We start from the raw sequence: 1,036,398 nt of genomic DNA, 5'->3' as shown, positions 1-1,036,398 counted from the left end.
GCTTTTAGCTCGTTTCATAAAACGACATTCGGTGTTTTAATGCCTTACGTAGAGGATATAACCAAACGGAGTAGCCATTAACAGGCGTTCCCCTCTTTCGAAAATAGTCGGCCAATGGTCATACACAATACACAATGTATGGACTGTCGTTTATCTGACATGGCTATTTTTACGTTACGTATACATTTGACGTTCCCCTCCCCCGCAAAAATCGGCAGACTTTTTTGTACAGAAAATTACAGACAAGGCGTCTCCGTTTGGTTATATCCTCTAAGCCTAATTATGTACAGTTACATACACTGCTTTAATTGTCTATACATATGTAATAACTGAATGTCTTCGTCTATTATTACATTTTCGCAAACAAGAAATTTGTTCTAACAAAACAGTTTATCTTTATACTGACCGTAATTAGCGGTTTTTGAACGCATCATAGAGGGTTTATTATTATATGTGTGTTGATAGAGTGCGACATAAAATAGTAGAAATTAAATAAAATGAAACTAAAAAAATTCCATACTAAATTGTTGCCTTGTTTAAGCATTTTACGTCAAAAATGTGACAGTTACGTAGGAAGTGGCGCTGCTGGCGCCCTCAATCATTTTCTAGAATTTCTTGTCGGACTATAAATATACAGCTTGACATATACCGCATTTCCGGTGAATACTATGCATAGTTATACCGCTAATATCTGACATCTAGAAATTAAAATAAAAAATCCTGAAATATGTCAGACAGTAATCGGAAAAGTACAAAATAAACGAGAGTACCTAGGTGAACGTCAATAAATATTTTATTCAAGGAAACATCTAATCAAAATTTTTTAACTTACGGTTTGATTCGAACTTCAATATACGTTAAAAATTTGCTAAATGTATGACATATCCGTCAGTGTCAAAAGTATATATATGATAGATATGTCCAATATCGGTTTGCACTTGCAGTGACCACCAGTGCCAGTGCCCGCAAGCGTGGAAGCATAAGTGGTTGTTGTAAGAGCTGGCTTTGATCAAGAACCTGCCGGCAAGGTATTGTCTGCGGAAAGACAAAGGTGATTCAACACCTTCCACCTGCATGCCATTTTTGGGAGAAGAAAGCATAGCACCCAGTATGATCTTTAAACATTTTGCCTGTATGAGGTCTAATTTATCTAGGCCATCCTTATTGCAAGGTTCCATTAAAAATGACGCATAGTCTATATGGCTGCGTATGGCAATGTATTGTATAGTAGCTTCTGGCAATAAGGGTGAGAGCCCCACCAAACACCTGACAATGCTCGCAGAATATTAATATTTTTTTCACATGAAATAAAACTATGAAAACGGATTATATCGCGTATATTGAATTTATAATACATCCCGACGTTTCGAACTCTTTACAGCGTTCGTGGTCAACGGGTGACTGAGGAAAAATTACAAAGTGCAAAAATACCCACATACTAAAATAATGAACAATCATAGACTACAAACTTTAAGGCTGGTTGTACATGCAAAATCGGTTCATAAGGCTAGTTATACACTATAATTATTTTTCAAGTAAAGATATATATATATACGCGATAAAAACTACGCCGGCTCCAACCCTACACCACGGACCCGAGAAGATTTAATTCCCTCCTAAATTGTAGGAGGGTATCCCAATATGGGACCGGCAACAAACTCGGCGGGACACATCTTTTCAAAACATCAGAATGTCCAGCACATCCAACACTAAGGTCTCACAGTCTATGTCTCGCTTGCTCCTTTATCAGATGGACTACAGGATCCCAAGCTGGTGGTAGAGAAAAGCCATCTTCTCTATTAAAGTTTGGATATTTCTTAATCTCAATGGCCTCGCGCAGCATTCTGGGTATGTAACGCTTCTCCTTGGCAAGAACCAGAGGCTTATCAAACTTGATTGAGTGATTGGCTTTATCCATGACATGCTCACAGACAGCAGACCTTGGTCGACGGTGCTTGACATCAGCTATGTGTTCCTTCACCCGAGTGGAAATGCTCCGTTTCGTCTGCCCGACATATGATAGGTCACACTCACAGTCCAGCCTGTACACTCCTGCAGTCTGTAGAGGGGTATTGCATTTTACAGGCCTCAGGAATTGTGACATCTTCTTCATTGGCTTGAAATATGTTTTTATAGAAGCACGCTTCAAGATGTGGCTGATCCTGTCCGTGACCCCCCTGACAAAAGGCAGAATGGCAGGCCTGCGCTCGACTGTGGGGATCGTAATGTGGGACCTCTGGTTGACCCGCGGTATCCTGAGCTCGTTTGCCTGGAGCGCGCGCCTGGCATGCTGGAGCTCCGCGGCCAGATGCTGGTCATCACATATCCTCTGGGCTCTCTGAAACAAAGATTTGCCTACTGTAACTGTATCTTATGAACCGATTTTGCATGTACAACCAGCCTTAAAGTTTGTAGTCTATGATTGTTCATTATTTTAGTATGTGGGTATTTTTGCACTTTGTAATTTTTCCTCAGTCACCCGTTGACCACGAACGCTGTAAAGAGTTCGAAACGTCGGGATGTATTATAAATTCAATATGCGCGATATAATCCGTTTTCTTAGTTTTATTTCATGAGTAACTATCGCGGTAACCGAAGACAATATTATTTTTTTCACATTTACCTGGCACATAGACCCCAAATAACACCTAAAAAATGTCTGAAACATAACACCACCATAACGGACATCTGCGGCAGGCATGATCCTTCTGCGACTGAAAGTCACTACACAACTTTTTGTTGGCGATATGGTAAGACCATGTTCATTAAGCCAATCTTTGAGGTAACCCAGCGCTGTATTTAGACTAGCAGCGGCTTTATCCATTGACTTTGCTGAGGTGTATAAGACCAGATCATCAGCATACTGCAAGATATTACAGAAGTATAGGACAGATTGTTCCAAGTCTTAGGTGTAGATACTGTAAAGCAGGGGGCTGAGTACAGATCCTTGCGGGAGACCTCGCCACAAAGTCCGAGGCGGGTAATAGGAATTACCATTCCTAATTTTAATTGACTCACCCATGAACAAGTTTGTGACAATATGTACAATCTTCACGGGAATGCTCAGATGAAGCATTTTTGCCCTGAGCACCGGAAGAAGGACATTGTCGTAGGCCGCAGAGATATCTAGAAAACATCCTAGCAGATATTCGTTTTTTGAAAAGGTTAGTCGGATATCAGTTGCTCAAATGTTTACTGTCCATATGTAATGTAAACTGTCCATCGTACTACGACCCTTTCTGAAGCCAAACTGCGTGTCAGCTAGAATACCTTTGTTATCCACAAACCATTCCAGTCTGTTTTTAAATAGATGCTCTAGTATCTTTCCCATTGTCGCGGAAAGATCAATCGGGCGATATGAGCTAGCCTCGTTTAGGTTTTAGTGTTAGAATAATAACTTGGGTCTTCCAGTCAACTGGCATCCTTCCCGTGTCAAAGGCATGGTTTAGAATACCAAGCAAATACTTCTGTGAGGAGGTATTTAATTTAGACAGGAAACAGTATGGTATGCCATCCTCTCGTGTAGTATTTCTCAATCCACTAAGCACTAGACTAAGCTCTGAGAATGAGAAAGGCATGTCCAGAGAGTTCAAGGTGCCTGACAGCGGGGGAAGTAACAAGCAGAATACTTCAGGGACAGTTGGCGGGGCAAGTCTATCTGCAAAGTCTGACAGCTAAAGAGAATCTGTGCTGAGCATAGACTCTGGATTAAATGAACCCCTGACCTGAACCTCTTTATGTTCCGCCATATAACGTTTTTGTTTGAAGAAACGTCACTTTGAACACTGATATATCCGATCTATGTCGTATCTTTAGCAAATTTTTGACGTATCTTAAAGTTCGAATCAGGCCATTAGTCTGGTACGAGTAAGAAACGACTGTAACGACGGAAAGGTTAACAGTTGTGTATGAAATTACAATTACTTTTGTATCTTTGTGTGTCCATCTTTGTCACACTAGTTGTAAGGCCGATAGAGCTAGATATGTATAATATATTATGAACGATCTTGAACATTCGATGTTTACGGTAGACAGACAGTTGCAGTTGGCGGCAGCCATCTTAAAAGATCGATTTTTATCGTTTGAATTAAGACTTCTTGTTCGTATCAAATTGCACAAGTATCACTATGTACATAACAGCTGCTGAAACTACCTGAAAATGCAAACAGGCATCAGTACCTATAGACAACAGATAAATAGATTTTTTTTAATGTAGTAAACGAGCAGACAAGCCGTCTGATGGGGAGCGGTCACAAGATGGCCCATAGAAATAAACAACATCAGAGGAGCCACTTAGACGTTGCCGACCTTAAGCGCCCTGAATACCCGCTTCTTGAAGAACCCCATACGGTAGTAAAGGAAATACCTAAGGACTTATTCCACATTCTGCACGTTTTTGGAAGAAACGAGCGAGATGCCAGCTTATTCTTGGTGTGCCAAGTACATACTTATCTAAAAAGTGGAAATGAGCTTTGCTCCTTTGGCGACAAAATAAATAAAGTACAATCGGGGATATTCCCGGTGAACCACAAGGGCAAAAAACGTTTAAACGTCTTTCAGACGGTCAAGCGATATCATAAAAGTGACGAATAGCATGGCACTTAAAAATGTGGGTGTTGAGAAAAAAAGGTTAGCTCAGGAAGTTTATTGCCGTGCATTGTCTTTGTGACGGGCGGCATTTGCAAAATGCATCGTAATTGGTGATCTTTATGGGGAGGTGAAGCTTAGCCTAAACAACAACTAATAAACTGTCCTTACTACCTATTGTTTGTCTCATTACCTTTTCATTATTAACATCAAAGATAGATATAACTCCGTAATAGATGGATAGTCTAAGGAAAAAACGTGCCTCGAAAATCAAGAAAATTTGATTCTCGTTCAGAGGGCGCTACTAGCTTTGGCCTACTGTCGTATAAATGGCGTTGACGGTTTCGTTTGTTATTTAACAATTTTAACGCATATCAGTGAAAGAACATGGGTCAAAATCATAAAAATAATTAATGCAAATAAAAAAATCATTTATCCATATTTAAATACATTTTAACTTATTTTTATAAATCTTCATTTTTAGTTTTAAAGTATGTCGATAGATGGCAGTGAATTTAAAGTGGTTACAAAATTTACTATGACAGTACCGCTCTAGTATGTTACTCTATGTTACCATAAACAGTCTTAAATGCATCGAGTTTGGCTCGCTCGTAAGGATAGAAGTAAAAAAATTCCGAAGTGGTTCACCGGGAATGTCCCCTATTGTACAATTTCTTAAAGGCTGGCAATGCACTTGCAACTTTAGTTTTGCAGGTGTCCATGAGCGGCGGTAATTGCTTACCATCAGACAATTCGTCTGCTCGTGTGTCTACTCCTATATAATAAGAAAACTTACATTAAAAGTGAAGGTAGCATCCAGCGGGAAGAAATCGTAAAGAGTCATCTCCGCATTTTGGTAGAATATCATCGAAGAGAAATGTTGCACTTCCAGATATAATATAGCGTCATGTTTGCCTAGAAGTATATTATGCAAGCTACGTCCGATTCTTGCCGACTGTAAGAGTAAAATGTTACCTACAATAAGTTTTTTTAAACTTTTATTTACTATTATACATTCGAATATTTGTGTTGTTATTTGTGAAAGGAGAGTAGGGTCAATTTTTTTTAACAAATTATTATTATTTCGTTAGATTTGGATAAAATTTGGCTGGTTCAAAAAGATTTTCATTATGGCCGGAAATTATTTCAAATCAAAACTTGTCCCGTAAAAAAGGTATGTAATTTTTTGTTGAGTTGCGAAAACGTTGTCGTAACTCAGGAAGATTTTTTTATACATACTTATGGTGAAATTGCGCTTTTATTGTATAGAATACCCTACCTAACTACTTATATCAAAATATGATAAAAATAATCGACAACAATAAAAATCAGCCCAGTAATTTTTTTTTTGTAAAAGTCCTGATTTTGAGCTTAGAATAAGCTAAAGATTATGTTTAGAGAAATAATCTCATAATCTTGAACGTAACGAGACTTAAAACACACAAGGTGCATATAACTGGTCTCGTGTGGCACAGAGGTACACAAATTTTACTTTGCGAAAAAACAGAAATAATTTTAACAAAATATGTATTTTCCTAAGAAACTTCGTTCAACATGTCACTTACCTGCTCTTTCAAAACACTCCCTGAACACGATATAGTATAAATCTTTACTAACTGATACATAATCCAAATCGAGCAGTTACATACGTCGTGCGTCGTCAGACTATGTTCTACGACCAGCCCGTGGTAGAGAATGTGTGCTTCACTCACTATTGAGTGGAAACATTGGATCGCAGTGGCCAAAATAGATGCTTGAAATGCTCTATTTATCTCTCGTTTCATCTCCAACATGTTCACATAAACAACTTCTATCTGATTCAAAGTAATTATCTTTTCTACTTTTATGAATTCAGCATTAATCCTGTTACAGTTACATAAACTTTTCATTTGCTCATTAATGCTCTTCAGCACTCCAACAACCATCAAAACCAACACGTAATAGAAGCCGATCACAGTAAATTGTATCATTTGTGGTAAAATAAAGCTTGCAGTCACCAACATCATTTTCCTTACTGTGTCTTGTCTTGTGTAATTAATCGTTATTTGTATAAATAATAATAAAATTAGACACAAAATTACTATCTTCACCTGCACTTGTAATCGTCGGATAATTTTGTGATCAACGAATTTGTTGCTCGATGAAACTATAGCATTCAATATTTTCACGTAAGTGAATCTGTTTTTATAAGCGCAAAAATAACTGATCGTTGTAAATAATAAGAAAGTGAGCATTTCCAACATGTAGTTCGACTTGGTCGTTAGAACTTCAGTCATCGTGTTGCTTTCGGTTGAAGCGAACACTTGCTGCGTGTGGATAACGAAAAAGGAGTAAAGGATTAAAACCATTGAGACCGAACAGAGTGAGTTAAAGTAAATAGATTTATGGATTATTATAGCGCCTCCGCTACCCTTTGGAAACTTGAGCGAATACGGTAATAATCCAAATAAAGTTAATATAAAATACAAAGGTTTGAATGCACTCCAAATATTAGTTTTCTCACTTTTCGTGATTGTATATTTTTTGAAATAGGACATGGTTGACTCTGTTGTATTACATTCAATGAACTATGAACTAGTGTAGTGCCGTAGTGTTAATGGCTTCCGATATATTTGACGATAGCTGCACCGTGAATTACTAACAGCAACAGAATTACCTGACTTTAGATGTACTTTATTCCTTTACAATAAGGTTTAAAATTGTCGATTAACAATGAGGACGATGGTATATAGTAGAAAAAATGCTAATGGGAAAATGCAATCAAAAATCAACCTTGACTTGAAAGTATTAAAGCTTAGTGTTATTACCAGCCTTGACTGCGTCGTAAGCAAAAACCGATAGTATCGCTCACTGAAATATTTATTGAGTGCTCATGCCTGCGTGATCAATTTGTAATATAGATTGGTATCTACGTGTAATTTTTACGGTTAAAATATACGGTACGGTTTAATATATAATTAGTACAAACTTCCTGCCTCGTGCCTCGCACAGCTAAACTGTGTAATGAACTGTCGCCTGCGGTACTTCCGGACCGATACGACCTTCAAACCTTCAAGAAAAGGGCGTACTTCCATTTTAAAGGCCGGCAACGCACTTAAAACCCCTCTGGTGTTGCGGGTGTCCATGGGCGGCGGCAATCGCTTACCATCAGATGATCCGTCTGCTCGTTTGCCTCGTATATCATAAAAAAATTGTACAATTAACTGCTACAACTAATTGTAGCAGTTAATTGTACTAATTATATTTTATCAAATGCATTTTATTGACTTCAGAACGTTACCTATGAAATGAATAAGCCCCCAGCTTACCTTAGCCAGTCTGGTTGGTTAGTTGTAGGCATGTAAGATGTTAGTGCCTAAGTAATAAGTGCGTTTAAGCAGGTATGTAATAATAGGTACTGAAGCGAGGTTTACACTAGCAAGAACTTGCATACAATTTACGTTACATTGCTGACTTCTAAGGTAAACTGCTTTCAAAATGTTTATCAAAAACCGTAATGAAAATTGCATGCAAGTTCTTGCTAGTCTAAACCTCGCTTTAGAATAAGGAGAGACTAACAATTTTGTATCTACTTACCTTTCGCACTAATCGCACTTAAACTATCGTGAGACATATTTCAAAATATTTAACAAACAAATATTTAAACATGTCGCCAAAAGCGACTAAAAATAATAGTGAGTAAAAACCGTACTGATAAATATTCTACTTACCTTTGTTAATTTTTCTTACACGTCGCGTCGTAACTTTAAGCATTGCAGACGATGTGCAAAATAATATTCATACACGATCACAAAGCAGTATCTATAACTTGAAAAGTAGAGTATGATAGGTAAATATAAACTCGTTCACCATAAGCACAGAATAATATTATCAATTGTCATACAGAACGGCCACGCACCGCCCCGCCCCAATTCGAATTACCTCGCCCCGCGACAGCAGATTGACGACCTTTTGCCGACCGCTCGGTACACAATGACGCATGAGACGTGCCGTTCACACATAGAGACGCAAGTGATTTTTGATGTATAGCGTGTCCGCCCTGTGCCATAAGTACGACCTGCAGGGTGAGCTGCAGGCCGGGACGCGCGGACGGCCGAGGTCGTTCCTATTAATTACGTATTTTAAATCGAAATCTGCAAAAATATACAGATAGGAAAATAATACCTTGCTAAATACTTATTGACACGCACGAACTGACAGTATGACAGTTTGATGACAGTATGATTCAACCAAACTAGCTGAGTAAATAGGTAAGCAAAGAGTTTCGATATTTATCTCAAAATAAAGAAGAACTGTAGAAACTTCAAAAATGTCAAACTAATGTTAAATTTTCGGTAGTAAAATATAAATCATGCAAAAAAATATATAAAATTCCAAGTACGAATAATGGTTCTGTGTGTTTTAAGAGTGTTATGTCGAGGTATCAGGCAAGTCAGCAATGCGAAGGCAGACTGGGTTAAGGGCTTCAATCATTGCGGGTGTCCCCGGTACAGCACTTGCCCTGCTGGAATGAAAGTTACCATTTGCGGGGCGGCTGGATGTACTGGTATGTTATATCACTTATATCCCACCAAAAACATTTTCATGTAAAATGTTGCCAAGACGAAACCATAAGGCTCGCACTGTCAAAAAGTTATCAGATTCTTGTAAAGCCAAGCTTCTAACTCTACAAGCCCTAGCTTCACAAACTCTACAACTTAGTCAAAATTCAAAATGTGTGGCTTGGCCGTTTCGCTACCCTCACATGGCCGTAAAGTGAAAAATGAACTATTGAATATTTTTTATTATACAATTTTGTTTATGTATATAAAAGTTCGAATTGAATTTGTACTTTTACACGATCGCGAGGACTTATGAAGCTTGTGTCCATTTGTAAAAATATTATTATAAAATGTAGTCAATAAAACTTTGGTTCCTTCTAGGTCAGCCGCTCGCCCTACTTCTAAAACAATGCCCACTGCTGGACGAGGTGGCGCTGTACGACCAATGCGCCACCTGTGGCTTTGGTATGGAACTGAGTCACGTCGACACCAAGTGCAAAGTGTCGTCCTATTCAGGGCGTCATATGCTGTGTGATGCGCTGACGGTAGGTATTCTATAGGGTTCCCTATTGTGTTGTAGAAAGTTTTTTGACATATTTTTGTATTGCATAATGTTACTTGGTAGAAATATCGCTTGGCAGAAATACTTTTGGCATATTGCATTTCGCATAATGTTACTTTGCAGACTTTTTTTCGCATAATATTATTTGGCAGAAAACCCTAACCTAACCTAACCCACTTAGAAAATTCTGCCAAATGAATATTATGCGAAATGACTATTATCGCCCAATGCTAATGCCGACCGCCATATTTTTATTTTTATAACCAATGCAGCGTTCCGTGTGCTGAGCTGCGTGAGCTGTTCCGTGGCCGAGACTCAAGAGTCTCTTATAATTACTACATTAAATACAATATTTACTTAAATCTTCGTTCTATTCTACGTTTCTACGTTTAGTACACGATAAAACCCGGCCACGCATGAACTCGTATATTATTATTATGTTCGTCCTTTACATAATCTCGGGACCATGGGGTCCCGGACATTTGGAAGGCGTGCGTGGGGCCGAATTATTATTTATTATTATTTATTTCATTAACAATTTTTACATCGTGTTTGAAATGGTACTTATTTAATCGTCTATATTTCTTAAACATTATAGGATTACTTATAACATTTTACAGGACGCCAAGATCGTGGTGATTATGGTGCGGAACCAATGTGACTCGTTTGAAACCAACGCCCCTGCCGTCTCTGACATCGCTATTCAAATCTGCAACGCATGTCCAACAGTAAGCTAGTATATTAAATAACAACAGATACCAATGTTCTCAGTGGCTAGGCTCCTGATAATGATAATGATCGTGATGTTGGTAATGATGCTGTTTTTGTTGATGATAATAATGAATGTTGTTGTCGATAATAGTGAATAAGAAATTCTAATAATGACAATAATAAAGACGTGGGTTGTTTTAGTGATGGAACTAATGATGACGAGTATGAGCGATGAAGGTGATAACAATGATGTTTTCCAGGCATGCACAATAGTAGCAATTAAGTGTAGCAACGGAGCCAGTAGAGAGTATGGTGCCGATAGTGGCGGAGATTCAGCGCCTGCGCGGCGCTCCGATGCGCGCAAGCTTCTCGGTTGTGTTGAACAGATGGTGATGATAATGACAATGATATTGCTAAAGATGACTTTTGTGATGATGATAATGTTTATGATGTTGGTTGTGTTGGAGACAGAAATGATGAAGATGACGATGATTATACATATATACGATGATTGGAGCTAATGATGATGAGAATTACTTATAATGGTTATGATAATGAAGATGATGATGTAGATTATAATTCTATTTTTCCAGACGTTTACAATAGTAGCAACGGAGCCGGTAGAGAGTATGGTGCCGATCGTGGCGGAGATCCAGCGGCTGCGCAGTTGTTACGACCCGCGCAAACTTCTCGGCTGCGTTGAACTAAACTGTGTGCGCGCTAATACGGTGATGGCGGATTTTCTGCGCGTGCCACCGGAGACGGTGAGTATAATGAAAAATAAGTTTACACCAAAAATCTTATTAACAAAAACATATTTAGAGTTAGACCAAGACAAGTCTGCAACGATTTTGATAGCACACGCAGTACAGGTGTTTTTTTAAACGTCCATGTCGTTCTATGAAATTATGACGTATAAATAACACTTTGCACTTATATCTTAGTCTAACTCTATTAAATTTATTGCCAACTCTACTTAACATCCCCAAATAACGTTTTGAAAAATATACTGACTTAAGACGAAAGTGGAGGACCCGTGCGAAATCGCCTTTTCATACAAATTTTCCTCATTTCCTCATTTTCGTCTCTGGATATTAACATTATTGAAAATATTTTAACACGATTTGTTGTACATCAACCACAGCTAATGAAGTAAAGACATCCTCAAATCAACGACCTGCATTAACGATGCACCATGAGGTCGTAACTGAAATTATGTGTCGTTTTCAAGCAAAAGGTTCACATTGTCGCTTGCCATAAGGACGCTCTGACAGGTTTTTCGTAAAGATACAAGCAATTTTCGTCCTTATGGTAAGCGACAATGTGGTACCTTTTGATTGAAAACGTCACATATACTCGGGAAATAAAGACTTAACATATTTTAAGGTGCGCGTGCCCGTTATCGGAGGAGCCACGCCGCAGACGATGGTACCGATTCTCTCCTCTGCTGTGCATCCTTGCATGCTCACTGAAGAACAGGTAATCCTACCTATAAAGATTTTTTAAATAGATGACTCAAATTACATACACAAAGATCAGAGGACCAGCTGGCAAAATCCCAATTTTTGAGCCATGAGTTTGAGCCGTCTCGTCAAGGGTAGTCCTGCATAGTTAGTCTTTAGCTTCCTTTTTTTTTCAAAATTGATATTCTATTTACAATACTGTAATATGAGAAGATAATTGCTTTCTATCATATCAGGGTGGTTGTTCATCTGATGAAGCTAATAGACATTAGCAGGTGTGAGATGTGCGGTTGTTTTAAGTAGATCCTTCTCGAGTGAGCCACACTTAGATTAATTTTGACGAGACGTGTAAATACCTACACACCAAATTGTCTGACTAATTCTGTAGCAAAGCTGCTTAAAAGTTGCGTAAACCGTTTGAAGTACATGAAATATGTCATATTTTAAGACATCTCTCATTTGCCAAAATGATTGACTCAAGGGAGCGTCATGCGTTTTACAAGCACTTACGTTATTCGGTTATTATAACACTTTTTAGCATGAGCAGCATGAGCTAAGAAGCTATAGCGTTTCGCAGCACTGTGAGCATGACTGTTCACAATAGGCGTTCTGGGCGTCCGAAATTAAGCTCTGTGTAAATCTCTCGTCTTGAAACCTAACAACGAATGTTCCAGGTCGAATGTTTAACCAGCTGCATAATGGGCGGAGGCGATGCCGTCTGCGCTGCCAAAGCCTGCTGCAAGGAGACCGCCTGCCTCGCCGGGGCCTACGCCATCGCGCGCACGACCATCAACGTGGCGCGGGGGCTGCAGGGGCAGGGAGGGGTGGTGCAGTGCGCTTACGTCGACAGTCTGAATACTTGTGCACCGTGCTGTCAGTTTTTTGCTAGTCAAGTAAGTACCTTTATAGAGCACTAGCGACCCGCACGGAGAAACCTTAACAAATTATACACCGAAACCTTTCTCAAGGTTCACTCTTCTTCTTCTTCTTTTAAAATTATGGCTTCAGCCCAGTGGGACTATTTCGCCAGTATCAAGGTATTAAGAGGTTTAAAAACGACAAAAATTGTACGGTTGTACAAGACAGTGTACGGTGATTTGTTAGCTCTTGTAAATCGATAGCTAGACTTTACAAGAAGCACGTGGACTACCGGCCGTTGACTCCAAGATGGTGGTTAAACGCGCTTCAAAATTAATTCTCCATTTACTGCACACTACCACATTAGTTTAATGTATAATAAGCTATCGATATTACACTTTAAACAATATTAATGAGCAAAAAACAAAGCAATTAATCACGATGCCAACTATCAAGATGGCGCTCGAACCGGAAGTCCCAAGGTTCACTCTATTGATAGGTGAAAACCGCGTGAAAATCCGTTCATTAGTTTTTGAGTTTAAGGCGAACATACATAGACAGACGCGGAGGGGGACTTTGTTTTAAAAGGCGTAGTGATTACTGCACCTGTTGTTGGTAAAAGTGTCGCTAACTACTAGTATGGATACGATGTGGAGTGCAAAAAGTAGCAATAATAGGTACATTACAGTCACCACACGGGATTGTTTTGCCATTTAGGGTTCTTGCTAAATTGGAAATTCTATAGCGTAAGTATTGAACAACCAATTTAGCTAGGACGCAATGGCGCAACAACCGCGGAGCGTGATCGACTGGTACAGTCGAGTTCATAAATATGTATACATTTTTTCACCTTATTGCAATGGATTAAGGTGAAGAAATGTACACATATTTATGAACTCGACTGTACATCGCAAGCCGTATCACTCAATGTGTTGATTGACATGTGAAAAATGCTCCCAGTCCTTTGCACCTTCTTGAAACCTAAAAACGTAGTGTACTCTCTAAAATCGGATCCGTGGAGTCACAAACTCGCGATCACGGATATTAACTTCACTGTAGGGCGAACAAGTCTCGGACACGTCTATGCTATTTTACGAAAGATAACGCCAGATGTTATTATTTAGAAATCTTACTACCAGTGACTTTGATCAAAATGTATCACAAAACAACAAGATTAAAACTGTTACCATTGTCTGGCCTAATAAATTTTAACAAGAGAATTAAGAGATGTCAGTAGTTTTTCACCCGAATTCTACTATCATATACTACCACTATTACCTCTAACATTATTCTTTTAAGGTGCTGTTGGCCGCGTCAGGCGTGACAAAGAACTTTGGTGTTCCGGAGTTGTCCAAATTCGAACACTGTCTCCTACTCAACTGCCTCCCCTATGTCCGTAATGAAATAGCACGCGCCGTTTGGCTGGTAATATTTTTTTACCTTTTGAAACGAATTCCAATCTCTACTAATGTGAAAGTAACGTTATCTGCCTGTCTGTCTGTCAGTTTAGATATAGGCCACTTGCCGAAGTAGGTTCCGTTAAGGAATAACACTTAATCATTATTGACTTCAAGACCAGAACTGAGGATTTGCCAAAAAAATACGAGAAGGCCCTAAACTGATGACAAATTTATAGATGACTCAATGGGGTTGGCAACTGTCAAAGGTTTGCAGAGATGCCGCCATCATAGCTTGCCCCTTTTTCTATGAGATTTGGCTTAAAGGGCTGGCATCCAGGGCATTCAAAAAAACAAAAATTTGACACAATTCTAGGGATTGACAGGGCAAGCTATGCAGGCGCCATCTGCTAATTATTTCGACCGGCCAACCCCATTGGGCACGCTCGCTCGCCCGGTATCAAAGATAGATATAACTCCGTAATAGATGGATACAGTCTAAGGAAAAAACGTGCCTCGAAAATCAAGAAAATTTGATTCTCGATCAGAGGGCGCTACTAGCTTTGGCCTACTGTCGTATAGATGGCGTTGACGGTTTCGTTTGTTTTTAACTTAACAATTTAACAATTTTAACGCATATCAGTAAAAGAACATGGGTCAAAATCATAAAAATAATTAATGCAAATAAAAAAATCATTTATCCATATTTAAATACATTTTATCGTATTTTTATAAATCTTCATTTTTAGTTTTAGTGTGTCGACAGATGGCAGTGAATTTACTGGGGTTACAAAATTTACTATGACAGTACCGCTCTAGTCTAAGTTACTCTATGCCCGGTACATAATAATATAGGAACTATGTTCGTGAAAGGGTTTGTCGCCTTGTGGCCTTTCGAAAACATAAACTTGACATTGACTTGACATTTACACTTCAAGTCGATAAGCAAGCACATATGGATGGTAAAGAAAGGATGCCAATCTCTTATGGCAGAATTGTTGCAAAAGTGACCGCATTCAGCTTTAAATAATAGTTCCTAATCTCTCCGGTGGCGCTAGTTAGGCTCTGGGACATGAATATAACATGAACCATATAAGGCAAAAAATAACCCGACCAAATTACGTAGGTTGTTTTTGGTAGTATTTCGGTGTATGGTGGCGCCGCCTAATTACTGTTTTTTGATGGACACTTTTCATACATAGAGATTTGGCTCCTTTATATAGTCTCCATGCAAGCACAGATACTGCTCCCTACGTTTCACGCATGCTACATTCTTGGAGCGTCTGCCATCTCGTAACCTAAACCTAAACTTCAAAAAACCACTTCTGGCTCCTTCTTTTCTTCTGGTAAATATACTTAATACTTACTACTACTTACTTGGCTGGCGCGATGACCCAAAATCAGTCTTGGCTTCCAACACAACCGCGAAAATCGAAGTTCGTAAATTGCTGGCATTTTTCTCTGTCACTCTAATTACGCCTTCATTAGAGTAAAAGAGAAAGATCCCCGCATTTTGGGAATTTCGGTTTTCGCGGTAGCCCTTCTGAGCGCACACCAGCTGCTTTCGCCGACGCCGAACTCACGGAGATCTACCTCCAATCTATCCGCCCAACGATATTTAGGATGACCAACAGGACGGCGTCCAGTTGATCTACCCAATTACGAGTATGCTCTTTTGATTGCCCGATATTCACCCATCTTTTCGAGGTGGCCAAGGCAGCGGAGACGATGTGCTTTAGTCTTCCCTATTAGGTATATTCGCCCCGGCTGTTGTATGGCAGCATTCCATGAAATATTTCGTAAGGGACAGCACCTTTTTAATATTTGCGAGAAGTAAAATTAGCAAACTAATTATTAGCATTGTAATATTAACTCGGCTTTAAGATTGGTAGTTTCTTAGCAGCTAATACGTTTTATTAGGGTAGGTAGCTGCCACAGCGTTTCGTAAGAGACAAAAAGTTGATGTTTTCATGGAATGCTCCGTATGCTGCCCCTTATTGTTTAACATACGCCTCTGTCCAGGGTGTGTGCGAAACCTAAATTCCAAATAAACTGAAACATCGTACACTGGTTCCAGGCAGAGATGGGCAAAATGTAATCGACTAACGATTAACGATTAAGATTACAAGAATTAATTGCGACTGACGATTGAAAACGACGATTGATCAATCTTAGTTGTATAGAGTGCAACTAATTTAGTTGCAACTAAATTAGTTGCCGATTGATTTCGGACAACTAAATTTTGTAATCGACTAATTAGTTAGACTATTTTCTCGCGACTAATGTTAGAAGCAAATTGAATAGAATACCTCGGTATGGCTATGTTGACAGACTGATTAGGACATCTTAACGGATGTTTAAAAATAAAATAGTCATGTATTACTTACGATATTTTGACCGTTTCTAAGGAGTGAGATCTGTTCTCACTATTATTTTGCTACAAAAGTAAGTAAGTTTAATGACCACACGTTAAAAACAAAATAGACCGCGTATATAATAAACAACATGCAGATGTGTCATTCAATAGAACGTGTTATTTTTAGAAGATGCGTCGGCACTTGCACCAAAATGCAACAAACAACTTCCAGTTCCAGGTAAGTAGGATTATCCCATTGTTTTGTCACCGCGTGACACTAAAAATAGTTTTACTATTGTCAGAGACAGCAAAATATTGATAGTTTCTATGTCTAAGATTTACTCAGTATCGTATAATTCAAAGTATTAATAACTAGCTGTGCCCGCGGCTTCGCCTGCGTGGAATTCGGTCTGTGTCAGTAAGCGGCTAATTCACCCCTAATTTATCTCCCTGTCCCCGGGAGACGGAACTTAAAGTAAAGTTGACAAATGGATACGCTAGAGGACTGTAGTCCAGATAAAATATTTTACAATTAGGTACCTACCACCAAAGATAGATATAACTCCGTAATAGATGGATACAGTCTAAGGAAAAAACGTGCCTCGAAAATCACGAAAATTTGATTCTCGATCAGATGTCGCTACTACCTTTTGCCTACTCTCGTATAGAGGGCGTTAACGGTTTCGTTTGTTATTATTTAACAATTTTAACGCATATCAGTGAAAGAACATGGGTCAAAAAAATAAAAATAATTAATGCAAATAAAAAAGATCGTTTATCCATATTTAAATACATTTTATCGTATTTTAATAAATCTTCATTTTTAGTTTTAAAGTGTGTCGAAAGATGGCAGTGTGGTTACAAAATTTACTATGACAGTACCGCTCTATAATATTACATCCTCTTTGCTACCACTAAATAAAATTACACTCCAAAAGGTTTTTGTTGCCCTTATTCAAATTTTTGACGTGATTTAAACGGCATAGAGTAGTAGGTGTATATCAAACGATACAGTACCATTTTTGTATTTTTACGTCCTTGACTGTACCTATCCAAATCGGGTACACTACATATTTCCGAAAAAATATTATTCCGAATTTTAGAATGTCGAATTTTATCATTCCGATTTTTAAATGCTCGACCCATCAAAATTCCGACTGTCATAATTACGAATGATGAAAATCACGAAGATTTATATTTCCGAAAACCCAAAAAGCCGAATTTTGTAAATTCCGAACTACATAATTTCGACTATAACAATTCCGATGGTGGCAAACACCGAATTTAACATTTACGATTTTCAAAATCACGCAGTCTCAATTTTTTGGATAAAATCTACCCTATGTTCTTCCACGGGACTCAAACTATCTCTATACCAAATTTTATCTAAATCGGTTTAGCGGTTTAAGCGTAAAGAGAAATTAAAAAAAGTTTTTTTCATTTTTTTTGTGTTTTCACTCGGGAATGGTGTCATTTTGATATCATAAATGAATTCGGCATACCCGATTTATACAAAAACGATACCTAACTTGGCCTAGTAGCTAAAATGATATAGTTATCAAGATAAAGTTTTTAACCCCTTTTTCCATGGGGGATGAATTTTTAAAAACGCTGAAAAAAAATTCTTGCTTTTTAATATAATTAACGTTTTGCAAAGTTTTAAGTTCCTGACTTAAAATAAAATTTGCACCCCAAGACAAACTTTCATCCCCTTTTCAACCCCCTGAGGGGTTAAATTTCCAAAAACGTCAAAATTAGTTTTTTTGTAATCGTCTATCATACATTTCTAAGAAGTTTCAAAGCATTTGTAATGGATTCAAACTTTCAACCCCCTTTTAACCCTGTTAGGTGACGAATTCTTGAAAACGCTAAAATAACTTTTCCTGTATTATAATAATATGCCCATTATACAAAGTTTCAAGTAACGCACTCAAAAAAAAAATTGAACTCCATACAAACTTTCAACCTCTATTTCACCTCCTTATGGGATGAGTTTTCAAAAACGCTGAAATTAGTTTTCTTGTATTTCAATAATATATCTTCTTACGAAGTTTCAAATTGCTAGCTTAAAATAAATCTTGAACTCCATACAAACTTTCATCCCCCTTTTTAACCCCCTTAGGGGTAAAATTTCTCAAATTTTTATAGCCTATAACCTGGCCGTGGATTTTTTCGACAGATTAGTAAAGTTTGCATCAAAATCCGTTCAGCCGTTTTCATTTGTAGCGCGGTCAAATAAACAGACAAACAGATAAACAGACAAACAGATAAACAGACAAAAATTCTAAAAACTGTTGGAATGTGTTCTGTTATCGATTCTAAGTATCCCCAGCCAATTTTTTTTCGAATATCTTCCATGTACAGACTTTCGACCCTCTTCCGCTTTATTATAAGTATAGATAGATAGATGCACCAACCTACTTTATTGTTTGCGATTTGTAAACAATACAGTTTTTCGCTATTTGTCGTTATTACCAATATATCGTTATAATAATATTATGGCATTATTTGCATTGTCATTCAAGCATTTCAAATTAAACGTGTATACATAATTTTAGCTCAATCGGATGAAGATATCTGCTTCAAAATAAGTCGCAAAATTCTACCCAAACTAACATAGTTACAACATACGAGTACCTCCGTATGTTACATACATACGTACTTGTAGTTACATATTGCAAGATAAAAAATGCAAAAACGGGCGACTACGTAGTTTTAATATAGATTTAATCGTGAAATTTAGTCGATTGAAACTAAAACTAATTTAGTTGTTAGTCGAACATTCTCACAACTAATTTAATCGCAACTAAATTAATCGCGATTAAAAAATGACGATTGATATTTTTAATCGATTGATTAGTTAACTAAAATATTAATCGATTAATGCCCATCTCTGGTTCCAGGTGAGGGTATATGGGATGCGCACGGTCTGCCAGGCGTCGATGTAGCAGTTGGTGCGAAGGCCTGGAACCAGTGTAAGATTTTTTTTTGCTTTATTTTTATTAGAAAAACGTAGTACAAGTAATAAAGATACATTTTGAAAAACATTTTGGGGTTATGTTTGTTTCAAGCACTACCATATTTATTGCACGATGGAATCGATTGCTCATATCTTCAATAACGCTTATAAGTACGTGTTATGGCTAATAGTATAATTTACATAATTATGACAAAAGACAGTCAAGAGATTTACTAGTCAGTGTTTCGAACATTACGGATTGTAAATTACTCTCTTCTTAAAATTGTCCTTAACATAACGGTGAACCAACTATTTCTTGTTGTTATTCTCTACTGTCATAGTAGCAAAGTTTGTTAGAAGAAATGTTATAACTAGTTCTACATATATACGTTGGTAGATAACCCACTATGAAAAGGCTTATAACCTCCACGAAAATGCATGTTTAGTTAATTTAAATGGTCTACAACTAGGGCTTAAAGAGCGATCCAGGAGACCATATAACCATGACAACCAGTGACAAGAAAAAGTTGATTCATCCATAAACACTCCGGGCTAAGCACGGTTGCATTTTTATCGCCTGTCACCATGCCTCTCACGTTCTAACAAGTAAGTGCGAAAGTGACAGGCGTAGTGACAGCGATAAAAATACAACCATGCTGCCACCGCTGCATTACATCTGTTCCCTGTATATATTCTCCATATTTTTAGTGTCAGCTGTGCAGACTTTGCAAATGTCATGTCAAATTCTGTGCAAAGCGTACACGGTATAGAGTTATCATGGCGTACATCAGAGCCATGAAAACCTGATACAGAACTATGAACACCTAATACTTTGCTTATAAGCTAATTCAGTTGATGATGGCTTACAGGCGTATTCGCTTTGCAATTCCTGCTGCACGCCGGGGTGCTGCGTGCACCCGTGCACGTGCTACCAGCCGCCGTACATGCCCTGCGTGCCACCTGTCAATTGGACTTGTGACTGTCCGGACGCCTGCCGTGATGATTATCTAGCATCGGTAAATGACCTTCCAGATTTACTCCAGTTGTACTTCAAAAGTACTCTAGGTGTTAGTGCGTCATCTGTGAACTAGACTGCTGGTGACTGTTAGGACGCTTGTAGAGTCGATTATCTAGCTTCGGTAAGTGACCTTCCAGATGTACTTCAGAAGTTATCGCGCGTCAGGGGCTGAAGTCCTGCGTGCCACCAGTCAATTGGACTTTTGACCGCCCGGACGTCCTGTCGTGACGATTATCGGTTAGTGTTCCAGGAGTAATCTAGGGGTGACCCAGGTGTAAACCACCTGTTAGTGCACGTGCTGCGAGCCACCGCGACAGCCCTGCTTGCTACCTGTCAATTGGACCTGTGAATGTTCGGACCCATGCCGTGATGATTATGTAGCATGGATTATAGTAATTCAGGTGTAATCTAGGCATATTTCAAATGCCCGGGAGGTGCTTTGAGCCGCCGGACCACCCGTTCGTGCCGCCTGTGAACTAGACCTGTAACTGTCCTGACGCTTTTCCTGTGACGATCATCTAGTGTCGCTCAGTGACCATGCTCATTTAATAAAATAACAAACAACAGATAGAATACAAGCAGGTATTGCAAAAACTTAGTGTTTCTCAGATTTGGAGAAAAACAAGAATCTGGGAAGTGATCTTTCTGTAAATTGTGTAGTGTGAATTAATATCTACCTCCAAGGCAGGATAGGTACTTGTTGCCGATAAGGTACCCGTCCTTGGAGCTCGACAACAAACACAAAAATAAATTACAAAGCCTACGATCAAATGGAAAATACGGTTGTTTACATTAAAATAAATTTGTTTTCCTGGATGTTCCCAGATTTGCCGCAAAATGACATGCACCGACGGCTCCTACGACCTGTGCTGGCGCCCTCGTCCGAGAGACTACGACCAGGCACGTGCGCTTAGTTTCAAGCATCTTGCACCACTCAAGAGTTGCCCCTGCAATACTTGCAACATCCCTCGGAGCGTGCGCTATGTACAGGATTACTTAGAAAGGCATAGGGACCCGTGCTGTGGACGGAACGTGTAAATCTCAATAAAGCTCTTACTCAATACACCTTACACACCATACACCATAGGAAGCGAGGCACGCAACATTATCATTTAGGTATATGCCTCGTGAGCGTGACGTAAGCCTCAACTACCTCGTGGAATCGTGCTGTGGACGGAACGTGTAGATCTTAATAACTTTTGCTTACTCAATACACCTTACCTACACCATAGGAAGTGAGTCGCGCCACATGATCATGATATGCCTTGTGAGCGTGAGGTAAGCCTCAACTACCTCGTGGAATCGTGCTGTGGACGGAACGTGTAGATCTCAATAACTTGCTTACTCAATACACCTTACCTACACAATAGGAAGCGAGGCGCGCAACATGATCATGATATGCCTTGTGAGCGTGAGGTAAGCCTCAACTACCTCATGGAATCGTGCTGTGGACGGAACGTGTAGATCTTAATAACTTTTGCTTACTCAATACACCTTATCTACACAATAGGAAGCGAGGCGCGCAACATGATCATGATATGCCTTGTGAGCGTGAGGTAAGCCTCAACTACCTCGTGGAATCGTGCTGTGGACGGAACGTGTAGATCTCAATAACTTTTGCTTACTCAATACACCTTACATACACCATAGGAAGTGAGTCGCGCAACATGATCATGATATGCCTTGTGAGCGTGAGGTAAGCCTCAACTACCTCGTGGAATCGTGCTATGGACGGAACGTGTAGATCTCAATTACTCTTGCTTACTCAATACACCTTACCTACACAATAGGAAGCGAGGCGCGCAACATGATCATGATATGCCTCGTGAGCGTGAGGTAAGCCTCATGGAATCGTGCTGCGGACGGAACGTGTAGGCTTATATATATAAAGCTTCTGCTGTGTGTACACACTATGTACACCTACCTGCTTATACTTGTACGATATGTAGCAAGGCGCGCTCAAGATTTTGCTGGTTGTTTGGATCATTATTTTCTGAAATCTTGACTGATCGTTGTACAAACCAAACTAAGATAAAAATAAATAGAAATGAGGATCAACTAAATTGAATTACTATTGTAAGGTTGTTAAATGAAAGTCACTGTTCGGAATAATAAAAAGTTTATAATGTTTTTTTGTAAATGTTTATAAATATATGATCATTTCATTTGTTGAAATAATGTATTATTTTGTCGCATATAGTATCAAGCTTCTCAAGTAGCACGCTCAAGCAATGCGGTGTTGTTGAAAATTGCTGTAACGGAATCATAATATTGATAACTAATATTAATACAGATGTAGTGCATAATTGTTTTTCTATCGTATTTTCTCGGAAACGTTCGTATTTGCCAAGAGGATATAATAGTATAGAGCGGTACTGTCATAGTAAATTTTGTAACCACAGTAAATTCACTGCCATCTATCGACACATTTTAAAACTAAAAATGAAGATTTATAAAAATACGATAGAATGTATTTAAATATGGATAAATGATTTTTTATTTGCATTAATTATTTTTATTATTTTGACCCATGTTCTTTCACTGATATTTTAAAATTGTTAAATAACAAACGAAACCGTCAACGCCCTCTATACGATACTCTCGTAAGCCTCTCTCGGCCAAAGGTAGTAGCGACATCTAATCGAGAATCAAATTTTCGTGATTTTCGAGGCAAGTTTTTTCCTTAGACTGTATCCATCTATTACGGAATTATCTATCTTGGTATTTGTCATGCTACTTCAGTCAACCTCGGTACTTTTTGTACCGAGACTGACTGAAATAGCAAGTCACGTTCGTACGTTTCCGTGAAAAAACGATGGACTACATTTGTAACTGTGAACAAAATAAAATCTACAAAGTATAAGGTTATAAACATCTGACTGTACGTTACCTCAGCTGATTTTGTCACCGGAATCTGTTCATTTTCTATTTCCTGTATTTCGGAAATAGTAAATTGACTTCTAGATCCTACTAAAGATCCCTGCTAAAACAAAATTAAAATAAATAAGCTAAATAGGCCATCGGTAAAAAGAAGCGCGGCTACCGAGTATTTTATCGGGAATAAAAATATCAAAATAAGTTGGCAGTAAATTTTTGTGATACGCTACGATGTATAAAAGCTTCATATTTTATTCTGACGTATGCACAATTTTGTTATACGATACGCTGCAATGTGAAAATGTAGATTTAATCCTAAAGTTTATATATTTGTAAAAAATAAAACAAACAAATTTGTCGCTCATTAATCTCATTATTTATGTGTTCTGGTACAAATACTTGTTAAATCTACAATTTCAACTTGTAAACTGTAATTGTAAGCTTTTTGAGATAGGGTTCTGACGTCCGCAAACTTGAAAATGATGATACTCGTAATCGTAAATAACTTATTGAGTTTATAAGAGGTGATTACCTTAGAGATTTCAATATGGATTCCTGTTTTAGCTGTGCTGTTAATAGGTGACTCAGATCTCTGAAAGAGGAAAGCGTGACTTATTATTTGTTGAACAGTATTGTAACTTGATAGTCACTGAAAATATTTCAAAAGCTCAGATCATGTCCAATTTGAGCTACATGGGAACTGGGAACAATGCTGCGTTATTTCAAGAATTCGTTCGCGTGTTTTAGTTATTTGGTAAAACACAGATACACACACACACACACACAGACACTGCTACACACACACACACACACACACACACACACACACACACAGATACACAGATACTGCTAGTATACAGGATAATCGAGACCATAAAACATAAGCGCTCCCGTGGCGCTCCCATACAAAGTATGAGAGCGTGACCGCTTATTTCAATTACGCTTGTATACAATTAGGATCAGTACTCTTGTAAAATAAAAATATTTACAAAAAATAAAGCTTTAGGTCTGTTATAGTCTTATAGTATAAAATGATTTATACAGGGTGGCCAAAAACTATGTGCATTCCCGTTGCCAGGTTTTGGGATTATACTGAGCAACTTTGACTATTGGACCAACCACGAAACCGCGAAAAAATAATTTACCCTCCCATAGAAAATGAACCATCAGTCAAAATGTATGAAACAGCCAAATGTTTTTTTGCGATTTCGGGGTTGGTCCCATAATTAAAGTAAAAGTTGCTCAGTATAATCCCAAAATCTCCCTGGCAATGGGAATGCACATATTTTTTGGCCATCCTGTATAAGTTGTGCTGCTACAATGCTGCTAGAATTGTGGCATTTTACAAATAAAATTCGTGCGCTTTGTACTAAGGTGTCTCATGCCGGCTGTACACACTGGTCGATAGCCTCCCACAGAGTCTCGGCAAAAAACCGACCCAATCGGAGAAGGGCCAGACTAGACGAGTAAGAGCGAGACGAGAAGTGACTGCTCCCTTCAGTACACATCTTGTTCTCAGTCTGTCTCTGGGTCCCTGGTGAGTGTGTACAGCGCGGTATAAGTCTATGAGTGACTAACCCGGGGTAAGCATAGAGCAATGCCGCATGGCTTTGTATATGGCATGCTGGCTCTGGAGGTCGAGGGTGTGTCACTCAGTATCTGCAATGCAATGTTTTAACCTACTTTATGGACAGCAGCAGCTGATATAAGGTTACCTTTGGCGGGTAAACTTACTTATTTATTTCGTATTTACCAGTGCTTCTAGGTAGGTATACAAAAAAAGCTATCTTAATTACATCCTGCGTGTCAACCAAGAAATTACTTAGCGTTTGTTAAGAAAGAAAAAAATATTATCCACTAGCTGCGCTAAGCGAGGATAGGTAAATGAAGTCATTCTATTGATTTGGTTCATAACAAACACATCCGTCGTAATTGATTTAGTTCTGTGGTCGTAATGCATTCTCGCACATCTCTGATGGAAACCACAGCCTTAATCTACAGCGATACAGACATTATCTTAACTGAATCTTTTACTTTTTATAGGCTTGCCGACACGCGTAAAATATTTCTTATCAATCACTGTAGGTACAATAGAATACACAATAAAAAGCAGGCGTTTGACCACGATCCCACCTGATGGTAAGTGATGATGCCGTCTATGGTGGAGCACGCTTACCTATGAGATACCTATTAACTCTTGTCTTGAAGAGCCCCAGATTGTACTCATGCGGAAACACAGACTCGGGCAGGGCGTTCCACTCTTTGGCAGTTCGCATAAGAAATGTGGAAGCAAAACGCTTCGTGCGTATTTTTGGAGTTCCTACCATGAATACTCTTTATTGCACACCTCAATAAAAGAATACAGAAATAAAACAGCAACAGAAGTAGAGGTAAGCAACAGACACACAACAGGCAGGTAGTAAATTATATAATTAATAATCATAACTGTAATTGCACTTTATCAAGATATTCAAAATCATCCCAGGAAACTCTCTTTTGTGATATATCATCATTTGTGGTCTGAAATATTTTGAATACCAAATAAGTCGGTACTATATTATTATTCCACTGCCAGTTCAAAAACATATGACGATTACTTTACGTCAATTTCAGGGCCTTAGGGAACCTTCCCACTGAGGCTGTCCGCGCGCCAATTCCGTGCATTCGGAGGTCGAGGAAGTGGGAGGGTGTGCGCCGCGCCCGTACGTACAAAATGACACTACTCTGTCATGACGCCCAACATTCCTAACATTCCTCAGCCGTGCACGGAATTCGCGCGCGGACAGTAGTTACTTGTAACCCAGCGGAGCGCAGCAGAGATGTGGATTACAATCAATGATACCTATTGGTTGATTCCTCTCATCTCCGTGGAAGGGTTCGATTAGCCCAGACACGGAAGCAGATCGAAACCCCGCATCTGCGCCATTCAGGAACATTACTCATACAAACTTCCTGCCTCGCACAGCTAAACTGTGGAATGAACTGTCGCCTGCGGTATTTCCGGACCGATATGACCTTCAAACCTTCAAGAAAAGAGCGTACTCCCATCTTAAAGGCCGGCAACGCACTTACAACCCCTCTGGTGTTGCGGGTGTCCATGGGCGGCGGTAATCGCTTACCATCAGGTGATTCGTCTGCTCGTTTGCCTCCTATTTCATAAAAAAAAAAAAAAACAGCAATACTCTTAACTGTCCACCGGTGGATCTTATGCCTTTCGTAATTAAAAAAAAAAAAACAAAATTCTTTATTGCGTAAGACACACTTAGTTTATAATATAAGGTGATGGAGCCACCCGCTAAGCAAAAATGCCTGTGTTGGGTGGCGCCGCTCTTTCTTCAGGTTACATACTATATCATAAGAATATTGTACATTGTATTGTTGTGTATTGTATTGTTGTTATAATAAGGTTTACTAACTAGACTTAATTAAACAATACAAAAGGTAATCACGGTCTATATCCCGGTCAATATAAGTCTAGTGAAACTAACCGTGAATCATTCAAAACTCTTAAGGTTTACGAACTGTCAGTTAACAGTGTGGGCGATAATACAACATAAACAATCTCATATAATTGAGAGAGGGTCTAATATGACCTAATAATTCTTTATAAGTGAGAAAATATAAAGTGCGTAAAACAGCCTTGTGATTTTTGATGCAAGGAAAAGTGATGAATTTTACTTACTATTGAAAATCGGAATCACTATAATTATTACCAACGATAGTGCAAAAATAACTTATTCAGTGCAGCTAGTTTGAAGTTTACTCGCCTCACATCTTGCTGGTAAATCGATGGTAAAGCACTACCTATTAATTATCTAAATAACTGAAACCACTACATAAAAACCAAAACCAAATTTTTATTGCATTAAATATTATGTACATTACAATAACATGTACCTATTCTTATGAGTAGGTTATTACGCAGTCCTATTTATATTTTAAAATATACCCCTGTGTAATATATTATATATCTAGACCTCCAACTGTAGGGACCCTCACTATTGATAAATTTGTAAGTTATTTCACAATGTGGGCTTTATTTACACGGCTCAGTGCACTGAGCTTTATACTGCCTGTCAACTATATAATTACCTATACCGTCAACCGGGGTGAATAGGGATGGCTGGGGTCAATAGGGACAAAACTTAAAAAGTGATTTACCTGACAGTTTCTTAATTACTACTGACACAAATTGTATCATACAAATTCTACTATTATTTTTAATCGAATGATACTATTTGTGTAAGATTTTTTTAAGAAATCGTCAGGTAAATAACATTTTATGTTTTGTCCCTATTCACCCCAGCCATCCCTATTCACCCCGGTTGACGGTCCCTTGTATTAGTAAACATTAACATAACCAAGAAGCTTCTAGATAGATAGTAAAGGTTAACGTAATATATAAGGCATTGGTACTGAGCTGCACTACGCATGATCTAAGACATAAGACAATAGTGGACGCCAGCTACCTACTCCATACAAACGTAGTTCCCATTTTCCTCCCTGTATATTAGCTTTAGGTTTGGAAAATATTTTTACACAATTTATTGTTCATTAATTATTAACCATAATAGCTATGCCTCTTTGTTTGACCATCGCAGGAGCGAAAAACAAATTCCGTACGACAAACGAAGAGTCATAGCTGTAGTTAAAAAACATCAAGTTGTTAAAAAAGGCATAACGCTTATCAGAAAAAAAATAGGGACTGCATTTGTAGGTATGACGAGGTTCTTCAAATGCCCGATGGTAGTCGCGTAGTGGAGATATTGTCCTCGGACGGGGGGGAGTAGGCTATGCCGCAGCAGAACAGCTGACGAACGGCTCGGGACATTCTCGAGGACATGGACTCGGTGCGCGGCAGCCCGCCGGCCTCTTGGTCATCGGACTACAACAATATGCTGAGATTAAACCAATATTCAGCTAGTCCAAATAGGTAGTCAGAATCAATTCGATAGTGACGGACAAAGAAGCCAAATGTATCCGTGTACTTTCTTATTTCTGTGGCAACAAAAGTGTCTCAGGCTGCCTTTCCGCTGAGGCTGAGAAGAGCGGTGATGAGAGGAGACGTGCAGAAATAAACCATTGGGCATTAGTTGTAAACGACATCCCTTCTCCGCTCTGCTGTTTTAGATTCTATTGGTTGGTTCTCGCACGTCTCTTCTCATCGCATCTCCGTTTATTTCCGCCTCGGTGAAAATACGGCCTAATGATGTATTTGGCCCCTTTGGCGTTGACTCTGTTCATTGTCAACGACATCACCAAAATTCTAGAGTGAGACCAAGATAATTCTGCAGCGATTTTTATAGCACAGACGTGGAAGTGTTATTTTAAACGTCAAACTTTTATGAAATTATGACGTTTAAATAACACTAGCACGTCTGTGCTAAATATAAAAATCGCTGCAGTAATCTTGGTCTAGTTCTAGTAGTAGTTTTTCACGAAGTTACAATTTATATTTCGACATCACCAGTCAAATGTCTATATCTAAACGGGCTCCGGGTTTTTTAAACTTTATTTATAACTAAGATAATTTGTTTGATGCAGTTGTTAAAGTGAACTTTTGACTCTAAGTAATAAATTATGATAACAATCTCGTGCGGGCTACCGCGCCTGAGCAATAAAGAATAAAGATTTGTACTTATACATTATACCATTGGTTGGAATGAGAATGCGCTGTGGGAGCATTTTACAAAATCGTTTACTGTGTCGGAGACGTGACGCAATGGCACCTACCTTAATAGCCTGCAGAAATCTGTATTCTGTACACATTTAAAGCTAAGTGATCAAACGTTTAATGCCAAATATCGGCTTCTTAGCCTTATTAGAAGGGTAATATCACGCACGTCGCATCATCGCTGGTGTTAGTTGGGATCATCCTGCAAAGGACTTGTTCATAAAACACAACATACTAACCGTACCTAGTCTTTACATCTTGGAAATGGCTAAGTATGTTAGAAGTAATATTAACCACTTCCATACCAACGCTGATGCGCACGGCTCCATCACGCGACGGCGACATGACCTGAGTTTGCCACACACACGACTGGCTAAAACTAAAAAATGCCTTAACTTCATTGGTCCAAAGATTTATAATAAGATCCCTCCGGCAATAAAGCAGGCCCCGAGTTACGCTTCATTTGTACGTCAAATGAAAACAAAATTAGTCAAAGATGCATTGTACACCATTGACGAATTCTTTTTGTAAATAAGTATTTTGATTGTAATAGTAATAGTTGTTAAATGTATATTTAATATGTAATGTAATGTGTAATTGTAAACCGACGGACGTATAAAATGTAAAATTTTATGAATAAATAATTGAATTGAATTGAATATTAAATAATAAAATAGCGCCACATACCCGACACTTTTCTTGGAATGTCCCAAAGTATATAATTTATACGATTCCATGCCATAATTCCACTTACCCATACGGAGGTCCTGGTTTCTTCGCGAGTAGGTTGCACTACAATATCGTCTAGGATATTGTCTTCGTCTGCTCTCTCATCTGTCGTCTTCTTCAAGGCAAGGGAAGATTTCGTGGTTGGAGGCTTTACCTCCACAGGAATGGGTACGGACTGTTTTACTTTCTGAAATTCATAATTCTTTTTAAATAATACAGAGCGTCACTAAAAAGGCCAGAAAAAAGAAACTGGCACCTGAGTGTAACATGAACTAGCGATGCGATATTAACAACACACGGCGAGCAATTCCTTTGTCATTTATTTCAATTCCTCGTCATGTATTTCCGAAAATATATGACGAGGACGTAAGTAAATGTATAATGTGTTATCGAAAACTTGCTTTGGTAAATTCCGAATGTATAGTTTCAGATCCTTTATCTTCCGAACGATTAGTGGCACCTGATACAACAGGTTCCAATTTTTTTTTTGATACCGTGCCCTCCAAACGTCTAGTAACTTCTGACACGGTAGGCTCAGATCCCATTTCTGCTGGAAATGTGGTCTCTAAACGCTTTTCGAAGTTAGAATCAGTATTTTTTGTTGATAATATCACTGTGGGACATTGTTTAATTACTGGCATGGCAGATCCTGATCCTATTTTGGTTAGTTCTATGGTCTCCAAAGGTTTCGTAACTGGCATATGTGAAGTTGTGGATTGCATCTTGGCTGCCTGTTGAATGGTGATTTCCTTGGGCACTACAAATAAACGTTAAATGTTGTAATTATCCTGTTAGTACAACTCTAACCTTTCATATGTGCGTGATGGTCAAAAATTGTGGGTTAACTCTTTTCCAGGCCGCGCGGCGCCAGTATACAAGGTTTTCCCAAAAAGTCTAAATATTTTTCATTTAATCCAGCATTGATGATTCATTTGAAGACAAGTCACATTTCCCGAAAGTCCAATCTAATTTGAACCTTAAATTGGAATGATGAAATTTTAATACTATTGGCGCGTATATGGTCGACAAATCGTATTATGCATGGAAAAGGGGTTAAACCCTCTGTTGTGTAAAAATCTTTCCCGAAAAACAGGTAAGTTAAAAAACCGGACAAGTGCGAGTCGGACTCGCCCACCGAGGGTTCCGTACTTTTTAGTATTTGTTGTTATATATAGCGGCAACAGAAATACATCATCTGTGAACATTTCAACAGTCTATAGCTATCACGGTTCATGAGATACAGCCTGGTGACAGACAGACAGACATTAGTCTTAGTAATATGGTCCCGTTTTTACCCTTTGGGTACGGAACCCTAAAAAGATGAATAAATATTCGGTCAGGCTCCTTATCATACAAACACAAGAGGTTAATTTTATTAGAAAGCTTACCTTTATTTTGTTCAGATGGCTTTGAAATTATGTGTCTCTTCTCTACTAAATCTTCTTTTACCTTCTCTGCTACGACTGACAAAGAAATAAAAATTTTAAATAAGAGACAAGAAATTATAAAATCTTACCCTAAGGTACCACTCTAGACATCAAATATTCGCTCAGGCTCCTTATCATACAACAAGAGGTAATTTTTAATAGAAAGCTTACCTTTATTTTGTTCAGATGGCTTTGAAATTATGTTTCTCTTCTCTTCTAAATCTTCTTTTACCTTCTCTGCTACGGCTGACAAAGAAATAACAATTTTAATGAGAGACAAACTATTATAAAATCTTACCCTAACGTAAACCACTATTTGCCACAACAAGCGTAGCGACAGTTTTTACGATAATTGTAAGTACATCAGTTTGGTAGTCCGGCTGACATTGTATCTCCACACTTGAAGTAGAACTAGACGTGAAAACAGCGTGGTAGAATCATGAAGTTATAATCTAAATCCGTAGGTAGAATTGTGATAACGTGGAACGATTTATCTGTCACTCCGCTCGCCGCGGCAAGTGTAACGAGCCAACAGGGAGAAGATATTCTTTCATTCTTTTATAAAAGAGTTCGTACAAGGGATGCCAGGTACTATTGGCCTTTTGTGGAGTCCGTCACTTGGACCATCTTGCCCCGAGGGCTTGTTTCTACTCTCGGATGACGTCTGCCCATCCACCACAACTACAGTCTCCCCGGAATTCTTGAGCCTATCATCCTCCTGGTCCGCCATTTTACAGGACCCCAATTGTATAAAAACACTAGGTTAAGCCATATGAAAATTTGCTATGAAATTATATAAAAGAAACATAAACGTATGTAACGTCACTCTATTTTAAATTTGACAGAATAATTGCTCATTTTATTTTTGGAGTCATCTTTTATAGCAAACCTGCGTGGAATGATATTTGTACTTACGTCGAATTACTTACTAGAATTCTTTTAAAAATTAACAAACCGCTTACTACAGTTTAAATTGCATTATTATTAGTTTTTTAGTTGGCATAGAATGTAAACTTTAATTATGAATAATTATATGTTTAAAGTAAGAACTGGTTGAGGTAATTTTCTGTCACCGTTTAATCTTTTTGACAAGTCATTCTTCTTTACCTGTCACAATGTAGAAATTTCGTCTGCACACAACAACAAATTCTTGTTGTAAGTTTACTATTTTCTATAATTTTGGTGATAAATTTAAAAGTATGCCGGGGAAGAGAAAAATAAAATGTGATGGAAAATAGAAAATCACCATCAAAGAAAAAGTTATTACATAACCAAGAAGATAAAGTTCAAGTAAAGTGTGATATTCGGGCTGCCCCTGGCTCGCCAAAGAAACAACTCCCCGGTAACATAAAACATAAGTATATTTTCGACGCAAATATTTAAATGAATTGTTTGCTACCTAGCGCCCTATTATATTTACTATTCGTACATCTTATTGGAAAAACATAAAATTTCAAGTTTCTAAAAATATTGACAAGGTTTCCTTTTCATTGTTATATTCTAAAACCGGCCAAGTGCGAGTCGGACTCGCGTTCCAAGGGTTCCGTACATTACACAATTTAAACAATGTAATTTTTTGTGAAATGTCTTTAAAAAACCCGTAGGGGTCGGATCAAAGACTAAGTAATTAAGTCCGACTCACGCTTGACTGCACATTTCTAATAGGTTTTCTGGTGATCTATAGGTAAAGATCTATTTTGTGTATTTTTTTCAAAATTTTTGACCCAGTAGTTTCGGAGATAAGGGGGGGGGGGGGGGGACGGTCATTTTATGCCTATTTTCTTGAATAACTTCTAAACTGTTTATCTTAAAATTATATATTTGAGATTCTCACAATGAGCTCTTTAATTTGATATGTAACACGATATAGTTTGACGAACTTTATTTTTTAATTTTTAATTTACCCCCAAAAGTGGCCCCCGTGTTTAAAACTAATTTGTTTACGTTACATGTCCATTTTTGAGTTACAAACTTACATATGTGTGCCAAATTTCAACTTGATTGGTCCATTAGTTTCGGAGAAAATAGGCTGTGACAGACGGACGGACAGACGCACGAGTGATCCTATAAGGGTTCCGTTTTTTCCTTCGGAGGTACGGAACCCTAAAAATCAACAATTTCTCTCGCATCTTGAATATTATTAGTATATATTTTTTCCAGACTTAGTGACACTCCTGAATAAAACAAACAAACAGCCATTGCAACAGGTTCACGTAACAGTCCATACTCGAAGCCCTGCCATCAAGACCCTCTTCCTCGCCGAAAAGAGACGATTCAGTTCAAAAAAGGTTATAAAAGTTATTATACTCGTAGTCTTGTCTTGCAATGTTGACTGTTTCACATAAGTCTATTTATTTCAGGAATCAGAGAAATCTAGGTCGTTACTTGCAATCGGAGATCATCTGTCTTTCAGTACTCGTAAGTATTTCAAGGCAAAACTTGCAAATATTTAAATTGTTGGATGTATTCGAATGTTTAGTTTCGACACCATATCATTTCGACAGATTTTGCTGACACACATCGGAAATCTGCCAGACCTATTGTTGGTGACCAAAACCAGACAACTAAGCAAGAAATATCTGACAAGACCTTCGATGAAGCGTACCAGCAGGTAGAAAGTCCTGACGATAAGACGAAACTCGGGCCAGAGGAAAAATGTTTTGTTCATGTGCACCGTCACGAAACAAACCATCGCAATCTAAAGCAAAACTTTATTAAAAAATCTAATTTCGAGAGAAAAAGCCGTAAACTTATAGATGCCGACTGTTCGTACGATAAAAACTTATCTGCCTCAATAATCAAGTTGAATAACAGAATAGAGATTTTAAAAAGTTTAGTAAGAACACAAGAAATGGTCCTAGGTGATTGCGATTCTCATAATTCTCTGTCCTCGTCAGATGAAGAGTCCAGGGACAATATGCCTAGTCGTTACTCTGGGCCCGCTCGACCAGGGTGCAGTTACACAGAACATTACAGTCAAATTCCAGAATCATCAGCGTTTCAAAGATATGCTCAACAATCAAGCTCATTGTCACCTAACAAAGGCGCTACTATAGAAAAAGAACATAATTCAGAGCTATACGGACGAGACTTTACAACTTATGATGGGCTCACGGCGCGAGGAAGGCGGCAGTGCGCCTCTGCGACTTCTAAGAGGGAGGATGTGCCACATGCCGCCGAAAGGATGACCAGGATACGGCATAAACTCAACCCGGTACGCGATTACAGATTGATGGATACCGTACATTACTTAGCGCAAGGCGAGTTCGCTCCACGCAATGACGGTATAAAACTAACTCCATCTCGAGAAGCCGTGTTAAGTGATATCATCTGGGAGGACGTCTGCCGCACACATTGGCCAACGACCCGCTTGGGGCGCCGACACACACAGGAGAGGAGTAACACGAGAAGCGAACTGCAGCGGCTAATAGACAGTCTGCTGAGAGAGCGTGTGGCTCACGTAGAACGGAGACGGCGACGACACTACAGAATAGTGAAGCACACCCAGCACAGTGCGGGGCGAGTCGGCAAAACTGGCGATATAATCGTGGCCAGTGGCAAGCACAAACATCGGGATGAAGACGCACCGACTGGTCACACTCATCATGCCTCTGGCTCGATGCTGTCCAGTATTAAGTGGCCTAAGCATCGATGTCACAGAAGTGATGATCGGTTGACGTCACCTGAAAGACGACGCGTAGTGCAGGAGGAATGTACACCGGGACCGAGCTACGCAGTACCACGGAGCAAACGCGAACCGACCTGCTGCTACCACGCGGCCGGCCCGTCTAGACAATGTAAAAGATCAGGAAACAATTGCGAATATACAAAGGAAAGATATTCCAGCAGTAGCACTGCTTCGTCAGAGAAAAATAGAAGAAATCCTCGCTTGATTGTTAAAAAAGATTCATCGCGCAAAAAATACCACGAGAAAGAACTAAACCTTGAACATTTTATTTTACTCCCAACTTTGGTGGTTCGCACGCCCTCTAACGTGAGACGTCAGAAGAAATTTAATGAATTGTATCATCGTATTCTAAATCAATTAAGCACTGGTGAGTATTAATTTATTCATCAGTAGTAGTTGCACTTGTTTCTTGAAGTTTTTAAGTCTGAATAGGGAGACACGCAGGTTGTCCTTTAATGTTATCCACTAGCGTAAAACTTGAGGGGTGTTAATATTGATAAGATGTTGTTGATGCACTAAACCAACACTTATTTATTTTTGTGCGCTTTTCTACTACTACTATGCTTTCAACTTTCAAGTAATTCTAAAATGTGCCAATGAATTTAGCGTATGAGTGACCTTTTTAACTGTGGCAAATGTCAAAACTTCCGTGAGACACAGACACATTAAATATATTTAAAACGGGTCACTCACGAACCATTAGCGAATGACGGAGGGAGTGTTGTGTGCAACCCATCATTTGACAATAATGCCGTAAACGAGGGTAGTTTCTCGCGGGTGCACGGAGGGCTGCGGCCCGCAGTCTGCGCCGGTTCGCTAACGCGAGCTCCTGACGACACTCCTCGGTACGGAGTTATACATGTCGAGCATTTTTCGACTTAAAATACGTGAGTGACCCGTTTTTAATATATTTAATGTGGCAAATGTCGCTTAAAGGGTTGAGCGAAGCCTTGTTTTACTACCAAGAATCCTTAGTACTTTTCTGATTATCTACTAATGACTTATTCATTTATTTACAGAGCAAAGCAGCAGATCTAGAGACCAAATAGACGCTCATTCTCATTGCAATTATAAAAAGGACTCGGTGACATCATTGGATCATGGAAAAAACAAGTAACACAAATAAATTAACAGTAAGATCTGAACTGTTCATTCTAATACATACTTCATTCATTCGTTCATTCTAATTATGTGTTTGTAACGCAATTAGTAAAATAAATATTAAGATCACCAAAGTGTTCTGGTTTAACTTTACAGTACTATAGTCAGTATCCATTCTAGCGAAATGACAAAGCACCAAAATTATTTGCCAGATTGCCACCCCGAAATACTTTTCCAAATTGAGATTGAATTCTCTACAATAGGCTAGATGACAAATTTTCATTAATGGTATCCATCGATCAGGTTTATTTTTATGATCAAATGTCTATATGGGATCCATTGCATTAAAGCAATACAAAAGTCAGGAATGATAGTCAAAGCCAGACAGTCGTACTTCACTCGCGAAACGCTTCTAACAAAACGATAAGTGAACGTGACGTCAAGTTCACTGAGAGCCCATTTTGAATGTATGGACAAAATAAGAAAATTGCGTTTTTCTCGGTGAAATATTGCGTTTACGTATATAGTTGATGTACAATATTTTTTTGGATAAAATGTAAGGAATCGAATGGTACCCTTACTTTTTTCCTTTTTGGAAGTTGAAAAATTACTTAAATTTTGAAACTTTTAAGTCCTGTATTATGGTACATTATTGTGATAAATGGCTTATTTACTATCTATGTTACTAGATTTTGTTATAAAATTCAACATGTGTCATCATCCCTATTCACGTTCAAAACTATATGTCACAATCTAATTGGTCAACATGGTAGTAAAGACATGTATCAAACTCAAAACTCAAACTCAAACTCAAAATATTCTTTATTCAAATAGGCCTACTTCTAGCAACAAGCACTTTTAAATTGTCAAGTTTTAAATATTACCTTAATCTAAATATCAGAGCAATTTATTGATGCAGTTATTATTATTCTTAAAAACATTGAATTATTATAGATATGTCAAACTTAATAATAAGAATTCACAAAAGGATCGTCAAACACCAAAATTGTATAAAAAATACTAGTCTAGAAACTTTCTTGAATAAAAATCTAAATGTCAAAAAATACGGATTACCTAATATATAGGTAGGTGTTTATTGAATTATCAATTTCATCATTATTAACATAATAATAAATAATTAATTATTTTCAATCACAATACCACGGTGTTTCATAATTCATGTACTCTTTTGTGCTATAATAGGCTTTAGAGATAAGTTTACGTTTTACATATTTTTTAAATTTATTAACAGATAATTCAGTGATGATATTTGGAAGTTTATTATAAAATCTTACATAATTACCCATGAATGATTTTTTTATTTTATGGAGCCGAGTGAAAGGTACTGCAAGCTTATGCTTATTTCTAGTATTAATCTTATGTATGTCACAGTTTTTCTGAAAACTGGCAATGTTTTATGTACATACAGAATATTCTCATAAATATATTGACAGTGCACTGTCATTATGTCAATTTCCTTAAATTTATCTCTGTGAGTCTCTGTGGTTCATTTTATATATTGCTCGAATACCCGTCTTCTGCAGAACAAAAATGGTATTTATCTCTGAAGCATCACCCCACAGTAAAGTACCATATGACATAACGCTATGGAAGTAACTAAAATATACTAATCGAGCTGTTTTCACATCAGTTAACTGACGGATTTTGCTCACTGCAAAAGCTGCAGAACTCAGTCTATTCGAAAGAGTATCAATATGGGGACCCCATTGGAGTTTAGAATCTAAAGTTATACCAAGATAAACTGTACTATCAACCAATTCCAATTCCTCGTCCTTCACAATGACACTTGTTTGCACAAGCCTTACGTTACTACTAGTAGCGGGCTATGTATAGCTCATAGAAAATAGTAGATACTTTTGACGCATAGTCTGATCCGCTAATTTTGACGCTGACTATACTAGCGTCATAAGAAATACTTGCCACGGTTTTTTCAGCTTTTATCAACCCTTGTCATGCCGCATCGTTGGCGATTTGCTGATAAGTGGCTTTTTTGCAAAAAAAAATAGGAAATTTTGTAAATAAATATAATATGCTCAATTGCTCATTCGGTCGTTTTTGACCGACTGGAAAACATTGGTTGTTAAATCATTAAAATTAACAGGGGAGAGATCCTGTAACCGATGTCGGCATATTATATGGATGGGTTAAGAAGCGTCATTTCGAAACAAATCGATATCTATTTTCATAGTCATCCTTGTCTTTTCGAATTCAAAAGTGACTTATTATGGAAAAGCAGAGTGGGTCACACCTTTTGTTAATCAATAATAACTATCTACTGCTTGAGCATAGTATCAACATCAACCTATGTCTGATATGATAATGGTCTGGAATTCATGCAGAAGGCCTTCAGTGGCATTTCAGAAATGTATAGGGAACGTGACGCTATTATTTTAACGGGGTCCTTTTGTTTGACATAATTATTGAATTGAACAAAACTTCCGTGAGACATAGACATATTAAATATATTAATAACGGGTCACTCACGTGTTTTAAGTCGAAAACGCTCGACATGTTTCACTCCGTACCGAGAAGCGTCATCAGGAGCTTGCGTCGACGGGGACGCTCCTCGGTACGGAGTGAAACATGTCGAGCGTTTTCGACTTAAAACGCGTGAGTGACCCGTTATTAATATATTTAATATATTATTGAATTGAATTAAAATTCTTTATTTCGAACTTGACGTCCATAGGGTTAGGTCATTATTGAAAGTTATAATGTAATGATTGTCAGTTTATCATTACTCATAATTTTGAAACTGTTAACTTTATAGGATTTTCGTAAGGTTAGCCTATAGATAGGTTGGATTAGGTTTGTTTTAAATAAATAAATAAAACGTTTATTTATTTACATAACAAGATCCATTTTGTTAGTAATCTACAAACTAAGTGTTGCATTATTGAGCACTCATTCCTTACATCAATGGCAATCCTGAAAAGTTACGCGTTTCTGAGAAAAACCAAATTATGACTAACGAAAATGTGGACAAACAATACATTATGACTTAAAACTTTATAGGAAACAATAGGGACCCTTATTTAACACTTCTCATAAACATGTCGAGCGTTTTCGACTTAAAACACGTGAGTGACCCGTTATTAATATATTTAATACTTCTCATAAAGCTATGAAGCCAATATTTTGACACGATAATGTTTGATAACTTAGCCTTTCTGCGCTTTCATATATTTTTTTTTTTATTGAAAATTTAACAAAAATTATAACATTATAAGTACCTTAATCTAATGTTCGCCAAACTGTGAAACAGTTTGTTGGCGGTGCGCTCTAAAATAATCTTAAACTAAATAGGTACACTAAAATTAAGTAAGCAGTTAAGTAGTTAGGTATAGCATTAGGAACATACTTATACGTAGGTATCTTAAATCTATCATGCGAGACGGTATCAACTGTACATGCGTAGATCCTATCTCGTTGAGATAAGGTCTACGTTCAGTAACAATTATATAAAACTTTATTTACTTATTTAGCAACCGAAAATAGGTAAGAAAGATATTGATATGTGTCACGTGCCCGACAAACTCGACCTTTTTGTTAGTGCCCCTTTTGACTTCACCTATCTATAGCCCAATTTCATCACACTCAAGCCTAGTTTTGGGGCATTTAACTGAATTAAAAACGTTCAGAACCATCATTAATTATGCTGTCGGCAAGCCTTTGCGATGATGATTTTCTTTTTATTTATATTTTCGCTGAGTCAAGGTACAAGCGTGCTGAAAAGTAATGCTTGTTGAAACACATTCACTGAAAATGTCCCCTTTAAAAATATGGGAAGTATTTCATTTTGTCCGATTTGAACTGACCGCAATATTTATATTTGTTCTTGGCTAGTGAACTGTGTTTGAAAGAGCATAATCCTAACGCTCTGTCCTACGACTAATAAAAATAAATTTAAAAACCGACTTCACTTGCTAAAAAACTGTAAATACTCTTGCTAAATACTCTAATAAAACTGGCAAATCGACACTTTTGTACAATTAGATAGGTATGGAAATTATCTTGTCCATTATTTTCAATTTATTTTCTAAGGTGAATGTGGAGAAGACCGGCACATGAAATTTTTAGTTGGGAAGGCCGTCATAGGGCAAGAACTCTTGACGCACTTCGCTCAGACACATTTAGAAAGTAAGAGCTTCGTTCCTTCTGCTCTACCGACCTTCTGTAAGTAGAGTGTGAGAGTTTAGAACCGACAAAACAGCTTTTAGACGGTCTTCCTCACCAATGTGTGTGTCTCAATACCTTACATCATTTCCGGCCACGATGAAGAAGCGGCGTGGGTAGAGGATGTGCTTTAACCCCCGGAGCGCTCCAGTTTCACAGTAGTATGGAACTCCTATACTAACTAATGACACACGTGCATCGGTAGACGCGTTTCGCATATTTTCGCATATTTTCCGTAACTAATTCCTATGTTGACTGTACCTATTGTCGTTAAGACTTGTCTCGTGCGAACCTCGGAGTGCGCATAATGGTGCCAGCCATCTATTGACTGCAATTCTCACACCTGAGGTAATTCAGTATATTACCGTACTTTCCCTAGACTACGTGTGTTTTGTGTGTCGCGAATGTCCGAATCTAAACAGCTGTTTGCCGTCCAAGGTCATTATTAAATACTGTTATTAATATCCTAGCCTAATCGTCCAGTTTTGCTTTGGAGGGTAGGTACCTTCTTAAATATCACCACACGTTCTAACGTCTATTAAAAGTGATATAATGATATAACGTAATTTTTATTAGTTAAATATATTTATTTATTTATTTCTGCGGAAATTCCAGACAAAAATGGCCGGTATCTCGGTAATTGACTGGGACATAAATTATTTTCAGAACTAAGAATATCATTAAACACATTAGTGTAACATACGCTCACGTGCGCTCTATAGGTTAACCTTATCATTAAGTGGATTTACATCTATGACAATGACAATAATATTTAATAAATAGGTATAATGAAAACAGAGCGCATGTCAACTCGAGATCCAGCGAGAAAAACATAATAATTATAGAAGTTCGCTCTAACAATAGGTACCGTCAAATGACAATTTTGAACTTTGAGAGAGAATTTAAAGGAATTTTTTCCTCGATGGCCACAAATGTTAAGGTTTATTATAAACTCTTGTCTTATGTTTGAGAATCGATTTATAATAAAATATTTCTCAATAATTTTGTTTAAATGTCCTTTTTTGAAGAAAAATGCCATTTTGATTCATACTGGATCCGGGGTGAATTATGGACGACTAAGGTAGGAATACAGACAAATGATCAGGGTTGTCAAAAATGTAATAATTTGACAGGTATAAGTACCATCTAGATAGTTGATTGTACTTACTACTTTAAAATGTACTTTGTGTAGGTACTTTAGAATGATTAGGTGAATATTATAAGATAATCATCTGCGCGTGATGCGATCATTAGTGAGTGAACAGGCCCCGTAGACCACATGCCAATTGCTAACGCTACGTAGCGAACGAAACGCTACTGTCACTGTCGCACTAATATGGAAGAGTGATAGCGAGACACAAAGCGATTCGATGGCGAAGCGCAAGCGATCGTCACCTTGGCTAGGCCGGCAGTTGCGCTTCTGCAAACCCACTATTTCCTAACGCCCTGACAAGGCTGGCACCAGTGGACCGTGTGATCGATACGACTGATAGGAGTAAGGAATGCAGTGACTGATCAACGGCTTTTATTTAGATCTGTCAAAGGTCACAGTAGTCCCTTAGCCGGCTTTTACGACACCCAAGGCAACGTAGCCACGGGGGGCAGGTTCTGTGATAGACGTTCTGAAGCGCCATCTCAAAGCTTGCGACATCCCATCTGAGCGTTGGGAGGAGCTTGCGGTTATAAGACCGGAATGGCGTAATAAGGTAAGAGAAGGTGTAGCTACTTTCGAAGAAGCTCGTCTTGAACACCTGAACCAAAAGTGCCTTCAACGGAAGTCTCGACCTAAGCCATCCTACGTATACACTTATAACGCACAGCAGCTTTATTGTGCACAGTACGACCGAATATTTATAACGAAGTTCGGTTTTGCGAGCCATATACGTGCTCATCAGAGAAAATTGTAAAGGTCGCCGTTGTCGGACACGATATGGAGGACTATATATATATATATGTAGAGTCTAAACGAACCGATATTTCGGTAATAGGTCAACAAGTTGAACGATGTCAGTCTTTCGGCTGGCCGGTAAATATTTAATACGGCACATTATCGACCGGCGCGCCGGCTGGCAATCGATCGCACGGACATTGCCATGTGTCCAACTGTCTACGAGATGATATACTGGGAATTAATCCTTTAAATGTCTACGACACTTAAAGATGTTATGGTATCAAGGTATCATGCCCACAGAATTATCTTTCTTTTCAGCAGCGTTTGAGAATGGAACTGATAGAGCGACTATGTATACATAATATTAATAAGTTCAAGTAAAGTTAGGTAACAGAAGGTTGGGGGTGCGGGTTTCAACTTTTAAATTAAAGTAAAATTTCAATCCCTCGACTAAATTCCAGCGAGAATTTAGTACTCTTACTATACCTTCGTAAAGTGTAAATTATAAATATAAAGAAAGAAGTAAAGGAAAAATTCACTGGGGCGGGATACGGGAAAGCCGGAAAGCTTCTAATCCCAAAGCTTGTGGTTTCATGAAGCCTATTGAGACTGGTTTCCTTTAAATTTCGATCACCAAGTAGACTGGGTAAATATACAAACATTTTGAACGTCATTCGTAATATACTAAAATGTTATTACATACACACTTACGCTAAAGTGATTGGTGTAAGATAGCAACATACATTTGCTATTTTGACAGCGGCTCACTCTACATAACATAACATAACAAGTTACAACGCTTTTCAGGTTTTAGGCCCTCAAAAGGTTAAAGTAAAATATTGTCTTAATCCTATACAACATTTTAATGAAAACTTCAGATGTTTCAGTGAAGAATCAGCCAGCATCGTAGAGCTGGGGGTGATGGAGAGCATCAAGAAGTGGCTGCAAGATCGAGGCACCAGAAAGGACGGCATCTACGTGCATCACAGCCCGCCGAAACGTAAGTTATTTTAGTTCTTCTTCTCCTTTTTAGCCATTTTCAATCTTAAAGATTTAAGCCTACTTAAATTTTTGCCATTCCATTCTATTTTGCGCTTTTTGTAACTCTACCGGCCATTTTAGTTGTTACTGGTGAATTGTCAATTTAACTTGAGACTCCGCTGCCGTTATGATAGAACATTCGTCGCCATGCGCCTTCCTGAGGCGTGATAACAGTAGAAAGGAATGGGAACAATCACACGCTTCTGGTTCTTGAAGCCTGAACAAGAATCTAAATAACTGAACGTTGCATTAATTTCCCAACTTTCAACTACTTAGCCTTAAAGTCTACATTTGTCCTACTCCTATCCATAGTAAATTATGTAGGTACGTGGTAAATATTTCAACTTACAAACACGAGTAGAGTTATACCAAGAAAAGCTGCAGCGATTTTGATAGCACACGCAGTGGAAGTGTTATTTATACGTCATAATTTCATAGAAGTTTGACGTTTAAAATAACACTTGCACTGCGTATGCTATCAAAATCGCTGCAGACTTCTTGGTCTAACTATAGCTAAGTCGAAGTTTAAACTGAAATTCCCTAAAAGAAACTAAAACAAATGACGATCGTGTGCAGCGTACTGCCAGAATGAAAGTGTCGTGCAAACACCATGTCAGCCGAAAAGCCTATCGCGTGTTACTGTTATAATCCCCCATACTATTATGGTACACCTCATCGAAATGAATTCAAGATTGGAACCTTATTTTTTAGCTGTCAAAGTTCATTTTACGATCACCATACTTATCTACATATGACTTAAAGCATGTTTACGTTCAGTTCGCGAGCAAACATCTCTAATGCGCATAAAACATTCCCGCGTTGACTAGGCACCAACACCATGACAGGACATTAGGCCAGGATTACACTTGTAAGTTTTACTTACGTAAGTAGGGACAAAGCTATTTGCTAGAATGAGATAACGATATTCATATTTCATTCTGTAGTATAGCTGTGTCCCTACTTACGTAAGTAAAACTTACAAGTGTAATCCTGGCCTAAGGCCTAGAAAGATAAGTTTGGTTGCTGCTGTAAATACTTTAAACACGCTTCTGCGAAAAAACAACTTTAATTATTTAAAGGAATTCTGAAGTCATGGGCGATGTGATATAACGTGATACATAAGTAAGTGGATTTCCTAGGAATAGATTACTCAAGCTTTGAATCATTATCGTCATCACCATCCAACCCTTTGAACCTACTGTCACAGAATAAATAATAGTAGTAGGTACAAGGTTCACTCTCTAACAAAACGCGTCTATTACGGCAGATATGACCGCTAGGTGGCGCAAGCGCGAGCAGGAGCAGGCGTCCGTTCCGTAGCTGTGCGCGGCAACTACTATGGCTAGACACCAAAATTGGTGTGGGCCGCATGTACTTGTAGCGACGCGACAAAATCGCGGAGTGAGCCACGCCTGCTACTGTTGAGCTTAGTCTCATCTACTTGGGTTAGAGGGGGTGCAGCTACAGTTCCCAAGTTAGGTACCGAAATCGAAGCGAGGTCTTCACACAATGTCGAATTTGAATTCCACCGCATGAAGTAGGCGTGTCATTCTGTCATTATTAAATGATGTTTCGTATTTTAAAAAAATCGAGAAAGCTATTATAAAAGCTGAATAAAGTGTAAAATATATTTAATCTAAATATGTAGAAATAAAACTATGAAAACGGATTATATCGCGTATATTGAATTTATAATACATCCCGACGTTTGACTCAACGGGTGACTGAGGACTTTTTTTTTATTTTTTTTTTCTATCGCGTATATATATCTTTACTTAAAAATAATTGTAGTGTATAACTAGCCTTATGAACCGATTTTGCATGTACAACCAGCCTTAAAGTTTATAGTCTATGATTGTTCATTATTTTAGTATGTGGGTATTTTTGCACTTTGTAGTTTTTCCTCAGTCACCCGGTGACCACGAACGCTGTAAAGGGTTGGAAACGTCAGGATGTATTATAAATTCAATATACGCGATATAATCCGTTTTCATAGTTTTATTTCATGAGTAACTATCGCGGTAACCGAAGACAATACTAAATATGTAGCTTAAATGGTTTATTAATTTTTAATCACTTTAATATGTCTTTAATGCTATACTTTATATTTTATTGATAAGAAAAAAGAGCATAGGCCAATTCGAGCAATTAAGATATGTCAGTGTCAAAAATGACGTTTTTGTATGAAGAAATGTCATTTTTGACACTGACCGACATATCTAATCCATTTTGTTTCTAGAACTAGTAGATGACGTATCTTATTGTTCAAATTGGCGTGGTTTTAATTTAACTGGTATATATATATTTTAATAAGCGAAGGTCAACTCTTATCTTAATGACTGCATAATGTTTTAAGTTTAGACGAGCCCTGGTTACGCTGCTATATGCAGCAGGCATTTATAGAAACTAGGCAGAAACTAAATCGGATAAAATATGGTTGGAAACAACAATTTTTTTTAAAGGCGTTGATAATAATTTACCCCCTTAAGCTTAAGTTTAGCCTTAAGTTGTTATGGATTTTTTTTTGTATATTGACATTGATTGAATAAATTTATTTAAGAAAAAAAAAAATACCCCCAACCTAAATGGCTTATTTTTAATGTAATCTTTATTATCATGGATAGCTGTTACGAAAATACCATACGTTTTGTAACTCAGAGGAAGAGTTTTTAGAACATACGATGAAATTGCGCTTATATTATACAGAATAGGGAACTCTATCCACCACATTGTATGAGAAATTGACAACAAAAAAATCGGACAAACAAAAATAAATAAATAAAATAAATTACATTAATTATTATTTACAACGACGGGACTTAATCGCGTAAAATAAGTTTTAAATTTACCTCCCCCGAGACCACGGGGACAACGCCGTCCTCGAAACGTCGGAGGTAAATTTAAAACTTATTTTACGCGATTAAGTCCCGTCGTTGTAAATAATAATGAGTAAAAATCGTGAAAGTTTAAATTACATTAAATTAAATAAAACGAAATAAGTAGCAGGTGCTAGTGTTTAAGTTTTATCGAACGTTTATAGCCCAGTTAAATTTAGTAAATATAAATAATATAGGTAACGCCAACGATTATAAAATTTATAAAAGTTTTCTATGTCCCCGTTTTCTTGAGAATACAAGCAGATGTGCCGGAGGTTTCACAACAAGGCTTCTGCTATAATATGGATTATTGATTAATCCAAGGAAACCTCACGGCGTATGTGGCTGTTTAGGCTCTATTGTGTGCATATTGACAACATAAACTACATTATATACTCATTACGTTATCACAGAATAAGTTATAGTATTATCATACAGAACGGCCACGCACCGCCCCGCCCCGTTTCGAATTACCTCGCCCCGCGACAGCGCAGTTTGACGAGCTTTTGGCAAACGCTCAGTTCGGATTTTAAGCAACTTACTCACACAATGACCCATGACGCGTGTACAGTCGCCATCAAATATATCGAAGCGGCCAAGGTGCTCAAAAATATCTGTACCTGCACTCTAACGCCTTGACAATATTAGTGGCGTGTTCAGATATTTGTGAGCACCTCGGCAGCTCCGATATATCTGATGGCGACTGTACATCAGTAGGAATAGTAGTAGGGCGTCTAAACTGTGGAATCAACTGTCGTCTTCGAACCGCTGCTACCTTCAAATCTTTAAGAAAAGAGCGTACTCCCATCTTAAATGTTGACAACGCACTTGCAAACCCTCTGGTTTTGCGGGTGTGCATGTGCGGCGGTAGTTGCTTATCATCAGACGGTTCGTCTGCTCGTTTGCCTCCTATATCATAAAAAAAAATTGCAAACTTGAGCTAAGTTGGCTAACTTTTGCATTTATTATTTATTATCGCTACGAATCATAGCGATGGGCCTTATATATTACGTATTACGCATTTCATGTGTCTAATTCCTAGAAACTATTTAAAAAGTCTGACACCGCTCCCGTGCCGCGACTGGCTAGTCTACAACACATCAACAGCTCGACCTTAGCGTGATGGCGTGAATAAAGTGAACATTTCGCACGCTTTGACTTGCTATTCCCACGACTGGCCGCCTACACTTTTATATTTAATTTTGTCATTAGAAGTTGGAAGTATACAATTTGTAATTAATATTTGATTGCGTGAATTATTTCCTTATAAATATAACCACCTACAATATCTCCTGTATGCAGCTTTTCTAATTTTCCATTCTGCTAACCGAATATTTTGGTATCTACATTCGAGCGTTTTTGAATGTGTCGACTGCCTATTTCACTCTTTTTTGCACACTTCAACCATCTTTAAAGCGTTAGCGCGATTTAGTCCAGATCTAAATCGCGCTAACGCTTTATAACGCGTCATACTTAATACTCTGGTTACTACCATGTGACGTCGGAAAATTTCCAAAATTGCGCAATTTGTTTATGGACTTTTCAGTATCTTCATTTTTGTATGTGGATCAAAGTTTTCCAGTACCAAAATGAAAGTTTCTTTGCATATCTTGCACACGGATAATACTGGTTATTTTTAGGCGAATGTTTAGTCAAGCTATGTGGAATATTATTCTTGCCGTGCGCCCTGTCTCAGGGGTGAGTTATACGAAATATGCGCGCCATTTTGCAATACTTTTGCATATTTATATCCAAAGTGAATTTTTTAAGTGGAAAATTGTCGACACTTATGACTTTTTGTAGGTGGGTCGACTGAACGTATTAATTACGAAGCACACCCTACGAAGCACACGTTAAAATACCTTTGTGTATATTAGAACGTATTAATTTTATAAAAATAAGCAAAGAAGAATTTTGAGATCTGTTTTTCTGGATCTACATCTACAGTGGCGCCAACTGGTGAGCACAAAAACGGTAGCCCTCATTGGTAGAATCTACTAAAAAGCCAGGCCACTAATTGAGAAGTTTTGTAGGCCGCTTAGGTGAACAGCCTATTGGTTGTCGAACCCACACACCCCACACCCCATTATAAACCTTAATACGCTCCAATAAGGTTCAAATAACATTAAATTAACTATGTCGTCGGACCGACATCAATATTAATCGTGTATAGCCGCCATCAGATATATCGGAGCGGCAGAGGTGCTCAAAAATATCTGAACACGCACTTAACGCCTTGACAATAGAAGCGTGTTCAGATATTTGTGTGCACCGCGGCCGCTCCGATATATCTGATGGCGACTGTACACATTGCATTTTACACATGCTACGGGGAATTAGCCCCTATTTGTATTGCGATAGGGCTGGATAGGTGTGTAGGGGCTAAATTGTGCTAGTTCCATTAGTGTTGGGAAGCAGTATGATCTATTCACGATAACGGAGGCCATCATCATTAACTTAAGAGTTATTCTCTTGTCGGTGGAGTATCTTCCAGCTTTCCCTATCCCGCGCCAGCTCTTTGACTTTTTGATACGACACGACCCCTACTTTTTCTTTCACTTGATCTAAAAAGCTGCGTCTGGGTTTTCCTCTACCCCGCTTCCTTCCTATCCGCCCCTCCAGGATAGTTTTAAAGAAGTAGTCGTGTCGTATTAAGTGTCCAATCATTTTCCCGCGTCTATTTGCAATAGTGTTCAGAATAGCTCTTCTTTCACTCACTCTCACGGAGGCCAGAGACGATAAATAATAGACTGGCAATTTGTAACGTTACGTTTCAGTATAATCGTTGTGTATACCTGCGGGCTCAGCATGGTAGCGTGATAACGCGAAATCGTGACAATTATCTTAATAAAATGACAGTTATCCATATCTGACAGCGGTAGATGACAGAAGCTTGACAGAAGACAATTTGCATAACAAACTGGCCGTCGTCCGCTGTCTGTCGTGAACTGTTCGTCAACTGGTCTTGTGATTGTCATGTCTAATTTTGAATTTAGATGTCGGTCGTTCCAATATGCCAAATATGTATGTCAGTCAGCCAGTGAGTCAGTTAGTCCATGTCAGGTCGCCACGGAGGTTGGAAGCCACGACATTAGTTACCTACGTACCAATATACACGGTGTTTTTTTTAAGTCTGTTAATTTCAAGGGTACATTCCTGAGCTTATATAAATTCTCCTTTTCTAATTTCACTTAGAAAAGGAGTTCCGCTTAGTTGTAGTTTATTATGCAACACGGCCCAGCTCGTTCGGTCATCTCCCCCCTCCCCTCTTGTCACCTCTGTAGTAGTTCCTCTAAGCTTGGTACAAATTATGAAAATTGACTTCACACTTGACTTGGAGATTGACAGTCCTTACTATACGTATCTCTGGTAGGCATATTCTGAGGGACCGCGAACCACGTTCGACGTATTGCCTCTTTGTCGCACTTGAAAATTCGTACGTAAGTGTGACAGGGAGGTAACACGTTGAACGTTGTTTGTGGAACTTTGTCTCTGTCATGGCATATAGGATATTAGGACGTATGTTTACTCTTGTAACCTAGTATTAAAGTAGTGTAGGATATAATGTATCCTAGTACTAAAGTAGAGTAGTAGTAATCAACTCAGGTCATTGACTTACTTACAACTTAAATGCATGGTATTGTACAACATTTATGGCCAGCAACATTATTATTCATAATCTATAAATTGTATATACAGATGTCAATCACAATGAAAAAATCAACTATGATCAACTCTGGTCAACGTGGGACTCACACACACCCACGAGACCCACGTTGACCAGAGTTGATCATCGTTGATTTTTTCATTGTGATTGACATCTGTATATACAATTTATAGATTGTAATAATGTGGTACGTCCCACAATAAAAAAGGAAAACTATATTAACATTTATTATTCATAGTTTATTTTAAAAGATATTTAACATAAAATTTGATAAGAAATCGCTTTTTTTACCATAAATACCTGAAAATGAATCTAATAAATCGTACTATTTCAACAGTAAAAATGTATTTAGGTAAGTACTGCGACTTTTTACTTAATTAATTAATTATATTTTTCGCATCAAGTCAAATTGTCAGTTGAGCGTTTCTTAAAAAAATGCCACTCATTATTTTGTATTTTTTCATAAATTTTGTATTATTTCTACTTAGAATCACGAGCTCTTTCGATCCTAATGGGATAGAAAAATGTCCCAAGGTTTTTTCCTATTGTGTTACCATTTCCCCATATACTTTGTATAGCGGTAACAAAATGGAACTTTGAAAAAAGTATGGACATTTTGGGAGACTTTTTTTTTCCTATAAGGAAGAAAAGGGCTCGTGATCCTGACTAGAAATAAAACAAAAGTGGCAAAAAAGGTAACATAAAAAAATGGCAAAAAAAAGAAACGCTCAGTTACTGTATGAATACCCTACACCTCTGCATGCAATTCCGTCCGAATTACATTTGCATAATAATTCACGCCTTCCGTGAAGTAAATTTCATAATTAAACGATTCAATTAAGTAAATTGCTGTAAAGTAATGTTAATTGTCATTATTGTAGTTTGCCGCTAGTTGACGTTATTTTAAAACAACTAGAAATAATTTATAATATAAGTACATAGGTTGATTTAAACATTCACAATTCTTACTCATTAATTCACAACGACGGGACGGGAAATACGGTTTAGTCCACAGGGACAACGACGAAAAACAAATAAAAAATTGTTTTGTAATGTTAAATTCGAGCTATTTCAAATGATAACCCACTCGACCTAGTAACTAGACTTTGACTTTTTGTCCCCTCTTTATATTGGTCATTTTTCATAATTAATAAAAATACAATAAAAAAATTACACTTCCAATGTGTTAAGGTTAGCGCTGTTCATAACTATTCCAAATTTCAAATCGATAGCTTCAGTAGTTCTCGAGATATTTAGCAATATGACAGACAGAGTCGCACCATAAGGGTTCCATTTGTACCTTTTTGGTACTACGGAACCCTAAAAATGTAAGCAGGGGTGCTAAGCTAACAGTTTTGCTACTTTATATATCTAGAATTTTTCATTCGGATTGTGCTCAACCTGTACAGGTGAAAATACAATGTCAGGCCACGACCGCCGGATGTTAGGGCATAAATCCAGTAATCTCAGAATGGTCATAAACATGCGAACAACAGGCTGCTCCATTTGCATGTTACATGCCGGCCAAGGGCACATTTTTTTAACTAATTGTAATTAAGTACACTCAACTATAGTACAGCTACACTGAAATGTACCCCAGCAGCGCGCGGCGGTAGCACGGTCGCATTTTTATCGCTTGTCACCATTCCTGTCACGTTCTTACAAGTATGTAAGTGCGAGTGATGGGCATAGTGAGAAGCGATAAAAATAGAACCATGCTGCGCCCGCTAGTGTACATTTCATCGATAGCGCGACGTGACGTACGCGTTTGCGTTAAATGACATTTTGTATGGGATTTGGAGTTTCCAAAATGTCCCGCTTGGCGCGCTGTTTAAAATCCCATACAGAAATAGACATAACGCAAACGCGAACGCTCGTCACGCTATTGAATGAAATTTATATATACTAGAGGGGTTCTGGCTAGTGTTGGTTGGGACTCGAGTCCTTTGAGTCCTCTGCTTCAAGACTCGACTCAGTTTTTCAGACTCTTATAATTAAATCTAAACTAGAGTTCTTTTCAACTTGTTAGTGTCTCGAGTCTTTTGTAGAGACTTGAGTCCTTTTCAGAGAGCTCTTGATTTTTTTTACAAACAATTTCGAAATGCATTGTCTTTATGTAAAATTTGAAGATTATGTACACAAATCATACACAACGCCTAATTTCTTTACAGTTATTTAGGATAAACCTATAAAAATGTTGACGGAGTCTTTATTCGGAGGCTCGAGTCCTTTTGAGTTGCTCGTTGAGAAAAGACTCGACTCGGGACTTAAAAGACTCAGAAGTGTTTTAAGCGCCGAGTCTCGTAAAAACGAGCTGAGTTCTTCAAATTCAGACTCAAAAGACTCGAGTTCCTACCAACACTAGTTCTGGCCATGACGGAGGTTTATACCTTTTATCTCGATTACTGTAAAAATATACGAGCAGGGGCCCGTTTATCAAAAGCTTGTTAGCTTTCCTAACAAAAGCTGTCAAAAAGGGACTTCCACTTGTATTACAAGCTACAAGCTTTTGATGAACGGGCCCCAGGCGTCCGTTCCGTAGCGGTGCGCGGCAACTACTATGGCTAGACACCAAAATTGGTGTGGGGCCGCATGTACTTATAGCGACGCGACGAAATCGTAGATTGAGCCACGTCTGTCAATGGTAAATATGGTAATTGAATTTGTTTCGTTTTATAAGCGTGGGAAATGTGCACATTTTTGTTAAACTGGCACCTAATTTTTATGCTCTTTCCGTTTACCTGGCAGAAATGCAGGATTTCTATCTTAATAATTATGTATGTATATAAAACCCGTAATGCCAAAAACGTGTTCATGGGAATCAGGTGTTCAATATAACTATGTAAATAAAAGGAACGTACTTACTGGCGATTTCAATTAAAGGCATCTTAACAGTTTTTACAGTACAACTTAATTAATTATAGCACAATTTTCACTTTTTCTGGAACATCAGAACTTTCACGATTAATCACAATAGTCTTGAGGCAATTACATTTACATTTAAGAAACGACCAACTAGATTTAAAATATGTCATTTTGATAACCACATTATAAATAACTTGCGAGTATAGGTACTTGTCACCCGCACATGTCATATAAGTAAATTATAGTTACATGTAATATTTGTTGTAGTATTTAACCATTTATTCCACGAAAATTAAGTCCATGTATTTAGTTGAAAGCTTAAAATTAAGTTGAAATATTGCATACACAGCCTCACTCATTAAAATACGTATAGCATCTTATCTTATTTTTATATCGTTGAAGATTAAATATATTGCCTAGTTTCCGCCTCTTATAATTTGGCATGTCTTTCACATTTATGTTTCTGATGATGAGATAAAATACAATACATAATATTATCAAAGATAGATATAACTCCGTAATAGATGGATACAGTCTAAGGAAAAAACGTGCCTCGAAAATCACGAAAATTTGATTCTCGATCAGATGGCGCCACTAGTTTTGGCCTACACTCGTATAGAGGGCGTTGACTGTTTCGTTTGTTATTTAACAATTTTAACGCATATCAGTGAAAGAACATGGGTCAAAATCATAAAAAATAATTAATGCAAATAAAAAAAATCATTTATCTATATTTAAATACATTTTATCGTATTTTTATAAATATACATTTTTAGTTTTAAAGTGTGTCGACAGATGGCAGTGAATTTACTGGGGTTACAATATTTACTATGACAGTACCGATCTAGTATAAGTTACTCTATGGTCGTACGTAGCAAAGAATCAACATAGCATTTCACACGTTCAGCCAAAAGGGGCCCACTGACTATCAGTCCGCCGGACGATATCGGCCTGTCAGTTAGAAGCAAAATTTGTCAGTTCCGAACAACTGACAGGCAGATATCGTCCGGCGGACTGATAGTGTGGGCCCCTTTAACACGAGTAGGTACTTCTAAAAGTGGATACATAATTTTAGAGCATCCCGTATTTAATCAAGCAAGAATCTAGCGATAGCAAAAAAACCCTTACAGATCATTTGCGACGACTCGGGGATTGTCTCAGTGGCGCTCTGTTGCTGACTTTGCATAGTCTCCGTTGAAATGCTTGTAAGTAGTTTTTGTAAACCTGAAATTAAACTATCGTGAGACATATTTCAAAATATTTAGATTAAAACACATAGTAATACTACACTACACTACACTACACTTATACACTACTAAAAATAATAGTGAGTGAAACCGTATTGATCTAAATATTTCGTTAACCCGATTGCAAATTATAACAAGATATCGTGAAGGAAAACATAATACTTGTGGTGATAATGTCGGGTTTTTATAGTTCTAATCTTTAAATAATATTTATTTTTCAAATTATAAAAATAAAAAAAATACATTTATACATACGTATACAAGTTAAACAACTTAGCAACTCTTCACCGTTCATGATTTTATTTCATAAAAAAATCCTTTTAAATAATGTCATTGCAATTGCATTTTATTTTAATCAGGAAATGGTATGTGGTTTTCCATTATGTAATTTCACTCATTTAAAAATGTATTATTATAGACTAGTTGTTATATATTATGTATGATGTACATATTTAAAAAAATATTATAATGTACATCATACATAATTATGTAACTAGTGGCTTAATAATTATAAAAGGTGTTTAATAACAGCATATAATATCATCAATTTCGTCTTAAATGTGGCCTTAGGGCTCATATCAGGGCGCAATAATCATCTAATTATGCCTTTGTGAAATCGTGATAATGTTTTATTGCAAATAATTATTGTTTACCGGTTCACCAGGCTAGTGAAAACAGTTTTGTATAATCCTTTAGTTTGTCATGTTCAAACTTTAACTGTGACCAGACGTGTTACTTTTAAGCTTTTAGAAGTGTGTTTTTCTTCAGGGTTTGATTAAAAAAAAACTTCAACGTAGCAGGTATTAGCAGGTGTTCAACAGGTATTCAATCATACCTTCTAAGCCAAGTGTTAGTGATGTTATTTAGAAACATTGTGACATCGTTAAATATCATGTAATTTCCAATAAGAAATACAATCAATCTATCTATCTAGTATAATATAGGTACATAAAGAACCAATGTCCCCAAAACATTTGTTTTTGATGTACATTTAATGTACCATAGATAGCAAGGTAAAATGGTACTTCCTTAATGCGGTTCATGCAGTTATACTGTCGAGGATTTTTTGTGCGCCTTCGTACCTTATCATAGTGTCAATCATAATGAACCGTATATGCTTATACCATAGAGTAACTTATACTAGAGCGGTACTGTCATAGTAAATTCTGTAACCCCAGTAAATTCACTGCCATCTGTCGACACACTTTAAAACTAAAAATAAATATTTTTAAAAATACGATAAAATGTATTTAGATATGGATAAATGTTTTTTTTTTATTTGCATTAATTATTTTTATGATTTTGACCCATGTTCTTTCACTGATATGCGTTAAAATTGTTTAATAACAAACGAAACCATCAACGCCATCTATACGACAGTTGGCCAAAGCTAGTAGCGCCCTCTGAACGAGAATCAAATTTTCTTGATTTTCGAGGCACGTTTTTTCCTTAGACTGTATCCATCTATTACGGAGTTATATCTATCTTTGCTTATACTATTGTCACTGTGTTAAGGTACACGGTGATAAGGTACGAAGTGGTGAATTTCTTGACTGAACACGTGATATATGATAACATTGATAACCCAGAAATAATAAATCCGTGATGAATGAAGATTCCTTTACCCAGCGTATATCATAAACATGGTTTTATTCATGAAATAAAACTATGAAAACGGATTATATCGCGTATATTGAATTTATAATACATCCCGACGTTTCGAACTTGAAGATGGCTTTTCTCTACCACCAGCTTGGGATCCTGTAGTCCATCTGATAAAGGAGCAAGCGAGACATAGACTGTGAGACCTTAGTGTTGGATGACGCATATCAGTGAAAGAACATGGGTCAAAATCATAAAAAATAATTAATGCAAATAAAAAAAATCATTTATCTATATTTAAATACATTTTATCGTATTTTTATAAATATACATTTTTAGTTTTAAAGTGTGTCGACAGATGGCAGTGAATTTACTGGGGTTACAATATTTACTATGACAGTACCGCTCTAGTATAAGTTACTCTATGGTCGTACGTAGCAAAGAATCAACATAGCATTTCACACGTTCAGCCAAAAGGGGCCCACTGACTATCAGTCCGCCGGACGATATCGGCCTGTCAGTTAGAAGCAAAATTTGTCAGTTCCGAACAACTGACAGGCAGATATCGTCCGGCGGACTGATAGTGTGGGCCCCTTTAACACGAGTAGGTACTTCTAAAAGTGGATACATAATTTTAGAGCACCCCGTATTTAATCAAGCAAGAATCTAGCGATAGCAAAAAAACCCTTACAGATCATTTGCGACGACTCGGGGATTGTCTCAGTGGCGCTCTGTTGCTGACTTTGCATAGTCTCCGTTGAAATGCTTGTAAGTAGTTTTTGTAAACCTGAAATTAAACTATCGTGAGACATATTTCAAAATATTTAGATTAAAACACATAGTAATACTACACTACACTACACTACACTTATACACTACTAAAAATAATAGTGAGTGAAACCGTATTGATCTAAATATTTCGTTAACCCGATTGCAAATTATAACAAGATATCGTGAAGGAAAACATAATACTTGTGGTGATAATGTCGGGTTTTTATAGTTCTAATCTTTAAATAATATTTATTTTTCAAATTATAAAAATAAAAAAAATACATTTATACATACGTATACAAGTTAAACAACTTAGCAACTCTTCACCGTTCATGATTTTATTTCATAAAAAAATCCTTTTAAATAATGTCATTGCAATTGCATTTTATTTTAATCAGGAAATGGTATGTGGTTTTCCATTATGTAATTTCACTCATTTAAAAATGTATTATAATGTACATCATACATAATTATGTAACTAGTGGCTTAATAATTATAAAAGGTGTTTAATAACAGCATATAATATCATCAATTTCGTCTTAAATGTGGCCTTAGGGCTCATATCAGGGCGCAATAATCATCTAATTATGCCTTTGTGAAATCGTGATAATGTTTTATTGCAAATAATTATTGTTTACCGGTTCACCAGGCTAGTGAAAACAGTTTTGTATAATCCTTTAGTTTGTCATGTTCAAACTTTAACTGTGACCAGACGTGTTACTTTTAAGCTTTTAGAAGTGTGTTTTTCTTCAGGGTTTGATTAAAAAAAAACTTCAACGTAGCAGGTATTAGCAGGTGTTCAACAGGTATTCAATCATACCTTCTAAGCCAAGTGTTAGTGATGTTATTTAGAAACATTGTGACATCGTTAAATATCATGTAATTTCCAATAAGAAATACAATCAATCTATCTATCTAGTATAATATAGGTACATAAAGAACCAATGTCCCCAAAACATTTGTTTTTGATGTACATTTAATGTACCATAGATAGCAAGGTAAAATGGTACTTCCTTAATGCGGTTCATGCAGTTATACTGTCGAGGATTTTTTGTGCGCCTTCGTACCTTATCATAGTGTCAATCATAATGAACCGTATATGCTTATACCATAGAGTAACTTATACTAGAGCGGTACTGTCATAGTAAATTCTGTAACCCCAGTAAATTCACTGCCATCTGTCGACACACTTTAAAACTAAAAATAAATATTTTTAAAAATACGATAAAATGTATTTAGATATGGATAAATGTTTTTTTTTTATTTGCATTAATTATTTTTATGATTTTGACCCATGTTCTTTCACTGATATGCGTTAAAATTGTTTAATAACAAACGAAACCATCAACGCCATCTATACGACAGTTGGCCAAAGCTAGTAGCGCCCTCTGAACGAGAATCAAATTTTCTTGATTTTCGAGGCACGTTTTTTCCTTAGACTGTATCCATCTATTACGGAGTTATATCTATCTTTGCTTATACTATTGTCACTGTGTTAAGGTACACGGTGATAAGGTACGAAGTGGTGAATTTCTTGACTGAACACGTGATATATGATAACATTGATAACCCAGAAATAATAAATCCGTGATGAATGAAGATTCCTTTACCCAGCGTATATCATAAACATGGTTTTATTCATGAAATAAAACTATGAAAACGGATTATATCGCGTATATTGAATTTATAATACATCCCGACGTTTCGAACTTGAAGATGGCTTTTCTCTACCACCAGCTTGGGATCCTGTAGTCCATCTGATAAAGGAGCAAGCGAGACATAGACTGTGAGACCTTAGTGTTGGATGATGCTGGACATTCTGATGTTTTGAAAAGATGTGTCCCGCCGAGTTTGTTGCCGGTCCCATATTGGGATACCCTCCTACAATTTAGGAGGGAATTAAATCTTCTCGGGTCCGTGGTGTAGGGTTGGAGCCGGCGTAGTTTTTATCACGTATATATATATATATCTTTACTTGAAAATAATTGTAGTGTATAACTAGCCTTATGAACCGATTTTGCATGTACAACCAGCCTTAAAGTTTGTAGTCTATGATTGTTCATTATTTTAGTATGTGGGTATTTTTGCACTTTGTAATTTTTCCTCAGTCACCCGTTGACCACGAACGCTGTAAAGAGTTCGAAACGTCGGGATGTATTATAAATTCAATATACGCGATATAATCCGTTTTCATAGTTTTATTTCATGAGTAACTATCGCGGTAACCGAAGACAATATTATGGTTTTATTCATTTATAATAAATAAATAATGTATTTTTCGCAGTGTTAGGTTCGGTGACAGCCGCTCAACTCCGTCAGCTGGCCCGCGGCGGGGCCGACGGAGGGCTGGAGCGCGCCGTGCTCGCGGGGCAGGGCCGGCGTCTTCTCTTAGAGGCCGAGACGCTGCCCCTACCCACTCATATAGAGGCCTTAGTCAACAAGTGTGAGGCGCTGCAAGAGGCTGTGGAGAAGGGCTCTCTGCTGGAACTGCAGGTACAACTGGTAATTGATTTAACTCTTAGTAGTTGGTGCTGCGTGCTTTTCTATAATGTTGACCTGTTAGTATTATTAAAGTCATCGTCTTCAATAACTTAAGAGTTATTCTCTTGTCGGTGGAGTACCTTCCAGCTTTCCCTATCCTGCGCCAGCTCTTTGACTTTTTGATAAGACACGACCCCTACTTTTTCTTTCCCCGCTTGCTTCCTATCCGCCCCTCCAGGATAGTTTTAAAGAAGTAGTCGTCTCGTATTAAGTGTCCAATCATTTTCCCGCATCTATTTGCAATAGTGTTCAGAATAGCTCTTCTTTCACTCACTCTTCTTTTTTTCTTATAGATGCTGATTAAAAATATGGTCGAGGATGGTAAGCTTTATCATCACTTATCTAGCGAAAATGCATTTAAGGCCAAGACGAACGCCTGTCTCTATAATATTTATTTATTTATTTTATTTATTTGTCTCGTTAGCACTGTGTCGCATCGCAACGCTATGGCAAGTGTCCGGCCCTTTTAGAAATAGCCTAGTCTCATTTTCCAACCAAATTTAAACCAAAGACCAAACTCTCTCTTTTTTTCAAGTGTTACAATACGCGCAACGCGCATGTAATATCTCCGGTGTTGAAGGCGTCCATAGGCTACGGTAACTGCTTACCATCAGGCGGGCCGTATGCTTGATTGCCACCGACGTGGTATAAAAAAAACCCGTGAATGGATTTCAGCAGGCGTTCTTAATGTAATGACATCAAAATCTTCCAACCTTTAAGTGTTGGAGTTATATCCCGTGAATGGGTTTCAGCAGGCGTTCTTAATGTAATGACATCAAAATCTTCCAACCTTTGAGTGTTGGAGTTATATCCCGTGAATGGGTTTCAGCAGGCGTTCTTAATGTAATGACATCAAAATCTTCCAACCTTTGAGTGTTGGAGTTATATCCCGTGAATGGATTTCAGCAGGCGTTCTTAATGTAATGACATCAAAATCTTCCAACCTTTGAGTGTTGGAGTTATATCCCGTGAATGGATTTCAGCAGGCGTTCTTAATGTAATGACATCAAAATCTTCCAACCTTTGAGTGTTGGAGTTATATCCCGTGAATGGGTTTCAGCAGGCGTTCTCAATGTAATGACATCAAAATCTTCCAACCTTTGAGTGTTGGAGTTATATCCCGTGAATGGGTTTCAGCAGGCGTTCTCAATGTAATGACATCAAAATCTTCCAACCTTTGAGTGTTGGAGTTATATCCCGTGAATGGGTTTCAGCAGGCGTTCTCAATGTAATGACATCAAAATCTTCCAACCTTTGAGTGTTGGAGTTATATCCCGTGAATGGGTTTCAGCAGGCGTTCTCAATGTAATGACATCAAAATCTTCCAACCTTTGAGTGTTGGAGTTATATCCCGTGAATGGGTTTCAGCAGGCGTTCTCAATGTAATGACATCAAAATCTTCCAACCTTTGAGTGTTGGAGTTATATCCCGTGAATGGGTTTCAGCAGGCGTTCTCAATGTAATGACATCAAAGTTTTCCAACCTTTGGAGTTATATCCCCACACACCGAGCTCGAAAGTGTTTCAAACGGAGAACTATTAGGAAATTATAAAACGTAGTTCCACTACCAATACATGTACTGTCTGTATATTCACAGGAGCTTTTGGACGGCGAATATAACCGCAAGAAAACCGTCACTTGTCGCGACGAGGCTGGTGCCGGGCTACTCCATAAAGCTGTGTACTATGACTACACGGATATCGTCGAGTGGCTGGTCAACAACTACCCACAGCTCGTCCATCAGAGAGACTCTGTAAGTACCTACTATGTTACTTGATAAAAATACAACATTACCACCCTTACCACTTACATAGTTGGCAGTCCTCAACTGTGCGTTTCTCCAGAGAAACTTCCTGCCTCGCACAGCTAAACTGTGGAATGAACAGAACTGTCGCCTGCGGTATTTCCGGACCTTCAAGAAAAGAGCGTACTCCCATCTTAAAGGCCGGCAACGCACTTGCAACCCCTCTGGTGTTGCGGGTGTCCATGGGCGGCGGTGATCGCTTACCATCAGGTGATTCGTCTGCTCGTTTGCCTTCTATATCATTAAAAAAAAACACAATTAGGTGAATTGTTATGTTTATCGGGCAGTGCTCCGCCGCCAGATTCTGCAGGTTGATACTACATAAAAATACACACACAATTAGGTGAATAAATTTAAACACGGAAAGCGGACATAGCTTGGGTAAACTCTATGACGCTGGCACTGACTGGCTATGTTTATCGGGCAGTGCTCCGCCGCCAGATTCGACATGTTGAACACTGATCAGGAACCGCCGAAACACGACACTCGAATGTGAACTTTGTGAAGGATTGTTCTTTGTGAACTTTTGATGAAATAATCGAATTTAAACTGTTGTGAGACATACTAACATATACAAAAATAATTTCACGGTTTAGACTCACGTGTTTTCAACATGTCGCGCGAGTGACTGAAACAAGTGAGTCTAAACCGTGAAATTATTTAATGTTTTGATGAAATGTTTGTCAAAGTGGCATTTGTCTGAATGGCGAATTTTAGTCCATAACCATATTTTTCTTGAAAAGGATTGAAAAAACGATTAGATTAGTTTAGTATGATTTAGTTTAGATTTGTAACTGTTTATAAACTTTTACAGCTAGAAAAAAACCTTCGTAAGTAGGTACATCACTACATAGTATAAAACAAAGTCGCTTTCGCTGTCTGTCTGTCCATGTATGCTTAGATCTTTAAAACTACGCAACGGATTTTGATGCGGTTTTCACATATCAATAGAGTAATTCTTGAGGAAGGTTTTTGTGTATAATTTGTAAAGGTTTTGTGTAACTTGTGCGAAGCCGGGGCGGGTCGCTAGCAATATAATATTATGATGATACCTACAACAAGTTGAATCATGCACATCAAAACCATGTTAAATACCGCCATAGGTCATAGGTAAAATCCATTAAAAACAATATTAAAAACAGCTTTAACTGCACCTAATTCAGTCGGTTTCCAATTATCTCTCAGTAATGGCCGACAGAAATGTAGACCTATTAAATATACATGCGCAATTGTTCTGATAATTGTACGACCTGGAATAATACCTAGTTTTTGGTTCCAATTACAATTTAACTAATTTTTGACCCATTTGTGACCCTTATTTTAATAGTGATAAGGTTTATCGATGTTCAGTTAAATGTTCGTGCCCATTTCAAAATGCCTAGATTGCTAGCTTTAGGTACAGTATGTTATTATCCACCTAGTGTTCGACTGAAGTTTCGGTTTTGCTTTCGGTTTCGGCATAAAAATCCTGTTAGGGCCGAATGTTTGCTTCCAGCCAATAAACTACCGAACCTTTCGGCCGCGCCGAAATTGTATTTTCGGTAGTATCCGGACGAAGTTTCGGCATAAAAATCATATTTCGGCCAAAGCTAGAGGAAAATCGAATTTTCGGTTTCGGCAAAAAAATACGGTTTCGATCGGACACTAAATTTTATTAGGTTGTACTAATAGGAACTAACCATCGGTCTTATGTCTATGCTATAACCACCATCAGTGTGGACTGTGGACGACTTGGACAGAACAAAGTAGGGGTGTCATTATTGACGTCATATATTTTCATAGTATTTTGACGTTAACGATGACATTAAGAGCGCTGGTGGCCTAGCGGTAAGAGCGTGCGACTTGCAATCCGGAGGTCGCGGGTTCAAACCCCGGCTCGTACCAATAAGTTTTTCGGAACTTATGTACGAAATATCATTTGATATTTATTTTACCAGTCGCTTTTCGGTGAAGGAAAACATCGTGAGGAAACCGGACTAATCCCAACAAGGCCTAGTTTCCCCTCTGGGTTGGACGGTCAGATGGCAGTCGCTTTCGTAAAAACTAGTGCCTACGCCAATTCTTGGGATTAGTTGCCAAGCGGACCCCAGGCTCCCATGGAGCCGTGGCAAAAATGCCGGGACAACGCGAGGAAGATGATGATGACGTTAACGATGACATTACCACACTTAATTTGTCATTGCAAATATCATGTAGTTAGCTTGGTCCGGCTCTAGTATCTACAGGGTGGCTAAAAAATAAGTGCATTCCCGTTGCCAGGGAGGTTTTGGGATTATACTGAGCAACTTTTACTATGGGACCAGGAAATCGCGAAAAAAGAATTTACCCTCCCATAGAAAATGGACCAGCCAAAATGTATGAAGCAGCCAAATTTTTTTTCGCGATTTCGTGGTTGGTCCCATAGTAAAAGTCGCTCAGTGTAATCCCAAAACCTCCCTGGCAACGGGAATGCACTTATTTTTTAGCCACCGTGTATAGGTTTTGTTCAGATATTTGTGAACACCATGGCTGCTCCGATATCTGATAGCGACGGTAGCTACAAACAGTAACACTCTTAACTGTCCATCGGTGGGCCTTATGCCTTTAGTAATAAGGTTCACGAACTGTCAGTTAACAGTGTGGGTGATGGTATTGATGGTACATGCGTCTATCAGCCTATCGATTGGATGACAATCGAGTTCTAGTTTAAAGTCGGAATGTGCGTCACATTATGGCTTCCTTGTTGGTAGTTAGGGTTACGAGTTCAAAACATGTTTAGATATACATTAATTGGATAGGAACTTGGGCTAAACAATAATATTTGTAAAACTTGACTATTTTAAAAGTGCTTGTTGCTAGGCCTATTTGAATAATAGTAGATTGTTAACCAAGGGATGAAAAGGGCTCATTTCTGCTGAGGTGTTTTGGCGCTCGAACGCAGTGAGAGCGCCAATAGTCCGAGGCAGAAATGATGCCTTTCACCCGAGTTAAACACTCTACTTTTCCTTTCGAATACGAGGAAAGTAAAATGCATGTATTTTTTTAAAAACATGGTTAAGTATACATTTTTATAGTATTTCTTGAGGGTACTTTCAATTAACAATTCAGGCAAAAGTATCGTTATTTATGGAATGGAGAGTCAAATGTCAAAATGGAAATTTTATAACAAATCCGTTTAAAAACTCAAATTTCAATTGCGTATCGTAAAAAAATTAAAAAAATCGTACTTCGAACGTGAAATGCTCTAGTGCAGACACGTATCATTTTCTGCGCACCTTTTAGAACAACAATGACTCTCTTTCAGAGCATGAGAAATGAAAAGAATATTTTGACTCTTGACTCTAAACAAAAAGGTCGGCAAACGATAATATACTGTTTAAATAGTCAAATGATTTCTGTTGATGCTATGCTTTCCTTAAGCTTAAGACCGAAAAGCAGATGGACGCATTCTACCCTAAATGGTGGGAAAATGCCGATGATAGGGTCGAGTGGAAAAAACGAGGGGAGCCCAGCAGTTAGGGTTGCCATACGTCCCCTTACACCGGGACATGTCCTAGTTTGAAGCTTGGTGTCCCGGTGTCCCCGCCATTAAGCAAATTGTCCCGTCAATGTTCAGAATTGCTCAAGGGTTGCCATACGTCACCATGCAACTTGGTGTCCCGGTGATACTTACCGGAGCAATATTTGCAACCCCCTGTGTCGCTAAATCAAAAATGCAAAAAAAAAAAAACGAAGTCCCTGTCGACGTCCCTACACATAGCAACCCTACCAGCAGTAGGCTAATAAAAAAGGACACCAAAGTAGGCTAATAAAAAAAATGCCCTGCACTTTTGGTTTTGAGTATGGTGGACGGTGGTAAAGACATACCTACAGTTCAATTAATAATACAATCATGTAGGCTTAATATCCTTAATCTACTGCCAAGAGATTTTTTAAGTCCACAAAATCAAGTGTTCAAGTGCAGGAGTCATCGTCAGTGCTATTAACTATCAGTAGCTTATTTACATGTTTGCAACAATTCGCAGGTATGCTATATGCACAATGTGCTACGCCTTAGCCAAAACAATTCCAACTTACATTACAAAATTACTCAGTGGCGGATTTGCAGTCTTCACCGCCCTAGGCCCCAGGCCCTGTAGTAACTTACCAGCCGCCCCTTTCTCAGCATTCATCTTGCTTGTTGCCGCCCCTAACGTCTTGCCGCCCTAGGCCCGGGCATACTTGGCTTCAGGGCCGGATCTAGGGTAGAGCGAGTGGAGCGGCCGCTCTAGACGCCGGATGGCAAGGGGGGCGCCAAAATGGCAAATGAGAAAAAATAGGGCAAAATGCGAAAACGAAGGGCGCCAAAGCCCCATTTCGCTCTACCCTGATCAAGGACTCGGGCCGGCACTGCTTGGCCTTAGGGCAAATCCGCCACATAAAATGTTATCATTCGCGCGTGCATTTCTCTTTACTTGTTGCTGGCGCAAGCGAGACGCACGTAACTAACTAACTAACTAATATGGCACAGGGCACAGCGACCCAAAGACGATCTTGGCCTCCGAAACGAGAGCACTCCACTTTTCCCGATCCTGCGCCGTTTCCTGCCAATTCTCGGCTTGAAGCTGTCGCAGATCCGCTTCTACACTGAGACGCACGTGCCAATGATAAAAAGGATTCATAGAGGCGTAACGACAATGTGTCGCAAACGCTGAATAAGTAATCCAGTTGAGTTGCAAGCCCTGCCTCGTCTGGCATTTGCCTAATCTTGGTTGCTATTGTCGAGTATGTAGATATAAAGATGAACTAAACTCTCCTTGGCTATTTTGTATATAATTTTGGCAAACAACAATACCTGATAAAGTCATAAATATTAACAAAGTGCGGCCCGCGTCAATTTCGTTAACTACTATGTGGCCCTTGGCTGCTAAAAGGTTGCCGACCCCTGAACTAAAGCATTGTTGAGTTAGCGGTAATTCGTGCGACTTTACGGATACAACGAAGTCGAAACTACGTTTCTCTTAACTTAGATTTTTGATTTTAGAAGGCACTATTACTTAATTATGTTCGTCAGTTCGGCCGTACACCGCTCCACTACGCAGTGGGACGCCGCGCTAGCGCCGCCGCAGCGCTGCTGGAACGCGCGGGCGCAGCACGCGGCGCGCGAGATGCGGCGGGCCGCACACCAGCATTCTATCGCGCGCAACGCACATCGCTAGAGCTACCTGAGAAGACTGTCATACCCATGCCGGATAAACCAGGTTAGAATAGTGTACAAATGTAAGGTAAGATTCCTTTATTTTCAGAACTGTGTACTAGATGTTGTGGGTAAAATAGGATCTAACAGCTTGCCCATTTCGGACGTACAATAATAAACTTAAAACTAGTCAAAGTAAAACAATAACAACGAAAGATTAACTGGAAGAGATCCCTCAAAGGGATAAGTTCGCCTTTGTACATCTTGTTATTTGTACCATGTAATTTTGAATGTGTATTTTTGTACAATAAAGAGTTTACTACTACTACAACAATAGTATCAGTAGTGTGTAGAAAGAATCTGTCTGTCTAGTCTGTAGTAGTAGCATGTGTCATCGTGCGGGCAGCGCGAGATGCGCGGAACGCGTCGGGCCACACGCCAACATTTTATCGCAAGCAACGCACTTCTCTTGAACTACCGGAAAAGACTACTTAATGTGAGTAAATACCTTTTCTCAAAAATGGACGGCAAAGTCGACGTTGCCGGTTAAAAAGTAGGTCGCGAAGTGCGTAGTTTATGGTCAGTCAAAAAATTAAAAAGTTAAGAACATTGCAGTCACGATTTCGGGACTGCAATGTTGCATACATTGTATTCCATTATTTGTCGAGTTCGATACTTTTTAAAAGTTAAAGTGGCCATATCAAATGAAGGCATAGCCATTAAACAGCCAAACAGATGATCAGTACTTATTATTATAATGTTGGTACCGCGACTATTTAGGTGTCTCAAATAGGTTGGCGTATTTTCAGCAGAAAAATACACTTCCATTTTTAATAAAAATAATTAAACGGCGGCAAAGCAAATCTTTTTACTTATTTCTGTGAAAATATATACATAAGAACGTTGCTGCTGCGATATTTCTATTATATTTGCATTTATTGCGCCATTTTTGAGAAAAGCACTTTATATGACTCGACTGGAAGGCTACTTGCTGGCTTCGGATTCAATTAAACGGACTCCCAAGGTCGTCCGTTTAAAACGAATCCTCAGCCAGCAAGTAGCTAATTGCGAGCCTCGACAATAATGTACTATTATTACAAATATATAATCTCGGAATATACTCGTCATCACTACACTCGTCTCATAAAAAAAAATCTATAAGTAACTTTGTTTTGTTTTTAACGATAACTGTCTAACTAGACGCCAGCAGCGGAAGCGTAGCGGATTTGCTTGGAGCGTTTATTTCGTGGCTTAGCCCTTTGAAAGCCACGCCTATCGTGGCCGTCGTGAACCTTGTCGAAATGCTGAGGGCTGACAGTCTTTGACGGCCAAACGGCATGTGTAACGCCTTGGCCACAAAACGCACGCTCCAAACGTGCACGCTTGCTGCGTACCGTGGCCCTCGAGGTGCTAACGCGCGGGCGCGGGGGGTGCGAGCGGCCGCTGCCCGCCATTGCCGCACTTCGTTAGAGCCCGCGAGAGCCACGCCATGCCGCCCGACAAACCAGGTTAGAAACTTTTTAACATATAAGTGCCAAAGTAAATGACAATTTCTAAAGTGGTAATTTTAACATTTAAAGAATCTAAAAGAAAACGATTAGAATCTCGGTTTTAAATTCTCACGGTGGAACTGAAACAATTTCTTAGAAAATTTAATTAAAGTATGAACAGTCAGCAATGCTTAGAACCTTTCATACAAACGTCAATTATTGTTTAACTTCATTTACCGCCCCTGCAATTTTAAGTTTCAAAGTACATGGACATATTCTAAATTGTAAACTTTCTCTACCTAGGGAACAATTTCAGTATTTTTGAAACTATTTTCCTTGGGTAAATTATAAGTAGAGATACAGCTTTTAATTTAGTGTTTTTCATGTAAAATCTACATATGCATGCAACTTTTACAAGCAACAGCGACCCAATTAAAACACTAATGAAAATAATGTTATGTCAAGGTAGAAAATTAAATGCATTTAACCATTGGTATGTGGCAATTTCCAGTTTTAAATGTGTCGCAAATTACTGTTTCGCTGTATGAACAAAATAGATATCATTTTCATTATTATTTACCCAAAAAGCAAAGTCCTCTTTATAGACTTTTGTTAAACATGCGATTACAAATAAAATAAATTAAAAATTATTTATTTTCAGACAGAAAAAAACACAAATACTTTAAGTTGAATGCGGTCAATTGCTTCCTCATATACGCATCAAATACAATTTCGTAACACGTAGAAAATCCATCACCACTTTAAAAACACATCATACCGTTTTACAAGCATGTGTCTCATATTATCAAGACTAACTTTGTGATTGGATTCATGTATTTTAAATTCTAATTATACTTAATTATGATACCTACAATTGTAACGTTACGCTACGCATTATCTACATACATATGGAAACCCCTAAAAATCCGTACTAAGCATTAGTATAAATAACCGTCGGTACGTATACATCGTAGACCCGCTACGAAATTTCGTAGAACTTACAACTCAATAGAAAACGTATTTCTATAGCTAGCATGTATTGTGTTCATTAGGTATAAATGAATCGATATATATTGCCTTATACTGATGTGTAGGCGACAGTAGTTATGACTGTTATGAGTTTTACAGTACATATGGAGCTACTTTACTGCACTAGTGCGATAGCACATTACAATGTGTGTATGTGTAATGACCTATGAGTATTTTAGTACCGCTATTTTAGATAATTAGTACTTGTGTATGTAAATTGTTTTGTAGTCGGTCCACAACGTTCATTCCTAAGTGTGTTTATTTCCTAAAATAAAATAATTACTATGGTTTGCTCGATTTTCATATTTATTAAGTGCGATGGGTCGATATTTTGCGATAAACTAGTACATAACGATATAAATTTTGTAAATTCATTCAATCAAATATTTTGTATAGTCGAGTTCCTAAATATGTATACATTTTTTCGTCTTAATCCATTGCAATAAGGTGAAAAAATGTATACATGATTATGAACTCCACTCAACTGTTAATGTTGGTTATATAAGAGCCGATAGTTTAGTCCCCAGTTAAACAGACGGATAGGATTTATTTCATTGATAACACAATTATCATGTGTCATTCTCACAACTTAATTCGTTGGAATAGTTATCGGACGAGTTAAATAGTAACTAAAAAAATCAAATCGGCTGACACCTTACCTAAAAACGTTACCTTACAATATCGAAATTCTAAAGCTATGAAATTACTATTTATGTTAAGATTGTTTTTTCTTCTTTTTTTGTTTATAGTATCACATAATAAATAACCGAGTAAAGTATGATTAAAAGTCCGAGTTAGAGGTTACTTAGGGAATTAATTGTATCGAGCGAAGTGTCATAATTCGTGTATCGGAAGCTATTTTGTTAAAGATAATATAGTCAAGAACTACATATATTTTTTCCACGTCTACGAATATCAACGCCTCTTAGAAAAACATGATCATATAAGGAGATTATTCGCCTTGTGGCTCAGGGAACCGCCTTAATTTAAAAAGTCTCTTTCGCTTTGACGCTACGTATAGTTTTGACGCAACTGTGGAACGTAGAACACATAACACAAACATACATACACCATTACCTACTTCGTACATATACTGTTATAGAATAACCTTTCATCACTACATAGTATAAAACATAGTCGCATCCTGCTGTCTGTCTGTCCCTATGTATGCTTAGATCTTTAAAAATACAACGGATTTTGATGCGGTTTTTTTAATAGATAGAGTGATTCAAGGGGAAGGTTTGTATGTATACATCAGCAAGTTAGTCGGAAAGTCTGTTGGACGCTGCGTAATCTCTACAAATTTAAGAATTTTCTCCCAGTAGGTACCAAAAAACTCCTAGTGCAGGCTCTAGTTTTCCCAGTCATTGACTATGCGGACGTATGCATGACTAATATCTCGCAGGAGTACCTCAATAAACTTGACCGTCTCATTAATAATGGCATACGTTTTATTTTCGGCCTTCGCAAATACGACCATGTTTCTTTCTATCGACGTCAGCTCAACTGGCTTTCCATCCGTCGGCGTAGGTCCCTTAGAATCCTGAGTATATTATTTTCCATCTTGTTCGAGCCTTCTACACCAGGATATCTTAAATGTAAATTCACTTTTGTCGCCCCCCGTCCAGGCTGTGAACTGCGTTCCTCCCGCTCACTCAAACTCTCCATCCCTTCTCACCGTACTGGTTTATGTCCAACTCTTTCGCCGTTGAGGCAATCCGTCTCTGGAATTCCCTCCCTCTCTCGATTCGACAAGCCCCAAGCAAGCCTGTTTTTAAGCGTCTACTCCGCAAGCATCTTCTGTCAGAAGAATTTAAATAATGTTCTCCATCTTGTATGTACTAATATGTATTAGTTTATCTTTTGTATATCATATAAGTATTCGTATTTAATCATCATTTTGTTAGTTTTGTTTGTTATTTGAATTTTTTTTTTGGTTCTATTTCTCGTTATAATTTATGAATCTATCCTGCACCAACATTTATGTCTCTGTTTGACCTAATGGTTGACTGGTAGAGAATGCCTTTTGGCATTAAGTCCGCCATTTGTACATTTTTCTTTGCTTGTGCAATAAAGTTTAAATAAATAAATAAAATAAAAATAAAATCAGCATTGCACCCGTGCAAAGCCGGGGCGGGTCGCTAGTTTTGATTAAGCCTCGGTTAAAAGGGGCATGTGAACATGTCAAAATGTTTACTAGTGATTTCCCTCGATCGATCATAGAATAACGCTGTTACCAACACATTAGAAAAATAATATACCATTTGTTATGTAGCATAAACTGTCAAAAGTATTCTTATCTACGCTTTATCTAAATAACTCATTTACATATGAAATACTAGTATTAACTCATGCGACGGAGTGATTAGCTTGAGACCCGATCCTACGGCCGATTCCGATGTGATACGTTTATACGGTTTTGATTTTGTTTTGACACGACCTTGAAGTTCGCTTATTATTTGTGTATGCGAAACGCAATGGAAGTCTAGCGTGAGAGCACCAAGTCGATCGTCAAGTTATCAAAACCATAACAAATTGTTATTGTTGGATCGATACGACCGGATTCCCATCTTAAAGGCAGGCAACGCACTTACAACCCCCTCTGGTGTTGCGGGTGTCCATGGGCAACGGTCATCGGTTACTATCAGACGATTCGTTTGCTCGTTTGCCTCCTATATCATAAAAAAAAACCGGCCAAGTGCGAGTCGGACTCGCGCACCGAGGGTTCCATACATGACATAAATTTAACAATGTACTTTTTATGTGAAACGTGAGTGAAAGGTAAATTGCGGTTTACGATTTATGACGTATTAAAAAAAAACTACTTACTAGATCTCGTTCAAACCAATTTTCGGTGGAAGTTTGCATGGTTATGTATATCATATATTTTTTTCAGTTTTATCATTCTCTTATTTTAGAAGTTTCAGGGGGGGGGGGACACACATTTTACGCAAACTATTCAGTTTAGAAAAAAATGATATTAGAAACCTCAACATCATTTTTAAAGACCTATCCATAGATACCCCACACGTATGGGCTTAATGAAAAAAAAAATTGAGTCAGTTCCAAGTATGGGGAACCTCCAAAATTTATTGTTTTTTTTTTCTATTTTTGTGTGAAAATCTTAATGCGGTTCACAGAATACATCTACTTACCAAGTTTCAACAGTATAGTTCTTATAGTTTCAGAGAAAAGTGGCTGTGACATACGGACGAACAGACAGACAGACATGACGAATCTATAAGGGTTCCGTTTTTTGCCATTTGGCTACGGAACCCTAAAAATCGGCGTCCTTCATTAGGTACGTTTCTACGTCAAATAACTCTTTCCCCAATCTGCTCGTCAATAAATTATTCTATTCTTAGTTCAACGAGTATAAAAAGTCGGTTATAATACTTATAATACGAAACATAACTTTAACCATTAATCTAGAGGCAAGTGTTCGGGAAATTGCGTATATTTCGTGAAGGAATAGTTCTTTCGTGTTAGAGCGGAGTTTTCGAGCGTTCCGACACGCAAACTTGTTGCGTTTGATATTTCTTAGGAATTATTGTAAGAGCGAACGTATTTATTGATTAAAGTGCTTGTTTGAGTGGTACTGCCATTATTTAGTATTTAAGGCCTTGTACCGTGTCATTTAAGGCATTATACGTATATACTTGAACCTAGTCGTTTGTCTTTACGTCCACATGGCGACCCTGCCAGTGCGGCCTTGCGCTGCAAAAAGAGCGCGAAAGAATCTCAAGCTCGAAACTCGACAAAAAGTAAATTTAAAATGTGAAACTAGTGAAAAATTATAAAAATGCAGTTGCACATTTTTTAGAGAACTTATGTGATATGGAACGTTTCTTTAAAAACCGCCCAAGTGCGAGTCGCACTCGCGTTCCAAGGGTTCTGTACATTACACAATTTAAACTATGTATTTTTTATGTGAAACGTGAGTAAAATGTCTTTAAAAAACTCGTAGGGGTCGGATCAAAAACTATGTAATTAAGTCCGCTCACGCTTGACTGCACATTTCTAATAGGTTTTCCTGTGATCTATAGGTAAAGATCTATTTTGTGTATTTTTTTCAAAATTTCAGACCCAGTAGTTTCGGAGATAAAGGGGGGTGAATGGTAATTTTTTGCCTATTTTCTTGAATAACTTCTAAACTGTTAATCCAAAAATTATAAAAAAATATATTTGAGTTTCTCACAATGAGCTCTTTCATTTGATATGTAACACGATATACTTTGAAAAACTATTTTTTTTTTCTCATTTACCCCCCAAAAGTGGCCCCATGTTTAAAATTAATTAGTTTACGTTACATGTCCGTCTTTGGGTCACAAACTTACATATGTGTACGGGCCAGTAGTTTCGGAGAAAATAGGCTGTGACAGACGGACAGGCAGACGCACGAGTGATCCTATAAGGGTTCCGCCCTTATAGGATCACTCGTGCGTCTGCCTGTCTTTTCCTTTTGAGGTACGGAACCCTAAAAAAAGTGTTGGTTTCTACAAAACGGTAAATTTTACATAAGTATATTAATGGACATAAGATATATCTTACCGATATACCGATAAGATATACCGTGAAGTAAAATAACTAACTAAAACAAGTGAAAACCCTGAGTGATGCCCTGACCACTGTCATTAAGTCTGCTATGTCAAAGCTATATAAAATAATTAATTAAAACAAAAATAAAAATCTGAATAGTGAAATAAAATCCTTTTAGCCGGGGTAGGGTAGATGTTTAGATAATATCATCGCATGAGCTTTATACCTAGTGTCCGATGGTCACGTCATGGGCGCGGCTCTGAAACTGGCATTATTTACTGTATACTCGTTATTATAACATTACTAGCCTCCCGAGTCTTTTAAAATGTTTGACCCCATTTTCACCTTCTTAGTGGAGTTATACATTTCCCTGCCGCTTCTTTCCCCCATCGCTCGACGCGACAGTATTTCCATCTTCACCACTTAGATAGTTGGCAGTCCTCAAATGTGCGTTTCACCAGAATCTTCGCACTCGCCTGCCTCGCACAGCTAAACTGACCGCATTCGGTTAAGACAATGTTACTTATTTCTTTAAAAAAAATAGCACACGTACTAATTGAATGCTCTACATTACGCAGAGAGTAATTTAATTATAAATACTTAACCATAAAAACGTGACCGCCATCGTCTTATTTAGAACACCCAACAACCCTTTGTAGTTCTCGATGGTATCTTCTGATAACGGTAATTAACTCAATTTGGGTCAAACACAAAACTGTGTTCACGTCTTTTCTGTAGACATACCCAAAAGTTAAGGGCTATAAAGGTTAATTTTCTTATTTAACCCTTATCCACATGAAAAGGATATTTTATTTGGATAAGTAATATAAAGACGTGAACACAGTTTTGTGTTGACCCATTTACGGAACGTTCGATATGCAGACAATTATTGAACAAAACATACGTTCGAACTAGCAGGCCTCATATTCTAAACGGCTACCAAGCGTTCGACTCAAATAATAAGTTTTATTTTGATCTCCGATGATCAAGTTCCTAATAATCTTGAAGCCACTTATTTATTGTTTTCCAAAAAATCGACAATAAAAATCTGTATAATTATCGAACTAAAATGCTAACCGCAGAAGAGAACTGCCTAGCCCGAGAGACGTACGCACTTCTACTTGCCCAGCAGCAGTGGGACACCAAATTTGGCTAGAAAAAAAAAATGAAACAGACATTCGCTTCAGTCGGTGAATAAGGTGATAGATACTCCGCTGTTAAAAATTTACTGTGCAAAGCCACTACAGTTGAAATATATTGCGAATCGATACAGCGAAAGCGCAGGAATAAGTTACCTAGTACTCAAAAATTGCACTGAAATACTCGCAACGATAGTAGGTATCGTATTTTGAGTTCGCTTAAAATAACGGCTCGCACGAGTCATACGCTTGTTCAGCGGTAACAATGACAGTTCAGGTGTATGGCATCGATCGACATCAAACATTAAACCGTTGTCTGTCTGTGCCTCACTGAATAATACAGGCCGGCCTTGACACTTCACTCGGGTCTTATCGACTGATTGAAGAATTGAAATTGAGGACGCGTCATGGGGTTTCTAAAGGTGACATTCAGATATCAACTGCAGCTGCATTACTGTTGCGGAGATGATGCTGCCGCTGTATGTGTAAATTTCCTTGATAAAATGGGCGATGGATTGAACTTCACTCATTTTATCATGAAAATTGACAAATACAGCCCCTTATTTCGACTTCCACAACTTGTTATTCCACAAAAAATCGATTTCTAAATTTAGTAAATTGTATACCACCTCATCAATCCTCTTTCAAACATCATGGACAACAAGCGAGGCCCACTGTTAACGTTAACGATAGAAAAAGCCATTTACGTAACTCGAATTGAAAATTCACACGCAATTTCTCCAATAAAAACCTTTTTAAATTGCTTGCTTCATTTAGGGATCAACTCAAAGGGTAACGGGGCGCTGTTACACTCTGGCCACGCTAACTTTGCACAAACTTGGCAGTAAGAATGCAAACATATTCCTATAAGCTTCATACTTGATATACGGCGTAGCACTTTGCATGAAAATTTAGCGTCGTCCGACTCAGACTCTACTAACGGCCTGATTCAAACTCAAAAATTTGCTAAATACGAGATACGAAAAGTGACGTTTCTTCAAACAAAAACGTCACTTTTCACACTGATATGCCATCCATTTCGTATGTTTAACAAAGTTTTGACGTATCTTAAAGTTCGAATCAGGCCGTATGCCTCTGCTGTCAATATATCTGTTTATCACAGGGATGTATCTAAAAATAATAATTTAAAGAAATTAAAAACCACCGGTGGCGAGGTGGCCTAGGCGTTCATGGCGTTAGCCGCGATAGCTTAAGACGCCGGTTCGAATCCGGCCTTCACCCCTGGAGGGCTTCGTCACTTTTTCTATAATATATGACTGTAGTAGCATTGATTGCAATTTCCACTGAATCATACACTTTTGTTGCCTGGATGTTGTCTAGTTCCTTATATGCTGTGCCAATGTCGCAGCATTACGGCCCGACCACGACATCGCGCGGCGGCGGCAGCGGCGACCGGCGGCCATAGGTTGGAGCGAGACACAGAGATCGGACCTTTCGTTCCCACCTATGGCCGTCGCTCGCCGCTGCCGCGCGATGTCGTGGCGGGGCCGTTAGGTTGGTAGGTGGCGTGATTATTGTGGTCGCTGGAACTGTTACATGAAAGTTCGTGCAAGTCATGTAACTGATTATTTTACACACGTGATGGTACTATCACGCCACCTACACGAATACAATGTGTACGATGACCCTCGAAAGTAAATGTTTCCGTTGTCACAATGAATCATTTGAATTGAAACATTATGACTACCTATATTATTAGGTACATCTTTATTTTTATAGACAATCATTAGCTGCTCTATTTCTGTAATTATTTAGTCATCGAATTTTTTTTTCGCGCTAGATTGTTGAATAAAATTCTCTCCCATAATGGGATTAAAAATACCAATTACTCACTTCAGAAGACGCCTTCTTTTGGAACCCAACAAATTTAATTGTAAAGAGAAATAAATAGGTTTTATGTTTTATGTTATGTTAAATTATCATTTTCGCACCGCTCAAAAACGAAGTTGGTCATACTCGAACAAGACTTTTAGTTTACCGTGGGCGCGAAAACGAAATATCGTGGACGCCAAAATCCACGGTAATAATGACTTGTTACAATCTCAATTTAATTTTAGGCCCCATCCTGACGGCAAAACATGAAGGTGAAGTCTAAAAGCGCTCAAAAGGTTAGAGAGGCTCCCTCTGCAGCTCTGCTCTGCTGGTAGCTTTGCTCGTCTACCCTCATTCGGAAAGTGCAAAAACTGTTGTGCTGTCGGAAAGTTGCCAAAATTGCGAAAGTTCCACATGGAAAATTTTCAGAAAATTCTCTGAATTTTATGTGGATTTTTCATTTCCACAATGGTTTCCTTAATTTCCTGTAACAATTTCGTGAAATTTCCGAGAACTTCAACTTTTTGGAAACTTGATAAATTGATAAACTTGACAAAAAATGATAAATCACCCGTTTGTTTCAGGACTGGTGATAAAACGGCACAACATCCGAATATGGTGCCACGACTGCGACATGGCGCGCCTGCAGCGCGTCGTGTGGGAGGGACATGGGGCCAGGCTTCTCAGCGAGGTGTCCAACCAACCTGTGGTCAAGAAGTTTCTGGAGGCTGTGCCTTATTTGATGGTGAATATTACTTTTTCAATGGTGCATCTCTATGATGTCATTACGACATGGCCTGCTGTTTGCGATGTGAGTCACGGAACCAGACTTCTCAGCAAAGTCTCCAATCAACTAGTAGTCAAGAAGTTCTTGAAAGGTGTAACTTATTTGGTTGATATGTCATAACTTACTTGCTACCGTTTGTCGCATGCTGCGTGGCGAATCAGACTGCCCCGATCTTGTGAGTCGCGTGCTCAGACTGCACGTACCGGATATCCCTAGGATTAATCTGACACCGCGGGTGCGCCTACTGTTGGCGGTGCCAGCGGCGCGCACTGTGTCACGCCGAAATTCGCCGCTCCCTTGAGCACTGACATTACTCAATGCGCTCCTGACGTCAGCACCTGATTGTGATTTGTTTGCATGGAGATGGACGACTGTGTACCGTGAGTGTCTGAAGTATTGTGAGACGATCGATGATAGGCCTTCCGCAGTCGGTGTATAATACTATGTTGTGTGATGTGTTATTTCTGTTTCTTCCTATGTATTTTGTATCTTGTACCTACTTTTGTATTATATTTTTCTTGAAATTAAATATTCTGTTAGGTTAAGTTTCTCGGCGCATTGGTATTTGCTGTAATGCCGTTTAACCATAATTGTATTAAATTAAATAAATTAAATAACTGTAGACCTACTGCTACTGTGAAAGATTCACATCTGGAATGCCCTAACCTTTCGTCTCGCTTACTTGATGTAACCAACACGTATACATAACTCCTATACGCACATCTAAGCTATCTAACTTATTATTAATATCCATTTTACATGTTCCAGAATACGATACGAGACATCCACGAGGCAGTGATCCAGAACGACTTGGAAGGTCTGATGAAGCACTCAGGAGACCCGGTGACGCCGCAAGCGCTATCCAGTCGCGACGCCAATAATATGACTGCTATGCATAAGGTGAGGACTAGTGAGGAGTCAACCCCCTTATTCATAAAACTTTACGGGCCTGATCTCGGCCTGACCTAGTTAAATCATGTTTTATCCCTTTCTTAGAAATACATAAGTCAAAATGACAGATAAAGACAAACGATTCATAGCTTATTCAGTACATATGATGGTCGTTCTTGTCTACGTGACAGTTGGATAAAACGGTGTCCGTCACTTTCGATCCCGCGGTGACGGTTATTTTATCACGTGGATAAAGCCATCCATAATACGCCTGCAGGCCAGTAACGCGTTTATGAATAACGCCATAACACTTTAAACTCTCGCGTTTTGTACACATAAGTAATGTCTAAGTAACTATTTATAAGTATCGGGTAGTTTAGTGTTGTTTACCAATATCTCCGTTGACATTTTGCTGGGACGTCAGTCTTCCGTGACCACATAGTGCAATCTGGCTGAAACGTCGAAAAAAAGGTAAAATAATGAAATTTTATCGCGTTAGACCCGTTAATGACATTAATTAGTGAGGAGTCTTAATCATCATCATCCACAGAGATATCTCCATAAACATCATATCCAAACACGTCTACGGCTGGACATAGGCCTCTCAAAGGATCTTCACGAATACCCGTCGTATATAGAGACACTTTCCTTTATAGGGGGATTGTCTAAATCTGATTATACGCCGAGAACGATTACTCCATTTGCTCCAAAAATCTGAATGGTGTACTGGAAAATGCAGCGAGTGATAGGCATTGATTAGTAAAGCAAGCTTAAGTTAGATCGATGATGTTGACAATTGTGACGATTGTGTCAATAATTTTAGTCATTGTGGTTATTTAAAAAAATAGGATATGAAATGAGAAATTAAACTTGAGTACCTTTCCAAACCACTTTTTGAATAACCGTTTTTAAACTTTGTACCCTCAAAAACATGAAAATCTTCCAGGCGGCCGGCTTAGGACACGTCAGCATAATGAAATACATCGCCGACCGATACCCTCAAGGCATCAACGACGTCGACAACGACGGACGCACACCTCTACACTACGCAGCTATTGTGCGTGATGAGCAGCATACGTTTAATACGCTGGTGGGATTAGGGGCTGACGAGTCGGTTGTGGACAACGTGAGTTGCATGCACGCTAATACGGTAGACATGACATACCTACACTTTTATATTCAGCGTACAACAGGACAGTACAAAAGACTTAATGTCCAATAAAACCGATAAGTTTAAGCCGATAATACTCTTTTTCCTTAACGTATATGTGGTCATAATTTAAACTGAAATGGGAAATATTCGTATGCACTTTTATTTTCCGATTCAGTTTAAATTATGAGTGAAAAACGTGTGTTTAAATGAGCATATCACGTTCTCAATTGGCTCTATTGGGTCAAATTGTGCAGTGTGCACTTGATATACATTGATGGACTTCAATTTCAAGAAGGAAGGGGTTCATTGAGGAGAAGGTTTGGATATATAGGACAATCTTACATAAAACAACCTAGTCCCAGATTAAGTTCAAGTGTTGTTGACGACGAAACAATAGATGGACACATTTAAATAACACATATAGAACTTCTATTAAGCCACGAGCTAATATTGGGTTGGGTAAAAGAAATGTCTGTTTTTTTTAATATTATTTCCAGACCTTTCTTATACCGAGTTCCGTTAGACTGCAAAGAGTGCAAAGTGTAATCGAAAAACGACTGTGGCAATCTCATTACTACTTTAAGTAATCTAAGAACCGAGTTGAGTGATATAGCTCTACGCACGTGTATTTTAGTATCGCTAACATAATATACAGAGAAAAGTAGACATAGGTTTTGTGTACCTATAAATCGTGTAGGTACCTAAATATGTGAGTGCAGTGAGTGTTCAGTTTTTATGGCATAATATATTTTTAAGCTGGATTTTTTACAATAGGTGAACTTCAGTATATACTCGTAAGAGCCCCGATGCATATGTTTTCGTCTAGTCAGACCATTTTTTGAGGTTCTCGCGTTTGTACAAAAAAAATGTTTAAGTTTAAAAATCACTAACATTTAATGCTAATGCTAATGTAGTTTAATTTTATATGGTAATTCTCCAATAACTAAATCCAAATACAAGAAATACCGTTTGTACTAAAAGAAAAAAATAACGATTTTTTATTTTTTTTTGAAGGGTAGGAATATAAAAGATGTGATAAGGGCTATTACTAGGGAAAGCAACACGGCTCTACCAATGTACTGACAATTTTGTTTCGAGTCCATGCATGCAGCAGTGCTATAGGAGAGGACAATATGATTTGGAGTACGTTTTTGAAAAGTAAATTTTTTTAACAATAAGAGTCTTATGCAATTTTATTATACGATCAAAACAAACTAGATTAAACATTACTATTCCGGTTCCCATTACTGGGTCATTTTATCTTCATGTGTAAAATTTATTAGATAAACAAAATTGTTGTGTGGAACTAGACGAACTAATTTGCATCGGGGCTCGTATATTGTGTAGTAATATATTATCCAACTAGTTATATGAACAGTTTCAGTAAATAACGATTAATGGAAATTTTGTGGCCGTTTTAAAACTATCAAAGTGACCCCAAATTTTCCTAAAGCCATCCCATTTTACCGTACCTAATATAGTATTCATATTCATATGACTCACTAGACCTCAAACGATTCATACTGATATCAATTATACATATAACGTTACCCGTAATTATAACGTAACTATCGAATTATTATGAGAAAATTCACTTAAATGTTGTATTTTTATAGAAAAACAAGACACCCCGTTATTATATAAATAGACCTCAGGAAATCGACAAAAATATTCTGAAAACACTTCCTGATGCACCTCGAACCCCGTCTAGCTCCTATCCATCGTCTTGGGATTGGAAGTTACTGGACACAGAAGTCATAGCTGAACTGAACAAAAAGTCGAGGAGGAAAATGAAAGCATCCAGTGAAAATATTTCTTCGAAAAATAATACAACCACCATCTCTGAAACAATAGAAAACAAGGCAGGGGCCATGAAAAATAGTAGCACACATGAATTCATAAAAGACTTACCTGATCTAGATGATAATGTCAAGCCTAATCACGGTAATGGCGATACGAATGTTACTAAATTAGAGGTGAGGACTGCATGCCAAGCTTACACTGTTGTTATCATGGTTTATTTGCATAGCTTGTTGATAAGCATCTGCATGAAATTTTATTTTTGCATTTTAGGATTCACAAATAGCTGAAGAAACAGACGTTGTAACTGAGCATCATACTGAAGATGAAGAAAAAGATAAACCAGAGGAAGAGCAACCTGAAGAAGCACCAGTTGAAGAAAACCCTAACGACGTCGAAGAAGAGCACAAAACTGAAAACGGGGAACATCATAACAATGATGAACATGAAACTGAAAATGGTGAAAATGAAGTTAACCACAAACAAGAAGAAAACGATGAAAAACACGAGGAAGATGATCAAAGAGATGAAAAGAACGAACCTGAAACACAGAATGCAGAGAATTACGGTGACAAAACGGAAGCTCAAGAGCAACTACCTGATGTAGTTGAAAGCCACGAAGAAGTTAAAGATAAAGAAAAAGCTGAGATTGAAGAGATTACGCACGATGCCTCTGAAGACCATGAACCACATGACCATGAATCACATGACCATGAACATTCAGAGCAGACTGAAGTTGACGAAACAAACCATGCAAATGTAGAAGAAAAGGCAGAGAATAAAGACGAGGAGCAAGATTCTGCTGTTGAAAATCAAGAAGAACATAATGGTGAGTCACAAGTTGATGAGAACAGTGAGCTAATACACAAAAACAATGACATTCATGAAAACACGAAGGATACTGGTAATGAATCAGGAGAGGCAGTTGTTGAATCTCCAAAAGAAGGTAATAACAACTACGACCACAACGAGGACGACGATGATGTACAAGTACAAGGAGACGCTGTTTCCGAATACAGCGAAACAAATCTCAGAAGTACTGCGGAACTATCCGACACGAATAGTGCTAAGAGAGGTAAAAGTGCCATCTCTTCTGGTACCATACACGAAACAATAAAAACATAATCATCACACCTATTTAATCATTTGTAAAAGGGTCCCTGACAAGCTCAATATTTGTAATTATTTTGCTGATTAAGGAAACCTGACTGACGGAAGAAGTACGCAAGACAGTCTTATTGAAGGAATAGTAAACGGAGATGCCGAGTTGGACTCCCAAGATGCAAGTATTACACAAAGAGATGGATCAGTGCACGGGGAAGGGCTCGCTGTTGTAAGTATAAGTCATACCGTACCACCCCGTAAGACATTCGAAACACATAAAGGTAAAAGGAGTCCGTAAATTAATTAGTTGATTGTGGTGTTGTTTAGAATAGAAGCATCATTGTAGCACTGTGTATTTCCACAGGCACACGTAACACCACTGTCATAAATTGATTTGCCAGCTTTTTAGTTAGAGACTATATGTTTGATAGTACTTCTTAGTACGCGAATGCCTTTCACTTTATTATTTACAGTCTCACATTGTTAAAACTGTCGTTAATTGTGTAATATTTAACAGGACAGTGAAATTGACCCGGAAGTGACGGAACTTATAAATAATGCAAACATGGAAATGTTGGCAGCATTGGTTTTAAATGGAGAAGGATCAAGACTAGTTGGTAGACGTTCAGGAAATTCTGAATTGCAAGCGTTTCTAGATAATGTCTCAACTTACATGGTAAAATTGTTCAATTCAACCTGATAGTTAACTTATCTATATTTAATTTTGCAACAGCGGTCTTAGCATTTACTTTCTGATTTTAGCAAAAAATAAATAAGGTTCACCTGGCAGCTAGGGAAGGTAATATTAGAGAACTTCAAGCAGCTTTAGATCGACGGAAATTTGCCATAGCACGAGATTCTATCTCACCTAATGGTGCCACGCCTTTGCATGTAGCTACAGTTTTCGGAAAAACAAATATTATGAAATATTTAGGTGGGAGGTAAGTATAAAACCAATGTCATCGAACAATAATACAAAAAAAAAGAATATTGAAAGGCAAAAGTTCCAATCGTGAAGAATATCAAATTATTTCATGCCTATATTACAGATTTCCTGAAACGCTCTCAGCGGTTGATTTTGAAGGCAGAACGGCATTACATTATGCAGCTGTATTGCCCGACAACGGTCACTATTATAATTTACTGCAACAGCTAGGGGCCAATGCAAAGGACTTAGATGATGTAAGATTAGTTTAATAAACAGTAAAATAATAAGTTGTTGGAAGAAACGGAAAATTAACTCATATTTTCCTACACAGAATGGTCGTTCGGCAGAAGATTATTACAAAAATCCGAGTATATTGCCGTTTAGTCAGTTAATTACAGACTTTGCCATAGACGAGGAAACAGCCAAAGAAATGCTATCGGACAAAGGTAAGGAAGAGTATTTTGTTTCGTAGAAATTTTACTTTATACGCTTGCTTACTTTTAATAAATATATGCACAAAATCTGTTTAAAAATCAGTGCCAGAGGACCAAGTTTCTTCAAGGAGAGTATTGGATGTACCAGAAGCATTGGAAACGCTTGAGCGGTGCTATCGTTTGCTGGCGTCTGCCCATCCCGCGCGTACTCCCCTCTCGGCTTCATCTAACAGAGCTACACCACCATTGGTTTTAGGCAGATTCCTCAAGAGACCCGTGTTTGATGCACTCAAGTATAGAGTAACAAAATTAGATCACGATTTATTCGATGTGATTTGGCCTGCCGTAAAAAAACTGCCAGACAATCGAAACGTCGTCCAAACAGTGGAAGAGGATTTTCCGGGAGGTGTGACTGCCCCCGACTATTATGTGTACGAAGTATTTCATGAATTTTTAACCCCCTTAGTTAAAGATTTGCACAACATCAATGTGCACTCTGATTTGCCGCTGCATCCCCCTTCGGATTTTGTGACGCATCAAAGACCACAGACAAAATCATCTTCCTCATCGGAGCTCCTCGTTGAATTGAATATAGATCCTAATGATGAGTTTGTTCTATCGGGTACAATAGAATGTACAAGAAACCTACAAGGATTCGAGTTACCTATTACTATGAAAATCGGCCAATTGGAAACAATAGAACGTATTATAACCACAATTTTAATGAGAGAAGATTTTACTAAAATTACCGTACAATCTAATCCAGAGTCTGACCAAAAGGGAGGAACATACTACACATTGAATGAAGTGTTGGAGAAGCCATCCGAAATATCTGCCACCTTAGCTTCCTCTGGACTTCTTATCGCCCTTTGTGACAGGGAAGAAATCGATGATTATACCCGTTTGCACGGTAAACACTGGCCTTATGGTCGGGGAGTTTATGTCAGTGATGATAAAACTATAGCCATTTGGATAAACGTACATGACCATATCCGCGTAGTAACGTCTTCACCCGCAGAATCACCAGGAGAGGTGGGCCTCCCGTTCAGCAAAATGTTCACTATTATGGCATACCTTCATGAGAAAATGGATTTCGTATTTGATTATAAACTCGGGCATTTATCCAGCAGACCAACATTTTTGGGATCAGGCATTCGTTTCAGTCTAATTGTAAATTTCCCTGGACTAACAAAAGATCCCGATAACATGAAGCACCTTTGTGCAATGAGGGGTTTACAGTATAGAGAGACTTTGAGCCCAGATATAGCTAGAATTAGCAACTATCAGTGCCTCAGTGTTACCGAATCGAATTGTTTCAACGATTTCACGACGGCAGCATCGAATTTACTGCACTTAGAGAAAGATTTGTCGATGCAAAACTCGGCGCACATCGCTACAATGCTGTCCAATATTTTCCGTCGCAAAAGAAGCAGTTTAACTGGCGCGGATACGTCGGATTACGAGAAACCATAAAGAATTCAATGAATAAGTTTGTAGATTAGAAGCCACTTTAGACTTTTATTTTATGATGATTATAATCGAATGTTGGAAAGATGTAGGTGCAGATTGTCGTCGGAGTGGGAGCATCGTTAGTAGCCATAACTGCTGTTAATGTTTTAGGTCAGTACAGTAATTCTAAGTCACCCTCACATGTGAGTTGTGTTCGTGTGACTACATCCGAGTGTTGTTCATTGACGCTTTGACACCGAGCAGTTCATGTGTTGCACTCACCAATAGCAATGCCAGTCTTTCCAACATTAGATCAACTGGGTCATAAAAGGCTAACCCCCTTATTCATAAACCTGACAGGCCTGATTTAATTCAATTATATTTTATCCCTTTCTTACAAATAAATAAGTCAAAATGACAGATAAAGACAAACGATTCATAGCTAATTCAGACCAGTAACGGGTTTATGAATAACGCCATTAGGCTTTATTTTTGGACACACAAGAACAAGTGTAGATATTCATTTGCATAAATGCGAGAAATCACGCGAGATGCGGTGTCCATTAATGAAGTCTTAGACATTTATTTTTTATTTCCTGTTTCCGATAGTTAAGGGTTCTCTGGGAGTTCTAAATAATCAACTTATCAAAAATTTCTTCTAAATGCTGTTTGTGGATATACTACCATATCACAAGTTAGGCTTCGACCTCCTTAACTTTTGGTAACAGGGAGGGAGGTTTTATTTTGTATCTACGAGTATTTATGATCCAACTGAATTTTGTGTTTGTGTCCGCACTGATTGGTGTTTATATTAAAAATAGATAAAGGTACTTTAATAAGAACCTTACCTTAATAAGAACTATGTCAAATATTTTAATAATATTTGTAGAAAATTAATAAAGAACATCACGACTTCTTTTACGAGGAAATGGAAACGTATAATGAACGATGTCACCTTAATTAATAAAACTGGAATGAGTCATTTGTTGCGCCATGCCAGGACAAAACAGTAAAACAGTATTGATTCACTGTCTAAAAAATATTTAATTGACTACCACGGATACATAACTAAAAGGTCACAGTAGTCGGTCAATTGTGTGGGATATCATCAACGATCGATAACTTCGTCATATCAATTATTAGCTTCAAGCGCTAATAGAGGGGTTTCTATTTACCGACACTTTTCTACCGGCACAAATTGCCCCCTCTACGCCTACAGATGTACCGTTTGTGTGTATTCACACGCTGTATCGCACACAGACGCACCGAAGGCCGACTACTGAATTATAAATCACTTTCAGGTACGGACTACGTCGCAAACGGCCATATGGACATTCCCATCTTTCGGACCGACGAGGGCAGATACCTCGCCAAGTGTAAGCTCTCAGATTATAGTAGTTTAAATATAATTAAAATGGAAGAAGTTGAAACGAAGGACGTTTACACGGACACTGTTTTTACAGCTCTCGGCGATCCTTTGATCAAAGGGTTGACCGAAGTGGCTAATGTCAAGCCAAAGGACCCAGTGGCGTTCCTCGCAAGTTTTTTGCACAATTTTCCGGAGAATGAGAAACCACGATTAGGTACGCAGGTGAGCGCTTATAATTTAAACTTAGCTTCTTCTGGATTCGGTTCTGCAGGATTAAGTTGTATTTTGCCTAGTAAGCAAAACGCGTTTTGATTTGGTATTTATAATGTATATGATTTTAACGACGTGGAGTTGTTTAGAAGTGTATTTAGAATTTACGGTTAATGTTTATTTCAACCAAGGTCATCATGATGATATGACTTCTGTGAGGCAATTTTGACAACTTATCTTAGTCACATCACCTCATATCATGACTCCTGTTTTTAATCTATCTACCTTACATATGAAACGGTTTTCTTACTAAGATAAAAATACAACATAGTCCTCTAGTCCTTGAACCTAAGACTTAAACATTAGCATATATTGCTGTAGCTATATGACTCCTAAAATTAAGTAAATTATTGCATGGGCTCTTATTTTATCCACGTATCTAGGTGGAACTAATAAATAGATCTCCATATTTAAATCGGATCACCCCTATAGCTTGCATTGCAGCATCTCTCGCACCTAACTTGCATGCTTAGACACAACTCTGTAAACAGGAATCCAATGTGTTAGTGACGCATGGGCCGCCCGAGGTGGAGAACGAACAACCCCCACCAGAAACGCACGCGGCATTGTCGCGGAGCGCGACCCGTACGGCAACAAGACCCAGGCCTATTGACGTTATCACGGTCGATCCAAGGACAGAAAGCAGTCCTGATGCGCCAGAGGCAGCGTTCAGCAGCGCTGATAGAGTGAGTTTGCTTTCTGTAGTTTGTTATGTCAGTAGATAGAAGTTACGAAAACGGCGACAAGGCCAAGGCCTATTGACGTCATCACAGTGGACCCACGGACAGAAAGCAGTCCTGATGCTCCGGAGGCAGCGTTCAGCAGTGCTGATAGGGTAATTTGGCTGTGTTTGCGCTTTGTGTTGTCCGTAGGAGGTGGAATGGTCCAGTGCGGTACGCTAAAAGGCCGAGGTCTATTGACGTGATCACGGTGGATCCACGGACACACGACGGACGGACGCGTTTAACATGTTCAGTGAGTAGGTATACGTAGAAGTGTCAGAGCGCGACCCATACGGCAACAAGGCCGAGGCCTATTGACGTGATGACTGATCACGGTGAATCCACGGACGGAAAGCAGTCCTGATGATGATATATATATCTTAGAAGTACTATAGAATGGTGCTGACAGGGTAAGTTGATTACGAGTAAATTCATTTTTCATTGGCTAAAACTTCATGGAATCTCATTAACATTTAGCGATGTCACTAACTATATAGCTAAATATTAGTTATACCATTACGTAAAATTCGCTTGATGTGAAATCGAACCGAAATTTACAAATCAGCCTATGCGAGAAAGCTGACGAAGGATATTTCTCATTTTACGAGCAGGATAAAAATAGGCACAAAGAATAAGCAGTTTGGTTAACACCACTGATATGAATAATATGTTGTTCTTCCATCAACTCCATTAAGTACTACTGGTAAATTTCCGACGGCACGGAAATTTTCCAAAAATGAGAAATTTCCATTTGAGTAATTTTGGAAACTTCTCATATTTTTGTATAGGAATCGAAATTTTGCAAAATTAAAGTTTCCTTTGTTTCCTGTAAAGTTTTCCTGAAATTTCGGACTTTACGGAAACTTTCAGCAACTTGCACGTTTTTAGTTCCAATTTAAAGCCTCCGCTCCTCCTTTTCGTGATATGTTTCCCTACCGTACCTAATATTTATCTGTACTAAAGTACAGTTATTATAAACATGTTACCGACACCCGACACCCACGAGGTTATCGTTTAGTTGTCATTACTTATGAATGAGTGAGCGTGTGTGTTGCACGCTAATGTTCAAGTGATCGGAATAGGCACTATAGGCAGAGTATAAATACCTAAACTTGGTAGAACAAAGTCATAAAGTGGAGACTGCCTTGCCTTGCGGAGACATTTTTTTCGGGACTAAAGTCCCGGAAACTTACTAAGTAAATAATAATGTCATAAATACGGTAAAAACAATGCATTCCTCGTTTTTGTCCGATACAATCAATAGGCGTAAAATAAAACAACCAATTTGTTTTTGTAACTATATATAAAAGAAAATAGGGGCCACTAAGCGTTTTGAACGTTACATGAAAGGGCTCATCCATTAATTAGGTCACACGTTTAGGGGGAGGCAGGGGATCCAGAGAATGTGACATGTTGTGACACTGGGGAGGGGGTCACAAACTTTGTGACGTCACATTTTCACCTGTAGCCGAATATTGTTTCGATTTTTTTGTATTTACGGTACAACTAAATAGGCTAGTTTTTGAAACGATATAACGTTTTTATTCGTAAAATTTTATTCCTAATCGGTTTCATGTCGTATTTTTTTTATAGTTCTATTATGAAAATTCTTCTATTATTAATATTGTGGCATCACCGAATGGGCCCTACGGAAGACCAGCGCTGGCTTTATAGCTAGCATTATGCTGAGTTGGGTTCATTTCGTGATGCACACTTGATGATCTCTTCTTTTCTTGCTGTTGTTGTCTGTACATGTTCGTACTTGTGTTGTGATCGTCACAAATAAATGTCTTTTATCTTTCTTTTATCTAAAAATTTTTATTTTTTTAAATAATAATATATACTTCATTCGATTTGTTGATTTTGTTGAAAACGAGCGAGGTAATTCGAGTCTGGGCGGGGCGGTGCGTGGCCGTTCCTGTATCATAATACTATTACTTATTCTGTGGTTTTAGGCTGATATGAATGATATGATCATGTTAATTTCTAGGACGAACACGGCCAGTCGATGCTCCATTTCGCAGCCGCGAGGACGCACACACGCAACGCGCTGTTCCAGTTGCTTCAAGAGTCTGATGTCAATCTTGCTTATAGAGATGAGTTGTACCGAACTGCGAGGGACGTGTCTCTGCAGGCGAATGTGCCAGAAAACACCGCTGAGATCGACCGATGGGTGTTGCATCTAGCTGCGAGAGGTAAGATACAACTTTGCCATTTAATCCAACTGTTCAGCTGCTCCAAGAGTGAAACTGCAGGCAGTTTTAGTTTTGCCAGTAGCCGCTGGAAGCTAGCAGCTGCAAGCTGGTTTTTGACAGATGGTATGGTCGCATTCATAATTATTAATTGTCTATGGATTTGTTTGTTTGTTTCTTTAATGTTTTTCTTTTTTTTTTTCTTGTATACTTGTTTTTTATTTTTGTTTGTGCTCTTCATGTATTTCTTTTTGGTTTGGTTAATATGTTTGTATATAATTAGGTATTCTTCGTGTGTAGCTTTGTAATGTTTTAATATGTATCTTTGTGTGTTATCTGTCGTGGCATCACCAAATGGGCCCTACGGAAGACCAGCGCTGGCTTTATAGCTAGCATTATGCTGAGTTGGGTCCATTTCGTGATGCACACTTGATGATCTCTTCTTTTCTTGCTGTTGTTGTCTGTACATGTTTGTACTTGTGTTGTGATCGTCACGAATAAATGTCTTTTATCTTTTTTTTTTCTTTAAACTTTAACCTGGTTAGCCTTTAGGGATGAGCTGTAGTACCGCACTGTGCTAGTGTCTGCAGGCGAATGTCCCAGAAAATACTGCTGAGATCGACCGTGGGTGTTGCACCTAGCTGCTAGAGACATATCTTTCTTAATGGGTACCTTTTGCAAAAGGGCACAGATAGACTAAGTGCATCAAGTTACAAATGTACATCTAGAATGCTGCGTACTCATCAAACCGTGTCGTCAAGTACAATACTCATAATCGTGAAGACTAAAACGACTAAGGATAACCACAAATATCCCGACCCTCGTCTGGCATTTAAATTAATTCGAAGTGAAGTGGAGTTATACCAGGAAAAGTTTGCAACGATTTTGATAGCACACGTAGTGCGTGTGTTATCTTAAAGTTCTTAAACATCAAACTACTATGAAATTACTTATGACGTATAAATAACACTTGCACTGCGTGTGCTATCAAAATCGTTGCAGACATCTTGGTCTAACTGTTCACTTGCCTATGACATATTATCGATAGAAATAAAATTTCAGTTATCTTGTTATCTATGGTTTTTATAATCTCTTTCAACCTGTCCATTGTAATACCTATTCACGTGTTTTCAGGTAACAAGGAAAAGATAATGGAGTTGTTCCTAGAAGGCTACGATCACATACTGGACGCCGTCGATGACGAGGGAGTGCCAATAACCGATGTAGTGGCCAGCCGCGACAGCGAGATGAGTAACGTGCTCGCTTCAATACCTGCTTTCGAGGTTTGTACCAAAGATAATGGGTTTCTAGAAGGCTAATATTACATACTGGACGTGGTTGATGACAAGGGAGGGCCAATAACCGATGTAGTGGCCAGCCGCGACAGCGAGATGAGCAATGTGCTTGCTTCGATACCTGCTTTCGAGGTTTGTACCAAAGATAATGGGTTTCTAAAATGCTACGATCACATGCTGGACGTGGTTGATGATAAGGGAGTGCTAATAACCGATGTAGTGGCCAACCGCGACAGCGAGATGAACAACGTGCTCGCTTCGATACCTGCTTTCGAGGTTTGTAATTTTACACGACTGCCAAAAAAAATCACTGCGCAAGCCGAGCAGTTCTCAATGTTTATGAGTAGACTGTTCATGCAAACCTCGTTGACTTTGGGCTCATTAAAAATGCCTCGATAAGAATTTGATGATTGTTAAGTACGGTCGACGATAAAAGCTTGTATCAATCGCCTAAGTAACGTCAGTAGTTATAACCAGGCCGCGTAGCCAACATGCCAATCGCTAACGCACCGTAGCGATCGAAACGCAACTGTCACTGTCGCACCAATATGGAAGAGTGATAAAGAGACACAAAGCGTTTCGTTGTCGAAACGATAGCGATTGTCACCTTGGGTATGCCGGCTGTTTATCCACAATAAATAGTACAATATTTAAGAGAAAAGCTAGTGATAAATATCCTTAAGCTAATTCTTTCATATTTTTAGGACTCACGAGACGCCCTCCACAGTGCGATACGAAGAGGAGACCTAGCTGCAGTTGAGAATACCCTGGCAGCAGAAGGTGGAAGAACTCTAGCTAGAGGCAAAAGCTCGTTCGGCAGAACAGCTCTCCATGTAGCGGTGCTGGCGCAACATGAGGAGATCGTGGCATTGCTGGCTTCGAAGTGCCCGGAGCTGCTACGGTTTGGAGACAACGTAAGCCTTTGTCGCCTTCTTCTATAGTTTGTCAACGGACTGTCTCACAGTTCAAACATAGACAGAGAGACATCATCATTGGCCACATCATCTGTTGTAGATGCTTGTTGTGGCGCTTGTGGGTTTATGGGGTCCCGCATCGCCGTTGATGGCTATAAAGTCCTATCGCAGCGCGGCATTTCTTGCCACATCGATCGCACACAAAACGCGAGTCCGCAGGAGGTGGTAGAGCACGACGAAGACTTTTCTGCTTAAGGTTCTCCAGCCAGTCATCGTCGTGCTTTGATGTTCCGACTTTAATGTCGTGACGCCATTCCGGTCTCATTTCAGCACGTTTCTCCCAACTGTCGGTCCGAATGCCAAAACTGTCCATGTCCCGCTTACAGGAGTCCTTAAACCGTAGAGTTGGACGCCCAACAGGTATTTTTACGTCCGCTATCTGACCCAGCATAACTTACACAGACAGAGAGAATCATGCTATTTTTGTCTTAAACTAGGTAGTACCAGCACCCAATAGAAAAGGATGTGTAGTTTTTTTTTGTTCTTATTTACTGACAATCTGGTTTGACCAACTATATACGAGATTTATGTTCTGATTAGCGTTTTCTATCTACGACTGTAATCTGGGGAGTCTGGGGGTTTTTCAGAATCCGTCCGTTTGCCCAAGGTTCTAAAGAAGTCTCATCATATTTCTAGTCTCCGCATACCCTCACGATAGGCATTATGCTCAAACCTTCTTGCATAGTGTGTTCCGCCGAAGTTTTTCGCTAGTACAGTCGCCATCAGATATATCGAAGTGGTCAAGCCGCTCACAAATATCTGAACACGCCTCTATTGTCAAGGCATTAGTGCGTGTTCAGATATTGTGAACACCTTGGCCGCTCCGATATATCTGATGGGTGAAAAAGAAGCCTCACCAAATAACAAGTGATAATCCTTTTCTTTACAGTTGGAGCGAACGCCCCTTCACTACGCGATGGGAGTAGAGAAGATGGAGTCATTAAGCCGTGTCCTCATCCGAGCGGGTGCCAAACGCGTGCTCAAAGACCTGAAGGGGCGCCAACCTTCATACTACTTCATGAATAAGTCTGACATCCTGCGGCTCAAAGAGGAGGAGGAGATTTACTGACAGACCAGGAGGGTTTAGTTGATTCCTCGAATTGTAGTTGAGGATTTTGGATGATTTTATTCTTTATTCTTTTATCGTCTTCTACCCTAACTGCACAGTTTCATGTATCTATCCTGACTTTTTTTAACATTAATTACCCTTTCTATCCATTTAATTCAATCACTATTTGTAAGAATTGTGAGGTAGTTTACGTTTGGTATTTTGATATGAAGATGATCTTTATTCATGGCTCTAGACTGGAGTTTAACTACAAATGGAATGCGTTAACGATAGGTATAGCAATTCGGTAATATTAACTAGCCAGAAGACGATAAAGGCAACGAAATCCACAAATATGGACAACAAAATCCAACAAGATATTTTAAGATGAAGGAACGATCATGATTTAGATAGCTCATCTGTGCCATGGACTCTCGTGTATAATCGGCTGATAGTTAGCGCCACTTGCGCCAACCAGGGTTAAGCCACTAACCCGGGGTTAACAGGTTAAACCAGGAGTTACCATGGTTAAGTACAATTTACCACTGGGTTAACGGTTAATCCCCGGGTTAGTGGCTAACCCTGGCTGGCGCAAGTGGCCCTTAGGTGATTAGCATAGCATGGTGAGCCATGAGCTGAAATTTTCAGTCTTTCTTAGTGGTCAAATCATTGGTTAGACATTGGAATGTGATTGTGAGGCAAAATAATTTTATAAGCGGCCGGTATGTATCTAAAACGAAACATTTGTATAATTTGCTTTTCATGTGCACTTTAGATAACTCTAAATGTTTCGATGAAACTAGTCGTGTGCCGAATTTCTTAGAAAGCGTAATTGAACGCACGAAACGGATTTTATATAAAAAATTAAATTAAAAAAATTAATAGGTATTTTTCTAATTCACGTCATTCGTAACTTGAGGGGACCCTGTAGATATTCTAAAATTGTTAGAGCTATGAAATAATAAACGTTTTAAAATAAAGGCTTTATTATTTAAATCCTGACGATAAATAAACTCAAGAGCAGCAGGGACCTGTTATACAGTCTGAAGCAGAAGTGCCCTAAACGGGCGACGTTTTCAAAATTAATACTTTATTTTAAGAGAATAAGAATGTGCGTAGATTATTACCAACTCCTAATACGCTTAGTTACTTCTGCTACAAGATGACTTACCAACATACGTTTTACAGATTTAAACATTCGTGCACTGGTAAGTATCTCATAAGCTCATAACTTATACTCAGCGAAGATATTTTAATAGCTACATAAGAAATCAACCTGTATAAATGTAACTAAAGGGGCACTGACTATCAGTCCGCCGGACGATATCGGCCTGTCAGTTAGAACAAAAATTTGCCAGTTCCGAACAACTGACAGGCCGATATCGTCCGGCGGACTGAGTCAGTGGGCCCCTTAATGGTAATGTTCATTGCTCCTGAATATAACACAACAATATTAATCGAAAAATCGAAAAATTAATCTAAAATAAAGTATATTTGGTATCAATAATGCTAGAATCGATAGTCTGTGGTCAGATATAAGTCTGACGCAAATAACTGGATCCGTCATGTATTAGGGGACTGCCATGGGATGGGGTTGATGTACATCTTGGAAACTGATCCCCGCATACCTATAGGTAGAAAAATTATATTCATCACTTGTAAGCTAACCACTAAGCCACCCTATTATTCTCACTGGTGCCTGCGGAAGACAACGGTTTTCTATAAGTCCCAAAATTAGTAAGAATGGGTTACTGCTCTTCATCTCAGCGCTATCCCTTTTATATTAGGTAGGTGCTAATTCATGGCCCCGACGGAAGATCAGCGCTAGCCCAGCCAGGCTAGCACCATGCTGAGTCGGGACCATTTCGTGGCTTATATTATTTATGGTGTGTTTCCTATGTACGTGTTTTCCTCTTTTTTGCCACGAATAAACGCTATCTATCTATCTAATTTAAAGGAACCCAAGGTTTGCTATTTAAAACTTAATGTCAAGAATCGACACAAGAAGACTGATCATGTAAGTTACTACCATCTCACCATATTGACCCAATGGCAGAGGAAACCACTACCCCAATCATAAACAAGCCCCAATAATAAAGGGGCTAGTCTGGTTTCCTCGCGAAGATTTCTTTCACCGAAATGTGACTGGTACTGGTACCTACTTATTGATTAGATATAGAATGTATAGATATAGAGATATAAGCTCAGATAAAGACCTAAACAGATAACCTAACGGACAATACTGCTTTTAAACAAAAATAACGTACTTAATAACTATCGATAATTCTTTATGACTGTATAGATCTGAAGGTCTAACGCAAACCGCAAACATCGAACCTTTGCATCTCTATTGCTCGAGAGGCAAATAGACGAACAAAAAGGCACATTCTACCTGCAGCCTACCTCCTGCCTCCTTCTGCTGCCTGCGGTCTGGTAGACCGCCTGTTTTCTACCTCTATCTTTGATCAATTGTTTCTGTAAGCTGTATCTTTTACTGAGGTGTGCCAATAAAGAGTATTATATCTATCTATTCTCGGTAATCTGTAATAGTACTTACTGAGCTCTCCCTGGTTGAGCGGCACGGGTAACGGCTTGTTCCTACTGGTTCGTAGCCAGTCGCGGTACGCGCGCTCGCCTTCAGATCGCTTGCGTTGCTCCTCGATAGCGATACGTGCTGCTCGGCGCTCTTCGCGAGTCTTCATTACTGAGAAAGATTGTAGAATATTTAAAATATTAGCTTTTCCCACCGAAAACGTCTGCGTTAAATGATGCTGATGATGATTGCAGGTGATTGCTGGTGATTTTGAGAAAAATTGTACTATATGTCCTTCCTCGGGCCTCAAACTATCTCCATACCTTCTTCTTCTTCTTTCCGTGCCTCTTCCCATTATTTGGGGTCGGCCCTCCTCGTTCTCAAGCGCCAGGTCGGTCGATCCTGGGTTGTATCTTTGTTTAACTGGGTCTGTTTCAAATCCAGTGATATGGTGGACCACCACGTTGCAGGCAGATAAACTATCTCCATACCAAACTTCATCTAAATCGGTTCAAAGGTTTAAGCGTGAAGAGGTAACAGACAGACAGACAATTAAGTACATATCGAAAGTGAAATATGAAAAGACAATTGACCGTGAGACTTGAGGGGTAGTCAAACGATCATTGTTTCTACCGCAAATATAATATAAATTCGAAGATCACAGATAACCTGCTTTTTTGCCACACGAATAGAGCCGGAGCGATTGAGATGGACATCTTATGAGATCGACAGGCTTCCTCTAAATTTCTTTTTTTACTTACGTTTCATACACAGCAACACGACACAACGACGTAGACAACGGCACGTGGAGGATACTGAAGAATGCCGAAATCGAGGAGTTGGTGGGTGGACTCAATATCATCGGCGAAACGAAATCCCACAGACTTCGCTGGTTCGGTCACCTATTAAGAATGGAAGAGGATCGGGCTGCCAAAAGGGCGTACTTGGGAAGACCGACTGGTGGCCGCCCGGTAGGTCGGCCCATATACCGCTGGGGAGACAGTGTAGAAGCGGATCTGCGACAGCTTCAAGCCTATAATTGGCAGGAAACGGCGCAGGATCGGGAAAAGTGGAGTGCTCTCGTGTCGGAGGCCAAGACAGAGGGTCTTCTGTCGCTGTTCTTGGGTCGCTGAGCCATATTAGTTAGTTAGTTTTACTTACGTTTCATATCCTCTTCCTTCCTCCTAATCCAATCAGCGAGCTTCTCCTCCTTCGCTCGTTCACGCGTATTCCTCTCCTCCGTCTGTCGCTCGGCATTTTTGAACTTATCCACGATATTCTCAGCTTTCCGACGCTCGTTCTGTGTGCGCTTGCGTTCGAGCCAACGGCGGTAGGATTCCTCGCGTTGCTCTGGCGTTGTGGTTGGTTGTGGCTGATGCTTGAGTTTCTCTAGGCGGGCCTTTTCGCGTTTCTGTACGGTAAAGAAGAACCTATTTACGAAGCGGTTACGAAGTTTCTACGGGCGCTGCAAAAACTTGCAAAATATAATTTTAAAGAGATCAGCCTGGCGATAGCCTTACCTCTTTTTCTTTCCGCGCCAACCACTGCTCAAACACCTGTCTCTTCTTCGCTTCATTCCTTTCTCTCTCCTCCTTAGCAGTAGTGGTGGTAGAAACCGATGCGACAGACAATCTGAACGTGTCCTGTCCCTCTCTGTACGTGCGGTCATCGCGAGGAGTCTCGTCATCTCGAGTGGGATCGAGCTGTAGGCGGCAGGATTTGCGTTTGATGCTGGAGGATGATGATGCTCGTCCGGAGAGGAAGGGAGTTGAGTTGCTTCTGTAAGAGCTGGAAGGTAACGCGACAAATCACTAAGTGTAAGGCCTGAGTGGACGCTCGAAGCGGAGCGTTCGGCGGGGCGTGCAGCGTGGCGTCGGGCTCACAAGTGATTTGAGCAGCGTGCACTAAGGCCGCTCCTATACGTTTGTACTTGTTTAACATGCACGCCGGGTTAAATATATAAAACTTAAAACAAGGAAGAAATTAAAAGGCGTATTAAGTTCTGGATATGACATATCCTGGTAGCGTGGGGTCTAGAACTCAAACCCACCAAGTATTTTATACCCAGCAGTGGGACGTATTTAAAATCTGAAATAAACGTTACCTGTGCGGGTGTGGAGTGACGTCCGCACAAGACGGCCCCGAAAGCAGCGACGTCACCGACTGCGAAGCCTCCACCGGCTCAATATATATCGCCGAGTTTATATATCTCGTCTTACTCTTCCTCGAAGCAACGGAATCAGAATCGCTATAGTAATGTATGTTCTCGCCAGCCCCATCGAAAACGTGGTTAGATGCTTTCCTAGCGGTTACGCAATTGCTATTCCGGGCGCTGTCCCCAAAATTACGTTTGTCTATGTCGCTTGCCATCTTTAACCGTTGTTTTAAAAGATTTCGATTAAAAATAAATTATACAAATGAAACGTAAAATAGTCGACAAATAGGTAAATTGTAATTGTCAAAAAAAATTGTCCAATGTCGATGTAATGTCAGTGGGGATTCAAAAATCGAATGTGGAATAGTGGTAGTTGCGAAGAAGTGGTAAGTTTTCATGCCGGTTTCATTTGATATGAAACCTATAAGTCGACGAATTAAACATGAGCGTGAGGGCGTCCGTTAGATGGCACGGGTGAACGAATCTGCTTTAGTTATTATTCTGAGATCGGCTGAGCGAGCTGACGCGGACGTGTGACGGATTTTATTAGTCCTTGTGAGGTTGTGAGGATTTCACCTAGGTATAGTGCGACATAAAACAGTAGAAATTAAATAAAATGGAACTAAAAAATTTCCATACTAAATTGTTGCCATGTTTTTTTACCGTCAGACACAATTAGAGGGACAGAGAAAAATGCCCGTAATTGACGAACTTCGATATTCGCGGTTATAGCACCGCGCGCGTGCGCCCGCGCCAGCTATTAGCGAAGGCCCTGAAATCTAAATACTGCCATCTAGATAGTTTTCGAATAATATATGGAAATTCAAGACATAATGTTGCCAAAAATTAGATAAGTTATCGGATTTTGGAAATTTTTACAGGAAATAAGGAAGTTTTCATTTTGAAAGTGAGAAATGGAGTTGCGCAAAATTGAACTCCACGATTTTTAAATAAAATCTGTAAATTATGGTATTTTTTGCAAATAAATACTTACTTACTAAATACGATGCCCCTTGCCTTATTACAAATATTAGTAAACAAAATAAAACTTAAATTTTAAATTAAAAAATCAAGGTGGCTTTTTGATTAAATGGCCACAACAATAATCAAATCAAAACATATAGTTTGTCAAAGGACGGCTCATTTCAAACATAAATAGAAAGAATCATACCATCTTTGTCTTACAAATAGTACTAGCACCCAAAAGAGAAGGACGAGTATAGTTTTTTTTGTTCTTATTTTCTGAATTTGGTGTGACCAACTATAGTTACAAAGATAAATTATCAACACCCTGGTTAATACTAGAGTTGCCATTTTAGGTGTAACTTGCATAATAAAAGAAGACTTTGTATTTCATAGAAAACTAATCAATTCTAATATGGTCCAGAAATAACAAACACATGTACATATTTAGAAATGTATATTTATTGGTATCGGGTACATATTTAAATTAATGAGACTATCGGCTTGACATATCACGTAAGTGCTCGGATCTCTACAATCCGTTTATAACAGGCACTTCAAATGAAAATGGCAAATTATCTCAAAAATATGTACACAATTTGGAACTTTATATCGTTGGCATAAGGCGGAAAATGTATACATATCTTTGATGTCAATGGTACGTTTCAACTTATAGAATAGGTGATGGGGTCGAATGTATGGTATGGAGGCTTGTGAAGATGCATTTTTGTGTTGTATGTAGCAAAATTTGGAAAATTAAGATAACTACGTACGAAATAAGTAGCCAGTTTAAAACTAACGTTTATTAATGAAAATCCTATAGATGTCCTACAGCGTTGTTTATATGCTATCGAAAAAAAAGATCCTCCGTGAAAAATGCCTAATGGAAAACTTGGAACACAGTCGCTGTGGCCGAAATCGGTCAGGAGAGCATCATCATCATCATCATCATTTCAGACGATATTACTTACATACTAAATATTCTAATTCAAATCCCATGCAGTTTTCAACATTAGACATTTTTAACAGCAGGTGAAAACAAAGGACTATTTTTTTGAATTTTCAAATACTTTCCAAAGCTCAGGCCTTGAAAAAGACGTGAGTAGTTATTTTAATTTTTAATATTGCTACATACTCATTACTCATTTTACAGATTTTATACGTCACTGGTACAAGTATTTTAATAGGCCTATAGCGATCATATAGTATGAATTATCTTAAATGATTTTTCGGCCTCAGAGCCTAATCTGTTAAACAAAAGCCTTTGTTTATTTTATGGAGAGGTGCCTTAGTCGCGTGCCAAAGCAACCATGTCTTTAAAAAGCAACTATCGTTATAGTATTAAGGTTCAAAATGTAACAGCTCATTCTGAGATAACGAGTTTGGGTAATGAAGGGCGATAGTTTGCCTGTGTGAGGCCTCAGAATACAGAGCTGCTGCTGCTACATAAATTTGAACCATATAAATAGGACGGTAAAATTGCTTTTTAAACGAGTTTGTTCCCGTTCAGTCAGTAGCGGTAGCATTGGTAACCGCTGAACAAAAGAAACAAAGGCTTTTGTTTAACAGATTGAAGTGTGAGGCGTCAAAACCATTTGAGATAATTTATACTATACCTATATAGGTACTAGGCATTAGAAATACTAAGATTAATACAGACGATTTGTCCCATTTTACTACTGTACCACAAGCATCTATTTTTTACTCACTGGTTGAATTTAAATATTAATACATAGTAAAATTACATTAATTGAAATACTAGAGTCCGTCTAAGCTAACTCTGCACCGATTTTATAGCGGCAAAGTGAGGCAGTGTCAAAAAATGGTCATATTTTCATGGCAATTTGACTGTTCTACTGGAGCCTCCACACTGTGGCTTGATAAGTGCAGAGTTAGCTTAGTCTGACTAATGGAGTACTCAAGGAATTATATAGATGTCAAGTGATTTTATCAATCTATTGCTAAAGAAAGGACGCTTACCACAAGGAATATCGTTAATTCACCCGCCTGTTCCTATCTCTATCGCACGCGCGTAATTATATTGCTGTCCCACCCATGATGCCGACGTGACTGTGCGAGAGAGCAATATAATTATGCGCGTGCGATAGAGATAGGAACAGGCGGGTCAATGTACGAAATATCTCGTGATAACCGTCCTTTCTTTATTAAATAAATGGGTAACATTGAACACAATTTAAAATTGTTTCGTTGCAAAATATAAAAAGCGTAAGCGCTAGGAATTTTACGGCGCTTACGACGTTTAGATCGAGTAGGAGGTTGCGATTGCGACAATTTCATTGTTTAGTATGGCTTCTCTATAGTAATAATAACTCATTGGTATAATTATAGTAAAGAAAGTATAATAATTATTGTTATGAGCAGTAAAAATTATGTCAATGGGGTTGGCTGGTCGATATATGGTCGATATTTAGCAGATGGCGCCAGCATAGCTTGCCCTGTCAATCCCTAGAATTGTGTCAAATTTTTGTTTTTTTTTAATGCCCTGGATGCCAGCCCTATAAGCCAAATCTCATAGAAAAAGGGGCAAGCTATGATGGCGCCATCTCTGCAAACCTTTGACAGTTGCCAACCCCATTTGTAATGAAATGCAAAACAGTGAATAAAAAATAAGACGGCTTGATATTAGATTGACAATCTGCATCATTACATTATGTGACTAAGTGGGTTTTAGATAACTTTTTTTTTTCATAATCATGTAATGTTTCCTACAGTATGACTAATACAAAATTTATTATAGATAATTATTATGCTAAATATTCGTGCTGCGTCTCTTCTCAGTATAGATAAACAAAAGCGATGCAGCAGCTTACTTGCGCAAATAAATTAAAATTTGACTTGTCAATTAGCTAACTTTCTAACTCTTACATTTCCAATACATAATGTTATAATAGTTTTGCATAGACAAATAAAATTGTTTTAAAGCATTCAAGTACTTAATCAATTAAACTAATTTTATGGATTAATTAACTCACTTACGTGTAGTAACCGTAAAATTAATTTAGAAATGGATTCATAAAAAATATAAAGATTATTATTAGGACTACTCAATGCTTCAAGCAACACGGAAGGGACGACATTCGTACTATTTCCCCTATGCCGAAGTATAGGTACAATTGTAACTATGGCTATGCGTGTTGTGATTCGTCCGTACACAAAAAGAGATCGAGGTGTGCAAGATTTGTCTTTGACGTGTCATTTTCCATGTATTTGTGTCGTCATTACAGATTGGATTTTGTATGTAGTGAGTGAGAAGTGAGACTGTGTGCACGTTGCGCAAAAAATGGCAGAATGATTTGTGCGGTAAGATATCGCTTGGGCTCCTCCCTTCTTACATGTCGGAAGCCGGCGTTGCTTGAAGACTAAATGTGTCTAAAGTATTACACTTTTTTTTGGATTTCCAAATATCTTACTACAGAAAACATTACACGTTTAATAACCGGTCAAAAAACGTCATAAAAAACGTGTGCTATTGTGCCTATTATTTACGTCTAATACAGGCTCTCGGCATTCGAGGAGCGGGGCTTCTTGATTTTCTCGAGGTTTTTGATGACGATGTCGTGCAGTGAGCTGTAGCGATTGCGGATCTCGCACATCACCAGCCACAGCGACAGGTATTCCTTCTCATCCAGTTCCTGAAAAAAATAATGGAATTACTTAATTATTTTATGTCAAATGTCTTAACGTTCAATGTCCTCAACGCAACAAGTCATCCAACCGCTTGAAGTCGCGCTTGACGCATTGACATATTTTTGTAATCATAATTTATATCGTTTGAACACGGGAAAAAATAAATATACTTTTGTAAACCTTCACATTATTTAATAAAAAATGTTTAAAATGTTAAAAAATTTTGAGCGGTTAAACGCTCATAATTTTTGGCGCGAATTCGACAGAGCGTGATGACGTCACACGTTGGACGTACGGTTTCACTCAATATTATTTTTAGTCGCTTTTGGCGACATGTTTCGGATTCTTGAATAAAATATGGGGTTGGAAATATGTCTCACGATGGTTTAAGTTCGAGTAAAGGTGTCCTTGACTGACTAACACAAATATCTACAATATAGCCAGTCAATGTGATGGCTAAGACAGTGAATGAACGTTAAAAAAAAGTAAGCAAGCATTTCCAATGTCATATTCGATTCAAGACAAACACGCCCAATATGAATTAATTATTAATTATCCAAAAAAGTTCAAACATTGCTTTTTTTGTGCCCAAATAAAAAACACAAAAACAATCTACTCACTCGTAGCTCATCTATAATCATCAATATGTGGATACTTAGTCACTTTCGACACAATCTTCACCCTGGAGATGAAATACTGCGAGATCTGATCAAAGAATGCGGCCGCCTCCGACTCGACCAACTGGATCTCCGCTACAGCGTTCTCTTGTATTAAATACAATAACATGTACAAAACAATCTACTCACTATAACAGCTCTTCTATAGTCATCAATATGTGGATACTTGGCCACTTTGGAGACAATCTTCGCCCTGGAGATGAAATACCGCGAGATCTGGTCGAAGAATGCCGCAGCCTCTGATTCGACCGACTGGATCTCCGCTAGCGTGTCCTCTTGTATTGACACGCCGAAGTTGTTACCGTCTTCGATCTTCGGGATCATGAAGGAGATCCACATTTTCAACTGGGAAAGAAAAACATGAATGAAGTTGAATAACTTTGACGACGGGGTAATATAACGCGCTAGTGACATAGGTAGCTGGTTGCACAGCTGCTAAACCAGGGGTTGTGAGTTCAAATTAAACCCCAGTTCCAATGAAGGTCTAGGAACTTGTGTACCATTTGATATTTCATCACTTTGCCGTTAGTCCAGCTAGGAAAATATACATTGATTATATGCATAGCTAGCAGATACATATAAACTTTAGCTGAACATAATTATGAAGGGTAAATGTTCAACATCGCCCATAATGTTACCAGTCTTTTTGACGCTGTAGGTAAGTCAACTCACAACCCCTAAGGGAAGGAAGAGGAGGGAATATTGCCGCCATCTTGGTAGCAGTACATCGTTTTTTTCTTGCTAATAATGTAGATTCCGCCATCTTGGTAGTCGCCATCATCGTTTTTTTTCTTGCTAATAATGTATAATTCACTTAGTTGATATTCTCTACCCCTAACTGACTCTGCCATTTCTGTAATAACCCCTTTTAGAGTTATTGTTGTTATTGTCAGTGACTTAACACATTTCAGAAACATTACCCACTCCTTTTAATATGGTTTAGTTGAAATCATTATGAATCACCAATGATTCACATAAAGTACCCACACATGTTAGCACCATGTGTTTTATATGTTCATGTCACGACAAGTTATATTTTTTCTTTATCTTATTAGGTCACTACACTAGAGTAATATACTGTGTATAAGCTGTTTCTGATATTATTATGCAAGACCTGACCATTCAATTATTTGTATGACGCCATTGCTAGATTTTTTTAGTATCATGCCCGCAAGCCCGCAACGTTGTCTGCATGTAAGTAATAATAATGATCATTGTTAAGAAACCTCATCAATTACAACTAGGTATCGCTCATGAACTCAACCTGAAAATATCTCCATACTAAATTATATCTCAATTGATTCAGCAGTGCCTCTCGTGCCGGGTTGTTTTTTCTATTAGTTTCCTCGTACACGGATCTGCGTCCCGGCACACAAGGGATTTTAAGCATGAAGAGGTAACAGACAGACGAAGAGTTACGTTTTCATTAGCATGGATTTGCTAGTTAGATACTTTAACAAGCTTACATATAAATCAATATGAATAAATGTGTAACATTTCCGTATAAAATATTGTCTTCGGTTACCGCGATAGTTACTCATGAAATAAAACTATGAAAACGGATTATATCGCGTATATTGAATTTATAATACAACGGGTGACCCGTTGACCACGAACGCTGTAAAGAGTTCGAAACGTCGGGATGTATTATAAATTCAATATACGCGATATAATCCGTTTTCATAGTTTTATTTCATTTCCGTATAAATCAATATGAACAAATGTGTAATATGATTGTAATATGGGAAAACAGGAAAGTAATTGTAATTTTCCTTATCCTGCAATGATGAATCATGAAATAACCTTATTATTATTATTATTATTATTATAGCCCTTTATTCCATAAGAAGTTTTATATGGTTTTTGTATTTGTAATTTAAATGTTATCTTCTATATGGATCCCTCTTTGGGTGTAGGCCTCCTCCAATTTTATCCAATCATCTCTCTGCTTCGCTTTCTCCATCCATTGTTTTCCAGCTGTATGGACTATGTCATCTGTCCACCGTTTTTTTGGTCTTCCTATGGACCGTTTGCCTGCTGGTGCTTTCCATTTAGTGGTTATGTTGGTCCACCTTTTGTCAGTCATTCGGGCTACATGTCCTGCCCAGCCCCATTTAAGTTTTAAAGCACTTGTGAGGGCATCAGCAACCTTTGTTTTTTCTCTTATTGTTGTGTGTTTTATTTTTTGTATCTTCCCGAGTCCCATCATACTCCTTTCCATGGCTCTCTGTGTTGATCTTATTTTTTCTTTTACTTTATTTGTGTACACCCATGTTTGTGAACCATAGATCAGGCATGGCAGAAGACATGTGTCACTCACTACTTTCTTTAGGTTCAGGCTGTAGTCACCCTTAAGAATTTCTTTTAGTGACCAGTACTTATTCCAGGTAATATTCGCCCTTCTCGCGAACCTCTTCTTCGTTGCTTGATTTTGAGAATGATACCTGATTTCCTAGGTATATGTAGCTATTTACATACTCAATTGTTTTATTTTCCACAGTTATAGGTTTTTCATAGCTATTGGTCATTACTTTAGTTTTACTAGTATTCATCTCGAGTCCAACTTTACAGCTTTGTTCGGTTAGTGACCTTACCATGTTTTCTAGGCTTGTGGCGGATTCTGAGAATAGCACTATGTCGTCCGCAAATCGTAAGTGGTTTAGGTAACGACCATTTATCCTTATTCCGGTGTTTCTCCAGTCCAGATTCCTGAATACTTCTTCTAACACAGCGATGAAAAGTTTGGGTGAGAGAGGGTCACCTTGCCTCACCCCACGTTCTATTTTTATTTCATCTCCTCTTCTATCAAGTTTCACTGTGCTAGTGCAGTTTTTGTATACATTTTTGTGTATGTTGATGTATTTAGTGTTGACCTGAGCTGATTCCAGTGCATTCCATATAGAGTTGTGGCTTATAGTGTCGAAGGCCTTGCTGTAATCTATGAAGCATATATAAATTGGTACATTAAACTCTTTGTATTTTTCCAATATTTGTTCCAACGTGTGTATGTGATCCATAGTGCTAAACCCAGAGCGGAAGCCTGCTTGTTCTACCGCTTGCATATTGACGATTGCTTTGGTTATTCTCCTTAGAATGATCGAAGTAAATAGCTTGTATGTGCTAGTTAGAAGGCTAATTGGCCTATAATTTCCTATATTCAAGGGGTCACCTTTTTTGTATAGGATTATGTCTGTTTCCCCACTGCTTAGGTATCTCGCCTGTGTCTAATATTAGATTAAACAGTCTTGTTAGGTAGTTAAGGAGTATCGGTCCTCCTATTTTTATTGCTTCATTAGTTATGGAGTCAGGGCCTGGACTTTTTTCATTCTTTAGGAGTTTTATGTGGTTATACACTTCTTTCTCCTGTATACAGAGATCTTCTCTGAAAGTTGTGTTGTCGTAGCTGGTTTGTTTTGATTGTCCATCACTCTCTCTTCTTTTGTAAAGGTTTTTGTAGAAATTTGTTGCGGTGTCTATTACATCTTCTCTCGATTTTGTTTCAGTTCGATCTTCTTTTAGTTTTTGTATCCATGTGTTATATGTTTTTAGTTCTTTCCAGGCACGTTTCGTACTTCTGAACCTCTTAAGGTTTCGGGTTATTATAACTTTTCTGTGGTTACTGTAATCTTTTATGATTGATTTGCTAACTTGCTTAAATATTGTGCTAAGCTCATGCCTTATTGCTCTAGTTTTTATTTTTGGTATGAATTAACTCTGTTCTTCTTTTTATTAATTTCTTAGTATGGCTGCTGAATATTTTGTTCTCCTTGGTTGCATTAGTTTTTCCTTCTGTCTTTAAGCTTGTTTTGATGGCAGTTTCTATCATATTGTAGTAGGCTTGCGCATTATTGGGTTCCATTTGGGGGTCCAAGTTGGTTTCTAATTCTCTTAAGTAGTTATTTATTTCGTCACTGGATTTTAGAGTTTTATGCAACGTATGAAAATTTCTTCTTTTTAGCGTCTGACTTGATAGTATGAGTGTCGCTCGTATAGGCCTGTGGTCACTCGGGAACTCTATCTTGCTTAATACCTCTATATTGTTTACTAGGTGCGGTTTGTTACACAGTATGTAGTCAATTTCGTTTTTTTGTTTTAGAGTAAGGAGATACCCATGTCCATCTGCGGCTATCCTTTTTTTTGAAGAGGGTGTTAGTTATGGAAAGTTGGTACTCTTGTGCATGTTCTATAAGTCGCTCTCCTCTTCTGTTCCTTTCCCCATAGCCATGATGACCCATAATAGCATTTTCTTCTTTTGTTGGTTTCCCGATCTTTGCATTAAAATCTCCCATTAATAGCGTAGTACCTGTAGCCATTGTGTGAGCCTTAGATCGTTATAGAAAATGTCTACTTCTTCTTCACTTGCGCTACTTGTGGGGGCATAAACTTGGATTATAAAGAAATAACCTTATACAGTTTCATTATGAAACACCCACAGAGGAAAATGTAAATATAAACTTTTGGTTGTTATTCTTTTTCTTAAGTCAAATGCAATCAATGAATTGTATAGAAAAATGCATATATTATAGACATACTATGAAATCAGTTAATAAAGAAATGAGTGTATAATTTGACACAATTTATATACACGGTGTTACTTGAGCCACTGAAAACCTGAGACACCCCAACAGATGTTTCTTATTTGGAACTCATTTTGAGTATTTATTCTTTAATCCGATACATATTTAAAAAAATATTCGTTGTTTACTTTTCTTTCGTATATATCTGTCTCTCCAAAAATGTTTGTGGTGTGCAAATATACATTTTGAATGTTGAATCTCTCTCATCACTCTTTTAAATTAATGTCTTTTGCAGAGTTTGTATGTGAGTGGAATTGTTTTCATTTTGTTTGGCTCTCAAAGCTACCGAGCAGTAAGATTTCACATGCTTCTTATTGTGGGGCCGCACTAACGGGAAACGGCGGGAACGCCGTATATTATCGCGATAATCCCCGTGTGGCCGTATGAAAAACATAGAATTAACGCATAATGCCCCAGCATAATATAATTTATTAATTTTCTTATTATATTATTAATTTTCTTATTTTACAATGACTTCAAGCCTAATGAGAAAGTTATACAACAGTAGTATTTTCACTTACCAAATTGGAATCTTCAACGAGCTCCCGAATGTGTGGTTTAACAAGATGTATGAGGTCGCTGAGAGGCTTGTTACATGGAACGGAACCATTCGGCAGCGCATACACTCTAGTCCCATCGAAGGTCGAGTGACTGGAGGTCTCTGAGGAGTCCACTCTGGGTCTCTTGGCTTGTGGTTCATTTTGCGAGGCGGCTGGCGGGGGTACTGGAATGTTTAGGTCCTGGAAAGAGTTTGTGTATTTGTCTGTCTATTAATTAGAAAAAAATCTAATAGTCACATAAATCTCATAATTTATTTTTTAATTTAAAGCTAAAATGGTAATATTGATCATGAGGAGCATCATCTTCATATTCAATAATAAGGATACACGTAACACAATTACACACATATTTTTAAAAGGATAATGCAGTTTAACATTAATGTTTAAAGATGAAAGTAAACCTAAAAACCAGTTTTCTGGCATAGGTATAGTATTGAAAATGCCTGTTTTATTTACAGTAATACAATTTTATGCACATACCTGATGAACATCAGCGAAATCTCGATTTTGGAAATTTGGCGTTTCGAGAAGTTCATTCAACTTCACTATCTTCTCAGGGAAGCCTTTTATTATTAAATGCTCAGCCTTCTGCTTGAGAGAATCTTTGTACTCCTGCACCTGAAACATTGCAAGTAGAAGTAAAGAGATTAAGTGCAGGCGGCCTACTCGACACGCGCATCGTCAAACAACTCCGATGGCCGACAAAAGAGGTTATGTTGACTTTCATACACACCATACTACTGTCCTAACATACAAGAAATAGCTTTAGGAATACTGTAAACTTATTAATTTAGCCACAGGTGGCACTAAATCACACTACGGTTATATTTAGACGTACTTTACTCGGAAAGTGTAAGGTCAAGCACACTTCATTGTCCCTAACTCGTGTCAAACAAATAACGCTGCTAAGTGGAACAGTTTACCTTTTTCGCAACGTCCGTCATTATTCTATCGATATTTATTACTAGAATACAACTTATTCAATTTACTTATTGTATGTAAAGGCGTAGAAATCCACTAAATATAGCTAATTCAACAATTCGTCACTACAAACCATGAATTGAATTTGCTTTGGTTTTAGCTGCGTTCAATGATAATAGTTCCTAATCAATTAATTGTAGATATATAACATTATATATGCATCCTACCGAATCTAAAAGCCTTTCCCGTTCCGCATCATTATGTAAAGACATTATACGGTAATTAATGGATGGTGAAATGGGCAGACGCTAATACAAATTATTCTTTATTTTTTTTTATTTTTTGTGCCATTTATGACTTTTGTGACATTTCCGTTAAAACTCTTCGTACAAACGCAAAAATAAATACTTTTCTATGAACGCAACCAATGCAACTGAATATAGAAAATAATTTGACCGTTTTTAAAATTATCTTGAACATAGAGGCAAGTGTTGCCATATTAAAAAGAACATGTCTCAAACGTCAAATCGATAAAAATGACAGATCTGTCAATTACACGTGGTGTGGAGTCGGCACGGCACGGTCACACGGTGTCGGTTTCTTATATCTTGTATCTTTGTCGCTCGTCCCCAATAATTCCCTAATTCTAATTAATTACAGTGAAATGTTTCTAGTTAACATTTAACAAAATACAGCCACAACAATGTCCACTTTTAAATTCAACTTTTTTAATGATGGAGATGTTACGACAGATAAAATACAAGAATCAAAAGAAAACATTGTTTGGTTAGAATGTGAAGAAATCATACCAAACAAACAAATAGAAGATATCGAGGAACTCGTAGCGCATGCCAGGATGTTCGCCTGCGGAGATGTGGAGATAGGTCATGTGGTGGCCTCGGAGGCACTCAACAAAATGTACACTGCGGATAGCGAGTTTAAAAATGCTGTTGAACTAGCAGAGAAAGAACATAAAGACCTAGTTGCCGGTAAATATGAAGGTGGGTTTAATACTTTCAAATTTAATGTTTATTAAATCGCTCTATTCAGTATTCATTACTAATACCTAGTCAGCTCATAAGTTCTGTCACTGGCCTTTAAAATTTAAATTTGGAACTCCTAAAACAAAAACCGTTCTGCATTTGAATTTCGAATCTTTATTAAATATTTGAGTAGTATAATTTTGCAATTTTCTGTTTTCTTCAACATGGAGTGGACGCTTAAAGATAGCCGTACCGCAATAATTGCACTATATCGTTGTGGTCACTGGCCGACTAAAATTTTTAAGCTACTTGAAAATTTAAAATTCTCTCTAAGATTTGTGTATCGTACCATAGAAAGATACAGTGAGGTCTCTAGTTTAAATGACAAGAAAAGAAGCGGTCGTCCGCGTACAGCTAGGACTCCAGCGGTTGTACAAGCAATTAGGGCACGCATTGCCAGAAATCCCGCTAGGAAACAAAAAGTTATGGCCCTCCAGATGGGTTTGAGCAAAAACACGGTGAAAAGAGTGCTTAATCAAGACCTGAGACTTCGTGCTTATAAACGAAAAACTGGCCATCTTCTCAATGGTCGGCTTAAAGCTTTAAGGCTTAAAAGATCTAAAGCTTTATTGAAGAAGTACGCTAAAAATAAGCACCGTTGTATACTGTTTTCGGACGAGAAAATTTTTGACATAGAAGAAAACTGTAATAAACAAAATGATAGAGTGTACGCTCGCAATAGTAAAGAAGCGTCTAATAGCATTCCCCGTATTCAAAGAGGTCATCACCCTTCATCTGTGATGGTTTGGCTGGGAGTTTCTTATGCGGGCGTCACTAGTATGCATTTTTGTGAGAAAGGAGTAAAAACTAGTGCCAAAGTGTACCAAGACACGGTGTTGACTAATATTGTGAAACCACTATCCCATACGATGTTTCTAAACCAGCATTGGGTTTTCCAGCAGGACTCTGCTCCAGCCCATAAGGCAAAGTCTACACAAGCCTGGCTCGCCTCCCATAAAATCGACTTTATACGGCATGAAGATTGGCCCTCCTCTAGCCCAGATCTTAATCCTTTAGACTATAAAATATGGCAGTATTTAGAGGAAAAGGTGTGCTCAAAACCTCATGCAAATCTAGACTCGCTGAAAAAATCTCTTGCTACGGCAGTGGCCAATATCGACATGAAAGTGGTGCGTGAATCCATTGACGACTGGCCACGAAGACTTCAAGCCTGTGTAGATAATTATGGCGGTCATTTTGAATAAATGTTATACATTTAGATTCTCTAGTTAGTTAGCTTTCAAACGCTGTACAAATTATACGGAATAAACTTAAACTTTTGATTTTATTTGATACTATGTATATGACAGAACTTATGAGCCGACTAGGTATAATAAGACAATTTCAAAGTAGAATCCAATTGGAATATACAAGAAAAATCAAAATCAGTAGGATTTGACCCCTTGGAATGGGTTTTCAAGATTTGAATACTTAGTTTGTTTACTTTTTTACAGGTGGTCTTAAAATATGGGAATGCACATATGATTTAATAGAATATCTTGGCAATCAGACTGGAATCCAATTTGAAAATAAAAAAGTACTGGATCTTGGCTGTGGTGCTGGTATTCTTGGCATTTACACTTTTTTAAAGGATGCTTTAGTGACATTTCAGGATTATGTGAGTATAAAAATCCTGTGTGAAGCTAATTTTACTTTTTTGTTTATTTAATCAAATTAAATAAAAAAAAAATATTGTTTTCTTTTTCAGAATAAGGAAATTCTAGAATGTGTTACAATACCCAATGTTTTACTTAACATTGAAGAAAATGAAAAAGCACTGGACATAAGTAAATGCAAATTCTACTCTGGCGACTGGGCCTCGTTTAATAGTAAACTGGCTGATACTGAAGTTTTTGACATCATATTGACATCGGAGACTATTTATAACACCTCACATTATGATAAGCTAAATGATCTATTTGTAAAAAGATTAAGTAAAGACGGAGAAGTCTATGTGGCTGCTAAAACTTGCTATTTTGGAGTGGGCGGTGGCACAAGGCAGTTTGAAACAAGTGTAGAGAAAAATGGGCTTTTGGAAAGCAAAGTCTGTTGGAAAAGTGCCGGAGGCATTCTTAGGGAAATAGTAAAATTGACCAAAAAGACATGACATTTATTCATTTAAATTAAGTGTAAAACATCAACATTGTAAATAAAATTTTATTACAATAATTACTATTGGAAAACTCTTACCATATTATTATTATCCATATCTACATTAAAATTGATCTTTGAAACAAATAAAAAAACATTATTAAAGTTAATATTGTCTTCGGTTACCGCGATAGTTACTCATGAAATAAAACTATGAAAACGGATTATATCGCGTATATTGAATTTATAAACGAAACGTATAATTCGAAACGTCGGGATGTATTATAAATTCAATATACGCGATATAATCCGTTTTCATAGTTTTATTTCATTATTAAAGTTGTTAAATCTGCTTGAAACTTTAAAATATTACAACTTTACTAGCCTATACTTTACATATACTAATAACAAAGTGCGGCCCGCTGCGTGCGCGCCATTGGCTTCTAAGATTGCCGACCGCTGCTGTACAGAATTAAGCTGATATAATTTGCTCACTGAATTACTATGTAGGTGTTATGCAAGAACTAAAACACAGTCGGACTCGCGTTCCAAGGGTTCCGTACATTACACAATTATTAACAATATATTTTTTATGTGAAACGTGAGCGAAATGTCTAAAAAACCCATAAGTGTCGGATCAAAAACTAAGTAATTAAACCTTTACCGCATAAGGAGCCATATATGGCGGATATGATATTCAACTCTATTGACAGCTATTAAGGTCCTATTTTAAACAAATATTTTTTATTACATGCAGTAAGGGGTTAAGTCCGACTCACGCTTGACTACACATTTCCTGTCATCTATAGGTAAAGAACTATTTTGTGTATTTTTTTTCAAAATTTTAGACCCAGTAGTTTCGGAGCTAAAGGGGGGTTAGTAATGGTAATGGTCATTGTTTGGCTATTTTCTTAAATAACTTCTAAACTATTCTTAATTGGCCCAGTAGTTTCAGAGGAAATAGGCTGTGACAGACGGACGCACGAGTGATCTATAAGGGTTCCGATTTTTCCTTTTGAAGTACGGAACGGAACCCTAAAAAAAATGCATTAGGTGATATAGTTCGTCATTCACGAGGACGCGTGCCTTGGTTCGTATTGTCATGGCATTAAAGGTTAAATTTGACAAATTAGCTTAGCACATAACCCATAGCCATGAGGACGGCGCCACAGCCCGTAAAGGCTGACCAGTAAAATATGATCACGCGCCATATTGCGGAATTTCACTGGAACAAATTTTTTCATACTAAACTGAACTGTCACCCTATACATGAGAATAACAGCGCCCTCTTGACAATGACCATATATTACTGGTCAGGCTTTACAAACTTATGGCGAGAGTCTCTCATAAACCCATCCATCTTCTCCTTCATGTAGCAGCTTCCCGTCTGGCTGTTCGCCTACATTTGGCTTCCGGAACTTGATTCTGTCATGAAGACGGTCCCGTTGGCCCTGCCAGAACTCTACAGCTCGCGGACGAATTATGTAGCCGCCCCTGTAACAATACAATATATTAAAGCTAAAATGAGAGTTTTCTTACTAATGTAATGAAATACTGTTATTTAATATCGTAACCGTGCAACTCTTTTTTTTTACATACACAATAAAAAAATTACATAATCTTGAAACTTCGCCAAACTGCAGAACACTTTGTTCGCGGATAAAAAAAACTCGTTTAACATATAGTGTGCGCTCTCGCAAGATCTAAAGTTTCTAAACTAAAGGAGATTTTGTACATAGATTTTTTATAGTATGATGGCGTTCTTTATACATAATTCCACCAGCAACTGTAACAGTGTAGCTGCTTCTAAATCTGGGGGAACAAAGTTTGAAATGCTGGCTCTATACAAACAGATTTTTAACTTACCAATAGCTTGGCTTAGGAACTTCCTTTTCAGGTATCAGGTACTGAGCCTCCAATACACTCTCTCGTTCGCACAGCACATCCCTTGACTCTATTGGAGTGCTCTGATGACTAGCGCAGGCTGCAATCTGGCTTGGGACCGGCCGGGAATGAAAGTATGTTGTTGATTCCTCCTCCGATAGCTTTTCTACTTGACCTTCGATCCTTATGGATCTGTTTAGGACTTCCCAATAAAAGGTTGCTGCTACATTTGGATTGAGATCCTGAAAAAATTAAATTATCAACTCTCACATCAAATGCTTTAATGTTGTTCTTTTTTATCTTATCTGTGTAAATTTACATAGCCTAACAAATCTGATGTAATAGTATTATCACTACACCTTATAAAACAAAGTCCCCCGCCGCGTCTGTCTGTTTGTGTGTATGGTCGCGATAAACTCGAAAACTACTAATATTATACTAAACGGATTTTCAGGCAGTTTTCACCTTTCAAAAAGGTGATTGTTGAGGAAGGTTGAAAAGTATAATTTGTTAAGGTTTTGTGTAAACCATGCGAAGTGGGTTGAGTGGGTTGTTAGTGAAATAAATTAATCTGAGAGTAAAACTGAAAGAACCTAGGATCCGATTCACATTAGAGGAAAAGGAACTCTTACCAATTCTCTAGCTTTCCTACTTGCATAGTTAGTGAAAAACTTGAAGCCGTCCTTTCCGTAGCCTTTCAGTAAAACAAATCTAGCTGAAGGAAAGCCTTGCCTGTAACAGTACAAAAAAATTAATGCACAAAATTATAAAAAACCGGCCAAGTGCGAGTCGGACTCGCGCACGAAGGGTTCCGTACCATTACGCAAAAAACAGCAAAAAACATCATGTTTGTTGTATGGGATAAAACCTTATATATTTATTTTATTCTGTTTTTAGTATTTGCTGTTATAGCGGCAACAGAAATACATCATCTGTGAAAATTAAAACTGTCTAGCTATCGCGGTTCATGAGATACAGCCTGGTGACAGACGGACAGACAGCGAAGTTAATAATAGGGTCCCGTGTTTACCCTTTGGGTACAGAACCCTAAAAACTGTCTTGACTGTTAGTTTTACCCAATAAAAAGACGAACACACTCTAAAACACTAAACCATACTTTTTTGTAAACCTATTTATATTGTTTAGATTTAGCATAGAACTTCGTAGTAATTCCTTTTAGTGGTAAGTCTTTTCAAGGTCTTTATGATTGATAGTCGTTGCTAATTCAGATTCAATTTCATGCCTGAATAACAAGAAAGTTAATTATGGATTAAGTGACTGAAGTCTAGATGATTAAATGTGAAACTAATAAGAGCAAATACAAAAATATTAAGAAAACATTACAACATGCTACTTACAGTTCAGCATGTAATAAATGTAGCTTAAAGGTAAATTAAATGGAAACATGGTGCCACATAATTCTAAAATGAGTTTTGTAGGACTATGTTCTAGGATTAAAGTGTATTCTTCTCAGGGCCGGATCTAGGGTAGAGCGAGTGGAGCGGCCGCTCTAGGCGCCGGATGGCAAGGGGGGCGCCAAAATGGCATATGAGAAAAGAAATAAGTTTTAAAAGACGCGTGTGACGTAGGCCCAAAATCGGTTCGTTTTGCTTTTTGGTAAAAAGCTTCAACGAAGGGTGCCAAAACCCGATTTCGCTCTACCCTGATCAAGGACTCGGGCCGGCACTGATTCTTCTACATATTACTAAAAGATAATAAACAAAAATTAAAACTTACGGTGACACAGTGGCTAAGCACATAGCATTTGGCTCAAGGATTTCCTTTTTAGTGCAGGCCTCTTCAAACCAAGCCTTAAATTGACCAAAGGGCTCCTTTGAGACCAGGTGTTTTTCCAGAAACGTCTCATCCTTGTCCTTGTATTTGATTCTCATTCCTGTAAAAAGTAACACAAATGTGTAAATAAATATTCTGGCTACAAGGCTATATAGTTATCAATTTTAAAGTAATAAAATTACAGACTTTACTCAATTGACAATTGGACTGGGTTTGTATTACTTAATTATTAAAATCATAGCTCTTACTAAATACGCCAGTTAAAGTCATATGTTATTGAAACCAGAAAGTTATAAAAGTACCAACAATATAATGTGTTTGATTGTTACCTCCAATGTCGATGCTCATCTTGCGAAAGCTTGGTGTACTCGGCACGAATAATACAAAAGGTCTAGCTAACAATCTTCCCATCCGTTTATCTAAAGATACAGAAAACGTATATTTTACTGTTATAACTTGAGTACCCTCGAAGAATAAATTCAATTAAAGTTCCTTTCTAACAAAGTATGTCAACAACATTCGTGGATAGAAGCATTGAAATGACGCTCCTTAAGTCATTAAAAAAAACAATAAGATAATTAAAACATTGATAATGCGATGAGATAATGAAAACAATTGACCATAAAATCTTTCCTACCTAACCTACCTTGACTTGACTACCTTCGCTCGCTATCTAGTTGTCAAAACTTATTGAGTTTATTTCAGTTAACCTTAAAAACGCCGAAGAATAAGTTAACACAAGTCAACTTCATGGCAACACTGAATTCCAAAAGACTAAAGAACAGTTGTCAGTTATTGAAGTGACATTTGACATTTCGAACTATGGAAAAGACCACCATCTACACTAGCGCCCCTAGCGGCGAATTCATACGCGTTAGCCCTCATTAATCGCTTCGTACATTTAGGTATAAACACGTAGGTAATACATTTATTTACTCTGGCTGGACAGATATATTATATTATTTAAATATTTTTGATAGTGAGACCAAGACACGTCTGCAACGATTTTGATAGCACCCGCAGTGCAACCGTTATTTTAAACGTCAAACTTCTGTGAAAGTATGACGTATAAATAAAAGTTGCACTGCGTGTGCTATTGATATCGTTGCAGACATTGAGACAGTAACTTCGATAGTATGCCGGTGGTTAGGTTCTTAGTGTTAGTTATATTAGGGAAACATATATCTGTAAATTCCGAAACAACTAGGTAGGCGTTAAAAAATAAATATTGAAAACCTGATTATTTCAAATCTGGACATTCTTGGGCTCATTCTACTCAGAATCGACAGCATTCTCCATCCTTCCATTAAAAAAAGATTCCCAAATGTCCATTTCATTACGTCACGTTTTACTGTGAAGTTTCTTTTCACTAAACTTGTACTTGGGCTTGACGTAACTAGTGGAATGTACAATTTTCATACAAATTTTTGGGATTTTTTTAAAATCAGGATTAGTGATTCTGAGTTGAAAGAACCCAAAAACACCACTGGATGTGTGAGAATCAGGTTTTCAATATATATTTAAAAAAACGCCCGGGTACGGAAGCATTTTAACGCTTCGCCTGCTTTAATTTATTAGCAATGCAATTTTCAATGAGATATCGCTGGCGAAAGGCATTTCGCGTCTGTTTTTTTAATTTGATTTCATGTACATACGTTTTTGTATAGCCAAAAAACACTACGTCGAGGCCTGTTTTAATAGGCTAATAGGGTAACAAATAGAAACAGTACGTTTGACGGTCAAAAAAATAACGTAGGTATGTGGAAGTCATGGAGTTGTTAAAAACACCCTTTATTGCACACAACACACCGGGGTACTATTAGTTATTCTGTGCCGGGGTATCATTACCTACACTACTGTCACACACCACTGTTGGAGGCGGTCGCTTTGAAGTGCCGGCGGACGACGCGAACAAATTTATGCGCAGTCAATACATTAGGCGGCGAAAGATGCCGCGGCTGTGTCAACCTATAGAGAGTATAGAAAGAGCGTGAGAGTTGAATTCTGTCGTTGGCCAGTGTTACGTGACCTCGTAATTCGTGATTCGTAATGTTTGGATTGTTGATACAAACCTTCAATTTAATACAAATTCAGGTGGTACAGACAGGTGGTGCATGGAGACAGAAGAGTCGGCCTCTCATGTGGTGCTGAAATGCAGCGGAGTGGCTTCATTCAGGACAAAACATCTCGGATCTGCAAGCGATCTCCCTCAAGGTCCTACTCAACATCAAAGGTCTGATATGATTCCTTGAGGAGTTGGGCTGGTTGGTAATGTGTGTTTCTTTTCTGTATTCTCTTTTCATTATGTGGCGCTTATTATAAGTGCAACTTTTAAATGAAGACTAGTTAACCTGTAGGCCTCGCGAACCCCGAAGGCTCCACCGTTTTTTAAATTTATTATAATAATTATTTAGAGTCAGAGGGAAGACCCTGACGTATGACAACCCTATACGTGTATCATCGTGTATACAAGTTCATCCGAGTATTCGACTCGACTATGCAAGTCTACCGATCGGAACGACGCGGGTGATCTCAGCATTTAAATAGTAAGCGCGTGCGCCGACGCTATTAAGATAAAGTCACGTTGCGAGTACAACCACACACCACACCTGTGGTTCTATGGGTTTGGTTTGGCTACAACATAGACTAAACAAATACCGCGGAGACCCAGTCACTGCGCGCGGTTGTTTTATGCGCTAAACGCAGTGTTTGCCGCACACCTATTTTATGGCTCCTCTACACGATGGCCAAGGGGAAGGGACGCAGTTATGCGGTGGAATGAGGTGCTCCCTCTAACGCATAAATGCGTCGCTTGGACTGGCCTACGCTGGGCCATCGTGTAGAGGAGCCATTAAATCAGATGACCGAGAAAAAAAAACCGCGTGCTTTATTATAAAGGGATGTGCTGCTGATGGATGGATTGTTTTAATTTTCGAACGAACGAAGTGAAACTTAGGTTTTTTACGGCCGCAATAGGTGCGCGGGCCCGTGGCATTTGCTACTTTTGCCACTTGGCTAATCCGCCACTGGCCAAGATTATGAATGACAGTATGGTTCGTTAGTTGAAGCGCCATTGCTATTAAAAATTAAACGGACATTTGTACAACTGGAGATGAGCCAAAATCTCATTGCGCTGAGTAGTATTTTCTCTCTAGTCTACATTCGGTGCCTATGTGCATCTAGGTGTTGACTAAAATAAACAAATTAATTTCATGAATTTGTGTAATAAATAATAATTTGTGTTTTTTAAGTAGAAAAACTACTAAGTATATAAATTACAAAACGAAAGAAATCTCATAATCGAAGAAAAAGTGACCAAGGCCCAGGGCTGGAATATGGCAGGGCTGGATGTTAAAATAATTATAACGTAGCAAAAAAATGCAATACATAACACCTAACTCGTCACACCTATGTGAATTAGCTATTAGACCCAAACCCCGTGCCGGTCGCGTGTCACCACGACGTACGTAACCCCACATCATTATTAAAACGTAAAAAAATTGCAATACTATCGCACCTGATATAGGTAAGTAATGTAAGTATGTTTATTAGTGTTTTCACATCACCAATTCGAAAAAGGCGTTTTTCTTCCCTGCTAGAAGGGATCAAAGTGGCACTTTTCTTCCCTGCTAGGAGGGATCAAAGTAACACTTTTCTGTTCTAGGACACTATTTTTAAATTTTTTTCACGTTCTTCTTTTAGCTTAAATAATATCTTTAAACATCATAATTACCTCATAGGTGATGTGAAAAGCAGTGTGTCACATGGTAGCAAAATAATTTCCATCTTGGACGTAACACACTTGAATCCCTCACTACGCTCAGGATTCTACTTTAGAATCCCTCGTTACTCTCGGGATTCTATTATAGCATTCTTCGCTTCGTTTAGGATTCAATGTACGCCCTCGCCGTAAATATGTCATTTTGCTCCCTTGTAACACAATCTACTATTAATCCATTAAGATAAATACCCAATAGATGACTCCATAGATCTATGGATGACTCTGACAGTGGCCAGCACTCGCACGGCTACCTTATTATAATATAACGTAGAAAAAAAATCTTGTCACACCTATGTAAATTAGCCATTAGACGAAACCCCGTGCCGGTCGCGTGTCGCCAGGTCGCCACGCGCGACGCGTGCCGCGCCGAACGCCGCCAGCCGCCAGTCGCCACGGCAGTCGCGCGCCGACCGCGCAGCTCATCGCATGACCGTGATGACACAGTGAGTGACAGTGAAAATGGTGACCGGTGTCGGGCAGCCGGCCGTGCCGGAGAAAAAGGCAGAGAATAGGAGGGTGAGTCGAGATTTTTTTGACGTGGTTTTTTTGTGAATTTTTTGTTAGTGGACAATCGGTTGTAGATTTTATGGTGTTTTTCCTGTTCAGTTTTTCATGTGATCGGGTTTCTGTCGTGATTATATTTTTTACAGCAGTGTTTTTCAATCAACCATGACGCCCCTTGGTTAAGAAAAAAAAACACTGATATACAGTAGGTATACATACTTATTCGTAACTATCAGTAGGTGTACTACTATTACATACCTACCTTAGCATGGTTTATTATTTTTGTATGTGGGTATTTTTGCACTTAGGTTTATCCTCAGTCACCCGTTAACCACGTACGCTGTAAAGGGTTCGAAACGTCAGGATGTATTATAAATTCAATATACGCGATATAATCCGTTTTTATAGTTTTATGTCATGAGTATCGCGGTAACCGAAGACAATACTACCTATAATATATTTTGATAACAAATATCGTTTCGTTGGCGAACATTATGAAAAGTTAATTAATACTTACCTACCCTCTTTTGCTCCGCGCTCTCAGGTGAAAACTAACAGGACCGATATTCCTTTAATTTTCAGTGTGGCTTGATTAGTACAAGCTGTTTTAATTGTTATATAATTAGTATTTATACTTCCTTAGACAATTTTATTATATAAAATAACGTTAAGCAAGGTACTGGTCGGGACTATAAAATGTATAAAAAATAAACTCAATGCTAAACAATCTATAAAAAGACATCAACGCGTAAGAAACTAATTAAACGCCAATTGATTATTATATTTCGTAATCATGTTATCTTTTTAACACACTTATGCTACCACCTAGGTAGGTACTACACAAATAGAAAAACAGCTACTGAAGGTGCAACGCCGTAAAAGAGTGTTTGACTGTAGATAAGATTAGGAAACTACCTGCTTATCAGCAGTGGTAGCTATTTTTGGGGTTCCGTACCGCAAAAGGAAAATTATCGGGAACGCGTGGAGATATCGAGTTGAAATTAAGACAGTTTGCTCAGGTGTATGGTGGTGTATGGCCCCTTGAAGCTGTAAATAAATCACTTCTAAGTTAACGTAAAAAAAAGTATATTTCGACACACTCAAGGAAATCAAAATTTATAGGGTACTTCCCGTTGACCTAGAACTATGAAATCATACACTACAAGTACTTACAGAGAAAAATTTCAAAACTAAAAATTTGTAAAAAAAAATTTGTTAAATTTGTACGGAACCCTCGGTGGGCGAGTCCGACTCGCACTTGTCCGATTTCTTATGAAAAAACCCACATACTTATAAAAGCTGGTTCCAATGTTCGCGAGAGGCCTCAGGGGCGCTTTCCGACTTTCCCTCTTCCTTCAACTATGCCCAATCTTCGGCAATTTATTTTTCACATCACCTATTCGAAAAAGGGTTTTTTCTTTCCTCTAGGAGTCCTCAAAGTAGCACTTTTCTTCCCTGCTAGGAGTCCTCAAAGTGGCACTTTTCTTCCCTGCTAGGAGGGATCAGTGGCACTTTTCTGTTCTAGGACATGATTTTTTTTTCTTGCATACAACTTTCTTAGGTTAAATAATATTTTGGAACATAACTATTTCCTCATAGGTGATGTGAAAAACTGTAGCAATATGGTAGCAAAATTATTTCCACCTTGAGCGTTAACACTTGAATCCCTCACTACGCTCAGGATTCAATTATAGAATCCTTCGCTTCGTTCAGGATTCAATGTACGCCCTCGCCGTAAATATGTCATTTTGCTCCCTTGTGACACAATCTACTATTGTAAGACTGTTTGCACTTCTTAAAAGTCTAACTAGCATCTTTTAACTTTTCCATCTACGAAGTTTAGGCATAATGTAGGCACCTAAGCGGACACAATGACTATTTCTCCGCCTCACTTAAATAGTTATTGTCCACGCTAATTTTCCGTGCACGCGCGCAAACCAGTGCGTCACGCTGATCGTGCAAGCGTGTAAAACACGCTGGTCGTGCGCGTGGAAAAAGGCTCGTTAGCATGGCGTTAGTGATGTGATTATTGACGATACGTTATCTTTTGGCACGACCTTGTAAACTGTTTTGTCAAGCTTTCGTGTATGACTAATATACGAGTATAGGGAGCGCGGTGTAATACGGTGGTAATTATGAGGCGTTCTGTTTCCTCTTTTGATCGTACATTATGGGCTTTTCGTCTAACTGCTGAAAGAAGAAGACGATGACGGCCTCAAGAACACGGGAAAACCCTTTTGACGCGACCTCCTTGTAAACCAAGAGCGACAGGAGTTTGAAACCGTTGGCGCGACAATTAAAATCAAATCGTCACATAATATTGAATCGGATACATGATGCACTGCCGCTTTTATCTGATACAGCCAGTGTCATAGATATGTTTACACTATTGCACCTTAGAGCGTTTACACATTGTCCGATCCGATATCCGATGTTGGAAGGTAGTTTATGTAAGATATATTGTGTTTATCTGTATTTATTTATGCATTTAATAAATCAATTACTAAAAAAAAAAAAAAAGCAAAAAAGGCGATGTTAATATGGCACTCGTCTGCAGCTGTTTTGGTCATAGGTGCCTTCCGACATCCGATATCGGAAAGTCGCTTCCGATAAATTCAGCCATGTCGGAGCCCCCCGTCAGCTGTCGGACCAATAATATTTGTTTGTGTGCGTATGTGTAGGCATAATGCTTGCTGTAGTGTGCGTGACCGCTAGAGGACGGCGGGCGCGCCCCCGCGGCCTGACTACGCAGATGTAGGATCCTACATCCGATATCGGATCGAACAATGTGAAAACGCTCTAGCTCCTTTCTAATTAGGCGAAGAATGTAAACATATCTTTAACATCGACTGTATAATTAAATACATAACCCAGTTGTTTTCCTAGAGCCTGTGCGGAAAGAGAAGTCATAGAATATATTGGTTTCCTTATATTCCACGTAGTAGCGTAACTAGGTGGGGCATAGGGGGCAATTGCCCCGGGCGCCATCTAAGGAGGGGGCGCCAAAATGGGCAAAAGGCAGCAGCAGGGAAACTTTTGTCAGTCGTCAGGGGGCGCAAATTTGGTGACTGCCCCGGGCGCCATATCCTCTAGCTACGCCCCTGAATTTCCACGTCTCTATCCGCACAGACTATAGCTTTAGTTCTATTTCTCATGGCAATTACTCGAGTAATTTAGCAACGCCTTCAGTAAGTGCCTCGTAGCGTCGGCGCCCACTGCGTCGCCCGCCCACACTCAGGGCTGGAGCGGCGTCCGATCTTTACAGAACTTCTTGATTTAACATATCAAAAATCAAAATAACTTGAGATAAACTGTAATAGGTTTTATATACGAAAGAAAAAGTGGCCAAGGTCTCCAGTACCCAGGGCTGGAATCGAACCAGCGTCCTCTGCATTCGCACCGCTCGGCCAGGGCCACTCATGCCACGCGGCATGGGTCGAATTTTGCCGCCGTGGGTGGCCGTGCGGCCTAGGCATGGGCCACAACCTAAGTTCTTAAAAGTTCCACATGATTCGTCTGACTTTTTAATTTAGCGGTGACAATAAGGGACCGTTCATAAATTACGTCAGTGTCCGACAACAAATTTAAAAATCAGTTAGAAATCGTTCATGCATCCTTTTTCTTTAATTAAATAGATAATTTGACCGTCAAAATTGCAACGTCCTAGTTTTCCATACTTCAAGAAGGCTTCAACTTGATCGTGACGTCACAAGGTCTACTAGAGGCCACGTAAGTTCTTCTTCGTTACCCTTTAATCCTTGTACCTTGTTCCAAAGTGCCCATTATAATTCGTCTGCCGTAGGCGTCTGGGAGTGTGCGGCGTTCTCACGACAATTAACCTGCGCCCACGCATGACTCACCATAGTCGGCTACTGCGCACCGTCCTCAGATGTTAGACAATAGGTACAGTCAGATTTTAATTTCGGGCCCATTTTGTACCTTGTCACAGTGACAAGACAGTCTCTAGCGACTTTCATATTGTCACTGTGACAAGGTAAGAAATGGGTCATAAATTAAAATCTTCGAGCGTACCAATGAGGCGGTGGGTAAGAAATGTTTTACTATAGACTGGATAGGCTTGATGACAAGGTTTTATGAATCACGCACAGCTCACGCCTACGCTCAGTGAGAGTGAGAAAAGAACTTGAATCCACAGTGCCTTAAGTGACTAAGTCCTTAATTACTAGGGCGTTCCCCGCGTGGGATCGGTGGGAAGCTATTAAAGGCATCCATCATCACGATAACATCACTAGAGCGTGCGTGCGCCTACGCGCCGCCTACGGCCACGAAACGGAGGCGCTAAAACCGTGTGTATTGATTTGATTAGGGTAATCTAGGTGGTGTAATCTTATCGTCTTGCATGAAGGATGTCGATAGCTTGGTAAGGTTTAGTAACTTGTTACAAAATTTCAAAGACACGACTTTGGGGCCGCAAGATGAATATTTTATCGTCAAATGCCCATCGATAAATAATGTATCGCGATATGAGAAAGGAAACTCACGTGATCAATCATTATTTTGTTTTTAGGGTTCCGTACACAAAGGGTAAAAACGGGACCCTATTACGAAGACTCTGCTGTCCGTCTGTCTGTCACCAGGTTGTATCCCATGAACAGTGATAGCTAGACAGTTGAAATTTTCACAGATGATGACTGTATTTCTGTTGCCGCTACAACAACAAATACTAAAAAGTACCACGGCGGGCGAGTCCGTCCGACTTGCACTTGTCCAATTTTTATTGGCGTTTTCTATAAATGATTGTCACTTATTAAGTCCCCGTAGGTAACACGGCGGGACTAAAGTTCTAACACCAGCCAGCAGTCTTACTAATTCGAAATGCTATAAGCATTCGTACTACAGACAAGGACGTCGATTCGATAGCCACGTGTCGTAATATATACGCGCGTGCCGGAAGCCCGTCCGCTCCCACGCACCACGCATCACTAGCACATACAAAAAGGACTTATCACTACGTAAACTATTCGGAGATAAGATCTTTTATATTATTAAGTCAGGAGTTGGCACGCAACTCGCCAGCTAGCGCCAATACCTGCGAAACAAAAGAACATCAAATCGCTTTCAAGCCTGCGGCAATTTTAACTTAATTCGATCGTGATAGGATTCAAATTCTATTGTATTTAGCTGTCAACTAAATGCGTTCTAATTTTGAGTGGCCTGTACGCCATAACGTGCTTGTGTAAATTCAGTTCTAATGCGTTTATTAAAGTGCTATTTTAGTTTAATTTACGCTAGCGCCAGGTCACGCAAAGGTTGAGATAAACCGAGCATAACATAACATTACACTAGTGATGTTTGGGTTTTCCTCACACTCTGGAACATAAATAGTCGCCCACTTCAGGTCCAAAGAGTGCCTCCCGCTAACACTGGCTATTGAAATCACCTGCCGATTGAGCTTCAGGTTTTCTCGACGGATTACAGACAGTAATGCTGTCCAAACATGGAGTGGAGGGTTTTCAACGATGCAATAAGACACCCTTATCTTATTGGACTTGAACTTGCAAGCGTTCATAAGTATATACTATCAATAGGCATCGTTATAGTATGAATTTTCTCAAATGATTTTTACGCTTCACACCCTAATCTGTTAAACAAAAGCCTTTGTTTTTTTTCCAGCGGTTACCAAATGCTACCGCTACTGACTGAACGGGAACAAACTCGTTTAAAAAGAAATTTTCCCGTCCTATTTATATGGTTCAAATTTATGTAGCGGCTCTGTATTCTGAGGACACACACAGGCAACCGATCGTCCTTCATTACCCATACTCGTTATCTCAGAATGAACTGTTATTTTGATTCTGGTATCGTGATAGTATTAGTATCACGATAGTTGCTTTTAACGACATGGTTGCTTTGGCACGCGCTCGGCACGCGACTAAGGCACCTCTCCATAAAAGAAACAAAGGCTTTTGTTTAACGGATTAGGGTCTGAGGCTTAAAAATCATTTGAGAAAATTCAAACTTTTAGCTGTATTTATCAAGCCGTACATTTGTTAACCGTTTAAAAAGTACTAGTGCATCATAAACCTTCTGATATACGGGGCTAGTTAAATGTGTGCCAACACTAGGTGCCAACGTCTCAGACTTTTACCTACCGCTTAGACTGAAACGTCACTAGATTTTATTTAGAGAATTCTGAGAAGCTTTGATATCAGATAGCTGTTGTTGTATTTATAAGGTGGCAAAGATAGGATGTTAATGATAAAACCAGTTGCTGTCTGCTTCTATTTTTAACCCCTAGCGCAAAAAAGTTATAAAATAACCGATTTGATTTTTTTGATTCTTTGTGAGTCGCGTTGGTGAGTCTTAGACAAACTTTTAAATCGCCAGAATTTGATGTTCCTAAACAATGTTCTGTAACGGTTGTATCCCTGTGACCGTACGTAAGTCATCATTTCCATACATTAACTAGGTATTTAAGTATTGATCGGCGCGATTGTCACTGGCTTCCAGCTGTCAGATATTGCACAAACTATTATTGTTTAGAGCATCAGAGCACTCTCATATTTAGCCGATTCACTCCCACACATTGATGCAGTAGGTGTACACCGTGATAAATAAAGAGCCGATCAACGTGACGTTTACGTAACGCGGGAATAGATTACCGGCGCAAGCGAGCCCACATGTGACACATTTTCTATACACTACCACAGAATAAATGTGACGTTTTCAAGCAAGAGGTACCACATTGTCGTTTGCCATAAGGACGGTCTGGCAGGTTTTTCGTATAAAGATACAAGCAATTTTCTTCCTTATGGTAAGCGACAATGTGGTACCTTTTGATTGAAAACGTCACAAATAATAGTACTAGGTACAGAATTAAGGTTCACTCTCGTACAAAACGCGTCTATCACGACAGATATGACCGCTAGGTGGCGTAAGCGCGAGCAGGCGTTCGTTAGGCTAGACACCAAAATTGGTGTGAGTCGCGTGTACTTGTAGCGACGCGACGAAATCGCGGAGTGAGCCACGCCTGGCACTACTTTTACTTTACACACTAACTGGATAGTATAGTCGGCATCAAAAATAAAGGCTCAGACTACGCGCCTATATCTAAGGTTAGACGAGGTAAGAAAAAAACGGGGAAGAGAAATACGTGTAGAGAAAATACACAGTTAAAGATAGGTACGTCAACCGGGGTGAATAGGGATAAAACGTAAAATGTAATTTACCTGACAATTTCTTAATAACTATACCCACACAAATTGTATCATACATAATCTACTATTATTTTCAATCGAATGATACAGTTTGTGTATTTTTTAAGAAATTATAGGGTAAATTAAATTTTAAGTTTTGTCCCTATTCACCCCAGCCATCCTTGTTCACCCCGGTTGACGGTAGGTACTTAAAGATATTAAAAACTAAATAAAATTATAAAACCAAAGAAAAATAAAACGAATGAATAATTTTGAAATGTAATAAATGCTTGCGTAGAAGGACTACTAATACGGTTTCTCTTGACTCTAGAAAAATTAACTGTGTTATGTTTCTCCTACTCCTACCCCGCCTGACCCCACCATTATCTAATAAAAATAAATAACAAGCTTAACAAAAAATATAAATCCTTACACACTTTGGGACACGAACTGTAGCTATATATACCTGTGTATATAAAATTCATATTGCGCGACGTTTAAAATTCATTTGAGACTTTCAGCGGCGACCACAAGTCGGGAAACTCATTCGCGCCCGTAGTTACGTAGCGCCAGACGCCGTCTATTTTACTCTGCCTTACATTCACACACCATTCCCAACTCGAATATCAGCCAGAGTCCAGTATAACTTGACTTCGAGTCATACGAACCTAGTCGCCGCCATACTAATCGAATAAGTTACGCTCTTATTTTATACACATTTTGAAATAACATTTTTCATGAACATCTGGCCCTCGCTTTCATTTTTACTTATTGTATCTGAAGCTACATGAACTATAATTACAGACATAGATATACCGATATACCATATCCTATTGTAGGTTAAATAGGGTAAACTCGCATTATTTGGTGACAAGCCTAATTCGGTGATACAAGTTTTGAAGCATGACACCCAGGAAAGCTAGTGAAGGCCTTTTAAATGGGACCTTACGGCTTCACGGCTTCGGCGGCTTTGCCGTGAGGCCCATTTAAAAGGCTCTAGTTCACTAGCTTTCCTGGGTGTCATGCTTCAAAACTTGTATCACCGAATTAGGCGTGTCACCAAATAATGCGAGTTTACCATAAGTACATTTCAGATCAATCTAGCTAGTCTACCCTAATAACACGTATACGTAGTCATAGGTTAGACTTGTGCGGTTTCAGCATGGTTGCATTTTTATCACCTGTCACTATGCCTGTCACTTTAGCACTTACATATTTGTTAGAACGTGACAGGCATGGTGACAGGCGATAAAAATGCTACCGTGCTAAGCCCGTCAATTTTAGTGAAGTCGTGAACTTGTGAAGCAATGTGAACATTTGCACTGGCACGCGCCCAGTCTCTTTGCATACATAATGTTACTCATTACTCTCATTAGCCAAGAACACGGGTAAAACGGGATATTGAATTTTCAATCTTATCGGAAGTGTTTTAGGTTATATTTTCAGTTTTTAATGCAAATGAGACAGGTGCAGGCGTTAAAATTACTTACGTTGCCTTGTCATTGTCATAGTCATATTGATTTTCAGTATCAATTAATTATGTACAGTCGTCATCAGATATATCGGAGCGGCCAAGGTGCTCACAAATATCTGAACACGCCTCTATTGTCAAGCCGTTAGAGTGCGTGTTCAGATATTGTGAACACAATGGCCGCTCCGATATATCTGATGGCGACTGTACATAATCACGCATACCTTACGCATAGGTCCTATCCTATATATCCTAAAAATCTATATGTATTGTTTATTTTATTTTTATTTTTATTCTAGATGTATTTTAGTTTTAGTTTTTAGTTTTAATTTAGTTTAATTTTATAGATAAGTTCGTTTTTAAGAAATGTATTGTTTAGTAGGAATAAAATAAAATTTATAATTTATATATAGTAGTATTGTTTATTAATATAGAAAAGTGTAGAACGAATAGAACGATAAATAATCATGAAGTAAGCAATTCTTAAATGGCATTTAATGTATGATCAAAATCTATGATCTGGCCACACGCATATCACATTTCACCTTTTACCCTACCTATTTTATCTTTTACCCTTTTTTTAAACCATGGTCTCAAAAGAACTCGCCTGAATGAGTCTCGTGGTGCATTGAAATGTTCATGTATTATTTAGCTACAGTTATATTCTCGGTGAATCACAACACGTGCGGCATATATCGATTATGGCTGCAGCTTAGGCTGCACAGTGCACACTACATATGCATGCCGATAAGCGTGTAAGGAAAATTTTACGATATATACGTGTGTGGACGCTCAGGATGTCAAGACGGTTTGTTTATAACAGGGACCGGACAACCCTTTCCGCGATAAAACCCTTTCAATGGGCGACACTTAAACACGGCTAACACATTGAAAGACTTTCCCTTTTGAACTGCAAGCCCATTCATACCCTTACCTTTGACTAACCCTTACCGAAAAGCTAACCAAAAATAAGGCTAGCCCTTAATAAGGGTTACCCTTATCTTTAAGCGCTTTTTATAAAGGTTTCCCTTTGCGTGAAAGAGACAGGATTAGTATATATCTACGGTAGTGTATGAAAAGGAAAGAAAATACGGGCTAGTCAAAGAACGCCGCCGTCGCCGCCGACGATCGCTCGGATTCGAAGTAATGTGTGCTTTATGAACAAGGTAGATGACTTAAATTAGCACGCTTATATGCTAAAAGTGAAGCCCTTTATAAAGCTAACCCTTATAAGCAATATGCAAGGTGTTGGTGAGCGGATGATAAGGGTTTTGTAAGGGTATTTGGGCTACCGATTACTCAAATGTGGTAGCTTTATATAAGGGTTTTTAAAACCAAAACAAAGGGTTTCGTCTGGCAAAGGGTATGGTGAGTTAAGCCTTATGCAATACCCTTATAAAACCCCGATAAGGGATAGCGGGCCGGTCCCCTCATTCTTCGCCAGGCGTATCTGTTCTGGGTCGTCGAGACATCTACTTGGGCTTTCTAGGTCTTTGTTTATGACGGACATCCAGGTCGTAAGGCTCCTCTGCACGATCTTTTGGAACCGATGTTGATGTTAAGGACTTGTCTAGTCATGTGATCTTCCGGCCTCCTCATGACATGGCCATACCACTTTAAGCGCGATTCGGGGAGTTTATAATACGTATATAGGTTTTTTTTTTTAGCCTACCTTAGTGCCGCGAATAGAGGCTAGTGTATTACATCCGACCATCCATTAACGGATAAACTCCCGCTGTGTTCCTTTCCATATAAAACACCCGTTTTTCTTGGCTGTCGTCTAGGAAAACTAGCGCAATATTTGAAAATCAAATGCTGTGCGTCAGAGGGAAATGGGCTTAGTGACACGCCGCGTGCCGCCTAGAGAAGTGTACACTGCACCATACTGCATACTACTTGGTTAACATCTATAGCCAACATATATAATTTCCTATAAATTAACCTACTACGTACCTACATAGGTACCTAATATATTTCGTCGTTCGACGTTTAATAAAAACAACCAATGAAATTATTTACAAAAACCTTACCTTTACCTGAACCGTGCCCATAATGGTATATAATTGTCGTGATGATTCAAATTAACTGTTGTTTGCCATATTTGTTATATATATATATATGTCTTTAGCCTATCTTTATTTATTTACAATGGTTTTCCTTATATTATTAGCTCTATTTTGCATTTTGTCGTTTTTCCTGTTTCTTGTTATGTGCTACAAGTATAACTTAGGTACCTTTTGCACATGACTATTCTCATCAAAATTAAAATTATTTAACATTTAATGAAAGTACATTCCTTGGGCATAGTAGGTATTTTCCTCGTAGCTATGCAAAACAACCTATAAAACTAAATAACACGCAAATTTTTCACGCAAGTGTGGCGCTCACTTACATTGTTATATTATGAATTTTCTCAGATGATTTTTAGGCCTTAGATCCTAATCCGTTAAACAAGAGCCTTTGTTTCTTTCATGGAGAGGCGCCTTAGTCGCGTGCCGAGCGCGTGCCAAAGCAACCATGTCGTTAAAAAGCAACTATCATCATAGTATTAAGGTTCAAAATAGTAACAGCTCATTCTTAGATAACGAGTTTGGGTATTGAACGACGATCGGTTGCCTGTGTGTGGACTCGGAATACAGAGCTGCTACGTAAATTTGAACCATATAAGTAGGACGGTAAAATCTCTTTAAACGAGTTTGTTGCAGTTCAGTGAGTAGCGGTAGCATTGGTAACCGCTAAATAAAAGAAACAAAGGCTTTAAAATCATTTTAGAAAATTCATACTATATACACTGCTAAATCGGTGCAAATGAATCTATCTCAATCAGTGATTAAAAATTTCATATCTATACCTAGGTCATATTGAGTAATTTTTACTATGCACCCAACCTCGAAATCCCTAAAATAATTTTGGCTCCCCTATATGCCAAATACAAATGAAATAAAATGAAAAGATGCTCAGTATGATCTATAAGAAAAGCCGTGACATGTTCACTGTACCTCTAACCGTGAAATGTTTAGCGTAGGTGTGCGCTGACCTTAAGTGGACGGGCTGGGCCGGGTATGACGCCAATCGCCATAATTAAACGCTTTCATGATGCCGCTAAGTGCTTTCCTAATGGTGCGATTCCATTTTTACCGCGACGATGGCTAATAAGCGCAAGTTTTCCCCAATACTAAGCGGCCAATGCAGATTGCAATTCTAGTGTTATGACGAATCTTTAAATGTGCTAATTTCAACCTAAGGGGTATTTATGGTCGGTTGTCAATAAGACGCTATTTCCATATAGCTTAAATTCGAAATCAACCTTATCGACAAGCGACAATGTGGTACCTTTTGGTTGAAAACGTCACAAATATTCAGACGTGTAAGAGCTGCTAAGCTAGTTCTGACATTGCAGTGTCAAAGTAAAGCTAGCCACCATAATAATAAAGTAAAGAGCCACCAAATATCAAATTCCTATTAAATCCACACTTTGTCACTTCAGAATCTGTGCAGATGCAGAGATCTACGAATTCTGATAACTTTTTAAAAGCTTGTTAGTCTTGGCAACATATGTAATGTTTTTGGTGGTATTTATTATTCGTCGAAATTCCACGCATCGCAGACAAATTAAAGTAACATTCCGGGTTGGCGCTGCGCAACTGATTGCTCTGCCAAATCGTAAAAGACCGTTTTATTTTGACTGTTCAGGAAACTACTGAAATATCGTGCAGTAGCTGCTATCTGACACGCGTTGAAGTTGAAGTTTTATGGCTGTGGGCAATATGTCTAAAAGATTTTAGGTGTTCGTGATGAATGCAAAAGAAAGAGAACGCAAGACCCTTGCCTGAATTGATAATAACTTATTATTAACTATCGAACGACCCCGTCTTAGCACGGGTAGTTCAGCTAATTTACACAAAATCTTTACAAATTATACATATAAACCTTCCTCTTGAATCACTCTATCTATTAAAAAAACTGCATCAAAATCCGTTGCGTACTTTTAAAGATCTAAGCATACATAGACAGACAGCGAAAAGCGACTTTGTTTTATACTATGTAGTGGGAATCGGTGCAACATTAGAAAATACTGCGCCTGTATCGGCAAGCCAGGAAAGGGCCTAGGAATAAGGTACTTACCTAATGATTTGGGAAAGGAACTTATATGCAAATAAATAGTCTAAGATCTCTTATAAGTGCATAGAGTTAGACCAAGAAAACTCTGCAGAGATTTTGACATCACACGCTGTCACGCAATTTCATAGAAGTTTCATGTTTAAAATAACACCTGTGGGCTGAGCACGGTACCATTTTTATCGCCTGTCACCATGCCTGTCACGTTCTAACAAGTATGTAAGTGCGAAAGTGACAGGCATAGTGACAGGTGATAAAAATGCAACCATGCTGAGTATGCTGACACCGCTGCACTACATGTGCTGTCAAAATCTCTGCAGACTTTTCTTGGTTTGACTACATTATAAAGCGATTCCTGTATAGACACGCAGTGAAGGTGAGCCGTGCTGTAATCTGTATCTGTTGTGCCTTTGCTGTTTCTAGGCGTATAAATGTCATGGCACGATCCTTAATTAGAATTAACACTGTGGCGCCAGGCTGCCGCTGTATTTAAATATATCCTACACTGTTACCTGACTTTACATACACCTTACTGCAATAGAAATAAGGTCGAAAAAGATCAGAGCAGTATGGGTGTTAGTATGATGCTCTCATTGTTCTCGACGTAGACTATTAAACGTCTGTCAGTCATGCAGTTACACTTTCCCGTCGCAACTATAATAATATAAGATGACATAAAATGTGCATAAACTTGAGGTAATCGTCCTAATGAGTTTATTTTATTTTTATACTACGTCGGAGCGGGCCGTATGGTTGTTTGCCTCCGGCATAACTCTACCCGCCTGATGGTAAGCAGTCACCGTAGCCTCTATGGACACCTCTGTAACTCCAGAGGTGTTACTCGCGCGTTGCCGTTCCTAAAACACTGCACCTTCCTCGTTGAGCTCTGGCAAACTTACTCACCGGCAGGAACACAACACTATGAGTAGGGTCTACTGGGTCTAATGTTATTAGACTGCTTTTTTTTTGTAAGGTGAAGGGGGCGAAGGGGGTGGAGATTGGAGATGCTTCCCTAGTTGGATTCATAATCCACAAATTATTATAAATAAAGGGGTCAACAAACTTGTAGTTTAAATAATTAAAAAAAATCTTACGTTATGTTACTCCGACAACAAATACCGTTACCTCAATTCAATTAGGTATTGATATGTACTAACTACTAGAGATACCGTGTTCTATGATTATATGTACCGTCATCCAATTTGATTCCTATTAGGCTACTATATAACCTTGTCGCTTTAACTACTAGATACATGACATATCCAATAAGCACCGCCATAGTAGATCAACACATTGATTAATTATGACATGGTTCTATAGTGGCATAGGAATCAAATTGGTTGACTGTACCTAGAGACTGTGCGTCCCAAGCTCCCAAGGTGAAGGCCACCGTGGAGACGGTGAGCAAATCGGTTTCTATAATGATCATATTATCGATCTAAGTATGTGTGTTGTCTGCCACGTGCACTTTTACTCGTTCGCCGTGCCATTTGTGGCCGAAAGGTGTGTTAATACTGTTAATAGGTACTACTCGGACGACTAGAGATACCGTGTTCTATAATAGATGATAGCAGAGCGCGCGTGCGTGTCAAGGTGAAGGCCGCCGTGATTGTGACGCGGCGAGCGTCACGCGCGCCGCACCACGTGACGCACGATTAGGTAGGAACCTCGGAACGCCACGCGCCGCGGCGTTTCCTAACATAGCAAATCCGTTTGTATAAACCAGGGACCGACCCGCTATCCCTTATCGGGGTTTTATAAGGGTATTGCATAAGGCTTAACTCACCATACCCTTTGCCAGACGAAACCCTTTGTTTTGGTTTTAAAAACCCTTATATAAAGCTACCACATTTGAGTAATCGGTAGCCCAAATACCCTTACAAAACCCTTATCATCCGCTCACCAACACCTTGCATATTGCTTATAAGAGTTAGCCTTATAAAGGGCTTCCCTTTTAGCATATAAGCGTGCTAATTTAAGTCGTCTACCTTGTTCATAAAGCACACATTACTTCGAATCCGAGCGATCGTCGGCGGCGACGGCGGCGTTCTTTGACTAGGCACGTATTTTCTTTCCTTTTCATACACTACCGTAGATATATACTAATCCTGTCCCTTTCACGCAAAGGGAAACCTTTATAAAAAGCGCTTAAAGATAAGGGTAACCCTTATTAAGAGCTAGCCTTATTTTTGGTTAGCTTTTCGGTAAGGGTTAGTCAAAGGTAAGGGTATGAATGGGCTTGCAGTTCAAAAGGGAAAGTCTTTCAATGTGTTAGCCGTGTTTAAGTGTCGCCCATTGAAAGGGTTTTATCGCGGAAAGGGTTGTCCGGTCCCTGGTATAAACTTATACAAAGTGGGTTCAGACTACACACCAGTGACTAGCATTACTGCAGCGCGACATTATTGCATTGCTGGCACTAATGTCAAAATCCCGGGCATACTTAACTATTTTTATTTTGGCATTTGCGGCAGCAATGTAACAGCCAACAGGCAGCAGTGTCGCGCCGCATTACTGCAACAGTAGCTCTGGTGCAGTCTGAAATGTCTGAATCCGAACGGTATGCTTGATGCATTTTGTTTCGCTTACACTGTTTATACTTACTTGGTATAGGTATACATATATAAGAAGTACATATATACGCGATTCCTTACCGCATTATACCTACTCCGTAACATGAGATTAATGTCTGTTTTTGTCGCACGCCGTACTTGGTCCGGCAATAATGTTCGCGTGGGACGTATAATGCGCCGGTTATTTAGAACTCAATCACACTGTCCATGACTGTCGTTATTGTGATTGAAACGTAAGCGTAACCGTTCAGGGTTTCAGGATTTATGTGATATTTAAGCATTTCAATTTCGTTTCTCGATAACGTATTAGTCTCCAAATGCCAATACCACTGCGTTACCATACACAAGATTTTAATTTAATTTCTTGATAAAATATTGCGTTACCATAGTTAGGCTCCAAGCTCACAGTAGGTAACTCTTTTATGGACATGTCCACCCACGTATGTGCTTATCGATTAGATACTTTGTAGTTTGTAATAATAGATTAAAACCATTAAACTGCCATTTTGAGTATATTTTAATAATAAGCTGCATTTTTAATTTTAAGCCTCATCAATCACAGCTATCAATCACAAATAAATAGCTACGTCAAAATATGAAAATTCATGATTAAGTGCCGAAAAGTGGAAAAAAAACACAAACAGTGCATGTACAATTGCACATGTTCAGGAAATTGTTTTTATTAAATATATTAATATGTCTGTGTCTTACGGAAGTTTTGTTATTAAAATTGTTTTTATTGTTTAAAAACGTTACCGAGCATAATTAAGGTAAATCATAACATCACTATACGCTGCGCCCCAAAACCCGCATTGCTGATGTTGGCAAAAAAACCGCCAGGCTCAAATGGGACTGGACCGGCCACGTCTATCGCATGCATCCGGATAGGTGGGCTTACATAGCCACTAAGTGGATGCCAGTAAAGAAACGTGGGCGGAGTAGACCCAGGAGAAGATGGCGAGACGACTTTGACATCAACTTCCTTTGCAATTGCAACTGGCCGTAGGAAGCACAAAATCGGGAGTTATAGAGAACCAGGGGAGAGGCCTTTTCCCAGCAGTAAGACACCCAAATAGGCTAAGAAAATCAAACCGGCCAAGTGCGAGTCGGACTCACGCAGGGTTCCATAATTTTTAGTATTTGTTGTTATAGCGGCAACTGAAATACATCATCTGAGAAAATTTCAACTGTCTAGCTATCACGGTTCATGAGATATAGCCTGGTGACAGACGGACAGATGGACAGACGGACAGCGGATTCTTAGTAATAGGGTCCCGTTTTTACCCTTTGGGTACGAAAGCCTAAAAAAAGGTCAAGCAAAAGTACAAATACTCGTAAAACTTCGTTGTAAATACATACATATACTGTGGAATCTATAGGACGAAGTCTTAACAATATATTTTTTGCAGTAATATTCATAATGAGTATTTCTTTGTTGCAGAGCAATAAGCCGATAATGGAGAAGAGGAGGCGGGCACGTATCAATAATTGTCTCAACGAACTGAAGGCGCTCATATTGGATGCCATGAAAAAAGACGTAAGTAACTCGCTGCTTAATGAGTTTCATTTGGTAACCGTTGCTTACTGCGAAAATTCCTATTTAGTGACCAGTTAGGGGACGTTCAAATATTACGTAACGCAATTTTCGAAGCTCTTTGACCCCCCCCCCCCCCTGGTTAAATGTCTTTCGCCAGTCCCTATGACAGTTCATGTTTGTATGCAATAATTCTGTCAAGTCAAATGGTTTTTGATTTATTTGACCTTTAAAATAATAATTTAAAGTAGGTAAGGAAATAAAAGAACTTTATTACTTATTTTCATTCAAACGATTATTATTGTCTCAACGAACTGGAACTACTGGAAGCCATCAATTGTGCGCCACGAAAAAATACTTAAACAAACTGGGCAGATAATGACATTTGTCATTTAAGTAACGATGTTGCTTATAACTCTTATAAGGCTTAAGTAGGCATCATATTGACAGATGAAAAACACTAAGTGACATATAGCCGAGTCCTTTGTTTTTTCAACGTGGACGTACGTCCCGTTAGCCATATAATTGGGACGCATAAATATAATGATATAAAAAATCATGATTGACATATTGATCGCTTAATTCGTTTCCCGTAGCGATACATTAATAGGTACCTATATTTTTTTAAGTGGCAATGATAATATAATAGCAGTTTATTTATATTAAATAACTTGAGTAAATCATTTTTTAAAATAGTATAAAGACAGACATGGTTTGTCGTGTCGTGTCGCTATCACCAGTTCAAAAAAGGATATGTAGCCGCGACGGCCGCATCCCACCGTCTGCGGGTCGCTCAATACGCGTCCTTGCTTCAAGACGATTAACCTCTATTCGATTTCAACTCACCTCGGTCTCCCCTACAGGGTCTAAATCTTGGTTGTGCTGTTTAGAGAAGAAAAAACAATCCTCGGCAAAAATGCCAAAAAAGGACTAAAATTCGGTTAGGCTCTTATCGTACACAGAAAGTAGGTTAACATGACTTGTCTCTGTTGCACTTGTAGTATTATTTCAAATAATACATTATAGTTAGGTATTCCTTCCACAGCAGGCATCACAACTCCCATTCTTGTTACAGCCAGCCAGACACTCGAAGCTCGAAAAGGCCGACATCCTCGAGATGACCGTGAAGCACCTGGAAGGTCTCCGCACCGAGGCGTCCCCGGACCGGTTCCGTGCCGGGTACCGGCATTGTGTGTCCGAAGTCTCCCGGTTCCCGGGCCTGGAGGCAGGGTTGAGGAAGCGGCTGGTGAAGCATTTGGAGGGAAACGTGGAGGGGGCAAGGCCACCGGGTGCGCCGACGCCGCCGTCTGATGCGGAGGACGCCGCTGTTCCGCATTCCACTATTTTAATATCAGGTTAGTTTTCATTTTTAGTGTTCCGTACAACACTTTGTTCACGGAACACTTATGGGATCACTTCTTGCAAATCGGGTTTTTTACGCAGTTCTGTAATTTTAGGGCGCTCCCCATTTTATTAAAATTGAGATTCTTGAAAGCAATATTCGTATTCTGACAAAAGCAAATAATAATTGGAAGTTATAATGTTTTTGCATGAATAACGCAATGATTCCATTTCCGAAGTATCATGTTCATTTACCTAGTTGACCTGTAAAATTTTGTTTAAACAATTTTATAGTAGAGACAATTCGACATTCTAAAGCAAAACAATGTGATATCTTATCGCTATCAAAACGAGGTCCCTAGGTCCCTACTCTGCTTTGGTAAAAGCAATAAATATCCCAACTTCGCTTGCGTTCAAGTTTAGATTCGGTGACACTACCATTGTAACGCAACTAAAATGGATATCGATCTTAGAATTTAATAGGTTTGCCATTCTAATAAGTTTTCTCTTTCAGCGGGCCCCGGCTCCGGAGTGCGCCTCGTCCCAACGCGCCTCTCCAACGGCGACATCGCCCTGGTCCTCCCAGCCGGCGTCAGCGCCAACGCTCTAGGAGCAGTTCCAACCCTCGTCCCCCTCTCCCCTCGAGCGTCCTCCGCCTCTTCAGAACCCAGGTGCTTCTCACCAGCCAGCTCTGGATGGAGCTCCCCTCCACCTGCAGATGATCCAGCGCCTTTAGCTTTAGTTACGAGGAAAACGCCGGAGGATAAACCGTGGAGACCGTGGTGACAGTTTTTTGTAACGCTTTTTATGAGAATTCTGATGGAAGATGGGTTGTCCAAACTGTAGTCCAAAATCTCCCAACTACGGTCCAAAACTTGGACTATACCTAAAAAAAATTGGAGACCTCGTGGAAACCTATTGCCTCCGCCTTTGCAAGAACACGCTAGGGGTAGGACAGACAACTCCATATAGATGGTGAAGTGATCTGAGGTTTCAATTTATTTCATGATTAATCTCTAGCCAGTGTAAAGTCAACCCAGTGTCTTTACCTTAAGGGACCCACTGACTATCAGTCCGCCGGACGATATCGGCCTGTCAGTTAGAACAAAAATTTGACAGTTCCGAACAACTGACAGGCCGATATCGTCCGGCGGACTGATAGTCAGTGGGCCCAATTACGTGGGCAGACAAGACTTTTTTCAAGTAAATTCACAATATTTAGGTGGCATTTCCATTCTGAATTCTCAAAAAGAACTTAAGCATAATACTTATATTGGTATCTGTGATATACTTTTAAGTCAGTGAGTGGCAAGAATGAAGTTCCTAGATTAATTAAAGCGTGTGTGTTTTATTTAGATGTATGTAAATATTTTCCTCAAGTTACTTGCATGGCCAGTACGAGTGTGTGCGATATTTTAAGGCGCGTATTTCAACTTCATTTGTAGTCCGATTCTAATTTAACAACTTCTTACGGTTTTGATATTATTTTGGTAAGACTGAAGATCTCTTATTTTGATAAGAAGTGAAAGTCGTGCGTGAGATGAGCAATCACCAGGGCAATCGTCAAGGTCGTATCAAAACAATAACAAAATTTTTAGGTTAGAAACGACCTCGGCCACAGAATAAATAAAAGTACTAGGTACAGAAGGTTCGCTCTAAGAAAACGCGTCTATTACGACAGATATGACCGCAAGGTGGCGCAAGCGTGAGCAGGCGTTCGTTCTGTAGCGATGCTCGGCAACTATGGCTAGACACCAAAATTGGTGAGGGCCGCATGTACTTGTAGCAACGCGACGAAATCGCGGAGTGAGCCACGCCTGCCTCGGCCTTTATTTTAACGCTGTATTGATTTAGTCTTCCTTAAGTTAAATATAGATACTTAGTTATGGTTTGTAAATTTGTGAAAGACATCTGAGGCAGTATTTCGTATGATTATGTGAGAGAACGGTATGTTCGATATATTTTATTTAACACAGTGAATAATACTAAATAAACATTTTATTGTGCTATTTTTGTAGGTCGCGCCATTATACAGAAATCGAATTTTTAGACGAGAATTTTGATATTTATAGGGCTTGACTAAATTATTTTTTTTATCGATATCGATGGTTTGTATTACCTATAAGATTTATGCATAAAAACCATAATGGATTTTATATTATGCATTTTACTGACTGGGGTACAGTACTACTCAGGATATAAATGTACTCTATCAATCAATCAAAAAGGAGAAACTAAGAACATTTTTTAAGCTCTTGTGCTATACTCCAAAAATTTATATTAATTATACATTAATAAAACCAAAAGATATATCTGTTCTTAGGAAGTTAAACTTGTTTTTATTCTCAATACGTGCAAATCATATCTTTAAATAGAAAACTTAATTAGCTTCGAGGCCTATAAACATCTCAATACACCTAAAATTTGTCGGTCTTCATTAAGAGTCGTGCGAACTTTTTAGTCGGTGCCATACAATCGAAGATACGCTCTTTTTAAAACGATGTTCTGATATAAAATAACATGAAATTTTACATGACCATTCAAGTGAGTGAGAGAGAAAGAACATACGAGTAGAAGTTTTACGTATAAAATTCTACTCGCTCTACATATTTTCATTTTGTAGTAATTTTAAGCAGCAAAAACTAGTACCCAATGCTCGGAACCGGTTTTTTCTTCATACAAAAATACCGGTATTATTGCGTGTTTTTTTCGTTCTTTGGCTTATTATTTCATTGTTAATGGGACAATTTAATAATACGAAGTTGTTACTTAAATACATGATTCAGTCCTACGTAAAGAGCATAAAATAATTCAAAATATTGGGCTATTTTGGGTTTTACAAAAGGACATGTTACGTAAATATTCGTAAATGTATGTTCATAAAATGCTTGGACACCTGATACGCCACGACGAATTTATCAAAAACATCATTGAAGGCGAAGTTGAGGCAAGGACGGAGGGGGAGACCAAGGAGAACGTACGATCAAGTAAAGGAAATACTCAACGTCGTGTCGTATCAGGCTGTCAAGGAGAAGGCAGAGGACCGACATACATGGAAATCTCTCCGCCGACAAGAGTCTAACTCTTAAATATATGATGATGAAATGTTCATGCCAAGTACAATTTAATTTAAGCCTGTCATTTTAAAATGGGAGCGTAACTTTGATTGTATGGGAGCGGTTTTTTGTCGGCGAGTTCGTGTGACCACTGGTTTATCGGCTTTGCTAACACGTAATAATCTTATCGCTAGCGACAAACACTTATATAAGATATTTAAACGACTTAATTAAATAGGTAACTGTCCAGTTAAAGAATTCTGTGTGCCTTACAGCAAAATCGAATAGTCTTCCATTACTTAGATCTAAGTGAGATTATAATAATAATTTATATTTATCTTAAGTGCTTGAGAAAAGACGAGTTGTTGGCGCCTGAGTTTAATGAAAATAGCAAAAAAAACGCATAAGTACATATATGGCTAGTTTTAATAAAATTTAAATAAATCCTAGCCATTTTAACTAAAATAAATACAAGTGTAGAAATATTTGTAAGTACATTTATATTTAACATTTTTTTGTCAATTCAATTAATCTCTACTTTAGTAAAAACTATGCCAAACAACTTTTGTTTTCTTTCGAGCACTGTTTATCACTTAATTCACTTAGTTCTTTTTAAATTAATTTTAACTATATACCTATTAATTTAATCAATGCTCAATTATTTAGCTTGTTACCGAAATACAGTCGAATAGTGTCTTCCTTTATAAGTTACCTTACTTTATTTTTAAATTTATAACAGTGGTAAGCAGGTGACAAAAGTAATCTCAGGTGTTACTAGTGGTAACAGGCTGGAAACCTCTCTTTTGCGCCGATAATCACCTTGCACTAATTTCAGCTTATTTATGTCAAGATTTTGTGTCATATACATAGATATATTATATAGTAAAGATGGCTCATCATTCATATTTTATTTTATTTACTTAGTTTATTTTTACATACATGCGTTTTTAAGCTGAGGACTATAGTAAATTAGTTGTAGATTAAGGTTAAGAAGATATTTTAATGATTTGAAGATATAACGGAAGGCATTGCTGAAGTAACTTTTATTTTAAAATATATTATTATATCTAGCAAGTACCTATGTGTGTATTGATATTGATGTGCCGTCGGAAAGTTTACAAAATTACGAAATTTCCACATGGAACAAATTCGGAAACCTTGTATTTTTGTATGGGGATTGAAAGTTTCCATTTCCAAAATTAAAGTTTCCGAGAACTCGACAACATTTTGGAAATGTTACGCAACAACCACATCTGTATATTCTGTACATTTGTGTAACTATTATGTGCAAAAATATTTTGGTATTTTTAATTTGTTGTCGTTTTTTTTTCATTTTTCTCGGAGGTTGATAAAATTTGGTGGAAGAGTTCCTTATTCTGTACAACATAAGTGCAATTTCACTGTATGTCCTACAAAATCTTCCATTGAGTTACGGAAAACGTATGGAATTTTCCGTAACTCAATGGAAATTTTCATACATTTTTTTGTCCCAAATTTAGATTTCGTTTTTAATCCGACCAGAATAAGGAGCTTTTCAACCCTACCAATTTTTATCAAAATTTGCCAAAACAAAAAAATAGACAAAAAAATAAAAAAATGGCCCATTTCAGATGTAACCTAATTTAAAATATTAAGAACTTTTATTGTGTCTAACAGCAACAGATTACCTTTTTTTGTCTTCGAATAAAATATATTAGAGTATATATCGTGATATTAAATACTAAGATGCCTCTAATGTTGTATAAGGTACCTAAAAGTGTACAGTTTGTAAAACTGAGAGCTAAATGTACCTAAAAGAATATGCCATTTAAGTAAAATAAAAATACATTTATGATAACAATACAGTATTTTATTTGATCCCAAGAAAATCCCTTTTTATAATCGATATAAATGTAAACAGAAATCCAACGTCACAACACTAAAAACAAAAAATATATATGTGGTAGTTTCTATAAAAAGGGACCTTATTGTCGATGGCGCTTAAGCCATTATTAACGATACTAAGATATAAATACAATGCCGCGCGGCGCTGTGCGGCGTAAGCGCCATCGACCATAAGGTCCCTTTTCATAGAAAATGCCCCGTATATTTAAATAAAAAGAAATACCACATAGCTTGCAAACAAGCACACGGTCCACCTGCATAGACGTAGCCTATGGACGCCTACAACTCCATCATACAGCCGGAATGTAAAAAATAAATGGAAAAACCTATGTCAAAAAAGTTTGTAACTCGAAAGAGTCCTTTCATATTTTGCTACCATTTGTAACGAGCTACAATTACAATACTGTTGTTGATTACTTTTCATAAATAAGAATAAGATCGCAATGAAATTCTAATTAATAATGAAAAATAATCAATACTTTATATCATTATTAAGTTTGAAATAAAAAAAATAACAACCTAACGAATAAGGAAAACTACCTGCCTGCGTTCGGATCAGCAATTTGTATTTAATTGTATATTTAAATACTACTAAATACTCAAACAAATACTTTATGAAGCATAAAGTTAAAGTAGGTACTTACGCAGGAGAAAACAAGTAAGTAGGTAGGTACATTAAAAAGTTTTTTTTATATCCCATAATTATTAATAAAGCTATCGGATTTTGTTTTTACCATGATGCTTTTTTAAAGATTTTTTTTAAATAACTCGCATAAAATTTACGCTTTAGTATTTCTTACTTTTATTATTCATAAAATAAAGATAAGGCCGTCCTGTCATAATAATGTAAGTACCTATCTATGTAATTAATTTAAAATGCAATGAAACTCGCAATAACCAAGAAAACAACTAGATTATTAAGTTAAACGACTTATTTTATTTATTTTAAAGAAATAAATTTAATAAAACACAAATGCTTTTTTTTGTGTGATGAGCACAGATATTTGTTCCTGAGTCATGGAATGTTTCTATGTATTTAAGTATTTGTATATTATATATATCGTTGTCTGAGTCCCCACAACACAAGCCTTATTGAGCTTACCGTGGGACTTAGCCAATTTGTGTAAGAATGTTCCTATAATATTTTTTTATTTATATAAACATAAGTACCAAAGAAAACATATTAAAAAATGTCAGTCTAGAACGTAATTTTTTCTGTCGTATATTAACTAAGTATTTAACTATTTTAGGCAACTTTTTAGTATATTTGTTTAATGAAAATATCCTTCACTTTTTATTTTTATCTCGGACGGTACTTAAAATTGTATACTTATACCTTTTGCAACCATAAAATCGAATATAATTATACAGTACATAATTATGGTGCTATATTACCGCACTAGTGCGATAATTAGCACATTACGTGACTATGTCGAAAATGTAAAGGGCCATAATGTTATGTAAAACGTTGTACGATACATGAATGTGCAAATAGGTAATTTCGGAATTTCCTATTTTTCTTACTTGTATCATAATGTACTAATAATAAACTGTCGAGTGTCGGCACCTTAGGCCAGGATTACACTTGTAAGGTTTACTTACGTAAGTAGGGACAAAGCTATTTGCTAGAATGAGATAACGATATTCATATCTCATTCTGTAGTATAGCTGTGTCCCTACTTACGTAAGTAAAACTTACAAGTGTAGTCCTGGCCTAAGGCTAGGTTTTTTATAATGTGTAATATATATTTTTAACCGACTTCAATTTCATAGAAGGAGGAGGTTCTGTATTCGGTTGTGGCTATTTTTTTTTTTTTTTTATGTATGTTCACCGATTATTCCGAGACCCGTAGTCCGATTTGAGTAATTCTTTTTCTTTTGTAATGTTTTGTCAGTGTTTTTATATTTTACTTTTATATTCATATTATTAAACCCTGGCCTAAAAAAGGTTCAGGATTCAGGAGGAACGAAGGCAAATATCAATTTAAAAGTGCGAGTCGGAGTCGCCCACCGAGGGTTCCGTACAAATTTAATGTTTAGTATTTGTTGTTGTAGCGGCAACAGAAATACATCATTTGTGAAAATTTTAACTGGTGACAGACATACAGACGGACAGTGGAGTCTTGGTAATAGGGTTCAGTTTTTACCCTTTGGGCACGGTACACTAAAAAGATGTAAATAAGCCCACAAAAGATAAAGATTTTTACTTTACTTTATTTTAAGTAGGCGTATTAAAATTCATAAGCGAACGTCATTATACCTACAACAACGCCTGCTCTAACCCTACACCACTGCTCGGGAAGATTTAAATCCCTCCTCAATTGGAGGAGGGTATCCTAATACGGGACCGGCAAGAAACCTTTCGGGACACATGCATCTTTTCAAAACATTACATCTTATATTTAACATGCATTAAATTAAATATTGTTCCCTTCCCAACCAAAAGGGTACTTATTGTCGGTTGTCAATAAGGTGCTATTTACATATAGCTTCAATTTGAAATCAACCTTATTGACAAGCGACAATGTGGTACCTTTTGGCTGAAAACATCACAATTCTGATTTAAACTTTCACGATTTTTACTCATTATTATTTACAACGACGGGACTTAATCGCGTAAAATAAGTATTAAACCCACCTCCGACGTTTCGAGGACGGCGTTGTCCCCGTGGTCTCGGAGTCCCGTCGTTGTAAATAATAACATCACAATTATACAAGTTACAGTACTATAAGCGAAAAACATATTTAGTATGAGACTTTAACTATCTGTAGGCATAAGTCCTTAAAAAAAAAAAAAAAACATTTATTTCGAGTATCTGATGTGACTTTAATCATGCCTGAAGCGATTTACAAGATATCATTAACGAGTTGACACTCATGTCAATTGCCTTCCTGGTAGGGTATTTACATAAATTATAGTAAACAAAACACTTAAGGCCTTTATAGAGCCTCTTGTGAATAAGTCCTTTATAACACCCGTTCTGTCTCGCTACGTAACAAATAGACTACCGCACCGCACCGCGATTTTGGTGCGCCACACCCATAAGTGAGAGCGAGAAAGAGAATATCTCGAAAAGCCGTATTGGTGCGGTCAAAATCTCTTACTCGCTCTAACTTATAGCTGCGTCCTTAACGTATGTACAGTGACAACCTTGCACACTATCGATACGTGCGCCGCACCGCACCAAGGCCGCGGTGAGGTGTGGTAGTCTCTAATAGTCTGTTAAATACGGCTATAATATTCCTTTCTCGCTCTAACTTAAAGCTGCGTCCTTAACGTACGTACGGTGACCACCTTGCGTACTATCGATACGTGCGCCGCATCGCACCAAGGTCGCGGTGAGGTGTGGTAGTCTCTAACGGCTTAAGTACTTATTTACCAACTATGGTTCAAGAAATAAAACTACAGATTATATCGCGTATATTGAATTTATAATACATCCCGACGTTTCGAACCCTTTACAGCGTTCGTGGTCAACGGGTGACACCACCGTTGACCACGAACGCCACGCTATCAACGATACAGCTGAAGTGAACTGTCGCCCGCAGTATTTCCGGACCGATACGACCTTCAAGAAAAGAGCGTATTACAACCTTAAATTCCGGCGAAGCACTTGCAACATCTGGTGCTGTAGGTGTCCATGGGCGATGGTCATTCCTTACCATTAGACATCGTCTGTTCGTTTACCTCCTATATCATAAAAACCGGCCAAGTGCGAGTCGGACTCGCGCACCGAGGGTTCCGTACTTTTTAGTATTTGTTGTTATAGCTGCAACAGAAATACATCATCTGTGACAACTGTCTAGCTATCACGGTTCATGAGATATAGCCTAGTGACAGACGGACAGCGGAGTCTTAGTAAAAAATTGTTATACCAATTTATGGCGGGATGACCGACGTATATCTAAACGGCTGGCCGGAGAATGCTCAAGATGATGATGAAGATAATATAATTCTTCTTCTTCTTCTTTCTATAGTTCTGTGCTTATATCTCGTTTACTTGGGGTCGGCTCTCCTTATGCGGCGTCGCCAGGAGCGTCTGTCCTGGGTCGTCTCTGGTGGTATTCTTTTTTCTTTAAGGTTCTTTTCTACAAGACCTATCCATGTTGTCTTGGGCCTCCCGCGTTTTAAGATGAAAATAATATAATTTATGGCCAAAATAAGTTCCGATATTCCTGATCTGCAAGCGTGAGCTTTTAGTAACTGCTCCATTTTTACAAACTTTCCTGCCTTGACGACTAATTGCATACTGCCGGTGGTCCAAATTCATCATTTGTTACATATGTTTGCACTGTTCGGACACTAATCACACACTATTGCACAAATTATGGCACCGACCGAACACGGCAATTTGCCAACTTCGATCCGGCGTGACTTAATTATTTAATTTCGTGTACACACGACACACGAAGCCTCCCCACGCTGGGTGGCGAAGCGATTACTTTATCTCAAGCTACTTCGTTTATTATTTTAATTAAGATAACGATAAACGCAGCAATAAAAAGCTCAAATGCATGGAACTACACGTTTCATTTATTGATATTAATAAAAACTGAATATGAATACTTGTCTTGTTTACCCTGCTTCGCATTAAAATTCACAAGGTTTAAGTGTGTAATACACGATATCGTGCTCTAAGGACCAGCCGTTATTGATATGGATGTGATTTTTTTATGAATTTAAAACATCTGGCGAGCCACCCAGGTCGCTACTCGCTTCTCGGCCGCATATTTTCTAACCACAGTTTACGTAAATCTTAATGACTGTACCCTTGTAATTTCGGCTAAATAATAGTCAATTTTGATGGGATTAACTAAGGCTTAGCGTCCTGAATTACTGTTTTAACGAGATTGAGAAATAAATTGGGTTATTCTGCTTTTCGTGCATAAAATCAAAGATTCATTGATTGTGTAAGGTGTGGAAAGTGTGTGTGATGTGTCGTTATCGGATTTGATAGCTAAACGAGATGGCGCTGAATGGCCCTATATATTATTAAGCTGTAACTTAGGTTGTTAAAGGTTAACGTTTGACAATTCAGCGGCCATAAAACACATGACACTGTGCAGCGCCATCTCTTTCGGCTGACAAACTATAGGTACTATCAGGCGGGCCGTTTGCCACTTGCCACAGACGTGTTATATAAAAACCGGCCAAGTGCGAGTCGGACTTACGCACGAAGGGTTCCGTACCATTACTCAAAAAACGGCATAAAAATTACGTTGGTTGTATGGGAGCCCCACTTAAATATTCATTTTAATTTGTTTTTAGTATTTGTTGTTATAACGGCAACAGAAATACATCATCTGTAAAAATTTCAACTGTCTAGCTATCACGGTTCAGACGGACAGTGGAGTCTTAGTAATAGGGTCCCGTTTTTACCCTTTGGGTACGGAACCCTAATAAAAATGTAAAAAAGAAACAAACAGAGAACAAGAAAAGGAGTCACGGTAACCCACTAGGTAGGTTAATTAGCAGCAATCCTCGGCAGTAATCTCACTCGGTACCAGGTACGTTCTAATCTCAAAGACCCACGTTAAGCCCACGGCTTCATCTCAGGGTCCGCCAGCTTGGACCACACCAGCCTGGCGGCGCTGGCTCACCCGAGGTTGCTTGACTCCGTGTAGCTACCATTATACTGGTTACTTGTATGAGATTAGTTTAAAAATTTCGTAAGCGCGATGCAGGACTTCATTTTGCAGTCCAAACTCGTGCTCTCCAGTGTAACTGGGTCTGTAGATTCCTTACTCATATTTAATGCTAGTTGCTTTGCTTACAATGGTTTGTCTCAGGTCGCTTGCGGCCCTTGCGGGCAGTCGGTATGCGATTTTACTTATTAATAGCAAAGACGGTCATTGAATTACACCAATACACTCTGTATGCAATCTTATACACCTTATTATATATCTTATACACTTATAATTGTGATTTTTGAGTAATCTACCTGCAAATGCATATATGTTTGCGTATATGGGTTCATCTATTAATTACGTCACACGAATTTCTAGGTTTTTTGACCCCCCCTTGTGACACTTGGTCACATTTGGCAAACCCCTCCCCCCCTGGTGTGACGTCACATTTTTTCAACGAAATCGGCAAGTCGAATTAAGTATTATTAATATTTTATCAAAATATTTATGACAAAAGGAATATTAATAATTTTATAACCCAAACTGATTAGGAAAGTAAATTATACGTATAAAACATTAAAAACCGGCCAAGTGCGAGTCGGACTCGCGTTCCAAGGGTTCCGTACATTACACAACTTTTAACAATGTATTTTTTTATGTGAAACGTGATTGAAATGTCTTTAAAAAACCCGTAGGGGTCGGATCAAAACTAAGTAGTTAAGTAGCGTGTAGTACAGAACAATTTTGGTTATTTTTTTAAAACTTTAGGCCCAGTAGCAGTGCCGGCCCGAGTCCTTCATCAGTCACGCCTCTCCAAGCGTATTTTGAGCCCGCGCCACACTCGCGTCTTTTAAAACTTTAATTTTTTTTTCTCATTTGCCATTTTGGCGCCCCCCTTGCCATCCGGCGCCTAGAGCGGCCGCTCCACTCGCTCTACCCTAGATCCGGCCCTGCCCAGTAGTTTCGGAGATACATAATAATTTTTTGGCTATTCTCTTAAATAACTTCTAAACTATTTATTATAAAATTACAAAAAATATATATTTAAGATTCTTCAAAATGAGCTCTTTCATTTGATATGTAATACGATATAGTTTGAAAAACTTTATTTTTTATTTTCTCATTTACCCCCCAAAAGTGGCCCCCATGTTTAAAATTCATTTGTTTACGTCACGTGTCCGTCTTTGGGTCACAAATTTATATATGTGTACCAAATTTCAACTTAATTGGTCCAGTAGTTTCGAAGAAAATAGGTTGTGACATACGGACAAACAGACAGAACAGACGCAGGAGTGATCCTTAAAGGGTTCCGTTTTTTCCTTCTGAGGTACGGAACCCTAAAAAATTATCAAGATAAATGTAGGTATGCCAAATGTGTGGAAAATCTTTAGGTCAACGAAAACTAGAATGGACCTAATTGTCAACTAGGTATATACATAACAATCAGACGGTAGGTACAGTCGCCATCAGATATATCTGAGCGGTCAAGGCTCTCACAAATATCTGAACACGCCTCTATTGTCAAGGCGTTAGAGTGCGTGTTCAGATATTGTGAACACCCCGGGCGCTCCGATATATCCGATGGTGACTGTACGTGTCGCGTCTAAAATGGTCGATAACTCTGTCAATAAACGTTTTGAGAGCAATCGATTCTATGACTTTATTACCTACCTATCATTCGGTCAGACGAATGCATCGAGCTGCATTTTAATGTACCGTAGCCTAAATGACCCTTATTGTAAAGACATAGGGTCCATCAATAGTCAATTAAGTGTGTTGTTGTTGGTACGTAAATTGAACATGTCAAGATCGAGGCTCAGTCGGGCCGCTGAGTGACGGCTCCTCGTTACGAAAAGGTCGATGCTTGCTTCTTGTCATTCCTTTTTTTAGGGTTCCGTACACTTGAAGTTGCAAGGGATGATATGCGTGTGGTCTTACTAAAGAGGACGCAGGAAGGTTCCGTATACAAAGGTTCTAATAAGAAGGCGACCAGCCTTGACTTAGCGGAAGCACGCGACGCTCGCAATTTGTCTATTGTATCGAATTAAAGACGAGGGGGTTTGGAAGAGAAGAGGCCAGAACGGTTCTTAAGAGGCGTCCCAGTGGGAAGGTTGATTTAGGAGGTGGGCAAGAAAACAGGGAACCGTTGGTCGTTGAAGATCTTTGAGGTAAACCTATGTCCAGCAGCTTTTCAACTCATATGTATACACGAAATGATTGTCGCGTAGAGCGATAGCGGAAAGTAGCAGCAGGGATTAAAGAATGATTGGCCCTACAACGGTCCGGGTCCGGTCCGGGGCGCCCGACACTTTAGTTTTCTATAAAACACGTCTTATCTTAGAAACTTCTACTTCTAACTCCACGGAACCCTCAGCACACCATATTTGTCCGTATTTTTATCTCCACTGGTATCAATGAGATGCACAATTAATCAGTGTTATGACGCGTGACAAGAGCTAATGAGAACCCAACATGGCGCTTGTATGCAGATTGACTACGTGTTTATGTAAACACTTATTGCCTATAGCTGTACCTTATGCCGTTGGAAATAAGATTTAAGAATGGTTAATTAATTGTGTTGTTGATTACCTGCTCGGTACATTTTGCTTGGCATTTTCACATCACGATCATGTTTGAGAGTTAATTGAAAAGACTTGCTTCGTTTGAAGCAAGGAACAACCTTTTATTCAAACTGGACGTTTCGTCTGGACCAATCAGTTGATGTGCTATAGGTACTAAGATTGTGAATGGTGTGACACCCGTTTAGCATCAATTTCTGTGTTCATCGGAAGGCCTTGTTTGTGGTATGTCTTTGAAAAACATTTGCCTTGGTGGCCTCTGTGCGGTGGTCTGGATTTCGTGCTCGTTTTTGTGCAAGACCGCCGTGACACAAACCACGAACTATTTAGGTGGTCGCTGCGGCCGGTAAACTTCATTCTGACCACTGTATAGGAATTGAAGGTTATTTCGAAATAATTCTAAATGTCATATCTATAGTTAGTTCCTATATAATATGTACTTGTATGCTGCTGTAATTTAAGCTTATTGTACCTACTACTGTTTTTTTTCCCAAACAGTTTGTGCATTGGTTCTTTGTCAATTTGTGTTATTTCTACTCAAAATTGCGAGTGATTTTGATTTTCGTGGGAGAAAAATAATAATAAGTTCAGAAACACCATTGTTCCGTCATGGGAAAGACATACAAATAAAAATAAATATTAATTAGGGGACATCTTACACAGATCAACCTAGCCCCAAACTAAGCAAAGCTTGTACAATGGGTGCTAGGCGACGATATACGTACATACTTTTATATATATAAATACATACAGTCAAGGGCATAAATATATATACATTCCCAAAGTTTCAAAAATATGTGTACGCTCTTACACCTTAGACAATAAAGTCGTGTTGACATATTTTTGAGCCATTTGTCTGGATCGATATTTTTGCCTTCGACTGTACATAATAATTATATACACAAGGAAACACCCCATGACTCAGGAACAAATATCTGTGTTCATCACACAATTAAATGACCTTACCCGGATTCGAACCCAGGACCATCGGCTTCACAGGCTGGGTCCTAAAGTTACCATATATTTTTTGCCATCCATTTCGTTACCACTTAAACATCGCATATGGAAATTAGTATTAAAAAAACCGGTCAAGTGCGAGTTCGTTTAACTCGCGCACCGAGGGTTCCGTACAAACTTTCAATTTTCTCATGTAAATAGAATCACGAAAGACTTGACCAGAAGTATACTAAGCGTAATTCTGTACAGCGCCATCTATCGGCAAATTGGCTAACTAATTTGCGCGACCTGTACCTGTATGTATGTTGGGTTTTCAAGGATACTTAATTCTATACTTCAGTAGTTCTCGAGATATTTAGCAATGTGACAGACAGACAGACGGACAGAGTCGCACCATAAGGGTTCCTTTTGTACCTTTTTGGTACGGAACCCTAAAAATAGTTATTTGTACAAGGGGCAAAATTGTTGTTTAACTGCTCGTGTTAATATTGATACCCTAGCAAGCGAAAGATTCCAAAATTGAACCACGAGCGTAGCGAGGGGTGCGAGAAGTGAAATCTTGAGCGTTGCAAGGGTTTCAAGGCACGAGGGTTAAACAGATTTTACCACCGAGTGAAAACCTTTTTCACCACACCAACGCTAGGATAATACCAACTATTACCGAGGCGATCGTGAAGGTCGTATCAAAACCAGTTGAAACCCATAACAAATTAAATTAGAATCGACCTCTAGATCTGTTATTTGCAAAGATAGATATAACTCCGTAATAGATGGATACAGTCTAAGGAAAAAACGTGCCTCGAAAATCAAGAAAATTTGATTCTCGTTCAGAGGGCGCTACTAGTTTTGGCCTACAGTCGTATAGATGGCGTTGACGGTTTCGTTTGTTATTTAACAATTTTAACGCATATCAGTGAAAGAACATGGGTCAAAATCATAAAAATAATTAATGCAAATAAAAAAAATCATTTATCTATATTTAAATACATTCTATCGTACTTTTATAAATCTTCATTTTTAGTTTTAAAGTGTGTCGACAGATGGCAGTGAATTTACTGGGGTTACAAAATTTACTATGACAGTACCGCTCTAGTATAAGTTACTCATTCATTCATGTTATTACCATCATTCGTGTTATTACCATGTTTCTTTCCTTGATAGTCTGAACATCTCACAGAGTCGTTTCTTACAGAAACTTACAATTATCTCAAACACAGCTTCAAGCCACTCATAAATAATATCTCTATAGCCATTTAATAAACATTTTAGTATTTAATAAAGGCCTCCGAAGCATTTTAGAGAATAATTGTAACATCGGGGTGGCCGTAACTTCGATGGCCGTAATAATAGCAATTTGAAGCGGCCAAATTGGTCACCTCCTGTTCACAAACATAATTTCTCAAAAACAGTGTTTTTGTTATGGGCTTTCTTTGATGCCTAATCAAGTAATATAAATATTTTATTAGTAAGTAATGGTAGTCCATCGGTATGCGTATGTTTTCTTACTTTAAAATACAACTGTAATTTTTTTTTTTCCGATAAAAATTTATTTACATACAAGATATATACAGTGGTACTACGTAAACGAAATTAATAACTAGCTTAAATCTAAAATAGGCCCTTGAGGCATTGTACCAAGGATGCTGGCGGCATTTCCCCGCTGTATCGCAATGCTGATACGTTGTGCGAGTAAGCCGCCAGCTCTTCAGTCACCAGTTACGTCAACCAGACCAGACGCTTCGCGATTTCTGCAAACAACTTATGCGCGCTGGGACCCCATGGACCTAGAGTTTCAACTCCAAGAAACTGTAATAGATGTCAGATGTCATATATTAAAGAAAAAAAATAGTAGTGTGAATACTTAAAAAACAAATCAAAATATTTAATAAATTAATTTGATTTGTTTCCAAACTTGTTCACAACCATTATTAATAACTAAATAAAAGGACCAAAACTTGAAGGCCTTCCTTTCTATTAGATGACCCACATTTTCCTTTTTTTACTGGGAAAAGTACAATGACGGTGCAAGGGAGGGAACTTGCAGAAAATCTTGGTAGCTTTTAAAAATTAAAAATGGGAAAATATTTCGAACTTTCGGAATCATTTACTTAATTGAGTTAAATATGTGACTAAATGACCATAGACAAAATTTATAAACCTGTAAAAGAAATTAATGAAATTATGATTCTTAATTTTCTAAATTTCATGTGCCATTAAGTGTGACTTGCACCTAATTAGTTAAAACAGATTAATTTATGAAATAAAACTATGTAAATGGATTATATCGCGTATATTGAATTTATAATAAAAAAAAATGATTTGTTAGATATAGGTACTTGTATTTTGTATGTTTATACATTTAATTTTTTGCTAAATTATCGCATTGGGTTCATACCGTAATGATAATTGTATGTGTAGAAAAAAAAAACCGACGTTTCGAACCCTTTACAGCGTTCGTGGTCAACGGGTACTGGGTTCATAGTTTTATTTCATGAGTAACTATCGCGGTAACCGAAGACAGATTAATTTTCTCAACTGTGTTACTCGTAGGTAAGGTTAAATACACCGTCAGACCTCAAACATGAAATAACATAGACACACCACCCACAGCGCCGCACGTGCGATGTCGCCGGGATGTTTAGCTCAAGCTAAAACCCGTTTCTTTGGCGGTCTGCCTCAATCAGTGTTTGCGAAAGTGTAAATGTGTGTAAACAGAAGTTTTTCTGAGCATCATGTTGAATAAATAGAGATTAGGTTTGTGAGATGTAAAAATGTCGGTGTCAATGTGAGATTAAGGTTTAAACAACCTTTTTAGGGTTCCGTCTCTCTCTCTCTGTGGTCGCTCCCTCATGACTGAGGATCGTGGTCATCAGTGGATGTGGATGCTCCACACCTGGTTCTTGTAATCTGCCTCCATCGGTGCCTGTCCATCGCGTCTCTGAGGGTTCCGTACCCAAAGGGTAAAAATGGGACCCTGTTACTAAGACTCTGCTGTCCGTCTGTCTGTCACTAGGCTGTATCTCATAACCCTGATAGCTAGACTTACAAATAGAGTTTCGTTCTCATTTTAAAACTACGTGTTGGATTGTAATAAAACGGTGCACATACAATGACATGAGGTATATCTAATTCTGGTCTGTAATTAAATTATATAGCTCTAGTATATAAAACAAACGAATTAGAGCAAAAACAAGTTTTGTATGTAAAACTTAAATTCGCTGTATTTTTTAAACTATGCTATCTGAAGCTACATAAAGTAATTACAGACATAGATAAACCTTATCCTATTGTAATTACAAAGTTTCAGAGCAATCTAGCTAGTCGTTTTAAAATGAGAGCGTAACTACGTTTGTATGGAGAACCGAGCTTGCCGGGGACTCTTAAAAGCATGTCGGTTTAAAGTGAGAGCGTAACATTGATTGTATATAGTAGCGGCTTTTTACCGGTGGCTTCGTGTGACTCTTAATTGCGAACATGCCTTCAATATGTCCAATCTGATCCAGAGAAAGAATCGTTTTTTTACTGCGAACATTAATCTTTCCAATTACGCTCAGAGCCACTAGGAGTAACTATTTACTTTCAAAACGGCTTAACTCTAATATTATCCAAGCATTTTAATACCTTTTTACAACTTCGTCGATTTAATTGAATTGATGAGAGGAAAAAATCGAATTGGCCAATTGAATTTAGCGCAATTATGTTTTTGTTCGAGTGTTTATCGCGTAAGGAATACCGACACCTAATGTAATAGTTTAATTAGTAGTCGAGGTTGATTAAAGCTTCTGCAATTTGTTAGACCTTTTAATGGCTTTAGAGATTAAATAATGAAGACTGGTTCTTCCTACATGGTTGTGTTGTTGATTATAATTTTCAATCATCTTTTTTGATATCAAAATATGTTAAAAAACTAAAACATGTGAACCAAAATTATATATTTTTATGAAAAGAAGATGAATGCGGATTTATATCTGTAAATCACACAAGAGTGAATAGGCTGTTACTGAACCGGTGAGCTCCATCTTAGGCCCTGTCTTCACTTTCCATCAGGTGTGACTAGGGCCAATCGCCGATCAGTTTATAATAAAATAAAAAAAATCTAAATGTCGACCTACGCTATGTACGGGGTCAAAATTCTTTTCGTGGTCTTTTTTCTAACCATCGTCATGCTTCTATTTTTGTCTTTTATCAAATAAATAAAAAAGTTGAGTGCTATTTGAGCTATTTTATGTCCAGCTGTAGATTATAATTTTCTTGAGAAAAATTAAAAACTAAAGTTAACCTCATACAAAAACCTACACTCCGTCACATTTGTTGAAAAAAAAACAAGACAACGAAAATAATTTTGACCCCGCACTCCTCCAACCGTTTTCCGCAGATTCCGAAAACTTACGCCTTGCGGAACTAAGGCCAGGATTACACTTGTAAGTTTTAATTACGTAAGTAAGGACACAGCTATACTATATGAATATCGTTATCTCATTCTAGCAAATAGCTTTGTCCCTACTTACGTAAGTTAAACTTACAAGTGTAATCCTGGCCTAAATGAAAAGCCTTTGGTACGATACACTTCAATGCACGCGAATTGTCACTGATAAATCCGCAATAAGTCACGAAACTAAAACATCGCGGAGGAAAAGCACTAATAATATATAATAATAATATGGCAGGTGTCCGGACCTCTCAGCAATAGCCCATTCTTTTGACCAGCCAAACTTCAACACCATAACCGGCACTCTTTTCCACTGTGTTTATAATAGCCACTACGCCTGTTGGAACCGATTTACGGGTATCTATTTGTACCCGTGAATGGGTTCTAGCAGGTGTATTACATAACAGCAAACTTCTCCAAAGGGCCTCTACGTGTTGGATCTGTATCCCCACGCACGCCTATCAAATGACCGGGATGTATATACCCGTGAGTTTATATGATATATAATAACAATAATATCATGGGTCTGACTTCTGTAAGCGCGTGGGCGACATCATCAACAATTAGGATTGATCGCATGTCTGTATTCTTTATTTGTCCATTGTTTTTCTTTTACCATACCTTGAGATGCTACTATAATAGTTTAATTAGACTGTGAAGGCTTGTTCGTAAATACACTACGACAATTTGTTTGACCTTTGTCTCACTATTTATTGTATGACGTTGTTGAGTTGTAACACCATACGATTCAAGATAAAATTATAGAACCAGTTGGAAATAAATGAACATTGCCAGACGGTATAAAAAATCAGGGAAAGGTGTAATTGAAGGTTAATAAAGTTTTATTTAGGTTACAATTTAATGATCATAAAGTAGTGCTCGTGAATTAGTATTGATAATGAATATAGTCAAGCAGGCATAACCGTAAATAAACTTACATACACTCTTTGCATACCAAAATTTTTTATTGAAAATTTTGTTCTGTAATAGGTAGCTAATAATATATAAAAAAAGCCTTTTATTCCTTGCTTGCACTTAAGATTACAGTTTTCATGTTAGTTATTTAAGTAATCTATTTTCTAATGTTAGTATATTTTTTCTTATATATAGGTAGCTAATAATAACAACATAAAAGTATTTTCCTTTATTACTAGTGGCTCTGTGAGCTGTAGACCTCGCGTTAGGCTTAGAAAATGGAAAAGTGAAAAATACATAATAGTTCGTTGAGTCGTTATTGTGATAATGATGAACTCACAATGGTCTTAAGCGCCATAGACGCTATTAACGCTTAAGTCCTTTATGCCAAAATCCGCATTTTGAAATACATCCAAAAACCAGATCGACAAAAAAATTACATTTAATTCTATTATTTGCGGCGGTAGCACGGTCGCATTTTTTTCGCTTGTCACGTTTTAACAAGTACGATAGTGACGGGCACAGTGACAGGCGATAAAAATGGAACCATGTTGCGCCCGCTGGTCACAAAATTTCACGAAAATCGGTTAAGAATGAATGGTCTGTAGAGGGGAAGATTCGGACATACGAAAGCAAAATGCCCGAGTTAAATAAAACGGAGACACAAATAAATGCCCTTATTGGGATTCGAACCCAGGACCTTCTGCTTCGCAGGTAGAATCACTACTGGCTAGTAGTGAATAGCCCGAAATTACTTTTCTAAACGATAGATCTAAATGACTGGACTCCACTGGCAACGGGGCTCAGCACGGTCGCATTTTAATCGTCTGTCAGCATGCTTTTCACGTTCTAACAAGTATGGAAGTGCAAAAGTGACAGGCATAGTGATAGGCGATAAAAATGCAACCATGCTGCCACCGCTGGAAGCTGGTAACTGCTCCGTAACCTTTGTTCAGTATTATGTAGATTATTAAATTCATAACACTTTGGTAATATTTTTTCTTTTTAATATTGTATAATGTGTCGTTTGTGTAAACTTTCCTAAAAAAACTGGCCAAATGCGAGTCGGACTCGCGCACGAAGGGTTCCGTATCATTACGGAAAAAAACAGCAAAAAAATCACGTTTGTTGTAAGGGAGCCCCATTTAAATATTTATATTATTATGTTTTTAGTATTTGTTGTTATAGCGGCAACAGAATCATCATCTGTGACAATTTCAACTGTCTAGCTATCACGGTTCATGACTTTCATGAGATACAGCCTGGTGACAGACAGACAGACGGACAGACGGACAGACGGACAGACGGACAAACGGACAGACGGACAGACGAACAGACGGACAGTGGAGTCTTAGTAATAGAGTCCCGTTTTTACCCTTTGGGTACGGAACCCTTAAAAGGTAGGTGGAAATCGATTCGGATCCGTAACAACCACGGTCGACGGTGATGTAGCACTCCCGATAAGGCAGTGCGTAGGTTCACAGTTTGAACGCCGCCAAGCCTCAACACTCAAGACAAAAGGCTGTATCTTTTTATAAAATTCACATCGCTAGCGAGAGCGGTATTCGAGGTATTTTTAATATAACCTCGATATATATATATATATATATTAATGTAATATGTATTTTTAAATTATTTCTGTCTTTGTCTTTTGTATGTTATATATTATTTTGTTGTTTTTCTTGTTACCTGTCGTGATTGTTTCACCGGATGGTCTCACCGGAAGATCAGCGCTGGACGTCGCCAGCAACATGCTGATCTGAGACCATTAATTTCGTGGCACTTTTTTTTGATGTTTCTCTGTTTTGTATAATTTTCTATTTGTGTGTGCTAACGAATAAATTATTTCTATCCTATTATCCTTTTCTATTCTATTATATATACCTAGTTATCTCGATGTGTCAAAATAACACTGATTCCATTATGTAACATTTTTATGATCCAACAAATAATTTTAATTACAAAGTGGTACCTAACAATACAAAATAATTATGCTGTCTCATTAGTCACGGCTGCAGTGAAACCACGACCAGTGAAACCTGCGGCCGTAGCACGGTAGCATTTTTATCACCTGTCACCAAGCCTGTCAACTGTTCTAACAAAGTGACAGGATAGTGACAGGCGATAAAAATAAAACTATGCTGCGGAGGCTGCCACCGCTGAAGACCGGTTACGGTTACGGGTACGGTTACGGTGGGTGTTCCAGCTTCGATCGCGCCACTACGTGCATTTCAACTGTTTTGTGGTGCGCGTGCCGCGACCACTGCAGGAGCCATTGAGTGCGCCGACTTCTGACAGAAGGGTGTCGTGTTTCGGAGGTTCCGGGGCAAACTGCCGAATCCGACACAAGACCACACGATTCAACGGAGCCATGCCGTTCTGTCGGCAAAATAGTTTTTAAGTTTATTAAATGTATATGTATGTTAGTAGAGCATTTGTTGTCACATAGCATATAAAAAATATACTTCATATTGACGCGGATTGCATAGCATTCGACTTGCATAGAATAACGCGTCATATAGCAACCTAATTGATATGTGCCATTTTCAACCAAAATGGTACTTATTGTCGCTTGTCAGTAAGGCGCTATTTCCATATAGCTTCAATTAGAAATCAACCTTATCAACAAGCGACAATGTGGTACCTTTTGATTGAAAACGTCACAATTATGTATGTTAGTCTAGTATAAGGTATATGTAATGTGGGACTGTCAATTGTTGCCTGAATTAAATTTTAAAATAAATAAATAAATATTTTGTGCTTGAAAACTTGAAACAATAAAAATGAAATCAATAACATTTTGTCGATGTCGATAAAATGCCATTTTAGAATTGTTCACTTCAAGAAATTGTTAGGTTGGGTTTGACTTTTTCACAATGTTGCCAACCGGTCATGCACGGCCACATCACGAAATGGTAAATTCTAAGACATCGATAATTCTATAAAATTTACGAGATGATACGCCATGTCGCGAATCTTTGAATAGGGCCTCTGAAAATGGGCATATAACTAAAATGTGCAACCGAGCCGCCGACGCCGTCCCGATAAAATTCCGTCTGGCCGTTTATTTTGCGGCACGCATTAACGCGCTGGTAATTAAGCATCGAAATGTCGCTGTAACCAGGCGTCGGGCTAAGTAATAGCCACGGTTGTGACTTTTTGTATGAACGGCGAAATGCCAGACGAGACGAACTGGCAAAATGTTGCATTAATTGAAAATGAAAAATGAATAAAAATGTTTATTTGGGTAACAAATAAATTTCAATATAATGGCTGGAACTTCCTAGTAGATGAATGTATACATCTGTGTCAGGAAACCCCGCTCTTCCGTTTGAGGTTTACAATAGCTGTTTCCGAAATAAACCACATATTTGCAAATTTTATTGCATAGTATGACAATTTCACATTACATGAATATTATTTTTTATAAAAAAAAGTCTCGAGTCTTGCGACTTTCATAATACTTAATTATTAGAAGAATATTTATTTTATAGTTCGCCAAATTATAAAATAGAACGTAATTTTTTAGTTAATGGCATCTTGCTTTCATTAATCCTGAAGCCTACCGCGAATCACGTTCGACGTGTTGACTCCCTGTCACACTTACGTACGAATTTACAAGTGCAACAGAGAGGCAAGCGCCATGGTAGAGTGTACTCAATCCCATGGCGCCTCCACAAACGGCAGAGAGGATACGAAAAAAAAAAGGCCCCCTGATTCGATTTTAGCGTGGTACTTTAATAGTGAAGATCCATGAAGCTTACGGCTTGAACGTGAGGGTAATACTTAAGCATAGATATTGCTTGTAACCAGCTATAATTGGTGCAAATCTAGTATGTGGTATTTTCTATAAAAAGGGACCTTATTGTCGATGGCGTTTACGCCATAATAAACGATGCTCCGATATAAAACAATGCCGCGCGACGCTGTGCGGCGTAAGCGCCATCGACAATAAGGTCCCTTTTCATAGAAAATGCCCCATATTACTAGTAGTGTCTGTTATGTTGGAATAAGATTGAGTGAGCCACTGTAAGCAGCTATTTTTATCTGAGCCACTGTTCCCTTCTTAACCCTACATACTTACATTTCCTTGATCTTTAATTACATTAAAGCTCTCACATCGTAATCTAAATTTTCGCATGCGAAATAATGACTGGCAATGGTCGTGTTAATACAGCAGTGTTAAACCTTAAACCCGTGTTTAAATCATTTAACATCCTGTATAACGTGTAATTTGTACGATTAATTATCCGCACGCTACCTCTAATAACTCAACAAAGTAAACTTTACATAAACGTGCCGAAACTAAAAGATACATCCAAATAAAAAATCTGTATGTAGTAGGCCCCTACCGCGAACACCGAAATTTGCAAATTGGGGGCATCTTTCTGACACTCTAGTCACGCCTTAATTGGAGTAAAAGAGAAAGATGCACGCAATTTGCTAACTTCGATATTACCGGTAGACCCTTTGCGCCCATAACTTCAGCCGTGTGGGATATGATAAAAAACCGGCCAAGTGCGAGTCGGACTCGCGCACGAAGGCTTCCGTACCATTACGCAAAAAATGGCAAAAAAATCACGTTTTTTGTATAGGACTTAAATATTTATTTTATTCTGTTTTTAGTATTTGTTGTTATAGCGACAAAAAAAATACATCAACTGTGAAAATTTCAACTGTCTAGCTATCACGGCTCATGAGATACAGCGGTGACAGACGGACAAATTGACAGACAGCGGAGTCTTAGTAATAGGGTCCCGTTTTTACCCTTTGGGTACGGAACCCTAAAAATGTTAACCCCATTTTCTTCTTGACGGTTGAATTCAAAACTGAACGGTTTAGTATGTATGTAGTATGGTATGGGTAGGTATTTTCAACAAATTCCCAAAAGCTTAACTCTATAAAAGTTAAAGTTATAAAGCTTTTTACTACCTATTTTTAAGGCCTTAAGTATTTTACGAAAGAATTCGCCAGACGAAAATAGTTTTATGCACTAACTAGGTTGTGCTAAATGTCAAACACATTATAGAGGTCATAATCTGGATTTATTTATGCTTATATCGGTTTATATACGATTTTATGACGCCGTAAAGGTTTTAATAGGCATTTTTTGGTTCCCATCCCGCCGCGCCATAAGCCATCCGACACCACTACCCTCTCTACACGCTGGCTCCATAACGAGGAGCATTATCAAAGAGCGCTCGTTATGGAGCGAAACATGTCGAGCAATACTTTATAAACGTGAGTGACCCGGTTGAATATATTTAACATGTCAGTGCCTCACGGAAGTTTTGTTATTGAAATATATTTATTAAAAAAGTATTTTTTAATGTATTAATTTTTAGTGTATTTTCCCCATTCCTTTTTGTGTAATATATTATAAGTTTATCCTATTAATTTTGTATGTATTTATATCCTTTATCTTTCTGGTACCTTGTTGTACATTTTGCTACATTTGTCACCCTCTTTTCACTTTCTCCTCTCATCTACTCAAAGGTTAACTGGAAGAGATCCCTCAAAGGGATAAGTTCGCCTTTGTACATCTTATTATTTGTACCATGTAATTTTTAATATGTATATTTGTACAATAAAGAGTTTACTACTACTACTACTACTTTTTAGGGTTCCGTACCCAAAGGGTAAAAACGGGACCCTATTACTAAGACTCCGCTGTCCGTCTGTCCGTCTGTCCGTCTGTCTGTCCGTCTGTCCGTCTGTCACCAGGCTGTATCTCAGGAACCGTGATAGCTAGACAGTTGAAATTTTCACAGATGAAGTATTTCTGTTGCCGCTATAACAACAGATACTAAAAAGTACGGAACCCTCGGTGGGCGAGTCCGACTCGCACTTGGCCGGTTTTTTTCCTTGTTATACTCAGTAGGGCAATGCATAATTAATTACCTACTTATAACTGCAGTTGTACTAAAGCTTGTTAATCTAGTTGTTGTTTCAAGAACAAAAATGCCAACTCTTAAATCCTTTTTAATGAGTATAAGAAACCGTTTTCGATCCGCCAAATATTTTCGCTCCCAAATTATGTGCTAAAAGTTTTCAGCTTGATGGCTATTCAAAACGCTGCAGTATAAAGCTTACACTCGAAAGGGAACGTTGCTCTTGCGGCGTCGTTTATGCAAGTGACGTTCGCTGCCGCATTACTGCCGCGATTATGACGTTCATTCCTCATTTTATCAAGGAAATTGACAGACACAGCGGCGTCAACAACGATACCGTAACAGCTTAGTAATGTAACTGCAGAAGAAATCGTTACCACATTACTGTCGCGATTGCTACGTTCAATCCGTTACGCTGCGTCTTACGTACGCGAATAACTCGCGAACGCGAAGCGCCGCGGCGGGCCCACGGCGATCGCGTTCGCAACGAGATCGCCCACGTAGGACACTTCTATAGGGTATCAAAGGATTGATTCACCCCGCGCCGCATCGCTTCGTTTCGCGTTCGCGTGTTGTTCGCCTACGTAGTACGCTGCGTAACTGATTTTATAACGGCAATTGACATTGACATCACCAGCGTCAACGCCGCAGCAGTAACGTTGTAGCAGTAATGCTGCTGGGTCGTCATAATATAATGTCGCCTTTACTGCTGGTAGCTTTAAAACGGGCGATGTCACTGTCAATTTCCTTGACTTTATTCAAATGATAGATATTTTTCGCTTGCTCGGGAGTCAAAATTAACACTTGAAGAAATATATTGGCACTTTGTTTTCTTGTTGCACAAATAACTATACTAGTGGCTCTGAGCCTAGCTGTAGACCTAGTGTGTGTAGGCTCCGCCTTTTTGGAAAATTTGCAAAATCTGAACCCAAAAAAAAACTGTATAATAATTTTCTAACTTCGACACTAACTACTAACTAAATTCGACATGTACAATGTTCGAAATTGCATGGAATCCATTCATAATTTCTCCATGTAATTTCGAACCTCACTGTACCTAGACGAAAACATGCGGACATACGTCAGAATTTTTGCCCAAGCTGAAACGGAGACCTTCGCTTTTGTTCGATCAATTAGCCTATTTAATTGCCAAATTCCGCCTTGCATTAAATAAGGGTAGGTGGTTATTGGTTACAAAATGCCCTTGTTCAATTCAAGTCCAACATTCAAACCTCTACAGTCCACCGGGTCAAATTTTCGGATCTTCTTATACGGCGTTACCTTTTACATTGTCCACAAGACGAATACTAAGTGTTTGTGAACACGCAAAAATCTCAGTTGCACCTGCTATATGAGGAGGCTCGTAACTTTGATGGCAATCTGAAGTGTTTGGAGTAATGCTTGTTTTATACGCTACCTAATTAGCGTAGGATTCAACCTCCTCGTCACTCAGAAAGCGGGTTGGGGACTTAATTGGGAGTTTGGGACATAAACTGGGTGAATGAACGTATTAAATTTGATGGTTTTATATAGGTAGGAATTTTATGTAGCAAGAGAGAATGAAATATATCATTACTATTAAAAACGAAATAGGTACCTATAATTGTATAACTAGCAGCTCATCAGTTACTCAAAAAACAAAAACAAAAGCAAAGCAAAGCAAGCCTTTCTCGGCAAGGAAAACTATGCCAAAAATCAATTACGTTACGAGTGTGAGACAAAATCATATAAACTAGAATGTTATTTCGAAGTACGAACTCTAATCTTCTTCTTCGACCTAGCGTTTTCCCGGCCTAGCGCCAGGGTCCGCTTTCCTACTTAATCTTCTCCACTTTGCCCGGTCTTCGGCATCCTCAAGTGTGAGATTGTTCTCTTGCTCGTCCGCTATCACGACGTCCAGCCAGCGCTTCTTAGGCCTACCGAGGCCGCGTGATCTAGGGCCTTGGACAATGAGGTTGAGGCATCTGTTTTCGACGAACTCTAATACCTACCAATCTGAAATACTTGGCTTGAATTCATTCATATAACTTTAGGTAGTTTTAGTTTCGATTTCGACCTTGACCGGACTTTGGGACTGGCATTGCATAGTGAGGCTCGTGGTGGCAATCAGTGTTTGGAGTAATGCTCGTTTTATATGCTACCTAATTAGCGTAGGATGTGGGTCGTCAGTCAGGAAGCGGGTGGACTTAATTGGAAGGTTGGCACATCAACCGATCTTTTTAGGAAGTTTACAATAAATAAAATAAATAAATATTATAGGACATTCTTACACAGATTGACCCAGTTCCACGGTAAGCCCAAGAAGGCTTGTGTTATGGGTACTCAGACAACGATATATATAATATATAAATACTTAAATACATAGAAAACACCCATGACTCGGGAACAAATATCTGTGCTCATCACACAAATAAATGCCCTTACCGGGATTCGAACCCAGGACCATCGGCTTTACAGGCAGGGTAACTACCCACTAGGCCAGACCGGTCGTCAAAATGTTATAGATATAACAGTAGGCATGTTATTATGAAGAATATTGTTACGTCAAATGAGATTGAAATATATCATTTTATAGAGGTAATTAATTTGACAAATTCAGATTCAGGGGCATGTTTCTAAGCGTTAGAAAGTCTAGAGTGAAGATTTCCCATGACAAAAAATTCATATCATTGTATCAGGTAGTGCTATCAATTGTGCAAAAAGCGCGTACATGCGTAGAATGCATGTTAATAGCCGTTTTCTAATTTACTTTTTGATATAATAGGTACTTACCTACCTAATTTAAATATGTGTCTCAAAAATGTGCTTTGAACATGTAATGTCACTTGTTGTTCTACTATTTGCTCAGCTTTTATGATTTTCACTTGATATATGATTGAGTAAAACGTAAGCACATATAATCATAATCACGCTTGATATATACATTTGTCATTTCGATACTGACCATTAAGTCCGTACGATTTAATGTTCGAAGAACCGGCGAGGTCGCGGCCATAGCTCCATTTACCAGCTTCGGGCTGTTCACAGATATTAACCTGTAGATGGTTTATATTATAAGACGGCATGCATAAATAAGTGCAAGAGTCAAGAGTCAAAATATTCTTTTTTCAAATAGGGCTAGCAACAAGCACTTTTAAATTGTCGAGTTCTACAAATATTACCTTAACTAACTTAGCGATTTCAGCACCGCAACAATTTGCGCCAAGCGTAAGCGCCAGCCGCCAAAAGGTACCTTTTGCCGTGAAATGTCACATCTTTACTATTTCATATCTAGTGAATCTTTAATTCAGTTTTCGAATCGCGCCGTCAGTCTTCTTAAATCTTTCACAATGCGACCTCTAAGAAAGGTACTCTTCAGCACCATGCCTTGCATTCCCGCTAATTTTATATGTAATTAAGTATTATGATGGGCAATTAACCGAACGTGAAATATGTTCCTGGCTGCCAAGCTAGTTTATAGAGACTTCACAGAAATTGTAAAAAGGTTATTACTGCAGGCACTTTAGTCTTGAAACAGTGTTGCGAATGTTATTTATTGCATTTCGTCGTTAAAAAAAATTGTGAAATAGGTCTAAAACTTAAAACAAACGGATTTTAAAGCCTAATGTTTGAATATTAAATATATTAATAACGGGTCACTCACGTGTTTTAAGTCTAAAACACGTGAGTGACCCGTTATTAATATATTTAATATGTCTGTGTCTCACGGAAGTTTTGTTATTAAAATTCCTAATGTTTGTAATTTATCCTTATAATAACAACGTTAAAACCTTATAGTTCTTAAATGTTGTACTTCGTAGAAAAATGCATGCAAATCTTTACCTGTCCACTGAAAGGACACAATTGGAAAATGTTTATTTCCTTAAATCTAAATAATATAATGTTTTTATAGTGGATGGGTCAAACTCAACATTATGTTTACGTCTTTCCTGTAGACATACCCAAAAGTTAAGGGCTATAAAGGCTAATTTTCTTATTTAACACTTACGCTGCGCCTTACGTAAGCAAATTACTCGCGAACGCAAAGCGAAGCGGCGCGGCGGGCCCACGCTTCGCTTAGCGTTCGCGTATTGTTCGCCTACGTTATCCACATGAAAGATTACTCCTGTTATTTGGATATAAGTATGATAAAATCATTACCTACCTACCCACAACCTGTTAAAACTATTGCATACAGGAGAGAAAACTTTACAGTTTCGATGAGCACACAATTAAGTTTTCTCTCCCGTGTGCAATAGTTTTAACAGCTTGTGGGCATGTAGGTAATGATTTTATCATACTTATCCAAATAACAGGAGTACCCTCTCATGTAGAGAAGGGTTAAATAAAAAAAATTGCCATTATAGCCCTTAACTTTCAAAGACGTCGATATAATTTTGAATGTGACCCGGATATTTTAAAAACAGGCATGCCAGTCAGCCTCTTTTCATTTCTTTCTTCGGTGATTACTCGTATTAGACTTGTTGGTAATTAAAATGAAAAAAAAAAAGCGCATCGAGAGGAGATTTATTTTGCTTCAATGCCATCATAAATCATACGGGACACCGTTTGATATTTTACTCACATAATTTTATTTTATTTTTATTTATTTTATAAATACGTTTACACGACTTTACAGTAAACCAATACGTCATGAAACTAACACATAACACACACGGATAACAAACATTACGTTACACTCGAGGGCCTAGCGTCCATCACCTCACAGAACCTCAAGCATTCGTTTCTCACAGCCACCCATCGCCATGCAATCAGATCGCATTCCGGTGCTGACGCCAAGAGCGCATTAAGTAGAGAGAGAGAGCGCGCGGCAGTGGCGAGTTTCTTCGCGACACAGTTCGCGCAGCCGGCACAGCTAAAAGAACGCGTCTCCGCGGCCTGAGATTTATTCTGGAGACATCTGGAACAAACAGTCGCACGAGGCGGCTCACAAGTTCCGGACAATCTGACTCTCCGCGCAGTGTTCGACACGCAGTAGATAGCAAACTAAAGGTCCGTCTGACTTCTAATGAATTTTATGTATAATATACTCGTATTAATATTATATTCTTAACACAGTCAAACTTAATAAGTTGCCCCCTATCATAAAACTTTGCAACCTCTTATCAACCTCTGTTAAAATCTTGTCCGAAACAAATTGTTCTAACCAAGGGCCTTACACTCTGATAGAGAAATATAGTCTTATTGCTATTCCTATAAGAGGAAAGAGAAAATATTACCATGCTTTGTCCTTATCACCGACCGGGTGGCATCATAGGTAGGAGGCGATGGCGAAATACCGAAATTTATAAGTTAAAGAGACAAAATCCTATGCTGCTCAAATTTTATATGAATATTCTTTCTCTTACCCCCGGTCGTTCGGTGGCGCATCTATAACTACTTGTATATACTATGTCTATGGTTCTAACAAACAGAATTGTCACAATGACAGAAATGGAAAAACAATGAGGCATGGAGACTATATAAAGGAGCCAAATCTCTATGTATGAAAAGTGTCCATCAAAAAACAGTAATTAGGCGGCGCCACCATACACCGAAATACTACCAAAAACAACCTACGTAATTTGGTCGGGTTATTTGTTACCTTATATGGTTCATGTTATACTCATGTCCCAGAGCCTAACTAGCGCCACCGGAGAGATTAGGAACTATTATTTAAAGCTGAAAGCGGTCACTTTTGCAACAATTCTGCCATAAGAGATTGGCATCCTTTCTATACCATCCATACAAAAGACTATAGAACAGCTGTCAGTCATTGAAGTGACAAGTGACATTTGACATTTCGAACTATGGAAAAGACCACCATCTACACTAGCGCCCCTAGCGGTGAATACATGCGCGTTAGCCCTCATTCACCAGCAGTTCAATTCAACAGTTCGCCTTTGTACTTCCATTACTGTAATTTATTTTTGTAAACCTGTGTTGTGTACAATAAAGTGATTACTACTACTACTACTAGAATTATCAACTGTTTGTTACATTAGACAGACGTTTATGAATAATGCCATAAGTGTTTTAGATCACGAGCTTTAAACTTTTAAACTTTACGGCAATTTGTCAACAAAAAAAAGCAACCGCTGACGCTATTTCGCGTGCGTTACGCCGCTTGCAAGCAGAGGACGGCCGCGTCACGATTTCTGTAATTGCATGACACATTCCAATAAGGTTTATGTACACGGATAATGTGAGAAGTTAAGCCGTTCTGGTTTGAGAGAGGAATGCACGCGCCGCGAACCGGCCTTACACCGTCGTGACCAGCTTTAACGCTACCAAATAAACATTTAGTTTAGTGTGAATCGGGGTTGAGAACTAAGGGTTCCGTGCCTTCAAGGATTTGCCACACTGGATGCGTTCTGCGGGCAGCGGTCACGTCAAACTTCAAAGTTGCTGTCAATGTTGTTCATACATAATGCGGGTTTGACCTGACCGCTAACCGCAGAACGCATCCAGTGTGGCAAATCCTTCATTCATTTGTCTGAAGTACGTTAAACACTAAGTACAAAAGATCTTGATCTATAATTGAGATATAATAAGATAATACATTTTTAAGGTTGTATTGACAGGCGTTAGGACTTTTGTAACCCAGCCTAGTCTTATGTTCATGTATTTTAATAGATTACCTTCGTTACGGGACCCTAAACAGAACCCTAATAGAACTATAACGTCCCACGACCTTCATTCTAGGCCTTTCAGTACAACTTTATTTTTCTACAAAAAAGGAAACTAAAAGTTATCGGTTGGATAGAACTTAATAGACAACTTCGTTCTAAAAACACCTTAGGAAGGTACCTTCCTAATATAGGATGAATTATAATTTGCACCAATCTCTCGAATAATTCGAATCGGTGCAAAATTTCGTCAAAATTTACGTATGTGTTACCAAACTAAAATAGCGTTGGGCGGCGAGACATGTTGCCAGGGACCAAAATTTTAACGAATAGGGGATATTACTGCAATGTTCTGCCACCAGAGTGCAGGACTAGCCTTTTTAGTAAACCATAGAGTAACTTATCCATAGGTATTAATAGGTACTGTACCTTTAACAGGTTTTTAACAAGTTTTCAGAGATAATAAAATATGACATTGACGCATCAAGGCGGTTTGCTTACAGAGGACCTACCGGGAAACGCGAATCTGAAATTTCGCTATCTGCCTCTTTATCGCTCGAATATGCAAGTGACAGAGATAACGAAATTTTCATTTTCTTGTTTCGCGATAGAACATCAGGTTGTGGTAGCGGCGCCCTGGCGCCCCCTACGCAGAGTTTCGCGTAATATTCCCTATTGATGACCGCTTTCGGATGACAGGAGCAGCGTCCGTTAGCTTGTTGGGTAGACGACATTCGGAAGATTGCAGAGGCACTTACGGGTCGGGCTAGCTCAGAACCGGGATAAGGTTGTATCTACATCAGGAGAGGCATATGCTCAGCAGTAATAACATGAACGTGCAACGTGTCCTCCTCCTGACACTCCTCGCTCCTGAGCTCCTAATGACACTCCTTGGTACGGAGTGTAACATGTCGAGCGTTTTTAGACTTAAAATACGTGAGTGACCCGTTATTAATATATATATGTAATATGTGCAAGATGTAGATTGAACTAAGAATATCCTGTTTCTTTAGCGTAATGACAGGGGGGTTTTCAAGAATATTCATGTGTATCAAAGGTATCTTTTGATGTTCTTTATGTGCATGGGCGACGATGACCGTTTCCCATCAGGCAACGCTCATTTTCGATATAAAAATACAATTTGTTATTTAACCTTCACTCATTTAAACCCTTCGCCTAATGGACTAATCATTTTCGCATCAGACTTAATAGCAATCAAGTCAAGTCGCCATTTAAGTGTTCTTTTATGATAATGTTGTAAAAGTTTATGGGCAGATTGGAAACCCAGACAAAGGTTGTGATCACCCTGAAGATATAACTCATGGTCGGATGCTGTTATAAAGAAATAAATATTATGAGACAATCTTATGCAAATCAACGCGTTTGTGAGCAGTGCCATCGCCAATAAACTGTTGTGGCGGCCACATACATGTGTGAAGCCACCTTTACATAATAATAACCACGGCAACACTAAGCTGTCAGGTGGACAGATAGAGAAAAAGGAGATTTACTACACGTGTATGATAGATGATTAAAACTAATAATTATTGTATACATCAAGACAATGTACAATGTAATTAATAAACCTTGTATTCAAGGCGTTCTTTAATGTTACTGACATCAACTCACCGCACTCCCACACTGTTAACAGTTTGGTCAACATTTTGATTCTGTATGGTGTTTCTTTCCATGTTGGTGTTTCTTTATAACAATAAAAAATATGTATGTAGGGTAGTGTAGGAAACAGTGGCTCGGAAAAAAAGCTGGGTGCAGTGGCTCACTCAACCTAATTCCAACATGACAGAGGCGATATTGGAGCGACTGAGCCACTGTTTCCTACCCTACCCTATGTACTTAAAAGTGTCCATCGGAAAACGAATTTTTTGCCAGTTTTGACTGAAAACCAAACTTCGGTCGAAACATGATTTTAAAAAATTTAACGCCGAAACCTGCGGAAACCGAAACCGAAAATTCGGTCGGGCACATAGGTACAAAAAATATAAGTTTCGACGCGGTTCGGCAGTTTTTTCGCCAAAGCCGAACCTTCGCTTCGGCCGAAACATGATTTTTATCCCGATACCTGTCGGAACCGAAACTTCGGTTAAACACTATTAACGCTGAAGGAAATAGGCTTTTTTGTGTGTAGATCGGTATCCCCCGATTGTTTTGTAAACCGCTGAAGATTTTTTGTTATAAAATAATCAATGCTCTGCTAATACCAAACACATCTTTAAACTAAAATAACCTAAATCCCTTACACTTCATGACTTATTCATCTATTTATCATTAAGACAGTACACAGTGCTGCCGTACTGTAACAAAAAGACATATCTCAATACAACTGTCTTGATCATACTACCTTTTGAAAGAGAACTACTGGACACGCTTAGATCCAAATAATCCTATCTCCATTCGTTTACCGCAGTGATTTATGCCCTTTTGAATATAGAGTAGACATCCACGGATGCTAATAGTCCTATGTTCACACATTTGACATGTGACTTATGTCGTTTCGTGTCTAAGAGCCGGCGCGAACGCAGACCGGTCGCTCGCACCTGCCGCCGGCACACGCCACGCATGCGTAACGCACACTGCCGATTTAAAATTCCTTTTTAATATGGGTGCGTAAAAAGGTTGCAATTAAATCACGACAGGCTGTCATCTATTTATCAAGCAATCGAATTCCGTTGACGGACTAATTGACTTGCAATGTGTGAGACGCAAGTGATTTTTTAAAATAAAAAGATAAAAAATTTCGGAAACTTAGATTAGGCCGTTTGTTTCGAACCCGCCGCCAAAAGCCGCTAACATGCAATCGAACTTACGCACTTATTTAAAACTTCATACTGTAACAACACTTACGCTAGGTTAGGTTAACTGTTGCCACAGTAGGTGCGCCATTTTCGAGTTTACCCCGCTTTCGAAGTTATCCCAATGCTCCAATGAAGACGATACATAACAACAACAACCAATGGTCCATTGTAGACTTCCCCCAGTTTATACAGGGTGGCCCAAAAATACGTTGACAAAGTTTTTTCTAATTATTTTATTAAGTAACTAGTACAAAACAAGTTAAGAATTAAAACTACAGTCTTTTTTATGCAACAAAAATTTAACATATTAAGAACGGGTCACTCACGTATTTTAAGTCGAAAACGTTCGACATGTTTCACTCCGTTCCGAGGACTCGAGGTACTCGGTACGGAGTGAAACATGTCGAGCGTTTTCGACTTAAAATACGTGAGTGACCCGTTCTTAATATGTTTAATACTTCTGTGTCTCATGGAAGTTTTGTTATTAAAACGAAAATTAATTTTCTTGTTTTTACTGGGTTTATAATTCTCAAGCCCACTGAACGATGGCCTTTCGCTGTCCTCGCAGCGCTCAACCGTAAGATAAGCCCCGACGTGTGCATTTTATTTATTTTAACATTTTTAAGGCGGCCGCAGTTTTTTCCTTATTGTTGCGCCGGTAAGTCACGAAGCCTGCCACCTTGAGGGCTAAATAGCACCTACGCTATGTCGTCTCTCTCTTTCACTCACGACTGGACCACCTTTAATAAAGGCTTTACCTTACTGTTACTATTAGGATGGTCAAATTAAATTATAGACACTTATTTATAGAGCTCTTAGAACTAAACAAACAGCAAGCGGAGCGGAGCGGGTTATAAGCCAAGTGAAACAGCGGAGTCATTGTAGCGGAATTATGCATAATGCATAACTAATACTAATTACGGGGATTTTTTGTTGAATTAGCGTTTTCCCTTTTTCATGTGGACTATTGGACATACAATAAAATTAAATGAACTCTACTGGGACTTCCAAAATTGCGAAATTACCACATTGAAAAATTTCAGAAACTTCATTAATTTTTGTATGAGGAATTGAGGATTGAAATTATCCGTTTTCAAAATGAGTAAGCTCCGCTCCGCTGAGTAACTGGGACACTGGTAGGCATGTTCTTCTACTATTATATACTTCTTTAGAAGTATGTGACTGGATGACCACATGAGATGTCAATGACTTTACCACAAATGCTACAGCTTATTGAGTACCAAACTATAGTCCAAATAGGTACCACAACCTATAGTCCACAAGTTTTAAATTTCTAGTACTTATTTTAAGTATTTAATGCTTGTAATGCACACTTTACTTTATGGTGAATAAATGAAAATAGAAAAAAAAATAGAATAGAAAATTTTTGTCCCCAAAAAATGTGACGGATTGAAAGTAATTTGACCTTGAATGGAGCGTGTTTAAGTAGCTTGACAGATAACAAAACGTAAAACGCACATAATAATGGTTTGTTCGATACTAATTATCATTAAATAAATGGTTAGAGAATCTAATAAAAAATACCAAATTTAGCTTTATTTAATAATTTTAAGTCATAAACCTTAAAATTCCATAAGGAACGTTAGATTTTTATAGTGATGTTAAATATAATTCTGAACGCACAAGTTGAGTCGATGCAATTTCAAAACGCATCGTTGTCATTTCATACGTCAGAACAGAAATGTCAACATTGTCAATAAAATTTTTACTTAAAAATATTTCTCACCGACTCACGTAAAAATCAGAATTTCTAGTGTTTTCTGTTATAATATCGTACAAAAATAAGTGATTCCACTGATGACGATGATCTAACGTCTGTGGATGTTGCACTTTCCTCGCTATAGTGAGGGGAAAAGTTTTGTGTTACACACGGGTGCAAATGTATTTTACTTCTCGTGTGTTTCACACTCGCGGGTAAAATACAACTTTGCACCCTTGTATAACAAATAACTATTGACCCAAGTATCAATACCAATCTTTTTGGTATTTTATGACTTTCAGGCCATAGTTGGGACCTTTTGGATTGTAGTTGACTAATAATTAATGTCATTACCGGGTCTAACGCGATTAAATTTCATTATTTTACCTTTTTTTCCACGTTATGTGTTTTTTATTAATTATGTGTACAAAACATGTGTGATGTGTGTTATGTGTTTTTTATTAATTATGTGTACAGAGCTCAACGAGGGAGAGGAGTGTTAGGGTCGGCAACGCGCGTGTAATATCTCCGGTGTTGCAGGCGTCCATAGGCTACGGTAACTGCTTACCATCAGGCGGGCCGTATGCTTGATTGCCACCGACGTGGTATAAAAAAAAACGCGAAAGTTAAAAGTGTAGTTGACTATAGTGGTTTTATTTGATTCGATAATTTAATCAAAACAATGTAACTGGTTAAAGTTGTATATTTCCACATTCGAGTAACATTCCCTTCCTCAGTCGGATAAAAACGTCTCAAGTAAAGTAGTCGGCTGAAGTGATGCGTGCGCAATATTTGTCCGCTACCCCATAATTATTGATTTTAACCGTCACGGTGACTTGACGATTTTAAAACTTGGGAGATTTTTTTCTTGGTGGAGTTTTACAAATACGTTTAGAGTGGTCTTTTCAAAAGCTCTAACTTATACATACTTATATTTAAAACTTGTTTTAATACCCAATATGTTTATTTTCTTTAAATTGCAAATTATTTTTCAATCCCTTTTCGGTATTCGACTAAGCTGAAATTAGGTAATTTAATAAAGCCAAGTCCCGATAAAAAATGACTACAAAAAGCCAGTAAGTAGGTAATAATAAATGGCAACGTAAATAGAGTTTGTAAGTGCTCGTCAGAAATTACTTATCTACAGAATCATCTCGATGCGTAGTCATTGACTAATTACGTTGTGGAAAACATTTCATACTCTTGAAATCGTATGTGCATAAAAATGTAAAAGTGTTTCAGTAGGCCGAGCACATGATTGACGCGACAGTATCTCGCCGCGAGATAGACTACCCGTCTTTTACTAAATGTATGAATTAAAGAGGGACGGGTAGTCTATGTCGCGGCGAAGTACTCTCGCGCCAATCATGTGCTAGCCCGGCTGAATAAATAAATTAAAAAAAATTATACCCATAATAACATACAAGGTAAATTTTAGAGATGCCAAGAATACGAACGAAAGTTTGTTATGTTTAACCACACTATCAAATCCAAATTCTTAAATAAAAAAAATCTGCTGTTCTAAGAAAGCAACGGTATTTAAAGTAATAATAATATACTCGCGAATCATAATTGATTCGCAGAAATCTATAATATGCCAAGCGTTTTCCCGGTTTTCGCGATTGTAGCCATACTAAAAGTTAACTACAAAACTCCCGTGAGACTCAAACATATTCGACTTAATAATACGTGAGTGACCCGTTTTAAAATAATCTAATATACTAAAAGTTGTTCAGTATGACCTTTGTTATTGTGTTATTTTTTGCGAATTGCCTGATGGTAAGCGATTACCGTTGCCCATGGACACCAGGAATACCAGAGGGGTTAGTATGCTCTTTTCTTAAAGGTTTGAAGGTCGTATGTCAACCTAGTTGCATAAATAATAACCTCTCAGTGTCAGACATTAACAAAAACATTCTGTACCTAAGTATTTAATACTCATGTATTTTTCACAGCATCATATGACAATGTTTCCAGTTGACTGTCGCCATGCGCGCATTAAGAGAACATAATAATGGTAATCGTCTCTGACCCTCATTGTAATGGCTAATGTAGACTCATTTACTTTTTATTGTGTGCCACTTAGCTTTAACGAAGACCTGCAATGTAAACGGATATAAATGTCATATACTAAGAAAAAGTGACCAATGCCTCCAGTGCCCCAGGCTGAAACAGCCTGCTGCAGGGCGGCAGCCTGGGGCACTGGAGGCCTTGGACACTTTTTCTTAGTATATGACATTTATATCAGTTTATAATTTATATAGTAGCGTTTCTACTTGAAATAAAAACAAATTAAAAGTATTTTCTGAAAATAATTTAATTTGTTCTAATACTTCTAACAGACCTCTAGTCCTCAGAGATCTGTTGGTAAGACCTGCAATGGTTTTAATGGGTAGCGATATAATATAATAATTAAAATTAGGTCATCAGAGAGCATTGTCAAAAATACTTAAAGTGTATCTAAATATAGTTAGACTATAAGTCTGTAACGATTTTGATTAGCACACGCAGTGCTTATTTTAAACGACAAACTTCTATGAAATTATGACGTATAAATAACACTTGCACTGCGTATGCTATCAAAATCGTTGCACTTTTCTTGGTCTAACTCTAGATGCTTTTGGGTGTTAAAAAATTATAAGTAAATTGACAACCAACTAATATATAATAATAAAAATACAGTCGAATTGATAACCTTCTCCTTATTTTGAAGACGGTTGTTGTTCTTTGTCCTAGGGCACCCTGGAGGTGTATAGGGCCTCCACTTGAAGTCGGTTAAGAAGTTTTAAATATAAAGTTAAATATAAGTAAAATTATAATATGATTTTTTTCATCGATTTCATTGAACTACTTTTTAAGCAAAAATAAACACAAAACTACCTAAACACAGTACCGTCTTTACCATAAGGGCACACGGGGCCCGAAGGACATAGAGTAACAGTGAGCAACAGTCTGGTCGGGGTGTTAGTTTAATTCGCTTTCTTTACTTTCCAAAGTTTAGTTATGTGCATTTTAAAAATATTGACATGTGAATTTATTATCATTTTGTAAGTAATTATTTTTTTTATGTAACTGACAGTGTATGATTAATACCAATAAAATTATATTCTATTCTATTCTATTCAAAAGGGCCCCAAATTCTTGAGTGCCCAAAGGCCCCAGCATAGTCTAAGACGGCCCTGCTTATAAAGTCATAGATTTAGCCAAGTGGGCTTATGCAGAAGGAACAGTAACGGCCCGGCCACGACATCGCGCGGCGGCGGCAACGGCGAGCGGCGGCCATAGGTGGGAACGAAAGGTCCGATCGCTGTGTCTCGCTCCAACCTATGGCCGCCGCTCGCCGGTGCCGCCGCCGCGCGATGTCGTGGCCGGGCCGTAAGCAATGGTTTATGCGATGTAGCAAAGCAATATAAAGGCCAGTACTACTCGTATATGGACTTCAAGCCTTGATAATACCAAAGATAGATATAACTCATAACTCCGTAATAGATGGATACAGTCTAAGGAAAAAACGTGCCTCGAAAATCAAGAAAATTTGATTCTCGTTCAGAGGGCGCTACTAGCTTTGGCCTACAGTCGTATAGATGGCGTTGACGGTTTCGTTTGTTATTTTCTCGTTTACGGCACTATTGCAACCCATCATTTGATAATAGTGCCGTAAACGAGGGTAGTTTCTCGCCCCCCCTGCCGCCACCGGCACCCGCGCCGAGTCATCGGGCGCGGAGGGCTGCGGCCCGCAGTCTGCGCCGGTCCGTCACCGTCGACGCAAGCTCCTGATGACGCTCCTCGGTACGGAGTGAAACATGTCGAGCGTTTTCGACTTAAAACACGTGAGTGACCCGTTATTAATATATTTAAATACATTCTATCGTATTTTTATAAATCTTCATTTTTAGTTTTAAAGTGTGTCGACAGATGGCAGTGAATTTACTGGGGTTACAAAATTTACTATGACAGTAGTACCGCTCTAGTATAAGTTACTCTATGATAATACACTAGATTGCAAATAGATATATATTTTTCTTAAATGCCAATTCACTTCTTTCGTCGCCATGCATTCAATAAGTGACGTTTCAATTGCGCAGTGACTTGCGTATTCATACTTTTTTAAATCGCAAAAGGGTTGCTCTCACTGACGGGCTGATGATGGGACATGGGACTGAATGAAAGGATGAATGATTAATCGATTTTTATGGTTACACAAGCATCGACATTGGGGTTCCGATACACGTTTACGATATAAATGCTAATGAAAATGGGGTATCATTAAACAAACCGACCATAGTCCATACTACAAGTATTATAGTCCACAAGTGCAACATCAATACCAATATTCTTTTTGATGTTGCCTATGTTTTTTTCCTTTTATGAAAATGTTTTGCGTTACAACTGTGACAGCATACAAACGTAGTTCCGCTCTCATTTTAAAACGACTAGCTAGATTGCTCTGAAACTTTGTACTTACAATAAGGTATATCTATAAATTTAAAAGTGGAAAAATTACTGCCTTGGGTGAGACTTGAACTCACGGCCTCTGGATCGATACTCCAGCGCTCTGCCAACTGAGCCACCAAGGCAGTAATTTTTCCACTTTTAAATTTATTCTAAGCTTAATAGCATCGATCGCAGACGTTTCTGCTTGTTAAAAAAAAATTAGGGTATATCTATGTCTGTAATTAGTTTATATAGTTAAAAAAATACAGCGAATTTAAGTTTTTCATACAAAATTTGTTATAGCTCTATTTCTTTCGTTTTATAAACTGTAGCTATATATACTAATTACAGACCAAAATTAGATATACCTCATGTCATTGTATGTGCAGTTTTATTACAATCCAACACGTAGTTTTAAAATGAGAACGAATCTCCATTTGTATGTCTAGCTATCACGGTTCATGAGATTAAACTGATTACAGACCTAGATATACCTCATGTCATTGTATGTGCAAAGTTTCATTACAATCCAACACGTAGTTTTAAAATGAGAACGGAACTACGTTTGTATGGGAAGGTGCAATTCGGCCGAGCTTGCCGGGGACTCTTAACACTGAATGAAGATATTCGAGTTAGTTTTCGACCATAGCTGCGAGCTTTTGAACTATAGTTGCGTGGTTTTACACTTTTACGGTAGTTAGTTCTTTGAAGATGGCATTATGTGAAATATCGGGAACTCGCCAAAACAAATACACACGGTAAATAAGTATCCTGTTTTCAATTACATTCATAATCTAAATGACCATGTTAGCTTAAACACGTTTACGAGTTAAGAAGCTTTTAATGTAATTCAACTCAAGTATTACTAAGAACAAGTTTATACTAAAATATGGCCTTTATTTTTTGCGTGTACATTCAAGACGATAAACCTCATTAAAAAATAAACAGTGACATAAAGTGTGGCTAAGACGCCGACTTTAAATCCTCGAATCCGGTTCGGTGGAAACAAGGGCCTTTTTCACGGCTCGCGTTGTTTTTTTCGCAAAACTGTCTTATTTACGCTAATTAAGTGAAGTATAAGTTCGTGACTACTACTGTGAGAGCATCGAGAAACGTGAGTGTGGTGTTATTTATGTCATAAGAAGATTTTTAATGCCGTTATCGAGGCGACTGGCTGGCGATGGCGTCTCGTTTTGAGTGAATCAATATTGGTAAACATAATTCTGTAGACCTGGTGGAAAAGGGTACAAGTCTCGCGCAGCTTAGATGTAAAAAACCGGCCAAGTGTGAGTCGGACTCGCGCACGAAGGGTTCCGTACCATTACGGTAAAAAACAGCAAAAAAATCACGTTTGTTGTATGGGAGCCCCATTTAAATATTTATATTATTCTGTTTTTAGTATTTGTTGTTATAGCGGCAACAGAAATACATCATCTGTGAAAATTTCAACTGTCTAGCTATCACGGTTCATGAGATACAGCCTGGTGACAGACAGACAGACGGACAGACGGACAGACGGACAGACGGACAGACGGACAGACGGACGGACAGACGGACAGCGGAGTCTTAGTAATAGGGTCCCGTTTTTACCCTTTGGGTACGGAACCCTAAAAAGTAATGTAGAGTAAATATATATATAATATATAAATACCTAAATACATAGAAAACACCCATGACTCCGGAATAAATATCTGTGCTCATCACACAAATAAATGCCCGGGATTCGAACCCAGGACCATCGACTTCACAGGCAGGGTCACTACCCACTAGGCCGGACCGGTCGTCTATACCAATCCTTGGAGTGACGCTGCCGGGCGGACTCCAGCCGTGGAATAATGACGATATAAACGGAAGATAATGATGATCCGATGTCTTATAATCCCGTTCCTTGGCGTATGTGACTTATGGGGCCCGCAGCACGTCTTATTACAGTTATTACAGGCTGCCCAATCGAAATTTACAGTATCGAACAAGTAACGTTCTTTTTTATGAGCTTCGGGCCTGTAGGGGCTTTTATGGTAAAAGTTGCACAATTATAGGGGAATTAAGATTTGCATGAACTCGCTGCCAAAGAGCCGCTCCCATCTCTATTGTTTGCCATAATTATTGAAAGTCATAATGTAATATTATCATTAGTCATAATTTGGTTTTTCTCAGAAACTTGTTTGGTCCAGAGCTAGGCCTCGCTCCGGGGTTGGAAGCGTCATCACTAGATACTTCCGACCCCTTTTCCTCGCTCAGCAGCCGCTTCCGTACTTTCTCGGGTTGGTTTGAGGCGGGGATAGGCAGCTAACAATCGGAATCAGCTGTCTCGGTATCGGCATCCGTCGCCGTCGTCAGAGGCGAATAGTAAGCCTCTTCACTGGGAAGGCCATAAAACAAACCTAACCTAACCTATCTATAGGATAACCCGAGGAAAATTCTGAAAAATGAACAGTTTCGGAATTATGACTAATGATAATATGACAATCATTACGTTATGACTTTCAATAATTATGTCAAACAAAGGGACCCCCTCCACAGTCGGAGATACGCTCTCATTTTAAAATGACAGGCTTAAACTTGGTTTAAACGTTTACGTATAGTCTGCATCTTCTGAAATGATTTTTACGTCTAGACCCTAATCTGTTAAACAAAAGCCATTGTTTCTTTTCTCCGAGTGGTCGGCCATTGTGTGCCATTGTTAGACACAATGGAACGCGCCGTGGCACGCGCCGTGGCACGCGCTCAGAGAAACTTTCATGCAAAACTTGTTTTTGCTCTATTTCGTTTGTTTTATATACTAGCTATATAAATGAATTACAGACCTAGATATGCCTCATGTCATTGTATGTGCAAAGTTTCATTACAATCCAACACGTAGTTTTAAAACGAGAACGAAACTCTGTTTGTATGGGAAGGTGAAATTCGGCCGAGCTTGCCGGGGACTCTTAAACAACAACTTTGCCCCGTAAACTGTTGTGACACAAAAATAAAAGCTTTTTCTAAGCATGTTGGATTGCTGGATTTAGTATCTCTATACGTAAGTATGGTACGCTAATGTTGCGTCTCCTTGAATCTCGGCTAAAGTGCTAGCAATCCTTTCACCAGTTCACACGCTTAATTCAAGTGTCGTATTTTAATGGCTACCTTATAGCGTACCTAATGCAGGCACTTACACATAGACTTAAGGGGCTACCTGAGGTTTTCATCGATTTTTGACAAGTTTTGAATCGTATCTCCTACTTTTGCACTACATATAGAATTATAAGACAAGCGGCTATCGGTTCTTCAATCTTTTATCTCCATTTTTATCTACCGGATTGTGAAAAAAATTAATACTTATTTATTTATGATTGTTTTAAACATTGTCTAAAAAAACACTTTTTTCGTATCTCGGTTGCTGTGAAAGATCTTACTTATACGAAATCTACATATTTGGGTTCGTCTTAGACTTCTCTAAAAAATTTTCTAAGGTTTTAATTTTAAACTAATTAACACAAAAGTTATGGCCAGGGAACCAGCTTTTTGGCCTAAAATTGTTCAACTTTGATGCCAAATATTTCGAAAACAATGAACTTCGAAGTAAATATGGGATACTATATTGCTAAAATCCGTTGCTGTTAATATGATAAGCTACAAAAAACATTAGAAAACTAAGGGATTCAAATCGAAGGTCATTGGGGCATGGGATGGGATCCCCTTAAGCATTACTCTCGATAGAACGGTACGAGCCTGGGCCGAGGCTTACGAAACTTCGATATATCACTATGACGGGATAGGTGATCACGAGTTTTTTACACACTTTTTTATTTACACTTTATTTACACACTTTTATTACACACTTTTATTACACACTTTTATTTAGCTTCACTGCGTATATGTAGTGCTTCAAATCTTGTAACTAAAATTTGAACCACTTCCCGGTATCTGATTCTGTTAAAATTTGGAGTACTGTCGTAATTCCGGTGACAATGCAATAATATGCTAACATGGAGGTGTTCTGATGATGCAGCCGGTAGGTAGCCAAAAAAACTCCACGATGGAAAAACACAAACACATCAAGTTTAGGCTCATTATAAAGGTCTCAAGAAGTACTCAATAGACATGCAAACGAGAAGAAGTACAGTCAGCAACAAAGTGGGTGTCACAAAATATTTTTTTTGACAATTACTTGTCTATAGAAAACTGAAGTGTCGGTCGCCTCGGCTTGGACCCGAACCGTTAAAACTGGGGAAAAAAAGAGTATGTCCACAAGAGATACGCAAACCTAATCTGTGAAAAGTAGCTTTGTCTGTATGTCTGTCTGTTACCTCTTTACGTTTAAACCGCTGAATCGATTAAGAAAAAAAATGGTATGGAGATAGTTTGAGACATAGGATAATTTTTGCCAATCATTATCATCACACCAAGATGAAGTCGGGGGCAGGAGCTAGTAGTAAGTCAGTAAATATTTGTAACGCTTTTCTCAATCTCCACCTTTGACTTTTACTAAAACTTACGGTTTTGACTGGACTATCAATATCACAAACTATTACCCAGATAATTGATACCCCGCAAGTTATCAGATCAATTAGAGTATCAGATCTCAGCGTAATTGAAAATAAGATGGCCGGCGTTTATGCAATGGAATATGGAATACAGAATCAATTTCAATTTTAAATAACATCTTGCAAAACTTGTATAGTGTGCGGTTGCATTTTGTAAACATCTCGTAGTTTTCGTAACAACTATGTTTTAACTAAAATATATATTGGCCATTCATTTAAAGTAATGTTATGTAAACTACACCTTTTTGAGATTTGGAAATGTTCATGTTGTTTCTACCAGGCGTGGCTCACTACGCGATTTCGTCGCATCGCTACAAGTACATGCGGCCCACACCAATTTTGGTGTCTAGCCATAGTAGTTAGTTTCCGCGCACCACTGCGGAACGGACGTTTGCTCGCGCTTGCGCCACCTAGCGGTCATATGTGTCGTAATAGACGCGTTTTGTTCGAGAGTGAATCTTCTGTACTCTGTACCTAGTCAACATCATATATTTAAGAGTAAGACTTGTTGGTGGAGCAATTTCCATGTTTGGCGGTCCTCTGCCTTCTCTTTGACAGCCTGATACAACACGACGTTGAGTTTTTCCTTTATTTGATGCACGTACGCTCTCCTTGTTCTTCCCTTCTTCCTCTTAGCTTCAACTTTCCCTTCTATGATGTTTTTTGATAAATTCGTCGCGTCGTATCAGGTGCCCAAGCATCTTTCCTCTTCTATTATCTATGGTACCTAGTATCTGTACCTAAAACTATTATTTATTCTGTGTTTCTACTCAGAATCACGAGCTCTTTCGTTCCTGAAGGGGCCCACTGACTATCAGTCCGCCGGACGATATCGGCCTGTCAGTTAGAACAAAAATTTGACAGTTCCGAACAACTGACAGGCCGATATCGTCCGGCGGACTGATAGTCAGTGGGCCTCTTTATAAGAGAAAAAATCTGTCCTAAACTGTCCATACATTTTTCGTTCCTTCCATTCCATTACCGTCATATAAAGTTTATGAAGAATGATAACGGTAACGAAATCAAAATCATGAGGCATTTTTTTCCTCCTATTAGGATCGTAATAAGAGTTACTAATTTTGTGCGGAATAATGTAAAAATTTACATACAAAAAGTGTAGTGTACAACTTTATATTACCTAACTAGCGACCCGCCTTGGCTTCGCACGGGTTAACCTTCCTCAAGAATTACTCTATTGATAGGTGAAAACGGCAACAAAATCCATTGCGTAGTTTTAAAGATCTAAGCATACATAGGGACAGACAGGCAGCGGAAAGCGACTTTGTCTTATACTATGTAGTGATTATACACAGGTACACAATGTAATATGTATAAATACAGATTATGCGTGACCTCATATTTTACTATAATGAATATTGGCATGTTAGTAATGACGACTGCAGCACCGTCAATTTATTCCTGTCATTGCGATTGGAACGTTCAATACTCACTTAATTCCTTTTTTAATAGTACATTTTAAGGTATAATCATCCACCGTATCTCCCGAATGCAGCGTATTTTCCACTCCGCTAACCTTACGTTTAGCACATTCAAGCGGACGCTATAAGTCTCAAAAGTAGTCACGTTTTTGTATTAGTTATCTGTCTCTTTCGCACTCATGATTGTGCATATACGCGATGGCCTCTCTTTTAAACACTTCAATTGGGTATCTTCAGTCTAGCTTAACTCCAACATCAGCGACTGTAATCGCCATCAGAATATCACCTTAAGAACGTAATTAAAAAAAAAAAACATTTATTCTGGCGAAAGAAACCCTATTTTACATTTAATTATTCTGTCAAACTGCAAGACAGTTTGTTGGCAGAGGGGACTCCCTTAAAACAGATGGGTAGTCTTAGCTAATTACATACTAAGTACATAACCTACTTAGGTACATCTTAGTGTTTACGGTAGTAACTTCAATTTAACTTTGTCTAACAGAAACATTTTTATTTTACGCTTAAACATCCTAAATGACTTACATTTTCTTATATCATAAGGTATGTCATTATACAATTTGGGGACCAGGTACTTCCTACTTCTTTTTCCATAATAATTATTACCACACGACGGAACCTCTAACATTTTTTTACTCATTGTTCTTGTTAATCTAGGGCGATTTATATAGGTTTTAAACTCATCTTTACTGAACTGCTCTAGTGCCAGCAACCTCCCCACCTCCCCATGCACCGACAACATACGGCATTCCACAAATAATTCTTCATAGTCACTTTTTTTACAGCGAGTACCTAACTACAGAAAATCTAAAAATCCCGAAGAACAACTCGTGAGCCATTTATTTGCTCTAACTGCAGAAACGTCGCTTGATTACGCAGTAGTAATTCCGGTAGCATCGCCGGTCTCACAAACTCAATAGACTCTCTACATCACCACAACGTCGTATCTGAAATCAAGATTCACTCAGATACGTCTTTATTCACGTGTCTGATGGAGTAGCTTGCACCCGCACATTACATACGAAATTATCATGCGGTGGAATGGAAATTCGCATTGCATATCCACAAAGAACAATCTTCATCGGATAATGAGAGAATCGGGCTTGTTATTTGCGATGACGTGGCTTCATACGTGTTTTTATTAAAGTAAAGTGGCATTTTTTGTCTGAGTCCGAGGATATTTCTGGAAAAAGAGTGTAAAGATGACTTTTTTGCTGTTTTTTAAGGCATTGCAGAATAGATTTGACTTGTATGCGGTTTTAATATACCTGCCACATCTTGTAAAATAAACTAGAAGCAATTTTTATTGTAGCAACAATAAGTAGACCTTAACAATAAATAATTTCACGGTTTAGACACTTGTTTTAGTCACTCGCGCGACATATACGCAATACACGGTCGTCGTGAACGCTGCTCGCACTATTAGTGCTTGAGAAAGGAGACCTAGGCTCTCCGAAACAGGTCGCGCGAGTGACTAAAACAAGTGAGTCTAAACCGTGAAATTATTTAATGTTAGTATGTCTTACAACAGTTTAAATTCGAATAAATAGACCCTTGCTAATGCTAACTTACCCCGCTTTCGAAATTACTCTAATGCACCTTACCGCTAAACTTGGCGATATGTTTTTAAATGCACGCAATTTTAGCAATCTTAATACTTTTTTTTATTGTCAATTTTATTTTCGCTATAAGACACAAACGAAGCAGACATAATCATAAATGCACGGTTAATTATCAAGAGATTAATTTAAAAGTGTGTCAATTTGAGGGTCAACTTTTGTGTCCATAACTTTAAGACCAACATAATGTATGTTGTCTTCAATAATAATATGGACCGTAACACTTAAATTAACGTTGAATATAACTTTATATAGCCAGTGGGCTCTGAAAGGCGTAGCTGATATTCCCTTGGACAGACAGACTGACATATCGTGCGCTCTGCCACTCGCTACTCAACACTCAACTGTACCTTTATATAAAAAGACGTATGTGTTATACAAAGTCTTACAGATACGACTTTATTTTTAAAATATAAGACGTCTTTTCACGGCATGTTAAATAAATGCTTGCCGATAAATTGATATCAAAATTGTTAAATTAGGGACGGTCGGCGTTAAAAATCTTGTACTTGTAGCTATTACAATAATTTATTCTGAAAATTTATTTAAGTACCCTTTTATGCGTTGAAACATGTACCTATAAGATCTTATAGAGTGGTTAAGTATAGATTACGATTGAGATGACATATTAAGGAAATAGGAAGTGATCCTGGAAACAATTTTTGCAACAACAATAGTTGTTGTAGTTTATACTTTATTTTGTTTAATTTTGGAAATAAATTATGTGCTTACGATATCAGCTCCAATGCCGGTCATTTAATTCCCTATTTGACAATTTGGCAGCAGCCAAATAGTAGGTATGCAGATGTCGTCCCAGTCCCACAAAAATTCATATTTTCACCACGCCGTGCGTTGGCGTCGCTTGTATTTCTCCTACCACCAACTTCGCACGCAGCCAATTGACAGCGATATTATCTAATAAGAGTTTCGTGAACGGAACGGAATATTAGCAAAGTGAAGGTGTTACTAACTATAGACAGATTTGGAACCAAAGCCAAACATATCAATCACCCAACATGTTGCACATCGCATTTAGGTACCTGAGAATACAACTATTTGTACGGCGTGACTGCATTCACGCATCCTTGCACGTGCTCTGCCCATTTTACAAACAACCCCCACTGTTAACATATTAGTACATCCAACAGACCAACATAACTTGGTGATGTCATGTATTGAGAACTAATGCTTAAGCGGCGGGCGGCACGTCACGAGTCATCATCAGATGCCATTTATTATTAAAACGTCATATCTGATCGTGTTGTAAATGCACATACGTCTTTTTAAAATACGCGGTGAGCCCGCGGCGGCACGACCGCGCATAAATTAGGAATGACGCCGTCGCACGAGGTCTCACAAAGGGGAGAACTCCTACCTTAAGATTGAGGTGGGTACAGTTTTCTTTTTTTGTAAGTGTAGCCGTGTGGTAAGCGGATACTGCGGCCAATCTTCGTGAGGTTGTGTCATTAATATATGTTTTATATAGAATTTGAAGTTTATAAATTATTAAAAAAATGCTTTAGTCATGACGTAATCAGGCCTTTAGAAAATCAAGAGTCTATCTATACGCAGCCGCATGCAATTCCAGGGATACAACGTGTGAAATATTGAATGTTTATATAGGATTAGTAAACCAGGGGGCCGATTTTTGAATTTCGACCGCTCTATTTCGTGTATTTCGTTCAATAATATCTCCACTAGGCATTTAAATTCTACTAATAGAATTGAAAACGAATGGTCAATACCACTAGATTCCCAATTTCTATCGCTCGTCATTCAAAAATTAGCATTTCGACGTTTTCCACCGATTTTCGAGTGACGAAATCGAGCGATCGAAATTCAAAAATCGCTCCCCAGGTGCCCGTTTCTCAAAAGCTTGTAACTTGTAATACAAGCGGATGTCACTTTTTGACAGCTTTTGTTAGAAAGGGACTTCCACTTACTCCAACTTATTACAAGTTACAAGCTTTTGAGAAACGGGCCCCAGGTCCCTCGCAGTGGTTTTAGGATGTTGGAAGTATTTATTTAGAATATTATCTAAACGCGCTTACGATGTGCAGGTATTAAAATCATATTTTTCAAGAATATTATCTAAACGCGCTTACGATGTGCAGGTATTAAAATCATATTTTTCAAATCTGATTAAATTCAAACTTAATCACAATCGTATCTTTTACCCCGAGAGCAAAAACAAAGGGTTATAAATTGACTATGTGTATCTGTGTTTGTCTGTCGTATCGAAAGTCCCAAATTGAATTCATTTGAGTAAATTTTTAATCGAGTCTTTGTCGAAAAAGGATTCTTAGCTATGTTCGGTGAAAATGTGTCTTTTTATTACGCTTTTTTCGCCTCGTTACCTTTTAATTTTTTATACACGTAGGCACAGGTTTTAGACACAATAAGGTCAATAAGTAATAATGTACTGGTAATGGTTGACTGGTATAGAATGCCTTACGGCATTAAGTCCGCCATTTGTACTTTCTTGTACTGTGGTACTTTCTTGTACTTGTCAATAAAGGTAAAATAAATAAATTAAAAATAAATAAACGTACCTATAAAAAATGGTACTGCCGGTAGTTACGAAAATGCAGCGTTAACGCTTATGACGTTGGCACTAAATCAACAGGCAGCCTACAGGTAATTACGGTTTATGCCTTTATGCTCATCATATTTTGAGCGTTTTACGTTTTGTTATCTGTCAAAAGCTACTTAAACACGCTCCATCCAAGGTCAAATTACTTTCCCCACTAGTGGATAAAATGCCCGCTTGTTTTAAAAGATAAAAGACGGCTTTCCGAGCTAGTGAGGGGAAAATTATGTTGATTCTAATACCTGCGGTGTCAGCATGGTTGCATTTTTATCACCTGTCACTAATGTCACTATGCCTGTCACTCGCACTTGTTAGAACGTGACAGGCATGGTGACAGGCGATAAAAATGCTACCGTGCTCAGCCCGCTGACTACCCTCACAAACCGCAAACTTCTCTGCAGTGGGAATCAGACACAACTGCTTTTCTCCTCACATTTGAGCATCAACATCCAGCCTACATGTGCAAAGGCATAAGTCTCCGCTTTCAATTACCGATGGCTATATTTATGGTTATTGCCACTGATTCGATAAAGACTCGAACCTAGCGAGAATCTATACTCTTTAATACTTTATTCTAATGAACTGGATTGAATTGAATGGACCCGGGTATGTCCTTAAACTACGTCCAAAAGAGAGGTATGGACACTGTGAATTACATCTCGCTTTGTGTGGTAGGGCACAGGACAGCGGATGTCATTCCAGATCTAGAGCAGAGCCCAACTGGGGAGGTACCTCCACCTTACAGAAAACCGCAGCCAAATAACACTAGACCCTACTAATAGTGTTGTGTTCCTGCCGGTGAGTAAGGTTGCCAGAGCTCGAGGGAGAGGAGTGCTAGGGTCGGCAACGCGCATGTAACTCCTCTGAAGTTGCAGGCGTACATAGGCTATGGAGACTGCTTAACATCAGGCGGGCCGTATGCTTGTTGGCCACCGACGTAGTATAAAAAAAACTACGACCTCCGTTGATAAATTAAGTAAGTATTAAAGAAAACTGGAGATATAATGTTTTAGTTATATTTTCGTACATCTCTGTAATAGCAGTCGAAAAAGGACGTATGTGTCATAGGAAGTGCTTGGATATATGATGTAAGATAGGTTAGTATGTGTGCATCTAACGCTCGCCAGATTCTCTACTCTTAATACTTTATTATCTTGAACTGATGTTTCATCACAGATGATAAACGTCGTATGTGCCATAGAAAGTGTAAGAATGTTATGCCGTTTTAGTGCGAGAAGGAAAGTGTGCATCTAACACTAGCCCACGAGGCGCGCGACCGCCGCGACCTCGCTTCGAATGAATGCTCGTCCCAGTACACCTAACGGAGGTGGCGGTGTTTGGAAGATAATTAGATTTTAAATATCTGGGAGACATAAAAACTCAAAAATAAATATCTGGAAGACCGAGCTTTGCTCGGAAAACATAAAAACTTAAAAATGCGCGTTTTCCCAGAGATAAGATCGATTTTTCGCCCTCGAAAACCCCCATATAGCAAATTTCATCGAAATCGTTAGAGCTGTTTCCGAGATCCCTGAAATATACAGGAATTGATCGTTTAAAGGTATAAGATTAAAAGTTTCGTTTCAAAGGATGCTTTGGAATATAGATTAGGAATAAATTTAGTTTTGTTTTAAAGGATGCAATTTGAATACTATTCCACCACGCTTAATCAGCTGTTAGCGGCTATTGCCGATTCCGCGTCTTTAGGTGTGGGGAGACTCTAACTGAAAACAACAGAGGTAACTTTAGGCGGGCCAAGACAGACTTGTAGTAAATCAGTTGAGGTGTATTAGGATTTAGGCCTTAATCTGAGTAAGGTGACTCTAAAGTTTGACAGGTACTGATAGCAACTGAACTAGTCAAAGAATATTGCGATTTTCAGTTTAAATAGTATTTATAAATTTAACATGCATGCATGAACAAGGCTATAAAGGTCCTCCAGCATAGATATTCAGCTTTCAAGTCCATTCATTGGATTATGTCCAGAGCTGCATGAAAATCTTACTTACCTACTAAAAAGTTACATTACCCGCGTCAACACCGCTGCAGTAACGTGGCAACCACTGCTGTAGTCGTCATCCGAATATCAAATTTAGATACGTTACTACAGGCAATGTAAGACGAGAATAGACGATCGTTCGTGGTAGCCGAAGAAGCAGATCGAATACCGCTACCGAATATTAGCCGCATTGACCACAAGTCCATAACCACCTTAGGCTGTGCCGTCGGCGCGCGCTGCGCGGGCGCGTGCCTGGGAACCGGCGGCGCGCGCGCGTTCTCACGGCCCCTCTGACCTGCCCCCCACCCCGCCCCTCGGGCGTGCGACCACAAGAATTATTCTAAACGCGCAAAGACGAAAGGTTAGCCAAAGTAACAAAATAAATCGACTTTACGACATAGTACTTCTTCAAGACTTTCGAAAGAAAATGCACGAACAACTTTTTTTTCTCCAGGATCCCATCAGATCCTGACAATGGAACTAACAGTGCAGACAAACATTGCGAAGAAAACATTCAAAACAGCTCAGCCGATGTCGAGAAATTGGGGAGCAAGCATTAAAAATCCGACAAATTGAGAACCTTCTCATTCGTAATACTTACACATTGAAGTCTTTTAGAAATGTAAGCATCGGTAACTTAGTTGATATTCCAGTGGGCTAGTATCCTCTGCTATCCTCATGAAACTTTCCCATGGCGGTGATTTTTTTCATTATTCTTAAAAAAAAACTCCATCGTGTATAACGGGGAGTGCTCCGAAGAATTGTTCGATAAATCCCTGCCGCTTCTTTCCGCCATCACTCTACGCGAAAACATTTCCATCTTCATCAATTATAAATGGTTGGACCTTAACCGTAGTCTCTCCAGAAACTTCCTGCCTCGCGCAGCTAAACTGTGGAAAGAATTCGGAAATACCGCATTTCCGAATCGATAAGACCTTTAAGATGTACCTGCTCCCATCTTAAAGGTCGGAAACGCACTTGCAACCCCTCCGGCGTTGCAGGTATCCATATCCATGGGTGATTTTTAGATGCTTATTACCGTCATGCATCCATCAGGGTTTTGTGTAAATAAATTTAAAAAATGCGGCTCGTTCTCCTCCTATATCATAAAAAAATGTACCTAATGTCGTGCTCAAAACAAGAGAGATGATTTTCAGATGTATTTAAGATCCATTTTAGTCAACAGTGAGTTAACATCGTATAAGTTTAAATCTGGAGCTCACGTTACACTAGTATACATCTAACAACACTCGCCAACTCTCGCGTTACTACTTTAGAATACACAATCTCGTCTTATGACCTTTTGAAAAGGCAGAGGCAGGTAGCGAGACGTGTGGGTTTTGTATTTGGCTTCCAGTAGGCGGCGTTCTATTGTAGTTTTTTGACTTCAATACCCTTGACTGTATTTTGACGGAATCCAGACGAACTAACCGGCTTCTTTACAGTGAATGGGGTTTTTGTATATACTTGTTATATTGGAATTTCTTGACATTCTAAGGGAGTATTTTTAGATGATACAATAACTAGGTAAAGGGTGATTCAGTAGTGAGCAGGATCAACCCTACGCATTTACCTTACTGATTTGTACCAGTATAATGATATTCAGGTTATTTTTCTTTTAGTCTTGAAAACTAAACGTATTGAATTAAACTATTAACACGACTTTATTTTTATTTTTATTTTATTTATTTAAGGTTTACCAACAATTGTTGACATCGATACATTAATAACGTACTAAGCAAATACATGTAAGGAGTGGTGTCACAATTACTTACAGGTAAACACCGCATGCATAACAAATATAAGTAAACATCTATAGAAATACCTAAATTAAAACTTATTTTCTAATTATTTATGTTTCTAATTATTTGTGTTTTAAGAAATATTTTCGGACAGATGTTATAAATTTATTTAGTGGGTCACAGTGCATATCCGCCTTGTCACAGCAACCATTAGCAATTTTACATAACCTGCATACTGGAGAGTTAGTGCCTGAAACTGTTCTTCTAAGCGGGGCGTAAAGAGGGGTGATAGCATTACGGGGGAAACGAGATGGAGCACGAAAGTTCAACAACGTCAGCAGTTGCGGACAATCTATTTTGTGGTTCACTAACTTGTACAAAAAAGTTGCATCTAAGAGCGTCCGTCGGTCTTCTAGGGAATCCATCTTGAAATATTGCAGTTTCCTTTGATAGGATATTGATCTTTTAGCCATAATTTCACTCATAATTTTAAAACTAGCACGGGACTTAATCGGGTACGTGAAGCAATTGAAATCAGAAAACATCGAAATTTCCATCAAAATGAGGGACAGGGGATTTCGTCTTCGTGGAATCCAGTAATTAGCAAATGTAAGGGGGAAAAAACATCCCGCCACATACCATTGGATGTCGTGAGTGTTGTGTGTCGGCAAAGTGACAACCCTAGCGTACAAGTTAATAGGAACCGTGAGATTGAAGACCTAACCTAACATCACGGGGGAGACTAAAGCTCACAAACTCTGTTGGTTGAGCCATCTTAAGAGAATGGATGAAGATCGGAATGTGAAAAGAGCGTATACCTGGGTCGCCCAGCAGGAGGACATCCTGACCTGTCGGACGCCCCAGGTATCTCTGGTGCGACATGGTGGAGGCGGATCTGCACGAACTTCGAGTCGACAATTGGCGAGGGGTCGCACAGGATCGAGAAAAGTGGCGCTGGCGGAGGCCGTCTCATTTTGGGTCGCTGAGCCAACGGAGTAGGTAAGTATCAAATCTATGACGATTGATGATATGGCCAATGTCAATCAGTGGGCCCCTTAAGCGCCAATCGAGGTGACAAATGTATGACATCAATATCAAATGGTGACAAATGTATGACATCAATATCAAATGTAGGTTCAATTGTTATAAACTACTTTTTAACAAGCAGATACGTCTGCGAGCGATACTACATTTTTTTATATTCAAGGAAAAATGGAAAAAATCACCGCTTCGACTTGAACTCGCGACCTTCCGGAACACCTTGCACCGGTCCGATCGCTCTTAACCAATCAAAACCTTTTCCTGTAATATAAAAATTTGATTGTTTTAGTTCGAATGCCGCTTCTACTCTCCAGTTTAACCTGAAATGGGTAGCTGAATAGTTTCATATTAATACACATAATTATAATCACTGTGTTCTTTATTTAGTTCATCTTTATCTCGGTAACAATTTCTTGCAAGTAAAAAGCTAATGTCCAGAAATTCTTTTCTTTTAATAATAATCGCGCACAACCATTACACCGAAGTTATTTTTAAACAACTTTAGACCCTTGGACTCCAAAATGTTATGAATTTTCCCACGAACCTCACCCATACTACATTAGAAACCACTTTATTGTAACCTTGCAGCCTATAACAACTATAAGTAAGCAGGGATCTAACTCATATTGGTTTTTCTGAGGCAATGGTACATAGGTAATGGGAATGAGTCAGTGTATTATCCAGATAATAGGTACAAGGCACATGGTACAGACTGGCGTTTGTATTGTAATTCTAAAGGTCCGTTTACATAGAGCGATTCCTCGCACGTTGTCGACTAGAATCTTTGGGGCATGAAATCGTATTTAGAAGGCGATAAATAAATAAATAAAATACATATCCTCCGTAAATTCATACTGGCTAAGCAAAAATGCAACACTTAGGCAACCGTGCACACTCAGTCACTTACACACAAATCGCATAGACACTTACATACATACATACACACGAACATTCATAAGACTTAGGTATAGGCTAATTTTAATTAAGTAATTTGATTGTTATTTGTATTTAAGCTTTCCCTTATTTATTTTTTACATTGTGTTTACTAGTCCATCTACTGGGCCTTACTGAAAATCAGCGTCGCGGAGTGTGCCATGTTGGCTCACACCGTGACACCAAGCTGAGTAAGGACCATTTAGCGCAACCTCATTCTGTTTAATTATTTCTAGTTTTAGTCTTGTTATGTTGTGCTAATAAATGCTTTTTCTTTCTTTCTTTCTTTCTTTATATTTGGGGACAATCTTACACAGATCGACCTAGCCCTACTACTACTACTACTACTACTACTACTACTACTACTACTACTACTACTACTACTACTACTACTACTACTACTACTACTACTACTACTACTACTACTACTACTACTACTACTACTACTACTACTACTACTACTACTACTACTACTACTACTACTACTACTACTACTACTACTACTACTACTACTACTACTACTACTACTACTACTACTACTACTACTACTACTACTACTACTACTACTACTACTACTACTACTACTACTACTACTACTACTACTACTACTACTACTACTACTACTACTACTACTACTACTACTACTACTACTACTACTACTACTACTACTACTACTACTACTACTACTACTACTACTACTACTACTACTACTACTACTACTACTACTACTACTACTACTACTACTACTACTACTACTACTACTACTACTACTACTACTACTACTACTACTACTACTACTACTACTACTACTACTACTACTACTACTACTACTACTACTACTACTACTACTACTACTACTACTACTACTACTACTACTACTACTACTACTACTACTACTACTACTACTACTACTACTACTACTACTACTACTACTACTACTACTACTACTACTACTACTACTACTACTACTACTACTACTACTACTACTACTACTACTACTACTACTACTACTACTACTACTACTACTACTACTACTACTACTACTACTACTACTACTACTACTACTACTACTACTACTACTACTACTACTACTACTACTACTACTACTACTACTACTACTACTACTACTACTACTACTACTACTACTACTACTACTACTACTACTACTACTACTACTACTACTACTACTACTACTACTACTACTACTACTACTACTACTACTACTACTACTACTACTACTACTACTACTACTACTACTACTACTACTACTACTACTACTACTACTACTACTACTACTACTACTACTACTACTACTACTACTACTACTACTACTACTACTACTACTACTACTACTACTACTACTACTACTACTACTACTACTACTACTACTACTACTACTACTACTACTACTACTACTACTACTACTACTACTACTACTACTACTACTACTACTACTACTACTACTACTACTACTACTACTACTACTACTACTACTACTACTACTACTACTACTACTACTACTACTACTACTACTACTACTACTACTACTACTACTACTACTACTACTACTACTACTACTACTACTACTACTACTACTACTACTACTACTACTACTACTACTACTACTACTACTACTACTACTACTACTACTACTACTACTACTACTACTACTACTACTACTACTACTACTACTACTACTACTACTACTACTACTACTACTACTACTACTACTACTACTACTACTACTACTACTACTACTACTACTACTACTACTACTACTACTACTACTACTACTACTACTACTACTACTACTACTACTACTACTACTACTACTACTACTACTACTACTACTACTACTACTACTACTACTACTACTACTACTACTACTACTACTACTACTACTACTACTACTACTACAAATAAATGCCCTTACCGGGATTCAAACCCGGGACGATCGGCTTCAATAGGCAGAGTCAGACTCAGACTGCTCGTCAAAAAAAATGTTTACCATGTAAGTAATTAGACAAATGAGTCTAGTATCAACTATGTATCTTCGACGTATACTAACAAAATCACCATCAAGTTAAAGGGTTTACAGTATTCAGCGAGCTGCAAAAGTGCATACCCACTTTATGAATTAATTTCAAGATATAATCGCTCTTCTTTTAAGAAGTGAAGAGAAAATATAAATTCTACTTTGTTACGACAATTCTATTTTCGAGAGGAGAATTCATGTAAAATCACCTTAACATTCTCATGACGCTTAAGAGGGAGGTAAAAAGGCTTTTGTAAAGGTAGCTCCCGTGTACATCATTATGATGCTCATATACATTCCCGGTATGCACCGGTAGCTGGTCTACGCATCGCTAACAAAACGCGTAATTAAGGGAGATGGGAAATAAAATACGGCAATTTTCCGCCGCGGCGTATGGCTTTTTATTCTTTATTCTTTCACAATTGCATACATGTAGTAGGTACAAAAGGTATTAAATATTACAAGAAGTTCTTACATGCTACCCGATTCGGGTGTTGCAACATCTACACTAATTACTTATTGTAACATTATATACATATTTACAAATTAAACTAAATTTAACCACACTGCCCGCTACAAATTCATCGACAGAATAAAAACATTTCTCTATTAAGTACTTTTTAAGTTTCTTAGTAAATATTATTATATTATCCTCCGACTTAATATGGTTAGGGATTCTATTATAGGTATATAAAGTAGCCGTAGCATAGTTTGGGCTGCTTCGAAACAATTGGGTACTAGATGCCTGTATTACTAGGTTAAGTTCTCTTCGGCGACTTTGAGTTCGTCTGAATATGTGTGAATTTTTGCGCACGAAAGTTGCCAGTTCTAGAATGTAGATGCCAGATAACGTTAAAATTTCATATTCTTTGAAATACGGCCTACAGCTGGCTGGGCACCAAAGGCACCTTTTACATGGTAAGTGTTTGTATCAGCCGGGCTAGCACATGATTGGCGCGAGAGTATCTCGCCGCGACATAGACTACCCGTCCCCCTTTAATTCATACAGTTAGTAAAAGACGGGTAGTCTATCTCGCGGCGAGATACTGTCGCGCCAATCATGTGCTTGGCCTACAGCGTGTATTCTAGCTAATATTTTAATCTTTAAGTCCCCGGCAAGCTCGGCCGAATTGCACCTTTTGATACAAACGAAGTTCCAGTTCCGCTCTCATTTTAAAACTACGTATTGGGTTGTAATGAAACTTTGCACATACAATGACATCTGTAATTAGTTTATTTATATAGTTTATAAAACAAACGAAATAGATAAAAAAAAATTATGTATGAAAAACTTAAATTCGCTGTATGTTTTAACTATGGTATCTGAAGCTACATAAACTAATTACAGACATAGATATACATACCTTATCCTATTGTAAGTATAAAGTTTCAGAGCAATCTAGCTAGTCGTTTTAAAATGAGAGCGGATACGTTTGTATGGAGAACCAACCTTGCCGAGGACCCTTAACAAAATATTGCTAGATTTTTTTTTTCCACTACGTTGGTGGCAAACAAGCATACGGCCCGCCTGATGTTAAGCAGTCTCCGTAGCCTATGTACGCCTGCAACTCCAGAAGAGGGATATGCGCGTTGCCGACCCTAACACCGCACTCTCGTTCATCTCGTTGAGCTCTGATTTTAGAACTTCAACTTTACTTTTTTTTTATTTTACTAGCCTAATTTAGTGTCCCACTGCTGGGCAAAGGCCTCCCCTCGTTTCCTCCACTCGACCCTGTCGTTTGTAGTGTCCCGCGAATCCGGATAAAATGCGTCCAAGTCGTCCCGCCATCTCCTTTTCGGCCTGCCTGCACCCCGGCCAGCACCATCTATGGTGTTCCGTGGGTCCCACTCGGTAACCATTTTGGCCCACCTTTCAGGGTGCATGCGGCAGACATGCCCAGCCCAGTCCCACTTAAGCTTAGCGGTCTGGACACCTACATTTACAACTCGAGTTCTAGAGCGCAGTTCCGTGTTTCTGATTCTATCAGTTCTGCGAACACCTATAGTATACTGCGCTCCATCGCTCGCTGGCAAACCTTGAGTTTGGACTTTAACGCCTCAGTTAATGACCATGTTTGAGCACCGTAGGTACTTTACTTAACAGTTTAAAAGGAAAAAAACTAAACTTACATACAACATAGTTAACGTTAGCTTTCCTTTTCCTTTAGTATTTAAATAAAAATAATATGTCATCTTAAAAATACCATATTTATGACAAATCGTCGGACGGCATTACTGTTGTGCTAATAGACAGTATTTTAATGTTTAAAGCTACTAATTTAGCTCCATAAAATGTAATAAAAATGTTCCCATTTTATTCACTGGAACGCAACGAAAACTAGTTACTTTATGCGGCGATTTGTATACAGAGTAATGCATTATACATCTGTACAGAATAGGCTATTACAAACAGCAATCACTTAATCAACATAAAAATATTTTATACGCTATTTCAATATGAAATACTAGATGTAGAAGCTGGCAAATGTGTATGCGATATTACAGTCGCTATCAGACATATCGGAGCGGCTAAAGTGCTCTATTGTCAACGCGATAGAGTGCGTGTTCAGATATTTTTGAGCACCTCGGCCGCTCCGATAAATCTGATGGCGACTGTACAACAATATAACGCAGCGGGACAAGTGCCTTTATTGTGGTCGTAACAATAATGCAGTCGTATCGTTACCGCGACAAGAGTTATCGTAAGCGACGTGGTGTGCGAGCTTATTCCGAAATAGCTAGCCATACACGCACGGATTTGCCCGTCGGATCTGCCTGAAAGATGTGTCTGGCGGACACATCCGTCAATGTGTGGCGAGAAATAGACACAGATGGGCAGCGGACGGGCATCCGGCGGACAAATCTTTTATTATTTATTTATTTACTAGAGATAAATCACAAATTTTACATGGTAATTAATAAAAAGTATCGTTAAACCAGAATGGTTTGTCTCGATACTCCATTCCGCAGTACTTACATAATCATCATCTGTGCTGTCTATTTCTCGCCACACATTGACGGATGTGTCTGCCAGACACATCTTTCAGGCAGATCCGACGGGCAAATCCGTGCATGTATGGCTAGCTAATTACAGAATTCTGGTTTCTACACTCATAAACACCGCCTCCATACATTTTGAAATTTGACATAAACTTCGTGTGAGGTGTGACTGTTAAATAAAGCGTGTATTCACGTCACATACCTACATCACGTCAGGATTTTATGACGGGTATCTAACCCAGGTAGCAAAATGACGTCGTTGACTTGATGATATAAATGCTGACGTTATAATGACGTCGCTGACGTCGTAACGACGTCACTGACGTCATAATGACATCGCTGACGTTATAATGACGTAATGCTAAGAAAGAAATCGAGGGAACTTTTCGAATAATCGTATAACATACTGGTGAAGATCATAAAAAAACCGGACAAGTCCGAGTCGGACTCGCCCACCGAGGGTTCGTTACAAATTAAACTATTTTTTTAACAAATTTATAGTTTTCAAATTTTTCCCGGTAAGTACTTGTAGTAAGTCGAAATTAGATGGCAAATTTCATAGTTCTAGGTCAACGGGAAGTACCCTATAAATTTTGATTCCTTTGAGAATGTCGAAATATACGTTTTTTGCGGCATCTTTTTTTTACGTTAACTTAGAAGTTAGATTTTTTCACAGCTTCAAGGGACTGTGTAGATCTGTGTATATGGTTTTTATTTCAACAAAGGGCCTTGACAGACAAACGGAGGGACGGACGGATGGACAGACAGACAGATGGACAAAAAAGTGATATGGGTTCCGGTTTTTCCTTCTGAGGTCCGAAACCCTAAAAATGATGGCAAACTGTTTCGGAGTCGGTTCTTTATTGCTATTTTTTGTCACGTTTGTGTAAAATCTAAAAATAACTGTATATATAGGGGCATTTTCACTTAAAAGTACACCATTTCCACCACTACCGCCATTTCGTGGCACTTTTTCTTTTTTATGTTTCTCTGTTTTGTATAATTTTCTATTTTTGTGTGCTAACGAATAAATTATTACTATTCTATTCTATTTACTTTTTTTCGAAAATCTATCAACTTTTGGGTTATTACTACTCAGAATCACGAGGACTATCGATTTAAAAAAAAATATGTCCCCAAAAATGTCAGTTTTTAACGCATTTTCACATAGGTACTTACATTTTGTATGGACCGTTAAATTGACACCCAAATTTTGTATGAAAAACTGGGGACACTTTTTTTCTTTGTCTCATTCAATAGCAGTCGTGTTTCTGAGTCTAATAACCCTAAAGTTGATGGTTTCTCGAAAAAAAGTAAATGAGACTTGAACTCACGGCTTCTGGATTGATACTCCAGCGCTCTGCCAACTGAGCCACCAAGACCTCATCCATAGTCAGCAAATCTTCCCACTATATGGGTCTAGGGGACCCTAGCGACATCTACCGTAAGAGTGTTACACTTCTTAAACGGCCACCGGAGTTCCAAGTCATATTGGAAATTCACCAGTTACGATGTGCTACCCATTCTAAATTAATCCAAATTAATTAGTTCAAGTCTCACCCAAGGCAGTAATTTTTCCACTTTTAAATTTATTCTAAGCTTAATAGCATCGATCTCAGACGTTTCTGCTTGTTAAAAATTAAAAAGTAAATGGTAGCATTTTTTCTGAAAACCCCCATAGAATAGGGTAGCCGCTCCACTCGAGCCGCGGCGCTGCCGATGCAATCTGCCTGCTTTACGGCCGCCGGCACGCTTTGCTCCGCCTGATTATATTACACACATAATATTATAGCTTTACTCGTACTATATAGGGATATGGCTGGTTATTATGGGGTTAATCATAGTAGTCCAGAGTATAATACTAATTTTAATATGGTCACTTCGGGGGGGGTGCCGTGGTCGACACTCGACATGCTCGCGACCCCATTGCACCCCCCTCAACGGCATAGACGGAAACGCCGCAGAGGATGTTAGTGGGTATTCTCCTCCCCTTCCTCTGGCTAGCAGAGGAAGTTACGGGAGGAGCGAGTCCCACATACCACCCCCCAATGGACTTCCCCAGCCCGGGGGTGAGATGCGTAAATGCATTTACCCCTGCGTCAAAAGAAAAAAAGGTTAATAGGGTCACCCCAAAAACATGCAACACGTCTATCTCAGAATTATATTAGATACCTAAATACTTCAATCCTTAAACAGGTTTTATTTATTTATTTGGTGGATGGATAATTAGACAGTTCCCTATTCGGTACAACATAACCCAAGTAGCATTTATACGTCATTATGACGTCCGTTACGTCATTATAACGTATAAATGACGTCATTATGACATCGCTGACGTCACTGCTATCTGGGAAGCGCAATTTTACCGTATGTCCTACAAAATTTTCCACGTTAGAAAACGTATGGAATGTTCGTAACTCAATTCAATGGGAATTTACATGTACCTACATTTTTTGTTCTAAATTTGGATTTCGTTTTTATTCTGACCAGAGCTCTTCAAACCAAGCTTATCAAAATCTGTCAAAAACTGAAATCGACAAAAAATAAATCTGTTCTACAAACAAAATTATACTTATTTCATAACTAAGAGGCAAATATCTATTCCATTAGAATATAATTTAGAATTTTTGATTACTACAAACGAACGTGTTTTTATCCTATTTAACGTTATCTATCCGAATGTATTCTTCTTTTTATATTTCTTGTAACAATTTTATACACACATATATGTAGTATAAGTATAATTTATTCAAAATGAGGGATTTACATAGTAACAATGACTCGTCGCAACGTCGCAATAATTTGAGGCTTAAAGGGCCGCTGTGATATTCCGATTGCTTACTAGCCCATTGTCTAAGATCACTCATACAATTCAATTAATGTATAATTGTATATTTGATTTAATTTAATGTAATTTAGTATAATGGTTTCAATTAAGTAAGAATTATCATCGCGTTATCACGCAGACAAATACTAGCATAAAATTTTAATCACTTCATAATATGGCTAGGTTAGGTTATTAATGATGTATTATACAGGCTCGGAAAAACGCCTGTCATTTTGAAAACATAAACCTGCTGCGTACAAGAAACTTCTTTATACCAATGTCAACTGTTAAACACCTATGCCCCAGTGACGTCCGTAGACTGTGAAAGAACATTTTCGATGGTTATGTTTTCAAAATGACGGGCGTTTTTCCGAGCCTTGGCATTGTATCCATCCATAATTTCATGAAATGATTGTCACATCATGAAATGAAGTAACGGGTGAGGAAAATCAAGGAAAAGGTGGATGGACTGTGTGAGAGATAATATAAAACGAACGCGAGTGAACGATGAGATGACGGGCGAGAGAGGTATGGAAGAAAAAGACATGCTGCGCCAACCCCAAATGAATGGGATAAGGGCAAGCGAATGATGATGATGATGATTGTCACATCATGCATGACATTATCAATTGTTAAGATCTGGCCATGAGATCCGTACTGGTAAGTCTTGAGATGATAGCTCGTTGCACTATGGAAATACATCCCAGTGAAGCACGTACAGTGTCTTCATCTGCATCACTGCACTGCACATAGTCATGTGTGTGTGTGTGTGTGTGTGTCGGTAGTCACCGAACTTACTAAAACGCCGTATGTAAGAGAACCGCTCGTAACTGACCAAATTTAGACTTTACGGATTTATAAGGTTTACGATCAGTTAACTGTACGGACAATGGTACAATCAGCATCAAAATTAGCGTATCAGAAAGCGTTAAAAGTACTTGCCATTCTCTAACAGCTTAAAATGAGGTACAGTCGAAGGCACAAAAATCGATCCAGACAAATGGCTCAAAAAATTCACGTTTTTTTGACGTGAATTTTTTTGGCCTTTGTATGGAGGGTTGGCCTGGCCTACTTGAACGACCTGCCCCATAGAAAAAAAAAACCTATCACGTCGTAAAAATATTATTCTACTTTTTCTAATCAGAACTCGCTAATATGCCCTTAAACGGATCCCCACTATTTTTGTTACATCTTGTATATAGAAAGATTAGACTGCAATATATACTTTTTCAAATTGTAAATATTTATCTCTGGTTGGAAAAGTATTTCAGGATGGTACAGACACTTTTGGAGCGTTGTTTCATCCGCTACTTTTGATACTGACTGTAGGTACGTGGTATGGAGATGTGACTTACTGACTGACTGACTGTACAGCAGATCGCATCTCCTGCGCGTGTAATTTTATTTAGTTGAATGTAAGTAACAGGTATGATGTTGCTACTCGCGTTTCTGTACACAAATGCACAAATATAAAAATATGTGGCAAAATATACGATCTGATAAGTGGTTGCCACAGTTTTTGGATGCTTGGAACTCAATTGGTGTCACGAGAGAGTTGCCAAGCTTTTAATTATTTATATTATTTAAAAAAAATCAGGCAACAAGGCCTAATTACAAATGGGTGCGGCGCCGCCGCCGCAGACATGTGGCCGGGCCCTATTACTGGTGTATTCTGAATCCGAACGGTACCTTAAATATTTGTTACCCTCCGTTGACTCAGTGACGTTTTTCACCGAAAATTGTCTCATTTACTTCTTGTCTAAGTGAAGGACAACAATAGACATTTCTAGATATGTAGGCTGACGTTCCTCTCATTATTCGTTCCATCGCTGTCACGTGGCTGGCTCGTGCAGTCGTAAATAAACGCTCAAATTAAGTGAGACAACGCAAAAACACTACCTGCGCCGCAGAGGATACGCAGACAGAGACAAAACATTAAATATGACTTAAGAGGAAAAGAAACGCATCTAAACCCTTTCTAAGCCGAGAGTATAATGTCAAAGGCAGTAGCAGAACAAGTTATTCAAATTCACGATTGTCTGTTATCGGCCTTCTTTGTCCCTCAAAAAAAGTCAACTGCATGTAACCAATAAAGTAATCATCGGGCCGGCCTGGCCAATTACGGTGCTGCAGACTCTTTCGAAAATTAAAATTTAATTGATGGCAATGCCGCCCGTAACTCTTGGCGCTCGCTTTATGCAAAATGGTAATTCAATTTTCGCTTCTGTAAAAGCAGTATATTATCCTGTCACCAGGGATAGCTAATTCAACGCGACCGTTCGACGCGAGAAACTTACGCTATGTAGAATCCGTGTCTAAAATCGTGGATATTCTGTAAATGGTTTCGCAAATGAGACGGGTGACAATGATTGACTTTTAAATGGACTCACGAAACATTTATCGGAATAAGCCGCGTGGAGCGGTGTGTCACGTCGCCCCCGTTCTCAATTACTCATAGTCGACTTAAAAAGCGTACTTTTTTACCGAAAGAGGATTCCGTTTTCACAAAGAGTCTGGTTAAGGCAATTTGTATTGGATTGTGCGCTGTAGATGAATGGAGCCGACGTTTCGCGCCACGCATACAGATGAGCGCTCTAAAGGTGACTGTCCATTTTCAACCGCAGCTGCGTTACTGCTCCGACACTACTGCAGCGGCCTGAACGCGTCGGTGTTATTGTCAATTTCCATAGTAAAATGAATGACGATATCGACTGCACGTAATATGGTGATTTTAACGTTTTCCCGACCGCAGCTGCACTACTGCTCCGACACTACTGCAGCGGCCTGAACGCGTCGGTGTTATTGTCAATTTCCATAGTAAAATGAATGACAAGACCGACTGCACGTAGCATGGCCATTTTTGCGTATTTGGTGTATTATTGCAACTGCGGCTGCAGACCGCACGTCAAATCTGTCACCTGCACTGAATTGTCTTTGATCACAGATATTAGTAGTTTTAAGCAAAGAGGATATAACCACTACGTTCTAAGGAGTTATTACACCCACGGATAAACAACCCCGATGGTACCGTCGCCATATATCGCAGATATATCGGGGCGGCCAAGGAGCTCACAAATATCTGAACACGCCTTTATTGTCAAGGCGCTAGAGTACATGTTCAGATATATTTAGCACCTCGGTCGCTCCGACATATCTGATGGCGACTGTAGTACTACTGTAAACTTTTTTGCTAATCTATATTGAGCCATACGAGTATCACAGAGCCAGTTAGGAAACTAGAATGATAGGTCCGAAAAAGAGAGTGTCAAATTCGGAAGTTAACTATAGTCTGGCAAACCCTTCGAGCAACACCGGCTTCCGACACGTCGGAAGGGAGGAGCCCAAGCGATATCTTACCGTACAAATCGTTCTGCCATTTTTTGCGGGGGAAAACGTGCACACAGTCGCACTTCTCACTCACTACTTGCAAAATCCAATCTCTAATTAGGATTGTTCATTTTTTTTTAATGTTCTATTTCGAAAACCATTTCGAGATATTAGGTTTTTAAACAGTTTCCGACATTTGCTGCGATATAATAATCGAGGATTGAAGATATTTCAACAAATATACTGATGACCTTAGTTTGACCTTCTCGCGAGGCTGAATATAATAATGTCATCGTGTAGTAAAAGTTATCGAACCATAATAACCATAACCATAAATAAATCCGTCACTCACGTAATTGTCAAAGATGTCATTGTCATCAATTGTCATAATATAAAAATTCAGTTAAACCGCTAGTTTCTTACGATTTGATTTATAATTTTTAATACCTAAACAGTAGATTTTGATTGCTTAATATATTAAAAACCTTGTTTCCACTTGTGGGAATGATTTACAAAAATTATAGTCCGCGAAGACCTACGTGAAAGACAGTGTTGTCGTGAAGTAAATGTGGAATGGAATACTTCAAGTGTTACACACAATATTGCTGTGAGGATCACGTCGATGTAAGTATAAAATTAATATTATTTTACTACGAATATTTAAAAGTCCATTTTGGTGGTCGGGTCACTATTACCTATTTATTTTCTGTGATGATGTGGCCAGAATATCTAAAGACAAACCGTTTAACACAGCTTGTCCGCTACTAGCTCCGTTTTACTGATTTGAAGTTAAATTCAACAAACAGACATACATATATGTAACTTATAACCATCTTGCAAGCAATAAATCATATACATACAAAAATACATAGTTATATTCAAAATACAACATGAAACTGAAAAGATAATTTCTAATTTCCAGGTACCTACAAGTTGCAGTTCAAGGCTCAAGCTGCTGATATCACGATCATGGCGGACAAAACTAAAGTTAATAAAGAGTTGTGAAAAATAAAACATGTCTTATTTTTTACTTTTTTATTAATTTACGAAAAACCTGTTTCCCAAAAAAGTGTATACATTATATGTTCAACATGTTCTGCACGTAAGGTTGACATTAAGGGGTCTGTTTAGTAGCATTCAGTTGAAGTTGATTTAGGTTCTACTCTTGTTGATCCAGAAAATAATTGTATAGTTTATTATTAAATCTATGCCCACGCCCAGGCACTATTCTTGCTATAACTTTACATTCTCCGCCTTCTCTAGAAATTTGTACATTACCTATATATACATCCAATAAAACTAAGGTATATAACTTAAGGCAGATTTGTGGAATCAGCTTTCACAAATTTAGCGTATTTTGAGATTATTGATTTAGGGATTCAAATAATACGACGATATTATTTATAGATTCATTAAATAAACTGTTCTTTTATTTTTTCGTAGTTTTGCGAGGATAGCTATAAGCTCGACAGGGCACGAGCGATAGAGAGGCAAATAGAATACCGAATATCCGGCAAAGTGGCCAAATACCGAATAGTTGCCGAATATTCCTGGCAACTGTAATTGTATTGTAATATATCATATTATATAATGTCGTTTATGGTGACAATTTCTCATTTTGTCATTGCAAAGCCATTCCTGAGCTAAATAAAAGAAGCAATCATTTATTTTTATTACAAGGGGCAAAGATGTTATTTAATACCTCATGGTAACATATTGATATCCAAACATACGAAACGATACAAAATTGAACCACGAGAGAAGCGAATGGTTTAAAATTTAGAATATTGACAGTCGCGGAGGTCTCAAGGCATGAGGGTTAAACAAACTGTGTTACAGTGCAACACGTAATTCTTCACACCAACACGAGGAAACCATTTATTATTCAAATTAATTTATTAAAAGTTCTTTCTATCGGCCAAGGCGAGGGAAATATCTTTCTTCATAAAGGATTTCTTGTCTCGCCCGTCAAGTTTTATATGGATGGTGCGGTCATATCATAGAGTGCCGTCGCCCATTCACACCTGCAACTGGACAATATGAAGTGTAAATTATAAATTATTTTATTCATCATACTTCACTGTTTGGTACCTAAGGAAAGTAAAATTGGCTTAATATGGTACTTAGAAAGATAAATCTGTAATATTTTGCTAACACCGAACGACTGCCTGCCCACCATTGGATAATTTTATTCTTACGTGTCGCATCGTCATCTCCAGAACCCACGAATCACTTTGCAGAAATCAATAAAAGGCCTGCTAAAAGAGCCTACCTGGCATGGTTTTGAGGGGACGTTTATTACAGACTTCTAAATCCAGCCGCACGTTTCTGACGGCCGAGTGAACGAACGTGATGCAGGTGGATCAAGTGCGCACTCCCCCCGTATATATCACGAACTCCATGAGTCCCGTTTCCGTCGGATTGCTGTGTGCGGTGGTCACGCATTTAGGCAAGAGGATGGGGAAGAAAATTTCACATTGTGAACTTACCTTAATGTTAAGAATAATTTTTCCTCTGCATTAATTTTATTTGAGTAATTTGATTGTATTTCGTCAATTATTAAGTCTCATTCAATGTTGAATTGCTTTTCATTTAATCGGCAATATTATCTGAATAAAGGATCACCATTAAATATCAGATTTTTTATTAATATTGCGTAGCTGCCTTCGTCGGACTCTGACTATTGTAGAAAGGCAAACTGGTCTTCTTTTTCATGTAGCATGTAGCATTATCGTCACTCGCTTCTTCACGTAAAAATACAAAAGTAAATTAGTATTTTATTTGTACGTCTGACATTATATGACTTGACATTGACAAGCCATCAACGAACGCTGTCGCGACTGCACGCCGCAACAGCCGCAGTCGTGCTGCTACAGTAATGCGGCACCGCGTAACGTCGCAACTGCAGTGCAGCGGCAGTTACAAACGGACAGTCACCTTAAGGGAAGCCAATTATTTCTGCCTATTGCCTTACGTTTTTTAGTTAATGAATTAAATATTAGATTAACGGTGTTGAGTGCTGCGAGGATAAATGCCGGTTAAATGCTATAAATGGAGGGTTTGACCCAGTTACTGTCAGGACCACTTGTGCTTCCTGAAATCATCCATAGATTTAATGCTCAGTAAAAGGGGTTTAGCACACAAACCACTGCTTGCTTTGACATTTCTTTTATTACATTGATATACAGGATTAATTATAAGATTACAAAAGATCAAATCGAACATAACCTCGCGCACAGGCCTGCCGCCAAATTTGACAGCTCTCTCTCTAAAAAAACTAAAATGACCATAGATACAACAATCAGAAGTATTAAGCCAGGTACATACTACATGTAATTATCAGTAGTATTAGGCCACATATAGGATATTAACTATTGTGATGCTTACATTCCTTAAAGCGTAGAGGTATTCAGATTTTCAAAATAAGATTGTCTTGATTATTCTCACCGCGTTGCTCTCTCGCACTAATTTTTCGCTTAATGGCATATCTATATCATATTTTTAAAACCATAATGCGTTTCCCGGTCGTTTACTTGTGACAAAATGTCGTGGAATCTGTTTACTGATCTGCATACCACGGCAAAGCTTAATGTTTGCATCTTACGTACAGAATGATAAATTATGGAGCTTACCCGGCATAAGCGACTGACATTTTGTAATGTAAATGATGATTTTACATCTGGTTTTACTTTGAATAAATTAGGTAGGTAGGTACCAAATTTCAGTTTTGGTAAGTAAGTACCGTAAACATGCTCATTATCGCGTAATTAGGTGATGCAAAACTTTGCCTAGCCACGCCTGTGTTGAATAATGTTTAATAAGTTTATTAATAATGTTGAATAAATTTACGGGACGTATTACTAATATGATAACTCATTAATTATACTACGTATAATAATTCAATTTACCCATAATAACCTAGGAAGACAAGTTGATCAAAGTTAAAGTCGATTTTGGCTCATTATAGGTAGAGATTCGATGGCAGACAAATCACGGTTAATGAACCCGGTCGGTCTTAATTAATATAACATTTTGTTTTCATTAAAATTAATAAATAAGTACTTAGGTATTAAAAATAACTAATTTCAAAACATTATTTTAAACGGTCTATAAAGAAATATATAAAATTATTTTATAACGGCCCATAAAGAAAGAAACTAAACGATACGTATTGAATTTTATGACAGACATGTACCTCTAACTCCAGTATGTACTTACACTTCATTTTTAATCAGCTTGAAACTACTTCCATAACAATAAAATATCAAGCACTCGTTTCAAAATATTAATTATTTTTAAACGGTATGTACATTGTACACATGATCTGTCAATTATTCCAATTAATCCAAAATTGGTTCTCATAATACTAAATATATATTAAAAACTCATTTCATAATATTTATACATCTTAAACTTAACGATCCATAAATAAATATAAACGATATTTATTGCATTTTAATAATAGACTAAGTTACTCCAATGGCTGTACAATATGCAATTTAAGCTCATTGCGCCCGTATTTAAAGGCATGAGGTGAAAAATAAGTCTAAAGTTCAGAAATCGATTAAGGAAGACATGATTAAGGGTCGGGTTTTGTGTTTCATTGTTGTTTTTTGTTGTACGACAAGGTTTATGTTAAAATGTTTGCATACTCTGCAATAAAGCAATCGTACGGTGAATAATTGCATTATCGCGGGTCCTCTCTTTGTGTCATTGACAATTGGAATATGGCCACGCAATTGGACATTAGAAATACCTACTGTAGTCCAACAACTCCCAACAATAGTCTAAAATTAACTCAAATATCTATCTTCGTTCAGTGTTAATATTAATTGAATGACCCCCGTCATTCAATTAATGTGGTACATTTTCATAAAAGGAAGATATAAAGGAGGATAATTTAGGCAACGCCACAAAGAAGATTGATATTGACGTACCTACCGTCAAAAAAGGTAACTTTAGTCCACAACTTACAACTATGGTCCAAGTTCAAGTTCCAGTATGTTTAAAAAAAATTAAATTATAATAAGTATCTAATATAGAAAAAGCATTAGTATGTATGTATGTATGTAAACACTTTATTGCACATAAGACAGGTTAAGATTTACAATTATTAATTATTAATTAGTATCTCTAAGCAACAAAATAAATGTAACGAGTACAATCTACAAATCAAAAAGGATTATCAACGTTAAAAACTTGACCAAAGTTGTATTATAGGACTATAGTTACCTGATTTCCCGGTATTGAACTACCTACTGAACCTACTGAACTATAGACAAACTTTTGAAACTTTTAGCTTTTTCATTTTCATTTTAGCTAGTTTCTAGTGGTTAATAGTTGAGGTTTCCAAAATTTTTGACACTCGCCATGTCCCCTAGAAACTGACAAAGGGCCAACAATCCTGATATGTCAGAGGAAATCCTGACTTATGGTAACCCAACTCCGGGCCTAGTCCTTTGGATGGAAAGCTTTAAGACTATGCTTTACCAACACCCAGTCCATACATTTCACGTCGTTGGTCGTAACGCATATATTCTCATTCAGGTGCACTGTCAACTCATATAATAGCGGGACATATTTCGCCTGGCCACGATATAATAGCACCCTGCCTCAGCACTGCAAGATTAATGCCAACTCGTGCTAATGACACTTGCGTTTAACAAAAATGGCCGACGGCGATTGAGACATCGTATTAAGCCGTTTCGAAATAAATCCATATATTTTGAGAAGGGCATAGATTGCCGGCAGCGATATGGTTTTAATTACGAGATTGTGTAGGAAGTTATTTTCAAAAGTTGGGGATACAAAAATGATCAGGGCTTCGCAATGTTGTGATAACCTTCAATCGATTAAAATATAGGTAGTTGCGGTCGGTACCTAGGTAATTGTTTTCAAATCAAAAGTTAGGTACATCAAATGAGACTACAATAAAGATTGCTAGTCAATTTGTAATAACAACTATAAGAAATCTGTAGTTTTTTTTTAAATACCAGGTTACCAGGTAACTAGCCAATATGACAATTGTACAGCAACAAACACCAAATGTAAAGAAGAAATATATGGATGACAAGATAAGTGTACATTATATTATTTAAGTACATTATTTAATAAAACTATGAAAACGGATTATATCGCGTATATTGAATTTATAATACATCCCGACGTTTCGAACTCTTTACAGCGTCCGTGGTCAACGGGTGGCGTTGACCACGGACGCTGTAAAGAGTTCGAAACGTCGGGATGTATTATAAATTCAATATACGCGATATAATCCGTTTTCATAGTTTTATTTCATGAGTAACTATCGCGGTAACCGAAGACAATATTACATTATTTAAGTTTCGATTGGTATTTTCTATCAAAGATTGTCATCTTAGCTAGGCCCCCAGGTCGAAAGCGACATATAAACTTAAATGTATCTCATTTTGATATTTTTTGACATCACTTGCAGCTCATTTCACACGTATAAAGGGCACTATCAGTCCGCCGGACGATATCGGCCTGTCAGAATAAAAATTTGACAGTTCCGAACAACTGACAGGCCGATATCGTCCGGCGGACTGATAGTCAGTGGGCCCCTTTAGCCAAATTATATTGATGTGATCAAAGATGCATTAGTGACGACAAAATATCATCAAACAGTTAAAATGCGCAATAAGTGTAGAAATTTTAATGATCATAATGATGACACGCATTTTATACACAGCCCTGGCAATGTTAATTCTCAAAATATATAATTAAAAGTATTACAACTTCAATAAAATGTCGTAATTGCACGATGCATCTAAGATACAGTTTATATTTGCCATGAGAATATGTTATTAACTCCAACGTAAATATAAAACACAGAACAATCAACAAAAGCGAGCATGATATAGTCATTTAAAATGTTACCCTTTACGACTTTACAGTACTAAAAGTAAAAATGTCCCGTTTAAAATAAACTCGCAGCTGCGCGTATTTACATAATGTTTAATTGAAAATATCAACAAACATTACTAAAAATCCGCCATGGATTCATGCGATCCGCCCACCGACGCGATTTAATTACAAAATCAATAATCGAACTGCGGCCATGTTAATTGATTGTCTTGATATGATGCCGCTATCGCGACGCGTGCATCGCGATGGGAATATAATTCGATATAAATGTGTCAAGGGTTGCCAAACGAGTCGTGTGTCCGTGTTTAATACCCGGCGCCGTAGCGAAGATGACAATCATTTGTCGACAAATGCCATTCGAAATGTATCGGGACGACAGGGCCCTATTTCACCACGGTGACAGGTGCGACAATTGTCGAAATCACTATTACTGACGTCACAGGCCTCCATAGGCTACGGTAACCGCTTACCATCGAACGGGCTGTGTGCTTGTTTGCCACCAACATTTTAATTTAAAAAAACTCCATTAAATCGCCGATAAATAAGTACTTATTTTGCGACGCTAATGACAATTGTCATAGGAAACACGACAATTGTCACGAAATTCCGACACAGAACTCATTTCCTGTCAAGAATGACCGAAAATTCTTATAAATCTTGTGACAATTGTCATCATCATCGTCATAAAAGTACCTGTTTTTTGCCGATATAATAAAGTTTTTTTAAATAATACAATGATGGTGGCAAACAGGAATACAGCCCGCCCGATGGTATGCGGCAATCGTAACCCATGGATGCCTGTGACGTCAGCAACATTGATGTTTTACAATTGTCGCCCCTGTCACCGTGGTGAAATAGGGGCCAATGCGGCGAAAAGCCGTGTCATGATTTCCATGAATTCGATGGGCGTTTTCTACAAATAGTGGGCACAGAGTACTCGAACAAATTGTCGTAAATGTGGACACGCTGGACAAAAGCACCAATTTTTTTTCAGGCACTTCTTAGGTCCATAGCAGGGTCCACGGACCCCTCAGGGGTCCATAGCATGTTTATCAGGGGTCCGCGGTAGGTCAGTTACCTACTGTAAACATACTTATAACTAAGTATGTTTACAGTAGGTAACTGTGACTTAGGAAAGTTTGTAGTAAACTTGATGACCGGGGTCAGTGGAATTGCTTAAATTGTGAAAATGGTCCGTGACTCCAAAAAGTTTAAGAAACCCTGGTCCATAGCTTTAAGTTTTTCGCTCTCGTTTCGGAGACCAATATTATTTTTGTATCACTGAGACAAAATAGTTAGTTATCCTTTTGTGTAGAAAATAACTAGATACCAATTTTATTTACCTCGTAAGGGAATTTTGAAGGACACATTTTTCCTGGCAGCCCTATCGAGAGCGAGCGCTAGAACCAATTCGAATGGCTGGCGTGCGCCGTCGCCATCAGTTATGGCACACGCTCCACATGTACTTTGAGCTACGTTCGAACGCTCAATATTGCAACATGATTTTGATGGGTACACGAAAATTCTCGAGAAACTTCCAACCTCACGCAGCTAAACTGTGGAATGAACTGTCGCCTGCGGTATTTCCAGGCAGATACGACCTACAAACCTTCACGGAAAGAGCATACTCGTAATACTCTGGTGCTGCAAGTGCGTTGCTTACGATCAGGCGATTGGTCTGCTCGTTTGCCTCCTTTACCATTCTAAATACTCTGGTGCTGCAAGTGCGTTGCTTACAATCATGCCATTGGTCTGCTCGTTTGCCTCCTTTATCGTAAAAAAAAACCACAGCTTGCAGATTGAAAGCCACACAGTTTACTGCTAGGCTATCAGCGCTTACAAAATTCCAGTCATGTCAACATCAAATCAAGTTGATATTTTAAATGTTCGAATGCAACCCTCAGGTTACGAATCTGAGACCACAAACTACAGACAATGACAGGGAGTTACACTTAGCAGTTAAAATTAAATTAACGCTTGTAGGAATGAAAAACATGTATGCGTGTTTGTTGCTGTTTATATTTAGAATAATATTAATGGCTTTGACTATGATAGATAGATAGATAGATAGATTTTTATTCGGTATTAATCATACATTGTCAATTACATAATAAAAATTGATTACAAAAATCATAATAAATTAAAATTATTTAAATTCACATAAAAATTAATGTCGACAATTTTGAGATTCATCAGAATAAGTAAGTATCAACTTACATTAGGAAATCAGTAAAATATTATTCAAATTAAATACTTACAATTACAATAGAAATAATCACAATTACATTAGAATTAGATGGACGAAAATAATGGTCACAATTACATTTATTACGGGGATTTGGACATACTTCATTCGTCCAGAAACTCATTTACCGAATAGTAGGCGTTAATTGTGCAATAATTCTTAAGTTTACGAACAAAAGTACAGTCGGTGTCAACGGTTCTGATTGGCTCGGGTATTTTATTATAAATATGTAATCCAGTAGGCATGTATTGGAGTTTATCGAGTTGTAAATGATAGATAATGTTTTCTACTATACTTCTAAATAGTTCTAAAAATAGTGCCACATGACATGCTTTAGTTCATAACATAGTGTAAATAAAAAGCACCATCCCCTACGATGAGAATCTTTTGAAAACCGAGAAGGACAAGTCCAGTAAGTAAGTCCGACTCACGCTTGACTGCACATTTCTAATAGGATTTCCTGTCATTTATCTATAGGTAAAGAACTATTTTAGATCCCGTAGTTTCGGAGACAAGGGGGGGGGGGGGGCACAATGGTAATTTTTTTGTCTATTTTCTTAAAAAGCTTCTAAACCATATATTTTAAAATTACAAAGAAATATATAGGTATTTGAGATTCTTACATTTAGCCCTTTCATTTGATATGTAACACGATATAGTATCAACATTTTTTTTTTTTTACCATTTACCCCCAAAAGTGGCCGTCTTTGGGTCACAACCCACATTTTTTTTCCATTTTTTTATTTGGGTTACATATGTGTACCAAATTTTAACTTAATTGATCCAGCACTTTTGGAGAAAATAGGCTGTGACAGAAGGACAGACAGACAGACAGACAGACGGACGAGTGATCCTATAAGGGTTCCGTTTTTTCCTTTTGAGGTACGGAACCCTAAAAAATTAGTCTAAGGTGTACCCTAAGTAGTTGCTAGTTGATACTATACCTACGTATTTCTTGTAGTCGATTCGTAACTTTTAGCGAGGCTTCGGCTAGCAAGAACTTACACGCAATTTACGTTACATTGCCGACTACTAAGGTAAAATGCATTCAAAAGTTTGACCGCAGTGTAATAAAAATTGTATGCAAGTTCTTGCTAGTCTAAAGTAGTCTAAACCTCGCTCTAGGCCTTAAAAAACTCGATACAACTGAAACGTATGGTAAACATGTTTTTATCCTTTTGACTTAAGTTCTCGGTACAAAAAGGCCAGATTTGGTCATTAAAATCACACCAGCGGCCAATAAATTATTTTATTAAATGTCGATTCACACCTATGACCGATCGTGTCTAATGAGAACTGCGCCGACATGTATGTACGGTAGGGTTAGTCAAAGGTAAGGGTATGAATGGGCTTGCAGTTCAAAAGGGAAAGTCTTTCAATGTGTTAGCCGTGTTTAAGTGTCGCCCATTGAAAGGGTTTTATCGCGGAAAGGGTTGTCCGGTCCCTGATCGGTATATATTGCAAAAAAATGCTAATTACTGGATGTACCGAGTATCAATTGCTGAATAATTATCACTATGACAAAAAAAATGTGTTTGACATGTAAGTCGTAATTTAAACTATTTATCTAAGGGTCATACCATACACATTTTGTGTGGTTACCTAATAGGGGATATTACTGCAATGTTCTGCCACCAGAGTGCAGGACTAGCCTTTTTAATAAGCCATAGAGTAACTTATACATACTGTACCTTTATCAGGTTTTTGACAAGTTTTCAGAGATAATAAAAAATGACATTGATGCATCAAGGCGGTTTGTTTACAGAGGACCTACGGGGAAACGCGAATCCGAAATTTCGCTATCTGCCTCTTTATCGCTCGAATATGCAATAGTGACAGATATGTTAGATATCGAAATTTCGATTTTCTTGTTTCGCGATAGACCCTCAGATTGTGGTAGCGGCGCCCCCTACGCAGAGTTTCGCGTAACATTCCTTATACGGTCGCGCCTTTTCTGTAGGCAACGCAAAGTTTAGGAAATCTAAAGCAAATTTTTACGCAGCACCTTTACAGGAGGACAATTTTTTTATTTTTACCATTTTAAAAGCCGGAAACGCACTTGCAACACCTATGGTGTTGGCGACGGTAATTGCTCCATCAGACGGTTCGTTTGCGTCCTATATCATAAAAACCGGCCAAGTGCGAGTCGGACTCACACACGAAGGGTTCCGTACCATTAACTATAAAACGGTCACCCATCCAAGTACTGACCCCGCCCGACGTTGCTTAACTTCGGTCAAAAATCACGTTTGTTGTATGGGACTTAAATCTCTATTTTATTCTGTTTTTAGTATTTGCTGTAAATACATCATCTGTGAATTTTTTTTAGCTGTCTAGCTATCACAGATCACGAGATATAGCCTGGTGACAAACAGACAGACGGACAGACGGACAGACGGACGGACAGACTGACAGACGGACGGACAGACGGATAGCGGAGTCTTAGTAATAGGGTCCCGTTTTTACCCTTTGGGTACGGAACCCCCAAAAAACCCTAAAAAAGTAATAAGCAATACAAGTCTATTGTAACCACAAATTGAACCATAAATCAAACCATAAATTGTTGTCAAAAACTAATCTAGTATCTGTACTTTGTACAGTCGCCATCAGATATATCGGAGCGCCCGAGGTGTTCACAATATCTGAACACGCACTCTAACGCCTTGACAATAGAGGCGTGTTCAGATATTTGTGAGAGCCTTGACCGCTCAGATATATCTGATGGCGACTGTACTTGTACCGCTGTATCAAGACGAATCTTCCTATTCACTAACCGACTGGTTGCTGCGAGTAAACGCCAGCGGCGCTTGTGTGACTAATGATGATTGTGCCCCCGAGTCTACAGTCGCGAGGCCATAGACCGGTAAATAATACAAACTGCGTACTCCACCTAGTCCTAGAGTGTCCCACTTATACCTCTAGCGTCAAATGATGGTCCCTCATCTTCCTCGCACCTCGTTCCTTCCTCATTTTGCCACGGCTCATAGGAGCCTAGGGTCCGCTTGGAAACTAATTCCAAGAATTTTTACGAAAGCGACTGCCATCTGTCCTTCTAACCCAGAGGGGAAACTAGGCCTTGTTGGAATTAGTCCGGTTTCCTCACGATGTTTTTCTTTACCGAAAAGCGACTGGTAAATATCAAATGATATTTCGTACATAAGTTCCGAAAAACTAATTGGTACGAGCCGTGGTTTGAAGTGTTTGAACCCTCGACCTCCGGGTTGCAAGTCGCACGCTCTTACCGCTAGGCCACCAGCGCTCTTCTTCTTCTCAAATGATGGTCCCTATGACAGTTTATTTGGATAGCTAGAGTAGCTGTTACGTAAAATGTTTGTACACAGGTAGCATTTATACGTCATTATGACGTCAGCGACGTCATTATGACGTCATAATTACATCATTATGACGTCGCTGTCGTAGACATTTTTTGAAAGTTTAGCGCACTAATTAAATCCGACGTTTCCGCTGGGTCACGGAAAGACTTATGACATGAGACAACCCAGCTGAACGCTGACGTCGGATTTAAGGTAAAAATAATGAAATTATATCGCCGTAGATCCGTTCATGTCATTAAATATGTGTACAAAACGCGAGAGTTTAGTGTTACTATTAAAGTTGACAGTAAAACGCTGGTAACCTATACTTATTTTATTGAAAGGATATTGGGGCATAATCCCGGCAATCGGCATAGTCTGCGCCGGTCCGTCACCGTCAACGCAAGCTCCTGATGACACTACTCGGTACGGAGTGAAACATGTCGAGCGTTTTACGACTTAAAATACGTAAGTGACTTTTTTTGTGAGTGACCCGTTATTAATATATTTAATATAATCCCGGAAATTTCCGAGACTGAATTTCCGGAAACGGGCACTTTCATTGGACTGCTAAACAAATTCCCGGGATATCTCGAAATTTCGCAAAAATTATTAAGCAAGGTTTAATCATTTTCCAATCAATTAAAAACGTGTCTTAATGTCCGTCAACATGTTCTTGCTGTGCGAGTATAGTTGGGCATTTTTATAATAATTATAATAATAATTTTATATGGAAACTTGCAACCTTTTCTGAAACCAATTGTACATCTTCTTCTTCTTCCTGCCTCTGTCCCAGTTCATCTGGGGTCGGGCCTCCTTGTGCATCGGCGCCAGGATATTCTATCCCGGGTTGTCACTGGTGCAAGCTTCTGGGCTTTCAAATCCTTTTCGACGGTTGACCACCAAGTGGCTGGTGGTCTGCCTCTTCCTCTAGGCCCTGTATTGATGTTAAGTACAGTCTTCACAGAGTAGGTATCGTCGCGGCGCATAACATGTCCATACCAGCGGAGCCTACTTTCTCGGAGTTTTTCTGTTATTGGAGCCACTTTGAATGAACCCCGGATATGTTCATTCCTTACCCTGTCTAGGCGCGTAACTCCTCCAGCCCATCTCAGCATCTTCATTTCTGCCGTGTGCAGTTGCTGTTCGTGCTTGCTAAGGGCTGTCCAGCATTCCGCGCCGTATAACATGGCAGGTCTCACGGCCGTTTTATATACTTTGCCCTTGGTTTTAATTGGCATTTTAGGGTCACGTAGAACTCCAGAGAGGGAGCGCCATTTCAGCCATGCTGTGTTTACGCGGTGATTTACATCCTCTTCTATGCGAGTATCAGATGTTAGCATGGATCCTAATTATTTAAAGCGGGTAACGGTTGGAAGCGTTGCATTGTCGATCTGTATCTTGCAGTTTAATTCTTCTGTGCCACCCAGATCGCATTCCATATATTCTGTTTTTGTGCGACTAATTCGGAGTCCGTGCCTTTCGAGTTCTGTGTACCACTTGTTAAAAGTTTGTTGTAGCTCCGATGCCGACTTTGCGATCAATACGATGTCGTCTGCATACAACATGCACCAAGGGATTTCTGATTGGAGATGTCTCGTTATGTAATCCATGATCAGGTTGAACAGTAGGGGGCTCAATGCCGAACCCTGATGGACACCTACTTTCACCTGGAATGGATCTGTGATGCCAGCGGGACTTCTAATTTGCGTCGTAACTCCTTCGTACATATCCCGGACTAAGGATATGTAGTTCTCGGGTACATTCTGGGCTCGCCAAACTAACCTTCTTGGGACCCTGTCGAATGCCTTTTCTAGGTCTATAAACGCGAAGTACAGGTTTTCCTTGTTCATTCGACATTTCTCCATTAAAACGCGGATGGTTTGGATGGCTTCTGTTGTTGACCTACCCGCTGTGAAACCGAACTGGTTTTGTGTCGTGCTAGTTAACGTCGTCAGACGGGCACTTACTACTCGTTCCCACAGTTTCAGCGTATGCGACGTTAATTTGATCCCTCTGTAGTTGTTACACTCTGCCACATCACCCTTATTCTTATATATGGGGCAGAGGAAGCTTGATCGCCACGAGGTTAGTATTGTACCCTCAGAGAGAATTTTATTGAAAAGTGCCGTAAGCCAGGGTAGGGCAGTCTTTTGCAGCAATTTCCAGATGTCCGCTGGCACTTCATCAGGACCAAGGGCTTTGTGCAATTCCATCTTAAGTAATGCCTTTGCTATTTCTTGTGGCTGAATGCAATCGAGTGGGCCCTCTGTAGGTGATAATATTGGCAACTCTTCGCTAGGGAACTCTTCATTTAACAAATGATCATAGTATGTTCGCCATCTCCCATTTATGTCTTCATTAGAAGTTAAGAGTTTACCTAAGCTGTCCTTGATGTACTTATTGCACTTTATGTCAAGCGAAGATTTGTGCCGCTGCCGAGCGATTTTAAAAATGGCGCTTTCCGTGGGTGCTTTTGCCAGTCTCTCGTAGAAGTTCTGTCGCGAGTGGGCCCGTGCCTGTGCCACTGCTGATTTTGCAATCAATTTCATGACTTTGTACTTTTCGCGGTCCTCCTCGAGATCAGATTTCTGCCATGTCTTAAATGCGTCGCGTTTTGCTTTGATTATATGCTGAACATCATTGCTCCACCAGGAAGTGTCTTTGTTAGTTGTTGAAACCAATTGTACATGCCCTAGTCTTATGTACGGGGTAGAATTTAGCAGTCTCTATTACTCGCTTGTCTTTGTCAAGACTTATGTCCAGCGCCCCCTGAAGACGGATGCCCGAAGTTTATTGTCTGACAATGAATGGCGCGCATTAAGGCAGGCGCGAGCGTTGTAATGACACTGTTAATTACCAACCGTATGCAAATAAGACGGTTGCTTTAGAGATAAGTATACATCAGTGTGAATGTGACATAGACATAGTATATATTATAGACGCGCGTAAGAGAAAGAATATTCATATAAAATTTTGGCAGCATAGGATTTTTTCTCTTTCACTCTTATAAATTTCGGTATTTCGCCATCGCCTCCTACCTATGATGCCACCCGGTCGGTGATAAGGTTAAAGCATGGCACTATTGTCTCTTTCCTCTTATAGGAATCGCAATAAGACTATCTTTCTCTATCAAAGAGTGTCAGGCCCTTGAAATATGATGCTTTTGTGTCATATAAATGAGCACGTAAGCAACTGTCAGTGTCGTCGTTAGAACCAATAGTGATCTAACTCATAATTACATAAATTATATTTTATTTGTATAGATAAGTCAAAAATATATTGTAAATATAAATTACTAGCTTTTACCCGCAACTTCGTCTGCATGGAATTAGTTACTGCAGTTAGAGTACCTAAGTATAGCGCCTGGACAAAATGTAATGGCAATAATTTTGAGCATAATATGCTTAATTGCTTACACCAATTAACAGTAAATTCTTCTTTTACCCTTTTTAGGAATGACTTCCGACATAAACTACCACAGCTACCACTGGCGCTAGTTATGCACGCTTAATTTCGCGCCTCGATATGGTCCGACCGGTACATGTTCGATCGGTTTATCCGTGTAAGTCTACTTAATGTTATGTTCTTATGTTATGTCGTCATGTTGTATCTCTTTTTGTATTAGTTTGAGTAAACTATGTGTAATTTATTTATCGCCATATTTTATGTCTCTTTCCTTAATGTTACTTTCTTTTTGTCTGTTACCTTCAGTGATTCTCACTTGATGGTCTCATCGGAAGATCAGCGCTGGAAGTCGCCAGCAGCATGCTGAGATGGGCCATTTCGTGACACTTTATTTTCACTATGTTCTTTTAATGTATGTCCATTGTCTGTGTGTTTACGAATAAAAACTATTCTATTCTACAAAATTATCCTATGTTCTTCCCCAGGACTCAAACTATCTCTATGCTAAATTTAAACTAATAAGGTTCAACGGCAACGTTCTTCAACAAGCACTAGACATGAGCCGCCATGTTGATGGTATGATGCCCGACGTTGTCTGACGATGAATGGCTTGCATTAACGTAGGCGCGAGCGCTGTTAATTACAGGCTTATGCAAATAAGATGGCGCTTGAGTTGAGCATAGATCATTGTAAATATTATCATTAAGCATTTTGTCTACACACATCATGAGCCCTCTTTTATGCGTTAAGAAAATCGCGATTACGGAGCTAAGACAAAAAAAAACGATAAAAGTGTTATTACTGCGTAATAATCATATATATCGATTTAAATGACATTCAAATTTCGAACATCTCTGAAAAATAAAGGAATTTGACGACCTCATTTTTAGGGTTCCGTACCCAAAGGGTAAAAACGGGACCCTATTACTAAGACTCCGCTGTCTGTCTGTCTGTCTATCACCAGGCTGTATCTGATGAACCGTGATAGCTAGACAGTTGAAATTTTCACAGATGATTTATTTCTGTTGCCGCTATAACAACAAATACTAAAAACAGAATATTAAGTGAGGCTCCCACACATCAAACGTGTTTTTTTGCCGCTTTTTTGCGTAAAGGTACGGAACCCTTAGTGCGCGAGTCCGACTCGCCCCGTGGCCGGTTTATATTGAGTGTAGTTATGTGAGTAACTGTTCCTGATGGACACATAACAGAGAGCCTATGTGTAATTAGTCACATAGTACTACTATTATTGCATACTAAACATATTAATAACGGGTCACTCACGTATTTTAAGTCGAAAAATGCTCGACATGTTTCACTCCGTACCGAGTAGCGTCATCAGGAGCTTGCGTTGACGGTGACGGACCGGCGCAGACTGCGGGCCGCAGCCCTCCGCGCCCGAGCCGCCCGATGACTCGGCGGATATGTCTGTGTCTCACGGAAGTTTTGTTATTAAAATTACTATTACTGCCTTTTAAATATTTTTTATGATATGGGAGGCAAACGAGCACACGAACCGCAACACCAAAGAGGAAGTAAATGCGTTGTTTGATCCTTTCAGCTCGTATCGGTCCGGAAATACCGCAGGCGACAATTCAGTCAACGGTTTAGCTGTGCGAGCCAGGAAGTTTCTGGAGACATGAAGAGTTGAGGAGTTATTTAATGTATGTAGACTATGTAGTCCTGGAACCCGGGACTAAGTTTATTTACTGACGATGAATGGCGCGCATTAAGGCAGGCGCAAGGCGCAAGTGCTATAATAACACTCATAATAATTACATGTGCTTGTGCAAATAAGATGGCGTCGTAGTCACTTGAGACTTTGAGTGTTGAGACAAATATAATACTCTAGATTAATCGAAATTAAACTATCGTGAGACATATTTCAAAATATCTCAAAATATATACGGTTTCACTCACTATTATTTTTTAGTCGCTTTTGGCGACATGTAGTAGTAGTAGTAGTAGTAAATCACTTTATTGTACAAAACAAAAATTGATAACATGAAATTCATATAAATTTAGGTACAAAGGCGAGCTTATCCCTATAAGGGATTTCTTCCAGCTAACCATGTACCATGTATCGGATTCTTCGACCGACGACGACGACGTAGAGCCGCCGCGGACACTCGTGCCTGAGGAAGGATTCCCGAAGAATCCGATACATGTCGCCAAAAGCAACTAAAAAAAAATTATGAGCGAAACCGTACTGATCTAAACATACTCTAGGTCTTTATACTAGCATATTAGTGTCCCCCTGCTAGGCAAAGGCCTCCCCCTTTCCCGTTATTTGGTTTGGTGGTTTGGTTTTTAGGGTTCCGTACCCAAAGGGTAAAAACGGGACCCTATTACTAAAACTCCGCTGTCCGTCTGTCCGTCTGTCACCAGGCTGTATCTCATGAACCGTGATAGCTAGACAGTTGAAATTTTCACAGATGATGTATTTCTGTTGCCGCTACAACACCAATACTAAAAAGTACGGAACCCTCGGTGCGCGAGTCCGACTCGCACTTGGCCGGTTTTTTAATCTAGTATTAAAATGCAAGACTCATCAGTTCATTTCATAGTCGGCAAACTGTCAAATAGGTCCGGAGCCGGACGGGGATCCCATGCTCCAATGACCTTCGATTTGAATCCCTTAGTTTTCTAGCGTTTTTTGTAGCTTATCATATTAACAGCAACGGATTTTAGCATTGTAATAGTATCCCATATTTACTTCAAACTTCATTGTTTTCGAAATATTGGGCATCAAAGTTGAACAATTTTAGGCCAAAAAACTGGTTTTCTGGCCATAACTTTTGTGTTAATTAGTTTAAAATTAAAACCTTAGACAAATTTTTAGAGACGTCTAAGACGAACCCAAATATGTAGATTTCGTATAAGTAAGATCTTTCACAGCAATCGAGATATTGTTTTCAGCGTTCATGTTTGTATGTATGTGAGTTTCTTTATTCCACCATAACTTCTGAATGCCTTAACCGATTTAGATGTATGATATATCATTAGAATCCTTACGTCATCCCGGGTGACATAGGCAATGTGACGTCATTATAAAAACAACATGGCGGACGTAATACACAATAACGCGCGACATTTGGAAAAAAAATCTTGCAAACTTATCGAGTGGGGTATCAAAATGAAGAGCTTTGAGAGACGATTCGAAATATATATGCAACATATGCGTTTGATTCTTACTTTAGTACAATAAGGATTTTTAAAATATGTTAAGAAATTAAATCCTTTTATCTTATTAAGTGACGTCTTAAATTTAAAAGAATTCTACCGCTGATCATAAAAATATACGTACATAAAAAGATAATATAGTATAATGTAAATTTTTAAACTAAACACTAAGATTTTAAAATCGCGCTATTGAAATATTTAAAATCTAAAATTTGTGTGAACTTCGATTTAAACAATGATATTCGTATTGCTTATAAATTTGTACTTGTCTACTGATTTAACCCGGTTGTAAAGGAAAAAAAAAACAGATCTTGTATCCATTTCATATTAGCTTTAGTACTAACCGAATTTTCATGATTGTGAAAAGTGTTTAAGTCACAATGTTTATACTATGTGTATGTTGATTTAACATGTATTGTAGAAAGCTCGCGACATGAAGTCGACTGTGTATTAATCTAAGGACTTAATAAAAGAAGGCCCGAAGCGTCCGAGAGAGGTGCGCCTTTAATAATTTGATGTTCAGACACAGAACGATATTAAGTACAAATGTTTAAATTCAAAGGCCGAAGTTTGAATTCCCCGTAGCAACTTGCCCCTAGGGGGCAGATACTAGTATCTGAATTGCAAAGGCCGAAGACCAAGTGTAGTGCTCAAACACAACAATAGTAAAATTGTCTAAATGCGAAAGCCGAGCTCCACGTAGAGCCGAAAGCCTGGAGCGTCCGACAGGTACCGTCAAGTAGGGTAACTGAGGACAGATGGGGTAACTATTGTAGTTTTTTTTATATATGATATAATCCGTTTTCATAATTTTATTTCATGAGTACCCATCGCGGTAACCGAAGACAATATGAATATGTTCTAATTGAATTAGATAAAAAAATCTACCCTGAGACTGTTAAAATATGACTCAAAGAATGTAAAAGTAAACTATAATTGGGACATATTTCCTTTCTCTAATGTTATAGCTCGGCGTCCGTGAAAGCTGGCGTGAATCCGCACAGGACAGGGCAAAAATAGCTTGCTCTTGTGTCGGAGGCCAAGACTCATTTTGGGTCATCGCGCCAACCAAGCAAGTAGTAAGTAAGTTAGTAATGTTATCCCACCTGTCCCCAGTTAACCCACTTGACTATGCGAGCTTCCTGTAATTTATCCTACGCACATAGCCGAACGCCCGAAGAGTCTGAGAAAGACGCGCCTTTCTTTTATTTAGTATTCAGACATAGAACATTATTATAGTACAAGTATCTAAATGCGAAGGCCGCAGGCCCGAAGCGTTCGTGTTCGAGAGTAGCGCACTTTTAGTATTCAAACACAGAACAATGTTACAAGTGTCTAAATGCGAGGGCCGTAGGCCGCGCTCCACCTAGGGCCGAAGGCCCGGAGTGTCCAAGAGGTACACGCTTCCTGCAATTTCCCCTAGTATCTTAATAACGAAGGCGCGCTTAAAGACCGAGCTGCGGGACTCGTGGAGCTCGGCCTTCGGCCTTTGCATAGTTATAAATCTTACGCATTTCGATACTTGTACAATGGTTTTGTGTTTCAGCACTTAACCTCCTGCAGCTTGGCCTTAGGCTTTTCATAGAAGCGCGTCTCTCTTGGACGTTTTGGGCCTTCGGCACTGCGCTGAGCTTATGGCTTGTGCAAGTGTTAATTATACGTCATAATTTCATAGAAATTTCCCATTTAAAATAATACTTGCACAGTCTGGACAATCAAAATCGCTGCAAACTTATCTTTGTCTAACTCTATCAACCTGCTATTTTGCCGAAGGCCATGCGTGGGCCGTACCAAATTCGCGTCAAAGCGGTCAAAGATAATTTAATAAAAATCTTTTTTAAGTAAAAATTAAATTTATCAGACTATGAGTCTTTCCTGATCCTGAGCCTCTAACATTCAAAACTACTACTACTTCTTAAAAGCTGTACTTATATAAAGATAAAGATGTGAAATGTCCCAAACCGTGAACATATTGCCCACAGAAAAGATGACCGTATATATTTCAATTCCGGAACGTTGAGCTAATTAAAAGGTCAAATTTAATATCCACATTTAAAAATTGCCTGGATTTTTTTATAAAACATAGTTTTAGTTCGTTTTGTCACTAAAATGAATAAAGTAAAATAAAATAAATTAATTAAAAAATTAAAAACACGACTGCGGAATTTTAAGCGAACTGAAAAGCTAAAAATAATTTTGATGTTACTTACATAACTTTATAAATTTAAATTGGAATATAAATGTACACTTACGGTCATTTATAGTTAATACAAAGGTTTATGCACATTTATGACGTGACTGTCCCTGTGTATTTTATTTCGATTGCAGTCGGGGGACCTTGATGTAGTGCATTTTCCCATTCAAAAGGTCCCCCGAGTGCAATCGAAATAAAATACACAGGGACAGTCACGTCATAAATGTGCATAAACCTTTGTATTAACTATAAATGACCGTAAGTGTACATTTATATTCCAATTTAAATTTATAAAGTTATGTAAGTAACATCAAAATTATTTTTAGCTTTTCAGTTCGCTTAAAATTACGCAGTCGTGTTTTTAATTTTTTAATTAATTTATTTTATTTTTTTAGAAAATGTTTAAAACAATCATAAATAAATAAGTATTCATTTTTTTCACAATCCGGTAGACAAAAATGGAAAAGATTGAAGAACCGATAGCCGCTTGTTTTATAATTCTATATGTAGTGCAAAAGTAGGAGATACGATTCAAAACTTGTCAAAAATCGATGAAAACCTCAGGTAGCCCCTTAAAATATCTACTTTCAATATTGGTTAGGTTAAAAAAAACTTTATTTACATTTTATGAATTTATGTACTACTTGACTTCATTTAGTGCATTTATTTAATAACTAAAGGCAGCATTTTAATTAATTTAGCCACAAAATTAAGTAGTTAGCTATAAAGTTAACGCTAAATGGGTTAACAAGTAAAGTCCTTGACTGTACGTCTTTAACGATGCCTCTTGAAAGTTGGTAATCATTAAGATAAATTATAAAATAATTCCTCATTATTAAACTTCTCCTTTATTATCTCCTAAGTCATTAAAGTTTAAAAATAAAATGAAAATCGAATCATTAATCAATCCATCATCTCGACCTTATCTGTCCAAATTAGTGATCCTTAACTATGCATTAATGTAAAGGTTACATTTGGGTTGTGGCAGCGGTCTCGGAGGTCTGCAGTCTCGGAGGTCTGCAAAGTTGTTCCCGTAACCCCGCCCAAAAGCGAGCGTCGGAACACCCCAGGGGTTTTAGTCCGTGCGAGTCGGACAATCCGTTAGGGATCCCACCCGGCCCGGGAGAGGCCGAGTGGGATCCCTAACGGATTTCCCCTGGGTTAAAAAAAAAAAAAAACAAAAGGTTGTGGCAGCAGTTTTACATGATGTTGAAGAGTATTGCAGCAGCGTTTCTACAGTAAAAACCGGCCAAGTGCGAGTCGGACTCGCGCATGAAGGGTTCCGTACCATTATGCAAAGAAAGGCAGGTTTGTTGTATGGGAGCCCCCCTTAAATCCCTTATTTCTTTCTGTTTTTAGTATTTGTTAGAGCGGCAACAGAAATACATCAATCTGTGAAAATTTCAACTGTCTAGCTATCACGGTTCATGAGATACAGCCTGGTGACAGACGGACAGACAGACAGACAGACAGACAGACAGACAGACAGACAGACAAACAGACAGATAGACAGACAGACAGACAGAGACAAACAGACAGACAGATAGACAGACAGACAGACAGCGAAGTCTTAGTAATAGGGTCCTGTTTTTACCCTAAAAACGGGCGATGTTACTGTCGATTTCCTTGGTAAATTGCGTTACTGCCGTTATCACAAAACCTTAATTTTATCACAAACATCGCATTAGGTATAGGTACAGTGTACAGTCAAACGTAACATTTTAAAAACTAGTACACATTTGAATAACAACATATAAGTAACAAGTAAAGTAGTTATATGTTGATATACACGACGACCGGTCTGGCCTAGTGGGTAGTGACCCTGCCTGCGAAGCATGGTCCTGGGTTCGAATCCCGGTAAGGGCATTTATTTGTGTGATGAGCACAGATTTGTTTCTGAGTCATGGGCGTTTTGCTATGTATTTAAGTATTTAATCGTTGTCAGAGTACCCATAACACAAGCCTCCTTGGGCTTACCGTGGGTCTTAGTCAATCTGTGTAAGAATGTCCTATAATATATATAAAAAAAGAATTAAATGAAAATGTATTAAATTAAATTAAATAAATACAAATAGCGTTAAAAGGGGACTCGATTTAGCATTATGTAGCAGTAAATTTACTACAATACTGGTTTTCAGTCGGACCTCACTAATAATATTATTGCTATCACTGTCTATTTCCTTGACACAATCGCGATAGCAATAAGGCAACGACAGCAATTCAATGAGGGCTATCGTTTTTTTGCTCACTACTTGGCGCCTCTGTTGATGGTGGTCCAAAAGACTATAGAAAAGCTGTCAGTCATTGAAGTGACATTTGATATTTCGAACTATGGAAAAGACCACCATCTACACTAGCGCCCCTAGCGGCGAATTCATATGCGTTAGCCCACTTAGCCCTCATTCACCGAGGAAATTGACCGTAACATCACCCGCGTCAACGCGCACTGTCGCGATCCGAATGTAACCTTTACATTTTATTGGGCACTTACATCCTAGTTGTAATTTGTAATTAGCCGATACGCATAAAGCCCATTGTCGCGAATATCGCGAATCGGCTAATAGCTGCCAACGTCATGGAGTAGATGGCGCTCGTAATCACGTTTAAGTGAAATAACCGCTTCTAGGTTGTTGTGATTTTTAAGGGTAAAACAAGAGGGTATACGCGCGAACGACAGTAAGAAAAGGAGGTTGTGTGCGAACAAAGCTACGGCAAGAGTGATATTTGCTTTAGGATCTATTCAAGGAGTTTCTAATGGTGTTATTAGAATAATGAGGTGTCTATTGTAGATTGTGACTAACATTCATTGTGATATCAGTATTCAGAGTGTCAACAGTGATCCGAGGGAATTGTTCATGGCTAATGTAAGTGAAGTTCAATCATAATTATACGAAGGGTTTCGTCCCAAGATATTAGTAATTTAGAATTATAGAACACATTGTAGTTACGAGAAAGTGTAACCACTCATCATATGAACTTAAGGTAAACTTAGTGTGCGGAAAGGGGTCGCTATAAGGGGAGGTTGGAGGCGACTATGAAGCCCAAGTAACCAGATGGATAATCAGGTTTAACTCATGTTATACGTAGGTAACAAAGTAGGACACCAGCAATGAATTATCGTCATCTCACTAACGTCCAGGCCTCGTATAGGTATGCAGTATGTTTACATATCGTTTTTCCAGTATCAGTAAAGGCATCAGCTCATTCAGTAAAGGCATCAGCTCATTCGATAGGTTAATAAGTATAGTGAGCTTGACGACATGGTGGAGCATGCTGGGAATTTTTATGCACTCACTGTTATCATCATCAAATGTAACGTATGTTTCTCTCTAACAGATGAAAAGTCAATTTTCTTACGCATGCACAGTCAACAATACTATTAGCTTAGCACCTTTGCATACAAATTTCTATGCAGGGGGTAGTTTTTCTCTGCAGCTGACTGTAGAATTAAAGTGCTAAATTTTTTGGCTTGTTCAGTTCAATTTAATGTTTTATTTCAGGCATGAAGCCCATAATATTTATGTAATCCTTTTCTTGCAAAAAGGCGTTAAGCAGGCGATAATGTTAGTAGTTAACCGGAACACATAGGCAATTAAGTACCTACATTTTATTAAACATTCTTGCTCTTTGATCTTTGGTATACAAGAGATTGCAAATGTCAGTAGGTATAAAAAAATATAGTTTTTAAAAAGTAAGTACCTAACAAAATACAAACACTTTCTTGGTATATTATTTAAATGCAAAATACAGTGAAACCTGGAAAACTGAGATTTCAAGGGATCTGCGAATTAGTCTCACTTTAACAGGTATTCCACTTACACAGTTTTCTCAGATATCCAGGTTGAAGAAAAAAATGTGTCTCATTTAAAGATGGTCTCAAAAATACAGGTTGGTTCAGTAATACCTGGAGGTGAGATAATTAAATGAAACAACCGTTTTTTGTAAATATTAAACAAACAGATGTAATCTTTAGATATAGGTAATCACAAAAAGGTAACAAATCAACAAAAATAATCAAGTTTCCGTTTGTTGTACACAGAAGCGAATCACTCAAAGAAATCTGTCATTTTAGTTTGTCTTTGGGAACCATCAGCACTAAGATGTTTTCAATGCAATAAATTATATCAAATATATACTTATTTCATCGCGTGGCTAGCCACTCAAAATCGGATATTGACTGTTGTATTTCACGTATTGATGAAGGCTTAAGGCTTCGTTTCGGCATATTACAAATATGTACTCATCTCATTATGCACAATAAGCCAAAGTCCGAAATTTGCGAGTAGACTGAGAACGAAACGGAAATTTATTTTCGTCCTACATAAGTCTCAGTAAAAGAGGTTAAAACCACTCACTGTCTCAGTTATAGAGGTAATTTTGACGAAAAAATCGACAGGACCGCCCAGGTCCCACTTATTCCGGTTTCACGTAGTTTCAAAAATTCTATTTGAAATACAAAATACTAAAATGCTATCTTTAATCTTTGAAAACAATACTAATCAATCAGTTCTATAGAGTGCAAATTTGAAGTTGATTCCTCGTGGTAAGCAGTAGGATAGAATTTCAAGTTATGGTTTTGAAGTTATAAACTTTTAAAAGCATTAATTTATATTTTTAACGTTTTACAGCCAGTATTTGTTACTGGTTGATTTGATAAAAATGTTTGTTTCACCAGGGCAGCAGTTTGTTCTTAACTCACGTGCCTTGAAACCCTAGCAGCGCTCAGGATTCCACTTATTCAACCACTTGTTACGCTCGTGGTCATGTGCGACATTATTATGCAGATTCAACATTTCTATGTTATAAGAATGAGAGCGGCAAAGATTGTCACATCAGAAAAGATCATCTACATACCTACTAAAAGGTATCAGGAAGCATTCGTAATTAGACATGGTGAACGACCCTGTTATGGGCGTGGCATCAGGTTTGGTATGTTTACCATGAATCCTGTAAGACAGGTGTACATCATCAGTTTTTAAGCAATAACTTGGTAATATTTCACCTTCAACACGAGCCATGGAACAGCTCAAATCTCACATTTCATTATGTTGAAACCAGTTACTATTAAAGCAGTAGAAACTTTACACTTAATCAGCAATAATTCAATATAAACGGAAATATCAAAGAAAAAGTGAAGAAGCCCTCCAATGGCAATATTTGATAAAAACAACTTGATTTTTCCCAAAGTTGTGAATAATCAAATTTTTCTCATATGATTGGCACCGCGCGTTACCATACCTGCTCATATTACCTAACAAATTTAAGTTGAAAAGGAAGAAATTTAGGTGTTTATTATGGTCATGTTCACACGAACATGGTTTAATTTTCATATTTATGATTGATTATGTAATTGACAAGTTTCTTTGCTTGTTTAGATTTCTTTGACAAAATCCTGCACTAAATGTTTATTATTTACGACTTTTGAATTAAAATTTGCTGGTCGATTTGTGAACCAGCATGAATCCTTTCAAACAGCGACTTTATCACCTGAGCTACAAGATTCAAATTATGCAGTTGATCAACAATTTAACCTTACTAATTACATCTGTTTAGAAATAGGGTTCCTAGTGACAATTATGACTTCTATGACCTTGCAACTTTATTTGTGACGTTGCAGGAATTAAGATCTTCATATTAAAATAATAAGAATCACTATCTCACATTCATTGTTCTGTGTAGCCAAATAGTTAATAGTATCCAATTTAAAGTTTATTTATCATGCGGGTAGTTGATATTATGACTTGGCAACTGTTGTTGCTTAGCTGGCAAACCAGTTTAGGTCTGACCTCAGATCTGGTATATTTTCTATTACTTCGGGATCTAGTTAAATTGGTGATATACAATATTTTGTGAATTAGATCGCCTAATCATGATGTTCTGTGCCAAGTTCATTCTTACCGGATTGCATGCTTTTCTATAACATGCATTGCTTGCATAATACCCGCTTCATCCAAATTATCAGCTCAGCCCTGATTTAACTAGTCGTGCGCGCAAGTGTGGTGAATTCAAAAACAAAATAAATATATTGCGCGTCTTTATATGAGACGAACGTATCATGTTTAATGTGTTAGGTATAGGAACTAGATTCAACAATATATCGTTCCTTATACTTATATGATCCGTACCTACATATTCTTTTAGAAAGAAACAAAATTTGTTTTATGTACAAATATTTATGTTTAAAACAATACAGTACAAATAAACTTCATTAAACTATGGTACACAACAGGCGGTCTTATCGTTAAAGAGCGATATCTTCCAGACAAACAAACCGGGCTATTATAATTGTATCTTTTGCGCATCCATATTTTCACTGAGCTAAACTCAGAACCATTTAGTTTAATTCGAAATTCGAATTTTACCCTTTCACCTCGTTTGAAGGACTAGAACAACTCATATCATAAGAGATGTTAATATGGAATTTCATGCCTCGATGTTGTTTGTTGTTACAGTTGTAATTGTACCTAACGAGTTGGTTTCTTAGAAGTTGGTATCATTTAGTTGTAGTAACCTGTAATGTGCCTGAGTAAAAATGCAGAAGCCAATTGAAATCAGATTACAATTTGATGTCATATGTACAATGCACATGGCTACCCAAACTCAAAGGACCAGAACCATCACTGGGACTCAATCAGAATCGCGCAGCCATTCCGACTAATGGCACCAGCAAACTGCCAAAAATGGATTTAACAGTAGTAACATAGGTACTCAATTGGCATGCATGATATTTCTGCTCTGAAAGAATAAATGGTTGAAGCATGACGCACTAATTATTTTTAAATAATATTCACTTTATGGATTGCGTTTAATCAGCGTTACATTAAGGTTCCAAAAGGTTTTCTCTTGATGTAGCACAGCACAGTATCTCGATTTATTCCCAATTAACATTCCAATCTAGAGATTGTTATAAGAGAATCAGTAATATCAACTTGGATAAAACAGTAAATGACAAAGGCAAATCTGTGGTATAAATAAGCGACCGCTAATATGTTTGCAGCGAAGCAATACACTTTACCCTAAGGTATAATGACTTCCCATTATTATTGAACCATTGATTCTTGATTCTTAGTATGGAAAGTCCATAGATTAGCGATTAGATAAAGATTAACTAAACTTCTGAATTGTGTAAAATGGAAATGAAAATATTTATTGATAACAATTGTTACATGTTGTTGTTGTTGTTGTATGTACCTATGTACATGCGATGACCCAAACGTAAAGGGTTAAAAATGCTAAACTAAATAATTATTGAGAAGGTTTCAAATGGAAGGCATACTGATTGAATGGGCTAGTGATTTCTATATTATCTGCTAAATGATTTAGATACTTCTAAGTACACAATACATACTTTAATCTAATTTAAGGTGGTAGATATTTGTTAAATGAATTGCGAGTAATACATAAATGAATTAATGTCGCCTACCCAATCGAGTATACTTGTCGTAGATGTACATAGGAGTATACGAACCTATATAGGTATTCATAATAATTAAAGAGACGGTAGCAAGACCATGGTGGAAAAGTTTCTGAATTAGAGAGGAAATTCTCAAGTATTCGGTTATTTTAATAAACGGGATAACAGAAGGAATTCAGATAGTATTTATTTAATCGTATGGCATGTTATACATTGAGGCCAATCACAGTGTAGCCTTGAGGGTGCCAAGCCAAGCAACCAAGTCAGGTGTCAGGGTGTTCAGGTCCTCAGCAGGCTCAAGGCTCAGGCTGATTCTCAGCCTGTTCAGGCGGCGTCAGATTTTCCGTGGAAGCTCAAACCCTTATGGTTTTTTAGTCGGGTCAGATATATGACTTTGCCGAAGCAGACCATTCCGCTTTCCACCTATCCGAAATGTTAAAGCTGCTCAGGCTCTCAGCTGCAGCACAGGTTCAGATAGTACCTATGTTGTATAATATTATGTTTGGAAACATTAAAAAGGACCTTTAGTGAAATTAATCTAACTAAGTAAATATTATACATTATTATTAAATATTATACATAATTATTTTACTATGCAAAAGTCTCAGACCATTAAACCTATAAAAGTATTATGATGGTACCTACCACATTGCAAACTAATTAATATGATAACGTATTTTTAACAATGATAGTAATTATTGTCTCAGTCCGTGCAAGTAGTTCTGAAATTAAATAATGGCCTAATGACAAAGATACAAGAGTAATGTTTCAGAGTATTTACCTATGTCTTACGAAAAGGAACACTAGGTATTCGATGCATGTAAAGCGAATGGTGGGGAAAGCCGAAACGATCGCAGCGCTTGATGTGGCCAAAAATGACAAGTTTGCAAGCAGTGTCAATTCCCATACTTTTCAGTTAATTTGTTCACGTTTTTTGCTTAAAAATCATATTTACGATAAAAATGGGTCACGATAGCTGTTGTGTAGTAAACTGCAATAATACTAGAGCTAGACGAAACAGTAACAGTATATTTTCAACACTGAGCTAGAAATTAGCATTTTATCTATCTCAACACAGAGTTCTGCTTAGATGTCAATACAATAGTATGGCTAATACAGTATGTACCAACATTAGGTGATTGTAATATTAGTTATAATGCCTGTTATTGAAAACCAGTCAAAAGCATACTTTTGGCACGTAGGGTTGTCTGTCGTCTTTCACAACAGACATTGTGATGCAAGTGAACATTATTTTTAACATATAATGTTTCGATTTAAACCTGTGAAGAAGGGCTATAGGTAACTTCAATTAAGTATTAAACTTTTTATGTTATAGTAAAAGAAAGATAATATTTTAATCATGGGCCAAATAAGTATTGGCGTATGAACGTGACATCAACTGTTCGCTTGTTTATCAGATTTAATCAGATTGATATATAAAATGCAGGCTGGAGCTACACATAAATCAGGATCACAATTAAAATCAGATGTCATATTACTCATATTATAAGGAAGTGCGATATCCTTCTTCATTAATTTTAATATTATAATATTGCCCTAAAATATCGTATTGTTCAGGACGTGGTAATTGTTTTATGTACGACTACTACAGCAGCAATGATCACAAGACTGATTTATCAGTATTATTCGTTGCCGTATGTGTCACTGTGAACAGTTGGACACCTGTACTGTGTGGTTCTTCACCAGTGCTCTTTAAGCCGCTCTTTCTTGGGCTCGGTGTAGGTATGCTAGCCTGTAATGTGACTTTGTCTTTAATATTATCTGTTCGCCCAACGTGTGGCCATACGTCCATCCCTACGCTTCCTTGCCATGTGGCCAGTGATTATGAGCTTCTGCAGACTACATGGTCCTGTTTTGCCTCGATAGCCGCAGAAACTAAGTACGCGATGGGTACAAACAGTGGATAACCTCGGTTTGACGTTGAGTTCATCGAAAGTTGGTGCAATTGCACTTAGTGCGTTCAAGCATTCATCGCCAGCACCACATCTCAAATGCATCTTTCCTATGATGGGTTTCAGTTTGTAATGGTCTAGGTTTCGGACATGTACTTACAGAAAGTACGAGAGAATAAGGCGTCCGCATTAGTCTTATCCTTGTTTTATGTTCTCTGTCGAGTCGTTTCACTGCAGAAATCAGAAATTATTTATATGCACTGATACAGTTTGGGGATGTTACAATACATTTGTTTTACAGTTCATGTATTTAGCTTGCATGCAAGCGTGCAAATTTAATATCAATAAAGTTACACACAATAAATCTAAATTAATATAAAATGTCAAATAGAAATACTTAATTGAAAAAGTTAACATAATGGGCATATCACAATACAATTGTATTACAATTATATAACTACTTATGACTAATTTGAATACTGCTGGTATTCGAGATACGACTGCCCATCCCAGCCATCTGCAGCTTTGGCCATCTGAGCTCTTCTGGCCATGCTTTGGTCGCAGGCGCCATCGTCGCTTATTTAAAATCCCAAGTAAACCAACCTCAATTATCCTCAAGCCTCAAGAATAAAATAAAATTCTGGATCGACATTCATCAACTTCGTCTTATTTCTATTGATCCTAGGGTATGGATCTGGTCTGAATCCTGAGTATGGACTAATTACTGACATGCTTAATTTTTGAAGCAGAACCGCAAGTTATTTTCCACAGACACTTAACCTAATATAGTCATGTCATCTGCAAAACGGAGGTTATTGGTTAGCTGACCACCAACTCAGACATAGACACCACCCTCACAGCCTTCCTACTCATTATGTACACACCGATGTTAGTGAACAGTTGATCAACTATAAAAAGATAACGTGAGGTGGTCTCCTCATTTCGCTCATAACCCTGAACATTTTACTCCAGTTAAGGAAATCAAAAGCCTTTGCGAAGTCAATAAAGCACATGTCCATAAAGAGTATACAGACGCTGCGCCAAAATTGCCACACGTTGAGTATTTGCTACCGAGTTGTGATGTGAAAATTCGTGAATAAAGGAAACAAAGTGGATCAGTTTGATAGACACAGCAGTTAAAATACCGTAGTACGGGAAGTTGGCGATTATTACACTTAATTTAAGATCTGATCGATTACATCAATTAAGGAATAGGCATGTAAAGTCGTAATTAATAGGCACCTCGGATGTACAGTATATGTATTACTATTGCTATGCTGTTTCTACGGTCCTTAGCATGACTGATTATGTACACGGGGATGTAACGCAGTAAAAAAGAGTTGTTTACAGGTTTTGTAATTAATTAAAAATAATGTAGGTACTTAGTTTAAATTATTTGAGTGTAGCTTAGGTTAAATGCATTGATGGCTTTTAGACCTAATAGAGGCTGACGATTTGACTGTACCAACTTATTTAAACCAGATTATCTCACACCAGGCGAAAAATAAAAGCACCAGAAAATGATTAGAGAAATGAAAACCGCAGTTATTTTGGCCACAATAAATCAGAATGAACTGACATCACATCACTTGTTTTGGATTTGACAGTCCGAAATAACAGCCTGATTTGGCAAGTCGGTTGATAATCCTTAGCTTAGCTTAATAAAAAAAAAAAAAAGAATGTGGCTCTTGTGAGTTGTAGATAGGTTCTATTTTACATTCTGATTTGTGATCATATGAGAATAGCGTGTTTCTTCCTTGGATTGGGAGGGCTACCGGATATGAAGTAGGTACACCCAGAGATGGATATGTCAATTACTTAGGTATAATAGATAAGCGAATAGATTAAAATACTTGACATAGTAGATTACTGCCAGTAGTATTCAGTAAAGAGAAGTGGGAACTTAGGTTACATACACTTCCCGGTCGGATAAGACGGTCGCATTTGTCTGTGTAATAACTATCAGTGCTTATAAAAACGTGGGTTCAGTTCGATCACGCGGTTGACGCGGTGTTTAATAAAGTTGCAGTTGTTTAATTATACACGCAAATTATGCTGGTCATTATGTTTACGTCTGCTGTAGTAAAAGTTGTGACACTTGAAGTAGTGAAATAAGATGTTAACGATATCATAAGAGCAAAGCAGCATATTACATCACAGATGGTAGTCATAGATAAAATATATCGCGAACGGAGTTCTCACAGTCTAACAACACCGATGATTGATATCAAATTGCGTGGCCACTCTCTGACATATTAGGTCGCATGACGCTGTATCTTTCTCGTGAACTAGATTGTAACTAAGGACTGCTCGAAGCAATCTGGAACAGAACGCGCTAGAGTGTGAGTAATACCATTGGTCATAGGTAGACCAGTAACGGATCAGAGATGACAAACCGCAGCCGTGATCCTACTCAGCTCAACTCAGACATCAATAAACGCTCACACCAATCTCAGAATTCTGCTTTCAATCAGTTTAACACTATTAATGAATGCTCAAACCAGTCCCAGGATCATATTATTAATCAGCTCAGCACAAAACATTGATGAATGCTCAGACCAGTCCCAGTATCCTGTTATTAATCAGCTCAGCACAAACATTGATGAATGCTCAGACCAGTCTCAGGGATTCTTTATCAGCTCAGCAAAAATACAGATGAACAATCAGATCAGTCTCAGAAACGGCGTGCCTCAGCGCATTTCTACAACGTCATCAGAAATTATACGAAATCTCAGGCCATACCAATTCACAGCGCAAAAGCCGAGAGAGGCAGTTCGAGATTGAACGGCTAAAATACATTATAATTCACATTAGTGTTCTTATCATCAACTCAATCTTATTGGTGTTTCAATTATCATCTAATTGTTGATTTATTTACATGTTTGCCTATTGGCATCTAACTTCAATTAAAAGAGTAGCTTTTTCCTGCGGGGCGCGAGTGTCGCGAATATCGCGAATCGGCTAATAGCTGCCAACGTCATGGAGTAGATGGCGCTCGTAATCACGTTTAAGTGAAATAACCGCTTCTAGGTTGTTGTGATTTTTAAGGGTAAAACAAGAGGGTATACGCGCGAACGACAGTAAGAAAAGGAGGTTGTGTGCGAACAAAGCTACGGCAAGAGTGATATTTGCTTTAGGATCTATTCAAGGAGTTTCTAATGGTGTTATTAGAATAATGAGGTGTCTATTGTAGATTGTGACTAACATTCATTGTGATATCAGTATTCAGAGTGTCAACAGTGATCCGAGGGAATTGTTCATGGCTAATGTAAGTGAAGTTCAATCATAATTATACGAAGGGTTTCGTCCCAAGATATTAGTAATTTAGAATTATAGAACACATTGTAGTTACGAGAAAGTGTAACCACTCATCATATGAACTTAAGGTAAACTTAGTGTGCGGAAAGGGGTCGCTATAAGGGGAGGTTGGAGGCGACTATGAAGCCCAAGTAACCAGATGGATAATCAGGTTTAACTCATGTTATACGTAGGTAACAAAGTAGGACACCAGCAATGAATTATCGTCATCTCACTAACGTCCAGGCCTCGTATAGGTATGCAGTATGTTTACATATCGTTTTTCCAGTATCAGTAAAGGCATCAGCTCATTCAGTAAAGGCATCAGCTCATTCGATAGGTTAATAAGTATAGTGAGCTTGACGACACCCATGTAAGTCGGTAATTGATGCTTATAACAATAAAAATAACTCAAAACCTAAAGGTCAGAACTCCCCTATAACTTAGTAATAAATTTAACTTTTATAGTCTGAGGAAGATTTTGTGTCGATACTAATCTTAAAAGATTTATCGCTTTGTAATTTTTACCGTGTAAATTTAATCAGGAGTCTAGAATGTTCCGGTTAGTTAGTATTAGACGTGAGCACGAACTTGCATTTTGTAGCTTCTTTTTTACCCAGGTAGCAGTGACGTCAGCGACGTCATAATGACGTAATTATGGCGTCATTATGACGTCGCTAACGTCATAATGACGTATAAATGCTGTTAGGGTGGGGTTTCGTACCCAAGAAGTAAAAACGGGACCCTATTACTAAGACTCCGCTGTCCATCTGTCCGGCCGTCTGTCTGTCTGTCACCAGGCTGTATCTCATGCACCGTGACAGCTAGACAGTTGAAATTTTCACAGATGTATTTCTGTTGCCGCTATAACAACAAATACTAAAAAGTACGGAACCCTCGGTGCGCAAGTCCGACTCGCACTTGGCCGGTTTTTTTAGGGTTCCGTACCCAAAGGGTAACAATGGGACCCTATTATTAAGACTGTCCGTCTGTCACCATGCTGTATCTCATGAACCGTGATAGCTAGACAGTTGAAATTTTCACAAATGATGTATTTCTGTTGCCGCTATAACAACAAATACTAAAAAGTACGGAACCCTCGGTGCGCAAGTCCGACTCGCACTTGGCCGGTTTTTTTAGGGTTCCGTACCCAAAGGGTAACAACGGGATCGTATTATTAAGACTGTCCGTCTGTCACCATGCTGTATCTCATGAACCGTGATAGCTAGACAGTTGAAATTTTCACAAATGATGTATTTCTGTTGCCGCTATAACAACAAATACTAAAAAGTACGGAACCTTCGGTGCGCAAGTCCGACTCGCACTTGGCCGGTTTTTTTAGGGTTCCGTACCCAAAGGGTAACAACGGGACCCTATTATTAAGACTGTCCGTCTGTCACCATGCTGTATCTCATGAACCGTGACAGCTAGACAGTTGAAATTTTCACAGATGATGTATTTCTGTTGCCGCTATAACAACAAATACTGAAAACAGAATAAAATAAATATTTAAGTGGGGCTCCGATACAATAACGTAATTTTTTTGCTGTTTTTTTGCGTAATGGTACGGAAACCTCCGTGCGCGAGTCCGACTCGAACTTGGCCGGTTTTTAATGACGACATCGACACAACCGATTAGTTCAATCTGTAGCCTGACCACAAGCTTGACACTGACCTGACACTGACACAAGGGGCCTAGCCAAAATGACAATCGTATCGTGTATGATAAATATATCCATAAAGCCAAACAAATATAAAAATTATCGAGATAAAAGATACTACGAAAAGTCACGTTACTATTTTTTTAATACAGTTGCTCAAAAAGTGCTACTTTAAGTAGCTGTTTAGCGTGCAGAAAGTTGGTATTCGCGAACTAGTGCTTTTTTAAAACTTTTCAAATTTTTTAAAATTTATACTTGTTCCAATTCATGACTACTTATTGATGAGTGTTAATATTAGTTTCCTTTAAACGTCGTAATCAACATAAAAACCAACTGTTAATGTAAGAATACGAAAAATATACATATTTCATATTTTATTACTTACCTCTTCGTCATTCATCATCATCATCATGTCAGCCGATAGACGTCCACTGCTGGACATAGGCCTCCCCCAAGGCTCGCCACTCCGACCGATCCTGTGCCGCTCGCAACCACCGAAATCCCGCGACCTTCATCAGGTCGTCGCTCCATCTCGTTGGAGGCCTACCCCGGCCCCACCGGCCATCAGTTCTGCGAGCAATGTGCCCCGCCCACTGCCACTTAAGGTTTGCAATTCTGCGAGCTATGTCGGTAACCCTAGTTCTACTGCGGATATCATCATTTCTGACTCTATCACGCAGAGAAACCCCGAGCATAGCTCTCTCCATTGCCCTTTGCGTGACCTTGAGCCTTCTTATGAGGCCCATCGTTAGCGCCCACGCCTCAGATCCGTATGTCATCACTGGCAACACACACTGGTCAAAGACTTTTGATTTAAGACACTGCGGCAATTTGGACGAAAAGATACTGTGGAGCTTCCCGAACGCTGCCCAACCGAGTCGGATTCGACGAGTGACCTCTTTCTCGAAGTTGGACCTACCTAACTGGACTGTTTGTCCTAGGTATACATAATCGTCAACAACTTCGAGCGCAGAGCCTCCGATTAATACGGGAGTTGGCACAACATGGACGTTAGACATGATCTTCGTCTTGTCCATGTTCATTTTCAGACCAACTCGTTCAGATACTCTGCTGAGATCAGCGAGCATCGCACTGAGGTCCTCCATGGTCTCAGCCATGACTACGATATCATCGGCAAACCGAAGGTGAGTGATGTACTCGCCATTTACATTGATGCCTCGTCCTTTCCAGTCCAGAACCTTGTCTGACTCCCCGCTGCAATGGAATAGGCTTCGAGCTCTGGCCCTGTAGTCGGACGGACATGGTGGCGTTTTCGTACAAACACTTCAGCACTTCGATATACCGGTAGTCAATTTGGCACCTTTGGAGAGACTGTAGCACAGCCCAAGTCTCGATCGAATCGAAGGCTTTCTCGTAGTCCACAAATGCAAGGCAAAGGGGGAGGTTATATTCCTCAGTCTTCTGTATAACCTTCGTCATTATAACACGTTTATTTTTTAATATTGAATATTGAAAAACCGTACTTAATAAGTTGTGTGAATGGAACGGAATAGCTATGGAAGGTAGAGGTAGGAATAGCTGCCGAAACGCCTGTCAAGGAAGAGGCGTTTTTTCTAACTGCAAGCTAAGTTTCCAAAGGCAACATGTGATATTGTTTGTATATCTTACTTGTTGTTTTTCTTATTTTCGCCGCAACTGTATTAAAAACGTCGTTCGATACACGTGCGGAAATGTCATACTTTCCGCACTAGCATAGAAATGTACTATTTTCTATCAGCGATTGTTATCTTGGCTAGCCTCTTTGATCTTTCTTTTTGGAAATCGGTAACAAGTGTAATAACAAACTTGTCAGTCATCGAGCAGTTAGGCATGTAATCTCGGTGCGCGCGCGCCGTGACAGATTCGATTTGTCTGTTGTCTGGCAGCGCTAACGATTCGTTACGGGGGCTGGTGGCACCGAGTTTAACTGGTTTGGTTTACTTAAGATTAAACTTCGTTTATAGGTGGGTTAGTTTTGCAAACGTGACAGATTTGATTTGTCCGTTGTCTGGCAGCGCTAACGATTCGTTACGGGGGCTGGTGGCACAGGGTTTCACTGGTTTGGTTTACTAAAGTCTAAACTTCGTTTATAGGTGGGTTAGTTTTGCAAACGTGACAGATTTGATTTGTCCGTTGTCTGGCAGCGCTAACGATTCGTTACGGGGGCTGGTGGCACAGGGTTTCACTGGTTTGGTTTACTAAAGTCTAAACTTCGTTTATAAGTGGGTTAGTTTTGCAAACGTGACAGATTTGATTTGTCCGTTGTCTGGCAGCGCTAACGATTCGTTACGGGGGCTGGTGGCACAGGGTTTCATTGGTTTGGTTTACTAAAGTCTAAACTTCGTTTATAGGTGGGTTAGTTTTGCAAACGTGACAGATTTGATTTGTCCGTTGTCTGGCAGCGCTAACGATTCGTTACGGGGGCTGGTGGCACAGGGTTTCACTGGTTTGGTTTACTAAAGTCTAAACTTCGTTTATAAGTGGGTTAGTTTTGCAAACGTGACAGATTTGATTTGTCCGTTGTCTGGCAGCGCTAACGATTCGTTACGGGGGCTGGTGGCACAGGGTTTCACTGGTTTGGTTTACTAAAGTCTAAACTTCGTTTATAAGTGGGTTAGTTTTGCAAACGTGACAGATTTGATTTGTCCGTTGTCTGGCAGCGCTAACGATTCGTTACGGGGGCTGGTGGCACAGGGTTTCATTGGTTTGGTTTACTAAAGTCTAAACTTCGTTTATAGCTGGGTTAGGTTTGCAAACGTGACAGATTTGATTTGTCCGTTGTCTGGCAGCGCTAACGATTCGTTACGGGGGCTGGTGGCACAGGGTTTCACTGGTTTGGTTAACTAAAGTCTAAACTTCGTTTATAGGTGGGTTAGTTTTGCAAACGTGACAGATTTGATTTGTCCGTTGTCTGGCAGCGCTAACGATTCGTTACGGGGGCTGGTGGCACAGGGTTTCATTGGTTTGGTTAACTAAAGTCTAAACTTCGTTTATAGCTGGGTTAGGTTTGCAAACGTGACAGATTTGATTTGTCCGTTGTCTGGCAGCGCTAACGATTCGTTACGGGGGCTGGTGGCACAGGGTTTCACTGGTTTGGTTAACTAAAGTCTAAACTTCGTTTATAGGTGGGTTAGTTTTGCAAACGTGACAGATTTGATTTTCTTAGTGCAACGTAATCCAATAAGAGTTTTTGTGATTAAATAAAAATAAAAAAATATAGTGACATGTTGCAATACTTACAATAAATGTAGGAACAATAAAATAAAATGCATCAAACAGTTAACTTGAAATCTGGTACTTATCTAGTAGGGTAGGGTAGGAAACAGTGGCTCGGAAAAAAAAATTCCGGGTACAGTGGCTCACTCAACCTAATTCCAACATGATAGAGGCGATATTAACGCACGAAAGTGACCGACATTGCTCAAAGAATTGCGCACCTGAAGTGGGAATGGGCCGGCCATATCTGTCGCAGGGATCACGACCGATAGGGCCAGCGAGTACTATTTTGGAAACCTCGACTGGGCAGCCGAAGCGAGGAAAACCGCGAGCCAGATGGTCTTTTAACTACATCAAAAACACAGCAGGGCCGACCTGGCATAGAAGCGCGGCGTACAGAGCACTTTAGAAAGACATGAAAGAGGCATATGTCCAGCAGTAGACGTAAACATGCTGAGAAGAAGAAGAGAGGCGATATTGGGGCGACTGGGCCACTGTTCGAGCTGAGCCACTGTTTCCTACCCTACCCTATACGTTCTAGATCTTATTAGTTAGAGAACTTAACCATAGCTAAAAGTAAGTGTAGACGGCGCCACCGGGCTCGTTACAATCTATCAGTGGCATCGATTCAATTAGCAGTAGAACAATGGAATTACCGCCGCCGGCCGGAAAGTGCTGTATTACGGTTGGCTTGCTTTACTCGATACTTTGAATACTTTGCGGACTCGTAAAGTTTTACAAGTAATTTTAATACTTAACACGTTCACTGCGGTAGGGGGTCGAAAGACCCCATGCAAGGTATGATTAATTACGATTAAACTAATTGCCGCAGCGAGTGTACGGGACTTAATTTAATGGCGTGCACTTTTTTTTGTACTGGTGTCTGAAATAAATATTTTAATTTTTTTTATTGTTTGGCCTGACGTTTCGATGAAACATTATGAGGATTCCTTACCCCAGTGTTTCTTTTACCCCATTTAAGAGTTTCCGGCAAGTTCCCATACAAACGGAGTTTCGTTCTCATTTTGAACCTACGTGTTGGATTGTAATGAAACTTTGCACATACAATGAGATGAGGTATATTTAGGTCCGTAATTAGTTTATATAGCTCTAGTATATAAAACAAACGAATTGGAGCAAAAACAGGTTTTGTATGAAAAACTTAAATTCTCTGTATTTTATTAAGTTTTGTATCTGAAGCTACATAAATTAATTACAGACCTAGATATTATACCTTTTCCTATTTTAAGTACAAAGTTTCAGAGCAATCTAGCCAGTCGTTTTAAAATGAGAGCGTAACTACGTTTGTATGGAGAACCGAGCTTGCCGACGGTTATAGTAGGTTACAAAGGCTAATAACGCGATAAGGCTTTTTCAGGGTTACAATGTCCTTTTTATTGGTCAATAGGTTTTTTTTAAGTAAAGATATATATATATACGCGATAAAAAACTATGCCGGCTCCAACCCTACACCACGGACCCGAGAAGATTTAATTCCCTCCTAAATTGTAGGAGGGTATCCCAATATGGGACCGGCAACAAACTCGGCGGGACACATCTTTTCAAAACATCAGAATGTCCAGCATCATCCAACACTACGGTCTCACAGTCTATGTCTCGCTTGCTCCTTTATCAGGTGGACTACAGGATCCCAAGCTGGTGGTAGAGAAAAGCCATCTTCCCTATTAAAGTTTGGATATTTCTTAATCTCAATGGCCTCGCGCAGCATTCTGGGTATGTAACGCTTCTCCTTGGCAAGAACCAGAGGCTTATCAAACTTGATTGAGTGATTGGCTTTATCCATGACATGCTCACAGACAGCAGACCTAGGTCGACGGTGCTTGACATCAGCTATGTGTTCCTTCACCCGAGTGGAAATGCTCCGTTTCGTCTGCCCGACATATGATAGGCCACACTCACAGTCCAGCCTGTACACTCCTGCAGTCTGTAGAGGGGTATTGCATTTTACAGGCCTCAGGAATTGTGACATCTTCTTCATTGGCTTGAAATATGTTTTTATAGAAGCACGCTTCAAGATGTGGCTGATCCTGTCCGTGACCCCCCTGACAAAAGGCAGAATGGCAGGCCTGCGCTCAACTGTGGGGATCTTAATGTGGGACCTCTGGTTGACCCGCGGTATCCTGAGCTCGTTTGCCTGGAGCGCGCGCCTGGCATGCTGGAGCTCCGCGGCCAGATGCTGGTCATCACATATCCTCTGGGCTCTCTGAAACAAAGATTTGCCTACTGTAACAAGTTGACTGGGATGGTGATGCGATTTGCCATTTAAGTACCTATCAGTATGAGTAGGTTTCCTATACACAGTGCGACCTAGGGTGTTATCAGGATTTCTTTTTACCAATACATCTAAGAAGGGGAGAGAACAGTCTTTTTCCAACTCCATAGTAAATTTTATTTTGCTATGGATGGAATTTAGGTGATCCAAGAAAGTTGAAACACTACTTTTTGGAAGTATAGTAAAAGTGTCATCTACGTATCTTTTAAATATCTTCGGTCGCACAGGAGCCAATGAGAGTGCCCTCTCCTCGAAGTCCTCCATAAAGATGTCAGCGACTACTGGAGACACCGGAGACCCCATGGCCACGCCGTCGACTTGAAGGTAGAATTCACCATTCCATAGCAAGTAGCCAGATGTAAGGCAATGTTCCAACAGCTTAGCATATTCCTCTGACATGTTCTGCTCACATAACCTCTTCTTGACAATTTCAATGCAGTCTTGTACCGGTAGGCTTGTAAATAGCGACTGGACGTCAAAACTGACCATGATCTCATCATCAGTCAATGTTAGGTCTTTAATCTCACCGATGAAATGGTAAGAATCCTTTGTATGCGTGCTAGTGTTACCACGTAATGCTGAGAGGGCTCCCGCGAGGTACTGAGCCAATTTATATGTGGGAGCATCTATCTGGCTCACTATGGGACGTAGTGGGGCACTAGGTTTGTGTATTTTTGGCAACCCATACAACTTTGGAGGCACGGGGCAGTCAGGAACTAGACTTGCAACATTCAGATCAAGGCTGTCCGAGTAATCACTAATTAGTTCTTTAGTGGTTTTCAATACTTTCATAGTCGGGTCCGTCTTTACATGTTTGTAGGTTGTAGTATCCGCTAATAATTCCCTAATTTTCTGGTTATAATCTGAAGTATTAAGTACAACCGTCGCATTTCCCTTATCCGCTCGAAGAATAGTAAGGTCTGGATCATCGCGTAACGTTTTCAACGCGGCCAATTCATCTCTAGGCAAATTCCTTTTCGGAGGCTTGGCTTTCCGTAATAATGACGAAACATCCTGCCGTATAGCCTCCAAATCTTCCTTCTTTACCTGATTTTTCACCAGACAGTCTTCTACACTAACAATAATGTCCTCAAAAGGGATCTTTCGCGGAGCCACAACATAATTAAGACCTTTTTCTAATACTGAAAACTCAGACGTCGACAATTGTTTACTGGATAGATTGACAACCGACCGATTTGACACTGACAGCGACGTTCCGTTAGCGCTATTATTCTGAAGCCCTCCGTTATCGCTGCGTCTCGTTTTCGATTTTAACTTGTCAAACTTGGCACTTTGTCGTTTCTTGCATTGTTCAAATGTAAATGCGTAACGTTTATTACCTTGTTCAACAACATCATTAAAATCGGTGCTTGTCAACACTTCCTGCAATTGACCGGTGCCTACCTTAATCTGTTGCTCAAGTCTATAAGCCGTGTAACGGTTGTTATGGATGGTTTTGCACAGTAATCTCTCACTCGCCCGGCGAAGTATGCGTTCACTGCCGATAATGTCCTTCTTCGGAGCTATCTTCACGCATGTAGGAATAAGATTTTCATCTCGACACCTCTTCAAGAAATGCAGAGCGCAACGAGCGCGTGCGAGCTTATTCCCAAGGTCTTCATGTCGCCGGATTTTGGTTGCAACTTCCAGTCCGTACTGGTGTACATAATATTGTCTTCGGTTACCGCGATAGTTACTCATGAAATAAAACTATGAAAACGGATTATATCGCGTATATTGAATTTATAATACATCCCGACGTTTCGAACTCTTTACAGCGTTCGTGGTCAACGGGTGACTGAGGAAAAATTACAAAATGCAAAAATACCCACATACTAAAATAATGAACAATCATAGACTACAAACTTTAAGGCTGGTTGTACATGCAAAATCGGTTCATAAGGCTAGTTATACACTATAATTATTTTTTAAGTAAAGATATATATATATACGCGATAAAAAAAAAAAAAAAAAAAAAAAAAAAAAAAAAACTATGCCGGCTCCAACCCTACACCACGGACCCGAGAAGATTTAATTCCCTCCTAAATTGTAGGAGGGTATCCCAATATGGGACCGGCAACAAACTCGGCGGGACACATCTTTTCAAAACATCAGAATGTCCAGCATCATCCAACACTACGGTCTCACAGTCTATGTCTCGCTTGCTCCTTTATCAGGTGGACTACAGGATCCCAAGCTGGTGGTAGAGAAAAGCCATCTTCCCTATTAAAGTTTGGATATTTCTTAATCTCAATGGCCTCGCGCAGCATTCTGGGTATGTAACGCTTCTCCTTGGCAAGAACCAGAGGCTTATCAAACTTGATTGAGTGATTGGCTTTATCCATGACATGCTCACAGACAGCAGACCTAGGTCGACGGTGCTTGACATCAGCTATGTGTTCCTTCACCCGAGTGGAAATGCTCCGTTTCGTCTGCCCGACATATGATAGGCCACACTCACAGTCCAGCCTGTACACTCCTGCAGTCTGTAGAGGGGTATTGCATTTTACAGGCCTCAGGAATTGTGACATCTTCTTCATTTTTTTATCGCGTATATATATATATCTTTACTTAAAAAATAATTATAGTGTATAACTAGGTTTTTTTTAAAAAAATAAGTTAGCTTTTTAACTTAGTCAAATAAATTAAGTTTAAATAACTGTCGCTTGGAACAGTAATTAATTGTACCAGTATCGTAGATACCTCAATGCTTCTTCTTCTTTCCGTGCCTCTTCCCATTATTTGGGGTCGGCCCTCCTCGTTCTCAAGCGCCAGGTCGGTCGATCCTGGGTTGTCTCTTTGTTCAACTGGGTCTTTTCAAATCCATTGATATGGTGGACCACCACGTAGCAGGCGGGCGGCCTCTGTATTATCCGGTAGTGCAAGAGGGATTTCCTCACGACATGGTCTTCGTCACGTCTCATGATATGTCCGTACCATCTCAATCGGGATTCTTGAATCTTGTCGGTGATGGGGGCGACCACGTAGCTGTGTTCGTTACGTACTTTATCGAGTATCGTCACTCCGGCCGCCCCCCACGTCAACATCTTCATCTCATGGAGTGGAGTTTTTGTTTATGCGCTTGTTTGATCGTCCAGCATTCTGCACCATACGCCATAGCAGTTCTCACAGCTGTTTTATAGATCTTGCCTTTGGTCTTTATTGGCACACGGCGGTAACATAGCACCCCGAGAGCGCAAGTAGATACCTCAATGCAAAAAAGTAAAATACAAGTGGTCACTTACATGCGTCGGACAACTGGGACACTATAAATTTAATCCAAAAAACTTAATTTACGTCAAAATTACCCGAAATACCTCATTACTCAATCCCATCGTTGACATTACGGTATCATTACAACTGATTAGCTATTGATTTGCGATTTTTCCATTACGCGAGGTCCTTAATCCCACCCGACATAATCACCCTTAAGTATAGTAGGAACTACCACAAAACTGAAGCATTCATTGATAACCTTATTGCGTTAGTGTAGAGATAATTTTGGCTTGTTATGTTATCATTTAAAGTTGGTTTTTATGAGCCTGGTTGTTTACGCAGGCCGATAAATCTTCCAGACTGAATATTGTCAATGCTTGCAAGTGCAAACGAGTCAAGATATCAGGAACATCTATATAAGTTGACCCTCGCCTACACCTGACCGCACTTAGCGCTACTTTCACCATCCCACTAACCCGGGATTCAATCGTTAACCCAGTGTTAGTCCAGGTTTAACCGGTTAACCCCGGGTTAGTGGGATAGAGTAATAACAATAAACTAGGAATTGGCAATGATATTACGAGTACGCCAGTCCAGATAGGTTATATAGGCGTTGCAAAATCCTGGCTGAACCAGTGTGCTCGTTTCTGCGCCTGCATTTCCTCTCGAATGTAGAGGAAGGGATAGAAATGACTAAAGTGAATGTGTCTCTTATATTGAACCGCTCCATTTTGCGTAGTAAGTCTTCACTCTCTTCTTTTTCTTGAGGCCTTATTCCCATCTCTATTTGGGGTCGGCTCTCCCAATCCTTAGTCTCCAGAGTGGTCTTTTCGGGGTCGTTAAGTCTTCTGTCTCTCTCTTCTATTTTTAGACCTTTTCAATCAGAGATGTAGGCGTCCTTAATTTTTTTCCATTCTGTTCTATTGCGATCTTTGTACCCATTTTGATCCAGCTGTTTTTTTAATATATCGTCATACCCAGTTTTCGTGCACTCAGTATTGTACTTAGACATTTTAAAAATAGGTTGATTAACCGTAGGACATGCATCTAGGAATTTCGTACATTATACATTTTGATTTTCGATGTTCTGTCTTTAGGCCTCGTGTATTGATTACGCCCAGTATCAACACGCCTACGTCCAGCATGCGAATGGAATACCACAGTTGCGCGCATCCACACAGAAAAACGACGCGAACGGCTGCCGAGGGCATGAAAATATAACTTCCAAAACGTCTGAATACATTACACCTTCATAGTCACTTACGACCTTTTTAAAAGCCACAAAGACAATGGACTTTCATACGGCACTATGCTGCGTTGAGCAAAAACTGGATAAATGAGGTTTCTTACACGCATGCTTTGTTTTTAATCCACCTTAAAAGTGATTGATGGTTTGAAACAAGTTTGAAACTGTATTGGAATTGAAACGTACAGTGGTATAGGTAAAAACAGTGGGTTTTTGAAGGTCTGTTTCATACATTAATTTGATGATTGCTGTTTTTGGTGCAATCTCTTATTCTATTACTATATTTTTATCGACAATTGATTAAGATTTTTAACTGAATAGGCGCAGTTAAATAGTATCAGGGACGACAAAAATAAAATACAACGTTTACCTATTGAAACGGGCTGCATTCTAGGTGCAGCTAGTATGGAATTGTATAGTCGATTTTCAATTCCTATGCTAGTTGCAAAGTAATACATTGCTTCTTTTCCAAGTCTATAATTATATTTCATATTTGTATATTCATAATAATTCATATTACATGTCGTTTTCATAATTACATTAAAAATTAAATAAATAAAAAATAACAATTAAAATAAAATTAGCGTTATAAATACAATAATAACATTCAAAATTAAAAAATTCAAATTTACAATTAAGTTACAATTAGCGTTATCAATATACATGTCAAATAAAAGTATACCTACAATAACATTAGGTAATAACTATTTAATAAAATCTGCAAAACTATAGAAAGTGTGCTCGATAAGCCACCGTTTTAGCCTGGATTTAAAACTGTTTAGTGACGGCGCTTCCGTCACGTGTGGTGGCAGACGGTTGTAAACCGCCGGTCCCATTACCTATATATGTGACAGTTTTGCGGATTTCGCCAATTTATGCCTGACGCCCACGAGTTTTTGGGCGTTTCGTAGGTTTCGCCCATAGATTACTTAATCCAATAACAGTTTGTACTTTGCTGAGTATAATGTATGTATATTGTTGCTAATGCAGTTGTAAATAAGCATCACAGAATCTCATCATATTAATCGCGGCAGGTATTTCAATCCGCGGATTTACTTAATACTTGACATTTGTTTTTATAGGGATTAGTTGCAAATTAATGACAAAACGTAAATTTACGGATTATAACATTTCATTGCATTTCATGTCTACAACTTCATGGTTGCGTAGCAGTTGTATCAGTTCCATTCGAAATAAGTACGGGCTAGTTGAAAGCTTAGCCACAGAATAAATAATAGTATTTGGTACAGAAGGTTCACTCTCTAACAAAACGCGTCTATTACGACAGATGACCGCTAGGTGGCGCAAGCGCGAGCAGGCGTCCGTTCCGTAGCGGTGCGTGGCAGTTGTAATATGGCTGGACACCAAAATTGGTGTGGGCCGCATGTACTTGTAGCGACGCGACGAAATCGCGGAGTGAGCCACGCCTGGCTTAGCTTAGACTCAAGGGTTTCATTTGAAATAAGTAGTACCTACGGCGAGACACAAGACGAACAAGTAATGTTAGTCATATCAGAATTCTAATGTTTGAATGTCGCTCCAAGCACTGTGGAATTTCGAATACTAAAAGCATATCGAGGCGACATTACGCTAGAAGCAGTATTCTAAGTAAAAAATAAAATAAAAATAAAAATAGTTTATTTACCAAAAAATTATACATTGTTTTATTAACCTATGATCTCTACACTAGGCTAGGCCTGTCTTGTGGAGTCAGTTGAGACAATTCCAATTTTTAATTAACATCTTCCTACGCTGAAGTTTTGACATTGTGCTAATACTAGGTAATACATATAGCTTAAAGTATTATATAAAAATAAAAGCTTAATCTATACAAGATAAATCACAATTTAGGTTTAGTAAAGAAATTACATCAAGTTTAATGTAATATCAAGATTTTGATATTGATCTCTTGCGCAGAGAACATATCTGTGCTTGCGCGTACTTGGTGGTTTTCTACACCAACACTAACAAATTTTAAAAGCAGAACATCGTTCCAGTTAAAGGATGATTCACGTTAGACCGGGCCGTGTCCGGGCCGGAGCTTCCGGCGCTTCGTTTTCTATGGAAAGCGTCACGTGATCACCTGTCATGTCATAGAAAAGTAAGCGCCGGAAGCTCCAGCCCGGTCTAACGTGAGTCATCCTTAACCCATAGACTTGACTTATCTGTAGGCTTATTCGAACTCTATAAAAAATGTTTACTGTTAATCAAACTGAGATTAATTTGCTATGCTCGCATAGGCCTCCCAGCAGCGCAGGCAATGGGTGCATTACCTAATGCCAGCAAATTAGATGGACTAATAGCTAATCATAATTTGTGCGCATGATTTCGTAATGCACGATGCGTCGAACTCCGCTCTCTTGCTTTATGTCTGAAATGATTATGCTTCGGATTCTTAATAAGGGATTTTAATTGGTTCAATTGCATAAGTCAAACTGAACTAACTTTAACCTAAATTTTAGAGTTGCTATGTAATATTATTTTTAGAATGAGAGAAATTTAAAGAAACAAAGAAAAACCGGCCAAGTGCGAGTCGGACTCGCGCACGAAGGGTTCCGTACCATTACGGAAAAAAACAGCAAAAAAATCACGTTTGTTGTATGGGAGCCCCATTTAAATATTTATATTATTCTGTTTTTAGTATTTGTTGTTATAGTGGCAACAGAAATACATCATCTGTGAAAATTTCAACTGTCGAGCTATCACGGTTCATGAGATACAGCCTGGTGACAGACAGACAGACGGACAGTCGGACAGACGGACAGCGGAGTCTTAGTAATAGGGTCCCGTTTTTACCCTTTGGGTACGGAACCCTAAAAAAGAAGACCAGTGTTTTTAATGATCCAGGCGAGTGAAACTTTCAAACCGGAGGTTATGGATTCGAATCCTGGATAATACCTGCCATTATCATTGAGTAGCCTCGTTTGGATAAAGGTTCAGGTATCTGAGGCCCTACCGCGGAAAATTAAAATCGAAATTTCGTTATCGGCTTCTCTATCGCACAAATACGGCAGAGCGATAGAGAGGCAGATAACGAATTTCGATTTACGGTTTTCGCGGTAGATCCTCTGCAAAGGAATTCAACCGGCGTTGGGCCATCGTGGGAACAACGTCCCAATATCTCGAATAAAGACCTTTCCAAAGAATCCGCCGATGTAATAAAATTGTTATTTCACACTTAAAACTTAAACTTTAACTGCCCATCAAACTACCGAAGGTAGCATCATCCACCAGCTTTGTTAATAACATTATCTCTAAAAGTAATTACCTCCTTAATTACCTAGTTCGAAGTAAATTAACTAATAAATGTCGAAGTTTGACACCGACAGCGCCTCGGACGCCATAACGGCTTTGAATTTTGAATACAAAGCCATTAGTAGCTCGAGCTAATTACAATCATTCATTTGTTCCTTCCAAAGGCAATGATGCATTCACATCTTCTAGTATTGGAATGACGGAGACCCTATTACTCGAATGCTATTAGAGTATTAGAGTATTATTGTATTAGAGTATGTTCTTTATTAGGGTTCCGTATCCAAAGCGTAAAAATGGGACCCTATTACTAAGACTCCGCTGTCCGTCTGTTCGTCTGTCCGTCTGTCTGTCACCAGGCTGTATCTCATGAACCGTGATAGCTAGCCAGTTGAAATTTTCACAGATGATGTATTTCTGTTGCCGCTATAACAACAAATACTAAAAAGACGGAACCCTCGATGCGCGAGTCCGACTCGCACTTGGCCGGTTTTTTATTTTCTTTCTTAGGCTAGGTTATTTTATCATCATCTAGCCGTTTTCGGCTGCTTTCTACCGCTGAAAGTTTCGCTGGTGTGCTCTCAGGTGACTGACGTAGCCAATCTTCGCAGCAAATGTGCGGCCGCACTCGCTGCAGGTCAGCACCCCTCCGATGTAATTATATTATGTGATGGCCACAGATGGTCTGGCCTTTAGCTCGTCACGCTTAGCGTCGAGTTATGTGCGTCGTCCGGCTTCAAATTCACGCACCTGCGTTTGCACAATATGCCTCCACTGTGGACGGTCGGTCTAGGTTATTTATAATATGAGTATAAAGTAAAATATAAAAATACAGACGAAAACAATACAAAATAGATATAAACACATTATAATATGAAATATCGAAAAGCCTTGCAAAATCATGGAGGCTTGTAAATTATCATTAAGTAAGGTTTAAATGAACCTAGAAATCGTATCTAATCGACATAGACATAGATATAGACATAGACATAGACATAGACATAGACATAGACATAGACATAGACATAGACATAGACATAGACATAGACATAGACATAGACATAGACATAGACATAGACATAGACATAGACATAGACATAGACATAGACATAGACATAGACATAGACATAGACATAGACATAGACATAGACATAGACATAGACATAGACATAGACATAGACATAGACATAGACATAGACATAGACATAGACATAGACATAGACATAGACATAGACATAGACATAGACATAGACATAGACATAGACATAGACATAGACATAGACATAGACATAGACATAGACATAGACATAGACATAGACATAGACATAGACATAGACATAGACATAGACATAGATTTCTAAACTAGGCGCCAAGTAGTAGTCATTTGGATGAATTTTAAAGACGCACCATCTGTTCATGTTGTACTTATGTATTTATACATATACTCATATTACTCATTTGGTATTTGTGAATATTATTTGAGAAGCGTGTGTATTGGCTACATAATAAGTATAAGCTATCCCTATTTTCGTAGCTTATTTTAGCCATAAATATATCGTAAAGTTAATAGTTATTTGTTATACAAGGGTGCAAAGTTGTATTTTACCCGCGAGTGTGGAATTGAAACACGAGCAAGCGAAAGGATTCTATAGTTGAACCACGAGCGAAGCGAGTGGTTCTAAAATAGAATCCTAAGCTTAGCGGGTGTTTTAACACACGAGAAGTAAAATACATTTGCACCCGTGTGTAACACAAAACTTTTCCCCTCACTATAGCGAGAAAAGTGCAACATCCACAGGCGTTAGATCATCTTCATCAACTGGAATAACTAATTTTTTTACGATATTATAACAAAAAAACTGGAAATTCTGTACTTTTACGTGAGAAGTTTTTAAGTAAAATTTTTGTTGACAATGTTGACATTTCTGACGTATGAAATGTCAATGATGCGTTTTGAAATTGCATCGACTTAACTTGTGTGTTCAGAATTATATTTAACATAATTATTAAAAAACAAACGTTTATTATGGAGTTTTAAGGTTTATGACTTAAAATCATTAAATACAGCTAAATCTGGTATTTTTTATTAAATTCTCAAACCATTTATTTAATAATAATTAATATCGAACGAACCATTATTATGAGCGTTTTACGTTTTGTCAAGTCAAGCTACTTAAACACGCTCCATCCAAGGTCAAATTACTTTCCCCACTAGTGGATAAAATGCGATTTTCCCCGCTTGTTTTAAAGGATAAAAGACGGCTTTCCGAGCTAGTGAGGGGAAAAGTATTTCACTCTAATAGAAACCTGAAACTTAAAGATGTCTGCTTAGTATCTAGCTTGTATACTACATATATCTTAAAATATGAAACTTTGACGATGTATTACAGGTAGATATCAGACGTGTTGCAATTCCCATCACAAAGGCAAATGGTGCATTTACCTCAAAATTACGGACATTGTCAACGTTGCGTCAGCGAGAGCTTCGCGCGCAAATTGTAAAGCACGCTTCTGTAATGACATGTCATCGAACGAATGTCGACACCGATCTGTCGACACGGCGCCTAGCCATGATAACAATCGTTCGCAGAGAAACGAAACGCTCTCTCTATCGCACTAATATGGAAGAGTAATAGAGAGACAATAATGTTTGGTTTAGTATTCGGTGTCAGCATGGTTGCATTTTTATCACCTGTCACTAAGCCTGTGACAGGCATGGTGACAGGCGATAAAAATGCTACCGTGCTAAGGGTTCTGCAAACGAATGAGGTTGGCAGGTGATGCGAAGTAAACTTAAAATCTCTTAGAAAATGCTAGGATACCATGATCTTGTAAGTATCCATATTTTCTGTAAAAATATGAAGTAAAGACTTTTTATCACATTATCGCAAATTGTGAAGCACGCTTTTGTAATGACGTTATCGAATAAATGTTGTAACCGATCTGTCGACACGGCAGGGTGAGGCGAAGTAGGCTTGAAATCTCTAGATTGATCATGTATCTACACTTTCTGCCAAAATAAAAATAAAAAGATTTTTCCTCTTCTTCACTAGGTTCTGCAATTCGCTTTATTGTTTTTTAGGGTTCCGTACCCAAAGGGTAAAAACGGGACCCTATTTTTTACTAAGATTCCTCTGTCCGTCTGTCTGTCACCAGGCTGTATCTCATGAACCGTGATAGCTAGTTGAAATTTTTACAGGTGATGGATTTCTGTTGCCGCTATAACAACAAATACTAAAAACATAGTAAAATAAATATTTAAGTGGGGCTCCCATACAACAAACGTGATTTTTTTGCAGTTTTTTGTGTAATGGTACGGAACCCTTCGTGCCCGAGTCCGACTCGCACTTGGCCGGGTTTTTTATGATATAGAAGGCAAACAAGCAGACGAATCGCCCAACACCTGCAAAACTAGAGGGGTTGCAAGTGCGTTGTCGGCCTTTAAGATGAGAGAAAGCTTTTTTTTTTTGTTTCAAGGTGCCAGACGGACCTGCATCCAGATTTGGATAATCATAAACTAGTTGCTAATCCTAATGGCAAACCCCAGACAAACAAAGATGTGTGCGTAAAACATTCTTAGAAGAACGTTTTGTAAGTTTGGTTTCATAATTAAATTAACCTTTATTTCTACATCTGCGTCCGAATACGCCACCTCAAACCCGTATGCGCGAAAAAACATCGATTTCAACTGGGCCACAATACGGTGCAATGAGTACACATAAATTATTCAAACCGTATCTTTTATTTCTCATCGCGGCCATAATGGTCGGGTAATTATTTTCCGATTGGGCAGCTATTTTTGGCCGATGTATAATTGACTGTTCATTGTCGGTAACCATAAAATGTTTATCGCTAACTATAAGCGTCATATGAGTGTAATACGTCGTACGTGGCTTATAAATTGATGGTTAAATAGCCGATGTTTTGAAAAGATGTGTCCCGCCGAGTTTGTTGCCGGTCCCATATTGGGATACCCTCCTACAATTTAGGAGGGAATTAAATCTTCTCGGGTCCGTGGTGTAGGGTTGGAGCCGGCATAGTTTTTATCGCGTATATATATATATATATCTTTACTTGAAAAATAATTATAGTGTATAACTAGCCTTATGAACCGATTTTGCATGTACAACCAGCCTTAAAGTTTGTAGTCTATGATTGTTCATTATTTTAGTATGTGGGTATTTTTGCACTTTGTAATTTTTCCTCAGTCACCCGTTGACCACGAACGGTGTAAAGAGTTCGAAACGTCGGGATGTATTATAAATTGAATATACGCGATATAATCCGTTTTCATAGTTTTATTTCATGGTTAAATAGCATTTTTGTTAAAGATAATGTTGCGTTTTGGTTAAAATTAAGAGATAATGCAAGAGTGTGCTTGATGAGTGTTTAAAAATTTTCAGGTACGGAATTGCTGGACATAGGCCTTCCTTAAAAATATCTTCTAAAAATAAGAATTACGCAAATCGGACCACGGGTCTCTAAATAATCGGTGAACATACATAAAAAAATAAAAATAAAATAGCCACAACCGAATACAGGACCTCCTCCTTCTATGAAATTGAAGTCGGTTAATGAGATAGGGGACTTCACTATTTCATGCCAGTAACTTACAATTATACCCTGACAAGATTTTATTTGGTTTTTCCATTTTGGCATAACATGAAGACTCTTTACAAGACAGACGTTAAGTCGTTAAATGTTACCGACGAAACAACAAAAATACGATAAAAGATTCTCAAATATGCAAAATTATTTTTTTTAACACAATTAAATGTCTACATCAATAAAAAGACGAAGGATTGCGTAGGAATCCAATAAACAATGTTATGGAATTCGAACAATGATCTAGACAGCAACTAGATATCCACTAGATATGAAACAGAAACGATAACGGGATATTTAAGAAAGTCATGTCAAATTTGACATTTCCGCGATTCCGAATGTCCTCTTGAACACATTCAATGGATGGATGGATATCCCAAAACGTCACAATAATTGTAGCGTTAAAGGACAATTGGTCCCTCGAATTGAACTGCAAAAGATAAATTTGAGAACTAAACTATAACGTATCTATGAGATCTTGTATCTAATTATCACGTTGTTCGAATTCAGCGGTTAGTCTTTCACATGACCGGTGCTGACTTTTTATTTGACTACTCACATTATTGCCATATGTAAGCTGGTCGTAGCGACACCATCTCAGGCCCAAATAGAATCTTCTCAGGCTTTAAATCTGCTCGCAATAATATGCAGATTTTTTTCATCAGGCTTTTGGCACATTAACGCACCAGTCGTAACTGGCCGTGGCGTGTCGATAAGCGAGATGCCCGCGGGCACGTGCACAAACACCAATCATCGACTTTTTGCAGTTATACAAGAATACTCTACTCCGCCTTCTTAGCGCGTTGTCGGTTGCATTTTAAACGACATCGTTGTCAGCTTGCCTAACAAAGTTGAAGATTGAGTCAGTTTTCAATTTTGGAATTATTAGGTTCAAAGCTATGAATATTAGAAAAATAACGGACTAGAATAACTATAGAAGTCCATCCACGGCCCACGTGTACCTAAACCTCAGTGACTCAATCTAAACGGCGCGGCGTAGCGACGTCAAATATTGTAACGCCGCGCAAGATGTTTGACATATATAGAATTTATTGACATATATTGACGTTTTTAGGGTTCCGTACCCAAAGGGTAAAAACGGGACCCTATTACTAAGACTCCGCTGTCCATCTGTCTGTCACCAGGCTGTATCTCATGAACCGTGATTGCTAGACAGTTGAAATTTTCACAGATGATGTATTTCTATTGTCGTTATAACGCCAAATACTAAAAAGTACGGAACCTTCGTCCGGTCCGGTCCGGTTTTATTTTTAATAGCGGGAAATTGTGTATTGGGCAATATTCAAAGCTGGCAGGGTATATTTATGGACAAGAGATATACACAATGTAACAAAAATAGTGGGGATCCGTTTAAGGGCACATATTTGGTATCGTGTTCTGAATGGTTCTTTCTGATTAGGAAAAAAATATTTTTTTCTTCTACATTTTCCTAATCAGAACACGATACCGAATATGCCCTTCAACGGTTCCCCATTATTTTTGTTACACCTTGTATTTCCATCATATCAGCCAGATAAGTGCCAGTCATAGGGAAGTCAAAAATGCATTGAAACCTTCGTCTATATAATATATATGTATATTCCGTCGCTGATGTAAGTACTTTCACTTGCATCTTGTAGACGAATGTACTTGCCACAGGCCAGGTGCACTTATATGTCCTTCTCGTATCTGCCCGTTCAATAAACACCCACGCAGCGTAAATATAGCCCGTAACCAACGCCGGACCGCTCATTATGCTTAATTTCTTAATCGTATGCTTAATTGAAATATTAAGGCATTCGATAGCCGTCGCACTCATTAGGCTCTTTTTTCTGTAATCAAATTCTTCAACCGGGAGCTGTCAATGTCCTGTGCAACGCAGTCACAACGTTCAATAAGGTATTTGACTGTACTTAGAATAAATTCTGATTTAAACTTTCAGGATTTTTAGGGTTCCGTACCCAAAGGGTAAAAACGGGACCCTATTACTAAGACTCCGCTGTCCGTCTGTCCGTCCGTCTGTCCGTCTGTCTGTCTGTCACCAGGCTGTATCTCGTGATCTGTGATAGCTAGACAGCTGAAATTTTCACAGATGATGTATTTCGGTTGCCGCTATAACAACAAATACTAAAAACAGAATAAAATAGAGATTTAAGTGGGGCTCCCATACAACAAACGTGATTTTTGACCGAAGTTAAGCAACGTCGGGCGGGGTCAGTACTTGGATGGGTGACCGTTTTTATAGTTAATGGTACGGAACCCTTCGTGTGTGAGTCCGACTCCCACTTGACCGGTTTTTACTCATTATTTTATTCACAACGACGCCCAACCAGCCAACCAACGAACCAACGACCAACGAAGACCAAGTGCGGGTAGTTCGAAAAACTCGCGGGCCTAGAAGATGTTGATGTCAACTTTAGCCAGTCTTCTCCGAGACCACGGGGACAACGCCGTCCTCGAAACGTTGGAGGTAAATTTAAAACTTATGTTACGCGATTAAGTCCCGTCGTTGTGAATAATAATGTATTTAGAATAAATTATTTTACACCATGCATGAAATAAAGAACCAGAAGATTAATAGAGAAACGTGGACAGCAGTTATTTTTAGACGCAATTTCTATTTTAAAACCCGTATACAACTATAAATAGTAGGTAATTTGATTGTGACGATTGTGTGAAAAAAAACGCTGTCTGCGCTGCGAACCGTGATATCTAGACAGTTGAAATTTTCACAGATGATGTATTTCTGTTGCCGCTATAACAACAAATGCTAAAAAGTACGGAATTCTCGGTGGGCGGGGGGCAAGCCGATTTCAACAGCGACGATTGTATGAGAGATTATTTATCTTCTTCTTCGTCGTTGCACTCTTTACAAAGAGATAGATTATTAAATTTACTTACTCAAAAATTCAATAATACAAGAAAGAACACCTAACATTACACAAGTTATGTCCCGCGCTGAACGTGTTAAGATCTAAATGCGTTTGGAAATAAATGAGATAATTATGCTTCAGATGGCCGACGGGCATTTGAAGAGGTGACAGAACATTACGCTTTAACCCATCATTAATTAGACGCCTTTAAAATAAAAGTGAAATAGTCAAGTGAGAGTCGGACTCGCGCCCCGTGGTTCGAGCCTCACAGTTTTTAGGATTCCGTACCCAAAGGGTAAAAACGGGACGCTATTACTAAGACTCCGCTGTCTGTCACCAGGCTGTATCTCATGAACCATTGAAATTTTCACAGATGATGTATTTCTGTTGCCGCTATAACAACAAATACTAAAAACAGAATAAAATAAATATTTAACAAACGTGATTTTTTTGCTGTTTTTGCGTAATGGTACGGAACCCTTCGTGCGCGAGTCCGACTCACACTTGGCCGGTTTTTTTTAATGATATAGGAGTCAAACGAGCAGGCGAATCGCCTGGTGGTAAGCAATTACCGACGCCCACGGACACCTGCAACACCAGAGGGGCTGCAAATGCGTTGCCGGCATATGAGATGAGAGTACGATCCTTTCTTGCAAATTTTTTACAATGTTAGAATTTTTTTCCTTAATTCTGACGGTGTCACTTTGCTTAGAAGCCGTTTCGATCTCAGGAAAACAAGAAAATTGCGATTTTGTCGGTGCACCGTTATTTTTTTCCTATTTGAAAGTTTAAAAAATGGCCAAGTGCGAGTCGGACTCGCCCACCGAGGGTTCCGTACTTTTTAGTATTTGTTGTTATAGCGGCAACAGAATACATCATCTGTGAAAATTTCAACTGTCTAGCTATCACAGTTCATGAGATACAGCCTGGTGACAGACGGACAGACGGACAAACGGACAGACGGACAGCGGAGTCGTAGTAATAGGGTCCCGTTTTTACCCTTTGGGTACGGAACCCTAAAAAATGACGTCTTGTATTTTTTTATTATTCCCATATATGTTTTAAGTTTCCAATTTAATGTGATAAATTGCTCATTTTCTATCTATTTAACTAGATTTAGGTATAAAATTCAACATGTGTCAACCCCTATTGAACTTAGTTTAAGCCGACAAAAAATCAAAACTTGATTGGGGCACATGTAGGATGCTTGTCGTCAGGAGGATGTACATTTTTTTAAAATACGTGTCTTGTACAGAACTCCACTTTTATGAAATACCTATAGGATTCAGTTACACCTATATCTTTAAATGCACTTTCCGTGGAGTAGTCACACAAATCTCTGTTTTGACATTTTGCTGGGACGTCAGTTAGCCGCGACCACGACTAGTGAAACCTGTGTCGAAACGTCGGTAAATAAAGGTAACAAAATAAATTCGCGATAGACCCGTTTGTAAATGTGATTTAATATATACCTATATCTGTTACCTACGGTTCTTTACTCATACAAACAGATGAACAGTGGAGGCTTATTTATCACCTTTATAGTACGGAATCCTAAAAACTTTAGTTTTCTTCATATTAATGATCATTAAACGTTTCGAAATTTTGAAAACAAAATATTTCGTGCGTTCGTTACGTTTACAACTTATTATTCTTTTTGTTAATTTAAGTGTTAATTACGATTTATGATTAGCGATTGCAATTAATCTCGGCTGTCAGACTTAATCAATGCCCAGTCGGTATTAAATTAAGACGTCACTATTTATTTGGGTCTCGAGGAATGACATTGCTTTTCCTTTGCCCGATACAAAAACAACTTGTTACGTAAGTCCCACCATACACAGTTTCCCTATTTATAATTTGAACCTTGTTGTATAATAGATTAGGGTGACTTTCGTTTGTTTTACAAAACAATCGGCGTGAGCGATCTTTATTTTATTTATTTAAGGTCATATCAAAACCAGCTTTTGAATCGGGCTGGGAGATTTTTATATCTTAAATTACACCGCATTTCAATACAAAAGTAATTGAGGCTTGTATAGTTTTTTGGATAAAAAGGTTAGTAAGTAGGTACCTATCTGCACAATTCTGTCCCTACCTGATTATTTGTGCCATTCTCAATCAAAAGGGTACTTTTTTTATACCACGTCGGTGGCAATCAAGCATACGGCCCGCCTGATGGTAAGCAGTATGGTGGTGGTACATATTGTCGGTTGTTCATTTGAAATCAACCTTATGGACAAGCGACAATGTGGTACCTCTTGGTTGAAAACGTCACATTTGATCTCGGTATAAAAACTGGTAAAATCTGCATATCTTAACTTAATTATGCAAACAAATTCAATATATATTATGCAAGCAGATACTCATCGACACCACACCAATCTCCTGTCAATTACTCCATGACACCGCTTTTATCGCGGCGATAAAGCGGTAAGCTTTATCGTCGGCGTAAAGTGGGGGCTGTATGAAAAACGAGCGCGATTAGAGCTGTAGGCGACGGTTGACAAAAGTTAATGCAGTTTCGCCCACGCGGCGAGGTCGAACAGGGTTAAGGCCGTTAAGGGTTTTATTTGCATCGCTTACTACTTGGCTACAGTTCTCTCTTTCTGCTTCTTCTCAATCGATTCCTGACTGAGAATTGATGGGTCAAAAACCTTTTATGTATGAGTTGAGGTTATTATTATTTTTATTTCATTTTAGACAGGCAGCTGATGCTGGTACGTCTAAATCATAGTTCACTTAGCACAGTTAGCATAGCTTTCCCGCGCGCGACTTTTCTGTGGACATCAACAAATAATGACTTTGAAGCCTTATTTTTGCACTATATCATTATCGGCGTGTTAAAATCTTCTATTTCACAAAATTTGTATGATGAAAATCTTAGCAAAAATGTACCCTAATCGACATCGTAAACTCTCGTAACGTCCACAGAAAAGACGGAGGTTTTCCTGAATATTCGGACTCCGACCATACATACATATAACATTAAAAACTTTCGCGTTTTGAACACATATTAAATCACATTTACAATCGGATCTATCGCGAATTTATTTTGTTACCTTTATTTACCGACGTTTCGACACAGGTTTCACTGATCGTGGTCGCGGCTAACTGACGTCCCAGCCCAGCAAATAAATAAATAATAAATTCGCGATAGACCCGATTGTAAATGTGATTTAATATGCATAGGTACATACATATCCTATAAGCTCCATATTTGACTTAGGACTTGGCATGAAAATTAACCTGTTCCGAATCTATGACTTATGACCCAGTAACGGCTTTACACGTTCTTGATAATTTCAGATTCCTTGTTTTTATACAGTGCTACCTTAGCAGCCATTAACACGAGCCACATGTAGTTCCTGACAGCTCAGGACAGCACAAATAATTGAAGGTCAGCGTTGAATTTCAATGGCTTAACGAGCGCCCGATTTAATTTAAAAATTCTCTAAGGAAAGAATAACGGGGCGTCTCTAATTGAATTCAGCGGTAGCGAATTCGAATTATTTCTATAAGAAAGGGCAGCGGCGCCGGAGCAAATTGCGCCGACCCGCTCCCGGCTGCGTGTTGTCATTGCATGCGCGAGCGCTGGTTAGGCAAAACGGGCAAACCAGTGTAGCGTTACCATCATAGATATATATCTATGGTTGCCATCCATTTTCTTTTGTCCCAGGGGAAATCCGTTATGAATCCCACCCGGCCCGGGAGAAGCCGAGTGGGTAATGTCTAACTCACACGGACTAAAACCCCTGGGGTGTTCCGACTCCGGCGCTCGCTTTTGGGCGGGGTTACGGAAACAACTTTGCAGACCTCCGAGACATGGTTACCATCCATATCTCATCTTAACGAGAAAGGGACATTGGACTCCCTCAACCTAGAGCTCGGCACGTTTTTTGAAGGCGAGAGTGCAGCTGGCAAGCAACGAGCGGCGCGCGGCGTTAGTTTACACAGTATACAATGAATGACGCTTTCTTGTTCACCTATACGAAGAAGGTTCCGCAGAAATGTTTTAACGGCCCTATCTTTACTTTTGAAATTATTGACTTCCAATGACCCTTGACATCGTCACATAATAAATAGTAGTTACAGAAGGTTCACTCTCTAACAAAACGCGCCTATTAAGACAGATAGACAGATATGACCGCAAGGTGGCGCAAGTGCGAGCAGGCGTCCGTTCCGTAGCGGTGTGCGGCAACTATTACTGCTATACACCAAAATTGGTGTGGGCCGCATGTACTTTGTATTTGTGCGACCGACCTTGCGAGAAGGTGTTGTTGATCAAATTGTACGAGTATGAAAGTATCGCGCTGCTCGCGTATCTAAGCTGTATATTTTTGATTTGTTTACTTATATGATTCTATTAGTTGAAAGTATTATTTTTGTTGTCATGTAGAAAAAGTATTGTGTACAATAGTGCTATAATCAAGCTTTTCAATCTCGTACCCAATAAGGCCACTCAGCAAGCTTCGTGACCTTAATACGGTACTCGACTGTAAAAAGCTCTCCATTATATCACGATTGTATAAAATACTATTATGATCGTTAAAATTTACAAAAAAAAATATCTCGATATCCGCGATCCGCACGCACAGCCGTTTCGCTCACGCTTACGTTCAGTTCTTCGCGTATATGTATGGTGTGTGTATTTAAATTGGTACCAACTTCCAAGCATTCGACTTGTCCATACTCGGCAAGTGCACAGAATACCAGACCTCTTTTGTCCGCCGCCGCCATCTCCCATTGGTCCATTATAATGAGCTCCGATCAATGGGCGTAATTATTTCTCGTATCATTCTTTCATTCTTTGCAATCTTTGTTGGTCGCGAGCGAGCTGTCATCTTTTATGGCTAGGCCGCTGTTTTTGTGCGTTTTGGCGAATATCCATATGCGTCTCGGCCAATTATTGCGCGTATGTTGGAGTTGTTGGACAATGCATAAAAGCCTGATCTTGGGTTGGTTGTTGACAAGGCTTGTAAAAAGCTAAGGGTTAGTTAGACCAGTTGGTTTGGCCTCTGAATAACCTACTCGCAGATACATAGAAAATATAGAAATGAAATGAATATTCAAAAAAATCTGTCTCAAAGGAAACATCTTTAAGCAATTTCTTGCCAAAGTACAGTCGAAGGCAAAAATATCTATCCCTCCAGACAAATGGCTCAAAAATATGTGAACACGACTTTACTGTCTAAGGTGTAAGAGCGTACACATATATTTGAAACTTTGGGAATGTATAAATATATATATGCCCTAGACTGTACATTATTAATTCTAGGTTAAAGAACAGAACTTATGTTCATAAATTGCCTAAAATTCACAAATAAATTTGACTTGTAGGATATACAATCCGGCCGTTCATATCAGGTTTTGTAAATTATATTATATTGAATTATAGTTCAACTGATACAAATTAAAAAAAAAAGATCCTAACCAATACGATACATACACATACTAGGTACATTTTAAAATTCGAAATTTGTGTTTTAACAACAAATTTTTATCATCATAATCATAATCATTTATTCATTTCATTTTATTTTTTTATTGAATTAACAACGTAATATTATAATGAGCCATGTCTGTCCTTGATTGGCCTATTTTTATTTCAAATGTTAATTTTTTTCTTATATATTTAGAGACCACATTATACTAGGAACGAGCTCCCAGCCCCAACAATGTTTTGTGAAAACAAGCCCCTGTTACCGGTACACGAATAATGAGCCTCCAAAACGCAGTTTTATTATAAACCCTGAAGCAGATTCTGATTACTCAATATCTTAAGGATTTGGTATTGTTTTGATACGATATACAATTGCTTACACTGATTGGTTCCCGTGCTCGCGTTATAGAATCACGAGTCATTATGTATTCACTTCTACTTGCAATGCACTGCTAGCCATTTTAAAGTCGTATCATAATAAAATCAAAACTTATCGTATAATCATGATTATATCAGCCTTTTATCGCCCACTGCTGAGCATAGGCCTCTCTTCCGAGTACGCCACGCCACTTATGCCGCCTGAGCCAAAATCAAAACTAACAAATGGTTAAAAGGATTAAGTACGTACCTTACCTACAGCTGCTCTGCTGTAGCGGTCACGAATATAGTTTTCTCCCTTTCGGCGTTGAAACGTGGGGTCTCAGTGCCCAGACCTTCTTCAGGGCCTCACCAAAAAAGCTGCCGTAGGGCTGGCAGCTTCCTCGCACAGCGCATTAGTCTGCCAATTCAGTGCAGTAATGCTGCCAGCATCTACGGCACCTTGCCTCAGCTTTGTTCACGAAGCACTTACTTTAGATTAATTTAGGTTTTTGTTATTTTAATTGTTGTTTATGCCTAAATAAATGATTTAATTTTTGAATAAGGGATATTACTGCAATGTTCTGCCACCAGAGTGCAGCACTAGCTTTTTTAATAAACCATAGAGTAACTTATACATACTGTACCTTTAACAGGTTTTTGACAAGTTTTCAGAGATAATAAAATATGACATTGATGCATCAAGGCGGTTTGTTTATAGAGGACCTACCGGGAAATGCGAATCGGAAATTTCACTCTCTACCTCTTTATCGCTCGAATATGCAAGTGACAGGGATGTTTCGCGATAGACCCTCAGATTGTGATAGTGGCGCCCGCTACGCAGAGTTTCATTTATTATTTATTTATTGCTTACGCTGATTGGACCCCATGCGGGCGTTATAGAATCGTGTCATTAGTCATTATGCATTTCGCTTCTAATTGCAATGCCAGGTAGAATTTGTTATGCTTTTGAACTTATTTTGATAGGTACAACCTTGACAATCGTGTTGGTGATTGGCGCGCATCTCTCGCACGACTTTCACTTTATTTCGCATGCACCAATCAGCCGAAAGATCTTCTAGGCCATATCAAAATAAGATCAAAACCGTAACAAGCTATTCAATCTGAATTGGCCTACAGGTTTATCTTGTAGGTTGTAGGTGCTATTACGCAGTATGCACGTGCAGCTTTGATACATTTTAATGTGCCTTACCTTGTAAGTTTATCTTATTTTCCTTTTTTAAATAAAATATTTTTAACGAAGGCCTGCGTCGAAAACGGGTGTATTTTGAGCTGGCAATTTTGTTTACTGTAGCCACCGGTTACATGCCTAAATCACATTTAAAATCGGGTCTATCGCGAATTTATTTTGTTACCCTTCACTAGAACTATATTGACCGGGACATAGACCGTGATTACCTTTTGTATTATTTGTTACCTTTATTTACCGACGTTTCGACACAGGTTTCACTGGTCGTGGTCGCGGCTAACTGATGTCCTAGCAAAATGTCAAAACAGAGATTTGTGTGTTTGATTTGTGTGTGTTTTGACATTTTGCTGGGACATCAGTTAGTCGCGACCACGACCAGTGAAACCTGTGTCGAAACATCGGTAAATAAAGGTAACAAAATAAATTCGCGATAGACCCGATTGTAAATGTGATTTAATATGTGATCAAAACGCGAAAGTTTTAAATGTTATATCTTGAGTATATATTATTTCACTGTGTTGTCTCTCAGACACACTGTGTATAGAGTCGGTAGTGACTCTGCCTACGAAGCTAAAGCTCGGGTTCGTATCCCGATAAAACCATTTGTTTGTGTGTTTGACACAGATATTTGCTCTTTAAACTATAAAACTCCCGTGAGACTCAAACATATGAGATTTTTTTTAAACGGGTCACTCACGTATTATTAAGTCGAATAGCTCGACATGTTTCGGTCCAATTTACGAGGACCGTCTTCACGGAGCCACTACACGCCGCACCCTCGACCAGTGAAGACGTGTCGTGGCTCCGTGAAGACGGTCCTCGTAAATTGGACCGAAATATGTCGAGCTATTCGACTTAATAATACGTGAGTGACCCGTTTTAAAATATTTGCTCTTGAGTTATATGTGGATATTGTGGATTTCTTCTGTGTATAATATCCATCTATTGTGTATATCGTCATATAGTTAGTACTCACAATGGAATGGCATTGCCGTATAAGTAATATTGCAATGTATTTTTGTTACTCGCGCAATTTATTCAAACTGATTTGTCATTTACGGTTGTTATGCGTATTTAGTGAGACAAAACAGGCATCTCTTTTTTTATTAAGTACTTAAAAAAAACAATAATGAAGGTACATTAAGCTTCCGAAATAATATTCATTGCCTTTCTGCAATAATCTGAGGCGCCATTCGGAATTCAGAAATTGATCTCTATTTGATCTCATCTTGACATCGTTTGCAGTGCTTGCTCATAGGTACTTACACATAGGTGTCAGCGAGACTTACTGCGAGGGAAGTCAAAATATGATAAAATTGGGATCTATTTGTAAAATTCGAATGAAGCTTTTGGTAACGGCATGTTCGCAATTAGGGCTTAACGTCCATTATTACAAAAAACGTGGAGCATTGTTCCCAAAGGCATGGCAATAAAGCTCTTGTCAAAGATACGTAAATAATACAGACTGTTTATTTATTTAAACAGTTGCCATCAACATATGAAAATGAAAAATGAAAATGAAAAATGTCATCAACGCCGGATGATCAGGCAGGGCCGGTACAGCTAGGGCACAGAATAAGTAATAGTATTATCATACAGAACGGCCACGCACCGCTCCGCCCCGACTCGAATTACCTCGCCCCGCGACAGCAGATTGACGACCGTTTGCCGGCCGCTCAGTACTATTTTTAAGCAACTTACACTGACGCATGACGCGTGTACAGACGTGCCGTTCACACATAGAAACGCAAGTGATTTTTGATGTATAGCGTGTCCGCCCTGTGGCTAGGGGTAAAATACAACTACTCTGAAAATACAAGAAGCGAGTCTAAAGAGCCACTTAAACTATGGGTGAACTCTCATTTATTTGATTTATTACTGGCAAAAGTGTGCTATGGAACCGGCTATGTCCTTAAACTACGTCCTGGACCAGGGTATGTTCTTAAACTACGTCCAAAAGAGAGGTATGGGCACTGTGAATGTTATCTCGTTTGTGTGGTAGGGCACAGCACAGCGGATGTCATTCCAGATCTAGAGCAGAGCCCAACCGGGGAAGTACATCCACCTTACAGAAAACCGCAGCCAAATAACACTAGACCCTACTTATAGTGTTGTGTTCCTGCCGGCCGGTGAGTAAGGTTGCCAGAGCTCAACACGGGTGCGGAGTGTTAGGGTCGGCAACGCGCATGTAGCTCCGCTGGAGCAGGCGTACATAGGCTACGGAGATTGCTTAACATCAGGCGGGCCGTATACCGTAAAAAACAATAAAACAGTGACTGTAGTCAAAATAAGGCCCAAAAAGAGATAAACTTATAAAGTCTTATAAGACACCACGCCTTATTTCATGTAGGTAGATTGAGAGTCCTTATTGTTTTCCTATCTCAACTCAAAGCGCTGTAATAAAGGCCTTATCGAGTCATAAAAGGCTGATGATCCTCTAAACGATGGCCGAAATATAAAATTAATCACAATCGTTATATGAGTAAGAGGTATGCGAGGCAAAATTCGCAGGTGAAATTATACGCAAGCGTATTGAAGTATAAGAATGGAGAGGGAGATAGCAATTTAATTTGAATAAAAAATAACACGAGAATTTAGGCTCAGGCTGCAGGAACACATTGGATTATGTGCAATAAACTCTTCCTATAAGTCAATGATGCAAAAAATATTAATAGCTAAATACATGTAAGGCGAATTTTACTTTCTTAAATTCAAACCCTATCAGGCTATTCAGGAATAGGTATTTCGGTAGGTCATTCGCATAATTTAGGTCGACTTTTGCTCGATATGTCTTTAAGTATGTTTGAGTATAACGGGAGTTTTATATGTACAGTAAGTAATGTACTTAAAATTTCTAGCGATCTTATTGTATTAATTGATTTTATAAAAGTTTAAAAGTTACTCCGAATTTGTACTTTAGTGTTGTACATTGTGAAGCTACCTAACCTACATAGAAAAGAGGCAATGTAATGGGTAAACTTAGGCATATTTTTCATCTATTTATATATAAGTGTATCTTTTCAAATGACTTTTTCGTCTAAGACGGTAATCTGTTAAACAAAAGCCTTTGTTCCTTTTGTGCGTGCGGTCGCCCATTGTGTACCATTGTCTCTGAGAATGGTACACGCCGTAGCACGCGCTCAGACTCAATAGTACACAATGGGCGACCGCACGCACAAAAGGAACAAAGGCCTTTATTTAAAAGATTACCGTTTTAGACGAAAAAGTCATTTGAAAAGATGCAGACTATAAGTCCATATGAAGGGTACACGGAAAGAACATGTCTAGTCACTTTGACAACATTTTGAGTTATCGGGGTTTGAAAGGAACGATGTGGATAATTAACCATATAATTTTCGTGTATAGGTGTTTTTAAAGTGGGACAAAAACGAGTTATATTTATAATTGCAGTGCATCGATAGAATATATACTTATAGTTGGTCAAGCAAATCTTGTCAGTAAATAAGAACAAAAAACTATACTCATCCTTTTCTTTTGGGTGCTAGTACTAGTGTAAGAAAAAGATATAGTATGATTATCTCTGTCTATGTTTGAAATGAGATAGTTCCTTGACAGACTATATCTCAGCTTTAATAAAGACATCGACGAGCTAATACACAATACATAGTACATACTTACAAATAACAGACATTGTCATACATTTCCACAATAATATCCATAGTTTTTTTAGCATATCGATGAACTCGTCATACAAGTAAACTTTATAGAAAATATTTTAATCGTTTCAATTAAACCCGCAGTAAAAACAATACACTCGCCTGAATTAATTTAAACATACAATCTTGTTTTTCCGGTATTTGTACATGTAAAGCCTTACCAGTAATATATGATCATTGTCAAGAGATTGGCGCTGTTATTCTCATGTATAGGGTGACAGTTCAGTATAGTATGAAAAAATTAGTACTAGTGAAATTCCGCAACATGGCGCGTAATCATATTATATTCCTGGTCAGTTTTATTTCTATATTATTCTAAGTATTTACCTACATTTTTGTTAATTTATTCTTTTCATCACAGTCACAATGCATGAATAGTTTACATTGACAAAATATTGATGATCCAGTTAAGTTTACGTTTAACACGGAGCGGAGTGTAGGTATAGTCGCCATCAGATATATCGGAGCGGCCAAGGTGCTCACAAATATCTGAACACGCCTCTATATTGTCAAGGCGTTAGTGCGTGGTCAGATATTTTTGACCACCTCGGCCGCTCCGATATATCTGATGGCGACTGTACTGTACAGCAGAAAAAAAATATAAAACTACCCCAATTTTCATACAAGCAGGTATTAACATAAGTAACTGTGAAATAAATAGGTCAATTACAAAAATATTATAATTATTTTTCAAGTCAAAACTAACAAGACTGGGGGCCTAGCCGTGATGACAATCGTTTGCAGAAAACGAAACGAAACGCTTAAGATAAACGTAAATAGTGTATGGAAATGATAGCGTTTCGTTTTCTGAAAATGATTGTTATCATGGCTAGGCCCCCTGCCGGGCTAGCACATAATTGGCGCGACAGTATCTCGCGGCTACCCGTCCCTCTTTAATTAATATAGTAAAAGACGAGTAGTCTATCTCGCCGCGACACACTGTCGCGCCAATCATGTGCTAGGCCTACTCAGAAAACACCTCGTTATTGGTTATGTCTCGTCTCGCAAAACTGCTCTATAAAACAGATCTCCGCGGCCTTCTAGCCTAGTCGAGTGACCTTGCCCACGAAGCAGGAGGTCTCGAGTTTGAATCCTGGTAAGGGCATTTATTTGTGTCTTTATCACAAAAATTTGTTCTTGACTTATGGACGTTTTCAATGTATATAAGTATTTTATGCATATCCATACTATAATATTATAAATGCGAAAGTTTGTCTGTCTGTCTGTCTGTGTGTTACCTCTTCACGCTTAAACCGCTGAACAGATTTAGTTGAAATTTGGTATACAGATAGTTTGAGTCCCGGGGAAGGACATAGGATACTTTTTATCTCAGAACTCACCCCTCAAGGAGGTGAAAAGGGGGGTGGAAATTTGTATGGGGAATCAATAACCGTTGAACTGATTTAGATGAAACTTGGTATGGGGATAGTTTGAGCTGTGGGAAAGGATATAGAATAACTTTTATCCCCGAAATCATCCCTTAAGGGTGTAAAAAATGGGGTGGAAATGTATAGTGTGGACCAATTTGGGGGTGAAAAAAGGGTGGATTAAAAAGCAGATTTGTTTAAGAATTAAGGTACCCAAATTACTAATTCCACGCAGACGAAGTCGCGGGCAAAAGCTAGTATTATATACTAGCGAGTCTAGCGACCCGCCCCGGCTTCGCACGGGTGCAATGCTGATGTATTATACATTTAAACCTTTCTCTTGAATCACTCTATCTATTAAAAAAAACCGCATCACAATCCGTTGCGTACTTTTAAAGATCTAAGCATACATAGGGACAGACACCCATCCAGACAGCAGGAAGCGACTTTGTTTTATACTAAGTAGTGATATCGTCGTCAGAACCCATAACATAAGCCTTACTGAGCTTACTGTGGGACTAGATCGATCTGTGCAAAATGGTCCTATAATATTTAATTTATTAGGGTTCCGTACCCAAAGGGTAAAAACGGGACCCTATTGCTAAGACTCCGCTGTCCGTCTGTCTTTCTGGCCGTCTGTCCGTCTGTCCGTTTGTCCGTTTGTCCGTCTGTCCGTCTGTCCGTCTGTCTGTCACCAGGGTGTATCTCATGAACCGTGATAGCGATTGAAATTTTCACAGATCGCCGATTGAAATGTTCCGTACTTTTTAGTATTTGTTGTTATAGCAACAAATACTAAAAAGTACGGAACCCTTGGTGCGCGAGTCCGACTCGCACTTGGCCGGTTTTTTTTATTTATCTCTCGTTACAATTTTGATTACAACCAGCAAATCGCCGAGACGCGGCGCTATGCGACATGGCAGCAATTAAAAATGCGTCTCACCTCGCCAAAACAAAAACCGATCACGTCCTTGTCGATTGAACAAAAACGGCCAATGTTACTGAGTTGCTCTTACAAGAGGCCGGGGCAGTTTTTGCTTCGCCGTATCAATGGAAAGCTGAATGGCTGGCAAAAACTACGCCGCGTGATGCCATTAGTATGTGCAGTGGCGACCGAATGTAAGCATTAATTTATTGATAATGTCACAGTGTAGTTTTTATCAGAGGTTGAGGGGGCTAGTTTGTCGTTAATTAGGTTTCGATTGTCTGATAAAGAGCGTTTACGTTGCGAATGTATCGCCCGATTAATATTTATTTTGTTCATGTATCTAGTAGTGAACTTATAATATTATACTTCAACTAAAATTTGTATAGAATTCGCGCTCCATTTTTACAGAAGCTAATGTTCCATCAAATATTTGTATTAAGGTAACTTACATCATTATTCGTAAATAATTTTCAATACAATACAATACAATCATTTATTAATAAAATTACAATTTTACACGTCATGGTAATAACATTACAATACTATTCTAGATTACATTCTGTTTTTTTTTATATACGTATATACATTCAAAACCTGTGAAGGTAAAATGAAAAAAATTGGGTTTGTATTATTCAAATCACCGTACCAAAAAATAGATACGTTGCCTAGTCTCTCTGAAGATGTAAGTTAACCTAAGAACTTTTAAGCCAGTTATGATATTTAACCCTTTAACGGTCAAAATTAAAAAAAATACACGATTTAAGAATCGTCGCCCCCAAAGTCCCAAAAATTCTGCATAAGACAAAAATACACAATGATGATGTTATAGTGTGGTCATTATTGCCATATAAAATCTAAGTGTGTCCTAAAAAGGGTTCAGCGCCACTCTCTGTCCCGCAACTACCCTGCGCTCAAATATGCGAAGCACGTTGTTGTCCCAATGTGACCATTAATTTATTGATAATATTGTAGTGAATAATGCACCCGAGGTCCTGAGCACGCGCTCTCTTCCTGCCAAAATCACAAACATTAAAATGACTTAACTACAGCAACGTCTTTAGTAACATGTGGCGTTGTCGAGCACGGAGGCGGAATATTTGGCATTCACAATGCTGTCCACTTTCATTGACTTCATAATTTGGTTTTTACTAATCGTATCCGCATTGTCTTTCTTTGTCTTATTGGTGAACACCATCGGATGCACGTGCAGCGTGCAGCGAGCTTTTGGAACCTGCTGTGAAATGAGTGTGTGTATAAAACGACGTCAAGTTTTTATGTTGTACTTACATTGGGAAGATTGCGGGGCAATTCTGGATGAGCCCATGGCGTTTGCATGTTTGCAAGATGTCGATAAGTAGCGTACATGAAGAGAGCCTATGATCGAGGCTAAAATGGTGATTATGATGACTTATAGGTATCTATATAGAATAGAATAGAATCAATTTTATTAATACAGCCATCGATGCCCAATTAAGAATGATAGCATAACAGTTCAATAAGACCCAAATCCGTCGCCAAATTTACCAGTTCCAACATTTCTGCATTTTTTGCCAAGCACTGTAAACATGTCTCAAAGTGAAAAACTTTAGGTAGTGATATCGAAGCCGCTATTTCTTTAGGTGCTGATATACCATGAATCCGCTATTTTGAAAATTGTACAAAAAGTGAATCGACAAACAATTGTGTATAATTTTCAAACCTACTCACAAAATTTTACGAGAATTGGTTGATAATTGTTACCTGTAGACAAGAACATCCGGAAGTAATCCGGACAATACGAAAGCATTATTGTCCAAGCTAAAACGGAGACCTTCGCTTACGCTCGTTCAATTACATCACATCAAACAAAGCCCGCCCAATTTCCTCCAAAAACAAAAGCATCTTCCTTCCCTTTTACAAAAAAAGGGGAATGGTAATTTTTTGTCTATTTTCTTAAATAACTTCTAACTATTTATTTTTAAATTATAAAAAAAATGTATTTAAGATTCTCAAAATAAGTTCTTTCATTGAAAATCCATTTTTTTTATTTTCACATTTACCCCCCAAAAGTGGCCCCCATGTTTAAAATTCAATTATTTACGTTACATGTCCGTCTTTAGGTCACAAATTTACATATGTTTACCAAATTTCAACTTAATTGGTCCAGTAATTTGGAGAAAATGGTCTGTGACAGACGGACAGACAGAGGCACGAGTGATCCTATAAGGGTTCCGTTTTTATCCTTTTGAGGTACAGAACCCTAAAAACATACGAAGACATATTTACAAAAGATTCTGTTGATATTAATTAAAAACACCACGTCCGTTTAACACCGGGAGGTATTTTTCCAGCGAACTTGTGATCAACAGAGAAATTCGCCGATAGCTCGTAATCCAGCACTTTAATCAGTAAAATGGACGAAAAATATATGTGCCCGTGGTGTGGCATTAATTAAAATACTCACTGGACATTCCAGAGACTACGGTACAACCCACGCATTATATTCTGACGAGAATTTTTATCAAAAACACGCAAAATAGAACTCTATTCCCGAGTATCTTAGTGCGTAGTTAGAGTATCAGAAACGATCACTTTCTTCAATATATTTGTGGTAGATTGTACCGTAATCAGTCAGGGGTATTTGTTAAAGGAGCGCTTGATAAAAACGCAGATACGGTTAGGAGTTTAATGCAAACCGACATCGGATCGATACGAGTCGGTATGGAATCGCCAATTTATCAAATTAAGACGGTTGTACGCACATACCGATGGGGATTAGTGTCTTCATACTGCTAAACTGGTCAACTGTAAAGATTTTTTTGTCCTAAATTATCTTTGCAGTCCAATGACATGCATTTGTCTTTGACTAGTAGCGACATTAATTAGGTACAGGTTCTTAAGTTTTAACATTTTTAATCTGGGGGCACGGCATCGGCAGTGCCCCCGCAAAGTCGAGCATTTAAAATCTTTACACCCCTTAAAAAACACACACACACACCCGGGGTTAAAACCTGGAGTTACCATGGTTACCAGTACAATTTGACACTGGATTAACGGTTTAACCGCTTAACACCGGGTTAGTGGTATGGTGCAAGTGGGCCTTAGCAACATAACTTTTAGCCAGTTGTATCTCAATTATATGCGCCTTAAGGAGGCACATAGCGACATCTACCGTAAAAGTAGGACATTTCTTAAACGGCTACATATATTTTAGTAATCCAGAGTCGCAAGTTCTAAACTTCTGTCGTATATTCATAATTTTATGGTCATCCCTGATTCTAACTGTAAATATTATCAAATAACCTTCCTTAACCTGAAACACGAGAAAACTGTATACTGTGCGGTTGACCACTTAACTTATTTAGTTTATTGCTCAAAGCGGTGTTGAAATATGACTCGATTGTCCGTCGCCGCTTTCGCAAAAACTGCCAATTTAGACTTAAAAGTGGCGGTCGAAAAATAAAAGTAAATCAGTAAAGGATTTATGTGTTTTGCGCGAAACGTGTTGGGGAACTGACGAGCTGCAATTAGGCTGCCTGAAGATATTCGAAAGTTGGTATTCGTAATTATACGAGTAAATGATAACTTGAAAGTCAAAATATCATTTTTACTGATTCCGGCAAAGGCTATGATTTGAGCAGTAAAGGTATGTTTGTGTTGTGTAATCATCTTCCTCGCGTTGTCCCGGCTTTTTGGGAATTTTCATGGGAGCCTGGGGCCCACTGGGCAACTTATCCTAACAATTGGCATTTGCGCACTAGTTCCGAAAGCGACTGCCATCTGAACTTCCAACCCAGAGGGGAAACTAGTCCTTTTTGGGATTAGTCCGGTTTCCTTACCATAATTTTCCTGAAAGCGATTGGTGGTAAATATCAAATGATATATCGTACATAAGTTCCGAAAACTCATTGGTACGACCCAGGGTTTTACCCGCAACCTCCGGATTGAGAGTTGCATGCGTCTACCGCTCGGCTACCAGTGCTCTTATGTTCATATGCGAAGTGTCAGTGGGTTAAGGTTATCCATGTTTTGAATCAAATTCTAAACAAAAGGGTCAAGAAAACAAAATTAACGGTGTGGCTAGGCAGTGAAAATTCTGTAGGTACGTGTATTATTTATTATGTGGCTACGGTGGAAGTCAGCAGTAACATCCACCCCCAAGTAACGATGAATCACGTAACTCACGTTAGACCGGGCCGGAGCTTCCGACGCTTCGTTTTCTATGGAAAGCATCACGTGATCACAGCGCAAGAAGCTCCGGCCCGGACACGGCCCGGTCTAATGTGAGTTAAGATTCACACGAACACGCCACCAAAAACCCGCTCCCAACAATTTGTTTAGCCTTTAGCCCAAAGATTGACTGGGAGAGAATGCCTTAAACCTTTTAATCCCCCATCATACTTTAAGTAAACTAATAAGTCTTCCTTTTTCCATTGCCGCAGGCCGAAAGTACAACCATTCCATAAATAATTAGCGACTTAGCGATTTTACCAATACAAAAGCACAAATATAACCTAAATAGGATGAAATTGATTAATAATCTTCTTTTTGCCTTTACCTTTATAAAAGCAACCACACTATAATTAGCAACAAAAGACCAACAAATAAAAACAAAACCACCAGATCGTATAAAGCATGCCTTTTGCATACGCATTGACAGGCGATTGACAGGGAGCTCTCATTAAGTCCGCCGCGGTCGGGTCCGAGTCCGAACTTGGAGACGTTTGGACTTGACTTTGACGTGATGAACGCCGTACGCATTTCGACAAATTCCGAATTTAATAAAAGTTTTTAGTGCTTAACATTGGCAAAATAACTGAGAAATGTGATAATCGAATTTAAACTGTTGTGAGACATATTCTAGGTTTCCTTTTTAGTGCTTGAGAAAGGAGACCTAGGCTCTCCGAAACATGTCGCGCGAGTGACTAAAACAAGTGAGTCTAAACCGTAAAATGATTTAATGAGAAATGTGATGATGAATTCAGGATACGAGTGGGCGTATGAAGGGTTTTTGACGGGATGACGACTTGAACAGAACAAAGTGAATTATATTAAATCACATTTACAAACGGGTCTATCGCGAATTTATTTTGTTACCTTTATTTACCGACGTTTCGACACAGGTTTCACTGGTCGTGGTGGACCCGTTTGTAAATGTGATTTAATATGTGTTCAAACCGCGAAAGTGTAAAATGTTAAAGTGAATTATACTCGTAAATGTCACATATGTGATGCGGAGGGATGAAAGTCATGTGACGAGAAAGGTATTAAGAATGAATGTGGAGGAAAGTACGAGGAGAGAAAAACCGAGGAAAAGGTGGATGGACTGTGTGAAAGATGATATGAAACTAACGCAAGTGAATGACGAGATGACGGGTGACAGAGATGTATGGAAGAAAAAGACATGCTGCGCCGACCCCAAGTGAATGGGACAAGGGCAAGCGAATGATGATGATGTTTTATCCCTTTCGTACAAATACATAAGTCAAAATTATAGACAAACAATTCACAGCTAAATAATTCAGGCCAGTAACGCGTTTACGAATAACACCATTAGTCACTGCAAATGTCATGCATAGTTAGTACTACTAGTACTTAGTCCGACTCAAAGGGGCCCACTGACTATCAGTCCGCCGGACGATATCGGCCTGTCAGTTGTTCGGAACTGTCAAATTTTTGTTCTAACTGACAGGCCGATATCGTCCGGCGGACTGATAGTCAGTGGGCCCCTCGACATGATATAGCAACCGTCACTGCTGTCGATCACTATTACTATATCCTGTCATCATCACATGGAAAGTTCGAATTTTGTAAAAAGACTACATGGGACATTTTTTATGAAAAGGGACCTTATTGTCGATGGCGCTTACGCCGCACAGCGTCGCGCGGCATTGTATTTATATTGGAGCAACGTTAATAATGGCGTAAGCGCCATCGACAATAAGGTCCCTTTTTATAGCAAAATACCACATATTTAAGAATGCTGCTAAAAAGCCTGCCTCAGCGACCACCGGTTCTACAAAGGATGTTTTCATCTCATTTGCAACTTGTATTATCTGAACTATCATTATTATTTACCTCTCTTTGACAACAGCCATTTAAGACCACAGTTACACACGGCGCCCATGGACTCATATGACAATGATTTATCTTCATTCACGTATGAGAAAGAAGTGAACAGTGCACATTACGAGTACCCGGGTTACAGTTAACATCGATTAGTACATTTGTTTGTACCGATTTGACTAAGAAGGGGTTAAGAGCAGGGTCAAGGAGAGAACAGTGGCTCGGTAAATAAAAGACGGGTACAGTAGCTCACTCAACCTAATTTCGACGAGAGAGGGGATATTTGGGCGACTGAGCCACTGTTCAAGCTGAGCCACTGTTTCCACCTTGTCTCTACATTATCCTAGCCCAAATTATTTTATCTATTTAAGAGGAGGCTGACGCTAATTTAGTTCTTAATATACATATTGAGTTTTTTACATTTTTACACGGTATATGATGAAACAAATGATAATGCTGGCATTTTTCTGGAAAAACATCAGAAAAAAATAGGTTATAGTGCCCTGAAAAAGAAAAAAACCGGCCAAGTGCGAGTCGGACTCGCGCACGAAGAGTTCCGTACCGCTACGGAAAAAAACAGCAAAAAAATCACGTTTGTTGTATGGGAGCCCCATTTAAATATTTATATTATTCTGTTTTTAGTATTTAGTATTTGTTTGTGGTGTTTAGTATTTGTTGTTATAGCGGCAACAGAAATACATCATCTGTGAAAATTTCAACTGTCTAGCTATCACGGTTCATGAGATACAGCCTGGTGACAGACAGACAGACGGAGAGACGGACAGACGGACAGCGGAGTCTTAGTAATAGGGTCCCGTTTTTACCCTTTGGGTACGGAACCCTAAAAATGTTCTATGTCTATGTCTATATTGTTTAAAAATCAAAATGCACCATCAGTACTATGCTGGCACGCACCCTCATTGCTTTCTACATTGTAATACTTGACACGAGAGGAATAAGACTGTAATTTATATCTGTCGAACGTTAACCCATGCCGCTCCTAAGCAAAACAACTGATCAATCATAGTCTTTATGGAGTTCCAATAAGGGGTACGTCTCGTCAGTTTGCTCTGATGATGATGCGCCGGGGCATGCTGCTCCGTAGCATCGTTATTGGGCATGCGTCAATCTTATTGCGAGCTGTTAAGGTTTAATAATTCCCGCAGACGGATTTCCAGTCGTATTCCAATTTTAGGTATTCGATTTGTTTCCGATATGATACTGATCTGTCAAAAGTGACATTTCTTCAACCAAAATCGTCACTTTTGACACTGACAGATCATTATGATATCGGAAACAGATCGAATAATTAAAATTCGAATACGCCTGTTTGCCGCATTGACCTGGCTCAAATCCGTCGTGAAATTTTGTAGGCTGTTTCTGATATATGTACATAGGGTAAACTTACCAGTTTACGGCCATTTATCCGACTTGCTGACTTACGCCTTAAATTTCATCCTAATGTTGTGCACCTACAGTGTTCATTTTTTTATTATAGCATCCTATGATAGTCTAGTTTATTAAAATGACATGTATGTGGACAAATACCTTGTTGATAATTTATAAAAAAATATAATTTCCAAAACTAGCAAAAACACCGGTTATCGGCCATATGGTTCAGATTTCGGCCTTCTGAGCACCAACTATCGGCCGCCTAATTTAGGGCAGAAAAATGGCTCGTATCACTGAGGATTTAGGGTTGATTGTTGTTTGAAAGAAAAACAATTGATTAATTCACTAAAAGCGGTTTATTTGCTTAAAAAAAAGTAACAAAAAAAATATTTTCTCATAAAATCAACAATAAACATTAATTAAAAATGGTCATACCTACTTAAATAGTATTTCCGTTTGTTACTTATTATAAGTTCCTAAGACTTCTTTCCTGACACTGTCAGCAGTTTCGCATAGTAGGCACTGGTACGGTTGAATAGATGCTTGGCTATATGATAAATGATTAAGATTTGTACATTTTAGGTGATACCACCGAATGCAATGATCACAGCCTATATTTTTCTCTCCCTCTTCCTCAGTCTCACTTATGAGGTCACAATCACAAGATCCACACTTGATATGGGATTGCGTTTCTTCTTTCTTTTTTTTCGTAAGATTTCTCTTCTTTTTTTTTTGTGGTTGTTCTTTTCTTTTTTGCTCCCGTTCAAGTTTTCGTTTTTTAACTTGGTTCTCTTTATCTTGCTTTTCTTTTTCTTTTTTTTCATAGTGTTGTTGCCAGGCTTTCGACGATATGGCACTAGGGAGATGGTCCGATGTACGACAAGCTTTGGCTTTGGTAAGAACAACAGGGAATTTCAGGTGTTTTTCAAATGGATCCTCTACTTCATTGTTGGTTAATGTTTCTTTTGAATCCGTGGCTGGGACGATTAATATATTTTCTAATATTTGAATTGAGGATGTTTGGATTTGGATTCCATCCGTATCGTAATTTTCAATTGGTATTGGAGCCGGAGTGTCAACTTGATTGTCAATGTCCGAGGCGATTTCATTCGGAATATCAATCGGAATATGAATTGAGGGTATTTGGATTTGGATTCCATCCGTATCGTAATTTTCAATTGGTATTGGAGCCGGAGTGTCAACTTGATTGTCAATGTCCGAGGCGATTTCAATCGGAATATCAATAATATCTCTATGTATATCAGACAAATTCAGTTCGTTGAAAGGTGTTATCGATATGTCGTTTAGGGAAACATAAGAACCAATGTCTGGAATCTGCATCGGGGTTGATGCAGATTCCAGAGTCGGTCGGTTCAACGATGTATCGTCGGTGGGTTTCACAACTTCAACCATTTTTGGACTCTGACAGGGTTGGGCGGAGGTTGAATTTCGAGGAGTCTTCAGGGTGGAGTTAAAACTCTTGCTCAGTTCGAAAGACTTCGACTGTCGTGCTGTAGAACTGGACAGTGATGTTCTCGGTGTCTTAGATTTAGACCGCCTGGAAGAATTTGACAAGGATGTTCTTGGTGTCTTTGATCTCCGTTTCTGCAAATATGTCTCCTTTGTGCGCTCAAGTTCTCGTAAAATAAGGTTTGGGTTTATTCCCATCTTAGTAAGGTTCTGTTCCATAAGGTAAAAAACTTGTTTTGCTATGTCGAAATGCCTTTCAGTAAGACGTTTTTCTGCTTTGGTGTTATCAGCAGCAGCAATTCGCATCTGCGCGTCCCTTACACATTTCGAGAAGTCGACCTGTTCGACATCAAAAGGGTACAAACCGCATTTACGGAACCCATTCTTGATTGACTGAGCCATATCCATGTTCAGCGTCTCATTAAAAACGCTGCAGAAGTTGATTTTGGTGATACATTTGTTAACGTTCTCGGACCGACTCTGCCATTTCCTTACGGTACGCTTCCATTCTTGTTTCAGTGGCTTGAAAACACTTACATCCGCTGGCTGCAAGATGTGAGTTGTGTTCGGCGGCAAAGCGTACAAGATGATTCCATTGTCTTCGCAGAACTGGCTTAGGGGCATAGACATGTGTGACTTATGACCGTCCACGATGAACAATACCGGCTTTTTAATGTTTTTTTTAATGAGCCAGTCGTTGAATCCGTTTTAAATGTATTCATAAAATACATCTGCCTTCATCCACCCAGAATCCGATTTCCCTAAGATCCAATCAGGTGGCATGTTTCTGGATATCTTCGGTGGTGGTTTTACGTAAGGAAACACAACTAATGGTGGGCAGATTTCCCCAGAGGCAGAAATGACCATAAGCACAGTTAGATTTTCTTTCTCGTTTCCCTTCTTTACTACGTATACGTTTTTATGGCCTTTCGGGGCAAGAACTTTCCCCGATTTTGGAGCCAGAGCCACCCCAGTTTCATCGGCGTTCAGAATACGCTTCGGATCATTTAAAATGTCTAAAGCACTTTTTTCTGCCAAGAAATCATGTAAATCAGCGAACCATTTCCGAATAGAGCATTCTTTAATTGCTTCTCTCGCCTTATTTATTGCTTCAGGCTCTCGAATAGCTATGCTAGGATGGCGTTTCAAAAAATTTAGGTACCACCGAATGCCTGGTTTACCTCCGGGAAATCGATTGCTTATGCCGAGATCTTTGGCTAGGTCAGCCACTGTGTCCAGGAGGTCGCATTTATTAACTGGAATTCCACATTTAGCCATCTTGATTATCCAGTCAACTATTTTTTTCTCGCCTTCGAAGCCAAATATAGGGTCTGGACCGACTTTTACATTATGTTCGGCAACACGACCAGCAAGCCTATCTTGTACAGTGGCTCTTGGAACCCCATATTCTCGGCATGCTTCTCTGATACTCCTGATATCACCACGAATATCTGAAAGAGCCTTAGTAAGAGACTCCTCGGTATATTTAAACCTTCGAAATCGTTCTTTCTTTTTTTCTTTTTTTTTTCCTGTCGTAATCGGTGCCATCTGAAAAAAAATACAAGCTAACTTCCAACACCATGCATCCAAACCATAATTTTAATAATGTGCCAATGGTAATAAAGTAGTATAGGTAATTAGATTTCTTAATTAAGGTGTTAGCCTTTTTCTTATCATGAGAATGAAATACCCTTCTCCTTCAGTAAATATGAAGAAAAAACAGCAATAATAAAAACAGCATTAATTTAAACCAGATAGATCTCCATCAACACCTATTGCCGGAAATAGGTTATATTTTTACCAATTATCGGCAGACTTTTATTTGGTGGCTGTAAACAGGTTTGACTTTTACTAGTTATCGGCCGCATTTGATTACCTACGGCCGTAAACAGGATTATTTTTTACTTGTTATCGGCCGTCTAAAATATCCTACGGCCGGGTACAGGTTCTATAATTACCCGTGGTCGGCCGTAATTTTATACCTATGGCCGAAAAAAGGTTAAATTTTAACTAATTTTCGGCCGCTAAAAAGAAGATGTTTCAAATGCTCGTATTTTTAAAAATTTATGGTATTCTGACGGCCGAAATCTAGTTACAAATTCACAAAGATCATGTTATTTACAAATATAATGCTCTCTATGCTAATGATAATAAGGTTTTCGCAATATAACCAAAAGTAATGCACACATATAAAATTGGTTTTCGGCCACCCGGCCGTAAACTAGATTTTGATGTAAATCGTCAACGTGTTCACCGGCCACCAAAAATATCGTAAATTATGTGATTTTGAAGGGGTATAGCAATTAAATATTAAAATTTTAAATGTTATATACACACCAACCAAAAATAAACACCAAACAACCAACAAAAACATTATAAAACTTACCTTTGAGTCACTCCACTTGATTTATTTTTGGTAAATTTTGGCACGCGTCCGCACAGCAAATTTTGGAATGGCGACTGAGGCTTTGATTCGCAGTTGACAAGGTCAAACTTGCTACTTATGAATCGTGAAGTTCGATCGATTGAAATGGCGCGAAATTTGAAACGCATCGACGTTTTATAAAGCTATTATTCAAAAAAATGTGCAAAGCGGCCGAAAAGAGGTAGTGGCCGGGAAACCGGTATGTTTACCCTATAATGTATGGAGTTAAAAATTGTGACCTATTGTGGTCTATGGTGTTTTTATTTATTTGTTTTCTTACTTTTTTATAAATATGATTTATGTAGAGCTCACAGCGCCACTAGTTTAGGATTGTTTAGGAAAATGTTCTCTGCTACTTGTTTTTCGTATTATTTCGTATCTACTATTAAATCACTCATTAAGGGACCTTTACAAATTTGCATGCTGCATGTGCTACCCGTTTATAACATCAGATAAACTTTATACGCATTCTGGAAAGCCTTTCCTGAGATAACTAGCAGGGCTATTCATAAGGCTTTATTTTAGACCGACGGGTATACCACCTCCGACTAATTTACTTATATTTTTATATGGACTATGGGGCTTTAAAAGCAAGGATTAATATGGCTGTTCAGACTGTGCTGCCTTAATAATTAAACTATGCATATAGGTATACCTTCTCGCATAGCGGCTCATAAAATACACCTACCTATTTTCTTTTATATAAAAAGTACACATAATTTCTGAGTAAAATAAAATATCTGTGACAAACGTAAGAATTGACAGGCGTGCGGAAGAAATAAAGTAACTATTTATAAATTGTATTGTAATAAATATAAAACTAGACAAAAATATTTAGACAGATTATTTATACATTAAGGACGACGAAAAAATCATAATTGGATTTAGCGTTAAATGTTCCATTACCGTTTTTAAAATTCGATTTTCTTGTTACTTAATTAAAAAATATATACCTACTCCTTTTATTATCTAGAACGGACTTTATAATCGCGTATAATTAAGTCTTAAAATTTACCTCTGACGTTTCGAGGACGGCACTGACCCTGTAGCATCTCATACCTGGGTCCTTACTCCCAGTCTTTACTCCCACGGGCTGATCCTCCGGATTCTCCAATCGGCTATAATTCCTTAACGCTTTTCCCTTCTCTTCCTGTCTGATTCTCGTCTTCCAAATTACTCCCTGAAACTTTTGATTTAAAATGTTTACTTTCTGGCTACCATTTCTAAATTCTTCCTAAACTCCTTCTACCCTAATACGGCCCTGACCCGTCCGGTTACTTACCTTGCTGTTTTTCTAATCATTTCATGTTTTTATTATAATTTCGAAGCTAATCGACCTAAAATTCACTATAAATTTTCCTTGACATATTTGTTTCTTTGTTTTGACATTATCCGTCAAACTAATAATTTACTCAAAATTCTTTAGCATGAAGTTTAGGTCGTATAGTTTTCAAGTAGTTTGTTCTAAATTTTATCTAAAAATTGTTACTGGTGAACAAATATTTTCAAATATTTTCAAAAATAATAACAAAGTAAAGAATAATTCTAGAAAATGTTATCGCTAGCTATATAAGCGGCCCAGCGGACATCTGAATTCAGTTTGCTTCTAGTTCCCAACAAAGGAACGTCAGTTGTAAGGGTCCGTGCGGGGCCAAGCCAGGCCCCGCACCATCAAGAAACCCTCGCTCGCGCTCCTTAAAAAAGTTACCTGTGTTCCTGGCGAAGTCTGGCGCTCTCTGCACGCGCCCAAGTCCGGTGGTGCTTTGCGGTTGCTCTAGCGGAACGCCTCGTCTCCTAGGCGCGCGCTATCGGCGCGCCTCGCCTCAACAGGCGCGTGCTGTCACCGCGCCTCGCCCGCTATCGGCGCGCCTCGCCTCAACAGGCGCGTGCTGTCACCGCGCCTCGCCTCTTCGAAGAGCGTGCTTATCAGCGCGCCTTACCCAGCGCGCCTTACCGTGCGCGCGCTATCAGCGCGCCTTACCCAGCGAGCCTTACCGTGCGCGCGCTATCAGCGCGCCTTACCCAGCGAGCCTTACCGTGCGCGTGCTACCAGCGCGCCTTACTGTGCGCGTGCTGCCAGCACGCCTCACCTTTGCGCGTGCTATCTGCGCGCCTTACCTTTGCGCGTGCTATCTGCGTGCCTTACCTTTGCGCGTGCTATCTGCGCGCCTTACTGTGCGCGTGCTACCAGCGCGCCTCACCTTGCGCGTGCTATCTGCGCGCCTTACCTTTGCGCGTGCTATCTGCGCGCCTTACTGTGCGCGTGCTACCAGCGCGCCTCACTTTGCGCGTGCTATCAGCGCGCCTATCCGTGTGCGTGCTCCTGCCTTGCGCGTGCTACTAGCGCGACTATAAACGTATTTTTATTCTTTTTGTAATTTAAACCATCTGTTAGCGTGTCATATTTAGACAATAGCCGATAAATAAAGAACCTACCCCTGTTATATCTATCCTTTCCTTTCTACCTCCTCACTCCCAGCTCCGTTACTCACTCCTCCAATATACGTGGAGGAGGGAGTAACGTGACAACCCCGTGGTCGCGGAGAAGACTGGCTAAGGTTGATATTCTTGATATCAACATCTTCTAGCCGCGCAAGTTTTTCGATTTACTTGATTCGAAAATATTTCCGCGGTCTAATACAAAGAGAAAAGTAAGTATAATAGGTCTAATACTAAGTAGTTCTGTTGTTATACTAGTTTGATAAGTGCAGTCGAGTAGAACGTTTCGTGAAGAGACAGTAGGCAGTATACAGATAAGTATAAGCTACCGTAGAGGTCGAGGGTTATCGCGAAGCATCGGGAAGAGTGAAAGAAAGTTATAACAAGCTTGCCTCGTATTCATGCTAGAGAGAACGCAGATGTGCTTTATGGATAATTAGATGGCGTGTCGAAGAACTTTAAAATATATGCAAAAATATTATGGGTAACGTGTGGCTGCCGGATAAGAGTGTAAATTGATGTGTTTAGTGCGATTTCATACATTTGCCCCTAAACGTAAGTAGCAAGTAGCATACGTATGAACTCACAATAAGTACCTAAACACTAATAAATGTGTTAACAGGCCCTAATGTGAAGGTCATCCACAGTTTTACCTACATGTAGTCTGCATCGCCCAGTGTCACGTTTTCCCTTCGTATAGATACTTATAGAATATAATAACGATTTATTGCTACTCACATAGTCATACACAATACAAGAAGATAAAACATAAAAAATAATAAAAAGAAACAGGGTTTTCTAAAACTAAACAAGAAAATAACAAACATATGTATGTATGTATGTAGGTATGTGCTAAAATATTTAGACTGCCAAGACCTTAAGACTTGCCTGACTCGTTTGATAGGATTTGATTTATTCCCTGGTTGTATAGATGGCAGCTCCATCTCTCTCGCTATACCATACGTGCTTGTATCTGTACACAAGCACGTACTGCTCGCCTTTTAGAATTAGTCAGACGCCTAGCCTTTCAAAGATTGCATATACTCGAGAATTTGCGACGGGTACGGCCGTAATTGGGTCTAGTGGTCAGGTTAGCCGCATAAGCTGAAGACACGATTCGAATCCGGCCGCGCCAGCGGAGTGCTTGGTCACTTTTTCTTTAGAATATGACAACTATTTCAATAATCCCAACTTGTTTGACGGCGCCTTTTAGGTGTGGCGACTCGTTCGCCGCAAAAACCCGCTCGCTTATTTGTCAAAAACAAAATTATGTTCCGATTATTATTTCAAGACGGCATCCGCTCCCGATCGCGATAACGACAATAAAACATAAATAATTCATATTGGGAGCCTGTATTGATTCGAAAGAACGTGTCTTATATGTTTTATTGCTTGTATTAATAAATGGGGGCAGATGCGCTTCGGTTTGTGATTGTGAGACAATTAATAAAATTGAAAGGCTATTAATTTGTACAAAAAGTTTCATTGTTTCAGGAATTTTGTCGACATTGGTGTATCAGTTGGACAGGGATTTATTGTTTACTTGAATTGTATGCTTAAGTCATTTGCGTCTTTTCTGTAGACATCGCTAAGTTAAGAGAACTGAAGCTGTTTTTTACGCTGCACCCTGCCTGTCTGTAAGCGGGGTACATTTATTCAACATCAACCAAGGACGTTAATTTTTATTGTATTGTTTACAGAAGAAACCTTTTTTGGAAATGTGTTTGACCCCTTTATCCAATGAAGAAGGGAGGGTGAAGATTTTTTCTAAGCATGCCCATATACGATCAAAATTTTTTCTGTAGGTTCATAAAATTTTGGAAAACTTAAAAAAAATTAAACCAAAAATGTATTAATGATATGATATAATTACATTAAAACATAATATATGTATGCCGTAGGCGCTTCTTTCATCCGAAAGCGGCCACCAATAGTTCAACATTTTTAATAAAACCCCGAAATGAAACGAGGCGTAGGTTTCAGTGTCATTAAAACGATAAAAAAAAGAAAATTTTATTTAGGCTTAATCGCTTAAGGCCGTTCCATTGGTTTGCCGCTGTCTCTGTCACATTTCGCAAGAAAGAACGGGAAAGATCATGCGCGCCAAGTGTCAATTTTGATCGAATTTTGTCGATTTTTATTTATTTTAAAAACGTTACCCTACAATATCGAAATTCGAAAGCTATGAAATTATTATTTAAGTTAAGATTGTTTTTTCTTCTTTTTTTGTTTATAGTATCACATAATAAATAACCGAGTAAAGTTGGATTAAAAGTCCGAGTTAGAGGTTACATTGGGAATTAATTGTATCGAGCGAAGTGTCATAATTCGTGTATCGGAAGCTATGATATTAAAGATAATATAGTCAAGAACTACATATATTTTTTCCACGTCTACGAATATCAACGCCTCTTAGAAAAACAGGATCATATAAGGAGATTTTTCGCCTTCTGGCTTAGGGAACCGCCTTAACTAACAGACTGCTATTATGTACCGTATATTGGCGTACCTAGTCATCACTTGTGACATCGCGTCGTGCGACGTTTGGAATGTAATGAAATATTGTATGCTGAATTATTTTATAAGGAAAATAAACATTGTTAATTTTTTTATCAAAAATATTTATTTAATTTGGGCATATACTAACTACCCTTGGAAAATGTTTGTTGTTTTATATGTTCTTTAATTAAAAATAAATATACAATATACAAAGTAATATGCTGTACACTAAACCAAACACTTACAAATCACGAATATAAAAATTACTTTCTCAGGCTAAGTAGATTATGGCATACATATTTGGATAAAAAAAAATTAACATGAAAAATTCAATTTTATTACGATTGGAAAATGTGGTTGTATTAAAAAAAAAACACGCTGTATAGGCGAAACTACTAGGCATAAGTACCTACATAGGTAATCTTTGATGTGGGTGAAGGGTTTTAAAAAACCGGCCAAGTGCGAGTCGGACTCGCGCACGAAGGGTTCCGTGCCATTATTTTATATAATATTTATTTTATTCTATTTTTAGTATTTGTAATAACAACTTAAAAGATTATTTTATTCTGTTTTTAGTATTTATAACAATAGCGGCAACAGAAATACATTATCTGTGAAAATTTCAACTGTCTAGCTATCACGGTTCATAAGATACAGACGGCCTGGTGACAGACGGACAGACAAGCGGACGGACAGCAGAGTCTAAGTAATAGGGTCCCGTTTTTACCCTTTGGGTACCCTAAAAAGCATGTTTACTTTAACTTGTTCAACAAGGGATATATTTATTACGAAATAAAGTTAATTTACTGGAAATATAACAAATATTACCCTATCTAAAATATGAATTAGATATGGTTGTAATTATCTACATACATTATGTGTTCACGATTATTATTTTATCCCCCCGCAAAATGTCATCATTCGCTTGCCCTTGTCCCATTCACTTGGGGTCGGCGCAGCATGTCTTTTTCTTCCATACATCTCTGTCACCCGTCATCTCATCATTCACTTGCGTTAGTTTCATATCATCTTTCACACAGTCCATCCTTTTCCTCGGTTTTCCTCTCCTCGTACCTCCCTCCACATTCATTCTTAATACCTTTCTCGTCACATGACTTTCATCCGTCCGCATCACATGCCAGTACCATGCTAGGTGATTTGCCCTTACTTTTGCTGTTATGGGTGCAACTTTCAGGCTTCCTCTTATATACTCACCACCCGCGAAATGTATTAAGTTGAAAAATACGCGATTGTTAAACGTTTATATGCGCTTGTAATAAAATGTTACGATTATGATAATTATACAATGATGTGTTATAACATTTTTAAAGATATAAAAGACATGCTAACGATTGTTGCTAGCACTTGATGTTTGGTTAGTAATTGGGGTCGTAAAATTACGATAATTATGTAACTATATTGTAGGATTTTATTAACAATAATTATATGAGTATAGATGAGAAGACGTGCTAATAGAAACCAATACTTGTTATTTAGATTACGTAACAAAACGTGTATAATTTCGACGACTAAATCTATCAATTTTAAATTTTTGCTCCAAAATCGACACCGGCCTCTTAATAAAAAATAAAAAATCATAAAACTAGAGTCGGACCCAGCTAACTGCACAGACATCACAATGCAAAGTGTGTAAGTATCATAATAAACGATTTTTTTTCAAAATATGACGTTTATAAATTTATACACTGCCACTTTTTCCTCTCAAATTAAGTCGGTGCACAATTGGCTTAGACAGATAGTGCAACAATTATCTACCTACAATAATTTCTTCATTAACCAATCAGCCTTATTGATAGATAATTATCTACTAATTACGACCATAAAAATACTTTAATAATTAGCGAGACACGCCACACGTGCACAGAAAAACAATGGCGGTCTAGTGACGTCACGATCCGCTCAACCAATCACAAGCGAGAGTGAACCGGGATATATTGTAGGCGGTGCCGACTAGATTTCAAGGTATTCAGGTCTTTTAACAATGTTGATGTGAACATTCGATATATACAATTATCATGTGTTTAACAATTTTTTGCGCAATATTTAAAGGTTACTGAATTGAAAAAAGTGGCAATTTGTGATCATGCATTATGGAGGATTTTGTTGAAAGTCGATATGAGGTGTTCCTTAAGTACTGTATATATCTTGTATGTAAATAAAGAGTTTTTTAGTAAGTACTTGTATCTCGAGATTGATTGACAAGAGCAGGCGGGATTACATAGTCGTATCAAGTAGATACAGGTATGAGTTACTGCATTTGCAAGGAAACTAGAACGCAGCACTCGAATAAACGCTGGTACTATTAGCAAAGACAGATATAACTCCGTAATAAATGGATACAGTAGACATATATGGATACAGGAAAAAACGTGCCTCGAAAATCACGAAAATTTGATTCTCGATCTGATGGCGCCACTACCTTTGGCCTACTCTCGTATAGAGGGCGTTGACGGTTTCGTTTGTTATTTAACAATTTTAACGCATATCATACTGATATCAGTGAAAGAACATGAAACATGAGTCAAAATCATAAAAATAATTAATGCAAATAAAAAAAAACATTTATCCATATTTTAATACATTTTATCGTATTTTTAAAATCTTAATTTTTAGTTTTAAAGTGTGTCGATAGATGGCAGTACTGTGACGTGTGTGTGTGTGTGTGTGAGTGTGTGTGTGTGTGTGTGTGTGTGTGTGAGTGTGTGTGTGTGTGTGTATGTGTGTGTGTGTGTGTGTGTGTGTGTGTGTGTGTGAGTGTGTGTGTGTGTGTGTGTGAGTGTGTGTGTGTGTGTGTGTGTGTGTGTGTGTGTGTGTGTGTGTGTGTGTGTGTGGATGGTGGTACTGTGGTTACAAAATTTACTATGACAGTACCGCTCTATCCTATTATATCCTCTTTGTTATATGTAATTACACTTTAAAAATAACCGTACAAGCAAATAAAGATCTTAGGTTGTAGGTACCTACATACTTAATTACCTATTTATATTTAAAAACTGCAATGGAACAACTCTTTAATGTCCATTACTGTTTCATTACCCGCAACTGAATATGTATGTACAAAAGCATAATTTATCTCATTATAGACAGCCAGTAAAAACAATTCTAGCCTAATTATAAAACGTTTATAAAACTCATGAGGCTTCCATAAAATTTTAAAGCGATGTACTAACAGCAACTTAACCCTTCGACCGCCAAAGACGTCAAAAGACGCGCGCGGTGACAGCCCAATATCAACCTTCGTGCATTGAGAAAAGGTTCATTGTTACACGCCGCGCACGATAGGCTCGATGTTGGCCGTCGGTGAACCTTTTGTCTTGGTAATAAGGTTGCAAATTGTCTGATAAAGGTGAAGGCGATGGTACGATCAAAGGGACCGCAGCATGAAGATTTGCCCCACAAAATGTCAACAATGTACGGACACCGACAAAGGGACGCGAATATAGATAGCCTCTGCTAGAGCCCTCATCATAAAGCAAGACTATCAAGTGTTTTGCTAATGTGATTCAATTCCCGCGGCATGAAGATTTGCCCCACAAAATGTCAATAATGTACGGACACCGACAAAGTGACGCGGATATAGATACCCTCTGCTAGAGCCCACATCATGAAGCAAGACTATCAAAGTGTTTTGCTAACGTGATTCAATTCCTGCAAGATTATTCCAGCTGTCACATGTCGTAGTTGGTCGCGTTCACGTTTTTTAGATTTATCGCCACCATTCTTTTAATTAAAATGTACCTATATTTTTTAATTTCGTTGCGAACTGTTCATTTTTTATTTTGCATCTTGTTTGTGTCGTTATAATCATGACATGCCTTTTATTATTTGTTTTTTATATTATGTTGTGCTGCACAAGATCATGGCCCCGACGGAAGATTAGCGCTAGCCCATACGACTTGTTTTCTTCTTTTTTTTGCCACTAATAAACGCTATCTATCTATCTATCTAAGTCAAAACCGGCTTGTCTCCTAGTTTAGTCGCTAGTAATCTTGCTTACAAAGTAGGTCCTGGGTTCGAACCCTGGTAAGGGCATTTATTTGTGTGATTAAGCACAGATATATTTTATGTTCTTCCCGGGCATTAAACTATCTCCATAATAAGTCTCAATTAAGGTTCAGCTGTTTAAGCGTGAAGAGGGAACAGATAAACAGACAGACAGAGTTACTTTCGCATTTAAAATATATTATTTCGCATTTACAAAATATTATTGTACGTTCTGTAAGTTTGTCTATCTAATTCGAATTTTCCACTCATTAACTCTAAGGTTAGCTGGAAGAGATCCCTTATAGGGATAAGCTCGCCTTTGTACCTAAATTTATATGAATTTCATGTTAACATTTTTTTTGTACAATAAAGTGATTTACTACTACCACTATTATTGATTTATTATTTTTTTATTTTGCTCCCTCTATTAAAAAGCAATCAGTGGCCGAGGCCAATACAAGGCGCAGGTCGGGCCGCGGCCGCCACGCTTATTTCAGAGTAATCAGTTAATTGTGTGCCTTAACAAGCGCCGCCACCGGTTTTACACTCAGGAGCAGTGAAATCGGGTCACTTTACAGGTATTACCGAACAAAATGTCCCGTGCTTTTTTGATCTTGAGGCGTGAACGTGTCAGGACAGTTTTGATTTTTAGGGTTCCGTACCCAACGGGTAAAAACGCGACGCTATTACTAAGACTCCGCTGTCTGTCTGTCCGGCTGTATCTCATGGACCGTGATAGCTAGACAGTTGAAATTTTCACAGATGATGAATTTCTGTTGCCGCTATAACAACAAATACTAAAAAGTACGGAACCCTTTGTGGGCGAGTCCGACTCGCACTTGTCCGTTTTTTTACAATTTGGATGATATCCGTCAATCCATCAAAAGTAAAAAAAATGATGAAAAACAATCATAACTATAGCTCACTTGATGGTGAACTGTTACCGCTATGGACGCCAGAAACTGCAGTAGATACCATTCGGATACAGATTACACCACCAGTATTACTGCTGAAGTATTGTGGTGCGACATTACTGCCGACTGCATTGCTGTCGCATATGTCAAAATCAGTATTGCGGCCCGGTGCAGCAATGGTGGTGTAATCTGAATTCAAACTTGCTCAATTTTGCTTACAAAATTTCACGAGATTCGGTTGAGAATTGCGACATGTAGAGGAGAACCATCCTATGTTCATATTTCTGTGGGATACATATACGAAAGCATTGTTGCCCAAGCTAAAACGGAGTCCTTCGCTAACGCTCTGTCAATTACCAAAGATAACTCCGTATAAGATGAATAAACACTGATTTAAACTCACGATTTCTATACATTATTAAATTGTAAAATGGGACTTAATCGCGTATTTATGTTTTAAGATTTACCTCCGACGTCTCGAGGACGGCGTTGTCCCCGTGGTCTCGGACCTGGTGGTGGTGTGGTGGGGGTGGTGGAACGGGATTTAAATACGCGATTAAGTCCCGTTTTACAATTTCATAAGATGAATAAAGTCTAAGGAAAAACCGTGCCTCGGAAATCAAGAAAATTGGATTCTCGCACAGATGGCGCTATCACCAATACAAACATTTGAGCTATTCTCGTTTAGATGGCGTTGACGGTTTCGTTTGTTATTTAACAATTTTAACACATATCAGTGAAAGAACATGGGTCAAAATCATATAAAAATAAAAAATACAAATAAAAAAATAATGTAGGTATCCATATATATATATATATACATTTTTTGATATTTTTGTTTTTAGTTTTAATCGTTTGTCGATAGACTACAAATTTTACTATGACAGTACCCCTCTATCCTATATTTTCTCTGGTAATACCTAGGATCTGGCTTTTAGGACAACCACATCAATAAACTAATACAGATTACAACTAGATTAGCTCCTACCTGTGCATGTGTAATAAGTGCACGGATGTAATAATATCTCGGACTATATTCTAGAGGTTTTGATGATAGGTCGTGACATAGCAGATTTTTTATTTTTAAAGGTCACACCGCCACCATACAAACGAAGTTTTTTTTTATACTACGTCGGTGGCAAACAAGCATACGGCCCGCCTGATGTTAAGCAGTCTCCGTAGCCTATGTAGGCCTGCAACTCCAGAGGAGTTACATGCGCGTTGCCGACCCTAACACTCCTCTCCCTCGTTGAGCTCTGGCAACCTTACTCACCGGCAGGAACACAACACTATGAGTAGGGTCTAGTGTTATTTGGCTGCGGTTTTCTGTAAGGTGGAGGTACCTCCCCAGTTGGGCTCTGCTCTAGATCTGGAATGACATCCGCTGTCCTGTGCCCTACCACACAAAGCGTGATGTCATTCGCAGTGCCCATACCTCTCTTTTGGACATAGTTTAAGGACATACCCGGGTCCGTTAGTTTATGGACATACCGGGTGACATAGCAGATTTTTTATTTTTAAAGGTCACACCGCCACCATACAAACGAAGTTACGCTCTCGTTTTAAAACGACTTGCTAAAATGACATAAAACTTGGTATGTATACTTGAATACAAGTAAACATACAGGGTGGCAAAAAATAAGAGAATTCCCGTTGCCAGGGATGTTTTGGCATTATACTGAGTAAATTTTACTATATGACCGACCTCGAAATCGCAAAAAAATATTTACCCTCCCATAGAAAATGGACCAGCCAAAATGTATGAAACAGCTAAATTTTTTTTCGCGATTTCAGGGTTGGTCCCATAGTAAAAGTTGCTCAGTATAATGCCAAAACTTCCCTGGCAACGGGAATGCACTTATTTTTAGGGTTCCGTACCCAAAGTATAAAAACGGGACCCTATTACTAAGACTCCGCTGTCCGTCTGTCTGTCTGTCACCAGGCTGTATCTCATGAACCGTGATAGCTAGACAGTTGAAATTTTCACAGATTATGTATTTTGTTGCCGCTATAACAACAAATACTAAAAAGTACGGAACCCTTGGTGCGCGAGTCCGACTCGCACTTGGCCGGTTTTTTTAGCCACCGTGTATCTATCTCTGATGCTACTTAGTTTTCGTTAGGGATTGTAATGCAAAGAAAATATTAGAGCGAGTAATAAACGTTTTACATTCATAAATACAAAACTTCTACACGCTTTATTTTATAAATGGGATGTGATGAGGTCTTCCACCTCTCATTATTTATAAAATCAGCGATATTGCAAAACATATTAAAATACATGAACATAGCCTCTGACTCGGCAATTAGAAATTCGCATTAATTAACATAAGATCGCGCTGCGCATATTCAATTATGTTTGGATTATAGGACGGGCTATTAGGAGTAAAGATGACGCAAGCGCAAGACTTATTTGGCGAGTTCTGTTTATTTAGTTCGCTTACAGAGAATTCGCCTCAACGGACTAGGAGGCGTGTGTTCCAGTAATAGCAGGTTATGAATTTGACATGCATTTTTTACGGATATGATCTGTCAGTGTCAATAGTGACATTTTTTCTATCAAATACGTCACCTTTGACACTGACAGATGACAGATCATATCCTAACAAATCCAAATCAAATTCCTACTAAGTATTCGTAGCCTGTTATTAGGTATACAGCCAAACAATAAGTGAATTCCCGTTGCCAGGGAGGTTTTGGGATTATACTGAGCAACTTTTACTATGGGACAAACCACGAAATCGCAAAAAAAAATTTTACCCTCCCATACAAAATGGACCAGCCAAAATGTATGATACAGCCAAATTTTTTTTTGGGATTTCGGGGTTGGTCCCATAGTAAAAGTTGCTCAGTATAATCCCAGAACCTCCCTGGCAACGGGAATGCACTTATTTTTTAGCCACCGAGCCACCCTGTATATATTACAAAGAAAATAGAGCGTGTACAATTATAATTATAAACTTACTAGCGCCTAACACCCAATCAATAAAAAAAAACTGGCAAACTAAAGCATTAAAATAAAGCATTCTGATTCTGAAACTAGGAAAAGTACTACCCTGCGGGACAGGCATAGCTTAGTGCAGGTGTCAAGGGCAATTTCTATCAGTATCTTGCAACGACATCTAGCAGTGTTTAAATAGAATTAGAAACTAGTTTCCTTAATCTTGTTTCAATCATAAGATTCACTATATCAATAGACTATTAAGTTTTTTGTAAATCTAAAAATCATTTCAGCTACACAACAGGTTTGCTTCGTCACTTGTTCCGGTGCATTCGGCAGATTCTCACGCCATTTACCCTTCGGCACAGAATAAGTAATAGTATAATCATACAGAACGGCCACGCAACGCCCCGCCCCGACTCGAATTACCTCGCCCCGCGACACCAGATTGACGGCCGTTTGCCGGCCGCTCAATACTATTCTTATAAGATAAAGATAAAAGACATTTATTCGTGACGATCACAACACAAGTACGAACATGTACAGACAACAACAGCAAGAAAAGAAGAGATCATCAAGTGTGCATCACGAAATGGACCCAACTCAGCATAATGCTAGCTATAAAGCCAGCGCTGGCCTTCTTAAGCAACTTACTCACACAATGACGCATGAGGCGCATGACGCGTGTACAGACGAGCCGTTTACACATAGAAACGCAAGTGATTTTTGATGTATAGCGTGTCCGCCCTGTGCCTTCGGCCAGAAACCCGCGCTCGCGATGAAATGTATTTAATAAAGTATTACTTATTAGAAACTACAGCAATCGTCTTAGCTATCTGTTAAAGCTGATTAGCATTACATTCTTTTCTGAATTGCATCCAGTTGCTGACAGGGACCACACACAGCGCACGCGGCGTCATAAAATGCGATATTTAGCAGTTAATGCTCATAACGCGGCCGTTGTGACAAGTGGACTCATTATGGTAAGATTCTTGATTAAAAAAATGCTTGCTACTGGTTTTATAACGTACACTAGTGGGTTACATTACCTAGTTGTTATAATTGTGCTACTATGTACCTATTTTATGTCCTGTATCGAGCGAAAGGATCAAGTTGTCAGATATAGACTTCTACTTCTTCACTCTAATAATAGGTAATTGGCTAAGTTCTTTACACTTTACACTAACGAACTAAAAAAAAATTTTTTCACCTCAGCAGCTCGAACAAGCCTACTTTCGTCACTCATGAACTTCATACTTTTATTACTTTTTTTTATGTACGACTATGTTGTTTTTTTTTTTAGGTACGGTACGGTCCGGTCCGGTCCAGTCCGGTCCGGTCCGGTCCGGTCCGGTCTCGTCTCGTATCGTATCTTATCGTATCGTACATATTATAATACTTTTTTTTTCTGTTTATTCTGTGTAATTTGAAATACATTTTAACCTTTAATATGTTCTCACTACTGAGGTGAAAAATTATGTGTGCAACACGAGAGCAAAGTTATTTTACATCTCGTGTTTTTGAGTCCCTCGCTACGCTCAAGATTCTACCTTAGAATTACTGACTTCGCTCGTGATTCAATTATAGAATCTTTCGCTTTCTCGGGACTCAAAATAAACACTCGCGAGAAAAAACAACTTTCCTCTCTTGTTGCACAATAGTACATTTCGATGCTAGTGCGGAAAGTATGTCATTACTACACGAGTACCGAGATATCTTGCCACGAGCCGCAGGCGAGTGGCAAGACACGGGACGAGTGAAGAATGACATTTCCGCAAATGTATCGAACGACGTTTTTTAATACAGTTGCGAAAAAATAAGAAAAACAACAAGTAAGAAATTCGAAACTTTTATATTATTAATTCTGTGACACCATTGACATTGACATTATGAAGAGGTGTTTTTTTAGCTGGGTGTTATTATTATTGAACCCACTTCAATGAAAGTTTTTTTTAATACATGTTCTATAAGACAGAAACAATTGTAAATATAAAACATTGTACTATTATTACCCAAATATCGTTAATTACGATTATTTGTGTATCGTACATTAAAAAAACAATATCGAATGTTACCTTTGGAAACTTAAAGCAGAAAGAAAAAACGCCTCTTCTTTGACAGGCGTTGCGTTCCATTCAGACAATTTATTAAGAACGGTTTTTCAATATTCAATATAAAAAAAATAGACGTGTTATAATGATGAAGTAATAAAATATGTATATTTTTCGTATTCTTACATTAACAGTAGGTTATTATGTTGATTACGACGTTTAAAGGAAACTAATATCAACACTCATCAATAAGTAGTCATGATATGGAACAAGAATAAATTTAAAAAAATTGAAAAATTAGAAAGCACTAGTTCGCGAAAACCAACTTTCCGCACGCTAAACAGCTACGTAAAGTAGCACTTTTTGAGCAACTGTATTAAAAATAAGTATTTCATACTATATCACCCTGTGCTTTTGTATAATAACTTTTTTTTCATCCAAACTGAAACAGAGACGCTTCGTCGTGATTGCTCGGTAAATGGTTCGTAAGTTCTAGAACTTAGCCAATTATTATGTTAGTTAGGGCCTGTTTACACACTTGCGTTTAGTAGCAAATGTATCTCACACTAAATCCTATCAATTTGTAAACAGGTCCTTACATCGATCTTGCGATGGGCATAAAAAAATGAACGAATGAAACGAATTAATAGAACCAGCATAAAGTGAAAGCACATTGTGAGAACCAATTGTGTTGGATTCGGACGTCAGATGGTTGCCTTTTGTACAAGACGCTTTGACAATATGGTCGCGAATTGTCCGAGCTTTATGATCATAATTATTAGGATAGTGGGAGTAATCCTTTACTGTGGGAAACTTTTTTTTACCTAGGTCTCATCCCTACTCAATATTATAAATGCAAACTGTCTGTTTGTTACCTCTTCACGCTTAAACCGCTGAATCCATTTAAATGAAATTTGGTATGGACAAAGTTTGAGGCCCGGAAAAGGACATATTGGGTTAGTGTTATAGGTACTTTAAGAGTCCCCGGCAAGCTCGGCCGAATTGCACCTTCCCATACAAACGTAGTTCCGCTCTCATTTTAAAACTACGTGTTGGATTGTAATGAAACTTTGCACATACAATGACATGAGGTATTTATAGTGTTGATGTTGCAACTTGCAACAAGAAAAACATACTTAATAAAAAATATTTGCCGAATATTCGGTACTTTTAACCGAATACGAACATTGGAAAACTTGCCGAATACCGAATAATTAGGACCCCACGGCTAGAGGATATTTATGACTATTATATACTTATCTACTTCGTAATAAAAACATATGACAATTTGAATCAAAAATATAATATGTAGGTACCTATACCTGTGCGTGTGTGTGTACATATACTGAATATGACCAACAAAATAAAATAAAAAATAAAATAAATGTATACTTACCCTAAAAAAACCTTTTGTAGAGCTAATATTTAAATCGAACATCATCAGACTAATGACAAAGTCATGAATATGCATAACCCTTTGAAAGCTTTTACAATTAATAATTAACACCTATCGATACTCGTAACTAAATATACAGGGTACGAGCGATATCGAAAAAAGACCGGTATGTAAGTATGTATAGTAATATCTCATCTCGACCGCGAGAATAACAACCCTCCCCTTTCAAATTATATACAGTGAGAAAAAGACGAGTAGTCTAGCTATCTCGGGCAAGATACAGTTTATATTTCTATTTCAATTAAGATTCTTAGGCCAATTCGAACGTTCCCTGAAATCAAACCGATATTTGAATAATATTCGAATCATATTAGTTGAATGTCAGCCCGCGCGAATGACTGCTGATATGATTCAAACTCTAACTATAACTTACTATGTTAAGTACACAATCTCAATTTAAAACAACATGCTTACATTTTATAAAACTTGGCATGATCATTTACTTTCCGTTACTTATGTCTAGTTTTGGTGCCAAAAATTATTTTACAGAAAAAAGGGCGAATAAAATTTTGTACGCAAAACTTCTAAGTACTCTGTCACCAGGCTGTATCTCATGATCTCATGTATCTCATGATAACTAGACAGTTGAAATTTTCACAGATGATTTATTTCTGTTGCCGCTAAAAACAGAATAAAAAAAACTATGTGGGGCTCCCATACAACAAACGTAATTTTCTTGCCGTTTTTTGCGTAAAGGTACGGAACCTTTCGTGCGCGAGTCCGACTCGCACTTGTTTTTTACACCTAAGGCCAAATAAGTAAACATATCTTTGTCGTCGACCGTACGGCTTTAGAACGTGAGATATCAAAGTTTTTTTTATCATTACCAAAGATTAAACACCCTGTATAAATTTTATTACAGTGCATGCATTTTTTCCGTACAAAAGCATCTTCGCAATTTTTTTCATAACCCCTTTTAAATAACAAAAGAACGACGAAACACTTCAATCGCAATCAATGCATCTATTATAGTATATGAATATGCAAAAATAACAATTAAAGTCAATCGATATATTACGGTCTACATTATCGACTGTCATCTTGTTATCATTAACTTTTCTCTTGTTATTTTTGGCGCACCCTTCAGTATCGTAAGATCACACCTGGGTTTTTTAATGATTTTTTGTCACTCTCAAACTTACATATCGTTATTTGATCAACTAGGAATGAGGGCTAACGCGTATGAATTCGCCGCTAGGGGCGCTAGTGTAGATGGTGGTCTTTTCCATAGTTCGAAATGTCAAATGTCACTTCAATGACTGACAGCTGTTCTTTAGTATTTTGGACTACCATTAACAGAGGACCACGTGTGAAAGTCAAAAATCGACATTGGCAAATTCACCCCGTGCAAAATTGCGGGGAGTAAAAGCCAGATAGGATAAAAAAAAAACAGAGGCGCCAACTGGTGAGCAAAAAAACGATAGCCCTCATTAAACAAATAAACACCTAATTGCTAGCATGTAGAGCTAAAAAAGCTAAAGTCCCTTTTCATACTCAAAAATATGTCCCATATCTCTTGTCAGCGAATTAAGAACTATGGGAGATATTGTTGAGTAAGTTATGTTATGTATGCACCCTTATATTTTCACACTTGACTGTCTGTCTCTTCTCCTGACCGATTTCGGCCACAGCGACTGCATTATATATAGGATAGGAGCAGGAACTGAGCTATGGTCCGCCCTCATGTGACTGCAGTATCCAATTTCCTCTGCAGTGTTCGTCCACACCGAGGGCATGTCAGGACTCAGGGCTCCGTCTACGTAGTGATAGGTCACAGACCACGTATTCTAAAGACATATCATAGTCCCACTACCCCCTCTGCCACGCATACGGTATCTTTACTCGATACATTTTCGAATTGTAGTTATGTATATGCAAGACGAGCTATACTTAAGTATTTTACTTATACTAGACGGTCGGGGAGGCCGTGTACTACATGGAGGCGATCAGTCGAGAAAGAGGCTGGCTCAACTGGACTCGACTGGAAAGAGCTGGAAGTAGCCGTTCAAGATCGTGACAAATGGAGGATTCTTCTGCGAGCCCTATGTCCCTAATGAGGGATAACAGGAATACATCATCATCATCATCATCATCATCAATTATGTTAGCGTGTGCTTGTCTTTTGCATATAAATATCGGCGTTCTTAAAAGGTTAATAATAACTTTGGGGTAAAATCAAGCAGGATCCATTTAAACACAAACATATTAAAGCAAGCTTTATTTAAAATTTTGCTCGACAATATCTTCCGAATAAATGCATTAAAAGCTGACCATACATTCAACCATACATTCAACAATTTTTATAATAAAATCACCGAAATACAAAAATACTTTCAAAACGTTGTCTTAGCGCTCTTAACATTATAAAATTTAGAACACTTCGTGTTTTACACTCCCTAGCAAAGAAAAATCGATTTTACATAAACCATGTTGATTTTTTTACTTTTTTGTTTACAAGGCCATTATTAGATAAGGTGTGTTGGGTTAGATTGAAGGGGGTTTTTCATGAGGGGTAAGACCAAAAATCGTCCGTATGCCGAAGCATTACGGGCGACTTTTCATCTTGCCCCGCATGAGGGGCCCTTTCGACCTTACTCCAACGCACCTTATTTAATTAACACATTAAAATTAACAACTTGATCAGTTAAGTTACATTTTCTATGGTAACGCAGCAGAAAAATACAAAAATGGTGTGTCCCTGATTTTTGTATGGGAGAAAACTTTTATCGTTCAAGTTTTCGTGAGAACGTCCTAGTGACGTCATCCACCGCTTTCCTAGGAAACCATACCTTAAGCGTCCTTTCTTTAGCGACCGTATGTGTTGGTCTGCCATCTAGTGGCTTAAATTGGAAATTCAAAGTTGTTATTGACACGTACAATAAACAAGGCCCCTCTGTATTTCACGCACGCTCGCCTTGGGAGTAAAGAAGCCATTCATATCAGCTATGTGCACGACAGTAACGCCGCCTGGCGCTTATTTGGGTACATTTTATAGTTGACAAGTAATTTTATGAAAACTATACGGCTCCGAAGTTTTATAATAAAATATGTGTCAGTTATCAAATTACTCGTGTCGTATAGCCGCGAGGCGGGCGCCACTGTCGGACAGACAGCCAATAGGATATTTTCACTTAAAATAACATAAATTATCACTTAAAATATCGTATAAAATTTATCAGGCGTTTCAAGCGCCTAATTTCTTTGGACACATTTTGACGCTTGGAGAAACTTTACAACTCAAAATCTTATTAGTATTTTCTCTGATATTTTACATCTCCAAAAATGTATAATTAACTATATAGACTGTTATATTGTAGTAATTATGTAGTTTAAGATTATTAATATGTAATGTTTACTCAGGTAAGCTGTTGAAAATAAATGTTGTTATGTATTTGTCATGTAACTAACTATACAGGCTGGCTAAAAAATAAGTGCATTCCCGTTGCCAGGAGGTTTTGGCAATACTGAGCAACTTTTACTATGGGACCAACCACGAAATGGCGAAAAAAAATTACCCTCCCATAGAAAATGGACCAGCCAAAATGTATGAAACAGCCAAATTTTTTTTCGCGATTTCGGGGTTGCTCTCATAGTAAAAGATGCTCAGTATAATCCCAAAACCTCCCTGGCAACGGGGATGCACTTATTTTTTAGCCACCGTGTATGTTGTAACTGTTGTGTTGTATGGACTTGTGAAAGACCCCTTTGGCTTTAGGCTTACTTGCAGAGAAAAAGATTTAAATTTTAATTTGAATGTGAATTGAATTTGAACTGTCCACAAATTGATTGATATTTGTGGATAGGGACTTCTACCAGACAATCAAAAATGCCATAAAAATATCGAAAATGTGTCCAAAAAAAGTAAGAGGGCAAAATGCTCTGATATATTTACCCAATGTATAATGTTACAAATCGTGAACGCTTCGAGTTGCTCGGGATATGATCATTAATTACGTAGTCCGTATACAAATAGGTGATAACCTAAAGTTTCGAGATCCATTCTTGCAGCGCGCTCATCTGCGTCGGCGCATCGTCGTCGTCCGCGTTGGCTGAGCCCTCCACCACCTACGAAATAGTATAAATATCCATACTAATATTATAATCCATACTAATATTATAAATGCGAAAGTCTGTCTGTCTGTCTGTGTGTTACCTCTTCACGCTTAAACCGCTGAACCGATTTAGTTGAAATTTGGTATACAGATAGTTTGAGTCCCGGGGAAGGACATAGGATACTTTTTATCCCAGAACTCAAGGGGGGTGGAAATTTGTATGGGGAATCAATAACCGCTGAACCGATTTAGATGAAACTTGGTATGGGGATAGTTTGAGCTGTGGGAAAGGATATAGAATAATTTTATCCCCGAAATCATTCCTTGAGGGTGTAAAAAATGTAGTGGAAATGTATAGTGTGGACCAATTTGGGGGTGAAAAAAGGATGTATTAAAAAGCAGATTTGTTTAAGAATTAAGGTACCCAAATTACTAATTCCACGTAGACGAAGTCGCGGGCAAAAGCTAGTGATTAAATATTGTGTGAATTGAACACCGAAGCCGAAGGCGAGGGCTACATCAACACGAGCTCGTGATTCCTGTACCGCCCGTGGCACACACAATGTTTTTCATCTCATCAGAATACAGAATACAGAACTTTAATGGTAAAAGCAAATTTTACAGTTCACATTTTAGATTTACAAAAAAAAAATGTACATATGTTCGTTAATATAATGAATTACATATTTTATAACATTTTTAAACTTAAAAACATTTTTAGATTTAAATATAGTTAACATGTTTTTTTTTTAAACTACCATACAGAAGTCAACGACCTCATCGAGTATTTATAAATTCGTCTATGCTGTAGAATGCTTTTTTATAAGCAGCAGTTTGAGTTTAGATTTAAATACTTGGTCACTATTTAAGTTAATGCCCTATTTGACAATTTTGACTAGTAGTCAAATCGGTTTCTTTTTTCAAACTGTCTAAACGATTTGCTACTATGGAATCTATATGAAACACTAGCATGTGACGTCACAATCAAATTACCTACTCAATAGTTTTGTACGGGTTTTAAAATATTAATTGTGTCTAAAAATAACTGCTGTCTACGTTTCTCTATTAATCTTCTGGCCCCAATTTCACCACGGTGACAGGTGCGACAATTATAAAACATCAATGTTGCTGACGTCACAGGCATCCATGGGCTACGGTTACCGCTTACCATCGGGCGGGCTGTATTCCAATTTGCCACCATCATTGTAATATTTAAAAAAACTTTATTATATCGGCAAAAAACAGGTACGTTTATGACGATGATGATGACAATTGTCACAAGATTTATAAGAATTTTCGATAATTCTTGACAGGAAATAAGTTCTGTATCGGAATTTTGCGACAATTGTCGTGTTTCTTGTGACAATTGTCATTAGCATCGCAAAATAAGTACTTATTTATTGGCAATATAATGGAGTTTTTTTTTATTAAAATGTTGGTGGCAAACAAGCACACAGCCCGTTCGATGGTAAGCGGTTACCGTAGCCTATGGAGGCATGTGACGTCAGTAATAGTGATTTCGACAATTGTCGCACCTGTCACCGTGGTGAAGTTGGGGCCTGGTGCTTTATTGCTTGCATGTTGTAAAATAATTTATTTTAAATAAAATCAAATACCATATTATTAGTAAATGTGTACCTCAATTTTGCTGCTAAGTTGTGAGAACTCGAACGGTTTCCCCGGCTTGCCGAGGTAGGCGCTGTTGGACACGGACGGGTCCACGGACTGGAGCTGGTTGGACTTGGTCACCCGGACTAGGTTGCTGTTGACAATGAATATATATTATTGCACCAATAATTATACATTTTACATACATGTAAAACTACAAAAAAAAATTAAACGAAAAAAGAACCAGGTAACAACATGCGGACTTATCGCTAAAAAGCGATCTCTTCCAGACAAGCTTAAAGGGTTTTTATTTAGATAGAAGTGTACCATTTATTTTTTTCGAAAAACTAACAACTTTTCTGTTAAAAAATGTAATAGATATCATATATTAAAGAAAGAGTGACGAAATATTTAATAAAAAAATTTGATTTGTTCCCAAACTTGTTCAATTTTTCTGTAATTTCATGTCACAATCAGTGTCCCCAGTTTTTCATACAAGTTTTGGGGTGTCAGTTTTGTAACGGTTCATATAACATGTAATGTCAAAATGTGTCACAAAACTGTCAATTTTTTTCGGACACTTTTTCCCTTTTAAATCGATAGTCCTCGTGTTTACAGTAGAAATAACCCAAAAAAAAGTAAAAAGGTACACTTTTTCCTTGCCCTAAAACGACATGCTTAAATTACATGAATAATACCATAGAGTAACTTATACTAGAGCGGTACTGTCATAGTAAATTTTGTAACCACAGTAAATTCACTGCCATCTATCGACACACTTTAAAACTAAAAATGAAGATTTATAAAAATACGATAAAATGTATTTAAATATGGATAATTTTTTTATTTTTTATTTGCATTAAATATTTTTATGATTTTGACCCATGTTCTTTCACTGATATGCGTAAAAATTGTTAAATAACAAACGAAACCGTCAACGCTATCTATACGACAGTAGGCCAAAGCTACTAGCGGCCTCTGATCGAGAGTCAAATTTTCTTGATTTTCGAGGCACGTTTTTTCCTTAGACTGTATCCATCTATTACGGAGTTATATCTATCTTTGGTAATACTCACAGTTCCTTCTCCAACAATCCCTTTATGACCTGACTGCCTTTGGCCAGAGGTAAGTCCTGCTTGTTGCACAGAATGAGCACCGGAGGAGAGTTGCTCTGCACTGTGGGGTCGGAGAGGATGGTGTACAAATACCTGAAGAGAAAGAACAAAAAAATAAATAAAAAATATATAAAAATACGTTTATTACCAGACACAATTTAAAATAGTACAGCAATGGAAAACAACACAGAACATTATGATGTAGGTAACTTAAACTATAGATTTTTTAGCGTTTGGTAAAAGGATACCAGTCTCAGCATATGCTAGGTCAGCTGGTGACGCCCAGAGTTGATTTTCAGACTGTTCCCTCTGCCAAAGCATGTTTTAGAACCGAGTCTATAAATAATATGTGCCATTCTCAACCAAAAGGGTAAGTTGTTGGTTGTCAATAAGGCGATATTTTCATATAGCTTCAATTTCGAATAGTGACAATGTGGTACCTTTTGGTTGAAAACGTCACATATAGACAAAATATAAATAATAATGTAAACTTGCTCAACATTGCCTACGATGCCCCATAACATAATGGCTGGTTTAAAAAATCCGTCAAGTGCGAGTCGGACTCGCCCACCGAGGGTTCCGTACTTTTTAGTATTTCTTGTTATAGCGGCAACAGTGAAAATTTCAACTGTCTAGCTATCACGGTTCATGAGATACAGCCTGGTGACAGACAGACGGACAGACGGTTAGTGGAGTCTTAGTAATAGGGTCCCGTTTTTACCCTTTGGGAACGGAATCCTAAAAACAGTAATTCTCTATGACACAGCATATTTTATATTACTCCTAATATGTTGACAACATTTGAAAATCTTCTCGAGGCAGAGGTGAAGGGTTAGAGCCGGCGTAGCTTTACTTGTGACGTTTTCAAGTAAAAGGTACCACATCGTCGGTTACCATAAGGACGAAATTTGCTACTGTCTATACGAATAACCTGTTAGAGCGTCCTTATGGCAAGCCACAAAGTGGTACCTTTTGCTTGAAGAAGACACATTTGACGTTCATAAGTGCATTGTAATATGCCTACTTGAAAAATAATTTATCTTTATCGCGCCGCATGGTGCGGGACAGTCCCAACATCATTTTAAGGATGATAGCGGATAAGCTGGATTGTCGGCTCATGCTACACTGTGCAGGGCTACATTCCCCAATGGGCTCCATACAGTGGTGTAGGTTAAGTGTGTAGGTTTAGGTATAGGTATAATTGTTATAAAGAGAAAAATGGTCAAAAGACATCACAACATGGTACCCAAGAGACGGAAAAAGGGATGATGGAAGACAAAAAATGAGATGGGAAGACGAGTTCAGGCAGGTGGCTGGAGCCTTCTGGAGAAGACAGGCTCTGGACAGGGACTCGTGGAGGAATATGGGAGAGGCCTATGCCAAGGGCAACCAGACAAGACGTCTGCGGAGAAAGGCTAGCAGTAAGCAGTAAGTAAGTATAATTGCTATTAGGCTTAGGTACTAACCCTTTTGAAACTGATTTTTACTGACAAAATGTATGTGTCACAGTTACATGAAATAAATGATTTCACTTAATCACGTTGTCACTCAACATATTATTATTATGTGTATCTCCGTTTTAAAACTCTCGGGTCTTTCGATCCCGGTCATTTATAAGGCGTGCGTGGGGATATAGATCCAACACGTAGAGGCCGTTTGGAGAGATTTGATGTCATGTAGAACGCCTGCTGGAACCCATTCATGGGTACATCAATAGATACCCGTGAACCGGTTTCAGCAGGCATTGGAAGCTATTGTAGAGAATATGGACAGAGTACTGGTCTATGGTTTAAGTTTGGGTGGAAAAAAGTCTGGGCTATTGCAAAGAAGTCCGGACACCTGCCATAACATTGCTTGCACAAGTTATCGAGGCAGGCGGTGACTCGCCACTCGTTAGATGGGCACCTGATGCGCCATCGTAAAGACGGCCAGGCGCAACACCGGCGTGAGCGGCTCAGGGGTGTCGAGAGGTGTGCTGCGCTTTCTCCGAAGTTACTCGCGGCGTTATGCCCTTTAACACTTCCACCCCTGGAGCATATAGCTCTTACGACTCCCCTCTGGACATCCAATGAAGGCAAGCCAGAGCTGAGAGTCCTGCGGGTCCCCTTGGGGTCCACTCCGACCGACGAAGACACGCCGGAGACGGAGACCCTGACCGACTCTCTGGAGCACTCGGGTCCGTGGGGTCGTCACTCCCCAACAGCTCGCCACAAGCTGCCCTGCGGGCTTATTATTATTATTATTATTATTATTTCATTTTAGACAGGCAGCTGATGCTGGTACGTCTAAATCATAGTTCACTTAGCACAGTTAGCATAGTTTGTCTAGTCTATTTTTAAATTGATTAACACTTGCAGAGTTCACAACTTCTGAGGGTAATTTGTTCCAAGCATTGCGCTCAATATATAATATAATATTCCTTTTTACATGATTAGAATGTTATTATTATGAGTTACAATAATCATAAAATAATATGATTTGACTCACTCAGCGACATCTCTGATCTCCTTCTGCACTGTCTCAGAGTCAATGACATAGACGATGCCTTTGGCGCTGCTCTTGTACTGGTCGAAGAACTTGTTCCGCAGCCTCTCTTGCCCAGGCAAATCGACTAGCTTTAGGGTTTTCTGAAAAAAAAAAATTTGTAACAAATAAATAATCTAAATTCTTCTTCACAACCCGGGTTACATCTGACAAAGTTTAAATTGGGTGGCAATGGCTATTTTTTTTTAAGTGTGGATGGCTGCAGTATCTCAACCTTCCAACGGAGCGGCAGCTGGTGCACACTATGGTTCATTTCACATCGTCCTTAACCTCTTTACGAGTTTTTCGCACGGGATGCTATTGGTCATGGAAAACATCCTGACCTGCGGTCTATAAGGTACTTAATGTATACTTACGCTACCAACAGCATAGTCTTCCACATTCTCCTTCATAGATGTAAAAGTCTGACGGTACTGCGAGTAGGCCAGTCGGACAAAAAGCAGGGTCTTGCCCGAGTCCGAGAGCCCTGTGAGCAGCACCGAGCGCCTCTGGTGGCGGCGACGGGAGAATAACCACCAGAATACTGAAACATATTTAAAATAATGTATAATTTGCTACCCAATCTATGTGGTTTCAGATTAAACCTTGTTTTTATATTCCATATAGTAATATTCATTTCATGTATGTAATTGTTTAGCTTCATGTTATGGTAACATTGACTTCAAGATAATAATCCATATCTGTTTACAAATATGTTTGAAGAATAACAATAACTAGTTGTTAACAAGGTAGTTGCTAACCTTATCATTGTATAATAAAATATAATTCTCTATAGGACTAAGTTTTGCAAGCGTGGGCATCCATTTTATGCTATAAGCTAGTACTTAAACCACGTGGTTAAGTTACTTCCTTAGAATACCTGTTTTCTTGGTCAAAATAAACAATAATCATTGAGGAAAACCTTAAAACATCCATAGTGATCATCAATGAAGAAAAATTGCTAAATCCAACAAGTTGAAAATAGCAGAAATAGTGAAAAACTGCAATCCTGCAATTTTATAGAGGTCAATTAACTGTAAATAGTCTACTTACCAAGTGTAAAAATAAGCACAATCAAGCTAAGTAAGGTTATGTATTTTGGGTCGTTCAGCATTGGTTCTGTGTGTATTTTTTCCTTCACTACTTCTGACTCCATTATTGATTCGGTTATATTAGATTTCTTATTCCAAAATTAACACGACTTTCAGAGAAATTTTATTAATACGTCGCAACAACACCTATCGGCATTCGTGGTAATTTTGAACGATTTGACAATGACACTTGGTTTGACAGCTGCCTTTTTTTTTGGATTTCAGAGTGTTGCCATGCGTAACTTTCTCACAAGAATCAACGTTTCTAGCAGTGTCTTAAACAGGTTGAACTTTGATCAAAACATCAAAATGACAAATTGACAATGACAGTTTTGTTTTGTGTAGTGTAATTGTGTACATTTGTGTACAACTGGGACTTCCGGTTCGAGCGCCATCTTGATAGTTAGCATCGTGATTAATTACTTTGTTTTTTGCTTATTAATATTGTTTAAAGTGTAATATCGATAGCTTATTATACAGTAAACTAATGTGGTAGTGTGCAGTGAATGGAGAATTAATTTTGAAGCGCGTTTAACCAACATCTTGGAGTCAACGGCCGGTAGTCCACGTGCTTCTTGTAAAGTCTAGCTATCGATTTACAAGAGCTAACAAATCACTGTACACTGTCTTGTACAACCGTACAATTTTTGTCGTTTGTAAACCTCTCAATACCTTGATACTGGCGAAATAGTCCCACTGGGCTGAAGCCATAATTTTAAAAGAAGAAGAAGAAGTGTACAACTGTACACTTGATGTAAAGTTGTAAACTTATAAAGTGAACTTCTATTATTATGTAAGATTCCTAAAACAGAAACCATTTTAGTTAGCATAGGTAACACCTTGTTAACCTTTTGACGATAATCTTATAAAAGTTACCTTCAAATTCATGAAATGCGCACACTTCTAAAAGTTACATGAAATTTATAAGACAATTTCTATGTTTAGTGACTCAATACCGGTATCAGAGTAAGATGGAAGTTGACATATCAGGTAAACAACACACTTATACTTAAAACTATGTGCAGTATACATTACTTCAGGTAGGACCCAATTAGTATTACCAATACCCAAGAACTCACTCCAAGTTATAACATTCGTAAATTCCATCCATTTCCAACTTATCTCCAGTTCTTCTATTGGGATTTTCTTTACATATACCTTTACCAAGTTGTTGGTCTAGGAAAAGTAACAACTATAATTAACCTGCAGCCTTCTAATATAATGGTAAGCCTTCACTAAAGAGACTAAGCCAGGTGAAATTATTATTCACAACGACGGGACGGGGCTTAATCGCTCGCCTAGAAGATGTTGATGTCTACTTTAGCCAGTCTTCTCCGAGACCACGGGGCCATCCTCCAACGTTGGAGGTAAATTTAAAACTTAATATTACACGATTGAGTCTCGTCGTTGTGAATAATAAAGAGTAAAAATTGTGAGTTTAAATCATTAATGAAATATAAAATACTTTTAGGTCTGCGGAAACAATGTAGGAGTAAGGATGATGCTTTCCTCGAAAAGGACTTAGTATCCAAGGAGCCGATTGGGCAATTCAAGGCTTGGTATGATGAAGTTTGTGCTGCTAAAGATGTTCTTTTCCCCGGTGCCATGTGTCTTGCCATGGCGTCACAGTTAGTATAACATTTAAATAAATAATAAAATGATATTTTGGGGACAATCTTATGCAGAATGACTTAGCCCCAAATTATGCAAAACTTGTACAGTCAAGGGCATAAAGATACAGGACATTCCCAAAGTTTCAAAAATATGTGTACGCTCTTACACCTTAGACAATAAAGTCGTGTTCACATATTTTTGAGCCATTTGTATGGATCGATATTCTTGCCTTCGACTGTACTATGTAGGTACAAAGTTAATAATTTGGGGGCACGGCCGTGCCCCCGCCAAGACGAGACAAAGGGCAAAAGGCAGTGCCTATCTATCCTCGGCACGTTTCGTCGTATTTTCGAAACCTCGTAGTTTCGGCTTGGATAATCATATCATAATCATTTATTTAGCTTCAGACAACAATAGTCCACAATGGTACAAATTAAACAATACAATTGAAATTGGTTATAAATAAAATTAATATTACATAAATTAAAACTAATAATTACACATTAAATTATATATGTACAAGTAATCATTTACTTGCTGGAGCCCGTACATGAACACTTACACAGTGACTCATATACGGGCAATTCAGCCGGTCTACGATCATGGCCAGGACGCTGGTGCGGCTGGCGTGCACTCTGCTGAGCATCACCGCGCACCGCTTGCGCAGAGTCTGGAGCTGAAATTTTTGGTATGCCATGTATATACATATAGATGCAAGATGACATACTTAGGAACAAATATTTGTGATGCACATGTTATGGAGTGAAACACAAAATTTGCATCAAATTACTTTGCTAATTTTGTCATCAGTTTTTGAAGAATAAAGAGAGCCTTTTTACGAACTGGTGTGGTGAGAATTTAATCCTTGTTTCTTTTTTCACAGGGAAGGATTTCCATCTGCTAGATACGTCATATGCACTAGCTTCAGTAAAGATGGTTTCAAGTTTTTTACTGATTATAGCAGTAGAAAGTCGAAAGAAATGGTATGCTACTGTTATTACTTTTAGAAGTACAGTAACTCCAGTACCTAAATCCATTAATGGTCCTTTAACGTCGTTAACTGTTAGAACGGAATTATCCGGCAGACATACTTGGCCACATAAACTCTACAAACTTTTCTACTTTTTCTGTATTCGAGTATGTGTCTACCTTTTTTCATAGACATTGTGATGCCTGACATTGTTTTTAGACTAAAAATTATGAAACTTATTCATTTACTACATTTTGATTTGTTGTGTCATGTCCTGTACCTCCTACTTGTGGTTTCTGGAAGAGATTACTAAGTCCGCCAGTTTGTTGCTACCTTTATTTACATTGTACCTAATACATCCGTTTCAGTTTTGTTTATAGGGTTCCATACTCAAAGGGTAAAAACGGGAACCTATTACTAAGACTCCGCTGTCTGTGTGTCTGTCTCCAGGCTGTATCTCATGAACCGTGATAGCTAGACAGTTGAAATTTCACAGATGATGTATTTCTGTTGCCGCTATAACAACAAATACTAAAAACAGACTAAAATAAATATTTAAGTGGGGCTCCCATACAACAAATAAATAATAAATAAATAATATTCTTACACAAATTGACTAAGTCCCGCGGTAAGCTCAAGAAGGCTTGTGTTGTGGGTACTCAGACAACGATATATATAATATATAAATACATAGAAAACATCCATGACTCAGGAACAAATATCTGTGTTCATCACACAAATAAATGTCCTTACCGGGATTCGAACCCAGACCATCGGTTTCACAGGCAGGGTCACTACCCACTAGGCCACCAGGCACTAGGCCAGACCGGTCGTCAAACAAACAACAACACACTTGATTTTTTGCCGTTTTTTACGTTGCGTAGAGTAACTCTACTAGAGTTCGACTCGCAATTGGCCGGTTTTTATATTGTAATTAGTAATATAAAAGATACATTGATTGAGTAAGATTCGCAAAACCTAAGACAATTTCGCGCTTCGAATTTGACAGGTAAACGCGATGGCGCTGTACATCTTCTTCTTTTAAAATTATGGCTTCAGCCCAGTGGGACTATTTCGCCAGTATCAAGGTATTAAGAGGTTTAAAAACGACAAAAATTGTACGGTTGTACAAGACAGTGTACGGTGATTTGTTAGCTCTTGTAAATCGATAGCTAGACTTTACAAGAAGCACGTGGACTACCGGCCGTTGACTCCAAGATGGTGGTTAAACGCGCTTCAAAATTAATTCTCCATTCACTGCACACTACCACATTAGTTTACTGTATAATAAGCTATCGATATTACACTTTAAACAATATTAATGAGCAAAAAACAAAGTAATTAATCACGATGCTAACTATCAAGATGGCGCTCGAACCGGAAGTCCGGCGCTGTACAGCTCCATACAATTTGCGGTAACTTTGATTGTCAAAAGTTGACGTTTGACAATTCAGTGACCGCAAAACGGATGACACAGTACAGCACCATCTGTTTTGGATGTTTAACTAAGGGGCATTTTTTTTTCATAGACTACCTCTCCACAATTCTTTTTGGTAATATTTACTTAATTCTAACACTTACATTCCAGGATGACAACCCCAACGTAGCGGCCACATTCTACTGGGCTGCCTGCGACCGATCCATAAGAATCGAAGGTCAAGCAGAGAAGTTACCCGAAGAAGAATCCACGGAATCATTCAAGTCTCGTCCAGTTGACGCTCAAGCGGCTGTATGGGCTAGCTCGCAGAGTATTCCGATTGAATCGAAAACCTTATTAGACGAACGACAGAGCGAGTTGAGAAATAAGTTCCTGGCTGAGGAGGTGGCGAAACCAAGTTACTGGTATGTAAACTAGACATAGATGGACCTTAAGTAGAAAACACTAAACTTAGACAAGCAGAGAAGTTAAGAAGAATCCACGGAAGCATTTAAGTATCGTCCAGTTGACGCTCAAGCGGCTGCATGGGCTAGCTCGCAGAGTATTCTGATTGAAACGAAAACCTTATTAGGCGAACGACAGAGCGAGTTGAGAAATAAGTTCCTGGCTGAGAAGGAGGTGCCGAAACCAAGTTACTGGTAGGTAAACTAGACAAACACAGTTCTTATACAGAAAACACTAAACTTCCTACTTCACTCCTCTGGCAATGGAATTGATAAATGGTTCGCTAACTATACGGGTTATTATACATCTATCCGTTTTCCGGACACTTTGCTGAGAGGGACAGAAAACCGTATATTGTGAAGGTTCTGCTTCTATGGGTTACTCTAATTCTTACTTATACAACAATGGAGGTACTTGCAGGTACTCTGATCTGACTGATCCTTCACGATGTGTCCTCTTTGACTGCCTCGATCTAAGTGGACTTAGTGGACAAGTCTCACAAGCCTGTCCAACTGGCTCCCGTGGCCCACTACCTACCGTGTTGCCAGGTATTTTCCTAACTACCCCGTAGTAATCGGGGTAACGCAATGTTGCCACATTAGAATTATTATTCACCTGCTATCTTTCATGTAAACATAAATAAATCATGACAATATGGTATTTTTAGCCTTCTTAGCAGCAAGATGGCAGAAAGTGTCCGCCAAAAGGGAAGATGTAATACCTAAGCCCTTATGTCGACCATAGAAGGATTAGGGTAGATAATAGTCCTCAAAAATACTATTTGGGATTAGGATCACTCAATCGAATTTCCCACCAGAGACTTATTGTCATAAAATTATTACCAAGAAGATGTATTGTAAGATGTATTGTAACATTTTACTCACAAACGTCAGTTTACTTTAGCAAACTTAAAATAAAATTATAGAAAAAAATGTATATCTGGGTAACCATACACTATAAAGTATTTGTAACTTAATCTAAGATAAATTTAATTACAAAAAAAGTTACTCCAAAACCCTCATAAGAGGTATAAGCCTCTTCCAGTAGAATTTTTGTATTTCTGTGCTTTCCGTGTCATTTTCAACTCTTTATTACTTAATCTTTTATCTTCTTCGAATAAGTATATTATTGTTAGCAATAATATTTGGCAATTTTTGTTCTAGGGGAGGATACATAATACGGCCCAGCGCTGTAGAGTTTTGGCAAGCTCAATCCAACCGTCTTTCTGACAGGATACGGTTCAGAAGACCAGAAGATGGGGAAACTCCGGATGGGAAACTACTTCATGAAGGCGAAGATGATTGGGTTTATGAAAGACTCTCGCCATAATAAGATATTTGGACCTTGATGGGTGTCTAAAGGGTCTCCGGCAAGCTCGGTTCTCCATACAAACGTAGTTCCGCTCTCATTTTAAAACGACTAGCTACATTGCTCTGAAACTTTGTACTTACAATAGGATAAGGTATAGGTCTGTAATTAGTTTATGTAGCTTTAGATACCATAGTCAAAAAAAAATTCAGCGAATTTAAATTTTACATACAAAACTTGTTTTTGCTCTATTACGTTTGCTTTATAAACTGGAGCTATATAAACTAATTACAGACCTAGATAAACCTCATGTCATTGTATGTGTAAAGTTTTATTACAATCCAACAGGTAGTTTTAAAATGAGAGCGGAACTACGTTTGTATGACGTGCAATTCAGCCGAACTTGCCGGGGACTCTTAAGGTGCATCTACACCGCAGTTGTCTTTTGTGGAGCAACAATGTTAAATAATAAATAATAATAAATAAATAATAATAAATATTATAGGGACATTCTTACACAAATTGGCTAAGTCCCACGGTAAACTCAAGAAGGCTTGTGTTGTGGGTACTCAGACAACGATATATATAATACTTATACAAATACTTAAATACATAGAAAACACCCAAGACTCAGGAACAAATATCTGTGCCCATCACACAAATAAATGCCCTTACCGGGATTCGAACCCAGGACCATCGGCTTCACAGGCAGGGTCACTACCCACTAGGCCAGACCGGTCGTCGTTAAACACAATAACATTAGTTAACTTACCTACTGCTGCACAGTGTTGCTCCACAAGTCCACAATTGCTTTACCCTAGAAAATTGTCAACAATTTCAAGAGCAATGATGCAATGAAACCAGTCTTGTTAGTTTGCTGTGTTATGCTTATTTAAGTAATAAGCATAACACAGCAAACTAACTATTATTTAAGTAATAAGCATAACACAGCAAACTAACTAACTAGATCCTAGGTCTGGCAGCTGTTCATTATTGGTCACAATCGTTGACCATTTTCCGGGCTAGCCTCTATCTGATTTCAAGCCAAATTAATGGTGTACAGTGTGTGAAGCGGGAACAGATGAGGATGATTCTAAAGCCCCCTCCACACTTTGCAAATTGCGCACGAGTGTGGAGCGAGCTTTATAAATCTACCTACGTATTCCCATCTGTGTTCGGTAGAGAATATTAATATTAATAATATAGGTAACCATTTAACTGCCAAAAAAGACTGTTGTAATAAATAAAATAACTGTTTCCAGAATGTTGTATTTTTCTTTCTAAGCAAAATTTAACCCTCCCATAGAAATGGACCAGCCAAAATGTATGAAACAGCCAAATTTTTTTTGACTCCAAATCTCTTATAGATAATGACCTAAATTTTGACAACCCTAAATAGCCAAATGGGACACCATGGTTCGACCCTGAACCGCTGTCAAACTTCGGTCTTGTAGGAAGATTCCTTTCTGTACGGTAGTACCTATTATTTATTCTGTGGCCTTACTAAACTTAACCAACCCTACTGCCAAATACTAGATCATATTCAAGCCCATAAACCTCTATCGGTACCAGAGGGCGTACCGCGAACCACGTTTGACGTGTTGCCTCCCTGTCACACTTACGTACGAATTTACAAGTACGACAGAGAGGCAACACGTCGAACCGCGGTAGGCCCCCAGTTACCATAAGAAAACCATAGATTGGAAGCCTAATGGCCCCGAAGTTAGTTAGTTGCAAACTTTGGCAGTAAAATAAAAATTGCCGATTTTATTGAATCGACTTTCTTCAAAATGAATTGGATTTGATTTAGGGCGTAGAGGTTACATTTTTAAGCCACTTACCGGTTTTGATTATTTATGTATTTGTTAATACCTAGATATACAGGTGCCTACTGTAAAAAAACATCATGATATATAAATGTAATGTCAATACGTTTCACTGTCACCATATAATAAGTCACTTATTACATAGAGATTTGGCTCCTTTATATAGTCTCCATGACACTTATAGTATGTGTGAGACGAATGCAATTATAGTTATTTGTGCAACAAGAGAGGAAAGTTGGTTTTTCTTGCGAGTGTTTATTTTGCGTCCCGAGAAAGCGAAAGATTCTAAGGTAGAATCTTGAGCGTAGCGAGGGACTCAAAAACACGAGATGTAAAATAACTTTGCTCTCGTGTTGCACACATAATTTTTCACCTCAGTAGTGAGAACATATTAAAGGTTAAAATGTATTTCGAATTACACAGAATAAACAGAAAAAAAAAGTATTATAATATGTACGATACGATAAGATACGATACGATACGAGACGAGACCGGACCGGACCGGACCGGACCGGACCGGACCGTACCGTACCGTACCGTACCATACCATAAAAAAATTTAATAAAAGTATGAAGTTCATGGCCTTCACTAAATTAAAAAGCTACATTGTTTCACTCCCTGGAGTGAGGAAAGTCGCACTTTCCTCACTCCAGGGAGTGACGAAAGTAGGCTTGTTCGAGCTGCTGAGGTGAAAAATTAATATCAAATCAATGTCATATTTCTAAAATCTGAATATGTCTCTAGATAAGTTCAGATTCGCAGGACGATGTCACCCGATTCATATCCATTATTACTAATCGTACCTAATCGATTAATTATATTTCCTTATTAATTACCCGTAGAAGACCAATATTCTGAAATACCTATATTAAATATATACACATGCATACATACATACACATAATCACGCCTATTATTTCCCGGAGGGGTAGGCAGAGACCACGGGTTTCCACTTGCTACGATCCTGACATACCTCTTTCGCTTCCTTCACTTTCATAACATTCCTCATACACGCTCGCCGGTTTAGGGTGCTCTTGACCTGGCCTTTCTTCAGGATTTTCCCAATCTGATCAGAGAAAGTCCGCCGAGGTCTGCCCCTTCCAACTCCCGTTTCTACTTCTCCCTTATAGTAATTTTATTTTATACTATGTGTAGGTACAAGGTGGTACAAGAGTAATGTGCATAACTCACAAATAAAGTTGTACCTAATAAAATAAAACTATGAAAACGGATTATATCGCGTATATTGAATTTATAATACATGCATTCAATATACGCGATATAATCCGTTTTCATAGTTTTATTTCATGAGTAACTATCGCGGTAACCGAAGACAATATTTTGTACCTAATATTTAATTTGCAAAAAATGTGCACTACAGTTTGTCAGCCAATTTCGCAAAGCAGAGGGCCTAACGTGAACACTAAAGCGATCCCGGTAGGTCCTCTGTGAACAAATCGCCTTGATGCAACAATGTCGTATTTTATTATCTCTGAAAATTGACAAAAACCTGTTAAAGTATACAGTATGTATAAGGTAATCTATGGTTTACTAAACGGGCTAGTGGTGAACTCTGGTGGCAGAACATTGCAGTAATACCCCCTAATGTTGTGTACCTGTGTCCTAAGGGGCTTGGAACTTGGTTTCCAGGTTGCCAGTTAGATCTCACTTCTTTTATTAGCGAAACCGTTAACGAACTTGGCATTCTTTCATATTTATGTTTTTGGTGGGATACATAATACTTTTTCCCCTCACTAGCTCGGAAAACCGTCTTTTATCCTTTAAAACAAGCGGAGAAAAACGCATTTTATCCACTAGTGGGGAAAGTAATTTGACCTTGGATGGAGCGTGTTTAAGTAGCTTTTGACGGATAACAAAACGTAAAACGCTCATAATAATGGTTAGTTCGATATTAATTATCATTAAATAAATGGTTTGAGAATTTAATAAAAAATACCAAATTTAGCTTTATTTAATGATTTTAAGTCATAAACCTTAAATTCCATAAGAAACATTTGTTTTTTTAAATGATGTTGAATGTAATTCTGAACGCACAAGTTGAGTCGATGCAATTTCAAAACGCATAGTCAGAAATGTCAACATTGTCAACAAATTTTTTCTCGCCGACTCCGATACGTAAAAATACACAACTTCCAGAGCTTTCTGTTATAATATTGTATTTCCGTAAAAAAAATAGTGATTCCAGTGATGAAGATGATCTAACGCCTGTGGATGTTGCACTTTCCTGTGAGGGGAAAAGTTTTGTGTTACTCACGGGTGCAAATGTATTTTACTTCTCGTGTGTTGAAACCACTCGCTACGCTCAGGATTATATTTTAGAACCACTCGCTTCGCTCGTGGTTCAACTATAGAATCCTTTCGCTTGCTCGTGTTTCAATTCCACACTCGCGGGTAAAATACAACTTTGCACCCTTGTATAACAATAGTAGATTGTTAACCAAGGGATGAAAGGCACTCATTTCTGCCGAGGTATTTTGGTGCTCGAACGCAGTGAGAGCGCCAATAGTCCGAGGCAGAAATGATGCCTTTCACCCGAGTTAAACACTCTACTTTTCATTTCGAATACAAGGAAAGTAAAATGCATGTGTTTTTTTTAAAACATGACAAGTATACATTTTTATAGTATTTCTTGAGGGTACTTTCAATTAACAATTCAGGCAAAAGTATCGTTATTTATGGAATGGAGAGTCAAATATTAGAATGGAAATTGTATAACAAATCCATTTAAACTCAAATTTCAATTGCGTATCGTAAAAAAATTAAAAAAATCGTACTTCGAACGTAAAATGCTCTAGTGCAGACACGTATCATTTTCTGCACACCTTTTAGAACAACAATGACCCTCTTTCAGAGCATGAGAAATGAAAATAACTAATATCCTTTAATCTCTTATTTTAGCTCATTACTGTTTTTTTTAATCAATACAGTAAAATTGGATACCGTTTCATAAAGCCTCTGAGTGCATTCTGTGCAGGACAAGTGCAGTCCACTCGGTGTCTTGCATTAAACCACAGAATAACTAATAGTACTCCATTAAACTGCGTGTTGGCTTTGGCTCCACGCACGTCTCTCAAATGTTCGGGACACAATTGTCACGTGTACGGGAAAGACATGAAACTTATTTCAGGTTAATCCTATAATAATTGAATACTTACTTCTATCTTAACTGGTTGTGGAATAGAATGGATAAAGTTTTCAAAGTACCTAAGGAAAGTTGGTGAATATGCAGTTCACTAAGAATTACTTTGTACTTTCAGAAGATCTCGAAATTTCAGAAAACGTTTCCATTCTTCATGGTTACTTTGCATTTACATTTACCGTTTATAATAGGTACCTGCTAAGTTATACTTCTTAAATAATAATAATACTTCTTAAATGGATGGAAATGGAATGGACGAGTTCACAAACTACATGTATACCGTCAACCGGAGTGCGATGGCTGGGGTGAACAGGGAACAAAACTTAATAAAATGTTTTTTACATGACAATTTCTTTAAAAAATACTTACACAAATTGTGTCATACAAAATCGACCTTTTTTTAAGATAACAAATACTCTTTATTTACATACAAGATATATACAGTGGTACTACGTAAACGAAATTAATAACTAGCTTAAATCTAAAATAGGCCCTTGAGGCATTGTACCAAGGATGCTGGCGGCATTTCCTCGCTGTATCGCAATGCTGATACGTTGTGCGAGGAAGCCGCCAGCTCTTCGGTCACCAGACGCTTCGACTATTATTTTCAATCGTATGATACAATTTGTGTGACTATTTTTTACGCCTATACTTACGGCAAGTCCAGTGATTGAATGAATGATTGAATAAAACATACATGATTAAAACAAATATTCCTTTGACAATCCTGACAACTGTCAGTAGTTTTAGGTTTAAAAAGCGCCGTAAACCCCCCACAAACATTCAATTATATTCCACCGAATTCAGCTCAAATCCATTGCCTCCATTGGCATTCGTCCCAAAAATATTACTAGAAGTAAAATGGGAATCCAGCCATTTCATTCGACGCTTTAATAACTAAAAAAAGGTTCAATCAGTTTAGTTGCAATCCGACAAACAAATCTGGGTCTCGTGAGGTTTCTTAAGATGGGAAAATGACGGACAGAGTTCAGACAAACGAAAGGGTTCTGATTTATTATAATAGTTTAGTAGAGTTAGACCAAGTACTATTCACCGGCGTGAAGTTAGCAGCCTAAAGCTGGCAGCCCAAGATAATCCAACCAAATTAAGATGTCATTTTATATACCTCCTGTACACTCACATATTAAGCATTTTCAAGAGCATATACAACATGTTTTTAAAAGAAATTTGATTTTTTATCACAACTGAAAGTGTTAAGCCCAAAAAGGGCCAAATTATTCACAAAACACATAGGGCAGCTAACTTCACAAACAGGCAGCCTACAACGTTTCTTCAATGGTTTCGTTATTTTTAGGGACACTGTCCAGATTACACTTTACTTCTAGTATCGTAAGAAGCGGCATAAAAAACTCTTTCAAATGAGGTATAAGTCGTGAACATTGAAAGAGTATGGCTACCTCAAAATCCAGAATAACACCCAGTAGCCTAAAACTTTTTCAGAGTTTGTCCAGATTTCGATGAGAAGCTGTCTAGATTACACTTTGTGTCTAGTATCGTAAGAAGCGGCATCAAAAACTCTTTTGAATGAGATATAATTCGTGAACATTGAAAGAGTATGGCTACCTCAAAATCCAGAATAACACCCAGCAGCCTAAAACTTTTTCAGTTTGTCACGATTTCGATGAGAAGCTGTCTACATTACACTTTGTGTCTAGTATCGTAAGAAGCGGCATGAAAAACTCTTTCAAATGAGGTATAATTCGTGAACATTGAAAGAGTATGGCTACCTCAAAATCCAGAATAACACCCAGCAGCCTAAAACTTTTTCAGAGTTTGTCAAGATTTCGATGAGAAGCTGTCTAGATTACACTTTGTGTCTAATATCGTAAGAAGCGGCATCAAAAACTCTTTCAAATGAGATATAATTCGTGAACATTGAAAGAGTATGGCTACCTCAAAATCCAGAATAACACAAAGCAGCCTAAAACGTTTTCATAGTTTGTCAAGATTTCGATGAGAAGCTGTCTAGATTACACTTTGTGTCTAGTATCGTAAGAAGCGGCATCAAAAACTCTTTCAAATGAGATATAATTCGTGAACATTGAAAGAGTATGGCTACCTCAAAATCCAGAATAACACCCAGCAGCCTAAAACTTTTTCAGAGTTTGTCAAGATTTCGATGAGAAGCTGTCTAGATTACATTTTTGTGTCTAGTATCGTAAGAAGCGGCATCAAAAACTCTTTCAAATGAGATATAATTCGTGAACATTGAAAGAGTATGGCTACCTTAAAATCCAGAATAACACCCAGCAGCCTAAAACTTTTTCAGAGTTTGTCAAGATTTAGATGAGAAGCTGTCTAGATTACACTTTGTGTCTAGTATCGTAAGAAGCGGCATCAAAAACTCTTTCAAATGAGATATAATTCGTGAATATTGAAAGAGTATGGCTACCTCAAAATCCAGAATAACACCCAGCAGCCTAAAACTTTTTCAGAGTTTGTCAAGATTTCGATGAGAAGCTGTCTAGATTACACTTTGTGTCTAGTATCGTAAGAAGCGGCATAAAAAACTCTTTCAAATGAGGTATAATTCGTGAACATTGAAAGAGTATGGCTACCTCAAAATCCAGAATAACACAAAGCAGCCTAAAACTTTTTCAGAGTTTGTCAAGATTTCGATGAGAAGCTGTCTAGATTACACTTTGTGTCTAGTATCGTAAGAAGCGGCATCAAAAACTCTTTCGAATGAGATATAATTCGTGAACATTGAAAGAGTATGGCGACCTCAAAATCCAGAATAACACCCAGCAGCCTAAAACTTTTTCAGAGTTTGTCAAGATTTCGATGAGAAGCTGTCTAGATTACACTTTGTGTCTAGTATCGTAAGAAGCGGCATCAAAAACTCTTTCAAATGAGATATAATTCGTAAACATTGAAAGAGTATGGCTACCTCAAAATCCAGAATAACACTCAGCAGCCTAAAACTTTTTCAGAGTTTGTCAAGATTTCGATGAGAAGCTGTCTAGATTACACTTTGTGTCTAGTATCGTAAGAAGCGGCATGAAAAACTCTTTCAAATGAGATATAATTCGTGAACATTGAAAGAGTATGGCTACCTCAAAATCCAGAATAACACCCAGCAGCCTAAAACTTTTTCAGAGTTTGTCAAGATTTCGATGAGAAGCTGTCTAGATTACACTTTGTGTCTAGTATCGTAAGAAGCGGCATCAAAAACTCTTTCGAATGAGATATAATTCGTGAACATTGAAAGAGTATGGCTACCTCAAAATCCAGAATAACACCCAGCAGCCTAAAACTTTTTCAGTTTGTCAAGATTTCGATGAGAAGCTGTCTACATTACACTTTGTGCATTACATTACATTACATTACAGTACATTACAGTACATTACAATCAATTTTTTTTTACGATAAGCAATTGAAATTAGAGTTTAAATGGATTTGTTATACAATTTCCATTCTGATATTTGACTCTGCATTCCATAAATAAATTTCTTTTGCTTGAATTGTTAATTGAAAGTAACCTCAACATATACTATAAAAATGTATACATAGTCATGTTTTTAAAAAAACACATGCATTTTACTTTTCTCGTATTCGAAATGAAAAGTAGAGTGTTTAACTCGGGTGAAAGGCATCCTTTCTGCCTCGGACTATTGGCGCTCTCACTGCGTTCGAGCGCCAAAATACCTCGGTAGAAATTAATGCCTTCCATCCCTTGGTTAACAATCTACTATTCTGTAACTCTTTGAACATTTCATGATTTACATTTAAACGAGGAACGTACCCGCAGAGCTTAGACTTGTCTCGCGCAGTCATTGTACGTTGAAACTTCTTATCCAAGCTTGCTACGGTGAACTCGTAGGTATAAAACAGTTCCTTTTTAGTTTCGATCCCGACAAAAAGACAATTCGACACGATTTCTTTGCCAACAGGCTTCAAATTTAAACTTTCTATTATATCGCGACGTAAATAAGTCTTCTGTGCGCCCGAATCAATAAAGCATCGTACCGGTATACATTTCTTATCGTATTCCTGGGTTCGAATCCCGGCAGAGGCATTTATTTGCGTGATGGGCACGAATATTTGAAGGGTACACGGAAAGAACATGTCTAGTCACTTTTTTCGGAAAATGAGATTTTCATTTCAAAATGTAGAGCTCTTAATGAACTAGTAGTTATATGTTTTGCTACCACTGTATAGTATATGTAACACAACTTTTTTTTAGTTAAAAAGACCTGGTCACGGAATTACCATACATTTTGACATGGTTCCAAATTTTAAAAGCGCGATTACTCAAAATGTTACTAAATTGACTAGACATGTTCTTTCCATGTACCCTTAATTTGTTCTTGCGTCTTGGATGTTTTTTAACAAATTCATTTGAAGTAAGAAGCGGCATGAAAAACTCTTTCAAATGAGGTATAATTCGTGAACATTGAAAGACCGTGGCTACCTCAATATCCAGAATAACACCCAGCAGCCTAAAACTTTTTCAGTTTGTCAAGATTTCGATGAGAAGCTGTCTAGATTACACTTTGTGTCTAGTATCATAAGAAGCGGCATGAAAAATTCTTTCAAATGAGGTATAAATCGTGAACATTGAAAGAGTATGGCTACCTCAAAATCCAGAATAACACCCAGCAGCCTAAAACTTTTTCAGAGTTTGTCAAGATTTCGATGAGAAGCTGTCTACATTACACTTTGTGTCTAGTATCGTAAGAAGCGGCATCAAAAACTCTTTCAAATGAGATATAACTCGTGAAAATTGAAAGAGTATGGCTACCTCAAAATCCAGAATAACACCCAGCAGCCTAAAACTTTTTCAGAGTTTGTCAAGATTTCGATGAGAAGCTGTCTAGATTACACTTTGTGTCTAGTATCGTAAGAAGCGGCATCAAAAAGTCTTTCAAATGAGATATAACTCGTGAACATTGAAAGAGTATGGCTACCTCAAAATCCAGAATAACACCCAGCAGCCTAAAACTTTTTCAGAGTTTGTCAAGATTTCGATGAGAAGCTGTCTACATTACACTTTGTGTCTAGTATCGTAAGAAGCGGCATCAAAAACTCTTTCAAATGAGATATAATTCGTGAACATTGAAAGAGTATGGCTACCTCAAAATCCAGAATAACACCCAGCAGCCTAAAACTTTTTCAGTTTGTCAAGATTTCGATGAGAAGCTGTCTAGATTACACTTTGTGTCTAGTATCATAAGAAGCGGCATGAAAAACTCTTTCAAATGAGGTAAAATTCGTGAACATTGAAAGAGTATGGCTACCTCAAAATCCAGAATAACACCCAGCAGCCTAAAACTTTTTCAGAGTATGTCAAGATTTCGATGAGAAGCTGTCTAGATTACACTTTGTGTCTAGTATCGTAAGAAGCGGCATCAAAAACTCTTTCAAATGAGATATAATTCGTGAACATTGAAAAAGTATGGCTACCTCAAAATCCAGAATAACACCCAGCAGCCTAAAACTTTTTCAGTTTGTCAAGATTTCGATGAGAAGCTGTCTACATTACACTTTGTGTCTAGTATCGTAAGAAGCGGCATGAAAAACTCTTTCAAATGAGGTATAATTCGTGAACATTAAAAGAGTATGGCTACCTCAAAATCCAGAATAACACAAAGCAGCCTAAAACTTTTTCAGAGTTTGTCAAGATTTCGATGAGAAGCTGTCTAGATTACACTTTGTGTCTAGTATCGTAAGAAGCGGCATCAAAAACTCTTTCGAATGAGATATAATTCGTGAAAATTGAAAGAGTATGGCGACCTCAAAATCCAGAATAACACCCAGCAGCCTAAAACTTTTTCAGAGTTTGTCAAGATTTCGATGAGAAGCTGTCTAGATTACACTTTGTGTCTAGTATCGTAAGAAGCGGCATCAAAAACTCTTTCAAATGAGATATAATTCGTAAACATTGAAAGAGTATGGCTACCTCAAAATCCAGAATAACACTCAGCAGCCTAAAACTTTTTCAGAGTTTGTCAAGATTTCGATGAGAAGCTGTCTAGATTACACTTTGTGTCTAGTATCGTAAGAAGCGGCATGAAAAACTCTTTCAAATGAGATATAATTCGTGAACATTGAAAGAGTATGGCTACCTCAAAATCCAGAATAACACAAAGCAGCCTAAAACTTTTTCATAGTTTGTCAAGATTTCGATGAGAAGCTGTCTAGATTACACTTTGTGTCTAGTATCGTAAGAAGCGGCATCAAAAACTCTTTCAAATGAGATATAATTCGTGAACATTGAAAGAGTATGGCTACCTCAAAATCCAGAATAACACCCAGCAGCCTAAAACTTTTTCAGAGTTTGTCAAGATTTCGATGAGAAGCTGTCTAGATTACATTTTTGTGTCTAGTATCGTAAGAAGCGGCATCAAAAACTCTTTCAAATGAGATATAATTCGTGAACATTGAAAGAGTATGGCTACCTCAAAATCCAGAATAACACCCAGCAGCCTAAAACTTTTTCAGAGTTTGTCAAGATTTAGATGAGAAGCTGTCTAGATTCCACTTTGTGTCTAGTATCGTAAGAAGCGGCATCAAAAACTCTTTCAAATGAGATATAATTCGTGAACATTGAAAGAGTATGGCTACCTCAAAATCCAGAATAACACCCAGCAGCCTAAAACTTTTTCAGAGTTTGTCAAGATTTCGATGAGAAGCTGTCTAGATTACACTTTGTGTCTAGTATCATAAGAAGCGGCATGAAAAACTCTTTCAAATGAGGTAAAATTCGTGAACATTGAAAGAGTATGGCTACCTCAAAATCCAGAATAACACCCAGCAGCCTAAAACTTTTTCAGAGTATGTCAAGATTTCGATGAGAAGCTGTCTAGATTACACTTTGTGTCTAGTATCGTAAGAAGCGGCATCAAAAACTCTTTCAAATGAGATATAATTCGTGAACATTGAAAGAGTATGGCTACCTCAAAATCCAGAATAACACCCAGCAGCCTAAAACTTTTTCAGTTTGTCAAGATTTCGATGAGAAGCTGTCTACATTACACTTTGTGTCTAGTATCGTAAGAAGCGGCATGAAAAACTCTTTCAAATGAGGTATAATTCGTGAACATTGAAAGAGTATGGCTACCTCAAAATCCAGAATAACACAAAGCAGCCTAAAACTTTTTCAGAGTTTGTCAAGATTTCGATGAGAAGCTGTCTAGATTACACTTTGTGTCTAGTATCGTAAGAAGCGGCATCTAAAAATTCTTTCGAATGAGATATAATTCGTGAAAATTGAAAGAGTATGGCGACCTCAAAATCCAGAATAACACCCAGCAGCCTAAAACTTTTTCAGAGTTTGTCAAGATTTCGATGAGAAGCTGTCTAGATTACACTTTGTGTCTAGTATCGTAAGAAGCGGCATCAAAAACTCTTTCAAATGAGATATAATTCGTAAACATTGAAAGAGTATGGCTACCTCAAAATCCAGAATAACACTCAGCAGCCTAAAACTTTTTCAGAGTTTGTCAAGATTTCGATGAGAAGCTGTCTAGATTACACTTTGTGTCTAGTATCGTAAGAAGCGGCATCAAAAACTCTTTCAAATGAGATATAATTCGTGAACATTGAAAGAGTATGGCTACCTCAAAATCCAGAATAACACAAAGCAGCCTAAAACTTTTTCATAGTTTGTCAAGATTTCGATGAGAAGCTGTCTAGATTACACTTTGTGTCTAGTATCGTAAGAAGCGGCATCAAAAACTCTTTCAAATGAGATATAATTCGTGAACATTGAAAGAGTATGGCTACCTCAAAATCCAGAATAACACCCAGCAGCCTAAAACTTTTTCAGAGTTTGTCAAGATTTCGATGAGAAGCTGTCTAGATTACATTTTTGTGTCTAGTATCGTAAGAAGCGGCATCAAAAACTCTTTCAAATGAGATATAATTCGTGAACATTGAAAGAGTATGGCTACCTCAAAATCCAGAATAACACCCAGCAGCCTAAAACTTTTTCAGAGTTTGTCAAGATTTAGATGAGAAGCTGTCTAGATTCCACTTTGTGTCTAGTATCGTAAGAAGCGGCATCAAAAACTCTTTCAAATGAGATATAATTCGTGAACATTGAAAGAGTATGGCTACCTCAAAATGCAGAATAACACCCAGCAGCCTAAAACTTTTTCAGAGTTTGTCAAGATTTAGATGAGAAGCTGTCTAGATTCCACTTTGTGTCTAGTATCGTAAGAAGCGGCATCAAAAACTCTTTCAAATGAGATATAATTCGTGAACATTGAAAGAGTATGGCTACCTCAAAATCCAGAATAACACCCAGCAGCCTAAAACTTTTTCAGAGTTTGTCAAGATTTCGATGAGAAGCTGTCTAGATTACATTTTTGTGTCTAGTATCGTAAGAAGCGGCATCAAAAACTCTTTCAAATGAGATATAATTCGTGAACATTGAAAGAGAATGGCTACCTCAAAATCCAGAATAACACCCAGCAGCCTAAAACTTTTTCAGAGTTTGTCAAGATTTCGATGAGAAGCTGTCTAGATTACATTTTTGTGTCTAGTATCGTAAGAAGCGGCATCAAAAACTCTTTCAAATGAGATATAATTCGTGAACATTGAAAGAGTATGGCTACCTCAAAATCCAGAATAACACCCAGCAGCCTAAAACTTTTTCAGAGTTTGTCAAGATTTAGATGAGAAGCTGTCTAGATTCCACTTTGTGTCTAGTATCGTAAGAAGCGGCATCAAAAACTCTTTCAAATGAGATATAATTCGTGAACATTGAAAGAGTATGGCTACCTCAAAATCCAGAATAACACCCAGCAGCCTAAAACTTTTTCAGAGTTTGTCAAGATTTCGATGAGAAGCTGTCTAGATTACACTTTGTGTCTAGTATCATAAGAAGCGGCATGAAAAACTCTTTCAAATGAGGTAAAATTCGTGAACATTGAAAGAGTATGGCTACCTCAAAATCCAGAATAACACCCAGCAGCCTAAAACTTTTTCAGAGTATGTCAAGATTTCGATGAGAAGCTGTCTAGATTACACTTTGTGTCTAGTATCGTAAGAAGCGGCATCAAAAACTCTTTCAAATGAGATATAATTCGTGAACATTGAAAAAGTATGGCTACCTCAAAATCCAGAATAACACCCAGCAGCCTAAAACTTTTTCAGTTTGTCAAGATTTCGATGAGAAGCTGTCTACATTACACTTTGTGTCTAGTATCGTAAGAAGCGGCATGAAAAACTCTTTCAAATGAGGTATAATTCGTGAACATTGAAAGAGTATGGCTACCTCAAAATCCAGAATAACACAAAGCAGCCTAAAACTTTTTCAGAGTTTGTCAAGATTTCGATGAGAAGCTGTCTAGATTACACTTTGTGTCTAGTATCGTAAGAAGCGGCATCAAAAACTCTTTCGAATGAGATATAATTCGTGAAAATTGAAAGAGTATGGCGACCTCAAAATCCAGAATAACACCCAGCAGCCTAAAACTTTTTCAGAGTTTGTCAAGATTTCGATGAGAAGCTGTCTAGATTACACTTTGTGTCTAGTATCGTAAGAAGCGGCATCAAAAACTCTTTCAAATGAGATATAATTCGTAAACATTGAAAGAGTATGGCTACCTCAAAATCCAGAATAACACTCAGCAGCCTAAAACTTTTTCAGAGTTTGTCAAGATTTCGATGAGAAGCTGTCTAGATTACACTTTGTGTCTAGTATCGTAAGAAGCGGCATCAAAAACTCTTTCAAATGAGATATAATTCGTGAACATTGAAAGAGTATGGCTACCTCAAAATCCAGAATAACACAAAGCAGCCTAAAACTTTTTCATAGTTTGTCAAGATTTCGATGAGAAGCTGTCTAGATTACACTTTGTGTCTAGTATCGTAAGAAGCGGCATCAAAAACTCTTTCAAATGAGATATAATTCGTGAACATTGAAAGAGTATGGCTACCTCAAAATCCAGAATAACACCCAGCAGCCTAAAACTTTTTCAGAGTTTGTCAAGATTTCGATGAGAAGCTGTCTAGATTACATTTTTGTGTCTAGTATCGTAAGAAGCGGCATCAAAAACTCTTTCAAATGAGATATAATTCGTGAACATTGAAAGAGTATGGCTACCTCAAAATCCAGAATAACACCCAGCAGCCTAAAACTTTTTCAGAGTTTGTCAAGATTTAGATGAGAAGCTGTCTAGATTCCACTTTGTGTCTAGTATCGTAAGAAGCGGCATCAAAAACTCTTTCAAATGAGATATAATTCGTGAACATTGAAAGAGTATGGCTACCTCAAAATGCAGAATAACACCCAGCAGCCTAAAACTTTTTCAGAGTTTGTCAAGATTTAGATGAGAAGCTGTCTAGATTCCACTTTGTGTCTAGTATCGTAAGAAGCGGCATCAAAAACTCTTTCAAATGAGATATAATTCGTGAACATTGAAAGAGTATGGCTACCTCAAAATCCAGAATAACACCCAGCAGCCTAAAACTTTTTCAGAGTTTGTCAAGATTTCGATGAGAAGCTGTCTAGATTACATTTTTGTGTCTAGTATCGTAAGAAGCGGCATCAAAAACTCTTTCAAATGAGATATAATTCGTGAACATTGAAAGAGAATGGCTACCTCAAAATCCAGAATAACACCCAGCAGCCTAAAACTTTTTCAGAGTTTGTCAAGATTTCGATGAGAAGCTGTCTAGATTACATTTTTGTGTCTAGTATCGTAAGAAGCGGCATCAAAAACTCTTTCAAATGAGATATAATTCGTGAACATTGAAAGAGTATGGCTACCTCAAAATCCAGAATAACACCCAGCAGCCTAAAACTTTTTCAGAGTTTGTCAAGATTTAGATGAGAAGCTGTCTAGATTCCACTTTGTGTCTAGTATCGTAAGAAGCGGCATCAAAAACTCTTTCAAATGAGATATAATTCGTGAACATTGAAAGAGTATGGCTACCTCAAAATCCAGAATAACACCCAGCAGCCTAAAACTTTTTCAGAGTTTGTCAAGATTTCGATGAGAAGCTGTCTAGATTACACTTTGTGTCTAGTATCATAAGAAGCGGCATGAAAAACTCTTTCAAATGAGGTAAAATTCGTGAACATTGAAAGAGTATGGCTACCTCAAAATCCAGAATAACACCCAGCAGCCTAAAACTTTTTCAGAGTATGTCAAGATTTCGATGAGAAGCTGTCTAGATTACACTTTGTGTCTAGTATCGTAAGAAGCGGCATCAAAAACTCTTTCAAATGAGATATAATTCGTGAACATTGAAAAAGTATGGCTACCTCAAAATCCAGAATAACACCCAGCAGCCTAAAACTTTTTCAGTTTGTCAAGATTTCGATGAGAAGCTGTCTACATTACACTTTGTGTCTAGTATCGTAAGAAGCGGCATGAAAAACTCTTTCAAATGAGGTATAATTCGTGAACATTGAAAGAGTATGGCTACCTCAAAATCCAGAATAACACAAAGCAGCCTAAAACTTTTTCAGAGTTTGTCAAGATTTCGATGAGAAGCTGTCTAGATTACACTTTGTGTCTAGTATCGTAAGAAGCGGCATCAAAAACTCTTTCGAATGAGATATAATTCGTGAAAATTGAAAGAGTATGGCGACCTCAAAATCCAGAATAACACCCAGCAGCCTAAAACTTTTTCAGAGTTTGTCAAGATTTCGATGAGAAGCTGTCTAGATTACACTTTGTGTCTAGTATCGTAAGAAGCGGCATCAAAAACTCTTTCAAATGAGATATAATTCGTAAACATTGAAAGAGTATGGCTACCTCAAAATCCAGAATAACACTCAGCAGCCTAAAACTTTTTCAGAGTTTGTCAAGATTTCGATGAGAAGCTGTCTAGATTACACTTTGTGTCTAGTATCGTAAGAAGCGGCATGAAAAACTCTTTCAAATGAGATATAATTCGTGAACATTGAAAGAGTATGGCTACCTCAAAATCCAGAATAACACAAAGCAGCCTAAAACTTTTTCATAGTTTGTCAAGATTTCGATGAGAAGCTGTCTAGATTACACTTTGTGTCTAGTATCGTAAGAAGCGGCATCAAAAACTCTTTCAAATGAGATATAATTCGTGAACATTGAAAGAGTATGGCTACCTCAAAATCCAGAATAACACCCAGCAGCCTAAAACTTTTTCAGAGTTTGTCAAGATTTCGATGAGAAGCTGTCTAGATTACATTTTTGTGTCTAGTATCGTAAGAAGCGGCATCAAAAACTCTTTCAAATGAGATATAATTCGTGAACATTGAAAGAGTATGGCTACCTCAAAATCCAGAATAACACCCAGCAGCCTAAAACTTTTTCAGAGTTTGTCAAGATTTAGATGAGAAGCTGTCTAGATTCCACTTTGTGTCTAGTATCGTAAGAAGCGGCATCAAAAACTCTTTCAAATGAGATATAATTCGTGAACATTGAAAGAGTATGGCTACCTCAAAATCCAGAATAACACCCAGCAGCCTAAAACTTTTTCAGAGTTTGTCAAGATTTCGATGAGAAGCTGTCTAGATTACACTTTGTGTCTAGTATCATAAGAAGCGGCATGAAAAACTCTTTCAAATGAGGTAAAATTCGTGAACATTGAAAGAGTATGGCTACCTCAAAATCCAGAATAACACCCAGCAGCCTAAAACTTTTTCAGAGTATGTCAAGATTTCGATGAGAAGCTGTCTAGATTACACTTTGTGTCTAGTATCGTAAGAAGCGGCATCAAAAACTCTTTCAAATGAGATATAATTCGTGAACATTGAAAGAGTATGGCTACCTCAAAATCCAGAATAACACCCAGCAGCCTAAAACTTTTTCAGTTTGTCAAGATTTCGATGAGAAGCTGTCTACATTACACTTTGTGTCTAGTATCGTAAGAAGCGGCATGAAAAACTCTTTCAAATGAGGTATAATTCGTGAACATTGAAAGAGTATGGCTACCTCAAAATCCAGAATAACACAAAGCAGCCTAAAACTTTTTCAGAGTTTGTCAAGATTTCGATGAGAAGCTGTCTAGATTACACTTTGTGTCTAGTATCGTAAGAAGCGGCATCAAAAACTCTTTCGAATGAGATATAATTCGTGAAAATTGAAAGAGTATGGCGACCTCAAAATCCAGAATAACACCCAGCAGCCTAAAACTTTTTCAGAGTTTGTCAAGATTTCGATGAGAAGCTGTCTAGATTACACTTTGTGTCTAGTATCGTAAGAAGCGGCATCAAAAACTCTTTCAAATGAGATATAATTCGTAAACATTGAAAGAGTATGGCTACCTCAAAATCCAGAATAACACTCAGCAGCCTAAAACTTTTTCAGAGTTTGTCAAGATTTCGATGAGAAGCTGTCTAGATTACACTTTGTGTCTAGTATCGTAAGAAGCGGCATGAAAAACTCTTTCAAATGAGATATAATTCGTGAACATTGAAAGAGTATGGCTACCTCAAAATCCAGAATAACACAAAGCAGCCTAAAACTTTTTCATAGTTTGTCAAGATTTCGATGAGAAGCTGTCTAGATTACACTTTGTGTCTAGTATCGTAAGAAGCGGCATCAAAAACTCTTTCAAATTAGATATAATTCGTGAACATTGAAAGAGTATGGCTACCTCAAAATCCAGAATAACACCCAGCAGCCTAAAACTTTTTCAGAGTTTGTCAAGATTTCGATGAGAAGCTGTCTAGATTACATTTTTGTGTCTAGTATCGTAAGAAGCGGCATCAAAAACTCTTTCAAATGAGATATAATTCGTGAACATTGAAAGAGTATGGCTACCTCAAAATCCAGAATAACACCCAGCAGCCTAAAACTTTTTCAGAGTTTGTCAAGATTTAGATGAGAAGCTGTCTAGATTCCACTTTGTGTCTAGTATCGTAAGAAGCGGCATCAAAAACTCTTTCAAATGAGATATAATTCGTGAACATTGAAAGAGTATGGCTACCTCAAAATGCAGAATAACACCCAGCAGCCTAAAACTTTTTCAGAGTTTGTCAAGATTTCGATGAGAAGCTGTCTAGATTACACTTTGTGTCTAGTATCGTAAGAAGCGGCATGAAAAACTCTTTCAAATGAGGTATAATTCGTGAACATTGAAAGAGTATGGCTACCTCAAAATCCAGAATAACACCCAGCAGCCTAAAACTTTTTCAGTTTGTCAAGATTTCGATGAGAAGCTGTCTACATTACACTTTGTGCATTACATTACATTACATTACAGTACATTACAGTACATTACAATCAATTTTTTTTTTACGATAAGCAATTGAAATTAGAGTTTAAATGGATTTGTTATACAATTTCCATTCTGATATTTGACTCTGCATTCCATAAATAAATTTCTTTTGCTTGAATTGTTAATTGAAAGTAACCTCAACATATACTATAAAAATGTATACATAGTCATGTTTTTAAAAAAACACATGCATTTTACTTTTCTCGTATTCGAAATGAAAAGTAGAGTGTTTAACTCGGGTGAAAGGCATCCTTTCTGCCTCGGACTATTGGCGCTCTCACTGCGTTCGAGCGCCAAAATACCTCGGTAGAAATTAATGCCTTCCATCCCTTGGTTAACAATCTACTATTCTGTAACTCTTTGAACATTTCATGATTTACATTTAAACGAGGAACGTACCCGCAGAGCTTAGACTTGTCTCGCGCAGTCATTGTACGTTGAAACTTCTTATCCAAGCTTGCTACGGTGAACTCGTAGGTATAAAACAGTTCCTTTTTAGTTTCGATCCCGATAAAAAGACAATTCGACACGATTTCTTTGCCAACAGGCTTCAAATTTAAACTTTCTATTATATCGCGACGTAAATAAGTCTTCTGTGCGCCCGAATCAATAAAGCATCGTACCGGTATACATTTCTTATCGTATTCCTGGGTTCGAATCCCGGCAGAGGCATTTATTTGCGTGATGGGCACGAATATTTGAAGGGTACACGGAAAGAACATGTCTAGTCACTTTTTTCGGAAAATGAGATTTTCATTTCAAAATGTAGAGCTCTTAATGAACTAGTAGTTATATGTTTTGCTACCACTGTATAGTATATGTAACACAACTTTTTTTTAGTTAAAAAGACCTGGTCACGGAATTACCATACATTTTGACATGGTTCCAAATTTTAAAAGCGCGATTACTCAAAATGTTACTAAATTGACTAGACATGTTCTTTCCATGTACCCTTAATTTGTTCTTGCGTCTTGGATGTTTTTTAACAAATTCATTTGAAGTAAGAAGCGGCATGAAAAACTCTTTCAAATGAGGTATAATTCGTGAACATTGAAAGACCGTGGCTACCTCAATATCCAGAATAACACCCAGCAGCCTAAAACTTTTTCAGTTTGTCAAGATTTCGATGAGAAGCTGTCTAGATTACACTTTGTGTCTAGTATCATAAGAAGCGGCATGAAAAATTCTTTCAAATGAGGTATAAATCGTGAACATTGAAAGAGTATGGCTACCTCAAAATCCAGAATAACACCCAGCAGCCTAAAACTTTTTCAGAGTTTGTCAAGATTTCGATGAGAAGCTGTCTACATTACACTTTGTGTCTAGTATCGTAAGAAGCGGCATCAAAAACTCTTTCAAATGAGATATAACTCGTGAAAATTGAAAGAGTATGGCTACCTCAAAATCCAGAATAACACCCAGCAGCCTAAAACTTTTTCAGAGTTTGTCAAGATTTCGATGAGAAGCTGTCTAGATTACACTTTGTGTCTAGTATCGTAAGAAGCGGCATCAAAAAGTCTTTCAAATGAGATATAACTCGTGAACATTGAAAGAGTATGGCTACCTCAAAATCCAGAATAACACCCAGCAGCCTAAAACTTTTTCAGAGTTTGTCAAGATTTCGATGAGAAGCTGTCTACATTACACTTTGTGTCTAGTATCGTAAGAAGCGGCATCAAAAACTCTTTCAAATGAGATATAATTCGTGAACATTGAAAGAGTATGGCTACCTCAAAATCCAGAATAACACCCAGCAGCCTAAAACTTTTTCAGTTTGTCAAGATTTCGATGAGAAGCTGTCTAGATTACACTTTGTGTCTAGTATCGTAAGAAGCGGCATCAAAAACTCTTTCAAATGAGATATAATTCGTGAACATTGAAAGAGTATGGCTACCTCAAAATCCAGAATAACACCCAGCAGCCTAAAACTTTTTCAGAGTTTGTCAAGATTTCGATGAGAAGCTGTCTAGATTACACTTTGTGTCTAGTATCATAAGAAGCGGCATGAAAAACTCTTTCAAATGAGGTAAAATTCGTGAACATTGAAAGAGTATGGCTACCTCAAAATCCAGAATAACAACCAGCAGCCTAAAACTTTTTCAGAGTATGTCAAGATTTCGATGAGAAGCTGTCTAGATTACACTTTGTGTCTAGTATCGTAAGAAGCGGCATCAAAAACTCTTTCAAATGAGATATAATTCGTGAACATTGAAAGAGTATGGCTACCTCAAAATCCAGAATAACACCCAGCAGCCTAAAACTTTTTCAGTTTGTCAAGATTTCGATGAGAAGCTGTCTACATTACACTTTGTGTCTAGTATCGTAAGAAGCGGCATGAAAAACTCTTTCAAATGAGGTATAATTCGTGAACATTGAAAGAGTATGGCTACCTCAAAATCCAGAATAACACAAAGCAGCCTAAAACTTTTTCAGAGTTTGTCAAGATTTCGATGAGAAGCTGTCTAGATTACACTTTGTGTCTAGTATCGTAAGAAGCGGCATCAAAAACTCTTTCGAATGAGATATAATTCGTGAAAATTGAAAGAGTATGGCGACCTCAAAATCCAGAATAACACCCAGCAGCCTAAAACTTTTTCAGAGTTTGTCAAGATTTCGATGAGAAGCTGTCTAGATTACACTTTGTGTCTAGTATCGTAAGAAGCGGCATCAAAAACTCTTTCAAATGAGATATAATTCGTAAACATTGAAAGAGTATGGCTACCTCAAAATCCAGAATAACACTCAGCAGCCTAAAACTTTTTCAGAGTTTGTCAAGATTTCGATGAGAAGCTGTCTAGATTACACTTTGTGTCTAGTATCGTAAGAAGCGGCATGAAAAACTCTTTCAAATGAGATATAATTCGTGAACATTGAAAGAGTATGGCTACCTCAAAATCCAGAATAACACAAAGCAGCCTAAAACTTTTTCATAGTTTGTCAAGATTTCGATGAGAAGCTGTCTAGATTACACTTTGTGTCTAGTATCGTAAGAAGCGGCATGAAAAACTCTTTCAAATGAGATATAATTCGTGAACATTGAAAGAGTATGGCTACCTCAAAATCCAGAATAACACCCAGCAGCCTAAAACTTTTTCAGAGTTTGTCAAGATTTCGATGAGAAGCTGTCTAGATTACACTTTGTGTCTAGTATCGTAAGAAGCGGCATCAAAAACTCTTTCGAATGAGATATAATTCGTGAACATTGAAAGAGTATGGCTACCTCAAAATCCAGAATAACACCCAGCAGCCTAAAACTTTTTCAGTTTGTCAAGATTTCGATGAGAAGCTGTCTACATTACACTTTGTGCATTACATTACATTACATTACAGTACATTACAGTACATTACAATCAATTTTTTTTTACGATAAGCAATTGAAATTAGAGTTTAAATGGATTTGTTATACAATTTCCATTCTGATATTTGACTCTGCATTCCATAAATAAATTTCTTTTGCTTGAATTGTTAATTGAAAGTAACCTCAACATATACTATAAAAATGTATACATAGTCATGTTTTTAAAAAAACACATGCATTTTACTTTTCTCGTATTCGAAATGAAAAGTAGAGTGTTTAACTCGGGTGAAAGGCATCCTTTCTGCCTCGGACTATTGGCGCTCTCACTGCGTTCGAGCGCCAAAATACCTCGGTAGAAATTAATGCCTTCCATCCCTTGGTTAACAATCTACTATTCTGTAACTCTTTGAACATTTCATGATTTACATTTAAACGAGGAACGTACCCGCAGAGCTTAGACTTGTCTCGCGCAGTCATTGTACGTTGAAACTTCTTATCCAAGCTTGCTACGGTGAACTCGTAGGTATAAAACAGTTCCTTTTTAGTTTCGATCCCGACAAAAAGACAATTCGACACGATTTCTTTGCCAACAGGCTTCAAATTTAAACTTTCTATTATATCGCGACGTAAATAAGTCTTCTGTGCGCCCGAATCAATAAAGCATCGTACCGGTATACATTTCTTATCGTATTCCTGGGTTCGAATCCCGGCAGAGGCATTTATTTGCGTGATGGGCACGAATATTTGAAGGGTACACGGAAAGAACATGTCTAGTCACTTTTTTCGGAAAATGAGATTTTCATTTCAAAATGTAGAGCTCTTAATGAACTAGTAGTTATATGTTTTGCTACCACTGTATAGTATATGTAACACAACTTTTTTTTAGTTAAAAAGACCTGGTCACGGAATTACCATACATTTTGACATGGTTCCAAATTTTAAAAGCGCGATTACTCAAAATGTTACTAAATTGACTAGACATGTTCTTTCCATGTACCCTTAATTTGTTCTTGCGTCTTGGATGTTTTTTAACAAATTCATTTGAAGTAAGAAGCGGCATGAAAAACTCTTTCAAATGAGGTATAATTCGTGAACATTGAAAGACCGTGGCTACCTCAATATCCAGAATAACACCCAGCAGCCTAAAACTTTTTCAGTTTGTCAAGATTTCGATGAGAAGCTGTCTAGATTACACTTTGTGTCTAGTATCGTAAGAAGCGGCATGAAAAACTCTTTCAAATGAGGTAAAATTCGTGAACATTGAAAGAGTATGGCTACCTCAAAATCCAGAATAACACCCAGCAGCCTAAAACTTTTTCAGAGTATGTCAAGATTTCGATGAGAAGCTGTCTAGATTACACTTTGTGTCTAGTATCGTAAGAAGCTGCATCAAAAACTCTTTCAAATGAGATATAATTCGTGAACATTGAAAGAGTATGGCTACCTCAAAATCCAGAATAACACCCAGCAGCCTAAAACTTTTTCAGTTTGTCAAGATTTCGATGAGAAGCTGTCTAGATTACACTTTGTGTCTAGTATCGTAAGAAGCGGCATCAAAAACTCTTTCAAATGAGATATAATTCGTGAACATTGAAAGAGTATGGCTACCTCAAAATCCAGAATAACACCCAGCAGCCTAAAACTTTTTCAGAGTTTGTCAAGATTTCGATGAGAAGCTGTCTAGATTACACTTTGTGTCTAGTATCGTAAGAAGCGGCATGAAAAACTCTTTCAAATGAGGTAAAATTCGTGAACAGTGAAAGAGTATGGCTACCTCAAAATCCAGAATAACACCCAGCAGCCTAAAACTTTTTCACAGTATGTCAAGATTTCGATGAGAAGCTGTCTAGATTACACTTTGCGTCTAGTATCGTAAGAAACGGCATCAAAAACTCTTTCAAATGAGATATAATTCGTGAACATTGAAAGAGTATGGCTACCTCAAAATCCAGAATAACACCCAGCAGCCTAAAACTTTTTCAGTTTGTCAAGATTTCTATGAGAAGCTGTCTACTTTACACTTTGCGTCTAGTATCGTAAGAAGTGGCATCAAAAACTCTTTCAAATGAGATATAAATCGTGAACATTGAAAGAGTATGGCTACCTCAAAATCCAAAATAACACCCAGCAGCCTAAAACTTTTTCAGAGTTTGTCAAGATTTCGATGAGAAGCTGTCTAGATTACACTTTGTGTCTAGTATCATAAGAAGCGGCATGAAAAACTCTTTCAAATGAGGTAAAATTCGTGAACATTGAAAGAGTATGGCTACCTCAAAATCCAGAATAACACCCAGCAGCCTAAAACTTTTTCAGAGTATGTCAAGATTTCGATGAGAAGCTGTCTAGATTACACTTTGTGTCTAGTATCGTAAGAAGCGGCATCAAAAACTCTTTCAAATGAGATATAATTTGTGAACATTGAAAGAGTATGGCTACCTCAAAATCCAGAATAACACCCAGCAGCCTAAAACTTTTTCAGAGTTTGTCAAGATTTCGATGACAAGCTGTCTAGATTACACTTTGTGTCTAGTATCGTAAGAAGCGGCATCAAAAACTCTTTCAAATGTGATATAATTCGTGAACATTGAAAGAGTATGGCTACCTCAAAATCCAGAATAACACCCAGCAGCCTAAAACTTTTTCAGAGTTTGTCAAGATTTCGATGAGAAGCTGTCTAGATTACACTTTGTGTCTAGTATCATAAGAAGCGGCATGAAAAACTCTTTCAAATGAGGTATAATTCGTGAACATTGAAAGAGTATGGCTACCTCAAAATCCAGAATAATACCCAGCAGCCTAAAACTTTTTCAGAGTTTGTCAAGATTTCGATGAGAAGCTGTCTACATTACACTTTGTGTCTAGTATCATAAGAAGCGGCATGAAAAACTCTTTCAAATGAGGTATAATTCGTGAACATTGAAAGAGTATGGCTACCTCAAAATCCAGAATAACACCCAGCAGCCTAAAACTTTTTCAGAGTTTGTCAAAATTTCGATGAGAAGCTGTCTACATTACACTTTGTGTCTAGTATCGTAAGAAGCGGCATCAAAAACTCTTTCAAATGAGATATAATTCGTGAACATTGAAAGAGTATGGCTACCTCAAAATCCAGAATAACACCCAGCAGCCTAAAACTTTTTCAGAGTTTGTCAAAATTTCGATGAGAAGCTGTCTACATTACACTTTGTGTCTAGTATCGTAAGAAGCGGCATGAAAAACTGTTTCAAATGAGGTATAATTCGTGAACATTGAAAGAGTATGGCTACCTCAAAATCCAGAATAACACCCAGCAGCCTAAAGAGTTTGTCAAGATTTCGATGAGAAGCTGTCTACATTACACTTTGTGCATTACATTTCATTACAGTACATTACAATCAAATTTTTTTTTACGATAAGCAATTGAAATTAGAGTTTAAATGGATTTGTTATTATACAATTTCCATTCTGATATTTGACTCTCCATTCCATAAATAAAGATTATTTTGCTTGAATTGTTAATTGAAAGTACCCTCAAGATATACTATAAAAATGTATAATTAGTCATGTTTTTAAAAAAACACATGCATTTCACTTTTTCTAAAATGAAAAGTAGAGTGTCACCACGGGTGAAAGGCATCCTTTCTGCCTCGGACTATTGGCGCTCTCACTGCGTTCGAGCGCCATAATACCTCGGTAGAAATTAATGCCTTTCATCCCTTGGTTAACAATCTACTTATTCTGTAACTCTTTGAACATTTCATGATTTACATTTAAACGAGGAACGTACCCGCAGAGCTTAGACTTGTCTCGCGCAGTCATTGTACGTTTAAACTTCTTATCCAAGCTTGCTACGGTGAACTCATAGGTATAAAACAGTTCCTTTTTAGTTTCGATCCCGACAAAAAGACAATTCGACACGATTTCTTTGCCAACAGGCTTCAAATTTAAACTTTCTATTATATCGCGACGTAAATAAGTCTTCTGTGCGCCCGAATCAATAAAGCATCGTACCGGTATACATTTCTTATCGTATTCCTGGGTTCGAATCCCGGCAGAGGCATTTATTTGCGTGATGGGCACGAATATTTGAACGTGTACCCTTAATTTGTTCTTGCGTCTTGGATGTTTTTTATACAAATATTTATTATTATTTATTTATTACTTATTATAATTATACATTTTATTCTCACCGATCAATTCCTCAACATGATCCCTTTAGACTCCAAAAAAGACACCGTATTCCCTATATGTCAACATAGCCATTACACTATGGGAATTGTGTCACTCAGAAACGAGACGCTCACCATAATAGACCCCAAGGAAATGAGACTCTTTACGTACAATTATACACAGAAAAATTTCAGCACCTCTTGGAAAAAACAGTTAAACATGAGATTAAAACCGGTAACAGACGTCAAACATTATATACAACAGGACAATTATAACTGTGGACCTATCCTAATAAATATATTTGAGCACATGGCAAAGAACAAGAATCAACCAACCAAAAAGAATTTTGATAAGTACAGAGACACACTAAAAAAAAGTGTTGCTCACAAGCAGCGATGCTATGCATCAGCGGTGCATTTTCTGTTCCAGAAAAGTGCAGCCGCGCGATGCCATAAACTGCAACACTTGTTTTAGAATATTTCATACCAGCTGCTTCGTGTCGATGGACAAAATAAAAATTTAATTAATGCACAAGAAAAAAAAACAAAAGTATGGGAAACTGTGACTTGTGCCTCGCCAACGACAATTAATAATTATATAAGAAAAGGACCAAAACTGTCTTCTTTCTTTTGAATGTATTATTATAATAAGTAATAAATAAATAATAATAAATATTTGTATAAAAAACATCCAAGACCCAAGAACAAATTAAGGGTACACGGAAAGAACATGTCTAGTCAATTTAGTAACACTAGACTTATATTGACCGGGATATAGACCGTGATTACCTTTTGTCTTATTTGTGAGCTCCCGATATTTCGACGCAGTTACATGCATCATGTTCACGGGTGACTGAAGATAGCGGGTGGGTGTCAAAGTTGTGTAGACAGCGCTGTGTCTACCCTCATTCTTGCGCGTCGGCTGCGTTCACTTTCAACGTTACCAACGGTCGCATTCACACTTGTTGGTCCGGTCGCGCTCACACTTGTTGGTCTGTCCAAACACACTACACTCACGGTGTCACTACGCGTGTTTGAGTCGGATATCACTGGTTTTTTACACAAACAAATCACAGGATTCCACACATTTGACAGTTTAAACCCATCTTCACGATTGAAATTTTTGTATTTGTGAATTTCAACGGCTTCTCTTACAAATATTGGGATATAGTGGCGTTCTGTCGAAATGACCTTGGGACTATGCAACTCGATCCAGTGATTTGTACCCGACTCAAGGAGATGCTGAGCAATAGCTGACTTGCGAACGTCATTGTTCTTGACCGCAGCAATGTGTTCTTTAATTCTGCAGGCAATAGTGCGTTTGGTCTGCCCAATGTACGAACTACCACAGCTGCACTCAACTTTGTATACACCAGGTTTTTCCAGGGAAAAATTGTCTTTAGGCGACCGCAGAAATTGTGCAATTTTCCTGTGCGGGGTGAAGATAGTTTTTACAGAGTAGTTATTTAGTATTTTTGGTATCTTGTCTGTCACACCCTTGACGCACGGCATAAACGCTGGCTGTCTCTCAACGCGATGAGTGAGGCGCTTGGTTTTTTGTGTCCCGCTTGTCAATGTTAACTCTGTAGCCATTCATCCTCAGGACACTCTGAACATGGTTCAGCTCCTGGTTTAGATGTAGCGAGTCACACAGAGCGTGTGCTCGATTAGTCAGTGATGCCACAACCGAGTTTAACTGTCTGGGATGATGGTGCGAGCTCGCGTGTAAATAGCGGTCCGTGTGAGTCGGTTTCCTATAGAAAGAGTGTCCCAGCATGCCACAACCTGTAACATTCAGTCTCACATCCAGAAACGCAATACTCCTTTCTTGTTCCATTTCCAATGTAAACGACATGGATCGGTGCATGCTATTAAGGTGTCCTAGCATCAGTTCAGCTTCCTGTTTACCACCCTTAATTATGCAGAACACATCATCCACGTACCTCTTCCAAATTTTAACGGGAACTGGGGGCGCAGAAAGGGCTAGGTGCTCAAAGTGTTCCATCCAAATGTTAGCCACCACTGGATCCACCGGACTGCCCATCGCTACTCCCTCTGCCTGTATATAATATTGCCCGCGAAACAGAAAATAATTTGTAGTGAGGCAGTGTTCAAGGAGCCTTACGTATTCTATTGGCATGCCGTTCTCCTGGATCTTGTTTCTTACTACCTCAATGCTATCAATTACAGGTACGTTAGTGAACAATGACTACGTCAAAACTGACCATCACTTCATCAGGTTCAATCCTAACGTCCTGTACGATCTCAATAAAATATCGGGAGCTCACAAATAATACAAAAGGTAATCACGGTTTATATCCCGGTCACTATAAGTCTAGTGAAACTAACCGTGAATCATTCAAAACTCTAATTTAGTAACATTTTGAGTAATCGCGGTTTTAAAATTTGGAACCATGTCAAAATATATAGTAATTCCGTGACCAGTTCTTTTTTAACAAAAAAAAAGTTGTGTTACATATATTATACAGTGGTAGCAAAAGATATAACTAATAGTTCATTAAGAGCTCTACATTTTGAAATAAAAATCTTATTTTCCGAAAAAAGTGACTAGACATGTTCTTTCCGTGTACCCTTCAAATATTCGTGCCCATCACGCAAATAAATGCCTCTGCCGGGATTCGAACCCAGGAATACGATAAGAAATGTATACCGGTACGATGCTTTATTGATTCGGGCGCACAGAAGACTTATTTACGTCGCGATATAATAGAAAGTTTAAATTTGAAGCCTGTTGGCAAAGAAATCGTGTCGAATTGTCTTTTTGTCGGGATCGAAACTAAAAAGGAACTGTTTTATACCTACGAGTTCACCGTAGAAAGCTTGGATAAGAAGTTTCAACGTACAATGACTGCGCGAGGCAAGCCTAAGCTCTGCGGGTACGTTCCTCGTTTAAATGTAAATCATGAAATGTTCAAAGAGTTACAGAATAGTAGATTGTTAACCAAGGGATGAAATGCATTAATTTCTGCCGAGGTATTTTGGCGCTCGAACGCAGTGAGATTTATTTATTACTTATTATAATTATACATTCAAAAGAAAGAAGACAGTTTGGGTCCTTTTCTTATATAATTATTAATTGTCGTTGTTGGCGAGGCACAAGTCACAGTTTCCCATACTTTTGTTTTTTTTTCTTGTGCATTAATTAGATTTTTTATTTCGTCCATCGACACGAAGCAGCTAGTATGAAATATTCTAAAACAAGTGTTGCAGTTTATGGCATCGCGCGGCTGCACTTTTCTGGAACAGAAAATGCACCGCTGATGCATAGCATCGCTGCTTGTGAGCAACACTTTTTTTAGTGTGTCTCTGTACTTATCAAAATTCTTTTTGGTTGGTTGATTCTTGTTCTTTGCCATGTGCTCAAATATATTTATTAGGATAGGTCCACAGTTATAATTGTCCTGTTGTATATAATGTTTGACGTCTGTTACCGGTTTTAATCTCATGTTTAACTGTTTTTTTTCCAAGAGGTGCTGAAATTTTTCTGTGTATAATTGTACGTAAAGAGTCTCATTTCCTTGCGGGTCTATTATGGTGAGCGTCTCGTTTCTGAGTGACACAATTCCCATAGTGTAATGGCTATGTTGACATATAGGGAATACGGTGTCTTTTTTGGAGTCTAAAGGGATCATGTTGAGGAATTGATCGGTGAGAATAAAATTGTTGAAAATATAATGAGAACGTTCCACTGACACTAAATTGTATTTTTCGTTGTTAAAAATGTGTAATAAATGATCAATAACTTTGTCCACCACATATTGTTTGCCAGATAGTGTTATATAATCTTCGATTAATAGGCTTTTCATGGTAGTTTGCTTAATATGTTCCACGTAATTTACTACGTAGCCTCTCCCTATTTCTTTATAGTAATCGACGTCGTCAATTAGGCCATTTTGTAAAAAAGTATACACTTTACTTGGAGGTAATGTCTCTAGCCGCTGCCTTGATGAAATTTCGTTTGTAGAGCAATGCTTACAAAAGAAATCTTTATCGGCCAAGTCAGGTGAAGAGCAACCGTCGACTTCTTGAGCACATTGCTGATGAATCCACATGTCACACGTGTCACACTGGACCCAGTTCGTGAAAGTTGTTGACCATGCCCCGCGTCCACAGTACAAACAGTTGATGATTTTGTCACAGTCAGGCGCTGGAGCTGGACACATTTTTTTTAGATGTCGGCCCTCGAAATGGCTGAATGTACTTTTTCGTTTTCGGTTCCATGACTCCTCGGAAGATTTCATGTGTTTCGCTGTCGATTTCGACTGCACACATAAGCCTTTCTTTTTTTTAATGAGCAAGTGCTCTTTGTGAATGGAAAGGACTTCTGACCACAATGTCCTTAAGAGCTGAGTACATTTAAATTTTTTGCGTCCATTTAGGCTGTTCAGTTTCAGCTGCCCGAAATAATTCTCAACGGGCGCGTTACTGACTCTGTCGTTTTTTAATAAATTGGTCCACATAGGCAGGTACACAGATAAAAAAGATATCTTAACTCAAAACGCAAAACTCTCTTGCGCACGGTTGCTTAAAGAAAATAATAAATTGCTTGGTCCAATAAATATGTCTTGAGTTAAAAACATCATGATTTTTTAAAGCAGAATAAAAATTATTTAGTTTTATCTTTACACATTTTTGAAGCTAAAGGTAGTGATTTGAGTTAAGATATTAATTATTCGCCGCAATAAAAAAACGTCTTAGCAAGAAATCTTGACAAACTGAAAAAGTTTTAGGCTGCTGGGTGTTATTCTGGATTTTGAGGTAGCCATACTCTTTCAATGTTCACGAATTATACCTCATTTGAAAGAGTTTTTCATGCCGCTTCTTACGATACTAGACACAAAGTGTAATGTAGACAGCTTCTCATCGAAATCTTGACAAACTCTGAAAAAGTTTTAGGCTGCTGGGTGTTATTCTGGATTTTGAGGTAGCCATACTCTTTCAATGTTCACGAATTATATCTCATTTGAAAGAGTTTTTGATGCCGCTTCTTACGATACTAGACATAAAGTGTAATCTAGACAGCTTCTCATCGAAATCTTGACAAACTCTGAAAAAGTTTTAGGCTGCTTTGTGTTATTCTGGATTTTGGGGTAGCCATACTCTTTCAATGTTCACGAATTATATCTCATTTGAAAGAGTTTTTGATGCCGCTTCTTACGATACTAGACACAAAGTGTAATCTAGACAGCTTCTCATCGAAATCTTGACAAACTCTGAAAAAGTTTTAGGCTGCTGGGTGTTATTCTGGATTTTGAGGTAGCCATACTCTTTCAATGTTCACGAATTATATCTCATTTGAAAGAGTTTTTGATGCCGCTTCTTAAGATACTAGACACAAAGTGTAATCTAGACAGCTTCTCATCGAAATCTTGACAAACTCTGAAAAAGTTTTAGGCTGCTGGGTGTTATTCTGGATTTTGAGGTAGCCATACTCTTTCAATGTTCACGAATTATATCTCATTTGAAAGAGTTTTTGATGCCGCTTCTTAAGATACTAGACACAAAGTGTAATCTAGACAGCTTCTCATCGAAATCTTGACAAACTCTGAAAAAGTTTTAGGCTGCTGGGTGTTATTCTGGATTTTGAGGTAGCCATACTCTTTCAATGTTCACGAATTATATCTCATTTGAAAGAGTTTTTGATGCCGCTTCTTACGATACTAGACACAAAGTGTAATCTAGACAGCTTCTCATCGAAATCTTGACAAACTCTGAAAAAGTTTTAGGCTGCTTTGTGTTATTCTGGATTTTGAGGTAGCCATACTCTTTCAATGTTCACGAATTATATCTCATTTGAAAGAGTTTTTGATGCCGCTTCATACGATACTAGACACAAAGTGTAATCTAGACAGCTTCTCATCGAAATCTTGACATACTCTGAAAAAGTTTTAGGCTGCTGGGTGTTATTCTGGATTTTGAGGTAGCCATACTCTTTCAATGTTCACGAATTATATCTCATTTGAAAGAGTTTTTCATGCCGCTTCTTACGATACTAGACACAAAGTGTAATGTAGACAGCTTCTCATCGAAATCTTGACAAACTGAAAAAGTTTTAGGTTGCTTGGTGTTATTCTGGATTTTGAGGTAGCCACGGTCTTTCAATGTTCGCTAATTATATCTCATTTGAAAGAGTTTTTGATGCCGCTTCTTACGATACTAGAATCAAAGTGTAATCTAGACAGCTTCTCATCGAAATCTTGACAAACTCTGAAAAAGTTTTAGGCTGCTGGGTGTTACTCTGGATTTTGAGGCAGCCATACTCTTTCAATGTTTACGAATTATATCTCATTTGAAAGAGTTTTTGATGCCGCTTCTTATGATACTAGACACAAAGTGTAATCTAGACAGCTTCTCATCGAAATCTTGACAAACTGAAAAAGTTTTAGGCTGCTGGGTGTTATTCTGGATTTTGAGGTAGCCATACTCTTTCAATGTTCACGAATTATACCTCATTTGGAAGAGTTTTTCATGCCGCTTCTTACGATACTAGACACAAAGTGTAATGTAGACAGCTTCTCATCGAAATCTTGACAAACTGAAAAAGTTTTAGGTTGCTGGGTGTTATTCTGGATTTTGAGGTAGCCACGGTCTTTCAATGTTCACTAATTATATCTCATTTGAAAGAGTTTTTGATGCCGCTTCTTACGATACTAGACACAAAGTGTAATCTAGACAGCTTCTCATCGAAATCTTGACAAACTGTGAAAAAGTTTTAGGCTGCTGGGTGTTATTCTGGATTTTGAGGTAGCCACGGTCTTTCAATGTTCACGAATTATACCTCATTTGAAAGAGTTTTTCATGCCGCTTCTTACTTCAAATGAATTTGTATAAAAAACATCCAAGACGCAAGAACAAATTAAGGATACACGGAAAGAACATGTCTAGTCAATTTAGTAACATGTTGAGTAATCGCGGTTTTAAAATTTGGAACCATGTCAAAATGTATGGTAATTCCGTGACCAGGTCTTTTTTAACTAAAAAAAAAGTTGTGTTACATATATTATACAGTGGTAGCAAAAGATATAACTAATAGTTCATTAAGAGCTCTACATTTTGAAATGAAAATCTCATTTTCCGAAAAAAGTGACTAGACATGTTCTTTCCGTGTACCCTTCAAATATTCGTGCCCATCACGCAAATAAATGCCTCTGCCGGGATTCGAACCCAGGAATACGATAAGAAATGTATACCGGTACGATGCTTTATTGATTCGGGCGCACAGAAGACTTATTTACGTCGCGATATAATAGAAAGTTTAAATTTGAAGCCTGTTGGCAAAGAAATCGTGTCGAATTGTCTTTTTGTCGGGATCGAAACTAAAAAGGAACTGTTTTATACCTACGAGTTCACCGTAGCAAGCTTGGATAAGAAGTTTCAACGTACAATGACTGCGCGAGACAAGTCTAAGCTCTGCGGGTACGTTCCTCGTTTAAATGTAAATCATGAAATGTTCAAAGAGTTACAGAATAGTAGATTGTTAACCAAGGGATGGAAGGCATTAATTTCTACCGAGGTATTTTGGCGCTCGAACGCAGTGAGAGCGCCAATAGTCCGAGGCAGAAAGGATGCCTTTCACCCGAGTTAAACACTCTACTTTTCATTTTGAATACGAGGAAAGTAAAATGCATGTGTTTTTTTAAAAACATGACTATGTATACATTTTTATAGTATATGTTGAGGCTACTTTCAATTAACAATTCAAGCAAAAGAATCTTTATTTATGGAATGCAGAGTCAAATATCAGAATGGAAATTGTATAACAAATCCATTTAAACTCTAATTTCAATTGCTTATCGTAAAAAAAAATTGATTGTAATGTACTGTAATTTAATGTAATGTAATGCACAAAGTGTAATGTAGACAGCTTCTCATCGAAATCTTGACAAACTGAAAAAGTTTTAGGCTGCTGGGTGTTATTCTGGATTTTGAGGTAGCCATACTCTTTCAATGTTCACGAATTATATCTCATTCGAAAGAGTTTTTGATGCCGCTTCTTACGATACTAGACACAAAGTGTAATCTAGACAGCTTCTCATCGAAATCTTGACAAACTCTGAAAAAGTTTTAGGCTGCTGGGTGTTATTCTGGATTTTGAGGTAGCCATACTCTTTCAATGTTCACGAATTATATCTCATTTGAAAGAGTTTTAGATGCCGCTTCTTACGATACTAGACACAAAGTGTAATCTAGACAGCTTCTCATCGAAATCTTGACAAACTCTGAAAAAGTTTTAGGCTGCTGGGTGTTATTCTGGATTTTGAGGTCGCCATACTCTTTCAATGTTCACGAATTATATCTCATTCGAAAGAGTTTTTGATGCCGCTTCTTACGATACTAGACACAAAGTGTAATCTAGACAGCTTCTCATCGAAATCTTGACAAACTCTGAAAAAGTTTTAGGCTGCTTTGTGTTATTCTGGATTTTGAGGTAGCCATACTCTTTCAATGTTCACGAATTATACCTCATTTGAAAGAGTTTTTCATGCCGCTTCTTACGATACTAGACACAAAGTGTAATCTAGACAGCTTCTCATCGAAATCTTGACAAACTCTGAAAAAGTTTTAGGCTGCTGGGTGTTATTCTGGATTTTGAGGTAGCCATACTCTTTCAATGTTCACGAATTATATCTCATTTGAAAGAGTTTTTGATGCCGCTTCTTACGATACTAGACACAAAGTGTAATCTAGACAGCTTCTCATCGAAATCTTGACAAACTCTGAAAAAGTTTTAGGCTGCTGGGTGTTATTCTGGATTTTGAGGTAGCCATACTCTTTCAATGTTCACGAATTATATCTCATTTGAAAGAGTTTTTGATGCCGCTTCTTAAGATACTAGACACAAAGTGTAATCTAGACAGCTTCTCATCGAAATCTTGACAAACTCTGAAAAAGTTTTAGGCTGCTGGGTGTTATTCTGGATTTTGAGGTAGCCATACTCTTTCAATGTTCACGAATTATATCTCATTTGAAAGAGTTTTTGATGCCGCTTCTTACGATACTAGACACAAAGTGTAATCTAGACAGCTTCTCATCGAAATCTTGACAAACTCTGAAAAAGTTTTAGGCTGCTGGGTGTTATTCTGGATTTTGAGGTAGCCATACTCTTTCAATGTTCACGAATTATACCTCATTTGAAAGAGTTTTTGATGCCGCTTCTTACGATACTAGACAGAAAGTGTAATCTAGACAGCTTCTCATCGAAATCTTGACAAACTCTGAAAAAGTTTTAGGCTGCTGGGTGTTATTCTGGATTTTGAGGTCGCCATACTCTTTCAATGTTCACGAATTATATCTCATTTGAAAGAGTTTTTGATGCCGCTTCTTACGATACTAGACAGAAAGTGTAATCTAGACAGCTTCTCATCGAAATCTTGACAAACTCTGAAAAAGTTTTAGGCTGCTGGGTGTTATTCTGGATTTTGAGGTAGCCATACTCTTTCAATGTTCACAAATTATATCTCATTTGAAAGAGTTTTTGATGCCGCTTCTTACGATACTAGACACAAAGTGTAATCTAGACAGCTTCTCATCGAAATCCTGACAAACTATGAAAAAGTTTTAGGCTGCTTTGTGTTATTCTGGATTTTGAGGTAGCCATACTCTTTCAATGTTCACGAATTATACCTCATTTGAAAGAGTTTTTCATGCCGCTTCTTACGATACTAGACACAAAGTGTAATCTAGACAGCTTCTCATCGAAATCTTGACAAACTCTAAAAAAGTTTTAGGCTGCTGGGTGTTATTCTGGATTTTGAGGTAGCCATACTCTTTCAATGTTCACAAATTATATCTCATTTGAAAGAGTTTTTGATGCCGCTTCTTACGATACTAGACACAAAGTGTAATCTAGACAGCTTCTCATCGAAATCTTGACAAACTCTGAAAAAGTTTTAGGCTGCTGGGTGTTATTCTGGATTTTGAGGTAGCCATACTCTTTCAATGTTCACGAATTATATCTCATTTGAAAGAGTTTTTGATGCCGCTTCTTACGATACTAGACACAAAGTGTAATCTAGACAGCTTCTCATCGAAATCTTGACAAACTCTGAAAAAGTTTTAGGCTGCTGGGTGTTATTCTGGATTTTGAGGTAGCCATACTCTTTCAATGTTCACGAATTATATCTCATTTGAAAGAGTTTTTGATGCCGCTTCTTACGATACTAGACACAAAGTGTAATCTAGACAGGTTCTCATCGAAATCTTGACAAACTCTGAAAAAGTTTTAGGCTGCTGGGTGTTATTCTGGATTTTGAGGTAGCCATACTCTTTCAATGTTCACGAATTATATCTCATTTGAAAGAGTTTTTGATGCCGCTTCTTAAGATACTAGACACAAAGTGTAATCTAGACAGCTTCTCATCGAAATCTTGACAAACTCTGAAAAAGTTTTAGGCTGCTGGGTGTTATTCTGGATTTTGAGGTAGCCATACTCTTTCAATGTTCACGAATTATATCTCATTTGAAAGAGTTTTTGATGCCGCTTCTTACGATACTAGACACAAAGTGTAATCTAGACAGCTTCTCATCGAAATCTTGACAAACTCTGAAAAAGTTTTAGGCTGCTGGGTGTTATTCTGGATTTTGAGGTAGCCATACTCTTTCAATGTTCACGAATTATATCTCATTTGAAAGAGTTTTTGATGCCGCTTCTTACTATACTAGACACAAAGTGTAATCTAGACAGCTTCTCATCGAAATCTTGACAAACTCTGAAAAAGTTTTAGGCTGCTGGGTGTTATTCTGGATTTTGAGGTAGCCATACTCTTTCAATGTTCACGAATTATATCTCATTTGAAAGAGTTTTTGATGCCGCTTCTTAAGATACTAGACACAAAGTGTAATCTAGACAGCTTCTCATCGAAATCTTGACAAACTCTGAAAAAGTTTTAGGCTGCTGGGTGTTATTCTGGATTTTGAGGTAGCCATACTCTTTCAATGTTCACGAATTATATCTCATTTGAAAGAGTTTTTGATGCCGCTTCTTACGATACTAGACACAAAGTGTAATCTAGACAGCTTCTCATCGAAATCTTGACAAACTCTGAAAAAGTTTTAGGCTGCTGGGTGTTATTCTGGATTTTGAGGTAGCCATACTCTTTCAATGTTCACGAATTATACCTCATTTGAAAGAGTTTTTGATGCCGCTTCTTACGATACTAGACAGAAAGTGTAATCTAGACAGCTTCTCATCGAAATCTTGACAAACTCTGAAAAAGTTTTAGGCTGCTGGGTGTTATTCTGGATTTTGAGGTCGCCATACTCTTTCAATGTTCACGAATTATATCTCATTTGAAAGAGTTTTTGATGCCGCTTCTTACGATACTAGACAGAAAGTGTAATCTAGACAGCTTCTCATCGAAATCTTGACAAACTCTGAAAAAGTTTTAGGCTGCTGGGTGTTATTCTGGATTTTGAGGTAGCCATACTCTTTCAATGTTCACAAATTATATCTCATTTGAAAGAGTTTTTGATGCCGCTTCTTACGATACTAGACACAAAGTGTAATCTAGACAGCTTCTCATCGAAATCTTGACAAACTATGAAAAAGTTTTAGGCTGCTTTGTGTTATTCTGGATTTTGAGGTAGCCATACTCTTTCAATGTTCACGAATTATACCTCATTTGAAAGAGTTTTTCATGCCGCTTCTTACGATACTAGACACAAAGTGTAATCTAGACAGCTTCTCATCGAAATCTTGACAAACTCTAAAAAAGTTTTAGGCTGCTGGGTGTTATTCTGGATTTTGAGGTAGCCATACTCTTTCAATGTTCACGAATTATATCTCATTTGAAAGAGTTTTTGATGCCGCTTCTTACGATACTAGACACAAAGTGTAATCTAGACAGCTTCTCATCGAAATCTTGACAAACTCTGAAAAAGTTTTAGGCTGCTGGGTGTTATTCTGGATTTTGAGGTAGCCATACTCTTTCAATGTTCACGAATTATATCTCATTTGAAAGAGTTTTTGATGCCGCTTCTTACGATACTAGACACAAAGTGTAATCTAGACAGCTTCTCATCGAAATCTTGACAAACTCTGAAAAAGTTTTAGGCTGCTTTGTGTTATTCTGGATTTTGAGGTAGCCATACTCTTTCAATGTTCACGAATTATATCTCATTTGAAAGAGTTTTTGATGCCGCTTCTTACGATACTAGACACAAAGTGTAATCTAGACAGCTTCTCATCGAAATCTTGACAAACTCTGAAAAAGTTTTAGGCTGCTGGGTGTTATTCTGGATTTTGAGGTAGCCATACTCTTTCAATGTTCACGAATTATATCTCATTTGAAAGAGTTTTTGATGCCGCTTCTTACGATATTAGACACAAAGTGTAATCTAGACAGCTTCTCATCGAAATCTTGACAAATCCTGAAAAAGTTTTAGGCTGCTTTGTGTTATTCTGGATTTTGAGGTAGCCATACTCTTTCAATGTTCACGAATTATATCTCATTTGAAAGAGTTTTTGATGCCGCTTCTTACGATACTAGACACAAAGTGTAATCTAGACAGCTTCTCATCGAAATCTTGACAAACTCTGAAAAAGTTTTAGGCTGCTGGGTGTTATTCTAGATTTTGAGGTCGCCATACTCTTTCAATGTTCACGAATTATATCTCATTCGAAAGAGTTTTTGATGCCGCTTCTTACGATACTAGACACAAAGTGTAATCTAGACAGCTTCTCATCGAAATCTTGACAAACTCTGAAAAAGTTTTAGGCTGCTTTGTGTTATTCTGGATTTTGAGGTAGCCATACTCTTTCAATGTTCACGAATTGTACCTCATTTGAAAGAGTTTTTCATGCCGCTTCTTACGATACTAGACACAAAGTGTAATCTAGACAGCTTCTCATCGAAATCTTGACAAACTCTGAAAAAGTTTTAGGCTGCTGGGTGTTATTCTGGATTTTGAGGTAGCCATACTCTTTCAATGTTCACGAATTATACCTCATTTGAAAGAGTTTTTGATGCCGCTTCTTACGATACTAGACAGAAAGTGTAATCTAGACAGCTTCTCATCGAAATCTTGACAAACTCTGAAAAAGTTTTAGGCTGCTGGGTGTTATTCTGGATTTTGAGGTCGCCATACTCTTTCAATGTTCACGAATTATATCTCATTTGAAAGAGTTTTTGATGCCGCTTCTTACGATACTAGACAGAAAGTGTAATCTAGACAGCTTCTCATCGAAATCTTGACAAACTCTGAAAAAGTTTTAGGCTGCTGGGTGTTATTCTGGATTTTGAGGTAGCCATACTCTTTCAATGTTCACAAATTATATCTCATTTGAAAGAGTTTTTGATGCCGCTTCTTACGATACTAGACACAAAGTGTAATCTAGACAGCTTCTCATCGAAATCTTGACAAACTATGAAAAAGTTTTAGGCTGCTTTGTGTTATTCTGGATTTTGAGGTATCCATACTCTTTCAATGTTCACGAATTATACCTCATTTGAAAGAGTTTTTCATGCCGCTTCTTACGATACTAGACACAAAGTGTAATCTAGACAGCTTCTCATCGAAATCTTGACAAACTCTAAAAAAGTTTTAGGCTGCTGGGTGTTATTCTGGATTTTGAGGTAGCCATACTCTTTCAATGTTCACGAATTATATCTCATTTGAAAGAGTTTTTGATGCCGCTTCTTACGATACTAGACACAAAGTGTAATCTAGACAGCTTCTCATCGAAATCTTGACAAACTCTGAAAAAGTTTTAGGCTGCTGGGTGTTATTCTGGATTTTGAGGTAGCCATACTCTTTCAATGTTCACGAATTATATCTCATTTGAAAGAGTTTTTGATGCCGCTTCTTACGATACTAGACACAAAGTGTAATCTAGACAGCTTCTCATCGAAATCTTGACAAACTCTGAAAAAGTTTTAGGCTGCTTTGTGTTATTCTGGATTTTGAGGTAGCCATACTCTTTCAATGTTCACGAATTATATCTCATTTGAAAGAGTTTTTGATGCCGCTTCTTACGATACTAGACACAAAGTGTAATCTAGACAGCTTCTCATCGAAATCTTGACAAACTCTGAAAAAGTTTTAGGCTGCTGGGTGTTATTCTGGATTTTGAGGTAGCCATACTCTTTCAATGTTCACGAATTATATCTCATTTGAAAGAGTTTTTGATGCCGCTTCTTACGATACTAGACACAAAGTGTAATCTAGACAGCTTCTCATCGAAATCTTGACAAATCCTGAAAAAGTTTTAGGCTGCTGGGTGTTATTCTGGATTTTGAGGTAGCCATACTCTTTCAATGTTCACGAATTATACCTCATTTGAAAGAGTTTTTGATGCCGCTTCTTACGATACTAGACAGAAAGTGTAATCTAGACAGCTTCTCATCGAAATCTTGACAAACTCTGAAAAAGTTTTAGGCTGCTGGGTGTTATTCTGGATTTTGAGGTAGCCATACTCTTTCAATGTTCACGAATTATATCTCATTTGAAAGAGTTTTTGATGCCGCTTCTTACGATACTAGACACAAAGTGTAATCTAGACAGCTTCTCATCGAAATCTTGACAAACTCTGAAAAAGTTTTAGGCTGCTGGGTGTTATTCTGGATTTTGAGGTAGCCATACTCTTTCAATGTTCACGAATTATACCTCATTTGAAAGAGTTTTTGATGCCGCTTCTTACGATACTAGACAGAAAGTGTAATCTAGACAGCTTCTCATCGAAATCTTGACAAACTCTGAAAAAGTTTTAGGCTGCTGGGTGTTATTCTGGATTTTGAGGTCGCCATACTCTTTCAATGTTCACGAATTATATCTCATTTGAAAGAGTTTTTGATGCCGCTTCTTACGATACTAGACAGAAAGTGTAATCTAGACAGCTTCTCATCGAAATCTTGACAAACTCTGAAAAAGTTTTAGGCTGCTGGGTGTTATTCTGGATTTTGAGGTAGCCATACTCTTTCAATGTTCACAAATTATATCTCATTTGAAAGAGTTTTTGATGCCGCTTCTTACGATACTAGACACAAAGTGTAATCTAGACAGCTTCTCATCGAAATCTTGACAAACTATGAAAAAGTTTTAGGCTGCTTTGTGTTATTCTGGATTTTGAGGTAGCCATACTCTTTCAATGTTCACGAATTATATCTCATTTGAAAGAGTTTTTGATGCCGCTTCTTACGATACTAGACACAAAGTGTAATCTAGACAGCTTCTCATCGAAATCTTGACAAACTCTGAAAAAGTTTTAGGCTGCTGGGTGTTATTCTGGATTTTGAGGTAGCCATACTCTTTCAATGTTCACGAATTATATCTCATTTGAAAGAGTTTTTGATGCCGCTTCTTACGATACTAGACACAAAGTGTAATCTAGACAGCTTCTCATCGAAATCTTGACAAACTCTGAAAAAGTTTTAGGCTGCTTTGTGTTATTCTGGATTTTGAGGTAGCCATACTCTTTCAATGTTCACGAATTATATCTCATTTGAAAGAGTTTTTGATGCCGCTTCTTACGATACTAGACACAAAGTGTAATCTAGACAGCTTCTCATCGAAATCTTGACAAACTCTGAAAAAGTTTTAGGCTGCTGGGTGTTATTCTGGATTTTGAGGTAGCCATACTCTTTCAATGTTCACGAATTATATCTCATTTGAAAGAGTTTTTGATGCCGCTTCTTACGATACTAGACACAAAGTGTAATCTAGACAGCTTCTCATCGAAATCTTGACAAATCCTGAAAAAGTTTTAGGCTGCTTTGTGTTATTCTGGATTTTGAGGTAGCCATACTCTTTCAATGTTCACGAATTATATCTCATTTGAAAGAGTTTTTGATGCCGCTTCTTACGATACTAGACACAAAGTGTAATCTAGACAGCTTCTCATCGAAATCTTGACAAACTCTGAAAAAGTTTTAGGCTGCTGGGTGTTATTCTAGATTTTGAGGTCGCCATACTCTTTCAATGTTCACGAATTATATCTCATTCGAAAGAGTTTTTGATGCCGCTTCTTACGATACTAGACACAAAGTGTAATCTAGACAGCTTCTCATCGAAATCTTGACAAACTCTGAAAAAGTTTTAGGCTGCTTTGTGTTATTCTGGATTTTGAGGTAGCCATACTCTTTCAATGTTCACGAATTGTACCTCATTTGAAAGAGTTTTTCATGCCGCTTCTTACGATACTAGACACAAAGTGTAATCTAGACAGCTTCTCATCGAAATCTTGACAAACTCTGAAAAAGTTTTAGGCTGCTGGGTGTTATTCTGGATTTTGAGGTAGCCATACTCTTTCAATGTTCACGAATTATACCTCATTTGAAAGAGTTTTTGATGCCGCTTCTTACGATACTAGACAGAAAGTGTAATCTAGACAGCTTCTCATCGAAATCTTGACAAACTCTGAAAAAGTTTTAGGCTGCTGGGTGTTATTCTGGATTTTGAGGTCGCCATACTCTTTCAATGTTCACGAATTATATCTCATTTGAAAGAGTTTTTGATGCCGCTTCTTACGATACTAGACAGAAAGTGTAATCTAGACAGCTTCTCATCGAAATCTTGACAAACTCTGAAAAAGTTTTAGGCTGCTGGGTGTTATTCTGGATTTTGAGGTAGCCATACTCTTTCAATGTTCACAAATTATATCTCATTTGAAAGAGTTTTTGATGCCGCTTCTTACGATACTAGACACAAAGTGTAATCTAGACAGCTTCTCATCGAAATCTTGACAAACTATGAAAAAGTTTTAGGCTGCTTTGTGTTATTCTGGATTTTGAGGTATCCATACTCTTTCAATGTTCACGAATTATACCTCATTTGAAAGAGTTTTTCATGCCGCTTCTTACGATACTAGACACAAAGTGTAATCTAGACAGCTTCTTATCGAAATCTTGACAAACTCTAAAAAAGTTTTAGGCTGCTGGGTGTTATTCTGGATTTTGAGGTAGCCATACTCTTTCAATGTTCACGAATTATATCTCATTTGAAAGAGTTTTTGATGCCGCTTCTTACGATACTAGACACAAAGTGTAATCTAGACAGCTTCTCATCGAAATCTTGACAAACTCTGAAAAAGTTTTAGGCTGCTGGGTGTTATTCTGGATTTTGAGGTAGCCATACTCTTTCAATGTTCACGAATTATATCTCATTTGAAAGAGTTTTTGATGCCGCTTCTTACGATACTAGACACAAAGTGTAATCTAGACAGCTTCTCATCGAAATCTTGACAAACTCTGAAAAAGTTTTAGGCTGCTTTGTGTTATTCTGGATTTTGAGGTAGCCATACTCTTTCAATGTTCACGAATTATATCTCATTTGAAAGAGTTTTTGATGCCGCTTCTTACGATACTAGACACAAAGTGTAATCTAGACAGCTTCTCATCGAAATCTTGACAAACTCTGAAAAAGTTTTAGGCTGCTGGGTGTTATTCTGGATTTTGAGGTAGCCATACTCTTTCAATGTTCACGAATTATATCTCATTTGAAAGAGTTTTTGATGCCGCTTCTTACGATACTAGACACAAAGTGTAATCTAGACAGCTTCTCATCGAAATCTTGACAAACTATGAAAAAGTTTTAGGCTGCTTTGTGTTATTCTGGATTTTGAGGTAGCCATACTCTTTCAATGTTCACGAATTATACCTCATTTGAAAGAGTTTTTGATGCCGCTTCTTACGATACTAGACACAAAGTGTAATCTAGACAGCTTCTCATCGAAATCTTGACAAACTCTGAAAAAGTTTTAGGCTGCTGGGTGTTATTCTGGATTTTGAGGTAGCCATACTCTTTCAATGTTCACGAATTATATCTCATTTGAAAGAGTTTTTGATGCCGCTTCTTACGATACTAGACACAAAGTGTAATGTAGACAGCTTCTCATCGAAATCTTGACAAACTCTGAAAAAGTTTTAGGCTGCTGGGTGTTATTCTGGATTTTGAGGTAGCCATACTCTTTCAATGTTCACGAGTTATATCTCATTTGAAAGAGTTTTTTATGCCGCTTCTTACGATACTAGACACAAAGTGTAATGTAGACAGCTTCTCATCGAAATCGTGACAAACTGTAAAAGTTTTAGGCTGCTGGGTGTTATTCTGGATTTTGAGGTAGCCATACTCTTTCAATGTTCACGAATTATATCTCATTCGAAAGAGTTTTTGATGCCGCTTCTTACGATACTAGACACAAAGTGTAATCTAGACAGCTTCTCATCGAAATCTGGACAAACTCTGAAAAAGTTTTAGGCTACTGGGTGTTATTCTGGATTTTGAGGTAGCCATACTTTTTCAATGTTCACGACTTATACCTCATTTGAAAGAGTTTTTTATGCCGCTTCTTACGATACTAGAAGCAAAGTGTAATCTGGACAGTGTCCCTAAAAATAACGAAACCATTGAAGAAACGTTGTAGGCTGCCTGTTTGTGAAGTTAGCTGCCCTATGTGTTTTGTGAATAATTTGGCCCTTTTTGGGCTTAACACTTTCAGTTGTGATAAAAAATCAAATTTCTTTTAAAAACATGTTGTATATGCTCTTGAAAATGCTTAATATGTGAGTGTACAGGAGGTATATAAAATGACATCTTAATTTGGTTGGATTATCTTGGGCTGCCAGCTTTAGGCTGCTAACTTCACGCCGGTGTACTATTCGTACTAAGCGCTATGCATCCAGCTTTATCATGCGAACGGCTAAGGAGTGGAATTCACTTTCTGCAAATATATTCCCAGTCCACTATAACTTGGATCTTTTTAAATCGAGAGTGAATAGACATCTTTTAGGTAAGCATGATCCATCCTAGACTGCATCGGCACTTACCATCAGGTGAGATTGCGGTCAAATGCTTGCCTTTTTGTAATAAAAAAAAAAGAAAAGTCTGCAACGATTTTGATAGACGCAGTGCAAGTGTTATTTTAAACATCAAACTTCTATGAAATTATGACGTATAAATAACACTTGTGCTGCACTGGGTGTGCTATCAAAATCGTTTAACTCTTGTTAAATAAATATAAATACATAAATATAAATATAAATATATAAATGCATAAATATAAATATAAACTATTTTATTAGAACAGCCTTCTTGTCACAGAACGTAAGGTGTTAAGGAAGATTCTGGGACCCGGTAAAAGACGATGGCAGTTGGAGGATTCGGAACAATGTCGAAATCGAAGAACTCATCAACCGAACCGAATATAATGAAACATAGCACGTCGTCTCCGTTGGCTGGGCCATCTCGAAAGAATGGGTGAAGATCGTGTTTTAAAGAGGGCATACTTGGGTCGACCGACTGGACGCCGTCCTGTAAGTCCTAAGTATCGGTGGGAATAGAGTGGGGGCCGGGAGCTCGGCGTCATCATGAGGTATCACGAATTACTCAGTTAAGTTTTTGAACAAGCACTGTTAATAATCGATAACTTAATAGCAACGTATTTTCCATATTTAACAACGATCCTATCTCCTATCCTATCTTGTTGATCCCTAAACAATATGCAGCCGCCTTGTTGCAATCTCGACAATAATAAGATCGGTTTTAATCTTCGAATCGACTCGCGCTGACGCGGCAGTCGGCGATAGGGATGGCGGCTATCCATTGTTCTAAAGCATTTTATCGTAAGATCGGGTTAATTTGACTCAATGGAGGGTAACTTTGGCCCACACGAAAATGTAAGTACCTATGTAATGTGTCCTTACTTACCAAATTGTATTATTTCTACATGATTTTGCACCGCCTACATCTTACCTGCTTTGCCCAAAGGTTGACTAGTTGTCACCTGACCTGACGGCGGCCATAGTGATTACTGTTATTAAACATTCTCCTTCTTAAAACTGATGTAACTGAGAAGATTGATTAAGAACCTGTATATAATAAACATATTATGTGGGTTTGTTTTACATTCGAATTCTTGGTACAATTGATCCGCACTAAGGGTCAATTGTAACACAAGGAACAAATGACGATTAACTGGATTTTCATCCACACTCTTACCGTTAGTTAACATTTACCCCCAAAAATACGTAGATCAATAACCTACTATTTGACATGTACGAACAGTTTTGGTTCAGCACCTTTAAATTCTGAACTTGGAACCATTATTCAAAAAGTGGTTCAATTGCCCCCGGTCTACCCTATATATATATATATATATATATATCTTTACTTGGAAATAGTTGTGTAACCGATTTTACATGTACAACCAACCTTAAAGTCTATGATGATGGTTCATTATTTTTAGTATGTGGGTATTTCTGCACTTTGTAGTTTTTCACCCGTTGACCACGAACGCTGTAAAGGGTTCGAAACGTCGGGATGTATTATAAATTCAATATACGCGATATAATCCGTTTTCATAGTTTTATTTCATGAGTAACCTATCGCGGTAACCGAAGACAATATTAGACATTAATAACGGGTCACTCACGGGTCGAGTTGATATGTCTGTGTCTCACGGAAGACAATATTATTAAAAATAAATTATTTTAGCTTGACAAACAGCCCCGCACTAGCGACACCTGTTAAGGGCCCTCGGCATTGACTTATCCACGTCCGCCGCAGCTCTTTACGGCTCTCAGCTCGCTTGCGAATCAAGATTGCAGTTAAAGGGTTTAGCTTAGACTCTTCAGTCCAAGCATAAAATAATTCATTGCTGTTATGTCAAAAATACACGTTGTGTTCGTCTAGTCATGGTTTGCAAGATAAAATCCATTGTCTCTTTTTATCGTACTGTGGCGGCTTGAAAAGTAAATTGTGGACATTCGTCTGAATGTTGTGAACGAAACATTTTAAGAAATGCCGATAAAACTTCTAACGAAAGCAAATGTAGGCGCAACAAAGTTATAAGGGGCGTGATTCTCTTGTCTGCCAGATATTGTTTATTTAATTGCTATTTTGACTCTTTTACTCTTCAAACATGTTGAGTTCAACTGACAGGCCAATTCGAACGTGCACTGATATCAGAATGATATTTGAATCATGTTAACATAGTGCGTCTCGCCCGCGCCAATACATGTACGGACAAGTATGAGCGAAATGCACTAAATAACATAATTCAAATATCATTCTGATGTCAGCGCACGTTTGAATTGGTCTTTATGAACTGGCGCCCGTTTCTCAAAAGCTTGTAACTTGTAATACAAGCGGATGTCACTTTTTGACAGCTTTTGTTAGAAACGGACTTCCACTTGTATTACAAGCTACAAGCTTTTGAGAAACGGGCCACAGTGCCCTGTTTGTCAAAAGCTTGTAATACAAGTGGAAGTCTTTTTCTAATAAAAGCTGTCAACAAGTGAGGTCCGCTTGTATTACAAGCTACAAGCTTTTCAGAAACGGGCCCCTGGTATTACATTTGGTTTTGAATTTTAGTTCCTGAATACAGATTTAGGTTTCGATTTCGCTCGGCAACCGTTTAGCTTACACGGGTTACAACTTTATCACACAAGGTGAAAGCTGTCGAGCCAAGGTATCTACAGTCAGCAGTTTCGCTTCAGTCAGCAATTTTACAAATTTTACGTCATCAAGTTGTGTTACCACGAGCGAATATGTATTATGTGTAGTTAGATGCTTAATGAAATATAATTATCCAAATCATTAAAGTTGCCTCAATTTAAACCAGGGATGTTGCGGTTGCCGATTTTTTGACATTCGCGGATGCGGATGCGGATTTTTAAAGGCTCGCGTATGCGGATGCGTATGCGGATGTCGTGATTAGGCACTTAAAACAACGTCAAGTTACACTTTAGTAATTTTTATTTAAAAAAACCGGCCAAGTGCGAGTCGGACTCGCGTTCCAAGGGTTCCGTACATTACACAATTTAACCAATGTATTTTTTTATGTGAAATGTCTTTAAAAAACCCGTAGGGGTCGGATCAAAAACTAAGTAATTAAGTCCGACTCACGCTTGACTGCACATTTCTAGTAGGTTTTCCGGTGATCTATAGGTAAAGATCTATTTTGTGTATTTTTTTAAAATTTTTGACCTAGTAGTTTCGGAGATATAGGGGGGGAATGGTAATTTTTTGCCTATTTTCTTGAATAACTTCTAAACTATTTATCTTAAAATTATTTAAAAAATGCACTTGAGATTCTCACAATAAGCTCTTTCATTTGATATGTAACACGATATAGTTTGACAAACTTTATTTATTAAATTTCTCATTTACCCCCCAAAAGTGGCCCCCGTGTTTAAAATTTATTTGTTTACGTTACATGTGTGTACAAAAACTTACATATGTGTACCAAATTTCAACTTAATTGGTCCAGTAGTTTCGGAGAAAATAGGCTGTGACAGACGGACAGACAGACAGACAGACAGACGCACGAGTGATCATATAAGGGTTCCGTTTTTTCCTTTTGAGGTACGGAACCCTAAAAATGAAACTTTTAGTATTTGAACAAGAATATAGATACCCCACAATCAAATTACTGTACTAAAGTCCAAATAAAACAAATTATCCACTTCTTGTCGCTGTCCGTCATAGGCTAAAGTGCTCGATCGACGAATCACAAAAACGAAACGGGATTCCTATTGGCTAATGACGAAATTACTTAGCACTTACGCCGCCGTTAAGACGTTCCTGTACCTACCTGTTCCACATCCGCATCCGCATTAAGCTCCGCATCGATTTTATGCGGATGCGAATGTTGAAATTAATGCGGAATTTCCGCGGTTGCGGATGCGGATGCGAATATTCGCAACATCCCTGATTTAAACAGGAAGCTCACATTTTTTCGCTTAAGCTTCTTATGATTATTGATCGAGCGTTAGCGAAGTTCTCCGTTTCAGCTTGGGCAAAATGCAAGGTCGCATTTCTCAACCGATTCTCGTAAAATTTTGTGAGCAGGTTCGATAAATCAACCAACCAACCAAACCAACCAACCAACAAACCAACCACCAACCAACCAACCAAACCAACCAACCAACTAACCAACCACCAACCAACCAACCAACCAACCAACCAAACCAACCAACCAACTAACCAACCACCAACCAACCAACCAAACCAACCAACCAACTAACCAACCACCAACAACCAACCAACTTTTAATAATATCAGAAACTGCTTAATATTGGACATTAAAATGGGGGTTTCAGGTTGGTCCAGATGTTAAAGCCACGTATAATTTCACGTAATTTTAAAATTACCAAACAAGCAGCGGCAGGTTAAAAATACGTAGAAATCATTAACATTAACAATTCCGATGGCATTCCATCCTCGACGGTCCTCCGTAAAGCATACCTGCGCTCAAAGGATAGAGATTTCTAAACTTGAACGGGCTTATTCTGGTGAAACTGGTACAACGCGTTGTAGTGGTATTTACATTATAGTTGGTCAAACCAAAAATGTCAATTGTGTGTGTGTTGAAAATCCAGCTATCGGTTTAACGAGACAAGAATAATAACTACCGAACAACGTCGTGCTCTAAGAGCATTTCGTGTTTCTGCCTCTAGCCGTGTCTGACTAGAGCCCTAGAGGCCCATAATTTTATTTACCGTACACTGGCTGAAGAAAATCAAGAAATATTAATTCGATCCCACGTGGATCCCACTTTGACGTTGGCGAAATCATCGACAGTATCGATGGAGCCATACTACTTAAAGATTGATTAAACCAAATTGTCAGTAAATAAGTAAGCGAGGTAGTTGCCAACTACCTAGAACTAAAAGCGTAACTTTCGCTACCAACTACTAGTTGGTAGCGAAAGTTCCAGCCTACAGGTGGAATTTGAGCAGTTTAGTATACAATTTGTTTAGTATAAAATTGTTAGTATGCCATTTTCCATTTGAGCAACATTTGAATGTTATAAAATATGTTATCATATATTATTGATTTGTTTTAAACAAGTTATTATTGTTATAAATACATATAAGTAACAGTAACATATAAGTACGAGTGATAGACATGAGCGTAAAATGAGAGCAAATAAGTATACATTCATTTATTAAGTAAATATTAATAAATTTGGTACAGCGAGGAAATGCTGCCAGCATCTACGGCACCATGCCGCAGGGGGATATTTTTTAGTATTTTATTTTAAGGTTAGTATTATTTATTTTTAGATTTAGCTTTTAAGTTTTATAGTATTGTAATGCACGCTTAAAGAACCTACATATATAATTAAATAAATTAATGTATACTCATTTGTCTTCATTTTCTTCGTTGCATTTATATATATATATATATAATATATATTTTTTTTTATGTGATACTTCATTTTATGACACTCCCCTGCAGTGAAATAATGATGTTAAATAAATAATAGTTATTTACGATACGGAAAAGAGGAAATTCGAAACGATCGAGTGGCGATAAATTAAAACACGACCGCAGGGAGCAAATGCTTTACAGTACATATATGGTGCTACTTTTTCGCACTAGTGCGTAAAGACCACTTTTCGTGCATATGTCGAAAGTTTAAAGGGCCATAGATATGTACTGTAAAACGTACGATACACGTGCGAATAGGTAATTCGCAACTCGTGTCGATTTAAAACACTGCGGTCGTGTTTTAATTTATCGCCACTCGTTTCGAATTTCCTCTTTTCCGCACTTGTATCGTAAATAACTATTAATCACAAGGCATACCTTGTACAACATGCCCTTAATTTAATTTAATTATGTACCTAAGTATTTAATGTACATAATATATTTAAGCCATTTACTTTTAACCTAAAACGTATTACAAGCTTTGTAAAGAATAACCCCCGAAGAATTTCCCGATTGCTTCTGTCTCGTCGGTACGACGCTTTCCATTATAATGGGTACTTTTCAACTCTTTACATTTCTATTTTCCTTTAGATGCTCGTCGTTATTTTCTATGGCAGAATGTTTTTTGTTGAAGTAGGAATAAATTCAATACACATAAATATAGAAAATGTACAATAATCTTCATGTTAGAAGGAAGATTAATTTAATAATTGTGTATTATATTTTATGTTGTTAATTTTAATGGAAAAATGCTTTTGATTAAACTTCCTTAATGACATTTTATAGAGAAAATATTATTTTCATTTCAATACAAAATTAAATTATCTCGATTTAGATCATGTTGGTTGCCAAGATATTATTAAAAAAAATATATATATTTAGTTCTGAACTTTAATTGACAATGACAACTTTAAGCGAGGAAATGCCGCCAGCATCCTTGGTAAAATGCCTCAAGGGCCTAATTTAGATTTAAGCTAGTTATTAATTTCGTTTACGTAGTACCACTGCATATATCTTGTATGTAAATAAAGTATTCAATTGACAATTGCTCCGCATAAGGTAATAAAAAAAAAAACACTGACAAAAACATACAGTACACTTCCTTTCTTATACCTCAGTGGAAAGTATCTAGAAATAGTCTTAAAAGTCGTATGTATTAATATTTGCTCGTGTTTCAAGCTGCTTTATACTATTTTTATATTAGAACAAAGATAAAACTAAAAGATCCAGCACACCTGGACGTTATAACTGTAAAATATTTCGGCAGGTATTAAAAAGCTCATAAAACCAACACGGAAATGAATTTTCGCCAGCAGGTTAAAATCCGAAAAGCGCCTTGAAAATATCGATCGAAACAATAATCGACATGGATAATTAGCGCTCCACAGGTGCTAAACGCATAACTCCTTAACCAACGGCGCCGAGCTGTCTGCCAAAGACAAAGACTGTTTGTTTTTGGTCAAAAGAGACGGCCCACTGACCGACTGCGCATCGACCGAGACAGCAATTCGAACATCCAAACGTATTTAAATTCGTGCTTATTTTGACATCACTAGCTCTTGCATCTCGTTCGTGCTTACATATAGGTGCAAAAGAGAGTAAAACCAAGTGAAAAGCGGTTTTTAGAAGATCGAATGTCACTGAAAAGCCACGCAGGCGCGCCAAGGGCTGTCAGAGAAGCAGTCGCGTCTCGCGTCGCGCCTCGCTCGCGCGCCTCCACCTTCGCGACCCCAATCCTAAGCTCGGGTCTTTAAAAAAATACAGCTAACATCAACGTACCACATCCAACTGTAGGATCCGGTAAGTGTATTAATCCATCTAGATTTATATCTTGTTTAGTTTCTGGATGCTTCTTTGATAGGGTTGTAGTGAAAGCCTACAAAGTCCTTGCAAAATGGCTCGCCGTCCATATTAGATAAGAAACGTCAGGTTTCCACGTGTCGTTGAATTGTGGCTGGTCTGTTGTTCCAATCAGTTTTCCAACGATCCTTAACATTGCTGGCCGAATAAAAAATAGGAGTGATTCTAAATTTGAATTAAAAACATTGGCCGTTGACAACAAATGGGTATATTTGTCATCGGGTTTCAAATCTCATATGTTTATTTACGTGACAAGTGTTATCTCATATTCTGGAATACATTTATCATCTGTGAATGTAAATGTGCCTATTGTGTGTTCCCATTAACGGAAAATACTAGGGCAACAACAAAGGTTAGACAAATGATCTGATAGATATCGCAATAACGTATATTCTTATCTTTGTATCGTTATTACTTAGGTACTTAGGTATTTTGTGAAACAATAGTAGCCTCTGTGCAATTTTTCTTTGTGAATTTATAACTTATTTTCACGTGTTTATTTAAGGCCTAGTATGTATGACCAAATAATGATTTTGGTTCAAATGTGACTTTCCTTTACCGTGAAACCACCCAGTTATAGTCTAAAAGCTCTCAACTATGGTCCAAAATTAATTCGAACAACTTATAATTTTAAAACTAATACGGGACTTAATCGCGTACAAACTTACGTTTATTTCATTTCATTTTATGACCTGACGTTTCGAACGTAACGTCACGTCACGTTCGAAACGTCAGGCCATAAATAAACGTAAGTTTGTACGCGATTAAGTCTCGTATTAGTTTTAAAATTATGAGTGACAATCGTGTTAGTTTAAATCGAACAACTTAGTTTAAATGGGATAGTCCCATTTAAAGAATAAGAATAAAGATCATATTTTCATTTAAAGGTTACAGACATTCCAGGGGTCTCCGCACTAGGCAGTGCCTGTATCGCGGGGAACCAATTATAATTTAAATATCAGACTTTGTTACAATTAAAACTACAAACTAAGGCTTAATCTAGACACAATATTAAAACTAAATTTTGTTAAATATGGCTTCTGTCTCGGCATAATTTTGTGAGTGCAGCAGTTTGAAAAGCAGTTTTTTCGCTTCCATTTGTGTGCAATCCCTGAGGTTACATAGTTTATTTATAGCATTGTATGTAGACGCCCTGATGATTAAATTAAGTTGTTATTTATTTATCGTATGGCAATTTTATTTTACACTGTTCATTTATAAACTAGTTTATAATCTAAATCTACATTAGTCCAAGTAGGCGATGGCTGCACTCGTTACGGTTTTAAAATCTTCCACTGGGCCATCGTACTTTGTCAGTGGGCACTCCAAGTTGTTATGAATAAAGTAGTTAAATAAAAACCGGCCAAGTGCGAGTCGGACTCGCGCACCGAGGGTTCCGTACTTTTTAGTATTTGTTGTTATAGCGGCAACAGAAATACATCATCTGTGAAAATTTCAACTATCTAGCTATCACGGTTCATGAGATACAGCCTGGTGACAGACAGACGGATAGACGGACAGCGGGTTGATAGGGTCCCGTTTTTACCCTTTGGGTACGGAACCCTAAAAAATGTTGGGGGACCATCTTACACAGATCAACCTAGCCCCAAACTAAGCAAATAAGCTACTACTAGGCGACGATATACAATACTTATATAGATAAGTACATACTTATATATATAGAAAACACCCATGATTCAGGAACTAATATCTGTGCTCATCACACAAATAAATGCCCTTACCGGGATTCGAACCCAGGACCATCGGCTTCACAGGCAGGGTCACTACCCACTAGGCCAGACCGGTGGTCAAGTTCTATAGCTAAATATTTCTATTTGTAAATTGAATTGTTTTTGGGTATAGCCGAATACTACAGAATGTCGACTAATTAATGGGATGTTTGCGGAGGCGCATGTGGCGTGTTTTAAAGCTACTATGCGCCTGCGAGCCGCGTCCCTGGTGCGACGCGTCCGCGCCAGCTCCAACAGCGTCCTAGAAATGATTGCGGACAAGTTTTGTCCGTATATCACATTTTGCTGCGGACTTCATACGCCCGGCGGCACTGTGGTAAACACATTGAGAAATAGATGAAGGGTGTCAATGTGTTTACCACAGTTACCTACCTTAATGTAATTTTTGTAGTTTTTTGTTTAATGTTTGTGTTTTGGTTAATGTTTGTGTTTTGTTTAATGCTTGTGTTTTGTTTAATGTTTGTATTATGTACTTATGAGTCACATCAGATACTCGAAATAAATGAATTTTAATTTAATTTAATTTAATTTAAAAAAAAACCGGACAAGTGCGGTTCCGTACTTTTTAGTATTTGTTGTTATAATGGCAACAAAAATACATCATCTGTGAAAATTTCAACTGTCCTTCTGTCTGCCAGACAGACAGAAGGACAGCGGAGTCTTAGTAAAAGGGTCCCGTTTTGACCCTTTGGGTACGGAACCCTAAAAATCATCCTTTTCATCATATTACAGTCCATTTTCGGAATCACCCGACAATCCCAAGTACGATTTACCCGAATAGGTACCTTATGCACCATGTATATGCATTTAAGGGATAATTGTGTTAAATAAACATAAAAGTTAGCCCCACAATAAAAGTATCTGGAGTATGACTTCCACCTCGCATAGCATAAATAAGGCTAAAAATTAAGTGCATTCCCGTTGCCAGGAGGTTTTGGGATTATACTGAGTAACATATGAAATCACATTTACAAACGGGTCTATCGCGAATTTATTGTGTTACCTTTATTTACCGACGTTTCGACACAGGTTTCACTGGTCGTGGTCGCGGCTAACTGACGTCCCAGCAAAATGTCAAAACAGAGATTTGTGTGGCTAGTGGCTACCCGAATGTCGCTCTCATGCTACAGAGTTTTATGGCATTGTTTCATGAAAGCTTATGTTATGAATATCTTTTATCTTTTGTTTCGAGTGAGTAAATGAGAATAAACGCTGAATGCTGTAAAGAATAGGAATGAAATGTATTAAATCACATTTAAAATCGGGTCTATCGCTAATTTATTTTTTACCTTTAATACCTTTATTTGCTAACGTTTCGACACAGGTTTCACTGGTCGTGGTCGCGGCTAACTGACGTCCCAGCAAAATGTCAAAACAGAGATTTGTGTGACTACCCCACGGAAAGTGCATTTAAAGTTTGAGGTCTCACATTTTCAAACCGTGGGTACACATAAATGTTAATTATCGTCAATAGTCCGATACGCAACACTCACAACATCCGCGCACACATCCGAAGATCCCTTGGCTTTAACTTCTGGATCACTGGTCCCCAAGTTGCCGATAAGTTAAAACCATCTTCCCTATTAAAATTTCTGGGGTGCTTCTTGATTTCAATCGCTTCTCGCACAACTCGAGGATAATAATGGCGTTCAGTGGAGACAACTTTTGGTTTATGAAGCTCAATCCCAATCAGTGATTTGCGCCGCATGTAAGTAGATGTTCGGAGATCGCGGACTTGTTTACTTGGCGATTTTTTACTGCCGCTATGTGTTCTTTCACTCTCTCTTGCACACTTCGTTTGCTTTGACCAATGTACACACTTCCGCAACTACATTATATTTTGTAAACGCCCGGATTTTGGTACGGAATGACATCTTTTGGACTGCGTAAAAGATCTGCTACTTTGAATAACGGCTTGTATACAGCCTTGATGGAGAATTTCTTAAGTACTGCTCCTACTTTGTCCGTTATCCCTTTCACATATGGTAAGAACGCTGGTTGTCTGTTGACCTCTGGATGTCTTTCCGTTCTCCTCGGCTTGCGTTTCATCCCCCCACGGTATCCATTATTTTCCAGTACAGCTTGGACATGCGCTAGTTTACCGTCCAGGTGCTCAGGATCTCATAAGCACATTTAAAATGTTATATACTGAGTAACTTTTACTATGGGACCAATCGCGAAATCGCGAAAACAAATTTGGCTGGTCCATTTTCTATGGGAGGGTATTTTTTTCGCGATTTCGTGGCAACGGCACTTATTTTTTTGCCACCGTGTATATAATGTAGAACTAATTGACAAATCGCTCAAACTACTCAACAATTCGAAGTAATCATAAATCAAGCCCGCTATCCGGAAATCGCGAGGAATGTCTAATGTCTATTCCAGAAACTGAAATGGAATTACATTACACTAACAAATTCCTCCGCAAAATTTCGTAAGTCGTGTTGTTAAAATATCTTCTAGACGTAGTGCCTTTTATTAGACATATTTTGTAGACATAGTTTTCTATTTCTTGTGCAAATAAGTTTGGTAAATTAACTACAATAAAAACCGGCCAAGTGCGAGTCGGACTCGCGCACGAAGGGTTCCGTATCATAACGCAAAAAACGGCGAAAAAATCACGTTTGTTGTATGGGAGCCCCACATAAATATTTATTTTATTCTGTTTTTAGTATTTGTTGTTACAGTGGCAACCAGAAATACATCATTTGTGAAAATTTCAACTAGCTATCACGGTTCATGAGATACCGCGTGGTGACAGATGGACGGACAACGAAGTCTTAGTAATAGGGTTCCGTTTTTACCCTTTGGGTATGGTACCCTAACAATGGTTATAAATATTAATTCAAAAGGTTAAGGTTAGGTTAAAAAGGTTAACAAAGAGAGTGTAAGTAGCAAAGGGAGAAGTAGAAGGGAGCTGGAAGGAGTAGACCTCGGCGGACTTTCTCTGATCAAATCGGGGAATTCCTGAAGAAAGGCCAGGTCAAGAGCACCCTAAACCGGCGAGCGTGTATGAGGTATGTCAGGATCGTAGCAAGTGGAAAACCGTGGTCTCTGCCTACCCCTCCGGGAAATAGGCGTGACTATATGTTTGTATGTATGTATATAAAATAAATTTTAGTAACTGAATAGTTAGTTCTAATATTTTTAGGGTTACAACACCCCTCTTTTTACGTGGAGGGTTAAAAAAGTCGATCTAACCAGATATAGAATAAAATAAAACTATGAAAACGGATTATATCGCGTATATTGAATTTATAATACATCCCGACGTGTCACCCGTTGACCACGAACGCTGTAAAGAGTTCGAAACGTCGGGATGTATTATAAATTCAATATACGCGATATAATCCGTTTTCATAGTTTTATTTTATTCTATATCTGGTTAGATCGACTTTTTTAACCCTCCACGTAAAAAGAGGGGTGTTGTAACCCTAAAAATATTAGAACTAACTATTCAGTTACTAAAATTTATTTTATATACATACATACAAACATATAGTCACGCCTATTTCCCGGAGGGGTAGGCAGAGACCACGGTTTTCCACTTGCTACGATCCTGACATACCTCATACACGCTCGCCGGTTTAGGGTGCTCTTGACCTGGCCTTTCTTCAGGAATTCCCCGATTTGATCAGAGAAAGTCCGCCGAGGTCTACTCCTTCCAGCTCCCTTCTACTTCTCCCTTTGCTACTTACACTCTCTTTGTTAACCTTTTTAACCTAACCTTAACCTTTTGAATTAATATTTATAACCATTGTTAGGGTACCATACCCAAAGGGTAAAAACGGAACCCTATTACTAAGACTTCGTTGTCCGTCCATCTGTCACCACGCGGTATCTCATGAACCGTGATAGCTAGTTGAAATTTTCACAAATGATGTATTTCTGGTTGCCACTGTAACAACAAATACTAAAAACAGAATAAAATAAATATTTATGTGGGGCTCCCATACAACAAACGTGATTTTTTCGCCGTTTTTTGCGTTATGATACGGAACCCTTCGTGCGCGAGTCCGACTCGCACTTGGCCGGTTTTTATTGTAGTTAATTTACCAAACTTATTTGCACAAGAAATAGAAAACTATGTCTACAAAATATGTCTAATAAAAGGCACTACGTCTAGAAGATATTTTAACAACACGACTTACGAAATTTTGCGGAGGAATTTGTTAGTGTAATGTAATTCCATTTCAGTTTCTGGAATAGACATTAGACATTCCTCGCGATTTCCGGATAGCGGGCTTGATTTATGATTACTTCGAATTGTTGAGTAGTTTGAGCGATTTGTCAATTAGTTCTACATTATATACACGGTGGCAAAAAAATAAGTGCCGTTGCCACGAAATCGCGAAAAAAATACCCTCCCATAGAAAATGGACCAGCCAAATTTGTTTTCGCGATTTCGCGATTGGTCCCATAGTAAAAGTTACTCAGTATATAACATTTTAAATGTGCTTATGAGATCCTGAGCACCTGGACGGTAAACTAGCGCATGTCCAAGCTGTACTGGAAAATAATGGATACCGTGGGGGGATGAAACGCAAGCCGAGGAGAACGGAAAGACATCCAGAGGTCAACAGACAACCAGCGTTCTTACCATATGTGAAAGGGATAACGGACAAAGTAGGAGCAGTACTTAAGAAATTCTCCATCAAGGCTGTATACAAGCCGTTATTCAAAGTAGCAGATCTTTTACGCAGTCCAAAAGATGTCATTCCGTACCAAAATCCGGGCGTTTACAAAATATAATGTAGTTGCGGAAGTGTGTACATTGGTCAAAGCAAACGAAGTGTGCAAGAGAGAGTGAAAGAACACATAGCGGCAGTAAAAAATCGCCAAGTAAACAAGTCCGCGATCTCCGAACATCTACTTACATGCGGCGCAAATCACTGATTGGGATTGAGCTTCATAAACCAAAAGTTGTCTCCACTGAACGCCATTATTATCCTCGAGTTGTGCGAGAAGCGATTGAAATCAAGAAGCACCCCAGAAATTTTAATAGGGAAGATGGTTTTAACTTATCGGCAACTTGGGGACCAGTGATCCAGAAGTTAAAGCCAAGGGATCTTCGGATGTGTGCGCGGATGTTGTGAGTGTTGCGTATCGGACTATTGACGATAATTAACATTTATGTGTACCCACGGTTTGAAAATGTGAGACCTCAAACTTTAAATGCACTTTCCGTGGGGTAGTCACACAAATCTCTGTTTTGACATTTTGCTGGGACGTCAGTTAGCCGCGACCACGACCAGTGAAACCTGTGTCGAAACGTTAGCAAATAAAGGTATTAAAGGTAAAAAATAAATTAGCGATAGACCCGATTTTAAATGTGATTTAATACATTTCATTCCTATTCTTTACAGCATTCAGCGTTTATTCTCATTTACTCACTCGAAACAAAAGATAAAAGATATTCATAACATAAGCTTTCATGAAACAATGCCATAAAACTCTGTAGCATGAGAGCGACATTCGGGTAGCCACTAGCCACACAAATCTCTGTTTTGACATTTTGCTGGGACGTCAGTTAGCCGCGACCACGACCAGTGAAACCTGTGTCGAAACGTCGGTAAATAAAGGTAACACAATAAATTCGCGATAGACCCGTTTGTAAATGTGATTTCATATGTTACTCAGTATAATCCCAAAACCTCCTGGCAACGGGAATGCACTTAATTTTTAGCCTTATTTATGCTATGCGAGGTGGAAGTCATACTCCAGATACTTTTATTGTGGGGCTAACTTTTATGTTTATTTAACACAATTATCCCTTAAATGCATATACATGGTGCATAAGGTACCTATTCGGGTAAATCGTACTTGGGATTGTCGGGTGATTCCGAAAATGGACTGTAATATGATGAAAAGGATGATTTTTAGGGTTCCGTACCCAAAGGGTCAAAACGGGACCCTTTTACTAAGACTCCGCTGTCCTTCTGTCTGTCTGGCAGACAGAAGGACAGTTGAAATTTTCACAGATGATGTATTTTTGTTGCCATTATAACAACAAATACTAAAAAGTACGGAACCGCACTTGTCCGGTTTTTTTTTAAATTAAATTAAATTAAATTAAAATTCATTTATTTCGAGTATCTGATGTGACTCATAAGTACATAATACAAACATTAAACAAAACACAAGCATTAAACAAAACACAAACATTAACCAAAACACAAACATTAAACAAAAAACTACAAAAATTACATTAAGGTAGGTAACTGTGGTAAACACATTGACACCCTTCATCTATTTCTCAATGTGTTTACCACAGTGCCGCCGGGCGTATGAAGTCCGCAGCAAAATGTGATATACGGACAAAACTTGTCCGCAATCATTTCTAGGACGCTGTTGGAGCTGGCGCGGACGCGTCGCACCAGGGACGCGGCTCGCAGGCGCATAGTAGCTTTAAAACACGCCACATGCGCCTCCGCAAACATCCCATTAATTAGTCGACATTCTGTAGTATTCGGCTATACCCAAAAACAATTCAATTTACAAATAGAAATATTTAGCTATAGAACTTGACCACCGGTCTGGCCTAGTGGGTAGTGACCCTGCCTGTGAAGCCGATGGTCCTGGGTTCGAATCCCGGTAAGGGCATTTATTTGTGTGATGAGCACAGATATTAGTTCCTGAATCATGGGTGTTTTCTATATATATAAGTATGTACTTATCTATATAAGTATTGTATATCGTCGCCTAGTAGTAGCTTATTTGCTTAGTTTGGGGCTAGGTTGATCTGTGTAAGATGGTCCCCCAACATTTTTTAGGGTTCCGTACCCAAAGGGTAAAAACGGGACCCTATCAACCCGCTGTCCGTCTATCCGTCTGTCTGTCACCAGGCTGTATCTCATGAACCGTGATAGCTAGATAGTTGAAATTTTCACAGATGATGTATTTCTGTTGCCGCTATAACAACAAATACTAAAAAGTACGGAACCCTCGGTGCGCGAGTCCGACTCGCACTTGGCCGGTTTTTATTTAACTACTTTATTCATAACAACTTGGAGTGCCCACTGACAAAGTACGATGGCCCAGTGGAAGATTTTAAAACCGTAACGAGTGCAGCCATCGCCTACTTGGACTAATGTAGATTTAGATTATAAACTAGTTTATAAATGAACAGTGTAAAATAAAATTGCCATACGATAAATAAATAACAACTTAATTTAATCATCAGGGCGTCTACATACAATGCTATAAATAAACTATGTAACCTCAGGGATTGCACACAAATCGCGTATATTGAATTTATAATACATCCCGACGTGTCACCCGTTGACCACGAACGCTGTAAAGAGTTCGAAACGTCGGGATGTATTATAAATTCAATATACGCGATATAATCCGTTTTCATAGTTTTATTTCATGAGTAACTATCGCGGTAACCGAAGACAATATCAGATATAGAATAGTTAAATTGCGATGAAGTTTAATTCAATAGAACAAAAATATTCTCTTTAAAGACAACCTTTTTCTCTAAAAGTTCCAGCGATCAAGTTAGCAACCCGCATCGTCCATCTTTTTTTTCAACGTCGCTCGCGGCCTACAAGACAGTTTACTATTGTAAAAAGTTTCAAAACTCCGTTTGGGAAATAAGTCAATAACAAACATCTCTGGATTTTACGCAACTTTATTAAAATGCGGGTAACTAATGACTAATGACTGTTAGATCCGGGCCTAAAAGGAAACTATAAGAAAATCACACGAAGATATATTTGTCAAGAGAATTGTAACTTTTAAATTGTATGTAACTTTTAAATTGTATGTTGATATGGGTGTACAACTGTACGTGTTGCCTGAAATAAAACTTTATTTATTTTTATTTTTATTAATAAGCACTGATACAAGTTTACAGATTCAGCAGCAAAGTCGAAAAGAATGTGACGGCATCACGCACGCGAACAAAAGCTGTATATTATTCAAACTTGTTTCACGCGCGTTTATGCGTTTATTTAATTAGATTCTTTTAGTTTAAGAAGACACATTCTAACAATGATTTTCGATTTCGAATGGTGGGTAAAACAATGCACGGCCAGTCTATAGTAGTCAGTGTGTCATGTCTACATATTATTGTCCGTGGGTATATATAGGAAATCTAAAATGTCCATATCAAAAAGAAAGAGTATACTTTGATAACGTTATTAACTAAAAATAGCAAACATAAAAATCTAACTCAATGCAACTATAGTCTGACAAACCATTTTTGTCAGTATAAAAAGGCAATATTCTAAGTTTGTATAAAGAGGTCGATCCTTCCCATCTACATTTTTCATATTTGCTGCTAAATAAGATATTGGTTTGACAGATTATAATTGATAAAATAAAATTCTAAAAAAAACCTTTGGATCCACAAAAAAAGGGGGTTTTCAGAAAAAATGGTACCATTTACTTTTTTTCGAAAAACCATCAACTTTTGGATTATTCAGACTCAGAATGACGAGCACGTCGAGTACTATTAAATGAGACAAAGAAAAAAAGTGTCCCCAGTTTTTCATACAAATTTTGGGTGTCAGTTTTGTAACGATCCATACAAAATGTATGTTACAGAACTGAAATTTTTTTGGGGACATTTTTTTCTTTTTAAATCGATAGTCCTCGTGATTCTGAGTCTGAATACCCCAAAAGTTGATAGTTTTTGAAAAAAAAGTAAATGGTAATTTTTTTTCTGAAAACCCCCTTACATAAAAGGATCAAAAGGAGCAATTATCAATTATAATCTGTCAAGCCAATAGTCAATAAGCAAAAATCGTAGATGGACGTGATTTAAAGTCTCCTCTGAGCACAAATAATGCTAATGATTTTGTTTCATAAAAAATGGCAAAAAACGGAAGGTCCAGTGTCCCGTTGCCAATAAGGGATAAACTAAGAAGTTGGTGGAAAAAGGATGTAAAGGAAAAATATTGTAGCGATCCATTTGTAAGTAAATATTTACAAAAACAATGTCACCATATTTCTCTTTCACATCTTGTGTGAAATAGATACGCTGTAAGGCGTACCATCCCACACTGGTAACTGACAGTTATTAAACCTTATTACAAAGGCATAAGGTCCACCGATGGACAGTTAAGAGTGTTTCTGTTTGTATATCTTATTTGCGCTGCAGTTCGATCACATAGCTATAGGAATGTCAGATATATCGGATTTCTTATTGGTATTGAACGACGATGGAGGAATATTTGGGAAGTAACGGATGACACAACGAGCCAAAAGTATCTGCCACTTTCGAATACTTTTCTAAATAGAGATAAATATCAACAATTTTTGTCAAAAGTATTTTATACAGTCTCATTGATCTACATATTGAGCCGTTTTTTTTTGTTACGCTATTATAGTCTTAAGTTTTCAAGCCCTTACGGCTCTCATTGTCTGCTGTAAGTAACACCGCACGTGCTACTTACCTGCATAAAAAAGGATCGGTCACTTTAACCGGTATACGTCAATGACCGACCCTTTTTTAGGTAGTAGCACGTGCGGTTTTACTTACAATTGACAAAGGATTAGCCGTTCGGGGCCAGCTACAAAGCGAACGACTATACTTAGAGAATAATAGTAGACACTTATGACGCGTAGTCTGATCCGCTACTCTTGATGCTGGCTGGTACAGTCCGCATCTAGAACCTGTTTTGTATAATCACTATTATAGTTTCAATAATCTGAGTAAAGTCTACCTAAAGACCGCCTGTTGTTACCTGGTTCTATTTTTTCTTTAAATATTTCTTTGTAGTTTTACATGTATGTAAAATGTATAATTTTGGTGCAATAAAGAATATTTACTTACTTACTAAATTCTTATTTTAGCCGTGTAGGAATGATTGTATTTTTTTAAGAAACACAAAATTTTAATTTAAAGATTCTCCTAAGATAGTAAAATATTTGTAAAAAAAAACCACTTGATTTGGACAACCTTGCAGTTGCACCAGACAAAAAATATGTTTAGGGCGATTTTCTGTTTTTACAATAAACTAAATACTTATGTCGATTTATGTTTTTTTTACCAACCAGGTTTGGAATGTTTTGGGTATTCAGGTGATTTATGGTAAATCAAGCTACCTGGTTTATGTTCTACGAGTTAGCTAAAGTTAGTACATTAAATTTATGGTGACACTAATTTATGTTCCAAACTACTTAACGTCATTAATTATATATGGCTTAACAGACTTAGAACGGGAGTTGGTCGGTCAAAAGATAATCTTCTGAGATGGGGAATTGGGCGACAAGGTGATACATTCTGCGAGTGTGGAGTAACCCAAACAACAATACACATGAGACAGTGTTCTCTGTGCTCAACGATGTGCACTGAGGAAGATCTCCTGAGGGCCACACCCCGAGGGCTAGAAGTGGCAAAACATTGGCAGACAAAAATTTAGTTTAAGAAGTTTGATCCCTCTACACGAGCAAGAAGAAGATATATGGTAATAGATCTCTCCACTCAAGCAGCGGCCAAACACATGCCATTTTAAATGTATACCTAATACCAATGAGAATATATAGGATAGAGGGGTACTGTCATAGTAAATTTTGTAGTCACAGTGAATTTACTGCCATCTATCGACACATGATTAAAACTAATAATAAAAATATCAAGAAAAATTATATATATGGACAAATGATTTTTATTCATCATTTTACCATATAATTATTTTTACATGATTTTGACCCATGTTTTTTCACTGATATGTGTTAAAATTGTTAAATAATAAACGGAACCGTTAATGCCATCTAGCCGAGAATAGGCCGAAGTATTGGTGGTAGCGCCATCTGTGCGAGAATCAATTTTTCTTGATTTCCGAGGCACGTTTTTTCCTTAGACTTTATTCATCTTATACGGAGTTGCATAGGTTTATGCTAATACTTAATTAAATCTTCTCGGGGCAGAGGTGTAGGGTTAGAGCCGGCGTAGCTTTATTTGACGTTCATAAGCGCATTGTAATATGCCTACTTGAATAATAAACTATATTTATCCTTATCTTATATATTTCCATACTTTTTATTATTATACTTGTATGTGTATAATTACAGTAAAAGTGGAGTTAAAATGTAATCGGAAATTTTGAACCTTCCTTTGATCGATTGATTGATTGATAATTTATTTGTCAATATGGGTTACAAAGAGCTCACTACTCGCTTTGCTTTTGGTGGCTTCGGCTCGGAACTTAACATTCTACGCGAACACTAAACGTAACCAAAATAAATATCACAAAATTTGGTTTCTTACTGAATAAAAGTAGTGCAGAATTCCTAAATTTATAGGTACATTTTATCATTGCCTAAACACTAAAGAGTAAATCCAATTTCACAAACTAAATCCGTAGCACCGCTACGAAATCACGTAGCCGCTACGACTGCTACGAGCGTAGCAGTCAGCAAAAATTGAATTAACATTTAAATTCAAAGCCTATCCTATAATCGTAACATGCACAATATGCACGTTCTATTGCATAATTACCACATGCGGACATGAAATCCTTAATGCTAATAATTATAGAACTCAATTTCGCAAATTCGCACGGATTTATAGCTTGGTGGAAATGGCCAGTGTAAATTGAGCTATGAGTGAATGGGGCAGCGAGCGAATAGGGGTCATGTGTCAGTGGACTGGTTGACCCAGCCCTGACCCCCAAAATAGGTATTTTGCGTGTTTCGTTCAATTCGGTAGTTTTTCTGACGTTTAATGTTAGTGTATATGTTTACGTGTAATTATGAAGATTTGAGAATATAATTTGAGCGTAATTTTTTTTAAAGGAGTTAGGGTTCTTCACAATTTCAATTAGTCCAAGATTATGATGGAGAAAGACATAGAACTGTACTGGATTTTTATTTTTTGTTAAAAATACAAAATTAAAGTAGCTGTCGAATAAAATATTTTTGACATCTGTTATTTGACAGTAGGTAATTAAGTTGACTAAAGTATATAAATATTATTAACTAACTCAAAAAATTGAAATTTTCCTCTTTTTATTGAATTATACACTGATCACGATAAAAATACTGGGTAGTTTTCAACTACACATGATTTTTATAAATCGATGATGATCTTATTGCTTTTATGTATCAAATTAAAAATTAAATATAAATTTCTTGATATAATGACCTTTTTTTGGCATTTCCTGAAGCAATGCAGTTGGCTGTATTACTGCAGCAGTATTGCAGCGCGACAAGTGCGAGTCGGACTCACCTGCCGGGGGTTTAGTACTTTTTAGTATTAGATGTTATAGCGGCAACAGAAATACATCATCTGTGAAACTTTCAACTGTCTATCACGGTTCATGAGATACAGCCTGGTGACAGACAGACGGACATACAGATGGACAGCGGAGTCTTAGTAATAGGGTCCCGTTTTTGACAGTTCCGTTTTGACTGCCCGGATTTTTGACAGTCGCGCTGCAATACTGCAGCGCAGTAATGCAAATGTAGCCTGAATCCGAACGGTACCTTAAAAGTTCAGGCAAATACAAGTAGTTTGTTCTCTAGAACTCTAATACGAGCCTTCATATGGGCCGTTTAGGAGTGACGTCGCGTGTGCCAGTAAATTAGGAGAGAGCCATTTGATTATTATGCAACACCGGCCCTCAAAATTTATTTAATAATGTGCAAATTTAAACGTTTCTAAAAGGTATGGTATGGTACTTCGAGAAATGGAACAAAACACGCAATCAAATCGTAATTTTCCACGCGTTGTCCCGGCTTGTTGCCACGGGTAATGGGAGCCATGGGTCCGCTTGGCAATTAATCCTAAGAATTGGCGTGTAATACTTTTTATCTAACTTTTTAAGAGGGGAAACAAGGCTTTATTAGAAGTCCGGTTTCCTCACGATGTTTTCCTTCACCAAAAAGCGACGGGTAAAGATCAAATGATATGAGTATATCGTACGTAAGTTGAGTAGTTTTACGGTATATACTAGCGATCCGCCCCGGCTTTGCACCGGTAAACCTTAACACATTATACAGTTAAACCTTCCCCAAGAATCACTCTATTGATAGGTAAAAACCACATGAAAATCCGTTCAGTAGTTTTTTGAGTTTATCGCGAACATACAGACAGACAGACGCGGCGGGGGACTTTGTTTTATATGGCATATCATTTTGGAGTTCCGTTTTATTTGATAATAATTTGTATAATGGAAGTTTTAAACACTATTTACCATATTATCACATAAGTAGTGCATCTTTTAGCCGCTAGGACAGGCAATAATCATAAAAGGTAATATATATTACCGGCCGGTTCTATACGTTACAGATATTTCGAGCCGGTTATAACCCCTAAGCTGTTAATATCCGGTGAAAAACAATATGGCCCTCATTTCCGTGAAGGTGTAATATAACGCAAAAAACATCGCTTTACTACTTGACATGTTATTAGAGAAATTGTGTTTATAAATACTTGTAATGCAAAATAAGGGCAACATTATACAGATGAAATTTAATAAATATACAGGTTAACTTAAAAATACGTTGCTAAATATTTTGTAGGAATACTTTTCTTACTTATATTTAGTCTTAATTATATTATATTCAAAAATTAAAACTACAGTCGATTAGAAAGGAACAAAAGATGGCGCACCGCGTGAACTTGCGACGGAAGATTTGGCGATTGCGCGGGTTTAATCATTTTACCTCAATAAATCTGAATACTGACTATACTTTTGTAAATTTTTTCTTTTTTTAGATCCCTTGGCTAAAACTACACTAGCTTTTTTATACTAAAATTTTATATACCTACTACTATGGTAGTAAGTAGTACGATAATAGTAGTAGGTACGTATTTCCGTTTAGGTTAAACCTTTATGTTCAAACCTAGTGCATTTTTATTGACCAGAAACTTTCAAATGCATGCTAAGCAGCTAAATTCTCGCGTGGGTCACATATAAAATCCAGTGTGGATTTAAATATTCTTAAAGAGCTGCTCGAAATGTGCAGCCGAGTTACCAGTAGTGATGTACCGTTGTCGGGAATATTCCTGTTTTGAGTTTTGACATCCGAGAAGTTGAATTGAATTGAGTACGATTTGCGGCATGAGATATTACTTATATTATCTTACTTCAATATACAAACCATGAACGATAATTGGTGGGAAACTGCTGCGGTGCTGTTGAGATAAAAGATTCGATAGATGTAGCTTTCTTAAGGTGTGTTAACAAAAAGGAAACATAAAATTCACATGCCTAGGCATGTAGCTACCTATGTAGCTCAGTTGATTGAACAAAAGAGAAAATGGAACCGTGTTAGAAAAGGTCGCAATTCGTATCTTGCCCGAAGCGGTGAAAATTTCCCTATTTTCTTTAATTAAAAAATTGAGGAATGTACCTATATTGAATAAACAGTAGTTTTTTTATTCTACTTGCAAACTTAAAAAGCTTACTCACATTCTTCTTTACTTCATAATCTCGCTCTTTAAAAGCACAACCATGATCTTCTTGATTCTTGATCTGAGTCTATATGGTACTTAAATATTTTACTTATATAAAACTAACTTATTACTTACTTATTAAACGTTAACTATAATATTCCAGGGAAAATAACCTTCTTAAAAATGTTAGGTTATGTGTCAAACGCTAACAAAATCTGTCATATTTGTTTACATTATTTGCCAGTTCTATTGACGATTTTAGAAAATGATTTTTTTTTATGAGAATACAACAGTCCATTGGAGCGTCACTAGTCCCTCGCAGCAGCTGACACTGCAGGTGATGAATGGCGCCGTTTAGCTCCAATATTAGTCTTCGGACCGAACGAGGACGGTTTCACTTTTCACTTAGTACTTATATACGAACGTTTCACAACTTAACCTCGTAAGGCGTAGTACCGGTATATAATAATTACTTTAATGTAATTTAAACTATTTTCAATTGGTACAGAGTTACTTATATTGTTTTGTTCCATTTCGATACAAAATAAATTCTAATATTGTCTTCGGTTACCGCGATAGTTACTCATGAAATAAAACTATGGAAACGGATTATATCGCGTATATTGAATTTATAATACATCCCGAAGTTTCGAACCCTTGACAGCGTTCGTGGTCAACGGGTGACTGAGGAAAAGCTACAATGTGGTAACTCTAATGTGAAATGAACGGTTCGAAACGTCGGGATGAATTCTAAATCCGTTTTCATAGTTTCATTTGAAAATAAATTCGACCATATTTTTTTGTATGGCGGGCCTTTGGAAGGTGTGCCTTAGTGGTGAGGAAAGGGGCGTCACTAGTCCCTCGCAGCTGACACTGCAGGTGATGAATGGCGCCGTTTAGCTCCAATATTAGGCTTCGGACCGAACGAGGACGGTTTCACTTTTCAGTCATGACTTTTAAATTCGACTATATTTTTTTGTATGGCGGGCCTTAGTTTTGAGGATAGGGGCGTCACTAGTCCCTCACAGCTGATACTGCAGGTGATGAATAGCGCCGTTTAGCTCCAATATTAGGCTTCGGACCGAACGAGGACGGTTTCACTTTTCAGTCAGTACGACTTTTAAATATATAGGTGGATTAACTTTTTTCGTGTTATTCTGTCCCACCAGTCAGGCGACACATCATAGCATAGTTTGTTAGTAATGTAACACTACGTTTTTAGGGTTCCGTACCCAAAGGGTAAAAACGGGACCCTATTACTAAGACTCCGCTGTCCGTCCGTCCGTCTGTCATGTTGGCTGTATCTCATGAACCGTTATAGCTAGACAGTTGAAATTTTCACAGATAATGTATTTTTATTGCCGCTATAACAACAAATAGTTAAAACAGAATAAAATAAATATTTAAGTGAGGCTCCCATACAACAAACGTGATTTTTTTGCCGTTTTTTGCGTAATGGTACGGAACTCGGAAGTCCGCCTCGCACTTGGACGGTTTTTTAAAATGATAAGTAGGTGACCCATTATGGAAACGGCTCATAAGTGCCATAAAAATGTTGATAGGTTTTTTAAATACCTTAAACCACCGGCTTTTAAGGGTGACCCAAGTTACCGCAACCATGGCAACGAGTGACAAAAAAAAGTTAATTCACTTATGTACTCCCTAAGTAGTAATTCCAGCTATTCATTACTACCTCCAAGTCTGCCCCGAACAGCAACTATTACGAGGAAGTGTGGTAAAAAATACTAAACACCCATTCGACTTTACAAAACTTTAATCAAAAACTCAACTTTTATGACTAAAAATTCTGTTTTGCTCAAAGAAAGTGTTATTTTATGAGACGTTTTTTAAAGATTTAACAAAAAAGCTTCTCTACAGCGTACGTTATAAATTTCTTGATAAAGGTAGGAATTTGACCACAACCTCATCTGATGGTAACAATTTTCGACGATTACCGTAATGGCTGACATATGGCGTCCTTCGCGTTAAATTCATTTAAAGTCAAAATATCAGCACCACTGAGCTGTGTCTGCCTTAAGCATCTATATTTCTTGTAACTGCACAGTGATAGACTGATAAAGCGAGAAAGAAGACAGAAGATCAGAAGAAACTGCGGGCCCGTACATCGCGGGATATTCCAAGTAACCCCACACTCACTTACGAGGTACTACAGCCGGTCTTACCAAATGACAATCGCTATCGCTTCGTCATCGAATCGCTTTGTGTCTCTCTATCACTCTTACATTAGTGTGATAGTGACAGTTGCGTTTCGTTCGCAATAAAATAAAACAAGACAATATATTTTACGATAGATAATGCCAAATTTATAATGAAAGGAAATATATTGGACGTCATTAAATATTAAAATCAAATGCTAGCTTGTAACCCAGTTCCTTCAGTAACATAAGAAACTCCGTAATAAAACTTTAGAAACACTTAAACTTTCATATATTCATGAGTGCAAGTTTTTGCTCTAATTTAAATGCATCGCCTAAACGTTTGGCGTTATGGTGGTATCACACGCTTGGTTTTCAATTTGAATGGAACAGCCGAATTTAAATCAACCAGGAACATAGACTGAGGAACAATAGTAGATTGTTAACCAAGGGACGAAAGCCACTCATTTCTGCCGAGGTATTTATTTATTATAATAGTCCGAGGCAGAAATGATGCCTTTCACCCGAGTTAAACACTCTACTTTTCATTTCGAATACGAGGAAAGTAAAATGCATGTATTTTTTTTAAAACATGACTAAGTATACATTTTTATAGTATTTCTTGAGGGTACTTTCAATTAACAATTCAGACAAAAGTATCGTTATTTATGGAATGGAGAGTCAAATATCAAAATGAAAAATTTATTACAAATCCATTTAAACTCAAATTTCAATTGCGTATCGTAAAAAAATTAAAAAAGTCGTACTTCGAACGTAAAATGCTCTAGTGCAGACACGTATCATTTTCTGCGCACCTTTTAGAACAACAATGACCCTCTTTCAGAGCATGAGAAATGAAAAAATATATTTAGCGTAACATCGGTCTGGTAAGGAAATTTACACCCAGCTCGTAAAGGTTCTCTTTATACTTCAGACACTGATAAGAATGTTGCATTTTATCCACAAAAGTAGCAAAGCATCTGATGAAAATTTTAATGTATTTTTTTTTATCTATTTAATAAAGGGGTTTAATTTGATGATGGCACCCCCATTGTTACAAATCAAAATCACAAATTTACCTTCGCTTAATTCCTAAATTACATAAATTAGACTAATGAAATAAAACTATGAAAACGGATTATATCGCGTATATTGAATTTATAATACATCCCGACGTTTCGAACTCTTTACAGCGTTCGTGGTCAACGGGTGACTGAGGAAAAATTACAAAATGCAAAAATACCCACATACTAAAATAATGAACAATCATAGACTACAAACTTTAAGGCTGGTTGTACATGCAAAATCGGTTCATAAGGCTAGTTATACACTATAATTATTTTTCAAGTAAAGATATATATATATATACGCGATAAAAAACTATGCCGGCTCCAACCCTACACCACGGACCCGAGAAGATTTAATTCCCTCCTAAATTGTAGGAGGGTATCCCAATATGGGACCGGCAACAAACTCGGCGGGACACATCTTTTCAAAACATCAGAATGTCCAGCATCATCCAACACTACGGTCTCACAGTCTATGTCTCGCTTGCTCCTTTATCAGGTGGACTACAGGATCCCAAGCTGGTGGTAGAGAAAAGCCATCTTCCCTATTAAAGTTTGGATATTTCTTAATCTCAATGGCCTCGCGCAGCATTCTGGGTATGTAACGCTTCTCCTTGGCAAGAACCAGAGGCTTATCAAACTTGATTGAGTGATTGGCTTTATCCATGACATGCTCACAGACATGTGTGTGTCTGTGTGATGTTGGAGCCGGCATAGTTTTTTATCGCGTATATATATATATCTTTACTTGAAAAATAATTATAGTGTATAACTAGCCTTATGAACCGATTTTGCATGTACAACCAGCCTTAAAGTTTGTAGTCTATGATTGTTCATTATTTTAGTATGTGGGTATTTTTGCATTTTGTAATTTTTCCTCAGTCACCCGTTGACCACGAACGCTGTAAAGAGTTCGAAACGTCGGGATGTATTATAAATTCAATATACGCGATATAATCCGTTTTCATAGTTTTATTTCATGAGTAACTATCGCGGTAACCGAAGACAATATTATAAATTAGACTAATTTATATAAATCTTTAGCTGTTTTAGACAAAGGGTGTGCTAAGATATCATTACATGTACCCACATTCAATATATTAATTTTATGTTTAATTACAAAAGCTTGCCTTTCTGTTTCGTTCCGGATACATTCCATCATAATGTGAGTAGCATCTTCTCTCGTCCCACATTCCGTACAGTTTTGAGTATCACTCTTGCGCATCAAGAAAGCAAAGCTATTAAGTGGAATGTGTCCAGATCGAAGTCTGAGGGCTATTATGATATCTAACCTACTCATACCAGATCCTCTAAACCATGGAACTTGACACAGATTAGGTTGAATTGTTCTGTACCATATTCCTTTGTTCAGAGACCTCTCGTCGAAGTGCTCCTTCCATAAGTCCCGGCATTTAGAACGTTCCATGTTTAGACAGTCAGTATGGTATGGTAAACAATTAAATATTATTCCCTCTGTGATAGCTTCCTTAGCAAATCTATCAGCTGATTCGTTTCCCGTTAGACCTATATGAGATCGCACCCATTGCAACTGTATTTTGATACTTGACCCCGACAATTTATTTAAACTGTTAAGAATAGTGTAGGCTATCGGTGCTCCTCGAAAATTCGAGGTGCATAGAGCCAAATATTGTAAAGCGCTTCTAGAATCTGTACATAAACAAAATTTCCGGTCTTAAATGATTCGACATATGCAAAATGATGAAGTGATGATTTTTAATGATAAATATTAAATAACGTTCATGCGCCTGTTGAGTAGTCTTGAAACTTAGGGCCAATTTTTCAGTTACCATTTTAAATAAATAATAAATAAATATTATAGGACATTATTACACAGATTGACTAAGCCCCACAGTAAGCTCAAGAAGGCTTGTGTTGCGGGTACTCAGACACCGATGTATTATGTAATATACAAAAACATAAATACATAGAAAACACCCAAGACTCAGGAACAAATATCTGTGTTCATCACACAAATAAATGCCCATACCGGGATACGAACCCAGGACCATCGGCTTCACAGGCAGGGTCACTACCCACTAGGCCAGACCGGTCGTCAATTCAACTCGTCCGATAACTATTCAAACTAATTAAGCCTTATATAATTATGTTATGAGATCACATGAGAATCGTGTTATCCACGAAATAAATCCTATTGATGTCTGTTTAGTTTAGGACTGAAAAATCGCCTCTAAAGGGCCCACTGATTATGTCCGCCGGACGAGCCTGTCAGGACAAAAATTTGACAGTTCCGAACAACTGACAGGCCATATCGTCCGGCGTATGGATGGTATAGAAAGGATGCCAATCTCTTATGGCAGAATTGTTGCAAAAGTGACCGCTTTCAGCTTTAAGTAATAGTTCCTAATCTCTCCGGTGGCGCTAGTTAGGCTCTGGGACGTGAGTATAACATGAACCATATAAGGCAACAAATAACCCGACCAAATTACGTAGGTTGTTTTTGGTAGTATTTCGGTGTATGGTGGCGCCGCCTAATTACTGTTTTTTGATGGACACTTTTCATACATAGAGATTTGGCTCCTTTATATAGTCTCCATGGTCCGGCGGAGTGGGCCCGTTACGAAAAGTGTAACATTTCTTTTCGAAGCTTTCAAATTATTTAAAAACATATTTAGCAACTTCAAGAATAGACAAGTTTACAAAGCTCGTATGTTTTCCTCTCTAATGCGAAATTTAAAAAGGTTTTTAATAAAACTTTACTTCTTTCATGTGTAGAAAGCGTACTAAAAAGGCTGGCTGGCTTAAAATGGCCTAATGTGATTGAGTTTTTTTACACAAGCATTGCGGTTAGAAACGAAAGGTTTTTTTTTTAAATTCAGCTTCTAGCCTATTCTGCCTATAGTAAAAGTCGTATGTAACATTACTTTCATACTAAGAATGGGTTATTTTCGCTAAAATCTTAGTCCGTAAAATGTAGTTTATGATGCTATTTAGAGAGTTTTTGCGTCGAATTTGTGTAAGTTTATTTTAAACAGAAAGCTTTTCCTAAGGAGTGTTGTAGCAATGTTCTGCAAGTTTTTATCTGTAGTTTCTAACGCTGCGCTGCCACTGTGTTGGCAGTATACCAAGCATCTATATCTTTCTTGTTTTATAAAAAACTATTGGGAAATTCTTGTATAAGTACAATTTTTGGTTATGAAACGTTCCTTAGAATAGGGGATATTACTGCAATGTTCTGCCACCAGAGTGCAGGACTAGCCTTTTTAGTAAACCATAGAGTAACTTATACATACTGTACCTTTAACAGGTTTTTGAGAAGAGATAATAAAATATGATATTGATGCATCAAGGCGGTTTGCTTACAGAGGCCCTACCGGGAAACGCGAATCCGAAAATTCGCTATCTTTCTCTTGCTCGAATATGCAAGAGTGACAGAGATGTTAAATAAATAATTTTTTTTGTTTCACGATAGACCCTCAGATTGTGGTAGTGGCGCCCTGGCTACGTAAAGTTTCGCGTAAAATTCCCTATTTGCACTGATTAAATGAATATGCTATACAATTATGATGTATGAGTTCGAAATGTATATTTAGTTGGATTTTTAATGTATCCAAATGTTACGTAAAAGCTTCACCTTTACTTATAATTTGGACGTTTTAAAAAAACCATTACCATCGGTTGCCATAATTCATGTACTTGCCATTAACGATTTAAAAAGTAATCAGAAATCAGAAACAATTGAAATTATTTAATTGCATTGATAGAGTATGGGGATGTTACAATACATGTATCTAGCTTGCATGGAATAATAATTCATTTTTTTGATGCTTCTTCTTCCCGGATGGCGTTTGGACAAAATTTTAATGATAATATCATATATTTATCAGTAGCTTTTCGATATATGACAGATCAAATTTAATTGCCAATTGTTCCAATTTCTGATTATCAACATAAGCTTAAACCCTAAAAGGCGTTGCATAATACAGTGCGTATTTGCAAGCTGTGTGCATCGTAAACATAATTATCTGTTTATTCTCTCCCTCTTATGCAGTGTGGGTGAGACAACGGGACTGGCAGACGACAGCCCTTAAAAATAACGGCGCAGTTCCGTTCAGAAATGGTCCGGGCCTTATTTAATATTTATTTGTGCATTTGTGCGCCGAATTTCAGCAGAGTTCAAAAGTCTGATAAGGACTGGGGGCACCCGAAAAAAAGATTAATTTATGGGCGCCCGACACTTTAGTTTTCTATGAAAGCATCACGTGATCACATCACCTATCATAGAAAAATAAGTGTCGGAAGCCACGTCCCGGGCCCGGTGCGTTCTAGCATGTCATGCATAAAGTAGACGAGGCCTTTGCCCAGCAGTGGGATTCATAATTACTACTAAGGAATGTTTCAAAAAGTAGGTGATTAATCAAATAATCACTTAATCATTTAATTCTCAAATTTCTAAATGTATTTTGCAGTGGTAATTAAAATTTTCTATGGGTCGATATTCCTTTGCGCCTACATTTTTTAAAGCCGCCTTTTGTTACTGACAAGATTTGCTTGACCAAAAATATAAAGAACTGTATGCAAAACCCTCCTATTTATTTATACCAGAGTATCTGCTGAGTGGCGTCCTTTTGTAGCCACTATAGCGGCGCCAAAATTTGTTGTTATTCCTTAACCCTTACCTTACTCCTTTTTCTATAACTACCATAGCTTTAAGTGTTTAGTAAGTTCTTTTTTGTAACTGAAGTGGCGCTGTTTGTAGAAGGATTTTACAATAAATGTCTTTTCTTGCTTTCTTTCTTTCAAAAAAATCTATTCCTCCCACCAAAGAAAATATATACCTGTATTATATTTTCTTTGGTGGGAGGAATGGTCGTTCCGTCCTGTCATGTAGCTGATAACGGTCGTGGGGCTTTTAGCCTAATGCGTTCGATTTATGAAACTTTGGAGCAACGCATCGACCGACCGTTTTGTGTAAAACCGGGTAAAAGTGACGTTCCAATATCAACTGCAGCTGCATTACTGTAGCGTGTATGTTAACTAACTTAGCGGTTTCACTCACGTGTTTTTATTCACTCGCGCGACATGTTTCAGAGGCCTAGGTCTCCATTTTCCAGGGCATTTATTTGTGTTATGAACACAGAAATTTGTTCCATAGTCATGGCTGTTTTCTATGTATTTAAGTATGTATTTATCTAAATACTTATATATATCGTCGCCTAGTACAGTCGCCGTCAGATATATCGGAGCGGCCGAGGTGCTCAAAAATATCTGAACACGCACTCTAACAAAAGAGGCGATTTCAGATATTTGTGAGCACTTCGGCCGCTCCGATGTATCTGATGGCGACTGTACCCATAGTACAGGCTATGTTTAGTTTTGGAAGTCGATCTGTGTAAGATTGTCCCCAAATATTTATTTATTTATTTAAGATTTTGACTTTTGCGGCAATAATGCAGTCGGCAGTGATGTCGTGCTGAAATACTTCTGCAGTAATGCTGTTGACTGCATTACTGCTAGCTGCTGGAAATGTCAAACGTCTTGATAAAAATAAACTTATTTTCAATATGTCAAACTTTAGCAATTTTAAAAGAAAGGTGGCTTTCCTTGCCACTGCGCGACGGAGTTTTCAATCATCATTTCAAACTATGCCTGCACCCCGTCATATGCCTTGCAGGATTCAATGCAATATCAAATAACCATTTCAGAAGAAAAATGGCAAATATATCAAGAGGCCTATTCTGATTGTAATAACAGGTAATGAATTTGATCATATAATTATATTTATAAATAAATATAAATATTGTACATATTAATACTTATACGTATAGAAAACATCCATACCTCAGGAACAAATACTTATGAAACACACACAAATAAGCATAGGGTCCTTATATGTTTCATCTGCAATATGGATATGGACGTGTCTATAGGGCCCTCCACACTTATGCGCGAATCGCGGCGCTAATCAGCGAACTAGGCTCCACACTCGCGTTCGCGGCTTCGTCCTTATTGCCCTTGAAGCACAAGGACCTTTCTGTAATGGAAAGCCACAAATGTCCTTACCATGATTCGAACCCGGGACTTCCTGCTTCCTAGACATATACGTAACAAATCCATAACCTGTTATTACAATCGGAATACACCAGGTTAAGAATATATATTTGAAGATTTCGTCGAGTTCGAATTTCGTCAAATATACGAGACAGGTTGACTTCGAGCATCATTCAGATTTTAAAAATCTGTTATCGATTTGATATCGATATTCTGCATTCGGAATTTTGTTCGAATTTCTGTGTATTTATTAGAGTACAGTCGGCGACAAAACCTTGTTACTAAAATAATTTTCTTATCCAATAGGTACCGTAAAATAAGGTAACTTTAGTCCACAACTTACAACTATGGTCCAAATTCAAGTTCCAGTAAAATGTGTATAGGTATTTAATATTGTCTTCGGTTACCGCGATAGTTACTCATGAAATAAAACTATGAAAACGGATTATATCGCGTATATTGAATTTATAATACATCCCGACGTTTCGAACCCTTTACAGCGTTCGTGGTGGTGGTGGTGGTGGTGGCGATATAATCCGTTTTCATAGTTTTATTTCATGTATAGGTATTTTTCAAATTATGTTGAGTATATAACATAGAAAGAGCATTAGTGTATCTAAGCTCCAAAATTAATGGAATGAGTACAAATCATAGGCTCGTTAAGAATCAACGTTAAAATCTGGACCATAGTTGTACTTAAGGACTACACTACCGCTCAAAAGTATTTAGGCACCCGCAATTTTCATTATACAATTGTATACAAATATTTTTTTTTTCAAAATTATACTGTTCGATCGCAAGCAAATGACTCTCTTACATGTTGGATTAAATTTTTAATTAGGTAAATATATTGAGCCTCAAATGGTTGCCAAAGACATCCTTTAAAATTTCGAGTTTACTTTATGCAACGATTTAAAAAACCCTTATGTACCAGTTCATACAAATTTTTACTGGAAAACGATTTATTAATTTTTTTACGCTTGCCATTTGGTAAATAGGCAATGTACACGAATATTCTGCACATCATTTTGAAACTCGATATGTCTACTAAATTAAAAAAGTAAACTGCACAAAAAACTGTTACCCGACTGCGACTTAGCGGCAGGGCTCGGAACCGGTATTTTTAAAAAACCCCGAAATAGCCCAATATTTTGAATTATTTTATGCTCATTACGTAGGACTGAATCATGTATTTAGGAAACAATTTTGCATTATATTGTCTTCGGTTACCGCGATAGTTACTCATGAAATAAAACTATGAAAACGGATTATATCGCGTATATTGAATTTATAATACATCCCGACGTTTCGAACTCTTTACAGCGTTCGTGGTCAACGGGTGACGGGTGATTTTGCATTATTAAAACGTCCCATTAAAAATGAAATTATAAACAAAAGAACGAAAAATAACGTAATAATACCGGTATTTTTGTATGGAGCAAATACCGGTTTCCGACCCCTGCTTAGCGGTATAATGAACGATTTTGTATACAATCGTATGGAAAAAATTACGAGTACCTAAATAGTTATGAGCGGTAGTGTATAGATTTTACGGTACATATTTACTTACAAACAGCGTCTTATAATAGTTATAATGATATTTCATTTAAGCACTATAAAGCTGTCTCCCCCCTGTTCACTTGGAGACGCAAACCAATTTTTATGTGTATGAAATTTCGGTTAATAACCGGTTTTTTCATACAATTATAAACCGGTTTGCATTCCCTACTGTTCACAGATTACGAAACAAAGCACGTGTTATAAAATCGAATTAAATCAAAATTTATTTGTGAAGGTAAAAATATGCCTCCCTCCTTTTACGACCCTCGTAAAACGGGCGGTCGAATTCTATTTTTGAACTTTATATAACACATATTCCTATCGCCATTTAAGCGCAAGCGAACTTTTGCCTTCAGCAAACCAGTATAGAAGTTCCGTAATAATTATATATACTCAAGAGCTCATAATTAATAAGTTTTTGGCAATAATTTAATTTTTGGTACAAGCTTTTATCGCTGACTGTACTTTTCTTTCCGCAGGCCACTAATACTTATCGAGACAATTCTATCAACACCAGACACAATTTGCGTTGTTTTATCACAAAGTTCCCATGGCCAGTGGGCACGTCCTGTCTCCATCATCGGATCAGCTCCATTTCATCATAATATTGTATTGAAATCCGATTTACATATGTATGCAAAATTTCAGCTCAATCGGAAATCAGAAAGTGGGTCAAATATAGCTTCCAAGATTTGACACACATTAACTGACATAAATATGGGGGTTTTCAGAAAAAGTGGTACCAATTACTTTTTTTCGAAAAACCCAGAAGACTCAGAATCAATATTACTATTGAATGAGACATAGAAAAAAAGTGTCCCCAGTTTTTATACAAATTTTGGATGTCAGTTTCGTAACTGACATTTTATTGGGGACATATTTTTTTTATCGATAGTCCTCGTGATTATGAGTAGAATAACCCAAAAGTTGATGGATTTTTGAAAAAAGTAAATGGTACACTTTTAAGTGAAAATGCCCATATATTATACATTACTAACAGGGCAAGTCAAAAGGTTGTAAAAAGGTTTGAAGATTCGCGAAACGCTTTGAAAGTTATAAGAATAACAAACAACGTGGAACTCGATGTTATAACGCCGTATCTTCATGAAATGATTAATTGAAATGAACCGTGTTCCGTGAGCGATAAGGATCAATTTAGAATAACAAGGTCGTTGTGATATATGTTGGGAGATGAACGATATATTTGAATTTAGAATCTCTTTGTTTAACGGTTGATGGAATGGTATTTTGCTTCCACATACCAATGAATAAAGGCTTAGTAGCAAATTTTTGTAAAGATTGTTTTCATTAATATGTTTTAATAAAAAAAAAACAATACAAGTTATAGCCGACAAAGCTATTTGTTATTTTGTTCCCGCCGGAAGATCAGCGCTGACTTTCTGGTCAGCATTATGCTGAGGCGAGACCATTTCGTGGTAAACTTCAACTCCTACCTATTTTATAAATTCCTATAGTTTTAGTTATTCTTTTGTATGTAATTTTAGTTTTAAGTTTATCACGAATAAAACATTTGATTCTTGATTCTTGTTGTTTAGTGAAAAATAAAATTATTGCAAACATTTAAGTACTTCCAATTCCAGAAGAAATAGTTTTGAAATGTGTAAGGGCCAAATTTTATTTTGTTGTAAGTAGTTTTTCTTTTGTCAGAATGCAATAAAATTTGGTGGATATGTAGTTCTCTATTTTGCATAAAATAAGCACAAATTTACTGTATATCCTAAATAATCTCAAATTGGGATTTCGTTTTTATTCCGCCCAGAATGAGCTCTTTCACACTTCTAAATTTTATCAAAATCTATCAACATACAACTACAAATAAAATTGACCCCTAAATTTCTGTAACTACCTATACATTTTTTTTTGTTTGTTACAGGTAAGTGAAGTCACTACTATCCGGATATGTATCTAAATAAGTACACGATACAAAAAGGTTTTTTTTACATTTGAAGCTCCATGCATGATTTTTTTTTTTCTGTAATCATAATTGATATCGTTTGAACACCGGAGAAGATAAAAATATACAAAAGTATTCACATTATTTTATAAAAAATATTTAAAATGTTGAAACTTTTTGAGTGGTTGAAACGCTCATAATTTTTGGCGCGAATTCGACAGAGCGTGATGACGTCACACGTTGGACGGTCCACTGACGTTTGCTACTAATGTCACTTATGTGAACTAATCTGTCGAACGCGTGACGTCACGTAGATTTTCGCAGGCAAATTTTTGTACTTTTTATTTATTATTTTAAGGCCGTTCTATCTGATTGCCGCTGTCACTGTCACATTTCGCAAGAAAGAACGGGAAAGATCATGCGCGCCAAGTGTCAATTGTGATCGAATTTTGTCGATTTTTATTTATTTTAAAAACGTTACATTATCGAAATTCGAAAGCTATGAAATTACTATTTAAGTTAAGATTGTTTTTCTTCTTTTTTTTGTTTATAGTATCACATAATAAATAACCGAGTAAAGTTTGATTAAAAGTCCGAGTTAGAATTTACTTTGGGAATTAATTGTATCAAGCGAAGTATCATAATTCGTGTATCGGAAGGTATGTTATTAAAGATAATATAGTCAAGAACTACATATATTTTTTCCACGTCTACGAATATCAACGCCTCTTAGAAAAACATGATCATATAAGGAGATTTTTCGGCTGAACCGCCTTAAGCAATTAAATGATAATTTAATAACGGAAATGCATTTGTAACATGATATAACGTTAACACACATCCAAATAAAAAAAATTGTTCAAAACTTCATGCATGAGGCTAATTAGCCTCACCGATTTACTTTTGAACTACAAGCCACTTGCAAGTGTAAGCACGCACACACACACACACTAACAATCTTTCTACAAAGTACAAAGAATGTTATAAAAGCGTAGGAACTCTAAAATATTGCTCGCTTGATCATCTCAAGTTGGAACGGAGCCACGCCGTTGTTATTGATATGTGTACAGTTGTTTTGTGTTGCATATGCTTATTGAGCATGGAGCCAATTCGTACCTACATTTTCGTTATAAAATGAAAGAGATGTCATAATACTAAAAAAAGTGGCAAATAAATAAATAAATAAATATTATAGCACATTCTTACACAGATTGACTAAGTCCCACGGTAAGCCTAAGGAGGCTTGTGTTATGGGTACTCAGACAACGATATATATAATATATAAATACTTAAATACATAGAAAACACCCATGACTCAGGAACAAATATCTGTGCTCATCACACAAATAAATGCCCTTACCGGGATTCGAACCCAGGACCATCGGCTTCACAGGCAGGGTCACTACCCACTAGGCCAAACCGGTCGTCTAAAGCCTTCTAATAGCGGAGGCCGGATTCGAACCGGCGCGGCGTCTTCAGCTAACGCTTTATACCTCTAGGGCTACCTCGTCACGATGGTACCCGACCCAATTTGCTTGAGTATATGCAATTTTAGAAAGACTAGGCGTCTTTGACCAAATCTAAGCGAGTAGTACGTACTTGCACCTCCTATACGAATTCCTTACGGGATAACGACAAAGCGAGAGACATTGGTGCTGCCATCTAGTTTAACAGTCAGTCGTCGTGCACGACGTACAACCGCCGCGGACACTCGTGCCTGAGGATGGATTCCCAAAAAATCCGAAACATGTCGCCAAAAGCGACTAAAAATAATAGTGAGTAAAAACCGTACTGATAAATATTTTGAAGGCATCAAGTTTTATATTTTTGCGTCAAAATGATATCACTCTCAGGCGTATTCTGATTCTAATAACAGGTTATGAATTAGGTCTGGATGAGTTACGGATTTGATATCTGATCAAATCCATCTGCTTGATATCATTTGCCCGTGCGTCTCGCTCTCGCCTCGCCAACACAAGTACGAACAAGTACCCGCTAAAGTTTAGTAACAACATGACATTTTGATATCAAAATGTAAGTTCGAATACTTCGAATTGGCCTCCTTTAGGTAATCAGAAATCTCTCGAGGGTTTATTGTTCGAGCTGTTTGAAAATTGTGGTTGCATTTTAAAAATATGTGGTTCGGTTGTTTTCTGACAACCACATTTGTTAGTAAGAAAGACAAAGAGCGAAAAGAAAAATATATATAATAAATATAATATGATGTAAAAATAGCTCTATAAAAGGTACGAGTATAGATATGTGAAGTCCTCAACGCATAGGAACATTGGAGCATAATAATATTAATAATAATCCCATACCCTATTGTGAAAGGTCCGTGTCTACCAGTAGAACAATTAAAGACTGTAAATAAATACATATGTACTTAAGTAAGTAAGTAAATATTAATATTGTCTTCGGTTACCGCGATAGTTACTCATGAAATAAAACTATGAAAACGGATTATATCGCGTATATTGAATTTATAATACATCCCGACGTTTCGAACTCTTTACAGCGTTCGTGGTCAACGGGTGACTGAGGAAAAATTACAAAATGCAAAAATACCCACATACTAAAATAATGAACAATCATAGACTACAAACTTTAAGGCTGGTTGTACATGCAAAATCGGTTCATAAGGCTAGTTATACACTATAATTATTTTTCAAGTAAAGATATATATATATACGCGATAAAAAACGATGCCGGCTCCAACCCTACACCACGGACCCGAGAAGATTTAATTCCCTCCTAAATTGTAGGAGGGTATCCCAATATGGGACCGGCAACAAACTCGGCGGGACACATCTTTTCAAAACATCAGAATGTCCAGCATCATCCAACACTACGGTCTCACAGTCTATGTCTCGCTTGCTCCTTTATCAGGTGGACTACAGGATCCCAAGCTGGTGGTAGAGAAAAGCCATCTTCCCTATTAAAGTTTGGATATTTCTTAATCTCAATGGCCTCGCGCAGCATTCTGGGTATGTAACGCTTCTCCTTGGCAAGAACCAGAGGCTTATCAAACTTGATTGAGTGATTGGCTTTATCCATGACATGCTCAAAGACAGCAGACCTAGGTCGACGGTGCTTGACATCAGCTATGTGTTCCTTCACCCGAGTGGAAATGCTCCGTTTCGTCTGCCCGACATATGATAGGCCACACTCACAGTCCAGCCTGTACACTCCTGCAGTCCGTAGAGGGGTATTGCATTTTACAGGCCTCAGGAATTGTGACATCTTCTTCATTGGCTTGAAATATGTTTTTATAGAAGCACGCTTCAAGATGTGGCTGATCCTGTCCGTGACCCCCCTGACAAAAGGCAGAATGGCAGGCCTGCGCTCAACTGTGGGGATCTTAATGTGGGACCTCTGGTTGACCCGCGGTATCCTGAGCTCGTTTGCCTGGAGCGCGCGCCTGGCATGCTGGAGCTCCGCGGCCAGATGCTGGTCATCACATATCCTCTGGGCTCTCTGAAACAAAGATTTGCCTACTGTAACAAGTTGACTGGGATGGTGATGCGATTTGCCATTTAAGTACCTATCAGTATGAGTAGGTTTCCTATACACAGTGCGACCTAGGGTGTTATCAGGATTTCTTTTTACCAATACATCTAAGAAGGGGAGAGAACAGTCTTTTTCCAACTCCAAAAAGTAGTGTTTCAACTTTCTTGGATCACCTAAATTCCATCCATAGCAAAATAAAATTTACTATGGAGTTGGAAAAAGACTGTTCTCTCCCCTTCTTAGATGTATTGGTAAAAAGAAATCCTGATAACACCCTAGGTCGCACTGTGTATAGGAAACCTACTCATACTGATATGTACTTAAATGGCAAATCGCATCACCATCCCAGTCAACTTGTTACAGTAGGCAAATCTTTGTTTCAGAGAGCCCAGAGGATATGTGATGACCAGCATCTGGCCGCGGAGCTCCAGCATGCCAGGCGCGCGCTCCAGGCAAACGAGCTCAGGATACCGCGGGTCAACCAGAGGTCCCACATTAAGATCCCCACAGTTGAGCGCAGGCCTGCCATTCTGCCTTTTGTCAGGGGGGTCACGGACAGGATCAGCCACATCTTGAAGCGTGCTTCTATAAAAACATATTTCAAGCCAATGAAGAAGATGTCACAATTCCTGAGGCCTGTAAAATGCAATACCCCTCTACGGACTGCAGGAGTGTACAGGCTGGACTGTGAGTGTGGCCTATCATATGTCGGGCAGACGAAACGGAGCATTTCCACTCGGGTGAAGGAACACATAGCTGATGTCAAGCACCGTCGACCTAGGTCTGCTGTCTTTGAGCATGTCATGGATAAATCCAATCACTCAATCAAGTTTGATAAGCCTCTGGTTCTTGCCAAGGAGAAGCGTTACATACCCAGAATGCTGCGCGAGGCCATTGAGATTAAGAAATATCCAAACTTTAATAGGGAAGATGGCTTTTCTCTACCACCAGCTTGGGATCCTGTAGTCCACCTGATAAAGGAGCAAGCGAGACATAGACTGTGAGACCGTAGTGTTGGATGATGCTGGACATTCTGATGTTTTGAAAAGATGTGTCCCGCCGAGTTTGTTGCCGGTCCCATATTGGGATACCCTCCTACAATTTAGGAGGGAATTAAATCTTCTCGGGTCCGTGGTGTAGGGTTGGAGCCGGCATCGTTTTTTATCGCGTATATATATATATATCTTTACTTGAAAAATAATTATAGTGTATAACTAGCCTTATGAACCGATTTTGCATGTACAACCAGCCTTAAAGTTTGTAGTCTATGATTGTTCATTATTTTAGTATGTGGGTATTTTTGCATTTTGTAATTTTTCCTCAGTCACCCGTTGACCACGAACGCTGTAAAGAGTTCGAAACGTCGGGATGTATTATAAATTCAATATACGCGATATAATCCGTTTTCATAGTTTTATTTCATAAGTAAATATTCTTTATTGTGCACCATAAAGTAAAAAAAATACGCAGAAAGCGAGATAACAAGCTTAAGACTAGGCAACAACAGGCGGTCTTATCGCTAATAGCGATCTCTTCCAGACAACCTTTGGGTAGCAGGAAAGTTAAGTTGTAAGTACTTTGAACAGTAATGCCGATATACATATAAATTAACAATTTATAAACTTGAAAATCATATATAATCGTACTTATATAGGTATCAAGATAATAAATTGTCCTTGCCCATTGACTTGTATCTAAGGACGGGCCTTACGGACAATAAGAATATTAAGAATGGGGCCAGTATAGCGGTGTGCCAGTTCGATCCAATCGTGCAGTCTAATGCCACAACGCGATTGGTTGATGAGTTCACATCACGTGCGCGATTGGTCGCAACTAGTTGCGTTAAACTGCACGATTGGCTCGAATTCATGAGTGATACTGCTGAACTAGCACCATTCTTAGTGCCCGTAAGGCCCGTCCATAAGTCAATGTCCTTACCGGAATTCGAACCCGGGACCTCCTACTTCGTAGGCGGGCTTTCTCTAAAATAAATATCGGAAACCTGATTCTTTCAAATCTGGACATTCTTGGGCTTATTCTCAGAATCGAAAGCATTCTCCATCCTGCCACGTTTTAGTGTGATTTTTTTTCATTTTTATATGCGTGACGTAGTGGAATGTACAATTTTCATACATTTTTTTTTAAATCATCAGGATTGAATATGCCACATCAGCAAACACCAGGATCAGTGAGAATCAGGTTTTAGATAGATAGATAGATAAAAACTTTATTCATTTCCACAACATACATGGTACATAGACATGCAGCTTAGAATTAAACTTAAAAACTAGTTTACAATTCTTGAAATAAGTAACAGAAAATAATACAAATACAAAACCATGTGTTATGGCAAAGAATAGGCGCTGGCTCAGCATGATGATGCGGCAAGCCACATCGCTGAATATTCTGCCAGGACCTTCTTCTTCTTCTTCGTCTTCTAGGGGCTATGTAAGGCTCCAAAGCCTATGTATCACTGCGACCATCCCTGATCTATTGTGATCGCCACCTACTAGTCTCGATCCAAACCTGCAACTTAAAACAGCTGCAGGATCTTTTTGAATTCGAGAGACTTTGACTCCTCCGGGCGCAATATATGTCCACCAGGACCTTACCTTACATGCTTAACCGTCTGAGAACAGGAATCGGCCATTGTGCGTACCTCCGAAAAAAATGGGGATGGAGTGATCAGGAGTGCTGCGAATGCGGATGCCCAAAGCAAACTGTTCGGCATATCGTCTTGGAGTGCCCACTGACGAAGTACGATGGCCCAGTGGAAGATTTTAAAACCGTAACGAGTGCAGCCATCACCTACTTGGACAAATGTAGATTTAGATTATAAGCTAGCTAATAAATGAACAGGTAAAATATAAATGAAATGAAATAATGAAATGAAATGAAATATATTTATTAATAACAATTGTTACATGTCGAGGTAATTAAGTACAATATTGAGTGTACAATTGTGTATATCTATTAATGATTACAATTATTTCGTCGGCTAATAAATAGCTCACAAATAACATTAATCTAATTACTATTATTCGCATTGTTTATTCGAAATATCTTAATATGTCACAAAATATAATTTTTAATAATTAATCTATAATCGGTAGACTAAAAAACTCGTCATATGAATAGAACGTCTCTTGCGTCAACCACTTTTTAAGCCTAACCTTGAATGCAGAGGTGGAAGGTGCATCTCTTACTGAGCTAGGCAGGCGATTGTAAATCGAGGGGCCTAAATAGTACACAGATTGCTCTGACTTGGCGAGTCTGTGTGGTTCGGTGACCAGCCTATTGTGGAGTCTATTACTGCGCAGGTTATAGTTCGTGTTAACGCCCCTGCGCTTGAACATATCCTGGTTCTCGTGTGTGAAAACTGAAACCTGGTATATGAGTAAGCAAGGTAGGGGCAAAATCTTTAAGTCGCGGAATAAGTCACGCGCCGGGGCATCCTGCGCTTTACCAGCCATCGCGCGGATGGCGCGCTTCTGCTGCGAGAACACACGCCTCCACTCAGAGGCGCGGCCCCACAGCTCCACGCCGTAAGTCAGGAGTGAGTGCACTGTCGCGAAATAGCACTCACGCACTGCACCCCTACCGGCTGTGATCGTCAACCGCCGGAGCGCGAAGCACGCGCTTCCCACTCTCTTGCACAGTTCGTCAATGTGCGTCTCCCATGTTAGCGCGCCGTCGAGATGGAAACCGAGCAGGCGTACGCCGTTCACGTGCTGTATAGGGGCACCGCCGGCGCACACCCTCATGGTTGGGCTTGTATGGCCGTTTAGCTTGAATGCCATGTAGCTGGTTTTTTCCTTGTTTAGAGCTAAGCCGTTTCTCTGAAACCATTGGTGCAATTGCTCCATGACGAGGTTTAGTGCCGCTTCCAAATCCCGCCCAGCGGCAGTGCTGACGACTGCCGTGACGTCATCCGCGTACATGAATATATTGGCGCCTTTTATCGCCTTGGGCAGATCGTTCAGCAAAACGCTGAACAGGGTGTTGGAGAGGCACGATCCTTGCGGGACCCCCATCAAATTTTGTAACTCTGCAGATACAACCAGATATAATTGCCATACGATAAATGAGGACCTTACAAAAATAAAGAGACTGTACAACGCTTAATTCTTATAAATCTTAACTAATCTTTATTTTATTTATTTACATACAAGATATATACAGTGGTACTACGTAAACGAAATTAATAACTAGCTTAAATCTAAAATAGGCCCTTGAGGCATTGTACCAAGGATGCTGGCGGCATTTCCCCGCTGTATCGCAATGCTGATACGTTGTGCGAGAAAGCCGCCAGCTCTTCGGTCACCAGTTACGTCAACCAGACGCTTCGCGATTTCTGCAAACAACTTATGCGCGCTGGGACCCCATGGACCTAGAGTTTCAAATGGGGATGGAATTTACTAATAAATAATAATTTACTACAAATTTCAAAATCACTAATCTTAACTTAGGTGTAATGATGCTCATGTTGTGTGTGTAGTTGCGTACTCGCATGTGCTTCGATATTTATTTTAGAAAACACCCAGGCAGTGTCACTATAGACAAGAAGACCGTTATTTATTTTCTTTGTTTAGACTTCATCGACAAGCAGCAAAGGCTGGTATTCACAAGCAATTTTCTTTTTTCGAGTCGAGGTTAAGGCATTAATTGCTCCAGCCAATTCTCCAGCGCGTTGTGCGAATTCTAATTAGTCACTTATTTCCTCAATGGTTCTACATTCCCTTTGTTTAGTACTTTAAAAGCTGATAAAACGTAGCCGAGAATGTAAATAAAATTTAAATTTAAATGTGGATTTAAGTTATTGTAGAAGAAACAAAAATATAGAAATAATAAGTTTTACTTAAATTGATTACATAAGTTGACATTATCAGTAAGTGTATTTCTAATAAAAAAAATTTTTTTTTCATCATCTTCCTCGCGTTGTCCCGGCATTTTTGCCACGGCTCATGGGAGCCTGGGGTCCGCTTGGCAACTAATCCCAAGAATTGGCGTAGGCACTACTTTTTACGAAAGCGACTGCCATCTGACCTTCCAACCCAGAGGGGAAACTAGGCCTTGTTGGAATTAGTCCAGTTTCCTCACGATGTTTTCCTTCACCGAAAAGCGACGTAAATATCAAATGATATTTCGTACATAAGTTCCGAAAAACTCATTGGTACGAGCCGGGGTTTGAACCCGCGACCTCCGGATTGCATGTCGCACGCTCTTACCGCTAGGCCACCAGCATGTATGAATTTGACTAATAAAACTTGGACGTCTTTTCAAAACTTGGACGTCTTTTCATTACGCGGCGTATCTTTTATTTACGCCGAACCTGGCAACATTCAACATACTTGACATATGTTTTTTTCGAAACTATTATAAATAGATTTTTTTCATGATTTTTCTACAATAAACAACCACATAATAACACCAAAAACGATACAACTCAGTTTTTTTAGATTGTTTTCCCCTGTCGAAGGGTTAAGGGTTAACTCCGAATGGCGTGAAAATAGAGCAGACTTTTTTAACGTGGACGAAGTTGCAGGTGAAAGTTAGTCTGTATATAATATCTTGCAAAATGTTCACCTAAGAAACCTAGTAACCGTCAAGAATATTCATATTCCACCGTTTGAATATTTATAATCACCTTGTAGACCTTGGCACGCGCACATCCGGCCCGAAGGACCAGATTTGCATGAAAAAGAAATCCATTTTTTTAATAGGACTGCTCCTTCCTGTTCATTGGGGACTGCATTAGATAACTTTTACAGGTTTGTAATACGTGGCTTTCCATTATTGAAGGGTCCTTATGCTTCAAGTGCGATAAGGACCATTTTATCTGAAATTCAAACATAAATAGCGATTCTTGTAGCTTAATAAATCCACACCGCAGGGCTAACTAGGCTTGGCCTGGATCGAGCAGTTTCCAGCACCTCGGAATTAGTGCATCCAGCAGTTTCCAGCACCTAACTCGGAATTCGGAATTAGTTTTTCATAACTTCGTTCCGTGTTTTAGGAAGTTCGAACACATATAGGTAGATAATAGTTATATATATTGTCAAAGGTCTGTCCCATTTCAAACATAGACAGAGAGAATCATCATCTTTCTTACACTAGTACTAGCACCCAAAAGAAAGGGATAAGTATAATTTTCCTGGTTGTTACTGACTGAGAAATTGGTTTGACCAACTATAGTAGTATGTTTTCAAATGCTCCTAACTCTTGTAATAATTAGAAATTCGAAAAAAATTATATCGTATCGGTGTGGTTGATATATAACGAATTATGTCAAAATATATTCAATAATGTTAATATTCAGAGAGGAAAATTTTTTTTTTTTTTTTTTTTTATTGAAAATTTAACAAAAATTATAACATTATAAGTACCTTAATCTAATGTTCGCCAAACTGTGAAACAGTTTGTTGGCGGTGCGCTCTAAAATAATCTTAAACTAAATAGGTACACTAAAATTAAGTAAGCAGTTAAGTAGTTAGGTATAGCATTAGGAACATACTTATACGTACGTAATGGACTACGTTTGTATGAAAAGGCGATTTCGCGCGTATATTCCACTTACTTTCATCGTTTTGAACATATTTTTTTACAACACAAGCCGCATGGAACTGTGGTACTTGGTTTGTGGAAAGATAAATATATAACTCCGTAATAGATGGATACAGTCTAAGGAAAAAATGTGCCTCGAAAATCAAGAAAATTTGATTCTCGATCAGAGGGCGCTACTATCTTTGGCCTACTGTCGTATAGATGGCGTTGACGGTTTCGTTTGTTATTTAACCATTTTAACGCATATCAGTAAAAAAACATGCGTCAAAATCATAAAAATAATTAATGCAAATAAAAAAAATCATTTATCCATATTTAAATACATTTTATCGTATTTTTATAACTTCATTTTTAGTTTTAAAGTGTGTCGATAGATGGCAGTTAATTTACTGTGGTTACAAAATTTACTATGACAGTACCGCTCTATCTTATTATATCCTCTTTGGTTTGTGTAAGAATGTTCCATAATATGTGGTATTTTCAATAAAAAGGGACCTTATTGTCGATGGCGCTTACGCCATTATAAACGATGCTCCGGTACAAATACAATCCCGCGCGACGCTGTGCGGCGTAAGCGCCATCGACAATAAGGTCCCTTTTCATAGATAATGCCCCATATTTGTTTATTTTATACAACATTAATTATGAGCAAGATGCTTACGACGCAGAAATTTATATAGACTTAATTTTAAGACTAAATATATTGCTCCTTTTCCTTAGCTCGGCTTTATTCCATCACACATTTTAACGACTGTAATTTGAGTCTTATGATCGTGACCATAAAGTTTATATTCCTTCTAAAGGGGTTTATAGTTGTTGAATAGTCCAGGTAAAGACATGCTAGCAAAATGGTTCTCATTAATATACATTAAACTAGGGGCCTTAATAAGGTAAGGTAAAGAAAGGACCCTTACCGCGATGAATTTCGTATATTAACCCGCCTATTCCTATTTATATTGCTGTATAATTGGGCGTTTTCTAAAATAAATATTGAAACCCTGATTCTTTTAAATCTGGACATTCTTGGGCTTATTCTACTCAGAATCGACAGCATTCTCCATCCTGCCATTAAAAAAGATGTCCCAAAATGTACATTCCATTACGTCACGTTTTCGTAGTGGAATGTAAGATTTTTATACAAATTTTTGGGACATTTTTTTTAACATCAGGATTGAATACGCTAGTGATTCTGAGTTGAAATAACCCAAAAACACCAGGATCTGTGAGAATCAGGTTTTCAATATTTAATTTCGAAAACGCCCAATTTTATTACGCGAATGCGATAGGGTTAAGAACATTAAAACCCGTGAAAGAACGTGGACGTCCGTTTCTCCATAATTAATAATATAATTGCGAGCATATTTTAAGCGTCTAACTTTTATCGAAAAAGTAAAATGGGGCATGGTTGTGGTTAAAACACAAAGGATTGTGTAGGTAATAGTTATTATTATCAGACCAGCTGGTAAAGGCTCTCTCTCTAGGTAAGAAAACTATACTCTAGTTTGCAATACTTAACTTACGCCCCATGTTGCACAATGTATCTAACTGATGTATATAAAAGTTGTAAGAAGTGTAGAAATAAGTTTTAAAATTGTGACCTAATACCGTATTACCAATAAATTATGTCTATGTCTACGACTAATTTAATTTTAGCGGAACCCTATTACTAAGACTTCTCTGTCTGTCTGTCTGTCTTTCACCAGGCTGTATCTCATGAACCGTGATAGCTAGACAGTTGAAATTTTCACAGATGATTTCTGTCGCCGCTATAACAACAAATACTAAAAACAGAATAAAATAAATATTTAAGTGGTTTTTGTTTAAATGAACGTTATTTACTATTCAAAATTGTAATTTAAAATTCAATTCTAATTCTAATATATTCTAATAAGGAAACGACTCAAAATTTGTATTAAATTATTTTGCCACTCTTGTGAATAAAATGCAACTTTCTCATTACTTTTTGAACAATCAAGAGCCTTTACGAGCTGGTGTGGTAAAAAAATATTTTTAATAAATCCCTAGAGGAAAAGGAGGATCATGTTAATATAGAGAAGCAATCTTCCACGTTTCTATTAAAAACTAGGACTAGTCTCGTATTTATAAACACGAGAGAAACACAATGAATATCATAATTATATATATTGATAGTGTTCCTCACGTTTTCATCCGATGCTCGATAGACTATTATATCGTTGCTAAACCTATTACTTAAATAGATATTCAAGACCACCAAAAACCTGTGGACTCTAAACTGTTTCTTATTGCATACGAAACTAACATCAAATTGGTGTGCAGGGCCAAATCTAATTGTGCGGAAAGCTAATCTGATTTGCGGTCACCGACTCGCAGAAGGGGTTTCGCTTTAGGAAGGTTATATGAATATCGTCCGTAAGGTAGAGGGAGCTGTCAAATTGTAGTTTTTGTATAACTTATAAGAAATAGTTATAATTTATAAAACAACAGTTACTGAATGGCAAAGGTCAGTTGGACGGAGAAGAAAACAAATGAAGAGGTTTTACGCATGGTAGGAGAGAAGAGGAGTTTGTTGAGAACCATAGAAAATAGAAGAGGAAAGATGCTTGGACACCTGCTACGACACGACGAATTTATCAAGAACATAATTGAAGGGAGAGTTGAGGCAAGGAGACGGAGGGGCAGACCAAGGAGAACATACATAGATCAAGTAAAGGAAAAACTCAACGTCGTGTCGTATCAGGCTATCAAGGAGAAGGCAGAGGACCGACACTTATGGAAATCGCTCCACCGACAAGAGTATAACTCTTAAATATATGATGATGAGTTACTGAAATTAGCTGAAATGTGCAGCAAAATTCTGTAAAAAAAGGTTTTTTCTAAAACATTAACTGTGGATTTAGAAGGATATAACCAAACAGAAACGCCACGTCTGTAATTTTCTGTACAAAAAAGTCAGCCGATTTTTGCGGGGGAGGGGAACGTCAAATGTATACGTAACGTAAAAATAGCCATGTCAGATAAACGTCAGTCCATACATCGTGTATGACCATTGGCCGACTATTTTCGACAGAGGGGAACGCCTGTTAATGGCTACTCCGTTTGGTAATATCCTCCTAGGTGGATAGGTATGATCTGTGCTACAAAAATAAAAAGATTTATGAACATTATTCGATAGAAATCGTCTTTTTGGAGAATGATCAATATTCACCTTCAGACCGAACCAGAGAACAGACATAACTCAATTAAAAACCGGCCAAGTGCGAGTCGGACTCGCGCACGAAGGGTTCCGTACCATTACGTAAAAAAACAGCAAAAAAATCACGTTTGTTGTATGGGAGCCCCACTTAAATATTTATATTATTCTGTTTTTAGTATTTGTTGTTATAGCGGCAACAGAAATGCATCATCTGTGAAAATTTCAACTGTCTAGCTATCACGGTTCATGAGATATAGCTTGGTGACAGACAGACAGACGGACAGCGGAGTCTTAGTAATAGGGTCCCGTTTTTACCCTTTGGGTACGGAACCCTAAAAACTAGAACATTCCATCCGCAATTAAATCAATTTAGTAATAGTTTGTTCTCAATTCGGCGGATTGGATTATTCCTCTATCTGGGTCGTCTCAACTTTCTGACGTTTTCTGACCGGTATTAGAGGTACTAAACACGGGGTTACTGTCAAAATTAATGGTGCAGCCGGGCTAGCACATGATTGGCGCGAGAGTATCTACCCGTCCCTCTTTAATTCATACAGTTAGTAAAAGACGGGTAGTCTATCTCGCGGCAAGATACTGTGCTCGGCCTACTGAAGCGAATGAAAATATCCTGGGATATAGCTTAAAAGTCCCAGAGCTTTTAAAGAAAACACCTAAATATGATACTAAGATATTTTTCATATTAGCATAATATGGCAAAAGGTCACTTCCAAGCAGGGACCGGACAACCCTTTCCGCGATAAAACCCTTTCAACGGGCGACACTTAAACACGGCTAACACATTGAAAGACTTTCCCTTTTGAGCTGCCATTCATACCCTTACCTTTGACTAACCCTTACCGAAAAGCTAACCAAAAATAAGGCTAGCTCTTAATAAGGGTTACCCTTATCTTTAAGCGCTTTTTATAAAGGTTTCCCTTTGCGTGAAAGAGACAGGATTAGTATATATCTACGGTAGTGTATGAAAAGGAAAGAAAATACTTTCCTAGTCAAAGAACGCCGCCGTCGCCGCCGACGATCGCTCGGATTCGAAGTAATGTGTGCTTTATGAACAAGGTAGACGACTTAAATTAGCACGCTTATATGCTAAAAGGGAAGCCCTTTATAAGGCTAACCCTTATAAGCAATATGCAAGGTGTTGGTGAGCGGATGATAAGGGTTTTGTAAGGGTATTTGGGCTACCGATTACTCAAATGTGGTAGCTTTATATAAGGGTTTTTAAAACCAAAACAAAGGGTTTCGTCTGGCAAAGGGTATGGTGAGTTAAGCCTTATGCAATACCCTTATAAAACCCCGATAAGGGATAGCCGGTCTCTGCTTCCAAGAAGCGATTGATGCCATTCGGACTAAAGACGGCACCTCGATGGACGATATTCTTTGGTGGACGATCTTCACAAGTTGGCCTTAGTTACTAGCTTATAGGTAGGTATGTATAAAGTTCCGCTGTCGGACGTCAGCGACGTCATTATGACGTAATAATGCCGTCATTATTCGCTAACGTCACTGCTACTTGGAACTATTGACACATTAAAATGCTTTGAAATACGAAATACCTATCATTGGAATGGAATTCGTGATGTTATCGTGTTATTAAATTGGAACATTTATAGAATTATTATGATTTAAATCTTAGAAATGTAGAAAAAATTGTACCATTTACTTTTTTTTTTGGAAAACCATCAACTTTTGGGTTATTTAGATTCAGACTCAGAAAAAAAGTGTCCCCCAGTTTTTCATACAAATTTTGGGTGTCAGTTTTCTAACGCTCCAAACAAAACGTATGTGAAAATGCGTTACAAAACTGACATTTTATTGGGACATATTGTTTATCTTTTTAAATCGATAGTCCTCGTGATTCTGAGTAGAAATAACCCAAAAGTTGATGGAATTAAAAAAAAAAGTAAATGGTACACTTAAGTGAAAATGCCGATCAAAATAAAACTCCGTCCACTGCGCATCTTTTAATCATATTCTTTATTGGTAAACGAGAAGGTATACTTATTTACTATAGAACTTACTCGGAGCAACATCTACCGGATGTGTACTACACTTCCGTCATGTCACCCAAAGTCCCAAGTTATACTGATAAATCATTGCTACAATACGCAATCTGTCAATATATCCCCTTTATTTCCCCATGGCAGTCCCATCCCAATCTTTCTAAAAGGCCAATAAAGCTATACGGTTTTGTTCCTTCCGCAAACATATGCTCTCTGTACTCTGTATCGAGCACAAATATTATATCACATGGGACAGATAAGTAATAAATTACCTATATCATAAATTTATGACACACCCTAGGGCGAATATACGTATAGTTAGTGTAATGTATGTACCTACTTACGTACCTAACGGTACTTGTCATGTATCGCGGTGCATTCGGATGCGCCCTCTGCAGACCATTTAGTCTCGCAATAAATAGCTAAGTGAACGGACGTGCGTGTTTCTTTTATGCATATACCTCAGTGGCGAACGAGGATTGGATTTAATTTCAAGAACCGAGAATTGGCTGTTCGTATAAAAAATGTCCGTGGGAAAAATAAAAGCGTTCGAGGTCTCGGCGGGCAATTGGAGTACTTATGTGGAGCGTGTGAGTATGTATTTCAAAGCCAACGACATCAAGGCCGACTTGCAGCTGCCGACCTTGATTGCCGTTATGGGAGAAGAAGCATATGAGCTCCTCAGGAACCTGACAAGTCCAAAGAAGCCAGCAGACATGACTTATGCGCAAGTTGTGAAGATAATGTCTGAACACATCGAACCCAAACCATCTTTCATGGCGGAGCGATACCGGTTGCGTCAGAGGCGACAGGGAGATAAGGAAACGGTCGCTCAGTATCTAACGGACCTTAAAAAATTAGCCAAGCATTGTGAATTCTCCACAACATTAGAGGACAATCTGCGGGACCAATTTGTGTGCGGGTTGAAGAATGACACAATTAGACAACGCCTTTTTGCTGAGACTGAGTTAACCTATACTAGGGCCGTACAACTAGCCTTTTCGTTGGAAGCCGCCGAGAAGGACGCAGCGATGGTAGAACGCCCGAGTGTGAGCGAGAAGGGCGATGCGGGAGAGAGAGCCGAGACGGTACATGCACTCACATCGTGGCAGCCGCGTGGCGGTAATGGCGCTAGCAATGTAATTTGTGCAGTGTGCGGAAGGTTAGGTCACCGTGACGTCCAATGTCCTTACAAAGATTTTCAGTGTAACAAATGTGGTAACGTAGGTCACTTAAAACGCGTGTGTCCGGCAAGGATGGCAGGTGGTAGTGGCAGCGGCGCCCGTGGCTCGGGCGGCGGCGCTCGTGGGGCGAGCGGTAGCAGCGGTGGCGGCGCTCGGCGCCGGGGCACCGGCGGCCGCAGGGGCGCGCGGCGCCCCAGTCGCGCCCTACACCATGTCCTGGCAGAGGATGGCGAGACTCAGTATGAAGGAGAGGGTACGTCGGGGTCCGACGTCGAAGAAGACCTGTATCATCTCTGCCTAAACGATTATAAATCGGTAAGCCTATCGTTATGTGTAGATGATGAAGTTTTGTCTATGGAAATCGACACAGGGAGCGCGGTGTCGTGTATAAGTAGTGATACTTATAATAAGTACTTTAAATACAGACCGTTGGAACAGTTTCCTTTGGTGTTAAAAGTTTATGATGGCCGCCGTGTTAGACCCCTAGGGGTCATAAGGCCCGTGGTTAGATTTGAAAACCGATTGAAAAAGTTAGAACTGTTTGTTATTGAGGGTGGCAGTACCCCACTATTAGGCAGACACTGGCTAACAGAGTTACAGATTCGGGTTCCTAGGTTTTGTAAAGAGTATTTATTTAACTTTAACGAGTCCCTTAATAATGATGTATGTACTTTGCTCGACAGATATAAGGAGTTATTTAGCGGAGGACTCGGGCGGTTTAGTGGTGGAAAAGCGACACTCCGAGTGCGTGAAGGGGCTACGCCGGTGTTCTGCCGTGCGCGGCCGCTGCCGTACGCGCTCCGCGATCGCGTCGAGGCGGAGCTGGACGAGATGCTGCGCTGCGGCGTCATCGAGCCGGTCGACACGTCGGAGTGGGCCACGCCGCTGGTACCGGTACGTAAAGCTGATGGGAGTTTGCGAATCTGTGCAGATTACAAAGTGACCTTGAACCCCGCCTTGCTGATTGATAGGTATCCGCTTCCTAAGATAGATGACCTTTTAGTAAGACTCAATGGTGCCCGCGTATTTTCAAAAATTGACCTGACGCAGGCGTATAATCAGGTGGAGTTAGACGATTCTAAAAAGTATACCGTCGTCAACACGCATAAGGGATTATTCAGATATAATAGACTTGTTTACGGATTGTCTTCCAGCCCTGGTATATTCCAGCGAATTATGTCCAACTTGTTGAAAGATCTACCTCAAGTAGAAGTATTTCTCGATGATATAATTATTGGTTCCGCGGACATAAATTCTCATTTGGGGACATTAGAAAAAGTTTTGAAACGGCTTCACGGTCATGGATTGAAATTAAAGAAAAGTAAATGTTCTTTCTTATTAGAAGAGGTACAGTATCTGGGATATGTAATTTCAAAAGACGGAATTAAAGTAGATTCCACCAAGATAGAAGGTATCCTTAAGATACCTCGACCTCTCAATGTGAAAGATGTAAGGTCATTTTTAGGGGTAGTTAATTTTTATGCTCGATTTGTACCGCATTTGAGTACGATTCTATCCCCTTTGTATGACTTACTTAGGAAAGGTGCCGTATGGAATTGGAATGAACGATGCGAAAAATCATTTAAAAGTATTAAAAAACTGTTAGTGAGCGCGGAGGTGTTAAGTCATTACGATCCCAACAAACAGCTGACGCTGACCACTGACGCGAGCAGCCGCGGAATCTCCGGCGTGCTGACACAGCCCGGGGACAGCGCGGGCGCGGGCGCGGGCGGGGCGCGCGAACGACCAGTGGCTTACGTCTCGCGTTCTTTAAATGAGGCGGAACGTAATTACTCGCAAATAGATAAAGAGGCGTTAGCAATCGTATTCAGTTTACAGAAATTACATCAATTCCTTTATGGCAGACATTTCACATTACGAACGGATCACAAACCGCTCGTTAGTATTTTTGGTTCCAAGCAGGGTATTCCCGCGATGGTGGCTAGCCGATTGCAGCGGTGGGCGATTAAACTTTCCGCATATACTTATGATATAGAGTACGTACGCACCGATGCAAATGGCGCAGATGGCTTGTCGCGCTTGCCCGTGCCGATCAAAAATGCCGAGTCGCTAGACGGTCCGCCGCCCGAGCAAACGTATTTACATTTCGCCCACAACGAATTGTTATTAGATTATCACGATGTTAAAAAAGAAACACAACGCGACCCGACTTTGAGCAGAGTGTTAGGATATATACGGTCCAGTTGGCCGACGGAAGTTGAAATGCGAAATTTACAACCGTACTTTAACCGTAGGCTAGAACTGTACGAAGAGTTAGGATGCGTAATGTGGGGCCATCGCGTGGTTATACCGGAAGGTTGCCGAGATAGGGTTTTAAGCGTGTTACATGAGAGCCATATGGGAATCGTAAAGACAAAAGCGTTTGCCCGGAGCTATGTGTGGTGGCCGGGCATAGACGAGGCGGTGGAGCGCACGTGTCGCGAGTGCGGCGTGTGCGCCGCCGAGGCGGAGGCGCCCGCGCGCCACGCGCCGTGCCCGTGGAGCTGGCCCTCGCGCCAGTGGACGCGGGTTCATTTAGACTTTTTAGGACCTCTTTATGGAGTAACGTATTTGGTTATGATTGACGCTCGAACAAAGTGGCTCGAGGTATTCCCGGTAAATAGTACCTCGGCTAATAACACCATTGAAAAGTTGTGTGAAGTTAACGCTCGATGGGGTTTCCCTAGACAAATAGTTTCGGACAACGGCCCTCCGTTTACGAGTACACAGTTCGCGACCTTTTTAACAAAAAACCGTATTGAACATGTACACTCAGCTCCATATCACCCCGCGTCTAATGGAGCCGCCGAAAATGCGGTTCGAATAATTAAACGGGTTATAAAGAAAGCCGTGCGACAAAAACACAATGTTAATTTAGCTATCAGTAATTTCTTATTACATTACCGAAATACGCCACACTGCACAACAGGAGAAAGTCCAACTACGCTTATGATTGGCAGGCAGGTTCGTACCCAATTAGATGTACTGCGTCCAGATTGTGAAGATAGGGTTCGTAAGGCACAGAGGAAACAAGCGGACATACGATTAAGCCCTAATCGGGTTCTCCAATCAGGAGATAAAGTATGGATAAGGCAATATCAGGGAGATACGAAATGGCTTCCTGGTCGTATTACTCAGAGGACAGGTACTACGGACTATACAGTGCGCGATAACTTAAATAGGGAGGTACATAGGCACGTTGATCAGTTAAGGCGGCGATCAAGTATGTTAACCTGCCCAGGTGACTCATCAGCTTTGCAGGTACCTCGGCCCGAACCAGTGCAACATACTGGCGATGCCATCCCTGACCGTCCCGATACACCGATAGCCACAAGTACGCCGCAGCGCAGTCATCAAGGTCGACCGCCCACTTCGAGCGGAGCGAGTCCAGGTCCGAGCCGGCCGGCGGACGCGCGGTCCGTAACGCCGCAGCCCTCGCCAAGGTCAGACGGTAGTGAAGACCTCTTTTTGTCGCCTACAACAATTTCCACCCCACCATCTAAACCGCCCCAGTTACCTAGACCTGTCAGAGAATGTAGAAAAAAAAATCCACCAAAATATAAACTTTAAATTTTTTTTTGTTAGACTAGTCACTGTAAATTGTGCCATGTAACGTTTTGGTATAGGGTTGAGGATCACTAGTGCCATATTAAACTGTTCCAAACAAATGTACTTAAGCATAACTTGTGAAAGACTATAGGTATTGTACCATTATGATCGTAGTGTTAAAAAAAAAAAAAATAGAAGCTAATTTTCTCAGGTATTTCTGTAACTGTATGGATTATATCATTCATAATTAGATATCTAACTATATTCTTGATATTGTTATCATTAATAAAGAAAACACTAATTAGTGCCAGAAATGCCTATGTAATTCGAGTGCGTAAACATTTACATAGTTCGCGAATTATATTTAGGCTCTAAGACTGTAAATAATTATCGTAATATAATACTTGAACATCCGATAACTCCCTTATTCATATTCCCAGCAACATTTTAATGGTGTCAATTAACGCTCCTAATGACCCAATCTCAAATAAACAATATTTTTGGTAATTAGAGAAAAGAAACCAGTTATAATATCCTTCACTTGGAACAAGAAAAAAATATCTAGATATTGTAGATGAACATATTTTATGAATGACGGCGTTATCGAACCTTTTTTTTATAGTAGGTAGTTAAAGTTTTCCTCATATAAGGCATGCTATTTTTATACCTACTTACCGTAGACTTAAGATTCACCTAAGAATATTGTTTGGTTTACTGTTTCCCTTGAAACATAACAGTAGTGTTGTGCATTCCTTTTTGTTATATATAGTTACTTACCGAGTAGGTACTTGGAAAGGAGAAGGCATGGTGTTTAAAGTATGTAGTATTTAAATATTTAAATAATGTTTAAGAAGAGAGTGATGTAATGTATGTACCTACTTACGTACCTAACGGTACTTGTCATGTATCGCGGTGCATTCGGATGCGCCCTCTGCAGACCATTTAGTCTCGCAATAAATAGCTAAGTGAACGGACGTGCGTGTTTCTTTTATGCATATACCTCAGTTAGGTACCTTGAAAAATTATTAAATATCAAAATATTTATCAGTACGGTTTTTACTCACTATTATTTTTAGTCGCTTTTGGCGACATGTTTCGGATTCTTTGGGAATCCATCCTCAGGCACGACAACCGCCGCGGACACTCGTGCCTGAGGATGGATTCCCAAAGAATCCGAAACATGTCGCCAAAAGCGACTAAAAATAATAGTGAGTAAAAACCGTACTGATAAATATTTTGAAATATGTCTCACGATAGTTTAAGTGCGATTATTAAATATCCTTCATTCGATCGTACCCAATTGCATAAAAATGTAATGCAAGAGTGATATCTTGAAGTCAATTTGATAATTTAAGAAATATTTTCCTTAGACGAATTTTCTTGCGGTGTGTTTTGTGGTACCTTCACTTTTACGGGCAAAAAATTAGTTTTTTTAAGAAACTTAAAACTTCTACTAGAATCTATAAAGATAATATTGTTATGGTGTTTTTTACGATGTACAGGATTTATATTGACCGGGATATAGACCGTGATTACCTTTTGTACAACAAACAATACAAAAGGTAATCACGGTCTATATCCCGGTCAATATAAGTCTAGTGAAACTAACTGTGAATCATTCAAAACTCTTGATGTACATGATATTATAAGTACCCACTATTAAAAAAGGGAATTCCTTGAAGATAGCATGTGCAACTGTGCCAAAACCAATATACAAAAAAAGTACCTATAATAGAAATATAAATAGAAATATATTTATTTGCCATTAAATGTGGTATACAATGGTGTTACATTATTATTTATAGAGCCATACACATTTAGACTTTAAAAAGCCATGCAAATTGAAAACTTATACTAAATTTAAGTTTAATTGACATCATTATTTTAATCAAAACATGCATTATTAACCTAGTTATAAAGCCATTAGTTATTAACGTGGACTGTTACTAACAAATTATGAAGTGACAGTTAATTAACTAAAAATTCCTTCAGACTGTAGTAACATTTGTCGACAAGGAAAGAGTACAGTTTGTTTTTAAATTTATTGAGTGGTAGCTGTTTAAGCTCATCAGGCAGTCTATTAAATATTTTAACGCACATTGCATAACAACTTTTATTTTTCATGACTGTATGCATATTAGGGAGTACTAGTCTGTCAGGATATCTAGTGTTAAAATGTGTTATATCTCTTTTTTTGACGAATATATCGGGGTGCAATTTAACAAATACACAAACTTCGTATATATAAATCGAGTGTACAGTTAACAATTTCAATTTAATAAAAGAACTTACACAAGATGTTCTTTGACGCATGTTGCATATTGCTCTAATGCATTGTTTTTGTGCTATAAGCGCATGATTTACATATGACGAATTTCCCCACATCAATATACCGTACCTTAAATTGGATACAACATAAGCATGATATGCCATTATAGCGGTTTTCATATCAGTTATGCGTGTCAATCGGTGTACATATAATTAATAATAAAAAAACAAAATAACTAATTAGCTTACATTTTAGCTTATTTTTAGATGTAACAAATTGTACCCATGAAATAGAACTATGAAAACTGATTATATCGCGTATATTAAAAAAATCATAGGGTTCGAAACGTCGGGATGTATTATAAATTCAGTATACGCGACAAAATCCGTTTTCATAGTTTTATTTCACGAGTAACCGAAGACAATATTAAATTACCCCCTTTACATTTTCGTCCATCGACCCTAAATATAAACAAAACCTAAGACTGAAACTGATGCTCCCAGCAGACCCGTCCATCGCGGGATATTATCGCATGGGATACTTTATGGCCCCACTAAACTATAAATTTGTCTACACCTTTGTTTGTGAATAACTAATTTTGGTTTCGTCCCTGGGGGGGTCGTGTCGTGTGGAGTAAAACATTAAGTAGGCCTCGTGCGGGGTTTTCGCTTCTCCTTTCGGAGGTACAGTGAAAGAATTTATTTTACGTACCATTTAGTACCTTGTCACAGTGACAATCAATATGAAAGTCACTAGGGACCTCATACTATATTGTCACTGTGACAAGGTACGAAATGGTAATGAAATTAAATTCCATGACCGTATATTACCTTTGACCGTGTGGTATATTAGACGCAGGTTAAATGGGTCAAAAATGTTCGGGAAAACCTTCTTTTCTGTAGATATTATAAAAGTTAACGATTTTGATACATTAGTAATTCTGTGAGCCCGCTCCAGACTACGCGGCGTGAAGCCGCGAACGCGAGTGTGGAGTCGATTTCGCTGATTAGCGAACTAGACTCCACACTCGCATTCGCGGCTTCGCGCCGCGATACGCGCACGAGTGTGAAGGGTCCTTAAGACTTTTATCATTTAATTTTAATAAAGTAGAAGCTTTTAACATGCCTATAAAGTACGAAAATTGGGTAACAAAAACTTCATTACGACGACTTAATATCTACATTGATCAACGAAGTATGCTATTGTACATTTTGTACAGTCGCCATCAAATATATCGGAGCGGCCAAGGTGCTCACAAATATCTGAACACGCCTCTATTGTGAAGGCGCTACATGCGAGTTCAGATATTTTTGAGCACTTCGGCCGCTCCGATATATATGATGGCGACTGTACAACACCTGCCCACATATACTACTATTAGGTAGTAACAGCGACACTTAACTGACCTTAAGTGGATTTAACTGACCTTAGGTGGATCCTATTCCTTCGCAATAAGGTCTACGTCGAGTTATCAGTGATATTTAGTGGCCAGTACTTACCCCAAGGCAAACACGGCATGTCCTCAGGGATGCCTAATTGCGTACTTTTATAATAATTATTGGGCTCTGGCGGCCTCGTGCTGAATAAGCACATGTTATTTCGCTATTACGAGCACGTGTCATTTTTCTAGCTTGTTACAATAAACAGGCACGGAGGTGTATTCTGTTGGTAACAACAGGTTATGAATGTGATTGCGATAAGTTAAGGATGGCAAAAGTGACATTTTTTCAACCAGAAACGTCTCTTTTGACACTGACATATATTCATAACAAATCTAGATCGTTACCTGTTGTTACAATCAGAATACGCCTCGCGGTTTTTTAGGGTTCTGTACCCAAAGGGTAAAAAGTGTAAAAACGGAACCCTATTACTAAGACAGCGGAATCTTAGTAATAGGGTCCCGTTTTTCTGTCTGTCAGTCTGTCCGTCTGTCACCAGGCTGTATCTCATGAACCGTTATAGCTAGACAGTTGAAATTTTCACAGATGATGTATTTATATTGCCGCTATAACAACAAATACTAAAAACAAAATAAAATAAATATTTAAGTGGGGCTCCCATACAACAAACGTGATTTTTTTGCTGTTTTTTGCGTCATGGTACGGAACCCTTCGTGCGCGAGTCCGACTCGCACTTGGCCGGTTTTCTAACTAGTTACAATAAACAGGCAAGGAGTGTATTCTGTTTGTTATAACAGGTTATGAGCTGCGGATTAGTTAAGGATGGCAAAAGTGACATTTCTTCTACCTGAAACGTCTCTTTTGACACTGACATATATTCATGACAAATCCAGATCAAATTCTTTACCTTTTATTACAATCAGAATATGCCTCGCGGTTTTGTCTATGAAATATTAAACAGAAGTATACCTACTTTCAGAGTTATTGATATGATTATCTCCGTCGCAATTTTCGCGCGGCGCGCCATATATTTGTTTCCTTCATTTTTTAGGGTTCCGTACCCATAGGGTAAAAACGGGACCCTATTACTAAGACTCCGCTGTCCGTCTGTCCGTCTGTCACTAGGCTGTATCTCAACAACCGTGATAGCTAGACAGTTGAAAATTTCATAGATGATGTATTTCTGTTGCCGCTATAACAACAAATACTAAAAACTCTAAAAATACCAATTTTTTTTTACTTTTTTAACATGCAGACACGTCTGCGAGTGATACTCCAAATTTTATATTAAAGGAAAAAATGGAAAAAGTTACACTTCCGGCAGGATTTGAACCCGCAACCTCCGCAATCCGTGCGTTGCTCTTAACCAATTGAGCTACGGAAGCCTACCAGAACCTTGCAAATCTTTCCATTCCTTCCCTTATCTATACACGCCTTTGGGGTGGCGTAAAGCGACATCTACCGTAAGACGATTACATCTTTTTAACGGCACCGGAGTCTCAAGTTGCATTGAGAATTCACCAGTAACAATGTGCTAACCCATACTAAAATCAATTTTTTTTAACATGCAAACACGTCTGCGAGCGAGTACGGAACCCTCGGTGCGCGAGTCCGACTCGCACTTGGCCGGTTTTTTTTGACTTTACGCCCCTCGATTTAAAGCTCTTGCCCACTGACGTCCAGTTTTCTGCGTGATACGGTTTTCTGCAGGATTCCGTTTCAGTAGTATACGTGCTAATATAGGTAGTAACGTTCACACGACCATTGCGTTTGCGGGATACTGCATGCATACTACAGAAAACTGGATCCTGCAGAAAACCGTATCCGCAAAAAAACTGGACGTCAGTGGGAAAGCGGCCTTATGCAACAATTGCAACGCCGTAAAGTCTGAAACCAACCCCAGAAAACAAAGTTCTTAAACTTTTTCATTCCGTGTCATTAGGTTTTAATCCAACTTGCGGATGCTTCCCAATACCAGTTCTTTATCTCATTCTTTTTTATTTTAAAACTATTTTTTCAGAATTGCAATATTATTCTTCATCAAAAAAAAAATACTAATCCATATTCAAACTAATCTATACTTATATTATAAATGCGAAAGTCTGTCTGTCTGTCTGTCTGTGTGTTCCCTCTTCACGCTTAAACCGCTGAATCAATGTAGATGAAATTTGGCATAGAGATAGGTTGAGTCCCTGAGAAGGACATAGGATAGTTTTTATCCCGAAAATCATCCCTTAAGAAAGTAAAAAGCGGGGTGGAATTGAGATAATTAATGAAGTGCCTGCTAATTTGTGTGCATAATATGTTCAAATTGAATTATTGCTATGAGAATTTTTCCAGGCGCTATACTTACTTTATATGCTGTTACTGTCCACGCAGACGAAGTCGCGGGCAAAAGCTAGTAAGCTATAAAACAATAAGAACAAAATATTATACCTAGTCTAATTATTTTCTTATAGTTATTTACGATACAAGTGCGGAAAAGAGGAAATTCGAAACGAGTGGCGATAAATTAAAACACGACCGGAGGGAGTGTTTTAAATCGACACGAGTTGCGAATTACCTATTCGCACGCGTATCGTACAACGTTTTACAGTACATATGGCCTTTTAAACTTTCGACATATGCACGAAAAGTGCTCTTTTACGCACTAGTGCGAGAAAGTAGCACCATATGTACTGTATAATATCTTATGATTGGTGCTATTACTATACCTAAACTATTTACTCCACTCTGTCTTCACGTCAAACGGGTAATGACCCTGGATGAAAAATGTGGGTGCTTATCTTGTTCGGGCTGCGGGCCGGTCCCTGGAGTCTTGAGCAGAATAGGGATGTACCTTGTAACTTCTAGTTGGTAGTTGGTATAGTACTTGCAACATGTTACGCAACGAAGGCCGCAGAAATATCTGACACGATCTTATTTGTATTGTTTATTGTCATTTATTGCTTACATGTACATTGATGCATAGAAATACATGGTGTTATACTTATTGTTAGGAAGCGTACATGTTACCCTGTGAGGGTGTTACAATATGATTTCAGCTGCAGCTGTATTTGTAGAGCCATAAGAGCGTGTAACATATTTTTGCGGCCTTCGAAGAGTAACATATTATTGCAGATGACTGTTTACTAAACCATAAGTTTACTGCATGTTCACTATTGTTCACAGGTACAAGACACTTTTATAAGCTGTGGTTACCTATAATTAGATAAGCATCAGTCATGATTGTTATATAGATTTAATAATATGTGTAAACTAGCCATACTAACAGAAGAATATCACCATGTTACTAAACTAAAAGAACACAAAAGATGTACAAAACTAAGAAGTCTACAGAACCAAAACAAATATTGTATACCCAAATATAACAACATATATGGAACTAGGCTGTACACATATATATTACCTAAAATATTGAATGATCTGCCAGAAGTTGTTTGTGCTAAATATTTAAATGGTAAACATATAAAAAAGTCGTTAAAATGCACTTATTAAAAACTAACGACACAAGCTATGTATACTAAGAATCATATTTATGATGATATAGGATATATGATAAGATATAGGATATAATATTGTTTTTCTTTATGTTATTCTCGAACTCCCCATCGGCACACAAACCTCCATAAGGTTTTGCCTACGATGGGTCTTGTAATGATCTAAAAAACTGTAATTTGCTTCCTTATTCAATAAATTATAAAAAAAAAAGAGCATGTAAGATGTATTATCTGTTGGTAATCCTAAATAAAGAAAATAAAAATAAATAGACTGTACTGTGACTAGTGTTAATTTGTTTCCTAATCAACCCATAGGGTCTCCGGCAAGCTCGGTTCTCCATACAAACGTAGTTCCGCTCTCATTTTAAAACGACTAGCTAGATTGCTCTGAAACTTTGTACTTACAATAGGATGAGGTATATCTATGTCTTTAATTAGTTTATGTAGCTTCAGATACCATAGCAAAATAGCGGCAACAGAAATATACATCATCTGTGAAAATTTCAACTGTCTAGCTATCAAGGTTCATAAGATACAGCCTGGTGACAGAAAGACAGACGGACAGACGACAGACGGACAGACGGACAGCGGAGTATTAGTAATAGGGTCCCGTTTTTACCGTTTGGGTACGGAACCCTAAAAATTCAGCGAATTTACCTAAGTTTTTCATACAAAACTTGTTTTTGCTCTATTTCGTTTGTTTTATAAACTGGAGCTATATAAACTAATTACAGATCTAGATATACTTCAGAAATCAGAAATGAGAAATTTTATTTGCATGTCATTGTATGTGCAAAGTTTCATTACAATCCAAAACGTAGTTTTAAAATGAGAGCGGAACTACGTTTGTATGGGAAGGTGCAATTCGGCCGAGCTTGCCGGGGACTCTCAATTACCACAATGGAGATGAATAATCCAGAATTTCCTGGAAATTTTGTATAATCGAAAATAAAAAGTTTCAATCTTAGTTTGTGTAAAAGAAAATAAAAGTCGAACAATTTTCAAACACCTAATATTGTGGAACTGTTGCTGTTTGATATCCATTCTACTGACAATCGGGTAACAATTACTTATTCACGGTACTTCGAAATATATAGGAAAGCAAAAATAACACCAAATATCCCCGTAACCAAATATTCATGTAAAAGTATTCGCACATCCTCGTGTAACGAAAATACCGGGATTTTAGGTCCCGTAACCGCGGCCCGATTTCAGGTGCGATCAGATTAATGATCGTTTTGCTGTTAATACGCGGCAGTTACACGATTCTCGAGCTTATTCCATAGGTGTAAGCGATTTGGATAACTGCTTATATAAGTCTGCAGTTCTACAACTCCGATTATGTACATGTCATTCAAAGGAATCTGGACTTTAATGTCAAAGGGTAAAGAGTGTTTGTGAACGCATTAGATCGAAATAAGTGTAAATATTGTTGTTACTACTCTATTTACTTACGCCTTAATTGGAGTAAAAGGGAAAAAAGCCCGCAATTCGCGAACTTCGGTGTACTAGGCGCCTATCCCTCTGGTAGTGATGTTTTTCTAAATCGGGCTTTAATTTCAAGGCGATAAAGGTGTCGACAGATGCTTGTGTGTTTTTGTACGATTCTGTTGGTTTCTTTTGAAAAGTAACGAAAATGTTTAGGGAAAAGCGACTATTTGTTGGATTTAGCGTAAACATACACGCATTTCCAATATGATACTGATCTATCAGTATCATATTGGAAAGCCGATTAAGGCCGAGTTACGTATACAACTCAACGCAAATCGCAAATCGCGACAAAAATTACAATTGAATCCCATAAAAACTGACACAGAATTTTAATTTTCCATTACCAAATTCAAGTGAAGGATTAAATATCGAAATGGCAAATTTTAAATCCCAAGTGGACAAAAGCCGACAAAATTAAAACGAAATTTTCGTAATCTTCCAAGACTGGGTTTACATAGTGAGCCTAAACAAATGGTTTATTCATTCCCGTGGACAATTAGTACCGGTTTATTTCCGGTTCTCACCGGTTTTTTACCGGTTTTCTGAGTAGGGTAATTAATCGCGCCCATTTGCGTTTTTTGTTGCGTTTGTTTGGATTAGGGTTTGTTTTCTTTATTTTAGCTTATCGAGTTTTTATTTTGTTTAAAGTAAAAATATGTGGCAACTTTGGCTATAGGCCTGGACTTTAAGGTTTAATCGTGGTGAATCATATAAATTAGACAGCCCAAAAAATTTGGGGCGATAGAATAAAAGTTTCGCTTTAAAAACCGGTCAAGTGCGAGTCGGACTCGCCCACCGAAGGTTCCGTACTTTTTAGTATTTGTTGTTATAGCGGCAACAGAAATACATGATCTGTGAAAATTTCTATTGTCTAGCTATCACGGTTCATGAGATACAGCCGTGACAGACAGACATACAGACGGACAGTGGAGTGTAGTAATAGTGTCCCGTTTTTACCCTTTAGGTACGGAACCCTAACAACCTGTATATCTATTTATAATCTCGTGTATACGTATAGACCGCGAGCCAGGCGCAAATTTTTCCGTCATCGCCTCCCGGGCGAAAACTCGTATAGTGGTTAACGGCTCTGCATGATGAACCCTCGTGGGCGTCAGCTGCCGCTCCGTTGGTGGGTTGAGGAATGGCCACAGCCCTAAAATTTATGCTTGAAGTCGCGCTAGATGTATGGAGTCGCGCGCGAGAACGCAACTTATGCTAGACTGCCAGTATCAAGCGGGAGGCGATGACGCACTCTATCGCCTGAACAATAGAGGCGTGTTCAGATATTTGTGAGTACCTTGGCCGCTCCGATATATCTGATGGCGACTGTGCATGTAGTATCTATACCTACTCGTATCCGTTTACAGGGTAACTTGGTCACGGGTACCCGGATCTGGTGAAATCAATTGGACCCGGATGGGATTAATTGCGTTGGATTAGCCATTCACACGGACGGATAAAAAGGCCGGCTTATTGGTAGTCCGATCAACGACGTCTGTGACTGTTAATTCTTTTTACGAGAGTTTAATATAGGCAACACAATAAGTTTGAAAACGTAAATGGGAAAAAGTAGAGACTGGTACACATAAAAAGCAAATCGTGCATGTAAGTTTAGATTACCTATTAGACTTTAATGCACTTATATCACAGAGAGGTGGCATTTAAAGCGCAAAAAAGATGTATTAGATCATTATGTGAAATCCAGCAAATTGATTCATGTTTACCATACTTTAAAAACTTACGAATATTAACTTTACCCTGTTTATATATTTTTGAAATTGTAGTTTTTGTAAAATGCAATCCGCAGCTATTTCAGCAGTTTAAGAGTATACGTCTTAGAAACAAAATCAATTCGTTGCCTTCCAAAACGGCGTTATTTAGAAAAAGTAAATTTGGAATGGCTCCAAATTTTTTTAATAAAATTCCAAATGAGCTAAGAAATACAGATGACATGATTAGTTTTAAAAGTAAGTTATTTAAATTTACAATAATATAAATAATTGACAAAGCATATTATAGTGTAAGTGAATTTTTGTTAGATGATTTTGATAAGTAATGGTAACTGTGCTCAGCATGCAGCCACAGTACATAAATGGAAAATTGTACGCCTTACGGCACAACATAGTGATACAATGATTATGTGAGACCTGTACTTATGTACCTTACCTATGTTGAACAAATAAATGCTTTTGACTTTTGACTTTTATATCGACTTTTTTGTACACTTTTATTTTTTTATTACTATTATGTACATTTATTGATTGATACTGATTTTGGACTCGTAAATACAACGAGCTGCAAAAGTGCATACCGACCTTAATGTATGAACTCTTTTCTTGCAGCTGATTGTCCTCCACAACTGTAGTGTTTTTTTATAAGAAAGGCCTCGGTATTTTTATCATATGATTTAAAAATCATTACATCATCATCATTATAGATACCTACCTATTAATCTATATCAGCGGCTCTGAAACTTTTTTGGCGACTGAACCCTTTTGAAAACTAAATATTTGACGGAGCCCCAAATTAAATTCGTCACGTCTTTCGTCACTATTGAACTGTGAACATATTATAGTAGAGCTAGTTATTGTTTTTTTTTTTTCCTTTTTTTTCGCGGAGCCCCCACAGAGGCATTGCGGAGCCCTAGGGTTCCGCGGGGCACAATGAGAATGGCTGATCTACATAATTCATATACCTTCATATAAGTGTTCTTGTATATTAGATATTACGAGTAATAATTCTTCCGACTTTAATTGTTTACTTCTCTTCGACTGGCCTACGCATTCACTAAGCGTATCGTTTCAAACATACACATACCATAAACCTTCATACATATAAAAATACCGCTTCCCCCATTATGAAACATCACCAAACATTTGTAGCACCCAACAACCCTTAACATCTCCGCATTAAAACAGCGTAAGCGCCTTTTAAATAATAGGTAGTTAGGACATTTTGAGTTCTGGCTGTATTCCTGTAGCTTTTTGAGCGTTAGCGATCATTTGGATTAACCAAACCAGTATAAGTAGGGTAAACTCGCATAATTTGGTGACACGCCTAATAGACCGCGGGCCAGGAACAGATTTCATGACCAATCGCCTCCTGGGCGAAAACTCGTATAGTGGTTAACGGCTATGTATGATGAACCCGTAAGCTGCCGCTCCGTTGGTGGGTTGAGGAATGGCAGCAAATAGTCTATAAAAAAAAATTGTCGTCGCCTCCCGCTTGATACATTGTCAGATGATAGTTCAGATGCTATTGTATATAAACAAAATCGTCAGCCGATTGTATCGCTGTGGAAAGACCGTCAGCTGGTCACATGAACATGTAAAAAAGAAAACTCTTTTCAGTCATCGGCGTCATCGCCTCCCGTTTGATACTTTGTTAGATGATAGTTTATATGCTATTGTTAATAAAAGAAATCGTCAGCCGGTTGTATCGCGGTGGAAAGACCGTGTTACGCGCTTCGGTGGCTGCCATTCCTCAACCCACCAACGGAGCGGCAGCTGACGTTCACGAGGGTTCATCATACATAGCCGTTAACCGCTATACGAGTTTTTGCCCAGGAGGCGATGACTGACGAAATTTGCGCCTGGCTCGCGGTCCATAATTCGGTGATACAAGTTTTGAAGCATGACACCGAGGAAAGCTAGTGAATTAGGGCCTTTTAAATGGGCCTCACGGCAAAGCCGCCGAAGCCGTGAAACCGTGAGGTCCCATTTAAAAGGCCCTAATTCAGCGGTTGCTAACCTAGGGGTAATTACCCCCGTGGGGGTAAAACTGGCATTTTACGGGGGTAAGATAAGAAAAAATATTAATGATTATGGAGGAGGGGTAAAATCGAGTTCCCTAGTTCGTCAAAGGGGTCACAGTACTAAAAAGGTTAGGAACCACTGCCCTAATTCAATAGCTTTCCTGGGTGTCATGCTTCAAAACTTATATCACGCGAATTAGGCGTGTCACCAAATAATACGAGTTTACCCTACCTGCGACTAAACTCGATTTGGAAATATGCTTATAGCCAAGTTTTTTGAAGTATCTGACTTGGATTGTGTGCCTGTGATACGAGAAGGTTTGCCGCTATCACTGTCACATTTCGCAAGAAAGAACGGGAAAGACCACGCGCGCCAAGGGTAAATTTTGATCGAATTTTGACGATTTTTATTTATTTTAAAAACGTTGGCTTACAATATCGAAATTCGAAAGCAATGAAATTACTATTTAAGTTAAGATTGTTTTTTCTTCTTTTTTTGTTTATAGTGTCACATAATAAATAACCGAGTAAAGCTTGATTAAAAGTCCGAGTTAGAGGTTACTTTGGGAATTAATTGTATCGAGCGAAGTGTCATAATTCGTGAATCGGAAGCTGTGTTATTAAAGATAATATAATCAAGAATTACATATATTTTTTTCACGTCTACGAATATCAACGTCTTTTATATAAATATGATGAGATTTTTCGCCTTCTGGCTCAGGTAACGGCCTTAAAATGCACAGAGTGGGTGGTTAGTTGATTTCAGATGTCTCTGCCGGGCTAGCACATGATTGGCGCGAGAGTATCTCGCCGCGACATAGACTACCCGTCCCCCTTTAATTCATACAGTTAGTAAAAGACGGGTAGTCTATCTCGCGGCGAGATACTGTCGCGTCAATCATGTGCTCGGCCTGCTGATGTTTAGAAATCTCCTGTATGAATGTTCTTGCATATTGTCTTTTAAAAAAGGTTAAGTACTTCACTCTGGCTCGCCAGCGCTTAGTTAACTATAGGAATAACAACTCGACCTTTTGATATCGAACGTCTTATTTTAATGGAAAATGTAAGGCAGTTGTTACCTTTTGAAACTAAAGTGCCCTCAGTTGACCTAAAAATGTAATGAAAAATGGCCGACGCACTTCCTATCGGCCCCACTCGACCCCCGATTAGATAGATCCGAAGGGTTCAGTGTAACGAAAACATTTATATTTCTTGATTACCTTTGAAAGCTGTCAAAAGTTATTTAGTAAGGTCAAGTGGGGGTACGAGCCCCGATGCAAATTATAGGTAGTTCGTCTAGTTCCACACAACAAAATTTATTCTAATAAATTTTACACATGAAGATAAAATGACCCAGTAATACGAACCGTAATAGTAATGTTTAATCTAGTTTATTTTGATCGTATAATAAAATTGCATGACTCTTATTATTAAAAAAAATTACTTTTCAAAAACGTTCTCTAAATCATATTGTCCTCTCCTATAGCACTGCTGCATGCATGGACTCGAAACAAAATTGTCAGTACATTGGTAGAGCCGTGTTGCTTTCCCTAGTAATAGCCCTTTTCACATCTGTTATATTCCTACCCGTCAAATAAAAAATAAAAAACCGTTATTTTTTCTTTCAGTTCAAATGGTATTTCTTGTATTTGGATTTAGTTATTGGAGAATATTACCATATAAAATTAAACTACATTAGCATTAGCATTCAATGTTTGAGATTTTTAAACTTAAACATTATTTTTGTACAAACGCGAGAACCTCAAAAAATGGTCTTGACTAGACGAAAACATATGCATCGGGGCTAGTAAGAGTAACATTTTATGTTACTCGGGGCACAGATTATATATGCTCGGGGCAAGAGTAACAGTATGAGGATTTCCTACAAGTGTTACTCTTGCCCCAGTGTCTGTCAATGTATATTAGTAACAATCGAATTTAAACTGTTGTGAGACATATTAATATTAAATCATTTTACGGTTTAGACTCACTTGTTTTAGTCACTCGTGCGACATGTTTCGGAGAGCCTACAGCGCGAGTGACTAAAACAAGTGAGTCTAAACCGTAAAATTATTTAATATATTAGTAACTTTGACAATATAATATAAAGAGATCGCTTCTACATGCGAATGTGGTATTTACCCATTTTCCTATCTCGATATTAACATTAACACACATAAAGGAAAACCGGCGTGTTTTCTGTCAACATTGCGATCTGTTAACGTTAACGATCTGGATACATTTTTCTAAGATTTTTCATCCCCCATCTGACCTTACCCTATCTGACCTTATGAGTTAAGGGCTTTCAAGCCTAATTTTCTTACTTTTCCTTGGGCATGTTAAAACATCTTATTTATACTCGTATGATGAAAGTCTTAGAATAAAATAAATTAATTAAAAAATTAAAAACACGACTGCGGAATTTTAAGCGAACTGAAAAGCTAAAAATAATTTTGATGTTACTTACATAACTTTATAAATTTAAATTGGAATATAAATGTACACTTACGGTCATTTATAGTTAATACAAAGGTTTATGCACATTTATGACGTGACTGTCCCTGTGTATTTTATTTCGATTGCAGTCGGGGGACCTTTTGAATGGGAAAATGCACTACATCAAGGTCCCCCGACTGCAATCGAAATAAAATACACAGGGACAGTCACGTCATAAATGTGCATAAACCTTTGTATTAACTATAAATGACCGTAAGTGTACATTTATATTCCAATTGAAATTTATAAAGTTATGTAAGTAACATCAAAATTATTTTTAGCTTTTCAGTTCGCTTAAAATTCCGCAGTCGTGTTTTTATTTTTTTAATTAATTTATTTTATTTTATTCATTTTAGTGACAAAACGAACTAAAACTATGATTTATAAAAAAATCCAGGCAATTTTTAAATGTGGATATTAAATTTGACCTTTTAATTAGCTCAACGTTCCGGAATCGAAATATATACGGTCATCTTTTCTGTGGGCAATATGTTCACGGTTTGGGACATTTCACATCTTTATCTTTACATAAGTACAGCTTTTAAGAAGTAGTAGTAGTTTTGAATGTTAGAGGCTCAAGATCAGGAAAGACTCATAGTCTCATAAACTTAATTTTTACTAAAAAAGATTTTTATTAAATTATCTTTGACCGCTTTGACGCGACTTTGGTGCGGCCCACGCATGGCCTTCGGCAAAATAGCAGGTTGATAGAGTTAGACAAAGATAAGTATGCAGCGATTTTGATTGTCCAGACTGTGCAAGTATTATTTTAAATGGGAAATTTCTATGAAATTATGACGTATAATTAACACTTGCATACTTGCACAAGTCAGAAGCTCAGCGTAGTGCCGAAGGCCCAAAACTTCCAAGAGAGACGCGCTTCTATGAAAAGCCTAAGGCCAAGCTGCAGGAGGTTAGTGCTGAAACACAAAACCATTGTACAAGTATAGAAATGCGTAAGACTTATAACTATGAAAAGGCCGAAGGCCGAGCTCCACGAGTCCCGCAGCTCGGTCTTTAAGCGCGCCTTCGTTATTAAGATACTAGGGGAAATTGCAGGAAGCGTGTACCTCTTGGACACTCCGGGCCTTCGGCCCTAGGTGGAGCGCGGCCTACGGCCCTCGCAGTTAGACACTTGTAACATTGTTCTGTGTTTGAATACTAAAAGTGCGCTACTCTCGAACACGAACGCTTCGGGCCTGCGGCCTTCGCATTTAGATACTTGTACTATAATAATGTTCTATGTCTGAATACTAAATAAAAGAAAGGCGCGTCTTTCTCGCACTCTTCGGGCGTTCGGCTATGTGCGTAGGATAAATTACAGCAAGCTTGTATAGTCAAGTGGGTTAACTGGGGACAGGTGGGATAACATTACTAACTTACTTACTACTTGCTTGGTTGGCGCGATGACCCAAAATGAGTCTTGGCCTCCGACACAAGAGCAAGCTATTTTTGCCCTGTCCTGTGCGGATTCACGCCAGCTTTCACTGACGTCGAGCTATAACATTAGAGAAAGGAAATATGTCCCAATTATAGTTTACTTTTACATTCTTTGAGTCATGTTTTAACAGTCTCAGGGTAGATTTTTTTATCTAATTCAATTAGAACATATTAATATTGTCTTCGGTTACCGCGATGGTTACTCATGAAATAAAATTATGAAAACGGATTATATCATATATTAAAAAAAATCTACAATAGTTACCCGTTACCCCATCTGTCCTCAGTTACCCTACTTGACGGTACCTGTCGGACGCTCCAGGCTTTCGGCTCTACGTGGAGCTCGGCTTTCGCATTTAGACAATTTTACTATTGTTGTGTTTGAGCACTACACTTGGTTTTCGGCCTTTGCAATTCAGATACTAGGGGCAAGTTGCGGAAAACGCGCACTCCGGCCCTACGGGGATTTCAAACTTCGGCCTTTGAATTTAAACATCAAATTATTAAAGGCTACATCCAATCTCTCGGACGCTTCGGCACTTTTATTAAGTCCTTAGATTAATACACAGTCGACTTCATGTCGCGAGCTTTCTAAAATACATGTTAAATGAACATACACATAGTATAAACATTGTATCTTAAACACTTTTCACAATCATGAAAATTCGGTTAGTACTAAAGCTAATATGAAATGGAGTTAGTAGGTTTTCTGTGGTACCTATGTGGCACCTATGCACGAGTTCAAACAAAATCTGTTTTTTTTTCCTTTACAACCGGGTTAAATCAGTAGACAAGTAAAAATTTATAAGTAATACGAATATCATTGTTTAAATCGAAGTTCACACAAATTTTAGATTTCAAATATTTCAATAGCGCGATTTTAAAATCTTAGTGTTTAGTTTCAAAATTTACATTATACCATATTATCTTTTTATGTACGTATATTTTTATGATCAGCGGTAGAATTCTTTTAAATTTAAGACGTCACTAAATAAGATAGAAGGATTTAATTTCTTAACATATTTTAAAAATCCTTATTGTACTAAAGTAAGAATCAAACGCATATTTTGCATATATATTTCGAATCGTCTCTCAAAGCTCTTCATTTTGATACCCCACTCGATAAGTTTGCAAGATTTTTTTTTCCAAATGTCGCGCGTTATTGTGTATTACGTCCGCCATGTTGTTTTTATAATGACGTCACATAGCCTATGTCACCCGGGATGACGTAAGGATTCTAATGATATATCATACATCTAAATCGGTTAAGGCATTCAGAAGTTATGGTGGAATAAAGAAACTCACATACATATATATATACATATATACATACAAACATGAACGCTGAAAACATTACACTCTTTTTTTTTGGGCAGTCGTGTAAAAATGTATCCAGATCGTTAACTTTGCAATGTTGACAGAAAAGACGCCGGTTTTCCTTTATGTGTGTTAATATCGAGAGAGGAAAGTGGGTACTACATTTGCATGTAGAAGCGATCTCTTAATATTACTTTGTCTACGTTACTAATATCCATTCTCCGTTATCGATATCACACAAACCGCGCACGTCCGCGGTATCTCTCCATTTTTCAAACATTCTGTTGCCGACCGGTAAGTGCACTTGGGTGCGTGACTGTACTTATCCCGGCGTACAGTCGTGAAGAAATGGATTTGAATGGCGGACATGTTTGGGATGCGGGTTAATATATTGAATCGAGGAAGTATTAAATATATTAAATCGGGTCACTCACGTTAATAAAGTCGATGATTCACGATCATGGATCTGATGATTAAAGTTGATGGTGATGAGTAGTTGAAAGTTTATTTATTTATTTAATCTTTATTGCACAAAAGAAAATACAAATGTACAAAAGGCGGACTTAATGCTACAAGGCATTCTCTACCAGTCAACCTTGATTATTGCAGTTCGCAACCGTAATAATATAGGCTGCAACGACAGCTCACGGAGAAGGTACACCGTCTATGTCTGCGGCCTCAAGATACCTCCTGTACGCGCGTGGATATGGCTAGGTTCAGCTCGTAGCCTCTTGGAGCGGGTTCAGCAGCAATAATGTAGACGACGCCTTTCGTTTTAAATACTTTAATTACAAACTAGTACAATTTGTACAGAAATCAGAAAAGGTATAAGTATATATAAAAAGGCACGTATGCGTGCATCTGGTAATGCGGTGAATAGCGAATGCCTTGAGTAGGTGGGGATCGGCTCCTCCGTAGCAACGTCCTGGACCAATCACAGGGGCTTTAGATGTCATGATATCGGCGCTGATTGGCTGCCGATGATGCGATCTCGTACGGTAGGCTGCGTAAGTTGCATTGGGTACGGTCTCCCACATAAGTTGCATTAACATACTCCCGGCCTTGGAAACTGGTGGTTTACAAAATGTGAAGAATAGGTCGGAGATGTAGCTAACAGCCTGGCTGAAGAAGCGGACACAGTTTCGAGAAAGCGCGTCTCACAGTTCCTCCTGAAGGCATCTTTACGTCGGCCACTCTCGAGACGCCGTCCTTGCCTGGATACGTTTTGACGATGCGGCCTAAACTCCATTTTAGCGGGGGAGTATTGTCTTCCTTTATGACGACAAGCGTGTTTTCTTTAAGGTCGTCAGACTGGAACCTCCATTTTGATCGGGCTTGTAACTCCGTCACGTACTCTCGCGACCAACGACTCCAGAAATGCTGACGAAGCTGTTCGACTCTCTGGTAATGCGTTAACCGATGCTCAGGAACGTCGCTCAGGCTAGCGCACACAGGTGCAGTTAGCGGACGACCAATCAAGAAATGCCCTGGGCTAAGCGGTAAAAAATCGTTGGGGTCGGATGACATAGGAGTAAGTGGTCTAGAATTAAGCAAGGCCTCAATTTCGGTCAAGGTCGTGCCTAATTGCTCAAATGTCAAATGTGCGTTGCCTACAACGCGTCGCAAGTGGTATTTACAACTTTTAATACCTGCCTCGTACATCCCACCGAAATGACTTGCATATGGCGGGTTCATGCGAAATTTAATTTTCTGAGATACGGCGTATTCTTGTATATCGCCAGATATACTTGAAAGAAATTTTTCAAAATCGTTCATTAGTCCGACAAAGTTTTTTCCATTATCGCTTATTATTTCAACGGGTTTACCCCTACGCGATATAAAACGCTTTAATGCTAACAAGTAACCATCAGACGTGAGGTCACCGACCAGTTCTAAATGAATAGCGCGCGTTACTAAACATACGAATAAACAAATATATGACTTTATTAATTTCGCACCCCTTCCTTTGCGATTCAAAATAAGCACTGGACCGCCATAATCTACGCCGCAGTATATGAACGGATACCCTGGTTCCAAGCGTTCGCGAGGCAGATTGCCCATGATAGGTGTCAATGTTTGACCTTGCATCCGTTTGCACGTGACACAATCATGAACGATCTTCCGTGCTAAGTTTCTAGCTCCTACTGGCCACCAGGTTTCCTTTATAGTAAACAACAACAGCTGTGGCGCCGCGTGTAACAGTCGCTTATGTTCGAAACGAAATAATAGCACGGCTAAATAATGTTTACACGAAATTAAAATAGGGTGTTTTTTCTCGTAACTAAACTGGCTAGCATTATCTAAACGGCCGCCTACTCTTAATACGTTGGTATTGTCTAGAAACAAATTTAATTTAGTAAGGCTTGCACCGTGTTTATTTGTTAACAGCTGTTTACGTGATAAGCAATTATGCACATCTCGGTATGACTCATACTGCGCCAGCCTAGCTAGCAACAGGACGGATTCATTCAACTCGTCTACACTTAATGACCCAGTTTTTTTGCTAAGTTTATTGCGCGCATTAAAAATAAATCGCAAAACATAGGCCGCGGTACGCTGTAAACGATTGAATTGAGAAAATCTATGGAAAGGAAAACATCCCTCATTATCACGATTAGGTACACAAAAAAGTGTAACATTCGCCTTTAGCTCGGGTAAATCGTCATTGTTATTATTTTGTAAGTCAGAGTTAGGCTCGAAATTTATATCGTGAAGGAATTCTGGGCCTTGTTCCCAAAATGTAGAAGACCACAACGAATTTAACGGCCGAGATCGGGAAATCAAGTCAGCGGGGTTATTTTCGCTTCTGACGTGATACCAGGGATGATTTTGGGTTAAATCGTGTATTTCGGTGACCCTATTTTGTACAAACGTTTTAAGTAAGTTAGGTGGCGTGCGTAACCAACATAACACAATTGTGGAATCGGACCAAAATACAACTTTGTTTAACCGACTGCGAAGTGAGCTATCTATTTTTGCATACAGTCGTGCCCCTACTAGAGCCGCACATAATTCCAATTTTGGCAGGGTCACCGGTTTTATTGGGGTCACTTTCCCCTTTGCGCATAATAACCTGACTGTGACGCTGTTATCATTATCAATAGCGCGAACATATGCGCACGCTCCATACGCGGTTATAGAACTATCACAAAAAATATGCAACTCTAAATGTTTAGGATTGTCACTTGATACGTAACGCGGAATGCGAATTGATTTTAAATTCGAAAGATCAGCGACAAATCGTGTCCATGCCTTTGCGATGTCGTTTGGGACCGGGGTGTCCCAATCGGCCTTTAACATCCACAACCTCTGTAAAAGTACCTTTGCGATCATAATAGTCGGGCTAAGCAAGCCGAGAGGGTCGTATACTTGAGACGAAACCGATAAGATAATGCGCTTTGTTATCGGCTCAGAATTTATTTCAAATCTAGTGTTATAAAACAATTCATCAGAACGGTTATACCATCCTAACCCTAATGTTTTATTTTGTACGTTTTCACCTAATGATAACTCTTTGGACGAGTCCATCGATTCGGTAAATTCATCAAAATCGAAATTAAAAATCCATTTACGCAATGGAAAGCAACCCGATTGCAAGACCTTGTCGACCTTTGAACAAATTTGTTTTAATTTATCCTGGCTAGGGTTGCCACAAATAAGGTCATCAACGTAAAAATCATCATTAATTACGCTGGCTATTTCAGGGTCATCACACTCTAGCGCTAACTGCTTAAGGCACCTACAACTTAAAAACGGGGCGGAATTCGTGCCATAAGTCACAGTTTTTAATTTATATACTTGTAGGGGGTCAGACGGATTTTCCCGCCAAAGAATTAATTGCAAGTCGCGTTGCTTCTCGTCGACCAGTACTTGGCGGTACATTTTTTCGATATCCGCACACGCCACGTACTTGTTTTCCCTAAAGCGCAATAGTATGGATAGCAAATCACCCTGTATCGCGGGGCCTACAAATTGCAAATCATTAAGTGAATATCCCGACGTAGAAGCACAGCTGCAGTCGAACACGACCCTTAAGCGTGTAGTTTTGGCGTGTTCACGAAACACGCCATGATGTGGCGTAAAGTAGTGTGGCGTACCATACGAATCTACTGGCGCCATGTGACCTAAGTCGCAATATTCCTTAATAAAGTCGCTATACATTTTTTTATAATTCGGATAACGTTCTAACCGTCTCTCTTCTTTTAATTAACTTAATAATTAATAGGTATAAGAAACAAACTTAATATGTATTCTTGAAACATATACAGTGGTACTACGTAAACGATATACAGTGGTACTACGTAAACGAAGATACCGTCTCTCTAGTGCGAGGAATCTATGTTCGGCTTGTTTGCGCGTATCGCCTAAAATCTCAGGTGACTGTTTGAACAGAATGCATACACAGAACCTACCGTCGTCAAGCCGTTTTGTGGTTTGCATGAACAAATCCTCACAAATACGTTCATCCTCACTGCGCGATTCGTTAACCCGTTGACTTATCGGCGCGTCTTCGAGTTCCCAAAATTTACGTAACTGCTCGTCTATGGAACCTTGCTTGTCTATAGTTTGCATAAAATTACATACAACGTTAGTGCTCGTTGTATTTTTGCGCGTATTATATGAATTGCATGTACGCCCGGATACGAACCAGCCAAAATACGAATTTTGCATCACCGCTCCGTTACCTAGGCGAATAATACCTTCTTGAACCACGTCCCAATATCTATCTGCCCCTATTATTAGGTCTATCGGTTTTTTTTCATAAAATTTGGGATCCGCGAGTACGATTCCGTCCGGTATAACGAATTGTTCTTTGCGCATATTAAGGTATGGCCGCGGGGGGGTTACGCGTGGTAATACTAAACACTTAATGCGCGTAGAATAAGTGCTAGTTAAGGATTTAATGCCAATTTCACAAAAATGCGTGTCCTGTGAGACTGGCACCTCCCCGACGCCATATAAGCTTCGTGTGGACTGTATAACGCGCGTATTTAATTTATCGCATAATGATTCAGATATAATGCACCGTTCGCTTCCATTGTCGAGAAGCGCGCATGCCTTCGTAATTTTACCTAAATCATCGACTATTTCAATGATAGCGGTTGTCAACAAAACCGGTTCATCGAAATCATCGAATGATGCCTGTGCGCATTGGACATCTAACTTAGACACCTGACCGTTGTCAATGTGTGCGTGATTCGTTATAGAATAATTGCTAGATTTAGCAGTGGAAGTATGGGGCTCATTAGGTTTATTTTGGCTCGCATTCGACGTGCCGGAGCAACTATTTGTACTGATAGCATTAACTTCATCGCGATGAATAACTGAGTTATGTTTTTTGTCGCATTTCCTACAAGGCCCATACCTACACACATCAGCTGTATGACCAGTTCGCAGACAGTTTTCACAAAGGTTTTTATCGTGTACTAATTGCAATCGATCCTGCATTTTCAAATCCAGAAACGCCTGGCATGAATATAAAGGATGCTTCTCACTGCACATCGGACATAATTTAAATTGTTTTTTGAAAGGTGTTTTCACTTGCGGTTTTTCCGTCACGACATTGCAGTGCAACTTTGTTGTATAATTACTGTTAGTATACTTTTTAGTGTCTTGCGAATTGGCCTTACTGTGCGTTACGATTAAAGTTTCAAGCATGTCTGCCCTGCCTCTTAAAAATGTTAGTAAATCGTCAATAGTTAATTTTGACTCAGTTGAATCTGCCGACAAAGAACCTTTGTGCTGCTCCCACTCTCGTTCTGTGGTGGAATCTAATTTAGAAACGATCATATAAATAAGTAATGTGTCCCACGAGTCTACAGGCTCCTTTAGGGCTTTGAGAGCGCGTATATTTTTTAACACGTTATCTATTAGTTTCCTTAGCAACACCGGTGATTCCTTTTGCAGCGTTTGCATTGAAAATAAGGCCTTTACATGATTATGAACAAGTAAGCGGCTATTATTATATCTATTCAATAACAACTCCCATGCGATATTGTAATTGTCGGTTGAAAATTCAAGTGAGTCTATAACTAATTGCGCGCTTCCTGTAAGTGACGATTTGAGATAGTGAAATTTTTGAATGTCTGAAATTTCTCGCGAGCTGTGTACTAATGACGAAAATGTATCTCGAAAGGCAATCCAGTGCTCATGTGAACCGTCAAAGCTAGGCAACGAAATGGTAGGTAATTTAACCGATTTTAATGCAATCGCCGATTTTTGGGTATCGATTTTAACCTCGTCCTTTATCAAACTTTCAGCATGGGCCAATATACTATAATACTCGGCTTCAAACTCGTCTCGCGCGTCGAGTTGAGCGTCCAAATCTGTTTCGGGAAGTGCATCTTCGATTTGTGACTGAATAATATTAAATTCGGTATATAAACCCGTAGCGCCTTGTGTACGGAGCCTAACTTCGGCCATTTGATTAATGGATAAACCTTGGTCGAACGTTTCTATATATTTAATGAATTTTGTGAGTCTACCTTTAACAGAACCTCTCTTTTTAATAAGATCTTTTAACACCTTATCTTCCGCCATGTCGGTAGGATGTAAGAAGCGAGGTACTTACAGTTATCCGGATTAGGTACTTATCGCTCCCTGCAACTGCCAACGATGCAGCTGCCGGCCTGGCGACCTTTGCGTGTAGGCAGATCACAAAGACGGCACGTTACAACCACTGGAATTTAAATATGAACACGTTTATCACAACTGAAATGAGACAGGGCCGCTATTCTTGATTGGTTCGCCTTACCAAAGCACTGAGTAGCTGCCGATGGCTATCTTTGCCGATTGCGTTACTCTTGCCAAGTATCCTTTGTAGCCACGTCGCTGGTTGCATCCGAGGTCGAAGGTCCAAACTTTATGTACGCGCGTGGATATGGCTAGGTTCAGCTCGTAGCCTCTTGGAGCGGGTTCAGCAGCAATAATGTAGACGACGCCTTTCGTTTTGAATACTTTAATTACAAACTAGTACAATTTGTACAGAAATCAGAAAAGGTATAAGTATATATAAAAAGGCACGTATGCGTGCATCTGGTAATGCGGTGAATAGCGAATGCCTTGAGTAGGTGGGGATCGGCTCCTCCGTAGCAACGTCCTGGACCAATCACAGGGGCTTTAGATGTCATGATATCGGCGCTGATTGGCTGCCGATGATGCGATCTCGTACGGTAGGCTGCGTAAGTTGCATTGGGTACGGTCTCCCACATACGTTGCATTAACACCTCCCCCTCCCCCCACCAAGCCGCTTCACGAGAAGTGCCGATTCCAGATCGCGGAAGACGAAAATGAACTAAATGAAATTGCAAACTGACTTTTATTAATCGCGAGCAAATTATAAAAATACAGTAGAATCTGCATATAATGACATCGAAGGGAAGGGACCATCACGTCATACTAAACTGATGTCATATAAAGCATAGTTGATTAACTTCTTATTTTTCTTAATTTTTCCAAATTAATCTCAAATTCCTCTGTCACAGGTGAATTTTTTTAACTTTGTACCAATTATCATCTTGTCACTGAGAATCAAAACCAAAACACCGCAAGCACCAAACGTCCTCGCAGGGAAAGACGTGGGGATGGCCAAGAAAACCAGCGAATGTGTCAGTATAACCGGATATAATTTCATGAAAATAGGATTTATAGGTCACAGTAAGCGATTTGTCACTATAATCGAAGTCATCCCGACTTTGTCACAAATAATTGAAAACCAAACTTCGCACAGTAATAACGTCATAGTAAGCGGTTTATTCAATATAAGCGGAGTCATAATAAACAGATTCCACATGGATTATGCCCACGGATTTATATAATAGCGCGGTCAAAACGGATCCGGATTACTTCTTCAGGTTTCTTGAGGACTTCTTAATTTCTGGAACTATACTGGAGCGATACTGAACTGTAATCCGCAGTTTTTTTTTTAGGGTTGATTCGAACTTTTGAAGATAGGAGATACCTCCTTTAATTGCATGGATGGGGAAGTGCAAGCCGCAGCCATTTGGTTTTTTTTTTTTGAACCTGACTTGGGCTCTATTGCACCTAGAGCAATTAGAGCGGTAGGATTGTGTGAGGGGATGGTAGCCTGGGGAAAATCCAGGACCCTTCCGCATCACAGGACCCTTCCGCATTACGCAGCCATTTGGAGTTTGGACCTTTCTTATATCCTAATTATTAAATATACAACTAGTGAATCAAACAAGCACACATTATGCAACACTAGGCACCAATCAACGTAATTCGTGATAAGAAGTACCCGTGCGGTAGAGAGATTCGATATTCAGTAATATTTGATCGTTTAAATCGCTCTCATTGGTCGGTTGCATAATTCGTGCAAATTAGGTCCGAATCGAGTTATAGAATCTTTACAACTGTCGTTTTATCTGAACAGTTATCATAATAAAAGTTATATAACTAACATAACCGTTAAACTAGTTCATTATTAGGGTATACAAATAGACAATAAATATAAGTTAGGGCTAAATAATACAGCTTATCGCAGGTAAAGATTAGAGACAATGGCCCTTTTTTGGGTTCATCGCCCTTCTTTGAAATACTGTTATGTAACTATGTACTTTGAATGGAACAATATAATCTGTGTTATTAGGTCAAGCAATTTGTTATCTATAATAATTTTAATTTCTCATGCTCTGAAAGAAGAGGAGGGTCAATGTTGTTCTAAAAGGTGTGCAGAAAATGATACGTGTCTGCACTAGAGCATTTTACGTTCAAAGTACGATTTTTTTTTTTTTTTTTAGGATAAGCAATTGAAATTTGAGTTTAAATTAATTAGTTATACAATTTCCATTCTGATATTTTACTGTCCATTCCATAAATAACGATACTTTTGCATAAATTGTTAACTGAAAGTATCCTTAAAAATACCTACTATAAAAATTTATACTTAGTCATGTTTTAAAGAAAACACATGCATTTTACTTTCCTCGTATTCGAATTGAAAAGTAGTATTTAACTCGGGTGAAAGGCATGCCTGCAAATGAGTGCCATTCATCCCTTGGTTAACAATCTACTATTGATAACTCTCATTAGTGGGATAGTTATTACGGTTTGAGAGAAAATGACCTAAATATGTCTAAATAGCTCATGGACGTTTTCATACGATTCGGAAAATCGTCTCGGGATTTGGCGAGATTAATTATGGCCAATCACGATGAACTCGCTTACATAATTCGTCAGATGACAACCAAAACTCACTAATTACCATCACAAGTTCATAGCCATAGTGATCCGTATTGAAAACTAAATAAAGTTGATTTTTGTTTAATTACTTTTTAGTAGTTAGTGAGTTTTGGTTGTCACCTGACGATTATATTTCAATCTATCCTTGTCTTAATTTAACTTTGATTGGCTATAATTCGTGGACCAATGAACAACCCTACTTCATTTTCTTTGTTCTTTCGTCCATGTCGTTCTAGGATTAGGAAATAGGAAATATAGGGATGTTTTAGTATTAACGACCTAAAATAAAAACGAATTAAACCTTTGTAAAATCGAAAACCGAGATAACGTAATTAACGAATATTTACATTACACTTATAATTAATAACAATTTACGAGTGATTTTTACCCTATCTAATGAATAAAAATCCTTGTTTTCGAATACAGAATTTAATATTTCATTTAATAGATAACTGTAAACGGTTACAATACTTCCTCGATTTGAATAACAAAACTTCCGTGAGGCCCTGACATATTAAATATATTAAACCGGGTCACTCACGTTTATAAAGTCATCGACCATCAACGTTAGCGACACTCCAACAAGGTATAGATGATCCTAAGTACCTAATATTAAATCAAATATTAAAGGCCTGTATTACACTCATACAAACAATCAATCATCGAAAAATCAAGCAATCGTCGACTTTATAAACGTGAGTGACCCGGTTGAATATATTTAATACTATAAAGCCTCATTTAGAAGGTTCAAGAAATTGCATGCAATTTTAATTACACTGCGGTATCTATTTGGTCGATCGACTGAATTCTGTAGTTAGCGATGTATGATTCCATACCCTTAACCTTCTAAATGGGGTTTTAAGTACTCTACACGCCATACATTTTCTATCCAAGATACAAATGAGGGTTTCATACTATTTCCTATGGGCAGTATTTTGAAGTTCAATAAAACAGACTAATCGTCGTAGCCGAATAAAAAGCGAAAACCAGAGGCATTCCCAAATCTTCTAATCGGCCCCGATAAAGTGTAAGGTGAGAAGTTTGCCGTGCAAACATTCCAAAGCTACCGGACAAACAGTTTGGGAATAGTTGACTTAGTTGCTTGTAGTTTAAAATTGAACCCTGTTTGAACATAGTTAAGGTTGTGTTTGGGGTTCTTTGAGTAAAAGTTCCGAGTATTTGGTCGTAATCGTATTGGATTGCGCGCTTTAGCTAATGTGGGGGGTGTGAGTTAAGGGGGTTACGAGGTCTACGGGGGTGAAATTTTAGTTTTTGAGGGCCTACGGGTCAAATCTACGCGTACTAAAATACAGGTAAATAATTTTTATTTACAAAAATTTAAGAGGCGTGCTAAAATGGCTTTGGAAATCTTGGCCACCGACACCAAAGACCGCCATGCTTCTCTGTCCAAAGCCGTTTCTGTCCAGTCGACGGCGCCGAGTTCGCTAAAGTCTTTTTGCACTTCGTTTCTTCAGCAGTCTACCAGATGGTCTTCGGCCATTTGGTGTTCGATCGTCACCCATCCTTACTACGTTACAGAATAAGTAATAGTATTATCATACAGAACGGCCACGCACCGCCCCGCCCCGATTCGAATTACCTCGCCCCGCGACAGCAGATTGACGGCCGTTTGCCGGCCACTCAGTACTGTTTTAAAGCAACTTACTCACACAATGACGCATGACGCGTCGTGACGTGCCGTTCACACATAGAAACGCAAGTGATTTTTGATGTATAGCATGTCCGCCCTGTGACTACGTACCCGAGCCATCGGAGTCTGGCTTTCGTTTCTCCAATGATGTTCGGCTCAGAGCTCAGACACTAGATCTAGAGTACCTACGCATAGGTATTGAAATGTACATTCCAGCCCAATGATTGGATAGTGTGTTACCGCGACCACGTGGTTTGAGTAAACTGATTTTAATTAACATTTTAGGTTATTAATTCCGGCGGTGTGCTGCGTGTTTTAATTTGGTTCGTTATTAATATTTTGCATATGAATTCAATAACGTTTCGTTTCAGAATGGAAGAGTATTTGTACCCAGGTGCGGTCCGATTATAATGAGTAGAAATTAAATAATTACGTTACAATTAAAATATGTTACAAGGTTTTTATTACCAATCAGTTACCATTTTTATATTATTTATTATTATTTTAAACTTTACTGTACAATTAAAAAACAAGTACAAATGGCGGACTTAATGCCTTAAGGCATTCTTTACCAGTCAGCCAACAGGTCGTGATTCTTAGTAGAAATATCAGAGAAAAATTTGTGTACCGCTTTAAATAAAATGTCCTATTTATTGTACAAAATAGTCTTGAACGCGAGGGTTTGAAAGATAAAGTCGCATAACAAACATTAGGCTAATGTTCTTTTTATAAAGATTTTCTTAATTCCAACACGCTTATTATTTTATCGTACCATAATACCATGAAAACGTGAGCATTAACAAAGTATTTCCATTAAAAAATTCATCAAGCTCAACACAAACATAGGAAACCTGATTCATAGTACAATAAATTTCATAATTACTACTAAAACCATATCTTATCTCTACCAAATTACCTACTGTTTTACAAAGCATTAAGGTATATTTTCGTCTGACAAAACGGTTTAATTGTTTTAGTTATCAAAGAAATGATAACGATAGCAACCATAATAGAAGATGTTACAGTTTTGATATGTAATCTAAACGTGACGGTTTTATGTTTTTTAGATCAAGGAAATTCCTTGATTTTTATAAATCGTGGTGCTGACTTTAAGTGAATTGTAGGTAACAAGTATTGTTAAAATTGTGTTATCATTTAGTTTTATTTTAATGTGATTTGAGGTTAAATTATCAAGTTGCGAAGATAATATTGATAGGAATCAGTGATAAATAAACTACAAAAATGAGTTTTTTTGTACTAAATAAAAACAAGGTGTGAAAATGTCTGAAATGATTATTACAATGGTGAGTCGTTTAAACTAAGTAATAATGTAACTGTTTATTTTATTAAACACTAAGTATAAAAAATCAAAATTACAAACTAAATTAAAAACTAAAATTAAAAACTAAACTTAAAAATAAACTATAAATAAAAAATTTGCCCCAAATCAGTACCGTCTATTGGCAGCGTGCCCAGAAGGCTGGCAGCATTGCCACGTTGTATGGCAATGCTGATCCGCTGTGCTAGATATGAACCAGCCCTCTGGTCACGCGTCAACTCTACTAACCTGCGGCTACATTCCTTAAAAACTCTTTGGGCACTTTCCCCCCAAGGCCCCATAGTTTCAACCCCAAACTGCTCAAATATGCAACCACTATTTATGGTTGCATACTTGCGCCGCTTGAGGAGCTCGGCCGAATTGGCAGCCGAACCAGCCTTCACTGCGGTGCCATGGAGATGGGATAGCGCTAAGGTATCGGCACAGGTTGCGTCCCAAACCAACGGCCGTCCCATCTTCCATGGCACGAGGGTCATACATATGTCTGTTTATAATATTTGTAGAACGTACTTTTGTGTTCATTATAATATGTGTAGGATATATATGTTTTGACGACCGGTCTGGCCAAGTGGGTTAGGGTTGCCACCCATACTATAATATACATATAGTATCGTAGTATATTTTAGTCACTTGTACTATATATTATACAAAAATAATATAGTACGAAAAATACTATATTTTCATCACTCAAGAATGGGGTATACAAATGTCACCGATATCGCATCGTATGCGACTTGGATTTTTAATTCGCCTTAAATCGGCGTCCTATTTTTTTCATATTTCCCAGTATATACTATATTTTTTCAATATTTTGACAAAAATACTATATGTGTATAGAAAAAAGGTGGCAACCCTAAAGTGGGTAGTGACCGTGCCTGTGAAGCCGATGGTCCTGGGTTCGAATCCCGCTAAGGGCATTAATTTGTGTGTTGAGCACAGATATTTGTTCCTGAGTCATGGGTGTTTTCTATGTATTTATGTATTTGTATATTATATATATCGTTGTCTGAGTACCCGCAACACAAGCCTTCTTGAGCTTACCGTGGGACTTAGTCAATCTGTGTAAGAATGTCCTATAATATTTATTTATTTAGTATATTTCAAAATATTTATCAGTACGGTTTTTACTCACTATTATTTTTAGTCGCTTTTGGCGACATGTTTCGGATTCTTTGGGAATCCATCCTCAGGCACGAGTGTCCGCGGCGGTTGTACGTCGTGCAATATCCCCGCCCCCGCCCCATCAGCGCGTGCGCAACGAGCGACGAGGCGGGCGGCGCGGGCAGTGCACGACGTACAACCGCCGCGGACACTCGTGCTTGAGGATGGATTCCCAAAGAATCCGAAATATGTCGACAAAAGCGACAAAAAATAAATATTTTGAAATATGTCTCACGATAGTTTAAGTGCGATTATTTAGTATATGTTGATAATTGAGAAAAACTTTGGTACTACCACAGAATATATAATAGTACTAGATACAGAAGATTCACTTCCTAACAAAACGCGCAAGGCGGCGCAAGCGCTTGCAGGCGTGCGTTCCGTGGCGGTGCGCGGCAATTACTATGGAAAAACCTCACTTTAAGGGAACATAGTTGGGTGAGTCAAAGCGACCGTTGACGGGTAGACTTAGACTGATTTATTAAATCATAATCAAGTGTTTTATACATCTCTAATCTACGGCGGTACAGACATTATCTTAACCGAATCAGCACGTGCTCTAACCTATACTAAAAGTTATCGTCACGCGCCGATAATATTTTGCTGATCGCCATACTCACAATTGAGGCGGCCGCAAGTACTTGTAGCGACGCGACGTGAGTACTACTTGCAGAAAAAGTGTGTTTTAGAGAAATCAATCATTTAATCGTTATTCATTTAATCATAAAATATACTTAGGCGACTTCATTGCCCTCTCTGTCCAGAATGTCATCACTTATCCGTAAGCTAATTATCACCCATTGGGTATATAAACCCTAAAGACTAAATTAAACCAAATATTAAGGCTAAGGACATCCTGTATAACAGTATAAGATGGATACAGTCTAAGGAAAACACGGGCCTCGGAAATCAAGAAAATTTGATTCTCGAACAGATGGCGCCACCAAGTTTTACTACCTTTGGCCTATTCTCGACTAGATGGCGTTGACGGTTTCGTTTGTTATTTAACTTTAACGCATATTAACGCGTGTTTAATTTTAACGCATATCAGTGAAAGTCATATAAAAATAATAAATGCAAGTATTTATCCATATATAAATATATTTTATGGTATTTTTAACCATCTTCATTTTTAGTTTTGAATCTTGTGTCGATAGATGGCAGTGAATTTACTGTCGCTACAAAATTTACTATTACAGTACTCCTCTATCCTATATGTACAGTCAAGGGCATAAATATATATACATTCCCAAAGTTTCAAAAATATGTGTACGCTCTTACACCAATAAAGTCGTGTCCACATATTTTTGAGCCATTTGTCTGGATAGATATTTTTGCCTTCGACTGTATATGGGGCATTTTCTATGAAAAGGGACCTTATTGTCGATGGCGCTTACGCCGCACAGCGTCGCGCGGTATTGTATTTATATCGGAGCATCGTTTGTAATGGCGTAAGCGCCATCGACAATAAGGTCCCTTTTTGTAGAAAATACCACATATCCTCTTTGATTAAACCAATAGACCTGTACCAATAACTTCTGAGGTTATAAGAATATTAATGTTGCTTATTTTTTATATATAGTTTCCAGACCATATACTAAACCTAAAAATAATATTTTGTGTCATCCTAGGTATTTGCTTAGGTAGAAATTTAGGTATTTCTTTTTTCAATCAGCATTCTGTAAAAAAAATATTCGAGACGAAATTCTTTGTTTCCCTGTAAAGGCAAAGTGGCTTCCGACGTACACACGCATTTTGTGTCATTTTCATCCACGGCTATAATGGCATTTAATAAATACCTAATATTGATCCTAAAACGCCTAAAAAAATATTAGAGTCGATAAGTGAAGTGTTGTACTTTACAGAACATTGTTATATGTTATTCAAACAAATCTGTGTCAAATTCATCCACCGCTTTTATTTAAAAAAAATTTTTTTCTAATTAACACCCTGTATCTGCCACAAAAAAAAATTCATATTATTAAGTTTACGTCTACAATATTATAATACCACATTGAGACATCATTCATAATTTGGGTCATTTTGATCCACGGTTTTTTTACTATCTGGCAAAATAAAACTCAATTGAGCAAGAAGGGCGTGCGCGGGGAAGGGTACCTACGCGGGTGGGGTGCTCATTATACTTGCCGCAATATCAGCTGGCGACTGAGATCTTAATACTATCTCCTTTACCCTTGTTAAGACCAACCAAGAGTGAAAGAGATGGCATTATGAGCTGTCTCGCCACTTAGTTTTGCGATACAGTGTATTTATTTCATTCGGAGGCATAATTACATTGTCTTATCAATCTTACCGTAGTAGGTATATAAATATAATTAAAAATAAACTGTAGGCTGCACTCCTCATACTGACCAACATTTGTGACGTTCCTAATCAAAAGGTACCAATTTCTCTGACAGGTTATTTGTATAAAGATATAATCAAATTTCGTCTTTATGGTAAACGACAAAGTGGTACCTACCTTTTGATTGAGAATGTCAAATCAGCGACTTAAAAAATACTTTTGTTTCGATTTTTAGTAGACTTTTAAGTTTATTTTAAGACGCAATTTATTGCGATTTTTGTTATGTTTAAGCATGGCAAGCAACATTAATTACAATGATGATGATGTTCATTAAATACAATATTTTTTCATACTATACTGAACTGTCACCCTATACATGAGAATGAACAGCGCCCTCTTGACAATGATCATATATTACTGGTCAGGCTTTAATATGTGTCATAATTTAGTAGTCCCCTTTGTGGATTCTAAGTTTCCGAGTTACAGCAGTTTAGTGAAAGCGTGTTTTTTTTAATATAAATTAAGGGTTGAATAAAGAGGAAAGAAAATTTGATTATTTTTGCGCTACGACGTACGGTTTAGTAGATACAGCCCTATAAAGTTTTTTTTATTGTTTTTTTTTCTTTTTTTCTTTTTTACATTGTGTTTTTTGTATATTACTTTGGGGTTTTATAAAGGGGAACGAAAATTTAATTATTTTTGCTCTACGACGCATAGTTTAGAGATCAAGCCCTATAAAAAAAATCTCTTTTTTTTTTGCGTTTTTTTGTGTATAAATTAATGGTTATATAAAGGGGACCGAAAAGTTGATTATTTTTGCGCTACGACGCACGGTTTAGGAGATACAGCCCTATATAGATTTTTTTCTTTTTCTTTTTTAGATTTTTAAATCTTAATTAAGGGCTTCTTAAGGGGAACGAAAATTTGATTATTTTTGCGCTACGATGCACGGTTTAGGAGATACAGCCCTATAAAGTTTTTTTGTTATTATTTTTTTCTTTTTTTTTCTTGTGTTTTTGTATATTATTTTGGGGCTTCATAAAGGGGAACGAAAATTTTATTATTTTTGCGCTACGACGCATGGTTTAGGAGATACAGCCCTATAAAGACTTTTTTTTAAATTTTGCGTTTTTTTAAATATAAATTATGGGTTGCATAAAGGGGAACGAAAATTTTATTGTTTTTGCGGTACCACGCACGGTTTAGGAGATACAGCTCTATAAAGTTTTTTTTCCTGGTTTTTTTTTTGTTTTTTTTTTTAAGTATTAATTACGGGTTTCTTAAAGGTTTTTTTTTAATTATTTTTGCGCTACGACGCATGGTTTAAGAGATACAGCCCTATAATGTTTTTTTTTTTAAATTTTGCGTTTTTTTTAAATATAAATTATGGGTTGCATAAAGGGGAACGAAAATTTTATTTTTTTTGCGCTACAAGGCATGGTTTAGGAGATACAGCCCTATAGATTTTTTTTTAAATTTAGCGTTTTTTTAAATATAAATTATGGGTTGCATAAATGGGAACGAAAATTTTATTGTTTTTGCGGTACCACGCACGGTTTAGGAGATACAGCTCTATAAAGTTTTTTTTCCTGTTTTTTTTTGTTTTTTTTTTAAGTATTAATTACGGGTTTCTTAAAGGGTTTTTTTAATTATATTTGCGCTACGACGCATGGTTTAAGAGATACAGCCCTATAATGTTTTTTTTTTTTAAATTTTGCGTTTTTTTTAAATATAAATTATGGGTTGCATAAAGGGGAACAAAAATTTTATTATTTTTGCGCTACGACGCATGGTTTAGGAGATACAGCCCTATAAAGATTTTTTTTTTAAATTTTGCGTTTTTTTTTAAATATAAATTATGGGTTGCATAAAGGAGAACGAAAATTTTATTGTTTTTGCGGTACCACGCACGGTTTAGGAGATACAGCTCTATAAAGTTTTTTTCCTGGTTTTTTTTTGTTTTTTTTTAAGTATTAATTACGGGTTTCTTAAAGGGTTTTTTTTATTATTATTGCGCTACGATGCACGGTTTAGGAGATGCAACCCTATAAAGATTTTTTTTGTTGTTTTTTTTTTTCATTGTGTTTTTTGTATATTATTTTGGGGTTCCGTAAAGGGGAACGAAAATTTTGTTATTTTTGCGCTACCACGCACGGTTTAGGAGATATAGCTCTATAAAGATTTTTTCCTGTTTTTTTTTGTTTTTTTTTTTAAGTATTAATTAAGGGTTTCTTAAAGGGGAACGAAAAATTGATTATTTTTGCGCTACGATGCACGATTTAGGAGATGCAGCCCTATAAAGATTTTTTTTTTGTTTTTTTTTTTTTTTTTTCATTGTGTTTTTTGTATATTAGTTTGGGGTTCCACAAAGGGGAACGAAAATGTGATTATTTTTGCGCTACGACTTTTAGGAGATACAGCCCTATAAAGTTTTTTTTTGTTTTTTTTTTTTATTGTGTTTTTTGTATATTACTTTGGGGTTCCGTAAAGGGGAACGAAAATTTTATTATTTTTGCGCTACGACGCACGGTTTAGGAGATACAGCCCTAAAATGATTTTTTCCCTCTTATTCTTTTTTGCGTTTTTCAATCTTAATTAGGGGTTTCTTAAAGGGGTTTTTTTAATTATTTTTGAGCTACGACGCATGGTTTAAGAGATACAGCCCTATAATGTTTTTTTTTTTTAAATTTTGCGTTTTTTTTAAATATAAATTATGGGTTGCATAAAGGGGAACAAAAATTTTATTATTTTTGCGCTACGACGCATGGAGATACAGCCCTATAAAGATTTTTTTTTTAAATTTTGCGTTTTTTTTTAAATATAAATTATGGGTTGCATAAAGGAGAACGAAAATTTTATTGTTTTTGCGGTACCACGCACGGTTTAGGAGATACAGCTCTATAAAGTTTTTTTCCTGGTTTTTTTTTGTTTTTTTTTAAGTATTAATTACAGGTTTCTTAAAGGGTTTTTTTTTATTATTATTGCGCTACGATGCACGGTTTAGGAGATGCAACCCTATAAAGATTTTTTTTGTTGTTTTTTTTTTCATTGTGTTTTTTGTATATTATTTTGGGGTTCCGTAAAGGGGAACGAAAATTTTGTTATTTTTGCGCTACCACGCACGGTTTAGGAGATATAGCTCTATAAAGATTTTTTCCTGTTTTTTTTTTGTTTTTTTTTTTAAGTATTAATTAAGGGTTTCTTAAACGGGAACGAAAAATTGATTATTTTTGCGCTACGATGCACGATTTAGGAGATGCAGCCCTATAAAGATTTTTTTTTGTTTTTTTTTTTTTTTTCATTGTGTTTTTTGTATATTAGTTTGGGGTTCCACAAAGGGGAACGAAAATGTGATTATTTTTGCGCTACGACTTTTAGGAGATACAGCCCTATAAAGTTTTTTTTTGTTTTTTTTTTTTTTATTGTGTTTTTTGTATATTACTTTGGGGTTCCGTAAAGGGGAACGAAAATTTTATTATTTTTGCGCTACGACGCACGGTTTAGGAGATACAGCCCTAAAATGATTTTTTCCCTCTTATTCTTTTTTGCGTTTTTCAATCTTAATTAGGGGTTTCTTAAAGGGGTTTTTTTAATTATATTTGCGCTACGACGCATGGTTTAAGAGATACAGCCCTATAATGTTTTTTTTTTTTAAATTTTGCGTTTTTTTTAAATATAAATTATGGGTTGCATAAAGGGGAACAAAAATTTTATTATTTTTGCGCTACGACGCATGGTTTAGGAGATACAGCCCTATAAAGATTTTTTTTTTAAATTTTGCGTTTTTTTTAAATATAAATTATGGGTTGCATAAAGGAGAACGAAAATTTTATTATTTTTGCGGTACCACGCACGGTTTAGGAGATACAGCTCTATAAAGTTTTTTTCCTGGTTTTTTTTGTTTTTTTTTTAAGTATTAATTACGGGTTTCTTAAAGGGTTTTTTTTTATTATTTTTGCGCTACGATGCACGGTTTAGGAGATGCAACCCTATAAAGATTTTTTTTGTTGTTTTTTTTTTTCATTGTGTTTTTTGTATATTATTTTGGGGTTCCGTAAAGGGGAACGAAAATTTTGTTATTTTTGCGCTACCACGCACGGTTTAGGAGATATAGCTCTATAAAGATTTTTTCCTGTTTTTTTTCGTTTTTTTTTTAAAGTATTAATTAAGGGTTTCTTAAAGGGGAACGAAAAATTGATTATTTTTGCGCTACGATGCACGATTTAGGAGATGCAGCCCTACAAAGATTTTCTTTTTGTTTTTTTTTTTTTCATTGTGTTTTTTGTATATTAGTTTGGGGTTCCACAAAGGGGAACGAAAATGTGATTATTTTTGCGCTACGACTTTTAGGAGATACAGCCCTATAAAGTTTTTTTTTTTTTTTTTTTTTTTTTCATTGTGTTTTTTGTATATTACTTTGGGGTTCCGTAAAGGGGAACGAAAATTTTTTTTATTTTTGCGCTACGACGCACGGTTTAGGAAATACAGCCCTAAAATGATTTTTTCCCTCTTTTTCTTTTTTGCGTTTTTCAATCTTAATTAGGGGTTTCTTAAAGGGGTTTTTTTTAATTATTTTTGCGCTACGACGCATGGTTTAAGAGATACAGCCCTATAATGTTTTTTTTTTAATTTTGCGTTTTTTTTAAATATAAATTATGGGTTGCATAAAGGGGAACAAAAAATTTATTATTTTTGCGCTACGACGCATGGTTTAGGAGATACAGCCCTATAAAGATTTTGTTTTTAAATTTTGCGTTTTTTTTTAAATATAAATTATGGGTTGCATAAAGGAGAACGAAAATTTTATTGTTTTTGCGGTACCACGCACGGTTTAGGAGATACAGCTCTATAAAGTTTTTTTTCCTGGTTTTTTTTTGTTTTTTTTTTTAAGTATTAATTACGGGTTTCTTAAAGGGTTTTTTTTTATTATTTTTGCGCTACGATGCACGGTTTAGGAGATGCAACCCTATAAAGATTTTTTTTGTTGTTTTTTTTTTCATTGTGTTTTTTGTATATTATTTTGGGGCTTCATAAAGGGGAACGAAATTTTTATTATTTTTGCGCTACGACGCATGGTTTAAGAGATATTATATCTATAATGATTTTTTTTGCGTTTTTTTTTTAAATATAAATTATGGGTTGCATAAAGGGGAACGAAACTTGTATTATTTTTGCGCCACCACGCACGGTTTAGGAGATATTATATCTATATATATAGCTATAATAGCTCTATAAAGTTTTTTTCCTGGTTTTTTTTTTAAGTTTCAATTAAGGGTTTCTTAAGGGGAACGAAAATTTGATTATTTTTGTGCTACGATGCACGGTTTAGGAGATGCAGCCCTATAAAGAATTTTTCGTTTTTGTTTTTTTTTTTTCATTGTGTTTTTTGTATATTACTTTGGGGTTCCGTATAGGGGAACGAAAGTTTTGTTATTTTTGCGCTACCACGCACGGTTTAGGAGATATAGCTCTATAAAGATTTTTTCCTGTTTTTTTTTAGTATTAATTAAGGGTTTCTTAAAGGGGAACGAAAAATTGATTATTTTTGCGCTACGATGCACGATTTAGATGTAGCCCTATAAAGATTTTTTTTTGTTTTTTTTTTTTCATTGTGTTTTTTGTATATTAGTTTGGGGTTCCATAAAGGGGAACGAAAATTTGATTATTTTTGCGCTACGATGGTTTAGGAGATACAGCCCTATAAAGTTTTTTTTTTGTTTTTTTTGTTGCGTTGTTTTTAAATATAAATTAATGGTTACATAAACGGGACCGAAACGTTTATTTTTGCGCTACGACGCACGGTTTAGGAGATACAGCCCTATAAAGATTTTTTCCTCTTTTTTTCTTTTTTGCGTTTTTAAATCTTAATTAGGGGCTTCTTAAAGGGGAGCGAAAATTTTATTATTTTTGCGCTACGACGCATGGTTTAGGAGATACAGTCCTATATTTTTTTTTACAATGCATGTGCTCGAAAAGTGCGTTTCCTACGGAGCCATATCGTGCGGAAAGTACTGCTTTTCCGCACTAGTGCTTTTTGTTTTCAATTTTTTTTACAGTACATATGGTGCTACTTTCTCGCACTAGTGCGGAAAAGAGCACTTACCGTGCATATGTCGAAAGTTTAAAGGGCCATATGTACTGTAAAACGTACGATACACGTGCGAATAGGTAATTCGCAACTCGTGTCGATTTAAAACACTCCTTATAATAATTAAACTTATTTGCCATGATATGTTTTTTTATTTACTCGCACAATGCATAGTAAAACATTGTATGATACACGTGCGTAAAGATGATTTCCGCACTTGTTGCATAAATAGCAATTTTTTTTAATCAAAGAATGAAAGAAAGTCACGGTATTAATAACCAAATTTTACTTTAGTGGTACCTTTTCCCTATCACTGTCACAAATGTATGTGGCGTTCACGTAAACGCGATATTTTTAAGATTTCCCTGCGCAATGTTGCCAGCTCGCTCGCAAATCAAACATGTACTTACAGTTCTTTTGCATAATGGTGACATTGTACAATATCTATAAGTTTTAAATAGGTAAAAGATAATTCGACGCATTCTTTGCTTGCTTGTTGCTTGTTGTTGTGTTGTTTGCGTAACTTCTTTGAATAAGTTGCGTTAATTTGGCGCACAGGCGAAGTAAACATGCGTTGCGTACGGCAAGGTCACGCCGCGGCCCCACCCTGCACGGCCTCCGTTGCCCATTCAGACCGCCCGCTAGCTTCGTTCGAACGCAAATAATATTTTTGTAATATTTGTTTAAGCAGTGGATGCAAGTGACACAAATTCATACATCTTATTTATCCCGCATTTCAAATTAATAAGATGTAAACTCTAATATCTTTAATATTCTTTTGTAACGGTGACAGCCTGTTACATAAAAATCATCAAATATCTTATGAAGCTATGCCTTAATAAGACACAAAATCATTTAATGGACCTATTTAAACGATTAAATTCGACCTAAGTAATTTTTTTTAACTCTAATTTTTTTTTGTGTCATTTAGAATATTATGACATAGTATCAGATTGCAGTGGACGTAATTGACACAAACTATGTTTTCACACTAAAAACACTATCCTAAATGCAACACAGTTACATGTTTTCTCTCGAATATTTTTTTCTCCAAAATAATTCAAAATAAAAAATAATTACCACAAAATAACAAATTACTAGAAAAGCAAATTATATATATGACACAAAACAAAATGTAAGATTTACATCTTAACAAAGTATTCATAAGCGAAAACAGAATTGACTTTAATATTTTTATAACCTAGGGGTCAAAATATAGCCAGCGGTACAGGTCTACAAGCACAGACCTACTCGTAATATAAAAGGGTCGAAATGAAATAAAGTAAAAGAGAGTTCAAGGGCGATACATTGAGTTTCTGCCATTCTAAATCACGAGGCGGCACTGCTTCAACGTGAAATAATTAGTAAATGGAAATATTTCCACAGTACACAGATAACAGTACGTTAAAATAAGGTGGCTTGGAAATTTATATTTAAACTAGCTTTTGCCCGCGACTTCGTCTGCGTGGACTTAGTAACAGCAGCTAAAGTAAGTATAGCGCCTGGAAAAATTCTCATAGCAATCATTCAACTTGAGCATATTATGCACACAAATTAGCAGGCACTTCGTTAATTATCTCAATTCCACCCCGCTTTTTACTTTCTTAAGGGATGATTTTCGGGATAAAAACTATCCTATGTCCTTCTCAGGGACTCAACCTATCTCTATGCCAAATTTCATCTAAATCGGTTCAGCGGTTTAAGCGTGAAGAGGGAACACACAGACAGACAGACAGACTTTCGCATTTATAATATTAGGATGGATAGGCTAACTCTAGCCGGGTTCCTGAACGTGCCCTAGCTGACAACGCGGTTGTAATCGGCTTCATCTGTCAAGAAAGAACTTAACCCGCGCCAACGTTAGCGTCGGTCTGAGCATTGTCGTGTATTCAACTCAAAAATAAATCATTTACCCAAGACATACCGGTCAATTCGAACAACGTGATAATTACTAGATACGAGAACAATACGAGATCTAATAGATACGTTATAGTTTAGTTCACAACTAGTTATCTTTTGCAGTTCGATTCGAGAAATCAATTGTCATTTCACGATACAATTATTGTGACGTTTTGGGATATCCATTAGATATCCATTGGATGTCTAAGTAATATCTTAAGCAAATCTTAAAGAGATCGTTCAGCAGGACATTCGGAATCGCGGAAATGTCAAATTTGACGACTTTCTTACATATATTATCTCGTTATCGTTTCTGTTTCATAATCTAGTTGATACCTTGATCATTGTTCGAATTGGCCCGCTAGTGTTTATACTGGTAATTAATACTGTGTCATAACGATACATTAGTGCCTTTGTTTTTAAAATTACACAAAATTACATACATAAGTAATATACTTACAAAAGTCGCAATACATCGCAATTGCCTCGCAATTGAGCGCTTCAATCGCCAACAAACTGGTTACAGTTTCGCCAAGGGCGGACATGCTATACATCAAAATTTACTTGCGTTTCTATGTGTAAACGGCACGTCTGTACACGTGTCATGCGTCATTGTGTGAGTAAGTTGCTTTAAAACTGTACTGAGCGGCCGGCAAACGGCCGTCAATCTGCTGTCGCGGGGCGAGGTGATTCGAATCGGGGCGGGGCGTTGCGTGGCCGTTCTGTATGATTATACTATTACTTATTCTGTGGTTTCGCGATGCATACATTTTGTTTGTAAGCATGTAAATAAATTAAATTAAATTTACATACAATATTACCAAATCAAATGGTCACCGGTGACATCACAATCTTTCACTTCACATATGCCGTCATGTCACAACCAGGTTTCAACCGGGTCAAATAGCACCCCACTAGCCCCAAGTTAGCATGCTAAGTATTTATAAATTAGCTCGCTTTATCTTCGCGTTTGCTTTAGGACTGCTTTTAAAGTAACAGGCCGTTTTATCTAGCATCGTCCGTGCTGACTAGTCTTCAACCTTATTTGCTAAGAAATAAGGTGTACCGATGGTCAAATAGTTGATGTTAGTAACATGGTCGGTATTGTTAATGATTTTTCGTAAACTTTATTTCAATGAGATAAGGTTGATGTTAGGTTGTTTGTTGTAATTGAGGGATAATTGAGATCTTGTAGATGAGGTTTTTAGTTATCTTTTGAATTATTGCCTGAATTACGTAGTGAGGTGGTGTATACAAGCGGCCTTAGACCTGATGAAAAGATCTTTGAAAATTTCATATGGAATTTTTTTCTGGATTAAATAATTTCATTCATTCATTCATTCATTCAAATGGTGGGCTATTAGGTTCTCCGAAATATATCATGCGAGTGTCAACCACCACCACCATTTATAGGTAATTTGTGGCTTATTATTCACCAATTTTCATTTCTCATGGCTGGGCTGAAAGTGTTACGTTTCTGCCCTAGGGTGTTTTACTTTCCATTCTGATATTTAACTCGATTGCATAAATAACGATCCTTTTATAAAAAAATGTTAGTTATAAATATCCTCAAAAAAACTATAAAAGTAGATACATACTTAGTCATGTTTTGTAAAATACACAGGTATTTTGTCGTCCTCGTATTAGAAACTAGCTTTTGCCCGCGACTTCGTCTGCGTGGACTTAGTAACAGCAGCTAAAGTAAGTATAGCGCCTGGAAAAATTTTCATAGCAATTATTCAATTTGAGCATATTATGCACACAAATTAGCAGACACTTCATTAATTATCTCAATTCCACCCCGCTTTTTACTTTCTTAAGGAATGATTTTCGGGATAAAAACTATCCTATGTCCTTCTCAGGGACTCAACCTATCTCTATGGCAAATTTCATCCAAATCGGTTCAGCGGTTTAAGCGTGAAGAGGGAACACACAGACAGAAAGACAGACAGACAGACAGACTTTCGCATTCATAATATTAGTATGGATTAAAACACCTATATATTCTGCCTTGAATTATTGTCTAAGATACCTCATTAGAAATGGTTCCCTTGGTTAATCCATACTAATCCATACTATCCATACTAATATTATAAATGCGAAAGTCTGTCTGTGTGTTACCTCTTCACGCTTAAACCGCTAAACCGATTTAGTTAAAATTTGGTATACAGATAGTTTGAGTCCCGGGGAAGGACATAGGATACTTTTTATCCCAGAACTCACCCCTCAAGGGGGTGAAAAGGGGGGTGGAAATTTGTATGGGGAATCAATAACCGCTGAACCGATTTACATCAAACTTGGTATGGGGATAGTTTGAGCTGTGGGAAAGGATATAGAATAATTTTATTCATATTTCATATATCTTTATTGCGATCATGTTCATTACAGAGGATGGTACAAAACATTTTGAAGTAGGTACATGATACCCCGTTAGGGGACTGCAACAATCTTAATAATAGGTACTGAACTATTTACAAATAATACATTATTGAACTAGGAAATTGCTAAATAAATTATGATAATAAACAAAAACTTTGGTTAAATGTCATTCATATTGCATTATTACTCATTTTATCCCCGAAATCATCCCTTAAGGTTGTACAAAATGGGGTGAAAATGTATAGTGTGGACCAATTTGGGGGTAAAACAAGGATGTATTAAAAAGCAGATTTGTTTAAGAATTAAGGTACCCAAATTACTAAATCCACGCAGACGAAGTCGCGGGCAAAAGCTAGTAATATATTACACGACTTATATTGACCGGGATATGGACCGTGATTACCTTTTGTATTTTTTTCTAGCTCCCGATATTCTATGGTCAATATAAGTCTAGTCAAACTAACCGTTAATGATTAAAAACTGTTATAATATTACACGTCTTATCCCTTCATCTACAACTATTACCTCCCTCCTCCTCCTTGCTTCGTTCTCCTCAGTGCTGAGGGTCGTGACCTCCTACGTGGAGCACATGATTCCGGATAGCAGATTTCCAAGCATTCCGATCTCTTGCGACTTCTAAGGCATCATGGACCTTGATGGATAGCGATTTGCTAACCTGGTCGGACCACCGAGTTGGACTGCGGCCCCTTCTCTTTCCTTCCACCGAACCAGTTACCATTAGTTTCTCCAGGTTGTCTCCAGTCTTCCTGGCTATGTTACCGAAGAAATCAAGAACTCTCCGGAGACACGTGGTTGAAAGCTTGGTGGTGGTACTAAAAAGCCTGGTGGTGAAACTATTACCTACCAAAGTAGAAATCAATGTAACAAGTAAATCTGCGTACCAAGCGATCGATCGTCCATTTCATTATCAGCAATCGCCTAATAGCGCTGGCAATCGATTCTAATGGATTACTGTTACATCATTAGCTTTTGCAATCGGGTCAATCGGTGTTACAGTTTTGGATGTGTTCGTGTGAATTGATACGTACCTTCTATTTTTAAACTCCTAGCTTTTGCCCGCGACTTCGTCTGCGTGGACTTAGTAACCCCAGCTAGAGTACGAATAGCGCCTGGAGAAAGTCTTATAGCAATTATTCATTTTGAGCATATTATGCACACAAATTAGCAGACATTTCATTAATTATCTCAATTCCACCCCGCTTTTTACTTTCTTAAGGGATGATTTTCGGGATAAAAACTATCCTATGTCCTTCTCAGGGACTCAACCTATCTCTATGCCAAATTTCATCTAAATCGATTCAGCGGTTTAAGCGTGAAGACACACAGACAGACAGACAGACTCGCATTTATAATAATAAGTATGGATTAGGACTAGTGGATCTGTGAGCTGTAGACCTTTTTTTTTTGACGCAGGGGTAAATGCATTTACGCATCTCGCCCCCCGGGCAATGGGGAAGCCCATTGAGGGGGAGGGGTGGTATGTGGGACTCGCTCCTCCCAAGGCTCCCTCTGTTAGTCAAAGAGAAAGGAGGAGAATACCCACTAAAATCCCCTGCGCTTTATAAACTTAAAAACCGTCACAAGTTTAGTGCGAGTCGTACTCACCCACCGAGGGATCACTTTTTAGTGTTTGTTGTTATAGCGGCAACAGAAATACATTGTCATTTCAAAATGAGAGCGTAATTTCGATTGTATGGGAGCGGCTTATTTGCGGACGCATGTGACTTCAAAACGTTTAGATAATTTTGCGCACATTGCCTGTTTCTGCTTCTGCTACTGATTGTTCTGTCAGTGATATTGCGTAAAATGCAAAAAAGAGATCTTTATTCAATCATTACATGCCAAAGTGTCCTAACGCCAATCACAGCGCGGACACGCTACATCAAAAATCACTTGCGTTTCTTTGTGCGAACGGCACGTCTGTACATGCGTCATGCGTCATAGTGTGAGTAAGTTGCTTAAAAATAGTACTGAGCGGCCGGCAAACGGCCGTCAATCTGCTGTCGCGGGGCAAATTCGAGTCGGGGCGGGCCGGTGCGTGGCCGTTCTGAATTATTAATACTATTACTTATTTTGTGCCCCAATTGTAATGTAACACTACAAGTAACAATGATACAAACACGCGTAAATTCCACTAATACTCGTACAGTCAGCGTCGAAATCACGTGCGGGCCACAAAACACGTTATCTAATATGCATTTTATTGTCGACCGTACTCGCGGCGACGGAAAGTTACGCTAGCGTCGGCAAAACAAGCTAGAATATTTGTACCGATGAAGTGATTTTTAGGGTTCCGTACCCAAAGGGTAATAACGGGACCTAAGACTCCACTGTCCGTCTGTCTGTCTGTCACCAGGAGAACCGTGATAGCTAGGCAGTTGAAACTTTCACAGATGATGTATTTCTGTTGCCGCTATAACAACAAATACTAAAAAGTACGGAACCCTCGGTGGGCGAGTCAGACTCGCACTTATCCGGTTTTTTTAAAGTTGTATTGTAGAACTCGTAATTGTTTTCTTATTATTGTGCATGTTGACAAACTGCAGCGTGTAAACACTAAAGTATGTACAAAATTTACTATTTTCTCTCCTGTATAATTTTGACAAGATTTGCCTTGAGTATATTTCGATTGTACCAGTATAACGATATAAGAAAATGCATTAATCAATTTTAATATTCGAATATTGTTCCTGGCGTTCTTTAGAAACAATTACAACCTACCGTGCAAATATGATGACACACGTGCCGCCTGCTTATTTGTTCTGTTTTGTTCAATAAATAATAAAATGATGTGATAATACTAATTACTATTGTTAATGTGCTATATTATCCGTAGACCCCGGCGTATGACAGCTGTTCATTGATGGACGGGCTAGTTTGATCGCTCTTGTTAAATTTTACCATTTTCCGGGCCCATCTCTCCGTCCTTAAGATTCGATGACCCTTTACGATCAGGAAGGCCGAATGTTATACTTACTATCAGGATGGTCGAATGTATAAAATTATAGTTTGTCAAGGGACTGTCTCATTTCGGGCGTAGACGGAGAGAGTCTTACTGTCTTTGTCTTGCACTGGTGCTGGCGCCCGGAAGAAGGGGATGAGTGTAGTTTTTTTGTTCTTATTTACTGACAAGATTTGCTTGACCAACTATATTAAAGTATAGTGTTGTTTTGCTGACGGTACACGCGGCAGCTTGGTCCTAGCGAACAGCCTACCGTGCAACTTTGATGACGCACTACAAAACACATGCCGACTGCTTATTTGTTCTGTTTTGTTAAAGAAACACTAAACTAGCATAACTACGTGCCTGAGTAGAATAATAATAATATGCTAGTTATTTATTTAGTTATTATATTATGTATTAAAAACTAGTTAACAAGCGCTGGTGGCCTATCGGACAAGCGCTGGTGGCCTAGCGGTAAGAGCGTGCGACTTTCAATCCGGAGGTTGCGGGTTCAAACCCCGGCTCGTACCAATGAGTTTTTCTTAACTTATGTACGAAATATCATTTGATATTCACCAGTCGCTTTTCGGTGAAGGAAAACATCGTGAGGAAACCGGACTAATCCCAATAAGGCCTAGATTCCCCTCTGGGTTGGAAGGTCAGATGGCAGTCGCTTTCGTAAAAACTAGTGCCTACGCCAATTCTAGGGATTAGTTGCCAAGCGGACCCCAGGCTCCCAGGAGCCGTGACAAAAATGCCGGGATAACGCGAGGAAGATGATGTATTAAAAACTAGTTACACAGAATTACAGTATTACTAATAAAATACGGCAATGTGAAACCACAAAGAGAAATTTGAAATAAATTGAAATTAAAATAAAAACCGGCCAAGTGCGAGTCGGACTCGTGCACCGAGGATTCCGTACTTTATTAGTATATTTGACCGAATCATGAATTGTACGTTCGAGTTGCCCTGAAAGTCAGTCGTGACAATAATAACAAACTCAAATTTTAATTTTAATTTAGAAATGGGCACCTAGGGCCACGTGCACCATCCCACTAACCCGGGTTTAGAGCGGTTAAACCGTTAACCCAGTCTCAAATTGTACTGGTAACCATGCTAACCGGGTTAGTGGAATGATGCAAGTGGGCCCTGGTGTCGCAATATTCTAAATTAAGACTATTTTAAAGGGTCGGCAACGCGCGTGTAATATCTCCGGTGTTGCAGGCGTCCATAGGCTACGGTAACTGCTTACCATCAGGCGGGCCGTATGCTTGATTGCCACCGACGTGGTTTAAAAAAAAAACCATTTATCATCTATTATAAATGCTATTATAAATTATTCTTTGAACTTGTATTGTTTATTCAATTGTTTTTGCCTACCATACCCACTCGTAGCATCCGTAGCAATCGTAGACTACGTCGCGTAGCCCCCTACGCCTACCATACAAATTTAATGACACTTCTACGATCCACATGCTACGGTTTTCTACAACCGTATATGTTAAAGAATAAGAAAGAGTAAACTGACATAAATCATATTTTAAATTATTTTACGACTCATTCACTTATTTGCTTGGCTCCTACTTGCTCACTCCTTTTCTTACTTACATTACATTACATTTTTCTGTACTTCTTATTTAATATTTGTAATTATTTTTGTGATAAATATTTGAATGCTGAAATTCCGGCCAGACATGTAAAGAACTGAATTTGTACATATTTACATCCTATATGTAACTCGTGTTTTATCAAATAAACGATTATCTTATCTTATCTTATCTTATCGTACTTGGTAAAAGATACCATACGCACAATATTGTTAAATGGAAATTACAAATTATTAGGTCGATTAAATAAGCCTTTATGACAAAAGTACCTTTTACTTAGACAAACATTAAGGCAGAGGTTACTAGAGAAAATTGAGAAGTTTGCTTGTGGTTGGGGCCCCTTATTTTGAACCCTTGCTGACCTAATTTACAATGTACAATACAACATCAAAACTTTAATCATATCAGGTCAAAACGACCTGTACAAATTGAGGGTTGAAATATTCAGCACGGTTAAATTACTTTATTTAATTTATTACCTTAAAATTTATATGAATTTCATACGTTGTATGGATGGTATAGGAAGGATCGCAATCTCTTATGGCAGAATTGTTGTAAAAGTGACCGCGTTAAGCTTTAAATAATAGTTCCTAATCTCTCCGGTGGCGCTAGTTAGGCTCTGGGACATGAGTATAACATGAACCATATAAGGCAACAAATAACCCGACCAAATTACGTAGGTTGTTTTTGGTAGTATTTCGGTGTATGGTGGCGCCGCCTAATTACCGTTTTTTGATGGACACTTTTCATACATAGAGATTTGGCTCCTTTATACAGTCTCCATGATACGTTGTGTATTCAATTCAAATTATTATTTTTTCTTTACACGTACAGTAAGGTCTAGGTAAGGTTTTGCAGATAACGTGGGAAATAATATTCGTTAATATTTAGGCTACTTATATGATATGTTAATTAATATGATTCACGATTTTAAGTACCTTCTTTGCTTTAAATAGTTTAAAAACCCTCAAAGAAAATAAGTAACACATATTATACTTGGTTCGAAGGACCATTTTTCTGACAAATTAAAAGTTTAATCTTAAAGTATCTATATTTTAGTAGCCCTAAAATAAAACCAACAAAACTACGGTACTTTTTACACGTGTACGATTCAAACTAAATTCCTTTTCTGTTTGTTTCAGCTCCAAACCAACCAACCAATCCCCGTGAACCAATGTGCTAGCACGCTGGCAGGGTACGCGCGGCACGCGTACGCGGGCGCGTACCTCTCGCGCCCCGCGGTACCACTTAACGCAAGTAAGTTATAATACATACATACAAACCAACCAACCAATCTCTGTGAACCAATGTGCTAGTACGCTGGCAGGGTACGCGCAGCACGCGTACGCGGGCGCGTACCTCTCGCGCCCCGTGGTACCACTCAACGCAAGTAAGTACCACATCACGAGTACATCGTACAATATGTTGCTTGCATGTCAGGAGGGCGTTATGAGGTGCGCTCGAGCGCGTACCACTCAACGCATGTAATTACTGCTCGTGCGCTCAACGCAAGTGAGTACTATAGTTAAAATATCCCAAAGCGCGTTCGCCGTATCTTCACCTGCCACAAACATCTTAGTTAATAAAGCGCTCATAATAGTACATTAAGATACAAGTGCAAATTAAATTAAAAGACCACAGAAGGGAGTGTTTTAAATCGACACGAGTTGCGAATTACCTATTCGCACATGTATCGTACAACGTTTTACAGTACATATGGCCGTTTTATTTTCGACATAGTTACGTAATGTGCTAATTATCGCACTAGTGCGGTAAAGTAGCACCGTATGTACTGTAAATATAATTAGGACTTACCTACTCTTATTAAATCACATTTAAAATCGTGTCTATCGCGAATTTATTTTGTTACCTTTATTTACCGACGACGTTTCGACACAGGTTTCACTGGTGGTGTTGGTGGTGTACCTACTCTTCTAGCTAAAACCAGAACAATTTATATATAATTAAGTAAATAAAACAGCTAGATAACCGCTATATTTAAAAAGTAAAAGGATATTGCTGAAGCATTTTTAGTTACGTCTGAAACAGGTTTGTTAAATCGGTATCGCAGTCACGTCAGTGGTGACCTACATTTAAATGCGTCACGGCAAACGTGTACTTATCTAGATATCTAGGATTTCGCACTTAAACTATCGTGAGACATATTTCAAAATATTTATCAGTACGGTTTTTACTCACTATTATTTTTAGTCGCTTTTGGCGACATGTTTCGGATTCTTTGGGAATCCATCCTCAGGCAAGAGTGTCCGCGGCGGTTGTACGTCGTGCACTGAGGCGGGCGGCGCGGGCAGTGTACGACGTACAACCGCCGCGGACACTCGTGCCTGAGGATGGATTCCCAAAGAATCCGAAACATGTCGCCAAAAGCGACTAAAAATAATAGTGAGTAAAAACAGTACTGATAAATATCTAGGATTTGTACCGAAATAACTTGTTATGCGCGGTGGGACCCCATGGGCCTAGAATTTCAAACCAAATTATATAATTTAGATATCAGAATGTCAGTTTGAGTTTGAATTGGCCTCTAGATTGTATCAAAACATAACACATTGTTAAAATTGCATCGGTCTCTTTACTAGCTGCTATTCAAGTTGTTTGAACCTAAAACCTATTCAAATGTTATCAGTGTATAGAAAAGTTAATTCACATTTCAAAACACTAGTTTTAGCATCGGGATCCCTTTGTTTGACCATATAATTATTGAAAGTCATAATGTAATGATTGTCATATTTAATTGTAAAACGGCTAACTTTTCAGGAATTTCCTTAGGTTAGGTTAGGTTTGTTTTATGGCAATCCTGAAAAGTTACGCGTTTCTGAGAAAAACCAAATTATGACTAACGAAAATGTGGACAAACAATACATTATGACTTAAAACTATATGGGAAACAATAGACTCTTTAGCATCAAAAAGTCGTGTTTCGTGTAAAGGTTAGCATGTCCAAGGCCTCGCTATTGTCAGCTTCTTGAGATCTCGGCTATTATTCTTGCTTTTAGCGTGAGGGGCATGCTTGGGAGGTTTTAATCACAGTTCGTAATCTTCACACGTGTTTCTGCACAGATTGTAATCATTAAATTAGCAAAGTTTAAGAAAATGGGGGCTTTTTCATTAAATATTATTTTTAAATTGCGGAGATGAACAGACATGAGAGGAGACGTGCGGGAATCAACCAATAACATCGGAGAAGAGAGAGAACCAATTGGTCCCAAATTAAAAGTTGCACAGTACCGTAAAATGGGGTGAGTAGGAGCAAAATTGACATTCAAACCTCAATAACATTTTATTTTTACATATGCAAACTGAATAGTGTATAGTGTATATAATAAGTGTTCCGGACGTTTGTATTTTAATTTTAATTTTATTTTGGGTAGTTCCATTTGATAACTTTGACGATAAACAGGAAAAACCACCTCACCCGGGTGAGAGGGGTTTTCATACAAAGGTGATTTTAGAAGATTTTTGGATCGTTTTTTTTTATTATGAGTATTACTATAGCTCCATTTTAAATTGGAATACATTATTTTTGTGGCAGTAGCTCTAAAAACCTATCTCACCTCCCTTTCATACCTACCTTCTCTCCCCATTCATAACCCAACTCTCCCCGCGAACCCTACTCACCCCATTTTACGGTATGACCTATGTCTACGAGTAAATTTACCTTCCAATTTTGACTAAGGGATCCACTTTTACAATGAACTTTTATCAGCCCATTCGGCCATGCATCTAAACACGTACAATTTGGCGAATGCCGACCGCACACGGTATTGTCGCAGCAATTGTGTGTAGTTAGGAATGCCCGTTATTGCATTACTTGAGCGGTCTTAGATGCGCCCATGTTGCAAGCGACTAGCGGATTTTATAAGAATCTGTTGACCAATCGAAGGGAAGACATATCTTTACGTAATAGTTCATTTACTACTTGTAGACTAAATAATAGACATACACGAATGAAAGAAAGGAAGAATCTGTTAGAATAAGAAAGGAAAAGGTAGTCATATTGGAACATATCTTTATTTCTTGTCATCATGATTAAATTAAGTTTAAAAAGTTATTATTTTTATTTGCGCAATGTTGACAGCGACGACTCTAAATCATATAACTACATACATACATACATACATATACATACATATAATCACGCCTATTTCCCGGAGGGGTACGCAGAGACCACGGATTTCCACTTGCTACGATCCTGACATACCTCTTTCGCTTCCTTCACTTTCATAACATTCCTCATACACGCTCGCCGGTTTAGGGTGCTCTTGACCTGGCCTTTCTTCAGGATTTCCCCGATCTGATCAGAGAAAGTCCGCCGAGGTCTGCCCCTTCCAACTCCCGTTTCTACCTCTCCCTTATACACTCTCTTCATATAACTACATACTATTATATAGCGTTAAGTCCGCCATTTGTACTCTTTTTGTGTAAATTTGTGCAATAAAGTTTTAATAAATGTTTATATATTTTTTAAAACATAACTATTTATTTCCATATAGGTACAATTTAGATTAACAGTAAAAAACCGGCCAAGTGCGAGAGTGAGTTGGACTCGCGTACGAAGGGTTCCGTACCATTGCGCAAAAAAACGGCAAATAGATCACGTTTGTTGTATGGGAGCCCCACTTAAATATTTATTTTATTCTGTTTTTAGTATTTGTTGTTATAGCGGCAACAGAAATACATCATCTGTGAAAATTTCAACTGTCTAGCTATCACGGTTCATGAGATACAGCCTGGTGACAGACAGACGGACAGATGGACAGACGGACGGACAGACGGACAGCGGAGTCTTAGTAATAGGGTCCCGTTTTTACCCTTTGGGTACGGAACCCTAAAAACAAGTCCATTCTTAGTTCGTGATCAGCAACGCAGCAAAAACAAATCAGCTAACAGGCTTCGTGTATGTTTATATTTATATTATAGTTTAGAAAAAAGAGAGGTTTTTCGGAAAATGGCTTACATATCTTCGGTTTAAAGAAATTTATTGTCTAAGAAATTACAGAAATTTCGCTTATAAGACAACTTATAAATAGCTAACTTAAAGTAATTATTTACAAATAACGCAATAAGCAAGCACTTATGATAATGTTTAACAATAAACAATTGCATTTTCATGTGAACTAAAATTAAATACAAGAATAAAACTAAGAATCGACCCTAATGGTCTTAACGTAAGGTTTAGATTTAATTGGTTAGTAATAGCATAGAGTAACTTATACTAGAGCGGTACTGTCATAGTAAATTTTGTAACCTCAGTAAATTCACTGCCATCTGTCGACACACTTTAAAACTAAAAATGAAGATTTATAAAAATACGATAAAATGTATTTAAATATAGATAAATTGTTAAATAACAAACGAAACCGTCAACGCCATCTATTCGACTGTAGGCCAAAACTAGTAGCGCCCTCTGAACGAGAATCAAATTTTTTTGATTTTCGAGGCACGTTTTTTCCTTAGACTGTATCTATCTATTACGGAGTTATATCTATCTTTGGTAATAGGAATATATGAGGGTATATTTTTTTGTTCGACTCATGACTGCCAGACTTGTTTACGGGGCAAGTTAAACATTGACAAAAGACAATTATGTATCTTAAAACTTAAAATACAATTACAATTTATACGAGTAGAATTCTGACCGCATAAAGTGCGACAAGTTGTGTGGAGTTAGGAATGCACAGTATTGCGTTACTTGCGCATGTTGCGAGCGACCAGCGGATTTCATTGGAATCTATTCTCTTGACCAAAGATAGATATAACTCCGTAATAGATGGATACAGTCTAAGGAAAAAACGTGCCTCGAAAATCAAGAAAATTTGATTCACGATCAGAGGGCGCCACTAGTTTTGGCCTACTCTCGTATAGAGGGCGCTGACGGTTTCGTTTGTTATTTATAATTTTAACGCACATCAGTGAAAGAACATGGGTCAAAAATTCAAAATCATATAAAAAAAAAATACAAATAAAATAATCATTTATCCATATTTAAATACATTTTAACGTATTTTTATAAATCTTCATTTTTAGTTTTAAGGTGTGTCGATAGATGGCAGTGAATTTACTTGGGTTACTTTACTATGACAGTACCGCTCTAGTATAAGTTACTCAATGTCTTGACTAATCGAAGGAAGGCAACCAATCTAACTCAAACATGAAAGTTTGACTTTTTGCTCTGTTTATACTTAACTATTCGCCTTTCCGACCAGCAATCATATTTATATTTTTTTAGCTATTTGTTCATTGTATGTTATTTTATGTATCTTTTCTTCTTGTCTGTTACCTTCCGTGATTCTCCTCACCTGATGGTCTCATCGGAAGATCAGCACTAGAAGTCACCAGCAACATGCTGAGATGAGGCCATTTCGTGGCACTTTAATCTTATTTTATGTTATCTTTTATATTATGTAATGTTTGTTTGTTTGTGCTTACGAATAAATTCTTATTCTATTCTATTCAATAAATATCAAAATATTCATTACTTTCATTAGTATTAATGTAGCGATTAGCTGTATTTTGTTAATGAGCCATTATCAATATTTCCTCACGTGTTTATTGCGAGCCGGCTCGTAATGAGGCGTTTCGTGATTGTTTGCTAGTTTACGGGTAATTTACATGAGGGTAGTGATGGTCACATGTTACAGTTATGGTATTTAGCAGTGATTAGCAATACCCATTATCGATGTTGCAAAAGTTTGATTTTTTCACAGCTTCAAGGGGGTGTAATCGTGAAATTTGTCTACTCGTTTCCGAGATAAAGGGTCTTGACAGACAGACGGACGGACGGACGGACAAAAAAGTGATCATATAAGGGTTTCGTTATTTCCTTTTGAGGTACGGAACCCTAAAACAGACCGTACAACCTTGACCACGACTATGAGAAGAAGAGGGGCTAACTAGGTTAAAACGGTTTAAACGGGTTTCTATTGTTTCCCATAAAGTCTTAAGTCAATGTATTGTTTGTCCACATTTTCATCAGTCATAATTTGATTTTTCTCAGAAACGCGTAACCTTTCAGGATTACCATTAAACAATGATAATATGACAATCATTACATTATGACTTTCAATAATTATGTCAAACAAAGGAACCCCGGTTTAAACAGAAAAGGGTTATTTTACGCGCATTATTTCCTTTCTCCAACGCGCAACGAAGCGAAAAAGCTCTCCCAAACTGCCTTTAGGTAAACTTTTAGATAAAATCGCAACAGCGACATTTTGCTCAAGTGGTTATTATTCTTACCCCGTCAGGAAAGTCGGTCAAGTATTCCATTAAAACCGGGATAGTTGTTAAAACTTAGCTAAGCCATAATTCCTGATTATAGTTGAAAACTTGTATGTTTTCGGCGTTTAGTTTTGCTGTAAATGTCGGAGAACTATATCTATATCACTTACTTCTTCTTCGGATATTATTCATCTTTCGGATATTCTTCGGATATCAATATGTGAATACGTTTACTAGTTCATAAATATTCATAATACGTAGACACATAGTACTTAGATGTACCTTAAAAGTACTAGTTTTAGGACTTGTATAGTTTTGGTTGCATGCATCGCCACATTTTATCCTTTCAAGTGGCATACGTCACTTGAGTTAAAGGAATTTAGATTTTATTTTAATTAATCAAATTTGAAATTCCAAATTTAAATGACTTAAATTGTCCGCGAGCTGGTTCTTGCCACTTCAAGGGTTATAGAATCGTGGATGTATAATATATATAAATAATGTGACGCTGCACGGAGCGTTCGGCGTCAACAGAGATCAAAAACAAAACAAAAGACGTGAACAAACCAACAATAATTAGGAGTTAAGGCGTATGAATTCGCCGCTAGGGGCGCTAGTGTAGATGGTGGTCTTTTCCATAGTTCGAAATGTCAAATGTCACTTGTCACTTCAATGACTGACAGCTGTTCTTTAGTCTTTTGGACCACCATCAACAGAGGCGCCAACTGGTGAGCAAAAAAACGATAGCCCTCATTGCTCATCACGTCTTATGAGGACACGTAAATTAAAATACTTCCAGTTTTGTCAAAACTGTGATAGTGTGTCTTCAAAACTGGGTCACACAACAAACTTCCTGAACGCACCAACAACAACATCAATCAAACTCTGTAAACGCTCCCATAAACTTCCTAGTTCCAAATTTGAAAGAAGGTTCTTTTATGTCAACACGTTTGACGCAACTGAAAACATCCATAAATCAACCTAATCCGGGCTGCATTATTATTAAAACTGGATACTATAAAGGACCCAATTTTGAATCGTTATAAAAGGTTCCTAATGTCTTTGTGTCAAGGTTTGAAATGGATTGAAGTCCGATAAGTTAAGGCTTGTCGACGTGTCCAAATATTTTTCTTGCTTTCCGTCAAGGAAAAAAAAGGCAAGCGTTTTCCCATTATTCTTTTCTTTCTTTGTAGTAGGAAAGGCTACGACGAGGAAATAAATGGAGGGAAAAGTCTTGAATTTGGATTTTTGTGAACTTAGGTCCGCTTTGACCCGCGCTGACCCGGCGCTTAAAGGCCGTTCCATCGGTTTGTCGTTATCACTGTCACATTTCGCAAGAAAGAACGGGAAAGACTATGCGCGCCAAGTGTCAATTTTGATTGAATTTTGTCGATTTTTATTATTTTAAAAACGCTTACAATATCGAATTTCGTAAGCTGTCAAATTACTATTTAAGTTGATTGTTTTTTCTTCTTTTTTAGGGTTCCGTACCAAAAAGCTACAAAAGGAACCCTTATGGTGCGACTCTGTCCGACTACGGCGTTTGTTGCAGACCCGGGCCTGTCCGTGTTTCCGTCTGTCCGTCTGTCTGTCACCAGGCTGTATCTCGTGTAGCTAATAGACAGTTGAAATTTTCACAGCTGATGTATTTCTGTTGCCGCCATAACAAAAAATACAAAAAAGTACGGAACCCTCAGTGGGCATTTTTTGCGTTATTTATAGTTTTTTTGTAATAATGAATTATTAAATGCATAAATAATTACAGAGAATCACATATATCTTACATTTTACTTCCTTCCGACATCCTATATCGTATCGGACAATGTGACTTCGCTCTTACGGTATAGGTAAGTATATGTTTTCTTTAAAGTACGCAATGCAAAGGACTCCTTGTACCTACTTAAGTAACGTCTCATTTATTACAAGCCTATCAAAACATTGAGAACTATCTGACCAAACGAATTTCGTCATAGGATAATAAAATTTAATAACGCGCCGGCAATAAGGTCGTTAGTCGGGCGCGCTGAGCCAGAATAATTCAATTAGTCTCGAGGATGTAACCGTGCGAGCGAGCACGCGAAAATGAACCTTAGAGCGTTTTCACATTGCCCGATCCGATATCGGATGTAGGATCCTACAACCCGGTCACAATATCTGTGCACCTGACCTCGTGACGTCATATCGGCGGTCTGGGTACGGTGTGAAAAAAAGTTTTTTCAAGAAATGTGGAGGTGAAGCGGCAACGAAGATGCTAACCGTACTGTCGCACCGGGGAGTGCGCGGAGAGGTGACAGGGGAAGCGGGAGAGGCGCCACATTCCAGCGAGGTGCACAGATATTGTGACCGGGTTGTACATCCGTGTAGGCCGCGGGGGCGCTGTCAATGAGGGCTACCGTTTTTGTGCTCACCAGTTGGCGCCACTGTCTAAGTAGGTCCAGAAAAACAGATCTCAAAATTCTTCTGTGATTATTTTTATAAAATCATACATAAGGGTATTTTAACGTCTAAATGTGCCATTTTTCAACCTGTTTAATTTTACATAGTTGGTACTTTTTTTAAACCACTAACATTTATTGAGCTATATCTATTGTTTACCATGATTAATCAAAGACGGACAATGATTTACCACAATTATGAATAAGGAGTGAAAATTCCCGATAAAAAAGCTTGAAACCCCCTAAAACTTCTATGCATTTGACATTTTGAAAGACCTCCATCTACACTAGCGCCCCTAGCGGCGAAATTAAACGCGGTAGCCCTCATAGCGGTCAGCCGGTCACGCACACTACAACAAACATTGTCTACACATACGCACACAAACAAATATTATCGGTTCGAGAGCTGAGGGGCTCAGACATGGCTGATATTATCGGAAGCGTAGAAAAAACACACATTTATCTTACATTTTACTTCCATCCGACATCCGATATCGGGTAATGTGAGAACAACATTGGACGTTGTCAAGGCGAATGACGGAAGATTTTGAAATGAATAAACTTTGAGTTGTGATGTGAAGTGGAGTGTGAGATTGGGTAATGATCCGTAATAATGGATATTGCTACAAAAATGGCGATGAGATTTTTATTGGGCATATTGTTTATATTTTTTTCATCACACTTGCTCGAAAAAGATCTTATTTCATGCAGGTGTACTGAAGGACAAAGGCCTATATTGTTTCCGCGTTTGTTAGGGATTCTGAAAAAAAAAAAGCTATGCTAAGCTAAGCTAAAAAATGATGGTCAAAGTCCCGCACTTTACTGACGAAACGCTTCTAACAAATTGGCATTACATCGTGACGTCAGCATGTAACGTCGTTATTGCTTAGAAGCCGTGGAAAACAAGGAAATTGCGAGTTTGTCGGAGAAATATTGCGTTTATGTATATTGCCATACAGTATATTTTTTAATAAAATGTAAGGAATCGAATGGTACCATTATTTTGTCCTATTTGGAAGTAATTTTTTTTAAACTGAAGTAATGTATTTATTTATTATTGACATATATTCTTTAAGTTACCAATTCATTGTGATAACTCTTTTTGTATCTATTTGACTAGATTTAGTTATAAAATTCAGCATGTGGAAACAACCCTAGGGAATATTACGAGAAACTGCATAGGGGGCGCCAGGGCGCCACTACCACAATCTCTATCGTGAAACAAGAAAATTTCTTTATCTAACATCTCTGTCACTCTTGCATAATCGAGCGATAAAGAGGCAGATAGCGAATATTCGTATTCGCGTTTCCCGGCAGGTCCTCTGTAAGCAAACCGCCTTGATGCATCAATGTCATATTTTATTATCTCTGAAAACTTGTCAAAAACCTGTTAAAGGTACAGTATGTATAAGTTACTCTATGGTTTACTAAAAAGGCTAGTTCTGCACTCTGGTGGCAGAACATTGCAGTAATATCCCCTATTACAAAAGGTCCAGTTGGACAGTTGAGTGTTTGCTGTTTATATCTAATAATTGTATGTTTACAAAATAAACTTATTATATGGGATCTCATTTATGAAACGCATGTTTATTTTTTAAGCATTCTCAAGAATCTTAATATTGGGCAGATGCCCTGGCTTTGGCCACCTTAGCACCTTTTTCCGCCAGTTGAAATATTGATAAATAGATAATATAATTTTGATTTTGAAGTTTGATAGAAACATTAGAAACTATAATCTTAAAATAATATCTTTGTTTTGTTTTTAAAGCGTTGTATCTATGGTTAAACGAATTAAGTTTGTAATGATATATAACGAATACCGAATACACTTACTAAATTTAGACAATAAATGGCCAAAACCGGGCCAGTGGCCACAACCGGGGCTTCTGCCCTTGATATTTAAGCCAATTTATTTTTTATGACCCATTTGTATAATCTATTAATTATCTTCTCTTACCTCCCTGACTGAAACATAATCATATAGAATACCTATCAGCCGGTATGGCCGGTATTCTTACCAGCAGATTTTCTTAACTATTATTATATCTATCTTTGCTATTAATTAGATACCTAATAAATTAAGCATGTAATGGTGACAGGATTATACGATACGCCATAAGAAACAGGCATGTTAAGAAAATATTTGTTATTATAAATAGTAATTACTGGTAATTACTGTAAATAATAATGCCAGTGAGCGCCAAGGCCTTATAGCCCAATGTTTACTTCCTACAATTTTAATTACACCGCCATCTATACACCTATTTTGTAAACATACTTCGCATCTGCTTTACCGACGGAGCGCCACCGCGCATGCGTACAGCTTCGAGGCCACGGTCACAGATACACAGCGATTGTGTTATCACGCACACTAGCGCAAGCCCCCAAAGTAGTCTAACGTGTTGACTGTCATTATGACGTTTTTAATGTGAATTGAGTGTTTATTAAACCTAATTTGAACTGAAATTGGACGTAACATGTAAGTATTCTATTGGTTTTTATTATTATTAGGCGTTAAACAGAGTTACATGCGTATTTTAATACATATTTTAAGGATAACCTAACGATCTTGGTTAGCCAAGGAAAACAAAATGTGTGTTACTATCGACTGTATTTCAATGCACTGAAGGTTCAAAACGGAGATGCCCTTAGCTTCCGTGATTGTATATTGTCATTATTTGTGTGTGCGTCGGATCAATTTTAGTAATGAATGTCTTCGTAGTTTTTTTAAGTGTTACTAAAATGCTTTTACATGATGTTGATGTGTGATTATCGATTGACCTTTTATTTAGGTCGGAGACGTAACTGAAACAGAAACAAAATTTGGTCATTCTACCATCATCCGATATGGTCTAGTGGCTAGGATACCTGGCTCTCACCCAGGAGGCTCGGGTTCGATTCCCGGTATCGGAATAACTTTTTGTATTTTTTTCTTTTTTTTCAGATTCAAAATGAATATCAAGGCAGCTTTGGCCATATGTATGGTCTTCGTTGGATGTTGTTCCAACGTAGTTTTTCTTGAATTGGTTGTGAAAGAAGACCCAGGCGCTGGAAATTTGGTGACATTCCTTCAGTTCTTATTCATCGCATTTTGCGGTTTTTGTACCGTTGGAAAATTCGGTACTGCGAAAAGGAATATACCATTCAAGCAATACCTGATATTAGTTGGATTTTTCTGGACAAGCAGTGTGGCTAACAACTATGCGTTCGATTTCAACATATCTATGCCTTTGCATATGATTTTTAGAGCGGGATCCCTAATGGCGAACATGGCAATGGGCGTATGGATATTGAAGAAGCAATACCCAGCGTTGAAATACTTGGCTATCTTCATGATATCTGCTGGTATAGCGATATGCACCATACAATCGAGTGGAGAAGTTAAAGCCCCTAGAGAAACGCATTCAGATGCTGAAGAAGAAGCAAGATTGAAATTCATAGATTGGCTTTGGTGGTGTTTAGGAATAGCCATATTAACTTTCGCTCTATTCGTATCAGCGCGAATGGGTATTTTCCAAGAATCCTTATACACAAAACATGGAAAGCATCCTTGGGAAGCGCTGTACTACGCTCACTTATTACCATTGGTAATCTGGCTACCATCAGCTCCAAATTTAATAGGACATGTCAAATTAGCTACAGAAACTGCCCCAGTAAATTTCCTAGGCTTTACAATGCCTGTACAAGTATTATGGCTGCTTTTATATGTAGTTACTCAGGGTCTATGTATAAGTTCAGTGTATGTTTTGACCACTGAATGTGCGTCTTTGACGGTCACTTTGACAGTGACTTTAAGAAAGTTCGTGTCACTTTTGTTTTCAATAGTTTACTTTAAGAATCCGTTCACTCTTGGACATTGGATTGGGACACTTTTAGTGTTTATCGGTACTTTGATATTTACTGAATTATTGCAGAAGTTTGTTGCTCTGTTCTTGCCGGCTAAAGTTGATGATAAAAAGAAGAAGTAGTTTTGTCGTCAAGTTTTTATTTATGTTTTTTTTAGAAGAATAATTCATTTTCATTTGTTATTTATTTTAAAAGCATTTAATCGCTACAAAAATAGTTTTTTTTACATATGTTCATGTTACCAACAAATGTTTCATTTTGTGACCTTAGTTATATAGGTACTTAATAAAAACCAATTTTGGGTGCAGTTATAATTTTCTAAAAGCCTAATACAACCTTCTAATACCTATAGAATGTAAATAAACTTTTAACTATAGCTAATAAAATAAAATGTAGGTAAGTACCTATAGCTGGAAAATTATATAAATCTTTTAGATTGCCAAATTTTCTTTGTATAATCTAATTTATCTATATTAATCAATTTTAATTTATATTCTTATCTGACTTCTTAAAAAATAAATGCTTGTTTGTGATACTTTGGTTATATACAATATTATTATGATAGTAAAATTAATAATATGTGGACAAATATAGGTAGACATTTTTTAAAGGTGCTATGCTCAATTTTTACACTTAAAAGTGCCATAAGAACAACTTTAAATACCACAAAAATATGTTTTGTCCCTTTCAACTAATGCTAAAAACATCAGATATGGATAGTTAAATTTAAATTATAATGTTATAAAAGCATAAATAATTCCTAATTAATGTTTCGCTCTGATAAATTATTACGACTTATTAAATAATGAGAATCTGCTTATGTAATGAAATTTATGCATAATTATAATGATATTAGTTGCATAATAAAGTATCTATTGAAAGATGAGAGAATATTTTTGATTGTCGGTTGATAAGGTTGATATCTAATTGAAGCTATATGGAAATAGCGCCTTACTGACAAGCGACAATAAGTACCCTTTTGGTTGAAAATAGCTCATTTATAAAACAATTCTTCCTTAAAGCTTACTTAAGAACAGATTCATTAACCTTTTCGACGCCGTGTCAAACACAAAAGCCGTCATCCAGATGCCACGTCACCGAAGTGTCAAAACTGAAATTGAACTTTATGCATATGCACGTAGTAGGTATATGTTGCTCTGTGGTATATGATCGATTAATCGGTATTTGGCGTTGAACCTACGGTGCGTATATATCGGTCATTGGCGTCCAAAAGGTTAATTACACTAAATTGACGAGGGGCACATCATAACCCGTTTACAGCCATTTTGTACCTGAAAAAAGTTACGCTCACGCCAACATTATTGGTACAAACTAGCAAATTCTTACTTAAAAGCATGAAAGTAACTTCAACGTATGATATAAAATTTTAAAGGTTTTTTGTGTTCAAAATCAGATGAAAAAAAAAACAAAATCGCCATATTCAGATATATCGGAGCGGCCAAGGTGCTCCTTTCCCAGGTAGCAGTGACGTCAGCGACGTCATAATGACGTATAAATGCTGTTAGGGCTATTGTCAAGGCAGAGTGCGTGTTCAGATATTTTTGAGCACATCGGCCGCTCCGATACATCTGATGGCGGCTTAACATGTAAAAAAACCTGGAAAAATGTAGGTATATTGATTGTCCCGTATAGTTAATGTGATAATTTATAACACGAAGATAACTGGTAATAGGGTCAAAGCATAACGAACTCTTCCTTTCATTTCAATACGCCTCTGTAATGTATAATGTCCATTATACGTAGACCTTTTACTACCCATAGTTGTCAAAGATATCGATTTCAGAATTAAGTTTGTTGCTAACAATTCTGGACTCGAAAATTACTCGATCGATAACAATTAATTGTTCCATTTAAAATAATTGCCACTTCGTCAAAATCATTGCGAAGTAGACCTTAAGGTTAGTATGGTTAGGTTTATATTACGAAGTAAGAAGAGTTCGAGACATATTACGTTTTTCAACTGAGGCGATCAATTTGAGCATTGACACGTAATATAGTAGATTAGCAGTTCTAATTTTGAATTGAACAAAATTAAACTTTATTCTATAAATAGTACGGTTGCGTTTTACACGATACGAGTGAAAATACGAGATTTTAGATTTATAATAATTATCTGCTTGTTGAATCGAAAATGAGGGCTATCGTTTTTTTGCTCACCAGTTGGCGCCTCTGTTGATGGTGGTCCAAAAGACCATGGAGACTGTATAAAGGAGCCAAATCTCTATGTATGAAAAGTGTCCATCAAAAAACAGTAATTAGGCGGCGCCACCATACACCGAAATACTACCAAAAACAACCTACGTAATTTGGTCGGGTTATTTGTTGCTTTATATGGTTCATGTTATACTCATGTCCCAGAGCCTAACTAGCGCCACCGGAGAGATTAGGAACTATTATTTAAAGCTTAACGCGGTTACTTTTACAACAATTCTGCCATAAGAGATTGCGATCCTTTCTATACCATCCATACAAAAGACTAAAGAACAGCTGTCACTGTCAGTCATTGAAGTGACAAGTGACATTTAACATTTCGAAGTATGGAAAAGACCACCATCTACACTAGCGCCCCTAGCGGCGAATTCATACGCGTTAGCCCTCATTGTCGGTTTACTATTTTTGTGTAAGTGCCAGTTTTAACCTGTTTAATGTGATTAAAAGTTATTTCTTACGAAAATGTACCTCCTACAAAATCAACTTTTGATTTACAAAATTAACGTCTGTTTTGATACCGTTTTTTTAATCAGTTACAATTGTAGGCTATTTCTCATACTTTAAAAATGGTAGATTGTCCGAGAGAGTACTTACGTTTAGTAACAAATGTAATGTAAACACTAATCAATATGTAAACAGGCCCTAAGTGTACACGCTTGTATGGGCCTTATCAGATAAAAATAAATTATTGATTATCTCCCAAATGGAGTTAATTAGAATATCGGTGTCTTTGTGAAAGTTACTTAATTCAAGCTCAGGAATGCACCCTTGAAATTCACGCAAATGTGGTATTTTCTATAAAATGGGACCTTATTGTCGATGGCGCTTACGCCATTATAAACGATGCTCCGATATAAATACAATGCCGCGCGACGCTGTGCGGCGTAAGCGCCATCGACAATAAGGTCCCTTTTCATAGAAAATGCCCCAAATAAAATAAAAAAACGGTGTATAGTATGCATAGATGCTAAACTAATTACTTTGCTGAATGTATAACTGTCTGTGTATTACATGGTGTTGTATGTAGAGTTTAAGGCGTAATTAAATTTTAAGATACTTATGAGTTGTTATTTTGTGAATAAATAAATTGACTAATTTATTCTTTATATATGATATATTATTTTTCCTATCTCAGCTACGGGGTTACTGTATTACGGGGTTGAATACACGGTGGCTAAAAAATAAGTGCATTCCCGTTGCCAAGGAGGTTTTACGATTATACTGAGCAACTTTTAATACGGAAACAACCCTGAAATCGCAAAAAAAAATTTAGCAGTGTCATACATTTTGGCTGGTCCATTTTCTATGCGAGATTTCGTGGTTGGTCCCATAATAAAAATTGCTCAGTATAATTCCAAAACCGCCCTGGCAACGGAAATGCACTTATTTTTTAGCCATCCTGTATGTAGGTCATACTGAGCATCATATACTATGGGACCAACCCCGTAATTGCAAAAAAAATGGACTACCATACATTTTGGCTGGCTGATATTGATAGTTTGTATGGGAGAGTCCATTTTTTTCGCGATTTCAGGGTTGGTCCCATATTAAAAGTTGCTCAGTATGACCTATTAGACCTATATATTCACCCGAAAATATTGCAGGACGGAACCCTTCGTGCGCGAGTCCGACTAGCACTTGGCCGGTTTTTTGTGTTCTTCTAAATTTGTCCACGTGTATAGAACAATTTGCGGTTTACTGTACTTATAATAAATGCAAGTCATGACCTTAATATTAAGCGCAAGTCATCTAGAAAAACAGCATGATATCATCGATCTGTTGTAAAGAACAAGGACATAGCGGAATCTGTTTATTCATATGACGTATCAATTATTATATCAGAAATCAGAAATGTTTATTTGCTTATTTAATATCATCCATAGTAAGTATATGATAGTCCGTCTAAGCTAACTTTGCAACGACTTCAACAGAATAAGGAAGTGTCATTAGGTATATAAGTTATAATATTTTCATAGAGGTTGGTGATCATAATAATAATAATATTTCGGGCTGTGCTCGTCGACGTCACTCCTCCTCTGCGACCCTGACCACCGGCAGCTTGGGCCTTGCCCCGCTGCTGGCGGCACCCTACGTTAGGTTTTTTATAATGTGTTTATATGTATTTTGCAGTTTTTTTTTTTTTTTTTTTTTAAGATGAATAGGCAGGCGTTTGACCACGATCCCACCTGATGGTAAGTGATGATGTGGTCTACGGTGGAGCACGCTTACCTATGAGATACCTATTAACTCTTGCCTTGAAGAGCTCCAAATTGTACTACATATTATAAAAAACCTAATGTAAGAAAAATAATGAATAAAGAGAATAATATTTCAGCCTATATACGTCCCACTGCTGGGCACAGGCCTCCTCTCATGCACGAGGGATTGGGCTATAAACCCCACGCTAGCCCAATGCGGGTTGGGGACTTCACATACATCTTCGCGGATGTGTGCAGGTTTCCTCACGATGTTTTCCTTCACCGAAAAGCTAGTGGTAAATATCAAATGATATTTCGTACATACGTTCCGAAAAACTCATTGGTACGAGCCGGGATTTGAACCCGCGACCTCCGGATTGATGTCGGACGTCATATCCACTCGGCCACCACCGCGGAGGATTGTGATTAATGATTACCAATTTACCACACTTTGTCCAAAGACAATAGAGTGTGTAGAGGCTTAAGGGGCCCACTGACTATCAGTCCGCCGGACGATATCGGCCTGTTAGTGATAGTGGACCTGATAGTGGGCCCCTTTATTGTCAATGTAAATTTTGTAGTCACACTGTGGTCACACTCCTGTGAGTCTTTGGACAAAGTCCAACCTATCCTAGTTCTGTGGTCACACTAAATTTACTGCCATCTTTTGACACGGGATTAAAACCAAAAATGAAAATATATAAATTTTTACAATTTTTTAGACCACCACATGACTTTGACCCATGTTCTTTCACTGATATGTGTTAAAATTGTTAAATATCAAACGGTGTCGCCATCTACACGAGTATAGGCCAAAAGTATGGCGCCATTTTCACGCATGTCACGCATCCGTCAGTTTAGACTACTTTTATATGGGGAAGTGGTCGTTTACCATCCTCTTCTTAAAATACTACTGTACAATGCACCCAGGTAGCAAAATGACGTCAGCGACGTCATAATGACGTCATTTATACGTTATAATGACGTAACGGACGTCATAATGACGTATAAATGCTACTTGGGCAGTACCTTGTAATTTTTCTGTTTGACTCTATGGTTGACTGGTAGAGAATGCCATGTGGCGTTAAGCCCGCCTTTTGTACTTTTTTATGTGCAATAAAGTTTAAAATTGATAAACGATTCCTTTGTTATATACTTAGGCCCTGTTTCACAATGTCCAAGTAAAGTATTTGATAGCTAATTAATAAATAAATTAACTATGATGGCAAGAGGCCCGATGGGATGTCCTTGGTTCCTTGGAGCTTGGGACGGATGTTGGTGTGGGATGCTACCTGCGTAGACACACTGGCACCGTCCCACCTCCAACGGACTAATGTAAAAGCGGGCGGAGCGGCGGAAAGCGCCGAAATTTTAAAACGTAATAAATATAAGAGCCTCGGTAGAGAGTATCATTTCGTTCCATTTGGAGTTGAAACTCTAGGTCCATGGGGTCCCAGCGCGCATAAGTTGTTTGCAGAAATCGCGAAGCGTCTGGTTGACGTAACTGGTGACCGAAGAGCTGGCGGCTTTCTCGCACAACGTATCAGCATTGCGATACAGCGGGGAAATGCCGCCAGCATCCTTGGTACAATGCCTCAAGGGCCTATTTTAGATTTAAGCTAGTTATTAATTTCGTTTACGTAGTACCACTGTATATATATATCTTGTATGTAAATAAAAAATGTACAGTTAGACATTTATTGATAAAGACTGCCAGATAATACTACCTTCAGTTGTAAAGGTATTTATCTACCAGTTAAGCTTATTCGAAGATTGTGAAACGCCAAAGATGACTTTATTCATCAGATAAGCGGCATATAGCTTATTCAGGCCTTTACTTGGACATTGTGAAACAGGCGCTTAGAGTTTTACACCCGCAGTACTAATTACTTCAATGTGCTTTCAATTTTTTACTTGCTGCGCCGTTAATCTCCGTCGTCAGCCATTTTAATCCCGCCACAAACATGGCGTCGTAAATAACGCTCCTTCAGCAAAAAATACATTACTTGAAATACTTCAACTAGATTTAAACCCTACGAATGTCGCACGTTATCCGTTAGCACAGATCGCTTGGTAAAACTAGACAGAGCATTTGAGACTACTCGCAAGGGAGCATGCATGAATAGAGTAGTCAATTTTTTATTAATGGTGTCAGTCCATCAGGTTTGTTTTGAGGATCAAAATGTCTATATGATATGGGCAATGGCCTTAAAGCAATACAAAAGTCACAAATGATAGTCAAAATCTGACAATCGCACAGACTAAACGCTCCAAATAAAATGTACATCGTGACGTCTGCATGTAATAGAAGCCGTTTCGATGTATGGAAAACAAGAAAATTGCGATTGGACCTTTCGTTCCCACGTATGGTTGTCGCCGCCGCCGTCGCGAATCGCGTGAAGTCGTGGCCGGGCCGTTAGGGCAAATCCGCCACTGTTTCGCGATAGACCGTTAGGTTCTATTCCTCCCGCGTCTCATAATGCACGATCAAGTAGGGGGTAATCTACAACCGTTAGACCGCGATCGGGCACAAAATTAGTGAGCGCTCGAGCACAAGCTTGGCTTGCGAAATTTCCTTCTCGAATATTCCGTACAATCCCAATTTTGCAGTTGCCACAATGAAAAACAAGCGGAAATGACCCTTTACCCCTTTAACTTACGAGCCAAGTGCAGTTTGAGAGAGCACTCGTTAATGTTGCACAGTGGCGGGGGACGGCGACGGAATTTCAACAAGTTGGACCATTGGACTGTAGCTTTTCTAGGTAGCGTATAAAGCCTTATTCTATTGGGATATAGTTTAAAATCGCTTGTTCCAAAGGTAAATGGTTCAGGGTGTTTGTGGAAGGTTAGGTGCAGCGAGAGGCATTCCTGACGAATGTTGCCAAAAACTGGCCAGTTTTCACCTCGCCTTAATGTTTTGCTTGCTATAAATATTTTTTATTAGCTTCGCGGTAAGAGTTTAGGTAAACTTTAGGGGTTAGGGAAAATATATGTACATTTCCACGGCTACTGTTTTGGTAAATATTGCATTTAAGGCGGTTATTACACTGGTGGCCAATTCAGAAACGCATCAGAATAATAACCATCGTAATCTTAAACTTTATCTCCGGTCAGACGGTCCAGGTGGAAAGAAACCACAGGTATGAATCCGAACAATTCCTCGGAGCACCCCGTTATACGAGCGATAGAAAGTGCTGAGCGATGGTTGGTCAAAAACATCTTAGTCATGACATTTTAGTTTTAAAACTCTTTTCTTTCTTCCAGATGGCGAGCCCATCAAATTGCCGGAAAACTTGGAGAGCCTGCCGCGCGCTGAACACTTCGCTGCCCAGAGGCACCGCTGGAACACCAATGAGGTAAGGACATTTTTATTTTCCAGCATCGAAACAAACTTAAGATCATAACCATATTCCTCGCGTTATCCTGGCTTTTTGCCACGGCCAAGGGCCTGACACTTTTCGATAGAGAAAGATAGTCTTATTGCGATTCCTATAAGAGGAAAGAGAAAATAGTGCCATGCTTTGTCCTTATCACCGACCGGGTTATTTTTCATGGTCGGGTTATGGCAGTATAGGTAGGAGGCGATGGCGAAATACCGAAATTTATAAGAGTGAAAGAGAAAAAGGATTATGCTGCCATACATTAACCTGTCAATACATGTATATGTCTTTCCCCTGGTCGTTCGGTTTCATGTCTATAACTACTATACTATGTCTATGGCCACGGCTCATAGGAGCCTGGGGTCCGCTTGACAACTAATCCCGAGAACTGGCGTAGGCACTAGTTTTTACGAAAGCGACTGCCATCTGACCTTCCAACCCCGAGGGGAATCTAGGCCTTGTTGGGATTAATCCGGTTTCCTCACGACGTTTTCCTTCACCGAAAAGCGACTGGTAAATATCAAATGATATTTCGTACTGTTCCGAAAAACTCCCCGTTTGAACCCGCGACCTCCGGATTGAAAGTCGCATGCTTTTACCACTAGGCTACCTGACCAGCGCTCTGAATCGAAACAAACTTAAGATGCCAACCAGTAAGCCAAGATTTTATAAACGCGTATCGAGTTTTAACTTCCAGCACCTCTCTCGCAGCTTCTTTCATATGTCAAGTCAAGCTTGAAATCAATGTCGCACGAGTTGTGACAATGTGCATATATTATTGTCTACGTAGACCTGCAGGCTCCTTATAGGCTATAGATTCGAAAGACGATAGATGCTCTGTTATTTAGTTACTTTTACCAGGGAGTTCGAAAAGAATCAAACCGGTCAATTCGAAGAACGTGATAATTACTAGATCTAATAGATACGTTATAGTTTAGTTCTCAACTAGTTCTTAATCTTTTGCAGTTCGATTCGAGAAACCAATTGTCATTTCACGCTACAATTATTGTGACGTTTTGGGATATACACTAGATATCCATTGGATGTCTAAGTAATATCTTAAGCAAATCTTCAAGAGATCGTTCAAGAGGACATTCGTAATCGCGGAAATGTCAAATTTGACATGACTTTCTTAATATCTCGTTATCGTTTTAGTTACATATCTAGTAGATCTTTTTTTTTTTTTATTGAAAATTTAACAAAAATTATAACATTATAAGTACCTTAATCTAATGTTCGCCAAACTGTGAAACAGTTTGTTGGCGGTGCGCTCTAAAATAATCTTAAACTAAATAGGTACACTAAAATTAAGTAAGCAGTTAAGTAGTTAGGTATAGCATTAGGAACATACTTATACGTAGGTATCTTAAATCTATCATGCGAGACGGTATCAACTGTCCATGCGTAGATCCTATCTCGTTGAGATAAGGTCCACGTTTAGTAACTATTATATAAAACCTAAGACGAAAGCCAGTTGAGAGACAATGACATTTCAATGGTATAGTTTTTTAATTTTAAATTGTATTACCTTTTTTATTATAAATATAATGTCTTAAACACAAATGCTGCCCTCAAAATTATTTTACTAAACTCCTTCAAAGTGAAATACACTATTTAACATATATAAATTAAATTAAATTAAATTGTCATTTATTTCAGGCCTAATACACCCATATGTGTTAGTAACTTACATAGCTAATAAAAATAATGTTAGTGCTATTACAAAACAAATTAACATGCAAATTAACTAATGACTAGGAGCTAACTTAGGGCTAGGACACACCGGACTACACTATATAGATTAAACCAAGGTACTGATAACAGTGGTGATAATGTTGTCTAAGACAGATAAGCCTAATAGACTCATACCACGCTCTGATTGTAAAGTAAAAAATATAAATGAGTTGTTAGGGAGAAAATTGCCTTGAGGAATTAAGACCGCTTATAATAGTTATTTGTGCAATAAGAGAGGAAAGTTGGTTTTTCTTGCGAGTGTTTATTTTGAGTCCCGAGAAAGCGAAAGACTCAAAAACACGAGATGTAAAATAACGAGTTATAAAAGTATGAAGTGGCAGTTCATGGCCTTCCCTAAATTAAAAAGCTACTTTGTTTCACTCCCTGGAGTGAGGAAAGTCGCACTTTCTTCACTCCCTGGAGTGACGAAAGTAGGCTTGTGCTGCTGAGGTGAAAAATCATTTGTGTTATGAAGTCAAGTTTAAAATCGAGATTGTACAGTTGTTTAAAAGCCAATTATTTAGTTACTTGTCAGATAGGTACTTATACATAAATATTGGGACAATCTTACCTCAATAACCTAGGTAAGCTCAAAAAGGCTTGTGTTGTGGGTACTACACGACGCTATTATATAATAGATAGCTGTTAGATAAATCCGAAGGGTGCGCGACAGCCGCCACAGTCTCCTGGCCGTCGTGGCAGGGAGATGGGACAGTGCACTTATTAGGCACTGGACCTCCCAACATCTTAGTTTAGGTACCAACATAGTAATTTAAGTATATTTGTAACTAACAAAATATGGATTGTATTATCGTCCGTTTTTTTTTTTTTTTTAAATACTCAAATACATATAAAACATTGATAACTCAGGAACAAATAACTGTAAAGAACACAACTTACTTGGATTTGAACCCGGACCACTATAGACTAGGCTGCGAGGCCGTCATTTGCGTATATATTTAGACGTAAGACCAAAAATAAAAATAATCTAAACTATTATTTACAACGACGGGACTTAATCGCGTAAAATAAGTATTAAATTCACCTCCGACGTTTCGAGGACGGCGTTGTCCCCGTGGTCTCGGAGAAGACTGGCTAAAGTTGACATCAACAATATCGAAAGTTGAAAAATCGAATATTGTGAGTGTTGTGTGTCGACCCGGTAACATCCCTAGTGCGCAAAACGTTCAAGTTAATAAACAAGACCAAGTGCGGGTAGTTCGAAAAACTCGCGCGCCTAGAAGATGTTGATGTCAACTTTAGCCAGTCTTCTCCGAGACCACGGGGACAACGCCGTCCTCGAAACGTCGGAGGTGAATTTAATACTTATTTTACGCGATTAAGTCCCGTCGTTGTAAATAATAATGAGTAAAAATCGTGAAAGTTTAAATCAGTATTTAATCTAAACTAGGTGATACCCAAAACACCAGGGAGTAGAGTCGTATTATCATACTCCATTAGTGAAAATGTCATTGCCGATTCATTAGCATGACCTTAACTTTATTTCGGTACGTTTGGCTCATTCAGACAAAGGGCAGGTTTTTGTGGGTTTTTGTTTACCACTTGATTTTCGGAAATTAATGAACTAGTGAACTAGAACTCGCAAACCTCATGGTATCATGGTTATTTGTTTATCGTATGGCAATATAAACTGTGTTTTTTGTATAACAAATTATTACTTTACTTATATTTATTTGTCACAAACATAATAACATTTCAAAGTCAAAGTCAAAATATTCTTTATTCAAATAGGCCTAGCAACAACCACTTTTAAATTGTCAAGTTTTACAAATATTACCTTAATCTAAATATCAGAGCAGTTAAAAAAAAAAAACTGTTTATTTCAAAATAAAAAGAAATTACAAAATCTACTCTCAGACTTAGCCTAATCTACACTCTAGATCTTAGTTTATTGATGCAGTTATTATTATTCTTAAAAACATTGAATTATTATAGATATGTCAAACTTAATAATAAGAATTCACAAAAGGATCGTCAAACACCAAAATTCTATAAAAAAAACAAGTCTAGAAACTTTCTAGAATAAAAATCTAAATTTCAAAAAATACGGATTACATTGAATTATCAATTTCATCATTAGTAACATTAATTATTTTCAATCACAATCCCACGGTGTTTCATCAATCATCATTCATGTAGTCTTGTGTGCTATAATAAGCTTTAGAGATAAGTTACGTTTTACATATTTTTTAAATTTATTAACAGATAATTCAGTGATGATATTTGGAAGTTTAAAATACGTTTGGAAGTTTAAATTTAAAATACAATAACATTTTCAAAATTTAAAATATTGCTTTGCCGCTCGAGGGGATAAGATAATCATAAATATAAGTATGTATAATCAAAAGGTAAGCTATTTATAAATAATGATCCTTACAATAGGATCGATCCCGACATTTGAGTTTTTTTCGCAGATATTTCTAGACATCGCAGGTGACTTACATGTGACGTTTTTCTTGATTAATAAAGAACATAGATCTGCGATTTCAAAAGATGGAGCAAAATAATAAAATAGAATAGGCTATAATAGGTATGTAACTATTGTGAAAACAATAAAAACAATACCGTTTACAAGCAGCAGATAATACTTTCTTCTTGCCAAGGGAAAAGTTTTCATGAAAAAGTTTGAAAATAGACATAGACATAGACATAATTTATTGGTAATAAGGTATTACAGGTCACAATTTTTTGTTACTTATTTCTACACATCTTACATCTTTTAATTATATCACAAATAAATATTTTTTTATATTAAACAATTCAATATTACACGTTACTATTCTTTATAATCTATTATACATATTACACTATTAACTATTCTTTATAATCTATAAATTCTTTAAAACTATAAAAGCTTTGCTTGATTAGCCAGTTTTTTAGCCTTGCTTTAAAGGAACTAAGCGTTAACGCTTCTGTGATATAGACTGGCAGCTTGTTGTATACTACCGGACCACCAACATATATAGTCTGTCCGGTTTTATTTTATTTTATGTGAAATTGTTTTTAGCAAGTGCGCGTTTCGAGTGACCGACGCAGAATACGAGTTTAATTATGATTTACTTTCGAATACAAATACAAACTAAACATAACTCCAACAATAACTAACATTGGAATAAAATAATTCAAAACCTTTGTCCCAGTATCATGCATATGCCCGCTATGTCCGCCGTAGGACATAGCTCACGAATTAGCATATCTTCCTTAGACCTAAACAGTTTTAACTACAACCACACAACCAATAAACTTTCAACCTTATGGCTAGTAGATAAGGTTAGAATTATAGCGACATAGTATGGACGGTTGCAACTTCAGTCGCGGAATACATAGCCTGCTTACAGTTACTCCACGCATCTCATTAGCAGTGTTAATCTAAACACTACTAGATGTACTCGACTGTGACGTATAAACCTGAGATACCTACATACAGTATATACATAGGGAGGATGAATTAATAGGGCTTTCCATAAGAACTACCTAAAATCCATATAGCACGAGTTGCTGAAAGGAAACAATTTTTTTTTTTTTTGATAAAATAACTTGGATGCCAATCGATCATGTTACCATCTAGAATCAAAATACTTCTTAGAAACTAAACAAGAATAAACACAAATGAACAATATTAAATATGTATGAAGAAAAATATTTTTTCATAAACTATAATGCTGAATACTGAAATAAATAAAATAAAAATAAAATTAGTTCTGCCACAGAACTTCAGCAAATGCTCCAAGATCTGAGCAACGCAAGCCTTCAAGTTGGACTTCAAATGAATCGTGCAAAGACTCAGGTGATGACTAATAGCACGAAACGTACGGTCGAAGTTGACGGGCAGATTATACAATATGTCAACGAGTATATATATTTGGGCCAGTTAGTCTCTTTCAGCGACAGGCAAGACAAGGAAGTTGAGCGCCGTGTTCAAAACGCCTGGAAGAGCTACTGGTCCATGAAGGAGCTAATGAAGGGGGACCTTCCAATGTCACTAAAGCGTAAACTCGTTGACATGTGTATTCTGCCTGTCCTAACCTACGGTGCCCAAACATGGTCGCTCACCGAGAGTCAGAAGTCCAAATTGAAGGTTTGCCAGAGAGCAATGGAGCGCAGCATACTAGGTGTCACAAGGATGGATCGCATCCGAAACACTACACTGCGCTCCAGAACAGGCATAGCTGACGTAGGGGAGAAGACCGCTAGGCTGAAGTGGGACTGGGCAGGTCACGTCTGCCGCATGCATCCGGATAGGTGGGCTAGTATAGCCACCAAGTGGATGCCGCAAAAGAAGCGCGGACGTGGCAGGCCCAGGCGGAGATGGCGGGACGACTTAGACACCTTCACTAATAACTGGCCGGAAACAGCTCAACAACGGGAGTCATGGAAATCTAAGGGAGAGGCCTTTGCCCAGCAGTGGGATACTACAGGTTATTAAAAAAAAAAAAAAATTAGTTAATTTCAGACCATCCGATCCATATTTTGTTAGTTTATCAGAAAAACTTACATCCTATGTTAGTACTTACAAAAAACACAACAATTTTTTTTCTATTAATTACATAGAAAAAAACTATAACAGGTAAATATTCGTGAATAACACAAAAATATATCCTTACCAGTATTCGCACCCACGACCTCCAGGATCACTACTGACTACACTAAGATATTTGTTACCAAGTGTTACTGGGATACTCGTAAGAATAGGGTTTTTATATTGCCACAAGTCATCGCGTTCGCGCGCGCGGGGGCATTCATCCTCACACCCTAGCACCTAAATGGTCGCGTACTGTGCGGTTTAAGAGGAATTTCCTCCCGCGTACGCTTCGGCTGTGGAATGAGCTCCCTGCCGAGGTTTTCCCGAAGGGCTACAGTATGGGGTTCTTCAAAAAAGGAGTGTACAGGTTTTTAAAGGGTCGGCAACGCGCATGTTATATCTCTGGTGTTGCAGGCGTCCATAGGCTACGGTGACTGCTTACCATCAGGCGGGCCGTATGCTTGTTTGCCACCGTCGTGGTATAAAGAAGTCAAAAACTTTTGAACCTTTGGTAGGGGCCTAAAAGCCAATCTGCGTGGTAAGTAGGCTAAAACAGAGATATGAGACACTCATGACGGGTTGCATTACACATGAATCACCAGCGATTTACGCCTCGCTTAATAGTGTGTGTGTACTGTAATTAACTTAGTTGTGTGCACAGGTAGCTAAGGCAGCTGTCTGACTGACGATTATAAGTAGAAGCAAGTATTTTCTATGAGGCAATGTTTAGTTTTAGAAAAAATATTCCCTAGCTGTGCTTTTATTTACACAAGATTTTGACCTAGCTCCGAGAATCTTCGCCCAGATTTACCTCTTCGCTACTAAGAGGTATTTTCCTCCTTAGTCAATGTTCAAAGCTCACACACACAGTACACACATACAATAATATTGGGTTGCTCATTTTCGTGCTGCGCAAAAATAAAGATTCGTTAGTTGCTTTCTCGCTACGCCTCGGACAGCTGCCTTATGTTGTGGCATAACTAGAGCTAAGGGTTTGACTATTAACATAAGGTGCGTTGGGGTATTCGTGGTAGAATATTCGCGATCCCAGGGCGCCCCCCCGAACGGCATACTGTGGGAAACGCCGGTGTGGGTTTAGTGGGTAGGCTTCTACCCACTAAACCCACACCGGCTGCTTTCTTTTCTCAATGGAAAGAGCCGGGAGGTGAGAGTCCCACATACCCCCCAGAATAGGCCCACCTCAGGTCAGGGGGACGATGCGTACCACTAACAGCATTCCCACAAAAAAAAGGTGCGTTCGGGTAAGATTGAATGGGTTTTTCATGAGGGGTAGGATGAAAAATCGCCCGTAAAGCTTCGGCATACGGCATTACCCCAACGCACCTTTTTTATATAAAAACTAAGATTAACATTAAGAGACTTGGGGTGACTCTGCCCAATTAGAAATTACCTTTTCTCACTTTATGAAAACCGAATTTACAAATTACATAAAATAATAGAGTTTAATATGTTAAATTAACTTTTTTTTACTACTCGATGCGATGGTTAATGTCTGTGACCACTCCTGTGTCTAATGTGACCACTTTTTAAAACGATGGGTTTAGTAGGTTATAGTTTTTGTATTGTTGTGCAAATTTAATCAATTTTTTCATTGTCCATATTCATTAAACATGTTAGTAGAATGAATTATTTTTCTTTAAAAAACTTAGTGAAAATTCAGAAAGTTGTCTATTCGCTGAGATTATTTTTGCCAAAGCGGACTGGGTTCTTTTAGGATGCAAACGGAAAAGTGCTAGGACGCCTGATGTTCAGAATCTCCAGCATTTTAAAAACGTTAAAGCGATACTATAAAATGCGAACGAAAGTAATTCAAATTGAATTTATTTTCCGGCAGTTAACTGCGGCGAACGTGGCTTAAACCCCGTAAATGCTGTTCCACACGCTACTGGCTTATAATATTTGAGATGTACTTCTTAGGATATATTCAGTAGGAATATCGTTTAACAACCTACTGTATTTTTTACACACTTTTAATTAGCTTCACTGCGTATATTTATTTGTATGTTTGCTTCTAGTCTCCTCCTTCTTCCTCCTCGCCTTTTCCCGTTATACGGGGTCGGCTTTCCTTATTCCGAGTCTCCAGGCAGTTCCATTATGAGCGTCTTCCTTATTTATAGGTAAGTTGTTGTTTTGTGTTTGCTTCTACTCGTAGTCTCCTCCTTCTACTTCCTCCTTGCCTTTTCCCGTTATACTGGGTCGGCTTTCCGTATTCCGAGTCTCCAGGCAGTTCCATTCTGAGCGTGTTCCTTACTTAAGTTGTTGTTTTATGTTTGCTTCTAGTCTGGTAACTTAAATATAAACCAGTTTCTGGTATCTGATTCAGTTGAAATTTGGAATACTTTCGTAATTTCGATGACAATGATTGCAATGTCTTGATATGCTAACATGGAGCTGATCTGATGATGCAGTCGGAAGGCAGCAAATGGAAAAACAGAAACAAATCGAATTTAGGCTCAAGAAGCACTAGGACATGCAAATGAGCTGAAGTACAATCAATAATATGTGTGTCACAAAAAATATTTTTACCTTCCATTATTTTTCATACATTTCACGGAAACAAGTCTTTGCATAATTACACTTGTTTTATGGATGTTTCCACATGCGCGTTTCTGACTTATGAATCAATTGTTTCTACTATCATCATCATCATCATATCAGCCTTTTATCGCCCACTACTGAACATAGGCCTCTCTTCCAGTACGCCACTTGTCCCGATCCTGAGCTAATCTCATCCAGAAGTGACCTGCACTTCTCTACAAACCAAAACCTAACTCTACTACACAACCTACTAGTTGGTTAGTTTTGCTGGGCATTTTCCGCAAATCGACATCCATTTTATTTTGCGTGAAACGAGGTAGCGCTACTCTAACCACCCCAGCTCCTCCACGAAGCCTAGCAAAGTCTTCAGGTTGCTAGTTGCCTCCTTTAGTGTGCATGGATTCCCTAGGTATTTGCTCCTATATACTTCTACCTGTTTACAGTCTAGGAGAATATGTTTTGTTGTGTCTCCTTCTTCCATGCACGCTCTGCACATGGGGCTGTCAGTTTTATCCATATTGTGTACACAACCTACTACTCTACTATACAACCTAAAATAAGTAATTAATTTGAGCTATCGTTTTGTTTCATCCTCTTGACCGCGGCGAGCTGTGATTGTTTAATTTCATTATAGTCGACTAAACCGTTTCATAATGAATATTATGGTTGAGTTGGGAATCCATACATGAAAACTACCCAATTAAGGTTTGGTATACGGAATTTTAATTCAACAATTACAGTCGACGAGTAGAAAAAAGCCTTAAACATTTTAAGACCAAGAACGTTATTCTGATTTTGCAATTTTTGCAGTTTTAAGTAATTGTTAAAATTATGATTATATTGTGAAAACCATGACAAGACTCGAAGTGCATTTTGTGCACCACCCATCGCGAGCGATGGTTTTATATCAATATCAAAACCTTTACTTACCTTATTTATGATCAGAACAACCACTCACTCACACTCAAAAGTGTTAATCGGTAAAAGTTAGCCCCAAATCGATGATCCTAAAATAACTTGCCTGTTTCTGGCGTTTGAGTGACCTTATTGACCCTATTAAATTCGGAGCGGGTTAATAAATCCAACTTTTAATGACAGGTATAATCAATTTTAATCTAATTTTGGGTAAGCGGAGCAAATAAAAAGCGAAAAAAAGTTTTAATATTTGATAAATCGTTTAACTATTTTTCCTTGATTTTTAATAAAATTGCAGATTTACAGGTATTTACGAGTAATAATTTATGTAACCCGACTTTGTTTGAAAAATAAAGCGGATATATAAATATACAATATATACATGGAATACTCCTAAGCTGTCCATACCCAAAAAATGAAAAAACAAAGCGAACTTGAAAACTTTACTATCCAGGCAATGTAATTAAATCGATTTGATAGAATAGCAGTAAGTTATTTTATTTTACTTTTTTGTAAAACGTATCACTGTTTTCATAGCCTATTGTCTGTCAGACTTGTCAATCGTTGCTCTGATGAGGGCGGAGGGGTTTAGAGTAACCAAGGCGACCGCGCCTTGGTTACTTTAAACCCCTGGTTTTATGGTATTTAAAATAATCATAAATATATTTAAATGGCATTTATAAACCCTTTTTATAATGGGTCATTTACTTAACATATTAGTAGAACGTAGTATAACATTTTTTCTAATAAACTATGCTAATGTTGTCGCCTGGCTGACGAGACAAGATAACAAAAAAAATTGGTTCACCCTTTGTCTACCATGTTCTGTAAACAGTACCCTGACAAAATAAATGTCATGTAAAATTATTACAAGCTTTTTATTGCAATTTACCTATGTAAGTATCTATGTATGTAGGTACTTATGTATTAACTGGGTAAATCTTGCAAGTAAAATTTGACCCTTTTCCCGACTTCCAATGAAGTTGAAAATTTGAATACACACATGTAAGTCGGGTCACAATGCAATTATGGTACCATCGAGCTGATTTGATGAGGAGGTGGCCATAGGAACTCTCTAATAAAACAACAAAACCTAATTGTGTTTGGGGCTTTTAGAATTGTCTCGATGAATATGTTGCCTGTGGAAAGAAAAGTACAGTAAGCGATAAAAGCTTGTACCAAAAATTTTATAATTTTTGCCAAAAACTTATCTATATCTTAAAATTTTCAGCCCCCAATTCAGCTTCCTTGTACTCCTGTTAACCAATTTCGCTCTGTGTGCCTTGCTATTATTTCTATAATTACGTATGCTCGTACACAAAATAGTTCTAATTAGTGTATTCATTGGACTGTTCTCAACAGCGTACAGTCAGCGTGATAATGAGGCCTTAGAAAATTAACGCTAATGAAGTGACTGTACAATAGAAGCATGGCGGTAAGTGGGGCTTACTGTACCTATTTGGAACGTGTATTTACTTACTAAAGAAGGGAAGATAATTTTCTTTGAGTCTGTATGTGGATACAGCCACTTACCCAATACTTACCCAATACTTAATAATATCGTCAACAAATGTCCAAAAAATACACACACACACCCACACATTCACTCACAAAATAATGTACACGTCACACATAAATTAATTGCACAATAGTTTTTATATTTCTTGCACCAACTGTTTTTAAATTAAGCGTTGCATATTTTTATGTAAGGTACTGGCAGAATACCAGCGATGTGGCTTGCCGCATCACAATGCTGAGCCAGCGCCTTTTCTGTGCCACGACACATGGCTTCATAAAGTAATCCATACTTCCATACTAATATTATAAATGCGAAAGACTGTCTGTCTATCTGTGTGTTCCCTCTTCACGCTTAAACCGCTGAATAGATTTAGATGAAATTTGGCATAGAGATAGGTTGAGTCCCTGAGAAGGACATAAGATAGTTTTTATCCCGAAAATCATCCCTTAAGAAAGTAAAAAGCGGGGTGGAATTGAGATAATTAATGAAGTGTCTGCTAATTTGTGTGTATAATATGCTCAAATTGAATAATTGCTATAAGATTTTCTCCAGGCGCTATTCTTACTCTAGCTGGGGTTACTAAGTCCACGCAGACGAAGTCGCGGGCAAACGCTAGTAGCTAATAGTTTTTAGTAATTAAGTTGTTTTGCATGTTCTTATCTCGTTCTTTTCAATGTCATGTATGTTGTCAATGCCATGTATGTTGTGGGTATGAATAAATAAATTATCTATCTATCTATCTACAGCGTTGTTTTGGTATTCCAAACCTATTTGACATACTGTTGTCTTCTTCTACCTAATGGCGTTATCCCGGCCTTTGCCAGGGTCCGATTTGCCTTTCTCCAGTTTGCGCGATCCTGGGTGTCCTCTCGTGTGAGCCCGTTTACGCTCATATCAGCTTTCATGACATCGAGCCATCGCTTTTTTGGTCTGCTGCTTATTTTGTCTTTTTATATAAAGTAAGGACGCTTCTCGGGGCCTGCCTGCTACTTGGTGGTCCACCGTGTCAAGGGATTTAGAACGAGTCCGATTAAATCCACAGACAACCCAGACGGTCCTGGCGCATGAGAATGAGGAGAGCCGACCCCAAATAATGGGATAAAGGCAAAGACAAAGAAGAAGATATAAAGTGAGGACGCTAAGCACGCCCGTACTCGTTATGCTGTCCCGCCCAAGATTGCGGACACTGTCCTAACAATTGCCACCCTCAATCTTAATGCCAATAAATACAAGTGACAAACGGTCAACTATTGGAATATAGGTGTCAGACGCTCGGTTGTTTACCTAAAACCTGAAATAAGTTGGACAGCAATTCACGAATAGCAAACAGTTTAAATCAATCGTCAATGAATGAATGCATACTGCTAAAACTATGTTATTTAAACTTGAGATCAAGCGAACTTCTTGACACACACTACACTAACTTCGAGGTCAAGGTCATTCAAACATCAACAAAACCATCACCAAAACAAAAGTTCCCATTTACGCCACAAACGCATCTTCGCAAACAAAAAGCACTTGATATTGCGTGCCTAAAATCATTAATCGTGCTTCGGAACGCGCCGAAACGAAGCCACGCTTCCGACCATTAATAGTGGTGGTCACGTTAGGGGGTCCGTTGTATCTCTAAAACATGTGGATTAGATTGAAGTCATATTGGTTCGTTTTTTATAATAAATTGTCTTTGAAATTATTTGTCAACGATTCTGGGGATGGATGAATAACGGCGATCGCGTTAAAGGATCTGTTGTAATCTCTAAAACATGTGAATGATGTTGGAGTCTTATTTGTCGATCGTTAAGTGTTTATTATAATTATGTACCCAATAGCTTTTAATACTCTTTTTTACATGCAATATATATACAGTGGTACTACGTAAACGAAATTAATAACTAGCTTAAATCTAATATAGGCCCTTGAGGCATTGTACCAAGGAAGCTGGCGGCATTTCGTCGCTGTATCGCAATGCTGATACGTTGTGCGAGGAAGCCGACAGCTCTTCGGTCACCACACAATCAAACGTCAACCAGACGTTTCGCGATTTCCCAATAGCTTAATTTAGAACTATTCACAATACAATCAATTTATTTACTATATCTACTTGTAAAATATATTGCCTAAACATTTTTTTTTAATATTGATCTTAAATGTCGTGTCTGAATAATGTTCCAGGTTGTGTTTACACACATAATATTTGTTTTTACACGCACTTAGGTACTGGGAATAGTTTATGATGCGTGAAAGTTATCAAGTTTGAGGGTGAGCTGTTTTTTATGAGTTTTCTACTCAATTAAGCACATGTAGAAGGTGTACTCTCTTTCATAGTAGGATAAGTAAGGTCGGTAACGCTGTCGTCTTACGTAAGAGTAAGCGAACAACTCGCGAACGCGGTACGTAAGATGTAGTGTAGGGACGCCCGGCCGGAGGCAGGCGGGGTGTCGATCACGTGTCGCGTTCATTCAGCCCACGCGGTAGGTTAGGTTCGTTAGGTAGCTTCTGATGCCCGAAGCGCAAACCGCCCAGATATAGGAGCCCCGCGAAGCGGGGCTCCGTCTAGTTAAGTAGTGAAGGGACTGTTTTTGGAAAAGAAACAGTGCGATGATACCATGGTAAACATAAATTACCTATAGACCCACATATTTTTTTGGCAACTTTATAGTTCCTAGTAATGAACTGAGAATGTTAATTCCTGGTAAGTAATCATACTTGAAAAATTCTTAGTTGGCAACTATAGATGTGTAACAAGAATAGTCATTCGTCTTTGGCAACTGGTTGTGTAACAGGATTATTCATTACTTTCCAGTAACTGGTTACCAGTCATCGCGGCCGGAGGGGTTAATTTAACGTCAAAAAGTATAAAATTTGGCAGCAAAAAGTTACAAAATCTGTTTTTCATTTGAAATAGTGACAACCCTAAAGTAGACGTGCTCGATTTCAACCCTAACGACGCGGCGCGAAAATTCCATTACGCGAATTAAAATAAATTCCGTCGTAGGATCAGAGTGGCGTCTGCATCTCGGCAGTAACCAATGGTTACGATACGCGATATTTGCAGTCCTTATGCGTTTAAGGAGCGGTAAGGTACCGTTCGGATTGAGACTAGGGTAGACTCGTATTATTCGGTGACATGCCTAAGAGTGAATTAGGGCCTTTTAAATGATCCTCACGGCAAAGCCGCCGAAGCCGTGAGGTCCCATTAAAAGGGCCTAATTCACTAGCTTTCCTCGGTGTCATGCTTCAAAAAAAACTAGATGCTTTTGAAATGTGGCTTTATAAAAGAATGTTAAAAATATCTTGGGTAAATAAAGTATCCAATAAATAGATATTAAACAAATTAAAGAAAATGAAAGTAGTGCTAACAATAAAAATAAGAAAAACAGCTTAGTTCTGACATATCTATAGAAATAATAAATACCAAATATTGAGAAGAATATAATAGAAGAAAAAATAGCAAAAGAGGTACAGGAAGACCTAGAACAACATGGAGTAACAATATTAGGGATTGAACCGTTACTAAGGACGCCGCCACTCTTTCTAGAACGGCAAAGAGTAGAGAAAACTTTCGCATGATGATATTGATGATCGCCGACATCCGATAGGATATGGCACGATATATGTGTCAACCTATTTAATAAGCTACCGAACAATATAAGAGAACTGCCTAATAGTAAACTTAAAAGAGCACTTTTTCAATGGCTGCTGTCTTCGACATTTTATTCTATTAATGAATACCTAGTTAATCAACAATAGCTAAGTTATGTTAAGTGTGTAAGTGTGTGTGTGAGAATTTTCATAATGTTTATTTTATTGTTGTTGATATTTAATTTATTCAAAACTAGTTTAAGTAGGTTAAGTTAGGTATATATTACACTAAAAATTTGCATGCTGCATGGTCAGTTAAGAAAGATGGGACTTGAAAATGCATATTTTACAGAAACAACTTGTATATAATCTTTTTTAACGCAAATAAATGATTATGATAAGAAAAAAAAACAAATACATATACGAACTTTCCTTTTATTGATATATACATAGTAAAGTTGTCATAAATAGAAACGTTATATACAGCACTGAATACAAACCACAATTTTATCAATCACCCATTAATTCATACTATATTTCCCCTAACACAATTCCAACCTTTCAAAAAAGAAGACACTGGAAAAAGAAAACACCGTAGGTACTTTTTATTGTCCACGGCTCATTAGCCTCTGCGCTGTCGGTACGAAAAAGAACCTTTGGTCAAAGGACACTTAACCACAAGGCAATCCGAACTCTACACATATGTCTCAAGGTTCAATTTCCTTCGTATTGTTTGGTATTTGGTACCCTCCCGATGTAAATTGGGACATTTTTTCCCAGTTTTAAAGCGTAGCTGGGTCTTTTATAAGATAACTAGCGACCCGGTTACACCTTTTTGCAACTTAGTGCATTTGTTCACTACAGCCACTTAGTAATGAAAGTTATTTCGCACTTTGCGAATTGTGGAGTTTGAAAAATCTGCTTTTGTTTCGTTTGGGAAATAACATAGCTCAAAGCAGATTTATGTTACTATTTGTACTTTGCTACAGTGACAACAGTATGAGGTCTCTAGCGACTTTCATATTAATTGTCACTGTGACAAGGTACGAAATGAATCGGAAAATAAATTCTTTTGACTGTATAGTCGAAGGCAAAAATATAGATCCAGACAAATGGCTCAAAAATATGTGTACACGACTTTATTGTCTAAGGTGTAAGAGCGTACACATTTTGAAACTGGGAATGTATATATATTTATGCCCTTGACCGTACCTACCTAACGTTTCTTACAACTGTAATTACGAATTACGAAATATATTACTTTTAACTGTAATTAATTGTAATTTTATAAGATAAGGTAGGTAACTTTTCTTCTTAGATTGTGTAAGATTTTGTTTTCTTGCTCTGACTTCTATCGTTTATTTTTGGACAACTTCAACAGTTTTTTATGAAGATGATTTGGATTGTTTGTACAAAAGTTTGACTAAGGCACTGTGATGAAGGCCATAAAAGCCAAGTTATAGGATATTAAGTCGGATAAGTGCATATAAAATTGGACTATAGTCAATATTTATGAACCTATCTATCTAATACACTAATTGCATATTTTTTGACTTACGAATTCTGAAAGTAGTTGAAAGTCAAGGCAACTAGTGCTACTGCTAGTGCAGGTAACAAAGCTATTTCGGTTATTTCGTTAATAATGTGTTTAAACTAAGGCATAAAAGTAGATAAAAGTCATAACTAGAAGATAACCAGAAATAAATAGAAAACAGTGCAAAGTTTAAGTAAAGTTCCTTTCCGGTTTACTCAGTAAAACTAACAAGGTTTGAACTACGTGTCATGGCGATTACAAAGTATTAAGATTAGTAAGCGTTGACATGAGTTTAAATAATAATTAGGATGGAAATATTGACCATCATCATTATCGTCTTAGCCGAAAGACGTCCACTGCTGGACAAAGGCCTCCTCCAAGGATCTCCACTACGAACGGTCATTCGCTGCCCTCAACCAACGGTTTCCCGCGACTTTAACCAGATCGTCGGTCCATCTAGTCTGGGGCCTTCCCACGCTGCGTCTTCCTGTACGTGGTCGCCACTCGAGAACCTTTCTGCCCCATCGGCCATCGGTTCTGCGAGCAATGTGGCCCGCCCACTGCCACTTAAGTCTGGCAATTCTCTATGTCGACAACTTTACAAATACATACTAATTTGCCATCTAAGTGTTAAATAGAAATATTAATAAATAAATAAATAAATATAAAAATACTTTTTATTGGGAAATTATACAACGGATATTAGAAGGCATCTTGAAAATTACCAAAGTAAAACGCAAGCACTGCGACTATTATTACTATCCAATCTACTTTCCCTCTTCTTTGATTAGTATACTTAAACCTCAGATGAAAATATGCGACTATTATTATTAAGTACTATCCAATCTTTCTTCTTTATTTGATTAGTAGGTATACTTAAACTTCAGATGAAAATACAAAAAAAAAACCATAGTAATATCGTCACGTAATCGTCCCGCATATAAGTCCGCCCAATTAGACTTCAGTATGTAGGCCATCAGATTAGAGAGAGGAATGAGTTCGGTAATGTGCCGCCCGCAGGCGAGCCGGCTTTAGTCCTGTCGTGCATTGGATACTACGGCCTATCGCTTTTATTCTCTGTCTGTTGTTATGTGTATTAGGTTTTGGCCTCCGGTTGCTAAAGTGTCACTTGTTATAGAAATGTTTCTGTCTCCAATTAGACTTCACAGCATATAGGCCATCAGATTAGAGAGTAATGAGTTCGGTAATGTGCCGCCCGCAGGCGAGCCGGCTTTAGACCTGTCGTGCATTGGATACTTCGGCCTATCGCTTTTATTCTCTGTCTGTTGTTATGTGTATTAGGTTTTGGCCTCCGGTTGCTAGTGTCACTTGTTATAGAAAATGTTTCTGTCTCCAATTGGACTTCACAGTATGAAGGCTATCAGATTAGAGCGAGGAATGAATTCGGTAATGTGCCGCCCGCAGGCGAGCCGTCTTTAGGCCTGTCGTGCATTGGATACTACGGCCTATCGCTTTTATACTCTCTGTCATACATTGGATACTACAGACTATCGCTTTTATTCTCTCTGTATGTCGGTATGTGTATTAGGTTTTGGCCTCCGGTTGCTAAAGTGTCACTTGTTATAGAAATGTTTCTGTCTCCAATTAGACTTCACAGTATGAAGGCTATCAGATTAGAGAGAGGAATGAGTTCGGTAATGTGCCGCCCGCAGGCCAGCCGGCTTTAGGCCTGTCGTACAATTGGATACTAAGGCCGGAACATAAGGCCGAGTGTTTTAGCTGTATATAGCATTAGGCTTTAGTCTTGTTTAAACCGTTCGCTTCATCACAACTGGGGTATTTGAATACTAGTCAAATTAGTTTCTTTTTTCGAACTGTCGAAACGATTTTGCTACTAGGTATGGAATTTACATGAAACACTAGCATGTGACGTCACAGTCAAATAACTCTTTATAGTTTTATACGGGGTTTAAAATAGAAATTTTGTATAAAAATAACTGCTGTCTACGTTTCTCTATTAATCTTCTGGTGCTTTATTTTATGCATGGTGTAAAAAATATATATTTTAAATACAGTCAAATAAACAATGGGGATTGTACGGTCGCCATCAGATATATCGGAGCGGCCAAGGCGCTCACAAATATCTGAACACGCGTCTATTGTCAAGGCGTCAAAGTGCGTGTTCAGATATTGTGAACACCTCGGCCGCTCCGATATATCTGATATGAGAATGCCCTGACCTCTAGGTTACGGCGGTAACCGTTCCAATACAGTCGCAAAAGGAACTCCAAAATAGAAGTTTTTTATAGACAAAACACCCCTTCATTTTCCCTTAATATGGGTCTGTAAAGGCGTGCTCACTACTCACCCATAAAGCTTAAGGCGCAACTTTCGTCTGATAATAATCAACGGCGATTCCTTTATGATTCTATCCGATTCAGTTTGTTTTGGCCAGTTGTGCTGTATTTAGGGAAGTCAATTTAGATTTTGTGAATAGGTGTGCGCGAAACTTTTTTCGAACCTTTTCCAATCCACTATTTCTTGTTGTTATTGTGTCCCGTCAGCCAGGGGACAATATTAGCACAGTTTGATAGACGGAATGTTGTATAATCCACAAACGTGCTTATTAGTGGTAGCTCAGTGGAAAGGCGTTATTATCTACCGCAAAAATGCATGTTTGGTTATTTTAATTACCATAAAATCGAGGTTTTAAGAGTGACCCAGGAGAACGTAACCATGGCAACGAGTGACAAGAAAAAGTCGATTCACCCAGTTATCTACTTTTGGATTTTTAACATTTGCTAATATTATCTTATTTGCTTATATTTTCTTCTTAAGCTTACTAATAATTTTAAATTAGGAACGTTTAATTTTAATCTCTTACTTCCTTCCGACATGTCGGAAGCCGGTGTTGTTCTAAGCTTGTCGGATGTTTCAACTGTCAAATGTTCATTTTTCTAACTCTTTGATAGAAATCTAAGGTAACTTAATTTGATGGCTTTTACACGTTTGGTTTTTAGGATTTCGTACCCAAAGAGTAAAAACGGGACCCCTATTACTAAGATTCCGCTGTCCGTCTGTCCGTCTGTCTGTCACCAGGAAGTATCTAATGAACTGTGATAGCAAGACAGTTGAAATTTTCACACATGATGTATTTCTGTTGCCGCTACAAAAAAAACCCTTAAAAGTACGTTCGAGTCCGACTCGCACTTGTCCGGTTTAAAAAAATAATTATTACACGATATATTATGAAATCGAAATTTAACTATATCAAAATATCATAAATATAGTAGTAATAAACATCTCGAATTGTAGTAGTAACACCTACAGTTAAAACACAAACGATAACATAAATTCCCTCAACCCACAAAGAACGTTTGATCGGGACACTCAACACCATTTATTAACGGGCTTCCTGACACAACCTTTTTGCGTGCGTAACACCAATATACATATATGGGCGTCCTTCCGGGGTCAGGTGACGTCACGTCAATGTGACGTTGCCGACGGCCATAGACATAGTATATACAAGTAGTTATAGACGCGCCACCGAGCGACCGGGGGTAAGAGAAAGAATATTCATATAAAATTTGGGCAGCATAGGATTTTTTTTCTATTTCACTTACAAATTTCGGTATTTTGCCATCGCCTCCTACCTATGATGCCACCCGGTCATTGATAAGGACAAAGCATGGCACTATTTTCTCTTTCCTCTTATAGGAACCGCAATAAGACTATCTTTCTCTAAAAACAGTGATTCTCAACTAAACCATACTAAACATTTCCCTTTATCTATTTTCGTTAAAATGTAAGTCGATTAATTATGTGGCTTGTATAACTTAAATACGTATTTATGGATATTAATACCTACTAACAATTATTTTTTGTTCCAGGTAAACAATAAACATACTTGCATATCGGAAACATCCAACTGGCAAGTACGGTACCAAGATTAATCAATTACGTATATTGTATTTACTTAGTTACTTATCTTTTTTCAAAATGTCCTATTAAGTATATCTAATATTTCCGCTCACTTGCAGGAAGTTTTTGTTTTATTAATTATTGAATGCACCATGAAATTATTTACAAAGCGTTTTACCTGCATAACTAAAGTTTTGAGGGAGCTTAAATGAGATATTTTTTAGAATTTATACTTCGCTCGGAATTTAAGATGGTACATCAATAACGTACCTAAGAAGTCCAGAAGGATCTAGGTGACATCCAGGCGGCTGAATGGCGTCGGATCGCACAGGATAGGAACGAATGGCGAAACCTAGTATCGGAGGCCAAGATCCACTTCGGGTCGCTGAGCCAGCAAAGTAAGTAAGCAAGTAATAACGTACATCTGAAACGCTCTTATGGCGCTATAAATAAGATTATATCAGATATTGTTTGTCGCCCTTCGTTTGCAATATGTAGAATAGAATAGAATAGTTTATTCGTAAACACACAGACAATAATAAACATACAATATTACAAGAACATAGTGAAAAAAAAAGTGTCATGAAATGGCCCCATCTCAGCATGCTGCTGGCGACTTCCAGCGCTGATCTTCCGATATATAATTGGAGGTGACTGTACCTAATGCACAAGTACAACCACAGAACAAATAATAGTACTGTACAGAAGGTTCACTCTCTAACAAAACGAGTCTACTACGCGCAAGGTGGCGCATGCGCGAGCAGGCGTCCGTTCCGTAGCGGTGCGCGGCAACGACTATGGCTAGACACCAAAATTGGTGTGGGCCCCATGTACTTGTAGCGACGCGACGAAATCGCGGAGTGAGCCACGCCTGGTACAACTTACTATTTGACTGCAAAACCGATCGAATGGCGGACACGAAGCGACACCTGTGCCCTGAGCCCTTTTTCATTGTGCACCTGTTTGAAGAGAATTTGGCCCAAATCGAACTTTATACGTCAAATATTAGTTCTAGAAACGATATGGATTAAGTGCCAGTTGCACCATCCGCACTTGACAGACTGATCAACCTCAACCGGTGCGCCGCGGCGGTTTACTATGAAACTTTCCATACAATGAAATTTAACGAACTCTTTAACGATCATAAACAGTTGGTGCAACCGACCCTAAATGTATCAGTGTCAAACTAACTAACTATTATGGCTCAGTGATCCAAAGAAAATCTTGGCCTCCGAACGAGAACGTGCCACCTGTCCCGATCCGGCGCAACTTCTTGCCAATTACTGACGCGAAGCTGAAGCAGATCCGCCACCACACTGTCTTCCCAACGATACCTGGGCCGACCCACCGGACGGCTACCAGTCGGTCGTCCCAAGAACGCCCTCTTGACAGCCCGATCCTCTCCCATTCTGAGTAGGTGACCAAACCAGCGAAGTCAGTGGCTTTCGTTTCGCCGATGATATTGGGTTCGGCCACTAACTCCTCGATCACGGCATTTTTCCGGATCCAGAAGTGACGGTCAGTGAGAAAAGTGACGTTTTTGTTTGAAGAAACGTCACTTGACACCGACATCTTAAAGTTCGAATCGGGCCGTAAGTAATATCGTAACGTGGAAAGACTGTTTGGTACTATAAATGTTTTTTTTTTTACAAATTTTTATTTGTTGCAATGTTTGTATGTATGTATGGAGTGAGCACTCTATGTTTTCTTATTTCTCTATGTTCTAAGTATTTTACTGCAAAACCGATCGAAAAGCGGACACGGAGCGCGACACCTGTGCCCTGAACCCTTTTTCATAGCATACCTGTTTGGAAGAGAATAAGTAATGTGTGGAAACTGACTGTTTTGGTACTATGAATATTTTTAAGTTGCTATGTTTGTATGTATGTATGGAGTGAGCACTATGTTTACTTATTTCTCTATAAGAGTTTTAAATGATTCACGGTTAGTTTCACTAGACTTATATTGACCGGGATATAGACCGTGATTACCTTCACCCGTGAATAAGATGCATGTAACTGCGTCGAAATATCGGGAGCTCATAAACTAATGCTCTCTTTTTACTGCAAAATCAATTGAATAGCGGACACGGAGCGATCTGTCTGTCACCAGGCTGTATCTCATGAACCGTAGTTGAAATTTTCACAGATGATGTATTTCTGTTGCCGCTATAACAACAAATACTAAAAATTTAATTTTGTTTTTTTTTGTTTTGTTTTTTGTAAAATGTGATTTTTTTTAATTATACTGAATCCAAAACTTGTGCGTTTTAGCCATGGCTAGTCATACAAAAAGGTACTATAAATTTATAAATATATGTACATATTCATATTTACTGGGGTTGAATGGGGGATGACCTGTTTGTGGAATGCCCCTCTGGTGTTATCAAAATCTTCATTATGTATGTATGAATTTTGTCAAATTATTTTTACGCCTAAGACACTTTGTAGACAAAAGACATTGTTTCTTTTGGGCGAGCGGTCGGCCATTGTGTCTGAGCGCGTGCCATTGTGTCTGAGCGCATGGCATACATATGTTGACGGACCTCTCTGGTTTGGAACCACTGTTCGCTTTGTCGCTACCGCTCCAATCAGAGTTCTAAAAAAACTGCTTTCATGTCGTTTCCGTGACCCATTTTCGTGTGAAAGCGTTTTCTATCTACTTAACACTGCCATTATCCCTTTATTTTAAGTACTCTCTAGGTATATTATTTACACACCAACAGTTAATGCATCACGAAATTTCCATACGGCCATAATTGTAACACATTTACGTTCAATCCGACAGCAAAAATGGCATGTTCCAAATCCTAACAGACCCAAATAACGGTGTTTTATTTACCAGCTATTATTATAACAACCTTCGGTGCAATCTTCATCACCTTAGTACTTAGAAAGTAAGGTTGAATTTGGTGTGATCTGGCGGCAAAAGATGCCCCTGTACCAAGGAATGCTCGGTGTAATCGCATTTCGTTTGTTTGGTACGCCTCCTCGTTAATAACGTTCTGGATATTTGCATATAATGAGCGGGTTAAATGCCGAAATGTTTTGTGGTACCGGAGAACGATTGTGCTAATTTCTTATTTTATTATCCCTTAATATTTTATTGCCTATATGTGTAAATTTTTTGGGGGAGGCCTATGTCCAGCAGTGGACGTCTATCGGCTGACATGATGATGATGATGATGATATGTGTAAATATATATATTTCAAAACAAGGATTAAATAGGACATAGGTTTGTACCACACAATTGATGGATCGTCTAGATATTTGCATATAATGAGCGGGTTGAATGCCGAAATGTTTTGTGGTACCGGAGAACGATTGTGCTAATTTCTTATTTTATTATCCCTTAATATTTTATTGCCTATATGTGTAAATATATATATTTCAAAACAAGGATTAAATAGGACATAGGTTTGCACCACACAATTGTCTAGATATTTTGCATAACGAGCGGGTTGGTCGAAACGTTTAGTGGTACGGACGAACAGTGCTAATTGTGCTTTATTTCTTCTTTAATTGCACATTAGTTAAATGGATCCTCGTTTTTTAATGTTTACATAAGGCTGTCATGGAAAAACAGTAAGTTTTATATCGTTGGTAACTATTTAGTACCAAATTAAACTTACATTTTGATGTCGAAATGATATTTTGTAGTATCTTCCAACACACGTTAGATACATTGCCTAACGGCCTGACTCGAACAATGCTTATAAGAAGTCACAGCGATACGATACCGATCTGTCAGTCAAAAGTCACAAAAGTCAGATGGGTATCGAATCGCTGTGACTTCTTAGAAGCATTGTTCGAATCGGGCCGTAAGTCTAAACTTGCGCGTGTAAATCGCTACGTCTGTGGCTCTGTGGCTACCCGCTACCATAAAGCGGTTATTACATCTAGGTACTTACCTCTTCATCGGAGACTTTCTGCTAAGAAGGACACAGCAGTACTTGTCTCTGTCCGTTTCAGCAAAAAGTATGTGATAAACTGTGTAGGTAATATTGTTTTATTTTATGTATATTCTGCTAGATTTTTTCTATCTCTGCATCTAATAGAACACCTAACTGACATGGCATAAATTTATTAAATTCTGCTACCTAAGAGCTGTTTGGAGGAAATAGCTTTTTAGCGATAAGTCCACTTGAGTGAATTCGAAGTGAATTCCACTCCTTGGTAATTTTGTATGAGATTTTGAACAGCGCGTCAAGCGGGACATTTTGGAAACACATATTTATTTATTATTTATTTCCAAATATGCAAGTTTACAGTTCTAAATCAAAGCACTTACATACTACAATAAATCATATTATTAAATTACATTATATTACATTATATTAATTTACATATATTGGGACTTAACACAAATGCGTACATCACGTCACGCTGTCGAATGAAATTTACACTAGGGATACAGACGTAGAGGCAATAACGTGTAAAGCTACATCGAGCTACGGCGTAGCAAAGATCACTACGGTACGGTTGAAATTGTGGATAGAGCAGTCAAATTTTATATTAACACATATACCATTGAGCTACGGTCGTAGCGCTACGTCGTAGCCGATAACGTGAATTTCCCGGTATGTAGGAAAAATGCTTCCTAGAGGCAAAACGACAACATGTCGTGATGAATAAAATGCAAAGCGTGATGTAAAGCTATCTTTTTGAGATGTTTCTTGACTCCCCAGATGAGTGTGATACTATGTTTTTCAAGTAAAAGTATACGCTCCCTAGTACGTAAGGAACCGTACCATAGTATATATGTAAGAAATAGCAAAATTTCAGTTTTAAAAACATGGGTTTTTCTTACGGCCCGATTCGAACTCTCAAACAACGTCAAATATTAAGTCTAAATACATAGACATAGTATATACAAGTAGTTATAGACGCGCCACAGAGCGACCGGGGGTAAGAGAAAGAATATTCATATAAAATTTGGGCAGCATAGGATTTTTTCTCTTTCACTCTTATAAATTTCGGTATTTAGCCATCGCCTCCTACCTATGATGCCATCCGGTCGGTGATAAGGACAAAGCATGGCACTGTTTTAATAAGACTATCTTTCTCTATCAAAGAGTGTCAGGCCCTTGTGTACGATATAGATTCTATATCAGTGTCAAAAGTGACGTTTTTGTTTCAAGAAACGTCACTTTTGACACTGACATCTAATCCACAGACCAAATATTTAACGTAATCTTAAAGTTCGAATCGGGCCGGTTGTCGTTTTGCCTTTACGAAGCATTTCCGCTACAAATCCATGTTATCGGCTACGACGTAGCGCTACGACCGTAGCGCAGCGATGAATGTGTTAACAAATAGTAACTAAAGTATAGTTAACGCTATCTCTACTGAGCTCGTGCACTTACCTGTACTAACAATGGCATTCTGTTAAACAAACGCCATTATTTCTTTTGTGTGAGCGCGTGGCCTTTGTGCCTGCGCGCGTGGCCAATTTGTGTGTGAGCCTCAGGCACACAAGGCCACGCGCTCACAAAAAAGAAATAATGGCTTTTGTTTAACAGAATGCCATTGTTAGTACAGGTAAGTGAACGAGCTCAGTAGAGATAGCGTTAACTATACTTATGTATTAATACTTAAATGATACCCTCACTCTTTCTTGGATGTATATTTTTACTCATGTTTGTCAGCAAAATTCTCTTGGCCATAAATACATTTCCGCCAATCGGCCTCGGCTTATCGCCTTCGTTATGACACTTCGCTTTCCAACCGAGACAGCTAGAGACGTAATCGCTATTATTCTACCGTGTCAGCAATTTTACAGCAAATAAGGATGGGAAAAGATGGAGAGTATTACTTTTACTGACGCAGCGTCTTACGTAAGCGAACAACTCGCGAACGCGAAGCAAAGCAAAGCGGGCCCACGGAATTCGCGTTCTCGTGTTGTTCGCCTACGTAGTACGCTGCGTGACTCCATGTTTAAGATACTTTTCTACATTTATTTTTGTGAAAAAGAAAAGGAACGTTAGATCTGCAAAATTAAGTTTACATTTGATTGAAATTTAATTTTATCAGGAGCTCTATCATTTAATTCTATGCCGTATTCTTGTGCCAAAAGATCCAAATTCAATTTTTTTGGTTGTTACGGCTGTTATGCCTGATGGGGCGGCACCCTTAATACTTGGTTCGTTTAACACACATAAATATGTTGATTTGAAATATTTACATTTCTAAGTAAAATTATCGACGAATTTTAGAAAAATTGTACCGAGAAATTTTTAGACCGAATTTATTTATGATTTTTTCTATGACAAGACTGGTTTATCAGACTACTAGCTTTTGCCCGCGACTTCGTCTGCGTGGAGTTAGTAATTTGGGTAGCTTATTTTATATCCAATCTACTTTTTATCGATTTCCCATACAAACTTCCACCCCCGTTTTCACCCCCTTAAAGGATGATTTCTGAGATAAAAACTACCCTACGGCATTCCCCGGGACTCCAACTCTGTCTCTATACTAAATTTCAACTAAATCGGTTCAGCGATTTAAGCGTGAAGAGGTAACAGACAGACAGACAGACACACTTTCGCATTTATAATATTTATTTATTTATTTATTTAATCTTTATTGCACAAAAGAAAATACAATCGTACAAAAGGCGGACTTAATGCTATGAGGCATTCTCTACCAGTCAACCTAAAAATATAAATAAATAAAATATTAATATTGTCTTCGGTCACCGCGATAGTTACTCATGACGAATAATCGCGATATAATCCGTTTTCATAGTTTTATTTCATAAATAAAATATTGCTGAAATATTAGGATGGATTTACATTTTTCTCAACCTGCAGTGGCAGTGATATTGCCTGGACGTCTCTAGCACGGAGTTGGCAGAACTTGCAACTGGCACAAACTTTTGCCAACACAGATAAAGGTGCTCCGAGATGATGAACAGATTGCGTGTTTCAGACCTTGTTTACAATACTGACAGTTGAGTCTGTAATGTAATATTCACGCTATTTTAGTACGTAGCTTGTGGTAATAGGAATAGATGATAGTAGTAGTAGTAGTAGTAAAACTCTTTATTGTACAAAAAGAAACATAAAACAAGAGAAAAACGCATCATTTGTACAAAGGCGAACTTATCCCTTTCAGGGATCTCTTCCAGTTAACTTTTGAGCAATAGAGGGAGAGTTGAATTGAGGGGGAAGAGGGGGGGGGGTATAGTATTTAAACTATAATTTGACAAAGTATCAGAAAGGAGGCGATGACTGACGATATATATATATATATATATATATATATGCTCCTGGCCCGCAGTCTGTTTATTGTGCGACTTACCCGCTGTAAGGTGTAAAATATTCATCTAATTATATTTACAAGCGCACCATGATCGATTTACCATTTATAAACCTTACTGTATTATGTGTCTTCCTATACGGCTACCATTAGTTTGGCTTTGACATAAACGCCATCGAGAACGTAATTTACTTTTTAATACAGTTGCTCAAAAAGTGGTACTTTTTGTGGCTGCGTAGCGTGCGAGAAGCTCAATTTCTCGAACTAGTGCTTTTTACTTTTTAGTTCCAAACTATACTTTCGAAACGCAGTTAAAATATAATTTAGCGCGGAGCAGGTACCAGGGCCTCATGAGTTATGAGGAGGTGTCGTTGACCAACCCGCGCCGGGCCCGCGGCGGCCGCGGCCGGGGCGCGCACGAGTATGAAGGTATCGCGGGCTGCGGCAGCTCGCGTATCGCGGGCTGTATAGGTACTTTTGGTTTTGGTTTGGTTTGGTGGTATGATTCTACTAATGATATATTAATTTATTATTTTTTCGCAATTGAATTAAAAAACGTCGTTTACAACACGTGTGAAATGTCTTTTTACCACTCGTACCGAGTCTTGCCACTCGCTTTCAGCTCGTGGCAAGATACCTCGGTACTACTGTTAAAAAGACATTCTTTTCACACTAGTTGTAAAATGTACTATTCTATGCATCACGCTCGCACTAATATGCGAGTACGAGATGCATAGAAGCATAGAAAGTAAATTACGTTCTCCATGGCGTTTATGTCAGTGCCAAACTGATGGTAGCCGTACGTGTGTACTATCCAAACACAATTATGTTACTCACACAAGCACGATTTCAAGACGCCACAATGATAATCTACCATCGCTTTGAGCAAGCGTGTTCAAGAGCCCATCGTGTGTGATCAGGCCACTCAGGCAACTCGGGCCTACTCGGGCCATCTCAGGCAATCTCGGGCCCACTTTGCGCGTGCATCGATACAACCTTGGCGTATAACCTGTTAGCAAATTGAGGATGTCTGCGATCTGATTGGACTGTACGGAATTAATATACAAATACAATACAAAATATAAAATTATTTATTTCATAAAAATAAACATTTTTGTGATACAGGGGATGGAGCCGCCCGGTAAGCAAAACAAAATAAATGCTGGTGTTGAGAGGCACCGTTTTTCCCTAGGTTTATAAGTATTACTTTTTTTTAAATTATATTAAAGTAAGGAATATGAGAAGTATTGATGTATTTAGTTTGGCTTGGCAAGGAAAATGTAAAGGATGTTTCACCCAAATAGAGCAAGGAGGAAAAATCTCAAAGTATAGCATATACTGGGGTTGGTTGTTCTTGGATCAAACACTTTTCAGAAAAAATCACATCTGTGGACAAAACGATAAATGTTAACGACCCGGGTAATTATTACGTTTTTCTTATCTGACTCAATAACTGAAAAAATATATATCCCGCCTGTAAGGGTGTAGCGGGGAACTTAGCTTTTGATTCTCTTAACTTTGCGATGTCTGCAGGAAAGACGCGAACTGTCTTAGGAGTTACCAGGACAAATTTTAGAAAAAGTGAATAATGCCCTATTACCTGCAATGAAAATAATTAATTCATTCATTCATTTCATTTCATTTATTAAATAAAGATAACAATGATCTTAGTTTTTGTAAGTATATTCTTAAAAATAATGTTAGTACTTAAAATTAAATTAAATTTTACATTTAAAATTATTTCATTAATTACAGGACAACACACATGATCAGCAATCATCTTTAGGATGCTGTTTGGGCTGTCCCTCGTTCTGCTTAGCAGAGACGCTGCATTTTTGCGCAAGATTGTTGCAAACCCATCGGTGCGTGACTCCGCGAACATGGTGGATGCGCTGCAGAATTTGGGCAGGCCAATCAGCATCCTAAAAGCATTGTTGTACTGCTGCACCCTAATAGCATTGTATGACTTTTGGGTATATCGGACCCACAGGCTGCCAGTGTAAAAAGACGAGCAGTATGCCTTGAAAAGCGTAATTTTCACTGCTTTTGAACACCTAGCAAACCTGCGGGCCAGCATGTTCGCCCTCACACACAATGCTCTTTGCTCTCTCTCCATATCGTCATTGTCCTTCAGATCATCAAATATATAGAAAAATTGCTTTTGTTTTGTTTGATTTCAAAACGAGAACAATTCTATTTTCTAATGATTCAAGTTTGACTGTATATTTTTCTTGTATGTTATGGCGCTAGAGGTTATAGAAGTTAGGTAGTAATTAGGTAGCTTAAAAACTAGCCTAACTTTGCAAATTCCGTAAGAAGCTTTAAACCAGTATTTCAGTCTTACCACCGCAAATGAACTACAAAACAAACAGCCCTTGAAAAATTCATTCAATTGTATACCGTATTATCGTGCAACAAAGTCCAAATTCAAACCGGTTTCCCAATGGCTGTTATGGCTGTTATGCGAAGATAGAATAGCGACAGATGGGAAGCGCTCTCGATACACAAAAAGTTCAGAACAAGGGAGCAATCATAAATCAGAGCCTTTGTGAAGCATTTCTAGTTCTAGAGCGGCGTTCTGACTTGAAATAGGTAACTAATATGAATTTGTTTTGCTATTCATTTGCTGTTCATAGTTCATAACATGCACCCAAATAAACACGGTGGCTAAAAAATAAGCGCATTTCCGTTGCCAGGGAGGTTTTGGGATTATACTGAGCAACTTTTACCATGGGACCAACTCCGAAATCGCGAAAAAAAATTATCCTCTCATAGAAAATAGACCAGCCCAAAAAAATTACCCTGCCAAATTTTTCTTCGCGATTTCGGGGTTAGTTCCATATTAAAAGTTGCTCAGTATAGTCCCAAAACCTCCCTGCCAACGGGAATGCACTTATTTTTTAGCCAACCTGTATAAGTACGGTTGAGCTTACAAACATCCTTACAAACCAACGTTCCAAAAATGTATTAACACGACCTTAGGTAATATATTTTTGAAACATTATCTTGTAAAGATGTTTTGTGAACTCGTCTGTACGAGAGATGGCCTAATGATGTTAAAAGAAGGAAAAACGAAACGACATCAAGTTCGTCTCCAACACTTCAATTTGGGAGTTTGGATCTTACGCGTGGGATGTTCTGCAAGTAATATCAGATCAATATCAAATTAACTAAATATATAAATGTTCGAATGAGGCCCGAGTTCAAGTTTACGAACGCTGTCGTGTTTTTATTACGTTATACACTTTTGTTAGTTTTGTTTGGTTTATTACTTTACAATTTCGAATAAACAGTAAAGAAATTCCATACTAAATGAAAAAAAAATACTATGTCGGTGGCAAACAAGCATACGGCTCGCCTGATGTTAAGCAGTCTCCGTAGCCTGTGTACGCCTGCAACGTCAGAGGAGTTACATGCGTGTTGCCGACCCTAACACTTCTCTCCCTCGTTGAGCTCTGGCAACAAATAATAATAATACACCCCTATAGAAATTAGGGAAACTTCCATTCAGATTTTGAAAGCGGTAGCCTTTTCATTACTTTAACCACAAAATTGTGACTAATAATAACCCGTTTGATAGGAAATATTTCATAGAAACTAACTATTCCAATCATAGACATAGATATACAAGTATTTATAGACATGAAACCGAGCGACCAGTGGTAAGAGAAAGACATATTCATGTATTGACAGTTTCATGTATGGCAGCATAATCCTTTTTCTCTTTCACTTATAAATTTCGGTATTTCGCCATCGCCTCCTTGCTATAATACCCGACCATGAAAAAATGCCGGGTCGGTGATAAAGACAAAGCATGGCACTATTTTCTCTTTCCTCTTATAGGAATCGCAATAAGACTATCTTTCTCTATCAAAGAGTGTCAGGCCCTTGATTCCAATAGTAAGCAATGACATACTTATGACTTTGTAGTAGGTTAGTGACAACTTATCTATGTGGGTATGAATGCCACATTGATCCGAGTATTGGTAGAACTAATTTCCAAGTTATCTGCGACTTAGGGCCGGGATCAGATGTAATCTAATTGTTATCGGTTTATTTGTGGAACTATGTAGTAAATTGTTAGAATACTTATAAGATGTGTTTGTATTATGGAGAGTGAAAGATGTGGAACATAAATACAAGACGATGATTTATTGAGAGCTCCGTATTGACACGGCTCTCCGCAGTATGCCATGAGCGAGCCCTTAGAATCTGCGGACATATTTTGCGGTCACCAACGCATTTAGTAAATATATAATTTTGGGGCGACTGAAGGGCAAACGTGCTCGGGGCACGTATGATGACATGGTCACAGGGCGGACACGCTATACATCAAAAATCACTTGCGTTTCTATCTGTGAACGGCACGTCTGTACACGTATCATGCGTCATAGTGCGAGTTAGTTGCTTAAAAATAGTAGCGGCCGGCAAACGGCTGTCAATCTGCTGTCGCGGGGCGAGGTAATTCGAGTCGGGGCGGGGCGGTGCGTGGCCGTTCTGTATGATAATACTATTACTTACTCTGTGACATGGTTGAACGTTATGAAGAGATCCGCTGGCGGCAGTTTGCATTGCATGTACCAGATAAAATGAGTCCCGCTGAGTTTCTTGCGTCGGTATCTTCTAAGGGCTATGGTGAAGCTTACTGTGCTAGTTTTTGACACTCATAAGGCATATTACCCAAAAGTCAACCAAATTACTTTTTAAACAGTTAAAATCGTCATTAAACTAAAATTAAATCACTACGATTGAATGCTCATAACAAAATGGAAATCAATCGATTACTATCCCAGCATGTGCCTACAGATTTAGTCGCTAGACTTGGAGTCTCATGAATATTTAACTAATACTGAAAATCAATTTCTATTTGAGGTTTTTAGGGCGCCACCAATAATAATGTGCTACTATGATTTGTTAGATTTGCTCTTGTTAACATTGAGCGCTACGTTAAAGGCTGAGAATCAAAAACTAATTGGTTTAACTTCGGTGAACTGGACTGAGGAGTAGGGTATATATACAATCGCGGAAATTCCCGGTGAACCACCTTAAGGGCAGAAATCGTTTAAACGGTCAGGCGATATCATAAGTGATACCAATAGTAATGGCACTTAAAAATGAGGGTGTTGAAAAAAAAGGTTAGCTCAGGTAAAGTTTATTACCGTCCATTGTCTCTGTGACGGCCGGCATTTGAAAACTAAGGAATCGAAAATCAATCCTAATTGGGTATCTTAATAAGCAGATGCGACGCAGCAGCGTGTTTAAGTAGGCTAATTTGCATTGAATCGAGTCTCCTTAAACAAGAAATATTTTACTGAAATGTATGAAGTTCTATTTTCAAAATTTTTATAATTGACTAAACCGTATCGATAAAATTCTTATGCTTGAGTCAGAAGTGCCATAGACTATACAACGTTGAAAAGAGTAACGTTGTAGTGTTGCATATGAAGTCGTAATACACAGATTATACTCGACGAGTAGAAAAAATACTTTTTGGTATGTCTATATATCAATAAAACCCTTAAAATGTACTTAAAGTTTGTATTGACTTGTTAATGCGTCTTACCCTGAAAAATGTTTCTTTTTCAACACAAAGGCATCTTCTTCGGCTAAAGTTTCGATCCTTTTGTTAACTTTCAAACGGTGTAATTTTTAAATGGCTACGGAGTTTGAGCTTGTTTAATGGTCTCATTGAAAAGGTTTTATGGTGAGATAAACGATAATAAAAGACTGCTTATTCTGATAAATTTAGGTGCATGCAATTGCGTATTATTCTTTAATGCGAGAGCATATCAATTATATGTGGTATTTTCTATAAAAAGGGACCTTATTGTCGATGGCGCATCGCCATTATAAACGATGCTCCGATATAAATACAATGCCGCTCGACGCTGTGCGGCGTAAGCGCCATCGAGAATAAAATCCCTTTTCATAGAAAATGCCCCATATTAAAATCATGATTAAAATAATAGTATTTTGCATGGAGTTTATCCTCTTGGCTATATTTTCCGTCGCAAGTCTCGCACGGCGTGCCATATCTTTTGATTCCTTTTAATTTCTTGACTACGCCCCCTCTTAAGAGCATTTTATGGCCCGGGGGCCTAGCCAAGATCACAATCGTTCGCATAGAAACGAAACGAAACGCTATCTGTCTCTGTCGCACTAATATGGAAGAGTGATACAGAGACAATAGCGTTTCGTTTCGTTTTCTTTCTGACCATTAAATTTTCATTTAAGCCCTTATCCTAAATATCGATGTGATCTATTTCCCCGTAATTACCAAAAGTCCTTGACAAGGTTTTGAAACATCGAGCGAGATTCGGCAGTACTTTGGACAAACATGGCCGCTAAAATGACGCCTGTGATGATTCAGCAAGTTTCACATTTAAATATAATAATATTTTGTTGGGCATATCGCAATTCAGTGTGATGGACACCTTTGCACCGGGTACAACTCGGGGGGACTTTTTGACTAGGCTGAAGTTTAGTCAAGTTATTATTGATTTGTTTTTATTTTTATACTGACATTTATTGAATAAAAAAATTTGTTGAGTGGAACAAAATGTGGTACATTAAATACCTAATTGTTAAAAAGCCTCAGTAACTAGAACAGTTTTTTTTTTATAAAATTTTCGCAAATAAACTATGATGATATTATTTGCAACCGTTCTTAACTTTAAAGTTGTAAAATATATTTGTTACAATGAACTACCAAAACTTAAATCGGGATTTGCTAGCCATAAGCCTTTATATTAATATGAATTCTATTGCTCTGGAATGGGACGTACCCGTATGAAAAATAGAAAATTGGATTGGCAAATACGTACCTAAATGTGGGTGCATATTTAATGGCTCATTTCCCAAGTAATACAAAGATCTAGACAGACTAACATAAATGCGACTCAAATGAAAAACGCATGTCTTCATGCACTTTGTGTTGCACTGAAAATAACCTCCCTGCATGCATCTTTCTTCCTTAACGAACTGACATAACTCTGAAACTCGAAATCAAAACGCATCAAGCGAAATATATCACCATTACCCAACTTTAGGACATTTTAGAGCTCCAAGACTATTTTGTCCCGAAAATTCAAAGATTCAGCAAGCAAATATATTCCTTATTCTAACGCCTTAAGGAACATTTTGTATTGGATTCTTGGTGTATATAAAGATGATTAATGTTATTTTAATAGCGTATTGTTTAGAAGTATCCATCTTTTATTAATGGGTATCTAGATAGTGGGGTATTTAAGGAATTGGTTCGCTTCTTGGCGTTTATTGTAAGTGGTTTTAGATTGTTGAGATTAGGTTTATGTATGTACACTTTATGGAGCGACGACCTGGTGAAGGTCGCGGGAATTCGGTGGATGCGAGCGGCACAGGATTGGTCGGAGTGGCGAGCCTTGGGGGGGAGGCCTATGTCCAGCAGTGGACGTCTATCGGCTGACATGATGATGATGATGATGATGTACACTTTATTGTACATAAGACGGATTACAAACACAATAAAAACAAAATATATACAATGTACAAAGGTGAACTTATATATAAGGGATCTCTTCCAGTCAACCTTTGAGCAATTGAGAGTGAAACATTAAATAAATCAAGATAGACAATCGGACACTATGAACAGAAAGTAAATTATGGTTCAATTAGTACTAACGGAAATAATTAAAACTTGTAATCTAGAATATAAAATACACATAGGTATAAAATATTGTCTTCGCGGTTACCGCGATAGTTACTCATGAAACGTCGGGATGTATTATAAATTCAATATACGCGATATAATCCGTTTTCATAGTTTTATTTTACACATAGGTATATTTATTTGTAGTTTGTTGCTAGGCAATCTAATCTAATCTATTGTCACCCGTGAACAAGATGCATGTAAATGCGTCGAAATATCGGGAGCTCAAAAACAATACGAAAGGTAATCACGGTCTATATCCCGGTCAATATAAGTCTAGTGAAACTAACCGTGAATCATTCAAAAGAGTGTAACATTATCAATATAAAGCTGACATTATAATGATTAAATCCGTAGAAATGAAGCCATTGTGCACTCCACTTTACACCATCAAGTCATTCAACAAAAACACTTCTCGCCTCGGCGATAACAGCACGCTTTCCGTTGAAAAAGTTGGACGTCAGTTTTTCATGGCGGTTTGGATGTTGTGTTGTGAAATGTTGGTGTTTGATTCATTGTTATTTATTTATTTAACCTTTATCGTACAAAACAAAATGCCATATAGGCAAAAGAATGTTAGGGATGAATGTTGATGGACGGAGAGCGTATGGTAGACCCAAAAAGCGATGGATGGATTGTGTAAAAGAGGATATGAGAAAGAAAGGAGTGAGTGCTGAGGTGACGAAAGATAGAGGAGAATGAAAGAGAAAAACTTGTTGTGCTGACCCCACATGACGTGGGATAAGGGTAGGAAGAAGAAGAAGATCGTACAAAACAAGAAAGTATAAATTGCAGACTTAACGCCTTAAGGCATTCTCTAACAGTGAACGCTTGGGTCAAACAGAAACTTACAATTGCGGGAAAAAACTCAGTACAGAGATATAAAAATTATAAAACTATACTATTTTATTTGCACTGATCTTTCAATATATATAGAAAACCGGCCTGCCGTGTCAGACGTATCTCTGCTATCTCAAAAAACACAGTTTTGAGTAAATCGACTTTAAAGTTTTTGGTGAGCGTGAAAACTAATAAACTCATATATTTCGTGAGTTTATTGGGTTAAGTCATTTTTAATATGTGTTTTGTGTTTCAATAGACGTGAAGAATAATATGTCTTTACTTTTTTTTTGTAAAAGTACATAGTTTTTGAAATAAATGCATAAACATAGTTTGGCGTAACCACTGTTTCATACATTTGGTGGTTGCGCGTAACTATGTTAACTTAAAGTTAGACGAGTTCGTTGTATGAGCGCTCATACTATTTCGCGTGGCCACGGCTCGCGGGCTTATTGCGGTTTTCGTTTATCTAAAGTTAGAAGACTACATTGTATCAACTTCTAGTAAAACGTGTAACCAGGGCATGGGGAATATTGAGGTGGTCACGCGTAGTTCTTTTATCTTAAGTTGTAAGAGTTCGTTGTATTAGTGCTCCTAGTAAAACGCGTAACCAGACTACACAAGATAATCCATTTTATAATGTGCTAACTCACATTACATACAAGGAGCCCGATTTCCATCAGTCCTTACATCATTGGTTATAAAGTAGATCAATCGATTGGTGGAAAGAGCCTTATGTTTAAAATAGCGTATGCATGTTTTGCATGTATGGATGTATGTATGTATGTATGTGTGTATGTATATATGTATGTATGTATATATGTATGTATGTATGTATGTATGTATGTATGCGTGTGTTTGTTTGTATGTACTTTATTTAATATTGAATCCCAGTAAGTGTAAAAGGCGGAATTAAAGGCAGAAGGTCAGTTACTCCAAAAATTTTAACCGCCTTAAAAAAAGGTTCTCCGTTTGACCCGTATGTTTGTCCGCGATTATCTCGCGTTTGGCTGAACCGATTTTGATGCGGTTTTCAGAAAAGTGTTTGTTATATTCTGGAGAAGGTTTTAGTATACATAGAGTTGAGCTGATGCTGAACCCTGGCTGTACCTAAGGGAACTCAGGTTTGGTGCAACATAGGCACACGCTGTTTTGGTCATCCAACACGTCTTAATGAGCACTTGGGGGAGCAGTACCCAAGATAAAGCTGATGCTGAACCCTGGCTGTACCTAGTGAAACTCAGGTTTGGTACAACGTAGGCAAACGCTGTTTTGGTCATCCGACACGCCTTGATGAGCACTTGTTTTATGCAATTATTAGTTATCTTCTACAAAAGAAAGAAACTACTACAGAAGTATGAAACAAGATAGTACTCGTGCATTACTTATATTATATTGTCAGGTATAACTATCATTCAATTATTTTTGTGTTTGTCACTTTTTATTTTTTATTTACGTTAAGATTTTTGTAAGTAGGTACCTGTCGGGGCTTCTAACCTCCGTGGCGACCTGACATAGACCGACTGACTGACTAGCTGACTGACATACATATTTGGATTATTGGAACATTTGAAACGACCGACATTTAAATTCAAAATTAGACATGACAATCACAAGACCAGTTGACTACTAGTTCATGAGTTTCATGACAGACAGCGGACGACGATAAACAGTTCAGTACCTATGTAGGTTATCTTAAGATTTCAAAAAAAAACGTTTAGTTTTTCACAGGGTTTTCAGCAATGATTACAAAGTGAGATTAGCTAAGATCATTAGTCGCACAACCTTTGTTTTCTACGACATTTCTATCACTACACATTCGTAACAAGGCTTTACTTCGTAAAGAACTCATTTTAAAGACTAATTTATCATATTTTGAACAAACAACATAAAAAAACACCGGAACGCTAACTTAACCGGGTCAATATTACGTACGTAATGAAATGTAAATGTGACGTTTTCAATCAAAAGGTACCACATTGTCGCTTACCATAAGGACGAAAATTGCTTGTATCTTTATACGAAAAACCTGTCAGAATGTCCTTATGATAAGCGACAATGCGGTACCTTTTGCTTGAAAACGACACAAATAAACAAATACACGTGGCAAGGAGCGACGAGCCGCTCCCTCCGCGCCCCGCCTCACCGCGAGCCGCCTATCGCCGTACTACCTGAGTGTGGTTACGCGAAACTATGATAACTCGAGATAGTAGATATCCAGTTTGCCGTAAAAAAACTGCGAAGAGTTACGCATAATTATTCTAACTTGAGTTAGAAGAGATACGCATAACTCAATGTCCAAAAATTCGAAAACGTCTATCTTAAAACATGAAATATCTCAGTAACTAAAGACATTTTTTGAAATTTTGTTTAAGTATTATGTAAAGCATAGTGTCTAGTTTCATTTTGCACTGGTTAGGCGTATCTCTGCTATCTAAAGATAGCAGAGATACGTCTGACACGGCAGCGGCCAAGTGCGAGTAGGACTCGTGTTCCAAGAGTTTCGTGCATTACACAATTTCTAACAATGTATTTTTTATGTGAAACGTGAGTGAAATGTCTTTAAAAAACACGTAGGGGTCGGATCAAAAACTAAGTAAATAATTAAGTCCGACTCACGCTTGACTGCATTGGTAACTATTTTGTGTATTTTTTTTTTCAAAACTTTGGAGCCAGTAGTTTCGGAGATAAAGGGGGGGGGGAGGTTTTGCTCCAACCTGTGGTTGTCGCCGCCGCCACCGCTAGTCGCGCAATCTCGTGGCCGAGCCACAGAATAAGTAATAGTTTTATCGTACAGAACGGCCACGCACCGCCCCGTCCCGACTCGAGTTACCTCGTTCCGCGACAGCAGATTGACGGCCGTTTGCCGGCCACTCAGTACTGTTTTAAAAAAGCAACTTACTCACACAGTGACGCATGACGTGTACAAACGTGCCGTTCACACATAGAAACGCAAGTGATTTTTAATGTATAGCGTGTCCGCCCTGTGGCCGAGCCGTTAGGCAATCTGCCGCCACGGGGCGAGGTAATACTTTTCGGAGCGGATTGGAGCATGTCCATTCTGTATGTTATTATTTATTCTTTGAAACTTTAATTATTCTGTATGGTGTATAATCAAGGTTCATACCCATCTTCTATGGAACAACTAAACATTAATTGCAGTGAAAGTTTCTTCTCAAGCCTTTGTTTTCTAACGACCGGATGGCCTAATTAGGGTACGGTTTATATAAAGTTAGATTGGAAACGGGATTGGGTTTAAAGTGTGGAGTAGTTTGGGTTGTTTATCACACGCTGTAATTAACGCCTAAAACGTGCGTATACGTGTGTATATCCGTACATGTATTGGCACGGCAAACCGCACACCTAAATAACATGATTCAAATATCATTCTCATGTCGTTCGAATTGGCCTCTCAGTTGGCTCTTACGTCATTAATAATTTGGCTAGAATCGGCACCTACCGGAAATTAAGCCTTGTTGACTCCTCGCCCAATAAAACCAACGAAATAGTTATTCTCAGAACGATAGCGAATTAACTCGGTTAAAAATAGTCATATGTCCGAAACTTTCTGTTTAGAACTATATTTTAGGCTAGGTAATAAAAATTAAAAAGTTATAACCCTCTTAAAATATTCATAGAAGTCTCTAATAAAGATGGTTGTGAAAATTCGCCAATAACTTACGCTATTTTTCTGTTTTCCTGAGCGTGCTAGGAAACTGATTATATTTACTGTATACACTAATATATAAAAACTTATTAATCACAAACTAGTCCCGTCAAAAATTTCCTTTTAAGTCCCGAACTGTTCCCTACCTGGCTCAAATGTTCCAAATATGCCAGCTGCGTTGCCACGCTGAATGGCTAAGGATATTTGTTGGACCAGGTAAGATCCAGCACGGGGGTCACAGCCTCTGTCCCTCAACCCACGCCCGATCTCCCTGACCAGCTTTTTAGCTCGGCGCACCATGGCCCAGCCGTTTCGACAGCAACCGGAATGAAGTCATACACTGGTCCAAGGTGGCGTATTTACTGTGTTTGACCTTAGCAGCGGCCTCAGTCGCTGCACCTGCCTTTTTAAATGTGTGGCATATAAATATATATATTTACATTTATATATATATATATATATATATATATATATATATATATATATATATATATATATATATATATTTATATTTACATTTATAAAATAAATTGAAACACATAGAGAACCAGTGGAATGCTTCAAGTAGGTAAACTTTTGTAAGTCTGTAGTACTTATACTCTATATTGTCTGGCAGTAGTTTGTTTTCTAGCACTTTAGGCACTGTGCTTAGCACTTAGCCCAGTACTTACTCATTAGGACCGAAACTCCGCCGTAATGAGCCTAAAATTTAGCGCCTCATTATCTGAAACTAACTTAGTTTGGGCGTTTAAGCGGCGGTTTAACTAGGAGATTAACTTGCTTTTGGTTTACAGGTTAACTGGGCTATTTCAGGGCCACTTGCACCATCCCACTAACCCGGGGTTAACTTCTTCTTATGTTTTACTTTAAAAAAACACGAGTACTCGTCGTAATTGTGAGAGCAGCATCCCATACTAAACGTATAGGTATGGATTACATATGTGTGGTGACGATTGTCTTAATGTGCTCCGTTTATTAGTTCAAGTGGTCTATGTATAGTAGAAAGCACTGGGTACCTACATAATATTCTAATATTCAGCATTTAATGTCGTAACTTTAATGAAACAGAATTAAAAAGACATAGAGTGCTCACTCCATACGGTTTTGTTACCAACAATACTATTATTTTCGTAGTATCTAGCGTCAAGTAGCGGAACTATCAGTGATGCTACACTAGATGTCACATGTGTCGCGACTGACGAAAAGTGTATTGCTCAACAATTTATTACTAATATTATAAGCAGAAGGAGTTGAAAATATCCGGTTACTCTGGTTATAATATTAGCTGAAAATCATTGAGCATTAGACTTTCCGTTTGCCGCGACAACTATTTATGCGAGTAGCAGTACTGAGAGTTCCGCTACTTGACGCTACTACGAAAATAATAGTCTTTTTGGTAACAAAACCGATGTATGGAGTGAGCACTTAATTCTGAATTATTAATGCCATAGAGTAACTTATACTAGAGCGGTACTGTCATAGTAAATTTTGTAACCCCAGTAAATTCACTGCCATCTGTCGACACACTTTAAAACTAAAAATGAAGATTTATAAAAGTACGATAAAATGTATTTAAATATGGATAAATGTTTTTTTTTTATTTGCATTAATTATTTTTATGATTTTGACCCATGTTCTTTCACTGATATGCGTAAAAATTGTTAAATACCAACGAAACCGTCAACGCCATCTATACGACAGTAGGCCAAAGCTAGTAGCGCCCTTGATCGAGTCAAATTTTCTTGATTTTCGAGGCACGTTTTTTCCTTAGACTGTATCCATCTATTACGGAGTTATATCTATCTTTGTTATTGCTCTAACTAATAAAGCGGCATCTACACCGACTATAACTTATTTCAAATCGTAAACATAACGCATCTGTATACCGAGCGTAAAATAAAAACGGAGAATGACGTCATGAATATTTTATACGTCATCACTTTGGCGTAAAACAGAAAATTTGATGCGCCCATAAAAATCACCTTTTATGCCATCGTTTTAGTTAAAAGGGTTTTTACTTGTGTTTGAGTGTGTATTGACAGGAGTTTGTGATCTTGAAGATATACGTTATAATGAATCTCTGACATCTGTCTGACAGAGACATGTTGGTGGCTACAAAATTATACAGGGTGGCTAAAAAATAAGTGTATTTCCATTGCCAGAGAAAAAAAATTTGGCTGTTGCATGCATTTTAGCTGGTCCATTTTCTATGGGAGGGTAATTTTTTTTTCGTGATTTCGTGGTTGGTCCCCCTAGTGAAATTTGCTCAGTATAATCCCGAAACCTCCTTGGCAACGGGAATGCACTTATTTTTATGCCACCGTGTATATTGAAAAGCAATGAAAATGTCTTAAATTATGTGGAAAAGTCGATACAGATTATTAAATTTTCTTTAGGTACTTTTAAGTTTATTATTTGCTGTTTGTATTTAACTGTCTTTTACAATTATTTTTAATAGTGACGGATTGAACGTCATAATCGCGGCAATAATGCGGCGGCGAACGTCACTAATTTTATCAAGGAAATTGACAGTAACAGCGGCGATATCAACGCCAGTAATGTCGCAACAGAAATGCAGCTGTAATTGTCATACTAACGTCACCTTTTGGGTCACAGGGTGCCAAAGCAAGTGATTCATTTATTCGTTTCTTTATTGATAAAATAGTACATTTTACTTGTCAACTAACTTACATTAAGATATTTACATTTCAATATTATGGTATATTAAGGTAAGTTTCAATATTTTAAGATAATAGGGATAATTACGCGAAACTATGCGTAGGTGGCGCCAGTTGTGGCGGTATGGTAGCACAATCTGAGGGTCTATCGTAAAACAAGAAAATATAAAGCGATAAAGAGACAGATAGCGAAATTTCGGATTCGCGTTTCCCGGTAGGGGCGGTAGGTCCTCTGCAAACAAACCGCCTTGATGCATCAATGTCGTCATGGAGACTGTATAAAGGAGCCAAATCTCTATGTATGAAAAGTGTCCATCAAAAAACAGTAATTAGGCGGCGCCACCATACACCGAAATACTACCAAAAACAACCTACGTAATTTGGTCGGGTTATTTGTTGCCTTATATGGTTCATGTTATTACTCATGTCCCAGAGCCTAACTAGCGCCACCGGAGAGATTATGAAGTATTATTTAAAGCTTAACGCGGTCACTTTTACAACAATTCTGCCATAAGAGATTGCGATCCTTTCTATACCATCCATAAATGTCATATTTTATTATCTCTGAAAACTTGTCAAAAACCTGTTAAAGGTACAGTATGTATAAGTTACTCTATGGTTTACTCAAAAGGCTAGTGGTGCACTCTGGTGGCAGAACATTGCAGTAATATCCCCTATTATATTCTAATATTTAATTAGGTCCTTATTTGGTACATTTTGACACAGGGTCTGTTAATAATATTTTAAGTTTGTTTGCAAATCTCTGTACTTGCGATATTTCTAGTGGAAGTGAGTTGTATAATTTGGCCCCGAAGGACTTCCGAGATTTAGCAAGTCTACGTCTTGGAATGACGTGACTCGCTAAGGACCATGAGTGAGTGGCTATAATACTAAAATAAATGTGTCGTTTTCAGGTACCACATCACTTGGCATAAGTACGCTCTGACAGGTTTTTCGTATAAAGATACAAGCAATTTTCGTCCTTATGGTAAGCGACAATGTGGTACCTTTTGCTTGAAAACGTCACAAATTTCCTACTCGTGCCACTTAAAATATTCGAATCGTCTGATTTACGATTGCGCTTCAACCAGCTATATCGATAACCTAAAAACCATTGGAACATAAAACTTCAAAGGAACCTAATACTCGTAAATACGCCTAAAAAGCGAAGGATTTTTTAATAAACGAAATTAAGGAGAGCTCATTAGAATTTTCGCTAGCGGCGTTCTGTTTCGTAATAAACGATAAGGGGTTGGATACAATAATGGCGTTATGGCGTTTAGAGCACGGTGATTTCCATTTGCGTGCGGTGCGTTGAGAAGTGTGTGTGGTGTGAGATTACAAGATAAAATTAGGAACAGTGTGATAAGGGTTAGTGTGGACTGAACGAAGATGTACTCGTAGTGAAAACAATTGAGAAAGGTATGTTGAGATAGGTTTGGACACGTGAAAAGAATGAGTGAAAGAAGGCTAACAAAGAGTTAGCAACTCAACAACAACGAAAAGCAAAGAGCTGGCAACCCCGGCCAGATAAACATTTCAAAGAGATAGCTCGCTAAATTTTTATTATAAATAAGTGATAAAAGCTTACGAATATTGTGGTGAAGTGAACAACAGTGATGTAAGTCGCCCCGCGGCCGAAAACACATCGAATTCAACTACGGTGCACGACATTTCAACGTTTTAGACCACGGTAAAGTACACAGAAAACCGTTTATAGTTTAAAACACAAAATTTCGCTAAACATAACGGGATAACACAGTGACGTACACAGCTGTTTGAGAAAACTGACCACAGACTAATAAGACTAATGTCACTGATAGACTAGCGGTTGACACATGTCCACGGGTGCCAACATCATAAAGTGCGTATTGTCAACTGAAGGGTGCGTTCGGAAACCACAGTGAGTTATCTTATTATAACAACATAAACATACTTAACTGTCTCATCAAATATGGCTTTGTGTGCTGGTTGTAAATTGGAGGCCGATGATGGCAGATACATGAAATGCAGTAGATGCGATCAATCGTATGATTTACTGTGTGCCGGATTGGCTTTGGATAGGTACACAACTTTGTCGAATGAGGACCTCAATTGCTGGATTTGTATGGATTGCCGAAGTACAGCACCCAAAACTGACAACACAAATACACCTGTGCGTCTCTTTCCTAGCTTAAGAAACTTGGGTAATGACGGTTCAATTGCTCAAATAGTTGATACCTCGGTTTTGGACTTGAATGGTTTTGAAAATGTCACCGTAGGACGAGGACAGTACAAGTCACAGAACTCACAGAATATTCATCGAGTGGACGAGTTGCCTAAGTGTGCATGCGGAGGTGCGACGCTGAGAACTATTATTAGGGAAGAGCTTAAAGCTCTCTTTACTGACGGCGACCCTTCGTGGCTCTTGGATACCGTCATGCCCAAGACGAACAAGCTTACACAATTAATGAATGAGGTTCTAAACGCCCAGGCTGCATTATTAGCTAGAATAAATGAGGTCACCGCCCTACCGTCATCTGTAACACCGTCTAGCATATGTAAGAAAACGCAGCCGGCAAATATTTCTGCAAATTTACCACCCAAACCAGTAACATCTAAATTGAACTTGCCTATCCCTGGCAGCTCCGTTGGTAGAGTAAACTCCCCTAACAAACTGACTGCGCCTAGCCCTAAACAACAACAACTCATTCCAGACAGTGCTCCCTCAGTTAATTCAGAACCTGCAACCGAGACACAGGAGAGTAGGAAAGTAAACCTTGTAAACGGTGATGCAGGTGAAAATGATAGTTTTGGCAATACCTTCACTATAGCAGATGACTCAGTCTGGGAAAATGTGCGGTACAGGAGAGGGCGGATGTCTAACACACCCTCCGATGGAGTTCGTAGTGGTACTGAAGGAGTGTCCGCGGGTGACAACCATGCTGGCAGCGACAGGCGTGGTAGCAGTGCTAACGGACGCATAGTGGGCCGAGCAGGCGCCGAAGGTGGCGTATGCCGTGGCACGGCTCCGCCCGGCACAACTTCCTTATCTGCCGCGGAGCGTCTGCAACAACTGCATCTGTGCTACGTCGAGCAGGGAACTACGGTGGAACAAGTGCGGGAGCATCTGAACACTATCTGTGAAAGTGATGTGTGTACGGTTGAATCCCTTAAGTCCCGTGGGAACTATTCGTCATTTAAACTTGGAGTGCCCACAAAGTTCTCTGAGCTTGTGCTGTCAGCTAATAACTGGGCCGAAGGAATATGTGTTAAGTGTTGGCGACAGAACTTTCGTTCGGGCCGGGGGAAAACCCGCGTCAGCGGCCCGCCCCCGGCATAAAAAACTTTTGTTTTATTACCAAAATGTTCGGGGATTGCGATCCAAGACTGGCATGTTTATTCAAAATGTTACCATCAGTAAGTTTGACATCATTGGCCTTACTGAAACCTTCCTGACAAGCTCCGTGCGCGACGGTGAGCTCTTCCCCAGTGGGTGGCGCGTGGCGCGCCGAGACCGCGCGGGCGACGCTGGCTGGGGCGGGGTGCTGCTGGCCGCACGCGAGCGCTACTCAATGCGTGTCCTTGATGACATCGATGGCCTTACCGTAGATATGGAGTTGTTATTTGCAATAATTACTTATAAGGATTTGAAATTTTTGTGTTGTGTCGTATACCTACCTCCAAGCTATAATACTGAGCAGTATACGAATGTCTTGACATGTATTGAGAATGCTGTATGTGCTTATCCTGACTTATGTTTCATCTTGTTTGGCGATTTTAATCTCAATTCATGTTCATCTAATGTAAAAAGTGACTTTGATATTTTTTGTGACTTTTGTAAATTGACTCAGTATAATAATGTTTTTAACGACCACGGGGGCATGTTAGATCTCGTGCTGAGTGATTTAGATGGGAAACTGCTGTCGGTATATACTTGTTTTGATGAAATGCTAGTACCGATGGACGCGTACCACCCGCCCCTTGCGATTTTGGTGACATTTCCATGCGGCCTGCCTCCGCCGTCCGTGCCGCCGCGCCCGCGCGCCGCTTCCTGCCCGGACTGGAACTGGCGAAAGGCCGACTCAATAGCCGCCAGGGCCGAATAAAGCATTTCGTATGCTTTATTCGGCCCTGGCGGCTATTGAGTGGACCGATCTCCTAGCAGCTACTGATGTTGACTGTGCTACTGAAATCCTGTATGCCAAACTTTACTCGTGCATTAATCAATTTGTTCCTTTAAAAAACCGCTCTCATAACCAATCTAAATACGTATACCCAAAATGGTTCACAGGGGAGATTATACGTAATATTAAAACTAAATACTTTCACTTGAAACGCTTCAGGCAGGAGGGCAAAGACTTCAACAGACATATGTTCAAATATTATAGATCGCAAGTGAAATATTTAATTGACGACGCATATAAACTTTACATTCAAAATCTGCAATGTAGTATTGTTAATTGTCCGGAAAAGTTCTGGGATTATGTTAAAGACAAAAAAAGGGAACGACAGCACAGTGATCAATCGTTCTATATCGATGGAAATGTAGTAAGTGGTCAGGGCGCTGCAGATGCCTTCGCTAATTATTTCAGCTCAGTGTTTCAGCAGGATAGGCCGATCCTGGACGCGGCGGCCGCGGCGCGAGAGGCATACATTTCTGGTGACTCAAGGTCAGTTTCCATTCCCTTTGTCTCTGAGTCTGATTTTAGAGCGGCTATTCGCAAACTAAAACCTCGCTCATCTGGTGGGCCGGATGGTATCCCAGTGTTCCTGGCCAAAGATTGTGCTGATACCTTGATTGCTCCTCTGTTGCACATATATAACCTCTCACTCAAATACTCCGCCTATCCAAATCGCTGGAAAACTTCTAGGGTGACACCGGTTCCTAAGGATGGTAACAATACAGATATTACCTCCTTTAGGCCTATAGCTGTTCTTCCTGTGTTTGGGAAAGTATTTGAAATCATACTTAACCGCCATCTAAGTCTGCAGGTGGCTGATCGCTTGCAACCCAGTCAGCACGGCTTCCGTAAGTCGCGATCTACAGTCACGAATCTCGTTGCCCTCGCTGACTATGTCTGCAAAGAGATGGATGAGGGGTACCAGGTCGATGCTGCGTATTTCGACTTCAAAAAGGCATTCGACCTGGTCGACAACGACATATTGCTGAGGAAGCTAGCGCTAGCGGGCTTCACACCAAAGCTATTAGATTTCTTTGCTAATTACATGTGTGGCAGGCAGCAGTACGTCAGGGTGGGCGGCTTCGAGTCTAGTGACTACTGTACGCTGTCTGGTGTGAGTCAGGGCAGTACCTTGGGGCCCACTCTTTTTCTCCTCATGATAAACGACTTGCCCGACACAATCAGTGCTGCTAAGTGTCTTCTTTTCGCCGATGACCTGAAGCTGTTCCTAGGTATTCGTAGTATTAGCGACAGTGCATCGATGCAAGCTGATATTGATGCTGCTGCCAGGTGGAGTGATAGAAATCGACTTCCCTTTAACGTGAAAAAGTGTAAGGCGATAACTTTCTCGCGTAAGCGTTCTGATCTCCAAACTGGGTACAGCTTGGCGGGTTCCTCGTTGGAGAAAGTTAGTGAAATCCGAGACCTAGGTTTAATATTAGACAAAAAATTCGACTTCCATTCGCATATCACTCGTATTAGCAAGCAGGCCAGTAAAACCTTAGGATTTGTAATGAGAATATCCAAGCAGTTTCACGTTGGAGTGGCTAAGTTTCTCTTTAACGCGTACGTGCGCAGCAAGTTGGAGTATGGTGCGGTTGTCTGGGATCCGTATGAGGCGAAGTATTCCCTAATGCTTGAAAAAATACAACGAAAATTTGCACGCTGGTTGTATAAAAAAGCCTACGGATATTACCCGTACCTCTACCCTTCCATCTTTGTCTCGGGGATGGTTGGGCTAGACACGCTCGAATTAAGGCGGAAGTTGTTGCTCCTGGTGCACTATCTCTCAATCGTTCATCACCAAGTTGATAGCCCAGAGGTGTTAGGGAGGATAGGGTTGTTAGTGCCTAGGAGGGTACCGCGGGATGTAGACGGGGCGGTCGCACCGCGTCGCCGGCCGTGTGTGTTGCTGCGGCCGGCCGCTCGCACGTGTTACGCGAGGCACGCACCTACCACGCGTGCTTTATCATTGCTCCATTTAATGCTCACTCAGTATGTAGACGCTGACATGTTCGCCGATCGTTTAGCACATTTGTGCAGAACTGCTAGGCAATTTTTGAATTTTTATAATTTTAATTGACTGTCATGACATTTTATTTTATATGTTGTATATTTTATTGACATTGTTTAATATTATACCCGATTTTTTTTTGTTTCCTAGCGTGTAAGTAAATTTGAAATTAGAATTTGTTTTGACATTTTTATGCGCATGTTTTTATAAGTATTAATGTTGAGGTTAGTTTTAATTAGTTTCCATGTTCCTACTCATATCTGTACTCCTAGCATGTAAGTGAATTGGTTTTAAACTGTAAACTTACATTGTTTCCAATAAATAAATAATAAAGAGAGTGTATAAGGGAGAGGTAGAAACAGGAATTGGAAGGGGCAGACCTCGGCGGACTTTCTCTGATCAGATCGGGGAAATCCTGAAGAAAGGCCAGGTCAAGAGCACCCTAAACCGGCGAGCCTGTATGAGGAATGTTATGAAAGTGAAGGAAGCGAAAGAGGTAGGTATGTCAGGGTCGTAGCAAGTGGAAATCCGTGGTCTCTGCTTACCCCTGCGGGAAATAGGTGTGATTATATATATGTGTGATTTGTATTTGGCACATCAAGCATTAAATTATTTCAATTATTTGACTACAGTTACAGTTAGCCTGCAAAAAAAGACATATGTGGTATTTTCTATAAAAAGGGACCTTAAGGGGCCCACTGACTATCAGTCCGCCGGACGATATCGGCCTGTCAGTTAGAACAAAAATTTGACAGTTCCGAACAACTGACAGGCCGATATCGTCCGGCGGACTGATAGTCAGTGGGCCCCTTTACTGTCGATGGCGTTTACGCCATTATAAACGATGCTCCGAAATAAATACAATGCCGCGCGACGCTGTGCGACAATAAGGTCCCTTTTCATAGAAAATGCCTCATATTTGTTCAACTCGGGGGTGATCATACTGAAAAGTTGTCTGAAACCGTAGTCCCACCGCCAAAAGCCCACCGCCTCCGCTGGCTTGGCCACGTTTTTTTTTTCCCTCGCCTATTATGGTGTCCCACTGCTGGGCAAAGGCCTCTCCCCTTGTCTTCCACGACTCCCGATATAGTGCCTCCTCCGGCCAGTTGTTGAGACAGGTGTCTAGGTCGTCCCGCCATCTCCGTCTGGGCCTGCCGGGTCCGCGCCCCTCTTCTGGCATCCATAATACGTAATAATAATTAAATTAAATCGCGTTAGACCGGTAATGACATTAATTATCTTTAATTCTAAAAGTAAAACCCTGGCAAAGTGTCACATCGCCATCTTCGGGAGTTGAAATGTATTTAAAACCCATCGCCGGCGTACAAATCCTTTTCAGATATAAATAATTCCTTTAATGCTCTTTGGAGATTTAGTGGCAATAAGGTACGAGTACATTCATCCTTGAAAAATGAAAATGAAAATGAAAATATTTTATTTCATTAATAACGAAAATGAAAATGAAAATGAAAATATTTTATTTCATTAATAAAATATTTTCATTTTCATTTTCATTTTTCAAGGATGAATGTACTCGTACCTTATTGCCACTAAATCTCCAGAGCATTAAAGGAATTATTTATATCTGAAAAGGATTTGTACGCCGGCGATGGGTTTTAAATACATTTCAACTCCCTTGAGCCCAAATACCTACTTAACAGCCTCGACAAATAGCTTATATAACTGGTGTTAGTACCAAAATATACGCACCGATGTTATTATACGTCCTAATATCGTAAATTGAATGTATTGATATCGGATTGTGGCTTTGATACGAATTTCATTGACATAATAATAGACTTACCACAAACGGCGGTTTGTGGTTTTCACACAATCATGTGCACTAATTATAGATAATTGTTTCCCAGGTAGCAAAATGACGTAAAATGACGTCAGCGACGTCATAATGACGGCATTATTACGTCATTACGACGTCGCTGACGTCATTTGACGTCATTTTGCTACCTGGGTTAATACTTGTTTGATGTTTCAAAACATTGTTTCTTATTTACCAAGTCAAAAAGCTACAATACTCATTCGACTAAAAATATAATACTCACCTTCCTGAAAAATATTTTGGTGTTATGGTTTTGTATCGTAAGGGCTGGGTATTTTTATATTTAATTTAACTATAGATATATCACACAGGCCAAAAAATAAATTAATAAAATGTATATCGCGCTACATAAGTTTTTCTTCTAATAACTGACTGATCATAGTGACACAGCTGAATATCTTCGAGTTACATTATAATAATTGTAAATATTGAAGACAATAATAAGACTTATAAACTATTATTAAAATTAGGTATAATGTATAAGAATAAGATAAGATAATATTTATAAGAAAATTAAAACTAATAAAATGAATAAAACTTACCCACTTATCTTAAGTCCCCTAAATTGTCCCCTGCGGAAGGGTGCCCATAAAGCTGGCTACATTCCCAAAATAAAATGTACTCATTAATCAACTATAAATGTAAGAAATATGATGAATCTCTTATATCTCTCAAACAATTTAGATGTCTGTGTAATTATATAAATTATAAGAAACTTAAATGGTCCCGTCAATACCAAACTTGTGCTACCTAAAGCAAAATCGAAATTATGCAGCAGGAATTGTTACTGCATGGCAATAAAAGTTTTCAACATTCCAATAGAAATAAGAGAAAACCCACAACCACTATTCCTTAGAAAATTACATAATTGGCTTATGAACAAGCAATTTTACTCCCTTAAAGAATATTTAGCATTAAAGGTTTTGTTATTTATTAATTTGCTATTTTATAGTTATAGCTAAATTAATTTAGTTTGTAGTTTTAGAATTAAGATATATTGCGTGCTGGATCTCGGCAGATTGTGATGGACTTTTGTATATACTAACACCTTTTGTACTCACTTTCATGCAATAAAAAAAATTATGAATTATGAATAATTTTCTCTCAAAATCGCTGTCGCTTATCAACCAGTCCTCAGCCCAAGGAATGCCTCGGGGGGCAAAAGGACCAAAGAGTTTACTCCAACTTTTATTACCGGCTGTCATGTACTAATGACGTCATAAGTACAACATTCAGCAATTAGCGTTGCGACTGAAATAGACATGTTAATGTTAAATGGCATTTGGGACGTCAATTAAATTGATAAAATATAATTAAGTAAGTAAATATTCTTTATTGTGCACCATAAAGTTAAAAAAATACACAGAAAGCGAAATACAAGCTTAAGACTAGGTAACAACAGGCGGTCTTATCGCTAAAAAGCGATCTCTTCCAGCTTCCGGACAACCTTTGAGTAGCAGGAAAGTTAAGTACTTACAATTTTGAACGGTTAGTGCCGATATACATATAAATTAACAATTTATAAACTTGAAAATCATATATACATACAAATACAATAAATATATACACATATACATACATACATATATAATCATATAAAAAAGGCAAGTTCCTTGGCAGCGAAAGGAAAATATATCATTTGATCATGACTTGATCTCATTTATTTGTCCGATCACATTACCCGATCCGATATTGGATTTGGGATCCTACATCCGCGTAGGTAGTCAGGCCGCAGAGTCGCGGGCGCCGGCTTTAGCGGTCACGCATACTACAACAAACATTATGCATACATATACGCACACAAACAAATTTTATCGGTCTGGCAGCTGACGGGGCTGAAATTATCGGAAGCGCCCGCCCTTCCGATATCGAATGTCGGAAGGCGCTCATGAGAAAAACAGCTTCATAAAATCACACTTGTGTAGGCCTCTCATTATGTATCAGTTGCATAAACTGCTATAGTCCACCTGCCAACACTCTGCCTAGCTATATGTCCCGTAGTAATTTTGTTTAATTTTCGATTAACTTGCAAAATTTTGTTGACCCATTTTCGGAAAAAAGCCCGTACTCTTCGAACTCCACAGTCATATGGCAGCCATTAAACGAACTATATTTAAATACCGTCAAATACCTCCTATCGCTCGTAGTGTAGTCCATCTTTTAAGAGGCAAAAACCAATTGTCGAATTTTAAACGTTCCAGCAAAAAGTTATCGCCGAATGTCCCCAAATATGTCCAAGTCACTGACACATCGCTGGCCCATTCTTACAGGGTTCTATGTTTCACTTTTATCGAACTGAAAATTGAACTTTATCATAGTGACATTAGGTCGAATTTCAACTATCTTGAAAATGTAACATAGAACCTTGTAAAATTGGGGCAGCGACATCTTAGAATATATTTAGGTAAATTAAGATCAGTCGTTAGATTTCGGGGTGTATGAAATTTTAATCTTTTGTAGACTCGCTCCTTTCAAATGTGTTCAGTCCGCCGGACGGTATCGGCCTGTCAGTTGTTCGGAACTGTCAAGTTTTTGTTCTAACTGACAGGCCGATCATCCGGCGGACTGATAGTCAGTGGGCCCCTTATCATACCTATGTAGGTATAAATTCACTGTATCAAATTTCCTATTTTATTTTGATTTGCGAAATATAATCGTTGAATTATTATTATATTTTTTTGTCAAGTTTTTGTCAATTATTTTACAAGTTTTTATCGTTGACTGTACTGTATTTATTTATTTTCTAACGTAAACATCTCAACTTGACTTTATGTTGTTATGAATACGACTAATATCAAAGTCATGATAAATAATAAAATCTGAATCAGGCTCAAGGAACCCCAAGTTTTTTTTTACCAGAGTTATACATAAAGTTATTATTTTATCTACCTCTTATAATGTCTATAATACTAATAATATCTACCTACCCTTACATTTTACCCAACATGAATCTATAACCTATCTGTATCTTTATAGTAAGTATTTATATTATTTGTTTTTTTATATTTATCCCAAATAGTTCTAAGATACCCTCCGGCCCGGGGTGCCACAGAAAACCAGCGCTGTGGCATTTATTTATGCTGAGTGGCGTCCTTTTGTAGCCACTATAGCGGGGCCAAAATTTGTTGTAATTCCTTAACCCTTACCTTACTCCTTTTTCTATAACTACCATTGTACCTAGCTTTAAGTGTTTAGTGAGTAAGTTCTTTTTTGTAACTGAAGTGGCGCTGTTTGTAGAAGGTCTTTACAATAAATGTCTTTTCTTTCTTTCTTTCAAATGTTTTCATATTGGACCCGCAAACATACCTATTAAGTCCCTTAACAAATTCTGACTACTTAGTAATACCACGTAAGTCTGAGATTATTCCCGCCATATATCTTGCGGGCGTGAGGTCCCGATGTGTTTATAAATTTAAAGCAGGCTTTTTATGTGCGGAAAAAGGTACGTGTTTACAGGGGCAAGGATTGCGCACACTAGATGGAGTAATCATAGAACTAGAGTAAACATTGCCTGTCACATATCAAAAGTGCGACCAAAATCGAAATGATGTCAAGTGTAATTTGGAAGTATTGAATTCAGAAGCAATATGTGGCTGCGTAAATTATATCTGCTTTTGTGACTATATATTCCAAGATATATGAATATAGATATTCCATCTCTTTTTAGCTACGTATTGTGCTACTGTAATATGTAAGCTAATGTATTGTACCTATTTTTTGTGTCAATTTTCATACTGTCGAATTAGGATTTCCTGTAATTGATGGTTGTGTGTATGTAAATAAATAATAAAAAATAAAATATACGCGATAATTTATTTTTATTTTTATCGCGTATATATATATCTTTACTTGAAAATAATTGTAGTGTATAACTAGCCTTATGAACCGATTTTGCATGTACAACCAGCCTTAAAGTTTGTAGTCTATGATTGTTCATTATTTTAGTATGTGGGTATTTTTGCACTTTGTAATTTTTCCTCAGTCACCCGTTGACCACGAACGCTGTAAAGGGTTCGAAACGTCGGGATGTATTATAAATTCAATATACGCGATATAATCCGTTTTCATAGTTTTATTTCATGAGTAACTATCGCGGTAACCGAAGACAATATTATATACCTTAGAAAGTTAATCAAAAATAATTTTATCATCTTGAATTATTTGACCCATGCGCCTGAAACACATATCCTCAAAATAAAGTTGAAATGTTTAAATTTGCAATAAACGGAATCTACGGGGAGTAATCTGTGCCTGGGGTTTAAGACGTGGCAACTGTGATTCGTGAATAATTGGTGGAGTTGACTTATGCTCCAGACGGGAATGGAATGTAAATCTTTATGCTCTTATCAGAGTTATCAGTAAAACCAAATATGTTTATTCTGGACTAGAGTTTAGTAGTTTTACGGTACGGGGAGTAGGTTGTAAACTAAGCGGCTCTATGTACATCTGGAGCCGTAGCACGGTACGTTTATCACCATGCCTGTCACGTTCTAACAAGTATGTGAGTGCGAAAGTGACGGACTTAGTGATAGGGGAAACCATGCTGCGCGGGCTGTAGAAGCCGTAAATAAAGCGGGTTCTACAGGAGGTAGTCTATGCTTACTGGTACATACTATTATACTCTTAAAAAAAAGTCATTTATTGTCGCAGTAAATAAAAAAAACAGTAGTAGGTACAAGCTTAAATTACAGCGGTATATACTCTTACTAGCAACCCGCCCCGGCTTCGCACGGGTTAAACAAAACCTTTACAACTTATACACTAAAACCTTCCTCAAGAATTACTTTATGATAGGTGAAAACCTCATCAAAATCCGTTGCGTGGTTTTAAAGATCTAAGCATACATAGGGACAGACAGACAGCGGAAAGCGACTTTGTTTTATACTATGTAGATATAAGTAAAACCAAACTGTTTCTGTTTGCTAAAATGTTATTTATCATAAAAGGATTGTCGCTAAACCATTGAAACCTACAAACATTATTCGCGGCATGTCGTAACAGTTACTTTAAAAATATACTATTTCAATATAAATATCTCGCAACTTACGACATTTCATAAGATGTTTTCTCACGGCCTTCGTTACTTTCAAAATGGCGTATGTCTGTACTAACTACAAGAGATTTAAGACCTTTTGTGTTTAAATGTTTTGTAACGCTTGGGATTGATAAATCACTCTGCGATGTAGGAGTTGAATACTAACGATGTAGGCATACTTAAATACATTCAAGGTCAATGAAAATGGGTGTCTTTTTATGAATAGTTTACACTAAAGTTGCTCGTTTTGAATAATGTATTGTATTTATTTGCTATTACGATTACAATGTATTTGCTACTAAAAATAGTATGAAAGTTAAGTATAGTTAATCCAGTTGACCTGACCAGTCTTAATGACGATAGTTAACTTAAAATGGGGCTATCGCTTTTCGTAAACGAATTCTAAATTTTGAATGAAAGAATGAATGAATGAATGAACTAAAGAGTGAAAATAGGCCTGAACCGGTGAGCTCCATCTTAGGCCCTGTCTTCACTTTCCTTCAGGTGTGACTAGGGCCAATCGCCGATAAGTTTAAAAAAAAAAAAAAGAAATCGTGAATTCAGGTCTCAATTATGTCTGATACGGCAAAAAAAAATGCTTTTAGAAAAAAATTGGGTGTAAAATAATGAAGGTATATTGTAAGATACATTGCCAAGAATAGGATTAATGTTGGTAATGTTTTTCTAAAACGAGGTTTAGACTAGCAAGAAATTGCATGCAATTTACGTTACATTGCGGTATCTGATCAAAATTTTGAATGCAGTTTACCTTAATAGTCGGCAATGTAACGTAAATTGTATGCAAGTTCTTGCTAGTCTAAACCTCGCTTAAGACAATTTTTAACCGCATGTCAAAATGACATAAAATTTACATCACTTTCTAAGTTCAAATCAGTTTATTAGGGGTCCACAGATTATCAGTCCGCCGGACGATATCGGCCTGTCAGTTGTTCGGAACTGTCAAATTATTGTTCTTTTTTTTTATCCTATCTGGCTTTTACTCCCCGCAATTTTGCACGGGGTGAATTTGCCAATGTCGGTTTTTGACTTTCACACGTGATTATTGTTCTAACCACAGAACCATGGAGACTGTATAAAGGAGCCAAATCTCTATGTATGAAAAGTGTTTATCAAAAAACAGTAATTAGGCGGCGCCACCATACACCGAAATACTACCAAAAACTACCTACGTAATTTGGTCGGGTTATTTGTTGCCTTATATGGTTCATGTTATACTCATGTCCCAGAGCCTAACTAGCGCCACCGGAGAGATTAGGAACTACTATTTAAAGCTTAACGCGGTCACTTTTACAACAATTCTGCCATAAGAGATTGCGATCCTTTCTATACCATCCATACACAGAACTAGGATAAATATCGGCCTGTCAGTTGTTCGGAACTGTCAAATTATTGTTCTAACCACAGAACTAGGATAAGCATAAATTTTAGGTCTGTGGTTCTAACCGGCGGACTGATAATCAGTGGGCCCATTTAATCTTTCTAAAAAATCCACGCGTTCTACCAATGAGAAAACGCGGCCTGGGGCCCGTTGATCAAAAACTTGTAGCTTGTAATACAAGTGGAAGTCCCTTTTTGTCAGCTTTTGTTAGAAAGGGACTTCCACTTGTATTATTGATTGATTTTAGACTTTGTGCCTTTGTGCTTAAGGTTGATTGTTTGTTACAGGAAATTGCTGCGATCCTCATCAGTTTCGACAAGCATTCCGAATGGCAGTCGAAGGAAGTCAAAATACGGTGAGTAATTACGTGAATTATACGATACAATACAAACATCAAACATTTATTCAGCTAATAGGCCACAGGGGCACTTTTACATGTCAATTTTTACAAGCAATAAAATTAATCAAAAATTACAAAAAACTTACAAATATGAAATCAATAAAATATTACATACTTTGTTAGAGATGTATCAAGTCTAAATGTCAAATTACACAAAAAAAACTTATAAAAAATATACAAACAACAGACAAGTACTAAAATTGTTTAGAGATGTAAAAGTCTCTAGGTGTCAGAGATAAAATATGTATAATAAAAAAACGATCTTCAAATTATCCAAGAGGTGCAAAAGTCTCCAAGACTTGAATAGTTATATAAGTAATAAAAAGACAAGAAATTAATTTTTAACAAGCAGAAAAGTCTGCGATCGATGCTATTAAGCTTAGAATAAATTTAAAAGTGGAAAAATTACTGCCTTGGGTGAGACTTGAACTCACGGCCTCTGGATCGATACTCCAGCGCTCTGCCAACTGAGCCACCAAGACCTCATCCATAGTCAGCAAATCTCACCCAAGGCAGTAATTTTTCCACTTTTAAATTTATTCTAAGCTTGACAAGAAATTAAATCAGACAAACAGACAAGAACCGAATCAAGTGTCAAGTCTCACCCAAGGCAGTAATTTTTCCACTTTTAAATTTATTCTAAGCTTGACAAGAAATTAAATCAGACAAACAGACAAGAACCGAATGAAGTGTCTCACGTTAATGCCACTCAAAAGTAAAGTTACATAGGTAACATGAAGCCCGTGTAAACTTAAACAGACCGGTCTCCACAAACAGCACCCGTTCACGAGTATGACGCGTATCTCAGCCATCATCTCCCTCAACCTTCATTCGGGAAAGTGGCGACCCGATCAACGACGCCACCGTAAGCAAAGACTATTAAGCGAGCATGACATGACATATTTATATCAAATCATATTTATAATCGGGTCTATCGCGAATTTATTTTGTTACCTTAATTTACCGACGTTTCGATAAAGGTTTCACTGGCTCAAGAAGCAAAAATCTCTCAATAAACATTAATAAATGTCTATACAGCCGAAATGCGAAGGCCATCCACACTAACCGGTCAATTCGAACAACGTGATAATTAATATTGTCTTCGGTTACCGCGATAGTTACTCATGAAATAAAACTATGAAAATGGATTATATCGTGTATAATTACTAGATACAAGAACAAAGTCAAAGTCAAAGTCAATATAATCTTTATTCAAATAGGCCTAGCAACAAGCACTTTTAAATTGTCAAGTTTTAAATATTACCTTAATCTAAATATCAGAGCAATTTATTGATGCAGTTATTATTATTCTTAAAAACATTGAATTATTATAGATATGTCAAATTTAATAATAAGAATTCACAAAAGGATCGTCAAACACCAAAATTGTATAAAAATACTAGTCTAGAAACTTTCTAGAATAAAAATTTAAATGTCAAAAAATACGGAATACCTAATATAGGTATTCATTGAATTATCAATTTCATCATTATTAACACAATAATAAATAATTAATTAGTTTCAATCACAATCCCACGGTATTTCATCATTCATGTAGTCTTGTGTGCTATAATAGGCTTTAGAGATAAGATAACAATCTAATAAATACGTTATAGTTTAGTTCTCAACTAGTTATCTTTAGCAGTTCTATTCGAGAAACCAATTGTCATTTCAAGCTACAATTATTGTGACGTTTTGGGATATCCATTAGATATCCATTGGATGTCTAAGTAATATCTTAACCAGCCTAGACATAAAACGCCAGTTGCGGAAAGAAAAACCTAAGCCCCCCTACGTGTACACGTTCAAACGCAGCTGGCCAACTTTATTGTCACACGTGCAATAGAACATTTAAGAACAAGTTCGGCCTGGCCAGCCACATTAGGGCTCACGCTAGACAACGTCCATAATGTTTATTTGGGGTCGCCGTCATCGAAAACGATGAGGAGGACTATATAATATCTTAAGCAAATAAAGAGATCGTTCAAGAGGACATTCGGAATCGCGGAAATGTCAATTTTGACATGACTTTCTTAAATATCTCATTATCGTTTCTGTTTCATATCAACTTAGTGGATATCTAGTTGATATCTAGATCATTGTTTGAATTGGCCCTTACGCAACCCTGGCCCTGGCCCTTACCCGTATAGACCTTAGTGATTATATGTTTTACGATAATTATATGGTATCCATTTCACACTGACAGTAGGTACGCATTAGCTAAATCACGCCGACACATTAGCATGGCGGATGACTTAATTCACTAATCATCGATCCAAACAATTATAAAACGGCCGAACTACCCTTTACACTTTTTCACTTATGTCCTTTGAGCAATGCAGTAATCGCCATGATTTTAGTGACAGTTAAAAACGGCTTAAACGCCTTTATAAATGCGTGTAGATAAACTCTTTTAGTGTTTTAGGAATAGTCTTGATAGTAAAAGTCAAAGGTTTTAAGCGCTAGGGTTTCGGAAATCGTTTTATTTTCAAACCGTTTTCGGTCACTCGGGAACGAAAAGAATTTCTATTGAGACACCATTTTATGTATTAGCATTTTTGTACAACGAAATTAACCGGTTAAATTGAAAACCAAGATAGAACGAGTAAGTATTGCTATATGTTTCAAACGTCTGAATTTAACTGGTAATATCGTTCCCTGCGAACCAAGAAATTTCATTCTCTCTTCTTACCGGTAAGGAGCGAAAACTATTTTTAGGGTTACGGAACCCTAAAAATAGTTTTCGCTCCTTACCAAAGGGTAAAAACGGGACCCTATTACGATAAGACTCCGCTGTCTGTCTGTCCGTCTGTCCGTCTGTCTGTCACCAGGCTGTATCTCATGAACCGTGATAGCTAGACAGTTGAAATTTTCACAGATGATGTATTTCTGTTGCCGCTATAACAACAAATACTAAAAAGTACGGAACCCTCTGTGCGCGAGTCCGACTCGCACTCGGCCGCTTTTTTTTAGCTCGCGTGCCATCAATTAACCGTTATTTAAAAAAAGCAATAATAAAACGGTTGTGAAACGTTATTAACAGGTATTTCACTAGCTGTTCCAACTGGTTAACACGTTAGGTGTTAGGACGTTTTAGTTTTAATCGTGTATGGATTAATGTGTGCCATTTGACGCGTAGTAAGTGGATTGGTATTGATTTAGTGTTGATAGTGTCATTACGTTTAATTACTTAGAATGGTTAATGAGTTACATGTTGTAGGTAGACTCGCATTATTTGGTGATACGCCTAATTCGGTGATACAAGTTCTGAAGCATGACACCGAGGAAAGCTAGTGAATTAGGGCCTTTTAAATGGGCCTGACGGCAAAGCCGCCGAAGCCTTGAGGTCCCATTTAAAAGTTTTACACAAAAAAAGCATACTATTCGGTAAAAGAATTCCTAGACGAATGACTAAATATGTCATAAACCTTTTTTTTTTTTTTTGTTTTTTTTTTTTTTTTTTTTATAATTCAATTCAATGAAAACATGCTTAAAATTATGTTCAGTTAATAGAAACGTATTGACTTGCATATGCCTTTTAAATGTATTATTGGTTTTATAATTGTTATAATAATTGTATTGTTCTTCTAATTGTAAATAATTTTTGAATATGACGATGTACAATTACTACAAATAAAATATATTCTATTCTATTCTTTTTTTTTTTCATAATTTAAGAGCATGGCTCTTGTCGGTGGAGTATGCGCCAGTTTTCTCGGTCCTCGGCCAGGTTCTTTAGGTCCCTGTAAGACACGACATTTGCTTTCGCTTTCAGTTGTTGTGTGTAGCTTGCTCGTGGTTTTCCGCGGCCTCTTCTCGCTTCTATCTTGCCTTCTAATATAGTGTTAAAGAAAGTGTCGTGTCTTATCAAGTGACCTATCATTCTGCCTCGTCTATATTCTATTCTAAAAGGCCCTAATTCACTAGCTTTCCTAGGTGTTATGCTTCAAAACTTGTATCACCGAAGTAGGTGTGTCACCAAATAATTCGAGTTTACCCTAGGTGTAAAGCAGTCTGTCTTATTAAGGGTCACACGGACCCGCCATCAAAAAGCCGCTCCCATACAATTGAAGTTACACTCCCATTTTAAAACATCATTAAATAAATAAATAAATAAAATAAAAATAAAAAAGCCCATTTATTTCTTAACCAAAGATTCAACTTAACTAAAATTTTTTACATATTAAGTTCAACAAAGTATTTAATAAATTTTTAAAATCTATCTATCTATAACTAACTATATTTATAATTTGGTTAGGACCCCTCACGGGTAAAGGCCTCCTCCAGCTCTTGCCATCTTTTCCTGTCTTGCGCAGTATTGGGCCAATCATTTTCTATGTCACGGAGTTCATCTGGCGTTTGGTCTGCCGTGTCTTCTTTTGCCTTCAGGCCCTTTCCACAGCGTGGCCATTTTAAAACATCATTAAGTACATGAAACATGGCATGCACATTTGCCTAACATATATCTCTATGGAAGGGACCTCTAGGAAAAAGAGGGAAAGGAAGACCCACTATGAGATGGCAAGATGATATCATCAAAATTGCGAGGCCAAATTTGTACTGTTTTGTACTCTCCCATTTTAAAACATCATTAAGTACATGAAACATGGCATGCACATTTGCCTAACATATATCTCTATGGAAGGGACCTCTAGGAAAAAGAGGGAAAGGAAGACCCACTATGAGATGGCAAGGTGATATCATCAAAATTGCGAGGCCAAATTTGTACTGTTCTGAGACCTTTGTAAAACAAACCCTACACACGCTATTACTAAAACCCACCCACGTGCGCCCACGCACGTAATAGTTAAGACCCTTTTTATTTAATTTGTCAGGATGTCGCCGTCGACGGATACGTCTGGGAGGACATCATCATCATCATTACTAAAAAAAACCGGCCAAGTGTGAGTCGGACTCGCGCACCGAGGGTTCCGTACTTTTTTAGTATTTGTTGTTATAGCGGCAACAGAAATACATCATCAGTGAAAATTTCAACTGTGTAGCTATCACGGTTCATGAGATACAGCCTGGTGACAGACAGACAGAAGGACAGACGGACAGACGGACAGCGGAATCTTAGTAATAGGGTCCCGTTTTTACCCTTTGGGTACGGAACCCTAAAAACGTTGCAAGTGAAAAAGAAAACGTGGAAATACGTCTTTCTAGAAGTAAGTTGTCAAACTTGAGGCTGAACTAAAAGTGATTAATAAAATAAGAGTTATTATACCACGTTATGCGAGCCAGCCACGAAGTTAAAGTAAAGCCATTCATCGTGGTATTGCCGCCTTGCGAAATATTGGTGAAAAAGTTAGTGGGAATGTATCGCATATTGATTCGCATGTGGTGTTTACCACCTCAATGTAATAACTGTCGGTGAACCTTAAAAAAAAAAAAATATATATATATATATATATATTATTTATATAATATATATATATATATATATAATATATATATATATATATATATATAAATATATATATATATATACATATATATATATATATTGTTGTGTGTGTCGGTGTTATGGGTGTAAGGATTTGTAACACCCTTCCCAAAGAGGTCATTGACTCAGCTAGTGAGGCAATATTTGTAAGCAAACTTAAGAAAATGCTAATGTGTTTAGCTTGTTACACAATAAACGAATTTATATTCAGAACTGCTGATGTCCCAAACTGATGTAATTTCAAAAATAAATTAAAACAATGTTAAATAAAAAATTTAATTGTGATAATCTACTCTATTATGTATTATTGTGATAATGATGTGTATGCTGTGTGACGTGTATAATTATTTAATAATGTTATCAATAAATTTCTCATTCTCATTCTCATTCTGTGACTTAAATATTGTATCAACATAAATATAGTTCCATAAAACTAACTATGTCTAAGAGCTCCCAACTATGGTCCAAATCTAACTTAATCTAAATAAATTAAATTTAAGGAATTGGCTAAAAGAATAATAGACGTCACCGGTGATCGTAGAGCTGGCAGCTTCCTCGCACAAAAAGTAAGCATTGCGATACAGCGAGGCAATGCTGCCAGCATCTACGGCACCATGCCGCAGGGGAATAGTTTTTAGTTATTTATTTTAAGATTAAAAAAGAAGAAAAAACTTAATTAATAACTTATTAATACATGTCACAGTTCTAAGGCAAAATAATTTCATAAACTGAAGGAAAAACCAAGAAAACAAAAAATTATATAGTATTGATATTTAGTTACGTGGGCCGAATTAGCCACGGACTGGATCCCACACGATGGATCTCGGGGCAGAGGCAGACCCAAACGGAGATGGCGGGACGACCTCGATACATTCTGTGTGGAGTTGCGGGAATGTGCATTAGACAGAGCCAAGTGGCGGGAAAGAGGGGAGACCTTTGCCCAGCAGTGGGACACTAACAGGCTAAAAAAAATATTACGTATAGAACTCGTGGACCATATTTGTAGTACTGGATTCCAGTTGGGTGGTTTTACGGTTTTCAAGCGAAAGGTTAATAAGATGATACAATTAAAAAAAAACGCTGATGCCGATAAACGACAATGTGGTGATTTTTTCTGGAAAGAATAAACGAACGACCAAAATGTATATATACTGTACCTAACTTACAATGAAAAGGCGAAATCGGCTGAGGTTGCTGATCAACTTAAAAAAAAAATTGATAACTAGGAACCTTTTAGTTATTTCAGTACCTACTGCTGCATATTAAATATGAAAAGCCTATAACTTTCGTGAAACATTAAAACCTTTATACTGTTTATTCTTAAACACGAAAATCCCAAGCATTTCCACCATAACCCCCTAAAGAATTGCTCCAAGTCTAACTCTAAATACACCAAGACAGACCCGAATTAACTTTTCAAGAAAACGGGCACATCGCGCGACCAAAAGTACACTACGCGCCCACAATGACTTAATATTTCAAAGACGCACAGTAAGCAAGCGGTAGACAACGTAAGTTTTAATTTGCTTAAAGTTGTTAAAACTTGGAACGGGTCCCTAGTTGAGAGCCAAATTAGGTACTGTATAAAACTAGGAAGTTAGCTACTGATAGTTTAATTCGTTTCGGTAAGTTTTTTGTTCTTTACGTTTTGCATGTTGGGAGTATTGATTGTCTGAGTCTTAAGTTTTGCCGGTTAGTTTGTGTAATTTATTGCTGGAGTTGGTTGCGATGGGAAAATTTGCTGCTAAACAAGGTTAATACTTAGTAGGGATAGTAAAGTTATGGAGATATACTTAATCTCGTCGTTCTAGCTCTCATATACACGGTGTTACTTGAACCACTGAAAACCTGAGACACCCCAACAGATTTTTTTAATTTTAAACTCATCTTGAGTATTCATTCTTTATTCCGATAAATATAAAAAAAAATCGTTGTTTAGTTTTCTTAACAATTTTATTCGACTGGTAATTCTACACAAGATACTTCGTCGTTCTAGCACAGTATTACAATTAGTGGTTCTAGTGACATCAAACAATTGCTAGTTACTATCGTAAACACTATTAACTGACCATTTGCATACCTTACTGCAACGAGATAAGGTTTACCAATGGCCAGTAAGGGTGTTGCTAATTGACAAATAACGTGTCAAATGCTAGTTATTGATATTGTTGCATTACAAACTTGTAGACTGAGCATATAAAAAAATATTTAAAAAAATTACCCCCATTAAAATATAGCGCAATCGATTCTCCTATCGATTCTGAACATACTGTGTTTAGGTTTTCAGTGGGTCATGAAACACCGTGTATATGGAGATGGTAGGTATTGCAAACCAATTTTGTCATAAAACTACGACATTGAAATAATAGTCACACCTAAGACTATGGTGGGTATTTTACGGTTCCTTTAAAACCAACGCGTGACTTCAACGATCAGTCAAATTTTCATTCTAAAATATGTTACCGCACACGGAAACCATTAAATTAAACAAATGGCCCGTCACAATGCTAAAAACAGAGAATGAGGTTTAAAATCCGCTTTTTATACCAACAAACTCGTACCACACTTATTAAGGGGCCCACTGACTATTAGTCCGCCGGACGATATCGGCCTGTCAGTTAGAACAAAAATTTGACAGTTCCGAACAACTGACAGGCCGATATCGTCCGGCGGGCGTATAGTCAATGGGCCCCTTTATAGCAAACTTAGGTGTGCTAATGAGTAATAAGTTAACGCAAAATCTATTAATTGCTCATTCATAGTATGAACTCATCATATAATATATGTTGGTGAATTTTGTCCAGTAAATAACTGTTAATTTTTAATTTATAAATAACCTTCATTTTTACAAAGCCACCTATTGATTAAAAAAATAGTACTAAAAAGATGCTAGATTCAATTCAAATATAAAGAAGTATGTATCCCTTTTCTTTCTTTGGGGGGAGGCTTTCACCCGAAGGGGGTCCATATTGGACCCGGGTATGTTCTTAAACTACGTCCAAAAGAGAGGTATGGGCAGTGTGAATGACATCTCGCTTTGTGTGGTAGGGCACAGGACAGCGGATGTCATTCCAGATCTAGAGCAGAGCCCAACTGGGGAGGTACCTCCACCTTACAGAAAACCGCAGCCAAATAACACTAGACCCTACTAATAGTGTTGTGTTCCTGCCGGTGAGTAAGGTTGCCAGAGCTCGAGGGAGAGGAGTGTTAGGGTCGGCAACGCGCATGTAACTCCTCTGGAGTTGCAGGCGTACATAGGCTACGGAGACTGCTTAACATCAGGCGGACCGTATGCTTGTTTGCCACCGACGTAGTATAAAAAAAATGCATATTAGTAACTTAGCAATTTTTTGCATTAAATAATGTTAGTTAACTAATTCAATTATTGCATGAAAATATTGTTTAAATTCAAGTACTGCACGACATTAAAAAATACTACTATTTATCTTATATTAATGATTCCTTAAATTGTCTTAATTTGTAACTTAAGTCACAAATGTTTTTTTTTTAGCTAAACGTATCACCCGAGTTTAGATAGGTAGCAGTAATTTATTTGATTTATTAACGCCTTAGAGGTTTTAGAAGTAATAAAAAAGATGAAAAAATGGACATAACTTTTCTCAAGTTGAGGTTATCGGTTGAACTAATAAAGTAGGTATAACTCTTTCGGTACCCCTATTAGTGTAAATTTCATTTGAGAATATGACGTGATGTACGCGTTTGCGATAAGTGTCATTTTGTATGGGATTATGAGTTTCCAAAACGTCCCGTTTGGCGCGCAGTTCAGAATTATCTATCTTCTGGATGTCCTGAATGTTTACTGAATGATAACATATTTATTGCGAAACAAAAATGTGCAAAAATTTTAAGCCTAACTTACAACAAAATAATTTTCATTTAGAAATTAAAAATGTTGGGTTACTTGCCTAGTAGTATAGTATAGCGTCATAGTATGTATGTAGTTCGATTGCAGTTCATTCGGCAACCGATTTATGGAGCTACCGGACGATTTCATCGTGGAATCGACGAATCCGGGCCGTATTTTGATGCGACATCAGTTTTATACACCTATCTACACTCATATACATTTGTGCATGTTAAGGCACGTTGGGTAGACGACATTCGGAGGATTGCGGGTCACTTCTGGATGAGATTGGCTCAGGACCGGGATAAGTGACGTACTCGAGAGAGACCTATGCTCAGCAGAAGAGGGCGATAAAAGGCTGATATGATGGTGGAATTTCAACGGCCTAGTTATCACGGTTCATGAGATACAGCCTGGTGACAGACGGACAGACAGACAGACAGATAGACTGTCTGTCTGTCTGTACAGACAGCGGAGTCTAGTGAAATAAACAAGCCAACCGATTTTTCTGGACGCCTCTTTTGGCACAATCAAGCAAGTTATCTAACACTTAAAAAGAACACATAGAACGTGTCCATTTCACGCTCCGATACGTCACCGATAATCTGCACGCTTCGTCTCAATCGCGCTAATCGCGGCGATAAATACGGACATGAGCCTAGTATTAGAAGGATAGTGGAAACGTCGCCATTTGTTTGCGGGAATGGATTAAACGATCACGGAGTTGATTTTAACGCCATCTACATTTTAAAGACAAATTCGACGTCATACTTGAGTTTTTTTTTATTTAACATTGAAAATCCATTGTCTATAATTTTTGCATGTTTAATTATTACCTATCTATTCAATTCTGCAGTAGACTGAACCACAACTCAACTATAGAATAAACTGAATTTATACCCTGAGAGGTACCTACCCCTCAGGGTACGAATGCAGCCGATCTTTTAACTTACTTAAATGTTTTTTCTAGTACCTTACAAATAATATCTGATTTAATTAATGATACTTTAAAAAATCAATAAGAATAAAACAAAACTCAAGTGGGCACATTTTTCATAATTAAATTAAGACGATGACGACGATCTAACTAAAACAAAATCTCTAATTAAATCCAGGGACCCAATTCTGATTTAACAATTTGTTACGGTTGTGATTTTGTTTTGATTCGACCTTGATAGCTCTCGCTGATTGGTGGGAACGAAATGTAAGGGAAGTCGTGTCATTAAACAGCTCGCTGTCATTTATAGGGACCGTGCGCGTTGGAGGGTCTGCCATCTTGTGGCCTGAATCGGAACCATAAACATGTACATCACATGTACATTGACACTTCACGCCAAAGCAAGTGCTGCCATCTTGTGGGCTACTTTGGAAGCATCATCATTCGCTTGCCCTTGTCCCATTCACTTGGGGTCGGCGCAGCATGTCTTTTTCTTCCATACATCTCTGTCACCCGTCATCTCATCATTCACTTGCGTTAGTTTCATATCATCTTTCACACAGTCCATCCACCTTTTCCTCGGTTTTCCTCTCCTCGTACTTCCCTCCACATTCATTCTTAATACCTTTCTTGTCACATGACTTTCATCCCTCCGCATCACATGCCCGTACCATGCTAGGCGATTTGCCCTTACTTTTTCTGTTATGGGTGCAACTTTCAGGCTTCCTCTTATATACTCATTCCTTATCCCATCCATTCTCGTCACGCCACACATCCACCTTAACATTCTCATCTCCGCTACATGCAATCTCTTTTCATCCCTCACCTTTAGGGCCCAACACTCTGATCCATGGAAGCATAAGTGCACATTAGCGCCTCGCGCCAAAAATCTGACGTCTCCTGTGCTGCCCCCTACAGTTTATGCACGCTCCCTATTGGACGACCGGTCTGTCCTTGTTCGTAGTGACCCTGTCTTTGAAGTCGGTCCTGGGTTCGAATCCCATAAGAGTATTTATTTTTTTGATATTTGTTCCTGAATCATGGGTGCTGTCTATGTATGTATTTAAGTTTTTATATGTTATATTATTATATCGTTGTTGGGGCTTAGTCAATTTGTGTAAGGATGTCCTATAATATTTATTTGTTTATTAGTGCTCGGGAGATGCATTGTTAGTCGTGTCACGGTCGTATTATAACAAGATGAAAACTATATCAAATTTTCAAATCGGAATCTATCTCCAGTTCAGGTGTAATTATCTTCTAGCCACTTCTGATTCTAAATTAATTAAGAAAAATGTCCAGCGGCCGCTTCAATGTGAAATTCGAGGCATTTCCTCAAAATGTGCTTTTAAAGTGTAGGTACTTGATGTTTGAGTGTTGAAAAAGTGCAGTTGATTTTGCAGACGATTTGCTTCGTAGTCTGGCTGAAATGTGAATGTTTTACCGAAAAATTGCTATTGCAAATTGATTTTAAGTGATTGCGAAAGTGGGTTTTGCGATAAATGGTGTAAAGGGAAGTGGAAATGAAACATTTGGAATCATTAAAGATCTTACTTAAATACGTAAAAACTTTTTTTGTATACGAGGTAGTACTCGTACAGTCGCCATGCGTATATCTGATCGACCAAAGGAAAAAGCCTTAAAGGACATGTTTAGATATTTTTGAGCACCTTAGCCTCTCTGATGACCAACTGGAGAATACTAAAAAAAAATATACGAGTAGTACCTGATGAATACATATTTTACACACTAACGACATTCGTCTAATTTCGTCTAATTTTTTCTACGGTTCTACTAACATTTTCTAATACAAAGGATCATAATGTAACAGAGGAGAAAAATTATAACAAAATATAACGTGAAAAAAACTTCGGCATCAGTTTTATGTAAACCATAAATTCATTCCCAATTTTAAAACCTTTAAAGCGAATTCCGATAACGATATCAAATTGAACTAAATTAAAACTCGATGAAAAATTCACTTCAACTCTTGTGGCTTGAGAGCTATCAATTAGCGGCAGCGCCCAAACGTGAACTGAATACTGATTCAACCTATAACGTTGCAGAATAATGCTGCAGTCTTCTGCTGAATGCAGTAAGAGAGAAAAATATATGGAATTTGTAACGCTTCACTTCAACAAATATAACGATACACTATATATTTGTTGTATAGTTGTATACTGCTTTTTAGGGAACCCTATTACTACTACTCCGCTGTCTGTCTGTCTGTATGTCTGTATGTCTGTCACCAGACTGTATCTCATAAACCGTGATAGCTAGACAGTTGCAATTTTCACAGATGACGTATTTCTGTTGCCGCTATAACAACAAATACTAAAAACTACGGAACCCTCGGTGGGCGAGTCCGACTCGCACTTGTCCGGTTTTTTTACCATGTCCAGACAGAACTTATCCTCGCAAAAATAGTGATTGATAAAATTAAATATCGACATCTGTTATCGATATTATTATTACGTTAGATACGAATATTTTTAACATTGTTAAAGAAGATAGCGAAATGCAGAATACGTCTGCATAATTTTGAGACTGTACCTATACTTAAGTTTTTATAATATTTAGCTACTAAATAAATCTGATAAGGAAATTATGTACAGATTTGTGATTGATTTCCTTTTTGAAACGTCTTGTGAATTTACAGCAAGTAGAAGTTACGTCTACATTTTATTAATTTATAACTGATTAATCGATGTGTCAGTTTCTCAAACACTTGTTTTGCCACGAATAATTCAATGTCTAACCACATGCCAAATTCATCATCATCATCATCATCATCATCATGTCAGCCGATTGACGTCCACTGCTGGACATAGGCCTCCCCCAAGGCTCGCCACGCCGACCGATCCTGTGCCGCTCGCATCCACCGAATTCCCGCGACCTTCACCAGGTCGTCGCTCCACCTCGTTGGAGGCCTACCGGCAGTTCGTCTTCCGGTACGCGGACGCCACTCCAGAACCTTCCGGCCCCACCGGCCATCAGTTCTGCGAGCAATGTGCCCCGCCCACTGCCACTTAAGGTTTGCAATTCTGCGAGATATGTCGGTGACCCTAGTTCTACTGCGGATATCATCATTTCTGATTCTATCACGCAGAGAAACCCCGAGCATAGCTCTCTCCATTGTCCTTTGCGTGACCTTGAGCCTTCTTATGAGGCCCATCGTTAGCGCCCACGTCTCATGCCAAATTAGGTGAGATAAATCTTTAGATCATAATGAACAACTTTCACTATAGGACTAATCCTAAAATCGCGAACAAATGGGTTTATGAAACAGGCGAAGCCCTCCAGTGGTGAAGGCCGGATTAGAACCGAAGTTTAAACTAATAAAATAACCTATCTTAAGTCCCCTTGTCTGTCTGTTGATTTAATTTGTGTTTTGGTTTTATTTGTAGTTTAAGTATTTGGTTTCTCTGTATTTTGTTTATTTTATTTTATTTTATTTATTTGGGGCATCAACAGCAATACAAAAATTAATACAAATCATAGTGAACAGAAAACATAGCCAATAACAGATGTCCACAAAAGTACAATTAACATGCAATAACTAAGTGGAAACACAAAAAAAGAAGGGAGTAAAAAAGCATTCTATACAAACTAGATATGGCATTTTATGGGATTTCGCAGTGACTTGGAAGTAATGCTGTTATACTGATTAGAATAATAAAATATCCATGTTAATGGTATACAGAAATCCCGAAAAATCTCTTACCGTTCATCACTTTGACATGGTTCCATGCTCCAGTTAATTTTCCCTTCTGCTAAGTGTACAGATAAAGCCCTCTAAGAACTTCTTCGTATTTATTTCTCTCCCTTAATCCACGCCGAGCCCCAAAATATCGTCGTTATAATAGGAACTGACCGGCCTGATTCAGACACGAAAGTCAACGCTAATGTTATACCAATTTAGTTTCACTGACCCACCACGCATAAAATTGTCGCCATAAGCGACATTTTATTTATTTATTTATTTAATCTTTATTGCAAAAAGAAAAACTTATGGTACAAAAGGCGGACTTGATGCCAAACGCATTATCTACCAGTCTAACTTAAATTATTTTAAATTATTATTTATTATTTTATTCTCGACAAAAAAAATAAATAAATAAATAAATAAATAAATGCTCAAAAAAATTTTTTTTATAGCAATTCATTTACACTGTTTTTTTTATGTCTGGTTGTGATGCATAGGTGGTCTTTGCAATTAAAAGTTGAATTCATATAAATATGGGCCACAGGGTTAGGTTTAATAATTTTTTCTTTTGTATATGACATCTATTTTAAATTATAAAAATCGGCTCTTAATAATTTATTAGCAGGTGTAAAAACGTATTTTAAAACTAAGAACTTCACTAGTTTTGTTACGTTGGTTGTTCTAAAAAGAAAATATGTTCCGAATAAATTATAAATTTCAGTATTTATGCATTTTCTTTTGCTTAAAGCTGGACGAGAAAAGCGGCAGTTAGGTTTCTACTACTCAGGGTTACGTATACGCTATACGTAAAGGTATTTGTACTTAATGATAACTATTTAGTTAACTCATTAAATACAGTTAAAGACTTAATGATTTAAAAAATGTTGCAGATGAGATAAAAAGGCCGTTTTAATTTTTTTTCTGCATAATCTGAACAATCAAGACTTGAATTTTCACTCACACTTCAAACATGTACAGTGAGCTGCATAATTGCATGGAGAAATTATGAATTAATTCATTGATAAATTCGCCATGCACTTATACGGCTGATGGTACAGTCGAAGGCAAAAATATCGATCCAGACAAATGGCTCAAATGTGAACACGACTTTATTGTCTAAGGTGTAAGAGCGTACACATATTTTTGAAACTTTGGGAATGTATATATATTTATGCCCTTGACTGTACATTCGAGAATGAAGTCCCAATTCCGGCGTTAACAAAGACGCATGGCCTCCCATTTGTCGCCACACGTTCAGTCAGGATGGCCGAATGAATTGCTCCTATTGGTCGGTAAATCTGATTGGACGAGAGTCGATAGTTGTACGTCAAACCTATTTGCCTTAAGCCCTGTAAATGGTTCGGATGAATATTAAATCGTTTGGCGATGCTAGGATTTAGAGCTGTGTGCAATTTAGACCAAAGTGATGTAGCTAGAGATTAGTAAAAGATAGAAAACTAAGATTTAAAAAAAAGGGTGAGTGATGCACTACGTACGATCTCGCTCTGCGAGTCGTGTCAAGGCCATATTATAAAAATATTAATGGCGTTACTCATAACCGTATGTCAAATCTAAGAAACCGTTGATAATAGCTCTCGCTAAGAGAGATATGGGCACTGTGAATGACATCTCGCTTTGTGTGGTAGGGCACAGGACAGCGGATGTCATTCCAGATCTAGAGCAGAGCCCAACTGGGGAGGTACCTCCACCTTACAGAAAACCGCAGCCAAATAACACTAGACCCTACTAATAGTGTTGGTTCCTGCCGGTGAGTAAGGTTGCCAGAGCTCGAGGGAGAGGAGTGTTAGGGTCGGCAACGCGCATGTAACTCCTCTGGAGTTGTAGGCGTACATAGGCTACGGAGACTGCTTAACATCAGGCGGGCCGTATGCTTGTTTGCTACCGACGTAGTATAAAAAAAAATCCTTTGTCCCTATCCGTCATTTTGACATTTATTTTATTAAAAAGAGACGAATTTTAACAGAGGTTTGAAAAGGTTGCTAAGTTTTATGAATAAGGGGATTGTAGTAAAGGTAGAAAGGCGTAACAGAGAGTACTCTCTCCAGGCGGGTGTTGTGCGCGATGTGGAAGGTGCTAACGCATCTATGAGAATACGATACAACGGCGACGTCGATATGGTACGACGTCGTCAGTGACAGAGGAGACGCCACAAAACTAACAAATTTTAGACAATTTAAAAATCTAATACCGGTCATATTATTTTTGCGGAGGCGCGGACCGACGATTTTGATGCCATAATGCGCAAGCGGTGCGCCTCCCTGCTAGCCCAAATTCGCTGCAGCACCAACGGGACCCTGAGCGCGTCCGCGCACCGCTGGGATTCCGCGCTGATGCGTCGATGGACGCAGCTGCATGTCTCGCGCTCCACTTAGGTATTAGGTTATGCTTTTTTTTTTGGTTTTTATTTGTTGAAAACTGTGTTATAATCGTAAGTATGTTACTAACAGAATATGGGACTTGTCCTGAAATTAATATCATTCATTCATTATCATTATCACAGTTGTAAGTTTAATTTAAAGAGAAAACTCTGGATCTTTTTGGGCCCAAACTGCCCTGTTTATGACATCAAAACGTACCTTTTAGTGCCTATATTTGCTACAAATCTAACAACCAATATACGCGCAAAGTAAACTACAACACGTTTGCTTTTAGCCATTATGCAAAAGCGGACGCATTGCATTTCCATTTTACTGTCCTATACCGTCCACACTGTTAGGACATTTCGTGAACCGTATTGCTTAGGACTTAAGGTTTATCTACGGTTAGTTAAGTGCTGTTAGTACACCTTTGATGTTCGACGTGATAGCGTTTGCTTGCAGTCAATGCTGTTAAAATACTCTTAAGGTGAAGTAGGTTTACAAGGTTATTACATTTCGCGATAACTTTATAGAAATTGTATTGATTTAGATTTATTTATTTCATAATGTCACAGGGCGGACACGCTATACTTCAAAAATCAGTTGCGTTTCTATGTGTGAATGGCACGTCTGTACACGCGGCATGCGTCATTGTGTAAGTTGCTTAAAAACATTACTGAGTGAACTGACCGGTTGGCAAAAGTTCGTCAATCTACTGTCGCGGGGCGAGGTAATTCGAATCGGGGCGGGATAATACTATTACTTGTTCTGTGATAATGTTACAAAGCAAGTAGTGGAGGGAACCAGATCGCGCGGCAAATCACCTATGCGCTGAACTGACCAAATAAAATCCGCAGTGGGAAACCGCGTATCTGACTGACTGTGCTAGACAGTCTGCCAACAGGGAGAGATGGCGGAAGATCGTGCGAAGAGCTGTGTCCGCCTCTACTACAGATGCGGACGCCTCAACGTGGCCACAACCGCTCTGTCAAGAGATAAGACAGAGAAGAAGAGAATGTTACAATATAAATTATTATGGATTTTAAACTAATCTTTATCAATTTATATTGTGATCGCTAATCAACTATTAATTACATATTATGAATTATATACACCACAATAATCGCATTCTAAATGTATCTTAAAAAATCAACGATGACCAACTCTGGTCAACGCGGGACTTGAACCCACATCCTTGGATTGCCGGTCCACTGCGTTACCAATTGGGCCAGCTTACTATCCGTCAATCAACGCAAATTTAGTCATTGCAACTGTGACGACGTCACTAACGCATTGGTAACGCATTGGACCGGCAATCCAAGGATGTGGGTTCGAGTCCCACGTTGACCAGAGTTGATCATCGTTGATTTTTTCATTGTGATTGACATCTGTAGGTATATACAATTTATAGATTGTAATAATGTGGTACGTCCTACAATAAAAAAAGGAAAAAATATATTAACATTTTATATGATCATAAAAATACGCTCCGTGGACACTTAAAACTGGCCCAAGTCTCAAATTTTACGTCTGTTTTAAAAAATGAGTGTTAAAACTCAATACTTCACATTGTTATGTAAATTGACTTAATTAATCGCAACTTCGTATTCATGAACAAACAGTTAAGAAAGAACCAAACTACATAAAATAATAATAATTTGACGTAATTATAGACAAACTGTAAATAAATGAAAATATGTCTGTTAATTTTTGAAGAATTCTCCAGCTGTCGGCGCCCTATTCTTCAATAATTGATCTAATTTAATAGAGAACTACGACGAAAGTGGTTACTAAAAATAACTACCTAAACTACTTATTCGTGTCTAACTTTAGCTATCATTAAAATTACTGGCGTAAAAGCCAATTAGATATCGTTAAATAATATTACGGTTTAGATTCAGTTATTTTTAGTCACTCGTGGACATGTTTCGGAGAGCCTAGGCCTCCTTTCTCAAGCACCGTAAAATTATTTAATGTTAGTATGTCTCACAACACAACAGTTTAAATCCAATTAAATAGCGTTTTAAATTGGCCAGTAATAGTCGATTTAAATAACCAGACAGTCTGGACTCATTATACTAAAATGGCTTTAATAAGAATTATATTTATTAATTCACACAATTCAAGTAAACCAAATACATATAACAATTGAAAAGACGAGAGGCAGTGGAAAGCCTAGAATCACATACCTGAGCCAAGTAAAAGAGAATGCATCGTACGAGCAAATCAAAAGACTGGCTCAGGAAAGAAAGGACTGGCAATTACTCCACCGACAAGAGCAAAGCTCTTAAGTGATGATGATGATGATGATGATAACACTAATCCTGAATATTTACTTGGACTCTGTAAATATTAAACAGAATCTTTTTTAGTATGGACGATTACCCTGTTAATCGTACTACTTACTTACTTACTCCTCTGGCGCAGCGACCCAAATTGTGTCTTGGCCTCCAACACGACAGTTCGCCACTGATCCCGGTCCTGTGCAGTTTCTCGCCAGTCTTGGGCCTGGAGCTCGCGCAGATCAGCGTCCACCACATCATGAACCATCATGAGTTGCTGAACCAAACATCATTGGTGTGACAAAGGCGCAAAGGCTTCGGTGGCTCGGCCATCTGGAGCGAATGGGAGACGATCGGGCGGTGAAAAGAGCTTTTGAGGGAAAACCGACAGCACGCCGCCCGGTCGGGCGACCTAGGTACCGATGGACTGTTTTTCATTAGAGCAACGGCATGCTGGATTATTGGTTAATGTTGGTTTTATCATGTGTGAGATTAAATGAGCTTTAGTAATGTTAATAATGATAGAGATAGAGAATAAATTAATAATAATTTTATAGAATATTTTTTAAATACATGGTAGTGGTTGCAATAATGCTGTGATTGCAAAATCCACCACATCCACACACACTGTTAATAGTAAAAGAATAAAATATTATATTATCCTATCTTTCCAAGACACACAAATGGACAAATTATTATAGAAGTCCTGAAGCAATAATATCACGGTGAGCAGAAAAACATTCCTTATTTGTCCTGGTGGATGGGAAAACAGAAGGGGAATATACCCACTAACTTTGTGGATATCAATTCTAACGTCAAAACATGATTTAAGCTGCCTTCGACCCCGAGCGTAATGGATTTGTAGAAAGTTTGAATAGAATTTTAAATACCCAAGGGCCACTTGCATCATTTCCTAACCCGGGGTTAAACAGTTAAACCTGCGGATTTGTATCACCTGTCACCACGCCTGTCACGTTCTAATAAGTATGTAAGTGCGAGTGACAGGCGTAGTGAGAGGCGAAATGGAAACATGATGCCACCACCGCTGCAGTTACCATGGTTTCCAGTACAATTTGACACTGGGTTAACGGTTTAACCGGTTAACCCGGGTTAGTGGGATGGTGCAAGTGGCGCTAAGTGGATTTAAAATTTATGCTAAATCACATAATATGTGATTTACCATATATACATACATATTATCATATATTATGTACAATTTTGGAAATAATAACGTATTGACAAAATACTTTGATCTACATAATATACAATACAATACAATACAATACAAATATTCTTTATTGCTCACCAATATGAAAAAGAACATGACATACAAATTAAGCACTTAAACTATGGTAGACAGGATAGGAGGGTGATATATTAACTAAATAAAAAACAAAGATGTAAGATGGCCCTAAACACGATATTTTATTTTCCATATAGGTAATATAGCTTTTTAATTGCTATTATCGTGCTTCCCAAGCGTTGCCAACTGCAACTGCGTTGCTGTTGCAACGTACCTGCAGCGTGCTCTGTCGCCTTATTTCTATCGCAATTAGAACCTTTTTATCAAGGTGGTTGACAGTAACACCAACATCAACATTGCAGCAGTAACATTGCAACATAAATACTGCTACTGCTACTACACCACTCCTGCTACAACATTACTCATTTCTTTTGCAGTATAGAATTATAGATGTAATCAGAATCATAGAACATACACACACACACACACACACACACACACACACACACACACACACACACACACACACACACACACACACACACACACACACACACACACACACACACACACACACACACACACACACACACACACACACACACACACAAGTAATTTACATTAAGTTAATTTGCTTGAAATATTTTTTTTTTTAAACGAAAATGTTGTCTGGGAAGAGCGGGATCTCCTGTCACAGGTATATTATACTTACTAGGAGACTCCATTAACTGTATTGTCAAAAAGAAATATTTACCTAAATAACACTCTCTCACAGTCGGTTTGTAACCTCTTAGCCTTGGGAGGGACGTTGGCTCTCTGTGCGTGTTCTACCGTCTGTACAATGGGGAATGTTCTGAAGAACTTTTTGATCTGGTGCCACCGTCACGTTTTTACCACCGCACCTCCCGCCAAAGAAACAAAGCTCATCCTCACTTTCTTGACACGTGGCAAACCAAAAACAAGCGGGCGTCTCGCTCGTTTTTGCCCAGAACGTGCAAGTTGTGGAATGAGCTACCTTCTGAGGTGTTTCCCTTGCGCTATGACATGGGGTTCTTCAAGAAGCGGGTATTTAGGGTTTTCAAAGGTGGGCAACGCATAAGTGGCTCCTCTGGTGTTGCTTATGTCCATGGGCGGCGACGACTGCTTCCCATCAGGCGGCTCGTCTGCTCGTTTGCTTCCTATTACATAAAAAAAATAGTTATTTGTTATACAAGGGTGCAAAGTTGTATTTTACCCGCGAGTGTAGAATTGAAACAAGAGTAAGCGAAAGGATTCTATAGGATAGGAAATAGAATCCTGAGCGTAGCGAGTGTTTCAACACACGAGAAGTAAAATACATTTGCGCCCGTGTGTAACACAAAACTTTTCACCTCACTATAGCGAGGAAAGTGCAACATCCACAGGCGTTAGATCATCTTCATCACTGGAATCACTCATTTCTTTACGATATTATAACAGAAAACTCTGGAAGTTGTGTATTTTTACGCGAGTCGGTGAGAAAAGGTTGACAATGTTGACATTTCTGATGTATGAAATGTCAACGATGCGTTTTGAAATTGCATCGACTCAACTTGTGCGTTCAGTATTTAACATCATTATAAAAAAACAAAAGTTTCTTATGGAATTTTAAGGTTTATGACTTAAAATCATTAAATAAAGCTAAATTTGGTATTTTTTATTAGATTCTCAAACCATTTATTTAATGATAATTAATATCGAACGAACCATTATCATGAGCGTTTTACGTTTTGTTATCTGTCAAGCTACTTAAACACGCTCCATCCAAGGTGAAATTACTTTACCCACTAGTGGATAAAACGCGTTTTTCCCCGCTTGTATTGAAGGATAAACGACAACTTTCCTAACTAATGAGGAGAAAAAAATTTTTTTTTTCATTTAAATTTTTTATTACTGCTGCTGTAGTAATGCTGGTATAGTATGAATCCGAACGGTACCTTTAGGAATCAACCTACCCATAACTCGTAGGGCGAATTGCCCGGTGCTGTTTGTTCCTGTCGGCCTATAGATTTGGGTTATTTGGCCAGCTTGATTTATGTACACCGTCCGTCTGTACGTTAGATTGGTTTCTATTAGCAATTGTGTGGCTTCCGTTTGAGAACCCAAGATTTGTCCTATATGTAAGTGTATACAGTTCAAAGATAGATATAACTCCGTAATAGATGGATACAGTCTAAGGAAAAAACGTGCCTCGAAAATCACGAAAATTTGATTCTCGATCAGATGGCGCCACTACCTTTGGCCTACTCTCGTATAGAGGGCGTTGACGGTTTTGTTTGTTATTTAACAATTTTAACGCATATCAGTGAAAGAACATGGGTCATAATCATAAAAATAATTAATGCAAATAAAAAAAATCATATATCCATATTTTAATACATTTTATCGTAATTTTCTAAATCTTCATTTTTAGTTTTAAAGTGTGTCGACAGATGGCAGTGAATTTAGTAGTAGTAGTAGTAAACTCTTTATTATACAAATATACACATTCAAAATTACATGGTACAAATAATAAGATGTACAAAGGCGAACTTATCCCTTTGAGGGATCTCTTCCAGTTAACCTTTGAGTAGATGAGAGGAGAAAGTGAAAAGAGGGTGACAAATGTAGCAAAATGTACAACAAGGTACCAGAAAGATAAAGGATATAAATACATACAAAATTAATAGGATAAACATATAATATATTACACAAAAAGGAATTTACTGTGGTTACAAAATTTACTATGACAGTACCGCTCTATCCTATTATATCCTCTTTGGTACAGTTATAGCTTGTGCAACGTTGTTAAGTGCGGGTAGTTATACTTTATTACGATTATAATTATCAGGTCTTTGTAAAAAAAAAGGTTCGATAGAAATATGTCACGTAAACAGTCATGTTTTCAGTTAAATATCAGTTACCCTGCATAAAGGCAACGTTCGGATTCAGACTGCACCAGCATTACTGCCACAAATTACTAAATTGATGTTGCTGCCCGGATTTTTGACATTTGCGGCAGCAATGCAGTCAGCAGTAATGTCGCGCCGCAATACTGCATCAGTAATGCTGGTGCAGTCTGAATCCGAACGACGCCTTAACAGTATAATTTTATTATAACATAATTATAGTGATATAATTATACATATGTGGTATTTTCTATAAAAAGGGACCTTATTGTCGATGGCGCTTACGCCATTACTTATAAACGATGCTCCTATATAAATACAATGCCGCGCGACGCTGTGCGGCGTAAGCGCCATCGACAATAAGGTCCCTTTTCATAGAAAATGCCCTATATATTTTATTTTACCAGAAGTAAGTATTCTGATTATTGGATATAGAAGGTAAGCCCGTGCGATGACTATTTTCTCCGTTGCAAGTTTCGCGCAGCTCGGTGTATTTTTTGTCTCTGTCTAATATTCGGGCTTTACGCCCCCTAACATAAAAATAACTCGATATTACTCAAATCTTTGTATCTCTAAAATACCGGCCAAGTGCGAGTCGAACTTGCACACGAAGGGTTCCGTACCATTACGCAAAAAACGGCAAAAAAACACGTATGTTGTATGGGAGCCCCACTTAAATATTTATTTTATTTTGCTTTTAGTATTTGTTGTTATAGCGGCAACAGAAATACATCATCTGTGAAAATTTCAGCTATCACGGTTCATGAGATACAGCCTGGTGATAGACAGACAGACAGACAGACGAACAAACGGACAGACGGGCAGACAGACGGACGGACAGTGGAGTCTTACGGTCCCGTTTTTATCCTTTGGGTACGGAACCTTAAAACCTCAGTTCAACTATCAACCAGCACATACAACTGTTAATTGACAGCGGATCGATATCAACCGATTTGCCTTTTTAATTCCGATAGCGACACTCGAGATGAAGCTCTGCTCGTTATCTACGCTGTGTCAAATTGACGTTTCGAGATGTTTTGTATATTAGAATTGTGAAATATGGTTCAGTGTTTTGTTTTCGATGTTCGATATTCAGTTGTTTGGAAGATCGAATTTGTAGATTAAGGAGAAATGAATGAATTTACGAGTTTTTGAGTTTTTTTTAATCAATGAAGTTTTCGTATTTCATGATATTCGGTTTATCTTCGGTTACCGCGATAGTTACTCATGAAATAAAACTATGAAAACGGATTATATCGCGTATATAGAATTTATAATACATCCCGACGTTTCGAACCCTTTACAGCGTTCGTGGTCAACGGGTGACACATACGGGTGAGTCACCCGTTGACCACGAACGCTGTAAAGGGTTCGAAACGTCGGGATGTATTATAAATTCAATATACGCGATATAATTCGTTTTCATAGTTTTATTTTATCATCATCATCATAACTCTTAAGAGCCTGGCTCTTGTCGGTGGAGTAACCGCCACTCCGTTCTTCTTTCTGCCACTGTTTTGAGCTCCTGATACGTCACTACGTTGATTTTCTCTTTGGCTTGGTCCAAAAACGCACGTCTCGGTCTTCCTCTGCCTCTCCTTTTTTCTATTCTTCCTTCTATTATTATGAAGTTATATAACATATATAATCACAATATTTATATGCCAATAAAAATTTTGGGTTTGGACATTGGATTTGGATATGAATCAGAAACGATAATGAGAAATTTAAGAAAGTCATGTCAAATTCCGGATGTCCTCTTGAACGATTTCTTCAAGATTTGATTAAGATATTACTTAGACATCCAATGGATATCTAAAGGATTGTAGCGGGAAATGACAATTGGTTTCTCGAATCGAGCTGCAAGAGATAACTATAGGTAGTTGAGAACTAAACTATAACGTAACTATAAGATCTCGCGTCGTTCTCTCTAGTAAGTATCTAGTCATTATCTCGTTGTTCGAATTGACCGATCAGTTCTGTTGTGATTTAGTTAGAACATCCCTCTAATTACATCATTTTTCGATGACAATTTCTTGAGAAACATAAACGTAAATACCTCGATTAAACATAATTAATAAAGTATTTGATCTAATTATAACCGTGAACGTCTCAATCACTGCTGGGTTTTGAATTTCGAATTTTATTTAGATTTTACGTTACAAAATATTTAGATTAGTACGGTTTCATTAGCTATTATATTTAGTCGCTTTTAGCGACATACAGCCACGACGTACAACCGCCGCGGACACTCGTGCCTGAGGAAGGATTCCCGAAGAATCCGAAACATGTCGCCAAAAGCGACTTAAAATAATAGTGAGTGAAACCGTACTGATCTAAATATTTTGAAATATGTCTCACGATAGTTATATTTCGATGATGTTACGTTACGATTTGTACTTGAGTTACTAAAACACTCATCGGCTAGTAAGACCAAAAATTTTCAAGAAAGCAATTGCTAGTCGGACTCGCGCACTAAGGGTTCCGTACCATTACGCAAAAAACGGCAACAAAATCACGTTTGTTGTATGGGAGCCCTACTTAAATATTAATTTTATTCTGTTTTTAGTATTTATGAAAATTTCAACTGTCTAGCTATCACGGTTCATGAGATACAGCCTGGTGACAGACGGACAGACAAACAGACAGACATACAGATAGCGGAGTCTTAGTAACAGGGTCCCGTTTTTACCCTTTGGGTACGGAACCCTAAAAAAAGGAAAGTCAACGTTTCAACCCAGTGACCATATTTATCACAGCCCACTTAAATATTCCTCGCTGGCCGCGATTCGTTCCCGCGTAAAACTCTCCTCCCGAAGGAAATCCGGAAAATTAATAACATATGTACGTTTAGAATAAAATAGAAGTTTGGAAGCAATTTTATAGTAAAATGTCGCGGGATAAGGTCGTGAGGTGTTTAAGAAGAGATTTATGATCTGGTACTGGTGGTTTGGATAATGATGGCGCAGACGGAAAAGCAAGGAGTAACCTATGAATAAAAAAATATGTGAGAGGAAATTGATGAAGAAATTTGCTATGGATATGATAAAATAGAAGTTTGGAAGCAATTTTATAGTAAAATGTCGCGGGATAAGGTCGTGAGGTGTTTAAGGAGAGATTTATGATCTGGTGCTTATGGTTTGAATGGATAATGATGGCGCAGACGGAAAAGCAAGGAGTAACCTATGAATAAAAAAATATGTGAGAGGAAATTGATGAAGAAATTTGCTATGGACATGATTTGTCAGCTGTTAATAATGACATTTGTTCAACCAGTGTCACTTTCTGGTTAAATAATGACAAATCCAGATCAAATTCACAACCAGTTATTACAATCCGAATAAGCCTTCAGGAGGATGATTCTAATTCAACAACTTGTTATATTTTTGTTTAACAATTTGTTCAGAACTTATTTTGACATGACCTCAACGATGATTTTAGTTATAGGCGCGCATATCACACACCACTCTTAATTAATTTTGCATGTACAAATCAGCGTAAGCTATGGTCACAGAATAAGTAATAGTACTACCGAATAGTACTACCGAAGTACTACAGAATAAGTAATAGTACTTCCTACAAACCCGAAGTTTCACAGCGATTTAGGGACAAATCATGCTGTCCTTTTCTTATGTATGGTACTATCACTTTCGGCTATTTAGGGTTGTCAAAATTTAGGTCATTTTCTTATCTGCGGTCGTACACGCAAAGGGACGTCAAGTTGTGCCAACCCTAATAATTGCTCGGAGCAATGCTGAGCCGAACGGAGCCAAATTTGCTCAAAAGGAGGAGTGTCTCCCCACTGCTATGGTATGTAAAGTGTGCTAAAGAGAAAATGTTTAATGACGTGTAACGCTTTTTATCAAAAAACGATTGATTGATTGATTAATTTCTATCTTTAAGGTCGTATCAAAATAAGATCAAAATCACAACAAGTTGTTGCTGAATCAGGGTCCAGGACTGTCCACGCTACGCAATCACCATTTGACTGCTACGCCTCGTAGATTTATGTAATCGGTTATTCGTTTGCTACGTGTGCGTAGCAGTTATCGTAGACACGCTACTAAACGCTACGAAACTCCTAATACTAACATTGCAAAATACACACATACATAGGTACATTGCAAGTTAAATAAAAGCTTGTAAAAAAGGTACTTCTGTGGATAATACAATAGAAGTTACCGTTAAAATATATTCTTATTTCATTTTCAAGTACCGAAAAAATGTATCTCGTCTGTAACGTTGCATCGTACAAATTAGCTTTAGATTTTGTTATGCGATGTCTAGAGGAAAGACGCGAACGAGTTACGGCCTGGTTGATGGATCGGATATGTCAGTAAAAAAGTGACGTTTCGTCAAACAAAAACGTCACTTTTGACACTGACATTTTAGCAAATGTTTGACGTATCTTAAAGTTCAGGCCGTTACGGATACTATAAAATGTAGATGACCCAACCTATTAACCCTTTATTCGTTCTTTACCATATAGTTTTCACATCACCAATTCGAAAAAGGGCTTTTTCTTTCCTGCTAGGAGGAATCAAAGTGGTACTTTTCTTCCCTCCTAGGAGGGACCAAAGTAACACTTTTCTGTTCTAGTACACTATTTTTACATTTTTTTGCGCATTATATTTTTAGTTTAAATAATATTTTTGAACATTATAATTACATCATAGGTGATGTGAAAAGTAATATGTGTCACATGGTAGCAAAATTATTTCCATCTTGGGCGTAACACACTTGAATCCCTCACTACGCTCAGGATTCTACTTTAGAATCCTTCATTTCGTTTAGGATCAATTGTACGCCCTCGCCGTAAATATATCATTTTGCTCCCTTGTGACACAATCTACTATTTATCCGCCAGTGCCGCCAGCATCCTTGGTACCATGCCTCAAGGGCCTATTTTAGATTTAAGCTAGTTATTATTTTCGTTTACTTAGTACCACTGTATACATATATCTTGTATGTAAATAATGTTTTAACCTAAACTCCATATTTCATAGTTTCAATGAGACATTTCAAGGTAAAATAAGACGATCAATTTAGAAAGCTAAAAATTAAAATGTCCCGTCAAGAAACATGGAATAAATCACTAAAATTATTCATCATTGTGCAAAAAAAAACATATTACTTATACCAAGGTGTTAAGACATATTTTACAATGTCGGTGTCGCATTTCCTTAAATGTACAAGTAAAGCTAGAAAGCAAGAACATGCTAAGAATCCATTACTATATACTATACCTATATGTACCTCGTATCTAAGCTTATATTTCATTGAAATTTGAACTCTGTTCCTTGAATCTAAAGTTGGTTTTGGATAACTGAAATTAATAGGGTAAGAGGTTGTTCAATAACTTGATTATTCCTCTGTCGTGTTGGGTTAATTATGACTTAATTCTCTAATTATTGTGTCAACTATAAAGTGATTAACAATCTTGGCTTTAAGTGATAGATTCGAACAATATAACAAGGATTTTATAATTCTATTTTATACAATTATGGTTTTTTGCTTGATTTTTATGTCATGTTGTAAAAAAACCTTTCTTATAATCTTCTTTGTGAGTACGTTCTTACTACGTATGTTCTTCTTATTCGTTTTTTATTATTGAAATATTAAGTTTAATTTGTATACGACGTTACTTTCGTTTTACGTTTAACTCTTTCAAGTTGTTGATGCGTTCCTTTCTTTTAGATGATATTTCTACATATATAAATAATAAATAAATAATAAAGAAATAATAAATAAATAATAAATAAATAATTAATAAATAAATAATAAATAAATAATAAATAAATAAATAAATAATAAATAAATAAATAATAAATAAATAAATAATAAATAAATAATTAATAATTAATAAATAAATAATAAATAAATAAATAATAAATAAATAATAATCGAATTTAAATTGTTGTGAGTCATACTAACATTAAATCATTTTACGGTCGCGCGAGTGACTAAAACAAGTGAGTCTAAACCGTAAAATGATTTAAATAAATAATAAATAAATATTATAGGACATTCTTACACAGATTGACTAAGTCCCACGGTAAGCCCAATAACGGTAACATGAAGTTAAAAATACTTCTAACAAAATATTTACCCAAAATAACACTCCGGCAATGAACTCAAAAACTACGTAAGCTAACCAAAAAGTAAACCTACAAAATTGCACTTCACAAACTTAAACTTCTTTTCAGCCAAAGAAAAAACACTAATGGACTTTTCAATGATTTTCATTTTTGCCTGCATCGCATGTTGGGTTCGCAATTATGGCTGCATCTGTAGTCGCGGGTGTCAGGCGATTGCTGAGTCGAATGCATTTAACTGTTCGCTTCTTTGCCATAAGGTATGAGCTTGTTGATTTTAGAACCTTGTTCTCTTTCTTAAATATTTCATTGTAAATATACTTAAATGTCAATATGATACCTGAACACCACGCTGCGCGCAAAAACCCGCATTGCTGACGTCGGTGAGAAGACTGCTAGGCTCAAATGGGACTGGGCCGGTCACGTCTGCCGCATGCATCCAGACAGATGGGCTAGCATAGCCACCAAATGGATGCCAGAAGAGGGGCGCGGACCCGGCAGGCCCAGACGGAGATGGCGGGACGACCTAGACACCTTTCTCAACAACTGGCCGGAGGAGGCACTATATCGGGAGTCGTGGAAGACAAGGGGAGAGGCCTTTGCCCAGCAGTGGGACACCATAATGGGCTAGTAAAAAAAAAAAAAAAAATGATACCTGATGGTACCTGATGGTCTTATCGGAAGATCAGCGCTAGAAGTCACCAGCAACATGCTGAGATTAGGCCATTTCTTGTCACTTTAATCTTGTTTTATGTTTTCTTTTATATTATGTAATGTTTGTTTGTGCTTACGAATAAAATCTTATTCTATTCTATTCTAATATGACGGATAAAAACAAACGAATTTCAATTGAATTTTAATCCCATCACTGGAATTCTTCTTAAACACATCCATGTAATGATGATGATGATGATGATAAAGAAAATAATATAAAACTTTAACGGCTCTACACTTTCTGCTACTTGTGATCTTATATCTATTGTTCATTTCTTATTTTTTTCCTTATGTTGGCATGCTTCTTAACTGTCAAAACTGTCCCCTGTCCCGCTATTTTTCTAATAAACTGTAAATAATGTCCTGTGTTGTCTGTGATGTCCATAACAATAAATGTTTTTGTTCTAGGTTCCCAACACAATTCCTTTTATAAAATCAAAATTAATTATACACCGAACATTCTCTTCGTGCGTTTTACGTCATAAAACGTCGTCATTGGCAAAATCCCTCCTGCCAAAACCCACAAGAGGAGAAAGCCATGAAAAATTATAATTTTAAATTTGATGGCAGTTAGCGGATATAAAAACATGAGTTATTATTTTGGTCATTCGTCGCCAGCTTTTATTTTTTGTCATTTGTAAATCTTCACAAAATAGCTTAAACGTGTTGGTGATCATGAATAGACCGTTTTTCTTATCCTTTTCTTGGTTAAAAATATTATGCATGCTATCTTTTCAAACAATTATTCCTTCATTTTCTTTAGGCGTTCCTCAGAGTTCTATTCTTGGACCAGCTTTTCTATTAACCTGTAAGTAATAGCAAAAATTTACTACGCTCAATTTCAAGCCTTAAATTGAATCTCAAACAATACAGGATTACATGAACAAACGCAGGTAATTTCAGTGAGTTTGTAGAAACCATTATACCATTAACCTTTTGTAAACAATGTGTTGTTAGAACATTAGTCGGTTGTTCCAAGAAATATCAAAGATTTAATTCAATGCTTAGTTCTATACAATGGTAATCTTTGATGATTAAATTAGAGAATAAAGTAGATTTATTGAGCGCTCCAAGCTCAATATAAAACAAATCTAATTCATATATGTATCTTTAATAATGTAAAATTTGTTTAGTACTTAATAATGATCTTTATTCTAATACTAACTAAGTCAAGCACTTACACTCATAAATATCATGAATGAATACTCTTTTATTAAGAAAGCTGCACTATCGAAAGGGAACTACGTGAAAAGTTCAACAATCAGTTGATAAAACGTAAATCACATGACCTAAATTGGCAATCCTCGTGTCGCCAAACTTTTTTTTTGTCTACCGTAACAAATATTATTACGTAACAGGAATAATTAGCATTAAACATGCAAAGAATCCGCTGTCGTGCGGCAAAAACCATTACAGTAGTTTGGACCACAACGAAAATATTTGACTCTGTTCGTGTTATGTCTACATAACTCTTTTGCTTTCGATTGAGATATTTATTTGCTATTTTACAAGTTTGGTATGTTAGTGTTTATCGTTCCGCTTCGGTTGTAATTTCCACGATAAATATTGGGCGAAATGTAGGTAAAATTATCGTTAGGACTGATTTATCGCACTGTTGTCATGCAATAGGCAATCGGCAATGAAAAGTCGTGCAACCACTAGAAAGTTTTCGCTTTAGTTTTCGGCCTCATTAAGCGAAGTGGATCTCGATTTTAGTTTGCGCTTTACCAACTTTCCTTACACGTCGTATTTAATGGATTGCCTCTAAAACTACTTGATTTTCGCTCATGCAAATACGCCGTCATTTCAAAACTTTACAGAACATCTTGTATAAGGCACTAACTTACGCCATTACAAAGTTATTTAAATAACGACTTAATCCACAAATGACCTAGTCAGCAAAACTATTTAGCCCGGAACAATAAACAAGCTAGGGAATGTCGCAGCAAATGACGTGAAAACAAAAACGATGTTATTCAAATACGAATATATTTCAATAATAAACAAGGATGCCCGAATATTCGCGTACACATTTAAATTAAGCTTTGGGAGGACAATAAAATTAAATTACGCGAACGGCGGGGACATGGCAAAGCAGGAATTACGAGAGGCACTGCTTTTTAATCTCCGTGCAGCAGACAAATAGGCCCCTATAAAGAGGGCTCCGGCCGCAGGCGATTTGTCAAGTAAACGAGCCACGGCCTCTGATTTACCAAATAATTTTTCGCCAACTCTTTATGACTGAGCGGAGGTTTTTGCATTTTCAACACGGTTTTACTATGCGATTATTCAACCCAACGGTGTTAAAAATTCCAGCTTTTCAAGCTAACGTTGGTACCAGGGACCGGTATAGGCTGACTACCAGCTAGAAATATGGTCGGTTATGAAACGGGGTATGTGATGTAAGGTTTGTGATAAACAATCAAGAAGTAACATTGGAATTACCTATAATATTTTAATTTAAATATCTAAATCTAATTTAATCTAAACCTAATTAAATATCTAAAAGTACTTCTGTACTCAGTTCCGCTATATCTTCGTAAAGTACCTACAATCATTATAACTGAAATGGAAATTTGAAAATAACAAATCCAATATTGTGTCATTGTATTTTTTTACCGCTGATATTTAAAACCATTATATAGTACCTAGTTTAAACATTAAGGCAACATTTTAAGACTAAACTGAATATGAGTTTTTTGATGATATCATAAAATTGTATTACGTTTGCAATCGTAAAATTTCACAATCAAGAATTCTATACTCCAAAAAAGGGTCTGGTGGTTTCGGTAGATAACGCCTTCGTAATCATTGAAACAAAAATAAATTTGTAGTAAAAACTAAATGTGCAACGTACCGTATCCATCACTTGTATCTGGTGACGCGTCAAACGTAGCTCGACACACGTTGAAATACGAAAAAAGCTGTACATCGTTCAGATTTATACGTTCAATATGCGATTTATTAGCAGCAGGGACGTCATGAATCTGACGGGAGCCATGTTTGGCTGTGACGTCACGGGAAATATTGGCCTGTTAGCCTTTATATTGATGCGGGTTTATTGCAAGTGCCTGTGTTGTGGATCGGCCTTGTCTTGTCCTTGTCAAGTGTTTTCGTGTCAGTAGTATGCTCTTATTGCTAGTTTTATTTCTACTTTCCTATCGCTGGATCGATTAGCGTCTGCCGAAAATGCTTTTATAAGGTTTTTTTTGGTTGCTATTGGTCTGTTTACTTCGAATCTTACAATTCTTTCTTGTGAACTGGTTTTGTTTTGAATTTATAAAGTTATACATTTATTATTGGGTCACCATTCTAATATTTGTGTCCTACATTTTATTTTATTTTTTATTTCTTTAACCAACATCCTTTTTAATCTGTTTTGATTGTGATTATACTACGCCACTAATGCATCCTTCTAATATTTATAATTTCGCCACGTTCATTAAATATAAGTTCATAACTGTTCAAGTAAATATTAAATTTCATTTCTACATTATTCAGTACCATTAAAGAAGTATCTCGAGTTATAAAATCCTTCTTAGTTATAAGCGAATATGATAATCCAACCGCTCTCTTTGAGAACATCCTAAATTATTCTTTCCTTCCCTAAATTTGAACGGTAAATGGCAGTAGCAAGATTGAATTTGAAATAGTAAGATTTTAAGGTATGAGTTTTTGTAAGTTTGGATCGGTCATAAACCGCTCGAAGTTAATGCCCACTTTATATAACTCGCAATAAAGTCCCGCGGATACGATTTCTATAATAATTCAAATGATTCAAGCCGATTAGTTCTTTTATGACTACTGCTAGCTGCTAGAACTTAGCTATCTGGGTAAATTGGATAAGATAAGATAAGATGAGAGAAGCAGTTTATGTCAGTAGTATTTGATGTGAAAAATGAAAAAAAAATTGAATCATTAATATAACAGAATAATATGTCACTCTTTGCTACAGCTGCTCTAAAATTAATCTAGATTGTTTGTAGATCCTACAAAAAATAAGTACAGTTACATAATTCATATAGTAGCATACATAATTCGCTCAAAAACAATATCTTTGTAATATTGATTCATTTTTTTTAAATAGCCTGGTGTCCCACTGCTGGGCAAAGGCCTCTCCCCTTGATTTCCATGACTCCCGTTGTTGAGCTTTTTCCGGCCAGTTATTAGTGAAGGTGTCTAAGTCGTCCCGCCATCTCCGTCCGCGCTTATTTTGCGGCATCCACTTGGTGGCTATACTAGCCCACCTATCCGGATGCATAATTTAGTACAATTAAATATATAAAAAAAGATTTGTGGTTAAGGTTAAGGACCATAATAAACTTTTTTATAAGGTACAGTCGAAGGCAAAAAAAATTTGCCTTCGACGATATTTAATATCGATCCAGACAAATGGCTCAAAAATATGTGAACACGACTTTAATGTCTAAGGTGTAAGAGCGTACTCATATTATTGGAACTTTGGGAATGTATATATATTTATGCCGTTGACTGTACTTTCGGATTCCGACTACACTAGCGTCATTGAAACAGTATTGCAGCGTGACATTACTGCCGACTACATTAATGCCGCAAATGTCAAAATCGATGTCCCTGCCCGAGATTTTACAAGACTATATTGCTTCAGAAAACGTCAAAAATGTCATTTTACCCAGACTTTTTTCGATTAAACTTTAAGTTTCCTGTAGTAGTGCTAGTGTAGGTAGTTTGAATCACAATGGTAACTTTAAAATGATAACACTGAAGGTACGGATGATGGTGACAATTCTGATTAATTATGATACTAATGCTGAGGTTGTCAACGATGATTCTAAATGTGATATCTTTTGTCCGCAGGCCAAAAAGCGGATCAATGCTGCTATACAGCCGAAAGAAGGTCCGCTACCGACGGGACGGCTACTGCTGGAAGAAACGGAAAGACGGGAAAACTACCCGGGAAGATCACATGAAACTGAAGGTCCAGGGGACTGAGGTGAGTGAAGAAACAAAAGTGAGAATACAGTGCTAGAGACAGAAGATCGCAAAGGTACCTATTGGGCAATAAAATTGACGGACGTAGAACTTATAAGGTTTTTGATTAAGGAATATTTTATTGAAGATAATAATTTTAAATGATTTACATTCATTTTGGTACTAAATAGAGACAAAAATTACGATTATCTACATAATTGAAGAATGTTTTAATTCAGTGTCGGGTGAGATTCAAACATAGAATCATTTGGAACAACAACTGAAAGTAAAATACCTAACAATCATCTTATCTGTGTAATTAAGTGGTCTTCGAGCCCGGATCTGGAAATTACCTGACTGCCGCGCAAGATGGTGAACACCCGCAGAAACGTAAAAAAAGAACGCCAAAAGCAGGAACGCGATATGAAACAGGCGGACAAGGAGGAAAGTGACGTGGAACAACTCACTAAGGAGTCTACAAAGTTTTTTTATTTAAAAACACAATTCTTTTTTAATATAACTTCTATGAATTTAATAAAATAATAATTAGGTAGGTATGAAACTTTCGGAGAAAAAGATAACCAATTAAGATTACAATTTTAAGGCAATACAATTTTAACATATTGAATAAATTGCTATGCATTATCGTAACTACTTAGCAGTGGATTTTCCTTTAACCCACAGTACAAAATTATACAATTAGCGTTTCAACTCGACGTTCCACTTGCCAAAACACTTCACAGAAAAATGGTAACTTAAATTCACCATTAAATCTTTAAACACCCTGCCACGACATTACCTGTCATGTCGACAAATACGGGTAGACAGCTTTGAAAGGGAAATTATGAAAAGCGAAATTCTGCCACAGTAAACAGACAATCTACTTTTAAAAACTCATTCCATTATCTACCTTATTCTCAGTCAGAAAGATACATTCTTGAACGAGAATTTAAATGCAGTTAGGATGAATGTGGTTAGCGAAGTAGAATTACAAAAAGCGAAGCGAAAAGCGAATGCGGTGCAAAAGGGATATGAAACGGAGTTTGAACGTTTGATTTGAGGTTTTGAAGATTTGTTGGTTTAGGAAGGTCGATTTTAGCTTTAGTAAGGAAATTGATAGCTAATTGTAATATTTGTTTACTTGGCCTAGTTATGGATATCACAACTGTACTCGTACCATGAGTCACTGACAGTGTCAACACTGACATGTACGCCGACGTCTACGTAATTTACTTTCTATACATCTCTCTCGCACTAATATGTCAGTACAAGGCGTACGAGCGAGATGCATAGAAAGTAAGTTACGTTTACGATAGCGTTTGTCACTGCCAAAGTGTTGGTAGCCACAATTATGGAATAAGTAAAGATCTGATATGGACGATGTTGGTGTAATAATTAAAAAACCGGCCAAATGCGAGTCAGACTCGCGCACTAAGGGTTCCGTACCATTACGCAAAAAAAGGCAAAAAAATCACGTTTGTTGTATGGGAGCCGCACTTAAATATGTATTATATTCTGTTTTTAGTATTTGTTGTTATAGCGGCAACAGAAATAATACATTATCTGTGAAAATTTCAACTGTCTGGCTATCACGGTTCATGAGATACAGGAGCCTGGTGACAGACGGACAAACAGACAGACAACGGAGTCTTTATAGTAATAGGGTCCCGTTTTTTCCCTTTGGGTACGGAACGGAACCCTAAAAATGGGATGATGGTGATGATTGTATCTCCATACCAAATTTCATCTAAATCGGTTTAGCGGCTTACTTAAGCGTGAAAAGGTAAAAGACAGATAAACTTACAGAGTTCGTTTCGCGTTTTATAATATTAAGTAGGGATTGATGTCATTGAGCATCTCACGCGCACTAATATTTAAGTGCGAGCGAGATGCCTAATAACACAGCTCAGCTCATTTAGAACTTAATTTTTATGTTAAAATGATGTCGTTTTGATATAATTTATGCGTTTCTCTCGTACTTGTTTGTAGGCGAATTATAACAAAATGATATCACTTTGACATCAAAATGTAAGGCTGAATTGGCCTCTGTTGCATTTCACACACTTCCATTAGCATAAGCGATCGTCAAGCTCGTATCAAAGCCAAATCAAAACCTAATCAAATTGGTGAATCAAAATCGGCTTTCTTGTTTTCTTTTTTTACAAATCAGTTGGTTTTTGCTTAACAAATCAAAATCAATTGCCCGTATTAGGTTAACACCTAGTTAACCCTTCAATTGACGGGCTAAATAAATCCGTTCAATAGCCCGCACTAATTGATCTGTGGCCTGACAAGCTTCGCTCTAAAAAGACGTAAATCACGTGGATTTTCTTTTCAAATTCGCTATTTAGTAAAGCAGGTATTATATTGTTGTGCGGGGCAGGATAATGTATTAAAGTTTGGGTTTAATAGAATTGTGATAAGTTACAGTGTAGGATTGTGACGATCTAAACTACCATAGTAGTTCATTGGAGATAAGCTTATAGTAGCTTCGCTCTAAAAAGACGTAAATCACGTGGATTTTCTTTTCAAATTCGCTATTTAGTAAAGCAGGTATTATATTGTTGTGCGGGGCAGGATAATGTATTAAAGTTTGGGTTTAATATAATTGTGATAAGTTACAGTGTAGGATTGTGACGATCTAAACTACCATAGTAGTTCATTGGAGATAAGCTTATAGTAGCTTCGCTCTAAAAAGACGTAAATCACGTGGATTTTCTTTTCAAATTCGCTATTTAGTAAAGCAGGTATTATATTGTTGTGCGGGGCAGGATAATGTATTAAAGTTTGGGTTTAATAGAATTGTGATAAGTTACAGTGTGGGATTGTGACGATCTAAACTACCATAGTAGTTCATTGGAGATAAGCTTAAAGTAGCTTCGCTCTAAAAAGACGTAAATCAAGTGGATTTTCTTTTCAAATTTGCTATTTTGTAAAGCAGGTATTATATTATTATTCAACAACGACGGGACTTAATGGCGTAAAATAAGTTTTAAATTTACCTCCAACGTTTCGAGGACGGAGTAGGGAGTCCCGTCGTTGTTGAATAATAGTGAGTAAAAATCGTGAAAGTTTAAATCAATGTTCAGGTATTATATTGTTGTGCGGGGCAGGATAATGTATTAAAGTTTGGGTTTAATAGAATTGTGATAAGTTACTGTGTAGGATTGTGACGATGTAAACTTATCACTATCACTATCATTGGAGATAATAATATAGGTAATTTACACATAATTATATCCTTAGTTAAACGTTTTATTTTACTTACAAAAGTGGCAAAGTAATTAAACGGGATTAACTTTTAAGTGACGATTTTGTATGATATCATTTAATAATTCATTTGGATTAGATTTGTTATGTATAAAATGCGTACCGCCGTTTCTTGCGCCAGTATCCGGTCGTATTATAGTTTTTAAAATTCATAAGTGCATTGTAATATGCGTAAATGCGTTTGTCTCTTTCCTTTATGTTGCTTTCTTTTTGTCTGTTACCTTCCGTGATTCTCACTTGATGGTGTCATCGGAAGATCAGCACTAGAAGTCGCCAGGCATGCTGAGATGGGGCCATTCCGTGACACTTTATTTTCACTATATTCTTTTAATGTATGTCTATTGTCTGTGTATTTACGAATAAAAACTATTCTATTCTATTCTTACAAGTAGTATTTTTCTCGCGTTGGTGTGGTAGAAAACGTTGTGTTTCACCATGTAGCAGTTTGTCTGGCTCTTGTGCCACGAAACCCACGCAGTATCCACTTTTCGGATCACTAGCGAGCGGTTCAATTTTGGAATCTTTCGCTTGCTCGGGTCTCAGTAGCACGAGACGTTTAACAACAACTTTGCCCCTTCATAAAACAAATGATTATTTCATTGATACACAACTTAAATATTACCAAGCGTTGAATCATCAAATTGATAGATTGTTAGCTAAGCTCACAGATAATGTATTCCGATCGCATACAATCTGATACAGCAGCGGCCCTTGAGGCCGCAAACCAATTAGCACGAGATTGGATAGATTTATTTAGTTCGTCAATTTATCAATTTCCGCTCGGGTCATTTGGAAATAGAACGTTTTGAAATGCATAAAGGTAACGTTTAGGCGTGTTTAATAAAAACCCGGCCAAGTGCGAGTTCCGTACTTTATTAGTATTTGTTATTATAGCGGCAACAGAAATACATCATCTGTGAAAATTTCAACTGTCTAGCTATCACAGTTCATCAGATACAGCCTGGTGAGAGACAGACGGACAGCGGAGTCTTAGTAATAGGGTTCCGTTTTTTCCCTTTGTGAACGGAACCCTAAAAATTGAAAATTTAACCGAATAAAACATTGTAAAAACTGACATGCAATATTAAATGAAAGTCGGAAAGCGTTAGAATGAAGGCCGTTAATCAAAGTGGAACGTGAGACTTATTGTACTTTATCTCTGCATCTTCGTTGCTGGCCGAGTGCCAGATTGCAAGTTTTACTTATTGACGTATTGTTTAATGAAATTTTGTTGCACTGTTTGGCCTAGTGTGAATAAACAACTTTTATGCAATTGATATAAACGCAAAGCGTTGAAAATAAAACAGCCTGTACCTAATTTTACCTTTAATTTTTGGTTGATTACTGGTCCTATAGTTATTTTATGTGTCGTATGACATTTACAGTTACTGGATTTAAATTGAATTCTAATCTAAAGATTGAGGTTTGCACTTCAAATACTCGATGGCCCTTTCACTGAGGTTCGCGAGGTCTACAGTAATGAAGAAAAACATGTTTTTATGATATAGGACGTAAACGAGCGGGCGAATCACCTGAGAGCGTTGTACCTAACTTTACCTTTAATTTTTGGTTGATTAGGTACAGGTCCTACAGTAATGAAGAAAAACATGTTTTTATGATATAGGAGGTAAACAAGCAGACGTGTCACCTGATGGTGAGCAGTTACCGTTGCCCATAAACACCTGCGTCACCAGAGGGTCCTTAATTCATGGTCATTACTGTAAGTCCTACAGTAATGGTCAATAATGAAAAGTAAAAGGTATTCTCTCAACATTTTGTGATATTTTGCAAATTATTATAGGTCATAATAATGTATCCCATAGAAATCAGCCTCACATCTAGCGGCAAAAGTGCATACATAGTTTATGAATGGAATTTCTTCATAAAGACGAATTCCCATATTTCCATATTCCCATTGCTTTAGAATCGCCGGTAACTAAATACAAAAATGTACATATCTATTTTTAAATCTCAGACTGCTGACATAAGTAGTTTTTATGTCAGTCTAAATTAGGTAAAACCTCGGTGAAGTAAGAAAGCATAGATTTTTTCATACACAGGCTAATTGTACTGCTCATTTTTTAGGGTTCCGTACCCAAAGGGTAAAAACGGGACCCTATTACTAAGACTCCGCTGTCCGTCTGTCCGTCGGTCCGTCTGTCCGTCTGTCTGTCACCAGGCTGTATCTCATGAACCGTGATAGCTAGACAGTTAAAATTTTCACAGATGATGTATTCTGTTGCCTCTATAACAACAAATACTAAAAACAGAATAAAATAAATATTTAAGTGGGGCTCCCATACAACAACCATGATTTTTTGCCGTTTTTGCGTAATGGTACGGAACCCGTCGTGCGCGAGTCCGACTCGCACTTGGCCGGTTTTTTTTTCAAGGCATAACGAACTAACGTAACCTAATGACTCTTCATGAAAGTATTAAAACCACAGATAATCCAATCGCAGTAAATTTGTTTCACTAGGCCTCGGTTTATCAGAATGCACGCCACCTAGTGTTTTGTGTCGACATTAGCCTTTTGGAGACGTGCCAGTTGGTGCAAGTCACAAGTGTCAGCGGGTAAAGTAACTTGAAATTGTTAATTCTGTTCACATGTCCAATGGAAATAGTATGGAAACAGTAACAGAAGGTGGGACTTTGTAATAATGATTTTTAAATTTTACGTAATATTTCTTACAAAAATATTTTAATATATAATTTTATATATATAATTATTCATTTTCATGCTCTAAAGCTCGGTTTCTATTTGACAAACACGTTAGTTAGATGTATAACCAATCAAAATAGGTAGAAATGAGTAATTTAGGTAAAACGTTACACAAGTCACCATAGCGACAAATTAAAATGTTGATAACAAACCGGCCAAGTGCGAGTCGGACTCACCCACCGAGGGTTCCGTACTTTTTAGTATTTGTTGTTATAGCGGCAACAGAAATACATCATTTGTGTAAATTTTAACTGTCTAGCTATTACGGTTCATGAGATACAGCCTGGTGACAGACAGACGGACAGACAGATAGACAGCGGAGTCTTAGTAATAGGATCCCGTTTTTACCCTTTGGGTACATAACCCTAATAAAAAAAGGCATTCAACTGATTTGCAATACAGAAGTGGTCCAATTATTGCTCCGTGAACAATATTATGCTTTACATTAATACCGTTACAGTTTTACCTTTTAAAAATCGCTTCCGCTCATGCCCAAGCCCGGCCCACCACTTGTTTATTGCCGCAAAAGCCCCGGGGATGTAAAGTGCCCGAAAGCCACAATAAGATTACTCTTTGAAGATTATCCGCCGAGACGCCAGGAATTTATAACAATTAAGAACACCCCTTGTTTAAGACCGAGCGCTTGAGGTTGAATGTTTAGTTACATTAAACATATTAATAACGGGTCACTCACGTATTTTAAGTCGAAAACGCTCGACATGATTCACTCCGTACCGAGGAGCGTCATCAGGAGCTTGCGTCGACGGTGACGGACCGGCGCAGACACAGTCTGTGAGCTCAACAAACATTGCAAAGTATAAATTTAGATATGACATTTTTCAATTCAACCTTGAAAGGGGCGAAACAGGGGTCGACATATTTACCGACTTTTCGAAAGCTTCATTTTAAAACAAACTAAAACTTGTTCCGCTTTTATTTAAATAGACGCCTTAGAACAAAGCAAAGCAGATGCTACCCAGCGAAGCAGGCCTTAAATGTGGGCGTATATTGCTCGGAAACATAGCTTGTGGTGCAAGAGGACCTTGGATTGAGACCTTGGCATGCTACATGCCCTAGATATTTCTAGTTTCGAAGATGCAAGTGTAAGTGACACGAAGAGAAAGTAAATAAATTTGATTTACAATGTAAATAAAGCTAGGTAGCAACAGGAGGTATTATCGCTGAAATTTCATCCAGACAATCTTAGGACAGCAAGTTATATGAACAGAAAGATTTAAAAAAAATATAAATTTAAAATGAGAGCGTAATTTTGATTATATTGATAACCGATTATGTGGCTTGCTCGGGTGCAGCCCTACGATTGGTGTCGATGGTCACACTACGATTGGCGCGTCCCGAACTGTCAGACGAGGATCGCTCGCCATTGCGGCGTCGGAGTGTGATTTACCTAAGCTATGCCCGTTTTCCGCGGTTTTATGTATTAAATCCTTTATTTAATGATGTATGGTGATTTCTCCTCTAATAGTATGGTGGTGGCTAGGTTAACCTTTAACTAGTCTTAAACAAGTTAATCAAGATACCAAAATACCTAACTTGTTCATCTAGCTGTAAGTAATCCTAAAAAAAACACATAAATTAGACTCAAATAGAAAACCTTCCTTATTTCGACAATTCGTTTCAAACGTGAAAACAAAGCACTATCAGATTTTAAAACAAAACTCGACAAAGATGTAACCATTCAAGATAACAGCGGACAGCGGAAGCACTTCCATCGGGCCTGTCTTGCATTGAGCAGAATAACTGTTGGCGTGGTGCCAGTGCACTTTCTGTTGCGCAAGCTATTCTGTATCTGGAGGTGAATTCAGTTAAAATAAATGATTTGTGTAGTTTTTATGACATAGGAGGCAAACGAGCAGATGTATCGCCTTATGGTAAGTTATTACCGTTGCCCATTTACTATTTTAGTTTATTTATCTCATGTATTCAGCTTGTACTACTTATCATAATATATAATAATCGTTTTTTTTTGTGTAATAATAATAAGAATCACAATCGAACATCAGAATATAAAATAAAATTACAATTAAAATTAGTAGTTAAGAAACCAAAACAATGCAAATAGAAATAATTAAAAAGCGCCAAAATGTCACAATATTAAAAAATATGAAAATAAAACAATGACAATCCAAAAAAAACTGTTTCAGTACTAAAAAGTACAAATTATAGTAAATCATGTCAATATAAAATATATACTGTCTAAAATAAAATAAAATAACATAATAAAAAGGGATTATTAAATAGATCTAGTACTATAAGATGGGTTTGAAGGTCGTATCGGTCCGGATATAAAGTCCTCGTCAATAGAACTCGCAGATAACGTAAACAAATATGACAGATTTTGTTACCGTTTGACACATAACCTAACATTTTTACGAAGGTTATTTTCCCTGAAATATTTATAATTAACATTTAATTTACTAAAAATTTATATAAATAAAATATTTAAGTATATATTATATAGACTGTTGATAAGTTCAAGGGTATCCTTTTAAAGAGCGAGATTACGAAGTAATGAAGGTAAAATGGTTTGTTTAAACATTGTTTGCAAGTTCTATTGACGACGACTTTATAAATACGTACCATTTCACTCCACAGTTTGGTTGTGCGTTCATGTATAAATCGTTTATAGTTAGTTTTAGGATAGGCTACTATCGACAAAACAACAATTTAACGTTTTTTATACATTCAGTTTAATTATTACGTAATCTACTTTGACTTTGGTTCAATTCTATGTTTTTAACAAGGAAAGTTCAATTGGGCGTCGATAAGCAGCTAAGTTATGGGCCCATTTATCAACGCCGCGAGGTAAAAACAGATCCTGATCTTATTTGGATAGGGGACTTTAGGGTCGGTTACGCGATGCTCGTGTAAAAACTTATACTTATATGTATAATAAACTTTGATGTGTTCCTATATATGGTACCGTAAACCCACCCAACTATAAAAAGCGGGTCTCTATTATTTCTCATAAAGTTTTAAGTCATAACGTATTGTTTGTCCGCATTTTCGTTAGTCATAATTTGGATTTTCTCAGAGACGCGTAACTTTTCAGGATTGCCATAAAACAAACCTAACCTAACCTACAGTCGTCGTCAATAGAACTTGCAAATAATGTTGACGACAGGTCTGGCCTAGTGGGTAGTTACCTTGCCTGTGAAGCCGATGGTCCTGGGTTCGAATCCCGGTAAGGGCATTTATTTGTGTGATGAGCACAGATATTTGTTCCTGAGTCATGGGTGTTTTCTATGTATTTAAGTATTTATATATTATATATATCGTTGTCTGAGTACCCATAACACAAGCCCCCTCGGGCTTACCGTGGGACTTAGTCAATCTGTGTAAAAATGTCCTATAAAAAAAAATTGTAAATAATAGTAGATTGTTAACCAAGGGATGAAAGGCACTCATTCCTGCCGAAGTATTTTGGCGCTCGAATGCAGTGAGATTGACGAAAGTCATGTTATTTGAATAAAAATAAAGCAGGAAATTGGATTAAAACAGCAACTTAATAAACCCTTTATCACGTAATGCGGCCACTAAAAATAGGCAAATGTTTTTGTAGTTACACTAAAACTCACCCTTATCTCAAAGAGCGATCAAGTATCTCTCTTCTATCAGATGTTCTCAGACTCATATTCTTGCTCCTCCCTCATCTACTTCTAAATTTTATAATAGCTCTTTTACCTTCCGGGCTGTTCGGCTGTGGAATGCTTTACCAGTAGAATTAAGATTAGCTAAATCTCTCCCCATATTCAAAAATCAGCTAAAACTATACTTTCTATCTCTGCCTTAAGTTGCCATTTTATATATTGTATATATGCTTGTATAAATATATATTGTATTGTATATTTATTTGTGTGTTAGGTTTCGTTTTAATACTTATATGTATAAGTAGTAATTGTAGTATGTGTGTTTGTGTTTAATAGTCTCCATATTTAGCTCTTTGCACTACCTGTTGACTTTTGTATGAGTTCTACATTTCCTGCTACCCAAATGTTGTCTGGAAGAGATCGCTTTTTAGCGATAAGACCGCCTGTTGTTACCTGGTTCTATTGTTTCTTTAAATATTTCTTTGTAGTTTTACATGTATGTAAAATGTATAATTTTGGTGCAATAAAGAATATTTACTTACTTACTCACCAACATAAGCCCTAAAAAAGTTACGCGATTGGCGTCCAAAGTCCAAACATAAGACCAATAGATCCGAGTGATCAACTCTAATCGGTCGTAGGACGATAATACTCAATCAGCTAATACATAAGCAAACCACATTACAGAGCAGTCGGCGGGGATCGTAAAAGCGACGTCTTTCGGTTCGATATTAAACGGTACAAGTGACAGCAGAGAGCGGTTAATATTGATTGGAAATGCGAAAATGGACATTGTCACACACATCTTCTAGAAAAGAGCGTATTCCCATCTTTTTTTATTACGTCGGTGGCAAACAAGCATACGGCCCGCCTTATGTTAAGCAGTCTCCGCAGCCTATGTACGCCTGCAACTCCAGAGGAGTTACATGCGCGTTGCCGACCCTAACTCCGCACCCTCGATGAGCTTTCTGGCAACCTTACTCACACAACACTATGAGTAGGGTCTAGTGTTATTTGGCTGCAGTTTTCTGTAAGGTGGAGGTACTTCCCCAGTTGGGCTCTGCTCTAGATCTGGAATTACATCCGCTGTGCTGTGCCCTACCACAAAGCGAGATGAAATTCACAGTGCCCAAGTGTGTATTCACATCTTAAAGTCCGACAACACACTTGCAACCCCTCTGGTGGTGCAGGTGTCCATGGGCGACGGTAATTATATATACGATTCAATTGATTTGATTGACGATTGTTTTTTTCTTACTTAGTAAAATCAGACAGAAGATTAGTAGGTAGGTGTACAACTAACTTTGCGTGTAGGTTATCCTAAGTAGTATTCTGTTTATAATTCAGTATCAAGTAATTTAGCAGGTATGGATTACGTTAAGTTAAAAATATACCAGGTACTTAATCGAGGATTCAAACAGTAAATCAGTGATATTAAAAATAATAACTTATGTTTAAAACGGAATTCATATTTGGTTTCCACGAATTTAATAATGATTATTAAAGTTTTTTAAACGTGTAATTTTATTAATATTCACAGCGCTTAATATTATTTTTAATTTTATTATTTAACGTAAAATCGCAAAACGAATTCTTAAATTAATGGTGGGTTTTACTAATCGCATCATTCTTAAATTTCACTTAAACTAACCAAAGAACCAAATCGCTTCCGCTCAACGTTTATCCCACCCTACTTTCCGCAGACGGCCGGAAATTCCCCTCCCAAAACCCACTACAGAGCCGGTTATTGGCCGGGATGGCCGAAAAATACGGCAGCATGGCCACCCGATTTAGATTTGAGTGTCCATTTGGGTTAGGCCAACGGTTTTCCACGACTGTATTTGTACGGAATATGGGACAAATTGTGTCTAATTTTGAAATTAGTTTACATACTTTCGTCTCACTTATTTCAGCAGGGGTAGCCAACTTTCTCCTTTAAATTTTTGTTTACTGTTTACACTCTTTAGTCATCTGTTTATTGGAAAGGTATGCAGGGGTGGGCAACTGTCGCGTTCTAATTTTTTTTTACTGTTTCTTTATGCAATAGTTTTGGGGTCAATGGATACTTTTTCAAGACGAATACTTAGTCCTTAAGGGCTTATTACACTTTGCTAAATTTAGGATTCTAAATGATTTAGAATATATCCTAATTAGGAGCAAGGGTGGTTTCTGACAAGCTGAATGACTTAGCATCCTATATAGTTAGGATAGTTGTAATAATATTTAGTGCAGTCAGTCGCCTACGGCGGGCGGACGTGTCTAAATTTAGAACTGTCGTGACTAAATTTAGAACAGTGTAATCAGGAGCGTCCTTCCTATCTTAAGCAGTCTAATTAGGATGACTAAATTTAGCAAAGTGTAATGAGCCCTTTAGTTATGGTAAATACTTCTGAGTACGCAGTACATGTTATTATTTGGATTCAGATCTCAAAGTCTCATAATCATCACTGTATGCACTTAAAAAAAAAAAAAAAAAATTAACCATAACGTAATAACAAGACGTAAGAACGTAGGTTCTTGTCATAGATTCAATTTTAATTTTTGATGTTCTGCACTAAAATTTGATAGACAACAATGAACCCGACTAAATAATGCAGGTTGTTTTTAGTATGTTGCCAGAAAATTAAAACGTCTTTCGTTGCGTATGTTCTATCCCTCACCAACGCACGCATATGACAACTTTATACTTGCTTTTACCTATAACACTAATTTGCTAAACCACTCTTGGCTCCAACTAGCCAGTTTGGGGATGCTGCTCGTGTCGGAATCGAACCTACAAGTGATCGCGCCGGCCCGGGGGACCCCCTGAATAAAACATGCCGACTGGACAGTACAGAGGCGTAAGGCACAGGAGATCGCGGTTTTAAATTACAGGCGTAAATTAAATCGGAGATTGTCGTAATTTTTATCGTCTGGCATTGTAGTATCTCTTTTTGTAAGTAAGAACGTTACGCATGACAAATGGACGACAAAGGTGTAATTATTATATTTGTAATTATTACTTTACAGATGTGATAATTTCATTTGTATACGTGACAGTGTGATAATGACAGTGTATGTTTCTTTCAGTACTGATTTTAAAGAAACATATAGGTACTGGTCAGAGTTAGGTTTTAATTTCACAAAAATACAGAGTCGCAATCGAACCTACAAGTGATTGCGCCGGCCCGGAGGACCCGCCCTTGAATAAAACATGACGACACACGACAGTGCAGCGGCACGAGGCACATGAAAGATTAGGTGTTCGTTAAATATATGCAATAAATAATATGTATAATATTTGAATGACTTGTAAAATGTATTTTATTTTACCAATAAAGATCTGTATATCTGTATCTGTAATAAAACACATATGTTTAAGATCATCCAGGGCAATTGCGATTATGGGGCAAATGCAAAGACTTTAAAAATAGAAGTTAGTCTAGAGAGCCTCTTGTATTCATGGCACACTTTTGCCAGTTATAAAAGAGACTTCGCCCATGGTATAAGCATGGCTTTAACTTTAGACTCACTTCTTGTAAATTAATATAATATTGTATCAAGCAGAAAGTCTGCTAACGATGCTATTAAGTTTAAAAACAAATTAAAAGTGGAAAGTGTTGGTAGCTCAGAAGCACCGGCCTAGCCATCCGTTGGTCGTGAGCTCAAGTCCCGCCCAAGACAGTGAATTTTTCCACTTTTAATTAACTTCTTGTAATTTTACAGTCAGCTAGCATTTGCCCTGGCTGACCTTAATCGAAAACCGCCGTCGCTTATACCTCCAACCGCGTCCACTCAAAGGCTTCCTCGTAAGTGAGTTACCTCAGGTGCCAATTCCAGCTGGCTGTCTCTAGTTTTTGATAAAGTAAGCTATGCTGATTGCATTTCCGACCGAGTGGAATGCATTCTGACACTATAAACCTACATTAAAAAGTCGAATGGGATTTGGATGGTTCAAGTTTTTTTACGCTTCAGTGGATTTTTTAACACACTTTTAAAAATGGTGGAGATTATCAATTCGACCGTTTTTTTACCTCAGAACTCCGTTATTTCTAAATTGAATTGGAAAAATATGTTTTTGTTTGAAAGCTCGGCACCGGCAGCGGCAGATTTTAATTATCATTATCACAGCAATATTAGCGAATTTGAAACAATATCTTCTTCTTATTAAACATATTAATAACGGGTCACTCACGTATTTTAAGTCGAAAACGATCGAGCCGAGTGACCCGTTATTAATATGTTTAATATGTATGTGTCTCACGAAAGTTTTGTTATTAAAATATCTTCTTCTTTTTTTTAACCCTTTCAATTCCTTGAGATGTAGGCCTCCTTAAATTTTTGCCATTCTGTTCTATTTTGAAAGAAAGAAAGAGAAAGAAAAGACATTTATTGTAAAAACCTTCTACAAACAGCGCCACTTCAGTTACAAAAAAGAACTTACTCACTAAACACTTAAAGCTAGGTACAATGGTAGTTATAGAAAAAGGAGTAAGGTAAGGATTAAGGAATTACAACAAATTTTGGCGCCGCTATAGTGGCTACAAAAGGACGCCACTCAGCATATGCTCTGGTATAAATAAATACCACAGCGCTGGTTTTCTGTGGCACCCCGGGCCGGGGCTTCGGGGTTTCTGTGGCCGGGTAGCTTAGAACTATTTGGGATAAATATAAAAATACAAATAATATAAATACTTGATCATCATCATCATCATCATTTTATTGGTAAAGCTAATTTACATGTCAGTCTGGGTACAACTTAAAAAAATTACTGGAAATAAATAATCCTTACATAGTAAGCGCAATCACATTACATATCAGTTTAAACCAAAAAGATACAAGGTAATAATTTAATTATATAAATCTTACTTAATTATAAAAGTCAACACTTAATAGAAAGTAATCAAGTAATTTTTACAATTATAATTCCTTGGTCATTATGAATGACTTGCTATAAAGATACCGATAGGTTATAGATTCATGTTGGGTAAAATGTTATGATGGTAAGGGTATGTAGATATTATTACTTATTAGTATTATAGACATTATAAGAGGTAGATAAAATAATAACTTTATGTATAACTCTGGTAAAAAACGAGAATTGAGAAATCCATGGGACGCAACGAGCACGGCAATTGCAGGCTAAAAAGATATTTTTTAAATTGGAGTTTAAATGTGAATAGTGTCTTAGAGTTACGTATAGGCGGAGGTATTTTGTTCCAGCATTTCGTGGCAGAGTAGCGAAAACTGCCACGAAATGTTGCTGAACTGCCGTGTCTCGGGCAGATAAGTCGAATGGCTTCTCTAGTCGGGCGGGTGGAAAACTTTAATTTGTTGAAGAGGTACAGAGGTTGTTGAAAATGGACAACACCGAAAAGCAGTGACGCAAAATGCAACGAACGTCGAGCATCCATTTTCAACATCCTACCACTATTAATTTTGTGCTCTTTGTACCCATTTTGATCCAGCTGTTCTTACAAACAATCTGTATTATTATATTTAGGCCTATATACGTCCCACTTCAGTAGGTTTTTGAGGACTTCACGTATGTAAGGTATACTTTTGAATTTCTTCGCGGATATATGGAGGTTTCCTCAGGATGGTTTCGTTTACAGAAAAACTAGTGGTAAATATCAAATGATCAGTTCAGTTCAAATATATTTATTTCTCTAAGATTATAAATCACGTAAAGCGAGAAACAAAGTTTTAAAAAATGATTTCAAAGTTAGAAATGATTTGCCGTAAATTCCGAATAACTCAAATTAACCGAATGTATGTTTTTGTTTCAGTGCATCTACGGTTGCTACGTGCATTCGGCGATACTACCCACATTTCACAGGCGGTGCTACTGGCTCCTACAGGTAATTTAAAGTTCAAAATATTTAGATCACCTCGGTTACACTCACTAGTATTTTTAGTCGCTTTTGGCGACATGTTTCGGACTCGTCGGCATAAACATGTCGCCAAAAGTGACTAAAAATACTAGTGAGTGTAACCGTAGTGATCTAAATATTATGAGATAATGTCTCACGATAGTTTAATTTCGATTAATTTAAAGTTATATCATGTAAGTCCAACATACTCTTTTTTTACAAAAACCCTCCATAAACAGCGCTGCGTCACCTAATAAAATATCCTTAGTAATGTCCAAACAGTTTTACTCTTCTCAAAATTATATCTATCTATAATTATAAATATCTTGCTCAAAAATTTCATGTTATCAATTTAATGTTCGTCTCAATATGAATGATATGATGACAGGTTTCTCATATATGTGGTCCACTATTCATCCAACTGCTCCTACAGTAATAAATTGAGTTAAAAGATATGAAGCGAAACATGTTGAAGGCAAAATATAACCAAACATTTCGCCTTTCGCCGCTGTCTCAGAATTTCAACATTTTCAGTTACCACGTCATACCTCGAATCCCCAAGTTGAACAACGTATAAAATTTATTGAGCCACAAATTTGTGAGTTCGATATCTTTGCTTTAGAAGACTTAGGACTTATGTTGAGTTCTGTGAATGTACACATAAGTCTAGTTGGTGTGAAGTAAAATGTGTAAAAGTCAGGAGTAGAGTCGGGTGATTGCGAATACTTGACGGAAAACTGGAATAAATCAGTTATACTTGACGAAATATACTTTACACCGATTGGTCATAAAATTTTATCTTTACGAATACAAAAGAAAAAGTGCATTGCCACACATCCCAACCATTTAGTGGGAATAACTAGTTAATCTAGTTATTATACTTGTTTCTGTCCTAGTCTTCTTTTCTTAGCTGGTAAGGGCATATATTTGTGTGCTCATCACAGATATTTATTCCAGAGTTATGAATGTGTTCTATATATTTAAGTACTCGCTTTTGCCCGCGACTTCGTCTGCGTGGACTTAGTAACCCCAGTTAGAGTAAGAATAGCGCCTGGAGAAAGTCTTATAGCAATCATTCAATTTGAGCATAATATGCACACAATTTATTAGGCAACTCTAATTATCTCAATTCCACCATGATTCCACCCCGCTTTTCACCCTCTTAAGGGATGATTTTCGGGATAAAAACTATCCTATGTCCTTCTCAGGGACTCAAACTATCTCTACGCTAAATTTAAACTAAATTGGTTCAGCGGTTTAAGCGTGAAGAGGTAACACACAGACAGACAGACAGACAGACTTTCGCATTTATAATATCAGTATGGATTTATCTATATCTATCTATTATATACTTATATCGTCGTCTTGTCACACCACACGCCTCATAAATTATAATAAAATAAAATGAAAGTTATTTAATTCACTTTAAAAATCCATACTTTGTTAGTAATACTTATAGTGGGGCTAGGTCGATTTAAGTAAGATTGATCTATAATGTTTGTTTATTTTAGTTCGAAATGTCAGACGTACTTTTGTGCGCGCGTGACGTCTGTAATTACCCGACCCTCCTCTTTTAAGGTGGTTTACGCACTACATAGGCGAACAACTAGCGAACGCGAATCGAAGCGATGCGGTGTGGGGTGAATCAATCCTTTGATACATATAGAAAGTGTCCTACGAGGGCGATCTCGTTGCGAACGTGAACACCGTGGGTCCGCCGCGCCGCTTCGCTTCGCGTTTGCGTATTGTTTCGCTTACGTAAGAAGCTGCGTTAGCAATGCTTTAAGAGTCCCCGGTAAGCTCGGCCGAATTGCTCCTTCCCATACAAACGTAGTTCCGCTGTCATTTTAAAACTACGTGTTGGATTGTAATAAAACTGCACATTTTTTTTAATGATGAATAGGCAGGCGTTTGACCACGATCCCACCTGATGGTAAGTGATGATGTGGTCTACGGTGGAGCACGCTTACCTATGAGATACCTATTAACTCTTGCCTTGAAGAGCCCCAGATTGTACTCATGCGGAAACACAGACTCGGGCAGGGCGTTCCACTCCTTGGCAGTTAATAAGAAATGTGGAAGCAAAACGCTTCGTACGCATTTTTGCACATACAACGACATGAGTTATATCTAGGTCTGAAATTAGTTTATATAAGTCCAGTTTATAAAACAAACGAAATAGAGTAAAACCAAGTTTTGTATGAAAAACTTAAATTCACTGTGTTTTTTTTAACTATGGTGTCTAAAGCTGCATAAACTAATTACAGACATATATATACCTTATCCTATTGTTAGTACAAAGTTTCAGAGCAATCTAGCTAGTCGTTTTAAAATGAGAGCGGAACTACGTTTGTATGGAGAACCGAGCTTGCCGGAGACCCGTAGCTCGACACATTCGAGCAAATACTGAATGTGGATATTGGAGCTCCGTTGAAATATGCCCGAGTTGCAGAAGTCGTTAAATGGATCAACGGATTTATTTCAATTTTCAAGATGGATTCGTTCTGTTTGTGAAATGTGTTTTAGGAAATTACTGGTGTTTTGGCAAGCAATATCATGTTTAATACGTGGTCGTATAACAAGCATATATGAGTCAAAAACTATCGATAGAACTGGGGTATTTTTTTTATGGGGTTTTTTTGTATATTACAAAAGTTAATCATTTAGAATTTTTTTTTAAAAGACATATCATACAAATTAGAAGAAATAGAAGATTTTTACGTATCTATAAGGATAAAGTACGAAATTTAGAGTTAAAAGTCCAATTATTTTATGATGTCCACAGGAAAGTTATCTAGTCTTAATTTTTACTAAAAAAAAGCTTTGACCCCCATGTAGCTGAAACTATAGCCGGCGACTTAAAATTCTTAAAAATACCTTTTTAGTAAGTAAACATACACAACACACATAAGTAAACAGGTAGTGGCACGTGCGGTTTTACTAACAATAGACAAAGGATTAGCCGCTCGGAGCCAGCTACAAATCGAACGACTATAGTGAAATTAGAGAAGAAGTTCCGCTTGTAATATTAGTTGTAGTTTATTATGCAACAGGCCAATAGGGCCGTAGCTTGTCCGTTGCCATTTCAAATGTAGAAGCACATTCCATGAACCGCCGAAACAAGCGATAACCGGATCATGAAATATCCATCCAGTGCGATTAGCCGGTGCATTATAAAATCAACTCCAAATACCACTAAAACCAAATGTCAAAACATGAATGTACATATAATGTAGTTGTTCGTGCTTTGGGATAGAGTTTAAAATTGTCTCGTTGAAATGCATCTGGTTGGTTGTGTGTAATTGAATATCTGATTGCAACGTGTTTGCGTTGTAACAGGTGTCGATGGGTGGTTGCTAGTGATGTTCCGTAGGAATATTCCCGTTGTTAGTGATAACATGTGTAAGATATTAAACATTACTATTACAGAATTTGCAACGAAGGATATTTGTAATATTTTTAAAGTTTATCCATTTTTTATCCATATTTTAAATTAGATATCTTTCAATACATTTATATTTTTGAAGTAAAACTTCTTTAGGCGCGACTAGAGGTTAACTCAGATTTTTTTTCTGACGGAAGTAATGCTCAGTAGTGACACACGCACAATAGGACACACGTCAAAGTACCAACATAGCGATAAACGTCATCGTCAAAGAAGATTTACTTCAATCGCGCGTAAAGATTACACGCACACACTTTTTCTTTGCTTAAAGCTAACTCTGCGCAGATTTGCAGTGACTAACGTGGAGTGAACCACCATAAACCTAAAATTTCAATAAAAATATCAATAGTGGCCTTTCCACGCTTTGTTTTATCAAAGTCGATGCAGAGTGAGCTTAGACGCTCTTTGACCATAATTTTAATACTTATTAATATTATAAATGCGAAAGTAACCCTGTCTGTCTGTCTATCCCTCTTCACGATTAAACCGCTGAACCGCTTTAGATGAGATTTGGTATGGAAATAATTTAAGACGAAAGGTGACGACTGCCCCATAACCGCCTTTCCATACAAACGTAGTCCCCATTTTCCTCTCTGGATATTAACATCATTGAAAATATTTTTACAAAAGTTGATGTATTTTAATCATAGCTGTGCCCGACCGGTTGTCTTTTTTTCATTTTATCATTATTATAAAAGATAAGAACATTTAAAAAATTGTATGAAACCTGTTTTTCGCTCCTCACTTTTATAAAAATTTAAAAAACGAAAAATCAAACGGTCGGGCATAAAATACACAAAATTCTGTAAAAATATTTTCCAAAATGTCAATATCCAGGGAGGAAAATGGGGACTACGTTTGTAAAGAGAATCGATCATCCCCTTTCCTTTAATGCCAGGAAAGTACATGGGGTAGTTTTTATCAATCATTATTTCACGCAGACCAAGTCGCGGGCAGAAGCTAGTTTATGAATGTTCCCAAAAGCTGCGAATATATTTTCCCGCGATATTCCCATAAATGTCTCATCACTAGTGATAATTCAAGAGTTGTATGTTGCAGCGAAAATGTTTACTTTCATGGAGTTTTAACGTGTGTTTGGCGGGACATCACGAATGCCGAAGGGAATACAAAAAATTAGCGGCGTTTTTGTTTGTTTTTATGATATTTGTTTGCGTAGTAATTGCAGTTGGTTGTGTTCATAAACGTTACGATATTGAGTAGAGTTGAGTACACCTCTTATATTGTTAACCCTAATTTGGATTGTTACTTTTACTCATTGAAAATAAAATGTTTGAAGTACAGTATGTGGTTGCTAAATCGCATCTATAACTTGCCAGTCTTGCAATACAACCTCGAGTTCTATGTAGTTGAAAGTGAAAATAGTTATCTTTGTCGTGGATCAATCTTTACATACAATTTGATCCCTTAACTCCGTAACCTCCTGGCCTATTTTTTTTTTTGTTATCGGAGTGGGCCCAGCTATTATATTAGATTCGAAGTCATTTCAGTCAATTTTAGAGCTGGGCTCTTGTCGGTGCAGGTTGATGAAGTTTTCTCCACCTTGGTCGGTCCGAATATACCTACAATTTTTAATATTTCATTTCTAAATAATAATAAACTGAATGTGGCCATGCTCGGTGGATAAACAGAAAGCACGTTTAAATCATAGTCCAAAGTATTGAAAGATTTAGCAAGAACAATCTTGCTAACGACGAATGCAATTTTTGTTTATCTGGCTGTTCTAAGAGTAATTGAACTAATCAATATTTACAAATATTTACATCTAAAAACACTTTACCGATTTGATTTGCAACCAATAACTATAAAATCTACATAAAGATCGCAAACTTTCATAACATTGCCGTACGTAAACATCTCAACATATGTTTGTGGTAAATAAAGGAAAACAAAAGCTCACAGTTTGTCCCAGCAGATAATCTGCATTTTTGTCTTAACTCGTAGGGTTGCTTCGACAGCCGTAAAAAGTGCATCACAGTTAGGGTTGACACTGAAGAAGAAGAAAAAGTAATACTTATTTAAAAAATATTTAGTAAGCAGCCGTAAATTGTGATTACAAAATTCAAATTTGCACGACAAATAGCCATTTTCTATCGTCAGGTGACAACCTAACGTCACTAAATGCAAAAAAAAAACTTAAGAGGCCTTATTCCTACAAACGAGCGTATTTTGCAAAATGCTTCCTTTTTCATTCAACATTACGACGTAACTATTAGTATTTATTCAAAAACTGTTAACGTTCTTAAATAATCATTTCCTAAACTAGCGGCTGAAATAATTAAAGTTTGCATTTTCTCTTTTTAAACCTAAAATAAATGAGTTTTCCTGGGAGTATTTTTCAAAATTTGCAGTGAAAGGTGTAGTTTCGGTTGCCAACTTTGCAGTAAACAAGAATCATTTGGTACATGAATGATTACAATTCAATTCACCATATCTTGGACGAGGGGCTAAAATGATTGAAAACCAAAGATTCATTTAAAAAAATTGATAAAATACCTTCCGAGTTTTCTTCATTTTTTCGGTGAAAACAGGGTCGCATTATATTTTTTTATCGCAAATTGTACTTATATTTTGCCCTCAAAATAATATTATAGCAAACTCTAACTTTATGTGAACCCATAAAAAAATAATCATAACTATAGGACCTATTTTACCGTAAATTTAAATATTTTTAAAAGACGTATAAATCACGCTGCACCGACACTGCGTGCTCAGTCTCCGCCGGGCGCGCTTAGGGGACGGACCTGTGCTCGATCGTCAGGCGTTTGTTTCGTTCGTAATCAACGAGCTAGTTCCGAGAAGTGGTGTATACTGCGATTAGAAAACCTTGATCCTTAGGTGATCAATGTAATCATAGGTACATTTTATAGCACAAATATTACATTTTTTCGCCTAGGTGATCGGGTCTGATCAGGGTGCCTAGCCAAGATGCCAACCGTTTAATAAAACGTTTATTTATTTAGATAACAAGATCCATTTTTGTTAGTAATCTACAAAGTTTAGGTACCTATATAGGTAGTTTACATTAAAACCAAATCTGTAGCTGGCCTCTGAATGGGTAGTAGAAACGGGTTCCGTATGTGTTTCCCTTTCCAGATGACCAAGGTGCCTAGCCAAGATACCAACCGTTTAGGTACCTATAGTTTACATTAAAACCAAATCTGTAGCTGGCCTCTGAATGGGTAGTAGAAACGGGTTCCGTATGTGTTTCCCTTTCCAGATGACCAAGGTGCCTAGCCAAGATACCAACCGTTTAGGTACCTAGAATATAGTTAACATTAAAACCAAATCTGTAGCTGGCCTCTAAAATGGGTCATAGAAACGCGTTCCTTGTATCTTTCGCTTTCTAGATGACCAGGGTGCCTAGCCAAGATGCCAACCGTTTAGGTACCTATAGTTTACATTAAAACCAAATCTGTAGCTGGCCTCTGAATGGGTAGTAGAAACGGGTTCCGTATGTCTTTTCCTTTCCAGATGACCAAGGTGCCTAGCCAAGATGCCAACCGTTTAGGTACCTAGAATATAATTTACATTAAAACCAAATCTGTAGCTGGCCTCTAAAATGGGTCGTAGAAACGCGTTCCTTGTATCTTTCGCTTTCTAGATGACCAGGGTGCCTAGCCAAGATGCCAACCGTTTAGGTACCTATAGTTTACATTAAAACAAAATCTGTAGCTGGCCTCTGAATGGGTAGTAGAAACGGGTTCCGTATGTCTTTCCCTTTCCAGATGACCAAGGTGCCTAGCCAAGATGCCAACCGTTTAGGTTACATTAAAACCTAATCTGTAGCTGGCCTCTGGATGGGTAGTAGAAACGGGTTCCGTATGTCTTTCCCTTTCCAGATGACCAAGGTGCCTAGCCAAGATGCCAACCGTTTAGGTATCTATAATATAATTTACATTAAAACCAAATCTGTAGCTGGCCTCTAAAATGGGTAGTAGAAACGCGTTCCTTATGTCTTTCGCTTTCCAGGTGACCAGGGTGCCTAGCCAAAATGCCAACCGTTTAGGTACCTATAGTCTACATTAAAACCAAATCTGTAGCTGGCCTCTGAATGGGTAGTAGAAACGCGTTCCGTATATGTTTTGCTTTGCAGATGACCAGGGTGCCTAGCCAAGATGCCAACTGTTTACGCTCCGTAGCGAACGAAACGCAACCGTCTCTGTCGCACTAATATGCAAGAGTGATAGAGAGCGATTACCCTATCGCTCGCTGCGGAACGAACGACTGGCATCTTGGCTAGGCACCCAGGTATAGGTACCTATTATAGTTTACGTTAAAACCAAATCTATAGCTGGCCACTGTAATGGGTAATAGAAACGCGTTCCGTATGTGTTTCGTTTTGCAGATGACCAGGGTGCCTAGCCAAGATGCCAACCGTTTACGCTTCGTAGCGAACGAATCGCAACCGTCTCTGTCGCATTAATATGGAAGAGGGATAGAGAGAAATTACCCGCATCTTGGCTAGGTACTCTGATTATCTGGAAAGCAAAACACATGCGGAACGCGTTTCTATTACCCATTTCAGTGGCCAGCTACAGATTTGGTTTTAAGTGGTTTTAACGTAAACTGTAGGTACTAAACCCGAGTGCCTAGCCAAGATTCCAGTCGTTCGTTCCGAAGCGAACAATAGCGTAATCTCTCTCTATCACTCTTCAATATTAGTGCGGCAGAGACAGTTACGTTTCGTTTGCTACGGAGCATAAACGGTTGGCATCTTGGCTAGGCACCCTGGTCATTTGGAAAATGAAAGACATACGGATCGCGTTTCTATTACCCATTTCAGAGGCCAGCTGCAGATTTGGTTTTAATGTAAACTATAAGTACCTAAACGGTTGGCATCTTGGCTATGCACCCTGGTCATCTCTGGGTACAAGTATGTATATGTTCTTAACATAATAAACTGAAATTACTACTACCATGCATATAAAATAAAATAAAAGAGTGGCTATAACAATAAAAATAATGTTACTTGCTGTTGAAATCGACACAGATCAAGATTATTCTTCTCTGCGTTCAAAACGCGTTATAGTTGCCGGCGCTCGCGTACCGCGCGTCAACGCCATCTATTGAGTGTTATTTCGTGAAATCGATGAATGCTCCAGGGAATAAGGGCTCTTAACAAAAATCAACCTTGTATTGCTACTACTACGGTTCACTATGACTCTGAACTCGTAGTAGTAACTTGTAATTTTTAGTTGTCACCTGACGACGTATGTGCAATTTGGCAACAAATTAACGGTAATTAAAAAATGCCAATAATGGAAAAAGGTTGCTCCAAAATATGTATCTGATGGTAGCTGCACCTACCACTTTATTGATAAATATTGTAAAAATTAGAAATACGCCTCGTCGGAAAAAAGCGAATCACATAGGTCCGCCAGAGTAAACGTAATTGGCTCCATAAATTACGAACATTCTAAATGTCCAATCGTTTCAGATTTATGCATCACAATAAAAAAGGTGTCTGCACGATTTGTTATTCAGAGAAACACAATTAATTTAACCTCAGTACAACTAACAATTACTACATAAAATACAGCAACTGGTTAAAAAATCTGAACCTCATAAAAGCAGCCGTTGTTAACATTACACTTTAATCGTTGTTAATGAAAAACCACAAAAACAACAATAAAGCACACGTGTGAAGTGCCAACCCTAGGCTGCGGCCATTACATAAATAATGTCCGCCATGTTTATTGCCGCCATTTTGAAGACAAATGGATAGTTATTACGGCGTACTACGTTTTACAGTTCGCGTTGGAAATTAAAATATTGTGTATTACTTTATTTTAGTTTAACTGCGTGAGTCGATTTAGTGCTTGTTCAGTTACTGTTTTATGCCCTTCCATTTGAATCTAGATTTAAAAAGTCTTATGTTACTTTTCAATGTTTGTCGTTTAGGTTTTTTTGGGGTGGATTGGTACTACTGGTAGGGTTTTTTACGACCGTGATGTTCGCTCGTTATCCACATTCTCTTTAGTAACTAGCAGCGAATTCTTCCACTAAATTTTTACATGTCACTAAGCATAGAGCACGAGTGTTTAATTTTACGAGTTTTCTTGAGATATTAGGAACTGACTGCCTTTCTTCAGAAAGGCGTATCTGGCCTACTTTCAACAGCAAAATTACTTGGGGTGGTGATGCATTTATGGACGAGTTTAATAGGTACAGCCGGGCTTAATGACATGTTTTTGTCAATGGAGGATGGTAGAGTAAAAATGCAGTTTCACTTTAACAAAAATTCTATCACAAAACTTCTGGAACGTCAAACATACAAGTACTCAATGGCGGCTATAAAGATGGTGTATCGTGGTATAAAGTTTGAGAATTCCTTCTTATACCTATATTTAAATGTTTCATATTTAACAAGTCCATAATTATTATTGCCCACATTATCATAACTAAGAGCTTTTCATATTAAAAACTGTGATGTAAAGACACTAATAGTTAATGACAGTGATTCTGGCTGTATGTTTGAGCCGTTTGGGGTGGAAACCCTCGGGCCGTGAGGAAACTGAACTGAACTGGCGAAGCGCCTCGTGGAGGCGACAGGTGACATGAAGGCAGGCTGGCAGATCCAGCGCGGCAATTCCGGCCGCCAGCCTTCTAGGCACCTTGCCACAAGGCACCCAGTTGGAGCCAGTTTTTATTTAAAAGTTTAGTTGTAGTTTTAGTTTTAATCTTTCCCTTTTTTTAGTTTTATGTAGTTTTGTTAAGGTTCTATTTTTGAAATAAAACTATGAAAACGGATTATATCGCGTATATTGAATTTATAATACATACCGACGTTTCGAACCCTTTACAGCGTTCGTGGTCAACGGGTGACTGTACGAACGCTGTAAAGGGTTCGAAACGTCGGGATGTATTATAAATTCAATATACGCGATATAATCCGTTTTTATAGTTTTATTTCATGAGTAACTATCGCGATAACCGAAGACAATATTAAGGTTCTATTTTATTTGAGGTATACAAATTTTGAATTTAAATATTTAAACTTTTATTAATAACAGCTCAGTGATTAAAATAGCATGACAATAACTTCAGATTATGAACAAAGTTCCATGATGTCAAATACCAAGCCATTCAATAAAGTTCAATTAAACTTCGTGTTCCACATTTACACCATAGATAATAGTTTGCAGGGCATTCTGGCGTAATGACCTGTTCAGTGATTTTCAATGGCTTCCGTGTATTAAAGTAGCTCATTACGTTGGACTCGATTTTTGTATAGACTTGATTACGAAGCGGCCATAACGATTAATAGTTATTTACGATACAAGTGCGGAGAGTAGGAAATTCGCAACAAACTAGTGGTAATAAATTAAAACACGACCGACACGCGTTGCGAATTATCTATTAGTACAACGTTTTACAGTACATATATGGCTTCTTAAACTTTCGACATAAGCACGGAAAGTGCTCATTCCCGCACTAGTACTAGTACTGTTAAAGTAATGTTAAGTGAACCTGTACTTATTCCAGGTTTAACAACAAGTAATGAAATTTAGGCATGTAATTGCATCGAATTCTTCTTTTAATCCATACGTGAACAAGTATGTACCTATGAAATAAAACTATGAAATCCCGACGTTTCGAACCCTTTACAGCGTTCGTGGTCAACGGGTGACTGAGGAAAAATTACAAAGTGCAAAAATACCCACATACTAAAAATAATGAACAATCATAGACTATAAACTTTAAGGCTGGTTGTACATGCAAAATCGGTTCATAAGTCTAGTTATACACTACAATTATTATTATTATTTTTTCCCAAGTAAAGCTATATATATAGACGCGATAAAACCTACGCCGGCTCCAACCCTACACCTCGGACCCGAGAAGATTTAATTCCCTCCTAAATTGTAGGAGGGTATCCCAATATGGGACCGGCAACAAACTCAAAAAAAAGTGCACTTCAAAAAAGAAGTGTCTGTAAAACCCTTGGAGTTGCAAACGTTTATAGGCGACGGTAATTGCTTGCCATGACAAGAGCAATATTGTTATTTGTCACCAACGAGATTCAAGACATCATTAAACAAAAACACCTTTCTTTGTTTACAATCACTACTTACAAACTTAGACCTTGGCAGTAGCAACAAAAGTAAATGTAGAACTTCGCTTCACAGAACCCCGACATAGTGCTGGTGCACTACCTGAACGTGCCGTATCCTGATGATAATAAGCTGGCGACGGTGGCGCCATCTCTGGCGCTGTGGGCGGATAAGAAGGAGTGGACGAAGGATGAACTCGTCAGTCAGCTTAAGCCTATGTGTAAGTATACTCGTATTTATGATGATGATTTAAATGTCACATTCATAGAAGATGATGAAAATGTTAATGTGATGAAAGTACATAACATAACATAACGTGTTGACGGGTTGAAATAGGGGATATTAATGATGAACTTGTTCTTACTGCTTTGAACCTTGATAGATAAGTATAGGTAATGAATATACTGTTTTCTATAGAAAATAATCTGGCGCTGTGGGTTGTGAAGAAAATTAAATTAATCTGTAGGTTTAATAGTTATGATGATGAGTATGGTGCCGATCAGCAGAACATTATTATTATCAGCGCGTGTACTAACTCCTGTCTAGTCATCGTCATACGCTGGTAATATTCTACTAACTGGCACAACTATATTGAACTTTACTGCGAGAGAGTTGAAAATCTTTCTCTCGCCATCAGTTAGTTAGTTTGGATTCTTCACATTTTAGCATAATATAATAACATCATTAACCTCGAAATAGGTATGTAAATATTATGTAAATGCTATTCGTATAACGTCATGTAATGTATGCCCAAGTTGTTATAACAGTAGTCTTAGTTTTCTGAATAATTATACTTATAATTTACCACGACCGTCTGACCCTTTGTGTGATTTATTAGTCAAAGGAAAGTTTATCCCAACGAAAGTTCAGTAAATATTGGCAAAACAATATTTTCTCCCGTTCTTTACCTAAAATCAATAGCAATCCCCTCCCGAATACTGTAATATTTGTAACAGTCGTCTAAAAAAAACAATTCGACGAATTTAGAATAACTGTTTTAAATCATAATCAAGAAGCTTTCTCACTTCTAAATTCAAATAATTGTAAAACAGAAGAAGTTACAGAAAATTTCCCCTCGTTGAATATTTATGAAATCGGGAATTTCAATTTCATTGTACGGTATTAATCCGTGCTCTCATAAATACTGATGATTATTTCGTTTAATTTGTTTGGGTGATTATTAATTCAAGGAGTTTTCAATGGGATTGGTTTAATATTTAACACTGAATTTTGGTGAAATAAGTAAAGTAAAGTAAATCATTTATTTTGCCAATAATATGTACAGTAATGGTGGATTACAAAGTTATTCAGTATCAACAATGTTTGTACCTTAAATAAGGCATGCAATAATGTAATACTAAATACTAAATTGTGGACACAAAAACTACTTATTTTTAAATTATTTTTTAATTTAAGACAATTTTTTGAGTAAAAACATTCCGGTTGCCGTTTTTGGACAATTTTTACTAAACAATATGAAAAAGGATGACTCACACTACCCGGGCCAGGGACATGGCTTCCGAAACTTATTTTTCTATGACAGGTGATCGGTGATCACGTGATGCTTTCATAGAAAACTAAAGTATCGGGCGCCCCGGCCCGGGCCCATACCATTGACCAATGACTCGCGCTAAGTCATTCTTAAGATGTAGCTAGTTGTAGATATCCCGTGTTTAAATATTGTTTATATTTTTATTAATTGAATTTGTCGTTCCTAATAACAAACTTACCTACTTTTAATATCTATTTCTCTGAGTCTATCTATCTAATACCTCCCAGTAAAACACGATGTACACGAAAAACAATAACGAATATATTTTCATTTATTTCAGTCTTCAGCGAAGATGAGCCCGACATCAATAGTGAACTGGAAATCACAGTAAGCATCCTATCTTAAAACTTTGTACTGGCTATAGAATTTTCAATTTTAATCAAATGTCAGGGCAAAATGTTTCAGACGGCGGAAACGGTGGAGGCCATCGTCGGGCAGCTGATGGAAAAGCAGCGAGCTGCGAGGGCGGCAGCTTTAGCGAGACAACTGGAATGTGGCTGTCCGGACTCCACTTGCCAAGACTCAAGAACATGCGTTCATCCTTTACGCAGAATCCAATCTACCAAAGCACCAGCGTCAGACCACCACGTATCTTCCACAACCGGACCTTCCACAAGACCCATGTCTCACCCACCTCGACAATACACCAGAGAACACAGATCCACTCAACCGACACACAGCGCATCCCCACTCCTTCTGTCACTAGGACAAATACAAGGAGGCGGGGGCTTATTAATCTTAAACGGAGCAGGCAATAGCAGTCAACAACATTCCTCACTAGTCTCACCATTATCTGTGACCTCGTTCGTCTGTGAAGAACCCAGAGACAGGTACCGACATCAGTACAAACCAACGTTTGTATTGAAGAGGGAAATTCCCGATAGCCAGCCGTCTTCGTGTATCCAGAACACTGAATCTTCAACGTACGAAATAGAACCAGTTGAAGAGAAAGTGAATATAGAAACTTTTGATAGGAAAATTAAAATGGAGCCGCGGAGTAGGAATCAAATGATCGCGAGTGCTCCTGCGACCCCATCGAGATATCCAGATTTAGTGGAGCGATTAGAAAGTAAAATACTTACTGATAACTGTGATGATACGTTAATACTGCTCGGTACAGATGGACATTTAGGTCCTTCGAGCGCATTTTTTGATGAAACGCTAGAACTATCACATGAAGACATACAGAAAACCTTATCAGCCAATATGCCTACATGTGAACTAGATAGAAGTGCTGTGAGAGTGACCGAGACTGCTAATGTTATGGTATCAGGTATCGATACTATGGATTTTATAGAGAGTTGTGAGGCTGTAGCATCCCCGACTCATGTCGTGGATGATAATGTGTTCGTAAATTTGGATGCTTTTGATATGTTAGGAGACTTTCCGGAACTGGAAGTTTTGGACCCTAGTACGATATCGACTCATCATTTGGTAAGTATGATTTTCATATCCAATTGTTAATATTGTTAGTATTAATAAAACTTTATGCTTAAAATTTATTGATAAATTTCGAAGTAACACTTTAATCTTTGATTTGAATAATTGGCTCTCTTAGTTCTTTATATCGATTTAACTTGACAATCACAGCCAGATGCAATCAAAGCTAACCAATCACTTTACCTTTTATTTTTCGAATCAAACATTAAAGAATTTGGTCTTGTTGTGTTTGAAAAGCTAGTAAACTTAACTATTTGCATTTCAAATAACACTAACGTTTGACTTTCCAGCCGATACGCGGCAAATCCCCTCCAACCGAAGAAGCCAACGAGAAAATGCAGACTGAGAGCAGCGAAGGAGCGCTCAGCATTACCGATTATTGCCCGGAATGGGCGTATCCCGAAGGCGGAGTGAAGGTGCTCGTAGCGGGACCTTGGACTGACACTTCGGATCAGTATACTGTGTTGTTCGACAATTTTCCTGTCCCGTCGATATTGGTGCAGAATGGACTGCTGAGGTGTTATTGTCCAGGTGAGTTTCATTAATTTTCTGCCTCAGAATTACCTGGTGCTGTCTCGAGTATGCGTGATTGGAGGTCGAATAAAGTTGGTCGTGGCGGGACCTTGAACTGACACGTCGTATCTGTATGCTGTGCTGTTTGGCAACTTGCCCCCTGCTGCTGCTGTTTGTTTAGTGTCTCTTAAGCATTGGTGCAGAATAGACTGCCGGGGTGCATTGTCCAGGTAAGATTACTCTTCTGAAAAAGGTCAACCAAAGTTATGTTATTCACTTTTCGGATCATCTTATCGATCATCCGTTGCACTATCAGAAAGTTAATAAAAACTTTTAAAGATAAATATTTTCACAGATAAGGTTTAAGCAGTTCTTAATATCAATAACTAATTTTAATAATAATGACATTTATGTTCGTCGCTTGACATATTAATTCATTGAATTTAATAATAAATAATAAATAATAATAATAAAATTTCTTTTTTTCGGACAAATGCATCCATAGAGTGTTAGTGTTAGTACTACAAGCAAAATCTTAATCTAGTGTTAGTATTTAATACAATAGGTAATTTTTTTATTTTTTATTTATAAGTTGTTATTCTTAGTTACTTTTAGTTTTACTTTTAATTGAATAATAATAATTGTTAATCCGATAATAAACATTTATAGGTACCTACTTATATTATAAATTGAAATACACTTTTAATTTGCTCGGTCCAGTGCTTGAGGATCGGACAATCAAACCTATCGGCAATTTCTCTTAGAATGCTGTTGGGACTACATCTCACACGACTTAGTAATGAGACTATATTTTTACGTAATATAGTCTCAAAACCATCCGTGCGAGCTGTCACAAACATGCCCGATGCAGAGCACCTGCTGGGCAGTCCCATCAGCATTCTAAAAGAATTGTTGTACTGTACGCGCAAGGCGTTGTATGCTCGTTTCGTGTACGGACCCACAGGCTGCTCGTGTACAAGGATTGACAGTATGATTTAAATAGTGTGATTTTTACATCATGTGAGCAACGAGCAAACCTGCGGGTAATCATATTACTCCGAACCGCCAACGCCCTGCGCTCCCTTTCTAAGTCTAAATCATCCTTTAGGTCGCTTTAAACATCTCTTGCGCAAAACTGTAAAAACCTCGTGTCACTGATCCTAGTCGATCGATGCTCAATCAGAGCATGCCAGACTGTATATCCTTTTGGACCTTTTAAAACAATATTTGTACATCTCATTTCAGCACATGAAGCCGGCCTAGCAGCACTCCAAGTCGCTCGTGGTGGCCGAGTGGTCTCCGATACCGTAGTCTTCGAGTATAAGGCTGGTCCGGCCACGGCACCATCCCCTGCGTCCGCTCCTCTGCCATCGCTGGACTTCAGGCGGTTTTCGCTATTGCAGCGCTTACATCGGCTGCATGGAAGACTGCAGGTCAAGATTGAACCGATGGACGATGGTAATCAAGTAAGTAAACTTTTGTAACATTATTATACATCTGGCAAAGTAGACTCGAGTGAAGACGGTTTGACGCTGCTCCAGCATTGCGAGCGATATTTTGTAATCATACAGTACCAAAAAAAAGGCTTGTCTTTTTTATTGTGCATTCAGTGGATATCTATTATTGTGTGAAAATAATACTTTACTTGGGCGAAGTTGGATACCATAGGCGAAGTTAGGGTTCCCTATGTTATATACTTTTGCCAACCCCGATTTGCAATTGCAAAATTGATAACGGGGTTTTGTAATCATCTACAAATTCCGATAAAATTATGTCAATGACGGTGAAAACTAATAAACACACACCCATTTCCAGATAGAGGACGTGCAGCTTTATTCCAATCCTAAGTTCGAAGAGCGACTCGTCTCCTTCTGCCGGAACTTAAGCTCCCGTTCCTCCGGCAACTCGGAGGGCTTCACCACCGAACCTGGCGAAGAAGGTTCCACCATCCTCCACCTGTCTGCAGCGCTGGGCTTCACTAAACTAACCACGGTGCTGTTGCGGTGGAAGCAAGATGACTCGAGCTTGGCGCTGGAGAAGGAGGTCAATTTGGGAGCGAGGGACAGTGAAAACTGTACGCCTTTGGTGAGTTGGAAATTTTGCTTTTAGATTTGGGTTGGGGTATATAACAGAAAAAGTAAGGGCAAATCGCCTAGCATGGTACGGGCATGTGATGCGGAGGGATGAAAGTCATGTGACGAGAAAGGTATTAAGAATGAATGTGGAGGGAGGTACGAGGAGAGGAAAACCGAGGAAAAGGTGGATGGACTGTGTGAAAGATGATATGAAACTAACGCAAGTGAATGATGAGATGACGGGTGACAGAGAGGTATGGAAGAAAAAGACATGCTGCGCCGACCCCAAGTGAATGGGACAAGGGCAAGCGAATGATGAGATTTGGGTTGGCATCATGAACATACGCAAGCCGGAATCTGTTTACATGTTGCAAACAATCTTTAAGAGATCTTCAAGAAATAAAACTCTCTATCTATCAGCTAGATGTGTACACTGATGGCCTTCCTTGAGTATACTATTATCATTAAATACAATACAATACAAATACTCTTAAGTGCACAACTCAATAAATAAAAAACACGAGCACTGTAAACAACAGCAAATATTAAGCCACGAAACACTTATAAACGATAAAAAAATATTGAATTATGAAACTGAAAATTTAAAAGATTTAAAAGATTTAAGAAAATGTACTTTTTTTAACTATTGCAACCATATTTTCCAGATGGTAGCAAGTGCAGCAGGCCACGTCGAAACAGCCATCGTACTGGCGCGGTGGAGCGCCGGGACGCTGTGTGAAGCTGGCGCAAGGCAAGCGGCAGCCGCAGCGAGGCGCGCTGGACATACCCGGCTGGCGGCGTTGCTGGATCGGATACACCCACCAACAAGGGATGGCGTCTTCCTTAGACCTGATAGGTAAACTTAAACCTTACATACATAGGTGATCCTTTTCTTGAAACAATGGGTTACACAGATTACGCCGGGGTGCTATGTGGAGCTGGCGCAAGGCAGGCCTAAACGTCAACTTCTCTTGGAAGCAAGCGTTGCAACTGCCGTTGATACGTCGAAACTGGACATACCAAAGCCAAATGGGATACACCCACCGATCGGTGATGGCGTATTTATTAGACCTGATGACAATAGATTAAACGTAGAACAGTTCAGACTTATTTTTTTAGTCGCATTTTTCAATGTGAAGGCGTGGCTATGACAAAATTAAATGTTTGTATCTTTCAATAGCACGGTGATAAAATGTGCGCGAATAACGGCGTCCATCAGAGGCTTACAGTACTTATACAAAAAAGTGTTAAAAAAATTAATCTAATAAATTTAAGTATCTTTATTACGGTGTACTCTCATCACTTAACAGCTAATCAGAAGGTACTTCGATCTTGTCTCTAACCCTTGTTTTTTCTACGTTCCAGTTTATCGCAAAAGGGTCGCGCTGGCAGCTTGGAGAGTAATCTAGTGAAGCGACCCTCCATCGACAGCGGAATCAATATGGCCGATGCGTTCAGATCCAGCTCAGCTATTGACAAGCCTGATGGAAAATCTACTGCCAGGTGAGATATACCAAGACGGGATTAAACCCGCAGTTTATTTGGAAAAAATTCTCACCAAGATGCAATAACTTTAGGTACCTTCTAATGATGTCGAAATGAAAAGTTGTCCACGAAATGATTAGGCGTTTTGGTTGTGGGTAATAACTTTAGTTAATCATTTGTAAATCATGTTTCTTTTTTTGAGTTTCTGATATTTTCACAATGTTGCAAAAGCTATAACGAAAGCGAATAATATATGTGGAGGCAAGATAACGGACTTTTGCCTTGTCATTCACCTCGCCATTCGCACGCATATGTAAAGAAAATATAATTTAACTGTTTCAGATGGGAACGCAGCATGTCATTGCCCCTAGACTCCGATAACTCTGAAGATAGTCTCCTAGATTCCAAGATCGGTCGTCGTATGGACCTAGCTCTTTGTAAGTGGAAGCCCGTTTTCTAGGATTCACTCCATAGTCGGTTAAATTTTCATTTGCTGATGATTATTTATTTACAACGAAACTTTTCGTCGGGTTTTGTTTGCTGCAATCGCGTTCAGGATTTAGTTTGTAAGTGGGTTCTGTGTCGGTTGAGTGTGTAGGGTCCTTCTCATCGTACGAAAAATGTAAAAGTTTGTCGGTTAATACAATTGAAGAAAGCTGTAGAGATCATAGCTTTGGAAATTTTAAGAATTTTTTTACGAAATTAGAAAATGATTTGCCTCGAGAGAAGTGCTTCACGATTCAGTTATGTAAAAAAAATCTTTAAGCATGAGAAGATCTAGAGAGAAACTTAGCACAGGTATTTATCTGATCAAGTTTTGAATTTAAATAAAAAAAAATGGTGAGATAGGTATAACGGATACTAATTATTGAAAAGTTGATGACGATAAAAATTATTTAACGTAAAACGAAACCAATTTATAAGGATTTATAAAATATCCTTACCATAGAATTTGAATTATCCTTAACAGCAAGCAGCAGCAGTAAGCAGAAAAAGTAAAGAGTAATGAAGGTACCGTTATCGACATAAGTTCTTAAACAAAGAATAATAATACGTTATAGGGCTATAATAAAACGATGTAGGTAGAATATAATAGAATAGAATACATTTTATAACGTCACATGGTAGGTTACATACGAGTGTAAAAAAAGGTGAGAAACCTTCTACAGCGGGTTAGGCGAAATCGGGTCAGGAATGAGAAGGAGCCTTCTGTTCAGGCGAGACCTTGCCGCGGCGCGCGGCGAGCCCCCTCATAGACGTGGAGGCGCTCTCCGACCCCGAGCCCGAGCCGCCGCCAGCCCCAGGTCAGTCGTGAACGTGGAACGTGAAACGGTATAGACGGTGGATTGGCAACAGAACAGTGCAGTCGAGTATACATTTCAGCGTATTTAAAATGTACATAATGTTACTAGCAGTTCTGGGCCAGAAAAACGAAAAATGTTCAACGTAAACGCTCAGAGTACTTTGAAATGCGTAACATATTTGTATGCTGAGAAAAAAGAAAATAAATGAGATAGAGCTGGTGTAACACTAATTAAACAATAAAATAAGGATAAGGTATTACATTCATAGAAGCTTTTACCCTGCTCTCATCCTCGGCTATTGTTTTAAACTCAGACGCATATTGTTGGTGTTTGTTAAATTCAAGATTGCGAAATAAAAATTGAATTCTCACTATCTGAGCACATTTACTCCGTAAATACAAAATATAATATGATTATAGAAATAAGGAGTGCCTTTGGGAATGGTATCTATGAAGATATGACTTCCATAAAATTTTCAATATAAACACTACACTACAATAGAAACATTTCAAAATTAGACTTTTTACAAGACTGAACTGTTCTATACCATTTCAAGTAGCAGTATTCTCCGCTCGTCCTATCGATGTTGTGAATTGTTGTACGTAGAATGCATCGCCGCTCTGGCAGCTCGATCTTCTTCTAACCAGTGTTATCTCTATATCTCTGTCCCTTTCTACCGATAATCTGTAGCCTCCAAGGACACAATGTTAGTTTTTGTAGTTTCTTCTGTATTTTTGTATCCAATTATGAGCGGAGATCCCCTGTGTTGGTGTTTGTAGAATTCAAGCCAAACTGATTCTCTAGGTTCCAAGGAACAAGGTTCAGTTTGGCTTGCTCGATGTTGTGAATGGATGTCGCTTTCAATGGATCGTATTGGTCAGCCACTATCCACTGTACTTATTCGACACATTCAAATCGATTGGCCCCTACATCGCTACACTTGAAGTCATCGTTGGTAAACTACACTACATGTTTCAGAAGCTACAAGTAACAATATGACACTGCATGATGGCTCTATTGCTTGCATGAAATATATGATATATGTGCTTTTTATGTGTAGAATCACGAGTTTATATTATTTTTAGGTTCACAGGTGAGTTTTAAAGCACTGTAAATCCACAAATCACTATTTTCACTACTGGATTTATTTAGCACCTACTAATTGACACATTATTTTATCAATCTCGTCAAACATAAAAATTATAAGTTTTTTTATTTGAGATATTATTAATTATTTTAATAGACTTATATTGACCGGGATATGGACCGTGATTACCTTTTGTATTATTTGTGAGCTCCCGATATTTATTTTATATCCCGGTCAATATAAGTCTAGTGAAACTAACCGTGAATCATTCAAAACTCTAATTATTTTAATATTGAAAAAAACCTTGCTTTTCGGAACACATTTTTGAAGAAATGTGGTTGCTATCAAAAACAACTGCATCTTCTGCAAAAATGTGTTAACAAAACTACAAAAGCTATGCGAAAGAAATTTTCTATTAATGACCAATACAATTATTGTCACAAAATAAACACGAACATTTATGCTGATTATTCCAAACGGGCATATTTTCTTCATATTATATTCTGAGATTACATTTTTGAAGCTAATGACGAATTAAAAGTGCAGACCAATCACAAAAGAGATGAGAAGATAGAGAAAATATGCCTGTTAAGAAACAAAAATCGTCGATGTCGTTAATGTTTTAGCACAATATCTTGAGGCACGCACATAAGCAAATTTATGCATTACAATTAAACAATTACAAATATATAACGGAATAGCTATGCTATCGCCTCATGGTAATCAATGTCTATCAAATTGTAGCTTATAAAAAAGAAACAGAATAACTGCATGTCAACATTCAATTTTTTTATTTACAAACCTTTAAATAAATCGTTATTGGACTCACACATTAGATATTTTATAGACAAGATCTTTTGAAAACATAAATAATACAGAGATAAATCTCAAAACGCAAATGTAAATAATACTGAGATAAATCACAAAACGCAAACTTTTGTTAATGCTAGTAAATTATCAGGAAATTGAAACAAAAACTGCTGCAGTCTGAATTTTGACACGTGGTTATTGGTACAATCACAGTACTTAAGTCTTCGGTAGCTGATGATTCTAAAACAAAATATTATATTTCTTATTAATAAAATGATAATGTGGCTGTTAGTGAAAAGACCTATCAGTGAGCTACTAGAAAGTCAATTAATGAGAACCGGGGTATTGTAATTTGTACCTTAATATTATTGCAAGAGATACCACGTTACAACAATGTTTCAGGGGAGCAGGATGACCGGGTATTCACGTTGGCGGAGCAGATCATAGCGGCCATGCCGGAAAGAATAAAGGTATAAAAAATGTAATATAAAAAAAAAACATATTACTAGTAACACTCGGGTACTAACTTTTATTTTGTCTATGATATCCATCGATATTATTTATTTTGCCAGAAATATAGTTACGAGTACATGAAATGTTAAAAAGATTTATACAGGGTAAAAAAGTACGCATGTCTCGCCAACAATATTAATGGACTTAGTCGAGGTGTTAAAGGAAAGTCGAAATAGAGAATTTGATATTTGATTCTATTGGAACCTTAAATAGCAGCCATTTCTGCCACTAAGTTTATCTAAGTTGTCGCGCCTGATCGAAAAACATGTGATACGGATATTATTTTATATTGACAAACAAAAATGTTAGAAGAGGAAGCTGGCGACTTTGAATCGATATCCTCTTGTCATTAAACATTTAAGTAAACAAGTAGTAAGTCAAATTAAACTTAGCGATAAAGCGATTAAAATTAAAAATTGCGGAAATTATTTGTCCGGATGGAAATTGTAAGGTAATTTTTTTTCCGGGATATGACTTATGACGCGTTGTTTCAGAACGAAAGCTCATCATTGCTCGGCTGCGGGCTCGACGGTGGTAGTGGCGGGGGCGAGGACACGCTCATGGTGCCGTTACTTGATGACAGCACCAGCTTCACCAGCGATTTCAGCTTTGAGTTCTGCGATAACACTTACAGGTATATTTTCCGTTGGGCCTTAGAAAAACAAACGAAAAAGTAGCATAGGATGATCTAAACAACAGAATAAGGTCTCTTCTTTTTAGCGTTTAGGCTGTCTATCTACCGAAGCCGTTAGCGACGTAAAAATCCACCAATAGCGCAAAGAGGAGTGGAGATTTTATGCAATTGTATTGGTGGATTTTTATCTCGCTTACCGCTCCGCTTCCTCGTTCCGCTCCAGTGCACAGACAGCATTACTTTGGATACATCCTCAGCGTTTTAACCGTTTTGAAGCCTTATAGGTACCATTGTGTTTGAATGGTTGTACAACTGCTCTTCTCATAGCTTTTGTGATTAATGAAACTGCGGCTGCATTAAGTTACATAGCTTAACTGATCACCAGATCGCCATATTAATATTTTATCAATATACGAGTATAATGGTGGAGTTATCACGATAAAGATACCCTCATAATGCCGCTGCTCCATGAAACCACCAAAATTGATATTGAGTTTAAATATTTGTAAAAGTAAATTTTTCCATGGAAATTAATTCTGGCTACGAGTGTAGGTAGAAAACACAAAAATAACTTGAGACCTACAAATTATATGAATGTGGTCATCTAATTTAGTAATCATCGGCAGTAAAGTAGCACGGTCGCATTTTATCCCCTGTCACCATACCTGTCAGGCTGTCACGTTCTAACAAGTATGTTAGTGTGAAATTTGACAGGCGATAAAAATGGAACCATGCCGCCACCGCTGGTATTATTTTTTACATTTTGCTACAGGACATACTGTGGCGGCTCAACCCCATGCTCGTCCGGCTCCGTATCTCCAGGCTCAGCGCTTTCCCCACCGCCGCCTTCTCCGCGTGCATCTTCACTGCCAACCGCACCTTCGGCAACTCTACAGGAGTTCCTAAACGCTACTACACATTTCTCTAGTCTTACGTTAAACGGTGAGTGTTCATTGGTACGTGGCCTCCGCGGGTCTGTACAGTGTCTGTCTGGCAACGTTGCTGCCAGTCATCCCAGGTTTTGCTTTGTCACCGCCACCGCATAGCTCTGGGACTAATCTACAAATCCAACAACAGTCTAAATTATGTGAAAATGTCAGATGCACACTTGTCACTTGTCAGAGTTAAACACCAAACATTGCAGAGCCTTCCTTGGCCCACACCAAGGTAAAAAAAAAACGGATGTCGAATTTGAAATCAATAATGAAGGAAACATGGTTGAACTTCTTTTGTTTTTAAATCGAACGAAACAAAATAAATACGATTATGCTCCAATTGATAATGCTTTAAATGAAATTGAAGTAATTAGGCTAATTAGTACTACGGTTAAGACCGTGTGGGCCTTAGGAGATTAAGAGCAAGTCTAATAAAATCTTGTTTCCAGATCGCGAGCAACGAGAGCTGTACTCGGCAGCCATCACAATCCAGAAAGCATATCGCCAGTACCGCGGCCGGCAGCTGCAGCGACGGGCTGCTGCCGCCGCTATCACGATACAGAACTGCTATAGGCGGTACAAACAGGTACCTGCTTGTATCATCAATCATCATCTTTCTGGCGTTGTCTTGGCTTTTTGCCATGGCTCATGGGAGCCTGAGGTTCACTTGGTAAGAGTTGGTGTAGGAAATAGTATTTACAAAAGTGACTGCCATCTGACCTTCCAACTCAGAGGGGAAGCTAGGTCTTATTGGGATTAGTCCGGTTTTCTCGCTATATTTTCCTTCAGCGAAAAGCAACTGGTAAATACCAAATGATAAATCGTACATAAGTCCCAAAAAACTCATTGCTTAAATTCCAGATTAAAACGGACACTAGGGTACCCAGGCATTTCCAAGCAATAAGGATAGTTGTTTGCATATCGGTTATAAATAATAACTTATAATATCTATATATATAACAATTCACTATGGAAAACCAAAAAAAGCAACGGGCCTAACATTTATCCCTGTGGAACTCCACGCACAACAGGAAACGTGCTGGAGATTGATATTGTACCATTTCATCTGGAAGTTCAACAGATTAAGTGCGTCCAGTGAGATAGCTCGCAAACCATTACAAATATTAAATCTATAGAATGCCATTTTGCAAAGTAAAATTGACCTTGCCTAAGGGCGTCTGCCAGCTGGTGCGGTTGCACGGAGCGGGTGAGCCGGTTAATGAAAAATAGTATGAGCAACGCTAACTGGCGCGGACGCGTGCGACGGATATTACCTACAATGGCACCCGCGAGCGTGCTCTCGCTCCGTGCACCGCGTGCGTGCTCTCGCTCCGTGCACCCGCGTGCGTGCTCTCGCTCCGTGCACCCGCGTGCGTGCTCTCGCTCCGTGCATCCGCGTGCGTGCTCTCGCTCCGTGCACCCGCGTGCGTGCTCTCGCTCCGTGCACCCGCGCCAGCTAGCAGACGCCCTAAAACTATGGCCTAGGCAGCTTCATACTTGCTGCCATTACCCCCAGTATAATTATGGTCAATTTAGTGAAGACTAGGGCAATAACTCTCGTATTTGTTACTCTCGTGTTTGTGTACAAACGCAAGAGTTAACCTCAGACCTTTTGGACGCCAATGACGGATATATCGGCACCGCAGGTCCAACGCCAAAGACAGATTAATCGGTCACAGACCACAGAGCAACATAGACCTACGTGCATGTGCATAAAGTTCAATTTCAGTTTTGACACCGGTGATATGGCGTCCGAGTGACAGCTTTTGTATTTGACACGGCGTCGAAAAGGTTAAAAGCGACGAAAGAACTTGTAGACGGTCATTTTTATAGTCGGTCTTCAGTCTTCACCCCATTGAGCTTATGTCAGAAAGTCAATGCCTTTATTTCACAGTTTGCGTACCTGAAACAAATGCACTGCGCGGCGACCGTTATACAGCGTGGTTACCGCTCACACCGCGAGCGCCGTCTCGCTCACCAGTCTACAGCTACCATCAAGTAAGTAACTAGTATCTACCATCAGTCCATCACCTACGTAAATACCTTCCACAACAACTAGATGAAGGCTCTCACAAGAGGGTTTGGGTTTTATTACTCTAGCGTCTCTAGCCTTTATTACACATTAGCCTGTATGAACACACATCTTGAAATTTAAATGTCGTGAATGTCACTGGTACGAGCCGTGTTTTGCATCACGACCTTTGGTTTGGAAACTGGACGCTTTTCCACTGTATATCTAATAAAATGCTTTTATAATTTACTTTATTAAGTATTTAATACTGGACAGATTGAAAAGTACTTACTTAACCATTATTACCTATCTGCTAATGCTTATCGAATCGACATTTAATTTCATGGAATCAATGGGAAGATCTCTTACAAATTTTCTGCCAAATAATAATTTTGTAGTATCACCAAACCATAAAACGATCAGGTTTAGAGAAGTGCCATTAAATACTAACCTAACTTTTCTCTTTTAGAAGGACTTACTCACAAAGGAGGCAGAATCAAGCAGCTAGAAAGATACAACAGTTCATGAGGCAATCTAAAATCAAGTAAGTGGATAATTATTTGAACAACCTTACTACTCCGAGTACTCTAGGATTTTCTATAGCAATTTTTCGGATTAACCCCTGCCGCTTCTTTCCGCCATCGCTCGACGCGATAAATTTATCCATCTTCACCGTTTAGATGGCTGACAATTCTCAATTGTGCATCTCTCCAGCTGCCTCGTACAGCTAAACTGTGGATGAACTGCCTGCAACATTTCCGGACCGATACGACCTTCAAACTTTCAAGGAAAGAGCGCACTCCCATCTTTCTTTCCATTTTCTACCGACCTTTGCCGGCAACGCACTTGCAGCCCCTCTGGTGTTGCAAGTTTCCATGAGCGATGGTAATTGCTTACCATCAGGCGATTCGTCTGCTCGTTTGCCTTCTATAACATAAAAAAACAGTGAGCTACATTTTAGGCTCTGTAGTCGGGTTCCACCAATTGAGACTAGAGTCAAAAGCTGATCAATGATTAGTCAATAATTAACTTAAAAAAAATTGTATTACTTTCTTACCAGTTGCGGTGGAGACTGCAAGGTCTTGGCTTGTATTTCCTTTTTTTAAGGAATTCTAAAGCCAAGGAGTTAGTCTAGAACTTGGGTCGACGGCTTAGAAGATAACGAGGCAAATTTGAATTTTTTGACATGAAAATGATGTCTGTTTGTTATTGTGGGACTTCTATTTTAGGTATAAATAAATAAATCAACAAATAAGAATAGAATAGAATAGAATTCATTTATTCATGGTAAACTACATTTCATACAAACGTATTACAAAGAAAAAGTATATTTAAAACAAAAAAGTATATACCTAGTTTACCATGAAATGGTCCCGCCTTAGCATAATGCTAACCCTAAAGTCAGCGCTGGTCTTCCGGCGAGACCATTTGTGGGCAGAAATTAACTAATCGCACTTAAACTATCGTGAGACATATTTCAAAATATTTATCAGTACGGTTTTTACTCACTATAATTTTTAGTCGCTTTTGGCGACATGTTTCGTATTCTTTGGGAATCCATCCTCAGGCACGAGTGTCCGCGGCGGTTGTACGTCGTGCACTGCCCGCGCCGCCCGCCTCGCGACGACGTACAACCGCCGCGGACACTCGTGCCTGAGGATGGATTCCCAAAGAATCAGAAACATGTCGCCAAAAGCGACTAAAAATAATAGTGAGTAAAAACCGTACTGATAAATATTTAGAAATTAACTAATTATATTTTCTTGTGACAAATCAAAGAACAATATTTTACATCAGTCAGTTTTGATTAACGAGAAGTACATAATCGGCTTAGCGGCCTGCGTTCGCAGGCGGACGTAAGCCGACCGAAGAGGTTCGCCGCATTATCATTCACCCAGATGCCCAGATGCGTCTTGCTCGCGCCAATAAATGTAGTGCGAGTGAAATGCCCACGTGAATATGCCCTTGATTAATACGTGTAAAAATTCTACAGTACAAAACCTGGAATCTTGTAAAGATCCCATCGTAAAATAACAAAAGTTGCCACTCCTCTACGCAATATTCAATAACAATATGGCTTCCTCCAACTTTTTCATTTTCCGCTTCGTAAACATCTAATATCGGCATATTCCCCCACCGATACACTAATATTACAGGCGGAACGGAAGGGACTTCCGAAATATCTAATACAAGGTGGAAAATGAATTTGATACCAAGAGAATTAAGTGCTTGGGATAACTTGGTCGTATGTTAAGATTAGGAGAAATAGTACTCGTTTTAAAAATAATAAAAGCGGCCAAGTGCGAGTCGGACTCGCGCACGAAGGGTTCCGTACCATTACGGAAAAAACAGCAAAAAATCACGTCTGTTGTATGGGAGCCCCATTTAAATATTTATATTATTCTGTTTTTAGTATTTGTTGTTATAGCGGCAACAGAAATACATCATCTGTGAAAATTTCAACTGCTAGACAGTTGAAATATCACGGTTCATGAGATACAGCCCGGTGACAGACGGACAGACGGACAAACAGACAGACAGCGGAGTCTTAGTAATAGGGTCCCGTTTTTACCCTTTGGGTACGGAACCCTAAAAATTAAGTTAATAGGTACCGTAAAAACATCCAACTGTACCCAGCAAAATTAAGTTAATAGGTACCGTAAAAACATCCAACTGTACCCAGCATCACAGCTATGTCCTACAAACTCAACACGTAATTATGTTGTTGTATATTTTTCCTAACTAAGGAAAAAAAAGAATTGGATGGAATAAGTTTTGTGAATATACGTATCTTCTGCCAGCCTGCCACTCATCCTACTATCGTATGGAACAAAATCAAGGCATTTCGTGCGTGGTCCTCTGCCCCGCCTCCTTCGACTTTTTCTAATAACCCTCTAGCTAGATGACTTTCTTAATAAATTGCCTCTCCCTTATGCTTCAAATCTTTCTGAAATTCCATCTTCTGGCTCTTCATCTACTTCTACTTCGGATAATTTTCTTTCAAATCCCTTCTTTATTTCTAGCTCAGTATTGAGATACCAAATTTATTTTTGATGTTGCCTGGGTTTTGTTGAACCTTTTTTGAAAATAGAGGTATTTTGCCCCTGAACGACATTCAAATAATATTTACACGAACGTATTTTTTCTAGTTAGTTTTAGACCATAATTGGGAGCTTTTGGATTATTATTATTATTAATTCTTTATTTTAGATAATTTTTATCCATAGAATTGTTAGTTTGGCTTATGACTACGTAGTGATTACATACGTGATTATGGTTGGGTAGTTTTGCGGTAGGTATATAATATCGTCGCAGTTGAATGCTCACCGCGATCCTGCGCCGCCCCTTTAAAGGCGGAGGTGGCACTCGTTGGGTTTTTAGACGGTAGTAGGATCCTCGTCATTTAGTCCGTCATACCCGTCTCGCTCCCCTCGAGACGGGATGCGTGAAGGTATTTTCCCAACGTAAAAAAAAGGTATATAATATGAACTGTACTGGTAAAAGTATCTCACGAGAATAATCTAAATGAATAAAAACAGACGCAACTTAACGAGACAAACACAAGTCTATGCTGATGAGATTTAAATACGCTCCTTCACAATCATTTCCTCAACGAAAGTATTTATTTGAAATCTCTTGACTCTTCGCTTTTCCAATAACGGTCTTAATCCATCAGGAAAATCCGATGACATAAGTCGTTTTAAGTTGGAGTTTCTCTAGGATCCAATAATCAAGTTCATTATGGCGTCACAAAGGGGCCAAAGCCGTTATGAATGGCTGGAGGGTTATGTAACACTCACTGGTCCATTTCTCATAAGTCCCTTTTAGGGATCAGTGAGTAATTAGATTAAATGGTGATCCAAATAATGTCGTCTTTAGGAGGAAGCTGAGTATTAATGGTAATTCTGTGATGCTTCCTTCATTTTGAAAATAATAAGGTTTTCTGCCCGACATTTGAAAATATCGATAAGTACTATATAGGTACTTAATGCCAAAAATGTCAATTATAAATCAAAAGATTTTTGTTTTGGAACGCTATCAATAATAAAAGTTACACTATACTTACAATATCCGTTTCAATCAAACAAACATTTTTGAAGTAAAACTTCTTTAGGCGCGACTAGAGGGTAACTCAGATTTTTTCCTGACGGAAGTCACGCTCAGTAGTAACACACGCACAATAGAACACACGTCAAAGTGCCAATAACCGTCATCGTCAAAGAAGTTTTACTTCAATCGCACACACATTTTTTTAAACATTCCTTTATGGAACATGTTTTAGGTCCAGATAGATCATTCATTTTAATCATCATTGTCAATCATTTTAATAACGGTCCCGGGTTGAGCTTTCTTATTTTCCATTGATCATTATTTCTATACTATCCTTCAAGATTTCTCAACATTTTCGTGGTTACACGTTTATAAAAATAATATCATAAGACGTACAGAATACAGACCTTGTATATGTGGAGTAAAGAAATCTAGTTATTACATTCTTCTTAGAAAGCTTTGCGGTTCTAAGGACATATTTTAAGGTACTCTGGTCTGGTGTAAGACATTCTGTACGTACATATATGGTCGGATAAAATATTATTTATCGTATATTCCTGAGAAAAAGCAAACATGTATGATAAAGTTTCTTACATCAAAATAAACATGTTTTTTTAGGGTTCCGTACCCAAAGGGTAAAAACGGGACCCTATTACTAAGACTCCGCTGTCTGTCTGTCCGTCTGTCTGTCCGTTTGTCCGTCTGTCACTAGGCTGTATCTCATGAACCGTGATAGCTAGACAGTCGGAATTTTCACAGATGGTGTATTTCTGTTGCCGCTATAACAACAAATACTAAAAACAGAATAAAATGAATATTTAAGGGGGCTCCCATACAACAAACGTGATTTTTTTGCCGTTTTTTGCGTAATGGTACGGAACCCTTCGTGCGCGAGTCCGGAGGTCCTTAGATATACTTGTTTTCAAATAGATGTTTAATTGTCGGTGTTTTCACGATTCTTTCTTATATTTCAACACCAACTTAAGTTCCATCAAAAATCACCCTAATCCCAGATCGAAGCACTCCTAAGTTCCCTTCAAAAACCAAACAATATTCTCAACGACCTTGCTATAAAAGCCAGTTTGATTATCCGAGACGTTTTTGTCGCAGGCTTAAAGAATCCCCCGGAAATTATTGAGGCTGAACCGGGATTAAGTTTCTTCTTCGTAATTCCTATTGTACTGTGTTTGCAGAAAAGGGCAAGTCTTGGTTGGAAATTTTCCTCAGTTGTGTCGTTTTAGGAAGATTTTTTGGAGGAAAGGACGGTTTAACATTTTGTTTTTTTTTTTTAATCATAAGTGATTGTTGATTTTACGTATGTTACTCGATATTTTATATTTCAATATTTTTACTATGAATTATACAAATATAAAGCAATATTTTATGTTCGTTTCTCTCAAGTAATAACCGATAATGAGGCTTTCGCGAGTGCAGCTCAACAATCGGTATTGTAAATGATCACTATAGCGCGGCAAGGTCTTGACAGATAAGCCATCGCCGCAATGGCATCGTCGTAGTGGAGTTTCCCAAGTTATGTCTGTTTTTATTGTATTAAATCCTTTATTTAATGATGATTGGTGTATTACTTTAACACAAGTAAAATTTCTGCAGCATTAGAAATTGATTGAAAACTACTTTTTTTCTTTTCACGCTGCTAGTACTTGGGAAGAGTTCTCTACTAACGTAAGTTTCATTTAAAGACTTGAGTTTAAAATATATCTCAAGCAAAACGCAAGCTTTAGTAAACTGTACGGCTATTCCAACTTGGTATTAATTGCATTGTCTCTTGGCAGATTGCAGAACGCGCGAGCAGAAAACGGGAGGGTGGTCCTGCGATCGCCGGATGCCCACCAAAACTTTCTGCAGCACACCACCAGTATACGCATGCCCAATAGGTATTCAACCTTAATATTTAAGGGATGAGGACTATTTTTATTTTATTCTACTGATCCTCTCCAGTAACGGGACTACGCATCAAGATGTCCACTTTATTTTTGTCGAAAGTGTTGATTTTTTGTGCCTCCGACACAAGTGATATAATATGTTTTGTTTTTGTTTAAAGGAAAGTGGACTATTTGGCACCACGATCGCCAATGGATGCCGACGACGACCTGCTACTTGAGCTTCTGTTTAAAATGTGACCTGACATACGATACCGACACCTTGTGTTTCACTCTAATTTCAAACTCATGTACTTAGATATACAAGACATTTTACATTTAAACGGTATTCGGACGACATTTAGTTTAGTTATTAATCTATTCCTTACTGCTTTCGTCATTGAAATGATTTTAATCATCAACTGAATCAATTTGAAAACAGGTTTCTTCTCAGTGTTGTGAAAGACTTCAGGCCTTGTCTTTTGAAATTTTAAAATTATCTTTTACATCTGTAATTGTAAAGAAGCTTAAGCTCTTTCAGCACCGTTCTATCTCGTTTCCTTAAATATTTGTTGTTTAATTGAATAAGTTAGAGACAGTACTAGTAATAATGGAATCTTTATCTTTTCACATCATGTAAAAAGAAAAAGCATTACTACTAACTTGCATTACTACTGATAGTTTCTAACTGCCAAGAAACCCAATTTTCCTTAAAATAATGACTTGTTCAGAGTTTGGATTTAAAAGTTTCGTTTCATTTTAAACTCTTCAGGTCATAGACAGGGTTATATTTAGTATAAATTTTATCGTATTTGTATTATATTTTCATAACGTATTTTTGAGACATTTGTTTAGGAATCATATTTTTGAAAACTCTAAATTGATGTAATAGGTTACTTAGGTCATCAGTATATTGGCTAATTTTTCATAAAAATTGGAATCTACGTACTACGGTTATGTTTTTAGTTTTCTGAATGTTTTGTGCAAATTGCACAAGTTTATGATATGTTACATTATTGTTTAGTTTTTATTTTAAAACTTCACAATTTGCATTATCGACTCCATTTTGATATAATTCATAGTGGAGTCCCAATGTGTAGGCTAAGTACAAATTCAAATTATTAAAAAGCCACTGTTCTTATATAGTAGTTGCACCTAGCGAATAATACAATAAACCCGATGAGCTGTGAGTATTTTGAGATTTTATCGTATTTAAGAAAAATAAAAAATAATTATGCAGTTAGTTTGACTATTGGTCGAGTTACCCTATAGGTTTCATTCCAGCCTAAATAGGTTATATCTCTTTTAGTCTACGCAGTTGCGCCTTAGACATCATCGAACACGATCTATGCATTTTTAAAACATTCCGATAGATTAGATCTAACTTATGAAAGCTTAACTTCGTCGATAAATTCACTGAGACCTACCATAGCGTTATTTTAAATATTGTGTTATTCCTCTTGAATTGTTGTTACTGAAACAGAATATTTTAAATTCGTTATGTTTGTCCATTTCTCTATCCCCAGTTCCTAATAAATATTCTCTTCATAGTTCTGAAGAATCTTGATCTTTCTACAATAAGTTCATTAGATAGTCCTTGGTTTTAGATCCTACTTAAAGCTAAACGCCATATTTATCTAGCGTTCATGAAAAAATAAGGTTGTGCACCATTTAAATATAGAATAAACTACCTAAATATTCCCTTTTTTGAATTCTCTGATATTTTAATGTAGTACTATAGTTTAGATTAAGGTTTAGGAGTAACCATAGCTTAGTCATAAGTCGACGAGCGCCCGTCGAAATATTTTCGATTCGTATTTTTATAAAGCAAAAGTTACGAACGACTATGATTGCTTTGCTTGTGCAGGGCCATGGATAAGACGAATTCTGGGTTACGTTACATTTTTCTTTTAAATTCTAAATTCTCTTATTAGATTCTGTTCAAAATATTCAAATTAAAAAAGTTTACATGATTACTTTAAACTATCTTTACCATCTTTTTACTGTGACTTGTTAACTTCCTCGTCAGATTGGAATTAATTTGAGAATTAATTAGGAGGCCCAGTGTTAACAGAATTTCTATCTTACTCTTGACAGTATTGAAATATGTAGTCATCCTTCACATCTAACGTTTAATAGACTTTCAGATTATATTTTTCAAACTTGTTCGGAGTAAGTCAGTGATTTCATTTAAATAATAATAATGAATGTCGCAGAATGAGAATAACCGTCCAGTTGAGGCGGCTTTTGCACCCTCTGGTAGCGTAATGGCAAAAGTCGCATTACGGCAAGAAGCGAAAACGACATTGTTGGCAGTGATAATAGGGGCGCGATTCGCTTGCAAGGTTTGGGGTACCCGAGGGCGCACGAATAACGTGTATATTTTATATTTTTGGATCGCTAATTTTAAGATGTTATATTTATATATGTATATGTAGTAATGGCGGATACAAAACCAGTATTTCGAATAGTATTGCGCCAAAAGTTTTGATGTATTAATTTTCCATAAAAGTTATTCTCTCATTATGATTTTCAACGGATAAATAGTTCGTTTAGCTAGTGGTCATGCGTATATATTTTTGGATAGCGTGCACGATTGCTTCAGGAGCGCCGATAATATTAATAGAAAAAGAGGGAAAATAGACGAAAAAAAGTATTTTTAACTTTAACGCAAACCTCTGATAGCAATAATATTTTTGTGGTGGAATTAACTCGTGATGTAGACAGAGACAGTATTTTATTATCCACGCGATCGTCACAATACAGTTTATATAGAATGCTTCTTAGTGCCGGCGTAAGCTGTGCTTCATCAACGGTATGTTTATTAGTTTCATTGTCATTTAAAGCAATATTTCTAGCCTTATTATTAAACCCAAGTTTAAAGTGTTCATTAGTAAAGACATCAAGTATTCATTAACTTACATAAATATATATGTGCGTTTTCAATTATAATGTTTTTGTGTATCACGTATGTGTGCATTCATGCATAGACAATCGTGCAAAGAAAATAAATTAAAGTTATTACACATATTTAGGTTCCGAACCCCATTTTTACATGGCGATCCTGATAAGACAGTCATTTTACATACACATACACAAATACACAACAATAACTTGCTCATAGAAAAGTTGATGAAACACACTTACAACAAGCCTTAGTCATTGACCACAGCTAAAACATAGTGCACTAGAAGTAGACATAGATAATAAAAATTATAACGTATATATGAAAAAGAAAAATCTTGGAATCTATACATAGTATTTAAATTAAAAGTTTAAACTAATACTTTTTATTACTAAATTATAATAAGCTTGTTCACACATTTTAACTTCGTATATAGTTAGTATTCTAAGATTACGATTCATGATAGAAGTGTTACTAAAGGTTTGAAATGAGAGACTTAGTGAGACTACAGTTGGTTATGTATAACTTTTGTTCAGGGTGGGCCGTAGATTTAGCTATTAAATTTAAACAGGTTTACCAAAGGCGCTTTACTTACCGACATCAATTTTTTTATGAGAATCCACAAGATATCATAGTATTTACCTGCATACTAAAGAAGGACTTGTCATTCTTGGAAAGAATTAGAATTATTTAAAATAAACCACTTTTAACCTATTGAAAGAACTGTCGGAAAGAAGTGTTACCAAAGAATGTTGAAAAACAAAAAACATACTTGCAATCAAAACGTGATATTTGTTGTTAATAAAATATTCGTCAGTATTTGCTTCATATTAAAATATAACCAGGTGTTTGTCTGATACTATATCAGTTTTATATGTTTTAACGCCATTTTATGCATAGAGAAATTTCGCATAATTGCTGTCGCTATTTCATTTACTAAGATGTGACGCTCCGCCAAAAATAAATTGCATTTTTTTTTCAACACCAATTTACATCTGTTACTAAGATCTAATACTGCTGTGACTACTTAGTATTTTCTTACAATAGTGGGCCGACCTGGCATAGAAGCGCAGCGTACAGAACACTTTGGAAAGACATGAAAGAGGCATATGTCCAGCAGTGGACGTAAACATGCTGAGAAGAAGAAGAAGAAGAAGTGACCAAAGAATTATAAAAATCCAGATAAAAAAGCAATAAACCATATTTATGAATTATAAGGGTGTCACACTGTTTGTTTTAGTCACTATTGCCTAAAATCCTTTTGTTGGTGAAGCGTCCATCGTGCTTTCTGCTAAAAACGAGCCTGCCTAAAAATGGGGCATTTTCAATAAAAAGGGACCTTATTGTCGATGGCGCTTACGCCGCACAGCGTCGCGCGGCATTGTATTTATATCGGAGCATCCTTTGTAATGGCGTAAGCGCCATTAACAATAAGGTCCCTTTTTATAGAAAATACCACAAATATATTGCATATCACTTAGATAAATTATAACTTATTGAGAAATTATGACACTGCGTATTACAATTAGTTGTAATTTTGTTTATAAAATGCTAGACCACTAAGTTTGTTTAATATTACTTAGCTTCTGAAATACGGGTTGTAACGTAACTTTAAAAGCAATTTTAGGATATTAGAACAAAATTATGTTAGGAATTACCTATTATACTTTAAGTGAATAGTTCTTAGGGGTTTTTATATTGGTAAACTGAAGCACAGCTTCTGTTAGTGTATATTTTTCAGAATTAATATAAGTTAAATTATTCATTACGCAATTTTGACACATTAAAGTTGGTTACAACCCTTCTAGTGTAGTGTTATCGCTTGAAACATTTTTTTATATTTTATCATGTAATATATTTGATAGCAAATTTTATGATGATGTTTTTTTAAAGTAAAGTTTGGTTACGCATTATGAAGCGTTTTAACTGTGCTTTTATTTTTAAAATAGCAAATGTTGAAATGAAATATACTAACGCATAGATAGTGTTAATGTTGAATGTAAGAAAAGAAATAATGATGAAATATATGCAGAAATTGCGTTAGTTAATGATGGTTTTGAAGTAACGAATTTGTGCGTTGGTATAATTTGATTTAATGATAGCAAATGTAAGTAAAATGTAACTGCCAGTTTCAAGGTTTCTAAAACACCAAGTATGAATGAATCTCTTTATAGAGATTGTGAATTGTCCAAATTGAATGATTAAATTAAATTGTTTCTCTTGATATAAAAGTGTGGAAGGTTTAGGAATGTCTAAGAACGCTTTTTGGCAGACTTCTATTTCTATAAAATGTTTGGAGAGATTGTATTGAACTTAGACATTTTCTTTTGAAAATATTAATGATAGCAGTTTTACTCACACTCCTAATATCTCGTTAATGAAAGAAACGTAATTTCAGCTGAGCTATTTATTTTAGCTCTTTTAGTATGCTCGTATAATCTAGTGTCAATTATTTATATCAGATTTGGGCTTGCTGAATTGACTTCTTCTTCGATATATATATCGGGACTTTGATAAAATGTAGCATTAAATTCGGCATCGTAATAGCAACGTCAAAGATTATGCTGAGAATTACCTATATCAGTAAATAAAATTAGATTCAAATACACGTGTTTTGATTATTACAAGTATAGCTTGGAATTGATATATGTATATTATACATTTGCGTTATTATTCAAAGAGCTTTTTGGTGAGCATAAAGAAAGTATTAAAGTTTGGCAATATTTTCGTGCCAATTATGTCTTGCAGTATAAGATGGACGAATAATGGGATGATTATTGAGAAAAGGCAGATCATTTGGGCTCTTTAAATATGATGCTACATTACGTTTAAGCGAATTCGGCAAGCATTTATTTTAATTTTCCTATAGATATCATCACCAGTTTTCTTCATGTAGTTGCAAAACATATTTTATATACAGTATAGATACCTTAATTCTTGGCAAAAATATTATCATTTTTGCAAAGTGTTACTTGTGACGACAAAATTTCGCTGTTAAGACAATATCTTTAAAATTTTGCTAAGAAAGTCGTGCCATAGTAATTAAAATCTCTCTGATCCTGTCAATCATTTCTAGGCATCCTAAGTTCGATTGTGATCACAAACAAGCAATTAGAGTTACCAAATATGAACTTTAAGTCACTGTATATAGGGATGATATTTGTTTGTTTTAGTTACTGCTGTTGTTACACTGCTATATGAGAATTTATTATTATTGGAAGGTTGAGAGTTTGAGACGTTGATCTGGGATGAAGTGTACTTTGATCAAAAATAATCTTCCTTTGTAATTATTATAATCTATAAACACTACGAAATTGTGATTCAAAGCAATTTAAAATATTACTGCTGATTATATTCGTTGTTTTATTGACACCACTTTTATTTTTATTTTATCCTTTTTTGTTTTAGTTAACTACTCCATATTTTAATGACGGACTGGCAAAATGATGGTAAGTATTTTGAGTATTTTTAAAAAAGTCGATGGTCAATTGGTAAGTATGCGTGACAATATAAATTAAATAGTATTGCCCACAAAACAAAGAAGTAATAGAAATGTGACGTAAGTACGTGTGAAGTGTGTAGCAACATTAGGATTAGCTGCACTCACGTTTACCACAGGCTATTGTCAGTTCAGTACGGCGCTTAAGCAATGTCAGTGTTAAAACAAATCCGTTTAAAATTACAATGCCGTATTCACATCCAATAAGTCCGAATACACATCTTTTTACCTTGACTTTAAAGACATACGGATTACAGGCCATCGAATTCTTATTTTAAGTAAAAAAGTATATTGACGTTGAGGGTCTTGGATGCCATGTTTATAAAAAACCCAAAGTACGCATTTCCGAAGCGACCAAGAAAAAGAGAGAGCAAAGATCTAATCTAACATAATACTTTCTTGGCACGCAGGCGACGAGTTTGTTTTTTCTGACGAGAAGTGGACGAGAAACTGTTTGTGATAGAACAGCCTCATAATGATCGATTGTGGGCACCATGGATAGAAAGACCATGGAAATGGGGACGGTGTGAATCGGCGGCATGCGGATGTGGCGAACCGGAACAAACAATACGTCACATGTTGCTAGAATACCCCAACACCGAATTCGGTGGCAACATTGAAGAGCAGGTGGCAAGATTGACTGAGAAAGCCGTGGATTATGTTAAGAATTCTAGTTATAATTTTTTCTTTTATAATGCAGTGATATGTAAAGATATGCCATACGTTAAATAAATAAACAGTAATGCAGCTTTAGTTGACATTCGATCGTCATATTTAGCTTCCTAAATCCCAGCTTTTTCTAAACTTTTTTTTGCACATAATACATATTTGCTGTCAGTCCTGAACAGACTATTTACAACTCTATGGACTGTCAGAATACTCCGCGCGAACATTCAAATTTGAAAGCGGGGGGCATCTAAACATTTTGTACCGAAATATGTACTATCGGTGTTTATTACTATAGTATTTTACTTAATGCTGGGACTGAAGGGTGACTTTTATTATGTACAAAAATTTGTACCGCAGGACTTAGGAGGTTAGAGTAAGTACCTATTTTACTTCGTCATTTCTATTTTACCGAAACCATTCGAACGAGGAACGTGCCCGACTGCAATTCTTTTGACGGAATGCCATGCACATTTTGTGCAATTTTATTTATTCACGTTACGTCGGTCAATAACATGAAAACGAATTCGCATGCCGTGCCATGCTAGGCACGTATGTGCGCGTGCCTTTAGAATTTAATATAAGATCATTTATTGAGGAAAACTAAATAGTACGGTGAGAGTATAAAACAACCCGCGTGTGAGCCGATTTGTCAGCCGAGCTGCAAAGGGTCGATAAAAATCGAGGTAAAAACGGATAGGTTCGAGGTTTATAGGTACTCTGCATTTAATTCAAATATCAGGAAAAACACTAAAAAAAATATATGTTGGGAAGTGACTATATGGACATAAAAATACTTACATAAAATGACTTTCTAAATTTTGCCCCCTAGGCAAGGTGCCCATTACGCAGGCGGCATTCCCGCGCTGGATTGCTATGGACATTAGTCTGAAGTCTGAAATAAAATATATTGATTGATTGATTGATTGATAACATTTTTGATAATCACGCCTGTACAGTCAAGGGCATAAATATTATATACATTCCCAAAGTTTCAAAAATATGTGTACGCTCTTACACGTTAGACCATAAAGTCGTGTTCACATATTTTTGAGCCATTTGTCTGGATCGATATTTTTGCCTTCGACTGTAGGTTAGAAATTATATATTGAAGTTTTTGCCCCGAAAAATGGTGATGAAAAAAAAAACCCGAAAAATGGTGATATCGCTCAGTTGCAAAGCTATGTGTTATAATCAATTAATCATACCCCGAATTTTTGGGTGCGGGAATGATTTCGTGTGTACGCATAACAGTCGCAACAACCAACGGACAACCAGTTTGAAACAGAAACGTGTTGCGTTGGGATACGGTTCAAAATTGAATGAGTTATGTTGTAGTATTATTTTCTTTGTTATTGCCTTCTAATAAGATTGAACGGGAGTGCAGGAGTGCCGATAATAGGATTGGTGTAATGTTTACTTGTTTACCCTATTCCCGGCTTCGCTCAGATACATATACAGCAATATTGCAACAAAATATTTTTCACCTCAGCAGCTAGAACAAGCCTACTTTCCTGCGAAAAAACAGTGACGAAAGTGCGACTTTCGTCACTCCTTGGAGTGAATTGATATTTCTAGAAGCTTTCGTCATAATGATGATGCCTTTCATTCGTGAATGTTAATAAAGGGTGGTTAACTTTACTTGATGTTGAATTTTTTTAACCTTTAAATATGTTCTCACTACTGAGGTGGAATGCTGTATGTGTTGGAAATTAGGCCACAAACATAAGCGCCTGCTGTTTTACCACATGCAACACGCACGACACAGCGCATGAAGTAATTCTCGACTTCTAGGGGATCTCTTGCCATACATACGCGACTTGCTACGTTTCATGTTAAGGATGACTCACGTTAGACCGGGCCGTGGCCGGGCCGAAGCATCCGGCGCTTACTTTTATATGACATGACAGGTGATCACGTGATTCTTTCCATAGAAAATGACGCGCCGGAAGCTCCGGCCCGGACACGGCCCGGTGTCATCCTTTAATCTTCCACACGTGAGTCATCCTTTAATCTTCATTTAAGTTTTAAAAGTATATTATTTTTGTTTTTCCCTCAAAGCTCGTATTTTTTAGTAGTATTAGTATGTGTCACACGAGAGCAAAGTTATTTTATATCTCGTGTTTTTGAGTCCCTCACTACGCTCAAGAATCTTTCGCTACCTAGACTGAAAATCAACACTCGCAAGAAAAACCAACTTTCCTCTCTCGTTGCACAAACAACTATATTTTACAAGTTGGGTTACTAGATTTTTTATAATGTATGGAGACAATAATGATATTTTTAAGTGTAACTTGATATTTTATAATGGGCAATCGCTGATACAAAACGTCAATCGCAACGTAAGTAATCAATCAATCAATCAAATCATCTATTTTCAGGCAACTAAGGCGCATACATACATTCCTTACAAACTAACATAATATACACAGTAATAAAAATCTTACAGGGTGGCCCAAACATATGTGCATTTTCGTTGCCAGGGAGATTTTGGGATTATACTGAACAACTTTTACTATGGGACCAAACCCGAAATCGCGAAAAAAGTTTCATACATTTTGGCTGGTCCATTTTCTATGGGAGGGTAGATTTTTTTTAGATGGAGGATAAATGGACCTGCACCTGCTCTGGTGTAGGATTCGGCAGATTCCCAAGGAACCGCCGAATATCACACCTGTCACGTGACTTGTCGTAGCATCTGTCATCCCGATACATTTTTAGGGTTCCGTACCCAAAGGGTAAAAAACGGGACCCTATTACTAAGACTCCACTGTCCTTCGGTCTGTCCGTCTGTCCGTCTGTCCGTCTGACAGTTGAAATTTTCACAGATGATGTATTTCTGATGCAGTGGCGTGACTAGGGGGCGGGAAGGGGGGGGGGGCAGAGGGGGCCGGTGCCCCGGGCGCCATCCAAAGGGGGGCGCCAAGATGGGCAAAAGGCAGCAGCAGGGAAACTTTTGTCAGTCATCAGGGGGCGCAAATTTGGTGACTGCCCCTGGCGCCATATCCTCTAGCTACGCCCCTGTTCTGATGTTGCCGCTACAACAACAAAAAGTACGGAACCCTCGGTGGGCGAATCTGACTCGCACCGATCCGGTTTTTCTATTTAAAACGCTCTTAGCAGGCGATGGAGTAGACAGCGAAAGTATTTATAAAGTAGGGTAAAATATCGCCAATTCAAAGATCAATTTGAATTGAAATCCATACCGTAGCAAATTTAAATATTGTTTTTCTATCCCTAGAATAAATTTGAGATCGTTCAAATGGTCTTCTATTGACCCACAAAAATTCAAATTTATTGAATTATTCAATTCATATCGGCCATTTGATATTATGTGTAACAGAAAAGCTACTTCGTATTATTGGTGTATCGTTTAAGAGCGGGAGTAAAGCCAGGAAATTAAAAGGTGCATATGTATATACCGCGAGAAATTTTATATTATAGGAAAAAATGGAAAAAGTTACACTTCCGGCAGGATTTGAACCCGCAACCAATCAATCAATCAATCAATCAATTGGTTAAGAGCAACGCACGGATTGCGGAGGTTGCGGGTTCAAATCCTGCCGGAAGTGTAACTTTTTCCATTTTTTCCTATAATATAAAATTTGGAGTATCGCTCGCAGACGTATCTGCATGTTAAAAAAAAAAAAATTGATACCGCGAGAAATTGCGACGGAAGAAATAGCCATTGAGCGAGTTTTTATTAATTACTACCTTTTGCCCGCGACTTCGTCTGTGTGGAGTTAGTTAATTTGTTCAGTTGACAATTGTTCCAAGTTAAATTCTTTTACTTTTCTTCTTGCACCATTTTTGTTACGTCTCTGTTTAGCCCTATAATAGAGAATGCCTTTAGGCATTAAGTCCGCCATTTGTATTTTTTATTTTATTTTGTGCAATAAAGTTTAAATAAATAAATATTTTCATTCAGCTTGGCATTAAAAGAAAAACTATTTATAATAAGTAATAAATACCACGAGATTTAACCACTGAAACAATTAACTTATTAGCATACTCGTAATTAATTAAGTAATCGATTACCTTACGATCATTAAACAAATGAATATATCGTAAGGCTTACGATATATCCATTTGTTTAATGATAACCCCTTACCAAATTTACGAGATCCCATTAATTAATAAATTGTTACCACTATTTAAAAGCACGTAGTTTCATCAAAGACTTCATTCATAATTTGGATCTTGTTCTTAATACAACTGTTTAATAATGTCTATTCTGCAACACCCAGTGTTTGAAGACAGGCTTCCGCCTCCTTGTCGCTGTGAATTCGTGAGTATCTTGAACGACATTGCTATTTTAAATGTGTAGGCGCTTAGTTGTAAAGTGTTTTCATGTGCTGTTTCACAGGAGTCAAATTAGAATTTTAGAGATATGAATATCTAGATTTGACGTAGAGGATATAACCAAACGGAGTAGCCATTAACAGGCCCTCTGTCAAAAATAGTCAATGGTCATACACAATGTATGGACTGACGTTTATCTGACATGGCTATTTTTACGTTACGTATACATTTGACGTTCCCTTCCCCCGCAAAAATCGGCAGACTTTTTTGTACAGAAAATTACAGACAAGGCGTCTCCGTTGGTTATATCCTCCAAGAGATTTGATCTCAAATTGTACTATAGGTAAATTTTACTGTTAATGTCACAACGAGATCAAATAGGTAAATATTTAATTGTCAAAAATCGAATGCACCTCGATATCGCTGACCTGACGTGTAAAATAATTAAAAAAAAATCAATAAACTTTCCACTACTAAAAAATATTTTCAGTTTCAAGACGTGAAATCCCCTTAAATATATCATGATAAGTTATAAAATTAATACCTATATTATTAGGTTATCTATTAAGTAAATTAATTAAAAAATATAAAAACGGCCCCAAATTAAGTAAATTACAATCTTAAATCACTACATAGTATAAAACAAAGTCGTTTCCTGCTGTCTGTCTGTCCCTATGTATGCTTAGATCTTTAAAACTACGCAACGGATTTTGATGCGGTTTTTTTAAATAGATAGAGTGATTCAAGGGGAAGGTTTATATGTATAATACATCAGCATTGCACCCGTGCGAAGCCGGGGCGGGTCGCTAGTCCCTGATAACAGCAAATCTACTACTGAAAATTATACTGATTATTTTTAAACGGTCACTTTTTCACCAATTAACTTTTATTTCCTCAGGTCCATCGTTGGCTGGATGCCCATGAAAAGTACTTCTCCCTCCCACCACCCCAGCCCCAATGGGTTACTGAAGTCACGCATTACTCGTATGGACCACACGGAGTGTATTCCTACTACGACCAGCCTATATACCGACCCAGCGTACCTTATGTGGTACAAGCGCCGTATAGGATATCGCCAATGATACCGTTCGTTAATTTAAAGAAGAAAACGTAATAAATATGTACCGTAGTTTAAGATTTAATTTAACTTTAATAGAATAAAATAGTTTGCAGCAAATACAACCTTTTTATATTTCTAATAGTAACTTATCTTACCTTGTTGTTACTTACCTCCAATACATCACTGAAGTCACTTTACTCATACACACTCAGATTGTGGTAGTGGCGCTCTAACGCCCCCTACGCAGAGTTTCGCGTAATATTCCCTATTATTTAAGCTTTTCAAGAATTTTGTTAGTAATAAAATAACCTATCAAACCTCATTTTACGCCCAATCGTATTCTCAAATCGTTCGACAAAGCCCTCAAGGCGTCGATAATAGATTGGGGCTCGTTAGGGGCACGTAAAATTTTAATGGACCCCTATATTTTACTGAGGTTCGATTTGATTTAGGTTGGCTGTTATTCTAAATTAATAGGTTAATTTATTTATTAGACATTTAATTATTCCAAAAGTTATTCAGTTAAAAAGAAATTACGAGTTGAACTGCCTCCTTGAAAACTAAACTTAAAATAGTCTTGTTTTCTTATTCTCTTATTAAACCCTTACCCAATACCCAAAGCAAGTACCTAAGGACCAAATTTCACATTTTGTTTTGTTATCTTTATTTATTCATTTTGGTAATCTGTCATCTATAGGTAAATAATTATTTTGTATATTTTTTTAAACTTTAGGCCTAGTAGTTTCGGAGATAATAGGGAGGGGGATGGTAAGTTTTGGGTATGTTCTTAAATAACATCTGCTATTTATTTTAAAATTATAAAAAACAAATTGAGATTCTCACAATGAGCTCTTTCATTTGATATGTAACGCGATATAGCTAGAAAAACTTTGTTTTAATTTTCTCATTTACCCCCTGTGCTCTCTTGTTTAAAATTCATTTATTCACGTTACATGTCCGTTTTTGGGTCACAAACTTACATAATATATGTGTACCAAATTCCAACTTAATTGGTCCATTAGTTTCGGAGAAAATAGGCTGTGACAGACAGACGGACAGACAGACAGACAGACGAATATGCCTACCTTTACGTGCCTACCTTACCGTACCGTAGCGGGAATAAAGCGGTACGGTGTTGGTGACGAGTGATCCTATAAGGGTTCCGATTTTTCCTTTTGAGGTAGGTACGGAACCCTGAAAAACCTAACCTAGAGTGTCGCCAGCAGCAAGGCAGGGCAAAGCTACCTATGCCCCTACGTTGGACTTTTTTCGACTTTTTGATTATTATAAGACTTATGAGCGAAAAACTTGTCCCATACACATGTTTAAATGTGTATAAATAATTTAACCCTTATAATAATTAAAAATTAGAAAAAAAAACACACGAAAGGGCATAGGTATAGTTGATATAGGTACGTCAAATTTAAGTCAAAATATTTGCAATATTATTGATATCCAAATAAACAATAAACAAAATGGGGACTACACGTTTTTATGGAAAGACAGTTTCGGGGCGGTCGTCTACTTTCGTCTTTAATAATAGTTAATTGTGCAACATGGGGCGTAAGTTAAATATTGCAAACGAGTGTATAGTTAATTGCCGGAGCGATTTATAGTCTCGAGTTTGCAATATTATTACGCCCCGAGTTACACACAATGTTTTTCATCACACTTGCGATACAAAAATGAATAATAAAGACAGAAATCCGTTAATTATAAATATTATAATACTAGAAACTTCATAACTCCTGGAAAACGCTTTTTCTATAGTTCCAGCTAATTGTCGCTTAACATACATACATATATAATCACGCCTATTTCCCGGAGGGGTAGGCAGAGACCACGGGTTTCCACTTGCTACGATCCTGACATACCTCTTTCGCTTCCTTCACTTTCATAACATTCCTCATACACGCTCGCCGGTTTAGGGTGCTCTTGACCTGGCCTTTCTTTAGGATTTCCCCGATCTGATCAAGGAAAGTCCGCCGAGGTCTGCCCCTCCCAACTCCCGTTTCTCTCAACATAATAAACAATTAAGTAGTATCGACTTGTTCGACTGCACAAAATCAACTTTAAAAAAACGAGTTCAGTCACTGCTACTGAAATCTAAAAATAACGACAATTGACGAAATAACTAGGTATATAATTACACACCTTAATCTTTCCGTCTTCCATTACACACTCAGTCACAGTCACTTACACCCACACACGAACACGCACATACAATCACTCAAAACACACACTTACACATGTTATGCAAGCCATATCTAGTTTGTATAGAATGCTTTTTTACTCCCTTCTTTTTTTTGTGTTTCCACTTAGTTATTGCATGTTAATTGTACTTTTGTGGACATCTGTTATTGGCTATGTTTTCTGTTCACTATGATTTGTATTAATTTTTGTATTGCTGTTGATGCCCCAAATAAATAAAATAAAAAATAAATAAAGACGAAAATTGCTTGTATCTTTATACGAAAAACCTGTCAGAGGGTCCTTATTGCTAGCGACAATGTGGTACATTTTGCTTGAAAACGTTACATTTACTGAGCGAGTGTGATGAAAAATAACAAACGAACCTCGGAGTTTACCTGGCTTATCCGCGAATGGCGTCCCAGATAATCCTATTAGACCCGGCAAATGCAGCCCGGATCTATTATTTACAACTCCTCAGATTGGGGTTTATTCAATTTAACTCGGAATACAACAAGGTCGAAAGCTTTAGAAGGGTTTTATAATTTAGGAATTGATTTGGTTTTCGTAATGATGTTTTTAGATGTCGCTTAATTGATACCCTGTTAGAAAATTAAGGTACCTTTCGGATTAAGACTGTAGCGAAGTTATTTCTCTAATATTGCGACGCGACATTGCTGCCCGTTGTCAACAGTGCTTTTGACAATTTGTTAGAATTTTTTTGGCAGTTTCGTTAGCGACTTTTAGAAATGATCATTCAATAATACCAAAGATAGATATAACTCCGTAATAGATGGATACAGTCTAAGGAAAAAACGTGCCTCGAAAATCAAGAAAATTTGATTCTCGTTCAGAGGGCGCTACTAGTTTTGGCCTACAGTCGTATAGATGGCGTTGACGGTTTCGTTTGTTATTTAACAATTTTAACGCATATCAGTGAAAGAACATGGGTCAAAATCATAAAAATAATTAATGCAAATAAAAAAAATCATTTATCTATATTTAAATACATTCTATCGTATTTTTATAAATCTTCATTTTTAGTTTTAAAGTGTGTCGATAGATGGCAGTGAATTTACTGGGGTTACAAAATCTACTATGACAGTACCGCTCTAGTATAAGTTACTCTGTGATAATACAGTGTTTATGCGTTTTGTAATTATTTTATTACAAAAAACAAAACATTTTCCATCAGTCGCCCACTGCTGTACATAGGCTTCTCTTCGTGTACGCCACTTATCCCGGTCCTGGGCTAGTCTCATTCAAAAGTGCTCGCGATTTTTCGAATGTCATACCTACATACACGACTAAAAGCTTGGAAATATGAATTCATAACATTATTTACCTATATTTTGACGACCTGTCTGGCCTAGTGGCCTAGTCACTAGACCCTGCCTGTGAAGCCGATGGTCCTGGGTTCAAATCCCGGTAAGGGCATTTATTCAGTGATGAACACGGATATTTGTTCGTGAGTCATGGATGTTTTCTATGTATTTAAGTATTTATATATTATATATATCGTTGTCTAAGTACCCACAACACAAGCTTTATTGAGCTTACCGTGGGACTTGGTCAATTTGTGTAATAATGTCCTACAATATTTATTTATTTATTTATTTTATATCGAATTTGTTTTGTAATCATGATAAACAAACCACTATGCTTTAAACAAACGAACTCGAGAATTTGAAATACTAAAGTATTCCGTATGAGCATAGAGTAACTTATACTAGAGCGGTACTGTCATAGTAAATTTTGTAACCCCAGTAAATTCACTGCCATCTGTCGACACACTTTAAAACTAAAAATAAATATTTATAAAAATACGATAAAATGTATTTAAATATGGATAAATGATTTTTTTATTTGCATTAATTATTTTTATATGATTTTGACCCATGTTCTTTCCCTGGTATGCGTTAAAATTATAAATAACAAACGAAACAGTCAACGCCCTCTATACGAGTGTAGGCCAAAACTAGTGGCGCCATCTGATCGAGAATCAAATTTTCGTGATTTTCGAGGTACGTTTTTTCCTTAGACTGTATCCATCTATTACGGAGTTATATCTATCTTTGATATCGTGAAACAAGAAAATGAAAATTTCGTTATCTCTGTCACTCTTGCATATTAGAGCGATAAAGAGGCAGATAGCGAATAATCGGATTCGCGTTTCCCGGTCATCTGTAAGCAAACCGCCTTGATGCATCAATGTCAAATTTTATTATCTCTGAAAACTTGTCAAAAACCTGTTAAAGGTACAGTATGTATAAGTTACTCTATGGTTTACTAAAAAGGCTAGTCCTGCACTCTGGCGGCAGAACATTGCAGTAATATCGCCTATTGAATTAATTTTCGCACGTGTGTGTACAGTCGCCATCAGATATATCGGAGCGGCCGAGGTGCTCAAAAATATCTGAACACGCACTATAGCGCCTTGACAATATTATAGAGGCGTGTTCAGATATTTGTGACCAACTGGCCCGCTCCGATATATCTGATGGCGACTGTGCACATACATTTGTGAGGCATATTCTGATTAGAATGAGACATTATTAATTTGATCTTGATATGTTATGAATATGATCTATGATATGCAGAAAGACCTCAGCGAACTCGGCGCCGTCGACTGGACAGAAACGGCTTTGGACAGAGTAGCATGGCGGTCTTTGGTGTCGGAGGCCAAGATCCACTTCGGGTCGTCGCGCCACAGCAGTAAGTAAGTAAGGATGATCTATCAGTATCAAAAGTGACGTTTATCAATAAAGGTATGTCATTTAGGACAATTAGAGCAGTCCCCGCGGCCTGACTACCCGGATGTAGGATCCTACATCCGATATCGGATCTGAGAATGTGAAACCGCTCTTAGGCGATTCGTTTCCGTGTTTGCCTCCTACATCATAAAAAAACCGGCCAAAGGCGAGTCGGACTCGCGTTCCAAGTGTTCCGTACATTACACAATTTAAACAATGTATTTTTTATGTGAAATGTCTTTAAAAAACCCGTAGGGATCGGATCAAAAACTAAGTAATTAAGTCCGACTGACGCTTGACTGCACATTTCTAATAGGTTTTCCGGTGATTCCGGTAGGTAAAGATCTATTTTGTGTATTTTTTTCAAATTTTATGATCCAGTATTTTCGGAGATAAAGGGAGGGGGGGGAATGGTCATTTTTTGCCTATTTTCTTAAATAACTTCTAAACTATTTTTCTTAAAATTATAAAAAATATATATTTGAGATTCTCACAATGAGCTCTTTCATTTGATATGTAACACGATATAGTTTGACAAACTTTATTTTTTAATTTTTTCATTTACCCCCCAAAAGTGGCCCCCGTGTTTAAAATTAATATGTTTACGTTACATGTCCATCATTGGGTCACAAACTTACATATGTGTACAAAATTTCAAAGTAATTGGTCCAGTAGTTTCAGAGAAAATAGGCTGTGACAGACGGACAGACAGACAGACAGACAGGCAGACAGACAGACAAACAGACGCACGAGTGATCCTATAAGGGTTCCGTTTTTTCTTTTTGAGATACGGAACCCTAAAAACTAGGTAGGTAGCCAGAACGTTCATATAAGCAGTAGGTACCTCATGCACTAGATTTAGTATCTTTTGCAAGTAATATCTGGCTTCCCATTGTATCGCTATACTAAAGGCAGGATCTTTAGTAGAGCGATACAATGGGAAACCAGAGGATTCAGCGTCTTAGAGGTAATATATCGTTGCTTATTGCAGCTTTTCATGCTTTTATTGGTTCGTCACAGAAATATCTGTGCGGTAAGCTTGCAATACAATTCAAGCACTTTCATATTGTACTTTGTCGCACACGACAAAGTATTATGAACTTAGACTTACCGTTTTTAGGATTCCGTAGTGAACTAGAAATATAAACCCCTATAGTTTCGCCATATCCGTTTGTCCGTCCGTGTCTTGCTTCGTGATGGTTAGTGCCAGAAAGCAGCAAATTGGCATGGATATCTCTTCTTCTCTTCTCTTCTGCATTTCCTGTTACCCTCTGCTGGGGTGTAGGTGGGGTGCATGGATATTATATACCTAAATCAATGATGCTGACAAAATGATAAAATGTGCCATTTTCAACCAAAAGGGTACTTATTGTCGATTGTCAATAAGGCGCTATTTACATAAAGCTTCAATTTGGAATAAACCTTATCGACAACCGACAATGCGGTACCTTTTTGTTGAAAACGTCACGATAAAAACCGGCCAAGTGCGAGTCGGACTCGCCCACCGAGGGTTCCGTACTTTTCAGTATTTGTTGTTATAGCAGCGACAGAAATACATCATCTGTGAAAATTTCAACTATCACGGTTCATGAGATACAGCCTGGTGACAGACATACAGACGGACAGACGGGCAGAGGAGTCTTAGTAATAGGGTCCCGTTTTTACCCTTTTGGTACGGAACCCTAAAAACAGACAACTTTCATAAAACGTAATTTTTTAGGGTTCCGTACCCAAAGGGTAAAAGCGGGACCCTATTTACTAAGACTCCACTGTCTGTCTGTCTGTCCGTCTGTCTGTCGCCAGGCTGTATCTCATGTATATTAAATGAAGAAGAAGATACCTAAAATCAAGTTATTTATTTATTAAACACCCTCATTAAGGTGTTAACCTCATTAAGGTATTTCTTAACAATAAGTACGCACTGAAGTGCGCTCATTAGTTATATGGTCATTATTCAAAAGATTGCTGGCCCCGGCAGATGAAATCAATTAGGTATTAGTTATCTCAGATACTTAGAGTATCATTTGTGCTATTTTTTGATGGTTTGCTCGCTGTCACTTGGAAGTAATACTCTTTTGAATAATGAAAATCCCATCAAAAACATTACATGTAAAAATATGCAAGTCTCGCAACGCAATTCTTCTATTATAAATTAGTTTTTGGCAAAAATTACATTTTTGGTACAAAAACTTTTATCGCTGACTGTACTTTTTTTCCACAGGCAACTAATACTCATCGAGACAATTCTAAAAACCACAAACACAATTAGGTTGCGTTGTTTTATCACAGAGTTCCTATGACCACCTCCTGTCTTCATCATCAGATCAGCTCGATGGTACCATAATATTGCATTGTCACCCGACTTACATGCGTATGCAAATTTTTAGCTTCATCGGAAACCGGGAAGATGGTTAAATTAGTTACCTTAGATTCCATTACATAGTTAGTTACATACACCTAATAAGAGCGTGTTAAAAACTTTGAAGATGTAATGCGAAACCAAGTCGGTTATTTTAGTCAGTGCCAGGGGTCGTTAAAGTCGTAACAATATTAGATACCTTTATTTTTTTAATACTTATAATGACTTGGCAATCGCACCGGCTACATAATGACATACTGATAATTCGTCAAATATTTTAAATAATCCTAATTGAATATAGAGCTAGCCCTAATGACATGCAGTTTGAGCAATACACATACAAGTAAAGCATTGTGTGCCTCTTTGATTTGCTCGACTTGACAGGTTGGCAAAATAATGAACATGTTCACACATGAACATACCTACTCAAATTAAGTCACAAAGTCACTAATATTATATAACATATAAATAGCTTATATAATATATATTTTGTATACTGTAGCGTGAGGCAAATGCTTGGGTACCAAATTTAAAGAACACCAACATCACAAACCGGTAAGACATCAATAAGCTGGCTACAGAATTCTACCAAGACTTATACTCAAACCAAGATATTCCAGTAGAAAGAATGGGTGGTACTATAACAATTAACCTCCTGGATCCTGGAGGAATCGATTCTATCAAAACTGATATTTTTTCAAAAAATCGATTAAGTAAGTAACCCATAATGTCGGAAAATTAGTAAAAAAAATCATGGCGTTTTCCCCTCGATTTTTCCTTATGTTCTCAGGCGAGTACATGGGGACTTTGTCCTCACTCGAGGTACCGTATCAAATAAAACAAAATACTACAATAATCAACTTTACTTGCATATAAACTTACAAAAATTACTTATTTGTACTTATTATAGGACAAGCATATAAATTCAGTCTTAAATAAATTGAAATCCTCATGAATCAACTATCTTGCATATAAAGTACATTAAGTTCAGAGCTGTATAAAGCTAAAGTTTTTTCAATATACGGAGGAAATCTACTTATTAACATATGAAATACATCATATATTTACTAATCAAAACCAAACAAAAATATATAATTAGACTTTCAGTGAGATAAATTTGGATTTACTTACCGCGGGGCATGGTGTGACCGGTAGTCTCAGATGTCTAAGCCGCACTGATCGCTGATTGGCCATCTGTGACTTGGTGTTTATTTTAATAGGTTGACAGTTTCGTCCGGAAACGTTATATGCGTGCAAACTTCTTAAGTTGCTTTGAAATTTGACAGGAGATTTTTTTAAATCTTATGTCCTCAAGTGAGGACCGGGGGATCCAGGAGGTTAACTCAGAGTCTGAACTAAAATCTGAACCGGAAATACTACCATGTGAAATAAGAAAAGCAATTACTAAGCCAAAAATCGGACAAAGCCCCAGGTCCTGACAAAATCCCAAATGAGACATTGAAAGGAAAGGTTCCAGTTCCAGGAAAGGAAATAGCTCCAATACTAACAAAAATATTTAACCAAGTTCTAATGACAGGTGTCATTCCAGAACAATGGGAAACATCACACATAACTCTCATATACATATAAAAAAGGTCCAAAGGAAGAGATTGGAAACTATAGGCTAATAAGCTTAATGTCTAACATATATAAAGTTTTCTCCAAGATCATACTCGACCGTGTCAGTACTATTATTGGATGAAAACCAACCAATGGAATAAGCTGGCTTTAGAAAGAACTTTGCTACAGTGGACCATATACACACAGTTAAACAAATCATAGAAAAATACAATGAATACAACAAGCCTTTGTATACGGCCTTCATTGATTATACTAAGGCATTTGATAGTATTAGCCATGAAGTCATATGGGAAAGCTTGGGCATACAAGGAATACCTACAATTTACATCAATATTCTCAAGAACATATGTGCCAAAAGCAAAGCCAAAATTAAACTGGAAACTCTAGGAGAACCATTCAAAATAGAACGAGGAGTCAGACAAGGGGACCCCCTGTCTCCCAAGCTATTCTCAGCCGAGCTTGAAAACATCTTCCGGAAGTTGAATTAGGAACAATATGGTCTTAACATTAATGGAAGAAAGCTAAACCAGCTCAGATTTGCGGATGACGTTGTCTTATTTGAGGAAAATCCAAACAACTTTACTTTCTTAAGGGATGATTTTCGGGATAAAAACTATCCTATGTCCTTCTCAGGGACTCAACCTATCTCTATGCCAAATTTCATCTAAATCGATTCAGCGGTTTAAGCGTGAAGAGGGAACACACACACAGACAGACATACAGACAGACTTTCGTATTTATAATATTAGTATGGATATGTATATTTAGGACAGATAATCTCCCATAAAGATATGACAACCAAGGAAATTAAAAGACGGATAGCCAATAGTTGGAAGAAGTACTGGTCACTGAAAGAGGTGATGAAATGCACTGACCTCAGTAATAGCACCAAAAAGAAAGTTTTTAACACCTGCATTTTGCCCTGCCTCACCTATGGCTGCGAAACTTGGTCACTCTCAAAACATCATAGAGAAAAGCTCGAGCATTGTCAAAGAGCAAGCTGAAGAGCTGAAGCTGGAGAGAAGCATGCTGGGAATCAAACGACAAGACAGACACAGAAATACAACTATAAAAGCAAAAACGGGCATAACAGATGTACTCTCAAAGATATATCAACTGAAATGGAGGTGGACTGGGCATGTGCTAAGGAACAGACATGAAAAATGGAGTAAGATAGTAACACATTGGTATCCCAGAGACGGTAAAAGGAATAGAGGAAGACAGTACAAGAGGTGGGAAGACGAACTCAAACTGACAGCTGGTCCAAACTGGAGAAGAGTAGCGAATGATAGAAAGCAATGGAAGGAGTTATAGGAGGCCTTTGCCAGGAGGCACACTGAACTCAAGAGACATATTATAACAAAAATAGAAAAAAAAAACTACCAAAGAAAGGAAGAAAAATCAGAGTGCAGGATAAAGGGCTTATATAGGGTGAGTTGTCCAACTTTGAAACAATCGTACACAATGAAACTTTGCAATTTCTCGGAAACTAGCGGTTGTTAGCTAGTGCCGTCTGTCAAGCAAAGGCAGGCTCAGGGACCCCCAGCACCTCCCCAATACGCGAGCGCGCCTCGGAGAAAGAGCACGTTGCTACGAGCATTATTGTGAATTCGTGCGGCAAAAGTAAAATTTTTCATGTGTTTCGCAATATCTAGTATTGAGAATTGGCTTAGCGAGCATAACCTAAGAATAAATTTCTCCAAAACTAAACTTTTAGAGTTCAGACCTTACCAAAAACGCAGTTTGAACGTAGACTATAGCTTCAAAGATACAAAACTTGAATGTGTAGATTCTGCCGCGCTTTTGGGTATTTATATTGATGCTACAATAAACTGGCAAGAACATGTCCATCAAATATCCCTTAAATTAAGTCGATTTATCTATGCCTTGCATGAAATTAAGAAATGCACCGATATAAAAACAGCGACTTGTGCCTATTATGCTTACGCATACGCATGGCTAAAATATGGAATAGTATTATGGGGAAACAGTACAGATACTATACAACTGTTTATACTCCAGAAACGTTGCCTAAGGATATTAGTTAATGTGGATCAAATGACAGGCTGCAAACACTACTTTATAGCACAAAAAATGTTGACTCTACCATCAATATACATCTTGGAAGCTTCTATGTTCGTGAAAAACAACCTGTCATTATTTCCACAATACTCACACGCATCTTCATTACGACCTAGAAAAAAACTAGCTCTACCTGAGACTAAATTGAAGATGGTTAGCACTGGTCCTTCTGCCATGGCAATAAAAATATTTAACAAAATCCCAAATAAGATCCAAGAAATGAGTAACATATGTGCATTTAAAACCCAACTCAAAGCATATTTAATTGAAAAAGCTTTTTACTCTGTACTAGAATTCTTAAATGAAGATGTAACTATATGAAATATAATGTAATAACTAATGAAACTATGAAATATAATATAATAAAATATTTAATATGTAATTAATCGTGATGTAAAATGTAATAATATGTAATCTTCAATCGTAAGGTAAATTTAACAATATTTAATCTCTAATCGCAATGTAAAATTCCATTTTAATGTAAATTTAATAATATTTGATCTCTTATCTAATGTGAAATTCAATAACATGTAATATAATCTTTAATTGGAATGTCAAATTTAATATATTATGTATTGTAACCTATAATCGTGATCCTTAGCTACTTATTACTAATTACTTAGTTAGTATACGTAGGTAAGAATGTAGTTAATTAGTGAGTATTAAGTTGCAGTGCCCTACAGGGTTCATAGCTGATCAAAATTATTATGTAACATCTTATTATGTACCTATGAAGGCAATAAATGACTGAATACTGAATTTTTAACGAAGATATAGAATCGAGTTTGGCGTTATTTAATTTTGTGTTGTGTTCTATTTGTATTTAAGTTTATTTAGAGCTAAAGATTTTTAAATTTCGTTCACTCTTTGGTGCAGTTTTTTTTAGTTGTTTAAAAAAACACCCCCTAGTCTCACAATAAAACAATTGTATCCTGTATACAATGAAACAGGTCTCATGTTTAATGAAACATGATGTTCACTGAATACAATTTACCAGTACACAATGAAACAAACTCATTATTTTTGTTTTAAATAATTAAAGCATATTTATAATAATACCATGAAAATTGATAATAAGTTGAATATCATATGGCAAAACATAAGATACTAACTTTAGAAATGGCTGAGATATGATAGTTTATATGTTGAATGTTTCATTGATGGCAAGGTATTGGTCACATGTCGAACATTGAAACAGTCGTACACAATGAAACATCACGATATTTATAAAACACTATGTTGCTAGAAAGTGTATGATATCAAGCATGGAGATGCTCAAAACCTTCCCGCGTCCACCTAGTTGGCAATCATGCTCCGTGGACATAGAAGGCGTAGCTTTCTCGCAGCAAGCCGTACGTGCCGACCAGATTTTCGATTCACAATGAAACTCTGGTGTGTGTACAATGAAACGACTCTTTCGCTTTTATATATTTCATCAATATTATAATCATTCGATAAGTCGGAAACCTTTTAAATAACCAATTTCAGCCTACAACTATTTTCTTAGTTCCTTTCTCATTAATTGATTAAAAGCATATATGTATTAATGTCACTTATTTTTACACCGTTTCAATGTTTATTGACCATGTTTCATGGTAGAGTATAATTATTACATTTGTTTCACTGTAAAAATTAGACTGTTTCATTGAAAACAAGCATAAATACACAATGAAACAACTCATTTTTTAGAAAAAGTATTATAATACAAAAACTGTTAAAGATAGGAAGAAACCAAGAATGCTATACGATAGCCAACTAAATTGTTTATCTTTATACGAAATATCACAATCATAACTTTAAAAACACCAGAGATAGGAAGGTTTGAACTTTTGGTGTTTCAATGTTCCACAACTAACCCTAGATAGATATAGATAGATAGATAGAGATAGACTGTAGCGTTGGTTTCAGAAATATATGACCTGAAACAAGTTTTTTGACGGAAAATTGGCATGTGTACTTTGATCTATTCATTTAAATAATACACCAAAATATCCAAAATGAAAATCCATTCACTATAGGGCAGCCAGTATTCTTGAATAACTGATTATGCTAAAGCTGACCTGTAAAATTTCCGCCCTTGAACCAACGTGCGTAGTGTTGACGTAGGCGATGTCACTGTCAATTTCCTTGATAAATTGCGTTACTGCTATACTGCTGCGATAAGAACGTATAATTATGCACATTCGGCAAGTAATTTAACCCCCTTTGTTTGACATAATTATTGAGTCATAATGTAATGATTGTCATATTATCATTAGCTGACCTCGCAAGCATTTCCTATTCCTGTTCAAAGTAGGTATTAACATATAATTGTAAAGGCGGCAATGATTTTGCATTTAATCGCACTTAAACTATCGTGAAACATATTTCAAAATATTTATCAGTACGGTTTTTACTCACTATTATTTTTAGTCGCTTTTGGCGACATGTTTCGGATTCTTTGGGAATCCTTTCTAAGGCACGAGTGTCCGCGGCGGCGGCATGTCGCCAAAAGCGACTAAAAATAATAGTGAGTAAAAACCGTACTGATAAATATTTTGATTTTGCATTTTATTATTATTACAAAGTGAAATAAAACTATGAAAACGGATTATATCGCGTATATTGAATTTATAATACATCCCGACGTTTCGAACTCTTTACAGCGTTCGTGGTCAACGGGTAATCCGTTTTCATAGTTTTATTTCATGAGTAACTATCGCGGTAACCGAAGACAATATTATTATTACAAAGGTTACTAAAAAGCTAGATCTAATCGCTAATTAGTGGGTATATCGCAATCTTATTTCACCGTCAATTACAATTATGTTAGCGTTGTTTTACCAACAGTTTCACGTGTAATTTAATATTTTCGTAATGCATGCATTACGATTAGAGATATAATAAGTAAGGTATATTATCAACATATTGTTGACGGCGACATGTCAAGGGCCTGACACTCTTTGATAGAGAAAAATAGTCTTATTGCGATTCCTATAAGAGGAAAGAGAAAATAGTGCCATGCTTTGTACTTATCACCGACCGGGTGGCATCATCGGTAGGAGGCGATGGCGAAATACCAAAATTTATAAGAGTGAAAGAGAAAAAATCCTATGCTGCCCAAATTTTATATGAATCTTTTTTCTCTCCGGTCGCTCGGTGGCGCGTTTATAACTACTTGTATATACTATATATATTTACTATGTCTATGACTACGTGTACAGTATCCAGCACATTAAAAATCTACCCAGGATCAACGCGAACCGACTGACGCTACGTTGACACAAGTCACTTCGGGAACTAGTTCCCAAAGAGCATTCTTAAAGAAAAACCTCAGAGACTTACGCCATTTTGGTTTTCGGCTCTTTATCCAGAATTTATAAGGGTCACGGTACATTGACGTGCCGCGTCGTGGAAGTAATTTATATTCCCTTTATTAAAAGCTGCAGGGCCAAGGCCCAATAAGAGTCAAGTTTATGTCCCATCGCCCACACTGTTAAATAACAGTTGAGACAGTTCGTAAACCTTTGTGAGACATATTATCTTAACTAACTGCACGGCTTCTCAGCCGAGACCAAAATGCCGCGGCAAAATGCAAATGGCGCCGTTAATGCCATAAGGTAATTTATGTATAGGTACATAATGCAGACTTTTTACAAATTTCCTTATAAAATGACGGCGCCGCATGTAAACGGCGGGGTCTGTGACATACACATAAAGAAAATTGTGACATCTGTCAAATATTTGATTATGGTGAAAATGGGCTAGGGACTACTTACGTAGGTGTCAGTCAAGGTTATTGTATCTATTTGTTAAACGGTATAAAAAAAACATGAATAATTTATGAGTTTATAACTTGTCATAAGTGAAGAAGTAAAAACCAAAACTAAATAAATGTATACACAGTAACGCGAGTGTAAATAACCGTTTATTAATATTAGTTTTGAGGTCAAAGGGCTCTAAAATGTTGACGCAATATCCTTTGGCGGACAAGGCCAACAATATGATTTTTTTAAGCAAGGTTGACTGCTTTTGCCTGACTCTCGTAAGTAATTAGCCAAGGTTGATCGGAATAACATAGAATAACTGGAAACTACATTATCATGGGAATTTACATCAACCAAACGTGAACATCAACTTCTCTTTCCTCGTATTGTTCAATACGTAATCGACCATTGCAGGTACGTCATAAGCGCTAATTTCGTTCATAGAGAACTGCCAGAACTCCTTGTTTCTGTCAGGATCGAGTTGCATATGCTTCCGCCCGTAGTACGTGCCTCGAGGGATTCCTACCCAGATATCAAAGCAGGCGTCCGATATGAGATAAGGCATCGCTGCATTCGGTCCAGGCTTCAAAGCCGTATCAGCTGCAGAAAGCAACGGAGACATGAAGAACACAGGGGTCTCCTTATTCTTCTCCTTACACTTGGCACCTTTAGCTATCCTATACAGTGGCAGCACATATAACCATCTTCTGTAACCACTGTATGTTCCTCAGATTGGTATCCGTTTAATTGCGTGAGTTCCGTAAAGTTTAGAGGTGCTTGAGATTTAACAGCGCCCAAAAGTAGTGCGAGCAAAACGTTAAATTTAAGCAAGGGCATGATTAAGGGCCAGTTGCACCAACTACAATTAACAGACTGATTAACGTCAAGCAGCAGAGATCTATGAAACTTTTCATACAATAAAATTTAGCGAACGGTAAAACGCTGACAGACAGTTTGGTGCAACCGACCCTAAGACTGACGGTACCTTAACCTTGTGTCTGTACATTATGTATAGATACAAAAACAAAATAATAAACTAAGTACAGATGCATTTATGAGGTACACAAATATCGCAGCCCAGGCGGAGAGCTACTGCCAACCGCAATGAGTCGTCGTCCGGGAGTGTTCCCAGATGAGGAGCAGGCAAAGCTTGCAACCACGCTCCCGCTTCGACTCTTGACACCGTCTTCAACCTGGCCAAATTCACTCCCTTGGCTACCCCCATAAGTCGTGCAAGAGCGTCTCTGGCCCCCACATCGTCCCAAAGTCGCTGTACTCGTGGAGCCTGCGGCAGCGACGCCGTTGGGTAACGAGCCGTCCATCTTGTCATTGCATCCTCGACAAACGGAATGGTAACTGTCTCCTTGACAATGTAAAAATTTAAAGACTAGGTCACCAACTCCATGTGCCAACGCTAGGAAGGCTGGCAAGCCCACATCCCCCGCCGTGACGTATCGGCAAAGACGCTCAAGTCCCTTGCTCATCTGGAAAAGACACATTCAAGATAGTCTCTGCCGTATCCCTCAACGCGCCGTCAAATGATGACACGTCACCCGAACACAACCATGTTCGAGTGGTTCTCAATAGGTATGTAATTTTGGGAACCGCGAAGTCAGGGCGACATGGGCATTAATACATTTTAGGCGTTATTGGTATAAAATGGTGCAGAATACAACAGTTGAGCCGCACGAATCGTAGCATTTTTTCAAGGGAAATTGCAGCTATGTGTGGTGACCTCGTGCTCTTTGTAAACGCTTTATATTGCGGTACCTAGCTGTGTAGTCTGTGGCAATAAGTAGGTATTTAATTCTATCGGTCTCGTTAACTTATAGCAGATATTTAATAATGTATGTGCATTTAAAAGACATTTAATCGTTCTCTTACATCAACATTTACCAATGAATTGACAATATTGTAAATACAATGCCACATTTCCGGTTTAACTACTTAGTTTATTTTTTGTTTTCGTATACCTACATACTTTTTTTTTACACAAAGGATGTACTTACAAACAAAATTTATGCATCGCCAAACTGTAACCAGTTTGTTGGCGATTGAAGCGCTCAATAACAAAATGGAATCATGCACCTGAACAAAATAATTAGCAGCTCAAACAGTAATCCTTATATATTTATAACATAAAAACTAACATGCACAAATACCTAATAAGTAAATAAATTTTCCCAATGTTCAATTTTCTAAAAGGTATGTTTTTAGTCTCTTTTTAAGGACCGGCTTACTAAACCTAGGTTTATCTCTCAACCACCCTATTTCGTTAAACAGCCTAGGCACTAAATATTTATTTAACCTTTTTCCATAATAGTTGACCGCCGGCGGCTGTATTAACTTCCCCTCTCGTACCCGTCTTGTGTTGTATTTATTAAATGCTGGCCTTTTATGCTCATCTAAATAATAGTTACTGAGTTAATAGGTACTGTGCAGACACAAGGTTAAGGTACCGTCAGTCGTAATCATGCTCTTGCTTCAATTTAACGTTTTACTCGCACTATTTTTGGATGCTGTTAAATCTCAAGCACCTTTTAACTTTACGGAACTCACGCAACTAAACGGATACCAATCTGAGGAACATTCAGTGGTTACAGAAGATGGATATGTGCTGACACTGTATAGGATAGCTAAAGGTGCCAAGTGTAAGGAGAATAATAAGCAGACCCCTGTGTTCTTCATGTCTCCATTGCTGTCCGCCGCTGACACGGCGATCGAGGCTGGACCAGATGCAGCAGTACCATACCTTATTTCAGATGCCTGCTTCGACACTTGGGTCGGAAGCCCTCGAGGAACTTACAACGGCCGAAAACACGTGCGACTAGATCCTGATAAAAACAAGGAGTTCTGGAACTTTTCCTTAGACGAAATTGGCACTTATGACTTACCAGCGATGGTCAATTATGTGTTGAAGTATACAAAAACGGAGAAGTTGATGTATATTGGATTTTCTCAAGGAGGCGGATCGTTTTTCGTCATGTGTAGTGAAAGACCTGATATGTGCAAGAAGGTAAAGCTTATGATCGGTCTCGCTCCAGCGACAAGACATTGGTACACGAGATCAGTTTTCTTCAGATTAATGTTCAAGAATGTTGAGAATAACATGCATGTGTTTGATGATTTGCGCATTTGGGAAATCTTCGGAAGAGATCAAGTGGCAGCAGCATTGAGTTATGTGTGCCGGAATAATTTAAAGCTGTGTGAGTGGTTAGTTTCTATAGTAGATTCTCCGCATCCAGGCTCTGTGGCTGTTTCGACATATAGGAGTATGTTCGAACGGTTCCCAGCGGGGACTTCAGTGCAAAATATGGTGCGCTTCAGTCAAAGTTGTCGGAGTCAAAAGTTTGTTAAATTCAGCTACGGGACTGAGAGAAATCTTAAGATCTACGGTAGCCCGGATCCACCGGAATACAACTTGTCAGCAGCGGATATACCTATTCTGCTTATGGTGGGTAAAAATGATGCAATAGTGGATGTCAGGGATGTAAAATGGTTGGCTAGTAAATTACCAAATGTGAAAGAAACAGTGATTGTGAAAGATCCCCAGTGGAATCATGTGGACATGTTTTATAGTCAATTTATTGAGGTGATGATTTTCCCTAAAATTTTGGAGTACCTAATTCGTTATAACGAAATGTGAGAATATAATGTTTCTTATAAGTAGTAATTTTTTATGTAAGTAGAAGTATGTGCAAGACTGGATATACTATATCACCTACTAACCTCTAATCGGTATAGTAGGTACAAATAACAGCCGTTTAAGTGTAAAGGTTACATTCCGATGGCAACTGTAGGTTAATTACTGGAGGTCAAAGTCACTTGACTATTTCCATGCATTATTGAAGTTTTTTTCTTTGTTTTTCTATTTTCTTTTTTTTATGTGAAACGTGAGCGAAATGTTTTTAAAAAATCCGTAGGAGTCGGATCAAAAACTTAATAATTAAGTCCGACTCACGCTTGACTGCACATTTCTAAAAGGTTTTCCTGTGAGCTATAGGTAAAGAACTATTTTGTGTATTTTTTTTCATTTAAGACCTAATAGTTTCGGAGATAAAGGGGGGGGGGGACGGTCGCTTTTTGGCTATTTTCTTAAATAACTTCTAAACTAATACTAATAATAATTTATTTGTATACAATTTCTACATAGTTCGATGATAAAACAATAGATCATATACAAAATTATACGCTAATAATTTCTTAAAGCTAATGGCAATAGCGGCCTTATTTATATTTAATTGAATCACAGAAATTTATTAATTACAAGAAATTACATTTCAAACATAACATTAAATTAAATAATTAACTAAACTATTTATTTTAAAATTACAAAAAAAAGTGAAAAGTATCTCTTCATTAATCGCATTAATTCAGTAGTCGCATTAATGAAAAAAATCAAGTTTGGAACTTGGAGCCATTTAACAATGGCACGTTAACCGGTTAACTAATTAATCGGATTTCGGTAGCTTAAAAAAATATAAGTAGGTACTAAAACTTATACATTGGCAACTAAAGCGGAGCATCAAACTTCCATTTTAAGATCCCAATTAATATTTTTTGTACTTGAATTTGATGCCAGTTTTTTTTATAATATGATGCTTATATTTGGAGCCAATGTACATTTTTAGGCTCTAAAGTATTAATGCACGGCCAAATTATATTATTATATGCCCAATGAAAGTTCCTGTTTAATATTTTAGTTGCCCGGTTAATAATAAGCCTTTAACAATTGGTCATTTAATTCATATCTGGGAGCCTGGGGCAGTGTCCGGGCAGTTTTGTCCCAAACGGCCGGTAACAAAGGAGGGCAACTGTTCGTGAAATCTGGAGTCGTGTTAGAAAGTCATGAGCCACTAACTCGTGCACATGTTGTTGAGGGTTAAGTTGGAGGAGCGAGCGATTTTGTAATATTTGTGTATATAAACTGAGCCTTCAGGGTTGAATTCTGCTTTGAGCATAATTTCGTTTCGATGTTAAATAATTTCACGGTTTAGGCTCACTTGTTTTAGTCACTCGCAACACACAACACGCACGTACGCAATACACGGTCGTCGTGAACGCTGCTGGCACTATTAATGCTTGAGAAAGGAGACCTAGGTTCTCCGAAACACGTCGCGCAAGTGACTAAAACAAGTGAGTCTAAACCGTGAAATTATTTAATGTTAGTATGTCTCACAACAGTTTAAATTCGTTTCAATGTTTTAAAAGTTACCCTTTCCATCAATGTAAATTGTACCTTCAAACGAGACAAGGTTTAGTTTTCACAGGTTATTGATAACTTTGACTGATAACCTGACTTTGAGGTGATAAACTTGACTATTTTCACATAATGGTTTTCAACAATAGTTCCTTCACAAGAGAGTCACGGAGAGATGTCAAGTGATATTTCCTCAGAGGTACAAGGTACAGGTTTGAACCAGCAATACTAGATTGTTTACCAAGGGATGAAAGGCATCAGAATGGAAATTGTATATAAAAATCTATTTAAACTCAAATTTCAATTGCTTATCGTAAAAAAATTAAAAAAATCGTACTTCGAACGTAAAATGCTCTAGGCAGACACGTATCATTTTCTGCACACCTTTTAGAACAACAATGACCCTCTTTCAGAGCATGAGAAATGTAAAAGTTAAAGTTGGGAAGAGATATGTCTTACTACACAGCTACCTACCACTTGACTATCATCTTTAGGTACTAAAATTAATTACCCTTTAGTCTAAAACGGTATGCGATTTGACAATACGAATATTGTCATAGATAAAACAGATGACCATTAAACTTCCTAACCAAACTTATTGATTAGACCAAACCCGTGTGCTATCAAGCGAAAAATTCACCCCGACCCTTTTGGCCAAATTGGCTATTTAATCTCAGTTTTATGCACATGGGGCCTAGGTCAACCATGTCATGAAAAAATGTTTTTAAGCAACATAATATCCAGTTGCTTGGAAGGGATCAAAATTTAAAACGGTGACCGGAAAGATTGTCTAATCGAGTTCAACCATATGTACCTATACAATTTTTCACCTTATTGTAATGGACGAAGGTGAAAAACTGTATACATATTTATGAAATCAACTGATCGAATTTAAACTGTTGTGAGACATACTAATATTCAATCATTTTACGGTTTAGACTCACTTGTGCTCATTACTCAAACATGTCGCGCGAGTGACTAAAACAAGTGAGTCTAATCAGTAAAATGATTTAAAATCAACTGATTTTTAAAATCAAGTCATTAAGCGCCACTTGAACCATCTCACTAACTTTTCAATTCAATTCAATTCAATTCAATTATTTATTCATAAAATTTTACATTTTATACGTCCGTCTGTTTACGATTACACATTACATTACATATTAAATATACATTAAACAACTATTACTATTACAACCTAAATACTTATTTACAAAAAGAATTCGTCAATGGTGTACAATGCATCTTTGACTAATTTTGTTTTCATTTGTCGTACAAATGAAGCATAACTCGGGGCCTGCTTTATTGCCGGAGGGATCTTATTATAAATCTTTGGACCAATGAAGTACCCCCCGTTTAACCGTTAACCCAGTGTTAAATAGTACTGTAACTCCAGGTTTAACCGGTTAACCAGGGTAGTGGGCAAGTGGCCCTAAGATTAAGTAACAATTAGGAATGTTAATAAAATGTACTTTGATGACCGGTCTGGCCTAGTCAAAATAATGAATGCCCTGCCTATAAAGGATGACTCACGTTAGACCGGGCCGTGTCCGGGCCGGAGCTTCCGGCGCTTCCTTTTCTATGACATGACAGGTGATCACGTAATGCTTTCCATAGAAAACGAAGAGCCGGAAGCTCCGGCCCGGACACGGCCCAATCTAACGTGAGTCATCCTTAAGTCTTCCTTTTTATATATAATTATAATTAAAACCTGGCTACTTAGATTGCTGAAGGTAGCGGCGTAGCAATTAAATAAACAATAACTTTATATCTTCCCATCAGAGCTTGAATTGTCTACTAAATACCTATCCGCTATTAAATCCAGAGGTCTATTCTTCCTCGTAATTTCCTACACCAAAATATGTCAAAGTTTGAACAAGGCCACACGTTACCCCAGGCTTAACGAGCCGAAACATATCGCTTAAGCAGACAAGGCAATAGCGTTAATGCATTGTTGAGACAGCGATAAATTCCTATAGGATACGCGGTAGGATGGATGGTATTCGAATTATGGTCTACGTATTCACTATTCCGCCCACCGATACTTAATAGGCTAGATGACAAATTTTCATTAATGGTATCAATCGATCAGGTTTATTTTTAGGATCAAATGTCTATATGGGACCCATTGCATTAAAGCAATACAAAAGTCAGAAATGATAGTCAAAGCCCAACAGTTCGTACTTCACTCGCGAAACGCTTCTAACAAAACGATAAGTGAACGTGACGTCAAGTTCACTGAGAGCCCATTTTGAATGTATGGACAAAATAAGAAAATTGCGTTTTTGTCGGTGAAATATTGCGTTTATGTATATAGTTGCTATACATTTTTTTTTTTATAAAATGTAAAAATTCATTATTGTGATAAATTGCTCATTTGCTACTAGATTTTGTTATAAAATTCAACATGTGTCATCATCCCTATTAGGATGACCTACAGGACGGCGTAAAATCGGTCGACCCAAATTTATGCTCTCTTTACCGTGCGATCTTCTCCCGATATCATTATGATATTTATGATGTTAGGGTTCGTTTTGGCCTGTAATAGAAATATAAACCCGGAACCATCGGCCCGGTGTGGCCGGAAAGTTCTGGAGTGGCGTCAACCGGAAGACGAACTGCCGGTAGGCCTCCAACGAGATGGAGCGACGACCTGGTGAAGGTCGCGGGAATTCGGTGGATGCGAGCGGCACAGGATCGGTCGGAGTGGCGAGCCTTGGGGGGAGGCCTATGTTCAGCAGTAGACGTCTATCGGCTGACATGATGATGATGATGAAAAGTATAAAAACTACAATTTTGCGAAACGACAGAGATCTGTCCGCAGACAGATCTGCCAGATCCAGTCTTTCCGAAATGATTACAATTAGAAAAGTTACATATGTCAAATGATTGAAGCTATCAAAACAATAAAATCATTTGTGTACAAACTAAACAAGGACATTCATATTGAAAATCTGACTATTAAATGTTGTATATATTAGAGAAGTTACAATGTCAAATAATTGAACCATTCAAAACAATAAAATCAAGTTTACAAGAACATTCATATTGAAAATCTAGCTTATTTTTTCTGTGTATTTTACGATATCCAATATTTTTTTGAGCATCTTCAATTTCCTTTCTTTTCCGAGATAAGCATTTAATGCCTCGCAAAAATTGACGTTCCATCTTTTGTTTTAATTTCGCTCGCATTTTTAAAGCTCTTTGCAGGTAATCTTCTTGGCAGTGTTTTTAAATAAAAATGGTATTATTTATTCAGACATTTCAGACCCATCATAAAACCTTTACGAGAAACACTGCCTTCGATTTGTGGCTTAGTGAAAAAATATGGGCAAAGATTTTGTGGGAAATGGATAATTGTGGTGTGGTACATGCAGGCAATCACAACTTAAGGATGACTCACGTTAGACCGGGCAGTGACCGGGCCGGAGCTTCCGGCGCTTACTTTTCTATGACATGACAGTGGTGATCACGTGATGCTTTCCATAGAAAATGAAGTGCCGGAAGCTCCGTCCCGGTCACGGCCCGGTCTAACGTGAGTCATCCTTTAAGGTCACACATGCCCGATTAACCGGCCAATTCGAACGAATACTGATATCATAATTATCATTCAGTTATCGTGTATTTCGCTCGTACTTGTTATTTCTTTTGATTGTTTTTGAGTGTACTACGTATTTTTCTTTAATTAAAAATAAACAAAAATGTAAAATAACAATTATAAAAAACGACTGAAATTGAGCCGTATAACGGCGAGGATAACGGATAACGAACTCCATTATAAACTGGGATCCGAATTACCTATAAACCGAATTCACTCATTAAAACTGGGATCCGAAGTGTATAAAAAAAAATTAAAAGAAAAATATTACTTTGCTAACTCGCCAATAACTTCCGTATTTTTACACGCAATTAATATTCCCTCCCACCCTTCCACCGCGAAAATAAATAATATACATAAATATAATATATATACTCAATCGCACTTCACTACAAATCTCATTGGTCATTTGCGAATGATTACTGAATTTGCCACTCCACTGTTCTTAATTACCTACTCAAAGTCAAAATGTCCTTTCATATGAGACCTTGTTACATGATTACATGAACTGCGGCGCGGCGTTCGCGTAACGTTGTTAGATTAACGGCGCGATTCGAGAAATGAATTAGATTCACTAGATATGAAATAGCATAGAGTAACTTATACTAGAGCGGTACTGTCATAGTAAATTTTGTAACCCCAGTAAATTCACTGCCATCTGTCGACACACTTTAAAACTAAAAATAAATATTTATAAAAATACGATAAAATGTATTTAAATATGGATAAATGATTTTTTTATTTGCATTAATTATTTTTATATGATTTTGACCCATGTTCTTTCCCTGGTATGCGTTAAAATTATAAATAACAAACGAAACAGTCAACGCCCTCTATACGAGTGTAGGCCAAAACTAGTGGCGCCATCTGATCGAGAATCAAATTTTCGTGATTTTCGAGGTACGTTTTTTCCTTAGACTGTATCCATCTATTACGGAGTTAGATATAATAAAAATCTATCTTTGGAAATAGTAAAGATATGTGACATTTTACGGCAAAACTTTTTTTTTCTTTTTTTTTCTTGCCTTTTGTCTTCATTGCTAAGTTAATTTGTATTTTAGTTACTCCCTTATTAGTTATCATTTGTATACGCTCTGTTTACATATGTGGCTGCGATAGTGCGCAACCTTAGTATAGTACCTATTAGTTTGTATCATGTCACTACCTGTGAGTTCCTATAATTGGCTTCCTGTATCAACTATAATTTTTATGTTAATGTCACAGCTGTTGGAGCTCCAAATATTTTTTTTTTTATAAAAAACGTCGCACAGCGTCGCGAATTATTGCGGCGCTATGCGACGTTAGCGCCATTCAATATTCATTGGAGCGGCGTTAATAATAGCGTAAGCTCCAACCGCCATAAGGTACCTTTACCCGTGGGACGTCACGTCACATATCTTTACAATTTCATATCTAGTGAATCTCTAATTCATTTCCCGAATTGCGCCATAAGTACAATGAGATTCACGACGCACTCAGTAATACTGGTAATACACATTAGGTACAAATAAGTCAGTTCTGTACAGTTCTGTTGGTGTGAATAGAAATTTTAAGTTGCAATAAAATTTATTAATATAATCATAGAGTAACTTATACTAGAGCGGTACTACTGTCATAGTAAATTTTGTAACCCCAGTAAATTCACTGCCATTTGTCGACACACTTTAAAACTAAAAATAAATATTTATAAAAATACGATAAAATGTATTCAAATATGGATAAATGATTTTTTTATTTGCATTAATTATTTTTATATGATTTTGACCCATGTTCTTTCACTGGTATGCGTTAAAATTATAAATAACAAACGAAACAGTCAACGCCCTCTATACGAGTGTAGGCCAAAACTAGTGGCGCCATTTGACCAAAAATTAAAATTTTCGTGATTTTCGAGGCACGTTTTTTTCTTAGACTGTATCCATCTATTACGGAGTTATATCAATCTTTGATATAATGAAATATAATGAATCGAATGTTAGCAACTTTTTTTCATTGTGGAAGTGGCAATAAACTTTGAGGTGATGTATCTCAATTTATATCTTTATCTACACACATATCAGAAACCCTCTATGATGCCTTCAAAATCCGTAAATAATGGCCAACATTAAGATAAACTGTTTTGTTACAGCAAGTTTTTTATCTGTTAAAATGTTATTATTGCTAAATAATAACATCGATTTCGATAATATTATTTTATTCAAATTTCGAACATCTCTGAAAAACAAAGAAATTTGATTTGACCTCTATTCTAATATCAGTCGAGATGACGTTTTATTCGAAATGAAATGTGAATTGCATACAAATTTGATAAAACTAGCTTGTTAGTTAGTATCGAACGATATGGCAATCGACCCCCACTCTAGTTTGTCTCTGAATTAAAAAAAAAACTACGGATGCGTGACATGCGTGAAAAAAGTTTTCTTTGCCGCCATTTGACGTACAGTTTATCTTTTAATTAGTTTGTAAGTAAAAAATAATTTGTTTTGTTGTTTTTAAAGTAACTCTAGCAAAAGTTTCGTGTAAAATGTGCGATAAAGATATTTCGGAGACGCCACCTCATATCCGCGAATTCCGCCAGAGAGCAACTATGCCCCAATGTCGGCTGTAATATGAGGTTAGTGAATATATCATAAAAAGTTTATAATGTGTGTGTAGATCAAAGATAGATATAACTCCGTAATAGATGGATACAGTCTAAGGAAAAAACGTACCTCGAAAATCACGAAAATTTGATTCTCGATCAGATGGCGCCACTAGTTTTGGCCTACACTCGTATAGAGGGCGTTGACTGTTTCGTTTGTTATTTATAATTTTAACGCATACCAGGGAAAGAACATGGGTCAAAATCATATAAAAATAATTGATGCAAATAAAGAAATCATTTATCCATATTTAAATACATTTTATCGTATTTTTATAAATATTTATTTTTAGTTTTAAAGTGTGTCGACAGATGGCAGTGAATTTACTGGGGTTACAAAATTTACTATGACAGTACCGCTCTAGTATAAGTTACTCTATGGTGTAGATAAAGCAGTGTATGTAACTGTACATAATTAGGCATTAAACACTCGTGTGGTTCTATTATGAAACTCACTACGTTCGTTTCATAAACCCACACTCGAATTTTAATGCCTTTCATTATGTAGCAGTCACATAAACTACTATTAATTTCCACTTTATTACAATAGATGGCTTAAACCGGTTTTTTTTTTGTAAAAGGGATATCTATGTAACATACAAGAGTAACTCCTCTGTAAGCTAAAGTTCCAAAAATATGTTTACACGACCTTATTGCCAGTGCCTTAGATACTTCTAAGGCACTGGCAATACCTACTGGTATGTATAATAGTGTTTTGTACAAAAGTGATATAGTAGAGCTCCTTTCAGTTGAATAGGTCACGAAGCTTGCTGAGTGGCCTTAGTAAGGTACGAGATTGAAAATCTTGATTATATCAACATCGTACACATTACTTTTTCTATGAGTCAACTTAAATGATACTTTTTCTACTATATAAGCCAAATAATTAAACAAAAGTACTTAAGTATCTACTGAAAAAGCGGCTGGCTTGTTGATGTCTTTTGTTCTATCCTTTGGTTTTGTCCTCTTGTCTAATTAATTATAGTTCACTAAAGTTATTCGCAATGAAGTCATTATAGCTGTTGGGAGCCTATAGTGAAAAGTATGCGGAGTTTGGCTTACGAAGTCTTAGTTCAACCATTAAAGTTGAATAGTAGAAAAATATTTTTTTTAAACTGGCTTGAGAAGATATTTGTGAACTCGACTGTACTATTATATATAGATGGTTTCAACCAAAAGGTATCACATTGTCGATCGTCGATAAGGTTGATTTCAAATTGAAGCTATATGGAAATAGCGATTTATTGACAACCGACAATAAGTACCCTTTTGGTTGAAAATGGCACATATTATGTGCTATAACTGTTATAGGCAAAGCTCCCCATTAGTCCCCATTTGTGCGCTAACACTTACCATAAAGTGATGCCCGCCATATGACTGGTATTGCATTATAGCGATGGCTAATTTTCAACTGATATGGCTCATTCATTCTGCGTAAAGAGAACAGCCAAATTACTTAAATAGTAAGATAATAGTTTATTATTCAAGTAGGCATTACCAAGGCTCGGAACCGGTTTTTCTCAAAACCCCGAAATAGTCCGATATTTTTAATTATTTTATGCTCTTTACGTAGGACTGATATTTCCCATCCCATTAAAAATAAATAATAAACCAAAGAACGAAATGGAACGTAATAATACCGGTATTTTTTTTATGAAGAAAAAACCGGTTCCGAGCCTTGCATATTACAATTCGCTTATGAACGTCAAATAAAGCTACGCCGGCTATAATACTACACCTCTGCCCCGAGAAGATTTAAATCTCCCCTCGCTTGGAGGAGGTTATCCCAATATGGGACCGGCAACAAACTCGGCGGGACACATCTTTTCAAAACACTAAATCTTATTATTAACATGCATTACGATTAAGAAACAATACACTTTAAATGACTATTGAATTCATCATCATAAGTAAATACTACTATTACTACCACTTTGAAAAAAAAAAACTCGTATTTCACACTGCTATTCAAAGTTGAAAGGCTGCATCCCATACATAGAATACCACATTTTTATTTTGACTAACAGAACAATATACCAGTTTTTTCCAAAGTAGTGCCGAAATAATGACTCAGTGATCACGTAATAGTTTTTATAGAAAAAAAGTGTCTGACGCCTTGGCCCGGACCCGAACCGTTCTAGCGTGAGTGATCCCCCAGAAAAAGTTACTTCACCTACCTATATTATTTACAGTACAAATGGTGCTACTTTACCGCACTAGTGCGATAATTAGCACATTACGTAACTGTCGAAAATTTAAAGAGCCATATGTACTGTAAAACGTTGTACGATACATGTGCGAATAGGTAATTCGCGACTCGTGTCGATTTAAAACATTTCCTTCGCTCGTGTTTTAATTTATCGCCACTCGTTGCGAATTTCCTATTTATCGCACTTGTATCGTAATGTACTATTATCGTTCAAATATTTGTTATTTAACTAAAACTTTTGCGCTCTCTACACAACCACTACTCTCACACAGTACTGGCTAATTACAATTCCACATTCGAAATTATAGCAAAAACAAAAGCATAATTGCACACCAAAAACAAAGTAAAATTAAATCAGGGCATTTTCAACTCTATCCCCTTCCATTAGGGATCTTCTGTAAGTATTACACCATTACTTAGGGAACTATCCAGTCAAACTGAAATGAACTCTATTGTAATAGCATACAGTTTTAGTTAGTGTACGATTAGAACTACAAGTTGGTGGCAAAGCATGCATTGTTAGAGGGTGTCCCAATTAAAGTTTGGGCTGCATCATTTGTTAATTGTCTTGAAATTATCGCTGTTACTGTATTGCTTGTTTTGTTTTTATAGCTACTACGTGGTTATTCGCATGATACACTAAAGTTATATCAGAAAGAAATAGAAATGATAAGGTGTCAACCATTTTTATCCTGAATCTCCCCTCTTTTGTATCTTTAGTCTGCTTAAGTCAGAGCAATAGCCGCGTGAATTATCGACCGAGTTTAGCGATGAATTAGTATCAACTACGAATGAAGTTTTCGACGATTTTAAGTTTTATTTTTAGGGTTCCGTGCCTCGAAAGGACAAAACGGAACCCTTATAGGATCACTTTGTTGTCCGTCCGTCCGTCCGTCCGTCTGTCTGTCTGTCATCAAGACCCCTTTTCTCAGGAACGCGTGGAGGTATCAAGCTGGAATTTATATCAAATACTCAGGTCTACTGTCCCTTGGAGCTGTGAAAAAATCACACTTCTAAGCCAACGCAATCAAAAGATACAACCGTTTATGCCGCAAATTTTCGACACTCGCAAGTCACAAGGGAATCAAAACCTACAAGGTACTTCCCGTGAACTCAGAATCTTGAAATTTGGTACGAAGCAACGTCTTATAGCACAGATAAAGGAAAAATTGCGAAAACCGTAAATTTTTAGTTACATCATATAATAAAAATATTTTAATAATTTTAAACGTACTACCCCTTTCCTCAAGAAAGCGTAGAGGTATTTGAAATTCATATCAAAAAAGTACGGAACCCTCGGTGCTCGAGTCCGACTCATACTTCGTTTTTGATTACGAGAAGGATCGACTACGATATTAAGGATGAGAAATAAAAAGATACAGCGGATTTCATTTATTACGACGTTGGTTGTAGCGACCATTCGGCCCCATCCCAAGTCCCATGAATTTAAAGCATATTTTAAATAGCACAAGCTTCATGTGGATATCGACTTCGGGTGTAGCGACGGTTTTTATTGAACCATTTGTAACAAGTTCTTAGAAATCCCATGCAGATATTGCAAAATTGCGACCGGAGTCGATCGTCAAAGGACAAAGAGCTTTACTTTCTTATCTTTTGTTTACAGATGGTTATAAATAGTCTTCAACTTCTCAAATGACTTTTTCGTCTAAGACGGTACTCTGTTAAACAAAAGCCATTGTCTCTTTCGCGAGCTTTCGGCCTTTGTGTGCCAGTGTGTGTGTCGCGTGCGGCGCTCGCACAAAAGAGACAATGGCTTTTGTTTAACAGAGTACCGTCTTAGACGAAAAAGTCATTTGAGAAGTTGAAGACTATTTATAACCATCTGTAAACAAAAGATAAGAAAGTAAAGCTCTTGCATTGTCTCTTTTGTGCGAGCGCCGCACGCGACACACACACTGGCACACAAAGGCCGAAAGCTCGCGAAAGAGACAATGGCTTTTGTTTAACAGAGTACCGTCTTAGACGAAAAAGTCATTTGAGAAGATGAAGACTCGATCTGAAGATCTGATCTGTCGATGTAAACAAAAGATAAGAAAGTAAAGCTCTGGCCTGGCAGAAAGTAAAGGCCGAAAGCTCGCACAAAAGAGACAATGGATTTTGTTTACTAGATTACCGTCTTAGACGAAAAAGTTATTTGAGATGATGCAGACTATAGCAACTGTGCTGCCCTTTTGTTTATAGGCAGATATAAACTAGGTAGGGGTATAACGTTAACACTATTTCGAAACGTGCTCACGTTTCGGATTTAAATTTGTAGCCGCCGAGCAGATCAGGATCACGACGACTCAAATGAAAAGCTTCGATTTGAAGTAAACTAAATCTTCCAAAGGGTATGGGTTTACAAGGGTTCATTGACCATACGGTTAAAAAGTGCAGAAGTGGTGGTTATTGATTGTATGGAGGCTGGTGAAAGAGTCATGTGCAATATTTGATCAGTATTTGAAAAGGTGGTTTAAATTTAGGTGCCTCTAATAAAATTGGCCGCGAAACAAATTATGTGGAGCGCTCCTCAATGCTTTAGAAAAAGCTTATGTATACTAACCGAGCCCGACGGCTGCGTTTAGTTCACAAAAATAAATATACCATAGAAGACGCAAATGCATCTACTTCGCGTGTCCGAACCCCGACCGAGCGTCGAGGTTGACCGTCGCTCTTTACAGTCCACGCGCGTCAGTTGTTGCAGCCGGACGTCCATGAAAACTTAAAAAACGCTTCATTGCATGACAACTAACTGCAACAGGCGGCAACAGCCCAAAAATTGCGAGCACCCATATTTCCTATTACAGATAAGTAATTTTCAAATTATATGTGACATTTTCAACCAAAAGGTACCACATTGTCGCTTGTCAATAAGGTTGATTTCAAATTGAAGCTGTATGGAAATAGCGCCTTATTGACAACCGAAAATAAGTACCCTTTTGATTAAAAACGGCACATATTATGCGTAAATTTTTTATGATGTTTGTTTTTTGATTTTGTATTTTGTGTGGTAGGGCACAGGACAGCGGATGTCATTCCAGACCTAGAGCAGAGCCCAACTGGGGAGGTACCTCCACCTTACAGAAAACCGCAGCCAAATAACACTAGACCCTACTCATAGTGTTGTGTTCCTGCCGGTGAGTAAGGTTGCTAGAGCTCAACGAGGGAGAGGAGTCAAGTGTTAGGGTCGGCAACGCGCATGTTACTCCTCTGGAGTTGCAGGCGTACATAGGCTACGGAGACTGCTTAACATCAGGGGGCCGTATGCTTGTTTGCCACCGACGTAGTATTAAAAAAAATTAGGTTTATCTCAATGAGGATAATATAATAAGATAGAGCGGTACTGTCATAGTAAATTTTGTAACCACAGTAAATTCACTGCCATCTATCGACACACTTTAAAACTAATAAAAATGAAGATATATAAGATATATAAAAATACGATAAAATGTATTTAAATATCGATAAATGTTTTTTTTTATTTGCATTAATTATTTTTATGATTTTGACCCATGTTCTTTCACTGATATGCGTTAAAATTGTTAAATAACAAACGAAACCGTCAACGCTATCTATACGAAAGTAGGCCAAAGCTAGTAGCGCCCTCTGATCGAGAATCAAAAATTTTTGATTTTCGAGGCACGTTTTTTCCATAGACTGTATCCATCTATTACGGAGTTATATCTATGTTTGGTTTATCTAAAAATCCATTCAGATTTATATTTATTTGTTTTCATTAAAATTCAACGGTTCAACGAGCAAGATTGCACAAATCATAGATTACTCACTCTCGTCGCGAACGAAGAAAATTGGGGCATTTTCTATGAAAAGGGCGCTTGTCAATGGCGCTTACGCCGCACAGCGTCGCGCGGCTTTGTATTTATATCGGAGCATCGTTTATAATGGCGTAAGCGCCATCGACAATAAGGTCCCGTTTTATAGAAAATACCACAATTAAACTATAATCACTAATAACATATTAATAGTTAATAAAACATAACATATTAACTATAATAACTATAACATATTTTTTCTATTCAAATCATGACTGAATGACATTGACATATTGCAAAAACAAGGAGTCAATAAACCAAAGTGCCTGTGGTCTTTTAAAGGACGCCAAAACGTAAATAGAAGTAAAAAGACGCATAGCGTTCTAAGGAAGCTGTTGGTATATTTTGTACATATTTTTTATATTTATTTATTAGATATTTATAAGCTTAACAGCTGCACAAAATCAATTACTAAAACAGCTATAAACTACAGTACAATTAACTCATCATCATCATCATCATGTTAGCCGATAAACGTCCACTGCTGGACATAGGCCTCCCCCAAGGCTCGCCACTCCTACCGATCCTGTACCGCTCGCAACCACCGAATTCCCGCGACCTTCACCAGGTCGTCGCTCCATCTCGTTACAATTAACTAAAAAAGCATAAATATTTGATTAATGAATAATTTATTATACATATTTTATCTCTATAACATAACTTTCGCGGTTTAAACACATATTAAATCACATTTAGAAACGGGTCTATCGCGAATTTATTTATTTTTTATTTTAAAAATAATGAAAAATTTATTTACATACAAGATATATACAGTGGTACTACGTAAACGAAATTAATAACCAGCTTAAATCTAAAATAGGCCCTTGAGGCATTGTACCAAGGATGCTGGCGGCATTTCCCCGCTGTATCGCAATGCTGATACGTTGTGCGAGAAAGCCGCCAGCTCTTCGGTCACCAGTTACGTCAACCAGACGCTTCGCGATTTCTGCAAACAACTTATGCGCGCTTTTTTATTTTTATTTTTAAATTCGCGATAGACCCGTTTCTAAATGTGATTTAATATATTTTATCTCTGACACCTAGACACTTTTACATCTCTAAACAATTTTAGTATTTGCCTGTTGTTTGTATATTTTTTATTAGTTTTCTTTTTTTTGTGTAATTCGACATTTAGACTGGTTACATCTCTAACAAAATATCTAATATTTTATTGATTCCATATTTGTAATTGTTTTTTGTAAATTTTGGTTTTGTATTGCTTGTAAAAATTAACATGTAACAGTGCCCCTGTGGCCTATTTGCTGAATAAATGTTTGTTTGTTTGTTTATTTATTATAAAATAAATTAATCCTTAAACAGGCCTGAATAATTTTTTACTATTGGTTACTGATTCCGGTAGATATTAACGTTAAAAGACGACGTTAATTTCTTGTTTTTTTTTCTTTAATATCATTATTTCAATAAAAAAAATCCCTGTGGTTATTATATGTTTTTATATGATTGTTACGGACGGCGGTGCCCACTACCCGTTACGGACGGCAGGCCTCCCATTTTTACGTTCGGAAATCACCCAATTTATGGACTTTACGGCAATGACATTTTGTGGTCGATCTGGTTATAGTAATCTGGGACACAAATGCAATACTCAGTTCAAACAACGGCTATCAGCAAAACAAATAGTTTTCGTGATGGATTGGATAAAATAAAATAAAAATTTATAAAACGAGCATTCCAATTTTAATAACAAACATTTTGTAAAGTAAATAAAAAAGCGTGAGTATACAATGTGATGAAGCATAATTATAATAAATGAATCACACACAACATATTTCTGTCACGACGAGGATAGGAAGGTACCGTAAAAAAATGGGGAGAGTTGGGTTATGAATGGGGAGAGAAAGGTTAAAAGGGCGGCGAGATGGGTTTTTAGGGCTATTGCTACAAAAATAATCTATTCCAATTTAAAATGGAGCTATAGTAATACTCATAATAAAAAAAAATCGATCCAAAAATCTTCCAAAATCACCTTTGTATAAAGACCCATCTCACCCCAATTACGAGGGACTACGGGGTGAGGTGGTTTTTCCTGTTTATCGTCAAAGTTATGAAATGAAACTACCAAAAATAAAGTAAAAACTAAAATACAAACGTCCGGAACACTTATTATATACACCATTCAGTTTGCATATGTAAAAATAAAATGTTATCGAGGTTTGAATGTCAGTTTTGCTCCTACTCACCCCATTTTACGGTATCTATTATTGTTTTATTTAATTTTACACATTTCCCTACATGCATTTATCCGATAACTTAAACAATACAAATAGACAGATTTTGAAAATATTTAAAACTAATTTCAATTAAACCATCATTCGGTAGTGCTAATATATCCAGCGCAGAGAATTTCTCAACATAGCTCCATTACCCTTATTATTGCGATTACTACGCTAGATATTATGTTTTTTTTTGTTAACATATATGTGTCTACACGGATTTCATACTTTTGACATAAGGTCAATGAAATAAATTTTTCAGAGAATTTTAAAAATTAACAAATCGAAAAAGCCAACTTATTGATTCTTCAAATACGTTTGCAAGTGGATTTTTTGTTTCGAATTTCTTTACCGTTGGCTGAATAGAAACAACCTTCGTGCCGCTTTAAAGCCGATGAAAAAAAAATCAAATCCAATGCCATTCGCGCCAAACCATTTCAAAATTGGAACGCGCACGTTCTAAGCGGATTCCTGCTATTGCAAAAATTGATTTGCTTTTATTCTGCACTTTATTTCTTTGAGGTAAGGTTGGATTTCGTTTATAAGATTTAGATAGATAAGGTTGCGTAACTCGCAAATCCCGTGCATGGAGAACACAGATTTCAAATAAGGAACTGGGGGCTCATCCGATTGATGCTACTCGGCCATTTGTATAGTCTATTTTTTACATTCTCAATTTGGATTCTAAATTAATTAATTTTAGAAGGGCGGTGAAAGCTACTTGTAGATGACTAATTCTAAAACACTGATTTAAACTTTCACGATTTTTACTGATTATTATTTACAACGACGGGACTCAATCGCGTAAAATAAGTATTAAACCCACCTCCGACGTTTCGAGGACGACGTTGTCCCCGTGGTCTCGGAGAAGACAGTCTTCTCGCGATTGAGTCCCGTTGTTGTAAATAATAATGACTAATTCTAAATTCCATACGATGGATGGATACCGTTTAAGTTGGGGATATTAGATGGCTTTTCTTAGCAAAAATATTTACCATACATTCAATCATCATTTTAATAACCAAATGGGTTTTCCGAGTAATCTGGTTGATTTTCAATTCGAAGTAAATCAGAAAGATTATGAAGACGTTTGTGAAGTATTTTTTTATTATTAAATGTTACATTATATATATTTTTTTTTACAAATAAGTAAGCTATCCACTACTTATTCGCGATTTTCTTGGAAACAAATTGAGAGAAAAATCTTTAAACGATTTAGAACATAACAAACAATTTATTGTTGTCAATCGAAAATGGTGTTAAAAAACAGCTGTAAAATTTTAGAAATTTAAAAAGATAAAAAAAAAACAGATGTAGTGCTGTAGTCTCGGCAGCTCAGTTGGTAGAGCGATAGGCTAATGATCCAGTCGCAAGTTCAAGTCATGTTTATCGTTTGCTTAATACAAGAATTAACCGTTAAATTACGAGTACTAAAATTAACGAAGTCACATCCGAGACCATAGGCTCACGTAGACGGTATATTTGTACAGTCGCCATCGGATATATCGGAGCGGCCGAGGTGCTCAAAAAAATCTGAGCACGCACTTAACGCCTTGACAATAGAGGCGTGTGCATATTTGTGAGCACCTTGGCCGCTCCGATATATCTGATGGCGACTGTAAGTGTAAACCCACAGACAGCTTAACAAATCACCTCGCTTACCGCACCCTGTACCAAACGCCCATGGCTCCTTCAGGAGACGGGAGTATATGGAGTTGAGGATGGTTGGGATGTAGGGAGTATACTTATAGGATCACATAAAGTTAGTAGAAGCGAGGATAAGTAAATATAGACTATCAATCCTCATATAAAGTTTTTCCTAAGATTCTGGACCATAGACGCATGCATGCGATTCGGCTCCTTTAATGTAACATGTCACTAGGTGTTCATTCTAGTATTTAGAAATACTATAATAACAAAGGATATAATTTACTCACATTCAAAAAATTCAAAACCCAGTCATATACAGTAGTCGAATCGCTGATATAGGAACAAACTTATAACAAAAACTCGCGCGCGTAGGGTTCCGTACCATTACGCAAAAAAACGCGAAAGACAGACAGAGGAGTCTTAGAAATAGAGTCCCGTTTTTACCCTTTGGGTCTGGAATACTAAAAAGCAGCGTAATAAAAGCATGTCAAAGGCTTATCTCTATGTTAATGTAAAACTGTAATCAATCTTCTTAAAGTCGCCAGTAGAGTAGAAAACAGGCTAATTATTATCAAAAATCAAATAACGAGTATTATTCAATTAGCTCAAACAAAAATGGTCAGTAATTAAAGTTATAATTTGGCCCACGTTTACGTTTAAGATATAAATCAATTTGATCACTATAAAGCTATGATTGATGTGAATCAACATAAGACACTGTATCGCTGTGTCTTACGTAAGTGAACCACTCACGAACGCGAAGCGAAGCGGCGCGGCGCGGCGGGCCCACGGCGTTCGCGTTCGCAACGAGATCGCCCACGTAGGACACTTCTATAGGTATCACAGGTATAGGTTGTCGGGCCGCCGATAATGAATAAAATGCGTAAAACTTTGGCTGTACAGTATATATTACACTTTATTTACACAATCACACAAGAAAACTCACAGAATATTTACAAACAACAAGCTATTTACACATAAAAATACAAAACGAAACATTTGTCGCTCATTGACAGGAAGGAAATTTCTACATATAAACAAAAGACGCGCGCTGGCAGCGGCATCCGTACCGGCCAGGCTGCCAGCACGCGTGCAGCATAGAGGTTGGTGGTTCGGTCGCCTACAACAGGATTGAATTACCCCGCGCCGCGTACTTCGCTTCACGTTCGTGTGTTATTACACTGAGTAAGTTGCTATTTGCTTTTGCAACGGAGCTTTCCAATGGGTTCTGGAAATTTACATGACTGTCTTTATTCGAACTTAAACTATCGTGAGACATATTTCAAAATATTTAGATCAGTACGGTTTTTACGACGAGGCGGGCGGCGCGGGCAGTGCACGACGTACAACCGCCGCGGACATTCGTGCCTGAGGAAGGATTTCCAAAGAATCCGAAACATGTCACCAAAAGCGACTAAAAATAATAGTGAGTAAAAACCGTACTGATCTAAATATACTGTCTTTATTAACTAATAGTCTCTGGCAGGAGTAATTAGAGGTAATTTAGCAGGCTCGGTGCAGTGTGCATCAGGTTTGCCCTAATGAGGTGCTTCAATCATAATGAGCAGATTAAGGAGCTTAGGCGGTTTACGTGATAAGCCTTTTGGACAGACAGATATGCTCACATCTACGCTGGAAGTGTTATTTCTGTAGGAATTTCATATAAAAAGGACTTTATTGCACTTGAAGCATAAGAACCCTTCTGTGTTAGAAAGCCACATACCACATATTTATTTCGTATTTTCTGAATTTAATTGTTTTTAGTTTAGTTCCGATAGCTTGTAAATGTGTGTAGCTTTAGAATTTTAGTCCTAGCTAACCTAATATTAAGTAAAATTGTCAATCGGTTATAAGCAAGGGCCTGACACTCTTTGATAGAGAAAGATAGTCTTATTGCGATTCCTATAAGAGGAAAGAGAAAATAGTGCCATGCTTTGTCCTTATCAAGTTATCACCGACCGGGTGGCATCATAGGTAGGAGGCGAAATACTGAAATGTATAAGAGTGAAAGAGAAAAAATCCTATGCTGCCCAAATTTTATATGAATATTCTTTCTCTTACACCCGGTCGCTCGGTGGCGCGTCTACAACTACTATGCTAGGTCTATGGTTATAACTACCTAAACTCTTTGTTACAACTACCTACTGTTATTGGTCCCCGCGATACATGCGCGCCTAGCGGGTACCAAAGTTAGTCTTTTGGGAATTGTAAACTTAGTTATTACATTTTTTTTTCTACTAAGTATACACAAGCCCCTGAGAGCGATTTTGTCCGCATAAGTAGTGTACCAATGCAACTGTACACATGTGTTGTTTTCATGAATCTAGTATAACTGGATCAGTCATGAGGGGTGGGAGGAAATGACCGAAGTCTTATGTATCTTTCAGTAGGAGTAGTAGAGAAAGCGCTGTTATTGTTTGTCCTTGTCACAGTCATTTTTTTTATTCCCCACCGTAAAATTTGTATGGTTTATGGTGGGCTACAAATCGACCAATCATATTATCGCATTGCGTATGTTCTGTCTCTCACGGGCGCACGCGTATAACAACTGATCTATGTAATGCTAGGTCTATGGTTGTTTTTTATTGAACTCGCTTTCAGCTCGTTTCATAAATCTACACTCGTATTTTATCGCCTTTTATTATGTAACAGTCACATAATCTACTATTATTCGTGTGACCTAATTATTAAATGAAATTATAAGACTTCATTTCCAATGTTTGCCAATGTTTTTTTATGTCTGTATGTATTTTTTTCTATTCTTTTGGGTTTTAGTTTGCCTGATTGCTTTGAATAATTACTTTTCTACATTTTGTATTTCATTAAGTTCCCTTTGAGTTTTTCTGCCTTAATTAACTAGTGAAAACTGTTTTGGCTTTTTTATTTTTATTATTCAAATTATTTATTTATAACATAATCAATATAAAGTACAATACAAAAGGTATTAATAATAAATAACAATAATTAAAACTAATAATAAACTAAACGTCTAATATGCGCCTCCACCCTGCATCGTACCCGGCTCAAAAGTTCCCATGATGCCTGCAGCATTCCCTCGCTGCACTGCAATTGAGATCTGTTGAACCAGGTACGATCCAGAGCGGGGGTCGCAGCCCCTCTCCCGTAGACGCCTCCCCAGTTCACCAATCAGACGCCGAGCCTCAGAGCCCCAGGGCCCCGCGGTTTCTATTGCCACCGGCACGAAGTCATAGCTTGATTCCAGGGCGGAGTGGTGTGCTTTAGCTTGGCGGCGGATTCCGCCGCCGAGCCAGCACACCGTGAGGTTTGCCTCAGGTGGGACGCGGCAAAGGTGCTTACACAAGTCGCGTCCCACAAGAGACAACGCCCCCTCCGCCATGGAATCAAGGTCAGTCCGTACGGCCTTTTCCCGTCCGTACGGCTCAAGCCAGGGGGCTCCAATATACACGGCACGCTAGCCGACACCATTGCCCTTCGTATTAACTCGTTAATTTATCTATATTTTGGCTTGTGTTTTATTAATATTAATTCATATTGTGTAAGACTGTAAGCTGTTTGTTTCCCAATAAAATAAAATAAAATAAAATTGTCTTCGGTTACCGCGATAGTTACTCATGAAATAAAACTATGAAAACGGATTATATCGCGTATATTGAATTTATAATACATCCCGACGTTTCGAACTCTTTACAGCGTCTCGTACTCTTCACCCGTTGACCACGAACGCTGTAAAGAGTTCGAAACGTCGGGATGTATTATAAATTCAATATACGCGATATAATCCGTTTTCATAGTTTTATTTCAAAATAAAATAAAAATAAAAATAAATTATGTAATATGTTGAGGCGTTAAATAAATACATTTTGTTTCTTTCCTTTCATTTCAATAATATTGTTTTCTGATAATGTGATAATACAAACTTGCAATTTTCTTTAGCGAAGCGAACAACTTTACGAACCAAGTTATTGCCTGGAAATGAAATGGGATAGTAAATTCAAAGTATCCAGTAATAAGACTGGAAAACTAAAGTTTTAAGCACTTTAGAAATGATTTTCAAATACTTATAGAATGAAAGAAAATTTTAGTAGTTTCCGAAAATTGTTACTTATTAGAGTTTTGAATGATTCACGGTTAGTTTCACTAGACTTATATTGACCGGGACCGTGACCCCGTCACCCGTAAACATGATGCATGTAACTGCGTCGAAATATCGGGAGCTCATAAATAATACAAAAGGTAATCACGGTCTATATCCCGGTCAATATAAGTCTAATTGTTACTTACCTATAAGTATAAGATACTCGTACTTTAGTCTTCTAGGAAAACACAAACTCTCTAGCCATTATTACTCAAATAAGTTAAAAAAAAAACGTTGGAAGTACGGTTAATTCCATAAAAATGATTTAATAACAGATGCGAACTTAAAATTAAGTGATAAGTAATCATACAAATACAACAACACAGTAAAAGTAAAGTGACACTCTCACACTTTGTCACTTCAATGTCAATGCAGAGTTGTCTTAGATAGACTTTAATCAGGAAAGATCTTTATAATGGTTTCGCTCGTTGTTCCTTAGGTTAAAGTCTGAAATGCTGACACGATATAACATTAAAAACTGATACCAAAGATAGATATAACTCCGTAATAGATGGATACAGTCTAAGGAAAAAACGTGCCTCGAAAATCAAGAAAATTTGATTCTCGTTCAGAGGGCGCTACTAGTTTTGGCCTACAGTCGTATAGATAGCGTTGACGGTTTCGTTTGTTATTTAACAATTTTAACGCATATCAGTGAAAGAACATGGGTCAAAACCATCAAAATAATTAATGCAAATAAAAAAAATCATTTATCTATATTTAAATACATTTTATCGTATTTTTACAAATCTTCAATTTTAGTTTTAAAGTGTGTCGACAGATGGCAGTGAATTTACTGGGGTTACAAAATTTACTATGACAGTACCGCTCTAGTATAAGTTACTCTATGCTGATACTAACATACGGAGACCCTAAACAAACTGTGCACCACATGGTTTGCGAATGCCCCATAACCAAGTATGACGGGTCACTCATGGATTTCAAAGACCTCACGAGAATCGACTACATACGGAATGCTAAATTTAATGATTTGCATGTTAATACTAAAAACACAGTGTATAATGCCATACGATAAATAAATAATATAAAAACACGTTTGCTCTTGGCCTATAATAACATTAGTCGATGCAAAATAATACTCCGTATCTCAAATTGAGCGCAGAGTCACGCGCGAGTTAGTATTGAAAAGACAAACAAGATACTACCTACTACAACCCCGTAGTAGCGAGGCGACGAACTTGGTGCGCCGTACGTACATATGGCGATAGATATGTCGTTGGGTTTATAAGGAAACGTGAGAGTAATATTTATTTAAACTTTATTGCATAGTAAAAATAAGTACAAATGGCGGACTTAATGCCTTAAGGATTAATATTGAGATGGGACATCTTTCAATGATATACCTGTGTATCATACTTATCTGCTAGTTGGCAATCATAAGCGTTCTTAAAGTCAAAAATCTATCAAGAGTCGTTGTGATCGCGGGTACTTCTTGCTGGGATGAGAAATTAATGCTACTATTTTTAAAATAAAAAAAAAATGGTTTAATAACCATTAAAATTATAAAAAGTAGCATGGATTCACGTTGGTGGCTTGTGGACGAGTGAAGGACGCGGCGCGTCCGCCGACCGCAGCTCGCGTCGGTAGGGGTGGGTTAATTAGACGTATGCGTGTGTGAGTGCATCATCGTCACAAACACATGCTAGGCGTTAACAGTCATCTATATTGCCCAATGTGCTCAAGAACATTAATTTTTTTTACAGTTCCTCTCAGGAATTCCAAACACTGGACAAAAGTGTCCTTAGCTAATTAAGTACATTGGACAAAAACCTGAAGATCTTTAAAATTACTTGGACAGGACAAGGAATTTCGTCACTGGGCCTAAATGTGCATCCTATGGTATTTTGTTTGTTAAAATGTTAGTTTTCATACGATTATTCCACCTACCTGTAGTGTAGATCGCGCCCCAGTACCAAAGTTAGTGAATGCAGGTCCTGTTTTGTTTGCTATTGCAACTTTCCTACACGTTTATCGTTTGATCTTTAAAACGGATCGTATTGTGTGAGTTCTATTTTATTAGAAAACTAACACGAAACTACGATATCCTTTCTGTTATTTACCGTCGCTTTTAGCTTTCAAAACCTCGTTAGTTCTACTAGATTTATATTGACCGGGATATAGACCGTGATTACTTTTCCCGGTCCTTATCCCGGTCAATATAAGTCTAGTGAAACTAACCGTGAATCATTCAAAACTCTCGTTGGTTCTAGAATAACTGACTTTTTCCAAAGAATTTGCATAAATTTGTCCACTACTAAATGAAAGTGTTTTGTTTCATACAATCAAGTTGCTTATGTTCATATTGTAACTATGCTTCTTTATTTTAACCTTGGTAAAAAAACATGCTCCTGCGTTTGCATTTCCCGTTAAACCTTTCACGGTTATGACAAAAGGCTCATTCAATCATACGCGCACTGGGTTCGAAAAACCTCAGTTTATGAAGTGTAGCGTGTAATTTCATTGACAATGACACAGATAGGTGCTTTTTAAATACATAATATATATACCATATAAAATATATAATATTATACAGAATGAGCGCTGGTGGCCTAGCGGTAAGAGCGTGCGACTTGCAATCCGGAGGTCGAGGGTTCAAACCCCGGCTCATACCAATGAGTTTTTCGGAACTTATGTACGGAATATCATTTGATATTTACCAGTCGCTATATATATATACTATATATATAATATATATACCATATAAAAAATATAATATTATACAGAATGAGCGCTGGTGGCCTAGCGGTAAGAGCGTGCGACTTGCAATCCGGAGGTCGCGGGTTCAAACCACGGCTCGTACCAATGAGTTTTTCGTAACTTATGTACGAAATATCATTTGATATTTACGAGTCGCTTTTCGGTGAAGGAAAACATCGTGAGGAAACCGGATTAATCCCAATAAGGCCTAGTTTCCCCTCTGGGTTGGAAGGTCAGATGGCAGTCGCTTTCGTAAAAACTAGTGCCTACGCCAATTCTTGGGATTAGTTGCCAAGCGGACCCCAGGCTCCCATTAGCCGTGGCAAAAATGCCGGGACAACGCGAGGAAGATGATGATATAATAATATAAAGAATATATTAAAAAGCCCGGTGTATTTTTAACTGTTCCGTGAAAATTTTATTTTTGTGGAAAGATAATAAATGATATATTATTTAAAATTCTTTGGGATATTCTGCACCGTTGGTGTGAGATTCATTTATAAATATAAAAATGTATATACAAAAGATTATTGTAGTAACAAAGAGTATAAGAGAAAAACAACATTTAATTCGAGTTTTGAATTATTCACGGTTAGTTTCACTAGACTTATATTGACCGGGATATTGACCACGAAAAGAAAGGTAATCACGGGCTAATCCCGGTCAATATAAGTCTAGTGTAACATTTAATTCGTTGTTATTCTTAATAATTGTTTAATCTAAATTTTCTGACATTTGCATTCTACGGTCAGCAAAGTTTTTCTAATTGTTTAACTTCTGAAAGCAACCAGGTCAACATTTTTATTAGCATGAGTTAAGGTTACGCGTCTTTTCTGTGGTCATCATAATATAAATAGACTTTAAAGCCTAGCTTTCTTGCTGAACCCCTAAGAATGTTCAAACCTTGCAGTTTAAAAGAAGTATGATAAAAGCCTTAAGAAAATATATCCAAATCATTAACTTTTAATATGCCCACAGGAATGCCGTTTTCCCGAACGTTATTGACCCAGCTGGTACTTAATGGCTTTTCAAAGCATATATCTATTTACCTACTCTATTGAGTAAATAATTCTATTGAGTAAATGAGCAGGGGGCAGGGGGCAGGGATGCCGAGGTTTTCCCGCGAGGGGCTACAGTATGGGGTTCTTCAAAAACCGGCCAAGTGCGAGTCGGACTCGCGTTCCAAGGGTTCCGTACATTACACAATTTAAACAATGTATTTTTATGTGAAACGTCTTTAAAAACCCGTAGGGGTCGGATCAAAAACTAAGTAATTAAGTCCGACTCACGCTTGACTGCAAATTTCTAATAGGTTTGCCTGTGATCTATAGGTAAAGAACTATTTTGTGTATTTTTTTCAAAATTTTAGACCCAGTAGTTTCGGAGATAAAGGGGGGAACGGTCATTTTTTGCCTGTTTTCTTGAATAACTTCTAAACTGTTTATCCTAAAATTATAAAAAATATATATTTGTGATTCTCACAATGAGCTCTTTCATTTGATATGTAACATGATATAGTTAGAAATTTTTTATTATTTAATTTTGTCATTTACCCCCCAAAAGTGGACCCGATGTTTAAAATTCATTTGTTTACGTTGTCATATGTCAGTCTTTGGGTCACAAACTTACATATGTATACCAAATTTCAACTTAATTGGTCCAGTAGTTTCGGAGAAAATAGGCTGTGACAGACGGACAGACAGACAGACAGACGCACGCGATCCTGTAAGGGTTTCGTTTTTTCCTTTTGAGGTACGGAACCCAAAATAGGCAATGTACAGGTTTTTAAAGGGTCGGCAACGCGCGTGTAATATCTCGGGTGTTGCAGGCGTCCATAGGCTACGGTAACTGCTTACCAGCAGGCGGGCCGTATGCTTGATTGCCACCGACGTGGTATAAAAAAAATAGTTAGGTACACAAAGATACCTATCATTACATTTTGAGACGGATCCACAAATAAAACAAAAAATGTTTAGGTAAATGCGTATTTCTCTGGACAGAAACTCTTTACAAAAAATATTTCAATTTCACCAAACTTTTTAATAATTTATTTGCAGAAACTAAGAAAAAGCTCATTTCCAAGCTTTTCACTGAACCCCGTTAAGAATTCATCGTCTTAATCTCTGTCAGGGGTGAGATTGGCAGGGGAGTTTTTTAATTAGCACGTAGCCATAATGAGTAGAAATTAAAATTTGAAGAAAAATGTTCAAGCGCGGAAATAGGTAATTTTTTTGTAATTTAATTTAAGAGGGGATAGAGGAGGGTAAGTTTTCAGATTCTGTCAAATTACCCCATTACATACACAGCACAGTTCACGCACACTACCTCAATTTACTGGGACAGGTCTGTGACCCCTAATGTTTTTTTAAATGTGCTATTTTGAGTTTGGTATTAACCACTGGCCGTCTTTGAGGAATTCAAACTGTAAGACCTCATTCACACGAGCGCTTTTTCAACGCGCCTTAAAGTTGAAAACACACAGAACACACAGCTGAATAGCACAACAAGAAGAGCTGTAAAAAGTAATGAAATAAATTCATTTGTATTTGTATTTTTGAAAATAGAACAACGCTTTTTAACGCGCGTTGAAAAAGCGCTCGTGAGTATGAGGTCTAAAAGTGTTCCTTTGTAAGAAGACAGAGAAAAAACACATTTTAACTAGCTTTCTTTGTCTGTTCATGTCATATGTTACGTATCTAATCCATACTAATATTATAAATGCGAAAGTCTGTCTGTCTGTCTGTCTGTCTGTGTGTTAACTCTTCACGCTTAAAGCGCTAAACCGATTTAGTTGAAATTTGGTATACAGATAGTTTAAGTCCCGGGGAAGGACATAGGATACATTTTATCCCAGAAGTCACCCCTTAAGGGGCTGAAAAGGGGGGTGGAGATTTGTATGGGGAATCAATAACCGCTCAACCGATTTAGATGAAACTTGGTATGGGGATGGTTTGAGCTGTGGGAAATGATATAAAATAACTTTTATCCCCGAAATCGTCCCTTAAGGGTGTAAAAAATTGGGTAATGTATAGTGTGGACTAATTTGGGGGTGAAAAAAGGATGGATTAAAAAGCAGATTTGTTTAAGAATTAAGATACCCAAATTACTAATTCCACGCAGACGAAGTCGCGGGCAAAAGCTAGTACCTATGTAATCTGCCTAATATAATAATGGCGCCCCCTACGCAGAGTTTCGCGTAATATCCGTATTACGCGAAACTCTGCGTAGGGGGCGCCAGGGCGCCACTACCACAATCGTCGCTAAGGGTCTATCGCGAAACAAGAAAATGGAAACTTCGTTATCTCTGTCACTCTTGCATATTCGAGAGATAAAGAGGCGGTATAGATAGCGCAATTTCGGATTCGCGTTTCCCGGTAGGTTCATCATCATCCAACGATGCCAATGCATTATCGTCTGTTGCAGACGATTTATGGTGTAACACCGGAGAGACACCGTTTTTGATGGCTAAAAAGACCCATGCGAGACCGACATGGCCTACCGCAGGCCTGACACGAGAAGCTTGCGGAAAACGGTACTGAAACGCCTTGTACGTCGTTTTTGCCTCTTGATAGCGAGTGCGGCGAGCCAGGACTCATCACAATACTTGCGACCCTCCAAAACGCCTTTGCGCCACTCTGTCCGTTGTTCTGCGAGCCTCTCCTAGTCTCGGTGGTCGTTATGGAAGGGAATTAATATACAGCTTAATATCTGTACAGAAACGTTGATTTACTGTCTAATTACGAACTAGAAGTTAACAATGCTACTAAATTAATAAATCCTTCCAAACCAATTGGCATCATATACATTCGATAATTTAAACAAATACAAACTCTAAATTTACTCTAATAAGACTCAAGTTTGAATAACATGTACCGGTAGAAGTTTGCTAAACACGGGCGACTAAACTTTGAGTATAACTGGCGTCTGCATAGTTTTTGTGACTGAAAATTTATGGAGTAAGGTTATTTAAATAGGGTAGTTGACACATGTTGAATTTTATAACTAAATCTAGTTAAATAGATAGAAAATGAGCAATTTATTACAATAAATTGGAAACTAAAAGAATATATGGGACTAAGTAATAAAAAAACACAAGCTCAAAAGTTTAGAAAAAAGACTTTTTTAATTAAAAAAAAAAATTAAATAGAAAAAAAAAATGGTTAATGGTTAATGGAATGGTATACATAAACACAACGTTTCACCGACAAAATTTCACTGGCAATTTCCTTGTTTTCCATATTACAACAGGCAACAGAAATACATCATTTCTGTAAAAAAAATCAACAGAACCCTAATAAAAAACGACGCTCGGCATGAGCGATCTTCATGGTCATAACAGAATAAGATGAAAACCGTAACAAATTATTAAATCCCAATTATGCTGACTTGTAAAAGAAGCGTGTTTAGATATTTGTGATCACTTTGTCTGCCCCGATACATCTGATGGTGGCTGCACAATCGGAGTCAGATCTTGTTATGCCTCTCCAACTTCATCCACTGGTCTCATTATAGAATTTTCTTTTGCATCGAACGGAAAGGTGCATAAGCTCCGGTGGGTACAGTAGGGTGACCATATGCTCCAAATTTCACAGGACAGCGGTATTACAACTTCCACGATTTCAAAGAAAATTTAGGACATATCACAGGACACAATACATCTGGATTTTCATCCCCAATTTTGGGGATATTTTACCGATTTTTAGCCATGAAATTTGGCGATGTTGTCTGCAAGAGTTATCGCTCTGTTAAATGATATGTCTCAGCGATTACCTGATGTTGACATTTTTTATCATGCGTCTTACCAAGTTATTAAAGGCATTTATGAATTTTTGAATTTAATTTAATTGATTAATATTTATTTAATTTACTGACATAATATTATACAATTGAATTTGTTTCTTTTTTTTGTAACTTTGACATGTAATTTTATAGTGTAAGTGTAACATACCATGTATGATATAATAACATATAAACGCCTTGGTTATAGACTGTAAGCTTATTTGTAAATAAATGAAATGAAAAATGAAATGAAATGTTCTAAAAATTGGGGATGAAAACAGACGATTTTACTTGGAAATAGTTGAATCCCGAATTTTAGTATTGTCCCGAAAAATGATAATTTGACTATGGTAACCCTTGGAGATCCATTATATTATGCTGAAGTTAAATCAGTTTTGATATTACTGTATACTTCTTTTTAAGAAGTCTTATTTAAGAAAAAAAGCATTCAGTTCAGGCTGGCAGCTAACCTTAATGCTTTCTCATAAAGGTCATTAAAAGAGCCAGACATAAAATTTAACGTTTCATGCAGTAATGTAGCCGCCTGCCGCTAATGTCAAAATCGATGTTGCTGCCTGTATGTTTGACATTTGCGGCAGCACAAATGTCGCGCGGCAATACTGCTGGTGTAGTCCGAACCCGAACGGTACCGTAATACCAAAGATAGATATAACTCCGTAATAGATGGATACAGTAAGGAAAAAACGTGCCTCGAAAATCAAGAAAATTTGATTCTCGTTCAGAGGGCGCTACTAGCTTTGGCTTACTGTCGTATAGATGGCGTTGACGGTTTCGTTTGTTATTTAACAATTTTAACGCATATCAGTGAAAGAACATGGGTCAAAATAAAAAAAAATAATTAATACAAATAAAAAAATCATTTATCCATATTTAAATACATTTTATCGTATTTTTATAAATCTTCATTTTTAGTTTTAAAGTGTGTCGACAGATGGCAGTGAATTTACTGGGGTTACAAAATTTACTATGACAGTACCGCTCTAGTATAAGTTACTCTATGGTAATACCTATGAGTACCTATACTGAATGTGAATAGGTACCTATGAGTTCTAAAACATGTTGTGTTATTTGTATTTTTTATTACAGTTTTTTTTGTGTTATTCGATATAGATTCGATACATCTCTAATTAATTATCTCTTATTTCATTGATTCCATAAAATTGTAATTGTATTTTGTGATTTTTGGTAATTTTTATTGCTTTTATAAATTTGACATGTAAAAGTGCCCATGTGGTCTGTTTGCTGAATAAATGTTTGAGTTTTGAGTTTTTTTGAGTACCTATTGCTGATTTGTGCATGCGAAATTAAGTGAAATTCGTGCGTAAGATGCGCTCCAATCACCAGGAAAATCGTCAAAGTCGTGTCAAAACCTGTGCAAAATCATAACAAATTGTTAAATTAGAATCTACCTCCTAATACATTTAGGTGTGCTGGTGTTATTCCATTCGTTAATCAATTTGGTTCCTTATTGCTAAATGAACTATCAGGTAGGTACAATTAATACATTGTGAACCACTTCAGAAAAAACTTACCTCGATCCTTACGAGCGAGCTAAACTATAGATATAACCAATAAAATCACGATGCATTTAGGATTCTTTATGTTAATAATGAAAAAGGTTAAAACAGGTAACGAGACAAACAATAGGTAGTAAGGACAGTTTATCAGTTGTTGCTGTTTAGGCTAAGCTTCGCCTCGCTATTAAGATAACCAATCCTGCATTTTCGATTCCTTCTTAGTTTGCAAATGCCGGCCGTCACGGAGACAATGAGCGGTAATAAACTTTATCTCTGAGCTAACCTTTTTTTTCAACACACATTTTTTAAGTGCCATATTGGTCATCACTTTTATGATATCGCCTGACCGTCTGCAAGACGTTTAAACGATTTTGTCCTTGGTTCACCGGGAATGTCCGCGATTGTACAGTCAGCGTCATAGCGGATATCTCGGGTCAATTCTAACGTGTACCGGACATCAAACCGATATTTGAATCATATTAGAATCATATCTGTTAGCTGTCATTCGCGCGGGGGTCTCGCTCGCACATTAGTATGGACAAGTCAGATCGAAATGAAAGCGCGAATATTCCAATGTGATTCAAATATCAACTCAATTTGATTTTATTATTAGAAACTTAATTTAACGTCATAAAAATATCTATTCACGATATCGGGTTTATATCAGGTGCTTGATTGAATTGGCCTGTCTGCCACCCGGGAATACTTTTCCAAAAGAGATCTCTACTTAGGAATCGCGGAAAAAAGTACAGTTACAGTACCTGTTACAGTCTAATTGTTCTAAATATTATGAAGACCTCTTATTTAGATAATGCTTTTAACGCGTAGTCTGACCTGTTACCTTTTGATGCTGAGTCTACCTAGTGTTTCAGAAAACCTATCTTCAAGCTTCCGACTCATACTTTCCAAGCTTCGTCGGTCTAAAAGCTCGCTCTTAAAAGCCTGTCCATCTCTATTAGCCCCAGAGGAGCTTTTTGCAGTCTGGTCATTTATTTGTCTATTTCTGGAGTCTGTACTCGTGTTTTTAATACAACTATACTACAAACTTATGTAATAAAATAATATAATAAAGACTTATATTGACCGGGATATAGACCGTGATTACCTTTTGTATTGTTTTTGAGCTCTCGATATTTCGACGCAGTTACATCCATCTTGTTTACGGGTGACAATACAAAATGGCGGTTTGTACAATACATGTAATCACGGTCTATATCCCGGTCAATATAAGACTAGTGAATCTAACCGTGAATCATTCAAAACTCTTAATATAATAAAGAAACATTATTATACACAGATCGACCTAGTTCCACAGTAAGCTCAACGGACAGGCGGACAGACAGACGGACAGTATATACATTTTACTAGAAAAAGAAAACAGACAGCTACAAATAAAAGAAACTACTACCAAAACGCTGCGCTCAAAAACCGGCATCGCTGACGTAGGCGAGAAAACCGCTAGGCTCAAATGGGACTGGGCCGGTCACGTCCATCGCATGCATCCAGAGAGGTGGGCTAGCTTAGCAACCAAGTGGATGCCGGTAGAGGGACGTGGACGGGGCAGGCCCAAACGGAGATGGCGGGATGACCTGGACAGCTTCCTGAACATCTGGCCGGAGGAAACACCAAATCGGGAGTCGTGGAAATCAAGGGGAGAGGCCTTTGCCCAGCAGTGGTACACTTAGTAGGCTAAAAAAAAAAAAAAAAAAAAAAAAAAAAAAAAAAAAAAAAAAAAAAAAAAAAAAAAAAAAAAAAAAAAACTCCCAAAAAAACACTAATACTAAATAAAAAGCGGTGACGCAGACCATAAGTTTCACCGACACCCCGGGGGCAAAACTCGCGGCCTAACGAAATATGTTTGCCAACTTTGGCCGACACGTAAAAGGCCTGCTGGGACGCGATTTACGGTGCACTTATATGGTATGTATATTGTATTTGATGTTATTGTATGTATTCATACAGCTTACTTTTGTATAGCAACCTAACTTATTTATAGCTAATCACATTATACAGACATGTATTTAAAAAAAATACCTTTTCATTGTAATTTTACTATACAAAGAAAACAATTGTTGAAAGATGTCATAGTTCTAAGTTACAAATAAAAGAAACTAACACAACCTAAAAACACTAATCCTAAACAAAAAGCGGCGATACAGACTATAAGTTACGCCGACACCCCGGGGGCAAAACTCGCGGCCTAACGAAATCATGTTCGCCAACTTTGGCCGACACGTAAAAGGCCTGCTGGGACGCGATTTACGGTGCTCTTATATGGTATGTATATTGTATTTGAGGTTATTGTATGTATTCATACAGCTTACTTTTGTATAGCAACCTAACTTATTTATAACTAATCACATTATACAGACATGTATTTAAAAAAAATACCTTTTCATTGTAATTTTACTATACAAAGAAAACAATTGTTGAAAGGTGTCATAGTTCTAAGTTACAAATAAAAGAAACTAACACAACCTAAAAACACTAATCCTAAACAAAAAGCGGCGATACAGACTATAAGTTACGCCGACAACCCGGGGGCAAAACTCGCGGCCTAACGAAATATGTTTGCCAACTTTGGCCGACACGTAAAAGGCCTGCTGGGACGCGATTTACGGTGCTCTTATATGGTATGTATATTGTATTTGATGTTATTGTATGTATTCATACAGCTTACTTTTGTATAGCAACCTAACTTATTTATAACTAATCACATTATACAGACATGTATTTAAAAAAAAAATACCTTTTCATTGTAATTTTACTATACAAAGAAAACAATTGTTGAAAGGTGTCATAGTTCTAAGTTACAAATAAAAGAAACTAACACAACCTAAAAACACTAATCCTAAACAAAAAGCGGCGATACAGACTATAAGTTTCACCGACACCCCGGGGGCAAAACTCGCGGCCTAACGAAATATGTTTGCCAACTTTGGCCGACACGTAAAAGGCCTGCTGGGACGCGATTTACGGTGCTCTTATATGGTATGTATATTGTATTTGATGTTATTGTATGTATTCATACAGCTTACTTTTGTATAGCAACCTAACTTATTTATAACTAATCACATTATACAGACATGTATTTAAAAAAAATACCTTTTCATTGTAATTTTACTATACAAAGAAAACAATTGTTGAAAGGTGTCATAGTTCTAAGTTACAAATAAAAGAAACTAACACAACCTAAAAACACTAATCCTAAACAAAAAGCGGCGATACAGACTATAAGTTACGCCGACACCCCGGGGGCAAAACTCGCGGCCTAACGAAATATGTTTGCCAACTTTGGCCGACACGTAAAAGGCCTGCTGGGACGCGATTTACGGTGCTCTTATATGGTATGTATATTGTATTTGATGTTATTGTATGTATTCATACAGCTTACTTTTGTATAGCAACCTAACTTATTTATAACTAATCACATTATACAGACATGTATTTAAAAAAATACCTTTTCATTGTAATTTTACTATACAAAGAAAACAATTGTTGAAAGGTGTCATAGTTCTAAGTTACGAATAAAAGAAACTAACACAACCTAAAAACACTAATCCTAAACAAAAAGCGGCGATACAGACTATAAGTTACGCCGACACCCCGGGGGCAAAACTCGCGACCTAACGAAATATGTTTGCCAACTTTGGCCGACACGTAAAAGGCCTGCTGGGACGCACTTTATGATGCTCCATTGCCGCGGATAGATGTGATATCTTCCGTAAAAAGACTTGGTTATAATGAAAGGCTTGCTTATTATCCCTATTAATATTATAAATGCGAAAGTAACTCAGTATGTCTATTACCACTTCACGAATTAGTATGGACATACAGGCCTATTCGAACAATGAGATACGTCATTTATTAGTTCTAGTAGTTAAGGCGGTTCCCTGAGCCAGAAGGCGAAAAATCTCCTTATATGATCATGTTTTTCTAAGAGGCGTTGATATTCGTAGACGTGGAAAAAATATATGTACTTCTTGACTATATTATCTTTAACAACATAGCTTCCGATACACTAATTATGACACTTCGCTCGATACAATTAATTCCCAAAATAACCTCTAACTCGGACTTTTAATCTTACTTTACTCGGTTATTTATTATGTGATACTATAAACAAAAAAAGAAGAAAAAACAATCTTAACGTAAATAGTAATTTGAACTAAGAAAATAAATAACGTTGTAGAATTCGACAGTACACAAAAAACCACAAAAACACCTAATCTGCAAAATGAACTTAAATAGGAGAAAATCACAAACTAGTTGTAATAATAATTCATAACTGCCAAACAATATGCAAACTCTATATAACAAAGTCACATGTTGAAACTTGAAAAAACCATAGAATATAAGAAAAATATCACAACAACGTAAACGTAATACTTTATGATATTGATGCAATCAAAATTTTTGGGAAAAATTTTTCGCGTTTTTTTGTACGTAAATGTTGTACACCCAAAACCACTATAATATAAATTATGCGCCGTTGGCAGGTACTACGTCAAAATGCGCATTTCTAAAGGGGCTTAAGAGCGCTAGTTCCAGCTCGCTAGCAATCATAGTTTTCGAGAAATCTTCATTGTCACAACTCCCCTCTGTCACTACCCTCCTTAGTCTCCCCTAGTCACACTACATACATCACAAAAAAACTCAGTTTATTATGTTCTCAGATTATTAACTAATTTCGCGGTTTAGACACTTGTTTTTAGTCACTGGCGCGACATGTTTCGGAGAACCTAGGTCTCCTTTCTCAAGCAATAACAGTGCGAGCAGCTTTCACGACGCGTGACGGCCGGATATTGCAAAACTTGTCGCGCGAGTGACTAAAAAACAAGTGAGTCTAAACCGTGAAAATAGGTAATAATCTGAGAACATAATAAACTGAGTTTTTTTTGTGATGTATGTAGTGTGACTAGGGGAGACTAAGGAGGGTAGTGACAGAGGGGAGTTTTGACAATGAAGATTTCTCGAAAACTATGATTTTTAGCGAGCTGGAACTAGCGCTCTTGTTAGTATGTCTCACAACAGTTTAAATTCGATTCTTAGATTATGTTACAGCGTGGTCAATAAAATAGTTGACATGAATTAGGGTTGCCACTAAATCAGCGGGGACTTGTCAATGGGTGTAATATAGTAGGGTTGGCGAGCAAATTGTTGATTGGCTGCGGAATGGGCTATTCGTTTCGTTTATAGTCTTTATTAGGCCTTTTTGCAGAAAGTTAATGGATATTTATAGGGTCTCTTGTTTTCCATGAAGTTTTAAGTCATAGTGTATTGTTTGTCCGCATTTTCGTAAGTCATAATATGGTTTTTCTCAGAAACGCGTAACTTTTCAGAATTGCCTACCTATCTATAGGTTAGGTTAGGTTAGGTTTGTTACGTTGCGAAAGTAACAAGTTATAGCTTTTTTTACATCAAACATCAAACATTTATTCAGCAAATAGGCCACAGGGGCACTTTTACATGTCAATTTTTACAAACAATAAAATTAACCCAAAATTACAAAAAACAATTACATAAATAAATATAAATGTCAAATTACACAAAAAAAAACTAATAATAAATAATAATAATCCGTTTTCATAGTTTTATTTCATGAGTAACTATCGCGGTAACCGAAGACAATATAATAAAAAATATACAAACAACAGAAGTACTAAAATTGTTTAGAGATGTAAAAGTCTCTAGGTGTCAGAGATAAAATGTAGGTATATAATAATGAAAAAGATCATCAAATTATCCAGAGATGTAAAGGGTCTGCAAGACTTAAATTGTTATATAATTAATAAAAAGACATTACAAGTCTTAGCTGCCTCGGGAACAATGTATGCCTTTTTCATTTAGTACACCTGCATGAAATAATATCTTTTTGGATCAAGTGTGATGAAAAATAATGTTATTACAATAACCATCCGATCCCTAAAATATTATAGTAATAGTATATAATCTCTAAGCGCCACTTGCGCCATTCCACTAACCTGGGGTTAACCGATTAAACCGTTAACACAGTGTCAAATTGTACTGGTAACCATGGTAACTCCAGGTTTAACTGGTTAACCTCGGGTTAGTGGGATGATGCAAGTGGCGCTAGTAGAGTAAGTAATATGTAAATAAAACATCGCAAAATATTCCACATGAATCTCGTTATAAAGAAAGACCAAATGTAAAATTGGTTTTTAGAAACAGGAAAACGAAAAAAATTAAGTTACACTGAAATAACATTATCTCAGGTATACAGGATGAATCTTTGACCCGAGAGAAGCACATTGCCTGGACGTGTGTACAATCTTTTATTAAAATCTGGGCGCAACTGCTTTGTGCATTAACTGCAGATAAGCAGAGTAAGGATGTGTATTCACTGGTTAGTTAACAAAAAAAATTGCGGATCTAATTTGGCCGCATTTTTACTGGTGACAGAGGGAGAGAGACATATTCATATACTTAGGTTACATATACAATCTGTCAACCAAGGGCCTGACACTCTTTGATAGTGCGATTCCTATAAGAGTAAAGAGAAAATAGTGCCATGTTTTGTCTTTATCACCGACCGGGCATTTTTTCATGGTCGGGTTATGGCATCATAGCAAGGAGGCGATGGCGAAATACCGAAATTTATAAGAGTGAAAGAGAAAAAGAATTACGTAGCCATACATGAAACTGTCACTACATGAATATGTCTTTCTCAGCTACCCCTGGTCGCTCGGTTTCATGTCTATAACTACTTGTATATACTATGTCTATGCTGTCAACAATACACTTTTCAATATGTTGAAACTTTTTTCCCAGAAAAAGGCGTGAGTTATGTGCATGTATGTAATTTTCAGTCAAATCGATCCAACAGGTTTTTTTTTCAAATACAATCCAGTTATCCAAATATTTTTTTTTCCATGTTCTACACGGTAACTTACATAAAATAATCTGTGTTTTACGAAATACGGACGACAGCTGTTTAGTATTTGTGTTTTTCAGAGTACGGACACATTTCTCTTGCATTATAAATAAATATTAAGTCAGTGCTCGAACACCACAAGACTACGCCATAGCGGAGCCACGCATACGCAAATGCATAATAGGCTGCTATCGCAGATTAATTTTTTTTCAAGTTAAAAGTTTGTTTGGACAGAGCCGACCCCAAATAAAAACCGGCCAAGTGCGAGTCAGACTGGCGCACCGAGGGTTCCGTTTAAACCTGTAGGTATATAAGTAAAAGTTCACCCATCACGACAATCGAGTCATATTTTTTGATATGAATTTCATTTTAATACCTTTACGCGTTCATGAGGAAAGGGGTAGTAAGTTTAAAATTATTAAAAATATTTTTATTTTATGATGAACTAAAAATTTACGGTTTTCGCAATTTTTCCTTTATCTGTGCTATAAGATAAGACGTTGCTTCGTACCAAATTTCAAGATTCTAAGTTCACGGGAAATACCTTGTAGATTTTGATTCCCTTGTGAGTGTCGAAAATTTGCCTAAATTTGCGGCATAAACGGTTGTATCTTTTGATTGCGTTGGCTTAGTAGTTTGATTTTTTCACAGCTCCAAGGGACAGTAGACTTGAGTATTTGATATAAATTCCAGCTTGATACCTCCACGCGTTCCTGAGAAAAAGGGTCTTGACAGACGAACGGACGGACAACAAAGTGTATAAGGGTTCCGTTTTTTCCTTTCGAGGTACGAAACCCTAAAAATGGGATAAGGCCAGAAGAAGAGAAGGTAAAAGTTTGTAAAAAATATGAAAGAATGTAAAACCCTCTTAATGCTCCGCCTGCACTTGACACACAGATAATTCTAGATTCGAAAACGCCTGGAGCGCGGCCAAATGTGAACATTTTAATTTCAAATTTGAGAAGGAATTATTTAACGGGTTTCTTTAACGGCGCTTTTAGAGTTGCGTGTTTTTTAGGGTTCGGTACCTCAAAAGGAAAAAACGGAACCCCTATAGGATCACTCGTGCGTCTTTCTGTCTGTCTGTCTGTCACAGCCCATTTTCTCCGAAACTACTGGACCAATTAAGTTGAAATTTGGTACACGTACAAGTTTGTGACCTAAAGACGGACATGTAACGTAAACAAATGAATTTTAAACATGGGGGCCACTTTTTTACCCCCCAAATTAGAAAATTAAAAAATAAAGTTTTTCAAGCTATCGTGTTAGTGTTACATATCAATCAAATGAAAGAGCTCATTGTGCGAATCTTAATTTTTTTTATTGTCATTTTAAATAAATAGTTTGTAAGTAATTTAAGAAAATAGCCAAAAAATGACCACCCCCCCCTTTATCGTAGACACTACAGCCTTGAAAAAAAAATACACAAAATAGTGTGCAGTCAAGCGTGAGTCGGACTTAATTACTTAGTTTTGATCCGAGCCCCTACGGGTTTTTTAAAAACATTCCACTTACGTTTCACATAAAAATTTTTTACGGAACCCTTGGAACGCGAGTGCGACTCGCACTTGGCTTGGTTTTAGCGTATGTTGGGTCGGAAGTGGATACCGTAGCTTACGTTTACTTTCACAAGTTTGTTAAAGACTACCATAAAATATTCATGTTTTCTACTTCCTAACTTATTAATATAAACCACATGCTCAAATTGTATGAAAACTGACTGAACAAAACAACGAATGACGAAAATCCTTTAAAATAAACATATTTTTTTATATTTAATTTTTTTTGGTTTTTATTCATTATTAAAAATTTCAGTGTTTGAGCAGTCTGTATTTGTGATAAAGTTACAAAACTTGGCGTATTTTACAAGCTTTTATTTTGTTTCACCAGGCCGTGTAACCAACATGCCAATCGCTTACGCTCCGTAGCGATCGAAACGCAACTGTCACTGTCGCACTCATATGGAAGAGTGATAGAGAGACACAAAGCGTTTCGTTGTCGAAGCGATAGCGATTGGGATTTGGCTAGACCGGCTGTCCCGTTGTATATCTGTCTGTAATCAAATCTTGCAAGTTAAATTTGACCCACTTCCCGGTTTTCGTTTAAGCTGAAAATTTGCATATATATGTAACTTGGATGACAATGCAATATTATGGTACCATCGAGCTGATCTGATGATGAAGACAGGAGGTGGCCATATGAACTCTGTGATGAAACAACGCAACCTAATTGTGTTCAGGTTTCTTAGAATTGTCTCGATGAGTATTTACTAGTTGCCCGTTGAAAGAAAATCTTGTATCTTGTATCAAAAAGCGGTATAATCTTGTATCAAAAATGAAATTTTTGTCAAAAAACTTATTATGAACATTGTATATGTAAAACCGTTTTCTGGATTGAGTTCAAATTGTCCCATACAAACATGAGCCACACACACCCCATATATCACGAGTTCCTAATCTACGCGGATATTGCGTCTCCGGCATAAATCCATCACGTTGACCTTTTTTCGACGTTCTCACTGTTTAGGGTTCCGTATCCAAAGGGTAAAAACGGGACCCTATTAAGACTCCACTGTCTGTCTGTCCGTCTGTCACCAGGCTGTATTTCATGAACCGTGATAGCTAGACAGTTGAAATTTTCACAGATACAACAAATAATAAAAAGTACGGAACCCTCGGTGGGCGAGTCCGACTCACTTGTCCTGTTTTTAATTTCTCCGTTCAACGACACGTGGAGGATGGGCTTATGCAGTAAGTAGGCAAAGTTAAGTTTTTTTTGTTAGTATTTATTTTAAAAGTTATCTAATTGTTATATAGAGATTCTTGGTAACGTTTTAAAGAGTTTTTATTTAAGCAACATTTTTTGCTGATCATCCAAAATCTGCCAGTACCTTAGCTAAAGAGCCCATTTCTTCGGCACTGTCAAATTTTTGTTCTAACTGACAGGCTGATATCGTTCTGCGGACTGATAATCAGTGGGCCCCTTAAGATTTCATCCTCCGACGTTTTTGGACTTAAGTTTTTTTTTGCAGATCTATTCGTATCTTATTTTTCTACAATATATAAAGAAATTGCGCTACTTACCACAGCCAAGCAACAGCCTTCAACAATTTGAAGGTATCTTAAGGGGCCCACTGATTACCAGTCTGCCTGTCAGTAAAGTTGTTCGGAACTGTCAAATTTTGGATCTAACTGACAGGCTGATATCGTCCTGCGGACTGATAATCAGTGGGCCCCTTAAGATTTCATCCTCCAACGTTTTTGGACTTAGGTTTTTTTTGCAGATCTACAATATATAAAGAAAATTTGTGCGTTAAAACATGCATTTGTTTAGATACGATACAAACCCTCGTCGTAACCAAACTTAGTCCTACCCGAACCAAAAATGGAAATGTTCAAAAAAGGTCCGCACTATACATCCATCCAAATTTATAACCACTTACCAAATGATATAAAATCAGAAGAAATACGTTTCGTTTGTAAATAAATTAAAAAACATGCTAGTGAACAAAGTGTATTACGATATAACAGAGTTCTTGAATGATAAGTGGCCCTAGTAATACAAAGCATATAATATACATATAAATACTAATGTTAAAACAATTAATTTTATTGTAAGTTAATTATTTTAGTTTTAAGTTTAGTTTGTAGTTTTTTAGTATTAAGTACTTATGTTGCTACACCCTTCCAGGGTACATGTTCACAAAAATTGGTGTAAATACTTAATATGTTGTCCATGTGTGCAAATAAATGAAATGAAATGAAATGAAATGAAATTGCGCTACTTACCAAGTAAAGGTATAAAGGTATATATACTTACAAGGTATCTTAAAATGTAATTATTATACAGCTTCATTAAGAAAGGTTTTTTTTTATTCAATCGCCTAAGGAAAATATGGGTTAATAAGCGGTCTATATTATTTCCCATATAGTTTTAAGTCATAATGTATTGTTTGTCCACATTTTCGTGCTGTGTGAAAGATGATATGAAACTAACGCAAGTGAATGATGAGATGACGGGTGACAGAGATGTATGGAAGAAAAAGACATGCTGCGCCGACCCCAAGTGAATGGGACAAGGGCAAGCGAATGATGATTTTCGTTAGTCATAATTTGGTTTTTCTCAGAAACTCGTAACTTTTCAGGATTGCCATAAAACAAACCTAACCTAACCTAACCTATCCATAGGATAACCTGAGGAAATCCTGAAAAGTTAACGGTTTCAGAATTATGACTAATAATATGACAATACATTATGACTTTCAATAATTATGTCAAACAAAGGGCGTTAAAAAGATTTTAGCGACTTCTACGCGTGCAAAGCTTGTTTTTATTGTCAACAAAACTGACCATGTTAATACCAACCTTATTATTACGACATAAGATCTACATTGTCAATTCTACCTTTATATTTAAAAATCCTAACCGCCGTTGGCATGTACGTACGTTCTTTTAGTAAAAACATTATTACAGTGGAATCCGTTTATTATGACTCCGCTTATACTGACCAACCGCTTACTATGACCTAATTACTGTGCGAAGTTTGGTATTCATATAAAATTATTTGTGACAAAGTCGGATAAGATGAATTATTAGCTTATAGTGACAAATCGCTTACTATAAATCCTATTTCCATGAAATTATGTCCGGTTATACTGACACATTCGCTGGTTTTCGGGACCGTCCGTCCCCACGTCTTTTCATGCGAGAACGTTTGGTGCGTGTGTGGCGTGTAAGTTATTTTAGTTTTGATTCTCAGTGACAGGTTGAAATAAAACTCATCTCTAACAAAGGAATTTGAGATTAATTTGGAAAAATTGAGAAAAATAAGAAGTTAATCAACTATGGTTTATATGACATCCGCTTAGTATGACGTGTTTGTCACTTTGATGTCATTTTATGCGGATTCTACTGTATATTATTATAAAAGAGCATAACCGGCATTGGCGTGTTCCGTGCTTACTTCGTGTGTGAATGTGTGTCTGTATCTAAAGGCTGGACAACGGATATTAAGCGGTGTGACGCCGCTTGAACTTCCTTCGTGTCACATGGCTATATTAATATTGGGTAAGAAGGGATGGATAGGGCTTTTAACGTTATATATTTTTTTATCGTTTCTAAGATTTACTTATGATGCTCAGGCTAATAGTAGGAGATACGTTATAAGGAATATCCTCATCTGTTATTTATTTCTGTTAAAAAATATATGGTAGATAATATTCACATTGACCCATTGCAAATAGGTTGCCTAGTAAAATTGCGTCTGTCTGTGTGTTACCTCTTCACGCTTAAACCACTGAACCGATTTAGATGAAATTTGGCGTAGAGATAGTTTGAGTCCCGGAGAAGGACATAGGATAGTTTTTATTCCAAAAATCGTCCTTATCGTCCCTTAAGAAAGTGAAAAGCGGGGTAGAATTGAGATAATTAATGAAGTGCCTGCTAATTTGTGTGCATAATATGCCCAAGTTGAATGATTGCCATGAGAATTTTTCCAGGCGCTATACTTACTTTAGCTGCTGTTACTAAGTTCGCGCAGACGAAGTCGCGGGAAAAAGCTAGTATAAAATAAGCTTTCATTTGATATACGATTAAAAAACAAAAAAGTAAAAAAACTGTCCGTACGCAATTACATGTAATTTTTTGTATATCGCAAATAAATAACAGATGAGGGTATAGATATTCCCGATAACGTACGAGTATCTTAGACCATAAAAATGAACGATTCGGTACTGTCATTTAATATTTATCCAAAATTATTATTCTGCCCAATCCCTATTACGAATTTTGTTCGCCTCGTCGCGTAAGTCAGGCCCAGGGCAATCAGAAGCGAGAACTTTAATTAACTACCTGTCACGGGCCAGATGGTATAAAGTTGACCTGGCTCCGTAGACAACATGCCAATCGCTAACGCTCCGTAGCGAACGAAACGCAACTGTCACTGTCACACTAATATGGAAGAGTGATAGAGACACAAAGCGATTCGATGGCGAAGCGATAGCGATTGTCACCTTGGCTAGGCCGCCTGTTATTGCACAGCTTGGTGAAAATGGTGAATTTTCACTAACATAAGACGTAATAGTGATATGTCCGCCATCTTTACAATTATGAAACAGGGATTCAGATCTGTACCCCTAGTGTGAACTTCATTCGATAGCGAGAACGTAACACATGCTAGCAAGTCTGGGTTTATAATAGGGTCTCTATTGTTTCCCATATAGTTTTAAGTCATAATGTTTGTTTGTCCTCATTTTCGTTAGTCATATTTTGGTTTTTCTCAGAAACGCGTAAGTAACTTTTCAGGATTGCCATAAAACAAATCTAACCTAACCTAGCCTATCTATAGGATAACCTGAGGAAAATCCTGAAACTTCGGTTCCAGAATTATGACTAATGATAATATGACAATAATTACATTATGACTCAATAATTATGTAAATCAAATGGACCACTTTATAATCTGTAGATATATTTCAGGTCTTTTTGGACTGTCGCCATTAGCAAGATGGCTTTTTGGTGGCGCCCACGTTACGTTCCTATGCATGTCGTTGACACTCGCACTATGTGGTCTGTAGGATGCCTGAGGATATTGTGTCCATGGCAATTTATACTTTTTTGGGACTTTTATAGCAGGATTGGGACAATTTTGAAGCAACATTTAGAGATTCTTCGTGTTCTCAACTTGTTAAGCTTGGTGATGCCCGTTAAACAGCGTAACATATAAAGGATGACTCACCGGACCGTGTCTGGGCCGGAGCTTCCGCCGCTTCGTTTTCTATGGAAAGCATCACGTGATCACCTGTCATGTCATAGAAAAGTAAGCGCCGGAAGCTCCGGCCCGGACACGCGCGGTCTAACGTGAGTCATCCTTAACGGCATCCGCCATGGCGTGGAGATTTTATTGGCGTTTAATATTTACGATTTTCCCGTTTCTTGTTACGTTAGAGGACGTTTTTCCTAAAATAATAATTATATAATATTGTTCCTATTCCATGTAAAACCTTGCTCATTTTCCTTAAAACCAACTGCGAGTTATACCTCCTCCAGTACAAAAATGACTGTATTCTAGAGCAAATGCAGGCGATAGCTTCGATGTTGTAAAATCGTGCATCGTTGCAAGCATCGAGCGGACGCGGCACACTGCCAACGGAACACAATATGAAATGAACTGGACACAACTTTATTGTTGAGATTTGTGAAGTGTAAATATCGTACCCGTTTAGCTACTTCTGCTGCTTTTATAGTGTTATTTGGTATTAGGTAATAACCATATAGTTGGTCACAGCTTAGAGATCAGCAAATATAATTTATAAAAAATCATTCTGTCACAAATAAAAATATTCTGATTCTGATTCAAAAAACATAGCTGGACATTTTTTCCCCTCAAATAATCTCCACGATGAGCCAAGCGATCATGCGCTTATAGGGTATTTGACTGTATTTAAAATAAATTATTTTTTAATACAGTTGCTCAAAAAGTGCTACTTTTCGTGGCTGTTTAGCGTGCGGAAAGTTGGTTTTCGCGAACTAGTGCTTTTTACTTTTCCAATTTTTTTTAAATTTTTACTTGTTCCAATTCATGACTACTTATTGATGAGTGTTCATATGAGTTTTCTTTAAACGTCGTAATCAACATAAAAACCTACTGTTAATGTAAGAATACGAAAAATATATATATTTCATATTTTATTACTTACCTCATCATCATTATAAGTATTATAACACGTTTATTTTTTAATGTTGAAAAACCGTTCTTATAAGTTGTCTGAGTGGAACGGAACGCCTGTCAAAGAAGAGGAGTATTTTCTTACTGCAAGAATGTTTTAAGTTTCCAAAGGCAACATTCGATATTGTTTTTATAAATATACGATACACAAATAATCATAAATAACGATATTTAGGTAATAATAGTACAATGTTTTCATATTTACAATTGTTTTCGCCTTATAGAACATGCATTTGAAAAAAAAACCTCATTGAAGTGGGTTCAATAATAATAACAAAATCTATTCTAGTCGAATAAAAGCTAGAAAAACACTTCTTCATAATGTCAATGTCAATGATGTCACAGAATTAATAATATAAAAATTTCGAATTCCATTCCTTACTTGTTGCTTTTCTTATTTTTTCGCAACTGTATTAAAAACGTCGTTCGATACACGTGCGGAAATGTCATTTCGATGCTAGTGTGGAAAGTAATGACATATTTTCCGCACTAGCATCGAAATGTACTATTACACCATGCATGAGATAAAGCACCAAAAGATTAATAGAGAAAATGTAGACAGCAATTATTTTTAGACAATTTCTATTTTAAAACCTGTATAAAACTATAAAGAGTAAGTAATTTGATTTTGACATCACATGCTAGTGTTTCATATAAATTTCATAGTATAAAAATCGTTTTGACAGTTCCAAATAGGAAACTGTTTTGACTAGTAGTCAAATACCCTATAGAAGTGTCCTACGTGGGCGATCTCATTGCGAACGCGAACGCCATGGGCCTGCCGCACCGCGCCGCTTCGCGTTCGCGAGTTTTCGCTTACGTAAGACGCAGCGTTATAATCAGACATCGTAAATACTGTAGCAACTTCCGTGCAGCATTGTAGCTATAAAGGTCAAGGGATATTAAATTTAATCATTTAATTTCTCTAGCCCAGGTATGCTGTTTTCACGTTCCGATCCTTATCCATTCTCTCAAGATGGCCCAACCAACGGAGTGTGTGAGCTTTAGTCTTTCCCATGATGTTAGGTCAGAAGACATCCTATTGGACGCCCCAGGTATCGCTGGTGCGACAGGGTGGAGGCGGATCTGCGCGAACTTCGAGTCACCAATTGGCGAGAGGTCGCACAGGATCGAGAAAAGTGGCGCTGTCTTGTGTCAGAGGCCAAGTCTCATTTTGGGTCGCTGAGCCAACGGAGTAAGTAGTAGTAAGTAAATTTCTCTAGAAATTGTTTTCTGCAGGCCCACTAATACTGAAATTACTAACAATACCTACTTATTTAGAATATCTGCTTATAACTTAGCCCATCACAAAATTTATGCTCGAACGGCTCACCCAAATGTGACACTGGGTTTGGATGTAGTCAACTGATCGCGAATGCATCCCGGATTTCGACGTCCCGTTTCTTTTGAACTCAGATGAGTTTTCCATTTCAAAAAATCCGCCTTTAAATTTCTCTTAAATAACGAAAGACAAATGTTTTGTGTATTTGTGTGATCATGGACATTTGATTTAGTAAGTAACTATTTGCATAAAGTAGTTTTGCTAGAATTATATTGACCGGGATATAGACAGTGATTACCTTTTGTATTCATGAAATAAAACTATGAAAACGGATTATATCGCGTATATTGAATTTATAATACATCCCGACGTTTCGAACTCTTTACAGCGTTCGTGGTCAACGGGTGACTGAGGAAAAATTACAAAGTGCAAAAATACCCACATACTAAAATAATGAACAATCATAGACTACAAACTTTAAGGCTGGTTGTACATGCAAAATCGGTTCATAAGGCTAGTTATACACTATAATTATTTTTCAAGTAAAGATATATATATATACGCGATAAAAACTATGCCGGCTCCAACCCTACACCACGGGCCCGAGAAGATTTAATTCCCTCCTAAATTGTAGGAGGGTATCCCAATATGGGACCGGCAACAAACTCGGCGGGACACATCTTTTCAAAACATCAGAATGTCCAGCATCATCCAACACTAAGGTCTCACAGTCTATGTCTCGCTTGCTCCTTTATCAGATGAACTACAGGATCCCAAGCTGGTGGTAGAGAAAAGCCATCTTCCCTATTAAAGTTTGGATATTTCTTAATCTCAATGGCCTCGCGCAGCATTCTGGGTATGTAACGCTTCTCCTTGGCAAGAACCAGAGGCTTATCAAACTTGATTGAGTGATTGGCTTTATCCATGACATGCTCACAGACAGCAGACCTACCACGCCACGACCACGAACCACCACACGAACCACGAACGCTGTAAAGAGTTCGAAACGTCGGGATGTATTATAAATTCAATATACGCGATATAATCCGTTTTCATAGTTTTATTTCATGAGTAACTATGGCGGTAACCGAAGACAATATTACCTTTTGTATTATTTATGCTGAGGTCCAGATATTTGTCACCCGTGAACATGATGCATGTAACTGCGTCGAAATATCGGGAGCTCATAAATAATACAAAAGGTAATCACGGTCTATATCCCGGTCAATATAAGTCTAGTGAAACTAACCGTGAATCATTCAAAACTCTAAAGTAGTTTCGGTCTGTGTGCCATCATCATCATCCATTTGTTTGATTTTGGCTGGCGTCACTACACTAGCCCAATTCGATTTTGACTTCAGGCAGATTTAATTTCTTCGCAGTTTAGTTTTCAAAGTCTCACTGGCAAAAAGGATGGACAAAAATATGAAGATTGATACGAAATTTTCACCGAAGGTATTACTAGTATGCGTATTGTCTAGAATTATAAAAACCTGTATCGGCGCTCATTATGTAGCTATACCAATAATTTGCCTTTCTTGTTTTTCTATAAATAAATAACTCGTCTTCTATGAAGAACAGTTTATACGCGGTATTTTCTATAAAAAGGGACCTTATTGTCGATGGCGCGTACGCCATTATAAACGATGCTCCGATATAAATACAATACCGCGCGACGCTGTGCGCTACGCCATCGACAATAAGGTCTCTTTTCATAGAAAATGCCCCATATTCGAATAAAATTTTCATTTTAAGACCTTCCTCGACAAAATTACAGTGTGCAACTACTTAATACCTTGGTAACATTTAAGCAGCTCTAATTGAAAAAACCGGCCAAGTGCGAGTCGGACTCGCGCACCGAGGGTTCCGTACATTACATAATGTAATGTATTTTTTATGTAATACGTGAGTGAAAGGTAAATTGCAGTTTATGATTTCCGACGTATTAAAAAAAAACTATACTTACTAGATCACGTCCAAACCAATTTTCGGTGGAAGTTTGCATGGTAATGTACATCATATATTTTTTTCAGTTTTATCATTCTCTTATTTTAGAAGTTACAGGGGGGGGGGGGGACACATTTTACCACTTTGGAAGTGTCTCTCGCGCAAACTATCCAGTTTAGAATATTAAAAACCTCAATATCATTTTTGAAGACCTATCCATAGATTCCCCACACGGCCCACACGTATGGGTTTGATGAAAAAAAAATTTGAGTTTTAGTTCCAAGTATGGTGAACCCCCAAAATTTATTGTTTTTTTTTTATTTTTGTATGAAAATCTTAATGCGGTTTACAGAATACATATACTTACCAAGTTTCAACAGTATAGTTCTTATAGTTTCAGAGAAAAGTGGCTGTGACATACGGACAGACAGACAGACAGACATGACGAATCTATAAGGGTTCCGTTTTTTGCCATTTGGCAACGGAACCCTAAAAATTAGTCTAAAAATACAACCTTCCTCAGTAATTAAATTAATTGGCCTCGTTTTCTGCTCCTGGAGGAACAAAAGACGTTTTTTTACGTCTAAATGGGGACCCGTCTGCAAAATAGCGGCTTGAGACAGAGTAAATGTACATTAAGTAGTCTAACTATTAAAAAAATAAACGCACGCATATAATAAGATAAGATTTACCGTACAATCGCACAGCTAGCCTGGATTTAGTAAGAACACAGTGATCGTAGCGTCTGAGATTTAAACGTGAAACGTGAATTTCTAAACTTATGGAGATAGGCTACTGTTTTCCGTCTTTGTGCTATGGTTGGGACGTTTGCGAGATATTTTAACTCTGATTTAAGAGCGCTTGGGGTGAAAGTGGATTTCGTTCTTACAAAAAGGTTGGTCGTTGTGGGAAGTCAAGCAAAGAGATACTTCAAAAAGTCAGATGTTTTTAACTGTGAACTGAATGCACGGTGAAAGCATAAAACAACCCATTTTATAAATTCAATAACATAAAACTGCCGAGAGGCTCACATTTATATTATTTTTCACATTACCAATTCGAAAAAGGGCTTCCCTGCTAGGAGGGATCAAAGTGGCACTTTTCTTCCCTGCTAGGAGGGATCAAAGTAACACTTTTCTGTTCTAGCACACTATTTTTACATTTTTTTGCGCATAATTTTTTTGCTTAAATAATATTTTTAAACATTATAATTACCTCACAGGTGATGTGAAAAGTAATATGTGTCACATGGTACCAAAATTATTTCCATCTTGGGCGTAACGAGCTTGAATCCCTCACTACGCTCAGGATTCTACTTTAGAATATCTCGCTACTCTCGGGATTCTATTATAGAATCCTTAGCTTCGTTTAGGATTCAATTCTACGCCCTCGCCGTAAATATGTCATTTTGCTCCCTTGTGACACAATGTACTATTTCCTACTACTTCTGTATGCACCTGCATACTTTTATTTGTCATTTATACATCTATGAATGCACAAATAATAAGCCTGAAGAAAAGTCTAATACGAGTAATAACTCTTAACAGCACTTGTGACGTAAAATCGACTTTTTTATGATATAGGAGGCAAACGAGCAGACGAATCACCTGATGGTAAGCGATTACCGTCGCTAATGGACTCCAACACCAGAGGGGTTGAAAGTGCGTTGCTGGCCTTTAAGATGGGAGTACGCTCGTTTCTTAAAGGTTTGAATCGATCGGTCGTTTGATCGTATCGGTCATACCACAGGCGACAGTTAGTCCACAGTCAATCCTCGCACAAGTAAACAGTTGTGCGAGGTAGGAACACAGAATAAGTAATAGTATTATCGTACAGAACGGCCACGCACCGCCCCGCCCCCACTCGAATGACCTCGCCCCGCGACAGCAGATTGACGGCCGTTTGCCGGCCGCTCAGTACTATTTTTAAGCAACTTACTCACACAATGACGCATGCCGCGTGTACAGACGTGCCGTTCACACATAGAAACGCAAGTGATTTTTGATGTATAGCGTGTCCGTCCCTGTGGCAGGAAGTTTCTGGAGAAACGCACAGTTGAGGACTGCCAACTATCTAAGTGGCGAAGATGAAACCTTTACGATACGGCTTTGCGATAGAGCGTGTACTAACACATGCTCTTAAAATACAACTTATGCAAAATATTATTAAAACAGGTTAATGATCGTCACTTGTATTTAATTATCGCTCGACATCTATATCATGAAATGTACGCGACGTGCATTCGCAAGTGTTACCGATTCTCAAAACAGATCAAAAAATCATCATCATATCTCAGTATTGAGACTTTATTTTCACCCACCGTATTTCCGTGTCATAAAGTATCCAAAACTTTGTTCCCACACTCCAATTGAATCTAAATCTCACCCACAATCGACATTTGACCGTAAATTCTATTTAAAGTCGGTATCAGAGCGGCCGAGGTGCTCAAAAATATCTAAACACGCACTCTAACGGCTTGACAATAGAGGCTGGTTTAGATATTTGCGGGCTGGCCGCTCCGATCTAATGGAAACTGTGCTACACGGATTGCTAACTCCCCTTTAACTACAGTTTGTTAAGTTTGGCCCTTGATTGTTAACATTCGTCCCATTAAGTGTTGTTCTAAGTTCTATTGACAGTTTCAAGTCCTAAGAGTTTTAAGTAGGATCTGTCTGTTTTGTACGTTTGAGTTCCGAAGGACAATGGAGGAGTTTAAGAGTTACCGGCAAGCTCGGCCGAATTGCACCTTCCCATACAAACGTAGTTCCGCTCTCATTTTAAAATTACGTCTTGGATTGTAATGAAACTGCACATACAATGACATGAGGTATATCTAGGTCTTAAAATAATTTCTCTAGTTTATAAAACAAACGAAATAGAGCAAAAACAAGTTTTGTATCAAAAACTTAAATTCGCTGTATTTTTTTAACTATGGTATCTGAAGCTACATAAACTAATTACAGACATAGATATACCTTATCCTATTGTAAGTACAAAGTTTCAGAGCAATCTAGCTAGTCGTTTTAAAATGAGAGCAGAACTACGTTTGTATGGAGAACCGAGCTTTCCGGAGACCCTTATGTGTTTGTTCGTGAAATTAAAATTGTATTTTCTTTTGCGGTTTGGTCTTTAAAAAGTGGCGTTCTTTTGGTAACTCAGTTCCTTAGTCTTGAATACACAATGGCGCCATTTCGTGACACTTTATTTTCACTATGTTCTTTTAATGTATGTCTATTGTCTGTGTGTTTACGAATAAAAAGTATTCTATTCTATTCTACAATGAAGTTTGTAGACAGCCATAACAAAATCATGTTATGACAGCGAGATTGTGAAACTAGTATTCTTTTTCGTACCGATAATAAGTTGAACCGCCAACTGCAAGATGGACCAAAAAGTTTCTTCGAGGTTTATTTTTATTTTATTTTTTAGCTTAATATCCTACGCTTAAGTTACATTCAATTATTAATTCATTCAATAGGTACCTGCTGTTTTTGTGTGTATGTGTGTAATTATTCAATCTCCTGCCGATACATACACAGTCAATTCTCTTCTTCCTGCCCTTATCCCACGTTATGTGGGGTCGGCACAACATGTTTTTCTCTTCCATTCTCCTCTATTATATATAGAACAAGTTCGGCCTGGCCAGCCACATTAGGGCTCACGCTAGACAACGTCCATAATGTTTATTTGGGGTCGCCGTCATCGAAAACGATGAGGAGGACTATATATATATATCTTTCGTCACCTCAGCACTCACTCCTTTCTTTCTCATATCCTCTTTCACACAATCCATCCATCGCTTTTTGGGTCTACCATACGCTCTCCGTCCATCAACATTCATCCCTAACATTATTTTGCCTATACACACATACACAGTCAATTACGAGTAAATAACATTTCAAATGTCAACCCTTCGAAAATGAATGAATGATTTAAGATGTATCTAACGAAGACTCATCTAATTTTAAAGCAATGAATAAGTAAGTCTGATCTGTGGTTACGAAACTAAACCGTGAATGAACCGAAAGATAAAAAATGTCAAATTATAAGTGCTGTTCGTTAACTTAGTGCTTATTTTTATAAAAATGTTCTATTTGATTTGTTTTCACATAAAGTACAATTACAAGATATTACAATTCAATCATTAATTAAAATCTTTAAACCACAGTAAACGCACAAACACAAAACAAAATCAAAGCAGTAATCAGCAGTCAAAAATCCCACCCCCGGCGCAAAGGTGCCCAAAACGCTCGCCGCATTACCGAGCTGAATCGCGATGGACCTTTGCAGTGTACCAAGAATGACCCGGAGCCGGATCCAGGCCTTTATTTGGGGCATTTTCTATAAAAAGGGACCTTATTGTCGATGGCGCTTACGCCGCACAGCGTCGCGCGGCCTCGTATTTGTATCGGAGCATCGTTTATAATGGCGTAAGCGCCATCGACAATAAGGTCCCTTTTTATAGAAAATACCATATTTGATTTCTATCATTACGGATGATTTGACGCAGCTGCATATTTTGTACAATGTGCTGCATACAAAATAGCCAATCGAAAAGTTAATGCCGGACTGATAGACAAATTCATTGCACAATATAGGCAATCTAGTCTAATGTGGCAAAATTCAGTGCTTAAATAAGCGTCAAATGATAGATTGTGTTGTAAATTTGATTGCAATTTCATATCGATATTTTATCATTTTGGTATTTTAAAACTACAAATGTTAAAATAGGTAGCTGAGTGGATTTACTTGACACAATATAAGCATTACAAGCAAAGCAAAATATTGCATGTGACGCGTATGACAATAGTTCGTACTTCTTGCTTCTTGCATATAGTGGTGCAGAAACGTATCATTTTCTGCACACCTTTTAGAACAACAAAAACCTTCTTTCAGAGCATAAGAAATAAAATAGTAATAGATTGTTAACCAAGGGATGAAAGGCACCCATTTCTGTCGAGGTAGTTTGGCGCTCGAACGCAGTAAGAGCGCCAATTGACCGAGACTGAAATGGTGCCTTCCACCCGAGTTAAACACTACTTTTCATTTCGAATACGAGGAATATTAAAAAAAAAACGGCTAAGTAAACTTCAATTAACAATTTAGGTAAAAATATCGTTATTTATGTGATGGGGAGTTTATTATCAAAATGGAATCGTACAACAAACCCATTTAAACCAAAATTTTAATTGCTAATCGAACAAAAAAAGAAAATACGTACTTAGAAAATACAGTGTAGAGCAGAATCGTATCATTTTCTGCACACTTTTTTAGAAAAAAACGACCCACTTTCACAGCATGAGAAAAGAAAAATATATACAAGTTTAATTTATCGTCCTTACGAACAGTATCAGAAGCCGGAAGACAACGTTTTGTTTGACATTTGACTGAAGTTCTATCCTGTTTGAGACCCAAAGAGGCATAACTTAATAAGTATTTACAGAGTTCTAAAGCTTAAGTTCATAGTAATAAGTATTACAATCGTTTACAAATAAAACAAAGCTGACTGGGGTGACTTTCTCTTTCAGTTTTATTTAAGTTCGGATCTCGCCTGTAATTAAATTTACCCAATCAGATTCTTTTACGCTGGCTACATTTTCTCCCTGTTTTGCAACAATGATAAATTTATGCGGCGAGTAGGTATATTGTTCGCTTTATGTTTATCTAACTTGTTAACGGCTATGAAAATGCTTAATAAGGTACCGTTCGAATTTATACTAAGTATTTCCACGGAAAAAAGTGGTCGTGGATGATCTGGTATATCTTTTTACCGAATGTACATTTTCAAGAAGTTTTTTTATTTTAATAATTTATTGTATATATAATACTATATAACAAAAATAAAATCGTATTTTAATTTATGGGTTTGTGTGAGTTTTCGCCAAATAAATTCCATCTTACCTTTCATTGCTTGTACAGCGTTTTTTGACAATCTTCATTCGCTTCCCGCTACAATGTCACAATTGTATATTTTGTATTTTTACAAGCTGTTTTAGGCAGATTAGAATGTCATCTTACTAAAAAAAATACTTCTTGAAACTCATTTCTATTCGTGGAAGTCAGGAAGACTTTCTACTCCAAGCACTGAAAGTAGTTTTTATATGGGAGGCATTTTTTCGTCAAAAAGTCAAATTCACCAAAGTTAAAGAACCTCAGAACTATCTCAATCTGAATACAATTAGAAAAATTGTTTCTTTTGTGAAAAGAGGACGTCATATGGTATAATTTGGATTATCTAATAAAAAAAACTATAATATATTTTGCAGGAAAACTTGGTAAAGACTGCCAGAAGACGCTGTACAAGAAAACATTGGTACCATGGGATATATATTGCTAAAATTCATAGAAAATCTAACGGTATATCATGTTTGTATTTTTAGTATGTAGTTTGATATCCACAAATTACGTACAAAACGTGATGATTGAAAATTCACATTCATATAAAAGATTTACACTATTATGCATGGCCACTTTTTTTGGTGGACAGGCCCAGCATAAAAAAAATACAAATGAATTTATTTCATTACTTTTTACAGCTCATATAATTATAAGACACCAACTTTTGTCAGCTAAATAGATACATTTATAATATAATGTACTAGCGACCCGCCCCGGCTTCGCACGGGTGCAATACTGCTGTACTATACATTTAAAACTTCCTCTTGAACTCTATCTATTAAAAAAACCGCATCAAAATCCGTTGCGTAGTTTTAAAGATCTAAGCATACATAGGGACAGACAGACAGCAGGAAGCGACTTTGTTTTATACTATTTTATAAGTTATTATATTGTTACATTTTACTACACAACCTTTTACTTCCAAACAAATAATTCTCAATATGTACCAATGTAATATGACATTTAAAATGCTTCAATTTTTTTAACATGCAGATACGTCTGCGAGCGATATTCCAAATTTTATATTAAGAAAAAATGGAAAAAGTTACCCTTCCGGCAGGATTTGAACCCGCAACCTCCGCAATCCGTGCCAATTGGTTAAGAGTAATGCACGGATCGCGGAGGTTGCGGGTTCAAATGTGTAACTTTTTCCATTTTTTCCTTTAATATAAAATTTAAAATGTTTGTTTAAAATACTTGTCCTCATTATAAGACTTAGGTTCCTAAGTTTCTTCTCTTCATTCTCACGTTGTCTCGACACTTTGCCACGGCTCATGGGAGCCTGGGGTCCGCTTAGCAACTAATCCCAAGAATTGGCGTAGGCCCTAGTTTTTTACGAAAGCGACTGCCATCTGACCTTTCAACTCAGAGGGAAAACTAGGTCTTATTGGAATTAGTCCGGTTTCCTGAAGGTTTTATGACTTAGGTTACGTTTATTCAAAAAACTTACACCCTAACCAGCTTAGAAGTTACGGAAAATCTTTTGCTCGTGAGGCCGTTGTCGATTTTGGAGCAAAAATGTAAAATTGATAGATTTAGTCGTTGAAATTATACACGTTTTGTTACGTAATATCTAAATAACAAGCATTGGTTTCTATTAGCACGTCTTCTCATCTTGCCTTTTAATAATGAGGTCGCGAGCGTGCGTCACCGGTAATATATGAAAAGAAGGGGCAGTTTTTAAAAATTCATCAAAAAATTATGGTGGTAAATTATACAAATTGATGTATAAGAATAGTTTCAGCAAATGTTGTAGATTGTTTAAGTATCAAAATTACGTTGAAATTAAGACAATTTTCAGAGAAATTGTCACTTGTTTTGAAGTAATTTCTAGAGAAAATTGATTTCGTCTAACTTTCATTTACACTACTTCAAAGTCATAATAATAAAAATGTAGTCTGATAAACGTCAAATACAGGACATGAGTAATACAAAATTACCATGTTTAGCCGTCCAAACTTTACGAAATTTACAAATAAGAGCGATAAAATCAGTGCTTTACGCGCGTTTACCTAAACGTCCATCAGAAAAGCAAACATTACTAATTTAGTGAGTCTGTTTTCAAAAAACTATCTGATAAAAGGTAAGATAAGAAGATGTGCTAATAGAAACCAGTACTTGTTATTTCAATTAGGTAACAAAAGGTGTACAATTTCACCGACTAAATCTATCAATTTTACATTTTTGCGACTAAAATCGATACCGGCCTCTTAAACTATGTGGGGGTCGATTCTAATTTAACTATTTGTTATGGTTTTGAACGAGTGTCTACTGTCTTTTCCGGAAATAGTTTTTTCCAGATTGCGATTTTTGCCATTCGCCATTTTTACCATTTTATTTTTTCTCAATAGCTTCCTTTCCCGAAAGTATTTCTTACCATTTGCATATTTTCCCACAAATTTTATTTCCCAATAGCTTATTTTCCTGTTAGGTTTTCTAACCAGTTAGGTTACCTATTGCTGATACAGCGCAGAGTCGATCGTTTAGCTTCTAGAAGGACTCATAATGATGCGGATGCTCGCTTAACTCCTCTGACTGACTCCCGTTTGATAATAGAAATGGAATCTATGTACCTAGGCGTACCTATTGGAACCTGGAACCGTTCGACTCGCCTTTGATAATGCAAATGGAATCTAAGTAGGTACCTACATTCTGTCCGTCCCTTTTGGCTAGTTAGCCTGAAACTTTGAATTTTTAATCCCTAGTTTAAAGTTGGCGGCTAGGGACCACTCCGAGTTTTGATGGTCGAAATTTGGTCATTATTCGTATGAGGTTTTGGGTAGGCATAATAAAAACGAAGGTCTAATTGGGAAACTTTTAACAGGTCCTGCTTTTAGTGTCATTTTAATACTGATTATCACAATGATCCACTTAAATGAGCAAGGCCTCCGCTGCAACTATTTAATTAGTGTTAGATTATTTAATTTTAGTTTAGTTTAGTTTAGAATAGTTTAATGTAATATAGATTAGCATGTATAAATTTAATGTAATGGGTTGATACCTAAATAAATAACATTTTTATTTTTATTTATTTATTTATTATTTAAATAGGTACACTGCTTAAAATCAGGCGGGCCGTATGCTTGTTTGCCACCGACGTAGTATAAAAAAATAGGTCAGTATTTAGAGATGGTATAAAATTGAGTAGTCGGAGTTAAAAGCATATAGTTTTCGGTTCGATTCAACGAGAATCTTCTACTTCTAAAACTCTGTTGTTGTGTTATAGAGGGTGTTTTTAGGGTTCCGTACCCAAAGGGTAAAAACGGGACCCTATTACTATTACTAAGACTCCGCTGTCCCTCTGTATGTCTGTCTGTCACCAGGCTGTATCTCATAAACCGTGATAGCTAGACAGTTGAAATTTTCACAGATGATGTATTTCTGTTGCCGCTATAACAACAAATACTAAAAAAGAACGGAACCCTCGGTGCGCAAGTCCGACTCGCACTTGGTCGGTTTTTAATTAACCAAACCTAAATTACGAAAAAAATATTGGCTGTTTCATACTGTTTGGCTAGTCAGATGTTGATTTATTCTCGCGAGCCAATTTTTTTCGCGATTTTGGGGTTGGACCTCTAGTAAAAGTTGTTCAAGTTTTACTTAAATAATAATGTCCTCCTCGCCGTGTCCGACGACGGCGACTCCAACCGTTTTTAATGGGAAACATGGAACGCTCTAATGTGGCTTGCGAAGCCAAACTTGGTTTTGAAGATGCGATTGCATGGTATGCAATGGAGCTGGCCGGCTGAATTGTAGGTGTAGGTGTACGAAGGCTTCGGGCGCGTCTTACGGAGATGGCGCTTAGCATCCAAGTCTTCTAAGCGCCGCTGCTCGTATTGCTCTACACTTTTATGAACATTACAGATTTCGCACTACTCGCAACTGTCGAATGATATTGAAATGAACAACAAAAATAAAAAGTACTTAGTATCTATTTCAGCCCTCTGCTCGTCCATTGAAATCGGAGTTCCTTTTTTTTATTAGATTTTATAGACCCTAGACCCTAGATCCTAGACCCTAGACCCTAAATGTTTTAAGTATCTTAAAGTTCGAATCAGGCAGTAAGTTTACGTGTCACAAACAAACAAGGGAATGAAATTCACTTTAAATCACCGCGGAGCCTAAAGTTAAAGCTAGGGATCACGAACTTTCGGTTCAGTTAGTTTTGAAACGACAGTTTGTTTGAGTGTACCTAAACCTGACTTTGTTCTACAACTTAGAAGCCAGTGTTTTCATGTAGTGATTTTGAACGTGTTTTTTGATGAGGACCAAAGTTTGGTACTTATTCACATTTAATGTATATAAGTACTTACGTATGGATAGGTACTATGTCTTTATGACACAATGTATTGAAACCACAGATTTAATAAGCGTGTCTACTTTTTCATACAAAATTTACGCATAATATAATTTTAAAATTACTTATCTGTAATAGGAAATATGTTCTTGCCTTTGGCTGCTCGCAATGTTTGGGCTGTTGTAATTAATTATCATGCAACGAAGCATTTTTTAAGTTTTCACGGACGTCCGGCTGCAACAACTGGCGCGCGTGGACTGTAAAGAGCGACGGTCAACCTCGACGCTTGGTCGGGGTTCGGACACGCGAAGTAGGCATTTGCATCTTCTATGGTATATTTATTTCTGTGATTGAAACAATTTTTTTTTGTGGAAAAATTATTACCTTGCGTGAGACTTGAACTCACGGCGTCTGGATCACTCCAGCGCTCTGCCAACTGAGCCACCAAGACCTCATCCATTTGGCCCTAGTCACACCTGATGGAAAGTGAAAACAGGGCCTAAGATGGAGCTCACCGGTTCAGTAACAGCCTATTCACTCTTGTTTTAAAGAGACCGAGGTCATATTGATCAGGAAATACAGATGGCGGGAGCGCATTCCATTCCTTAGCCGTCCGTACCGAAAAGGAGGAGGCAAAACGTTTCGTCCGAACGAATGGAATGTGGACCACGAACGGGTGCATTCGCTCCCCGCGCCTGGATGACCGATGATGCAAAAGGGGAAGGTGGGATCAGGTCGTGTAGTTCCTGTGCGCACTCCCCGAAATGTATCCGATAGAACACCGATAGGCAAGCGACTCGACGGCGATGCTCAAGGCTCTGTATCCTTGACTTGACAGATGGGTCATCGCCAAAGAGTCTATGAGCCCGGCGCTCTATTGAGTCCATAGTCAGCTAATCTTCCCACTATATGGGTCTAGGGGACCCTAGCGACATCTAACGTAAACTTCGCCCGCTCCGTCGTCCAGCTCTGTACGTGACGGCTTCCATTTTGCATACCTCAATAATTTTTAAGCGTAATAAGCGTCAATCTACTTATAAATAAATAATATTAATAATAAATAAACATTATCAATTTTAAAAATACCATATTAATATTTATTTATAAAGAAAATCTTAAAAAATAATAATATTTAGTTACATGTAAAAAATCCGCAACGCAGGCTTCGTCAGGTACAAATGCAAATCAGCAACATGCTTCGTCCCAAAAATATCAATGATGATATCCGCAACAGGCTTCGTCACTTTTTTTTTTGTTTAAATAAAATAACCGTCACGAATCGCACCTGGCTCAAATGTCCCCATTACGCTGGCAGCGTTACCGCGCTGAATGGCCAACGAGATCCGTTACCGCGCTGAATGGCCAACGAGATCCGTTACCGCGCTGAATGGCCAACGAAATAAATATTTGGGGACAATCTTACACAGATCTACTTAGCCCCAAACTAAACTAAGCTTGCACTATTATTAGGCGACGATATACATACGTATATAGATAAACACACACTTATATACATAGAAAACACCCATGAATCAGGAACAAATATTTGTGTTCATCACACAAAATAAATGCCCTTACCGGGATTCGAACCCGGGACTATCGGCTTCGCAGGCAGGGTCACTACCCACTAGGCCAGACTGGCCGTCAATATATCCGTGGTTCTATCGAGAAACTGGTATTTTTATTTATAGTATTTTGCTTATATTATTTTGGGGAGACCGAAGTGAGTTGTGACAGAGGAGAGTTGTGACATAGTCGATTTTTTGGAACCTATTAACTGTTAGCGAGCTCACAACAGTGCGCGTTTGTTTGATAGTAACTTAAACTAAAAAACGCCCGCTATTGCGAGCTCGTTATTGTTAAATAGATTCCAAAAAAACGACGATGTCAAAATTGCTCTGTCACAACTCACCTCGGTCTCCCCTATGTATTTAGCGAGCAACTATTTATTTTGTTTCTTGTGTCATCGTACTGCTTTTGTGATAAAATATGTTAAATTGAAATTTTCCTACTGGCCGCCCCGTATATGTGACGTTTTCAACCAAAAGGTACCACATTGTCGCTTGTCGATAAGGTTGATTTCAAATTAAAGCTATATGGAAATAGCGCCTTATTGACAACCGACAATAAGTACCCTTTTGATTGAGGATGGCACATATAATCGCCTTAAGTGAAAGCGAGTATGTGAGTGAAAGTGGCGAGGCGGACAGGCTTTTGCAGTTTTCGCTTCAAGAAATAGCTTAGAGCTGAGAGCAGACAGATACGGGAGTTAACGGAGCCTGGTGAAATGCCCTTGCCTTATTTGTCTTGCTTATTTTATCGGGTTCCCCTCATCTGGCAGAATACTAAATTATTTGTCAGAAATATATACACTTCGCATAACACGTATCGCAGAAAACTTTTAGTCGAATGTTATTTTCGCATAAATATATACTTGCCATAATAGTCATTAGACTTATATTGACCGGGATATAGACCGTGATTACCTTTTGTATTATTTGTGAGCTCCCGATATTTCGACGCAGTTACATGCATCATGTTCACGGGTGACTGAAGATAGCGGGTGGGTGTCAAAGTTGTGTAGACAGCGCTCTGTCTACCCTCATTCTTAATACAAAAGGTAATCACGGTCTATATCCCGGTCAATATAAGTCTAGTGAAACTAACCGTGAATCATTCAAAACTCTCATAATAGTCATTTCGCATAATATACATTTGGCAGAATTTTCCAAGTGGGTTAGGTTTTCTGCCAAATAATATTATGCAAAAAGAAATTCTGCAAAGTAATATTATGCGAAAAGCGGTATGCGAAAGGTAATTCTGCCAAAAGACATTTCTACCAAGTAACATTATGCAATACAAAAATATGTCGAAAAACTTTCTGCAACACAATACGGAACCTGTTTCATCTATTTAATGATTGCAGATGAAGAATAAAACATCAATGTCCATTGAGATGTATTGTATTTTTAGGAACAGGTAACGCAAAAAAAATATAAATAATTAAAATTAAATAAATAAATATAAATAATATAATTGCCATGAAAAAAATTACAGAGCAACAAAACCTTACAAGGTAGAAGTTGGCTCCATAGAAAAAAATCAACGAAAACATGTCTAATTTTAATTTATTTTTAGTTGAATGTAGTTACCCAGCATATAATTAGCAGTATATTTTTAGTATAAAATAGTATAATATAGCCGAGGATTTTTGCCTAGCAAGTTTTTAAACAAAAATTATTAAAACCAGCGCTACCGCCAAATTTTCTGTCGCATGTTTCACGCAATTTGCCATTTTTTTTGCTTTCTCTCTTGAACTTATGGTATAAACATTGTAATAATTATGTGCTCACTAGCGCCACTGCTATGAACTTAAAAGAAAAACGGCCGTTTTAACTTTGGACGCATAGATTGACGAATCCAGCAACGTAAAAACTATTATATTGTATTCAAAATGTACTTAAATACAAAATACAGTACGTAGCAGCCCCCCTTCATGAATATCTATCGTTTAATTTAAATAATCACAATTATTTACCAGTGGCACTAGAGAGCCCGTTGATGGGCTCTTAACAGATCATTAAAAATATGTTATAAGTAAGTATTAATACTTAGTCAAATAATAGTCAGTCAAATGATGGCTTAGTCGCTCAGGCTGATGGGACCTAACGAAGTGGTTATAATCAGTTGTCTAAAAACTCCACTGAAATTTAAATAACAGCTATACTAGATACAGTTTGTGAAATGAGCACTTCGACAAAATTATGCCCCGACATTTTTAAAATAAAAGCGACTGTTTATTTTCACAACGTTTATTCCAGTAGGTATCTTTCTATTTAGAATGATAAAAATACTTTTTTTTCCCAATAAAAAGTGCCTAGGCGATCTTAGACGTTTCTATAAAAAGAAACTTTATCCCCGACAAAATATGATTTTACTAAAACGAAAAACACACGTAGCGGTGTGTTGCCGCCCAACACGGCGGTACGCGGTTCGACGGCGTGTGTATCACGGTGTAAGTAATCCGCCTAGACAGGACACATGACGCCGCGCTTCCGCCAATCCGCGCGGGTGGAGCGGCGTCGAGTGTCCGGTCTAGGAGGATTACTTACACCAAAAAGGATATAATAGGATAGAGTGGTACTGTCATAGTAAGTTTTGTAACCACAGTAAATTTACTGCCATCTAAAATACGATAAAATGTATTTATATACGGATAAATGATTTTTTTTATTTCCATTAATTATTTCTATATGATTTTGACCCATGTTATTTCACTGATATGCGTTAAATTTTTTAATAACAAACGAAACCGTCAACGCCATCTATCCGAGAGTAGGCCAAAGGTAGTGGCTCCATCTGATCGAGAATCAAATTTTCTTGATTTACGAGGCACGTTTTTTCCTTAGACTGTATCCATCTATGTAACATTTAAAACTTTCGCGTTTTGAACACATATTAAATCACATTTTCAATCGGACCAGACCAGTGAAACCTTTGTCGAAACGTCGGTAAATAAAGGTAACAAAATAAATTCGCGATAGACCCGATTGTAAATGTGATTTAATATGTATCCATCTCATCATCATCATTCGCTTGCCCTTGTCCCATTCACTTGGGGTCGGCGCAGTCCATCCACCTTTCCCTCGGTTTTCCTCTCCTAGTACCTACCTCCACATTCAATATGTATCCATCTATTACGGAGTTATATCTATCTTTGCTTACACCGTAATTTCACGCCGCTCTGCTCCACCGCGTACCGCCGCCGCGGCGGGCGGTGCCACAATGCTACGTGTGATCTTTCGCTAAGAAGGCTTTAGAAGCGTTAGTAAAATGCCGACAGAGACACGAGTAAAATTAGATCTATTTCTGTACAAAAAGCGTTGTAAAAAGCTTAGCTTTAGTTTTGTCCAATTACTGGGAGATTAAACTAATAGGGTAGGATTAGATTTAAAAAGATTAAGCGATAGTAAATTTAATGTACCTAAAAGATTAAGCGAGACTAAACGTAACTAGTATACTAAGTAACTGGGACCAGGGACTGCATAAATGGAAAATAAAGGCTTTACCGGTATGACGTCGTACCGTTTCATTTCGATTGGATTTCTATAGCGAAAATAAAAGTACCGTTTTTGCTTTTTTGATAGCATCAACGGCGATAACCTAAGAGCGCTTAACTTATTTTACTTATTATTTTTATTCTAAGCTTTATTTATCCCTTACAATTTACATACTTATTGATTCTTAGTTTTCATTTGTTAGTAGTACCTATTTCTAGTGTTAGAATATGTCTTCTTCTTCTTCTTCTTCTTCTTCTTTTTCTAGGGGCTATGTAAGGCTCCAGAGCCTATGTATCACTGCGACCATCTCTGATCTATTGTGATCGCCACCTACTACAACTCTCGATCCAAACCTGCAACTTCAAACAGCTGCAGGATCTTTTTGGTTTCGAGAGACTTTAACTCCTCCGGGCGCAATATATGTCCACCCAGGATCAAGTCACGAGTGCGCATTAGGCAGGGGCACTCTGTGAGGATGTGTAGGGGCGTCTCCTCTGCCTCCATACAGAGTCTGCACCGCCCCATGTCACGTTTCCCCATAGTGTGCATGTGCTTATTTAGGCCGCAGTGCCCGGTAAGCACCCTAACCAAGTTGCGCAGTTGGTTCCTAGGCAGCGCCAAGGCGCTCGAAGACGCCTTTTTGCTGAAGGCCTTGATAAGCGCTTTGAAATGGTTCAAACCTGGTTTTTCCCTCCAGAGTTGAATGGTTTTGTAGTGACAGTAGGTCTTTAGTGTGAGCCGCGTTAGGCTTCTGTAGAATATGTCTTACATTAAGTTATTTTAGAATTATTTTAATTTATTTTATATTTGTTAGTAGTTAATGTTTAACGATCATGATAAGAAGATAAGCATAATTTTGACAATGCTGCAAATTTATAGTGTAATTTTTATCCTGAACTAAATAAATGTACCTAATCTTAATATTTTAGGTGTAAGGGCCGCCTTGTGCGGTGAAAGCCTCCTCCAAATTTTGCCAGTTTTCTCTGTCTTGGGCCACTCTTGGCCAAAGTGCCCCGGCTACTCCTGTGATGTCGTCACTCCATCTCTTCATAGGTCTGCCACGTCTTCTCTCCTTGTATATCGGGCGCCAATGTGTTACAGTTTGTGACCAGCTGCCGTCTGTTGCTCTTTGAATATAGCCTGCCCACTTCCATTTTAGCGTCAAAATATGTTTGACTGCATCTTTCGCCTTTGTTATTTTTCTAATACTTGTGCTTCTAATTCGTGCTTTTACTTATTAAATATCTATTATTATTTGATCGTCAATCGGCCTGATTCGAACTTTAAGATATGTCAATAATTTGCTAAAGATACGATATGGATCGGATATGTCAGTGTCAAAAGTGACGTTTTTGTTCGAAGAAACGTGCCGAAATAATACGGGTTGAATACCGGTATAATAAAGGTTTGGGTATTCCTATGAAAAATAGTGGTAGCGTCATTTTATACCGGTACTGTACCTCTATATTTCAATCGCTATAGCTCCATCTTTAAAGCGAATTCGGTATCGATAAAAAATACCAGTATCGTACCGCTAATACCGTAATCGAAATCAGTCCCTGACTGATCAAACAAATAAAATACACTTGTGCCATTTTCATCTAAAAGGGTACTTATTGTCGGTTGTCAATAAGGCGCTATTTCCATATAGCTTCAATTTGATATCAACCTTATCGACAAGCGACAATGTGGTACCTTTTGATTGAAAACGTCACACTTTTTTGTTTATTGATCTACCGCGTTAGTCTGGGCAAAGGCCTCCCCTCATTTTCTTAACGAAACGGAAGAGGTAACAGCTATTCAACTTTTAAAGTCTTACCATGATTCGATATTAATTTATCGTATTTACGACATCTCTCTAATACGATTGAAGTGATCCTCCCTCAAAATCAAATCATTATCAGATATTTTAAGTTCAAATTTCACTAAATGTTAATCGCTCCTAAATTGTTGGCTCCAATACAGAGAGCTTAACTGTGACTTACATAGTAATTAATTGTAATCGGTGTGGGGACAACACTAAACTGACAGGCAGACATTCCTAACTGCTATTATATTTTTAATTGGTAATTATATTTTTATATCTGTAAGTTCGAAATATCGGAAAGCTTTTATCCGTTTCATTTGCTTTATTGAAATGAGTATAGTAACGAAAACTTTTATATTTGATAACGAGTTGATAAGCTAAGTAGGTATTTGCTCGCAAGTGTTATTTTATGTAGGTAAATCAACCGCATTGATAGAGTAGTACTGATAATATCGATATATCGATAAGTGGTGTTCTCTTCCTTTCATATGTCAGTAGTCGAACGCAAAATTCCGGGCACTATATTTAGTTCGATTTCACAGCAAATCGCACAATAAAACAAGTGAAATAAAACGCTTTTCAACCAATTAACTCTTATATCCTTTCCTACACGGCTCACTAGTTATCCATTAGTTGCCTAGTTTTACTAAACCACGTCATTAGAGTCGCCTAAAGAGCGGTTGTAATGCAAACATAACTTTGCGCTCAATTTGGGCGCCATTGCAAACTGTTTCAGACAAATTAGTTCATCGAGCAAATCGCTGGTTTTATCGACAGCTAAATTAAGTTTGTGGGGTCGAGACCACTAGCAAACAGTGATGAATGAAAGTAAAGGAAATTAAACTGTATTTTGAAATCTATAGAGTCTATTTTAAAATTAATGGGTATTTATAGTTTGGTGTGTAATCAGATTTGAGTCTAAATCTAACGGTTTTAAGTTGGTTTTGCACTGCTTAAGTAATAACTTTTTTGTTAAAAGTAACTGAAAAACATGTTTTAAAGTTTAGAATTGGTTGTAAACGGTGCGAACACAGCCATTTAATTCTTGTTTCCTTTTTATTGTTGCCAATTACTGATTTCGCTACCGATAGTGTTGCCGGTTTAATTTTATTTCCTCTTTCAGGCGTGTGTTAAACATTAAACATGTTTAATTTGGATAACCTTTGGTATTCGTAATTATTCCTTTTACTGATATTTTTGGACTTGGCTATAATTGTACAGCCATAGCGGATATCGGTTATATTGATTGCGCATTACAAATAAGTTACTCTGTATCTGTGTGTCTGTGTAGTGTGTGTCTGTGTGTGTGTATAGTCTCCTTTATTGTATAAGTACCTTAAAAGAAAAACTGGAAAACGCACAATTGAGGACTACTAAGCGGTGAACACTATTCTTAGGAAATTAACTTGACCAATTGAACATATAGGTAGTGTGAAATTGTGTACTTGTGTGGGTACCTACGTATAAACATGTTTCAGTAGGTACAGTTTTTCGTAGGTAATGTGTCAAAGGTGGCATTAAAGTCAGTATCGTCTAATCAGGACGACCATTGTCCTTCACCAAGCTACTATTTAGCTTGAAATACGCTGAAATGGCATAGAAGCGCAGCGTACAGAACACTTTGGAAAGACATGAAAGAGGCATTATATAAATAATTTTAATTTAATCGTTATGTTGTATCTTCTTGCTGTGTACCTTTTTCTTATGTAACTATTTGTTCATTGTATGTATCTTTTCTTCTTGTCTGTTACCTTCCGTGATTCTTCTCACCTGATGGTCTCATCGGAAGATCAGCGCTGGAAGTCACCAGCAACATGCTGAGATGAGGCCATTTCGTGGCACTTTAATCTTATTTTATGTTTTCTTTTATATTATGTAATGTCTTGTTTGTTTGTGCTTACGAATAAAATCTTATTCTATTCTATTCTATTCTATATGTCCAGCAGTGGACATAAACATGCTGAGAAGAAGAAGAAGACACTGAAATATAACTACAAGTTAGGTACTAGAGCACAACCATTTGTCGGTACTCAATATTACCTATCCTTATAATCCAGAACGTATTTCTCTAGAATCCCTTATCTCTTTTTTAGAGCCGAAAAGTCATTTCAAAACGCTTAGAACGCATCCAGAACGGTCTTAGTTTAAACTCGACAGACAATATTCACTTCCAATAAATTCAAACACAACTTCACCATCTTATCACTCTATAAGCCGTCGTCTAAACTAAACCGTATTCTAAACGGACTAAGGTAGCTTTTCAAAAAAAATAGTTGAACAGGCACGAGGTGTGGAAAGTAATATCGTTCCCAATAAACGTCCAGGTAAAGTAAGTGCCTGTAGTGGATGGCTTTGAATATCGCGTTGTGTAAAGGAGATTCTTGGGACAATATGAGAGCTGATCGTATATTGCTATGGGTGCGAGCGAATACAGTTCTAGAATGAGGCCAGAACCATGCCAAAGGGGCCAAATTTCAGACGCATTTTAATTTTATTAAGTATTATTAGGGTTCCGTACCCAAAGGGTAAAAACGGGACCCTATTACTAAGACTCCGCTGTCCGTCTGTCTGTCTGTCACCAGGCGTGACGCTACAGTTGAAATTTTCACAGATGATGTATTTCTGTTGTCGCTATAACAACAAATACTAAAAAAGTACGGAGCCCTCGGTGCGCGAGTCCGACTCGCACTTGGCCGGTTTTTAGTTTTATTTTATAGATTAGTTTTTTTTTATGTTCCATATATGATCCTAATCCTGTAAAATACGTATATTTTATCAATAAAAGTTTGATTGGTGAGGCTCAACTTTATACATCTGGTACGATCTGGTACAATACAATACAATACAAATACTCTTTGTTACACACCTCAATAAAAGAAAACAATACAAATAAAAACAGAAACACAAGCAGAGGTAAAAAAACAGGCGGTCTTATTGCTAAAAAGCGATCACTTCCAGACAACCTTTACTAGATATAAAGTTGAAATACCAGACATACATATAAATGTAACGTAAATGTTCCTTCCAAGTCTCATGTAATTTAAGCATGTTTCAAAATGAGAGCGAAACATCGATTGTATGGGAGCGGTTTTTAGCGGCAGGTTCGTGTGACTCTCGCCTTATTTATTTAATATTATTCCAGTCATTGAATGGAAGTAAGTACATAAACAGCCTTTGTATCTGTAGATAAAACCAGTCATATGTAATAACTATAACATTTAAAACCTTCGCGCTTTGAACACATATTAAATCACATTTATAATCGGGTCTATCGCGAATTTACTTTGTTAACTTTATTTACCGACGTTTCGACACAGGTTTCACTGGTCGTGGTCGCGGCTAACTGACGTCCCAGCAAAATCCCAGCTTTTTGTCGGATCACACAAATCTTTGTTTTGACATTTTGCTGGGACGTCAGTGAAACCAGCCGGGCTAGCACATGATTGGCGCGAGAGTATCTCGCCGCGACATAGACTACCCGTCACCCTTTAATTCATACAGTTAGTAAAAGACGGGTAGTCTATCTCGCGGCGAGATACTGTCGCGTCAATCATGTGCTCGGCCTACTGTGTCGAAACGTCGGTAAATAAAGGTAACAAAATAAATTCGCGATAGACCCGATTATAAATGTGATTTAATATAGATAATAACTTTTTAAACTCCCCGACTACCCGCTAAACCCCATTTAGGCATAACAACACAATTAATATGCGTATTACATCCGATATCAGCAGGTGAACCCGGCAATAACATTAGATTACATATCCGAATATTTCGTCAATATACAGAAACAGTTAGTATTCACGGATAGGACTATATGGATCTAATTCAATTAAACGCAAAACATACAAACGATGGAGTTGTGAAATTGTGGAGACGGTAAATGACTCCGCTTTAAGTCAAACCTCATGAAATTTTAGTATGATGTAGATTTAAGTTCCTTATTATTATTTTTTAATCCTGTTAATCCTAATTCTTTTTTTTAAGGGCACAAATATCTCAGTAGTATACTTTCAGAAATAATCAAGTTTATATTTTTCTATTTCTATGAGGTTTCCTAAAATCGATGCATTGAATTGGTTTACATTATAATATTACTTCAGTAACTGTCAGTATGTGTCTTTACTTTACTGTCATTATAATTCTGTAAGTATACTGCTGAGAGATATGTGCCCGTATAAAAAATAATCAGGATTAACAGAATTAAAAAAAATAAGGAACTTAAATCCATAAAATACTAAAATTTAGTGAGATTTGACTGAAACTACTTTTTCCCTGTTTGCTGCGGGGTCCTTTGATATTAATCCAGAAACGTCTGCTATGAAACTGATACCACGGTCTCAGTAGCTAATTTAGTAGAGCGGGGGCTAGTATCTTGGAATCTTGGAGTCGCGGGTTCGATCCTCGTCCGAGACAGTGAGTTTTTTAACTTTTCGTTTATTTCTAACCATTATTTTTTTAAATTCATTTATTCATATAATACAGTTACACATCCATACTAATCCATACTAATATTATAAATGCGAAAGTCTGTCTGTCTGTCTGTCTGTCTGTCTGTGTGTTGCCTCTTCACGCTTAAACCGCTGAACCGATTGAGTTGAAATTTGACATAGAGATAGTTCGATTCCCGGAGAAGGACATAGGGTAGTTTTAATCCCGAAAATCATCCCTTAAGAAAGTAAAAAACGGGGTGGAATTGAGATAAGTAATGAAGCGCCTGCTAATTTGTGTGCATAATATGCTCAAATTGAATGTTTGCTATGAGAATTTTTCCAGGCGCTATACTTACTTTAGCTGCTGTTACTAAAACCACGCAGACGAAGTCGCGGGCAAAGCTAGTATACTATAAATGCGCCAAACTGGAGTAACCAGTTTGTTGGTTGGTTTGATATTGGATATAGTATTGCAATGACATAGATGAAGAGAGATAGACAGACGGACTTGATTTGAGCATAATATGTCCCTGGAGCATATTATAATTGCAATAACAGGTTATGAATTGGTTTTGACACTGAAAGATCGTAATAATATCTGTAACAAATCAATAAAATTTATACCCTGGTATTAAAATCAGTTAGATCAACCGTGATAAATAAAATTCAACTATGAGGTTATTGGGTCTATTTAAGTTATTTTTGTTTAAACAACATGAAGAAATCTAACGATTCGAGATCCTACTAACACTGGCTGTAGCCAGATGAAAATGAACTGTGCAATAAACCTAAATAAGTTAAGATAAGATAAGATACGATACGATAAGATGAGATAAGATAAGATAAGATAAGATAAGATAAGATATTTAATAACTGTGTACAGAGGTGTTGGCAATAATACATTTAGGAAGCAGCAATAAATATTAAATACCTAGCTTCTCCATTTTCAAGTATTAAATTCGTAGCTCCAACAACCTTGTATCGCGCGTTAGGATCGGTACGGGCACCCTGAATAAACAAACAGGTATTTACATGTAAAATTGAACGTCGCACTGTTATGCATAATGGTTGTATAACTTATAACCTAGCTACCTTTGTGTTGTACAACTTGTTGGAAATTATTATTTTGATACGCTTGTTAATTTATTTCTCACTTTTTTATACGTTACTTCCGATACAGTGCTTAAATATTTCCTTCCTTATAGGGGAGGCAGGGGAGCATTGGTCACTTTTTTAGTTAAGTCGTAATAAAACTGTAACATTTTAACATAATCAACATCATATATTAGTAGCACATCTATTTGGCTTTAATTAGTACTTATTACAATTTTAGGACTACATATATATGTGTAATAAAAAGTATTCTATTCTATTCTATTCTATATATGTAGTCCTTATAATTGCAAGATATATTTTAACCCTTTCAAAAGTGCCCAAACCACCCTCTGGTCGGGTGGTTTGGGCACTCCAATGAGAGGTTTGGGCACTGCGTTAAATGCGTCTTTTTATATTGAGTTACGTAGGTTCTTTGCAATCAAATGAATTACCTTAATTGATACGATAATATACAATTTCGGAAACACTTAACTAGATATAAATACAGAAACTTACACTCACGAAACCGTCGGTACCATATGACATTGACCACTAAACAATATCACGAATGAGATTAGCCTTAGCTTTCATGCCAATAACTAGTCTTAAATACACAGTATACAAAATTAAATATCTGCTACACGGCCCGATTGACAAGGTGGTGCTCGAACCTCCCGACTGCCCAATGCTCCCCTAACTCCCCTAAACCCTTTTCTGCATAAGTACCTCTACTTACTCTACTAATGTCCACAGACCCTATTAAATCGTATTCATCATCAGCATGTCATCTGCTAATCTGTAAGTGGCAAACTGACAATTTCGTTATAAAGGGGTACATGCCATTCTAATAACATTTACAACAGTGCTATGCTTACCTTGCTATTTCGATATTTTGATTATTTTACCTTAAACATCCCATTTCACCGCACAAGTGCGTCCCGTATAACTATTTTCCACCGTGATGAAAATACAACATAAGAACTCAACGGACCGGCCTTACGCCGAATACGAAAGATCGCAGAGTGAATAAGATGCATTATTCAGAGGTCTCATTCTAACAGGCTAGCTCGCTGAGTTGTAGGCTTAGATAAACCAGTTTAATCTCTTTGTCGTATCTTCATGACTGAGAGCTTCACCAGTGGTCTCCACCACTCCAAGCTATTACTCTATCTGTATGTTAGCCTGTAATGTCGTTTTTAGGGTTCCGTACCCAAAGGGTAAAAACGGGACCCTATTACTAAGACTCCGCTGCCGTCTGTCCGTCTGTCCGTCTGTCTGTCTGTCACCAGGCTGTATCTCATGAACCGTTATAGCTAGACAGTTGAAATTTTCACAGATGATGTATTTCTGTTGCCGCTATACTAAAAACAGAATAATATAAATATTTAAATGGGGCTCCCATACAACAAACGTGATTTTTTTTGTTGTTTTTTTTCGTAATGGTACGGAACCCTTTTTGCGCGAGTCCGACTCGCACTTGGCCGGTTTTTGTATCTGATGGTCTGATGTTATTCTGTCCTTTCAACGCGTGGCCATACGTCCATCCCTACGCTTCCTTGCCATACGACGTTTTCCTCCGACGGCCGAAACTATTATGCGTTGGGTGCAAACAGCGTAGTCTCATTTTAATGTCAAGTTCGTCGATAGAAGAACCAGAAGCTCAGGTAAATGGTACAAAAACTCGCATAGATGGGAGTAAGTTACATTGCTGACTGCAACCAATTTAACGGTTAATTTAAAGGTTAACTGGAAGAGATCCTTGAAAGGGATAAGTTCGCCTTTGTACAAATGATGTGTTTTTCTCTTGTTTTATGCTTCTTTTTGTACAATAAAGAGTTTTACTACTACTACTACTACTTGTCTTAACGGATTGGTCAAATACCGCAATATGCCGAAAGTCTCATGTGAGTTATTACACCGTCTAAATGAGCCTTTTACTTATACGCTCTCTGCTATTATAGGTATTAAACAATAAAAATGACTTGGATGGCAATTGAATTTCGAAATGAAACGTAAAGCCACCTAATTTATGTGTAACCCGTTACGAATTATTTAAATACATGTTCACTTTTCATTTCGTGTCGAGTTTCCCTTAAACAGTGGATGCCCACTATACCCAGCGGTGCTGATAGCGTGACAACCCTTTTTTACGTTGGGAAATGCGTTTCCGCATGCCACCTGGTCCGGGAGAACCAAGGGGATGACTAACCAGAGGACTACCGTCTAAAACGAGTGCCGACTCCGCCTTAGATGGGGTGCCGCAGGGTGACTATCGGCATTCGACCGCGTGCAGCGTGACAGTGACAACCCTACCGTTACGTCCATCCGGTCAGATTCAGAGCAGGAAACGGAAGTACGGGCAGGCACGCTCGGCATGCCAACAGGTGCGCCATGGCTTGCGGTGTTGCTGCAAGTACATAGAGTAGAGTGGCCACGAAGCAGTCCTTATCCGACCATGTTTTTTTAACAACCCTGAGACCTAAGCCTGTTCAGCGCCTTCCAGATGCGCCATTGTTCTTTATTGCCGGTTGGTAATTGTTCTTAGTTTACCCAAAGACTCGACTCAGCCTCACTTTCACAGTAACACCGCTCGGCCAGCGCCTCGCTCACTAAATGAATTAGATCTCCATCAATATTGTCTTTTTCCTACTTTAAGTGGCTTCTGTTTACTTCGCCTTTAATCTCTGGTGCATTATTTAAAGCAACTGAAGCTTAGGGTTAAAAGGTTTTGTAACCTGTTTTATTATCCATTAAAGCAGATGAAAAAAGTGAATTGACATAAATAGGTACTAGTAAAAGCTTGGGTGGATGTTTGTATAAACACTGACATCTAACTGATGTTATTCGGGTACCCTGCTTAGCGAAGTACATGTATTGGCTTAGATATATCATTTTGGTGTCACAGTGTAAGACTGTAAGTTTGAATTGGGCTCCTAAATGTGTATTCTAAACAGTTGAATTGAAACTAACCCGGGAAAGTTCTCCTATTTGCTGAAAGTGGATAATTTGGGGTAAATCCCCGGCTCAGATCACTATTACTATTAGATGGAGCATTTATAAGACGACACGCAATTATCAAAACATAACGTCGCTTAGCTAACAATACCGCGTAAATCAAAAATTGGCCATGACAATTGGTCGCCGATATTTTATTTATCGTATGGCAATCAATACACACACTTCTTAAATTAAACTTAACATCAAAATTTACAATTCCGCAGACACAAACTCTCGCTTTCTGTCAGATTTTTAAAATCCTCAACTGGGCCATTATATCTGGTAACAGGACACTGAAATACCATATGATGTATGGTCTGTTTCGGATCTCCACACTCGCATGCCGCCGACTCGCTCCACCCAATTGTATCTATATAATGCAGTTTTTTGTCTCTCTTGAAAGTAAGTAAATCTGACTTGCGCGGTATTGTTGGCTAAGCGACGATAACGTAACTAAGCATAACGTTCAACAATTCAGTACGAAATTATAAAGTCTTGCGCTTTGGCAACGAAGTGCTCGATCGACGCTGGCGTCAGCCGGCTGACTCTTTACTGGCACAAAAAAAAAACAATTGATTGAAGATAGAGGCAGATAACGGGCTGTCTTATAGCTAAAGATCGATATCTTCCACACAACCTTATATACATGTTTAACAAAAAGTCATATTTTGGTTAAAACGAATGTATGAAGGTCGGCGACAGCGTTGAGCGCGCTCACTCGGAGCGTGCGTTCCGTAGCCCTGACGAGGTGTCTAATAATCAATCATATTTAGTTATAGTAGTAGTATAGTTATAGTAGTAATTTATTATTTTTTAATGTTAATAGACACTATCGCATTGGGAAACTGTAAGGATAGCTGTAAGATTTATTAAATAAATAAATAAATAATATTTCAATTTGGGGCACAGAATTCAGTAAAATCTGTCAATAAACGATTTAAGTACCAAAATACGTTATTTCGCCTAGAATTCCAGGCATTAGATTTTATGAATTCGGATCTTTTGGTTACCTTGGAAATTCTGACACTTGGGCACGTAAGTTCCTAAAGGATGACAAGTCTATAAAATGCTAAATCTAGTCCGTGGTGATCTACGACCCGGGATAACGTGAGTCCGCGACACGCGACTTAGCCGGTCTCACGGACTTTTCAGTTCGAGTTCAGGCTGAGTAACGCTAGTTGACTGAGATTTGGCTGAGTGACTTCCGATGTAACTGTTGTTTACATAGAAACCAAACAATAATAATAGACTTAGGTAGGTACTTACTGTTAGAAACAAATAAAAATATTTTAACGGCGTGCCATAAGTCCTCAGGAATTGGATAATTATACTTGGAAAAATTCGACCTATGCCGCCGTGACCCCGGTGGACGAGGGGCTTAGGCACCTGCCGCGATAACAGAGGACACTGGTTTAATTCCAGCCCTGGGCAATTTCGGTTTATAGGTAGGTATATACTTATAAAATACCTTTTTCTTCCTCGCGTTGTCCCGGCACTTTGCCACGGCTCATGGGAGCCTGGGGTCCGCTTAGTAACTAATCGCAAGAATTGGCGTAGGCTCTAGATTTTTACGAAAGCGACTGCTATCTAACCTTCCAACCCAGAGGGAAAACTAGGCCTTATTGGGATTAGTCCGGTTTCCTCACGATGTTTTCCTTCACCGAAAAGCGACTGGTAAAAATCAAATTATATTTCATACATAAGTTCCCATAAACTCATTGGCCGGGGTTTCAACCCGTGACCTCCGCATTGCAAGTCGACGCCGCTAGGCCATCAGCGCTTCCACCTGATAAAATACTTACTGACGTCAAATCATCTCCACTATTACAAGACGAAGCTTTTTAAGCTTGCGACTACCACAGATCTTAGGTGCTGAGTAAATCTGTAGAAGCAGCAGATCAAGGATTCAAATCCTGGTAAAGGCACTTATCTTTGTGATCATGGCTGTCATTTGTTAATGAGTTATGATTGTTTTCTACGTATTTAAGTATTTATGTACCTTTATTTCTATCTATTATATATTTATATCATGGTCTAGTACAACACAAGCTTTAATGAGCTTATTGTGGGGCTGGTTCGACAAATATCCTTATCCTTAAGCAGAACTTTAGTATCTATCATTATTATTGTCACCGTCTGGCTCCAACATCTGTCCAATATCCTAAATCATGGCCGACAGCCCACAAATGCCTCACTTAAATGAAAACAGAACGTCATATCTCCCTACGAAATAACATCACTTACGACCTTTCACAAGAAGGGAATTCGATAAAATGTTAGTGACAAAATGGCGTTTCGCCCTAAGGAGTCTTCGGCGCTTAAGACCTTTTGAGCAGAACCAGTTGTGTATCATGTTATTGCAATCCCATATATGCTAATTAATCTAGACCAAAGCACTTGTCCCCAGGAGATTTGCATATTGTTACTGAAATGAAGATGCTAATTAGGATTAGAAGGGTGCTACTTGAATAAACAGATGTTTCGACTTGAGAATGTTTTAGGCCCTTCACCGACTCAAGCGGTTGTACGGAGTGGGTGAGCGGGATAACGAAAAATTGTATGAGCAACGCTAACTGGTGCGGACGCGTGCGACGGATTTTACCTACGACAGGCCTATGGAACTCTCCGCGCGAGCTCGGATTTATGCCTACGAATCTCGGTCCGCCGGCGGTACAAAAGCCAGAGTTGTTTGCCACACGCAGGTCACCGCGCGCTGTGCCAAAGAAATGTCTTCGTCACGAACAAATAACACAGCTTGTTAGTGTGGATGGATGCAAAAACAACAAAACAAATAAAAAGTATTTCGACAGATGAGGAAAAGTAAGTAAACATTCGCAATATAGGTACTTACACCTACTGAATATTATTTTTACGATAATTACAAAGCTACGTAGGTAGCACTAAATTATTTTTAAGATGTAGGTTATGTCTTTTACGACACATTTATAATTAGATATCTACCTAAGACTAAAACAAGCGTCGGCAACCCTAGCGTTGTGTCGGCGCGCGCGGTGCGGGGAGCGGCGCGTTGAAGATCACTCCATTATAGTTTTGTAGGTATCAAAACGGTAGGTATATGCGTTCTTTGAGAGATAAGTATATGTTCGTACGAACTATACAGGATGTCTCTGACCATGGGGCTTTAAATTCAGGGCTCGATTCTACTCGCTAAACTGAGCCACTTTTATTATGGGACCGACCCCAAAATCGCGAAAAAAAAATTGTGGTCTCAAATATTAAATATTAGCGTCTCAAGATTTAGATACAATTGGCTGAAGAGTATTTTGGTTAAAATAAATATCTGAGGGCAAATACAGACGTTTTGTAAACGTACAAGTTAATTTCGGTTTTTCCGTTAACTCATTTTTTATTAAACTATTTGATTTGCTTGGCATTCCGGAGAAAAACGGTTTTACAAAAGAATCCACATATTATTCTTGGCCCAAGAAATCGTAAAAATCTGGGCAGCAAGATAGTTGACAGTAATGTCGCCGTGCAATACTGCTGCAGTAATGTCGCTGGGGTAGTTTGAATTCGAATGCTACCTTTACTATCTAAATATTTATACAAACTCGTAATTATAATATAAATACGATATACGGATACCTAATTTGCGTTTTCCGCTTCTAACATTTAGGGACATGGGATATACCTACAATTTCGGCATTATAACAAACGTGGGAAGCGCTGTAATAAGGATTTATTTCAGAGCTATTTTCAGAAATAATATGTGCGGTAGCGTTGAATTACTTTCACACCTTATTAATTATACTTATCTTAAGTATATAGTGTACTTTGAGACACAGAACATAAAGGGACATAAATTAACCAATACAAAGGCGCATACGTCTTCCAAATCGCTGCCGAAAGTAGTTACTTTGTACACAATGTAATAATCATAGTCTTAATTATTAACCTGTCTTTAAAATTCAGTCGCTAATAATATGCTAATTTAACGGTGTAATGATAACTCCTTCAAGGCATCTGGAGACGGATTCACTCAAGTTGTTACGTGCAAACATAATATATCTTGTTCAACACATAATATGTGGTATTACTGATATCATGTAAAACGTACCTAGTAGTAATATGATATGTAGGTAAAGTAGCGTTGTTCCAAAGTTCTAACACATTAGGCTAAATTAATGTTAATATTAGAAAAGGGAGTTCAGGTTCAACACTTTGTTTCTGAGGACATTACATTCTATCCACGTCACTTTCTTAGAATGTCACCATTCAAAATAATTATCATAAACGTAGTTAAAGTAAATAAAAAGTTGTAAGTTCGAAAATGGGAAGATTCTTTTAGGAGGTTAAGTAGTTAGAAGTATCAAACTGTGAATGCGTCACAAGATCTGCTCTTTGCTAACTTCTAGTATTGATCTATCTGCCAAGAATCTGATTCATTCAATATAATTGCTTACAGTATTACCCGTATCCTGTGCTTACTTCGAAGCTCTGGAAGTCACGTACAAAGTTTCCAATAAAAGTTACCGATTGAAAAAGATAGAGCGAAACCAGGAACTTGTTTGAAACACTTTGTTTTACTGGGATTGCACATTTTCGATTTATTCCACGTATTGTCTAAACTCGTAAAAACTATTCAAAGCCTTGGTGAACTGAAAGACGTGCCAAGTATCATGTGCAGGTTTTTTTAATTGTCATCATCATCATATCAGCCTTTTATCAGCCACTGCTGAGTATATTAGGCCTCTCTTCGAGTACGCTACTTATTCCGGTCCTGAGCCAATCTCATCCAGAAGTGACCCGCAGTCTTCCGAATGTCGTCCACCCAACGAGCCAACGGACGCCAGGCACTCCTTTCGTCTGAAAGCGGCCACCATTCCGTTAACACTTTGGCCCACCTGCCAGGTACGTAATAGTGTGCACCAATTTGGGGGTGAAAAAGGATGGATTAAAAAGCAGATTTGTTTAAGAATTAAGGTATCCAAATTACTAATCCACGCAGACGAAGTCGCGGGCAAAAGCTAGTAAAGTATATTTGAACTTTGAACTATGCCAAAATGCCTCTTATCTTGGAAATTACATCTACATTGAATTACATGCACGAAACATTAAGGTCTATTTTCCTTTAAACGTATACAGTGTCCGAGATCTTTTATTTATGCGTCGCCGACCGAATTAAACACTCAAATTGATTGCCAAGAAAGTTAACTTAATAGTTTTTCCCGCAGTTTCTTGCATTTGCCGGATTTATTATGTATGTTTGTTTCTCTTCAGACGCAAAAGAGTAATTAATTATTCTTCCCGTTGTTGTTTTTTGTAGTTGTACTGAGTGTAATTTATCAATGAGAAATCGCCTTTGTGTGACCGAAACAACAAGTTTCTGTTTTAACTTTCTAAATGATGACTAGCTAGAACGAGCCGGGTCTGGGTCGAGGCGTCCGAGTTCGTTTTATTTGTACGTGATTATTTGTGCCACTTTCAACCAAAAGGGTACTTATTGTCGCTTGTCAGCAAAGATAGATATAACTCCGTAATAGATGGATACAGTCTAAAGAAAAAACGTGCCTCGAAAATCAAGAAAATTTGATTCTCGTTCAGAGGGCGCTACTAGTTTTGGCCTACAGTCGTATAGATGGCGTTGACGGTTTCGTTTGTTATTTAACAATTTTAACGCATATCAGTGAAAGAACATGGGTCAAAATCATCAAAATAATTAATGCAAATAAAAAAAATCATTTATCTATATTTAAATACATTTTATCGTATTTTTACAAATCTTCAATTTTAGTTTTAAAGTGTGTCGACAGATGGCAGTGAATTTACTGGGGTTACAAAATTTACTATGACAGTATAATACCGCTCTAGTATAAGTTACTCTATGCTTGTCAGTAAGGCGCTATTTCCATATAGCTTCAATTAGAAATCAACCTTATCAACAAGAGACAATGTGGTACCTTTTGGTTGAAAACGTCACATTTCTTTAGAAAACGAAGTGTGTGACGCCTCGGCCCGAACTCGGACCGTTCTAGCATTCGTCATACTTAACCCATCATATCCTTCTGACGACTTGGGGCCCATTTCTCGAACGGTATTAGTCTAATATTATCAGTGTGTTGCCATGGTAACCCATACGGTTTGACAGGTCGTTGACTAATAGTATTAGCATAGAGTAACTTATACTAGAGCGGTACTGTCATAGTAAATTTTGTAACCCCAGTAAATTCACTGCCATCTATCGACACACTTTAAAACTAAAATTGAAGATTTGTAAAAATACGATAAAATGTATTTAAATATCGATAAATGATTTTTTTTTATTTGCATTAATTATTTTGATGATTTTGACCCATGTTCTTTCACTGATATGCGTTAAAATTGTTAAATAACAAACGAAACCGTCAGCGCCATCTATACGACTGTAGGCCAAAACTAGTAGCGCCCTCTGAACGAGAATTCTTGATTTTCGAGGCACGTTTTTTCCTTAGACTGTATCCATCTAATACGGAGTTATATCTATCTTTGGTATTAGTCTAATATCGTTCGAGAAACGGGCCCTTGGTATAAAAAAATTCTAGATTAATTTAACTCAGTCAAGTTGACAAAAAGTCTAAAGTTGATTGGTGCCTATGTACCTATACAATCAAGTGTAAAAATATAGGTGCACTCATCATACTCAAAAATATATCCCATAGCTCTTATTTCAGCGAGTTAAGAATAAGAACTTAGTATATTTTTACACTTGATTGTACTACGTGTAGTATGCCGTTTCGTCTTCCTCGCCTTATCCCGGCATTTTGCCACGTCTCATGGGAGCCTGGGGTCCGCTTGACAACTAATCCTAAGAATTGACGTAGGCACTAGTTTCTACGAAAGCGACTGCCATTTGACCTTCCAACCCAGAGGGGGAACTAGGCCTTGTTAGGATTAGTCCGGTTTCCTCACGGTAGTGTACCTATAGTATGCCGTATGTCGAGAGGATATGTGAGAATTTTGAGGTTTTTATAAGACACCGGTTTTCCTGAACGTTTATGATTTTGTCATTTAACTTATTAAGGTTAAACCTATTGAATATGGATGGTATAGAAAGGATCGCAATCTCTTATGGCAGAATTGTTGCAAAAGTGACCGCTTTCAGCTTTAAATAATAGTTCCTAATCTCTCCGGTGGCGCTAGTTAGGCTCTGGGACACGAGTATAACATGAACCATATAAGGCAACAAATAACCCGACCAAATTACGTAGGTTGGTTTTGGTAGTATTTCGGTGTATGGTGGCGCCGCCTAATTACTGTTTTTTGATGGACACTTTTCATACATAGAGATTTGGCTCCTTTATATAGTCTCCATGCTATTGAAGTAAACAATAAACCATAGATTAGATAATATTCCTGTAATATTCTAGTATTTCTAGCAAAAGACAGATTTATTATATCTTTCAATTCAATTAGTGAAAGTACCTGGGAGCGAGCGTTCTACGGAATATTCTTAGTTTCCATGCAAAGTTTCACTAATGAAAAGGAATTCATTAAAATATTTTAGTAAAACCATAGAGTAACTTATACTAGAGCGGTACTGTCATAGTAAATTTTGTAACCCCAGTAAATTCACTGCCATCTGTCGACACACTTTAAAACTAAAAATGAAGATTTACAAAAATACGATAAAATGTATTTAAATATGGATAAATGATTTTTTTTTATTTGCATTAATTATTTTTATGATTTTGACCCATGTTCTTTCACTGATATGCGTTAAAATTGTTAAATAACAAACGAAACCGTCAACGCCATCTATACGACAGTAGGGCAAAGCTAGAAGCGCCCTCTGAACGAGAATCAAATTTTCTTGATTTTCGAGGCACGTTTTTTCCTTAGACTGTATCCATCTATTACGGAGTTATATCTATCTTTGGTAAAACTGAAAGATAGTTGTCGCGAATATATAAATAATTATTATAGAAGCGAAATAACTTTTATACAATACACAAGAAATCCACAACGAAGCCAAAGGATTGTAGTCATGCATTCCTGAGGCCCAAAAGCAAAACAAAAAAAACATTTTTAAGCTGTTTAAAAATAAAGGTAAGGTGAGTTCGGCTAAGTTTCGGACGATTTTAGGTGGGTTGAGATGATGTTGGTTTTTTTTTTTTTCTCAGCTTTTGGATAGGGTACGGACATGATTTAAGTACAGAATTGATAATAATGAAATGCTCTATATAATTGAATTTTATTATCTTTCTAAACGTCATAGTGAGCGTGTAATGAGTGTTTAAATATAGGAAACAAAATAAATTGACAGCATTCTTTTTTTACCTGGTGGTGTAAGAACGGACGGGCCTATAAGTTCGGCCCTATTGCCGGTACCATAAAGTTTACCATTGCAAAATAACCGGTTTTACTCACCGATTCATATATAGAAGAATTGGCCTAGCAGTAATTCGGGCTATCATATCCGACCCATTTCTTTTTTTTTGCATTTTTTCCGTCCGATCTTACACCATGCGCTCAATTTTCAAGAAGTTGTGGTTGTCAAACTTTTAGGTGTGGGGTCAATGAACCCATGTGGGTCAATGAACCACGTAGGTTCATTGACACCTTAAGCGCGGTAGGTTGAAAGAGGGTGATAAAATAGGACATAAGGGTAAAATAATATGAAAGTGGAGGAATTAATACGACCAAAACTTAATCAATTGCAGTAATATCAGTCTATAGGTATTTAATAAACTTTCCAACGCCATCTCACATAACTACGAGTAGTCATACTTGTTATGGCCATTTTTTGCCCGGATGCTGCACTTCATGATAAAAGCAAGCCGCTTTGCACAGTGCTAGTAGGGACCATACAGTGATTTGACCCGCAGCAGCGCAAGTTTCACCCCTTAGGAACAGAGATGGCGCCACTTCTTTAAAAAATATTTCAAAAAATTCTACAAGCTAAACCAATGAACCGATTTAAATATTTAATATCTCAAATGAAAGCTCATTATATAAATTACTTTTAAAAAAATACTAAAAAAATATATACTGATTACTTTCGACAAAAAACGGCATCTTAAGTTTTTTTTTTTACTCGATTGATAGTTTTTACTTGGTTTCTCAAAAAAAATGTATGGAACATGAATAGCTTAATACATGTATATATTACTGAATAAATAACAAGTATTATAAAAAAAACCCGATACCGATACCTCTCATACTTCACGAAATATAAAAGTTTGAATATGAGTGTAAATTTCTTCAAAATATATTTAAAAAAATTCTACAAGCTTAACTATTTGACCGATTTCAATGTTTAATATCTCAAATAAAAGCTCTTTATATACATTACTTATAAAAAAATACTCATAAAACATATACTGAACCCTTTTGGCAAAAAACGGCATCTTAAGTTTTTTTTCTTACACGATTGATAGTTTTTACTTGATTTCTTAAAAAAAATATTATGGAACATGAATAGTTTAATAAATATATATATAGTACTGAGTATATAAAAGTATTACAAAAAAACCCGACACCCATACCTTTCATTTTTCCTGAAATATTTAAGTTCAATTATGCACGTTCTTACAAATAAATAAAAAAGGTTCACGGTAGATGTAAAACTGAAAAAGAAAAGTCGTTTTGTTAAGTACTCGTACCATTCCAATACTACAAAATCACTGATCATACATGAACTGGTTGCTGTAGATTACTGTTGAATTATTTTTGTGCCTAGTTGATAACCATTAAACCTATAATTTTGTGCCAGACCTATAATTAGTGGTCAGCATGCAAAATAACCCTGGATTGAAAATTACATTAACTTACTTTTGATTTGTACAGCCACATTTGCATGATTTACACTGGGCTGTGCATGGCCAGCTGACGCGACGACACCCACAATGCATAGTTTCGCAGCCAGATTTGCAGCCACAATGGTCCAAGAGGCTTAATTGAGACCAAATCGCTGTAAATGCCGACCATTCCGGAGTCCAACTCTCTTTTTCCTCAGTCCATCCCCAAAAAGATGTACATGGTATGGAAACTTCTAGTTTCAGAGCGTTTCCCCATATATGGCCCTCTTGGTAAGCTGCTCGAAGTGCATGTTTATAGAGAGCAGCTGATGTAGGTGGCAGGGTTGGCAGGTTCTAATTTCTCGGCCAAATCAGATTTGTTCCCTGAACGACGCCCTCCATTGACTGACAACGAAGGTGGACAAATTTGGTTTTCGTACTGGAAGAATTCGTTCAGATCAAGCTGCCTTTCTCTGGCCACTATAAAAAGACGGGAAAATAGGAGTATGTCAACTTTTAAGTTTTTGATTTTGTCAGTTGTCAGGTGTGTAACTACATATTTTAATTTTAGTATAAAGTAACCCTAGATTTGTGTTATTGTTTGGCCAAACGGAACACATAAACGTAAATGAAGTTCACAAATATTTGTTTGCTTCAAAAAACAAGCTTGTGTCAAGCCTGCCACCTACATCAGCTGCTCTCTATAAACATGCACTTCGAGCCGCTTACCAAGCGGGCCATATATGGGGAAACGCTATGAAACCAGAAGTTTCCATACCGTGTCCATCTTCTTGGGGATGGACTGAGGAAAAAGAGAGTTGGACTCCGGAATGGTCGGCAGTTACAGCGATTTGGTCGCAATTAAGCCTCTTGGACCATTGTGGCTGCAAATCTGGCTGCGAAACTATGCGTTGTGAGTGTCGTCGCGTCAGCTTACCATGCACAGCCCAGTGTAAATCATGCAAAGGTGGCTGTACAAATCAAAAGTAAGTTAATGTAATTTTCAATCCAGAGTTATTTTGCATGCTGACCACTGATTATAGGTCTGGCACAAAATTATAGGTTTAATGGTAATCAACTAGGCACAAAAATAATTCAACAGTAAATCTACAGGCACAAAATTTTTCCAACAGTAATCTACAGCAACCAGTTCATGTATGATCGGTGATTTTGTAGTATTGAAATGGTACGAGTACTTCTCAAAACGACTTTTTTTTCAGTTCTACATCTACCGGTGAACCCGAAGAGGACATTTAAGTTTTTTGTTTACAAATGTAGTCACTTTAAATAAAAATAATTCCTTATTTTAGATTTGTTATATTTTTTTGTAATTCAGCACCAGGAAAAAACTTTATTCAGTTTTTATTTATTAATTTTTTATTTATTAAAATAAATTGGGTGATTTCTTTTCATATGGCACATTTCATATTAAAATCAGTGCACTTACTGCGGTTGAAGATTTCTTTTAAAGAATTTATTTGTAAGAACGTGCATAATTGAACTTAAATATTTCGTGAAGAATGAAAGGTATGGGTGTCGGGTTTTTTTGTAATACTTTTATATACTCAGTACTATATATATATTTATTAAACTATTCATGTTCCATAATTTTTTTTTATGAAATCAAGTAAAAACTATCAATCGAGTAAGAAAAAAAACTTAAGATGCAGTTTTTTGCCAAAAGTATTCAGTATATGTTTTTTGAATATTTTTTTATAAGTAGTATATATAATGACCTTTTATTTGAGATATTAAACATTAAAATCGGTCGAATAGTTTAGCTTGTAGAATTATTTGCAATATATCTTGAAGAAATTTACACTCACATTCAAACTTTCATATTTCGAGAAGTATGAGAGATATCGGTGTCGGGTTTTTTTTTATAATACTTGTTATTTATTCAGTAATATATACATGCATTAAACTATTCATATTCGATACAATTTTTTTGAGAAATCAAGTAAAAACTATCAATCGAGTAAAAAAACAAACTTAAAATTCCCGTTTTTATCAAAAGTATTGAGTATATATTTTTTGAGTATTTTTTTAAAAGTAATGTATATAATGCGCTTTCATTTGAGATATTAAACATTTAAATCGGTTCATTGGTTTAGCTTGTAGAATTTTTTGAAATATTTTATAAAGAAGTGGCGCCATCTCTGTTCCTAAGAGATGAAACTGCCGCTGCTGCGGGTCAAATCGCTCAGTTTGGTCCCTACTATCACTGTGCAAAGCGGCTTGCTTTTATCATGAAGTGCAGCATTTTGTTCATAACAAGTATGACTAGAGTATGATTTCGTGTGAGAAAACATATCTCGACCTTACAAACAGGCCAATTCGCTTTGATAAGCACACATTTTAAACCAAGTAAGAATTGATTAATCAACACAACAATAATATTTCAAGAAACCATTATATTTCTTTAACATTATTAAAATAATAATAATAATCAACAAAAAAATAAACCTACCTCTTCATAATTACAGCAGATAGGTAAATAAAAATATTTATAATTATTTATTCATAAAGAGATCAGTTACCTACTTAAGTGTGCAATATTAGACGCTTAGATTGTAATTTGCGGTTATATAAAAAAAACACCACTATATACGTCTGTTAGAGAAATTTAATCAAGCATCGTGGTGACACGTATAAAGTTTGAGCATTCCTGAGAATTTAAGATCGGATGATTTGCATCCGATCTTTTACCACTTCGGGTAAGACCGGATCTTGGCCTACAGGCATCGTATCAGAATTCCAAATATACAGATTTGTCACAAATTTCATACCATTTAATACCATACCATACGGGTCCGGCTTTAGTCCGGGTCCCTTTCCGGATTACACGCGCTTCACTGGCTTCAAGCGTTGATTGGTGGCTGAAATTTAAAATATACCAATAATACCTATGTATATATTTTATGACGAAATTCCTCAAATTGTACAAAGATTCAAATTTATTTTTACAGGGTCGGCAATGCGCATTTAATTATACCCCTAGAGTTTCTAGTTGCAGGCCTTCATAAGTACCGCCGAACTGGTATAAAAAACCGGCCAAGTGCGAGTCGGACTCGCGCACGAAGGGTTCCGTACCAATACGGACAAAAACAGCAAAAAAATCACGTTTGTTGTATGGGAGCCCCATTTAAATTTATATTATTCTGTTTTTAGTATTTTTTGTTATAGCGGCAACAGAAATACAGCATACATGCGATACAGCCGGGTGACAGACAGACAGACAGACGGACGGACAGACGGACAGCGGAGTCTTAGTAATAGCAATGAGGATATAATAAGATAGAGTGGTACTGTCATAGTAAATTTTGTAACCACTTTAAATTCACTGCCATCTATTGACATACTTTAAAACTCAAAATGAAGATTTATAAAAATACGTTAAAATGTATTTAAATATGGATAAATGTTTTTTTTATTTCACTTCTTTCTTTTATTTTATTTCTTTCACTGGTATGCGTTAAAATTATAAATAACAAACGAAACAGTCAACGCCCTCTATACGAGAGTAGGCCAAAACTAGTGGCGCCATCTGATCGAGAATCAAATTTTCGTGATTTTCGAGGCACGTTTTTTCCTTAGACTGTATCCATCTATTACGGAGTTATATCTATCTTTGCTAATAGGGTCCCGTTTTTACCCTTTGGGTACAGAACCCTAAAAAGTGACCAATTGAGAATTAAATAATTTGATTTGTTTCCTAAGTTGCAGGGAGAACTAGGTAATCTGCCTACTGGTATACACATTACCGCTATAGATTATAATGCGTAGAGATTTTCAAACCAGAAGGTCATTTCACATGTACTGTCCGCGCGCGAATTCCGTGCACGGCTGAGGAATGTTAGGAATATTGGGCGTCATGACCGAGTGGTGTCATTTCGACGTCCGGGCGCGGCGCACACCCTCTCACTTCCTTGACCTCGGAATGCACGGAATTAGCCTCATGCATGATATTTATATTTGAACGAAATATGTTTTATTCGGATGTTTGTTACCGTTATATCATGTTACAAATGCATTTCCGTTTTTAAATTACCATTTAATTACTTAAAATTATAAATAAAAAGTACAAAAATTTGCCCGCGAAATGCTAGTGAGCGAAACGCTCGAAACACCACGTGACGTCACGCGTTCGACAGATTAGTGTCATTAGTAGCAAACGTCAGTTGGGCCGCCCAACGTGTGACGTCATCACGCTTGTCGAATTCGCGCCAAAAATTATGAGCGTTTCAACCGCTCAAAAATTTTCAACATTTTAAATATTTTTTAATAAAATAATGTTAGGGTTTACAAAAGTATTTTTATCATTTCCGGTGTTCCAACGATATAAATTATGAATCCAAAAATAAAAATAAATTCATGCATGGAGCTAATTGGCGCGCGGACAGTAGGTACCAAACAGCTTGAACGATCTTCAAGGTCGCATGACAATAAGATCAAAACCGTAACACGTTGTTTAATATGAATCTAAAATATTGTACTATTGAGGATCTTATTATAGAATGCGACGTCAGAATGGCTGAAATAAATATATATTTCTTACTTTTTTAGGGTTCCGTACCCAAAGGGTGAAAACGGGACCCTATTACTAAGACTCCGCTGTCCGTCTGTCCGTCTGTCCGTCTGTCCGTCTGTCCCTCTGCCCGTCTGTCCGTCTGTCCGTCTGTCCCTCTGCCCGTCTGTCCGTCTGTCCGTCTGTCCGTCTGTCCGTCTGTCTGTCTGTCTGTTTGTCTGTCTGTCACCAGGAGATCTCATGAACCGTGATAGCTAGACAGTTGTCATTTTTACAGATGATGTATTTCTGTTGCCGCTATAACAACAAATACTAAAAAGTACGGAACCCTCGGTGCGCTAGTCCAACTCGCACTTGGCCGGTTTTTTATTTTCTAATTTCCAATCAAAAGCCGCATATGTTTCTATTTCCATTTCGCAAACTGTTACCCTCGCGCCATTTTTTCCAAACATTGCAGCACACACAATCTATAGGTATAAGTGAGCTAGTGATGTTCCAGCACTATTCTAAGAATATCACCGAGGAATATTCCTGGGAATTTACCGAACATTGATTAATTTAATCGTTATATTGTCTTCGGTTACCGCGATAGTTACTCATGAAATAAAACTATGAAAACGGATTATATCGCGTATATTGAATTTATAATACATCCCGACGTTTCGAACTCTTTACAGCGTTCGTGGTCAACGGGTGACTCACCCGAACCACCACCACCACCACCACCACCCACCACCACCACCACCGCGTTGACCACGAACGCTGTAAAGAGTTCGAAACGTCGGGATGTATTATAAATTCAATATACGCGATATAATCCGTTTTCATAGTTTTATTTCATAATTTAATCGTTCTTCAATTCTCCCTCAATGCTCAAAGGTTAACTGGAAGAGATTTCTGAAAGGGATAAGTTTTTGTACAAATTATGTTTTTTCCTGTTTTTTTGTACAATGAAGTGTTTTATTACTACTACTAAATATAATAATTATATGATATGAATATACGAATACGATTTTCATTTTACTATTTACTCATCCTTAAAAGCTAATAGCGATGAATAAAATACATTTTATTTCTTTCTAGTGTAGTGTTCCATAGGTACCGCAAAATAAAAAAAACCGAAAAATTATAGAATCACTCTTGCCTTTCTGTCTGTGTCACACCCAATTTAACTCTGAAAGTACTGAAGCGATAGAGTTAAAATGCCGCACGAGGGGATAATCGAATTTCTCCAATATTCCCCGACACCAGGGATATTCCCGAACATTCCCAGCAACGGCACGTCACTAGACGCATACGGATCCACTCCGATCCAGTATATACCGGATATAGGCGGTTTAAGTCGCTAGAATCCGGATCGGAAAGGACTAAAAAGATTTGTGCAGAGCCCGTATGTTTCGCCATTTGCGAACGATTTGGGTATTTATTTTGATGACAATAGCTGATTGTGAATATGTAATGTAAGGATAAAGATTTTTTGGGTATGATTATTTAAAAATACAAAATTAAATTTCTAAACACCTGCCCATAATCACTACATAGTATAAAACAAAGTCGCTTCCTGTTGTCTGTCTGTCCCTATGTATGCTTAGATTTTTAAAACTACGCAACGGATTTTTATAATAAACTTCTAAATATCATCACTGAATTATCTGTTAATAAATTTAAAAAATATGTAAAACGTAAACTTATCTCTAAAGCCTATTATAGCACACAAGACTACATGAATGATGAAACACCGTGGGATTGTGATTGAAAATAATTAATTATTTATTATTGTGTTAATAATGATGAAATTGATAATTCAATAAATACCTATATTAGGTAATCTGTATATTTTGACATTTAGATTTTTATTCTAGAAAGTTTCTAGACTAGTATTTTTTATACAATTTTGGTCTTTGACGATCCTTTTGTGAATTCTTATTATTAAGTTTGACATATCTATAATAATTCAATGTTTTTAAGAATAATAATAACTGCATCAATAAATTGCTCTGATATTTAGATAAAGGTAATATTTAAAACTTGACAATTTAAAAGTGCTTGTTGCTAGGCCTATTTGAATAAAGATTATATTGACTTTGACTTTGATTTTGATGCGGTTTTTTTTAATATACAGGTGTCTCATTTAAATCGGTCAGTATGGGAAAGTCTGAAACTATAAGACATACGAAGATATGTTCGTAGGAATCATGTCATCGATTTAAATATGAAGAAAAACTGCATTCATACATTTTAAAAAACATAGCCATAGCGGAAAGTTATCGTAATCTTTTAGGGGCCCAATGACTATCAGTCCGCCGGACGATATCAGCTTGTCATGATTAATTTATGTTAAAAATAACAGTTACATAGTAATTCTACTGTGGCAACATTAGGATGTTACCCCGATTAATACAGGGGTAGCTGGGAAAGTAACATCATTGTTGAGCGTAGACTATTTTTCCGATGAAGCTCGTACGCGAAGACTGGAACACGCTGGCCGAAGTGAAGCTGCCGCTGCTAATTACCTCAAAAATCCCACCACCATGTTACCGGGTTAGTGTGAGGATTAGTAAGAACCCTTATAATATTGTCTTCGGTTACCGCGATAGTTACTCATGAAATAAAACTATGAAAACGGATTATATCGCGTATATTGAATTTATAATACATCCCGACGTTTCGAACTCTTTACAGCGTTCGTGGTCAACGGGTGACTGAGGAAAAATTACAAAATGCAAAAATACCCACATACTAAAATAATGAACCATCATAGACTACAAACTTTAAGGCTGGTTGTACATGCAAAATCGGTTCATAAGGCTAGTTATACACTATAATTATTTTTCAAGTAAAGATATATATATATACGCGATAAAAATAAACTATGCCGGCTCCAACCCTACACCACGGACCCGAGAAGATTTAATTCCCTCCTAAATTGTAGGAGGGTATCCCAATATGGGACCGGCAACAAACTCGGCGGGACACATCTTTTCAAAACATTAGAATGTCCAGCATCATCCAACACTACGGTCTCACAGTCTATGTCTCGCTTGCTCCTTTATCAGGTGGACTACAGGATCCCAAGCTGGTGGTAGAGAAAAGCCATCTTCCCTATTAAAGTTTGGATATTTCTTAATCTCAATGGCCTCGCGCAGCATTCTGGGTATGTAACGCTTCTCCTTGGCAAGAACCAGAGGCTTATCAAACTTGATTGAGTGATTGGCTTTATCCATGACATGCTCACAGACAGCAGACCTACACCTCAGAGGAGACTGCAATGTACATTCTCTGTTCCTGTGGACCACTAATGTCAAAAAGAAGTACCTACTTAGGGCGGCACGTACTGCAACCCTATGAGGTACAGAACATTACGGCCCAAAGAATCTGGAATTTTCTGGATTCAACGAGCATTAGTAATGAGCTTTAAAGGGCCGTCACAATAGATCACTGTTTGGTCGACGTGACACTCAAACGCCCGCATAAAAAAACCAGTACCTATTGATGATTCTATCAGTATACTACAAATCGAAGTCTTTTTATTTGAGTCGTCGAGACCTGCACGGCGGCTACAAGATATACAATTTCTATTTTTTTAGGAGCCTATTTTGTGTCCCACTACCAAAGGCCTCCTCTTTCATTCGCCATCGCCACTCATCACGGTTTGATGCATGCTTCCGCCAGTCGCTGCAAAATGCGTCGACGGCCCGCCATTTTTAGGGCTCCGTACCCAAAGGGTAAAAACGGGACCCTATTACTAAGACTCCGCTGTCCGTCTGTCCGTCAGATCTGGCCGTCTGTCCGTCTGTCCGTCTGTCTGTCACCAGGCTGTATCTCATGAACGGTGATAGCTAGACAGTTGAAATTTTCACAGATGATGTATTTCTGATGCCGCTACAACAACAAATACTAAAAAGTACGTAACTTCGGTGGGCGAGTACGACTCACACTTGGCCGGTTTTTTTTATTTGCCTCAGCCCCGACTAACCTGCGGTGTCCATTCACTTTGACACCGATCCGGGGCCTTTTATCTCTAGTCTATAAAACATTTAGGTACTTATTTATAGTCCTGCCACGGCCACGTAGCCGCTGTAATGTGTCCCGATTATCTTAGGAAATCTGAGGAGATCGTAAACCAATAATGTATCTACGAGTGTACTTCTATTCCGTCCTAATGTTATTACTAGCTTCTGCCCACAACTTCGTCGGATATGATGATAAAGGCTGTCCCAGAAGTAAAGATACAACTTTCAAAGTCTTACTGGCTGAAAGTATTATTAAAACAAAAGAAAAGTATTGGTGTCGTTGCATCTACGATTTCGTTATCTGTCTATTAAAGTGGGAATTTCGTTACTGCATATTAGTTTTTCAAAATGAATGATCAGAATATGAAGCACTTGCTAATAGGATTATTCACAATTGCCTTTATTTTACGAGACTCATAATAAAGAGAATATAGTAAAACACTTTCTTCAAGTAAAAGGTAGACAAACTGTGTATATACAATAATAAGACTTTATTAAGAAACGGGTGAGATTAGTCCCGGAAGATTCTTCCCACTTTTGGGGGGTAAATGAGAAAATTAAAAAATAAAGTTTGTCAAACTATATCGTGTTAGATTTCAAATGAAAGAGCTTATTGTGAGAATCTCAAATATATACTTTTTATAATTTTAAGATAAATAGTTTAGAAGTTATTCAAGAAAATAGGCAAAAAATGACCATCGCCCCCTTTATCTCCGAAACTACTGAGTCAAAAATTTTGAAAAAAATACACAAAATAGATCTAGATCACCGGAAAACTTATTAGCATAAATGTGCAGTCAAGCGTGAGTCAGACTTAATTACTTAGTTTTTGATCCGACCCCTACGGGTTTTTTAAAGACATTTCACATAAAAAATACATCGTTTAAATTGTGTAATGTACGGAACCCTTGGAACGCGAGTCCGACTCGCACTTGGCCGGTTTTTTTACGTAATTGGAAGCAAACGACCTTGCCCTACCAGGGCCCATGTGAAACTATTATATATGTAACACCTGTGTACCATGGATGCAATAAATAAATATGAATATGAATATGAATGAGCAGACGAGCCGCCTGATGGGAAGCAGTCATCGCCGCCCATGGACATAAGCAACATCAGAGGAGCCACTTAAGCGTTGCCCACCTTTGAGAACCCTAAATACCCGCTTCTTGAAGAACCCCATGTCATAGTGCAAGGGAAACACCACAGAAGGTAGCTCATTCCACAACTAGCACGTTCTGGGCAAAAACGAGCGAGAATAGAATAGATGCCCGCTTGTTTTTGGTTTGCGACGTGTCGAGAAAGTGAGGATGAGCTTTGCTTCTTTGGCGGGAGGTGCGGTGGTAAAAACGTGCGTACTATACATAAGATTCTTGTGTCCTTAATGTCTTATTCAATGGAAACTCCTCTACATATGCGAGCCTAAGACACTGATCTCGCTTGACTAATGATTTCTTCTAACCTGTGATTGATTACCAGTTAAGCCTTCTTACTCAAGTTTTTTGGGAGTTTCTTTTTTCGTCTCTTAAAGGACAGGCAAATGTCAAACATTTCGGAACTAAATGTGTCGTTTTTAAGCAAAAGGTAATACACTGTCGCTTGCCATAAGGACGCTCTGACAGGTTTGTCGTATAAAGATACAAACAATTTCCGTCATTATGGTAAGCGACAATGTGGTACCTTTTGATTGAAAACGTCACAAATAATTAGCTTAAGCAACGCATAATTCTAGTCGAGACTTCTAGAAAACTAGTACGAGACGTAAATATGGTACTTAATAATATGGTACATAATTATTAATTGTCTATGGATTTGTTGTTTCTTGAATGTTTTTCTTTTTTTCTTGTATACTTGTTTTTTTATTTTTGTTTGTGCTCTTCATGTATTTCTTTTTGGTTTGGTTAATATGTTTGTAATTATTCTTTGTGTGTATCTTTGTAATGTTTTACTATGTATCTTTGTGTGTTATCTGTCGTGGCATCACCGAATGGGCCCTACGGAAGACCAGCGCTGGCTTTATAGCTAGCATTGCTGAGTTGGGTCCATTTCGTGATGCACACTTGATGATCTCTTCTTTTCTTGCTGTTGTTGTCTGTACATGTTCGTACTTGTGTTGTGATCGTCACGAATAAAATGTCTTTTATCTTTATCTTTACTTGAGTGTTCATAAAAAAGTGGAAAAATTACTGCCTTGGGTGAGGCTTGGGTGGGGCCTCTTGGGTATCCAGAGGTAGTGAGTTCAAGTCTCACCCAAGGCAGTAATTTGTCCTCTTTTAAATTGATTCCAAGCTTAATAGCATCGTTCGCAGACGTTTCTGCTTGTTAAGTCGGACTCGCCCACCGAGGGTTCCGTACTTTTTAGTATTTGTTGTTGTAGCGGCATCAGAAATACATCATCTGTGAAAATTTCAACTGTCTAGCTATCACGGTTCATGAGATACAGCCTGGTGACAGACAGACGGACAGCGGAGTCTTAGCAATGAGGTCCCGTTTTTACACTTTGGGTACGGAACCGGAAATTTTGAATGTTCATGTCAAGTTTCATATTATTTCGGCATGTCGTTTTTAAATGAGTGTTACTTTGATTTTATGATAGCTATTATTAGGCAGGGTAGGGTAGGAAACAGTGGCTCAGTCGCCCCAATATTAGGGAATTAGGTTGAGTAACCACTGTACCCGGTACCCGGCTATTTTTTTCCGAGCCACTGTTTCCTACCTTACCCTACCTTTGTTGCTGTATGTTATGTTCCTCGTATACGTTCTGAACTTTAATTTCAACTTATCATAATAGTATTTTCTTAACTTCTGGCATAATATGTTGTCCTTTGTTTAAACACAACGAATTGTCCTCTGAGGACTATTTTGTCTTCCTGAATGTAGTGTGTCGTGTAAAGTTTTGTTGTTGCTTGAGTTAGGTACGCAGTACGCAGCCATGTTGCAGTTACTAGAATAATAACACTGGTAAAATTTAGGGAGTTTAGTCTTTAATTTCTATGTAATTTTAAGGAAATACATTGGTTTTAAGACATGTTTTGCAATAGACGAATATGAAACAAAGAGGTGGCCAATCACATATACTTTTTAAAACTATTATATATTTAAATTTAAAAGTGGAAAAATTACTGCCTTGGGTGAGACTTGAACTCACTCGAACTCACGCCGTGAGTTCAAGTCTCACCCAAGGCAGTAATTTTTCCACTTTTAAATTTATTCTAAGCTTAATAGCATTGATCACAGACGTTTCTGCTTGTTAAAAAAAATATATATATATTATATATTTATCTACACAGACAATGATTGGCCAGAAAATATTTACTTTCTTTTTAAATTTAAGTAAACAGGCGTTGATAAATAACATGGATAGGTCTTGTAAAAAAGAACCTTAAAGAAAAAATAATACCACAAGAGACGACCCAGGACAGACGCCCGAAGAAGAAGGCGTTGGTAAATAAGGAAAAGACGCGTTTAGACTCTTTTATTATATTCGCTAAGAAGCAGAACTCTAAGAATGAGAGGTTTATAAAAAAAAACATCATTCTAACAGCTCAAACACCACTGCTTGATAATAAACCTACACCAAGAATATCCTCTCCGATAATTAGGTAGCACTCAGGAAACTGTTCCCTAAGCGCCAAATAGCGCTAGGGAATAATCATAACGACAATACGGTAGTGCATTATTCCCCGCTGTGTTTAATACCTAACTGTGAGTAGTTAATAGTTCTGAACGCAATAAAGCCTAATCTATAGAATAGACGAATAATTTCATTAACTTTTACTATAATTGGACGTAGTATCGGTAAAAGTAGAATCATGTATCAATGTAAAAACATGGTACGGCAATTAGATACAGGAAGTCAGATCTATCTATTATAATCGCTATTTACTTGCAACGTTTATATTTATTTAAATTGGAAAATAAAGATCCAAAAGAATCTTTCCCTATCTGTCCGTCTGTCAGCTTGTTATGTGTCTCATAAACCTTGATAAGTGTAGTAGAGATTTGATTATTCACAATTCAAAGTACGATTTAACAGTACATCCTAGGTTTGGTTAATAGTTATTTGTGCAACAAGAGAGGAAAGTTGGTTTTTCTTGCGAGTGTTTATTTTGAGTACCGAGAAAGCGAAAGGTTCTATAATTGAATCACGAGCGAAGCGAGTGATTCTAAGGTAGAATCTTGAGCGTAGCGAGGGACTCAAAAACACGAGATGTAAAATAACTTTGCTCTCGTGTTGCACACATAATTTTTCACCTCAGTAGTGAGAACATATTAAGGTTAAAATGTATTTCGAATTACACAGAATAAACAGAAAAAAAAGTATTATAATATGTACGATACGATAAGATACGATACGAGACGGGACGGGACGGGACCGGACTGGACCGGACCGGACCGTACCGTACCGTACCGTACCGTACCGTACCGTACCGTACCGTACCGAACCGTACCGAACCGTGCCGTACCGTACCGTACCGTGCCGTGCCGTGTCGTACCGTACCGTACCGTATCTCGTACCGTAGTATGAAGTTCATGGCCTTCACTAAATTAAAAAGCTACATTGTTTCACTCCCTGGAGTGAGGAAAGTCGCACTTTCCTCACTCCAGGGAGTGACGAAAGTAGGCTTGTTCGAGCTGCTGAGGTGAAAAGGTAATAAAATCTATTTTAACAGCGAAAGGCCCTTAAGAGCCCGATTTTAGTCGCAAAAATGTAAAATTGATAGATTTAGTCGCAGAAATTGTACACCTTTTGATACGTAATAGAAATAACAAGTACTGGTTTCTATTAGCACGTCTTCTCATCTTGCCGTTTTACAGATCAATTTTTTGAAAACAGACTCACTAAATTAGTAATGTTTTTTTTTTCTTCTGATGGACGTTTAGGTAAACTTTTTTGTAAATTTCGTTAAGTTTGGATGGCTAAAAATGGTAATTTTGTATTACACATTATCCTGTACTCCACCTTTTACAGACTACATTTTTATTATTATAACTTTGAAGTATTGTAAATGAAAGTTAGACGAAATCAATTTTCTCCAGAAATTACTTCAAAACAAGTGACAATTTCTTCGAAAATCGACTTTATTTCAACGTAATTTTGATACTTAAACAATCTACATTTGCTGATACTGTTCTAATACATCAATTTGTATAATATACCACCATATTTTTTTGATGAATTTTTAAAAACTGCCCCTTCTCTTCCTATATTACCGGTGACGCACGCTCGCGACCTCATTTATTAAAAGGCAAGATGAGAGGAAATGCTAATAGAAACAAATACTTGTTATTTAGATAATATTACGTAACAAAACATCTATAATTTCAACGACTAAATTTATCAATTTTACATTTTAGCTCCAAAATCGTTACCGGGCTCTTAACTTTTTCAATAACAATTCGACTAAATAAATTATTTTGCCTATACTTTTAAAAGTCAGTTTATCACTATAACTCAGTCTGTAGTCCGTAACTTGAGCTCTAAATCCCCAGTGAGTCTAGAGACGGCAACACTGAAGTTCTCTGAATACATCGTTTGCAAAATTTTCAGTAAGAAAGCGCTGGAAGCCGTTCCGAGTCAAGACCTCATGAAAGAGCATCTTTTAGAATTCTATGCCATGGATAGATTTTGATTTAAATAAGTTAGATTTATTTCTTTGAAAATGTACTGAGTTGCAACATGATTCATTTATTCAAGGGGTTACCCGAAGTTTTCATCGATTTTTGACAAGTTTTGAATCGTATCTCCTACGTTTGCACTACAGATAAAATTATAAGGCAAACGGCTAACGGTTCTTAAGTCTTTTATCTCCATTTTGTCTAACGGATTTTGAAAGAAATTAATAAGTATTTTTTTATGATTTTTAGGGTTCTGTACCTCAAAAGGAAAAAACGGAACCCTTATTGGATCACTCGTGCGTCTGTCTGTCTGTCTATCCGTCTGTCTGTCTGTCCGTCTGTCACAGCCTATTTTCTCCGAAACTACTGGACCAATCATGTTGAAATTTGGTACACATATGTAAGTTTGTGACCCAAAGATGGACATGTAACGTAAACATATTAATTTTAAACACGGGGGCCACTTTTGGGGGGTAAATGAGAAAATTAAAAAATATAGTTTGTCAAACTATATCGTGTTACATATCAAATGAAAGAGCTCTTTGTGAGAATCTCAAATATATTTTTTTTATAATTTTAAGACAAAAAGTTTAGAAGTTATTTAAGAAAATAGGCAAAAATGACCATTCCCCCCTTTATCTCCGAAACTACTGGGTCAAAAATTTTGAAAAAAATACACAAAATAGATCGTTACCTATCACCGGAAAACCTATTAGAAATGTGCAGTCAAGCGTGAGTCGGACTTAATTACTTAGTTTTTGATCCGACCCCTACGGGTTTTTAAAAGACATTTTACATAAAAGATACATTGTTTAAATTGTGTAATGTACGGAACCCTTGGAACGCGAGTCCGAATCGCACTTGGCCGGTTTTTTAAACATTGTCAAAAAAAAACACTTTTTTCTTATTTCGATGGCTGTGAAAGATCTTACTACGAAATCTACAATGTACATATTTGGGTTCGTCTTTAACGTCTCTAAAAACAGATCTAGGGTTTTAATTTTAAACTAATTAACACAAAAGTTATGGCCAGAAAACCAGTTTTTTGGCCTAAGATTGTTCATCTTGGATGCCAAATACCACGAAGACTTTGTTTATTATTATATTGATAATATACCTATGTACACTGTTTCGTTTTTTACCAAATAAACATTTAAATTTTTCATAAACTAGGTACTGTCAGTTTTAGGGAAGTTTTAAAGTATTTTTATCCTTGGCACATAATTTTATTTTTACATTATTTTTATTTTATTTTAAGGTTCGCCAACAGTTATTACACTGAGGCTTACATCTATACAAATATTCATAACATGTTAAATGTATGTATAACTAATTACTGGTAAACAAAACATGCGAGTAACTAAAAAACCGGCCAAGTTCCGTTCTTTATTAGTATTTGTTGTTATAGCGGCAACAGAAATACATTGTCATATTATGTATGTGGGTATGCAGCGCATTGGCTTTTTGTAAGGTCTACCTGCGTCTAAAATAAACATTCAGTCATTGCTCGATCTTGTCGTTTAATTGAAGAGTTCCTTATACTTTCACATGGCGCAGTCGGTTAAAGGGATAAAAAGTGTTAAAAAGTGCATTATATAGAAGGCGGAAGACAAAGAAGTTAAGATAGTAAGAAAATTCGGAAAAATAACCCAAGATGGAATCGGTTCTCACTCCCCCGTTGCCGTTTAAGTTTGAGGAAAATGTAACCAACATGGCGTTTGGCAGTTTGTGTGAATCTTGGGAGAAGTGGAAGAATGGTTTTCAAATATACGTTAAGGCATGCGAACTTAATAAGAAAACGGAAGAAATACAAATGAACATATTTTTACACGTCGTAGGGGAACAATGCCGTGAGATAATAGAACAAAGTAAGACGAAAAGTACAACATTAGCGGCCTTAATAGGTCAAGTCGACAATCATTTTAAAGCGAAAAAAAATGTAACGGTCGAGCGTCATCGGTTTTTCACTCGTCAACAAGGTGAACATGAGTCCATAGACCAGTACGTCTTTGAATTGAGAAAATTGGCTCAATCATGCGAGTTTGGTGACTTAAACGACGGATTAATAAAAGATAGACTCGTATGCGGAATCGTGAGTGCAGCGATTAGGGAGCGGTTGCTACGCGAGGACGACCTAACGCTAAACAAAGCATTAGAAATATGTCGGGCTGCTATCGTGTCGAAAATGTATTCGGAGGACATTAAACGAGAGTGCACTAGCGAGTTAAAAGGTAGCGAAGTGTGTGCGGTAGCTAACAAAGAAGTGTTCGAGTTGAATCGGTCAGGTGCGAAAGTCGAGGCAAAATCGAGTCGTAGTATGAGTTCCGGACGAGGATGGCGCGGGCGCGGATGGGTGCCTGGCGCGGGGCGCGCTGGCGCGTCGGGCGCTGCGGGCCCGGCCGGCGCTCAGCACCGCGCGCCGTACGCGCATCGCGGAGGACGGTGCGGCCAGTGCGGCGGCGTTCACAAAAAATACGACTGTCCGGCGTATGGCAGGAGCTGCATGAAATGTTCCAGACCGAATCACTTTGCCAGGATGTGCAGGGTGTATATGGTGGAAGAGTCTGAGGACCAGGTAAATAATATTAAAAATAAATGTTGTGACTGTTGTGAGGAGTGGAACACGGAATTAAAAATAAATAATGTACCTGTGAGTTTTAAATTAGATACGGGGGCAGAGGTTAACATACTCCCCAAAAGTTATTTGATAAAATCAGGTATTTCGAGTAAGGATTTGTTAAAAACAAATACAAGACTTACTGAATACTCGGGTGCTGGTATTAACGTCATAGGAAAGATTTTCTTACGGGTCAGATACAAGAATGATTTATATGTATTAGAGTTTAAAATTGTTGATTTAGATTCCGCGCCGATACTAGGACGGTATGCGTGTAAAGAGTTAAATTTGGTTAGGCGAGTTATGTCTGTGGAGCAGTCCAATGATAATGTTCCAGATTTTATAAAGGAATTCAGTGATGTTTTTAATGGGATAGGTTGTCTTCCTGGCGAGTATAAAATTCAATTAAAATCAGATGCGGTACCGGTAATTCATGCACCGAGAAAATTACCATTTGCGATAAAGGATGCGGTCAAAAATAAGTTGTTAGAGATGGAGGCTCAGGATATAATTGCTAAAGTTGAGGGACCTTCGGACTGGGTTAGTAGTATAACGGTAGTTAAAAAATCAAACGGAGATTTGCGAATTTGTTTGGATCCTAAGGAGCTAAATAATGCCATAAAACGGGAACACTTTCGGCTTCCAACCATCGATGAAATTGTGTCCAATTTGTCAGGGGCACGGTACTTTAGTACCCTTGACGCGAGCTCAGGTTTCTGGCAGGTGCGGCTAGATGATACCAGTAGGTATTGTACATTTAATACGCCGTTTGGAAGATACAAATTTTTAAGAATGCCATATGGAATCTGTTCTGCGTCCGAAGTGTTTCACAAAAAGATATATGAAAATTTTGATGATATTGAAGGGGTATGTATGTACATAGATGATTTATTGGTGTACGGCCGCACTAAGGAGGAGCATGACCAGCGGTTGAAAAATGTGTTGGAGAGGTGCGTGAAAGTGAACCTTAAGCTTAATAGAAATAAATGTCGGTTTGGCTTGGAAGAGATAAAGTACTTAGGACATCGCATAACAAAGGACGGTCTGAGTCCGGATGACTCGCACATAACAGCAATAAAAAATATGCCTACACCCGTAAATAGGAAAGATATTGAAAGATTTTTAGGGCTTATTACGTACGTAGGGACGTTTATACCCAACTTATCAGATAAGACTCAACCATTAAGAGAGTTATTGAAAAAGGAAGTTGAATGGCATTGGGATGACTCTCAGAGTAAATGCTTTAATGATCTTAAAGAATGCTTGATGAAAAGACCAGTGTTACAGTATTATAGCATGAATCAGCCAATAACTATTTCAGTAGATGCGAGTAAAAGCGGTCTTGGCTGTTGTCTCATGCAACATAACCTACCCGTATGCTATGCTTCCAAATCGTTAACCAAAACGGAGCAACGATACGCTCAAATTGAAAAGGAGTTGTATGCTTGTTTGTTTGCATGTGAGCGATTTTATCCGTACATATATGGAAGATCGGATATTACGATCGAAACCGATCACAAACCATTAATTAGTATAATTAAAAAGCCTATAGTAGACTCGCCATCTCGCCTACAAAGAATGTTATTAAGGTTGCAGCGTTATACATTCAAATTGGTATATAAGCCGGGTAAACATCTGTATATAGCAGACACGCTGTCGCGCGCATACGAGCCGAGCGCGAGCGTCGAGCATGCCGGCCGCGAGGCGCTGCACGACGAGGTGTGCGCTGTGGAGCGAGCGCTGGCCGTGGTCGCCGACCGCCACTTCACCGACCACCAGTTTGTCGCGTTACAAAAACAAACTGACACTGACGACGAACTTGTGCAGTTAAGAAAATGTATTTTAAAAGGGTGGCCGGATGATAGAAAAGATTTAGTAGACGTACTAAGGCCTTATTGGACGTATAGGGATGAGTTAACTGTGGCACAAGGGTTAGTTTGGAAAGGGGATAGGATAGTTATACCCAGGTCCCTAAGAAAGGATATGTTAACAAAACTACATATAGGGCACATGGGCAAGGAAAAATGTAAATTACGAGCGAGAGAAATCATGTTTTGGCCATGCATCACTAATGAGATAGATAATTTAATTAATAATTGTAATATTTGTTTATCGCATAGAAGACATAATCAAAAGGAAGAATTGATTCCACATGAAATTCCAGATGAACCGTGGGTGAAAATAGGCGTGGACTTGTTTCAGATACAAGGGGTTGACTATTTATTGTTAGTCGACTATCACAGCAAGTTTATAGAAATTACTAAGTTGTTGTCAACAACGTCTGATTATGTTATATCATCCCTTAAGGATATTTTTTGTCGCCAAGGGATACCTAGCGTAGTGATGTCAGATGGAGGACCACAGTTCACGTCCTTGAGTTTCAAAAAGTTTGCTGATGAATGGCAATTCACTCATAAAATGTCGTCTCCGAGATATGCACAGTCTAACGGCCAGATAGAACGGACAGTTCAAACTGTAAAAAATATTATAATTAAAACAAGTGAACATCGCACTGATTACAGGCTAGGCCTTCTAGAATATTTAAATACGCCTTTATCCAATGACTTAGCATCGCCAGCTCAACTACTCCAAAGTAGAAAAATGAGAAGTATAATTCCCATGTGTCCAAAGCTCTTAAAACCAAAAATTCAATATCACGTAAAAGATAAGTTACTTTATAAAAAGCACATACAGAAAAATTATTACGATCGTAACGCGAAAAACTTACCTATTTTATCAGTAGCGGATAAAGTTAAAGTTTTATTGGATCCAAATAAAAAAGGTTGGTCATCTGGAACCATATCTAAAGTTTTAGGCCCACGCAGTTATAAAATTAAGTTAGTAAACGGTAACGAAATAATAAGAAATCGTAGGCATATTATAAGCGACTCGCCGCACAGAAATGACTCGCCTGATATGGACTTATTCTTTGATTTAGATGACGTAATGCCGGCCCCGTTATCAAGCGCTGTAGACACCACCCCGCGCTCTGCAAACAACACGGTATCAACCAATGGTAATAATATTGTTACTCGTTCCGGCAGGATAGTGAGGGCTCCAGATAGATGGGGTAACTGGATCTAACAACACATGTCAATGCTCCACGGAGGACGGGAAACGCATCCCAAACAACTTCTATGTACAAAAATAATCAAAATATAATATACTATGTTATTATTACACAAAACAAATTATGCATGAATGTGAATGACTTATTGGTCGTAACATGAAATTAGTCTATAGCTAAAGCTTAATTACCATGTAGTAAACAAAAACTGCAATTCTATTCTATATGTATATACCTATTGATGATTTAGTAAGTACACATGTCAATATGGATGTCACAGCAATGTAAACCTTTTTGATTACCAATTTAGTCGAGTTTCAAATGACCTGTTACGTAAAAACAAAAACGAATCCTTAATAATGTTAAATTTGCAACATAGTTTTTCTGTAGATAATGATAACATAAAATAATTATAGAGAGTAGTTCATTATTGTATATTTTGAATACTAAATAGTGACATATTTTTTGTGTCATTAATGCAGACATGAATGAATGATGAGGAAATTGATTGAGATTTATTGTATTGTGTCGCAAAATAGGTGTCTGTCTTTCCATTTGAAAGAATAAAATAAAAGATAAGTTTGTAACCTAACATGCCCTTATTCTGATTATATATTTTAAATAATACTAAAATTGTACAATTACTAATATTATTATTATTGACAGACACTGTAAAATAATTAAATTTATTTCAGAAGTCGTTAATATATTGATACGAAATCTAAAATGCAAAAAAAAAATGCATGTGCATGAGACTAGAATAATTTTTTTCTCTTTTTTTTGTTTTTGAAAAAGGGAAGATGTCATATTATGTATGTGGGTATGCAGCGCATTGGCTTTTTGTAAGGTCTACCTGCGTCTAAAATAAACATTCAGTCATTGCTCGATCTTGTCGTTTAATTGAAGAGTTCCTTATACTTTTACATACATTATCTGTGAAAATTTCAACTGTCTAGCTTTTACGGATTATGAGATACAGCCTGGTGACAGACGGACAGACGGACAGCGGAGTCTTAGTAATAGGGTCCCGTTTTTACTCTTTGGGTACGGAACTAAAAAGCAAAGTTAACAACAAAGCCGACAGACACATTTGAACACCTTATTATTGTAGAATAAGGAGCAAAGCGCAACCATCATGATGTCGACTGGTTAAGTACCGTAAAATGGGGTGAGTAGGGTTCGCGGGGAGAGTTAGGTTGTGAATGGGGAGAGAAGGTGAAAGGGGGGTGGGATGGGTTTTTAGGGCTACTGCTACAAAAATAATATATTCCAATTTAAAATGGAGCTATATATAGTCATACTCATAATAAGAAAAATCGATCCAACAATCTTCCAAAATCACCTTTGTATGAAAACCCATCTCACCCCAATTAAGAGGGACTACGGGGTGAGGTGGTTTTACCTGTTTATCGTCTAAATTATGAAATGGAACTACCCAAAATAAAATAAAAACTAAAATACAAACGTCCGGAATACTTATTATACCATTCAATTTGCATATGTAAAAATAAAATGTCATCGAGGTTTGAATGTCAGTCTTGCTCCTACTCGCCCCATTTTACGGTATATATAGGTACTTTAGTGGAAAGTGCAAGCCAAACGGTTTACCCTATCGCGTTTAGATCTTTTAACCTTTGCCGCCGGGCCAATCCACGCGAGTGATCTGCAAACACATAAACTCAATTTGTATGTAGTTCGTGTTAAAAATTCCATCTTTTCCTGAATAATATGATCTCAGATCGGACAATGTGAAAACGCTCTAAAGGTGATTTGTTTTACTATAGGTCAACACCTGGAGGATAGTTCTAGTTTAACAGTTTAATATTATTATGATTTTCATTTTATTTTAATACATTCGCCATCAGATATATCGGAGCGGCCAAGGCGCTCACAAATATCTGAACACGCCTCTATTGTTAGGGCGTTAGAGTGCGTGTTCAGATATTGTGAACACCTCGGCCGCTCCGATATATCTGATGGCGACTGTGCAGCATTGAGTCAGACACCATCAAAGATCCGATTGGTGTCTGACTTTAAAAGTACCTAAGTCAATATTATACCTCTTACCTATCTATTATGTAAATAAATATATTGTAAATAATATTGTCTTCGGTTACCGCGATAGTTACTCATGAAATAAAACTATGAAGACGGATTATATCGCGTATATTGAATTTATAATACATCCCGACGTTTCGAACCCTTACAGCGTTCGTGGTCAACGGGTGACTGAGGAAAAATTACAAAGTGCAAAAATACCCACATACTAAAATAATGAACAATCATAGACTACAAACTTTAAGGCTGGTTGTACATGCAAAATCGGTTCATAAGGCTAGTTATACACTACAATTATTTTCAAGTAAAGATATATATATATACGCGATAAAAACTATTAAAAACGTCGGGATGTATTATAAATTCAATATACGCGATATAATCCGTTTTCATAGTTTTATTTCATAAATATATTGTAAGTTAAAAATGCTACTCACCAACAAGTCTTAGTACTCAACTGACGAATTGTTAAATGATAATATTTTTTTAGTATGTAATCTGTAAAACATTTTAATTTGATTAAATAGAAAAAAATAATTTACTGTCCATTCCAATTATGTACGTAGTTACAGAAAAATGTTACATGTAAATATAATATTTTTCGCTTTATTATTCTAATAACATTACAAAACGATGGAATTTTAAAGTACCACCGAACAAAGTGAGGTTATGTCAGAAAACACATCAGCCAGTGCCGGGAGAGATGTGTTTGCACGCGCGAGTATGTGCGGCCGGTAGCTTCAGTTAGTGCTTTTGAGGGGTTAACATCAACTAAAAGGTTTGTTCTACATACTTCGTAATAGGACCTATTCAATTTCTCTACTACTACTCTACACAAATACTTTACACATGCGCCTATTATCAGGAAGGTGGAAAATCGTGCAGAATGGAGAGCCTTGGTTCACAAAATAACGCATCATGTGGTCGCGACCCTCAGCCGTGAGGAACCGAGGAAGAAGAGACTACACAAATATGTCCCTTAATAATATTTTTTCTTCAAACGTAGGTATATAACAGCTCGTTAAGCGGAGTTTTAGCAACCATTAGTGTTAATAGAAAATTATCTTAACTTTTTGTCTGATGATGATCATGATTCAAAAAGTCACAATATTTGTATGGTACTATAGATAGTAAACATATGTGCCTAAATGATAAAGACGTTTAACATTTCCTAAATGTAAAATTTTTTGAAAAAAATTTTTTTTGCTTCTTTTCGCTCTTCTGTAAACCAATGTAAGTGGCTAGTAATCTCACCCCACGGTATATAGATCAATCACCCCATGGTATATCGTCAATAAGTACCTATACTATAGGTTCTCTTTACCTTGGTCTCCGGTCTATTAAAACGCTCACATACTTAAGCTTAAACAAACATAATAACAATAACCACTCAATAATTTTATCGTAAAATAGATCTCCAAAGTAATATAACTTCCCAAACCGAAGTTTCGTGGATGTGTGCGCGTTAGACATCCATCATTGGAGTTCGAGAGGTAATGTAGCATCGCTAACGCGATATCGCAGTCTAATGCTTGCTGCAGACATTTCTGTTGTTTAGGGTACGATGAACATAGTTAATATTGGAACAAAACCTTAAGGACTCATAATATTAATATCCAACTACCTGGATGCAGATAGTCCAAAAAGACTTGCTGACGACGGGCTTAGCGCCAGAAATGACGCAAAACCACAGAATAACTACTTAATAGTACTACCGTACAGAAAATTCACTCCTTCATTAAAGTCAGATTTAGGTATAAAATTATACCTATACTCGCCGCCTGCAAGCAAAATTGAAACTTATAACCGACGAACCGTTAATTTTCTTTGCGCGCCGCAGTTTTATGACCGAGCTGTGAGTGTCGGCACGGGGTTGTCACTTAGCAAAACCGCCAAGATTGGCGAAAAAGTATCAGGATGGCTGACCCCGAATAGGGATTAAAGCCAGGGGATTGATTGATTGATAATAATACCCAAACCCCGATATCAATGTTGTAATTCATTGTAAATCAGGGTTAGCAAAAGTATCCACCGTAGAAAACCCTAAGTTCGCCGTTGGTGGTAAAATTTGTAAGCTTCTAGTGCATACAAAGCCATATACCCAATATAGTTATAATATCCAACCCTATTGACAGCTATTAAAGTGCATATTTGAACAAATTTTTATGACATGCAGGAGAAGGTTAAAATAATAATTATACCAAAAAAAAATTGACACCCCCCCCCCCCCCCCCTTGTGCCCCCGTTAGTTTACAATCTAACGTAGTTTAGGTTAGTTTGATAATCTCCCTACTGTCAGTTTATAATTTAACTAACGAGATTGTAAACTGACGAGTGTTTACAATATTACGGTGACATATTCAATATACTATAAAAATAGAAAATAGAAATTTGTAAACTAACAGAAATTACATTTGTTTCACTTATCCTGAAGAAGCATGGGCTCTTGTCTCGAGCAAATTAAACAAACATGACATGCTAATTCACTGTTTACTCGTAATTGGTGTAATTAAAATTATGACTTTCACTACACCGATAAAGGTTTCAAATGGTTCCGCAGAAAAAAGTAGCAAATCTACTGACACTCATGGCCTACCTAATATCGTTTACATCAAAAGTTGAATTTTTGTACCCACAGACAGGAAATTAAACGTGGTGACTTAATGAGATATAGAGGACAGATAGTGGAACTCCAAGAGTTTTGGGACCAGTTATTTGATATGAATTAGATACCGTTCGAATTATGACTAATGTGACTGTAATGTGGCGTGACATTGCTACCATCAACCTAATGCACACGCTGCCCAATGGGTGAAGAATTTAGATATCATATTGTAATTAATAATTAGCGACTCTGTATATGCCATACGAATAATTAAATAAATTGCTGCCGACTGCTTTCTTGCCGCAAATGTCAAATATCTTGGAAGCAACAACGTTTTAGGCGGTTGCAATGCAGTTGGCAGTAATGTCGCGCTGAAACACTGCTGCAATAATACTGCCAATAGGGGATATTACTGCAATGTTCGGCCACCAGAGTGCAGGACTAGCCTTTTTAGTAAACCATAGAGTAACTAAACCGGCGAGCGTGTATGAGGAATGTTATGAAAGTGAAGGAAGTGAAAGAGGTATGCCAGGATCGTAGCAAGTGGAAATCCGTGATCTCTGCCTACCCCTCCGGGAAATAGGCGTGATTATATGTATGTATGTATGTATAGAGTAACTTATACATACTGTACCTTTAACAGGTTTTTGACAAGTTTTCAGAGTTTATATCGATGCATCGAGGATGCATCAAGGTGAATCCGAAAATTCGCTATCTGCCTCTTTATCGCTCGAATATGCAAGTGACAGAGATGTTAGATAAAGAACTTTTCTTGTTTCACCATAGACCCTCAGATTGTGGTAGTGGCATCCTGGCGCCCCTTACGCAGAGTTTCGCGTAATATTCCCTATTGCACTGCTTCAGGAAACGTCAAAAAAGTAATTTTATTTAGACATACTAAATTTTACGTTTCCTGCAGCTGCTGCAGTATTGCTGTCTGCAGCAGTACAGTAAGTAATGCTAGGTGTAGTCTGAATCTAAACGGTACCTTAATGCATAAATAATATTAATTACACTAATAAAGTTTTCAAATGGTTCCGCATAAGAAAAGTAGGTAGCAAATCCACTGACACTCATCGCCTCCCTAATGTCGTGACCCAGAAGTTGGTAAAATTTTTGTACCGAAGACAGGAAATTAAACATATAATGAGATATAGAGGGCAGATAGCGGAACTCCAAGGGCAAGTTTTGGGACCAAGTTATTTGATAAGAATTTGGAAGTTAAATTGGTTTGCAAAACAGCGTAGTTCTGAGTTTTGAATGATTCACGGTTAGTTTCACTAGACTTGTATTGACCGGGATATAGACGGTGATTACCAGACCAACGAGTGTGAAACTGTAAACGCAACCAGACCAATAAGTGTGAATGCGACCGATGGTAACGTTGAAAGCGAACGCAGCCGACGCGCAAGAATGAGGGTAGACCGAGCGTTGTCTACACAACTTTGACACCCACCCGCTATCTTCAGTCAACCGTTAACAAGATGTATGTAACTGCGTCGAAATATCGGGAGCTCATAAACAATACAAAAGGTAATCACGGTCTATATCCCGGTCAATATACATTTCGAGAGATAAGTCTAAGAAACTGAACAATAATTGGCCTTTTTATAGGTTTATAACACCTGATCAAAATTGATATTTTGATTCCCTAATACTAATACTTATCTTATACTAACGAGCAATTCTTGTATACATATTTGTTAATATATCTCGGATCTCGGAAAAGGCGGCGATTTCGATGAAATTTGCCACATGGGGGTTTTTGGGGGCAAAAAATCGATCCAGCTAGGTCTTATCTCTGGGAAAACGCACATTATTGAGTTTTTATAATAATGATTTCTCCCAGATATTTGTACTTAAATGCGAAAGTAACTGTCTGTTACCTCTTCACTCTTAAACCGCTTTAATTTAGGATACAGTTTGGTATTGAGATAGTTAAAGGCCCGAGGCTGGATTAAGGTTAGATTTTATTAATTATCATCATCACCGCGGCCAGACGAAGTCGCCGTCAGTTATTGAAATGACGGACTGCAAAATGAGCTGTTTGGTAAGAATAAAAACTATAATGAATATTTTCATACTTTGAAAAATAATTAAAAATTAAAATATCTTTATTTAACAATATACACAATTTCACAGAGGCACATTGCAGTGAACCTCGCACTAGGCATGGCCTGTATCGTGGGGGTCAAGGTCATCACGAGTTACCAATATTATATTTATGTACCTATATATTAAACATAAGGATAGGAAAGAAAGAGGAGCGTGAAGTGTTAACTTGTATGTGTGTAAGCTTGCGAGGAGGGAGTGAAATGTGTGTGTGTGAAATCTAGAATAATATTTTACCAGAAAGACGAAATATTCCAAATATTATTATCTCGTTATTATAAATATGAGGACGCCCTTAACCCGATCGGGAATAGAATCTGGAACCGTGCCCGCGCAGTTGTGAAACTCTCGAGAAATTAACAATATTTTTCACCTGTATAGGGGCCATTTTATTAAAAGTGGCTGCACTTTCAGATTTAGGATTTTTTATGTTATTTCTACTTAGAATCAAGAGCTCTTTCGATAATTAGAAATAGTCTTGAAATTTCTATACAATTTTCGTTACTTCCATTCCGTTACCGTCATAAAAAATTTGTGGAAAATGGAAACCGAATAAAAATAAATTAAAATGACCCATAGCGACAAAATGGATTCTGGCTTGCTCTGTCCCTTTCTAACTGGTATGTAAAAAAGCAATACACTGAAAGAATGGCCATTTATTTGTATAGGTAAGTACCTAAAATAAAATAAGCCAAAGGTCACGGATTGAACGCCGCCGATCACCATCGAGTTTTTTAAACCACCCATCTAAAGTTCAGTACTTAACTGGTACAACTATGTACATGGTCTTTTTGTTTTTGTTTGTTTTTTCTCCATTTTGAAAAAAAAAATTGCCTTACTCATACTTATAGGTATATATTTATTGCATCCATGGTAGGTACACAGGTGTTGCTTAATAGTTGGTGTCCCATGGGCCCTGGTAGGGCACGGCGTATGCTTAAATCTAAACATTGTTATGTATGTACAATGCATGATTATCAATATCTTAATATTCATGCTTGAAAAATTATTACAATTTATGTCAAATATCAATAAATTATGTTAATAAAACTTAAATTAAAAATTAAAAACAAAAATTAAACATTAAAATTAAACATTAAAAATTAAAGATTAAAAATTAAAAATTGAAAATTGAGTCATAATAATATATCCTTTAATCCTTTGCCTAAAAAATCCAGTCCCTCCGCCTTCTCAGACTACCGTCCTATTTCCATTCTTCCTTTCCTCTCTAAAGTTCTAGAGCGTCTAGTACATCAGCAACTTACTTCTTTTTTGAACAGACACGCGCTCATGAACCCATACCAATCCGGATTCCGTACAGGCCACAGCACAACTACTGCTCTTGTAAAAATTACTGACGATATCCGGGCCGGTATGGATAATCGTAAGATCACGGTATTATCGCTTCTGGATTTCAGTAATGCTTTCAACACGGTTGACTTCGACATCTTGTTAGGCATATTGCGTTCACTTAATGTATCTCCTGCGGTAGTTGACTGGTTTCACAGTTACTTAGTAGGGCGTCGGCAGCGTATAAAGGCGGATTCCTATCGATCTTCGTGGTGCAACACGCTTGCTGGTGTCCCACAGGGCGGCGTGTTGTCTCCTCTTCTTTTTTCTATCTTCATAAACTCTATCACTTCCAATATTTTGTCCTCCTACCACCTTTACGCTGACGACCTTCAAATCTACTCTCAGGGCTCTGTTACCGATCTATCACAGACTATCTGCGCCATGAACACTGACTTGGAGAGTATTTTAAATTGGAGTAAACGTTACGGTCTCAAGGTTAACCCTACTAAAACTCAGGTTATAGTCATAGGTAGCTCAAAGCTCACTGCCCGGATTGATTTAGGTTCTCTACCTGCCATTGTGTTTGACGGTATTCAGATTCCCTACTCTCTCCAGGTAAAGAATCTCGGTGTCATGATGGACCAGAGTCTCTCTTGGGTACCTCAGGTGAATGAGGTTAGCAGGAAAATGTTTGCTGCAACTGCATCACTCCGCAGACTCCGTAATTTCTTGCCTTACGCCACTAAGATTGCGCTAGCTCAATCCCTCTTATTGCCCATATTAGATTATGCCGACATTTGCTATCTGGACCTTACGGAGGACCAGCTGAATAAGCTCGAGCGCCTCCAGAATCTCGGTATAAGGTTTATATTTGGTCTGCGCAAATTTGACCATGTGTCACAGTTCCGTTCTCAGCTCAAGTGGCTTCCTATCCGTCTTCGCCGTGACTCTCATGTTCTCGCCCTTCTCTATGGCATTCTCTTTAACCCCGCTACACCACCTTATCTCAAAGAGCGTTTCAAGTATCTCTCTTCTATCAGATGTTCTCAGACTCATATTCTTGCTTCTCCCTCATCTACTTCTAAATTTTATAATAGCTCTTTTACCTTCAGGGCTGTTCGGCTGTGGAATGCTTTACCAGTAGAATTAAGATTAGCTAAATCTCTCCCCATATTCAAAAATCAGCTAAAACTATACTTTCTATCTCTGCCTTAAGTTGCCATTTTATATATTGTATATATGCTTGTATAAATATATATTATATATATATATATATATATTGTATTGTATATTTATTTGTGTGTTAGGTTTCGTTTTAATACTTATATGTATAAGTAGTAATTGTAGTATGTGTGTTTGTGTTTAATAGTCTCCATATTTAGCTCTTTGCACTACCTGTTGACTTTTGTATGAGTTCTACATTTCCTGCTACCCAAAGGTTGTCTGGAAGAGATCGCTTTTTAGCGATAAGACCGCCTGTTGTTACCTGGTTCTATTTTTTCTTTAAATATTTCTTTGTAGTTTTACATGTATGTAAAATGTATAATTTTGGTGCAATAAAGAATATTTACTTACTTACTTACTTACTATATCATATGTCCAATAAATATACCAAGTTATAAAATATTTACATTACATTTCATCGTCTAAAAAAGAGAGACTTAAAACAGCGACATTTAAATAATAGTCAAATTGGGTGGTTTTACGACTACAAAATATCATTAAATTTGATCCAGTGGTTTTGTAGTGAAAAATTACAATTGTAGGAAGCAGTGAATATTTATTTTTGCACAAACTACCTATATAAGTTATATATAGTCCATTCACAGCGTTTCAAATACCTAAAGGGTGGTGCTTTGCATAAAATAACGCTGTTGACATAATGCTCTTGATTCAAGTTTCTGACCTCGAATGCTCACCGGATCATTATCAAATAGGTACTTAAACCATGAATTTTCAAGCGACAATGTTGGTACCTTTTGGTTGAAAACGTCACAAATATTGAACTACTACTTAAAGACTATGTTACGGCAAAAGTCATTAAGAAAACTTTTCAGCAAACTAAATTTGCGTCCACTTTAATTTGGTCTACATACTTATAGATCTTGAGACAGTTGCCCAAAATTGCTCGATTTTTAGGGTTCCGTAACCAAAGGTTAAAACGGGACCCTATTACTAAGACTTTACTGTCCGTCTGTCCGTCTGTCTGTCCATCTGTCTGTCACCAGGCTGTATCTCATGAAACGTGATAGACAGTTGAAATTTTCACGGATGATGTATTTCTGTTGCCGCTATAACAACAAACACTAAAAAGTACGTAACCCTCGGTGGGCGAGTCCGACTCGCACTTCTCAGTTTTTTTTTCAATATCAGTAGACAAGACGTCGGGCAAGATTCAAGCTTGACATTGTGTATCACTGATCCAATCGCTCTACCAACTGAGCTACCAAAGGTTACCGGAAGCGTGCGAATTTCTCCTCTATTCTCAAGGGATTGCTAGTAATTGCAGAATGTCCCACGGCCTAGGTCGCCTAGGAATTCTGTTCCACTCCGCTGCCCCTCAAAGTAAACACCCACCATCCATGAAGACATGCAATAAAAATAATCGCACGCCGTTCTCATGAGTGTCCCGTCTTTTTTTAGATTTCAGCCAACTAATAAGAGAACCAGCATATGTCTGTTTGCTTTTGGCGCGCGCACTACTGTAAGTTAAAAAATAAATAAAACAACATTAAGACAAATCAGTGGCTGAAAAATAGTGCAGTGCAAGTTTTTACGGGCAGTTTAATGGCCAGTGGAGACCTTAATGGGTCTATAATGTGTTGTGCTTGTGATATTTAACCTAAATTGCCTACTTTATCAGCCAGTGACATTTTTTCTAATATTTCCAATTTCAAATTTGGAATAGAATGTGCGAAGGTAGTATAAATGTCTAAATGGATCGCTTTATGCCCTTGTTGTACAATCTACTATTATATGTCCAGTTATAAAAAGTGTAAAGTACAACTTTAGGTAAAATTACCCAATGGGGTTGGCAACTGTCAAAGGCTTGTGTAGATGGCGCCATCGTAGCTTGTCCCTTTTTCTATGAGATTTGGATTAAAGGGCTGGCTTCCGGGGCATAAAATTCCATTAAAAAAAATTGAAAATACCGGCCAACCCCATTTAAATATTCTAATTCCATTAACAGACGCCTCTGCTTATTAGTACAAATAAGATTTTAATAAATTTTATTAAAGTATATTGAGTTAGAATATTTTAATGGGGTTAGCCGGTATTTAGCAGATGGCGCCAGCATAACTTGCCCTGTCAATCCCTAGAATTGTGTCAATTTTTTTTAATGGAATTTAATACAATCAGACGTCAGAGAATTTATATGAGACAAAAGTCTGCTTAACGAACTCATAAATTTAAAATTGAGGCGAAATTTTAAAATTGATCAATTAAGAAGAGATGGAAATTATTAAAGGAAAATAAATGTTTGAGGACTATTACAAATATTTAAATTGGAAGAAAATTGCTAAATTAACGTAGGGACTTTTAAACTTATTTGCCTTTTGTCGCTTTAATCTATTAAGGTCACATATTTTACGAGCTTATAATTCATATTATGATTTACAGTCTATACCTTGCAGTCATTTTTAGGGTTACCTAAAGGGTAAAAACGGGACCCTATTGCTAAGACTCCACTGTCCGTTTGTCTGTCTGTCTGTCTGTCACCAGGCTGTATCTCATGAACCGTGATAGCAAGACAGTTGCAATTTTCACAGATCTGTTATCTGGAATAATAGCTATTTATACAACAAGTGCGGAAATCATCTTTACGCACGTGTATCATACAATGTTTTACTATTTGCGAGTACGCATTGTGCGAGTAAATAAATAAAACATATAATGGCAAATAAAATAAATAAGTTTAATTATTAAAAAATTGAAAACAAAATGCACTAGTGCGGAAAAGTGCCTTTATCCACACTAGTGCGAGAAAGTAGCACCATATGTACTGTAAAAAAAATTGAAAACAAAAAGCACTAGTGCGTAAAAGTAGTACTTTCCGCATGATATGGCTCCGTAGGAAACGCACTTTTCGAGCACTTGCATTGTAAAATTAATATTTAAGTGGGACTCCCATACAACAAACGTGAACCCTTCGTGCGCGAGTCCGACTCGCACTTGGCCGGTTTTTTTTGGTTAGTATAATACTTTGAGTGAAAAGAGATATGTGTCCTTAACGCTATTCTAAATTGCCTATTAGGCCACTCGGGCACAAAAAACTCATAACGTAAAATTCCTATTGTGTTGCAGACGCATTACATACCCTAGGGAAACATGCATTTTCCGGTACAAAAGTGTTGTTACTAGCGGGTACATAAATAATTTTCTATGCAGCATGTATATAGACATGAATAATATCGGTGTTGGTTATATTGTGAAAATATTAGGCAAAAGACAAACAAGAGGAAGGTTATAATTTTAGAATAGAATAGAATGAGATTTTATTCGTAAGCACAAACAAACAAGACATTAAATAATACAAAAGAAAACATAAAATAAGATTAAAGTGCCACGAAATGGCCTCATCTCAGCATGTTGCTGGTGACTTCCAGCGCTGATCTTCCGATGAGACCATGAGGTGAGAAGAATCACGGAAGGTAACAGACAAGAAGAATTTTAGTGTACAGTTTATGTATTCAGCAAAATTTAATTAGGTATAGGAACAGTGACAAACGGCCTGATCTCAGAACAAGGATTGGCCTGATCCTAACTTACTAATACTCATATATTTATTGCATCAATGGTAGGTACACAGGTAGAGTTTTGAATGATTCACGGTTAGTTTCACTAGACTTATATGGAACGGGATATAGACCGTGATTACCTTTTTGTATTATCAACCAACAACCAACGACCAACGACCAGACCAACGAGTGTGAACGCGACCAGACCAACAAGTGTGAATGCGACCGACGGTAACGTTGAAAGCGAACGCAGCCGACGCGCAAGAATGAGGGTAGACCGAGCGCGGTCTAAACTTTGACACCCACCCGCTATCTTCAGTCACCCGTGAACATGATGCATGTAACTGCGTCGAAATATCGGGAGCTCACAAATAATACAAAAGGTAATCACGGTCTATATCCCGGTCAATATAAGTCTAGAGGTACACAGGTGTTACATAATAGTTGGTCTCACATGGGCCCTGGTAGGGCGGGGGTCGGTGTATGCTTACTTAAATCTAGAGCCAAAAAAAAATAAGTGCATTCCCGTTGCCAGGGAGGTTTTGGGATTATACAGAGCAACTTTTACTATGGGATCAACAACGAAATCGCGAAAAAAAAAATTATCCTCCCATAGAAAATGGACCAGCCAAAATGTATGAAACAGCCAAATTTTTTTTCACTATTTCGGGGTTGGTCTCATAGTAAAACTTGCTCAGTATAATCCCAAAACCTCCCTGGCAACGGGAATGCACTTATTTTTTAGTCACCGTGTATATGCCTCGGCAGGAATATCAATTCGTGGATTCGTCTTCTTTGTCGGACAAATCGAAACTCATCCACGAATTGCCCTTTCCCGTCCTCTGCAATAATCTACTGTTTTGATTCCACAGCGTGCGGCGCGCGGGGCATAATAGGAAAGATCGTGAAAAAACTACCATGCTGCCTTCTTCGTATTAAACACGTAAGTTTGACAAGACTTCTTAACTTTTTCATGTCTATTTTTTGCACCATATTGGGGTGGCTTAAAAGCGAGGTAGTTTTGAAATTATATCGTTTATTTATTTTGTATTCATAAATTTTAGGAGCTTAGTCGCTGAGCAGCGGTTATGTCGCTCCATACGGTCGCGAAAGTACAGTCGCATTAGGTATAAGATAAATTGTTACACTTCATATCTACAAAACCAGAAGCATTTCATACTTTGGCAACACTTACCAAGGCATCTTGCTTACTATAGGATAGGCTAAAGCGCTGGTGGCCTAGCGGTAAGAGCGTGCGACTTTCAATCCGGAGGTCGCGGGTTCAAACCCCCGGCTCGTACCAATGAGTTTTTCGAAACTTATGTACGAAATATCATTTGATATTTATACCAGTCGCTTTTCGGTGAAGGAAAACATCGTGAGGAAACCGGACTAATCCTAACAAGGCCTAGTTTCCCCCTCTGGGTTGGAAGGTCAGATGGCAATCGCTTTCGTAAAAACTAGTGCCTACGTCAATTCTTAGGATTAGTTGTCAAGCGGACCCCAGGCTCCCATGAGCCGTGGCAAAATGCCGGGATAACGCGAGGAAGAAGAAGAAGGCTAAATGACAAGTTTATATTAATGCCATTAATGGTATCAATCGATCAGGTTTGTTTTTGGGATCAAATGTCTAGTATATGGGACCCACAGTATTTAATCAATACAAAAGTCAGAAATCTCTCGCGGAACGCTCCTAACAACACGATAAGTGAAGTGTCAAGGTCACTGAGAGCCCATCTTGAAGTATGGAAAATAAGTCAAATTGCGATTTTGTCGTTGAAATATTGCGTTTATGCATATAGTTGCTATACAATCTTTTTTTGGTAAAAGGTACGGTATCGAATTGTACCCTTACTTTATTCCTTTTTGGAAGTAATTTTTTTTTTTTACTAGCCTAATTTAGTGTCCCACTGCTGGGCAAAGGCCTCCCCTCGTTTCCTCTACTCGACCCTGTCGTTTGTAGTGTCCCGCCAATCCGGATAAAATGCGTCCAAGTCGTCCCGCCATCTCCTTTTCGGCCTGCCTGCACCCCGGCCAGCACCATCTATGGTGTTCCGTGGGTCCCACTCGGTAACCATTTTGGCCCACCTTTCAGGGTGCATGCGGCAGACATGCCCAGCCCAGTCCCACTTAAGCTTAGCGGTCTGGACACCTACATCTACAACTCGAGTTCTGGAGCGCAGTTCCGTAGCAGTTAAATAATATATGAAAATTTTAGGTCCTGTATTTTTTTATAATTTCCATATATTATTTATATCCACATTATTGAGATAAAGTGCTCATTTGCTATCTATTTTACTAGTCTACTAGATTTTGATATAAAATATAGTGCCATATATTAGAAAAGGACAGCATGATTCGTCCCTGAACCGCTGTCAAACTTCGGTTTTATAGGAAGTTTCCTTTCTGTACGGTTGTATTATTATCGGTATTCTATTCTGTGCCTTCGTGCATTCCAGTAAGGTTCAAGATGACACGCCGCGCGCGATAGGCGTGGAATTTGAAGGTTCTGAAACAAAAGTTTGAGTTTATTAGAACATTAATAACTCAATAATCAATTAAAATTTTGTATCCGAACGAGGGTTTGTCTTATGGGAGAACCTTTCAGTGTACCTTTCCAACTGTTTGTAATTAATCTATTTATAATAAATGGAAATGGATACTTCGCCAGGTAGTTACCGCTTGGGAGTATCAAATGTTCCGGATATTAATTATAATATTGTAGAAAGTTGTAGCCGTAAGGTTTAGTATAAAATATCTTTAATATAAGTAAGAATATTTTAAATACTTTCATTGCGATTCAGCGTGGCAACGGCAACGCGGTGAGCGTGATTGAATGTACAATATTATGTATGGGAAGCTGTTCTACCTCGGACAGTTTTTTCTTTTATGATTTTTAGAAAAAAAAAACTTAAGGCTGCAGAATTATGTTTTATCCGAATATCATAACTATCATAAGATACATTATTACACTATCTAATACGATATAAAATTTAAAGACTGGGTTATTTATTTTGATAGGATACGTTGACGAAAAAAAAGGGAAAAGTGTCCAAGGAACAACACCCTTGATGTACCTTGGTCATTTCCCGTTGTACCTCGGACATGATAATTTTAATTACTAAATCTATAATATAATCATAAAAATAATATTATTATATATGAAATCACAAATATTTTTAGCATATTTACGCCATTCAATAGATTTTTAGTACCTTAGAAAAATATGCAATGGTCTTAGAAAAATATGCAAATTTCTAAAATCGATTACTTTGTAACTTTCAACGCAGATAACTAATAATTAGAAATATGGCAAATATGAGACCTTAAGAAATATTTACAGTACCTAGTAGCAAGTACGGGCCAAGGTACAACACATTTTCCGTGTCCGAGGTACAATAAAACAACTTTTTGGACAAGTGAGCTTCGTAATAGCACTTCCAATTGAGATTAGGCTGAAATGATCGTACCATCGTGTAGCTAATTAACTTAACTTTAACCTATCCTCGTGAGTCTAAATGTACAATAAAATATACATATTCATTGCAATCTAATTTTAACCTTTTGATGAAACAAAAAGAGTAGCATTTCTTTTGTTTCACTACGTTGTAAAATAAACGAAATTTGTTCCAATTTACTCATAGATCATAGAACAAGGTTCAAATTAAAAATTGAAAAAGTTTATATGGTGGGTCTTACGAGGGTATTGTATTAAGTTTTATTATCTGCTAGCAAAACATGAATTCTTGATGTAAAGTTCGAAACACTGATTTTTGGTTACCGACCGCTCAGTTTTGTTGATAGCAATAGTACCTAGATTGTGTTACAAGAGAGCAAAATGACATATTTACGGCGAGGGCGTACATTAAATCCTAAACGAAGCGAAGGATTCTATAATAGAATCCCGAGAGTAACGAGGGATTCTAAAGTAGAATCCTGAGCGTAGTGAGGGATTCAAGTGTGTTACGCCCAAGATGGAAATAATTTTGCTACCATGTGACTCATACTGCTTTTCACATCACCTATGATGTTTAAAAATATTATTTAATCTAAAAAAATAATGAGCAAAATTTTTTTAAATAGAGTGTCCTAGAACAGAAAAGTTTTGCTTTGATCCCTCCTAGCAGGGAAGAAAAACCTCTTTTTCGAATTGGTGATGTTAAAATAATATTTTAGTAGTTGAAGCACTTTCTAAATTTAGTGCTCAGGTTAAACTAAAATAATTGAAAGATTTTTTTAAGTACTCATTCCTAGAATTATAAAAATAGATCTCGAAAGGACGGTAATATTAAGAAATCAATTGAAACAAGAAAGGAATTTTTGTCCGCTAAAAATAAAAACAATAAGGTACGTGTTACGTGTTCATAGAATTGTTCAAATAAAAGTAAAAATCATTTTTTGTTTGTTAAGTGATCTTTTGTTTACAATGGTTTGTTGTTAATTAAAGCCATTAAAGGAACGGAAATAAAACATGGAAGCCGGGTTTGAGAACATTACCGTTTAAATTCTCGGGACAATTAGCACACACAATTACGCCCACATTTATAAGAGGATACGTTTACAGAGCCTGTAATCAAAACTGGTAAACGAAATAATTCATCTCTATTATACTAATGTACACAGTTAAGTGTAGATGAAATGCGTATAATGGCAATAACTACCAATCAGCGACATTAATCCGCTAATAACCTTCTTACTGTATGTACTGGCAGCTGAGAGTTCGCGGTTCATATTTGATTAGAATATGACCTGGACAGGGATAGGCTTATGCCATACATTGAAGAACCAGTCAAATAACCCAGGTACAATAATTATGTGCAGATTAAAATATAACTAGTTAAAATGTTGCTATGAAATGATAAACTAACCTAACATAAGTCATTCATTGTTGTGTAAACATTCTGCTGTAAGTATTTTTTATGGCTAGATAAATTTTATTATCAATCTGTATGGCAGTGTGTAGTTACGTTCAGGTACAGCCAGCAAAATTTACATGGGTACACGAATCGGGTCAAAAATATTTCAACAGGCGGAGTGACAATAAAGACTCATCCCCACTTTCAGTTCCAACGGAAATATTTTAATTTGTTTTTGTTTTTTTGAATGCCTTACTACATAAATAATAATATTTGCGCCATTCTCAATCGAAAGGGTACTTATTGTCGGTTGTCAATAAGGCGCTATTTCCATATAGCATTAATTTGAAATCAACCTAATCGACAAGCGACAATGTGGTACCTTTTGGTTGAAAACGTCACATTTTATTAGTAAAACCATCGGAGAAAATGCATTGGTAATGTTTTTGTTTAAGTAAGCTAACTACACAAAGATGTTATTAATTTGTCAATTTGATGTCTGTCAATAAAGTATGACAAGACTAAGACAACTGTCGTCAAACACACGATACTTATTATCATATTAATCTATCGAATGAGCTGATGCCTTTACTGATACTGGAAAGCGATATGTAAACATATCATCATCATCATCATCATCATCATGTCAGCCGATAGACGTCCACTGCTGGACATAGGCCTCCCCCAAGGCTCGCCACTCCGACCGATCCTGTGCCGCTCGCAACCACCGAATTCCCGCGACCTTCACCAGGTCGTCGCTCCATCTTGTTGGAGGCCTACCGGCGTACCGGCAGTTCGTCTTCCGGTACGCGGACGCCACTCCAGAACCTTCCGGCCCCACCGGCCATCAGTTCTGCGAGCAATGTGCCCCGCCCACTGCCACTTAAGGTTTGCAATTCTGCGAGCTATGTCGGTGACCCTAGTTCTACTGCGGATATCATCATTTCTGACTCTATCACGCAGAGAAACCCCGAGCATAGCTCTCTCCATTGCCCTTTGCGTGACCTTGAGCCTTCTTATGAGGCCCATTGTTAGCGCCCACGTCTCAGATCCGTAAACATATATTATTTATATTATATATGTTTACGGATCTGAGACGATATTTATTATTATTAACATTCGAATACAGATACGAAAATCAAATTGAATTTGTCTTGATCAAGAGGGGCTAATTTCAATATTTTTTATTTAAACTTTCACGATTTTTACTTATTATTATTCACAACGACGGGACTTAATCGCGTAAAATAAGTTTTAAATTTACCTCCGACGTTTCGAGGACGGCGTTGTCCCCGTCTTGCGACCACGTTATTATAGGTACGCGGTTATTTTACGCGGTTAAGTTCCGTCGTTGTGAATAATAATATTTTTTATGTTGAATTTTTTACACGTTCTAATCAAGGGATTTTACACGAGACTTGCGTATTCGAGCGGTAGTTAGGCATAAAAAGAAATTTCAAATTTCATTTTTTGCGGTAGGGCTTTAGACTAGACTCCCAGTGTAAGAATTCGATAGCGAGACGAGTGTTCGCGTTTGCGTTATGTCTAATTCATATGGGATTTTGAACAGCGCCTCAAGCGGGACGTTTCGCAAACTCAAAATCCCATACAAAATGATTGTTTTTTCTTCTTTTTTTGTTTATAGTATCACATAATAAATAACCGAGTAAAGTTGGATTAAAAGTCCGAGTTAGAGGTTACTTTGGGAATTAATTGTATCGAGCGAAGTGTCATAATTCGTGTATCGGAAGCTATGATATTAAAGATAATATAGTCAAGAACTACATATATTTTTTCCACGTCTACTAATATCAACGCCTCTTAGAAAAACAGGATCATATAAGGAGATTTTTCGCCTTCTGGCTCAGGGAACCGCCGTAACGCAAACGCGTACACAGCGTCGCTCTATCGGATGAACTTTATACTAGGGGTACAGATAACATACTTGCCTTTCCAAAGACGAAGGTCAGACGCATCTCCATCTTGTTCCAGCATGCCACGTGTGTTTACCCACACAACTACAAAAATATCACACTCGCATTACGTAAACACTTACTCGAAATAGTCGTCCAATTGGCCGATATACTTCGCCAAGCGAATTCCAATCTAAACCAATCAACATAAAGTCCACGGAAACGTTTCGCACCTGGGTCTGATCTAATTTAGTGTCTATCGCTGAAACACTATTCCGAGCGTGTTGTGGAAGGATGGTGTCAATCGACTTTGAAATCTATTCTCAAGGGTGTTAGGTGCAATTTTGGTTGGAGAGTGTGATGTAATTTTGCAGAGCTGTCAGTAATTCAGACATATTAAATTATTGCAGAATATTGACGGCGAAATATGTGTCAAATTTGAATTGTATTGTTGTCGCCCAACTCGATTGACATCTAATTCATCAAGTATTTGATGATGAATGATTCCTAGCTGGATGTAAGGGCGTTTAGAGTCTTTAAGTCCCCGGCAAGCTCGGTTCTCCATACAAACGTAGTTCCGCTCTCATTTTAAAACGACTAGCTAGATTGCTCTGAAACTTTGTACTTACAAAAGGATAAGGTATATCTGTGTCTGTAATTAGTTTACGTAGCTCCAGATACCATAGTTAAAAAAATACAGCGAATTTAAGTTTTTCATACAAAACTTGTTTGTGCTCAATTTCATTTGTTTTATAAACTGGAGCTATATAAACTAATTACAGATCTAGATATACCTCATGTCATTGTTTGTACAAAGTCTCATTACAATGCAACATGTAGTTTTAAAATGAGAGCGGAACTACTTTTGTATGAGAAGGTGCAATTCGGCGGATCTTGTCGGGGACTCTTAAATGGAGTTTTCCTCTGTGTTTATCTCTTATCAATATTAGCACGAGTGGTTAAACAACAACTTTGCCCCCTTGTAAAACAAATAACTATAATATTGACCGTGCCTACCAAATAATGTTTAAATTTAAACCCTTATTAAATTTGTACACATCTGTGACATTTGTCATGAGTCTGCGTTAAGGTACCGTTCGAACGGACTATAGTATACCTGCATTACTGCAACAGTATTTCAGCGCGACATTACTGCCGACTGCATTGCTGCAAATGTCATAAATCCGGGCAGCAATAACGGTTTTGGCATTTGCGACAGTAACACTGCAGCAAGAATTCTGGTGTAGTCTGAATCCGAACGGTACCTTAAAGCCTTCCCACACTAACCACAATGGGCTGTCGTACGGACTACTGCAGTCAAAACTCTTTAGCATGAATATATAATTCCCACCAGTATAACATATACAGGGTGGCTAAAAAATAAGTGCATTCCCGTTGCCAGGAAGGTTTTGGGATTATACTGAGCAACTTTTACTATGGGACCAACCACGAAATCGCGAGATTAAAAATTACCCTCCCATAGAAAATGGACCAGCGACAATGTGGTACCGTAAGCGCTGGTGGCCTAGCGGTAAGAGCGTGCGACTTTTAATCCGGAGGTCGCGGGTTCAAACCCCGGCTCGTACCAATGAGTTTTTCGGAACTTATGTACAAAATATGATTTGATATTTACCAGCCGCTTTTCGGTGAAGGAAAACATCGTGAGGAAACCGGACTAATCCTAACAAGGCCTAGTTCCCCCTCTGGGTTGGAAGGTCAGATGGCAGTCGCTTTCGTTAAAACTAGTGCCTACGTCAATTCTTAGGATTAGTTGTCAAGCGGACCCCAGGCTTCCATGAGCCGTGGCAAAATGCCGGGATAACGCGAGGAAGATGATGATAGAAAATGGACCAGCCAAAATGTATGAAACAGCCAAAAATTTTTCGTGATTTCGGGGTTGGTCCCATAGTAAAAGTTGCTCAGTATAATCCCAAAACATCCCTGGCAAAGGGAATGCACTTATTTTTTTGCCACCGTGTATTATTATGTGGTAATGAGTGCATACGGCCTTGTTACACTGTAAGCCTACACCTGCGGCACTGCAGTGACAGATCTTAATCCGCTCCGTGAGTCAGTTGGCACCTGGTGCTTCCGCGTGACGCCTTTCTATTTATTACCTGTTACATACGTCAGTACTCATACTCATAATCTTTATTGCATATCACATTGTATCTTAACCTATACTTAACATAGAATTGTATACAACATGACACCCTGTAGGGCACATCAAACAGTTTATTCAAGAGGAGAACGAGGTTTTTGTACAAGGTTATGTAATGGGTACTTTATTAATTATAATTATTGGTCGTGAAAAAATTCATTTAATGTATAATAGGCTTTTTTAATCAGGTGTTCTGCACAGCAGTACAGCAGTTACCTATAAGCAGTACCCCTTTTAAGGTTCCGTACCCAAAGGGTAAAAACGGGACCCTATTACGAAGACTCCACTGTCCTTCTGTCTGTCTGTCACCAGTATCTCATGAACCATGATGGCTACTAGCTAGACAATTGCAATTTTCACAGATGTATTTCTGTTGCCGCTATAACATCAAATACTAAAAAGTACGGAACCCTCGGTGTGCGAGTCCGACTCGCACTCGTCCGGTTTTTATTTATACTACCACGTCGGTGGTAAAGTCATACATAAAGCCCACATACATAACCTTGGTATTTAGCCAAATAGTGAAATTGTATCAAAATCACGAGAAACAACGTGCGTCCAAGTCCTAATTAGGTTTGGTCGAGTATCAAAATTCGCGATTTCCGAAAGTTTATTGCAGTGATAATTGTTTAGAGAGAATGTAATACTCATTTATTTTTAAACTGAGGTTAAAGTGAAATTCAATTCCACTGTCACCACAGTTTAAGTGGAATGGAATGGAGCTGGATACGAATGCCAAATGCACCCGGAAAGTCGGGCCACATTAGCGACCGAATGAAACCAATTGGCCAAGGCAGACGCTGACCAAAAAATAGATTAAATTAGATTAGATATATTTATTTCTTAAAGAAAAAGGCACAGTATTTTACAAAAAGGGATAAAACAAAGGCTTTCAATAAAAGATCGTCAACTTAAGGTTAGAACAGAAATTAAATAATAGAATGTAAAATTAATACATAAAACAAATGTCACAAAAAAGAGATGTCAATGTTTACATAGCTAGGGCCAACCTAGGTATTGTCAAATGTCAAGAACAAAAAATAAAAACACCACAAAAACAAAAAATATTTACAAAAAAATACTAAGTTATAAAGTAACTTCATCAGAGTTTATATCAAAAATAAAATAAAAATATATTAAATGTCAACGATCTTAATAACAAAACTTCCGTGAGACACAGACATATTAAACATATTAGTATGACGTAGTGAGTGTTATGTGCAATCCATCATTTGACAATAATGCCGTAAACGAGGGTAGTTTCTCGCCCCCCTGCCGCCAACGGCGCCCGCGCCGAGTCATCGGGCGCGGAGGGCTGCGCCCGCAGTCCGCGCCTGTCCGTCACCGTCGACGCAAGCTTCTGATGACGCTCCTCGGTACGGAGTGAAACATGTCCAGCGTTTTCGACTTAAAATACGTTACTAATATGTTTAATATGTCAACGATCTTAATAGCTAGAATATTAATGGCAATGGCAATTCATATTAAATTAAATGTCACAATAATAAAATAGGTATAAAATCAATATATTTTTTTTTATATTAGCTATATTCTTTAACTGAATATAGGTGAAACAACGATCTCTAAAGTCGTTCTGTGGCGACGAGTTTTGATACTTTTGATAAGTGGTGGAAGATATCAGTGGGGCAAGACGTATATGTATGTATGTAAACACTTTATTGTACATAAGACAGATTACAAACACAATAAAAGAACATAAATATATACAATGTACAAAGGCGGACTTATCCCTATAAGGGATCTCTTCCAGTCAACCTTTGAGCAATTGAGAATGAAACAATAAACAGATCAAGATAGACAAACGAACACTATGAACAGAAAGTAAATTATGGTTCAATTATTACAAACGTAATATATAGGCTTAAATAAAATCAAACCACACGTACCACATTAAAATCAATACATGTGATTTCAGGATCAGATAGATTATTAACCTGATTGCTAGGAACTAGAAGATCGAATTATCTAATAGTTGAATGAATTTTTTATTTGTAATTGCGTTTAAGTAACAATTTTTGGTGATTTATTTTTATTGCTTGTAAAACAACTTGGTGCCTATTTTGTTAAAAAAATGTTTGAGTTTGAGATATTCAATTGCAGAGAACCGTAGTAAAAGAATAACCTACCATTGGTCTTTTTAGGGTCCCTATTACTAAGACTCCGCTGTCCGTCTGTCCGTCTGGCCGTCTGTCCGTCTGTCCGTCTGTCCGTCTGTCCATCTGTCTGTCACTAGGCTGTATCTCATGAACCGTGATAGCTAGGCAGTTGAAATTTTCACAGATGATGTATTTCTGTTGCCGCTATAAGAACAAATACTAAAAAGTACGGAACCCTTGGTGCGCGAGTCCGACTCGCACTTGGCCGGTTTGTTTATTTTATTATAGGACATTCTTACACAGACTAAGTCCCACAGTAAGCTCAAGAAGGATTTTGTTGTGGGTACTCAGACAACGATATAAATAATATACAAATACATAGAAAACACCCATGACTCCGGAACAAAATGTCAGTGTTCATCACAAAAATAAATGCCCTTACCGGGATTCGAACCCAGGACCATCGGCTTCACAGGCAGGTTCACTAACCCACTAGGTCAGACCAGTCGTCATTGAGACTATCCTTTAGAAATGCCTCTATCTAGCAGATGACATCGTGATTTTGCCCCCTAAGATCCACATGTCTGCTTACTTCATACACATAGTATATACAAGTAGTTATATACGCGCCACCGAGCGACCGGGGGTAAGAGAAAGAATAATTCATATAAAATTTGGGCAGCATAGGATTTTTTCTCTTTCACTCTTTTAAATTTCGGTATTTCGCCATCGCCTCCTACCTGATGCCGCCCGGTCGGTGATAAGGATAAAGCATGGCACTATTTTCTCTTTCCTCTTATAGGAATCGCAATAAGACTATCTTTCTCTATCAAAAAGTATCAGGACCTTGACTTACTTATAATTATTGTTGATTTTCGTCTTTTATACACCAGTCGTCAGACTGGAACAAATACTTCACCTTCTTTCTGAGATTTACATCTAAATGATATCATGAAAAAAATTGTCATATTCCAAAACCACATCATAATAATGAGATAATATAAATTCCTGGTGCGCACAGCTTTTATTATTTTCAGAAAATCACGAAAAAATTCACAAATACATCCCATACATCTGTATACAAATGCTATGGGAGTTTTCACCTTATTTTTATTGCTAGATCTACTCGCTTCATAAAATCTGTTTCTCATTTTCCTGACGTAAGTAGAATTTGAGTAAAAATATTTGTCACCTGTTTGTCACGTATTTTCGTAAAAATTAAGAGGATAGAATAGGACTGTCTTCATACGAATGTAATACCCGTTTTCCTCTCTAGATATTGACATTATCGTAAACATTTTTCATGCGCACCAATACAATAAGTGCAAGGAAGCGACTTAATGACACCGTAGGTTTCCCCTCATCTGGCAGAATATTATTTGTCAGAAATACACTTCTCATAACACGTATCGCAGAAAACTTTTGAATGATACCTTCGCATAAATATATACTTGCCATAATAATCATTTCGCATAATATTCATTTGGCAGAATTTTCTAAGTGGGTTAGGTTAGGGTTTTCTGCCAAATAATATTATGCAAAAAGAAATTCTGCAAAGTAATATTATACGAAAAGCAGTATATGTATGCGAAAGGTAGCGTATCAAACGACATTTCTGCCAAATAACATTATGCAATACAAAATTATGTCAAAAAACTCTCTGCAACACCCACGATTCTGCATTTAGATCTTACCAACCAGCGTGCTGCCTAAGGAGTGCAAACTTAAGATAGATTGTTCATTTTGAATAAACGATTTCATTCATTCATTCGTTGGAAATATTCGGACGGTTCTGGTAAGCGTCAGTAGCTCTGTTGGTAACGGACCGGTGTTCCGAAGGGTCGCAAGTTCGAGTCTTACCCAAAGTGGTGAATTTTTCACGTTTCCTTTAATATAGAAAATATATATTACCAACTCAAACATAATCAATTACAACCGTCCACACACTGTCAGTTTAAAACCTGTTTTTTAAGCTCGAATTTTATTGAAACCCGCAATTTATTACCGCGAATTAAAATTCTGCACAAATTCTACACCACAGTGTCCATTGCGTGATTTACTACTCTTTGCATTTGACGTCGCTGGGCGATTTATAGTATATTGTCAAATTTTTTAGGGATATTTAGAGAGGGTTGGAAAACTATTTTTCTTTGGCTATAATATTGAAACCTAGTAAAAGTTTCTGAGAAAACACTAGACCCTACTCATAGTGTTGTGTTCCTGCCGGTGAGTAAGGTTGCTAGTATGGATGGTATAGAAAGGATCGCAATCTCTTATGGCAGAATTGTTGTAAAAGTGACCGCGTAAAGCTTTAAATAATAGTTCCTAATCTCTCCGGTGGCGCTAGTTAGGCTCTGGGACATGAGTATAACATGAACCATATAAGGCAACAAATAACCCGACCAAATTACGTAGGTTGTTTTTGGTAGTATTTCGGTGTATGGTGGCGCCGCCTAATTACTGTTTTTTGATGGACACTTTTCATACATAGAGATTTGGCTCCTTTATACAGTCTCCATGGTTTCTAGAGCTAAACGAGGGCGCGGGGTGTTTGGGTGGGCAACGCGGTTAAGGGGGTTGCCAGTGACTAAAAACAAGTGAGTGTAAAAACATAAACGAAATAACACACTTTAATAACAAAACTTCCGTGAGACACAGACATATTAAATATATTAATAATACAGTGTGGACGAACCATTAAATTTAGCGAATGACGTAGTGAGTGTTGTATGCAACCCTTCATTTGACAATAATGCCGTAAACGAGGGTAGTTTCTCGCCCCCCTGCCGCCACCGGCGCCCGCGCCGAGTCATCGGGCGCGGAGGGCTGCGGCCCGCAGTCTGCGCCGGTCCGTCACCTCCTGATGACGTTCCTCGGTACGGAGTGAAACATGTCGAGCGTTTTCTACTTAAAATACGTGAGTGACCCGTTATTAATATATTTAATATGAAACCACACCACTTGTAAAGACACAAATTAAAATATTAATATCGAACGAACCATTATTATAAGCGTTTTACGTTTTGTTAGGTTTGTAAAATATTAGATAACGCGATACAATTCAATCAATCATGTTAATAACTTTGATTAACAGGCATATCATTAGAAACTGGGTATAATCTGCTAATATTGAATTACACCCTGTCGTATCACACATCAATAACAAGCAGTTGTCAAAGTTTGATTCCCTTGCTCATCAAGACACACACATGCATGCACACAGAGTAGAGCAACGAGACAGAGTAACTAATATCTTTTTGCAATCGTACTGTTATAACCTTTATTGTATGCTGCTACATATCTTTTTGTATTTTACACTTCAATTTCGTATTGTTTTTTTTTATTTGTTTTTTATTTTTCTATTTTGAAATTGATTGATCAAGCGCGGGCTAAGCGTATTCGTTTCATTTTTACAAGTTTTTATTTAAGTAGCCCTAAAAAATGTGTTTTATTTTTGTTATTTTAATTTTCTAAAGTGTTCTGAACGGCGGAGCCAAAGACTGCTGGTATATAAATCGCAAGTCAGACCCCATATGGAGTACTGCTGTCACCTTTGGGCTGGATGCCAGCTTGGACCCTTCGACTCAGTCAAAAGGCGCGTTGTACGAATCGTCGACGATCCCACTCACAAGCGGTATTCATCCTTTAAGCCTAAGGAGAGACTTTGCCTACTTGTGTGTGTTCTACCGCTTGTACAATGGACTGTGCTCTAAAGAATTGTTTGACATGATGCCAGCGGCCGCTTTCTATCACCGCACCGCTCGCCGTCAGCAGGGTGTTCTCTGATACGCTCCCTGTGCTATTACTCTAAAACGTTATTTTAATCCGTGGAGATTGTAAGCGTCAACGATCAATTATATTATAATCATGCTGTTTCCAAATATATTCTAAGCATTTACTACTTAATCAATCCATTCGAAACTCAATCTTAATACGTTAAGCTTTAGTTTCCAAATCGTGAATGCTTTAGTGCTTTAGTGAAGCTAGCTACTTTATTTTACTAGTGGGTTAATTGAGTTTGAGTATTACGTTACATTTCTTAAGAGATATTGATACTAGTATTATGTATAAATATGGTAATCAAATCTTATTTACTGTCTGTCATTAATTTACTCAATTATATATTGATGTGATGAGTATAAATGATCGCTTATTGTTTCTTAGAACACAATGTAAGTATTATTTTACTAAACTTAACTGTCTACTAACAAAACAACTGATTAAGAAGGGAACAATGAAAATGAATGCACCATTACTTTAACCTAAAGGGGCCCACTGACTATCAGTCCGCCGGACGATATCGGCCTGTCAGTTGTTCGGAACTGTCAAATTTTTGTTCTAACTGACAGGCCGATATCGTCCGGCGGACTGATAGTCAGTGGGCCCCTTTACAATATAGGTTGAGCCTGATCCGACAAGATTTAATTATATATTTTAATTTGACAATATTACTAGTGAAATAACACTTTAAACTCTCGCGTTTTGTATACATAATTAATGACATTAGAAAAAGGAAAAAAAAAGGAAAGGAAAGGAAGGAAGGAGGAAGGAAAAGGAAAAAAAGGTAAAATAATGAAATTTAATCGCGTTAGACCCGGTAATGACATTAATTATGTATTACTAGTGAAGTTAACAGATCGCATTAAAAACACAATACTGCGCTCCAATATTCGAATAACTGACGTAACGACGTGTTGCCTCCCTGTCACATTTACGTATGGATTTACAAGTGCGACAGAGAGGCAACACGTCGAACGTGGTTCGCGGTAGGTCCTCTGAAACTGCCGCCAAGCTCAAATGGCACTGTACAGGATAAGTCTGCCGTATGCCCCACCAATTAGCCTCATACATGAAGTTTATATTTGAACGAAATATTTTTTATTCGGATGTTTGTTACCGTTATATCGTGTTACATATTCCCGTTATTAAATTATCATTTAATTTCTTAAAATAATAAATAAGAAGTACAAAAATTTGCCCGCGAAAAACTAGTGAGCAAAACGGGCGAAACGTTACGTGACGTCACGCGTTCGACAGATTAGTTCACATAAGTGTCATTAGTAGCAAACGTCAGTTGGACCGTCCAACATGTGACGTCATTACGCTCTGTCGGTGTCGAATTCGCGCCAAAATGTATGAGCGTTTCAACCGCTCAAAATTTTTTACCATTTTAAATATGTTTTAATAAATTAATGTGAAGGTTTACAAAATTATTTTCAAACGATATAAATTATGATTACAAAAATTAAAAATAAAACATGAATGGAGCTAATTATAAGGCGTCACCGTAGACCTCGTCAGGTATGACGAGAGCTTGACGCCTTTGACTAGTGGGAGGGAGACTTCCGAGGATTCGTGGAAGAGTAAGGGTAAGGCGAAGCCCAGCAGTTGGACCATATGGGCTCATAATAAATAAAATAAGTTACAAAAATATTATCTATGGTTAAAGTTGTCCGTGTCCACCACCACCACCACTTAAAAAAAAAACAAAAAGGGTCCAAACCCAAACTGTATATAAAAGAACAAGTACTAAACGAAACCACCCTGTAATTTCGAAGTCGCCAACAAACTCATTTCAATTGTTTCTGCCCGGAACTGAATCCGACTAACCACATTGTTACCAGTTTCATTTAGACCCGCATTTCAAAAACTTTGTTCGCTAGAGACCAGTTCTGTTTTAATGATTTGATAAGGTTTTGATTTTATTTTAATACGACTGAGTCATGTCATCAGGAATCTCATCTTATTAGGGTTTCGTACCTCAAAAGGAAAAAACGAAACCCGTAGAAATTTAAGAAAGCGTCAAGCGTGAGTCGGTTTTTTAAGATATTTCACTCACGTTTCACATAAAAAAATACATTGTTAAAAATTGTATAATGTACAGAACCCTTGGAACGCGAGTCCGACTCGCACTTGGCCGGTTTTCTTTTATAAAATGGCTTCCATCAAACATGATGTGTTCGCCAATGTCTAAAGTGTGCTCGTAGAGAATTACGTTGTAAAGTGATAGCTGATGGTCTGTATATTTATGGCCAAGATGAATTGAACACAGTGACATCATGGAGACTATATAAAGGAGCCAAATCTCTATGTACGAAAAGTGTCCATCAAAAAACAGTAATTAGGCGGCGCCACCATACACCGAAATACTACCAAAAACAACCTACGTAATTTGGTCGGGTTATTTGTTGCCTTTTACATGGTTCATGTTATACTCATGTCCCAGAGCCTTCTTAGCGCCACCGGAGAGATTAGGAACTATTATTTACAGCTGAAAGCTGGTCACTTTTGCAATAATTCTGCCATTAAAGATTGTCGGCCTTTCTATACGGTCGATAAGTGACATAATATCTGTACCATAAACGTCACAGCTAATATAACAGATCATATCCATGATAGTTTCAGATAACGAAATTAACGAATCGGGCTGATGATTGCATTTCGTGGGGGCTAATAAGATTTAGCAGCTCGCGCTGAGTGTTAGGGACGCAATAAAATAAGATTAAATTGTTAATTAATCAGAATTGACTTCCCGCTATTGGTAAACTTTGTTCACTAAGAAGCTCTATTCTTTAATAACTGGTTGCGGTTTTGATTCTATTTTGATAAATAAAAAATAAAAAAAGCCTTTTATTTCTTGAACTTTTTTACATTTTTTCATATTTTTTTAAGCGTTCTATATATATAATATTATTCAAGAACCCCGTTTTCACAGGTGAAGGCCTCCTCCAAAGCCTTCCATGTATCTCGGTCCTTTGCCACTTGTATCCACTTTGGCCCAGTAATTTTGGTGATATCATCTTGCCATCTCATAGTAGGTCTTCCTATCCCTCTTTTTCTTAGAGGTCCTTTCCACGACGTCACCCTTGCTGTCCAGCGCCTGTCTTAAGTACGTGCTACATGGCCCGCCCACCTCCATTTATGTTGATAAGACTAGCTATTTTGATAAGACCTTGAAATTCGCTAACTCTGATTGGTGGAACTGAAAGTCGTGCGTGAGATGCGCACCAATCACCAAAACCATCACGGTCGTATCGAAACCAAAACCAATTGTTAAACTAGAATCAACTTCTAGTGCTAACGTTTATTTTTTAACCGAGTTAAAGACATCCGGTGCTGCCAAGTCTGGCCGTGAGGCGAATGGCAGAGTTCATTATTTCTATTCGCAACAATTTGAAGGAATGAGAAGTTCGTTTGAAAAGTTACTTGGCCAACGATTTAATCGGGTTACCTATTTTTATTAAATCACATTTACAATCGGGTCTATCACGAACAAATCTTTAATAATATTCTTCTTTGGTTTTGATACAAAAACGCAAACCTTTGTCAAAGTCAAAAATGCTATGCACTTTAAAAAATTGTCAACGTATTTTGGGCCCTGTAGAAATGGCCTCTTCGGTAAATAAATTAAAAGAATTTTGGTTACTGATGCTTTTTCACTCTTTTTGTTGTTAATATTCGTGAATACGGATAGGTACGTTGTTATTCTTTACTTTCTCTTTACTGCCTTATTCAGATTTAATTACCCTATAGAACGCAATCTGTGACCTATTCCCGCTAGCGAGCACATATTGTGTTTGACTAGCTAGTACAGGTACAGCTAATACAGATACGACGCCATTGTCTTCGTTATTGTCTTTGTACAGTCGCCATCAGATATATCGGAGCGGCCGAGGCTCTCACAAATATCTGAACACGCCTCTATTGTCTAGGCGATAGAGTGCGTGTTCAGATATTTTTGAGCACCTCCGCCGCTCCGATATATCTGATGGCGACTGTACTAATTCAGAGGCTGATTGCGTCCCCGCTACATTGCTGCAACATGCTGCCATGCAAGTTACATTGGCTTTTGTGATTTCCTTGGTAACTGTTTTTATATCATTATGTACCTACTACCAATTATTAAAAAAAACCGGCCAAGTGCGAGTCAGACTCGCGCACGAAGGGTTCGCGGGAAGGGAAAAAACGGCAAAAAAATCACGTTTGTTGTATTATGGGAGCACCACTTAAATATTTATTTTATTCTGTGTTTAGTATTTGTTGTTATAGCGGCAACAGAAATATAACATCTGTGAAAATTTCAACTGTCTAGCTATCACGGTTCATGAGATACAGCCTGGTGACAGACAAACGGACAGATAGACAGACGGACAGTGGAGTCTTAGTAATAGGGTCCCGTTTTTACCCTTTGGGTACGGAACCCTAAAAACATAGTTTTAATGTGTTACGCCCGCCTTAGGGAGGCTCTAGAGACATCTACCGTAAGAGTGTTAAAAGATAGTGAATTTTTTCCACTTTTAATTTGTTTCGTTTCGAAACTTCTAATTTTCTCAAAAATGTGTCATATTGGTGCCGTTACTACGAGTACAGTGAAACACTTAGCTGGGACACCACTATATTATCCACAAACCAAAATAACGACCGAGATCATGTTACCATCTCTTTCATGCCTGCTACGACTATGCAAGTGTGAATGAGAAGTTTTACGTCCCACGTCGTCAGTTTGGTTTGCGGATAGTGTCAAGCAGGTACACTGAGAAAATATTGTTTTAAAAGCAACTTCTCAAAAGTTTTCTCAGCACTTTTTGATGGAGTCGTTAAAATTTAACTACTATTATAACTCGAGCAAAACTGTGACCTAGAAAAGTTTAAGGGACATTCGAATATACTAAGTAACCCCCCTAAATTAAGCTTAGAATAAATTTAAAAGTGGAAAAATTATTGCCTTAGGTGAGACTTGAACTCACGGCGTCTGGATCGATACTCCAGCGCTCTGTCAACTGAGCCACCAAAACCTCATCCATATTTAGTCAGCAAATCTTCCCACTATATTAACCCCTTTGTTTTTAAAACTTTTGGGGCTGATTTATTTAGTAAAATTATGTTATATCCCTTTCTTACAAATACATAAGTCAAAATGACAGATAAATACAAACGAATTATAGCCAATGAGGCATGGAGACTATATAAAGAAGCCAAATCTCTATGTATGAAAAGTGTCCATCAAAAAACAGTAATTAGGCGGCGCCACCATACACCGAAATACTACCAAAAACAACCTACGTAATTTGATCGGGTTATTTGTTGCCTTATATGGTTCATGTTATACTCATGTCCCAGAGCCTAACTAGCGCCACCGGAGAGATTAGGAACTATTATTTAAAGCTGAAAGCGGTCACTTTTGCAACAATTCTGCCATAAGAGATTAGCATCCTTTCTTTACCATCCATACAATGAGTGCTATCGTTTTTTTTGCTCACCAGTTGGCGCCTCTGTTAATGGTGGTCCAAAAGACTAAAGAACAGCTGTCAGTCATTGAAGTGACAAGTGACATTTGACATTTCGAACTATGGAAAAGACCACCATCTACACTAGCGCCCCTAGCGGCGAATTCATACGCATTAGCCCTCATTTAGTACCTAACGCGTTTATGAATAACGCCATAAGACATTAAATTATAGTTCGACAAAGGACTGTCTCATTTCAAACATTGACAGAGAGAATCATGTCTATCTTTGTCTGACACTAGTACTAGCACCCAAAAGAAAACGATTAGTACAGTTTTTTTTGTTCTTATTTACTGACAATATGGTTTGACACCCGTTGACCACGAACGCTGTAAAGAGTTCGAAACGTCGGGATGTATTATAAATTCAATATACGCGATATAATCCGTTTTCATAGTTGTATTTCATGGTTTGACCAATTATATGACTGTTTTCGTAATGTCTCGTAGATTGTAATAAATAAATAATGCTAAGTAAACCAGGCCAGGTCAAGAGCACCCTAAACCGGCGAGCGTGTATGAGGAATGTTATGAAAGTGAAGGAAGCGAAAGAGGTATGTCAGGATCGTAGCAAGTGGAAATCCGTGGTCTCTGCCTACCCCTCCGGGAAATAGGCGTGATTATATGTATGTATGTATGTATGTAAGTAAATTCATTGTGTATGTATGATTCAAGTGTGTGATTTCAAACAATAATGATTAATTTATGAGGGACTTATTTTTACGCGACCATGACATTCGATTTAAAAAGTTTATTTGAAATTCTATATGAAGCATATTTTCGCACTTAAACTATCGTGAGACATATTTCAAAATATTTATCAGTACGGTTTTTACTCACTATTATTTTTAGTCGCTTTTGGCGACATGTTTCGGATTCTTTGGGAATCCATCCTCAGGCACGAGTGTCCGCGGCGGTTGTTCGTCGTGCACTGCCCGCGCCGCCCGCCTCGTCGCTCGTTGCGCACGCGCTGATGGGGCGGGGGCGGGGGGCGCGGGGCAGTCCGCAGATGGAGTCGTCAAGTGAAGGTCTGGTAGGGCGGCTGTATCGAACGAAGTCAAGCACACTGCACTCACTATGTCCCCGCGATCGTCACAACACACTTGCCGCTTGACCCTAGGTATTATAGGCTTCCATGCAGGTGGCAACATCCAGCCTCCGTCCCGATTGAAATTAGGGCGGCGTGAAATTTCAATCGCCTCGCGAATCTTACGCGGCACAAAACATTTCTCCCGTACCAGTAATCTCGCTTTATCGAAACGAATGAAATGGGACGCGCCTATATCGTTCGCATGCTCTGCCACAGCTGAGTTCCTGGTGTCCATGTTCTTTACGCTGCGTATGTGTTCCGACAACCTAGTGGAGACATTCCTTCCGGTCTCACCGACATACGCCCTACCACAATCGCAAGGTATCTCGTATACCCCCGGGCTCCCCAGCGGGTCCTTGTCCTTTGGAGAGCGCAGCAACTGCCTGACTTTGGTATGGGGTCGGAAGATTGTCCTAATGCTAAAACTTCGGCGTAATAGGCGTCCAATTCTATCCGTTATCCCCTTAATAAAAGGCAAGACGACAGGTGCTCTCTCGACCGTTTGTACTTGCCTTAATGTACCCGTACTTGCTGCTCGCTGACTCTGTCTCCAATTGTACCCATTGCTCTCTAATACCTGCCTTACATGCTGCAGCTCCTCTTGCACGTACTGCGGGTCACATAGCCGTAAAGCCCTATTGATGAGCGCGCGTGGAACCGAAGACAAATGTGCGGGGTGATGGTGTGAGTCAGCTTGCAGGTACCGCTCAGTGTGTGTGGGCTTCCGATACACTTTATGAGTCAACCGGCCATGCTCGTCCCGCTGCACCAAGACATCCAGAAACGGGAGTGCCCCATTGCACTCCCTCTCAATGGTGAACTTAATCTTGGCATGCCGCGCGTTCAGATGTTCGAGTAACGGGTCCAGATCCTTGTGTGGCACCACAGCAAACACGTCGTCCACATATCGCAGCCACAGTCTGGGTCTATGTGGGCAACTCTCCAAAGATTTGGGACGAGCATGGCCGGTTGACTCATAAAGTGTATCGGAAGCCCACACACACTGAGCGGTACCTGCAAGCTGACTCACACCATCACCCCGCACATTTGTCTTCGGTTCCACGCGCGCTCATCAATAGGGCTTTACGGCTATGTGACCCGCAGTACGTGCAAGAGGAGCTGCAGCATGTAAGGCAGGTATTAGAGAGCAATGGGTACAATTGGAGACAGAGTCAGCGAGCAGCAAGTACGGGTACATTAAGGCAAGTACAAACGGTCGAGAGAGCACCTGTCGTCTTGCCTTTTATTAAGGGGATAACGGATAGAATTGGACGCCTATTACGCCGAAGTTTTAGCATTAGGACAATCTTCCGACCCCATACCAAAGTCAGGCAGTTGCTGCGCTCTCCAAAGGACAAGGACCCGCTGGGGAGCCCGGGGGTATACGAGATACCTTGCGATTGTGGTAGGGCGTATGTCGGTGAGACCGGAAGGAATGTCTCCACTAGGTTGTCGGAACACATACGCAGCGTAAAGAACATGGACACCAGGAACTCAGCTGTGGCAGAGCATGCGAACGATATAGGCGCGTCCCATTTCATTCGTTTCGATAAAGCGAGATTACTGGTACGGGAGAAATGTTTTGTGCCGCGTAAGATTCGCGAGGCGATTGAAATTTCACGCCGCCCTAATTTCAATCGGGACGGAGGCTGGATGTTGCCACCTGCATGGAAGCCTATAATACCTAGGGTCAAGCGGCAAGTGTGTTGTGACGATCGCGGGGACATAGTGAGTGCAGTGTGCTTGACTTCGTTCGATACAGCCGCCCTACCAGACCTTCACTTGACGACTCCATCTGCGGACTGCCCCGCGCCCCCCGCCCCCGCCCCATCAGCGCGTGCGCAACGAGCGACGAGGCGGGCGGCGCGGGCAGTGCACGACGAACAACCGCCGCGGACACTCGTGCCTGAGGATGGATTCCCAAAGAATCCGAAACATGTCGCCAAAAGCGACTAAAAATAATAGTGAGTAAAAACCGTACTGATAAATATTTTGAAGCATATTTTATTTATTATTTTATTTTTATTCTTTTATTTTTGACATGTTTCCTATAACTAAGTTAATATTTTAGTAATACATATTTTAATTTTTAATTTATAAGTTTGTATTTTAATTTTAATTAATTTTTTTATAAACAAGTTTGGGAACAAATCAAATTATTTTATTAAATATTTTGATTTGTGTTTTTAAGTAGTCACACTACTATATATAAATGAAAAAAAGTTTTAGATGTCATATATTAAAGAAAAACTTCACTTTTTCTTTAATATATGACATCTATTACAGTTTTTGATTTTTTTATGTTTCAAAGCTTTTATGAGCCATGTTGTTGCTTGACTTAAATAAATACAATACAATACAATAAACATAAAAACGAACACTTTTTAACGCGAAAGCTTGGTTACGGCAAAAAACTAAGCAAAAACTCACGTCACGTTTACCTCAAGGCAAAGGATTTTAATCGAAGCTTAAAAGCCTAAGGAGTGTTCCCGCTAAATACGCTAATTACTATATTCTTGGCGGGGGGTTAGCGGGCGCGGCGAAAAGGCTAGGTTAACCGCTAACAAACTGTTTCACAGTTTGGCGAACATTAGATTAAGGTACGGTAATTCTTGTTAAATTTTCAATAAAAAAAGATGACAAATCCTTATTATTTAATGGTATCAATCGATCAGGTTTGTTTTTGGGATCAAATGTCTATACCCACTGCATTAAAGCAATACAAAAGTCAGAAATGACAGTCAAAGTCTGACAGTCGTGCTTCACTCGCGAAACGCTCCTAACAAAACGATAAGTGAACGTGACGTCACGGTCACTGAGAGCCCATCTTGAATGTATGGAAAATAAGTAAAATTGCGATTTTGCCGGTGAAATATTGCGTTTATGCATATAGTTTCTATACAATCTTTTGTCTTTGCAGTCATAACAGTTTTACGAGTAGGAAAAATATAAGTAATTTTACTGTCCGTATATTGATATAGAGAAAAAGCCGAATACGTAACTATTGCCTGAGGACTTACTGTGACCCAAAAACATTTTTTTTATCTGCCTCTATCGCTCGAATACGCAAGAGTGAACGAAAGAACAAAATTTCGATTTTCGTTTTTCGCAGTAGGTTCTCTCCCTGAGCCAGAAGGCAAAAATCTCATTATATGATTATATTTTTAAAAGAGACGTTGATATTCGTAGACGTGGTGAAAAACATAATTATGTAGTTCTTGATTATATTATTTTAAATAACAGCTTCAGATATACGAATTATGACACTTCGCTCGATACAATTAATTCCCTAAGTAACCTCTTACTCGGACTTATATATGATATTGTCACTAAAACAAAAAATAGAATAAAAAAACCGGCCAAGTGCAAGTCGGGCTCGCACACGAAGGGTTCCGTACCATTGCGCAAAAAAAACGGTAAAAAATCACGTTTGTGGTATGGGAGCCCCACTTCAATATTTATTTTATTCTGTTTTTAGTATTTGTTGTTATAGCGGCAACAGAAATACATAATCTGTGAAAATTTCAACTGTCTAAAATAGCTATCACGGTTCATGAGATACAGCCTGATGACAGACAGACAGACAGACAGACGGACGGACAGACGGACAGCGGAGTCTTAGTAATAGGGTCCCGTTTTTACCCTTTGGGTACGGAACCCTAAAAACAATCTTACCTTAAATAGTAATTTGACAGCTTTCGAATTTCGATATTGTAAAGCAACATTTTTAAAATAAATAAAAATCGACAAAATTAGATCAAAATTGACACTTGGCGCGCATGGTCTTTCCCGTTCTTTCTTGCGAAATGTGACAGTGATAGCGGCAAATCGATGGAACGGTTTAAAGACCGGTTAGCCCCTAGGATTGGATTCGGAGCACGTTCAGTCGGCTTAACAGTCACCGCCATCTGACTTACTCAAGCGGCAGAGCCGATTCTAATGCCAAAGCTTTAGAATTATATTAGGTAAATGTCCCAATGTTTGACGCTGCAATATCAATTGAGTAGTTGAATTTTTTTTATGGACATGTTTGTTTTGAGGATCAAATGTCTGTATGGGACCCATTGTCAGCAATACAAAAGTCACAAATGATGGTCAAAGTCTGGCACCCGCAATTAAATAAATAATAAATAAATAAATATTATAGGACATTCTTACACAGATTGACTAAGTCCCACGGTAAGCCCAAGGAGGCTTGTGTTATGGGTACTCAGTCAACGATATATATAATATATAAATACTTAAATACATAGAAAACACCCATGACTCAGGAACAAATATCTGTGCTCATCACACAAGTAAATGCCCTGACCGGGATTCGAACCCAGGACCATCGGCTTCACAGGCAAGGTAACTACCCACTAGGCCAGACCGGTCGTCAAAACTGAGCAAACGATCTTACAAAATGGCAACACATCGTGACGTCACTGTGTCACTTTGCTTAGAAGCCGTTTGGATGATGGAAAACAAGGAAACTGCGATTTTGTTGGTGAAATGTTGCGTTTATGTATATTGTTGCCATACAATATTTTTTTAAGTAAAATGTAAGGAATCGAATGGTACCGTTATTTCTTTCCTATTTGAGTTTAATTTTTTTTTTTCGAAACAAGTACTTTTTTATTATTTCCATATATTTTATAAATTTCCAATTAATTGTGATAAATTGCTCATTTTCTTTATATTTAACTAGATTTAGTTATAAAATTTAACATGTGTCAACTACCCTATTGTTGACATCTTTGTTGTCAAAACTATCGCTATACTATGTTAAGAGGGGGAGTAAGGCCAGTAAATAAAAAGGGAACATGATATATTATGGCGCGCCGCGCGAAACTAGCGACGGAAAATATGGCCATTGGGTGTTGTTATTTAAGTAGCACACTACTATATAACCTATATATATATTTACATTACTAATTGATCAATAAAATACCTTTTCGCATCACCTATTTAGAAAACTGCTTATTCTTCTTCGCTAGGATGGATCAAAGTGCTACTTTTCTTCCCCGCTAGGAGGGATTATTGGCACTTTTATGTTCTAGGGCCCATTTTTTTTTAGGTTAAATAATATTTTGGAACATATTAATTTCCTCGTAGGTGATGTGAAAAACAATTTCTCACATTGTAGCAAAATCTCCACCTTGGGCGTTAACAGTTAGTCTTCGCTTTGTCATGGTTCAATATACGCCCTCGCCGAAAACATGTCATTTTGCTCCCTTGACTCAATCTATCGTCTAGTTTCAGATTATTTTATTACATTACTCTCATATTTCTGGTTTGGCTACATATTTCAATATTTCTTCACCGCGATCAGGATTTACCAAGTTGATATTCAGTTCGACGAATGTGAATAGACTTTCCCCTCGACTAGATATTAATTTTACCCGCAGACGTTACATTATGAACTGACATCCCCTTTGGGATATCCAAATCTAATATGTCATGTTATTTTCTCTCACTTGCAATTCCTTAAGGAAATTCCCATTTTCCTCAAGCGGTTATAACCAGATATAAGAATTATTCGCCTGACAGGTCTTATTGTAAGGAAATATAGCAATGTGTACGTAACTAGAGAATGATACAAAAGCGCGTACGAAATACGAATAGGGGTTCGCGTTGATGAAAAATAATAATTGACGTCTTCTGTGGACCGGTATGATTATTATTATTCACAACGACGGGACCTCATCATCATCATCATGTCAGCCGATAGACGTCCACTGCTGAACATAGGCCTCCCCCAAGGCTCGCCACTCCGACCGATCCTGTGCCGCTCGCAACCACCGAATTCCCGCGACCTTCACCAGGTCGTCGCTCCATCTTGTTGGAGGCCTAACGGCAGTTCGTCTTCCGGTACGCGGACGCCACTCCAGAACCTTCCGGCCCCACCGGCCATCAGTTCTGCGAGCAACGACGGGACCTAATCGCGTAAAATAATTTTTAAATTTACCTCCGACGTTTCGAGGACGGCGCTGTCCCCCGTGGTCTCGGAGAAGACCCGGCTAAAGTTGACATGAACATCTTCTAGGCGCGCGAGTTTTTCGAACTACCCGCACTTGGTCTTGTTTATTAACTAACTATTAACTTGAACGTTTTAACTAAACTTATTTTACGCGATTAAGTCCCGTCGTTGTGGATAATATTGAGTAAATATCGTGAAAGTTTAAACCAGTGGTGGTATTTATTATTATTATTAGAGATGAGCCGTATTTTCTGTAATTATTCGGTATTCGGCATATTTTTCAATATTCGTATTCGGCCGAATAGTTCGGTTCGAACTGCCGAATATTTACCGAATAAACAAATTATTTTTTAAGGGCGTTCGCTAGCTGGCGCGGAAGCTTTGGTTGTGTAATGAGCTCCCTTTTTTTTTTTTTTTTTTTTTGTCGGAGTGGGAATGCACTTACGCACGGTGTGTGGGACTCGCCGCTCCTTTTCCCTCTCTTGGCGAGAGGGGGGGAGAACTGGCCCTACCCACTAAACCCACTCCGGCGTTTCAACCTCTTGGCCGTTCGTGAGGGCGCAGTGGGATCGATAACATTCCACCACGGCGCCCTCCGGCATCCCCGGCTTGTCGCCAGAGTACCCTCACAATGGAGGGGGGATCAGAAACGCTTGGTCCCCCCCAGACGTACAATGCGGGTTCGACACCCGCTGGCCCTCCTAGGGCTCGAGGCGAGCATATGCTCTCAGCCTTCGACCCTGCCGCCTGCGTCGGAGAGGAAGCGCGTCAGCAGCCGCTTCTCGCTCCCTCTCCGCCTCCTCCTTCTGTGACATGACCTCCTCGCAGAAGGAGGCCACCGCTTCCCATTTCCTCTCGCTACACAGCATCGCCGCTATTATGATGTGTAGCGAGAGGTCCGCCACCCCCGTCGCTGCCCTGAGGGCCGCTCTTTCCACGGCCCAGCGACTGCACACCTCCAGAGTGTGCTGGGCCGTGTCGTCCACCGCGCCACATTCATGGCACTGAGGCCCCGGCTCTCTCTGTATCTTGTGCAGGTAGTGTCCGAAACAGCCGTGTCCGGACACCACCTGCGTCACCCTAAATGTCAGGGCCCCCTTCCTTCTCCCTACCCACTCATCCATTACTGGGAGGATAGCCTCTATGGTTCGGGTTCCATAACGGCCGTCCTCCAAGGCATCCCTCCACCTTTCTTTCAGGCGCTCTGCGGCTGCTCGGGCCAACCTCTCCTCCTCCTCCGCATCCATGGGCGCCACGCGCCTCCTGGCCTCAGCCCTCTGCCAGTATCTTTCGGCCAGCACCCCCGCGTCCAGCTCCCAAGGCCGGGTGCCGGCAAGGAGGCATGTCGCTGCGTGAGAGGTGGTGCGGTAGGCCCTCACCATCCTCTGGGCCACCACCCTCTGCGGCCGGCGGAGCAGCGCCTTCGTGGCCTCCGTGAGTCGTCCGGCCCAGATTGGGGCTCCGTAGAGCGCCATACTCCGGACGACCCCCGCATACAGCCGTCTGCATGGGGCATTCGGCCCCCCTAGGTTGGGTAGTAGGCGGCCCAGGGTAGTAGGCGGCCCAGGTAATGAGCTCCCTGCCGAGGTTTTCCCGACTATGGGGTTCTTCAAGAAAGGAGTGTACAGGTTTTTAAAGGGTCGGCAACGCGCGTGTAAATATCTCTGGTGTTGCAGGCGTCCATAGGCTATGGTAACTGCTTACCATCAGGCGGGCCGTATGCTTGATTGCCACCGACGTGGTATTAAAAAAAAAACTTCGCGGCCCGGCATGAGACGGTTTCGTTTCTTTTCATAATATTCCCGGCCGGTCCAGAGGAGAGAGGTCAAAAACACGTGCGGAGTGCAGATCGCTGACCTGTATAAACTTGTTTTCAGGGTTTTAGGCAGTTTTAACCCAATCGAATGTATTCGGCAAAATCCATATTCGGCCCATCTCTAATTATTATACTTATATCATATTTGTAAACAATATTGTTAATAAAAAGTTTGTATCCCGTAAAAGCAAATAAATATTATTGGACAATCTTATTCGACCTAGCCCCGCAATGAGCTCAATAAGGCTTTTTCATTTTTTTTTCAATATCGGTTGTCTAAAAATATTCTTGAGTCGATCTTATGGATATTTTATGGATATTTTGTACGACAGGCGACATTAACTGTATCGACTAGTAGAATAAAATATCAAATGTTTATTTCTTGGAATTTTTAGTCGGTTCAATTCCCGGGCGTTGTTTCTTTTTAAAAATTAACTAACACATAGCACGCATATTGATAAAGTTTGTAATAGAATAGCATTGGCCAATTATGTATAAAGAATTAAACAATAAATTACAAAACTAACTAAAATATTTTATTCAAAAAGACCTCCGCGAGCTGTACCGGGTGCAAAGGTGCCCATCACACTTGCCGCGTTACCACGTTGGATAGCGATGGCCAACCTTTGCACCAGGTACGAACCCGCGCGAGCATCAGAGGTCCTCTCCCTAATCCTATGTCCCACCTCCCTAATAAACGATATGGCGTCAGACCCCCAACACCCCGTTGTCTCGAAGAAAAAATATATAATACCTATTGTTGAAACTAAAGTCTCTAGTTAACCTAAAAACTTTAAAAACTGTATACTATGCCTATGTTCAAAGTGTACTTACTTATGCGATTACCATCTGGGGAAATGCAGTAGATGTAAACCGGGTATTGATTCTACAAAAACGCTCGATTTTAATAATATGCGGGGTACATTGACGCACATCTGCGAGGTCCTACTTTGTGAAGCTTGAACTGATGACGGTCATATCACTGTTTATATACAAGCTATTACAGTGTTGTTAAGCTAGGCTAGGCCTATATTATAGGCCCCCGACGATTGCCGATCTTTTGAATTTCGGACGCAGTCGGCCGTCCGTGACGTCACTTTGGGTGGGTTCCGAAGTTCGGAATCCGAACACATACAATTCTAACCATTTAATCCGCATTACTACCAAGGCCTACGAGATAATTTCCTTCGGGAACGAGAATTCAAATGTCACACAAGGCTGCATTTGACGCCATTAATTGACCTAAATGGTTACTATTGGAATAATGGGTTTCTTTTTCTTACATTCATTCCTATTAAGAGCATAGCTGTATAAATGCTTAAAACTTGTAATTTTCTAAAATGATTTGAGAGCGTAAGTAAGTAAGGACAAATGATCTAATTTATGTGACAATTTGTACTTTATCATTATTACAGTGACAAGGTACGAAGTTGCATAGTCAAATATAGAAGACATAGAATAGAAAGTACAAATTAAATATATAGTTTGTCAAAGGACTGTCTCATTTCAAACATAGAGAGAATCATACTATCTTGTCTTACTAGTACTAGCACCCAAAAGAAAAGAATGAGTATAGTTTTTTTTTGTTCTTATTTATTGTTAAGATTTGCTTGACCAACTATAGTTTAAGGCCTTTCAGGCCTTTCACGTAAAACTCCTACAACAAAATCAAGCACAATGATTTTATTTCGTCTCAACATAATCTTGAAATTGATTAATTAGTCCACAAAGACCGTCGTTCGAACTACATTTTATCTCTAAACCAAGTTACAACATAATTACCGCGAGAAAAACATTGCTCCTAATCACCCAAAAAGCCTAATTATTACCTGTCTCTAGCGCCGTTAGCAAAAAATTCCCCCAGGAAATATGAGCAAAAGATTAATAGGTGTGCCGAGTGAGTCGGGGCAGGGCAGTGAGAAATGACGCGAGGCGATGGAGCCTTTTGACAGATATTAAGGCATTGGAGACGTGGTTGATGCAAAGAACGGGAGTCCCACAGGACAAGATACTAGGGCCAAGTAGGTATTTAGGGGTATAACACAAATGTGAAATTTTTGTCACGTATTCAAGTATTTTTTTAATATAATTATAAAATATGTATTTTTTTGTCTTCTAGAAAACTGTTAGTGATTCAGGCCGTTCCATTGGTTTGCCGCTATCACTGTCACATTTCGCATGAAAGAACGGGAAAGACCGTGCGCGCGAAGTGTCAATTTTGCAAATGCAAAATCAAAGGTTTTTTACCCGAAGAGAGCCTTCCTTTTATTATTGTAGCTTTGTAGCTACCACCGCCAGTCTAGGTATCCTCTGACAATTTACGATTATGACAAGACATTGCGGTTTATTTTTGTGATCCTTACCTACACGTATTTGTGGACTACAAAATACCTACATAAAAATAGGAATACCATAAAACGTTGACCCAGGGGTCGGAAACCGGTATTTGCTCCATACAAAAATACCGGTATTATTACGTTCTTTTTCGTTCTTTTGTTTATAATTTCATTTTTAATGGGACGTTTTAATAATGCAAAATTGTTTCCTAAATACATGATTCAGTCCTACGTAATGAGCATAAAAAAATTCAAAATATTGGGCTGTTTCGGGGTATAAAAAAATACCGGTTCCTAGCCCTGCGTTGACCATTTGACCACCAGCTTGGTTCGCAGATTTTCTTTACGAAAGGTTTCACGAAAAAAGGTAAGCCTTTGAGGATTGAGTACTGTTATAGGACGCTTCACAGTTTCGTATTAAGTCTCGTCACGTTGCAGATAATTTAATATAATAGTGATATCTTTTAATATCGCAGACTGGTCAGACTAGCGGGCCAATTCGAACAATGCTCTAGATATCAACTAGATATGCACTAGATATGAAACAGAAACGAAAACGAGATATTTAAGAGTCATGTCAAATTTGAAATTTTCGCGATTCCGAATGTCCTCTTGAACGATCTCTTTAAGATTTGCTTAAGATATTACTTACACATCCAATGGATATCTAATGGATATCCCAAAACGTCACAATAATTGTAGCGTGAAATGACACTTGGTTTCTCGAATCGAACTGCAAAAGATAATTAGTTAAGAACTAAACTATAACGTATCTATTAGATTTCGTATTGTTCTCGTATCTAGTAATTATCACGTTGTTCGAATTGACCGGTATGTAATTGAATTATGGGGCATCATTAGATACAAATATGACAATAGTTTGAGATCCCGTATGAGTTTCGTATTTAATTAGTCTTGGCTTTACTCGGGCCAATGTCGCCGACCACTAAAGGTGACTGTCCAATTGTAACTGCCGCTGCACTGCAGTTGCGACGTTACGCGGTGCCGCACTACTGTAGCAGCACGACTGCGGCTGTTGCGGCGTGCAGTCGCGACAGCGTTCGTTGATGGCTTGTCAATGTCAAGTCATATAATGTCATACGTACAAATAAAATACTAATTTACTTTTGTATTTTTACGTGAAGAAGCGAGTGACGATAATGCTACATGCTACATGAAAAAGAAGACCAGTTTGCCCTTCTACAATAGTCAGAGTCTGACGAAGGCAGCTACGCAATATTAATAAAAAATCTGATATTTAATGGTGATCCTTTATTCAGATAATATTGCCGATTAAATGAAAAGCAATTCAACATTGAATGAGACTTAATAATTGACGAAATACAATCAAATTACTCAAATAAAATTAATGCAGAGGAAAAATTATTCTTAACATTAAGGTAAGTTCACAATGTGAAATTTTCTTCCCCATCCTCTTGCCTAAATGCGTGACCACCGCACACAGCAATCCGACGGAAACGGGACTCATGGAGTTCGTGATATATACGGGGGGAGTGCGCACTTGATCCACCTGCATCACGTATAGGTACTCGGCCGTCAGAAACGTGCGGCTGGATTTAGAAGTCTGTAATAAACGTCCCCTCAAAACCATGCCAGGTAGGCTCTTTTAGCAGGCCTTTTATTGATTTCTGCAAAGTGATTCGTGGGTTCTGGAGATGACGATGCGACACGTAAGAATAAAATTATCCAATGGTGGGCAGGCAGTCGTTCGGTGTTAGCAAAATATTACAGATTTATCTTTCTAAGTATCCATATTAAGCCAATTTTACTTTCCTTAGGTACCAAACAGTGAAGTATGATGAATAAAATAATTTGTAATTTACACTTCATATTGTCCAGTTGCAGGTGTGAATGGGCGACGGCACTCTATGATATGACCGCACCATCCATATAAAACTTGACGGGCGAGACAAGAAATCCTTTATGAAGAAAGATATTTCCCTCGCCTTGGCCGATAGAAAGAACTTTTAATAAATTAATTTGAATAATAAATGGTTTCCTCGTGTTGGTGTGAAGAATTACGTGTTGCACTGTAACACAGTTTGTTTAACCCTCATGCCTTGAGACCTCCGCAACTGTCAATATTCTAAATTTTAAACCATTCGCTTCTCTCGTGGTTCAATTTTGTATCGTTTCGTATGTTTGGATATCAATATGTTACCATGAGGTATTAAATAACATCTTTGCCCCTTGTAATAAAAATAAATGATTGCTTCTTTTATTTAGCTCAGGAATGGCTTTGCAATGACAAAATGAGAAATTGTCACCATAAACGACATTATATAATATGATATATTACAATACAATTACAGTTGCCAGGAATATTCGGCAACTATTCGGTATTTGGCCATTTTGCCGGATATTCGGTATTCTATTTGCCTCTCTATCGCTCGTGCCCTGTCGAGCTTATAGCTATCCTCGCAAAACTACGAAAAAATAAAAGAACAGTTTATTTAATGAATCTATAAATAATATCGTCGTATTATTTGAATCCCTAAATCAATAATCTCAAAATACGCTAAATTTGTGAAAGCTGATTCCACAAATCTGCCTTAAGTTATATACCTTAGTTTTATTGGATGTATATAATGTACAAATTTCTAGAGAAGGCGGAGAATGTAAAGTTATAGCAAGAATAGTGCCTGGGCGTGGGCATAGATTTAATAATAAACTATATAATTATTTTCTGGATCAACATGAGTAGAACCTAAATCAACTTCAACTGAATGCTACTAAACAAAGCCCTCAATGTCAACCTTACGTGCAGAACATGTTGAACATATAATGTATACACTTTTTTGGGAAACAGGTTTTTCGTAAATTAATAAAAAAGTAAAAAATAAGACATGTTTTATTTTTCACAACTCTTTATTAACTTTAGTTTTGTCCGCCATGATCGTGATATCAGCAGCTTGAGCCTTGAACTGCAACTTGTAGGTACCTGGAAATTAGAAATTATCTTTTCAGTTTCATGTTGTATTTTGAATATAACTATGTATTTTTGTATGTATATGATTTATTGCTTGCAAGTTACATATATGTATGTCTGTTTGTTGAATTTAACTTCAAATCAGTAAAACGGAGCTAGTAGCGGACAAGCTGTGTTAAACGGTTTGTCTTTAGATATTCTGGCCACATCATCACAGAAAATAAATAGGTAATAGTGACCCGACCACCAAAATGGACTTTTAAATATTCGTAGTAAAATAATATTAATTTTATACTTACATCGACGTGATCCTCACAGCAATATTGTGTGTAACACTTGAAGTATTCCATTCCACATGTACTTCACGACAACACCGTTTTTCACGTAGGTCTTCGCGGACTATAATTTTTGTAAATCATTCCCACAAGTGGAAACAAGGTTTTTGATATATTAAGCAATCAAAATCTACTGTTTAGGTATTAAAAATTATAAATCAAATCGTAAGAAACTAGCGGTTTAACTGATTTTTTTTATTATGACAATTGATGACAATGACATCTTTGACAATTACGTGAGTGACGGATTTATTTACTATGATTCGATAACTTTTACTATACGATGACATTATTATATTCAGCCTCGCGAGAAGGTCAAAGGTTTGTTGAAATATCTTCAATCCTCGATTATTATATCGCAGCAAATGTCGGAAACTGTTTAAAAACCTAATATCTCGAAATGGTTTTCGAAATAGAACATAAAAAAAAAATTAACAATCCTAATTAGAGATTGGATTTTGCAAGTAGTGAGTGAGAAGTGCGACTGTGTGCACGTTTTCCCCCGCAAAAAATGGCAGAACGATTTGTACGGTAAGATATCGCTTGGGCTCCTCCCTTCCGACGTGTCGGAAGCCGGTGTTGCTCGAAGGGTTTGCCAGACTATAGTTAACTTCCGAATTTGACACTCTCTTTTTCGGACCTATCATTCTAGTTTCCTAACTGGCTCTGTGATACTCGTATGGCTCAATATAGATTAGCAAAAAAGTTTACAGTAGTACTACAGTCGCCATCAGATATGTCGGAGCGACCGAGGTGCTAAATATATCTGAACATGCACTCTAGCGCCTTGACAATAAAGGCGTGTTCAGATATCTGTGAGCTCCTTGGCCGCCCCGATATATCTGCGATATATGGCGACGGTACCATCGGGGTTGTTTATCCGTGGGTGTAATAACTCCTTAGAACGTAGTGGTTATATCCTCTTTGCTTAAAACTACTAATATCTGTGATCAAAGACAATTCAGTGCAGGTGACAGATTTGACGTGCGGTCTGCAGCCGCAGTTGCAATAATACACCAAATACGCAAAAATGGCCATGCTACGTGCAGTCGGTCTCGTCATTCATTTTACTATGGAAATTGACAATAACACCGACGTGTCGGAGCAGTAGTGCAGCTGCGGTCGGGAAAACGTTAAAATCACCATATTACGTGCAGTCGATATCGTCATTCATTTTACTATGGAAATTGACAATAACACCGACGCGTTTGGGCCGCCGCAGTAGTGTCGGAGCAGCAGTGCAGCTGCGGTTGGAAACGGACAGTCACCTTGAAGGGGCTTTTAAATAGGACCGTGAGGGAAAATCAGATTAAGTTTTTAATGATTAAGAGGCCGACAAAAAATACTGTATACAGTCGACGTAGAAAATATTAATCCATTTTATTTAAACCTTCGATTAAACTGCGATCGAAAAACCAGAAAGCTAATTTTAGAAATAGTTTCCTTGTCTCTAAAAAAGCTTTTTAGGGTTCCGTACCCAAAGGGTAAACATGGGACCCTATTACTAAGACTCCGCTGTCCGTCTGTCTGTCACCAGGCTGTATCTCATCAACCGTGATAGCTAGACAGTTGAAATTTTCACAGATGATGTATTTCTGTTGCCGCTATAACAACAAATACTAAAAAGTACGGAACCCTCGGTGGGCGAGTCCGACTCGCACTTGGCCGGTTTTTTTTAAACTAGTTAATTTATCTCAAAGTTTCTAATATTTACCAATTTTGCCATAAATATCCTGTTTTATATTAGTTGAACAACACTGACCTTTAATAAAGAATCTCAAAACACTGGCTTAAAAGGAAAAGCATGAAAACATATGAAAGACGAGGAAATGAAGGGTAAAGGGATAATGCAAGCATGAAAAGTAGAATATTGTTCCCTCCCGGAAATATAAGGGTTGCAATCTGCGTAAGAATGGTGAAGTGCGAGTTGACGCTGGTAAAAGATTTTTTTTTTACTTAGAGAACAAATCAAATTATTTTATTAAATTTTATGTATTTTTTGTCAAAGACGCCTAGTCCTCATCATCAATGATTGCATTTATAAATACTCAAGGAATTGGAACGGTCCAGGGCGTAAGTTGAAGAAGCCCCGGTTCGAAGCCGGCATACGCCACAAGAGGGCTTGATCACTTTTTCTATAGTATAGCGACATCTATTCCAGTTTATAAGTCCTTTTTTAATGAGAATTTGAAAAATACCCTGAAACTACCTACCGAAAGAAAAATTATTTAAACAATAATTTTATTTCTATTTTATTATCAGTATAAAAATTCTGTATTTTCTTACAACTAGAAGTCGCAATCCGGATCTAAGTTGCGGGAAAGATCCGTCCGATCCGGATCCAAATTTAAATATTGTTACTAACAATTTGTTAGGGTTAATCTGGGACTCCGAATCGCTAAACTTAAGTGGCAGTGGGCGGGGCACATTGCACGTAGAACCGATGGCCGTTGGATCGGAAAGGTTCTCGAGTGGCGACCACGTACGGAAGGCGCAACGTGGGTAGGCCCCCCACAAGGTGGACTGATGACCTGGTAAAGGCCGCGGGAGTCCGCTGGATGCGGATGGCGTAAGACCGGTCATTGTGGCACTCTTTACTCTATGTACAGCAGTGGACGTCCTAGCTCTGGCTGATATGATGATGATGATGATGAATCTGGGACAGAACTTATTTTTTTCTTCGTACTAAATTCTTCCGTTTTCGAAGGTTTTTCTAGTACTTGATTTATACATTGATCAAATTGGTTGTTCCTCAATAGTTTACAATGTAATGAAACTCGCATGCGAGTTCTCGCACCTTCTATGAGTCTTTTTAATATAAAGACGTATTATGTTGTAGCTAGGTTTACCACCTACTATACTCTCTAAACACTAACAATGGGCCTCATAAGAAGGCTCAAGGTCACGCAAAGGACAATGGAGAGAGCTATGCTCGGGGTTTCTCTGCGTGATAGAGTCAGAAATGATGATATCCGCAGTAGAACTAGGGTCACCGACATAGCTCGCAGAATTGCAAACCTTAAGTGGCAGTGGGCGGGGCACATTGCTCGCAGAACTGATGGCCGGTGGGGCCGGAAGGTTCTGGAGTGGCGTCCGCGTAGCGGAAGACGAACTGCCGGTAGGCCTCCAACGAGATGGAGCGACGACCTGGTGAAGGTCGCCGGAATTCGGTGGTTGCGAGCGGCACAGGATCGGTCGGAGTGGCGAGCCTTGGGGGAGGCCTATGTCCAGCAGTGGACGTCTATCGGCTGACATGATGATGATGATGATGTTTTTTTTTTTTTTTACTAGCCCATTATGGTGTCCCACTGCTGGGTAAAGGCCTCTCCCCTTGTCTTCCACGACCCCCGATATAGTGCCTCCTCCGGCCAGTTGTTGAGAAAGGTGTAGGTCGTCCCGCCATCTCCGTCTGGGCCTGCCGGGTCCGCGCCCCTCTTCTGGCATCCATTTGGTGGCTATGCTAGCCCATCTGTCTGGATGCATGCGGCAGACGTGACCGGCCCAGTCCCATTTGAGCCTAGCAGTCTTCTCACCGACGTCAGCAATGCGGGTTTTTGCGCGCAGCGTGGTGTTCCGGATACGATCGGTCCTCTTCACACCTAAAACGCTGCGCTCAATAGCCCGTTGGCATACCTTCAACTTGGACTTGATGATGATACTCTCTAAAATAGAAGTAATTCGTTAGTGAGCTTTAACGTATAATCAAGTTGACACTATCCAAATCCCACTCCATAAGGACCCTAAACACAATTACGAGTGAATTATTTACTTAGCGTAAAACAAGTTTATCACCGCAGCAGATGCGTATCGGCGCGGAAAATGGTATGCGACCGTCTTTTGTTTAGATAACTCCCGGCTTTATTGGGTTCCGTATGTAAATATAAGCACTATTAATATGGTTTATGTGTTGGGTCCCCTTTATGTGGAGCAGTAGATTTAACGGTTCAAACATGACAAGGTCTGGCCTGGCTTAAAGCGAGGTTTAGACTAGCAAGAACTTGCAGGCAATTTTCGTTACATTGCGGCATCTGATCAAATTTTGAATACAGTTTCCTTTAGTACTCGGCAATGTAACTTAAATTGCATGCAAGTTCTTGCTAGTCTAAACCTCGCTTAAGGTTATAAATATTGGGATCGAGACTAAAACTATTTCTGTTGTTGAAAATCAATGTTGATGCCCTAATCAACATTTTTTGCAACAATGCAGGTGCAGTCTCAAACCGAACGTAACGAAAGAGGATCAAAGGTTGTGTGTTCAAATCCCAAATTGTGTCTTAAATACAAATTTAGTTAAAATATTTAGATCAGTACGGTTTTTACTCACTATTATTTTTAGTCGCTTTTGGCACACCAGCTTTTGGCGCGCCAAAAGCGACTAAAAATAATAGTGAGTAAAAGCCGTACTGATCTAAATATTTTGAAATATGTCTCACGATAGTTTAAGTTCGACAAATTTAGTTGGTAATTATGGATTCTTTTTATGAGTTTAAGTACCAAAGCAGCATGGTAATGGTAGTACATACATTGCAAGTCAAATAGAATCTTGTTCAAGACACTGCCGGTGAGACTGACCTATGACTGGCCAGCGCGCCCATTAATGTTAATTTACTTATTTTATAATATTGTCTTCGGTTACCGCGATAGTTACTCATGAATAAAACTATGAAAACGGATTATATCGCGTATATTGAATTTATAATACATCCCGACGTTTCGAACCCTTTACAGCGTTCGTGGTCAACGGGTGACTGAGGAAAAATTACAAAGTGCAAAAATACCCACATACTAAAATAATGAACAATCATAGACTACAAACTTTAAGGCTGGTTGTACATGCAAAATCGGTTCATAAGGCTAGTTATACACTACAATTATTTTCAAGTAAAGATATATATACACGCGATTAAAAAAAAAAAAAAAAAACTTATTTTATTTATTAATAGTATCAAGATTAGTTATCAAGATACACAATTATTATCAAAACTTATCTGTTCACGATTCCGCCTATATAGGATTAAACTATTAGGAAAACAATAAGATTTGGTAAGAGTATACCTAATTCGTATGTATGTTGTAGGCTTCTTAAACATTATCTTCAAGATTTCTATTTAAGATACCTAATCTTTTTGGTTTTCGTATTCCTTGTAGCGTTCCAATCATAAAAACCTATTTTATGCGATGGCCGATAATAAATCGATATCGTTTAGTAAAGTTGTATTAAAGCATTAAAGTGCTAGTAAAAAGTATTAACTATGTGACATTAAAAGCCGGAACTTTCTTGGTTACCGTACTTAAAGGCGGCTGTGAGTTCGCCGGTGGCCACACAAATAATAATTAATTTCTAAACTTGCAAAAAAGAGGTTCACAGTTCGTCTTCATCATAACATTTTTTTTTATACTACGTCGGTGGCAAACAAGCATACGGCCCGCCTGATGTTAAGCAGTCTCCGTAGCCTATGTACGCCTGCAACTCCAGAGGAGTTACATGCGCGTTGCCGACCCTAACACTCCTCTCCCTCGAGCTCTGGCAACCTTACTCACCGGCAGGAACACAACAGTATTAGTAGGGTTTAGTGTTATTTGGTTGCGGTTTTCTGTAAGGTGGAGGTACCTCCCCAGTTGGGCTCTGCTCTAGATCTGGAATGACATCCGCTGTCCTGTGTCCTCTCTTTTGGACGTAGTTTAAGTTCATACCCGGGTCCGGGATAATAATCATGATTTTGAAAAGCTTGATAGACATTTTAAAACTACGTGTTGGATTGTAATGAAACTTTGCACATACTATGACATGATGAGGTATATCTGCCTGAAATTAGTTTATATAGCTCCAGTTTATAAAACAAACGAAATAGAGCAAACACAAGTTTTGAATGAAAAACTAAAATTCGCTGTATTTTTTAACTATGGTATCTGAAGCTACATAGACTAATTACAGACATAGATATACCTTATCCTACTGGATAAGGAGACCTTAGATGTTGGAGACGTCATTACTAAACTTAAATGGAGTTGGGCGGGACATGTTGCCAGGCAGAGTGATGGCAGGTGGACCAAAATGTTGATGGATTAGTGGCCGCTTTCGGATGAAAGAAGCGGCTGGCGTCCGTTGGCTTGTTGGGTGGATGACGTTCGAAAAATCGCGGGGCACTTTTGGATGAGACTAGCCCAGGACCGGGATAAGTGGCGTACACGAAGAGAGGCCTATGCTCAGCAGTGGGCGACTGAAGGCTAGAATGATGATGATGATGAAGTACAGTTTCAGAGCAATCTAGCTAGTCGTTTTAAAATGAGAGCAGAACTACGTTTGTATGGAGAACTGATAATGCCAGAGACACTTAAGGTACCCAGATAAGGGAAGCAGGTCAATGGTATTTTTATGATGGCACTTTTGTCCTATGGCAGTTACGTCGAATTGGCTTTCGGTTGTAAAATTTCCCATACCTCCGAAAGGCCTTAAACGACATAAACACTTAGTAACTTGTAACGTTTTTAGATTGAACAGTGAACTGAGTTTTTGCAATTTTAAGGCTAGGTTGTGTAGGTATATTAAAAGGGACAGTATTTCGTAAACAGAACGACATGTACACAATTGTTTTTGGTGTTTTGTTTTTCTAAATCGGAATCAGGCCGTCTTTTATCTGCAGGTTTTTATAAAAGTTTGAGGGCCATGCCGGTGGCTTTTAACTGGGGTGTTTTTAGGGTTCCGTACCCAAAGGGTAAAAATGGGACCCTATTACTAAGGCTCCGCTGTCCGTCTGTCCGTCTGTCTGTCACCAGGCTGTATCTCATGAACCGTGATAGCTAGACAGTTGAAATTTTCACAGATGATGTATTTCGGTTGCCGCTATAACAACAAATACTAAAAAGAACGGAACCCTCGGTGCGCGAATCCGACTCACACTTGGCCGTTTTTTTGGTAAAAATACACATTTTTAAGGTCGCTAGTCTTGTAGCACCAAGTTTGAATTAAATATTGTTGAAGTGAATGTTGTAGTGATGAGCCCAGCGCCATGCGGTAACATTTATCTACTCCTTTAATCCATAAATGTGCTACATATTGAGTAAGTCAAGTTTCGTACAGACACACCGTTGGTCATATATATTATTATAAAGTTATTATGGGTCTTCTACGTTTTTAATTTTTTTTAAATCGCCTTGTTTCGCTCCACAACTAAAAGTTTTATCTAGTTTTTGAGTTTTTCGCGTCGCCTAACTTTGTACAGTCGCCATTAGATATATCAGAGCGCCCGAGGTGCTCACAAATATCTGAACACGCCTCTATTGTCAAGGCGTTAGAGTGCGTGTTCAGATATTGTGAACACCTTGGCCGCTCCGATATATCTGATGGCGACTGTACGTGAATCGTAAAATATGACAATAAACGTATACGTGCCCTAAAAACAAGAGGTGTAAAACGGCTAAAGACCAACGAAACCTAATCCAAGGTTTTCGTATCTTTGCCGGAAAATCCTGAATTACTTCGGAAAGTCCCGTAATAAATTCCCGAGAGCTTCGGAGTATTTCATGAAGAAAATTGTAAATAAATTGCGAGCAGGGCTGCCCAATCGAGTTTAGCTAAAGTTTAAATTTAATAATATTTTTTTGCAAAAAATATCAACACGTCAATACAGAGTTAAAATGACGACGTAAATTGAGTTGATCTTAAAGATACAGTACGGCTATAGTATGAATTTTCTCAAATTATTTTACGCCTCACACCCTACTGTTAGACAAAAGCCTTTGTTTCTTTTGTCCAGCGGTTACCAATGCTACCGCTACTGACTGAACGGGAACAAACTCGTTTAAAAACAAATTTTACCGTCCTATTTATATGGTACAAATTTATGCAAATATTTATTTATCGTCCTACATTACCCAAACTCGTTATCTCAGAATGAGCTGTTACATAAAATTGAACCTTAATACTATCACGATAGTTGTTTTTTAAGAGGCTGGTGTCGATTTTAGTCGCAAAAATGTAAAATTGATAGATTTAGTCGATGAAATTGTACACCTTTTGTTACCAATTTGAAATAAAAAGTACTGGTTTCTATTAGCATGTCTTCTTATCTTGCCTTTTATCAGATCTGTTTTTTGAAAACAGACTCACTAAATTAGTAATGTTTTTTTTCTGATGGTCGTTTAGGTAAACGCGCGTAAAGCACTGACTTTGTCGCTCTTATTTATAAATTTCGTAAAGTTTGGACTGCTAAAAATGGTAAATTTGTATTACACATATTTTGTACTTACTTGACCTTTATCAGACATTACATTTTTGTTACATGACTTAGAGTTCGAGGAAATGAAAGTTAATCGAATTTAATTTTTTCCAGAAATTACTTCAAAACAAGTGACAATTTCTCTGAAAATCGACTTAATTTCAACGTAATTTTGATACTTAAACAATCTACAACATTTGCTGAAACTATTCTTATACATTAATTTGTATAATTTACCACCATAATTTTTTGATAAATTTTTAAAACTGCCCCTTCTCTTCATATATTACCGGTGCCACACGCTCGAGACCTCATTATTAAAAGGCAAGATCAGAAGACGTGCTAATAGAAACCAATACTTGTTATTTAGATATTACGTAACAAAACGTGTATAATTTCAACGACTAAATCTATCAATTTGACATTATTGCTCCAAAATCGACTACGGCCTCTTAACGACATGGTTGCTTTGGCACGCGACTAAGGCGCCTCTCAATAAAAGTAACAATAGTATTTTATACAATCGTGATGTAATAGAGCTTTTAAGTCGAGTACCGTGTTTAAGCAACGAAGCTTGCTGAGTTGCTTAAATAAGGTACGAGATTCGAATTCTCAAACACAGACTGAGAGAGATACTCAGTGCTTTGAAACACACATACATTCACATTTCACTCATACATTTTAATGTTTAACCGGAAATTTAATTTAATCAGATCAATAAGCTCAACGAGGGTGCGGTGTTAGGGTCGGCAACGCGCATGTAACTCCTCCAGAGTTGTAGGCGTACATAGGCTACGGAGACTGCTTAACATAATGCGGGCCGTATGTTTGCCACCGACGTAGTTTTAAAAAAAGAAACTTTTAACAATTCTGTGCCAACCCAAGCGTATTCGGCGTGCAATGCTTAACATCAGGCGGGCCGTATGCTTGTTTGCCACCGACATAATATAAAAAAAAACTCAACAATTCTGTGCCAACCCTAGCGTATTCGGCGTGCAAAACTTGGCATTTAATGAACGCAGTCTGATCGCAGGGCTGTCTCAAACTCAACGACACCCAGCCAAATAATTACATTCACAATTCTGTATTATTAATATAATTCAGTTTCGAGCGCTCAAAGACTTGAGATTTGAGAGTTAGTTGTTAATTCTGTAGGATTTATCACAAATGATGTTAATTTGTATACGTCAAATATCATGTACCTTTAGTCAGAGATCAAAGATGAATGGGTTTAAGAGTGGCATAGACATATTATACATATACAAGTAGTTATGGACGCGCCACCGAGCGCCTACCGCGAGTTCTGAGGGCCTACCGCGAACCACATTCGACGTGTTGCCTCCCTGTCACACTTACGTACGAATTAACAAGTGCGACAGAGAGGCAACTCGTTGAACGGGGTTCGCGGTGGGCCCTCTGGTATTGAGTGCAACGCATTTTTTGTATACGTCGGTGGCATTTAATTGAGATATAACTTTCTTTTCTTTGTTCCACTCTTTTCAGTGGTCGTGGCCATTATGTAAACTTTTGAGCGACTCGCTTAAGAGTCCCCAAAAAGCTCGGTTCTTCATACAAACGTAGTTACGCTCTCTATTTTTTTTCATATCTAGATATACCTTATCCTAAATATGTAAGTACAAAGTTTCAGAGCAATCTAGCTAGTCGTTTTAAAATGAGCCGGCCAGCTCCATTGCGTACCATGCAATCGCATCTTCAAAACCAAGTTTGGCTTCGCAAGCCACATTAGAGCGTTCCATGTGAGTCGCCGTCATCGGACACGGCGAGGAGGACATTATATATGTAGTAAAAAAAACCAGCGAATTTAAGTTTTTCATACAAAAGTTGTTTTTGCTCTATTTAGTTTGTTTTATATACTAGAGCTATATAAACTAATTACAGACCTAGATATGCCCCATGTCATTCTATCTATGTGCAAAGTTTCATTACAATCCAACTGATGGTAGTTTTAAAATGAAAACGAAACTCCGTTTGTATGGGAAGGTGAAATTCGGCCGAGCTTGCCGGGGACTCATAACGACACGTCGCCATTCCTCCCGTAGAACTGCTTTTCGTGAGCATTCGCTTACTGTGGCCGATAGAACTTATATAAACCTTATCCGCTTGTAATAGAGTTCAAGACTGGTCAGTTAATTTTAATGATACTTATAAGGATATAAACAGGGAACAAATTAATTTGTCCCTGAAACTTCGCCAATAAGAACTTAGTCGAAATCTCTGGGACACTCATTTTGTATATCAAACAAAAGTTTCTTCTTTGACGACTGTTTTTGAAGAGTTCTGATTTTAATTGTTACATCTATCTCTTTTATGTTTAATGGGGTGGATAAGGATGGTGGTTAAGTGTCTCTTGATTATGGGTTAATATTAATAAAATGAAAGTGATGTAAACTAAGGACGCTTAGCACGAGAAATTTTATACATTGACCTGCCTGTTCTTATAATTCCTACGCATACAGGGTAGAAAAAATTAATGGGCCTGGGAGTGCCTTAAAAACTTACGTTAGCTCATTTTACTTAAAGGAAACATTTTTTCATAAAAAAAAAGAAACAGAACTGCATTCAAAGATTTTCCTTTTTTTTCAAGTTTGCTTGTCTAAAAATATTCTTTAGTACTAAATATTCGATTTTATGGATATTTAAACACAACAACAACATTCCTTTTTTTCATATTATACCCAGGTTAACTAATATACTGTCTGAAAATAGATCTATGTATAATCCGCTGCCGTATTTGTACCTATCAATATGTAAATACATTACATACAGAAACGTGACATGTCACGCCTATAGACTAGAAATCATTCCCATGACAATGAGGCAATTGATTCGTTTGAAAGGGGTTCGCCTGAATATTGATCAGCACAGTCGGACGTGTTATTTCGCTTAACGATAAGCTAGTGGTTCAGGGGGCCTAGTCAAAATGACAATTGTACATCAATAAACGCCAAATGATTAGAAAAAAAATATAGGGATCACAGATGCTACGATATTTATGATTCGATTGGATTCAAAGATTTATTTGTTCAACATAGGTAAGTTACAAGATGTTAAATAAATATTTCAGTATCACTATGTCGCGCCTATTTGCATACATATTCAATATAAATACACACTAATCATATTATTATTTACAACGACGGGACATAATCGCGTAAAATAAGTATTAAACCCACCTCCGACGTTTCGAGGACGGCGTTGTCCCCGTGGTCTCGGAGAAGACTGGCTAAAGTTGACATCAACATCTTCTAGGCGCGCGAGTTTTTCGAACTACCCGCACTTGGTCTTGTTTATTAACTTGAACGTTTTGCGCACTAGGGATGTTACCGGGTCGACACACAACACTCACAATATTCGATTTTTCAACTTAAGTCCCGTCGTTGTAAATAATAATGAGTAAAAATCGTGAAAGTTTAAAACACTAATCATATATATTTTTTTTTTATATTAGCCTATTTTGGTGTCCCACTGCTGGGCAAAGGCCTCCCCTCGTTTTCTCCACTCGACCCTGTCATCGCCATTTTCCCACCATTTGGGGTAGAATGCGTCCAAGTCGTCCCGCCATCTCCTTTTTGGTCTGCCTGAACCCCGGCCTGCACCGTCTATGGTGCTCCGTGGGTCCCACTCAGTAACCATTTTGGCCCACCTTTCCGGGTGCATGCGACAGACATGTCCCGCCCAGTCCCACTTAAGCTTAGCGGTCTTGACGCCTACATCTGCAACTCTAGTTCTGGAGCGTAGTTCCGTGTTTCTGATTCGATCAGTTCTACGAACACCTAATATACTACGCTCCATAGCTCGCTGGCAAACCTTGAGTTTCGATTTTAGGGCCTCAGTTAATGACCAAGTTTGTGCACCGTAAGTTAGGATGGGCAGGATGCACATGTCAAGGAGGATGCACATATAATCATATTATCACAGTGAAACAATAATAGTCAAAATAGGGTTATGTCATGAAGTTAATCTTATTTAGGTTCTTCATCATAACTCTTAAGAGCCTGGCTCTTGTCGGTGGAGTAACCGCCACTCCGTTCTTCTTCTGCCACTGTTTTGAGCTCCTGATACGTCACTACGTTGATTTTCTCCTTGGCTTGGTCCAAAAACGCACGTCTCGGTCTTCCTCTGCCTCTCCTTTCTTCTATTCTTCCTTCTATTATAGACTTTATGTAAGTATCGTGCCGTATCAGGTGCCCCAACATGTTTCCCCTTCTGTTTTCAATCATTATTTAGGTTATTCAGTCAAAAAATCGGTATAGTTGTCTTTACATGCAATTATATTCGCCGGTGACTTGTTATCCTACCTACCTACCTCTTCTTCTCTCTTCTTCCTGCCTCTGTCCCAGTTCATCTGGGGTCGGGCCTCCTTGTGCATCGGCGCCAGGATATTCTATCCCGGGTTGTCACTGGTGCAAGCTTCTGGGCTTTCAAATCCTTTTCGACGGTTGACCACCAAGTGGCTGGTGGTCTGCCTTCCTCTAGGCCCTGTATTGATGTTAAGTACAGTCTTCACAGAGTAGGTATCGTCGCGGCGCATAACATGTCCATGTCCATACCAGCGGAGCCTACTTTCTCGGAGTTTTTCTGTTACTGGAGCCACTTTGAATGAACCCCGGATATGTACCTACCTACCTACCTATTGAAATCATTTTAAAATGTACCGTATTTACTTTAGGCTACATTTAATTTTATTCACTTTAATATTGTTTAAATTTCCAATTAAATACGATTCAGTGACTCAAAACTACCATCGCAAATTGCAGATTTTGTCTGAAACATTATTCCAAAACTAATTTTATATTCACGGCTGATTGTACTTGATCAGTTGGTAAATAGTCTCGAATCCCTATCAGATGATACTTATCTTGATGGAAAGTTGTCGATGGAGCTTTGTCATTGTAAGTTTACAATTGACATACAGGCAGGCGTGTATTACTCCTCGTCGCGCGCCCGTCACCAGTACCCGTACCATGAGTCACTGACAATCAAAACTGACATAGCGTATATGTCAGTGTCTACGTAATTTACTTTCTATATATCTCGCTCACACTAAAGCGAGATGCACAGAAAGTAACTTACGTTTACGCTAGCGTTTTATGTCAGTACCGAACTGATGGTAGCCGTACTAAGCTGTACCAAATAATATTGATAACAAAACTTTCGTGAGACACACATATTAATATAGTATTTTATACAATCGTGATATAATAGAGAGATTTTCAGTCGAGTACCGTGTTTAAGCAACGAAGCTTGCTGAGTTGCTTAACTAAGGTACGAGATTGAAAAGCTTGATTATATCACTATTGTATACAATACTTTTTCTACGAGACAAAAAAATAATACTTTCAACTAGTAGAATCATACCACCAAACCAAAACAAAACCAAAAGTATACAGCTAAGATACGCGAGCTGCCGCAGCCCGCGATACCTTCATACTCGTACGCGCCCCGGCCGCCGACACCAGACCTCCTCGTAACTCATGAGGCCCTGGTACCTGCTCCGCGCTAAATTAAATTTTAAGACAGTTTTTTTCTCGATTTTGGCCACCGTAGCCTATGGAGACTAACAAGCAACGCTAAGCGGTTTTCGTAGGGTATGGATGTTGCTATATGAAGGGTGTCACATGCGCGTTTCTGACTTATGAAGCAATTGTTTCTACTACAATATAAAATAAAATGTTTTTGTTGGCCAACCAATCACAAAGCAGATGCGACGTAGCAGCGTGTTTAAGTAGGCTAATTTGCATTGAATCTAGTCTCCTTAAACAAGAAATATTTTATCGAAATGTATGAAGTTCCATTTTCAAAATTTTTATAATTGACTAAACCGTATCGATAAAATTCTTATGTTTGAGTCGGAAGTGCCATAGACTATACAACGATGAAAAGAGTAAGGTTGTAGTGTTGCGTGTGAAGTTGTAATACACAGATTATACTCGACGAGTAGAAAAAATATATTAATAAGGTCACTCACGTATTTTAAGTCGAAAAACGCTCGTCATGTTTCACTAAATATATATAATTATGTACAAACGGCAACTTTTAGTACTGATTATTTATATATAACCTGTAGGCCGAGCACATGTCTTTTACTAACTGTATGACTAAAGAGGGACGGGTAGTCTATGTCGCGGCGAAATACTCTCGCGCCAATCATGTGCTAGCCCGGCTGGAATATATTTTATATCACGGTCCAAATACGCTGTCGCTGTTTTAATAAAATCCGTTTTTATTTGGTTCAGCTTACCAAATATTAGCTGGTAAAAAACGGCCAAGTGCGAGTCGGACTCGCGCACCGAGGGTTCCGTACATTTCACAATTTAAACAATGTATTTTTGATAATGTACATCATATATTTTTTTTAAGTTTTATCATTCTCTTATTTTAGAAGATACAGGGGGGGGGGACACACATTTTACCATTTTGGAAGTGTCTCTCGCGCAAACTATTCAATTTAGAAAAAAATGATACTAGAAACGCATGCATTTTCGTAAAGTTTAAATTAATTTTGTAATTGTTAGTCGATGTTGACATAACCCAAATGTAGTTTGGTCGTTCTCACTCATGTTACACATTTTAAGGTTGTGACGTTTTCAACCAAAAGGTACCACATTGTCGCTTGTTGATAAGGTTGATTTCTAATTGAAGCTTTATGGAAATAGCGCCTTACTGACAAGCGACAATAAGTACCCTTTTGGTTGAAAATGGCACATCGAACCCGCCGTCATTTCGAAATTACGCTCTCATTTCAAAACAACATGCTTCAATTATAAATAAAATAAATAAATATTATAGGACAATTTACAGGGATCAATCTAGTCCCCAGTAAGCTCAATAAGGTTTGTGTTGTCGGCACTAAACGACTCATCATCATCCGATAGACGTCCACTGCTGGACATAGGCCTCCCCCAAGGCTCGCCACTCCGACCGATCCTGTGCCGCTCGCAACCACCGAATTCCCGGTACGAATTAAACGACTAGATATAAAACATATATTATAGTTATATATATTATATTATTATTAACGATGCTCGTCTACAGAAAATTCGCGTTTGTACTTTGTACGAGTAACGGTAGACAATTTCATGGAACGATCCAAAAGATACTAAGAGAAGTAGCGGATGAAAAGAAAGGGAACCAAACCTATCAGTCAGTTTTAACCGCCCTTTGCGAGTAACGCTCAAAGCGGAATTTTGAGTTTTCGCGCACCTGTTTGTTAGTACCTCTAGTTCCGGCTGTGTGCGTTAACGCAGCAAGGCCTTGAAAAGGTTAGATCTAAAACGTAATGACATTTCATTTTTGCTACAATTTTTTATCGTTGAGTGTACTTTTCTTTTAACATGCACCTAAGACTCATCGAGACAATTCTAACAAATTCAAACACAATAAGTTTGCGTTGTTTTATCACGGAGTTCCTATGGCCACCTCCTGTGTCCATCATCAGATATATCATTGTATGTGAAGTTTCAGCTCGTTAAAAAACGTCACTTTTGACACTGAAATATCTAATCCATATCGTATTATCTTAAAGTTCAAATCGGGCCGTTAGTCTAATTTAGCATGCAAGATTTGACCAAAACAATCGAACATACATACATTGATTGCAAATTAAATAGAAACTTGTAAAATAATAACCGTGAGCACAGCCTAGTACTAAAATAAAATAAAAATCACTGAGTAGTTTTACGGACTCAATTTATAAAATATGTTTAAACAGCTTTTGAAGAGGTGAAAAGCAGTTTACCTACTAACGCGATCAAACGCAGACCTAATCCACTTGGGCCTAGACTTTGTATACTCATCAAGTATACAAACGAAAATATAATTCACTGCTCCTTTGTCGGTTTGATGTGGCTTACTTTTTAAGATGTTTATTGAACATAAAATGAACTTATTGTTTTCATAAGTTAACAGCATAATGTAACGCTTTTTAGGGTTCCGTACCCAAAGGGTAAAAACGGGACGGGATTACTAAGACTCTGCTGTCTGTCTGTCTGTCTGTATGTATGTATGTCTGTCTGTCCGTCTGTCACTAGGCTGTATCTCACGAACCGTGATGAACCGTGAAATATGTTTCCGCTATAACAACAAATACTAAAAACAGAATAAAATAAATACTTAAGTGGGGCTCCCATACAAAAAAACGTGATATTGTTCCCGTTTTTTTTACGTAATGGTACGGAACTTCGTGCGCGAGCCCTACTTGCACTTGTCCCGTTTATTTTATTATTTCTTCACGAATTTTGAAATGCTAAACATAACATTTTTAACAATGTAAACGTAACTAAATCACCACGCTTCCTCACGGATCTTAAACGATGTCTCACCAGCTATAACTTTCGTAAAGTACCTAACATTTAGTTTAATAGTTAATCAGTTTGAACTTGTAATTTATTGCGCAAGAACAGGGTAATTAATTGAATCAATTTTCTAATGTCACTTCCAGTTGTTAACGGAAAGCTTAGATTTAATATTGACATTGAATCGGGTATGATTCGGTTCTAAACTGATTTATTTGTGAAATACTATACGTGATAGATATATAGATAGATTTTTATTTGATATTAATCATATACTGTCGATTATATGATAAAAATTAATTACAAAAATTATAATAAATTAAAATTCACATGTTAATAAATTATTCGTATTCACGTAAAAATTAGTGTCAACATTTTTGAAATTCTAATACTTATATTAGGAAATCAATAAAATATAATTCAAATTAACTACTTACAATAAATATATTCAAATCCAGACAACAAACAGAAACATGATCAGAGGACAGACGCCAATAAAGAACAGGAAAAATTGCCAACTGAACCAAAAATACTTTCAAGAGAAGTAGAAAAAGCTACATTTAGCCAGAAGATGGAAAAAGCTCCAGGCCCAGACAAAGTGACAAACGAACTTCTTAAAGGCACCCTGGAGGAACTACTACCAATTCTCACTACACTATTTAACGAAATACTAACAACTGGTCTAATCCCTACACAATGGAAAACATCAAACATCGGGAACTACAGACCCAAAAGTTTGATGTCAAATATCTACAAAGTATTTTCCAAAGTCATCCTAGAAAGAATAAGCGAAAAGCTAGACGAAAATCAACCACGGGAGCAAGCTGGCTTCAGGCAAAAATACTCCACCCTGGACCACATATACACAGTGAAGCAAATAGTAGAAAAATATAACGAGTACAATAAGAATCTGTACCTATATGGCATTCATTGATTACTCCAAAGCTTTCGACACCATAAAACACACAGCCATATGGGATAGCCTAGAACAGCAGGGGATACCTCCAATTTACATCAACGTTATAAAGAATATCTACTTGTATGGCGAAGCGAGGATCCAACTAGAAACCTTGGGAAAAAAGTTCAAGATCGAAAGGGGCGTAAGACAGGGAGATCCCCTTTCACCAAAACTGTTCTCAGCTACTCTAGAAAGTATCTTCCGCAAACTAGAATGGAAAGAATATGGTCTCAACGTGCATGGCGTTAAACTCAACCACCTAAGATTTGCGGACGATATAGTCTTATTTAAGGAAAACCCAAGCCACCTGAATATAATGATAGAATCACTAAACAACGAAAGTAAGAAAGTGGGCCTATGCATAAACAAAGAAAAAACAAAATTACTTACAAACTCCAAACCAGCAACTATAAAAATTGACAATGAACCACTCGAATATGTAACGGAGTACATTTACTTAGGACAGATAATATCCCATGAAGATCAAACCACCAAGGAAATTGAGCGAAGAATAGGAAATGGATGGAAAAAATACTGGTCATTGAAAGAAGTCCTGAAGTCTAAGGAGCTAAATATGCAAACAAAAAGCAAAGTCTTCAACACATGTGTACTTCCAGTCATGATCTACGGATGCGAAACGTGGGCTCTCAAGAAATATCACATTGAGAAGCTGAAACGCTGCCAAAGAGCCATGGAGAGAAGCCTGACAGGTATAAGGAAACAGGACAGAGTGAGAAGCAGTATAATAAGAGAGAAAACCAAAGTTGTTGACATAATAACCCGGATTGACCAACAAAAGTGGAGATGGATAGGCCACATGCTACGCGAATCACCAGAGAAATGGAGTAAAACGGTTACGGATTGGTACCCCAGAGATGGGAAGAGAAGTGCAGGTCACCAACAGACAAGATGGGAAGACGACCTAAAACTCACAGTTGGACATCACTGGAGAAGAGTTGCACGTGACAGGTTCCAATGGAAAATGTTAGAGGAGGCCTATGCCAAGAGGCAAACTGAGCTTCGGGACATAATATAACAAACAAGAACATGCCTAGTACTCATTCAAAGCAGAGAAGCTCAGAATAAAAGGCTTATTATTTTTTATTTTACTTACAATAAAATAGAAACAATCACAATTATATTAGATAGATGAAAATAATGGTCATAATTACATTTAGCAGAATAAGACTATAAACTATAACTATAACTATTGCTAAAATAAATATTAAACTCTAATTTACGTTACTGCAATTCCAATCTTAACAACGAGTGATAAAGATTCTTTTACATGTAATTGTTATGTAACATTAGTTGTTAATTTTATACTAAAAAGGAAATGTTGTAAATGTTGTATATTATTACTGGGATTTGGACATATTTCATTCGTCCAGAAACTCATTTACCGAATAGTAGGCGTTCATTGTGCAATCATTCTTAAGTTTACGAACAAAATTACAATCGGTTTAAATAAATACCTATAAATAAATAAAAAAGCCTTTTATTTCCAAATTACAATTATTTTACATTAGAAGTTTTAGCGTATTGGTTAGTAAGTTTCTTATAGTTATTAGTTAGTGTTAGGTTTATGTATTCTATTTACTATCTATTTATTTAATTTGGACCCCTCTTTGGGTGTAGGCCTCCTTCAAATTTCTCCATTTCTGCCTGTCTTCCGCTTTGTTTAGCCAGTCTTTCCCTGCAGTTTCTTTTATGTCGTCCAGCCATCGTTTATATGGCTTTCCTACTTTCCTTTTGCCAATAGGGCCTTTCCATTTCGTTGCCAATATTGTCCATCTATGGTCTTTGTACCGTGCGATGTGTCCTGCCCACCGCCATTTTAATTTGAGGGCTTGAGTTAGCGCGTCTTGTAACTTTGTTTTTTCTCTTATAGATGTACTCTTTATTTTTTGTATCTTTTTTATGTTGAGCATACTCCTCTCCATGGCTCTTTGGGTGGTTCTTATCTTTCTCTTTATTTTATCTGTAAAAGTCCATGTTTGGCACCCATAGAGCAGGCTCGGTAGAAGGCATGTATCTGCCACTATCTTTTTTAGGTTTAAGCTGTATTTGCCTTTTAGGATTTCTTGCAGTGACCAGAATTTCCTCCAGGTTATGTTGGCTCTCCTTTCTACCTCTTCTTCGTTGTTTGTTGTTGTGAAGGACAGTTGCTTTCCTAGATATATATATTGGTCTACATAGTCTATATTGTTGCCGTTGATATTTATTTGTATTTGTTTGCTGTTTGTCATTATTTTGGTTTTATTTGTGTTCATTTGTAAGCCTGCTTTGGTGCTTTCTTCGTCTAGTTGTTTTATAAGCTCTCTTAGTTCTGTTGCAGTTTCAGCTACTATGACTATGTCGTCTGCAAATCTCAAATGGTTTATTAACTGGCCCTCCAGATTGATGCCTTTTGATTCCCATTTGAGATTCCGAAATATGATTTCCAGGACAGCAATAAAGATCTTGGGTGACAAGGGATCTCCTTGTCGGACTCCCCTTTCTATCCTTATCTGTTTCCCTCTTGTCTCCAGCTTGACTCGGCTAGTGCTTTTCGCGTATATATTCTTTATAATATTAATGTATTTTTGGTCCACATTAAGCTGTTTCAATGCATTCCAGATTGCGCTGTGATTGATGCTATCAAATGCCTTGCTATAATCTATAAAAGCGACGTATAGGTTCCTATTGAACTCTTTATACTTCTCTATTATCTGTTCTAGTGCTTGTATGTGATCAGTGGTGCTGAAACCTGCCCTGAAACCAGCCTGCTCTCTTGGTTGTGAGTCGTCAATTGTTTTGGATATTCGCCTTAACATTATTGAGGAGAACAGTTTGTATATGCTCGCCAGTAAGCTGATTGGCCTATAGTTACCGATGTCTAAGGAGTTGCCTTTCTTGTACAGCAATATTATGTAGGATGTACACCATTGCTCTGGTATGGTTTCGGAATTAAGTACCATATTGAATAGATGTGTTATATGTTGGAGCAGGATTGGTGTACAATGTTTTAGAGCTTCGTTTGTTATTCCATCAGGACCTGGGCTTTTTTCGGTTTTCAGCTGCTTTATGTGCTCATAAACTTCTTTTTCTTCGATCTGCTTTACTGGCAAGCTTACGCTATTCGCAATGGGTGTTTCCTCTTGTATGTGGTTGTAGTCTTTCATTCTGTAGAGTTCTTCGTAAAAGTGTGTAGCATGATTTATTACGTCTTTCCTTGTTTTTGTTTCTTCTTTGTCTTGTCCAAGTTTTTGTATCCAAGATTTGTTTAGATTAAGTTCTTTTAAAGCTCTCTTTGTACTTCTGTGTTTCTTTAGGTTCCTTGTTATTACTTCCTTCCTGTGATTCCTGTAGTCTATTCTTATAGATTTCTTTGTTTCTTTGAACAGCCGGGTAAGTTCTTTCTTCATGTCTTGATCTTTGTCTTTCTTATACATTAGTTCTGTGCGTTGTTTTATGAGTTGTATTGTATGGTCGCTAAAGATTTTGTTTGTTTTTGTGTGGTCAGTCTTAGTCTTCTGTGTTACGCTGTCTATTATTGACTTTTCTATCTTATTGTAGTAATCTTGAACACTTGTATCTTCTGTTTTGTTTCCTAGTTTTGTCTCTAAGCCTCTGATATAACTTTGTATTTCCTCTTCTGTCTTTAGGCTTTTCAACGAGGAATGGAAGTTTTTTCGACTCTTTTTAGGAAGTTTTAAGTTAAATGTTGCTCTCAGAAGTCGGTGGTCTGATGGAAATAGTACATTATTCAGGACTTCGAAATTAGTGATATGTGCTGGTTGGTTTGTCATTATGAAATCTATTTCATTCCTGGTGTTTTGGTCAGGTGATATCCAGGTCCATCTTCTGTTCGATCTTTTGTTATAAAAGGTATTCATTATGGAGAGTTTCTTTCCTAATGCATAGTCTAAGAGTCTTTCTCCTCGTTTGTTTCGGTCCCCGTAGCCATACTTGCCCATAATTAGATTTTCTTCCTTCTTGGGGTAGCCTATTTTTGCGTTGTAATCTCCCATGACGATTATTTCGTTGCCGGCTAGGGAGTGAGCTTTGTCTATGTCGTTGTAGAATTTTTGGATTTCATCGTCACTTGATTTATCTGTGGGCGCGTATACCTGAATTATCGAAAGTTCTGCCCCTTCTATGTTGAGCTGAAGCAGTGCTACTCTTTCTGAGAGGCCTATGAAATTCGTGATTTGGTTTTTCAGATTCTTTTTTATTATAAACCCCACTGCGTTCAACCCTTTGGTTTCTCCATAGTAGCAGAGGATATTGTTTTCGTATTCTTCTATACTGCTGCCCATTCTTCTAACTTCACTTAATCCTACTATGTCATGGTTTATTTTACCGAGTGCGTTGCTTAACTCTATATATTTTTCTACTGATGCTAGAGAACGTACATTATAGGTGCAAATTTTCAATGTTGTCTCTGTTTTAATGTCATTTTGTAGTTTTTTTCTGCGTACAGGCTCTTCATTTGTTTTGAAATTGTTTTTTTGTTTTAGGTTCCGTTGTGTAGTTTTTGGTTGTTTTATTTCGTTGGGTTTACTGGTTAATGAGTTTTGTTGCGCATGGTTTGTTTGATTTGTTTGATTTATTTGTGGTTCTTTCGTTGTTGTGTAGATGTAGTTGTTTGTATTTATATTATCATTTTTGTTATTGTTTATGTACTTCCTTTTATTCATTTTACCTTGTTGGTGGTGGTTTTCGTCCCCCACGATGACCGGTTTGTTTGAACATATATTTATATTTTTGTTCAATTTTTGACAGTTTAGTTTGGGTTTTCCGGTTATTCTGGGGTTGTTATTCTTTGATGGAGGGTGTTGGTCTGACGTCCCACGGTGACCCGCCGGCTTGGGACCTGATGTAGTTGTTTGTTGGTTTAGTTGCTATGCCGTTTCCTCCGGTCCGTTTGATGGCCGCTGCCTCATGTGATCAGAAGAGTTTGAGTTAGATCTAGCTCTCATCAGATCAAATGCATTTGTTCTGTTATTCATTGGTGGGGTAGAGATTTGTTGTTTTTTTGACTGTGTGTTAGTTGATGGGGAAATGGACAGTTCTCTTTTTCTGCTGTCTCTTGTGTTTGCACTTTCCTGAACTATCAATTTATCATATTTTATGTAGGCGACCTTTCCTTTTTTCCTTTCTTCAATTAGTTGTGGTATTAATGCCACATTTTTAGTACTTCCATCTTCTTCCATCCACTCACAAAAGATAGGAGCGTTGGTCTTGGCTTCTCCCCTGTTTTGTTTTTTCCAATACGATATATTTTGTTTATGTCGACAGCTTCTATTGATATGTTTAATTCTGTCAAGAACTTTTCTTGCACATTTTTTATTAATTCTGTTGTTGTTTTTTCCCCTTCTTGTAGCCCGTGTATTATTAAATTGTTACTTTTCTTCTCATTCTCCATATATTCTAATTTCTTCTCCAGTTGAACCACCTTCTTTTTTAGTGTTTCATTTTGTTCCATTAGAGGTTTCAGTTTTTCATCTATTTTATCCGTTATCCTATTAGTTATTAAGTCGGTTTGAATCTGCATCTCTTTTTGCATTTTTGAGAAGTACATTTTGAATTGTGCTTCCATATTATTATTTTTTTTTATGTAAAACGGAACGCAAGGGTAGTAATAATCTCAGAATAATGACTTTTGTCACTGGCAACACTCCTGATGACACTTGAGGTTATTTGGCACTGACACTGACAGTACGATCATCCGCTTGTCTATGCTAACACTTAACCTCTAAATCACACCAGTTTTCTTCTTCGTATAACTTTCTAGATTTCAATGTTTGCACATCAACTATTACTTCCACCACTTTATTGCACTTGGATTAACAATAGGAATAAGGTGTTTGTGAGAACTTCAGTGTTTAACTGTTTATTTTTTGATTTCTTTACGGAGCGACAATACAGTGACGTTTACATTTCAAAAGCCGCAATCGGTTTAACAATACCTAAATAATTACTAAACCGGTTACAAATAAACCATAAAAAAGCAAAAAAAAAGCTTTATAAAAGGGCTGTGCTTAATCGACGCACGTCACTTGACAAAGTGGCGCAATCAACGCGTTCCTCTTTCTCGTACATCTAATGCTTTATTTGAGACCTTCACTTTGATCTGAGCTTAAAGAAAAAGTAGATACGCGTTCCAGTTGAGAAACTAATGGTCTGGCGGAAGACCATTAGGATTGAGATAGTAATGGTCGAGGTCAAAGGAAGTGCAATGTTGACGTCAAAGGTAATAGGGGATATTACTGCAATGTTCTGCTACCAGAGTGCAGGACTAGCCTTTTTAGTAAACCATAGAGTAACTTATACATACAGTACCTTTAACAGGTTTTTGACAAGTTTTCAGAGATAATAATCTATTGGCAGGTAGTTCATCCTCACACCTAAATGGTCGCGTACTGTGCGGTTTAAGAGGAATTTCCTCCCGCGTACGCTTCGGCTGTGGAATGAGCTCCCTGCTTAGGTTTTCCCGAGGTGCTACAGTATGGGGTTCTTCAAAAAAGGAGTGTACAGGTTTTTAAAAGGTCGGCAACGCGCGTGTAATATCTCCGATGTTGCAGGCGTCCATAGGCTACGGTAACTGCTTACCATCAGGCGGGCCGTATGCTTGATTGCCACCGACGTGGTATAAAAAAAAATTACATTGATGCATCAAGGCGGTTTGCTTACAGAGGACCTATCGGGAAACGCGAATCCGAAAATTCGCTATCTGCACCTTTATCGCTCGAATATTCAAGAGTGACAGAGATGTTAGATAAAGAAATTTTCTTGTTTCACGATAGACCCTCAGATTGTAGTGGCGCCCTGGCGCCCCCTACGCACAGTTTCGCGTAATATTCCCTATTGGATTGTGTGTGATACGATTGCTTGACGCCGTATACTAATAACGTGGGCATAATTATTAGGTTTCGTTCGGCTTATTTTTCAATAATTCTCATTTGGTCAAAAAAAACATGGTACGTCAAATCAGGGGACATCTTACATAGATTAACCTAGCCCCAAACCACAGAATAAGTAATAGTATTATCATACAGAACGGCCACGCACCGCCCCGCCCCGACTCGAATTACCTCGCCCCGCGACAGCAGATTGACGGCCGTTGCCGGCCGCTCAGTAATATTTTTAAGCAACTTACTCACACTATGACGCATGACGCGTGTACAGACGTGCCGTTCACACATAGAAACGCAAGTGAGTTTTGATGTATAGCGTGTCCGCCCTGTGCCCAAACTAAGCAAAGCTTATACTATGGCTGCTAGGCGACGATATACATATATACTTTATCCAACCCTGGAGGGTATTGTTTTCTTTTAACAGTTCACGCCGAATCCTGTCATTTCGCGGAGCTATCTCGAAAGGTTTCGAAAGGGGCAAGATGTATGATTTATTTAATCTGCCATCATTCCGAGCCGCAGGCGAGGTTTTATTGTTTAGAACTCGAATATATATTTTTATCAGGATTGCTTGTTACGAGGGTCGATAAACTATTTCTTGTTGTTTTTCTGTCCCGTCAGCCCGGGGATAATATAAGCACAGTTTGTTAGAACTGCATCACAGTTCATGAGATACAGCCTAGTGACAGACAGATGGCCAGTTGAGTCTTAGTTATAGGGTCCCGTTTTTACCCTTTGGGTACGGAACCCTGGAAATGGTTTATAACTACCACAAATTATGTTTTGTTAATTTGAACATTAAAAAACCCGAATTTTAGAGTGACCCCGGGGAACGTAACCATGCCAACTGTATTTTTGTATGTAATTGACTCGTAATGAGTTTTTGATCAGTCTAAAGGTACCGTTCGGATACAGACTAGTACAGCAGTAATTCTGGTGTGTAGTCTGAATCTGAAGGATACGTTTTATTGTCAATTCTTTAACTCTTAGCTTCACTTACAATACTATCGTGGTTTGCAATGGTTTATATATATTATGTTTTGAAAAGTCGTCTACTTATTAATTGGCAAGATTATTTATGTAAATGCCTTTAGATATTTGTATACTCGCCTACCTAAAAGTTGATGATGATCATGTATTCCTGTTATCCCTCATTAGGGACGAAGGGCTCGCAGAAGAATTCTCCATTTGTCACGATCTTGAGCGGCTACTTCCAGCTCTTTCCAGTCGAGTCCAGTAATGGCTCAACTGTTGAGCCAGCCTCCTTCTCAACTGATCGCCTCCATGTACACGGCCTCCCCGACCGTCTACAGCCAGCCGAATGCCAGCCGAGACCCTGATTGGCCAGGTGGTTGTCCGGATGTCCGGCCTACGGAATACGTGTCCGATCCAACGCCATTTCCTTGCAAGGATTTCCCGACCTATGGGTTTCTGCTCAGTTAATTGTGATTAATATATTTTTTTTATATTGCCGCTTTTATTTTATTTTCTTTCAAAATTTAAATCTATACAGGTAAACTTTTTAATTTCTAGCTTTTTCAATGTTTTATTGCTTAATTTTTGATGGAACTTTGATTTTATGCGAAACAAAACCAGTGATATTTTTGCCGGCTCCTAGCGATCCTATCACAATTTCGCCGACCATTTCATTCCGTGCTTCGTCTTGCGATGAGAAAAATAAAAAAGGTCGGGTTGACACGAGCAAATCCAGTAGGGACCTTCTTTTGATTTTTATTTACATAAAATAATAAACTGTGACTTACGACGAGAAGAATTGGTTATCAAAACAAAGCAATAAAATAGACTCGACAATAAAATAAATTAATTAAAAAATTCAAAACACGACTGCGGAATTTTAAGTGAACTGAAAACCTAAAAATAATTTTGATGTTACTTACATAACTTTATAAATTTAAATTGGAATATAAATGTACACTTACGGTCATTTATAGTTAATACAAAGGTTTATGCACATTTATGACGTGACTGTCCTTGTGTATTTTATTTCGATTGCACTCGGGGGACCTTTTGAATGGGAAAATGCACTACATCAAGGTTAAACGGATTATATCAGTTAGTAGGTTTTCTGTGGTACCTGTGTGGTACCTATGCACGAGTTCAAACAAAATCTGTTTTTTTTTCCTTTACAACCGGGTTAAATCAGTAGACAAGTACAAATTTATAAGCAATACGAATATCATTGTTTAAATCGAAGTTCACACAAATTTTAGATTTCAAATATTTCAATAGCGCGATTTTAAAATCTTAGTGTTTAGTTTCATAATTTACATTATACCATATTATCTTTTTATATACTATATTTTTATGATCAGCGGTAGAATTATTTTATTAAGACGCCACTAAATAAGATAGAAGGATTTAATTTCTTAACATATTTTAAAAATCCTTATTGTACTAAAGTTATATGTCAAACGCATATGTTGCATATATATTTCGAATCGTCTCTCAAAGCTCTTCATTTTGATACCACACTCGATAAGTTTGCAAGATTTTTTTTCCAAATGTCGCGCGTTATTGTGTATTACGTCCGCCATGTTGTTTTTATAATGACGTCACATAGCCTATGTCACCCGGGATGACGTAAGGATTCTAATGATATATCATACATCTAAATCGGTTAAGGCATTCAGAAGTTATGGTGGAATAAAGAAACTCACATACATACATACAAACATGAACGCTGAAAACAATACACTCCTTTTTTTGGGCAGTCGTGTAAAAAAAAGAGAAAATACAAACTTAAATGTTATTTCTAATGACAGTACAACTATATTTTGTTTAAATTTTTAAAGCCTAAGCTTTAGAAATAAGACAGATCTAAATCTGTCATAGATATTTAACTCATTCTTACGCAAAAAGACTCGTAAAGAGATATAAAGTACATATAGTCACCATTTGAATAACGCCAATAGGCTTTGTAACTGTACTCTACGTGTATAAATTAAAGCATCATAATCATCATAACTCTTAAGAGCCTGGCTCTTGTCGGTGGAGTAACCGCCACTCCGTTCTTCTTTCTGCCACTGTTTTGAGCTCAAAATTAAAGCATAGAATAGGAAAATTCTTATCCGCATAGATAACTCGCTATAATAAAACATCCATTTTACGCCAACAGCCAATAGGTTTTGTAACTGTACTCTACGTGTATAAATTAAAGCATCATAATCATGATAACTCTTAAGAGCCTGGCTCTTGTCGGTGGAGTAACCGCCACTCCGTTCTTCTTTCTGCCACTGTTTTGAGCTCAAAATTAAAGCATAGAATAGGAAAATTCTTATCCGCATAGATAACTCGCTATAATAAAACATCCATTTTACGCCAACAGCCAATAGGTTTTGTAACTGTACTCTACGTGTATAAATAAAGCATCTTAATCATGATAACTCTTAAGAGCCTGGCTCTTGTCGGTGGAGTAACCGCCACTCCGTTCTTCTTTCTGCCACTGTTTTGAGCTCAAAATTAAAGCATAGAATAGGAAAATTCTTATCCGCATAGATAATAACTCGCTATAATAAAACATCCATTTTACGCCAACAGCCAATAGGTTTTGTAACTGTACTCTACGTGTATAAATTAAAGCATCATAATCATCATAACTCTTAAGAGCCTGGCTCTTGTCGGTGGAGTAACCGCCACTCCGTTCTTCTTTCTGCCACTGTTTTGAGCTCAAAATTAAAGCATAGAATAGGAAAATTCTTATCCGCATAGATAATAACTCGCTATAATAAAACATCCATTTTACGCCAACAGCCAATAGGTTTTGTAACTGTACTCTACGTGTATAAATTAAAGCATCATAATCGTCATAACTCTTAAGAGCCTGGCTCTTGTCGGTGGAGTAACCGCCACTCCGTTCTTCTTTCTGCCACTGTTTTGAGCTCAAAATTAAAGCATAGAATAGGAAAATTCTTATCCGCATAGATAATAACTCGCTATAATAAAACATTTTACGACGCGCCACCAAAACGTCTCAAATACAACCCCAGCCCCCGGCTGAAAGGTTTACGTCGTACGCTCATACGTTGATAAGCGGTATCAGTGAAGAACGGCCTTCGTTGGCCCCTATGACGCAAGTGTAGTTTTTGCTCGAACTAAAATTTTTAACCTTAAATTAAATATCTTTTTACTACGTGGCATACAAATAAAAAAAAAAACTGTTTTTAATAGTATCTGTAGCGGCAACAGAAATACATCATCTGTGAAAATTTCAACTGCGTAGCTGTCACGGTTCATGAGATACAGCCTGGTGACAGACTGACAGCGGAGTCTTAGTAATAGGGTTTTACCCTTTGGGTACGGAACCCTAATAAGCTTTAGGATTTTTATATAATTTGACAATTTACTAGCAGTGAGGAGGAGTAGGTCGAAATTAATGAACTGGTGTACAAACAAATACTACCTACACGCGATTACATAAAGAATATTTACCAGGTTCGATTCCCGGTTATGTATGAAAGATTAAAAAAAAATTAATGCCATTACTATCAGATCTAAAATCGAAGCTATGGTTCCTAAGAGCAGATATCGCTATGTCTCATAGTTTCTGACTTCTCCCTACTGACCCATTTGGATTGATCAAATATCGGGCCTAAGCAAGTGATTCGCTGTGTAGGTCGTTTCTTGTAGCACTTTGTCCGTAGCAGCCTACGAACGACGTTATCTAATTGTATTTACGGTACCGTTCGGATTCAGACCATTCCAGCATTACTGCGGCAGTATTGCAGCCCGACATTACTGCTGACTGCATTGCGGCCGCTAAATATCAAAAATCCAAGCAACATTGATTTTTATCTTGTTTATTTTCATGAATAACTGTCGCGATAATCGATCTTAAAACACTTACAGTGCCAGGCGCCCCATTTCCAATATTCCAGTGATTCTTGGCAGTGCATGTGTAAGGGGCCCACTGACTATCAGTCCGCCGGACAATATCGGCCTGTCAGTTAGAACAAAAAATTGACAGTGCCTTCCCAGTTAACGGACTGATAGTCAGTGGGCCCCTTTCCTCAGCGGATTTTGCAAAACATACTCGTATACTTCAATTAAATTTGAATTTAAATTAGCTTTGCGAGAATACAGTCAGTTTATTATCTTCTGGAAGCTGTCGCTTGCAAAAACCTTAACCATGTGTGTGCTTTTTCTGCATATTTGTGGTAGATGCCTAAGTTTTGGTTACAGTTACCTATTGTTGTGTCTAACTTTTCAATTCCCGATTACTCAGTGTTGTATTTTTTACATCAGCTGGTTAAGCAGACAATTTAATTAAAATGCTGTACAACGTAAAAATTTCATTATGGGGAGCACACGTAATAATACTTTTCAACACACTTGCTTAAAACGACGTTTTTATTCCACCGATTTTTGACTCATAATCCTAGATATTAAACACGCCTGCTTTTTCAGTATATTATAACACTCGTGCTTTTTCATTATATTATCTGACTGAATTAAGAAGGTAACTGCTGACTGAAGGTGATTGCTAATAATATGCATGGAAACGGAGCCTTCTTTAATTGGTCGGACTGGCAGGCACCGGCGCGCCCGCCCACCTGCCGCGCCCCGGCCGGCCCGCCCGCGGCCGGGGCGAGGCGCGGCCAGCAGTATGACAGATGCAAGACTTTTACTAACTGTTTTAACATTTAACATTTGATTAATATGAAAGTTTATTTTTTGTGTGCAAGTGTGTTGAAAAACGTCGTATGAAACGCGTGTGCATTGGTCATTACACACATCGGCTTTCTTATTGCGCGCTCGCTTACAGCTCGCGCGCACAATATCGCCTCGTATGTAATGACCAACTTAGCACACTTGTATCACAATGTACTATTACGTCTTGAACTTGTGGATCATATTTGTAGTATTGGACTAAAGTTAAATGGTTTTACAGTACTTTTTAGTTTTTTAGCAAAAGTTAAATTGCATTTAATTACATTGTATTTTCTCCATTTCGTAACAAACAACCATAGTCTAAATTTTCAAGTTTTCTTGTATTTTTCTCCTCGATCCACCTTTCAAACTACTTTCTTTACTGAAGCCATCCCTAACTGGCTCCCAGCCAACAGCTGCAGAGCTGGAAACACAGATACGAGATACGACAAAAGAACAAACCCCGTTTACAATGTTACTTTTGCCTGATAACACAGACGAGTATATTTTAAACACTGGTAGCTGCTATAATAAAGTGTTTTGAAATTTTTACATAGTAAATTTCACCCTTAAATTGACATTTGTGGCAGCAATGCCGTTGACAGCAATAAAAAAAATTGAAGGGTACACGGAAAGAACATGTCTAGTCACTTTTTTCGGAAAATGATATTTTTATCTCAAAATGTAAGCTCTTAATAAACTATTAGTTATATCTTTTGCTACCACTGTATAATATTATGTAACACAACTTTTTTTTTTAATTAAAAAAGAGCTGGTCACGGAATTACCATACATGGTTCCAAATTTTAAAACCGCGATTACTCAAAATGTTACTAAAGTGACTAGACATGTGCTTTCCGTCTTCATTTATTTCGGACGATGTTTTGCTAGTTACAAATAGGTATTATAGTGGAGAGCTCCTTCAAACTAAGCTCAAGCTCTCAAACCTCGCTCAGTGGCGCGTAACACCGCTTTCTTTCTACAATGACAAAGAACGCGACAATATAAGCCGGTTGACAGTCTATATTTATGACCTGTCTATTGTTTTGTTGCACACTTTTATCCTGAATGTACAGGCATTATTTGTGACCTTGTTAAAGTTAACTTTAGAAGCCTGTTTTGTACTTTTAATGATAAAATGCAGTTCACATAATTTAAACATGGGGCCACTTTTGGGGGGTAAATGACAAAATTAAAAAAATAAGTTTTCAAACTATATCGTGTTACATCAAATGAAATATCTCACTGTGAGAATCTCAAATATATTTTTTTATAATTTTAGGATAAACAGTTTAGAAGTTATTCAAGAAAATAGGCAAAAATATACTATTCCCCCCCTTTATCTCCGAAACTACTGGTTCTAAAATTTTGTAAAAAATACAAAAAATAGATCTTTACCTATAGATTACAGGAAAACCTATTAAAAAAGTGCAGTCAAGCGTGAGTCGGGCTTAATTACATAGTTTTTGATCCGACCCCTACGGGTTTTTTAAAGACATTTCACTCACGTTTCACCTAAAAAATACATTGTTTAAATTGTTTAATGTAAGAAACCCTTGGAACGCGAGTCCGACTTGCACTTCGCCGGTTTTTAAGCTTAAGTATTACGCGGTTAAGTCCCGTTAAAGTAAATAATAAAATAAATTGTCGCTATTACCTAAAGCTGGTCAAAAAACACAAAACCCCAGACATTTGTTTATTTTCCTCGACCTAAATCAACCAAAATGTTTCTTAATTTTTTCTTCCCTCGATTCCAGGTGGCGAAAACCGCGGGCCAGCAGGGGCTCTCCGAGGGGAGACGCGGGCCCGCCGCTCCGGCCGGGCCCACCCTAAGCAGCCCGTAAGTTTTTAAGGTTGACTTTTTAAGATATTGGCGGGATAAAGAATCATAATAACTTTATAATTGGCCAAAAAATTCCTCATGATATTTTAAGAAGCAACATTTGTTAAAAATAGTAGGTTTTAAACCTATTAGTTTTTATCAGCAACAAATAATGGCAACATTATGGCATTTTGGAAATCAAACCTAGCTATTTAAATAAATCGTAGATATTTCTATACAATTCAGCTGATTACGCAGTAAACTTCATCCACGAATACGCCTTACACCCGAATAAATCGTAAAGATACCCATTAAACCCATTTAGCGATAAAAACTTACATAACTAGAAACATTTCTTTTAAATAAAATAACCCATTTCACTTGTCGCCGTTTGCCACTGACCTGACAATAAATCGTGCCCAACCATAAAGTATTTTCTTTCTTTTTTCAAACCTCACTTGAATACAATTCTAAAGAGTTTTTGAGAACAAAAGGTTTTATGTTTTATTTTTTTTTACTTTTAAAATACTTTAACGGCGCGAATGATTCACGATTATTATCCGTTTTTCTAAATTAAAAAGTTTGTGTACTGTTATCGTAATTCTTTTATTTCAATTATTTTGAACAATTGTACTTATTTTCAATCAACAGTTATTTGAACGATTGTTTAACTTTTTTATAAGTGAGTTATTAGTCCGTTAACTATTTAAGTACTTAAATCAGCGTAAGTTGAAATTAAGTATAATCTTAAAACTTATTACTTACTCAACTACAAAACTTTATGTAGATTTTTATATTTTTCAAAAGCATCGTAAATGATAGGTATTACAGATATTTAGACGTCAAAAAATTTGTGAATTATTTACTTAACATAAAATAAGCTAAACTGTGGAATAAACTGTCGCCCGTCGTCGCCGTTATATAATTATGTCCATCTTTAATTCGGCAACGCACTTGCAATTCTCTAAAAGTTTTTCTGACATTCCCTTTGATTACTATACAATTTATTACATGACTTGGGTATGGTGACAGTTGACATCTCAATACAATTTTGCGTTATCAGGTCATTAATTGTATAGAGATGACAGCTGTCATCGTACCAAAGCTAGGTGAAAAACATTATAAACCGTTGACAGCCCTAGTGCCAAAAAAGCTCAAAATACCGCCCAGGAAAGCAATAAACAAAATGAGAGTAGTAAAAAATGTAGCCCGGAGCCCGATTCATATTTATAAACTTGTTACGGTTTTGATAGGACCTTGACTTTCGTCTTGGTGATACTCACGCACGATTTTCACTTCATTTCGCATGCACCAATCAGCAAGCAAGTTTAGTGTCCTTTTTGATGAAACATTCTACAATATTTTTATTTATTTACTGGAATGGCAAATATCGCAACTAAATATGTCAGTGGCACATATTTAGTTGTTCAGGACATCTATGAGCTTGAATGCTTGAAGTTGTTGAGGACAGAGGCCTCCATCTTGCTATCGCATAGTCGTTGAGGACAGGGGCCTCCCTCTATGAGAGTTCTTACTGATGCATATTTGTTGAGGACAGTAGCCTCCTTCTATGAGTTTTGATGACGCATAAGCGTTGAGGACAGGGGTCGCATAAAAATAAGATTTAAACCGTAACAAGTCGTCGTGAATGGGACACAAGTGAAAGTCGTGCGTGAGATGCGTGCTAATCACTAAGGCGACCAACAAGGACGTATCAAAACCAGTTCGAAACCATAACAAACTTTTAATTTAGAGTCGTCGTGAAAAAAGTTCAAAATACGGCCCAGGCAAGCAATAAAGTGGTAAAAAATGTGGCCTGGACGTGTTGCTCGGCCTCGCGGCTAACTCCGATCCGCACCTGAGGTGTGGAACGAGGCGCTTTTAGGGCTTTGCTTGTAACGAATTTATTATCTTTTATACTGGGTTATTAGAAAAAAGTGATATAATAAAATCCTTCCCACGACTTCTACTTCTACTGTGTGGAATGATGATGATGTTTGATAAAAAACTTTTTTATTTTATTTATTTATTTAAAAAAAATATACTTATGTCTAGGTATACAAAAGTGTCGCCAAACTGTAGACAGTTTGTTAGCGAATAGTGCGCTCTCAATTATATTATAAGTAAGTATTTTTATGCGTTATAATACTGAGTACAGTACAAACTGTATATGTATACTATACTTAGGTTAAGTTTAATCTAAATTATGTCCTTCCCTGAATCTCAAAATATCTCCATGCCAAAGTTAATCTTAACTGGCTCAGCGGATTAAGCGTGAAAAGGTGACAGATAGATAAATATACAGATAGTTTCAATTGCATTTAAAATATTAAGTAGGGATGAGATTAGCTTATCTTCTCTGAACAAGGGTAGAAATCGAATTTAAACTATCGTGAAACATATTAACTAACTTAGTGGTTTCACTCACGTATTTTTAGTCACTCGCGTGACATGTTTTGGAGAGCCTAGGTCTCCATTTTCAAGCACTAACAGTGTCCGTGTGTGTAGCGGTCACGACGGGTGGGCGTCACGTACTGCGGCTACAAACACAGTTACGGGTAAACCGCTAAGTTAGTTAAAGGTAGAAATGTCTAGAAAATGTTAACACAATCTAAAATTATAAGATAGTTTTCAAGTAATCACCTTTTCTTAGGCACATTAATATTGACAGCATCGTCGCGAGTTATATCAGTATAATATTTCCAGGAAAAATGGTAAAAATAATGAAACATTCAACGATACGTTCAACAAAAAGTTTTTCGCCCAACAAAGGGGCTTCCGTGAATTATGCCTCTGGGCCAGCAATGTTGCGTGAAGATTCATTGCAGGCGGCTGCAATTTAAAAGCAAGGAAGTTTTTGTGAACACGGAAAGGGCAATAATGAAATCTGTGACACAGATGTTGCTTCGAACGTATTTTTTGCTCCTTATAAGATATTGAGGGATATATAATTTACCCAGCGTTAGCGAAGATCTCCATTTCAGCTTGGGCAAAAATGCTTTTGTCGAGTCCACATATTGGACCAACGTAGGCCAATCTAAGGGACGCAGCTATACGGTGGAATGAGATAGTAATATCACTTGCGTCTAACGCATAACAGCGTCACTTAGATTGGCCTACGTTGGCCCAGTATGTGGACTCGGCATATTGTTCGGATGTCTCCCCTACAGCTGATTGCCAATATCAACCGATTTTCGTGAAATTTTTAGGTTCAATAATTTTTTTGTTTTCAAAATGGCGGAGTTATGAGGGCTTGCGAGGTCTACTATAGGTCATAGAGCCACTAGTAGGTAATTATTTTTCACATCACCTATTCGACAAAGTGCTTTTTCTTCCCCGCTAGGAGGGACCAAAGTGGCACTTTTCTTCCCTGCTAGGAGGGATCACAGTGGCACTTTTCTGTTCTAGGCCATGTTTCTTTACTTTTATGCATACTATCCTTATCCGTATATGTGATGTGAAAAACAGTATGTGTCACATTGTATCAAAATTATTTCCACCTTGGGCGTTAACACTTGAATCCCTCACTACACTTAGGATTAAATTTTAGAAACCCTCGCTACGCTCAGGATTCAATTATAGAATCCTTCACTTCGTTCAGGATTTAATGTACGCCCGCGCCGTAAATATGTCATTTTGCTCCCTTGTAACACAATCTACTTTTTCACATCACCTATTCGAAAAAGGGCTTTTTCTTCCCCGCTAGGAGGGATCAAAATTATAGACTAACAAAACACTACAAAGTTAACTTTTTACCCGACTACTGCTCGTGATTTTGTTCTATTAAGTCAACTAACCTTTTAAGGTTTTAGATGGAATCTTCCCCTGCAAATACTTGTGTCTAGTTTCCGTTTAAATATTTTCATTTTTTTGATAAAACGTGTAAAAATTCAATATAAAAACTACCATTTGTCGTAAGCAAACATTTTTCTAAACCATGCGAGCACTTAGTTTAATTAGATTTTAATCGCAGTCCTGTTTTCATCCTAACATTCCCACTTCTACACAACTTTCAAAGCAACGGCCAATTTAGCTGTAGCTTAATAAGTTACTTGCTTTATCTATTTAGTTAGACGTGAGCGTTAGAACGCCAGCAATTTAATTAGTAAATGAATTTAAAGCGTGTCAATTAGGAGCCTGGAGTATGTCCAAAACATTAAATTCAAATAGGATGTAACTGGAAAACTTAGTTTAATGTACGAGGCCTTCCTTTGTGTACTAATGTGTTTTAAACTCGGCCTTAATCTGGCCTCACAAAAGGTCTGCGTACATCACGTTTGCCTCCCCTTAGGCTGCGGCCTTAGCTTTAGTTGCCTAATATTTTATTTTTATTAAGGGGATCCCATGCCACAATGACCTTCGATCTGTGGCTTATCATATTAACAGCAACGGCTCAATTATTATAGTATCCCATATTTACATTAAAGTTCATTATTTTCGAGATATTTGGCATCAAAGTTTTAGGCCAAAGGACTGGTTTTCTGGCCCGAACTTTTGAGTTAATTAGTTGAAAATTAAAACCTTAGACAAATTTTTAGAGACGTCAAAAACGAACCCAAAAATGTAGATTTCGTAAGTAAGATCTTTTATAGCAATTGAGATACGAAAAAAGTAATATATTATATATATATATATCTTTGCTTGAAAATAGTTGTATTGTATAACTAGCCTTATGAACCGAGTTTGCATGTACAACCAGCCTTAAAGTTTATAGTCTATGATGGTTCATTATTTTTAGTATGTGGGTATTTTTGCACTTTGTAGTTTTTCCTCAGTCACCCGGTAACCACGAACGCTGTAAAGAGTTCGAAACGTCGGGATGTATTATAAATTCAATACATACATACATACATACATACATATAATCACGCCTATTTCCCGGAGGGGTAGGCAGAGACCACGGATTTCCACTTGCTACGATCCTGACATACCTCTTTCGCTTCCTTCACTTTCATAACATTCCTCATACACGCTCGCCGGTTTAGGGTGCTCTTGACCTGGCCTTTCTTCAGGATTTCCCCGATCTGATCAGAGAAAGTCCGCCGAGGTCTGCCCCTTCCAACTCCCGTTTCTACCTCTCCCTTATATACTCTCTTTGTTAGCCTCCTTTCACTTATTCTTTCCACGTGTCCAAACCATCTCAACATACCTTTCTCAATTTTTGTCAATTTTTATAAATTCAATATACGCGATATAATCCGTTTTCATAGTTTTATTTTACGAAAAAAGTGTTTAGGTAATATTCGTACCTACACTAACTACCTATTTATGTTACACCAATATATACTACTTAAAGATTCCATTGTTTATATACCGCTTTAAAAATAAAATTTAACGACCAATCCCGGACATTTTCATAGACCATCTAATAAAGCGGGGTAACGAAAACATGTTTTCATCGGTTTTCCCTAGGGTTGAAAAATATGCATTGTTTTAGCTGTCTTCGGTAAATTGTCCGTAGACAATGAGAGAGAAGTGTTTTGTTTGAGTAAAATTAAAACCACTGGGTTTGACTTCTGAATGGTCGCGGGCTCGAATTTGCATAGTGATTAAGGTAAGACGGTTTTTACAACAAAAGCCTGAAGGTTAGTGATTAAGGTATTAACCTATTTATAAAAGGTAAATAAAAAAAGCATTTGACGACCTGTCTGGCCTAGTGGGCCGAGAGCCCCGGATTCAAATCCTGGTAAGGGCTTTGTGTGATGAGCATAGTGAGCATCAAATGTTCTCCTTTAGCTTTGATGAACAAACGAAAAAGTCTGTAAAAACTGTCAACTATAATCATGTACAGTAAACAAAATAAATCTTTACCGACGTAATTTTGAGCCATACTGTATAATCTCATAAAAGCATCACTCTGTATTATACTCACACCTTTACTGCTCTGAATTTTTGAAGCCTGTCACTGTCAGGCAATTTTAATTAATAGCGAGAACTTCCGAAATTGATGAGAATTGTTCGTGTTTATGCCTCGGCATTTCAGGGCCTAAGGCAGAGTACGTAGGCGAACAGCACGCGAACGCAAAGCGAAGCGATGCGGCGCGTGAATCAATCCTTTGATACCTACAGAGGTGTCCTACGTGGGCGATCACGTTGCGAACGCGAAAGCCGTGGGCCCGCTGCGCCGCTTCGCTTTGCGTTCGCGAGTTGTTCGCTTACGTAAGACGCTGCGTAAGGTTTAGGGTGAATTTAGAGGGCAGTTTAGGGAACTAGAGTTGAAATAGTCGTAGAAACTTTGATAATAATGTTGGTGTGATCTAAGATATTGTAAATAACTAAGTTCCTTGAAGACAGGATGAGGATTTAGGAAGGTTTGTAATTATTAAAGTATGTTTAATATCCAACTTAGGGAACGATTAAATTATTTTATTAAATACTAGCGACCCGCCCCGGCTTTGCACGGGTGCAATGCTTATATATTATACATATAAACCTTACTCCTGAATCACTCTATCTATTAAAAAAACGAAATTGGCACTGGACACTGTATTTATGTTATTATTCATAATATTGATAAAAACCGTATAGCTATATTCTGAGAATAGTCGAATAATTGATGTTTTACCTAAAGTTAAGTATTTGCAACTTTAGCTAAAACTCACTATCTACCATAACATTACCATGTTGTAAACTTTTCTAAATAGCTTCGTTCAATTGCGCGCTCGAATCGGAAACGTTGTTAACTTTCCTTGAAAGCAAGTTTAAACAGTTTTCGACGTGACATTAGGATCAGCCATGTGTAGCGGGACCACGTCTGCAAAACTGCGATAAGACTGCATTTCATAAGTATTTTTCTTCGGACAAGCACGCAGTAAGCTGAAAGTACTCATTAACTTACGGCGCGATTCGGGAAATGAATTCACTAAATATGAAATAGTAAAGATATTGTGACGTCCCACGGGTAGATCCATCTTGGATCTAGTGGTTGGATCTATCGAGAATGATTGATTCATCGATCATAAGTGGAAAGTAAGTGCATTGGGAATTGGGAAACGTGAGTGAAATTTATAAGCACTCATAATTTTAAAACTAATACGGAACTTAATGGCGTACAAACTTACAATTATTAACTTGTACGTCAGGGACATTAAGTGACAACTTTGCCTACACACAACACACACGATATCCGATGGTATTTGGTGGGATGTGTAAGTGTGGTGGGTGCAGCAAGAAGATGTTGATACAATTCCTCGCTAGTCTTCCTGTGACCACGAACGTAACGTCACGTTCGAAACGTCAGGCTATAAATAAACGTAAGTTTATACGCGATTAAGTCCCGTGTTCATTTTTAAAATTATGAGTGAAAATCGTGTTAGTTTAAATCAGTATACTAACATTCGAATCGAGAACTTTAAAAGTCAGTTCTAACAGAACCAAAGTTATTTGTTTTACAACATCAACATTCATCATTGCTAGATGAAGATCCAACCCAGCCAAAAGTCCTCTTAAGTCAAAGTTCTCAGACCTTAATTGGAACCCGGCAAGGGGTCTTCCGGTCATCGCCTTTTAGGTCACGGAGGTCAAAGGAACCCTTGGGTATCGAGTTGCAGTTGATTTTTGATCTAATACATATGACGGTCAGTCATGTTGTCATATAAAGTCATATATGTAGAGGTACTTATAGTACTAAAAGAAACGTAGGTAGTACTCATTTTCATAAACATAAATAAGCAAATTAAAGACCTGTAAAATAAAACTATGTAATAACAACGCAAATTTTAACAATTTGTAAGTATTTACACACTTCATCATCATCATCATGTCAGCCGATGTTTTCTGTTCACTATGATTTGTATAAATTTTTGTATTGCTGTTGATGCCCCAAATAAATAAAATAAAATAAAAATAAAATAAAATAGACGTCCACTGCTGGACATAGGCCTCCCCCAAGGCTCGCCACTCCGACCGATCCGATTTACACACTTATTAAACATATTAATAACGGTTATCGGTTTAATGTTGTCGGTATTATGCGTGTTGCTTTCTGTTAAATTCCTGTAAGGGCTCGGCAGGACAGGCTCAGCCTAGTGTCAGTCACTGTGAAAAATTTGTTAACAATGTTTTCTGGCAATAAATATTTTGTATTTGTATTATTTGTAATGTGTCTATGTCTCACGGAAGTTTTGTTATTTACACACTTTCCAAATTAATTTGACACCAACTTATGAAATTAAAGCAATTGCAACTATGGTATCCCTTAGTTTCCAGTCTTAACATAACCAATAAGGCCTTTCAACGAAGTTTACAAACTCAAAAGCCCGGGCAAGATGGCACTTTCGTTAATAAGATGGGCCGTTTTATGTAAGTATGTGAAAGGCCGATCGTTAAGTCAGTCGTTAAGCAAAATCGCCGGGCGTAATTGTTTTCCCGCCCTTAATTTTAAAGAATTGGGCGTAAGATAGGATAAGCTTTTGTTTTTAAATTGGATTTTAGAGCGATGGAATTAAACGGTTAGTGTAATGAAATTGTTGAATATGAATAATCTAATATTTTTAGCTGCAGTCTCCCAAAAACAAAACGAATGATAAAATCGCTCAACACAATATTGTTATTTATGGAATAAAAAATGGTTATAATACTTATAATAGTAGATTGTGTCACAAGGGAGCAAAATGACATATTTACAGCGAGGGCGTACAATTGAATCCTAAACGAAGCGAAGGATTCTATAATAAAATCCCGAGAATAGCGAGGGATTCTTAAGTAGAATTCTGAGCGTAGTGAGGCATTTAAGTATGTTACACCCAAGATGGAAATAATTTTGCTACCATGTGACACATATTACTTTTCACGTCACCTATGAGGTAATTATAATATTTAAAAATATTATTTGAGCTAATAAAAAAAATGCGCAAAAAATGTAAAAATTGTATCTTAAAACAGAAAAGTGCTACTTTGATCCCTCCTAGCAGGGAATAAAAGTGCCACTTTGATCCCTCCTAGCAGGGAAGAAAAATCCCTTATTCGAATTGGTGATGTCAAAACGATTTTGCAGTTATGAATATTTTATGAACTTTAGGCCAAGTACTTGTAAGTTTTACTTACGTAAGCCGCACACAGCTATACTACAGAATGAGATATGAATATCGTTATCTCATTCTAGCAAATAGCTTTGTCCCTACTTACGTAACTAAAACTTACAAGTGTAATCCTAGCCTTAATCTAAGTATCCGTATTTTATTTCATTTTGTAGGAAAAAAATATCAGGCAGATGCGTCTACGAGCAATACTATATTATTTTTATATTTAAATAAAAGTGGAAAAAATCATCGCTTCCATAGCTCAGACACAGAATAACTATTAGAACTACGCTCAGACGGTGTTTAGAAAGGTCGCAATTTCGAGTCTTGTCGGACGCTGTGAATTTTCCTATTTTTCCTTTAATATAAAAATTAAAAAAAAATGCTTGAACAATGTATTTTAATATCAAAACTCAAAATATAATTTGCAAACTAAAAGGCAATACGTATTAGCATTAACCTCATATTAGAAATCGTTTCACCGAATCAAAAGATTTTCAATTTCAAAGTTCCCCGCCGGCGGGTGGCGCTGCAGTTACTAATTGAGCTAATCTTTAAAATCTTCTGAACTAAGTCGGAAACTAGTTTGTCCTCAACAAAATGAGGTTGCCATTTTCATCGTAAAGGATGAAATAATGGGGTAAGATTACAAAAAAAAACTTTAATTTTTGAATCACCCTAGATTCAAAAATTAATGTTTTTTTTTGTAATATTACCCCATTATTTCATCCTACCTACTAAAACAATCATTATTGTTTGAGAATTTTTGATTAACATTTAGGGGTCGCTACCACCGGCCAACTTTTACTTTTTTTTTAACTTACGTACTTTACTGCGATGTGGGATATGGTTTGCTTTTAATATGTTCCATGACAATATTTACCTATTATCATAGAGTAACTTATACTAGAGCGGTACTGTCATAGTAAATTTTGTAACCCCAGTAAATTCACTGCCATCTGTCGACACACTTTAAAACTAAAAATAAATATTTATAAAAATACAATAAAATGTATTTAAATATGGATAAATGATTTTTTTTATTTGGATTAATTATTTTTATGATTTTGACCCATGGTGTTACACTGATATGCGTTAAAATTGTTAAATAACAAACGAAACCGTCAACGCCATCTATACGACAGTAGGCCAAAGCTAGTAGCGCCCTCTGAACGAGAATCAATTTTTCTTGATTTTCGTGGCACGTTTTTTCCTTAGACTGTATCCATCTATTACGGAGTTATATCTATCTTTGCTATTATAATAGTAAAGTTTATGTGACTGCTACATAATAAAAGGCGTAATTTTAAAATGTCGGTAGCGACCTATAAATATCAATTAAAAATATTAAAAAATGTAGATTGTTTTCTAATACAATACATCAGTTTTAGAGTTTGAAAGTAAAAATAATAATAATAATATCGCCTTTCTTTGATTTCACACTGCCACAAAACGAGATGACATTCGCTGTGCTTTACCTAATGATGTGCCCTCGGAAAGTTACCAAAATTGCGAAATTTCTGCATTCAATATTTCGGCAACTTCTCCTAGTAGGTCTCAGTAGGTTTAAGATCTAAGTGCAAGGGTTTTTTTTATATTTTTCTATTAACCCTTAACCACCTACGCAAGGTCTCTCAGACCTTTGCAAATACAAAATAGTGAATAACTCAGCACGTGTTCATTGCACGGACCTCTGTGACCCTGTACCTTTCCCTGCAGCCGTCTCAGTGCCGGCCATGTGATCGATGCCTTCGGACGTGTGTCTTTGTGAATTTGGTGAGCAAAAGACTGTCGTCGGTGGTCTCAGCGACCTTGCCTAGGTGGTTATATACTATATCTCGCTGGTCTCTGAGACCTTGCCTAGGAGGTTACGTTTATTTTTATGGGCTTGTAGTTTTTAATATTTTAACGCATTTTATGTTTTTTCTTTGTTAAATTGTTATGCCTGCACTCCACTAATAGGGGATGGAGGGTAAAAGTTACAAATTTCTTAATTTTTATGATCTTTGTATAGAAATCATATAGGCTCTAGGACATCGGGAAGTGCCCTGGGTACACTAGTTCTGTATAAGTATTTAGAACTGCACCCCCTTTATAACGGGGTGCAGTTTTAGGATAGCAAGTGGGGGTGGGGGGAGGGGGGGGGGTTACGGTACAGCGTTTTATGTAAACTCTAGGCTCATCAGGACATCGAGAAGTGTCCTAGTTTTATTTGTAATATATTCAGAACTCCACCCCCTTTTTTAGAGGTGGGAGGGTGAAAGTTACAGATTTATTAGTTTTACTGTTCTATGTAGGTATCTAAAACCTAGACTACATGGGAAAGTTCAGCTTTCTAGGACAGATATAATAAAGTATTGAATAAAATGTGTAAGTATTATTTATTGGCTGTGCATTGGCTGCCGCGAAAAATGGCTATTTGAATAGCTTGCAATTTTATAATAATAATACGTTTTTATAAAAAAATTATAGCTCATTAGTTAGACTGATTATTGTTCTTTAAGATTTATTAATAAAAAATTATATCATGCAAATAATATTTTGTGATCCCTTGTCCCAAAGGATTTACAATGATTTTTTTGTTAAAAGTAAGAAAAATGTTATATGTTAAGTTCAAGCTATATGTTATTGATTAATGTTGTATCGGTATTTGTTAATAAATGCCTTCAACCAATAGATAGGTAAATATTATTTAATTGTCCCTCTAACATAATTCTTATAAATATTTTAGACCCATTTCAAATAGTGGTCTACCAGACCTTTCGTAGGTGGTTATGCTATAGAAATCGGACGTAGGTAGTTAAGGGTTAAATACAAAAACATAAACACCTATTTGCATACATTAAACCAGCTACCGCGATATTAATTTCACGTTGAATTCCCAGCGTTTCTATTCGTTGCCGGAGCCACTATTTTAAAGCAATTTCTGCGAGATACAAACTCGCGAATAACAATTAGTTTTCATGTGGTGGGCTTTTAGTGGTTATCGCGCGTCCATGGTGGTATATAAACATAGGGTACATGACATTTTTAAATGTTTTTTTTTACATCCTTTTTTCGGAGGCAAGCAAGGCAAGCTTTCTGCTACCTAATGGTTAATCAAGATTTTTATTTACAAAAATTAAAATATTGTTGTACCTTAATTTAATGTTCATGTTCCACCAAACTATGAAGCAATTTTTTAGCAGTGCTAACAAACTCTAAATAATCCTTTTACTAAGGTATACTAAAAATCAAAAACTTACGCGTGTGTATTTTAAATTTTATCTTATGATATTAAGACGTGGGTCTCTATTGTTTGACATAATTATTGAAAGTCATAGTGTATTGATTGTCATATTATCATTAGTCATAATTTGGTTTTTCTCAGAAACGCGTAAGTTTTCGGGATTGCCATAAAACAAACCTAACCTTACCTAACTTATCTATAGGATAACCCGAGGAGAATCCTGAAAAGTTAACGGTTTCAGAATTATGACTAATGATAATACGACAATAATGACTTTCAATAATTATGTCAAACAAAGGGACCCCACTTAGGGTAAACTAGAACCTTTTATGTTAGATGAAAATGTTTGATAATTTTATTGTAAAATGAATAAGGAATTGTAACATAATAGTAGTTTGAATAATTCATTTTAAAAGGCATCCTTGAGGTCAGAATGCTAAAATTTCTTAAGTGTGATTGTGTTTACCTACTGATATTGTATTGCAGGCATATTGGACAGAAGTTTTAGTTCTTCTTTAAACTAAAAAAGATATTAAGTGAAGTTCTTGAGTGGTTTAAAATTGACTTCAATTAAAATAAAATCGAATCTAAAATCATTGAATTTCAAAGGCCCATAGAACTTTAGAGAGTATTTATTTATTTGGAACTTTATTGCACACAAAAGAAGCACAACAAGCAGATTAAATGCCTCTAAGCACTCTCACCAGTCAACCATAATACGATACAGAAATGCGTCATGATGGGTGTAGAGAAAAAAAAACTAAATTATGAAAGTAACATACATACAATAATTATTGTAGGACATTCTTACACAGATTGACTAAGTCCCACGGTAAGCCCAAGGCCCAAGGAGGCTTATGTTATGGGTATTCAGACAACGATATATATAGTATATAAATACTTAAATACATAGAAAACACCCACGACACAGGAACAAAATATCTGTGCTCATCACACAAATAAATGCCCTGACCGGGATTCGAACCCAGGACCATCGGCTTCACAGGCAGGGTCACTACCCACTAGGCCAGACTGGTCGTCAAATTATACCTGATCTGAAATTATAATCTGAAAACTAAAAAAAATTTTCACGGCAAAGTAGTTTTTTTCTGTGTCACCTGTTCTTGTAGGATTCGACAGATAGCCGAAAATCCACACCCTTCGGCCAGAAGTTTGCGCTCGCGAGGCAATGACCAGCTCTCGTCTCGGCCAGAAGTTTGCGCTCGCGAGGCAATGACCAGCTCTCGTCTCGGCCAGAAGTTTGCGCTCGCGAGGCAATGACCAGCTCTCGTCTCGAGGCAATGAGGCTCGTATACCAGCTTCTAGCACTCGGTTGTATCCAAGGACGGCACACTACATTGGATCTAATTGTAATTTTAAAAGGATGTTAGGCTCGGTCGTTGGTTGCCGGTAACATTCGCGTTTTAATGAGAGGTGTAAATGCTACGGCGTAGCTACACTGTATGAATATGTATGAACGACAGTCTACTTTGTTTTATAAATGACATAATAATAATTATATCATCATCATCATCATCATGTCAGCCGATAGACGTCCACTGCTGGACGTAGGCCTCCCCCAAGGCTCGCCACTCCGACCGATCCTGTGCCGCTCGCATCCACCGAATTCCCGCGACCTTCACCAGGTCGTCGCTCCACCTCGTAATAATCTATAATTATATGTATGATGAGAATCTCGTGAAAGCCGAGAATGACAAATCCAGCAAGTACCTAGACTTGGCACACAAGATTACAGCCATGGGATGTTGACTCGACGATCATTGTTTACGATAGTCGTGTCAGCGAACGGTCTCATAGCGAAGAGTCTCGACCAACACGTAGAGACTCTCGCTGGATGGCTGGATCAAGGGTCAGAGATGCAGAAGGCGGTAATCTTGGACACGGCGCGTATATTCGGTTCCTCACTCTGTGCCCCTGCCCCGCTGCTGGTGGCACTAGGTTAAGGTTAGGTTTTTTATAATGTGTTTATATGTTTTTCTGTATTATTTTTGTACGTGTTTTTGTATTTTAGTTTTATATTCATGTTATAAACAACCTAGCCTAAGAAGGAAAATAAATAAAGAGTATTTTATAATATGTATTTCTATTGTTTATAATCATAATTATAATATAAATTATTGCACCATGGTAAAAACAAAAGTTGTTACAAAAAATACACAGTACCTAATAAAAGTCTCATGAACCCCAGAAGGGTACGGTAAACATTTTCGCTTATAAACAAGCCGTACGGCTCAGCCACGACATTGCTTGAATGGCGACGGCGGTGGCAGTAACCATAGGTTGGAGCGACACACAGCGATCGGACCTTTCGTTCCCACCTATGGTTACCGCCACAGAAATAAATATAACGATCACAGCTTCGTCCCCGGCGCAGATGGAATCCTGACATACTGTTTGCCGGCCATACCTGGACAAGACTGGCGGCCGACAGAAAGTCATGGCATCTGTTGGAGGAGGCCTTTGCCCAACAATGGGCAACCAAATAAACTATATAAAATAAAGAAAAAAATTAACTCAAATATCATACTTAATAGAAATTGAATTATTATATAATTATCTTATATATGATGTAATATTATATAATAAAGGGCTTTTTACTATTTCATATCTAGCGAATCTAATTCATTTCCCGAATCGCGCCGTTAGTATTTACCATAAAAATATTATCTGTGACATTTTGTCTGTCTACCGTCCACATATTATCCAGAAGGTCCCGGTTGACGCATTCTCAAACTGCAAGAATTTACATCCGACCGCCATCTTATTTGGAGAATGGCTGCCGAGAGCCGACGCGGTAGGTGTTTTCATAATAAGGAACGGTGGAATAAAGGCTATTACTTGGGAAATATGTTTAAAAAGTAAGAGCTGTATGAACTTTGTATATAGGATGGCTTTTGTAAGATGTGCACGCGTCACACGAATTTAATTATGAGCGTATAGAGTTATTGTCCATATAACTAGCAGAAGAAAAAAAATAGTTACTTTTTTTTGGTTTTTTCTCTCAGTGCCCACCTTGACGCTTTTCTGTTTAGCCCTATGGTTGACTGGTAGAGAATGCCTATAATGGCATTAAGTCCGCCTGTTGTACACTTTTTATGTGGAAAAAAAAACGTATAATATGTGATGATCGTGTTCTTACGTTTCAAATGGGACGATTAATGAGATCCACGTTCCATGGTTTGAACTTTAAAAATAACTAGGTATATGCAACTAGAGACAATTTTTAGGGACTATCTTTAGTTTTACGGGTTAGCTTTTTCTTTAGTGTATGATATCTATTTCAGTTTATAACTTTAATTTTTCAGCTTCATAGAAATAAAAATAGAATTTCGCTTAATAGGTTTCTTCAGACCACTAGAAGATAGAGGATAATCACCGTCGTTTAAATTGTATTTTGTTCCGCCTTATATTTTTTGAAACGACACTAAATACAAACCCAAAAATCTTGTGAAAATTTTATTTAATGCATAACGTTTTTAATTACCATAACATTATTAATGTTTTATTTTGGATAGTTCAGTCAAAAGTATGGTAGTATGCGTCAAAAGTATCTACCTACATACCATTCCTTAAAATCCCTAATAGCTTAACCAAAAGAGATTATATGGGGCATTTTCTATGAAAAGGGACCTTATTGTCGATGGCGCTTACGCCGCACAGCGTCGCGCGGCATTGTATTTATATCGGAGCATCGTTAATAATGGCGTAAGCGCGATCGACAATAAGGTCCCTTTTTATAGAAAATACCACATCTCTATTTGGAAAAGTAATCGAGGGTGGCAGATACTTTTCCCGCATTATTATTTACAACGACGGGACTTAATCGCGTAAAATAAGTTTTAAGTCCCGTCGTTGTAAATAATAATGAGTAAAAATCGTGAAAGTTTAAATCAGTGTTTTCCCGCATTGTCTCATAAGCCTATTCTAGTGCGAGTCTCCCTTAAGCCTACAGGCAAATTGATACAGGAACATTTTATTCAACTACGATAACAATATAACAAAAATCTTACAACCCATTTATATTGCCAATATAATGTCGCACCGTCGGCAAAAAAATCAATTGCGTAAAACGTCCCAATTTGATAGGGATGAGACTGTGCCTCGCAAATCGCTAGGAGTTAGAACATTATATTCTAAAACATACTTTCTTCATACAAATATTTGGTCACTTAGGTCCCTTTTGAGTTAAAATGGCGGTTTTATAACTCATAAAGTCGGGTAACACGTGAACGTTTATGACAAGTAGCCTAAGTATTTTGGGCTTATTGTAGAATAGGCCTATAAATATCCTGATTGTTACATTATTACATTATGAATTCAGTATTATAGCATAATCTTGTCAATAAGTGCATTTTTATTTTTGTCAAAATCAATTATTTTTAGCCCATAAGTCTGTTGCCTTAACATATTATTAAGAAACGAGGACAAATATAATCCGAGGCACGATTTTATTGAGTGTTACTTTTATTCATGATGCAAATAATACAAGTTTCGTGTTACTTTTTATTCCAAGACATTATTAGGAAATTAATTTTATAGTTCATTACAATCTTTAGAATAAATAGACGCGCATAAACCAGGCATTACATACAAAGTTTATATATAGCGCTTATAAAGCAACTTTACTGCTCGTAAATCTGTCGTCAACGCCCCGTCATTTTAAGCTCTAAAGTTGTATCGATTTGAAGTTATTCCGATATTGAAACGGTTTATAGCACAAGATTGAGAAGAACGATGGTATAGTAATACTTAGGAACAATGAAAATATTTTGAGTACTACAAAAATCGTACCACGTCTAGATTTCAGAACAACAAATTACTAATTGGGCACCTTCTCCTCCTTTTCCTCCTTCTTTTTCTTCTTTTTCTCCTTCTTTTTCTTGGGAATTGTAGATTATCTTCCTAAGGTGTGGCAATAAAGATTTATTTATTTATTTATTCTCGAGGATGCTCTGTTCGTAATCGCTTTCTCTACAAAGCGGGAAAACGCTAGAATCGGCTACTCGTGTAGCGCAAAGAAAACGTTGGCAGTGATTGCGTTTGACGATTCAGATTTAACAGTTTGTACTGGTTTCGATACGACCTTGATTATTACACACGCTGATTGTTGCTTGCGAAATGAAGTGAAAGGCGTGAGTGAGACGAGCCAATCATCAAGACGATCGTCAAAGTATTGCCTCAAAACCAGTTCATGATCATAATACATTCAGTTAATAACCATAACAAATTGTTAAATTAAAATAGACCTTAAGGGGCTGTCAATACCTTAAATGCACACACTTTTTATTTGTATCGGAGTAAATGAGATGTCGCATGTTACTGGGCCTGGGCAAGGGAATAATTATAATTTTCATTAATTTAATATTAATATTAGCACTAGTCCTGGTTTTAAGTTTTAACTGCCATACCCGTTTCGGGTCCATGAGATACTTTTACATGTTTCAACATCTTGTAATTACCATGGTGCAATAAAGAAATAAAGAATAAAGAATAATAAGAAAACTATTGAAATAAAAAATGTGGATTATTTGTGTAAAATTAGGTACTCGTTTGCGGTTTAGGTATAAATGTTTTGAAATTGTGATTTTTATTGCAGACCCAAGTCAAATATAATGACATGAACCGTTTAATGAGGATTTTAAGACCAATCTTTACAATTATTTTCTATCGTGCCGTTTTTTTTTTTCGTTATATATATCGTTTCGTTAATTTCGTTCAATCATGTATGAACGAGTGCGGCCACGGTCTTTAACATAATATAATGAATATTAACATAGGTATATATATTTTTGCTTTTCTAAAACAAATAGTTTTTAAACGTAACTATATTTTTCCTTTTTAGGGTTCCGCACCCAATAAGACTCCGCTGTCCGTCTGTCCGTCTGTCTGTCACCAGGCTGTATCTCATAAACCGTGATAGCCAGCTGAAATTTTCACAGATGATGTATTTCTGTTGCCGCTATAACAACAAATACACAAAGTATGCAACCCTCAGTGGGCGAGTCCGACTCGCACTTGTCTAGTTTTTTTTTTTCATTATGATTGACATCTGTATTTACAACTTCAAATAGTTTTTCTTAAAAAACTGTTTGTTACATCAATTTCAAGGACATTGTGTGATAGCAACTTAATGGAAATGTAAAAATACCAGTTGAGTCTGCTTTTAACTATAACAGCAAATCTCCTTTAAACTAACTCTAAAGTATCACTTAAAGTAGGTAAGTTACTTGAGGTACAAGTTAGAAATCAAAGGGAAATTTGCACCAGATTGAAGTTGTTAGCCGAATGCTTATTCGCGAATAATGTAAACTTCTGCGGTGTTGGAGCTTAGATACGGAACTTACTGACACAGATACGTTTTTGGCTTGGTATAAGCGACAAACTTTTGAGTATTATGAGATTGTTCTGTTTCAAATCGTCAAAATAAAATAAAAACTTCTAGCCTGGAAAGTTAATTTTCCGAATAATTATTTGTTTAACTTCTCGTCCTCGTATTGATACCAGAGCACGCGAAAGATTACAAAATTGAACCATTAGCCTAGCGAGTGGGTCGAAAAGTTTAATCTAGAGCGTTGCGTGGGTTCCAAGGGCTAAACAGACAGAATAATTTTCACCCTATCAACCCTTCTTATTATAAAAGTATAGCTTTTGCCCGCGACTTATATGTCAAATTTCAACTAAATCGGTTCGGTGGTATAAGCGTGAAGATGTATCACACAGACAGACAGACTTTCGCATGTATAATATTTGTATGGACTAGAGTATGGATTTATAATTGTAAAAAAAGGTTAAAATTGTAATTTTATTAATAAATGATTGTATTGTATTGTATTGATGAATATTTCCTAGTGGCTCTATATTCTTCCTTGCACCTTCGATCGACAAGTTCACTCTAGTCTACTGTATTCAACACAGAGCTGAAACTAGACGTCACTTTGTTCAAGACCCTTATATGAACAGGAACTGAAGCATGATTCCGATTTAACGATTTGTTACGGTTTTGAGCTTATTTTTGTCGTGGCCAGCGCGGCTACCACGAGCTTGTCACTGAGATATTCGCTAACATCTGCGTAACTAACTCAATACTCAAATACTCGATACTCAATACTCAATACCCAATACTCAATACTCAAATACTCGATACTCAATACTCAATACTCAATACCCAATACTCAATAATCAATACTCAATAACTTTATTGCTGCTAAGGAAGGATCCATGCAGAAGTGGATACACAGTATCAAATCAATTTCAAGCTTACATAATGCATTTATGTAAACAACAAAAAAATATTTTATAACGTCAAAGATATAGATTAAAATTGATGAGGTCATTTCGATTAGAATAATGAAGAATAATTATACAAATTATTATAACACATCAGTAATTATTTGCTTTATGTATAGTTAACGCTATCTCTACTGAGCTCGTTCACTTACGTACTAACAATGGCATTCTGTTAAACAAAAGCCATTATTTCTTTTGTGCCTGAATGCGTGGCCTTTGTGCCTGAGGCTCACATACAATAGCCACGCGATCAGGCACAAAGGCCACGCGCTCAGGCACAAAAGAAATAATGGCTTTTGTTTAACAGAATGCCATTGTCAGTACAGAGGTGAGTAAACAAGCTTTAGATAGACCGCATACTATACCTACTCTTTTTACTTTTTTACAATTTTATACCATCAGTTCTAGATTCTAGATAGATAGAAAAAAATACCGTATATCCAACTGTGAACATCTTTGTTACTTCTCGTAATCTAAAGTTTTACATTAGCAGTCTACATGAATGTCGAAAAACGTCGCGTTCCAACCGCCCGTCTACCGCCACATGTGTCTCACTTTAATTAAATGATTTGACGCTCTCAGCTTAATTAACTTGGGACTGAAAGCAGTGGTAATAACGAGTTTCAGCCCAACAAAACCTCCATTGTGTTGTGATCGTATTTACTTAGTGCCGAAAGCGTTTGAAGTTATGTTGGTTACTCGTGTATTGCTTTGATACAACTGGATGAATTGACAGAATTATGTTCACGTGGAAAGCGATGGATTACCGGGTGTAGACTAACACTCTTTGATAGACAAAGATAGTCTTATTGCGATTCCTATAAGAGGAAAGAGAAAATAGTGCCATGCTTTGTCTTTATCACCGACCGGGTGGCATCATAGGTAGGAGCGATGGCGAAATACCGAAATTTATAAGAGTGAAAGAGTAAAAATCCTATGCTGCCCAAATTTTATAATGACGCATTTCAAGATTAAGGTGCAGTGGGTTCAGCCAGCAGTTTTTGGAAAATCGTGGCGATTTTTAGATCGGTGGCCGAAAAGTAAGTAGCAGTCTCAAGGCCTTTTTCTTGTAATTTCATCGATTTGAAATCTAATTGAACTTTCGCTTGATAGAAAAAAATCACAAACATAGGTCTAAATCGCACCATTAAAAATTTGTAACAACACGCACAAAAGCTAAAAATACGAAAATGGCTTCTAAAAATGTTTGATCGAACTCATCTATTTTTTTTATTAAAATTAACTAAAAATAACAATTCAAAAATAATCATTAATGATATTATTTATTTATTTAAACTTTATTACACAAATTTACACGAAAAGAGTACAAATGGCGGACTTAACGCCTTGAGGCATTTTCTACCAGTCAACCATTGGGCTAAACAGAGACAGTTAGTTTGGTGCAGGATTGTAAAGAGTAAATATGAAAAAGATCCAAGTCAGACTACTATGATACTATATTTACACAAATATCCATAAAGAAAATAACAATATACCTACATATATACAAGTTTAATATATATATATAAATAATCATACATATATTTAATAATTATGTACCTAGTGTGAGACATCACGTAGACATTTAGTCGCGAATGTTCTCAAATAAATGCTTACGCAACTTGCTTTTGAATGTAAGCTTGCTCTGAGCTTGTCTGATAGGCAGAGGGAGAGCATTCCACAGCCGAACTGCTTGGCAGGTGAATGAGTTGGACAAGAATCCAGTCCGATGAGGGAGGATGGCCAGCTTCAGAGAATATATCCGCGATCCCAGGCAGTGAGAGTGAAAGAAGAACCTGAGGACCACGTTCGACGTGTTGCCTCCCTGTCACACCGTACGAATTTACAGGAGCAACAGAGAGGCAACACGGTGAACGTGGTTCGCGGTAGGCCCTCTGAACTCACCGTGCCCTAATTATTCATTAGCAGTGTGCAGCTACTGCACTGAACCGCAAAAACAATAAAATATTCTCGAGACGACTTTCCCATTTTGAACTTCATTCGAAAATCCAACTATCAATTTAAAAAACCCGAGTGCGAGTCGGGCTCGCCCACCGAGGGTTCCGTAATTTTACACACACACACACACGTTTCATGAGATACAGCCTGGTGACAGACAGACGGACAGCGGAATCTTAGTAATAGGGTCCCGTGTTTACCCTTTGGGTACGGAACTCTAAAAACAACACGACTAGACTTATATTGACCGGGATATAGACAAAAAAAAATTACCTGCTCACAACATTTCACGAAAATCAGTTGAGAATTGAGACCTGTAGAGGAGAACATCCGGACATACAAAAGCAGTTTTGCCTAATCTGTAACGGAGAAATCGGTCAATTAAATAATTCGGAAAATTTAATTTATTGGTTAAAACAATAAAAGGTTTAATATTTATACAACCCATTTTTAAAATAAAAATGGAATTCCTATCGGTAAAACTACCATCAAAAATCAAATCATGAGCTATAAAAACGTCGTAAATAAAACCATAAGGAAAACGATCAAAACAACATCATCATTATAAATTCAAACGAATCTTGATGAAGATGAAGTCGTTAATTCCGAAAATTGAGATAACGAAACTCTACTGACTCCAGGAATCCTTTTCACTTGGTTTGAAAATCTTAATTTCTTCTCTGGGGGCGACCATTTTACATTTGAGACTGATCGTACACATTTTGGTAATGAAATCCTAAAGAAGCTGAAAAATTAATTAAAAGTTGAAAAAACATTAGATTCATTAAGAACTGTACTCTAACCGTAGATGTCGCTAGGCGCCTCCCTAAGGCGCATACTTACTTACTTACTCCGTTGGCTCAGCGACCCAAAATGAGACTTCCGACACAAGACAGCGCCACTTTTCTCGATCCTGTGCGACCTCTCGCCAATTGGTGACTCGAGGTTCGCGCAGATCCGCCTCCACCATGTCGCACCAGCGATACTGGGGCGTCCAATAGGACGTCTTCTTGCTGGGCGGCCCAGGTATGCTCTTTTCACGTTCCGATCCTCATCCATTCTCTCAAGATGGCCCAACCAACGGAGTCTCTCCCATGATGTTAGGTTCAGCCACTAGGTCTTCAATCTCATGGTTCCTAAGCACTGTCCAGCTTCCATCCGGTCTTATTTGGGCGCATATGATGGAAATATTCGCTGTCCTCGATTAAAGTCTCGGTAGGTCAGTTGGCAGCGCGAGGCTAGTGATGCAGTCGCGGGTTGAAGCCGACACAGTGAATTTTTTACTTTTAATTTATTTCAAAGCTTTATGGCATCGTTTTCAGATGTTTCTGCTTAACACAATAGTATTTTATGCAACAGGTATACAAGGTGTTCACGAGGAAACCGAAAGATTTTAACCACGCTTTTCTGAGGCCAAAAGAAGGAAAAAATGTAATGTTTAGGTCAAATTCGCAAAAAAAGAAGTTTTATTTTTTATTTTTCAGATGTATGTACATAAAAAGTAAATATTATTGTTAAACTTGTCACTTAAAATGGACTTTTACTTGTTTTTTTTTGTTTCTTTTTTAGTTTTTACAAAGTGTCACTTGTCACTTTTTGACATCTATCAATAAGGTTACTTAGACTACGTCCCACAGTGGCAACATCGACATCAAAAATGCGTTTTGCACTATGTAACAATAAAAACTTGTTTTTTTTTTTTTTTTTTGTATTAACTCTGAAACTAGGCAAATTACAGAAAAGTTTATAGGACATTTTAGTCTTTAAATATAATCAGGAATACGCTGTTAAAATTATTCGGTATCCTCATGTTACACCGTGTATAATAAGGGCTCTTAAAATTCAAGCACCGAAGTTACAAAACGAAACGAAGATGAATTTTGTAAAGACAGGCCCGAGAATTTTAAGACCTAATTATGTACCGTTGCACACAATATTTTTTCTAAGACAGCAAATGCAAACCTGTATTTATAAATAAAATCAAAGTAAATATTTGTTTGTAGATATTTGCCAAGAAGTCAGAATTAAAAAAAAAAACAACAGTTGCATAATATTGTATGAATATTCCTAAGAACACTGCGCCGCGCCACCGGGGCCCCGCGCACCGTTGATTTCTATCTCAATCTACAAATAAGAATATTGGAAAATTTAATTTAAATTAAAACCCTAATGCGTATGCGTATGTAATTATAGAATAAGAAGTATTAATATTTCAAACAGCGCCCCGAATGGAATTACCTTATACCCCGTGACGGCAGCGCGATAACATCAATTTCAATTTCAATTTATTTAATTCGCTTGAACATACACAGTTGTTATGGTTACATGTCATTGGGATGTTATATGTACATAGTGTAGCTATCAAGTGTTACATGCATGTATGGTCTACCACAATATGGCATGCAAAATCTTAGACTAACTTAAAATAATAATCTAAATAATCTAATTACTATTAAAATGTCAAGTTATCAAAATATTCATTCAGAATATAATATGGTCTTATTAGTAGAAATGATTTTAATTTCTTGGAAAAGTCAATAATATTATCACATTGCCTAATGTCCTCGTGCGTCATCGTTTAAAATGACGCCGTATTATTGCGTCATGTATGGGTATGGATATTGTTTGAAATTGTATGTGCTAGATGAAATCACTTCAGAACTATTTTAAGTATTATTAACCAGCTTTTGCCCTCGACTTTGTCTGCGTGGAATGATGATGATAATTGAAAAAAAAAAACTATATCCTTCCCTGGGCATAGAACTATCTTCATCCTCCTCCTTGCGTCGTATTCCTCAGTATTGAGGGTCGTGACCTCCATTTTGCATCACTCTCTCTTACGATCTCTTACTATCTTCATACTTCATACCTAATTTTATGCAAATCGGTTCAGCGGTAACGTGAAGAGGTAACAGACAGAGACTTTCGCATTTATAATATTAGTCATCATCATCATGTCAGCCGATAGACGTCCACTGCTGGACATAGGCCTCCCCCAAGGCTCGCCACTCCGACCGATCCTGTGCCGCTCGCAACCACCGAATTCCCGCGACCTTCACCAGGTCGTCGCTCCATCTCGTTGGAGGCCTACCGGCAGTTCGTAGAGTCAGAAATGATGATATCCGCAGTAGAAGCAGGGTCACCGACATAGCTCGCAGAATTGCAAACCTTAAGTGGCAGTGGGCGGGGCACATTGCTCGCAGAACTGATGGCCGGTGGGGCCGGAAGGTTCTGGAGTGGCGTCCGCGTACCGCATAATATTAGTAGTTAAACTTAATTGACAAAGCAATGCAACTGCTAAAAAAACCGAGAAAGTTAAATATTATCTAACACTGTTGACTTTTAACTTTTTCCAAAAGTATCTCTTCCTGTACAATCATCTTAATTATCACAGCGGCGCCTTATCTATAAGATCGATTCTCGCCAAATTCGAACCTTCTTTATGAAGCCCGTATCTGAAGACATTAATTTTTAACCAGCGCCATCTCTTGGGGAAGAAAAGTTTGAGCTACAATTTATCTTGATTAACGCGGATTAGATTAGTTTGGGAGTTACTTTACAATATCAATATAAAATCTATATACTTAAATCCAGCGTAAAACGCTATATTATCTGCAGTTCGATTTTACCATAGAGTAACTTATACTAGAGCGGTACTGTCATAGTAAATTTTGTAACCCCAGTAAATTCACTGCCATCTGTCGACACACTTTAAAACTAAAAATAAATATTTATAAAAATACGATAAAATGTATTTAAATATGGATAAATGATTTTTTTTATTTGCATTAATTATTTTTATGATTTTGACCCATGTTCTTTCACTGATATGCGTTAAAATTATAAATAACAAACGAAACCGTCAACGCCCTCTATACGAGTGTAGGCCAAAACTAGTGGCGCCCTCTGATCGAGAATCGTTTTTTCACGTTTTTTTCCTTAGACCACAGACAATATAACTCCGTAATAGATGTCTATAGTCTAAGTCAATTGTGTAACCAACTATTTAAGTTGCTCTCAGTTCACTAGATGGCCCTAGTAGTTCTTTTCTATGGAGTTACGTCCTTTTGCATTTGCGTTTTGCGTTCAGAATTCACAGGCGTTCACCACGTTACGGTAGCTTTTTACCCAGCCGATTTTTGTCAATATGTTATAACAGATGGCGCTAAATATAAGATGTCACCTACATAGATTATAAAGCAATTTGACGATTTGACGTTTGGTGTCAATGTCACCTGTTTTACCGTTGATTGGCACTTTATTTTTTCAAACTTGTTTCAAACAAAGCCAAAATGTCGAAATGCGCATATTATCAATGTAGAAATTACCAAGGGAACATTTCAATGTTCCGTTTTCCGATCAATGATGAAGATCGGTTAATGTTATCGTTATGGATTGTCAACTCAGGTACCCTATTTACCCATTACCTACCCATCTTAATATCTGGCGTAGGGGTTTGCTGCGCTAATTTTACATACTGCTCTTCTCGTACCAAGTCTACCTGCTACTATTACTTGAAGCTGTGTAATCAGTAATTTAAGGGCATGATATGTGTGTGTGGCCGTACATTTACTGCAAAAATAGGCTGTCAGCTACCTGAGAGCTCAATATCGTCACGTCGCTCTCACTTGCCAGTACAAACTCAGTCGCCGACGCCGAGGCCGAAACCGGCCAGGACAGGATGATGATGATACCTATTTCAATTCTCGTAGTAAGTATTTCATAATAAATGATTTACTCGACCATATGCTTAGGTACTTCATAAAAAGTCACTCAACAAACATTATTCTTCAACTGGAATTAACTACCAAATTCAGTTTGTATTTAAACTATACAAATGTGACCCATATTTTGGTTTCACTCTAACATATAAATTTCCAACAGACAGTAATCTTGATTTGTCAAGATCTTTGTACCTTTGGGTACAGCAGTGCAGATAACATATTTTTTGATATATACAATATTCTTTATTGCACACCTCACATAGTTCACAGTAACATAAACAAAGACAATTGGATAGAGGTAACAACAGGCGGTCTTATCGCTTAAGAGCCATCTTTTCCAGACAACCTTTGGGTATTGGAGACAGTAGAATTAGAATATATGGTGGGTGGCGCAAAGAAAAAAATATGAAGTCGAATTGAATATAATGTATATATATAATTTAAATGTTTAAGCTGATAACGTATATTCGGTATTAAATGCAGGTATAGTCAACCAATTTGATTCCTAGGCCACTATGTCATAATGAATCAATTTTATTTGATCCTCTACTATATACTTTTTGAGTGACGGGCACCTCCTTATTTTGTCACATTTTTATGCTGGTAAAATACACCATGTTTTGTAACTTTATCTCAACTACAAGGAGGTGCTCAACCACTTTGAAATTTTTATGTTGTATGAAATCTGAAAAAAATAAGTTTTTCTTTTTTATATTTTTATTTATAAGTAAGTACCTTTTTAAGTTTGAGCACCCCATTGTAGTTGAGGTAAGGTTACAAAACTTGGTGTATTCCATCAACATAAAAAGTGTAATAAAAATAAAGGGTGTCGCTTCTTCTTGCTAGAGTTTGAATTATTCCCATACAAACGTGAACCACCCTAATGTATGTCATGTCCATTGTCATGTATCTAGTAGAGTAGAGCAGTTTTAACTGCTGCTTATCGCTTTAGCGATAAGGTTCTATAGTGACCTAAGGATCAAATTGGTTGACTGTACAGACACCATATGAGATTGAATATAGTCTGATCAATACTGATGGCCTTACAAATAATTTAAACTTTCTTGAAGTTTAAATTATTTGTATTGTTATCAACTTCTTAATGAATATTAGATATCAGTCATTAGTCGAATGGCAAACAAGCATACGGCCAACCTGAGCAGCATTTACTATCCCTACCCTACCCTACCCGGCGCTGTCGCTAGATCACAGATGCTGGTTAATCAAGTTCGCTATTCATTTACCTACTTGATAGACATGCAGATGATAAGAAGTAAAGTCACCAATAAATATATACCGGGTGTAGCCTGTAACACGAGCAAAAAATTAAACTGTAGGCTGTGGCTTTCAAACTGACCTACATTTGTTCAGCGACTTTTAAATATAACTTGTATTTTGTATTTTTAGCATGCTTAAAAGTTTATACTAATATTTATTATTATTTATTTATTCAATAAAATCTAGTTACCTATTACTTAACTTATTAAACTAACTTAACCCTTAAATGCATGATTTTTTGTATAACTTTTTAATAAATTGAAATAGATGTGTCATGCTGTATAAAAGTAATAAATGTGATTTTGGATAGCTGCATATTGAGCCACGGACCATCAAATATACGATGCATATATACATCATTATGCATTTAAGGGTTAATTGTATTAGTGCAATTAAGTACTACAAAACATTGCGGTAGTGTTTTTACACGACTGCCCAAAAAAAAAGAGTGTAATGTTTTCAGCGTTCATGTTTGTATGTATATATGTATATATATATGTATGTGAGTTTCTTTATTCCACCATAACTTCTGAATGCCTTAACCGATTTAGATGTATGATATATCATTAGAATCCTTACGTCATCCCGGGTGACATAGGCTATGTGACGTCATTATAAAAACAACATGGCGGACGTAATACACAATAACGCGCGACATTTGGAAAAAAAAATCTTGCAAACTTATCGAGTGGGGTATCAAAATGAAGAGCTTTGAGAGACGATTCGAAATATATATGCAACATATGCGTTTGATTCTTACTTTAGTACAATAAGGATTTTTAAAATATGTTAAGAAATTAAATCCTTCTATCTTATTTAGTGACGTCTTAAATTTAAAAGAATTCTACCGCTGATCATAAAAATATACGTACATAAAAAGATAATATGGTATAATGTAAATTTTGAAACTAAACACTAAGATTTTAAAATCGCGCTATTGAAATATTTGAAATCTAAAATTTGTGTGAACTTCGATTTAAACAATGATATTCGTATTACTTATAAATTTTTACTTGTCTACTGATTTAACCCGGTTGTAAAGGAAAAAAAAAACAGATTTTGTTTGAACTCGTGCATAGGTGCCACATAGGTACCACAGAAAACCTACTAACTCCATTTCATATTAGCTTTAGTACTAACCGAATTTTCATGATTGTGAAAAGTGTTTAAGTCACAATGTTTATACTATGTGTATGTTCATTTAACATGTATTGTAGAAAGCTCGCGACATGAAGTCGACTGTGTATTAATCTAAGGACTTAATAAAAGTGCCGAAGCGTCCGAGAGATTGGATGTAGCCTTTAATAATTTGATGTTTAAATTCAAAGGCCGAAGTTTGAAATCCCCGTAGGGCCGGAGTGCGCGTTTTCCGCAACTTGCCCCTAGTATCTGAATTGCAAAGGCCGAAAACCAAGTGTAGTGCTCAAACACAACAATAGTAAAATTGTCTAAATGCGAAAGCCGAGCTCCACGTAGAGCCGAAAGCCTGGAGCGTCCGACAGGTACCGTCAAGTAGGGTAACTGAGGACAGATGGGGTAACGGGTAACTATTGTAGATTTTTTTTAATATATGATATAATCCGTTTTCATAATTTTATTTCATGAGTAACCATCGCGGTAACCGAAGACAATATTAATATGTTCTAATTGAATTAGATAAAAAAATCTACCCTGAGACTGTTAAAACATGACTCAAAGAATGTAAAAGTAAACTATAATTAGGACATATTTCCTTTCTCTAATGTTATAGCTCGACGTCAGTGAAAGCTGGCGTGAATCCGCACAGGACAGGGCAAAAATAGCTTGCTCTTGTGTCGGAGGCCAAGACTCATTTTGGGTCATCGCGCCAACCAAGCAAGTAGTAAGTAAGTTAGTAATGTTATCCCACCTGTCCCCAGTTAACCCACTTGACTATACAAGCTTGCTGTAATTTATCCTACGCACATAGCCGAACGCCCGAAGAGTGCGAGAAAGACGCGCCTTTCTTTTATTTAGTATTCAGACATAGAACATTATTATAGTACAAGTATCTAAATGCGAAGGCCGCAGGCCCGAAGCGTTCGTGTTCGAGAGTAGCGCACTTTTAGTATTCAAACACAGAACAATGTTACAAGTGTCTAACTGCGAGGGCCGTAGGCCGCGCTCCACCTAGGGCCGAAGGCCCGGAGTGTCCAAGAGGTACACGCTTCCTGCAATTTCCCCTAGTATCTTAATTACGAAGGCGCGCTTAAAGACCGAGCTGCGGGACTCGTGGAGCTCGGCCTTCGGCCTTTGCATAGTTATAAGTCTTACGCATTTCTATACTTGTACAATGGTTTTGTGTTTCAGCACTAACCTCCTGCAGCTTGGCCTTAGGCTTTTCATAGAAGCGCGTCTCTCTTGGAAGTTTTGGGCCTTCGGCACTACGCTGAGCTTCTGACTTGTGCAAGTATGCAAGTGTTAATTATACGTCATAATTTCATAGAAATTTCCCATTTAAAATAATACTTGCACAGTCTGGACAATCAAAATCGCTGCATACTTATCTTTGTCTAACTCTATCAACCTGCTATTTTGCCGAAGGCCATGCGTGGGCCGCACCAAAGTCGCGTCAAAGCGGTCAAAGATAATTTAATAAAAATCTTTTTTAGTAAAAATTAAATTTATGAGACTATGAGTCTTTCCTGATCTTGAGCCTCTAACATTCAAAACTACTACTACTTCTTAAAAGCTGTACTTATGTAAAGATAAAGATGTGAAATGTCCCAAACCGTGAACATATTGCCCACAGAAAAGATGACCGTATATATTTCGATTCCGGAACGTTGAGCTAATTAAAAGGTCAAATTTAATATCCACATTTAAAAATTGCCTGGATTTTTTTATAAATCATAGTTTTAGTTCGTTTTGTCACTAAAATGAATAAAATAAAATAAATTAATTAAAAAATTAAAAACACGACTGCGGAATTTTAAGCGAACTGAAAAGCTAAAAATAATTTTGATGTTACTTACATAACTTTATAAATTTCAATTGGAATATAAATGTACACTTACGGTCATTTATAGTTAATACAAAGGTTTATGCACATTTATGACGTGACTGTCCCTGTGTATTTTATTTCGATTGCAGTCGGGGGACCTTTTGAATGGGAAAATGCACTACATCAAGGTCCCCCGACTGCAATCGAAATAAAATACACAGAGACAGTCACGTCATAAATGTGCATAAACCTTTGTATTAACTATAAATGACCGTAAATGTACATTTATATTCCAATTGAAATTTATAAAGTTATGTAAGTAACATCAAAATTATTTTTAGCTTTTCAGTTCGCTTAAAATTCCGCAGTCGTGTTTTTAATTTTTTAATTAATTTATTTTATTTAACATATAGTTTGTCAAAGGACTGTCTCATTTCAAACATAGACAGAGATACTATCTCTGTCTTACACTAGTACTAGCACCCAAAAGAAAGGGATGAGTATAATTTTCCTGGTTGTTACTGACTGACAAATTGGTTTGACCAACTATAGTTTTAAATTTAGACCTATTATTTTCACATAATAAGTCAAGTCAAAATATTTTTTTTGAAATAGGCCTAGCAACAAGCACTTTTAAATTGTCAAGTTTTACAAATATTACCTTATTTAAAATATCAGGGCAATTTATTGATGCAGTTATTATTGTTATTAAAAACATTGAATTATTATAGATATGTCAGTTAATACTAAGAATATGCTATGTTTTGCGAATTTTGTTTAAAGCATGATAAGCAACATCAATAACACTGATGACAGCGTCCATTGAAGATAATATTTAATAGGAAAATTGGAAGCCTAAAGATTTCATAATTATTAAAAGTTATTGAAATAAAGTGTCATCGTTTGAGGAGTATAATCCATGTTTAAATTATTTGCTCATGTTGTAGGCCACACCCGGTATATATTTAGTACTTAGTATGGAACTGAAACCTGGGTTTTTACCAAGGACCTATTATATAAATTGAGCATTGACCAGTCGGTACGAAAGAGAAAACTGGTAGGAATCACATTGAGAGACCATAAAAGGTAAAATGACGAAGGCCTACACCCGAAGGGTAGACGGGCTAAAGAGAGAGAAAGATGTATATATATACATCATAATACATTTTTATAAACCTGAGACACCTCAACAGATTTTTTATTTTTTATTTTGAACTCATCTTGAGTATTTATTATTGAATCCGATAAATATTTAGCAAAATATTCATTGTTTAGTTTTCTTAACAATTCTATTCGACTGGTAATTCTACACAAGATGCTTCATCGTTTTAGTTACGTCAAACAATTGCTAGTTACCATCGAAAACACCGTTAACTGACCATTTGCATGCCTTACTGAAACGAGATAAGGTTTACCAATGGCCAGTTAAGGGTTAAGGGTGTTGCTTATTTTAAAACTATGTATTGAATGAAACTTTGCACATACAAAGACATGAGGTATATCTAGGTCTGAAATTAGTTTATATAGCTCCAGTACCTATATAAAACAAACGAAATAGAGCAAAAACAAGTTTTGTATGAAAAACTTAAATTCGCTGTATTTTTTTAACTATGGTATCTGAAGCTACATAAACTAATTACAGACATAGATATACCTTATCCTATTGTAAGTACAAAGTTTCAGACAAATCTAGCTAGTCGTTTTAAATGAGAGCGGAACTACTACTGTATGGAGAACCGAGTTTGCCGGAGACCCTTAACATAACCACAAGAAGCACTATGTCCAACATCATGCAAATTGTGGAGTTGCAGATGAGCATGGAGAGCAGTGTCCGCAGGATGCTCTCTTGAGTTTGAGCAGAAGCTAGACATTTAGGAAACACCATAAAATCATGTTCCATTTCCATTAAACGTTGTACTGTCAACTGTCATATCTGACAGTTCTTACTACAGCTTGTTTGACTAGGTTTGACTCGAGTGGTTGAGACGATACAGAAAAGAAAGCGTCAATATCCAGCCCGCTCCAGACTACGCGGCGCGAAGCCGCGGCGCGAACGCGAGTGTATACTTGTATAGTCGATTTCGCTGATTAGACTCCACACTAGGGCATGCAGTATACTGGTCCCGGTACCAAGAATTTCATTTCCCGGTTCTGGGCATTGCCGGAACCGGGATTCCCGGTTCTTCCCGGTTCTCAAGGCAACTTATGATTATTTTTAAGAAATTGTTTGTGTTAGCTTACAATCTATATGAATGACGGTACTTATTTTCATATAAATAATTGCATACATTTTAATAAATGACTTATTTTATATAAAAACCGGCCAAGTGCGAATCAGACTCGCGCACGAAGGGTTCCGTACGTACCATTACGCAAAAAACGGCAAAAAAATCACAATTGTTGTATGGGAGCACCACTTAAATATTTATTTTATTCTGTTTTTAGTATTTGTTGTTATAGCGGCAACAACATCATCTGTGAAAATTTCAACTGTCTAGCTATCACTGTTCATGAGATACAGCTTGGTGACAGACAGATGGACACTCTGACAGACGGACAGTGGCGTCTTAGTAATAACCGTCCCGTTTTTATCCTTTGGGTACGGAACCCTAGAAAAAACACTTTTAGATGCACTCAGCACTATAGGCCGGTCCGCACAGTTCAAAATGTATGAGAAATCTACATTAATTCTCACATTAGAGATTTTTTGAGATGTGATTACCTATGTTACAAATAATATATTTTGAAAAAAATCTCCACAAAATATGTCAATTTGTTTTTATAAATCCAAATTATTACTAAAATAGAGAAATAAACCAAAACATCAATCCCCACACTAGAGATTTTCTAATATGCTGTTCTCAGGCATATACTCATTAAGTATTTATATTTTCTTCCAGCTTGGCACAGAAACCTGCCCCCAATAACTTTCTTTATAAAAAAATTTTTTTACATAAAAATAACAACTAATGTGTACATAAAAATTACATGTTAATTAAGCTCTTTATATTTACTATATTCTACAAAAAAATCTCTAACGTAAATGAATCCGTTTAATTACTATTAACCATTTTTGTTTCGAATTTTTTTTTGTTGCTTATAGAAAATGGACACTCGACTTTTGTTTCACCTTCATAAATCTCTTACTCATGTTAGTGTAATAACAAAAAAAATCTCACGTATATGTAATATTGTATGGAATACAACCATAATTATTACGACGTCCAAGCTATTTAAATTACCCACTCAGGCACTAACTGACGGGTACTGATTCACTGTAGAGAACGTTTGATCGACTTCCATATCTCCGTCTCACTTCAATGTTCGCGGTAGACGATCGGTCCGCTTGAACTGCCGAGAGTTCGCGATGCGGTCGACCGTTAATTCTCCCATGACTAACTTACCCAGTTTCATCGGTACGCGTAACGATTGTTTACGCATGTTTAATTTTGATTGCGCGCTTACTTAACACACCTCAGGCAAAGCTCCGATAAAACGCGCAATGCATACATTGCGGCATATATCTCACGTATGTCAGCTATGAGGCTATGACATAGCAATGACAGACAGTGGCAGTTAGTGCCAAATTAGAATACAGACTTTTTTACCAACCATAAAGTTTAGTGCAAAGAGAATTTTAAACTCCTTAGTGAAAACCTCACGGTTTGTGCGAAATTGAGCGTTAAGCTATGCTATGCTAATAAAGATGATGGTGTGATTTACGGAAATTAATAATAGATATAATTTATTTTATTGTATAATACATTCCCGTTTCATTTACACCCAATATTATATCTTTTTCCGTAATCAAATGCGTTTATAATTACTGTAACCGTCTGTGTAGTGTACCATAATATACGCGATGGTTTGTCCTCCGGGCCCAAAATCGATGATCCCCTTTGATTATTTATTTTAAATGAACGTCAAAATCCAGACAGGAAATTTGATTTTGACATTTACGGCTACTGCCGTAGCAGTCGACAGCAATGTCGCGCTTCAATATTGCTGCAGTCGACTGCATTGCTGCAGAAAACGTGAAAAAGGTCATTCAATTCAATGGGTAGTAGGGTTATGAGATGAAATGACGCAATAATGAAACTTTAGTTAATTAACAATATTATATTAAATCATTATTACATACTATTTTACTCGCAAAAAGGTTTACTACCAACATACTTCTTGGTGCCCAAATGAAATAAATAGTACATTTCGATGCTAGTGCGGAAAGTATGTCATTACTTCACGAGTACCGAGATAGGTATCTTGGCAAGACTCGGGACGAGTGAAGAATGACATTTCCGCACGTGTATCGAACGACGTTTTTTAACACAGTTGCGACAAAATAATAAAAACAACAAGTGAGGAATAAAAACAACAAGTAAGGAATAAAAACTTGGAAACTTAAAACGCCGCTTAGTAAGAAAAAACGCCTCTTTTTTGACAGGCGTTTCGGCAGCTATTCCTTTAAAGTGATATTTTCCAGAATGAACAATAAATGGGCTACATTGTCCATTTTTTTATTTAGTGCAAAAAATTGTCACAAAAAATTACATAACATTTAAATTTTTTGTAAACAACTCATTTTTTTTTGTATGGAAAGGTCTAATAATTTTTTCAAAAATGAATTCCTCGTTCCTAAATTATACGAAAATGATATATAAGTTGCCCTAGTTGCTAAGAACAGGAAGAAATATAGCATAGATTGGACTTGGGGAGCCGACCCTTTCACCCCCCTTTTGGGGGGCGTTACGATCTCGTGGCTACCGGGCTGAATCAGTTTTATTTGCCCTAAGGAACAATCAATCGTGCCAAGCGGCATCGCCTGAGACAAAAGTGCATACTCAATGCGCTTACTTACCACTATAATTTAATAATCAAATTAATGGGCCCTGGAGGGAAATTCTCTGAAAACCTTAAGTTAGCTCATTTTACTTAAAGGAGTCATTTTTTAAAAGAAACTAAATTGCATTCAAAGGTTTTTAATTTTTTTTTTCAATTTTGCTTGTCTAAAAATATTCTTGAGTACTAAATATTCGATTTTATGGAAATTTTGTACGACAGACGAGTGTAAGACCTAATGTTTCTTGAAGAAATGTTATCATTAACATTAACTGTATCGACGTGGTATCGACTAGTAGAATAAAATAGGGAGTGTTTATTGTTTGGAATTTTTAGTCGGTTCGATTCCCAGGTGAGACAAGCGAATTTCAAAAAACCTTTGAATGCAGTTTTGTTTCTTTTTAAAAATAAAATGAGCTAACTTAAGGTTTTAAGGCACTTTCCCTTCAGGGCCCATAAAAAAATTCCACACTGTATATTCAGAGCACGTCTTATTCTCAACTGTTAGACCTTAGACTAATATAACTTGATCCCAAGTTTCCTTACAATTATACGTAATCGAGGGCCAGGTTCATACTGGTTTCATGTCGCGATGCGCTTGCTGACAAATACCAAGCGGTAAGAATTGCTGACATTTGCGTCTTTTCACTCTCACAGCTCCCGCTACTAAAAGCATCGGATGACAGGATCGTTGAAAAGGGACAAACATATCGTTTGACGTTACGTTACTCTTCTCGTGAATTGTCAAAATTTAAAATTCGAAATTAGCTTTATAATTTGTCCAGGCGGCTATTCGAAGTATAACTAAGTGGACGGTCCTTACTAACCAGTAAGATTCAGATCAAGCATAATAGATAGTTGTAAGACTTCAAGGGTCTACTTATATCTGACACAGCATCCAGTATTCTAAACGTTTTGTGAATAGATATAAAAATTTGACAGCTATCGTTTTTCATATAAAGACAGACACTTAATGCATTGAACTATTGAACCTTAACGCAATGCCATAAGCCATAAGGTATACTTTCCTAATATACCTTGAGGCTAATTCGAACTTTGTTATTAAAGATATCATTTTTTTAATTTGCGTGTGCGTTTCGCTCGTACTAGTTAAAATATGTTTTGGAGCGAGCGAGACGGTCGGGCGAATGATAACAAAATGATATATTATTGACATCTTAAATAAAGTTCGAATTGGCCTCTGTGAATGCCTGGAAATACCGCATACTTTTTAATTTTTTTATGCTGGAAATTAAATTAATTATCGAGAGAAAAATGAATACGTTATTCTTCCATAACTTGTGCAGTTACTGGCAAAAAACTAGAAATGTCCATTAATTGTGCAGAACATTATTTGCTGTTTGTTTCCAAAATCTTGCTGCTATTCTACAAATATAGTAGTGACTCGAGAGATTTTTAAACATGATCGATACAACTACTTCATAACCACCATAGTAAACTTTTCTCTCGGTGTGGGAGTTCCTCGGTCATGAAAAACTTACAAAATAATAATTTGTTTCAATAAATCTATAATTTACATTATTGTCGAGAGATATTCTGACCGTGTAGTCGTATAAGCTTCATAACCCATTCTACGAAAAATATCTTATGTGGGAATTATTGTTTAAGTAGTATAAAAGATTAAAAAAAAAAAGTTTTATTTCTCAAAAACGGGAACTGATATCAAGTTGTTACTTTGCAGACGGGTATTCAATATGATATAGAATTCACCCATGTAGAAAAATTTGAGTGTGCATTTAATGTAACTTAAACTTTATATTGACTCCACTACTATGACGGCACGGCATACAGAAGTTAAAAATTTTACTCATTCCGCCCGCTTCAACGGGAGAACGGAATAATTTCATATAAAACCAACTTCGTAGAAGAAGAATATTCGAATATAATATCTTACTTAAGATTTAAAAGTTGTTTAAAGATATAGCATGATAAAGCTTAAGTCACCCGGGTCAAACTGTATAGATAGATAGATAGACAATAGTTATTTACGATACAAGTGCGGAAAAGAGAAAATTCGAAACGAGTGGCGACAGATTAAAACACGACCGCAGTGTTTTAAATCGACACGAGTTGCGAATTACCTATTCGCACGTGTATCGTACAACGTTTTACAGTACATATGGCCCTTTAAACTTTCGACATATGCATGAAAAGTGCTCTTTACGCACTAGGGCGAGAAAGTTGCACCATATGTACTGTAAAATACTTTTTAGTACATATGGTGCTACATACACGTTACCGCCCTAGTGCGGTAATTAGTACAATACGTGCATATGTCGAAAATGTAAAGGGCCATAATTATGTACTGTAAAACGTTGTACAATACACGTGCGAAAAGGTAATTCGCAACTCGTGTCGATTAAAACACTTCCTTCGGTCGTGTTTCAATTTATCGCCACTCGTTGCCAATTTCCTACTTTTCGCACTTGTATCGTAATGTACTAATAATAAAGCAGTAATTGTAAAATAAAATTAAAACTTTTTTATATATTTTTTTTTATTCAAGTAGATATAGTGAGTAACAACATTGCATGGCCTTCTAATTATAACTATTATAGAAAACGGGATATTTATCATGTTTATTTATATTATTTATTTCTCGATATTTTGGCCGGTCTTGCAAGACCAGTCGTTGTGGAGATCCCTGGGGAGGCCTATGTCCAGCAGTGGATGTCTTGTTTGTCGCGACGCTCTCATAATGAACACTATAGACAAGCAAATATACTAGACTACCATAATAGTCCAGAACGCCGCGACAATAGGAATAAATGGTATTGTATGTGAGGCCTGAGGAGTGGTTAGTCCTACCTCACAGTCCAGTTGTAGTCTTGGTAATCTGCTTCGCTCATCTGCCTTATGCACCATCTGTGGTTAAAAGGGTTTATATGAAATGACGCATCACTAAGTGTCTACCACTAAGTATGAGAGTTTAAACCTCTATCTTTTATGTCTATATGTTTCTAAGAATGATGGCATCTTCCATCAATCATAAATAAGTGTCAAATGATATCTATTAGTTACTATAACATATATGAGAACCATCTTACCCGGCCGGATGTAGGTTATATCGGCTACCAATGTAGCCGCCCTTCGCAAAGGGTGTACTCAGTACATGCATAATACGTGCTGATAAAGGAATACCAAGCGACCGTAGTCATCTCTGCACTCCTGCACAGGATAAAGGAGAACCTAGCAGCCAAGGCCACAGAACTCCTAGAGCCGCCTTACCTAAGATGGGCTCCAAAGAACTTCCACGACCTTCATCGTGAACTCATAGGTACAAACTTACTGGATCCACGGATTGCCGCGTGGCAACCAGTAAGATGGCTATTAAATTATAAATCAAGATAATTGTACAATAGTATAAGACAATAGGTACAAAGCAGTAAACACTTAGCTTTCAGGTAAACCAGCCCATGTGGTCACCGACTCTGCGCGTCGCCTGTCTTGGCTCCTTGATAATAACACTTGTACTAAATCTATCTTCTTCTTCTATTGTAACGGCAAAATGGCCGTCCATAATGTTATGCAAACTTTTGTCCCATAGACAATATCTTATTTAAACTTCGCGACACTGTCGAACCGATCCGACTTGACTCGATCGGATCGACTGTCGCGACATTGTTGGTGTAGATGGATTCACACAACAAATGAAATAACATTTTTTCATATTTGTTATCCGTAGTTGTCCCTGTACCTGAAAGAAAAATAATATCATGATAGCACAAAATCTCTAATGTTATAGGAAGAAAGATGATGCAACAATATGGATTCTAATAAAGTTATCATTTACTTACCTAGTAATAATTGTGTTTTTCATTCATAGACAAAATTCCATAATTTTCATCCCCAGGAAATGTTTTATTTTACTTTATTGCAGTGAGGATGTCCTGATTTTTTCTGGCTAATGAAGGAAAACATTATATTTCCAAGAATGCCTCTTCATTTTGCACGATACCTAAAAAAAACCTAGAGTTAGTGACACATTGACTATTCGGCAACTAAAACAGTAATAATTACATTATATAGGTATTGTTCACTGCTTATATCTACCATTACGGAAGAAGTGAGAATTATTTTCTAAAAAGATCGGCACGAGAAAATTACAATGTACAATGAAGGAATGAAACTGTACCTACCTTACGAAACTTCACCATCATGAATTCCGCTTCAATTGAGTCTGAATTTTTCTGGATTTTCGCGGACTAGAACACCGATGATTTTTGTAACTTGATTTAGACGTTGCTATCATTTTGAATTTATACAAACAAATTGATGTCACAATAAACATGACCCTATGTGTCAGTGTCAACACTGTCAAATAAAAATGCACTAAACATGACGGCACTGCAAATCCTGCCAGGTCGGCCAGGCAACGTCGCCAACGTCATAGAGTGGCAACGCCGCACGCAACGTATTTGTACACGACATTTGTGACACAGACATACGTAAAATTGATGAAAAAATTACGTTGATTTATGTATGATTTCTGTATGAAACAAAGTTTTTCTATTAATTTAGCGCAAACGAATATTCGAAAGTAGATAAATGAGCAAATATTTGTGTAGTAATAGTGTGTAGTGCCTTAATTAAAGCAGATTGAATTTTGTATGAAAATCGAACCACCTTAAATAAAAAACTATAGGTACCTATATTATTTATTCTAACAAGTTAAATATTGCAACCATGTACCGTCGGCAAGCAACGCAACCATGGCCAAATTGAAAAATGTGTAAGTATTAAATCTAACACGAAACGAAACAAGCAACCTAAGAAAAAAACCGGGACAAGTGCGAGTCGGACTCGCCCACCGAGGGTTCCGTACTTTCTAGTATTTTTTGTTATAGCGGCAACAGACATCTGTGAAAATTTCAACTGTCTAGCTATCACGGTTCATCTATTACGTTCAGATACAGCCTGGTGACAGACAGAGGGACAGTGGAGTCACTGGAGTCTTAGTAATAGCAAGTACCTAATAGGGTCCCGTTTTTTACCCTTTGGGTACGTAACCTTAAAAAACCGGCCAAGTGCGAGTCGGACTCGCGCACCGAGGGTTCCGTACTTTTTAGTATTTGTCGGCAACAGAAATACATCATCTGTGAAAATTTCAACTGTCTAGCTATCACGGATCATGAGATACAGCCTAGTGACAGACAGACGGACAGCGGAGTCTTAGTAATAGGGTCCCGTTTCTACCCTTTGGATACGGAACCCTAAAAAGCACTAAAATTAAATCTAATAACCTACTAAACTTAAAGGTGACATTCGGATGTAGACTGCAGCTGGATGACTGTTGCGACATTACTGCAGCGGCTTTCAGCGATTACATTTTTATTCATTAAAAAAGATAATAATAAAAAAAACAAAGCCAAACGAAATGTATCAAGTGTTATGGAACTTTCAATAGTTTGAATAGGAGAAGAAGAGACAGCGCTGTTATAGTTTGTCCTTGTCATAGGCAGTTATCACACTTTGGTTTCATCAAGTTACATACTCTCAGCATTCAGCATTTGTCAGTAAATAAGAACAAAAAAAAAAATTTACTCATCCTTTTCTTTCGGGTGCTAGTACTGGTGTAAGACAAAGATAGTATGATTCTCTCTGTCTATGTTTGAAATGAGACAGTCCTTTGACAATTTATTTGTTGATTTACACAGATAATTGAATAAAGTGCCATCTATCGACATTTTAAAAATTACGATGTCATGTTATGCGTTTACAAAATTTACTGCCATCTTTTGGCACGAGACAAAAAGTTTTAGAAAGCTAAATGACCATTTTGAACCATGTTCTTTTGCTGATATGTGTTAAGTATCAACCCGTGTCGCCATCTGGCCGAGAGTCGGCTAAAAGGTGTGGCGCCATCTGAATGAGAATAGAATTTTCTGCTTTTTTACGAGGCACGTTTTCTTCTTAGACTATAGACATCTATTACGGAGTTATATTGTCTGTGCTTAGACTGAATCCATCTATTACGGAGTTATATCTATCTTTGATTTTACGTAATAATATCTAAATTATAAAAAACCGGCCAAGTGCGAGTCGGATTTGCGCACGAAGTGTTCGGTACCATTACGCAAAAAATGGCAAGAAAAATCACGTTTGTTGTATGGGAGCCCCACTTAAATATATATTATATTCTGTTTTTAGTATTTAATGTTATAGCGGCAACAGAAATACATCATTTGTGAAAATTTAAACTGTCTAGCTATCACGGTTTATGCGTACAGCCTCGTGACAGACGAACAGACAGACAGGGGAGTCTTAGTAATAGGGTCCCGTTTTTATCCTTTAGGTACGGAACCCCAAAAAACTTCTTAATTACTCCAAGAACAAATAAAATTATTTTCTATGAATTGGATTTAAACACTTTAGGTATATTTATTTCTGAAAATTATTTAGATGGGTAGAGTTTATACAAGCCCTTATATCTCTTGCTTCGAATGATGGTACCTATAGCAGTTAATTTTTAGGGTTCCGTACCTAAAGGGTAAAAACGGGACCCTATTACTAAGACTCCACTGTCCGTCTCTCTATCACCAGGCTGTATATCACGAACCGTGATATCTAGACAGTTGAAATTTTCACAGATGAAGTATTTCTGTTACCGCTATAACAACAAATACTAAAAACAGAATAAAATAGATATTTAAATGGGGCTCCCGTACAACAAACATGATTTTTTTGCGGTTTTTTTGCGTAATGGTACGGAACCCTTCGTGCGCGAGCCCGACTCGCACTTGGCCGGTTTTTGTATTTTTCTGAGGATTTATGTGGAGATTTAGTAGTATAAACATACGTCTGTTTATCATTAAACATGGTATTTGTTCTTGCTTTCCCTTCGAGACCCTGGTGCAAAATTGTACAGACATTGATATTTGCAAATATTAAGGCGGTTCCCTGAGCCAGAAGGCGAAAAATCTCCTTATATGATCCTGTTTTCCTAAGAGGCGTTGATATTCGTAGACGTGGAAAAAATATATGTAGTTCTTGACTATATTATCTTTAATATCATAGCTTCCGATACACGAATTATGACACTTCGCTCGATACAATTAATTCCCAAAGTAACCTCTAACTCGGACTTTTAATCCAACTTTACTCGGTTATTTATTATGTGATACTATAAATAAAAAAAGAAGAAAAAACAATCTTAAATAATAATTTCATAGCTTTCGAATTTCGATATTGTAGGGTAACGATTTTAAAGAAATAAAAATCAACAAAATTCGATCAAAATTGACACTTGGCGCGCATGATCTTTCCCGTTCTTTCTTGCGAAATGTGACAGAGACAGCGGCAAACCGATGGAACGGCCTTACCCTCGTTTTTTTAGCATTAGAAAAAGACTACGCAATCTTGACTTGTCTCTTTAGTGAAACTCAAAACATTTTTGAAAAATAAGGCAGCAAATATGTAACAAATATATAGCATATGGGGCATTTTCTATGAAAAGGGACCTTATTGTCGATGACGCTTACGCCGCACAGCGTCGCGCGGCATTGTATTTATATCGGAGCATCGTTTATAGTGGCGTAAGCGCTATCGACAATAAGGTCCCTTTCTAAAGAAAATACCACATATATGTTAATTTACATTCTTTTGGTTTCATAAGTAATAGTTAGTATTTTTTTTTTAAGTTTTTCAATAAAAATACACGTCAAGATAGTGTAGTCTTTTCTAATGCTAAGAAAACGAGGGTTTCTAAAACCTTCGCCTTACTCACCGTACAATCGAAATGTCCTGTTTGTATTCTCCGAGTTAAGTGTTCGGGCCAAGGATGTGATAAATATTTGAGGAAGCCTTCAGTTAGTTCACAAAGCTTAAATTCGACTTAAAAAAGAATTAAGAGAAGGCGTAAAGGATATTGGAAGAGAACAAAAGAAATGGCGTGCCGCGTGAAACTAGTGATGAAATATATAATTCTGATTTCAAAGGTAATAAACTCCGATCAGTAACTCTGGCCCAATACGTAACCGGCTACAAACAGGTAATTTTAGATTCCCATTTTGTAGCCTGTTACAAAACTCAGTTACCAAACGGTAACACGCTGGCCCAATACGTAACCGGCTAATAACTGGGAATCTTGATTCCCATTCTGTAGCTGGTTACGAAATTTAGTTACCAAACGGTAACACGCTGGCCCAATACGTAACTGGCTACAAACTGGGAATCTTGATTCCCATTCTGTAGCTGGTTACGAAATTTAGTTACGAAACGGCAACACGCTGGCCCAATACGTAACCGGCTACAAACTGGGAATCTTAATTCCCATTCTGTAGCTGGTTACGAAATTTAGTTGCCAAACGGTAACACGCTGTCCCAATACGTAACCGGCTACAAACTGGGAATCTTGATTCCTATTCTGTAGCTGGTTACGAAATTGTGTTTACCAAACGGTACTAAAGGAATTTAAAGCTTTAGTAATAATATTTAATGTAATATGAGGTAAAATTAATTTTTATGATGTGTTGTAAAATTTGTTTCAGAATATGAACACAACAGACGTGTTAAGCCGGCGTTAAACGCCAGATTGCTTAATTCCAAAATCGTGACGTCTCTAAAAAGTTACCCAGGCATTCGCGCCAACTTTTCAAAATGAAAGTTCTCATGTGGGCTCGCCTCATTTCCAACACAAAGGAAATTTATGCTAATTACCTACAACATAATCACTTACAAACATAACTTTGCTGTTGATGAAATCAAAACCTTAATTGCTTCTTCCTTATTGTCTAAGTCTTACGGTGATTTTGATTAGATAATGATTTTGTGAAGGTGTCAAGTTAAGTTTGCTTAGTTACTCAATGTTTGATTAAAGTAATTGTGATTCTGAATAAACATTAAGTACCTTTATTTGTTTAATGGATGAATTATAAAATGTCTTGTGAGAATATCATAACGCAATATATTAAGAACGCTATAGCTTGAATCTTCTCAAATGATTTTTACGCCAAAGACCGTAATCTGATAAACAAAAGCCATTGTTTCTTTTCTGTGAGCGTTGTTCTGAGCGCGTGGCCATTACGGCTCAGCGCGTGGCACGCGCTCATACACAATGGCCACGCGCTCACATAAAAGAAACAATGGCTTTTGTTTAACAGATTAGGGTTTTTGGCGTTAAAATCATTTGAGAAGATTCAAACTATAATTATCTGTACTAGTATATATGTACAGTCGAGCTCGCAAACATATTTACAAGCCAACGTTCCAAAAACGTACAGTCAGCAGCAGAAGTTGCTGAGCGGGCGAGGTGTTCTAAATTACCTTGACACGCTCTTATTCTCTTAACAATAAAGTCGCGTCAAGATCATTTTGAACACCTCGCCCGCTTAGCAACTTCTGCTACTGACTGCACAACGTTTATAAGAGCAATAAAATCGTTTTTTATGACTTTTACTGTTTAAACTAAGTTGTAAAATGCTTTGGCTAAAATGGCAAACATCGTAAGTAACTCCATATTAAATAACATTTACAATAATTACAATCGGGTCTAACGCGAATTTATTTTGTTACCTCTATTTACCGACGTTTCGACAAGTTTCACTGCTCGTGGTCACGTCCCAGCAAAATGTCAATCAGAGATTTGTGTGAAACGTCGGTAAATAAAGGTAATAAAACCCGATTGTAAATCATATCAATCTATAGCGTTCTTAATTTGTGTTTCAAAGCGCGAAAGTTTTAAATGTTACGTCGTAACTCCATTTCTAGCACTTTAGGGATTGTAACTTTAGTCGATCTTTCCTTCCCACAAACAGCTCTTTATAAAAAATATTAAATGCAAACTTTTAAATATATTCCCGCAGCTTAAGTCTCGCAGTTAGTAGGTACAAAAAAGAATGAAGTTTTAAAAATTTAAATGATCCGTAATGAAAGGAAATTCTAATATTGGCGCTTCATTCACTTGCAGATGCGCTGCTGCATTTTTAAATATGTATTAAAGATGTTGGAAAGTGGTTAAGAAACGGAGAAAATGGAAAGAATTTCTATTAACATTTCTACTGGTCATTGCGGAGCAAATAAGGGATCGCTCAACTTCTTCAACGATATGAAAAAGATTCTATTAAAATGTCACTAGAATTAGATAAGAAAAATGTAAAACTTTTATATGATTCTCCGAAGCAGCAGGTTCTGGGCTTGAATCCTGGTAAGGGAATTTATTTATACGTTTATCACACAAACGTATAGGTACGTATTATTTCTCTATACCATGGAAAAATAAATTTTGTCTAAATTTCTTCCACTAAGGTAGCATATCAAAAATCCCGCCATGGTACGTTGACACCTCACGGTGCGGGGCGAGCGTAATGACGCGAGTGCGCGCTCAGTTACAGGCCATTCACAAAGGCTTATTACCTGTCTTTGTAAATGAACCAGTATACATGTGACATAGTATTATCAGGCTGTCAAGGAGAAGGCAGAGGACCGACATATATGGAAATCACTCCACCGACAAGAGTCTAACTCTTAAATATATGATGATGACATGTGACATAGTAAGGTGATATGAGTCGCTTAACTTCAAACTCAGGTAAATCCATGTGTTATGTGATTTTGGTATGAAGAAAAGGTAGATATACAATGTGTGGCCTGTAATAGGAGCAAAAAATTAAACTGTAGGCTGTGTATATGTTTAATATGTAGGCTGTACTCCTCATACCGACCAACATTTGTTCAGCGACTTTTAAAAATAACTTGTGTTTTGATTTTTAATACACATTAAAGTTTTTTCCAAGACGCAATGTATTGCGAATTTTGGTATGTTTAAGGTGTGACAGGCAACGTCAATCACAATGATAATGGCGTACATTGATGATAATATTTATTTTGTATGAAAAATACGAAGTCTAAAGTCTTCATTATTTTTAAAAGTCGCTGAACAAATGTTGGTCAGTTTGAGGAGTATAGCCTACAGTTTAATTTTTTGCTCCTATTACAGGCCACACATTGTAGATATTTGCGGAGAGGGTCGAATGGATTCACCTAAGTTTGAAGTTAAGCGACACATATTCGGGTTTTGACTAGACTGTTATTGCTACAGTATTGCGGTGTAGAAATGCTGCCAACTGCAATGCTCTGAAAGTGACAAAATCAGGGTATCTATATCAAAAATCCTGCTACGGTACGTTGGCACCTCACGGTGCGGGGCGAGCTCGATTACAGGCCGTTCACAGACGCTAACTGGCTGTCTTTTTAAATGAACCAGTTTACATGTGACATAGTAAGGTGATATTCGAGTTTCGACTTTAGACTTTACAGCGTTATTGCTACAATATTGCGGTGTAGAAATGCTGCCAGCTGCAATGTTCTAAAAGTAACAAAATCAGGATATCTGTATCAAAAATCCTGCTACGGTACGTTGGCACCTCACGGTGCGGCGCGAGCTCGATTACAGGCCGTTCACAGACGCTAACTTGCTGCCTTTGTAAATGAACCAGTATACATGTGACATAGTAAGGTGATATTCGGGTTTAGACTTTAGACTTTACGTTATTGCTACAGTATTGCGGTGTAGAAATGCTGCCAACTGCAATGCTCTGAAGTGACAAAATCAGGGTATCTATATCAAAAATCCTGCTACGGTACGTTGGCACCTCACGGTGCGGCGCGAGCTCGATTACAGGCCGTTCACACACGCTAACTTGCTGTCTTTGTAAATGAACCAGTATACATGTGACATAGTAAGGTGGTATTCGGGTTTAGACTTTAGACTTTACAGTCTTATTGCTACAGTATTGCGGTGTAGAAATGCTGCCAACTGCAATGCTCTGAAAGTGACAAAATCAGGGTATTTATATCAAAAATCCTGCTACGGTACGTTGGCACCTCACGGTGCGGCGCGAGCTCGATTACAGGCCGTTCACAGACGCTAACTTGCTGCCTTTGTAAATGAACCAGTATACATGTGACATAGTAAGGTGGTATTCGGGTTTAGACTTTAGACTTTACCGTGTTATTGCTACAGTATTGCGGTGTAGAAATGCTGCCAACTGCAATGCTCTGAAGTGACAAAATCAGGGTATCTATATCAAAAATCCTGCTACGGTACGTTGGCACCTCACGGTGCGGCGCGAGCTCGATTACAGGCCGTTCACACACGCTCACTTGCTGTCTTTGTAAATGAACCAGTATACATGTGACATAGTAAGGTGATATTCAGGTTTAGACTACCAGCGTTATTGCTACAATATTGCGGTGTAGAAATGCTGCCAACTGCAATGCTCTGAAGTGACAAAATCAGGGTATCTATATCAAAAATCCTGCCACGGTACGATGACACCTCACGGTGTCACGGGCTTAATGACGCAAGTGTGCGCTCGATTACAGGCTGATTGCACACTAAGCAAGGAATAAATTAAATAAAAATGAAAATGCGTGGAATTACAATATTTGGCGTCTTCAAACCGCACGCTACACAGTTGAGTTACTCGCCGCACAATTCATATGGGGTCATTCTTGAAGTCTAGTCAGGCTTTTATGGCTATTCTAGTTTGTTGGGCCCAGAATTCAGGAATGCTTGGAAAGAGCACGCAGTCGAGACGAAATGTTTTTGAACGAACGTCAGATCTAGGGAAATAATCAGCGGGGTGTTTTGGTTATCTTCATTTATTTTATCCTCTTTTCGTGATTTCCGGCGGGTAATCTAGCGTTTATAGCATGAGATAAATATGTTATATCTGTCTGTTATGTGGATAGAAGCGTAATGAATATATTATTTGTAAGATAATACAATAGTACATTACGATACAAGTGCGAAATTATGGGAAATTCGCGAGTGGCGATAAATTAAAACACGACCGAAGGGAATGAGCACCCTAAGCTATTTATTTCTATGGTCCGGACTTAAAGTTTCTAATAGGCAGTAGAACATTAAATTTAACACAAGTAGCACCTTTGTACTTTCCCAAAACATCGTATTTTTTCTAGAACTTTATTAGAATTTAATTCACCCGCTGAAGGGCGCCTGTGGGAGGCACAATATTTCAAGCTTACTGTCATTTACATAGAAAAAGGTTTCCTTGACCCTTACAGAAAGGTCTGTAGATTTTTGGAGATGTAATATTCTGCCGGACACGTTTTTACGTACTTTTTTGAGGTCCGTGTCAGAATTGGTCAGAAAAACGTTAATTTTACAATTACATCTCTTAACCTTTTTTATCTTTAGCCGAAAATATGAAAGATAGAGAACGCTGGCGTTAAATTGGTTTTTTACTTTCTTATATTAAGGAAAAACGAGAACATTTATTTACTCATAACCAGGCATCGTAAACTGCGAGCGAAATCCATTGAAATGACGTACTTTGACTTGACACCAACCCTAGTACTTCAATGGATTTCGCTCGCAGTTTACGATGCCTGCTCATAACACAGATGTTTAAACAAAAATATAAAACGCAGCTTTTACGTCGGGCAGGGACCGGCCCGCTATCCCTTATCGGGGTTTTATAAGGGTATTGCATAAGGCTTAACTCACCATACCTTTTGCCAGACGAAACCCTTTGTTTTGCTTTTAAAAACCCTTATATAAAGCTACCACATTTGAGTAATCGGTAGCCCAAATACCCTTACAAAACATTGCATATTGCTTATAAGGGTTAGCATATAAGCGTGCTAATTTAAGTCGTCTACCTTGTTCATAAAGCACACATTACTTCGAATCCGAGCGATCGTCGGCGGCGACGGCGGCGTTTTTGACTAGGCACGTATTTTCTTTCCTTTTCATACACTACCGTAGATATATACTAATCCTGTCTCTTTCACGCAAAGGGAAACCTTTATAAAAAGCGCTTAAAGATAAGGGTAACCCTTATTAAGAGCTAGCCTTATTTTTGGTTAGCTTTTCGGTAAGGGTTAGTCAAAGGTAGGGGTATGAATGGGCTTGCAGTTCAAAAGGGAAAGTCTTTCAATGTGTTAGCCGTGTTTAAGTGTCGCCCATTGAAAGGGTTTTATCGCGGAAAGGGTTGTCCGGTCCCTGACGTCGGGTCGTCTATGGCCGTCCCTATTCTTAAACTGAAATGCAAAAATAAATACACCTGTTACTTTTCCCATTATTATTTTATTTATTTGGCTCACAAAACAAGTTACAGACAATTGCAGAAATTAATACAGTATTAGCATACAGTTCAGATCTAGACTATAACTCTAAACATGTGTACACAGAAGGATAAGAAGATTTAGTTACAATTTATTGCTAGGGAGGATGCCAATTCTACACAAGATTATGGACAGAAAAGTAAAATAAACTAGTAATTGAACTACCTAAGTCTAAAACTAAAACTAAATTATACTTAATATTTTTATTTAGTTAATCAAAAAGCGTTTACGAAAATTACAATTATGAATGCAGCCTATGGGGTAGCCATTATTCCAGATGGGAACAAATAGTTATTTAAGGGTTGGATTTAGAAAAGAATATATGTATTAAAGATAAATTACTGTTAAATATAGTTTAAAATGCATAGTTGTATGGCGACAGGAAAGCAAGTGAGGGGGCTGAAGGCTTCAGCATATATACCTAGTCATGAGCATGGGGGTCCGGGACTATAATTGGCTAATTAAACATTTGTTATAAGTGTTATGATTGATTGCGGCTCGATACAATTCAAATATGTACTCTGTGTTGTGAAAATAAAATAACAATTACATTTTGAATACAAAATTCAGTGCTGAACTCAGCGAAGCGGCGTGAACACCCAAACTGCCTTCTATTTCTCACTCGACTTGAAAACTACTTTCACAAAAACCTAGAATATACACGTAATCTAAACACACATCGCCACTGTCCCAGCTTTACTTAGAACAAAGAAAACTCCACCGTCTTTTATTTTGTTCTCACGCAAGTAAATGACGATCGCCAAAACGTGCCAAGGTGACATTAATGAGTTGCCAAGGTCGGAGTCTGGAGATGCTCCATATGGAGACAAAGGACTGAATATGTCTTTAAGAACGTGTGCTGTAAGAGCTTTGCGTTGTAAGGTTCTTTATATCATAGTAAAATATACAGGGTGACTTTAAATTGGTGACACAAAATCAATGTTTTACATACATCTTCCCTAAACTAAGCCCCTCAATTAAGTCTGATGCTTGAACGTGGGGTAACCACACTTCAGGACTTTAATTATTTGTTTCATTAGAAAATAAGCGATAATTAAATACAGCTAATTTTAACAACGGAGTTACTGTAGTATACTATTGGGCATTAACTGAGCCACAATCAAGTGTTTTGTATTACCAATTTGAAGTCACCCTGTATTTAGTAACAAACCCGGCGCTAAAAATTCACTCCCATACAATCGCAGTTACGCTTTCATTCTAAACATGCTTAAATTAAGTACCTACATGAAACTTGGTACTTATACATATTTACTTAACATTATATCTATGTCAGGTGCTAGTTTTTGTTAGAAAAAATATGAAAAAAAATAGAGCCAGTAGAAATTTCTTCGTACAATTTCTCGCGCAGCGATAAGCGGGAACAATCGTAAGTCGTAATTATAATCAATAACATAACTGATTTAAAGTATTTGCAGATTTTCACGTCACAATAAATAAAACAGTAAATATAAAGTCCATGCATAGATCGTGATCGGCAACGCAGGCTTCGTCAAGTGGAGACAAAAGCAAATCAGCAACAGGCTTCGTCATCTACTTACAAATGATATAATCCGCAACAGGCTTTGTCAATCTTAACCACTAAATTAAACTATTTAGGCTATGGTGCCACCCCGGACCGTAGCCGGCCCAAACGTCCCCATGACACTGGCAGCGTTGAGCTGGCGATTTAGTTATGATTATCGTTAAAGATTCTAAGTACCTATTGTCATAAATCATGACACCAGCCCGCGCAGCATGGTTTCCCCTATCACTAAGTCCGTCACTTTCGCACTCACATACTTGTTAGAACGTGACAGGCATGGTGATAAGCGTACCGTGCTACGACTCCTGAGTGTGAGTTGTTTCTGCATTGTTGACTACTGCGTCAACAATAGTGGAATCTAAAGGCATGTGTCCGCATATCGACACATCAAAGAAACCCTAGATAAATCTGGCAACTGCTGCATCTATTTATATGGAGTCATTGGCATTTGTAGTGTAAAGTTCGGTCGTAGGTAACACAAGTGAAAGTATCACAGATATAGATCCTAATGTCACAAAAGGTTTATCTTTTTTTTAGGGTTCCGTACCCAAAGGGTAAAAACGGGACCCTATTACTAAGACTCCGCTGTCCGTCTGTCCGTCTGGCCGTCTATCTGTCTGTCCGTCTGTCACCAGGCTGTATCTCATGAACCGTGATAGCTAGACAGTTGAAATTTTCACAGATGATGTATTTCTGTTGCCGCTATAACAACAAATATTAAAAAGTACGGAACCCTCGGTGAGCGAGTCCGACTCGCACTTGGCCGGTTTTTTAGTCTGCATCTGCACCGGCTAGTCTGCGGTGTCCATTCGATAACCTTAGGATTTATGATATTTACAACTTATTAATATCATAAATCCTCTATGATGCGTTCGAAAACCGCAAATTACAGCCAGCATATAGATAAACCTGTTTTGTTACAACAATCAGTTCAAACAATCTTATCTGTAAAAATATTGTTAAGTACATCGTACAATTTCGAACATCTCTGAAAAACAGAAAATTAATTTGACCTAATTTGTGACATCAGTAGAGATGGCGTTAAATCCAGTGAGTGATCAAATTTCATTTATTTATTTAGACACATAATAAACTTACAGTCACCAAGTCGCTTACATGTTAAATCTTAATTCTAATGCCAAATAAAAATGTCAAAAAAATACAACAGTCAAATGATTGTAAAAGTAAACTACATACTTACAAACTTCAGTAAAAATAATCAAATATAATTTATAAACCAGTAAAAAATTTATTTCTAACAATAAAAGAGAAAAAATATAAAGTCATTGTTAATATAAAATATCGCAATGGCGGTCGTACGATGCGGTTGAAGTCAGGAATCAGGAACCTCTGAACATATCATAGAGAGGTTATAACAGGTACGGACAGCCCCATGTGCAGAGCGTGCATGGCAGAAGAAGAAACAACAAAACATATTCTCCTAGACTGTAAACAGGTAGAAGTATATAGGAGCAAATACCTAGGGAATCCATGCACACTAAAGGAGGCAACTAGCAACCTGAAGACCTCGCTAGTCTTCGTGGAGGAGCTGGGGTGGTTAGAGTAGCGCTACCTCGTTTCACGCAAAATATTGTTGCATTGCATTGCACATTGGATGTCGAGTTGCGGAAAATGCCCAGCAAAACTAACTAACTAACTAACTAACTAACAGGTATGTGTGACACAATTATTGAAAGTCATAATGTAATGACTGTCATATTATCATTAGTTATAATTCTGAAACCGTTAACTTTTCAGGATATTCCTAAGGTTATCCTATAGAGAACCTAGGTTAGGTTAGGTTTGTTTTATGGCAATCCTGAAAAGTTACGCGTTTCTGAGAAAAACCAAATTATGACTAACGAAAATGTGGACAAACAATACATTATGACTTAAAACTATATGGGAAACAATAGAGACCCGTAGGAAAAGCATTAGGCATTTAAAACACAGGTGTGATATTTTTCTAAAACTCGCTTTCAGCTTGTTAAAAACAACATTTTATTTTAATGCCTTTCATTATGTCGCATAAACTATCATTTGTTGTCTTTACATTACCTACTTGTGTTGCCATTTTCTCGAAAAAAAAAAAAACAATAAAAGTGCAAACTACACAAAAGAACCTCCATGAAAAACTATCATGTCTGTCTTATGTTTGCTATAGGTACATCGAGACATAGGATCTCAAAAAGAAACATTATAACTAGGACAATTAATATCAACGCATAAAAATGTCAGCCGAGTAACGACAGCGCAGAGTACTGTAAAGAACATTACCTACTTGTGTTGCCTTTTACTCGAAAATAAAAAACAATAAAAGTGCAAACTACATGAAACAATCTACATGAAAAACTACCATGTCACATATGTTTGCTATAGGTACATCGAGACATAGGATCTCAAAAAGAAATATTATAAGTAGGACAATTAATATCAGCGCATAAAAATGTCAGCCGAGTAACGACAGCGCAGAGTACTGTAAAGAACATTACTTACTTGTGTTGCCTTTTTCTCGAAAATAAAAAACAATGAAAGTGCAAACTACATGAAACAACCTACATGAAAACTACCATGTCACTTATGTTTGCTATAGAGACGTAGGATCTCAAAAAGAAATATTATAAGTAGGACAATTAATATCAGCGCATAAAAATGTCAACCGAGTAACGACAGCGCAGAGTACTGTAAAGAACATTACCTACTTGTGTTGCCTTTTTCTCGGAAATAAAAAACAATAAAAGTGCAAACTACATGAAAAAACCTACATGAAAAACTACCATGTCTGTCTTATGTTTGCTATTATAGGTACATAGAGACATAGGATCTCAAAAAGAAACATTATAAGTAGGACAATTAATATCAGCGCATAAAAATGTCAGCCGAGTAACGACAGCGCAGCTCTGTGACAAATTACGACCCGTCAATTTATCCTTTTCGACCTCTTTTTGGTTAATACTTAAGAGAACAGGGGTTTCATGTAATGTACAGCGACAAGCGGAAGCGTGCTTAAGCCCGGACAAAATAGGGAAAAATGGGTTGGCCTGCGTCCAGTATTGCCGTGCGATACACTGGAAATTGAAGTAAAACTTCTTTAGGCGCGAGGGTAACTCAGATTTTTTTTCCGACGAGAGTAACGCTCAGTAGTAACACGCACAATAGGACACGTCAAAGTGCCAACATAGCGATAAACGTCAAAGAAGTTTTACTTCAATCGCGCGTAAAGATTACACGCAGACACTACTTTTTTTTAAATCTTTCGCTTGCTCGGTCCCCTTGTAAAACAAATAACTATTGCACTTAAACTATCGTGAGACATATTTCAAAATAATCAGTACGGTTTTCACTCACTATTATTTTTATTTTTAGTCGCTTTCGGCGACATGTTTTGGATTCTTTGGGAATCCATCCTCAGGCACGAGTGTCCGCGGCGGTTGTACGTCGTGCACTGCACGAGGCGGGCGGCGCGGGCAGTGCACGACGTACAACCGCCGCGGACACTCGTGCCTGAGGATGGATTCCCAAAGAATCCGAAACATGTCGCCAAAAGCGACAAAAAATAATAGTGAGTAAAAACCGTACTGATAAATATTTTCAAATAACTATTGTTTCACAAAGGGGCAAAGTTCTTGTTTAACGCATGTATTAATTTGTTATAATATACCAAATTAATTTTTAACAAGCAGAAACGTCTGCGAACGATTATATTGAGCTTAGAATAAAATTAAAAGTGGAAATAATTATTTGTGCAACAAGAGAGGAAAGTTGGTTTTTCTTGCGAGTGTTTGACTTTGAGTCCCGAGAAAGCGAAAGATTCTATAATTGAATCACTAGCGAAGCGAATGATTCTAAGTTAGAATCTTGAGCGTAGCGAGGGACTCTAAAACACGAGATGTAAAATAACTGCTCTCGTGTTGCACATGTAATTTTTCACCTCAGTAGTGAGAACATATTAAATGTTAAAATGTATTTCGAATTACACAGAATAATACAGAAAAACAAAAACGAATTTGTAATAGAAGACGAGAGAAACGAATTTGCAGTATGAAGTGGCAGTTCATGGCCTACACTAAATTAAAAAGCTACTTTGTTTCACTCCCTGGAGTGAGGAAACTCGCATTTTCGTCACTCGTAACAAAAGTAGGCTTGTTCGAGCTGCTGAGGTGAAAAATTAATTAAGAATGGGTAGCACACATCGTAACTGGTGAATTTCCAATACGACTTGGAACTCCGCTGGCCGTTTAAGAAGTGTAACGCTCTTACGGTAGGTGTCACTAGGGTCCCCTAGACCCACATAGTAGAAAGAATTGCTGTCTATGGATGAGGTCTTGGTTGCTCAGTTGGCAGCGTGCTGGAGTATCGATCCAGAGGCCGTGAGTTCAAGCCTCACCCAAGATAATATACGGTCTCGATTAAGTATATAATTGTATTATATTCCTATGAGAAAAATCTTTTAAACTGAAACTGATATTAATGAGTCTGACTACCTTTTACTATGGACGGCTTAATCTTAATACCTATTATTTGTAGAGTACAAAACTTGCCAGTCGGATCGCTTGTTCTTTTTTGAAGTCAAAGCAAAGACATTTTATCGCATTCAGGCGTTTCGAAACTTGTGTCAGTTGTGTCGCTTATTCGCAAGTTTGCTAGATATTTGAAGGAGATTAAATAAATACTTAGGTCTGGAATAATGTCAGCTATTATATTAAAATATCAGAGTTGAATTGAAACTATTGAAACTTAATTGATATAGAAATAATTTGTAAAGGCCTCGGGTTGAAATAAAATAAGATTTGATATGAATTAAAGATTTGATTAAACACAATTTGTTTGAACTATTGACGAGAAAGATATAATAAAACGATGATCAGCTTGTCGTTTAATTATTCACCCATTTATGAGACTTAGTTAAAATTAGACCAAGATAAGTCTGCAATGATTTTGATAGAACACGCAGTGCAAGTGTTATTTTGAACGTCAAAATTCTATGAAATTATGACATATGAATAACTTGCACTGCGTGTGCTATCAAAATCGTTGCAAATTTATACTGGTCTAACTGTATTTTGATTATACTTGGAGATTTTCCTAATGCAGAAATTAGAAAATAGACCGTGAAATTGTAACATCTTTATTTTTATTAAAATATTATAACTTAATCGTAGTTATGTCCTAAATAAATATCTAATGATAAAAATTTTGATTCATATCTAAAGCTCCTAAGACCTTGATACTGGCGAAATAGTCCCACTGGACTAAAGCCATAATTTTAAAAGATGAAATAAAAAATAGTGACGAATTGAGCATTCTAGTAAAGTAATGCAGCGGCGAAAATCAACGCCGCAGCTGTAATGTCGCAACAGTAATTCAATTCAAATAATTTATTTCGGAAACATACTGTCCATAGTTGTTACTAACAAAAGTTTACTTCCTCCTCCTTGCGTCGTATTCCTCAGTATTGAGGGTCGTGACCTCCCTTTTGTATCACTTTCTCTCCTACGATCTTTCTCCATCTGCTTCTGTCTTTGGCGGTGTGAAGAGCCATGTGAACTGTGGAGTCAATAGCGGTACGGATCGGTGCGGAGCGGTGCGGAAAGTTTACTTAAAGCTAGTGTTAGTACCTTAAATTAATAATACATATAAATCATTCATAACCTAGTGAGCAATGTAAAAGGTTCCAGTCCTCCAGTAAATCCTCCTTCACCTTCCTATGGTTGACATCTGAAAGTCACCTTAATCTGCGCTGTGTTGGCCCAATGCAATACTCGTATACAAGTAAATTAATACCAAAATTTCTGTGATTAATCTTTAACTTTCTGGCCGCGACATTGGCGGTGCCGGAACAGTCGGTAATGCGTACTTTGTGGTATCATGCGCTATTTATGGACCGTTTACGAGCTAGATTATTATTAGTCAGAGATGAAAGGGATTAATTATGTTTACGTGTTACCTTTAGGGAAAGCTAGTAAGCTAGCTAAACTGGAAACTGTTTTGTGACACATTTTAAACAACATGAAGTACAAAGTGACAGTAAAAAGTGGCAATCGGATAGCAACTTCAGCTACAGTACTGTTGCGACATTACTGCTGCGGCCTAGATAAGGGCGCTGTCACTGTCAATTTCCTTGATAAATTAAGTGACGTATTGAGCGTTCTAATCGTGAAAGTAAGCGGCGAACGTAACTTATTTTATCAAGGACATTGATACATCGGCGGTAAAAACGACGTAGCAACAGTATTGCAGCTGCAGTTGACATCCAAACGTCACTTTTAAAACACCGGACAAGTGCGAGTCGGACTCGCTTACCGAGGGCTCCGTACTCTTTAGTATTTGTTGTTATAGCGGCAACAGAAATACATCATCTGTGAAAATATCAACTCTCTAGCTATCACAGTTCATGAGATACAGCCTGGTGACAGAGAGACAGACAAACGGACAGACGGACAGAGAAGTCTTAATAATATTGCTCTCATTTGCTGCATTGCTTAGCAATTATAACGTTCAATACCTTGTTTAATTTATAAACCAAACGCGACGCTGAGAAAAAAACTTTATTATGAAAAAGACTGTGATCAAAGTAAAAAATAAGAGACGAAAGAGAAAAAAACCGGCCAAGTGCGAGTCAGACTCGCGCACGAAGGGTTCCGTACCATTACGCAAAAACCGGCAAAAAAATCACGTCTGTTGTATGGGAGCCCTACTTAAATATTTATTTTATGCACGGCAGCAATGGTCTTAAAAACCTATACCTGTAAATATGTACGAACAAAAATCAAAACATTATTATCAAACGTGTTTTCACAAAAAAACCGAATCTAGTGAAACGTGGCGATGAAAATATTGAAAATATTCCGAGTTCCTGCCAATCACTTCCGTCGTTATATTCCGCGGGTTATTTTTTTACGAATCCTTGGTTACTTGCAAAATCGTAAGTATACAAAAATCTACCGGCATTGTCAGTTCGTGTTTTGACAAAAACCCCCAACTGTCCAATGACCTTTCCCGGTCCAAAAGTAAAATATCACGGTGAAAATATCCCGAACGGCACACGCGCGGACGTCCCGAAATAAACTCCTGCGCACAGTATCGTGTATCCTCAGTGCCGCTTCGCGAGCTGTGAGGACCGCCTGTGATATACCTAGTCGAAAGTGTTCATCATCCTCATCATGACAAGTAAATTCTAGTGTTTACCTAACTAACTGGGATACCGTGTTTTTGTGTGTAAGTACCGCTTAGGTCAAAGCTTTTAGATCTTATATTTTTCTTCGATCTTTTGAAAGCCTTTGACCTAGTGCAATGTTTTTATCCCACAATTAAAAAGTTTAAAGGCAAACCCAAATGCATTATGATAATATTGATAATAATTCTTTCTGGGTGGCAATTTCCAAAGTTTTTTGGTTTGTATTTAAGACGGTTACTTAATATCTACCCATTGTAAATACTAACTTAAGTTTAGCATGGAATAAAACTATGAAAAACGGATTATATCGCGTATATTGAATTTATAATACATCCCGGAGGAGTCACCCGTTGACTACGAGCGCTGTAAAGAGTTCGAAACGTCGGGATGTATTATAAATTCAATATACGCGATATAATCCGTTTTTCATAGTTTTATTTCATGAGTAACTATCGCGGTAACCGAAGACAATATTAAGTTTAGCAATTAATTTTCCTTTCTTGCATTAGCTTTTGAATTTATAATGCATTGCCACTTTTTATCAATGCTAGTCAATTCAATTTTGGGGTATTGCGCAAATATTTGTGTTGGACTCTTTCTTTCATCACGAAGCGGATGAATGAGATACAGCAGAGCTATTTGGGAACTAATCATGAAGCGCTTTCAAGCTAATTTAATCTTGCTGAAACAACACGTGGACGTCAATTATGTTATGTATGCATAGACAGCTGGTACCGTAACACCACCGAACTATACGAGCAATAGCCAGTGCTCCAAACTATAGTTCAATCTTCTTAAAAAAAAAAAACAAAAAAAAAAAATTTGTACAAAAATTAAAACTTATACGCTTTTTGGTGTTTCTTGAGTTATTTATTCCTATAATATTATGAAAATATGTCGCCTCAGAATTGCAACATTGAAATAATATGTAGGTACACATGAACGAAGGTATCGAGTAAGTTTTAGACCTTAGTTCGGAGCTTTTTAGATTATATAATAGTCTAAAAACTATAGTTCGGTTAGGTGGTTTTACGTTAAATAACTATTTCATCATTCAAAATGTCGGAGTGCGAATGTATACATTAATACAAATAGGTACATAACGTCGGTTCTACCGAAAGGTAGGTTGTAAAATTCAAGCCAGCAGCAGCAGATCATAGCTTTTAATAATATTATTCATCAACAAAACTTCCGTGAGACATAGACATATTAAATATATTAATAACGCGTCACTCACGTGTTTTAAGTCGAAAACGCTCGACATGTTTCACTCCGTACCGAGGAGCGTCATCAGGAGCTTGCGTCGACGGTGACGGACCGGCGCAGACTGCGGGCCGCAGCCCTCCGAAATTGGTCGTCATCCGAATTTTAACCGTGATTGTGGTTGGTCAGTGCCTCCGAGCTGGAAAACTGTTTTGGGTACTACGTCGGTGGACAGTGTGGACGAACCATTAGCGAATGACGTAGTGAGTGTTGTGTGCAACCCATCATTTGACAATAATGTCGTAAACGAGGGTAGTTACTCGCCCCCCCTGCCGCCACCGGCGCCCGCGCCGAGTCATCGGGCGCGGAGGGCTGCGGCCCGCAGTCTGCGCCGGTCCGTCACCGTCGACGCAAGCTCCTGATGACGCTCCTCGGTACGAAACATGTCGAGCGTTTTCGACTTAAAACACGTGTGACCCGTTATTAATATATTTAATAATATTATTCATCGCTTCAATAACGGTCAAATTAATTATTTTAAGTTTAAAATCTTTCTAAAAAATAAAGCAGCACTGCACCATCTGGTGAGCTACATCAATGTAGGAATTTTTGCTGTTGCATTACAAGTCATTTACAGATAATGTCAACTAAGATTCAATGGGGTTGGCAACTGTCAATGGTTTGCAGAGATGGCGCCATCATAGCATGCCCCTTTTTCTATTAGATTTGGCTTAAACGGCTGGCATCCAGAGCATTAAAAAAAACAAAAATTTGACAATTCTAGGGATTGACAAGGCAAGCTATGCTGGCGCCATCTGCTAAATATTTCGACCGGCCAACCCCATTAATTTTGAAAACAAATGGTGTTCCAAACAACCTCTGATCCTATGGTCAATTGGTCATACGATGTTGATAGCTATTTAAAGTTCAATTGATGACCTATCATTGAAATATATAATTGTACATCAAAAACGTCACTTTCCGAATAAAACTGTATTAAACTAATACTAATAGATATCATAACTTCCTGCTACGGCTAATAACACTGACAAAAGAAAATATACTTAGCGCGGCTTGGCAACGGCGGCCCTCATAAAAAGCCAAAATTTTGGCTTATGAGCATTTTAACAAAAAAAATGTGCCATTTTCAACCAAAAGGGTACTTATTGTCGCTTGTCAGTAAGGCGCTATTTCCATATAGCTTCTATTAGAAATCAACCTTATCGACAAGCGACAATGTGGTACCTTTTGGTTAAAAACGTCACAAATAATCATGATCACAGAAGGCATGGAGCTTTAGCACATACCATGGTGGTCGTAATAAAATAAAGGGTCAAATACAGTACAATACATAACCCTTATAATACATTACATTTGTAAACAGTACGCTCAGATTGGAAAGTTAACCCCTTACTTCATGTCAACAATAAAATAAGTATTTGGTTAAAAGTAAACTTTAATAACTAAAAACATAACAACCATATAAGGCTGCGCTTGCAGTAAAGGGTTAAGTAGGTAAGCAATCTGGGTCAAAAACTATTTTTGTGTGTTAGTGTTATGCGGCTTTCCTGTGGACGTCATAAAATAAACGGACTTTTAAGCCCAATTTTCTTACTTTATCTTTGTGTGCATCTTAAAATCTTCTACTTCTTAAAATTTGTATGATAAACATCTTACGGCGCGATTCGGAAAATGAATTATAGATTCAGATATGAAATAGTAAATATATGTGACGTCCCACGGGTAAAGGTACCTTATGGCGGTTGGCGCTTACGCTTTTATTAACGCCGCTCCAATTAATATTCGATGGCGCTTACGTCGCATAGCGCCGCAATAATTTGCGACGCTATGCTACGTAAGCGACAACCGCTACAATGTATCTTTTGCCGTGGAATGCCACATATCTTTACTATTTCATATCTAGTGAATCTCTAATTCATTTCCCGAATCGCGCCGTTGAAACATGTATACAAATCGAATTCTTGTGTAATTACTACAGAAAAATGCCGGTTTTTGCGAACGTTTTTGACCCACTTTGTCACACCACACCGATAACAGTGTTCATCTTAACAATAATGAGAGTAGCTTCAATTTCCAAATGTTTTTCCTTTTTGCAGTGACAGTTAAACTGTAAAACTCTTACATTTATACAGCTTTGACATTAGATTTATATTGACCGGGATATAGACCGTGATTACCTTTTGTATTATTTGTGAGCTCCAGATATTTCGTTTCCTAACCGTGACCGTAACCGTAAACTAACCGTGAATCATTCAAAAAGCTTTGACACTATTCGTGTTTCAGTACACGAAGTAAACTATACCTACAAAGAATAAATACCTGTCATAATCAACATCCAATCAAGATTAAATTTTTAAAGCTTAATTGCTTCATATACTAGAATATTCTTTACATTTATATTCAAAATAGTCAAAACAAATGCTAAAAATAAAATAAATAATATTCCTTCACGACGGCAGTTTCAGGGGCCCATCTAGGGGGCGGCAAGTCACCGCCTGCCTCGATAACTAATAAAAACATTATTAAGATACCTGGACGTCTTTACAATAACCCAGTCTCATAATCCACCCAAACTTCATTCCATAGACCGGTATACTTTTCACTTTTTCTATAATAGTCCCAATGCCAGCTGCGACCGGTTCATGGGTGTCTATTGTTGCGCCTGAGAACGGGTTCCTGCAGGCTTTCTACGTGATATTAAAGCTCTCCAAGGAGCATCTATGTGTTAGATTTATATTCCCACGCAAGCCTATCAAAAGACCGTGCTTTGTAGGTCCTTGAAATCCAAGATAGAAAGAAAGAAATAAGGATAAATAGTACTAAAGCAACACAAGATGTTTTCACTTTGTCATTCTGTTATTCTCCATTTTTATATTGACACATAAAACATTCTTAAAAGCGACAATACTCAACAAAGCTAGCACGTATAACAAAACAAACCCCAAATCAAATCAACACAAAGCACATTGAGTGCGTAATACTCACTTCCTTTGTCCGTACGAACGCCAAATACGAAACAAGGAAGAAAAATACAAGAACGGGTGCCAAAATCGTTTATAACTGTGATATCATTTGGACAACACATTTGTACCGTGGCAAATTGCTTCCAGACTCCAGGAATTATACATTTTTTGTTGACAAGCAAAAGTTATCCACGTAAAATAAACATCACTTATTATCGCGCGATTAAAAAATTCAGACACAAGTCTGACCATCAACGGTTACGAACGGTGCGTGATTTACAAAATATTTTGTTTTGCTAATCAGATGTAAACAATAAGAGTAGAAAAACGTGTGAATCAAAGCCAATTAGTAAACTTATTACCCTAACATCCAAATCCAATTAAAAAGAATTGAAACATACCTATTTCCATTTTCATCACGCAAGCCATTCCTCGACCATGAAACGAAAACATGAAACGCATTATGCAGATGACCGATAAAAGTTAATTTACAAGCGCAGGTTGATAGTCGCTAAAAAGCTTCGCTCACCTTGCAACAAATCGCATGCGATTTATCAAAAATGTATCAACATTGTGACATTTTGTTCAATTGGATTTTTTGCATCTGTAAAATCACTTATGATTTGTTGCAAGGTTTATGGAACACCTAAGATAAAACTATGACTTCATGACAAACCCATTTCGCATGCATACTCACTAATCGGGTTTAACACGTTCTCTGCCAGCGACCTTGTCGTAGGCGCTTTCGCTACATACCTACCTTTTCTTTTGCTATCGGCTACGCTCGTAGCGCGTAGCTCGCGCTGGCATTTGTTACGATTTTGATCTTGTTCTGATACGACCATGAAGATCGTTCACGCATTATGCATGTGAAAGTGAAAGACGTACTTGTGTTGTGATGCGCTGTAATCACCAAGACGTTAGTCAAAGTTATATTTAAACAAAATCAAAACCAAAACAAATTTTTATATCAGAATTAGCCTCGCTCGTAAACAGGAAATTACAATAATATGCTAGTGCCCCTACTTCTTTTAACTGTTTACTCGTGTATAATCGAGATTCCAAATTATTTACTGTATTTCCTTCCGACCTTGCGTATTCCGGTGGCCTCAATAAAATTTCGGAAGTTGAAATGTAACGCGAAAATTTTAAGACTTCAATATGGGTCAAGGTAATTCTAACCAACCGAAACACACATAACTATTGATAGACCTTATCTCTTTGCAATAAGAAATATAATTGGTCAGGTAATTGTGACTATAGTCAGCATCAAAATTAGTATGAAACAATGCTCCAAAATTATCTGGCATCCTGGAATTATTTTCCAAATATAAATGTATCGCTACATTTCGCATTCTAAAGTATCTATCACTGTCTAATTATTCTACATTATAGAGACATGTATAATTTTGTTAAGATATTAGAAAATAGATACTTTTGACGCGTAGTCGTATCCGTTACTTTTTATCCTCGAACTTAAACTATCGTGAGACATATTTCAAAATATTTAGATCAGAACGGTTTTTACTCACTATTATTTTTAGTCGCTTCTGGCGACATGTTTCGGATTCTTTGGGAATCCTTCCTCAGGCACGAGTGTCCGCGGCGGTTGTACGTCGTGTAAAAACCGTTCTGTTCTTAATACTTTTTATCCTGTTTTCGTGGATAATGTTTGCTCATTAGAGATAAGGGCGCCTATTGCCTGCCTTTATAAAATCGCTACCTTTATTTTGAAACTTTGATTGTTAACGTTACAGAAACACTTCGTTTCCTTGTTATTATTAATGTATATAAGTTTTTCAATAACATTAAAATAAACAAAAACGAAAACTCTCTTTCACGCAAGTTTTTGAAAGGCTTCCGCAATAATGTTCTTATACAGACCCGTCTTTATCAGACTTAAAGAAAATGTTTGTTTTGTTTAAAACTCAAATGTTCATTGCCTCAAGATACTCTTAAGTACTGTTCTCTTATAATCTAGAACCTAATGTAAATTTCATTAGATAGTGTGATGTGCGTTTACGTTATGTTTATTTTTGTATGGGATTTTGAAAAGCGCACCAAGCGGGACGTTTTGGAAACTCAAAATCTCATACAATGTGACACTTAACGCAAACGCGTGCGTCATTTCACGCTATCGAAATTTAGACAAGGGCAAAACCGGCCAAGTGCGAGTCGGACTCGCGCACCGAGGGTTCCGTACTTTTTAGTATTTGTTGTTATAGCGGCAACAGAAATACATCATCTGTGAAAATTTCAACTGTTTCACAAATCACAAACAAATCACGAGATACAGCCTGATGACAGACAGACAGACAGACGGACAGACGGACAGCGGAGTAGTAATAGGGTCCCATTTTTCTACCCTTTGGGTACGGAACCCTAAAAATAGCGCATCTTTTTAGTAGCGAATATTTTTCGCCAGACAACAGTCTGCCGGGCCTCTCTGGGCCAAATGAAAGTGTTTAACTTTCTCAAGGTTTCACTATTTCTAGATATCCTCAATTTTAGCAACAAGGCAATGATGATGAAACGGTTGTTTATTTGGTTATGTGGTGGGGTGGGTGTTCTAATATAAACATGCGTCACGTTGATTGGCCAACGTGACTACTATTATTGAAACATACAGTTTAAGCTTACGGAAGTGCCTTGATTATAACATATTATCATAGAGTAACTTATACTAGAGCGGTACTGTCATAGTAAATTTTGTAACCCCAGTAAATTCACTGCCATCTATCGACATACTTTAAAACTAAAAATGATGATTTATAAAAATACGTTAAAATGTATTTAAATATGGATAAATGATTTTTTTATTTGCATTAATTATTTTTATATGATTTTGACCCATGTTCTTTCACTGATATGCGTTAAAATTATAAATAACAAACGAAACCGTCAACGCCCTCTATACGAGAGTAGGCCAAAACTAGTGGCGCCATCTGATCGAGAATCAAATTTTCGTGATTTTCGAGGCACGTTTTTTCCTTAGACTGTATCCATCTATTACGGTTATATCTATCTTTGATATTATGAAGCATATTCTGTTTTTGACTCATAAAGTTAGGAATCCCCTTTCGAAGTAGTAGTCAGTCTTGTTTGTTTACACATAATCTATAAAAAAATATTTCTCTACGAAACGGTTATATAATGTAAAAAAAATATATTTTTTTTTATTATTTCTTAAGAAACAAACAGTCTTATAAAACAGATGAGTATTTAAAGTAACATTTTTCTAGCAATAGACCTATAGTTTCTTATATGTAAACGACTATTAATAAAAACTTATTACTAAGTACAAATGACATGCAATACATGCATATTGTACATATAGTCCGACAAGAAATTGCAGAAAATTAATAAGAAGAAGATGGCAACAATTTAGTACGGAGATTTTTCTTTTAATTTTTTTTTGTTTAATTTTATTTAATTTCTACCATTTCATGCCGCACCACATGTGTGACGAGATATATGATGAAATCTTAAATTTACAATCGGGTATTTTTATTTCAAAGAAGAATAAGCTAATTTCTTAAACAATCTCAATGAGCTGCTAAATATGTCCACGTTTTGGCACTTTTCATTGTACAATCTACATGTGCGTTTAATGTATGAGTGCTGCGCATGTTTAGTTCTGCTGCTTTTGATGCTAAATAACATTTTATTGCGACAACTACGTTCTGTTCTGCGGGGTACGGGTAAATCTATATTTTGCAAAAGTTCAGGGGCATCTACTAAATTAACGAAAATTTTGAATAAGAAAATTAAATCGGTACAGCGGGATAATGTAAAAGCGGAAAGTAAACAAAATAAAATTCAAACTGAAGTCTAAAACAACTCTTATCAAAATATTTAATCATTTTATTGAAAACAAAATTATATCGCGTCTAATTATTAACAAAAACATCCAGAAATTTTCAGCTCTGAGGGGTATGGGCCACATTAAGTTTTTTTTCACATTTACCTACAATATATTTAAATAATTTTAGGTATAAATTAAAACTTAATTAAATGTACCTAATTTGAATTCAAATCAACTATCGTTTTATCATGGTAGTTCATATTCATCTTCCTCGCGTTGTCCCGGCAGTTTGCCACGGCTCATGTCTGTTGAAACATAATCATACTCTAAATGTGTTTTCGATATTCAATAATTGCATTACCACACCATGCACAGTTTATTATTACGCATGATCACAAATAGATTGATTATCATCACAAGATAATGAAATCGAAATCAAATCTGACGGGAATAGAAAATGACGCGAGCTCTGACGCGGCGCGACGGCAAATAATGTTTAAAAATAAAGCAAACGTCACTGAAGCAGAAAGGTTTGATAGCATCAAAGAAATAGATGAAGTTAATCAAAGTAGTTTTTAATGGTTAAGTTACTGATGACTTAGTGTTAAGTGAACAATATAGTGTTCTCTTTAGTAATTAAGACTTCGACCAGACAGATTTTAAGACTAAGAACGCATATACCGCAAACTAAATTTAAACTACCACAAATGTAGGTTCTGTTTTTCAAGTATCAAATGAACTACACCGTTTTCTACATATTTGTTTTTAGCCTTAGATATTGTCATTTGAATTATGTGCGTATTACTGACATATTTTTAAAGCTGACTAACTGCATTAGTCAGATTTAACTAAAAAACTTTTGGCCGCCTCTTCTGTCAAGGAAGTCTAAAACTTTTATGACACGTTGACTAATTTTACAAAACTCAGTGACTCAAAAACAAAATAGTAAGTCTCGTCTATCGTCACATGAGACAAAAAATAATTACCTCATCTCCAAACTGTCACTATGACTAAAATAACATTCTTATAAATGCAAAAAAAAACTTTAAAATCAAACACGCAAAGGCCAAATTCGTTTGTACTTTCCTTTCCTCAGAGTCATTTCTTTCCACTTGTTAAATCGTGTGGGACGCCAGTCGTAGATTCTATTTATAATTTCAACGGATCTTCGCGGAATAGCGATTTCCAAATGTAGCTGCCGCGTGAATACTTTAAATCTATGGAAATTGTCTTCTAAACTAAAAATGTCTATAGAGAAAGTTTCTCTTGTTCGAACCGAAAGCATTATTCATAGAAGTTGATCTGATCAGATTTGTGCTACATGGTTTAATTTGAGCCTTCAATTAACATAATTCAACATCAAATTTTAAGGCTGAATAATTTCTAATTTGAATACAAGTACTAATAATACTTATTCAATCAGAAGTTTATCACTATACTACTAGTGAGTAGTAGTGATAAGTAGTAGTAGTAAACTCTTTATTGTACAAAAATACATATTAAAAATTACATGGTACAAATAATCAGATGTACAAAGGCGAACTTATCCCTTTGAAGGATTTCTTCCTGTTAACCTTTGAGTAGATGAGAGGAGAGAGTGAAAAGAGGGTAAAAAATGTAGCAAAATGTACAAAAAGGTTACAAGGATACAAAATTTTTGGTTGAATATTTTATATTAAGAAAAACACCAAAATCCCACATCAACCTGGTCGTGAGGAAACCGGACTAATCCCAATAAAGCCTACTTTACTCTCTGGGTTGGAAGGTCAGATGGCAGTCGCTTTCGTAAAAACTAGTGCCCATGCTAATTCCTGTGATTAGTTGCCAAGAGGACCCCAGGCTCCCATGAACTGTGACAAAATTAGCCGGAACAACGCGAGGAAGATGATTATTTTATATTTAGAATAGTCAAAATATACATTAATTGATTTCATTTTTGATTAACACAGCATCGCATCTATTTATTTCCCATTGTTATTTTCTATTAAAAGTAATTGTAAATAATCTGATAATGATTTTCTCCTTTTAATTTTAACCTCCCTTAAGGAGCATCAACACCGCAGTTAACTTTTGTTGAGCGAAACTGCAACCCGGTAAAAGGTAAGTTACTACTTAGTAATTGCACAGTGTTGCTCCACAGTTGTTTCACAAAAGTTAACGGCAGTATGGATGCACCTGCAAAATATTCCCCTATTCCTTAATGTACCAAGTGTGAAATTTAAACGTTTTTTCCTACAGATACGTAAAGCAGCAAAGAAAATATGGAGCAGTTCGAGTCACTTCTGACGTGCTGCGTCTGCCTAGACCGGTACAGGAATCCGAAGCTGCTGCCATGCCAGCACAGCTTTTGCATGGAACCGTGTATGGACGGCCTTGTCGACTATGTCAGGCGACAGGTAATTATTTATTTAACCTTTATTGCACAAAAGTATAACTTACAGTACAAACGGCGGACTTAATGTCATGAGGCATTCTCTACCAGTCAACCACAATCACAAAAATAATCACAAAAGACCATTTGCAATGGTGGTTGCGATTATTATTTTGTTGTTTTTCTTTTTTCGTCAGATTTCGATAAAATTTTATGAATGGATAAAGTTCCCTGTTCCCAATATAAGAGCAATTTCACCATAAAATGATTTCCTCTGAGTTGCGAAAACGCATATAATTTTTGTAACTAAACAAAAAATATTTTTTTGTCCCAAGTTGGGATTTCGTATTTTTTCCTCCCAGATTGAAGAGCTCTTCAAACTTAACTTTTATCTAAATTGAGCTGATTGAATTCCATGATTCTTTTTATCTTTCCAGGTCAAATGTCCAGAATGCCGTGCAGAGCATCGTATTCCGTACCAAGGTGTACAAGGTTTCCCGACCAATGTCACCTTGCAGCGGTTTCTAGAGCTACACGCTAATATAGCAGGAGAGCTGCCTGACCCCACAGCCGGGCAGGTGATGGAAAGGTGCAATGTTTGCTCAGAAAAGGCGTATTGCGCGCCTTGTGCTCATTGCGACAAGAAAGTTTGCGAAGACTGCAAATCAGCGCATATGGAAGTTCTACGCAGAGAAATCGCTAGGATCAACAATCAGATACGTCGTGGAGTCAACAGGCTTCAAGATATTCTTTCAATCGTCGAGCGTAACACTACAAACTTGCAAACAAACTGCGCTGCAGTGGCAGGAGAGGTTGATGAAATCCACAAAAGACTAGCCAAAGCTCTTAAAGATAGAACTGATTTCTTAAGGACTGAAGTTGATCGTTATCTAGCTACTGAACTAAGAAACCTCACACATCTGAAAGATAACCTCGAACTGGAGTTAAGTAATATTCAAAGTAATTGTGATCTCGCAGACAAGTACATGAACGACGATGTCGAATGGGAGGACACTGAATTAGTTGATACCAAAGAAATTTTCCTGAAGACGGTAGAGTTCTTAAGAAACTTCGATTATGAGGCTGGAGATTACAACCGTAGGATCAGGTTTGTTATGACACACGATCCAAACCAACTAGTCGTACACGTTGCAAGCTATGGTGAACTAAATATTAATCAGCCTAACGCTTATTCAGGAGCATTGCAACAAAACCAAGGACTTACCCGGTCCAAGAGTGACCATCGTCTTGCAACGCAGTTCCGCCAACAAGAGGAATCTAAAGGCTATACTGAGAATGACGAACCAGTTTTAGGTGGACGTAAATTTGGAGAACGGCGACCTCCACCACCCGAGAAAGTAAGGGACCCCTATGGAACCACGGATGATTACAGTGGCTATGAATCCGAACATAGGCCTTCCAGAAGATTCCGTTCAAGATTTGTCAGGAGTCACCAAGACAATGATTCTGACACGGAACAACCTAGTCGTACCGTTAAGGCAGAGCAAAAAGAGAAAGAAAAAGAAAAGGTAGCAGACACTGAAGATGCTACAAGAGGCCCTCTAAGTGGGATATTCAGACTTAGTGACTGTCCCCGTGTCATGCAAAGGATAATGGACGTGGACAGTGGTAAAAAAAAGGAAAAAAAGGAGCCACCCCCACCTCCGAAACCAGTGCAACCAGCCCCTCAGCCTCAGCGGCGGGCGCCCCCAGCGCAGCGGCAGCAGAGTGAAGATGACGAGATCTCCCGGCTTAAGAGGCAGAATAAGGGCGCGGCGTCTTCCCAAGAACCTGACCGAGCGCCAGCGCAGGAGGAACGCACCTCGATCGCTCGTAAACCACCCACACCAGCCCGGGAGGTGAGTTGGGAAGAAGACACGGATTGAACGAGCGACGCGACGTAGACAATTTAGCAGATCATCGATATACTAACAAGAAAAACGCGACAACTAACGGCATTCCATAAAACACACTCCACGTTTAATTCACATGCACACAACACATTACAAAATGTCCTTACCGTTTTGGTGTCAATACCAAATTTCAATATATTCCTCAGGCTTCCAGCGACGGTGAATCCGACGAATCTCTTGGATCGCTGCAACGAACTCAGCGTAAAAATGCTGCTCCAGCTCCAAAACCGGCAGTGACACCTGTCAGAAGACCGTCAGCGACAGAAACCACCGCCCACCGCCCTGGAGGTCGCGCGCCTAGCACCGAATCAAGCGCTTCGACAGAAAGTTCCGGCTCGGCGGTAAAACACACAGGTGCGATACTATCCATCGCAGAATTAAAAGCCAAATATAGCAGTTATGAGCCACCATCAAAAACCAGATCGTTTATTTCCACAGGCAACGATAGAACAGCTCCGGCGACAACGAACGGAACGGTCGGTGGCGCGCAACGGGTCCAGAGCCGGTTCATCGGCTCCCAGCGGCCCGCGCCTGCCCCGGCGCCCGCCGAGCCGGCCCAAGAAGACTCCGACACGAGCTCCGAGGAAGAAACCGACTCGTCAGAGGAGAGCGAAGAGGAGCCTGCATCGCAAAGGAAGCCCGAGAGCCAGGCGATGGCTCGCAGCGACATTGGTCCGCTTCTCGCACGAAGTAACAATGCCCGCAACGACGCCCAAGACAACAAGACCAAAGAGAGTCCTACCCCGTCTCGGTACCGTACACGCCCAACGTCTCAAACCGAGGAGGAGCCTAGGTACGGCGCCAGCGGTTCTTCGTACAGCAACCGTTATGGCACCACCAAGCCTAAAGAAGAAGAACCGGTGTCTTCCATCGATGACGAATCTAAGTACCCAACTGCGCGTTCGAGATATCTTGCGTTAAAAGAGCGACGCAATCGTCTCGCTAGAAGCAAGAGCAGTCACACGGGTTTTGGCATGGGAGATGACGATGACGCAGACGAACCGGTCTCTCCCACGACAGCGTCACCATCAGCGTATCTCGCGGCTCGATACGGCTCTGGCACCGGAGGTACAGAGTTGTCTCGCAGCCGATCCTCGCACGCGCTAAAATCTAGGGAAAGTTCGCCCGAGCGACCACCGCCCGGCGAGAAAGACGGTGCGGCCTTGAGCTCATGGGCCAGATACCTGAAGAATAAGTACGGATCGCGGGGCAAAGATCGCGACACGAGTAGCAGCGCGTCAAGCACGTCGCGCCGCCTGTCTCTCGGGCTGCCCTTACGTTCGGCTAACGAGCTTGCCAGTTCTGATGACGATTCAAAAAACGCGGCAGGCTCCCCCATCTCCCCTACGGCGGCTACAGCAGCGGTAGCAGGTTAGAAAAACGCGTGGCGTGTACATAGGTTTGCCGCTTCGGTTTCACTTGGCCTTTTTCATCAATTCGTTTTCTAACACTGTTTTTGTTTGTTCAGGTTTCGCAGCAGCAGGTTCCTCCCCTAGGAGCCAGTATCTGCAGAAACGCCGTTTACAATTCAGCGTGGGGAGCCGGGGGAGCGAACCCGGTTGTTTTACTTGGCCTCGTGGTATCGCTGTAGGCCCCGACAACACAATGGTCGTGGCCGATTCGTCAAACCATCGAGTACAGGTGAGTCTACCTACAGAACTGCCCAAGCCAAAGGGGCGTCAAAGGATGGCTTTATTTACACCGTACCGTACCAAAACTGGGTAATTTAATTCAAGAGTTAGCTCTTGTAATCCGATCCATAAAGCGTGGGTAAAAATTTTAACGTTATATTTTAAATTGATAAATTTCTGCCGTTCAAAAAACAGACTGTCCTAAGATAAATCAGCGTACAAAACACGCTAATTTTCCTGTAAAAGTTATTAAAAAAGTTGGACACAACTCAGACTCGATACGGAGTAATACAACTCATCGTCAGTTAAGCGTCAGTGGACTAAGCGTATATTTGTCTTTCTAGGCTTGCAAACTATCCGCTCGAATTCAACGTCCACAGTTTACATTCTCATTAAACTTCGGAAATAGTTATCGTCTCGTTTTGAACTTGCGCCAAAATGTCAGCGTATGTAACTATTCATGGAATGTGTACGATCAAACTATAATAGCTTTTACATCTCGTTGATGGATAATGTAACACAACGTTGATTAAATTACTTATGTCTGTCCTGGAAATATCACCAAATGATATAGTATGATTGATTATGTAACCTAAATATTCTACGATAAGTTGGTTTGTAAAGAAATTGAGTGATTCAAAGTAAATAATTCTGTGTTGCAGGTGTTCGATTCCAATGGCATTTTCGTGAAAGAATTCGGTCAGTACGGCAGCGGCGAGGGCGAGTTCGACTGCCTCGCCGGTGTGGCTGTCAACCGAATTGGGCAGTACATCATCGCGGACCGATACAACCACCGCATACAGGTAACACAGACGATTGTAACTAATATGTAGGTAATTATATTAAGTCACACAAGCCCGCCGCCACAAAGCCGTTCCCATACAATTGAAGGCATGTTTACAAAAACAACATAACTAATTTTTTTGCGAATTTGGGTTTTTGGTATCATAGCATTCGTCTAAGCAGGATCTACACGTAGAGCAAAAGATAGTGTCCAAAAATGACCCCAATTGTCCAAAATCAGTCCCCAAAAATATACCTATACTACTTAAGTAAGATAAATCTGTACCTCTCTGATATGATACAAAACATAATTTCTATAGAAACTTGTTTTATTTTCTTACAAAAAGAACATAACAAAATTTTACAAAAACAGCATAAGTGACGAACTTATTTTTCAATTTTTTTCCATAAATACTGGCTTTAAAATGTGTAATCGTATATTTCGGAACTATTGGCCACTTACTAAAATCACCTATACAATGTTTATGTCTAATAACTAATATATAAGAAGACATTTAGTTTTTTTCGTTTCCTGTAAATTCATGTCTAGTGTAGTTATGTTGTTTTTGCAAACATGCCTTCAATTCGGTCAGCACGGCAGCGGCGAGGGCGAATTCGACTGCCTCGCCGGCGCGGCGTAGCTGTCAACCGGATTGCGCAACACATTTATTTACATCGTCAAAATTCACGATAACATTACATCGGCCAAGTGTCTATGGCACTTAACACCGTTGTGAATTTGCTTTGATAATAACTCAACGTATTTATTATTTTTAAATTTTTAAGCTGAAGCTTTTCGGTCCATAACTTACAGAGGCCCTAATATTTTTAAACTTTCAGCCAAATCGTTAGGAATGTACTGTCAAACATCAAGTGCACGTTGCATTTCATGACACAGACATATTGCTTTATAAAATTTCTTAAAAGAATCCGTTACTCGTAGAAACAAATAATATCTGAAACTCATGTGTTCAAGAAAGTGATGAATTTCATTTTTAAAAAGTGAAGTGAGCGGAAAATTCTAGGATATGTTCCAGACTTTGAGTTTTCATAGCAATTTATCGAAAAATTGTAATGTTAACGTAGCATGGGTGGTATCAACCGTTTAATGGAGTATAGGAACAATAACGTCAATGATAGTATAAAGGGGCCCACTGACTATCAGTCCGCCGGACGATATCGGCCTGTCAGTTGTTCGGAACTGTCAAATTTTTGTTCTAACTGACAGGTCCATATCGTCCGGCGGACTGATAGTCAGTGGGCCCCTTTAGACGGCACGTCAGTGAGTAGTAATTTGGGTTTCACGTTCGACCTTCAAAAGTCATCGTCATTTTGTTATTTTGTGCGCAACCGTTCTGTATCATTTTATTTCTGTGTCACTTGGAGAGAATTTTCATTTTTCACATTGTTTGATCCGATATTGTATTTATCCTTGCTTAGTCATATATTTAATTATATATAAATATATATATATTTAGTGTACTCATAGTCATAAGGTATAATTAAGCATATTATTATACTATGCATGTATAAGTTTTACTTCGCTCAAAAGTTACGTTTCAATATTGTTTTTTTTTTTCTCAGTGCACCCACCTTGACGCTTTTCTGTTTAGCCCTATGGTTGACTGGTAGAGAATGCCTATAATGGCATTAAGTCCGCCTGTTGTACACTTTTTATGTGCAATAAAGTTTAAAATAAATAAGTATTGGACGTTAGATAAGACTACAAAGAAGCAAAAATTGAAATTACTTGTTTATATTTTTTATACACTTAATTATTGTTTGTTTTTTAAAAGAAAGCGCTAATGCCAGAGTAAAAGGACTTGATGCCATAGGGAATTTTCTAGACATCCGATATTGGATCGGACAATGTGAATCCTGGCAGGGTCGCCATCAAATAACAAGAGTAATCTTGTTATATTGTTTCGAGCTTGTTACATTGCTCGCAGAACTGATGGCCGGTGGGGCCGGAAGGTTCTGGAGTGGCGTCCGCGTACCGGAAGACAAACTGCCGGTAGGCCTCCAACGAGATAGAGCGACGACCTGGTGAAGGTCGCGGGAATTCGGTGGATGCGAGCGGCACAGGATCGGTCGGAGTGGCGAGCCTTGGGGGAGGCTTATGTCCAGCAGTGGACGTCTATCGGCTGACATGATGATGATGATGATTGTTTCGAACACTGGCTGGGATTGGGTAGTGAAGCACCTAAAGTGTGATAGAATAAGAACGTATATTCTCTAAAAACCTGTCTATATTCACACGTTAGGTTGCGCTGACACAAGCAATATGCCTACTTAACCTATACCTAAATAATTGTAACATTTTGTAAGGTTAATGCATTTTGGCGGTTATTAACTAAAAATACTTATAGGCCAGGAAATGAATGCCCAAAAAAAGGTGTAGAAGGAAATGCAAGGGACACAATTTTTAACTTCGTAGCTTTGTTTGGACTAGTTAGGAGATGAACATATCAAAATTCCCCTACCGTAACCCTGGTGCTGGGGGGGAGAGAGGGGTTTGAAGGTTCCATTTTTCGGTTTTTCGATTATATCTCGGAAACTATGCGTCTGAGCGACTTGGCCACTTACTCAAAATGAAAAGAGATTTAATTTGTTACAAGTTTTATTCAGTCAAGTTTTTCGATATCTTGTATAGTTTTTGAGATATCTGCTCTTCAAGGTTTATGTGGGGCTGATATCTCAAAAACTATACAAGATATCGAAAAACTTGACTGAATAAAACTTGTAACAAATTAAATCTCTTTTCATTTTGTATAAGTGGCCAAGTCGCTCAGACGCATAGTTTCCGAGATATAATCGAAAAATCGAAAAATGGAACCTTCAAACCCCCCTCTCCCCCCCAGCACCAGGGTTACGGCCGGGGACTTTTGATATGTTCAAACTAACTAAACTAACTAGTCCAAACAAAGCTACGAAGTTAAAAATTGTGTTCCTTGCATTTCCCTCTATATCTTCTTATTGCTTGGCCTATTAGCCAAAACCAATGAATATAAGAATCAAATAACATGATTATACCTAAAACAGCGCAAAACAAAACAATCAGGGGATAAACTTAATTATCAAATGAATTATAAAAACCTTTTTAAATCCCCCAGAGTAAGAACAATGGTTTTGATACGGTAAATTTCCCAGAGGTAATGTTGCTTTTAACTCAAACAAAAAGTCGTAAGTATATTGGAAATATATGGTTGATAAGACCTTTTTCGAGCAAAATGGAGCATTCTGCTGTTTCTTGTATTTCTTTGGTTAAGTCGAGTGTTTACTGAAGTTCTTATTTGTTTATGTAAAAAATGTTGTGAGATAAGGAAGATACTTTAATTAGAGGTGTGATCTGACTAGTAACACATACGTACTGTTAACTAACTGGCTCCTACCCAAGTCGGTAGTGACCCAGTTGCCTGTTACCCCGGCCACGACATCGCGCGACGGCGGCAGCGGCGAGCGGCGGCCATAGGTAGGAACGAAAGGTCCGATCACTGTGTCTCGCTCCAACCTATGGCCGCCGCTCGCCGCTGCCGCCGCCGTGCGTTATCGTGGCCGGGCCGGGATGGCCAGGTGGCGCCATAAGCCTTCAGTAAGTACATATAGGTACTTGGAAACAAAACAAAAAAACAAAAAAAAACAATTGGAAAAATTCGGTACCTATGCAGCTGTGGCCCGGTGGCCGAATGGCACAGGCACCTGCCGCGATAGCAGAGAACGCTGGTTCGATTCCAGCCTGGGGCACTGGAGCCCTTGGTCAGTTTTTCTTAGTATATGACATTTATTTAATTTTATAATTTATATAGTAGTGATTCTACTTGAAAAAGAAAAAAAAAACATTTAAATATTTTCTGAAAATAATTTCATCTTCATCTTCCTCGCGTTGTCCCGGCAATTTACCACGGCTAATGGGAGCCTGGGGTCCGCTTAGCAACTATAATCCCAAGAATTGGCATAGGCACTAGTTTTTACAAAAGCGACTGCCATCTGACCTTTCAACCTAGAGGGTAAACTAGGCCTAATTGGGATTAGTCCGGTTTCCTTACGACGTTTTCCTTCACCGGAAAGCGACTGGTAAATATCAAATGATATTTCGTACAAAAGTTCCGGATTGCAAGTCGCACGCTCTTACCGCTAATACTTCTAATAATACGTTAGGTGTTCAGTTACTTGATGTAACATTTGTTAATTTGATAAGCCAATGGCTTGGATAATTGGTTTACAGTTCAAAATGACGATTGGTTACACTATCATAATTAGTTTGGAAGTACGATTGGGAGGAGTATTCTGATTGTAATAACATGGTTTTAAATTTGATCTGGATCTTTTATAGATAGGTATAAGCCATCAGTATAAAAAGTGACGTTTTTGGCTGTAGAAATGTCACATTGACAGATCATATCCATAACAAAATCAGATCAAATTCATAACCACAGAATACGCCTCTAGGCCGAGTACATACATCAACTCAATCATCTAGTCATAAAAATGTTATATAATATAAAGAGTATTCTTACTTAATAAAAACGGCGAAGTTTGTTTTTGTATTTGTTTCTACTCGAAAACATAATACCCAAAACTTTATAGTTCATGAGATACGTTATTTATCCATTGCATTTGGTTGGCCGGTCGAAATAATTAGCAGATGGCGCCAGCATAGCTTGCCCTGTCAATCCCTAGAATTGTGTCAAATTTTTGTTTTTTTAATGCCCTGGATGCCAGCCCTTTAAGCCAAATCTCATCGAAAAAGGGGCAAGCTATGATGGCGCCATCTCTGCAAACCTTTGACAGTTGCCAACCCCATTGAGATATAACTAATAATATGTATAGCTAATAAATCTTTGTTCCACAGGTGTTCGACCCTCAAGGGCGGTTCCTGAGGGCATTCGGCAGTCAGGGCACGGGAGACGGCAAGTTCAACTATCCGTGGGGCATCACGACGGATGCGCTGGGCTTCATATACGTGTGTGACAAGGAAAACCATAGAGTTCAGGTATGGGATAACTATTATTACTTATTATTATTCACAACGACGGGACTTAATCGCGTAAATTTACGCGTTATTTTACGCGATTAAGTCCCGTCGTTGTGAATAATAATGAGTAAAAATCGTGAAAGTTCAAATCAGTAACTATTATATAGGTACTTGCCACAAAACTAGGTGGCGAGTCAGGTCAAAAATATGGAATCCATATAAAGTACAAGAATATTATTATGCAATGCAATGCAGGACTCGCAACCAGCAGTATACCTATTGGATTGAGAAAAAAGTTTCTACGAAAAAAAACTGCACGGTCTTCCCGGCATTCCAAAAAATACTTTGTTGAGGACGTGATTCGTATGGCAGCTACCTTAACCCATATATACCTTAACCTAGTGAATAAAACTCGCTCCTACGCAGTAAAATTAGTAGGAGAATGAGCCTGGATCATCAAGGAGTCCAGAACAAAGACTAGTTATGGGTATATGGGGCAGAAATCTGTTTTATATACCGTTGAATGCTCAAGCTCAGCTGTTATCAAACGTTATCATGCTAAATATCAGCTTCTTCATTTTATCAGAAGTACCCAATAGATTTTATGGAATACCAGCATCAACTGAACACCAAGACCTAGTTACCATCTAAACGGCTCATACTGATATTTTCCTACAGGTGTTCCAATCAGACGGCACATTCGTCGGCAAGTTCGGCAGCTTCGGCTCCAAGCTGGGCCAGCTGGAGCATCCCCACTACATCGCCGTTTCCAGCACCAACCGAGTGCTCGTATCAGACTCTAATAACCACAGGATCCAGGTGTTCGATGTGAACGGACGGGTGCTATCGTCGTTCGGCGATGAGGGATCTGAAGATGGACAGTTTAAGTTCCCAAGGTAAGAAATGGTCACCAAAAACTAAAAAAAGGTAACGTTCAAGTCAATAAACAGGACCAAGTGCGGGTAGTTCGAAAAACTCGCGCGCCTAGATGCCAACTTTAGCCAGTCTTCTCCGAGACCACGGGGACAACGCCGTCCTTGAGACCGTACGCGATTAAGTCCCGCCTTCCACCACTAAGAGGATGCTCGTATCCGACTCCAACAATGAAAGAATTCAATGGCCATAGGAACCATAGGACCCACTACAAAAAAATTACACCGAAGCGTAAACTTTAAAAAAAATGTGGCAAAACAAAGATTTATGTAGCATACTCGTAAGTGGGTTCCAAAGTTCGAGAAATCCGCGTCTTTTCAGTGGAAAGTGAACGATTTGAATAAACTTTTATAAGTATAAATTTCAAGAAGTAGAACGTTATACACGCCTTTAATCATAATCATAATCATAATCATAATATATTTATTGTGACTATTATATAGGTATAAAAAAAAGGTGTTACATTTCATAGGTACTAAAGCCATATCCTACCATCTTAAGGGCGTACAATATTTATTACTTAAAGCTAAAAATAATATTAAAGATAAAAGGATATAATAAGTAACTTTTAGGCTTTAAATATTGTTTATTTTATAACACCCACAGGAAAGTCGCATAACCTTAACCAATTCTATAAAGGTTCTGACCAGAATAATACCTATAATTACTTATTACTATTTTTACGTCGTTCAGATTTCAGGTCTACATGAACTTGTGACTGGATAATAAATATTGTTTTGTTGTTGCATCTCAGTCAAAGCGATCATTATCGTCCACAAACATTTATACCTCCTCTCCTCCTCAACTGTGCGTTTCTCTAGAAACTTCCTGCCTCGCACAGCTAAACTGTGGAATGAACTGTCGCCTGCGGTATTTCCGGACCGATATGACCTTCAAACCTTCAAGAAAAGAGCGTACTCCCATCTTAAAGGCCGGCAACGCACTTACAACCCCTCTGGTGTTGCGGGTGTCCATGGGCGGCGGTAATCGCTTACCATCAGGTGATCCGTCTGCTCGTTTGCCTCCTATTTCATTTAAAAAAAATACCTATTATTTATGTTCACTGTGCATTACGAGTACTTAGAATGAATATTATCTGCGAATATCATTTATTATATCAAAATTTACGGCACATTAAAATTCTGCACTCTAAAATGAAAGACGAAATCCAAATAAGAACATAAATATTGCAGTAAATAAAGAACCGTACACGACGAACTTATTTGAGTTATAAATTTTAAATATGCATAAAGACGTCTAGATTCCTTAATATCTTCCAAAGGTAGTAATATTATTATATAACTGCATTAAGTTATTTTATGTCCTCTGTGACAGTTTTGTATGTTAACGATGATATATTTTAATGGTGTACATGAAACGCGCCATTAAACAGTCTTTAGTAAAGCTTTTAGAGCAACGAATGGGAAAACGATATCAAAGCTCTGCTCTACTTAAATATATTTTATACTAAAACGTGCTAAAAAGGCGGTGATATTTTGTCAGCCTAACAAAACGTGAGTAACAATAAATGAAAATATTTTGTGAGTAGGTACTACTTCGTTTTTACACGTCAGGCTTTTAAAAAACACGCAATATCACTTACACATACAGGTCGAATCGAACGAACATTGATATCAGAATAACTTCTAAATAATGTCATGTCCAGCGTATTTCGGAACGGCTTGACTCCTTGGCGCTGCGTAGAGATGTGGCCTCGCTCTGCATTTTCTATCGCGTGTATAACGGGGAGTGCTCCGAGGAATTGTTCGGATTAATCCCTGCAGCCTCTTTTCGCCATCGCCCTACGCGACAACATTACCATCCTCACCACTTAGATGGTTGGCAGTCCTCAACTGTGCGTTTCTCTAGAAACTTCCTGCCTCGCACAGCTAAACTGTGGAATGAACTGTCGCCTGCGGTATTTCCGGACCGATATGACCTTCAAACCTTCAAGAAAAGAGCGTATTCCCATCTTAAAGGCCGGCAACCCCTCTGGTATTGCGGGTGTCCATGGGCGGCGGTAACCGCTTACCATCAGGTGATCCGTCTGCTCGTTTGCCTCCTATTTCATAAAAAAAAAACAGATATTGTGTATTTGGCACGTTAGTTGTCAGTACATGTATTGGCGCCAGCGAGGCAAACGATAACTAAATAACATCACTCAGATATCATTCTAATGTCAATGTACGCTCGAATTGATCAGATAATAACATTTCCTTATACAACATTTTCAATTAACAAAATATGTTTCAAGCGTATCAGTTCGAAGGAAACTTGGCGTATTCATTTCCCTTCGCAGCGATATTTGTATGGAAAATAACAATTTTTGAGGTCTTGCCTCGATGGCCCGGAATGATTGGATTGCCAGGCGGAGTCATTGAGTTATACATGAGGGCAGCTTACAACAGCGGAGGCGTTATTAAAATAAAAACGCTGACGAGCGTAGATTGCTTTCATGTTCGAAGAGAAGAAGCTGCACGCGAAGGACTGACGTTTACCGCCAAAATTACCACCATTACCGGGTTTGTTGTGTTAGGAGGTTAGTAAAAAACACATTTTACGGGTGTCGCCTATTATTTTGATAAGCTTTATTCAATGAACGTCCAGTAAAATACAACAAACAACAAGAAACAAAAAATATACAAAGCAATCAAACAAACGTCAAAACGATCATTTTCGTTATTTCAAGCGTTTTTTTTAGAATTCTCTGTGATAAAAGCTGCGGAAGTATTCGGGACTGAAATAAACAGACATTCGGTACCTACCATACAATTCGCTTCAGAGTGCCTGTCTCGGGTGTCGACTTAAGTTGCGTCGTGTATAAGATGTTGTTATATTAACTTCTAGTAGATGCCGGTTCTGTATTTACATATTTTTATATAACTCTTTTATTGAATATTTAAAAAAATAGTACAAGTCTCGCTCGCGCCTGACGCAGGAATCAAGATCAAGATCGTGTCAAAACAAGATCAAAACTTTACGAATTAGTATAACAGAATAGGGCTCATGTTTTCACAATAGGGTACATTATAGTCCAATTTCGAGAGTTAGGCCTTTTTGGAATTAAATGAAGCCAGAAATAGTATTGTTGTATTCAAGTGATTATGTCGAGTTTCAAAGCGTTGGGAACTATAAATTAGTTAATGATTGGGAGCCCTTTGATAGCAAATGTGTGTTAAATCTCTGTCTATAAATTGTATATATAGATGTCAATCACAATGTAAAATTAATTATCTTTGGATTGCCGATACAATTCGTTACCAGTTTCGTGAGATGTGGGTTCGAGTCCTACGTTGGCCAGAGTTGATCATTGTTGATTTTTTAATTGTGATTGTCATCTGTATATAAAGTTTATTGTTTGTAATGTGGTACATCCCACATTAAAAAAGGGAAAAAATATTAGCATTTAAATCTCTGTCATCTATAGGGTTTCTATTAATAACATGGCAACATAAGATGGTTTGTACCAAGGGCCTGACACGCTTCGATAGAGACAGATAGCCTTATTGCGATTCCTATAAGAGCAACAACAACGTCAATTTGTACTAATTGTAGTCATCTGGGAACTATTTGGTTAGGTAAAAGAAAATTAGTGAAATTAGTCCAGAATTAACTTTCAGCAAAATAAAAAAACCAAGTGGATAATGAATTAAAGTCTTGGTGGCGTTTTATGTAAAATATGATAATATTCACATTTCAGTGACAAAATGTAATCTCTGACACTTCCATCAAAATTTATATATTTTATTATACAAATTAAGTTTGTTGAAATTTTTATTTTAAGTTAAAAATATATCAAAAGTTAAGTAAGTTAGTTATGAAAGGTAGTTTATTATTATTAAATTTAGTTTTATTGCAATATTTTGTCATATTGAAATAAAACTTAAAACGGCCAAATTGCTGACAAACAAGTCTATGATCGATATAATGTTTCGCAGATACCGAAGCAGGCCTAGTTTCCCTTGTAGGCTGGAAGTTCGGATAGCAGTTCAAAGGGTAAAATTTAGTGCCTATGCCTAGGCGCCTTAAGTAAGCCGTGACAAATGCCAGGTTAAGCTAGAAAGATGTACAGTGCGAGATCACTTCGGTACCCTAGGTGTAAATATGATACTCACTTTGACTTTCTCTACAGGGGCGTCGCCGTTGACGACCAAGGCTACATCGTAGTAGCCGACTCCGGCAATAACCGCATTCAGATCTTCCACCCCGACGGAACGTTCCTCCGTGCCTTCGGCTCCTGGGGCTCCAGCGATGGCGAGTTCAAGGGTCTTGAGGGCATTGCCGTCATGAGCGGCGGGAACATCATCGTGTGCGATCGTGAGAACCATAGGGTACAAGTGTTTTAAGGGTTTATAACCAAGTAATTAAAATTTGAAATCCTCAGTATAAACCCTTCAATTGGTGCCATGACCAGGATGCCAATCATTTATTAAATTATCTTTATATAATTGAGCTTTCGGTTTATAAGCGAGACAACATATTTGGTAATTTAATTTGATTTTGATTCCAACTATGCAATTGGAAGTCCTCTGTTGCTGGTCAGTGTATCTACTTATATTATTATTTGTTTTTTATTGGTCGTTTTTACTGGCAAGTAATTTTCAAAACAGATTTTTTACAAATTTATTTGTTTGTCTTATAGGGCAGTTTTGAGAATTATATGGTTCAGTTACTGGCCAGTATTGTATCAAAAATGATACTTTAGATTCAACTTTTGAATCGATCGTACCTTTAAAATTTGTGAACCTAACAATACCAAAATCAATTATTAAAATTGAATTGGTCTTTAACATTGATTTCGATTTGTTGTGGCAATAATTAATTCGAAAATTTAATTTTCTAGATGGCCAGTAAATTATTGAAATATTTCTTTCTTCGTAATTATATTGCAATTACTTTTTTTATTGACTCGTGTTATGTGCTTTGAGCATTATCTTGAAATTATTGTACCCAATGGTTATATCATTTTAAACATTTTGTTTTATTAGTCAAATATATTTACTTGTAAATAATAAGAAAAATAATTATAATTATATGTATTTTGCACCGCTTTATACTATCATCCTTCTTTATTAAATTGTTCACGTTATGAATTTTATTAAATATGTATTATTTTTAAATTATTTATTACAATTTTGAAACTAGCAGTGATTTCTTATTTAAATAGGTTTGCGCACTGCCCTCTGCTTTCACTGCTTTTTGCTTTTTAACAAAACAAATGCATTAATATTTTCTTTATGTATTTCTTCTTAAACATGAATGGAAATATGTTCGTTATATACAAAAAGCCTCGTCTTAGTGGGTAATTTTTAGTTTTCGGACTCGAGCCAGTTACAACACATAAAATGGATATTTTATTTGTTTATATTTTAATTTCCTTGCATATTTGAGAATCTAAATGGCTTCGGCCGGAATAGGTGACGTCAGTATCGTATTTCAAACGGCCTCGCTTACACTCGTCCGTTTAAATTTATTGGCTGACGATCCCTGATTTCCTTTCCTTTATAGTAACATACTAAATATATTTACACAAGTGAACATGCATTTACATATAGACGCGTATTATGCAATACATATTTCCCGGAAATTCCGCACGTTTGCACAAATAAACAGAAAATTGTAATAAATTCCGACAGTCGCCAATTGGTTTGCTCGACGCAAACAGGGAGCTGATTCGAACTTATACTTATATTGATATTAATTTGATCTTATTTTGACATCATTTGTCCGTTTCTCGCTCGTGTTTATACTGGTACAAGGGAAATTTTCGGTCAGTAATAAGAAATCAAAAAGAAATGTTTAAAGTTCAAATGACGCTTATTGGTATTTCGCTGACAAAAAAGCAACGAACACTATTACACTCGGGTATGTTTAAACGAATGTGCCATTTCACAGAAAAGCCATTATAATGTACACACAGTAATAATGTGTTATTAAACCCATTACAAAGTAAATAAATCATTTCAAAATAAATTGTACTGGAGCAGCATTTGAAAGCAGCATAACTAGTATTTTATGGCCCCTATTGTAATTATTTATTTCAATCTATTGGTAGTTTTAATGTTTTTTGTATTTGTTACATTATTGGTTACCGTTTTTGGAACGTTCCTTATGCGTTTCAACACCTTCAATTCAACTTACATTGTTTCTAGCTGTCAAGATCTGTTCAATTTTAAAGTGTCTCTTGAACTTATTTTAATTTTGGCTAGCTATGGAATGGAAACTATATTTTGTAACATTTAATGGTTTTCTTTTTAAACTTCTTATAACATTATCAAAATTTACAAAGTGAATACGTCTGAATACCTAAAAGCACTGCTTAAACAGGAAGCCATATTTAAAAAAAATTTAATTTATTGTGATAAATTATATTATGAATAAAAACTAACTTTTGCGTATGTATCAATTTTGATACGTTTTAGATCGCTCACACAGTATAATATTACTGACATGAAAAGCGAACATAATGTAAATAAACAAATTACACAAGGGACCTTCATGCCTACTAGTGTACCAAGTTTCATAAATATTTATTGAAAACTTACTTATACTCACTTGTGCGGAAAGGTATTTTCATACGTTAGAGTTTTTACTGATGTAAATTATATAGGTAAATACAGGGGGAAAAATACTGTTTTATTTATGACTACGATTGACAATCGTGTTGGTCACGGTCATCAAGCGTAAATTATGTTATTATTAAATTATATTCATGTTTATTCATATTAGTATTTGTGGCGTTTCTTCTGTGTCTGCCAACGTCGTGCCAAAAGATTCTAACAGATGGCGTTAGTATAGCTACGTCCTCTAAGTGTGCAACCTTCTATTAAGTACCCATACATTTCCCACGTCGCGTTTACGGAGCTCGAAATGTCAGTTGCTATTAATACAATTCTTAACCAGCAGCGGTGTCAAACATCAAACATCAAACATTTATTCAGCAAATAGGCCACAGGGGCACTTTTACATGTCAATTTTTACAAACAATAAAATTAACCTAAAATTACAAAAAAACAATTACATAAATATAAATGTTAAATTACACAAGAAAAAAAAACTAATAAAAACTATACAAATAACAGAAGTACTTAAATTGTTTAGAGATGTAAAAGTCTCTAGGTGTCAGAGATTAAATGTATATAATAATAGAAAAGATCATCAAATTATCCAGAGATGTAAAGGGTCTCCGAGACTTGAATTGTTTTATAATAAAAAAAAGACAAAATGTCATGGTCGCGATTTTAACACCTGTCATGACATGCGTCACTTTCGCACTTACATAATTGTTAGAACGTGACAGGCATGGTGACAAATAAAGAGCCGGCGGGCCCATCTTATCTTCAGCTCTTATTGAATTTGGGTCCCCAGGCATAACACCCGCCTGGACATGCTCCCTCTACATATTTACATCATGTAAAAAACGTGCCATTTGCTACTACAGTATAATTGATATATAAATGGCATTAACTTTCGCTGTAGTCTTTAGAAGATTTGTCTAAAATAAAATGACTATTCAAGTTTCAAAAATACTCATTACTTTACATACTATTCTATTATACTTTAAAGACGTTCCAAAATAGTTATTTACGATACAAGTGCGGAAAAGAGGAAATTCGAAACAAGTGGCGATAAATTAAAACACGACCACAGGGAGTGTTTTAAATCGACACGAGTTGCGAATTACCTATTCGCACGTGTATCGTACAACGTTTTACAGTACATATGGCCCTTTAAGCTTTCGACATATGCACGAAAAGTGCTCTTTTACGCACTAGTGCGAGAAAGTAGCACCATATGTACTGTAAATATATTTGAATTTAAAGCAGTTTCCAAAGCAATAGAAAAATCCTTTTCGATCAAAAACATCCAAATCTAAAATCCATCATATCAAAAATTGACTGTATTTTAATGGTATTCCCTAGGTGCTTTGAGTGCTCCAATCCCGATGACGTAAAAGTATTTTGGGCCTCATTTTTTTGGAGTCAGCCTTCCTTACACAAGATTACGATGTACGTGTGTCGTGTGCGAAAGGGCATGTGTTACCTTTACCGCAGACTGTATAAGGCTCGAGCAGATATACCACTCGTGCAAATTACCTTTTCAATCTTTTCATTGGTTTCATGTCTATAATTTGTTTATTCATCCACAGTCGAAGTCCTCGCCTATAAACACTGAGTTATTTATTATTACTATTATATAGAGACTACATACAAAACAATGAAATTGTCGCAATCACAACCTGTACCACGCGACCAAAACGTCGTAAGCGCCGAAAAATTCATGGCGCTTACGCGTTTAGGCCGCGAGATTCACGCTCCGCTTCTACGGTTTGATGCCAAAACAGCAGCAACTCATGGCGCAGAATATTGATTCTCTGTGCGCTTTCTATACGTTAGTAATAATATTCATATTCATATTCATATTTTTTACATACATACACATACATATAATCACGCCTATTTCCCGGAGAGGTAGGCAGAGACCACGGATTTCCACTTGCTACGATCCTGACATACCTCTTTCGCTTCCTTCACTTTCATAACATTCCTCATACACGCTCGCCGGTTTAGGGTGCTCTTGACCTGGCCTTTCTTCAGGATTTCCCCGATCTGATCAGAGAAAGTCCGCCGAGGTCTGCCCCTTCCAACTCCCGTTTCTACCTCTCCCTTATATACTCTCTTTGTTAGCCTCCTTTCACTCATTCTTTCCAAGTGTCCAAACCATCTTAACATACCTTTCTCAATTTTTGTCACTACATCTTCGCTCAGTCCACACTTTTCCCTTATCACACTGTTCCTAATTCTATCTTATTTTTTATTTGTATTAATCATACAATAGTGCAATGTCTATAAATTAATTAATTCTCTGACGTTCAAAATCAACAATTGCTTGCTTAATCGTCGTTTCGTAATCGACACTTGCAAGCAGAATTAAAGACCTTCAAGAATATAGCGTACTCCCATCTTAAAGATAAAGAAATAAATAAAGCTACACTGGCTCTAACCCTACACCTCTGCCTCGAGAAGTTTTAAATCCCCTCTCAATAGGAGGAGGGTATCTCAATATGGGACCGGCAACAAACTCGGCGAAACACATCTTAAAGTGCGTTGGCACTTGAAACCCCTCTAGTGTTGCAGGTGTCCATGGGTGACGGTTATCGCAAACCATCACAGGATTCTCCTGTTCGTTTTAATATCAATATAAAAATAATATCAATATATATGTCAAGCTTAAGCTGCAATGAATGTGCGCCAAAATTATTAGGTTGTTGAAGAACATGCGATTACTATTAAGCCTAAGAGCATATTCGTGTTTAGGGACTGCTGTATCTGCAAACATGAATTACTTTATATAATCAATTAATCATGCGACGTCGGTACCAATTTTTTCCGAGGAAATATTTTGGGACAGCAAAGATTTTTATTTTTTTCCGTATTGATAGACCAAAGGGTAAAGTTATGATATTTTCCACGGGAAGCGAAATACTTTTAGAACGAATTTGTGTAAAATGTTAATTTTTTTAAGACTTTTAGTGTTATGTTACGTATGTGTATTGTATGAGTTTTTAGCTCCAATTCAATAAGTAATTAGTCCTAGGATCGATTTAGTGTTGCACTCAAGCACTTATTTACTTATTTAAAAATATGATTCTTACCTTAAATACCTATCTAGTCAGATATGCCAAATAATAAGCAAATAATTTGAATTATTGCGTAACCCAAGTGGGAGGTTTAGCTTTGTATTTATTTTCTTATTTAATACTGTCATGCTGCATCCTTTGCTTCAACGTAAAATTAGTGTATGTGACTGTTACATAATGAAAGGCATTAAAATATAAGTGTGGGTTTATAAAACGAGCTGAAAGTAAGTTTTATAAAAACCTCACGCGAGTGTTTTAATGCTTAATTATGTACAGTTATCTACTTTCACTGCTTTATCTACACACATATAAATAAGAAATATTAAATCTGTACATCTACTGCGGATCTAATTTTGTTGTACTTAATAATATAATCATAACAAAACCCTTTTCATCATATATTAGTGTTTACCTAATATAAGTAAATAATTATCTATACGTATGTTGGAATACATTTTGTAAAGTTTTTCAAGTTTAAATAAAAGGATTTGTTACTGAATGTTGTTTCATTTGTATTATTATCTTAGTCTTACCCGCCGGCAAAATTTAATGTACATTTAATTTTGTATGTATTAGACTTATATTGACCGGGATAAAGACCGTGATTACCTTTTGTATTATTTGTGAGCTCCCGATATTTCGACGCAGTTACATGCATGTTCACGGGTGACTGAAGAAACAAGAAAAAAAAAAGAAATAAAGAAGGGTTTATACAAAAGGTAATCACGGTCTATATCCCGGTCAATACTAATCAAACTAACCGTGAATCATTCAAAACTCTATTTGTATGTATTATACATAAATGTCTCTGTTAAAACCAATGATTGACCGGTAGAGAATACCTTTTCGTATTAAGTCTACCATTTGTGTGATTTGCTTCAACGTGACAACCGTAACATCCATTGAAGGACCCGGAGGCGTATTATGATTGTGATAACAGACAATGAATTTGGTCTGTCAGTGTCAAGTGCCATTTCTTCACCCAGAAACGTCAGAACGATCTGTCAAGTTTAAAATGAAATCTTAACTTTAACAGTTTAGGGTTAGAGAGCTGGAAAAAGGCAAAAAAGGTGGCAAATTAGTATCTACATCCATTCCGTTAGCCAACCCGGTTTAGGCCTGCCTCCCCTATCCTATAAAAACTGTAGAGTTGGACCTACTTGAATGGTATTTTAACAAAATTAAAATCAGTTTAAAATAAAGTCCGACGAAACTAAAAGTAATTATAAAGAAATCGATGAAGTAAACATGTTTTCACCAGTCAGGTTTATTTTTTTTTCTATTGTGTACAATTTTGATGGCTGTCAGTAAACATAATTTCTACTTATTTATTCTGATCGTTGCATTACAATTTTCTCCCCTAATTGAGTCCAATTTAACGAATAGATTGCGGAGAATATTTTCATAGTTTTATTTTAGCAAAAACACGCTTAACGATACTGAAAAAGCAATAAACAATCTTAGCAGCACTTAGGTACTTAAGCAATTTTTGTACCTATTCAATCTTGTAACTACTTATGCTCTACCCTTTAGGAGGATATAACTAAACGGAGCCGCCACGTCTGTAATTTGCTATACAAAAAAATCTGCCAATTTTTGTGGGGGAGGGGAACGTCAAATGTATACGTAACGTCAAAATAGCCATGTCAGATAAACGTCAGTTCATACATTGTGTATGACCATTGGCCGACTGTTTTCGACAGGGGGTATGCCTGTTCATGGCAGGATATAACCAAACGGAGTATCTACTACTACCCTAGTTCTGTATTTTTATAAGTACTCCAGCAGCAAACCTTTAACTAACAAAATTAGTTTGTTGTGCAGAATGAAGGCCTATTAAAGCCTACAAGGCCTTAAAGCACACATGTGTCATTTTAAAATAAAAATATAGTACCAAAATAAAACGGCTAAGTAAAGTTGTACCCATAATTAACGATACGTTCTTTAAATAAACACGGATTAGTGTTTCCGAACCTCACAATTACCGACTCTTCAAGCTCTGACAAAGGAAATTTGTCTCTATTCTCAAAACGGTAAGATTGAAATTCTATAGGTAGAAATAATTTAAAGATTTCCAACAAATGGTGGCTTACTTCGTTAATACCTATCCATTGGAATTTCGAACTAAAGTATTACCAGTTTAGGTTGGAATTGGAGATTTCGTCTTAAATTTAGATGCGTGAGAGGATCACAGTTTTTCCATTAACCGAAACTATTGGACCGAGGTTTTATTTTCAGTCGTGAAGTTCAGGCTTCGGATTGTACTGAGAAACTTTTTTCTTTTATGTTTTTACTAGCTTTTGCCCGCGACTTCGTCTGCGTGGACTTAGCAACACCAGCTAAAGTAAGTATAGTGCCTGGAAAAAATCTCATAGCAATCATTCAATTTGAGCGTATTATGCACACAAATTAGCAGGCACTTCATTAATTATCTCCATTCCACCTCGCTTTTTACTTTCTTAAGGGATGATTTTCGGGATAAAAACGATGCTATGTCCTTCTCAGGGTCTCAACCTATATATATGCCAAATTTCATCTAAATCGATTCAGCGGTTTAAGCGTGAAGAGGGAACACACAGACAGAAAGACAGACTTTCGCATTTATAATATTAGTATGGATAAAGAAAAGTAGTCTAGATAAAAATATACTTTTATGTTGTACAACATAAGTTTCGAGCCTATGGTTTTGAAGCCGCACGTACGACTATGAACAGTCAGCTAAGATATTTTGACTCTGCAGTGGATTCCGTCACATATAGGCATTACCGGAAACGAAAAAGTAGATTTGTTTGCTAAGCAAGCCTGTCATAGTGATACCATATGCAACATTTTACCGTTCTTTTCCGAGTGTATCAAATTAGTTAAAAAACAATGTCGCCAATTATGGAAAGAGTACTTTGACAAAAGGGCAACAGAAAAAGGTATTTGGTACAGAACGATCCAGCCTGAACTTATAAATACACCATGGATAGATTGCTCGCTTAGTCGGCAAGAAATTGTAACAGCTCTAAGAGTACGTTCGGGGCACATTCCACTTAATAAGTTTGGATTCATGATGCGTAAAGTTACCTCTCCATTATGTTCAGAGTGCGATATGATTGAGGACGTGTACCACATATTGGTGGAATGTGTGCGGAACGAATCCTTTAGGAGCCAACTGAAAATATCATTTAATATTTTTAACAATGTTGGTGGCTGCAATAGTGCCCTGGCTTCTCCATTGTCGGACGAGGCCAGAGCACTGTTTAAGCTAGTAAATATAGGCCTTAGTAATCGTAAGTGAGTGTGATTGTATGATGACTATATGGAGCGACATAATCGCTAAGCGATGAAGCTCTTTAACAAAGATTAAAAAAAAAAAAAAGATATAAGCTTAGCACCCTGCATACAAAATTAAATGTGCATACAGGGGTGCCAAGCTAATAGCTAATTTGCGGACTGTATCTACATTGAAGCAAGTGCGAGTAGGACTCGCCAACCAAGGGTTACGTACAAATTTAACTTATTTTTTATTTTTAGGGTTCCGTACCTCAAAAGCAAAAAACGGAACCCTTACAGGATCACTCGTGCGTCTGTCTGTCTGTCTGTCTGTCCGTCTATCTGTCTGTCCGTCTGTCACAGCCTATTTTCTCCGAAACTACTGGACCAATTAAGTTGAAATTTGGCAGACATATGTAAGTCCGTGACCCAAAGACGGACATATTGTAACGTAAACAAATGAATTTTAAGCATGGGGGCCACTTTTGGGGGGTAAATTAGAGAATTAAAAAATAAAGTTTTTCAAACTATATCGTGTTACATATCAAATGGAAGAGTTTATTGTGAGAATCTTAAATATTTTTTTTTTTATAATTTTAAGATAAACAGTTTAGACGTTATTCAAGAAAATAGGCAAAAAATGACCATTCCCCCCCCCCCCCCCCCCCGTTATCTCCGAAACTACTGGGTCAAAAATTTTGAAAAAAATACACAATATAAATCTTTACCTATAGAATACAGGAAAACCTATTAGAAATGTGCAGTCAAGCGTGAGTCGGACTTAATTACTTATTTTTGATCCGATCCCTACGGGTTTTTTAAAGACATTTCACATAAAAAATACGTTGTTTAAATTGTGTAATGTACGGAACCCTTGGAACGCGAGTCCGACTCGCACTTGGCCGTTTTTTTTACTATGGTTTTGAGACTTTTCTCTGTGCTTGTAACGTTTTTAGCGGCATAAACGGCCCGGAAACAACGGAACCCTAAAAAATAGTCCAAACTATACATATATTATTATACGGTAACCGTAGCAACAAGAGGACGTACTGTATATTATATTTTTCACCTCAGTAGCTCGAACAAGCCTACTTTCGTCACTCCCTGGAGTGAGGAAAGTGCGACTTTCCTCACTCCAGGGAAAAAAATCTCTGTGTAATTCGAATTACATTTTAACCTTTAATTTGTTCTAACTACTGAAGTGAAAAATTATGTGTGCATCACGAGAGCAAAGTTATTTTACATCTCGTGTTTTTGAATCCCTCGCTACGCTCAAGATTCTAACTTAGAATCACTCGCTTCGCTCGTGAATCAATTATAGAATCTTTCGCTTTCTCGGGACTCAAAGTAGACACTCGCAAGAAAAACCAACTTTCCTCTCTTGTTGCACAAATAACTATTTCCAGTTCTACTGAGCAAAATAAATAAAGTACGTATCAAAATATCCACATCTAAAAATCCCTCACTTAATAATTCTGTAGTTTTTTCTTCCACTTAAACAAAATACAACTATTACAGTATGATAACAGAAAGGATGTGTAAAGACATATATACAATAAACAAACAGTTTCTAACCTTTGACGTCACAGTTTACTGAAACTATCGCCTATAGCGTTGATGGGGCGTTTCGTTTTATTTCCCTTATCGCTAACGGGGCCTGTAAGTGCGAGCGATTTCTCTAACCCTACGAAACGACAGGCGGAAGCGATTCTAACTTTCACAAGTAAAGTTTTGAATGATTCACGGTTAGTTTCACTAGACTTATATTGACCGGGAACATGATGCATGTAACTGCGTCGAAATATAGGGAGCTCACAAATAATACAAAAGGTAATCACGGTCTATATCCCGGTCAATATAAGTCTAGTTTCACAAGTAAATCATTAGCGTCTTCCTTGCGTTGTCCCGGCATTTTGCCACGGCTAATAGGAGCCTGGGGTCCACTTGGCAACTAATCCCAGGAATTGGCGTGGGCACTAGTTTTTACGAAAGCGACTGCCATTTGACCTTCCAACCCAGAGGGTAAACTAGGCCTTATTGGGATTAGTCCGGCTTCCTCACGTTGTTTTCTTTGAAAGGCGACTGGTAAATATCAAATGATATTTCGTACATACCTTTCGAAAAACTCATTGGTAAGCCGGGGTTAGAACCCGCGACGGCCGCGACCTCCGGATTGCAAGTCCCACGCTTCACAAGTAAATAGAAACTAGAATTTTAGAATTTATAAAAAATGCCAAGCCCATACAAATTTCGAATCTGTTCACTAAAACTTACGAGAATCGATTGATAGATGTGACCTGTGGAGGAAAACACGTCATACGAAATCATTCTTACCCAATAAAGAGACGTTTTCTGCGCATTGAAAGAAGAAAGAAAGAAAGAAAGAAAATACATTTAACAAGTTTGGGAACAAATCAGGGGTCGGAAACCGGTATTTGCTCCATACAAAAATACCGGTATTATTACGTTCGTTTTCGTTCTTTTGTTTATAATTTCATTTTTAATGGGACGTTTTAATAATGCAAAATTGTTTCCTAAATACATGATTCAGTCCTACGTAATGAGCATAAAATAATTCAAAATATTGGGCTATTTCGGGTTTTTTTAAAAATACCGGTTCCGAGCCCTGGAACAAATCAAATTATTAAAAAAAAATACAAATCGAAATATTTAATAAAATAATTTGATTTGTTCCCAAACTTGTTCATAGATGGCAGCACCAGTCTCTCGCTACAACGTAAATCCGCAAGGAGTTCGTTTAGGAGGTGCAAGCGCGCACTGCTTGCCCTTAGAGCTGGTCAAAGACGCCTAGTCTTACTAATATGGTATATAGTCGAGAAATTCAGACGGGCACCGCCGTGGCGGGGTGGCCTAGGGGTTCATGGCGTTAGCCGCGATAGCTAAAGACGCCGGTTCGAATCCGGCCTTCAGCACTGGAGGGCTTCGTCACTTTTTCTTTAATATATGACATCTATTACAGTTTCTGAAAATACATTTATTTAACGCCACAACATATTATATATGGAAAAGGAAACATACAGACATAAAAAATATTGGACGGTAAAATAGGACCCCACACAGCATAATGACGCGGTAATCCGTGGCGCTGGTTTCCAGTGCGGACCTGACTTAAAACTATGAGTTGGTGGTTGGTCTTAAAAAATGATATTATATCCATAATAAATACAGCATTTAACTGGGTATGATAAAATAGCGTTCAGTTTAAACATCAAAGAATGAATAATGGAAAAGGAATCATTAAAATGGAACATTGCATGTGATTTCAATTTGATATACCCAGTTACTTTGTTATCGTAAGAGTGGGTTGAAGAGTTCGTTCAGACATTTGTCTTTGCGAATAATAAAAGTGATTAAGTGTCGAAATATACGTTTTTTTGAGGCATAAACAGCCGTATCTTTTTTATACGTAAACTTAGAATATTGTTTTTTTTACAGCTTCAAGACACTGTATACATAGAATAGAATAGAATAGAATAGAATATTTTTTATTCGTAAACACACAGACAATAGACATACATTTAAAGAACATAGTGAAAATAAAGTGTCACGAAATGGCCCTATCTCAGCATGCTGCTGGCGACATGAGCATATGGTTTCAATTTCTAATCGATACTTCCACGCGTTCCTGAGATAAAGCAACTCGGAAAGCGGTTGAGGGAGGCAACGGGGGACCCTCGCGCGGGCAGCTTTCTCGCGCAAAGGCTTGCTATCGCGATACAGCGCGGGAATGCTGCCTGCGTGATGGGCACTTTGCCAAGAGGTCAGGGTTTGTTATAGGGATTTTTATTTTTAGGTAGGTTTAGTTTAAATCGTTTTATTTTATAAGTAGTCTTAATTTTGTTTTATACAATTAATGTAAATTTTATTTATCATCTTTTCAGTACTAGGTAGGAAAATGTAATTTATTATAATAGTGTGGTTATAATAAATTACTATTTAATCATGTAAAGACTGATTCCAATCGACCTTTACAAAACATCAAAAAAAAAAAAGTAACTGCATTCCTTAAAAAAATTGTAAAGCTGTTTGAAAGTTAATGATGTTTCCCGGTCTTTTGATAGGTTTGCGTGGGGATATAGATCCAACACGTAGAGGCCCCTTGGAGAGCTTTAATGTCATGTAGAATACCTGCTGGAACCCGTTCACAGGTGCAACAATAGACACCCATGAACCGGTCGCAGCAGGCATTGGGACTATTGTAGAAAAAGTGAACAGTATACCGGTTTATAGATTGAAGTTTGGCTGGTCAAAAGATTGGGCTATTCCTGAGAGGTCCGGACACCTGCCATAACAATCATCATATATTATTATTATCATATAATTATTCACGGTTAGTTTCACTAGACTTATATTGACCGGGCGCGGACAACTTTGACACCCACCCGCTATCTTAAGTCACCCGTGAACATGATGCATGTAACTGCGTCGAAATATCAGGAGCTCATAAACAATACAAAAGGTAATCACGGTCTATTATTATCATGATCACGAAAAATACTGATTTAAACTTTCACGATTTTTACTCATAATATTTAGAACACTACGGTTTCACTCACTAATATTTTTAGTCGCTTTTGGCGACAATACTAGTTAGTGAAACCTTAGTGATCTAAATATTTTGCAATATGTCTCACGATAGTTTAATTTCAATTTTTACTCATTATTATTAACAACGACGGGACTTATTTTACGCGATTATACGTCGTTATGAATAATAATCACGAAAAATGTTAGTCATGACCTTGACCTTCACAAAACCGCTGTAATCCCATAACCGACACCACACGACAAGCGATTTCTCTAACAAGGCCTTCTGTTCGCGCCTCCCGACGGGAACAATCGCCGATTACCAGCCGGTAATGGTTATTTGTATGACGTATGGATGCCGATTGCCACAATTATATACTCAATGTTACACAGGTTGTAACAAAACTAGTGGGGATCCATTTATGGGCATATTCGGTATCGTGTTCTGATTTAAAAAAAAGTAGAAGGAAATTAAAAAAAAAGGAAAAGTCGGCCAACCCTCTATACAAAGGCCAAAAAAAATTCGGGTACTTAAAAAAAAACTACTTTTTCCAAATCAGAAAACAATACCAAATATTACCTTAAACGGATCCCCACTATTTTTGTTACACCTTGATCTATCTATTACATAGTTAATAGGGCCTTTTGGCATTAAGTCCGCGTTTTGTACGATAAGTTTTCTTTTGTGCAATAAAGTTTAAATAAATAAATATGGGTAAGTGTGGCTTCGGGGTGTGATTGGCTTTCCGTTGATGCCTATTCGGGGGTTTTCAAAAAAAAAAACCGAACAAGTGCGAGTCGGCCTCGCCCATCGAGGGTTCCGTACTTTTTAGTATTTGTTGTTATAGCGGCAACACAGAATACAGAATACAGAACTTTATTGGTAAAAGCAAATTTTACAGGTCACATACAGAACAGAAATACATCATCTGTGAAAATTTCAACTGCCTAGCTATCACGGTTGATGAGATGAGATACAGCCTGGTGACAGACAGACGGACAGACGGACGGACGGACAGACGGACAGAGGAGTCTTAGTAATAGGGTCCCGTTTTTACCCTTTGGGTACGAAACCCTAAAATGGTACCATTTACTTTTTTCGAAAACCATCAACTTTTGGGTTATTTAGACTCAAAATCACGAGTACTATTTGAATAAGACAAAGAATAACAGTGTCTCCATTTTTTCATACAAATTTTGGGTGTCAGTTTTGTAACGGTCGATACAAACTGTATGTGAAAATGCATTACAAAACTGCCATTTTTTTGGGGACAATATTTTTTTCTTTTAAAATCGATAGTCCTCGTGATTCAGTAAGAAATAACCAAAAAGTTGATGGATTTTCGAAAAGAAGTAAATGTTACACTTCTAAGTCAAAATGCCCATTCACGCATTGATTAAGGTCTATCTTTTTATTCCGTATACTAAAATGACGTTTCATGTGCAAGACATGACATTTCTTAGTACGACATGAAATGTCATTTTAGTCTACGGAATAAATATGTTTATTGGACATTCTGATGTTTTGAAAAGATGTGTCCCGCCGAGTTTGTTGCCGGTCCCATATTGGGATACCCTCCTACAATTTAGGAGGGAATTAAATCTTCTCGGGTCCGTGGTGTAGGGTTGGAGCTGGCGTAGTTTTTATCGCGTATATATATATCTTTACTTGAAAATAATTGTAGTGTATAACTAGCCTTATGAACCGATTTTGCATGTACAACCAGCCTTAAAGTTTGTAGTCTATGATTGTTCATTATTTTAGTATGTGGGTATTTTTGCACTTTGTAATTTTTCCTCAGTCACCCGTTGACCACGAACGCTGTAAAGGGTTCGAAACGTCGGGATGTATTATAAATTCAATATACGCGATATAATCCGTTTTCATAGTTTTATTTCATGTTTATTGCGAGTTCATACATTGGCTACTTTCTCTTAATGACAAATGTATAAATACAAACTCCAATGTGAAGGCCACCTTACCCTTAGCTTAACTTTATCGTCTCCGTACCATTGAGGGTAAAAATGACTAGCGATTTTTAAAGAACTATTCACGCCTCGACCTGTGGGTGTTACCTAATGACGGAGTTACTGTTCTGACTAATGACGACATTACTCTTAGGCACGTCACTAAATACCTGGTATATATCCTTGGTACAATGCGTATCAGCATTGCGATACAGCGGGGAAATGCCGCCAGCATCCTTGGTACAATGCCTCAAGGGCCTATTTTAGATTTAAGCTAGTTATTAATTTCATTTACGTAGTACCAATGTATATATCTTGTATGTAAATAAATGTATTTCATTCCTGGTCAATACCTGGTAGGAGAAAAATAATATATGAGTATTAAATATTTCCCTTAGCCTTAGGCCATGCCCGGATAAGCTAAGTGAATTTGCCCCCAGCGAGTTTTGGCTTGTATTTTTTTTGATGATGTGGCTTTCTATTAGTAACAAGTATGCCAAATGTCAGCCCCCCAAACTTTAGCTTTTTGTAAAAAAAAAAACGAAATATGATCTTTCTTCAATATTTTTTTTAGCCAGCCGATTCTGACGTGCGTTACGTATATTGCGCATATACTAAAGACAATTATATTACATAAATTATAGGATATATTGCTGTACAAAAAGAAATACCATTTTTTTATTTTTTATTTATTTAAATTAGATTTTCACGTCAGCGATACTAAGTTTTTCACCAAAGCTAGCCTCTTTAATAAGCGACAAAATGAATGTATTTATTTACTTAATTTAATCTGTGATAGAACAGTGTTTTTTTTTTTAATTTAATACATCACTATTACATTTTCTGTGCCTATGATCTGACTAATATTTAGTGTATGGAACAAGTGATTTTAGGCCAGATGAACAGACTTTACGACGTAAGAAACTTTTTTACAGCATAACAAAAAAAAAGATAAAAGATTTATTCGTGACGATCAAAACACAAGTACGAACATGTACGCACAACAACAGCAAGAAAAGAAGAAATCATCTTTAAGCAAGAAAATAAATTATCTTAAATAACTGACTTTACGACAGAACAGAAATTATGTCAGAAACATTTCAGATCATATTTATGGCTTTTAAAATTAAATACTCTTGCCTATCGCATGTCAAGTATTACTACACCTAATTACAACATCCCTGTTACCTTAAGAGGGCACTCTCATGTAATTTAGCACGCGCTTGACGCCATCTGTGTGACGTCGTTCATATAAACTCACTCAAAACGACGTATTTCAAGTTAAAAAGGGTGTCAGTTACGACGCTTGGGTGATTAAGGTGCGTTTATGGATTACGTGGATTCTTGGAATAGTCATGTACCGTGAATATTCCTGCTTTTGTTATATTCCCGAAACAGGGGAATATTGAATTTAAACATGACTTCAAGGTATTCAAAACAATCTGAGTGAAACTCTTCTCTGTAGCGGTTTTGTTGCGTAAATATTTAATGTGGCAGTAGGCCGAGCACATGATTGGCGCGACAGTATCTCGCCGCGAGATAGACAGGGAAGTACTTTACTTTAGGTCCTACACAGTTTCTAATAATGATTAATGACTTGCCGAGGGTTATCAGTGCCGCTAAATGCCTAATGTTCGCGGATGACTTGAAACTGTTTCTTGATATCAAATGTAATGCCGACTCCGAACTTCTACAACATGACATTGACGCAGTGGCCAAATGGAGTAAGGACAATCGGCTTCATTTCAATACTATGAAGTGTAAGGTGATCACTTTCAGTAGAGCCAAAAACCCGATTCTTGCGACTTACCATCTCAATAACACGGAGCTGCACAGAGTACATGACATACGCGACCTAGGACTGACATTAGACACACAACTTGACTTTCGACAACACGTAACTATGACGTGTAAAAAGGCCTGTAAAGCTCTGGGTTTTGTTATGAGGATCGCCTCGCAGTTCTCGAGTACCAGAATAGCCTTACAACTTTATTACGCGTACGTTCGGAGCCGGTTAGAGTACGCCGCCATCGTGTGGGACCCGCACGAGACAAAGTATGTGCTCATGCTCGAGCGTATTCAACGAAAATTTGCTAGATTCGTTTATAAGCGGAGGTACGGATACTATCCATATCTCTACCCTTCCCGCGTTGTCCTGGGAATGGTCGGCCTTGACACTCTGGAGCTCAGACGCAAATTAATGTTAATAGTGCATTACCATTCCCTGGTCAATGGCGGGATTGACAATCCCATTGTTTTGGGTCGGGTGGGTCTGGCAGTTCCCGCGCCGAGCTGTAGATTGGAGGGTGCGAGTACTGGGGGCGCGCGCCCCGCGCGGTGTTGCCGGCGCCTCCTGGCGCGTCCTGACACACGCACTGTCCACGCAGCGAACGCACCCACCGCCCGGGCCATCTCCCTTATTAATAATATCATTACACAGGTCCCGGATGCCGACATATTTGCAGATAGGCCGGGAAAGTTTATCAAAGCCGCCATAACGGCTTTGAACTGCACCCAACTTACTAATTAATTAATAATTTTAATGTTTATTGACTACGCTGTTTTATTATTTTTATTCTTTTGACTTGGTTGTTTAACCGTAATTAGTGTTTTGTTGTCCTTTTATGTAGTTGTTAATTATATGGTGTTATTTGTGTCAGAATCTTGTATTTGTCAATTAATTATGCATAATGTTTACCGTGTAAGCGATTTGGTACATTACTGTAAGCTTATATGAGATAATAAATAAATGAAATAGACTACCCGTCTTTTACTATCTGTATGAATTAAAGAGGGACGGGTAGTCTATGTCGCGGCGAGATACTCTCGCGCCAATCATGTGCTAGCCCGGCAGATATAAGAGTTTTTTTATACCGTTAGTGTCCTCAATAAAATAATCCCTTGGGTCAATTTTCAAATAAGCATTTTTTTTGCTGTGTTTAGTCTATAATTCCAAACACATTGAACGAACAATATTGCTATAGGTATATTTTCATTATATATGTTATAAACTAATAAAAAAATATACTAATGTTCCCTAAGTTCCGTTTGTGATAAAATCGAATTTCGAACTCTAAAAACGGCGAAATCTTTATTCTACCGTTATTTCGCGTGTCCCACGTGCAAGTACAAAGTACAATGTACAAGTAACATCCAATACTTGATACCTATAAGTAGTGAATTATTTAGATAACTGATTTTTTATGAAAAATAATGCGTTATTTATTAAAACCAGGAGTCTTTTTGTGGTTGTCCCACGCGGCACCGCTTTTGTTATGACTCAAGGATACCTCCATAAATCTAGTTTGCCTATTGATCTAACATTATGTTTTAATTAACGATACAATAGTACATTACTTGGGCTTTGATCTCCAACGGTAGTGGACGCAATTATATAACGGTATTTTTGATCGATGAACAGTTAATATTCTTGATCGACGTATTTTGTATGGGCTCTTAATTATTGATATACAATTGACATAAAAATGTGATTCCTTTTAGTAACAGTAGGCAATATGGTGTAAGCATATTGTAATTAATAAATACGTAAATCGGGTACATAATGAACGAAAAATGGCAAAAAAACATTTTTGTCGACATTTGTATGGCAACATTTGTACAGCTACTTTCACCATACAAATGTCGAATGTGGCATAAAAATGTCTACACTGTGCCATAAAAATTTCGGAAAGGTACCATATAAATGTCGTCAGTCTTACAAACGCTACAGAAATAATAAATAGTGCCATAACAGTTTTGATACTGCCATAGAATCTTCTGCACCTAATACTATTATTTATTCTGTGACATTACGTTACTACATATTCCCAAACATTTCCTGCACGGCCCTTCACTAGAGCAATTAAAGGATAACTACCGCAATATCACATTGTGAGTCTTATGTTATACGATAACGGAGGTGTAAGACATGTTTTAGCTGAGAACACCAATTTACCCACGTAGGGCACGCGAATATTACTAAGAAATGTAGTAGGTATGCTAACTTTACTTTGGGAGTTCTTGAGTACAAGTTGAGACTAAAGTACAATCGCCATCAGATATATCGGAGCGGCCCAAAAATATCTGAACACGCACTCTAACGCCTTGACAACAGAGGCGTGTTCAGATATTTGTGAGCGCCTTGGCCGCTCCGATATATCTGATGGCAACTGTACCTACTTACTGAATTTATACAGGGTTAGAAATTTACAAACTGTCCAATTCGAACAATGCTTAAAAGATATCACACCAATACGAAATTTCTTAATATTTCTTTAACAAGAAACGTTACTTTTGACACTGACCGATAGCTATCGTATCGGTGTGACATCTTATAAGTATTGTTCGAATTGGGCCGAAGGAAGAGTAAGAAAAAAAGAGAAACTAGACTTAATCAGGAACCATATGGTATTTACCCTTTGGGTACGGAACCCTATAAATTACGTTCTAAAATTATATTCATTTATTAGTGTCAAAATACAAACAAAATATTGTAACAATGTTCCAATACTGCTGCTTCTGACGCCGAACGACTGTCATCCGATTCATAAATAGTATCACATTACATTAGGCAGTAGTGTTCGACACAAAGCGTTATCAGTTTGGATAGCTGACTGAGAACATTTCGACAAAGTTGCTTGGATTTTTGACAGTTGGGCAGCAATGCAGTCGGCAGCAATGTCGTCGCAACTGCAGCAGTAACGCTGGTGCAGTCTAATCTCTAAGAAAATCTAACGGTATATCATGTTTGTATTTTTAATAGGTATGTAGTTTGATATCCACAAATTACGTACAAAACGTGCTGCTTGAAAATTCACATTCATATGATTTACACTATTATGCATGACCACTTTCGTGGACAGACTTTAGGTACGAGTAAAAAGTAAGTCTATTGATCCACAACCCGTTTTCATTACACAAATACCTCCACAAAGCCCCGCCAATCCTTTATATCGATATCCATATTGCCGTCCATTTTTAGATATCGGAAAACCGCACATGCCCGCGAGAGCCCATTTGACTCCGTTGGGATACCTACGAGGGCCGAAATTATCGCTAATAACATATGAGTACTGCTCCTTCTGGTATTATCGCATTGTTATGAAGCTTAGTGGCCTAATGTAGGTTTTGATATTTATAGCAATTCAGACATACTAACCCCCTAATTCATAAAACTTTACAAGCCTCAATTAGTTAATTTATGTTTTATCCTTTTCTTACAAATACATATAAGTGAAATGTCAGATTAAGATAAACGATAATTGAGACTTGTAGCTTATTGTCTATAAATAACGCCATTACACTTAAAAAGCCTTATTCAATCAATCAATCAATCAATTCATCTTTATTGCAGATAACGAGATCCATATTACATTAAAATCACGAGTACAAATAAAATAACAATAAAATAGGTACATTCAAAAATTATTAAAATAAAATTAAATTAAATTTAAATTTCAGTCATAAAACTAATAAAACAAATAAAAAGGCACATTAAAAATTAAACAATTACAAAATTAAATTATTCATAAATATTGTAGCGTTTCCAAAGGCATAAGGCGCGCTTTTTTCATCAGTTGCATTTTTCGCTTATGTCTATATTTTCCCCTAGAACTTATAGATATTAATTTTGTAACTTAGAGATGCCAATGCTGGGATAAATAGGAAATAATCCCTTCCCTTCATTAAATCAGGAATTAAGTATTTATAATCAGATAGAAAAAGAGTACGTAGGTTGTCAGCAGTTTTAAAAAAATATGTTCCAACTTCTCGAGAAAATACCTATTTATAAAAAAAATAATAGAAACAGGACCAAAAAAGGTTTCATATAACATTCAATCAGAGTATAGCTTTGAGGTCGCTAAGCCAGGTATCTAAACAACTATCGTCAGCTGGCAGAATACGAGTTGAGGGGACAGCGTCGGAAAATATATGATCATATATATTTATATTTATTTATTGAAAACAATTTGTGTCTGCATTTTTTTTTTGTTTTTATCCCTTGGGGGGGATTGCCGTAGTCGCCACGCTTGGCAGGCGGGTTGGCGACCGCAGTTTGATAGAGGTAGTTCTCGGAGGACGCTGCTGCCCATCCACCTAAGTTCCTTAAGTCGCCTCTTACGACACCCACGGAAAGAGAGGGGGGTGGTGCTATTCTTACCCGGCACCACACGGGATGGCGAGTGGCAGAGTGGCGACGGAGTGGCGAGCCTTGGGGGAGGCCTATGTCCAGCAGTGGACGTCTATCGGCTGACATGATGATGATCATGATGATGATTAAAAACAATGCAAGTTTACAGTTTAAAACCAATTCATTTACATGTTAGGAATACAGATATGAATAGGAATAATTTAATGTTGAATCTATACGATCATACATTAAATAGAATCCCACGAATATCGAACTTTAAAATCTAATTCTGAATATCAAACTTTTAAATCTAATTTTGACGACCGGTCTCGCCTAGTGGGTAGTGACCCTGCCTGTGAAGCCGATGGTCCTGGGTTCGAATCCCGGTAAGGGCATCTATTTGTGTGATGAGCACAGATATTTGTTCCTGATTCATGGGTGTTTTCTATGTATTAAGTATTTATATATTATATCGTTGTCTGAGTACCCATAACACAAGCCTCCTTGGGCTTATCGTGGGACTTAGTCAATCTGTGTAAGAATGTCCTATAATATTTATTTATTTATATCAGAAGAAGTATATGTAGGTGTAGGTAGGTACTTATAAATGTTAAACGGTGCGAAGCTGTACCAAATTATCTTCAAATATAATGTTACTAAAGAGCTCTTTTGTTTTCCCGTTTGCACCCTTGTCCTTCGTTTACCCATGTTGTTAGCTTAATTAATTGGCAACTTCATATGTTACTTGGAAACCAGCCAGAAGATGATTGACTTTCTTGATAACGATTATATTCAAGATGGCGTCTGTATTATTCTTACATAAGTCTTCATAAGAACGTTTCTTCGGAAGTGTGGTTATCGTTTTCTTTTTCTGTCTGATATTGATGAATATTTAGCTCGTTAAAACAAAAAATGGCAAAATGGTTTTTATATATTACATAGGTAGGTATATGTACTTGTATATTGAGTTTAATGACCACCTGATAACTAGTCAGCTAATTTCGTAATAGAGAAGTTTTCGAACACATGATTCGCTGAACTCTAAAACAGAAGTATCATTAAAAATAACTCGCGCACCGAGGGTTCCGTACTTTTTAGTATTTGTTGTTATAGCAGCAACAGAAATACATCCTCTGTGAAAATTTCAACTGACTAACTATCACGGTTCATGAGATACAGCCTGGTGACAGACAGACAGACGGACAGGCGGACAGACGGACACACGGACAGACGGACAGACGGACAGACGGACAGACGGACAGCGGAGTCTTAGTAATAGGGTCCCGTTTTTACCCTTTAGTCAGCTAATTTCGTAATAGAGAAGTTTTCGAAAACATGATTCGCTGAACTCTAAAACAGAAGTATCATTAAAAGTAACTCGCGCACCGAGGGTTCCGTACTTTTTAGTATTTGTTGTTATAGCGGCAACAGAAATACATCCTCTGTGAAAATTTCAACTGTCTAGCTATCACGGTTCATGAGATACAGCCTGGTGACAGACAGACAGACGGACAGGCGGACACACGGACAGACGGACAGACGGACAGATGGACAGACGGACAGACGGACAGACGGACAGACGGACAGCGGAGTCTTAGTAATAGGGTCCCGTTTTTACCCTTTGGGTACGCCGGGTACAAAACCCAAAAAATGTTACAAGCTAGTATATTTTCTGATTATCCTGCACTAACACGATTTTCACTCATAATTTTAAACTAATATGATGCAAGAAGATCTTGATACAATTCCTCGCCAGTCTACCTGTGACATCACGTTCGAAACGTCAGCCCATAAATAAACGTAAGTTTTTACATGATTCAGTGCTGTGTTAGTTTAAAATTATCAGTAATACTTAAGTAAATTTGTGTAAGAATGTAAAAATGAAATGAAATGTGTGAAATTTTTAAATGATTTAATCTTGTATGTATTATCACTTTGCAGGCGTATGTAGCAAAATGAGAAGTCATGTAACTTCACCGTCACAAAGTGGCAAACACAGTCCCAGTACAGTGTAACAGACGTGTCTAGTGGATCATTAAAACGCGCGATAGATCGAGCTCACAATGCGGCTAACGATGAGCTGCACGGAGCGATAGCAGAACTCATGCCAAGGTGATTTTGTGGCGGTTTATTTGGGTTTACTTTGCGGTGGTAGCTTTTTTAGCATTTATAAGTTTACTAGCTTTTGCCCGCGACTTCGTCTGCGTGGACTTAGTAACCGCAGCTAGAGTAAGAATAGCGCCTGGAAAAATTATCATAGCAATCTAAGTTTGAGCATATTATACACACAAATTAGCAGGCACTTCGTTGATTATCTCAATTGCACCCCGGTTTTTACTTTCTTAAGGGATGATTTTCGGGATAAAAACTATCCTATGTCCTTCTCAGGGACTCAACCTATCTCTATGCCAAATTTCATCTATTTTGATTCAGCGGTTTAAGCGTGAAGAGAGAAACACACAGACAGACAGACAGACTTTCGCATTTATAATATTAGTATGGATTACAATAAAATACACTACTACTACTACTAAGAACTAGGACACTTAATTTTCATTAATATTCATGTGCTAACGAAAAGTTTTAAAAAAATTCGAAAATTTCGATGTGGAAAAACTTTTGAAGTAAAACTTCTTTAGGCGTGACTAGAGGGTGACTCAGTTTTTTTTCTGACGGAAGTAACGCTCAGTAGTGACACACGCACAATAGGACACACGTTAAAGTGCCAACATAGCGATAAACGTCATCATCAAAGAAGATGTACTTCAATCGCGCGTAAAGTTTACGCGCGCACACACTTTTTTTTATTTAAGAATTGTTTCGTTCAAAATGGAAATTCTTTATCTCCCTTATACTTTTCCGAAATCTTGCTAGGTTTTGTTTTTTGTTTTTGACACATGCCTACATGTATTATCTAATTATCACTTAGGTTATCTCTTAGTTAGTAAGTATCTACCTATAGGATAACTATATATTCCCACGAATCTTACAAATCAGTAATAGCTAGTGATTGAGGTGATCACTTTGATAAATTAGCGATTCAGTCAGAATCACGTCAGTTACATCAAATCACAATTCAGTGATTTCTGGGTCGTGATACAAAACCACTTTTTCTGACTGTAAATGATCGGCATTATCATATGGTACTCGTAGTATTTGATTAAAAGATAACTAGTTTATTTTTTTTCTTTTTCAAGTATAATTAATATAATCTTGTACTAAGTAATCATGATTTATATTGACCGGGATATAAGTCAATATAAGTCTTGTGAAACTAACCGTGAATCATTCAAAACTCTAAGTAATCATGGTCACCCTATGACCTTTGACATACGCTGTATGGAAAGCGACAAGACGTCACATTGAGTAGGGTGACCAAATTTTATGCAAAAATGTTTTTTTCTACTTGTCACCTGAAATATTCTCGTTATTATTGGTGATAAATAATAATTAGCAACATCATTAGGCTCATCTTTGAATTATGTATGATGTATTGTTCTCTTGCTACACAACCCCAAAATCTCCCTGTGTAAATATTTGCTTGCTTTCGTGTTGCTAAATCATAGAAGACACATTTTTATTAAACCCTCAAATTGCTCGCATAAGCCATTCTATTTATCGGGCTCGTTATTATTTCTTCGTTTTAAATTCTCATTTTCTGCTACCCCTACGTCTTCAAGGCACAGCGCAGATCATCCCACTCTCCGCGGCTTTTAGCACGATTGCTTCTCACTGACGCCCCATAATATAACGCCATATTCCCCAACAAACTTCACTACACTTACGACGTTCTCTGTTTCAATATACTTCTCACCGACACACTATTCTAAAACGCCATATTGCCCCACAAAACACACTTTACTTATGACCTTTTACGTTTTAACATAATTACCATAGATTAAACAGCGCGACACAGTTTGCTTCGTAATGTTGGTTAAATTGATACGCGCGCAGTTTTAACTTAATGCGGGGTATATTATATGCTGTTTTGCATGTAAATTGCTATGTCCTGGATTAGTAGATTAAGAACATGACACGTTTAAGATGGAAAGCTTAGGGGACATAATTGGGGATGGGGATTATCATAATTAAGTACGTTTTTGGAAGTTAACGTAAGGAAAACAAAAATATTTAGATATAATGTTTTTGGTGGAATATTGCTGTATAAATAACCTAGTAGTAAGGATAAACTCGTGTCAATCTCCAACTGTGACATACCGAAGGAGCAAAAAACAAAATTAGAAAGTGCAAAGAAAATGAAGATACCTTGAAGTGTATAATAGGCTTTAACAGGCGTTAATTAGAAAATTAACTTTAATTGCACTTTTGTTTTGTTTACAATTTATCCATTTTACTTTTATCCATTTTTTATCCATTTTTGTTTTATTTTTCCATTCTTGTTTTATTTTTGTTAAAATGAAAGAGTATTGTAACATTGTTTTGACAACTTGGAATTTATATTTCTAGTTTAATTTAGTATTTATATAAGTCACATGGTTTTCATACTATTTTTTTAGGAAACTGTAGGTCTATAAGTCTATTACCCTACATTGTAACAAGTTATTAATATAAGAGACTGTTTGTTTCTAAATAAATAAAATAAAATAAATAAAATAAAATTAAACTCAAGGATAAACTATAGCATATAGCTGCCAGCGGTCGCATGAATGTATTAACTTAAGGTTAGCGGACTATAAAATATACGAAAAGATGTATTCAGGAGATACAAAGCGATATCGCTTTTTAAATCGTCTAAAAACGTTATATACCATTGACGAATTTGTCGAAGCGTGTAGTGACTAAATCGGAAATCTAAACCTGTTGTTCGACCTTGTACGATATTAATTATAACTATGTGTGTACCTATTATGTACCTACCCAATTTTGTGAATGAATTGTATCAAATTGTATATAGTTATGAAATTTGACATGTAGAATACTATGTTTTATGAATCAAATCTTGAATCTTGAACGCTGGGTGATTACCTATATATCTTGGAATATACTGTTACAAAAGCAAATAATTTTCACAATTATAAATTGTGATTTTATAACCTAATATATATATATATATATAGAAGCCTCGGTAGAGAGTACCATTTTGTACCATTTTTTACCAATAAAGATTTTCTCTAAATCACATTTGACACTACATACATGCTAACCACACTGACACTTCTATGTCACAACTATGTGCAAGCATTAAATGTCTCTATAGTTTAAACTGTGTCACTAGTTATTTATTAATAATTAATTAGGTAAGTACTAACTTTCGACTATTTCATTATTTTCCACTGTTTTTTGTTGACGTGATCAGGTCCTGGCAGAAAATCAGTGCTTTTCCTAATGGGTGAAGCGTAATACTGAGCCAGAACCTTTTAGTTTTGCTGCGACGCACACAGGATTTTTATTTGTATAAAACAGTATTTTTATGTATTTTTTCCTTTTTCTCTACATATTATGTAAAAATCGGTGTGACTTATTGGTTGTTGTAATTTTTATTTATTTTCTGGATTGTTCTGTGTACCTATGTCATTTCTGTATTTGAATATTTTGTGTGTATTGTGGCAAACAAATAAACAGTTATCTTATCTTATCTTATTTGGAGTTCATACTCTAGGTCCAATGGTCTCAGCGCGCACAAGTTTTTCGTCTGGTTGACGTAAGTGGTGACCGAAGAGCTGGCGGCTTCCTCGCACAACGTATCAGCATTGCGATACAACGAGGAAATGCTGCCAGCATCCTTGGTTTGGTACAATGCCTCAAGGGCCTATTTTAGATTTAACCTAGTTATTAATTTAGTTTAGTATTTGTACTGTAACCTTTGTATATTTCGATATGTAAATAAATTTATATGATAAAACAATATAATATTCATAAATAATAACAATCAATTGGGTCCCACATCAAACCCGGGGTCGCGGTAAACCTCGACGGCGTTGGCGAGATGACCTTGACGCCTTTGACAGGAACTGGTGGGAGACGAGTCAAGATCGGGATACGTGGAAAGGGAGGAAGGAGGCCTTTGCCCAGCAGTGGGACACTAGGCTCATATAAATAAATAAAATAAACAAAGAATATCGCCGGACTAAATTACAATAAGGTAGTTTACTTTGAAAATAAAAACTTCAAAGTGAGCGAATTGAGAAGCCACGCGCGAAAACTCTTTGTGTTTTCCCTGCCACTGAGCCAATACGGCTATTGTTTGAAACTTCAAAGAATTACCATAGACGTAGAATAATCAGTAGCTTGACGTCATATGAAAGCACTATACAAATACAAAATACAAAATATCTTTATTCAGTATTATAAAAGACAACATGCTTACATTTTTATACAACTACATAGTTTAGTGACCTTATGGTAAGACAATGAAAGAAATGTAAGAATATTGGGACGCCAGACGTACTCATTGTTGATATGTGGTATTTTCTATAAAAAGGGTCCTTATTGTCGATGGCGCTTACGCCATTTAAACGATGCTCCGATATAAATACAATGCCGCGCGACGCTGTGCGGCCTAAGCGACATCGACAATAAGGTCCCTTTTCATAGAAAATGCCTCATATATGTAGAGGTTCGATTTCCGACGACCGGTTTAGCCTAGTGGATAGTGACCCTAACTGTGAAGCCGATGGTCCTGGGTTCGAATCCCGGTAAGGGCATTTATTTGCGTGATGAACACAAATATTTCTTCCTGCATCATAGGAGTTTCCTATGTAAGTATGTATTTATCTGTATCTTCTCTTCTTCTTCTCAGCATGTTTACGTCCACTGCTGGACATATGCCTCTTTCATGTCTTTCCAAAGTGCTCTGTACGCCGCGCTTCTATGCCAAATCGGCCCTGCTGTCTTTTTGATGTCGTCTTTGCTTAGTTTGGGCTGGTGCAAATCGATGTCGATTCTAATTTAACATTGTGTTATGGGCTGGTTTTGATACGACCTTGACCATCGTCTTTGCATGTACAGTCGAAGGCAAAAATATCGATCCAGACAAATGGCTCAAAAATATGTGGACACGACTTTATTGTCTAAGGTGTAAGAGCGTACACATATATTTGAAACTTAGGGAATGTATATATATTTAAGCCCTTGACTGTACCAATCAGTGTGAACGATATTTAAGGTCGTATTAAAATAAAGGTAAAAACCGTAACAAATTGTTAAAGCTTCTTTTCTTTAGTTTACATAGAGATCAATTACTGGTAATTTTTTTCGCTATGGTCTTACATCTTAAACAAAAGTTATATTCATGCTAAACCTGTCGAACTTAAAAGATACACAAAAAATGAAATTTTGCCGAGACTTCCCAAGTTTTCCACTTTAATGACGTGATGAGCTTTAAAAGTTAAAAACTTTTACGGTCTGTTGAAACTTTTAGCAAAAACTACTATAATTACTGTAAATTAATGGCTACAACAGTGATAATGATAAAATATGACTGAAATAAAACTATCAACGGGTGACTACGAACGCTGTAAAGAGTCCGAAACGTCGGGATGTATTATAAATTCAATATACGCGATATAATCCGTTTTCATAGTTTCATTTCATGAGTAACTATCGCTGTAACCGAAGACAATATTACAACAGTGATGTTAATATTTAATCAACATTTTACGTTATTACCAAGCGTAAAATGTCGCTTTTAGTGCAAAATGAAAATTAATAACATGTTTTAACGGAAAACTATTTAATACAAAAAATAACACTTTACATCGGATTTCTATTATTTGACATAATTATTGAAAGTCATAATGTAATGATTGTCATACAAGGGCCTATTTTAGATTTAAGCTAGTTATTAATTTCGTTTACGTAGTACCACTGTATATATCTTGTATGTAAATAAATGTATTTAAATGATTGTCATATTATCATTAGTCATAATTTGGTTTTTCTCAGAAACGCGTAACTTTTCAGAATTGCCATAAAACAAACCTAACCTAACCTATCTATAGGATAACCTGAGGAAAATCCTGAAAAGTTAACGGTTTCAGAACTATGACTAATGATAATATGACAATCATTACATTATGACTATCAATAATTATGTCAAACAAAGGGACCCCGTTTACATCACTTTACCATTTACCGGATCAAACATCCATTCAACATCGAACAATAAACAAAAAGATATAATATACCCCTTGAAAGTCTATATTTATCCCCGAAATACTTGTACTGTATCCAACGAATTTAATTTCCACCCTAACCAAGAAACACCAAGTAACTCTATCCCTCATTGCAAACAGAAGCATAAATTAGAGAGATCACCTTTAAAACGATGTATAACCATTGAAGTATCGACTCACTTAAGACATTTTAAAACTAAGAGGTCCCAACGCATACACCACAGAACCAGCCACCTTGACCTCTGCTTAATTGAATGAGCTCAAACAAATGTTCTTCAAGGAGGGGTCAGCGATTATTGGTAGGTTATTAGTATATTGAGGGTCCCAACAACGGTCTATCTTTTGGTGTAATTGTTGAAAGTGAAATTTTTTAAGTATAAGATTGGCGGTAGGTACAAATAAAAGTATGAGCGTGTGATATGAATGGAATACTATACCTACCTACACCGTTTTTAGGGTTCCGTACCCAAAGGGTAAAAACGGGACCCTATTACTAAGACTCCGCTGTCCGTCTGTCTGACGACATAAAATACGTGAGTGAACCGTTATTAACCGTTATCGCTGGTGCAGCGCGTCCGGGATGTTCGCGGATGCGCGCGTGGACGCGCTACGGCGCCTGCGGGACAGCCGCAACAGTCTCCTAGCAGTTATAGCTGACAGGCTCGACAGTCAGCTTATCGTGCACTGGACCAGGGTGCACTCATTGGTAGCTGCGTACACATGAGTATGTAGCAGCCGATGAGTGTACCCTGGCTCCTGCCAAAATAGAAATACAATAATAACAATATAAATAATTTAAGTTTAGTTGCTTAAGATAGTATTAAGTACTAACATGTATGGACCATTATGAAGTCTGAAATAAACTAATTTTATTTTATTTTTATTTATTTTATTAATATATTTAACATGCCTGTGTCTCACGGAAGTTTTGTTATTAAAATCAATATCAAGAGATGAAAACAGGGACTCCTCTTAAAATTCCATATTTCAAGCGTTTTTCCATCGTTACTATGATATGCACTTTGGGTTCATTTTAAGAAAAAGGTTTGCTGGTAAATTCTTAAGCTTTATTATTCTATGCTCGTAACTCGGCGCCCTAAGCGCTATATTGAGATTTTTTGCGCGATAACGCCATAATGACCTAAGTTTTACGACGGTGAAGGTTTGCGCTTTTTATGTTATATAATATATTATGAAATACTTTATGCAAATAAAGTTTAAAAAACTACCCACTTAACTTTCGATTATTTTGTGTTTAGTTGGGAATTATGAAAAAAAAATCTTGGAAAAGCATCGAAATAATTCATTTATACATGACTTTTGTTATGCCCATAAAACAAAATTATATTAAAGAAAAAAATAGGATTTAAGACACTTTTTTAAACCTTTTTCCGGGAATTCGAACTAGTTAAGTAGGAGTCATAAATATATCTTAGAATATTATATTACTTACTATATGTATGTATTTTATATTTTGTATTTTTAATAATTATTGGATATTTAAAATGTGTTGATTATTTTAATATTGTTTTATTTTACTTTAATTAATGATTATTTGGATGAATTGAATATAATATAACTGTATATAATAAGATACCAGAAGAACTGCGGAAATTTAAAGACCCATTATTTATGACAATATTGAAGAAATGGCTAGTAAATAAATGTTTTTACACAATCAAAGAATTTCTGGACGAATAATGTTAATAAATAAATAAATGACCATAAATATTAAATTTGAACATTATATGAAATATGTGTAGTTTTGTAAGACAATTATAATATCTAAAAATAATGAATGTATATTCAATTTAAATAATAGCTACAATGGAAAATCAATTCCATGTAAATTGTTTATTGTTAATGTACCTAAATAATGCATATAGCTTAATTTTAAGATCAATATTTGCATGTTGCCATTGGCTAAACATGTGATACTGCTTATAATGATTATGTGAACTTAAAATTACCATGTTTAAGCAAATAAATAATTATCTTATCTTATCTTATATTATCTTATCTTATCTTATCTTATAATAATAATAAAATACTTTATTGTGCACTACAAAGAAAAATACATGTTACAAACAATGACAGGACATAAGTGAGTAGGTAACAACAGGCGGACTTATCGCTAAAAAGCGATCTCTTCCAGACAACCTTCAGATAGCGATTCAGTGGCTAGAAATAAGTTAATGGGCAGTGCAAAATAACAAAGGTGTAAAGTTTACAAATCAAATACCTAAGTATAAATAACAAACAATGAAAAATAAACTACATAAACTACATATATTATTTAAGCAACAATAATACACTACATAAACCTACACAAAATACATAAATACATAATGAGAATTCAAGCAAGAGAAGAATAACGACCAGGTAGCGTGAACAAAAAGAAAAATATATATGTGTAAGTGAAAGGACCAAGACTAAGAAAGATTATCTTATGTAAATCCGATTATTACGTGTAATATGAAAAATTATTATAAATAAATGAGTACAAGTATGATACGTTTTGCGCAACTATAACTATACTGGGCTATAGTTGTTTGGAAACCGCTGTATCATTTGCGATAGCACATGATAAATAAAATATCTTGTAATTTATTAACCCGATGTTTTTACAGCGAGCACTCCGGATATTAACAGGAAAGATCTCATAAAATACGCCGAAGGAATTCCTAATGAAATCGTTGAATCTGATTTGATATACTTACTTACTCTTACTCCGTTGGCTCAGCGACCCAAAATGAGACTTGGCCTCCGACACAAGACAGCGCCACTTTTCTCTATCCTGGGCGACCTCTTGCCACTTGGTGACTCGAAGTTCGCGCAGATCCGCCTCCACTCTGTCGCACCAGCGATACCTGGGGCGTCCAATAGGACGTCTTCTTGCTGGGCGGCCCATGTATGCTCTTTTCACGTTCCGATGCTCATCCATTCTCTCAAGATGGCCCAACCAACGGAGTCTGTGAGCTTTAGTCTCTCCTATGATGTTAGGTACAGCCACTAGGTCTTCAATCTCATGGTTCCTAAGGACTGTCCAGCTTCCATCCGGTCTTATTTTGGGGCCCAGTACGAGTATCTTACGGAGGATATACTTAGTTGAAATTTTCTGCATTGATTTTTTATATGACCTTGGCCGGGCGCCCCCGGCGGGTTGGTCAACGACTTCTCGTTACTCATGAGGCCCTGGTACCCTGCTCCTTGCTAAATTCAATTTTGGCAGTTTTTTTCTCGATTTTGGCCACCGTAGCCTATGGAGACTAACATGCAAAGCTAAGCGGTTTTCGTAGTAGGATGTTGCTATATTAAGGGTGTCACATGCGCGTTTCTCACTTATGAAACAATTGTTGCTGCTATACAACCTATTAATCCGTATTTTTTTACATTTAGATTTATTTAATTTTTGTAATTTTTCAACCGTCGGATTTCAGTTTATCGTTAATTGAAAAACAAAAAACCCATAAACAAAACCTGGCTACAAAATGGAAGAAAGGCGGAAGCCTCCAAATGGGTGCTTTGTCGAAAAAAACCATTTGTAATTATTAAAAGGGTGAAAATTCGTACAAAATGCCCTAATCTTCCTGTCTATGAAGGCCGTCATTTGGGTACGGCATAGAGTACCTCACATAGACTCATCATCATTACAGAATGGCCCATGTCAATGAACTTTTACGAATATTTTTTTCTTACTTAAATCGTCTTTTACAAATTAAACTCACGTAATATATACGGGTTATTCACGTAATATGTTTAATATGTCTGTATCTCACGGAAGTTTTGTTATTAAAATTATTTTACAAATTGCCAAGAAAAGCTAAAAAAATTAATGAAAACAAGTTTTATCTTCAAAATATTATCCTTTAGCTTTAATACACTAACGCAAACGTTTGTGAAAATTATCAAGAATACGCACCGTAAAAAATCTTTTTTACTTGTAAAACAGAAAACAAACACCGAGGGTTTTATCATTACTGAAGTCGATCGACTCAGATAAAGTGCCAGTGTTCGTTGCGTGAAACCTGGAAAGGTTACCGCCATTATCAATAAACCATTTGGATAAAGCCTTTTTAAAGTCTCTTTGTCGGATTTTGGTCAATAGTATGTGCCATCTAGTTGCGAAGTTTTCTGTGAATTACAGACCTATTAAATCAATTGCCTGTTTCCCATTGTTTGGCTTGACTTAAAAACAAAATGCTCTCTGCTCCACAAATTGGTTGTGATTTTTCGAACATTGAGGGTTTTTCGGAGTGAGTTTCTTAGGACACAAAGCGTTCTGTTTTTGCTTTAAAGATCTCAGATCGGCGTAAAAATGAAAGTGCCTAAAAAAACTGGACAAGTGCGAGTCGTACTCGCCCACCGAGGGTTCCGTACTTTTTAGTATTTGTTGTTATAGCGGCAACAGCATCATGTGTGAAAATTTCAACTGTCTATCTGTCTCGGTTCATGAGATACAGCCTGGTGACAGACAGACGGACGGATGATGTATTTCTGTTGCCGCTATAACAACAAATACTAAGAAACAGAATAAAATAAATATTTAGGGGGGGGGTCCCATACATCAAACGTGATTTTTTTGCCGTTTTTATAGATAATGGTCCGGAATGATGCGCGAGTCGGACTAGCACTTGGCCGGTTTTTTTTTCTACATTTGTGACATTTTCAACCAAAAGGTACCACATTGTCGCTTGTCAATAAGGTTGATTTCAAATTGAAGCTATTTGGAAATAGCGCCTTATTGACAACCGACAATAAGTACCCTTTTGATTGAGGATGGCACATTTACTTAGAAATAACTTAAACAGCATACACAAAGGTCAGTAACAGTATTTAGAAATAGACCCGCCCCTGTTCTCAAGTAGAAGGAAGAAAGACAAAGTACCAACTCGTCCTCATTATAAATAACTAGGCAGCCAAGGTGTTGGGGGTTGACCAAGGAATTCGCAATTATTTGCAACTCCGCTGCAGATAAGGTACATTGACTTCAGAAACAATGAAAATTTATAACATAGATATATACACGGTGGCTAAAAAATAAGTGCATTCCCGTTGCCAGGGATGTTTTGAGATTATACTGAGCAACTTTTACTATGGGACCAACGCTGAAATTTGGCTGTTTGTGACGAAGTGTCGAAAGCCTCGGCCCGGGCCTGGACCATTCCAGCGCAAGTAATCTTTTAATCATCACCGTTGGAACCTTTACAGGTATCGGAATTATTGTTTATTGTTTATTATTGTATACATGTACAGTACAGTGATGCATCAGAATACATGGTGTTAAATATAATCTTAGGAATAGTACATGCTAGTAGTGCATGCTAGTGCATGCAGGTTCGACCCCATATGGAGTACTGTTCCCATCTCTGGTCTGGCGCTTCACAATACCAGCTCCTTCCCCTTGACTCCATCCAACGGCGGGCACTTCGTATTGTCGGCAATCCCGAACTTACTGACGGCTTAGAACCTCTTAGTCTTCGGAGAGACGTTGGCTCTCTTTGCATGTTCTACCGTCTGTACAATGGGGAATGTTCCGAAGAACTTTTTGATCTGGTGCCATCGTCTCGTTTCTATCACCGCACCTCCCGCCAAAGGAGCAAAGCTCATCCTCACTTATTAGACACATGGCACACCATGAATAAGCGGGCATCTCGCTCGTTTCTTCCCAGAACGTGCAGAATGTGGAATGAGTTGCCTCCTGAGGTATTTCCTTTGTGCTACGACATGGGATTCTTCAAGAAGCGGGTATTTAGGGTTCTCAAGGGTCGGCAATGCTTAAGTGGCTCCTGTGATGTTGCTTACGTCCATGGGCGACGATGACTGCTTCCCATCAGGCGGCTCGTCTGCTCGTTTGCTGACTATCACATAAAATAAAATAAAATGCTACCCTGACTGACAATTACAATGACTTTTTTTGTATACTTATGTTAATGTATATCTTATGTCATTAATACTAAAGTTTGGTGAATTATGGTATTATACAATTTAATTACATACATTTACATTTATTCTCATTAATGATAAATTATAATTAATGAGAATAAATGTAAAAGTATTTAATTAGATTGTATAATAGGTACCATTCAATTCGTTCCAATTCAGCGGCCGTTTATTTTAGAAACGCCTGCTCTTAAAATACCTTTCGCTTATCATCGTTAAGCTATATATACCTCATGTCATTGTATTTAAAAAAATACATCAAATATGACATTTAATTAGATGTGACAAATATGTACTATTATAATTTATCCCAAGAGCTCCAAGCCAGAATACTGGCTGTAATACATTGACCGTGCCAAGCTTAACGATGCTAAGCGAAAGGTATTTTAAGAGCAGGCGTTTCTAAAATAAACGGCCGCTGAATTTGGAACACGTTCCGAGTTGAGATTAATTGTGAGGGTCGCTTTACGCATTAACGTTGTAATTTAGTCATTATTACAGTTATGAAGATAAAGGGGATATTTCGGATCACATATTATTAATATAAGAATTTTCTATATAAAGATACTTTGGAATTTACCTGTGTTGATTTTAACGGTGTCATTTCTCATTCAGTTGTTGGTAATAAGGTGTCAGCACAGCAGGCGCATCATGGATGACTTTATCCACGTGATAAAATTATCGTCTCTTTTTAATATCGCGCGATTGAAAGTGTCTTTATCACGCTGTCACGTAGACAACAACGACTAGCATATCCGTACAGCGGCCGTAGCACGGTTGCAATTTTATCACCTGTCACCATGCCTGTCTCGTTCTAACAAGTGCAAAAGTGATAGGCATAGTGACAGGCGATAAAAATGGAACCATGCCGGTCGCATTTTCATCACTTGTCACCATGCCTGTCACGTTGTAAAATGTAAGTGCGAAAGTGACAGGCATAGTGACAGGCGATAAAAATGGAACCATGCCGGTCGCATTTTTATCACTTGTCACCATGCCTGTCACGTTCTAACAAGTGCAAAAATGACAGGCATAGTGACAGGCGATAAAATTGGAACCATGCTGCCACCGCTGATCTACAATCTTGGAATATACTGCTACAACAAGCAAATAATTTACGCAATCACATATTAATTCTGTATTCAATACTTTCAATGACATTTGTAATCATTCTGGTTGTGGTCGCGCTTTTGATTTGTGACGGACACTTTTGTACCTGTGAGAAAATTATCCATAACCGTTTGATAACAACTAAGTAATATTAGAATTGGCCCCGTGAAAAACGAAAATTTCCTTAGTTTTTCAAATATGAGACGCTTTAAAGCCTTAGTTCTCTAAAGCGTGGCTCATATTGTTCGGCTCACAGCAACGTGTCCTATTTGCATAATAATGGTCTCAGAGCTAGCGCCGGAAAATGTTATTACATTTTTGGAACAACGCAACCCCTCAGTTAGTATCTTTACAGATAGCAGAACCTACAATGCACAAGGAAGCGTGCGTGAAGTGTAGGGGTCAGCACCTGCTTTAATATGATGTGTCAGTGTCAAGTTTAAGTTTCCGATTTATTAAATTTACCCTCCCATAGATAATGGACCAGCCAAAATGTATGACACAGCCAAATTTTTTTCGCGATTTCGGTGTTGGTTCCATAGTTAAAGTTGCTCAGTGTAATTCCAAAACCTCCCTGGCAATGAGAATGCACTTATTTTTAGCCACCCTGTATATATCGTCGTCTAGTACCCACACAAGCCTTATTGAGTTTATTGTAGGACTAAGTCAATCTGTGTCAAATGTGACATTTTCAACCAAAAGGTACCATTGTCGCTTGTCAATAAGGTTGATTTAAAATTGAATCTATATGAAAATAGCGCCTTATTGACAACCGACAATAAGTACCCTTTTGATTGAGAATGGCACAAATGGTCCTATAATCAAAAGGTCCTAATTATTGAAATGATTTAATGTATCTTTGACATGATCTTTATGTACTCAGTCCATAAATTTATTATTATTGTTTATTTTATTTTATTATTATTATTATTTATAATCGAACCTAGATATAGAAATGTAATGACTTAGGCTAGTACTGTAAAATTGTATTTTGTTTTAAATAAATTGAAATTGAAATAATATTTAATAATATTTATATAATATTTGTACCTACTGAACTTATCTATTTTCGGGTGAGCTCTCTGTCTATGGTATACGATCAACATGACACGTAACGTGTCGAGCTAGTGTTTATAAACGTCGCTTTGAATATGAATACTATGATTGAAACTTGCGCGAACGTTGAACGACGTGGAGTAGATTTTGCTGATTAATGATATGGCTCGGTCGTTCGGTATCGAATTCGTGTTATATCGTAGTTCGTCTAAATTTGGCCCTTAGACATAGTATATACAAGTAGTTATAGACATGAAACCGAGCGACTAGAGGTAAGAGAAAGACAATATTTCATATTTCATATTTTATATTTCATATTTCATATTTCATATTTCATATTTCATATTTGTATATTCATAATAATTCATATTACATGTCGTTTTTATAATTACATTAAAAATTAAATAAAAAAAATAACAATTAAAATAAAATTAGCATTATAAATACAATAATTACATTCAAAATAGAAAAATGAAAATTTACAATTAAATTACAATTAGCGTTATCAATATACATGTCAAATAAAAGTATACCTACAATAACATTAGGTAATATTCATGTATTGACAGTTTCATGTATGGCAGCATAATCCTTTTTCTGTTTCACTCTTATAAATTTAGGTATTTCGCCATCGCCTCCTTGCTATGATGCCATAACACGACTATGAAAAAATGCGCGGTCGGTGATAAAGACAAAGTATGGCACTATTTTCTCTTTCCTCTTATAAGACTATCTTTCTCTATCAAAGAGTGTCTGGCCCTTGATTTGGCCATTTCAAGTTTGATAGTTCCCTATACCAATCAATAGTCAATAGGGAAGGCCAGTAAAAGATAGTTTTAGATGGCGCTCCTGACGATGGTGCCTTCGTTTTAATGGAATCTGGCAGCTTTGATCTATCTATATGCCTTTTTAGGATTAACTGTTACTCATCATAATAATGTGCATGTATTTCTATAAATGAGAACGCATTTTTTACACGTTAATTCTACCTGCTAATTAAGGTACGGTTTATCTCTATACATTAATCATCTGCCTTTTTCTGATAACCCCTTTACTGTCAAAAACATACTTTATATTCTGTTAAATCAGACTTGAATTCGTATCCTTGTAGATAATTTCATTTTGACGCTTGGAGACCTTTTACACCTCCAAAATCTTATTAGTATTAGGTAGTCGTTTACTCTGACATCAATTGGGGACCTTTATATCTCCGAATTAAATGTTTTATTAACTAGACTTATATTGACCGGGATATAGACCGTGATTACCTTTTGTATTATTATTTTGTGTGTATTTTGTTTTTGTGTTTTATTAACTGTTACGAGTATATTGTATCTCTGTTACATTGTAGTAATTATTTATTTTAAGTACAAAAGGCGGACTTAATGCCTCATGGCATTCTCAAATTCCCCTGTACAATTAACCGTAACCATAGCAACGAGTGATCTTAAAAGTGACGTCGTATGTCAACGACAGCTGTGTTACTGTTGCGGATTCGTTATTGTCGCCGCTGTATCTATCAATTTCCTTGATAAAATGAGGAAAATAAGGTCATAATCGCAGAAAACGTCACTAAATCTATTAATGAAATTAATAGATACAGTCTTTAAATCTTTACAGCCAGTCTTTACATCTTGGAACTGGCTAAGTATGTTAGAAGTCATACCACTTCCATACCAACGCTGATGCGCACGGCTCCATCACGGGCGGCATGACCTGCGGGCTTAGCACGGTAACAGCTTTATCGCCTGTCACCATGCCTGTCACGATCTAACAAGTAGGTAAGTGCGAAAGTGACAGGCATAGTGACATGTGATAAAAATGCAACCATGCTGACACTGACTGGCTGGCTGTAACTAAAAAATGCCTTAACTTAATTGGTCCAAAGATTTATAAGAAGTCCGGCAATAAAGCAGGCCCCGAGTTAAGCTTCATTTGAAAACTAGTCAAAGACGCATTGTACTCCATTGACGAATTCTTTTTGTAAATAGGAATTTAGCCAAAATCGTAGAATAGAATAGAATACATTTATTAATGTGACATGATGGTAGGTTACATATAAGAGAGTGTATAAAAGGAAAGGGCGAAAAAAAGACTCCCACTCAGCGTAATGCGCAGCGCTGATTTTCGGTAGGGACCTAGCTTATAACTAACTTAAGACTAACATTAATGAAATAACAAACAAACAATAAGAGAAAAAACAAAACAACAAACAATAAGGTTCAATGTCTTTTGCGATTTTGCCTAGTGCGTGATGATGAAGGAAGTAAGTAAATTTAGAAAAATAAAAAATCTAATCTTATCTGTAATTGTATACCTACTGACGTATAAAATGTAAATTTCTGAATAAATAATTGAAATTGAAAACAGCGGTGGCAACAACAACGCCGCAACAGTAATGCAGCCGCAGTTGACTTGACATCCAAACATCACATTAAAAGTGGATTCCAAGCACCTAACGTTTAATCTCCATTGTTCAAGCTCGCAAATTACAAAACGAAACCCAAATTAATCCATCTTATAAATCACGATTAACCACAAAATAATTAAGCCACAAAAAAATCTATTTTACAAAAATTACAATCCCCAATCCCTTCAGTTAATGAGCCATCAGTCTTGATTCTTGGGCCATTGCTCCGGAAATCTTTGGCTCCTAAATTATTATTAAGAGGGTACTGTGTCATCATTACGGCGTTGGCGTTCATCTTATTGTAATAATAAGTGTTGTGGGGTTGTTTTTGGTTGATTGTTGTGTTATTTGAATCCTTTACATTAACTGCTAATACTATACAACTACTTTAATAACAAAACTTCCGTGAGACACAGACATATTATATATATTAATAACGGGTCACTCACGTATTTTAAGTCGAAAAACGCTCGACCCCGGTTTTGACTTAAAATACGTGAGTGAGTGACCCGTTATCTCTAGGGGTAGGACAGACAAGACCACGTGGATAGTAGGGTGCTCTGATTCGGTTTTAGATGACCTTGACACTTTGGTAACCTTGAGATTTTGGTGACCTTGAGGATAGTGGTGTGGTGTGGTATCCTGTCACGTGGGCTGATTTCGCTCTGCCTGCAACTCTGCCGATTTTTCAAACCAAACGTTAGCCACCATATTATAAAATACCATTCCTTTAATATGCATACGCCTCAATTAAACTGCTTAGTCATGTTTTTTCTACCAACCAATTTTTTAATCTTGCTGACCAAATAGTAATTTTACAGCTCAATTATTTAAGAGTATTAAGCAGACAAATTATAACAGAAGCAGGCTAAGATGGTCGGTTTTTTATCATCTGTCATCATGCTTGTCACTCGTGCTTGTCACGTTCTAAGAAGTATGTAAGTGCGAAAGTGACGCATGACATGACAAGTGATAAAAATGCGACCATGATACCGCAGATCGATATTGGTCATAATGTTGACAGTTTGTGAATTATTTGCCGAACAAGAGTTGTAGCTCGTTTTTTATTTATTGCGTGGATTTTTTTTATATGCTGTCCAAATGATTTAATGGCTATTTTTTTCGCAGGTAAGTTTCAAAAACGGCTGATCATTTAATTACTTCCCGAAAAAAAAATTAACTTAAAATCTAGCCGCAAAACTAATAGAGCTACACCTATTTTTATATAAATCTATTAATTAATATTGGGATGAATTGCAATAAGTGGTGATCAGAAATTATGATTATCAGGGCATTCAGTGCATTATCGTCTTACCAATTTCTTTTATTTTTACAAAAAGGTTTATTCATAATTAAATAATTCAATCAAAAATAAAATTAATTATAATTTTAGCAAACTAACAGGCAATGTATAGGTAGGTATATAAAAGGCCTATGTCCCGTTCCGACTGTCACCTGGTCCAAACGTGCCAACAATGCTAGCGGCATTGCCGCGTTGCACGGCCAGCGATATTTGCTGGACCAGGTAAGAGCCGGAACGGGGGTCGCAGCCCCTATCCCTCAAACGTCGCCCAAAGTTTTTATAAATGTTTTGGCCTCCGCACACCAAGGCCCCGCCGTTTCTATAGCGACCGGAACAAAGTCGTATGTTGGTACCAAGTTTGCATATTTGTTACTTTTTAATTTTGCAGCATTCTCGGCGGCCGCGCCTGACATTTTATTGGTATGAGTGATGTGGGAGGGGGCAAAGGTGCTAACGCAAGTGGCGTCCCAAATCAGGCTGCGGCCTTTTGCCCAAGGTACCAACGTAAGGCCGTCCGGTCGCTTACCGTCTGTGCGGCTTAAACCCTGCGGCTCCAGGATGCATGGTCGCCGAGACCATAGCACGACGGATCAGCTCGTTGATGGCGTGATGCCTTGGTATTCGACCCGCACATCGCAAGCAGCTTAAGCTGTGGTGCCCATTAGTCTCGACCATAGTCCCGCAGATGCAGCGATGGGGTTCGCATACCTTACACCCTAGTCTTAAGGCGACTCCGACTCTTAACGTGTCATCGTCAAGGAAGGTACCCAATTGTGGTGAAGGCAGTGCATGCAGCCAGGCCCCCGACTCGGGTTGCCTGACGGCTTTTAGTCTGGCGACATCTTCTGCTTGTGGAGCGCTGTTCAATATGTTGAAATACGTGCGCTCACACAAGGTGTCGTCCCAAGGTCTTTGAAGATCAGGGTTGTCCGGGCGTACACCTCCAGAACAGCGGGTCGTCCACTCATTTAAGGCCTCCTCTACAAATGGAAGACAGATTTTTCCACCATTAAAAGATAGTATTTTAGTGACAAGACCTGTCGACGCATGAGAGGAGGCAAGAACGCTACAACTCCGACATCGTTCATGCTACGGATCCCTAAACCCCCATAGCGGATAGGAAGTGTTGCCTGGCTCCACTGCACTTCATTCAGTTGGACGTTTAGGACACTTTCAATACCTTTATTGAGTGTGGTATCGTAGTCTTGAACATCCTGTTTAAACATCCAAGTTGGCGCCGTCCGTAGGGTGTAAGTTATTCGTGGCATAGTGAAGCAATTGCGTAGCAATATCAGAGACACGTGCGCTGATAAGTGTTTTAGGCGCTCGTAAGAAGATCTTAATGCCAATGTCTTTGCCTGGAGCGCCGAACTTACCCCTTCAGGAAAAATCGGAGCACCAAGGAGGCAAAAGGATGATTTGCGAACAACTCGCACTTTGCTGAATTTATTTATTCAATCATGTATTGCAAACATCACATTTCCCTGCACGTTTTCCATCTTTTGATATATAGATTGATTTTTATTCATTCATCACACAAATCTCGCATGTAATATCTAAGAATTACATCTGCACCCCCAACACTTCGCTACAACCAAAACACATACCTAAAATTGTACAAAGCGTATTTAAGGGAAGGCCTATTAAGCCAGTTAATAAGGGAGATAAGAAAGCTAGCCCTGTAAGTGACAAATGCTTGTTTTCCCTGTTTGGATGAAACGACATCATTTAAGTACGCTCCCTTGGCATTTAGATCCTTTTACGAGAAAATTCGGTTGAGAGATGACGCATTCCGACGGGGGATCGCTTGCGCTTAGGCCTTTACTAACGCAAGTGCTGTGATTGTATACGCTTTCCATTACTTGCCTATCTGCAGTTTAATTTTAATGTTCTTGATGACCGGTCTGGCCTAGTGGGTAGCTGGGTAGTGGCCTTGCCTGCGAAGCCGATGGTCCTGTGTTCGAATCACGGTAAGGGCATTTATTTCACCCCTTCAACCTTCAACCTTGAAACCTTCAAGAAAAGAGCGTATTCCCATCTTAAAGGCCGGCAACACACTTACAACCCCTCGGGTGTCCATGGGCGGCGGTAATCGCTTACCATCAGGTGATCCGTCTGCTCGTTTGCCTCCTATTTCATAAAAAAAAAAAAATTGTGTGATGAACATGAGGAAATAATACGCCGAATAGAATAGCTAATTGAGAGTTTTAATGTAAGATAGAAGTTAACAACAATGATAAGGGGCAATTTTCAAATTCGCATTGACAGTAGCCACACCAAGTGGCAATACTAGTAAAACTAATTGACGTTTGTTCGTTCGGAAACTGTGATTATGTTTACACATCTTCAACAGAACACAAGTATTTGCTCCTGAGTCATGGGTGTTTTCTATGTACATGTGAAGTGTATGTATTTATCTATATAAGTATGTATATCGTCGCCGAGCACCCATAGTACAAGCTTTGCTTAGTTTGGGGCTAGGTTGATCTGTGTAAGATGTCCCCTAATATTAGTTTTATTTGTTTATGTTTTTGAGAATGGAATGAACAATTATTAACATGTCTAACAAAATTTTCGTGACAGGGATGCGCCAGGGATGTTGCGGATGCCGATTTTTTGACATCCGCGGAAGCGGATGCGGATGCGGATGTCGAGATTAGGCACATAAAAAACGTCAAATATTACGCTTTAGTAATTTTTATATAAAAAAAGAAACTCAGTATTTGAACAAGAATATAGGTGCCCCACAATCGCATTACTATACTAAAGTCCAAATAAACTTTTCACTTCTTGTCGCTGTCCGTCATAGGCTAAAGTGCTCGATCGACGAATCACAAAAACGAAACGAGATTCCTCTACTTCCGAGACCTAGCACTTATGCCGCCGCTAAAACATTCTTGTACCTGCCTGTTCCACATACGCATCCGCATTAAGCTCCGCATCGATTTTACGCGGATGAATATGAATATGAATATGAAAATATGCTGGCAGCCGATCATTCGAATCGCTCTCCGTTGGATGTGAAATAAACATGAATATTTTATAACCCGTAATGGATGGTTCATTCGTGTTTCCTACCCCTCAGTTGTGAGATGAGACGGCCGTCCTCAAGAGGAATTAAACTGATTCCTCTCCAATTCTGTTTTTATTGTTAGTAATTGGTTTTTTAATGATCGCCAGCTTGGGGGTTTCCTGTTTCGTTTAGACACGATGTCGTTGGCTTAGACAATGCCTTTTGGGAAATTGTAAATAAATGTTTTTTTTGTAATCAGCCTTGTAAAACATGATATATTTTCAAAAACTTGTAAATAGTCAGTAAATGAAGATCGAACACAATTAGTAAAACATAGTAGTGTGCGGAAGAAATATCGTGGAATGTAAGGGAGCCCAAAATGAAATTGCAATTAAAATAATGAAACGAAGTAATTATAGTATTTATATTTCATTTTTTGCTGATAGTTTGGTCCGCAAAAAGCTCTAAGCTTAGATTTAAATTGCGAATGTATCAATATGTAAGTATGTTGTCAAGTAAAATTCTAAAGCAACCAACAGCAAAGTGTCGCAAGCATAGGGGAGATCGAGGTGAGTTGTGACAGAGGAGAGTTGTGACATCGTCAATTTTTGGAATCTATTAACTATTAAGTCTAATAACGAGCTCGCAATAGCGCGCGTTTGTTAGTTCAAGTTATTATCTAACAAACGCGCACTGTTGCGAGCTCGCTAACAGTTACTAGTAGTGTCACAACTCTCCTCTGTCACAGCTCACCTCGGTCTCCCCTACAATCGAAATTGGAATTTAACCTTCACTCTGAACCGTCCTTAACCCCCGACGCAAAAAGAGGGGTGTTATATGTTTGACGCCAATCTCTTTCTGTTTGTAGCTTTCAAACGGATGGACCGATTTCGATGCGATTGTTTTACGTCAAAGCGAGTTTCGTGGTTCTAGGCTATGTTTGATAAAAATCGATGCTGATACTCTATTTTTGGTATAAAATGTTTTTATTTTTTGCATAATGCGTAGGTAGGTGTTTTTAGGGTTCCGTACCCAAAGGGTAAAAACGAGACCCTATTACTAAGACTCCGCTGTCCGTCTGTCCGTCTGTCCGTCTGTCCCTCTGTCCGTCTGTTGGTCTGTCCGTCTATCTGTCTGTCCGTATGTCTGTCACCAGGCTGTATCTCATGAACCGTGATAGCTAGTCAGTTGAAATTTTCACAAACGATGTATTTCTCTTGCCGCTATTTTTTTTGTTTAATAGTTAAATAGTCGGTTTTTAGGGTTCCGTACCCAAAGGGTAAAAACAGGACCCTATTACTAAGACTCCGCTGTCCGTCTGTCCGTCCGTCTGTCCGTCTGTCTGTCTATCACAAGGCTGTATCTCATAAACCATGATAGCTAGACGGTTGAAATTTTCACAGATGATGTATTTCTGTTGCCGCTATAAAAACAAATACTAAAAACAGAATAATATAAATATTTAAATGGGGCTCCCATACAACAAACGTGATTTTTTTTTACTGTTTTTTTCCGTAATGGTACGGAACCCTTCGTGCGCGAGTCCGACTCGCACTTGGCCAGTTTTTAAAATTGACAAGCCTTAAAGATCTCTACTCAATTCAAAGCTATACAGCCGGCATCAAGGTGTCTAATGTAAAGGCATGTATAATGAAATGAAGGGAGATCAGCGAGTTGTTGAGAAAAAAGGCTATATCGCAGATAAAGTAAGTAGCTCCCTTGAGTGTGTTGATTGTATGGTAAGAGTTATAAGCGTGAGCGGAGGCGGAGCACAGCTTAAGCGTCTGTAGGGACGTACTGTAAGTTGAATATATAAAAACACGAACTTGGGAGGAGGTTATTCGCTTATTTGGAGCCTTACGTGTCCCACTGCTGGGCAAAGGGCTCCCCCAATTTCTCCACAGATCTCTGTCTAGTGATGTGTCTAGCCACTGCTTCAAAGAGGAGTCTAGTTTATCCCGCCATCGCCGGCGGGGTCTGCCATGTCCCCAATTTGATTTTCTCAAATCGGTTATTCACTTAGCTATAAGGTATTTTTCACCGCACCAGCTAGCTTTATTCTTCAAAAACTAATGCGAAAGTTGCGTTTTATCCACAAAAATGGCAAAGTAATTGCAAATTTTGAGCTGTTTTCTCATACCTCAATGATAAATCGTGCTACGCTCGTGTTAATTTTGGACTCTTTTACTTGATCGTGTAGAAATATTAGCTTGAGGGGTTACAGAATAACTTCTCCCCCTTCTAAAACAAATAACAATTCTTATAAAACAATCATCAAACAACTTACGAGAGGTCACCCTGAAAAAAGAGACTGAATTACCTTATTTGACATCATTCAAGTCATATTTTTGCCCTTCGACGGGATGAATTAAACGCAATGTACTACTTAGTACAAAATTTTCTTGGCACCCTCGATATCATATAAGATCAATCAATCAATCATTTATTGCACCATGGTAAAAAACCAGTTGTTACAGCATTTATACAAGTACCTCACGGATCTTAAAAGGACAAAAACATTTCCTTAAACTAAGATTTATAAATTATTTACATAAATGCAATAAAGCACAAAAAGTAGCATCGTATTCAATGATATAAATAGACCTAAGTACAAGATCATACTCTGTATGGATGACGAAAGGAGTGCCTAGCGTTGGCTCGTGGGGTGGACGACATTCGGAAGGTTGCAGGTCACTTCTGGATGAGATTAGTCCAGGACCGGGATAAGTTGGCGTACTCGAAGAGAGGCCTATGCTTAACAGTGGGCGGTTAATGATGATAATGATGACAGGATGATGATGATGAAAATGAAAAATGATTTATTTATGTATCAAAAGTGCAGCTTATTACATAGTAGAATTACATTTTTAGGAGTAATCTATTGTTAGACAGCCTAGGAATAGTGTCCTGAGCCCTAAACTAGGTAAACCTCTTATAGGGATCAGGGAATAAACCACCGCTAGTTCTAGCAATGCAGCAAAGGTTGGTTGTGTACACAAGTTAAAAACAGATACAGATGGTCAGATCGCTGTTACGTATACAATTTTTAAAGTTTAGCAAGGATGATAGAATTATGACATTATGAACTAATGATATTAAATATTCTTATTCTTATTCTGATGTGTAAAGGCATATAACTTATACCTTGCACCACGATAGCAGCCTGATAGCACCCGAAAGTCTTTTTCAAACATTGGCTACTCAAGGATTCAGCAAATGAGTTCCGACAACTTGATGGCGGCAGAGGTTCCCATTGTTTCAAATGAGGGGTCGCTACTGAACCCTATTTCCGGGGATAGTTTCATTTAACAATCGGGGAGCTTTGTTTGTTTATAGATATTTAGATTGCCGGAGCCGAACATATGACGGTTGATTGATTAATAATAATATTTTCTCAAACATGCTATGTAATATTGATATTACGTTCTTTATATTAGGCTGGGAAGTATCACGTTTCAGGCGCGGCTAGACGAGAGGTCTATAATGAAATTTCATACAAAGTTGCAGGCCTAGGCCGGGAAGTGGCTTTTTTTAATTTCTATTTCACATATAATGTTTTATGTTAACCTGTGTTGTGTACAATAAGGTGATTACTACTACTAGTAATTTTGTTAAACTTATTTTTAAACACACTTCATAGCATTAGTTGGCACTAGCATTAATTAAGTGTATCAAAGGCACTGGCAATTTACACAAGTTTTCAGTACAGCAACTGTTTGTGTTACTATTTGTTGAAGCTCTGAAGCCTGATTCAGACCTACAAGTTATAGTTTTGAACTGGTTTTGATACCACTTTCACGATCATCATGGTGATTGGCGCGCATCCTTATGCACGACTTTCGCTTTATATTTCGTACTAGCTTTTGCCCGCGACTTCGTCTGCGTTGAATTAGTAAAAGCAGCTAGAGTCAGAACTATAGCGCCTGGATGAAGTCTTATTTTATGTTTTCTTTTATATTATGTAATGTCTTGTTTTTTTTGTGCTTATGAATAAAATCTTATTCTATTCTATTCTATTTCCGACATAAAAACTATCGTATGTCCTTCCCCGGGACTCAAATTATCTCTACGCCAAATTTCAACTAAATCGGTTCAGCGGTTAAAGCGTGAAGAGGTAACAGACAGACGGACACACTTTCGCATTTATAATATTACTAGCTTTTGCCCGCAACTTCGTCTGCGTGGACTTAGTAACAGCAGTATAGCGCCTGGAAAAAATCTCATAGCAATAATTGCAACTTGAGCATATTATTATTATGCACACAAATTAGCAGGCACTTCATTAATTATCTCAATTCCACCCCGCTTTTTACTTTCTTAAGGTGATGATGATGATGATTTTCGGGATAAAAACTATCCTATGTCCTTCTCAGGGACTCAATCTATCTCTATGCCAAATTTCATCTAAATCGATTCAGCGGTTTAAGCGTGAAGAGGGAACACACAGACAGACAGACAGACAGATAGACTTTCGCATTTATAATATTAGTATGGATAGTATGGATGCGTGAACGATCTTTCAGGTCGTATGAGATCAAAACCATAACATGTTGTTAAATTTGAATCGGTCTCGAGGTTACTAACTATTTGTAAAAGCTCTGAGCTGCGCAAACACATGTTAACAGAATACGGTCTGTTTGAAAAGGGTAATAATTGTAGCATGTTTTTATTTTGTTTAATTTTTTTGTTAGCGGCTTCAATTTTGCATAGATTAACAGAAAGATAAATAAGAAATGATAGGGCAAAGAAAGAAGTGAACGTGACCAATCCGCGTCTGCTTTTATTATTGGTTTTAATATATTTATTTCGGATAACAAAATCAATAAATTACAATAGTTAACAATTAATGATTAAATTACAGTATTAATAATAGCTAATTAATTTAAAGCACTGTCAAACCATAAATTAAAAATCATAGAACACTAATAAGAATAAAATAAAAATGAAATAAAACTAGATAAAATGTCCGGTAAATTTGATTTAAAATAATACATAGTTTACAATATCAAGATTGCAACATAATTATAATGATTCCCCAATTTATAATGCCGTGATTTCAAATGCAAGGAATGTATCCACATAATTTAATAAATTCATTGACATTGACATTGACAAGAGGAAAATGTATATTTGTTTTCTCTGCGGAAAATAATTAAAATATCGTGATAAATCAACTCTGTGATGTTTTTAAACACATGATCTGAAGTAACAACACACAGTGCTATTTATTTGTGATTATATTATTACACGAGAAGCAACGAAATCATGAGTTATGACCATTGTCAATATCAACTTATAATTTAAAAGCTTACGGATTTAAATCGCCTTAGCTTCATGTTCATGTTCACCTACGCACCTTCAATCAGCCAGCGCGCATTTACATTCACCAAGCAACCAAAGAGAGCCACAGGAACTATTCTGCAACCGTCAGCTGCGTGCGCGACTACAGTCCAAACTGGGCTGGCAATTTGGCAAGTCGCTTTCTTTTTCAGCCGGTCAACATTTCATGAATCAGATGAAACCAAATCACTGCCAAAATGGAAGTAAAGTGTAGAGTTGTGATGTGACTTTGAAACGATTAAACTGCAAAGCGCAAGTACATTTTTTCTGGTATTTTAGGAATTCAAACTGCATGTTTTTTGAATTTATATTTTAAGCACTGTTTTTCTTTATTTGTTGTTGTCATTGTTGTGCCCTTTGTTTTGGTGTTATAAGCGTTTTCCTTTGCATTTAGAGATAGTATTATTTTTTTAAACGTCAAAGTGTTTTGAAATTGTATATATAGGTATTTTTATATGTTACTATGCAAGCCGCATCCCAACCTACCGCAACATATCCGTGTCATTTATGTTCAAAATCGTTTCTAACCCCTAAGGGTTTGAACATTCACAAATCTAAGTCTCACCGCACCTGTGTTAGTCAAGATGATGTGCCTCTGAACTTAGGTCACGCGCTACCGGCTCATCATACTCATCCTTTTCATATACAGCTCAGCCAACTGAAGAACAACGTTCAGGTGGTTAAGCGCATCCCTCGCGGGGCTAGAATCGCCGTAGCGACTCACCTCGCACAACTGGTACAAAAGTGTTACGAGTCAAACTCACCTGAAGTCTGGCACAACCTGCTTCTTTTTCCGTATACGATACTGCATGTTAAAGATGACGATCAGAATCTATCATTGACGCAAAAAATTAAAAATAATTGCTCACCCCATTCTGTCCCGCCGGCTGTACAAGAAGGACATCCGTCAACTCTGAATCGAAAAAAATACATTGAAAATAAGATCAGTGACGGAGATCTTAAAGGTGCCGCTCGCCTTCTTTTCTCTAGTGATGTGTTGTCTCCAGACAACCCTGACACTCTATTGGTCCTACAGGATAAGCACCCTACCGCTCCGGCAACCCCCTTTTTCTTTGATCCCCCGATACCGACCGAGTCATGCCTACACATCAAAGACGTCGATGTTTACAGCGCCATCCTTTCGTTTAAAACTGGTTCGGCGGCTGGTTTGGACGGCCTGGCTCCTCAACACCTAAAGGATTTTATGGCCCCGTCTGTTGGAGATGCAGGTGTGCAACTCATCGCATGTATTGCTAAATTAATAAATTTTATGTACTCGGGCGGCATCCACCCGGATATTGTACCCATTATATACGGAGCAAATTTAATTGCACTGACTAAAAAGGACGGAGGTGTACGGCCAATCGCTGTGGGTTCAACGTTTCGCCGTTTGGCGTCTAAAATTGCAGTTCGATACATTTTTGCAAAGTTGCAAAAAACTTTTGAACCTTTTCAATTAGGTTTCGGGGTCAAGGGAGGCTGCGAGGCTGCTGTGCATGCCCTCCGGTCTTATCTGGATGCCGGTCAGTGTGAGGTTTTACTGAAAATCGATGTCAAGAATGCATTCAATTCTTTAAACAGGGATACATTTCTTTCTGAGGTTAAATCTCACATTCCTGAAATTTACAATTACCTACTACATTGTTATGGGGATCCTTCGAAACTGATGTATCGTTCGAACGAATTGTCGTCCGAAGTCGGTTGCCAGCAGGGAGATCCCCTGGGGCCGGCAATTTTTAGTTTAGGGATAAACCAAATCATTAAAAATTTGTCTTCAAAATTCAATGTATGGTATTTGGACGATGGGACTCTAGGAGGTGACGTGGACTCTGTACTGGCCGACCTTTCGTTGATAAAAGATAAATTCAGATCCATCGGCCTAACTTTAAATTTCGATAAATGCGAACTTTACATTCCAGATTCCTGCGTCGATGTCAATAGTTTGATACAAAGGTTCAATCAGCTGGCACCCAATATAAAAATCCTCGATAGACGTACACTTTGCCTTCTAGGATCCCCAATATTCGAAGAAAGTTTTCCTGATTACATTCAAAATTCTGTATCAAAATTCCAGGATCATTCTTATCGTTTACTCGAAATTAGTCCCCATTATGCACTATCTATTATAAAATTTTGTCTTTTCATTCCAAAGTTAACATATGTGCTCCGTTGCTGCTCTTTGTGGAAGTATCAAGATCTTTTATCGCAAGTAGATGACTTAATTAAAAATAATTTAGAGAGAGTCCTTAACATTCAGTTTAGTGACCGGTCTTGGTATCAAGGGTCCCTTCCCATCAGGCACGGTGGCTTAGGCATCCGTAGGATGTCCGGTGTAGCTTTGCCAGCTTTTTTGTCGTCGGTCCATAGTTCGTTGGGTCTCATAGGGAAAATACTTCGCACAAACTATGAGATCTCGGGCTTGGAAGACGCAAAAAATGCGTGGCTTTGTGCGTGTCCCGGTCAAGACATCCCTGAACATCCAGAGTCACAAAGAAATTGGGACGACCCAGTGTGCAAATTGGCTTTTGCAACCCTTCTCGACCAGTGCGACGGCACTGCGGAAAGAGCTAGACTCTTGGCAGTAGGCACCACAGAGGCTGGACACTGGCTCCGTGCGCATCCTTCCCCTAAAATTGGAACTTTTTTAGAGCCCAACACGCTCCGGCTCTCGATTTGCCTCCGTTTAGGTATTCCGGTGTGTGCCCCTCATCGTTGCCCCTGTGGTGCTGACGTAGACCAGTTAGGTCACCACGGTCTCTCCTGCCAGAGAAGCGCGGGCCGCTTCTCCAGGCATGCCGCCCTTAATGATATCATTCGTCGGTCTCTTGCATCGGTCAATGTGCCTGCTCTTTTGGAGCCGACCGGCATATCGAGAAGTGACGGCAAGAGACCTGATGGCATGTCTTTGATTCCGTGGAGTATGGGGCGGGTGCTAGTGTGGGATGCAACCTGTGTAGACACGCTGGCCCCGTCACATCTCCACGGAACCTCTTTGAGGGCGGCAGCTGCTGCGGAGGCGGCCGAAAATGCAAAGGTGGGCAAATACCGCGGTCTCGGTGCCGAATACAGGTTTGTTCCTTTCGGCGTCGAGACCCTGGGTCCGTGGGGTCCTGGCGCTCTAAGTCTCTTTGGAGACCTTGCAAAGAGACTCAGGGACGTAACTGGGGACCTGAGAGCTGGCAGTTACCTCGCTCAACGCATCAGTCTGGCAGTTCAGCGGGGTAACGCAGCCAGCCTCTTAGGGACCTTGCCGCAGGGGCCTTTTTTAGATTTAGTTTAGTTTAGTTTACTTTTATTTTTATATTAATTTAGATTTATTGTAATTTTAAGTAGTTGGTATTTATTTAATAAATTAAATTAAACTAGATATATTTCTTAACTAACTAAATAAGCCAAACAGCACCTCTATTGTCCATGTGCACAGCGTTCCATTTAACAACGATTGGACAATCTAAATTGTCAATAACAGTATTGCAGTGATGTTGCTGCCTAGAACTTTGACATTTGCTGCAGCAAAGCAGCCGACAGTAATGTCGCGCTGAAATATTGCAGCAGTAATGCAATCTGAATCCAAACGGTACCGTTTTAAAAGTCAGCCCAGTAGTACACGGAATTCCTTTTTAACTCCGCTCAAGTATAGGACCTAATATACTCTCAAACCTCTCTCAAAGAACTTTTCTCCATTTCCAATTCACCTCAAAGCACTGCTAATAAAGCCGTGGATTAGGCACTACACACATTAGATACCGCATTAAGGATGACTCACGCTAGACCGGGCCGGGCCCAGGCCGAGGCGTCCGACACGTCATTTTCAGAAAGCGAAACTTTGGTGCCGATGACAGACGTATGACGTTAAGTCGCATATAGGATGTTTATTTATAAAAATGCTTGGTAATTTACACAAAAATAAGTAAACAGAAATTGGTTGTCATTTCCAACAATCTTGTTTTTAACATGACAAAGACAGTTAGTTATGTTTTTATACGTGGCCAGTACGTATAAAAACTCTCAACTCAAGGTTTAATATCAGTAAACTAAAAAGGCTAATAAGTTGTTATTTGATTAAGTATCTAGATAACAACACACTGTATTTAGCTTGACGTCATACGTCTGTCATCGGCACCAAAGTTTCGCTCTCTGGTCATTATCTATGACGGCTGATCGGTGATCACGTGGTGCTTTCCATAGAAAACGAAGCGCCGGAAACTCCGGCCCGGTCCCGGCCCGGTTTAGCCTGTCATCCTTTATGAAGCGTTTACAAAGAGCACAGAATGTAAGAAGGTTGTGCTAAAAGGCTTGGAAAGTAAATCTTACGAGGAAACTTGGACACTGAAAGGGGATCTTCGGAAAAAAGTCGATGCCTTTGAGATGTGGGTGTGGCGGCGCATGCTCCGAATACCCTGGACGGCACGCCACACTAATGTATCCATATTAGCGCAGCTCAAATTGGAAAAGGAACTTAACACCATCTATCTTCAACGAGTACTGAGACACTTCAGTCACTTAGCTCGCAGAGACCGTGACAACTTGGAGAGACTTGCGGTGATGGGAAAGGTGGACGGCAGACGACCTAGAGGACCAAGTCCAACGAGATGATGTGACCAAATATCCGCCCAGAACGACATCGCACTAAGCAACGCTTTCCACAAATCAACCGACAGGAAGAAGTGGAGAGCTGCCGTAAGGAAAATTAGCAAGCGGAGTCACGATCCTGAGCAGTGAGGGACCGACTTAGAAGAAGAGTAACCTCGATCTAGTGGAGGTGGTCTGTGTCAGGGGTTATAGATAGGTATATACAGGATGTTAACTGAATGCGGCTGCACACGGATTTGCATAGAAATCGTCTAACTTTGAGTTCCGTCTTTGTTCCCGGTATAAGTGCCGAAGAATGGATATACAGGTGGCTTGGATTTACGGCTATAAGAGGTATTTCCAGAAACGAAGATTTATGGAGTGAGCGATTATTTATTAATTTAAATTATGATTACAAATATTTTGAATTACGTCACGTCCGTAATGTCTGGCCAAATAATAAACGTAACAAAGTAAGTGCAGTGCACGACGTACAACCGCCGCGGACACTCGTGCCTGAGGATGGATTCCCAAAGAATCCGAAACATGTCGCCAAAAGCGACTAAAAATAATAGTGAGTAAAAACCGTACTGATAAATATTTTGAAATATGTCTCACGATAGTTTAAGTGCGAGTAAGTGTACGCGTTTTTCACGTTTCAATTTTAAAATTATGAGTGAAAATCGTGTGTTTAAAGACTGCCCAAAAATGGAGTGTATTGTTTTCAGCGTTCATGTTTGTATGTATGTGAGTTTCTTTATTCCACCATAACTTCTGAATGCCTTAACCGATTTAGATGTATGATATATCATTGGAATTCTTACGTCATCCCGGGTGACATAGGCTATGTGACGTCATTATAAAAACAACATGGCGGACGTAATACACAATAACGCGCGACATTTGGAAAAAAAAAATCTTGCAAACTTGTCGAGTGGGGTATCAAAATGAAGAGCTTTGAGAGACGGTTCAAAATATATATGCAACATATGCAGTTGATTCTTACTTTGGTAGAATAAGGATTTTTGAAATATGTTAAGAAATTAAATCATTCTATATTATTTTTTGTGACGTCTTAAATAAAATAATTTTACCGCTGATCATAAAAATATACGTAGTACACAAAAATATAATATGGTACTCGTATAGTGTAAATTTTGAAACTAAACAAACATTTTAAAATCGCGCTATTGAAATATTTGAAATCTTAAAGTGTGAACTTCGATTTAAACGATGATATTCGTATTGCTTATAAATTTGTACTTGTCTACTGATTTAATCTGGTTGTAAAGGAAAAAAAAACTGATTTTGTTTGAACTCGTGCATAGGTAGGTAGGTACCTACTAACTCCATTTCATATTAGCTTTAGTCCTATACGAATTTTCATGATTGTGGACGAGCACTGCAGACGAAAATTGGATACTGCAGTCACATGAGGGCGCACGAGCGGGCGGACCAGCTCAGTTCCCACTCCTAGACATAATTTGCAGTCGCTGTGGCCGAAATCGGTCAGGAGAGAAGAGAGAGAGAGAGTATGTTGATTTAACATGTAGAAAGCTCGCGACATCAAGTCGACTATGTGTATTAATCTAAGGACTAAATAAAAGAAGGCCCGAAGCGTCCGAGAGAGGAGCGCCTTTAATAATTTAGTGTTCAGACACAGAACGATAGTTGGTACAAATGTCTAAATTCATAATAGGCCGAAGTCTGAATTCCGCGTAGGGCCGGAGACCCGGAGTGCGCGTTTTCCGCAACTTCGATGTAGCCTTGATGTAGTGCATTTTACCATTCAAAAGGTCCCCCGACTGCAATCGAAATAAAATACACAGGTACAGTCACGTCATAAAATTGTGCATAAACTTTGTATTTACTGTAAATGACCGTAAGTGTACATTTATATTCCAATTTAAATTCATAAAGTTATGTAACTAACATCAAAATTATTTTTAGCTTTTCAGTTCGCTTAAAAATTCAGCAGTCGTGTTTTTAATTTTTTAATTAATTTTTTATCATCTGTCGTTATGCCTGTCACGTTCTTATGAGTATGTAAGTGCAAAAGTGACGCATGACATGACAAGTGATAAAAATGCGACCATGACACCGCCGCTGTTTCATTATGCTAGCAGCAGTGTCAATCATAAGTCCGCTGGTCTATAGTATTTTTCAAACGTGATGGGTACGATGACAGGTGTCATGTCCAAAGAATTTATAACATAAATCAAAAAACTCACAAATTTAAAAGTGTAATTACATACACAAGCAAAACGTTACCCTTTCTCCGTCAACCAGATTGGATGCTAAACTATTTATTTAATCAATTACAACAATAACACACAGTAAAAACAGAAGTAGTTAACAGTAAAAGTTATGTTTCTTTTGCATAATATCCTTCACGTCATTTATAATAACAGAACAAAGGTTCCGAAACGTCTATTTCAACGCTAAACGCAATATGCAAGCAGCGTTCAGTTTTAATTATTTTCAAACATTTGCGCCACTTTGCAGCGAAATTGTGAGCGCGACCACTACTTGTATTGTTAAGTAACGCTAAGGGTGTACTGGGAGCAAAGTTTAAAAGACAAAAAGGTAAGGAGATAATGTTTCTCGAAGTTCAATTCAATCTTTGGGTAAAATGGCTCCATCGATACTGTCGATGATGTAGCCGCAAAGTAAATCCACTGCAATGTCAACTGCGATACCACAGGGCGGACACGCTATACATCAAAAATCACTTGCGTTTCTATGTGTGAACGGAATGTGTGTACACGCGTCGTGCGTCATAGTGTAAGTTGATTAAAAATAGTACTGAGCGGCCGGCAAACTGCTGTTCGAGTCGGGGCGGGGCGGTACGTGGCCGTTCCCTATGATAATACTATTACTTATTCTGTGTGCGATACACAGCTGCGGCAATACCAACGCCGCAACAGTAAAGAATTGACCACACTGCTCAAAATATTTACGGTGACGGTGCGGAATCGCAGTGACTTGCCGTAAGCGTCATGATTTTGTTGCATGCCCTCCACACCGCTGCTCAAAATACGCTAACGGTGCGGAATCGCAGTGACGTGCCGTAAAAATCACGATTTTATCGCATGCCCTCTAGGAAAAGTTCCCTCCGCTCCGCGATTTTTTCTATTTTTCTTTTCAATTTTTTTGTAGTTTTACATGTATGTAAAATGTATAATTATTGGTGCAATAAAGAATATTTACTCACTTACTTAAAGTCTTGACATTTACGGTACGTCACTGCGATTTCGTACCGTCACCGTTTTAGGGTTCCGTAAAGGGTAAAAACGGGACCCTATTACTTACTAAGACTCCACTGCCCGTCTGTCCGTCTGTCTGTCTGTCACCAGGCTGTATCTCATGAACCGTGATAGCTAGACAGCTGAAATTTTCACAGATGATGTATTTCTGCTGCTGCTATAACAACAAATACTAAAAAGTACGGAACCCTCGGTGGGCGAATACGACATGTAAGTTGCAGTTGAAATATAAAGCCCTGTGTGCCCCGAGCGCTTTCTCAAGTATTTAATTGACGACTCCTTTACTTCGTATTCTTGTAGTTTTGTCAGAAATTCCCTTTTACGTTTGAACTAAACAAGTATTCTTGTTGTATTCTGTAATACCAGGGTTTTATTAAAATTTGTATTTAATTCAATTAAAAGCAAGCAAGCATTTACAAGTAAGAGAAGAATAAAAGAAGTGTATTACTTCTTTTATTCTTCTCTTCTTTTATTATTATTTCAGTAAGTGCATAAACATTTTACAGAAATATTTTTTACCAAAATGCCATTCACTCGCCAACATAATTGATATACGCAAGCATATACAGTGTAGCCTTGATAGCAATAATCTCAAGGGATACGCCAAAAAGTTGCCGATCTAACAAAGGGTATCAACTTAGAAAGCTTTTTGTTCGTTTTAAAGATGTTTCAGGTTGCAGAAGCAAAATGAGTGACAAATTCGTACTACAGTTATTTATAAAAACCCTAACGGAGCGTCTTACGTAAGCGAACAACTCACGAACGCGAAGCGGCGCGACGGGCCCACGGCAGTCGCGTTCGCAACGAGATCGCCCAAGTAGGACACTTCTATAGGTATCAAAGGATTGATTCACCCCGCGCCGCATCGCTTTGCTTCGCGTTCGCGTGTTATTCGCCTAAGTACATAGTACGCTGCGTTACAGTACAGTCCTATAATACAGGGTGGCTAAAAAATAAGTGCATTCCCGTTGCCAGGGAGGTTTTGGGATTATAGTGAGCAACTTTTACTATGGGAGCAATCACAAAATCGCGAAAAAAAATTTATGCTCCCATAGAAAATGGACTAGCCAAAATGTATGAATCAGCCAATTTTTTTTCACCTCAGCAGCTCGAACAAGCCTACTTTCGTCACTCCCTGGAGTGAGGAAAGTGCGACTTTCCTCACTCCAGGGAGTGAAACAATGTAGCTTTTTAATTTAGTGAAGGCCATGAACTTCATACTTTTATTTAAAAAAAAAATATGTTATGGTACGGTACGGTACGGTACGGTACGGTACGGTACGGTACGGTACGGTACGGTACGGTCCGGTCCGGTCCCGTCCCGTATCGTATCGTACATATTATAATACTTTTTTTTTCTGTTTATTCTGTGTAATTTGAAATACATTTTAACCTTTAATATGTTCTCACTACTGAGGTGAAAAATTATGTGTGCAACACGAGAGCAAAGTTATTTTACATCTCGTGCTTATGAGTCCCTCGCTACGCTCAAGATTCTACCTTAGAATCACTCGCTTCGCTCGTGATTCAATTATATAATCTTTCGCTTTCTCGGGACTCAAAATAAACACTCGCAAGAAAAACCAACTTTCCTCTCTTGTTGCACAAATAACTATTTCGTTATTTCGGGGTTAATCCGGGAATGCACTTATTTTTTAGCCACCGGGTATATATACTTCGAGTTACAGAGGTCTGTTAGTAATAACTTTGACTTTTGACTAACGAAACGCGCAAGTGGCCATTAAAAGATTAAATTGCAATCTGGCCATTGATAAGTTCCAGACAACCTTCACATTGGTTTTGGCCATAACAATCTTCAAATCAAATCTTTCTGAAGATTTTCTTACAAACCTTACGAGAGATAAAAGATTCGCTATTACAAGATCGGATTAATTTATAGCAGAAGCCAAAGTTCCGCTATTATCGGCCATTGGGGTAATTCATGGCCAGGTCGTTAAGAATCCCATTCTTGGCGCGTTATTACAAACGCTCAAAGAACATGAGTGCCTTATTATAAAGACGACACAAGACACAACCTTCTTCTTCTTCTTCTTCTTCCTGGCTGTATATGTCCCATATCATTTGGGGTCAGCCCTCCTTGTACGTTTACGCCACAATGTGTGTTGTGTTATCTCCGTATCTACCTCCACCAATTTCAGGTCCTTTTTAATAGTCTGACTCCAAGTCGCGGGGGGTCGGCTTGAACCTTTTTTTCCCTCCTGAATGGTCATTACTTTTCTCATCATGTGGTCTTCATTTCTTCTCATGACATGCCCATACCATCTCAGGCGGTTTTCGCGGAGTTTGTCTTCGATTTTAGCGACTTTGATGAACCGTATGACAACCATATCGTGGTTTTGTGTAGGTCCCAAATTGCGCACGCAATTCTTGTTTTAGCGCGCAGTCTGGAGGGCGCACTCTAGAGTACCAAGTGGCCGAAGACCGTATGGACGCCCTAGGTACCGCTGGAGAGACGAAGTGCAGAAAGACCTCAACGAACTCGGCGCCGTCGACTGAACAGAAACGGCTTTGGACAGAGTAGCAAGGCGGTCTTTGGTGTCGGAGGCCAAGATCGGGTCGTTGCGCCACAGCAGTAAGTAATTCTTTTATTTTACAGTTTATGTATAAAATGGATATGTGTTATTTTTGTAGATTTGGGTGGATTTATTCTGTATTTTATGACTAATTGAAGATTAGCTGTAACAAAGGAACTGCGTATCCAATTCGCTAACATTCGGCAAGCGATTGAAAAACACGGCCCGATAATGCCTTATCTCGACGGAGGATTTACTCCGGGAATAGACCTTCGGCACTTTTTCATATTTATTCGACAACTTTCTATTTTCGCTCCATGTAAAGGTGTTCCCTAAATTGGACACTGGGACATGTCGATAAGGACTTCTGCAAACGGGAAATGGTATTGGAACCCGGAGGGAATTAGGACTTCTTAAATTTTCCTTTGAATCCACCCGGATTACCCGGATACCTACAACAGTAATAGGTGCTAAATGAAAATTATACCAGGTGAGGTGGGGTAAGACTGGTAAGAGAAACATCGTTTTTTTTTGCTAGGGGTAAGAGAAGCCGTATGAGGTCCTTACGTAAGTAAATATTTTAAAGTTAATTTAATTTATGTATTAGCTTTATTTTTAGTATTATCATTTAATTTATCTTTACGTTGTTTATTTTCAGTATTCAGTCATTTATTGCCTTCATAGATACTTAATAAGGTGATACATAAGAATTATGATCAGATATGAAGCCTGTAAGGGCATTGCAATTTAAAACACACTACTTAACAACATTATGGTCTTACGTTACTTCCTAACTAACTACTATTAAGTAGCTACATAATAGTATATACAGTAGTAGTACATAATATTAAATTTGACATTACGATTAAGTATTACATTACGTTTTCTTTACAGGTGTTTCTCCCTGTAGTTTCACTTACCCCACCTAACTAGGCATCTGATAAGTTTCGTTCGTTCGTTACTGATTTGCCCTTAAAATACCCGTTCCTGATAGATAGGTACCTAAACTTCAGTATTAATACAGAAACAGCCATTGTTTTCTCTCGATCGCTGTCATGGACAACTCAAAGTTTGGAACTTAGACGTTTGCCTGATTATACCAGACGAGCATTGTTGTTTTAAGTTTTGATCAAACTGTAGCCTTTGTTGTGGTTAATAATGGAAAATAATACTAGTATAGAAAATGTTTTCAATGTTTTGTGTAATAAAAAGGATAATATGGTTGTAGCAGGTTTATTGAAAAACAATATTTTTTTCTCAAAAATGGACGGCAAAGTCGACGTTGCCGGTTAAAAAGTAGGTCGCGAAGTGCGTAGTTTATGGTCAGTCAAAAATTAAAAAGTTAAAAACATTGCAGTCTCGATTTCGGGACTGCAATGTTGCAGTTGCATACAAATTCCATTATTTGTCGAGTTACAAACTTTTAAAAGTTGAAGTGACCATATCAAATGAAGGCATAGGTCCATTAAACAGCCAAACAGATGATCAGTACTTATTATTATACCGCGACTATTTAGGTGTCTCAAATAGGTTGGCGTATTTTCAGCAGAAAAATACACTTCCATTTTTAATAAAAAAAAAACGGCGGCAAAGCAAATCTTTTTACTTTTTTCTGTGAAAATATATACATAAGAACGTTGCTTCTGTAAAATATTTCTATTATATTTGCATTTATTGCGCCATTTTTGAGAAAAGCACTATATATGACTTGGCAGGAAGGCTACTTGCTGGCTTCGGATTCAATTAAACGTACTCCCAAGGTCGTCCGTTTAAAACGAATCCTCAGCCAGCAAGTAGCTACTTCCGAGCCTCGACAATAATGTACTATAGACCTTTGAAAGCCAACAACAACCGTGCGCATGCATGGGATGCATGAGTTTTGAATACTGCGCAAATAATGCTTATAAGTGTATCAGCGTAACAGCGTATGCTGTAAAAATAGGTTGGTTAGCTTCATGCTTCCATGTAATGTTGGCAATATTTTTGCTAGTTTGCAGGAATGATGCGTGTGGGTGTTTTTTTACTTTACATTATTTTACTACTACATTTAAACTAAACTTACATACCTGCAATTAATTTGTGCTGAACACAGTAGTTTCTATCAATTTGCGGTACAGCATGCTGTCTGGTAGTATTTTCACCAGATTCTCATGAACATCTCCGTAATGTTGTCTATTTCGCAATATTGAGGTAATATTAGTGTGATTGTGGCAATAATTGCAAAAAAATCCCAATAATCTTTTAAAAAATCTTTTATTTTGCTCACAGGCATTTGAAGTTCTGCAATCTGTTTACTTTCTGGTTCGGCCTACTTTCATTTTAACCTTTATCCCGAAACAATATTTCATTCAAATTTCGAACACAACTTTAAAAGATTCCGCTCGTTATCAGGCAGCCGCCACTAATTGCCTTCTGATTCAATAAGTTTACTAACGCCCGTTGTATGGCTGGTTTGTTTGCATAATTCTTTTGTTAAACGGTAATCCGTTTAATTTTTCAACTGAGAATGCTTTGCTGGTAGAAAAATCTGGATCTAATATATGTGAATGATGATAAGGTCCCCTGCGCTAAAGAAGGCACTTCGTTATTTTTAGGGTTCCGTACTCATAGGGTAAAAACGGGACCCTATTACTAAGACTCCGCTGTCCGTCAGTCCGTCTGTCACCAGGCTGTATCTCAACAACCATGATAGCTACAATTTGAAAATTTCACAGATGATGTATTTCTGTTGCCGCTATAACAACAAATACTAAAAAGTACGGAACCCTCGGTGCGCGAGTCCGACTCGCACTTGGCCGGTTTTTTATTATTTCATGTTTATTTGTTTAATATCAACTTGTAGTTTGGTTTACGGTACTAGCGAACTTGAGAACGCAAAATTAGTACCTATTCGCACTAATAAAATTATGAAATAATGAAAGTAGGCAAGTTTAAGAACGACCTTCTTTGACGCAGGGTACCTTAAGCAAAGAAGCATATTTTCAGTGTGTAGGTAAATTAAGTTTTTTTTAAATGCTAGTGGAGAATGATAGTGACTATAAAACCTACTTAGGAATGACTATAAAACATACGTGTAATATCAGACAAAATCGGCTGTTATAAGGTATTATTATACGAGTAGTTAGTTAAATTATAAAAATCGATTCTACTGAATGACAATTATTCAGATGAAATGTTTCTACAGGTGCTCCAACGTATAGCGAAACTGATGCCAAGTTACAAATTCTGCCATTCCATTCTCATTTAACACGTAATATTTGTCTGTTGACACTACATATTACAAAAAAAATGGTTATTCAATACTTACTACCTACTTACTTACTTGTGAGAGGAAGATTCTCCGCAAAATCCTCGGTCCAATGCAGAGACCCGATGGCAGTTGGAGAATCCGCAAAAACGCCGAAATTGAACAATTAGTTGCTGAACCAAACATCATTGGTGTGACAAAGGCGCAAAGGCTTCGGTGGCTCGGCCATCTGGAGCGAATGGGAGACGATCGGGCGGTGAAAAGAGCGTTTGAGGGAAAACCTACAGCACGCCGCCCGGTCGGGCGACCTAGGTACGGGCGGATGTGGTGGACGCTGATCTGCGCGAGCTCCAGGTCCAAGACTGGCGAGAAACTGCACAAGACCGGGATCAGTGGCGAACTGTCGTGTTGGAGGCCAAGACACACTTTGGGTCGCTGCGCCAGAGTGAGTAAGTAAGTACTACTAGTATACTTACGATATGGAATGTTCAATTTAGCTACAGCCGAAATGTCTCAACAATTACGGAGCGTAACTGTACATGATGATGATGATGTCCTCCCAGACGTATCCGTCGACGGCGACATCCTGACAGATTAAATAAAAAATAAAAAGGGTCTTAACTATTACGTGCGTGGGCGCGAGCATAGATCTCGACTTACATTTAATGTATTTTCATTCCTATTGTGCTACAAAACGCCATATTTTAGTGAAAGCTGTAGTGGGTTGTGCTCTAAGATGGTGTTGATTTAAAGACGTACCAGGCTTAGAACGCACTGCGGTTTTTTACTTGCGGTTTTAGTCTAATTTCTTGCGGTTTCAGTCTTGTGCGTGCGCTTATAAAGCATGGCGTACGTTACATTTTTTTGCGGTTGCGGAACTGCATTTGAAAAACCGCAGTGCGTTCTAAGCCTTATTCATAAATTTTTACGGGCCTGATTTAATAAAATTATATTTTATCCCTTTCTTACAGATACATAAGTCAAAATGACAGAGAAAGACAAACTATTCATAGCTAATTTAGGCCAGTAACGCGTTAATGAATAACGCCAGTACTTTATAAAGAACATGCAAAGACACCAACCAAATTTATAGGGATATGTAAGCAAATACGAATACCTAATAATTTAAATTTAGGTAATAATTATTAAAATCAACTTTTGTACCAATCCATATTATTTGCAGAAGGTATAGACTGCATCTTTGCAAACGACTTTTTCGCCTAAAAAGGTAATCTGTTAAACAAAAGCCATTGTTCCTTTTATGCGAGAGGACGCCCACAATTGTGTTGGTTGTGTACCATTGAGTCTGAGCGCGTGCTACGGCATATGCCATTGTCAGAGACAATGGTAGACAATGGGCGACCGCTCGCAGAAAAGGAACAATGGCTTTTGCTTAACAGATTACGGTCTTCGGCGAAAAATGTAAAATGCAGACTATACTTACCTAGACACAAATCTGCACACCTACACATTACGATTTATATATCATGGAAACAGTGTCTTATCCAATATTTTTATAGAAGTAATTTGTGAAAGTTTTTAAATACATGGAGGTCGCACTTTATATTTTTACAGATAAATTAAAACAGAAACGAGTATCGTATGGTATAATCGCACTTAAACTATCGTGAGACACATTTCAAAATATTTATCAGCGCGTGCGCAACGTGCGACGAGGCGGGCGGCGCGGGCAGTGCACGATGCACGACGTACAACCGCCGCGGACACTCGTGCCTGAGGATGGATTCCCAAAGAATCCGAAACATGTCGCCAAAAGCGACTAAAAATAATAGTGAGTAAAAACCGTACTGATAAATATTTTGATCGTATGGTATACCTTATTATTTAACAGAAAAAATATTATAAATTGCCATAACGTATAAAAGCCGCGATATAACAGAAGCGAACTACAGAATTATTAACCCTTTATTCGACCACAAATCAGTTTCAAAAGGAAGCCAAAGTGCCTCTAACATTTATTATTTACGTTACAAATAAGGGTATTGAAAAGTTTTATCGTCGGTCCAACTTTTCGCCAAACATGTCTCTTGCAAAATAATATTGAGACACTATGAATTTCTGGAATCGTTTGTCTCTCGGTTATTTTACCCTTCTCACGTACTAATATTCCTTAGGGATCTCAACAATTTCATCTTAGGACTAGGTCTAGTAAGATTATCTTTGATTTGATTCAATTTATTATGCTTTAGATGCTGGCAATTGGGATCCGATTTTGTAAAGGTCAACAGTTTTCACACTGTTCGCTTTCAACTCTCGCGTTTTGGACAGATAATAAATATCATTAACGGGTGTAACGCGAATGCGCGTTAATGACATTAATTGTGTTCACAGTGCGGTTCGATCCTATAGGTATCTAGTATATCTGATGTCTGACCTAAAGTATTTTTAGTATTTACAATAACATAATTATTTTTTAAGGCCCCGTGGAATCAGGTCCTTCTCTCACTCACTATACCGAGCATATAGTGAGATGGCTGTGCGTGCCCGGGTTAGCGGATTTCATGATTGACATTTATGAGTTTTTATTTTTTGTAAGTTTTAACAAATAAAAAGTAAACGATAAGTTCGATCAAAAATGTAGTTGCGCAAGCAATTTTCATAATATAGCTTTTGTGCAAAAATTGTTACATTTACGTTTTGATAGTTACGTTAATTTTTAAGTTAAGTTAAATTTGTAGACCGATGTTCGTGATTTTTTTCTATCGAGCAATAGTCAAGACAATCGATGAAATTACTCGAGAAAGGCCTCAAGATTGCTGATAAAAATTTTGGTATAGTTTGTCAAAGGACTGTCTCATTTCAAACATAGACAGAGAGAATCATACTATCTTTGTCTTACACTAGTACTAGCGCCCCAATATAAGTATAATTTTGCTGGTTGTTACTGACTGACAAATTGGTTTGATCAACTATATAACCGTATTGTCTGAACCTAGTGCACTTAAAAAAAAAAAAAATTATCTCGGCATGTCAACCTCGTAGACCCACCATATAAAGTTTTTCATTTTTAATTTGGACCTTATTCTATAAGTAAATTGGAACGAATTTCGTTTGTTTTGCAACGCAGTGAAACTAAAGAAATGATACTCTATTTGTTTCATCAAAAGGTTCAAATTAGATTGCAATGAATATGTACATTTTAATGTACATTTAGACTCGCGAGGTTAAATAAATGAAAACTATTTTGTTAGCTTATCATAATAATAATGCCTTCGCGGATTTAATAAAAGCACAACTTAAGAAATTAAAATAGAGCATAACGTTCATTATATTATTTTTAATTAAACCTTACTGAGGTTACCATCTAACTTTCATTTACGTAGAAATTATGCTGGTTTCTTTTCAACTAATTTCTAGAATAAATTTTAAACTAACGTAGTTAATTAGGGTAGGTAACTGAGGGAGAAAAGGATTAAGGATTAGATTTAAATCAAAATTGTGATAAATAAAAATAAAAATACTTAAAAAGTGAACCAATTTAATTGAATTTAAACTGTTGTGAGACATACTAACATTAAATCATTTTACGGTTTAGACTCACTTGTTCACTGTACGCAATACACGGTCGTCGTGAACGCTGCTCGCACTATTAGTGCTTGAGAAAGGAGACCTAGGCTCTCCGAAACATGTCGCGCGAGTGACTAAAACCAATTTAATTATTAGGTTCCGCAGTGTTTCGACCACGTCAATACATAATTTTCAAATTAAGAACTATAATTTTAATCTCTCGAGCGAAAGTAGTAAAATTAAATATGATTTGTACCCCTGGCGTTCGAGACTACTGGGTGCTGGGGGTCAGAGGCTATTGCCTTTACTAGGGAAGTGGGACGTCGTATTAGGGAGAGGGGGTCTGACGCCCGCGCGGGTTCGTACCTGGTGCAAAGGTTGTCCATCGCAATTCAACGTGGTAACGCGGCTAGTGTGATGGGCACCTTTGCGCCAGGGACAACTCGGGGGGGGGGGGGACTCTTTGACTAGGCTTAAGTTTAGTCTTAAGTTGTTATTGAATTGTTTTTTTTGTATATTGACATTTATTTAATAAAATCTATAATATGATTAGATAAAACCAAAAATCTTTGTAATAATTGTTGAAAAGTAAACGTAAATTTAAAATTCAAAAATAATATTTTCTCGTATTTTTCGTAACGATACTATCACCTTTATATATATAAACCTTTTCGTTAATATTACGTTATTTAAAGTTTCATATAACATCAAAGGCCGGTCAATTATTCACTTTTAAGCTCACCTACATTGAGAGCACTCATCAATTTGTTATCACAAAATCCCTTAAAAACAGCTGCGTTTTAACCCTGGTTCGGATTCAGATATCCAACATTACTGCAGTACAATTTAAACTTTCACGATTTTTACTCATTATTATTCACAACGACGGACTTAATAGCGTAAAATAAGTTTTAAATTTACCTCCGGCGTTTCAAGGACGGCGTTGTCCCCGTGGTCTCGGAGAAGACTCTTTTCTCCTAGATCACGGCGACAAGGCCATCCTGTGTGAATAATAATTACTGCAGTAGTATTTGATTTCATTCTTTATTACTGTATAAAATTATGCAATGCCAATTTACACGACTGTATAATATATTATGATCTTGACGATCATTTAACAATTTAAATGTCAAAAATGGAAAGAAATACAAAATAATAAAAATAAGTAAACAATGTAGACACATGTTAGCTTAAATATTAAGCCCATTATTCATATATTATTATATGCACTTAACTTTTATTAGGCCAGGATTACACTTGTAAGTTTTACTTACGTAAGTAGGGACAAAGCTATTTGCTAGAATGGGATAACGATATTCATATCTCATTCTGTAATATTAACCCTGGTACGGATTCAGATACCCAACATTACTGCAGTACAATTTAAACTTTCACGATTTTTACTCATTATTATTCGCAACGACGGGACTTAATCGCGTAAAATAAGTTTTAAGTTTACCTCTGACGTTTCGAGGACGGCGTTGTCCCCGTGGTCTCGGAGAAGACCCTTTTCTCCTAGATCACGGCGACAACGCCGTCCTGCGTGAATAATAATTACTGCAGTAGTATTTGATTTCATTCTTTATTACTGTATAAAATTATGCAATGCCAATTTACACGACTGTATAATATATTATGATCTTGACGATCATTTAACAATTTAAATGTCAAAAATGGAAAGAAATACAAAATAATAAAAATAAGTAAACAATGTAGACACATGTTAGCTTAAATATTAAGCCCATTATTCATATATTATTATATGCACTTAACTTTTATTAGGCCAGGATTACACTTGTAAGTTTTACTTACGTAAGTAGGGACAAAGCTATTTACTAGAATGGGATAACGATATTCATATCTCATTCTGTAGTATAGCTGTGTCCCTACTTACGTAAGTAAAACTTACAAGTGTAATCCTGGCCTTAGTCTCATTTCAGAGAAATTGTCATCTGATAATCAATTTTTCTTTGATGAGTGTTAATATTAGTTTCCTTTAAACGTCGTAATCAACATTAAAACCTACTGTTAATATAAGAATACGAAAAATATAAATATTTCATATTTTATTACTTACCTCTTCATCATTATAACACGTTTATTTTTTAATATTGAATATTGAAAAACCTTTCTTAATAAGTCATCGGAATGGAACAGAATAGCTATGGAAGGTAGAGGTAGGAATAGCTGTCAAAGAAGAGGCGTTTTTAGGGTTCCGTACCCAAAGGGTAAAAACGGTACCCTATTAGTAAGACTCCGCTGTCCGTCTGTCCGTCTCTCTGTGTGTCACCAGGCTGTATCTCATGAACCGTGATAGCTAGACAGTTTAAATTATCACAGATGATGTATTTCTGTTGCCGCTATAACAACAAATACTAAAAAGTACGGAACCCTCGGTGGGCGAGTCCGACTCTCACAAGGCCGGTTTTTTTTCTTACTGCAAGCTAAGTTGTCAAAGGCAGCATTCGATATTGTTGTTATTCCGTACTTGTTGTTTTTCTTATTTTTTCGCAACTGTATTAAAAAACGTCGTTCTATACACGTGCGGAAATGTCATTCTTCACTCGTCCCGATAACTCGGTACTCGTGAAGTAATGACATACTTTCCGCACTAGCATCGAAATGTACTATTCCATCGTATTTTAAGCCGTTAACGGAAATTGTTTCGCTTAATATTCTACTTTTCATTTATTTTCTTGGAATGCCCTAAAGGCCTAAAATATACAAAATCAGTCATTAAATAGGCACTACTGTTCAAAGTAAAAATAAACATCTAAGATACTTATAAATAAACATTTTTATTAGTGTTTGGGGAATTTAACCTTGTAGGTATTCAGCGATAGAAAGTTATTTGAATATTTTTATCTTTCTTCAGTCAAAGTAATAAATTATTTGAAACTGTATTTCAAAATTACGTCACAGTCAATATTAAGTAAATATCATTGTGCTCGTTAAAAATCCAAAAGTCTATCGCGAAAATCTGTCTGTTTGTGTGTGTTACCTCTTCACGCTTAAACAGCTGAACCGATTTAGTTGAAATTTGGCGAAGAGATAGTTTGAGTCCCGGGGAAGGTCATCCCATAAGAGGGTGAAGCGCGGGGTGGAATCATGGTGGAATTGAGATATTAATGAGTTGCCTAATATTTGTGTGCATATTATGCTCAAATTGAATGATTGCTATAAGACTTTCTCCAGGCGCTATTCTTACTCTAGCTGGGGTTACTAAGTCCACGCAGACGAAGTCGCGGGCAAAAGCTAGTAAGCAATATAGGGCGGCGATTTTTGAAGCGCGACATAACACAAACGAGTATTCGTGCTTAGGCCTGAGATGCACTTGTGAGTTTTACTTAGGCAACTAGGGACAGAACTATTTGTTAGAATGAGATGACGATATTCATATCTCATTCTACAAAGCTGTGTCCCTACTTACGAAAGTAAAATTTTTGTTTAATAATTTATGGTTATTAATCTACAAAATAAAATTAGAAACATAATATTAAGTTGACTGTCTGTGATTTTGAGCGTTATATATTCCACAGTACCTATAATATTTTGCCCACGGTCTTCTGACAGTCTTTACAAATTTTTTTATTATTATTTTTTATTATAGAAACCAATCCGGCCTTCACCACTGGAGGGCTTCGTCACTTTTTTTTTATATATGACATCTATTACAGTTTTTTTATAGAAACCAAATTATACCTTATTATATTCTCTCTTCACAATACCTAACATTTTTCTGATTGTGTTCAGATTGAGATAGTTCTGAGGTGTTTTAATTTTGGTGAATTTGACTTTTTGCCAAAAAATGCCTCCCATACAAAAACAATTTTCAGTGCTTGGAGTAGAAAGTTTTCCTGACTACCTCAAGTAGAAAAGTTTTAAAAAGTATGTTTTTGATAAAATGACATTCTAATCAGCATAAAATGTCTTATGAAAATATTAATACAATTGTGGCACAGTATGAAGCGAGTGAAGATTATCATAAAACGCTGGGCAAAAAATTCGATGTATGATAGAATATTATTTGATTTGGCGAAAACTCACAGAAGCCCATTTTTTATTATAACTAAACTTATAAACTAATTTTTATTATAATTACAGATTATTAAAATAAAAGACCAGCTTGAATATGTGCATTCAGTAAAAGATATACCAGATCATGCATGACCGGGTTTCATTGTGTACTGTCTTTATACATACCTACTTGCCGCATTGCTATCGCGATTAGAACGTTCCATCCATCACTGATTTCATCAAGAAGATTGACAGTGACACATCAACAGCGTTGACGCCATAGACATAGTATATACAAGTAGTTATAGACATGAAACCGAGCGACCAGGGGTAAGAGAAAAACATTTTTTTTTTTTATTAAAAAAAGGCAAGCATTTGACCGCAATCTCACCTGATGGTAAGTGCCGATGCAGTCTAGGATGGATCATGCTTACCTAAAAGATGTCTATTCACTCTTGATTTAAAAAGATCCAAGTTATAGTGGACTGGGAATATATTTGCAGGAAGTGAATTCCACTCCTTAGCCGTTCGCATGATAAAGCTGGATGCATAGCGCTTAGTACGAATCAGTGGCAGAGTAACGACGTAAGGGTGAAACGCAAGTCCGCGTCTAGTCCCACGGTGGCAGAATGGAGATGGGGGGATTAAATTATGTAATCCCATCGCACACTCCCCGAAATGTATCCTGTAGAACACCGATAAACAAGCTACCTTTCTACGGTATTCAAGGCTCTGCAGTCTAGCCTCTACTAATCCCGCATCTCCAATAAGCTTCCTAGCGCGTACATATTCGTACATATTCATGTATTGGCAGTTTCATGTATATGGCAGCATAAAACTTTTTTCACTTACAAATTTCGGTATTTCGCCATCGCCTCCTTGCTATGATGCCATAACCCGACCATGAAAAAATGCCCGGTCGGTGATATAGACAAAGCATGGCACTATTTTCTCATTCCTCTCTTCATCTTATCGCAATAAGACTATCTTTCTCTATCAAAGAGTGTCAAGCCCTCTCTTCAAAAAGCCTAAGTGTCAAAGCTCTTGTGGGTTTTGACAGGAGGGATTTTGCCAACCACCCAACCACCACCACCCACCCATGACTCAGGAACAAATACATCTGTGCTCATCACACACATAATTGCCCTTACCGGGATTCGAACCCAGGACCATCGGCTTCACAGGCAGGGTCACTACCCAGTAGGCCAGACCGGTCGTCAAAACATGCTTCTTTATACCGTTGTTCACAACTAACTCACGCAAGAAACGTAACATGCGCCGTGTGTAACACGTGTTGTTGCGAACCAAATTTTTTTTTCATTACAATTACCCGGACACAAAATATACAAATTCGCCTTATAAGCCCTCCACACTCGTGCGCAAATCGCGGCGCGAGGCCGAGAACGCGTGTGGCTGTGGAGTTAATTTCACAGATCTGCGACGCCCGCTAACATTCGCGTTCGCGGCCTCGCGTCGCGATTCGCACACGAGTGCGGAGGGCGCTTATGATCTAATACACTCTGACCCGCTTAATTGGTGGTCAGTTTTTTTCATCAAACCTAATCCACTTAAATCACAGCTAACAAAATTATTTTTTCCATTAACCGTTGCAACTCATATCTGCCGGGTATTGTTTGATTTTTTGGGCTATATTACATTATTATAAGGTTTATTTTAAGTTGTTATCGCAAAGGGGATGTTTGATTTGCATGGACGGCAGGGGATTAAAAATCACGCGGGTTTTTGCATAATTACTGGCTGTATCGCAAACGAATCAGGGTCTAAAGGTCATTAGTCATTTCCCGTGCCCTTTTACACATTCGAGGTTGTGTAGATTTAAATGTTTCTTCTAAAAATTCGGACGGTAAAATGTAACAAATGTTTATGTTTATGAAAATGTTTGGATCTGTGCTACCTATTTCAAGTAGAAACACTAGGTACTCATATTTATTTCGTAGGTAGGTAGGTTTCTATTTTAGTTTAAATTCTAACATGTATTTTTAGGGTTCCGTACCCAAAGGGTAAAAACGGGACCCTATTACTAAGACTCCGCTGTCCGTCTGCCCGTCTGTCTGTCACCAGGCTGTATCTCATGAACCCTGATAGCTACACAGTTGAAATTTTCGCAGATGATGTATTTCTGTTGCCGCTATAACAATAAATACTAAAAAGTACGGAACCCTCGGTGCGCGAGTCCGACTCGCACTTGGCCGGTTTTTTTGTTTTCTTTGTATCAGAGGATAATATTTTATATAAAATCTTATAATTGAAGGGAACTGGGTCAAGATTTATTTCATTAATAATCAAAGGTTATCTTTTATTTTATATAAAATCCTATAAGTAAAGTGAGCTGTGTCAAGATTTATTTAAAAAACCTTATAGTTAAAGTGAAATTTGACAAGATTGCCAAAATCGTTATAGGCTTATCTTGGTCTAACTCTAATGAAATGCTGCGATGACCTATTTTGTAGCACGCGAAGCATTTTTTTGCCATTTCATTTACTTCTCTGCCTCACCGCATTTAACAGGCTATTTCAGACATACACTGTCATCAGAATGATTTATGACTAACCTCACAGGTAGGAGTTCCTTTGGCTGTCTGTTTTAATCTTGTTGTCCTATTGTAAGTTTAAAGCCGTTGGTTCTTCTTAATATTTTTTTTTATTAGCCTACTTCGGTGTCCCACTGCTGGGCAAAGGCCTCCCCTCGTTTTCTCCACTCGACCCTGTCATCGGCATTTTCCCACCATTTGGGGTAGAATGCGTCCAAGTCGTCCCGCCATCTCCTTTTTGGTCTGCCTGAACCCCGGCCTGCATCGTCTATGGTGCTTCTTAATATAAATAAATAAATAAATAGAGTTAGACCAAGAAAAGTCTGCAAAGATTTTCATAGCACACGCAGTGCAAGTGTTATTTAAAGGTCATAATTTCATAGAAGTTTGACGTTCAAAATAACACTTGCACTACGTGTGCTATCAAAATCTCTACAAGCTTTTCTTGGTTTAACTCTAGATATCTAAATGATATATTATTTTAAAAAAATTGACAGATACTGATCGTTCTCTTATGTAAATATTTTTATAACCTAAAAAAATAGACATTCAAGAACAATACTTACCTATCATTATCATCATTCAATTTAATCAAATGAGGCATGAATTGAACCTAAGCCGACTTTCACTTCATAAGCCCACATTGTAGAAAAATCTCCCAGTCACTTTCTAACACCTAAAAAAATTTAAATTAAATATTCCAAGATGAAAACGCTAATAAATCATTGAATATTACGCCATAAAGTGCGCTGACATCTGCGTTATACCGAGGATTCTGATAAATAGAAATATAACAACTGTACTTTTGTGATTTATCTCCTGTTTGAGAAAAATAGTATCTCTTTTTATAATAATTTAATTAAAGATGGTGTGGTTTCTAACTAATATTATTATTATAAACCTTCTTTATTCCTTAAGTAAACTTAGTCTATTTGTTACATATTGTTATATTTGTTATATTTTTTTTATAATACTTTCATAAACAGTTGTTATTAAAGTTTGTTGAAGATAATAGTTGTTTTTTATTTTATTTAAGGCCCCTTTCGGGTAAAGGTCTCCTCCAACTTTATCCAGCAACTTCGGTCTTTGGCTGTCTCCATCCAGCTTTTACCGGCCACTTTCGATATTTCGTCTGCCCACCGTTCTTTTGGTCTTCCTGCTTCCCTTTTGCCTACTGGGCCTTTCCAAGTTGTAGCTTTTATTGTTCTAACTAATATACTTATCTATATTAAATATATTAAAAACGGGTCACTCACGTGTTTTAAGTCGAAAACGGAGTGAAACATGTCGAGCGTTTTCGACTTAAAACACGTGAGTGACCCGTTTTTAATATATTTAATATGTCTAATATGTCTCACGGAAGTTTTGTTATTAAAATATACTTATCTAATTATAATATAACTAAATTCATGCTGGAGTACTTTGATCTTTTTAACGCTTGCAGCTTTCTGGTACAAAAAAGGTTATTCGACTGTTATGGTCCCATAAGATAAGTCCATACTGAATCCAGATATAAGCATAGGCGTGATTAAATATTCAAATGCTTGGTATTGGAATATAAACATTTGAACGTCAACTGAGTCGTTTTATTGGATAATCCACTTTATTCAGTAAATGAGTGACCTAGTGAATTCCTCGTATCGCGTATATATGCAATATAATTATTTAATTTATCTATATTACAAAAATTGAAATACATCAGTATATAAAGTATTCTCTAACAGTGAACAATCAGGCAAAGCAGAAAAGTTATGTTTCTAACATAAAATAATAATACGTATAAATCTAACCAAAAAACCAAAATATCTTACACAGATCAACCTTTTATAAAACTAAGCAAAGCTGTGGGTGCTAGGCGACGATATACATACTTATATAGATAATAAAAACTTATATACATAGAAAACACCCATGACTCAGGACAAAATTCTTGTTTTCATCACACAAATAAATGCCCTTACCGGGATTCGAACCCAGGACCAATCTTATTCGGCTTCACAAGCAGTGTCACTACCCACTAGGCCAGACCGGTCGTCAACCGTCAACAGCCAACCGTCGTCAACCAAAATACCTAGTAGATAACAATGACAATCATAAGTTGATGTGCGTATACCTCTCGCGTCGATTGATGGTCCTTCTGACAGTTAATTAAAGTCTCTATTGGCTTGGCTTAATTTTAAAACAATTGAAGAAATATGTTTTTACCGTTTTATTGTTTTTAGGGTTCCGTACCCAAAGGGTAAAAACGGCACCTTTTTTTTTTTTTTTTTTAATTTATTGAATAAGGAAGCAAATTACAGTTTTTTTAGATCATTACAAGACCCATCGTAGGCAAAACCTTATGGAGGTTTGTGTGCCGATGGGGAGTTCGAGAATAACATAAAGAAAAACAATATTATATCCTATATCTTATCATAAATATGATTCTTAGTATACATAGCTTGTGTCGTTAGTTTTTAATAAGTGCATTTTAACGACATTTTTTATATGTTTACCATTTAAATATTTAGCACAAACAACTTCTGGCAGATCATTCAATATTTTAGGTAATATATATGTGTACAGCCTAGTGCCATATATGTTGTTATATTTGGGTATACAATATTTGTTTTGGTTCTGTAGACATCTTAGTTTTGTACATCTTTTGTGTTCTTTTAGTTTAGTAACATGGTGATATTCTTCTGTTAGTATGGCTAGTTTACACATATTTTGAACTGGGAGTAAATTACAGTATTTGAAAAGTTGGGAATAGTCTGTTTCGTACTTCTTTTTGATATGCTTAGGTACAAGTGTCTTCAATAATCTTATTTGTAAGTTATATATTTTTTCTATATATGTTTTATAGGTTTTACCATAAGTACTCAGAGCGTAACCGATCACAGAGTCAGCAAGGGCTAAGTACAACATACGTAGGGTTTTGTACGGTAACTTATATCTTAATGTTGACATTTTACTTAGGATGGCTCTCAACTTATCGCACACATAATTAATGTGTGGTCCCCAGTTGAATCTGTGGTCGATTATTAACCCAAGGTACATGTGCTCTGTGACCACTTCAATTTTTTCACAGTTACACGTTGTGATATTATGCTGGTGCAGGCAGCTATGTTGGTGTGCAAATACAGTAATATTATGAGTAGTTTTATTGTGAGCTGAACGAATATGCATTATCTTGGTCTTTTGGGCGTTAATTACTAAACCGACATCGTGCGCCCATTTGCAGAGGGTGTTAAAGTTGGATTGCATTATGCGTTCTGCGGCAGCTATGTCGCGGTCGGCTGTGATAATGCATGTGTCGTCCGCGAACTGATAGACAGAGCCCTCAGTTATTATGTTGCACATATCATTAACATATAGCAGGTATTCCGTTGGTCCAATTATGGATCCCTGCGCCGTGCCTTTTTCGGTTTTTATTTCGTCACTGTATGTATTGTTTATTTTTACTCGTGTATGTCTATTTTTATGATAGCTTTTCAGCAAGTTAACTAGAGGACCCTGTATACCGCTCTGCTCTAATTTGTAATATAACGTTTCATAATCTAGCATTTCAAAAGCTTTGCTGAAATCAATGAAAACAACGAGCACATGCCTTTTTTCATGCATGTGCTCGTTGATTTCATTGTTGAAGTCGCGAAGTAGCTGAGAGGTACTTCGATTTTTTTGAAAACCGTATTGTTTACTGTTAATTATATTGTTTTGAGTCAAAAAGTTACTGATTTCGTTACCGAGGTATCTCTCAATTATCTTATCGATACACGACAATATAGTAATTGGTCTATAGTTATTACAATCACTATGCGCTCCTTTTTTATAAATAGGGCGTATTATACCCGTTTTGAGTTCGTCGGGATATACCGATGTGGCAAGGCAGGTGTTAATCAAGTGAGTAAGAATTGGTGTTATTTTAATACAATTTTTTTTAATGTCCATGACTCGCATTTTGTCATACCCAGGGCTTTTTCTATCATTTAGACCTTTAATTATTTTAGAAATATTGTCGCATGTCGCCTTTTTAACCCTCATTGCCACATCTGCGCCCCCGGCGAACCCGGTATGGTCCAGAATTTGTGTTTTACATGTAACTGATATTTTCTTTACATTATTTTGAAATTCTTGGGCAAAATTACTACATATTTCTCTTTCATTCATTTTAAAATATTTCATGATTACATCATCAATGGAACAATTTATTTTGCCGCACAGTTCATTAATTATGCGCCATATTTTTTTCGAATTTTTAAAATTTTTAGTAATTTCTTGTTTAATGTACTTATTTTTAATGAAATTAATATATTTATTTGTTTTATTACGATACTTATTGTATAAAATTCTATTTTCAATTTTTTCCGGCGCTTTTTTCCAAATTTTGTACATTTTATCTCTTTGTTTACACATTCTAAGCATTTTTTTATTTACCCATTTACATTTTGTTTTTATATGTTACCCTATTACTAAGACTCCGCTGTCCGTCCGTCCATGAACCATGATAGCTAAACAGTAAAATTTACACAGAATCTAATGATGTATTTCTATTGCCGCTATAACAACAAATACTAAAAACAGAATAAAATTAATATTGCCGATGTTTGTGTAATGGTAAGGAACCCTCCGTGAGCGAGTCCCACTCGCACTTGGCCGGTTTTTTAACGTAAAATTTCTACATAAAATGTGGTAAACTTCAAAAAATGTCTACGTTATGTAGTCTTACATAACAGCTCTGCTAACATAAAAACCAACTGTCAAGGGTTGTCATTCAACACGAGAGGTATAAAGCTTGTTAAATTAACGGAACAGAATTGTATAAAAACCCACCGTATTCCTTATGTAATTCATGTCTCATGTCATACCACACGCAAGTCACACGATAATAAAAGGAGTGCCTTTTAAAAAGTCCCCCAGAGTCTAATAAAATAACGTATTAGCACGGAAGGCCAATTCGAACACATTTTGATATAGGTAAAGTGATAAGTGATATCATTTGCGCGGAATGCTCGCGGGCCATTTTATTTAACCCTTTTCCAGTAGTACGATTTATCGCCCACATACGCGCCATTAGAATTTCAACTTTAGCATTCCGATTTAAGGTTCAAATTTGATTGCACTTTTGGGAAATGTGAGTGTGTCTTCAAATAAATCATCAAAGATGAATTAATTGGAATATATTTGGATTTTTTCTCAAACCTTGTAGATTGGTGCGGCCGGACAAGGGGTTAAAATGGTACACTGGGCGTTTTCTAAAATAAATATTGAAAACCTGATTCTCACAGATACTGGTGTCTTTTGGTTCTTTTAACTCAGAATCACTAGCATACTCAATCAAACCTGATGATAAAAAAATGTCCCAAAAATTTGTATGAAAATTGTACACGACATTCCACTACGTCACACACATACAAGTGAGAAAAAAATTCACACTAAAACGTGACGTAATGGAATGGACATATTTGGACATCTTTTTTTAAAAGCAGGATGGAGAATGCTGTCGATTCTGAGTAGAACGAGCCCAAGAATGTCTAGATTTGAAAGAATCAGGTTTTCAAAATTTATTTTAGAAAATGCCATACTACAATTTTTTTAGGGTTCCGTACCCAAAGGGTAAAAACGGGACCCTATTACTAAGACTCCACTGTCCGTCTGTCCGTATGTCTGTCACCAGGCTGTATCTCATGAACCGTGATAGCTAGACAGTTGAAATCTTCACAGATGATGTATTTCTGTTGCCGCTATAACAACAAATACTAAAAAGTACGGATCCTCGGTGGGCGAGACCGACTCCACTTGGCCGGTTTTTTGGATTTGGGAACTTTATGATATTTCTACTCAGAATCACGAGCTATTTCGACCTCAATATAGGAGCAAAAAAGGCTCCTAAAATTTCAATACATTTTTCGTTCCTGCCATTCCGTTCCGGTCATACAAAGTTTATGACAGACACTTTTTTCTCCTATTAGAATCGAAAATCGTGATTTTAAGATATAACATAACATTTACCAAATTAACAAAACAAATAGTGTACAACTTCAAACAAATGCCTTCTCACTTGTTCGTTTCGTACCTACATGCATTGGCGCGAGCGAGACGCACGGGCGACTAATAACAAAATGAAATCTTTTTGATGTCAGATGCAAGATCGAATTGGCTTCCAGAGGTCGGGTTGCAAATTTTCCCAAAAAGTAGCTTCCATTTCTCTTCATACTATAGAAGGAACGGGGACGCGTGACCGTGCCTCGTTTAGATTGGGTGCTTAGTTGTGTCAAAAAGGTTGAAAAGTAAAAGTTCAATAAGTATAATGCCAGGAAGAGTTAGAAACTTGGCTCTACAAGAGATATAATAACTTTTTTACAGTGCGAGCCTTATGTCATGGCAACATTTTACATGAAAATGTTTTTGGTGGTATATTAGTATCTATATATTATACATTGACGTCTAGTACCCACGACACAAGCTTTACTGAGCTGTGGGTCTTGATTGATATATGTAAAATTGTCCTATAATATTAAACATATTAATAACGGGTCACTCACGTATTTTAAGTCGAAAACGCTCGAAATGTTTCACTCCGTACCGAGTAGCGTCACCAGGAGCTTGCGTCGACCGTGACGGACCGGCGCCGCCACCGTCGACGCATGATGACGCTCCTGATGACGCTCCTCGGTACGGAGTGAAACATGTCGAGCGTTTTTGACTTAAAATACGTGATTGACCCGTTATTAATATGTTTAATATGTCTGTGTCTCACGGAAGTTTTGTTATTAAAATTGTCCTATAATATTTATTAATTTTGATTTTCGAATTTAAACTATCGTGAGATTCGTGAGACATTAACTTAACTAACTTAGCGGCTTCACTCACGTATTTTTAGTCACTCGCGCGACATGTTTCGGAGAGCCTAGGTCTCCATTTTCAAGCACTAACAGTGCGTAACGCGAGTGACTAAAACGTGAGTGAAACCGCCGCTAAGTTAGTTAAGTTTATTTTATTTATTTTTCGAAAGCTGTGAATATGTGTCGAATCACTGTTTTTTTTTTACATATAAAGACAAGAAAAAGAAGGTAAGAAAAACTCTATTCAAACGAATCACAACCCGAATGACACGGGTATAATTCAGTATGCTTTCTTAAAAAAAACATTATCGAGACAAATTAGACTTTATTATAATAAGCGTATGGATCATATTCACTTTTACGAATACGCCACCGGTACACAAGTTATGACAATAATGCTCATTAGATGGAATTTGTTGATTTTCGGTTCTTACGAATATCTGTTTCTTTGTAGTACCTACGTTTTATACTTGATGGCCAAAAAATAATTGTATTCCCGTTGCCAGGGAGGTTTTGGGATTATACTGAGCAAATCATTTATTATTATGTCAATAATGATGAAATTGATAATTCAATGAATACCAATACAGGGTAATCCATATTTTTTTGACATTTAGATTTTTATTCTAGAAAGTTTCTAGACTAGTATTTTTATACAGTTTTGGTGTTTGACGATCCTTTTGTAAAATTCTTATTATTAAGTTTGACATATCTATAATAATTCAATGTTTTTAAGCATAATGCAAACATCATGATCTCATCGATCTGTTCTGCGATAGCTTTAGTTCGATACGTAAGCTAATGACTCAGGACTTTTCCCACTGTTAAGTGTTAACAGTGGAAAAAGTGTTAACTCAACATTGTATCTCTATCCTGTTCTTTTTTCTCTCTTTTGTTCTTCTTGTTAACTGTTTAAACCAATTTTCCCTCTCTAGTAAGATAAGTAAAATATATTTATAAGTTAGTAAGTATTATTAGTTGTAATTTCGCACACCATGCACTTTACGCAGTTTCTATCTGTGGAAACTTGTAATTGGCTCACTGCTTCTATGTTATTACCTAACGTGTTACTTCAGCTGTAAGTTTTCCTAATAAATAAAATAAAAATAAAATAAATAAATAAAATAATAACTGCATCAATAAATTGCTCTGATATTTGATTAAGGTAATATTTGTAAAATTGACAATTTAAAAGTGCTTGTTGCTAGGCCTATTTGAATAAAAAATATTTTGACTTGACTTGACAACTTTTACTATGGGACCAACCCCGAAATCACGAAAAAATATTGGCTGTTTCATACATTTTGGCTGGTCCATTTTCTATGGAAGGGTTAATTTTTTTTTTCGCAATTTCGTGGTTGGTCCCATAGTAAAAGTTGCTCAGTATAATCCCAAAACCTCTCTAGAATGCACTTATTTTTTGGCCACCTGTAGATGTAACTAGCCTACTCGCTTCCACCAGTACCTAATTACGTTACGTAATAAAAATTAGGAAAAATAATGTTTTTTTTTACACATTCTAAAAATATAAATATTTGATATTCAATTTAAGCATGTTCGACGCAAAATTTAGATATTTCTTCTCTGATTAAGGGTATCTTCGAAACTTACACTTTTAAACGTTCGCTCATAACAGCGATGATGGACATATGCTGAATTTTAACAATAGCAACATCTAGTTAAATACATATAAAGTGAGCAATTTATCACAATGAATAGGATACAAAATAATTGGAAGTACTTACATTTTATACACACAAGCCAAAGATAGAGACCGCTGGTCATCCCTGGAGGAGGCCTTTACCCTCAGCTGAGTGGGGTTCTCGCTTGACATTGCTATTTATACTTTATTATTATATTATTATTGACTATTGACATTTAAACTATCAATCTGCATTTTGTTGACTCTATTATTCTATTAATTATAATGCATGAAAATATTTAATTTAATTAAATGTATTAAACTTAATTAATAATTAATTAATGCCTACTAAGGAATTTATCAAAAATTTGCATGACAGAATAGGGAGATAAAGAAATGTACTGTAACTTTTTACGAAGCACCTTTGACTATAAATTTAATTCTATGAGTGTACTTTTTCTTATATCTGCGAGAAATAAAAGGCTTTTTTATTTTTTATTTATTTATTTACATTTTATATAAAATATATTGTATAGCAACTCTATACATAAACGCAATTTCGCAATTTTCTTGTTTTCCATACTTTAAGACCGCTTCAAATTAATCGTGTCGGTACCCGAGTAGCATTTATACGTCATTATGACGTCAGCGACGTCATTATGACGTAATAATGCCGTCATTATGACGTCAATGACGTCATTTTGCTACCTGGGTATTGGATCGTGACCTAATACTGTCTAGTAATCCATAGGCGTTTCGTTTCATAGAGTATGGTTGTCAGATTTTGACTGTGATTTCTGACTTTTAAATAAAATAAATAATAATAAATATTATAGGACATTCTTACACAGATTGACTAAATCCCACGGTAAGCCCAACGAGGCTTGTGTTATGGGTACTCAGACAACGATATATATAATATGTAAATACTTAAATACATAAAAAACACCAACGACTCAGGAACAAATATCTGTGCTCATCACAAAAATTAATGCCCTTACCGGGATTCGAACCCAGGACCATCGGCTTCACAGGCAGGGTCACTACCCACTAGGCCAGACCGGTAGTCATAATTACTGCACCACTTAAAGCAATATATACTTTTGTATTGCTTTAAGTGGACTTTAAGCGGACAAAGTCACTTGTTTACAAATAATTAAATTTTATTAGGTTACTATTTTATTTTTTAAGGTATTGTTAAGATATTGCAAAACTAACAAATTTATGGGTCAGTGTTGTCTTTGATAATGAAATTTCAATTAATTTAATCGAAATTAAACTATCGTGAGACAATACATTATTTCAAAATAACGACTAGCGACTAGTAAGTCGAGTAGCGACTGAAAATAATAGTAAAAGTACTGATCTAACTTTTAAGAGTCCGGTGTCGATTTTAGTCGCAAAAATGTAAAATTGATAGATTTAGTCGGTGAAATTGTACACCTTTTGTTACCTAATTGAAATAACAAGTACTGGTTTCTATTAGTACGTCTTCTTATCTTACCTTTTATCACATCAATTTTTTTTAAACAGATTTACTAAATTAGTAATGTTTGCTTTGCTGATGGACGTTTAGGTAAACGCTCGTAAAGCACTGATTTTGTTGCTCTTATTTGTAAATTTCGTAAAGTTTGGACGGCTAAACATGGTTATTTTGTATTACACATATCTTGTACTTGACGTTTATCAGACTATATTTTTATTTTTATGACTTTGAAGTAGTGTAAATGAAAGTTAGACGAAATGAATTTTCTCCAGAAATTACTACAAAACGAGTGTCAATTTCTCTGAAAATCGACCTAATTTCAACGTAATTTTGATACTTAAACAATCTACAACATTTGCTGAAACTATTCTTATACATCAATTTGTATAATTTACCACCATAAATTTTTGATGAATTTTTAAAAACTGCCTCTTCTTTTCATATATTACCGGTGACGCACGCTCGCGACCTCATTATTAAAACGCAAGATGAGAAGACGTGCTAATAGAAACCAATACTTGGTATTTAGATGTTAGGTAACAAAACGTGTATAATTTCAACGACTAAATCTATCAATTTTAAATTTTTGCTCCAAAATCGACTACGGCCTCTAATCATCAAAACAAACCTGATCGACGGATACCATTAATAAAAACTTGTCATCTTACATATATTATTATCTATAATTGTAGTGATTTGTATACTGCGGTTAATGGTGGTATTCAAATACCCGAATATTCTTTCACGGCAAATAAATAAAAATAAAAACTGTCACTCAAATCGTACTTCCGATTCGGTGTCAAATTAAATATTTATAAACATTTTCATGTGGGAAACAGCACTTGCGTCAATGAATATTAAAAATGGACTTAAAAACTTGAAAATTCAGATTGAGTGATATATCGGTAATGGTAATGAGATAGTGTGCCAATGTGAATAAATTGAGCTGATTCCAATTGGTTTTTAAATTAAAATTTAATATAATCAGGCAATCAACGAAGCCCGTCGAATTAATAACGTTAAATAAAATAAATATTTAGGTACGTTAATTGTTATACATTGTAATTTAAAATGTATTAAATTAAAGCTATTTTTAGTAAACCAACTAGGGAACAAATCAAATATTTCTTTTATGAAATATATATATTTTTTTAAGCAGTCACTTGGTTACTTTTTCTTAGACCTAGATAATAAACAAGAAAACAATCCTAATACGAGTAACAAACTACACGTCTAACCGCGACGTGCACTTCTTCTGTTGATAAATGAATAAGAAGAAAATTACGTTTCTTACGTGACATTAATATATAATACAAATGTGGACAAAAAGTCGCCGAACTTTATTTGGTATGTTTATCATTAATTATCTTCCTGAATCAACCTTTAGGTTTGACTTTTCGATGGTGACTGTAGCAGCGTTAAGGTGACATTCGAATGAGAACTGCAGCTGCAGTACTGTGACGGCATTACGGCAGCGGCGTGGTAGTTTCTGTGAAATAGGCGGCGCTGAAAAAATCTTCTGACATTACCTAATATCATGGGAATAACATTCTTAAATATTTTTACGGTTTAGACTCACTTGTTTTAGTCACTCGCGCGACATGTTTCTGAGAGCCTAGGTCTCCTTTCTCAAGCACTAACAGTGCGAGCAGCGTTTACGACGGCCGTGTATCGCGTACTGCCGCGCGCCGAGAAAGCCGGTTGGGGGAGGTCTTGCGCTATCGTTGTAGGCGGGCATAGTGGTGTGTTTGGGTTTGGGTCACCTAGCTCTAGCTAGGAGACCTAGGCTCTCCGAAACACGTCGCGCGAGTGACTAAAACAAGTGAGTCTAAACCGTAAAATTATTTAATATTAGTATGTCTCACAACAGTTTAAATTCGATTAATAACATTGTTTGCAGAAATTAATATTTCCAATAGCAATATGAAAATGTAAACACTAAAACCTGTACCTTATTCCATCCAAAACAACTGAGAGCCTTAAATAACATTTGAATATTAAGTTTTATATTGTAATTTAGTACTTGGAATAATATTGGCCAAATCCTTAAATAAATTTACTTTCTAAAGTTAATTTTAAATTTTGTTACCAATATTCAAAGGTCAAAAATATTCCAGTACACTAAAATCACGACTAGATTTGATAAGGTCAAGAGTCATCTAAGCTAAATTAAATTAATAAGTTAAATAACTTACATTGCATCATTTTCATTTTTGCATCTTTGATCAAATTAGTAAGTGCAAGTGTTATTTTAAATTATTTCTATGAAATTATGACGTATAAATGACACATGCACTGCGTTTGCTATCAAAATCGTTGCAGGCTTTTCTTGGTCTAACTCTAGTAACTAAGCTATTTTGGACAACGACAACATTATTTAAAATGTTACACATTATTTTAACCGAAGACAATATTATGTTACACATTAGTTAAATAACGATACCAAAGATAGATATAACTCCGTAATAGATGGGTACAGTCTAAGGAAAAAACGTGCCTCGAAAATCAAGAAAATTTGATTCTCGTTCAGAGGGCGCTACTAGCTTTGGCCAACTGTCGTATAGATGTTCTTGACGGTTTCGTTTGTTATTTAACAATTTTAACGCATATCAGTGAAAGAACATGGGTCAAAATCGTAAAAATAATTAATGCAAATAAAAAAAAAACATTTATCCATATCTAAATACATTTTATCGTATTTTTAAAAATATTTATTTTTAGTTTTAAAGTGTGTCGACAGATGGCAGTGAATTTACTGGGATTACAAAATTTACTATGACAGTACCGCTCTAGTATAAGTTACTCTATGATGATACTATCTGGTTGCCAATCGGTTCCGATAACGAGACTTTAACCCTTAACTTTTGGAGCTTGGACTTCCCAAGATACGGGAAATATGGCATCTGAACATAATTTAATATGAGGGAAATATGACATGTGAACATTTTGATATTTTGGACATTGTGACACCTAGACATTCTTACAATAGGACATCATAACATCCGTTCTTGTTGTCATATGGGTAGGTATTATTACATCTGGACTTTCTGACATCAGGTCATTATTACATACAGACTAATTTGACCATACATAATATGACACCTAGCCTTTCTGACACTTGCACATAGGTACATACCTTGCACAGCGGGAAACTGGCGATGTCACATGACATTCGCTTTCGTAAAAAGTCGAATCTGTGCCAATTATCAGGATTAGGTTGCTGACCCAGGTAGCATTATGGCGTCAGGGACGTCTTTATGGCGTCATAATGACGTCATTATTACGTCATTATGACGTCACTTTTTTTTTTAATTTGAGGTCGAAATAAATGGCTATTTTATTTTATTTATGACGTCACTGACGTCACTTTGCTACTTGGGGAGCGGGCTCCAAGCTCCCAAGTGAGCTATAAAACTGCCGGGACACCGATAGGAAGATGATGATTTGTAATTTACGTTAACATTTCGCTTTATGGACGTGATTATTACGCGTATCGCGCTTCAAAAACACGTAGGTACAACCCATTTTCAAAAGCCATTTAATTGTAATCTCCTGAGACAATCTTGCGAATGAGGGTTAAAAGCGTTCGGGAAAACTGGCGTATTTTCTGTAAATATTACAAAATTTTACGATTTGGATACATTTATATAAGACTTATCATACAACTTTTAAGATGTAGATGGTTTAACTCGTAATGCCGGCTGTACACACTCGTCGAGACCCTAGGCACCACTTCGATCCAATCCAAAAAAAAGGAGCAGCATGTACACACTCTCGGTCTGTCTCGGGGTATCTCGACAAGTGTGTACAGCCCACATATATAACATGCCTATACGGATACAGTAAGAAAATTAGGCCTTAAAGTCGGTTTATTTTATGATATTCGAAGGAAAGACGCATAACTTTAACTCATACTATAAAAATGTGGTATTTTCTATAAAAAGGGACCTTATTGTCGATGGCGCTTACTCCATTATAAACGATGATGCTGCGAAGTAAGCGCCATCGACAATAAGGTCCCTTTTCATAGAAAATGCCCCAAATGATGACCCATGAGCTCCCTTTATTTCAATGCAACACTTCATTCCCGAGATATTACCCATTTCCCATTTTACTTTCGATCGCCATCATTGGTATACAAGTCAGCAAATATCCTTCAAATCTTTGCGTTGCATCCAACAATCCTGGGGTCCGTGTTTATCTACCCGATTCCAATAATAACCGCAGTTTTACCACTATCAGCTCAACAGGCTCTCCATCTTCATCCATCGCCGTAGATCACTCCGAATATTTACTTTGTACTTTATTTTCAATCTTGATTGAGCCTTCTACTCCTGGATATCTAAAAAAATAAAAGTCTGTTTGATAGCCTCTTCCCGGTTGTGAGCTGCGCACATCTTGTGTTCTCAAACTCTCAATTCCTACTCACTGCACTGGGTTTATGACTAACTCCGTTGCTGTCCAGGCGAGTCGTCTCTGGAGTTCATTCCCTCTCAATTAGTAAAATTAGTAGGCAGCAATACAGTTGGCAGTAATGTTGCACTGCAATACTTCTGTAGTAATGCTTGTGTAGTCTAAATCCGAACGGTACCAAGTCTTCATCTATAATTCACCAATTTAATCCTTACTTAAAAGCATAAAGGATACTTTGATAGCTCACGCCATAAGTCATATAAGCATTTTCAACGCATAACGTCTCCAAGAATTCTTATCTTTCATAGACTTAATACCTAAAATCTCTCTTCAAACAGTCAGCATCTAGGATCTAGAATCCCCTCCACCGACACCCAAATTTTAAAGTCGAATTAAACTCCATGACAGGATTTCCTTGTCACGTCTGTCACGTCTCGCTATATTGCGAACCCGTTATCTCTTGACGAATGTTGGAACTTTACTAATTTGTTAACTTTGATTTGATATTTCAATCGAGTTTAATCCGGTTTGGAGAATAATTAATTTTGTGGATAATTGTGTCAGAATATAAGTTACTTAGTTAGTAGTTAGTAGACGCGAGAATTATTGAGTTAGTATCGCCGAGCACGAAGGATTTTGTACACAGATTTTTCTGTTGAATTGTTGGGTTATATTTTACCAAGGTACCTATAATAGGCAGACTTAATTAATTTGAAATCTTATTCATATTTAAATTAGCCTCTGCACGCGTCATCAGTAGCGTACAATTTTTTAAAAACATTCTTTTTTCAAATCTCTTTTTTACCCCAGGAGATGAATTTGAAGAAATCATTTAATTATGGAGATCGACAAAATTATTTTGAATTTCAAGGTACTAATCTGCGACAGTTACAGCTGTGCGTTGCCTGTTAGTATCTAAGTATATCTTTTATTGTATATATTCCTGATAAGAATAAGCAGGCCGTTAAATAGAACTTATTTTACTTATATTTAAAAAAAGATTTGCGTAGTTACTTATGAACGTTTTCCTAACCTTATAATAGCATATATTATCGTTTTTATTCATGTAATTTTTATTCCCTATCGGTTTCGTGTTATAAAATTTATGTATAATATAGTGACAGAATAACTGTTTTTCTTGGCCAAAGATCGTCCCTATAAAAACAAAGGCATGGACATTGGTAACGGAACTCGCAAGAACAAACTATCATTAGTATCGTCTTGTTTCGTTTTTTTTTTACAAAGAGCAGCAGCGAGAAGCGAGCAGCGAGAAACGAGTAACGAAAAGCGAGCGCAGAGCGTGTGTTTTCGTGGGCAAGTTATTTATTTTAGGAAAAGTTTCAATCAGCGATTGTTCAATTCACAGAGCTAGTTCACAATTCAACAATTAAAATATTTACAGATATATTATTTTCAGGGTATCTATATTTACTAGCGACGGAATATATACATATGAAGCTTTCAGTACCTACATTTTTGACTTGATTTATCGCTGTATAACAGTAAAGTTATCCCTTCTCCATATACCCAGCCCGCAGCCTTGATTAACCTATTACTAAATACACAATTTTCCGCTATTTAAAAAAATTGTGATATAAAATTGTATACAAACGTTTTGGGGAACGCATCAGGGCGTCTACATACAATGCTATAAATAAACTATGTAACCTCAGGGATTGCACACAAATGGAAGCGAAAAACCTGCTTTTCAAACTGCTGCACTCACAAAATTATGCCGAGACAGAAGCCATATTTAACAAAATTTAGTTTCAATATTGTGTCTAGATTAAGCCTTAGTTTGTAGTTTTAATTGTAACAAAGTCTGATATTTAAATTATAATTGGTTCCCCGCGATACAGGCACTGCCTAGTGCGGAGACCCCTGGAATGTCTGTAACCTTTAGCTGAAAATAAATCATCTTTATTCTTATTCTTTATTCTTATATGTCAAACTCATACAAATTGTACATTCATACAAATTTATGAATGAAGTACACACAAATGAATGTTTTTATCAGGATTCGAACCCGGGACCGCCTGCTTCGTCACATCCGACTACACTAGTATAAGCTCATAAAAGGAACGTAAATAAAAATGACGCAAGGGACATGTCCGATGACTCCTATACACGATGGACCAGCGAGATGGCCATGCGATGGTTATGGCTCCTTTACATGATGGCCCAGCGCTGGACCAGCGAGATGGCCATGCGATGGTTGAGAGCACGCACTATGGAATGGGCCGCGTGTAGATGCGTAAGCACCAATTGATGTGCGGACGAAAAACCGACACCGTGGCCATCCCATCGCCATCCCGCCGCGCCATAAGCCATCCGACATCACTACTCTCTACAGGCTGGCCCATTAAAGTGGGCCAGTATGATGGACCATCGTATAGAGGAGCCATGACAAGTTTTTATAGAACTATGATTTATCCTCTCATCCTCATAAGATCTGCTCCGCTATGCTACGGGGGACCGTATACAGGGTGATTTATCGCGGGCACGCTGTCACATATTTATTGCGATAATGGCAGCAATTTCGTTGGTGCGTGGAATCAAAACAATATGGGTATTATTTCAAATGATTGCATCCGATTTCATTTCACGTTCTAAGTTTCGGAATTGGTCGTTATTAGCTACCCCAAATCTGGTATGGGCACTGTGAATGACATCTCGCTTTGTGTGGTAGGGCACAGGACAGCGGATGTCATTCCAGATCTAGAGCAGAGCCCAACTGGGGAAGTACCTCCACCTTACAGAAAACCGCAGCCAAATAACACTAGACCCTACTAATAGTGTTGTGTTCCTGCCGGTGAGTAAGGTTGCCAGAGCTCGAGGGAGAGGAGTGTTAGGGTCGGCAACGCGCATGTAACTCCTCTGGAGTTGCAGGCGTACATAGGCTATGGAGACTGCTTAACATCAGGCGGGCCGTATGCTCGTTTGCCACCGACGTAGTATTAAAAAAAACTATGTTTTGTTTTTAAATTATGAGTCACAGAACCATTGATAAGCTACAATTTTTAATCTCAATAATTATTCATTGCTAGCGAATGCTTTTGTTGTAATTTATATTTTATAAACTTTAACATTTTATAAAAGTGTAAATCTTTACTTGGAAAGATTCGGAAGCTTTCTTACTCATTTGAGTAAACAAAACGACAAATGTGAAGAAAATATTCACTTTACAAAACGCATATTATTATGCAGGTCATAGTGAACCATACCGTTCGGAGCATCAGGAAAAATAAAAGTTGTGTGATCGGATTAAGGCCGTTCCATCGGTTTGCCGCTGACACTGTCACATTTCGCAAGAAAGAACGGGAAAGATCATAAGCGCCAGGTGTCATTTTGATCGAATTTTGTCGATTTTTATTTATTTTAAAAACGTTACCTTACAATTTAGAAATTCGAAAGCTATGAAATTACTATTTAAGTTAAGATTGTTTTTTCTTCTTTTTTTGTTTATAGTGTCACATAATAAATAACCGAGTAAAAGACATAATTTGTTTTCATTATCAATTATGTGATGATAATAATTTATATTCTGATGTTTGACATGTAATATTTTAAAAATATTATGAATAAACGAGTATGAGTATGAGTATGAGTATGAGTATCGAAAGCTATGTTGTTTAAAATAATATAGTCAAGAACTACATATACTTTTTCCACGTCTACGAATGTCAACGCCTCTTAGAAAAACATGATTATATAAGGATTTTTCGCCTTCTGGCTCCTTAAGAGGATTTTTCAAGGTCTCGTGGTTCGATCGATCGGACTAGATGAACTTTATTTTTAAAGTTACTATGGAAAGAATTACTTGGAGATGTTTCACAGATAAAAGCGCAACTTTTAAGCTTCTGATGATGATAGGCTACTCCGATATATCTGATGGCGAAGGCACAGATGTAGATAACTGATACGAACCTCACATCACAAGAAAACCTTTGGTGATAGTTTTACCAGCACCCTCGTGTCATCCAGGTAATCAATAAGCTTTTAGCCTCTACATTATCGTAACAAAAACTAACCCAATTACCTATTTCCTGCGGATTTAATCCGTTATATGATAGACTAAGAGCTAGCCCCGAAAGGGGATTTTTATGTAATTTTTTTGTATTTCATTTATTAGGAAAACAAACAGAGTGAAAATGGAAATATTTCTGTGTTCAAACTGACTTATTATATTTATAAGACACATGCATTAAGGATGACTCACGTTAGACTGGCCCGTGTCCGGGCCGGAGCTTCCGGCGCTTGCTTTTCTATGACATGACAGGCGATCACTTGATGATCCATAGAAAACGAAGCGCCGGAAGCTCCGGCCCGGACACGGCCCGGTCTAACGTGAGTCATCCTTTACCCTCCACAGCAATCCTCACCGAGATACACACAATAATGTTTAGTTTACGATTTCTAATTATGTTTGTCTACTTAGGTACCTATCAGATATAATTATTTTCCATTGGCACTAACTATGTACCAGTGCACCAACTGCATTGCCGCCGCGAATGTCAAAATCGATATTTCTGCCCAGATTTACGATATTTGCGGTAATGTCCCGCTGCAATACTACAGCAGTAATGATTACGAAGTAATAAATATGCCCATGGTGACCTAGCTTCGTCTGCATTGAATAATGATGGTAATTGATATAAATTAACCGATGTTTTTTTTCTCTCATTACCAAATTTCATCTAAATCAGTGCAGCGTGAACAGGCAAACAGACTGAGCCACAGTTACGTTCACATTTATAATATTAGCAGGGCTATTTTCCGGTGGCAGCTCTGCAAGTATAAGTGAAAGCCAATGGTTATTAGGGATGATTTATACGGTTACACATTGCGTATCGATAAGGACTTGCGATCCATTACTGTCTGGATCGGACGTGTCGCAGATTACCGGTTCCGTTGGGGTTACTGTGGTAATAAATATGCCTATGGCGAATTAATTTTTGTACTCCACAGAGTACCTTTATGAAAATGAAGCAGTGGGACCTGAAACATTTTCGTCCTCCATTAAAAAAGACACACGTGAGTTATCCCCGCCCGGCTTGGGATAAACCCGGTGGAAAATCACAATAAAACACTCATAATAACGAAAAGTATGGCAGATTAAAAAAAACAATAATCAGATGCTCTTGGTTATTTCCATCAATTATCAGGTACTACAAAGGTTATTAAATATAGATATTACTTTCTTTGCCACACCAAAAAACTATAGTAGGTATATTATTATTCGAGACAATTTTAAAAACATTAATGACAATTCACAACCATTAATGCCTCGCGACGTCACGTCACGACGTCACGTCTAAACTGTACTATTGTGTGCCCTTAAAGGGTGTCAGGAAATGGCTCACGTTAGACCGGGCCGTGTCCGGGCCGGAGCTTCCTGCGCTTACTTTTCTATGACATGACAGGTGATCACGTGATGCTTTCCATAGAAAACGAAGCGCCGGAAGCTCCGGCCCGGACACGGCCCGGTCTAACGTGAGTCATCCTTTAATGTACATGACAATGCAATATTGAATAAATGACTAAATGACTAAAGATTTTATTTAGTTGGAATATTGTTCTTCACACACTCCAATGTGTAAAAGTAGAGCTTGCTCAGTAAAAGTTATGTAATGTATCACAAACATTTCTTTAGGTTTTTAACTCACTAGATGGCGTTATCATAAATTTGTAACTTATGAATATAGTCATAAATTTACAAATATATAAATATATATCATCTTAAGCTTATTATCAGAGCAATTTATTGATGTTAGTATTCTTTAAAAATGTTGAATTGATATACAGATCAAATTGAATAAAAAAATCACAATACGATAGTCAAACATTAAAATAAAATTGTATGAAATTACTAGGCAGAGGTAGTCTGGAATGTATATACAATAAAATTTAAATGTCGAAAAACCGGACAAGTGCAAGTCGGACTCGCGCACCGAGGGTTCCGTACTTTTTAGTATTTGTTGTTATAGTGGCAACAGAAATACATCATCTGTGAAAATTTCAACTGTCTAGCTATCACGGTTCATGAGATACAGCCTGGTGACAGACAGACAGATGTACAGACGGACAGCGGAGTCTTAGTAATAGGGTCCCGTTTTTACCCTTTGGGTACGGAACCCTAAAAAAGGATGTTAAATATTTACTCCTCGCGTTTATTATGTGCGAGCCAATTTTTTTCTAAATGTATGTGGAAAATAAGCGAGTTTCTTAATTACAAATATAATAATGGATACCACTTCATATATGATGTAACATCTTCTTTAAATTCGTATAAAAATCACACCCATTTGTTTTCCTTACATAGTTAGAAAACGTGTAGTTTTGGGCTTAAAACATATTCTCAGTGTATTTGTTCCTCCAGTTTGGGATTGGAAATGAATAATGTATATAGGTTCAGGACCGGAACTGGAATCTGACGAACGGTCAAGAAAGAATTTGAGTAGATATTTATGCCACGCGTGGGCTTAGGATTAAGGTTCTATTATTCTTTGAACCTAGTTGAAAAGAGTGGGCATATTAATCACACTTTTCTTGAATATTTGATATGACTCTGTGTTTGAAAGCAAACTTCAAAAATAAGGGTTAGCAAAACTATCTACTGTATGGAATTCTAACTTCTCGGTTGGGGCCCAACTCCGTCTAAGTAAAATAATAATTTACCAAAAAAATACCCATAGAATTCACAATGTTACCGTTGAGCTGCATGAAAATTAAGTAAAAAAACCGGCCAAGTGCGAGTCGGACTCGCCCACCGAGGGTTCCGTACTTTTTAGTATTTGTTGTTATAGCGGCAACAGAAATACATCATCTGTGAAAATTTCAACTGTCAATCACGGTCATGAGATACAGCCTGGTGACGGACAGACGGACAGACGGACAGACGGACAGACGGACAGACGGACAGACGGACAGACGGACAGACGGACAGACGGACAGACGGACAGACTGACAGACGGACAGACGGACAGACGGACAGCGGATTCTTAGTAATAGGGTCCCGTTTTTACCCTTTGGGTATGGAAGCCTAAGAAATAAAGCTGATGGGTGTTTTTCACACTTTTCAGTTGCTAAACCAAAACAAGCTATCGGACTCGGTGCTGACGGCTGATCGTGGCGTCTCTCAGGTCAGATTCAGACCAGCAGTTCGGGCACGTTTGAGAGACGCTACGGTCAGGGCTTTCAGCACCACTGCTTTCTGGGCATCCACTGTTTAGGGGAACCTCGAAACGAGAGAAGAAGTCATCGAAGTAAGAGATAGCATACATTTATGCATTGTACACTCCCGTGTAGATTAGGCCTGGATATGATGTTCCCCGATGAGCGGCTCAGCGCAGTGTCGGGCGGGAATAATTAACTGGCGCGGTCAGTAGGATACAGTAGGTCAGCTTTCACGAGGATAGCCTTTAATATTATGATAGATAAGGACAAACTGTTTATTTATTGGGTGAGAAGAGAAAGCATACATCTATGTATTTGACAGTCGTGTAGATTAAAGACCTGGACATGATATTTCCCGATGAGCGGCTCAGCGCGGTGTCGGGCGGGAATAATTAACTGGCGCGGTCGGTAGGATACTGCAGGCCAGCTGTTACAAGAATAGGCTTTAATATAAGCTACTGCTGCATTACTGCAACAGTAATGCTGGTACATTCTGAATCCGAACGGTACGTTTAAACCAAATAAACCACTTCAGATTAGCATAATGTTGTGTGTTTTTTTCATTCATTCATTACTACGACGTGTGCGCGGCAGCACTAACAAAACATGGATCGCTTTTGGTCTGAAATAAAGTTTTTTTTTTAACGAACATTAGCGAATGGTCTCTAATTCAGCTTGGGAAAAAATGATTTCGTACCTTTGTGCGGATGTTCTCCTCTAAAGGTTAGGTTCTATTGAACCCCTTAAATATAATGTTTTTGTGGATTTTTTCAAAATGGCGGAGTCATACATTTATTTGGTCTCATCGGAAGATCAGCGCTGGAAGTTGCCAGCAGCATGCTGAGATGGGGCCATTTCGTGACACTTTATTTTCATGTTCTTTTAATGTATGTCTATTGTCTGTGTGTGTGTTTACGAATAAAGTATTCTATTCTATTCTATTCTATTCTATTTATTTTTAAGCTCTGCTCGCAAGGTCTACAGCTCACAAAGCCACTAGTGTTATTATGTGGATACTGTATGTTTTCTTAACTCTGACGCGAGCTTCCCGGGAACCCGAGCGCCTTACTAATTTAATGGAATTGTTCCTTTACTATTAGAATCGCTGCATTATGGAACAGTGGTCGAGGCCAGGCCGAGAATACGTAATACACTGTCGATATGAAAAAAGTTCTACTGTTTTACTTCATTGATACCTTTAGAAAAAAAGAAAATAAGTATTTACGTCAGACCATTTAAATCAACATATCTTCTTCTATGCCCAGCCTATTTCCCAGTTCAGCTGTAGTCGGGCCTCCTCGTACGTCGGCGCCAGGACAATCTATCCTGGGTTTGTGTTGTCAGGTTTTGTGGATTATTTAAATCAACATATAAAGGATATAAAAATAACGGACGATAAGACGGCGCTGATTTTGAGTGTTACCTTATAAATAACTTATGACTAACACATGACGACACAAAATACAGACCAATATTTAATTTGAAACAGGCAACACAGAAAAAAATAAAAAAAGCATTAATTGTATGCCTACCGCCAGTACGACTGTGCACAAATCATAAAACAAGTCATTATGGCGACGAATGATCACAAAGAGTTTTGAATGATTCACGGTTAGTTTCACTAGACTTATATTGACCGGGATATAGACAAATAATACAAAAGGTAATCACGGTCTATATCCCGGTCAATATAAGTCGAATGATCAGAAATTACGTAATTAGATAATAAATAAATAATTACACAACAGGCTCAGTGGTCCCACACTAGGCTAGGCCTGTATCGTGGTGACCGCTCTGAAGTGTAGGAATAGAATATTAGGTATTTATAGGATTCGAATAACATGTAATTAGATCATAAGGATCATATAGCTTAGCGGTACCATATACGGAGAGTCATGTAAGACGACTCTCCCCATATTAGGTTAGGAATGTAATCCACATACGGAAAGTCATGTAAGATGACTCCTCCTCTATATAAGGAATGGAACTTAAGTAAACAACCATTTGACACCTTTCACGTGTAGACCTCCCAAGTAGTGTGATTCATAGTTAACATCGATAATTTAGTATATAAAGGACTGTATCTTTTAAATTGAGGCATTATATCTTCGGTATTTAACCAACAGTCTTGTGTTTTACTTCTGTCTTGGGTCCCATCCTTACAGCTCTACAGATTTACTACATACAAATTTAGGGGTATCCTCTAAAAGTCTAATTACCAAAAATATGGTGGAACTTTATGTAGCGATAAGAACTTAGGATAATACATATACATTAGGATTTTACATAATAGAGAGAGCTTTCTCTTTTTGATAATAATTTATTTATTTTATTTATTTTATTTATTTTATTTATTTTATTTATTTTATTTATTTTATTTATTTTATTTATTTTATTTATTTTATTTATTTTATTTATTTTATTTATTTTATTTATTTTATTTATTTTATTTATTTTATTTATTTTATTTATTTTATTTTAATTATTAGGAAAACTTACAGCTAAAGTAACACGTTAGGTAATAACATAGAAGCAGTGAGCCAATTACTAATAATGGTGGTAAATTTTTGGATTGGTAATAAATATTATTAACAACTACTATACTACTATTTGCAACTTGCAGCGGACTGTTTGGTCGTGTTACTCAGGTGCGGGCCTCAACCGGACATATATGTCGCCCGATTAAATGAGAAATGCAGACGCGTCCTAAATTACAGGCAAATGGAGACAGATCCTGATTTAACAATATGATATGGTTTTCATCTTATTTTTATATATTTGTGTATATTATTTATAATGTTTGTGTATATTATTAATAAATATGAATATGAATATAAGGCCATACTCATACTCATACTCATACTCATTTATTAATAATATTGTTACATATTACACGTCAAAAATTTAATTTAATTACATGAGATAGATTACATTATTTTAATTACATTTAATTACATGAAATAGATTACATTGTTTTAAGGTTTTGGGTTGTGTAGGTACAAATATGTCAATTAATTTTACAATTGTGAGCCTTATCATATTAATTAGTATTGTTACATTAAAATTATTTTTTGGATGTCAATTAAATTATAAATTGTAGAAGTCGTTCAGACTGTAAAAGGCATGGGAGAGGAGCCATTTCTTTAATTCACGCGCAAATGAGTTGGGCGATTCTATCGTGGTGATGACTTTTGGCAATTTGTTAAAAACTTAAAGCCGCAGACTGGACGCAAGCTGCGCGCGGCGCGTAAAGGTGACTGTCCGTTTCCAACCGCAGCTGCACTGCTGCTCCGACACTACTGCGGCGGCCCAAACGCGTCGGTGTTATTGTCAATTTCCATAGTAAAATGAATGACGATATCGACTGCACGTAATATGGTGATTTTAACGTTTTCCCGACCGCAGCTGCACTACTGCTCCGACACGTCGCTGTTATTGTCAATTTCCATAGTAAAATGAATGACAAGACCGACTGCACGTAGCATGGCCATTTTTGCGTATTTGGTGTATTATTGCAACTGCGGCTGCAGACCGCACGTCAAATCTGTCACCTGCACTGAATTGTCTTTGATCAAAGATATTAGTAGTTTTAAGCAAAGAGGATATAACCACTACGTTCTAAGGAGTTATTACACCCACGGATAAACAACCCCGATGGTACCGTCGCCATATATCGCAGATATATCGGGGCGGCCAAGGAGCTCACAGATATCTGAACACGCCTTTATTGTCAAGGCGGTAGAGTGCATGTTCAGATATATTTAGCACCTCGGTCGCTCCGACATATCTGATGGCGACTGTAGTACTACTGTAAACTTTTTTGCTAATCTATATTGAGCCATACGAGTATCACAGAGCCAGTTAGGAAACTAGAATGATAGGTCCGAAAAAGAGAGTGTCAAATTCGGAAGTTAACTATAGTCTGGCAAACCCTTCGAGCAACACCGGCTTCCGACACGTCGGAAGGGAGGAGCCCAAGCGATATCTTACCGTACAAATCGTTCTGCCATTTTTTGCGGGGGAAAACGTGCACACAGTCGCACTTCTCACTCACTACTTGCAAAATCCAATCTCTAATTAGGATTGTTAATATTTTTTTTAATGTTCTATTTCGAAAACCATTTCGAGATATTAGGTTTTTAAACAGTTTCCGACATTTGCTGCGATATAATAATCGAGGATTGAAGATATTTCAACAAACCTTTGACCTTCTCGCGAGGCTGAATATAATAATGTCATCGTATAGTAAAAGTTATCGAACCATAGTAAATAAATCCGTCACTCACGTAATTGTCAAAGATGTCATTGTCATCAATTGTCATAATAAAAAAATTCAGTTAAACCGCTAGTTTCTTACGATTTGATTTATAATTTTTAATACCTAAACAGTAGATTTTGATTGCTTAATATATCAAAAACCTTGTTTCCACTTGTGGGAATGATTTACAAAAATTATAGTCCGCGAAGACCTACGTGAAAGACGGTGTTGTCGTGAAGTAAATGTGGAATGGAATACTTCAAGTGTTACACACAATATTGCTGTGAGGATCACGTCGATGTAAGTATAAAATTAATATTATTTTACTACGAATATTTAAAAGTCCATTTTGGTGGTCGGGTCACTATTACCTATTTATTTTCTGTGATGATGTGGCCAGAATATCTAAAGACAAACCGTTTAACACAGCTTGTCCGCTACTAGCTCCGTTTTACTGATTTGAAGTTAAATTCAACAAACAGACATACATATATGTAACTTGCAAGCAATAAATCATATACATACAAATAGTTATATTCAAAATACAACATGAAACTGAAAAGATAATTTCTAATTTCCAGGTACCTACAAGTTGCAGTTCAAGGCTCAAGCTGCTGATATCACGATTATGGCGGACAAAACTAAAGTTAATAAAGAGTTGTGAAAAATAAAACATCTTATTTTTTACTTTTTTATTAATTTACGAAAAACCTGTTTCCCAAAAAAGTGTATACATTATATGTTCAACATGTTCTGCACGTAAGGTTGACATTGAGGGCTTTGTTTAGTAGCATTCAGTTGAAGTTGATTTAGGTTCTACTCTTGTTGATCCAGAAAATAATTGTATAGTTTATTATTAAATCTATGCCCACGCCCAGGCACTATTCTTGCTATAACTTTACATTCTCCGCCTTCTCTAGAAATTTGTACATTATATACATCCAATAAAACTAAGGTATATAACTTAAGGCAGATTTGTGGAATCAGCTTTCACAAATTTAGTGTATTTTGAGATTATTGATTTAGGGATTCAAATAATACGACGATATTATTTATAGATTCATTAAATAAACTGTTCTTTTATTTTTTCGTAGTTTTGCGAGGATAGCTATAAGCTCGACAGGGCACGAGCGATAGAGAGGCAAAAAGAATACCGAATATTAGGCAAAGTGGCCAAATACCGAATAGTTGCCGAATATTCCTGGCAACTGTAATTGTCACTAGACTTATATTGACCGGGATATAGTGAAACTAACCGTGAATCATTCAAAACTCTAACTGTAATTGTATTGTAATATATCATATTATATAATGTCGTTTATGGTGACAATTTCTCATTTTGTCATTGCAAAGCCATTCCTGAGCTAAATAAAATAAGCAAACATTTATTTTTATTACAAGGGGCAAAGATGTTATTTAATACCTCATGGTAACATATTGATATCCAAACATACGAAACGATACAAAATTGAACCACGAGAGAAGCGAATGGTTTAAAATTTAGAATATTGACAGTTGCGGAGGTCTCAAGGCATGAGGGTTAAACAAACTGTGTTACAGTGCAACACGTAATTCTTCACACCAACACGAGGAAACCATTTATTATTCAAATTAATTTATTAAAAGTTCTTTCTATCGGCCAAGGCGAGGGAAATATCTTTCTTCATAAAGGATTTCTTGTCTCGCCCGTCAAGTTTTATATGGATGGTGCGGTCATATCATAGAGTGCCATCGCCCATTCACACCTGCAACTGGACAATATGAAGTGTAAATTACAAATTATTTTATTCATCATACTTCACTGTTTGGTACCTAAGGAAAGTAAAATTGGCTTAATATGGATACTTAGAAAGATAAATCTGTAATATTTTGCTAACACCGAACGACTGCCTGCCCACCATTGTATAATTTTATTCTTACGTGTCGCATCGTCATCTCCTGCCTGCGGCCTGCTAAAAGAGCCTACCTGGCATGGTTTTGAGGGGACGTTTATTACAGACTTCTAAATCCAGCCGCACGTTTCTGACGGCCGAGTACCTATACGTGATGCAGGTGGATCAAGTGCACACTCCCCCCGTATATATCATGAACTGCATGAGTCCCGTTTCCGTCGGATTGCTGTGTGCGGTGGTCACGCATTTAGGCAAGAGGATGGGGAAGAAAATTTCACATTGTGAACTTAGCTTAATGTTAAGAATAATTTTTCCTCTGCATTAATTTTATTTGAGTAATTTGATTGTATTTCGTCAATTATTAAGTCTCATTCAATGTTGAATTGCTTTTCATTTAATCGGCAATATTATCTGAATAAAGGATCACCATTAAATATCAGATTTTTTATTAATATTGCGTAGCTGCTTTCGTCGGACTCTGACTATTGTAGAAAGGCAAACTGGTCTTCTTTTTCATGTAGCATGTAGCATTATCGTCACTCGCTTCTTCACGTAAAAAATACAAAAGTAAATTAGTATTTTATTTGTACGTCTGACATTATATGACTTGACATTGACAAGCCATCAACGAACGTTGTCGCGACTGCACGCCGCAACAGCCGCAGTCGTGCTGCTACAGTAGTGCGGCACCGCGTAACGTCGCAACTGCAGTGCAGCGGCAGTTACAAATGGACAGTCACCTTAAGCGTCAAACTAAGGCCTTTCATACAGTCCGCGGCCTAAGCCCGCGTGCGCTGGCACAGGGCGGACACGCTATACATCAAAAATCATATGCGTTTCTATGTGTGAACGGTACGTCTGTACACGCGTCATGCGTAATAGTGTAAGTTGGTTAAAAATAGTACTGAGCGGCCGACAAACGGCCGTTAATCTGCTATCGCGGGGCGAGGTAATTCGAGTCGGGGCGAGGTAACCCTATTCGCCTACTGAGTTATACAGACCCTTTCAAGTTAATTGCAACAATAAGCTTGTCCGAGCGAGTAATCTCCAAATAAGTAGAACACTCAAAAGCGAGCACTTTGCCTCCTGTAATTAAATTCAGTACCACATAATGGTGCAGACGGAAACGGGGGTGTAACATTTTTGTTACTTATATATTAATTTTGTATATGTACTTATGAGTTCTTTAGATCGGTGTTTTATAAATAGTCTTTTCGGTGATTCGGAGTCTTAAGTTTTATTCAAAACACATTTTGTCTGTAAACTGTCTTTGATATTTTATTTATAACTAATAAAAAATTGCCTTTAAAGACTTCATTTGACTGTCAGTAACAATTTCGGCCACATTGCCCTCATTATACAATGTACTAATTCAATCCAATTTGCGGCCCACCTTTTCAGTCTGTTTCGGTAACCATATGACGGATTATGTTTTGACAATTTGATATAATGACCTTTAGTCATTTCATCAGAAAACTCACGCGCACCAATAATTGCGAATATGTCGCCTTATGATACGACTCTTTCTCGTCAGCACCAATCAGCAGTAGCGGTTCACGTTGATTAGTACACCGGCGCCACAGAATAAGTAATAGTATTATCATACAGAACGTCCACCCACCGCCCCGCCCCGACTCGAATCACCTCGCCCCGCGACAGCAGATTGACGGCCGTTTTCCGGCCGCTCAGTACTATTTTTAAGCAACTTACTCACACTATGACGCATGACGCGTGTACAGACGTGCTGTTCGCACATAGAAACGCTAGTGATTTTTTTAGTATAGCGTGTCCTCCCTGTGCTTTAGTGGCAAGCAAACACTTACTTAGCAACCTTCATAACCATATTGCTTACTGAATATCTCTTTAATGTTAGTTTGATGTTGCAATTGGGTTAGAGCTCGTTCACACGGAAACATCCGATTCTTTGCAAGAACTGTTTATAAACAGTATATTAGCATATTGCAGTATAACAGCATATTGTAGGATCCGATTTAGTGGCAACAGTATTTCACACACAAGCGTACGGTTGCAGAATTCTGCAATAAAACGGATCCTGCAGAAATGTGTCATCCGATTTTGAGACTACAAATCGGTCCGGTCGTTCGGCAAAATGCGGGATCAAATGGGGGGGAAGTATTGAAATCAATCAATAATAACACAAGCATCCTGCATTAAACCAGAGATCTAGATTATAAAAACGGGCGGCCATGTGAATACACTATCCGGTTTTACAGGATCCGATAGTTAGTAGATCCCACTAAACATAACGCCGTGTGAACGGGCTCTTACATTAGTACGATCCTGTAGAGCAAATATTTGTGAAATAAGCTCGTTTATGTACCTATGTACTTAACAGAATGCCTTGGGTACTTCAACTTGGGGATTTACTAACATTTTTAACCTTTTATATAACGCTTGGTCAAATAAAAATAGTTTTATTTACTGCCCACGACCTTCAATAAAAAGCGAGGGTTAAATTTAAAGAACACTAGATAATAGAGAGCGCTTTGTCCGCCAACAAACTGTCCTCCGTTTGGCGGAATATAATTATGTAAATACCATTTTTTAAGTAAGTTTTTTGTGATAAATAAATACGGAACCCAAAAACACAATGAGTAGTTAACTAAACTAAACTCGTTGTGTTTATGTTTTTCCACTTTATAGACATGCAAATGTTAATAATGCCGTAAACGAGGGTAGTTTCTCGCCCCCCCTGCCGCCACCGGCGCCCGCGCCGAGTCATCGGGCGCGGAGGGCTGCCGTGCGGCCCGCAGTCTGCGCCGGTTCGTCACCGTCCACGCAAGCTCCTAATGACACTCCTCAGTACGGAGTGAAACATGTCGAGCGTTTTCGGCTTAATATACGTGAATGACCCGTTATTAATATATTTAATATGACATGCAAATGAGTAGAAGTACAGTCAGCAATAAAAGTATGTGTCACAAAACAGCCACAACTGACTCATAATAATACATTTCAACACGTCCGTTAACGCTGAAACTTGAAAATTTAAAAAGTTAACATCAAAGTTGCTTAGGTATTGTATAGGTAGTTTCGGTTTTTCAATACATATTCGCGAAGTTTCAATTTTCTGTCCTGTCACGTTAAACATTTAAGTTTGATAATACATTTTGAAATATTAATAAGCTAGAATCCTTAACTAGTCTAGAATGAGGCTCACTTTAGTTTTGACTTAATTTTAGTTATTTAAACATTTAAGTTTGATAATATATTTTGGAATATTAATAAGTTTGAATCCTTAACTATTCTAGAATGAGGCTCAATTTCGTTTTGACTTTGTTTTAGTTATAAGGTAGGGTGGGGTAAGACTATCACCGGGCTAAGGCCATAACTATGTGGTATTATCATTGTAAAACTATTTTGCCTCACAGCTTAAAAAAATCAAATAAAAGTCACACCTGAACGAAGATATTAGAACGAAGATATAGATTACGTTGTGAGGTTTTACGGTAGTTAGTCTTATAGTAGTAGTAGTAGTAAACTCTTTATTGTACAAAAACACATATTAAAAATTACATGGTACAAATAATAAGATGTACAAAGGCGAACTTATCCCTTTGAGGGATCTCTTCCAGTTAACCTTTGAGTAGATGAGAGGAGAAAGTGAAAAGAGGGTGACAAATGTAGCAAAATGTACAACAAGGTACCAGAAAGACGAAGGATATAAATACATACAAAATTAATAGGATAAACATATAATATATTACACAAAAAGGAATGGCAATATCCTGAGCAAAATAAACTATGTAAAAATAAACTATGTTAGTTTTACCTCAGCTTACCTTACGATAGTTATAATTTATGTTTCACGAGTCCAAAGATAAATACATTAATGCTGAATTAAGCTTATATATCACTGTAATTCCACTTTTAATATTGGGAACTTTCGCGAACACACATACATACATACATACATGCGGGTCGAACTGAGAATCTCCTTTTTTTGAAGCCGGTTAAAAATACTCCGAGAACTTTTATCTGGTAATTATAAAAAACTTGGACATATAAAATGTCCTCAACGAGAATAAATAACTATAAAATTTTAAGTATAAATAGGTAGCTTAATTAAACTTGGTGTTTTTGATAAGTCTACTGAGTACATGGTATCACATGGTATACAAAAAATTACAGCTCTCTAGCATTGTCCAAGACGAAGCTACGAGGGTTCGAAAATACGGCGAAACGTGCCGAGAAAAGATATGCACTGCCTTTTGCCCTTTGTCTCGTCTTAGCACGTCTTAGCAAATACATTCAGATTAGACTGCTCAGAGGTGTATAGATATTAGATATATTAAATATATATTTATATGTATATACCCTTCGTGACAGTACAGCTGAATAGTCGCACAACTAAATGAGTAACAGCGGCATTACTTTCATTAGCGGTAGTATATGCAGCGGCGGAATCTACAGACGAAGCTTTTATTACATTTTCACTTCAAACAACAGTTTACATGACTGACACCTATCTTCTATCACTGACAGTTATCTCCTATCCATAAATATACCCCGCTCGCTGATTATAATTTTACCAAATACATAATAATATTATTAATGAATATCCCACGATTATAACACAAATCCAATAACCAGGTTTTTCACATTTCTTTTCAATGTAGCTCAAGATTTAAAAAAAACCGTGTGGGTTTAAAAAACCGATCAAGTGCGAGTCGGACTTGCGCATAAAGGGTTCCGTACCATTACGCAAAAAACGGCAACAATCACGTTTGTTGTATGGGACTTAAATTTCAATGTGATTTCATTGATTTCATTGTTGAAAGTTTTGTTTAAACAAGTCGATATCATTAATATTATAAATTATTTTATTATGTTTTGATCTGATTTTAATGTATTTACTAACACATAGCTATAACGATGGTACTAACAATATTGGATGGAATTTTGAACGTTCCGAAATAAAGATAAATTTTATTTTTTTAAATATCTACTTTATTCTGTTTTTAGTATTTGTTGTTATACCGAAAACATAAATACATCATCTGTGAAAATTTCAACTGTCTAGCTACACGGTTAATGAGATACAGCGTAGTGACAGACGGACGGACGGTCAGCGGAGTCTTAGTAAATAGGGTCCCGTTTTTAACCGATTCAGATTGAACGACTTGATATGGTTTTGATCTTATTCTAATACGACCTTGAATGACTTACCTGATATGTAATGCACGGCAACCACCAAGACGATCGTCAAGGTCATATTATCAAAACCAGTTCAAAACTGTAACAAGTTGTTAAATCTGAATGAGGTCCAAGCAAACTACAAAGTAAACACGCTGGTCTACGCTGTGAGAAGCTAACTGAATTGTATTGTTATTTTGATTTATTGGCTATTGGTTGTTTGCTTCGATTTTTCATCCGGCTGTTACGAGTTAAACGGATAGTTTTGCTTATTTATTTATCGGTATTTATTGCCTTGAGTACAATGATGGCGGTCGTGAAAGACTTGAGCCTTTTTTCTGCCACGGATCATTTTTATTTGCAAAAAAACTAAAATGCGTTTTTTTAGTTTTTGCTACTAACGGTTGTCCCAAGAAGGACACAAGATTTCAATTTGCCGCCATTTTTGTATTTTAGTGCTGGCAACCCTAAAAAAAAACTATTTGACAGCTGAATGTTTAGGGTTTGTAAAAATGACGGGTTATACGAAAGATCAACGCGTTTTTATTATTGAACAATATTTCAAAAGTAATGAAAGTTTGGCGGGTACGGTTCGAAAACTCCTAGTTGTGTGATCTCTCGATTCGGTGATCAGAATTGGCGCCCTAAATCTTGCGATTTAACGCCTTTAGACTTCTTTTTAGGGTTATTTAAAGTCTAAAGTCTATTCCAATAAGCCCACAACCACTCATGCTTTAAAAGAGGAAATTCGACGCTGCATCGGAGAAATTCAACCGCATCTATGCAAAATGGTCATAGAAAATTTTGACAAAAGAGTGCGCATGTGCCAGCAAAGCCTAGGAGGACATTTTGCCTGACGTATTATTTCACAAATAACCCTATTTTATGTATTTCAAGATTTTATATACAAATGTATTATAACGAAAAAAAATGTGTTTTTCATCAATTTCAAATTATGCGTCCTTTTTGGGACACCCTTTATTATAGCGAAATTATAACCGGGTATATTATTTTCGTTGATGATCGATATTTAAAAACCTATGTACCCTCGGGCCCTCAAACTATCTTAAATATCATCTAAATCGGTTTAGCGGTTCAAGCGTGAAGATCTAACAGGCAGACAGACAATTACTCGTATTTACGCATTTTGTAATAATAATTAGCGATCTTTTTGACAATAACCACGGTTGTCCTCAATTCTCAATACTCAATACTCAATATCTTTATTGCTAATAAGGACGAATCCATGCAGTAGTGGATACACAGTATCAAACCAATTTGAATATATATAAGTAATTAATTTTATACATGTCAAAAATATAGATACCCAATAAATTAAAATTGATGAGGTCATTTCGATTACAATAATAATGAATAATTATACAGATTAATTCGTCATGAAATTGTACAAATAGTAATAATAATAGTCTAAAGCAATAAAAATTAAAATAAAATGAGTGTAATTGTCAGTCTTTGTTAATCAAATATCTTACCAAAATATTCGTCTAGGTTATAAAATGGTCTACTTATTAGGTATGTCTTAAGATTTGCACTGAACTCCTTAACATTACTGGAATCCTTAATTTTTATGTCAAGACCATTATAAATTTTAATTGCGATATGGTTGATGCTTTTCTTATAGTATGCAAAGTGTGATTCAGGTAGCATAAGATCTAAATTGCGGCGAAGCGGGTATCTCTTACATTCTTTTTTGGATTTGTATGAGCTTAAATTTTTATAAACAAATAAACAGATTTGGTATATATACAATGCAGTTACTGTAAGTATATTGTTGTTTACAAACAGATGCCTATGCGTTTCAGGGAAGTAACCTTCAATGAAGCGCAAGCATTTTTTTTGCATCAGTAGAATTTTATTTACACTTGGACTATTGCCCCACACTTCAATGCCATACCTGATTATACTCTCGACATATGAATAATAAATAGTTCTCAGGGTTTGCTTATCGCTAAGTTTAGCCATCGATTTTAGTGAATAACATGCACTTCCTAGTCGTTTCACAACATAGTTTATGTGGTCATGCCACCTTAAGTATGGGTCCAGTTCGATACCAAGAAAACGAATTAAATCTGATTTAGCAAAAGGGAGATTTAGAGAACAGTCCATTGAGTTGAATGCACGTTTAAAAATCATGTAGTAACACTTGTCATTATTGAGCGACAGACCATTTGCGGAGAACCATTCTAAAAGATTTTCCCAGCCACGGGTGGTTATGTTCTGCAATTCTTCTTGAGTCTCTGCACCCAGAAGCAAGCTAGTGTCGTCGGCATATAGGTAAGGAGTTCCATTTAAAATATTTTCTGGAAGATCATTAATAAATATTAAGAACAACAGAGGTCCAAGAACTGATCCTTGCGGAACGCCACGTCTTATAATGCCTTCATCAGACTTATAGGCTTTATTACTTTCGGCTTGACTTGAACACTTAATTTCAACAAATTGTCTACGTCTGGTTAGGTAGTTAGATATCAGATTGAGTACAGTACCCCGTATGCCATAGTATTCTAATTTATAAAGTAAAATCTTGTGATTAACACAGTCAAAAGCTTTGCTTAAGTCACAGAATATTCCTGCACATTTTATGTCATGATTAAGATGATTCATTATCTCGGACGTTAGCTTAGTAATAGCTGTGATTGTGTCTTTGCCTTTCAAAAATCCGAATTGTTTTGTTGATATATAGTGGTTGTCATTCATATATTTTTCTATCCGGTCTGCTAGGCATTTTTCAAATATTTTTGCGATTACTGAGAGTAATGAGATGGACCTGTAATTCTTAATGTGTTGTATACTGCCTTTCTTATGTACTGGAACTACTTTAGCATTTTTGAGCTGACTAGAAAATGTTCCTGTTTTTATATGCTCGTTGAATATATGGCAGATTGGTATGCAAAGGATGTCAATATTATGTTTTATAATAGAAGTGTGTATTTGATCTGGACCGCATGCATTGCTATTTTTTAAATTTTTGGCAACTTTAATGATCTCGTGTTCCATAATAGGTTTTAAAAACATGGATTTAGTGTTATATACAGATTTTCTTTTTAGTAAAATTTTAAAGTCACTATCTTGGTGGGGAGTGTTCAAGTTATCACCTACACCAAGAAAGTATTCATTAAATAAGTTGCTTATGGATTTAGGATCATTTATAATTATATTACTATGCTCTATTTTCCAGGTACCTCCTTTGCTCGTAGTCGCTTGACCAGTATTCTCCTTTATTAATTTCCAAACAGCTTTCGATTTATTTTTTGCTTTTGCTATTGTTTTTGTAATATAGTTACGTTTCGCAGTGATTAGTACATTTTTAAGGACACGTTGGTAAGTCTTAAAGTGAGAGTCTAGTTTATTATCGAACTTACATTTTAGTTCTATATATATTTTTCTTTTGATCTTTTTCATTATGGTAAACATTTAAATCCAATTTATATCCACAAGTAAAGAGGAGCTTCATTACTTACTATTATTGTATAACTACCTTCTGCACGCGACTGCGTCTGCATGAGATGATCGATAAAAATGATCCTATGTCCTTCTTCGGACCTTAAACTATATACATACAAAATTTCATTTAAATCGGTTTAGCGGTTTAAGTGTGAAGAAGTACCTAACAGACAGAGTTACTTTCGTTTTATAAATCGGTTCAGTGGTTTGTTTCATGTTCTTTGAAGAATGCATCGTATTGTATAATATTACAATACGTTTAGCGCCATAAAGGCTCCACCTAAAATCAAATAAACCTTCAGTAAAGAAATCAGCTTTTCAAGTAGCAATAGATTTCTATCAAGAGCAGATTTACGAAAAGGTCTGGTAAAATATGAAGTGACAGGATCGGGTTGAAGCCATTATTCTCCCAGAGGCTTTTTAGGTATTTCTTTTAGTCTTGTTTAAGGTTATTTTATATCCTATAGCCCGGGTTGTCAATAAAACTAAAGTGAAAATGGAGAAGACGAAAGATGTAATTATTTGCAGTAAACATACACTACAATGTACAAATCTTTTCTTTTTTCGCACTTTTATTTCACTTTCAAAAGCATGTCTCAGATAACTTATTTATATACTCTGTAGCTGTGTTTCTTGTGTTACTTTTGATGTAACTAAGCAGTAATGCGGCGGCTAACGTCACTCGTTTTATCAAGGTTTACAGATATAAAGGGGCGGCAACAAAGACGCCGCAACAGTAACGCAACTGCAGTTAGAAATAATTTAATTTATTCGTTAGCACACACAAATAGAAAGTTATACAGAACAGAGAAACATAAATAACAGTTGACACCCGAACGTCACCTTTTCAAACCTTATTTAAGTTTCAATTGAAGTTTTCTATCAACGATTGGCCCTTGGCTCGGTCCCAGTCAAATTTCTTGACCGTATTCCCCCTCTGAAATCCAAATGTTTGTCGCATAAAGCCAGGTATTCGATAAGCTCATCCAAATTTATGACTCTGGTATTCGGGTATTTATTACCCGATTTCACACTTTAGTTCAAATTAATTGTAACCTTTCCCGATTTTATTGTCCTAAC

The 1,036,398-nt window shown here is 37.6% G+C and overlaps 21 protein-coding genes, 1 long non-coding RNA gene, 2 other non-coding genes and 1 pseudogene across 34 annotated transcripts; 16 read left to right on the top strand and 9 right to left on the bottom strand.

Annotated features, from left to right (window-relative positions):
* Window positions 1-4,087: 4,087 nt before the first annotated feature.
* LOC134745836 (uncharacterized) lies at window positions 4,088-7,124 on the bottom strand. The gene is made up of 3 exons (XM_063679926.1): window positions 6,153-7,124; window positions 5,384-5,542; window positions 4,088-4,153 (listed from the first exon to the last, which is right to left on the bottom strand). Exons 1-3 carry the CDS (start codon window positions 7,122-7,124, stop codon window positions 4,088-4,090), a joined length of 1,197 nt encoding a protein of 398 aa, XP_063535996.1.
* Window positions 7,125-8,836: 1,712 nt separating this feature from the next.
* LOC134745835 (malate dehydrogenase, mitochondrial-like) lies at window positions 8,837-21,490 on the top strand. The gene is made up of 9 exons (XM_063679925.1): window positions 8,837-9,133; window positions 9,510-9,673; window positions 10,311-10,418; window positions 10,995-11,165; window positions 11,788-11,880; window positions 12,539-12,757; window positions 14,022-14,147; window positions 20,304-20,450; window positions 21,278-21,490. Exons 1-9 carry the CDS (start codon window positions 8,974-8,976, stop codon window positions 21,488-21,490), a joined length of 1,401 nt encoding a protein of 466 aa, XP_063535995.1. The 5' UTR covers window positions 8,837-8,973.
* A 1,068-nt stretch (window positions 21,491-22,558) lies between these two features.
* On the bottom strand, window positions 22,559-24,995 carry LOC134745747 (uncharacterized). The gene is made up of 3 exons (XR_010128205.1): window positions 24,908-24,995; window positions 23,862-23,921; window positions 22,559-22,704 (listed from the first exon to the last, which is right to left on the bottom strand). It is a non-coding gene; the product is annotated as an uncharacterized LOC134745747 (long non-coding RNA).
* An 8,792-nt stretch (window positions 24,996-33,787) lies between these two features.
* On the top strand, window positions 33,788-36,072 carry LOC134745936 (uncharacterized). The gene is made up of 2 exons (XM_063680075.1): window positions 33,788-35,214; window positions 35,867-36,072. The coding sequence occupies exons 1-2, from the start codon at window positions 34,011-34,013 to the stop codon at window positions 35,962-35,964; spliced, it is 1,302 nt and encodes a 433-aa protein (XP_063536145.1). The 5' UTR covers window positions 33,788-34,010; the 3' UTR covers window positions 35,965-36,072.
* A 4,445-nt stretch (window positions 36,073-40,517) lies between these two features.
* On the top strand, window positions 40,518-66,930 carry LOC134745834 (uncharacterized). Its single transcript, XM_063679924.1, has 6 exons — window positions 40,518-40,583; window positions 42,929-43,036; window positions 58,390-58,607; window positions 60,244-60,399; window positions 65,483-65,669; window positions 66,806-66,930. The coding sequence occupies exons 1-6, from the start codon at window positions 40,550-40,552 to the stop codon at window positions 66,928-66,930; spliced, it is 828 nt and encodes a 275-aa protein (XP_063535994.1). The 5' UTR covers window positions 40,518-40,549.
* A 155-nt stretch (window positions 66,931-67,085) lies between these two features.
* LOC134745920 (uncharacterized) lies at window positions 67,086-85,709 on the top strand. Of its 2 annotated transcripts, none has more exons than XM_063680032.1 (14): window positions 67,086-67,113; window positions 76,220-76,380; window positions 77,191-77,322; window positions 78,260-78,439; window positions 80,083-80,442; window positions 80,540-81,095; window positions 81,466-81,599; window positions 81,888-82,046; window positions 82,133-82,311; window positions 82,420-82,552; window positions 82,630-82,744; window positions 82,836-84,352; window positions 85,483-85,557; window positions 85,645-85,709. In XM_063680032.1, the coding sequence occupies exons 1-12, from the start codon at window positions 67,095-67,097 to the stop codon at window positions 84,203-84,205; spliced, it is 3,498 nt and encodes a 1,165-aa protein (XP_063536102.1). In that variant the 5' UTR covers window positions 67,086-67,094; the 3' UTR covers window positions 84,206-84,352; window positions 85,483-85,557; window positions 85,645-85,709. The 2 variants fall into 2 exon arrangements, with proteins under 2 accessions (XP_063536102.1, XP_063536101.1); XM_063680031.1 differs by having other exon boundaries at window positions 80,540-81,341.
* LOC134745833 (uncharacterized) lies at window positions 85,564-86,545 on the top strand. Its single transcript, XM_063679923.1, has 2 exons — window positions 85,564-85,772; window positions 86,312-86,545. The coding sequence occupies exons 1-2, from the start codon at window positions 85,596-85,598 to the stop codon at window positions 86,543-86,545; spliced, it is 411 nt and encodes a 136-aa protein (XP_063535993.1). The 5' UTR covers window positions 85,564-85,595.
* Window positions 86,546-86,561: 16 nt separating this feature from the next.
* Window positions 86,562-92,180, top strand: LOC134745951 (uncharacterized). Its single transcript, XM_063680096.1, has 5 exons — window positions 86,562-86,655; window positions 88,533-88,737; window positions 89,869-90,017; window positions 90,734-90,943; window positions 91,893-92,180. The coding sequence occupies exons 2-5, from the start codon at window positions 88,551-88,553 to the stop codon at window positions 92,070-92,072; spliced, it is 726 nt and encodes a 241-aa protein (XP_063536166.1). The 5' UTR covers window positions 86,562-86,655; window positions 88,533-88,550; the 3' UTR covers window positions 92,073-92,180.
* A 1,414-nt stretch (window positions 92,181-93,594) lies between these two features.
* Window positions 93,595-97,073, bottom strand: LOC134745746 (trichohyalin-like). The gene is made up of 5 exons (XM_063679823.1): window positions 96,689-97,073; window positions 96,105-96,372; window positions 95,746-95,995; window positions 94,609-94,755; window positions 93,595-93,679 (listed from the first exon to the last, which is right to left on the bottom strand). The coding sequence occupies exons 1-5, from the start codon at window positions 96,952-96,954 to the stop codon at window positions 93,615-93,617; spliced, it is 996 nt and encodes a 331-aa protein (XP_063535893.1). The 5' UTR covers window positions 96,955-97,073; the 3' UTR covers window positions 93,595-93,614.
* Window positions 97,074-99,801: 2,728 nt separating this feature from the next.
* On the bottom strand, window positions 99,802-108,430 carry LOC134745949 (proteasome activator complex subunit 3). Of its 3 annotated transcripts, none has more exons than XM_063680091.1 (5): window positions 108,313-108,430; window positions 107,645-107,782; window positions 107,126-107,344; window positions 102,157-102,372; window positions 99,802-101,355 (listed from the first exon to the last, which is right to left on the bottom strand). In XM_063680091.1, the coding sequence occupies exons 1-5, from the start codon at window positions 108,355-108,357 to the stop codon at window positions 101,212-101,214; spliced, it is 762 nt and encodes a 253-aa protein (XP_063536161.1). In that variant the 5' UTR covers window positions 108,358-108,430; the 3' UTR covers window positions 99,802-101,211. The 3 variants fall into 3 exon arrangements, with proteins under 3 accessions (XP_063536161.1, XP_063536164.1, XP_063536163.1); XM_063680094.1 differs by lacking the exon at window positions 108,313-108,430 and adding an exon at window positions 108,088-108,245 and having other exon boundaries at window positions 107,645-107,776; XM_063680093.1 differs by lacking the exon at window positions 108,313-108,430 and adding an exon at window positions 108,088-108,244.
* Window positions 108,431-108,652: 222 nt separating this feature from the next.
* On the top strand, window positions 108,653-111,313 carry LOC134745945 (histidine protein methyltransferase 1 homolog). Its single transcript, XM_063680088.1, has 3 exons — window positions 108,653-109,086; window positions 110,583-110,746; window positions 110,837-111,313. Exons 1-3 carry the CDS (start codon window positions 108,789-108,791, stop codon window positions 111,233-111,235), a joined length of 861 nt encoding a protein of 286 aa, XP_063536158.1. The 5' UTR covers window positions 108,653-108,788; the 3' UTR covers window positions 111,236-111,313.
* A 167-nt stretch (window positions 111,314-111,480) lies between these two features.
* LOC134745947 (pyridoxine/pyridoxamine 5'-phosphate oxidase-like) lies at window positions 111,481-115,508 on the bottom strand. The gene is made up of 5 exons (XM_063680089.1): window positions 115,227-115,508; window positions 114,841-114,997; window positions 113,736-113,835; window positions 113,086-113,345; window positions 111,481-112,713 (listed from the first exon to the last, which is right to left on the bottom strand). Exons 1-5 carry the CDS (start codon window positions 115,306-115,308, stop codon window positions 112,548-112,550), a joined length of 765 nt encoding a protein of 254 aa, XP_063536159.1. The 5' UTR covers window positions 115,309-115,508; the 3' UTR covers window positions 111,481-112,547.
* A 3,556-nt stretch (window positions 115,509-119,064) lies between these two features.
* LOC134745895 (protein hairy) lies at window positions 119,065-138,421 on the top strand. The gene is made up of 4 exons (XM_063680000.1): window positions 119,065-119,194; window positions 135,941-136,036; window positions 137,109-137,388; window positions 137,889-138,421. Exons 1-4 carry the CDS (start codon window positions 119,138-119,140, stop codon window positions 138,158-138,160), a joined length of 705 nt encoding a protein of 234 aa, XP_063536070.1. The 5' UTR covers window positions 119,065-119,137; the 3' UTR covers window positions 138,161-138,421.
* A 39,937-nt stretch (window positions 138,422-178,358) lies between these two features.
* Trnad-auc (transfer RNA aspartic acid (anticodon AUC)) lies at window positions 178,359-178,431 on the bottom strand. Its single transcript has one exon. It is a non-coding gene; the product is annotated as a tRNA-Asp (tRNA).
* Window positions 178,432-304,424: 125,993 nt separating this feature from the next.
* On the bottom strand, window positions 304,425-312,787 carry LOC134745894 (signal recognition particle receptor subunit beta). Its single transcript, XM_063679999.1, has 6 exons — window positions 312,573-312,787; window positions 311,897-312,063; window positions 311,484-311,623; window positions 308,958-309,089; window positions 307,912-308,035; window positions 304,425-306,286 (listed from the first exon to the last, which is right to left on the bottom strand). The coding sequence occupies exons 1-6, from the start codon at window positions 312,673-312,675 to the stop codon at window positions 306,203-306,205; spliced, it is 750 nt and encodes a 249-aa protein (XP_063536069.1). The 5' UTR covers window positions 312,676-312,787; the 3' UTR covers window positions 304,425-306,202.
* Window positions 312,788-313,355: 568 nt separating this feature from the next.
* On the top strand, window positions 313,356-318,849 carry LOC134745950 (pyridoxine/pyridoxamine 5'-phosphate oxidase-like). Its single transcript, XM_063680095.1, has 5 exons — window positions 313,356-313,600; window positions 314,082-314,238; window positions 315,108-315,207; window positions 316,783-317,036; window positions 318,240-318,849. Exons 1-5 carry the CDS (start codon window positions 313,525-313,527, stop codon window positions 318,403-318,405), a joined length of 753 nt encoding a protein of 250 aa, XP_063536165.1. The 5' UTR covers window positions 313,356-313,524; the 3' UTR covers window positions 318,406-318,849.
* A 27,679-nt stretch (window positions 318,850-346,528) lies between these two features.
* Window positions 346,529-347,044, bottom strand: LOC134745832 (uncharacterized). The gene has a single exon (XM_063679921.1). The coding sequence runs from the start codon at window positions 347,042-347,044 to the stop codon at window positions 346,529-346,531; it is 516 nt and encodes a 171-aa protein (XP_063535991.1).
* Window positions 347,045-370,770: 23,726 nt separating this feature from the next.
* On the top strand, window positions 370,771-640,979 carry LOC134745923 (calmodulin-binding transcription activator 2). Of its 3 annotated transcripts, XM_063680038.1 has the most exons (25): window positions 370,771-370,971; window positions 469,271-469,385; window positions 489,346-489,437; window positions 546,600-546,667; window positions 581,121-581,256; window positions 596,606-596,677; window positions 608,270-608,429; window positions 610,042-610,088; window positions 610,152-611,195; window positions 611,492-611,732; window positions 612,960-613,180; window positions 613,530-613,799; window positions 614,455-614,645; window positions 615,155-615,292; window positions 615,617-615,711; window positions 616,492-616,578; window positions 618,878-618,945; window positions 619,483-619,622; window positions 620,395-620,564; window positions 621,007-621,143; window positions 622,452-622,555; window positions 623,038-623,112; window positions 628,277-628,301; window positions 628,412-628,513; window positions 628,681-634,757. In XM_063680038.1, the coding sequence occupies exons 5-24, from the start codon at window positions 581,137-581,139 to the stop codon at window positions 628,511-628,513; spliced, it is 3,507 nt and encodes a 1,168-aa protein (XP_063536108.1). In that variant the 5' UTR covers window positions 370,771-370,971; window positions 469,271-469,385; window positions 489,346-489,437; window positions 546,600-546,667; window positions 581,121-581,136; the 3' UTR covers window positions 628,681-634,757. The 3 variants fall into 3 exon arrangements, with proteins under 3 accessions (XP_063536108.1, XP_063536107.1, XP_063536109.1); XM_063680037.1 differs by lacking the exon at window positions 628,277-628,301; XM_063680039.1 differs by lacking the exons at window positions 370,771-370,971; window positions 469,271-469,385; window positions 628,277-628,301; window positions 628,412-628,513; window positions 628,681-634,757 and adding exons at window positions 469,404-469,518; window positions 640,769-640,979 and having other exon boundaries at window positions 608,285-608,429.
* LOC134745893 (uncharacterized protein K02A2.6-like) lies at window positions 416,147-419,919 on the top strand. 2 transcript variants are annotated; one of them, XM_063679997.1, is made up of 2 exons: window positions 416,147-416,629; window positions 416,998-419,919. In XM_063679997.1, the coding sequence occupies exon 2, from the start codon at window positions 417,146-417,148 to the stop codon at window positions 419,882-419,884; it is 2,739 nt and encodes a 912-aa protein (XP_063536067.1). In that variant the 5' UTR covers window positions 416,147-416,629; window positions 416,998-417,145; the 3' UTR covers window positions 419,885-419,919. The 2 variants fall into 2 exon arrangements, with proteins under 2 accessions (XP_063536067.1, XP_063536068.1); XM_063679998.1 differs by having other exon boundaries at window positions 416,998-417,136.
* On the top strand, window positions 480,135-966,515 carry LOC134745942 (UDP-xylose and UDP-N-acetylglucosamine transporter). Of its 2 annotated transcripts, XM_063680085.1 has the most exons (3): window positions 480,135-480,284; window positions 480,750-481,785; window positions 966,499-966,515. In XM_063680085.1, exon 2 carries the CDS (start codon window positions 480,757-480,759, stop codon window positions 481,771-481,773), a length of 1,017 nt encoding a protein of 338 aa, XP_063536155.1. In that variant the 5' UTR covers window positions 480,135-480,284; window positions 480,750-480,756; the 3' UTR covers window positions 481,774-481,785; window positions 966,499-966,515. The 2 variants fall into 2 exon arrangements, with proteins under 2 accessions (XP_063536155.1, XP_063536154.1); XM_063680084.1 differs by lacking the exon at window positions 966,499-966,515 and having other exon boundaries at window positions 480,750-483,134.
* Window positions 480,647-480,718, top strand: Trnae-cuc (transfer RNA glutamic acid (anticodon CUC)). Its single transcript has one exon. It is a non-coding gene; the product is annotated as a tRNA-Glu (tRNA).
* On the top strand, window positions 658,089-659,300 carry LOC134745745 (gastric triacylglycerol lipase-like). The gene has a single exon (XM_063679822.1). The coding sequence runs from the start codon at window positions 658,115-658,117 to the stop codon at window positions 659,285-659,287; it is 1,173 nt and encodes a 390-aa protein (XP_063535892.1). The 5' UTR covers window positions 658,089-658,114; the 3' UTR covers window positions 659,288-659,300.
* LOC134745805 (uncharacterized) lies at window positions 759,146-763,192 on the top strand. The gene is made up of 3 exons (XM_063679895.1): window positions 759,146-760,066; window positions 761,732-762,039; window positions 763,153-763,192. The coding sequence occupies exons 1-3, from the start codon at window positions 759,146-759,148 to the stop codon at window positions 763,190-763,192; spliced, it is 1,269 nt and encodes a 422-aa protein (XP_063535965.1).
* On the bottom strand, window positions 833,183-834,097 carry LOC134745831 (uncharacterized; annotated as a pseudogene).
* Window positions 842,623-926,543, top strand: LOC134745921 (RING finger protein nhl-1). 4 transcript variants are annotated; one of them, XM_063680036.1, is made up of 10 exons: window positions 900,722-900,879; window positions 911,069-911,226; window positions 911,639-913,060; window positions 913,261-913,468; window positions 913,553-914,485; window positions 914,583-914,755; window positions 915,408-915,548; window positions 920,381-920,521; window positions 921,182-921,399; window positions 925,569-926,543. In XM_063680036.1, the coding sequence occupies exons 2-10, from the start codon at window positions 911,092-911,094 to the stop codon at window positions 925,780-925,782; spliced, it is 3,585 nt and encodes a 1,194-aa protein (XP_063536106.1). In that variant the 5' UTR covers window positions 900,722-900,879; window positions 911,069-911,091; the 3' UTR covers window positions 925,783-926,543. The 4 variants fall into 4 exon arrangements, with proteins under 4 accessions (XP_063536105.1, XP_063536104.1, XP_063536106.1 ...); XM_063680035.1 differs by lacking the exon at window positions 900,722-900,879 and adding an exon at window positions 842,623-842,705 and having other exon boundaries at window positions 913,261-914,485; XM_063680034.1 differs by having other exon boundaries at window positions 900,682-900,831; window positions 913,261-914,485.
* Window positions 966,516-1,036,398: the final 69,883 nt, after the last annotated feature.

The sequence above is a fragment of the Cydia strobilella genome, chromosome 12 (genome assembly GCF_947568885.1).
Source record: "Cydia strobilella chromosome 12, ilCydStro3.1, whole genome shotgun sequence".
NCBI lineage: Eukaryota > Metazoa > Arthropoda > Insecta > Lepidoptera > Tortricidae > Cydia > Cydia strobilella.
This window is presented reverse-complemented; position numbering and strand designations above follow the sequence as displayed.

Bases quoted from the DNA above. Each gene is read 5' to 3' on its own strand.
- LOC134745836 (XM_063679926.1), bottom strand. From the start codon at position 7,124: ATGTCCTATTTCAAAAAATATACAATCACGAAAAGTGAGAAAACTAAT. The intron at 5,543-6,152 runs GTAAGTGACATG...TTACTCTTACAG, and splicing joins GGAGTGTTTTGAAAGAGCAG to TCGGCAAGAATCGGACGTAG. The intron at 4,154-5,383 runs GTAAGTTTTCTT...TTGCATTTTCAG, and splicing joins ATGCTACCTTCACTTTTAAT to GTAGTTTCAGCAGCTGTTAT.
- LOC134745835 (XM_063679925.1), top strand. From the start codon at position 8,974: ATGGTTCTGTGTGTTTTAAGAGTGTTATGTCGAGGTATCAGGCAAGTC. The intron at 11,881-12,538 runs GTAATCCTACCT...CGAATGTTCCAG, and splicing joins GCATGCTCACTGAAGAACAG to GTCGAATGTTTAACCAGCTG. The intron at 14,148-20,303 runs GTAATATTTTTT...GATGGCTTACAG, and splicing joins TAGCACGCGCCGTTTGGCTG to GCGTATTCGCTTTGCAATTC.
- LOC134745936 (XM_063680075.1), top strand. From the start codon at position 34,011: ATGGTCCTAGGTGATTGCGATTCTCATAATTCTCTGTCCTCGTCAGAT. The intron at 35,215-35,866 runs GTGAGTATTAAT...ATTTATTTACAG, and splicing joins TCTAAATCAATTAAGCACTG to AGCAAAGCAGCAGATCTAGA.
- LOC134745834 (XM_063679924.1), top strand. From the start codon at position 40,550: ATGTCCGAATCTAAACAGCTGTTTGCCGTCCAAG. The intron at 43,037-58,389 runs GTAAGTTATTTT...TATTTTTCGCAG, and splicing joins GCATCACAGCCCGCCGAAAC to TGTTAGGTTCGGTGACAGCC. The intron at 65,670-66,805 runs GTTAGAATAGTG...CTGTCTAACTAG, and splicing joins ACCCATGCCGGATAAACCAG to ACGCCAGCAGCGGAAGCGTA.
- LOC134745920 (XM_063680031.1), top strand. The intron at 77,323-78,259 runs GTGAGGACTAGT...AAAATCTTCCAG, and splicing joins ATATGACTGCTATGCATAAG to GCGGCCGGCTTAGGACACGT. The intron at 78,440-80,082 runs GTGAGTTGCATG...GTATTTTTATAG, and splicing joins ACGAGTCGGTTGTGGACAAC to AAAAACAAGACACCCCGTTA.
- LOC134745833 (XM_063679923.1), top strand. From the start codon at position 85,596: ATGGAAGAAGTTGAAACGAAGGACGTTTACACGGACACTGTTTTTACA. The intron at 85,773-86,311 runs GTGAGCGCTTAT...CTCTGTAAACAG, and splicing joins AACCACGATTAGGTACGCAG to GAATCCAATGTGTTAGTGAC.
- LOC134745951 (XM_063680096.1), top strand. From the start codon at position 88,551: ATGCTCCATTTCGCAGCCGCGAGGACGCACACACGCAACGCGCTGTTC. The intron at 88,738-89,868 runs GTAAGATACAAC...ACGTGTTTTCAG, and splicing joins GTTGCATCTAGCTGCGAGAG to GTAACAAGGAAAAGATAATG. The intron at 90,018-90,733 runs GTTTGTACCAAA...TCATATTTTTAG, and splicing joins CTTCAATACCTGCTTTCGAG to GACTCACGAGACGCCCTCCA.
- LOC134745746 (XM_063679823.1), bottom strand. From the start codon at position 96,954: ATGGCAAGCGACATAGACAAACGTAATTTTGGGGACAGCGCCCGGAAT. The intron at 96,373-96,688 runs GTAACGTTTATT...GTTACCTTCCAG, and splicing joins GTCACTCCACACCCGCACAG to CTCTTACAGAAGCAACTCAA. The intron at 95,996-96,104 runs GTAAGGCTATCG...TTTACCGTACAG, and splicing joins TGGCGCGGAAAGAAAAAGAG to AAACGCGAAAAGGCCCGCCT.
- LOC134745949 (XM_063680091.1), bottom strand. From the start codon at position 108,357: ATGTCTTTACATAATGATGCGGAACGGGAAAGGCTTTTAGATTCG. The intron at 107,345-107,644 runs GTATGTGCATAA...AACTCTTTCCAG, and splicing joins ATTTCGCTGATGTTCATCAG to GACCTAAACATTCCAGTACC. The intron at 102,373-107,125 runs GTAAGTGAAAAT...TTTCTTTCCCAG, and splicing joins TCGTTGAAGATTCCAATTTG to TTGAAAATGTGGATCTCCTT.
- LOC134745945 (XM_063680088.1), top strand. From the start codon at position 108,789: ATGTCCACTTTTAAATTCAACTTTTTTAATGATGGAGATGTTACGACA. The intron at 109,087-110,582 runs GTGGGTTTAATA...ACTTTTTTACAG, and splicing joins AGTTGCCGGTAAATATGAAG to GTGGTCTTAAAATATGGGAA. The intron at 110,747-110,836 runs GTGAGTATAAAA...TTTCTTTTTCAG, and splicing joins TAGTGACATTTCAGGATTAT to AATAAGGAAATTCTAGAATG.
- LOC134745947 (XM_063680089.1), bottom strand. From the start codon at position 115,308: ATGGGAAGATTGTTAGCTAGACCTTTTGTATTATTCGTGCCGAGTACA. The intron at 113,836-114,840 runs GTAAGTTTTAAT...GTACTGTTACAG, and splicing joins TGCTTAGCCACTGTGTCACC to GCAAGGCTTTCCTTCAGCTA. The intron at 112,714-113,085 runs GTAAGTTAAAAA...GTATTGTTACAG, and splicing joins GTTCCTAAGCCAAGCTATTG to GGGCGGCTACATAATTCGTC.
- LOC134745895 (XM_063680000.1), top strand. From the start codon at position 119,138: ATGGTGACCGGTGTCGGGCAGCCGGCCGTGCCGGAGAAAAAGGCAGAG. The intron at 119,195-135,940 runs GTGAGTCGAGAT...TCTTTGTTGCAG, and splicing joins AAAAGGCAGAGAATAGGAGG to AGCAATAAGCCGATAATGGA. The intron at 136,037-137,108 runs GTAAGTAACTCG...TTCTTGTTACAG, and splicing joins TGGATGCCATGAAAAAAGAC to CCAGCCAGACACTCGAAGCT.
- LOC134745894 (XM_063679999.1), bottom strand. From the start codon at position 312,675: ATGGAGTCAGAAGTAGTGAAGGAAAAAATACACACAGAACCAATGCTG. The intron at 312,064-312,572 runs GTAAGTAGACTA...AATATGTTTCAG, and splicing joins TGTGCTTATTTTTACACTTG to TATTCTGGTGGTTATTCTCC. The intron at 306,287-307,911 runs GTACACATTTAC...ACTATTTCGTAG, and splicing joins AACTTAGCAGCAAAATTGAG to GTGGTGGAGGGCTCAGCCAA.
- LOC134745950 (XM_063680095.1), top strand. From the start codon at position 313,525: ATGAAATTTATAAGACAATTTCTATGTTTAGTGACTCAATACCGGTAT. The intron at 315,208-316,782 runs GTATGCTACTGT...CTTACATTCCAG, and splicing joins GTAGAAAGTCGAAAGAAATG to GATGACAACCCCAACGTAGC. The intron at 317,037-318,239 runs GTATGTAAACTA...TTTTTGTTCTAG, and splicing joins GTGGCGAAACCAAGTTACTG to GGGAGGATACATAATACGGC.
- LOC134745832 (XM_063679921.1), bottom strand. From the start codon at position 347,044: ATGGGCAGTCCGGTGGATCCAGTGGTGGCTAACATTTGGATGGAACAC.
- LOC134745893 (XM_063679997.1), top strand. From the start codon at position 417,146: ATGCTGCGCTGCGGCGTCATCGAGCCGGTCGACACGTCGGAGTGGGCC.
- LOC134745942 (XM_063680085.1), top strand. From the start codon at position 480,757: ATGAATATCAAGGCAGCTTTGGCCATATGTATGGTCTTCGTTGGATGT.
- LOC134745923 (XM_063680037.1), top strand. From the start codon at position 581,137: ATGCTGCTATACAGCCGAAAGAAGGTCCGCTACCGACGGGACGGCTAC. The intron at 581,257-596,605 runs GTGAGTGAAGAA...TTTTTGTTTCAG, and splicing joins TGAAGGTCCAGGGGACTGAG to TGCATCTACGGTTGCTACGT. The intron at 614,646-615,154 runs GTAAACTTAAAC...TCTACGTTCCAG, and splicing joins GTCTTCCTTAGACCTGATAG to TTTATCGCAAAAGGGTCGCG.
- LOC134745745 (XM_063679822.1), top strand. From the start codon at position 658,115: ATGCTCTTGCTTCAATTTAACGTTTTACTCGCACTATTTTTGGATGCT.
- LOC134745805 (XM_063679895.1), top strand. From the start codon at position 759,146: ATGGAATCGGTTCTCACTCCCCCGTTGCCGTTTAAGTTTGAGGAAAAT. The intron at 760,067-761,731 runs GTAAATAATATT...TTGGTATATAAG, and splicing joins TGGAAGAGTCTGAGGACCAG to CCGGGTAAACATCTGTATAT. The intron at 762,040-763,152 runs GTTAGTTTGGAA...TCGTTCCGGCAG, and splicing joins GAGTTAACTGTGGCACAAGG to GATAGTGAGGGCTCCAGATA.
- LOC134745921 (XM_063680035.1), top strand. From the start codon at position 911,092: ATGGAGCAGTTCGAGTCACTTCTGACGTGCTGCGTCTGCCTAGACCGG. The intron at 914,486-914,582 runs GTTAGAAAAACG...TTGTTTGTTCAG, and splicing joins GGCTACAGCAGCGGTAGCAG to GTTTCGCAGCAGCAGGTTCC. The intron at 920,522-921,181 runs GTATGGGATAAC...ATTTTCCTACAG, and splicing joins AGGAAAACCATAGAGTTCAG to GTGTTCCAATCAGACGGCAC.